This window comes from Sus scrofa, chromosome 9 (genome assembly GCF_000003025.6).
Source record: "Sus scrofa isolate TJ Tabasco breed Duroc chromosome 9, Sscrofa11.1, whole genome shotgun sequence".
Lineage (NCBI taxonomy): Eukaryota > Metazoa > Chordata > Mammalia > Artiodactyla > Suidae > Sus > Sus scrofa.
This window is the reverse complement of record NC_010451.4, coordinates 73,216,055-74,369,487: the sequence shown is the minus strand read 5'-3', so window position 1 is coordinate 74,369,487 and position 1,153,433 is coordinate 73,216,055. Positions and strand designations below refer to the sequence as shown.

The window sequence follows — 1,153,433 nt, the reverse complement described above, 5'->3', positions numbered from 1 at the left end:
CCAGTCCTTTTATTTTATCATCTTAATCCCATCTCAATCTGCTTTCTTTTGTAAAATTGGGTTTTCTGTCTGCTATCCTTACTGGGTGATTTCCATTATTCTATCTTCCAAGTCACTTATTCATTCCTCTGCATTATTCACTCTGCAGTTCAATGCTTTTAACAGCTTTTGTCTCTGCAAATGAATTTTCTAATTGATTTCTAAGGCTCATTCTTATAGTTTCTAGTTCCTTTTTAAAGTAATCTGTCTTAGTTTTGATATCCTTTCTTAATTCTTCAGTATTTTATTTACCTACTTTTTGAACTCATTGTATTTTAGACTGTTTCATTGTTTTCTCCCTTAAAGGAATTCTCCTCTTCTTTTAACTGGGAATTGTTCCTGTGTTTATTTGTTTATATTTTTCTTATTCTCCGAAGCCTGAGTCTCATTGCCTACCCCCCATGCAAGTGTCTCAGGCCATGGTATGCTGGGAGGAGATACCAAAGGTCTGTGCAGCTCTGTCTGCTTTGCCCTTCTCAGACTGGCTGCTGTGCTTTTTTCCATAGTTTTGAGGTTCCCCCTCCATCATGGCTGATCTCCCTGTCAGCTAATTGGCCCTCCCCAGGTGCACATTTCTTTCCTTTCTCACAGCTCCCTCTCAGGAGTGTTTGTCCCATCCTGATTTTTTTTTTTTTTCTTTTCTTTCTCTTTTTTCTTTTAATTCTACTCAGGTAAAGAGTTCTTGCCATTTTGGGAGGTCTGAGTTCTTCTGCCAGCATTCAGTAGTTATTTTGTACAAATCATTCTGCATGTAGATGAGTTATTTATTTTTTTGATGTGTTTGTGGAAGAAGGTGAGTGCTGTGTCTTACTCCTCTGCCATCTTGATCCCAGCCCCCTCATAAATATTCTTTTTGATGTTTTTCATGTTCTTTTCCATTTTGGTTTATCACTGGATATTGAATACAATTCTCTGTTCTATACAGTAGGACCTTGTCTTTTATCCTACTGTCTTATATATAATTGTTTGCTAATCCCAAACTCTGAATCCTTGTTTTTTATCCTACTATCTTATGTATAATAGTTTGCTAATCCCAACCTCCCAATCCTCTGCTAATTCCAAACTCTCAATCCTTCCCTACCCTCCTCCCCATTGGCAACAAGTCTGTGCTCTGTCTGTGAGTCTGCTTCTCTTTTTTAGATGTTTATTTATGTCATATTTTAGATTCTACTTAAATGTGATACAGTACCTGTCTTTCTCTTTCTGACTTACTTCATTTAGTAGGATAATCTCTAGGTCCATACATGTTACTAAAAATGGCACTATTTCATTCTTTTGAATACCTGAGTAATATGTCATAGTATATATACACACACGAAACACATTTGTATATATACAAATACACACACACACACATTTTCTTTAGCCATTCATTTGCCAATAGACATTAAAGTTTCTTCCATATTTACCTATTGTAAATAGTTCTGCAATGAACATAGGATTTCATGTATCTTTTTGAATTATAGTTTGGTCTGGATATACGCCCAGGAATAGGATTGCTGTATCATATTTCAACTCTATTTTTATTTTAAATTTGGTTTAGTTTAGTTTTTTTTCTTTTTGAGGATACTCTATACTGTTTTCCATAGTGGCTTTATCAATTTACATTCCCACCAACATTGTACAAGGGTTCCCTTTTCTCCACACCCTCTCCAGCATTTTTTAGTATTTAATGATGGCTATTGTGACCAATGTGAGGTGGTACCTCACTGTAGTTTTGATTTGTATTTCTCTAATAATTAGCAGTATTGAGCATCATTTCATGTGCCTATTGCCCTCTGTATATCTTCTTCATAAAAATGTCTTTTTAGATCTTCTGCCAATTTTTTTGATTGAGGTTGTTTGGTTTAGTTTTATATTTTTTGTTGAGGTGTATGAGTTGTTTGTATATTTTGGAAATTAGAGCCTTGTTGGTCACATCATGTGCAAATATGTTCTCCCAGGCCATAGGTTGTCTTTTGTTCTGTTTATGGATTCCTTTGCTATGCAAAATCTTTTGAATTTGATTAGGTCCCATTTGTTTACTTTTGCTTTTATTTTTATTTCCTTGGTAGATTGACCTAAGAAAACATTGATATGATTTGTCAGAATGTTTTGCCTATGTTCTCGTCTAACAGTTTTATGGTGTTAGGTCTTATATTGTAAGTCTTTGAGCCATTTCGAGGTTATTTTTGTACATGATGTGAGGGTGTGTTCTAATCTTTTTTTTTTTTTTTTTTTAAACATACAGCTGTCCTGCTTTCTCAACACCACTTGCTGAAGAGACTTGTCTTTTCCTCATTGTATATTCTTGCTTTGTTAAAGATTGATTGTTGGTGTGTGGGTTTATTTCTGGGCTCTCTATTCTGTTCCATTAATCTACATATGTCTGTTTTTGGTTTTTTGGTTTTCTTTCTTAGGACCGCATCTGTGGCATGTGGAAGTTCCCAGGCTAGGGGTGGGATCTGAGCTGCAGCTGCTGGCCTATGCCATAGTCATTGCAACACCAGATCTGAGCCTTATCTGTGACCTACATCACAGCTCACGGCAATGCTAGATCCTTAATCCACTGAGCAAGGACAGGGATGGAACCCATGTCCTCATGGATAATACTCATGTTCTTAACCTGCTGAGCCACAATGGGAACTCCTATATGTCTGTTTTGTGCCAATACCATGTTGGTTTTCTTTTTCCTTCTCTCTCTCTCTTTTTTTTTTTTTTTTTTTTTAAGGGCTGCATCTGTAGCATATTGTAATTCCTGGCCAAGGGGTTGAATTGGAGCTGCAGCTGCTGGTTTATGCCACAGCCATAGCAACACCAGATCCGAGTTGCATCTCCCACCTACACTGCACACATGGCACCAGATGCTTAACCCACTGAGTGGGGCCAGGGATCAAACCTGCATCCTCATGGATATTGAGTTCTTAAGCCACTGAGCCACAATGGAAACTCCCCATTCTATGCTGTTTTGATTACTGTATCTTCGTAGTATTCTCTGAAGTCTAGGATGGGTATGTCCCAAGTTTTGTTCTTTGTCCTGAGGATTGCTTTGACAATTCTGGGTCTTTTATGATCCATATAAATTTTAGTATTTATTCTAGTTCTGTGAAAAATGCTGTGGGTAATTTAATTGGCTATTTGATTGGGATTGCATTAAATTTGTAGATTTGTGTAGTATGGCCATTACAACAATATTATTTCTTCTAATCCAAGAGATGGGGTATATTTCCATTTTTTTTTAATAATCTTCATCAGTGATTATAGTTGCTCAGCATGTAAGTCTTTCACCTCCTTAGTTTTATTCTTAAGTATTTTTTTGGATGCCATTGTTTCATCAGATTTTGTCTATAGAGCCCTTAGAGTTTCTATATACAGTATCATGTCATCTGCATATAATGATAATATTACCTCCTCTTTTCCAATTTGGATATCCTTTTATTTCTATTTGGTTCATTTCAATCATGCTGTGGCTAGGACTTCCAAAACAAGGTTGAATAGGAATGATGAGAATGGATATCCTTGTCTTATTCCAGATTTTAACAGAAATACTTTGAGCTTTTCACCATTGAGTATTATTTTAGCTGTTATTTATCATAAATACCTTTTGTTATATTGATATATGGTTCCTCTATACCATTAACATTTTTTTTTCTTAACCCACTGACCCATTTACATTAACATTTTTTTTTCCTTTTTCAGCCACATCTGAGGCATATGAAAGTTCCTGGACTAGATAGTGAATCAGAGCCACAGCTGCAGCAACTCTGGATCCTTAACCTACTATGCCAGGATGGGGATCAAACCTATGCTGTCACAGAGACAACACCAAGACAACCTTTAACCCACTGTGCCACAGTGGGAACTCAACAGTTTTTATCATGAATGAATACTGAATTTTGTGAAGGGCTTTTCCTGCATCTATTGAGATAATGTGGTTTTGGTCTTTTGTTGTTGATGTGGTATATCACATTAATTTGCATATGTTGAATCATCCTTGTGACTCTGGGATGACTCTAACTTAATCAAGGTGTGTGATCTTTTTTTATATGTTGATGGATTCAGTTTGCTAATATTTTGAGGATTTCTGCACCTATATTAATCAAAGATATTTATTTTTATATTACCTTTGTCTGAATTTGGTATGAATGTGGTGATGGCATCATAGTCTGACTTTGGAACTGTTCCCTCCTCTTTAGTCCTTTGGAAGACTTTGAGGAGAATCATTGCAAGTTCTTCTTTCCATATTTGGTAGAGTTCCCCAGTGAAGCTATCTGGTCCTGGACTTTTATTTGCAGGGAGGTATTTTGTTCTTTTTTTAAATTACAGATTCTATTTTGCTTCTTGTGATCGGTCTGTTTGAATTACCTATTTCTTTTTGATTCAATTTTGGTGGGCTATATGTTTCTAGAAACTTGTCCAAATTATTATCCAAATTATTGGCATATAATTTGGTTATCCAAATTATTGGCATATAATTGTTCATAGCATTCCTATGATTTTTTGTTTGTTTCTGTGATACCATTTGTTATTTCTCCTCTTTCACTTCTTACTTGGTTTATTTGGGTCCCCTCTGTTTTCTTAGGAAACATGGCCAGAGGTTTGTCAATTTTGTTTACCCTTTTAAATAACCAGCTCTTCTCAAACTGATTTTTTCTATTTTTTAAAATCTATTTTCTTTTTGATCTTTATTATTTCTTTTTGCTGACCTTAGGTTTTATTCTCTTCTTTTAGGTGGTAGATTGGTTTTTTTTGTTGTTTTTTGGAGAAAGGCCTGTATTGTCATGAATTTCCTCTAAGAACTATTTTTGCTGCATCCCATAGATTTTGGTTTTTCAGTAGAATTTTTTTTTTTTTTTTTTGTCTTTTCTAGGGCTGCTCCCACAGCATATGGAATTCCCAGGCTAGGGGTTGAATCAGAGCTCTAGCCGCTGGCCTACACTAGAGCCACAGCAACACGGGATCCGAGCCGCATCTGTGACCTACACCACAACTCATAGCAATGCCAGATCATCAACCCACTGAGCAAGGCCAGGGATTGAACCTGCAACCTCATAGTTCATAGTCGGATTCGTTAACTGCTGAGCCACGACGGGAACGCCACAGTAGAATTTTCTTTCATGTAACATGTAATTGCTGTCCCTGCCCCCCCACCCCATTTCTCTATGGTTAAATTCTAGTTTCATGAGTTCTAGTTTCATGTTGTGGTCAGAAAAAATGCTTAAAATAATTTATATCCTTTAGTTTGTTGAGGCTTATTTCGTGTTCTACTATGTGGTCAATCTGAATGTTTGATGTGCACGTGAAAAGAATATGTATTTTTTTGTTTTGATTGTAATGCCCTGAAAATATCAATTAACTGACCTATTGTATAATTTAGGATCTCTGTTACTTTACTGATTTTTCTGCCTGGAAGATCTATCCATTGATGTGAGTTGTGTGTTAAAGTCTCCTACTATTACCATATTCCTGTCAGTTTCTCTCTTTATGGCTGTTAATATTTGTTAATACTCTACTAAGCAATATAATTATTTAGGAGACATAAAGAATTTATCACATAAGCAAAAACTAAAAAATACAGCAATACTAAAACTATCCTAAAAGAAATACTGAAAGGTCTTCTCTAAATAGAAAAGAAGGAATCTATAGGAAACAGAAAATCAGTTGGAAAATAAATCACTTAAATAAGTCACAGATATTTTTTAAATGAAACTTTTTTTATGAAAGCAGTGATGACAACAACGAACAGCAAAAGGATAAACATGTAGAAAAGATTAAATCAAAATCATAAAGTGTGGGGGAGGAGAGTAAGAAAATGTAGGCTTAATACATTCTAAAAAAAAAATTTAGGAGGTTCCTGCCTGGCACAACAAGCATCCGGCCTTGCCACAGTTTTGGTGCAGGCTGCAACTGTGGCATGAGTTCAATCCCTGGCCTGGGAATTTTTACATGCTGTTGCAGCCCCCTCCCAACAAAAAAACAACCATATGATTACCAGTATAAAGCACATATACAATGGGTTAACACATTTGAAAAACATGGTAACCGCAAATGAAAACTTACAACAGAAAAAAAAAAAAAACAAGAGAACACAAAAACCAAAAAGAAAAGAACACAAGCACAATACAAAAGAAAACAATCAAGTCACAAAAGGAAAGACAAAAGGAAACAAAGAAGACATACAAAAATCAACTAGAAAATGTTTTAAAGTAGCAATAAATACAAATCTGTCAATTACCATAAATGTCAACGGACTAAATGTGCCAATCAAGAGTGGCAGATTGGATAAATAAAACAAGGACCTAAAATGTGCTGCCTACAAGAGACCCTCTTTAGGGCAAAGGACATGCATTAGATTGAAATTGAAGGCATGGGAAAAGATACTTCAGTCGTGGAAAAAGATATTTCATGCAAACAAAAATGAAAAAATGGGGTTATCAATGTTCATATTAGACAAAATAGACTTTAAAGGCCAGAAAGCTGATAAAGGATACTATATAATAAAAGGATTAATATAAAAAGAGGCTATTATGGTCATTAACATATATGCACCCCACCATAGAAGCACCTAAACACCAGAAAAAATATTCTAAGAAATGCCACTTTTTTGGCAGTGGCATTGGAATCCCAGAAAGCAAGTAACCTGAAGAGAGGTGAGGGGAAGGAACTACTGGGGAAGGGACAATGAATTACCGTAGGAAGGAAGGACTTTGGAGAAAAGACAGCCTCACAGAGGAGCTTCTAGTCCTTTTATTAACAGGACCTTGACCCAATGACTTACCAGACAAAACAAACTGACCTAGTTATGAAAAAGCTGCAGTAAAAAATCAAACACTTTGACCTGATAGAAAGTAGAATTCTTAGGGCTAAGAAGTAAAAACAAAAACAACTGCCAGATACAGAATCAAACTTTTATTTTTAATGAATAAGTCACAAAAGGAAAGACAAAAAATAAGTCACAAAAGGAAAGACAAGGATCCGGCTTTGCCACAGTTTTGGTTCAGGCTGCAACTGTGGCATGAGTTCAATCCCTGGCCTGTGAATTAAAGGCATTAGCCTTTAATATGATAAACATCTACAATACTGGAGATATTTTCAATTCTAAAATGAAAAAACAAAATTGTGTTTTTCTTTCTTGGTTTACCTTGAATTGAGAAAAAAATATTGGTTTCGTTTTTTCACTAAGATGTAAAATGTTATATTTTCCTATTGTGATGTTCAGTAAAAGTTTACCTTTGAACCCTTTAAAGGCAAAGTATTTTATTTTATTCTGTTTAATAGTCCTCAAAATTCTTCAGTGGATAAAATACCTGCAGAATAATTTTTAAATTTTTTATTTTTTAAATTTTAATGAAGTATTGTTGACTTCTACCCATTCTTTTTCAGATTCTTTTCCATATCACAGAATAATGAGTTCCCTGTGGTATATAGCAGGTCCCTGCTGACCATCCACTTCATATGCAATAGTGAGTATATATCAATCCCATACTGCGAATCCATCCCTCCCTCCACCTGTCCCCTTTGGTAACCACGTTTGTTTTCTAAGTTGTGGGTCTCTTTTTGTTTTGTAAATAAGTTCTTTTGTATCATTTCTATTAGAGTCCACATATATAAGTGATACTACATGATATCTTTTTCTTACTTCATTTAGTACGGTAATTTCTAGGTCCATCTATATTGCACAAATGGCAATATTCCATGCTTTTTTATGGCCGAGTAATATTCCATTGTATCTATGTACATACATCGTTATCCATTCCTCTGTTGATGGATATTTAAATTGCTTCCATATCTTGGTTATGGTAAATAGTGCTGCTGTAAATACTGGGGTGCATTTATCTTTTTGAATTATGGTTTCATCCAGATAAATGCCCAGGAACGGGACTGCAGGATCATATAGTATTGCTGGATCATAGCTATTTTTAATTTTTTGAGGAAGTTCCAGACTGTTTTCCGTGGTGGTTGTACCAATTTACATTCCCTCCGACAGTGTAGGAGAGTTCCCTTTCTCCCACCCTCTCCAGCATTTATTGTTTGTAGACTTAGTGATGATGGCCATTCTGACTGGTGTGAGGTGATAATACCTCACTGTAGTTTTGATTTACTTTTCTCTAACTGGCAATGTTGAGCATATTTTCATGTGCTTTTTGGCCATATGTATATCTTCTTTGGAGAAAGTGTTTATACTTCAAAGACTGTTACTAATGCTACATAGAATTCAGGTATTCCAATTTTGTCATATTTAGATTCTGGTACCATATTGAATGGCAGCTATGTAATTCTACTTTTTCCTCCTATATCCATATTTTCATTACCACTATTAATATGAAAAGGTAAAACAAATAGTGCTATTACATTTTATAACATTCAAAACCAGAGAGTTTTCAAGAATTTCATCTTCAATCCTATAATTTTGGGAATGTATTTGCCAGCAGTTTCCTCTCTGGAAAACATTTTGAGCATAAGAAAATAAATCAGAATAAACATTGCCAAATAAATTTCCCCAATTACAACTATCCTGAAAATGAACAAATCGAGTCACATATTCAATTATTTTTGTATATCTTTGCAGAGAAATATTCAGAATGGTTAAGACAGTTTGAACTGCCATTCAAAATTGGTCATCTTTATTTCAGTCTCTGAAATTAAGTGAATGGGGTCATTTTCTCTTGAATGATGTAAAAAATGTAATCTCTTAAAACTGTTCTAAAGATTGCTAAATCAGTGCAATCTAGCCTCTTATTACATAGCAGGCTCCCATATGGTACATCCAGCTTATCAAACAAAAACACTGACCTATCTATATGATAAGCGACAAAATACTTCCAGTTTCTTATCAATGACTATATCCAGAATATATTATATTTTTTAAAAAGAATACAAAGTCATTCCCAGGGAATGACATGAGTGGACTTAAGTTCCATGTCCTTGCAAAACATCACTAATAACAGTCTTATTTTGTAAGTCCATGGATCATCATAATAGAACTTTGTTATCATATAACATTAGGCTTTATCAAACTTTAATATTGTTTCAATCCAAATCAACCAGTAAATCACTTTCTTATAATGAACATGACATAGGTATGCTTCTGAGTCACTTGGTTACATTAGAATTGTCAATGAAAGTAAACACAACTAGGTGGTTTGCTGATATCTGGGCTCTTAAGTGCAATAGAAAATGTCACACATTACACTTCTCATAAACTTCCTCTGAGTTCTCAGCCATATCTTGATATACTGAGAGAGAAAATCATTTTCCTAGTTAGCCTTCTATTTTCAAAAGCTTAGTTCTTTTTGGCATGTATTTCTGCTTACTGGCATGTAATTTCTGCTACATTCAATGAATATGCTTTTAAAAATTGCCATCTGTTAAATGCTCTGATGCATTTTTTCACTTAATATATAATCTAAATTTCACAGCATTATCTCCTTTAACATTTTCATTCAAGTCCTGTTGAAATTTCAGGCTTTCATTTAACTCATTGGTCTGATTTTTACTTATACTGGCACTCACGTATACATTTCTATGTACTAGCAACTGTGTGAAACAAAGTTCCTATGTCATAAATTTTTTAAAGTAGTATTTTATGACAGTCACATTTTATCTGAATACAGAAGGGTATTTTTGAATTCCCCAAAAAGCACAATGTCTCTTTTTTTGATTTTTTTTTTTGTGTGTGTGTGTCTTTTTGCCTTTTATCTAGGGCCGCACCCATGGCATATGGAGGTTCCCAGACTAAGGGTCTAATCGAAGCTGTAGCTGCCAGCCTACAGCAGAGCCACAGCAACTGGGGATCCAAGCCACGTCTGCAACCTACACCACAGCTCGTGGCAACGCTGGATCCTTAATCCACTGAGCATGGCCAGGGATTGAACCCACAACCTCATGGTTCCTAGTCAGATTCGTTAACCACTGAGCCATGACGGGAACTCCCACAATGTCTCTTTTTAAAACACATGGCTTTCTTGATTTATTTTTTTCCTCTTTTGATAGATAGGATTCCAAAGAAATACTTCTATAAGAAATAGTCTAAGTACAATGACAAATTACAGTTGACATTTGCTCCCAGCATTTTGAAGGAAGAAAATAAGAAAAGGTAGGAATCAGAGCAAGTAAAAAGGCTTATGTTCTACCTGGTATGGTTAGTGCTCAAGTCTACAAATAGCTGACAGAAAGACCTTTACACTGCTGCAGAGTCACAATTTATCTGGTTGCACTACTGTGTTAAATATTTCAAATTAATATTTTAAAAGCCAAGAAAGTATGTCTTTAGTTTCGTCTCGTAAATACTGAGAAAGCAGTAGGCAAAATGATTTTCATCATTTGCAGGGCTGCCCACCTACCTCGAATGGGATTAATACTTAACATTGTTTCTGTGGCATTTATTAATGAGTTCATGCAGCAAATAATTGGGAGGTATTATTCTAGGAGCTATGGATACCACAAATAAAACAGAAAATTCTCTGTCTTCAGAAAAATTACATTCTAATGGGGGAAAATGGAAACTTTTTTTAAAAAGTAAGTAAAAAAGTGTAAAAATGTCAGAACCACAGAGAAGAATGAGGCTGACTAGTACCATAATCTAGGAAAGAGCTGGTGGACTTCTGGGACAGGGTGATCACACTGGAGGTGGTGACAAGAGGTTGAATTATTGAATTATGGATATACTTTGAAGATGAAGCTGCAAAAATTTACTAAAATGTAAGAAAAATGTAGTCAGCACATTGTTAACAAACTCAGAATATATGAGACTGAGTTTGGATATTCTTTGATCCCTTAAAGTCCAAGCCCTGTGGAATGATGTGCAAATAACACACAGCAGGAACACAGATTCAGTCACCACTCTCCCCCACAGGGGCACATGGCATCTGTTAAAACCATATCAAATATGGCACTGAGGTACCTGGGCAATGTTGTTATATACTCTGTACAAGTAGTATCAGAATAAAATGACTATTAGGGTTTTTCAGAAAAAAAAAAAAAAAAAAAAGAGGTCAAAAATTTTAATTTGAGCACCTGAAGGATATAGTTGAGATTTACTGAGAAGAGAAAGACTATGGGTGTTTTTTATGGCCACTAGTAGGAAAGCTAAATTTGATTTGACTCAAGTTCGAGACGTCTTTTAGATATCCAAATGGAGATGTTAGACAAACTTGGTAGACACCAAAATATGTTTAAAGCCATATGACAAGGTGGTATCACTTAATAAGTGAGTGTACACTTAAAGGTCTGAACTGAGTGTTGGGGAATTGCAATTTAGAAACGGAAGGTCCGAAGAGAACCCAGGACCCAGGACTGAAAGAATGGCTACTGAGGTAGGGATAAGACAGGAGAGGGTAACATCCTGGAAGCATAGTGGAGGAAGTGGTTGAAAAGGGAGGCAGTAAATCAACTGTGTCAAATACTGCTCCTATGTCAAGTAGGGTGAAAACTAAGGATTGATCATTAGGTTTAGCAATATGAAGGCGCTCGCTGATCTGACAAGAGCAATTCAGGCTTGGAGAAGATAACTAAAGCAGTAGCTTTGGGAATGCTAGAGAAAAAGAGGAATTTTGTTTTTAAAATGGGAGAAATAAAGTCAGAACCTCTTAGCTGATGGTTAAGCCTCTCTATGTCTACTTTGTGTACATCCATCTTCTCCCTACAGGTGCAGTCCTACTAAAGGAATGGAAGAAATGCCAAAATAATGGAACCAGGTAATTAATGCTACTTTAAAAGAAGATACTGTGTTTCACAGAGAAGGTAGAATTTAAGATATACTATAAAAAAAGCAGAATTTAGATAGACAAAAAAGGGGAAAATAAAGGAAAAGAATAGTATATTTGGGGAACCAAATATTGGTCTGGCTGGAATTCATGTTAAAAAGAATTGAGTGGGAGTTTACTTCGTGGTTCAGTGGTTAGTGAGCCTCACTAGGATCCGTGAGCATATGTGTTTGATCCCTGGCCTTGCTCAGTGGGTTAAGGGTCTGGCATTGCTGTGAGCTGTGGGGTAGGTGGCAGATGTGGCTTGGATTTGGCATTGCTATGGTACAGGCTGGCAGCTGTAGCTCTGATTTGCCCCCTAGCCAGTGAACTTCCATGTGCCATGGGCACGGCCTTAAGGAAACAAGCAAAAAAAAAAAAAAAAAAAAAAAAAAAAAATTGAGTGATAAAAATGGAAAGCTTTTACTATCAACTAAACTCTGGTTTAATCTGGTAGTGGAGACTAAAAGTTAATCCATCTGTGATAGCTCTAGAATTAAAAAATAAAGTCTTGTTAATAGTTTTGTGATTTATTTTAATGATTTTTGATACTTTTAAGGATGAAGATTTTGCCCTACACATGATAAACATTTCTAGGCAACAACAAATCCTTTAAAAATATTGACCTATTGCGGTTTATGCTTTGCAACGGTATTTTTTTTTCCACTTTGTCTTTTTATGCACCCATGGCATATGGAAGTTCCCAGGCTAGGGATCCAATTGGAGCTGCAGCTGCTGGCAGCTGCTGGCAGCTGCTGGCCTATGCCACAGTCACAGCAATGCCAGATCCAAGCCATTTCTGTGACCTATGCAGTAGCTTGTGGCAATGCTGGATGCTTAACTCACTGAGTGAGGCTAGAGATGGAAACTGCATCCTTACGGATACTAGTTAGGTTTGTTATTGCTGAGGCACAATGTGAACTTCTGGAATACTATTTTTAAAACTATTTTATAAATAATTAGAATCTTATTTCTTAACCTAGTAGATATTTTATAACTCATATTCAACTCTTTTGGAAAATGGATCGATAAAGTAGTATAAAAAAGATGCCATCTTTTAAAAGAAGTTTTATAATTCTAATTCGTATCATACAAGACACTAAAAGGGATTTCATTAAAAGACAAAAATGGATTAAAGGGTGCATTTCAAATATGAATATCTTAATATTTAGAATTTTTGAGATACTTGTTAAGATTAATTCTACAGGTAACTATCGAGTATTTTTTCTTTAGGGATGCTGTTGGGTTGAGCCCTCTGAAAATGCCATTATTGCAGGTCAAAAGTGACAGTGTATTAGCAATTTAATACAGTTCAACAGAAATTCCAACTTGGCTGTCCTAAAGTTTGCTCCATTGTCCTTCCTCCTTTTATCAATCTAAAGGAGGAGAGGCATTCTCCTGAAATTGCATATTCTTTATTTGTTTGTTTTTTTGTCTTTTTAAGGCTGAAACCACGGCATATGGAGGTTCCCAGGCTAGGGATCAAATCGGAGCTACAGCTGCCAACCTACACCACAGCTCACGGCAAGGCCGTGTCCTTAACCCACTGAGCAAGGCCAGGGATCAAACCTGCATCCTCACGGTTCCTAGTCAGATTGATTTCCACTGCGCCATGATGAGAACTCCTGAAACTGCATATTCTTTGACAAATTGTCTTATTGAGTTTATTTTACGAAGGTTTTGCTCTAGATCTTTTGGTATTTATTTGCCCTTAATGGCTTATATATTATCTTTTACTAGATTGTAAAATATATTGTCAAACACAGATATGCTTATCATTAATCTCACCAATAGAAACCAGAGATTGGGACAAGATGGTAGAGTACAATTACTTAAGCTCACCTTCTCTCATGAAAACACCAAGATTACAACTGCTGAACAACCATCAAGAAAATAGCATGGAGGGGAGTTCCTGTTGTGGCTCAGTGGTTAACAAAGCTGACTAGGAACCATGAGGTTGCAGGTTCGATCCCTGGCCTTGCTCAGTGGGTTAAGGATCCGGCATTGCCATGAGCTGTGGTGTAGGCTGCAGACGCGGCTTGGATCCTGCTTTGCTATGGCTCTGGAGTAGGCCAGCGTCTACAGTTCTGATTTGACCCCTAGCCTGGGAACCTCCACATGCTGTGGGGGTGGCCTAAGAAATGGCAAAAAGACAAAAGAAAGAAAATAGCCTGGAAACTACCAAAAAAAAAAAAAAAAAAATCCTACACCAAAAGCCAAAGAAGAAACCACACCAAGATGGTGGGAGGGGCACTTGCATGGTATAAGCAATCCCATACCTGCCAGGTAGGCAACCCACACCCTGGAAAATACTCTATCACAGAGGCTTTTGCATGTGAATGAGATTTCTGAACCCCATGTCAGGCTTCCCAGCCTCAGGGTTTGGCATTGGGAGAAAGAAGCCTCTAGAGCATTTGGTGCTAAAGGTCAGTGGGGCTTGTGTGCATGAGTGCCACAGGACTGGGGGAAACAGTCACTCCAATCTTGGAGGGCACACATAGCTTCATGTGCACTGGGTTCCAAGGACCATAAAAATCCATAAAAACCTGCAGCGCACTGTGGGGACCAGACATTGGAGGCAGAGGTCCCAGGAATAATCACTGGCATGAGCTCCCTTGGAGGCTGCCATTTTGGAAAAATTTGGCCCCACCCATTAGGGCTGAGAAGCTCCAGGCCAAACAACAAATGTGGGAACACAGCCCCATGCATGAGCAAAAGGCTGCCTAAAGTCCTTCCAGGCACAGAGCCACCTCTTATCACACCTAAAGTCAAAGCCCTACTCACCAGAGGAACAAGGCTCAGCTTGTCCAGTGAGTAGCCATCAGTTCGTCCCATGGGCAAGCCTACCACAAGCCCCTGTATCAACTTCTTCTATAAGGGGGCAGATACCAGAAGAAAGGCTACAACCCTCAAGCCTGTACAAAGGAGGCCATGCAAAATGAAAAGGCAGAGAAATAGTAGCCAGATGAATGAATAAGAGAAAACCCCAGAAAAACAGCTTTGTGAACTGGAGATTAACAATCTCCATGAATAAGACTTTGATAATAGAGATGATCCAAAATCTCAGGAAAAAACTGGAGGCAAAGATTGATAAATTACAAGAAATGTTGAACAAAGAAAATGGAGATTTAAAGATTAAAGAAGCAGAGATGCAAAATACAATAACTGAAATAAAAAATTAACTAGATGAAAACAGTATCAATGTAGGAGGCAGAATAATGAATACATGAGGCAGAAGACAGACTGGTGGAAATCACTGACATGGAACAGTATAAAGAATGAAAAGAAATGAGGACAGTCTAAGAGAACTCTAGGACAACTTTAAACACACCAACATTTGCATTATAGGGCTGCCAGAAAGAGGAGAGAGAGAAAGGGCCAGAGAAAATATTTGAAGAGATAATAGCAGAAAACTTCACTAACATGAGAAAGGAATCACACACTCAAATCCAGGAAGCAAAACAGATACCATATAGAATAAATCCAAGGAGGAACAGCCCAAGACACATATTAATCATATTGACCAAAATTAAGAACAAAGAGAAAATACTTACAGCAGCTATGGAAGAGCAGCATATAAGGGAATGACAATAAGGTTATCAGCTGATTTTTCAGCAGAAACTCTGCAGGCCAGGAGTTCCCATCGTGGCGCAGTGGTTAACGAATCCGACTAGGAACCATGAGGTTGCGGGTTCGGTCCCTGCCCTTGCTCAGTGGGTTAACGATCCGGCATTGCCGTGAGCTGTGGTGTAGGTTGCAGACGCGGCTCGGATCCCGCGTTGCTGTGGCTCTGGCGTAGGCTGGTGGCTACAGCTCCGATTCAACCCCTAGCCTGGGAACCTCCATATGTTGTGGGAGCGGCCCAAGAAATAGCAACAACAACAACAACAAAGACAAAAAAAAAAAAAAAAAAAAAAAAAAAAGAAACTCTGCAGGCCAAAAGGAGTGGCAGGATTAATGAAAGGAAAAAAACCTTCAACCAGGAATACTCTACCCAGCAAGGCCCTCATTCAGGTTAGAAGGAGAAATGAAAAGCTTTACAAACAAGCAAAAGCTAAGAGAATTCAGCACCACTAAACTAGCTTTACAACCAATACTAAAGGAACGTCTCTAGGTGGAAAAGAGAAGGCCACAACTAGAAACGAGAACATTACAAATGAAAAAGCACACTGGTAAAGGTGAACGAATAGTAAAGGCAAGAAATCATCCACACACAAATATGATATAGAAACCTGTAATTGTGAGAAGAGGAGGGTACAAAAGCAGGATACTGGAGATGCATTTGCAATTAGGAAACCAGCAACTTAAACAATCTCGTATATACATAGACTTCACAAACTAAAAAATCTACAATAGATACATACACAAATTTGAAAAAGCAATCCAAAGACAACACTAAACACAGTTATCAAATCACAAGAGAAGGGAAGAAAAAAGAAAAGCAAAAACAAAAACAAACCCTCCCCCTCCCAAATCCAACACAATTAATAAAACTGGCAATAAGAACATATATATTAACTACCTTTCATGTACATGAACTGAATGCCTCCAAACAAAAGACATAGACTGGCTGAATGGGTACAAAAACAAGACCCATCTATCTACAAAAGAGACTCACTTCAGTTCTAGGGATACATACAAAGTGAGAGAATGAAAGAAGATATTCCATAAAAACAAATCAAAACAAAGCTGGAGTAGCAATACTCATATCACACAAAATAGATTTTAAAGAATGTTATAAGAGAGAGAGGACATTACATAATGATCAAGAAGAAGATATAATATTGTAAATATATATGCACCCAACATAGGAGCTCCTAAATACACAAGGCAACTGCTAACAACCTTAAAAGGAGAAAATTGGCAATAACACAATAGTAGGGACCTTCATTAACAGATCATCCAGACAGAAAATCAACAAGAAAACAAAGGCCTTAAATCCCTCTAGTCTATGCATCATTTAATACTTATTAACAGAATATTCCATCCCAAGGCAGTGGAATACACATTCTTCTAAAGCACACATTCTCTAGGACAGATCACATTCTGGGACACAAATCAAGCCTTGCTAAATTGAAGAAAATTGAAATCATATCAAACATCTTTTCCAACCACAATGCTATAAGAAATCAACAACAAGGAGACAACAGCAAAAAACACAAGTGGAGACTAAACAATATGCTATTAAACAACCAATGATCATTGAAAAAAATCAAAGAGGAAATAAAAAATACCTATGACAAATGAAGATGCTATGATCCAAAACCTATGGGATGCAGCAAAAGCAGTTCTCAAGGGAAGTTATTAATAGCAATACAAATACCTGAGAAAACAAAAATCTCAAATAAACAACCTAACCTTACACCTAAAGCAACAAGAACAAACAAAACCCAAAGTGAGTAGAAGGAAAGAAAGCATAAAGATCAGAGCAGATAGAAATGAAATATATATGAAATATATCTGTTGTTAGGAAGAAACCAACAGCAAAGATTAATGAAACTAAAAACTGCTTCTTTGAAAAGATGAACAAAATTGATAAGCCCTTAGAAAAAAAGAGATCTGCAGAAAATGTTTATAAATTTTGGAGAGTAATCCCTTGTCAGTTGATTCACTTGCAAAGATTTTCTCCCATTCTGTGGGTTGTCTTTTTGTTTTGTTTAGGGTTTCCTTTGCTGTGCAGAAAATTTTAAGTTTGATTAGGTCCCATTTGTTTATTTTTGTTTTTATTGTCAATACTCTAAGAGGTGGATCTGAGAAGCAGTTGCTGTTGTTTATGTCAGAGAGTGTTTGGCCTATGTTTTCCTCTAAGAGTTCTATAGTATCTGGTTTTATATCTAGATCTTTAATCCACTTTGAGTTTATTCTTGTGTATGGTGTTAGGTCTTTTCCATGTGGCTGTCCAGTTTTCCCAGCACCACTTACTGAAAAAGCTGTCCTTTCTCCATTGTATATTCTTGCCTCCTTTGCATAGATTAGTTGGCTGTAGGTGCATGGGTTTAATTTATAAACACCTTCTGCAGCTCCATACCAAAAAAACAAACAAACCCATCAAAAAATGGGCAGAAGATCTAAACAGACAGTTCTCTAAAGAAGACATACAGATGGCCAAAAAACACCTGAAAAGATGTTCAACATCACTCATCATCAGAGAAATGCAAATCAAAACCAATATGAGGTACCACCTTACACCAACCAGGATGGCCATCATCAAAAAGTCTACAAACAATAAGTGCTGGAGAGGGTGTGGAGAAAAGGGAACCCTAATACACTGTTGGTGGGATTGTAAATTGGTGCAACACTGTGGAAAACAGCATGGAGATTCTTCAGAAAACTAAAAATAGAACTACCATTTGATCTAGCAATCCCACTCCGGGGCATCTATCCAGAGAAAATCACGACTCGCAAAGACACATGCACTCCAATGTTCATTGCAGCCCTCTATGCAATAGCCAAGACATGTAAACAACCTAAATGTCCATTGACAGAGGAGTGGATCAAGAAGATGTGGTACATATACACAATGGAATATTATTCAGCCATTAAAAAGAATGAAATACTGGCATTTTTAGCAACATGGATGGACCTAGAAATTATCATGCTAAGTGAAGTCAGCCATCCCTGGACTGGGTCAGTGAGTTAAGGATCTGGCATTACTGAAAGTTGTGGTATATAAATCACAGAGGTGGTTTGGATCAGGTGTTGCCATGGTTGTGGAGTAGGACCCACCTGTAGCTCTGATCTGAACCCTAGCCTGGGAACTTCCATATGTCATAGAAGCAAAAAGCCAAAAAAAAAAAAGATGACACAAATAGATGGAAATATATACCATGCTCTTGGACTGGAAGAATCAATATTGTCAAAATATGTATACTACCCAATGCAACCTAAAGATTCAATGCAATCCCTATCAAATTACCAATGGCATTTTTCGTAGAATTACAACAAAAAAAATTTAAATTTGTATGGAAACACAAAAGATCCTGAACAGCCACAGCAGTCCCGAGAGAGAAAAATAAAGCTGCGAGAATCAGGCTCCTTGACTTCAGACTACACTACAAAGCTACAGTCATCAAAACAGCATGGAACTGGCATAGAAACAGACATATAGATCAATGGAACAGGATAGAAATCTCAGAAATAAACCCACACCCCTATGGTCAACTAATCCACGACAAAAGAGGTAAGAATATACCCTGGAGAAAAGTCAGTCTCTTCAATAAGTGGTGCTGGGAAAACTAGACAGCTACATGTAAAAGAATAAAATTATAATGCTCTCTAGTACCACACACAAAAATAAACTCAAAATGGATACTATAAAACTCTTATTAGAGGAAAACAGGCTGAATACTCTCTGACATAAACTGCAGCAATATCTTCTCAGATCCACCTCCTAGAGTAAGTAAAACAAAAATAAACAAATGGGACCTAATTAAACTTAAAATTTTTGCATAGCGAAGGAAATCATAGACCAAAAAAAAAAAAAAAAGACAACCTACAGAATGGGATATTTTCAAATGAAGCAACCAACAAGGGATTAATCTCCTAACTATACCAAAAAAAGCCAATCCAATTAAAAAATGGTCAGAAGATCTAAACATTTCTCCAAAAAACAAACAGATGGTCAAAAAGATGCTTAATATCACTAATTATTAGAGAAATGCAAATCAAAACTACAATGAGATTTCACTTCACACCAGTCAGATAGAATAACCATCATCAAAAAGTCTACAAGCAGAGTTCCTGTCATGGCGCAGTGGTTAACGAATCCGACTAGGAACCATGAGGTTGCGGGTTCGATCCCTGGCCTTGCTCAGTGGGTCGAGGATCTGGTGTTGCCGTGAGCTGCAGTTTAGGTTGCAGACGCGGCTCGGATCCCACATTGCCGTGGCTCTGGCGTAGGCTGGTGGCTACGGCTCTGATTAGACCCCTAGCCTGGGAATCCCCATATGCTGCGAGATCAGCCCTAGAAAACGCAGAAAGACAAAAAAAAAAAAAAGTCTACAAGGAGTACATGCTGAAGAACGTGTGGAGAAAAGGGAACCCTCTTATACTGTTGGTGCGAATGTAAGCTGGTGCAACCACGATGGAAAACAGTATGGAGGTTCCTTAAAAAAACTGAAAATAGAACAAACATATGAGGCAGAAATCCCACTCCTGGGCATCCATCTGGAGAAAACCATAATTCAAAAACATACATACACCCCGATGCTCATTGCAGCACTATTTACAACAGTCAAGATATGGAAGCCACCTAAATGTTCATTAACAGAGGAATGGATAAAGAAGATGTGGTACACATAACCACTGGAATATTAGCCATAAAAACCATGAATTAATGCCACTTGCAGCAACATGGCTAGACCTAGAAATTATCAAGTGAAGTTAGACAGTGAAAGACAAACATCATATGATATCACTTTATATGTGGAATCTAAAAAAAAAGATACAAATGAACTTATTTGCAGAAGGGAAACAGACTTACTTTCACTTTGTTGTAAAGCAGAAGTTACACAACCTTGTAAATCAACTGCAATAAAAGTTTAAAAAATGAAAAAAAGTGAATTTTACCAAGCTTAAAGTTTTCCTACGCTAACCAACATTTTAAATAATAAAGCATGTGTATAAACATTCACCTACCTTTCAAAGTTTAACTGGTCAGAGTTCCCGCCACGGCACAGTGGGTTAAGGATCTCACTGCAGTGGCTTGAGTCTCTGCAGAGATGAATGTTTAGTGGAGGCAAGTGTTCAATGCCTGGTCAGCCCAGTGCAGAGGGTTAAAGGATCTGGCAGTGCCACAGCTGTGGCTCAGACTCAATCCCTGGCCTGGGAACTTCTATATGCCATGGGTGTGGCCATAAAATTAAAAACTAAAAAAAATAAAATTTTAACTGGTCAATGTATGAATGGTAGGATATAAATGTTATTTTATACCTAAAGCAAATAACAGGATGCAGTTCACAGGTACAATAAATGGTTTTAGGTGAGACTGTGAATTTTTAATGCTATGTTAGTTACCCGTTAAAATGGGAGGGTTTGACAAGAGAGCTAGGGAAGGATGGAGCTAGATGTGAGTAAAGCAAGTACTTTTTGGGGCCAGATGATAAATTTTCTATAATATAAATCTCATTGAAAAATATGAGTTTTAGAGAACCTGTGTCCATTTTATCTGAAGAATGGTATAATTGAGTAATGCAGTCATTATTTAATAAGTCAATGCAGAAAAAAATAAAATATACCACACATAAGATGCTATCATTGTGGCAACTTTTAGCATAATAACCTCTTATCCATAAAGACTCATTTAAAATACATTCTATTTAATATTTGATTTTCTAAATTACAAATGCATTTTAACTACAAATGCATCTTTTAATTATACATATATAAAAGTCAGACATAGTAAATGAAAGCATGTAATGAAGAAACAGGGGTTACCACTTAAGTTTTAGGCTTGAGTTCAAATGCAAAAGAAAACTTAGGTTTTTTTAATAGTGATATCCAAGTGAATATAAGTGCTTCTTTAAAAAAAAAAAACAAATATTGGTCATCCTTCTTTTTCAACTGTTTCATTGGGAAGAATCTTTCTCAGGTGATAAAACTTATAAGCTAAATTAAAATGCACTCTACTCATTGGCAAGCCACACTAGCAAGAATAATGTGATCACAGTACTTGGAAGTTTTTGATTTATAACTATACTATTCTCTACTTATAAGCTCGCAGTCTAGGAGGCAGAGCAATGAATCATTACAATTGTCTATCTGGGAAATGTCAAAAGATTAAGTAAGGGCAGAAGAGAGGAAAAAGAAAGAACACACATTTCTGTCTGAGAAATATTCTTCAATTAACGGGACAATATCACTAGCACATACATCCAGTGCTAAAGAAAAATAATTAAAAATTTTAAAATCTTTAAGTAACATTACTAATAAAACATAATATTTTAACTCCTGGGTAGAAAAGGCAGATTATCCTCTAAAGCACTGACAGTTAAATAAGGAATAATTATCACAATGACTTGCCTCTTAGTGATTTACTAAGCGGCTGAAAAAATAAATTGGACATTTGAACCAATCATTATTGGATCCAGCTTAAAAAAAAACCCCACAGAGTTTGATACTTTACAATACAAAAATAAGCATCCAAAGAATGTTTATTTACTGTTTAAATTATTCCATATTTTCATATACAATGAACAAAAATTATCTTATCCCACACATAGTAAGAGCAAACAAGTGCAATCTTTCAAACATTAAAACTCATACTCAAATCTGTACAACAGATAAATAAATTTATACCTCTAACAGCTTATAACAAAACCAAACCAAAAATACATATTGCCCAAGGTCATTGGTTTACTTAAAATTCTACACGTTTATATATCTCAAACATAACTTGAATCTTTACTACACAGCACAAGTTTAGATTGATAAATATATATATTTTTTAAAATAGGGAGTAACAGGAATACCAAAATGGTTATAAAGAGCTTCCAAACATTGGAAATAATATACAAAAATTAATTAGAAAGGGGAAAGCATACTCAATGGATCCACAGGGTAACTGGTATTACAATGGTATAGCTTAAGGAAAGGAAAACAGGTTAAATGTTTGGATTGGAAAGAAAATTTGGCCTTTTTATAAAAAGAAGCAACAACAGCATCAACAATGACAAAACCCTGTCATAAAGCCTAGCACAACTCTGACAAAGTATATAAATATTTAGGCTTGTATACCTGAAAACCACAGTTAGGAAGAAAAATCATGTCAAGAAACATATAACACCAGAACATGAGCACATTAAGACATACCTGTCTGGCATTCCACATCATTGCACACATAAGAAAACAATACTGCAGTCGATTCTTAAGAAAGTTTTCAACGAAGTAGGAAGTTCCACAATGATACAGGTATAGACAATCTTACTACCACAAATTTAGTAAATATTAAAATACTCCATGGTGTCACTAAACTAATTATATTTTTTACTGGAAAGGTAATTATTTCCCTGCCTTCATGTTAACTTAAAATCATTTATAAATGGAAATATAGATCCAGTAGAAAAGACTTTCACATGCAAGCCTATACAATGCACTCTGCCTCATCAGTTTTTTTCAGTATTTCATATTGGTTATGTACATTTTCAATATATACAACCACACATGTTCAACAGATATCACTGACCTGTCCTCTTGCCACACAAGTCTTTACTTACTTATACATTTATGTCTCCAGATAGATGCTGTTCTCTTCTAGGTAGACACAAAATTAACTTGGTTTCAATTTTTTAGTATTTTAGGAACCTAATGTCTTGATTTATCTTGAATGGATGATAAGATGAGGAGTCCACAAAAAAATGCAGCTATACATGCCAACCTTTTCAAGAGAGATGAATTATCCTTAGGAATAATAATCTGTGCAAGATCATTAGTGATCTGTGAAATTTCGTGTGCCACACAAACAAATATGAAAGTGCTGACAATGATGTTGAGCATCGGGTTTCCAGGTATGAGTACCAAGATACCCCTTGTGTCTGCTGCCAGCCATATGTGATATTGGCAAATAAATAGCTGGAAGGAAAAATATTTTAAGTTAGACATGTTTAAATGGCTCATGAATATATTACATATTTTCCTAATTTAAACATTTGATAGCATAATTATGTTAGAAGGCTTTTCCAAACTATTTAATTATGCTTCACTCTTGGCTCCGAAAAGTCTATTGCTCTCTACTCTCCAGAACTCCTACTTGCTGAAGCACTGCTTCAAAGACCCCAAGAAATGAAGCACAAGAACCTTCTAACCTGAAAATTTTCTTTGCATGATATAGAAGACACCTAACAATATATATGGACTCTTGTATTCAGACTCCAAATAAAGAATTACTATGTGTATATATACACACATATGTACTGCATATGCACATATTTGTGAATTTATGTATGTATATATGAGAGGGAAGTGGCATGGTATTTATTTATTTATTTTTGTCTTTTTGCCATTTCTAGGGCTGATCCCTCGGCATATGGAAGTTCTCATGCTAGGGGTCTAATCGGAGCTGTAGCCACCGGCCTACGCCACAGCCACAGCAACGTGGGATCCAAGCTGCGTCTGCAACCTACACCACAGCTCACAGCAACGCCGGATCCTTAACCCAGTAAGCAAGGCAGGGACCGAACCCGCAACCTCATGGTTCCTAGTCAGATTCATTAACCACTGAGCCAGGATGGGAACTCTGCATGGTGTTTATTTTTAAGATGTCATCATATTTGTTCTGCATGGCCAGACAAATGTCTTGAACTGCATTTGAATGTTTCTAAAGCATATTCCAACTTTTTTTTTTTCTCAGCCCCCTCTACCCGGGCAGGTGGAGGAAAGCCTGACCCTTCATTTCCAACACTGGCTTTAAGCAAAGAAAATCTTCAGCAGAAACCACAGCACCCACGGTGTTCATCTTCCCAGTGACAACAAACAGGGCGGAGACAGGGCGTAAGACACCGAGGGCCACCAAGGGGGCCTTCCACCTCCTGGCCCAGCCCAAGTGTCCCCAGGCCCCTAGAATGGTCTCATATTCCTAGAATATGGAAGGTGCAGGGTCGTCAGCCATGATGCGGCCTGGCCCCTGCCTGGTGCCTACAGGGAGGGGACCACAGTGCTGTGCGTCCCACCCCAGCTGCTCTGCCCCATCTCTGGTTTCATCCTGTCCTGCTCTGAGGTTACTAGGCCAGGGGTGGCAGTATTGCCTCCTGCTGGGGGAGAGCCACTGACCCCTGGACTTCCTCAGAGGTGCAGAGGCCCTGGGGCTGGACACCCCATGCCCCCCCCCAGCCTCTCCATCAGGTGCAGAGCCGCCCCCTCTCCTCAACTTCTATGTAAGTATATATATTAGAAGACAACACTTCTACTTTTGATTGTGATTACAAATGTGGTTCTTCTATCATATCACTTCAAAGTATCGTAGATAAGAAAATGCTACGAAGTATATGAAATGCTATGAAGTATATGAAATTTTTATATATTTAATAGAAATACCAAATTATAAATTCATTTGATTAGAGATAATAAAACCTCCCATGTTCCAAATATTAAGAGGCCTGCAAAATAAACATTATTTTGTCTACTGAGTGACTAACTCATTCATGATCAAGAATTCTAAATTCTATGGAGTTCTCGTTGTAGCCCAGTGGGTTAAGAACCCAATCAGAATCTAGGAGGATGAAGGTTCAGTCCTTGGCCTCATCAGTGGGTTAAAGGAGCCAGCACTGCCACGAGCTGCAGCACAGGTCACAGATGCGGCTCAGATCTGGTGTTGCTGTGGCTGTGGTGTAGGCCAGCAGCTACAGCTCCAGTTCCACTCCTAGCCTGGCAACTTCCATATGCCCCAGGTTTGGCCCTAAAACCCTAAAAAGACACATACATATATGAGAAATTCTACAGAATTTATATATATATTTTTTTCTGTCTTTTTAGGGCCACACCCGTGGCATATGGAGGTTCCCAAGCTAGAGTTTTTGAGTGTTGGTGGTATAGCGGTAAGCATAGCTGCCTAACCAGGCTAGGGTAGAAGTGGAGCTGCAGCCACCAGCCTACACCACCCACAGCCATGGCAACAATCTCAGCCGCATCCGCAACTTACGCTGCAGGTTGTGGCAACGCCAGATCCTTTAACCCACTGAGGAGGCAGGGGGTCGAACCCACATTCTCTGGATACTAGTCGGGTTCTTAACTCGCTAGACCACAATGGAACTCCAGAATCTATTAAATGAGACCAAAAAAAAAAAATTGGACCTTCATTCTAGGACTCAGAGATATTTACTCTATTTTAGAGACAACTTAATAGATATTCTAAAATGTTATCGTTTATAGTTACAATTTGAATTTGGTTTTAAAATGTTCTATTTCAAATAATAAAACTCAGAATATTCAGAATGTATTTCAGAACCTATTTTATTTATTTGTTTATTTATGTATTTATTTATTTTTTTGGTCTTTTTGCCTTTTCTAAGATCACTCCCGCGGCATATGGAGGTTCCCAGGCTAGGGGTCGAATCGGAGCTGTAGCCATCAGCCTACGCCAGAGCCACAGCAACGCTGGGATCTGAGCCGCGTCTGTGGCCTACACCACACCTCAAGGCAATGCGGGATCCTTAACCCACTGAGCAAGGACAGGGATCGAACCCACAACTTCATGGTTCTTAGTCGGATTCGTTAACCACTGTGCCATGAGGGGAACTCCTTCAAAACCTATTTTAAACTGATTTGTAGATAATTTATATTAAATATTGTATACAAAATGTCATGAGTATTAAAATTTTCCCAAAACTTCCAATCATAATAATGAATTTTATTATGATAAGTGTCAATAAACTAAATTCCAGTAATATAATATTTGATTATGGATGAATAACACATCAAAATCCTCTCGGCTTGATTTCATTTATATCTATTTACAAATTTCATTTGTATCTATTTGATTTTTTTTTTTTTTTTTTTTTTTTTGGTCTTTTGTCTTTTTAGGGCCGCACCCAGAGCATACGAAGTTCCCAGGGTAGGGGTCGAATCGGAGCTATAGCTGCTGGCCTATGCCACAGCTGCAGCAATGCTGGATCCAAGCTGCATTTGTGACCTACACCACAGCTCACAGCAACGCCGGATCCTTAACCCACTGAGTGAGGCCAGCAAGCAAACCTGCAACCTCATGGTTCCTAGTCAGATTCGTTTCTGTTGCGCCACAACGGGTACTCCCTATTTCATTTTTTTCTCTCCTGATCTTAGCATCTTGGTTGTACTTGAAAGCTTAAGACAATATAAAGAATATTTGAAAGTTATCCATGTCTAGTCATTTAAATAAGGCTTTAAAAACATTCTATAACACTGCTTTTGAAAGTTCTAAATTTCTTCCCTGTAATTCCATTAATGACATAGCTCTGTTTAAAAAAAGTGCACGTCAGACTTATACACCTATATACATATTCACTTGTATAATATATACCAAAATATTAATGTACTAACCTCTAATGAAATTCTTCCAAACCAAGCAAAAAATGAACTGTAAACTGAACGAGCATATCCAGGGATATTCCTTATTAGGATGAAGGCTAAAATCTAAAGAAAAGCACAGAAGCAAATATTAATAATCTGCTTATTAAAAGAATTTTGCTTTCAAGTGATACCTTTATGTTCCTGAACTTGTAGACAATGGTTTTTTTCAATAGATAAAGTATTAACAAGTTATTTTTGATCTACTGTCTACCCAAACTGGATTTCTCAGCAGGTGGTCTGTATACTGCAAACAAGTACAGACTTTACATAGTGCATGGCTGAACAGTTTTATTTTATGTATATTAGAAAAAAATATAAACTCACCTTGAGGCCCCTTGTGTAGAAAAGAAATACATTTATGGAGTAGAATTCATAAAAGCCCATGATATGATTTTACTTCTTCCATAAAGTATTTGCTTTTGTTGGGTGCCACCTATCCCCCACCCCCTTTTTGCTCTCTTCAAAAGTCTCCTTCCACTGACAGCCAAGTAAGTGTGGGAAAGAGTAACTAAGGAAAGATGAGTATGTGAAGTAGAGTGGCTAGGAGAAAAGGTGATAAGATTCAGGAGTGCTTATCTCAGTATTACTCTATGTGCAGTCACCTCTTCTCCCTTAGCTCTCCTTACATTGTTCTGCGTGGGTACACAGTGTGTGCTAACATGCCCCCTCTGTACGTCATTACAGAAATGACATCAGATATGATATACAAAGTGTTACTGTAAGCACTATGATGATATGCAGAAGTCATGAAACTACTAGATGAATATAATACCACGTTTAAAACATCATTAACAATTGTTTGGCAAATCTGTCACATGCTTAGTTCTACTGACCATATTTAGATTTAAGAGGAATAAAGTAGTTTTTACATTGAAGAGAACTTAAAACTTAAGATCCTCCAGAAATCTTCCCTACTCCTCTCTGCTGGACTACTCATATTTTTAGTCTTTTTCTCTAAGAACCATGCTCTGATATCATGATGGGTTAGAAGAAATCCCATGTGCTTCCAAAGTGCCCCGTACTTGAGCATCACCACACTAATCTCAATGTTCTATGATTAACTGCAACCAGAGGTATTTCTGCAAAGTGTAAATCTAATGAGAGTTGCCCCTAGCTTCTGTCCTCCCAGTCACTACCACACACTTTTCTAGACCCTGATTCTCTGAGCTCCAGCAGAAATGGTCTTCTTTAAGTTCCTTGAATGTGAATATGCTCCTTTCTGTGACATGGCCTAAGTTCTCACTGCCTGCCTTCATCTCTCCATTCTCAGCTTAATTTTTTCAGGGATATCATCTCTGAACCTTGATTGCCCTCATTCCCATCCGACTACGTCATATTCCCTTTATGATATTCCCTTGAAGCACCATGTACTTCTGTTTATGATTATGTGGTGATTATAAGATTACTCTCTTTTACAAGGAGGTATAATATAGGCTCTGGGAGAGTAGGAATCATGTCTCATTTGGTCACCACTATATTCCCCAGAATAATATATTGCACATATTAAATATAAAATATTTGCTAAATGAATTTTAAGAATTGTTGAATGAATGAGTGAATATCTATTGATCCATATCCCTTTTAGACTATAAATTCTGTGAGCGAGGGGCTAGATGTACCTCTCACATGTAGCATGGGTACTTAATACCCAGATCATTAATAACTATGATCAAGTAAATAAATAAATAAATGATGAAAAGGCAAATAGAAAAGAATGAACATTTTCTAAGTGCCTATTAAGCAGTATACACTGATCATTTCCATACATTTAATAATAATATTTAGTAACAACTGTTTAAAAGAGATTATAAAATCTCTTCTACAGTAGAGGAAGGTAGGGCTCAAGTAATATACCTACTTTTAGTAGAGTTTTATCTCAAATCTGTCTCTAAAGACTCTGTTTTTATCAAGAATTAAGAAGAAAAATTTCTCTAAAGATAATTACCTGTACCACAGAAACAGATGGGTGGAGTTCATTGCATTCTGCTTTGTTTTTACAACTGCTAGCCCAGATTGAATAGGTCTAAAACAAAAAACATGTGGATTAGTTCACAATAATAGTTATGCTTTAAAGAAGCAGCACTCAGAATTTTCAAAATAGTTTTCTTTATAACATTATATTTCATTATGCTATTAAGAAAACTTCAGTAAAAACTGCCAAGAGGTTTGCTCATCACTCATTTTGGTATGCTCAAATATAAGAAAGTAGAGAGAGACGAGCATAAGGCTATGCTTTTCCGAAAACAGTGATCCTAAGGCAGTGATGGCTCTTTCCATCAAACCTTACATTGTATTTTCCCCCCAAACTTATTACGACTTTAAAAATTCCTATTTCACTGAGATCTCAGTAATTCTTTTTTTTTTTTTTTTTTTTTGGCTTTATTGGGCTGCACCTGCAGCATATGGGGGGTCTAATCGAGCTGCAGCTGCTGGCCTATGCCACAGCCATAGCAATGCGGGATCTGAGCTGCGTCTTCGACCTATGCCAACACTATAGCTCAAGGCAACACTGGATCCTTAACCCACTGAACAAGGCCAGGGATTGAACCTGTGTCCTCATGGATACTAACTACTCTGGTACGTTACCACTGAGCCACAACAGGAATACCCGAGATCTCAGCTACTCTTCATATTTAACATATATATGTTTATATTCTTTTTAGAATTTATGTTCAATTAGAACAACAATTTTACAAGTAAAGCTTTTATGTATTAAAAATAAATGATGAGGGAGTTTCTGTCATGGCATAGTGGAAACAAATCCAACTAGGAACCATGAGGTTGAGGGTTTGAGCCCTGCTCACTCAGTGGGTTAAGGATCTGGTGTTACAGTGAGCTGTGGTGTAGGTCGCAGACATGGCTCGGATCTGGCATTGCTGTGGCTGTGGTGTAGGCCGGTAGCTACAGTGCCATTTAGACCCCTAGCCTGAGAACCTCCATATGCCGAGGGTGTGGCCCTAAAAAGGACAAAAGACAAAATAAATAAATAAATACATAAACAAATGATTATACTCCCATCTTGTAAAGTTAATTTTCTATACTATTTAGGATTTTGGAAATTTAGCAGATTACATTTTGAAACTTACCAAGAAAGAAACTACTGAAATAAATAAGAGAAAATTTGAAACTTTGTTGGAAAAAAGAGGTTCACCCTTTCCTTCAGAAAGTATTTGGCGCTTCTGTAAAGCCAGATAAATGAAAGCAAACAACATCCCATGAAAGACTACCTAAAAAATAAGGGGAGAAAAAATCTGTTTTAAACAGCCAGTTTTCAATAAATAACAAAAGTATTTGGTAAAGGAGAACAATATGTATAAAGGTATGTAGGTTAAAAGCCTAAAGGTCCAAAGTTTCTATGAAGAACTTAAATTTCAAGAAATGAAGGCAGTGATTGTTAGAAACTATCTACAACAGACAAACAAACACCTCCTGCAATGACACAGGATATGCTAGTTCACTCCAGACAGTTTCAGCAGCAAGTGAAGAAATAAAGACAACTTAAAACTAATGATAAAAACTATTCTGAAGACACATGACTGAATTTCAATGTACTCAATGAAGATAAAACACATTTTATATTGATACTTCCAATCAAATAAAATCAACAATAGCATTACCAAGATCTTATTTTTAAAAAGACAGTGATGGAAGATTTAAGAAAAGGAATTTAAATGTATGTATGACTGGGTTACCTTGCTATGCAGCAGAAATTAGCAGAACATTATAAATCAATTACACTTCAATTTACAATTTAAAAAAAATGTAAAAAGAGGTGAAAAAAATAGTATATGCACATGAGAATTTAAAAAAAATGGTGGATCATGGAGTTCCTGTCGTGGTGTAGCAGAAACGAATCTGACTAGGAACCATGAGGTTGCGGGTTCAATCCCTGGCCTCGCTCAGTGGATTAAGGATCTGGCCTTGCCAAAAGCTGTGGTGTAGGTCGCAGACACGGCTCAGATGTGGTGTTGCTGTGGCTGTGGCTGTGGCTGTGGCACAGGCTGGAGGCTACAGCTCCGATTAGACCCCTAGCATGGGAACCTCCATATGCCGTGGGTGCAGCCCTAAACAGACAAAAAAATGGTGAATCGGAAAGCACAAAAGCTTGTTTTTAAAATAAATACTTGACATGAACTATCATAGTAATCGCTCTAATGAGAAAAGTTAAGAATTTAAAATTATTTTATGGCAAGCTTTTAGCAGAGGTTTTTGTTTCTATATGGTTTAGAAGTGCAATGTTCGATTAGAAAAATAAGGAGAAAAAGAATTTCAAAAGTAAACATTTTATTTATTGACAATAATTGGAAAGTGCATAGGTACTGAAAACCAGGAATGGCACAGAATAGGCTCTAAGAAAACATTTGTTGGATGAAAAAAAAGGGAAGAGTGAAAGATGGAAAATAAAGGGAAAGAGTGAAGTGGGGTCAGTGTTTATTATTTCCCAAATGCTGTGATAGATGTTTTATATTTTCTTGGGTAACTGAATCTTAACCACCCTTCAAGATTAAATTCATGGAATCAGCCATGACACTGCCTCTTTCCTTTGCACACTTTTATTACAAAGCTATACTGCAGAGTTTAGCACCTACTTATAAGTAGCACCTAATTATAAGTAATTTAAGTTTTAAATTAGAATATAAGGCTTGGAAGCCCGGTGGTATGTCTTCTCTAATGTATATCTCTCATAACACCAACATTTACAGCATAAATTAGGGCTCAAAAAATATTGTGTTAAATGGCTGAAGCATATATATGATTATCTATAAGTGAAAATTATGACTCAAATAAAGGTGACTTTTTAAATAATATTTTTACAGTATTTTCCTACTGATATACATAAACATGCACACCCTTTCTCCACTATAAAAACAGGGGGAGGGCTGAAGTACTTTGATTTATCAAATCAAGATTTTTCCTTATTCCTAAACTAAATAAAAATATTTAAAAATTTCCCGAATAGTTTTTAAAAGTATAATTTCAAATGGCAAAAGATTATAAGGTAAATACATACGTAACGGTCTAACCTCCATCTGAACCACCATTCATATACATTGCCTTTCAGTTCAAAACACTTGGAAAATGGCCAAAGAGAAAAGATCTTCTCAAATGCACCCTGAGAAGAGGAATTCAGGAAATAAATTAAGATGGTACAAGTCAATACATGCTTTGCAATTCTTCAATAGACTATAGTTTTCTAAAGATTATATAAAGGTCATTCACAATTTAAAATTTCTATTTATTTCATTTGAAAATGTCATTTCATTTGAAATTCATTTGAATTCCAATTCTACTAATAGCTAATAAAGATGACTTAAAACATTTTTCTTAACTCACTTTTACTGCACACGAAAGGCTACTGAGACCAAAAAATCAAAATACAAAAAAAACTCAACAAGGTGATAACTGGAAAATTATTCCACTTAAGGTTTTTAATTTGGTACATAAAACAGCTAATATTTACTGATAAAAACACAAAAATACAAAATACTTCAGCCAATATGGTATCAATAACCTAAAGGTTGATGGTTAAGATTGAAAAATAGTTTTTCTTTCTCTAGAGGTTCTTAATAATCTATAATTAACCATGTGAATTAAAAGAATCCTCTGAATTAGTCACCATACTCAAGCAACCATACTGAAATACCATTACTAGCCTTTGAAACAAAGTTTACAATTTTATTCTGGCCAAGTTAGTGAATGTACCCTCTTATTACTGATAGCTGGGAAGATGCGGAATGAAGGGGCAGAAGTCTTGGGTACATTCCTGCACATTAATGAAGTCCTTCAAAAAAGAGAACAAAATCCTCAATTTTCCAGACAAAGGAATGATAAATTCTATTAAGAAAATGCCATTATTAGATAGCATGCCATAGCATAAAAAATGTAACAACACAATTTTTTAAAAGGCTAATAAAAACCAAAGTAAAATATGAAAATAGTATTATATTTTAGGTAATACAAAATATTTATGTCAGAAGAACTTCTATACTATTTTAATAAAATGCAATATTCTCCATTTAACCACGGAATTTAAAACGCTAATACCTTACTAAGAACAGGCTCTATCAACATCTATACCTCAGATGGAATTCGCCGGTGGCTTAGTGGGTTAAGGATCCAGCAGCTGTCACTGCTGTGCCCTGAATCATTGCTGTGGTGCAGTTCAGTTCCTGGCCTGTGAACTTCTGCATGCTGTGGGTGCAGCAAAAAAAAAAAAAAAAAAAAAGCTAACATCATACTTAAGGGAGAAAGATAATGCTTTTAAAAAAAGTCTATGTTGGAGTTCCCGTTGTGGCTCTGTGGTTAATGAATCCGACTAGGAACCATGAGGTTGTGGGTTTGATCCCTGGCCTTGCTCAGTGGGTTCAGGATCCGGTGTCACCATGAGCCGTGGTGTAGGTCACAGACACAGCTCAGATCCCATGTTGCTGTGGCTGTGGTGTAGTCTGGTGGCTACAGCTCTGATTCAACCCCTAGCCTGGGAACCTCCATATGTTGCGGGAGCGGCCCAAGAAATGGCAAAAAGACCAAAAAAAAAAAAAAAAAAAAAGTCTATGTCTCAGAAAATTAATAATAATTATTACCAATTAAAGTATTATGCTATTATATATTTCTATATTTTATCCACATATATTAAGTAGATATACAGCCTTATAGATTATATATCACATATATATCACGTACATATATAATTTAAAATTTTCTCATTAAAATTTATTTTTACATGATCAATAAACAAGAATTTATTGAGCATTCATTCTGTGAAAGACACTGAACTATACTGGGCTATGTAGTTTTTCCTCCTGTGCAATGGTCAACACCGATCCAAAGCTGAGGAAATCTCTTTAGTCTTTCTATTGAACTGCTGGTCCGCCTTCCTTTCTCTTTGATGAACCAGTGGGAATTTTAATGAATAATTATCAAGTAATGTGGCAGTTATTTGGCTATTTCTCTATATGTTTGCCTATTGTTTCCTTATTATTTTATATATCTCCTGCAAAAACCTTGGAAGTTAGCATAAATAATGCTTTATTTCTAAGTATGAAAATAAGTAGGAAAATCTATAAAACAAACAAACACACAAAAACCAGCTTTAGAGAAACACACACATACAATGGTTGTATGGCATTTTCACTTGGAGCATCCAGGAACAAGACAGAGTGTTGGAGATGGGAGTAAACTACAGAATATGTCACAACTTTAGGCATTTAAATTAAAATATTTTGTTATAAATATCATGCTGCCCAAATAATATATCTTCCTGATGGAGTGACCAGCAGGTAGCAGTTTGCCATCCTGCTTAAATAACTGAGAAAATCTCAACCATTATAATATGAGGATAAAAGTTTAGAGACAAGAAAATGACCGAAATTTTTATTAAACATCCTACATACAAACCCTTTTTCTCCTAAGTTGGTTTTACTAACAGCCAAAATTTTACTCTATGCAGTTATGGAAAAATCAAGTAACACTTTAATGCTATGAATAATGCACAAACCAAGCTGCAAATTCTGTCAAGAGAATTTTGATCTTCACTTAGAGTAGTGCCTTATAAGAGGCATTCAATAAAAGTTTGATTGATCAAAGTCAAGTAAAATGGATTTTGAACAATTGCCAGAGGAAGAGCTTTAAATTGCTCTTACAACAAAAACAGTGGTAACAAAAGTAGATAGGTCTCAAAAGAACTACACTGAGTAGTCAACTACAGAGTGACACTTTTATTACAGTCATTAAAAAATGAAGCTTAAAAAAAGCTCTGACTCTTTTCTCATACTTTAATAGATTTGAACTTTAGAATAAAACAGAACAAAATATAAATCAAAAAGACCGTACAAACCTGAGAATATGCCAAAAAACATATACATAACAGCAAGAAGGCTAGTTTCAACAGTAAACCAAAATGCCAGAAACAATTTCCTAAGAGAGAAAATATCCAATTTACTAAGAAATATTAATTTACATTAAAAAACATATTAAATACTCTCCGCATACCTCTTAAAATAATTTAAGGCTGCCTACAGGATGCGCAATATATATCTAAGTAGTACAAGTTACAAGTAGGACACAAAGGAAGAAAAGGTGGAGGATCCTTACTCAGAATGAGGCTAGAACATTCACTTGATACCCTATAGTCCTGTTGTTTACCCACTCTAAATATATTTGAAAATACCCCCTGGATTCAGTTATACATATTCATTACCAAAAGTTACAACAAAATTTGGAACAATAAGTTCAATGTAGTTCTAACATACACTTATGTTTATTATAACTTAGGTAATAAAAATGTTTAAACATTAAAGCTCTAAGGTGGGAGCTTAAGAACTCCCCAATGGACTAGAATTTAACTATAAGATATATTTTACTATATGCATATTTTAAGTGATTTATTCACAATTTATACATATTGATTATCATTTTATTAATATGCTGGGTTGTGTGAGGAATTAAACTACAGAGGCTGTCCAAAGACACTAATGGACTTTATGAAGTCTGAAACAACTCTTTCCTGAAAAATTATCTGATACACTAATGGAAGCTAAAAGAAACTATTTTTTGATACATAATATTTGGTTGAAATAGTTAAATACATTATTAAAGATTAATTTTTTTTCTAAAAAGGGAGGCTTTTATTTTAGTGATATGATCTTTAAGGGAAAAAGCTTTAAGATAAATGACTGGGACCTCACTGAATATTATCACACCTGGCTACGGGAAATTTGAAGATGACACTTTTTCGGCACTTTGGTTTCCTTAGATGTAAAACAGGCTGGTAATAACTACTTATGGGGTTGTCTATGTAAGTGATTTTTAAACTTGTCTGACATACAAGCCTTTTTGTGAATGAATGTTTACTCAAACTCTCAATATATATAAGAAATCAAATAAGGTAGAATTGCCAAGATTAAAGCAGGATATATGGGCCTGGAGCCCTGTTTGGCTTTCCTCTCTTCTGGTTCTCTCCATTTTGGCTCCATATAAGATAATTTGAAAATGCTGCACTAGTAAATATTTAAAATAGCTTTGAAGATTTAAATTAAAAAAAGAGAAAACCACACACAATATAAATGCAAACTCTTATTCTGCATTGTTATACTATTTGAACTACTTAATGGTAAAATTTTAGAAATATAATTTAAGAACAGAATTTCAAAATGTTAATACTACACATAAATTTTAACTGTCAACATGTCCCAATAAAAATAACAGCCTTTAGCAACTAAAAAGACATTTAATATATTGAAAGAATACAGTTATCAGTATTAGGAAGGAGAAAGGGGGGAGGGATAAATTAGGAGGTTGGGATTGATATAACACTACTTCGACATAAAATAGATGATTAACACAACATTGTAAATCAGTTATATTTCAATTAAAAATAAAAATTTAAAGAAAGAGTAAGAGAGTATATTTACCGTTTGCTTTTTTTTGGATTATTTGTGGCCATAGTGCTAAAGTAACATATATGACCATGAACCATACAGTGACCAAGGGAACAAAGTAATAGAATTGATAAGGCCGATCCATTACAATACATAACACCACTACCAGGAAATTGAGACGAAATAAGACCTATCAAAAAGGAGAATAAAATGGTTTTCATTCCAGGTATGCATGAATAAAGCAGAGAGACTCTCTCTGACACAGTATAAATATTTGAGACTAAAATAGTAACTGTACAAGTGTATTTTACTAATCCATTACAATTGCTCTAAAATCATTGTAAAGAGTTGAATATAAAATATTTTTGCATCATTATATTAACTGAATGCCAGCAAAGCACCAATCTGAGGTGTCCTCTGGCTACAACTGTCATATTATTAAATGTAGGGAAAGAATCGTAAACTTCCTTCCTAGGGTTACAGTTCATAAACAGAGATTAGATTACCTCAAAAAAGGGTGTCCATTCCATCTTTGTTTTGTGTTGATTTACCCATTTGGTATAAAATTGAGAGTTGTAATACATACAAAATATTATTGCTCAAATTAAAAGTGTCTTTGAAGCAAAAGTATCTGGGACTTTTGTTAAAGTGATTTCAGACAGTGTCATTGAAAGAACACAGAATTTGAGTAGATTAATATTAGAGCTCAAATAAGTATTATGTGACCTTAGGCAAATTATGTAACCTCTCTGAGCCTCAGTGTCCTTGTCTGTAAACATAAAGATCACAACTTAAAAATTGTAATGAGGGATAAATAAAATAATATTTTAAAACTGCCTAGCACAAGGAAGCAACTTAATAAATATTAATCCTCTTCTCAGAGAAAATGTGGCATATTACAATCATCCTGGGTAACTACATTTCTACAAAACTAAAGTGAATCAGCAATGCTCTCCCTTGTGTACCAGTGCCTTTATTATACATTCATCTAAATTATATTTTCCCATCCCTTTGTAATAAATTATTTATCTCAAATTATTAACCATAGAACATGGAAATAACACAACGTTAAAGTGCTATTTCATGAATTCAAATTATTCATGGTCTTTTAATGGCCATATTTATATTTTTTCAATGGGCACAAAAGCATGTTGAAAAGAAAAAAAATAACAATGCACTCCTACCTGACATACTCTATGGATTCCAAAGTCTCCTTTGATCCAAAAATATGAGAAATGCCCATACCCTGTTTGAAATAGATACGCAGCAACCAGAACCCGAATGTGCATGTACACAGGCAAAAACTGTTGACAAAAATAGATAAAATATATGTTAGCACTAACTATACCTAAATTTATCATAACCAGTACATTTAACCAAGATAAGAGAGCATCATTATCACTCAGCATTAGCTAATGAAAAGATTTATTCTCAAAAATTAGGCATTATACCAAGGGTTTTTAAAAAGTAGACTTTGGAATCAAATAGACCTAGATCCAAATTCTGATTGTGCTACCTACTAGCTATGTGACATTAATGCTGAGTTTTCTAAACTGTAAAATGAGACTATCTTCTCCTTCCGCAAAGGGTCTTGTGATAAATGTGAAACATTTTTGTATGTTTCATCCAATTTGAATTAAATATATGATACCATAATTAATCACCATATATGCTGAATACAAGGTCACTCAGCATTTCACATTTTTCCCAATGAGAAGATAAAAAACAAAACAAAATCCTACATTTTTGGCCTCCCAATTATATATACTTTAGACTTATAAATAAAATTGTCACATGCCTACTTATAATACTTCATTATTTAGCAAAAAATACACATTTAAAAAACATATACAAACATAATTCAGAAATATTATTTCCCTCCTACACTTATTTTATAAGACAATTTTATTTTATACTCCTACATCAATGTTTCATCATGACCAAGACACTCAGAATCATTTATCACCATTTTCAGAGCATCACATCCTGACTTCTAAGCTGAATGAAATATAACATATATCTAAGTTATATTTTATGGAAGTCACTGGAAATATTTTTTCATTTGTAAGTCCTAATTCTCTTAGCCTTAGATCACTGTCATTGCACCTTTCTGACACTGATTAGTCCCTTAGGTGTATGTTCATGATCTCCACAACACAGCTAGCATACGGCTTTTTAAAACGATCTTTAGAGGGCTTGATCAGTGACATCCAACCTTTATCATTACAAGACCATCATTTTAGAATAATTACTAAATCCATGTAAAAAATTTCTGGATTCTATTTTATAGATTTATCTGATTACCTCTGTAATTATCCAGCATTAACACTACTTATGGCCACTTTAGGTTAATTCAGCTTCCCCAAGTAGTATGTTGCAGGATAAAATAAAATAACTGAGCAGATGCCTTAAACAATTTTATAAGGCCTTGAACTTATATATCTTTTGTATACATCCTTAAAAGCATCTTGAAGATATCTTTTTCTTTCCTGATGGATAATATTTTTTTTCTGGAAGGAAACCGCCCCCCGCCCCGTAATTACACTAAGTCATAAATTCTTCAACATAGCCTCCACTCTAGTCTGTTAGAGTCTCTGTCTCCTAAACTGCTCCTTCCTGTGCTTCCCTGTCATCTCTCCTTTGTTTACCTGTTCATTCTACCCTGGGATGTTCTCTTAGCCACTTTTTGCTAATTTAAATCCTATTAAGAGCTCTGTTCAAAATTTCCCACCTTTTATTCTCAGATGAAAGTCATTTCTCCTTCGAGTTCCTATAGCAACAACGATCTCTATATCAGAGTTTTTATTTATTGCTTTTCATCATTAGTTCTTTTTAAATGTCTTATCTCATCATTAGATCAGAAATTTTCAATGAAGGTGTAACACAACAGAATCATCAGGATGGAGGTAGGAATATAGGTTATATTGAAATAACCTCAAAATTTATCTAATTTAAACCTGGATCTTTATCTCATTTTTGAATGCACTCTAAAATATTCCTTTCATGTATGTGAACACTTTTTAATAGCTGAAAACATACAAATTCCCAAGGCAATCTACTGCATTTTCAGATGATCATTAATTGTTAATAAAGTTCCTTTTCATGAAAAGTTGAAATCTAACTCTATGTAAAAGCTACCAACTTAAGCTCTCTAGGGCAGTACTGTGCAATGAAAATAAAATGTGAGCCACATGGTAAATTTTTAATGTGGCTGCCAGACATTTAAAAGGGTAAAAGTAAAATTAATTTAATTAATATACTTTATCTAACTCAATATACCCAATATATTATCATTCCAACATGTACTGAGATATTTTATATTCTTTTTTCATACCAAGTTTTTAAACTTCATATGCATTTATCATAATTAATCATATTTATTTTGCATGTATTTCACATTTATAGCACATCTCAAATTCCTACCAGCTATATTTGAAACTCTCAAGCCAAGTGTGGCTACCAAAATGGAGAGTATAGCTCTAGAGCCATATACATGCACTTAATTACTCTTACATCTGATTATTCTTTAAGTATATGAAAACAGATGTCAAACCAAGGTTAACCATTTCCAATCACTTTAACCACTCCCCATTAGAACAGGCTTTTGAGTTCCTTCAAACTAGGTCTGGGCCCTCCATACTGAGACTTGATTATATTTAAACAGCAAGTACAACCATTTAAAGTGAATTAATCACTATTATAACAATTTTCAAAGTTCCTACCAATGTTGGATTATTGCAAATTTCATGTAATACTTCTCCCAACATTTTATTTTAAGATACTTTAAACCAACAGAAAAGTTTCAAGAATAGTACAACAAATACCCATCTACCAAGCTAAACCACTTAAAAGTATATTGCAGACCACAGGACATCATCCCTAAATATTTTAGCAAGTATCACCTAAGAAGAAAGAATAGTTTCTTACATGACCATATTAGCATTATAACTCCCAAGGAATGTAATAGTATTTACCATACAATCCATATTCAAATTTCCCTGCTTGGCCCAGTAACATCCTTTATGATTTAAAAAAAAATTTTTTTCATTTAGAAAACTTGAACCTAGAATCACAGACTGCATTTAGTTTTCATTCCTCTTTTGTCTCCTTTAATCCAAATTGTTTTCCTCTTTGTCTTTCAAGAGTTAAGTATTACTTATAACAACATTTTAGTATTGAAAGTATATGTAAAAAAAAAAATAATAAAAGTATATGTAGAATACAACTTCATTAGAATTAATAGCTAGCCTGACTTCTAGTTCTGTTCTTTTTCTAGCCCCACAAAACCTTCAAGACTTTTTATTCAGGTTCCTTCACAAAAGTTATTTACAAACTCTCAAACAACAAAAAAGCGACAATGGCACACAAAATCATCTACTGTATATACCTAATTTGCTGTACCTTCTATATTAAATTCACAGCATTTTCCATATCTAAGTTGTATTTTAATGTTTATACCAACAATTGCAATCTGCCAGACCATATGGATTATTTTAATAAGTCTCTAATTTTTGACATAGTTTCTTCTATTTTAGTATAAAAACATGGCACAACTAAAGTTTGACATATTTAACTCAAAATAAAAAACATTAAGATTAGGGAGTTAAAATAATCATGACCATTAAAAACAGTTTTTAATGAGGGTGAGCCCTCAAATATCTAAGAATCAAGTCCCAAAATATGTTATAACCTATGTTAAAAATGCTTTGCCAATGTAGATACAGGTAATTTTTAACCACAAAATTCTACATAAAAGAACAGAGATGTGTTAATTAATCATAGCAAATTATCTGTTAATGAAAAGTATGTTCTTCCAGAACAGAGATGTCTTTAAATTGTAATTTGGAATGTACTGGGATATAGTATAAGATATGTTAGAATGCTAGCTTGGCAAATTATAAGAATGCCAAATTGCTTTCATCCTTTTATGATCCAAATCCTTTCTGGTATGACTGAATTGAAGAACCAAATGTGTGATTATTTCTATTTGATTTTTTCATGGTAATTCATCCTTTAATATGTCAGCAATTAATTATGTCTCTAAGTAGCATTTTCTTAAAACAAAACCCTTTCCCACCAGCCTCAAATTAATCTAAAATTTCTTCATATGTCACAGATATTTCTCCAATTCAATATTCATCTCTACTTACTTTGTAGAGAATCTGCCAAATTTATCCTACAATTTCTGAACTGGCTTATAAACTAATTCTTACTATTTTCCTCTCTCTTTGTTTTGGATCTCTTCTGTGTTTGTTTTTCCATAATTTCTTGAATTCACTGGGTCCCCTTCAGCTGCAGTGTCACAGGAGTTTCACTGCTGTCACAAATATACATATCATAGCCCCACGATTTCAGTAAAAATACTCCTTCCTCTGTTTTTTGCCCTTCAAACAAGCCATTCACAAAATCATTAGCAATTTTTGAAAATAATAAAGAGGCTTAGTGAAGAATAACATTAGTATTTTCTAATTGTTAGAGATACCTGAAAACCCCCAAGATTTATTCACCTTCTTAACAGCTGCTATGGAATTTCAAAATAATCCTTTCTGGGCAACATTCCCCTATTATCTCAACTTAAAATTGATTCAACTTTAAACTGAACTATGTTTTATGTTAAATTACTGTTTATAGATGTGTACTTTATATAAGCAAATAAAGCAATAAAAACCAGTTCAGTAGTTTCTAAATTATGAAAGAATGTTAAATTTTTAAAGCATATTTTATAGAAATCAGTTTGTATCTTCACTATAAAAAAATATGAAAAGTGCTTATTAGATGCCTAGGTTCACTCTTAAAAGCTTGTTTAAACTGTATGTAGCTGTAATGTTACAATTCTGGATACATTTTCCTACCCCTACCAAATCCAAGGTGTCCTCAGATTATGAGAATCCTACGCCTTTAAGAACCTAGGGAAAAGGAAAAAATGATTTTGTCTGGGTATGAAAGGCACTAGTGAACAAAGGAACCGTCCTCTATCTCATGGAAGAGGTAACACTTAGGAAGTTTGGCACATACTACATGGTCAACAATGGCAGGCCATCAGCATTTGAATACTCTGAATACTGGGGCAAGAGAGCTCTAAGTTTTTTAAGCTTTAAAAGTATAAAAATGGTTGGTCAAAGTTCCTAAAATACAGGGAAGTTTATGATATAAAATATAATCATTTAATGTCTACATGACATTCTTTCCTGTATTTTCTGTACTTAAATTCAGAATACCGTAAGACAAATATCAATATGATATCACTTTTATCTGAAATCTAATAAAAATGATACAAAAGAACTTATTTATAAAACAGAAACAAACTCATAGATTTCAAAAGCAATCTTACAGTTACCAGAGGGGAAACTGTAGGGGTGGGAGAAGGAATTGGGAGATGGGAAAAATGTATACACACTACTGTATAAAATAGATGATTAACAAGAACCTACTATATAGCTCAGGGAAATCTACTCAACACTTGGTAAAAACCTCTATGGGAAAAAAGAAGGGGTATACATATATATCTGTATAACTGATTCACTTTGCTATAAACCTGAAGCTAATAAAACACTGTAAGTCAACTATACTCCAATAAAATTTAAAAAATACTTACCGTACTTGCTCCAGAAATATGATAAATTAAAATCACAAGCTGCATCCAGCCTTTCCATTCATCTGTTTGTTCTCTATTTAATACTTTAGTCTGTGTAAAAGAACCAAAATTTGTTTTAAAATTCATCATGAAGCTACTATTTGAACAATATATACTAGGTATGTTAAAAATTTTTCTTACAGGATATAAAGCAAATGCCTCTTTCAAAAGAACCTTAGGAGAAAAGTAGTTAAAGATGGTCACTGTCATTTTACTTCTTGATTAGCAATAATAAAATTATAATATGAATTCGAGAACTAATATAAACCAAAAGAGATTTAAAATATTTAAGTCGATACTTATGGTTTTAGATTAAGATTACTTTAAAACTACGAAGATGTGTTTGTAAATCTAAAAAAATTGGCATCTTCTGATTCTCTTTAAGAAAATTTTAGCATTTTGGTTATAAAAGCTTTTATAGTTCTTTTACACTTTATTTTGGAAAAAAGAAAAAGCTCTATTATGATACTTTATTTTCCCTAGAATAGTCCCCCCCGGAGATGAATTGATTAATCATCACTCATATGAAAGTTATTTTTTACAAAAGAACTTATTAATTCAAATAAATCATGACTTACGAAGGAGTTACATTAATATTCAGAGCAATTACAATAATACTAAAAAAGGAATTTAGAATATTGTGAACATTGCTCACATTATTATGTAAGTTCTAATTTTTGTGTACATTATGTCTGATTATATAATTATAAAAGTGTTTACACATATAGGCATTTATTAGTGTAAGTATATTTTTAACATAAAAAATAGTAACACTGCATGTTTGAAAACCATTACAAGATTGGTAGCACCCTGACTTTCTCCATCCTTAAACAGGCAAAATAACACCAAGGCATGATATCTTTTTCGCAGGTTTTTTCCAACTTTTCAACAATCTTCATGAAACTCTGAAACTTCTCCAAACTATTTCAAAAAAGCAACAGTTAAGAGTCCACTAAGTGAAGTACAACTGCAATATTCCTTCATCCTCTTCTATTTCTTTAATCTAGACTTTGTAATGAGCTGAGAAGGACAACATGAACTAAAAAGAAAACGACTCTTACCTCTTTAGTATTTTCATTGTAAAATACTCCCAAAACCAAGATGTAAATAATTGGAATAAAGAAAGTTGAATGTGTATAAAATTTGTTTTCCTTCATAAATAGATTTGCACGGTCACACATATAGAAATAAGCCATAATCAGGCCAAGTTTGCAAAAAGACTGTAAAAGTATTTCTAATGGAGACACAGGGGGATTGATGATATTTTTCTTTTCTTCTCCACTTTCCAAATCAGTACATGACTTATTCTTCCGATGAGTGTTACGATGAATTATGTAAAAAATTAAATATCCAATAATGGACAAAGTGAAAAAACAAGCAGCTAGTTTCTGTATGAGAGTAAGAGGAGGCTGAGGTTGACAACAGGAACCATCTACAGGCTTCAAAATCTTATTGCAGTACACGTTCATAAGAATCATTGCACTCTGTGAACAAATCAAGTTATCTGGTTATTATCTTGTCAGTAATGTGTTTCGCATTAGATTTTCTCCTGTGAATACTACTGACTTTTCAGCACTGAAACCAAAATGCTTTTGTACTTTTTGCTACCATTTCCCAAACATTCATGAAAATAATGATATTCCTTCAATCTGTGAATAACTAGTTCAGGGTTTTTCAAACTTCTTAGGCTATGATCCATAATGAAAAATTCATTTTGTGATGTGACTCAGAATACATATATGGGAAACAATACCTATCCTTATTACTTGGAATACATCTGACTTTTTTCTATTCTTTTCTTAAAAACAAAAACAAAAACAAAAAACTGATTTCATGGCTTCTAATGGGCTTTGGTTACAAAAATTCTGAAAGATGTCAAGGACCAAAGAGTTTTAATTAGTACATCTTCAATACGTAAGATACCAAGATACATTGAGAGAATCCCAATCTTTAGATGTAAAAAAAGAATATAAAATAACACCACCAAAACCCAATAAATCCTTTATTGTTATATTTATAATATGTTGGGGGTTCCCATTGTGGGCTCTGCAGTAATGAACCTGACTAGTATCCATGAGGATCCGGGTTCAATCCCTGGCTTCACTCAGTGGGTTAAAGATCCAGCGTTGCCATGAGCTGTGCTGTAGGTTGAAGAGGTGGCTTGGATCTGGCATTGCTATGGCTGTGGCATAGCTCTGATTCGACCCCTGGCCCAGGAACTTCCATATGCCTCAGGTGCAGACATAAAAAGCAAAACAAAACAAAACAAAAGAATAATATGCCTTTCATTTGGTTTATTTGGTTCATAGTTTATGGACTAATTAGGATTCAACAGTTTTCAGATTTCTAGCTTTAAATAAAGTGTAGAATCTTCAACATGGTTTCATTATAATAAAAATATCCTAGGCAAGCTGTCAAGATTCTTTCTAGCTGAAGCTTCAGTCAAATCTAGTTTTATAAAAACTTTATAGTTTAGGCAGCTTTAGAACTCTAAGATGATTACATTGATTAAGTCTAAAGCATTCAAAGTACTCAACTATTTAGAAAATCTCATTCTCTTAGCTCTGAGATTTTAGGAGATTCTGAGTCTGGAACTCTTGCAGAAGTAGCCCACAAATTCCATCCCAAGGCTCTTAAACAGTTCTGGGGGGTCCACAAAGCCCCTGGAAATATAAAGGAGATCTGTGTGTGTGTATATGCAAACATGCATTTTTTTCTGCAGGAGAGGAATAATGGAATGATTATTTTTTAGCAGATATGGGAGTTATGTTATCCTCAAAAAAATTTGGAAGCACTGCTTTATAAGGAAATAACTAAATAATACTGTACTATCTGTGGAAATTTATATTATGTAGTCCTTTTTCATACTTAACCGAAAATCCCTTTGCATCCATCAATCTGGATTTGTTCAATATCTTACTTTGTACCTGGAATAATGCTTAGGGTATGAGAACTATAAGGATATAATAAAAATTGTTCCACATACTAAAAAAATTTTTCTTTGCAAAAGCTTAATCTTGTAAATTTAAGGTTTAAAGCAAAGAAAACATAAAGCAGTAGTTTTCAAACAGGAGTGTGCTGAGAACTTACAAGTTTTGACCAAATGACATATCCTGAGAGTGACTAGCACTCACTAAATGATGTCTCATTTCCTCCCTTCCATAACTTTCTCCCTGAGAGTGTACTAACACTCTCACTTATGTATTCAGCTTGGTGATAGATAGCAAAATTATTTCTAGATCTATGTTTAGACAGAAGAACTACAAGTAATTAAGACTGCAATAAAATTATTTATTACCATGTTATAGTGACATACAGGTATATTCAATTAGATATTATTGTCTCTACTGACAGACAGAAGAATTCTTACAGTTTCTCTGCTTGATTCAGGGAGATGTAAGCCATCCAAAGATTCCGTGATAGTTTCTTGAGCAATTAATTTGGAAACACTGAACATCTTAACATTTGATTTAGAATTTCTGGTACTACTATTCAAAATGCTGACTGCAGCTTCATTGTAGGCATCTATCTTCTCATTAGTGATCATTTTCCTATTTTCACTTAACAGATCTTCATAAACAGGATCTGCACATGAAACATATTTTCAAAAATATTTAAATATCCCTATAGATAGAATTTATAATCATGCAAATCAGTTAACTGCATTTCATTTTTTATTCTTAAAGTTCAAAGAACCCTGGGCACCTAATAATTCACTTTTAAATAAAGCTGGCCAAGGTTTAAAACAGATTTCCTATCTCATATAATTTTTTTTTCCTGTCTTTTTGGGGCCGCACTCGTGGAATATGGGGGTTCCCAGGCTAGGGGTTGAATCAGAGCTACAGCTGTCGGCCTACATCAGAGCCACAGCAACATAGGATCAGAGCTGCATCTGTGACCTACACCACAGCTCATGGCAATGCTGGATCCTTAACCCACTGAGTGAGGCCAGGGATCAAACCCGTATCCTCATGGATGCCAGTTGGGTTCGTTAACCACTGAGCCACGATGGGAACTCCATTATACACAATTTTTTAATCAATCTACATCTCTTTTAAAGAACTTCTGTCCCTCTTCTCTCTTGGGTACACAGCTTTCAGGAAACATTTTTATGTTCTAGCATGTCTTAAGAATTTAAAAATTTTGTATGATGGGTTATATCAGGTAACAGGAAATTAAAACTGGCTTATAGAAGATGGCCTAGTTAAGAATAGGAGCCAATCTTTTTTTTCCCTCCTGTTGCTGCTTAATTTTGCAAACTTTGTTCACACAAGTAGAAGCAATACCATTAAGAATTGAAGTCTTCTATCACTTACCACAAATCATTTAAATTTAACTTTTCCTCTTTTAAGAGAAAGTTTAATAATGAGTCTGTAAATGAAATAAGGATTTTGGAAGATGACCACCACTCTTGTTATTCCTTCCAGCTTGACATTAAACAGAAATAATCATGAGAGTTTCTGACCAACAATTTGAATTGCTTAAATACTCAAGGCATTTCATATTATGCTAGGCATTAAATAAATAATGGACATTCAATAAACTCCTGAAATGAACCGATGTAATGTCAACTTTCTTTTAAAGAATTTCTTACCAAGTATGAACTAGATGGTCTGAATTTAAATATATTGTCAATTTCAAAGAATATTTACTTCCAAAAGTTTAATATTATGAACGATTTTTTCTATATTTCCCAATTATAATCAATATATTTGGTAAGAAATAAAATATCCAAAGCAAACATCTAATTTACCTTTAGAACTTATTCTCCTTATTATATTCTGCAGCTCTTTTACCTCCTGAGACTCCTCAGAGAATATCTTTATTATTTATTTTTTACTTATTATATTTATTAGTCTGTTTGTTCCTTAAGTTCAAAAAAGCAAAGTAAATAACTCAAATTTATTCTAGTTTTGCAAATCTTATTTCAAAATTTATTCTCATAAAATAGTAATTTTGCTTCTTGAAATAGAAGATAATAAAAATCTGTGCTTCAAAATATATACAAAATGACATTTTTCATTACTCATCCCTTACCTTGTAAGACCCAATAAACATCACTAGTCTTTGCCAATTTTTCTAGAAGTGGTGCTATGGAGGTAATATTCATTTTATATTGGGAAAGGGCTTCATTGCTGCCATTGTGAATCTTGATAGACCACTACAAAGAAGTAAAAATTAAGAATTCAGTGTTTATCACAGAAAAAATTAAAGAATATAATTTCCTCTATTGTAACAAGGGTTATTAATTTAAGATAATTCCATTTTTATTCAATATTAGAATAAAATAGTCAAATTATTTCATGAAATACATGAAGGCAGTTAGAAAAAGCTGATATAAAATTATACTTTCAATGTAAAACATCCAAGTAGAAAGAATGTAATTTTAGATATAAAATAATATTGACATTTACCATCAAATTTCCTAAGTTTATTCAGATCTTTTTATTAAAATTATCTGTCTAATTAAATGGAAATAGGAATTAAAACGTAAGTATAATCAAGAATTCTATTAAGTTAATTTTTCTTAGCATGTCCTTAAGTATGAAACAAAAACCATTATGTAAAAATACAGATAGTAACTTACTGTGGCAGCTCCTGCTACAATCACATGAGGCTTTGCAACAGAATCCTGAAGAAAAAAAACCTTTATAATATTCAGTTCAGGGAATTAATACAAGTAATACCACTTTTTTCCCCCTTAAATTTAAGTTCTTCTTCCATTTAAATATGTTTTAATTTTCTAGGGTTCCTTACAGATTCTTGTTACAACAAGATGGACATTTTGGAAATATCCTAAAACCTTACCCAGTTATATGATTATACATGATGGCATGAGGCTTGTGTGGTTAATTATTTGGAGCTTTTAAAAATAAAAACAAGGGGAGTTCCCGTCGTGGCGCAGTGGTTAACGAATCTGACTAGGAACCATGAGGTTGCGGGTTCGGTCCCTGCCCTTGCTCAGTGGGTTAACGATCCGGCGTTGCCATGAGCTGTGGTGTAGGTTGCAGATGCGGCTCGGATCCCGTTTTGCTGTGCCTCTGGTGTAGGCCAGTGGCTACAGCTCCGATTCGACCCCTAGCCTGGGAACCTCCATATGCCGCGGGAGCGGCCCAAAGAAATAGCAAAAAGACAAAAAAAAAAAAAAAATAATAAATAAAAAATAAAAATAAAAATAAAAACAAGGAGTTCCTGTTGTGGCTCAGTGGTAACAAAACCAACTAGTATCCATGAGAATGTGGGTTCAATTCCTGGCCTCACTCAGTAGGTGAAATATCTGTGGTTGCCATGAGCTGAGGTGTAGGTCACAGATGTGACTCGAATCATGCATTGCTATGGCTATGGTAGAGGCTGGTAGCTGTAGCTCTGATTCAATCCATAGCCTGGGAACTTCCATATGCTATACCTGTGGCCATAAAAAAGGTAAAAAGGTAAAAAAACAAAATCCAAAAAAAAAGAAACAGGAAAAAAAAAAAAAAACTACTGAAATCTAATTCTGAGCAAACTGCGTAAAGTTCTAGTATATTATGTGAGTCAGTTAAAAGTTATTAGAAGTTTACAGCGTACACAATTTGTTAAATAAAATGCAGTGCTCTAAAGAAAAATGATATTTTGTAAAATACATACTAGATTTGGATTTCCCAAAGTAAACTGATATTATTATTATAGACCACAATGTGGAAAAAAAAACAAGGAGAAATTTGGTAGAAATCCTCATCTAATGCAAAATGTACTACTAACAACACTACCAATTATATAGTATTTAGTAGTTTACTAAGTATTTCTCTTAAATTATCTAATTTTAATATAGATTCTAACCACCTGTGAGAACAGCAGGAAGATATACATATATTATAGAAAAGGGCTATAGACTCAAGAGAAGTTTATAGGATATTGCTGAGGCCTGGCAGGGACAGAGCCAGAACTTAAGGTCTTCTGACTACTGAGTGCAATATACTTTCTACAACATAGAAGACCTTATATTATAATCACGTACACAGGAAACAATTAAAGCTAAGAAATTAGAAAAAGCCCAAAGACCCAAAGAGTACATATAGGTAGAAATGACATTTACTATTTTATTATGATGGTAAGATATGCTCAGTGTAGGTAACTATGAAAGCAGAGAAAAGTAATAAAATTAACCTATTCCTCATCAGAGAAATTTAAGTTTCAAATCTTGCATGCTCCATTTTATATTGCTATTTTAGTGAAACTTCCCCCTCATCCTTAGATATTTTCCCCTTCTTATCCTTCACACTGGTGAAGGATATTTTCCTTACACAATCCCTCTTGCCCCCTTCTCACTTTTGGCATAAAGCCTAATTCTCAAACTTCATGGAGAAGATAGAATTCATCTGGTTTGTGTGATCTTGCCTCCCTTCCTCCATTCTGACAACTTCATCCTTATACTCATCCAGCCTACCTTTCTCTGACAGGAGGGTAAAGAAAATGTATTCCTTTTTCTCTTAAAAGATAACCCTTTACTCTGCATCTATCTCTTCCCTTTTTACTTCTGGAGCAATATCTATAAATTAACTTGTCAAACTCCTACACTATCCATTTCATCCTTCTCTTCTTCCTTTCTTCAATCTACAAAGTGTTAAATCATCTTTACCACAAAAAAGTCTTCCGGAGTTCCTATCATGGCGCAGTAGAAACGAATATGACTAGGAACCATGAGGTTTTGGATTCGATCCCTGGTCTCGCTCAGTGGGTCAAGGATCCGGTGCTGCTGTGAGCTGTGGTGTAGGTTGCAGATGCGGCTTGGATCCTGTGTTGCTGTGGCATAGGCTGGCAGCTGTAGCTCCCATTAGACCCCTAGCCTGGGAACCTCCACATGCCATGGGTGTGGCTCTAAAATGAAAAAGAAAAGTCTTCCCTCAAAACTGTCTTCCCATTCACACTCTTAACCAACAATAACTTGGAAGAGCATACTGCTTTCACTATGCTAACTCATCTCTCATTTATGCTTCAGTTTATCATGTTTTGATCCTGAGTTAATCATCCATTAAAACTACACTTGGGAGGAGTTGATGATGGGGTAGAAGGACTTAAATGAGCTTACCTCCTCTCAGGAAAACACCATAATCACAACTAACTGCTGAATAACTACTGACAAAAAAGACTAAAACCTAGCAAAAAAGATATTCTAAATCCAAAGACAAAGAAAGAGCCAGAATGAGATGGCAGGAGGGGCATATCTATGATATAATCAAATCCCATAAGCATCAGGTGGGCAACCCACAAACTAGGAAATAATTGTATCATAGAAGTTCTCCAGCAGGAGTGAGAGTTCTGAGTCCCACGTCAGGCTCTTCAGCATGAGAATTTGGTATTGGCAGGAGTCCCCAGAGGATTTGGCTTTGATGGCCAGGAGGGCTTGATTCCAGGTACTCCAACAGACTGGAGGAAACAGAAACTTTTCCCTTGGACGGTGCACACAAGGTCTTGTGTGCATCAGGATCAAGAGAAGAATCAAGTGGCCTCAGAGGAGCCTGACCTAGGCTGGTCTAGGAGTGTTTCCTGGGGAGGGCAGGGTGGGAGGGGGTGGCTGTGGCTATTTGTGAGGACAAGGACAATGGTGGTGGAGGCTCTGAGAAGTAATCATTGGCATGAGCTCTCCTGAAGGCTGCCATTTTGACACCAAGACCTGGCCCCACCCAACAGCCTGTAGGCTCCAGTGCTGGGTCACCTCAGGTCAAACAACAATCAGGATGGGAACACAGATACACCCATCAGCAGACAGGTTGCTAAAGTCTTCCTGAGTTCACAGCCATCTCTAAATACATCTCCTGACACAGTTGTGCCTACCAGAAGGACAAGATCCAGCACCATCCACCAGTGTGCAGGCACAGTCTCTCCTACCAGCAAGCCTGAACAACCCTCTAGATGAGCCTCATCCACCAGGGGACAGAAACCAGAAACAAAAGGAAAAACAATCCTGCAGTCTGTGGAATGGAGACCTCAAACAAAAGAGTTAGAAAAAATGAGATGGCAGAGGAATAATTTTCGGCTGAAAGAGCAAGCAAGATAAAACCCTAAAAGAACAACTATGTGAAGTAGATTAAGGCAAAAAAGAATTCAGAGTAATGATCATAAAGAAGATCTAAGATCTAAGAAAAAGGAATGGAGGTATGGATTGAGACAATACAAGAAATGTTTAGCATGGACAGATTGAGAAGGTGTGAGAAATGTTTAGCAAAGAGCTACAAGATATAAAGAACAAAAAGATATGAACAATACAATAACTGAAATAAAAAACATACTAGAATCAGAATAAATTAGGCAGAAGAATGGGTAAGTGAGCAGGAAGAATGGTGGAAATCATTGCCACAGGATCAGATAAAGAAAAAAGAATGAAAACAAAGGAGAGCAGTTTGAGATACCTCTGGGACATTAAGCCCACTAACATTTGCATTATAGGGGTCCTAAAAGTAGAAGAGAGAAAAGGCTTGAGAAAATATTTGAGGAGATAATAGCTGAAAACTTGCTTAATATGGGAAAGGGAACAGTCACCCAAGTCCAAGAAGTAGAGAGTCCCATACAAGATAAGACTAAGGTGAAACACAACAAGTCATATATTAATCAAATAACAAAAATTAAAGACAAAGAGAAAAAAAAAAAGAAGGGAAAAGCAAAAAATAACCTAACAAGGGACTCCCCATAAGGTTATCAGCTAATTATCAGTTCAAACTGTGCAAGCCAGAAGGATGTGACACAATATGTTTACAGTGATGAAAGGGAAACTTAAAACAGAGAATACTTTCCCAACAAGGCTCTTGTTCAGAATCAACAGAGAAAAGCATTATAGTCAAGCAAAAGGTAAGAGAATTCAGCATCACCAAACAAGCTTTACAATAAATGCAAAAGAACTTCTCTTAGCAGAAAGAGGCACAACTAGAAAAAAGAAAATTATGAATGGGAAAGCTCATTGGTAAAGACAAACATACAGTAAATGTGCAAAACCAACCACACAGAAACATGATATCAAAACAAGCAATTGTGAGAAGAGGAGAGTATAAACGCAGGATATTAGCAATACATTTGAAATTAAGAGACCAGCAACTTGAAACATTCTTGTGTATGTGTATATATATATATATATCTATATATATATAGACTGTTATATCAAAACTTCATTGGGACTACAAGCCAAAAATCTAGAATAGATACACACACACACACACACACACACACACACGCAAAGAAAAAGGAATCCAAACACTAAAGACAATCATCAAATAACAAGAGAAGAGAACAAAAGAGGAAGGGAAGAAAAAAACACCTAAAAAACACTGGGAATCAAGATGGTGGATGAGTAGGATATGGAGCTTACTTCGCCCACAAAAATATTAACAAAAAAAATCTACATGTAGAATGATTTGAATAGAACATCTACTGAATTATGGGAAGAAGACTTCAGACTTCCATAAAGGGAAATAGAACCTTCACCTAACTGGGTAGAACAAAAGGAAAAAGAAGAGAGGGAAAAAGAGAAAAAAAAAGGAATCAGGATGAGACCAGCACTCCTGAGTGAGAGCTGTGAAAAAGGAAAGGAATCCACACTCTGGGAGGGGAGATCAGCCAGGACAGAGGCAGAGCCTCAAAGCATCAGAAAAAAGCAAAGCAGCAGTCTGAGGAGGGCAAGGCAGAGAGAGAGCCACAGAGACAATCGATACCACCACCTGATTCAAAACAGCCTGAGACTCTCAGGCAGAGGGTGGGTGCTGAGACTTGGGTTTTGAGGTCAATTCTGGGGAGAGGATAAGTATTGGCTGTGTAGAAAAAGCCTGAGGAAGCTAGGGAATGGTGTGGCATAGCAGAGGTTGTGGGAGGAGGCCTGGGCCCACCAGAGAAGCAAGGCACCATTGTTGCAGAGGATGAGAGGAAAGGAGGTGGACAGCTCTCAGGTCACAGGGGTGTTTGGGGTACAGGGGCAGGTATAAACTGCTGAAGCCATCTCAGACTCCAAAGGTAAGTGCAGCCTGCCGCAACTGAGTCTCGTGACCAAGCACTGCCTGTTTCCTGAGTCACATTACAGAGTGTTGCTGTAGAGACCCTGGGGCACCGCCTCCAAAGCTCTGGGTGTCACTGCCGCTGCTGAGGGTCCTGCACCAGGCAAAGCCTGCAACCCCCATCTCCCCATGAGTTGGTACCACTGCCAAGGGCCCAAGTAGTAGGCAGAACCATTGTCCCCACCTTCCTGGAAGCAAAGGCAGGCTATGCACCTGCACACCACCTATAAAAGGAATAACAGCCTGCACAAACTGAGGAAAGAGAGAGCAATCATCCAAACCAAAAGCAGTTCTCATGCCAAAAACAAAAATAGTAAGCCCTCCCAGGCTACCCAGGGACATATGAACAGCCCTCCAAGACTACAGTAGATAATTGTTTTCTCTAAATTTGCAGAGTAAGAAAAATATAAGCAAAATGAAGAAGCACAGGAACCATTCCCAGTGAAAGAACAGGAGAATTCTGCTGAAGGAGCAATGAAATAGACATCTTCAGTCTACAGACACTTAGCTCAATAGGAGGTAAAGAAAATACTGAAGGAATTAAGAACAGATATCAACAGTAATGTAGACTAATTTTTAAAAGAACTAGAAACTATAAAGAGGAGCCAGGATAAATTAGAAAATTCATCTGCAGAGACAAAAGCTGAATTAAAGGCATGAAATAACTGAATGAATAATGCAGAACGAATAAGCAACGATTAAGAGAGAATAATGGAAATTACCAAGACAGGATAGCAGATAGAAAATCAAATTAAAAAAATGAAAGTATTATAAGAGACCTATGGGTTAATATCAAAAGGGCCAATCTATGCATAATAGGGATTCCAGAACAGGAAAAGGGGACTGAAAATATATATTTGAAGAAATTATGGCTGAAAATATTCCAAATCTAAAAAAAGAAGCCATTATCAAGATACTGGAAGCACAGAGGGCCCCAAACAAGTTGAACCCAAACAGATAAACACCAAGACATATTATAATAATAGCAAAGGTAAAATAATAAGGATATTTGAGCCTTTATGACCATTTGTCTAAAGCAAACAGTATATAGGAAGGAGTTAACATACTTGAAAAAGAGTGCAACCACAAATCAAAAGCAATATATTCACAAAAACCAAAAAGAAGAGAACACAAGCATAAATAAAAGGAAATCATCCAACCAAAAAAAAAAAAAAAAAAAAAAAGACAGACAAAGGAGAAACATAGAATCAACTGGAAAACAATGTTTAAAATGGCAATAAATACATGGTTATCAATAGTTACCTTTAATGACAACAGATTGAATGCTCCAATCAAAAGACAGAGTGGCCGACTGAAGCTTAAAAAACAAGAGCTTAAAATATGCTGCTATGAGAGACCCACCTTAGGGCAGAAGGAAACATATAATAGAAAGTGAAGGGATGGAAAAAGATATTTCACACAAATGGAAATGACAGGAAAGTGGGAGTGGCAACACTTATATCAGACAAAACAGACTTTAAAACAAAGACCATAGAGAGAGATAAAAAACGACACTATTTAATGATAAAAGGATCAATTCAGGGAGAGGATATTACATGTGTCAACATATATGCCCCTCATAAAGAAGCACCCAAATACATAAAATACTAACAGGCATAAAAAGGAGAAACTGATGGGAATATAATAATAGTAGGAGACTTTAACAGCCCACTTACACCAATGGGCAGACTCTCAAGACAGAAAATCAATAAGGTAACAGAGATCCTGAATGTCACAACAGAAGAGTTAGACTTAATTGATATTGTCAGGATATTACAAATCCCCCTCCCCCAAAAAACCCTCAAACCAGAATACACATTCTTTTCAAGTGCACATCAAACATTCTATAGGACTGACCACAAACTGGGGAACAAAACTAACCACAACCAATTTAAAAGTAGAGAAATTATTTCAAGCATCTTCTTTGACCACAATGGCATAAAACTAGAAATCAACCACAGGAAAAGAAATGAGTAAAAAACTGACTACATGGAAACTAAACAACATGCTACTAAAAAAAATCCAATGGGTCAATGATGAAATCAAAAAGGAAATGAAAAAAGTACCTTGAGACAAATCACAATGAAAACACAACCATATCAAATCTATGGGAGGCTGTAAAAGTAGTTCTTGGAGGGAAGTTCATGGTGATATATGCCTTCCTCAAAAAACAAGAAAAATCTCAAACCTAATTTACCACTTATAAATTAGAAAAAGAACAAACAAAACCTAAAGTCAGCAGAAGGAATGAAATCATAAAGATCAGAGAGTAAATCAATAAAATAGATACAAAAAACAACTAGAAAAAAAATCAATAAAACTAAGAACTGGTTCTTTGAAAGGGTAAACTAAATTGACATAAAATTCTGGCCAGACTAACCAAGAATAAGAGAGCGAGAACCCAAATAAGCAAAATAAGAAATGAAAAAGGAGAAAACTCAACAGTGACTGTAAAAATACAAAAAACATAAGAGAATACTATGAACAATTACATATCAACAATTTTGACAACCTAGAAGAAATGGACACATTTCTATAAACATATAGCCTATCAAAACTGAATCAAGAAAAAATAGATAATCAAACAGACTGATCACAAGAAATGAAATTGAATATGTAATAAAAAAAAAAACCTCTCTACAAACAAAAGTCAAGGACCAGATAGCTTCACAGATGAATTCTACCAAAGAACTTATACCAATCCTTCTTATACTTTACCAAAAGACTGAAGAATAAAGAACACTCACAAAAATATCCTATGAAGCCAACATATCCCTAATACCAAAATCAAATAAAGATACTACCAAAAAAGAAAATTATAGGCTGTTATCTTTGATGAATACATATGGAAAAATCTGCAACAAAATTTTGGCCAACTAAATCTAACAACACATGAAAAAGAGCATACACTATGATGAAATGGGATTCATGACAAGTTCAAAGGATGATTCATCATATGCAAATCAATGTCATATACCACATCAACAAACATCAAAAACCACATGATCATCTCAATAGATACAACAAAAGATACAGACAAAATCCAACATCCATTCATGACAAAAACTCTTAACAAAGTTGGTATAGAGGGAACATATCTCTATATTATAGAAGCCATATATGACAAACCCACAGCCAAAATAATACTCAACAGAAGGCCTTCCTGCTAAAATCTAGAATAAGATAAGGATGCCCACTGTCACCACTTTTATTCAGCATAGTGTTGGAAATCCTAGTCACAGTAATCAGACAAAAAAAAAAAATCCAAATTGAAAGAAAAGAGGTAAAATTGTCACTCTATACAGATGACATGATACTATATATAGAAAACCCTAAGAACTCCACACAAAAAGAACTCAAACTGATAAATGAGTTGAGCAGAGTAGCACAATACAAGATTAACATGCAGAAATTAGTTGCACTTCTCTATACTAACAACAAAATAAAGGTATAGAAAAAAGTACCTTTTAAAATTCCACCAAAAAAAAAAATTTACATACCTGGTAATGAACCTAAGCAAGAAGGTGAAAGACTCATACCCTGAGAAGTATAAAACATTAATAAAGGAAATTAAAGTGGATTCAAAGAAATGGAAAGATTCCATACTCCTAGATTGCAAGAATTAATATTGTTAAAATGGCCATACCACCCAAAACAATCTACAGATTTAATGCAATCCCTATCATGTTACCTATGACATTTTTCGCACACTAGAGCAAATAACTCCAAAATTTACAGGAAACCATAAAAGACCCATAATAATCAAAGAAATCCAGAGAGGGTAAAACAACAACAACAACAACAAAAACCCCCAAAAAACCAAAGCAGTAGGCATAACTCTCCCATACTTCAGACAGTATCACAAAGCTATAGTAATTGAGACAGTGTGGTACTGGTACAAAAACAGACACATGTATCAATGGAACAGAGTAGAGAGCCCAGAAATAAACCAGGACACCTACAGTCCATTAATCTTTGACAAGGGAGGCAAAATTATAAAATGGGAAAAAGTTTCTTCAGCAAGTAGTGTTGGGAAACTGGACAGCTGTATGTAAATCAATGAAATTAGAACACACCCTCACACCATGCACAAAAATAAACTCAAAATGGCTTAAAGACTTACATATAAGACACCATAAAACCCCTAGAAGAGAATATGGGCAGAATATGTAAATATTGTAAATATCTATGCACCCAACATAGGGTCACCACAATATACAAAGCAACTGCTAACAACCTTAAAAGGAGAAATCGACTATAACACAATAATAATAGGGGACTTTAACACCCCACTTACAGCAATGGACAGATCAACCAGACAGAAAATCAATAAGGAAACAAAGGCCCTGAATGATGCATTAAACCAGATGGACTTAGTAGATATTTTTAGGACATTCCATCCAAAAGCAACAGAATACACATTCTTCTCAAGTGCGCATGGAACATTTTCTAAGATTGATCACATTCTGGGCTACAAATCCAACCTCGATAATGTTAAGAAAATTGAAATCATATCAAGGATCTTTTCCGACCACAACACTATACGACTAGAAATTAACAACAAGAAAAAAACTGCAAAAAACACAAACACATGGAGACTAAACAACCAATGGATCACTGAGGAAGTCAAAGAAGAAATTAAAAAATACCTAGAAGCAAATGACAACAAAGATGCAACACTCCAAAACCTATGGGATGCAGCAAAAGCCATTCTAAGAGGAAAGTTTATAGCAATACAAGCCCACCTCAGGAAACAAGAAAAAGCTCAAATCCATAAGCTAACTTTACAAGCAGCTCGAGAGAGAAGAACAAACAAGACCTAAAGTTAGCAGAAGGAAAGAAATCATAAAGATCAGAGCAGATGGAGTTCCCGTCGTGGCGCAGTGGTTAACGAATCCGACTAGGAACCATGAGGTTGCGGGTTTGGTCCCTGCCCTTGCTCAGTGGGTTAACGATCCGGCATTGCCGTGAGCTGTGGTGTAGGTTGCAGATGCGGCTCGGATCCCGCGTTGCTGTGGCTCTGGCATAGGCCAGTGGCTACAGCTCCGATTCGACCCCTAGCCTGGGAACCTCCATATGCCGCGGGAGCGGCCCAAAGAAAAAAAAAAAAAAAAAAAAAAAAAAAAAAAAAAGATCAGAGCAGAAATCAATGAAATAGAAACAAAGATAACCATAGAAAAGATCAATGAAACAAAAAGCTGGTTCTTTGAAAAGATCAACAAAATTGATAAACCCCTAGCCAGACTTAGCAAGCAAAAAAGAGAGGTCTCAAATCAATAAAGTTAGAAATGAAAAAGGAGAAGTAACAACGGACATCACAGAAACACAAAGGATCATAAGAGGCTACTATATGCAACTATATGCCAATAAAATGGAAAACTAGAAGAAATGGATAAATTCTTAGAAAAGTACAATCTTCCCAAGACTAAACCAAGATGAAATAGAAAAGATGAATGGACCAATCACAAGAACTGAAATTGAAACTGTGATTAAAAAACTTCCAACAAACAAAAGTCCAGGACCAGATGGCTTCACAGGCAAATTCTAACAAACATTTAGAGAAGAGCTCACACCTATCCTTCTGAAACTATTTCAAAAAATTGCTGAGGAAGGGATACTCCTAAACTCATTCTATGAGGCCACCATCACCCTGATACCAAAACCAGACAAACATACCACAAAAAAAGAAAACTACAGGCCAATCTCACTGATGAACATTGATGCAAAAATCCTCAGTGAAATAATAGCAAACCGCATCCAACAATACATTAAAAGGATTGTACGTCATGATCAAGTGGGATTTATCCCAGGGATGAAAGGGTTGTTCAATATCTGCAAATCTATCAGTGTGATACACCACATTAACAAACTGAATAAAAATCACATGATCCTCTCAACAGATGTGGAAAAAGCCTTTGACAAAATCAAACACCCATTTCTGAAAAAAACCCTTCAGAAAGTGAGCATGGTGGTAACCTACCTCAACATAATCAAGGTCATATATGAGAAACCCACAGCGAACATCATAAAAAAAAAAAAATGTCAAGAGACAAAAAAGGACACTATATAATGATCAAAAGATCAGTCCAAGAAGTTATAACAATATATATGCCCCCAACATAAGGACAACTCAATATATAGGCTGACAAACATAAAAGGAGAAATTGACAGTAAGACAATAATAGTGAGGGACCTTAGTACCCCACTTACATCAATGGACAGATCATCCCAAAAGAAAATCAGTAAGGAAATACAAGCCTTATATGACACATTAGAACAGATAGACTTTGTTGATATTAATAGAGCATTTCATCCAAAAGCAGCAAAATACTCATTCTTTTCAAGTTCATATGAACATTCTTCAGCATAGATCACATGCTGGGACACAAAGCAAGCACTGGCACATTAAAGATTGAAATCATATTAACCATATTTTCTCACCATAAAGCCATGAGACCAGAAATCAACTACAAGGAAAAATCTGTAAAAAATACAAACACTTGAAGGCTTAACTATATACTACTAAATAACCAAGGAACCACTGAACAAATCAAAATGGGTATAAAAAAATACCTATAGACAAATGAAAACTAGAACAACAATCCAAACCCATGGGGACTCAGGAAAAGCAGTTTTGAGAGGGAAGTTTATAGCAATACAACCATACCTCAGGAAACAAGAAAAATCTCTAACAACATAACTTTACACTTAAAGCAACTAAAGAAAGAGCAAACAAAACTCAAAGTTAGAAGAAGGAAAGAAATCATTAAAAGCTAAGCAGACGGCTCCTTGTCTGACACAACTTACAAAAATTACTGGAAATGGATTAAAGACTTAAACGTATGACCAGAAAACATAAAACGTCTAGAAGAGAGCAGAGGAAAAAGACTCCTTTTACATTCTTCCTAGTAATGGTTTTTTTGGGTATGACATCAAATGCAAATACCAATAACTGTGACTACATCAAACTAAAAAGCTTTTGCAAATTAAAAAAAAAAAAGAACCAAACAATAAAATAAGTAAGTACATATGGAACTAGAGAAAATATATGCAAATCACATATCTAGAAAAGGGTTATTATCCAAACTATAAAGGGAACTTAAACAAATCAGTAGAAAATAATAACCTAATTAAAAGTAGGCAAAGGATCTGAACAGAAGTTTTTCCAAAGAAGTTAAGATGTACAAATAGCCAACACATACATTAAAAAGGTGTTCAAGGAGTTCCCGTCGTGATGCAGTAGTTAACCATGAGGTTGCGGGTTCAATCCCTGCCCTTGCTCAGTGGGTTAACGATCTGGCGTTGCCGTGAGCTGTGGTGTAGGTTGCAGACGCGGCTCGGATCCTGTGTTGCTGTGGCTCTGGCGTAGGCCAGTGGCTACAGCTCCGATTAGACCCCCAGCCTGGGAACCTCCATATGCCACGGGAGCGGCCCAAGAAAAGGCAAAAAGACAAAAATAAAAAATAAAAAAAAAAAAAAAAAAAAAAGGTTTTCAACAATACTGACCATTAGGGAAATGAAAATCGAAACATCAATGAGACACCACCTTGTAACTGTTAAAATGACTATATTCAAAAAGACAAGAAGTAAGTGCTGGTATGATATGGAGAAAAGAGAACCCTTATACACTGTTGGTAGGAATATAAACTGGTGCAGTCATTCTGTGAAACAGTACAGAGGTCCCTGAAAAAATTAAAACTGGAACTACCATATGATACAGATTCCCATTTCTGCATAATATCCCCCCAAAATGAAGAAATTATTTTGAGGAGATAAGTACATCCCCATGTTCATTAGTCACAATGGCTAAGATGTGGAAGGAACTTAAATGTCCACTGACAGATGAATGGCTAAAGAAAACATGATATCTATTTTATATACACATATACACAAAGTAGAACATTATTCACCCATTAAAAAGAGGAAACTGCTTTTTTTCTACACTATAAATGAATCTTCAGGACTTATACTAAGTGGAATAAGATAGCAGAGAAAAACAAATAAATTATTATCTTACTTAATGTGGAATATAAAAAAGTTAAAATTATTTAAACAGAGTAAACTAGTGGTTGCCAGTTGTTGCCAAAATAGGGTGTAAGAAATAGAGAAATAATGGTCAAACAGAATAAACCTCTAGTTATAAGTTGAACAAGTTCTAGAGATATAATATACAACATCACGACTATAGTTAAAAATACTGCATTATATGAAGTTCTCTGGTAGTGCAGTGGGTTAAGGATCCAGTGCTGTCACTGCAGTGGCCTGGGTTTCTATTGTGGCAGGAGTTTTATCCCTGGCCTGGGAACTTCCTCATACCGTGGGTGTGTAAAGCAGCAACAACAACAAAAACAGCAACAAACTAAACTGTACTATATACTTAAAAAATACAAAGAGAGTAGAACCCAAATGCCCTCACATGAATACACACACACAAACAGGTAATTATATGAGGTGTTAGATCTGTTAACTAAGCTTATCACTACAATCATTTTGCAATATGCATGTGTATCAAATTATCAGATGGTACATATTAAACTTACACATGGTATATGTCAATTATATATAAATAAAGCTGGGAAAAAAAGATTTCCAAATATAAATAATGAAGTCTTTCTCATTTAGATTAAAACATGTTAATTCCTTAAGAAAAATAAAATCAGAGCAGAAATAAATGAAGTAGAAATGAAAAAATAGAAAAAAAATTAATGAAACAAAACGCTGCTTCTTTGAAAAGATCAATAAAATTGATAAACCCTTAGCTGGATGCATCAAGAAAAATAGGGAGAGGGCTCAAATCAACAAAATTAGAAATGAAAAGGAGAAGTTACAATAGACATCACAGAAACACAAAGGCTCATAAGCAACTATTACAAGCAACTATATGCCAACAAAATGGATAACCTAAAAGAATGAACAAATTCTTGCAAAAGTACGATCTTCTCAAAGGTGGAAAAGGTGAAACAATTCCTACTAAGATCAAGAACAAGACAAGTATGACCACTCTTGCAACTGTTACTCAACATAGTTTTGCAAGTCCTAGTCTCAGCAATGAGAAGAAAAAGAAATAAAATGAATCCAAATGGAAAATAAAAACTATTACTGTTTTTAGATGACATATAACATACATAGAAAATCCTAAAGATGCTACCAGAAAACTGTTAGAGATCATCAATGAATTAGGTAAAATTTCAGGATACACAATTTAATACACAGAAACTGACTGCATTTACACATACTAACAATGAAGGATCACAAAGAAAAATTAGGGAAACCCAGAAAGAAATCAAAAATGATGCAAACAGATGGAAAGATATACCATGCTTTTGGATTGGAAAATTCAATCCTGCCAAAAAGACTATACTATCAAAAGTAATCTATAGATTCAACAAAATGCCTATCAAATTACCAATGACATTCTTCATAGAACTAGAAGAAAATACTTTAGAATCTGTGTGGAAACACAAAAGACTCAACAGCTGAAGCAACACTGAAAAAGAAAAAGAGAACTGGAAGAATCAGGCTCTCTGACTTTAGACTATACTACAAAGCTACAGTCATCTAAACAATATAGTACTAGCACAAAGACATACAGATCAAGGGAAGAGTACAGAAAACCCAGAAATAAACCCACATGGTCAATCTATGACAAAGTAGGCAAGAATATACAATGCAGAAAAGACAGTCTCTTCAATAAGTGATGTTGGGAAAACTGGACAACTACATGCAAAAGTGACTACTCAATAATCTGTAATAACCTATATGGGAAAAGAATCTGAAAAATAATGGAGATATATATACACACACACACACACATATATATATATATACACACACACACACACACATATATATATACACACACACATATATATACACACACACACACATATATATACATATATATATATATATATATAACTGCATCATTTTGCTGAACACCAGAAACTAACACAACATTGTAAACCAACTATACTTCAATAAATATTAAAAATTAAAAATAAAAATCAAGAAAGGCGCTACCTACTAGATCGCACATTCCTCCAGGGCTGAGACTAAAGTTTATTTCCAGGCATAATCCTAATACCTAATAAAGCTAGTAATAGTACACACATAATAAAAATATGGATCTTTGTATTCTCAGGATCTAGTAGATTACTATGTAAATAGTGAAAATTGGAGTTCCTGTTGTGGCTCAGTGGTTAACGAATCTGATGAGGAATCATGAGGTTGCGGGTTTGATCCCTGGCCTTGCTCAGTGGGTAAAGGATCCAGTGTTGCCCTGAGCTGTGGTGTAGGTCACAGATGCAGCTCATATCCCGTGTTGCTGAGGCTGTGGCGTAGGCTGGCAGCTACAGCTCTGATCAGACCCCTAGCCTGGGAATCTCTATATGCTGCCAATGTGGGCCTAGAAAAAGACCAAAAAAAAAAAAAAAGTTAAAATTAATACACAAATACACACATACATACGTATATTTTGAATGTATGAAACCAATCAGCTAATCAATTTTAGGCAAATACATGGCCATATACCTAAATAAATTGAAATTTTCCCCCAGTAAATATAAGGAGTTTTAGAACAGAATCTAAAGCCCCAAAATATAGTTTTTGGCAAATTATAAGAACTGAAAATCTGTATATGCAATATATCTCCAGGTTAGTAAATAACAAAGGTTTTTTGTGATCTTGCAACTTATACTACATTAATGCCTGTTTAATTATGAATTTCTACTACTTTAACAGATATACTTTCAAGTCCAGCACAAATATGAAACATATATTTAAATCATGTGAAATATACATATAACATTATTCTATACTTTTGGATATTTCAAAATGTATTAATAAAAACAAACAACAATTAGATGAGATCCCAATTTTCCAGGGAGTTGAATTCTAGAAATTGTCTGCATGTTTGTCTTTTGAAAACTTAAACACATTTTCTTAAAGAAACAAAGTTAGAAACGTTGACTAGGTTTTCACTGAATTATACAAAAGCCTATTTAGTGTGTGATGTGGTTTGGTACTTATTATGAAAAGAAGCAAAGAAAAACACCATTGAAGCACAATTAAGCAAAACAAGATCAATAAAATTGAGTATTGTTTTATTCACCCCAAATGCAAATACCTCTGGGAAAGAATACAGGTTTAAGTAAAGGACTGACAGAGAGATACATGAAGACACTATGGAAATTTTAAAGTGGACTTGTAGGTTTTGGAGGTTAACAGCATGCCTGCCTCATATCTAATTTATCTCCAAACATTATGAGCCAAAACATACTAGGCTCAACTTTTAGGTCACAAATGTAATGATAAAAGGGAAGAAAGAGGATATTTTTAAACAAAAGGAAAAAAAAAAAAAAAGAGAGAGTGTCCATGGGAGCAGTACAAACTCTATGGCTAGAAGGTGATTCTGCCAGCAGCCTGGTAGGGGACTGCAATAATAGTGCACAGTTTGTGGCAAGCTTCAGGAAAAGTCCAAGTGGCACAAGTTCTGCAATTGGCCACAAGAGCCAGGAATGGCCCTACAGGTGGGCAGAGTGACTGCAAGAACAGCACAAGCTCCTAAGAGGGGCCTGGCAGAGCGAAGGAACATGGGAATGGTGTTCCTTTTGCAGCTACAGATAGTGCCTTTTATCATCAGCTAGAGAACAGCCGCTGCCTTTGGGGCTACAGATAGTGCTTCCTAGAGCAGCCAAACAAAGATAGTGACCATGGGAACAGGCACCTCCCCCCATGGCTACATGAGAGCAATCCCGAGAGCCTCCTTGGCAAAGGGAAGGACTGCTATTCATGTTGCCAGCTACAGGAAATGGTTCTGAGAGCTTCTGGTAGCAAGCGGGGGTTGTGGGAGCCACTGTTGCCCGCCGCTACAAAAGCAGTCCTGTGAACCAAGAACCAATGCCACCACTTTCACAGACCCCATCCCAAGCAGCCAACCAACTCTAGGTTGGTAGAGGTAGCATGATACTGCTGCTTGCATCTTGTGCTCTCGGTACATGTGAGCCACTACCACCCCTGAAAACTCCAGGACTGGGCATCAGCTGCTGAATCTACATACTTGGTGTCATGGGGACCATAAGTACAAAAAGACAGACAATATGAGATGACAAAGAAGTAACTTTCAGACAAAGGAACAAGACAAAATAAATAAATGAAGAGGAGATAAGCAACTTCTCACTTGAGTTGAGGGAACACAGAGAATCCCATACAGGATAAACCCAAGGAGAAACATGGAAAGACATATACTAACCAAACTGATAAACTTTAAATACAAAGAAAAAAGTATTAAAAGCCACAAGGGAAAAGCAACAAATAACATACAAGGGAACCCCCATAAAGATATCAGCCTACATTTCAAAAGAAACTCTGTAAGCTAGAAGGGAGTAGCAATATATATTTAAGGTCATGAAGGGATGACCAGGAATACTCCACTCATCAAGGCTCTCATTCAGATTTAATGGAGATCAAAAGTTTTTCAGACAAGGAAAAGCTAGGAAAATTCAGCACCACCAAACCAGCTCTACAACAAATACTAAAAAGGACTCCTCTAGTAAGAAAAGGAAAGGTCACAATTAGAATCAAGAAAACTACAAATGAGAAGGCTTACAAGTAAAGGCAAACATAAAGATATGAAATCATATATACACAAATATGATACCAAAGCCAGCAATCATGAGGAGGGTACAAATGCAGAATACTGAAAATACATTTGCAATTAAGAGACCAGGAACCAAAACCAATTCTGTACATATGGTTATATCAAAATCTAATGGGAACTACAAACCAAAAAACTACAAGGGACACACACCTGAAAAAGAAAAAGCAAACCAAATACAATACTAAAGACAGTCAGAAAATCACAAGAGAAGAGAACAAAAGAGGAAGGGGAAAAAAAGACCTAAAATAATGAGTCTGAAACAATTTAGGAAATGGCAATAATACACACATATCCATCATTACATTAAAGGTAAGTGTATTAAATGCCCCAACCAAAAGACACAGACCAAATGAATGGATACAAAAACAAGACCCAGGAGTTCCCATTGTGGCTCAGTGGTTAATAAATTTGACTAGGAACCATGAGGTTGCAGGTTCAATCCCTGGCCTTGTTCAGTGGGTTAAGGATCCAGTGTTGCCATGAGCTGTGGTGTAGGTCACAGTCATGGATCAGATTCCACATTGCTATGGCTCTGGCATTGGCCGGCGGCTACAGCTCTGATTAGACCCCTAGCCTGGGAACCTCCATATGCCACAGGTGTGGCCCTAGAAAAGACAAAAAAGACAAAAAAAAAAAAAAAAAAAAAAAAAAACCCCATATATATGCTATTTACAAAAGACCCACTTCAGACATAAGGACACATACAGACTGAAAGTGAGGGGATGGAAGAAGGTATTAGATGCAAACGGAAATCAAAGGAAAGCAGGAGTAGCAATATTTATATCAAACAAAATACTTACTTTTATTTTATTTTTTTTTTCTGCTGGTTTATTTATTTATTTATTCAAAATACTTACTTTTAAAATAAAGAGGTCACAAGAGACAAAGGGCACTTTATAAATATAAATTGATCAAAGGATCAATCCAAGAAGAAGATACAACAAATGTAAATATATATGCACCCCACATAGGAGCACCACAGTTACGCTAACTGTGATAAGAGGAGAAATCAACAACAATACAACAGTGGGGGACTTTAACACCCATTTACAGCAATGGACAGATCATCCAGACAGAACTAGAACAAAATACTTTAAAATTTTTATGGGAACACAGCAGACCCTCAATAGCCAAAGCAACATTGAAAAAGAAAAACGAAACTGGAGGACTCAGGTGCCCTGCCTTCCAAATACACAAAGCTACAGTTATCAAAACATATGATGCACAAAAACAGAACTATGGTTCAGTGGAACAGGACAGAATGCCCAGAAATAAACCCAAGCCCCTATGGTCAACTAATCTATGTCAAAGGAGGCAACAACACACAGTGGAAGAAGACAGTTTCTTCAAAAATGGTGCTGGGAAAACTGGACAGCTACATGTAAAACAATGAAATTAGAACACTCTCTAATACCACTCACAAAAACTAACTAAACGGATTAAAGACCTAAATGTAAGGCCAGAAATTATAAAATTCCTAGAGGAAAAGAGACAGAATGCTCTTTGACATAAATCACAACATCTTGTTTGTTCCATCTCCTAAAAGAATGCAATAAAAAGAAAAATAAGACAATGGGACCTAATTAAACTCAAAAGGTTTTGCACAGCAAAGGAAAACATAAGCGAACAAACAAAAAGAAAGAAAAGAAAAAGAAAACTCACAGAATGGGAGAAAATCTTTGTAAAGGCTGTAACTGATCTGGGTCTAATCTCCCAAATGTACAAGCGATTCCTACAACTCAACAACAACAACAACAAAACAAACAACCCAATCAAAAAATAGGCAGAAGACCTAAATAGACATTTCTCCAAAAAAGACAGGGATATGGCCAACAGGCACATGAAAAGATGCTACATGTCACTAATTAATAGATAAATGCAAATCAAAACAACGAGATACCACCTCACACCAGTCATAATAGCCATCATTAATAAGTCTACAAACAATAAATGCTAGAGAGGGTGCAGAGAAAAGGGAACCTTCCTTCATTGTTGGTGGGAATGTAAACTGGTACAACCACTGTGGCAGACAGTATGGATGTTACTCAGAAAACTAAATATAGAACTACTATATGATCCATTAATCCCACTCCTGGGTATATATCAGACAAAACCATAATTCAAAAATACAGGTGTACCCTTATGTTCATTGCAGCACTAATCACAATAGCCAAGACATGGAAACAACCTAAATGTCCATCAACAAATGAATGGATTAAGAAGATGTAGTGCATATATACAATGGAATACTACTCAGCCATATAAAAGAATGTAATAATGCCATTTGCAGCAACTTGGATGCAAGTAGAGATTAATAATACTAAGTGAAGAAAGTCACAAAGAGAAGACAAATATCATATGATATCACTTATATGTGGAATCTAAAATATGGCACAAAGGAAACTACCTATAGAACAGAAAAAGACTCATGGACATAGAGAACAGAGTTGTGCTTACCAAGGGGAAGGGGGAGGATGTGGGATGCACAGGGAGTTAGGGGTTGGTAGATGCAAACTATTACATTTCAAAAAAAAAGTTTCCTGAAGTATTGGGACATGAATTTGAAGAACAAAGAGAAAAATGCACAAATGAATGTGCACTGTGATAGAAAGATTATCTGGCTCTAAATTAACTGAGCTACAACAGTAGCTCAACAGTACAGCTACAACAGTAACAAAACATTTTAAATCCATAAAGTGTGTTATAAACATAATCACCGTAAGGTTAGAATGGTGAAGGCAGAGATACTGGATCAAAACCTTGTCCTCTCAGTAAAATGATAATCCAGCCTAGCTGCTATCAAGAAGGCTGGTACGAAGTCCAGGACAGTGGGAGGGGAGAGTATGGGAGAGTGAACCTTCAAAATTTCATTGCTCAAAACCAGCAAGGCCTATATTTTCAAATACCGACCTCAGTCCATACTTTGATACACTGTTTCATAGAACCATTAACCTCTGGATGCCACAGAAAATCCTGAAAAAGAAATGTAAGAAAGGAAAAAACTAATATGTTATATCCACCATTCAAAATAAATATTAGCATATCTCTTACAGAGTATTTAAAAGTAAAACACCACCTTGTCTATAATATCTTCATTTCTCACCTCAACTTGTTAAGAGTCTCACAATAGTTCTCCTTGTGTTCACTTTTGCTTTTTTCTAAAATATTCTCCACATTTTAGCCAGAGTAATGTTTTAAAAATTTAAATCCAGGAGTTTTTGTTGTGGCTTAGCAGGATAAGAACCTGACATAGTGTATGTGAAGATACGGGTTTGATCTCTGGTCTTGTTCAGTGGGTTAAGGATCCAGCGCTGCTACAAACTGTGATATAGGTTGCAGATGCAGTTAGGATCTGGCATTGCTGTGGCTGTGGTATAGGTCCCAACTATAGCTTTGAGTCAACCCCTAGCCCAGGAATTTCTATATGCCTCAGGTGTGACCTTACAAAGGAAAAAAAAAAATTAAATTAAATCTGAGCTTGCCACGTTCCTGCTTAAATTTCAAAGACTTTCAACTGCCATCAGAATAAATTCCAAAGTCCTTAAAATTCCTAAGAAAGTGCAGGATATGGCCTCTGCCTAGACATTCTGTTTCTTCTCCTGCCACTTTCCCTCTTACTCTAAGTACCCTTTTGGTTCTTGTTCAGCTTCTAGAATTTTCTACGAGCTCCTTTTTCTCCAGGGCTTTGTACATATTGTTCCTTCTGCCTATAATACTCATAAATTCTTCCACTGAGCCTAATCAGCAACTACTTATCCTTGGGGCCTCCATTAAAACATCATTTCCCTAAGAAGAAAAACTACTTTTAATTCCTTATTCTATACATTTCTAATGCCTCACTTTTTCCTTTTTGCCATCCCTATACCATGTTCAATTCCATGTAGAGAACTATAATGACTGGCAAGTTCCATTAGATCTAGGAATTGTCTTGATCCTCATCTGTATTCTCAGTGTCTAGAAGCCACTGTGACTGAGAACTCAGAAAATTCACATGTATTTCTTTTATAAACATTAATCCTGAATACATACTGGTTTCAAATTAATGTAAGATTATTTTTTTCTGGATAAAAAGTTGAGAGACCAGATTTTCTATTTTATTACACAAAACAGTGTACACTATTAAATTATCTTACTCTACTTATCTATTCTAAATACAATGAAATACATTTAGTATGTACAAAGCATTAGGTTATCTGCAAATAAATTTACCAACAAACAGATTCAACATTCTAACACTATAAGAACTTACCACTTTAACTGATGCAATCTTGTCTTCAAAAGGAATGTTTTCATGCTACCATTAAAAAAAAGAGCAAAGACAACAGAGAAATGTTAATATATAGATTAATTTTATGTAAATAATTCCTCCTTTAGCTGCTTTTGTTAATTTATTTATACACTTTATCCTTTTTTTTTTTTTTTTTTTTTTTTTTTGTCTTTTAAGGCCGCACTGGTGGCAAATGGAGGTTCCCAAGCTAGGGGTCAAATTGGAGCTGTAGCTGCTGGCCTACACCAGAGCCACAGCAACGCTGGATCTGAGCCGCGTCTGCAACCTACACCACAGCTCACGGCAATGCCAGATCCTTAACCCACTGAGCAACACCAGGGATTGAACCCATGTCCTCATGGATGCTAGTCGGGTTTGTTAACCTCCAAGCCATGACTGGCACTCCAAATTCTTTACATACAATTTGAAGGGGAAAAGACCTGCATAAAGTACCAAAAAATAAGTGACATTAGTTAATTTGTTTATACGTGATCTTCAACATTTTCAATGAAGTTTAAAGATAAAGCCAGAACTACAAGAACAAGCAGCTATGTGAACATGCCTACATAAATTATCTTTTTGTCAAACTTCTCATGATTCTAATTTAGTCCTAGCATTATTATCTGTGGCAGAGACTGACTGCTACCCTGAGTCCCTTCTAGTCAGACAGGACCACATGACTAGTTCTGTCCAATGTAATATGGCTAGCTGTAATATGGGTCACTTCTTGCCTAAAGTTCCCAGGACAGTTCCCTCTGACTTATCCTGACTACAGAGACTGAGGAGGTTGAAATGTTCCAAATGGTACAACTGGAAAATGATAAAAATTCCAATAGCAAAAATCCCTGAATGACTGAATGGAGCGAAGTCCCTTGTCAATCCACCTAGGACATGTAGTACTAAGTATTAAGATTTTAGAGTGGTTTGCTGCTATCGCAAGATGTAGTCCATTTTTACCAATATACTAGTATAGGCCCTGTCTAAACAGGAAGACATATATAACTCTAGATTATTGTAGATTTCAATTTAAGATGGTAGATAAGTAGCTCACTTGTAGAGAAAACTAAAATCCAGAAACTACAACTTCTTATAACTAAGTGTTCATTATAAAGAAAAAAAATCTTTTTATAGGTAAATATTCAGGGTGGAATAGAGGTGGTTAATAAGAAACTACTTCTCTTCTTTGAAACCAAAGTTGAAATGTTTTCATTAATTTAACCAAAAAGTATTTGCTTTTATTATCTCTATGAAATAAGGTTTGCTTTTATCAACAGGATAACTTTTTAAGCCCTTGTTAGTCCTGCTTAAGCATCTTTTGCTAAAATGGCTCTTGAGGCCATTAATTCAATGGAACTTTAAGCTATGTTACATAAAGTTTCCTTGGTCCAATAAGTGTAGGAAATACTGGGTCAGGGAAATCACACAGGTGTTCTCCTCCCCCTACCCCATCTTAACCTTTAAAAAAATTTCCTTGGAGAAATAGTATTCCTCTTTTTGCATAGCACAATTAATTCAATTAATTAAATCTCTTCACTTCATTATTTTAATATAACATTCAATATATATAAAAGAATATAGCACATATATGTAAATTACAAGGCACAGTAAAAAAACAAGCACTCATGAATCCATGGCACAAATTAGAGAATTACTAACACACTGAATGACCTGTGTGGCCCTCTTCCTCTCTAAATATCTTACTTCACCCAAAGGAAACAACCATCTTAAATTTTGCTTATATCTTGCCTTCTTTTTAATGATACAGTTTTGTCAACTATATGTATCCTTAGATTATATACTATTCAGTGTTGGCTTTCTTTCCAACTTTTAATTTTGAAAAATTTCAGACTTACCACAAAGATGATACCATTTACCAATTCTTAACATCTTCTACACTAGGTTATGTGTCTCTCTGCACCACATATACATAGTTTTTCTCTTTTGCTGAACCATATGAAAGCAAACTGCAGACAGTAATTTATCCTTAAATACCTAAAGACACATCTCCTAAGAATATGAACATTCTTTTACTTAACTTCAATACTATAGTCCTACCTAAGAATATGACATTGATAAACTATAATCTAGGAGTCCCTGCTTTGGCTCCATGGAATCGGCATCTCTGGAGCTATGATCACAGGTTCAATTCCCAGCCCATTTTAGGATCTGGAATTGCCAGCTCAGATCTGGTTCCTTGCCAAGGAACTCTATATTCCTTGGGCTGGCCAAAAAAGAAAAAAAAAAATTATCTGATATACAGTCCACAATCAAATTTTCCTAATTTTCCCAATAATGTCTTCTCCACAGTTTTTATATATTAATCTAGAATTCAATTAAAACTATGTATTGCATTTAGTTTTCATCCTTTTTTAGTTTCATTTAATCTAGAACATTCTCTGGGCTTTTAAAACTTTTACATATCAATTTATTTTATCAATATATTTCAAATATTATATTTATTATTTTTATAAAATCTAGGTCAGTTGATATAATGCACCAAACCTAGATTACAAACATCACTGATAGTTACCTCCTTGCACGTGTCTTTTTATGTTTCCCTAATAATAGTTCTAAAGGTTCACAGACTATACAAATGTTCACCCTCACATGATAATGCAAATTATTTTTTGAAGTGTTTGTAACAATGTACTCTCACCAGTAGTTTATGAGACACAGCCTCTCCAACATAACTTGTCAGACTTCATATCTTTCTGCCTTGTCAAATTTAATTTCTGCCACTAAAGTAGGTACAAAGCAGTATCTCACTATGGCCTTAATTTGCATTTCTCTGATTACATAATAAGGTTAAACATCTTCAGATTTACACTGGGATTTATGAAAGTATGCCTATCCCCTTTTTATTCTCCTGGGTTATCTTTTTATTAACTGGTTCCTTTTATTTCTTGGATACATGCAACAAATATATCCACTTTATAGCTTGTCTTTTTTCTTTAAGGTATCTTTTTTTTTTTTTTTTTTTGTCTTTTTTTGCCTTTTCTAGGGCCGCTCCCGCGGCATATGGAGGTTCCCAGGCTAGGGGTCGAATCGGAGCTGTAGCCACCGTCCTACGCCAGAGCCACGGCAACACGGGATCCGAGATGCATCTGTAGCCTACACCACAGCTCACAGCAACGCCGGATCGTTAACCCACTGAGCAAGGGCAGTGACTGAACTCACAACCTCATGGTTCCTAGTCGGATTCGTTAACCACTGCGCCACGACAGGAACTCCTCTTTAAGGTATCTTTTGATGATAATCTTAAAGTATGTTAATTTATTCATCTTTTATTTTATGGTTAGCACTTCTTGTTTCTCACATAAGAAACTTATTCCTACTTGAGGTTGAGTGCTGTCCCTTGAGGTATTAAAGATATTCTACATTTTTTCCTAAAGATTTCAAAGTTTGGACTCTCACATTTAAGTCTAAATCCATCTAGAAATGATTATACTTGATTATACTTGATGGTGTGAGGTAGGAGTCCGATTTCACTTTTTTCCATATATATATATATATATGGAATATATAATATGTATATATATATATATATATATATATATCTCCAATTGCCTCAGCATCATTAATTGACTAGCACTTTCTATCCCCAGGGATCTTTAATGACATATCCGTTACTTATTAAATCTTTGCATATGCATGCGTCTATTTCAGAGGTCTATATTCTCTTCCACTGGTTTTGTTGTTTAGCTCTACCAATAATACATTGCCATAATTACTACATAGTTAAAACAGGTCTTGATATTGGAGATCAATATCTCTTGTCCATGCTCTCCATATAAAATTTGGAATGAGTCCATGCTCTCCATATAAAATTTGGAATGAATTTAAGAAAAAACTTTAGTACAAGCAAATGTGCCAATAAACCCTTATAGCTATTGCTTATCTGAAAATGTCTTATATTTCAAGAATAGAGGAATCTGTATGCCAGGGATACGGTTCCAGCTTGAAACTTACTTTCTATCAGAACTTTAAAGCTATTAGTCTACTGTCCTCTGGTTCCCATTATTACTACTGAGAAACATGTTGGCTCAAAGCTTAGCCTTCTACTTATAGTCACTGCAGCTACAAGCATCTGTCTCCAGGGTAACCTGAATCTCTATTGCATGCCTACTGTTATTGTTCCCACCTCTGGTTTTGCCCCTTAGTTTGTTCCTTTTCAGGGGTGTATCTCAAAGTCTAGAAATACATCAACAAGTGCGGTTTTTTTTAATCTAGGATCTAGTTGGTTTGAGGTGGAAGGGGCCCCCAGAGTATCTAGCTTGCCCTTTGGCTGGAAGCAACAGAAAAATGTTTCTTTACTGTAAGACTTCTCAGGTTTTTAATATCCTAGCCTAAATTAAAACCATCTAAGAGCAGGATATGATATTTAGCTCTGCCCAAACTTACTTGACCAGAGCTTCTTACAGAACAAGTTTTCCACAAAATATAATCTGAAAAAAATCCTGCTCTAAAATTTCCTTTAAAAAATTTTTCCTCAATAGAGAAAAGAGACAAGTTTGAACAAACAATTATCTTCAATGTTCCTATTCTACTAAAATGAATCCTATTACCAAGGCTAAAAAAACACAACAAAATAAAACAAACAAAAACTTTAATGGAGTTACACAACATGCTGGGCTGTGCTAGGCATAAGACATGAATTTTGAAACAATGATAACACACAGTCTCTGTCCTCAAGGTGTTCAGAGACAAGAATAACTAAAACACAATATGGCAAATGCTCCACTAGCAGTTTGAATTACTTAGTTTTACAATAGCTCTCTCTTAAAGATTGTAACAAACTGTCTTTTTAAAAATGAATACAGGAATTCCCGTTGTGGCGCAGCAGAAACAAATCTGACTAGGAACCATGAGGTTGCGGGTTCAATCCCTGGCCTCACTCAGTGGGTTAAGGATCCAGCGTTACCATGAGCTATGGTGTAGGTCACAGACACGGCTCGGATCTGGCGTGGCTGTGGCTCTGGCATAGGCCAGTGGCTACAGCTTCCATTAGATCCCTAGCATGGGAACCTCCATATGCCGTGGGTGCGGCCCTAGAAAGCACAAAAAGATGCAAAAAAAAAAAAAAAAAAAAAAGTAAAAATAAAATAAAAATGCATACAAAGTAAAATGTATCTTGTTTGATAACTGTGGGATAAGCAGACAGCTCTAGAAAATAAAAAATGGAAACCCAGGTGTTAAAACTAGGGCTCAAAAACAATTTACCATATTGTACCCATTTTTGGCTACAGACTAAACCATTACAGCTTTTTTAAAATTGTTGCCAAATACATTATTCAATTTTCAAAAATCATATTCTAGGCCTAGAAATATTAAATTTTTTTAAATTAGAAATCTATTTTTAAATGTTTACTGAGTTTTCTACTTTAAACTATAAGAATCTCATGTCATTAAATAGCTCCAACTCTTCTGTATAATTTCCTATTTATAAATACAAATTGGAAAACACACTTATAGATGACAAATAAAATGAAAAAAATTGACTTTATCCTCTATTATACAGCTTTAAAATCTGTATTAGTCTTTTCTAGTAGACGAAATCTCTAATAGCCTATGGGTTTCTCTCACAAGGAATAGTTCCTAAGCACTTAATATCCACTACCATGATCACTATGAGACTAGCCACTTAGCTATGAAGTGCCTAAATTTTCAGCTTCTTACCACTGGGCAAGTTGATGTGTACAGGCAGGCAGATTTTCATCATAAATTCATGATCTACTACCCCTACAATTCTGAGCTTTCTTGTACTTTATTTTCTCTTCTTGCCACTTCCTACTTCCAATCATATGCAGTTGAAGACAGTGATAGCACCTTGAATCACTTCAAAAATATAAACAGAAGGATATGATAATGCATAAAAACATTAACAAACATTCAGAGATGTTCATCCTTGTGAGTTTTCAAAACAAGACATATATTTTTAAATGAGAGACACAAAAAACAGCAGAAATTTGTTGCATTGTCATTTTAACTATATAGCATGAATGCTTAGTGCCAGAAAGGTTGCAGTGTACATTGCTAATTACAACAAAGATTGAAACAGTTTAACAATATAGTCAATAATAATAAAAGTATTTATATTTTTTAACCTAGTATCTGCATTGTAGAGTTTCTATCCGAAGGAGACATCTTAAAAAGCAAAGTTTTAGCACAAATATACTTTTTAAAATGTCCTTTTAAAATTGCAAAATAGGACCAGAGACAAGATGGCAGAGAAGGACTCAGCTTACCTACTCTCATAAAAACACCAAAATTATAACTAACTGCTGAACAACCATCAACAAAACAGACTGAAAACTACCAAAAAAGAGAACCTACACCAAAAGACAAAGAATAAGCCACACAAAGATGGCAGGAGGGGCACTTTCACAATCTCATAACCACTGGTGGGTGACATATAGACTGGAAAATAACTATATCACAGAGGCTCTCCTACAGGAGTGAGACTTCTGAACCCCATGTCAGTTTCCCCAGCCTGGGGTTTTGGCATTGGGAGAAGGATCCCTTGGAGCATTTGTGTTGAGGGACACCAGGGCTTGAGGGCAGAAGCTCCTCAGGACGGGGTAAAGAGAGACTCCATTCTATAAGGGCACACAAAGGCTTTCATGTGCACTGGGACCCAGGGGAAAGCAGAGACTCTATAACAATCTGGGTCAAATCTACCTGTGGGTCTTGGAGGGTCTCCTGGGGAAGCACTGGGAGGCTGTGGCTCAATGTGAGGACCAGACCTTGGAGGTGGAGTTTCCAGGGAATAAACACTGGTGTGAGCTCTCCCAGAGGCTGCCATTTTGGAAAAACCTGGGCCTACCCATCAGAGCTGAGAGGCCAAACAACAAACAGGGTGGGAACACAACCCCACCTGTCACCAAACAGCATGCCTAAATTTCTCCCGGACAGACAGCCACCTCCATCACACCAGGAGATAAGACTCAGCTCCACCTAACAGGTTGTAAGCACCAGTTGCTCCTCAGGAAGCCTGCCACAAGCCCATGTATCAGCTTAACCCAAACGGGTGGAGGCACCAGAAGCAAGAGAGGGTACAACCCTGTAGCCTGCAAAAGGAGACCACACAAAAAGCTATACAAAATGAAAAGATAGAGAAATAAGAGCCAGATCAAGGAACGAGAAAAAAATCCCAGAAAAACAGCTACGTGAACTAGAGATAAGCAATCTTCATGAAAAAGACTTGAGAGTTATGATAGTAAAGATGATGCAAGATCTCAGAAAAAAATTGGAGGCAAGGATGGACAAATTACCAGAAACATTTAACAAAGAAATAGATGATTTAAAGAATAAATAAGCAGAGTTGAAAAACACAATAACTGAAATGAATTCATGAGAAGAAAGTGATAGCAGAATATGAGAGGCAGAAGAGTGAATAAGCAAGGGGAAGACAAACTTGTGGAAATCACTAATGTGGAACAGAACAAAGGTAAAAGAATGAAAAGAAATGAGGATAGTCTATGAGAACTCTGGAATAACTTTAAACTTATTAATGTTCACACTATGAGGTTCCAGAAAGAAAAGAGAGAAAGAGCCAGAGAAAATAGTGAAGAGATAATAGCTAAAAACTTCTCTAATATGGGAAAGGAATCACTTACTTAAATCCAGGAATCGCAATGAATACCATACAGAATAATCCTAGGGAGGAACACCCCAGGACACATATTAATCAAACTGACCAAAATTAAAGACAAAGAGAAAATATTGAAAGCAGCTAGGGAAAAGCAACAAATAATATACAAGGGAATCCCCTTAAGGATAACAGCTGATTTTTCAGCAGAAACTCTGCAAATTAGGAGGGAGTGGCAAGATATATTTAAGGTGATAAAGGGGAGGAAACTAGAACCAAGAATACTCTTTCCATCAAGGCTTTCATTCAAATTTGGAGGAGAAATCAAAAGCTTTAGACAAGCAAAAACTAAAAGAATTCCTCACCACCAAAACAACTTTAAAACAAATACTAAAGGAACTTCTTTAGGTAGGAAAAAAAAAGACCACAACTAGAAATAAGAAAATGATAAATGAAAAGGCTGGAGTTCCCGTCGTGGCACAGTGGTTAATGAATCCGACTAGGAACCATGAGGTTGCAGGTTCGATCCCTGCCCTTGCTCAGTGGGTTAACGATCCGGCATTGCCGTGAGCTGTGGTGTAGGTCACAGATACAGTTCAGATCCCACATTGCTGTGGCTGTGGTGTAGGTTGGCGGCTACAGCTCCAATTAGACCCCTAGACTGGGAACCTCCATATGCCGTGGGTGCAGCCCTGAAAAAGGCAAAAGGACAACAACAACAACAAAAAAAAAAAAAACAAAAAACTTCTAACATGTGGCTCAGCAGAAATGAATCTGACTAGCATCCATGAGGAAACAGGCAGTGGCATAGGCTAGCTGCTACAGCTCTGATTTGACCCCTTCCTGGGAACCTTCATATGCTGTGAGTGCAGCCCTAAAAATAAAAAAAATTAAAGAATTTTAAAAAACTTCCAACAAACACAAGTCCAGGACCAGGTGGCTTCATAGGAGAATTCTATCAAACATTTAGAGAAGAATTCAAATCTATTCTTCTGAAACTCCTGCAAAAAATTTCAAATGAAAGAACACTCCCAAGCTCATTCTAATGAGGTCACCATCACCCTGATACCAAAACCAGAAAAAGATACCGTACAAAAAGAAAATTATAGGAGAATTCCCTTTGTGGCTTAGTGGTTAAACCCAACTAGGATCCACAAGGATGCGGGTTTGATCCCTGTCCTTGTTCAGTGGGTTAAGGATCCGGTGTTGCTGTGAGCTGTGGTGTAGGTCACAGACTCAGCTCGGATCTTGAGTTGCTGTGACTATGGTGCAAGCCCACAGCGTATCTCCAATTTGACCCCTAGCCTGGGAACCTCCATATGCCATGGATGCGGCCCTAAAAAGCAAAAAAAAAAAAAAAAAAAAAAAAAAAAGAAAAGAAAGAAAGGAAATTACAGGCCGTTATAACTGATGAACATAGATGCAAAAATCCTCAACAAAATACTTTCAAACTTAATCCAACAATACCTTAAAAGGACCATACACCATGATTAAGTGGGACTTATCCCAGGGAAGCAAGGATTCTTCAACATCTGCAAATCAATCATTGTGATTCACCACATTAACAAGCTGAAGAATAAAAACCATATAATCATCTCAATGGATGCCAGAAAGGCTTTTTGACAAAATCCAAAACTCATTTCTGATAAGAACTCTCCAGAAAGTGGGCATAGAGGAAACCTATCTCAACATAATAACTCATATAAGACAACTTCACAGCTAATGTCATTCTCAATGGTGAAAAGTTGAAAGAATTCTCGCTAATATCAGGAACAAGACAAGCATGTCCATTCTCACCACTGTTCTTCAACGTAGTTTTGGGAGTCCTGGCCACAGCAGTCAGAAAAGAAAAACAAGTAAAAGAAATCCAAATTGGAAAAGAAGGAATAAAACCATCACTGTTTGAGGATGACATGATACTATACCCAGAAAATCCTAAAGACACTAGCAGAAAACTGTTAGAGCTCATCAATGTATTTGGTAAAGTTAAAGGATACAAAATGAATACACAGAAATCAATTGCATTTCTATACTAACAATGAAAGATCAGAAAGATAAATTAGGGAAATCACCCCACTTATCATCACATCAAAAAGAACAAAATACCTAGGAATCAACCTACCTAAAGAGACAAAAGACCTATACTCTGAAAACTGTAAGACACCAATGGAAGAAATCAAAGATGACACAAACAGGTAGAAAAATATACCCTGCTCTTGGACTGGAAGAATCGATACTATTAAAATGACTATATTACCCAAGGCAATCTACAGATTCAATGCAATCCCTACCAAATTACCAGTGACATTCTTCACAGAATTAGAACAAAATATTTTAAAATTTGTATGGAAACACAACAGCCCCCAAATAGCCAAAGCAATGTTGAAAAAGAAAAACGGAACTGGAGGAACAAGGCTCCCTGTGTTCAGACTATACTACAAAGCTACAGTCATCAAAACAGTATGGTACTGGCACAAAAAGAGAAATCTAGATCAATGCAACATGATAGAAAGCCCAGAAATAAACCCAAGCACCTATGGTCAATTAATCTATGACAAAGTAAGCAAAAATATACAATACAGAAACGACAGTCTCTTCAATAAGTGATGTTGGGAAAACTGTAGAGGTACACGTCAAAAATAAAATTACAATATTCACTAACACCATACCCAAAAATAAACTCAAAATGGATTAAACACCTAAATGTAAGACCAGATACTATAAAACTCATAGGAAGAAAACATCCTGACATAAACTGCAGCAATATTTTCTCAGCTCCACCTCTCAGAATGTAAATAAAAACAAAAATAAACAAAAATAATTTTTGCACACCAAAGGAAACCATAAACAAAACAAAAAGCCCACAGAAGGGGAGAAAATATTTGCAAAAGAAGCAACTGATGAGGGATTAATCTCCAAAGTTAACTACAACTTATGTAGTTTAATATCAAAAAGCAAACAATCCAATAAAAAAAAAAAATGGGCGGGAGTTCCCTTCATGGCTCAGTTGTTAATGAACCCGATTAGGATCAATGAGGATGTGGGTTCGATCCCTGGCCCTGCTCAGTGGGTTAAGGATCTGGTGTTGCTATGGCTGTGGTGTAGGCTAGCAGCTATAGCTCCGATTGGAACCCTAGCCTGGGAACCTCCATATGCCCCAAGTGCGGTCCTATAAAGCAAAAAAAAGGGCAGAAAACCTAAATATACATTTCTCCAAAGAAGATATACAGAAGGCCAAAAAACAAATGAAAAGATGCTCCACATTGCTAACTGTTAGAGAAATGAAAATGAAAACTACAATGAGGTACCAACTTTTGCCAGCCAGATTGGCCATCATCAAAGTCTACAAAAAATAAATGGTGGAGGAGAGGGTGTGGAGAAAGGGGAATCCTCCTACACTGCTGGTGAGAATATAAACTGGTACAACCATTATGGAAAATGGTATGACATTTCCTCAAAAAACTGCCATATGATCCAGCAATCCCATTCCTAGTCATCTATCTGGAGAAACCATAATTCAAAAAGATTCACACTCCCCAATGTTCACTGCAGCACTATTTACAATATCCAAGATGTGGAAGCAACCTAAATGGCCATCAACAGAGGACTGGATAAAGAAAATGTGGTACATATATACCATGGAATATTACTCAGCTATTAAAAAAAAGAATGAAATAATGCCATTTGCAGCAACATAGATGGACCTAGAGATTATCCTACTAAGTGTTAGTCACATAGTGAAAGACAAACATCATATGATATCACTTATATGTGGATTCTAAAAAAAGATACAAATGAATTTATTTGAAGAATAGAAACTGACTCATGGATTTTCAAAATGAACTTATGGTTACCAAAGGGAACAGGTGGTAGGGGGAGGGATGAACTAAGGGTTTGGGATGGCATACACACACTCTGGTATATGGAATGATTGGCCAGTGCAGACCTGTGGAATAGTACAGGAAACTCTCTACCCAATATTATGTGATGGTCTATATGAGAAAAGAATCTGTAAAAGGATGGATGTGTGTACATGTATAACTGAATCTGTCCTCTATTGTACAGCAGTAATTATCCACAGCATTGTAAATCAACTATATTTCAACAAAACTATTAAAAAGAAAGAAGACTGCAAAATTAAAAAAATCAGAAAAGTACAAAAAGGGAAAATTACAAAAAAATCACACATCCACTCCGTAATAGGTTGCCATTATGAAAATACTTATATTGATTATATACTAACACACTGAATTATGATAAGTGGTTGGGAAAGAAGCAAGATATAAAATTGTACAAGCTAAAATATTACAATATTCTTTTTAAAAAAGAGATTCTCGAAAACAAAGATGGCAGAATATTAAAAGGAAGATGCAGACATTTCTTCTTTGTTTTCTTTCTAAAAATGTTTTTAAAGTTTTTCCATGGATAGAATTCGAATATTTCTGAAAACTAAAAGTTAAGTCAATAAAAGCCTTGTTAATATCCTTATCTACCATTTCTTTTTCTTATGCTCCTCATTATGGTAAATCGACCCTCTTTCCCCCTCCGTCTTTCCAAAACCAAAGTAAAATTTTCATAGTTCCCTTTGTTAATGTGACAGGGCACATTCTTTTAATAACTATTCAGTCAGCTAACTTCAAAAGCAATATCCTAATGAAAGGAATAGACAAATTTTACCTTATTTCCTTCCTCTTTGAATTGGGGATTAATTATTTTTACAAAAGAATAAAACAATTGACGAATTCTGGAATCTCCAATAAATGCAATATGTTTATCTACAAGGCAGTTCTTTGCTTCACTGAAATCAAAAAAGAAACATTAAAGTAAGTAAAATCAGCATATTGGCATTTTCAAAACACATAATTTGTGAAGAAAGAGTACAGGACTGTTAGACACATAGTTATGTGGCTTTAGAAATAGGTAGCCAGGTTTGTTTAACCTACTAGTCCATGTATGATCACCTAACTCTCAGTAGTAACAGCTCTCATTTATTAAGTGTTTCAGATATACTCTAACCATAATAAGTGCTTTATATCCATTCTCAGAATAATTCCCTGAGATAGCTATCTAAGTTCCAAAGCAAGAGTCCTTTATTCAAGGGCTATTGTCTGAGATAGGGCACCTGAGATGGAGCAGCTTGGTCCAAAGCTTTCCCTAACGCTTTAGAGCAAGAATATTCCTTTGGCCTCACCTGCTACTCCTACCCTGTCAGCAATTCTTTATCCATCACATAGAGAAGTACCATATATTACTTTCTTTGTTTCACTAACACTTCTCTACTAGATATAAAGGGCCATCTTGGGAAAGAAAACAAACAACAAAATGAAGAAACTTTACCTGATTTTGTACTTATGCATCATACAACTGTGGGGTTGCCAAACTTTCTCTCCAAGAAATCTGCCACTTGAGAGAAGGTATTCACATGAATCATTGCCTGTAATGATTAAACAAAAATTTTGTAAACAATAGCTAAATTTTTATAGGTTGGTTATCTGACCTCATTTAAGCCTTTGAGATGAAAGACTACATTTTTCTACACTTCACTATACCTTCTAGGTGCAATTACTTATCCATGAGAAGCATAGTAAATACCAATACATTAAGAGTCAAAAGGATAAGAGCCATTAATGACACTTCATCTTAAATGCTACATTCCATGCATTTTTTTTTTTGCCCACACCTGTGGCATATGGAAGTTCCCAGGCCAGGGATTAAACCCATACCACAGGAGCAACCCAAGGAGCTGCAGTGATAACGGTGGATCCTTAACTCACTGTGCCACAAGGGAACTCCCTACATTCACTGCTCTGACAGGTCCTTCTGCTTCAGGTTTTCTTTCTAAGGATATTTCAAACTAGCCTTTATAGCTGTTTTATCACTCCTACTTCTAGACAGGAAAGAAAAGTTTAAAAGATAAAACTCACTGCATTAGTGTATCTGGAAACCTATTAAATACTGAAGTATTTTATAACCTACTCCCTAATTTTCAGAACCTCCCTGGGTTCTATCCCTATTCTATAAATGTGTAAACAGAGAAAGACTTAGTCAAGAACATCTTAAAAAGCATAATAAGACATCATCCCTTTATAATCTCACAACTTTAAGGCTTAAAACTATGTTAGTCAAAAGGTGGCTGAAAACAAACATGATCAAAATCAGTAATCAATGCCATAATTAATATTCACCATTTTACTTCTCTTGATTGTCTTGTGCCTCCCATTAGGATGACCGACCAACACCTCCCAGTGTGGTAGGGACTTTCACAGTTTTATTTTATTTTATTTTTGTCTTTTGTCTTTTGTTGTTGTTGTTGCTATTTCTTGGGCCGCTCCCGCGGCATATGGAGATTCCCAGGCTAGGGGTCGAATCGGAGCTGTAGCCACTGGCCTACGCCAGAGCCACAGCAACGCGGGATCCGAGCCGCATCTGCAACCTACACCACAGCTCACGGCAACGCCGGATCGTTAACCCACTGAGCAAGGGCAGGGACCGAACCCGCAACCTCATGGTTCCTAGTCGGATTCGTTAACCACTGCGCCACGACGGGAACTCCCTTTCACAGTTTTAAACAGAAAATTTCACACCTGGAAAATCCCCCAGTATTACGTAAACTAGGACAGATATTCACCCTACTTCCTTTGGCCATTTTACCATACATTAGCTTAATGTACATGATAAGTGTCCATGGTTAAAAAAGGGACTGGCAGCATTAAAAAAGTTCAAATATGTCAAATGGACCAGAGAAAATGACATGTGTACACTGACTGTGGGGTTATAATAAAATACATGTATTTTTAAATTTGATCTCTAGTTCTTTATTAACAGTCAACAGAAATCTTTGTTTTACAAATAGTTAAGGTCAGAATAGGGAGTCAGATAAGGAATACTACAGAACAAAATAGTAAGGATAGCGAAGGCCTAGAGATATTTAGAGTGGAAGAACACATCTCTTTTCTCAATCCAGTTATCCAATTATTTGGTCAACATACAGATAAAAGGTGATACAAATATAAGAAAGGTATGCATAAATAACAAAAGTGTTGAAATTAATTCTAAAATAGAACAAGAAGTAAAAATACTGTATTATTTTGTCGGTAAAAAACTGGATAAGGAAAGTGGAGTATCCGTTATTACATTTTTGCAATTACATATGTAGCCTGAGCAGGTTTTTCTGTATTTCAAAGATTTTTTAATAACTTCTAAGGAAACTATAAACAGTTTTTAATTCTTTCCAATTATTAAAAACTAACTCTAGTTCTAAAAAACAAAATTAAGTTACATAAACAATCAAGGAAAAATAAAGGACTATAGGAACACACAATTAAGTTACTTCCTAAAGACAGCATTCCTGCTGCATTCTTTTAAAATAGCCACATAAGCAGAAATTGGCACAACATTGCAAATCAATTATACTTTAATAAAAGTTTAAAAATAGCCACATAGTAAAATTCCACTTAAAATTTGGTCAATATTTAACATTAGTAGGAAAATTCCATATTTTTAAGAGTTTCCATCACAGCTCAGTGGTAACAAACCTGACTAGTACCCATGAAGCTGCAGGTTTGATCACTGGCCTTGCTCAGTGGGTTAAGGAACCAACGTTGCTGTGGTGTGGTATAGGCTGGCAGCTGCAGTTCCGATTCCACCCCTAGCCTGGGAACTTCCATATGCCGCCAGCCCTAAAAAGCAACAACAAAAAAAAAAAAAAAGAAAGAAAGAAAAAGAAAAAAAATCCATAGTTACAGTATTTCTACCTCTTTAAATACATCTTTTAACCCACGTGAAAAGTTAGTAGCAACTATTCTCTAAAAAAAGTTATAAGAAATTGTAATATCTGGTATTAATTCTGTGGAGTTTTCTCCCTTGTCTTTCTTCTTTACCATCACCCCACCAACCTCATTTTTTTTCTTTTGAGAGCAGCACCTGCAGCATATGAAGTTTCCGGCCTAGGGATCAAATTGGAGCATCAGAGGCTGGCCTATGCCACAGCCACAGCAATGCAAGATCTGACCCATAATGGGGACCTACACCACACCTCATGGCAACGATGGATCCTTAACCCACTGAGCAGGGCCAGGGATCAAACCCACATCCTCATTGATGCTAATTGGGTTTGTTACTGCTGAGCCACAACAGGACCTAACTCTTCCTCTTTTGCTGTTATTATTTGATTTTTGTTTTTTAATTGGAGCCTAAACAGGAACACACCTCGATCAATCTTCAGTTTGTGGAATTATGCTATTTGTTAACCATCTATATGGGTGATCAGTATGATTTTGAAAAGATGAAAGTATCATACTAATGTCTTAAAATAACCAATCTTTCTCCAGCAGAAAGTGTGTTTAAAAAAGCAAAGTTCGGGAGTTCCCGTCGTGACCTGGTGGAAACAAATCCGACTAGGAACCATGAGGTTTCGGGTTCGATCCCTGGCCTCGCTCAGTGGGTTAAGGATCTGACGTTGCGTAAGCTGTGGTGTAGGTCGCAACTGTGGCTTGGATCTGGCATTGCTGTGGCTCTGGTGTAGGCCAGCAGCAACAGCTTCAATTGACCCCTAGCCTGGGAACCTCCATATGCCATGGGTGAGGCCCTGAAAAAGGACAAGACAAAAAAATAAAAAATAAAATAAAACCCAGGTGGCTAAAATTAAAAAAAAAAAAAAAAAACCAAAATTCTTTTTTCCTTCTTCAGTAATACTATTCAGACATTATATTTCAGTAGTTTAGCTAGTAGAAACAACAGCTCTAATAATGATAAAACATCAGAAAAATCTCATAGAAAACAGATATGGGAGTTCCTGTTGTGGCTCAGTGGTTAACGAATCCGACTAGGAACCATGATGTTGAGGGTTCGATCCCTGGCCTAGCTCAGTGGGTTAAGGGTCCAGCGTTGCCGTGAGCTGTGGTGTAGGTTGCAGTTGGATCCCGTGTTGTTGTGCCTCTGGCATAGGCCGGTGGCTGTAGCTCTGATTAGACCCCTAGCCTGGGAACCTCCATATGCCACAGGTGTGGCCCTAGAAGAGACAAAAAGACCAAAAAAAAAAAAAAAAAAAAAAGATTTGAAATTGCCACTAACCAAGACACTATAAACACAGTATTTTGGAGACTACTGGTCTTTCCAGGGAAGAAATTCTTAATTTGCTAATAAATGCTAGTTAATGATAACATACATTTTATGATGCAAATTAAAAAAAAATAATCCTTTTATCTGAAATGACTAGTCTTTGTATCATACCAGGTAGGGTCCAGTCAGAAGACAAACTATACCAGCTATTTAACAGAGAGAATGTAATATGAAGAACTGTTAGAAAAGCAAAAGAATTACTAATTAGATAACTGACAAGGCAAGAGGAAACTGGCTTTTACACATTTATCAGCAAAACAATAAAATAGTAATAGTAATAAATACTATATAATCTGATTAAAAATAAATTAATCTTGATCTAAAATATAAAACTCCACAAAATTCCATATTCTAAAACTAGTTCTTTTTTCCTGGGAAGGAAATATTTTAAAAATCAAATTACTAAACGTAAATCTAAATGTTAAAGTAAGTTAATGTGTCACATTTTTATTATGTATACTAAATATATATAAACATCTGCTGGTGCCTTATTTTCCTTTCAAAATTTACACAGAAAAAAAACCCAAACAAAAGAGAAAAAAAAGGCAGTCATTATTTTCAATTTCTTCATATAGTTTTGATACATCCAGCATGAGATTAAAGTTGCCAAGTGCTGAGATAAATGAAGCTAGGAACACAATTTAAAAAAGAAAAAAAGCAAGCAACTAAAGGGATAGAATTATCTACTTTTGCTACCTCCAATACAAAGATTATCTAGATGAATGCCTGTCTTCCCCTTCATTCCGTTATCTTAAGCATGAACATTCTGGTTTGTCAATCTAAAGTCTCAGGGTTTTTATGCATGATTTTTCTATAACAGAAAGATACTACAAGCAAACAAAACCAGGGAAAAGACAAACAAGTGAAAAAAATAAAAAAAACAAAAAAAAACCAAACACCTAAAGAAAACATCTGATGTACCAAATTAACTGTAGCTTATATTTTCCTTGGAATAGACTACCTCTGGCACACTGCACCTTTAGAATGAATTATCCTGCCAAAGCTGTTTCTTACTATCAACCAACCAAAAAGTTTACAATATGATCTGCAGAATTTTTTTTTGCCTAAAATAGAGCAAGTTATACTTTGGTCTCAGCTGAAAAAAAATCACCATTTACATTTTTCTTTGGATAAGCCAGGAGTGGTGTCATGTAGATCAGGATCTTTCTAGCAGTCAAAGAAAGAAAAGGCTGAGAGACCTAGAGCTGCTCTTTCTTGCTTTAATTTCTGAAGCTTTGAACTAATTTTTCTCCAAAATGGACAATAATATTTAGTGCTTGCATTTAATATACCCAGTGATAAGAAGGAATTAGATTTCAACAAAATTAAGCCATTTTAAACGAGTTAACTTTACCAATTAATAAGTTTAAATTTATCCAGACTGGAATTACCCTTAAAGTTATAGATACTGGCTTCTTGTCACAGAAGTGATAGTTTTAGGCCGTAATTACAGTATTAATGGACATTCTGTGATTCAGTAATGTTAAAATTTAGAAAAGCTATAATTAAAGGAATATTTAAAAAGTCATTCTATTATGTGAAAATAATATTAATAATGCAAAAAAAACCACCCCAAAACACTACTTTCTAAAGTTGAGATCACAACATGAAATTCAATTAAAACCAAAAGAAACAAACGGAAGGAGGAAACGAGGACATAAGGACTTTGAAAATCTATTTTCCTGATAATTGTTTTCGTATTTCCTACTGGTGCATTTAAAGATGAGTAAAATACCCTTGGAAGCTATAGTTTGTGTAGGGGACTGGGACACATTACCATAACACAAAATGATAAGCATGGACTAGTTACAGTTGAAACACTGAATTCCTAATTCCTACTTCTGTGCTGGTGTCATCTGAACCAGGACTTTACGGAAAAATCTGTACTTTCTTCCAAGGAGAGAGAGAGAGATCTTTGCACTCAGAGAAAATGAGCTATGTGTGAAATATGTAAAAGGGCAAAGCATATTTACATTGTGACTGTGGAGGTTAGGAAGGAGGAAAAAAGTAAACATAGGTAATGAAAATCAAGTTGGTCACGTTATAAAGTTTTACACAGGCAACTTTTAGAAAATCACTATTGGAAAAGAACAGGGAAAGTCTTGGCTAGCACTGTGAGGTTGAATTAGTGTTTCTGAATGGTTTAACCCATGTTCCACTGGAAAATGCTTTCACACTCCACCTTTTATACATCACCACTGTCTAAGAAGTTCTGAGAAAGGCAGACTGTAACATAATGGCATGAAGTGACTAACTGGGTTTTATATCCTAGCTCTGTCAGACAAATTGTGTATCCTCAGGCAACTTAATCTCTCATGCTTCATCTTTAAAATGTAAATAATACTGTAATTCACTAAATCTAAGACCACTGATTATAAAATATATCATTATTTTATGTAAAATGTTATCAACTAAACTTTGACATGCAATCAAAGTTTTAAAAACTCATCTTGATTACAGAGATGTTAAAAATGACAGGGGTGGGAAGGAAGAAGGTTGAAGTATGGTAATTGTATCTACCTCATAGACTGGTTGTAAAGAAAAAAATGAATTAAAAATGTAAAACCCTTAGTTGAACAGCACTTGGCATATAATAAGTGCTCAATGTCAGCATGAAGCAGAAGGTTTTACTTCCTGTAGGATGTAATTCTTTTACTTTCTGTAGTTTGTAAAAGAAGAGATACTGAATATGTGTATTCCAAATGCACTCTACCTTGCCTGGAGAAAACTTGTATCTACATACTGGGGATTTTAACATATAATCTAAACCTCCATATCTAATATAAGGTCCTTTCTTATTCTAAAGATTTATGATCCTGTGATTCAAGTGTACGGTTATCCTTGTGTGAAGGGCACTGCATCTGACTCAGTTTCACACTGCCAAAGCATGAGATGGCTAAAAAGTTCCTGGTAAGATCATTATTTTCCCCAGTCTTTGGCTCAAGTTTTTGACGTTCAGTCTGGGGAAGTACACATACCAGGTGTACTGCTTCACACTCAAGACACCGAAGCACCTAAGGTGATGGCTAGCTTCTGGAGGAGGCTTTATAAATAATCCCAGATTGCTACACTGACCTATAAGTTTCCATCTGACATTTTATTTTCCCTGCTGATAACAGATCTTTAAAGGATGGAATATATAATCTAAAAATAATAATTAGGATCCAAGCTTCTCAAAAGATTAAAAAGCACAATTTTAAAAAGGGAGATGGGGAGACACTAGATGTTTACCTTTAGGACTCTAGCATCAGTTATAAAACTCATCTCCACTGTCACATATATAAATATAAAATTGAGTTAGAGCACTGTCATCTTATGCCAAAACAGTATAAAATGATAGTAGTTAGAAATTTTTCTTCATAATTACCACAAATTATGCATCAAATTTCTAGCATTATTTTGTATATAAAAGTGTTGAGACTTGTTACTCAACTGCAGATAAACCAAATCTTGCCAGGTCATGTGGCTGTGATCTAAAGGAAGCTGGAGGAGAAAGGTCAAAAGGGCAAAAACAATCTTTTTTTAAATGGATCTAGTGTATTTATATAAAGGGCTGTTCATCCAGTAGGTACTACAGTATAAGATTTTAATCCTCAAGCATTTTAGAAAACAAAGCAGTAGACTTGATCAAAACGTCATTCACTTTGAAAGATTTCCTAGGATGAGGAGCGAGTTCAGCCCCCATTTACTGGATGTTTTGCCAAAGTAGGCGTTTAATTAAACGGAGAAAGTCTAAAATGCACACCTGTCTATTACACATTACATCTTGACCAATTAATCTCACGATCACCAAGAACTGTCCAGATAATGGCTTCGATAATACTAAGAGCCACAAATAAAAGATCGTATCATTATTTCCCTCAGCCTGTCAAACTCTATCCTCATGGCATTTTTACACAGAAAATTAAGAAAAAAGACAGTCATCAAGGACTTATCCTTGATTACTGAAGGATAATTCATTCTGAAATAAGGAGGTCATATTTCCATTTCTCCACCACACCAATTTGAAAAACCACAGCGAAGGCCTCCTTTCAAACAGCTTCCAACTCGTTTCCATTGCCCATCTCAACTCCTGTCAACCCGTAATTTCTTTCCAAATACCTGCCCCAGTGCCTTTACTTTGCAAAAGTGTGCAGAACCCTTTAAACGTTTCTGAATCACAAAGGCAGGGTGAGACTTCCTCCATTTGGCCAAGAGCATCTTTTACCAGCTGTTACCTCAGCGGCAAGGGAAAATCGGGCGGCCCCTGCCGCTGTCCAACAGCTTGGCCCGGCTGTTCCAGGGCAGAGGCCGGGTACAACAGAGGCTGAAGAACCCAACCCCTGGGGCGCAGGTGACCCCTTGCAGGGCAACCTTGGCCTGATGCGCCCTGGGCTGGCTCTCGAGGGCCGCCTGTTCACCTCCTGCACACAAACCCCGGGCCAGAACCGCCTCCCCCGGCCCAGCCCGCGCCAGAGCCCGGACCCCAGCAGCTCCTCCGGCCAGGCCCGGGTGCGCGCCCCCCGGCCCCAGCGTAGGCGGCTGGCGGGGGCCCAGGACGACGGTCGCCGACCCCATGGCCGCCTGCGCTGGGGTCCACTTGGTCGGCCTGGAGTACCAGGCCCGCCGCGGGGGGCACGTGGGGGCAACGCCTTCCCAGCTGGCCGAGCACGCCGGCGGGCAGCCGCGTGAGCGTGGGCGTGTGTCGGGCGAGTGGGGCCGCCTGCAGCAGCCGCGTCGCCTCCTCCCCCGGCGGGGCAGGGGGAGGGCCCGCTCACCTCGGTAGCGGCGGGAGGCGAGGTGGCACACTGCGAGCAGCAGCACGGCCACCAGCGCCAGCACCTTGGCGCTTCTCACGCTGAAGTAGTGGTTGATCTCCCGCTTGCCCAGGTTGTAGGCCAGAGCCGCCATCTTGGTTCCTCCATGACAACAGTGCGCGGCGGAGCGGGGAAGGGGCGCCACACAGGGGCAGCACTGGGGCTGCCGCCGCCGCAGCCAGGCGAGGAGCCACCACCAGCCCCCGCGGCCGTCACCCGCGCCTCTCGCTGGGGAGACTGACCCCGCTGCCGCCGCCGCCGCTGCGGTACCCACGGCCTCCACCTGCCCCTTCTCGGCCGCGGCAGCCTCGGCGGTCTCCCCCCAGCCCCGCCGCCGCTGCTCCGCCGTGCCCGTTCCCCAGGCGCCCTGGACGCCTGTCTCCTCCCCTTCCTCCTCTTCCTCCTCCTCTTGAGCCTCTCGTCTTAATGGCGGCTGCGCCTGCAAGGGGGCTCCGGACGCCCAGAGCTCCGGGGTCACGAGCCCCAGACGGCCCTCTGGGGTCACGGGGTCACGGGCGGCGGCGGGCGGCGGCAGCGGCGGTGGCAGAGACATGGGGATGTGAGGAGAGCGGACCACGGGTCCAGCCCGACGTGAACGCGAGCCTCGGGCTTTCAATTGACTCACTGAACGCTACCTGAGCCCAGGTTGGGGCAATAAAACTACTGTTACAGAAGAAAAGTACACATCGTTCCACTCCCTCTTTCCCCAACACACCTTTTCCTGAGTTTCCGCTTCCTGAACCTGCCAAGCAGGGTGCTAAGGCCACCTAAATGTCACTGGGGCTTTTAGGCAGGCTGTGTCTGGTCAGCCTGGCTGCCTCTCAGATGCTTGTCGGGTTTTGAGACTGCTGGCAGCCTTAGCACCCAAACCACGGGTGAGACTAGTTTTAACTTTAAATCACTGCTTTGACCCATTTCTCTTGAAAATTGGAAAAAAAAAAATCCTTGGTTTGCCCAATTCCAGTGGGTGAAAGTACACCAGAGTACAGAGTAGAAGGTACAAAATGAACGTAGCTTACTGTAGGTGTTAGAAAGAAAAGAACCCCGCTCTTCATTTGCATTGACACAGGGTTCCCTAGGGGGATGGGCCAAACATGAAGTGTTGTCATTCCTGCGCCTGAAGTTGGTTAATGTTCTGCGGTTAGCCAAAAAAAAAAAAAAAAAAGCACTGCATTTCTTTGCCTTTGTTAAGTGCTTGTTAGCCCCTGTCTCTTTTTTTCACCTGTACTGCCTTCCCGGTGGAATTGGTTATTTGTATTGCTTCCCATTCTATTTGCCTTGTTAGGATGGTTTCAGGTGTTTTCTACAACTTTCCCATTTAGCCATTCCTGAGCTTGTATTTATAGGCCCCCCCTTAAAATGATAGAATGTTAGATATCGAAGGGACTTTAGAGAGTTTGTCACCCCGATTTTTTTAATCCAAGGACTCTTTTTTATTATGTTTTTATCCATGGACCCCATATCTTGAAAAATTTTGTCACTTAAATGAAATTTCATATATCACTGTCATAGATGTAATGCTAATAAGCAATAAAGCTAAGTAAGTGTACAAACACTCGGGACTGTTCCCTGGAAATGGTTGCTTAATTTTGGCTGTCATTCTTCTGATCCAAGGTTGATCACATGCTGAAAGAATTAAATCGGCTATTGTAAAAAACAGATAAATAACTCTGCTTACTGTATATGGTCTACCAATCACATCCTAGAAATTTCTATGATGTCATCAACAGCAAATTAGAATTTTTGATTGGAATGTGATAACCAGTGTTAGCCTGCAGGGTTGATTTAATGCCTGCCAAAAGTAAAGAAACTTGACATTTTTCTTAATTGCAGTTTCCAGAAGGCTTTCTGAAATACTGTAAAGAGCTTGTGGACTTCCTTTTTCCTTCCCTCTAGTTTACAGCTAATCCCTCTCCTATGCTCTGAATCTCTTTCTGTCCCCCTTTCTTGGGGCTGTTGATGACTTCATCAGTTATTCCTTTGTCAGTCATCCTCTCTGTGTTTTCTTTAAACTCTCCTTCTCTCATCAGTATTTCCCTTCCACCAATAATCTTTATCTTATTAGTGACGCTCATTCAGGGACTGTGTTTCTGTGTGTTTACCTCTCCATCTCTTTCCTTCTTTGACAAGTTCTAGAAATAGTAGTGTTGACTTTTCAGTCTTCATTCTCCCTTCTATATCACTCTCAAATATGTTCCCTTCTCTCCATACCCTTGTGTCACGGTTTCTTGCCTGAATCACTTATCTTCCTCAGGTCAGGCTCGAAAACCCAATCTTACAGCTCTCCGCCATTCCTCGAACCAGACTGAGCTTTTTTTAGGGCGGCACCTGTAGCATATGGGAGTTCCCAGGCTAGGGGTTAAATTGGAGCTACAGCTGCTGGCCTACACCACAGCCACAGCAATGGATGCTAGTCGGATTTGTTTCCGACGAGCCATGACAGGAACTCCCAGATTGAACTTTCTTAAACTCAAATCTGATGATGCCAAAAACTAGTTAGTGGTTCCATGTTTATTTGCCTACCTCTAAACTGTCCAGAATGTTAACTAAATCTCAGCAGTTACTTCTCCCCTAATAATCTGATAAAAAGAGAAACCATCTGATAGGACTCTTTGAACCTTGCATTACTTAAACCAAAACAAAACAAAACCTGACGACACTTTATTCCTTCCCTTATTTTTTCTTTTCTTCACCAACTATTTCCCATTGTTCCACAGGAGGTCCTGGTGATAAAGAAAACAGGAAAAAGTATTGATAAGGACCAGCCAGCACAACAGGAGGAGCACAGTTCTGAGGTATAGACTCTTCTGGTATAAACTGTTCCTGCTTTACTGTGTCCACTTTATTACTGTTTCTACTGATTGGATTTTTAAAATTGGGGTATAATTGACATATAACATTGTATTAGTTTCAGGTTTACAATGTGATATTTGTGTGTTTGGAAAATGATCACCACAATAAGTCTAGTTAATATTTGTCACCATACATTCTTACATAATATGTAGTTACAGAATTTTCTTTTCTTGTGATGAGAACTTTTAAGATCTACTCTCTTAGTGACTTTCAAATATGCAATACAATATTATTAACTATATAGTTCCCTTCGAACTTGAAAAATTCCTCCTCTTTTCCAAAGTTGTCTCTTTCGTCTATGTACTTGATTGTATCACGATCATTTCGGGAGTTCCCATTGTGGCTCAGCAGAAACAAATCTGACTAGCATCCATGAGGACACAGGTTTAATCCCTGGCCTTGCCCATTGGGTTAAGGATCTGGCATTGCTGTGAGCTGTGGTACAGGTCATAGTTGCGGCTCGTATCCCATGTTGCTGTGAGGTAGGCCGGCAGCTACAGCTTGGATTCGACCCCTTGCCTGGGAACCTCCATATGCTATGAATATGGCCCTAAACAAAGACCATTTCATTTGAGAACCTGATCTCATAAATTTCCCTTCTTTATTTCTACTTTCAATTTATCTCTCTTCACTGTTTGCCCCAAAATATAAGTTCAAATGCTTCCTGTTTAAAGTACCTTCCTTGATTTACCACACAATCTCTCTTCTCCCTAAACCATCAAACTTCTTGAAGGAACAGTCTGTGGTTACTGTTCCAATTTTTTTTTTTTTTGACAACTTATTTGTTCTTTAAACACCTGAAAATTGACTTCTGCTCCTGTTGCTTTACTTAAACTACTGTTTCAAATGTCAACCACACCCTGAATTACCAATTCTAATGTCTTTTTCTTAGCTTTATCCTTCTTGACTGTGCAGCATTTTTGAAATAGTTGCTTTCTTAAAATCTTCTCTTTTTGATTTCTGTGCCACTACATCCTTCTAGCTCTCTTTTTTCTTCCCCATGCATCTCTAAGAAGAGTTCTCTTTCTTTTTCCCTTAAATAAATGTGCTTTTTAAGGTTCTTTTGTTTGCCTGCTTTTTTCTTGGGAAACCTGCATTACAATTTGGTTTGGTTTGTTAGGTTTACTGTTTAGTTCCTTGAGACCATTATCCTTCAGGTCATTTCTGCTACTCTTTGACTCATCTTCTTTCTCCTCTGCCTTTGCTAAAGGGTTTCCGGTGGGGATCTTGTATAGGTTTTCAGTGGGGAGGTGAAAGATGAGCCATTGGATAGCTAAAACAAATCACTAAAGCTTTTATTTATAGTTAATTCCTATTAGAAATAATGAAGGAATACATTTAGGTGATACAAACTTTACTTAACACTTCGTGAAGTGGATAGTCTTTTAGAGAATGGTAAAATGGGGAGAGGGGAGGCTTTTATAGGATAAAGAATAAGGAACAAGAAAGAGAAATGTCTGCTTGTCTGGGGCCATGTGGCCAATGTTGTTTGGGATGAGAAGAAACGAAATAAGAGATGGCTTACTGTCTGGGGGTTGGCTGACTGGATATACTGCATTTCTGTCAAGTGGAGCATTCATAGGGACAAGGAAGTTTTCTAAGTTTTGTGATGTGGCATGTTAGGTGGCTAGGCAGGAGCAACTCCATCCTGAGCCCAGGAAGTTATTTTAACATTCCTAACCTACAATAAAATAAGCCTTCATTAATATTTAATATAAGAAGTTCCCCTGGTACTCTGACTTGGTGTATATGTAGAGTCTTTGAGGTCCACCTGGAGAGCAATCCTGAGGGGAAAGTGGGAACTTACACGTCCAGGGGAGAGAGATGGACAATGGCTCATTTATTTGTTAATTTTCAGCGTATTGTACCCATGAGCCTAGCAAATGGATTCACAGATTGTATTATCCACTCTTACCTAAATTCACAAAATGGAAAGTTATTTTAAAAATCCCCAAGGAGAATGTGAATTGAAAATGACTCTGATCATATAAGCACTAGCAAACAAGAAGAATATACAGAATGGAATCTTCTTCTGATATAAGCTATCTGCTATGGTACATGGTTAAAAAAAATATGTGTAATCATGATATATATTATATATTATACCTCACAGTGACTATATGTAATTCTGTATCATTTATCATAGCTATCATATACACATATGAACAATTCAAATGTATAAGAAATCAGAAAAAATTATAAAATTATCAAGGATGTTTGAAATAAGAATTTATATCCACGTATTATAAATCATGGGTGTTGCTGTAAGTATGTGGTGCTTTGAGATGAGAGTTACAATGGATATGAGACCATCAAAATTGACAAGCTATTTAGAAATTAAGCATCCAAACATGAATTAAACCTCTCTCTTTTAGAGCAAAAAAGTTTGTGAACATGTATGAGTGTTTCAAATTACATGTATTAGTCCTTTACTAGAGCTGTGCATATTTTGTAACTTAATACATACACATACATTGGAGGGGTGCATGCTCAAATTTTTAACTGATATGAGTGCACCGTCAAGAGCCTAGAATCAGTTAGCAATACCCCATATTCTGTTCATTAATGCTGTCTTCAAAACTCTTTCCTTCTGCCCAGAATGCTCTGCTTTAGGCCCCAATCTGACCATTACAACAGGTTTCGGTTGGCCTCCTTGCCTCTAACTTCTTATCTTTTCAATTTCTTTGTAAGCAATTGCTGTAATTGTCTAAGGCTTATATTTGATCTTGTCATTTCCCTGCATAAAAACTTTGGTGGTTCTCTATTGTAGCAGAATGAATTCCTGGTCCCTTAACATGTTTAAAGTTGTCTGTGATTAGTCTAAGTCCATTTCTTCTCCTTATTTCTCATTTTATCCATCTGTGCTAAACTACAGGCCAGGAACATTTAGATCTGTTGCTTTTTTCTCACTATTTCTTTAGCTTGAATACTCCCCCTCCCCATACCTCATATTCTCCTCATTTAAAACCTTTCTTCTCCACCCCTCCAACTTCAAGGAGGTATAATTAACAAATAAAATTGTTTATATTGTAGAGCATGGTAATATGATATATTCATACTTTGTGAAATGATTACCACAATCAGAAAAATTTTCTCCTTTAAAGACCTGCTACATTTTGCCTCGTCCATGAATTAAGCCCTGTGACTCCCTATGGGACTATAACTCTATCCCTCCTCTGATTTGTGATAGTACTTTGTTTTTAATCTATGCTTAAATATGCATTCAGCATAAAGCACCCCCAATCAGAATAGATATCTTCCTTCCTGGTGCATATTGTGTTGTATTGTGAAATGATCAGTTCTGTCTTTGGGGATATATCCCACTGTGCCTTGTAATCTATTCAGTTATTATGTTTATCTTCCTCTCCTTCATTCCCTTCCCTTCAGATTTTATGCTCTGGGGCACAGGGAATTAGTACTTTTTGTATTATTTGTGGGGAAAACTTGTGAAAGACAGAAATAGACCAAGATATGATGGTTGTCTTCAGTGGGAAACTGGGCATTGTCCAGATTATCTGATTCTATCAGGTCTGAATCTTTCATTGTCTTTTGAGTTATTTTACATTGCTGTGAGTTATATAATACTTATAGTAATGCAAATGATTCTTATCCATAGAAATGCAAATTGTATCTCATTGGGATTCAGTTGATTATTGCCCTGTGGATATTGAGCAGTTTTGAAGTTTTACATTTGTTAAGCAAATTTATTTTACCGTAGCTAAGGCCCTTATATATATGATTCTTTGAATTCTCTTTTGAACCAGTTGTAATACCTTTCTGGTTCCCTCATTAATTAACTAATTAATTATATAAAAGTTTTGACACATGTTCATTTTATATCTGTATGAATGTCATGCTATATCCTCTTCTAAAAATTATCTTTTAATATAGGAATATGCCTTTAAATTAAATATTAATATTTCTTAATTTCAGATTAAAGATCATTTAATGAAGAACACTGCAGAAAATTGAGACACTTTTCTTCTTAGAAGTGTTAAGATTAGGGGATAGAGACATATTTTCCAAAGTGAATTTGACTTGTCTGAACAGGTGAACAATTTCCTATTCAGGACTGAAAATTTGTTACTATCACAATGAATTTGAGATTCGGCCTTTTTATTTTTTGATCAAGTTGACTGTATGCCAAACAAAACCAAACCAAACAAAACAAATATCTGATTTGTATGTACTCAAATATTTTTTAAAAAAAGATACAGAGAGTTCCCGTCGTGGCACAGTGGTTAACGAATCTGACTAGGAACCATGAGGTTGCGGGTTCGGTCCCTGCCCTTGCTCAGTGGGTTAACGATCCGGCATTGCCGTGAGCTGTGGTGTAGGTTGCAGACGCGGCTCGGATCCCGCATTGCTGTGGCTCTGGCATAGGCTGGGGGCTACAGCTCCGATTCGACCCCTAGCCTGGGAATCTCCATATGCCACGGAGCGGCCCAAAGAAATAGCAAAAACACAAAAATAAATAAATAAAAAATAAAATAAAAAATAAATTAAAAAAAAGGTACAAAAGAGTAAGAAACTTTAAGGTATTACTTAATTTTTTTTTTATGTTTTAGGTTTTTAGGTTGGTTTGTTTTCTTTTTAGCGCTGTGCCTGCAGCATATGGAAGGAAGTTCCCAGGCTAAGGGTCCAATTGGAGCTGTAGCCACCAGCCAACACCACAGCCACAGCAACTCGGGATCTGAGCTACATCTTTGACCTACACCACAGCTCAAGCAACACCGGATCCTTAATGCACTGAATGAGGCCAGGGATTGAACCTGCATCCTCAGGGATACTAGTCGGGTTCCTAACCCACTGAGCCAAAACAGGATCTCCGAGTTGTTTTTTGTTTTCTGTTTTTGTTTTTTTTTTTTCACTTGGAAGATTTCACGTTTAAAAAATTATACTTAAATCTCAGTAATTAATTGGAAGTTGTATAAGGTAGAAGTTTTACACTTTTAAAGTATGAAGATTATGGTATCTTTAAGATAGGAAACACATACTGAATTCACAGCCTGTTCACACCTGTCTTGGTCTTCAGACTGGGAAATGCTTGGGAGTCCACCTTAGGTTTCTGGTTCTTTCTGTCTAAATTCTTGGTTTATCTCAATTATATTCTGCTTCTCCCACCTTTTCAGCTTCTCTTCTATCTCATTTCCTTCTGCTACCAATTGCAGTTTCCCAAGTATCTGAATTTTTGAGAAAGTTCTTCACTTCCCACCCTGATAGATTAATTCACTTTTCTGTTTGGATGAAGGTAAAAGCAGAAGTTGGGGGTTGGATGGACAGATTGGAGACAGGTTTTAGTAGTAAAATTGATAGACCATGGAAAGATAAGCAAAGAGAATTGAGGGTGACTTCTCTTTCTGCCATGAGCAACTGGAGCTTCAGGGACCACTTACTGACATGGGCAAGACTGGAGTAGGGGCAAGCTTGGGAAAGATTAGCATAACATTTTTTCAGTTTCTTCTTGTTTGCATCAAAGTATATTTAGAAATTAAAACTCATGCAATCCAATACATATTAAATTTTAACTTGTGAAATTCTGCCCCATCACACCACCCTCAATACCCTTTCTCCAGGACAGAAAACTATATCTTCTACTCTATTCACAAGTTAAGCATTTTTTCCCCAGGTGAAATCAACATTTCCTATCAATAGTTAACAAAAGGAGAAAGGAATGATAGTGTAACAACTATTTTGCCTTGAGTCTTCCTCAAAGTCTAAGACAAATTCTCCTCTCTGTAGAATAGTTGTTTCAAATTAGCTGGAAATTCAGTTCTCTGCTTTTAAGAAATCCCTTAGGGAAGGCAAATATGAATATCTCCCATTGTTTCTGAGGTGAAGAATGTTAACTACTGATCAGATCAGAGTGGGGCAACTTTAAGGGGAGAAAAATAATTCAAAATGATTTGCCTGGTTTCAGAGTCTTCTGGCCCAAATGGTACTGACATTTTCATTAAGCAGGTTTAAGGAAAACAATAGAAGTTAATTAACTTAGTGATGTTTCAACTGAAATGGCCAAAACTGCCCAAGGCCTCAGGTCAGTCTAATGTTGTTAGGAGCACCTTGGCCTTTTACTTTACACTCTATCACCTTTGAACATCTATAAACAAATTAGCATCGCTTTTTGTATAATGCTGTGTAGCTCACAGGGAAGTGTGAAAATGTATTAGGTAATGTCTGCAAAGTACTTTAAATGATTTATTCTTTAGCCAGTTTTTCCTAAGGGATACTTTGTCTCACACACTTGTAATTGCCATCTACCTCAATGATGAAGAGCAATCTTCAGCTAAACACTTAGTGGGTTGCAAGAGATGACTCATAGATCTTTTTGCACACAGAACATACACTTACATTTCCCATTATGAAATTCTGCCTTTCAAACTAGCATATTTTATTTTTTTTGGTGACATTTAGATATCATTTTTGGTTTGCAGAAGTGGCAGGTATAACTTTGTGGTTGTTAGTAAGAAGTTTTTACTATGGGGGTAGAAGAATGTAGTAAAAAAAAAAAAAAAAGCGTAGGTTTTGAAAGAACATTCAGGATTTGACACCTGGTTCCACCATTTACTAGTTAAATAATGTAGCAAATCATTTTACCTGTTGAACTTCAACTTTCTTACTTGTAAAATGAGGATAATAAGACCTATCACTCAAGGTTGTTTTTATGACTAAATGAGTAATGTATAGTTTTTGACACTTAAGTGATGCTTAATAAAAGATTCATTTTTTCTTCCTTCAAAGTTCATTGTCACTGGTAAATTCACCAGAAGTTTTCTTAAATTTGCTCTCTACCAGTTAACATGTATGTCATGCAGACTGGGTGTTTAATAGAAAATAGCCAAGTCAAACGTAGATACATTTCTTCAGATAATTAAATAATCCATGGTCTAGTTTGTTAAACAATATTCCATTATGATATTGAAAGGTCCTGTCATCCTCCTTTTTTTGCCTTATTTACAAGGTTTTTTTTTGTTTGTTTGTTTTGCTCTTTTAGGACCATACCTGCAGCATATGGAAGTTCCCAGGCTAGGGGTTGGATCAGAGCTGTAGCTGTCAGGCTACGCCACAGCCACAGCAATGCAGGATCCCAGCCGAGTTTTCGACCTACACCACAGCTCACAGCAATGCTGGCTTCTTAACCCACTGAGCGAGGCCATGGATTGCAACCTGATCTAACCTGCTGCGCCACAGCAGGAACTGCCTTATTTACAAGATTTTAATAATTTGCTTAACAGCCCATTCTTTGGTCATAAATAACCTATAGAGATTTATTTTTGACCACACAGACAAAAGGCTGGTTTCATTATGTTTTGGATTGATTGTTAACATAGTTCAGCAAAAGATATTAACTGTGTATGCCTCCTTGAGCATTCATTATTGAGTAGCTGTAGAGTCCAAAGAATTAAATTTTGCTGAGTATTTTAATTAAGAAATAACAAGATTCCATAATTGAAAAGGATCTTTTTTTTTTTCTTTTTTCCTATCCCAAGATTAGAAAACCAAGACTCTGAAAATCTATCCACTGGGATTTCACCTCATTTGATTATAGATTCTGATGAACTCCTTCCCACTTGAAGTCCCAAATATGCTAAGGTTCCTGACCAGCCAGAAAGTGATGTTGCTTTTGACTTGTGAGGCTTTAACCGTAAAATAAATACTAGGCTAGTTTTGTTTTGTTTTATTTGGATAGGATTTATAAGCATTGTTTTCACATATAAAATACAAGCTTGTTAGTGATGAGATTTCTGTATGCGATGAAATGTCATTATTTTCAAATATGACTTTCAGGTATAACTTCTATAACAGTGTCAAAATCTGTTGGAATATAAAACATAATTTTTAAATAAGAATTTGATACCTGGTGAAAGGAAGACAGCTTCTTTTTGACCCTATGCAAGTGACTTTGGAAACTCAGTAAAGATATTTGGTTCTAAATTCTGAAGGAGGCACTGAGAGTTAGGAGCCATTTTTAAAATTTTTTTTCTGCTTTTTAGGGCTGCAGTTGAAGCATATGGAAGTTCCCAGGCTAGGGGTCCAATCAGAGATGCAGCTGCTGACCTATACCACAGCCACAGCAATGTGGGATCTGAGCCGTGTTTGTGACCTACACCACTGTTTATGGCAATGCCAGTTCCTTAACCTGCTGAGTGAGGCCAGGGATTGAACCCACGTCCTCATGGATGCTAGTCAAGTTCATTACTGCTGACCACGATGGGAACTCTAGGAGCCACTTTTTAAAAAACATTCCCTTTGATGTTGAAAGGGATGTCTAATTTTCTTAGAGAGTTGGAGACAAATGACCAAGTAAAGGACGTCATACAAACATCAGAAAATAGACATTTACAAATAAATGCCATCAGTATTCCAACCCAAATAACTGTAATTAAATTTCCTTTATGAGTTCATTTATTTTTATGTATTTATTTCTTGTTCTGCTGCATCCTGAGTCATCAGCCTGCTTTCATGAAATCGTCTCTTTCTGAAGTAAAAAGAGTCCTGGAAATTCTAGTTCATTCCCACATATATCTGACAATTGTGCAAGCAATGTTTCCAATGTCTTGCATCATCTTCAGCATCAACAGTCTAAAGTCTTTTTCCTGAAGGGTGATAATCTCCAGATCACTTAGCTGTTTTTCTGGGAGTTTTTTCTTTCTCCCTTAGCTGAGTCATAGTTCTCTGTCCTTTCATTTTTATAGGTTTTTGGTGTGGTGTCCTTTTTGCAGGCAATAGAGTTGTAGCCTCTCTTCTTACTTCTGATGTCCTCCCTCTGTGGCAGAAGTTGGTAGGGGGGCTTGCTGTAGGCTTCATGATGGGAGGGATTGGTGCCTGTCCACTAGTAGTTGGGGCTGACTCCTATCCCTCTCATGGGTGGGGCTTTGTCTCTTGGGTGAGATTAGAGGCAGTTGTGTGGCTGGGGTTCTTTAGGCAGCCTGTTTACTGTGATCCCACCTGGATTATTGTTTGGTCTGGGGCTTCTCAGCCCTGATGGGTGGGGCCAGATTTTCCCAAAATGGCCATCTCCAGAGAAACGCATGTTGATGAATATTCCCGAGAGCTTTGCCTCCAATGTCCTTTCTTCACAACGAGCAAGAGTCACCCCGTTTTCCCAGGAGATCCTCCAAGAACTGCAGTCAGATCTGACCCAGATTCCTATGGAGCTTTTGCTTTGCCCTGGGACCCAGTGCACATGAAAGTCTGTGTGCACCTTTTAAGAATGGGGTCTCCGTTTCCCCCAGTCCCATGGAGCTCCTGTGCACAAGCCCCAAGGGTCTTCAATGCCAAATGCTCCGGGAGCTCTTTCTCCCAGTGCCAGATCCTCAGGCGCAGGGATTTGACGTGGCCCTCAGCACTATCACTCCTGTAGGTGAGTCTCTGCCATAGTTACTTTCCAGTCTGTGGGCTTCCCACCCGGGAGGTATAGGGTTGCTTATATCGCGTAATCAACCCTCCTACCTCTTGATGTGGCCTCCTCTTTGTCTTCTGGAGTAGGGTATCTTTTTGAAAGTTTCCGGTCCATTTGGTTGAATGTTGTTCAGCATTTAGTTGTGATTTTGTTTTTATGAGAGAAGTTGAGCTCCTGTCCTTCTATTCCACCATCTTAACCCCATCCTAAAGTAAATTGTGTGCAAGCAATGTTATCTTTGTGCTCCAAAATTGTTACTTATGAGCCTATTCATTGAACTGTCAGCAATTAAGAGTACATGGTATAGTCCTTGCTATGAAATTCTGAGATTGCCCTGATTAAAATTTTAATCTGTGAGTCTTTTCGCAAGCATCAGAAGATAACAGGAATTAACTGTCAACGATTATAGTTAATATATTGTGGTAACAGTGTCAAAACTGAGGCAATAAAATTCTCTACTGAATGCAGTACATAATTTTTTGGTAAGAATTTGATCAGTATTTTTCCTGGGAGTAAGAATGTATTATGCACAGTGAGAGCACTAAAATATCTCCGGGGCCTTTCAATTCATTTTATAATCTGTACAGCCTCTGAAACATATATGTGACTATTTTATTTGTAAAATTTACCATTTAATTTTGCCACTCTTTTGGTGTGTTCTTACGGTATAGTTGAACTAACCTAAAAATGTAGAACATATCAAGAAAATAATTATTTGGGGCACCACTTCTTTTATAAAGAAAAAGAACCAATCTTCATGAATTTCTAGGGACCTTATGGGTAATTTCAAAGAAATTTTATATGTGAAGAAAATCCTGAAGATTTTGTGTTTCTGAATCTAACATATGATTGTGGGAAAGCAAAATCAAAAGAGTTACCAAAATGCTTTTTATCATTTATTAAGACAGGATCAGGTGTACCTGAGGAACAGTAAATTGACTACCTGTTAATCAAAATGACCATACAATAGTTTAAATAAGAAGGTATCACAATTGAAAGGAGTCTTAGCTTTTTCATAAATGAGGAACTTTTGTGTTTTTGTTATTTAGTAACCAAGTCATCACAAAACATAGAAAACTATTTTGATGGGATATGGAATTTCCAACATCCAGATAGATAACACAGAATGTAAAAGAATGACTATTTACTACCCCTTGTTAAGAGAAGATAAAGAGTTCAAGATACACTGTCATTTTAATACACAGAAAATCATATTCTAGATTTGCATCAGTATTATATTTAAGGATCTTAGTTAAATTGACATATAACAGCTTAGAAAAACATTTATCAGAACTATAATTTAAGAATTTATGTAGAGCATATGTCATAGCTTAATGACTGGGACTGGGAACTGAGATCCCCTGTATCAATTTGACTTAAAATTCACTCCAGGAGATTTTTGCCCAGGAATATAAATCTGTAAGCCAATCAACAATTTGACTATTAGCTTCAGGAAATTCCTGAAATGCAGATTATCCATAGAGTTTGTTTATCTGGCTAAACAGCTCTATCTCCTATCAGGAAAATAGATTATTCAGTTGGCAAATAGGTAGCTTATAAAAAATTACTTATTAAGACCCATGTCAAGAAGCTGAGTTTGCTTTGTTCCTCAGTCTTAAACTATTATGTCAAGAACTGTCTCCATCACAGTTAGTCTTCTTGTCCTGACAAACCTCTCTTTTCTTTCTTTCTTTTTTTTTTTTTTTTTTGTCTTTTTATGGCTACACCCACAGCATAGGGAAGTTCCCAGGCTAGGGGTCCAATTGGAGCTACAGCTGCCAGCCTACACACAGCCACAGCAATGCGGGATCCTTAACCCATTGAACAGGGATCAAAGCCGTATCCTCACGGATCCTAGTCGGGTTCCTTAACAAATTCTGACCAATCTTCAATCACTTAAGCCTGATCCCTAAGCCATTCCCTAATATCCCCATCTTGGGACATTACTAGAATCTCTCAAGGTAGTATTCTTCCTTGCTCCAGTAGACCTAATAAAATTAGCTTTGATTGTTCAACAGAAACTGTGAGTTAATAAATGTGTATTGCTTTAAGCTGAGAGGTTTGTGGTACTATTGTTATACAGCAATAGGAAATTAATAGGACCACATTGATAAAACCAGGGCAGAATTATATAGCTGTTTTCAAACCAAAAGTTTTTAAACCAGCCTAGTTTGTGAAAGATTCAATTTTATTACATGAATTTGTGTGTGGGTTTTTTTTTTTTTTTTTTTTTTTTTTTTTTTTTTACAGCCCTGCTTCTGTTCTTGAACCTTCTGTAAGTTTTTTGTTGTTTTTTTTCTTTTTAGGGCTGCACCTGCAGCATATGGAAGTTCCCAGGCTAAGGGTAGAATTGGAGCTACAGCTGCCGGCCTACACCACAGCCATAGCAGTGGGGGATCCAAGCTGCATCTACGGCCCACACTGTCACTCATGGCAATGCCAGATCCCCAACCCACTGATCGAGGCTAGGGATTGAACCCTTATCCTCATGAATACTAGTTGGATTTGTTTCCACCGGGGCACACTGGGCACTGCTGTAAGATTCTTTTTTAAGCCTAGTTTTTACATTTTCAATTTCTTTATTTTTTGAGAAATTTGGTAATATTAGAGTTATTTTTCTTTATGAAACAATTAGGATGGAGGTATTTGGGTTTGAGAGATTTTATATTTTTTAATTGCAATGATTTATTTATTTGTTTATTTATTTATTTTGCTTTTTAGGGCCGAACCTACAGCATACGAAGGTTCCCAGGCTAGAAGTCAAATTGGAGCTACAGCTCCTGCCTACACCACAGCTCATGGCAATGCTGGATCCTTAACCCACTGAGCGAGGCCAGGGATTGAACCTGCAACCTCATGGTTCCTAACTGGATTCGTTTCCACTACGCCACAATGGGAACTCCTGGATTTGAGAGATTTTACAATTTATTTATATGTCCTAGAGGTAGAAATACTCAAACTGAGAGGTAAAGGTTTATCTTAATTGCATGCACACAGACTTGCTGAGAGCTTGCAGCTTTAGTTCTACAACTTCAATCATAGATTAACATTAAATGCAGAACCATAAAACTCACTAAAGTAGATCTCAAAGGGAGCATAAAATATTTTCTTGGCTTAGTTGAATTCACATGTAGTCGAACAAACAAACGGCTAACAACCTGGATTCTTTTATCATCTCTCACTTAACTGATCCCCATTACATCCTGACAGAGATCACCTGATGATCATAAAACCAAATTCCCAAATGCTGCTGTTACCTATGAGGAATAACTTGACTGTGCATGACCAGACTTACGTGTAAACAAGATGCCTTCTTGAGTATGAAATCAAGACTGTCCAAGTGGTATTGTGTACCCACTGGTCCATAGGTCCAGCTGTGCAGTTAGACAAGACAGGAACAGATAAATAGTCATGGCCAAAAACAAGAAAAAAAACAAAAACTTCTACAGTGTACTCAGAAAACAATGATTTAGGCTGTTTTAATATCAAAGAGTTTACATGGGGAGTAGGATGGCCAAAGGCGCCATACTACTGATGACTTTGAGTGTTAAAAAGTGCCAATGCAACCTTGTTGAATATGTTAAAATATATGTCTTTTTAAAAATGTAAAATTACAACTTTCAAACAGACGTAAAAATGAATAGATGTTAAAGATTTAATTTAACTCATTAATGAGGAAACTGGTGAGGTATTACAAGTTCAAGGGAGAATTTAAAAAGAGACATTTGCAAATAAGGAATATTGAAATAAATGTGCAAATTGAGGTAAAACTGGCCTCAGGCAGGCAGGTGGGAAAGGAGGAAAGTTAATTGACTCTCCACCAGGCAGAACTTGCACAATTATAGACAATAACTATTGTGCATTGTTATCAGTTATCTACAATTTACAGAGCTGTAAAATAACTTAAGAACAATGAAAGAATAAGATACCTGGAAAGGTGTGATCTAAATAATACAGACTCTTTCACATTGAAGCATAATTATTTTCCATACAGTGAGCTTGACTGGCTTAATGATGTGAAAGAGGTGGGACAGATTTGAGAACTGCTTTAGGGATAGAAACTACACAACTGGTAGTTGCTTAGAAGTAGTGAGTGGGAAGGAGCAGTCAAGATCATTCATCACACATATGGTGGTTGCCATCGTGTTTTGTAGTTGCTTCACGTGGGCTAGGATAATGACCTGCAATGAAGGGAAAATCATAAATATTTTAAGAGGACATCTTTTGGAAACCCAAGTTCTGTGATAGTAAAAAGGTCTTTTGAGGGGGAGTTGCCTCCCACTGCATTATCATTAGAACCCCTCCTTTTTAAAGCCACCTCAAATAATCATGCCATGTAAGTGAAAACAGTTTGCTTACTCTCCTGGCACCTCCTGGGTAAGTCCTTTGTCTTTCCCTTTTGGAATTGACTTAGAATATGTCACCTTTTTGGGCGCACTTGATCAGGAATCATTTGTGGACCTACAGAAAAAAAATTCAAGAGGGAATTTAGGAAAGTCTTAAAGGGAACTGTGGGAAACATTGCTCAGTACTTTTCTTTTTCCCCCAGTGTGATTTTGATAAGAGAATATTCTGACTAAGGAAAAAAGTAGGAGGAGAAATACTATCCTCTCTTCTAAAAGTTTGGGGGAAAAGGCAGTTGTATGACCAGGGATCATTTTCATATTAAAAATATGAAGAACACTCGGTTCTTTTTTATAGCTGTATTACTGTTTGCTTAACTTAAGGGACTTTGAAACTCAGTTTTATACCAAAGATCTGCTCTAAACTAGTCAATTTGCTATTCTGGTTTCCCAACATTTCATATTTTCACCTTAAATTATCTTTTCTTTTGCCCCATATATGAACATGAGGTGCTACATATTTTTGTTCCTTGTTTAAGGAAGGAAGAAAGGGAGGGAGGAAGGATGGTAACAGAGGAAGAAGGGAAGAAAGAGAAAAAAAGGAAAACTGGGTGAACCTGTTTCTAGTTGCAATTTGATCACTAGCTTGTTCCAGGAGCTAGTCTGGTTACTCTGGTGGATCTAGTATCTCTTTTTCTTGTTTTGAGCACTGGAGAGTAGTAAAACCTCCAAATTACAACTTTGCTTAAACTTCATTATGCTTTCATTTATACCATCAATCAATAAATATTATTTAGTGCTTCATATGTGCCAAGTTATGTACTGGAGTCTGGGGATATGGTAGTGAATTAAGGCATCCTTGCCCTCTCATGGGTGGTAGTGAAAAGTAAACAAATGTAAGTAAAATAAAGTTTAATACAGGAGCTAAGTAAAAGAGACCTTTTTTTGTTACTCTTAAATTAATGGCTTAGAAGCCAAATCTGAGGTTGAAAAGTGTTTTGAGTGCTCCAGATTCTAAAGACAACAGCAAAGAATTGAGGACAGACATCCCTCAAGGCTAGAGGTTGCTTCCCTGATTCTGGTGAACCATCAGGCCAGCTCCCCTTTCTTCATTCCTATTCTGTTTCTCTAGGGGATTAGAGAGGGATGGAGAGAGAAGGAGAAGCAGCTGCCTAAAGAGAGAGTGCTCAGCCTGTTCTTTTCTACCTGGTGGTGTTGAGATGTTTCCTAAAAGTCACGTGTTTGTTAACCCAGATGCCAAGTGTGGGGCTCTGCAAGAGAGCTACCCATAGAGCTTGGGGATATCTGCAAGAAAGCAAGATTGCATCTTGTTTTCTGTTGGATCATTGGCTATCCATGTACTTGCTGATCTGCCTCTGTGCCATTTTAACATGGAGGAAAAAAAAACTGGAAACAAATGACAGGATGAAGAGAGGAAGTAGCTTGGCCTTGAAACTTTTCATGGCAAAGATAGAGTTCTGAAGTTCAAATAGATACTACAAATTGTAGATGGACTTGAGCTGACCTTCTGGTATTAACTTGGTGTGTAGGTTTTGATACCAAGAGCTTTGTGGGTGTACTGGTAAGGCTGTTGTGGGAAGGGTGGAAGATGTGAACCAGAGTGGGACTTAGTCAAGGATTCCTCAGGGTTTTCTGAAGAACTAGCAGCTGGAAGCTTGTTGCAAGCAGAACAAGAAAGGCCAGGGCGTCTTACTCAGAGTAGCCTCAGTGACCAAGAGAGAACCACTAAGACAACCAGTTACATAAGATCTTGGCCCTTTTTCACATTTTTCCCTTTTCACCCCCAATTTCAGAAGCCATCATGTTGAAAGAAATGGAGAGGAAGTGTTAAGAGAATGAGACAGAAGTTTAAAAGTGAACTAGACTGATTTTTAATAACTGAAAGTGACTTAATATCAGTGAGAGCCGCCTGAATTATTGTTAAGAGGGAGGAAAGGAAAATTGAACAGTGCAAGGTTGAAGCCAGTGATCAGAAAAAAATAAAGCTGTTTATTTCTTGTTTCTCTATGGAGTTCAAACTAAAAAAAAACAAAAAACAAAAACAAACCAAAAAAAAAAAAACCCCAAACTGATATAAGTGGAATAATTTTGTTTGGTGTTAATGCTATGAAGCAAACAGAGCAATGAGTAAAAGTAACTGGGAGCATAAGAATGGTTAGGAGGCTATGTTAGCTATACTGGTCTAGGAAGCCTCTTTGGATTAAGAATTTCTATTATGAGAAAGAGCTGCTCATTCCAAACTCTGGGGCAAAAGTGTAACATGCCCCAAGATTTGTAAGATTGAGCAAAATGATCAGCATGGCTGGAGTTTAGTTAGACAGGCAGTGACAGAAGATACTTCTGGTAGAATGGGCAGAAAGCCAAGTAACAGAAAGCCTTGTAGGGAATGGTAAAATATTTTGATGGCAATTTTGCTTGCCTCAAATTTTTTTCAAACATTTTCTTGGCCCTAGTGTCTTTGTAGAAGACTCTGAATTTTGTTAACCTAATTTTATTTAAAGGGTCACACATATCATATAATTCTGAATAATTCTGATCTCAGAGGTAAGAAACTATTAAGACATCTTACACTGGTTCTCATATGACCTCAGTGCTACTACTCTATCAAGACAATTATAAAAATTTGTTTCTGCTATTCTACTTTTCATCTCACTCAACTCTTCATTCCTGAGGATTAAATCCTTGCCCATGATGGAGGTGCATATAATTAAGCAGTTATAATTGACTTCTAGATTCTAGATGCTATATCCTTTTGCTGTGAGACTAAAATGATGGGTTCGAGTGTTGTTGTAAATAATTCATATGAATCATGCCCAAAGAAACAACAAACTACTAACTTGCTAGCATATAAAAAAATGAAATATGTGAAAAACAATGAAAGCATGACAGCTAAAAGTTCTGCTCTTTGGTATTTATGATTTAAATATCATAATTTCAATCATAATTTTATTATTTTACCCCACAACATAAACCTTTCTTCTTGGACTTAGCTATAAACTCCAGAGATGGAACTCTCTGGCAGGAGCAATATGTGTTGTCTCTCATTAGCGCCAGTTCTTCCATAACCGTGTTAAAGAATGCACAGACTGCCAGGGACGTGCGTGCAGCCCTTTAGCAGCAATGTTCCTAGCTTATTCTCCAATACAAATTGCAGACCTCTCAGTATTATCCTTAAACTTCTCTCACCTACATCCTTAAACTTCTCTCAGCTACGCTTATCCAAAGTTATTCTGAATCCAACATGATACCTTTTACTTAATCCTGGAAACTTAAGTATTGCAATGGTCTCATAGAAGAAACTGAGAGAAAAATTTCTATTTGGTATGGAAATAACTCTATAAAGTTCATGATAAATGAAGGTTTATGAATAGTATATCAGTCATTGCAGCCATCATTATAGCAGTATATTTCCTTGGGTTCTTATGGGAAATTACTTTCTTTGGCACATTCTTGGGAATTATTTCCTGTGTTCCAACAGCTCCGCGGGATGACATCCTAAAATGACGGATGCAGTTCTATTGTTGTTTGTTAGAATGCTCTATAACTGCTCTTAGGCCTCCTTGTTTGAATGCATATTGTATTCTTTTCAAATATTATCTGAGAATATGATTCATAGTTTAGTCTTAATGTTTAAAACAAAACAAAACAAACACTTACTGAACAAGAAGGAAGCTTGCTCTGATGGAAAGAGTAATAAACAGCAGAGCAGGTAATCCTTGTTGGAGTCGTGATTCCTCTGCTAAGTATATGACCCATGACAAGTTACTTTAGCTATAGTGTCTGTTTCTTTATAACTTATTTTAAAAATCCATTTCACTTTATGTTTCCTATTATCCTGATATTTTCAGCATTTAGTAAATATTAACTCGGTAAGTAAAAATTCTGTTGGGGAGCCAAGTCAAAGTACAAAATTATGGAAAATATATAATCTATTACTGACTTATATAGTAAGTAAGGAATGTTGATTGTAAGCAGCAGAAGTCCATTGACTAAGCAAAAATTGAAGTTGTTTCAGTAGCTATCAGGGACTCTCACAATCAGTTGAAGACTGGGTAGGGAACCAGGCCTGGGAATGGCAAGGATTCTAGGGAGGTCTAAAGAGTAAGGAAGCAGGAAGTACATACAGTCTTGTCAGGATTCTGCTGTTATGCTGACACCCTGTACTTGACTATCAACCATATGTTTTGTCCTTGCCTCACTTGTTCATGGTCCAGGATGAGAGCCTTCATTCAATGGGCTGATGTGGGGTCACATGCCCACCCTTTGGCTGTATTTAGTGATGGGAGCCTGACAGACAGGCACCCACAACTGCTCTCCAAGTATGATAGTACACAGAGAAGGAAAAGCATTCCCTGAAAAGATGTTAGAGTGTTTTTAAAAAAGTAGCATGGCTGATACCAACATCCACTATGTATTAAATTGCAGAGGCTAGAGAAGTGAGTTCAGTTTACAGTTATTGAGAGACATTATGAAAAAGGCTGGGTAAATGCATGTTGAGGTGAAGTCCATGAAGGGAGATTAAAAATGCTAAACCAAAGAAGTAAAGAAACAAAAAACCGAAAATATAGGGAAGCCACCAAAATTCCATCTGTGGGACTTTCAGTATTGTTTCTAGTCAGCTACATTGCATCTTTTACTTAGAGAGGCTTTATGATCACTCTTGGGAAAGAGAATGTTGTAGCCTTTGGTATAGTCTATTCTCTAAACCTAGCAAAACTGTATCTTATCAGAGCTCACTCTTACTCTTTTTCCAAAGCCATCTGAAAAATGCATAGTCACATTCCCCAGGGCACTGAGGAATTTATGGGTTCCTCAGGCTCCCCATCCGTTCAGATGATATTTCATCCCCTGCATTATAAAAACAATAAGCTCAAAATAATATCTAAAAAGAGTTAATGTAATAGATAAAAAATCACACATTTGTTGTGGTTATTTATTATTGTGTAACATTTTTTTTCTTCTACCTTTTTACTAAGATTTGTTAATGAATTAGAATAGGGTGTGGTTTATATGGTGATAATTGCTTATTGTTTCTAGCAACAGGAGCATACATACTCTCTTTCCACAAGACTCTGTAGTTGTATGTGACAGCAGCCATCCCTTGATAACTGACACTATTTATTTATTAACCAGTAGGGCTGCCCCTAAGACTTCTGTGGCTAAGATGTTCAAGTTAAATTAATTCTCCTTTGCCCATAACATGGTTAGAACTGAGGCTTATAGATCTTATTTCATTTTTAACAGAGAAAAATAAAACTTATGGTAGCAACCTGAGAACAAGTGAAGACCCCCACTTGTCTTTGTCTCAACATAATTTTAAGTAGACACCTAAAACCTACTTCAAATATAACATTTTCAGGACTGTAAACTTGGGGATTCCTCTGTGCTGAGCACACATTTTAGGAACTCAATAAATATTGGTTGATTTAATTCAAAACACACCTGGAAACCGATAGAGAAGTGCTTCTTCATGTTGGCGGTCATGAAATTACATTATGGTTGTTTGTGGTCGTCCTGTAAAGTAGAGCTCTCACTTGTCCCCAGAAATAGTTGGAAAAGCAAACAACTCTCTAGATAACATGGGTAAACATGAATAAAATACATTTACAGTATCCTACCTTGATGATGGATTTGAAAATCTGTTTGTTTTTACATGTTTGAGAAAGAGAAATTGAACAGGAAGAATCTTGTATTTTTTAAATCAAAACTGGTGAAAATAATTGTATACTAAATTGGAAAAAGTCTGAAATCTGGACTATTTTAAAAAATAATATATTTGATGTATTAGCTTGTTTTTCTTGGTGCAAAGTAGGCAGTAATTATTGACGTTCCCTTCTTAAATTTCCTTTTTCTTGCTGAAAGTGATAATTGACAGTTGACACAAGTGGGATGAGAAAACAAAAGTGTGTGTCCCCCCCACCTGCCATTAGATGTGAAGAATATGTTCTGTTTGTGGTAAATTTCTTCCCATAAGGCTGGCTAGGATGCCAATAGTTAGTGGACTGCTGTGGTTAACACTGGTGCACAGAAGGAATAGAAATGTGAAGGCAGATTAGGCTGTGAGAGGTGTGTTGTCAGGTCCAAGCCAGCAGCTGGCTTTCTAGACACCTCACAGAACCCTGTGAGGGGGCTTATTTTGGTGAATTTATCACAGTCAGTGGTCTGGCCATGCGCTTGTCTAGGCCTGAAGTACTAAAGCTTTAGTCATCTCATGAAATGGATGCATTTCTCAGTAATAATTTCACGTAAACCACATTTGCAAGATTGATGTCCAAAATTTAGTGCCAATTATTAATTTTTAATGGGAAGTATAGTTGTCACACTAATCAGAAAACTATAGTCTATGATCAGTTCATTCCCTTTCTGTAGCTAATTGAACACAAGATGTCCAATTATAACCTGAAGCTTACTTGATGATTGTGAAATCAGAACAAAGGGAATTGGTTAAATAAACATTCTTTAACTGTTAATGCATTCAGGACACAGTCAACTGATCTGAGAGCTTTTCTTCTCTCTTTTAAATCTCTTGCATCCTAGGCTTAACCATTTAAGGTTCATAGTCCTTCATCTCCCATTCTCAGGGAGAAAACTGTAAATCCTTCATGTACTGACTTCAGGAGAATTTTACTTTTAACTTTTACTCTAGGAGTTCACGTTATGGCTCAGTGGTAACAAACCTGACTAGTATCCATAGGACGTGGGTGTGATCCCTGGCCTCGCTCACTGGGTAAAGGATCCAGCGTTGCTGTGGCTGTGGGGTAGGCTGGCCCCAGCAGCTCCGCCTGGACCCCTAGGCTGGGAACTTCCGTGTGCTGCAGGTGCAGTCCTTAAAAGCAAAACAAAACAAAACAATCTTCTTCTCTATCTGGTTATCATGTATAAAGTATAAACTAAGATTACAAGTACAGTTTTTAAAATGTGTATGTACAAATTACAAGCATTCTCAGAAGCCTGAGAGTTTAACGAAATTGAGCTTCTGAAAAAATGAGTTGATTGTTACCCACCGTTAAAGAGAGCTAGGAAGGGATTTGTCTGATTGCAGACTAGAAGACACCCATATGAAGGACAGCAAAATTCTGGTCTCTAAAGAAGTGTCTACAGTGAAACATTTTATCATGCTTTTTTTATGACCTGGACAAAATAGCCATAAACAGTGTCCATGTAACTCTTCTTGGATTCTGGTCTAGTCTCTCATATTCCTTGATAGCAAGCAAAGGAGGTATCCTGAAATGTGCAAACTCTGATGGAAATACTGTGAAGGTAAAATCAAACTGCCTAAGTTATTCAGTAAGGTCTGGTGTGAATGCAAATGGAGAAAGTAAAAGAAAGAACTTGAGGATTTCTCAGTGTCTACTTTCACATTTCCTATCCCCAGATTCAGAAATACCTGTGGGGCAGCATCCCCAAAGGGTCCATATTCTAGGCCATCACTGGCACCTGGGTTAACAAGTTATCATTTTGAGGGGTGATCTAGCATAGACCTAAACCCAATTTCAGGGCCCATTTGTATTACAAACCAAGGGTCCATTTCTAAAAGCACATTTAAAAGGATTTTCTCCCTTTTGTCCTGACTTTGCTGGTTCCACAGTCCACTGTGTTTTTGTAAATGGGATTTCCTGAAGATGTTCAAGATAGAACAGTTGATTAAAGAGGATTCTCTAAGGGAAAACAAGGAAAGTCCAGTTTGACAGAATTCTTACTTCAGGTAAGAGCTTATATTTCTGAGAAGAGAAGCAGAGAGGAGGGAACCTATTGGTTGGGAGGAAAAATTTTCTAAATGCAATGGGAAGAGGCATGCTTTGAACACACAGATTTGTGTGTGAATGCCATCTTAGCACTTATCAGTAGATTCACAGTAGATGAATTACCCAGCTTCTCTGCTTTAGTCTCATCAGTATGGCAAGGGAAGAAGACGTTTAGCTTACAGCATTTATTATAATGTCAAATGAGATTACATGAACAAAGGACCCATTAAGGTGCCTAGACTGCTGTGGTATTCAAATGCTACTTTCCTTTTTCTTCTTAACCCATGATGTTTAACTGTAACCAGGTGAAAAGAGACGACTTCTGGGATAATAACCTTTTCATTCTAGTTGATTTGAAAGTTTCCCTTCCCTTAATGTGATTGCCCTGCTAAAACCTGGAGAAGAACTCTTTCATGCCTTGTCTGCAGACATCCCTGCCGGCAATCTCTTTCCTAGATTCACTTAGTGTACTTACCCTTGCTGTGATCACCCATAAGAGAGGAGATTGGTTCAATTTGGCAATGAGGAGAATATTTCACTGTCCCACAGTAGCAGTAATGGCCCTTTTGCCCTTGGGGAGAGAGATAATAGGGGCTACTGAGTTGTTGGAAAGTTTCATCTGTATAGTTTTGTCCTTTTCCACTTTTGCCCATTTGATCTAAAGCTTTAAATATACATATATATTTTTTAGTACTTGATGGCATTCAGGGCTGGGGTCTGGAGGTGGTTCATTTATTCTCATTTGTTTTTTGGAACTTTCAAAGATGGGTCTGGCTATGTTAGCCTTTTTTTTTTTTTTTTTTTTTTTTTTTTTTTTTTTAGAATTAAGTAACTTTTGGATTCTTTGGGTTCTTAGTCTTCTTTAGTTTCTGTACATGCTCTGAATACCAAAAATACAATATTACAGTGAATCAACATTTTCACCAAGGAGAATCAAATCTAATCTCACTAAACTTGTTTTTCAAATGTAAGAGCCAGCACTGTGATTACCTGTGGGCCCAGGACATGAAATGAGAATAGGAAAACAAGAGTATAAAATAAGACAGATTGTTTTCCAACAGGAATATAGACATATAATTAAAATGATTTTCAACTTGCAGATGCAGCCTTGATTTGACTATATCCGGGATGGCAAGGGACACAATGAATACCTTGTTTCTTTGACTAACAATGAAAACTTCTCATTATAAAAGTACATTTTTAACAGTAATGTTCTCAACTGCAAAGCCAAACAGAATATATTTGGACAGAATATGGTTAACGTATACCTATAAAGAAATCTAATTTGGAAAATGATTACTTGATTTTCTGCAGCTACTAAGGAGACCTCAAAGACTATATGTTTGTAGTTGAAATTAAGTTGTAGAAAATTCTGGTAAAGTTTTTCAAGTTGTTTTTAATACATCGAGTGATTCAGAGGTGAGAAATGTTCTAAATCAAAAACCAGCATTCGGATGTGATTTTATATAATTTCTCGAGAGGAGATCTAGGCAATCCAATGCATTGTAACTTCTAGTCAAGCCCAGACAACTTGCCACCTTGTTCTCTCAAGAGAAGAGCTGAACACATGGGAATGACAAAAGGCTACCCACTTGGGAGTCTATTGATTTTCACGTGTTATTTTCCCTTCTGCTTGCCTCCTCCCCCAATTTCTCACTCCCTGCTATTTCTTTCACTGCCGGCATGGCAGAGAAAAAAAAAAAAATGTGGTGATTGGTACATATTGGTGGGTATTGTACATATTGGAGCTTTGAGTAAGATTTTCTATTTCCATTCACAGTGCAAGAGTGCACACAGAACAGGGGAGTTCTTCTGCTGTCCTAATGGTCTCTTTGGCCAGAAACTGACTAATATCCAGCTGAATTTTGAAATTGTAATTCAGAATGACCTTTAAATATGTTGCTTTATAGATAATTAGAACTTAAACTAGATTTCAGAAAGCCAGCAAAGCAAGATGGTTAAGGAATGAGCCTTAGAACAGAATCTCGATTCTACATCTTATTAGGTATGTAACTTTGGGTAAATTACACCCAAAGTTCACCTCTTTGTGCCTTAGTTTCTTCATTTGTATAATGAGGTTAATCCTAGTCTATCTGGTAGACTTGTTGTGAATCAAATATGTAGATATGTAAAGCATTTAGAACAGGCTTGGATCATGATAAATGCAATTTAATTTTTTGCTACCATGGGTCCACAATCCCTTGTAAGACCCACAGCTTGGATCTCGTGTTGCTGTGGTGTTTTTTTTTGGCTAAAAAACAAAAGTGTATATACGTTTTGTGTTTTGGGGTTGACAATACCTAATACAAACATCCTTCAATAAGTGATGCCTATATATATATAGAATATGCACCTGCGGCATATAGAAGTTTCCAGGCTAGGGGTGGAATTGGAGCTGCAGCTGCTAGCCTCCGCCACAGCCACAACACCACCAGATCTGAGCCATGTCTGCAACCCACAATGCAGCTCATGGCAACACCAGATCCTTAACCCACTGAATGAGGTCAGGGATTGAACCCACATCCTCATGGATACTAGTTGGGTGTGTAACCCATTGAGCCACAATGGGAACTCCAAGTAAAACTTATATTTATTGAGCCATTTTTTGTATGTGCCAAATATTGTGCTAAGCAAGTTACAGGAATTTTTATTTACTCTTTCAACAGCCCTATAAAGCAAGTTTGATCACCATCTTACTTTAGACATGAATTGAGAAGTCCCACAGATCGTTAGTGAAACTAACTTAAGTCTGGGTACTCTAAAACCTGTGCCCTTATCTGTGAATTAATTATTCTTTGGTGATTTGGAATTTGTGAACCATGGCATTATTGTGTTCCACAGACGTCATTAGACATCATCATCATAATATTAAGCATTTTTATACTTTTACTATATCCAGTTCTGCTCAGAGTAGCATCATAACTCAGCTATGAACAAGAACCAGTTAAAAGGGGTTGATTCAAAATGCATCAACAAACATTATATTTATATTTTTTCAGTAATTAGATTCATTGCTCTGTGACATAATTCAGGATGAAAGATGAATAAAATCAGGTCTTGTTTTTTAAGATATTTTGATCCCAGGTTAAGTGGTTGCTCTGAGTTAATATATATATACTTAACTTGAAGTTTCAATTTAGAGTTAAAAATGAGCTAGTTCACATAAAATGTAGAAACTTCACAACAATATAGATTATTCCTGAAATAATCTTCATGTAATAATTTTCATATGTGTTATATCTATATATATTATAAATCTCACAAGAAGATTTTATAAATCTAGATCTAAATATGTAGATGTATTTTAAAAAGATTAAGTGGGAAACAGTATTTTACATTAACTCATATTTACATTTACATCAAAGTATTTTTATTCCTTCCTGAAAATCTGAGTTTTCATGTGATATCATTTCTCTTTAGCTTGAAAAAGTGTAATTAACATTTAAGCAGATCTGTTAAGTGACAGATTTGCTTAGTTTAATTTGAAAACATTATTTCACCTTAATTTTTGCAAGATATATTTGCTACATATGTAATTCTGTATTGGTACTGTTTTTTCTTTCAACACTGTGAGGATGCTGTTTTGTGAGATTCTGGCCTCCTTCGTTTCAGTTGAAAAATCTTTGATCATTTGAATCATTGTTTTCCTGTGAAATTATGTCTTTTTTTTTTTTCTGATTACTTGCAAGATTTTCTCTTCTTCTTTGATTTTCAGCAGTTAGATTATGATGTGCTCCCACATAACTTCTTTGTATTTTTCATGTTCTGGGTTAACCAAGCTTCTGTATTTATGCCATTTCCTCTTTCCTAATTTAAGCCTTTAACTTTCCTCACAAGTTTTGATATATTTTTTATCATTCAATTAAAAATATTTTCTATTTTCAATCATCTTTTAAATTTATGAGTTACTTAGAATTATATTGTTTAATTTCTGAATTATTGGAGGTTTTCTAAATATGTTTGTATTAATTCCTAGCTTAATTACATAGTGATTAAAGAATTTATTCTGTTTGACTCACTCCTTTCAAATTTATTTGAGATAATATAATCTATTTTGATGAATGATCCATACATACCTGAAAAGAATGTGAATTCTGTTGTGTTGTATGACATTTTCTATACAGTTCAATCAGGTCAATTGTGATAGCTGTGCTATTTAATTCTTCTATATCCTTATTGATATCTTTGTCTGCTTTGATCATTACTAAAATTTTGTTAATATCTCCAACCAGATTTGTGTATTAAATATTTATCCTTTTAGTTCTGCCAGTTATTGCTTTACATATTTTGACATTCTGTTACTAGGTAGGTATGAATATAGATTTTTTAATAGACTTTTTTATGGCTGCACCTGTGGCATATGGAAGTTCTGGGGCCAGGGATTGATTGCTGCAGCTGCAGCAATGCTGGATCCTTTACCAACTGTGTTGGGGCTGGGGATTGAACCCATGGCTCTGTGGTGATGCAGGCTGTTGTAATAAGGTTCTTAACCCACTGAGCCACAGTGGGAACCCCCAAATATAGATTACTATAATACACTTTTGAATGGACTATTTTTTTTTCCTTTTAGGGCTGCACCTGAGGCATATGGAAATTCCCAGACCAGAGGTCAAATTGAAGCTGCAGCTGCCAGCCTAGGCCACAGTCATGGCAATGCTAGGTCCAAGCCTTATCCATGACCCTTGCTGCAGCTTACAGCTATGTTGGATTCTTAAACCACAAGGCAAGGCCAGGGATCCAACTGGCATCCTTATGGATAGTAATTAGGTTCTTAATCCACTGAATTCCTGAGTTGACTATTTTTTAAAATTATATTTCTTCCATATATATTTATTTCTAGTTATTAATTTTTGCCTTAAAGTTTTCTTTATCTTATCTATCTAGAGCTACAACACCTCTCTTTTGGTTAGTGTTTGCACATCACCTCTTTTTCATACATTTCTTTCAGCTTCTATTTCCTTGCATTTAAGGTGAGTGTATTGTAGGCAGTATACAGATTTAGAAAATCTGTTTTGAATAATTTTGTCCTTCAACTGGAGAATATAGTCCATTTATATTTGATGTAATTACTGTTGTGTTTTTGTTTAAATTTACTACATGAGGCTTAATTTTATTTTGCTTCTCCTTGTCTTTGTTTCTTCTTTTTCTTTTTTTCCTAACTTATTTTAAATTAAGTGTATTGTACTATTCTCTTTCCAACTCTGTTAGCTTGATAGTAATGCAGAAAAACATCCCTTTGTGAAGTTCCCATCGTGGCACAGTGGTTAACGAATCCGACGAGGAACCATGAGTTTGCGGGTTCGATCCCTGTCCTTGCTCAGTGGATTAAAGATCTAATACTAGACCACTGAGCTGTGGTCTAGGTTGCAGACGTGGCTTGGATCCTGTGTTGTTGTGGCTCTGGCGTAGGCTGGCAGCTGCAGCTCTGATTAGACCCCTAGCCTGGAAACCTCCATATGCCATCCTTTTGTGATTAAGCACTACCTTAAATTAGTGCTTTTACTGCATTCTGGGCAATGGAAGGGTCTCACAAACATTTTCACTCCATTAACTCTCACCTTTTGTGCTCTTGTTATGTCTTAGTTTCCATATGTTTTTAACCACCTAAGTTACTTTAAAAAAATCAACTAATATTAATTTAGATTTACTTACATTCTGAACTTTTGGTGCTTTTCCCTAATTCCTATATCACAAAATTTCCAGCTGTATCATTTTCCTTCTAGCTGAAGAACTCTTGTTAGTATTTCTTTTAGCATATATTTACATTGGATTTTCTCAGTTTTGTTTATGAATTTTAACTTAATTAATTTTATAAAAGCTTTATTGATATATAATTTACATGATAAAATACATCCTTTTAAAATAGGTCAGTTCAGTGTTTTTTTGAGTTTTGTATTTACAGAGTTGTAAATACTAATTTTAGAATATTTTCATCACCCTTAAAGAAATCCTATACCCGTTATCAGTTCATACTTCATTTTTTTCCCTTGCCCTGGCAACTGATAATCTACTTTCTGTCTCTGTAAATTTGTCTATTTTGGACATTTTGTATAAATGGAATCACCTTAGATTTGGCAGTAGTTTCTTAATAATGCCACAAAAATATCTTTGCGTGGCTTCTTTCACTTAGCATAATGTTTTCAAGGTTTGCCTATATAAGCATGTGTAAGTACTTCATTCTTTCTTATGGCCAAATTCTATTCTATTGTATAGACACATCACATTTAATATTGATCCATCAGTTGATGGATGTTTGGCGTGTTTCTACTTTTTGGCTGTTATGAATAACACTGCTCTGAATATCCATATGCACATTTCGCTGTGGACATATGTTTTCAATTCTGTTGGGTATATACCTAGGAATGGAATTGCTGGGTCATTTATTGATACTATATTTGATTTTTTGAGGAACTGCCAAACATTTTTCCTAAAGTGGCTAGAAAATTTTATAATCTCATCAGAAATGTATAAGGGTTCTGGAGTTCCTGTTGTGAAACCCAACTAGTTTCCATGAAGATGCAGGTTCGATCCCTGGACTCTGTCAGTGGTTTAAGGAGCAGGCATTGCCATGAGCTGCAGTGTAGGTCAGGTCCGGTGTTGCTGTAGCTGTGTTGTTAGGTTGGTGGCAGCAGCTCCCTTTTGACCCCTAGCTTGGGAACTTCCATATGCTGCTGGGTGTGGCCCTAAAAAGACGAAAAAAAGCATATGAGGGTTCCAATTTTTCCACAAACTGATCAAAACTTCTTTTTAAAAAAATTTTATTTATTTATTAATTGGTTTCCACTATACAGCATGGGGACCAAGTTACAATTTTTTGTCCCATTGTCGTGTTGCGATATAAGTATCTAGACATAGTTCTCAGTGCTACGCAGCAGGATTCATTGTAAATCCATCCCAAAAGCAATAGTTTGCATTGTTAACCCCAAGCTCCCGATCCCTCCCACTCCCCCCCACCCCAATGGCAGCCACAAGTCTATTCTCCAGGTCCATGATTTTCTTTTCTGTGGAAAGGTTCATTTGTTCAATTCTGTCTTTTTTTTAAGTGATCTTAATGGCTAGAGGTGATTTCCCTTTGCAGTTTTTTTTTTTTTTTTTTTTTTTTTTTTTTTGTAGCTTAAAATAACAAAAATCTATTCATATTTCTGGAGCTCAGAGGGCAGATGGCTCTCACTGGGCTAAAATAAAGGCAGATCTGGGTTTCTTCTGGAAGCTTAAGGGTGGCATCCATTTCCTTGCCTTTTCCAGCTTCTAGAGACTACATACCTTCCTTGGCTCATGGTCCTCTTTCTCTTCTTTTGGGTATTTTTTTTTTCTTTTGTTAAAAACTTTTTTTATTATAGTTAATTTACAGTGTTCTGTCAGTTTCTGCCCTCTAGCAAAGTGACCTTCTCACTGTAGTTTTGATTTGCATTTGATTAATAATTTTGAACATCAGGTAGTTATTGGATATTTGTATATTTCCTCTGGAGAAATATCTTTTGATATCCTTTGCCCATTTTTATGTCAGTTTATTTGCCTTTTTATTATTGAGTTGTAAGAGTTCTTTATATATTCTGGCTGCATCCCTTATCAAATGTATGAATTACTAACATTTAATCCCATACTTTGAGGTTTTTTTTTAATTTTCTTGGTGCTGTCCTTTGAAGTATAGATGTTTTAATTTAATGAAATCCAATTTATGTATTTTTTTTCTTTTTGTTACTTATGCTTTTGGTGGCATAATTAAGAAACCATTGCCAAATCTAAGCCCTTGAAGATTTACTTTTTCTTCTAAAAATTTTGTGACTTTTGCTTTACATTTAGGGTTACAATCCATTTTGAGTTAATTATTTATATGGTGTGAGTTAGAGGTTCAAGTTTATTTTTTTGCATGTGGATTTGAGTTTGTCCCAGTGCCATTTTTTTTTTTTTTCTTTTTAGGGCTGTACCTGTAGCATATGGAAATTTCCAGGCTAGGGGTCAAATCAGAGCTGCAGCTGCTGGCCTGTGCCACAGCCACAGCAATGTGGGATCTGAGCCACATCTGCAACCTACACCATAGCTCATGGCAACACTGGATATTTAACCCACTGAGTGAGGCCGGGGATATAACCTGCATCCTCATGAATACTAGTCGGGTTTGTAACCTGCTGAGCCACAATGGGAACTCCCCCAGTGCCACTTTTAAAAAGACTTCTTTTCCCATTGAATTGTCCCTGTTTAATTTTCTTTTTGACTTTTCACGTGGATGTTTTGTAGTTACTCTCTTTCAGTTTACAAATCTCTACTTTGCTTTATCTGCTATTAAACTTACATATTAGACTCTTAAATTTAGTTATTTTTCAATTATACAATTTCTACAGTTTATTTTATTTTTTTTGTGGATTCCTTTTTTCATGTGTATCTCTATCCTCTCCTCCATTTTCATGAATACATTAACATTATTATTTAAAAATCTCTAATGATTACTCTTAATATCTGGATCATCTTTAATTCTGTTTCTATTCTGAAATTTTTTCTATTTTTCTGTTATATGTTCCAGTGTCTTACTTTCTCTAGTAATATTTGATGGAATAGTGATATCCTGATTGAAAAATTATAGAGGTCCTAGGTAACCATGTCTTTCCCCAGAGATAATTTAATTTTATTTTGACAGGATGATAGAGATATGACAGATTACCTTGATCTAGTCAAGAGTGAGTTCTCTACTCTGATAGGGTTGGTCTTGTTCTAATTTGCTTTCGTTCTCAGAACACAGTCTGTATTTCTAGGGTATAGCTTTTCTGTGGTCTCAAGTGCAATGATGAGGTTGTTTACTATGTCCCCTCTCCTTTTTGAGCCTTGAATTGTAATCTGTACATCCTTTGTACTACCACACTAAGTACTGCCCAAATCTTTACCTAGCTATCTGGCATACCACTCTTTTGGGGCAGGTTTCCGAGTGTCTTGCTTTGTGTGTGTGTGACTTCAGAAATGGCAAAACTCTTCACAGGAAAATTGCATGCAGAATTTCAGGTAGACTTTTTATGTGTTCTCTCGTGTTCATCATGTCTCAATCTCATTGGCTGCCCTCATCTCTAAATTCCATCTCTTCAGCACGGCAAGAGTACTACAACTAGGTTTGTCATTGTGTTTAGCCTCTGTTTCTTTCTGTTGCAAATCTGCAGATGCCTTGAGAAAAAACAGTACAGAGACTCATTTCACTTGTGCTTACTTTCTCTCTAGGACTGCTGCTCCTCAAATTTTGTCTGCCCTTGGTATTCTCTAATGTGTTAAACTGTTGTTCTGTGCTTTTTATAGTTAATTTTACAAGAGGATTATTCTGATACATACTTTTCTATAATAGCTGGAAGCAAAGTTTTCCTAGCTTTCTTTGGAAAAATAAAGAAGGAGAGTTCCTGTCTTTTGCTATAATATAATTCTGTCATATCTGCAAGTAATATTTTTTTAAAAATCAGATACTTTCCTGGTGTTATAATTTAGGGTTTTATTTATGATCAAAATACTTGACATTAAATAAAGTCCCCTAAATTTATATATCAGTGCTAGAGCATTTACACAGAGATATGATAATTTAAAATTATAAAAGCAGACTAGAGTTTCTTTGTGCTGTATATAAGAGACCTCAACATATATAATGTGTCTATGTTAAAGAAAACTTTTTATACTAATGTTTTGATCCATGCTTAATATGTCAGTTATCCTTAGCATTTAATTCACTGTATTTTTGTTTGTCTTAGGCTGTAAAACATTTCAAGAGTGACAGTTTGAGTGGCCCATGTCTCTAAAATGTCTCTAATAAATTTGAACTACTTGCTATATTTTCTCTTAGTAATCTTTTTTAAGAACTGAATCCTTCTATTGACCTTTGTTCTACCCAGAAATATTAAAGCACATATAAACATATTTATTGAAATTGCTCTTAATGACTATCAAGATGTTTCTTCTGAACATTATTTTTAAAGTAATGATTTTTTTTGTTTTGTTTTTGTCTTTTTGTCTTTTACTAGGGCCGCACCTGCAGCATATGGAGTTTCCCAGCCTAGGGGTCTAACTGAGCTGTAGCCACCAGCCTATGCCAGAGCCACAGCAATGCCAGATCCCAGCCACTTCTGTGACCTACACCACAGGTCACGACAACGTTGGATCCTTAACCCACTGAGCAAGGCCAGGGATCGAACCCGCAACCTCATGGTTCCTAGTCGGATTGGTTTACCACTGAGCCACGACAGGAACTCCTAAAGTAATGATTGATAAAACATCTTTCTCTCTCTTTATCCTTGCCTAAGTTTTTGTAAACTTTAGTAGATCTACCAAGTATCAGAACAGGAACTAATCATTTCTGCCTACTCATTGCCATTGATACTTTGACAATTATCAACAGTCTTGACATTTTATTATAATCCACGTGAGTGATGAGTATTTCCTTCAAGGCAGAACCTGCAAGTTGACTTAGAGAATTGTGGAAATAGCTATGACATTTAAAAAATTGTATCCAAGTAATATTTGTAATGGGGAAATTTCTGACTTCAGTATAAGCAAAGGAGATTACTATCTATATATTCAATGCAAAACTAGAGCCCTTGGGGATTATCTGACACTATAGGGACATGCAACTTTGTCTCTAACTAAGCTATTTTATAACTGTACAGAGTAAAGTTTAATTGTGGAAAATGGAAAGCAATACAAAAAAATTCTAATAGAAAATAACGTTTTTCCTCCTGTGGGAAAGACAGTTTTGCAGATTCATCTCAAGATCACAGATTCAAAAGTATATCTTCCTTGAAGTCTCTCTCCTTTTGAACCCATTGAAGCAGGTCCCTCATTTAATTAATGAGTTAAACAACATCTTTGACATATGTCAGTTTTATATTTATGTGAGAAACATCATTTTACCTTTTTAAAATTTTTTTGCTTTTTGTCTTTTTTAGGGCTATACTCGTACCTTATGGAGGTTCTCAGGCTAGGGGTCTAATCTGAGCTGTTGCTGCCAGCCTACACCAGAGCCATAGCAACACCAGATCCAAGCCACATCTCTGACCTACACCACAGCTCACAGCAACGCTCACCCACTGAGCGAGGCCAGAGATTGAACCCACAAACTCATGGTTCCTAGTCAGATTTGTTTCTGCTGTGCCATGATGGGAACTCCATCCTTTTATTTTCTTTTGAAAATTATAATCTAACCTTCTGCTCCCTTTGATTTTGTCTTTTATGGAAACTTTTCAGGAAGAGATGAATTCACATGTGGATGAAATTTAGGCAGATTTGAATGGGTGGAATGATGATCAATGAAAGTGTGAAAGACCAGAGCTTGCTTTTTTCTCCAGGCTTGAGATAGAGACCCTCCCACCCCCAACATAGAAATAGTTCTTTAAGATTGAAGAGATTTCTAAGGGTTTTGTTGTTGTAGTTTGTTTATTTTAGTAGTGCTTGTACAAAATCGATTTTTTCATTAAATCTGTTACATATGCTGCAATTATTTTTAATAAGATTTTTGGTTGTAGTCTTTATTTCAAAGTTGGTTTCTTCCTTTTTTCTTCTTTCTTCTTTCTTCTTTCTTTTCTTTTCTTTTTTCTTTTTTTTTTTTTTTTTTTTTGGTGTGTCTTTTTAGGAGCACATATGGATGTTCCCAGGCTAGGAGTTGCATCAGAGCTAAAGCTGCCAGTCTACGCCACAGCCACAGGGGATCTGAGCTGTGTCTGTGACCTACACCATAGCTCATGGCAAGGCCAGATCCTTAACCACTGAGTAAGGCCAGGGATCGAACCCACATCCTCATGGATAAGAGTTGTGTTCCTCATGGATACTAGTTGTGTTCCTCATGGATACTAGTCGGATTCGTTACTGCTGAGCCATGATGGGTACTCCTGGTTTATTTCTTTATTTCAAAAATTGGTTCAGTAACTAAAACTGTCCACATTTCTGGTAACTCTCAGTAAAAAGGAATTGGTATACCTAAGAGCTTGGAATTATATATTTACACATCATTCAAATATAGGAGAGTCTCTTAGGCCACTTACAAAATAAAATCTTGTTCAGTTCTGATAAAATCTTGTTTAGTTCTGTACCCCTTCACCAGTAGCAGCAGTGCAAGGAGTGATTCCTGCCCCTCGCTATTACTTACTACACTAGTTGTCCAGGATTTCTTCTCTCCTCTCTGAGGTTCTTGAGGTCCTAAAATATCATAATCAGGAAGAAAATTTCCTCCCTGGATTATTCAAACCGGGCAGGATAAAATCCTATACTCCAGAAGGCATTATTACTACTTAAAATCAATAGGTGAACTACTGGGTTCTAAAGTCTTTTCTTGTTGCTAAAGACAGGCTCAGCTGGAGTAGTGACATTCTTACTCAGGTGAACGCTCCTGCTTACTCAGCTTCCATTCACCGTCTGGGCACTGGAATAGTGCTCTTGGCAATGGTCCTTAATTAGGTCTGCCTACCTATTTCTTCCCAGATAGGAAACTCTCTTCTTGGGCTCCATAGCATACACGGCTCCTCCTTCAGTTACCCCCCTTTCATTTACTTACCTCCTTCCAACTTCCTTTTTGCCAGGGAAGTGGCGGGGGGGGGGGGGTAGTGGGAAATACATTCCCTTCTCTTCAGACTTTCTCACAGGCACTTATCCCCACCCTTTTTTTCCCTTCATAATAAACTTTGATGGCTCATTACCCTTAGAGGCTAAATCATTAACAATCAAAATATTAGTTCTCTTTCTAAGTATTCAAACCCTGCCTCTAGGCAAGGGAAAATATTTGCATTCCATTATTCTCTGCATGAAAGGAAAGAAGAAAAAATTAAATGGTTTAATTTTGTATATTATAATAGTCATAAAATTGGAGTCTTACCACAGAAAAATATTTGATTGGGATGCTTTAGGAGGTAGAAAAACAGATATTAGAGTGGACAGTCTACCTTTATTACCTTTTTTTTCTTAGGTTGAGAATACAGAAGAAATACTGTACCAGTCTACAGTCCCTTTTGAAACCACTTGAGGTCTGTGTGTTTTTGGAGTTCAAAAATTTTTAGATTTTAAAATGGTAACTTCTTTCAGAAGGGCCTGGGGCAGCATTGATTACTCAAAAATATATCTTTTTTTCCACCAACATATAAATATTCACATTCTGTTGAATACAGTCTTTAAATGGCCTTCTGTCAATTCAGAACAGCTTTTGCTACTAAAAAAATTCAGATCATATTATATTTTGCTGCCAAACGAATTTAAAAATTATACTTTTCATAGCTTTTTGGAATTTGCAATTTTGAATAAAAGATGTGGGCTTATATTTTCCAATTTTAAGGTGCTATCAATTTAAAATGTGCTATCCATTTAATGGTAGTTTCGAAAGCCAGAAAATAAATGTTCTATTTACTATTGTTGTTTCATGTGTTTTTCCTATCTTGGTTATATATATCTTAATCTCATTGCATTGTGGGCAGTAAACATAGTGTGCATGATTCTGGTTTTTTGGTTTTGTGTGTATGTTTGTTGAAACTTCTTTTGTGGGTTGTGCATAATTATTTATCATAAATTTCTTATGTTAGAAAAGAATGTTTATTCTCTGAATGTGTACATATATATATATATATATATATAAGTATATATGTAGATACATATGTTTACATATATCTTAGCAAATATTGTTATATTATTCAGACATTGTCCATAGTTATTTTGAGTCTACTTGGTCTGTTGCTATCTGAAACAGGCATCTTAAAAATTTCAACTATTGTAATGAAGCCGTTAGTTTCTCTTCGGAGTTCTGAATTTTTTTTTTTCTCCATTCTGATATATGTTATATTGATTGGTACTTAACTTTTTTTTTTTTTTTTTTGCTCCTTAGGGCCTTACCTGCGGCATATTGAGGTCCCCAGGCTAGGGGTCAAATCGGAGCTGTAGCTGCCTGCCTATACCACAGCCACAGCAATACCAAATTCAAGCTGGGTCTGTAACCTACACCACAGGTCACAGCAATGATGGATCCTTAACCCACTGAGCGAGGCGGGGGATTGAACCTGCAACCTCATGGTTACTAGTTGGATTTGTTTCCACTGTGCCACAGTGGGAACTCCTGGTGCTTAACTCTTTATGGCTTTTATATGAATATAGTCATTCCCTTATTTCTTAATGACTTTTGCCTTTAATTCTTTTTTTATCTTACATTATCAGGTTTCTTTTTATTATAAGTAGCCTGGTATTTTGTTATTGTTAATAGAGCTCGATTAGTTTAAATCTGTTTTCGAGAGTTTAATCTAATTATATTTATTATAATTACTGTTATGTTTAGAATTATTCCTGCTTTCTTTTTCTTTTTCTTTTTCTTTTGTCTTTTTGTCTTTCTAGGGCTAAACCCTTGGCATATGGAGGTTTCCAGGCTAGGGGTCCAGTTGGAGCTGTAGCCGCTGGCTTACACCAGAGCCACAGCAGCTAGGGATCTAAGCCGCATCTGCGACCTACACCACAGCTCACTGCAACGCCAGATCCTTAACCTACTGAGCAAGGCCAGGGATTGAACCCACATCCTCCTGGAAGCTAGTTGACTTTGTTAACCACTGAGCCATGACAGGAACTACTATTTCTGCTTTCTTGTATTGAAATTTCAATTTATTATGGTTCTTATTTCTTTTTCTGCCCCATCTCTTATATTACATTAAATAAAGTGTTTCCCTTTTTTTCCCTTCCTGTTACATTTTTTTTCTCCAAAACTGGGAAATAAAGCAGAAGGGAGTGAAGCATATCCTTTCATTTCATACCTCATGATATCAGGGAGGCACCGTAAATTATTTGGTAGTCTAGAGGAATGTACTAGTGCTTAACTTTGCCCTTTACTCTTTGATTAGAATCTAGGCACTTTGAGGTTACACGTTAATTTGTAGATTTCTGTCTACTAGAAATGGTAACTCTACCTTTTTTTGGTTTTGTCCTGTAGGAAACTATATTGCTGAAGTATGCTTTTCAAAAAAATAACATTATGATTTCCATTAAAAATGGTTACGTGTTAATGATTTTATTCAACTTAGTGAAGGAAACAAGAAGACATTTAAACAAGTTCAAAGAATAGTTAAGGAACTATATATGTATACCTTTTAAATAAATTGTTGTTAGAATAAAATTTCTGGATTAAATATAAAATGGGATAATGTTCTATAGTGCGACAAACCATGCCTCTGAGGTTATGTTTTCTAACAAAAGAAATTATTTGCATTTCCATTGGGAAAAAGTGTAGGTTAATATGTAAATTCACTGATCTGGAATCTGTAATCAATAATAAACAGTGAGTCAAGGTATGTTTCTCTAAATTTGGGCTCAACTACAGCCTGAAGAGCAAATCCAACCTACTATTGGTCAAATTCAGCCATACCCATTAGTTAATGTATTGAGAGGGTCTATGGCTGCTTTTGTGTGAGAACAACAGGGCTGAGTAGTTCTGACAGAGACCTTGTGGCCTCCAAGATCAAGAATATATGCTCTTTGGTCCTTTACAGAAAAAAAAAAAAAAATCACAGAACCCTGCCTTAAATAATTCTTAGGTAGATCTTTGCTTTTTAATGACACTGAAAGAATGTGCTACCTTATTTCCACATTCTGGATAATTTTTCTGAATATTGCCTAAACTAAAATTTTGTTCTAACATTTTTCTTGCTTACAAATAAACAGTTTATAAATCTTTGACATGTGTTCTTTCTCTATTTCTATGAAAGTCATATTTTTAACTTTTTGATGTTGACCCTATGTTGGTTTCCACACTATTTCTCCATTATAAAGTTTTCATTTTCCCCTTTGTAATTGTTAGGTATTTTGGAGGAAGATATTAAATTATACCAATATCCTGTTCTTCATCAAACCCAGAAGCGTTAACATCCACTGACTACTCCCACCTGAATAAATTACCACTATGATTGTTGCCATATGGTAATTTTCTATTTCTGTCTTTTTTCTAGCATTTGTTAACAGGAATTCTACTAAGAAAGAGCTTTTCCCTTATTGCCCTTTTTATGTATGTATGCATATATGTTTGAGCTCAGGAATTTATTTTTATTCACTATATTGTAATAGATTTCTATCATTATTTTAATGTTCAAATTGTTTAAGATTTGACCACTACAAACTGCTTCAAAACTGGCCCTATGTCCTTTTGAAATGCTCAGTTATTCTTCTGATCTGAATTCAGACATGTTCTCCATTATGGAAGTGGCCCACACCCTACCCCATTATTCTTTAAGTACATTCTTATATTATGGCACACCAAGATATTCCAGGGTCATCTTGTACTTTTAAGAAATTTTTATTCTTTTTCATATTCTTTTCCATTATAGTTTATTACAGGACATTGACTATAGTTCCCTGTGCTATACTGTAGGACTTTGTTGTTTATCTATCCTATATATAATAGCATGCATCTGCTAATCCCAAACTCCCAGTCATCTTGAACTTTTGTTTTTGGGGGGGTGGTCTTTTTAGGGCCTCACTTGCAGCACATGGAAGTTCCCAGGCTAGGGGTCTAATTGGAGCTGTAGCTGCTGGCCTACACCACAGCCACAGCAACTCCAGACCCGAGCCACATCTGTGACCTACACCACAGCTCACGGCAATGCCAGAATCCTGATCCACTGAGCAAGGCCAGGATTGAACCTGCATCCTCATGGATACTAGTTGGGTTCGTTAACTGCTGAGCCACAGACAGGATCTCCAATCTTGTACTTTTCTTGCCCTTATCATGGGATCAGTTATTTCCCCAAGGTTCTTGAGTTTCTTTAGAGGAAGATAGAATTTTCAGACTAAAATCTGGGCACTCACTTATGTTCATTGTTAGTTACTAGGGTGTCGCTGCTTCTAGACTTTCTCAGTAGAAGGTAGAAAATATACAGGTATATATAAACATATATAGACATATGATACATACGTATCTATGTCTTTATATGTCTATCCATAGACGTATATAAAATGAGCATGATATCTACAGTTCTAGTTTAATAGCTTAGGCCCCTTTTAGCCCTTCTCCTTTTCTATTTGTAACTTATTTCTCCAACACTGAAAAATCTGACTCCTATCATCCTTAATACAGTTACTTCTCTTCTCAGTCTTCCCGTATCTAACTAATCTCCCAACCATAGGAGCCATATCTTTGGCCTTTAGCTCCATTATCAACTCTTCATCACTCCTCTTTCCATTACTTCCCTACACCACCTCATGTCTACTTGGCCCCTGTCTCCCCTGCCCCTCCTTGAATCCTTTGCTTGCCCCAAGGTCCAACCATATTTTCAGCTCCAGGTCTACTACTGCCTCCTGTGCATTCGGCCATGCTACTGTCACTAAAGAAAGAGAAGTGGAAGAAAGGAAACCAATTAGATAGAGGAAGAAGAGGAGAAAAAGAAGGATTTTTCTTAGCTCTCATGGTCTTAAATTTTACTCTGATGTTTCTAGATCTGGATTTTTTTCTTATTGAATTATTTTTCTGGTATCATTTGGTGAACTTTTTTGACAAGACAATCTTGCCACTTAGTTCTTAGAAATTCTTTGCCTCTCTTTCTGCAACCATGGCTATTTCTTTTTGTTTTTCTTTTCAGGGAAATCCTTGTCAGATATTAGAACTTCTGAACCTCTTTGCTATGTCTCTTAAAATTTTCTCCTGAGCTTACATCCCATTACCTATATATAAGGTTCTGGAAGAATTCCTCAGCAGTATATTCCAGTTCACCAATTTGCTCTGCAGTAGATCCAAGATGTTATTCAGTCTATTTATTAGGTTGTATATATTAATGAGTATATTTTTATTTTAAAAGCTATCTAATTATTTTATTACAATTTATTCTTATTCTATTTGAGAACAACCTCTTGTTCTTGTTTTTATGTATTTTATTGAATTCCTGCTTTTTTTCTTCTGTAGTATTAAATGTTCTTTGAAGATCTGTTAACTCATTTCCTTAGGTATAAGTTTTTTCTTGTGAGTTAAAGGACTGAGCTTGTTGACAGTCTTTCATGGTTTTGCCAGAGGATTAGTAAATCTTTTTTGGACATTTATCTTCTATGACAGAATTCTTCTGCACATTTGCTGGGCAGTAGCAGTCTCCTATGTGGTATCCAAATTGACTTCCACAGGAAATGATGGAGTTCTGATGTCACATGACTTGGCTCTATCAAGGGCAGTATTTTCTTTCAGGATGACTCTCTTGATGTCTTAACTTAGCAGCTGTGACATGCTTCAGATATAAAGGGCCCAAGGATTTTCTACCTGTAATGAATTCCCATTATATTGGCTTCCCGTGCAATGGATAGCCCTTAAACTTGTGCCTATGATTTTGGCTCACTGCTCACTGCTATGACTACCAGTCTTTCTTTAAATGATACTTCACAGTTTCTTGCCTGCTGAAGGCTCCCTTTCTTTTTTAGAATCTATTTTTTTCCTTTCTCCCTCCCACCCACCTTCCCCTTCCTCTTCTCTTCCCCACTTCCTCCTGCCTCCCTTCCCCTTCTCTCCCCTCCTCCCCCTCCTCCTCTTTTTCTCTCTATTTCTCTTCCTTTTTTTCTTTCTTTTCTCCTCTCTCTCTTATTCTCTGGTTTCATGTGATAGTCTGCATCTTAGAACCAGAATCTATAAATAATTTTTAGTACCTTTATGTTAATTAATTCATGTAAACAATGACATTTTATGTCTTTTGCTTCATAAAGATAGAGTAACTCTTCTTCAGTTTTGGAGTCTAAAGGCTTTTCTGAATAATTCTCATCCATGAGCATTCATATGTAGCACCATATGGAAAACACACTTTCTAGGATACTAACTTTAATATATTTAAGATTGATACATTGGTACTATAATGTGGGAGAGCCCTGGGATTTTGTCTGTATTTCTTGTTTGATTAAACTCATATTTTCTTTTTATCTTTAATTGAGTTAAGTATTTCAGGAAGTTAAATAGCTTCTCTTGAAAGTCAGCCAATAATTTTTGACAGATAACTATTTGGGGGCCTGACTATGATTCTTTATAAGCCTCTATTATTTGTACCAATCTCTCCTAGCTTTGAAAATTCGATGGCATGTTAAAAAGATTTGGCAATTTCCAGTGCCTTCAATTGTATTACTTGACTTCTGCCAGGTATCTTTATCCTCTTCTATCACAATAATCTTTCATTTCAATGGTGTTTCATAATGTATCTGTTTTGAGAGCAGGTTGAGTGAAAACTTGAAACCTGAATTTAAGTCAGTATGCAATGTGTAGTGTGTGAGACCAGTGCAAAAAAACCAGGATAACTGGATAAGAAACTCCATTACTTGGATAAGTTCCTACAGGCAATGGCATCATAACTTATTCATCAAAGTTTCTTTGGGCACAAAATATGAAAAAGATATGTCTTAGTAAAAAAAAATGGCATTTTTGTTAAATGTCTAATATACTGAATTAGAGAATAGAAATAAAAAGGATCTAATAGTCATAGGATAAGATAAGCAACCAAATTGTTCTACCAGATAGGTCTCCTCTGATGACATAGAAAAGGAAAGTTAACTCCAAATAACTTAAGAAAAAGAATATATTGGCTCATGTAACAGAAAATCTAGGGGTTTAATGCAAGACTTAAATAATATCATTAGGACCTAGTTTTTCGATATCTCTTCATTCTGCTCTCCCTTGTGTAGGCTTCATTCTCACACTGGCTCTAGGCTTAACTACTGCAGTGTTCAAGTCCAGAAGAAATGGAAGAAAGTGTCTTCCCTGGCAATTTCACATAAATTCCAGGAGCCATTGTAATGGGACCAATTGGTTCATGTGGTCCCTGACCCAGTCTCATAGAGATATCTCTTGCTCTGATGGATCAGGGACCAGGATAGCATGCCTCCCAAAATACACAGGTTGAGATTTGGAAAGTATATAGTTTGCCAAAGAAAACTGTGTACTTTAACTTAAAGAAGCAAGAGGTGCTATTGGGTAGCAAAGACCAACAACAAAATGTCTTACAGATATGGTTGGATATGGAAGACGGAGAAACTAGGAGAATAGGCTAAAACCCCTCAATTGTAGAGAGTCTGAAGGTAGCTGTGAGTTACTATTTATACAGGATTTATCAAATTATAAAGCTTTTTAAAGTTCTCTAGTATTCTGTCATCGATCTTATATAATATTATATGTTATTTCTGTTCTTATATATAGACTAAAGAAAATTTATTTAGGATCAAACAAAAAAAAAGAAAGAAAAGAAATATATATATTAAGGAGTTAAATAGAAAAAGTAAATGTTTCTTTAATTGACCCAAGTACCTGTAACACTCTTTTTATTCATTATGGCCTAGAAAACTTTAATTGCATTGCTCCACTTGGCTCTGGTGTATAGGTAAATAGTAGTAAAAAATTATGTTTTCTAGCAAACTAGAGGCAAACCAAACTATACTGTTTGCTGTTCCTATAAATCCTGGATACAGTGCTCTGCTTCTGGTCGGAAATCAATTATTCCTGTTTACTGACCCACGCAGTAGTATAAATGCATGTAAAATATAATTGTGATATTCTAGCCTCAAAGCTGATTTATTACACATTCCTCTGAGATCTTAACACTGATAAACATAGAACAGAAAAAAACTAAGCAGCTACTTTCTTTCTCCACCAACAGCATTCTTTGCCTTCCCTTGTCACCCTGCTCCCTATAGCCACACCAGTGGGACCAGATAAAAACATCATAGAACTGAATTGTTCTTCCCTTGGATTATAACATCATAACTATTCTTGAGTGTTAGCTCTCTTTCAGCTTCTCTAAGGCTTTTGCAATAATAAATGTACGTATGGTCTGTCTTAAGGGTATTTGCATTATGAAAGGAAATTCTTGAGGACTCTAAAGAAGCTTTAGGAGCAGTAACTGAAATTGTAGGAAGAGAGGTTCTTGGGGAGGGGGAGGCCCTACCTCAACATTTTTGGTGGAGTAGCAAACATAAACTAGGTGCTTTTCACAGTGTTTTTGCTTATAGATTTAACCTAGCTGCCTCAAAGTGCATCCACTTCTGGGCATATGTGTGTGAGTGACCTGCAGATACTAGAATCCTTCCTTCTTCCAGTTCATGAGAGAGTGAGTAAATAAAGACTTGGCAGCCATCTTAGAGCCTGCTGACACCTGCTCTGGACAAATCCCAGGGCAGGGTGTTTTCTGTCTTCATTGCATGTTCTGCACGAAGGACTAAACTTTGTTTATCCTTCATCCAGCTAAAGAGATTATATTTCATGGCCAGCTGGGTTCCCTTTGAGGCAGAATTTGGCTCCTTAAATGTAATACTTGTCTAGATAAATGTTTAAGTTATTTAACAAAGGATAGAAAATCACTTTTCTTGGTAGCTTTTTTCCACTTTTCAGTAGTTTAATAGAGATTATTCGTATGTTTGTTGACAATTTTTTCTCCCCCCCAACCAAGAACAGTATTAAAAAGACTAAATGTTTTACTGCTGTAGAAGGAATTTTATTTTATCATTACTTATAGCACTGTTGTCTTGAGGCTGTGAATATGATCATAGTAGGTCTAGAGTTATTAACTTCCAATTAACATAAGTATCCTCAACTCATTTTGGATGGAGGCTTTTTTCCTTTAGGTGTATTTCCTTTTGGTGGCATGTAGTACTTTCCATACTGACCTCTCTCACTATAGACTTGTGTGATTAGAATTAAAAACTGAGTCATAATTAAAATATTAAGCAGTAGTGTGTATATCATAAAGCTTCTAAAGATCCACAGACATTTTTTCCAAAGCCCTGGAGTGAATACCCATAGCATCTATTACAGTGCCTTGCACAGTTTTTGTTCTCTTGTTTATTATTTGAGCGACAAAGATGTAAATGCTTTGAATTATCTGTGTTACTATCCGCAAACCAGAAATGGATCATAATATCAATGTTTTTCATAAATCTTCTATTATGGGTTGTTTTGATATTTATGCTGCTCATTTTCACGGAGCCCTAACCTGTCAGCGTGGGCTAGTTCCTCATGAATGCGGTGGACTCAGATGTGACAGAGCTTCAGACTGTTTCATTACAGCCACTTTGCCTGGCTTCACATAAAAAAAGGAGCCTAGAAGTGTAAGTCCCTGAAGATCAGAAAGCAGCCACCATGAACTAAGCTAAATGAGACACCTCTGATTTTTTGGGCATGACTGAGAAACCAAAGGCACCACAGCTGTGTGGAGAAAATGCATAGCAGAATGGAGTCGGGTTGTCTGGGTTTAAGGACCAGATCTTCCCAATTACTATTGTGTACTTTTGTATAAATTATTTACCATCTCTAAGCCTTAGTTTCCTTGCTTATAAAATGGAGATAATAATAGTATCTAACTCATAGGGTTGATTTGAGGATTAAGTGAAATCATGCTGCTAAAAGGATATGGGTACAGAACCTGGCACCAAATAAACAATGAATGTTAGCTGTTAAGTCCTGTCTGCCATAACTACTCCTTGACTCTGAACTACTAAAGCTCTTGGAATTTGCCATGCCCATTTTGGCACTTGATTATGCATTAATTCATCTATCACCATCTATTGAGGTGATTTTAATTCCCGTTAGAGAGCTGAATATGGCTCACAGTGTTTAAGATAGCAGATTGCCTATTTTAGTGCTGTTCTTATTAAACTGATGTCTGATAAATATCTACTCAAATCTCTAAATCAATACTAAAAAAGCTAAAGGAATGTTGTACTCTATGAATGGAGAAAAAGTGTCTAGCTTATAGAAGTCCTGCTTTATTCCTCATTTCTAGAATATTGGGTTTAGTTAGAGGAATCTATACCATGGGAATGACACTGCTAGCAAGAAGCAAATAGAGAAGTCTAAAAACTTAATGCTATGTGAGGAATGGTGGAAAGTACTAGATGGTGGAGAGGATGAGAATGTTTCTCTCTTTAATGTTAGGTGCTATTGGAGAGGTCTGCAGTTTTTAGATTTCTATTTGTAGTCAAGCCTTTATATGGGTCCCCGAGGCTGGATTGGAGGTAGTTACCATCAAATGTCACCCATTTTAGAAGCTTTGCTCTCCCAGCTACTACCTAGGCTTTGTTCCTATGTCAGTTTCATTGTCCTTGCTTCCCCCCACCGAAATAGTTCTCCCTAGAGGTTCCTAAGTCTTTACAATCTTCCTGAGGGAGTGCCTACTAGTTAGCCAGAGGTCTTCTGTATTGCTAAATCCTGAGTCAAACTCTCACTGTGCCCTGTACCCCTGGCTTTGTAGGCTCCAGAGCAGTGGGAGCAATGGGAACATCGGAAGCTGTGGCATAGAAACAGGGGGAAGTGGGAACTAACAAACTGTAGATAGCCAAGGGGCCAGGCTTCATGGTCAGTAGGAGGGAACTGGGGTGGAGAGAGAGGATTCAAAGCTCTTATCTCAGAGCATGCCCTTGGCTTGAAGACAAATTCTACAATTGTGCTACTAACTCTACCCTCAATTTTTATGGCCATGTGCTTTGTTTTGCCCTGTACTTTGAGGGTTCTCTCTCTCTCACTCAAGTGATTTTTCTATTCAGTTTATTTTAAATTACCAGTGCAAAAAAAGAGTATGATTTTTCTATAAAATTAACAAAATTGCCATATTTATATTATGCTTGGTTTGGAGACTGTGTAAAGATGTAGATTAAAAAAAGTCAGTGAAAGCACCAAAACCCGATTTTTTTCATCATCTGATATTTGAGATTACTGAATTTTTCACTTTAGAAATCAATTACTTTGATTTTATGTTCATTTTTCCCCCTAAAACCAGAGATAAGTGCAATTTCAGACTGCTATTTGCAATTATTTCCCCGTGTGGATTTTCCTGCTCTTGCAAGCTTTCTGCTATCTTGACTGCCTTTAACTATAATGGTAGCTCAGCTCTGTGTTTTGGATGTTATGCTAACAATTCAAATTTGCTGTTTTCCCATCACAATTATATTCTCCATTACTTTTCATTTTGTTTTGTTTTTTAGCAATAGTTGTAATTCAGGTAATTGTAGGACATTTGTTTGTTGTAAACTCTTAGTCCTATCTGGAAATATTTAAAACACTGTGTTCTTTGGGAGCACATGAGGAATAATATTTTAACACATAGTTTTTATTTTCACCAAACCAACCTAAGCCTAGGTAATTTTGTTCCATGTTGTGTAATGTTCTCACTTGTGATTATTCCTGCAGGTTGCTCATTTTCTTTTCTTTTTTTTAATCACAACAACTAAAGGGCAACAAACAGCTGCTGGAGTTAGGATTGTCAGACATTTTAGGTAGTTTTTTTCCCTTTGCAAGAAACAATTCTGTTGAAAATACTAAACTGTGTATATGTTGAGATTGCCACCCGCTGGTGAAATAGAGAATTTCCATTTTAATGAGTAATTTAGGAAAACATATTTGTTTTTGTTTCTAGAATATGAATTTATATGTTTAGGTTTTTAAAAAATATATTTTAAACTTCACTAGAAGAATAAAGAATTTCATTGTTATAGAACACTTTGGAAAAATTAAAAAATCATAATTTCAAAACAATTTAAAAACATTTATATCTCTTGTAGCTCCTACAAAGGGTAGAAGTGGGAAAAAAAAATCTCAGAATTAAATACGCCTAAATGTTACCAGTGGTTACTGTTGAGTACTGAGATTAAGACGGATGAAAATAATTTTGTTGCTACCTTACGCTTTTATTTAGTAACATTTTTTTCTCTATAGCAAGCTTGTATTACTTTAAAATAAATGTGAATCTGAAGAGGAAAAATAACTATATGTGTGTATATAATTGGAAATATAAGTCTTATAACGGCGCTTTATGGAGTGTTAAAAAGAAAAAAGCACCACCCTAAATCAGTGCCACATTTAACTAAACAGATACAAAAGGAACAAAAGCCCGGAGATTGAACTGCAGCTTTCATCACTCCACTAGCACAAATTTTAAATTCAAATGCATACACAAGAATTTATTATGTGATAAAGATGCCATTTCACATTCATGTGCAAGGATGCTTGCTTACCTCACATCATTTACCAAATAAATTCCAGATGTGAAAAATTAAAATATACAATGAAATAAATTAAAAGATATAAATTAATAGCTAGGCTAAGCAAAAATGCAAAGGAAAAAATTATAAAGGAAAATATTGAATACTTCTGTGTGTAAATATCACCAGAAAAGCAAATGATAAACAGGGGAAAGTATTTATAGCATACAGAACTAAGATTTTTTTTAAAAAAGCTTCTGAGCATTTGAAAAAAATTAACCTCATTACTAATCAAAGAATTATACATGTTTTTAAAAATGAAAAATTTAGCTATAAAAGACCAAGATTTTAAAAATGTTATTATAGTGTTTCCTGATAAATATTTCCCTTTCTGATAAAGCTTTCACATATATGACATTTTAACAGTGTGTAGCTAGATACATGAAAGATGATAGACAAAAGCACTCCATGTTATAAAACTATTCTGCTATTTAAAATTATTCCTTAAAAGATACTTATTAACATGGAGAAACACTCATAGAAAAATTAGATTACAAATAGGGTTTAAATAATAACAATTTCATCTGTATCTATCTCTTCAGAAGGATATTATTCCTAAATTTTAATAGTGATTATCTGTACTACCAGAGTTATTGGTGGTAATTTCCTTCTTCATTCATTTCTGTATTTTTTAGCTTTCTAAAAACCAAAAAAATTACAAATATATAAAATTCTTATTAAAATTCCTCTAAAATGAGGGTATAAAATCATATATGTAGATTATTTACTATTTTAATAAAAGTAAAAGCATATGTGATATGTACACATTTATATTTGTAATTCATATATAGAGATTAAAACTGAGATTCTTAGTGGTTATTTGTATGGTTATTTCTGTGATCATATTTTCTGGTTGGAGGTGATTGTTTTCTTTTTCTTTTTTTTTGTCTTTTTGCCTTTTCTAGGGCCGCTCCCGCAGCATATGGAGGTTCCCAGGCTAGGGGTCGAATCGGAGCTGTAGCCACCGGCCTACACCAGAGCCACAGCAACGCAGGATCTGAGCCGCGTCTGCAGCCTGTACCACAGCTCATGGCAACGCTGGATCTTTAACCCGCTGAGCATGGCCAGGGATCGAACCCGCAACCTCATGGTTCCTAGTCGGATTTGTTTCCCCTGTGCCACGACGAGAACTCCTGTTTAATTTATCACTCATTTTGTAAAAATTTTACTGCTGATAAAAATGTGCATTTCATATATGTATGCATATATATATGTATTCTTTAGGAAGGTATTTATTGATGTGGAAAAATATTCACAAAAACTTTAATTGAAAAGATGGAAAAGTATGTGCAGTATATGTAGTTTATTCAAAAATTGATAGAAATAGAAACGTATCTGTTTTATTCATGCATGTATATGAATAGATTTTTAAAAACCTGGAAAGGTATGTTCTAAAGTTTTTTGATTTTTTGTAGTATAATTGATATAGCTGATAGTTTCCTTCTATATTCATTTCTAACTTTTTAACTAGAAATAGTTAAGTACAAATATGTACATTGATTTGTATACTTAATTATGTGAAGTTTATTGTATATTGATTATACCTCAATAAAGCTGTTAAAATATATGGTAAAAAAATGGAGTAAAAACCTACTGTCCAATAGCAAAATAACTCTCCTTTCTAAAAAGAAAAGTTAATATTTAAAAAAATGGGGAGTGTTCATATTTTACTAACTCAGTGTTTGTTTTATCCATTTAAAAATATTTCTTTACTGGCATTTGGCACGGTAGGTAATGAATCAGCATTTAAAATCAGTTTACGCAAATTTGAATCCGCACATTCTTTTCTAGGGTGGGAGGATGGGGGAAGTGGGGTAGAATATTTCCACTTATCAAGATAGTCCCTAAAAGGAAATTAACATCATGTGCAAGGAGTTGACTACTTTGTGGAAATATTCAACTGTTTTTTCAGTAAAAGAAGGTAGTTTCTTATGATTAACACACTTAAGCAAGCCAACATGATTTGACTTTTCAGAATGAAACCACTTACCCAGATATTAATATATTTCATTAACACAACCTTGGTTTCAGCAGTAATTTTATTGATTATGTGAACTGTTAAATAGTCCATCTGCAATGTAACTGTATCTTTAAAATTAAAAACCTGACATGAATTTATTTTCATTAAGCAACTTCAGAACTAAATTAAATGAAACCCTTGATTTGAGGCAGCTATCCCTTTCTGATAAAGCTTTCAAATATCAGGCATGTTAAAAGTATTTTGCTGGGTACACGAAAGATGATATACAGACAAAGGACAACATTGTCTCAATCATTTGTTTAATAAAGGAAAATATACAGCTCACTCGTGTAGCTGCATGCTACCTGACTGGCAGGGCAATACTAATATGTATCCTTAGGTACAATGATGTATCTGTTAGTCTTGTTGAGATGTGCGGAAAGATGCTCCTGTGTGACAGCTGGCTGTGCAGTCTGTTCTGCTTTACTTGCAAGGCTCTCCCTCCCAAACCCTAGCAGCCAATTTCACAACAGTAGTGCATGGCACAGGCCTAAAGAATGAATGAAAATACTCATCCCTGAGGCATGTCATGAGTTGATTATAATAAAAATTGCTTAATTATTTATTAGTAGTTGCTTTATAAATTCTCACTCTGGTTTTGCTGAAGGGTATAAACTGTGAGATGGAAGAGAAGAGCTAGAGGGATGAAATTGTCAGGGGACGCCATGGTTAAGGGTTTCATATACCACACAGATGTCTTTTGACTTTATGCTATAAGTACTGTGGAAGCAGAAATCTTTTAACAGAGAATTGGAAGGTCAAATTTGCATTTTCTTATGTGATGGAAGATGAATTTGAGGGGGATGGGAAAAGAGGCGGGTAGTAGTTAAGGTGAAAGATAGTGAAAGCCTAAAGCAGAAGGCAGCGACACAGGTGAAAGAGAGAGGAGGAAGCACCAAAGTATTTAAAAGGTAAAGCATGTAGGAAAAATATTTAGAAAGATTTGGTAGTTGAATGAATCTGGGGTCAGAGGTAAAGCAGAGTAAGGAATTGCATTTTCTTCCTTATATAACTTTAACTGGGTAGAAAGAAAGTAACATCTTTCTTTAACTGATACTGAAATGACAGGTGCTGATGCTGACTAGAAGGGGAAACATAAGTGGCTGGTTGACCTACTTTCCTAATAGATACATGCAGTCACTCAGAAATTTTACAAGAGCAAATTGTATGGACAGACATACAATAAACAATGACAGTAAAATTACAGACAAAGCCCTCCAAACCAAATCACAAAAGGCCAGGAAAACATAAGAACCTTTTTATGATGCTGATGTCAGAGATGTGAACAAAGATGGAACAATTAGATTGCAATTAATTGTATTTGTTATGTTGCAATGGCAATGATTTTACTTGCTGTAATAATGAGCTCTGTTATAACAGGCATTTGCCTTGTATCTCACCTATTCATTCATTAGAATGAGGTTTTATTTTTTTTCGCCTTTACAAAGTAAATACACAATAAGATCAAATAAATTTTGATGATTGCCAACAGATGGTGAGGGGCTCAAACTCAGACCATCTGATCTTTCCCTTTTCAGTTCTTTCCAGCTGTTCTTTCTACTTAATTACCTTCCCCTCACTTCCTAATCCCTTCCATGTAATTCTACACCAAGGTTGGGTCTAGCACTCTCTATTAATTTTCCACAGCCTACACTGCTCTCTGATAAGATATTTGGTCTTTGTAGCTGTGTTGCTAATGGATCTAAACAGTGTGGTTTTAGTAGAACCTTTCAATGCTGCTTGAACCATGTCTTTACTCAAATTATTAATTCAGTTTAATGTTGAGAATTTAAAACTTTTAACAGTTTGATCTCATTTTACGTCTGACACAATGGATCAACCACCAGTAATTTTACATAATCAAAGAACTATTTTAATTGACCTGTCTTTTAAATCCTTCTCATATGAGACATTAATTTCTTTTCAATCACTGAAACAGCCTTACTAGAGTGATATATGTGTTTCAGTGAGAAATTTCCTTTGCTACACGAATGCATCTATGCATCTTTTATGAATGAAGGAAAGTATTGCTGTGCTAGATATTTTAATGATATTTTAGGGAAGCACAATAAAGGGTAAGAATTTATGGAATCTCAGAAGGCACCTCCTAAGGTAATTTACTGTAGACTCTGTATGTATATTGATGTAATCCATGTCTGGATAGAACCCCTTTTTTCTTCTTTTGACAGGTACATTTTCATGTCTAGTTCAATATAAGGAGGGTGTTTTCATATTCTGTTCAATAGCGCCTAATAGCACTGCTTTACTGAGGTAGACGAATAGAATTCTGTTGATTGAAATTCCTGCATTATAGATGTGTTCTCAGGTTTCTGTTGTGTTTAGCAGTAGTTTGTTTAACTAAATGCTTGTTCTTTGGGCACAGAAATCAAACATTAAGAACTACATATTGTTAAGCATTTGTAATAAAAAATAAGGCTTAGTTTTTAAAATATCTATGGTTTTTTGAATACCATGTAAAAATCAATTTTCTTTGGATAATGGAAGCATTAAATGTTCATTTACATTTTTTGGAAAAATTCAGAAAGATAAAGAAACCCAACAATACACATATCTCATTAGAAGCTATGGCTGCTACAATTTTTACATACAATCCTTTCTGGTTTTTTTATGCATATCTCTATAAAGTGAAAAATTTTAAATACAGTGGGATGTATATAATGATTTATGCAGATAATCACTACTTTTAATTTATGTGAATTTTGGTCTGCGTGTTTGTGAGAGAGAACAATTTAAATAGATTTTAAAAATTTCCTGTTCATTTTGTTCAAGAGTATATGGCCGGGAATATGCATGAGTTAGGGGATAGGAATTTGCTCTTTCCTCAGTCTCAATTTCTCCATCTCTCTCTCTCTTTTTAAAAATTTTTTAAATTTATGTTTTATTTTTTTAAATTTTTTGTCTTTTGTCTTTTTAGGGCCGCACCCATGGCATATGGAGGTCCCCAGGCTAGGGGTTGAATAGGAGCTACACCTGCCAGCCTATACCACAGCCACAGCAATGCTGGATCCTTAACCCACTTAGCGAGGCCAGGGATGGAACCCACAACCTCATGGTTCCTAGGCAGATTCATTTCCGCTGTGCCATGACGGGAATTCCAATTTCTCTGTCTCTTATAATATGTGCATCTTACTACAGTGACTATGATACTAATGATAGAAAGATATATTTTTCCTACAACATTATCAAAACTCAAGTCAACTGCTTTGATGCTCAATCACAGAAACAGTTATCTATTCTAACACTAAAAAGGAAAACTGTGTTGAAGTTATGGTATTTGGTGTCCAAACTGGAGATCTTCAACGGTAGTGTTACCTGTATGAGATTTTTTTTTTTCACAGTGTGCTGATTTTGTTTAAAAAATGTTTTTGGCTTGCTATGGCACATGGAAGTTCCCAGGCCAGAGTTGGAACTAGTGCCACAGCAATGCCAGATCTTTAACCCACTGCACCACAAGAGAAGTCCCATTATGTGCTGATTTTAAAACCTATTTCCTGCAGGAGATAAAACTTCACTGCAGTATACTTATTTTGGTATGTAGTTATTAATTTTTCTCATATCATTGAGTATTCTTTGAGAACATTTAAAATAATTACATTGCAGTCAATTATGTGGATGTGCCATATCTACTTTAACCAATCCACTGTTTTTAGACATTTGGGTTAATTTCCAATGTTTTTCCATAAACAAGTCTACGACAACTGTTGGACCTCAAGTATGATGTGATGGTCAGCCATTATTTTTGCACATGTACTTACTGCTGTTGTAGTGTCTTTCTTTTCCTTCAGGCATTTTTTAACACTTTCATGCTGGTAGATTATAGAAGGTAGGGAAAAGTGACTTCACAATAGCTAATTGTGGATTACCTTCAATGGAAGAAGAGGCAATAAAATATATATATATTACATACAATCTTTGGTATTTTTTGGAGATTTCTTGCCATGTCATTTCCTGTTCAGAGGGTTGAATTGGTACTTAGTCATGTGAGCTAGTTCAAAGAATGTATTTGCTGTGGCTTTTTTTTTGAGAGCTGCAGTGTTCTGATTTTTTTCTGTTGGCTTCATTCTGCAGATAGCCATGGCATTTCTCAAAGACTTCTTTGATTCATGCGCTTGTCCTTCAGACTGGCCTAGCTCTCCCTCGAAGCTTAAGTTGCTCTTAACAGCTGCATTGGAGGATAGCTGTGTGTTGTTCTGACTTGGGCAGTGGAAAGAAAACCAAGTTCTCGCAGCTTTATGAGATACTCTTCACATGAACTCTCCTTGTCTAAAAATCTTCAGAAAAATCAAGGATTTACTTCCTAGGATGCATTCCTAGATATGGAATAATAACTTGTCAAAAGTGTAAACATTTTTAAAGCTTTTGATGCATAACTGATAAATTGCTCTCTAGAAATTTTGTACCAATTTATACTCATATTAACTATATATAATACTGATCTTTTGGGCAAACCATTATTATTTTTGAAAGAAGCCTACTTATAGACCAGGTGAGGTTTTACTTCATATTTATTTAATTGCTAGAGGAATTGAACATTTTTTTTTTGTATGTTTAATGAATGACCTTTTGTCCTTTTTTTTTTTAATTCCCACAAGTTTTTGGTATAAGCATTTTAAAATAAAATTAATGGGTAAGAACATCTGGTTCTCACCTAAACAAATACTTAAAGCAACATGAAATAAGACATTTTTCAGGAGAAAGAGGTGATAGGAAGATTGTGAAAAGGATAGAGAGGTAACAGACATTCAAGTAGAGAGGTTTTTACGGCCTTTCATGCTCTCACCCCCTTTGAAAATAGCCCCACCCATGGCTTCTGATGCTTAGGTGGCCACGTGTTATACCACATGACTTTAATGATCATAGTTGATGGGATGTCTACCCAAAGGTCACTAGTTAATAGGCTGCCAAGGGATTTATGAAGAGCACTGGAATGTATCCTTAGGGAATTAGAATAGCAAGTTAAAAAAAAGACATTGTCAATTAATAGCAGATCTGAAAGGACAAACATGCAGAATATGAATGAACTAGGTTAGTGATGGAGCTGTAGAGAAAAGAAACACAAAATCCTGCTTCTGAGATCCCTAAAGCCACCTTAAATAGCCACATTTCAGCTCCAGATTCAGCAAGGCATTTTGACTTCTCTGCTCTTATTCCTGCATGCATCTCCCTATCTCTTAAGCTTCCTTCCATAGACCTGTATTATTTACATTCAAGTGAACCTGAAGAAACAGAATGATTCTTAGGGGTCATACCTATGATACAGGTTTAAAACTATCTTATTTACTGCAACTCTTTACATATCCCAGCAGAGTTATTTTAATAGTCAGTAATTCTTTCATTTAACAATTTGTTCAACATAAAATCATTGAGCATACAGTGTATGTTAGGTATTGAACTAGGTGGTAAATGAGATACAGAGACGAATAAGACAGCTCATCATCTAGAAGCGTATAGTTCAATCACACTTTTCTACATAGCGTGGTCTTTCATTACTGGCAATTGTCAGATCAATGGTGACCAACTAGTTGCTAGGCAACTTGAAAGATGGGAATACAGAACCGATGCAGCTTCATTATGATATGAATTCTTCTCTAAAATGTTTGTCAAGAATTGTGAAGGGTCTGAAATTTTCTCTAAAGCTAAGATGTTAGCCTGCCACAGTTTAATAGTTCCTGGCAGAGGACATGTGACTGCTGGATCAGAGACAAAGGACTTTATTACTCACAGCAAGACAAGCAACTAAGCTTTACCTTTATTTCTGTTCTTCTTGCCCTCAAGTCTCATGGGGCCGTGCGGGGCAACTCAGTGAATGTGTCACAACTGAGGGGTGTCAAACACAGGAAACCCAGATCTTTTACAGTGTACTCTATGCAAACCTGTCTGGCATTTTCTCTATATGGAAGCATCTTTTTTTATAGTGGACAGTAACACGCCCTCCACTCTGGAGGGAGATATTACCTCTTTCTTCCAATGCTGTTCACTCTCACTGTACAAACATCCTTGAAAGACAGTCCAAAACAAGGGTAATGTTTTTGCTTGCAAGACATTTTGCAGAAATATCATAAACCCATAGAGAATTGTCTTCCAACAATGCTCTTTATCTTGATACTTTAAAAAACAACACTCAGATTTTTTTTTTTAAGGAAAAAAGGAAGTTAGTGGAAGTATACTGATTTCATAATTCAAAGAACAGCCCCAAACTAGTGCTATTCTGGGACCTCATCAGCAGAAGTTCATAGTATCTCTCGAGTGTCGCTGTGATCATACCTCAACTTCAGTGGCTTCCAGTCTCTGACATTCTTAACTCCAAGTTTTAAGTTGTCAGACGAGAGGAGTCAAGTGGCCCAGTTTAACTAAGGCTCTGCCTCTGACTTTTCAGTTATGCCCAAAGTCGGGGTGGGGCATAAAAGCACACAGACCTAATAAATCTTGACTGTTCCCAAATTAGGAGAGAAAGTTTCTTGGGAGATCTGGAAGCCTCCCAGTTGCTTTCTAATATATCTGGATTTGTTTTGATTGGTATTTCACTGTTCATAGAGAAATATATTTATTGTTTTAAGCACTATTTCATTTTTTAAATCAATTAAATACAGTTTTGCTTTATGAGTCGTTTTCTTGGCCATCTTCTACCATTTCTCAGTTTTGGAGGGAGTCATTTTGTGAACTAATCAAAGCCAATGTAGTGATTCAAGAGTTTTGGGTAAATATAGGTAGCCTCTTGTGGTTGAAAATAGATTGGACTATATGTCGTTTCTTGTCAATCTTACTATTAAGTGGAATGGTATAAGCAGAGCAAGACTTAGCCTAAATTTTGTTAGTATTTAATATTTATTAGTTAGTATATCTTCAAGGCCATTATTTCAACAATGAAAATTTATTTTTAACATCTTTCATTGTTAATTAATGTATCTTATAGTGTAGGTTTCAATAATGCTATTAGAAACACCAGAGTAGCCACCTCTAAAGCTATGGATTTTCGTAATTAGAGTATTTCCAAGATTACTTAATCAGCCCTGGAGTATGGAGTAATGTTACCTTATAGCCCACATATATATAATACATGAGACCACCTGTGAAAATATTTTTAAAGTAAATTACCAGAAAGACAATATAATAGGTCAGAATATAGACATTTAATTATGCACCCATGCTAATTTCCATACTCCTTTGTAATTAACATTTCTCCTAACTGTATTAATTGGGTTTGCAATAAGTAATCACAACTGTCCCAGATTAATTGCTCACATGTTCAATGAGCCATTACATGCTCTCATTTAAAGCAGCTTCTAGAGCCCATGATTTTAGAGCTGTGGTCCTAAGTATTTTGGGAAGAGGGGCACAGAATCATCCAGGAATATGCCAATAATATGGTGACAACAATAAACCAGTGGTTCCCAAACTTTGAGAGTACATGAAAATCACCTGGCTACTCATTGAAAATGCAAGCTACCTTGGCTCCCCTCCTCCCAGCCATTTTGATTAGGCAGCTATTATGTGGGGTCTGGAAAAACTTTGAGTAGTATTGCATACTTTCTTCCTAGAAAAAGACATATATTCACATACTTCCAATTTTACCAGTGATTTTAAGGGAGGGAAGGTTTCAGAACCCTGTGGTTTTAGTGTAGTATAATTTTTCTCAAGACTGGTTGCATATTACAGTCACCAAGGGAGTTTTAAAATAATATTTCAGACCAATTAAATCATAATATGAGTGGTATAGGGTGACTAAACTGTCTGCATGGTTTTTCACCCAACCCAGAATGGAGACTAGAGATTTTCCCCAACGTATCAATTAATTTTACTGAATTAGACTCAGTTGACAGATACCCAGCAAAAATGATAATAAAAAAAGCCAAGTTACCCTATAAATCTTACAAAATACACAGTTTAATTTGTGTGTTGGTGAGAAGGCACATTGTTTTTGGCATTGATTTGTCTTTGTCTCTTCAAGGGTCCAGAGGATTTAGTGGACTTTGTACTCTGTTTGATAGATAGCCCTCCCAAGCTTGAGAGAGGAAAAACAAGGTTCTTTTTATAATTTATGGTAGTGAGATGAGTGTTTATTGTGTTATTTTATTTGAAGAAAATCTAAGAAAACATGTGGCATTTTAAATTGGTTCACTATATTTTAATAGCATGCCTAGTAATAACTAGAAGCAAATATTTGTTGTGAATAATCTAGAGAAATGGTTAAATGGGCAATTTTCTAGATGTTATCAAAAGAAGGTATTTTTTTTCCTTTTGATGAGGAGCATATCATGATGAGCAAAGTAGTAGATGGAAACTTTAATTTAGTTACATTGATAAAGTTTTCGAAATTATTTTAGACTTCTCTATTATAAAGGAAAGGAGGCTTATAATCAGTGATAGAAGAACCATGTAGAAAATAACCATAATCAAACTTGTTCTATGTTTCTTTGAAGTGGATCCACTTATAATATTACTTATATAGATATTCAAAGCACTGGCGATAATAGGTGATTTAATGATGTTTAAAGCCCTTGAATAAATTTATATAGGCCAAGAAATTTCCTAAGGACATGAATTTAATAATTATGATCATTTCTTATACTGATAACTCTTTAGTTGGGATTTCCACTGAAAATAAAATTATGAAAATTATGTGTCAGAAGTTTGGACAGTTCGACATGTATGAGTTACAGTCCATTTATGTAGAAGAACAGGCTTCCAAGTTAGCAAAAGGACCATTTCTATGTTCAGAAACCTTTCTGTCCTAAATTGGTAGCACCTAATGGCATAGGGCAGAGACTGGTTAAGTGCAGATTTGTTCTATTTGTCAGAACCTTAATATTTTTTAATTTATTTTAATTTATTTTTTATTTTTTGTCTTTTTAGGGTCACACGCATGACATATGGAGGTTCCCAGGCTAGGGGTCTAATTGGAGTTGTAGCTGCCAGCCTACGCCACAGCTAACAACGCCAGATCCATGCTGAATTCTTAACCCATTGAGCAAGGCTAGGGATTGAATCTGCAACCTTATGGTTCCTAGTCGAATTTGTTTCTGCTGCGCTATGATGGGAACTCCTAATATTTTTTATAAAACTTGAGGTGGAAATTATTGTTTCATTGTTGTAAAAAATTGAAAAGATTTTTCAAGCTTTTAATAATAAAGTAATTCTAAAAATTGGAATGTGAAGAAGGACTCATCAAAATTGTGAGGGTTTGGACGTTTGCTGGAATCTACTTGAGGCAGAAGAAATTGAATGTAATTGAACTGTAGATGTGATGTCATTTTAGGTCGCTGATGTCAGAGAAGATAGTACCTGTAGAAAGGTGATTACTTTTCTAAGCAATATAAATTAAAGGAAGGGAAGATCCAGCCTTGTAGGGATAATGATAGCACGGGTGCTGTGAACCGTTCTACACCAGCCTTACAGGCTGCTATGCATTCCTATTTCCCATCCTGGCAGTCTGATGTGTAGTGTCATCATTATCCCCATTTTATAGATGAGGAAGTGGTGGAGACCAGATTTAAATCCAGATAGCTCTGCTTACTAAGCCCCTGTTCTTTCTGTCACATCCTCTTCCCTCTGTTCCGTCTAATCCCTAAAACCCCTTGCTTAAAACCTGAAGGATTACTCATTGCATTTGGGGGCAACATTTACAGCATCAGACAGCTCTGTTCACCCCAAAGGCCATTCTCCTTTTGAGCTTTGTCTCCTTGGAACTTCCATTTACTTACTCTATGGGAGAGATATTAAGGATTGATTAGAGAAAGAAAAAAAAAAGGGGAACATTGGAGACATAAAGGTAGACCACTATGGACACTCTCTTCCCACCATCTACAAGAAAGCTGTGTATCTGGGGTGGACAGGAAATGAGCACAGGAAGCTATTCTATTTTCTTCCCCTAAATTTGACTTTTCATTTTCTGATGGTACGCATGTGGCAGTGTTAAAAGACTGAGGTGTTCTATTATCCCATCAGCAGGGGGAGCAGTGAACTTAAAGTCATATCCCATAGGGAGAGAAGGGCCGTCCACTCATCACAGTGGTTTGTAAGTGTTCTTATCCTGCCTGGCAGTCATTGATTCCATTTAAAAAAATTGTTTCTGTTTGTTTTTTTTTTTTAATGCTGTTTATGGTTAATTAAGTCATTGGATACTAAGAGCAATGGTGCACTGGAAAAAATATTTACTTTAGTAGAAAAGTACATTTTGTGTTTATGTTTAGTAGTAAAGTACATCTTTAAATATGTAGTGAGTTGCAGTTTTAAAGATACCTTTCTAGGATCCATTAGGATTGTTAATTCTGGCCAAGATTACTTTTATACCTTGGACTTAGAATAATAGCTCTGCTTGTGAGCAGTTGGATGAAGAGAAGATGTTTGGTTCTATGAGGTGATTTGAGAGTCCCTGAAAAACATGCTCCTATTATTGTTTTTACAACCTTTAATGGTACCAGGAGTTTCAACCCCTTTTAGGTTAAGTCTTCTTTTTAAAAAATATATAACTAGCATATGCATATTTTTCATAAAAGGAAAAATTCATTAATTTATCTCCATTATTGAATTTGTTCTCATTTGTAAAGTTTATGTGGACAGATGAATTTAAATGTTTCAAGGTACAAGGCTGAATCATAAAGCATCTACCAAGCCTAGTTAAAGCTAGGATAGAGGGTCCATAGGAGGGAAGTAAAACCATGAATGACAAACCACTATTTTAATTTGGGCCATTTGTTGCTTCATTCTCTTGGGTCTCAGGATAAGAGAAGCAGCATTTTCAGTGTGAGACCAAAGATGAGGTGTGAAACTCATAGTTCCGAAAAATCCAAGTGAATGAAGTAAGTAGTACGTCTTTTGGCTAGTGGTCCATAACATCTTTTTTGATCATGGATCCCTTGGAGTATATGAAGAAAATTGTGGACTCTTTTCCAAGAAATATGTATAAACACACACACACACACAATTTAGCACTCTGTTTCAGGAGTTGGTTGATGTTCTGCCCTTTCCTGGAGCCCACCGTGAGTCCTTGTTTAAAGCAATAGTATATAAATGGGAATGAGGAGGTAATGCACCCAGTGAGGTGTGGGCTAGATGATCCATTGGAGTGTGGAATTTTCTATTTGTATATATTTCCTGTCCTAAAATTTTTTTCATGTAGGATTTATATTGCACATGTTAGTACCATATAAATGTATAACATTTATATATTAATAGGTTAACAAAATTAGTTGTAAAGACCTCACATTTTTACTCATAGGGAGATAGAACTCAAAATTGATAGACTACCGATTTAGAGAATAGTGCTAATTAAATTTATTTATTTATTTATTTATTTATTTTTTGCTATTTCTTGGGCCGCTCCTACAGCATATGGAGGTTCCCAGGCTAGGGGTTGAATCGGAGCTGCAGCCACCGGCCTACGCCAGAGCCACAGCAACGCTGGATCTGAGCTGCGTCTGCAACCTACACCACAGCTCATGGCAACGCCGGATCGTTAACCCACTGAGCAAGGGCAGGGACCGAACCTGCAACCTCATGGTTCCTAGTCAGATTTGTTAACCACTGCGCCACGACGGGAACTCCGGTGCTAATTAAATTTAATTTCAAGGCTTTCCTCTCCCTAAATTAGAGAAATAGGGATAGGAGCTTAAAGCAAGAGGTGACTATGAGTGACTGGAAGTTTTGGACCTAATGATGACAAGTAACATTTGCCCATACTTTATTAAGCACTTTCACACATGACCAATCTGGCCCTCTCTGTAGTTCTATGAAATACGTAGAGAAGAGTTTGTATGCTGATAGAAATTTCTGAGAGCAGGTTATGTTAAGCAAATTCTCAGGAAACTTGAGAGACTTTCCCAAGGGTCCTTGACTAGTCAGTGGTGGAACTGGTGCTCATAATTTTGACTGCTGACCACAAATTATGTGCTCATTTCCCTGAACTATAAGGCTAAGTCAATTGTTATGGGCTGCCTCATTGTTGCATTGTTACTGATGCTCACTGAGGACACCGAGTTGTTGAATCCCTGGTTGATCCAGACACAGAGATAGATAACATATTTTAGCTACTTGATCAGAGGGCCCAGAAGCTGAACTAACAATTCAGCATTAGCTCTCTTCTGTTGGTACTATAATACTAACATATTTCAAAACAGATAGAGGGCTCTGGAAGGGTTTAGCTACATCTATGTACAAAAAAAGATTTATAATGGGTTATTAAGTGGAAGTTTTTAAGCTGGCTTCATGGGTAGTACCAACTATTCTTTTCTCCCAGATTTCTCCTGGTGCCACTGTGAAAGGCAAAGTCCTCATCTAGGTGGATTTTTATTCTGACCCAGAATGACATTTCCAAGTTTTCTTATATATAATCCAATTTCTGAACTTCCTTTTCAGTGATATTTAGTGGAATAGCATAAAAAAGTCTTTTGGCACCAAAGATAATAAATGTGTTCAGCATTGCTCAGGTGTCTTTGCTTTTTGCCAGTGCATTAACTATATTGATTTTAAAATTTTAAATGACTTTTTTTTTTAAAACCAGACTTGATTAGTATCTCCTCCCCCAACTTGGCTACCTAGATCCTTCATCCTCTTGTATGCAATTTTCTTCCTGCTCACACCAGCACAACTTAGAGGTGGCTGACCTTCACATAACCAAGATCGTGGAGCTGTTGTGCAAAGGAGTCCCTTGAGCCTGGTGATTAGCTTCTAAACAGAGGACCTACTATTCAAGAGTCAAGCCTTCAGTACCTTGCCCAGGCCCTGGGAACACTAACAGTGGACCTCCTGGTTTGGTAAGTACTAGATTGTTCTAATAATGTGACTTTCAGAGAAGAAACATTTAGCCAGACAGAAAGCTTGAGGGTGAAATGATATCCTCAGCAAGAGCTGGCCAGCTCTGTCCAAATATCACTATTACTGCATGAGGCTAAGGTTAATTTCCTGAGGTTCCCTCTCATTAATTAATAGTGTCCTCTGCTATCTTTGGAGGACACTTCATTTAAAATTGTGTTCAGAAATTCCAGTTGTGGCTTAGCAGAAATGAACCTGACTAGTATCCATGAGGATGCGGGTTCAATCCCTGGCCTCAGTGGGTTAAAGGATCCCATGTTGCTGTGAGCTGTGGTGTAGGTCGGAGATGCAGCTCAGATCTGGCATGGCTGTGGCTGTGGCTATAGCTCTTGGCTGTAGCTCCAATTGACCCTTAGCCTGGGTACTTTCATATGCTATAGGTGTGGCCCTAAAAAAACCAAAGGAAAAAAAATTGTGTTCACACATTATTTTATTCTCTCCCTGCAAATAAACTACAAGATCTCTGAGAATGCTGCTGCCAGGTATGGTTTTGTACACCCTTTCTTTCCCAGTGTCCTCCAGAGTGGCTAGGACATGGCAGATGATGACTTTTAGTTGGGATTTTCCTTTTCTTTCAGAAAGTAGGTGAGTGGGAGGATGACCATCTTTCCCTGGAGCTGGTCACTGCTCAGTCAGGATTGTTTTTACTTGTTGACTCCTTATTTCTTTTTATGATACCTTAAGAGTAAATTTGTTGTAAATGTTATGAGTAAGATAACTACATTACAGCAATCTTGGATAATTTAGATATCAAAATCATTTCTATCATTACTACATTAATGTACCTACTCAGTATTTTTATATGCATTTTAAAATATTCTTGATGACAGTGTCCTTGGATATTATACCTTAAAGGCTGTAACATTCTACTATAAGCATTTTTTTCTTTTCTTTAATTATTCTTGTCAATGTTATGTTATTGGCATACAAAAATTTATTTCACTCTTTTCCTATTTATTCCTATTCCTATCTATTAGAGGTATCATTATTTATTCCTCACTGGTATTTGTTGGATATGCTATCATTTATTTCCTCCTTGTTATCTATCAGATATACCATTATTTATTTAACTGTTTTTCTGTACTAGTCTCATACTGATGATTAAATGATTATTAAGTGGCTTCCGGCTTAGGAAATCTGCCTAAGTTTGGGTACAGTTTGACAAAGGTTATTATTATCATGTAGCATAGTGTTTGGCTCATAGAATTGGTACTCAATAAATGTTGGTTTTCTTTCTCCTTCTTTTCTTCCCTTCTTTATACAAACCTTATGGTTGTTTCTTGTATTGTGAGCCTAAGGGCATAATGTATGTTTAAGTCAGAGATTTTTAACTGGTAAGATTGCCTTGGCTATTTCAGTTACTAATTTGTGGGGAGTACTGGTACTCTGATCTGAGAGGTTCAGTTTTCTCAGTTTTCTTTCTTTTTTTTTTTTTTTTTTGCTTTTGTACCAATATATTTTTTTTATTTTGATTTTTTCCATTATAGATGGTTTACAGTACTCTGTCAATTTTCTACTGTACAGCAAGGTGACCCAGTCACACATACATATATACATTCTTTTTTTCTCACATTGTGTTGAGTGGTCAGGTATATGGATTCATCCTTGCCAGACATAAAGTGTTAAAACTACAAAGGATTGTGGAAATCCCCTTATCCATTGGTTTCTCAATTGTTGCAGATAAGAATTTTTCAAGATGCTTAAGAATACTGATTCCTTACTAAATCTTAATTTGGTGGTTGGGGATTGGGAATCTTCACTTCAATAAGCATCCCAGTATTCTGATTTAGGTGGTGGAAGGACAATAATTTGAAGTTACATTTGATTAGTAGACCTTGCTAACTTTTTAGAGTTAATTTTAGATTTTCATCATGTTCAGTCTTTTGCTTTTAAAACTAATTGAATCTTGAGATGACTTATAACAGGAGGCAAATATTACAATCACAATTATGTTCAGCAACAGGAAATAAGCTCTAAATGAATCTTAACATTTTACTTGACACATTACTATGTTTAAGTGTATTAAAGATGTCATTGAAAGGTACAGGGGAGGAAAATGAACTTGATTTGGCAGGTAAGTATTCATGGTACTATTATCCACAACTGTCTATGTTGATTGACAGCACACACATTACCTCTTAATAGGCATTGTACTCGGTTGCATCAGATTTGAGTGTATGGCATTTTTACTGAATATTTGAAACTGTTTTAGTTAATAGTATTATTAATTGTGCATAGACCAACTTTCAGCCATTATTTCAAAGTGCTTAGTGGATAATAAACCAAAAGGTTCTATGGACCTCTGCTTAGAATAAACGTAGGTCAGCAATTGCCTTGTTGCTTAGGTGTTATGTATTCTGAGTAGGGCAAATGTTTAATGGTTCAGAGAGGGAATCTACCCCATATTGCTGATAAACTTGAACTCAGAAAGGTATAATGCTCAAGGTCATTTAGCCAAAAGGAGCCAAGCCAGAATTGGAGCTTGGGTCTCCGGGGTTCTTTTTCTCTGCTCTTTATAACATACTAAACTTCCCTTTTTGCATAGTCCACATCTAATGAGAAACACTAAGTCTAATGGCTGGTAGAGATGCTATAGTCCATATTTATATTGAAGAGAGCATTGAAGCAAGGAATTCTACTCAGTATTTTCTTTTGGAAAACCAAACATGCTTTATTTCATTTTTTTCACAATTTATTTAAACATCTCACATATACAAAATAGGTACAATTTAATTTTTCTGCTTGTCTGAGAAACAAGGCTTCTTTGGAACCATGGGAGAGGATGAAAATGAGACTGGCAAAGAACAAATGCTGAATTTAAAGAAGAGGACAATGCTGGGCAAATGATCCACTTTACTTTTATTCAGGAATAAGATGTAAAGTACTGATATTAAATCAGATGAAAAAAAATACACAATACAACTCAAAACAGAAGAGTATTTCTTCTCAAATTCTCCTAGCACCATAAACATTCTTCAAGTATCTAAAATACTATTAATTAGCACCTTTGTATTTTGAACAAAAAACAAGTACCTCAGCTCATCTCTGTATAGGTCAGCACCTAATGGTATGGATCACACTCACAGGAAAGTGTTTTGAGGTAGTTTAAACCTTTGGAAGTTTGGGTTTTAAACTTCCCTCTGTGGAAGATATTCAAAAGCCACAAGTGGTGCAAATGTTCATGGTTTTTATTTTATTTTTCAATTTTTATTTTTGGTTTTCTTACAAAGGTTGACATTTTCCACAACAGGTGTTAGAATGTTGAAAAAAATTCCAAATCTTTTGGGGAGGGGAAGAGGGACAGGGAACGAATTAATTGTATTGCACGATGCTCTGATCAATCCTTCTCCTTCTCTTTTGCCCACAATTTAAGCAAGTAGATGTGCAGAAGAAATGGAATGATTCAGCTTTCAGTTAAAAAAGAAGAAAAAGAAATGGCAAAGAGAGAAATTTTTCAGATTTCCTTTTTCTTTAATTTAGGTTGAGTTCATTTATTTGAAACAGACTGGGCCAACGTCCACACTGACTTCTTGGTCAGCATCACCGATGTCCAAAGGTGCAATATCAAGGATAGGCAGGCGAGATGGCTTATTTGTTTTATATTCAATGATTGTTTTTCTCCATTCATTTGTTTTTTTCTGTTTAAAAAAAGGAAGAAGAGATATACATAAAGCAGCATTATTATGGAATCTGATTATATTACATAACATTATAAATTATATATTACATACAATTATGTAATATGTAGTGATATGTAATATATAATATATACTAGATATTATAAAACCACTTTTTGGCTCATGTCATTCTGAAACTGTGTATCTCAGATCAACAAGTTTATTTTTGAAACAGTAGAATCAGGGGTATCTTTATGGAGAGAGGTTTTCTACAAGTCAAATTTTATTAAAAATAATTAATGCATATTCTAAGTGGTTTATTTATACATTATAATTTTCAGGATGTGTAAAGTAGGAAGAGTAGGGTTGATATGTAGTACTATTAGTGAATTTAAAATTTTCTTCCTTCAATTTTAGCATATTATAGAGAAAGTATAAAGAAAAATTAAATGTAGACTATATTAATAAGTAAAATAAAAATACATGTAACTACAAACTATATCTTGGGCCCTTTTAACCTCAAGTGATTTTAAGTTATGGCCATACTTAAAAATCTCATGTTAAAAGAAAAATGACTAATAATGGACATAGTATACATTTTAGTTATTTCAGAGAATTTCAGAAGGTAAGATCTGATAAGAATACTCTGGATTTACCATTTGAATTTAAACAATACATTTATGAAAGAAAAATCAAATAAGTGAGATCTCTCATTCATCTGTTCATTTAATGGTCTAAGCTCCACTGTCCCACTTCCCAAATAAATGTTATTCCTATATTTCAGTATTACTTACAGAACAGCCATCTACAAGAACAGTGTAGGTGAATCTGCTGTTGCCCTCGGCAACAAGTTCAACATCATTGGATCCTTGCAGAATGACAGCCTTTTTCAGGTTGCCAGTCTCTTCATCCATGTATGCAATGCTGTTCTTGCAATGGTAGGTGATGTTTTGGGAGGCATGGTTGGCCAGCAGGCGCATGAAGGCAAGTTGTGTAGCCATTTCCTTGGTGGTAACTCCTTCCATATTATATTCAAACTACAGAGAATAAGATGGGAATTCCAGTTAAGTTGAGAAGGACTCAGGTACTAAGAATCAAATTTAAAAAATAGTCTGGTATAGGGAGGCAAAATGGACTCAGATCTGAACTTGTACTTTTAAAGGAAACTCAATTCACTTGTTTTTGAAGCATTAGCTACCTAGAAGGGACATAGGAACTACCAGTCTGAAGCAAGTTATCTCAAAAAAAGTACCTGTTTCAGATAAATCCTTTGTATGTTTGTTTCTTTTTTAAAATAAGAGAGCAAGGAGATAGAGATTTCAGACCCCTTTATTTTTCTGTAATTTTCATCGGTGGGCATTTCATAAAACTGGTGAAAAGTTTTCATCAGAAGTTGAGAAGCACATATCCTAAAAATGGGTACTGGACTATATCCTGGCCAGTACTCCTTCACACTAAATGAAATTAGTCAGTTTCTCCAGTGATTATCAGGTAAGTCACATTTGAATGATAACTTTAAATGTATTTAAAGTTTTACCTTTGGTAAAGGGCTAACATGTAAACAATTAAAAAGCAAACAATTCTAACAAGATATTATTTAGTAGGAGAAGGACCGTTTATAGGATTCCTTACCTGGGTACCACCATTGATAGTTTCTCCTAACCAGACGTGCTTCTTGACCTTGGAGTTTCTGTACCAGTTTTTGGCTGGGATGTTTTCAGGTTGAGCCGAATGCAGGTTTCACCAGTAGAGAAATCACAGTATACTTTGATAGCATCCATAGTACATCCTTGGTTAGGGTCAATCCAGTAGTAACCTTTTAAGAAAGCAAGACCCCAAATCAAAAAACCTCATTGAGTGGAACAGTAAGTTCTAATAATTATTAGTCAAAGATTTTGATTCCCCAAGATAACATATTTGATTGAACTTTTTATTTTGTTTACCCCATACTAATAGGAAAGGCTATTCTCAGTATTAGATAATTTTTTCTCTCTTTTCTATGAAAATCAAGTCAAGGTACATATTACCATGAAAAGGACAGAAATATATATCAAGAGAAGCTTGAGAATGGGTGCTGGTTGGGAGAAGAAAATGCTTCATTAACTGGAAATGATTTCACATAATGCAGTTTTTACCCAAATATCTTGTTATTCTAAATATAAGTGGGAACTGATTTTGAAAAACCCAACTTGTGAGACAAGTTGGTCTGGTTGGACATCTCTACCTACCACTACTCCATTCTGGGTGGCTGAGTCTCAAGTCACGGCATGTGCGAGCTGGGTTCTTCCTAGAGCCTTCTGGAGTAAGTAGAGTCTCAATCTGGTTGTTGAGAGATTTCAGAGTAGCATCAACTTCATAATCCTTGGGTCTGAGAGAAGGTGGTGAGCGAGGCTGGTCAGCCCTGTAGAAGTCTCCTTCATATCCAAAATCATAACCACCACCACTTGGGCCAGGTGGTCCAGGAGGGCCAGGAGGACCAGGAGGACCCTGAAAAAATGAAAGTGAGAAAGAGGAGGCTTTGTATTTTGTTACAGTAAAGACAACAGTGACAGCAGTTTTTAAGTTGAGATTCACACAAAAACATGTTCTAGTAAGTAAAATAGAGTCAAATTCATGTCAATAACAACCTGCTCCCAGACATACTTGTATGCAGGGATGCTCTTGAAGAGCTCACTACAAACAGACAATTTTAATATATTTTAGAAAACATACGGAAGTGGGGGGATTACTTTATTGTGTTATAATTGTCTTGGTTTAGTCTAAAGAAAATATTCCCTTAGGCCAGTGATACCCTTTAATTTCCCCAAATCATACTTACAGCAGGACCTTGGCTTCCTTGAGAGCCACGAATGCCAGCAGGTCCAACTGCACCAGGTTGTCCAGTGCGACCATCTTTGCCAGCAGGGCCAGAAGGACCAGCTGGACCCTAGGGAAGAAGGACACCAAGTCTGTGTGAGCCAGTGAATATCCCACAAGGGAGAAGAGCCTGGGGCTTACTGCCTGCCGCAGGCTTTGTTTCAGAGATAAACATTTCTTAGATTGACCTACCCTAGGACCAGCAGGACCCACAGGGCCAGGAGCACCTTGATCACCATGATGACCCTTTAAAGAAAGAAGAGGAAAAATCACACTTTCAGAACATGTGTCGATAGATAGATTTTAAAAAACTGAATGGAAACTTTTAGTTTGATGAACTCTGGATTGAGAAAATTGAAAATGTAAAATGGGGCTCTTTTCTCTCATTATGTCTATTATATTCAATTATTTTTTTCTACAAGCTATTTCAGCGGTGCAGTATTAGTCATTCCTCTAATTATATTTATTTTAAATGGGGTTGAAGAACATTGTTGCTGAGAGATTTTTAATATATGTATATTTCTCTCTTCCTTAACCTTCACCTTTTCATGTTGGGATGAAAAAGCATTATCTCTGAGCCATGGTGTAAGCCAGAGAATGGGAAATGAATATGATGTAGGACATTTTAAAACAACAGTAGTGAAATTTTGAGGAAGATTATTCTGAGTTGAAGAACTTTAAGATCTGTATACATGATGGATGTCCACATTTTTTACTTACAGCAAGACCAGGAAGACCTTGCAATCCGTTGTGTCCCTTCAAGCCAGGAAGACCTCTGGGCCCCTTATCACCAGGCTCTCCCTTCTCACCTCGAATACCTTGTGGGCCCTATAAAGAAAGAGAAAGAAATAAATTTACCTCTAAAAAAAGATATTCACTTCTACACAAATATTGTTAAATCTATTTACAAAGATAATTTAAGATATACAAAGGTCTAAAAGCCATGTGGATGCTACTCTCATCTATTCCCTTAACCTGCTTTAGTTGAGCTGTCTATAAAGTGGCTAATCTTTGTGATTATTTAATACAAATAATAAGAGATTTGACACAGATTTGATTAAAAGCTATTTGTAGCAATTCTCAGCATGGACTAATTTTTTTTTTTTAAATAGAAAGTCTAGTCTATGTATTATTTTCTTAATGGATAGTCTGGACTCATCCTCCCTAAATGCTGATTTGTACAGAAATCTTCCCCGTGTACATACACTAGGACCTCTTGGACCAACAGCACCAGCAGGACCAACAGAACCAGCAGGACCCTGTGAATTGGAAAAGAAAAACACAACTTATTGGCCAAGCCCAAGATCCTCCCTCCACAGTTCCCAAGTGTGGGGAGGTCACAGATAAAGCTTGTTGAGGATGACAGCATTAAGAGACTGGTATCTACAAACTTACAGGTTCACCACGGTTTCCATGTTTGCCAGCGGGACCCACAGCACCTTGAGGACCAGGTGCTCCTGCAGCACCAGCAGGACCAGGATTACCAGGGTAACCACGCTCGCCCTACCAAAGACAAAATAAAGCTTAGCATCAATCTGGCCTATGTTTTAGTCCCTTTTAAGTTAGAGAAAAAAATGAAGAGGTGTACTGACCTTGTGTCCAGCTTGACCATCTCGGCCTGGGGGACCATCGCTTCCAGGGTTGCCCTGTGAAGACACCACACCAATTAAGGCACTTAGGGAGGCTCTAGCCCACTGGCCCCCACAGTTCAGCTAACTGCCTTCATTATTCCCAGCACCTAATAAACTCCTTTTAGGCTTTCCAAAAATAGGAATTTGCCAACTGAGATTTTTTTAGAGGTATCTTTAATGTTTTGGTCAACTTAAAAAGTGCTATTTAAGGACTCATTCCTCAACTCAAGTTATTTTTCATATTTTCAATTCGAGGAGTGGTTAGCACATGTAGATAATATGGAGAAACAGACCATCTTGTTCTGAAACTTGGAACAAGGGAACCTCAGCTCAGGATACAAAGTTGCACACAATGAAGTACTGCTAGGTTTTATTTTACAAACCAGATGTTGGACTCACATCACGACCAGCTTCACCAGGAGCACCATTGACACCAGGATTACCCACAGCACCAGGGGGACCACGGGCCCCAGGTGGGCCTGCAATGCCGAGAGGGCCAGGTTCACCCTAGAGAGGCAGAGAAGACAAACATTCCTCTCATTGGATTGAGTGCCACTTTCATTCTCCCAAAACAGTCCTAGCCAGGGGATTCTGGTTTTCGAAGGGAAGTTGAAAGTGAATGGGCCAGAGAACAGTAAGAAGTGTCATTTGTGTCATCCTTGCCCTCTTCCTACACACTTTAGATGGACAGCTTTATGTCATTTTGTAATGTTGCTCTGTACAAGGTGAGCCTAGTTTCATCTGATATACCAAATAAAATGAATTCATAAAGTTGCGAGAGTTTATGGAGATTAGATGATTCTAAGTTGCTGTCACATATTAGGTTTAATGGAATGATTCAGAACTTCCAGAGTTTCATTCTTCCTACAGGATAAATGATGCCAGCATTTCATACTGCAGAGGAGTAAATGCAATTAGGGCTTATATCATTCTTAAGCATGTAAAAAGAACAAAAATCATTCTGCATAATGTTAAGCTGTGTCTTTACAGCATGTGTCTAAGTAAGGTGGTATTAAAGCTTCTTAGATAAGTGACATGTGATCTGTATAAAGAAAATGCCATGAATAAAAAATCTTAAGTGGAGTTATTCAGTGAGCAATCTGTCACAGCTGAAGTGGCAGCTTTTAAAATCTTTTGTTATGTTAATGAGAATAAGAATGGTGTCAAACACTCACCACTGATCCAGCAACACCTGGTAGACCACGTTCACCTCTAGAGCCAGGGAGACCCAGAAAACCAGGAGCACCAAGAATACCTTGAGGACCTGGGGTACCAGGAGGTCCCTGAATAAGAATAAAAATACTGAGTATTACTGGTGAGACCCTAGGAGGTAACACAGATTGGCTTGGGGATTCTGAGAATGAGTTTATCTTTAGTTTAGGAAGGCTAATGTTCTCCTAGGACATATCATTGTATACATGATATACAATGAGTTTACATCTGGGTATATGTATTTCTTTGTGTCTCGTTCCTCCTTGAGACCACTGGAGCAACATTTAGAAACATGTGGTTGGGATTAATGAAGCCAAATTGGAATGAGGGAATAGAATTTTTATAGGATTTATGCTGGGAAGCAAATTTTGACCTGGGCCTCTAACTGAACCAGATCTAGTAAAGCCACACATCAGAGTAACAATAATACTGGACAATGCATGTTTGAAAAATTGGTAGCTTACTGAGATTGATTAATTTATAGTAGGATGACCACAGCAATGGGATTCTGTTCTAATCCCAGTACCAGTGAAGTATCCTCAACAGTTTAAAGGGTTGTATTGATAAAACAGTGAGTTCCCTCACTTATTGTCATCACCATCTACTGCCTTCTGAGCATCTGTGAAAGCCATGACACCTAAATATTTGTTGGACAGATTTCCTGGCCAAACTGAGCTCTACTTTGGAGCCTGCAGTACTCATCAATATATGCCACTTGAAGATTTTTTTATAAGGGCTTTATTCTAATTCAGTACAAGGTAATAAGAAGGAGGAGTTTGAAATCACTTACAGCAGTACCAGGCTCTCCAGAGGGACCTTTCTCACCAGCAAAGCCAGGGGGGCCAGATGCACCTGTTTCTCCAGTTCGACCAACTGGACCTTGGTCACCACGAGGCCCACGAAGTCCTTCTTTCCCAGCAGGACCAGGGGGTCCAGGGGGCCCAGAGATACCCTATAAACAAATGTACAAGGTTATTTACTTTCTGTTAATCATCGCTGACCTGGAAGAGGGCAGCTGAGATTTTAAATATTAAGATGCAAACAATTTGAAGCAACAAAATAATATCTTAGTCATTTTGGAAAATGTTTAGATTTATAAGCAATCTTTCTTGTAGAAAGAAATAACTTTTATCTTTCTTCTCCTGAGACTGTAATAAAGTGAAAAACTTTGGCAGAGGCTATGACAAATGTCTGTGGAGAAAAGCAATGCTGTGCCACTGGTCACCTGGCATACTGGAGTCAGAGCTATGTTGAGTTCTAACTAAGAGTTAGCTGTAAATGAATGGGACTTTGGCTTTTGGAGGACTCTGCTTGTTCCTTTTTGAAGAAAGTCAATACAGGCATTTTGTTCATAATTGAGGAATCGCATATGCTCTCAACTAGGCTTAATTAAATGCCTACAGGGAATGAAGATTTTTCTGTTATGAACCTGTGAAAGGATCCCAAGAAATCAACATCTTTGCTATTTTTTCCCCTGAAACCTTAACCGGAAGACTTAATCCTTGGTAATTAATTAAATTCTCTTGAGTCCTGACAGGAGAGTCTGAATCAGAATTAAATTAGAGGCCAAACCACCTTTAAATTCAGGAACAATTATACTTTAACAATGGAGGCAAAATGTTGGCCATAAAGGGTAATTAGATATAAAAATATCTGATATGTGACTAAAACTATTCTGTTTTTTATTTTTTAGAAAGAAACCATGCCCCTAAAAAGGGATGAAGGGACTTGTATTCTTATGAATAAAAGCCTCCTGACTGATATTATAAAATATAATTTGTGATGATTTTGCCTTAATAGTTCAGAAAAACTGATTTTATATTAGGAAAGTAAGAGCAAAATATTAACAGCATATGTTTCATAAAGAGTTTCTCACCAGTTTCTTACTAGAGGCCAGGTCTTTTGGCTAGAGTAAGTAAATGAACACCTTTTTCTGAAGTGGTTTACTTACAGAAGGTCCAGGAGGACCAATCCGTCCAGCAGCACCAGGGAAACCAGTAGCACCCTAAGAACCAAGCACATTAAAATTCCACAGTCAGCACCAACTTCAGGAATTTGGGTAAGAAGGAAATTTCCCCTTTGGCAGATCCTCAGTACACATGACCAAGGATGGACTAAAGAGTAGGTAGTGACAGTTTCAGATAGGGTATTATATAACCAGGACCCCAAAGACCCTCCATCTCTACTGACCATCATGCCTTCAGGTGCAATGTTCACATTTTGCATTAGGGCTCTGATGGTTCTTTTTAAAATGCTAACATATTACTTGATAGTTGTAAAAGCAATGAGATAATACACTATACTATTAATATATACTTATATATATACTAATATATGAGATTATATATATACTAATATATGAGATTATATATATAAATGTATATATATAAATATATATATGTTATTAATTAAACACCTGGCTAGGTGCTAAGAGAATGGAAACTGAATAAGTAATTTGTTTATGGGAGAAGGTACAACAAAAGACCAAGATTAACTGCTGTTCAGTGAGAGAAGGAAAGAGTCAGAGGGTTCATTCCTGGGGAACTTTGGGTCTTTAGGGAATCAGTGTGACAGCACTGAACACCAAGGGAAAGGAAGTGATCAGGCAGAAGAAGGGGGCATCAACAAAAGGATAAAATGTGCCACAGAAATATTTTACCTGTTTCATAGTTAAAGCTGGGGTTAACTTTGGTTATTACTACCTCAAGTGAAGTGCAGTGTACAGTGCACTGAGTTCCAGCTGGGATTAAGTTAACATTCCATGAACCTGACCTTAACTTCAATATAAAAATTTCTCTAAACAGAGTTAGCTTGAATCTCAAGTCTCTCATTATAATCCAAATTACCAAAATTTTCTAAACTTTCAAGGTATCCATAATAGATGTGAAAGAAAAATGATCAGAATCCATTTTAAGTACTCACAGGGGGGCCGCCATCACCACGACTGCCAGCAGGACCAGGAGGACCATTTGGACCCTAAATGGAAACAAAAAAGAGAGAGTCATATCACAAGACAATCTTTATAATTGTTACTCTTTTCCCATGTTTATTAGAAGCATATCTAGAAATTTAAAATAATTATTTGCATTAAATAAATGTCCTTACTTCAATATTACCACCTTTATGGGGTTATCAAAAAAGTGAGATAATGCTTATGAAACTTTTATAATGTGTAAAGTGGTATGCAAATGTTAGCTCTTATTTTAAAAATCATCCTTTCTGGTATGTTCCCTGATGTATGGTAGGCACTTGATTGATTCATGTTGAGTTATAAGATTTCATAGATTATTGCACAGGCTGTGTCGACCACCAGTGAATTCAACTTACAGCTGGGCCAGCAGCTCCAACAGGGCCTGTGGGACCAACAGGACCATTTTCACCTTTGGGCCCTTTGGTTCCTCTCTCTCCTTTAGCACCAGGTTGACCGGCAGCACCCTGTTAGAAAGGAAGAGTTATAGTTCAGGTACTCCAACTCTCTCTACTTGCTAATTTGGGATGTTTTCAGATTAACCTTCATTACATGATACTTACAGCAGGACCAGCAAATCCATTGGGGCCAGCAGGACCAACCTCACCACGTTCACCCTAGGTAGGAGAAGGTATTAAAAAAATGTCTTCGAAATCTTGGATTCATCAATGTATAAAAGTTCTAAGTGTCCAAAATGACCCAGATTTCTACTTACAGGACTACCACGAGGACCAGCAGGGCCAGCAGGGCCAGCAGGGCCAGCTTCACCCTATCAGGGCACAAAAAAATGAGTTTGTTAATATGCCTCACATAGATACTCAAAGAGAGATGAGGAAGAGGAAACAGAGGTAGACAGTGGGCTCTTGTCAGAGTTTGTGACTATATCCAGAAGGATAGCTAATTCACATCTCACAGAGTAAAATGAAATGGATTCTTACTCTGTGTAATACTGTATTCATTTTGGAGGTTGAAGGGGTATTGGTCATACAATTGCAAAAACATTATAAATCAGTGCCCACAATACCAGGAGGAGGATATTTTATTTTTTAGGTGGATATGAGGCTGATCTATTTGTTGCTATCTGTGCAATACAATAAGTTTTATTTTATTTTATTTTATTTTTTAATTTTCCCACTGTACAGCAAGGGGGTCAGGTTATCCTTACATGTATACATTACAATTACATTTTTTCCCCCAGCCTTTCTTCTGTTGCAACATGAGTATCTAGACAAAGTTCTCAATGCTATTCAGCAGGACAATAAGTTTTATTTTAAGTGAGCTGTTCGATGTGAAATGGGCGCACTGTATTTTATTGATTTTTTTTCTTTTACAGTTGAAGGCTTTAAGAAGGCTCAGTGCATTAGAATATTGTTAATGGGCAACCCCAAAAGATTTTAAAACAAATGATAGGAATTAAAGTATAGATCAGATGCCTGGCACATGTATAACAAGGGAAAGAGAACTCTAAACGCACAGCATTTGTTTCCTGATGCCCCATCTAACAGATAGGTTTTTAAATAAGTGGGCTTTATACCAAGCCATAAAAATGAGTTGCTGGGGTTCTTTGGGGCTAGAGCAACAGGAAATTTTAGATACTGCTATGGGCTCAGAGAGCTGCAACTCAGTGAAAATGTATGCTTACCCGGTCCCCATTGGCTCCAGCAGGACCAGGGGCACCTACAGCACCAGGAGCACCCTAGTACCAAAAAGAAAACATCTCGTTAATATCACTCCCCCTCATACCATTAGAAGTGACCCCTGCCATTTCCCCTTGCTATGCTTATAAAGTGTTTGAACACTTTTACTGGGAACTCTAGGTGGACATCAAGAAAGCCTTTGATGCGTTTCAGTTCTAATTATCAACTATTAGAAGCCACTCTAAGGAGGAAAGTACCCTAATGGCGAGGGTTATGGAAGTGACTAAGTCATAGGCAGGTTAGGAACTGGGGAGATCTCAACTCTATGCTCTTGTAAGATTCCCAGGAGAGCAGCAAATGACTAGCCTTGTTTAGAAGTGTTAGGACTGTGTGATTCAGAGAAAGGACTATTGAGAATGTGCCACAGAAATTTATCAGCACTGAAGGAGAGGTGAGAAAAACCAAAGTAGCTTATGGCCTGGAAGAGCCATGATGCCAACACTCTAGGCAGTATTATTATACCTTTATGTGATTTTTGTTGGCATCTCCATGGCATTAAGAGTTCATCTTTTGGACTGCTCTTTGAGTGATAAATTCTTAGGGTATACATTTGAGTACATATGACCTTGTTGGAGGTCCTGGCTTCCTAAAATGTTAGAATTACTTTTTTTTTTTTCTAAAGCCCTGTAGTAACTTAAAACAATCATTTAACATTCTATTAAACCTAGAGGTTTTGGACTATAGTTTTACGTGGTATAGTTAACACTAAGGAATGTAAAAAATTCAGGCTGTGATTTTTCAAGGGGATAAGTCCTGTTGAATTTTTCTTTTGGAACATTGATATTATTAGTCATAGATCCAGAAAGTACTGGAATACTCTTTTACTAAACTTGACTCCTTCTTTTGTCAGTTTGATTTTGGAAAGCTTCTCAACTCAAATTGAATGAAATGAAAACAAAACAAAACAAACAACAAAACCCAATCTAAGTGAAAACAGTTCTACTCACACGAGCACCATCTCTGCCAGGGCTACCAACGTCACCTCTGAGACCAGTTTCACCCTGAAAGTATAAAGCAAGAACACCTTTTTGTTTTCTGACAAAATTTCTGAGTCAAAATTAATCTGAAGTGTTTTTTTTACAGAAGATGCTGTAATACCTTTATTTATTTAAGATTTTTAGTAATGTTTTGATTCCCTACCATTCTATAAAACGTTGAATGAAGGTAAAAAAGGGAAATATAATTCAGGGCTCTTTCCAGATTAATATTCTTTTCTAATTTCCATACACCCTCCTGAAGCATAATCAAGCAAGGTACAAATTCATGTGGACAGAATTATAAGGCAACATCACAATGGGCTTCAGTGCCTGATCACTCTTACGGCATAACTAATGCAGCAGCACGGTTGACAGCTGTTCAATATAGCTTCTTCCCATTAATTAGGGCAGGCTGAGGCATTATTGTTAGTGGCATTAAAATGAGCCTCATGTATTACTCAACACCATCTGTTTGCGTGAAATTCCATGGTAGCAAGGAATTCTGCCAGATTAGTGAGTTTAGAAATGTGTAGGTGCTAGGTGGCAGAGGGAAATGTGTATAGATAGATATCAGAATGCTACCAGACCACCTGCCAAGAATTGTAAAAAACTAGTTAACCTCGTGCAGCCTTCGTTACTAGGGTTCATCAACAGTATGCATTAAGGTCGCGCACTGAGAGGATACCTTTTCTCCCTTGCCTCCAGGTATGCCAGCAGCACCCCTCTCTCCTGGGAGTCCACTAGGACCAGATGGACCAGCAGTGCCTGGAGCACCAAGCACACCAGGTTCGCCCTTGAATCAAACACATGTGAAATCAATTATTTCAGTGGTAAAAGAAGAAAATGAAGAGTAAAACTCTTGAAGAATTCCAATTTAAACAGTTAATAGATACCATTCTTGCCTGCTTAGAGACACAAAGGAAGCCTGCTGAAAGGAGGGAGAATACAACTGAGGAAGATGCTATTAATGACAGGGTGACTAAAGAGAAGAGGTAGTGGGAGTGGGTGGCTGTGATTTTTCTATAACCTGCTCCCAGTCCTCTTCAGGAAGGCAGGCGTGGAAAAGAAGAGGGTAGGACAATGGGAGGCAGAGTGAAAAATGTTTGCCCACAAACATTTTTCAAGGTTAGGTCAGGAAATATGGAAAGAGACCTCATCAATTGGAGAGATGTTTACATTTTAATCTTTTTAAGTGTTGGGGCTGTAGCTTCCATTTTTCTATAAAGCTTTTTTACAATTCTGTACAAAACCTGTTGACTAGCTTCTGCGATAAAACCCTTTGAAAGTACTTTCTCACAGAACTAACGTTTCCTTTCTTACTTCCTCTCTCCCTCTTATCTTTTTTTTTTCCAATATCCTTCCATATACCAAAATAGCTTTTTACAGCTAATCTTTACACTTTTTTCCTTAAAGGTAAGAATTAGAAGTAAGATAAATTGCCTTTCTTTCTTGTGGTTGAAGTAATCAGTTTTTTTTGAAATGTACAATTCCATCTATTTTAAGATATAAACCACAGATTCTATTTTGAAACAAGTTCTCAGGCTTATGTTTTAAGAATGAATGTACTTTCCAGTTAATTTTTATCATCATAAACTCTCTTATTATTGTATCACTTTTTGAAATTTTACTCTTTATAGAGGATTTGGGGAAGGTAAAAGTTCATTCTCTAAAAATAGTGTCCAAATAAGTATGTTGTTTCTATCTAGATTAAGACAAATTATAAAATTGACAGAACATTGTAAATCAGCTATAATAAAAATTTTAAAAAGATAAAAGTATAAATAATGTGATGAGAAAAGAGTGAAAACCCATACTAATTCATTTATGTATGTAGAACACTGGGGTTTTGCTTCTTTTGGAATGATTCAGGTCTGTTGGAATCAGACTGTAATTTACTGAGATGGGAATAATCACAGAACTGGAAATAAATAAAACAAAAATCTAAGAAACAACTCATTTGCTAGTGTAAAGGATTTACTTATTCTAGAATATACTGGGCTAAACCAGCAATATATAACATAAAATTTTACCTTGTTGCCATCAGGCCCCGGGGGTCCAGAAGGACCTCGGCTTCCAATAGGACCAGCAGGACCAGCAGCACCACTTTCACCTGGGGGACCACGCTCCCCCTGTGAAAAAGGGATTAGAAGAAGTGTTGCACTGTTCATCACTTTTAGACATACTATTTTTCACGAGTTCACACTTGTTTAGCTTTTGAATCCTGGTTCTGACATTTATTAGAAAATTATAATTATTTTCCCTTAACTTTTTACTAGTAAAATGAAGGGAAGAGATGAGATAATCTCTAAAGTATCATTCAGCTCTAATGTTCTATGGCTACAACTCCAAAATTTGTTGCTTCTAGAGTATAATATTCAATTTTTGGAATTCATTTCCTTTTTTTGGTCTTTTTGTGATGGATGCCAGTTAGGCATAGTATTCAAAAGGAAAAACTGCATTATTTTAGGTGACTAGCAATGCCAGGTATAAATAAGATTAGATATTCTCATGTGTATGCTGTCTTTTTACAATTGCATGCAACAGTGATGTCTCAGTATAATATAGTTAATAGAGAAAAAAAATATATATGAAAATGTGTGTTTATATATATATATGTCTATCTATCTAAATATCTCCCAATTTGCATTAAATATCACTATGCATTCTATGGTCCAGAATATTTAACATGGAAGTCCGTATTGCAGCTTTTTCAAAGGCCCTTCTTACAACTTGGTTCTATGGTACCATGGTTCTATGATACTAAATTTGTTTGGGCATCCTAGATACTTGGTGATTAGCCACATAACAGGATACTTTAGAGGCCAGCTAATCATTCCAGTTATTCTAATAGCTAAAGACAAACTACACCAATTTATTTAATTTTTAAAATGTAAGTACACTCATGACTTCAGCTTTTAGACTTTGAACACCAACATACACTGCAGAAATTGAAATTATAATTTACTGAGATGGAAATCACACACTTTAAATCTTAGTAAGATATTTCTTTTCCTTAGCTCAGGTCGAGCCACTGTCATAAATATATCATGCTTGTCTGTAAAAACCACTGGATATAATACATATATTAGTTTATTTATGTTTCTTATAACTGTGTGGTTTTTGAATAAGAAATATGATCAATTAAATAAAAGTCTATTGTCAATTTAGAAATTGAATATTCTCTGCAGAGTATGTTTCACTACAGTAAAGTGTCAAGAATTTGTTATTAAGAGGTCATCAATAGTTTTCAGGAGAAAGCTCTATTTGTTTTAAAAACATCACCAGAAGTTTATGAAAGTTAAACAACACTTACTCTTGGACCAGCAGGACCAGGGAGACCAAATTCACCAGGGATACCCTAGGCAAAACACAAGAATAAATAAAGTGTAAAGGTTATTATGTATGTTCTCTAAACCTACTTATGTTTATGATATTTAGAAAAGTTTTGAAAGAGTGAAATAAAACCAGATAGGCTCTACCTACATGAGTGTATAAATACACAAGCTTCTAAGAACAAGAGAACTTTCAGAGGTGTATGAAAAGATATAAAAAGTGAGAATTCCACTGATATTAAAGATAGATCTATCCTAGAACCTAGAATCAGAAATTTAAATTTTCTCTTTATTTAGTTTATTGGACAAAAGACTATCTCCTTTGATAATATGATAAATAATGAACAATATCAGACATTGCCTATTTTTAGTTATATAACAGACTGCCTTCTTAATAGAAATGATCATATTCTGCACATTACCTAGTTAATTGTATACCCTAGTGTATCTCCTTTATTACTGACCAGCTGTCTCCTTAATGTGCCCCACTGTTGACAAAGGAGAGCAGGCCACAGAATGTAACTGAATTGAAGCACATTCATCACAATTACAGATAAAATGACTCAGAACTCATGCCCTGATTGTGAATAGCAGTGTCATGTCTGAATGCCAAGAAAAACATTAGAAGCAATTTTTCAGGGTCTAGTTTGATAGAAAATCAGTGCATTTACTTTTTCACTATGGAGAGGGAAATAATTTGTATTTTAGCATTACCAAGAACAAAACAAAAAGTAAGGCTATTAAATGGAATGGTCATGATATATTTTACTTCCATAATGTGATGTTTCATTCAGTCCTTAAGACAAAGTAATTTGAATGAAAATGAGTAACTTGGCTCATTCTCTCCATCAGTACCAGCATATGTAGAACACTATCATTAACATATGAAATATGAAGTTTCCTTTTGCATATTATAATTGCACTGCAGTAGAGTGTTAAACAGAGAGGAAATCTTAAGTTTAGAAGAATTTACTATCACTTGTTTTACTCACCCTTTCTCCTGGTTTGCCAACTTCACCAGCTGTACCTGCGGGGCCAGGGAGACCCTATTGAAAAAAAAAAAATACAAACCTCAATCTTTATGGCTGTATTTGGGGGATTTCCTAATAATTTGTTTTTGGGTCTCTATCTAATAGGAACATGATCACTAACTAGTGGGTGTTACTAAAGAATTACAGAAAAGTTTGCTTTAGTTCTAAAATCATGTTTTGTGTGGTGGGGAAGAGTGTGTAGTGATTTACAGATGGATAGTCTGTGTGTTTTCACTGACTTACCTGGAAGCCTGGAGGACCAGCGGGACCTTGTTCACCTTTTCCACCTTGAACACCCTGAAGGTGATAAGAGAGATAACATAAATTAGAGATACATGTCACCATTGCTGTCTAGCTACATAACTTTTGGACTGGAAAAAAAAAAAAAAAAAAAGACAGTCATTTTTGTGGGACTAGATTCATTTTAGGGCAGAAAAAAACAAGAGTAGGAGAAATACCCACCTGTGGTCCAGGAGGTCCCTGAGCACCATTGTTTCCATCAGGACCTGGGGCACCCTAAAATGTTTAACAGAAAAAGCTCAGGGTTAACTGTGAGTCAGATAATTTAAGATGCCCCCAAAGCCTCCCTCATGTGTTACTTCCTCAAAACAAAGCTTGTCATCTTAGCATGAATTAAACTAATTGTGGGTCCCCAGCCAAGGCCCAGATATGACCTACTACATTTGATAAGGCTCATGGAACTCCACGGATGAAGGGCAATTTATTAAGGTCAAAGAATGCTACTAGTATATTATAGCCTTTTAATCACAAAATGAATCAAGTAAAAACCAAATGCAGTCATAAATATTTTTGATTTAGTATATATTCTGATTTGTTATAGCTTACTACCTTATAAGTGTGGTTAAAAAAAAGACACTTTATGATGGTAAAAGGACCCTTGGGAATGCCATCTTAGAAAGAAAGTGATGGAATAATATCAGATGGCCTCAAAAGATGTGTATCCTACGTGAATACTCCTTGGATAGACCCACACAGAAGTTAATACCTACCCGAGCACCAGCCAGACCAGCATGACCTTTTTCACCATTTTTGCCAGGATCACCCTATAATAAACATTTAAAAATACATTTAATTTCAAATTAACCATGACAATTTAAAAATGTTAACTTCTTGCCTTTTTTTTTTTTTTTTTTTTTTTTTTTAGATTCCTAGTCCTTTAATTCCTTAATCTAAGGCATGATCCATCATCATTCAGCTCCATGAACAATAGAGTACACCTGTGTCTGCAGGAGCATATAACTCAGGATGTGGATTTTCAGCAGGGGTATAATGATACACTGGGAGTCCACTTTTAATGTGGTAAGTGGCTTGCAGTTTCACTGTGTTGAAAGGAATCCCCATGAGTTAGAGTAGACTGAGGCTGGAGAGAAATAATAGAGTTTTGGTGAACTGTTGCAAGAAAGTGCTGAGGGAGAGGAGGTTATAGTGATTCTTACAGTGGGGCCTTTGGGTCCAGGGAATCCAATGTTGCCAGGCTCTCCTCTTGCTCCAGCTGGGCCAATTGGTCCAGGCCTGCCATCAATACCAGGGAGGCCCTGAAACCAGAGTTCATTTAGAATTTATTCAGCATCAAAAGGATCTCATGGCCTCAAGCGTGCGATGTTGCCATGGGATGAAACAATCATTTTCTGAGTTCATAGATCTTCCTGTATAAAGTGTCAAAAATCATGTCCTTTTCTAAATAGGATGTCGGCACACACACAGCCAAGTCAATCTCATGTGTACAATTCTCTCTTTCTCCTCTCTTTTCATACCCTTGTCACCCTCTTCAGTTTTCCCTGCCATATTTTTCTTTTTCCTTTTCTCTTTTTACTCTTGTGTTCCTCTGGAGTCTGTAATCACAATGCATTACTTTGTGTTCTCACATTTCTATGTAGCTGACACTTACTTTCAGTGTGTTCACATGTAAATAAACTATGGAGTAGACTTGATACGGATGCAATTTGTCTTTGAAAATATAATGGAAAATGAGCAACTCTTACCGCAGGACCTTCTTTACCAGCTGGACCAACATTTCCAGGGGATCCAGGGAAACCCTGTAAAACAAATGAGGACACTTTCATATTGGCCACTGTAACACATATGTTCAAAGCTCCAATTAATTGAAATCTCACAAAAGCACTTTTCCCCCACTTTTTGTTTGGTTGCCTAGGGAAGATCATTAGGAGTATTAGTCACTAGTTGGGAAATATGAAAAGAGCTCTGAAATCTTTCTTCTTTATATTTTTATGCCTTTCTTTTTATTAGTGCAACTCATCCACTTAAAGATATCTCAAGAAACTTGAGCAAGATACTATGTGGGAAAAATGTATATGTTATTTACCTTATAATACAAAAACAAATACTTTCAGTAAGCAATTTTCAAAGTATATTTTTTTGTTGTTAGATTTGGTATCTTTATTACTTGTTTATGATACAATTACAGTTAATACTCATCCGTAAGAGATAACAGAGGCAAAAAATTACTCTATTGCTATGGGTTAGAGTGTCTACAGATCTAAAGGTCATTTCTCCATAGCTAGTGTGATGCTGAATACATTATGGCACTTTGTGATTGCTGGAAAAATGATTCACTTATGAATCTAATAAACTGATAATGTATAGTCCTAATATGTTTCACGAACACCTTATATAAAACTCCCAAATTCAGATAAAAGATTCATGCTGATAGAAGAACCACCCTAATTTGGATATATTAAAATAAATCTGTTCTTCCCAAAACCTCATAGCCATTGTATCAAGTAATAGGGAATTTATGAACTAACCAAATTTGTCAAAGTAGCTACTGGGCTTTGATAAAGTTAAATTAAAAAGGGAACTGTCAGCATGTCTAACAATTAACTTTTGATTTTTTAATTTCTGTCTTTAAATATTAATCATCTCTTTAAAAAAGGAAACAGTGCTGGGTGTGTCTTGTTCAGAATCAGTATGAAACTTACTCGGGGTCCCATAAGGCCAGGCTCTCCAGGGCGACCAGAATCTCCATTGGGACCTCGAACACCAGCAGGGCCAGTTGGACCACGACTACCAGGAGGGCCCTATTAAAAAGAAGGGAGAGGGAGGTTACTAAAGCCAATTACATACCTGACATACCAACCACCAGAAGCATCAAGTTCCTTCCCAGGAAATGACTAATGGTCAACTTACCATGACACCAGCTCTGCCATCAGCTCCAGGGAGACCACGAGAACCAGGATTTCCCTGTAAGAAAGTACATGAAACAGAAGAGAATTGGAGAAAATTCTTGAATCAGGTGGAGCAGAATTTATTGAAATATGGCATGCATGCAGGAAATCTTGATTCCCTTAAGGAGGAGATACAATTACAAGCGAAGCCGAAATACTTCATCCAACCCCAAAGGAATGTGTAGAGAAAACATTCTGCAAAAGTAGGTCAACATTGTTTCCAGACCGATTTTTATAACATATCATATTAAGAGTCAGTGATTTAATAAAGCAGATGGAAAGCAGATGCTTTCTTCGTCTAGAAAATGCACTCAGTGATTCTGACCAATTCCCAGGGAAGGGGTACCTCTTGTGTGTCTGGGTGTTAAGAGCATTTGGAACCTACCCTCAGCCCAGGAGGTCCTGGGGGGCCAGCAGATCCAACTTCTCCATTGGGGCCTCTCTTTCCTTCTTCACCACTGGGACCAGGAGGACCTTGGGGCCCAGCAGCACCCTATTTAATGAAGGAAAAAATAAAAAGGAGGGAGAGGAAAAATAAAATTTGGTTTCATACCCATCTAGACAAAGAATAATAACTTAAAAAAGTAGAAATATTACTTTTTGAATTGAAAAACTAGTAACTCCATGAAACTGTCATTATATAACTACTTACAGGCTCGCCCTTGTTGCCGCTCTCTCCTTTGGAACCAGCTGGACCAGGCTCACCCTAGGGTCCAATACAAAACAGTGGTTAAATCACATTTGTCACAACTCTCTGGCAGACAAATATCAGGGACTACTTATGGATCAATTAAAGAGAGCTCTAGGTCTTTAAGAAATATGCTCAGTTCATATTTAAATGACTACAGAGGAACAGTCTTGAAAGGACAAGACTGATATAGGAATGGGCCTCACTGACCTTTGGGAAATGTTCTAGGATAGCAGGGAGGGTGTATCTGTGTATTAGAGAGTATACATACATGTGCATGAACTTATAGAAGAAATACAAACTAAAAATGCTAAGGAAGAAATAAGGATGATAAAACGACAAGAGGAAGTCTAGATGGGGATGGAGTGATGACAGCGCTCATATTTTGGGATGATAAAAGCATCAGTCATGACCACTTACAACAAGACCTCTGGCACCAGTAGCACCAGCAGCACCAGCAGGGCCAGGAATACCTCGAGGCCCAGGGAGGCCAGGAGCCCCAGCAACACCAGGCAGGCCCTGGGGAAGAAATGCAGCATGCGTCCATCATGAGGCAACTGGCAGGAGGGACATCATTCATTAAAATACCTTTAAAACCACAGCAGCACATTTTAGCCAAATACTCACAGCAGCACCCTTAGCACCAGGAAGGCCGTTGGCTCCAGGGTTGCCCTATGAAGAAAAGGAAGGGAGAAAAATACAAATTCATAGGAGTATTTCTATTCTTCTTCATTCTTTTTTCTTTCCTTCCACTCAATGAGATGAGTAATGACAATGGCTACTTACAGGAGGTCCAACAGGGCCAGAAACACCTGGAAGACCCACTTCACCACGGGGACCCGCAGGACCTGCAGGACCAGGGTTACCAACAGGTCCAAGTTCACCCTAAAAGAGGGAATGACACTGAGGCATTAGCAAATAACAAAACAGCATATCTTTTTTTTTTTAATTTTATTGAAATATAGTTGACTTACAATATAGTTAATTTCAGGTGTACCAGCGAATTAAATCAGTTATAAGCACATCTCTGTTTTAAGGTAACCAAGTTTTATGAGATTTCTTCAGAATTGTAATAATTTCCCTCATTTGGTCCGGAACCACAAGATTTGGGTTTGCATTCCTATATTCCTGGCCTGGTTCTCAGAGACTCTGGTTCTCAGCTTGTCAGTCCCAACTAGTTTTGGGAGTATATCCCCGAGGGGTCTCACAGAATCAATTTCTATGTTGCCATCTATATCTTTGTTCATAGTGCTCAGGTTCAGAAGTTGGGAGTGAGAAACCTGGTCATTCTACATCCATTTGAAGGAGGGACTAATTAAGCAGCCTATTCTATAATTACCTATCTGCGAACACAGTCTCTATCTTTCACATGATAATAAAAAGTTTATCAAGATAATGACAGTGGTCACCAGTGTTTTTACCTTGGGGCCAGGAGCACCTGGGAAGCCTGGAGGGCCAGCAGACCCAATGGGACCCTGAAATCAAAGTAGAAGGAGGTAAGAAATTTCCTCCCACTATTAACAACATAACAACAACAGAAGATTGAGTGCTTAAGAGTGGCTTAATCTTAATGTTGGCAAAGAGAAAACTGACAGCTAGTTTCTTGTCACTGGTATCTTATCAAAGGGAAGACATTCTAGGTCTCTAAGATGAGGTAGATTTTACTTTGTATATCAATACATGCCTCAGGGATAGTAGTTTTTATAACTTGAACCTTCAGATGACCTCACAGAACATTTGGTAAGGTGTCTAAAATGGTATTATTTCATAGGTAATTAATAAAGAAGATTTCTCCCATCCCACACTCTCAACCCCGTCCAGATTCTTCAGTGTCAAAACTTACAGCAGGACCCACAGGACCCACACTTCCATCATTTCCACGGGCACCCTTTGAAGAAAATAAAGAAAAAAAGTCAAGTAGGAAGTTAAATGGCACATATTAGAAAATTCTGAAAAAGTATAAAAATGAACAAAAGTAGAAGCACTCACAGCTGGGCCAGGAGCACCGACACGTCCTCTCTCACCAGGAAGCCCGCGAGCTCCCTAGAAGCAGAAATATTTCCAATGAAATCCAGAATGCTAATTTAAGAAAAAGTTACAGGCATCATTTGCTTTGTCCAATTTCCAACATGTGCAAGAATCCACTGAAAATAAATAGATCTTGTTCTAATTCCAACTAAAAGGTAATGGATTTCAATTAAGTATGCAGAAGGCTATTAGAAAAATATCAAAGAATACAATGCCAAGGGAAATGGTAATTAGCAAAAACATTAAAGAAGTTCCAGCTTGCAAAGAGTGTACACATTCTGATTTACAATAAAGTAATCAATACTTACTGTTTGACCTGGAGTTCCATTTTCGCCGGGGGCACCAGGTTCGCCCTATATGGAAACGAAAGATTGAGTTTTTGTTCATTATCTATATTGATTTTTTTATGATAATTTTTATCCAGTTACTTTAGTTTCAACCATTTATGTATTTTGTAACATTTCTTACATAGACTGTTTCTCCATTATGCTAGTCATGTAAATTTTTAAAAATTATAGAAAAATTATAAAATGTGGGTTTTTGTTGAGATAATACCAAATATCACAGTACTAGGGAGTGGTTGAGGGTTATTTACCCTTTCCTCAATTTTCCCCATAGATTTTGGATATCATTTAGACTAGACTTATATATTAGGAATGATATCATAGAAAGAAATGCCAGAGGATAATCTGCTTTCAACATAACCATAACAATTTACCCTCTTTAAAGTTATTTTGAACACTCGATATTTTCATTTTCATAAAATATGTGTAAAATTTAAAGCTTCATAATATTTTATAGAACTGTCATTTATTTGCTATCTTTATTCTTGTCTTGAGTAAAAACCATTCTGGTGATGGTGGAGGACAGTGGAGGTGGTAATATAATACAATGGCACATGAAAAAGAACTTTCCTTCAAGGTAATCTAATTCAGATATAGAAAAAAACTGGGAGGCCATTAGACTCTTCATTTCTAGGATTTTATCTGAAGTGTATTCTCTATGAATAAGCATTAGAGTGGGAGAAAGGATTTCTAGCCTGTGCCCTTCTAAGGACTGGAGGTGTGACTTTAGGCAAGTCACTTGCTCTCTCTAAGCCTCAGTTTCCTTCATCTGCAAAATGAGAGAGTCTCCAAAGCTCCTTGCAGCTCTTAACATTTTATGATGCTGTGATTAGTAGTCTGAGCTATTATATTAGGCTCTAGGGAGAATGAGTTTGACCTTATCCATTTGTGTGGCAGCTGGAAAGTTAGAACAGATTCTCCACATTCATGTTCATTTCTGGTCCCGCTAGTATTCGTTACTCATTAATTTGTAATTACGTTGGTATTCACTTTAATATCACATTATCTCCTTAATAGGAGAGAGAACATTTTAGAGTTGAAAACGCTGTCAGAGAAGAGCCCAGCCAAGAGATAACACACTTCTGAGACTTTAATTACCTAATTAAAATTTTTTTGAGTGTGCACAGATAAATCACAGGAAAGAGGTTGAAAAGTGTATTGTGACATGAATGTACCTATCTAATTAGTGCATGGCAAAGGAGAATTTACAGTTTAAAATAATATAGTGTTCTAATATATGATTATATGTTTATTTACTTTTATTTTGGTGGCAGAGATTGACTGAAATTATAGAAGGAAAGGAAATGGAAGAAGAAGCTATTGACATTTTTATCTCAATTGTTTGATGGATATTGAATTAAAGAAATATTATTAATAATTGGCCTTTTGTTATAGAATCCCATAGGCCTCACATTAAGGGAATTAAAGTGTTGAAGAGGAAATAAGATACTCTTCAGATTATGAGTAGCCTTCAGTAAAAATATACTTTCTGATGGTGATGGCGAATCATAATCAATTGTTTTTAAAAAAATGCTTTTGATTTAATATTTACCTTCACACCTGGAGCACCGGGCTGTCCCTTCAATCCATCCAGACCGTTGTGACCCTGAAAGGCAAGTCCTTATTATTAAAATGCTATTCCATTACAGTGCTTGGTCAACTCAAACATCTTCTGTCTTTGCAGTTACTATCCCCTGGGTGAATCTTGTGACTGCTTCAGTAGAATGGAGCCCTAAGTGCCCCAGCGCTGGGCAAACTCCCTCTGTTGCCCTACCTAGGTAAGTTGCTAAACCTCCCTGAACTTGAAAGGGAAGGATGAAGATGCTCTCTCACAGTCTTTCCATCTTTAATAATTCTACAATCTTCAGAGGGCTTTAAATACCTCTTAAGTTATACCAATTTTATACAATTTTCTCTGTAGGGATCCTTGTTTCTTGGAAACCATGAACAGACTCAAAAAACAAAAAACAGAAAACAAAAAAAAAAACCGAAAACCAACCAAAAACAAAAAAACAGACTACACCCTGCTTTACTTTCCAGCCATTTTACTCATTAACTCACTTTCTATTTAGTCAAATTCCAGGAATTTACTAAAACTAATCAACATGTTCTCTCCTGTGGGTAAGGAATGTGCTCACCCTAATGCCCTTGAAGCCAGGAAGTCCAGGAGTTCCAGGGAAACCACGAGCACCCTTAAAAAGAAACACAGAAGAAGTCAAATAATGCTTTTGTCCTAAATAAAAAGACAATGAGCTCTTCCCTCTAAAGTGTTTCTCCTCATCACAGTCCAAGCTTGGAATCAAAGACTAGTATGTGTTTAAGCACCGAGCCCCAAATAAGTGGCTCTAATTTGATAATTAATACTATGGTATTTGTAGAACACACAGTTTAGTTGTTTACAGTATGCTTGCTGTCATTAATATTATAGTATTTGCATTAATAAAAACTGTAGGCATTCTTTTAAAAATAATTTTTAAAAATTTTTATTAAAATATGGTTGATTTATAATGTTGAGTTAATTTCTGCTCTACAGCAAAGTGATTCAGTTAAAACTATATGCATTCTTAACTAGGCTCCTTTATTTGGCAGATGCCTTCAACAAATGTTCTAAGTGTGCAGATGTCTGTGTTGCCACTTAGACTGATTCTAGTTTTAGCAGCTATCCTGTATATGAGATACCTCTGATCTTTGGACTATGTACTGTTGTAAAGTATCTCACCTGTGGTCCAACAACTCCTCTCTCACCAGGTCGTCCGGGTTTTCCAGGGTGACCCTAAAACATGAAACCATCACAGGATGAATGTTTTCTTGGTAAAGCCTCAAATGAAAGTAGAGGCATCTTGGTTTTTACAATGGCGGGAAACGTATCATAAAAACGTGGATCCAAATATATATTTAATTAACAATTATATTTCCTTATATACAAGAAAATTATTTCATTACAGTGATATTTTCCATATGGGGAGAATTATGTCAGGCATATTCAGCTTTTGGCAGAATACTTAATTTGAATATAGAAATTCCCATTTGAGGCAAGAGTATTTAAATGGCATTTGGAAATGCTTAAGAGTAAATACTCACATCCTCACCAGCCTTGCCAGGAGGGCCAGGTGGACCACGAGCACCAGCAGGACCCTAGGAAAATGAGAGACCCCTCATTGTGTTAATACTCTGTTAATAAACTTCTTGAAAAAATATTTATTAGAAAGGGAGAAATGTACTCACAGTCTGACCAGGTTCGCCAGGCTCACCAGCAGGTCCTTGGAAACCTTGAGGGCCCTAAAAGAGAACCGTATGTCACACTTCAAGCTTTTCTTTAATTCTTCGTCTTTTTACATAAGAGAGATTACAAATTTTGGTACTTACAGGGGCTCCAACTGCCCCAGGAGGGCCCCTAGGTCCCATCAAACCCTGTAAAGAGGACAGATATAGTTAGCACTGACAAGTTGGCATGACCTAGGATTGGGATAGACAGGATTTGCTTAGTGGTGCCATAGACATTTTGTGATGGACGAATGAACAGAATTGTCCTGGTTTAATTTCATAGTTTTTGTTCCTCCCAAGGAAGCAGTTAAGGACCCAAATTTCCTCCACTGTTTCTCTACCTTTTCTTTCACCTTTTCTCCTAATTCAAATCAGAACTCATTTGGATGAGTTGGGCACAAGTTCCTTAAAGATATACACTGTTGGGCATATTGAAGTTGCTGTAATGCAATGAAATAGTCTTTGAGCGGTATGGGATATACAACTGCTGTCCATACAGCAGACAGAGCATCTCCATGTGGATTCGCTTGATCACATATCATCTCTTCATATCATACTTAGTTAAGAAATTGATACTTTTATTGCCACAAGGGGCATAAATAAAAAAGGATCAAAAGTCTTTCTTAATGATTAAAGGGAGGGCTGTTATAACCTTATAGTTCCTTTAAGGGCTATTGGTGACTGATAAAAATGTCAAACAAAAGTGGATGTAGCGAGGGGTGAAGGAAAAATAAAATATTGAAACATCCTACTGGAAGAATCTATTATATGCTACTATTATTGAAGATATGGCTCAAATGACAGCAATTATTCTCCCCTTTGTTCTTCATTCTGTAGCTCACAGAGTAAAACAGAGTGTTTCTAATTGGGGAGCTAAATACATGTTCTTGAGTCCTCTTTGCAATAACTAGTGCCTGTGCAAACTCTTCTGTAGGGGCCATTCCTCTAACGGTGCAAATGTTGCACAGACAAGTCTTGGGTAATTTGTTCATGACACATCAACCATGGGGACTCTGCAGTCTGCCCCATTGTGTTAATGCCTAAAATGAAATAATGTGGATTTTATTAAAAAGCACATCATCCTAATTACAAGAATTATTTATTTGGTTTTATAAATTACTTACATGTTAGAAGAAACTGTCACTTTTCCATCAAAATAATATTTTAGGTATACATTAAAAATAATTTTCCTTGACATCATGAATTTTAATTATATTTATTCATTTTTCCATGTATTTGCAACAATTTCATTTACATAAAAGGTAGTTTATTTTGTGGAGGCTGTGAGACAGATGATGATTACTCATTAATTCAGAGACGAACCCTGTGGGGTTTTATAGTTATTGATTTTCCAACATGGAAAATTATTTTAATGCTTTATTGCTGCCTGTCTGTCCTATTTGTGAAACACATATCTGTTGATTACATATGTCTGTGAATGTGTGTGGATATGCAAGCTTAAATTATATTTCACTGATATTTAAAAGTAAAACATTCAGCTTTATGCTCCCCAGAGAGATGTTCCAAAGTCAGGGAAATCTGAAATCCATATTAATTTTCCAGGCTTATGTGCCTTTTTTGTTTTTTATTAATGCTTTACTTTTTTTTTTCTTTTTAGCTTCTTCTTGAGATATAGGTGCTGCTTTAAAACTGACTAATGTCCAGTGTTAGCTGAAATGGCTAATTTCAAATATCCAATATAAACAAAAGAAGATCTCTACTTCTTCATTGAAGATATGAATGTTTAAAATTACCATGCAAAATAAGGAAATTGGAAATCATCAATTAAAGGCATATTACTTCTCAAGTGAAAGTTCTAATTTACAGAAAATATTGTCTTGTCCTTACAGTGTATTAGCTTATTGCGGACCATTAGCTCCAGCAGAACATCTTTTGAAGACAGAGCACTGGATTCATTGTCCAGGTAAAATTTATATTTTAAAGACATTTAACTTGAGGCAAATAAATACCTGTGTTTGGAAATAATTAAAATCACTAAATTATGTGTGGGTATGTGCTAAACTGCAGTGTTTAATCAACTTAACGTTTTTACTTCCAGCAATTTTCTCCTCTTTTCTATACATACTAGTATATATTTTGTTTGCCTCTATCAGTTTTTTCCCCCAACACATCTCATTAATACTTGTCAGAAGGTTCACTTGTTAAAGATAGACCATCATTATCATATTCGCTCCTATATTGATTTATAATAAATCAGGCTTTAAAAAAGAAATGTTTATCAACATGGATAAAAAGAAATATTTCCTATATTGTTAATTCCTCGCGGGAGGGTGAGAATCTGCCATATCACTGCTGTATCCCAGATGCATAATGCAGTTTGGGTTTCATTGAAGACAACTGGTAAATATTTGAACAAAGTAAGGTTTTATTCAAGCACTAGATACACAAGCCATGATGTTGCTTGAATATCACACATCTTGCCTGGTGGTTAGTCCTAGTTCTGTCATTAACCACATGTATGACCTTGGAAAAGGGCTTAATCTCTCTACAAAGAACATAAACAGGCTAGACTAGAACTTGCTGATCCTTTCCAGCAAGTTTATAGAACTTATTAGTTCTGGGTCTCTGTGAGTTGTTTATAATTCTAGGCAATGTTAAAGTTAAAATGTTAATTTAAAAAATAATCCAAGTGATCACTCTTCTGAAGTAAATTGATTTACCTAAGTTATGGTTACTATAACCAGTGATTATTTCTTGGATATAAATATCTAATCTATCCTAATGAGGCACATTGATAGGGAAAATTAAACCCACCAACCTAGGCTTAGATGTTTATGGATTTCAATACAAAAATAATTGTTTTTATCTGATCTAAGTATTGGGTGTTAATCTAGATAGCTAAATAAATGGCAATATATAAAGTAAATTCTCTCTTCAGTAACTTTTTGGCTAAAATAAAAAGAGATAAGCATACCATTGGTCCAGGGCCAGCTCCAACTCCTTTTCCATCATACTGAGCAGCAAAGTTCTAGATGGGAGAAAAAAAAATATAATAACTATTGGCCATGTAGTTCATTTCTTTATTCTACTTCTAAAGATTTTTCTATTGTTTAAAAGAGAGCAATAGGGGAGTTCCTGTCATGGCTCAGTGGAAACAAATCTGACTAGCATCCATGAGGACGTGGGTTCAATCCCTGGCCTCGCCCAGTGGGCTAAGGATCTGCTGTTGCTGTGAGCTGTGGCGTAGGTCGCAGACGCAGCTTGGATCCTGTGGTTGCTATGGCTGTGGTGTAGGCTGGCAGCTACAGCTCCAGTTCGACCCTTAGCCTGGGAACCTCCATATACTGCAGGTGCAGCCCTAAAAATACAAAAAAAAAAAAAAAAAAAGGAGAGAGCAATATTTTTTTGACATAATTATTAGTTTAGAATTCCATATTGAGCTAAATTCCTAAAAATTCAGGAGAAATATGTTTAAAATTTAGTCCACACCTAGTTTGAAACAGGAAGTTTTCTTACCTTATTTTTGAAACTTTTCCTGCGCTCACTCAAATCCCCACTCCCTGCTTGTACACGGAAAAAGAGAGCTTTCTAAACTTTAAGAGTCTGTGAGGGTCCCTGATAAATTAAGCAGAAACCAAGAGGACAACTTTGCATTTCTACCTGTTGCCCTGCTCCTCCAGAACTACACAAAATGACTAAGAGACCTTTTTCTTGCTAGAGTTTCAAAAAGGATATAAAGACTTTTCAAGTTTAGAGGAATATTAAATTAAAATGCCCCTTGGAAGATTAAACTTTTAAAAAATAGTTCACAGTAATGGCTTTACTGTTAAAGATCTTTCTTATAGTGGTAGATCTATTAAAGAAGGTGCTTTTTAATGCACTCAGTAGATAAGCAATCATAATAAGATCTTTGGGGGAGAAAGGTCTTATTTTACTGGCGTACAGTTGGGTATTAGAATCAGACTTCTGATTCATAGTGCTAACCAATTAAGCAAATATGTTTTCCTTCCTGCAGTGAGGCCATTTGGCACTCATACCATTGTTAAAGACATAAAGCTAAAAGAAGATATTAATGAAAAAAGGAAATGTACTTTTCTCAAATTAGTTTCAGGCAAATTAAACCAAAAACTGCTTTGAATGTTGGTTCATCAGACTTCAAGCCAAGGAGAATAAAAAGAGTAGGATGTTTGTGAAATTGCTTAAGATCAGGGATTTCATTTATAATTCAATCTAATCAAACTCTTTAATAATTCAACACCTCTTATTTGTGCCCTACTGATAAAAGATATTAAATCCCCAAATTAAATAAAGGTCGTGAGGACTGCAGCTACCTTCAGTGAACACAAAGATCTGTCCTGTAATTGACAAGGGCTCACAAAGAGATCGGGCAAAGCAGAATCTTGAATGAAGAAAGCAAAGAAATGAAATAAAATAATTATACTAATATCCAAATAGCAGACTCTCCCTTAAAACCACTAAAAATAATTTCTACAGTAAGTCTTCTTCCATAGAGGTATGAGAAGCTGAAGATAGCTAAATGTTAGCAATACTTAAGACACCTTACCCCGCCAAGACCAGGGGGGCCAGGAGGACCAGGTGGACCAGGAGGGCCTGGGATACCATCATCACCATCTCTGCCTGGTGGGCCTGGTGGACCCTGTTAGGTAAAAAGTGAGTTTTCAGCATTAGACAGACTCGTAGAAACCTATTCTTCCAAAAAGAGACCTCAGAATACATGTAGTAATATTAGTTGGTCAGAATGCGTAAGTGGTGTGGAAATTTAAAATGTCAGATTTGTCACTATTGACATGGGTCTATTTGAGAAGGAGGTTTAGTAACTCATATCTGAAGAAGATGCAAGACAAGATAATTCCTCTTAGAATAGGAATATCTTAGCCATTTGATATTAATTCATATCGAAGCTCCAGTATTCAAATAAAGATGACAATTATAGCTAAATTTTATAGTTACAAATTTGTGCACAGTGATGTACTGTATATATTGATTATCAGCTTCTGACTACTTAATTGTTTTGGTATGTTATGTGTGAAAAGTAAATTAATTGATAACTAATAGTTATTTCATCACAGGGTAGAAAATCTTGCAGATTTCCTACCATTAGCCCTATTTATGTTGTTAAAGTAATTTACTGGTATAATCCTACCTCTAACAGATTGCTTGAGTAGAAGAGATTTAAGTCTGTTCTTTTTCAATAGATACAAGATATAGGTTTTTATAGAGTGACAAAAGTGTCATATAATGAAAACCATATGGTTGAACATGCCACATGAATGTAGCACGGAGATCTAAGAATACCATGAAGAAAATGTAAGCCTAACTTGTACATTTATTACTTTAGATAGAAACATGTTGTTGACTGCTGTTTCGCTATTATTCCTAGCCTACATAAGAGATCTTACTTGAAAAGCAAACAAAGCACATTAAAAAGAGAAGGGCCATGTGGTGGTAGGTAGATACATTTCTATTATGTATATGTTGGATAGGTCAACTAAAAACAAAGAAAGATAGACCATGCAAAGAATATGCCTGTCTATAATAATAGTTCTGCTTTTTTAAAGGATAATCTTGACCTAAAAAGAATATCGATTATATATAATAATGCTCATTCACTTCTTCTGTAAGGCATTATCTGCTTAAAAGGTAGGCAATTATCTGGATACATAATATTCTTATAAATTGTCAGTCTCCTGTAGATTCTAATATGTAGTTATTAAAATATGGGCCAGAGCCCTTTAATAGTTCAAAAATTACACACCCTTTCTCCGCGTGGTCCTCTATCTCCAGTTGGGCCCTACAAGGAAGATACAAATGGCACAATAATAAATGTCTAAGCAATTTCCAGTGAATGAGCAAAGCATTCTTGATAATAATTAGTTGGTAAGGCTGATCTAACCATAATATTATGAGACAGTAGCTATAAAAATGGTACAATACAATAGATGAAAGTATTTTGTTTTTATTATAATTACATGTAATTTTTTTAAACTGGGAGATTGGAGGCTGTAGTCTTTAGCATTAGGCCAATATTATAACCACAATTTTTAGAAAGATGATTTCTATGATAAAATCATTTTTAACATTCATAACAATATATTTACATAGTCAATGCCCTTTAAAATAAACTTTTGTTTACTATTCATAATTAGCATAATATTCATTCTATCTCTAGAATAAAAAATAAGTCTTTTTCTCCCTTTAGCATGTAAAGCACCAATTGTATAAGTATAATTAGAGATGATTCTGGAAGATAATAAAGCTTTGTTATCTTAATCATCAGAGCTACTTTATCTCATGGTTTAGCTAATGCATATTCATATTGGCAAAATCTTAACAAAGTATTTTTTCGTAGTCTACTATAAATTTAGTTGAATTCTAAGTTATCTCTGATTATTTTAGATATTATGGAAAAATAATGGACTCTTACCTTTCTTGCAGTTGCCTACAAAAGAATAAATAAAAGATTATTATGAGAATTGTATATGTACATTTTAAAATGTCTCCCATTTCTGTGTAGTATACAAACATATCTACAGAGTATATATATTGTGTATTACTATTATCTTAATATTTCAAATTAATAATTTTATATTTTACTATTAAATTAAATATGCACAGAACCAAGATATATACTTATCTGTAATTATGCCTCAAATTCAATTCACAAGCTAAGAATTTATTCATAATACTCTTGCAAATGATTCCAAGGGAGCGATAAGATTCTCTAGTGTGGTGAAGTCTTCTACTTTGTAGTAGCTGATGCTAAAACCCAGACTTCCACTGGATTATTTACTCTCTTATTGGTGTTCATTTTAGGGTGGTCTTATTCAGTGGCCCTGCCCATTCTGGAAATTGGGGTGGGTACTTTCTAAGGCAGCCAGAGAGGTTTGGCTGCCATAACTCTTGATGATTTTTTTTGAAAATTCAGGTTGGTCAATACTAATATAGCCTCCCATTCCTTCCCTGAGAAGACATTACTATGGCGAAGGCAATCAAAGTTTAAAATAACAATTTCTAAATATAATTTGACTCACCTCTTGTAAAGCTAGAGAGGAAAGGGGAAAGAAAGAAAGAATTATTAGTATTATTTCATTGACCACTGGCAGTGATTAACAAATGGATATATTAGTTTATAAAATTGACTTAAAGAACCATTTGTATTTTTTATTAAGAATATTCTAATGACTTAGAAATTATGCAGGTCAAAATTATGGCAGGGATCAGCAGGGGTGATTTTTTTTCAATATTAATATGTAAATATATTTGAATTAAATTATTAATTATTTACAATTATATAAATGCTGTGAAATATTAATGTGTCTAAAGGATATTTCTAATGCTTAGTAATTAAGATGGTAAATTGCACAGGTGAATCATTGAATGTGAGCAAAAACAGGAGATTGATGAGAAAATTATTTGTAGTTTAGATAATTTTTGATACTTAAAATTTTAAAAAGGGGAAATTTTAGGAAAGTATGTTACCTAAAGTAGGCTTTGTTTTTCATAAAACGTTAAAGTTACTGAGTTTGTACCATTCTTAATGTCCTTTTTCAAAAGGCCTAATTTGCCAGTTAGTCACCGTGAAAATGAATTCATTTGGACATCTGAAATTTTGCTTTAAATAGTTCACTTAAATTAGGTAAGGTCATTTTACCAGTATGTATCACTTTTGTCTGTGATAAAGAATTGCTCTGTATAAATGGAAAAACTGTGGATTAAAGATCTAGAAAAATAATGGGAAAAATACTAAAGTCATATCCTCCCCCTTTGCCATAATTGCTATAAGTCCTTAAAGACTGAATTCCTCACCTACGGTATAAAAATTATAGGTTAACACAGGATATACGTGTGGCCAAGCTGGCAACAAAATGAATCACCCCTAAAAATTGCTCTAATTAAAGTGGCCAAGAATTGTGTCATTTGGAGTGAGAACATCTGTTGCAACAGTCACAATTCAGGGGGGTGGACCACATCCAGCACTGACATTTAAGGGCAATTTATGAGAATTACTTTTAATTTAGGAAAATGATATGTTTACTTCATTGTGTTCATCAGTAGGAAGAATAATTATGCCTGGACTTGATTAATGGAAGTCCTTATGATTTTGGAAATTTGCCTTTTAATTATTCAGACTGAGCCATTTTGAAGAATGTGTGTTTGGTAACTTTTATTCCAGACCGTGGCTGGATGTTGATCAGAAGGTGAATTTCCCATTGCCCTTTGTACCTTCAAACTTCCCGAGGTCTATTTTCATCTTTTCTCTAGAAGCCAACTCTTTACCCCTCACTCTCATTTCATAAAAAATGAACTTGGTAGTGTGAATTTGTTCAAAGCAGTTATTGTTTAGTATTCATAGTGTATATACTAAAAGTGGATGGAGGGAGAAAACACGCACACAGAAATACATAAGTAATGATGCAATGGTAGACACCGTGGCATATGTGGGTGGAGCAAACATTTTTGAATTGTTGGGTGTGGCCAGATACTCCTCTTACCCCATCAAGCCAATATCTTTGTCTGGTAATTAGTCGGCCATTTTCAAGACAAAACCAGACTCTCTTCATTCTATCTAGACCTGGAAATCTGGTTTTATAACCTACAGCTGGAAAGCAGCCTTGGAGCCCATCTAATCTCTATGCTGCATTTTATAGTAAAGGCTCAGTTTGACTTGCCTAAGGTCACATGATAAATTAGTGGCAAAGTCATGGGAAAAACCCCAGTCCCATGAGTCTCAGATCAGTGTTGACATTTCCCAACTTGGTATGTTCAGGATGTCTGCTATTGTGACCATGTTAAAGAGATAACTCTCAGGCTCAATAAAAGAGCAGATTTTAGATAAATAATGTTACCATTTCCATGACCAGATAATGAATTGAGAAATTAATTTTACTTTTCAGAATGTATCCATTTTTCTCCCCAGGATACACTTACTAGCTATTGGGATTGGCTTCAATGAGAAATGTAGATCATTCTCAGTATAAACCTGCAGTCTTTAAATGGGGTTCCATCAGCCCTAAGTCTCGGCCCCAGTGCTCTCATTGTCCTCCCTCCAGAGGGCGCCTCAGAGTCGTCATCATCCAGACTAGTCTTAAAACACCCTGAAGAGAAAAAGCCTTTAGGGGGTGAGTTTTTAATTACTAAATTAAAGGGCTTTGTAAACTAAGCCCCAAGTTTCACAAGGTGGGCATCGGTGCAGTTTTAGGCGGAGGCCTTTGCCTGCCTTCATCACTTCAGTTAATATCTCATTCTTAAGGAAAAGTCTTTGAGCTTCATTAACGGGAAGAGTCAGACCAAGTTAACAGTCTCTGAGTTAAAAGTAACCTAACTTCTGGCAAGAGTCGAGCCTTTTTTGTTTTCATTTCTAAAGTCTTTTCCATGTTTTTCATCACTGCCAGCTTTCCTCCACATGCCAGAAAGCCTTCCCTCCAAGCTGTATCTAGAACTTTGTTTAAGGTTTCCTTTTCAGACCAGGATGCCCACCCATCTAACTCTTTCCCAGACTGCCCCAAACAAGCTGAAGGCACTTACATTGGCATGTTGCTAGGCACGAAGTTACTGCAAGCAGCAACAAAGTCCGCGTATCCACAAAGCTGAGCATGTCTACCACTTAGACATGCAGACTCCTTGTGTAGCAGAGCCCCTGGGTCACCGGCGGAGGTATCACCTGGCGGGCGCAGGCATGCAGTCGTGGCCAGTACCTCCAACTTTGCCGAAACCTCCTGCCGCCTGGGTGCTAAAATAATAAAGCCCGTATCTGCCCTATTTATACGGCCAAAGTTTCTCTGGCCGGAGGGTGCCTCCAAAAGCGCTTCCACCAATGGGAGGGCTGGGGCTGGGGGCCCGGGCAGCCACAGCTGGGAGGAGACTGCGGGGGCGCAGAGGAGGGAGAGGAGGAGGGGGGAGGGACGTGGCCAAGGGGCTGGCTTCTTAAATTGGTTCCATTCTTTTTGAGGACGTGGACACTTTTGAGGCTTTCAAGGGGAAACTCTGACTCGCTGTCTGCATACCTCCGCCCTCCCCATCCCCCCGGCCTTCGCCCGCCCTTTCCAAGTTTGGAAACACTTTTGGACACGTCGGAGAGCTCTGCTGACACCAACGTGGGCAGAGTTTGCAGATCTCGGGGCAGCAGGGCAGCTGTAGAGGGGAAGGGAGCCCAGAGATCAAAGCAGGAGCTGTCCAGCCCTACCTACCTTGTGCCCTGCGGGCCACTGGCAGGGTGGAGCGCCCGGCAGGCGCGGAGGGGGCTAGGGAAGAGGGAGCAAGGATCCGACAGCGTGGCGCAGCTGGAGGCCGCCCTCCCTCCGCCCCCTGCACCCCGCCCCCCACCCCCGCCCAGCTTTTCTCCAGCTTTGGGTCGTGTGAGCACCCACTTTTTCAGCAGTAACGCTCCCTCTCTCTTCTGGCTCCAGGAAAGGGTGAGGTGGGGGTGGGGGTTCTATCTGTAGAGGGTTGAGTTGGGAGTCTGAGGACGCCCACTGCTGGGAGGATGGGGAGGGGAGCAGGCTAGGGGCAATGTTGCATCCTCCATCAGGGTGGATGTGCTTTGGGAATGCCCGACTAGACCATGCCATCGGAGAAATTCTGCAACCTCCCCACTCCCTTCTGTTGAGACTGATTCTAAACTGAGGCAGTGGGGATTACTTGGCCCTGCCAAGTGATTGCACCTGATGAACCGAGACAGACCTCTCTTGGCAGTGTTTCTGAGGTTGCATGGAAAATCCAGCCCCTTCCCTTCAGGTTTCCGATCTCCCCACTCCTCCTCTGCCCAGACTTCTTGTCTGGGTTTACCAGCTCCATCCTGAGCTGGACTCAGATGAGTCTCCAGTGAGTCCCTGCATCACTCTCGTCCCCTCTGCCAACTCATCTACCCCACTCTTACAGGAGACACCCAAGCACCTTCCAGCTCCTCTCCAAACCTTGAGGAGAGAGCTTAGCCCGTAATAGGGACTTCTGATTTGAGTTTGGGATACAGGGAGTCTTGTCTGGTAATACCTCAAGCAGCGCTCCCACCAGCATGGCTGTTAGCTCTCTCCCTAACACCCAGCCTCCTTCTCCCCTTCCCACTCTGTTCCCCAGCAGGGAGAGGAGGAACTGGGCCCTTGACCCTGAGGCACTGGAAATGAGAGGCCAGAGCTCCTGAGAATCCAGAGTACTGAGTGCAGTCAACTTCAGTGGATGGCCCTTTTCCCAACCCTCTTGAGATTCATTCCAGCAGTCTCAGCGGAAAGGCCATCATTCTGGGGCTGTGCCTCTGCTTGCCCAGCACCCCAAGTGAGGCAGCCATTCTCTCCCAGAAGTCAATGCAAAAGGGCATCTTTAGGTCAGTTTCATTGCCACCAAATAGAAATGAGTGGGCCGTAGCTCTTCGCTAATCTTTTTTCCTTTCTTTCCCCCATCTCTTCCCTCCCCACCCCCACACTTTAAGGAAGAATTTCTGCCTAAATTAACTCTATCAGCAGCTACTATAAACCAAAGGGATTGAATATTCTTAAGCTAGTTTCTTCCTCTAAGCTTAAAAACAAACAAAAAATTAACAGAAACAAAAGACAACAACCAAAAATTGTAATTAACTTTTCTTTTATTCTAATTAAGAGCACTGATTTGGGAGATAACTTTGAAAGACTTTTTGAAATTGTAGAACATTTTTTGGGAATGTGATTATAATTTCACTTTTAGCATAACAAAATGCTCAGCAATTTTTGAGAATTAGAGAAATTCAAGCACCCATTTATAAACTAAAGGAAAAATATCTCTGCAGAGTAAACTGATAACTGGGAAAGCATTCCTGGAAACTGATGGAAATACCAAACCAAACGCTGCTGGGCTCCCTCCCTGCTGATGTGGCAGGGTTTGAAGCAGGCAGTTAGGTCAGTTGTCTGCATTTGGTGGGAGGCCCTGGATCTAGAGGAAACAATGAAAATGGAGAAAACTGAAAGGGAATTTTTTTTTTTTTTTAAGTGGGAGACAGATTTTCATTCCAGCAATTTTTACACATTATTTTGATCTTCTCTTTCTCTTACTTGTCACTTACTGGGGAAGATAGTTAACTAATTGTTTGTGTTATCAGAGGGCTTCTTTAATGCTTACGTTTAGGTCTCTCTTAAATATTTTGTGCCTCCAAACAGTGAGAGGCTTTGTGAGTGGATAGGGGTGGGGCTAGGAAGGGAGGTGACCCAAAGCCTAAACTGAGTGTTTGGGGGATGGCTGTGATGATGTGTGTGAGTGTAGGAGAAGCCTTCGTGACTCGGTGGAGAGGAGATTGGAGACTAAATAGGAGGAAAAAAGAGTAAGGGAATAGAGTAGGGTAGAGACTGAGAGTGGAGGAGTGGGGAGAAGGAAGAAGAGATCAAGACCTCCATGTTTTGCTATTAGACATTTAACACCTGGGTTCCTATTCCTAAATCATTCTCTGCTGAAAAAAATAGGATCACTTCAGCTTACTGCAACTCACGGATTACAAACCGAGCTATACCTTGAAGTATGGCAAGAGGAGGATTGAGAGTTCCACTGATTTAAAAAATGTGGAACAGCCTGATAAGACTTTGCTGTTTTAAGCTTTTATTCCTTTCTTTTCTTTGATCAAGTTTAGTGTCTGACATCTCCTTTCAAGCATTTTTGAGGTTCTACCCTGTGGGAATTGCTAATACCACACTTCTTATTCTAGTTCTAGTTGAGTTGGGTTTTTGCTAAGATGGTATTAGCTGATAATTAAGGTGGTAGCTGAGAAGGTTTGACGTCTGACTTCTCTCTGTGATAGTTATTTGGAAGGCTCGGAGATGCCTGCTCTGCATCACATCACTTGGGTCATCCAATTCTCCATGATTATGTAAGACCAGATTAATATTTATTCAAGTACTGTTTAGTGTTGTACCAGGCATTGTGCTGCTTGGTGGGTATATAACATGGTTATTGCCCTTAGGGGGCCTATAGTGTGTTGGAGATTAAGAGAACAATATGAGGAGTACTGGGATGGGGGAGTACAGGGTTCTTACCTATTTATGGGAGTATTTAAGATGGATACCTAATCTAGAGTTAGGTAGGTGGAATCAAAGAGGGCTTCCTAGAGGATGGCACAAGTTCAAGCCATAAATACGAATAGGACTTAAAGAGATGAGGGAGAGATCAAGGCACAGAGCCGTTAGAAAATTTGGGATTTCTGAGGAATAAAAGCATTTCACCAGGGTGGGTTTGTGGAGGGAACTGGGGAGAGCAGAGGAAGGAGCTGGTGATGAGATTGGTGGGTTTAGCAGGATCCATATCAAAAAGCACCCTTTCAGGTGTTCTGGTGTTTGTGTTTTCTTGACCATGCTATAGGGAGAATTTGGATGATTTTAAGCAGAAAACTTGTGTAATGAGAGAGTGCTTTAAAAAAAGATGACTGTGGCAGCAGTGTAGGGAAATGATTAGAAGTAGAAACCAATTAGGAGGCTGCAATAGTAATTCTGAAGGAAAATGATGGTGTCCTATGGTAATGGAGGTAGAGTTGGAGAGAAGGTGGTAGACTTTGGAAATATTTTGTGAGTAGAAGAAAAAGACTGACATTTGGTTGCAGGGAGTGAGGGAGAAGGACTTGGGGAGCATCATCAGGTTTCTTGGCTGAGCAGCTGGCTGCCTGGAGGTAACATCCATTGAACAAAGGAGATTTGGGGTGAGGGAGAAGAGTATGAGGAAGTGTGGAAGAAGAGGATGAGGAACACATCTGAGTGTGTTCAGTTTGGGGTGAAATGGATCACTCAAGTGGATAGGGCTCACTGAAGATCAGATATTTAGGTCTGAAGTCCAAAACTTATACTTGGCCTTGATTTAGGAATAAGGAATCCAGCAGATTACTGATGTCACAGGAGTGGATGAAATCCCCCAGGTTGTAAGTGTGAATGGAAGTAAATAATAATAAAACCTCAGGACAAAAGACTGAAGAGCTCCGGCATGGAAGCAGTGGACAGTAGAAGAAGAAAATCCATAAAGACAGCTAGGAAGGAGCAGCCACATAGAACGGAGGAAAACAAATAGTGTCTCCATCCCAGAAGGCAAGGGAAAAGGTTGTTTGGGAGGAGGATAACAAGAGAAGTCAGTCAAGTAAAGGTGAAAAAGATGACATAAAATAGCAAGTTGGTGTTCATTAGTGACCTTGGTGAGGGTGGTTTCAGTGAAGTGGAATCTTGCTGAGAGAAAGTGGAAGAGTGAAGAAATAAACACATCTAAAGTAGAATTTAAGTTACATCAGGAATATAATAGGAGTCAGAAGAGAGCTGGGATATAGTTTAAGGGTGATGTTGGGATTAATATGGAAGAGAATTATGTATGTTACAATGAGGCCCTCCTAAGCAGGTGTTTGATTTTAACACAAGTCCCATTTTAAAGCCTTCCATTGAAATATTCTTCTCCTTCCTTAGGTTTCCTACATAATACTCCTTCTCGTTTGCTTTTTAGTACTGAAACAAGGAGAACTTAAGTGCTTACAGATTAGGAAAAAAAACCAAAACTTGGTAGTGAATGATCATCTTTTTTTTCAGGACGTGCCTTTAAAATGTGTAGCCAGTCAATTTAGGTCATAGTTTTTGAATCCCAGTTTAATCTGGAGAAGTCATCTGGAGTGCCCATTTTTCATGTTTAGAAGTATAAAATAGACAACCACTTCTTTACTTAAGCACAACTGAATATTCTAGAGTACAGATTGTATGGATATAGGTGTCCTGTGGAATCTTGTTATTGACTATTCCAAATCCTATAATTCAGAGGAATGTATTAGCAAACACAACATTCAGCTTTTGCATCCATCTTTTTCTTTGAGAAGACTCTGATTACATTTCTTCAGCTAGTTCCAAAGCCATCCTTAAATTGAAGAGCACCAGAAACTGAGGCATTCCAGAGGTTCACCCTGGCTTATTAGGACTTTGGTTGGCTTGGTTTCTAGACTCATATTTTTCAATTCTTTGCAAGTGGTTGGAAGAAATAAGGAGAACTTTATTTCAGTTACAATTTAAGACTCTAGGTGTAAGTAATTGATTGATTCACCCATTAAATTGAATTGAGATATATTACCTTTAGAAAAAGAATTATAAAGACTTAATTATATATGATACCATATTTAGAATTTATATAATTTATACTTCATCTTTTAAAAATAACTAGCAAATTAAGTTAATGGTATTACTGACAAAGTTTTTATAGTTTAAATCTGATGTTGACCTTTAGAATTCTCTACTTGCATAGATAATCTTCCAGTTCGTTAATGTGACATCATAACTACATATTATATAGTGTGTTAAGTACTGTGTTAGGAATTTTATGTAAATTATCTCAGACCTGCAAAAATTTTGGTGGGGTATTATTCTGAAGTTTACAAGTGAAAAAAAATGAGGCATAGAGAGGAGAAATGGCTTGTCTGAGGCTTCCCAAACATGCTAGAATAGGTCAAGTCCACTCTTGGGTTTCAGTCTGTCACCTATTGTACATTTTCAAAATGCCTTGTACTTCTAATATCTAGTAGCTATCACAGTGATAATGGATTAACTAATTAAAGGGGTTAATTGTTCATTGACTGGCTTCACTTTAATGTGAAGTCTTTAATAGCAGAGACAATGCCTATTTTGTTCACACTTGCAACCCTAGATCTCAGTATGGTGCCTGGAGAATAATCAATGCTCGACAAATATTTACTCAACAAATGAAGACTGATTTGGTATGACATAACTGGAGAATGTGGAACTTTAAATTCTGGTTGTCTTCTTCACTGATGGTTTACCATTTAAACCACACACAAAATTTTATTAACAGCTAAAAGTGGCAATCAACCATGAAATTTATTTGAGTAATATGTGAATATACCTAATAGTAACACAATTATTCCTTGATATAATCATAAAGATTTTATTTTATTAAGTAAAATTTATGAAGGACAAAGTGAAGGATAGGAAAAAGCTAATTTTATTAATTTTAAAGCCACACAATTTTAGAGTTGGAAGACAACTTAAATATCATCCAAATCATAATCATAATTACAGTGTGTGGAATCAGGATTTCTTTTCTGCCATATTTCTAATGTCTGGCAAACTCCAGTTACACAGCAGGTATTCAGTAAGTTTTAGTTGCATGAATAATACATTTTATAGATGAGAGAAGATGCCTAGGGAGGTTGTGTGACTGGCCAGCTTATGGTGGACCTGTAACCAGGGGTCTTCTGATTCCCAGTCTCCTGTTCTTTTCTTTAAATTAAAATAACATCCAGTATTTGCCTGGAATATTTTGCAATATTTAGCCTTTGCAACAATCTGAAGATTAGTTATTATTTTACAGAGGATAAATTGAGGCTCAACAAAGTTAAAGAGAGTCTCCAGATCAGTGATTCTCCAAGTACGGTCGGTCCCTGGGCCAATAATATTAGCATCACCTTAAAACTTGTTAGAGATTGCACACCCCATCTCAGACCTACTAAATCAGAAACTCCAGGTGTGGTTTAGTAGCAATCTGTGTTTTAATAGCTCTCCGGGTGATTTTTTTATTGAGGAATGTGATTGTTATGGTTACAATTTAATTTGATAGACCTACACCTAGTACCATGGAGACTAGATATGAGCATGATAGGTTAGAAAAGGGGAAAGTGCAGTTAAGAAAATGTTAACTCTTTTTCTCTCTTCTCTCTCACTCCCGAGAGCCCCCTCCACATCCATTTTTGCTCTCAAATATATCTGTTGACTTAATGCTTCTTTTCTTGATTCTCCTTGGTTCAAGAGGATGGGTAGCTGAACATTCTGAAAGGCCAAAATTGTTCTTCAACAGTATTTGTAACATCAAAGGAAGATTGTTTTTAATCCCCCCTTTTTTTTGCTGATCAAAAACTTTAAGGCTATCTGTGTAACATAACCTTTATAGTGGAAAAATATCTGTTGAGGGATATACCTTAACTCTTCAAGAAACCTGAGTATGATTATGATTGGCCTAGTAGTTAGAACTTGGTGCTAGTGAAGTCTGGTTTGTAGCATCAGTTCCTCTCTGGGACAACTAACTTCTGCCTGTTACAGTTCCTCGGAATTCACCCCTCTGTGAATCTGTAGTGTAATTCCCTGGATAATTAAATAGTTCAGATGAGGCAGGAAAGATTCATGGTTAACTGCAAATGCATTACTTATTCTAGAAAATACCCGCCAAAGCCCAGGTGATGTTTCAAAACGTTTTATTTCTACATTGATATCAACGACATATGCTTCTATTCCCTATAGTTCCCATGTCATGTTTTGATACTTGAGTTAAAAGCACAGGCCAGAGCCTTTTAAAATGGACTTTCCTTCTGAAGCACCCAAGGGAGTAAAAAGAATGTGTATATATGTACAACTGGATCACTTTGCTATATAGCAGAAATTGATAGAACAGTGTAAATCAACTATAATAATTTTTTTTTTAAAAGAAGGGAATAGATCTTCCTATGCAGAACTTCAGAATGTGAAAGATGCTAAAACAATCACAGAGGTCACTGTTTTTGCCTGTGGGTCCCTGCTGGGTTTTCTGACAGGATGCTTACTTTACAACTGTGGCTACTTAGGCACAACTGCAAACCCAGTCATGCCCAGACTCTGGAAACAGGCCCTGTCCTTGTAGAAGATGAGTTGAGGAAGCTCTACTGCTAGCATTTTCTAACTGCTGTTCATTGGACCTGACTCTGTGGCATTCTTCTTTTGCCTGGGCTTCATGCTCCTAAAACCCAGTCTACATGTTAAGCCCATTCTTACAACATATCTCTTATCTGGTCTTCTTGTACCTGAGTTTCTCTTTTGATAATGTGGTTGTTTTCACTCTGGCTTTATTCACTCTTCAGTTATTCATTCTTTCATTCACTCAACAAACCTACTCTCTATGCTGGAAACTAGGCCTGAGATACGATCTTGGCAACCCAGCCTTTTCTGACACTCTGGAGACAAGAGTCCTGCCCCTCAACTTCAGCACCCTGTGTCCATGTTCTACAGTGTATGGTTGCAGACCTGCCTGCCTGGATTCTACTTCCCCAGGGCTCTATACTCCAGCACCTGTTGAAACACCTGCATTCCTTCTTGCAGGGCCTCATTGATGGCACTTCAGGCTTGGCCATCAATGTGCTAGTTATCTCTGTGCTTTCCCTGCTTCTGACTTCCAGCTATTGCTTGCAGCTGAGTCCATTACTGCTGCGACTGCTCCCAGTCTCCACTTTTCTCTCAAAATCTCCATCTGAGAGAAAAGAATGGGCTTTACCACTTCCTCCAGCCACAACTTGCTTTGTATTATATACTCAGCAATCAGCAATGGAGTTCCAATTATGTGCCAGGTGCAGATGCAGGATACAGGGATAAGATATAGATTCCAATCCCAGGAGACATCACAAATACAGTAGATATCATCTTACCCTCCCCAGTTGTGACGTTAGGGAGATATTTCAGTTGGAGATACTTAAGATTTTAGGGGGAAAATAAGGTTACAAAGGGATTAAAGGCAAGCCCTTATAAATCTCTGTATCATCTCTGAAGCACAACCATCAAGACAGCATGCTAAATGAAGAGAGTATCAGTGACATTTTTCACGTCTTAAATTACTAATAATGGTTATGGTACAATTGCTTTCCATTTACCATCTCTTGCTCAATAGAAATTTCTCAGGGTCTTTCTCCCCTGCCATTTCAATGAAATGCCCATAAATTTGCTTTGCTTTGCTGAAGAAAATATGCATATGAAAAGATTTTCCCCCCCTGTATCTGGTTCTCCATCCAAATGTTCAGTGCCTTTCTGATTTCATGATTTCAAATTGTTGACTCCTGCATTCTTGGTCCCAGAGAAAACTCCCCAAAGCACATGCCATCAGGCCCCTCTCACACAAATATCACTTGCCTCTTTCCTTGCAGCTGCAGGGGTGCCATTTTAAGGTCCTGGTTTATGTCTCTTCAGATTCCCTTATTTCCTAAAGCCTCAAGGCAAAAACCTCTGTTACTTCCATGCCATCTGCTTTACTTTACTTTTTTTTTTAATTCCTAACACCCAATTTCCTCTTTTTCTAATTATCCCCAACAGGAGTGACTCATAACTCTTATATGAGAGAACTAACATTCTTGTGGTTGGGAAAAACTATAGAAAACTAAATCTGCATATACTGAGATCCCTTGTTTACTAAAATTTAAAGTAGGGGCAATTCACTAATGGGGAGGGATTACTTTGCGTAACTAGAGAAAATAAGGCATTATCTCATTAAAACAAAGATTTTTTGCATCTATTCAGTGAACAATGTATTAACAAGGTCTAAGGGAGTCCATAAGGAGGACCAAACAGCAGGAACTAACGGATTCTGCCTGAGGGGATTGAGCAGAGAAAGGGAACATTGAAACTGACTCTCGGAGGAATTTACCAGGCAGAAGAGAAAGGAAATCTGGGAGTTCCCTTCATGGCTCAATGGTTAACGAACCTGACTAGGATCCATGAGGATGGGGGTTCAATCCCTGACTTTGCCATGAGTTGTGGTGTAGATTGCAGATAGGCTCGGGTCTGGTGTTGCTGTGGCTGTGGTGTAGGCCAACAGCTGTAGCTCTAATTGGACCCCTAGTCTGGGAACCTTCATAAGCCGGTGGTATAGCCCTAAAAAGACAAAAAAGAAAGGAAATCAGCTTCTAGGGATATGTGTAATGTGTAGAGGCAGGTGACATGTATCATAATTTGTACTTAAAAATAATTAATATTATAACAATTATTATTAACAAGGTGTGCAGTGCTAAATACACTACACTACACAGGATAGATTACATAAAATTAATTGAATTAATCCCCCTAAAATATCAGCATTACCTCTGCTCTGGAAGGTAAATCCCATGAAAGCTAGGACCTAGCCTGCGTCAGCAGGACCTTGCGTGGTTTGAAGTAGATTTGGTCCTCATCTAACATTTGTGGAGTGAATGGAGGCATGAAAGAGATGGGAGAACATTTGGGGAGGGGAAATAAACATTCAGAGTTAGAAGTTAGGGTATAATTAAAGAGCAGCAGGAAAATAAGGCTATTGATAAGATGAAGGGAAATTAGGAAGGGCATCTTGTGCCCTCGTAAGGAGGCTCCTTTTAATGTGTAGTCCATGGAGAACTGCCTCATGGAGGGTTGTAAGCAGGAGACTTATGCCATTTGATTTAGTTTTTCATTTTATTTTATTTTATTTATTTTTTGTGTTTTAGGGCAGGCCCTGTGGCATATGAAAGTTTCCAGGCTAGGGGTTGAATTGGAGCTGCAGCTGCCAGGCTATGCCACAGCCACAGGAATGTGGGATCCGAGCCACATCTGCTGCCTACAGCATGGCTCATGGCAACACCAGATACTTAACCCACTGAGCAGGGCCAGGGATCGAACCCACATCCTCATGGATACTAGTTGGGTTCATTACCGCTGAGCACAATGGGAACTCCCATGCCATCTATTTCTGTATTAGTAGGATGACCAAGCAGTAGAGGAAAGAGTGTGGAGGCCAGGAGGTCACTTAGAAAGGCGTTGTAATAGTGCTGGGATGATGAGGGCCTAACCAAAGGCTGATGCATTGAAGACAGATGGAAAGAAGAGGGCAGATTTGAGAGAGACTTAAAACAGAATTCTTAGGACTTGGTGATTAAATGTAGAAAATTGGGGAGAAGTGTCTACCTTGTGTTGTTAAGTGGATGTTGGTATCATTACATAAGGTGAGGAAGACAGGAGAAGCAGGATTTGTGTGTGTGTGTGTGTGTGTATGTAGCTGTATGTGTGAGCTTGCCTTTGTATATTCATTAAAACATTAACTCATATCAGTGTACTCAAAAAACTTTGGATTCATTTCCTAGGCACTAAGAATACCAAGATAGATAATTCTAGTTTTTAAGAAGCTAACATACTCATAGCAGCACTATTCTCAATAGCCGAAAGGTGAGAACAACAAAATGTCTATCAGTGGGTGAGTGGATTAAAACACTATGGTGTATTCATACAATGGAATTTTGTTTAGCCATAGAAAAGAATGAAGTAATAGTGAAGTAATGGTACATGCTTCAACACAGGTGAACCTCAAAAGTATTATGCTAAGTGAAGGAAGCCAGACACCAAAGGTCCTATAATACGTGGTGACATTTATTGAGATATCTGGAAGGGGTAAATCCATAGAGACAGAGAACATATTAGTAGTGGCCAAAGGGCTGGGGGAGAGGCAGTGGGGAATGGCTTCTTAGTGGGTATGGAGTCTCTTTTGATGATGGTGGAAATGTTCTGGAACGATATAGTAGTTTTGGTTGCAAAACACTATGGATGTACTAACTGAATTTTACACCTTAGGATGGTTAATTTTATGTTATGATAATTTTACCTCAATAATCTTTTTTAAAAAAGGAAGTTCACAGTCTCATGAGAAAGACTAGTAAAAATGTGGCGAATCAATGTGAGCCGTCCATAATTGTCTCAAATAATACAAAATGTTCTTCAAACTGAAGGAACTGTCCAGAAAAAGCCTCAACAGCTTTGAAAGCCCATGGCAATAGCAGGGAGCAGGAAGGGATTTAAGAGACCATTTACTCTATTTTTGTAGTCCTGATTGCTGCACTTCATGTAAGGCTTAATGGAGTTATTCTAGAGACATAAAGTGGTTCCATCAATGTCTTGTGACCAGTCAGTGGCAAAGGTCTGAAATAGTTCAGTTCACCAATTCTTGGAACTTTAATCTTTTCCTTACGTAGACGTCATCTCCAAAGTATTTGTTGAAAGTAAAGTCAGAGAATGATAGAGATAATTCAAAGAATTACAAATAGAAAAACAATTGTTTGAGAAAGAATAGTGGAAACTCATGATGCAACTTAAAATTGAATGGCCTTTAGTGTTTTAGACAAATTTACAAAGAACATTAAGGGATCTCCACTACTTAAGTTGTTTTAAAAATAAAGCATGGTCACTTATGATGGAGCATAATGTGAGATAAAAGAATGTATGTGTAACTGGATCACCATGCTGTACAGTAGAAAATTGACAGAAGACTGTAAACCAGCTATAATGGAAAAAAAAATCATTATATATAAAAAAATTTTAAAAATTAAAAAAAATTCATGGGCTAAAAGATGTACTAAGGTGAACAAGAAAGAATTGGTAGAGTGATCTCATAATTAACTGGGGATATTTTCTTTCTTTCTTTTTTTTTTTTGTCTTTTTGCTATTTCTTGGGCCGCTCCAGCGGCATATGGAGATTCCCAGGCTAGAGGTCCAATCAGAGCAGTAGTCGCCAGCCTACGCCAGAGCCACAGCAACACGGGATCCGAGCCGCGTCTGCAACCTACACCACAGTTCAGGGCAACGCCGGATCGTTAACCCACTGAGCAAGGGCAGGGACCGAACCTGCAACCTCATGGTTCCTAGTCGGATTCGTTAACCACTGGGCCATGATGGGAACTCTGGGGATATTTTCTTAATTGTAAAATAGGAACATATTTACACCCTTATTTTCTACACATATTTTAAAAAATAGAATTTTTTTCATATATATTTACAGTGCCTTCCAAATATGGTAATGAAGAACTGGAATCACTCAAGAGTTAGGATAGCTCCATCTCTCAGTATTGGAAGAAATATTGCTTCACCCACCTCCTTCTCAAGTGAATTATTTGTCCATTTATTCAGCAAACATGTATTGAATCATAGGCACTGAGGAGAGAAGGATGCAAAGATGATAATTGTCTTCAAGTTGCTCATAGTTTAGTGGGGATGTATAAGGGAGAAACAAAACAGTATGATAGAGGTCTTTGTGGGAAACCAGAAATGAGATATCTTACTTTGTCTGAGAATATTAAGGTAGATCCTCAAGAGGAGATGATGAGTCTTGATAGGTTAGGTTGGCACTGAATGAAATAAACAGGAGTATGTGAAAGCAAAGCAGCATGGTTCACTCAAATTATTTATTAATTCATTCATTAAATACTAATTTCATGCCTACTATATCTCAGGCCCCATGACAGGTATTGGTCATCTAAGGTGATAGAGTTCCTGCTTCATGATCTTAAAGACTGGCAAAAAAGATAGGCATTAGATATGTCTACACAATAAACCATAATGAATCCTCTGACAAGACATATGAGGTGATGTGGCAGGGGCCCTGACCCAGCCCTGGGACACAGGGAAGGACTCTGAGGAAATGACAAACTCAGAACTAGAATGGTGTCTTAGCTCGGGTTGCCATAACAAATACCATGACTAGGGACTTAAAAAGCAGACATTTATTCTCATAGTTCTGGAGGTGAGGAAGTACAAAATCAAGGTGCCTGCAGATTTGGTTCTGGTGAGAAACCTCTTTGGGCTCACTGATGGCTGCCTTCTTACTGTGTCCTCACATGGAAGGGGAAAAGAGAAATGTGGGTCTTTCTTCCCATTCTTGAAAGGACACTAATACCCTTATGGGGGCCCTCACCCTCCTGACTTCATCTAAACCTAATTACTTCCCCAAGATCCTACTTCCAAATGCCATCATATTAGGGGTTAGGGATTCAAAATTTGCAGTTTGGGGGGGGGTACACAAACATTCAATCCACAACCAATGATTGCCTCTTAGGCAAAGGAAGGGAGATGGTTGAGGTAGGAGTTGAGCCCATAAAGAGATGTTCCAGGCTAGCCAGAGGACAATTAGTGAGGGCCTTGAAATGCATCTTAAGGGATTTATCCTCACAGCAATGAGAATCCACTGAAGAGTGTTAAACCCTAGCTCAAATGGTAACTCCAACCCTCATTCTAATGCCAACCCTGATCAGATTTTGTTTAAAAGGACAATTCTGTCTGTGGTCTTGAGAATGAATTAGAGAAGGGCGACAGGAACATGGCCCATTAAGAGGTTCTTCCAGATGAGAGATGAATGGCAGTGAGGTATGGAATGATAACACCAGGTGTGAAGCAAATTAGGTGGATTTGGAATGTGAGAATCAGAAAAGGGTAGGACTACTAGGTTTCTGTCTTGTTGTGACATTTCTGAGACAGAGGACCCTGGCAGAGAATGGATCTGAGCTTATGGAAATTATGAATTTTCTTTCAGGCATGTTGTGTTGGAAATATATGAATATAGTTTCCCATGGCTGGGATGTGTGGGCTTGTGGTAAAAAATCTGAAGAGAGGTAGAGGAGTAGGCAGTATCCATGTCATGGAGGACAAAGATGTATCTTGTAAGGAATGGAGAATCATTGAGGGATTCTCAGTAGGGCACTTTCGTGTCTTAGAACAGTTATTCTGGCAGTGGGAAGAATGGATCATAAGGAGCTGATTTTGCAGGCAGGCAGTTAAAAGGCAACTATATTACATAACATGGTGGTGGTAGGTTGGATAGGCGTAAGAAGAGGAGAATCATTTTCAAGAACAAGTTCATAGAATTTGTTGAGAGAATATCAGGCTTAAGGAAAGAATTGTGAATGACTCTTAAATGTCCTTTGGAACACTGAGTGGATGATGTCATTAATGGAGATGGGGAAGATGGGGGGAAGGCAAACTTGTGAATTTGAACTTAGAATGTGAATTTGCACCTGGTGTCTGAGATGTACAGGGCATCTGCTGACCAGCAGGCAACAGCTGCTAATTTCTGTGACATCACCATTGGTAACCTTATAATGCTAACTTATTTCAGTTTCTCTCTATAACTCCATTCTTTCTCTTGGTCTGTAAAGATGAGCTTCCTCTTCTTTCTGTACACTATATCTCAGAAGAATTTTTTTTTTTTTTTGTCTTTTTGCCTTTTCTAGGGCTGCTCCCGCGGCATATGGAGGTTCCCAGGCTAGGGGCTGAATCGGAGCTGTAGCCCCCGGCCTACGCCAGAGCCACAGCAACGGGGGCTCTGAGCCGCATCTGCAACCTACATCACAGCTCACGACAATGACGGATCCTTAACCCACTGAGCGAGGGCAGGGATCGAACCTGCCACCTCATGGTTCCTAATCGGATTCGTTAACCACTGTGCCATGACGGGAACTCCTGAGAAGACTTTTTATCAAGGAGATAACTGAATATCATCACTCTACTGTAAGCACTACCACTGAGGTTTGACTCATATTGCGACTCAATGTTAGCCTTATATATAAACTAGTTCTAGATAGATATTTCTATCCAGATGTTTTGTCATTTCCTTTCCTTTTCTTTTTTTTTTTTTTTGGTCTTTTTAGGGGCACATCTGCAGCATATGGAAGTTCTCAGGCTAGGGATCAAATTGGAGCTGCAGCTGCTGGCCTACACCACAGCCACAGAAAGGTGGGATCTGAACCACGTCTGCAACCTACACCACAGCTCACGGCAACGCTGGATCCTTAACCCACTGAGCAAGGCCAGGGATCAGACCTGCATCCTCATGAATCCCAGTTGGGTTCATTACCACTGAGTCACAGTGGGAACTCCCTGTTTTGTCATTTTCTTAATTCAACATATTCACATCTAAGCTTTCCAAAATTCTTTCATAATGTCCAGAAGCCATATCATTTTTCCTGAATCTCTTTGAGCATGAATATTCTCCTAGATAAACACATCTGAAACCTCAGGATCATCTCAGGTTCTTCTGTAGTCTTTGTTCTCCAAATTTAGTCAATCATAAAATCCTGATTTTTTTTTCCCTTAAAGATGCTGCTTATTTCAACCTTTCTTATATTGCTATCCCTGATGTTGCAGTTGGTAGAAAGAAAAGAAAAACATCTATTGAGACTCTACTGTATGCCAGATAGTCAAAGTGCTCAGAGTATGGTACCACTGGTAAAACAAATACATAAACTAACAAATACCATTTAATATGACAAGGACTCATTGTAGAGTGCAGTGTATAGCGGAGGCCCTAATAATTAATTCAACTCTGAAAATCAGGGAAACATTTATGAGAGAAGAAAAACCCTAGCTGTGTCTTGAAAACAAATAGAAATGGCATGGTAGAGAAGAAGAGAGAGATGCAGAGGTAGGGTGCAGAGCATGAACAAGTGTGTTGAAGCTTAGGAAAGGTATGTGATGTTGAAGCTACCCTCCACAGTTAGTATGGCTAGAGTACAAATTATTCAGCAGAAAGTGGCTGGAAATCAGGTTCAAGAGGGATAAGATCCACTGTCCTAAATAAGGAATGCATCGCACTACACTCAGATTGCTGTCCATCTTTAACGTTGCTTTTGATGCCTCTAGTCTCTTCTTCATGTACTAAAAAAATTTACTTTACATGGTATTTAGAATGAACTTTCAAAGTACTATCATGTGTGGAACCCATCTACTTATCACAAGAACCCTTGAAGTGGTAGCAAACTGAAATTAAATAACTTTCTCAATATCAACAAAGCCAGGTTTAGACCATAGATCTTCTATATCAGGTTGCCAAATGCTTGCAATATGTAGATGCATTTCGTATGTTTTTGACAAGTTATCTTTTGTACAAAGTTAAGATTATCATTCTATTGCTCAATATCTTTTTATTAGCTTCCTATTATCCTATATTAGCAAGAAGAGCCTCTATGCTTGCTATTTTCAAGACTCTCCATAATTTGAAACAATCTTACATATTTAATCTGATTTTCTGCTGTTCAAGAAAATTTGCTTTTGTGCTTTGGTTATCTATTGGTGCCTAACAAACTAGCCCAAAACTTAGTGGCTTAAAAAATAAACTCTTGATTTATAGACTGGAGAATTCAAGTAGGGTTTAGCTGGGTGATTATCATGTTCTACTTTTTATTGAGTGAGGTCACTCACGGTTCAGCTGGCAGCTGGTCTGGTCCAAAGGGTCCAAGATGGCTTTGTTCATATATCTGTTGCATTAACAGATGACTGAGAGGCTGGGCTCAGCTGGGACTGTTGACAGAAATGCCTGCATGAGGCATCTCTAGCACAGCAGTCAGTTTTCTTATTTGGCTCCCACAGAGAGTATGCCAAGAGACTAAAGCAGAAGCTTCAAAACTTCTTCTATCTTAGCCATGGAAATTATATAGTGTCACTTCTGCCTCATTCTTTAATCACAAAAAGGAACCCCAGTGGCAACCGAGATCCAAGAAGATGGGATTACACAAGGGTATGATTACCTGAAAGCGTGGTTTATTAGGAAAGAACTTTGGAGACTAGTAATCACATTTAGCTTTAGTCAAATTCTCATTGATGGTGTCCATGCCATGCTTATTCTTGCCTTTGGATCTTTACCCATTTTGATCTTCCCACAAGTTTCCATTGAACCTCTTCTTTGACTTACCTAAATCCTACCGATTTTTCAAGGATTGTTCAAGTCTCATCTTGAGTATTTTGAATCTTTCTTTTCTTTCTTCTTCTTCTTCATCTTTTTATCTTTTCTGGGTCCACACCCGTGGCATATGGAGGTTCCCAGGCTGGGGTCTAATCAGAGCTGTTGCTGCCACAGCCACAGCAACACCAGATCCAAGCCAAGTCTGCGACCTACACTGTGGATCCTTAACCCCCTGAGCAAGGAATTGAATCTGCAACCTCGTGGTTCCTAGTCGGATTCGTTAACCACAGAGGCATGATGGGAACTCCCTTGAATCTTTCTTTGAATACTCTCTCTCTCTCTCTCTCTTTTTTGTGTGTTTTTAGGGCCACACCTGTGGCGTATTGAAGTTGCCAGGTTAGGGGTCAAATCGGAGCTCTAGCTGCTATACCACAGCCACAGTCATGTGGGATCCAAGCTGAGTCTGCGACCTCTACCACAACGCCAGATCCTTAACCCACTGACTGAGGCCAGGGATCGAACCTGTGTGTTCAACACTAGTTGGGTTCGTTAACGCTGAGCCACCACAAGAACTCCTCTCTGAATACTCTTGTCCTCAAAAAAAGTCCCTAAATTTAAAATACAATATTATTTATGGTCTGGCAGTAGAACTAGAGAGGAGACTGAGTCTGAGATATTTGGGTGGAAGAATCAACAGGGCTGGATACCTGTTTGCATGTCATCGGATAGTGACAGGAATCAGTCAGAGAAATGGTAGTTTCAAACTTCAGTACATGAGTGGATTGAGCTTCTATTTACATACTCACAGAACACTAGATGAGCAGTAGGTTTGGGAGAAAAAATTAATTCCCTTTTGAACATGTTGCTTGGGCAGTGCAGAGGAAGAACCAGTTAAAGGAGTCTTGCAAACAGTAAAGGGAAAGGAATGGAGATAGAGAGAGGTCAGAATTAGAGAGATGAGGGAACTTCCTGGCGAGGAGATGCTAGTTGAAGCTGTGGGGTTGAATAAGCTTGCCAGAGGAGAATTTGTGGAGATGGAAAACAGGACAGCCAAAGGCAGATTTGGGGGGTGTTTTTTGCAGTATAAATAATATGAAGATCCAGAGACAGAACAAAGAGATAGGAAGAAACCTGAGAGAATGCAGAGCTCCTTAATCCAAAGGAGGAAGGCCAAGATGGCCAAGAAGTAAGGCTGAAAATGTGTTTAAGAAGCAGAGGATAGGAGTTCCTATTGTGGCTCAGCGGCTTACAAACCTGACTAGTATCCATGAGGTCATAGGTTTGATCCCTGACTTTGATCAGTAGGTTAAAGGTCTGGTGTGGTTGTGAGCTGTGGTGTAGATGTCAGATGCGGTTTGAATCTGGCGTTGCTGTGGCTGCGGCATTTGCCAGCAGCTGTAGCTCCAGTTCAACCTCTATCCCGGGAATTTCCATGTCAAGGGTGAGGCCCCCTCAACTGAAAAAAAAAAAAAAAAAAAAAAAAAAAAAAAAAACCCTGTCAGGCTTGAGGAATATGCACTGGAGGTTGGACATGAGCCGCAGCAAGAAGTCCAGACAGGGAACACTTGTGACCATCTCCTTTATTTATTTATTTATTTATTTATTTATTTTCTTTTTTGGCTGCACCTGAACATATGGAAGTTCCTGGGATCGAATCCAAGCTGCAGCTGCTACCTACACCACAGCTGTGGCAAAAAAAAAAAAAAAAAAAAAAAAAAAAAAAAAAAAAAAAAAGAAAAGAAAAGAAAAGAAAAGCAGCAGAGGATAAATAAGACCAAGTAAACTTTATGCTGAAGGGGGTCACTGACCACTGATCTAGGAATCATTAGAAAGAAAGCAAGACTGTACCTCATTTAAGTTGGTGGTGGAATTAGGAAGTACGAGTAGTGAGGGCAGACTGTCCACTTATTCAAGAAGTTTAACAGTAAAGGAAAAATAGGATATCCTCTGCAATAGAACTAGAAATAAACTCTTCATGATCACTGTTCTTCTCTGATGGTCATTTGTAGGAGTCGTGTGCATGCCTACAGGCATGCGAGTGCGTGCGTGTGTGTGTGTGTGTGTGTGTGTGTGTGTGTGTGTGTGGATATGGCTATATACATGTAGCAGTATTTTCCAAGCCAGGTTCTGTATTAAAATCACTAGAAGACCAGTTACACTTCTTAGGGCCCTGAACCAGACTTAGTGAGTGACAGTTTTTAGAGTTGGGTCCCAGGGATCTACAGGTAAAAAAAAGCTCACAAAGGGAGTTCCCTGGTGGCTTAGTGGGTTAAAGATATGGTATTGTGACTGCTGTGGCTCAGGTCACTACCGTGTTGTGGGTTTGATGCCTGGCCCGGCACAGTAAAAAAAAAAAAAAAAGAGCTCATAGACACTAACTTCAGGGTTTTGGTATCTCTGGCATATCCAGGGACCTTGGGTTTCACAAAAAAGTGGATGTCTTCACTGGGGTAGTGCTAAAATGCAATTAAGTTTTTAAAATGGGAAATTGTGAAATGAAAACTATAATATGAATTCAAGATGTAAAACCAAACACAGAAGACAATTGAATATCTCTAAAGACAAACATTTCAGTAATGACTGAAAAAGTCAATATACTTAAGATAGTTTTTTTTTTTTTTTTTTTTTTTTTTTTTTTTTTTTTTGCCTCAGCAAGCAACGTGGACAATTTAATGAAAGTCTGTCATCAGAATTCTAAGCCATTTTCCTTTTCCTCTTTCTTTTTTTTTTTAAAACTGGGCTGGGGGAGGAGGGTAAAAAGAATGTGGTTTGGGAGGCCAGTTAAAGCTCAGGAATTATTTCAAACCAAACCCTTTTCCCAACCATTTCAAGTCTGGAAGTCTAGATATTGGGGGCAGGGGAGTGAGGAAAACTTTGTGGAACCATTTGTCATTTCCTGGGAGGCACCCTGTCATTAACCCTTAAGGGAACAATATTGAATATACATACTTCTGGGATTTGACTAAGAGTATGTTCAACCCTAGCCATTTTCTTTCTGTATTTCAGATTGGTATTTTCCTAACCTACACCGCAGGGGAAAAGAGTGGCTTTCCTCAAAAAAGAAGCAAATAACTGCCATTTGGGGATGTCAGTGAGACCAACACTATTGAACGCCTTTGTTTTCACATTTTCTTGTGAAAACACACACAAAAACAGCGTCACATTTTATTAATCTTATTTAGATATAAATTAATTCATAGTATTATGTGGTAGGTATTGATTTCAAAGGAAACTCTTTATCAAAACAGTATCTGGCTTCTATTTTGAACTAGTATGCCAGGAAAGGGTTACAGGAGCCTGTCTCTTCTTGATGTATAACAGCTGGTAAGAAAGCACAGCCTCTCCCTCAGCTCAGCTCAGTTGTGTAAGTAACTCAGGGCCATCACCATCCCCCACTGCCTTGCTTCACTTAGTAAAATTCCTTGTGAAAGTTGAAATCCAGTGGTAAGCAAAGGAAGCAGCTTTGGCTCATTAGTTTTGGAAGGACTAAGGGTGAGATTGCTATAGTTTAAAAGGAGGTTTTAAAGCAACAACTGGTATGCAGACTCCAAGATTCATGGTTGGAGTGTTGCTCCTGAAAAGGAATAATTCAGGATGAGGAATAGTCTTGGCTTTATTGAGAGCCTGAGCTAGAATTGGAAGCCCCAAACCAAAATCGCAATCAAGTCTGAAAGCTCGGCATCTTCAATTACGTGAACACTACTTGGCAGCTTTTTACCGTATGTGACTTACAGTAGGTAACAACTTCCATTGTCCCTCTAATCAGTGTCTTACAGAACTGAGCTTGCTCGCTACAAATAAACAGGGACACAAAGATGAAGTGACCACAAAATGGCACACCCTTGGGTCAGCATAATAACCACTTAGGTTGTGGAGAAATCCACATGATTCATGAGGTCCTTAACTAAACACATTAAGGAACTATATATTACATTTTCTCCGAGTCAGAATAAGTGCTTTAAATAGCAATCGGAAAGGAGAGGTCGAAATGTTGGTCTCGGAACGGCCTCTCTCTCTCTGTCTCTCTCTTTCTGTCTCTCTCTCTCTTTCTCCCTCTCGCTCTCCCTCATGAAGATAAAGTGTCAGAGTGTAACCCTCATCTTTTGAGTAAAATTAAGTCCCCAAGGAAATAAAAGCAACTCATTTTTCATTTAAATCCAATCATAGCCTGGGTGGATCCAACACCCTAAAATGCTCATGTGGACGCCACAGAACTGATTTAAAAGATAGGAGTTGGGTGGGGGAGAGAGGGAGGGAGAAAGAGATGTGGGGAGTGGGGAGAGCACAGAAGTTTTCTAAAGGCATAAGTTCCGCTTCAGAAAGGGACGACTGGTTTCTGGGATGGAGGCTGAGAGCAAGTGCCCTCTGTGAGGGCGCCTCTGTTGAGCCACGCTGGCCTCTCCCTGGAAGGGAGGGCTGAGGCCACAGCTGGGCTGGGCTCCAGCTGGTCAGCTATGTGGCACTGCTGCTATTGTTGAACAAAATTCTTTCCTCATTACACATCTCTCTTCTCAATTTAATAGAAAGTACAGTTCTTAGAATTTTTCTCTTCGTGAACTTGAAGGAAATCAGAAAAGTCCTCTTTAACAAGGGACTATTCGCTGAATCGGTAACTTGAAGCTGCTTTATATAAAATTATTAGAACACAGAGAAAAGAAACAGGAACTTGATCAATCCTATAGGATGAATATTCACGCAAAATTCATAATTTACCAGTGGAGAGGTCCGTTAGGGCCGACTGGCTCTTTTTAATGGACTCTAATTCTGTGACGATTTGCTTTAAATTGGTTGTGTGAATTTAATGATCAGTCTAATATTGTTCCTAATCATATGTTAAGGAAAACTTCTGGAGCTGGAACATTAATCTTTTCTGGCAAATCATTCAAATCTTGGCAAGAACAAAAATGAGATGGGTTAACATCCTCTTTCAACCTCATTTCTTTTATCTGTAAATTGGGGGTAATATTTTCTCAGCCCACATACATAGAATGATGAACAGAACCGTTATTTGTGACTTCACCCATCACTCTGGAAAATCAAATGGAAAGGCTTTGCGTATTAGAAATCAGTGATTCTCAGCCAGGGTAGGGAAGTTACAGGATGATGGTAGTCACCTAGGATTTTAACTTGAAAAAGACTGTAGCCAGATTTGGGACACCAGTTCATAATCTTCCCCCTCAGTTTTAGGTTCTGAAGCTTCTAGTCCCTGGTTAATATGGCCCCAAATAAGATCGAATTTTGTATGCTCAATTATCACTGAGTTGGCACTCTTCTTCTTTAACAGCTTGGAGAATTCAGGCCAAAACAAAATCCAAAGCAAAAATAAACCCTGTTTTTGCCAAAAGCCAAACTAAAAAAAAAAAAAAAAAAAAAGAGATGAAAAAAAAATGGGACTTGCAGCCCACATTCTCTAGCTCAGTGACTCCTATGGTGTGGCTTCTAAATGGGTAGAATCAGAATCATTTGAGAAACCTGACAGAAATAGAAATTCTGGGCCCCTTCCCCAGACCCACTGAAACAGAATCTCTAGGGGAAGGCCTAGCAGTCTGTGCTTTAACAATCCTCCAGGTGACTCTGGCACACACCCCAGTTTGAGAACCGCTGCTCTAGTCTAATCCTGTTGACAGTTGGTCACGTCACATATTTGAAAAATTACCGTGATTGTTGTCTCTCACCCTCTACTTCTCTCTCCTTCTAATCCCTCCTTCTCATTGTCACTAATTATCTTCCTAAAGTGCCATTTTCATCATATTAAACAAAGAGAAATCATCACATTCTTTCTCTCAAAATGTCTCAGGGGATCCTATTTACCTACCACATATGTTTATATGGATATTATAGCTAAAAGAAATCCTCAGTATCAAATCCAACCAACTAGTTTTACAAAGGAGAACACTGTGGGGCAGGGAAGTAGAATGGGGAAGCCTAGGCAAATTCCATGATAAGTCCTGGACATAAAGTCAGCATATTTATATCCAGTTAGACTGTGCCTGGAGGCAGCTTTGGGGAGGTGGGGGGAAGGGAGAAGAGGGAGATGCCAGGAAAGGGAAACAAGCAAACTGAGGGGTATGTTTAGAAGGGACAAGAAATCTCAGAGGCAAGCCTACTGCTTTTTGTTATTTGGAATGGTCAGACCCTTTTTTAATTTTCTTGGAACTGGCTCATGGGAGTATATTCCTTTGCTAGAGCTACCGTAACATAGTACCACCAACTGGGTGGTTTAAACAGCAGACATTTATTGTCTCCTCGTTTTGGAGGCTGGAAGTCTGAGTTCAAGGTGTTAGCAGCTTTGATTCCTTCTGAGAACTGTGTTGTAAGGATCTGTTCCATACCTCTCTCCTTGGATTGTAGATGGCTGTCTTCTCCCTGTGCCCGTATGTCACCTTCCCTGTGTGTGCATCTCTGTCCAAATCTCCCTGTTTTATAAAGACACCAGTCATATTGGATTACAGCCCAGCTTAATGACCTCCTTTAAATTGGTTATCTTTTTAAAAATCCTATCTTCAAATAAGGTCACATTCTGAGGTACTGGGGGTTCAAGTTCAACTACACATTTGGGGGGGCTACTACCTTCTCCTTTGCCCTTGGATGGTCCACTTCAATAATCCCAAAAGGATTGCTGAAGGAGAGTGGTGAGGGGCACAGGTGCCATTCAGAACAATTAAAAAAATTTTCTTCCACCTGGAAAACAACTCTGGCATTAACTAATTCTAGAAACGAAGCATTCTAATGCTGGAGTTTCATTTAGAGAACTGGTCTGAAATCATCATTTTGACAGAAGGGTCCACTGCTGGCAAGAACTTTGTCCACCATCATGAATCACATCAGGCTTCTGATTTCAACTCCTGTGCTTTTGAGTTGCTACATGCCTAAGAAGTGAGGCAACTGGCCCAAGGTCAGGCAGAGCTAGGACCACCAGACCCAGTTCTCCTTTCAGAATGCTGTGCCTTTTATGGCTAGTGCATCCTGCTTAACTTTCCAGAGTCATCCTGCCACCTGAGAAAACTGTGTTACTGTGAAACATTGAAGGTTGCAGCTTCTTTACATCAAAATATACTTCCCGGGAGTTCCCGTCGTGGCGCAGTGGTTAACGAATCCGACTAGGAACCATGAGGTTGAGGGTTCGGTCCCTGCCCTTGCTCAGTGGGTTAACGATCCGGCGTTGCCGTGAGCTGTGGTGTAGGTTGCAGACGCGGCTCGGATCCCGCGTTGCTGTGGCTCTGGCGTAGGCCGGTGGCTACAGCTCCGATTCAACCCCTAGCCCGGGAACCTCCATATGCCGCGGGAGCGGCCCAAGAAATAGCAACAACAACAACAAAAAAGACAAAAAGACAAAAAAAAATATATATATATATATATACTTCCCCCACATTTTTACTATACGATATTTGCTTGACTTCACAGTATTTCCCGTAATTTGCTGTTAGTTAGAACTCTCATAATACTTGGTACAGCAGGAAAAAAAGAAAAGACTGACCTAAGTCATTTCCAGTCAAAAGTCATCCATTTTCTAAACAAATCATCAGAGAAAAAGAAGATGGATTCAGACAGCTTTTTGTCTTTTAAGACACACAATTCGAGAAAAAGAAAGAGTTGCTGATCAGTTTCTGCCACTGGGGAAAAAAAATAGGAAAAAGCCTCGTTAATTTAGACTTACTTGTGAGTTTGTGATTATATAAATACATGGAATAATATTAATAAGATCATAAGGGGAAAGATTAATTAGAGGAAATGTATTTTCATGTGTATGAGAAGCAAGCAGATGGAGTTCCTGTCCTGGCTCAGCGGTTAATGAACCTGAGGAAGTAGGTTCGATCCCTGGCCTCGCTCAGTGAGTTAAAGTTCCTGGGTTGCCATGAGCTGTGGTACAGATTGCAGACTCAGCTGGGATCCTGAGTTGCTGTTGCTGTGGCTATGGCTGGCAGGGCAGCTAAAGCTCCAATTCGACCCTAGCTTGGGAACTTCCATGTGCCATGAGTATGGCCCTAAAAAGCAAAAAAAAAAAAAAAAAAAGAGCAAGCAGGTGAAGGAGTCAGTCTCTCTTGTTGACCATTCTATCCTTAGCATCTGCCATAGTTCTTGGCAAATAATACGTGCTCAGTAAGTTTGTGTGGAAAGAATGAATGAATAAATGAATAAAACAGTATAATTACAATGTAAGCCAGTGTTGGAAATATTTGGACTGGCACCTGGATATGGTAATCTAATTGCAAATATGGCCTTGTTATTTATTCGATTTTTAAATTTTTTTAATTTTTTATTTATTTTTTGCTCTTTTTGCTATTTCTTTGGGCCGCTCCCGTGGCATATGGAGGTTTCCAGGCTAGGGGTCCAATCGGAGTTGTAGCCACTGGCTTACGCCAGAGCCACAGCAACGCGGGATCCGAACCACGTCTGCAACCTACACCACAGCTCACGGCAACGCCAGATCCTTAACCCACCGAGCAAGGGCAGGGACCGAACCCGCAACCTCATGGTTCCTAGTCGGATTCGTTAACCACTGCGCCACGACGGGAACTCCATTTATTAGATTTGAACCTCGAATTATAGGCAGGTCTCAGCCTAGTTTTAATTACCATAGATTCTTTAAAGCAATAAACCTGAATTTCATTAAAAAAAATTATATTATCCAAATGCCATTAATTCACACCCCTCTTTTCCTTTGTTTAGTATGGCATGGTGAAGTCTAATTTCATTGAAATGACCCAGAGGGAAGTAAGTGATACCAAATAGGAGACAAGAAAACTCATTAAAGAAGTTACCATGTTTACCAGAATCCCTGTCTTCCTTTATGAAAGTCAACCTCACCTGAGAGAGAGAAGAAACAAAATTTATTTGTAAAGAATATAGATATATGAGCACGGCTAACTTTGGCATGACTGTAAAAATTGTTAGAACCTATAGGAAACAATAATTTCTTTAAAAATAAGAACCAGGAGTTCCTGTCGTGGCTCAGTGGTTGACGAGTCTGACTAGGAACCATGAGGTTGCGGGTTTGGTCCCTGGCCTCGCTCAGTGGGTTGAGGATCCAGTGTTGCCTTGGGCTGTGGTGTGGGTCGCAGACACCGCTTGGATCCCGAGTTGCTGTGGTTCTGGCATAGCCCGGCCAGCAACATCTCCGATTGGACCCCTGGCCTGGGAACCTCCATATGTCATGGGTGCGGCTGTAGAAAAGACAAAAAAAATGAAGTAAAATAAATAAATAAAAATAAAAATAAGAATCATAAATACTCCACCGATCCAGCAAACCTCAAAACCCACGTAGAAGAAGCAATGTTGACATACAGCTGATTAAGTAAATCCTATCAAACTAGTAAAATAGATTTTAACTTTGCTTGTCTCCAGGAGTGAAAAAAACACCTGGAATGTCATCTTTTAAAATATTGTTCAAATTCTTATGTTAAACTTCAGTCTCTTTTATGTTTATGAATGCACTGCATGAGTGTAGGTAAGTCTCTGTGCTGAATTTTACTGCTTACAGGCAAAACTAAAATTGACATTCTGGGGTAAATGCACTTAGTCATCTTAAATGGTTCACTCTGATTGGCATTGGCCTTACCTAGCTGGAACCTTCCTGTCCCTTCAGTGAAGAGCCAAAGCTGATCACAATTAAGAAAATAAGGGAGAGAGATGGAGAATGCTTTCCTTCAGCTAATCTTGCCTGTTTTATTTAGGTTCTACTCTTGGGATTTTCAGTAGATAATCACTCTTTTACCTTATTCCTGGTACCAGGACTTATTTTCATGTTTATCAGTGTTGTATTTTTTCTCTGACATGCTCGGCCTGCTATTGCTTTTAGAGCAATTTGTTTCTCTTTCCCAAACTGTAAATGTATTGTCCTTGGGCTCATTCTCCCACATTAAGCAAATAAAACTTCTATGCCTCAGTGAGTCTTTGCATCCTTTATTATTAGCAAAGACATTCTATTGGGCCTAATGGAAAATCACTACATAATAATTAGATTTCATAGAGATGATAAGCAGCAGATTTTTTTTTAATTGCTGAGTGTGATCAGAATGTTGCATTTTTCTGCTACAAAATATTATTAAGAGCTATTCTTTACTAATAATACTTCCCTTTTACTGAGCATTTGGCATGCATTACTAGTTATTCTTCACAACCTGAAGATGTTGATTTTTTGTTTGTTTGTTTGCCTTTTCTAGGGCTGATCCCGTGGCATATGGAGGTTCCCAGGCCAGGGGTCGAATCGGAGCCGTAGCCACCGGCCTACGCCAGAGCCACAGCAATGCGGGGTCTGAGCCACGTCTGCGACCTACACCACAGCTCACGGCAACGCCGGATCCTTAACCCACTGAGCAAGGCCAGGTATCGAACCAGCAACCTCATGGTTCCTTGTTGGGTTTGTTAACCACTGTGCCAGGACGGGAACTCCAGATGTCGACTTTTAAAAATCGTATAAATACAGATAAGAAAACCCAGGATTCTAGTCAGCCAATAAATGGTAAAAGTAGGATCAGAATGAACTCTGCCCAGCTCTGAAGTCCATGGTCTTTCATAAAGAGCTGCCTCTCAGCAAGGTCTGCAGTTCATTTAGACCACTCTACAATGCCTCTTTAAAACATCATTTTTCAGAAAGTTAATAAAACGCTCTACTCAATTGTGATTACTCTGAATTAAGTGAAAAATAGAGAAAAAAAATCAAAACAGAAATAGAGGCTTGGTGAAAAGGAAACTATTCCCTTTAACCATATGCCTCCGTGGCACTTATAAACTTGCAGTTCTTTTTGACTGCTGGCCAGAAATGAATAGGGTAACAGAAATGAAAGCAGAAACAGATGCGGGCAAGTCTAGGTGACCTGCCAAGTGGAAGATAATGTTCTATACAGATGCAGACACAAATGTAGTGACTAAAAGTCTTAAAGACATAGTCATCTGCATTCACCAGGCAAAAAACAAAAGAAAACTATACATCTCCCGTGGGGGACTCTTCAGAGCTTAGCTCCAAGGTTTGGCGTATAGAACTCAATTTCCATTCCGGATTGTCTTCAGCTTCCTTTGCTAAGCATTATGGGACCAAAGTCTTAACTGATTGCAAATGTTTCTGTGTAAACTTTTCCATGGGAGTCACCAGCTGGATTTGGCAGCATTACTTCTTTTGCAGTAAAACTTGGGAAGAAGGAATGGGTAACAACAAAATCTTTCTGTAGGGACGTTGTTGTAAAAAGATGTCCACAAGTTTGTTTTCTCTGTTTGTTAAAGGGCAGTGTGCTTGAAAGAAGCAGGTAAAACAAAGTAATAAAAAATTTTTTTGGACTCTAATTCCTTCTTAGCCAGATGACTTCTAGCGGTTTAGGAGTGCAACCCAGAAGTATGAGTGGTTTCCAGAAAAAACAGTGTAAGTGGCCAAACCAAGCAATCTACTTAAAGTGGGCAAAGCAGAGCTGGAGGCCATTATGACTTTGAAGCAAGAGAAATTATTTTTGTTCCTTCTCTTACTAGTGGACCTAACTGTTGAGTTTTAATAGGGAATCAAAACCTGAATAGATTTCTGGAAAAGAATTGAACTCTTAGCTGTTAATCAGTTCTGTGATCTGTTGCGTACCTTCATTAAGAAGTGAAATTCTTCAAAATAAGCCTTCCCATCAGAACTACCAGACATAAAATCTATTATCACTATTTCTGGATGTTCCTTCTTATATTTCTCAGGATTCAAAAGTCTTCATTAAAACATAGAGTCATCTTCAAATTGGACTTTCTTGAAAAGGGCTTTATTATTTAAGGCGTCTTTAGCAGAAAGACAGTGGGGTTTTCCTTTGCAAAGTAAAATTGTAAACATAGCAGGTTGTCAATTAACATGTTGACCTAAAAAATTTATTGGTTTGTTTGTTTATTTATTTATTTATTTATTGCTTTTTAGGGCTGCACCCAGGGTAGATGGAGGTTCCCAGGCTAGGGATCAAATTGGAGCTATAGCTGCCAACCTAGGCCACAGCCACAGCAACACCGCATCCTTAACCCACTGAGGGAGGCCAGGGAGCAAACCTGCAACCTTATGGTTCCTAGTCAGATTTGTTTCCTCTGTGCCACTATGGGAACCCCTCTTGGTTTACTTATTTATTTATTGTATTGTTCTACTTTTAATGGAAGGTGAAGAGTGAAGTTCTTCCTAAGAGAAATCACTTTTCTTTGTTCTTCAGATAATGTCAGAGGAGGTAACTTACTATAATTCAACCTTCAGGACTTCGGAGGCAGGGAGGCTATTTTTTTACCTTATCATTAGAGAAGACACCAGAATATTTGAGGACAGCAGTGTGTTCTGACTGGTGTGGAGAGAGCTCTCCCATGTCAGTGTTTGCCACCGTCTTCACAGAGCAGGCAGGGATGCGCTCAGTCAAGCTGGTTGTCTTTGCTCCTTCCTGCAGCATGTCAGTTACTGTCTGTGGTATGTGGAATCCTTCTCTTATCTTGGCATGTCTCCCCAGAGGCTCAGGACCTTCTCCTGGAGGCCTCCCTCTGGTGTGGTAGTGAACTGTATCTCTCTTATCTTATCCCTTAAGTATGACTGGAAAAACTTTGTATACAAGGTCTGGGGCTTACTCGTCAGAGGAATAAATCTCAAAATCTGTTCATGTAGCACCTGCACTGAATTAGTGTTGAAAATTAGAGGGGGACTTAGAAGGTTGAGAAGAGGGCATTTTCCCACAGCTTCTTAAAGGACACCAAGTAAAAGGGTACTGAGTAGTACCATCTATTTGCTCAGTTCTGTAATGAGATCCTGGCGTGACTTGTAAATTCATCTGAGAATCAACCTCACAGAGGTGGAAGTGAAGTGGGGGGCGGGGGTGGGTGTCCTGGGCGATACTCTGCCTGGCAATGCCAACCCAACCCATAGCTGTGGACATTCAGATCTGTGGTTCACATCATTTATGTGTTTTTTTTTTGTTTGTTTGTTTGTTTGTTTTTGTCTTTTTGCCATTTCTCAGGCCGCTCCCACGGCATATGGAGGTTTCCAGGCTAGGGGTCAAATCGGAGGTGTAGCCTCTGGCCTATGCCAGAGCCACAGCAACGTGGGATCTGAGCCGCATCTGCAACCTACACCACAGCTCACGGCAACGCCGGATCCTTAACCCACTGAGCAAGGCCAGGGATCAAACCAGCAACCTCATGGTTCCTAGTCAGATTCGTTAACCACTGAGCCATGACGGGAACTCCATCACATCATTTATGTCTTTGTGGCACAGTTTTGAATTTTAGATTCCCAAATCAGTACACTTGAAAAGATGAAAACAGTTTTTTTTGTTTGTTTTTAGAGGGAAATTTTGGGAAAACTAAAAATATTTTACTGAGATAACCACACTCTTCAACTGGTCACATTTAAGGACTTCAGATTGAATTCCTATTTTCCTATTTGAGTCAAGTTTTTGAAATCTCTGACAATACTTTTACATTTTTGAAGAAAGATCTGCACATGTTCCAGAAAATGCTCGATTTCTTTGTCATCCTGGATTGAATTTACTTCTCTTACTTTCAGAAGGTATACTCTATTCTATATTATACTGCAAGGTCAGGTCAGCTCAGTATTCTGTTGACAGACTTCACCACGAGCGTTCATGTCCTCAGTTGTGGCAAAAAATACGTTTCACATATTGAGCCCAAACTGTACAGTGATAAAAGTTTTGTACACCAGTGTTGAGAACCTGTGCTCCAGAAATCCCTCACTTTCTGGCCCTCTCCTGCCTCAAATATATCAGGAATATTTGACTGGTAAAACCTGTCTCTCTGTGCATCCTTTCCTATAGCTGATTCTTGTCAAGAACTATTAAGGCTTTGAGATTTTTGCCCTGCTTACAAACTAACAAGTAAGATTGCCACAATTTCATGGATACAAATAGAAGACAAAAGGTGGCTGGGTGAGAGACAAATGACTGTTTTTTTCCTCACAGTAACAGCAATGATCAGAATGTAACTTTTTCTCCCCAATTCTCTTAACCCCATGGGGTGATTTTTTAAAAAGCCAGATGACACCTGCACGAGTGGTGGGTTGCATTACAGAAGGGGAAGCCTGAATTTAGGGAACCTGAATCTTTTAAGTGGGCAGTAAGCCTTCCTGTGTTTGCTCTCAGGGAGGTGTTATTTTACTGGATCATAAACATGCAATCTTCCTTTCTTCCAGAGAGAGATACCACTTTTTTCTTCCAAGACTGTTCACAGTACAAACATCCTTGAAAATACAGTCCAGAAAAAAATCAGTGCTTCTCTTGAAAAATATACAGATATGTGAGACTCACGAAGAATTGTTTCCCAGCAATTTCATGTGTGTAGCATGGAGCTGGCAATGCATTCTTTTTAGGAATGGAGAGTTGAATTATTTTCAGCCAGGATGCTGGTTCCATCCTAGGCCATATACTCTTTCTGTAGGGTTGTTCTACTGGTTTGAGAGATTAAGAAAAGAAAAAGATGAAAGGAGTTGTTCTTGAGTGTTGAATGTACTGAAAAGACTCATAACTTGCCAGTTTTTAGTAAACGTTAAGTAGTAGAAGTAAATCATTCTTTACTAAATGGCGACTTTTCTTCTTAGGTTATTGGACCTGAGTTTACGCCTCATAAACTGATAGTTTATACCGTGGGTAGTATACTGAGTCATCTTTCTGGTGTTCAAACATTACCCAACCACTGTAAAATCATTAAAATGTGTATACCATCCTCCCCCACAAACTGGAGCATTAACCTTAGCATTACAGTCCGATTCTAACTTCAACAATTGGTTCTGTAATTGTCACTGAAAAAAATCCATTTATAGATTGGAAACCAGCTATTGTTTTATCAGTTCAGAAGTTTATAAAATTAACCTTTTAACTAATTAAAAATGATGTAATGAATTCTAAACTTCAGCAGACTAAAAATACAAAAGAAGGGGAACTTTTTACAAACCTTGCTATTAAAGGGGCTCACTCAAGGGGTGAAAAGAATGATTAAAACAGTGTCTCTGATTCAAGGGGGCTCCAGGTCAGTCTTCTCTCTGAATAAGAATCATTTTCTCAGTGGGAGCCTGGTCTGTGAGCAGTTAATTTCAAATGATAGTTTTATATGTTCTGGGAAATGTAAATATCAATATGAGAATTATATCCCCCTCCTCTTGCATTGTATTTCCTCTCTCCAAGATGGATCATATTGCAGGGTTAGAATTCATACAGATTCTCTCTGCTGAGAAAGAACTGTCTGATGAATGCTCTGAGAGAGCACAGCTTTGGCAGATAAACAGAATGGCAAAGAAGAAATGACTGCGCTACATCAGACTCAGATTATTTTTCCCTGAGGAAAAGGAAAGCTTCAGCCTTCTCTTTTGTGAGCTTTCAGTCTGCCATTACTTTTCTTCTGGGTCTCTACCATGAAGTAAATTATTTCCAAGTTTCTTTCATTTTGGAAAACAGAAAGCACCCTGAGAGGATTTAGAGAAAATAGCCATGTTCATCAGAGATACCCAACTTCATGACTCTCTGCTCTGTGGAATTTTTAGGGAGAGTTTGTCCTTGCAGTATTTATAGAGATGGAGTTTCTTATGCTGTGTCTGTGGGATGTATATTCATGTTAGGAATTAAGTGCCATGTAAAATGCAGAGAAAGAAATGCCTGGTGCATGAAAGGGATAGAAACTTTCTTAAAAGATACCTTTTCCTTTTCTCTGTATATATTGCTCAAGTACACAGTAAGTCTTCCTTTTAAAATTAGATTCCAGTTGGTTATGAAACTGTTTCTCTAAGGACTGTCTTTTTCATATGTTTCTGTCCAAAGGGTGTAATTTCTTGGTTTTCTAGAAGGCTCTTTTGTTCAACACATACACTGCTTCTCTGCCCATTATTGTGTATCTTATCTATTCAAATGAATCTTCTTCTGTGAGTGAAATTGTAGAGCCTTGCTATTCTTCTAGTCAGTGGGGGAGATTACAAAGGTGAACGTGGTCCATGACATCAGGAGTTTATAGTCTAGAACTCCATTATCCAATTTGATAGCCACTATCGAACACTTGAACTTTAGCTACTATGAATAAGAAAATGAATTTAATTTTATTTGACTTTTTTTTTTCTTTTAGGGCCACACCCCTGACATATGGAGGTTCCCAGGCTAGGGGTCTGATCAGAGCTACAGCTGCCGGCCTACACCACAGCCATGGCAACGTGGGATCTGAGCCATGTCTGCGACCTATACCACAGCTCATGGCAATGCCAGATCCTTAATCCACTGAGCAAGGCCAGAGATTGAACCTGAGTCCTCATAGATACTAGTCAGATTCATTTCCACTGAGCCACAATAGGAACTCCTAATTTTTTAAAAACTTTTAATTAATTAAAATGTAAAACATTTCTGTTTTAAAAACATTGATTCCATGTGGAAGTGATAAAAAAGGATATAGAATCTTATGGTTTATTTCACCTGGATGGAGAGATTTATCAAACGAAAGAACTACATGGCAAAGGGAACCCTCCTGCACTGTTGGTGGGAATGTAAACTGGTACAGCCACTATGGAGAACAGTTTGGAAATACCTTAGAAATCTATACATAGAACTTCCATATGACCCTGCAATCCCACTCTTGGGCATCTATCCAGACAAAACTCTACTTAAAAGAGGCACGTGCACCCGCATGTTCATTGCAGCACTATTCACAATAGCCAGGACGTGGAAACAACCCAAATGTCCATCGACAGATGATTGGATTCGGAAGAAGTGTTATATATACACAATGGAATACTACTCAGCCATAAAAAAAATGACATAATGCCATTTGCAACAACATGGATGGAACTAGAGAATCTCATACTGAGTGAAATGAGCTAGAAAGACAAAGACAAATACCATATGATATCACTTATAACTGAAATCTAATATCCAGCACAAATGAACATCTCCTCAGAAAAGAAAATCATGGACTTGGAGAAGAGACTTGTGGCTGCCTGATGGGAGGGGGAGGGAGTGGGAGGGATCGGGAGCTTGGGCTTATCAGACACAACCTAGAATAGATTTACAAGGAGATCCTGCTGAATAGCATTGAGAACTATGTCTAGATACTCATGTTGCAACAGAAGAAAGGGTGGGGGAAAAATGTAATTGTAATGTATACATGTAAGGATAACCTGACCCCCTTGCTGTACAGTGGGAAAATTAAAAAAAAAAAAAAAAGAACTACATGCCCAGTTAAATTTGAATTTCACATAAACAAAAAATGATTTTTTTTAAGTAGAAGCATATTCCTGTTTTTTATCTGGCAAATCTGTGTTTTCTTTTCTCCTTTATAACGATTACTGGAAAATTTAAAATTATATATGTGGTTCCCATGATAATTCAGTTGGAAAGTATTGCTCTAGAATAAATATTGCTATTCTGACTTTCATAGAATACAAACGTCGTGAAGGCAGGGAACTTTTTCATTGTGTTTCCATCATAAGTGTAGCTGATATCTCAAACATAAGTTTTATAAACATTTATAAATGTTTTATACGGAGTTCCCGTCGTGGCGCAGTGGTTAACGAATCCGACTAGGAACCATGAGGTTGCGGGTTCGGTCCCTGCCCGTGCTCAGTGGGTTAACGATCCGGCGTTGCCGTGAGCTGTGGTGTAGGTCGCAGACACGGCTCGGATCCCGCGTTGCTGTGGCTCTGGCATAGGCTGGCAGCTACAGCTCCGATTAGACCCCTAGCCTGGGAACCTCCATATGCCGCGGGAGCGGCCCAAGAAATAGCAAAAAGACAAAAAAAAAAAAAAAAAAAAAATGTTTTATAAACATATTTCCCTGGGAACCAAACTGATAGGTCTTAGAAATGTTGTTTAAAGTAAGAGGACAAGGATGTTTAGGCACTGGGGTTCTCTCCATGACTGCTTGCCTTCTCTCAATCTGTCATTCCTTTCCTTTTGTCACTTCCCTTCTCAACCATGAATCTATGTATTATGATTTCATTACCACTATGGCCAATACCACTAAATGCATTCACCTTTGGCTTTTCATTGCACCCATCAGGTATAGAGTCAGCCTGAGATTAACCCAATAATCTGCCTTTCCTGCGCTTGCCGCTAACAGCCCAACCTGACTGTGGAAGATGGCGCAGCAGAGCTCATTAAATCTGCTATAAATGTATAGTCAACAGCTACATATAAGCTTATTTAACTTGCTGCATGTTTTTGGTCAATTTCCATCCCCATTTTCTGAAAAGACTTTCAGATTCTCTGTCCTTCATAATCCTTCAACTTTTCTATCCTTTCCATTGCTCTCAGAAGGTGATATTTTCACATAAAATATGGAAACTGTTAGATAAGATTGTGACCTCTCATCTTCCCATTTCCAAATATATCTCTGCCTACATCTGTATCTCCTCTATTCTCCTTTCCCCCTGTCTAATAGAGGGGCTGTTTGCATCCTCTCAAAAGCCAGTTGCCTTACTTGCCCTTTAAATTTGTAGTGTCTCCACCTCTGTCTCCCTACCCATACTCACCACCACTCAGTGGGGAAAGTGGCCTGTCCCCATCACTGAACTATGATAATTCTTGTTAAGATCAAGGGGCCCTCAGGTCTCTAAATCCAATGGACATTTTCAGGCCACTTTCTTACTTGACCTCCCTGTGGCATTTGTCACTGTTAATCATTGCTTACTTTCCTTGACTGTCTGGACATAATCCTTTTCCGCTTTCTTCCTGCCTCTTTGTGGACTGGTTATCTTTTCAGGCTCATCCTTCTCTCTCCTGACTTTAAGTATCAGAATTTTTCAGTGCTTGAGGTCCTGTTCTCTTTCCAGTTGGTATTCTGTCCCTAGGCTCTTTCATTATGCCTCTGGCTTCTATTACCACCTATATGCAGATGACTCATGAATGTGCAACTGTGGCCCACTCCAGACCCATATTTCCCTTTGACATCTTAAGATTGATGTCTGAAAAGCAGCTCAAGCTCAATATGCCAAAACTGAATTTATTATTTCTCCCTCTCCCAAATCTGGTTCATTTCAAGCATTATCTGTTTGTATGAATCCTGCCCTCTCACCTTCACAAAGTTCAGGCTTGCCTTTCAGTCTGACGTCTTTCTCAGCCTCTTAATGTTTTCCCCAATAAATCTATTGCACATTTAATTCCAGCTTAGTGTATGTTTTCTGGACCAACAAACAAGGTAAACACAAACCTTCATTGGAAGACGAAGTAACAAAGAACATAGCTAAGACTGTAATGGCTCTCACTGAGCTCAGTCCCTTTATTTTCATAGGCAAGGATGTTGAAGCTTAGAAATCCTTAACTGGGATGGAACTGAACAAGACCTATCATCATCAGCGTCCATATGCATAACCTCTGTTACACTTCCTCACCTGTTTCACTGCTGGTAAATGTAACATTTCCTCAGAGGTATACAGTGGTTCTATGCCAAACATGTGTTTAGGCATTTTCAACTGTTAATTTTAATGTGAACTTTAGTGATATATAACATACACAGAGAAAACTGCATAAATCATGTCTACCTAATGAATTTTCACAAAGTAAACACACCTGCATAACGGCCACCCACAACACAATATAGAACACTACCCCTGCTGCAGAATACCCTGTGGGCTCCCCTCCAAGTCAGGAGCACCCCTTCTTCTTCAAAGGAAACCACATCCTAACTTCTAACATCAAAGACCAGTTTTAATTTTCCTCGATGAAGTAGCTCAAATCCATTTTTTCATAGAGTCACAGTGCCTAAAAGAAGTAGCTATATGTATCTACAGCAATTCACCATAAAACCCCCAGAAACCTTTTTTTTTTTTACTCTTTAAGTGCTAGAATCAAGACCCTTTTCCTGTCTTCAGCTGTTAATAGTTTTTAACAAACACATGACACCTTTGCCAGAAACTGGGCATGTTCTTTCCACTGTGCCTCCTTGGAGAAGTTATTTAAACTTCTAACATTCCTCTTCTTCACTGTAAAGTGGGGATAATAATGTTACGTCCTAAGACTACAATAATCATGAAATAAGTAAGTTAATGCACATAAAAGGCATATCATTGTGCCTAGAACACTGTATAATGTCAATGAATGCTAGTTTTGTGGGAGTTATTATTAGTAATACTGACATACTAAAGGTCATACCAGAGGTTTTTAGAAGCAGTGTGCTAAACTAGTAACTTCTGGTTCAACCTTGGGCAAATGACTTAGTTTTTGAGTGTTTGAGTTTCTCCTCGTTTCTAAGGAGACAAATGGTGAAGAAGCAGTGATGAGTTGTTTTTGTAAGCGTTGAGCTCTGCAAATCAGAAGATGAAAAGTGTCTTTTAAACATACAGATTATCCTTTTGTTTCAAAGCATAGCAGTGCAAAGGCAAGTGGCTATCCTCTTGAGAGATGATCTTTTAGAAAGAGTAAAAGTCATAGCGACTTTTGAAACCCCTCAAGAATACTTGGATTACATTCTAAAACAAAAACCTCTATCTCCAATCTAGAAAAAAAAGAACTAATATATTGAAAAAGAAATCCAAAATTAGTTTCTTCTGAAGTAATGAAATTAATAGCTACAAAGGTATATATAATATACGTACATTCTTATAAGTGGTGGGGGTTGGGAGGTAGATGCCATAGAGGAGTCAAAAATCCCAGGATCCAGTCTCTTCTATCCAGTTGTATGTCTTTGGGCAAATTGTCTTACTTTTTTTGTTTTTTTTCAGAGCTGCTGCAGCCAGATTCTTAACCCACTGCACCACCGTGGGAACTCTGGCAACAACAGCTTTTTTTTTTTTTTTTTTTTTTTTTGTCTTTTCTGTCTTTTTAGGGCCACACCTGCAGAATGTGGAGGTTCCCAGGCTTAGGGTCTAATTGGAGTTGTTGCCGCTGGCCTACACCACTGCCACAGCAACACCAGATCTGAGCTGTTTCTGTGACCTACACCACAGTCCGTGGCAACACAGGTTCCTTAACCCACTGAGTGAGGCCAGGGATCGAACCTGCAACCTCATGGTTCCTAGTCGGACTCATTTACCTTCGTGCCATGACGGGATCTCCCAAATTGTCTTACTTTCTTAGGGCTCGATTTTCTTGACTGTAAAATGAAGTTGTTTACCACTTTTTTTTTAAAAACATCATCCAATGAAAATTTTGAAACATATATGTTAATTTTTGATAGAACAGATATTTTTGGAGGATATAGAATCATAGTCAACATAAAGTCTAAAGACAATTCAGCTGCGTGTGTCTGTGTGTGTGTGTGTGTGTGTGTGTGTGTGTGTGTGTGTGTGGAAGTGGTTCAGACACTGAAAGAAAGGAATTTATAAAAGGGAAAGAGGATACTGTGGGTGACAAGAGAATGAGTGTCTGTGGTATTAAGTACTAGACTTCTTGTTTCTGAATATAGCTTGAACCCAAGAATTTCAGTTTGGAATTTAGACAGACAGTGAGACACAATGGAAATAGTACTGAAATAACCATCAGGAATCTGAGTTCTCATAGCTATTCTTTCTGATTAGGAGTGTGATATTTGACATGTCATTTCACCTCCTGGGTACTCTCAGATGTAAAAGCAATGGTTGGACATAGCAACTCAAGTCTCAAGTCCCTTCCATTTCTTAAAGTCTTTGTTTGTTTGTTTGTTTGTTTGTTTATTGAGGAGAATGAACCAAATTTACTGTGTAGTGTGGATACTGGGTAGAACGGCTTTATGCATTTGGGGATCAATCTGAGGCTTATAATTATAGAATCCAGGCAAAACTTTATGCCCTTTTTTTCCAGGACATTTGGGAGATTTATAACTCTAATTTTTTTTCAGCCAGCTATATTCACAATAATGCTGCATACCAAACACTTCAAAATTCACCAGCTTCTAGCAAAAAATTCATTTATTTTCTTGCTCATGCCTCCACAGGTCAGCTGAAATTTGGCTCATGTCAGCTGGACTGGGTTCCAGGTTGCAGATTAGTTTTGGGTGTCTGTTTGGGATCAGTGGACCATTCTGGGTATATGGACTCTCTCAACACTATGTAGACCTGCAAGAGGGCAAGTCCTATTGATCAGGTAAATTTCATTTTTTTTTTCTGTCTTAGAATTTTATTTATTCATTTAATTTAAAAATTGAAGTATCATTGTTTATAATATTATGTAAGTTTCATGTGTACAACATTATATTTCATCTTCTGCAGGCATTACAGCATGCTCACCACCAAAAGTTCAGTCTTCATCCATCACCATACAATTGACCCCCTTTACCCATTTTGCCCTCCCCTCATTCCCCTTCCCCTCTAGTAACCACTAATCTGTTCTCTGTATCTATGTGTTTGTTTTCTTTGGCTTGGTTTTATTTTCTCATTTTCATTTGCTTTGGTTTTTTTTGCAAATTTCAATTTTTATGCTGCGATTATCTTTTCTAATGTCCCACTGGCCAAAGCAAATCATATGACCGAATCCAAAGTTAAAGGGCTTAGAAATACACTCAACTTACTGTAAGACCATGGCAAAACTATAGGTATATAGCACTATTATAGATGAGTAAAAAACTTTGGATAAAATAACTCAATTTGTGGCGACTTTATATATGTGTATGAATATGTAGATGAACAAGGAAAAGCAAAACTGAATTCTGAGTGGGTTAGGTAAGAGAAGAGCCTAGTTTTGAGAAGAAGGATCTAGGTTCTGTAACTCAATGCCAATCATTGATTAACTTCTATGTGCCCAACTTCTGTACCAACTGGTAAAGTAGTTTCTTGTACTTTGTATTGCTGGTTCGATGATGCTACTAATGAATTTCTTTAGAGGAACTGTTCTTATCATAACAGTTCTTACCATTCCACGTTGCTAAATGCTACAGTCAGTTCTCAATTCCTACCGTATTTGACCCATCAGTGGTATTTGACATAGACGAACACTCTGTCCTCCTACACACTTTTTCACTTGCTTTACTTCTGCATATTAGCCAGAGCTAGTCACATGGTTCCCTCCAACTTCAAGGAAAGCTGGAAAAGCAAGGAACCCAAAGATAGAGTGGGAGCACTGACTGCTTCTGCCACACGTCCTGAAGGATTCTCTGAGTCTACTTTATTTCCCTCTCATGACTTTGGGGGTGTGTCTCATATCTCCCCCATAGTGTAATGACATTCTCTAAGGGTAAGCATGTGCTGAAAGAACACATGAATAAAATGGCCCTCAAGGGCACATAGAAAGAAGGAAAAAAGAAGTATTAGATACATAAATGATAGCCTAAGTAAGAGGCACTGTGCTATGGGCACCACTTACTAGCTGGTGATGTGAGCAAGTTTTTTAACCTCTCTATGCTTCAGTTATCTTATCTGTAAAGATAGGAGTGATAATAATAGCACCTACCTCATAGGATCTTTTGAGGACAAAATTAATATACATGAGGCACTTAGAACAGTGCCTGGCACGTGGAAAGTGTAATAAGTGCTAGCTATAACTATTTCATGAATTGAGCAATTAAATTCTAAATAATGGAGAACTGAAAATAAAAGTGATAGCAAATTTATAAAATTTTAAATTGTCTCCCATATAAACCACAGCCTAATGAGGAAGATTCTCATTTTAATATGTTTTATTACCAGGATTATGGAAACACATAAAAAAATAAAAACAGAATGTGTTATTTCTCTGCACATGTGGCATTTTGGCTAGAGGTAAAAATTTTTTTTTATTGGAAAAGCAGAACAAGAGCCTTTTGGAAATGGAACAGGGCCAATAAGTAGGGGACACATAAGATGTGCTTTATAATTGCACATCATATTGCTTTATTCAAACTTTTCTCATTTAGTGTCAAGGGACCATGATGAGTGTCTTGAGGTCTAAAGGCCTTGTTAGAAGCCTGCAGAGAACTCAGGCCCGCCCCTGCTGATGTGGCTCTGTAATGATGGCTTTTCTTCTAAATTGTCAGCAGGAAGGTATTCTTACTGCCTTCTTTCCCTCTGCATTTCCAACAAGGAAGAACAGCTGAGGCAAATGAGACAGAATCTTTTTCCAATTACATGGTATGCATATTTCATTTCAGCTGCCGCCTATGAGAAACATGATACTGAGTGAGTTAGTGGTGCTGAGGCAAAATCAGCCTACGAAAGATTTGGGGGTACATTGTTAAATTTCAGAAAATTATTTGGGTGAAATGGTATGGTAGGTTAATTATCAGACTGAAAGGTTTAAGGCTTTTAGTTGCTATTGAGGAGAAATTGCAGCCCTAAATACAGTCCCAAATTACTTTTAAAGCACAAAATGGTAAAAAAAAAAAAAAAAAAAAAAAAAGACAGATCAGTCTGGCTTTTTAGACTGTAATTGTTTTGAAGGGGAGAGGGTAGAGCTTTTAAAGGAGTGGTGGCACTTAGCTGCTAACTTTTACTTTGAGAAGGGTATATGTGAATTTACTTTCTCTTCTTCACATCATCATATAACTCTTTAACTCTTCATAAATGTTCCTGAGGGAAAAGGCCAAGCTGGAATTTTCCCTGTGCTGAACTAAGTAAAACATCAGCCAAAATTTAAGCCAACATTTTTTTTTTTTTTTTTTTGCAAAGGCATAACTTCTGAACAAGAATCTAAACCAAGTGAGTTATGTTTTCTGTTCCTTTCTCTTTCTCCCTCATGTCTTATTGCTTTGGACCCTCCTCCCTTTCTAACCCTCGGATGAGTCCTTCCTTATTTCTTTCCTTTTTTTTTTTTCTCCTTTCTGTCTCAAAACTCTCTTGATATTCTGCAGTATAACAGACCCTGTGAGGTGTGCTGCCATAGGGGTGGTGATGGATGATGGAGAGGGAAGAAATGAAGATCTGTTTTCTGCTTTCAAGAAATACACAAGCTCTGGGGGATCCATATATAAACATACTATTATAATCAGAATGCCTGGATTTGGGTCATGCTGAGGTCTAGAGGATCTCTTCCAAGTCTCCTGATTTAGGGCTATAGACCAATATAAATTCCAGCTCTTCTGGTGGTGATCTGAGGCTAGTTTCTTAAACTCTTGGAGCCTTAGTTTTTCTGATCAGTAAAATGGGTAGAATACTTTTTCAGTTGAAGATCATTAATAAGGATGGATTTCAAATACACAGAAAGATGAATGAGCAGCCTACTGCAACATGATACTGTAGTAACAGAAATACTGTAGTAATACTGTGGAAATGCAGGTTTAATGAGGGCTTGAAGTAAGGGTGAATAGTACCAAGGAGATAAGAAGAGGGTGAATAATTATTAATTCATAGAATCAGGAGGACTTAGATACCAGTTGGCTGAGAAGGGGGGTGGAGGAGTCAAAGGTAAAGAGGATTTGGAGGTTTGATCTCTGGTCATGCCATTAACTGGGAATATATTCAAGTAGAGATACCTAGAGGGTAATTTGAACATAAGTCTAGAGAAGTCATCAAATTTCAATATGTATTTGCTAAGCACGTAACATGTGCTAGGTAATCTTTGAGGCACTGAAAGTGGAATGGCTATAAAAAGACTTAATTATCCCTTTGCTTTCTAGTGGAGGAAAAAGATGTAAAATAAATACTTAAACAGTGAACTAAAAATATATAGGTTATATGAAGGACGATCACAAAATGCTATGAAAATACCTAGTAGGAGGTACTAATTTAGATTGGGAGGTTTGGGAGGAAGTGTAAACTGTGACTGATGGTGAATTCCACTTAGCTGGGTATAATTAACTCCTAGACTGTAACTGCCATGATTTTCCCCCATGGTTGCAGGTTGGCAACTGACTCTAACTCTAGTTAGCACACCTCCATTTGGGCAGAAGGAATCAGTAAGAGGAAGGGTCGCTTCCTGTGTATTGCAAGGACATTAGCATAAACTTCACCGTACATCTAACTCGAACTATTTCACATCTCTACCCTAACTGGAGGGTGATGAAGGAGAAGAGTTTGGAAATTCAGATTGAGACTTCAGCCAGTGATATCTACTACATTAAACAAGAATAATGTCTTTAAAGTTGAGAGAGAACAAAGTTTCAAAAAGGTGAATTGGCAACAAAATCAAATGTCACAGAGGTTGAGAAAGATGAGGTCTGAAGCTAAACTATGGATTTGACATTTAGAAGGGCAGAGACCCTGCCCATCGTGCTCTCTGCTGTATTCCAGGCACCTTCTCCAGCGCCTGGGACAGAGCAGGCAATTAATCACTGACTAGGGAAATTAATCTGGCTGTGGTGTATTAGATGTATTGCATGCATAAAGGTCTGTATTGATCATCCAGTATAAATTAAATTCTAATTTTCTCTAAGTAAATACTTTCTGGAAAGAGTGAGCATCTAGAGAGTTATCCTTCATATGTACATCAGAAGCCAGTCAGGAGAAACAGGGTAGAACTTTAAAAATATTTCCCCAAAGCTCAGTGAGGCAAAAGAAAGGAACAACTTGGAAGAATTTGCTTACCTCTATAATTTTTAATAATGACAGGTAGTTAGTAGACAAGGAGAAGCTGTTTATGAATCATTAGAACTATTTATTTATATGCTCTTTAGTTATAGGAAAGAATCACGACAGTTTTCTGTCATATGGAATGGTAGAAAAATTTCTCTGAAAGACATTTTTATCAAACATGTTCAATTAATATCTTATATTTGCATAATGCTTTAGAGTTCACAAAGCATATTTACATGTAACATTTGATGGAGTTCCCATCGTGGCTCAGCAGAAACAAATCTGACTAGCATCCATGAGGACGCAAGTTCAATCCCTGGCCTCATTCAGTGGGTTAAGGATCCGGTGTTTCTGTGAGCTGTGGTGTAGGCCAGCAGCTACAGCTCCAGTTCAACTTCTCTAGCCTAGGAATATCCATATGCCTCATGTGTGGCCTTAAAAAATAAAAAAATAAATATAACATTTGATTATCTCAACTGTATGGGAGGTTATGAGGGCAAGTGTTGACACCCCCCCACACACGTATTTTTTCAGTGGAAAGATTCAAGAGGGGTTTCCACTGTGGCTCAGTGGGTTAAGGATCCAACTGCAACAGCTCTGGTTGCTGCAGAGGTATGGGTTGGATCTCCATCTTGATGCAGTGAGTTAAAGAATCTGATGTTGCTACACCTAATGTTGTGGGTTGAGGCTGCAGCTCAGATTCGATCCCTGGCCTGGGAACATTCCTATGCTGTGGGTGGGGCCATAAAAGAAAATCAAGAGATCCTAAGTAATTTACTAAAAAAATCACACATATCTTAAGAGATTGAACCAGGATTTGAACAAGAGTTTTAATTCCTAATGCAGCATTCTATCAGTGGGTAGATAAATTTTTGAAATGTTCCCTTCTCTTTGCAGAGACTGCTAAGATGAAGGGGGTCAGCCCCTCTGTATAGGTGAGAGTATTAATTGCAAGGCATACTTTAGTCAGGGATCCTGTGTTAAGTGGTGTTCATAATACAGGATAGATACAAGGATAATTTCCTTTTCTCATCAGGGAATCACTTAGTTTGGTGTGCGCTTCATTTCAGGTACTCTTTGTACATCATCAAATATTTATTGCCCATGCATTATTTTAGTTGGAAATAAGAGCAAAATTCACAGAACAGGTAAGTTATAGGTACATGGGGTAACGATCTGATTTAAAGCCCAATTAGAATTTAGCACCTCAGGGCATTTTTAACTTCTTAGGGAGCATAGCTTCCCTTGTGAAATTCTGTCTTTCCTTCCTGTTTTATATTTCCATCTCAGTTTCAAAACTGAGTTTTACCTGATTTCTTCTGTTTTTCTGCCAAATTCTGTGGCTTGTTATATGCAACTAACTCATGTACTTTGAGCCCTGCTAGGGGAAGTGTTGATATGCTTACTTGAATCCTTTCAATTTCCTGCCCCATCTTCCTTGTGACCAGTGACAGAATAATGCACCTATCTTCTCAAAAAGAAAGGCACTAACAATAAATCTACTTGTGATCTGTAATCCCAGGTTTTTATTTTGTGAGGAAAAAAGATGAAGAAGGGAAATAACTCACTATTCTGTAAAAGATACTTAAATTGTAAATTATTACCCATTTGATTTGACAAAGCCTGTTTGCGGGCCTTGAGGCTGCGAGCAGTTCCAAGCTGCCTGATAGATAATAAATGAGGGCTGCTGATCCAGGTGAGCAATGGAGCTGAGGGACTCACTTGTCACCAGGTGACTTTGGAGATTATGACTCTGTGTGCTCAAGAAGCCTTGCAGGTGGATGTGTGCAATAAATCAAAACTAATCATATCCTGAAGAGAACAACAGCTGTGTTTATGCCTTTATGGGGTTATCTTGACCCTCCCTAGTGGGCCTCCTAGAAGTGTTAGACTTGAGGACCTGCTAATAGCGTATCTGAAACAGCTTTTGAATCCATTTATTAAAATGTTAAAGGTTTTATTTATTTATTTATTTATTTTTTTATATCTTTCTTCCAGACTTCAGGGTTTGGTACATTCATTCATTCACTTAACAAACCATTCTTAATATTTTCTATGTGCCAGATGCTGGCCAGTGAGATGCAAAGATGAACTAGGCAATGTCTTTATAATTAAGAAACTTATAATCTAGTAAAGAAGGTAAAACACTAAGACCATGAAAGAAAAAAAGAATGTGTCACAGGAATATTTATTAATAGCATTTTATATATTAATATATTTAACAGAAGAAAATAAGAGGCAGAAGGAGTAGGTGTGGAAAGAGTGGGCAAAAAGAAGGATCAGTACAGATGTAATATATTCACATTCTGTATTATTGACAGCTTTCATTGGAAGAACTCTTTTTTTTAATTAATGAATGTTTGTAGTCATAGTCAGCTAATATTATCTAGTCATAAGAAATCAAAAGAGTGAATTTGTTTGAAAAGTGTAATTACTGAAGCTTACAAATAAGCAAAACCCAGCAATTATAAAGTGATGAATTTGTTTGTCTTCATCTAATGTGCTTATCCACATTAGAGTTCTCTGTACAATTTTTGGCACTAGAATTTGAGAATAATAAGGACGGCTTGGAAACATTCAGAATGAAAGTTCAAAATTTTATGGAAATGAAGTCCTCAACGGGGACAGAATCAAGTGGCTAGGAGGGATTTAACTTTTCAAGCACCCCAAGTAAAAATGCAATGCAAGTAAAACAGTGTCCTCGATAGTCACATGCAGCTTCAGGACAAAAGTTGGCATCCTTGCCAGCCAACCTAATTATTACCCTCAGGGCCCTTATAGGTAGAAATTCTAGAGTTTCCAAATGTCCCTAAATGATAGAAATGAGATTTATGAGGAACCATCAGTGGGATTTTCAACATCTGCTTTATCCTAAGTACTCAAAAATATTGTCAAGATGAATGAAGATGAGAAGGGACTCAAAGACTGACTTATTATTTCTTATACCTCTTTTGTATCTGTTTTGGATTTTAAATAAAACATTATTATGAGTTTGTTGGTATAATTAAGAATCCCTCCCTCCACCATCAAAGGATTCCATGTGTAGAACAGGGGTAGATGTAGGGAGTATTTCCTTACAGATAGAGTGGACAAGAAAAAAAATTTAACAGGAGTAATTTATAGAGCTCTCTCTTTTTAAAGGAGGGTAGATTTTCAGTAGTCTGGGATAGTTTTTAGAAAAAAATTTGAGGACCTATTAAATTTCCTTTCTTCCCTACATGGAACAATATAGGACTATATCTATATGGGAAACAATGCTATGTGAAAAAATTATAGATTCATGGAATCATGGGAATGAAATAATGTATCATTTCTCAAGCCATCTGTATATTCTCCTATCACATATCCTATTGCTTAACTAACATCAGTCTGAAGGTTTTCTTTTATTTACTTTAACTTGTTTTGAGATGCTAGTGTTAGGGTGTGTGGGAGAAGACAAAGTTGACTAAGAAATGGTTGCTCTTTACTTTATGAGAGCATACAACCATGTTGAAAAGAAAACTATGACCTTGGAGTTCCCGTCGTGGCGCAGTGGTTAACAAATCCAACTAGGAACCATGAGGTTGCGGGTTCAATCCCTGCCCTTGCTCAGTGGGTTAAGGATCTGGCGTTGCCGTGAGCTGTGGTGTAGGTTGCAGATGTGGCTCAGATCCCTCGTTGCTGTGGTTGTGGCGTAGGCTGGCTGCTACAGCTCCGACTCAACCCCTAGCTTGGATACCTCCATGTACTGTGGGAACGACCCTACAAGAGGGAAAAAGGCAAAGAAAAAGAAAAAGAGAAAGAAAAAGAAAACTATGACCTTAAAGGGGCTTGAAACCTTAAGCGCCAAGATTTGTAACAAAACACCTTATTCAAATTAACATCCAACCTTTTGTTATATTGTATATTCATGTTTCCAATGTTCTCCACCCCTTCCCACATGCACAGAATGGATGATTTGGGCTCTTTAGCCAGCACTATTTTGGCTATAACTACTTCCATTTACTCACCACACACACATACATGCGCACACACACTCTTAAAATGTTACACACTCCAATGACTTTTTTAAAAAATTTTTTTTATTTTTGTCTTTTTTGGTATTTCTTGGGCCGCTCCCGCGGCATATGGAGGTTCCCAGGCTAGGGGTCGAATCGGAGCTGTAGCCACCGGCCTACACCAGAGCCACAGCAACGCAGGATCCGAGCCGCGTCTGCGACCTACACCACAGCTCACGGCGACCCCGGATCGTTAACCCACTGATCAAGGGCAGGGATCGAACCCGCAACCTCATGGTTCCTAGTCGGATTCGTTAACCACTGCGCCACGACAGGAACTCCTCCAATGACTTTTTTAAAAAATGATTTTTATTTTCTCCATTATAGTTGGCTTACAGGGTTCTGTCAGTTTTCTACTGTATAGCAAAATGACCCAGTCACACATAACTATACACATTCTTTTTCTCACATTACCCTCCATCATGTTCTATCACAAGTAACTAGATATAGTTCCCTGTGCTATACAGCAGGATGCCATTGCTTATCCACTCCAAGTGCAATAGTTTGCATCTATTAACCCCAAGCTCCCAGTTCATCCCACTCCCTCCTCCTCCACCTTGGCAACCACAGGTCTGTTCTCCAAGTCCATGTGTTTCTTTTCTGTAGAAAGATTCATTTGTGCCATATATTAGATTCCGGATATAAGTGATATCATATGGTATTTGTATTTCCCTTGCTGACTTACTTCACTTAGTATGAAAGTCTCTAGTTCCATCCATGTTGCAGCAAATGACTTTGGAGGTAATTATTTTATGGTAGCTTAATTCTGAATAGTCTTTTTTCACTTTAGAATACAGTGGCATGTTGAAGTAAAAGCATATTTTGACTTTCCACAAGGGTGTGGGACTCTCCCTGGGCTTTCACATTTTCCTTTGTGCCTCTCGTAGAAAGATTTGTGGAGACTGCAAAAAAGCAGAGGCCAGTGCCTTACTTCTTGCCTCTCTTGACCCTTCCCCCGTCTAGCGCATCATATTCTTATATAATCCAAGAGAAATCTGCTTTTGGTTAGAATGCAGTTGAGAGCAAAGCAAGTTTTTTGGTTTTCTTTTGGTACTTTAAAATGTTCCACGCTTGTGTGAGAGTTCTGTCAAAGCAACAACTTAAATGGAGGCAGCTGGAAATCATTAAGGGAACTTGCAGTGGACAGTGATTAAAGCAGGATGGAATTTCCACTCTGTCTCTCTCTTTTTATGTTACTTTAAGCAAGTTAATGTTGCTTTTGAAACTTGAATTTGTACTCTGCCTATGAGAGTTGGAAAATATTTTATTCCTCTTCTTCCTAGAGACCACTCCACTGATTTCAGAGGCTGTTATTGCAAATGAATAAATGAACGCATTTGGAACTAACTGGTTCTCGGCAGCATTGTGCCTCATATTTCATGATTATCCTTGCATCTTCCTGGTCTGAGTCTGATTTGAAGTGATAACCACTGAGGAACATTAAGAATACTTTGCGGTGACTTTCTGAGTCTTATGTGATAACACAAGGCTACTTTTTAAGGTCCCAATTTTCACCTCTCACCTTCCTTCTTTAATGGTTGTGTCACTTTTAATGACAAGAAATAGTTGCACATGAGTTATTCCAAGTTCTTCTCCCCCACCCCCGCAACTTTCTATGGGCTCAGATGCAAGGCGTAGTGGTATCTCAGCAGCAAAGGCTGGTGGGTAGAGGCTGAAGTCAGAGCTGGGAAAGCCTTCCTGGCTGCAGGCTCTTCCCTGTGGGTGTGGCAGGTTTGTGGGAGGGTGTTGCTATAAAGAGGTTGAATCTGGTCAGTGGAGAGGGCAGAGGAAACACAGATGTTGGATAGGATTTGTTGTCAGAGGGACAAAGTCTAGGAGATTAATCTTCTGGGACAGTGACTCTGGCTCATGGTACAGCATGTGGGACAGAAGGTCCAGGTCTCTCTGGGAAAGCAGATTACCACTACACAGTCAAAACCCAAATTTGTCAGTTAGTATGGGGCGCTAGGAGAAATTGTGGAAGGAAGGGCTTAAGGGAGGGAGACAGCAAACTCAGCCTCAGCTGATACTGAACTGTGGGCAGCAAAATGAATTTGCACTAATGTTTGTCTGCTTGAGTCAGAGCTGGTGAGAGATGGCGCTAGAGAAAACTGGGGAAAATCTTTCATGACTTGTCCTTAGCTCTTCTTCCACTGAACCACATCAATACCAAACAACTGTGTGCTCTTTTCCTCATCCATTCTTGGAATACCTATTATGAAGACCAGAAGACAGAACTTATTGGAATTTTGATGTGGCAGCATAACCACCTCTTAGCAAGCCTTGTAATAGAGGATATTAAACTTCTCACTGGGTTGAAGAATGTTAGCACCCATTATCTTGAGGCTTCTGGAAAAGAAAAGAGAAAGAATCAATTTTTAAAAAACATCTGTTAAAACACTATTCAGACATGAGGGGTGTATTTTTTTCTTGATGGCAGAATCATCCAGAAAGAATAAGAGTTTTCTTTACCCTTTCAGGTTTATTAACTTTGAAGACTTTTGAAAAAAAAATTTAACATATTCTATTTGCACAGAAGTCCAAAGTGCTAAATGAAATTTCCATATATGAATATATTACTGAGAGATAATTCTTATTAAGACTAATAAAACAAAACACTAATAGGCAGAGGTCTTAAAGTCTATAGTTGGGTGGACAAACTATTAGATTGATTAAAGAGATCTTTGCACAAGGACAGTCTACTAATTTGCTGAGCGTTGTATCTCAAGGTTAAAAAATCCTGGCTACATTTTAAAGCAGGGAAGATCAATTAGAACATTCATTAGATTCCTATTTACACTTTAATTGTCAACTCTGCTCATTTGTTGGAACTCTTTTTTAGTCATTAGTGTCTGTCAGTAAGAAATATGTCTTAATTTCTCTTATATTCATTTATTCACCCTTTCATTCAATCAACAAACATTAATAATGTACCAAGCACTTTGCCAGCTTTTAAAAATATACTGATGAAAAAGTCGAAGCTTACCCTCAAGGACATATTCACTTCAAATTTTAATGTAATCAAAATTATTATAAAGGCAGTAGGGGAGTTCCCGTAGTGGCTCAGTGGAAATGAATCTTACTAGCATCCATGAGGACTCAGGTTCGATCCCTGGCCTTGCTCAGTGGGTTAAGGCTCTGGCATTGCCATGAGCTGTGGTGTAGGTCACAGACGTGGCTCGGATCCCTTCTGGCTATGGTTGTGGTGTAGGCCAGCAGCTGTAGTTCCGATTAGACCCCTAGCCTGGGGACCTCCATATGCTGTGGGTGCAGCCCTAAAAATACAACAGGCTAAATAAATAAATAAATAAAGGCAGTAGGGTATACTAGAATTAAAAAAAATATGTTTTACAATAGGAATACAAAAAAAAGGACTCTAATAAATGTACAACCTATTTGTTCTTTTCTGTTTTTGGTTATTAGCCCATTTATTTTTAGGTTTAGATATATAAGTGTGTTTTGTTTAGGTTGCTGTTGGCCTTGTCTGTTTTGTAGATTGGAGAGCACTTGAGAATGGACACAATGTTATCTTCAATTGCATTCTGTAGTTACCACAGGATCCAGGGGCAGTAAATCCCTCACTTTCTGTTCAGGAGAAGAAGGAGCCTGCCTCCTCATTGAAAGACAGCCAGTTGAATATCCCAGATTCTGAATAAAGGAGTTCCTGAGTACAGTGAGTTATAGGGTTTTGTAAATGTGAATCTTCAGAGGAAGACTATAAGGTCTCCAAAATCACTTACTGTTCCTGCTAGAAGGATTTCCTCTCCTTTATTGGCTCTAGGGACTCCTCTTTCTTTCGAAGCAGGCTATATATATTGAACAATTTCTTCTTTTGTTCCATTTTATCATATTTTCTACATGGTTTAACAGGAATGGGTTTTGTTTCCTCAATTGCACGTGTTGTCTGTATCAGAAAGACCTCATTTTCTTCATCTTTAAAATGGGAGGTTAGACTCAATGATCTCAGGCCACTTTCTACTCTATCAATCTGATTCTCATTAGGAAAAAAAAAAAAAAAAGAAAGTGGTCCAGACAGTAATGTTAGTGGATTGATATAGCGAGAGATAACCTAAGAGAAAATGAGGGACTACAGGTCTTGAAAGAAAGATGGGAGCACTATGGACTATACACTATCTACATTTTATAGTGGAGGTGTCATGTAAGTTTTACTTTTTTTGTGAAAACTGCTCTTTGATGGCAAGTTTCATGGCTTCTTCATTTTAGTGCACATGGCCCTAAAATACAGCACTGGTGTCATATGAACAACAACAAAAAAATGTATGTTAACTAGAACTTAATAGGAGAATCAAAACTACTGCCCACTATTGAGAAGGGAGTTTAGTTCTATATGTGGAGACATACTTGCATTCTAATGGTCTCTGTAGGTAGGAAGGGTACAATTTAGGTTGATGTAGTATATGTAGGTATTAGAGAATTAAGGCTTAAGCAGAGATAGAAAAAAAGACAGAGCTGGGACCCAGAATTTGATCATAACTTCATTTTGGAATAGTAAGTACAATAGCATTCTGATAAGATTATTAAAACATGGACAAATGATTGATTACATTTTAAAAAATAGAAAGCTCAAGTAACCTACGAGTCTTTCTATATGGCTCATCAGGTCATTCTCTGACTACAGAGAATAATATCATGAGAAAGGAGATAAATCGTCCCAGATTGACCAAATTGTAGAACACCTGATTTACAAAACACCCTTCTCATTCAATCAGATGCCACAGAGGCACATTTGGACGTTCTTCATGATTAGAATTGCCCCTTACTCAAAGGGTCTTTTTAAAACTGCGTTTCCTTTGTTCGGCTGAATCACCAAGGTTTTCCATCAGTAAAGGTAGTGAACTTTAAAGAGTCCAGTTTTTTCATTTAGGAATTGTAGCCCTGGTGTTAACATCAGTTTAAATCTGGTGGTGATAACCAAAGCAAGAGGTGGCTTCTCTTTCAGTTGTATTCACAGGAATTCAAGTCTGTTGATTTAGGGTTCTGGGACCTCCTATTCGTCCCTAGCATTTATGAATTCAACTTCCATTTTCAGATTTTCAAAGGCCACTTGAGGGTTTAAGTAATGCCTTTAATTATAACTTAAAGTATAGGCAATTGCATTTCATGAAGCTAACAATTATCCAGAGTATATTATTAGAGAGTGAGTTATTGAAGTCTGCATAGTTTGTGAAAACCCATCAAAATAACTGGGGGAGAAAAGAGATAAACTAGATTGAAACAATGAAGCTTGAAAACAACTTTGATTATGTCTGGAGTTTACATGGTAATGAGTCCTAAATCTTAGGCGTTAGTGTTCTTTTAAAAATCCTTACAGTCTCTCTTGTTTGCCCTTATTCAGAAATAGAAATGTTGGCAATATTTTCATCAGCTTTTGAAATATAAACACTGAGTGCTAATGTGGCAGTTGACTATGCTTTTCAAACTTCATTTTATGTAATTCTTAAAATTTCCCTGTGACATAGGTGATAATGCTCCCTCGAGAATGCATGCAAAGAGGAGATGAGCAATTTGCCTGAAATCAAGTACTTTAGAAGTAGCTGCATTGCAACCCAGATCTTCTGCTCTAGCACAGAAACTAAAAAGCCCATTAAATGATCAAGCAACTAGAATCGTAGAGCAATTTTTCAGTATTGAAGCATTTTTTAGGTGATTTTACAATTTGAGTAAGTAAATACTCATAAGAATGATACTGAAAAATAAATACGCAGATTTAAGAATCAATGCCAACTTTTTTTTTTTAACTTGCCTGGCCCATTTTTCTAGTCATGCTTATGTGTCCTAACATCCTGAGGATGATGAGTCTGGTATATAGGAGAGGAGATATATCTGTAGTCAGATATGGTTTGAATTCCAACCTTCATTTATCAGTTGGATAACCTTGGGCAAGCTCTTTGGTTTACTTACTTGTAAAATGGTAAAAATAATAGCAACCTTAACAGGGTTTTTAAGAATAAATGAATGAGATAGTATTTGTAAAGTGCCTGCCATTCCAGGCACTAAACAAATGATGGCCATTCTATTTATAGCAGAGTCAAGTGGGGCATTATTTCAACTTAGAACATCTTACCTCTTTTAGTAGGTAGTTTTAAAACATATCAGTTTTTGAGTTTGTGAGTTTGTGATAATTTCAGTGACTCAGGCTCCATTTTCCTGGACTTTCAATATAATTGTTTTCTAAGCTGTATTTTTATCTAAAAATCTACAAGAGGGAATGAAAAATTCATAGCCATTTTAAAAGTGTTTTTTATACTTCCAGGGACCTTTTAAATCCATAGCTGGTCTTATCCTTTGATCCTATCCTGTATAGTTCCCTTTAGTAAAAGTAGCAGCATGTTTTCCAAACTCAAAGATTATTATAGGTCAAAGCAAACTTTCCCATCAAGTTTGTGACCACCTGAGATATTAGTCTGATCTGTTGACCATGGCTCTCTGAATGGAATAGCCTGAGACTGGTGCTGGAATGTCTTAAAAGTGGTATTTTTGTCTCCTTCTCAATAGAAATTTGCAGTGAGCACTCCTGGAGGTGGTAGTTCTAATGGTCTTTCATCAGATAACTTAGCTGCACACTGTGGGTATATGGGAAGGATACAGAATCTACTGGACCTCAGTCCTTCCTCATCCTTTTCTCCTGTCTTCTCCTCCCTCCTCATCTGTCCCACCATATCTCCACTTCTTTTGTATCTACTTCTACATTGGATGGTATTTAAAATAAAATGTGCCTGAGGACATGTTAGTATTCTAGGCAGCTGGTCAGTTTTCAGAGGCAGTAGGAAAATAGGTGCCTGTTACATCCGTAGCATTCCTTTTTTTTTTTTTTTTTTTTGGCCTTTGGCCATGCCTGTGACATGCACAAGTTCCAGGGCCAGGGTCAAACCTACACCACATCAGCAACTCAAGCCACAGCATTGACAATTGTGGATCCTTAACCCACTGAGCCACCAGGGAACTCCTGTAGTACTCTGTTTAAAATATAAAAGAGAAAGCATAGATTACTTCAGAGATGATGGATGCCTTTAATGATGATGATTTCATAGCTAACACTCAGCTAACATTTGTTTAGCCTTTTACTATGTGCTAGACACAATGTGCTTTGCATTCTTTCCACATTTCTTATAATGACCTTACTATGGTCCATCAGATCAGCTTGATGGTGGTCTTTGAGCCTCTGGAACTGTGAAAAAATTAATTTCTGTTGTTTAAGTCAGCCAATCTATAGTATTTTGTTATGGCAACATGAGAGGAGTTAAGACAAACCTTAATTTTATCCCCTTTTTATAGGTAAGAAACCTGAGGCTTAGATTACTGAGTTAAGGAATTCTGACTGTATTCTAACCTGTTCTCAACCTCTTTGTTCTTTCCAGTGCAGGATGAGATTTGGGGGGCTACTTTGTGATCATTTTCTCTAACCACAAGTTTGCTTCCATTTCTCATTTCTCCCTCCTATTCTTCTCATCTTAAAAGTCATTCTCTCTCTGTACTCAGCCCTCTTAATTTTCTGTTTTTTCCAAAACCTCCATCTCCTACCCATGTGAAAGCATTTTGTTATTTTCTGATGTCCTCTCTCATCTCTTCAAATTGTTTTCAGAAAACCATTTCCTCTCTTGATGTTGGAGTTTTCTCTCACTTATCAAGCGTATCTTTCCCCTATTGCTATTATAATGTTGTTTCCTCAGCATTTCCACTTGGATAAACATCTCCTGTAAGACAGTGTTTGCTTGTTTTTTTCATCTTTGGTAAAGTCGTTGGTAATCTGAAGGCAAAGAGAAATTAAAAAATAGGCTGATAATTTGTCATTTTCCTAAGTCAAGATTTAGTGATTCAACCTCCACTTACGATCCCTTGCTTAAAGAACTTAAAGATGATTTATTTTGTGTTATTTAAAAAAGCCATCCTATCTATTTCTCTCCTCATTTAATTACAAAGTAGTCTTCTGAAATTTTGAATTCTCCACCTGTGGGGGTACGCATGTCTCGGCAGCTTATTGAGCTGCCAATATCAAGACACACAGTAATGAACAATAGACACATCTTTAGTCTTGAACACCCAGGGCCATCCTATTGTTTACATTACTCATCTCTCTCACGTAAGAGAAAAATAAAGATATTCCCCACAGACCTTCCATTTTACCAATTTTATGAGTCATCCATAATCTCCTACTCCCTCACTTAAACATGTAATCAATCATCAGGTCCTAGAAATACAGCTTCTTAAAGACGGTGTCACTTGTGATCGGTATTCTTGTCTCTAGGCCCCTGCCACTATTTCAGATGGTCTTAGTGCTGTCTTGTTGTTCTTTTCTTGCTTAAAACTTTCCCATGATTTCCTCTTAAACAGAGGATAACATACGTCCACAGGGCACCCATGGCCTTTCGGGCTTTTTTTTTTTTTGGTCGCACCTGTGGCATATAGATGTTCCAAAGCCAGGGGTCGAATTGGAGCTTCAGCTGCTGGCCTACACCACAGCCACAGCAATGCCTGATCTGAGCCACATCTGTGACCTCCACCACAGCTCATGGCAACACCAGATCCTTAACCCACTGAGCAAGGCCAGGAATTGAACCTGTGTCCTCATGAATACTAGTTGGATTCATTTCTGCTGAGCTACAACGGGAACTCCAAGGCTCTAATTCTTAATCCATACATTCAGTCTTGAACCCCCATCTATGCTTGGAAGTTCTGAACAAGTGATTCATTCTGCATCTATGCTTGGAAGTTCTGAACAAGTGATTCATTCTGCATACATTGCCAGCTGTGTGGCACATGCTCTGATAGATGCTGGGGATACAGTGGTGATGATAGCGGTGGTCTTGTCCTCTTGGAATGTGCAATCTATAGGGACTATAGAAAAGTCTGAAGGAGGTTACATAGAGTATGTTAAGCTTTACAGTAGGGAAGATACGGAATGCAATCAAGGAACACAGAGGTGACATCTGACTCAGTCTTGGGGAGGTCAAAGGAGTCTGTTATATCCTAGTTAAGACCTAAAGATTGAGAGGGTGTTATTCACATCTGAGGTTTGAGAGTTGAGGGTAAGGAGAAACTGCTTCAGGCAGAGAGAATTCATTTGCAAAGGTGAGAAAGAGCAGCTTATTCCTATTAAGAGAACAGAAAACAGATCATCGTGATTAGAGCAGAAGCAGCCCAGGGAGCTGTGTTGAAAGATGAGACTGGAGAGATAAATTTCTTTAACAATCAGGTTCTTTTAGGCCATTGCTTATGTTGTTTCCTTTGCTTTAAGTTACCTGGCAACCTACTTACTCTTAGATTCAGCTTAACCATCATCTTCTCTGTAAAGGGTTGACTGACCTTGCTCAGTGATACAGGTTTTACCTAGCACATCCTTGGGTTTATCTGTCATATCACTGTATCTGTCAGTCCTATTAGAAGATCAATAGGACAGAGATGATATTTGTTTATCTTCATCCCCCTGTGTTTAGCAAAGGGCCTATTGTAAGTGGATGCTCAATCTGGAGCATTTGCTAATGTCATACTGGGGAAAAAAAAAGTAGCCTCTTTTCCCCATGGGTAATAGAACATTTTGTTTCGTTCAAGCCTTGGGCTTGGGGCTGCCTAGGAGTGTATCACCTTTCTGTGATATATCCATTGATGTATGGAGATAGGAAACTGCTCAGAAGGGTCATGTTTATTTGATTCCACAAATTGAAGTAAAAGTCAGGCATGATTTATAAGAGAAGTGTGATCAGCACTCCAAATCTGCTTTGAGGATTGAGTTTTTTTATGGGGTTTGAATGAACAAAGTTTGTGGGGGGGAGAAGGGTGTGTGTTGAGTGACTTCTCTGCTAAAGGCCAAGTGTTGGAACTCTGCTTCAGCTTTCTTTCTGGTAGTTGCTGCCAGAATCCACCCTGACCCCACTCTCTTGGTAGGAGTTTTTTTCTTTAGACCCAAGAAAAGTGGCTACATGAATAAATGTAAAGAGCTATATCACAAGAATCCAAGTCAGTGTTGTCATGAAGTGCCCTTGACTGGGCATGAAAATCAAACGGACGCTCTACCACTTTCACCCTTAGATAAATGCCAGAACAGGCAGAGCCCTGCCCCTCTGGTGAGGGCAGTGGTCAGGTTTTGGGGTTTGGGCATAGGAGTGGGTATGGTCCACCTGGGGCTTTTTCAGCTTTTGTCACTAGGCCTCCAGGTTAACCATGGTAACAGCCAAGACACCAGGGTCAGCAGAGGCCAATACTTAGTCAGAAATATATCTTTGTGAACCACCAAGCTGTTCAGCTCACCTGGATAGTTCTTCAGTCCTTTTCTTAGTCAAGAATATTTACTGACGATCAACTATGTACTGGATACTTCTCCAAGTGTTTAGGATAGAAAAGTAAAAAGGCAGCGGAAATGTTTGCCAACACAAATCTTATTTCATAGAAATAAATACATATACAATATCACTTCAGGTAGAGATAAGGAATTAAGGGATGATTAAGAGTGTGAGGACTGGGGTGGGGGGTTGTCTGAGGCAGGGTGTCCAGGGAATACCTTTCTGAGGGAGGGACATGGAGCAGAAAATGAAATGACGTGAGAGTGTGTACCTCATGCCCGTGTGGGTGAGAGTGCAGCACACAGAGAAAGCAGCACAAGGCCTGAGGAGGGAACACGTTTGCCAAATCGAGGAGCTTCATGAGAGCTGAGCAAAAAGGGAGAAAGTGGTGGGAGGTAATTCCAGAGAGGCAAGACAGGCATTGGATCTTGAAAAGCTGTGTGAACATGGAGACCCTTGGTGGGCTTTGAGATTTATGTTTCTTAAACAATCACTGGCGTTGTAATTGATGGTGGCAATTATAGTAGGGATAGGAAGCTTGCACTATTCCAAGTGAAAAAAGAAAGCCACTCATGTTGGTAACCATGGAGATGGTGAGAAGTGGATGGATTTAGGATAAACTCTGAACATGGGGCCAAGAGGATTGGATTGGATGAGGGGCGTGAGGAAAAGAAGAATCAAGATATAGTGGTGAGAGCAAGAGAGGTATCTTGTAGGAGTGTGACCTTTTGGGGAGTGGCTCTTGGGTGAGCTTTCTACTCATTTTAACTGAACATCCAAGAAAGAATGTCCTCTCTTCTCTTTGAGCCATGGCTGGTGGGCCTCTGCATTAGGGTCCAGTCTGACATGCTAATCTTCAGCTTCTCCAGCTCCTACGCACACCGCTTCTAGGGTGCATTTCTGGGAGCCAGCACGGGGGCAACCAACTTTTACATCTAGGATTTTATACATGCAAAGGTCAGTAGAACCTTGGAGAAAGAGGAACTTCCTGTTTATTCAGGAAAACGGGAAGTCATGGTTGCCATTCTTTGGGGCAGAGCTGTTATTTCTCAAAGTGGTGAAACCCAGACCTCTTGGTGCCACAGTATTGTACATAGGCACTAGAAAGGGACCCAGATATGTGAGGTATAAGGCAGTGAGCTGAGAAAGCTTTCAAAAACAAAACAAAATAAATAAAACCCTTTGGCATATGGCAAGAGAACTTGGCAGAGAATGGTCAATCTTCTGAGTATGTTGGCCTTAATGAGAAACCCAGATGCTCTTTTTTTTTTTTTTCTTCTTCTCCCAGAATATATTTAAAGGTTTTGAGTCTTCATGGTACCTCCCAAATATGCTATTCTTTTTCTATCGGCTGACTGCTACCAAAACTTATATTTTCTTCCTCTGGACATGGAGGCCGAACTCAAAGTAGAATAATTAGTGTAAATCTTCATATTTCTACTGATTTGTTGAATTGGAGTGGGATACTTTTCACTTTATCCCATCTGCCACCTCCACCCAGCGCTGAGGGAAGAGTTCTAGGTGGAATCACTCAGTCATTGACTAGTTTTGAGGACAGAGGAAGTGGCAGTCATTTAGACTCTTCATCTGGGTTACAGTGGACTGTATTTGTGGGTGAACTATATTCTTTATTATTTCCTTAGTCAATATTGTAATAAACCTCTCCATTTTCGATTTGATTCTTACTTTTAATATTGTTCTTTTTGATGGCATGGCAATAGTTACGGACTGACCGAAAATTATGACTATCGAAGAATGATTTCTTGGTTCATTTTTGTTCATTCAGTTCATTCACTTATTCGTCTTTTTCAGCTACCCCTGGGGCATAAGGAAGCTCCTGGGCTAGGGATCCAATCTGAGCCACAACTGCAACCTATGCCATAGCTACAGTAACAGCAGATCCTTAACCCACTGTGCTGGGCCGGGGCGCCTCCATAGAGACATGCTGGATCATTAACCCACTGAGCCACAGTGGAAACTCCTCAGGGTTCATTTTAATCCAGAGTTCATGTGTATATACGTAGGGGGTGGTGGTAAAGAATATTGGGGATGAAATTTTTTTCCTAATGTACCTTCAATATAAGAAGCTTGCACATTCCTGAATGTGACACTCCTGAATGTTTTCTTTGGATATTTTCATTGATTTGCTAGTTGTGTTAGTTATCTATTGCTGTGTAACAACTTGCTCCCAAACTTAGAGGCTTAAAAGAACAAACTTTTATAGTCTCATAGGTTCTGTGAGTCACAGATTCTCACAATGCTACAATCAAAATGTTGCCTTGGGCTCTAAGTCATTCCAAGGCTCGACTTGGGGAGAATCCACTTCCAAGTTCACTCACATGCTGGTTGGCCTGATCATGATGGCTTTTGCTGGGAGATATCCATTCCCTGCCATATGGGTTGGTTTCTCTACAGGGCCATTCACAATATGGCTACTTTCTTCCCCTAGATTACGGACTCTGAGAAAGAGTGAGAGATGGCAAGCAAGATGGAAGTCATGTTCTTTTTGTAACCTAATATTGGCAGATGATAGCCCATCACTTTTCCTGTACTCTAGTCATTAGAATCATTAAGTCCAGCCCACAATCAAGGGGAAAAGACAGTACCAGGGCATAAATATCAGGAGGTGGGGATCACTGGGTGCTGTTGCAGAATCTCCCTACTATATTAATTTATTAATTCATAAGCAAATATTTAATAAAGACCACTGTATGGAAAGCCTTGCTCTCTGGACTGTGGCTTCAGAAGATCCTCAAATGCAAGAAGTATGCAGTATGCTTTGTACCTCAAAATGGGATTTGAAATCTATCTGAAAAGAAAGTTTAATACTTTAAAAATAGCCTGCAATAACATGTCAGTATATGTTAAGTGCTCTGAGAGTTATGCAGGTGGGAGAACTCACTGTGGAGACAATTTAGGAGCTGTATCTGATCTGAGAGAGAGACAGGCTCCCATCTGACTCAGCGGCTGCCAAGTGAGACGCATTAAAGGATGACTACCATTTGGAACCAAACATGACAAACTAAATAGCTTTATTTCTTTCTAAGACATTTCAGCACTCTCTCATCGTCTGCTCCAGCAGTTCTCTTCCATTCCACCCTCCCTCCCCTGCTAGGGCTGGGCGCAATGGAGAGAGAAGATGAGGGAAGTAGAACTTGCTGTTCTTACATTTTGACTTTTTTCTGATTTTGTTTCTTGTAATTTTCTGAGACAATTTGTTGTGGAGGTCTTGAGCTTTACTGTTTATAAATGGAAAATAAATGATGATTAGAATCATATGCTTTCTTGTTTGTTCACTTGCTTGTTTTGCTTTTAAAAAGTCTGTCCAGGTATAGCCTTTCAAGGAAGAAACAAGGTCCTAAGAAGTTTGATGACTTGCTCATGTTCTTAGCTTCTAAACCACTGCTCTTTCGTGGATGTCCTGCTGTGGATTTTTTCCCCCCATCACATTAGATGTCACTGCAAGGCCAGTGAGAGTGTTGTCCTTACATCATGTATGAGTTGCAAAGTCAGTTTTGGAGGTGACTTTTTTGTTTGCTCATACCAAATACTATTTGTACTCTTTTTGAAAACATGATGCATATTGTTTTTTTGTTTGTTTGTTTGTTTGTTTTTGTCTTTTCTAGGGCTGCTGCTTCAGCATATGGAGGTTCCCAGGCTAGGGGTCTAATCAGAGCTACAGCTGCCGGCCTATGCCAGAGCCACAGCAACACAGGATCTGAGCTGTGTCTGCAACCTACACTGCAGCTCAAGGCAATGCCGGATCCTTAACCCACTGAGCAAGGCCTGGCTCAAACCCACAACCTCATGGTTCCTAGTTGGATTTGTTAACCACTGAGCCATGAAAGGAACTCCAAAAACATGATGCATATTAAATACCATTTATTTCATTGATATTTGGGCCTCCTCTTTCAATGCACTACTCAAAAGAGAAAATATTGCTAAAATTCATTTTAGTAAGATCTGCTTGCCACTGTGGACATAAGGGAGCATTAGAATTATGTAATATTGAAATATTTGGATTTGAGTTTCAAAAGAAAACTGGTTTGCATATATTAATGATAGAAATTCACAGAGACCATCTAATATGAAACACTTTCTTAAGCAGTTGTGAGTTTCCAATAAGTTTTACATACAAAAATGCCACTTTAAGGGGAAAAAACTCAAACTTTTAAATTGAGGATTTAAGAAATAGAGTCTTTATTAAATCTAGATCTCAAGTTTTCATCTACATACTAGTTTAAAACAATAAAGCTTCTTATCTCAATTCTTGAACTTCACATGTTATTTTCCAGTAGATGTCTTCCAGACATGGAAAGAAAATGAAATAGCATAACCTCTTAACTATTCCTTTATCCCCTCTGCACTTTCTTTTTCTCCTCCTTAATTTTAAGAATTTATAGTGCTATCCTGAACTTTCATAAAATGTAATAATCCTGCAGAAAGTGATAACAACCATGCTAGATGCTATGATTTTTTTTAATAAAAGTGATATACCATCTCTCCCTAACAGAACTCTCAAGCTCCAAATTAAATACAGTTAAATATTACAGATGATGTTGATATCTCTATCATTATTTTGTGAAGACCAAATATTTTTAAAAGTAATGGTGGGCTCAATTTTGCTGTGACATAGTGATCTCTGGTGAAACTGTCAAGCAGAACTGATAACTCAGAATTAAATAAAGACTTGTGGCTGTGGTTGTTTATGAAACAACAAAACCTGTTATGAGCACCTATTAGGTCCCAGGAAAGATCTTAAACATTTTCACAATCTTTATAGTGTGCAATGCTTTCAAAGGTATGTTATCTTATTGCAGCCCTGGACATTTCTTTCAGATATTATTATCTTCTTCATTTCACAGAAGAGGAAACCCGATATCAAAAAGACAGCATGACTCACCCACAGTCACACAGTCTGGAATTGGATTCTAGGTTTCCTGAGTCCAAGGCCAGAACTTTGTCACTTACATACTTTTGAGAAAATGATGGAGGCATCAATAAGCAAGAAATACACAGTGAACACTCCCCCACAAACACACAATGAGACAAACAGGGACAAAGTGTTCTTTCTATGCCTGGTTCATCCAGGCTGCTTGTCATCCCTTCATATCACCTTATTCTTCCATTTCTGTGATTTTGCTATCTTTTCCTCTCTAGATTGAACTGTCCTTTAGCTTCTCTGCCTCCTAAGCACTGTTTATCGTCCCTCTCAGGTATCATTCTTTACTTGGTTAGTCTTTCTTGATTTTAATGGAATGCTTCCTTCCTTAACCTAGACTCCTCCAAACAATGTCTTTGGATGCTTTATCCTATGGTGACTTGTGTTAGAATAATTCATGTTCATATCTGATTCTGTTCAGGAGGGTCAGCTTCATGAGATCAGAGAACATGTCCCCTCACCCTACCCCCTGGGGAAATGGCTTTTATATAGAAGAGGCTAGGTGTATATGAGATGAATTGAAATATTTGTATGAGCAGTTTATGCAAATATAATCCAGGAAATGAAGAGCTTACCTTCCCCTGCCTGAGAAGGAGCATTCTGAACTCCTTTGGATGATCAAGTGGCAATGATAGGCAGAGGGAGAATGGAAGACAGCAGCGAGAGAGCCACTTGTGATAGATGATGACATAAGAGAGTGGTGGAGGGAAGGGGAGACTGAAGTTTCCCTTTAGAAATTCTTGGCCCCCTTCAATTGCCTGCTCTAATGTGTATCTCTCCTGCTAGAATGGGAACTCCATGAGCTCATTCCCTGCTTTATCCTCAGTGCCTAACACAGTGCAGGGATAGAGGAGGCACTTCTAAATATTTGTTGACTGAATGACTAATACATGACAGTTGAGACTCTCACAATAAGAATAGAAAAGGGAAACACATGTCATGTACAGATTGTTTATTCACTGATGACGGTCTGTGCATAAAGTGTTTTGATTTTTTTAGTGTGTATTTTGGATATTTGGATGGCTTATGTCTTTTGTAAATTTTGTATTTTTTCCCTTCCATATGCCTTTCTGTTTTTAGTTACCTTTCTACACTGCCAAAACAGAATAAATCCAACAGCTCCCTCCACTTGAGTTTCCTTTAGTATTGTTTTCTGATCTCCCATCTTCTTTAAGTACATCTTCAGTACAGGTGTTTCTTGGTTTTTTTTTTTTTTCTTTTTGGGGGGGTGTGGGGGGAGGCAGGAATCTTCAGAGAAAGCAGACAAGTTTACCAATCTTGCCTTAGCACAAAAATTTACTTTTAAGAGTCTAGCAGTGGAACTAACATTCCTTAATTTTTTTCCCAGAGATTCTTTGCATGTTAAGTATCTTCTTCGACACTGTTCTAATTATTCATTATTTTCTCAGTTTAAAATGAAATCAGCAGGGAGATTTTCCTTCTAGGAATAGATATTAATTAGACTCATCTCATTTTTTTTAAAAGAGGGGAATCCCTAAATCTAGATGGGAAGTTTTATTTAAAATATTCTAGATGAGAGTGATTTAAATATATTTAAGGAGGGCTAATTTAAACACTTTAATATGTACCCTCTCAAGGGAAATGAAAACTTCAGCATATGTGACTTTCATTAGTGACTTTACCATAGAGATATGTCGAAATACTTAATAGGGAAAATTTAATGATTAATTAATTGACCCTCATATTGTTTGCTAATGGGTATTACATACTCATGAAACCAAACTTTTGTGTATTTTCTGAATTGCTCTCTTAGGGAAAAGGAAAGGTGTTACTTAGATCAAGCCTCAGTAAGGCAGCCAGGGTCTCTGACTATTTCAGGCTAGGTCTCTTAATTTTCTCAGATCGCGAAAAGTGAAGAAAACTGTAATTATATGTCAAGCTAAAGCATCCATTTATGTGATAACTCAGGATGAGGTCATCTTTGATACAATAATTATAACAATAAAACCAATCTAATGTATACATGTCAGGAAATTAGTTAAATCATAAGAAGACAACCCCATGGTATCTTGTTGACTGAATGTGTTTCATCTAGTAAATCAGTTCTTCCTGATATTTAGGATCAGCAAAGAAACACAATCACAAAGTGAGCTTGAAATTCTGTAAGATTTGATTCATTCTTTCATTATATTTTTGTTAGCTTTTTAAAATTGATAATGAATTAGAGTCAAGTGCAATGCATGTATTACATGTTGTTTTTGTATTTGTTTAGCTTAAGAAAAGAGCTTTAATTACCACCTGTGCCAACTATATACTGACAATTCCCAAATTTTCATGTCTGCCCCAGACTTTCTCCTGTAATCCAGACTTGTTATGTCCACCAGTGCTCTTGATATATCCACATTTTATGTAATAGACATCTCCAACTTCACATGTCTCAAATGGGACTCCTGATCTACCCCAGCCATCTATTCCCCTCACAGGTTTGTCATCTTAATTAATGACAGCATCATTCTTCCAGTTGCTCAGGTCAGAAACTTGGATGTTAGCCTTGATTTTTCCCTTTCCTTTGCATTCAATCTGTCAGGTTGCAGAATACACAAAGAATATGACCTTTTCTTGCCACCTCATTCTACCACTTGGATCTGAGCCTTTCACATTTCTTTCCTGAATTTATTGGAAGAGCCTTTGAGTAGTCTCTCTGCTTTAATCTCCAGCCCACCCCGCCTTCATTCTATTCTGAACATGGCAGCCAGACTGATCCTTTAAAAATAAAGATATACCTCTCCTCTGCTCAGAAACCTCAAGGAGCTCTCCATTTCAATCAGAGTAAATGTGAAAGTTCTTTAAATGGATGCTGAAGCTCTATAAGATCTGCCCTTTTATTACCTCCCTGAACTTTCCTCCAACTACTCTCTACCTGGCTCATACAGCATCAGCAACACTGGTCTCTTTGCTGTTTGTGGAAAACTCCTCTGCCTGGAAAGTTCTTTCCTGGATACCAACATGGCTTGTTCCCTCTCCTCCTTCCAGTCTTTCTTCACAAGGCGTCTTCTTAACAAGGTCTTCCCTGATAGTCTTTGAAAATTACCACCTGTGCTTCCAGAGTGGAAAGAACACATCTTAGGTCCAAATCCATGGGTTCTCTTCATGTTCTGGATGATGTTTTTATTCTCTTTAGACCTCAGTTTTTACACTCTAAATGTAGGGGTTTAAGCAAAACGTCCCATAAAGCCCTTTGGGCTTTACAATTTTAAAAATTCTGTGTAATCAATTTGACACCAATAAACCAGTTAGACTTGGGCTTGAAAGTCTATTATCAGTGAAGGAGACAGACCCCATTTTTCTGGAAACTCAGCTCCTATAGGAAATATTAAAGCATAACATAGTATGCTTGCTAAGCTAACTGTTACCCTTCTGAAATAAGTCTTATTTAAAAGCCTGTTTATTTTTGCAGGTTCCAGTTTGCTTTGGCTCACCAAATCACTGGGAGGCCTTGAAAAAGAAAACTGAATTCTTTGGGCCTTGGTTTCCTCATCCATAAAATTAGGCTATTGTGCTAGATGATCTCTGAGTTCTTGTCTAGATTTAGAATTCTCTCTTTATGGGAGGAAAGTTTTCTCATAGTCATGATGCTTTATCAAATTGTATAACATAGTCATGTGCAAGTTGGTGACTGGATGTATAACTCCTTTGGCTTTGTGTAGTGTGGCACCATTCCCATTGAGTATAATGTAGGTACTTTTTACTATAGTTCCCTTCATGTGCCTAGCCATCCTACAGAGGCTTCAGAGTTTAGATTAGTGTGAGGATGGCTCCATGGCATATAGCTTTACATTTATTTTCAGCATTAGATAATTATGCAAAAAGGCAAAATAGAATGCATAGACACAACAGGTTTTTTTTGTCTCCAAGTGTCTGAAAACTTCTTGTTAAATTTAGAGTTTGGTTATGTATGAATACAATGATCAGAAGATCATAGATATCTGAATATTTTAATGTAAATGCTCAAAGGATTTTTGGAGGGAAGATTTTTTTTTTTTTTTTTTGTCTTTTGTCTTTTTGTTGTTGTTGTTGTTGCTATTTCTTGGGCCGCTCCCGCGGCATATGGAGGTTCCCAGGCTAGGGGTTGAATCGGAGCTGCAGCCACCGGCCTACGCCAGAGCCACAGCAACGCGGGATCCGAGCCGCGTCTGCAACCTACACCACAGCTCATGGCAACGCCGGATTGTTAACCCACTGAGCAAGGGCAGGGACCGAACCCTCAACCTCATGGTTCCTAGTCGGATTCGTTAACCACTGCGCCACGACAGGAACTCCAGGGAAGATTTTTTTTTTTTCCTGTCTAATGTGCTCAATTCTTTCAACTCTGAGAAAGATGAATTTTATGTTTTCCTTTATGAAGGATTATAGTGAATAATAACCAATTTAAATTATCAAGTTAATGAATCATTATTTTTTCTTTGTGGACTCTATTTAAACGTAATTATAAAACTATAGCCTTAACCAGTAAAGACTCTTTCTATATGGAATTAAGGCAAATGATTTTTGTAAGCAGTATCTTCTAGGTGTGTGAATACTTATAGCTGCTGTGACGTGCTTATGTGACGAACAAGAAATACTGTACAAAAGATTTTACAAAGCATGATATTTTCTGCTTTTATCTTTTTTTAAATGGAACTAGAAACAAGGAAGAGAAGAATGGTAGCTGAGAGGTATAAAAGCTACAGCTGATACAACTTTGGTACTTGAGGGCATAATGTTTTAAAATTTATATTTGTATGGTTTTCAAAGTGTTTTTGAGGTTTTAACCCAACAAATTCTCACAAAGTTTCTTTGAGAATAAAAGCAAATCAGATTGAGATAAACCATTCTTCACAGGGCAGAGCCTAGAAAATGGAAACAAAGATTCTCCAGAACTCAACCATTCAACACCTAATTTCCTGTTGAGTTATGTGTCTCATGTCCTAATGTCTCCCTTCATTCATTTATCAGTTATATATTGTTCCAAATTAGGCTTTGTTGAGCCTTTGGAATGTGAGTGTCTAGTTACTGAAAAATCTATCAGGAAAAATGCACTTAAATGCCCAAAGATAAGCCAAGAGGTCTTTAGTAACATCGGTACCTTCTAGTTCTTTTTCCATTTTGTAGAGAAGATATTCTGCAGATCTGTGAACCTAATTGAAATCGTATGTCACTACTCTTGGTGTTTCCAGGAAGGCGGACCAGTATAAACTGCACTATAGAAACTCAACACTCAGAATGTTTTCCTCCTTATTACTAAGGTGGTTTTTAAGAAGGCTGAAAGCTCATGAGTAGTTACAGAGTCTGAGAAACACTTTTACTTATAAATTCCTGGGATTTTGTATGCTTTCCGTTATACTCAGAATTTAATTTTATTTATTTTAAAATTCCTCTACCCTTTTAAAGTAATTGCCCCCCCCCCAATACACACAAACACATAGTCTTAAAATCATGGTGCTTCTTCTCATTTCTGATCAACTATTCCTTATTATATTCTTATTTTCCTCCTCCAATCAAGGGTGGAGCCCCACCCAAAAACCATAGGTCTTTGATCTTGGTTGGTCAAAACCAGCTGCATTGTTCTTGGTGGTCCTTCTTCAGAGCCTTCATGCTGCCTCTCTCCCTCACGTGCCCCTGGTTCTTGCTGAACTCTCTAAAACAGTGGCAACAGCTCTTCTAGAAGGATTTAGTAACTTCCATATTAACTGCACCATGCAAATTTATAGGGGAGGAAAAAAAAAAAAAAAAACAGCCTAGTCCTTGAATGTCTCTAGTAAGGTTTGTTTGTTATCATGTCAAAAAAAAAAAAAAAAAAAGTTGCCTAAGCACGAACTGTGGAAATGAAGAATAATAGGGGAAATTGGAAACCACTCATTTGGAAGGAAGAAAGGACTAAAAAAAGAAGAAAGAGGGGAAGGAAGGAAGGGAGGAAATAAACATAGGAAGAAAGAAAAAAGAAAGAAAGACTGAGGGAAAGAAAAAGGGAGAGAAGGCGACGTGGCTGTTGGTAACATTAGTCTCTGAAACCAGCTGGGATATTGTGCATCTCAGCTTCTGCATAATGAATAAAGGTTTTCCAAATGACATAGGTTTCCTTCCAAGAAGGAGGAAGCCACGTTAGCGCTCATTCCTTAGAACCACAGTATTGCAGACTACACCATCTCACTGCTTGTTTACCAAAGACGAAGGGGGTGGAGTTGCCTGTAATTATTAACCTTTAAAATATCCTCTTTATTATTTGTGGTCATGGCAAAAGCAAAACTTATATTCATAGATAATCTCAATCCTTATTTTAGTTCTTACTTTTGTCCTCTCCCTACTAAACATTTTTACCTGCATCCAACCCCCAATTTAACAGATATGCAGCAACTGAACCAAAAGGAGAGAAAGCAAAAGGAGTCAGGTCCTGTGTGCTACCCACCCCTGGTGAATCCAGAGAAATCCTTGGGAATGCTCTGTGCCTATGTCTGGGGAACCTCTTACTGGCTATGTCAGAGGAGGATAATGTCTCCAGTGCCTGCATTTCATTTCAGTAGTTCAAAGGAGACTAACTGAAGTTTACTCTTCTATTATATACTTCAGTCATCCATGAGCATTTTATATAAAATTAATTGAGAGTTCTTCAGTCAAATCTAAAATGCCTTGTTAAGGAGTTAGGAATAGTAAATGTTGAGAATGCTGACACAGTGATCTGAAATTTTATTTTGGTACTCTCATGCCTAATTTTTTTTAATGGGTTAATTTTTAGAATCTGAACATCTCAGAATTTTCATGTGCAGGACTTATGGTGTGAATCTGAGTCATGACAACTATATTGTGTATTGAGTTTCTTAGATCTAAAAGTAAGGAACTGTGTAGCTCTGTCACCCAAATTTCTCTTGGCATTTCTTTTTTAGTGGTGAAATAGATCTATTATGTAAATATTATATACAGTGTTTAGTATTGTCCTGATATACATTAGACATCCAGTGTTTGCTTAATGGATGAATGCCAATTATCATGATTGAGAATATAAAATCAAATGAATGTAGGAGACATAGTTTGCTAGTTCTCAGATGTCCATGTGGAAAAATAGCAAGCAAAATGAGGTGGCTTATTCTTTCTCTTGGAAATTCAAATTGACATGTGACTGAAATTATCATTATTTTGACAGGTAAGGGAGAAGCAGTTCCCCACTCCAATTAATTAGGTTAGTGGTTACTTTTTGGGTTTTCTGTCACAAATGTGTAGACCAGAGAAATACAGAACTCAATCAACATTCAGGTTTTGGAACTATTAAGTTTCTGTGATTTTAGAAATATGCCCCTAGGGATGGTATATTGAATGGTATAAATACAAAGAGCCAGCCAGACATTTAAATATGTCTTGAAGTGAGCATATTCTGAGAATTATATATTAAGGATATAATTGAAAGCTAGTGCTGTATCCTCATGAGACTCAAGAAATTAATATTTGATAAAACACTGGGTAGTAAATCATTTAAGCTTTTCTTTGCTGGAGCAAGGAAGTATTTGACCTGACCACAATTTTTTTTTGTGATGGCCTTTCAGAGTCAAATAGCACAATGTGCCATCCTACCAGGAGAACTAATAGGTATGTTAAATGATGCTCTTCCTGTGTGGTAGATTTCTAATGCTAGATTATATAATAGAAATCATTATTTAATGTATCTCTATTTACTAATTCTAAAAGCTCAGAATGAAACAGAGTTTCTGAAAAATTATTATTTATCCCAATTGGAGTGAGTAGACAGAAAATAGATCATAATGGAAAGGGCTCTGTATACCTATAGATGAAAACAAGGTTTGTGTCCAGGAGCTCCTCATCGGTGAGCAGTGAGCATGTAAAAAAGGATCCAGGATAAGAAAATCACTTCTGGGGAAACACCCAACTGAATGGAGTAAAATGAGGTGAGTCAGTTCAGATTTCCAGGTCTACCATTTCAGTCCATCCAGGAATGGAAGAGACAGTGGAAGGAATTCTAGTAAACATGAACTTATCCAAAGTTCAGTGATCAAAGAAATTTGTAGGAAACCAAAGAGGGAATGCTACTACTTAGATCCAAATATGAAAGAAAACATAGGCAAGGCTAGGATGAGTGGGGTCAAGGTACAGGTGTATGGAGTCTCACATGAAATAAAAGATAATTATCCAGCCAAAGGCATTGAAGTCATAAGAATGCCTCAGTGGTAAGGTAAAAGTCTATAAAAATTGAGGATATACCCATTGCTTAGAATACATATTGGCTCAATCAAAAGGTAGACCCGAGCTTAAAGGGGAGAGTTTTGTAGGCACAACTGATAATTAGGCTTACCCGGGTCTAGGAGTAGGATTCCAGGTAGGACTGATGGAATCATCAAAATATAACCTCTGCCAGATATTCTTGTGATGTGACTTTAAGTACACTGCTTTTGCAAATCTTTTACCAAGCATAGAATTTGCTTTTTAGCCATAGCAATATGTTGCTTTCTTTTACTTGCTGTTGCAAGAAGTATCTTATTTTTTTTTTCATCCTCAGTTATGAGTTCCGCTACTCCAAATATTAACACATCAAATATATTGTTTTCCAGGTCCTTCCCTAAGTTAATTTATTCATTCATTCACTACATATTTATTATTCAGCAACCATATGCCAAATTTAATGATAGGGTCCGGAAAAACAGTGTTAATCGAGTGTGGGTAGAATTGTATTGTTTTGTTCATACGGCATCACTTCCTCCTCTCTCTTCGTAACATTTTCTTCTTTTCATTTGAAGAAAATGTCCCTCTCCAGTTCCAATTCTAATAGTGCTGCTTGTCACATGACCCCACTGGCCCAGGATGCAAGGATGGGAATATACCCCAGGCCTGATTTTAGTTTTTCTTTCCCTTGGCTACAGTGATTGGTCCAAGCATTAGCCCAATCCCAGAGCACTGGTCCAAATCCAGTGCTTCCCCCCAGATTTTATACTTGAATGTGAGGGGAGAAAGCCTCTTTTCCCATGATGAGCATTAAATTGTGATGGTGTAATCTGGAGCTGTTTATAGCCAAACCACACACAACCTTCTTTCCAGACACATGGAGGAAGTTCTCTGCAGTGAGAAAGTAGACTAACATATGGAGAGAAGCACAAATCAAAGAGAGATGAAGAGATAATAGAGACAGAACATGGAAGATGAAGGGAGACAGAGATAGAAGACTAGCATTTAGAGCAAAGCACAGGTGAGAAATAGATGGAGAATAGAGATCTGACAACTTCAAATAAGAATCTGGAATGCCTGACTCTATAGCTGTTAAATCCCTTTTTAGCTTAGGTGAGTTTCAGTGGCCTTTATCTCATTTGCAACAAAAGAGATTTGACTAATATTAAATAGGCATAGCCCCTGCCTTCAAGGGAAGTCTACTGGGGGGGAGACCCAGAGCAAAGTGGGCAATGCCAAGGAGGTGGGGTAGGTACAGAGGCTGAGAAATGCATGTGTTTGGAATACATAGAAAGGGAACCTGAACCCCAGGGAGGACTTCCCAGAGGAGTGTCATTTAAGCAGCAGCAGCTAGAGGGAACGTCATGTTTGAAGTTTTCAAGGCAAAAGTATACAAAATGCATTTGAAAAAGTGCAAGAAGGTCTGTCTATCTGGAGGGTAGTCAGCAAGGGAAGGATGTTGAGAGAGGACTCCAGAAATAAGTGAAGAACTCCAGAGATCTTAAGGAGCCTCATAAACTCTGTTAAGAATCTTAAACATCAATCCAAGAAAATAGGCATGTCACCAGCATTTATTGATTCACTTATTTGACATGTAGAAAGTGCTGCCTATATCCCAGACTTTGGTTTGAAAGTGCAGGGTGGAAGACAATAGTTTGTTTTTGAAGACCCCACAGTCCAGTGTGCTTCCCTGGATCTGTGTGGAAAACTTCATAATTCAGTTTATTTTCTAGGTCCTTTATGGCATCTCTTCCAAATTAGTATTACTTGATCAAGATAGTCAAGAGCAAACATTGAAATTCTTGTTAGCTTACTAAAATTCTTTGGCTTCTCAGTACCTCAGTTTTCTCAACTAACATAGATTAAATGGGTTCAGGTGCTTCTTCAGGGAATGTGAGAATTTAGAAGGAGTATTTTGTGTTAACGAATGATGCTCTTTCCCCCCTCATTTTTAGATTTTGTTGACTACTCCAGTTTATAAACTCAATGGAAAACTGTTGAGTTTTACATTTGGGTCACACAGGAAAATAATTATACATAGTAGCCCCTAATCAGTATAGAAGGGTATATTGAATATTTTATGTTTAAAAGTATCCATTAAGTTGGTTGCTCCAATTTCTGAAACAAATTGCAGATTAATCAGTTGTACCGGCAGAGGTAATTGTTAAAAATAGCATGTCATAAATTAGTTATCTTTGTTCAATGAACATAGTAAAATTCTTGTGCAGCAATTCACATAGCTAATATGGGTCTTCAACTTTTTTTCTTTTTTTAATCTCTATACCCTAGAGCAAAAGAGGTAAGATTGGTAAATTAATCAGTGGTGAGAATAAAACTACACAGACTAAAGACTTCTGCTTAACAAAAATCTCTTTATTGCCTCTTTTATCTATCGGCGATAATGCTGAGAAGTGGAAGGGTTGCCATCACACCTTGAGACAAGTGCTGTTGAGCACTTGATTAGACGGAGGCCAGTTCTGCTATTCACCTCCATTTCAGGCAGGCACTCATCCAATGAAGTGGTGAAACAATGACAACAGGGCTATTATTAATCTAAAGATTGTGTTGGCGGTTTTGTTAAAAAAAAAAACATAAGAAAAATTATAAAACTAGAAGGGACTTAGAAAGGACAGTTAACTCTTCTTAGATAAATAACCATTGATCTTGCCTTTTTAGGATTTTCAGAAAATGGACATTTCTATCTTGTATCTATAAGAAGTATTTCAGGAGTTCCTGTCGTGGTGCAGTGGAAGCGAATCTGACTAGGAACCATGAGGTTGTGGGTTCGATCCCTGGCCTCTCTCAGTGGGTTAAGGATCCCGTGTTGCCTTGAGCTGTGATGTAGGTTGCAGATGCGGCTTGGATCCCACGTTGTTGTGGCTGTGGCGTAGGCTGGCAGCTGTAGCTCTGATTAGATCCCTAGCTGGGAACCTCCATATGCCATGGGAGTGGCCCTAAAAAGCAGAAAAAAAAAAAAAAAGTGTTTCAGAGTTTAATACCGGATGTTGTCAAGAGATGTGTTACTTCTTCGTTCATTTACTTTCTAATTCAACAATTATGTATGTAGAGCCCACTATGTGTTAGGCAATGAGACAAATGTGATTCTGCAACTTTCAGAGGACTTATAATCTAGTAAGGAAGCAGGGCAATAAAACAAAACATGATAAATGATGATAATTATTACAATAAGCCAAGTATAGAGATGAAAGAAGCCCATAATGGGTATTTCCCACCTCGACTAGGGGGTTGGGGAAGGCTTTTTGGAGGAAATAAGTTTTAAGCTGAGTCTGAAGCAAAAAATAAGGGTTTCCATGCAAGGTTGGGATGAAACAGGGAGTGGAAAAGAAAAGAGAATTTTCCAGGCAGAGGAACAGTATTGTGAAGGTTGGAAGGCAAAAGGTTTTAGGCTCTGTTCTAGGATTTTGATTCCCTTAAGGCATCAGGTTAAGGAAGGACTTTTTATGGGATACAATATTCCTGTGTTTGTTTTCAGGGTCATACGTCATCCACGTCACAAAAGATTTGCAGTCTAGTTTTGCTCTTTTTCCTGCTGTTGGCTAGTGGGATTCTACCATAGTCTGGGCTGGGGTTCCTATAAGACTTGGAAGCAGGCATGTAGGCAAAGCTCTCCTTGGTCTCTGGTAAAGTTAGGGGTCTGGGATAATAGGACCCTGATGGAGAAGAGGTGGTGATTAATGAGTAGAAGCTCTAACATAAAATCCTAGCTTAGAAACTCAACTTTTGCATCTCCAAAACCCGTGACTTTGGGTAAGTTAGCAGAAATTTACAACTTATTTCCCAAATGCATTTAACATGGTAATTGTAATAAAAAAAAATCTTCCTCGTAGGCTTGTTATGATAATTCAAAGAACTAGTGAAAGGAGCACTTTAGTACACTTGATAAATGTCATTTCTTACTCTCTATTCTTTAGATTTATTTCAGAATCATGATATCTTGTTCCTAGACATTGATTTAACCATCCCAGCCACAGGTAGTCCATAAATTACCAGATGTATAGCTCTGATTAAAAGACCCTTGGGCATGTGCTTGTCACTAATTTGGGGGAATATTTGAATATTGGAAACTCCAAATGTAATTAGTATCTTGTAAGGTGTGTATGTTTTTGACGGCATAAGGCTGGTCTATGGCTTTCCCCCCAAGTGTGAGGGAAGATGGCAAGCACATCATCAGAGCTCCTTGGTGACAATCACAATGACATCGGCTTTTTAGACCTGGACCCTGTTTTCTCAGAATTGGGACTTAATGCATTATATGTTTTTTTTCTTCTTGAAGGAGAATAGTGAAAGCAGACCTAAGCATACCATAATCAGGAAATACTGATTGTTTAAAAGGCAGAAAGGTCATGAAGATACAGGAAGGGAAAACCACATGCTAGGATCCCTAATTCTAAGCCCCGGTAGAATATGAATAGACTCTTATTTATACATACTGGTCTCAATTCTGAGACTACCTAGGATAAGAGGCAGAAAGGCCCCCATTTCAAATTACCAGGCATCTGTAGCTAATGACTGTATTCAGTTATAGCGCATATGGCAGGTGAATGTTCCCCTCTCTGACTTGTTCCTGCTATTATCCAGATAGCTACTCTTGTTTTTCTTTTTGCTTTTTTTCTTACAAAAATCACAGAGCTGAGAAAAGTAGTAGCAAGCCAACGGGACCTGCTAATCAAATCTGAGAGAACAGGGCTCCAATCTCAGCTCATCACATGACTTAAGAGGCCTTCATTTAGACAGGACCTGAAAAGTCCCTTCTAAAGCCTTTACAAAGTGAGAATAATCTTCATTAAGTGCTACAGATTTCACAGGAAAAAAATGGATTAGGGGCTTGTCACTAGAAAGATAATTAATGTGCTGGAGAGAAGTATAGGCAATAGAAAGAAAGATTTCTCCATAATAAGATAAGAAAAAAATTTACAACAGCCAGGGTGGATAATGATTAAATGTTAAGAAGCAGTTCCTGCTGGCTTGATTTTTACAGTATAATTACGGGGGGAGAGAGAAGGGATGGGGGGAGAAAAAGGGATAAGAAGAGGGAGAGAGAGTAAGGGAAATAAAGAGACATATTCATATATATATACAAAGGAAATAACTCACGAAATAAAATTTCAAGATCAAAAGTTATATTAAAGATTTTTTTGTTGTTGGATTGATATTTATTTATCTCTCCTGGATCTAAAAAGATTTTATATTTTACTATGTTAAAGTCCTCTAAAACGTCTTGCTAAATTGTCTGTCAATATATTCTTGGTCAAAACATATTGTTGTGGGCTGGGAAATTATCTTGACGTTATTTTCTAAGTTCCTTTATAGCTAAAGAAGTCTTAGACAGCAATTTTTCTCCACTGTTTAATTCAGCTATCTTGCTGCTCATAGTTCTTGCTGAAATTGGTGTTATTTCAGGCCCTGAAGCAAATGGTCCTTTGCCCCTTTTCTAATTTCCTCCTTTTCAGACAGCAGGACTTGGCTTTTTATCAAGGAATCAAATGCCCACCCAATGGGCCTGCTGGGACTTTTCCCAACCAAAACACATTTCTTCCCTGCGAATGTGTAATCATTTGCAAGTGAGTACACGGCCCAAAACCTGTTGATAGGAAACGTGAAGAGCCAGTTCTTTTTCTGAAGTGCTAGATGTATCTTCGACACAAATAATTCATATGACTTGCCATTTATTTAATTATAATCGCAATAAAAATTTGAAAGCAGGAGGAGAGGGGAGATTGCCTCTATGCTTTTGCTCGGGCTTGTACTGAATTCAGAATCATGTTCTAAACTTTTATTTCAGTTGCATTATATCCAATTGGAATATATATTGTTGACTATGATATATCTGGCTCCACGTTAGGCACAAAAAATCTAAAAGTGAATAAGATAATTTTACCTCATGGTTTCCTAGAGGAGACAGAGACAAATAGCCTCAATAAAATGAAATGGTCATAGTACAAGATTAAGAAAGTACAACAGTGTACAGAGAAAAAGCTCCCATGCTGCCTGGACTTGTATATCCATTTGGATTTCAAGGAGGAGGTGACCTTGGAGTTGGTGCTTGAGGAATTGAGTAGAATTCACCTGACAGAAAAGAAGGAAAGGACATTTCTCTGTTGTCTGAATTATTTCATGAAACCCAAATGTGATCATGACATTGTTTTGCTCCAGGAATGCTCTGAACCCACATTATTTAATGAAAAAAATCCGCAAATACTTAGGATTCATTGTCTTAAGTCTTTAAAAACATGTATCTAGTAATAGGAAGTTTTCCTAGTGTCCTTGAAGGCAGCTTCTATGCACAGAAAGGACTGTTTGTGATTATTTTGGATTTCCATATTAATATTTATGTTACAGATCCAACTTAATTTTTCCTCATTCTTTTACCTTCAACTTAGAAATCTTTTTTGTCATATTAAAAATGTAGCATAGGAGTTCCCGTTGTGGTGCAGCAGAAACAAATCTGACTAGTAACCATGAGGTTGCGGGTTCGATCCCTGGCCTTGCTCAATGGGTTAGGGATCCAGCATTGCCGTGAGCTGTGGTGTAGGTTGCAGATGTGGCTCAGATCCCGAGTTGCCATGGCTGTGATGTAGGCCAGTGGCTGTAGCTCTGATTTGACCCCTAGCCTCAGAACTTCCATATGCCGTGAGTGCGGCCCTAAAAAGCAAAAAAAAAAAAAAAAAAGGAGCATATTTCAACAACCACTTTCAAGGGGTCTTTAAACCCACTTAATTAAGATTGTTTAAACATTTTAAATTTAACTTATAAATTTAAAATACTTGTCTTTTTCAAGATTCTAAACTATCTGCTTAGCAAGTAAAATCTAAGTACTTAAGTAAATCTTAAGAAATCCAATTAATAAACTTCCAAAAATGATGAAATTTAAGTTCTTTTTAACTCCTTGATGCTATTTATGAATTCAGTAAAATTATCTTATGCCTTTGAAGTAATAATACAAAGTTTAATAAATTATCTAATTATACATTTTAAATAGAAATCATAGAACTAATTCATTGGATACTCCAATATGCCACATTCTCTTATGCATTAAAAATATAAAAATACCAAGTATACACAGATTGTGTCTCTATATAGCTCCCAAATTAATACTGTGGGTTTAGTTTACTTCAACATTTATATATTTATTTCCACATTTTTGTAGTAGCAGCTTGAACTGAATCAACAGTGCTATAAGAACTGATGGGATCTTTACCAAATCATGAAGGTTAAGGATGGCTCCATTGAAATGAACAGAAATATGAAGAATGGAAATTAACAAGTCAAGGTAAGAGGGTAGAGAAATTATAGTCCAGGAGGAGAACATGGTGAGAACAAAGGCATATGGTGGACAGGAGGGCACATAGCTGGGTTCCTAGTACGACAGTGTACCTGGGGAGAGGAATGGCCAGAGAGGAAGAGGAGTGAGGCCTTGCAGGGTCAAGTGGGTTAGGGGTTTGTGTCTTACCTAAGAGCACTATAAACCTCTTGATTGTTGGATACAAGTGTTGCATGATCAGATTTGCATTTTTAAAAGGTCACACTGGCTTAGTTTGGAAAACAGAATGGAGGGATGCCAGAATCAATGGGGAAAACAATATAGAAAAAAGAAAAGAAAAAGGTGTAGGACTGGATTTAGAGGAGTGCAACATTTTATGACTGGGGGAAGAAAGGATGAGCCTATAAACTACTTTTTCCAGGAAGTTGCTCTAAGAGGAGGTAAAAGAAAGATCAAGTAGCTGAAGGACAAGGGCTTCATGTTTTTTTTTAATTGGATAGACATGAGTATTTTAAAAAATTGACAAGAAGCCACTGTGGAAAATGGTTTGTGAGTCCTCAAAAAGTTAAACATTGAATTACCACATGACCCAGTAATTCCACTCCTAGGTATATATCCAAAAAATATTGAAAATAGGTGTTTAAACAAATGCTTGCACACAAATGTTCATAGCAGCACTGTTTACAGTTGCCAAAATGTGGAAGCAACCCAAATGGTTATATTGGGTTGAATGGCTATATTGAAATATATCAATGTGGTATATCGCTACAAAGAATTGTATTCAGCCATAAAAAGGAATTAAGTACTTATATTTACTACAATATGTGTACTTTGAAAATATTATGCTGAGTGCAAAAAGTCACACACAAAATGTCACATGTTGTTTGATTCCGTTTATATGACACATGCAGAATAAATACATTCATAGAACTATAAAGCAGATGAGTGGTTTCCAGGGGCTGTGGGGAAGGGGAAATGGGGAATAACTGCTTAATTGTTATGGGGTTTCCTTTTGAGCTGATGAAATATTTGGAACTAGGTAATGGTTATCCAACATTGTGAATGTACTAAATGTCACTCATTTGCACACTTTAAAATAGTTAATTTTATGTTACATGAATTTTACTTCAATTTAAAAAAGAAGGAAAAGAGAAGTTACTGGGAAGACTCCAGATGAAAAACAGGGAGAAACATTAACACATGGTGGTAGGTATCTGAGAATTTGTGAAGAGAGAGAATTAAAGCAAAAGTGGAGATTTGCCTAAAATAAGTTTGTGGAATGGTTCCATATTTACACTGTGACAGAAAGGAAGTAATAATGATTGGCAGGTATAGATGAGTTTGTGCATTGGTTATCAAGAAGTTGATGAGAGACCCTACCTATTATGGCACCTGTTTTCTCTAGGAATTAACATAAGATAATCGTGCTCTGAGAACAAAGGTCCTGAAGGTTGGGTTAAAGATTGAATTTCAAAACTTATTTTTGAAGAAGTCATTAAAGAAAGTTGGCAAGTGTAGACCAGAGTTAAATACTGAGATAGGCTTAAGTTCACAGCCTGTTTGAGATAGGGCTTTTGAAATTACAAAAGAGGTAACCAATCTGCCATATTATATGTGATTTTTTTTTCCCCTAGCTCTATATAGCTACTCAGGTACAGGAGTGGAGAAAGAGTTGGGCCACTCCTTTTGGGGTTTTTCTGGAGTTACATGATGAAAAGAGAGTTTGATTTTGGTTATGAAACAGGTAAAAAGAAGGTGATGATATGGAAGAGGGACTAAATGGAATGCAGAAGAACCTGGATGAGGCCAAGATGCTGAAAGCTTAGGATGTTGAATGGGTCAGTTGGTCATCCACGTAGACACCGACATCATTCAGGTTTCGACAGGGCTTGAATAAAGACCAAGTGTGGGGCTGGATGCCAGAACCTTTGAATAAAGAAAGGGAATAACCAGGTGGTGGCTTGGGTAAAGATGGGATGGTTAAAGATTAGTAAAGTCAAATGGAATTGTTCTAAATGAGCAGGATTTGAGAAGACAGGTAGGAGAACAATGGTCTGAATGCAGCAATGGGGAGACATGGCTCTTTCCCTGCATGGCCCACTACCTCATGGCCCTAGAATGTGGGGGTGGGGTGTTATGAGATAATAAACAGTGACCTATGAGTGTGTTGCAGAGAAAACAGTGTCATTGAGGAGATACATTTTAATTAAGGCAAGAAGATGGAGGAAACCCTTGAAAAAGGGGTTGAGTGTATTGACTGTGGGAATGTATGTATGTCTTTCATACTGTGGAAATTTAATTCATGGAGTTGGTTACAAAGTTTTGGCAGGGTTGAAAGAACAAAAGGAGAGAGGTGAGATGGTTGAAGGGGTATAAAGGGGAAGCAGATTCTCAAAGATCAGAAGCTGCTAATGCCTGTAAACCAGCCCTTACCGCTCTGCTACTGGAAAAGCTGGGATAAACTCCCTGATTCCTCTTGCTACTATCACAATTGCCAACAACTATCATACCATCAGAGCCAGAAGCAAGACACTGCTCCCTCCCTCCCACCTTCTGTTCTCCACTATCTTCTACTGGCAGAAGGAAGCCAGCTGGCAGGGGGCCTGCAAAAATATGTTTGCAATCTCTCAGCCCCAGCAATGTAGATCCAAGTGTAGAAGGGGAGGTGTGGGCTGAGAGAAAACATTGAATAACTGGCAGGGGGAGGGCTTGCTGGTTATGGATGAGCAATTCCAGAGGGTACAGTGGAGGGTCTGGATGGTGGTGTAGAGGTGGCAGCTTGCTTGGGGCAAAGCAAGAAGGCTAATGGGAACATGCCGTATCCTAACTCTTCACTGAAGACCTGAAAAAACAGAACCAAATGGGACAAAGTGTGTATGTCTTCCCACCGTCACCTCTCTTAACCCACCTGCAGCTCTGTTTTCACTCCTCTCTGCTTCTTAACCACAGTTACTCCTATCTCTTCTCCCTCCTCAAGGACATCACTTTATAATTGTTTCCTTATTCTGTAGCATTATCATTTCTTTTTTTTTTATCTATTGGATCATTTCCATCAGGATACAATTGTGGCGCAATTTTTCTCATTTAAAAAATAAGAAAAGGAAGGAAGAAAGAGACCTCTCTCCCAACTCCATTGTATCCTGAATTGTAGTAAATGGCAAATCTCTCTCCAGTTGCTCAGGCCAAAAACCTTGGAGTTATCTTTTCTTTCTCTTACTGTCCCTGCCCCTTTCCATCCACTGCACCAATACTGCCAGCTCTATTTTCAAGGTACATCATTACTTATTTACCACCTTTATCACTACTGTTCTAGTCTGTTTTACATAGAGCAGCCAGATGCTCCTTTTGAAATATTTAAGGTTATATCCTTTCCTTTTTTTTTTTTTTTTTTGTCTTTTTGCCATTTCTTGGGCCACTCCTGTGGCATATGGAGGTTCCCAGGCTAGGGGTCCAATCGGAGCTGTAGCCACCAGCCTATGCCAGAGCCACAGCAATGCAGGATCTGAGCCACGTCTGCAAACTACACCACAGCTCACGGCAACGCCGGATCGTCAACCCACTGAGCAAGGGCAGGGATCGAACCTGCAACCTCATGGTTCCTAGTCAGATTTGTTAACCACTGCACCATGACAGGAACTCCCCAATATATCCCTTCCTTACTCAAAGCCATCCTGGAGCTTCCCATCCATAGTCAAGTCCAAAGTCTATTTATTTGTTGATAGGCCTCTGTAGGATGTGCACTCTCTTCCCTTTGACCTTTCTTATCACATATCCTCTTCCTCTCAGTCACTCTGCTCCAGCCTCACTGGTCCTCTTGCTGTTTCTGAAAAATACTAGCCATGCTTCTACCTCAGGACCTTTGCACTTACTGGTCCTTCTGGCTAATAGGCTTCCCACAGTTATCTACATGCTTACTCGTTCACTCCCTTCAGGTCTCTGCTTGAATGACATTTTCTCATTCAGGGCTTTTCAAACTAGCCCATGTAAAGCAACAACTGCTCCCACTGTCTTATTAGCATCTGCCAAAGCATTTATCTGTCTCTCTCCTTTATCTGTCTTCTCCCACTGGAAGGTAAGGTTCAGGTGGCCCGAGATTTTGTTTTGTTCTTTGCCATGTCTCCAAAATCCAAACAGTGCCTAGAATGTTATAAGCACTGAATAAATATTGAGTTGAATAAAAATGTAAAAGCATGGAGGATAGGTAGATAAATAGATTACATTTTATCTAGAAGATACCACACTTGTCACCTGGCTCTGTTCTATAGCTTTGGGTACTTCTGTGATACTCTCGATACTTGTGAGGACCAATAAAACCTATCAACTCTCAGGGGAGACAACCATCACATCTGAACCCCTACCCCTACCTTTTTACCAACCTATCACTTAAACTTTTGAATCAAGCATTTTAATTTTCATTTTTGAAAGGTTGAGGATTGTGTATGATTTATTTTCTTAATTTCCTCCTGAGAAAGAACACAAAACAGTTAATACGGATGAGGAAGAATATCTAAATCCATAAAATGTTCTTAGTTTAAGTAAAATTCTCTTAGATTTGGTGTTTGTTTGGTTAAGAATGTGGAAAGTGAACTCCAAGTTCTGAGTTTTATGCCAGAAAATCTAAACTTCTGAAACACATTGATTTATATCTGGTAGGCGTTTCTGAGGTATATGTTATTTTTCCCCAGTCTACTTTTTTTTTTTTTTTTTAACCTCGTAAAGGGCAGGATAATTTATGGGCTGTTTTGAGTTGTTTGGAAAATGTGTTTCTGTGTCTCTTCTGTGTTTATTGTTTTGGTTGCATTTGAGTGAATGCTTCTCAAGTTCATTAAGGATATGGGTGTGTGCCAGAGTATGCTCACACCCCTTCCTCCTACCTCTGTGACACACTAGCAAGGAGCCTGGAGAGAAAGGGTGCAGGCCAAGAGAAAGCAAGAAAGAGCAATAACAGAGACAGAAAGTATGCCTGGAGGCAGGCGGGAGAGACGTTGGAAGAAAGGCTCTGGAAAAAAAAAATCTGAGAGGCCAACTTTGGGGGTAGAGACAGCTATACTGCATAATTTTTCCTGACAAATCAGTTGAAATGTTTCATAAAAGTCCTCAACCCTTTCAGAAAATATAGTTTTTTTTTGTTTGTTTTGTCTTTTTCTTTTGAAAAGCATACAATAGGGTTGTGAAGGCAATGTTCAATTTAGGGAAAATCAGCTCAGTTCCTGTGAGTAAATTAATAGCTACCTTTTGGCAACTTGGTGGAGTGCTTCATAAGTTAAATGGAAGACTATGAAAAATAAAGAAGACTTCAAGTAGCTGATTCTATGAAAACAGATTAAGGTCTAGGATTTTTAGAGGAATGGACAATAGCATTTTTGGTCCTTGTAGTAAACTTGTTTTGTATTGATTACGCAAACCAAATCAGACAAATGCACACATTTGGTCAATTCAATTTTCCAAGGCACCACTCCAGAGTTGCACCGTGTGATGGTAATCTGGAGACCTAGGGTGAGGAGGGTTTCTGGGAATCTGGCTTGATATGATTACTCGAGTTGCTCATTTTACTTGACAGCTCTGTCTAGTTGAGACTTAGCGTTCTGTTCTGCTTTGTTTGTATCACATGCTGATGATAACTGGTTACACTAAAAGAAACTTTATCGGCTTATGTGAGCAGATAATTGAAAAAAAATTTTTTTTAAATTGTTATATAGTGTTTTCTGTCTGGCCCACTTACAGAGGGGAGGATTAGGGAATTACTTTTTTTTTTTTTTTTAAACACAGGGGTGTGTTATGCTAGGTATTGTGGGTGGAGGGGTGGGTGTGATAATGAATAGGACACAGAAATGTCAGGATATGGTAATGAATAGGGAAGCCACAAAGGAGGGCATTCATTGACCATCTATATCTGAAAACACAGTTGGAAGAATTTAAATAGATGACAGTATTTTTTAGACTTTGAAGGAGGAGTAGGATTATAATGGGCAGAGTGTAGGGAGTGGGGTCATACCAGAAAAGGGAAATAATAAGAGGGGAGCAACAAGGAGATAGATGGATTCAGCTGACTCCAAGTGCATAAGGACATTTGTAGGAGGGGGGAAAGAGAAAGAAAGAGAGAAAGAAAGAAAGAGAGAGAGAGAGAGAAAGAAAGAAAGAGAGAAAGGAAGAAAGAAAAAGAAAGAAAGAAAGAAAGAAAGAAAGAAAGAAAGCAAGCAAGCAAGAAAGAAAGAAAGCAAGAAAGCAAGAAAGAAAGAAAGAAAGAAAGAAAGAAAGAAAAAGAAAGGAAGGAAGGAAGGAAGAAAAGAAGGAAGGAAGGAAGGGAAAAAAGAAAAAGAAAGGAAGAAAGAAAGAAAATGAAGGAAGGAAGGGAGGGAGAGAGAGGGAAGGAGGAAGGGAGGAAGAAAGAAAGAAAAAGAAAAAAAATTTATAATCATACCATCAAGCTTTAAATTTAAGGGGAATGAATTCGTTGGAGAAAGGAAGCCCATGGAAATCTGTTCAGGATGGAAATAAAACCAATAGTTCATTGCCTTTCTTTCTTTCTTTCTTTCTTTCTTTCTTTCTTTCTTTCTTTCTTTCTTTCTTTCTTTCTTTCTTTCTTTCTTTCTTTCTTTCTTTCTTTTTCTTTCTTCCTTTCTCTCTTTCTTCCTTTTTTAAGCTTTAAAAAAAAATGAAGTGTAGTTGATTTGCAATGTTGTGTTAATTCCTGCCCTAGAGAAAAGTGATTCAGTTATATGTGTGTGTGTGTGTGTGTGTGTGTGTTGTATGTGTGTGTATATATTCTTTTTGGTATTCTTTTCCATTATGGTTTATCGCAGGATATTGAATATGCTTCCCTGTTCTACACAGTAGGACTTATTTGTTTATCTGTTCTATTTATAATAGTTTGCATCTGTTAATTCCAAACTCCCAATCCTTCCCCCCACCCCTTGGCAACCACAAGTCTATTCTCTATGTCTGTGAGTCTATTTCTGTTTTGTAGACAAGTTCATTTGTGCCACATTTTAGATTCCACATATAGGTGATATATATGATATTTATCTTTTTCTTTCTTACTTACTTTACTTAGTATGATAATGTATAGGTCTTGCAACATTTCTTCAAATGACATTATTTCATTCTTTTTAATGGCTGAGTAATATTCCATTGAATAATATATATCACATCAAAAAACATAGAATGGCATATTGGATAAAAAGACAAGAGCACAATACACTGCCTACAAGAGACTTACTTTAGGGCAGAAGATACACATAGATTGAATGTGAGGGGGGTGGAAAAAGGTATTTCATGCAATGGTGTCTGAATCTTCTCATATTATTATCTAATATGTTTGATCAGTGGATAAATTTATTGCTGGGTTAATAAGATTAACTACACTATTATAATAAACCTAAAAGTTGTTTAATGTTACAGTTTCTTGAATTGCATTCTTTAAGAATGAATTATTGGCAGATCTTTAACTAACATCTTAATGTTTCAAAATTGTCAAAATAATATTACAGAACATGCACCAATAACTATCAACACTAGTTTACAAGCTAGTACTCCACTAAAATGTTATAAAGCAAAGCTTAACTTTAATTTCTGCTTTTAGGGAGACTTTTTACTTTTGTAAGTAATCCGTCCCATTTCCTCAACTTGATGAGCAAAATAAAGTCCTATTGCACTTAATCTGTGTTGTCATTAACTGTTTCTTTGTTTTTAAAGGAGCTATTCTGAGGATCCAGTGTTGCCGTGAGCTGTGGTGTAGGTCGCAGATTCGGCTTGGTTCTGGCATTGCTATGGCTGTGGCATAGGTCAGCTGCTGTAGTTCAGGTTAAACCCCCTAGCCTGGGAACCTCCATATGCCGCTGATGTGGCCCTCAAAAGCAAAAATAAATAAATAAATAATAAAGGAGCTATTCCTTTTGGTTTCTTTCTTATATTTATGCACATTTGAACAAACAGGACCGAAACATTTATAAACAAAAGCATGTGATGTTTGCACTAGCTAGGGAAAGAGGTGAATTCCACTGGAAAGCCTGAGCTAGCAGCCTTGGGTAGAAATGGCCCAGTTTACCCCACCCCCTCTTCTGGGGGCTCAGGAGGAAGAAAGAACAGCTCCTTGGAGCTACAGAGCTCTTTTAAAAAGCAGCATTCTGGTCACAACCCTCCTAGAAGGCTCAGTCTAAGAGCTGCCATCCAGGACTGGGGCAATTATCTCAGAAAGTTTCCAGTATGTCCAAGCATGGAGTTTTGTGGGCCTCTTGAGCATTTCTTTAAAATTGCTCTTGGGAATGTTAGCAGGGTTGGAAGTTGCTAAAAAAATGTGGAAGTGTGGGAGGAAGGGAGAAGGAACTTTGTTTTGATTTCAGTTTATCATCTTGCTTCTCCCCCTCCCTCTCTCCCCTCTCCTGCCATGTCCCTGTTTCTCTTCCCTCTTCCTTTCTCCCTGGCTCCCTCCTCCTCCTTCCTCTACCTCCTCCTCCTTCCCTCCCCTCCTCTCTCCTTCCCCCTCCCTCCCTCCTTCTCTCCCTGCCTCCTTTCCTTTCTCTTCTCCTATCTGCCCCTAACCCCCATATATTGTCTATGATGTTTGATCAGTGGATCAGTTTGTTGCTAGGTTAGTAAGATTAACTAAAGCAAGTTATGCTGCTACAAAATAGAGTCTAAGAAGTTCTTAAAAGTTACAGCTTTTAGATGTAACAGTCTCTTTCTCTCTCTCTCTCTCTCACACACACACACACACACACACACACACACACACACACACACACACACAGTTGGGGGTTAGAATTGTAGTCCCTCCCACAATTTCTCTTCTCACCCGTCTTGAAACATTGTTTTCACCAAATCCAAGACAATAATTTATAGTATGGATGTGTATGAGTATGTGTGCATGTGTGTGGTTTAGGTAGTGTGGAAAGGCTGAGAGTTGGCTTGGTGCCCTCCCCCTGAAGCTGGCGTTAGTCCACATCTATATTCTTCTAGGTGGTCCTAGCTGATGGGGGCAGGGAAAATACCACTTTTAAATTTTCACAGGCTTTTAGGATGTTCTGGCCCTCTGTCAGGAAAGAATACTTGTGGCCTCAGAGCTGGGAGGTCAGTTGGAGGGGGGCGAGTCCCCTCAGGCCCTCTGATCTCTTTTCTCGGTGGAAGGCTGTGGGCTCTCAGGGGGAGATTCCATTTGTCTGAGCCTGCAGAGTCTGACTCACTGCTGGAGAGGAGCAGTGAGCCCCCCTGCCTTAAAGGCACAGCACATGGATTCCAGCTTAAGAAAGGAGATGGGTACTAACAAGTAACGGGGCTGCTCCCCTTGAATTCCCAGCTTTGCTGTTTACCTGGCAATGTGGCTAAACATACATTCCAAAGGAAAGGCACTAAGTTTACTCAAGCTCCTCTTCACTTGGGAATGGAGAACAGAAGATTGGATTTTACATGCCCTTGTGAAGTTGAGATCACCTGCATCAGCCACATGGTGAATAAGAATATTTATTGTATGATTAAGGTTCTGATCCATAGGGGGAGGAAAAATCATTTGCATGTCACACGATTTTTCCACCTCCTTGATTCTCAGCCCACTCACTTCATAAATTAACAACAGGTAGCATCAATCTCTCTTCAAAATATGTAAGACACATGTAACCTCGGTGGGGGGCTCAGGCGTCAAGAGCTGGTGAAAAATAGGTATTGTCATTAACTTGAACACCCACACCTTAAAATTCAAGACCCTGCCTGCTTGAGTGCAGGAAGTTCAGCATTTTAGAGAATCCAACGCCAAATGCATTTCCATGGGTGTGTGTGCATATATATTCACAAATCTCTCCTTGTCCTTTCTGGCTGAGATGACCAGTGTGCTAGTATCCAACAGCCCAGAGCCTTGACAGATCTAGAAAAGCCTTTTGAATCTGGCATTCTGACTATGTCCTGGGCATTGCCACTTGGATTTGGAAATGCTGCAAACCTGCCATGGTTGGTGTTGATGGGGCTAGGACTTAGTGACACTCCCACGCAGCTGGAACTATGACGCTGCCACTCTACCTTGGGGCCACTTCCTGGGAGGTGGAGAGATGCCGATTATGTCTGTGATCTGTTCAGTTAATGGGTGGAGGTGGGACAGATTATTTTCCCCTTAACTTGACAGGTATTAGATATGTATGAAGAAGTAACTTATATTTAACATTTTTATTTGAGAAACTTTGATGTGTACTTCAATTTACTAGCTATCACCTTTAAAACTCTTTGACACCCAGAAATTATCTGGTTGATTTATCATTGTCTTTTGAAGGTTGAGTCATTTAGAAATGACATGGCATTTGCATTTGAAATCAGTACTGTATTTATTTCATTGTTCAGAGTCTTTCCAAATAAATCTGTGGGTTTTTTTTTTTTGATAATTGTGAGAAAAATAATAATGTAACAACCATTAAGGAACATATGGGTTATCCATAGTTCACAGCCCTTTCAACTTCAGTCTCATAAACTCTGTTCAAAATAGCAAAATGACCAAGTTCCACCAAAGGGAAAATTATCTTCTGGTTCTACGGCTTTAGCAAGATCAATAATAGTGACAATGAAAACTTTAAGAACAAATGATGTGATTTTGTCAATGTTTCTTCACTCCTAATATTTTAATGAAGAAAACAATAAAACTGATCTTAAATATAGGGGATAAAGATCTTCCCAATGAGAATCAAGATGCGGAGGTAAAGATGGACTGACGCTCGTTGAAGTCCTTAGATTGTGGCTTAGGATCAGCATAAGGACACATATACGGTGATTTTTTAAGATGCTATTAATCATATTCCCGATAAATAAGATGGATATTGCACCCCGGATGTTTTAAATTATCCTTATACTTGCTCTTCAGTTAGGTTACTATATGTAGAATTTAGACTACCATTGATCAAAAAGAGAGAAGGTTGAAATTAAAACAGGAATGCTGTTTGGAAGTCCCAAATGCCAGCCACTGTTAGTTATTTAAATTCAAAACATGGGAATGAAAGACAGTCATATAATTATGGTGAATGTTTTTGTATGCCTACCATTTATCATACACTTTTCCAATTCTTTACATGAATTTAGTCATTACTCATCCTACCAGCTCCTTGAGGTATTATGATTATTATTTCCATTTTACAGATAAGGAAACAGGCTCAGCAGGTCAAAGAGTTGCCCCAAATCCCAAAGCTAGTGGGAGGGCAGGGATGCAGACCCAAACAGTCTGATTTGGAAACCTATATTCTCAAACACTACAGGATGTCTTTTTGATATGAGATGTGCCCGAAATGATAAAAGTTCAGCAGAGGAAAGAACTAGAAATCAAAATAATCTTCTAACTGAGAAAGAATGTCTTAGAGAACCGAAATCTTTTACAGCAAACACTTTGTTTTGGAGATAAAGAAACTGTAGCCAAGACAGCTCGGATAACTTGCTTGAGGTTACTTATAGTTCGTTTGTAGCAGAGGTGAAACTGGAGGCAGAGTGGGCATTCCTGACAGTCATTAATTCAACCATTGTTTATTGTACCAAGCGCTTTTTAGGTTTTGAAGACACAGTGCAGCACAGCAGATGAGGTTCCTGCCTGTAGGAAAATTACATCATGACCAGAAGAGTAATTTGACATTAGACTAGGTTACCAAGGGAGACTGTGGAACTCCCAGGTTAAAGTATTAGGAAAGTGGGGATAAAGCATGAGGCAGGGGGAGTGGGCTTGATATCAGTTCTACTGCATTTTAGAGATACTGATATTCATGGATAAGGTGTACAAGGGATAAGTGTTAGAGGCAAGCAAGATTCAAACCCACCCTGATTCCCCTTCACAGTGGATTGTGTGTGTGTGTGTGTGTGTGTGAGAGAGAGAGAGAGAGAGAGAGAGAGAGAGAGCAAGAGTGAGCAAGAGAGAGAAAACACATTATGACTTGCTGGCTAGGGGGTAGCTCTTCTCATTGGTCAGTAAAGCTGGTTGGAACAAGATCTTGTCAGATTGCCTGGAACCAGAGATCCATTTTTTTGGCAGAACCCACACAGCCCAATAAACCTCACCTTTTTATTCAGGCCTAAGTTCATTAGAGATTCAAACTTACTGGTGTGCATGTGATTCTAGGTTGGAGATCCTGCTGTGCTAAGGAGAATCTGACAGCCACAGAGGGGGTGACTCAGACCCAAGAGCTGGGGACCAGTGTGCCATCTCCTCCCTCCCCCTACAAAGTTAATCATTTTGGTGTGTGAAGATCCACTACACACTGAAAGGCCAGGTCAGCTTGCCACTTTATATGGCTCCTTAGGGGGCATTAGCAAAAAGTAGGTTTTCTACGTGGAGTAATTGGAGTAAGGTATCCGCCACTGGAGGAAATTTATAAAAGGCATCCTTCCCAAAGTCTCCCTGTTGGCTGACAAATTAGAAAAAGAAGCTCCACCTGGATGAGTACAGCCCTGGGTCAGTGTGCTTGGGGAGATGGGCCACAGCCCTGCTTCCAAGGGTCTTGGTGCCTTAAACTTTGAGGAGCCCAGATGAGTGTGAGGTCTCAACAACTCACTCATCACCGCTCTACAGGGGTGAAGTAGGACAAGAGGGTGGGTGCTTTTTGCCTTTGAGAATTGGGATCCTGTGGAGGGTTTCTCAGCATCAGGCACCCGATCCCTCTGGTCTTCCTGAACCCACAGCTCACCCACCTCCCTGTCAGAGCTAACGTGGCAGAGATGGTTGGGCAGTGGTTGGGAGGTGGTTACTGGCTCAGGGCCCTGAAACACTGAGTAATTCCTAGGATGGCTGAGACTGAAGGCACCATTCCAGACACTTCCACGTTGTCTGAAATTAAAAAAAAAAAAAAAAATCACCACCACCCAGCCCAAGCTGTTGGAGACAGATCCTTTGGCTCTGAAACAAGACCCATCCCTTTTATGGAAGGACATTGTTGGAAAGTCATACCATATAGGAAAGCCAAGATTCTTTCCCCATTTTTATAGGACTGGGAGGGACCAAATCAAGAGGAGGGATGAAGGGGGATGGCTAAAGGGAATTGCATTGCTTTTCCAGAAAGTTTTGAATCTACATTATAACTCTTGGCTTATAAAGACAAAGGTTTGAACTTCCTCTCAGAGCTCCTCCAGTGAAAGAATCGACCACTTTTATGCAGCCCCTGGTGCTGTGTCAGTGCTGTGGACTTAAGAAGGAGTCAAAAAGCATGGGGTTTATGATTGCAGGAGAAATAAGACAAGATACATTGCACATCAAATCCTATAAACGACAACCCGGCGTGGCCAACAAAAATAGGCCATCACAGCTGCACTCTGAGTGTTTATTTATTGGAGGAGAGAAGGTACAGTCAGGAAAAAGGGGAATCATGTCAGGATGTTATTGGAGTCAAGCAGATTGACTGCCTTGAGTGACATCCCTGGCTGCATCAAGCAGTTGGGTCAGAGACATGAGAACATTTGACATGTGGACTTACAGCCCCAGTATAGATTTTAAGTTGGATTTCAGGTTTTAGTGCAATTAAGAGCAACTGCAAAGTTTTGAAAAGAGAAATATTTCGATCAGATTATTAGAGTCATATGGTTTTGATTTTAATTAGAAAAGACCATCTCAGAGAACAGGGAGATGAGAGGATCTGCCAGTGAGGTAATTCACTAACCGAACCAGTTTAGGAGCTAACAAGGTCTTTCTGAAACTGACAGGAAAGCTTCAGTGTGACCCTGCAGACAAGAATTGTTTTTGTTTTTGTTTTGTTTTTTCCCTCTCACTTTTCTGATGGACTTGGATGACCAGCTTGATTAGCTCTTGTGTTCATAAACACCAAAACTGTACTATTTCATCCATTTATGTCATTGTTAATGACCACGGTTTAGACAAAGTGAAAGAAAAAGTGTCCAGACTAAAGATGACTGAATTGCTTCTCTATTCTATTTTGAAAAGAAAGGATTCATGTTTTTCTTACTTTCTCATTACCAGCTCGACTCCTTTTGGAGGATTTTAGTCTTAAATCTGAATGTGCTTACCAGCTGGGAAAAATTTGACATTTACTTGATTTTGTCCCTTGGAAGTTAAAAAAAAAAAAATTGGCAGCATTATTAAACAACAAGTCTGCTTATTTATTCCTTCTATCCCTCCCCAGGTTGCAGGCTCTTTTCAAATCTCTGATAGACCTCTACCATTTTTCTAAAGGTAATTTCCCAAAGTGCTGCCTCTGGTCATAGAAAATGCCACGTAGATTTCTGGGTTTATAAAGCCTGAGAAAGCCATTTTGGTTACATTTGCAGCTTTTTGTGTGATTCTGGGTGGCAACACCCTATTGCCAACATTATTCTTTCCTTCTTCTGGGAAGAGCCATAATTGTACTTGGCTTGGTTAACACAAAGGCCTCCAAAAACTAAGAATCTGATCCCTCTAGTGTTCTTTTGTGAAGACTACAGTACAGAATGATGAACAGAGGAAAACGGCAGCAAAATACCACAGACAATGGCTCCTGAAGTCAATTTGTTTTTCAAATGACGAAAATACAATGACTTACAATGACAACGTTGTGTGTTGTGTATTTACAAAAGAAAATGTTGGCACTTTTCTACAATCCATCTATATATTTCAAGTGTGCAATCGATTAACCTTATGGGAGGCTGTGTGGCATTGAGAATTATCTGAACAAATAATAAACCATTTAAATAACACTGGCCAGAGTTATCAGAGGTGCAGAGGCAATGTAAACATGCCACATTTTCAGAAACAAATTTACTACACTGTTTAGGATTGTCTGACTGTATTTATAGGCTTTTTTCCCCCCTGGAATATAAAGAGAAGACAGAAGAGAGTTCATGTATTTTTACATTTTTTGGCTGATGCTTCCTGATGTTCAATAAAAAGAGTATGCTATCTTCTTCATGTTTTTCTTTGACATTTTCTTCCACATTCAGACATTTATTAAACAGTTATTCTATTCCAGGCACTGAAGATACAAAATTGATAAGATAGTCACTTTTCTCAATAAACTGTATTATCTCACTGGAAGATAGACTCAAACAACTACAGTAGAGATATATACAAAGTGTTTGGGACTCAGGGGAAATGATATTAATTATTAATATTAGTCCATAGAGAGGATGAGATATTAAACTGGGTTTTGAAGAATGAGCAGGATTTAGAGTCCTCATGTCAGAGACAGTTCACAGTTTGTCGTCTTTGACTAATCCCGGCTCACTAGCAGTTTCCAGGCAAAGTGCCAGGATGGTGGGCAGCTCATCCTTGGATCTGTGCAGCCTTAGTTTCTTGTGCAAATTTCCTTTAGCTTTGTCCAGTTCCTCTTCCAGTGGTTCCGATTAAATAAAAAGAGCTACACTGTAGGAATACCAGGTTTCAGTGAATGGACATGAAGTAGAATTTGGACGCATTATAGGAGTAGATATTCAGCCTGCTGCTATTGCTCTGGATTCTGAGCAGGAAAAGGTTCTATACAAGCACAACTCAGAGAAATAATGAAATTAGAACCAGATCTATCGTGTGGCTGGAGGCAGGTCCCGATTGAAGGAGTCTGGCTATGTTAGATGATCTCTAAGAGCCTTTCCAGCTGCAAGAGCCCATGAATCAATTTTCAGAATTATTATCAAAAGGGCTGATTGCCCAGAGAGAGTCTAGGTAACTGCACAGCCACTCAAGACCCTACTGCTGTGATATTTCCACCCGACATTGCCTAACAAGTTCTTCTGTCAAAAGGCCCCCAGCTGACAAGATGATATTAGCAGTGATGTCGATAAGGAAGTTCACTGGCTGGAAAACATTGAGGTAGTTATCAGAGGTTTCTGACTCTCTTGGCAATAGTTTAGTACATTGAGATCATTTGATTCATTACATCAAATGTCACTATATTTACATTTTATGTGTACAGTTAAAACCAAATCATAGTCATAAAAGCTAAAAGCATGTTGAGGGTCTTAAATTGTAGAAGGCAAAATTGCCAGTATGAATGTCACTGTAGTGAGCAAACTGTATTTTACAGGTGGTTAAAATAATATTATTATTATTTTGTAAAGACTAAACAGGCCATTTCAGGAGCTTCCTAATATTATAACAACAATATGGTTTAATAGCAAAGGCACCAGAGTTTATATCTGTAACAAAATTATCCAAGTAGAAAATGCTATGAGAGGCAGTGTGGAACCACAAACTAAACAGGAGATTTGAGAACTCGAGATTTAAACTAGTCATGCTTACTTCTACCTTTGGACATCACAGAGTTTCTCTTGCAAAATCTTTTGTCTAGATTGTGAGTTGACATTAGTGTATTCAAATTATCCCTGTGTTAGGAAACTATAGCCAGTTGCTTGTGATGGAACATGATGAAAGATAATATGAGAAAAAGAATGTATATATATGGATGACTGGGTCACTTTTGCTGTACAGCAGAAATTAACAGAATATTGTAAATCAGCTATAATTAAAATTTTTTTTAAAAAGAAATTATCCCTGTGTTTTAGCCCTCTTATTCCTGTATTAATCACAGCACACATGGTTGCATTCATCCTGCCAGCGTAAGATAATTTTTTTCAATGCTTCAGAAGAAATGGAATCCTAAATTAATTCGGGAATCAAAATTTAAGTATTTAAAAGGAAATCTGCATTTTGGTAATGGGCATATCCATTAATTACAGAAAGGGTAGGAGGAATGGAGCAACAAATTGCAAAATGGGGCACATATTTCAACTTATTATGTCTTTGAAGTCTAAGGATATCTTAACACCTGAACTTCCCTGGGCTTTATCAGTCTTGGCAGATGAATGAGGTGGCAATAGCTGTGGCTCTCATTTCATTGGTTCATCTTACTTACATGATTGATGTTGGACTCAGAATGCCCATCCTTCTACCAAATATTTTGAAAACTATTTCCAGGAGATGCTTCTTGTATGTGCAGAATAAGCAACTTACCTTGAACTGTTGCTATAGGTTTGCACATTATCTCTCTTGCTTTGCCCAGCATTGCAGTGCCCCACCTAGTGATGCTTTTGTTTTCCCAGGGACACTGGTTACTGGGTCTGGCACTGCTAATTTTTACTAGGCACTGACACAGGTTCTTTAACATCCTAGAGATGCCAAATCTGCTGAGGGAGGAAGGGAGGGATTGAAGATGGAAGGATAGAAGAGGAAATTTTTCTCCATGATTTTGTTTTATGGTTAAAAGGCTGCTTATGCCTTGGTGTGTTACAGAGCCAAGCAACTTTTGAAGGTTTTATTCATAACTCTTTTTCCTTGCAATTCAGGCATACATAGGAAAAAATCAAAACGTAATAAATCGGAAATTCTGAATCACTTTTATTTTCTTCTGAAAACTTGAGATTTGCATTTAAAGAAATTGGGTAGATAGTTTAATTTAACTTAAAAAAAAAGAGAAATATTTCTAATTCAAGGTTCTGGGCTTTTAGCATTATGTCCAGAGACTGCAGTTTAACAGGGAAAACCAAACAGTCCGTTTGTGATTCTGAGTTAACAATTTTATCAATTATTTATTAGTTCATATCCCACTTTTGTGTGAAGAAGAGTTGATGGTATCTAAGATAATTAAAGAAAAACCAAGGTTAACAATGAAAGATGAGATTTGAAGAAAAGGGCAGTAAAGATAGTACTTGGGAAGAAATCAACGTAATTTACTCTGATAAGAAGAAGGAATTAAAAATGACTAATGGAAAAGGACCTTGTCACTGAGGACAATGAGAAAGAAGGAGGCACTGTTTACATCGGTAGGTTGTTCTCTGTCTTTATTTTCCATGGCACTGTATTGCTAAAATCTGCTAGCTCTTTGATAGCTCACCTCGAGGGCTAAACTAAGAAATCCAATTACTTTTCTTGAAACCGTAGTGATGACCAACTAAACTGTGGCCCTTGGGGACAGTATTTGTATCCTTTGACAGCAATTAATGAAACCAATAAATCAATTAGTTAAATTAAATTAAGGTCCACCCAGCTGTTTCCACAGCCCATCCATGTGTAACTAAATGTGATTATGAGGGTGCCCTTGACGTGAAACGGATACAATTCAAGTCATCGCTGCTGTCTTTATGTCCTTAACGTCTCCCATTTACAAAATTATAGTTATTCTACCTTTGTCTTGACTCCATATTAGATGAACCTTGCTTGGGGGAGAGTTCTTCTTGATAGAGGCAATGGAAATAGTCTTTGTACTGCTCAGTGAAAACTGATAACACCTGGGACTACAGTCCTTTCTACTTACTCTTTTCTTAGGTTTCAGATATCTCATTTTTTCCTCCAAAATAATTGTTGTATCCAGGCTTATTTTCTCTTTCAAAGAGGAGGCTCTTTTTTCTCTTGACAATGCTAATTCCTCCAACCTCTCCACCTTCTCTAGGATGTTTCTCTTTTTTCTCCTTGCCTCATTGGCCTCACTTGTCTCTAGCTAGCCTCCTTTTATTGCTCTACTCCCCAAAGAAGTCAAGTGTTTCTCTTTCTTCTTCTTTCTTCCCACCTCCTCATGCAGCAGCAGTCTAACTTCTCCAGCCACTTTTCTCCACGTTACACAGAGATCTCTTTTTTTAAATGATTTTTTTCCATTATAGTTTACAATGTTCTTTCAATTTCTACTGTACAGCAAAGTGACCCAGCCATTCATATATATATATATATGAATATATATATATGAATATATATATATATGAATATATATATATATATTCTTTTTCTCACATTATCCTCCATCATGTTCCATTACAAGTGACTGGATATAGTTCCTTGTGCTATACAGCAGGATCTCACTGCTCATCCACTCTGAATGCAAGAGTTTGTATCTATTAACCCCAGTCCATCTCATTCCCTCCCCCTCCCCCTTGGCAACCACAAGTCTGTTTTCCAAGTCCATGTGTTTCTTTTCTGTGGAAAGGTTCAATTGTGCCATATATTAGAGTCCAGATATAAGTGATATGATATGGTATTTGTCTTTCTCTTTCTGATTTACTTCATTTGGTAAGAGAGTCTCTAGTTGCTGCAAATGCCATTATTTTGTTCTTTTTTATGGCTGAGTAGTATTCCATTGTGTATATGTACCACATCTTCTTAATCAATGGCCTCCTATCCTTGAATTCAGCGAACCTTCCCCCACCCTTGATCCTTTCCTTCACTGCTCTCCATATGTGGATACCACTGACACATCCCACCTTCTGGGACTGTTTTGATATTAGCTGTGCTCAGTACAAGGTCTTCTCTATCCTTCTCCACAGGTGTCTTCTTTATTACTTTCATTGATTCTGATTCTTACATCTCCCAATTCCTTCTACATGCCCATTTTTGGAAGGCATTCCTTTTAAGTACCTATTTTTGGAAGGCATTGCTTTTAAGTCCTAAATATAAAGACAAATAAGACACACTCTTGAGCAACTTACAGGATTATGGGAGAGTCAAAAGGTGAGCAAAGAGCTGTGATAAGTCAAAATGTATAAAATCCCCTGCAACAAGAAGAAGAAGGAAAAGACTGATTTTGCCTGGATGGACCAGGGACAGAGAGCATAGATGGCACTGACATTGAATGACCATAGTAGGAAGAAGAGAACTGTTATGTCAGACATAGGGAACAGTCTATTTAAAGATCTGAGCCCATGATCTGATTGGAAATGGAATCTGGTGACTGTGAGAGTATTACCTGTGGTGGATAATGTTGAAAAAGTTAATTGTGGCCAGACCCTGAAGGACTTTGAATGCTAAAGACTTTAGATGTTTTCACTGGAAATTTATGGACTAAGGTTTTTGAACTGATTTTGGTGCATATGATCTTACATTAGTTGCAAAAGACACTTGTCAGCAGTGTGGGGAATGGATTGGAACCTGGAGTTAGTGGGACACTTCAGAAGCTCATTTCAATGGTCTAGGAGAAAAATGATTAGGAGCTGAACTAGAAAAGCTACAGTGGGAATGGATACTAGATATCTTGTAAAGGAAAATGGGTAAAAGTTAGTGTTGATTTGATATTGAGCATTGGGGGTACAGAGAAAACTTAAAAATAACTCTGATGTTTCTGAAATTACTTTTAGATAATGTCATGCTTCTATGCAAACATTTCAATACTTTCTGACTACTTCATTTCAGTGTTTGAAATGCAGTTTCTAAATTAATTAAAGTTCTTTTAGTTACACATGAAAGAAGCCAAAAAAAAAAAAAGAGGGATATTAGAAGGATACTGGCTTATATCACAGAATTCAAGAAAGGTTTAACATAGCACTACATAGGGAAGAAATAAAAAGTAGTGACAGACAGCTGAAAATAATTAATTCCTGAATGATTTCTCTGGAACTCTAATTCCCACACCTCCAGTCTCAGGGTTCCCCAGGTCATATCTGCATAAATTCAGGGTCTGGTTGAGCCATCTTGTCAGTTGTTTCCCTAGCCTCATTCAACTGTGACTGTTGTGACATGGTCAGACAGTACAGCTCTGGCTACTAGAGGCTACATCTTTGCATGTCAAGATCAATATCTAAAAAAGTGAGGAGCCTTGGTGAGGTGCACAGATACTTTATCAGAGGAGTCTTCCCTGGGTTCTAAATAATTTTGAGTTCGTATTTTGAGTTATGAACTCGAGAATTTGATGAAAACAGATGGCTTTCCTCACAGAAAAAAAAAACAACAACAAAAAACCCACAATCACAAAAATATATAGTTTTAGGGCCCCTTGAAAATTACGCACAAACCCAGATTAAAAACCTTTTGCCTGAAGAATAAAATCTATACTTCTTAACCTGACTTTCCAAGGCCTTCATTACTTGGTTTCTAAGTGCTTCTCATTAGTCTTTCATCCCACTTCTTCTCTCCTCAAATACTCTCAGTTAAAAAACAAATTACTGGAGTTTCTGTTGTGGCTCAGCAGTAACAAACCTGACTAGGATCCATGAGGTTGCGGGTTCAATCCCTGGCCTCTCTCAGTGGGTTATGGATCCAGCATTGCCATAAGCTGTGGTGTAGGTCACAGATATGACTTGGATCTGGTGTTGCTGTGGCTGTGGCATAAGCCAGCAGCTATAAGTCCGATTCGACCCATAGCCTGGAAACCTCCATATGCCACAGGTATGGCCCTAAAAAGCCGAAAAAAAAAAAAAAACCAAAACCAACCCCCCAAAAAAATCCAAAAACAAAAAAACCCCAAAAAACAAACCAAATAACTTCCCCATCAAATTATGCTCCCATCACTGAAACTTTAATCGTGTCATTTCTTTTTTCCATAAGTAATTTCCAAATCCTCTTATGGAAATCCTACTCATCCTTTAGTGGTCAAACTGAAAACCTGTTCCTTTTATGAGGTCTTCCTTGACTCATCTGTCAACACAAGGACAACTTCACTCTTTTTGTCACAATAATATTTCCTACCTGTTTCTTTCACAACATTTATAACTTTCTTCTTTTCATTATGATTTCTATACAGTTTATCCCTGCTCTTAGATTCTAAGGTCCCCATAAATAGGGCCTGGGTACCATTCAACTCCCTACCTGCATCTCTAGTGTCCTCTGCAAGGGCAAGACACTCAAGAAATGCTTATCAAAGGAATGCAACGCTACTTACCAGGAAAGAAAGTGTCCCTGTCTAATTTTATCCTGCTTGTATTTTAACAAGCTCTCCCCCTCCCCTCCACCAGAGGAATGGGTCCTTTTCTTATTTTTCCTTTTTATTATACTCATTTTTTTGAGCTTATAATGTTTTATCTCTGCTTCCCTCCCGAAAAATCCCATCTCCTTTTTATTTTCATTTTCTGTGGCAAATTCGCCTCTTTCAGATTAAAATGTATACATATATGAATTAATTTGAATGACTGTCTTGCTTTCATTTGTTCTACAGCCCCACAGCCTTTACTTTGGCGTCATTATTCATAGGGGGGAAAATCCTAATCAATTTAAGAAGTACCCTTCCTTCATTGAAAGGCATTGTTTTCAGATTCACCAACAGGCGTTAGAAATTTACAGAAGAGAAAAGATTGTCTGATATCTGATATTTGTATTTTAGGCAATAACATTTAGTTCATTCCCACTCCACCCCAATATTTTCACTTCCTTAAAAAATGATAGATTTAGGAATCACCATGGAAATATTTAAATTAACTTTAGCTAAATGAAGCATTCCTTTCTCTTTGAAGAGTGAAACCACATTTACACAAAATGGCCCAATAGGAATCCTTCCTGTGTTTGGACTGTTTTCTGGATGGAGCTGGGATTGGGGCAGGGGGGAGGGGGGGGGCTTGCTATGCATGGAAGAATAGCATCCTCTACTGGTGAGAGGGCCTCTGAGGCTTGAGAAGCCTCCTAAGTTTGGATGGCCAACAAAACTTTGGAAAATTCTTGGCTGGCATATTCACTACAGATTGGGAATTCAAGGTTTCTTATACTCATCACCCATGATATAGTAGAAACTAACTTAAGTTCATAGCACTGAGAATCAGAAATAAACCACCTTTCTTTCCCTTATCCATCAGGGCTTTCTGAATTATTAAGAATTATTCTCAACTCCCTTGAAAATTCTTTATGCCAAGTTTTAATTATGATTCTATAACAATGTATGTTGGTTCAAATGGAGCAACTTTATGTCATCATAATCATCAAATGTTTCATCACAAACCAGCTTTGATGGTGTTCTTAGGGTCTCTATCTGGCTTCTTTATTAGTGAGGCTATTTCATGTAATGATGTCCTCTTGATTATTTACAAGCCCTTGGCCAAGGTCCACAATTAAATGAAATTTCCATCATTAAATGAAACTTCCATCTGTAGAAAATATGTGTGAAAATGAGTATATCTTGTGTTTATTTTAAAAACATGGTACTTGACATTTTCTTCCATCTAATAAAGATCATGTTGGCTCAGTTTGTCTTCTTCTACCTTGGATGCCTAAAGCTAAACTAACTCACTCCAAATTAAGGCTTTCTTGTGCTATTCATGGCATTTGTATAAAATGGCATCTTTCTGGGACAGGAGAAAAAGTAAGGTTAAATAGCATTAAGGATAAATAATCAGTGGGCAAGGAAACTAATTTTTACAAGATTTATGAATTGCAAAATCTCACCCATCCATCTCTATAGTTGTCAGTCACGTATAGTTCTTGGTTGTCATAAGCTTGACACGTTCCCCCAAAGTGGCCCTATGCTGTATGAAGAAACATGAAAAAAGGAGAGAGCGCCAGGAGTCTTTTCAATAGAAATGTTCCATTTCTAGGTATTTTCATAGATTCTCTCAATGGCTGGGCAGTTTCTTTCATTAGCGTGCTTCAAAGACTATGGTCCATGGTGTTACTTTCTATCTCTAGCCCACTTTGAATTAAATTAGTCCCAATACATTCCCTAAATCTCAAATTAGTTTTAATGTAAGGCTTTTCAAGAATGATACCCACCATTTTTTCCTTGGGAAACCTAAAGCAGATCTGAGCCAATTCTGGGTTTACCAAAATTTTCTTTGTTCTAGTTTCATAGAGAAAGCTAACCTCCAGTAACTAATATCCACATGTATTCTTTTGCATTACGGTCATAAGTATATCCACTTACATTCTATATTCTAATTTCTTTATGATGGAGCAATTAGCATTAAACAATCCTTGAGCTTATTATGATTACAATGGCTGCTATAATCATAGTCATAACTATAATTATCATCACAAATATAGGGGATATTAAACTAAATTTTATTAATTCCCTCTGTCATTAATATAATTGTTATTGTTAAACTTTGTGTCCTCTTAGAAACTGCATAATAGTGAATAATTGATGGAGAAATGGAAATATGAATCTCAAGGAACATAACAAGAAATCCTTTTTCCTGTGTTAATAGACTAAGCATCAAAAGTTTACTTATAAATTTGTAGTTACGAACTCAACACATTCTTTTCAATGCTAATAGTTTGATGAATGATGTTGAGTTTTTCAACTAGCTTCTGCCTCCAAATCTCTTTAAGCCATAATGTAGCTTAAAATAAAACTAATAGCACAAGCAAGAATTGGGGATTCAGAGCAAAATCGAGCCATATGATGCAGGGGGGAAATGGAAAAAGGATTTTCTTTTCTTTCTTGAAAGGCATGCTGATTATTCGCAAAATTTAGTAATAGTAAAATTTACTCTCACCTCCAATCTTTTGCATGCCACTTATCCTACCTTGAGGTGATTTCTTTACTGTGGAGTCCTACTGAAAATTAATGCCAGAATGGTGCAGAAATGGCTGCATGACTTTGCCTTTGGGATTACTGAGCAGAGGAAACAAGGGTAAACCTTGGGAACAGACTGACCTACATGTCTGGAGCTAGTCCTTGCCTATAGCTGGCCCCTCCCTCATCTGGCTCTCAGCATCTCAGTGTTCTAGGAGTTTGGGAGTCACTTCCTCCTGTTCTAAAAGATTTTGAGGTGTCAGAAAAGAAGTCTGGAGCTTTTTGTCTCTGCCTATTCTTCTTCAACCTTAATGGACCATCAGCAAAGTTTCCACAGCCTCTCCTACAGCCGCCCTCTACTGGCCATTCTTAGCATTACAGTTTAGTAGGAACTGCTCCATATTCTACTCTACAGTCATAGATTCCCATATTCTACTCTATGGCCATAGACTCCATTGACATCTCCAATCCGTTACCCATACACCAACAACCAAACAAAATGCTCCTGATTTTCTTTTCCTGGACACATTTATCAATCATCTACTATATCCCCAACACTGTGCTTTAAGTATTATTCCTCTGTTTAAAAATCTTTACAGCTTTGTTTTGCCTGTAAAATAAATGCTAAGTTTCTTAACAAGACTCTCCAAGGTCCAGCCTTTAAGTGCTCTGGCAGAATTATCTCAAAGTGGGTGTGTCATTTACCTGTAACTCAGTGACGTGGTTCTGGTTTTCTAAACATAACACACATTTTCACATCTTTTTATGTTTGCTACTGTCAAATTCTTGCTAATCCTTCCAGACTAAATTAGAATTCTTTTTTTCATGAAGCATTTCCTGATTTCTCTGCCTCTTCTTGCCTTAATTTAGGATTAGTGAACTTTTCCTATGTTTACTTAGACCTCTATAGTAGTACCCTATTTAGCATGTATTTATCAGTTACCTACTATGTACCAGACACTGTTATATATGCAGAAGATAAACTGCGCAAAGACCCTGCCCTCAAGGAATTTATGTTCTTATTTTTTGGCCTGAGAAACTAGAATAATGGACTTGCCATTTAGGTGACAAAGACGGTAAGAGGAGGAGGTTTGAGAGTAAAATCATGAGTTCAGTTTTGGACTTTTTGAGTGTGAATATCCAATACATATGGAAGCATGATGTAGGTAATGCATATACGAGTCTAACGTATGGGGAAAACATGTATATTTCTCCAGTGTCTAGAAAGCACTTTAAAGTCATTAGATTGAATGAGAACAGAAAAAAGAAGTGGTCTCAGAACTGAACCCCAGAGTTGAATCCTGGAAAGGTAAGGAAACACTAGCACAAGAGACCCAAGGGAGCGCTAGTAAGATGGAAGGAGACCCAAGAGCCAGTGCTAAGCAAAGATGGCATTTCAGGAAGGAAGGTAGTGACCAATTGTGTCCATGCTGCTGACTAAGAATTTGCCTTTGGATCAGCAATGATCTGCTCACTGGGGACACCACCATTGGTGGATTAATGAGATCAAAAGCCTGACCCCATGAGTGAGTTGAATGAGAAGAGACTAGTGGAGGCAGCAAATATAAACAATCAATTTTAGTGTTGTAGTACAAAAGGAGGCAGAGAATAGGAAGCAGCTATAGGAGATGTGTGTGTGTGTGTGTGTGTGTGTGTGTGTGTGTGTGTTTAACATGATAATGGACTGATCTAGTAGAGACAGAAAACTTGATGACACATATGAGAGAGAAGACAACTGCAGCAGCAGTGCCCTGCATCAGGCAAGAGAGCAGTTGGCCTTAGGATCACTGGTCATTTATTCACTGCAATGGGAGAGAAGTCAGAGTAGACAGGCCCAGATGCTGGCATCTTGGTAGGTATGGTGGTCAAGATGGTGGTGGCAGTGGTACTGTCAGAAATTCAATTCTCACTGCTCACCCCTCACCAGTGAAATGAGAAGCCAGTTTAGTTGAGATTGAGAGGCAGGGAAGAGGCTTAGAGATTTGAGGAGAGAACAGAAAAGAGTGAAATAGTGATCTAGGAAAAAAGAAAGATGTCATCTTATTTGTATTCTTCTTTTGGTTTTTAATCTATCTTTTCTAATTGAATTCTCTCCATCAAACTTCCAGCAGGATGTCTTCCCCAGTGAAGCAGCTTGAAAAATGTTGGCTGCATTAATTCATCAGAAGCTCTTCTCTTTATATCTTGGGCCAAGTGGGTCATGGTTTAAGACCATCCCAAAGGCTTTGATTAATCAGACTTCTCTCTAAATACTTTTTTAAGTTGAATTTTAAAATTTACCACCACTTCTTCCATCTTTGTGTATTTTAAACCAGGAATTCGGCATACTTGCATCTGAGCCACATTTTGCAAAAATATGTTTCTGTTGACATCAGATAAAAGTTGGGTTGTGAAATACATCTCTTTTAAGGATTAACCAAGCTTCCAAAAGGCTCGTTGTTGTGGAATATGCTGCCAGATGGGAAACTCTAGGCTCTGGATGTTAACAGTATTCCAGTAATTGCAGAAAAATAGCTTCATTTTGTGTAAACAAAATGAACATATATATGTAAAACACGATAGCATTGTAAGTAGATATGCAAATAAGAGAGGAAAAACATAGTTAAGTTGCTTATGGTTTAGAGAAGTGAAATGGAAAAAGATTGCCTGTTAATTAACCAGCACACACCTAGACAAGACTGTCTGTACTACTTACATTTCTCATATGGTTTTGGGCCCTGGGCTGGCATATAGAAGAATATTTGATACTAAATATTTGATATAATATTTGATATTTGACTCTCAAAGATATTAATCTTGGAGATCCTTGTTTTAAAGTATTGGGAAACTGCTAAGTGATATAGGTGTGGCAGCAGTTGTGAACACAACAGAAATCTAATTTGAACTAGTTCAGTTAGGGAAGGCTTCCTGAAGGAGGCAAGCCTTAGACATTGGAGAACTCATTTCTCTGAGTGTTGCTTCTGCTTGGAAGGCTTTAGATAAAGTGGGGAGTCTCTGGCTTTCAACTCTTAATGTTCTGGGCTTGCTCTCCAGTTGATTGTCTATGTATATAAACCATGTCTCCTCAATAATGGTGTCTGCCATGTAGAAAATCATCCCATAATGAGCAGAGGTTGGTTCTTACGCTTCCCTTTCGGCTTTTAACATACCTACAGTTCTTCCTGCTGATGCAGATATTAATCTTTTCCTCTCTTCAGGGAGAAGTGTCTTTCAAGGAAAATGACACTGGCATGAAGTATTGAACCAGTATGGTTCCTGAGCTGCTGCTCAGTGGGGTAAGTTGAGGGGTTGCCTAGGGACATCTTTAGGGTGCACCAGGGGCATATGGAATTTCCCAGGCTAGGGGTTGAATTGGAGCTGTAGCCGCCAGCCTATGTCACAGCACAGCAATGCAGGATCCAAGCTGCATCTGTGACCTACACCACAGCTCATGGTAATGCTGGATCCTTAACCTACTGAGCAAGGCCAGAGATCAAACCTGAGTCCTCATGAGTGCTCGTCAGATTCATTTCCACTGAGCCACGATGAGAAGTCCTGGGAGCATCTGTTTTGAGTTTGGTGTTCTAGTAAGAGGTGATTTTTCTCTGGAATTGACTTCACCTCTGCTCTCACTGTAGAAGATCCTGACTGAGAGGTTTGCCTGCACCAAATTCTGGACTCTTAGGTGTAAAAGGACAAGGCATGACTGCTGTACTTCATTTAGCACATACTTATCAGTCATTCACTGTGTGCCAGACACTAATATAAACTGAAGGATGGACAAATAAGGGCAGGCAAAGGCCCTACCCGCCAGACGCTTATATTTTATTTGCAGGAGACAGACAATAAATATATAACATACTGTGTAGTGATCATTGCTATGAAGAAAAATAAAGATGCATAAAGCAAAGTAAGGGGGATTGAGAGAGAGAGAGAGAAGGACAAGGGGTTCTGTTTTGGACTGGCTGGTCAGAGAAATCCTCTGGTAATGTGAAATTTGAGGAGAGACCCTGAGAAAACAAGAAAGTGTGAAGCAGGTGGGCGCATGGAGAAGCTCATTACAGGTGGAGGAAAAAGCAAGGGACTTGATGAGGCTCAGAACTCCAGGACCGGACAGTGAGCAGGCGCAAAGATGAGGCTCTGCAGGGGCTGGTGTGGCTGGAGTGGGAAATCTGAAAAGCAGGAGTCAGAGAAGCAAAAGGCAGTTGGGCCCAGGATCTTTCCTTTACCATGTGTTAAGAGTTTCCTTCTGCCTCATGGAGAGAACCTGGCTCTGTCCTCGTGGTTTTCATGAAATCCTGCAGTTATTACCACCCTCCTGCCTAAAACCCTGTACCACCTGCTTCAGGGCACTTGGGGGCAAATCTCACTGCTCCCTGTGACCTTCAACATCCTGGTGGGTCTGGTTCCTGGCGCCTCCAAAATGCATCTCCTGCCATTGGTCAGTCCTCCTGGTGCTCGTCTACAACACTCACATGTCCTCCATCAAGGCAATCTCTTTTTTGACTCGGCCTTTTGTTTTCTGATGCTCCACTTGGACCCTCATCACCAAGCAGACTCCACCACTTGCTCCTGCTCCTGCTTCAGGTCTCAAGGTCAACATCACCTCCTCAGAAATAACTTCCAGGATCACATGATTAAATGGAGCTGCACTCCCTCTTGGCATCATCCTGTTTGTTTCCTTCATGGCTCGTACTATTCACAAAATCAAGAAATTTTCTTACTTCCTTATGCGATTGTTTGTAAAGCCTTAGCTCTGTGAGAGCCGAGACTTGTCTTGTTAGCATGCCCAGACCCTGAGGATGCGGCCGCAGAGGAGTTTGGTGGGCACGGCACACAGTTGCAGTCCGGATTCTGATGGATAAAACCAGGTAAGCAATCTCCTTAAAAAGTTCTTATTTCAAGTCTTATTTCTCTCTGGGGGGCTACATTCTACCTTTCAGCTTGGATCCGTTTGACCCTTTTTCATTCCAATGGAGAGGAATAATCTGGCTCAGACTATTTTTTATTTTAATGTCTAACTCCAATGTTTTGAATGGATTAATGCAGCCTCACTGTGGAATTGGTTGGGGGAAAGGTACTGGCATTTTGAAACTGCAGGACTCAGATTTTGTTTTATTTAAACGCAGCATTGTTCAGGCCTTTCATCAGGTGACAATATGAGAAATGATTGCTGCAGCCTCTGCTGTCAGGTGGCCTGATTCCTGAGTCACTGAGATATGGAGGAGGGTGCAGAAAGGCATGCCTGCGGGGAGAGAATCAAGCTACCAGGACACTAGTTTCTTTGGAATCCAATGAAAAAAAGAAATCTGATTTTGTGTTTATTCTGTCTCTGAAGAAGAAATTAGCTCTAATGATCATCCATTAGAGACAGGCATTTAACTTGAAGACTTTCTTCCTTCTGTGAGTGGTGACTTAAAGTGGGGACTTCTCCCTGGCCTGCCCTCCTCCACCCCTGACCCCCCACAACTCAGGCCCTTCTCACTTTGGGTCAGTTGACCAGTAGAGAATAAAAACCAGGTACCTGGGTTTTCACCAGGAAAGGCGGGAGAAGAGCACAGCCTCAGAGAAGGAAAGGAGTCTGCTTTAAAACACGTGGAGAGCAAGCAAATTGAGATTAGTCTTTCAATTATCCTTTCAGTTGACAGAAATAATTGACATTAGAAAATCACCTGTTAGTAAATGGCAAGGTGTATATAAAATAACTTATGGAGACATACAAGAGCTTCTTCTTTAGCCTAGGCAAGCCTCTGTGCAGAGAATACCAGTGTCTTCCACTGCCTATTACAGAGATGAGAACAGCCACTGAATCAGCTCTAGGGAGAGAACAACAACAAACAGTAACAGAAGCCACACTATCTGCTTCCAGGGCCACACCTGTGGCATATGGAGGTTCCCAGGCTAGGGGTCGAGTTGGAGCTATAGCTGCTAGTCTATACCAGATCTAAGCCGTGTCTGTGACCTACACTACAGCTCACGGCAATGCTGGATCCTTAACCCACTGAGTGAGGGCAGGGATTGAACCCATGTCCTCATGGATACTGGTCAGATTCATTTCTGCTGCACCACAATAGGAACTCCTCATTTTTTGAAGGGAAAGTACTTCAGCTCCTCAGGTTTAACCTTAAAAAGAAATTTTTGTCATTACTATTGCTCAATTTCAGTCAACCCTAAGGCCTTCCCTACTCTTCTGTTGCTGTGGATTACTGCACTGTCTGATATGGTAGCCAGTAGCCATGTGTGACTAGAGTATTTAAATTTAAATTAATTAGAATTTCATACAATTAAAAATTCATTTGCTTATAACACTACCCACATTGCCAGTGCTCAGAAGCCACAAAGAGCTACTGGCTACTGTATTGAACAAGGCAGATAGCGAATATTTCCATCATAACTGAAAATCTTATTGGAAGAGAACTCACTGCTCAAAAAACTGAAAGCATGTGTTGGAAGGCAGCATGGTACAGGAGAGGTTTTCAATATATATATATGTATTTTTTTAAGCTAGGGAATAATTTCTTGAAAAAAATTGTGTGTAGAAATTCAGTGTATACAAATGGTCTTTGTAGAGCTGTTGTTGCTGAAGTTAAGAGTTTCTGGATCTCTGCTTGTTGGTAAATCATCTCTCCCCACCCCAATACCTGGCAGGTGACCACAGAGCAGAGGTTGCTTGTCACCCTTTGAGTAAGCTGACCTGAGTTTTGAATTTTGGCTCTTTTCTGATCAGCTTTGTGAACTTGGCAATTTCGGGGACTTCCTGAGGGCGAGTTTTCTTGCCTGTAACCGACATCAGCTATTTCCGAAGGTTGTGAGGGCAGGTTTGATTTTCTCACTTCTCAGATGAGGAACTAAAGCTTGGCAAGGCTCCATGCCTGCCAGACAGTCACCCTGCCAGCAGAGGCCAGATTTGGGGCCAAACCCAGTCCTCTCTCAGCCCTTTCACTCCACTGCTCTATAATTTCCTGTTCAAGCGGAACAATTTCAAGCAAACTGCTTTTTAAAAACCAGCTGTCTAGATATCACTTGTGATTTTTTATTTCCTGGATTCATGTAATATGTGAGTACCTCTCACTAAATGCATTTACCCTTATGCAAGACATTGCCACCCTTGAACGAGTACACACTCTTTGAAGAAGTCAAATCTTCTTGGCTTCGCTTCCTACTTACATGCTTCATGTTCTCTCTGCAGAGGGTAGAAAATAAGAACAGCAGGCAAACAAAACTCCCTACCTTTTCCCATTTACAAAAAAAAAGAAGGCAGATTTTTTAAAAATCCTCATTCTCAAGGGTGGAATTGGAGCCCAATGTGAATGTGGGCTTGGGATCATGCTTCTTGTTCTGTAAGGCTGAGCACTAACTCAACTGACCTGTGACCTCAATCATCCCTAGCAATAGGAAAAGTTTTGGCAGAGATAACAGAAGGTTTTGTGCTGTCATTTCTGAGATGACTGTTAAATGATTTTAGTGTGGGATAACCAGGAACTGCAAAAATGTCATGATGGTAAGAGGTAAGGGTAATCCTCATGGTAACTGAGACCCTGAGGGACTGTGCCTTGTACCCTCTGATCCTCTTGTTGTTATCTCCAAGTGAGAATCTCTGTCCTTGAGTGACCTTGGACACTTTATCCCCGGCAAAGCACAACTTGCTGGCAAGAAGCTCTTGGTGAAGACAAGAAAATAGAAAGGAGGCAAGCTTTAGATGCCTCACAAGTTCTCTTGGAGTCATCCCTCTGAACTTTATAATCCATCTTTCCTTAAGAAGTATTTCTCTTATGTGGCCAAATATTTTTAATGTTATTACTTTGCTGAGTGTAGCTGTAAGAGGGAATTTCCAGGAAGAGAAGCAGAAGAATTGGGGGAAATTCTTCCAATCACATATGTAAGCAATTTTGATGCAGAATTATCTGTTGGGATCCCTTAAGAAAAGAAGCATTTTATTCTGTGATGTACAATCAAATGAGTCTTTATTTAGGGTTTGGAGGAGCTTATGTTGGTTTAGAACGTAGAAAGGAGCCAAAACTTGAACTTTCCTAGGAATGAACAAAGAAATGGATGCATGTAGATTCAAGTCACACTGGGAAAATATTGGAGGATTTTTTAAAATCATAAGGATTATTTAATTTCTCTTCCTAATGGCTTGTGCAGGCTTTGCCAAGCATATGAATGGTGATTATGCTTGGACCTTGCACAGTCCCTTCAAATAGATTAATGTCAAGTTCTTTAAAATGTTTTCTGGACATGAAGATAATATCTCTCATCTCTATCATGAGGTCTAAGATGTAAAAACAAGGAATTCTTCATAGTGTTAATTATGGGACTGGGGCAAAAAAACCCCTAAGTTCTGCCACCAACAAATTGTCCTACCAGGGGGTGGCACCATCATCCAGGTCCTTTGCTCCACAGGCAATGGTGAGAATAATACAAAATGTAGAGAAATTTGGTGAAACCGACTGCTTTGGGGTTCTATCTAAACTAGTCTGTTGGAAGCACATCTCATTTAGTTTAAGTCACAATGATAGTGCAAAGCTTTAAAGCTACAGGGTTCTTCTCTTCTTAACATTATTTCCATAGTAGTAGCACCAGTACCAGTAGCAGTTATCATAGTGGTGATAACAGTAACTCATTTTCTACCTCTGCTGCTGTGATTCTACTAATCCTATTCCTGCTATTTTCACTACTCCTCTTTTTGATGATATTTTGTGTCATGTCATTAGTTGCACTACTGTTGTATGTCAGGGGCTTTGGATATACATGTATAATGCTTACAATCATTCTGTAAGGTGAGTATTGTTACTCTCATTTTATAGACGAGGAAACCGAGGCTCAGAAAAATTTATGTATCAGAGCCAGTCAGTTCCTGACTTGGGATTTGATTTTTCGATGCACCTGCCTCCAAAGACCACACTTCTGCATCGTTCATTCCTTGCCCTTCATCTGCTTCTCAAAACGTGACCTTAGCTCCCTACCTTAGCTCCCTGCCTAGAAGATACATTCACATATGCACACCCCGGTGAGTGAGGAATATGAACTTCTCAGGGCTATGTCGGAAGTCCAGGTGGTTGTCCAAAAATGGTTTGTTTCCTTTGTGTTCACTGACTCTGGCTTGTCTCATATGCTTCAAAGTTATCTTAATGTCATTTCAAAGGCAATTGAGGGAGCATCCATGGAGATAAATTGCGTCTGCAGCCTGTTGCTGAATGCATATTAAGTTCTATTCATGGATTTCCTAGCAACCAGAGCCCGATGACGCACAGAGTCAGTGAGCTTGCGTTATACTCATCCAGAGAAATTAAATCACTTGAACTTTATTATTAATATTTTTAGAAAGCCTCACTAGATTAGCTGTTTGAAATGCATTGTTATCAGAGTTACTATCAGCAGCTGGTCCCTGTCATACCGGAAGTCACCAAGGAATCTATGATTTTCACAAATGCTCCAGTGAGAGATTATCTCCATTTTAATATTTTTTTGACAATTAAGGATTTAGTTGGGAAAGAAGGAAATTAAAAAGAGAGAGGTTGTTCTAGCAGCTTGTGATCTTGGCAAACTTCAAACTAGAGACAAACGTAATAGAAATAAGCCATAGACATCCTGGTGAGAAGAGACAACAGGCTGGGTAGTCAGGCTCATTTGCATCAAAGGGACAGGCGCGTTGAAGCAGAAGAACATAATTTTAACAAATGTAGCTTTTCACAAGACATTTTATAAGGGCAAAAGCAGAGTATTTTTTATATTGGGGTTCACTAAATACTGTTCTATAGACTCAAAGAACACCAAGGTTTGTTTTTCATAGTTCCAAGCCAGCCTCAAGTGGTGCAGACTTCTCACAAGTTTCTCTCAAGCTTTAGTCTGTGTTTTATTGGACATACAAATATTTATATAATATTTGTCTTGTATAATATCTATACCAGTCAAAATATTTACGTGATATGCTGCAGTGCTGTGAGCATGGCATGCAGGTGCAGGCTCAACCATACATATGCGTGCACACAGCTGACTGTTCAGGAATGTCAAAAACCTAGGCATCTTATTTCTGACCTCATGCTCTTTACAGGATGTGCCTCTAAGGCACTGAGACTTCTAAAATAGACACACTTACTTTAGATATCTAAATGAACATGACATGTAGAGGATGGACACATCACCCACTGTTTCTTCTCTGCTTGGAAAATTTCTTTTACTAAGACTTTATTTTTCAGAGCACTTTTAGGTTCACAGAGAAGTTTCAGAGGTTTGCCATATAACCCTTGCCCCCCACCACATACATGGCTTCTCCCATATAAACACCTGCACCAGAGTAATACATTTGTTACAAATGATGAACCTACATGGATCACTCTTGGTGCTATACATTCTATAGGTTTGGACACCTGTGTAATGTCACGTTTCCATCATTATGGAAATGATGTAATACAATACAGAATACTTTCACTGTGCTTAAGAGCCTGTGTCCTCAGCCTATTCACTACCCTACTCTGCAGACCCAGGCAACCACTCATCTCTTTATTGTCTCTATCATTGTGCCTTTTCCAGAATGTTATATAGTTGGGATTATGTAGTATTTAGACTTTTAGATTGGCCTTTTTCACTTAGTAATATGCATTTAAGATCCCTCTATGTTTTTTCCTGGCTTGATAACTCATTTCCTTTTAGGGCTAAGTAATATTCCTTTGCCTGGATATACCAGTTTATTTATCCATTCACCTACTGAAGTACATCTTGATTGCTTCCAGGTTTTGGCAATTATGGATAAAGCTATTATAAACATCTATGTGTAGTTTTTTTTGTTTTGACATTAGTTTTCATCTCCTTTGGATAAATACCAAGGAGTGCATTTGCTGGATCTCATGTTAAGAGTATATTTAGTTTTCTAAGAAACTGCCAAACTATCCTCCAATGTGTCTGAGCCATTTTGCATTCCTACCAGCAATGAATGAGTTCCTGTTTCTCCTCATCCTTGTCAGCATTTGGTTTTGTGATCATTCTGGATTTTGACCATTCTAATAGCTATTTTGCAATGTCTTGTTTTAATTTGCATTTTCCTGATGGTATATGATGTGGAACATCTTTTGATATTTCTTTCTCTCTCTCTCTTTTTTTTTTTGGATTTTTCAAGGCTGCACATGCCTTGGAACTTCCTGGGGTAGAGGTTGAATTGGAACTGCAGCTATGGTCTGCACCACAGCCACAACACCACTGAATCCAAGCCACATCTGCGACCTATGCTGCAGGTTACGACAATGCTGGATCTTTAACCCACTGAACAAGGCCAGGGATCAAACCTGCACCCTCCTGGACACTATGTTGGGTTCTTAACCTGCTGAGCCACAATGAGAATTCCTTTATATATTTATTTGTCATCTGGTCTATATATCTTATTTGGTGAGGTGTCTGCTCAGGTCTTTAAATCAGGTGGTTTGTCTTCTTATTGTTGAGTTATAGAGTTCTTTATATTTTGGATAACAGTCCTTGATAAGAGCAAAGACATAGTAAGTTCAGAATTCAACAAAGGCATGGATCTAGGTTCTTGGGAATAATCCATGGCTTTGACATGTGCTCCCACTCATTTTGAGTTTGTATCACAGCTGGCTGAGTGTCCCAGATATGTGGACTGATGTGTGTAAGGGTTGAAGCCATAGTTTGTCAAAGCTTCTTCCTCACAGTGAGTTGAAGGTATGAACTGCTCTCTGCCTGATTTTCCTGCCACCACATTTAGAAGCCTAAGAGCCCAGGTGGGGCTGCAAAGGTTTCTTCAGAACAATGATTGATCCAGTGGGCCCCATAGAGCATCCTGGTTGTGGTGGGCTATCACAGTGCTTTCTCTGCCTTTAATCAGAAGGATTCCAGTTCTACATTTCACTTTTCTAAATGATTTAATTTCTGCATATGCAAAAAGTAACCATTTCTTTATAGATGATACTAGTGGCTCATTTTCTCTTTTTGAAGAGTTTGAAGTGAATGCTTGCTTTTTCAGAGAAATGAGCAGTTTCAGACTTTCAAACACTTACGCCCTCTACAAAATCATTGATTATGCAAGGATTTCATTTTAGTGTTAGTTTAACATTTCATATTAATGGCCACCTGTTGCCAGATGGGAAAGCAATGATGGTGTCCAGTGAAGTATGTCCTTCCCAGTGCAGCACATGGCTCACAGGGCTGCTTTGGGAAAACAGACCTCTGAGTGTTTTCAGCAAAAATTAATTATTTTGGAATGAATCTGCCAGTTTTCCTCCAAGTGGCTAAATGTCAATAAACTTGAAATACTTGTCTTCCTACGGATTTTGGTATCAGTACAAATTCATATGTGCGTGAGCGTGAGGGCATATTTTTTAGGCTAAAACAAATTATCAAGCATATCAACCCCTCTCTGGCCATGTGCCAATTCAAAAGGACTTTAAAAAAATCGCAGTGAAAGATTGATCTGCACATAAAATGTCATTTTGGATCTGAGCCATCATTGGGGTTATCTCTACAGCTGTCTTTGTAGCTTTTCTTTGACAGTATATATGGGAATAACTGAAATCATGATTCATTACTGAAAGGGAGTCTAGGAAATGGAGCCCAGGAGGACTTGATGATGGCAAGAGAAACTTGACCAGCATTTGCTGGTCAATGCTGAGGAAAGAAACTAGGGGGAAATGGTAAAATCCAGTGTTTATTTGACTTTTAAAATTACCCTAGAGCTTTTGAAAATCATTTGTAAGTTTCAAAAAAGCTTTTAGAATTAACTCAGAACTTCAGATCTTAAACCATATAAAACTCATTATTCTCTCTATATGTAATACCACCATTCATTTGCAGGTGTTGGTAGTTTCTACAATTTCCATTCTCTAATCTTCATATTGTTGAGATACAGAAAATTTTCACTCCGTGTCTTAGCTTGTGACTATCCAGAATTGTGTGTTCTTAAAAAATTATAAAGCAATTTAATAGAAAAAATATCTAATGCTCATAAACTTCTTTTCTCTTGTATCAATAATCCCCTTGATAATCTGTGTTAATCCCTATGTCCCTATTAAAAAGTTGTAATTAGGTTGTTACTATTTTCTGTCCTATCCTTTTCACCTTATATTAGCTTACATATCTCCATGAATCATTATGACCCACACATATGTGATTTAGAAACCCACATAATATATGTTCATGTTAATAAATCTTATTTGCTTAGCCATAATAAGATTTTCTTAAAATGAGGCTTAAATGGTAATATTTGTGGTTGGCTTAGTACTTTATCTTTCATAGTAAGTGCTAAATAAACATTTATTAAATATATACACTGCCTTATAATTTTTGTTTAATAGATTTGTATCATAAACAGTACTTCATGACCATCATAGATATTAACTTTAAAATAAATATTCCAGCATATTTCCTTGGGCTATAATTCCCCAAAAAGAAAGAAACAGGCTTTGGTTGTTCTAATAGCTTCTGCCATGGGAGTTCCTGTTGTGTCAAAGCAGAAACAAATCTGACTAGTATCCATGAGGATGCAGGTTCAATCCCTGGCCATGCTCAGTGGGTTAAGGATCCCATGTTGAGGTGAACTGTGGTGTAGGTCACAGATGTAGCTCAGATCCTGCATTGCTGTGGCTGTGGTATAGGCCAGTGGCTACAGCTCCAGTTTGGCCCCTAGCCTGGGAGCCCTCACATGCCACGGGTGCAGCCCTAAAAAGACAAAAAAAAAAAAAAAAAAGCTTCTGCTGTGCATTATTCTCTAATCTGTAGCGAATCCATAGTGTAATTAGTAATGTCCCTTGTTCACAGTGACACCAAATTTGGATTTTATAATTTTTGCTTATTTTGCTAACTTATCAGGCATGTTTTTAGACTACCAAGCAATTTTTCTCAAAGCATGGGACATGAAACTTCTGCATCAGAATCACTTGGGAGGCTTGTTAAAGATTTCAGAAACCTAGCTTTCTTGCAGATCTATTCAAAGCGTCTCTTGAGACAGGATCTGAAAATCCTCATGTTGAGCAAGCTTTCAAGGCAATGCCTAAGCACTCTAAAGCTTCAAAACTGCTGCCTTATAATTATCTTAATTTGTATTTCTTTAACTGAGAGTAAGGCTTAGCATAATATCCTAGACCTGAAGGTATTGTAGGGAACTGGCAGGATTTTATGGTAGTAAAAAAAGTCTCTCAAATCCTTGCTTCTCCTCCTCAGATTCCTCTGTACTTCCCTAATATAAGTAGTGTGGGTGATTATCTATTTTAACGTAATTTGTTGGTTGTGGTTTGATATGTAGTATTTAAGAGGGCCGGATATTAGAGAAGTCCAAATCTTATTATTTTAGTGAATAAACAACTTGCGCTTGCATACGATTTAACTGTCTCGAGCATTCTATTATTATAATATCCACATAACTAGTGGAAAGTGGAGTTGTGAGGTTGTCAGAAATGATTGGCTGTACCTTGAGAGAAGGAATAGCAGTTTCCTAGAAGAGAAACAGGAGTATAACACCGTAGTAAAATAAAATAATTAGGACAGTGAAATTAACACGATTGCTCATATTGTTATGTATATTGTAACTCATTAAGTCAATTTCAGTTTTCACACCTCTAATTTACTCTATCCCTGGAACATCCCCTTCTTTTTTGTCAATAAGTGATTAGTTAAAAAAAAAAAAAGGGAAAAACAAGCATGGAAGGGCTGAGGACTAAGAATGTGTTTGGGTGGGGGAAGTGTCAGAAGTGAAGAAATTTCAGCAATGAGGAGTGATTATCAGTGAACTCAGAAAAATGCTTAATGACAGAGATATTGATGAAAGAGAAAGTTAAAAATTGACATTTTATGCAACTCTATTGTAAGCATGGCAAAAAATTTAAAAATAGTGCTTTGATTTTGCACTTCATACAATCTTTCTATCAAAATATATGCAGACAGTAAGTATTTAGAGTTAAATCAAAATGAAGAAATATAGCAAGAAGCAATAAACTATTATTTCTCAACCTGAAAAAGCAGGAGGACACTCACTGTAAAATCAAGAGAGAAATGGTTCTTTTTAAGAAGGATTCTCCAGGAGACCTTTTTGAGAAGTGGGGTTAAGTTATGGAGAAAGAATATTGGACGACATTTTTCTCACCCTCACTAAGCAGAGCCTGGCACAGGGAGTGGAAGAGAACTAATATTTCTTCAACTCCTTGAGTGGACAGGCACTGGACTAGAGGCTTTAATATTCTTTTTCTCATTTATTTTTTTCAAAAAAAAATGAGCAAGCAATAGCATCCACATTTTAAGTTCCAAACAAGTCACAAAATCTGAAGTCTTGCTGTGTCCTGGTATGATGAAGGGAGCACAGTCTCTCTCTTTCTCTTCATATAAAGCCACTAATTCCATCAGGAGGGCCCCACCTTCATGACCTCATCCAACCCTAATTGACTCCCAAAGGCTGCCTCTCCACATACCACCATAGTGGGATTAGGGGTTCAACATAGGAATTTTGGGGGGATATGTTTTAGTCCACAGCAGTGGGATTGTGCAGTCAACAACAGTATGAAACAAATAATATGATCACACATTTATTGTTCCATTTAAGCCCAAGGGAACCACGTTGTCTTCTGTGTTTGTCTTGCACCTTTATGTGTTTTAATTTTTACTATGATGTTTCTCAAATGTTCAAATGAAAAATAGGAACTATTTGCTTAGGAAGTAAAATGAGTGACATGGAGAAATTGGCAACAATTGAAAAAAAAAGGAAGCATGCCCCTCTGGTATGAGTTGCAAATGAGAAATTCCTGCCCAAAGCCTTGAAACCAAATTAAGAATTAGCATAAAAAGTTAAATACCAAAGTCATGCCTTAAAGCTGTTGTGACAATGTTGGTCTGATTTGGGAATATGTTTGCTGCTAGAGTTAAGATTTTATTACAGTGAGTGGAATAATAATAAAAATAATCCAAATAAGAAACTGGTGAAGAATTGAAATCAAATGTTAGCAGTGAACAAATATTTGGAGATAACATAATATTGTGATTTTTCTATAAATTGCAATAGCTTATTTGCTTTTCTAGGCAGGGGAAAAGCAGTTTTGAGTAATGAAGAATGATAGATTGGAAGATTTGAGGTGAATTCCACCAACTCAATATACCTAAACAAATCCTAACTCCTCTGAATTTTCTCACGTACAATAAGAACTTTTTCTCTCTTCCTTCCTTCGTTCCTTCCCTCCTTCCCTCCTTCCTTCTTGCCTTCCATTAATTACTTATTAAGGGTCTATTTTATGTCTATTGAGCTCACCTGTGCTAAGGAAAACCTCAAAGCTTAAAAAACCTTTTCTCACAAGATAGATTTAAATAAGATTCTGCATGATAAAGGGCTGTAAAAGTGTTCAACATTTTTAAGTATGCTAAGTACTTTTCCCTTTGGAGCTGACTTCTGATTTCAGGATTAATGAGGCAGGGGAGTTTTGTTCATGCCCTTATTAAGGGAAATAAGATTAGTGACTGAGATAAATTGAAAACTGAGTTCATTAAACCAAATAGTTTTTTGTAGTTTCTCAAGTCCTCTATAGTTTCAGAACAATTAAAATAAGCAAAGTATTACTAATTATACACTATGAATTTTAGGAAAAGTTGAAAATATACCTGATTCAGCCTTATCATGTGTTGTGAAGGTTATCATAAAAATCTACTAAGCCATAGAGGTCAATAGCAAAATCATCAACATGACTCTCGTTTTGCCTGCTTACTCTCACCATTTGTGTCATATTAATTGACACAAATTAATTGACTCTCAGGCAAGCCAGTCACAGGACTTTGAGTTCCAAGGCAGTGAGTTCCCAGGGAGGTGATGTATAAGCCTACGTCTTTTCCAACCCTGCCCCCATCTTGCTCTTGTGGTTACCTGATTTAGTATATTGGACCAGAAAAGAGTGTGATGGAATGACTGAAAGAAATCATACCTTCCCGTTTCTTCTAAGAAGCTTCTTGGGATATGGGGGGAGAGAGTGAGTCTTTGCTTATTAATATGTATTTTCTATTTCTCAGAAATGTATGCTGCTTCTGAATCACTAAAGCCTGTTATATCAATCTTTCATAAAAATTTCTGATACACATCTCTTCTCCAGAAAAGCGAAGGAACATATCCCAAATGTATGCTATAAAAGTCTCCCTCATACTGGAGTTGCTTTAGAATTAAGAGCTACATAAATTGAATTTCATATTGTGTAATTGCTACTAGTAATTGCTCAAAATGGGATTCTGGGTCTGTGGTTGGCAATACTATGGTGTGTTTACAAGGTCTGAGCTTGTCCTTGACATTTTGAGTTCGGTTTTCTTATGGGAGATCCAAGGGCCAAAAGCATGTTATATAAATATGTGTCTGTTTCATTCAGGTTTTGACAGTTTAGGAGGAACAAACCCTTAAAATATGATTGTTTTGCTCAGAACTACTTAGCCCAGAATTCAAAATTGGAAGACTGTCTTATTTATGGATAAAAATTTGGATCATTATTGGAACTTTGTTGAGAGAAGAGAGGCTTGAATAAACCAAGTTCAATTTAAGAAGCAAATCTGTGAAAGTTAAGGTTTTTGTTTGTTTATTAGCTTTTTACATCAAGTTTTTGATTAAAGAATACAGCCCTGTATAAGCATTCCATTTTAAGCAGATACTTTCATTATTGATAGCCGTCTCAGAAGAATGAATCAGTGCCTTTCTCTGAGCAATTGGTTTGTTTTTATCTCAGTGGGTTCTGTGTGTTTTATAACTGATGTGTCCTTTCGCATTTTATCTACTGGAAAGATTAAAGCCCAAATTCATAGCTCAATCTTTTGCAAATGTATCAGAACTTATAGAAAGTACTTTGAATGCAAACATCACTTCTAATTCTTTCTTTTCTTTGTTTACTTTTACTTCATCCAATTCATCCCATTTATAACAAATATATTTTATCTTGATGCATTGCATCTTTTTAAAATTTTCTTTAATATTTTTCTTGGAACAAGGCGGAACATAAATACATAATTATTCATAATAACGTTAGCAGGGTCAGTGAAAGCATAAGAAATCACATATTAATATTTAAAAACTAAGTGCCATTAGCTAGTCCTAAAATAAATTACTTCAAGCTGTAGCTTAGAAATATAAAGTCCTGCTAGTTTCTTTTTTTTTTTTTTTTTTTTTTTTTTGCATATGGAGGATCCCAGGCTAGGGGTCGAATCGGAGCTATAGCCACCGGCCTACACCAGAGCCACAGCAACGCGGGATCCGAGCTGCGTCTGCAACCTACACCACAGCTCACGGCAACGCCGGATCGTTAACCCACTGAGCAAGGGCAGGGACCGAACCCGCAACCTCATGGTTCCTATTCGGATTTGTTAACCACTGCGCCACGATGGGAACTCCCCTGCTAGTTTCTTATTCAGTTAATACTAAAGTACATGAAAATTCTGGCTATTGAAAGCTGAGAGAAAGGGTAGGGGATTCTTCTATTTTTTTTTTTTAATTTTCATATAAAAGAGCAGGGACTCAATTCTCTATAGAATTTGTCTGATTGGTCCTTATTTCCCCTTTGGTATTTGCTGCTTTCAAAGATTTGGGGGCCAGTCAAAAGGTAGTATTGATTAGTTTGTGCCACTCTGGCTCTACCAGTTTTTTAAACTATTGGAAACTATTGAAGTGCTTCTTTCCTTTTGGTAGAGAGACCTTATTCCAAGCCCCCTATCCTTTTACTGTCTTCTTGGCATTCTGGCCATCCTGGCCATCCACTTATATCCCTGTGCCTTGCCTACAATTCATCAACTAAAGAATTAATGCCTAACACAACAGGTGGCCTCTGGTATCCTGCTCCCTTCTGATTGGTCAATACCTCTATTTTGAATATCATCCTTGGGCTAAGTCAACATGTACAAACCAAGGTAGAATCTTGTACAACTAAGTGGTAAATTGGAATGCCAAAGTGGTAAAATAAAAAATCCAGATATTCCCCCTTAAGAAAAGGACTGAAGTTTGGAAGGAATATTTTATTTTATTTGTTATTTTTTAAATTAAAGTACAGTTGATTTACAGTTTTGTGCCAATTTCTGCTGTACAGCATAGTGACCCAGTTTTATATACATATACATATATGTATATTCTTTTTCTCATACTATCTTCTATCATGGTCTGTTGCAAGAGATTGGATATAGTTCCTGTGCTATGAAATAGGACCTCATTGCTTATTCATTCTAAACATAATACTTTGTATCTACCAACCCCAAACTCCTGGTGCATCCCACTCCCTCCCCCCTCCCCCCTGGCAATCACAAGTTCATTCTCTATATCTCTGAGTCTGTTTCTATTCTATAGATATGTTCATTTGTGCCACATTTTGGATTCCTCCTATAAGTGATATCATATGATTTTTGTTCTTTCTCTTTCTCACTTAATTCACTTGGTATGAGAATCTCTAGTTCCATCCATGTTGCTGCAAATGGCATTATTTTGTTTTTTTTTTATAGCTGAGTAGTAGTCAATTGTATATATGTACTATCTTCTTAATCCATTCCTCCGTTGATGGACATTTAGGTTGTTTCCAAGTCTTGGCTATTGTGAATAGGGGATGTTTTAAATAGTTTTGGATAAAATCTTCAACTAATCGATTATCCAATCAGCAAACATTTTTGAGTTTTTACTGTCCTTGTCATTATGCTAGGCATTTTAGAAGCTATAAAGAATTGAAATGCCTGGTTGGGGAGGTGACAATATGCCTGTGACAGAATAACTACAACCTCAGCTATCAGCTTAAGTAAAACGTGTTATAGATTTCAGAGGATGGAAAGAATACTGATTGAGTATAATTAAGAAGATCTATTGTGGGAAGTAGGACTTGAGCTCAGTCTTTTTTTTTAATGACTTTTTAAATTTCCCCAATACATTTTTTTTGTACTGTACAGCATGGTGACCCAGTTACACATACAAGTATACATTCTTTTTTCTCACATTATCATGCTCCATCATAAGTGACTAGACATAGTTCTCAGTGCTACACAGCAGGATCTCATTGCTAATCCATTCCAAAGGCAATAATCTGCATCTGTTAACCCCAAACTCCCAATCCATCCCACTCCCTCCCCCTCCCATTGGCAACCACAAGTCTATTCTCCACATCCATGATTTTCTTTTCTGTGGAAAGGTTTATTTGTGCTGTATATTAGATTCCAGATATAAGTGCTATCACATGGTATTTGTCTTTCTCTTTCTGACTTAATTCACTCAGTATGAGAGTCTCTGAGTCTTAAAGAATGAGAAAGGTGAAGATAAAAAAATAATTAATTTTATTCTGCAGAATGAAAGCTAGGGATGCTGTGCCATTGTCTTTATATGTGGTAGAATCATAAAAAGAACCCAACCTTGGAAGTCAGATTTGAGTCTATATATCAACCTTGCCACTTGCAAGATGTAGAGTATTTGGAAGATTACTTAATCTTTCTGAGCTTTAGTTGAACATTATTACGAGGATAGAATAATATTGTTGATTGTGATTCATTAGTGATAATAAGCTTATCTGTGTAATTATTTTTGCCACATCCTTATGAAATGAAGAACTCCAGTGATGGCTTTTGCTTTTTTGTGTATTTTCAGCACTAGATTCAGGACATGTGGGCCTCCAAAGTGGCCATGGTGGCCTAAGGTGTTACAAGAACTTTTACGGAAAGCAACCACATTTTAGGTCATCTTTGAATTCATAGGGTAATCACACAGATTCCATTTTTGCTTAAAAGAAGAGATATAACTGGCTGCCCATATTCTTAACAAATATGTGGAGGTGCTGATTAAATTTCCTCATTTTACATTTAATTATGCTCTGGACTTAGGTATATAGGCATGACTTTTTGACTATAGGTCTCCAAAACCAGAGTTCAGTGCTCTCTGAGCAAGCTTAAAGGAAAGTCAAGCCTAAAGTCCATGGTGTTAATGCCTGTTAAAAAAGAACAAAATTAAACTGCAAAGAGCTAGCCCATGTAATTGTAATTACAGAGATGTAGAGGAATCTGTTTTGTAAAGGATGCAACCAAGCTGTGAGACCTCTTTGTAACACATAGTATGTTAAGAAACAGCTGTTCAGAGATGACATTATAATGCCGGTTCTTGGGATGGGTCTTGTTATATATGCATTTGTAAATATTTATTGGATAGAGGATATAGATAAAATTTCACAGAGCTTTATCCTTAGGCTCCGGGGTTTGGGTTAAATTTCAGCTCTCTTGCACTGCATTTGGTTTTCTTTGCTTCACTTGGTTTCTGACTTGGAAAGAGCTTTTAGGAAGCAGAAATGTTTCTGTAAATCATATGGAAGTCTCATCATTGGCATATGTTCTGAACTGTTTGTAGAGAGTTATAGCACTTAGGACTTTAAGGGAATGAGAGAAAGGGGATGAAATGAATCAATCCGTGTTAATAACCTGCATTCAGAAAGCTTACTGAGAGACTAACATTTGAATTCAGAGAGCCTTTAAAATGCTAAACATACATGGCATTGGGTATTTTATAATTGGTTATTTTTGCTGCAGACAGTTATTGTTACCTGAGAATTTCTTGTGGCATGAATTAGCTGAGAATCCTCTTTTCTGAGAGGAAAAGGTCAAACGACTTGTACCCCTGAGCTTGAACATTCAGGTTCAGAACACTGGAGTATAGTGCAAATACATGGTTTGGTGGTGAAAACTTATATTGGGATGAGAGGAAACAAAAGGACAGCATACAGAAACACTGCTGATTCTAAGGCCTCCGTGTTTTTGTTTTCACTTTTCTATTCTATTATAAACTGATGAGATTGTCTCCCTTGGTCATCCTCGGACATTGTTGACTGTAGGTTTACCTAAATGCAATATTGAACAAGGAGACCTCAGAACAATGTTGGATTAGAATGTTAGTAGTTTTTTTTTGTTTGTTTGTTTTTTTAAGAGTTGTGCTTCCATTTTCTAGACGTTTTTATATTACACATTAACTAGTTCACCCCCCTGATGGAACTAAACTATGATGGAGTGACTGAGGAGAAAACAATTGATGCCAGAAACCTGCATTATTTATTTCTTAACAATAATTCCTCACTTGTCACATTGTCTTTGGTATATCTGACAAGAGGCCACTACCTTAGTCAATTATATCACTTGCATCTTTTTTTTCCAGGCACTTTAAAGATCAATTTCTGGGTAATCAATTTGATCCTACAGGCAATCAGATTGGTCTCTGGTTGCTTCTGGATTGTAAGATTAAACCTAGCACACAGGATACCTCTGTACACAGCCCTCCTTTGCCTTTCTACTTATTTCCAGCCATTGCTAGAAGCAGTTCATCTTAGAGTTTTAAGAATCTTCAGTTGAATCTCTTCTACAATATCCCTATCCACCGACTATCCGAGCCATGGATTTGGCTGACTGTTAAAATGTTCTTTCTCATGGAAAATGTGCTGCTATGAGAGGCTACTTAGTTTTACCCTCTTGGCCCCTTGTGGTATAAGTTCTCCACCACATGGCAGCTCTTAGAAAACTAAAGACAGATGCGTTTAAAGTAAGTGATAGATTTCTTACCTCATTTTCTCATCAGATTCAAAAATAATAGTTATGAGCTTCCTGCTTTAGCGTTCATCATTCCAACCCCTTTGGCCACCAACTCCACCTCTTTCTTCATGTGTCCTCTTATTGTTACTTCTACATCATAAGATAATTTAATACAGGGCATTGGTTGAATATGAGTTGGAGAACTGAAAAAAGCAAAAGACAAATACACAGAGGTAATGAATTCAGGATGCAGTTATTGCTTGAGGTCTGGGGACACACAAGAAAGTCTGCTATTTGGTGAAGAAGCGCCATAGGGCTGAGGTTGAGAGGGTGCTGTCTGGACTGCTCCTGCTTTCTCAGGAGCCTCAAGAGGAGGTTTGTGGAGGTGGCCCTCGGCCTTCTGAAGGCTAATGATACACTTCAGCAGCTCAGGACCGAGCCTCGTGATGCTGGCAATCAGACAACTGGGAAGACGATGGTGCGCACAGGTGCTGGCACCTTAGCGGCTTGAAGACTCAGCACTTGAGCTTGGGGAGCTGCTTGCTTAGTGGTCTTATCCAGGGTCAGAGGGTTCTGAGAGTACCTGAGGAAGCCAGAGCACCCTTTCTAGACTTTCCGTCACCCTCCAGCACCTCCTGTCTGCAGAACCTAACAGGAAGCCAACTGGCAAAGGAAAAATAGATTTTGTAGACTTCCAGCCCCAGTTACCCAAAACAGAATAAAGAAGGATGGATTTAGAACTGAGAGAAAATGACCCAGAAAATCACTTTCAAAAATTCATTTTTCTAAACTTTAGTTAGAAACTCAAATAAAGGTGGATCAATTTCAATTATATTTTTAAGGAAGGATAAAATTCCTAATGTGAATGTTTGCCTGTTTATCCATATGCAGCGCACAGGAAGAATGGCTGCAGTTGTTCCTAGTTATTTTACTTGGGATTTTTTTGTTGTTGTTGTACTCACCTGTAAATCAAATTTCCTCTAGCTTGAAGATTATGAATTTCTTCTTTGGAGACTCCTTCATGTCTCAAATGTATTCCCTCTAGTGTCTAATTTCATGGAATACAGAATATGAGTACACTTAACTACTAAAACCCAAATTACCAAAATAGAAACACTACAGATGAACTCCCCTGGGAAGTTAAAATTGAAGTGAAATTAACACCACTGACCTCATTCAAAACTTTCCTTGTCACAATGCTAAGGATGAAAAATATTTATATTGATGTTGAAATACAGCCTTCTCTCTTTGAAGAAAAGTGACAGGACATTTTTTTTTCATGTAATAGCCTTGATTTTCTCTTTCGTATGAGAGGATAGCACTGGTTTTAAATTCATGCTTCGGGTATGCAAAGAAAGAAAGCCTTGCCATTTTGAAAATGATCTTGAAAATGCTTTCTCCCTTTTTTCTTGGTGTAAAAATAAGGGCACTGATCTGCGAATTGACATTACCTGTTTCTAGTCCTAACTCTGCCATTAAAGACTGAGACCATTTGCAGGTAGCTCTTTGAGCCTCAGGTTTCTCCTGCGTGGAAGAGGAGCATATGGGCAATAATCTCTAAGCTTTCTCACTTTAATAGCCTGAACAGAATGAGACACTCTAGGATGTTCTTGTTTTTATTTTCTCTTTTAGAAGTAGGGGCTTCGAGGGGAGGAACTGTAATGCTCAATTATTATTATTTTTATTTTAATGTTACTCTTCTCTCTTCTTTCTGAGTTTTAACGGAGTTTAAAGTCTTTGTGACATTTTAGTGTCAAACTTTGGTTTAGATTCCAATTTCTGTCTTATAAATTGTGATATTACATGACATCTCTGAGCCAAAGTGTCTCATCTATGAAACAGGGATAATAAAACCTGTCCCACATCTTTTTTCTTTTTCTTTTTATGGCTGTACCTGTGGCTGTGTCCCACATCTTTTGAGGAAAACATGGGATAATAAACATAAGGCCATCAGAATAATCCTTCATACTGATAATACTAATAAAATAGTGGATGGCAGTTGCCAACTAATAGTCCAATTTGTGCTTCTCTGGTCTACTGGCATGCAATGCAGTTATTGCTCTTCTCACCTACTCATTTCTGTGCTGGCATCTGACTGATCATGCATGGTGCAGCCCAAAGCATCCTAGGCACTGCAACATTTATGTTCATCTATATTTCTGTTTTCATCTATGCACCTGTGTGCCCAGGCTCGTGCCCATGGTAGAGAGCTGGCGAGAGCCGGCGAGGTGATTTTCCATTCTCTTGTCTTTTATCTCCTAGTTTTTAAGAATTTGATCATAAGACTAGTCCTTTTCTGCTGTGCAACAAAAGATAAGCTCCAGTTCTTCTTAAAGTCAGGCTAGCTATCCAGATATAATACCAGGCTATGTCTCGTTGATACTGTCATGGTGGAGACTGGTGAGACTGTGGACGAAGTTATGAGGGTTTAGGAGTAAGAGATTGGTTCTACTTCTTCTAAACCATGTCTTCAAACAACACAAAATTATATCATGATTTAGTGATTTTTTGATGTAACTTCATAGTGAATTTGCCTTTTCTTATTAACATCTAGTAAGGGTATTACTTAAACATTTAAAAAACCAAGATCAAGAAAGTTTAAATATCCTATTCTAGAACACTAGTGAGCTTAGGTTTGTTTTTCGAATTCCAGTGTTGGAGGGCATGGCTTCCATCCCAGAGCCTTTGCTATGGGGCCCTAGTCTCGCCACCCTTAGTGCTTCAGTGCAGGCCACTTGTACCTTCTTGGCAAACCCCCTTCTGGTGCTGGTAACTGGCTCCATAACAGCAGGCACCTGTATCAGAGGCTGCTGATCACAGCCCAGGCTCCTTGTTTCTTCACAAGCGCCACGTCTCCTGTCCCCCCCCCGCCCAATTTATTCTGAACCCTTCAGCAGCTCAGCACAGCCAGCTTGACAGGACCTGTCTTCCTCCACTGTTAATTTCACAGCCGGATGAGTAGAAAGGTAATTTATATGGGTCAGTCAGATTTAAAATGCTGCTGTGTCTCCTGACGAGGTGGAATGAGAGGATTTAAAAGAATTATTAGTGTGGTCCAGAGCCGCAGTCTGTGGTCTCTTCGACACAGTCCTATACCTTTTCCATTTGGTAAATGCCCCACGTGGCCTCCACATGTTGACTGTGGATTACAACCAAGATGAGAAGCAAGCCACTGGGGGAAGATTTTTGTTTTCATTTATTTTTAATTAATTGCAAACTTCCTCTTTCATTTGGCTTGCCACGCTCTGCAGATCCTGGTGACGCAGGGGCTCTGTCAGTATTAGGAACCACTGTGCCGAACCGCGAGAGGCTTAGAAGTACCAGCCAGCTGCTTTGTACTCGGTCCTCAGGGAAGGTTTGCAATACATTTGCGTGCTTGGAATTCACCTTCAAAAGTGATCCAAAAACTGATGTTGTGGAAATCCACGTTTCTCCTTTTTACCTTCTCTCCTTAAGTTATAATGTTTGTGATTATAAATTTTTATTCAAAACATAGTTATTCATTAAGTGAGTAGAGTGTCTGGAGGCACTTTAAGGTGAAAGTCCACAGAGACTTTTTCTTGCCTTTCAGGTTTTTACTGAAATCTCTGCAACTAGTAGGTTTATATAAGGAAAGGATGATTTTGAACAGCAGAAGACCCAAAAAGCCCAACCAACCAACCAACAAACCAAACCACCGCAACGCAGAGATACTAAAAACAAACAAATGGAGTTCCCATCATGGTTCAGCAGAAACGAATCTGACTAGCATCCATGAGGATGCAGGTCCGATCCCTGGCCTCGTTTAGTGGGTTAAGGATCTAGTGTTGCCTTGAGCTGTGGTGTAGGTCACAGATTGGCTCGGATACCACGTTGCTGTGGCTGTGGTATAGGCCAGTGGCTACAGCTCTGATTCTATCCCTAGACTGGGAACCTCCATATACCACAGGTGGGGTCCTAAAAAAAAAAAAAAAAAAAAAAAAAAAAAAAAAAAAAAGACAAAAAGAAACAAACAACAAAAAACAAGGGCTTGGGAATCGGCCACTCTCTGTTTTGGGGTCAGGCAGATATGAGTTGCATCCTATTGTACTGCTGAATAACTGTGTGATCTTGGGCAAAATGATTTAACAATCCCAATGCTCAGATTCTTCATGTGTAAAACAGTCATAGTAAAAACTAAATATGACAATAAATATGAAGCGCCTTGTACTTATGTTACATGTTCTATAAATGGTGGCAACTTATTTATAGCATCTAACAGGAAAACAGAAGCATCAACTATCTAAATATTGAATCCCTGTGTCTTAAAATCTAAATTGGAAACTTGGTGTTCCAACAAGATAGTCAACTAGAACAACAGAACCACCTTCTTGCTATAAACACCTAGAAAACAGGAAAATATATAACAATAACAACAACAAAATTATTGAATATTTGAGTCCGCAAGGAAGACATGGAATTCTTCCTATGTGCAACAATTGAAGAAAGACTGGAAACCAGAATGGTGACCAGGGAGGCTAACTCTGGTTTGGGAAGGAGCATACAGGTCCCTGTGTATCCAGAGACTTGGGGTTAAATATTTAAGTGGAGTCAGGAAAAGGGGACCTTGGGTTCAGACAAGGACAAGAAGGTAAAACTGAGGCTGCTGCCTAGAGTTATGACTCCAGGAGTGTTTTCAGTCTAAATGGAAAGGCGACGTTAAAACGCCCCAGCCAGGGAGTTCCTGTCATGGCTCAGTGGTTAACAAACCTGACAAACAAATCCATGAGGATGCGGTTTGATCCCTGGCTTTGCTCAGTAGGTTAGGATCCAGTGTTGCTGTGAGCTGTGGTGTTGTTTGCAGATGTGGCTCGGATCTGGCCTTGCTGTGGCTGTGGTATAGGCTGGCGGCTACAGCTCCAATTGGACCCCTAGCCTGGGAACCTCCATATGCCATGGGTGTGGTCCTAAAAAGACAAAAAAAAATTTTTAAACAATAAAGAGGCATATTTATGTATGATAAAACAAATGGTTTCAATATGGTGAGTGAATATGCAATGGTTATACTTCTATGTTTTTCTATTTTTTGAAATATTTCATAATCGGAACCAAAATTTTAAAAAGATAGCCAAAATATTCTAAGTACTTCAGATAAAGTTAAGAGCCTCATTCCTCCTGTGGAGATTTTGATATGTCTCCAGTCTCATCATCAGTCTTAGAGAATCATTTATATGCACAGGATGAAATTGTTCCCTGCCAGTATTTTGTTACAATTTACTACCTGTAGTTTTTGTTATCAAAGCGATAGCATTTTCATTTTCCCAATTTGGAAGTCTATTCTAATATTAATTATGCTTCTTTAATCTGAACATGCCTTTTGGAGATGCTTATATATGCTCTCTCCAACCCCATTTCACCTTGCCCAGTTGTGAATGACAGATAAAAAGAATTAGTGGTGCACGCATATTTTTCTGGAAAGCTCATTAGCAAAAAGTCTGTGAGATAAGGGGACAAGTGTCAGAACTGGAGCCAGGAGTCCTGGCTTCTATCTCTGTTCAGTAACTGTGGTACTGTTTTCTTAACTTTACTGTGCTGCAGGTTTTTTTTTTTTTTTTTAATCCTTAAAGTGGAAGTGTGGACTTATCTCTAAATCCTTTCCAGCTCTTGGTTTCGTAATTTTATGAAATAAGTGAGTGAAGTCAGTCATAAAACTAAGTGGTGACTGGAATACATGAATTGAGGGGGAGCCAAAGACTCCTTTGTCTCACATTACCTCTTCCTCTGTTTGTGCCAGATTGCCACTCTTTCGGATTGAGCTATTGAAGGCTGAAATTTGAAAATAGTTTCTGAAAAATTGTGCCATTGTTGTTCATTAATGCCTTCATAGAACTGGCTTTTAAAATAAGTTTGTCAAATTGCTGGCTTCTGTGATAGATTCTGAGACAGAGGGCAGGTAGTTTTGATCAGGAGGTGAGCTGGGAAAGGTTGAGTGTATGAAATGCCTTTGAGGAGATCCTTGTCATTTTGAAGGATGCTGGGAGCTGTGTGCTGTGCTTAGGAACAGTGGATCCTGAGTGGAGAGGGGAGGAGGGTGGAGAGAAGAGAATAGAGCAGAACCAAAGACAAGCATTGCTACAGGTCATGAGGGCAGCTCCCAGAATCATGTCTCAAATTTCAGTTAATAAGGAACTACTTCTTGGAGGCAGGAGTTTATACTTTTGTGCGTGTGTGTGTGTGTGTGTGTGTGTGTGTGTGTGTGTGTGTGTTTAATCAGGAGGGGTGTTTTGAAATCTTAGGATCTGCGATGGGGTGGTATTCCTATCTCAGGGTGAGGTTGAAGAGGAACCAATGGTTAAATTGCCAAAGAAAATAACCCAGCAAACGTGCCCTTTCACCAGTTCAAGGATCCTGGAACCGAGCCCCACGCTCTGTTGGAATTGCATTAAGGCTACGGTAGGTTTAAATTTAAAAGGTAGAGGAAAAGGTGGTTCAAAAATCTTTCACAATGAGCAGTCTACTCTTTTTATCATATAGGAACTTCTGAATTGGTTTGAAACTTTTCAAGGATTCTACAGGAGTTATTTTAAATATAATTTCCTGGAGTCTTAATTGCTAATTATTTTAACTAAGAGTGCTAAATTAAACATTCTCTATTTTGAAGGCTTTAAGGAATTTAAAGCAATTGCTGTCATTGGAAATGTGTTTAGTATCTGTTCTCAGGAGTGGAATCTAATCAGCCATGTAAGGATGGTGACCTCAGAAAGACCGCCAGCAGCATCAGCCTTAATTATATCGAGAACTCGGTGTCCACTTGAGCACAATACCACCTCTGACTGGTGGAAGGTTTTGGAACTTAAAGTTCAGTGGATTCAAAGATAACTTTAAAATTTATTTTCTGACAGGCTTACCTAGTCTTTTAATCAACTCTTAAAAAAAAAAAAAGTTGAGATTGGTGATTTGGGGCCAGGTCGGCTACTGGTCAATTTTTTTTCTGCCTAATGATACACTAAATGCCATTCTTTCAATTAGTTATGCTGCTTCTTTGTCATTCCAAACAAGGAAGCTATACATGTGGACAAAGTACTTAGAATAGTCACTCCCTATCAAGTGAGTCAGTTATATACCTGAAAGCATGGGCATTACAATACTTAAGAATGCTTAGCTCAATCCGTTGCTTTGAGAATGTAGACAGCTAACTCATCCTGCTATTTAAAATTTTATATCCCTGTATTAGGTGCCCCAAAGAATTTTAGAATACAATGTTTATGTTAGTATAACATGAAGTTGAGCAGGATTTTAACTTATGCCCTGAGATGGAGCAAGTGCCACATTGTATAGAAAAGGTCCTAGGTACCTAGAGTTCTGAAAGCAGAGAACCAACAGTTTCTGGGGCCAAACAACTTTCTGCAAAAAATACACCTTACAAACACAAGCCCCCCCAACACCTCAGCCCCACCTGCCCCTAATCAATGGAAGAGAAGGTCTGGGGAGAGAGAGGGAGTTCCCCTTTGTGAAACAATGTTCCTGAAGATGGCTATGCATTTTGTTTTACAGTTAGACATTTGCTTAGCCAGCAGACTTGCTGCCTGCCCCCTATACTGTTGGAAAGAGAGGAAAGGCATTTTAGCAGAGAGGTGACAGAACTTCCAGGTAAAGGGAGGGCTGGGCCTGAGACACTCATCCTAGTTGTCCACGGTCCAGCATTTCCTGGTTCCTAAAGTTGTTGGGGAAAAAAAAATAGATGAGTTGGGGAGGCTTGGCAGACTGACTGTACCACAAGGGGTGAAGGCCCAGAATATGGACAATCTATTGGGTATCTGCCAGAAGTCACAGGGTTGCTATCTAAATCTTATGGGAAGTGGTCACTGCTTAGCTGAATCTATCAAGGGTTCACTGATCTTCAGCAGTGGGTCGTGTTGGAGCTACCACGTAATCTCACAGAACCTAGGACAAGCAAGAATGATAGTATTGGCCAGACTGGCAGGAAATGCAACCTCCTTAGTCATGTAACTTGGCATTTTCCTCCCTCAGACTTAATTCTCTCTTTTCCATGGCCCTTATCATGTCAAGTTCAACCTATGTCTCTCTCACCATGCTAACAGACTGCTAACTGGTTTCTGTGTATCTAGACTCCAGCCAGTTACTAGAATGACCTTAAATAAGGCAAATCTATTTATGTCACTTCTCGAATTAAAGCTCTTTGATGGTCTGCTGTTAGGATCATTCAGACTCCTTCATTTAGTTTGCCTGGTCACTCCAGCCTTATCTCTGGGCCATGGTGAACTTCTCTCAGTGTTTCTACCTTGTCAAAGTACTCCCTTTTCATTTATAGGCTTTCATAGTACCTCCTACTCTGCCAGGAACATTTCCCCCACATACTGTACCCTGCTTTGCACCTGCTAATTCTCACTTGACTTGCATTTAGCAGGTGAAATGTTACTTCCCTATAATACACTTAACCATCAATTCTTGTATCATTTGCTGCTCCCTCCAATGTGGGGATGAAAACATGCCTGCCTAATCTACCATCCTATTTTGTCCCTGAGTATATACTCAATAGCTATTTGATGAAAGAAAAAGAGTTAATTAGAGACCATTTAATCCTTGGGCACTAAAGAGATAAAGTTAGTTACCTTAATCAGATCAAAACTGGGCCTTTTGCCCATGCCATATTAACTTCTGACTCAGAGCAGCTGCTAACATTATATCAAAGAATCAACTAGAGAATAGTGAATGTAATCCATCATTTTAGACACTAAGCGGAAGCGAAGAACTTAGTGCTTATCACAGAGAAACTTAACCTGAGAATTGTGTCATATGTCTTTTCTCACACTCAAACTGTTCAAACTGTGTTACTGTTTATCCCCAGACTTTTCTGTATCTGCTAACTGAAAAATTGTCTGCTTGATCTCATCAATTTTTTTTCCTCTGTGAATTCAGGGAAAACATAGGCATTTTATGAAGTATTTATATCTATATTTAAGGGCAGCCTATTAATTTTCTATGTAGATTTCCCAGTTAGCAACCCTATCCTCAGGCTTCTCAAGTCTTTGCTAACCAATGACTTGAATTTCCCAGAAATATTCCATCTGTTTTTTAAAAAAAGCCTTCTTGGGTGTTTTGATTACTGCATTAATTTGCTAAAGCTACTGTAACAAAATAACACAAATTAAATTGCTTAAGCCACAGAAACTTACTGTCTCTTAGTTCTGGAGGCCGGAAGTCTGAGATCAAGGTGTCAGCAGATTTGGTTCCTTCTGAGGCTGTGAGGAAGAATCTGGTCCATATCTCTTGCCTAACTTCTGGTGCTTTGCAGGCAATTTTTGATATTCTCTGACCTGTAGAAACATCATCCTAATCTCTGCCTTCATCTTGGTTTTCCTTGTATGTGTGTCCATGTCCAAATTTCCCTGAGAAGGATACCAGTCATAGTGGATTAGAGGCTTACTCTACTCCATCTGACCTCATCTTATTTGAGAATGTCTACAGTGACCATATTTCCAAATAATGGCATATCCTGAAGTCTTGGGGATTAAGATTTCAACATTTCAGCATATGAATTTTGGACAGGCATGGTGTAACCCATAATAGTTAGAAATAACAGAAAGTTTTATGTAAGTGAAAAATGGCATTAATCACAAAGGTATAAAGCAGTTTTTGTTTTTGTTTTGTTTTTTATGGCTGTGCTTGTGGCATATGGAAGTTCCTAGGTTTGGGGTCAAATTGGAGTTGCAGCTGCCAGTCTATGTCACAGGCACAGAACCGAGCCTTGTCTCTGACCTACGCCACAGCTCATGGCAGTGCTGGATCCTTAACCCACTGAGCAAGGCCAAGGATTGAACCTGAATCCTCATAGATACTAGTTGGGTTTGTAACCCACTGAGCCACAATGGGAACTCCAGGTATAAAGCAGGTTTGATGGGTCTCAGTGATCGGGATTGCTCATGAGTTTGCCTTGGGCCCTGCAGCTGGGAAGATGGGCTCTGTTTCTTTTGCCCCTGAGCAGTTCAACTCAAGAATCAAGATTCTAGAGGAGAAAGTTGCATCAGCCAAGCTTGGGTCACATGCCCGTATCTTGGCTGCACAGAATGGTGGTGTAGCCATGAGAGGAAATTTTGGCAGGAGGAGTCTCTGGTTGACATCATGGGAGTGCATGCACTTAGATTTACTGCTCTACAAAGTCTTCCCACAAGGAATGGGTGAAGACGATTCCTCAAAAGAAATCTGGAATCTGAGAATGTTATAGGGGAAATGGATGCTGAACCAAGTTGAGAAACACTTTCTCTGAAGCTCAGGGGTCTCCATTGTGAGATGGCAATGATAGCTGATGGGGATAATACAGGGTGTGTGTGAGGTTAAGTTAGGATGTGTTTGCCAAGTGCAATTCGAGCTACTAGAGAATATGTAATTCTTTGGTGACAAGTCAGGTCACATTAGCATTTATAACAAGACTTTGCTGGCCAGTTATTTCCATCTTCAAAATGATGGTACTTTATACCCTGCTCTCTACTCTCCAGATATCCTTCCAAGTATTTCCAGAGTTCCCATGCACTCACAACAGCTGTGTCAACTTCTGCAAGAACAGCTTGTTGATGGCATTTGCCTGTCAGCTTCTCAAGGAAGAACCTCCCTTCTGCCCCTTTTTCTCGTGCTTGCTGTAAAGATGCTGCTTCTCCTCTCCACATGTACACTGTCAGTCTGATCCCACGGTCTTTTGAACTTATTAAGTCTGGCTCAAAGTACTAAGTATTCCCCAGGGGCCATTAGATTTGGGAAGTGAAATCAAATGTGTAAGTTACAGCCTATCCTGTCGCCTTGTTGACCATGTAACACACACTTGGAGTTGCTTGATAGATAACTGGAGTAGTGCCATCAGCACCTGTAGCTCCCTAAAATGTGACTTGGCAAGATTGGAAGGTATTATCGGATTAGCTCAAGGATCAGTAAGTTAGAAAATTTACTTAGGAGATTAAATAATCTTTTATTGTGACTGCTCTTAACCTTTTCACTCAAATCTTCTCTAATAAAATTTCTACTGTAGCCAGTGAAAGTAGTGGGTAAAATTACAGTTTTGAGAGTTTCGGAAATTTGTTGACATCAGAAATTCACTATGCACATCAAAACTCAAAACTCTGAAAGTAACTGTGAGGAATGATTGATTTTTTTCCCAGACTGGAAAGTTGTACTCTCTCTTTATTTTGTGCTTTCCCCAGCAAGTGTCTGATGTGGCCAGACGTGACCTTTCTTGCTCCTTCCCCTCATGTCACATGTGTCTAGTGGCTACCGTATTGGAAAATCAGATCTATATTGTGAGGTGGTTGGAATAAATTATCTCTCAGGTTTCTTCTGCTCTAAAATTTAAAAATGGAAGCTACAGGGTCTCCACAGGTAGGAAAATCTAGATAGCATAGATAGAAGAAGAGTGTTGGGACTAAAACATTTGGGTAGGAAGGACTTTGTCAATATGGCCAGCAAATAGCACAGTACTCGGTACAAAAAAAAAAAGAAAAAAAATTCTCAAGAGTAGTAGCGATGGTGGCCTGAATGATACAAACATAAAATTTAAGTGACCTTGATTAATTAGAGTTTTTTTAGTCATCTTATCACAACAGTTTGTTTATCTAAGGTTCATTATGTGTGGAACAGATTAGTAGAAAAGGATACAGATGACAAAAGCGTGCTCCTTGGTCTATGGTCAAGGCCTACTGGTCAGGGACACACTGTAATACAAGATGTAGTTTGTGCAGCTAGGAAACTTTCAAGTACCGTTCTTTCTCCAACTTTCAACTTGAACAAATATAAGGGTACTTGTAGAGAGAAATTCTCCTCCAAAAGTGTACTCTTCTGGTGATTACCAGCAGGTCCACTGGCAAAAATTGGATTGAGTGTCTGAATCAGCTTGGTTGATTACCTTAATCACCTTAATCATAGAATCTGCTCTCCCTGGAATGGTCTCAAGGGTGGAGAGTGGCAGAATAGCCACTCTAAGCTGAAAACTCCCTGTTAGAACATATTCTGATACATTTAATGAAGAGCATACAATGTATTTATTTATTTATTTTTAATTTAAAAAAAACCTTTTTAATAGTTATTTCCCCAATACAATTTTTTTTCTACTGTACAGCATGGTGACCCAGTTACACATGCATGCATACATTCTTTTTTCTCACATTATCATGCTCCATCATAAGTGACTAGACAGAGTTCCCAGTGCTACACAGCAGGATCTCATTGCTAATCCATTCCAAAGGCAATAGTTTGTATATATTAACTCCAAGCTCCCCAACCACCCCACCTCCTCTCCCTCCCCTTTGGCAACCACAAGTCTCTTCTCCAAGTCCATGATTTTCTTTTCTGTGGAAAGGTTCATTTGTACTGTATATTAGATTCCAGATATAAGTGGTATCATATGGTATTTGTCTTTTTCTTTCTGACTGACTTCACTCAATATGAGAATCTCTAGTTCCATCCATGTTGCTGCAAGTGGCAATATTTCATTCTTTTTTATGGCTGAGTAGTATTCCATCGTGTATATATACCACATCTTCCTAATACAATTGTCTGTCAGTGGACATTTGGGTTGTTTCCATGTCTTGGCTATTGTGAGTAGAGCTGCAAAGAACATGCGGGTGCATGTATCTTTTTTAAGGAAAGTTTTGTCTGGATATATACCCAAAAGTGGGATTGCTGGGTCATATGGAAGTTCTATGTATAGCTTTCTAAGGCATCTTCATACTGTTATCCATAGTGGTTGTACCAGCTTACATTCCCACAAACAGTGCATGAGGGTTCTCCTTTCTCTACACCCCCTTCAGCATTTGTTATTTGTGGACTTAATAATGATGGCCATTGTGACTGGTGTGAAGTGGTATCTCATGGTAGTTTTGATTTGCGGACTTCCCATGTGGCCCACAACATAACTTCTTGGTGTTGCTTCTAAAGAGCATACAATTTATCTTAGGGATAAGATAATTTTAAGACTTTTTCAATCCTTTGCTAGTTCTTAATTTCAACTCTTTGTTAGTAATGAAGAGTTTTCCAAGAATGTCTTCATTAGAAGATGCAATACACCACCCTTTCTTGAGAGGTACTCCTGAAGTTCCAAGGTAGCATCTCTGCCCTGAGGGCTTGTTAAATGTTTAAAGCAGTACATGAGACTTCTCCTGCTTGAGTCCTTCATTTGGCAGCCCCATCCATCCACACATATTTGGGATGGGCCGTAGACCTTGATACCCACTCCCAGAATAAGAAGCAGGGCCTCAAATATTCCTTATTATTTGACACTTTTAAATGGGTCCCTCAGTAGACACTCATTCCACTGGAGTCAACTACCTGCATGTTCAAGGTACTGTGCCAGGTTTATTATTTTAAAAAAATGATATATCAGTTTATAAGGAACAACAACAACAAAACAAACTTGTACAGTCATGCCAATAACTATATCATTGGAATTTTTCTATCTTCTCATGATTGTATTGGTTTGATCTCATGAGCATAAGTCATCAGACATTGTTTCTTTTCTCCTAGTACTGACTTGTGGAAAGAGTCACCACAGAAGTAATGGTGATAGGGTTATGCTGTATTGTCCAAACAATTAGATTTTTACTAGGCACTGCTAAGATACAATGAATGTTTATAATAAATGACTTTTTACTCTTGCATTAATATCAACTAATTACTAATAACCAGACAAAATTTTAAAGATTATTATATATTTCAGTTACAGCCCTTACTAATTTGCTATAACTGACCAGAAAAACTGACTGCCCATAATGATTTTTTAAGTTTATTATAGTTGATGTACAATGTTCTGTCAATTTCTGCTGTACAGCAAAGTGACCCAGTCATACACATATATATATATATATATATATATATATACATATATATACATTCTTTTTCTCATGTTATCTTCCATCATGTTCTGTCAAAAGTGATTGAATACAGTTCCCTGTGTTATACAGCAGGACCTCATTGCTTATCTATTCTAAATGTAATAGTTTGAATCTGCTAACCTCAAACTGCCTCCCATGATGATTAAGAACACTAATCTAGGGTCTGAAAGACATAGGTTTGAATTCTTACATCTCATTTCCTTCTTCTATTACCTTAGGTAAATTTTTAAGCCTGTGTTTTTTCCAGCTCCTTGTCTATAAAATGGGGATAATAATATCATAACTCATATTTTTTTTCTGTGAGAATTAAATGAGTAAATATATGTAAACTGATTAGGATAGTCTTTAGCACAAAGTAAAAAACAAGTAAATGATGATAACTAGTTTGCAGTTGTATTATTATACTTTTTAACCAGTCCTTGAAAACCTCTATTTTCCAAACTTGATTCTAATTTTTAAATTTTGGATCATTTAGTTTTCAGAACAAAATAATTAAGGTTGCGCTCTAATACGGCACTTACTATATGGCTCTCACTGATCTGTGTCCTTCACATACTTTGCTCCTTTAATCATCACAAGAACGTGATGATGTAGGTACTATGACTACATCCAGTTTACAAATGAGAAAACTGACACACACAGAGGATGAATAACTTAATCAAGATTACTCACATGGTCATAGTGGAGCCAGGATAAGAACTGGCAGCAGGACTCCAGAAGCAGTGCTTGTACTTACTCAGCTATGCTACCTTTAGGGTCAGAAACAAAGGTTGACATATAATTGTAATATTTAAATTATATATGTTAGGTATAACTTAAATATAAATAAAACATGTTAATTGTGGAAAATAAAAAAGTTATGTATAAATTACTAATGAAATCTTTGGTCTCCTTTGACATGGATAAATACAGCATGATTTCCTCCTCTCGGCCCCTTTGTATGAATATTCTTTAGTATCCCTTCTGCATTTGAAATTTAATATCCAGCTTTTTCTAGAACTTTTCTAGGATAAATTAATGTTTGCTTCTTATGAAGGAATGTTTTTCTATCCAAATCTTTTGCTTTTATAAAGTAAGAAAAACCTGTTTATAAAAAATATCTTGAAGAAAAACCAGCATCTAGTGCCAGGGACATGAAGGGAGATTGAAAAGCATGAGAAAATAGTGGCTTATTCATAAATATTATAACCAAACCAAATATTGCATTTGCTCTTATAAGGCAGCTATTAATTATCTCTAATGTTATATTTGCTTTAGCCATTTATTTAATAACTTTAATGTAATATTTATGATCACACTAATAAGGGGAACAGGCATGGCAAAGCATCTTCTAGACTAGCTCTTAGCATCAAGGTACTGAAGAAAGGGTACATGGAATGCTTAAAGGGGTTCCGCAGTTACTATGTTGATAGATCAGCATATTATGCAAAGGACTTCGACACTTTTCTCCCCTTCACTAGTCTTACTACTACTTTAATTTTTCCTTTCTTTTGCATTCATGTTCAACTTCCTGAAAAATCGTTTGCATGTACATTGGAATATTATTCAGCCTTAAAAAGGAAAACCTACTATTTTGCCAGTGTGGATGGATCTCGAGGGCATCACACTAAATGAAATAAGCCAGATAGAGAAAGACAAACACTGCATGGTATCACTAATATGTGGAATCTAAAAAAAGCAACAAAAAAGGCAAACTCATAGAAACAAGGACTAGAATGGTGATTACTAGGGGTTAGGTGATAGAGAAAATATGGAGAGGTTGGTAAAAGGGTACACACTTTCAGCTATAAAATGAATGATATCTGAGGGGATCTAATGTGAAACTTGGTGACTGTGGTTAATAATACTGTATTATGTAATTGAAATTTGCTAAGAGGGTAGAACTTAAATTTTTTCACTGGGGGAAAAAAACATGAAAAATATGTGAGATGATGGATGTGTTAATTAGATGATTAGATAACTAGATGAGGGGAATTCTTTTACAAGCGTGTATATCTATCAAATCACTACAGTATACACTTTAAATATATTACAATTTTATATGTCAACTGTAACTTAGTAAAGCTGAAATTTTAAAGATTAACAACTCCTGGGAATCTAATACATAACATGGTGATTACAGAAAACAGTACGCTACTACATGCTTGAAAGTTACTAAGAGAGTAGATTTTAGGAGTTCCTGTTGTGGTGCAACAGAAACAAATCCGAGTGGTAACCGTGATGTGGCCGGTTTGATCCCTGGCCTCGCTTAGTGGGCTAAGGATCCAGCGTTGCTGTGGTGTAGGCTGGCAGCTGTAGCTCTGATTTGATCCCTAGCCTGGGAACCTCCATATGCCCTGGATGCGGCCCTAAAAAGACCAAAAAAAAAAAAAAAAAAAAAAGAGAGAGAGAGTAGATTTTAAATGTTTGCACCACAAATGAGAAATTTTAATTGGTCATCATTTTGCAATATACAAATGTATCAAATCAACACATACTCCTTAAACTTAACAATGTTATATGCCAATTATATTTCAATAAAGCTGAAAAAAATGTTTTCTATAATGTGTCTATATTAGATTGCAATACTAGAGCTTCAGTATCCTGCCTTCTCTGTCTTTTCATTTCTTCTATAATGTTTTCATTTTCTACCTATAGGTTTTATTTTTCTTCTTTTCAGACCGATACTTTCATTGAAGGAAGAAAATGCAAGGGGGGGACCTTCAATTTTTCCATTGCATGTGAAAAGCAAATTAAATATCCCAAAGGCTCTCTGCTGGGGGACAAGTTGGGACTGTTGCCAGAGTAGTGCATGTTACTGTGTACCTGAACCTTGCATAAATAATTCCCCTTTTTGGTTAGAGAATAAGAACTTCTGACACAGAAAGCTCTGCAGAGACTTCTCATTATTCGGCTTCTGTTTGAAAAGTACGCAAGGGTCCTAACCAAAAGAAGACAGCACTTTGGAAAGAGAGAATCACTCAGTTTCAGCAGAACAACATCTGGATCAGCTGGAGAGGCAAAATGGTAGTCTTGACCAATAGTATCTATGAGCAATCACTGGCTCTAACCAGAGCCTGCCCGAAAGTGATAGATGTTGGTGATGGTTGTTATCTTTTGTTACTCTTGTCTGAACTTCAAACCACAGATCAACACAAATGCCCTCTTCTGTCCAGCTCTCTGCTCAGCTCCTGGAGGTGCACCATAGGCCAGGGGGGACTGGGTGGGTCAGCTCTGTAGTGGAAAAGTGCAAATGACACTAGATTGTCCCCTTATTTTATGTGTGACTCCGAGTGCTTCATTCAGCTTTCCCTTTGGATTTCTTCGACTTGTTTTCACGAAGGGCCAGATAGATGTTCTTATGGCTCTTCCTCATGGGGAGAACTGGCTGATTAAAATAATCCTGCAAGTTAATTTTTAGTCCTTCAAGACATTTTGTTTCATATTTGTTCAAAGCTTCAAAGAGCATTTTCAGTATTGGTTCACTTCACGCACAACTGTACAGACCTGGCAGCATCATTATGGTGGCATATTCATTTCCTTATTCAGATGTTTACCTGCTACAGTTGTTCTAGCCTGGGATAGGGCGAAAGAGACACAGAAGTTCAGATTAAAAATAGTATGTCGGTGGCGGTGTGTCCATGGCCTCCCTCCCATGTTTAGCTTCTTCCCTCTACCTCCCCAGATCCAGTAGGTTTGCCTTCCTCACACCTCTGCAGATTCCCCTCCTGCTATTCCCTCCATCCCTCGGGCTGATGTTTGGCAGAAACATAATTCTGGTGGGTTTTACCAGTGTGCCAGGTAATATTTATTAGGTATCCACCTTTAGCTTAATACATAGTTACCATCAGAAACCAAAACAGAGGAAAATAGTTTAAAAATTAACTCATTAAAAACTCGCTTCTTCTAGGAAGCCCTTCTCTGACATTAGCAGCTACCGGTTATTCCTTAACATATTTCCCAAACTGCCAGAAAATACCTCTCTTTAAAAACAGCATGACTCTATCCCTCCCCTGGACAACACTGTTTCAGTGGGTTTGGAAGTGGGACCCAGGAATTTATATTTTAAGAATCCCTCAAACATATTAAACATATTGTACTAAAAAAAAAAAACTATACCAGGTTGGGTCTTCTGATCCAGACTTAGGAAACTGTCCTAATTACTGCTTTGCATCTTCTGCCTGAAGGATCTGACAATTTAATTACGTCTTAAATCTCATGGCTGAAGTGTGCCTTGTGGAGAGATTTCAAAGAAGTAAGAAGTACAGTTGGATTTTTAAAAATGTGGTCATAGGGACTGGAGTGTGAAAAGATAATTAAGGAGAGAGACAGGACAAGTGCTTCACAGAGAAAAAGGGACGGAGTGGGGAGACGGAACACTCCACAGGCCAGGCCAGCGGCATGATAATGACATCCTTATTGGTCTTCTCGCGTCAGCCTCAAATCTCTCGCAGCTCAAATCTCTCACAGCTGTCACAGTCATCCTACTCGGGCCCCTCTTTGATTGCGTTACTCCCCCTTTCCAAGTCCTGTGCCAAGGCCCAATTACCTCTCAAGCCAGATGAACACTCTTCATCACAGGTGTCAAGGCACTTCACCCTCTGGTTTCCTGTAGCTAATGGGCATCCTCAGCCCAGCTCAGGCTTTCCGCTTTGGCCAGAGGCTCTGTTTACCAGTCCTGAGGTGAAACTCGTCAGCTTGCTTTGGGCAGAGCCCCACTTCAGCCTTGGACCACTTCCTCTTCCTTTAGATGTGGCCTTTCTTCCTTTAAAATACTGTTCCATAGCAGCTTTTTCAGTGCTATGTTTTCCCTCCTCTTGTCACTGACCAAGATGGCCTCACTGTTTCATCCTGCTTGACGAAGATTTAGAGTCTGCCTGACTTGAGCCCCTGACCTCCCTTTTCTTAAAACATTAACTTCCTTAAACTTGTAATTATAAATTCTTTCTCTGCCTCTTTGGAGTGATGTAAATCTTCTCCCAGCCTATAGATCACAACCCAGGAAATGTATTTCTTAAGGACCAAGGAATCATGTCTTTGACATGTAAACATAAGATGAAACAGCATCCTGTCTCCTGGTCTCTGTGGGAGGGTAGGATTCCAACCTTGATAGTGCTGGCCAGCAAACCCAGATGGCTAATCACAGAGAAAAACATTTGTACGCTCAGGAATAACTCAGTGTTCTCCACACATCACACTGATCAAACTCATACTAAGGTCTTCTTCTGTTTTCCACTAGGTCACCCCCAACTCTTAAAAACACTCCCAACTTTTCTTTCAGTCTCTATCTGCTATTGCAATAACTTGAATACAGTCTTCCTGACCTGTTTACCTTTGTTCAGAGCAATTTTTGTTTTACATTCCTTAACACCACAAAGGTATAACTGTTTGTACAAACATATAACCATACATTTCAGACAAAAATGAAAGTATATGTGTGTATATATCATTGTATCTGTATCTCCAAAGTGTAAAGCTTTTGAAGTTGGTGATCAGTGCTCTTAGTACCGAAGTCTTCTGAACAGCAATCTCTGTTAAACCAAAGAAGGGATTAATGAAGTCTTCATATATGACTGGGCTGTCATTATATGGAAATTATAAGTTTTCAAAAATTCTGTGGATTTCCTATTGTGGCGCAGCAGAAATGAATCTGACTAGTATCCATGGGGATGTAGGTTCAATCCCTGGCCTCACTCAGTGGGTTGAGGATCCAGCATTGCTATGAGCTGTGGTGTAGTTTGCAGACATGGCTTGGATCCCACGTTGATGTGGCTGTGATGTTGGCCAGCAGTTGTAGCTCTGATTCAAACCCTAGCCTGAGAACTTCCATATGCAGAGGGTGCGGTCCTAAAAAGCAAAAAAAAAAAAAAAAAAATTCGTAAGACGTATTAGAACACTTTCCTAATACAAGAAAATAAACCACATTCTTTTTTAAGTTCTTGGAAGAAGTTCCTAGGTCAGAAAATGCACATTGCTGTGACTTTAAAGGTAGGGAAATTTGGGAGTTCCTGTCCTGGCTCAGTGGTAACAAACCTGACTAGTATCCATGAGGATGTGGGTTTGTTCTCTGACCTCGCTCAGTGAGTTAAGGACTCCGTGTTGTCATGCACTGTAGTGTAGATCGCAGACATGGCTCAGATCCCGCATTGCTGTGGTGTAGGCTGGCAACCATAGCTCTGATTTGGCTCCTAGCCTGAGAACTTCCATGTGCCTCAGATGCAGCCTAAATAAATAAATGAATGTAGTGTTTAGTGTTTTAGTGCAATGCGTTTTAGTGCATAGCTAATGTGTTTTAGTGCATAGCTGTTTCCCAGTTCATGGAACCCTTAGATTCAGTTGTCTCATTAGTAGAAAGTATTAAATTAAATAAAAATTTTAAAAAAGAAAAAAATCAATAAAACACACATGAACATTTTATATGCAACCTATTAACATAACATATAACTGTAGGGTTATATTGATTTTATTAATTCATCAAAAGAAAAAAAACCAAAATGCTTCATTGCCCCATAGTTTTTTCAAATAAACTGGGAGTATATTATTACGTCAAGTGTGAAAAATGCCTGTTGGTAGGAATTTGGTTTTCTTTCTTTTTTTTTTTTTTTTTTTTTTTGTCTTTTTGCTATTTCTTTGGGCCGCTCCCGCGGCATATGGAGGTTCCCAGGCTAGGGGTCTAATCGGAGCTGTAGCCACTGGCCTACGCCAGAGCCACAGCAATGCAGTATCCGAGCCGCGTCTGCAACCTACACCACAGCTCACGGCAACGCCGGATCGTTAACCCACTGAGCAAGGGCAGGGACCGAACCCGCAACCTCATGGTTCCTAGTCGGATTCGTTAACCACTGCGCCACGACGGGAACTCCAGAATTTGGTTTTCTTACACTGTGTTCTGCAAGACTGTCAAGTTTTTAAAAATTTGATCTGATACCTTATTAATATAGCTTTTCCCTTGAGTATGTGGGAAAGGAAGCTCAGTTGTTAGATAATTTAAAGAACAATGAAGACTTACAGCCTTTCTTTTCTGATAGTCAACTCCACTTGAACCATTGCTTTCTCCCAAGAAATATGAACGTTGCATACTTGCTACTGAGATGCCCATAGAACTCACTTGTTTGGGGGGGACCTGAGATTTTTCTTGGCCCTGCAAAGTTGCCTAGGGACTCACAAGTGCTCAGAGCTCCCTGTAGCCAGCAGTGGGAGGAAACCATGTTCTCCAAAAACTCCAAAGGGCTCCCTGTTCCTGCTCTCCCTTTCCTAGAAATATGAAGAATCAAACTCCAGAAAAAGTTCAGCTCATTAATTTGCTTTTAACCCGAGCGCCGTCCTCTTTTTTGAGGGGGTGGGGGCACAACATTCCTGGGGTTTCCATAGTAAGGTTACTTTGGCTTTTGGCTTCTAGGCATTGAGCTGAAGTAAAAAGATTGTCACTTGAGTGGAAGAGAACCCTGGGATATTGATACAGTATTCATTTACAGGATTTTGGTAAATCTCCAGGCTCTGTTATTTAGCTAAATAAAGAATAGTTTACAAAAAAGTTGTTGATGATGCTTCACAATTATTTGCATGTGTATGTGAAAATACACGTTTAAGAGTCACTTCTAGATCTAGGAAGTGCAGATGGTAAATTTGAACCAATCTGCTAGTCTCATACATCAGGCCAAGATTATGCAATTTTCTATTATGTAGAATAGCCCCTTATAATTTGCAAATACTGTTCTATAGCCAAGTTAATAATTTTTTTAAAAACAAATGACCTCCAGTTAAAACTATTTCTATTCTTTCCATTTCCTACCTAGAAATGCAGATGGGAAATTGATTTTGTGGATGCATTTCATATTTTAAAGCTTAGTAAAATTGAGTGAATCGAACTATTAAACCAATAAACTTAATATTAGAAATTGCACTTTTATCACTTTTGGGGTTTTAAAAGTTTCCTTTTTCCTTAAGTTAAAACACTGTTTATAGGAGTGGCCAGACTTTTATTGAGTTCATTTTTTTATCTAGACATTTTAGGTCCTGTGAAGGACTGAACTGTACAAATAGTATTCTTGTAACTGGGTCACCATGCTGTACGTAGAAAAAAAAAATTGTATTGGGGAAATAACAATTTTTAAAAATTAATTAAAAAAATAAAAATAAAAAACTAAATGGTTAACGCTCTTACCTGCCTCCTGCCCCCTAACTCCATCTCCTGCTGTACCATCCTCTCTTAATTCCTTTGTCTCCACTCCCTTCGCTAATTAGTCTATATTCAGTCTCTTGTTTTTAAGTCATTCTCTAAGTCGATCTTGCCTAAGAGATGAAGTGTCAGAGTTTGAACGGGTTTGTAAGAAAGGTTATATTTAATTCCAAAGGCTGTTGACATGGAGATTCAGTCATAAAACAAAACCTTGTCCAGGAAATTAGCGTGACCTGGGCAAAGCCACATCTGAGTCCTATGCCCACTGCCCCTCATTTCTTCACTACTGAGCAAGGAGCAACACAGTTCAGTTAATATTTCATAAAACCATGTAAGTAGTTAATTTAAAGGAATGTAATGGGTACCAATGATCCCACTTCAAGAAATCCTGAGAATTTCTCTAACAGAGGAAATACTATATAGCAGGATCTCTAGAACTTGAATATTTTTGTACTACTGTTTTCCTTGGAGAGAAGCTATTGAATTGAGGAATTAGAAAATTTCTGGAGGAGGGGCATGGAAAATTTATAAGAGAAACATTTCTGGAATTAAAATGTACCAACCCATCAATTTCTTCCTTCAGGAACTGGGAATTTTGAGTCATGAAAACCTGTTAGGGGGTGAACCCAGGTGGTTCTGAGTCCCAGTGGCAGAGATGTGCAATTAACAGAGAGAGAAGGGATTGCATTACTTTTCTCTTGTTGCTGTAACACATTACCACAAACTCAGCGGTTTAGAAACAACACAGATTCATTATCTTACAATTTTGTGGATCAGAAGTCCCACGTGGGTGCTACTGGCTACAATGATAGTATGGGGCTATATTCTTTCATGAAGATCTCTATGCCTTTCGCAGCTTCTCAAGGCTTCTTTTTTTTTTTTTTTTTTTTTTTGTCTTTTTGTCTTTTGTTGTTGTTGTTGTTGCTATTTCTTGGGCCGCTCCCGCGGCATATGGAGGTTCCCAGGCTAGGGGTTGAATCGGAGCTGTAGCCACCAGCCTACCCCAGAGGCACAGCAACGCAGGATCCGAGCCGCGTCTGCAACCTACACCACAGCTTACGGCAACGCCGGATCGTTAACCCACTGAGCAAGGGCAGGGACCGAACCCGCAACCTCATGGTTCCTAGTCGGATTCGTTAACCACTGCGCCACGACGGGAACTCCCCTCAAGGCTTCTTATATTCCTTGGCACATGGTTCTCTTCCTCCATCTTTAAAGCCCGCATGGCAAACCGAGTCCTTGTCATGCTGCCAACTCTCTGGTTCTCTGTGGCTAGGAAGAACTCTCTGCTTAGAGGACTCAGGTGATTTAGACTGGACCCCCCTGGATAAGCCAGAATAAACTTCCCATCTTGAGGTCTTTGACTTTAATCAGCAAAATCCTTTTTGCTCATTAAGTTACACATCCACACGTCCTGGGAACTATAGGGGTGGGCATATTTAGGGTCCGTTAATTCTGTCCACCAGTGGAATCATGGGCTGCAGTGGGAAATTAGGCTAGGATGGAGGCTCTTAGTTTGTGAAACAATAATCTCCAGAGGTGGGATCAGGGTGAGATGAGTGAGTGCACTCTTCAAGTACAAAATCTGAGTAGATGCCAGAACTCAGTAAGTAAAAATTAATAATATACTAAAGCAATATTTTTAACAAATTAAAATCATTGAGAAAGATGGTCTCACGCACGCAGTCTTTCGATCCTCATTTACTGCATAAGACTGAGCCTTGGGCCTTGAACACTTTCTTACCAAGAAATAGAGAAAGAGTCACCCAGCCTTTGCTGGAGTTATTGCCTCATAGAGCAATATCTTTCCCTGTTTCAGAGTCACTGTGTGTTCCTTTGCTCTGCTTAAGCGTGTATGTCAAATATATCCCAGATTTCAGTATGTCAGACTCCATGGGAGAGGAGTTGGAGTCCTACTGTGGTACGAGAGGGATATACATCGACCAGTTGCCCTGCACTGGTCCCAGATGTGAAGAACCAGTGGTTACTGTTGGAGCTGATCTTGCTCTGTCTCCTCTCTGTGTGAGTAAAACGCTGTTCCATCCAGTCCTTGAGTGTTTTGTGGGGTTTTTGTTTTTTGGTTTTTGGCAACTCTAATATCAAGATGCAATGGGCTGAAGTGTTTGGAGTCCTCTTCTGGGACTGGTAAACAGTGCAGTGTCTTCTGCTCTTTTGAGATTGATTCAGTGCTCATTGTTTAGCTCAACACAAATAAATGCAGAAAATCCATGATGAAGACAGGCTGTTGTTGTTTGCTTTTGTTTTATGATCTATTATTATGAAAATAAAACAGTCACTTCCAAATAGCCCACAGCTGATGGTTTACAATAGTGTGTGAAGGGGGTGGGCAATGCTGGTTTTTTTGTGTCATTGTGTGTTTTGATTGCAGATATTATTATTTGTTTTTTCCCACTTGGTTCAAAATATGGACAGATATCTTGATAAGTATTTATGAGTGCAGATTTTCCTCTGGTTACAATAAAGCATTGTATGATATTTGTGCTTTGCTATCCAGCCTTGTACTGTAAAGGGGTGGCCAAATTAAAGTGGCCTTAATTTGTGAAAGCAAATTACAAAGCAGAAACAGTGGAGCCCAGCTCAGTGAAGTGAGATACATCTGAATGAATAACTTGAATAACTCCTGTGTCCTGGTAAGAATGTGCATCAATGTCATCATCATCCCACAGTTTAAGACCAGATTGGCAAAGACAGTTTCCATCATTAGCAGTTATAGTGGGTTTTCTATTAACACCACCTCAAATTTCCGGCTTCCTATTGTACTGTTTGGAGATATCCTTCAAGCTGAAGGGATCTTATCTGATGTATACCTCCAGCAGCAAGGAGGAAAATTGTAAGGATGAAACTTTAAAAAGGAATTTTCGTCCTAGAGAATTCCTGCATTTATCATGGCATGGTGATAGAGCTTGGGATTATTAATCTTGTGTGATACCATTTGAGAGTATCACTGTAGAGCATTATTTGCTCTTCAGCAGGGATATATAGACCCCAATTTTTAGTGTGTAAAAATTGGTATCCAGTTGCATAAAGATAAGAAGCAATAAAGGGAGACCTCAGCCTGTAAACCAATTCACAATGAGAATTTTGTAAATTTCCACTAGGCCAGGATGTAAAATGTATATTCAGCCCATTGACAGTTCCTGGAATTCTGATGTATGCACTAAATCTTGCAGCATCCTTTCAATTCAGTACCAGTCAATCTCACATTTGCTTTTTCTGAAATACTCTTTCTTTTCATTCTTTATCTCTTTGTTAAAATTCACTTTGTTTTTCAACAATTTGACTATGATATGCTTAGGAAAGATTTTCTTTGCATTTATACTGGTTGGAGATTACTGAGCTTCCTGAAGCTGACATATTTCCCCAACTTGGCAAAAAAATTTTCTATACCATTTTTCCTATCCTTCCCTCCTGAGACTATCAAATATCAAGCATGAAGGCTATCAAGACAATCCCTGTGTTCCACAGGTCACAGATAATCTGTTCATTCTTTTCCATTTTTTCCCTCTGTGTTCTACAGTTCAGATAATTTTTATTGATCTATCTTCAAGGTCATTGACCTTTTTTACTGCAGTGTTCATTTGGCTATCAAGCATACCTAGTAAGTTTTTTATTATATATATTGTGCATTTCAGCTCCATAATTTCCCCCTTTTCCATTTCCCCCCCTGAGATTCTCTATCTTCATTCTATTATAGTAATCTTTCCTTTAAACCTTTAAACATTTTTATAATAGCTCTTTTAAAGTCCTTGTCTACTATTTATAACATCCAGGTCATCTTGAGGCCTCTTTCTTTGCCTTTTCCTCTTGTTTATGGGTCAAGCTTTCTGCTCATTCACATATATGGTAATTTTTAATGTATGCCGGACGCTGTAAGGAGTCTGTATTGTGTTGTATTCCTTTAGAGGCTGTTTGATTTTATTGTGGAAAATAGTCAAATCACTCATATCTTTTACATACTCTCATGATTTTTTTTTTAAAATGCTGTGTGAAGATAAATCTATTTCTGTTCTGTCTTATTTGTCATAGGATAACACCCTTTCTTTAAGACATGGCCTTTCAAAGGTCCCAGGTGGATAGCTGAGGTGCTCAGGGAGATTTATTTACTCTTGCTGAGCCAGAACTCCAATATCTCCCAAAACTGCATGACCTCCAAAATCTTTGCTCAGCTTTCAGTCTGTTTACAGCCACTTTCCGGTTGGCCTCTTGGTAGTTCTCACTGTGCATGACATCCTGTCCTCAGCAGTCAACCTAACCAGAAACCCCAGGCAGACTTTTGCTGTTTTTACTGTCTGTGAATCTTCCTCTTCTCCTGTATCCTGTCCTGCAAGTTCAAGCCAACTCAGCAGCCCTGAACACCTATTTTTGTTTCCTCAGCTCAGCAAGACCCCTTCTCTGTAGTTAAGCTTCTGCTTTCTGTGCTGATGCCAGGAAATTGCCCCCAAACAGAAAGCCCAAGCTAACATGAGACTCATCTCTTGCACTGAGTGATATCTGATAAGAGTGACAATTTTGTAGTTGTTTAGAGTGGGAGGGTAAGACCAAAACTAATTGCTCAATCACATCCCAAAGCAGAGCCCTCTCTGGTATATTTGGATGTTATTACTCTACTCTGCAAGCTTTGGGAGTCAAGAACCTGAGCTTTTGACTGTCTAGTCCACAGCAATTGCATAACATGGGAAAAGTTGAGGGCAACAGGAACTATCTTGGTAGATGAGAAGGAGGAAAGGTAGAAAATTGGATGAAAGAGTATAGTAAAAATTTCACTCTTTTAATTTATGGTCACTATCTTTCCTTTCCTCTATAGAAAACCCTTTCTTCTTCATCATATTCATTTGTTTCCTCTGTTGATCTCTCTGCTCTGTACAATAACTGTGTTAGAATCTTATTTCCAGTAACTTGCCTTGGACTAATTTTCTGGTTCTTAGATTGACATCTTAGATTTTTTTTTTTTATTATTTTGGCACCTGCTGTCTAACCATGTTACCCCAAATTTTCTTTCAGAGTTAAGCTCAAACTGATGATTTTCAACTCTCAGTAATGTTGCCCAGTGGGTGATTGTATGCTCATGTGTGATCTTCTGCACTCCTGATCCCTGACTTACTCTCCCAGAGCATTTGTCAATATTAACTCTCTTCTTTGGCTATATTTGCTTATAAAGGTGGACCACCTAACATGATACCATCCAATTTCTGAAATTCAGTTAAATTTGTCACATCTTATGCTTTTCTGGGCAGTCTATGTGGTGAGGATAGAGGATAGGAGAACAAGCCCTTCAGGTTATTCTAGTACATTCTAATGTTTGAGAACTACTTCTGTAGGCAAAAATATATAAGACATGGTCATCCTTTCCTCTCTCTATGCTCCCTATCCCTCAAGCTAAATAGAATGTTAACTTGGCTTCTTTCAGATCATGACTTGCTTGTTTACTTCCATATCCCTTATTGCTTTGTACTGATCACTCAAATATAAACTAGAAAATTGTGTGTGCACGTGTATGTGTGTGTGTGTGTGTGTGTGTGTGAGTGTGTTTTGGGGGGGAGGAAGTTTAGCCTAGCATATGTTACTGTATTTATATAAAAGGATTCTATGGATGTATACAGAGTTTTTGAGAAGTATGTTAATCTAACAATCTTGAATCTCCAAAACATTAGCATGTAATTTATTAATGGTTTCTCACTATTGGCTGTAGCAAGATAAGACTAACCTGAGGATGTGGACAAGCTGGTAGCACTCTAGCTGTAACTCCATGTTATGCTTTTGAATTTAGGGGACTATATCAGAATATCCATAATTGAGTAGGACATTATTATAAGGATATCTTTAAACTCAATTCTGTTTATATAAAGTTAATACTTGATAAAATTCATTATTTTATTATTAGTAACAAATTACTTACCTCACTATATCATATATATAATATATAATAATGGCAGGCTAGTTTCAGCTGACAGCAACTTTGAGGACCAGTCCTATGTAGACTCTGTGTAGAAAATTGTGTTTGTAGCATCTGTAGAATTTGTATTCTGTGATTACTGCTTCTCATCTCCTTTCTAAAAGATTTTGCAGCTTGCCACTGATCTAGGCTAATAGGAAGAAGAAGATCATGTCTTATACTCTTATCTGTTGTAGTAGCTCTCAAACTTTAGGGTGTACTCGAATAATATAAAGGGTTTATGAAAACAACTTGCTTGGCTCCACAGAAGGTTCTGATGTGGTAGGTCTGAGGGAGGGTCAGAGAATTTCCATTTCTATCAAAGTTCCCAGGTGATGTTGTGAACCACCATCCTATGATATTTCAGTCTGTTCAGTCTGAGAATCCCCTGATACTGATTCTCCTTTTAGATGCTTCTGAGATATGTTGCTAGTGATTCAGCTTTGGTTGACCTTCTGTGGCATTGCCAAAGTCACTTAATGCTTCTGTGTTTCTATATCACTGCCTGCAAGATGGAATATGTCATCTAAGGCTTAACAATGCTTAGGCTCACATGAATAGTGCTATGGATTTGCAAGTATTTATTTTGAAGTATTATTTTGCAGACTTGGAAAATTCCCCAGAGACGTTATGGTTAGGGCTCCTTATAGAAATTGAAATCTCTCTTTTGCTTCAAAATCATTTTCTCTGGAGCCCTGGCTTATTCAGGGGGAAAAAAAGTCAGCTCTTTTGTTATCTCAGTCTCCATGAAGTTATAGCTAAAAATAATTTTTACAGTTAAACTAAATCCTAATGCCTGTTGATGTATTTGGTCAAGCTTTGTAACATTTGAAGAATCTAAATGGTATGTTAGAAAACTTTTAAATAATATTTAAAGGTTTCAAGTATAAAAATGAAAAACACTCAAAAGGGATATTATCAATTATTCATTGGAATAAAGTTTGTTTCATTTGAACAAAATATTGATTTAATAAGAATATCACATTACATTGAAAGATTCTTTGGGTCAGAGTCCTACAATGCATAAATTTTATTTTATCTCTAAAGTACCAGGCTTGACAAATGTTTACTCTTGGCATTCTGTGTCCTTAGAGTAATAACTTACTTGAGACTCAACTTTCTTATCTGATATTGGTGATAATGCAGCAGCATCCTCAACAAAATTGTTTTAAAGCTGTAATAAGATTATGTACTGAAAATATTTTGGGACGATATGGATCATTAGATATTTGAAGTCTTATCCATTAAAATATAATTAGGCCCTACAATAATTACACATAACTTTTAATAGATTATTGCTCTTAGGAAGTAAGGGAAATCTCTATGACAAATCAACAAAACAAAATGGCATTTAAAAAATAAAACAAAAAGAGCAGCGAGCTAATATAAAACAGGGAATAAACCCCAGAGGTGAAATTCAGGGCTGTCCTAGCAAAAGTCCATACCAGTTTTGTGAGTGCAGAATAAGTCTTGGGTAAGCAGCAAGGGTAAAGAAGATGAACCTGATATTCTTATATTCATTTAGGGCCCTCAAGTTGGGATAAAGTGTCCTAAATTAGCAGTAACTTCTGATTCTCAGCAGAAGTAAGTTCAAATCTTCTCTGGATATAAGTATTTTTGTATTAGAGATTTAGGATTCCCACAGAATAAGCCCCAACAAAATAAATTCATAGTAAAAAGGGCCAAGGAAGCTAGCTACTATGAGTGAAAACTTGAAGGACAGCAAACAGATATGTGCCCACCAAGGACCTCAAATATTAGAATTTACTGATATGGAATACATGAGCATTTTAAATGTAAAATATGGAATAAAAAACAAGAATAAATAAAAATGGCCAAGGATATTTGAAAATAATCAAAATAAAACCTTTAAATATAAAAAATATAAATGTTGAAACTAAAAGCTCGGAGGATATTTTAACTACAGAGTTCATGCCACTGACTAGAGAATGACTAAACTAATATACAAATCCAATGAGTTCCCCAAAAAGCAGCACAGAAAAAGGAGATGAAAAATATGGAAGTTTTATTATTACGGAAGTTTGAGTAAAAGAACTAACATACATTTAATTTGAGCAAACAGTTAAAAACATAATGGCTAAAAAATTTCCAGCCTTGACAAAATAAATAAAATTCATCAGCATGGGGGTCTGGTTATATTCCAAGCAAGATAAATAAAAAATGAGTCCATGCAGCGTAAATTTTTTAGCCAACATGTAGAATATTAGTGACAAAAGAAAGATCTTGATAATAGCCGGAGAGAGAATACGCATCAGGCATAAAGGAGTAGTAACAATTAGACTCACAGCAGACTTGGTGAGAGCAGGAATACATGCCAAAAGACAGAACAATATCTCAATATGCTAGGAAAAGGAATTATGTACTTATCAAAGCTAGGTTTTAAAAACAAGAGTATAATATTCAAAATAAAAACTGGCAGAATATGCAATTTAAAAACTTGCACTTACAAAAGATATATTTTAGAAAAAAATTAAATGTCTAAATTGAAAGAAAGAATGAAAAAATATAGACAAAAATAACCTGTATAAAATGCTAATCTTAATAACATTTACTTTGGGAGTAAAAGTAAAAGATATACCTGACCTACTAGAAAGCTATAGCATGTATGTCAGAAAGGAGTGATTGAAATCCAGTTATTCTGAAATTCCTACCTTTTTTTAAGGTGAAAAGATATTGATTTTAGACTTTGTTTATCATGCATGATAAAATTTCAAGAGTATTTATCAAAAAACAGAAATAGAACATACAACTTCCCAACAGAGGAAAGAATTACCATAAGAAAAAGCAAATAAACAAACCAACAGAGACCTCAATCATGCCACTTTCCATAAAGAAAAAGGAGATAATAGTGGGACAAATAAGAAGCACCAAAGTCAAAATGGTACAAATAAAGAAGTATATAAATATGATATACAATAAGAATATATCATTTAGCTATTGCCACAAAATTGCTTAGTAACAAATCATTCCACAATTCAGTGAATTAACACATAAGCATTCATTCCCATGGATTGAGGATGGGTGAATAACATTTGGCTGAGCTATAAATGGTTTGAATTTGTTTCACGTATCTTTCACCTTCCTCCTAGGCCCAGCTGGCTAAACTAGGGATGTTTTCATTATGACTACAGAAGACAAACATAAAAGATAATTCACGGCTAAGCTACATTATATCTGCTAACATTCTGTTTGCCAAATCAAGTCCTGTGGCCAATCCCAAGATTGATAGAATGGGCAAATACTCTCCTTGATGTGGTGGTAAAGACATAAACATTTATAAACAATAATCTGATACAAAGAGGAATAAATGTAGTAATATTAAATTCACTATTTTTATATAATAAATAAATAGAAATGTAATGATTTGTACAGTTACAGCAATTTAACTACTAATAGTTAAAAGGTAAAGATTATCAGATTAAATTTAAGAGAAACATAGAAACCTGGAGAGACTGATGATTAAAGAATGGGAAAAAAAAGGTAACCAGAAACATAGTCAACAAAATTAAGAAGGAAAATTTCAGTGGTTGCTTGGTAGGGCACACCAAGAGGCTCTTGGGGGAACTGATGATAGTCTGTTGCTCAATCTGGTGAATTTGAATAAATAGAAAAAGGAAGAAAGAAAGAAAGAGAGAAAAGCAAGGAAGCAAGCGAGCAGGGTATGGTAGCTATATTAAAATGGAACAAAATAAAATTTTAAACACAAAGCATTCTTGAGGATAAATCCCTATAAAACACTGAAAAGTTCAATTCGCCAGAAAAATAAAACAATTCTAAACTTGTATGGATCTAGCTAATTACCATTAAGATATAAAAAGCCAAACATGATAGAGCTATAAGGGAATTCACAAATTCACCAATTTCCCTTATCTTTGTTTATTTTTAGGACAAGCAGAAGGAAAAATGTAACAATATGGAGGATTTGAACAATGTATTATTAAGTTTGATTTAATAAGCATGCATGGAACCATATGATCAACATTTGGAGAATCCACATTTTTTTTTTGTATTACATATAAGTTTTATATATTAGACCTTTATAAATTTCAAAAAGTATATTTTATAGATTTTTTTTTTTTTTTGTCTTTTTGCTATTTCTTTGGGCTGCTCCCGCGGCATATGGAGGTTCCCAGGCTAGGGGTCTAATAGGAGCTGCAGCCACCAGCCTATGCCAGAGCCACAGCAACGAGGGATCCGTGTCACGTCTGCAACCTACACCACAGCTCAAGGCAACACCGGATCGTTAACCCACTGAGCAAGGCCAGGGACCGAACCCGCAACCTCATGGTTCCTAGTCGGATTCGTTAACTACTGCGCCACGACGGGAACTCCTATAGATTTAATACTTTTAAGACAAGAGTTCCCGTCATGGCTGAGCAATAACGAACCCCTGACTAGTATCCATGAGGTCGAGGCTTCAATCCCTGTCCTTGCTCAGTGGGTTAAGGATCTGATGTTGGAAACTGTGGTGTAGGTCACAGATGCGGCTTGGATCCCATCTTGCTGTGGCTGTAGTGAAGGCCAACAGCTACGGCTCCAATTTGACCTCTAGCCTGGAAACTTCCATGTGCTACATGTATGGCCCTAAAAAGATGAAATAATAATAATACTATTAAGATAAAAATCATATCCTAAAGGATAACATTTACAACCATCATCCATTTGAAAAATAACAAATATCTAGAGCAGAATAAAGATACCATAAAATATAATAAAAATAGTACCATAAATGGAGAATACTGAATAATTTGAATGTAATATGTGTGTACATATGTATAGATGCTTTTAGTAAGAAAAGAAGAAAGGCTGAAAATTAATTTGCTGATTATTAAAACAGATTTTAGAAAAAAATCAACAAAATAAATCCAAAGAAAGGAGAAGAAAATAGATAATAAACAAAAAAAAATTAATTAAATAGAAGATATAATGAAGATGATCAGCAACAGAAAGTCAGTCACTTTAATAGACTAGTAATACTTGGAGTTCCCGTCTGGCACAGTGGCTAACGAATCCAACTAGGAACCATGAGGTTGCAGGTTTGATCCCTGGCCTTGCTCAGTGGGTTAAGGATCCAGCATTGCCATGGGCGTGGTGTAGGTTGCAGACGCAGCTCAGATCCCTCGTTGCTGCGGCTCTGGCGTAGGCTGGTGGCTGCAGCTCCTATTAGACCCCTAGCCTGAGAATCTCCATATGCTGCGGGAGCAGCCCTAGAGAAGACAAAAAGACAGAAAAATAAATAAATAAATAAAGACTAGTAATACAAGAACACTGTAAACCAGCTATAATGGAAAAAATAAAAATCATTATATATAAAAAAGACTAGTAATACAGATAAATCTCTGGTAGAAATTAGCAAGTTAAAGAGACAGGCACAAGTAATATAATAATTTTTTTATCAAATTTGAAAACAAATGGAATAGATTTAAGAAAACTGTAACTTACTGAAATTGACTAGATAAGAAATGGTAATCCAGATCAGTAGTTAAAAATCTCCCCACATTGAAAATAGTAAGCCCAATTGTATCAATGAATTCTTTAATTTTTATTTTTTTATTTTTTTGTCTTTTCTAGGGCCGCACCCACGGCATATGGAGGTTCCCAGGCTAGGGGTCTAATCGGAGCTGTAGCTACTGGCCTATACCACAGCCACAGCAACATGGGATCCGAGCCACATCTACGACCTACACCACAACTCATAGCAACGCCGGACCCTTAACCCACTGAGTGAGGCCAGGGATCCAACCCGCAACCTCATGGTTCCTAGTCGGATTCGTTAACCACTGCGTCATGATGGGAACTCCTGAATTCTTTAAATTTTTAAGAAAAACAATAAATTTCAACTTTATACAGACTCTTGCAGGTAACAGACAAAGAAGAAATTCTTCACAACATTTTTTCAAATATAAGCATAACTTTTCCACAAAAATGCCAGTAAGGACAGTGTGTTCACAGAAAATTATAAACCAATCCTACACACAAACATTAATGCCAAAATGAAAAACAATATTATCAAAACAAGCCCAGCAGTGTACAAAAATGATAATACATCTGGTCAAATTGAGGTGATTCTAGGAATGCAAAGGTATTTTAACATTATAAAACCAATTAGCATGTTTCACCACATTTGCAGATTAAAGAAAAAATCCATTTGATCATCTCACTTGAAGCAGAAAATCATTTGAGATAATTGAACATCCATTTACAATTATCATCCTTTCCAACACAGCAATACAAGTATTTATCAAAACTTTACAAAAAACATTCTTAATGATGAATTTTAAAATTAGGAACAAGACAAGAATTCCTATTATTGCTCTTTTTTTTTTCTCAACATTGCACTAGAGTTTCTATTATGACCAATGAAATATAAGAAAAGGAAATTAATATAACTTTTGGGAAGGAACAAACTTATCTACAAATAGCATGACTACATAGAAACTCTAAACAAATATTGATATAGTGTATTAGAATTAATAAGAAAAATTAAGAAAGTGACTGGGTATGAGATGAAAAACAAAAAACAGCTACATTTCTAAGCACCAGCAACAGATAGAGACAATAACTTTAAAGATGACACTATATTCAGTATAAACAAAAATTGTAAAATAACCAGGATAAATGTAACATTATAAGTGAAATACCAGTATGGAGAATATCATTAAACATTATTGGAAGACATTACAAAATAAATAATTGCAGAGATATCCCCATATTTATGGTTAGAAAGAATCAATTCTGCTAAGATGTCAATTTTCTCTAAATTAAATGAGAGTTTCAGGGCAAATTCAATCAAATTCCCAAAAGGGGCTTTTGAGGAACCTGACTAGCTTATGATAATATTTGAATAGAAGATCAAGGGGTCAAGAAAAGTCAGGATACTCCTGATGAATAAGAATAAGGTTAAGAGTTTCACCCTACCAGCTACCAGGTCCATTAAGCTAAGCTAATTAAGAGTGTGGTATCTATGCAAGGGTAAAAAACGATCAATGGAACAGCAAGCTCAGAATAAATCTCCTCATATACAGAAATAAAATATATAACCAAGATGGTATCTTATATTTAAATATAGATAATTGTTTATCCATAGAGAGAAAAAGAAGTTAGAATCCTCTCTCATAACATACATTTATCTGGAAATAGCTTTGTGTATTAGGAAAGGTAAAACTTTATAAATAAGAAAAAAACATGTAAAAGAATATCTTTATGATTTCGGGGTAGAAAAGAATTCTTAAAATACAAAAAGAATTAACTAGATGAGAAAATTTTGGTATATTTAAGTGCAGACATAAGCTCCTTTCACTGCATTCGCAAAAACCATAAATCCATGAAATATGAAAGTTTATTTTTGTATGCAACCTTGTTTGGTGGCAAAGACAGACATTTCTCTTTAACAGATGTGAATAATCACTCATTTTGCCTCTGTGTATTAATGAATTTGACTACAGAATTTTCTCCAGACTGTTGCTCTGTTGGGAGTGTTCATAATACAGAGGATACGACCTATATCATCTTCCTGGGGGAAAAAAAAAAAATCCGAATCAGAAACACACCTGATTTTAAAGGTTTTTCAATAAGGATTGTGGTCCTCCCTTAACACTAAGAATGAGAAACATAATTGATGATAATAGTTACTTCTGGGTGGTGATGGGAAGCCAAGAGATGGAAAGGAAAGGACTGCCCAGGCTCTGCAGGGATAAGTAGTGTTCAAGTAAAAGGATTAGGGGATCATGATTTTATTTGCTTTATACCCTACCTTGTGTATGTTACCTATGTTTAATGTGTTGTGGTCATAAGACATTTAAAGTATGGGTTGAGGATGTTTTAATTCTTCTCTCATCTTTTTTCTTTTATTTTTTTTAAACATGATTATTTCCCCTGAAAAAATTGATTTTGTGGCTCACTTATATGTCGAAAGCTGCTTTTTAAAAAAGCTCTCTTGAACAACCCTCACCCACGTGTACTGGAAGTCCAGAACAAGGCTGTCAGCTGGCCTCATTCCTAAGTGTTCAAGTAGTTGATGCTTAATGGATGGGGTTGTCTTCATGTTATAAAACGACTTGAAGTGCACCTATCGGGAATGAAAACGTTCTTTCTTGTCGCTCTGAAGGTTTTGATTTATTTCTTCTTTTTTATGATGTGCACTAATTATCCTGTAAATAACCTCACCTCTTACCTGGCGGGGGCCTGCCTATTAGGCTTCCCTTGCTGGGATTTTAACGCTCTCATAAAGAACAGGGTGCTGCGAAGCACGCACTGGCATCCAGCGTAGAGGGAGGAAGGAAAGCCGTCTGGGCTGCGAAGGTGCACAAGTTTGACAACCTTGATTCCAGCGTCAGGCACTCTTGCCACTCAGGCACTTAACTGGGAGCAGGGGTGTTTAAACAGACAGCATCTGCCACAGCAGCCGGCCCTCCTGCCGCCTCTCAACAGGGAGGACATTCATCTCCCTCCCATCTCCTGTGCATTAATTGAGCAAAACAGTCTTCCTGCTGGTAAACCAAAGTAATCAGAACAGGCAGGAGATAAGACTACAAAAGACGATTTGGAGCCATTCGAACCACTGTGGGTCTCTTTGGTTGAAACGCTTTGCGGTGCAAGCACTCAAAATGTGTAGACATCCCTTGGGACTTGGGGATTATCGCCCAGGTCGTCAGGGATTTCATTTATCAAAGGGATCTCCTGCCTCCTGGCTGAAATTTCCATTTGACAGGCCCTCAGGGCGCCGGAGACTCCACAAGATGGGGATATTCTCAAAGGAAAGTAGAGTAGCCCTCATCAAGGGAAAGCTGACAAGTCCTTACCTTGTAGCAACTGGTACCATTTTCTTTTCTGCAAAGGAAGATCACCCAGTGGATGCTCTTGAACTTATTTATAGACGTACTGTAGGAAATAAACCTTATTAATATGAAAATTAATACTTTATCTAGTTTTTCTTAGAATGGGTTAAAATAGTTTTTATAATTTGCAATAACCTGCTTTGTTAACAAATGTGCAGTCAAATTTTGTATTTCTTTTAAAAAGTACTTTGTAAATTTACAGTTAAAAATCAAATAGTGACAATGAAATAGAAATACATGTTAGATATTATGAAACAACTAAATTTTTTAAAGTTTTTAATCACCAACTATTAAGTTCTCTAGCCCCTATGGAGTTTGTGTATTTTATTAATATATATGAGACTTTAGATTATTATTTCATGCATACTTCTATAGGATTCGTTTTGTTTATCAAAATCAAATAAGATTTTTGAAATATTTTTAAGGCCACATTAGTAGAGTTCCAGACTGTCCAGGTTCAAATCCTAGTGGCTCTACAACTATATGACCTTGATCAAATTACTTATTTTGAGACTTTCTCATTTTTTAAAATAGTATATTATAAAAGGCATTGTCATGGGAATTAAATCCACATAAAATGCTTAGAATTATCTCGATACCTAACAAAGTCCTCATTATTTACTAGCTATTATTTTTCTCCATAATTGCAGCACTTAAAAATGCTAGACCTTATTCCACAACAGTTTTCTTCATTTGTTGATGAAATATGGCTTTGTGAAAGAGTTTTGCAAAAGGAAATTCAGGCCTGTGTCTTTAAAACCTAGTTTTAAAATAATCAGTGGAGTGAAACCAATAAGCAAAACATAAAAAAATTTTTTAAATGGCACACTATTAAAAGTTTCTTCTTGATTGATCACTTCATTTGCCAGCCATTGCTTTTGTTCTTTGCCTATATGGTTTTGCAAAACATTGAGTTTGTATTTAGGATCATTCAGTATTAACAGAAGTAAGGTAGTAAGTTCTGCTCCTTACCCAACCCCAACTTTAAACGGAGCAGCCTCAATTTTATCTGGTTTTAGTAGTTGAGCTTCTGGGAAATTTTCATGTGAATGAATGGTATCTTGTCAACTAAGACAATCAGATATTTAAAAAACTGCATACTTAGTCCATACATCTGACTTAATAGGCAAGAAAGCTGAGGTGTTGAGAAGTGACATGGAGGAGATGTGCTCTCCCTAGCAGAAGGTATAAGACAAAAAAGAATAACTAAAAATTATTTCTAGGTGATTTTTATTCTTTACCTTCCATATGTATGACATTCCAAGCTATAAGCACTACAGAAACAGAAATGCATTGATGTTTTTTATGGAATTGTTTTTCTATATGTAGTAATATTTTTTATATAATGATTTAAATTTTTTTCATTATAGCTGGTTGACAGTGTTCTGTCAATTTTCTACTGTACAGCAAGTTGACCCAGTCACACATACGTATATACATTGTTTTTTTCTCACATTATCATGCTTCATCATAAGTGATTAGACATAGTTCCCAGTGCTATACAGCAGGATCTCATTGCCTATCCATTCCAAAGGCAATAGTCTGCATCTATTAACCCCAAGTTCCCAATCCATCCCACTCGCTCCCCCTCCCATTGACAACCACAAATCTCTTCTCCAAGTCTATGATTTGCTTTTCTGTGGAAATGTTCATTTGTGCTGTATATTAGATTCCAGATATAAGTGATATCATATGGTATTTGTCTTTCTCTTTCTGACTTCACTCAGTATGAGAGTCTCTAGTTCCATCCATGTTGTTGCAGATGGCATGACTTTGTTCTTGTTCATGGCTGAGGAGTATTCCATTATGTATATACACCACATTGTCTTAATCCATTCATCTGTCAGTGGACATCTAGGTTGTTTCCATGTCTTGGCTATTGTGAATAGTGCTATAGTGGACATGTGGGTGTATGTGTCTTTTTCAAGGAAAGTTTTGTCTGGATATATGCCCAAGAGTGGGAGTGCAGGGTCATATGGTAGTTCTCTACTTGGTTTTCTGAGGTACCTCCATACTCTTTTCCATAGTGGTTGTACCAATTGACATTCCCACCAACAGTGCAGGAGGGTTTCCCTTTCTCCACACCCTCTGCAGCATTTGTTATTTGTGGACTTATTAATAATGGCCATTCTGGCTGGTGTGAGGTGGTATTTCATGGTTGTTTTGATTTGCATTTTGATGTTGAGCATTTTTTCATGTGCTTGTTGGCCATCTGTATATCTTCCTTGGAGAAATGGCTATACAGGTTTTTGCCCATTTTTTCAACTGGGTTGTTGGCTTTTTTGCTGTTGAGTTGTATAAGTTGTTTGCCTATTTTAGAGATTAAGCCCTTGTCAGTTGCATCATTTGAAACTATTTTCTCCCATTCTGTAAGTTGTCTTTTTTTTTCTTTTTTTTTTTTATGGTTTCCTTTGCTGTGCAAAAGCTTCTCAGTTTGATTAGGTCCCATTGGTTTATTTTTGTTTTTATTTCTGTTGCCTTGGGAGAATGACCTGAGAAAACATTTATAAGTTGATGTCAGAGAATGTTTTGCCTATGTTCTCTTCTGGAGTTTGATGGTGTCTTGTCTTATATTTAAGTCTTTCAGCCATTTTGAGTTTATTTTCGGGCATGGCGTAAAGGTGTGTTCTAGTTTCAATGATTTGCATGCAGCTGTCCAGGTTTCCCAGCAATACTTGCTGAAAAGACTGTCTTTCCCCCATTTTATGTGCATGTCTTCTTTGTCAAAGATTAGTTGACCATAGGTGTCTGGGTTTATTTCTGGGTTCTCTATTCTGTTCCATTGGTCTGTATGTCTGTTTTGGTGCCAGTACCACACTGCGTTGATTACTGTGGCTTCGTGATATTACCTGAATTCTGGGAGAGTGATGCCTCCTGCTTGGTTTTGTTCCTCAGAATTGCTTTGGCAATTCTGGGTCTTTTGTGGTTCTATATAAATTTTTGGATTGTTCTAGTTCTGTGAAAAATGTCATGGGTAATTTGATAGGTATTGCATTGAATCTGTAGATAAGCAATCTACCACAGTGGATAGTATGGTCACTTTAACAATATTAATTCTTCCAATCCGAGAACATGAAATATCTTTCCATTTCCTTGACTCTTCTTTAATTTCCTTTATCAATGTTTTATAGTTCTCAGTGTATAAGTCTTTTACCTCCTCAGTTAGGTTTATTCCTAGTTTTTTAAATGAAATTTTAAAGGGGATTTTTTTTTACTTTGTCTTTCTGATATTTCATAGTTAGTATAAAGAAATAGACAGATTTCTGAATATTAATCTTGTATCCTGCTACCTTGCTGAAATCATTTATCAGGTCTAATAGTTTTTGTGTGAAATCTTTGGAGTTTTCTATCTAGAGTACCAAGTCATCTATGTATAATGACAGTTTTACCTTTTCCCTTCTGATTTGGATACTTTTAATTTCTTTTCTTGTCTGATTGCTGTGACTAAGACTTCCAATACTATGTTGAATACAAGTGGTGAGAGTGGGCATCCTTGTCTTGTTCCAGATTTTAGTGAGAAGGCTTTCAGCTTTTCTCCATTGAGTATTATATTTGCTGTGGGTTTGTCATAAATGGCTTTTATTAGGTTAAGGTATGTTCCCTCTATACTCACTTTAGTAAGAGTTTTGATCATGAATGGATGTTGGACTTTGTCAAATGCTTTTTCCACATCTATTGAGATAATCATGTGATTTTTTTTTTTTACTTTTGTTAATGTGGTGTATAAGGGTGATTGATTTGCATATGTTGAACCATTTTTGTGAACCTGGGATGAATCCCACCTTGTCATGGTGTATTATATTTTTTATAGTATTTTATTGTTATTTATACATGTTATGTCTTGATGTAGATTATTTATTTTTGAACACAGACTTCTAAGTAGGTTTTTTTTTTCCAGTTCTTATTTACAGATGAGGAATGTAAGGTCCAAAATCATCCAGTTAGGAGTGAAGCTATGATTCAAACCCAGCTTGTCAAGGCCACAAAATATATATTTTTTATCAGTCTTAGAGTAAGAGACAGACCATATGTGTCTTACCACCTATGTCATTTGTGATGAAATTATAACTTGAACCTTATATTGGTCCATTAATTATAATTAAGATTTATTAGGATTATAATGAATACAAACACATGCAGTGGGAAACAAGTAATTGAAAAAAAATGTAATGTAAGATACAAAATATTTTACTCATAGGAATGATTAGTGATGGGAATTTTAAGCACAATATTTCCTAGTGGGAAAAGCTGGTTTGCTTATTCCATGCCACTTTCTGGTGTAGGACCAGTCAAATACTATTTAAACCAGATGTTGGCAGTAAAGCTTTTGTGAAATGCTCCTTTATAGGTCTAAAGTTTCTAACACTTGTCATCCCATTAATGATTTTTTTTTCTGTCTCTGGGAACAAATGGAATCAACAAAATGGTGATTTCCTCTGTGGCTCTAGAATTAGTCACACTAAAATTATTGTGCATATTTCTCAGAAGATATATTTTACATCTTGTAACAAATGAACCACGTAATTCTTAAGATTTTCCAGCGAGAAGTTCTCTCACAAGTTGCAGCTGGCAGTTTAAGATTATTAGAGAAAAGAGGCATCTGACTATTGCATCGGTCTCATAAAAGATAATAGAATTCTGAGATTATTATAGTGATTCATTTCTGACCTAGGAAAGGTTATAAATCGGGTTAGAACTCCCACCCTTTGAAGCAGTGAGAAGGTGTACACAAAAGACATGGATGGGGAAGTTGCGATCTATTTAAGCTTTTTTCATCTCAATCAATTGGTAATGGTGAAAAGCCCTAACTCCTTTCATCATCACTGCCTCATGATAACCACCCTCCTCCCCTGTCATCCTAGCATGTCAAATATACTTTGCAACAATATGTCTTCAAGTGCTAAAAGTTAGTTTGACTGTGCATGGAAATTAATATATCCCTGTTGTACCTTAGCAGCACTTTCATTAACAACAAGGGAAAACATTTTCATTACACAAACAGGTAATGACTACTCAGTGGCGACATCGAATTAGCAGACTCAGTGATCTACTGATCAGCAACCGTGTACCCAGACTTAGGAGGCAATCCAACCTTGAAGATGTGGAGCAGTCACACTGTTTTGGACCTTCTAAAGAGACAAATAACTCCATCCAGTTAATTCTTGAAGTGGGACAGGGGACTCCAGAATATAAAGAACTTGGAATTCCTGTTTCTGAATTGTGTCTCAGAGTTTCCCTCAATCCCCAGAATCTCTTCTGAGGCTCCGTTTGTCCAAAATACCAGAGCTCATGGGCTGCACACATTGCACGCATTTCATTTGGTCTGAGTCTCCGTCTCTTGTTAGGACAGTGAAATCGCTTTTATCCATAGCTGACAGCATTCCTGGGGCGTGTTTATTAAGGAGTTAGCCTTCCAGTTATGTAAGTATTTAGGCTGTGTTTGGAGAGAGGGCATAACAGGTGATGACAGTTATCATTAATACTAATCTTTGCTGGTCTTTAGGAAAGGGTTCTTTTTTCTAGGAAACAAATATGGTTGTTAATTTTAACATTTCATGGGTTCGGGAAGCTAAATATAATTTCAGTTTTCAAGGTTCAGTTAGAAATTGCCTATGCTAGGGTTTTTCAAAAGGTTGTCAAACTCAATTCCCTCTAGGGAACACTGCCGTAACTTCATCCAGTATCTAAACAGTAGGCAGATTTTTTAAAAAGCAGAAGATGGATTGCACATCTTTGTGTTATAGCATACAATTGCCATTGTGTTTGGCACACCCAGAGGGAAACTGCCATTCAGTAATAAAGAAGGGCAGTTTATCTGCTTTATTTATTTTAGGCACTGGAATCATCAGAGTAATGATTAGAATCAGGTGTTTGAATTCCATCTCTAATAAGATCCAAGGGTTCTTCTATTACGAACTTCATCAAGATAACAAGAGTGGCTGAACTAACACTGAACAATGAACTCTAAACACATTGTATGCCTTTAATATGCAGTACAAGGACAAATAAACAGTGGAGTTGTGATGGTAACTTCTAGTCATTCCTCAGTGAGAATTCATGAAGTCATAGCCAGGGAACATAGTGTCCTCATTTTGTCGTCTTCCTAATTTATCTACTACTTTTCTCCCTCCTCATATCCCTCACCATCTCATATCAGGTGGTGAAGCTGTACTTTCATGATGCACCTGTCTGTTTTTTGCTGTTGTACCATAGCAGCTGGTACACTATCTGATCACTTGTTAACCATCAACAGGCAAAGTCTGAATGAACAAGCAGAGTCCCTTCCTGGGCTCAGGACTTTATGATAGTTTTTTTTGGCAGTGTATCCCATTGCTGCTGCCTGATTTCCTCTCTGTCTACCTGGCATATTTCTTAGCTGATTCTGAGTTTGGCTAAGGTGTTGGAAAGATTCTTTAAAAGTTAATTTTTCCTGTTTATTTGAAAAGTAGTACTATTTGACAATAGTACTGTTTAATGAAAAAAGTTTTGAAAAATATTCCAAAATACATAGAAGGAAATAAATATCCCCCATGATTCCACTGCCCACAAATAAGTACTCAATATTTGTTTTTCTTCTTTCTGATATCTTATATATTATATCTTTAATTAAGCTAATATCATAATTGTAATTTTAACATTTGATTTTTAAAACTAATATTGTATGGTGTCTTCCGAGGTTGTTAAATATTCTTTAAATCAGTGGTTTTTAAATAACTGTCTTTGGTATTTTAGGTTTATTTTTATATGCATTTTCATAATTATTTTAACAATTCTATTTTGTTCCAGTTCTTTTCCTTGCTGTTATAAACAGTGCCTTAACTAGAATCTCGTACTTTTATGACTATATTCCTCCTATAGTGTTCCTTTAGGATAAATTCCAGAAATGGACATTCTGAGTTAAGCATAATAAGACTTTAAAGTCTCTAGATGCATACTGCTTAACTTCTTCCTAGAAAGACTGTACCAGTTTATACTGATTTATACTTTTCTTTTGTGTAAAGATTAGCTGGTAGCTTGAATTTCAAATGAAAAAGTATCCCCCACAGCACAGAAGTTTGGTTGCTGCATGCCTCCTTCTCACATGCCACCTCTGTTGCAGGAGCCTGGGGTTGTGCTAGTTCACTAACTTATACCCACTGTTAAGGCTTTACCTTGTTTCCTTTTAAAATTAAAAGATCTTTGCTACGAAATTTCTGCTAGAAATGGCTGGTTCCAAGACTGGCAAGGTATAGTTTTATTGTTTTAGCATTTTGCCTCATTTTTGGCTGCTTGAGACTTAGTGCTTTACCAAAGTGCACAGGGCTGTATAAGCAAATTCAGAGATGGGGTCATGGTTAAATTACCAGGGTCAACATTTGTGCCTAAAAAGCGATTGGGAACTATACTACATCGTCTGTGCTGAGAGAAAATGCACATGTACTCTTTTGGAATGTCATCCAATAGAATGTGCTAAATAGACTAAAGCAGACCATATCCACCAATAATACAGTGAAGCAGGAGTGATGATTGGCAAAGTTTAAATTTGTTATGCGATGTGAATTTGCAAATATGTTAAATAAACAATTAAAGCCGAGAGTTCCACACAATATCATAACGACAAATAGTGCTGAGTTGTTTCAAGCTTATTGTTTCCTAAAATAATAGATGAAGCTATGTCATGCATTGGATTTTGAACAAATCGTTCCCTGGGATGGAGGAACAACTTGCCTATTGCGAGTTTAGGCCTGTAGGCTCTAGTGTCCTTTGGGATGCACCTGAATACAGTTTAAGGAAATGACATTGAATCAGGTGCACAGGAAAATTAACTTGTATATTTTAATAGAAGAATAACGGGCATGTATTCTATTGATTTTTTTCCTTTCCTTCCTTCCTTCTCTACTGATGATTTTTTTCAGATGAGTGAGCAAAGAAAGGGGAAATGTCTGCTTCTGAGAAGAGGGATAGAATCACAGGGCATAGATTCCCAGAACTGGGAATTGACTCTAGTAGCTATTTGATTCATAAAGTAATTCTCTGTGATAAAGCAGTGCTACACTGGAGTTAGGAGAATTTCAGTCCTCTTCGGGCAGTTCACTGATTCAATCAATATTTACTGACCACTCACTATGTACCTAAACTGTTCTAAATCCAGGGATTAAAACAATGGGCAGAAAATAGATTTGTCCTTGTCCTTCTGTCATTTGCCATTGAGCATGAGGAGAGAGACATTAATCACGTAATTTCACAAGCAAATGTATAAAAGCAGTTGTGAAGACAGACAAGATAGAGAATAGAGGAATTAACTTTGCTGAGAAGGTCAGAGAAAGCTTCCATGAGAAAAGTGACAGTAGTTGAGAAATGAGGCATTAATTAGGTAAGGAGTGGGTGGATGAGGATTAAAGACGGAGAAACTATATGTTCAGGAGAGAGATCCTGACCCTAGAGTGGTAGTGGTGTAGATGGAGAAAATGGACGATGTTAAGGGGTAGTTAGGACATAATACTAAGAGAAATTGATGAGAATCCATAATATAGGATAGAGGGAAAGTGAGGTGTCGGTATAGACATGGAAGTTTCTGGTTTGAGCATTGCTTAGATGGTGCCATATCCTGAGCTTAAAAATAATGACAAATGACCAGGTTTGGGGGAATATTTCATGTGTGGTTTTGAATATTTGTTAATGGGTTTCTGAAATATCCTGGATGAGATGAGTAGATAGTTGAATATGGTACTCTGAGCTCAGAGGGAGCATGCGGGCTGGAGGTACAAATTTTCTAGTCATGTGGGTATTAGATATTGATGTTATGGATGCAGATAAAGTTTCTATGTTGAAAGTTTGAGTGGGTGAAGAAACAACAAGGCATAGGCCTAATCTGCTATATTCAAAAGTTTATCTTTCTCTCCCAGGTCAATAAATAAAGAGGCTTTTTGAAATTATTTCCCAGGCTTCCTAGGAAATAAGATCTAATCTATCAGGAAAATATAGTATTTCATGAAGGAGACATGGTGATTGTTGGTGACATATTTTGTTTAAGAATCAAATAAGATGAAAATGTTAGCTGGGTTAAGCACTAACATATTATGGACATCTGTTACTTTATTGAGAGCCATTTCAGGGAAGTCATTTGGCCTTAGACTGGATTAGGCTAAGGGGTAGAGAATGAAACAGACCAAAGTTCAGACAACTTGAGAAGTCTGACTATGAAGGAAAGAAGAGATTGGAGCAGTAGTTGGAGAGAAATATTGAACTGATGAGGATTTTTGTGTAAAACTGATGAAAAAGTTAAGTTGATGGGGACAGGGGAAATGTGTTAAATATACAGGAGAGAGAAAAGATAGTAGCAAAAGTTTCTTAAATCATTCAGGAAAGCATTTCAGTCCAAAGCACAGGTGGTAAAGAATTTTAGATTTAGCTAGGAAAAGAGATAGCCCTTTTATTTTCCCAGGAAAAAAGAAACCAAGATGATTGAAAATGTAGATGGATGTTTAATGTCAAGGAAACAAGGTAAATTCTTCTTGATGGTTTCTATATTCTTTGTAAATTTCTTGCATTTTTATGTGAAGGTGATTTGTTGAGTTTGAGAGGCAGGAAGAGTGGTTTGAAAAGAATGGAAAACTTGTGACATAAACATTAAGGTGAGTGTGAGAGTGAGGGAACTGAACCAGAGAAAGGAGATGAGATTGTTAGGTGGTGCTAAAGGTCCCATTTGAGGTTGGTGATTGTGGGTTTCCAATGGAGCTTATCTGGCTATGATTATTTCTGACTGCACTCATCTGCTGAGAGGTAAGCATCAAGAAAGCAGAGGAGTTCCCGTCGTGGCGCAGTGGTTAACGAATCCGACTAGGAACCATGAGGTTGCCGGTTCGGTCCCTGCCCTTGCTTGGCGGGTTAACGATCCGGCGTTGCCGTGAGCTGTGGTGTAGGTTGCAGACGCGGCTCGGATCCCGCGTTGCTGTGGCTCTGGTGTAGGCCGGTGGCTACAGCTCCGATTCAACCCCTAGCCTGGGAACCTCCATATGCCGCGGGAGCGGCCCAAGAAATAGCAACAACAACAACAACAACAACAACAAAAAAAAAAAAGACAAAAAAGACAAAAAAAAAAAAAAAAGAAAGAAAGCAGAGAGTCATACACCTTCATTTTGGGGGTTTCCTTAAAGGGGAGTAATGAATAAAGCATGAAGGCAATCAAATGTATAGCATTGTCAAGAGTATTACTGAAACAATAAAGCATGAATTCTAAACAGTCTCAGAAGGGACATATAGAAGAAAGAGGGAGATGAACTGAGAGGAAGTAGAGTGAGCATGAGGCTGGAGACCATGGTGAAGTCAAAGGATTATTGTAACAGAAGTAATGAAGAAAACAAGTGGAGGGGATAAGTTAATAGTCAAAGAATATGATATATTGGAATTATTGCTTTAGACATGGAAAAGTCCAAGATGAGATCATGCTCATTGAAGGTATAGAGACTGAAAAGTCCAAAGCGTTGGGCCTGATGATCCAAGAGGACTTGGAAAACATACAAGAATGGTGTCTTGAGAATGGTGGGGATGATTCTAAGCCAGGAATCATATTCTCTAGTGATCTAAATATGGTGATCCTGATTTCAGAAGATGACAGCATTTAAGTGGACAATATGTGATTGAATGATGTAAGTCTCAAAGGAGTCCTGTCCTGTCCTGTCCTTTCCCTCCCTTTCCTTCCCTTCCTTTCCCTCCCCTTCCCTCCCCTTCCCTTTCTTTTTCACTTCAGAAGAATGAGTAAGTAATGACCTAAAAGTAGAAATGGAGAACAAAAGCACAGAGTCCTGCTTCCTAGATTAAGGGTATATGGCATGTGAGAAAATACAGTGATATTCTTGAGATAACTTGAGAGCCTTCTAAAGTAAGAGCTGGGTTGTAGATACAGTAGACGGTGGATATAAAACTTAGAGAAGAGGGCAAAAACAAAGAAGAATTAGTGAATAAATTCTATAACTTTCTGATAGGGCCCCAGGAAAGGTATGAAAGGTGGATAAAGAGAGAGGCCAGTCAGGGCAGGGAAGTACACAGTATCATGAAGATTATGATGGGTAGAGCATTGAGATTGTGGCCTTACATGTTGGGAATTTATTTAAAAATTTTAGTCTCAAGAAAACCTGGGATAAAGCCGAGAACTAGGCCCAGTGGCCAGGGTGGGGTGTTGCTTTTTTCATGTTGGAAGAGTCATGATGAGACCAGAAATCATACATTCCACATACTTTTGTTGAGCGGTAACTGACTCAGAACTTCAAACACAGCATAGGATTCAAGACTTTTCTTTCATTCATTTTTAGAAATTATTTCCCATTAAGTGTGGTGAGTCTTAACATGTGATGTTCTTCAAAGACTTAAGATTTTTATTGACTTTGGTTAATAAAGTGTAAATGTGCATGTGCGTGTGTGCATGTGCATGCACGCTTGGGTGCATGCATGTGTGCCTTCTGCCTCCACTGGTGTCATTACTGAATATTTAGTATAGATAGCTTGATTGGTCTGGTTTTTATTAGCTCTACCTCTAGTGGAGCCTTCAAAATATGTATGCTACCCGCACAGTTGGGCTGGATTTATGAATATCTGTTGCATGTGTGAACCCCAAACTGAAGCTAATTTAAAGGTCATTTGGTATTAATGGAAGTTTCAATTAAAATCTGAGGATGGATGATTAAGTCAAACCATGAATGATTAAGAAACCAGATGGATAAAAGGGAGTTTAGATTTTGGCATGGTAATCATGTATCCGTTTTCCTTTCCTTGGAGCCTGACCCAGTTGAAGCATGAACAACTATGAGCTGACAGGATATTGGCTCACGAGGTAGGGCCTTCCCAGAAGGCTCAGTGCACTTATTTCCTGCCATGCAAAAGTCTGGGATTACCCTGCAGTTTTGTTGCTCTGTTACCTCAGAGTATTATATCATTATTATTTCTTCTAAAAGTATTGAATATATTTAGTAGAATATGATGCCATTGTTGTTTTATTTTTTATTTATAATTATTTTTTTTCCTTTATAACTGGTGTTCTATCAGTTTTCTACTGTACAGCATGGTGACCTAGTTACACATACATGCATACATTCTTTTTTCTCACATTATCGTGCTCCATCATAAGTGACTAGACAGAGTTCCCAGTGCTACACAGCAGGATCTCATTGCTAATCCATTCCAAAGGCAATAGTCTGCATCTATTAATCCCAAGCTTCCCATCCACCCCACTACCACCCCCTCCCCCTTGGCAACCACAAGTCTATTCTCCAAGTCCATGATTTTCTTTTCTGTGGAAAGGTTCATTTGTGCTGTATATTAGATTCCAGATATAAGTGATATCATATGGTATTTGTCTTTCCTCTTTCTGACTTACTCCATATATGACATTTCATGACATAGAAATGTGTCCATAATACATTGTTGAGTGAAAAGAGTAGATTACCAAATTGATGTATGATACCATTTATGTAAAATAGTGTGTGTGCACATCTGTATTATAGGTATAGAAGGAATCGGAAATGTGTGTCACACTGTTTATAGTAGTTATTACAAGGTATATATATGTAGGGTTCGACTTGCTGTTTTTTCATCATTTGCATCAGCCAAATAATAGCATATAATAGAATATTTACAAAATACTATATATTTATACACATCTCTATCCTACAATGAATTAATATCACATTGCTTTTATGTCACCTTTTAGGATGACATATTTGAGATTGAAATAACTGACTTAGACTTTATGATTTGTTGTAATAATTTTGAAAAAGGGACAAATTTTTTGTCTTGCATTGTAGCTGATGTGCATATACACACACAACTAAGTGGTTTCCTAATCTTTAAGTTATGTTATTCTTTGAGAGTTTGGAGCAAAACAATATTTTGATCCTGAAAGATGTGTCAATTAATGCATTTATTTTTTAAATGATTTTTATTTTTTCCATTATAGTTGGTTTACAGTGTTCTGTCAATTTTCTACTGTACAGCAAAGTGACCCAGTCACATATATATATGTGCATTCTTTTTCTCACATTATCCTCCATCATGCTCTATCATGATATAGATATAGTTCCCAGTGCTATACAGCAGGATCTCATTGCTTATCCTTTCAAAAGGCAATAGTTTGCACCTATTAACCCCAGATTCCCAGTCCCCCCCACTCTCCCTCCCTCTCCCTTGGCAACCACAAGTCTGTTCTCCAAGTCCATGAGCTTCTTTTCTGTGGAAAGGTTCATTTGTGCTGTATATTAGATTCCAGATATAAGTGATATCATATGGTATTTATCTTTATCTTTCTGACTTACTTCACTCAATATTAGTCTCTAGTTCCATCCATGTTGCTGCAAATGGCATGACTGTTCTTGTTTATGGCTGAGGAGTATTCCATTGTGTATATATACCACATCTTCTTAATCCATTCATCTGTCAATGGACATCTAGGTTGTTTCCATTTCTTGGCTATTGTGAATAGTGATATAGTGAACATGTGGGTGCATGTGTCTTTTTCAGAAAAGTTTTGTCTGGATATATGCCCAAGAGTGGGAGTGCTGGGTCATATGGTAGTTCTCTACTTGGTTTTCTGAGGTACCTCCATACTCTTTTCCATAGCGGTTGTACCAGTTTACATTCCCCACCAACAGTGCAGGAGGGTTCCCGTTTCTCCAGCATTTGTTATTTGTGGACTTATTAATAATGGCTCTTCTGACTGGTGTGAGATTAATGCATTTCTTTAATGAAAGTAAGCAATACCACATAGTAGTAAATTCTGAGCCAGTTTAGAAGATGAATTGTGAGTGCTTGAAAATCTCTGAGCAAGTAGTAAAATACATAAAAATAAGGAACAGAGAAATTTGATAATTGTTAGTAAGGGAAAGGCAAAGAGATCCAGGAATGAAAAAAAGTTAAAGTAATTCAGCTCTTTCTCACACTCATTCATTATTTTTATTTTTGACTACACCCGAGGCATATGAAAGTTCCTGGACCAGGGATCAAACCTGCACCACCGTAGCAACCTAAGCTGCTGTAGTAACAACGTGGGATTCTCCCCCCACTGCACCACAAGAGAACTCCCATTCATGAATAATTAAGTAGGCACCTTGAAACCTTGATCCAGAGGGCAGTTTTCAATAGCATGCTGTGGGTACAGCAAGGTGGGATGAAGGGGCGGTGCACCTTCCTAAGTTTAGGGAGCAGAGTAGGGATCAGGGAAAACTTCGAGGAGGAGGACTCTTGAAGTAAACTTGAAGGATGGAGATGAATTAGCCAGGCAAAATATTCCAGTATGAATTAATGGCACAAATGGGATTTGTGGGAGAGGATCATATCAGATAGGACATTTACTCCCAGTAAAGAATAATAAATGGTGTTAAAATAAATAGATAAACCTTGTAAAGAGTTAGAAGTCTCAGTGGTTACCACCAATATTAGCCACTACAGCTTTGGGTGTGGGATTTTCTTTATGGTGAGTACACTATTCAAGGCCCACCATTGGTATAAATTAACATGAAGACACTGTTCGTCTTCCTCTTACTGCATGTCTACACAGAGTTATATTTGCTGGCATTCTTATTTTCTATCTGGTGATTCCATTCAGCAGGAATTCCTCAACAGCAAAACCCAACTTATGTGTGTTCCCTAAGTGGAATCCAGTGCCTGACAATATAGTATATGAACTATATGGATATAGTAAAATGAGTAAGTGTTGGTAATTCTGTGTGTATGTGTGTGTGTGTGTGTGTGTGTGTGTGTGTGTGTTTAGAGGGCAGTTATCAACTCCCTTGTCTTCCAATGAGAGATATTGGAAATATGTCACAAGAAGTAAATGGAGCCCTGTACCCTGACACCTCCACACTCCTAACAGCAGCAGGGAGAAAAGGAAGACTAATCTTAATGAAGAGACTCAGTAAAACAGTCTCTGGGATTGGGTTTTGTGATAGGTAAATCACATAGAATTAAAATATATATTTAGTGAGGTATTAGAGGGAGAGCATTCTTTAAAAAAAACTGGCATTCTTTAAGCTTTTGAATCATTTATTCCCCAAACTATGAATCTTCACCATTGTAGTAAATTCCGTATTTCAGCAGTTCACTGTAACCTTACAGGACAAAATAACCATTGATTGAATTCTGAGACTGAAGAAGAGAGAATGCCTGCTTATGGTCCTCTATTTCATGGTAGTTATAAAACATTAGAGATTAGGAAGTCTGAGGCTTGAGAGTAGAGGATAAACGTCATGGGCTGCCCACCAGAACTGTCTGGATAGGCTTTTCCAAATAGGTATGTTTGAGCCCAGCTTCAACACTCAAATGGAATCCAGGCATGTGAATCTTGAAGATGTTTCCACTCTGGATGTTAATGTACAGCATTGTTTGAGAACTATTGATAAAGTATATACACACAAGAACAACAGAATGGCAACAACAAAAACAACCACAGCAGCTGCTTTACAACTTATAAAGCTTTTTCAATGCATTGTTTTGCCTAATCTTCATAATACTCCAGCAAGATAAGCAATGCCAAACCCATTTTACCAAAGGAAAAACTGAGGTTTAGAAAGATCCAGTCAATTTCCCAAGTTTCTATTGCATAGAAACACCAGAGCTAAGTGCAATTCCAAATGTTGTAGTATTAAAATCTTATTTGGTGTGAAGTCCTTTATACCATCAGATCATGTTTGAGCATTTCATTTTCCCTTCCCCTCCCTTCCATTTGAGCTGTTCACTATAGCTCCTTTATGTATGTCCTACTGAGTGTAATACCATTCTTGAAAGTCATGTTTCCACCATATATTATTTTTTTGGAAGGAAAATTTTAAGAAATTTGGATTTTTTAGCTTTGGATAAGCAATATTGGCAGCTCTATCACTTTGATAACCTCATAATAATTTCCTTGGCTTTTTCACAGTGTAAAAAATATATATAGGGGATTTCCAATGGCATTTTAAGGGAATTCCAGGCATCGTATTATGACATTAATGTCCTAATATTGGAAGATTAATATTATTAAAACTCTAACTCATCCATGCATGGAAGTTACACAGTATATTGACTACCTATTAACTTCTGAACTCAAAGCTTTAAGAATAGATGTACAAATGTTCTTATTGAGCAATTTCAAGTCCCTGGGGTAGTTTCTCATAAAAAAAATAATTTTGCTTTCCTAACTTAAGAATTTTAAATATTAAACAGCTGTTTAAGTATGTTTTCATTTATGATGTAAAGGAGTTTATAATCCTTGTTTGGGGAAGCTCTCCAACCATTTTACTTTTATATTCCTTCAGAGTGAAAGCTTTCTTTCTAAAGAGCCTTCTCATTCACACACACACACACACACACATACACACATTTAAAAAAAGTTTTCTACATTTAATATTTTTTTCTATAATCCTTTATGTCTTGACAAGTCATTACTCTATCCTTTTTTCCATGGTATTTATCTACATAGCATAATGTCTCTCAATATAATCTTGACCTTAAAAAATCTCTTAGACAATTCTTAAAGTTTCTAGAGGTCAAAGAGAACAAGTTCACAATTCAATCACAGTGACAACCTAGCACAAAAATCAAGGAGGCAGTGCCTTGGAATGAGACATACACTAAAGGATTGACTATAAGACTTTATTTTTTGGCAAGGCATTATTCAGTGGCAGCTTTAACTTAGAACTGACATAGCTCCCAAGTGAAGTCTCAGATTAGCCTGATTTGTTTTTTAGTTCATCCATCTGAGAAATAGAACAATTGAATCTATTTATCAGCTTCCTACTCCTCTTTATATTTTTTTTCCAACCTATTATTCAAGGTAGCTAAACTCAGGATTGTCACCACCTGACTTAAGCACTGAGAAGTGAATTGTGGAATGATACCATTTAGTTCACATTGTTGATGTGCCTTCGGGAAATAAAGCTTGGTAAAGCAAAAAGAGAGCCAGCTCTGATATCTATTTATCTCAGTGCCCTTTCTGATATCTATTTATCTGGATGCACTGTCTAAGGGATGACTTGTAATATAAATGTATTTTCTAAGTCATGGTAGAAATGAGAAAGAAGATGGATACTTCTACTTTGTCAAATGAAGGCTTTCTCAAAGACTTCTTTGCTTATTTATTCAACTTATTTTTGACTGAAGAGCTGTCTTTTAAACCTTATATTCTGCTCTATTCTGTTCTCCTTTCAGCCTTTGAGGGGCTTTGAGGACAATTGCTGAAGCTGCCTAAAGGGCTTTTGACATAATGTCCAGCAAAGGTACATATTCTTTGAAAGTTAGATTTTGACTGAGAATCGAACCAGGAAATTAGTAGTCTGTTTAGAAAGTGAGACTTTTGTATGGAAATCAAAACCTATGTGAGTGTTCAGCCAGACCGTAATTTCTGTCCACTGAATAAACAATAAATCAACCCACTGAAACAAAGTTCTGAAGATAAATAATATTAGGAGCCATATTCATCACAGTTCAGATGCTTGATAAAGATATTTGTCAGGATAGCAATTCCACAGAATATATTCTTTTTCAATGTAACTCTTATATCTGGCTGAAGATAGACCCATGATGGTTATTATTCATTTGGGACAAGTCATAATCGCCTTGGGATAACAAGACCCTTGAAACTCTTTTGTGAGGAAAAACAAAAACTGTTGTCTGTATTTTAAGAGGTGGAAGTAAACTAAGACAAAAATTTATCCCACGATGAAAAGTGTATACAATGCCTTTGGATGATGCTTTGTCATCATATCCAGATGTCAAAAAAAATGTTCCAATGCATGGTCCAAAAAACTATAATAATAGTAGAGTAAGCATAGACTGCAAGTCCTTGGTTGTGATAAATACGAGACAGAAACAAGTAGGTTATAATAATAAAAAGGTCTCTGTGAAAAAATAATGATCGTAAAGATGCATGTTTCCAACATAGAAAGTTTAGAGAATGTTTTTTAGCTCAAGAACAGGTAACTAAAAGTGGAGCTGAGAACTGCTTGAATACCTTCCAAAATTGCTTGGGTAGGATTGGAAAACAGCAGCAGCAGTGATAACAGCACAGTAACTATCTGGTAAGAGATGAGAACGCAGATAAAATAATGATACCCACTAAAAAACTTCAGCACTGTTGACATTTGGGGCCAGATAATTCTTTTTTATGAGAAGTTGTCCTATGCATTGTAGGAAGTTTAGCAGCATCCCTGGTCTCTGCTCATTAGAAGCGGGTAGTACCTTCCCGCTTGTATAAACCAAAAATGTCTTCAGACTTTCTGAAATCTCTGGAGACTTCCCCTGGGGAGAAAAATAGGTCTCATTGAAAACCACTAGGCTAGGAAACATTTCTTAGATATGAAAATCAAAAGCATAACGCATAAAATAATAATATGATAAATTATACATGAACAAAACTTAAATCTCTGTTCCATAAAAACACTGTAAAGAGAATGAAAAGACAGGCTGCAGACTGGAAGAGAATATTTAGAAATCATATACCTGAAAAAATTGTTGTATCCAGAATACATACATAAAGAGCTCTCAAAACTCCAATAATAAACAACCCAAGAAAAACATAAAAAAGTTTTTATTAAAGACCCTTTAATAAAAAAGGTATACAGATGGCAAATAAGTACATGAAAAGATGTTCAATAGCATTAGTCAGTAGGGAGATACAATTTATGATATACCACCGCATGTATATGGTATATTGCATACAATGGAAATGTATGATATACCATTACATACTTATTAAAATAGCTATAAGTAAAGAGAGTGACCATAGCATGTGTCAGTACAGATGTGGAGGAACTGGAATTCTCATACCCTGCTGGAAAGAATGTAAAGCAACACTGCATTGGAAAACCATTTGGCAGTTTCTTACAAAGTAACCATATATGATCCAGCCATTCTATTCCTTGATATTTATCCAAGAGAAATGAAAGCATATGCTCAACAAATACTTGTATAAGTATGTTTATAGCAGCTTTATTTTTTAATAACCAAAATAGAAAATAACTCAAACGTCCATCATAGATGCATGGTTAAACTAATATTGTGGTATATCCATATGATAGAAAACTACTTAGTGAAAAAAATATAAATATATTTATGCACCTACAACATGAATAAATATCAAAATAATGATGCTAGGCAAAAAATGTGTAAGTATATACTGTATTAGTCCATATATATAAAGATTGAGAAAATGCAAACTCATTTATAGTGAAAGAAAAGAAAGCTAAGATTAGAGGTTGTCTGGGGATGAGGAATAGGTAGGGTGAGAAAAGTGGCAGTAGAGAGGCATAAGAAAACTTTTGAGGTGATGAAAATGTTCACTATATTGATTGCAGTGTTGGATTTACCGCTGTATACATATGTCAAAACTTAAAACTTGTATACTTTAAGTACAATTTATTGCATGTAGAAATATAAAAGGAAAAGGTACCATCTAGAATAACAACATGAAGTATAAATTACCTAGCAAGAAATATCAAGGACAATTAGGAAGAAACTCAAGACTGTTGTGGATATAAAAAGAAGGTTTAGCTAAAAGGGAACTCATTTTGCATCATTAATATTGGATGAAAAAACTCATTACTATAAAATTGTCAATTTCTCTAAATCAGTCTATGATTTTAATGCAGTAAAAATACCAGTCCTCAGGAAATTATTTTATTTTTGAACAGTGACAAGTTTATTCCAATGTTCATATAGAAAAAATATGTGAGAATAATCAAAAATTGAAAAAGAAAGTCCTGAGAAGTGACTTTAACTTACTACATTTTAAAACATGTTATAAAGCCTGAGTACCTAAAACAGTGTCAATATGATATATAAATTGATAGATAGATCAATAATGTAGACAAGATATAGAACCAGGTATATATGTGAAATAAGCATATGGCAAAAGTGGCATTAAAATTTTAAAATACATTGGACATGCTATAAAATTTGGTTGTGATGATTGTTGTACACCTATAAATGTAATAAAATTCCTTAAGTATTAAACTTTAATAAACAGTTTGGGGATAATTAACCAGCCATTTGAAAAAAATTAAGGGTATATTATTATAGTCTGTATAAAGATAAATTCCAGGTTGAACAAAGATGAAGTATTAAGATAAAATTTTTTAAAAAAATAGAAGATAAAAAAGGGAAAAATTATAATCTTGAAATGGTAAAGATTTCCTTAGCCTGAAATAAAAACTGGAAAGATATATAACTAAAGATTTTAAATGTTTTGTGTTTGCCAAGGGGGAGGGGGTGGTAGTGGGGTGGTCGGGGAACTTGGGGTTAATAGATACAAACTATTGCCTTTGGAATGGATTAGCAATGAGATCCTGCTGTGTAGCACTGGGAACTATGTCTAGTCACTTATGATGGAGCATGATAATGTGAGAAAACAGAATGTGTACATGTATGTGTAACTGGGTCACTATGATGTATAGTAGAAAAAAATTGTATTGGGGAAATAACTATTAAAATTTTTAAAAATGTTGAATACATAAAAATTGAAAACTTTATACCTAAAAAACATAAACAAGGCTGATGAACATGAAATATCTGCAATTAAGCAGGATGGTAGCCATGCAAGTCCCAATCCGCTAAGGAGCATGTAACAACTCATCTGCCAAATCAATTAGCCCTGAAAATGGATGGCACTGGAGCATAGGGCTTATACCCAGCTGGCTGGCATCGGAGAAGTGCATGAGAGGGACTGGAGCAGGGCCCATGGTCACCCAGGGTCAGAGGTGGTGGGGGGGGGCCGAGGGGGTGGAGGTGGGCATAAAAAATAAAAATTTTAAAAAAGAAATAGCTGCAATTAATGTGATAGAAAAAAGTTAATGTTTTAAGCATACAAAGCACTGTTAAAATTGAGAACAGAATTGATAATTTCTGAAAAGAAATAGAGGCAAAAAAGATATAAGCAGACATTTCACCAAAGAAGAAATATAAATGGTCAGTGAATTTTTTATATATATAGCCTTATTAGTAATCTAATGTGGGCAAACAAACACAATAATGAGCTATCGCCACCTTTCTAAGGAGCAAATTTAAAAAGACTAATCAAACTTAGATTGGCAAGAGAATGGAAATTGACTTATTTGTGTATTGTTGAAAGGAGTATAAAAACTGACACATTTTTCCAGAACACAAATTAGAAATGTATGTCAAAACTTGAAATAATGCAACTACACTTCTAAGAAATTATTCTAAGTGAATAAATAAACATGAGCACAAGGATTTATGAACAATGGTATTCACAGCTGCTGTATTTCTCCTTTGTAAAGAAAAGTACAGTTTTTTTTTAATGGAAAAATTTAAACATACAAAAGTAGAGAATGGTATAATGAACCATGAACTAAATCACCCAGTTTCAACAATCAGCAACATTTTGTTAATTTTATTTGTCTCCTTCTCTACTTTTATTTGGGAGACCTTGCACTTTCATTTGAGTGTGGAGACAGACTTTGTTAAAGTAAGTCCAAAACAATATAACATACTCCACAAATACTTTGTAATTAAAACATAACTAGAAAAAGCTGTTAACATTTTCTAACGCCCAGGCTATGTTTAAATTTTTTTTTTCTCAGAAATGGCTGTTTAGAATTAGTTTGCTTGGATTAAGATCTTAAGTTTCATATTTTACATTTGGTTCATTATGTGGCTTCTTTCCCTTAAAAATCTGTTAATATTTCCTCCTTTCCCTCTTTTTTGATGCCATTTATTTATTGAAAAACTCATTTATACTGTAGAAATTTGTGCAAACTGAATTCAGTTGATTGCTCTCCAGTATGCTATTTAACTTGTTTTTCATTACTTATATTTATTGTAAAATGGTGGATATGTAGGATTGATTAAAATTTTTTTGACAGAAACATTGCATAAAGGGATGCCCTATACTTCCTGTTGCAAAATGAGTGATTGTCCTGTTTAAATGATGTTAAGATCCAGATGGGTTCAGATGATGTCAGTGTGACACATCCATTATAAAGTTCCCCAACAACTCCTAATGGTTTTACATTCATGTTGATAATTGCATAGATCCATTATTTAATTAAGAATTGCAAAACCGTGATTTTCTAATTGTCATCCTCTTTGCATTTATTAGCTAGAATTCTTTAAAGAACTTTTTCTTATCAACTAATTGATTACACTGAAATAGATTTTGTACAGCAAAGACTGGCTTGATTCTTTCCTTTACTTGATGTTCTTTTTAGAATAAGTTGGTTTCCAAGAAGGCTCTAACGGTGGTCATTGAACTTGTTTATGGTCTTATCTCATTATGAACCTGTGGGTTTTCATATTCTTTTTTTTTTCTTTTTCTTTTTGGCTTTTTATGGACACACCGGCTGCATATGGCAATTCGCAGGCTAGGGGTCGAATTGCAGCAACTTGGGATCTGAGCTGTGTCTGTGCCATATGCCACAGCTCATGGCAATGCTGGATTCTTAACCCACTGAACGGAGCCAGGGGTCGAACCAGCATCCTCACGGATACTAGTCGGGTTCATTGCCCTCTGAGCCACAGTGGGAACTCTGGTTTTCTTTATCTTAAATTGTTTCAATCTATTGAAGCCATTATTCTTTTGATGTACAGATTATCTATATCAGCCTTGTGAAAGCCCCTTTGAATTGGTGACTCTACTGTTTTTTGACATAATTCCGGGGGGGGGGGCATTGTTTGTTTGTTTTGTTTTTTAAGAAGTGTCTTGCCTTTTGGCACATCTGAAGGTCCTAGACTCACTTTACACATTTCTAGCCTTTGACCTAGATTCACTCAAGTTCTCAACAAACTTATTTAAGCTCTAGCCGTCCTCTAACTATGTGCATTAGATTCTACCCCTTTTTACCTATTCATTCATCATTCTCATCCTGGGGTACCTTGATTTCTCACTCACTATTGGATTATTCCTACCATGTTAAAAATATGTTGCTCCTTTTCACCTCTAAAAAATTCTTTCAAATTACCTTCCCTTTACATCCACTACCCCCATATTGTGTTCCCTTTTACAGCAAAACTCTCTGAAAGAGGAATCTATGCTCACTACCTCTAATTTCTCTCCCTCCATACTTTCTTGAATATATTTGAACCTAGTTTTTGCTCTACAACTACCCTAAAACTGCTTTTACAACAGGTATCAGGGCCAAAAGTCGTTTCTCAGCTTTCAGTTTAAAGGATAAAACACACAGGTATTTGATCATTCTTTCCTCTTTGAAACACATAACCCAGATTGAGTTTCTGATTTTTTTCCCCCACAAAACAAGCTCTTTCCAATGATAACTTTACTCTTTCAGTTGCTCCAGCCAAAAACCTTGGCGTCATCTTTAATTTCTCTCTTGCATCAAACCACATAGTCTGACAGTAATCTCATCCTGTCATTTCTACCTTCAAAACACACTCAGCATTCCACCATTTCTTATTCCAAATGCCATTAGCTTGGCTTAAGTCACTAACATTTCATACCCGTAGGATGAAAATAGAATCCAAACTGGTCTCCTTGCTTCTGACCTTGGTTTATTGCAATCTATTCTCAACAAAGCGGCAAAGTGTATGTAGTTAGAGCATAAACCAGATTATTTCTCTCTTTCTCTGGTTAGTGCCCTCCAGTGGCCTCCCATCTCACCCAATATGCAATCCAAAATAGCTACTCTGAGCTACAAGACCATTCATGATTACTTTTCTGTCCTCATACTTCAGCCCCTTCCCTATTATTTTCTTTACCCCATCTTCTTTTCCTCCAAAGGCCTTTGCACTTACTAATCCCTTTGCCTGTACTGCTCTTCCTCCAGTGTCTGCAAGCCTCCCTTCCTCACTTCCTTCACATCTTTACTTCCCTGTATGCTACCTAAAACTTCAAACTTGGCCATTATTAATTGGCTTTGGATGCCATAACAAAATACCATAGACTGGCTGGCTGAAACAACAGGAGTTTGTTTCTCACTGTTCTGGAGACTGGAAGTCCAAGGTCAAGGTACCAGCAGGACTGGTGTCTGGTGAGGCCACTCTTTCTGCCTTGTAGAAAGCTGTCTGGGTGAGGGCTTACATGGCCTTTCCTTGGTGGGCACTTTCTTGTCTCTTCCTCTTCATATGAAGGCGCTGATCTCATCATGGAGGCATCACCTTCATGACCTCCCCTAAACTTAATTACCTCCCCAAAGCCCCACCTCCAAATATCATCACATTGGAGATTAGAATTTCAATGTTTGAATTTGGCAGGGGGACTCAAACATTCATTCCATAGTAACTATATCCACTAATGTTTTGTATATTCTCTCTTTATTTTTTAAGACACTTGTCACTTTCTAAAACAAAATATATCTTACTAATTTATTTTGTGGATTGTTTGCATTCCCCATTGGAATTATACCTCCAGGAAATCAGGATTTTAAGCTTTTTTATTTGCTTTTTTTTGTTGTTGTTGATTCTCTAGCAACTCCAAAAATGTCTGGCACATAGTAGATGCTCAGCAAATGGGTGTTGAATAAGTATATGTGTCCAGAATGTCTTAGAGGTTCAAGTGGGCCATAAACATAAAGGAGAATGTAACCCTTGTAAGAAATAAACATGCTCAACCCTGGAATAAGACATGTGTTATAGGAAATCATTGAATTATCTTCACACCCACAACTGTGAACACCTTAACATTCATTCAGTGAATTTGTCAAGATTTCTCTTTTGAAAAATATCTAATTGATTAAGTTACAACAAATAAACTAGTCTGTCAGAAAAAAAAGAGTACCAAAGTAATTTAAATGCCAACACTGATATAGGCATCTGTTTATTATAAAACAAAGGCTTTTTTCCCTTTTACTTTAGAATAAACAACTGTGACAAATTGGCTCAATATTTCCTTTAGTTATGCTCATAATATATTTTAAGCAACATAATAGGCTTACATTACCCATCTTGTTTTCAATATCCATATGGCGACCATTATGTAAATGTTCCTTAAAAATAAATGATACTGTTTAGTATACAATGTATGTTGTTTGCTGCTAAAGTCATGATTATATGAAAGAAAAAAGTCATTGGATCATCCTAGAAAAAGGATTCAATTTTAGGAGAGTTATAAATAGGAAATAGTTGGTACAATTAAACTAATGTCAGGAGCACTTTACTTGAATTTATCAAGATGGCATAACTTGGAAGAGGTTTTAAGATGATAGAAGAATATGTTTTATAAGTTTTTCAAGAAATACAGTTTATAAAAGTCTCTATACACTAGCTATTAGAAAACTGCAATCATATGGGAAGTGTTGACTGAGGTAACCCAGTGTGTTACTTTGTTTCTCAAAAACCCAAGTGAGTGTAATAAGGAGAGGTACCCTTGGGATTATTAACGTCAATTTTAGGTATTCCAAAAAATGCAACAACAAGATAGAATTTAGTAAGAGTTGTACACTTCTCATTATTCCCCCAAATTATGTTTTCTCTATATTTCAAACTGTAATATTTGTGGCCTATTGAATTGAAGGCTGACAGTATAAAAGCATCAAGTTGAGCAGTTAGGGACCATATTATAGATAAACCTGCTCTGGTACATTTGTATAAGAGACCTTTCAAACACTCTATTTGTGTTAAAGGTGTTCTGTCATATTCAGTTATAGACACATAGACCCTTAGCATTTAAACTCTCCTCTTAGCCGTGAAAAAGTGTGGATCCTGTGGGAATCAGGAGTTTTCCCATGGTTACATAGGTCAGGTTAGAGGATACCAGGACTGAAACCTACCTACCACATCTCCTAGGTAGTCTGCTGTCAAAAGGGATTCCAAATCTTTTTTCTTACTGGATGAGACTGGCCAAGTAACAAATACCACACACATATACACACACACAATTTTATTGATGCATCCTAATTCCATTTACAATGGGGAGGGAACCAGGTTTGTAAGTGCCTAACAGTATGTTCAGTCATATGGACATCTGGTTAGCATGTAATCCTGGCCTGCTTCTTTAGGGCACTAAATTTCCCTAGCAGCACCCAGAGCCTTGGACTTATGATAGTGATTAAGTGGTTTTTAAAGTGAAGAAAATGGCACACTAGTCCTGTTATTTATGTTCCTTTATGGTATCTGACATTTAGAAAAGATCAGAAGCATACAGTGACTCTGGCTGCAAGCAAAAGTACCTAAAATTGCCCTATAAAGCTAGAAAACAAGAAAGAGGCTAGAGAAAAATAGCATATTTCCTGCCTCATTACCTTCCTACATAAAAGCAGAGGCTGGGTGTGAGGGGCACTCCAAGATACTTTCTTTTAAAAACTTGGGTTTTTAAGAAATTAATAGCTTAAACAAAGAAGAAGAGTACTTTGCTGAAAAGTGTATTGTCTATCAGCATTTTCAAGTCTTCTGCTTTTAATGATGTGATATTTTATCCAAATTTGGGGGATGATGCATAAGCCTCCTTTCATTAACATTTTCTACAGAATATATTTTTCTTTTCAGAGTTTTTGAAGATATGCCACTACAAATTTGGAAGTCTAAAATAAATTGTAGTAGTTCATAAACTTTCCATTTGATTTGGGGGACCCTAGCTTCCCTTTGCATGCACTACTGAAATATCAACCCCCTAACTCCATAAAGATGGGCTGGCTTCTTTAGGTGACACATCTATCTTTTGTATATTAGAACATTTTTCTACCTATCAGAGATGTGTGTTTGTGGTTTGGGTCAAGGAAGTGAAATTGTAAAAGGACAGGAATGCAGGTTGATTAGTTAAGGGGCTTAATGATATCCAGTGATCTAAGAGGGGACACTGATGATGGAATTTGTAACCCCAACAACACCCAGCACTGTAATGGGGACCCTGAGGATGGATCAGAAAAGTGAATGCCAGCACTGTGGGAATTTCCTTCTGCCCAGAAGGGGGGCCTAAGAAATCTGGAATTTGCTCTCATTCGTTTCTCCCCAAACCTCATAAACATCATAACAATCATGAATATCAAAAAATCCCAGCAGCTTCTAGATTCAAAAGCAAATAACTCTATGGATAAAATCATAGCTTGAGAGAAAAAAAGAACATTAGCAAGTTCTTATTCTTTTTTTAAAAAAGAAATATTATAACCTCCAGGTTAAATTTAGAGGATGAACCACCAAAAAGAAACTTTTATTTAAATATTTCTTGCTTATTCATTTATAAGTAAGAAAAACAAAACAGCACAAAATTGAAGTTGCAAAGATACCACATGTTTAAAAAAAAGGCATTTTGAAATGTGGGAAGATCCAACAGGAACAGTGGAGGAAACCACAAGATTTTTAATATATTGGAATGAAATACCAATGAGGGCTGTGGAGGTTGTCCAGGAATTCTTTCTTGGTTATGGTAGATATGCTGGATTGGCTCTTTTAAACATCTGTTTCAACTTGCTTCTAATAAGTAGAGGGTGAAAATAAAAATAAAAAGTCCCAGATACTTTTGAAATGAGGATTCCAGATGTGATTTGGGCTCCTGCTGATTGGATGTTCTCAAATGACACTTCAAAATTGAGTTAATGGAGGGGTGAGGCTCAATGTGTGAGACACTAATTTTGCGGGTGCAGATTCAGCAGGATTTGCATGACTCTGGGGCTGACAGTGGCAGTGGTGGGTCCCTTGGTCTCAGATCGCAGCTGAGCCATGGGTGGACTCTGGAGTGAGGAGATGGCTCCTGAATTCTCTCCCAGAAGTCGTAATTCTCTTGGCAGCCCACTTCAGCTGTGTGGTTCTGGGAGTCATTCCTAGAGGCCCAGCCTAGAGCTCGATCCTTCAGCTTTTGCAGCAATTCTGTAAAGACCTTATTCCCTGTATTAAATTATTTTCTAATTTCCTATATTAAATTCTTTTCTACTTAAAACATGTAACATATTTTATGTTACCAGCAGCTGAATTTTTACACAACAGCCAAATATGTCCTTATCATATGTTTCTAGTGTAGTCCTGCTGGAAGGGTTTAGGAAAGAAAAGGACTAAATATATTGAACGTCTAGTCCTCCCCTTATCCAATACAATTGTTCTCTTCCTATTGCCTTCCCTCTGGAATCAGAACCACCACCTTGGCTTTGATCTTTGGCAACTTACTTGACCTCTCTGTGCCTGAGAATAAAATAGTGTCTGCTTCACAGAGTGATGAAAATTCAATTATGAAAGTGTATAAAGCATTTAGTACAATTCCTGGTACATAGTAAATGATTATTGAATGATATCTACTGTCAGCATTATTACCTCTATATAACTTCTGCTATCTGTAATGATAAGATACATGATAAATGGTTTGCATATCCTTGAGAGAAAGAACTAGGCTTCATTCATCTTTCTGTCTCAAGAGCCTATTGTAAAGCTTAAGACTTAGATATTTAATGCTTCCTGAATGACTGTTTCTAAATGAAGGATCTATGAGTTCAAAAACATTCTCAGAGTTCTCAGAGTATCTTGTTCTTTTATTTTCTTTTGGGAAATTGGAATATTGCTAATCCTTCATAGAGCCTTCCTTGTGAGGATGAGGGTGTGTAGAGAATAAAAAAATCTAAAAGAAGTGTTGTACAATATTTCTTATATAAATAGTTTTATATAATTTTATTTTAAAAATTTTATTAAAGTTGATTTTCAGTGTTCTGTAAATTTCTGCTGTACAGCAAAATGACCCATATATATATATATATATATATATATATATATATATATATTCTTTTTCTCACATTATCCTCCATCATGTTCCATCATAAGTAGTTGGATATAGTTCCCTGTGCTATACAGCAGGATCTCATTGCTTATCCATTCCAAAAGCAATAGTTTGCATCTACTAACCCCAAACTCCCAGTTCACCCCACTCCCTCTCCTTCCCCCATGGAAACCACAAGTCTGTTCTCCATGTCTATGAGTTTTTTCTTTTCTGTAGATAGGTTCATTTGTGCCATATATTAGATTCCAGATATAAGTGATATCATGTGGTATCTGTCTTTCTCTTTCTGACTTACTTCACTTAGTATGAGAGTCTCTAGTTCCATCCATGTTGCTGCAAATGGCATTACTTTGTTCTTTTTTATGGCTGAGTACTAGTCCATTGTGTATATGTACCATATCTTCTGCATCCATTCATCTGTCGATGGACATTTAGGTTGTTTCTTTTTCTTTTTTTCTTTTATAATGATTTTTATTTTTTCCATTATAACTGGTTTATAGTGTTCTGTCAATTTTCTACTGTACAGCAAGGTGATCCAGTAACACATACATGTATATGATTCTTTTTTCTCACATTATCATGCTCCGTCATAAGTGTCTAGATACAGTTTCCAGTGCTATAGAGCAGGATCCCATTGTTTATCCATTCCAAAGGCAAAAGATTGCATCAACTAACCCCAAATTTCTGGTCCAACCCACTCTCTCCCCCTCTCCCTTGTTCTCCATGAACATTTAGGTTGTTTCTATGTCTTAGCTATTATGAATAGTGCTGCAATGAACATAGGGGTCATGTATCTTTTTCAATGAAAGTTTTGTCTACATATATGCCCAGCAGTGGAATTGCTGGATCATATGGTAGTTCTCTATTTGGTTTTCTGAGGTACCTCCATATAGTTTTCCATAGTGGTTGTATGAATTTACATTCTTTCCCTCCCCAAAGAGATGGTTCCCTTTTCTTCATAGCCTCTCCAGCATTTGCTATGTGTATACTTATTAATTATAGCCATTCTGACCAGTGTGAGGTGGTACCTCATTGTAGTTTTGATTCGCATTTCTCTAATAATTACTGATATTGAGCCTTTTTTCATGTGCCTTTTGGCCATCCATATGTCTTCTTTGGAGAAATGTCTATTCAGGTCTTCTGCTAAAGCAAAGCAGATATAGGAGGGAGTTAATGCACTTGAAAAACAGGGCAACCACAAGTCAAAACCAAACAATACATTCATGAAAACTAAAGAAGGACACAAGCATAAAATAAAAGAAAATCATCCAACCCCCCCCCAAAAAAAAAGGAGAGAGAGAGAAAAGAACAAAGGAGAAACAGAATCAACTGGAAGACAAGGTATAAAATGGTAATAAATGCATATTATCAATAACTACCTTAAATGTCAATGGACTGAATGCTCCAATCAAAAAAAAAAAAGTGAACAAAAACATAGAGTGGCAGACTGGATTAAAAAAAAAAAAGTGCCTACAATATGCTGCCTACAAGAGACTCACCTTAGGGCAAAGGACACATATAAATTGTAAGTGAGGGGATGGAAAAAGTTATGTCATGCAAATGGAAAAGACAGGAAACCAGGAGTTGCAATGTTCTTCCCAGACAAACAGACTTTAAAACAGAGGCCATAAAGAAAGACAAATAGGACACTATTTAATGATAAAAGGATCCATTCAAAAAGAGGATATTACACTCATCAATATATATGCTGCCAATATAGGAGCACCCAGATACATACAACAAATACTAACAGACATCAAAGAGAAACTGATGAGAATACAATAATTGTAGGAGACTTTAACACCCCACTCACATAAATGGAGAGATCCTCTAGAGGGAAAAATCAATAAGGGAACAGAGACCCTAAATGACACAATAGAATAGTTAGGCTTAATTGATATTTTCAGGACATTACATCCAAAAAAATCAGAATATACATTCTTCTCAAATGCACATGGAACATTCTCAAGGATTGACTAGGGCACAAACCTAACCTTAACAAATTTAAGAGTATAGAAATTATTTTAAGCATCTTCTCTGACTACAGTGGCATGAAACCACAGGAAAAGAAATCAACCATAGGAAAAGAAATGAGAAAAAACTGACTACATGGAGACTAAACAACATGCTACTAAAAAAACCAATGGATCAATAAGGAAATCAAAAGGGAAATTTAGGAGTTCCCGTCGTGGCGCAGTGGTTAATAAACCTGACTAGGAACCATGAGGTTGCGGGTTCGGTCCCTGGCCTTGCTCAGTGGGTTAATGATCCAGCGTTGCTGTGAGCTGTGGTGTAGGTTGCAGATGTGGCTCGGATCCCTCATTGCTGTGACTCTGGCATAGGCCGGCAGCTACAGCTCCAATTCGACCCCTAGCCTGGGAACCTCCATATGCCTCGGGAGCAGCCCAAGAAATAGCAAAAAGACAAAAAAAAGGGGGGGGGATTTAAAAATACCTAGAGACAAATGATAATGAAAATACAACTATTCAAAATCTACGGGATGCCACAAAAGCAGTTCTTAGAAGGAAGTTCATAGTGTTACAGTCCTTCCTCAAAAGAGAAGAAAAATCTCAAATCAAGGACGTAACCCACCACCTGAAAGAATTAGAAAAAGAAGAACAAACAAAATCTAAAGTCAGCAGAAGGAAGGACAGCATAAAGATCAGAGGAGAAATCAATAAAACAGAGATTCAAGAGACAATATACAGTTTTTAAAGTTTACTTTCCATTTACAGTTATTACAAAATATTGGCTATATTTCTTGTGTTGTGCAGTACATCCTTGAGCCTATGTTACACCCAGTGGTTTGTGTCTCCCACTTCCCCCTCCATTTCCCCTCCCCCTCCCCACCGATAACCACTAGTTTGTTCTCCATATCTGTGAGTTTGCTTCTTGTTTATTTTATTCACTAGTTTGTTGTATTTTTTGGATTCCACATATACATGATATCTTACAGTATTTGTCTTTGTCTGACTTATTTCACTTGGCATAATGCAGATCAACCCATGTTTCCGCAAATGGCAAAATTCCATTATTTTTTATGACTGAGTAGTGTTCCATCATGTGCATATATGTATTACGTGTGTGTGTGTGTGTACATATATTACATTTTCTTTATCCATTCATCTGTTGATAGACATTTAGGTTGCTTCCATATCTTGGCAATTATGAATAATGCTGCTGTGAGTATTGGGGAGCATGCTTTTTGAATTATTATTTCTGTCTCTTTTTTTTTGGATATATGCCCAGGAGCAGACTTGCTGAGTCATATGGTAGTTGTATTTTTCGTTTTTGAGAAACCTCCAGAGTGTTTTCCATAGTGGCTGCACCAAAATACATTCCCACCTGCAGTGCAGGAGGATTCCCTTTTCTCCATATCCTCACCAATATTTGTGACTTGTGTTCTTTCTGGTGATAACCACTCTGACAGGTATGAGGTGATATCCCACTGTGGCTTTAATTTGCATTTCTCTGGTGATTAGTGATGTTGAGCATCTTTTCATATGCCTCTTGGCCATCTGCAAAAGAAGCTTTGTGTATTATTCATTTCAGATCCAGAACTTCGTGTGTGATGAAGGTGAGACCCAAAGTTCCTCTTCTCTGCTCAAATTTACAAACCTACAGCCAGTTCTCTATAATCCCTCTATATGTCTTTTTATGGCATTGCATTAAGTAAGAAATGATTAGTAAAGTCTCATCCAGCCCTTGAGAGTTCATTATTTTAACAGATGAGCTTTCAAAAATTGCATCATTTTGGATGTAACCCTTCAAACTATTATTGAAAACTTTCACACTTTTCTTAATCATATGATTATTTCTTTTTTTCATTACCAAAGACTATAAATCTAAGTATCAGTAATTGTACTACAATACAATACAGTGACATCTTAGAGTAATTACTGGTCTATGGGACGTCTCCCCTGAAACTAAATAGTTCCCAGTGTTCAGATGCCTTAGGTCTTCATTTATGGTTCCATGTTCAGTTTTGTTTTGTTTTTTTTTTTCTCACTATGAGGCATTTCGATGTCACTTCCTGCTGCCGTCAATAATCTGGTCTCCAAAAACTCACACCAACTTTCTAATTTTCTTCTAATACTTAAGAGTTCAGAAATCAGGAAAAGAAGCTTTCATAACTAGACCAAACAAAGAGTAAATGTACTAAAAGTGAAATCTTTGGGGATTTTTCTAGGAACACATACAGATTTTAGTGAGCAGATCTATGTTGGTATTGGTTTTGGCCCCTCAGGTTTCCCCTTCCTACTTTCTCATCTGATTTCCACTGGAGTTTTGATAATTGAGGTGACCAGACAATTAGCCTTAAGATATGTTAAACTAAGTACCAATTTGGAACACTGAAGTAGCAACTAATTGCAGGGTCAAATTCCAATAAATTTAATCTCTATGTAATTTAAAATACTACAGCCACTTTGAAAAAATATTCTGGCCCTTCTTCACAAAGTTAAACAACAGTTATCATTTGACTCAGCAGTTCCACTCCTAGTTACATAACAAAGAGAAATAAAAATGTGTCCACACAAAAATTTGTACAAGAAAGTTTACAGTAGTCATTATTCATAGTAGCCAAAAGGTGGAAACAACCCAAATGTCCATCAACTGATGAATGTATGAATAAAGTGTGGAATATACACATAATGGAATATTATTTGGCCATAAAAAAGAATTAAGTACTACAACATGAATAAACCTGGAAAGCATTATGTTAATGAAAGAAGATAGTTGCAAAAGACCAAATTTAAATTATTTTATTTATATGAAATGTCCCAAATAGGAAAATTTAAAGAGACAGAAAGTAGATTAATGGTTGTCTACGGCTGGGGGTTGAGGGTGGGAGGTGTTGGGTGTTGGTAGATAAAGGGTACAGGAGTTTCTTTTTGGCGACGAATATTTTCTAAAATTGTAGTTACTGTTGCAAAATTGTGCATATACTAAAATCATCGAACTGTACACTTTTTCCTTCCTTCCTCCCTTCCTTCCTTCTTTCCTTTCTTCTTTCTTTCTTTTTTTTCTTTCAATTTGTAGGGGCGCACCTGCAGCACATGGAAGTTCCCAGGCTAGGGGTCGAATTGGAGCTACAGCAGCTGGCTTACATCACAGCCACAAGAACTCAGGATCCAAGCCACATCTGTGACCTACACCACATCTCACGGCCACACTGGGTTCGTGACCCACTGAGCAAGCCCAGGGTTCGAACCTGCAGCTTCATGGATCCTAGTTGGATTTGTTTCTGCTGTGCTACAATGGGAACTCCGAATTGCACACTTCAGATGGGTGAATTGCATGGTATGTGGATTATATCTCAGTAATGCTATTACTAAAACAAGTCGCCATGTAACAAAATGATGATCAATCTTAAGCTGAAATTCCATCAGTGTCAAACCATATTTTATTCAACACACTTAGACAGTTTTAAAAAGTTTATCTCAAGCAGATCCTGTGTGTAATAGTATTTTGATGAGGACAAATGCTTTCCCCAAATTGCCTGTCTTAATGGTAGGGAATTTGACTAATCACCACTCCTAATCTACACTAATGGAGACTAAACTTTCACATGAAGGCCTTGTATGCCCCCTCTTTTTTTGCTGGTTTTTTTTGTTTTGTTTTTTTTCGTTACGAAAGACATGACTGTCTGGGATCTCACTTTTACAGTGTGACGCAAACAGGATTTCTTAAAGACAGGAATGTTCAATAGAAGAATGATGATTAATCAGCACAGAAGAATTTCTAATGTCCTGGTTAACTTGTGGAGTCAAGTTGTTTGCTATCTTTTCATTGTTACTATAGAGATCAGGGAGCTGTAACCTCATGTGGTTTGGACAGGAAGCTTCTTCCACTTCATCAGCAACAAAAGGACAGAGGGCAGCAGTGCTGAGTTGGGGGAAGGCCTGCACATGAGAGGCAGGAGGCTCTTTCCTGAGCCTGTCCAGGGTTTCTGGGTTATGCTGGTGACTCTCGTTTGTGTCTCTTAGGTTTACTTTCCCTGTTACAAGTTTTCAAATTAGGTCCTGGGAAAAGATGTTTCAGCTTATTGACCTGAGCTATTTTTCTGAAACTCTCTACAACAGGATTCTCACCTTCCTGTGCTGTTATTAAATTTTATTTAAAGTAAGACAACAACATGACATTTCATTATTAAGTAAGTTTAAAAAGAGAATAGGAAAAAATTGTTAATAATTCAATCTGAACTGGCTAGAGGCAAATAGCTACATTAAAAATAAATGCATTTAGGGTGTAATCTTCTAGATTGTTTATAAAAATTATGCCAGGGACTAATAGGAAAATCAGAATAATTACCTATACATCCTACTTTTATATAAAACTGTATATTTTCTCCATATGATAAACTTATGGCTGGGGGAAATGCTATCATAAGAAACTCTGTGTGTTTGTGAAGATGCTGAACATGTGTCAGACATGTGTTCATAATGTAGACTTAGAGAATTTGTAAGAATTTGCTTTCTGCAACAGGGCAAGATATGGAATTATCAACATTATCCAGTTATCTAAAGGTCTTCTGGATGACAGGCTATTCCAAAAATTTTAAAATTAAGACACTTTTAAAAATAAAATATGTAGTTTGCTAATAAACTTAATATTCATGTTGATCATTTGCAAAAAGTTATTTCAAATGATTATTTTAATGCTTTACTGGAGTTCCCTTGTGGCTCAGTGGATTAGGATCTGGCATTATCACTGCCTTGGCTGTGATTACAGCTGTGGCACAGGTTCAGTCCCTGGCCCAGGAACTTCCTCATGCCATGGGTGTGCCCAAAAATAAATAAGATGTTTTAAAAGTAAATAAATGCTTTACATTCTGGAATTTCTTGTTGGCCTAGCACTTGAGGATTCAGTGTTGTCACTGATGTGGTGGGAGCTTGCCTCCTGGCCCAGGAGCTTCTGCTTGCCTCGAGCAAGAGAATTACATCATCATACTGGAACATTCCTGGATTAGGAAACAAAAGTGGAGCGTGTGTTAAGGGTCCAGCTTAGACGATTTGGGAGTCCATTCCACCTCCACACAAAGGGAGAGGTGACCACAGGGAGTGATAAGCTGGTTCAGCAGAACTGATACTTGCTTATGGCTCACTCTGTATGAAACTGCTATTGCAGGATTCTATTCTGGCAAGTGGATTTAGTAGTATGGTAGCAAATTTTTACAGTGTCTTTAAAAATCCTACATCTGTGAGCACAGATACTAAGTAGAACTTTAATCTGATTAGGAGTTGCAGCTTCGTGTTCTATTATGCATATACTATAAATGCTAAATGGACTGAGGCAGGAGGCTAACACTGATTAGACTGATCCTGTGAAAAGTCCGACATTTCCTAGGAAGACAGGCATTTTGTATGTTAAAAACCATATTACTTCATAAGATCTGGATTAATTGTGTCAGGAAAGCCCTATTTATTTAGGTAAATTCAAAACAGTTGGAACAGTTGATTAATCCCAAGGGCTAAGTAGCATAAATAAATCAATTTATGGGCCAACTGGAAATAAGATTAGGGCAGGGACTGTGCATGCATTAAAAGTGAACTAATGTAAATTGCAATGTTTGGAAACTTGTAGCACATTTACTAAAGGTAAAATATTATTCTAATAATTGAAAAATATTATGGGTTTTAACATCATTACTAACTCTGCAGGATTTAATTTTAGGTGCTTGCCGGTAAGAATTATGATAAATACCTATTTTCACCTTATGCAGCCTTTCCTAAAGATTATGCAAATTTCCTTAAGTGATAGTAAAAGTTATTTTTTGTATCCACTTGAATACAATAAAGACAATCTTTACGAATAAACCCTAGGCCAATGTCACTAATTAGCTTTCTAATTCATTGCATATGAAGCAGGGATTTAAATCCTGCTGTCTCCTTTTCAGAACTAAAATTCTGGAAAAAAAATTTTTTTTTTGTTTGGTCCCTGGACATATCTGAAACCAGTAACTCCCCTGAACTCGAGGTAGTCCAGAATGTGACGTGACTGGATGCTGAGTACGTCACATCTGTCATATCACTGGGTCCTCCTGCAAACCTGAAAGGCAAAGAGCAACTGCAGGTGAGAGAGAGGAACCAGCCAAATTATCTACCCTGGTTTCAAGTAGGCAATTCGCCACTCTGCACGCCTCCAACTGAATGGATTTCTGCCTGCTTTAAAAATGCTCTTGGCTAGAATACTGCCTTAATGTCTCATATATATAGGAGAGGAGAGGAGCTGAGGGCAAAGGAAGATGGAGAAGAGATGCTTTGGCTTCAAGCTCTGCTTCAAGAATACTTCCTTAGGAGTTCCTGTTGTAGTTCAGCAGAAACAAATCCAACTAGGAACCATGGGGTTGCAGGTTCGATCCCTGGCCTCACTCAGTGGGTTAAGGATCCAGCGTTGCCATGAGCTGTGGTGTAGGTTGCAGACGTGGCTCAGATCTGGCATTGCTGTGGCTCTGGCATAGGCTAGCAACAACAGCTCCGATTAGATCCCTAGTCTGGGAACCTCCATATGCTGTGGGTGCAGCCCTAAAAGGACAAAAGGCAAAAAAAAAAAAAAAAAAAAAAAAAAGAGAGAGACTACTTCCCTATATTCCACCTAATTTTGTCTTTGACTTTCCTGGAATGATGGGCCTTATTCTTCATATATGATTCCTAAAAAGGTGTGATAGACAGAGCAGTGGCCTCTAAAGATATTTCTGTTTTAATTCTTAGAACTTATAAATATGTTTTCTTATATGGCAAAGGGGAGTTAAGATTGCTGGTGGAATTAAAGTTGTTAATCACCTGGTCTTATAAAAAGGAAGATTTAATTTATAACAGCAGCAAATAGAAAGTAAACACATATGGCCAACTCAGTGTTCTTCTGGGTATAGGAGGAAGGTACAACATCTGTCAACCTCGCTCCACACCTGCCACTCTCTTACAGATGGGTGATGTAGTTGGACCAAGGGAAAGTGAAGGCCATAGGAATATTCTGTGGTTTTCTGTCCCAACCCTTAGCTTTTCTGCCGTGATAGATCTACCCATCTTGCAAAACCTGAGGGCACCCATGTACCTTTTATGTGAGGGCGCTTAGGAGACCCACACCAGCATATAGCTGGATTCCTATTAGCCATGTTTACAAATAATGGGGTGGGGATATTAAAGTTAAAATTTTTCCATCCTCAAGAGTAATACTTATCAAATAAATATAAGTAACATAGTATGGCAGGTTTTTAAGCTCTGCTTGAACCAGAGTAGCATAGCTGTTGTGGACATGGGCTTTGGAGTCTGGTGGACCTGCCCACTAGCTGGGTGACATCAGGCAACAATGTAGCTTTGGGAGAGTCAAAGCAGAGAGCCAAAACCCGAAGGCTCAAGGTACCACCTCACCTAAAGAATCAGGGAATATTAACTGTAAAAACTCTGTGACACATCTTAAAATTTGTAACGGATCCATTTGTTATATTGATCTCCTCTTTCTCTTTCCTTAATGTTAAGCAGTTCCACACTCAGTGTAAGAACACCAGGGGACTTGTCTCTTGTGAGGGCAGAGAAAGGATGAGAAAGGTGGGTGGCAAGGATGGAGGCGAAAAGAGTTGAGAAGATTGTGTTGGTACTATATCCATCCATGGTGAGAGGGCCCAGAAAACAAAGACACAAGAGTGGTTGCTGGCCTCTGCTAAAGGGGACAGAAGCAAGCTGAGTTTCTGAGCTTGAGGCAGTGACCAAAGTCTGAATGCATCTGAGAAAGCGCTATGGACCCTTGGCTGTCTGAATGGAGAACTGCAAGTCATATTCTTCTTATGGACTTATCTCATTTCATATTTTAAGAATTCAGTGAAGTCTCTTCCATAAGAGTCCCTGCCTGAAGTTGACTGAGAGGGCTAGGTAGTAGGATCATAAGAAAGTTATTATAGGAAGGAGACAGAAGAGCTGGGCCTGATTCCAATGGCAAAGCTTTTACTGAAAACTGAAGTGACTTGGAAGCACAAAGCCCATGAAAATTACTTTCCCGTAGTAAAGGTTAGAAATGACTTTGTGAAGCCTTGAGTCAGATTCCTTCTTTGATTTCTGGGAGACTGGGAGTTTCATATTCAAAACACTTGGGTTAGCTTATACCATTTAAATGAAAATGACCTTTAAAAAATTACTCCATGAATTGAATCCAGGTAATGTTAGCCTTCATTTGGCCTGACCCTCTGGAAATTCATCTGCTTGGTTCATGGGCAACATGAACCAGCTCTCAGTGCTCAGAGCTGTGCCCCATTGTGACTTTGGCCCTCAAGGGAAAGGTCATGGTCAATAAGAGATCATCTCTTGACTCATCCCCCTTCCCTCAATGCATGACAAAATACTGTCCATGTTGAGAAGTTCACCCTGTGAACAATAGGTAAGATTGTGGGTCAGATGGGCAAGACCAGAGTGGCTGAGAGGGACAGAAACACAGTAATAATAATTTAAGCTTAAATTAAATTAAAGTTTATGCAGTTTAATAATTTATTTGTAGTTAGCCCTCAACAACTTCCTTTCCCAGTCTCATGATAGCCACTTCCTACATTTACGACTTCCCTTTAACCTCAAAACGACCCTCACTGTTATCAGGAAACCTAATCTCCCATCCTGCAGAAAAGGGAGAACTCTTGTAAATTCCCTTAATTTTCCAGTAAGTATATAGCTATCTAACAGCCTCTTTCTGTCTAGAATTGGTCTAGTATTTCTTCCTCTCTATTGGCTACTTTGCCTCTGCTATGTATATGCTCAAAATCCTCAGGCCCTACAACCAAACATTTCCCACTCAAGCCTGCCTTCCTCTGAGGCCACCAATCTCTCTCTCTGACATCAGTATGGTTCTTAAAAGGTAAGTGTCTTCTTTCTATTTTCTTGCCCCATTTTCATTGCTTACCCCACAGAATGTTAGCTTCAGTCCCCTCCTTCCTAATGAAGTGGCTGGCACCATGGTCATCTCTATCTACTTCCTAATGGCCAGGTCTGGTTTCCTCATCTCCATTTTCATTGTGGTTGATTTTCAAATAATTATTCAGTCACCATTTTGTCCTTGGCATTGTTTTAAGAATGATCACATATTCCCGTTAGTCCTTAACATAATCCTGTGTACTAGGCATTACATCCCACATTTCCTAGAGAAGGAAACACCTTTGCTTGACATCGTTAACAACTTCCTTCATCTAGGCCATCTTCCTCTCTGAGTTTCTATAAAATTACTCTTTCCTGATTCTCCACCTGGTTTGGGGACTGCTTTTGCTCTCTTTTCCTGCATCCTTTACCTTTGTCCATTTCTTTCCCCCTCTCTGGTACACATTCTTTCTTAGTGATGTAAATTAAGCCTACATGCATAAAAGTGTATCATCTCTGTGATCCTGATTTATACTTTCAAAATATGTAATATCTCTACATTCATCCTCAAGAAACCAGACCTAACTATCTTTTAATTCATATTTTCAGTAAATATCTATAGAATCTAGAGCACATTCCAGGAATTGTTTGTTTCCTTGGGGACATTCAGATCAGTAAAAGAGAGTCCTGTCCTTGAGGACTAGGAGATGGACTTGCAAATAATTACAGCATAAAATGTTAAGTGTTATAATACAAGTATGAGGAGGAGATCAAGAATCAAGAGAAGGGAGCCTGTAGCTGCCTGATGGCTCAAAGAAATTTTCCCAGAAGAGATGAAAACTTTTGTTATGACTTTGAAGGAGATTTCTAGGCAGACAAGGGAAAAAAGAGACCTTGGGTGCAAAGTTTCTTCAAGAGCATAGAGGTTCAAGAAAGAGAGAGAATGACAACACAGCAAAGCCTATGGTTTACTAGTTTAGATGCTTAGGGGGGCATTTGCACTGGGGTTGACAGTACCATTATTTATTGAATTATTTACCTAAAAGATATTTGACTGTCTCCTCCCCCCAGTAAATACTATCACACTCAGCATTGTTGATTCCATTTTCCATAGGATTTTGATACTGTTATATCCTTTCTTTCTTCCTATGGTCACTGCCCTAGTTGGAGTTCTTATAAATCATTGTGGATGATTTATTGCTTAAGATTTGAGAAAGGAACTCGACCTGCTGCACAGTTATCAAGCCCTTTACCCTCTTCAAAAATAAATATGTTTACAGATCTAGATGTCCTATTATGTTGATGTGAAATCGTGCTGGTTTTGAATTTTGAAATAGAACTAAGCAGTTTTAAGAACATCAGAGTAACTTTTGTCAATGTGAAATCAGTTAAAAGAGAACACCCACCATTTTTTTTTTTTTAATTCATGGAAGCTATTTGTGTCCTCTTACTTATAATATGAAATGACCAGTGTCAGACACCAGGCAGGTATGATTCTATCAAATGGAAAAAAACATAAAGGGATCAGTTAGGATTTTAAAAGAAGGATATGTCAACATGTCAGGACAAAGGTTTGGAATATAGTGACTACCTAAGAGGCTATGGAAGAAGTGAGATGGTGAACTGAGATGACTCTCTTTCCTGACCTAAATGAATGGTTTCTGTGCAGTGATAATACTTTATATATGTAACTATAATTCATTTTCAAATAGTTTTTTTCAAGCTTTTGCTGGATTCTTATTCTAACTTTATAGATAGAAATTGTTCATTTCACAAATGGAAGGAACTGCAGTAAAGTATTTAAGAGGCTTACTTAAGATGAAAGGAGCTAGTTAGTAATCAATAGAATAGATATGGAGTCAGGTCTGTTGTTCTAGAGATCATGCTATTATATGAGCTGACTCCTAGTAATTACTGAGAAAACTGAAGTTATGTACTAAAATGTAGGTTTATTGAAGGCAGATCCTGAAACATTTTGTAAATCAATGTGAAATTTGCAAACAAGCTAAGATACATTTTCTTGAAAATTGTCCTAATTTTTGATTGTATAGTTTTGTCTTCTGTGATTCTATTTGTTCAGGCATATTAGCATAAATTTTTCATATCGATCACAACATATCACCTGGTTATTTGGTCATCATTTGATTTGGGATTTGGTAAATTTGGATGTCACATAAGTACTATTTTGTATTGTTTGTATTGAAAGACTATTGTATTGTTTACTTGCAGGCAATAGTTTCCTTTTCCTTCTAAGCCTTAAAATAATTGAGTGCCTTTTCCTTTTCTTCTTTAAAAAATCAGTTTGAGTGAGTATTTAAAGGAGGAAATGCATGTTGCTCACAGAACTGGGTCCCCTTCCCATCCAGTGGAGTAACAGAGTCCTGGCTAGAGGCTCAAATATATTGCTAGGTTTTTTAAGTCAACTTCAAAATATCCAAAATATATCAAAGGAATGAAAAAAGGTTAACATCAATCATTTCTTTAAATGTATCTCGTATAATTTATTATGACTTGGGCGATTAGGTAAAGTACTTGGTTCAGTCTCCTGTGGGTGCTTTTTCAAAACTGGGAACAGTTGTGACAGAACGTGACAGTGATGAGTCAGTGTCAGTAGCTCATTCTTCCACCTGTGGGAGAGGCAGATGAGCGCCTCCTCACTGTGAGGACAGACTACCACATGTCAGGGTGTTCTCTAGTGTTTAGGGAAAGAACAGCTACCCAAGGTTGAAGAGAGACCTGTTGAGTTTCCACTTTGGGCTCACTAAGATTTCCCTGCTGGAGCAGGAGGCGGAACTGCTAAGGTCGCAAACAGATACAGTGGAACTTGCCAGAGCTGCTTCCATCAAGTCTAGTTACCTCTCTTACCAATACATAATTTCAGACAATACATGCATGATATCTAGAGCATTTCTTGTGGATTGTGTTGTGGGGAGGGAGACATTATTTTTATAACAGTTTGTCAGTTTTACCTGTTTGGGAGTCTTGCATTGATTATTTATTTTTATTTATTTTTTTGGCTGCACTTGTGGCATGTAGAAATTCCTCAGGCCAGGGACCAAACCCACGCCATAGCAGTGACAATGTCAGATTCCTTGAACTGCTAGACCATAGAGGAACGCAGGGAGTCATGCATTTAGAAGGAGTGCTACTCAATTTGTCTCTTCTGGGAATTCTTTGAAAGGTGCGACCTAATGTTCCCTGTTATTTTGGGAGCACTTGGAAACCGAGGAAAGGGAGATAGGCTGAATGGTGAGGTGATGCTGACCTCTCTCTTCCATTCACTTTTCCTACTTTTATTAGAATTCTCAAAGAAAATTTATATATTGCCATTCTCAGAGAAAAATTAATATTTACACCTCAAAATTTTACTTGCAATTTTTTCATTCTTAATTCCAAGTCAAACAATTTGATTAGTATTTATTTTTTTCTAAGCTGTTATCTATCCTGATTTCTTAAGAAAAACAGTTTCTTCTCCTAAAAGGATAGTACTTGACCACAGTATGTAAACTTGCATTTAGTAACAGAATAGTACTAAAATTTAGTACTAAACCCATTTTGACTAAAATTAGTTGGCGAGTTCATCCCCAATCCCTGAGAAATAAAGAGGGAGAGAGTGACATCAAAACTTAGCCATCAGGAAACACTGATATTTCTTAAAAGAATTCAGAAATTTAAAGAAAAATATGATGCTTGAAATAGCTCCTGAATTTGGCCCACCAATATAACACACTTCCTCACTCACACACTAACACACACATACTTTGACTAATTCTCTATGTGTTTATTCTATGAAAATATACGATACAGTAATGACTACCTAAAACAAAATTCTTTTACAGTATTTTAGAAACAATAGATATTACTGGCAGGTACGTTGAGGAAGGAACACTGGATGAAAATTATGAAAATTAAATCACATTTTGGAAAAATGAGTGAATTACTTTTTGCAGAACACAGATAACCTGAGAACAATTCAGTTAACGCTTTTGGTTTGGAAATACAATAGAAGCTTCCTTCACCAACTTTGAATGAAGCACCTGGCCAGTTTAACTGCCACTCTCCGTTCCTTCGATAGATTATACCAACTGACGTCCTATACATATGAGTGCTCATGGCCACAAGGTTACCCTCTGGCCAGTCTACAGACTTCTTCTACTTCTAACTGAGTTATACACTTACTAAGTGTAAGTTGTGATGGTTACCAAACCAGTAAGTGCCAAATGTGTGACAGTGAAATTATGATATTTAACTAGATATTAAAAAGAACAATGAAATACATTAGAAGAGTTTTGGATTTTATGAAACCTAAGTTGCATACTTTGGAAATATTGAATAAAGTGAATTATTCACACAGTTCTTGCCATATCAGGTGTTGGTAAGAATACTGTGAAAGATGGAGTGTGTGTAGGGGAATTTTCTCATTAAGATGGCTTTACAAGTATCTTTAAGTTTTTTGCTCCACATTAAAGAAAGTGAAACTGAAACTTGAGGATGATACAATAACAGTTGAGTCAAGAAAGATGATATGGAGCTTTGATTATTTGATTTAAGCTTGATGAAAATGCCTTAGTGCCACATAAAAAGTTTGGCAGCTGAACATGTATTTATATATTTTAAGTAGAAATGCTTAACATGTATGTATTACCTGCATGCCTACTCATTTTAAACTGGCTTTTTGATTAAGTGAACAACTACCATTTATTAAACACGTCAACATGAATTAACATCTCAGATGCCTATTTTTTTGGGCTATGCTTGTGGCACTTGGAAGTCCCTGAGCCAGGAATCAAACTTGTGCCATAGCAGTGACCTGAGCTACTGGAGTGACAAATACAGATTCTTAACCTGCTGTGGCACAAAGGAACTCCTCAGATACCTTTTTAGATGAAAAAAATAGTTCATCAAAATATGCATATAATATTATTCCATTTACATAAAGTTCAGAAGTATGCAAAACTAAGCAATATATCATTTAGGGATGCAAATATAGATGGTAACATTACTAAGAAACAAAGCACTGGTTGTCACAAAAATCAGGATTCTGGTTATACATAATTATATTGATGGTTATCCATTGCAAAGTGGTTGAAAATGGCAGTTAAATGAGGTGTCACAGGAGCCCAGTTGTACCTTTGGGATAGTTCACCTTGGTGAAGGTGCATACTTAATGTGTTAACTTCATATTTTTCTGGTTCCTATGCCCCTCTTGATTCTGGTGTTTTGGAGTGATGTTCAGCCTTCTGCAAGTCCTAGAAATGGTCTGTCCCTTTGATTGGCAACTATTTCCATCCTATATTTTTTTACCCTCTTTACTTATTTCCTTTTGGAAATTGACTTCCAGAGAAAGAGCCACTCATGATTTCCTACCAGTAGTTAAATAAATTGGCTCAAGTATAAATATCTTTTTATTCAAATAAGAGAATTCTTATGATTATCACCGCAAAACCTTTATTATGTAAATTTTCAAACATACATAAAAATTGAGAGAATATAAAATGAATCACCATGCATTCCTCACCCAGACTCAGCAATTATCAACATTTTCTTCTTATGATGAAATTTAGATTTTAATAAACAGCATTGACTTTCTTGAGTGCTAGTTTGTGTTTAGAAGTAGAATGAGCATACTCTGAAATTTAATGGATTTGAAATGTGTTTCAGTTCACTGCTTACATCACTTCTGTGATTCGAAGCACTTTTAGTTATTTTTTATGTAAGAGAATAAATTGCATTTTTAATAGCATCTCATATGGTTGCCTGAGGTAATACATTCTCACACTGAATTATAATTCAGTGAGAAAATATATTATTTTTTCCTAAAAACAAGCACCAGTGTTCTGGATGAAATTAGGATTTAAGATCTAGAATTTAAAATTAGTATTTGGCTGATGTTCAATAGTGTCTAAAGGGTAGTGTTTAAGATATGATTATAGCCCATTAACAGAGAAAAATTTTAATTTAATTTTTCTCTAAGTTTAGATATTTTCACTTTGGGTATAGCAATTTTGTACTTTTGGATTCTTAGATATCAGATATTATATTTCCTCATAATTATGACAACAGACCTTTTATTCCTCCCAGTCTAAATACTTGTAACCAGTTTTAAGTACAAGGAAGGGGAAGAAAAAGGCCCCCCACCCCCTCTGCAGATGGCTTTCTTGTAAGAACAAAGCAGACCAAATGCGAATCTTTAATAGAATTTTAAAGTAATGACAGAGTTTTGTCTGTATTTTATATGATGGTACCCAGAAAAATGATGACACATTTTGAAAATTTCATCCAAGGGAAGAGGACAAAGGAGCCTCCACAGTATACTTCTACAGATACCAGGAGGATAAAAATGAAGTTGCTTTTTGATTACCATTCAATGCATTCTGCTTTCTCTACACTGTGGTTGCACATATAAACAATCGGAGAAGACTAAGGCTGGTACTCAGTTTACTCTTGGCAGAAATCACCAACACCCAGCAATCCTACTCACAAACTTAATCAGATTCCAAAGGGATGGGAAGAGTGATCACAGTGCCCCATCCTCCTTTCATTCCTCAGGGAGGTGCTGATGGTCTATGCCCTGCTCGGGGAGCGGATCAGAATATTTCTAGTCTAAGGGGACCCAAACAGAAAGAAGGCTACACCAGACTTGAAGCTTCACTTCTCCTCAAAGGGTGACACTAATGCCCATGTTATAATGATTCCACATAAGACAATAATTCTGTTATTCAGTACAGTCATGGCATGCAAACTGTTTACTTCCCAAGCCCTGAAACCTTGCTGAACCATTCTAATGCCAACATCTATTTTCTGTTCATATGCTGGGGTTACACACATTAAAGTAATACTACCTGTTGTTACAAATAAACTCCTACATGTATAACAGCTCAAACATGATAGATGTTTAGTTCTTACACAACATCCAAAATTGGTGTTCCTGATTAGTAGACAATGCTTATCCATATGGTGATTCAGGGCTCTGGGCTCATTCCATTTTGCAATGTTGTCATCTTCAGCACATGGTTTCTAAGGCTACTGTGCTTATATCATCAAGCTGGCAAAAAGGGAAAGGGCTTAGAAAAGTTTTTATGAAAACTTGAAATTGGTACCCATCACTTCTGCTTCCAGATGCTATTGGTAGAAATAAGTTCTGTGGTTACCTGACGCTCTAGTTAGTAGCACAGAAAGAAGAGGACATGGGTTCTGTGGAGAGCTGACCATCTTCAGCCACAGTTACACACATCATTCTCTGTACTTGTGGAGTCCAGGTATTTTCCACTTATATCTACTTAGGAGCTTTTCATGAACGAGCCTGAGCCTGGCCAAGCCTTCTACACAACAAAGTTAAGGTATTCATTCAACTTTATGTAATTAGTTCCTTGTGCCTTTTGATGTCAAGGACTAATAATACCTAATTCTTTTCCCAGAAATTGTTACATTTAAGGAAGAAACAGAAAGGGCACTAATTTTGAAGAACGAATGGTGGCAGCTTAATATTTGCTCATTAGAGTCCATCATTGCCAACAGATTTTGTTCTTTGAAATAATTTTCATAATTACTTGACTAAATTCCTCCATGAAAATAAATGATGACAATTAACTCAAATTTTGCTTTAGGATGTAGATAATTAGTGAGTCTGTGTTTTCCAAATGTCTCTGTCATGAGGGCAAAGATGAGAATTCAAAATTCTTTCCTTGCAAAGCGGCAGCACTGAGCTATGCATAGAACCTGATGTTCAGAATCATGAAGTCCAAGTGGTACCCGGACACTCAATTTCCATGTGATTTTAGAACTGCCACTCTCCTGTTCTATATACTCCCTTTTACAAAATAGCTCTTACAGATCTATTTTGAAGCTCACTTTGGGATGATAGCAATAAAAATATTTTTGAAAATTTAAAGTTGCTGTATGAGTTCTAGGTGCTATTTCTTCCAAATTAAGTTACCAATAAAGATTGGTAAAAGGAACAAAAACTGATGCCCTGGTTAGACAGAGACCTCTCCCTCAGCCTCCAGCAAACCTTATTTTTACAAGGAGGATGGGTTACTACTTCCGGGTATTCTCTGAATGCTGCTTGGCAGTGCCTTGAAATTGCCTCTGTTTTGCACTGAAACTGTTATGGATGGTCTTGTGGTCCCTGCCTTGCCCTGGTCTTGACACCGCCTGGAAGTCTGGGTTTGTTTTACAGTCACCAGCAGAGTAATTAGCTTTCCTGAGTGGATACCCTAAAAACCCAGGCTATGTTTTGTGTTTTGAGAGACAGTGGCCAACAGGAACACGGATATTTTTAACTTAAACTCGGAGATATAGGCACATTCAAAAATAAGAATCATTTGTCTGGAGTTATTAATAAGAAATAAAACTACTTCATGCCTTATTGAGTAGAGCTCTATCTACCTCTGGGGAGAAGAATTTAATGATTTTCCTTCTGAGAATCACTTTTCTATTGATCCTTTACATAAACAAATATCTCTTTTTTTCTGCCTCAGGAAAAAATCAGATCAGAGAAATGAAATCTTAATGGACTAATATTTGAAAAATGACTTAAAAATTTTAGAGTGTAACAACTTCTTTTTCTGGTTCATAAAATCCCCAAGTATCCTTAAAAGTATCCTTAGTTATACCTTTAAAAATCTCTAAGTTTTTACTGTTAGCTAGGTGAAACTTAAATAACTCTATTAACCAGATTTAGAGAAATTTTCTTTTTTAATAAAATAAAATTGAATTTTCTCCAAGAAATTAATAATTGGCTTGGCTTAGGAATTTTGGAGCTGTTTATAACATTATGAGCAGAAACTGTGAAAGGAAATGTAGAGCCAAAAAATTTGTGTAATAAGACACATATTTTGTGTTGATTTTGCTTTTGGCTTTTTCTGCCCGATACTTGCATCACTACCAAGTCTCAGGATAAAGCACCTGCTCCAGCCATTAAAGCCCTTTCAGCAGCTGGTCCTTGAGCACCTACTGCGTGCTGGCACTGTGTGCATCACTGTGGTTCTGCAGCCACCTGCAGGGACCATCTTAGCCTGAAGTTTGAAAATATTCTTACATTGGTCTCAGGGAAGCATCAGTCCTTGAAAGTGTTTGCTATTGAAAAAAAGAAAATAATGCTTCTAAGGGAGAGAAAATGTGTTAATGCCAAACTATTACCCCAACTTTCTCCTCAGGAAAAAAAGAGAAAGAAGTAGTCAGAATTTAAGAACTGCCATGAGAATTGTGTCCTTTATCCACTGCTATTTTTGAAGCCAATATTATTAACCATCAACATCAATGTCCAAAAACCTTTCATAAAAGTTAATAGTTTAGAAATAATAGCTGACAGTGAAATGTCATGATGTGAATTATAGAAGCAATGTAGACTTCTGAATCTTCTTTTTCTCAAGCTAGTTGAACTTTTCCTGTTGAAAGGAAAAGAAAAAAAGATACACTTCCAACAGGTACATTTTTCCCCTTTAGGCAAAATGTCTTAAGAACTGAAATTCATTGAAATATATACATAGATTCTAATGTCTCCATGAAATTTGTCTTAAGATTATTGCCTCAAGAAGGAAAAAAAAAAGTTAGTTCTGACCCCTTTTAGTTGTGATTTTAATTTTATATGATTTCTAATTTTATCACAGAAGTTTATATTGAAAATCATCTCAATATCCATTTCAGTATCCATAAATTATGTTATTTATAATTTCAGACTAGCTGCTAATATGTTTATTTTCTCTTCTTGGTATCTCTAATCAGCTGCCTTATGAGATTTATCAGCAATACTAACACTGAGTCAAGATCATGTATTATTAGCCTCTGTCTTTGTAATCTGGTCTGGACTGAGACAAGAAATCCTTAGGAGACCCAAACCAACTTGCCTTCCTCCTGATAGCCCCTTCCCATACTGGCTGTCCCCAGGAGCTTAGAAGTATGGATACAGCCTCCTGCTTGGGAAAGTGACTGAGCTGTAGCATCTGTCACTCATTTTTCAGAAGATAACATTATGTATCTGGTCAGGGTGTGTCCCCATTTTTCTCACCATCCCATATACTTCTCTTCAAAATTGTACCCGTTAACAAACAGGAGAAGATTCTTTTTTGCAAAAGGATACTTTTAAAATCAAACCTACGCAAGTTGAAATATCCACACCAGGCAGTGGTCTATGAAGGTGCATGAAAGCATATTGCTGTGTTTGACCTTCAGGTCCTACTATATACTCTAACATCTGCATATTTTCTACCTATTTGTATTGTCTTATATGATAGCCACCTCAGTTTTCCAAGCAGGGCTGTCATTGATATTTAGATATAGTGTGCATTAGATATTTGCAATGACTAATATATGCAGGGCTGGGTACTGTTTTGGTAGGAAAAACATAAATAATTTCAATAACTGAGACAGAAAATTTATAATAAAAAATAGTCTGACACAATGAGTGGGATTCTGTAAGAAGATCTGAAATTTGGAGGGAGAAAACATGCTGTGGTTTTTCTTTTTCCTTTATTCTTTTTTTAAAATCGAGGTAACATTAGTTTGTAATATTGTATAAGTTTTTATGTGTGCAACATATTTGAATTTCCATATACACTACAGCATGCTCACAACCAAAAATTTGGTTTCCATCCATCACCATACAATTGACCTTCTTTATATATTTTGCCCTCTCTGCTTTCCCTCTGGTAACCTCTACTCTCTTCTCTGTATCTTTTATGTCTTTTTTGTTTGGGTTTATCTATTAATTTTTAAAATAATACATATATAATATACTGCATCTACAAAAAATGAAAATCATAATAGAGAAAAGCATTTAACAATATTCAACACCCACTTATGATTAAAAACTCTCAATAAAATGGTTTTAGAAGGAATGTACCTCAACACAGCTAACACCATACACAATGGTGAAAAACTGAAAGCTTGTCCCTTTAAGATCAGAAACAAGAAAAGGATGCCTATTCACCATTTTTATTCATCAGAGGATTAAGATTTTAACCAGAGCAATTAGGCAAGAAAAAATAAATGAAAGGCATCCAGATTGGAAAGGAAGAAGTAAAACTGTCACTATTTGCTGATGGCATGATTTTATATACAGAAAACCCTAAAGATACCACATCAAAATATAATAGAAATAACAAATGAATACAGTAGAGTTGCAAGGTTCAAAATCAGTATACAAAAATTTGTTGCATTTTTATATAGTAATGACGAACAAGCAGAAAGAGAAATTAAGAAAACAATCCCATCTACAATTGCAACAAAAAGAATAAGATACCTAGGAATAAATTAAACTGAAGAGGTGAAAGACCTGTACACTGAAAACCGTAATGTTATTGAAAGAAATTGAAGGAGACCCAAAAAAACCTGACGTTAATTTTTTAAAAATTTTATTGGAGTATCGTTGATTTACAATGTTGTTAGTTTCTCATGCAAAGCAAAGTAAGTTAGTTATGCATATGCATACATCCATTCTTTTTCAGCTTCTTTCCCATATACATCACTACAGAAAACTGAGTAGATTTCTCTGTGGCATACCAGTAGGTCCTTGTTACTCATCATTCCACCTAGAGTAGTGTGTATATGTCAAACCCAACCTCCCATTTTATCCCTCCTCTCAACAACTCCCATTTTTTTTACCTTTTTTTTCCTACTATACAGAATGGTGACCCAGTTACACATACATGTATACATTCTTTGTTCTCGCATTACATGTTCCATCATAAGTGACTAGACAGAGTTCCCAGTGCTACGCAGCAGGATCTCATTGCTAATCCCTTCCAACGGCAATAGTCTGCATCTATAAACCGCAAGCTCCCAGTCCATCCCACTCCCTCCCCCTCCCCCTTGGCAATCACAAGTCTGTTCTCCAAGTCCATCCTTTTCTTTTCTGTGGAAAGTTTCCTTTGTGCCATATATTAGATTCTAGATATAAGTGATATCATATGGCATTTGTCTTTTTCTGACTTTCCTCACTCAGTATGAGAGTCTCTAGTGCCATCCATGTTGCTGCAAATGGCATTATTTTGTTCTTTTTTATGGCTGAGTAGTATTCCATTGTGTATATATACCACATCTTTCTAATCCCATCATCTGTCGATTGACATTTGGGTTGTTTCCATGTCTTGGCTATTGTGAATAGTGCTGCATGAACATGTGGGTGCATGTGTCTTTTTTAAGAAAAGTTTTGTCTGGATATATGGCCAAGAGTGGGAGTGCTGGGTCATATGGTAGTTCTATGTATAGTTTTCTAAGGTACCTCCATACTGTTCTTCATAGTGGTTTTAAAGTGTGAGCAGCGCCTTCAGGCCCAACACTTTAACAGTGTAACACAGCAGAGGTTAAGTCTTTCCCCTTTCTTGTCTGCAGAATTATCCTAACACTGAGTTAGGAGAATCCATAGCCAGCATAGGAAAAGTTCAGAGTAGCTATGATCAAAGGCAAGAAGCACTCTGTTCTCATTCATGGATATGTTGTAAAACACTCCTTAGGAACTTTCAATAGTGGTTGCCTTTAGAGAGCAGATTGTGCCAGGATGATTCATCCATTAGCTTATCTTCCATCCAATTCCTACATATTCACATTTCCTACAATCCTGCCCTCCAGCCAGTTTCAGTCACCCACCTCAGTGGTCTTGCCCTTATCAGAATCAATAACTGCTCTCTTGTAATGGCCAATGAATTATCTGGCTTTGTTTAGGACCAGTCACTCCAGGAGTACTATTTTCACCTGCTCCAGAACTCTGATCTTAAAATGACTAGCCCTCTCTTCTGCATTATCAATGTTCCCTCCCAATGCAGTATACACAAATGCTATAAAATCTCTAATCAATTTTGCCCCTTGACAGTCGATCCTCTTCAGCTACTGCCATGTACCTCTCCTCCTCTTTATGGCAAAACATCTTTAATGAGCAATATTTTCTGTTTCCTTATCTGATACTCTCTCTTACTCTGGTTCCCCCCGACCTACTAAAATTGCTTTTTATCAAGTCACCGATGACTTCTCTGATACCAAACATTGTGCTCAATTCTCAGTCCTCATTTAACTTGGCCCCTCTCACTGTCCTTTGGTATTACTGGTCATTCCCTCCTTCTTGGAACACCTCAGGACCAGTGTTGCAAGGCACTACTCTTTTATAATCTTACTTATTGGCTGCTTCTTATCAGTCTCCTTTTTTTTTTTTTTCTTTTCCTCCACTTCCTGACATCTAATGTTAGAGAACCACAGGCTCAATCCTCAACTATCTTTTATTTCCTATACTTATTCTGGAATTTTGTTCTTCCCCAGGCTTTATGTCATTTATATGCTTAACTCCCAAATTCATATCTCCACCCTAACCTTTTTCTTGAGATTGATTTATCTATTTGATCCCAACAGACGAATGTTTAACAGACATCTTAAACTTAGCATATGCAAGCTCTGTATTTCCTCTCCTCTCTTCTCAAACTTCCCTTTTCCTCAGAATCCCCCATGTCATTAAATAGAACCAATATTTATGGGCAAAAGTTCTGTTACAAAGACCAGTAGGGGCAAAGAGATATAAAGGGGTTGCATCTTCAGTTTATTTATTCATATTTTGTTAGGCACCAGCTTTTTAATTACCCTCCAGCCATATGTTATGCTCCTAACTAATGGCTACATCTGTGGAAGAAAACAAACTCTTTTCAACAAAGTGATAAACCCTAAATCCTCCTTGTTTTATATGCAATCAACAGTACATCACAGAACTAATTCCCATTGATCACTATTTTGTTCTGGTCTAGCTTGTGTTCTGCCTAAAACATGTGACCAGGTGATAAATTGCAGCCCATATAATTAAGAGACAAGTAATTTAAATACTGTGTTATTCCTAGGAATTATAAATGGCTCCAGGGACAAGTTCTGAACAGTTTTTTGTTTCTCTTTTTTAATGTTGCCTTTTTAGTTCTCTCTCAACCCTCTTTTACTGAAGTTTTGTTCTTCAGTTTGAACTTTTCCATTTAGTATAGATATCAGAGTCAGAACAAGGTTAGTGTTAGTTCTTCTCAGCCCTAGGGGTTATTCTCAGAACAAATCAATTTGCCGTTGTATTTAACAAGGTATGTATTTATCAATCGTGTTGTTACTTTAAAGGATTTTAAAGAGATGTCAGTATAAAAATCTGGAGGATTATATTGACCATGAGGGCTTTTTGCGTGTGTGTGTGTGTGTTCTTTTTTTTTTCTTCTAGCTTTTAGCATGTTAAATAGCTTTCTGGTCTCTTCATCTGCCACATCAAAGTAATGACAGACTCTTACAGCAATAATAGAAAATTAAATGCTTGAAAATATATAACACTCCAGATATACAGATTTTAATCTTTTGATATGATTGGAAGGGAAATAGTACCTTAGAAATTTTGTTTATTTCATTTTGGTTTTTACTCTGTGAAATTGAAGAACTAATCATGCTTCATATGAAAGCCAAAATGAAAATTCTAACATATTGATGGATATTGAAACCTAGCTAATTTTCCCTTTACTTTGCTGTGTTTATTAAACATGTTAAATTCCACTTAACCAACTCTATACAGCAAGTTTCTATGCAGAATGAAGGATTCAAAAATGTAAAAAGAAGCACAGTTTTTTTCTTCAAAGATTAAGCCAGAGAAAAGAATTCACATAAACAACGGTAATATATTTTTACAAAAACCTTGTTCAGGCCTAAATATTTCTCCAGCTGGACTCCATGTATTATCAAGGGACCTTCTAGTTCCCTCTGAGATGTTTTACATTTTATATTGTAATTTATAATCATTTGGAAATATTAATAGAATCCTGTTTAAGACTATTGAGATGAATTTCCCATAACCAAAAACTTATGTGAACTTAAAATATGTCTCTGTTTAAGTTTTTGATCCAACTGGCACCCTAAAGCAATTTTTTTTTAATGTATTGACAAGCTTGTCTGGTTGCTGTTAATGTTCTAATGTCAAAGTGATAGCAATAGCCTCAAGTCTGTCAAGTGCTTAGACCAAATTATTTTCCTAGTTACAAACATAAAATTTCTTTTCTGAAGTGATAATTTACAATTTAAAGATATATTTTAATTTGACTGTAGCTTTTAAATATATTTTAAAATATCACTTTAATTTGACACCACAGAAATGAATGTGGCAGAGCAATGATTTTTTTTTTTTTTTAAAGTTGTGGTTTAATAATACAGCCACAACCATCACACTAACAATGCTAATTATGGGTCTGTAAACGTGTTGGATATAGATTATGTCATGGTTCATTTTCTTTCTGAAGCTTCACAGTTATTAAAAAGTAAGAACCAATTTTGTATTAAACATGGTTTTAAATACTTTCCATGAATTAATTTATTAATCCTGTGGTATAGGCAGAATAATAGCCCTTCAAAGATTTCCATATCCTAATACCCAGAACACAAGAATATGTTACACATATGGCAAAAGGGATTTTGCAGATGTAAATAAGAAGATGGACCTTAAATTAGGGAGATTATCTTGGATTATCTTTATGGGCCTGGTTTTATCACATGAGCCCTTAAAAAAAACAGAACTCTCTCTGGCTGGAGATCAGAGAGATGCAGCCAAAGTGAGAGAGATTCAAAATATGAGAGAGACTTAACCCAGCATAAGGGGAGAGAGCCACAGGAAAAGCATGAGAAGAAATAATGATAGCCTATAAAATTAAAGACTGACCCCAGGCTGACAGCAAACAGGGAAATGAGGACCTTAGTTCTCTAACTGCCAAGAACTGAATTTGGCCAACAACTGGAATGAGCTAGGAAACAGATTCATTCCTAGAACTTTCAGAAAAAAACAGTGTTGCTGATTTTGCCCTTGTGAAACTCTAAGCACAGAACTCAGTTGAGCTATGTTCTACCTGGAATTCTGACCTAGAGAACCATGGGCTATGTGTAGCAAATAGGCGTTGTTTGTGATAGCTAAATTTGTGATAATTTGTTACAGCAGCAGTAGAAAACAAATACAAATGTTTACAGTGGCTTGTGAGTTGGTACTATCATTACCTCCATTTTACTGGTAAGCAAACTGAGGCACAGAGAAGTTACATAACCTCAAAATACCCAATGGTTAAGTTGGGATTTTAACAGGAGAAATGAGCCATCATTTGAGAGAGTTTATTAAGGGCTTGTTAACACCTAAAAGAATATGCTGTGTATTAGTCAGATATATTTTTATTGAAAGAAGATGTATGTATGAATTGTATCTTTTACATTAGATCTGTAATAGTTCATTACAGTAGTATACCAGTAATTATTAGTAAATATGCTAATAAGTATTAGTATATGTTTCCTCAGACAATATTTTCAACTTCATCATATTTATTTTAGAGATGCACAATTAAATTGCTTGACCCATCAAACTAAGAGTTAATGACTAAGGAGTGAGAGTTCCTTACTGAATCAAAGGTATAATAACCAGAAATAAGAATTAAAGTAATAGTTTATCATGTTCAAAACACAAAATCAAGTTGAGACACAAAACATAAGATATTCAAATAATAGAACAAATTCTTGTTCTGAGAATTGTCATAAGATTCAAATACAGTTGGCCCCAGCATGAGGTGATGAAATGGTATGAAGTTGAGTGTTTAAATCTGTTTAAACTTTCTAGATTTCTGGAAATCAACACAAATTATGCTTAATTGCCTCTCTAATTTAAAAAATGACTTGTGAGAATTATGTGAAAATATAAGCACCACAGAAATAGATTTGATCACAATGAACAAAACTGAGCACATCGCAAAGTATCCTTGTAAAGTTTAAAACTGTAAATTATACATCAGCAGAGGAGACCATAAAAACTATGGTCATTAAAATTCTGCAAAGAACTAAATTAAATGAATATAATCGTACATTAATAAATATTAAACACTATAATGTGTTATAAATATTAATATTTAATAAATCAATGGGATGATTTATTAAATAATTAATAAGTTAAATGCATGAAAATATGAAGGGATAATTATTTTCTTAAAAATATTTTCAATTGAAAAAATATGGACATCTCAAGACTAGTTATATTTTATTGATGGGAACATGGACAGACTTTCAAAAAATTTTGTATCATTTATAATCAACTGACAGTGTTGCTAATGCTATATTTTAAAACATAAACTATTTTAAAAGTTCCCCATAATGGTACATGTTCAACATGACTGGATGGAGATGGTATAAGGCCTATATCTGAAAAATATCCAGGACTTGTTAGGAAAGAAAGGTATTTGTCAAGTGGAATCATTACAATATACATAGACTAGCCTTAGAAGTCAGAAATACATTGGAACATTATTGTTATATTAACATCTTATAATAATAAACTTTGTTACAGCTTATTTACTCAATTTTTGCTTTTTCAAATTTTGTAAATCAAAGATGGTGATTACGAGCACTTGTATCATGCTCTAAAAACTTTGGCTAGTTCATGGAAATATTCTTAAACATAAAAAATTTCCAGATAAAACAGAAGTACTTCTAAATTATAACACTTTTCAACTACGTTAGCAAAATGTTCAGCTAGCTTAAAATTTTCAGCCTTTATAGAATATCAAGCTGATGAAATAGAAGTATTTTTCAATAATTTTTACAATATATTTCAATTACGCTAACGTGTTAACTTTATTATTTTATTTATCTTTATTTTGTAGAGGGCATTATAAAGTAGAGAAGTCTGTGTATGACATGGGGGTCTTTTATTCTTTTTTTACTTTGGGGCTGTCATTACAGTCACACAAGTTAACTTTAAATTGTTGGCTCTGATAGAGTGAGATTTTATTTAATTTAAATTAAGGAGAAAAGAGGGAGCCACATTTGCCTCTACATATCCATATGTTTGGATATTGTTGCTGAATTAAATTAGCATTAAGACCTATAAATGTTATCACAGCTAATTTTTACACATGGCTTAATGTTGAAATCAGGTAGACCAAAAGCAAAATGATATAGCTCATATTACTAAAAGCACTCTCAAAATCTGGAGGTTAAAAGACATGTACATTACAAATGTATGCATATGTTTTATACACCCTCCCCCCATAAAAACCTTAATAGTCACACACATGTTCAACCAAGTGGTCTCTGGAAGATAAAAACCTAGGATGTATAATTTTAATATTGTGTCATCTTGGTCCAGAATGTATAATTGTTTCTGTATCTGCTAAAAGTAAGAATGTGCTGTCTTTTGACCATATGTTCAAGTGGTAGACTTGTCTAGAAATCTATGAGGAGCATAGATTTGGTAAACCATACTTGTTTAAGAAACTAGTTGGCTCATGGCAATATTAGTCAGATTGCTCCAAACAGGGTTGTATAGTCCCAACTTAAAAAAAAAAAAAGATTCTTCTAAGGCATTCTAAGCTCTTTTTAGACCACTGCTACATTCAAAATAAATAGTATTTCTTAGTGCACTGCTGCTTTCCTGTAAAGATTTCACTTTTATTAGACATCACCAACCCTTTGACATCTGTCTCCTAGATTTTTAACCCCTAGTCCTTCAAAAAAGACAAGGTGATAACATTAATTTTTTTTTTTTTTATTAAGAAACACGGTGTAAGTCTGTAAATCACAACAAGGATTTGCGTCAGATGTCCTGCAATATGGGTTGTTCGTTTCTGGAAGTGATAATACAGGGAGATCATAGATCTTTTCCCTGTATGTCTTTAAAAATCAAGTAGTCCTGGGAGTTCCCATTGTGGCTCAGTGGTTAACAAAACTGACTAGTATCCATGAGGATGTGGATTCAATCCCTGGCCTCACTTTAGTGGGTTAAGAATCTGGCATTGCCTTGAGTTATGGTATAGGTTGCAGACACAGCTCCAGATCCCATGTTGCTGTGTCTGTGGTGTAGGCTGGCAGCTACAGCTCCTATTTGACCCCTAGCCACCTGGGAACCTCCTTATGCTGCAAGTACGGCCCTAAAAAGACAAAAAAAAAAAGTCATTAAAAATCAAGTAGACCAGAGGAGTTCCCATCATGGTGCTGCGGAAACGAATCCGACTAGGAATCATGAGGTTGCAGGTTTGATCCCTAGCCTCACTCAGTGGGTTGAGGATCCCGTGTTGCTGTGAGCTGTGGTGTAGGTCACAGACACGGCTTGGGCCTGGCGTTGCTGTGGCTGTGGAGTAGGCTGGCAGCTACAGCTGCAGTTCGACCCCTAGCCTGGAAACCTCCATGTGTGCTGCGGGCATGGCCCTAATAAAACAAAAAGACAAAAAAAAAAAAAAAAAAAAAAAAAAAAAGTAGTCCTAATTACATAGAATTGGAAAACCAGAGAGCTATATCGGTATAGCTATGTACTCAGATACAATTTTGATTGCTTTTTTTTTAATTCTAAAAAAGCCTAATATCTTGCATAATTCTCTGCAATAAACTGTCAGTGTATGAAGAAAAAATTCTGAATGACATAGAATAATTTTATGAATAATGAAAATGCTGGAGGCAGATGTTAAACTTATGATTACAAAGGAAAGAAAGAAAGGCTTACTGAAATTAAATCATTCAAATATGCTGGAACTTCATGATTTTTGCAACATGATTATTATTGTAAAGTGCTCAAAATTCCTCTTAGGAATAGAAAGATGAGTTGTACCTGACGAATACTTCGCCTGTAAAATTTATACCTGAAATAATATGTTCAGTTAACTCCTTTATGTTTCACCTGAGTCATCCAAATTACATTAGTGAAAATCAAATAAATAAAATAAAAAATTAAATAAATTAATGCAAATTTATTCAGCATTTTATAAGTGCATTCTGTTGTCCTTCACAGTAAATGATTATATACTGAATGATGAATAGGGATTAATTTTTTTCTGTTGTGAAGTTACAGGTTGTTTGTCTAAAATACAATTTTTAAAGGTTTTTTTTTTTTTCGGCCTGGCTTGAAGTGTCACAAATCCTTTTTCCACTTGTAAGACGATAACTGTTTGAATGTTTTACTATCATCTTTGGTCAAAAAAGTAAAATTTTCAGTAACCTTTTAAATAAATCTCCCTCATCCACACAAATGTTTAAATCTTGTCTCTGTGAGGTAAATGATATTTAAAATTTGGAACAGTACTGCATCAGTTATTCTTTTTAAAAATATTAATACCAATCTATAATTTGTGATCTTCTGAGAGAGAAAAAAGTGGGCTACTTGGAAACAGTAGCAATTTCTTCTCTTATGTTTTCCATTTATAAATATTTGATGGCTTCAATTCATCTTGACATGTATTAGCAATTAGAGAAATTCTAGAATCTCTTAAGGTAGACATTGCATAAGAATTTATTGTTTTTATAGTATTGCCAGTCTGCACTGTGACCACTCTAGGGTTCAGAAATATTGAGTGAACTATGGGATAGGACCAGTCTATGTGTATAAGGAACAAAGAGGACTCTTGGAAAGAAAATTGTTCCAAGAGAAGGAATGGGCATGAAAAGGTTGACAAGCCTTAATTACTGAAGGGAAGAGCAAGTCTGAATTCAGCGTGGGGTCCATGTCCTAGCTCACATCCTGTAACGCTATGAGGACTAATGTCTGAGGGAGTAAAATGGAAACCCCCATGGCAGAGTGAAGCACAGATCAGGGGAAGAGTCGTTCCTCTTTTGGAACTAAACTTAGCATTTTGACAACTGCAGGGTTCCAGTGCTCAACTGGGGGCTGAGGAGAATCTGGAGAGACTGGCATGAGAGAAATTTCATTCTTTGAGGCCTTAGGGAACCCCAGGGGTGCCTGCAGGAAACTGCTATGCCTATAGGGTGTGGAAAACTCCCATGGAAGTAAAATGGGGGTGCTGAGCACTAAGGAGCCACAGCAGAAGAAGAAAGAAACAGAATACCCAACATAGCAGCTAACTCAGCTAATGGTGTCTGGATTTATGGGAATGCACATAAGACACTCCCAGTAATACAGGAGAAGGAACTGTCAGGGGTTGGGTCTTCCATTGATAGGTCTGGATGGGTTTTATTTATGACCACTCTCTATGCCTTCCTTATAATAGATTATCAATAAATGTAGATTGAATGAATAATGTAATCTGATAATTTTCAACAGAGGTAGAAGAAAAAACTGAGAAGATAAAAGGTCAGCTGCCACCCTTATTCAATATGATTCTCTGTTAGTTTACCTAATCTGTCTTTAGGATTTGAACATTTAGAAGACAGAATTAAAAGGATACATTTTCACTTATCTAATGGTGGAACAAAATAATCCCATTTTGAAGCATTTAAACAATTTTGGCCACAGTAAAGTCAAACAATTTTAAAAATTAATACAAATGCTGTGCAAATTTTGTTTTTCTGTAGGATGATGTTCTGAAAATCAGGAATGTATTTTACTTCTTAGGATAATTTCCTGATTATCAAATTCTGAATATAAAGATTTTATTTTTAGTTCCTTTGCTCTAAGACAAAGTTTAATAAATCTTGATATTTTAAAAATGTCCTAAAAAGATGATGATGTCAATAATGAAGAAAAATGAGCCATCACTGAAAAATACCAACCCTACATGTTTCTGGCAGCTGCCATACCAGCTACTTCAGCCCTACAGGAATAATCCCTGATAAAATAAATTAATTGATGTGCATTAATTTGTTTTCATAAATGTAGGAAAGTTCATGTTAAAGAAATATATTTAATTGTGTCACTTTCTTGCCCTTGATAGCTTCCTATCACCACTTGTTACACGTTGGTTTCCCCAGTATGCAGACTTGGAAGCTGTATTACTATGTAGGAGTTTTATTAGGGAATAGTTTCAGGATCAACAGTGATGGAAAGAAAGAGAAAAACTGCAGAATTACATACGGGGAGAAGTGGAACTGAGGATCTGTCTCCATGGGGCCTCACTTGAGGAGTTCTGAGGTTGACATAGCCCTTCTGAGTTGTCCTGAGTTGGGGACTAGGAACCAGGCTTTCTTGTCTCTATCTATCAGTCATGGGCCACCATGAGAAGGAGGCATGACCTTGGTTAAGATGGCCTTCCTCAGCAAGGCAATCCCCAGAGGGAGCCAACAGGGGAGGGCTGAGGGCTTCTGGCTGGCAGCACTCTTAGCAGGGAAGAAGTTAAGTCATTTGTTTTTGAAGGGAGGTTCGAGCAGTACATTATGGCATCTACACACCACTCAACTGGATGAAATCATACAGTAATACAGCTCTCAATCCCAGGTCAGATCCAACATACCTTCCCAATTTATTCTCTGCTATTAGCCTACCTATACCCTGGATGCCAATCAACACCCTGCCCCCAGTTTACCTTTATGCTATTGTAAACAATAACCCAGACAGACTCTCTTCCCACCCTTTAAAACCTAATTTTTCCCTCAGTCAGAGTTAATGCTTCTTCTGTGCTTATACCATTAGCATTTACCTCCTATTACTATTATTTACTAACTCCTCAAAAGATAGCTACTTTTTCATCATATTATACAACAAATACTTAACATAGAGCCAATACACAAAGGTCCTATAAACATTGAGTGACCACATGAATAATGAATGAGCAATAATTCACAAGACTAAGAGGAAGCAGATGTCATTTATTTATTTCATGGAGACTGATTATCCTATTAAACAAGCCCAATTCATTAAGGGCATAAATTAAATCACAGTATTTACAAAAGTTCTCGTATATGTCTGAGACTGCTTGGAATTTTGGAAAATAACAATTTATTCTCTGTCTTCAAGGTTCCTATGACCTATTTAAAGTGACAGGAGATGAAAATATAAAACTTAAATGTGTGACAGAAAACAGGATCTAATACAAAGATAAATGAAAAATCACAAAGAGCCCATCTACTCTGAGATGTGTTATAGGAAGTTATTTATGATGTTTTTTTGTCCAGAATTCAGGTCCCATCTTCCCACAGAACAGTATTTGACATACTAATCAATTTCTCTGGATGGCTTATATAATCCTATTTATTAAATTTAAAATAAGCCTTAGGACTAACAGTGATATATAATGTAGTAGCACTTACTATGGCATTTTTATTTGTATGTCAAATTTAATTAATGGACTATTATGTTCATATATTCAGTAAATATTTTGATGAGCACCCACTGTATGCCAGGCACTGGGATATAGCTGTGAAAAACTCAGATAAGCTCCTTCTGTTCATGGAACAAACGGTTTTTGGGCAAAGGCAGGTGCTGAGTGATCATAATAATGAGAGGAGTGTTATGAACAGGAGGTTTTGATGTTATGGTCGCATTCAACAAGGGAGCTTCTTGGGCCGGGGCCGCTTATTTAAGGCAGGACTAGGCTGAGGTGTTAAGGGCTAGTTAGCTGTAAACTGGAGGCTGGAGAGAAAAGGAGGAAAAATGAGTTCCAAGTAGAAGGAAGATCATGTGTCATCCATGTCAGAGCATGGGAGAAATATGCCTATACAGGCCATTTGAGTAGCAAAAAAGAACTGTCTCGTGGTGTGATTACTAAGAGCAATGTGAGACAAAGCTGTGTTGGAAAGATAGGTAAAGGTTACATCATGACAAGCTTTGTAATAAGACCACTCTTGTCTTTAATGCCATGGAGAGTTAAAGGTGGGCAGTATACTCTCAGGTTTGCATTTGTGGAAGATTATTCTAGAAGCAGTGTATAAGAGGAGTTGTAAGGGTCAAGGATGGCAGTGGGGATACCAGATGGCTAATGCTCCTGTTGAAAGTAGACAGTAAGTTGGCCTGAGGTATTGGCAGTGGAAATGGATAGAAGTGGATGGTGGTGAGTCCGGAGAATGAATGTTGCTTGCAGATTGATGATGCCCAGGGCACTTGAAGTTGCAATACACCTGTCTCCTCATCTGATCTGGTCAGTGTGGGAGAGGCTCAATTCTGTTCCTGTTCAGGCACAGGCCACAGGGCAGGAAAGGAATCCTTGGTCAGGTGGCTACAGCAGAGGCAAAGGTGGAAAGTGAGCCACCCTAAGCAAAGCAGGGTGAAGAAACAGAGTGAGTCTGGGGTCTGTACCCAGTGGGGAGGAGAGTCCCTGGCCCGTCAGCACAGAAGAAAAACAAAAGAAAGCAGCCCTTGATATATGCAGCTGATTTTTACAGGTAGTCCTCAATGTTATTACCAATGGGTCTGACATTGAGAGCCAGGTCATTTTCTCCTATTGGATACTAACAATCTCTTATCTCCAGACAAGGTCACCCTGAGACAATGAAAAAATGAAACAGAACAGGGCTACTTCATAATTCTAAACACAGACAAAAATATGGTTATTATGTCATCCACAAAACATCCAAATATAGAAACCCCCTCTTTTTCTAACAACAACCAATCTGGAGCAAATGCTGCTTCCTTAGACCATCTCCCAAATCACCCAATCCAAGCCCCAAACTTGTAACAGATTCTTTCTGACTCTCTCACTGAGATGCCCCACACGTCCCCAGATTACTGCAATAAGTAATAAACTCAACTTGTTCAACTACAAGGTGTGGGGGGTGGTTCTTCATGGTCTTTGGCTGAGGGCACAAGCAGTAAGTTACAAATTCATAAATTGGAAACTGCCTGCCTGTCTGTGATGCATTGGCATTTAGTGCCATGGAATGACACACCATGGGCACATAATAAGCATTTGCTAGACAAACAAGGAAGCTTTTACAGCGATGAAGAAAAGACTACTGCAATAATCCACCTGCTTATAATCTGTTCCGACCAGTCCCCTGGTCTCAAAATTTGATCTAAGCCTTCACTGAAAAAGAAACAGGGAAAAAATTACAACAAAGAACTAAAGCACAACCCCCAGAGGATTTATGAGTAATGCTACTTTAGTCACGACAGTCTTTAATTTTTTTTTTTACTTTGATTTTACTCAGGGAACTTTTAGCTTTACTCATCTTTAATTACCTCAATTTCATGCCTAACTCAGGCACAGAAGAGATCTGTTTGTAATTTCAGATGAGAGAAAATGAAATTCCCCTCAGCAAAGTCAAATGTTAAAATTCAAAAGGAAGAACAATGTACCAGCTCACTGACAAATATCAACTTTACCTTCCAAGGTAATTGAGTGGTAATGCAGTATTGAAGAGCTCAAGTTTTATTTTGAAAACATAACAAAATCCAACACAGAAAGAGTTAATGTTAAAACCAAATCTCTTTGTCTCTTTTTTATTGTGGTAAGAACATCTGACATGAGATCTACCCTCTCAACAAAATTTTACGTATGCCATATGATGTCAGTAAGCACTGAACACAATGCTGTACAGCAAATCTCTAGGACTTAATCAGTTTTCTTGCAAAACTGAACTTTATGCCTGAACAGCCACTCCCCCATTTCTCCCACCCCTCTAGCCTCTGGCATCTGCCATTGACTCTCTGCTTCTATGTGTTTGATAGTTTAGATGCCTCATACAAGTGAAATCACAGTTTCTGTCCTTCTGAGACTGGCTTATTTCGCTTAGCATAATGTCCTCCAGGTTCATTCATGTTGTGGCAAATGGCAGGATTTCCTTTTTTAAGGCTACACAACATTCCATTGTAATGAGGCACATTCTCTTCATCCATTCACTGCCAGTGGACACAGGTTGTTTCTACATCTGGTCTATTGTGGATAATGCAATGAACATAGGAATGCAAATATTTTCTTTGAGATCTTCATTTCAATTCTTCTAGCTATAGATCCAGAAGTGGGATTGCTGGATCATACGGTATTTCTATTTTTAGTGTTTTGAGGAACCTCTATACAGTTTCACATAGAGGCTGCACCAATTTACACTGCTATCAACAGTCAGTATGGGCTCAATTTTCTCTCCCATCCTTGCCATCTATTGTCATCTCTCTCTCTCTTTTTTTTTTTTTTCTAATAGCCTTTGTAATAGGTATGAGGTGATATCTCATTGTGGTTTTGATTTGCATTTCCCCATGATGAGTGATATTGGGCATCTTCTCATATACCTGTTGGACATTTTCATATATTCTTTGGAAAGGTGTCTATTCAAGTCCTTTGTCCATTTTAAAATCAGGTTCTTTGTTTTTTTGCTACTGAGCTTGAATTTACTGGATATTAACCCCCATCAGCTATATGGTTTGCAAACATTTTGTCCCATTCTGTAGGTCGCCTTTTCATTCTAATTGTTCTGTAGGCAGTACAGAGGATTTTTATTGTCTCTTAGAAGGTGGAATATTCAGCAGATGTTAATATTTTTTCTTCAGTTCCTTGTTTTTCAAATGTTCACAAAAAGAACAGTAATTATTTTATAATTGAAAAGAAAACAACAATTCAAACTAATTAACAAGCCAATTCAATGAAGCCAAGTGGAATGGCAAATATGGTAGGTACTTAGCCTTGATAAAGGTTATTTGAGGAAAAAGGGAAAATTTGGACTTACCTTTATGGTTATTTATATTAATTATGTTCATCAAATTCTTCCCCTCTTCTACAATTTATATGATGTTGATTAAGCCAATGACTCAAAGACCAACAAGCCACTTTCTGAAGCTTTTGGTAAATTTTAGTTTGCCAGCTTAATTTTCTAAGGTTGGGAAAGGAAATAATGAGAAAAGGGAAATGTGCAAAAAGTTACTGACTTTTGTGCATTATGGATGATAACATTTAGCAGTTTCTACGAGAGGCAGACACAGAGGCCATATTTTGCATTTTTAATGCACTCTCTACATTCGTTGAAAAAAGCTAGTGTAAACAGATGCATATCCCTAATGAGGATGCTACAACTGATATTGCTTTTTCTGTGAAAACTCCCAAATTTTATACAGAACACAGGAAAAAAATAGCTGAAGGCAGAGACATGTTCTTTTTGAGAACCATAGCTAAGTTTTTCTTTCATTCCTGAAATATGAGTCAGATTAGGATCACGATATTGATGACTAAGATCATGAATAAAAGAATGATTAGCCCACGTGGAACTAAAGATGTCAGTGCAGGGCTGCAGGCTTTATTGTTCCAAACTTAAGAGAATGATGGGCACAGAGATATTCATTGTAGAAGATTCTACACCAAAACAGTGACATCCTAATTAGGACATGTCTGCCTTCTATTCTTGTGCTTTTCTGTGCACTTTGTCAGTGACTTTCAACCATGTTTTTTAGCTATACAACAACTCAACCTCAAATTCTCAAAACTCCTTTTTATCGTCTTTAAATATTTATGTGGCATTCAACACTTTTTGGAAAGCTATGAGTCCCTACATCAAACCAAATAGAAAGTTGTGAGCTAAAAAATCTGGAAACCACTGTCCAGGGGGATCAATTCCAAAGGTAATACGTCTTCTATAAATTGGAAAATCACCCAGATGAACTCATTATTGCAGGCCGAAGTGATGCTGGTGTCAGACCACAGAAAATATTAAGGATAAAGGGGATTATAGAGGCACAGATGCAGTGAATCATCCATATTCAAATGAAAGCATCTAACTTGTGTGTAATTAATAATTTTTGAAGGGGTGGCATGAGGTTTGGAGATTTGTGTGTGTGTGTGGCTTCTGCCCTTTCAATGTTTTCTGCAACCATCTGCCATTAAGTGATGCTTAACTCTCCTTGCCATGGCTAGCACAACCCTATCAGAATTATAAAATGATGCATATCAAAATAAAATGTAAGATAATGATAAGAATTATAAAAGAATCCAGTGTCAAGACTCAAAGTTGAAGATGTCATAAAATTTCTAATCTGATGCTAACAGTCAAAATCTAGAACTTCACTCATTTCTCTGTGCCCAGAGAGGTGAATTCCATGTCGTGGAACATCCCTGAAGGGCTCAGGTAAAGACCGGGTGCATGAAACCAGCATGCCTCCCTCTCCAGCAGCCACATGGAAATCCTTGGATGCTCAGGGGCCTTTTGGTAGGGCAAAGTGGTGGTGGTGGTGAGGAGAGGAGAGCCTGTCTGGAGAAGAAGCTATGTCAAAAGAAGTCTAGGCCAAGAATCCAGACCCAGAGGCAGTATTGGAGGTTCTAAAGGGAATGCTGTTCCAGGTTCCGTGGGGTTATTGGTACTGAATAGGTCACACCTTGGCCAGCTGACTATGTGTGTGCCCTGGAGGAGAAGTTGAACCTGTGTAAGATCATCAAGGGGCCACACCTCCACACACAGTCTAGAGCCCAGGAAAACGGTATATCTCATTTACTCTGCTGGCGTGGGCCCGGGACACAGATCTCTTTCTTAGCCAAGTAACGCCGAGGTGGGGCAGGAGTGGAGGGGCAACAGGCATCTTTCCAGTGCCAAAATCTCTCTCCATGTTGGGGGCGACAGTCTTTGACACATGACCGCATGTAGATAACAGATTTAGAATCATTATAACCATACTATGAAGACAATATGAAATGAGAATTATGGTTTAATAACTGGTTTACTTATGCACCATAATATAGAACACCACCTAGTTTCTAATATTTACCTCATTTTCCCCAAAAGACTGCATGTAAGATATAGGTATGGCTTACAGAAGAATAAAATATTCTTATATTCCATGTAACTGCCATCTAGCTTAAGAAATAGAATATACCAAATGTTGTGATTTTTTTCTTTATAGTATAAGTATGGTATCAAATAGGGTATGCTCTTCTCTCACTCATGGAGTATACTCCTAAGAGAGTGACCGCTATATCAAAGAGTTGTGAAACATGACTAGGGAATGAGAACTGTTTCCAAAGAAAGTTGTCCTGATCTCCACTCTGACTGGTATTTGAAGGGTGTTCTTGTTGCCTCACGTATTCTCAGATATATATGTATTTTTTGGTTTTCTTGGTCTGTAGGAGGTAAGATGGGATTTTACTGTCATTTTATTTTGCTTCTCCTTGACTGCTAATACAATTAAGCATCTTCTAATTTGCTTATGAACCATTCATGTTTCCTCTTCCATGAACTGCCTTTTGTTCTTTGTCTTGCTTTGACTTTTCATGGTTGATTTACAGAAGTCTTTGTTATGTTCTGGTTTCTCATCTTTGACAGTTGTGCATTTTGCAAATAACTTCTCCCGGTTGGAGGCTTGTGTATTTATTCTCCTTATGATGTCTTTGATGATAACCAATTCCAGATATAAATGTTGACATATTTTTCAATTTTTTCCTTTATGTTCTGTGCTTTTGTAAAAGGTATTAACAATATCTTTGTGAATCAAGGGCAGAAAGATATTCCCCTGTATTGTCTTATAAGCATGTTGGAGTTTTGCTTTCCACATGTTATGTCCATCTGGCACTGAATTTTACGTATAATGTGAGTTATAATTTATGGGGTGGTCTTAATTTTTTTTTTCCGTCTGTAAAATCAATATACTAAACAGTCCATCTTCCCCCACTAATCTGCCAAAGCAAATACTGAGTTTCTATGTACGTGTTGGTCTGTTTCCAGGTTCTCTCCCATTTCTCTGTTTTATTTACCTATTCATGTGTCAGGTGGCACTTTCTAAATTACTATGTCTTTTAAGTATTGCTGCCTCATAGTCTAAGAGCCAATCTTCTTGAGAGGTGGTTTCCCCCGCCCCATATTTTTAACTCCACATTGAGATGTTAGTAGTAGTAGTAGTAGCAACAGTCAATGTTGTTTAGTTTTCTTTAGTTTTTCCCTCAGCTTTACCAGTTTTTTCTCAGCATTATCCCTTAAATTTTAGACTTGCTTCAAGGATCATTTTCCTTCTTTCTGAAGCATAATTTTGGTAGTTCTCTTAGTGATGGTTTGCTATTGATAAACTTGAATTCTTATTATTGTTACTAATGCCTCAAAGCATCTTTTATTTTACCTTCATTCCTAATAAAAACAATCATTTTTCTGAATATTCTAGAATGACAACTATTTTCTCTCAAGATTTTAAAGGTTTTTTTTTTTTAATATTTTTCCAGTTTCTGTTGTTCTTGATGCAATGTCAGTTTAATTGTCATTCTTGTCAGTAATTTGGGACCATTTAAAATTCATATTCACCTTGGGCTTTTGGGTCATATAATTACTATGAATTACAGCTTAAAATTTGTATGGGGAATGTCCACGTTTATGTGGTCAAGCAGTGTCCATGAAGAGAGTTTATTTAGTTTATTTGTCCCTATCTATCTATCTGTCTATCTATCTTTCAATTTTACCTGGAGCCGAAACTGAGGTAAATATATTAAGTTTTCCTTTAAGTTTTTACCAGCTTTTTGCTCACTGATTTCCACTGGGAATGCCAATTTTTGATTGTTTTGGTTTCCAACCTAGCCCATAGGATTGACTTCTGTGCACACAGACCTTCAAAACCTATCTTCTCAACCACAAGGGGTTTTCAGATATCCCTGTAATAAACATTGGCTCTAGCACCTATTTATCTTTCCAGATTTATGATTCCTTACAGCTCTGGTCTCTGGTGATTTCCCTAACTTTCCCAAAAGCTCAGTCATGCTTTTAAAGAGACAATGTTTACACTTTATCAAGCATTTCAGACACCCTATACAGGGAATGTTTCTTCAGATACAAATTCAAATGGGGTGTAGGAAGCAGAAAACTCAGACATTTTCAAACTCTTCTTCGTATCCTTAAATACGCCTTCAAACTCTTAACATCCTTCAAATTTTTATCCATTAAAGAACTGAAAAACTTCCTTGTTAGTTATGGGACCACAGGCATCTTGTTTCATCCAATCATCTCAATTCAATACCAAGTCAATCTCCCAACTGCTAGTCTTCCTAATCTTTACAACCACTTATCTTGTTTGCTCTTACATTTACTTCTGAATCATTCTACTTTCTTTCCCCTTGGATATTATTTTCCTGTGTTTCCTGGTGATTTTGAGTGTGATTACTGGAGCCATCAAATGAAGATCAATCTATTCCCCTAAAATAGCCTTGGCTTGGCATAAGAAAAATGTATCAAAAAATGTAAACCTAGCAGATTTCTTCCTGAAGTCTACCTGGAAGAAGATAAAGCACAAATTCTTGGACTATGATAGGAAATGGGCCTGTATTACTTTTGTTTCTGGGAAATTCCCATCATGGCTCAGCGATAACGAGCCCAACCAGTATCCATGAGGATGTGGGTTTGATCCCTGGCCTTGCTCAGTGGGTTAAGGATCCGGCATTGCCGTGAGCTGTGGTTTGGTTTGCAGACGCAGCTCATATCCCGTGTTGCTGTGGCTGTGGTATAGGCCAGCTGCTGTAGCTCTGATTTGACTCCTAACCAGGGAACTTCCACATGCTGCAGGTGCGGCCATAAAAAAACAAACACAAAAAAACCCTTTTGTTTCTGTATCTTTTTGAAATGGCACCACTTTTATAGAATGCTCTCTCCTCCTTTCCCTCAGGCCTTAATTCTGCCACTTCTTGGGACTGGCCAAGTGGTGACAAAAAAGTAATAATGTAGAAGACAAACAGAGCACTAAGCTTCCAAGAGGAATAGAGCGGTGTCAGATAAGCAGTACCTGAGGACATATCCGAATACACATGCATGGGCAGAGCTATATAAAACATGGGCTGGACAAGCATAGCATAAGCTCTACAAAGCAGAGAGTTTTGATGGTTTTATTTCTAGTTCCTGGCATGTAGTAGGTATTCAATAAATGTTTGTTGAAGGAATTAAAAAAATGATACTCAATTGGAACTTAGATTATTATTATGCTTGTTTTAATAATAACAGTACAACATCATAGTCAAAATTAATCACTTAAGGTAGATTCACTTTTAAAGTTTATTTTGTACAAAGAACTTCAGGAAATTCATAATGTATTATATCCTTAGTTTTTTTGTTTGCTAGTTTTTTTTATCATCACCCATGCCTGAAGTGAGCACAGTCACTGAGGCTGTGCTACCTGAAACAGACATTAATATTTATGTGGTAGCAGCTACCAGAAGAGCAGACATAGTGCCCCAGGGGAATAATTCACTTCCTTCGGATCAGCCTTGCTGCTCAGATCCTCATCAGAGCTGAGGAAATGCCCCAGAATATCTCATTTGTTTATTGCCACTCAAAACCTCTCACACTTTCCCTCTTTCCTTCACTTCTATTTTTTCGATTATTTTTGCCAGGGTTGCTATCACTCTAACCTTTAGGTAAGGCAGGTGCTAATGAATGTATTATTTTTTTAATCAGCTGAAGAGGTTGTCACAATCTCAGTGTACATATAACTTCCTTTACTTAGATGTTTTTAGAAAGTGGGCTATAATGGTACATTGTTAAGTTTATGATGGCCGAATAAAAACACAGGTTTTAAGTGCATTGGGGGGTTACTTTGTTAAAAAAAAAATCCCACATTGAATTTTGATAAACTTTAAAAGTTACCTACAGAATTATTTAGAACAGGGAGAATAATCACCCTTTACTTTTAAAAATTTGGATTTTCATGGACATGTCTGTAAAATAAACTAAGGAGCTTTCATTTGTGTTTAAAGGGATAGCATTCCTATGTGTGTCATTTAAACTTGTTAAACGATATTTTCAAAAGAAGCCCTAAAAATCCTGGATTCCTACCCTGGTTCAGGTGGTTCTAAGACAGGATCCCTAATTCAGATGCTTCTTGGGGTCAGGTAGGTAAAATAAATGAGTGAAGCAGGCTAGTTGTAATGCAATAAGGAGTATTTCAGGCTGTGGCAAACTGAAACGTATTTGTTTCAGGTTAAGAGTTCCCATCAACACTTGCCTTGTAAAAAAGTTAGTGACTACTGCCAGATACTGTTTTTCAAGAAAAGCAAAACCTGGAGTTTCGCATTTGTAGAGCATAACAAACAAAATCACAAAATGGGCAAAGATGCTCAGGCTCTTCACACAAGAGGAAACCCAAAAGGACCATAAACTTTGGGAGATGTGAATTTATTGAAACAACAATGGATATCCTTTGGTCCCGCTGGTTCTACAGATTGCTTAGGAGTCCAGCAAAGGGAGCTAGCTGTCTTTCACTGCTGATAACAGGGCAAACTGGCACAAGCACTTTGAAGAGAATTTGATGATATTCAAGATGAAAGATGCACCTACTGTATAACCAGCAGTTCCACTTCTGAACTAGAGAAAGCCACACACATTGGTAAATGAACTGTGTGTGAATGTTTGCAGCATCCTTGCTGGAAACAGCATACATCAGAAACAGACTTAATCTCCTGCATAAAATGTTTGAGAAAATAAGCTACAGCAAATTCTTAAAATGTGGTACAGTATTCTAAAAAATGACTCTAAACTATATGAAACAATATGTTAAAAATATACTACTAAGCAAATACAAACCAAGAGATGTGGAAGGCATTGTACAGGTTGTACAAAAAAATTTTAAAACCTGGAAAATAATATTATGTGGACATAGATAATTTAAAATATGTATATACATATATAGTACCAAAAAACTGCCTTTATACTTAAAGATGAAAAACCTGCATAAGAATAATAAATATTGACTTCAAAAGAGTGATGGTGGCCTTTGGGGGGAGAGAGAATGTAATGGAGAAGAGAGTATAGGAAGGTGACTGCCTAACTGTAATGTCATAGTGCATAAAAAAAAGGGAAAGATTCAATAAAGCACAGAGGGTTTTATAGGAATTTTCACTGTATAGTCTCTATATTTTAAGTAAATCTAATAAAACATTTCATTACAAAAACCAGTGACCACAGGGAGCCACCTTGGTCAAATACAGGAGAGTGTCTTTCAAATCCGCCAACTACTCTGCCTACTTTTTTTTTTTTTTTTTTTTTTTTTTGTTCTTTTTGCCTTTTCTAGGGCTGCTTCTAATCAGAGCTGTAGCCACCGGCCTATGCCAGAGCCACAGCAACACAGGATCCAAGCCACATCGGCGACCTACACCACAGCTCACGGCACCACTGGATCCTTAACCCACTGAGCAAGGCCAGGGATTGAACCCGCAACCTCATGGTTCCTAGTCAGATTCATTAACCACTGTGCCATGACGGGAACTCCTGCCTACATATTTTTAGTCTCTTCTCTACCTCTGGGGTCTGTCACAACTTGCATTCTCCAGAGCTTTGTCCTGCAATATCATCTGTCTTCTGCACTAGTTCCCTACGTGCTTCAATGGATTTAAAAGCCATCTATATGCTGATGATCCTCAGATTTAATTTTTTCAGCCAGAATGTCGCCCCCTAAACTCCAGACTCAATTATTCAGCCATCTACTTAATGTCTCCACTTGTATGTCTGTGAAACATCTCACGTATAACACATCCATTGTACAACCCCTGGTTCCTACCTCAAGGCTGCTCTCTGCACCTTCCCCAGCTCAGTAAACAGCAACTCCACCTTTCTGCTTGCTCAGGCCCCAAACCTTGGAGTCAACTTAGAATTCTGTTTCTCTTATACTTCATATCCAGTCAGTCAGCAAGTTACATGATCAAACTTCAAAATATATTCTGCATCTCACCACTTTTTTTCACCACTTCCACTGCTACCACCTGGTCCAAACCAATAGCATCTTTTACCAGAACTGTTCCAAAAGTCAACATATCAGCTTATTTCTACTTTTGCACCTCTTCAGTCTATTCTCAACACAACAACTTTTTGAAATGCAAAACCTATTATAGTGTGTGTTAGGTATGTCACAAATGTACCCAAGCTCTCCAATGGCTTCTCATCTGATGAGAGTAAAAGCCAAAGCCTTTTTGTGGTCCACAAGGCTTACAGGGCACAGCTCCTCTTCATATCTTTGTATTTTTTCCTACCTCCTCCTTTTCCTCTGCTATAGCCACTGACCTCACCACCATTCCTCTCCAAACCCAAGTCTGGTGCCAGGACCCAGAGGCCTCAACCTTCCCCAATCCTTTTATTCTACCTTATTTGTCTCCACCGTTCATCTACCATCTACTTCTCTGTCCCTCTTTTTATTATATGTCTTTCCTCCTATAATTTAAGTTCTACAAAGGTAGGAAACTTTGTCTCTTGTTGATTGCTATATCCTGAGCACCTAAAATAGCATCTAGCACATAGTAAGCACTTAATAAATACTTATTAAATAATTTAATAAATGCTGAATGAAAAGCCTTATAGGGAGAGTGAATAGTTGATACAGAATTGAAATTTTAAAAATAATCCAAATATATTGGAATTATGAGGATCAAATTTTTATGGATATTGTAAAGATCTGGATTTAGATGAAAAAGATCAGTTGTACAGGATGGGGGTTACTTGTTTCCATGTTTGTTCTCATGTTCCCAATACACAAATTAGCATATTTAATTGATCAAATATTCAACATCTGTTAACTTGGACGATATAAAAACGTTAATATTGACAGACTGCATTTGGAGTTGGGTATAAGAGAAAGCTAACTAATAACACCTACACACACAGGACATATTTTTATTCCTTGGGGAGAATAAGAAAATCATACCTGAATGTCTTCTATTCTTACCATGGGTCTAATTTATACTGAAATGAGATACCAATGTAATGTGTCTTCCTGAAAACATCTAATCATTTTTTTTCCTCTCCTTTTGAAGAATTAGCAGTATACTTTAATTTTACTGATATTTTAAGTTGCAAATATGACTCTCGAGAAAAGTGCATAAACAGAGATCTTAACAAGTTTTACTGAAGACAAGTTCTGGTGAATCTCCCTAATATACTTTTCCTTTCCTGTGTCTACTCCTAGTCTTCCAGGCCTTTTTTCAAGTCTTTTCTCCTTTATGTTAGTGTGTGTTATCTTTCTTCATGAGTTAATCCCGTCCAGGGAAGGAGCTACATGCTCGTTTAAGGAGGGTTTAAAACTTCTTTCTTTCCCTCAAAACCTTCCTCCTGGGCCTTGAACATTGAAAGAGCTCAATAAATGTGTGTTGAATACAGGGATGAATGAAAGTGGAGTTGTATTAATAGATGGGAAGGACACAGGGAATACATAAGCCCCTGCACACCCCCCAAATAATGAGATGGAACCACTGTAAGTGTTAAAATAGATGAAGACAGATTGTGTGGTAATCAACCATCCCTTCCCCATTTTTTAATGCTTAATTTAAGAATGGAACATTTGATATTGAAATGTTAGACTTTATGAAGATGTAATCATTAAAGTGAACAAGTTAATGAGGCAGAGAAAGAATGAGACAAGAACAAGGCTTTCATAGCATCTTTGCATCAATAGCCAGGCCATGATGGGAAATGCTCCTGCACCTCAGGAAACGAGGAACTCAATCAAGCGCCAAACCTTATTAAATGGCTGCAGTCTAATATGATAATTAAAAGAACATGGCTACTTCTTTTTCTTCTTCCTTTCTGAATTGCCATTTTCTTTTGCAACTTCTCTTGTCTCTGTGATAAGGGGAAACAAGAAGCCAGACCTCAGCTGCAGCAAGGGAGGAATCTCCTCAACGTGTCCATACTAGAGTAAAATAGCTTTATAATGCCTATATTTCATTACTGCTTTAGGTGCAGAGAAGGGGCAGATAACTCAAAAGCACTCCCTGCTTTGCCAGCTAAAGCTAATATTGGAATTTGATGGATCTTATCCCCACAGAGAAATGGTGCAAAAAAACTGCATTGTCTGTTCAGTCCTAAATCCCTCACACTTGTAGAATGTTCTCTTCTGAAGACCTCATGCCCCATGAAAGCCCTGTCTGTGCACATTTTGTGAATGAATACTGTTGACCATCGTAAAAAGTAGTTCCGTGGCTGAAGATCTCAAAGTATTAGCAGATGGGAGAAAATATAACTATGTCCTGAATTTTACTAAGTGGAAGGACACAGTCACCAAATTAAAAAAAAAAAAAAAAAAGCTTTACAGATATCTTTAGTGCCTGGGCTTCTGACTGAAGTTTCAAGAAAAATCAAAAAATATTATAATGAATGAAATGTAGGGCAGGTAGCAAATATTTGAAACCACATAAATAAAAATACAAGATTGGTTATTATGCAATAATACACCTAATAATTGTTTTGTAACTCAGAACTTCATCATCAAATTCATAAGACCAAGGCAAACCTTCCAGTCTCATTCACTTTTGGATTATTCGCCTTGACCTTTGTGTGCCTCCTTCTACTTTCTGAATTTCTCTACCAAAGGCATTTTAAAAGTTTATTATCTTTCAGACATATTATTCATTTCTAGCTAAGTCAAAGAGAAACAGAAACAGAGAGGACATCAAATCAAGAATATAAACGAGACAGTCCAAAAAGGAGGATGTCAATTAATAAGAAAAATACACTTAGATCTGATTGCAAATTAGAGAGCAATCCAGGTGTTCACTGATACGAATTCAGTGGTATCATTTATTTAGTAATATGTTAGAAGTTCTGAGTGTAGATACTATTTGAGGAGCTGAAGATACCAGCTCACACTCAAGTGGGGGCTATATCAGCATACACATCAAAGCTCAGGGCTGGGGATAAGCCATGGTGGTTGTATGTTAGATACTGTCATGTAACAAAGCACCTTAAAACTTAGTGGCTTTAAACAGCTATCATTCCCTCCCTCTCCAAGAGTCATCAGGATGGCTGGGTGGTTCTGCTAGTCATTGGCACTCAATCATGTCAGCTTCAATGTCAGCAGGGTGGCTTTGCTGATTTGGGGTAGACCCTTTCTGGGACCTTGAATGGGATAACTGATCTCACCTGGCTCTGCTCAATGCGGGCTCTCATCTTTCTGCAGGCTAGCCAGTTCTGCTGAGAACAAGAGATCCTCATGAGATGATACAAGAAGGGGAGCAACAGAGAAAGCCAAAGTGTCCAGGGACTCAGCACAAAGCTAGCATTCTGTGCATTTTCTTCTCCATTCTACTGGCAAAAACAGATCAAAGGGGCACTCAGGTCAAGTAAGAGAGGGGAGAAGTAGATTCCACTATGTGAAAAGAAGGGACTGCAAAATCACATGGAAATGAAGGTGCGCAGAAGAAAGAGCGAAGAATTGGGGACACAGAATGGTTTTACTTGGGGATGGGGACTGGAAGGAACATAAGGGTAGGTCAGCCAGCACGAAGGCACCTGAGAAGGTAGGTAGTGCTAACTCCTAGTGCTAAGCTCTACCTTTAGAATAGTGAGCCAGACTCATTCTCCTTTGATTACATTATGACTCAGGAGGATACCTACCAGTAGTTTTATTCATTATTGAATATTAAAATCAAAGGCCTTTAATATGCAGCAACAGTATTGTCCAAATTGAAGCCCATCTGTGCATCTGTGTAGAAGTTTTCATAGCATAATACAGAGGCAATTTTAATAAACCTGTTATTTTTTCATCTGCCCCAAAGGACTGGCTGAAACTTCAGCCTTATCTTGAGGCCTCTTGGAACATACTAACTCTTTTCTCAATCTACATCTTTTAAAACTAGGCTGGTCTGATCATGGGTGATGCAGTCACCAATTATAAAGAGCCACCTACTGCTGTAGTGCAGCCCACAGTGTCTGTCCCCAAGACACAGACCCCTTTTCACCCTCCTACCCACCTCAACAAGATTTCTGATAGTTCCATCAGCTTTTATATTTTTTTGATCAAAACCTAAGTATGATTCCAGTTAACTCTGTCCTCAGAAGTGCTCCTGTTTGAATCCATTTTTCCTTCTCTTGTCACAAGTATTAGTGGAAGAAAATTCATAAATGAGAAACACAATCTGAGTGGGCTTCCAATGTGTCGTTCAGATTCTGAAAGGAACTTCAGGGACAACCGAACACTGTAACTGCTTTTGATCATAGGCTTAGAAAGCTGTTCAATTCCTTCCTCTACCCACTTACCAATTTTCTTTTAGTTCCAAGTCCCATCTCAAATGCCAAAATATTCTCCAACATTCTTTGCTGGTTGAGGTGAGGAGGCAAGGGGTCTTAACAGAGTGTGGCTTCCAGAAGAATCAGACAAATCTGGGTTTCAGTCTTGAGAAGTTGTTTAAACCTCTCTAAGCCTTGGTTTCTTTCTATTCAAACAAAGTTTAAAATTGTATCTAAGATTGTTTAGAGAATTGAGTGAGATAGGCCATGTCCCATTTTCACCTTCAGTCTTCAGTACCCATGAAGACTTGCAATTATTAATGTAGAATAATAACTCACTCAATCTTAAGATCCACCTTAAAAATAAATAGAATGTGATACTACCTCGACTTAACTATAGCTCTTCCTATTAGTCAAATACTCTTTCAAGCACTTTCAATATGTTATCTCATCTAGTACAAATAGTTTCTATGTATTAACCCATTTAATACTCACAACAGTACCATAAGGGAAATATTTCCATTATCACACCTTACACATAAAGCAACTATGGCACAAGAGGTGAGATGACTCAGTTGAGGTCACATGACTAGAAAGTTGCAGGGTCAGGATTGAAACCCAGGTTGTCTGATTCCGAAGACTCTATTCTCAACCATGATGTAATGTGGCTTCTGGAGAGAAACTCTCTTTCAGGGAAGGAGGTTGCTATGGTTTCTCCAGTGGTTACATAGCTCTAATTAGATGTATTGCTTGTTGACTGAGTTGGGTATTTCAAACTATTTTCCTTCCTTCTTTAGAATGTAAAATCTTCAGGGACAGAGACAATGTGTCTTGTTTTCCTTGTGCTATAGCACACTGCTCTGTAAGCTACAGGTCCACAGAAGGTCTTATTGTCTGGCTTTCTCTGTCTTTCATTTTCCCAAAGGACTTTGAGGAACCATAAGTGGGTCCCAGGAGCTAAGAGTTAAAAAGGTCCCCAGGTTTGGCCTCCTCCACCCCTTTGCAAAATTCTCATTAAAATGTCTCAGGCAGCTAAGCATTATCCATGTAGAGGAATAGCAGCATCCCGAAAAAGAGCACATATCTTTATAAACTTCTGAAATGATGGTGCCCACAGCTGCCAGCTTCCTGCTTGGTGCTGAGCCCTAATCCCACCCATACCTCCACTTGCCACAGCCCGCAGGTTCCCTGGACCAAGGCTCAGATGGCTCAGAAAGCTGACGGGTGAGAACAACCGGAAGGGAAGCCAAACAGAGCTCAGAGGACTGCACTAAGCAGTCTTTTCTGATCATTAGAATACTTTTCATTTGAAGATTTTTAGAAAGGTTTTTAAATTATACTTTGTAGGCAAGCAAAATGTCCTTCATAGAAGTTCGGGGACACTGCAAGAGGCAGTGTAATATCCCCAGTTTAACAGTTAAAAGGTTTAACATGAAAACAAATGCTATCCCAATAGCTCTACAGAAAATAAAATGCATCATTTAAAAGAAAATTTTTATAGAGTCAAATCTTTCCATGTTTGGACTGTTCACTCTAACTTATAGCATGTAAAAAGTGGAATATATTCTTGAGCACTTGAGTTACACTCTGGAATTTTCAGCTTGTTTGGCTGTCCTGCTTGGCAGTTAGGGGAAGGGGGGTTCATAGCCAAGCTCTACTTATCTAGGTAGGTGTGTGACCCAGCAAAATTACTTAGTTCTCTCTTAACCTTAGTGTTTTTGGTCTGTAAAATGGAGACAGTGGTATTTCTACCCGTTAGGATTCTTTTAAGAATTAAGTCAGAAGTGACATACAAAGCCCCAGCACTTAGCAGTTCCTCAATTAATGTGTATTTATATATAGTCTGATATGTAGATTCTGATCATTCGCTAAAATATAAATGCCAGGAAGAAGGAGACTTTGTTTCCTTCACTGATATACCAGCATGTAGAACAGTGCCAGGCACACAGCAGTTCAGAAACTGAGCAAGTGTTTGAAACAATTTGAGAAAATTTACAGCAGGTTTGTAGTGAAGACTGAATCATACTCTATGTTAGCTGAAGAGAGGCAAAGTTGCCATGTAGAGTTAAATGTATCAGTATTACCTTAGAGCTAGTTTCTAGTTTGCACCGCATATTAATTTTGTCTTTTATTGCTTTTTCCTTTTCTCCCTTACTCTCTCTTTCTGGTTTTCCTTTGCATTTCTTATCGATCCAGTGTGTCCAAACTGTCAGCCCTTATCCTCCTGTAGGGATGGTAGTCCACTTTGTCTGGCTAACTCTCTTTACAGATATTAATGTCACAAACTTCTGGGTTAGAGGGAAACTGGCTCATTTTCTCATCAGGTAGAATTTTTAGTCAGTGGTAAAGAAAGCTTCTTTGTTCCTGCTATGACCTTTGAGTCACAGGTGCTCACAAGGAGGATTTGAAACATCTCAACAACACAAACTTATTCTCCAAAATGAACTGCATGCATTCCCCAGGAAAATTGTAAAAGGTATATTTACAGGTCAGTCTTGACTCCTACTTATAATACAAAGATCAGCAATCCAATTTTAAGAAAATAGAAAAAAAAGGCTGGTATCAATGTAGAAGTTTTACAAACCCAAAAAATGGAATTTGTGGGTATGCAGTCATATATTATTGAAAGTTAGCAATAATTCCACAAGAAAATCACATATTTGTTCAGTTTAGAGAGGATTTGAAGTACCCTTCATGAGCTGAGCCTACACCTGAGCCTGCTTTTATGGAAGTGAATTGAATATTTGAGTTTGCTAGGCTGTTCCAACTCCCTGAGAATCTCTTAAACCGGTGCTCAGGACACCCTCAGATTCTTAGTCCTAGCCATTCATATGCTTATTCATACATATTCTTCACTCAAGGCTGGAACAGGAGGGGAAGGAGAGCCAAGAAGACCTGGTCCTTAACCTGAAGGCACTTACACACTGATGTATCCTAAGCTTTAACAAACATTTGGCTATTAGAAAAGGGCTAAATGAGAATCACTGGACCTTAAGGGTGAAACAATTACACAGAAAGCTTTGTGGGCTGAGCAGTAGGAGGAGAATTTACAGACAAAGTAGAACTTGAATCGGGACTTGAAGGTGGTTAGGTCTGAGAAGACAATAGGAAGGCACCAGCTGGAATGCCCTAAGGAAGTAAGTCCCAGAACAGTAGGGGAGGGAGAATAGTGGGAAACAAGACTTTAACAGTCTAGACAATGGGTTGGGGTCTCTTAGGAGTTTTTTCAGCAAAGAAATAATGTGCTAAAAGCAGTTTATTCAATAAACAGCATCATTTTGGGCAAGCGATTTTGTCTGTGCTGTGAGGGAAAGAAAGCTGAATGAGTCAAACTCTTTGCTCTAGAAAGGCTTAGATTTCATCAGAACCTGACTAGAAAGTCCTGTTTTAGAAAGATGTGTTTGGATGGATACATGTGTTTTAAATGTCCACTTTAGCAATGTTTTGAAGAAAGTTTATTATTAAATAAAATGTAAAACCTCTAAAAGCCTTCATTAAAAATTCTTCTCTGCTCTTCGTTCAAGTCCACTTCAAACTCGATTGCAACACTGACTGGCACAAAATATCTGTGGTTCTGAAAGCTGTCTCCAAAGACATGCATTTAATCCTCTCCATTTTCAGAATCCGTGACATGAATTCTGAGGGTAGATATAATTTCTTGACTTAGATCCTCTTAGCCTGATAGCTTTTTTTTTTTTCAAGATGCTCATGCCAGTTCAGGCTCGGACCTGCCAGGATCTCTTACCCAAAGCAGACACTAACATCTGTTGTTTTCACTTGGGATGCCTCACATTGTACAAGCCATATTAGTTGTCAAGACTGGACAAGTGACTCACCATACTTACCTTTCTGCTAGCTTCCCAAGTTATGCGCCTGATATTAAAATGTCAGTTCCTTGACCTTTGGAGGCACAGAGGAGCCTCAGAGGATATTTCCAGTATTTGAAAGCAAGGTGTGAGAGGCTGGTCCTGGAAATAAATGTTGCCTGCAGTTTAACAGTCTTTGGGGTTACTGTAGTACTGTTTTTAAAAAGCACTCTGTGTTCTTGGAGGTTCAGCTGAGCAAATTTAGAGTACAATGCCAATTAATGTAATCATTCCTTAGAAGTACTGAATTTTCAGTGATAAGAGGTTTGAAAATAAGTTATTTTCCTTGGAATGATGTACTGGACTCCTTGGGTATATATATATTTGGGGAAGTGCCCTTAAAAGTGCTCTTTAATCTGTTGCAGAGAAGCTTGTTTCTCAAGAATGCCCAGGACTCTGGATAGCATTATTCTAGGGACATCTTGATGAATAGGAAAACATTTTTACATCCCGCAAACTTGAACTAATTAAAACGAACACGGTTGTGGCTGGGTGAAAGGCAAATGCAATTTGAAATAGTGATTAGCAAAATTTATATTCCTGGGTAAAAAATGAATATGGTCAAGGAAATGAGGCTTATCAAGTCTTTCCACTTGCCTCACAAATCTTCTATGAATTAATAATCACTGACATTTTTATGAAACAATGTCATTCTCAGCACAAGTCTCTGCTTTCTGTATTATGACCGTCTTTATAAAGGCTTACCTCACAGTGAGAGGAATTAAAAAGAAGTCTTCACAGGACTCTTCAAACAATTACCAGGGAAGCAGCAGAGGGAAATAAAGGCCCAACTTATTCTGCCCTGAAGAATTCTGGCAATTGACATAAAAGTAATGTGAGTACATTGAGAAGAGAATATAAACGCCGCATAATTAGAGAAAACCCAAACTAGATGAATTATCAGGGAAGCCTCTGAACTGGAGAAACAGGCTCTGTGACAGTCATTACCTTTTAAAAGTCTCTTATTAGATTAAGGTAACACAATTGGAGTTTTCTACATCCACTAAGGCTCAATAAAAAAAGCACGAAAATGGAACAATGTAAAACTTATTTGTCCATTAGTATAAAAGCAATTTGAGGCAAAAGTACATCTCTGCTACATTTCATTTTTGAAGAAAGAAAGATAAACATACATTTGAAGTTTGAAACTCAAACTAAAAAGCAATCTAGAGGAACTTTGTGATTAAAGATTCTTTATTAATCACAATGAACGTAACTTCAATATTATCTTCAGACTCTTTCTAAAGTACTCTAACCTACTTAGAGTCTTTTAGGACTGCAGTGATAAAGCAAGCTCTTGAGACTAAGAAATACAGGGTCTTCCTCCAATGACTTCACCGCTCCATAAATATGTAAGAGTTCTGTTCTGGTACCCTTGGTTCCAAGAGAGAAACTTGAACATCAAAGCAAGTAAAGCAACTAATTGCCTGCTGATATATTATAAGTGGTAGTAAGTATAAGAGAAATAATAGCAAAATGAGTGAATCATGAGAATTGAAAAAGGTCTCCCAACAATTTTACTAGTGTTTATGAAAATCATCATCATGTACATTGCTTTGGGGCAAATCTGTATGTACTTTTAAACCTAACAGATTAATACATTTAAACCAAGAGAAATAAAATGACTTAAGTGTGGGTTTAATAGCACTCAGGATGAGAATCCTAGTGTTCCTGATTTGGAGTCAGAATTCTTTCTATAATAACAGAGAGGTGTTGAGTCTATCATCACAACTATATCTCCAAAGAGGAAAGTGCTGGTGGCTTTAGGGCAGCATGTACCTCCACAAGCATGTATAAATAAAAGCCCAAGTGTCCAGATCCCTTCCTTGAAAAAGCCTGGTAAGCATGGACTATTTGCTCTTGTTTCTGCTCCCTGAGAACTATGCCACACGTCCACATGTAATAGAGCCACATTCTCATATGAAATGGTAAAAATATTGGCAAACCATATATCTGATAAGGGGTTAACATCTAAAGTATATAGGAACTCAACTTCCCAATGGCAAATAACAACAATAAATAACAACAACAACCTCATTTGGCTGGTTCCTCAAAAAACTAAAAAGAGAACTATGCTACCATATGACAGCACAGTCCCACCTTTGGGTATGTATCCAAAGGAAATGCAATCAGGATCTTGAAGAGATATCTGCACTTCCATGGTCATTTTATCATTATTCAAGATCTGGAAACAACTTTAGTATTCACTGACAGATGAATGAATTTAAAAAGTGATATATATCTATACACACACACACACACACACACACACACACACACACACACACACACACATATATATGGAATATTATTCAGCCTTAAAAAAGAAGGAATCCTGCCATATGTGACAACATGGATGACTCTGGACATTATAATGAGAGAAATAAGCCAGATACATGGACAAAGAGTCCATGATCTCATTTATATGTGAGATCTAAAAAGCCCAAGCTCATAAAAGCAGACAGTATAGTGGTGGTTGCCAAGGGCTGGGGGTGGAGAAATGAGGGGATATCAGTAAGAGGGTATAAAGGTTGTCATGCAGGATGAATAAGTTCTGAAGACCTAATATACAACATGGTGACTACAGTTAATAATACCATATTGCACACTTGAAGTCTGCTGAGCTCTTATCACAACACAAAAACATTTCAACTATGTGAGGTGATAGATATATTAATTAGCGTGGTTATGATAATCACTTCATAATGTACATGTATATCAAAACAAAATTTGGACACCTTGAATATATACAATTTTTATTTGTCAAGAGTACCTCAGTAAAGCTAGGGGAGAGTTCCCGCTGTGGTGCAGAGGGTTATGAACCCAACTAGTATCCATGAGGATGTGGGTTTGATCCCTGGCCTCACTCTGTGGCTTGAGGATCTGGTGCTGCCGTGAGCTGTGGTGTAGGTCAAAGATGCAGCTTGGATCCCATGTTGCTGTGGCTGTGGCATAGGCCGGCAGCCGCAGCTCTGATTTGACCCCTAGCCTAGGAATTTCCATATGCGCCATGTGCGGACTTAAAAAGCAATAAATAAATAAATAAATAAATAAATAAAGTGGGGGAGGGGAGAACAACTGCCTGCCTTCTATTTTATACTTTTGAGCATTTAGCATAATATGTGCCAAAAATCTGCTGGAATCACCAAAGGTTCCACAGCAAATCAGAATATCCTAGCAATAATGTTAACAATTGGTATTTCTAGCATCTGAAATCATTATTTCTGCCTCTGAAGGATAATACAGGAATGATGTCCATAAAGATGAAGCTGAAAGTGCACAAAATATGTTAATATAAGTATATTTCATGAAAAAAGGCATCTAATTAAGGCATGGGTATGGAGCAGTTTGCTTTCAGCTGAGTTTCTAACACCTTTATATTATAGATTCAGACATGGATGTAAAGTTCTAGTGTTTATGTTAAAGTGGATCTTGGATCTACTGTGGCTAGAAGATACAAGAAAGATGTTATTTGAGGCAAATAGGAAAAATTAAAAAACACTACAGATCAGGTAAATTATGGTTAATTACCTGTTAATTATTTTTTCCAACACACACTGTGCTAAGAGCTATTCATTATATATGAATTGGGCACTCAATAAAAATGTGTGGGATGGATGAAAAAGTGACTATGCCTAGGAATCATCCAGAAGAGTGATGTACTTAGACTGAAATGGGGGAACTAAAAGAAATAAGTAGGAAAGGATAGTTATGCCATGAAAAGGAGAACTACAGCAAGAGGACAGATACTCCCCATAAAAAAAAAAACCATTCACCTTGCAGCTGGTGATGAAGGACAGATTCTACAGAGGAAACTTTTAAAATAATGTCAAATAAAACAAAACAAAATAAAATAAAATAATGGCATGGCCAAGTATTCCCCATGCCTGAATTGGTGCCTGCCATATACTGAATGCTCAATTGATTCCAAATCTCTGTTAAAGCACAAGACACTTAATAAATAGTTGCTCAACAAATAAACTGCTCTTTTGGGAAGCTGTACCACTGCCACCTCTGTCCTAACTGCATTTTCAAAATTATACTATTTCCAGTAAGAAGGTAGCCTGTGCCTGACGCTTCAGCCAGGCAATGAAACGTTACAGAAGTTCTGGCATGCACAATGTGTGATCTTTTCAGTCATCATTCCCTCAAAAATTCATTCAAAACTAGTATCTTCTCCAGGTGACCTTTCCTTATCTAAACATTAAGTGACCACAGCAGACCATTATTGAAAAACCACTCCATATCAGCTACCGTTCTAAATGTCACATCTATAAAATCTTAGGCTCCACTCTTGCCAGGTGGTTCATATGCACACTGAAGTTTTCTTTTTTTTCCTTTTTATGATTTTTATTTTTTTCCATTGTAACTGGTTTACAGTGTTCTGTCAATTTTCTACTGAACAGCAAGGTGACCCAGTCAATACATACACGTATACATTCCTTTTTTTCATAGTATCTTGCTCCATTGTAAGTGACAATATATAGTTCCCAGTGCTACACAGCAGGATCTTATTGCTAATCCATTCAAAAGGCAAAAGTCTGCATCTATTAACCCCAATTTCCCAATCCATTCTACTCCCTCCCCTCCCCCTTGGCAACCACAAGTCTGTTCTCCAAGTCCATGATTTTGTTTTCTGTGGAAAGGTTCATTTGTGCTGTATATTAGATTCCAGATATAAGTGATATAATATGGCATTTGTCTTTCTCTTTCTGACTTACTTCACTCAGTATGAGAGTCTCTAGTTCCATCCATGTTGCTGCAAATGGCATTATTTTGTTCTTTTTTATGGCTGAGTAGTATTCCATTGTGTATATATACCACATCTTCTGAATCCATTCATCTGTTGATGGACACTTTTAGGTTGTTTCTATGTCTTGGCTATTGAATAGAGCTGCAATGAACATGGGGGTGCATGTGTCCTTTTCAAGGAAAGTTTTGTCTGGATATATGCCCAAGAGTGGGATTGCTGCGTCATATGGTAGTTCTATGTATAGATTCCTAAGGTACCTCCATATTGTTTTCCATAGTGATTGTACCAGCTTACATTCCTACCAAAAGTGCAGGAGGCTTCTCTTTTCTCCACACCCTCTCCAGCATTTGTTATTTGTGGACTTATTAATGATGGCCATTCTGACTGGTCTGAGGTGGTACCTCATGGTAGTTTTGGTTTGGATTTCTCTAATAGTCAGTGATGTTGAGCATTTTTTCATATGCTTGTTGGCCATCTGTATATCTTCTTTGGAGAAATGTTTATTCAGGTCTTTTGCCCATTTTTCCATTGGGTTGTTGGCTTTTTTGCTGTTGAGTTGCATAAGTTGTTTGCATATTTTAGAGATTAAGCCCTTGTCAGTTGCATCGTTTGAAACTATTTTCTCCCATTCTGTAAGTTGTCTTTTTTTTTTCTTTTTTTTTTTTATGGTTTCCTTTGCTGTGCAAAAGCTTCTCAGTTTGATTAGGTCCCATTGGTTTATTTTTGTTTTTATTTCTGTTGCCTTGGGAGACTGACCTGAGAAAACATTTGTAAGGTTGATGTCAGAGAATGTTTTGCTAGTGTTCTCTTCTAGGAGTTTGATGGTGTCTTGTCTTATATTTAAGCCTTAAAGCACACACTGAAGTTTTAGAAGCACTGAATTAGTTCATTTAATTCTTTCAACAGCTTTCTGAGGTAGAGAGGGTGTTACCTCTGAAAAATAAAGCAATTTTTAAGCAGAGGAAAGAGAGGCATTGAGAAGTCGAGCTACATAAGGATACATAGCTAGAAAGGGTCGGAGCCAAGATTCAGACACAGCAAGGCTGGCATGGTACCAAAATCTTAACCACAATACTACTTTTCTTTGTGATAGTACCACCATTAGCAATGACCCTAATAAAAGGAACAATTACACCTCTCAACACTGGAAAGTTAGATGAAATCTAAGAGTTTCCACCATGAAGATGTTTGCTATAGCAGAAAGGACATAGGCTTTGGAACTACACAAACATGGATTTTACCTACCTGACCTTGTACCAGTCATTTATTCTGTGTTTCCTCATCTGTACAAGTGGACTTTAATTTGCCATACTGTTGTAAGAATTGAAGGTAATGTATTTATCGTGACAGGTATCTGAAAACAAGAATGCTCTCCGTAAGTGATCCTTCTACTGAAAAGTATCTGCAATTTTATGTTTTCTTAAGTAGCTTGACACCTATGTGAACACCTTTCAGAACAGTTCTAACACCCTGAGCAAATATCCAAACAAAACCTATACTTATTTTCCCCATCATTTTAACTAAAAGAGAAATTACTTTTAAAATTTTCATCAGCTTTGGTTATTATAAAGATGTAAACTTAGTTATTTTGAAGAGCAGATTTGGTACAAAAATACTAGTCCTTTTGCAGAAGTAGGTCAAGTACAATGAAGGACTAAAGGTTTCTATCAAATTTCCAGAGAAATTACAAGAACTCAGGTCACAAGATGGACCTGACCATCACGTTTTACCTTCTCTTCCTGGTAATCCTTGAACAAGGATGACTTAAAAAATACTACTGTAGGTAGGTCTAGAATCAATCTGGGACATAACCAATATTAATTCTCTATCTGAATGACAAGCAGAAAAACCTATGTAACATCCTGGAAACTTTTAAGAGGTAGGAAGCAGAGCACACTTGTCCTCTCTTCCCTTTTGGTCTCTGATTTCCTCAGAAAAGATGTGAAATGCAGCCACTGAACTTTGAATTTTCAAATTCTGTTTATAGATTCTTTCTTTATTTGGTCATGGTGATGATAATTGAAATGGTAATGTAGGGTCCTAGCTCACAGCACAGACCCCACCTCATTTCTGTCTTACTGTCTTGCTGGGTATAGGGGAAGGATGGAAAAATAAGCCCTTAGCCCCTAAGGGAAGGGATTCTCAGCCCTTAATTCAGTTATCAAAGCCACGGAGCAAAATGTTAAGGTAATTGGCCCAATCTAAAGCTTATAATCTATTTTTCTTTATCTCCCAACTGTTTCCCAGTACTATTAGGTCCTTACGCCAAGGTTTCCTGAGAAATAAAGCAATTATATTAATGTTGTCAATCACTGCTGCCAGGCTGATCAATGAAAACATTGTTAACCTTACTAATTAATTGCTAGCAATCTCCTAACTAACTTGAAGAAACTATTAGTTGCATAAAACTGATTAAGGAAGTGCTCTAAGTGACGTTTATAATGTGCAATTTGCAAAACAAAAGATTTCAATTCCTCTTGAAAATAGGATCTCTCAGCTCTAGGTGAAAAACAGTAGCCTCTTCTATTTGGTTTTGGATGAGAGTATATATTTCTATTGAAATTATCATTCAAGGCTGCGGACACTAAATAAAACTGGAATGTTCATGACAGATGTGCTATTTGTGTATAAGTTATCTGAATAATTTTGATCTGAAGGAGTTAAGGTAAAGGCAGCTCCTTCTCAGTCCCCATCATAGCTGCATAGTCACCTGGGTCACCTGACTTAGGGGTTCTGGTTTAATAATAGCCAAATGGGCTTCTTTACTTGGGATTTTGGGGAAACAAAGGAATCATTTAAATATTCCTTTAAAAGGTTGGTTTAGCATGTCATGAACTTTTTCACTCAGGTTGAAGCACTACTTGGGAAGGCAAACTTGGTTCTTTGACTGAAACCATCAGTCAAGCTATTTAGTTGGAAGCTTATGGGGGACTGTAAGCAATCTGAAGTTTACCTAGTATCGCTAATATGGCAATTTTTTTTTAATGAAAAAAATATGACACATGAGTTTAAAATGCTGATTCCTGGGCTGACCCACTAAAGTCTAGTTCTGTAGGTCAGGTATTAGGAACAAAAACCTGCATTTGACTATGGTTTGTGCTCTGAGAATCAAGACTATGAACTTGAATCTAGAGCCCAGTCTCCTCTAGACATTAAGCACTCTGACCCTCATTAAATCCTAAACTCTGAGTGCTGAGATCTTTTGAACACTAGACTCCAGAAGACAGGATGACAATGGGGGTTGGCAGTTCCTTCAGGAGGGAGTTTTGGGGTTGAGCAGGGCTAAGAGTGGTAGCAGTAGCAATAACCACTATAAACATGGAGAATGCCTCAAGTTAGCATTAAGCTGGTGACTGCCTGAACAGAAGGCTTCTGGCTTTTGTGGGTTTAACATTCATAGTTTGCAGATTATTTCATGGATACCTCAAATACTCATTTGTAACTCTGTGAAGACAGGAAATTGAATCCATGTTCTGGAAAGCTGGTGTAAACATAGGTCTTTTAGCTAGGAAGTAGGCAAAGCCCTACAACCAACATCTTCACCTATTCTCACAAACTAAGTCTTCTAAAGGGATAAGAAAAGTTTTGCTTTTTAGTATCTACAGTACAGCATGTCTGGATCATTTTTATTTTATTTTGTTTTCACCTTGTGTTTCTGAAACAAAAGCCAATTCTTTGTGCAGTGATGCTGTACAATAATCTATGAGTTTACGATGGTCAAAGGATCTGGTCCTTGTGAATTTTTTTTTTTTTTTTTTTTTTTTTTGTCTTTTGTCTTTGTTGTTGTTGTTGTTGCTATTTCTTGGGCCGCTCCCGCGGCATAGGGAGATTCCCAGGCTAGGGGTTGAATCGGAGCTGTAGCCACCGGCCTACGCCAGAGCCACAGCAACGCAGCATCCGAGCCGAGTCTGCAACCTACACCACAGCTCACGGCAACGCCGGATCGTTAACCCACTGAGGAAGGGCAGGGACCGAACCCGCAACCTCATGGTTCCTATTCGGATTTTATTTTTTATTTATTTATTTTTGTGTTTTTGCTATTTCTTTGGGCCGCTCCGTGGCATATGGAGATTCCCAGGCTAGGGGTCGAATCGGAGCTGTAGCCCCCAGCCTATGCCAGAGCCACAGCAATGCGGGATCCGAGCCGCGTCTGCAACCTACACCACAGCTCACGGCAACGCCAGATCCTTAACCCACTAAGCAAGGGCAGGGACCGAACCCGCAACCTCATGGTTCCTAGTCAGATTCGTTAACCACTGCGCCACGACGGGAACTCCCCTGGTCCTTGTGAATTTTAAGTCTTCTTATGCTGCGTTTACTATTTCTGTTCTTATGTTAGGGTGATGGAGGAACACAAAAGTGACAATGTGGCTGCTGAGTTGTAACCCTTCTGAGAGGGAATCAGAATTAAAACCTGATGTTAAATCAGGGAAAAGGTGGATTTCTCGAATGCCTTTTAAATATGCTCTGTTGATGACAGTGGTATTATTAACTGTCAGTGGTAGAAGAGCAAAGTTTGAATAATTTTATTTTCTTTTTTTGCCACAAATTAAAACAAAAGTACCCCACTGGTTCTTTTCTCAAATTAAAAATTATGAGACTTTAAGTAGGCATTAGGGAGTAGACAGAAGAGAGTAATGCTGGCAAGTAGACTGTATTTAAATGCTGATGATGAATGATATCGCCTGCCTTTTCCATTCTTATACTAAGAACAGTGTTGTGGCCTAGTCCAGTTTTACCTAAGGATTCATTTTAATAAGTATTTTTGATTGCCTACTGTGTGCAAGGAACTGAATGAACTATGAAATTGAAACATTTATTTTTCCTCAGGGAGTTTACAGTAGGAGAGGAAGGCATGGATATAATTTATCATAATCTAGGACAGAAGGCAGAATTTGTATCAAAAATGCAAAAACCACCGGTAGGACATAGCCAAGAATCAATCAGAATGATCACTGCCCCACTCGCCTGCAATCAACAAGGGTCCCACCTGCAGAAATGCATGCCAGTTGAACGTTTGTGCTGGCAGAAGGTGAGAAAGTTCTTAGGAAAAGGACAGACTGTGAGTTTAGAAAATTCCCTTCTGGTTGAGGGGATCAGGAAATATTTGGGGCTTTGAAGAATGCGTGGTATTTGATTAAAAATTAGATGTAGGAAACCTGCTTGAAATTAAAAAAGGCATGAATTCAGATGCATTCAGGGAATATGTTCCAGGGCCAATTACATGTTTCAGCTTCGGTTTTCTGAACTGGGGGACACTGCATATGAGCTGTAGGGTAGAGGGCTGGGTCAGGAATTAGGAGAAATCCTAGGAGGCTGAAGACCAAGCCTGCCACCGAGGAGGAAGGGGGAGGACTTGTTGGACTAACAGAGGGCACAGAACACCCTCCTCCTGGTCATGTCCCTTGGGATATCAGAAGGAAGGGAAAACCTGGAAGGAAGATTAAACTATACTGTTTCTGACCCTAGAGGGAAAGGACCCCAAAATCACTGTACTGAAAAACAGTCAGATATGACACTATTATGGCAATAAAGAAAATCACATTTTCTGCATGCTCAAGTTTGTGATGTTGAAATTCATACCTATGATGCATTTAAAGAATTTAGCTCTTACTAAAAGGTGGTGATTATTTGTAGCTGCAAACCTGTAAGATCTTCAAGATGTCTAAATTACTATCTCCCATTTGCCAAACTCCTTTTTCTTTACCTCTTTCCACTGGAGATAGAAAACAGATCCTATTCCATCCTCTGTATCTTTAATGATTTTTCTAATTTAGGGCAAGTCTCTTCCTCTTCCAGCTGCCTGTTTGTCAATCCATTTCAGCTTCTCTACATCAGGTGATCATCAAACTTAACTGTAGATGTAAAAGCTGAAAGTATGTCAAGGCAATGTTGAAAAAAAACAATGAGGATGGCATTTCAGAGGAGATACACCATACTCACACAAGTACAGTGATTCCAGCCCCATTTACTAAAAAAGAAAAACAAGTTTCAGGAGGCCACTGTGGACTGTCATTTGGCGTTTTAACCTCAGAGTCAGTCCTGAGCCGTCATCTACTTATGAGGTTCCCATATGATGTTTTATTACCTCTATGGATGCAAGACTTTCTTTTTGCCTTCTAGTCACAAGTACTTCTTTGGAAGACTGATCTAGATGTTTGCTTACCATTTGATGGGTCATTGTGTATTCTAAGCCTCTGAGTCCTTGGTTAATTGGTAGTTGTTTTCTCCTTTGGCAGCAGAAGTCTTGCAATTTGGGAAAGTTGTGTGCAAATACAACTCAAACATTCCCTTCACATGCAGCAACGATTTTATTTTTAGTGTCTTGGGACATCGGGAAGGAATCCAACCACTCTCACATGATTTCTGCCTGGTAATTTCTAAGGAAGAGTGAAGAGAGATATTCTTCCTTCTGTCTGGAGACGGGAAACATGTGTCTGATCTGTTGGCACCTTGACATGAGATCATTTCCAGAAACTTTGAGGAAGTGGCCCAGATTTGCAGGCATTAGTATTGATGGAGCAAACCATGGGAATATGTTCTTTTTCACGTTCATATAATCTGAGGAACCTGGAGAATACACAGACGTGGCCTCGGAAGGACTCGATGCCAGGGAAAGAATCTGCAGGACTGAGTTTATCCCTTTGCGAGCACCTCCATGATCCAACTGCAGTTTTGAGTCTCGTGGTTCTATCTCTAAACTTCAAGCTTGGTGACCGCTGCTATTTATCATTGTTAAGTAAGAAAAGACAACATTCTGTTTGTGTTTTGGATCTGTCACACTTTGTGGCTCATTTTTCTGAGGATTAAAGGGTTTGTTCCTGCAAATGAAAATATACTCTGATACCTGCTAATCGGAGATTCTGCAGGTGGTGACACTGCTGAACGTAATATCACCTGTTGTTGGGGATAGTTTGTTTCAAAGGAAAAAAAAAAAAAAAAACCTACGGTAGAAATAAGAGAAAACAGAAGGTGGACCAGTATTTAATAGGTTATGGTCATCACCTTTATAACTTTTATTTCTTTCTTTAAATTCCCCTCATAATTTCCAGAGCGAGCTGCTTCTTAATTTTATTAAAAACATCACAAACCCACACCTGGTTCTGGAGCCATGCCCTGATATCAAGCAGTGTGAGTCCATCCTGAGGCTTCATATATGAGCTAGAATAAATATCTTCTAAAAAAGGTACGTGACAATGCTTTGAAAAAACAAATTTTGTTGCCTTTTCAATTTTCTTTTTTATTGTTGTTATTGCATTTTCAATTTTCTTTAATTCATTGAAGGTGTAAAGTTCACTTCCAATTTGGCCATTTCCTTTTCATTAAATCCTCCATGTCCATGTCACATATGCACCTCAACGATTTCTGGATAATTCCCAAAATAAGGCTGAAAATATGTCTAAAATTTCTACTCTTAAAGGCTGCCTAGAGGAATTCACACATACATTTTAACAAATAAAAAGAATGATTATGAATTATTTAAACTACCAATTTCAGCAATATTTAAGAGTTTTAAATAACATGTTATTTATTTTGTTTTATAAAAGCAGCAAACTATCACTTAAGGAATTTGGAAAAAGAATCAAGAAATTATTTTGCATGTCATATTGCATTCAGAAATAAATTTTTTAAATAAGATTTTTAAAGATTTTTTTTCAATTTTGGTATATATTTATTTATTTACTTTTTGTCTTTTTATCTTTTTAGGGCTGCAATCACAGCATATGGAGGTTCCCAGGCTAGGGGGGTCCAATTGGAGCTACAGCTGCCAGCCTACGCCAGAGCCATAGTAACACCAGATCCAAGCCGCATCTGTGACCTACACCACAGCTCACAGCAACACCAGATCCTTAACCCACTGAGTGAGGCCAGGGATCGAACCCAAAGCCTCATGGTTGCTAGTTGGATTTGTTTCCACTGCGCCACGACAGGAACTCCTCAATTTTGGTTTATATTTATAACCTTTTTCACATATGAATGTTTGTAGTGTTTCTTCCATGTTATTAAATATTTTTTAAAAACTTTTTCATGGGAGTTCCCGTTGTGGCACAGTGGTTAACGAATCTGACTAGGAACCATGAGGTTGTGGGTTTGGTCCCTGCCCTTGCTCAGTGGGTTAACGATCGGGCGTTGCCGTGAGCTGTGGTGTAGGTCACAGATGTGGCTTGGATCCCGAGTTGCTGTGGCTCTGGCGTAGGCAGGTGGCTGCAGCTCCGATTAGACCCCTAGCCTTGGAACCTCCATATGCTGCCAGAGTGGCCCAAGAAATGGCAAAAAGACAGGAAAAAAAAAAAAACAAACAAACAAACAAAAAACTTTTTCATGACAATGGCATTCCATCAGAAAAAAGTGCCTAATTCTTCTAATATTTTTCTTCTTGCTCTTTTAGCTATTTTTCATTTTTTGCTATTATATCACATTATGATGAATTTTTTATGCACATATATTTTTGCCTATATTTAATTATTTCTTTAAATTAGCATTAGAAAGCTCCTGAGGATTAAGTTATTGAGTTAAAAATATTAGAAAATATATTAAAACAATGTATATTGTAAAATTACTCTTGATAATTTTCTCTGCCAATATAGTTTCTCCAAAAATGACCAAAAGTACTTAAAAAAAAAACCCTAGAATATTTTTCAAACATGGAAGGCTTTAATTTAAAGAAAAGGTATTAGAGATGGGATTAAGATGGCTGAAGAGAAGGACTGGAGCTCAACTTCTCTCTTAAAAACAACAAAACTTACAACCAAATGCTGAGCAATCTTCAACCAAATGGACTGTAAACTTTCAAAAAGATATACTACTCCAGAAGACAAAGATGAGGCCACATCAAGAGGTAGGAGGGGTGATTACATGATATAAGCAACCCCATACCTCCCGGGTGGGAAGCCCCACAGACTGGAAAGTAACTGGTTTACAGAGAGTCACCTACAGAAGTGAGAGTTCTGAGCCTCACATCAAACTGCCACACATGGGGATCTGGCACTGGGAGAAAGAGCCCCTGGAGCATCTGGCATTGAAGGCCAGTGAGGCTAATGTGCAGGAGCTCCACGGGACTGGGGGAAATGGAGACCCCATTCTTAAAAGGCCCACACAGACTTTCATGTGCACTGGGTACTAGGGCAAAGCTAAGTCTCCACAGGAATCTGGATCAGACCTGCCTGCAGTTCTTGGAGGACCTCCTGGGAAAACAGGGGTGAATGTGGCTTGTAGGGGAAGGACATTGGAAGCAAAGCTTTTGAGAATACTCCTCAGTGTGCCTTTCTCTGGAGGTGGCCATTTTGGGAAAATGTGGCCCCACCCATCAGTGCTGAGAAGCCCAGGCCAGACAACAATCCAGGTGGGATCACAGACCCACCTCTCAGTAAACAGCCTGCCTAAACAACCCCCCCCCCCCAGGCACAGAGCAGCCTCTAATCTCAACCAGAGACAAAGCCCCACCCACCAGAGGGATAGGAAGCAGCTCCACCTACCAGTGGGCAGGCATCAGTCCCTCCCATCAGGAAGGCTACAGCAAGCCGCCCATACTGACTTCAGCTACAAGGGGGAAGACACCAGAAGTAAGAAAGGCTACAACTCTATTATCTGTAAAAAGGTCACCACACCAAAAACCTATAAAAATGAAAAGACAGAGAACTATAACTCAGATGAGGGAGAAAGGAAAAACCCCGGAAGATCAGCTAAGTGATGAGGAGATTCTCAGCCTCCAGGAAAAAGACTTTAGACTGTTGATGCTGAAGATGATGCAAGACATTGGAAACAAACTGGAGGCAAAGATGGATAATATACAGGAAACACTGAGCAAGAAGATACAAGATATAAAACTTAAAGAAGAGATGCAAAATACAATAACTGAAATAAAAACTTCATTAGAAGCAGCTAACAGCAAAATACAGGAGGCAGAAGAACGAATAAGCAAGGTGGAGGACAGATTAGTGGAAATCATGGATGCAGAACAGAGAAGAGAAAAAAGATTGAAAACAAATGAAGAGAGTCTCACAGAACTTGGGGACAACATTCAACGCACCAACATCCATATTATAGTGGTGCCAGAAAGAGAAGAGAGAAGGGGACAGAAAAAGTATTTGAGAAGATAATAGCCAAAAACTTTCCTAACATGGAAAAGGAACCAGTCACTCAAATCCAGGAAGCGCAATGAGTACCATACAAAATAAACCCAAGGAGGAATACCCCGAGACACATATTAATCAAACTGACCAAAATTAAAGACAAAGAGAAAATCTTGAAAGCAGCAAGGGAAAGGAAACAAATAACATACAAGGGAACTCTGATAAGGTTATCAGCAGATTTTTCAGCAGAAACTCTGCAGGCCAGAAGGGAGGGGCATGATATACTTAAGTGATCAAAAGAAAAAACCTCCAACCAAGATTACTCTACCCAGCAAGGCTCTCATTCAGATTTGAAGGAGAAACCAAAACCTTCACAGATAAGCAAAATAAGAGAATTCAGCAACACTAAACCAGCTTTACAACAAATACTAAAGGAATTTCTCTAGGCAGAAAAGAAAAGGCCACAACCAGAAACAAAAATATCACAAATGACAAGGCTCACCAGTAAAGGTATATATACAGTAAAGATACAAAATCACCCACGCAAAATTATGCCACCAAAATCTGAAGTCATGAGAAGAGGAGGGTACAAACGCAGAACACTGAAGATACACTTACAATTAAGGGACCCACAACTTAATCTCATACAGATATAGGCTCCTATATCAAAACTTCAGAATAACTGCGAACCAAAAATCTACAATTGATACACACAAAAATAAGAAAAGTCAACTCAAATACAACACTAAAGATAGTCATCAAACTACAAGAGAGAACAAGAGAAGAAGGGAAGAAAAAAGAGCAACAAAAACAAATCCAAAACAGTTAATAAAATGGCAATAAGAACATACATATCAATAATTATGTTAACTGTAAATGGACTAAATGCCCCCAAAAAGACATAGACTGGCTGAATGGATACAAAAACAAGATCCATATACACGCTGTCTTCAAGAGACCCACTTTGCTTCTGGAGACACATACAAATTGAAAGTGAGGGAGGATGGAAGAAAATATTCCAGGCAAATGGGAATCAAAAGAAACTCTAGTAACAATATTCATATGAGACAAAATAGATCTTGAAACAAAGAATATTATAATAGACAAAAAAGGACATTACATAATGATCGAAGGATCAATCCAAGAAGAAGATATAACAACTGTAAATATACATGCACCCAACATAGGATCACCACAATATATAAGACAACTGCTAACAACCTTAAAAGGAGAAATTGACAATAACACAGTAATAGTGGAGGACTTTAACACCCCACTTACAGCAATGGATAAACCATCCAGACAGAAAATCAACAAGGTAACACAGGCCCTAAATAAAGCATTAGACTAGATGGACTTAATATTTATAGGACATTCCATCCAAAAGAAGCAGAATACACATTCTTCTGAAGTGCACATGGAGCATTCTCTAGGATTGATTGCATTCTGGGCCACAAATCAAATGTCAGTAACTTTAAGAAAAGTGAAATCATATCAAGCATCTTTTTGACCTCCACACTATAGGAGTAGAAATCAACAAGAAGAAAAAAAATGCCAAAAACACAAACATGTGGAGACTAAACAACATGCTACTAAACAACCAATGGATCACTGAAGAAATCAAAGAGGAAATTAAAAAGTACCTAGAAGCAAATGACAACAAAGATGCAACACTCCAAAACCTATGGATGCAGCAAAAGCAGTTCGAAGAGGGAAGTGTATAGCAATACAAACCTACCTCAGGAAACAAGAAAAAGCTCAAATAAACAACCTAACTTTACATCTAAAGCAGCTCGAGAGAGAAGAACAGACAAGACCTAAAGTTAGCAGAAGGAAAGAAAACATAAAGATCAGAGCAGAAATCAATGAAATAGAAACAAAGCAAACCATATAAAAGATCAGTGAAATGAAAAGCTGGTTCTTTGAAAAGATCAACAAAATTGATAAATTCTTAGCCAGATTTAGCAAGAAAAAAAGAGAGAAGACTCAAATCAATAAAATTAGAAATGAAAAAGGAGAAATTACGGTGGACATCACAGAAATACAGAGGGTCATAAGAGACTACTACATGCAACCATACACCAATAAAATGGAAAACCTAGAAGAAATGGACAAATTCTTAGAAAAGTACAATCTTCCAAGACTAAACCAAAATGAAATAGAAAAGATGAACGGACCAATCACAAGTACTGAAAGTGAAACTGTGATTTAAAAACTTCCAACAAACAAAAGTCCAGGACCAGATGGCTTCACAGGCGAATTCTATCAAACATTTAGAGAAGAGCCAACACCTATCCTTATAAAACTACTCCAAAAAATTGCAGAGGAAGGGACACTTCCAAACTCATTCTATGAGGCCACCATCACCCTGATACCAAAACCTGACAAAGATACCACAAAAAAAGAAAATTACAGGCCAATTTCACTGATGAACATAGATGCAAAAATTCTCAACAAAATACCAGCAAAACGAATCCAACAACCCATTTAAAGAATTGTCATCATGATCAAGTGGAATTGATCCCAGGGATGCAAGGATTCTTCAATATCTGCAAATCAATCAGTTTGATATACCACATTAACAAATTGAAGAATACAAATTATATGATCCTCTCAATAGATGCAGAAAAAGCCTTTGATAAAATCCAACACTCATTTCTGATAAAAACCCTTCAGAAAGTGGGCATAGAAGTAAGCTACTTCAACATAATAAAGGCCATATATGACAAACTCATAGCTAACATCATTCTCAATGGTGAAAAGCTAAAAGAATTCCTGCTGAGATCAGGAACAAGACAAGGATGTCCGCTCACGCCACAACTATTCAACGTGGTTTTGGAAGTTCTAGTCACAGCAATCAGGGAAGAAAAAAAAACGAAAGGAATCCAAATTGGAAAGGAAGAAGTAAAACTATTAGTATTTGCAAATGACATGATACTTTACCTAAAGAATCCTAAAGACACTACTAGAAAACTGTTAGAGCTCATCAATGAATTTGGCAAAGGTGCAGTATACAAAATTAATACACAGAAATTGATTGCATTTCTATATACCAACAACAAAAGATCAGAAAGAGAAATTAAGGAAACAATCCCATTTTCCTTCACAGCAAAAAGAATAAAATACTTAAGAATAAATCTACCTAAAGAGACAAAATACCTATACTCTGAAAACTATGCTGATGGAAGAAATCAAAGATGACACAAACAGATGGAAGGACACATCATGCTCTTGTATTGGAAAAATCTTTATAATCAAAATGACTATACTGCCCAAGGCAATCTATAGATTCAATACAATCCTATCAAATTACCAAGGACATTTTTCACAGAACTCGAACAAAATATTTTCAAGTTTGTTTGGAAGCACAAAAAATGATGCATAATAGCCAAAGCCATTCTGAGAAAGAAAAATGAAGCTGGAGGAATCAGGCTCCCTGACTTCAGAATATACTACAAAGCAACAGTCATCAAAACCATATGATACTGGCACAAAGACAGAAATATAGATCAGTGGAACAAGACAAAACACCCAGAATTAAACCCATGTACCTACAGTCAACTAATCTATGACAAATAAGGCAGGAATATACAATGGAGAAATACAGCCCCTTCAATAAGTGGTGCTAGGAAAACTGGACAGCCACATGTACGAGAATGAAATTAGAACACTTCCTAACACTATACACAAAAATAAACTCAAAATGGATCAAAGACCTAGATATAAGACCAGAAACTATAAAACTCTTAGAGGAAAACATAGGTCGAACACTCTCTGACATAAACCACAATAAAAACAAAAATAAACAAATGGGACTTAATTAAACTTAAAAGTTTCTGTACAGCAAAGGAAACCCTAAACAAAACAAAAAGACCCACAGAATGGGAGAAAATATTTGCAAATGAAGCAAATGACAAGGGATTAATCTCCAAAATTTATAAATACCTTCTGTAGCTCAATACCAAAAAAACAAACAACCCCATCAAAAAAGTGGGCAGAAGATCTAAACAGACAATTCTCCAAAGAAGACATACAGGTAGCCAAAAAACACAGGAAAAAATGTTCAACATCACTAATTATTAGAGAAATGCGCATCAAAACCACTATGAGGTACCACCTTATACCAGCCAGAATGGCCATCATCCAAAAGTCTACAAACAATAAGTGCTGGAGAGGGCGTGGAGAAAAGGGAACCCTATTATACTATTGGTGGGAATGTAAATTGTGGAAAACAGTACTGAGTCTCTTCAGGAAACTAAAAATAGAATTAGCATTTGATCCAGTAATCCCTGGGCATCTATCCAAAGAACACCATACTCGAAAAGGTACATGTGCTCCAATGTTCATTGTAGCACTATATGCAATAGCCATGTATGTATATAAATGTCCATGGACAGAGGAGTGGATCTAGAATGTGGTACATATACACAATGGAATATTACTCAGCCATTAAAAAGAAAAATTACAGCCTTTGCATCAACATGGATGGACCTAGAAATTATCATGCTAAGTGAAGTCAGTCAGACAGTGAAACACAATCATCAAATGCTATCACTTACATGTGGAATCTAAAAAAACGAAAGACTGAACTTCTTTGCAGAATAGATGCTGAACTCACAGACTTTGAAAAACTTAATATTTTCCAAATGAGTCAGGTTGTGGTGTGGGGGAATGTGATGGGGGTTTGGGGTAGGAAATGCTATAAAATTGGGTTGTGATGATTGCTGTACAACTGTACATGTAATAAAATTCATTTGGTAATTAAAAAAATAAAATCAGCATTAAGTTACTGAGATCTGCTTATGCTGCTACATTTAAATATAATTAATTACTTCCAATTGCTACCTTGCATTCCATTGGTGGCATATACTATATTTTAGTTATTCACATTCTTCTTGTAAGGGTTTCCTATCATAAGTGATGCTGCAATTAATTTTTTATACTTATTTCCTTGTGGACATGTGGAATTTCCTTCTCCTCTTATGGGATTTCTTTCAGATAAACTTAGTAATGGTATTAGATATGGATTTTGGAAACATCTTACAACCATTCCAAAAAAAGTGATTGATCAAGCTCAAGAATATAATTTTCAATTTGATTTTCTCATATAGTTAAAGGGTTTTTTTCTTGATTTTTTTTTTTTTGCAACTTATACTCAATGTCTTTCTGTAAAAACAGTAAATCAAAGTATTAAAGAATATAGGCTTGCAAATCAAAATGACTGTTTCAAATACTACCTCCAAGGAGCCTGGATTAATTCTATATATCTCAATATCTGCACTGATTAAATAGAGATGAGAAAAAAATGGTGAATACTGTCTTAGCAATAGAGTTATTTTTAAGCTGACATGAGTTAGTAGTACCTGGCATAGAATAAGCATTTAATAAGTAGCTGTTGATATCATCATAATTATCATGAGCTAAATTACCCCATATTACCTGATAGTCTCGAGCTTATGTGCGGGGGCTCACTTTTTTGATTATTTTGTTTAAGGCTGCTACTGGCAGTCAGACCCATCTTCCCTTACAAGACAATGTCACGAGCCTTGGGGAAATCACATTTTCTACATACTTTTCTTCTGTTCCTCCTTGGATTTTAATTCTTTCTTCATCATACTCCTGTCAATCAGGAAATGAAATTACTTAGAGACAATATAATAACTCCACACACATTTATTCCATATACTTATGAGGCAAACAGATAATTATTTCTCTGTCTCCCAGACTTGAGGGTTTATCCTCAGCTCGCGGCCCCCACCAATCCCACAAGCAGGTAAACACAGTGAATATTTCTGTGACACTTAGTAACCACTAAGTTCAGTTGGAATGTGTTTAAAATGTACAAGAGAATTAGAAGAATCCTATCTTTAAATTTTCATCAGCTCTTAAAGGAATAAATTATAGCTTATACCCAAAATACAGCTCACAGACCCTAGCCTGCTACCAGGTAGCATTTCTAACCTTACAAAAAGAAAACATTCCCTCAAATTGAGGCTATTGCGTCAGAATTAAGGACTTAAATAGATGTCTTATATTACCAAATTACAGTCCACTCTAACTAACCCCCTAGTTTCTAGTTATCAGAAACAGAATCCTTTTGTGTATTTTCTACAACTTGAAATTTGAACCTTCTCAATTACCTGCTCTTTGCTGGCAGGATTGCAGGGATGGTTTAAAGCTAAAAGACTTAGGAATGTTAAATCTGGGTAAAAGACTTGATGGTAGAGGGAGAGGGGCTCTTAAAAGTTACTTTTTTCCTATGCAAAAATTTTTAAGTTTTTGAGATCAAAAATAGAAGACAGGAGAGCAGAGAGAAAACAGTTTTACAAAACCATGTTTTCATGACATGTCTGGCATTTTAACCCGAGGCAATACTCTCTAAACCATTCATTCCAATGTTAAACTGTTGGAATAAGATGCTGGCCTTTATATTCCCATCAGTTCTATGTTGTAGAAGTTATCCTACAGATAAAAGCGGCTCAAGGAGGACCCAGACTCTGGATAGATTTCTGGAGGAGATTGTGGGGGCAGTCAGAGAGGTGGAAAGAAGTTGGAAGTACGCTAACAGCTAAGAAAATAAAAGCCCTATTCCAGCATTTTGAGTCCCCAGGTGGGAAATAGTGAGATGTATGATGATAAGAAGGTTGGCGCAAAAGACGAGTGCCTCTGACTTATTACAATCGTCACTGTGCATAGTGAACATGAACAATAGCCATTTACCAACAGAGGAGAAAGCTAATACGAAAGTTACAGAGACTGAGTCCATTTTATTGCATGTTCGAAATAAAGTAGCAGGTTCAGAATGTAATAACTTATCAACAGGACTGGGGTCCCAGTAGTTTTGTGGAGTATTGGCAATGATAAAGGATTCAGGAGTAGTGCCATCAAAGTAACTAGCTTCCATTTCCATCACTGCCTTTACACAGACTTGGGTGGCTCTTCTCTTAAAGTGAATGAAATGTACAGTACCATATTGGAGAATTATCCCAAGTTTTCTTTATGACAGACAGTAAGATAATAGACTTTAACATGCAAACACATTCAAACCAGAGAAGGTTAGGGTCATGAGAATTTCCTTTTAGATATCTGCCCTGGTTTCAGAGTATGATGTCAGGTCATTAAGTAGCTATATTAAATTAAATATAGCTACTATGCAGCAAGACCACAGACTGCCTTCTTCCTAATACACATGTTGGCTTTATCTCTTCCTGATGATTACATCTGTCCCAGGAATAAGTACCAACATTTATAATGCTGTTTATTTGCTGCAAATCATACAGCTCCTTAATAAAATACACCCATATTCAATTCAGTCTATGAGTCACACCGCATTGTCAGCCAGAATATTAATATTTCAAGATATAATCCAATCTAGATCAGAAGGCATTATAAGGACAATTCACCAATTTACAAACTTTCCTCTATAGAAAATAAAGTTTCCTTTATTCAGTCCAAGTCCATTCTACTAAGCATAACTAGTTACTCATGATGTTTTCTTTGTGGACCCCAAATTACTGAAATTAATCGATCATAAATATTCAAGTCTGTTTAGCTGTATATAAAATCATGGTAATTTTGTAACTGGAACCAAATTAACAGTTTTTGAACATGTAGTTAATATATTTAATATATAAGTTAGAACTATATGTCCTGAGCCCTTTTCAAGACATTTTACCTTTATGGAAAAAAAGGAGGAAGGCAGAAAGGAAGGCAGCAAGGAAAGAGCTGAGCTATCCTTTCCCTCTCCCTTCATTCCACACCAGCCAGAAGTGGAGTTAAACATCAAGGGTCAAAAAGTAGCCTGGGCTGTGGGTAGGACTGCTGTTGCACAGCTGGTACCAGTTAAAAGCAATGTTACTTTCTCTACTTCCTGCTTGCCTGCAGAAGTACCCTAGCCTAGCACAAGACTCAGAGTGGTAGCTGCGATGTGCTTTACATAAGGCGGGTCCTCCCTGCTCATATTTATAAGCTTATAAACTGAAGTGCAGCTGCAGTATCTGCAACATGATTATTCTTTCATTGTTTTCTAAGTCTTATATTCACAGTTATATATGTGCACCTGTGCTGAATTCTTCCCTCCCTCCCTTCCTCTTTTCCTTTCTTCCTTCTCTCCTAAAATATTAATTGAATATCTATTGTATTTCAGGCAAATCACTGTCTTCCATAAGCACACAATGAGGGACAGAAACATGGAAACAAATAATTAAAGGATGATGCAATAGTAAAGCGAGCTATATGGACGGATGAGTTGGGTGTATTTGCTGATGTCCATATACTTAGCCTATTTACAAGCTGCTATAAGGCCACAATATAATGCATCTTAGGAGTGGCTACTAGCCATAAGATAGAATTAAAATAATGAAACTGTGAAGCTATCACAGCTCTTTCTGTATTCACCCTCTTCAGTTGTTACTTTAATTAGCCTATGGTAGAATAAACCAGGCTAAAATTATCATGGAAAACATCTTCATTACTTTATTAGTACCTTTACTAATATTACTGATATTACTATCTTTTATTACTCACACCTTCAAAAATAAGACTTAATTCTGTTGGAAGTGAAATTTGGATCTTTGAGGGTTAGAATTCTTCATCGACATTTTAGGGTTTATTACAACAATCATGATGTTATTGAATAGGTATGTGACAAATATCTCTGCTTTATCAGAAAAAAAAAAGGATCATTAAAAACTGCAACTGTGAAACTTCCAAGGTCTAGGTCCAACTCTAAGCAGGAAAAAAAAAATAGGAGAACGGAGAATTTCAGAACAGTTTGTAATGAGAAATCTGTACAAAAGTATTTACATAACCAGAAGAAGCCTCCAGAGAAAGGGAGAATTTGCAGGTAAATTAATGCAATGGATTCACAGAAAAAAAAAAAAAGGCAGAATTCTGGAAGGCTCAAAGGTGCACTTTACAATGAATAATTCCATCAAAATTATGTGTGCAAATTAGATCAATTAAAGTGGAAGATGCTCAGTCACATACTGGTCTAAGAGTTAAATGCTGTGGAAATAGAACTAAAACCAATTCCACCTGAAATTGTGGAGAATATCCCAGGTGGAAAACAACAATTCCTGAAGGAAAGAGAGTAAGAAAAAGTATTATTTATTTTCTTTCTTTCTCTCTCTCTTTTTAAAAGGTTAACAATTTTTTAAAAAAATGCATATTTTTTGCCTGGCCGTTTCTACTTTTCTACTTTCTTTAAACAACAACAGTAACAACAAAAACGCACAAGAAAAGGGCAGAGACCTCTCCTCATGAACTCAAAAAAGCCAACCAAAAGTTGGTCCAACGAGATGACTCTCATTTTATCAGAATTTATAGAGATTTAATCTCCTACTCTGTTAAATTTTATCAGAATTTATAGAGATTGAATATCCTACTCTGTTAAATTTTTTGGACACCTACTTAAATATTTGTTAACTAAGGAACTACAGGAGAGAAATGGCAAACTGAGTATGTTATTCCAAGGAGGAACAAAGGTATAAAAAAGTCCAGTGCACATTATACACAAGTGCACTGGTTTGCTATCAATGTTGATTATAACTGTTTATTGTTGTTCAAGCATCTAGGGCAACTGGATGAATCTTCAAGTTTCAGCTGGACTCACTCAGGCATATCTGGTCAGCTGCAGGTTGGGAGTAAGCAGCTCTCTTGATCTAGGTAGGGCTCTCACAAAATCAAGCATCAACTAACTAGAAACCTCAGCTCTTTCCCGCTCAGTCCCTCAGTGTCCACTAGACTAGCCCAGGCTTGTTCCTAATAGTGGAGGGCAGGTTTTGAAAAAGTGGAGGTATTTGAGATTTCTTGAGAACATAAGTTTTGAACCTGTACACTGTCACTTCCCCACATTCTACTGGCCAAGCAAGTCAGAAGGTAATTCCATATTTAAGGATTGGGGAAATAGACTCTACCTCTTGATAGGAGCAATTTCAAAGTCACAGCTTAAAGGTTATTGATATGGGGAGACCATTATTTGGGCCATCGGGCAATCAGTCTCTCTCATAAGAGATAAGTAGCCACAGGGACGCTAGATTTTATTGTAGATCAATGTATTACAGGCTAGCAACATCAAAGCCACTGCCCCATAAAATGGTACAATCTGGGGAAAAAAGGAAACAGAAGTTAACTTAGATCATGGAACATCCTGCCATTCATCATTCTCTCCTTCTAACTAATGTTATAATCACTGGTGGCTTTGGGTGTTGTTGGCTTTAGTCACATTCTTAGTAGAGTAACAGGTAGTACTGGATAACATTTATTAAACACCTGTTCTATACCAAGTTCAAGCACTAGGCAGACTACCTACCTAATCTTATTTAACCTTTAAAATCACCCTATGGTGCACAACTTATTACAGAAAAAGAAAACAAGAACTTTGAAGACAATATCACTAATAGTGGATTTGCATCTGGAGCTCAAACACATTTTTCTTTCCTTTTTTTTTAAATGTGCATGTTTAATTACATATAGACATTGGCAGTGAATTTCCTTATTATTTGCTTCTCTGGCATTTCTCCCTCTTTTGATAGCAGTGCCAAGTTTTATTCAGAACTGTCTTCTAGCTCGCTTCTAGTTTTTCAAGGCATCGTTGACCTATGGGGGCTGAGCTCTAAGCCAATCAGTGTATTGCTTTTTTCTATAAATTCTTTCTTCTGGTTCACACTCAGGCCAGCTGACTACTCTGTAATCTAATCAGAGTGATTTTTAGGCTACTTCCAAGACCAACAGAGACAGGCTAGTGGAGGTCTGCCGCAGGTGCAGGCAATAAAGGGGTGAATGGTCTGTGAAGAATTTAAAAGCAACTGGAAAACTAAGTATGAGTCAGTTGCTTTTTATTATCACCATGTTCCAGCAATTCTAAACAATGTTAATGAGAAACTACTCCTCCCTATCAATTTGTCTGCTCCCACTGCCTGTCTCTTCCCTAATGTGGTGTGTGCTGGGTAGGCTGACCATGATGAAGAAACCGGCTTCTTTCTCCAGATCCTAACAGGGAAACCAACACCTGCAAGAATTGCCAGTGATCTTCTTGTGAAAAATCTGGGCCTAAGCATGGAAACAACCCAGGGGTAGAGGAGCCAGGAGATGGCTTCTGATGATGATAATGTAAACCGAGTCAAGCCACAAATGAAGCTGCCTTGTACCTAGATATTTTCAGTTTGTCTGAGCTAACAATTGTTATCCTTTTTAAAGATTATGTTATTAGTTTCAGAAATCCAACCAAATCAAGAAGAAAACATTCTGTTTTAAACCCAGAACACTGGAGTTCCTGTCATGCACAGAGGAAACAATTCTGATTCGGGTTCAATCCCTGGCCTTGTTCAGTGGGTTAAGGATCTGGCATTGCCATGAGCTGTGGTGTAGGTTGCAGTGCCGCTCGGATCTGGCGTGGCTGTGGCTGTCAGGTAGATTAGACCCGTAGGCCTGGGAACCTCTGCATGCTGAGGGATGGCCAAGACAAAAAGACAAAAAATAAATAAATAAACCCAGAACATTAAAATAAGGGTAAACATTTATTTTTTGGGGTTGGCAAATTTTTTTCTGCAGAAGGGCCAGATAGTGAATATTTTGGCTTATGTTTTCTGTTAGTTAAATAATAATTAACTAAAGAAACTTTTTAGGCTTATATTTACTGTCTCTATACCAACTACCCAGCTCTGCTATTAGAGCTTGAAAGCATCAGGCTACACTTAAAATTTAAAGGGTCATTAAATTTGCCATTGACTAAATTGAATCAGACAACTGTGATTATATCTAATAAAACTTTATGCACAATGAAATTTGAATGTCACATAATTTCACACTTATTTTAAACTATTTTTCTTCTGCAGATTTTTTTTGCTTCAACCATTTTACATTTTAAAAACAATTTTTTGCTGCAGACCTTATAAAACCAGACAAGCCATAGTCTTATGACACCTTTCCTTTGACTGTTTAAAATATGAATATACACACTGATGTACCCATGGAAAATAGTGTTGATTTGAAATTTTGAAATTTTTAAAAATAGTACTGATTTACATATATCGTTCTACAACATGCTTTTATAACTGAATAAAGATTTTTTTAGAAATTTAACTGTGTAAGTCCAAATCCACCTTTTGGACTACTTTTTAATACCAATATAATGTAGATAGTTCTAAGAGATACTTAGGCTACTGATACCTTTTTGTAACAAACATTTTTACTCACGCCACCATGTTCCCAGGCATAGTACCTTTTCAGGGTAAGTGCCCAGATGTTCCTAGGAAATGTGTTATAAGCATTTGAAATTTTAAACTGTATGAGAGTACTTCATTCCTCACACCCTCATAAACATGTGGTATCATTAAACCTTTTTGTATTTGACATAGTAGATTAATATATTTGAATTTTTATTTCCCTGAATATTAGTGAGGTTGAATAAATTTTATATCTGCACTGGTCATTTGTAATTTCTGTTCTATGAATTAACTGTTCCTTTCTTTTGCTAATTCTTACTGCACTGCATGTCCTTTCTTTATTTGTAGAAATTCTTTGTATATTCATGATGAAAACCTTTCATCATTACATTGAAAATTACAAATATTTTTTCTCTGAATGCTTTCATCATTTTTTCTATTAGTGATGTATTTCATCAATAAGTCCTAACATTTGATACAAACATCAGTTTTGGGTGTCTCATCACAAGATCTTCCTCATTTCAAAGATATAATCTTAACCATTTTTACTTTCTTCTATTAGTCTCATTGTGTGGTCTTTTACATTTAGGTATTTAATCCATCCAGAATGTGATATTATAATTGCCATAAGGAAGAATATAATTGTTTTTTTCAAAATGATTAGACAATTGCCTGGAAAACATTTATTGAATAATCTGTCTTTTCTCCACTGATACAAAATGCTGCATCTATCATGCCTAATTTCCTAACTATGCATGGGCCATTCTCTGCATTATCTATCTAATTTCACTGATGTATATGTTCCTTAGCCAACTCCACACAGTTTTAATTACTATACTTTATAATATGCTTTAATATCACACAGGGAAAATCCATCTTTTGTTTTTAAATATTGTCTCAGTTACCATTTTGCATTTACTCTTGTACATGAGTTTTAGAACTAAATTTTCAACTGCTGTGGAAAATTTTATTGGGATTTTATTTGGAATTAATCAAATTGATAAGTTAATATAGTAACTATTGATAGTCATAAAATACTGAGCTTATGGATCCATAAATATATCTTTCAATATTCAAAATCATTTTTAGGTCCTTCAGTAGCATTCTATATTTTTTCATGGATTAAAAAAAAAACTGGCTATATTACTAGCTATTTTCTTGTTTTTGTGCCTATGAAAAATGACATTTTTCCTTACACTTTATAATGGGTTATCCAAGTCTCTAGACAAACTACCAATTTTTATACACAAATGAGAGTGCTTATAGTTTGCTATAATTTGCAGTCACTAGTCACAGTATCATATTTTGTTCCAGTGTAATCACAAAATAAATTGAGTGGCTTTCCATATTTTCCTATGCTCTAGACTAGTTTGTATAAACTGGGAATTCCATGTTCCTTGAAGGTTTGGTAGTCACTGCCTGTGAAGGGATTTAGTACCTTTTTATTTGTTTGTTTGTTTTGTTTTGTTTTTTGTCTTTTTGCCATTTCTTGGGCCGCTTCCGCGGCAATATGGAGGTTCCCAGGCTAAGGGTCGAATCGGAGCTGTAGCTGCCAGCCTATGCCAGAGCCACAGCAACTTGGGATCTGAGCGGCGTCTGAGACCTACACCACAGCTCGCAGCAACGACAGATCGTTAACCCACTGAGCAAGGGCAGGGATCGAACCTGTAACCTCATGGTTCCTAGTTGGATTCATTAACCACTGCAACATGACGGGAACTACAGATTTAGTACCTTTTGAGGGTCAGGCATATCTTTTTTATTTGATTGCAATATAGTCAATGGATGATGGTATAATCAGGTATTCTACTTATTTGTGCCAGTTTTTATAATTTAAATTTTTTTAGCAAATTGTGCAATTCATTTTTTATATATTGGTATAATGTTGCACATATGACCTTTACCTTGCGCAGTTATATCCTAGACTATCACCATTCTTTCAGTAGTTATTCCTAGCTTTTAATACATAATTTAATTAGTACTTTATAATAGCACATTTCACTTTGTAGTATTTCACTTTGTACTATTATAAAGTACAAATTAAATTATGTATTTTAAAATGAAATAGCAACATTTCACCAGTGTCTAAAATACAGATGGAGCTTCAGTATATTAGCTGTGTCTGTTTATGCCTATATATCTATCTATCTTTAAAGCTTAAAGTGGTTTACTGAGTGCCTACTCCATGTCAGGCTCTTTAATAACCAATCTACAAAATTCCAAAGTTGCAAATTAGGCATTCTTATTCCCATTTGAAAAAGAAACCTCAAGCCTGACAGAACTGAATCAAGAAGAAATAAATCAACTGAACAGACCAATCACTAGAAATGAAATTGATTACGTAATAAAAACACTCCCTACAAATATAAGTCCAGGACCATATGGCTTCAAAGGCGAATTCGACCAAACATGCAAGAATAAATTTATACCCATCGTCTTAAACTTTTCTAGAAGGTTGAAGAAGGAACACTCCCAAAGACATTCTATGACACCACCATCACTCTAATACCAAAACCAGACAAGGAAACCACCAAAAAAGAAAAATACAGGCCAGTATCTTTGATGAATACAGATGTCAAACTTCTCAACAAAATTTTAGCCAACCGAATACAGCAACATATAAAAAACACCATACACCACGACTAAGTGGGATTCATCCTAGGCTCACAAGGATGGTTCAACATATGCAAATCAACGGACATTATATACCACGTTAACAAAAGAAAAGTAAAAAACCACATGATCATCTCAATAGCTACGGAAAAAGCATTTGATAAAGTACAACATCCATTAATGATCAAAACTCTTACCAAAGTGGATATAGAGGGAACATACCTTAACATAATAAAAGCCATTTACAACAAACCCACAGCAAATAGAATACTTGATGGAGAAAAGCTGAAGGTCTTCCCCCTAAAATATGGAACAAGACAAGGACGCCCACTCTCACCACTTGTATTCAACATAGTATTGGAAGTCCTGGGCACAACAATCCGACAAACAAAAGAAATAAAAGGTAGGTAAATCACGAGAGAAGAGGTAAAATTGTCACTGTATGCAGATGACATACTATATATAGAAAATCCTAAGGACTCAACCCAAAAACTACTGGAACTGATCAACTAATTCAGCAAGATAGCAGGATGTAAGATTAACATTCAGAAATCAGTTGCATTTCTGTATACTAACAATGAAATATTAGAAAAGAAATACAAAGTACAATACCTTTTAAAATTGCACCCAAAAAAATCAAATACCTGGGAATAAAGCTGACCAAGGAAGTAAAAGACTTACATGCTGAGAACTATAAAACATTCACCAAGGAAATTAAAGAGGATTCAAAGAAATGGAGAGATATTCCATGTTCCAGGGCTGGAAAAATTAATATTGTAAAAATGGCCATACTACCTAAAGCAATCTACAGATTCAATCAGTCCCTTTCAAATTACCCATGACATTTTTCACAGAACTAGAACAAACAATCCAAAAATTTATATGGAACCACAAAAGACCCAGAGTTGCCAAAGCAATCCTGAGGAACAAAAACCAAGCAGGAGGCATCACTCCCCCAGACTTCAGGCAATATTACAAAGCCGCAGTCATCAAGACAGTGTGGTACTGGCACCAAAACAGACATACAGACCAATGAAACAGAATAGAGAACCCAGAAATAAACCCAGACATCTATGGCCAATTAATTTTCAACAAAGGAGGTGAGAATATAAAATGGGGAAAAGACTCTTTTCAGCAAGTATTTCTGGGAAACCTGTACAGCTGCATGCAAATCAATGAAACTAGAACACACCCTCACACCATGCACAAAAATAAACTCAAAATGGCTTAAAGACTTAAATGTAAGACACAACGCCATCAAACTCCTAGAAGAGAACATAGGCAAAACATTCTCTGACGTCAACCTTACACATGTTTTCTCAGGTCAGAAATAAAAGTGAAAATAAACCAATGGGACCTAATCAAACTGACAAGCTTTTGTACAGCAAAGGAAACCATTAAAAAAAATGAAAAAAAAGACAATTTACTGAATGGTTTCAAATAGTTTCAAAATAGTTTTCAAAATAGTTTCAAAAGATGCAACTGACAAGGGCTTAATCTCTAAAATATACAATTTATACAACTCAACAGTAAAAAACCCAACAACCCAATGGAAAAATGGGCAAAAGACCTGAATAAATATTTCTCCAAAGAAGATATACAGATGGCCAACAAGCACATGAAAAAATGCTCGACATTCCTGATTATTAGAGAAATGCAAATCAAAACTACCATGAGGTACACCTCACACCAGTCAGAATGGCCATTATTAATAAGCCCACAAATAACAAATGCTGGAGGGGGTGTGGAGAAAAGGGAAGCCTCCTGCACTGTTGGTAGGAATGTAAACTGGTACAATCACTATGGAAAACAGTATGGAGGTACCTTAGAAAACTATACATAGAACTACCATATGACCCAGCAGTCCCACTCTTGGACATATATCTGGAGAAAACTTTCCTTGAAAAAGACACATGCACCCACATGTTCGCTACAGCACTATTCACAATAGCCAAGACATGGAAACAACCTAGATGTCCATCAACAGACGAATGGATTAGGAAGAGGTGGTATATATACACAATGGAACACTACTCAGCCATAAAAAAGAACAAATAATGCCATCTACAGCAATGTGGATGGAACTGGAGACTCTCATACTGAATGAAGTGAGTCAGAAAGAGAAAGACAAATACCATATGATATCACTTTTATCTGGAATCTAATATACAGCACAAATGAACCTTTCCACAGAACAGAAAATCATGAACATGGAGAACAAACTTGTGGTTGCCAAGGAGGAGGGAGAGTGAGTATGGTGGATTGGGAACTTGGGGTTAATAGATGCAAACTATTGCCTTTGGAATGGATGGATATGCAGTGAGATCCTGCTGTATAGCACTGGGAACTATATCTTGTCACTTATGATGGAGAATGATAATGTGAGAAAAAAAATGTATGTGTGAATAGGTTACCTTGCTGTACAGTAGAAAGTTGACAGAACACTGTAAACCAGTTATAATGGAAAAAAATAAAAATCATTAAAAAAAAACAAAAAGTAAATAAAATGGAACCTTAGAGAGCTTAACTGAAGTACTCAGGATCATGCAGCTAGGAAAGTCAGGAATTAGGGAAATATAAATATAAATATAAATATAAGTTATAAATATAAATATAAATATAAATCAAAGCTATCTTATACCTAGCCCAAGCACTGTCCAGCAATTCAGTGTTTTTTGTTTGTTTTTGGTTTTCGGGTTTTTTTTGCTTTTTATGGCTGCAAGTGTAGCATATGTAAATTCCCAGGCTAGGGTTGAACTGGAGCTACAGCTGCTGGCCTTCACCCACAGCCACAGCAACACAGGATCTGAGCCACGTCTGTGACATGCACCACAGCTCATGGCAATCCTGGACCCTTACCCCATTGAACAAGGCCAGATTCAAACTCGCATCCTCATGGATACTAGTCGGGTTCATTACCACCGAGCCACAATGAACTCCAGGAATTCAGTTTTGAACAGACGTTTATCTAGCTTCTGTAAAAAATGAATTTAGGCCAAATGATATAATAATAGACTATGACAGCAAATTAATAAATAGAATCAATTTGGAGGCTTTAAAATGTATGTAATTGTATAAGTCCTATTCCAAGATCTATTGAATCAGAATTTCTAGGAATAAGACCAATACACAGATGTTTTATGTATTTTGAAACATTCATCAGACAATTCTGATGGTCCAGGTTCGGGAACTTCCAGTCCAAGGTTTACATTTATGAATCATTCCACTAGACTAATACTTCTCAAACTATGGTCTAGTGAGCTGATGTCCATGATAATAACCTCGCAGTCAGAAGTTCTAGAATTGTATCTTGAACAAGCTCCCTGGGTGATCTTGGGTACACTAAAGTTCAAGAACCATCACTATATGTATGCTTACTGAGTCCTACCCTTAATGGATCTTAGTTTGGCTCCCTAGTATTTTCATAACTGACAAACTCATCTTGAGCTTTTGGCTTTGGGGAGGATCCAAAAACAATAACAAAAACGAAACAAAACAAAACAAAACAAAAAAACAGGTAAATTGTGAACATGTCAACATTCTTTGCAAAATTATCATCAGCAAAATTCTATTGGTTGTGACTTGAGAACCAAGCTGAAAGCTGAAGATAACTTGAATGTTTGGTTATATTAATTACACACAGTTTCTGGTCAAATCATTGTTCCTTTCTCTATATCCCAGTTGCTTGATCTTGGCACTGTTGACAGTCTGAGCCAGATGATGCTTTGCTGGGGACTGGGGACATGGCAGGACATTTAGCAACACCCCTGGCCTCCAGCCGCTATATAGCAATCCACTTCCCAGACCCCCCCCCCACCCCAATTGGGACAACTGAAAATATTTTCAGGCATTGTCAATGTCCCCTGGAAGATAAAATCACTCCCCAAATTGCCCAATACACTACCAGATTGCTTATCTCTTCCCACTGCCTCTAGTTAAGAGTCTCACGTGAGCATTTGAATTTTGAGCCTCTTCAAATAATTGTGGGAGTTGTAAGCTATAAACACATTCGAAACAAAGCAGAGTGCAACTTTATTAAAAATCCACTGATAGGGAGTTCCCGTTGTGGCACAGCAGAAACGAATCCGACTAGGAACCATGAGGTTGTGGTTCGATCCCTGTCCTCGCTCAGTGGGTTAAGGATCTGGTGTTGCTGTGAGCTGTGGTGTAGGTTGCAGATGTGGCTCAGATCTGGTATTGCTGTGGCTGTGGTGTAGGCCAGCAGCTGTAGCTCTGATTAGACCCCCTAGCCTGGAAACCTCCATATGCTGCAGGTGCGGCCCTAAAAAGCAAATAATAATAATAATAAAATAAATGAATAAAAATCCACTGATATATTAAGAAACTGATTGAATGTTTACATAATTATCAATGGATTCCAAAATATTATTAACAGATTATTAACAGATCCTTCACCTCAATATGACCTTTCAGAGATCTATGTAATGACATGCCATCCTGAGCTTGTTTTCTTATCTAACAAGTTAGCTGGAATTATCAACAATTCTTTAAAAACATATCCCAGTTCTTTAGTGTATGATCTTGTGAAATCTATCCAAGGACACTATAGCAGATAGGACAACACATTATAAAGATCTGGGCAAGTGAAGGCAGATGAATGGAACCATAGAGTTAACATTTGCCCTTTTGTCTTATTTGTCTTTTCATCCATTGCCCAGGAAAATGTCAAAACAAAGTTTGCCATAGCTTGGTGTTTGATGCTGGATCCCAATAAGTATTGATACAGAAGAATAAGTATGTATTTGTAATATCTGAAGCCCAGTTAATCTTAGATTTCAGGGCTAGTTCCCACTAAAATCACTAGCATTTCTATTTACATTTTTTCCTATCTGTTGATATTTTGTAAATAAATATTTAGACACCAAGTGGCTGTATCTACAGGCCTTCAAATATGGGGATAGAAAAATGAAAAATATCGTTATCTGCTTCCTAAGTCTGCATGTTTTGTTCTACATTACCAAAGCTAATTAAAACCAAAGATGACAAATAAAAAGTAAAAAGAGGTTCCATTTTCCTACATATTTACAGAAAAGAAGACATGAAAAACAGAGTAATTTAAGGCTATCTTGTGCTTAGAAAATATGTATTTGACTAAAACTCATCTCAGTTTCTAAAAGGTTTTAATTTCTAACAGAGATACACTGCTATGTCACATTTAGGATTCTGGTATTCATTATAGCTAAACTGCTTCACATAATTAGAAGGCCACCGAAAATAAAAGTTTACTTTCACTCAATTAACACTAATTGAGTGTATATATCATGCAGATGTTATGCGAGGTGCCCGGGAAGACTAAGATGAATAATCGCAATTGCTGCCCTTGGGGAGCTCATAGCCCATTGGGGAAATAGATTGTGACTAATGGTAGCAAGAAGTGGTAAGAGATACATGCTGTGTGCACCCCATGGACACAGGCCATGAACTGAGCTGCCAGTAAGCTGATGTGGAGTGTGGCTGGAGGTCACAGTACAGGGTGGGAGAATGTGATAGAAGAAGGGCTGCAGTGGTGGTCTGCACAACAAAATGAGGAAAAAGTATTTTCCTCACAGTCAGAATCTGGAGTTATACAAAAGCTGGGTTAGTACATGTTTTTTCTTTGTTTTGTCTTTTTTAGGCCCGCACCCATGGCATATGGTGGTTGCCAGGCTAGAGGTCAAATTGGAGCTGTAGCTGCTGGCCTACACCACAGCCACAGCAACACCAGATCCAAGCCACATCTGCAACCTACACCACAACTCACAGCAATGCAAGATCCTTAACCCACCAAGCAAGGCCAGGGATTGAACTTGCATCCTCATGGATACTAGTCAGGTTCCTTAACCACTGAGCCACAATGGGAACTCCTGCTGCTTTTCCATATAACAAAATAAACCATTTTTTTTAATTCAAATCTTATCAGTGATGCATTAGCCAATAAAAATTCTCCAAGTCAAAAATAATTTCTCTATTGGGTTTCACATACTAACTTCTTTCTCCTCGTCTATGTAACTTTCACTCATGTTGCAAAAGACCCAAAAAAGCTCGAAGTGATAAAACATTTGGAAGAATATTGTATTTGTTAACTTCATTAATTTGGATATATTCACTTTATTGAAGGTCACATCAATCATAGATTTGATGCTCCATGTTTTAACCAACTGAAACCAACTCCTGTCATTTCCCATGCATCACCCCAATTACAGAATGGCGGCTAAGGGTTTGAATCTATATTTACATAAGTATATTTAATATAATAAAACTCAAGCCGGAGTTCCCATTGTGGCGCAGTGGAAATGTATCCAACTAGTATCCATGAGGATGCAGGTTCGATCCTTGGCCTCGCTCAGTGGGTTGGGGATCCGGTGTTGCCATGAACTGTGATATAAGTTGCAGACGTGGCTCGGACCCTGCATTGGTGGGGCTGTGGTATAGGCCGGAGCTCTAGGTCCAATTCAACCCCTAACTTTTCATATGCCGCAGGTGCACTCCTAAAAAAACCCAAAACTTAAACCAAAAGCATTGCCACACTAACCCACTGGGAGTGCTCAGGATATATTCATGTGCATTAAATCAAGGATATCGGCAACAGCAACAGCCTTTGCATCTTGGATAGTCTTTCCTTTACTTACATGTCCTGCCTCTAGGTCTAGGCATTCTGAATCTCCTAGTCTTTCTCCCCTTTCTTTTTGCCAAACCCTACTCTCAGGAGAGGATCTGATATTCATATCTTGGTATAAATTTGAATCATTGCATCATCTCTCCCTGTGTTACTTTCTTCTAAAATCTTACCTTTATATATATATTTTAGATATTTGTGAGTAGGAAAAGAAGATCCAACTGAATGAATTGAGTTAATCCAGCCCTGTCTCCATACTCAATACAGTGTGGAGAGTAGGACATAGTAAATACCCAATGGCCGAGGGTTGGATTACTCATCAAATACTAGCTGTTTTGGGACATAAGAAAGCAAGGTGGGTAATTTGATATTTTCAAATAATGTTAGAAGTGGAAGAGACACCTACTTTAGCTTCTGCACTCTACAGATTACAGGACTGATGGCCAGCAAGTGAAGAATCAGGAGCCTAGGGTAGCATAGCTGAAAACAGAGCTCTAATTCATTTCCCATTATGCCACATTTTCTGCAGAGCAGGCAACACAGAACCCAGGGCAAAAGACTGAAGGTAGACAGAGTTTATAATATGAATCTTAGCTGTGCACTTTGATTCTTGTATTACTGTCTAAGGTTAACTTTTACCAAAATACCAGTCCAGCTGTAGCCATTGAGACAATCTACTGCATCACCATTGGTTAATAATTTCAACTTTTACCTTTCTTTGCAGAGACACTAATCATCCTGATTATTATTTTCTGTCTGTGTTTTCTCCTTTATGTCTCTCTGTTGAGACTGCTGAGTGTACATGATGCTCCATTATCACTGAGAGCTTTAAGCCCCATCTTTTTCATCAATTTTAATCAAAATATATTTGAATTATATTTGTAAACCAAATATTCCCTGGCCCTACTAGCCTATAACTACAGAATAAAATTACATTTCCTTTGATAACCATGTTAGGATGATTGAGACTGAGAACATTCTATTCAATAGCAGGTACTCTGGTGTCTTACTTCGGCAGGGAGGGAGGTGTACGGACTCTGCAAATTCGGGCTGTCTTCTGGGGTCTCAGCCTTTTCTGATCACTACTCTGCCCACTTGCTCCACTGCAGTTCACCTCCTGAGAGTCTGAGAATGCAGTGTCTCATAAGCTATTATCCCTTCTCCATGCATTCTCAATGTGTGTGATACTGCAGCCACAGGATGAAAATTGGTTCTTGAGGGGTAAAAACATCTTACTCATCTTACTCGTTTAATGTATAAAGCACAGAAATGCATATAGTGCTTAAACAGATATACACTCTATCTGTGGCATTAAAACTTCATGAGGAGAGAAGCAATTAGGGAGAAAAATGGGGGGAAAATAGTTTAACTTTTCGTAGCCCAACTGAGAGCCACTTGCACGTGTTTTGAGAGTTACATCAGGTGAACATCCTGGCAAAGTGTTAAATCCAGTCCCACTCAGAACACATCCTCCCTAGGGCACCTCAAAATGCACCGCTCTGCCTGGTTTCCTGGTTGACTTTCTTCCCATCAATGTTACTACCCTCTCCAAAGACGTTCTGGTCAAGACTGAGATTTAGATTTTAAATCTAAATTTCCCCTCCCCAGTTTCATTCTCTGTGCTGGAGATGCCACATTCCAGGGTGAATGGCCATGGACATTTCCACGACCTCCAGGCACTCACTACTCATAATGGGTCACCTTCCCTCATGGCCTCTTGTAGGAAAATCTGGTTGGAATATCTCAGTCTGATGCAGTACAGTTTTTAAGTCTGTGATAGCTGGTCCTAAATTACTCTAAAACTATAACATCACCACTTTAATCTAGGTTGAGATTAGTTAAGCCCAACCTCATACCCTTTCACTTTCCCCTTTGTTTGACAGGAGATCATACTGTCAAGGCTTCCCAGTCATCTCTGAGATCACTGTGCCCAAACTCAGTACAAATATGTAGAAAAAGGTAAAGAAATTCTTTAACTATTTCTCCAGTGTATAATAGTTATGCAATCTTGAAAAATATATTATTACTTTATCTTCCTTTAATTTCCACCCAGTGATCCAGTTATGAAATTCCAGGTGTGATCCAGGTGAAGTGGCAGTGGCTGGGGTAGATATACAGTTTTACCCTATTTCAGATCAGAGGAACTGATGGTAAATGAAAAGTTTCCAGTAGGCTACCAACCTATCCTTGTTTGTCTGGGGCTCTCTTTACCTTAGCACTGACAGTCCTGAGTCCCCGGAAACTACTCAGTCTGAGGAAAACTTGTTTCCAGTTCAGTTAAGTGACAACTTTGAGACCATGGTGACATAACATTGGCAGGTATTAGCACGACTTCCTGTAGGGCAGTGCTCAGTGTGCTTTCTTGATGCTACATTCTTCTTTATGTCTCACTGTAAAAAGCCAAGCTATACAACAATCTTGCTTTTCTATATACAGCAAGTTAAACATTTTATCTTATAATCAATAGGTGAACACACATATCTTTCAGAAACTGGACATTTAGGTGGTCATTCTCTAACAAGCCACTAATAGATGCTATTATGTTTGACAGCTGAAAGAATGGTGAATCATTCTATTTGGTAATCACAGTTTGCTGGTTATCACGAAAAAAAAAAAACGTTTTAAATATTGCATGATACTGCTTAGCCCTGTGCCCCTCCTTGTCTATGCCACTGCTGTGCCTCCTGAGAGACCCAATATGTTAGGGCATGTCCACAGAAAATTGAAGCTGTATAATCTATTACCATGCAAAATAGAAATCAGCTTCACGCTGTGGGTAGCATTGAAACAGGCTTGTTACATTTACAAAGATTGTTCTGATAAGAGCATCCCCAGTTGACCAACATATGGGCACTGATGAGGCTATGCGTCTCTCATTTAATTTATAGTTGGAGCTTCCACCTTTGAGACTTAACTAGCTTTTCAATGGTATATTTTGCACCTGTTCAGTGTTACTAATCCCAGAGACTATTTTCCTCTTTATCCTGTGGAATTATCCAGAGAGGCCAATTAAGGTGGGGAAAAAAGCAATTCAGGGAAATAGAAATGTGCTGCATCTCAGAGGTTATGAGATGGAGCACATGAGAGAAAATGAATTCATCTTTGAATGTGCTACTGTAATTTAAAAAAATATATATATACACACACACATATAAATTGGCACATACTTCAGGAAGCTTTTAATGAGCTTTAAAAGTCTCTATTAATTCCTAACATATATGATTCATATATTTGTGAAGTTCCTACTGTATAGATTAGTGATGACAGACAGCTCTGTCTTGTCTTCTTCCCTTGCCAGGAAGAACAGAGTTCAATACTGCACAACTTCCATGCCAACTGGAGGAAAGTAGAAGATGCCCTCACTTCTGTTTTACAGATGGAGAGACCACCACACAGATACTGTGACATCTCCAGCCTCAAACTCATACTTTACCAGCATGCCTGGAATACGACAAATTCAGGGCTCTTACTTCCCCATAAGCTATCTGGCAAGAAAATGGACCCATACTTCCTCTCCATTTTATCTTGTTGTTAAAAAACATAATTAATTTTCAAAAGATTTATTTTCTGGTAGTTTTTTATGTTAATGCTTAAGCACAGCCAGGAAGGAAATCAAAACATCAGGTATTAGAAGTTCTGTGCAACCTAAATAGGGAAGAGATTGGATTTACATATATAAACCGGAATAAGTGGAGTATTTTCATATTTTAGGGTTTTAATTATAGCAGTGTTTCCTTTTGCTATGTCGAGATTGTGACCTTTTATATCTACTATTGTTTTGAAGTGCCTACCAGGCAGTTACCCCAACTATGTCCTCTTTCAATTGTAGTAGCAAGTTTTGGTGCTGTGGAATTAAATCTGATCAATTATGGAAGATTTTATATCATTTTTCTACTTATATTAGAAAGATTTAATAGTGCCCTAATTGCTTAATATGACTGCTCTGATTTCATTAAGATAAAATTATAGTTAAGTTATTGTAATATTTAATTATGAACAAGAGAATCGGTGACACTATAGGGAGTTCTGACCAAATATATAGGTTGAACCATATGATTCAGTTTCATTCAGTTCAGTCTCACAGTTTCAGGTCCTAAAATAATTGGGGCTACACTATTTCAATAATCCAATCCTGATGTAAGTTTTCCCCTCTTTATAAAGAACTCAGTCAACAAATTAATAAGCTCTGCACTCAGAATTTTAGGCTAATAGAGAATTGGGCAAACTAAGCAAGTTCTAAACATATCCAAACTTTTCGAAGTTTTGATATATGCCTATTATTTCTTTATCTCTTTGCTATGTCCTTTTGCTAAAATAAGCATTGGGCAAATGAATATTCATATGCAATGAATATTCTTTAAAAATAAGTTTTATTTTCAGACCTTTTCAATATTTTCCTTAAGATTCCATGGAAACATCTTAACATATTGGAATTGGTGATTGCTGGTTCATCCTTCAATTTCAGAGTTGATTATTTAAACTCTGCCTAGTCCCAAAAGAATTTGAGTTGGCTCACAAAATGCACACAGTAAAAAAAAAAAAAAAAAAAAAAGAGATGATAAACTAGGAAACTGAGGAGATAGGAAAATGAGAAACATCAATTAAAAAACTCAAAATAATTGGCAAGAAGATGGGATTCAGAGATTCTACCATTAGCTTTTTCATCTCTAAATCAGTGTTTCCCAGTTTTTTCTGTGTATTCAGATCAACTGGGAGGCTTTTAAAAAACACCAATGTCTGTACCCCACCTCACAGAAGTTATGTAAGAATTTTGAGGGTGAGGCCTGAGCTGTGCTACTTTCAGAAAATTATGTGGCTTTTTCTAATATGCAACCAAAATTAAGAATCACTGCCCTATGCCCCCAGAAAAAAACACAAAAACAAATACTTCCCCCCACTGGGTTCTCTCCTTTTATTTTTTTTTTATTTTTTTATTTTTTTTGTCTTTTGTCTTTTTGTTGTTGTTGTTGTTGCTATTTCTTGGGCCGCTCCCGCGGCATATGGAGGTTCCCAGGCTAGGGGTCGAATCGGAGCTGTAGCCACCGGCCTACGCCAGAGCCACAGCAACGCGGGATCCGAGCCGCGTCTGCAACCTACACCACAGCTCACGGCAACGCCGGATCGTTAACCCACTGAGCAAGGGCAGGGACCGAACCCTCAACCTCATGGTTCCTAGTCGGATTCGTTAACCACTGCGCCACGACGGGAACTCCGGTTCTCTCCTTTTAAATGTAAAGAAAAGTTAAGAGATTTTCACAGCAACCCATTCTGTCTCTCACATCATTACATCATCTCATTTTACCTTCACAGCAATCCAATAAGATAAGAACTAGTTTTATCCACAGATGAGATCACACCAGCCAACTTGGTAAGGTCAGCAAGGCTATGGGGAACATGGATTCACCTTAGGCTGAAATCACAAAATTCTATTTCCTTAATTCCTATGTCCTCTCCCTAAAATTTTTATTCTATGCTGCTATTAGTAAAAACATATGCTAATAAGCCAAAAGACAGGAATGCTGTCAGCAAAGGATTTATTCTATTACTTTCCTTCCTTGACAAATGAAAAACCCTCATTAAAAAAAAAAAAAAAAAAAAGGTCTGAACAAATTCAGTTACCAAGTGTACCACGCTCACTTCCAGAGATAACTGGAAAAGAAGCTCCACTATGACCCAGTCTGCTCTCCCAAGGTATCTCTGCACATTTATTCCTTTTCTTACGATTGCACATTTTTCTCTGTAAATGACTACTTGTCATTTACATTCATTGTGTTCTGATAAAGGGCTGTCATAGCTTTAAAGTAACCTTCAAGGAAACCATCCACAATCAAATGCTTATAGATCTCTGTCTCACTACCCCTTATCTTAAAATGAATATTGGAAAAGGAAATCTTTTCACCACAGTCGTTGGGGAGGGAAATGGATTGCATTTTCCATATGCGAGGCAGGATTTTTGATGAACTTCGAGATATTCTGGTACTTTATGCACCTGTCACTTTGTTCAGTCAAAGTAGTTTTGTTTCCTGACAACTTGTTCAGTGGTATCAAAAAGCCAGTGAGAAGCTGAGCTAAAGAGGGTAGAAATTCTTAATGGGGCTTGTATTGAGGGGCAGCTTCACCATATATCCTCTTCATAATGGACACCGTGGGAGTAAAGAGGCCCTAACCCTTTCCTGGTGCCCAATAACTTGTTTCTCTATCTCAATAAGGTGGATTTTAGAAAATCCTTATAAAAGACAGAAACTGGATAGGTATGTTCATTCTGGTACATTGTGTATGATTATGGAAACATCAGTAGCTTCAACTTCTATTCTAGGGGTAAGATTTGGGGCAAGTTTAATATTCCACTATATATTATTCTTCTTTAAGATTCACATTTTCCTAAAGTACACATTTATAATTTATAGTAATAATTTATAAACAAAATAATAAACAAGTAGTATAGCGTTAACCTTATGGGACATGTGAAAAGAAACAAAAACCTAGAGAACTGTATCATGAAATATCATTAAAGACCAGCTGAAATGGTACAAAACATTTTATCAACAACAGGCAATGCCTTTAGGAGTCTTGGAATGGGGAAAGGTCCCAACTACGTGGACTCGGTCTGTCATGGAGGAGGCTGCTGAACATGTTAGGTCAGGGCAGAGCTGACTGAGTTCTTCAAGAAGCTGAAGGTAACAACACACAGCTCTGGACTCCTTTAATCAGGAGAATGACAGATCCTCAAGGAATTAAATGAGGTTGGCCTTGCAGCTCTGCCAGGTATAAAAGAAGGATTGGAAGGAGGTTAGGGATTCTGCATTTCCAGAAATTTCTTTTAAAAATAATATCTTTATCAGTTTGTATATTTCCTGAACAGAGAAAAGAGAATCTTGGAGATCAGATGTGGAACCCAGGCCAGAGAAACATCGCTGGGTAAACCTTGCTCTCTGCAGTGGCATCAGAGATCTATTGACAGCTGGTCTGGTTGTGCTCTGTATTCCCCAAAGGGCACTTGCACCCATTCCTGCTGACTGGGGAGCAGTGCACTGGCAGCTTCGGACAGACAGTCTGGCTGTTTGGTTATAAGGTGCTTCATCTTCCAAGGATAAATTGTGAAGCCTTTTTTTCCTCTCTCTCTTTTTGTTCTTTTAAGATAGGGGTGTCTTATCTGAAAATACGTTAAGTTAGTATGTATCACCTTGTTTCCAGTCCTACACTGTGGATACGGGCAACTTTTTTTTTTTTTTTTTTGTCTTTTTAGGGCTGCACTAGAGGCAAATGGACCTTCCCAGGCTAGGGGTCGAATCGCAGCTGTAGCTGCCAGCTTACGCCACAGCAACAGCAATGCCGGATCCCTAATCCATGGAGCAAGGCCAGGGATTGAACCTAAGTCCTCATGGGTACTAGTCAGGTTCGCTACCACTGAGCCACAACGGGAACTTTAGGAATTCAATTTTCAATAGGCTTTTGTCTAGCTTCTGTAAAAAATGAATTTAGGCCAGGAATCGAACCCACGTCCTCATGGATACTGGTTGGGTTCACTACTGCTGAGCCACCACAGGAATTCCCCAGGCATCTTACTCTTTAGAAGACAGCTTCCTATACCTGGCATAGCAGCTGGGGTAATTATAACCAAGAGAGCAATCCAGAAGGGTTCAGCATGGGAGAAGGGCTTGGTGAAAGAATGACCAGATCAGGCTCAAAAGTAGGCAGGATCCTTAGGTGGCCTTGGTTGGGTCTATTACTACTGTTTTCAAAACCAACAGTAAGCATAGCAAGAGAGATGCCGAACTGTGTTATAAAGGGGCGTCTGCAGAGAATTTCCTCTGCTGCCCTTCCTCCTGCCTCTTCACCCAGTGAGTACCTCATGCATGTCTGACACGCAGTGTTTGTAAGCTGTGATTATGGAGAAGAGATGTGTAGTGGTGTGAATCTGAAAGGGCTTACTAGTCACGAGAAGTGCTGCTGGAGAGTCAGGGATGAGGGCTGGGAGAACATTCTGGTCAGAAAAAAAAATATATGTGTGTGTGTGTGTGTGTGTGTGTGTGTGTGTGTGTGTGTGTGTGTGTGTATACACATATATATATGTGCAAGTCCAGGGTCATATAATCTCTGCCTAACTTTCCTGTGCTCACTGACTCCCACCTCATCCAGGCATTTTGAGGGGGGATTTCCACACAGGTCCTTGAGAATAAGATTTCCCAGCTAAAAATAGCTTATTGGTCCCCTAACTGCTAAGGAAACCTCTTCTTCTTGCTTCCTTCCCTTCCTCTCATTCTCCTAACTTTTTCACTTCTAACCTTTGCCCCATTCCTTTGTGTCCTGTTTCCCCTTTCCTTTGCCCTAAGTTCCCCATGCCATCCTTATCCTCACAGACTAAGGGGACAGGGCATGGGGGGGTCATCGAGGTTTTCCATACACCCAAGTGCTTTGGAGTTGGTCTTCTGTATGGCTCTCCTGACTCCCTCTCTTCTCTGTGCCTGGCATAACAGAAGCTCTGAGAGTCAACGTGGTTGCAACATGACATAAGTGTGAGTCAAAAATGTTCATTTTCCACCTTCGTATTTTGCCTCTGCAAAATGTAAACCTTTCCTCGTTCACCTCACCACCACCCCCTAAAAATCTGCATCAAGCTCACGTGCATCTTCAACTCTCTCCTCTTTAACTGCCCCAAATGGAACTTTCCACAGTGTTTTGGCTTCCCTGAAGGTCTGAGGATCTAGTGCATGGCTTTAGTTTTATAATAAAAGGGTGATAAAATGTCTTTTTTTTTTTTTTTTCACCTTCTCCGCCAGCTTGTTCAGATTTGGCTCTCTTATCTTCCCTTGTATCTTAGTAAGATTTCCCTCCAGACATTTCTTTAAATGACTTGACAATAACCCTGCTATCTTCTAAGAACCTAACATCACTTTGGCTGCTTTAGAAAAAATGTGTCTGTTTTTCCATCTCATTAAGAAGCATCTTGCAATCTCTCTGAAAACACAAGAAAGGGATACACAGAGGGCCTCCCAGAATATGAAAGTCCCATTGAAATTAAATACAGCCCATTAGTGTTTTTTAATGACATCAAAGTGTTATCCATGCATTTAAAATATGTTCCATTTTGTTTGGGATATGGGTAGGGTATGATGTAAAAGCAAACATATTTGCTTCTTGGTTTATCATAGGAATCAGAAAAGAAGAGGAGAAAAGGGAAGAAAGGATGGCTCTGATTCTTTTAATCTCAGGTTATTTCTGAAATGACAAAATGATCTTTCAACATTCTCAGGACTCTCTTCCTGTTGCGACTGTTTCGCTGCTCTCAGGGGTGACTTGCCCAGGAAAGCATCCCTTTCGGTCTCTGTGGCTACCAAGCTGAGGCAGACATGGCCACAAGGTGTCACTATTGCTAAAATAGATCTCCACCTACAGATTCTGAAGTGATTATCCATCTATAATGTAGCTTTCCTTTTGTTCTAAGTAGGGTCTTTGGGAGAGGCACTTTTTGATCGGCAGTTATTAGTTGCCTCCTTCACTTCAAACACATTGTGACCCTGAGTGAGGCTCGGGTTTCTAATCTGGAAATTGGATAGAAGAAAACAATTCCTGTTTTTTAGAAAAGTTGTCAGCTTTAAAGTAGAAAACCTTGTATAGGTGAGTTTCACAGGCAGCACTGAGTAAGCTCTCAACAAAGGTTAGCTCCCTTAACTCAGAAGTGAGGGATTTGCTTGGCTGGTAGGAGTGGGCGAGAGGCTGGTACGTTTTGAGGCTGCCTTCCTTCCTACCGTCCTTCCTTTCTTTCAATTTTAAAGCTGCAAAACACCATCTGGTACAGAGTTCTGGCTATTGTTAACAGCCATGCCATTTAAAAATCATTTGAGAAAAGCTAAATACTATAGCTTCCTCTGACAGAGTCAAAATAGTAAAGTCATATTAAAGTATCTAAGGGGTCCTGTTATAAAGAAACCTGTCTAATTGGTCTCTTTTGTTGAACCCAAAGTTCCCTAAATTTCTTTGAGACAAGAATTTTTTTTATTATCATCCGGACTCGGAAACTTTAGTCTGGATTAAGTTCTTAGTTTGTACAGATGAGAAAAGAGAAACCCAGAGAGTAAGGTTTGGTTCACAAAACACATCTTGGAAGGGGCAGAGATGGTCTGGAAGCCCTGCTGTGTTAGAGTGGTTTTTACCAGCTCACAAGAACCAGTTGTGCTCATTTCTTTCCAATCTTGTGTTTAGTGATAACCAGGTTAGCTTGCCTGACATGCAGCAAGCCAGAGGCTGAGAGGCACGGGTTTACAGCCAAGGACGAGTTGATTCACAAGTCAGCCGAGCAAGGAGATGAGAGAACAAATACCAGAACTGCCTCCCTGAAGGTCAAGGGGTTGGGATATTAATGGGATGAGCAGGACGGTCTTAGGAGTAGGGAAGGTGACTGGAGGCAGGGAAGGGGAGGAAACAGCTGTCCTGCACAGGTGCTCTGGGCCTTGTGCATTCAACATGGAGGTGCTTAGCATGACCCAAGGGTGGGGTTCCCAGCCCTCACATCGAAAGGCCATTCATTGGACATCAGGCCCAGTTTTAGGGCCTGTTTTAGGCTCAGGGGTCTCAACCAGTCCCCAGACAGCCTGCACAGGGCAGGAGTTAACTCCAAGTTCCTATGAAACAACTGGGCTGTGTGAAGCTAGGAAGATGTGCAATTAAATAGAGGAAAGAAAGAAAGAAAAAACTAAAGTGAACTTAATCAATGAAGGCAGTTTACAAGCAGAGGCATTTACAAGCAAAGGGGGATTGCCTTATTTGTTATTCTGTAAGTCAAGTTCAAGAATTTCTATTAGTTATCACTTCTGTTAACTCTATGGAGCATGGTTTCAAGGTTAAAAGCTTGAAATCAGCCTCGGTGGGAATATCTACAGAAACTGTCAAACATTACACTTTTTTTTTTTTTCCCCAGAGGAAAGGTTTATCAGCACACCACTCTTAGAACCCAGGTGTTCAGATGCCCAAACCCATATTTTGGTGATATTTTCAGCCTCCAAGTTACCCTGAAGCAGATATTTTGGCAGAAGAATGTCAAAAACTCAGAATATTAAATGTGCATCCATACATATACCTATTATTGACGTCATTGGAGGGGAGAAGCATTTGCTAGGAGGTATTTCAGTTTCCATCTGGGCTCTAACCTGTCAGGCCACAGGCATTCAAATTTCAAGGTAGATAGAGGAAGATTATTTGCTAGCTGGCCAGTACCTCTCCCAGCCCAACTCTGATTCTTGGGGTAGCTTTAGGACTCAAGACAAATTCAGTGGCTCCATCTACCCCACTGCTGGCCTAAGATGTCTTATTTATAGATGCATGGGATGTAGGACAGAGGGGTCTGATGACTCCCAGATGCTCTAGCAAGTCTCTCTCACTAATATATAACAATAATGAGAAGGCTGATAGCCATCACTTCGGTACTTTGTTTTTTTTCCCTTTCTTTCTTCCTTCCTTCCTTTCTTTTTCTTTCTTTTTCTCTTTCTTTCTTTCCTTTCTCTCTCTCTCTCTCTCTTCCTTCCTTCCTTTCTTTTTCTTTCTTTTTCTCTTTCTTTCTTTCCTTTCTCTCTCTCTCTCTCTCTTCCTTCCTTCCTTCCTTTCCTTTCCTTTCCTTTCCTTTCCTTCCTTCTTTCTTTCCTTCCTTCCTTCTCTCTCTCTCTCTCTCTCTCTCTCTCCCTTTTGTTAGGGGTACACCTGTGGCATCTGGAGAAGGGTCGAATTGGAGCTGCAGGCCTACACCACAGCCACAGCAACACAGGATCTGAGCTGCATCTGTGACCTACACCAAAGCTCATGGCAACTCCGGACCCTTAACCCACTGAATGAGACCAGGGATTGAACCTGCATCCCCATGGATACTAAACCCAATGAACCACAACAGGAACTCCCAGTCATCACTGGGGTACTTTTTCCATGCCACACGCTGCATTCAAAACTTCTCATATCCAGTCCTAGTCTTACAGAGAAAACTGAAATGCAGCCAAGTTTAATAACGCATCCTCAGTCACACAACTAACACTTCCCTGCCAGACTTTCAACAGCATGATTTTCCCTCAGGCCACTTCAGGCATCCTCAGGTACAAGGAAAGGGGAGCAGAAATGATTGTGGAGACTGGAGGGGGCATTCCTGAGCAAGAAAACACCCAGAACCAAGGAAGAAACAGTTCTGGGGTGGGGTGGGGGGGCTCTCCCTGCTCTGTTTAAAACTCACACTTTCCCCAGCCAGGAAGGTGGAGTGGAACTCTGCCCGCCTTGGAGGGGCAGGGGACCTTATGTAAATACACGGGAGACACAGAGAGACAGCTGTGGTTGACTGACGGCTCCTGGCTCCCAAGCAAAGAAAATATGTACGTTAAAGTAGCTTTCACAAATAACAGCTTGGGTGTTAACCCAGAAGGACAAGCTGCCCCATGCTTTTGGGAAATGGCTTCAAATCATTCATCAGTTTTTTCAATCACAACAACATTAGCAACAGCAGAGACTCAGAAATCTGAAGTGAGATGGCAGCCCTGAAGCAGGAGGGGCACAGAGCCAGGTGGGCTCTGGCCAGGGACCTAGGCTGGGGGGTTGCTGGGCGGTGTGCCCATGCCTGAGGGAGGTGGGGACCCTGGTCTGTCTTCTGTGTGTGCCTCCAGCTCCACTTCTGGCAGCAGTGGGTGCTGAGAACCCAGCCTTGCGATAAGAGAGGCCAAGAATGCCTGAAGTGATGAAGAGAACAGGGTTTGTGCCGGCTCCACGGGGATTGGCTTAATCCTGCTCTTTTGTTTGGGGAATGAAGTGCTGGAGCTATGGAGCCACTTTTGCATTCAGGCTTGGATATTCAGTTTGTGCTCTATGGTCTACAGGTTGAGCTCCACACAGATTTATCATCCTGGAGAGTTTCTCTATTTTGTTGATAAATCTGTATTTGATACCAACAAATTTGAACCAGAAATCATTTCCTATACCACTAGGTGCAGTACAAATCAGATAAGTGCCACTTCTCTACAATGGATTAGAGAGCCATCACTCACGGTCAGGCATCCCAAATCAAGCCTCATTATTTCAGGATGGATGAACTGTCTCCTTTTAAAAGCAGGGAGTGTGTCATTTTTACATACTGAGTTGCCTGCCTCTCTAAAATTTCCTGGGCCAAGTATCTCATAACCTGGAGTAGAAAGGATGGAAGTATAACCTTTCATGACCACAACTCCCTTCCAAGGGGGTCTGAGAGGAGCTTTCAGGAGGTTGCTTTCATAGGAAACATGCTCTGCCCTACATGGTCCTTCCACACTCAGCCCAGGACTTGGCCTCATGCTGGCATGTAAATAAGAACAACTGGCCTCAGGCTGGTTTGTGTTGTGTGCCATGAGCGAAGAGCACTGGAGCCGTAGGACACAGCTTGATGGAAGGAGAGGCTGAGAAGGAAAAACCCTCAGAGCGTGGCTCAGGGGTCCTTCCAGCGTGACAGCTGCAGGGAGCTTGTGGCTTAGCCCTTGATGTTCTCCCAGAGTATAGGCTTCCCTCTGAGGAGAGTCAATGGAAAGTTCAAGCCATGTACTCAATAAGAGTCATCTGCACACACCCTAAATTGGGAGTTAAAGCAGATTAAGAGTGAAAAGCCATGAAAATTTAGAGTGATAGGATCAGAAGTTTAAATTTAGAAAAATAATCATAGAACATAAAATAAAATAGCAAGATCTCCTGTCCTTTGGTACTATGAAATGGAACTGACGAAACTTCCACTGCCTACCACTTTATTTCAGATCCTAAAAGGCACAACAGATTCCAAAGTTAATTGTAAAAAAAGGAAGGGCAACTACATCACAGTCCGTGTGTGCTTATCTCCATCCTCCACAGCAGCCCATTAGCACTGCTTTATCGCAGGATGTTAGAATGCAGACACATCAGCAAAGCTCATTTCTGAATGCTGTGGACAAAATTAGATCATCAGAGCTTATTCCTAAATTTTTGGACCAAAGCTGAATATTAATACATAAAGAGACTATTCAAAACAAAGCAGTGCATACACTATGGAAAACTCTTTTCTGCCCCCTGCCCCCAGCCAAGAGCACATTCTCCATCTTAGAGCCTATGAAGTTTGCTTTACTTGCCAAGGTCACCCAGGGGACCTTCTGCTCCTTCTTGTTTATGGGAAGAGGATGCTTTCCACTGAGACAAGTAGCCCCAGATCACCTCCAGTGAACTCTCTCCTTCTACTCGCCTGCATTCTACCTCATCTCCAACAGACCTGGTCTTCTCATCATTCAGTAAGTATAATTTATTTTTCTGTCTCTGGTGTCCACCCAGGCCCTTGTTTCCAGCTAGAATGTGTCCCACCTTTCAGCTTTAACTCTCGAGCCTACTCATCCTTCAAAACTCAGCTAAAAGTCACCTCAAATGACTCTGAGCACAGGATATGATTCCATCTGTGATCATCTGAAAAGATTATTAAGTTTTTCTGTGTACAAGAATCATATGTAAGGCAGGTTAAAACATAGATTCCCAGGCCTTATTCCCAGTGATTCTGATTGAGCAGATCTGGGATGGGGCTCCCTAATCTTCATTACAAAAAATACCCCCAGTTAATTCTTATGCATTAAGTTTATGGACCATTCCTGTTATAGACTGAATGTGTATGTCCCCTCCAAAATTCATACTGAAACCCAGTCTCCATTGTGATGGTCTCAGGAGTTTTGGGATGAGGTCCTGAGAGTGGAGTCCCCAGGAATGGGATTAATGACCTCAAAAAAGAGGCACCAGGAGTTCTGACTCTGATATAGTAGGTTAAGAATGCAAATGCAGCAGCCTGGGTCACTGCAAGGGTCTGGGTTCAATCTCTGGCCCTGCACAGTAGGTTTTAAAGTCTGGCATTGCCAACCTGTGGCGTAGATTGCAGCTGTGGCTTGGAATCAATCCCTGGCCCAGGAACTTCCATATGCTGTGGGTGCGTCCATAAAAAAGGTAAATAAATAAATAAAAATAAAAGAAGCTCCAGCCAAACATTATTTTTGAAGCAGTTCTCTTTTATCCTCATTATGAAAATACAAAGCCTTGGTCCCTATCTTTAGGATTGGAAAAAAGTTTGTCACTTTGGGAGGCACTGTTTGTACTCATTGCTCATGACTGTGACTTGCTGCCAGCTAATTCACTAATGCCTTCAGAAGGGGCTGAGGTGTCTAAATGCATGGTCTGAATTGTTTAACAAAAAGCATTGTCTCAGTTTCCACACTGATGGAAAAAAATTAAAGTCTTCCATTAAGCATACACCTAGCTAAACTTAGTGAACTATTGCTTTGCAGAAAAGCTCAGACCCTATTTTACTTAATCTGCTTTGTATAGAAATTGTTCAATTAAACCTGGGAAGAAAAATAAGGTGTCCCTCTAATGTTTATATGAAAGCCATTTTTCTAAATGAGTTCCTGTATGAATATACATAGCACTCTTTCAAAAATTAATAGTCTTGGCCTGAAAAAAAAGCATAGCACTATATATTAATTATCCAAAGCAGTGGCTTTGTTTATGACCTCTTTGACACAGCCTTCACCTCAGTAGTCTCAACTCCGGAAGTCATGAAGAAAATAAAAAAGGAACTGAATGTAGGTTTTCAACTGGAACGATGGTTAATTACTTCTGTTCTACACTATTTGTGCTGTATGGTCAGTAACAAGTAAGGAGTTTCAATTAGGTTACCTCTGCAAATTTAGTTACCTTTGTAAAATTCTGCCAAGAAACAGAAATTGTGTCATATAAGGTGGGATGTGGAATGAATATTGTCTTGTTATCAGGCAACACATATATGCTTGACCCCTTTACTTTTCCATTATCTGTGATTCAGAATCACTGATGTGTGTTATGGGGTTAGGTCATGATTACAAGTGGCTGAGAAGGAAGTAAAAGAATTAATGGGCGAAACAACTGTAACACTAATAGGTTCTGTGAAAACTGGACGATGTTCTATGGACTGTGGTACCCTAAGCCTTGTCAGCAGAATGCTGAGGTGGAAAGTGACTGGCCTGAAAGAAGGGACTGGAATTAGAACATCTGTCAGCGTATTCTTCACAGAACAGTAATCCCTTAAAAGAATAAGAGGAATAAAGAATAAAGAAAAAAGAATAAAAGGAAATTTTCCATGGTCAAAGAATTTGGGAAATGTTATATGCTCTATCTTCTCATGCTACCTTGGAGATTTATACAACTAAAACCTCTGAAATTCCTGCAATTAAAGAAAGCCCAAAAAGGTAATTAAGTTTGTTAACCAATATCCCTTGATACTTTTCCTGAATGAAATCCTTATCTTGAGAACCATCCATGGCGATGATGTTCTGACATCTGGGAATATGAATTTGGGGAGGGTTCCCTGCATTTCCAGAAATGATGATAAAGAGTAGCTCTTTCTACTCTTAGCAGTAGCAGTAATTTAGCTGCACCTAAATGACTTATCCAAACAGTGTGGTCTATGAGGAACATTTACTTTTCTTCCAAGAGTCTGGGATTAGGTACGTGCTAGGCAGGCGGCAGCGGGGGAGGGGGGCTATGTCATAAGTTGCTTGTGAAAACCTCAGACATTGAGCATCTAAAGAGTTCCCCTGCTTGTACTGTCACATGTGTGGTGACAGTACATTGCTGGGGGAAATGAGGTTCCTCTGTGGGATTCACTGGGCCAGGAGGCTCATGCCTGGTTTCATTTTGTTGAATGTGATTGGTATTCTTTCCCCCCTCTCACTGCCAAGTCCTGTGAGTCCTCCTAGCAAATGACTGAACCTGAGGGTGATCTTGGGGACCCCCAAGCACACGTGGTAAGCAAGGACACACCTCTGTCCTCACAGACCTTACCACCTAATGATGAAGGTGATAAACCAATACTTATAAAAATAATCACTATAAACCTATGGTTAAGATAAATATTTTTTTTTTAAAGGAAAAGTGCAGGTTTCTGTGAGACAAGTAACAGCAAATTGAATCCAAACTGGCAATATCAGAATAGGCTGTGCTGAGGAAGTGAGAATTAAGCTGAGTCCTAAAGGATGGGTAGGAGTTACTCAAGATGAAAGGAAGGGGATGAATAATTTGGATAGAGGAAACAATGAAAAGACACTAAGACTGTTGGAGATGGCACATTAAGTGACAAACCAGTATTTGAAACTGGTTTCCAGGCTCTCTGTTAAAGGTTCTTTCTATGGCACATCTAGTACAATACTACTCAGTACCAATTGAATCCAAAAAGATTTCTGTCTTAACCTCCTCAGCCCCCTGATCTTGTCATTCCATTGCATGCACATCAGAAGGAAGTATGCTCGTGCTGAGGCTATTTACAGGTTAATGTTGATCCCACAATCAAGAAATATAGCTTCTTTAAAAAATACCTTATGAGTCAGCAGTGCACTCCTAGGTATATACTCAGTGGAAGTGGTGCCCATATATACACCAAAGTAGATGTCCAATTTATGTTCATAGCAGAAAAAAACTGTAAAGGACCCAAATGTTTTCTACAGCAGCAAGGATAAAGAACTTATGGTGAATTTATACAATGGAATATTATACAGCAGTGAACTTTAAGAAACTACTGGTAAGTACATGCACAAGATGATGAATCTCAAAAAAACATAATGGTGAGAAAAATAAAACAGGCATAAAAGAGAACATTTATCTTGATTTATATCAATTTTTAAAACTCTAAAACTAATAAATGGTGATAGAAGTGAAGATACTGGCTACCTTCAGTGTCATGGCTGGTGGTAGCATATGTAGCTCTGGGTGCTACTAATATTCTATTTCCTGATCTGGGTGGTGAATATATGAATGTGTTCAATTTATGAAAGTCTACTGCACTGTACACTTAAAGTCTGCATACTTTTCTATGGCTAAGTTTTAGCTCAAAGAAAGTTTACCCCCCAAAACCTTAGTCTTTGCTTTGTTATCTTCTTGCCTTTTTTTTTTTTTTTTTTTGGCTTTTTAGGGTCGCACCTGCGGCATATGGAAGTTCCCAGGCAAGGGGTCTAATCAAAGCTACAGCCTCCAGCCTACGCCAGAGCCACAGTAATGCCAGATCTGAGCTGCATCTGTGCCCTACACCACAGCTCATGGCAACACCAGATCCTTAACCCACTGAGCAAGGCCAGAGATCAAACCCGCATCCTCATGGTTCCTAGTTGGATTTGTTTCCACTGCGCCACTAGAGGAACTCCTATCTTGTCTTCTTATTAACAAGCCCTTTTACTTTAGACGGATCACAGATTCATCAAGCCTGAAATTTCTCATCTATAAATTGAATTAAAATATCTGCCTTTTCAGTTTTTAATAGAAATCAAATGCCTTCATGAATGATATTATGATCTGATTGGTAGATGTGATATCAACTGTGATGTCATTTAAAAAATTCATACTCCTCTCTGTTGACTCTCAATTACTCTAATCTGTGAGTTTCCTGGATTTCAGCTCTTCCCTTCTAAACTAACTATTTACACATAGCAGAAAATGCAGAAATAAAAGAAAAAGAAGCTGTTTGTTTTTAACTGGCACTGAAAGTGATAGAGAAAAAGAATGGAATATGCCTTAAAAGTTTATGTTGTAGTATAGTTTTTAGATTGTCAAAGTATTGCCATTGTGTATGCTAACTTGAATCTCTAAAAATTGGTTTTACTAAAAACAACTGCAATCACTTATTGTCTATATAACAGACTGGGCACCATATATATATACTTATATATATATATATATATACACACACACACACACACATATTTGAATTATATATATATATAATAATCATCTTATTGAATCCTCACCTTAAATCCATTAAGAAAGTTTCATTAAAACATTCTGCAGATAAGAAAACATGTTCAGTGAGGTTACAGGACTTGTGTTAAGGTTATGTAAGATGCATTTGAATTAGGTTTGGTACCTGGGACCTTTTGCCTTCACAACTCCTGCTTTCCCACACTTACTACTCTCTCCTATTGGTGATGCCCATAGAGCACAGGTTTCATCCATGCCTCTAAACAACTCTGCTGTGGCACTGATACTGACCACTGGCAGCAGCCAGCTCCTTTATTAAGCAAACATCAATGCCAAAGAGTTTGTCTCTTACACATGACAAAGTCTACATTATAAAGAGAACAAATGGCATCTACTTAGTTATTCATCTCATCTCACTATTTTGCCCCCCACAAAATGTCCAGGAGGAAACTACTTTTGCGGTGAAATTACAGCTTCAAAGCATTTAAGATTTGCAGCACTGGAAGGACATGTATAAAAGACCTCTTGTGATTTGATCTTTTTTACAGAACTTTCAGTCCTCCAGGACCTCTCAACCTTTCATTTTAGAACAGATCCCAGTCTCCAACCTTTAGATCCCAGATCTTGGTCCAGGATTACAACAGCCATTGGTCTAAAACATACTTGCACTAAGAAAAGAAACATAACCTTTGTCACTGAGAAGGAGTACAGTTGAGAAGGCAGAGGAATGAAGGTGATGGGGGAGCTGAGGCAGAGGCTGAAATCTTAGGAAGGCTTAGAAAAGAGAGCAAAGTGTTAGGACAAGTTAGAGTAGGTAGACCAAGGCATCACAGTGCTTGGATTTAGGTAAGAAGACAAAGATGAGACATTTTCAGTCATCCTAAGAGAAGGAGGGCATTGGTTCCTGGGTTCTGCAGGTGGTAAACAAAGAGGAGACATAATCAGCTTCTTGCCTCTGGGTTTCTGGCATAGCCAGCATCCACAGAGCCCTGCACTTATCCATTTTAGGTAAAAGGGTTTGATAACAAGCGTGGTGGCTGTCCTGAGAGTGATTTAAGCCTTCAGAGAGATGTGAGCTTGCTGGGAGAGGTGACGGAGTTGAGGGCAGGCAGGGGGCAGCTGAGTGGTGGAGCCTGAGTGGAGGAGATGGGAGAAATTACTGCATAGAGAACATTCTCAATAAGTAGCCGGGTCACAACTTGTCTATGAACAAACTTAAGAAACTTGGTGTAGCTAACTTTGTGTCTCTTTCCTCCTCCACTCTGCTCTTGCTTCTCTGGAGCCTTTTGTCTGTCTGTAAAAGAAAGGCACAGCAACGGATGATCTCTGAGGTCCTTGCCAGCTCTGACAGCCTATGACTAATCCTTACGTGTGAATGCAGAGTGCTTCACAGTGGATGTAATAGCACGTCGCCTTTGGGGAGAAAACTAAGCTGAGTGTAGAATTATGAATTTGACCTTTGAAATTTAGACTGTTTTGATTGTATTTTTACTGTTTTCCTAAGGGGGCCGTTCACGTTGCTTTCGTATTTGTAAACTAAACATAGTTCTTAAAGGGAAGTGGCTAAAATGACGATTATCCATCATTCAACACTGGGGTCTGTCTCAAGGGCTGGTTAGAGGGCATGTGGCTATTTGACGTGAAGGAAATGGAGCCAGAGAGGAAGTTTATTATGCCAAATACAGGGCCCACTAGAAATCCTTGGAAACCCAGCCTCTTGAGCTCAATAGGATTTTGAACCACTTGCTGTTGAAATAATTCACTCTTGCCTAAAGGTATAAAAAATATCTTTGCAATTTTCCTCTTGAAATATCACCAGCTGTCCCAGACATTTTAAAAAATAGCAGTATTTGGATGTATTGTATTTTAAAAAGAGTCAGCAAGACGCAGCTTACTTTTGCCTTAAGGCTCTGTGACTTTACATTTGCAGTCAATCTGAAAAATAGTTTGAGATATCTGTTAAACTTTGAACATGGTAAGACTTACCCATCTCTCTTTTTTTGAGACTGCAAAATAATAATCTATATTTTGATAAAGAACTAATAAATTGACCCCTAGGAAAGAGGCAAACCATAGCCCTATTTCTCTTCTGACAAGAGAGCTAGCTCTTTTTTGGACACATAAATTGAGCCCAGCAACAGCTCCAAAATCTATCTTTTGGGTAAACTTCAGAGGATTCTTAGTTCAAAGTGGCCTAGAGGAAACCCTTGAGAACTAACCAAATTATATGGGATCTACTTAGAAAATGGTTATTTCCATAGTTGGCTTATTGTGTGACATTTGCATCAAGAATTCTGTGGATTACAGATATGGACAACTGTTTTATTTATTACATCAGCTTCTGTTGCCAGTGGTGCCCCAAAGTATCTGAGGTAGATTTATCCCCAATAAGTTGTACTATAATGGAAGTAGATCTATTTTTTAAAAATAAATTTGTGAAATTATATTAAGACCACTTTGAAGGGTCATTGATATATTCTATTGTCTTGAGTTCCTGGGAAACAGATTTTGGGACAGATACTTGTGAGCAGGAAGTTTCCTGGTGGGGCATGCTCTCAGGAATAAGATCTTTGATGGATAAAGGAAGTAAGATTAAGCAGAGGGAGAAGGTAAACTGTGACAGAGTCATAACAAAGGTCTTGGCTCTGGAGCTGGGATAGCCTTTCAGATTTGTTCTGACTGGAGGGGAGGGAGCCAGGCCTTTGTGCTTCCTTTCCCCCACATTGTCCAGTCATTGGACAAGGGCTGCTCTTGGGTAGAAACGATAGAGAGCTTTTGGCCAAGGAAAATTTCTGGTAAGCAACTTAGCTATGAGTGGATGGTAGGCAACAGTCCTGGCACATGGGGAAATTAAGTGTCATAGTCCTAAAAGGGAGAATCCGGCATTCAAACCTCAGCATTTACTACAATGTACTCCTGTGCTGCTCATATCCACCTGCTTATGTAAAAAAGTTCACTCTATCAAGGAACAGATCCTCTGGGATTCTGGTTAGTCTCTTTTCCAGAGAAAATGTGGAAGAGGATCACTGGAATGAAATCTAGCCCTTGTTTATGCAGTTAGCCTAAGAAACTCAGCTGATAATCAGTACTTTCCTCCTCTACCAATCTACCCTTTACTGGTCTAGAGGGCTTCATTACTGAGCAACCCAGACATTTGTGTCCATGAAGGGTCTGAGCTCCTGCTTACTGTGCCTTTTCAGACTGTAACTATTGCATTTACCTATTCGCCATAAAAATTGTCAGGGTAGTACCAAGAGATGTGTCAGTGGATTACTGGTTGTTGGGTTTCTTGTCCTGGCAGTAGACCTGCCTACATCTGATTACCAGGGTCAGTTACTTCTTCCAGGTAACTCCTTTCCTAGCTTGCTGGTCTATTGCTACAAGGAGTCTGAAAGGACCAAAAGGCAGCCATGATGTAAAGATAAATAGAAGTCTTTCATTATCCCTGGAGGACACATTACTACTGCAAGAACAAGGACTTCTAAACCAAAAAAACATCCCTAGAGTTTCAGAGATAGAAAGCACAGATCCTTAAAGCAAGTCGCTGGCAACATCACTTGTCTCAGAACACAGATAGATCACCTGTTGGAAACCCAGCATCATATAAAGGTCATTGATTTAAGGTTGTACTCTGTCTTCACAGAATATCGTCTTCATGCTGGTACTTCATCTATTGTGTCAAATGGTCACCTACTACTATATCCAACTGGCAGCTTCTTTGTATGTGGGGATTCTATGGTCATATACTCACTGATACACTCTCTGGTGATGGTTCATTTTATAAATCAATTCGGCTGGGCCTGAAGTGCCCAGAAAGTTAGTTGAACATTGTTCTGTGTTTTATTAGGAGGGTGTTTTTGGATGCTATTCACATTTGAATTAGAGAACTGAGTAAGGCAGATTGCCTTCCCTGGTTGGGGTGGGCCTTGGCCAATCAGTTGAAGGACTGGAGAGAACTAAGGAATGGCCCACCCCTGAGTAAGAGGTAATTTTCCTGCCCGGTAATCTTCAAACTGAAATATTGATTCTTTTTACTCAAAGTTGTTCAAACTGGGATATCAAGCTGGTTCTACAGCAGCTTGGTAATTGGCTCTGAAGATTCTGGACTTGCCAGCCTGCATTTCCATATCTGTGTGAGCCAATTTCTTATAATAAATCAGTATCTCTCTCTGTTTCGCTCTCACTCTCTGGCATTTTTAGCAGCGAAAGTAATCCAAGTGATTCTGCTAAAGATAAGAAACACTTTGAGAAACACAGATTTTCTGGGCCCACTTGAGGAGGTATTGACTGACAACAGATCCATTCCTTGTGGCTGGCGTTGTGGCCATTGAGAAGGTCACAGTGATAACTCTTGGTAAAATGTACTCTGTGGTAAGTTTTAGCATTTGCATGCTTTTCAGGCAGAAGGGAGTTTTCTCATCCAACTGAAAATAAATAAAATGTAGATCCGATTGAGTTTTCTTTTTCTCTGTTCACTGAGTGAAAGACAGACATCAGCAGCCCAGAGAATTGGTAGCAGAGATTTGGAATGATGAAAATAATGCTTGGATGGCTTGATTTGAACTCTGGCTTCTCATTTAGACATGCTGACAACTCGAAAGGCATTATGTGCTCCGTAGCTTGGACTGCCAAGCAACAAACCATGAAATAGGAAGAGAATTTCAAAGAAAAATTTTTAAGAAGTGAAATGTGAACAATAAACTTACTGATTCCATTTAGTCAGTTTTTATTGACAGAGAAGCTCCCATTTGAGTATCTGAATGAAATATCCATTAACAGATCCTTTAAAGTACTACATATTGCCTTTCTTTTTAGAGGGTTTTTTAGTAAACAAACTTTCCTTCTTCTCGCTCTCCCCTTCAAAGGATTTTTTCCTAAAACATCTACAAATGAGTACCACAAAATTTAGCCCTTGAGGAGTTCCCTGGTGGCCTAGCAGGTTAAGGATCTGACATTGTCACCTGCTGTGGCTCAAGTTCAATCTCTGCCCTAGGAACTTCCACATTCGAAGAGCATGAGAAAAAAAAACCTAACAGTTGACCGTGTATTCCTTTTCCCTTTATATATAAAATAAGAAAATGCGTTGAAACCACTTTGAAAATGTAAAGCATTATGTTCCTATAAAATTACCATAAGAACACTGGGAGGGCTGGGTGATTTCCCCTACTATAGGACAAGCTACTGGAAAACAAGGGTTTTTCTACTCCATAGCCTCATGGTTCCCAGCACAGGCTGAGGCAAACAGTAGATACTTGGTGACTTGAAAATATTTTACCAACCCATGGGACCTAATCAAACTGAAAAGCTTTTGCACAGCAAAGGAAACCAAAAAGAAAACAAAAAGACAACTTACAGAATGGGAGAAAATAGTTTCAAATGATGCAACCGACAAGGGCTTAATCTCTAGAATATATAAGCAACTTATACAATCCAACAGCAAAAAAGCCAATCAATCAATGGAAAAATGGGCAAAAGACCTGAATAGACTGTTCTCCAAGGAAGATATACAGATGGCCAACAAACACATGAAAAAATGCTCAACATCACTGATTATAAGAGAAATGCAAATCAAAACTACCATGAGATACCACCTCACACCAGTCAGAATGGCCATCATTAATAAGTCCACAGATAACAAGTGCTGGAGGGGTTGTGGAGAAAAGGGAACCCTCCTGCACTGTTGGTGGGAATGTAAACTGGTACAGCCACTATGGAGAACAGTTTGGTGATACCTTAGAAATCTATACATAGAACTTCCATATGACCCTGCAATCCCACTCTTGGGCATCTATCCTGATAAAACTCTACTTAAAAGAGACATATGCACCCGCATGTTCATTGCAGCACTATTCACAATAGCCAGGACATGGAAACAACCCAGTTGTCCATCAACAGATGATTGGATTCGGAAGATGTGGTATATATACACAATGGAATACTACTCAGCCATAAAAAGGATGACATGATGCCATTTGCAGCAACATGGACGGAACTAGAGAATCTCATACTGAGTGAAATGAGCCAGAAAGACAAATACCATATGATATCACTTATAACTGGAATCTAATATCCAGCACAAATGAACATCTCCTCAGAAAAGAAAATCATGGACTTGGAGAAGAGACTTGTGGTTGCCTGATGGGAGGGGGAGGGAGTGGGAGGGATCAGGAGCTTGGGCTTATCAGACACAACTTAGAATAGATTTACAAGGAGATCCTGCTGAATAGCATTGAGAACTATGTCTAGATACTCATGTTGCAACAGAAGAAAGGGTGGGGGAAAAAATGTAATGTATACATGTAAGGATAACTTGATCCCCTTGCTGTACAGTGGGAAAATAAAAAAAAAAAAAGAAAATATTTTACCACCATTTATAACCCCACACTTACCCTCTGCAGCCCCTCACTAAAATCTTATAAAACAAATTTCTACAACCATCATCTATAGTTTAAACACATTTGATAATGACTGTAAGAAAATTGGGTGCTTCTACATGAGAAACATGTGTCACCTGGGCTCTCCCATTTTTTTTTCCCCATGATGAAAATTATATTTAACCTTGGAAGCTCTTTTCTGATAAGCCTGAATGTGACTCCAAAATCCTTCTTAACATATATTTCAGGATCCCCTGCCCATCAGGGTCCCTATCAATTAAACAGGACTTCAGATGACATCTTTACCAGACCTCCTAGATGCCAACTCCAAGTTATAGGTCCATTTGGACTTCTGGAAAAGAAACGAGTTATGACATCATAAAACTTGGGCTGGGCTTCCAGAGCTGACACTGCCATAGACAAGCTGTATGACCCTAGGCAAGAAATTAAATATATCAGAACCTTTGTTTTCTCATCTGCAATGTAAGTTATTTGAACCAGATGCTCTCAGGGTACCTAAGTCAGTTATAAGATTTTATGGTTCAATGAATGGAACTCAGCCAATCCCAATCTGGTCAAGGTCTCAGCAGTCATAAGAATCCAATAAAATATACTTCTTTCCCATTCTTCTGTTGGAAAAATAAGATTTATGTTTGACATAGCTGCTAGACATTTCCATGAGCTTGTGTTTGCAAATGCTTGATGATTCTTTGATTTTTATAGTTCTTTGTGAGGAGAGCAGTCACACTTCTTCTAACTGAGATAACCATGCCTTGGCTGCATGAAATATTTGGAAGGGTCTGTGGCATAGCTCAGTCTTATCACAACCATTTTCTGGGTCCCACTATGATGGCATTTTGATACAAGAAACATACCCTTTCCCTAACACTACTACAGCAGCCATGCCCTGCCTCTAAAACAAACACTTTAGACCACATTTCATCTTGAGAGGCTTTGGATAATGATGTTGTATGTCTGAATCAGAAGGTTCCCAATCAGCCAAGGATGCTACAGTTGACAAAACGCCCGGAAAGTTAGCTGTCCACCTTTGTCCTGCTCTAGCCTTCAGAGATCAACTGTTTCATTATGTCTGAAGCCCAAATGTCACCAGTTCACACAGACCTACGGGTAACTACAAAGTGAGAATCATAAGCAGTATGGGGTATGGGAGCACCATGTAAACTGCAAAGCAAAATCATGGTATTCTCTGTATGAAAAAGAAAAGCAGTGCATATACATGCTGAAATTTGTTTATATTACCTTGGGTGGTCAAACAGAAAGAAATGTTAATATTTATAGTTGTTTTGTAACTTCTTGACTCAAGTGCAGTTGCTATCGCATAGTGTTTGTCATCCACCATGAGGGCCCCCAGGAAGCCAGACTCATGGGAAGGAGACTCACTGAGTGTGCAGGGCCTCTTTCTGCTGCTGCTGCTCTTTCTCCATTCTCTCTCCATCTGTCTCATACACAGATACATGAGCCCTCACACATTCCTTGACAACAACCTAGTGATTTTGATCACCATCTTATCTCTGAGGACTTTAGACAGAGTATGGTTGTTTTCTCCATCTTTCCAAACTGTTTCTTTTACAGGGATGTTTACAATCTTAGAAAAAAAGAATAAAATCTATGACTCACCATGCAGTCGACAAACAAGCTCATCCTGACAGAGCTTTTTCCCCATGTGCGGGTTTGACTAAGTCACGCTCGCAACCTTGCTGTTTGTGGCTGGAAAGCCAAATGAATCTGTATTTTACTGGATATTCATTTAATCATATATTACCTAGGTGTGAACCACATACAAATCTTATCAAGTAACTTGGAGACCTCCAAAGATGCCTGTGATTCATGTGGCTTCTGAGAATTCATGAAGTGCTCTCTCACGTGTGACAGAGTTAAGAAGGATGCATCTTGCAAAATTCTAACACTAGAAGAAAGAGGGAAAGACGAGGACAGGCAGGAAACTCGTTAAGTCTGCTTATCACCAGACTTTGATTTCTCTGAGTTTAAACAAAGGATCTACATTAAATGAAGCAACTAATGCAGTGTTGACAAGCCGATGCATAATGGCTTTTTGTTGCCCTGAACTGTTTTGAACTACATCTACTGTATTTTATATTTTCTGAGGAAAAATAATTTTTTAGGTTTCTGTCTCCTCCTATACTGTATGATATATAAATGTTAAACTACCTGGACTTTTCAAAAAAAAAATCACAAAGTATTTCATGGATGAAAGAGTTACATGTCCAAAAAAGCTGTCCTCTGACCTCATTTGTTAATGAATGTGGTCTCTCATGGTGATGGGAGGTTGTCATAATCAGCAGAAAACAGAAAATCTATAAATACCTGTGAAAGTTTTCTTTGGCAATTCAAGGCAGACTAAACCACAGTCTTCTCCTGTGAAATCCATAAAGTACACACCTGAAAAATCACTAGTTCCTGTAATAATGCCTGGAACATGGTAAGCTCTTAATTAATATTTATTCTTGAAGAAGAATTAAACATTTTCAGATGGAAAGCCATAGATCCTCTATATTATCCAGAAATTTTCTTCATTATCCTGAAAGCCAAAGAGATACAGCTAGCAGAAGCATTCAAGTCATTATCCCCAAACATAAAGGGTACCCAAAAGTTCTGGAGAGCTCCTGCTCTGCCAGACTGACCTTTTCATGGCTGGAAGTGAAGGGGGAGGGAACTTGGGGGGTCTGGGGTTGGAAATACCTGGGCAGTGTGTGTTAAAGTTCCGGGCGGCACTTCCTTATCAACCATTAAAGAAGAATGTCAGTGTTTCAACAACCAGGGTGGCCATGTATACTGTGTCCAACCTGTCCTGGGTCCAACGTAAGAGAGGAGTGGTCTTGGCAGCAGTAACAACTAGATTCCTCACCCCCTTAGGGGATAAAAACAAAAGGTAGAAAATGCGCAGGGCTGAAGCGCCTTACTCTCAGTCCTCAGGACCCTGTTTTCTTTCTCCAGCCTCTGAGAGAAGATGCCCTGGAAGAGGTTCCTGGTTTGGCAGGGTTATGAGAGGGGGCTGACCTTGGAGCTGCTCTCTGAAGGGAGTGCTGATGCTTTGCCTGGAAGCACTCAGTAACAGTAGCCAATGCTGATGAGAATAAATGATCGCAGCACTTGGCCTTGGAAAAGTGACTGGGGTGACCAAACAGACGTGCAGGTGTCTGAGCGGTTAGAGTAATTCAGCCACAATGGCTGGCACATTTGATTTGGAAAAGGAGCCAAGAAATTTTACGGGCAAGCTAGAACCTGAATGCAAATGTTGATCTAGTTTACTCACTTGTAGTAGGATCATCATGCAGCTGAAGAGCATTTCTCCACCGTGACTAAGCCACACGGATAATAAACATCTAAGGTGGATTTTCCAGTTTACAGATACCATCCTTACCACACAGCAAGGTTGATATCATTTTATATTTAACCTCTTAAGACATGGATGCTCAGATAAGCATTGTGGTCAATCAGTTAATCAAGGCTTCTAGTCATTCTAACATGCTTTTTGCTACACACTAAAGCTCTCTTTTCAGAGATCACCTTCAACCTTTCTTCTTCCTTGGTTTGATGGTCTGTCATTTTCCAAAGTAAAAATTGTAGCAGTCCCTTACCATTTATGAGTCCTGAAGATCTCTTGGAAGAATATTAAATCTAACCTTAGGGAAATATGGTTATCTTTGGCTGGATAAAAGAGAACATGATTATATCTCTACCTTTTAAGAAAAGGTTAAGTACCATTTATATAGGAATGAATTTTTTATATGAAAGATATCCACAATCATGCTTGGAGATCAAGGTAGATATACCAAAAATTTGTTTGTTTACTCTGTATCATACGATGAAATGTTAACTCAAGTCCTTGGAAATTCTTTTCCTACTGTCAGTGAACTTGCAGATACATTTGATAACAATACAGAAGTTCATACAACACTATCCAAGTTTTTACAGCATGAGCTGTTATCATGAATAAAGATGAACTCACTATAGATTCTCTCTCTGGGAGGAGTGGAACTTGCTTGTTATGCAGAAAAAGTCTGTAGGAAAATGGGGACTGAAGTTCCCACTGTGGAATTGGCAGTGTCTTTGGAGTGCTGGGACTCAGGTTCGATCCCTAGCCTGGCACAGTGGGTTAAGGATCTGGTGTTGCTGCAGCTGCAGCTTAGGTCGTGACTGTGGCTCAGATCTGTTCTCTGGCCTGAGAACTCCACATGCCATACAGTGACCAAAAAAGAAAGAAAATGATGGGGACCACAGCTGCAGGGATTACTGATGTCATAATCGGTTGGGTCTCTGTCCTTTCCATGAACTTCCTCTCTGCAGTTGCCACTTGAAACTAGCTCTGCTCTGCACTGGGCCAGAGATTAACTGTGTGGATGGAACCAAGTCACCCTGCTTTAGAAATCAGTCTCAGAAGTGGTTGCATCTCTTGACTCACAGTGGTTCTCAGTCCACATCCTTGACCAATACTAAGTCTTATTTCCACATAGCCCATTGGCTGAAGTCTGTGCTTCATACACACAATTCACTGTGTTCTCTGGCCCTACCACAAAGCTGCCTTGTATGCCTGGATATCAACTGCAATTGGAAAACTAGACAAGACACACAGAAGAGTCCATTTCTAGCACAGGAGTTCTCGGAGGCATAAAAGGGCACTTTTATGTTTATTTTCCTGCCACAGACCTTCTCATTGTCATTCCACCAACTAGTTTTTTTGTTTGTTTGTTTTGGGGTTTTTTTCCACACACAGGAGAAGGGATGCCTTTTCACTTGGAAAAGACTACAATATTGAAAAGTTGTCCCAGAGCACATATCCACCTGACAGTGAATCAATGATGATTATTAAAGCACCCAGCTATCTTATCTGACTATGTGGCTGCAAATAAGAACACTTGATTCTTTGAACACAGCAGTCACTGTCAGCAGATTACCTCCAGCTCTAAAAACAGACATAAAGAACAAAAAAGTTTTCGAAACATCTAAAACACAGACTCTTCCTCCTGATTTTTTATTCAGTTCCAAAGTAATTTCAATTACTTCAGAGCAATGACCAAGATAGCCAAACACTTAGGAAAAGAATCACAAATGACAGGTTATGAAAACAATGATGACATTTTGGAAGGATGTAGCAAAAGAAAAGTTCTAACAAAAGTCCTTGAAATAGCCAAGCATAGTATTTATGTGCAAACCAAATGGAGCAAAAACAAGAAACTCTGCAGCATGGTCTCTGACTGAAGAATGGATGACAAATTATCAACTTGTGGTGAGTTAAATAACGCCCTCCCCCAAAGATATCTACATCCTAAAACCTGGAATCTGTGAATGTTATTGTTTTGGCAAAAAATAAAAATAAAAAAAGACTTTCAAGATGCGGTTAAGGATCTTGAAATGGGGTGTGATCTTGCATTCTCCAGGTGGACCCTAAATGCAATCACATGTGTCTTACAAAAAGGTGGCAGATATTAGAGACGAGGAGGTAAAGATATTACTAGAGAGGAAGCAATTAGAGTGATGCAGCCACAAGCCAAGGAATACCAGCAGTCAGTAAAAGCTGGAAAACACAAGGACCAGATTCTCCCCTAGAGCCTCTATGGGAGGGTCCCAATATCTCGATTTCAGCCAAGTCACACTGATTCCAAGTTTCTGTTCTCCGGAACTGTTATAAGCCATCAAGTTTGCGATAATTTGTTATAGAGACCCCAGGAAATTAATATTCCATCCATAAACTGGACAAAAGATGTTTTACTGAAACATGCCCAGTAGGCCTTCATTTCAGATTAGTGACACCATTCAAAAAAAGGTGTACTTCTTGAGCACAATTTTCAGAATGGCTTTCTATCTTGGGTCTCCCTACCTGTTCTAATTCTCTTATTTAAAAATATAGAGTATTAACACTGCTTAGCAGATGAAGCTGCTGACATGGAAGGTTTGATCAGCAGGATAGAAGAGGGAGAACACGAGTGATGGGTCCAGAGTCTATAAAGAGACCAAATCAGACAAGCAAGCAAATGCCACATTATGAGTGAAGACAAACTATTTCCTCCTATATGTTGTACTAAGGATCAGGACAGCTGAACTCTCTCCTGCAAACCACAGATTTCCAATGATTACCTATGTCTTCCTGAGCAAGTGATTTTGTTTTTCTAGGTCTCAGTTTCCTCATCTGTGAAATAAGAGAGTTGATTAGACATACTCAGCAATTTCTTGAAGCCCTAACATCCTAACGTTTTAGCCAGGACAAATTTGGAATAAACATTTGTAACAATCCTTACGGACAGTTAAAGAGTTGGAGTTTGTGGTCACCTATACGAGTATCAGTCATCTCACTACCCTCTCACATATACATAACACAGCACACATAAGGGAGAGAGAGAGAGAGAGAGAGAAATATTCCTCTGTCCATTTGAAAACTTCTGGGTGAAATGATATAATACAGAATAAATTTATCAATCTAATTTAAAATTCTTCTCATTTGGTTACTGTCTTAGACACATTATACTATAATATTAGTTTATACATCCATCTCTGCCATTAATTAATAAACTTCCTGAGAGAAGGGACTGAATCTTATTCATTACTGAATCAACATGACCTAGCACTTAAATGCCTGGCAAAAAGTAGATGCTCAGTAAATATTTCTTGGATAGATGCCTGGCTAGCTAGCTAGCCTCTCCCTCATGATAGGACATCACAACCCACATGTGCAGTAGAATGGAAATTTCCAAGAAGGGGAGAGCATTAAAACAAACAAATAGACAAAAAGTATTACCTGCATCTCCTACCCATGGTGTCCAATACAGTTGACAAACATCTATCCCAGGCTTTTTTCATAGCTCAAAGCATTTATCATGTTTTCTTTTGGGTGTGCTTTATCAGAGGTTTGTCTTTTTAGAACATTATTTATCTCTCTAAATCACCATTAAATTGTTAATTGAAATAAAAGAGACTTAGTTTGTAACCGGGACTTGATGACGAGGTAATTAGGAACAAATGCTGTACTGTGATGGAATGTTTTCCTTACTATTAGCAGGCCTATTGATTCCTTTCAAATTACTCTGTTCAGCTGAATTTCAATAGATGAACTTCAGGTATTTTTCCACTGAAAAAATGACAGTGAAGAAAATTGCCAAGTGATGTGACAGTAAGTAAAGAAATGAGTATTTGGTTAGGCTACTTTTCATGATTTTTCTTACTACTTTTTAAAGAACTAATCCAATTTATGAGGAAGAAAATGTGCTGAGTTATACTCCACTTTACCTGAAAAAATTAGTCTACAGATCCAGTGTTATCAAGGGCAGGATTAAGCTTGATTTGTAACAGGTTACTCTATAACTTGAAAAGGGTTAAAAATAATCCATTAGAGTGTCTTTAATCTATAGCATGTTTAGGAGAGGGCACTGATATCAAGCTAACAACAAATTAGCAATACTCCACTTAGATAGGAGACTTGTGTTTACTCAGAATCCCTTCCATCACTGTGAACCAAGATGTAAGACATTTTATTTCTCTTAGGCTGGCCTGGGGCTGCTGTCAAGAGACATAGGATCTTTTCCACAACCTTCTCAGGCAAGTCATTCAAAGCACAACTAAAGCTTTTAGCACAAGATCTTTTTTCTTACACTCTGCTACATGATCTCTAAAATATAGACTCAAAATTATAAAGATCAAAGAGGAAATCAATAAAATAGAGATTCAAAAAACAATAGAGAAAATTAATAAAACTAAGAGCTGGTTCTTTGAAAAGGTAAACAAAATTGACAAACCCCTGGCTAAACTCACTAAGAAGAGGAGAGAAAGAACTCAAATAAACAAAATTATAAATGAAAAGGAGAAATCACAACGGATACTGCAGAAATACAAAAAACCATAAGAGAATACTATGAACAACTATATGCCAACAAATTTGACAATCTGGAAGAAATGGACAATTTTCTAGAATCTTACAGACTGCCAAAACTGAATCAAGAAGAAACAGACCAACTGAACAAACCAATCACTAGAAATGAAATTGAAGAAGTCATAAAAACACTCCCTACAAATAAAAGTCTGGAACCAGATGGCTTCACAAGCGAATTCTATCAAACATATAAAGAGGATCTGGTACCCTAAGGACTCAACCCAAAAACTGCTTGAACTGATTAATAAATTCAGCAAAGTAGCAGGATATAAGATTAACATTCAGAAGTCAGTCGTATTTCTGTATACCAGCAACGAAATATTAGAAAAGGAATACAAAAATGCAATACCTTTTAAAATTGTACCTCACAAAATCAAATACCTCGGAATACACCTGACCAAGGAGGTAAAGGACTTATATGCCGAGAACTATAAAACATTAATCAAGGAAATTAAAGATGATTCAAAGAAATGGAGAGATATTCCATGTTCATGGATTGGAAAAATCAATATTGTAAAAATGGCCATACGACTCAAAGCAATCTACAGATTCAATGCAATCCCTATCAAATTACCCATGACATTTTTCACAGAACTAGAACAAACAATCCAAAAATTGATATGGAAGAACAAATGACCCAGAATTGCCACAGCAATCCTGAGAAACAAAAACCAAGCAGGAGGCATAACTTTCCCAGACTTCGAGAAATATTACAAAGCTACAGTCATCAAAACAGTGTGGTACTGGTATCAAAACAGACAGAAGGGAACAGAATAGACCAATGAAACAGAATAGAGAACCCAGAAATAAACCCTGACACCTACGGTCAATTAATCTTTGACATAGGAGGCAAGAACACAAAATGGGAAAACGAAAGTCTATTCAGCAAGAATTGCTGGGAAACCTGGACAGCTGCATGCAAAGCAATGAAATTAGAACACACCCTCTCACCACGCACAAAAATAAACTCAAAATGGCTAAAAGACTTAAATGTAAGACAAGACACCATTAAACTCCTGGAAGAGAACTTAGGCAAAACACTCTCTGACATCAATATCATGACTATTTTCTCAGGTCAGTCTCCCAAAGCAATAGAAATAAGAGCAAAAATAAACTAATGGAACTTAATCAAACTGAAAAGCTTTTGCACAGCAAAGGAAACCATAAAGAAAACAAAAAGACAACTTATAGAATGGGAGAAAATAGCTTCAAACGATGCAACTGACAAGGGCTTAATCTCTAGAATATATAAGCAACTTATACAATCCAACAGCAAAAAAGCCAATCAATCAATGGAAAAATGGGCAAAAGACCTGAATAGACTGTTCTCCAAGGAAGATATACAGATGGCCAACAAACACATGAGAAAATGCTCAACATCCCTGATTATTAGAGAAATGCAAATCAAACCACCATGAGATCCGCCTCACACCAGTCAGAATGGCCATCATTAATAAGTCCACAGATAACAAGTGCTGGAGGGGTTGTGGAGAAAAGGGAACCCTCCTGCACTGTTGGTGGGAATGTAAACTGGTACAGCCACTATGGAGAACAGTTTGGAGATACCTTAGAAATCTATACATAGAACTTCCATATGATCCCTCAATCCCACTCTTGGGCATATATCCTGATAAAACTCTACTTAAAAGAGACATATACACCCGCATGTTCATTGCAGCACTATTCCCAATAGCCAGGACATGGAAACAACCCAGTTGTCCATCAGCAGATGATTGGATTCGGAAGAGGTGGTATACATACACAATGGAATACTACTCAGCCATAAAAAAGAAATGACATCGTGCCATTTGCAGCAACATGGATGGAACTAGACTCTCATACTGAGTGAAATGAGTCAGAAAGAGAAAGACAAATACCACATGATATCACTTATATCTGGAATCTAATATATGGCACAAATGAACCTTTCCACAGAAAAGAAAATGATGGACTTGGAGAATAGACTTGTGGCTGCCCGATGGGAGAGGGAGGGAATGGGAGAGATCGGGAGCTTGGGGTTATCAGATACAACTTGGAATAGATTTACAAGGAGATCCTGCTGAATAGCATTGAGAACTATGTTTAGATACTCATATTGCAGCAGAACAAAGGGTGGGAAAAAAAAAATGTACACATGTAAGAGTAACTTGATCCCCATGCTATACAGCAGGGGAAAAAAATAAATAAATAAATAAAATAAATAAAATAAAATAAAATATAGACTCAAATGAGTTACAGTCAGTCAAGTTACACAATTTGGCTGGACATAATTTTACTAATAAGTGAGATTCCTTTCCTTCCAAACCGATTTTATATTTCTGGTTCTTGGGGAAGTTGGGACCTTACTAACTGATCTGTGGGAGCAAGTCTGAACTACTCCTTCCTTTTCAACCACTGGACCACCTTTTCTTGTTATTAGATGTCTATAGATGTCATCCTCTATGCCTCCAACACCCGTCTTCCTGAACCACCTTCATCACTTCTCTGCTCTTCACTCTGCAAGTGTTTTTAAGTCTCTCTCATTGTCTATTTCTTAGGAAATGGCATCTCTTTGTCTCTGGCTTCCCCAACCAGGCTCTAGAGTGTAATTCTCTTAGTCAGCCCTGGCTTATTATTAAATGATTATGCCCCAATTTCTACATCATATCATGAGATATGAATGGTGAAAAAAATTCCCAAACCTGAAACAATCACATTTACCATCTCATCAAAAAGAATAAAAATACTTAGGGATAAACCTGCCTAAAGAGACAAAAGACCTGTACTCTGAAAACTATAAGCCGTTGATGAAGGAAATCAAAGATGACACAAACAGATGGAAAGACATACCATGCTCTTGGATTCGAAGAGTCAGTATTATCAGTCTACAGATTCAATGCAATCCCTATCAAATTACCAAGGACATTTTTCACAGAACTCGAACAAAATATTTTCAAGTTTGTTTGGAAGCACAAAAGATGCATAATAGCCAAAGCCATTCTGAGAAAGAAAAATGAAGCTGGAGGAATCAGGCTCCCTGACTTCAGAATATACTACAAAGCTACAGTCATTAAAACCATATGGTACTGGCACAAAGACAGAAATATAGATCAGTGGAACAGAATAGAAAGCCCAGAATTACACCCACGCACCTACAGCCAAATCATCTATGACAAAGGAGGCAAGAATATACAATGGAGAAAGGACAGCACCTTCAATAAGTGGTACTAGGAAAACTGGACAGCCACATGTAAGAGAATAAAATTAGAACACTTCCTAACACCATACACAAAAATAAACTCAAAATGGATTAAAGACCCAAATATAAGACCAGAAACTATAAAACTCTTAGAGGAAAACATAGGTCGAACACTCTCTGACATAAACCACAATAAAAACAAAAATAAACAAATGGGACTTAATTAAACTTAAAAGTTTCTGTACAGCAAAGGAAACCCTAAACAAAACAAAAAGACAACCGACAGAATGGGAGAAAATATTTGCAAATGAAGCAACTGACAAGGCTTAATCTCCAAAATTTATAAACACCTTCTGTAGCTCAATAGCAAAAAAACAAAACAACTCCATCAAAAAAATGGTCAGAAGATCTAAACAGACAATTCTCCAAAGAAGACATATGGATGGCCAAAAAACACATGAAAACATGTGTTCCAACATCACTCATTATTAGAGAAATGCAAATCAAAACCTCTATGAGGTACCACCTTATACCAGCCAGAATGGCCATCATCCAAAAGTCTACAAACAATAGTGCTGGAGAGGGTGTGGAGAAAAAGGAACCCTAATACACTGTTGGTGGGACTGTAAATTGGTGCAACCACTATGGAAAACAGTATGGAGATTCCTCAGAAAAGTAAAAATAGAATTACCATTTGATCCAGCCTTCCCACTACTGGGCATCCATCCATAGAAAACCGTAACTCAAAAAGATACATGTACTCCAATGCTCATTGCAGACCTATATACAATAGCCAAGACATGGAAACAACCTAAATGTTCGTCAACAGTGGAGCAGATAAAGAAGATGTGGTTTGTATACACAATGGAATACTATTCAGCCATTTAAAGGAATGAAATAATGGCATTTGCAGCAATATGAATGGCCCTAGAAATTATCATGCTAAGTGAAGTCAGTCAGACAGCGAGACACCAATATCAAATTCTATAATTTACATGAGGAATCTAAAAAAGGACACAATGAACTTCTTTGCAGAACAGATACTGACTCATAGACTTTGAAAAACTTATGTTTTCCAAATGAGACAGGTTGGGGGGTGGGGGGATGTGCTGCGGGTTTGGGATATAAATGCTATAAAATTGGGTTGTGATGATCATTGTACAACTATAAATGTAACTGAGTAATAGAAAATGCTATAAAAAAATTCCCAAACCTTTATCATGAGGCTGGACCTCCTAAAATATCAACCAGTTTAATCAGAATTTGAACATAGCTGCATCAGAAGAGCATGCAGAATTGCAGGGACCTCTTAAATTCTCTTATCCAGGTCACCATTTTTGGATGCTATCTCGAAAGAGCAGAGAAATCTCGGACAGAGGTCCCTGGAGAATTCAGACACCCTGAAAAAGTTTACCATAATCAGTTAATAATAACAGGAAAACTTATGACATTAACATTTATTCATTCACCTCTCATCAGCCACCCCAGACTTCAGATCAAAACAAAATCCAACTACTACACAAAGTTTCCCCCAAATCATATAGCCATGTTTTGTCTCCCAAGTCTTAGTTTCACATGACAGAAAGCGTTGCAATGCTGACAAGGACACACTTTTCCTGGGGCAAACCCAAGGAAATGGTGATAGAAGAATATGCTAGTGTGGCTTTGGGAATTCAGACTTCCAAGATTCCTTTTCCTACTTAACATAATCTTCTGGGGTTTAGTCTCTTATCACAACAGTAGAGACAATTCACAGCCACATCAATGTTATCCCTTGATTTGGTTATAGGGAATGGGCCATCAGACCTCTGGGCCCAAGGTCACTCACCAGCTTATATCACTGGGAGTCAGCCCCAGAATATCAGAACAAGACTGAAGGATATGTCACATATTCAATAGAACAAGAAAAAGTGGAATAAAGAAGAGAGTAAATTATGGTGGAGACAGGTTGTCATTGTTGGAAAGAAGCGGGCAGGATGGACCTCTGACCTTGATGGCTGGGATCCATCTTGGGACTAAAATGGGAAGGATTCTTCTTCCTCTAGGGAAAACCAAGAGTAAAGCAAGTCATTTGGTCTCCCTTTGGCTCCCTCCACTCTCTGCATACTTAAACTGCTTACTTGGTTTTGCTTCTGAATGCCACAGGTGTCCAGATTCACCTGGGTGACTTACTCTTTGATAGCTACCAAAAGCTATTATCCCTTAATGCAAATCAACAGTCTAAAAGCCATCAGTACAGTTTTAAAAAATCAGAATAGGCATAACTAAATAATAGGAATTTCTCATGAAGATTTAATATCTAGGTCAAATCAAACTCACCCAATAAAAGGAACAAGAATTTATTTTGTTGTAACTACTTATAAATAAATTTCAATTATGTTAATTACTAAGGGTGTATAGCAAAGAAAACCAGTCTGGACCTGCAGTCACAAGTCTGAGGTTCTTGTTCTGGGTTGGCTACTAATAAGGCAAATCATTTAACCTCTCTGTACCTCTTCTTTCTGTTTTCTTATGTGATAAAATACAGATAATAATGCTTGCCCTATACTGATTTATTCCACACGCGGCTCATATCAATAAGTATAAAAACTAAATAAAATATAAGCTATATATTAGATTCCAGATATAAGTGATATCATATGGTATTTGTCTTTCTCTTTCTGACTTACTTCACTTAGTAGGAGAGTCTCTAGTTCCATCCATGTTGCTGCAAATGGCATTATTTTGTTCTTTTTTAATGGCTGAGTAGTATTCCATTGTGAGTCACTTATGATGGGGCATGATAATATGAGAAAAAAGAATGTATACATGTATGTGTAACTGGGTCACCATGCTGTACAGTAGGAAAAAAACGTATTGGGGAAATAACAATTAAAAATTTTTTAAAAATTAAATTAAAAAAACAAGACATAAGCTGTACCATAGTAAAATCATCCTAATCCAGCCTTCTTCCCTGTGCCTTTATATCCAGTCCTCCATGCAATATCCAGGATGGTTTATGGACATGTTTTAAACCACCATACTTTCGAAGAAATAACCAAAAGGTCAAGAGACTTTTTCAGAAAGAAAATGGCTTGGATAATGGCTTGAATAATTCAAAAATTTTGATTAAAAATAGTGAACTGCAGTCATACTGTCATTTTGTAACATTCTTTGGAATGGTACAAAAGAGAAAAAAAAATGTCTCCCTACATAATTAACTATAATATTGCTTAATTGCATTCAGACTGCCTCTTTGACCAAAAAGAGGAAACACATTATTGACCTCTTTATCTGCTGAGTGTATAGATTCAACATTTTTTAATATTTTGTGTTTTGGGTTTGTCTACTGAGCATGAAAATGGATATATGACTCTTAGCAATATAAATAAGTTTATTTAGGCATTTATGGTAGGCTAAATAGTGTCCCCAGAGATGTGTACATCCTGGAACCTGTGAATGACCCTTTATACAGCCAAAGGAACTATGCAGATGTGATTACGGATCTCGAGATGGAGACATTTTCCTGGATTATCCAGAAGGGTCTTGAGCATAATCATAAGTGTCCTTAAACAAAAGAGGTAGAAGGAGATTTGACTAGAGAAGAAAGTAGATGAAATGATGATGGAAGCAAGAAGTTGGAGGAACGCAAGGACAAGGTCACAGTCAAGGATCCCAGAAGGTGGAAAGCCAAAGGAAGGGATATTTCCCCTCAGAGCCTCCAGAGGGAAAATGCTCTGCCTATTCCTTGATTTTAACCTAGTAAAACTCACTTCAGACATCTGGCCTCTAGAACTCTACAAGAACAAATCTGTGTTGTTTTACCACCAAGTCAGTGGCAATATGTTACAGCAGCCATAGGAAACTAATGAATCCCCCTGTAAAAATTTACAGAACATTTGATTGACACAGTTGTTTATGTATGACTACATTGAGATGACTTAGGAGCTTTCTGTAATTCTATGAGGGTTAAAATGAAACTCTAAATGGAGTGCCTTCTCATGGTTGATGCTCAATAGATGTAAGTTAAATAAAATATACGTTAACTAAATGATTAGAAAGGCATGACAATAAAGTTGTGATGAAATCAGAAGGTGGATCTGGTAAAAGGCACGTGAAGAAAGCCAACAATGGAGCAGGGTTGAAGCTGAAAAGGCCCAAGGGAGTCTGAAGGATGCATTTCAGGGTCCCCTGGAGGCAGAAGGAAGCTGTCTTCCCCTAGCACTTGAGTCAAGCCCCTGTTGTGGGTGGAAGGATAAGGGATGGCATTTATTCATTCAACCCTGAGGACCCACCATGTCCTAAGCACGTACTGCTCCCAGAGACTCATAGTGAGTCATGGACTGGCTTGTCCCCAGTACACAGGCTGAGGCAGGTTTGGCCCCAACAAATACTCATGGAGGGCAGAGTTCTCCTACATATCCTAATTGAAAATTAAGTTTCCATTTCTTTTAAAATAGGACTATGTTAAGGGCCAGACTTCTAACTTTAATGCTTTGAAGATATTTTTACGCCCTAGCTAATAAAAAGCTAAAGATTCAAGGGGGAAACAGTCAGGTTCGTAACACTTAGATGCTTTACTGACTCTCTGTATATATCATGTCTGTACCAACTGTCCCCTAGAAGCAGCAAAGCAGAAGGCTCAAGAGCATGTATTCTGGAGCAGGAACTTGAGTTTGAATCCTAGGTTTTCCACTGATGAGATCTGTGACTTTGGGCAAAAATCACGCACCTTCTGTGTGCCTCAACCGCTTCATATGTAAAAATAGAAAAAAAAATAATAATAGTATCTACCTCACAGATTCTCATAAGAACTGAAAGGGTTGATCATTGTAAAGCACTACCACTTCCAGCCCACAGCAAGGGTTACAAGTTTGTTGAGTAAAAGTATTACAAATTTCTTGAAGACCCTGGAGTTCCTAAGAAAGTAAGTTCATACTCTGTAAATTGCTTAACTTTTTCCAAGGACATTTTCCTGCTTGATATTTTCCATGCTCACTTTCCAAGAGTCCCTGATGACACATTTCCATTACCATTCAACAAAGGCAGACAAAGCTCCCTCTGTGAAAGCCAAGTGAACCCATATGCTGTTTGAGTGTCAGTGATGGGGACAGTAAGGGTTTCACAATTTGTGAGAGAGGAGAAAGCTTCTGAGTGCAATCGGAAATGAGGTACTCCTTCTGCCACTTCCAAATCACCTCAAACTCTTTCGGCCTGAAATAAGTGCTGGGGATGTGAATCACAGCTATTGCCTCAGGTGAGAGGTGAAACATGCACTGGCTTTGCCAGTTGGATAGAACGGCATTCAAATCCTGACCCAATCCTTACTATTGACAGAACAAGCAAGTTAATTCAACTTTCTAAATCTAAATGGGAAAACTGTGCCACTTTGACTGAATCCTGAAGTAGAGATGTAACCCAATAATGTAGTAAATCATACCTGTCCTTGGCTAAAGGTAGAAAGACTATATGTAGGTCGGGTGCTCAGAAATTAGAGCACCTAGGGATCAGATGCACACATTTGCATTATTTGGTGAGGGAAGGAAAGCAGTGCTACCTCAAATCTGTCTTTTGTGAACATTTATTGGCCAAGGTTGCTGCCTGTACTTCTTTTTTTGTTTAGCCTTTTAGAAATTGAGAGCATTCAGGTATTTCCTCTAGCAAGTCTGGTACATACTAAAGAGAAAGGACATAAATACTTTCCAATCTCTCCAGCGAAAATGGATGTCTAACATACAAAAGAATGGTGGCTAGTCAGACAGCCCTTTCCAGTCACAAGGTCCCAGCGTCAGATTTTATTCCCTGTTGTTCCCACCACCGACCCCAAAGGAGGAACTGACTTTGCAAACTGCCAGAATCATCATCACTCTCTTCTTTTCCTGTGTGACCCTCCCACTTTCCCAAGAAATAATCCCACAGCCACATCAGCCAGTGTCAGGGTCCCGGAGTTATTTCACTTTCAAGGAAAGTGATGCCTGAGAGAAAGAGCTTGCTTTTATTTATTTATTTATTTGCCCGGGGCTATTTCACTTCCAAGGGAAGTGATGCCTGAGAGAAAGAGCTTGCTTTTATTTATTTATTTATCTATTTGCCACATATACAGCATGTGAAAGTTCCCAGGCCAGGGATCTAACCCGTGACCTGAGCCGCTGCAGTGGCAATGCCAGATTCTTAATCTGCTGCGCCACAAAAGAATTCCCTATTTGTCTTTTAATTTTCTTAAATGAGATAGCTTTTTAGAAAGATTCTCACAGTATCAGGTTAGTAACCTAAACACTCTGGGAATTTATCCTGGAGAGAAAGGCACAGGGAAGAGGTCTGGAATAGGATGATTTTGCTATGGTACAGCTTATGTTTTACTTAGTTTATATATTCAGTGATATGAGCCATATGTGGAACAATCAGTATATGACAAGCAATATTATCTATATTTTACAGATAAGAAAACTGAGAAAAAGGGTACAGAGAGGTAAAATGATTTGTGTATGATCACAAAGCTTATTAGCAGCCAATGCAGAACAAGAACCCAGGACTTGTGACTGTTCCAAATTTTTCATATAAATGAAATTATACAAAAACAAAACAAAACAAAAAACATGGCCATAAATTTTAACGCTCCTTCCAGTAAGAGAAAATTTTCCCTCCTTTCCCTCTCCAGGAACCTCAGAGGACCTTTGTGTGAACTGAAGTTTGGCACTTGCCATCAGCCTCTACACGGAGTAAAACATGAGCCACTGCAGCTACAAACCAGCAGCACCCGTGAGTGGAGCTCAGGTTGGAGACCAAGAGTGAGGCGCTCTGTGCTCTGGGAAAACTGGAAGAACAGGTCTTCAGATAGTCAGATATTTTTAGGAGAAGTTTTTATGTGCCCAATTCTTGCATCTCCTCATATCTAGAAAAACACTAAAATCCTTCACAGTGATATCTGCTCCCTGTGACTAGCAGTAACCTTCAGGAGATCAGCAACAAACTTTTGTAAAATGTGTGTATGGCTGCGTGCACCTCCCCCTCACCTTGATCATATCCTGACATTCCTTCTCTCCACCCAGTCTGCAGTTAAGAATAAAAAAGTCATCTGTGAATGCAGTCACCTCCAAGGAGAATCCTGCAAGATGTGAAAATTCAGAATACTGGCCCTGATAGTGAAGGTGCATATCAAAGGAATGATTTCAGTGAGCCCAGACCTCTTTTGTTTCTGCTCTCTGCCCTTTGTTGCAAAAACCCCTATATATCCTAGCTCCTCCCTCACCACTTCTGAGCTATTGGTTTCTCAGGGCTACCTGAGATGCTCTCTCCTAGGCTTAAGTCCTAATTTTGCACTAAATAAAATTTAGCTCTCAACTTTAAGGTTGTGTATTTTTTTAGTCGACATTCACAACTGCATCACCAAACAGAATATGGCAGAAATGACCCCCCATTACTTCCAAGCCTAAGTAAGAAGAAGCGTGTAGGTTCTGCCAGTTTTTCTTGGGATGTGCACTTTCAAGCCCTGAGCTGCCATTTGAGGAGTGTAACTACCCTAAAGCTGCCATGCTTGAGGGATCCCTGGGAAGGCTCACCCTGAAATGAAAAGAGATGCCCAAGTTGCTGGGCCATTCCCACCTCCGCTGGCATGTCATCCTCCCACATGCACTTCTCCACATCTTCCAGATGAGGCCTCACACATTCTGAGTCAGGAATCTGCAAACTCCAACTTGCTGGCCAAATCCAGCTCACAGCAATTTCCAGTATTCTGTGAAAATCTATGTGGGGAAAGAGTCTGAGAGAGAAGATATATGTGTATATGGACGACTGGGCCACTTTGTTGTACAGCAGAAATGATCACAGCCTTGTAAATTAACTATCCCTCAATAAAACTTCCAAAAAAAATTTTTTAATCTTATTTGTATTTCTCTTTCTGACTTACTTCACTCAGTATGAGAGTCTCTAATTCCATCCATGTTGCTGCAAATGGCATTATCTTGTTCTTTTTATGACTGAGTAGTATTCCATTGTGTATTTATACCACATCTTCCGAATCCAACCATCTGTTGATGGACATTTGGGTTGTTTCCATATCTTGGCTATTGTGAATAGTGCTGTATCGACCATGTGGGTGCATGTGTCTTTTTCAAGGAAAGTTTTGTCCCAATATATGCCCAAGAGTGGGATTGCTAGGTCATATGGTAGTTCTATGCATAGTTTTCTAAGGTAACTCCATACTCTTTTCCATAGTGGTTGTACCAGCTTACATTCCTACCAACAGTGCAGGAGGCTTCCCTTTTCTCCACACCCCTTCCAGCCTTTGCTATCTGTGGACTTATTAATGATGGCCATTCTGACTGGTGTGAGGTGGTACCTAATAGTAGTTTTGATTTGCATTTCTCTAATAATCAGGGATGTTGAGTATTTTTTCATGTGTTTGTTGGCCATCTGTATATCTTCCTTGGAAAAATGTCTATTCAGGTCTTTTGCCCATTTTTCAACTGAGTTGTTGGCTTTTTTGCTGTTGAGTTGCGTAAGTTGTTTGCATATTTTAGAGATTAAGCCCTTGTCAGTTGCATCATTTGAGATTATTTTCTCCCATTCTGTAAGTTGTCTTTTTGTTTTCTTTTTGGTTTCCTTTGCTGTGCAAAAGCTTGTCAATTTTATTAAGTTCCACTGGTTTATTTTTGCTTTTATTTCTGTTGCCTTGGGAGACTGACCTGAAAAAAACATTTGTAAAATTGATGTCAGAGAATGTTTTGCCTAAGTTCTCTTCCAGGAGTTTGATGGTGCTGTGTCTTACATTTAAGTCTTTAAGCCATTTTGAGTTTATTTTTGTGCCTGGTGAGAGGGTGTGTTCTAGTTTCATTGATTTGCATGCAGCTGTCCAGGTTTCCCAGCAGTACTTGCTGAAAAGACTGTCTTTTTCCCATTTTATGTTCTTGCCTCCTTTGTCAAAGATTAATTGACTGTAGGTGGCTGGGTTTATTTCTGGGTTCTCTATTCTGTTTCATTGGTCTGTATGTCTGTTTTGGTACCAGTACCACACTGTCTTGATGACTGTGGCTTTGGAATATTGCCTGAACTCTGGTGGGAGAGTGATGCCTCCTGCTTTGTTTTTGTTCCTCAGAATTGCTTTGGCAATTCTGGGTCTTTTGTGGTTCCATATAAATTTTTAGATTGTTTGTTCTAGTTCTGTGAAAGATGTCATACAACAAATACCACATGGTATCACTTATATCTGGAATCTAATATACAGTACAAATGAACCTTTCCACAGAAAAGAAAATCATGGACTTGTGGAATAGACTTGTGGTTGCTAAGGGGGAGAGGGAGGGAGTGGGATGGATTGGGAGGTTGGGGTTCATAGATGCAGACTATTGCCTTTGGAATGGATTAGCAATGAGATCCTGCTGTGTAGCACTGGGAACTATGTCTAGTCACTTATGATGGGGCATGATAATGTGAGAAAAAAGAATGTATACATGTATGTGTAACTGGGTCGCCATGCTGTACAGTAGAAAAAAACTGAGTCAAAAACAAACAAACAAACAAAAGGCACACAATGAGTAAATGGCAAAAAAAAAAAAAAAAAAAAAGCCCAAGGGGAACTAATAAATATTTAAGAAAAAAATTTATTGGAACACAGCCATCTTCTCTTTCATGTATTTCATGCTATAATGGCTGACTTGAGTTGTTGTGAGAGTGACCACTGGGTTTGCAAAGCCTAGAATATTTGCTATTTGGCCCTTTACAGAAATGTTGGCCAATCCCTGTTGCCAAGTGTAGACAAACTTCCTGACTGTGCTCTATCTAAATTCCAACCTACAAAGTCGTTGAGCATAATAAATGCTTGTTTTATATCACTAAGTTTTGGATAAATTGCTATGCTGCCTTAGATAACTGGTTAGGGTGATATCACTAAGACATTTCTTAGAGTCTTTTTGTTTCTAAATTATATATAAACTTATTCAAAATTACTGATTTTGTAACAACAACAACAACAAAAATCCCTTCAGTTAGCACCTTGTTTCTTGGCTCCCTTCTCTGCAAAGTCCTCTGAAGAGTCCATCTGCCATTCTGCTCAGCTCATTCCAACCAGGTTACTGATTTTTATCCTTACCACTTTTTCCATTGTAAAGAATAGCTTGCCAAAATCAATGTGTTCAGTTTGCTCAACCTCTCAGAGTTTTTGTTTCTGCTCTTGTTTTTTTAAGTCTTGGCTAACTACTCTTTCTGTTCTTCTCTAAGTTTCAAGATCCCCTTACATCCATCTAGTGTTTTACCTGACATGACTTAGCATGTTTTACCCTCTCCCTTTGACTCTTCCTCTTCCAGGAAGCTTGCAGTCATTTCAGTCCCCCAGGGCTTGCTCCTAAATCCTCATTTCCTCCTTTTGCACTTTTATTAGCTACGCTTTCTCTGGATGACTTCACTCAGCTTTGTGGCTCCAGACTTGAATAACCAAGTATCTCCTGAAACTTCCGCGGGGTATCTAAGAAGTATAAAAGTTAACAAGTATAATTGCTGAGTTTTGCTATAAAACCAGCCCCTTTCAAAGTCTTCTTCCTTCCATTTCATATGAAATGGCATCACCATCTTCCCAACTGTTCAGGTCAAAAATTTCATCATCCTTGATTTATCTCTCTCAATACTTGACACTTATTCTGTCAGTAAGTCCCATGGCACTATTTTAAAAATATATTCCAACATTTATCATATCATCTGCAAGCCACCATCACTTCCCACCTTCAGCTAGTATTAAATTTGTGTTATTTCCTTATGTAAGCAATATTTATCTTCATCACTACAATGTAAGCTCCTCAAGAATCTAGAAGAATGCTTGGAACACAAAATACCCTTAATAATTATCTCTTGACAAGCTGACTAAATTATAAAGGAATGCAGCTACAAAAAAAACTTCCTGAAAAGGTAAAAATAAAAGAATGAAGGACAATATTCAGAAATGCTATTAATTCTACAGGTGACAAAGGAAGAGATTTTGAAGCAATGGTTAGGACATCCCACTTCTTGAATTAAATGGTGATTATTATGATAGTTCATTTTTAAATTATTATTCAAGTTTACAAACATATCTACAGCCTTCTTTAGGTATAATGTTTTATAAAATGAAAGGATGTGTTGCAAGCCTAGGAAAACGAAAGCCATGTACCAATATGATCTGCAACCTGCTTTTGCACAGCCTTTCAGCTAAGAATAGTTTTTACATTTTTAAAAGGTTATTAAAAAGAAGAAAAGGTAACAGAGACAACATGTCATCTACAAAGCATAAAATATTTACTGTCTGGTCCTTTACAGAAAATTTTGCCACCCCTATGACAATAGAGGGATGAAGTAAGTACATGTTTTACTATATTAGAAAAACTATTTCAAAAATCTCAATATTTTAAGATGGAATTTGACAAAGAAGGTGATGAATAAGCAAGTGGCCTAAAGCCCTACAGACCTGATAAAGACAATTCATAAAAAACCTATAAATAATACAAGTGCTTCTAATTGACACAACCAAGGTCAATTAAATTTAATGCCAAAGGATATTAAGGAGAGACATAATTGTTGAATATTAAAGATTTGAAAGAAACATTTATGATTCAGTGTTCATTTAATATAAAATTTATGGCATACATTTTAGAATAGAGTAATTTTCTATTTCCTAAGGGGTTTACAGATTTTTAACTTTTTCTTTAGCTTGTAGATACAATTTCATATGGCAAGCTTAAATTCCTATTCCAGCTCTCCAAATTGAAGACCAATTAAAACACTAAGCATTAAAAATATTAAATTGATTATATGAAAGAAAAACTCTTAGGTAAAATATTAATGGAAAGTAGATTAAAATGTTTGGGGCTGTATTAAATATTTACTAGCTATAGCCTTTAATAAATTAACGAGACTGCCAAAGTTTGCATTGCTGCTGCTATTAAAAGTAAACACCAAAATAGCCATCACATTGGATGCGAATAAATTAACCTTTCAAGTGAACATTATTCCTTTTAATGAGTTTTATCTTGCCATCTTGCATATTTACATTAAATATTAACTTTTAGATAATTCAACGTGCACAGCATGCTGGCTTAAGAATTTGGATAAGTTGAGAACCAGAGTTAGGGATGCTTTTGGCTGTTACTCTAAGCCTGGTGCATTTTTTTTCCTTTCAAATTAAAGGAACAAATGTAGGAGTTCCTGTAGTGGCACAGTGGTGACCAAATCCGACTAGGAACTATGAAGTTGCGGGTTTGACCCCTGGCCTTGCTCAGTGGGTTAAGAATCTGGCATTGCCGTGAGCTGTGGTGTAGGTCGCAGACGTGGCTCAGATCCCACGTTGTTGTGGCTCTGGCGTAGGCCAGCGGCTACAGCTCTGATTCGACCCCTAGCCTGGGAACCTCCATATGCTGACGGAGCGGCCCAAGAAATGGCAAAAAGACCAAAAAAAAAAAAAAAAAAAAAAAAAAGGAACAAATGAAAATATATTTATGCACTTTTTGTACCAGTAAGCTACCCTTTTTTGCATCCATTCTTTTTATGTGTGGCAACAGCAGGCTTTTTTTTGGAGGAGGAGTAAAGTCCCCTCCACAAATTGTATGCAGCAGCACAGGGGGGACTGTCAATCAAGGTTCCATGCTCTCCCCTGACAACAGAAGAGTCCTTGACCTGAGCCAGACAAGGGGGAGGGACCCCAATCTCTTGAGCAGAATGACTCACAGATGGAGAAGCAGTTGGCACCCAGGAGAGAATCAGCCTGATGATCAGGATGTCTGAGCTCTTCTGTTTTCTTGTTCCCTCCTGACCTGTTTCATCTACCATCTTTAATTCAGTGAGCTACACCATACCCTGTCAATCAGTTTCACCTTTTGCCCCTCCCAACACACACATCTGGTTTTGTCTTAAGTGAAGCCAGAGTCACTTTCTTTTGTTTGCTATACCCCATCTGAACAGATTCATTTAGGGTCACAAGACATGGAACTTAAGGCTGAGAAGTATAATATTATGAACTGCATTTAAAAGATAAAAGCTGCTAAATACTGGCACGGATGATTTCGACTTCATTGCATTCTGTATGTGTGTGTGTATATCTACACACATGTATTTGCCAGGTTTGCCTCCTCTAAGCTGCGAATACTTTTACACCATGAATAGTCTGTGTTTGTAGCAAGAAATGCTATCCAAATGGTTTCATGTGTATTGATGTTAACATGACCTACTTGGCTGGGTAGAAGTCCTCTCCAGTCCTCTGACATTTATTTGAATTGTATGAATTCTCACAGCTAATGTTGATTCAAGCAAACATCACTGAAATAAGAGTAAACACTAAGCAAACACACCTACTTTATCATAACAAGTGAAAAACGTTTGTTAATAGCACCTTCTTGTAAGATGGAGTATATGCAAATAAATGTTTTCTCCAATTTTCCACTGACATTTTTCTTTTTAAATTATAAGGTTGAGTTGTAGAGGGGGCTAAAAGGTTTGGGAAAAGGATCATCTTCAAGGAAAAGATATCATAGACTCTATTTAGAATGCTTATTTATTATTAATATCATCTAAATTGGCCCTTGCAACAAACCAAACTGCAGGCATTATCTCTGTTATGTGGTGAAAAAATACTCAGAGTCAAAGAGGAAAAATTGACTTGCTTGAAGTTACCCCTTATTCACGAAGGAACAGAGCTGAAATTTGAACCAAGCTATATCTGTCAGCCAAGTCCATGTTTTTACCCACTACACTATTTAATTTCTATAACGGATTCTATACTCTGTTCATCAGTCCATGAAAAAATATCTACAGGGTGTAAAAAAAAATTGGATACAATTTGTCACACAAAATAGCTTTTTAAAACCAACCCAGATAAAAGTTGAAAAATACAAATTAAAAACTTCAAGCAAAAAGTGAAAGAATGGAGTTCCCTTTGTGGTACAATGGAAACGCATCCAACGAGTTATCCATGAGGATACAGGTTTGATCCCTGGCCTCACTCAGCGGGACGGGGATCCAGCATTGCCTTGGGCTGGAGTGTAGGTCACAGATGCAGCTCGGATCCCACGTCGCTGTGACTGTGGTGTAGGCTGGCAGCTGTAGCTCCAATCTGACCCCTAGCCTCAGAACTTCCATATGTTGCAAGTGTGGCCCTAAAAAGAAAGCAAAAAAAAAAAAGGTGAAAGACAAGTGCCCTAATTTCACCTAGTGCTATCATCACAAACGCTGATGTGAAGAATGGGCATTAAAAACAGAAATCTCCAGAAACCATCTTGCACTGATGGACTTGGTGGAGAATGCAGAGGGTGGGTGTAGGGGGTGGTATTCTAAAGCAAGAATACAAATTTATGTTACATAAGAAAGGCATTTCTTTAAAAAAAAAAATTAGGTTGAAAGAAAATCCAAATGCAGAATCTGTCAGGTTGCCTTGTATAGGTATGGTTTTCAGAATGGGCTCCCTGGCCCAGCAGGATCAGCATCACCTGAGAACCTGTTAGAAATGAGAATTCTCTGGCAGCATTAGACTTACGGGATTAGAAACTCTAGGAAAGATGCCCAGCAACCTTCATTTTAATAAGCTCTCCAGGTGATTCAGATGCATGCTCAAGTTTGTAAACCACTGTGCTAAAGGTAGAAACTAGTTCTACATCCTGGATTTCAAGAAGCACATAGATCCCTACTATCAGATGAGACACAATGGAGCTTTTCGTGAAAGAAGAAACACCACAGAGAGAAGCTTTTACTTTATCTTTAATATCTGGCTGTGGTTTCAACAAGGGATCTTAACAACTGTCAGTCTAACACATGTAGCAAATATGAATCATTCTCTATAATTGGGTGTGTAAGAAATATTGTCTATTTTTTGTTCATTCCACATCCATCAAATTGGAAGGGAATTTTGTCAGAGACCATATCAGGACTCCCTCTCCTCACTGTTTTAAGAGGGTCTTTGATTAAATCATGGGTATGAGTTAATTCTAGAAAATCTGAACGTATCAGAAAGTGACCTTAGGTCTTCAGTCCACACTGGTTACCACTGAGAAATCCAGCTAGGGGACCCATTTAGACCTGGCGATTCTGCTGTTTTGGGGCGGACTTGGGGTCACACACCATTGCTCAGACTGGGAAGCTGTGTTCTAGAGTCTAGCTCCTCCAGGAATACCATGTAGACATTCCACGGGAGGTCTTGTCAGTTCCCCTAGGAGACTTCAGGAGGCTGAGCTTCCATTCGATTCCCATTCTGAAAGAACTTGTTTTCTCAAAAACACCATCTACCAAGGCACCTAGAAGATTGCATCAGTGACCCCACACTTTCCTAGGAGACTGGAAGAGAGGTTGTCTTTAGACACAGCCCCTGCTTTCCCATATGCTGAAGCTTCAGCACTTACTGATTCAATGAAAGAATGTGATGAAAGAATAAGGACGACAGCCCCCTAACCAGTTGTTTCTGGATGCTACTTAGTCATACACCAGCCTGCCTAGAGTTCATACCCTTGTAATCTCTCTCTCTGCAGGCCACTCAGTTGTAGGATTAAGCTATTAATCCTCTCTAGGGTATCAAAAACATTACTGATGGATGATCTTAACAATAAAAATAATCTTTATACTTGAGGTGTAGTTATTGAGCCTCTGCTGTATGGCTGACAGTGCACTAGGAGGTGCCTCTACTTACTTGCTCTTGTTTACTTTCTCAAGATAGCCATATGGGGCGCTTGTAGTTTAAGTTACCCCAGATCATGGAACGCTAACACAGAGGGAAAGGGATCAGGATTCAGCTCCAGCTCTGTCTCTTCTCCCCAGTACCGACAGAGATCTGGCTCCTTCCCTGTACCACACTGCTTCTGAGGGCAACCAAACAAGGAATTCACATTTGGATCAATTGTCCAAATTATATCAATCCATATTCTATGTGCCCTTGGAAGTAATCAAAATGAGAGACTAGTAATGTTTTGGATTCAACCTCTCCTTGGTGGTGTGTGCTTTCCGGTCCTGCCCAGTATCAAGAGTGAGAATCACGTACTGGGGAAATAAAGAGTATCATCTCCTAGAACAAACCTAGAAGCTCAGTGTATTCTTCTGAAGTGTGAAGAGTTACTACCATGTTGCATTCAGACAATACCATCCTACTTAATTGGCTGGCCAAAGGGTCCAGACCAAAGAGGCTATGAATTTTGAAATAACTATTGCAGAGGAAAAAGGAAAAACAAGGCTAATAAATTCTTTCTTTTTTTTTTTTTTTTTTTTTTTTTTTTGTCTTTTTGCCTTTTCTAGGGCCGCTCTCACGGCATATGGAGGTTCCCAGGCTAGGGGTCAAATGGGAGCTGTAGCCACCGGCCTACGCCAGAGCCACAGCAATGCGGGATCCGAGCCACATCTTCGACCTACACCACAGCTCATGGCAATGCCGGATCTTTAACCCACTGTGCAAGGTCAGGGATCAAACCCACAGCCTCATGGTTCCTAGTCAGATTCGTTAACCAGGGCACCACGACAGGAACTCCAAAATTCATATTAATAGTAATCTTTCCTTAGCCTTTCTTGTAGGAGAAAATGTCCAGATAAAAAGGTAGAGAGACCCCGGCTATGATAACTAAGCAAAGTCCAGCCAACTGCCCCAACTACTCCTCCCCACACATCTGCTTCTGTAAACTTGTTTCCACACCTACGACCTTGCCTGACCTCACTTTGGTCCAACCATGGACCCGGAAGAGGCAGCCCATAAAAGTCTTGTTAAACCCTTCTTTGGGGCTCAGACTCCGAAGAGCGATCTCCTCTGAGCCCACCAGCATAATAAACCTGAGTTCTCCAACTCTCCAAGTGCTTGCTTGGTTTCTCGCCAGGTAAAAGAGCTGATACACTGCAACCACAGAGCTGCTGGAGCTGGTACACTAAAGCCACAGGGCTGTTGCCAGAGCTGATACACTGTGGCGCAGGGCGGCTGGGCAGCTGCCATAACATCTAAGTATCAGGGTCTGTGCTAAGCATCCCAAAAAGTATCATAGTTAATGCTCTCAAAAACTTTATGAAGGTGTTTTCTGTTCCCCAGCTACATCATTTGTGAAACAGGGTTTATATGATCATCTCTGTTACAGCATTATTGTGGGGACTGATGGAATTAATGTGTAAAATGCTCAAGAGTGGACCTGATACATAACAGACGCTCAATAAGTGTTAGTTATTATTTCTCACTTTTACCTATGAATAAACCATGGCTTAGCTATGCTGAACAAAGTTGCCCAAAATGGCCTGGTAAGTGTGAGAATAGGTCTGAGCTTCTCTGATTCTGGGAGCCGCTCTGATTCACCAACACACTCCAGCTTCCCTGTGCTTTCTTTCAAAAGCCAGAAAATGAGGCTCCTGGATCTCCCACCCCACCTCACCCCCAAAATGCACTTGGTCCTCGCAGACTTGATCACCTTTGCCTACTGAAAATTTTAGAAAGACTATTTACCCAGAGAGTGTGTGAAGTTTATTATCAAGAGTGTTAAGAGGAATCAAGATAAACTTTTCTGTGAAAGTCATTGACACTTTCATTAAGCACTGACCTGCCCACTGAAAAGTCCTTTGATGGATGTCTCACTGTGGTTCCCGCAAAATACATCCAACTGCCTGCTACAGTAATGCAATCAGGTAACCTTTGTCTGTGACAAGCCCTGGGCTGGTGAATGTTAAAACACAAACAAAAGGAAATGACTTTTTGATTGACATGGCTGTTTTGTGGATTGGCCTCACTGATAAAATCAGTCAAAACAAATCCATTTATGCACAAACACATACTTAGAAGGATTGTGTTTGGAAATTTCATGGCAGATGTGATCTCTTCTGCTTTTGCTTTTAAAGTCCTTAGTGTCATCTATCTTATGATAAGGGAGAATGTTTAGAAAGACAGTTGACTATAATTCTCAATTTTTAATTATATAAGATCACACTGGGAACTTGTTAAAAAGCAGCTTGCTGAGCCTTGGGAGCAGAAATTCTGATTCAATAGGTTTAGAATCAAGCCAAAGATTATATACATGTATATAAATATTTCTTTAATTTTATTTTTAAAAAATAGTGCTAGAGGTATTTCTGGGCCTTTGACAAATCAGAAGGTGAAAAACAAAAAGTGGCTGGACAGGATTAAGATGGCGGAATAGAAGGACTGGAGCTCAACTTCTCTTCTAAAAACAACAAAATTCACAACTAAAGACTGAGCAATCTCCACCCAAATGAACTGGAAACCTTAAAAAAGATACCCTACTCCAGAAGAAAAAGAGGAGGCCACATCAAGAGGTAGGAGGGGCGATTTCACAATATAAACAACCCCATACCTCCTGGGTGGGAAGCGCCACAGACTGAAAACTAACTGGTTCACAGAGACTCACCTACAGGAGTGAGAGTTCTGGGCCCCACATCAAACCCTCACCTGCGGGGATCTGGCACTGGGAGAAAGAGCCCCTGGAGCATCTAGCATTGAAGGCCAGTGGGGCTTGTGCGCAGGAACTCCACGGGACTGGGGTAAACGGAGACCCCATTCTTAAAAGGCGCACACAGACTTTCACGTGCACTGGGTCCCAGGCAGAGCGAGGTCTCCATAGGAATATGGGTCAAACCTGCCTGCAGTTCCTGGAGGACATCCTGAGAAAACAGGGGTGAACATGGCTTGTTGAAAGGGAAGGACATTGAAGGCAAATCTCTTGGGAATATTCAGCAGCTGCCTTTCTCTGGAAGTGGCCATTTTGGGAAGATCTGGCCCCACCCATCAGTGCTGAGAAGCCCCAGGCCACACAACAATCCAGGTGGGATCACAGACCCGACCCTCAGTAAACAGGCTACCTAAAGACTCCTCAGGCACACAGCTGCCTCTAATCCCATCCAGAGACTAAGCCCCACCAACCAGAGGGATTAGAATTGGCTCCATCTACCTGTGGGCAGGCATCAGCTCCTCCCATCAGGGAGATTACAGCAAGCCCCCTTCCTGACTTCAGCCACAAGGGGGGCAGACACCAGAAGTAAGAGAGGCTACAACTCTATTATCTATAAAAAGGTCACCACACCAAAAAACCTATAAAAATGAAAAGACAGAGAACTATAACTCAGATGAGGGAGAAAGGAAAAACCCCAGAAAATCAGCTAACTGATGAGGAGATTCTTAGCTTCCAGGAAAAAGACTTTAGATTGTTGATGTTGAAGATGATGTAAGACATTGGAAATAAACTGGAGGCAAAGATGGATAACTTACAGGAATCACTGATCAAAAAGATACAAGACATAAAACTTAAAGAAGAAGAGAGGCAAAATACAATAACTGAAATAAAAAAAACTCACTAGAAGCAGCTAACAGCAGAATACAGGAGGCAGAAGAACGAATAAGCAAGGTGGAGGACAGATTAGTGGAAATTACGGATGTGGAACAGAAAAGAGAAAAAAGATTGAAAACTATTGAAGAGAGTCTCAGGAAACTCTGGGACAATGTGAAATGTACCAACATCCGTATTATAGGGGTGCCAGAAGGAGAAGAGAGAGAAGGGGACAGAAAAAATATTCCAAGAGATAATAGCCAAAAACTTCCCTCACATGGGAAAGGAACCACTCACTCAAATCCAGGAAGCACAAGTACCATATAAAATAAACTCAAGGAGGAGTACACCAAGACACATATTAATCAAACTGACCAAAATTAAAGACAAAGAGAAAATCTTGAAAGCAGCTAGGGAAAAGAAACAAGTAACATACAAGGGAACCCTAATAAGGTTATTGGCAGATTTTTCAGCAGAAATTCTGCAGGCCAGAAGGGAGGGGCATGATGAACTTTCATCCTTAAGGTGATGAAAGGAAAAAACCTCCAACCAAGATTACTCTACCCAGCAAGGCTCTCATTCAGATTTGAAGGAGAAATCAAAACCTTCACAGATAAGCAAAAGCTAAGAGAATTCAGCAACACTAAACCAGCCTTACAACAAATCCTAAAGGAACTTCTCTAGGCAGAAAAGAAAACACAGCAACAGGAAACAAAAATTCCACAAATGACAAGGCTCACCAGTAAAGGTATATATACAGTAAAGATACGAAATCATCCATGCACAATTATACCACCAAAATCCAAAATCATGAGAAGAGGTGGGTACAAATGCAGGACACTGAAGATAAACTTACAATTAAGAGAAAAACAACTTAAAACAATCTCATATACATATAGATTCTTATATCAAAACTTCAGAATAGCTGCAAACCAAAAATCTACAATTGATACACAAACAAAGAATCTCTGGAGAAGAAATATTTTTCATAGTTAATAAGTGCATAATCCACCATAAAGGGGGTCATTTGACATCATTCTTGGAATGCTGAAGTCTTCTTACATCTGATTCTGATTTCCTCTCCATCAAAGAATTTATGATAATTATAATTAAATAATGCAACTGTACAATTAAATAATACAGTTCTACAATTGTATTATTAATAACCATTTCTCTCCATGGTACAATGCAAGGTCTATAATGTCTTGTTTATCACATCACCTAGAATGGTGTAATGCCTATATTGAAGAATCAATAAGATGTAACAAATTGTAAGGACATATTTATATAGTTATACCGTTTTTTAACCAATTTATGCATTTTATATTTTACTTATTTTCAGAGGGTATATTATTTTTGTTACTCTTACCAGTTAAGTTATTCTTTTTATTATGCTATATAAAATATTTAATGGTATATACGGCTTTCTTTATAAATTTTAGTTGCATAATACAGCAATTTTAATATAATGCTAATTTTTAAAGAAAAATTGAAATGTAATAGATAATACTAAATAGTAAGGGTGAAAGCCATACAAAATGGGATAAAGTATAGAATAAATTTCCTATTTGTCTCAGCATATTTTCCATTCCACTTCTCCAGAGGGAGTCACTTAATCTGTTTCTTAAGATCCATGATATAATAATCTGTGTGAATGTAATTGTGTTTAGATGTACGCATTTTATTCTGTAAAAAGTAAAAATGAAATTTCAGAATAAAAAAAGAAAAAAGTGGCTGACAATGTTTTTACATTAATAAAAATGAATACTTAGGATACAAATTTCACATAACTTTTTAAAAGTGAATGACTTGATATATACAGTGTTAGGTAGAATGTATATTCTGAAGGGCAAACGTCCCAGTGCCTGGTACATGGTGAGTGCTACATATGGCCGAATGAAAGAAGAACAGGTAAATGATAATCTTAGGGTCATGCCTCATTTTGGTGTCCTTGCTTTGCTTTGTATTCAATAAATAATCATTAATAGAGAGATTCTTTGTTTGTACAAGTGGTATAAATGAAGGTAACATTGAGCGAACTACTTTTTTGGGGAACAGAGTCCCCAAATTACAAACTCCCCTCTTGGGAACTGCTTTACAGATGAACCTCCTGGGTGGAAGACTGCACATTTCCACCACTTGGAGATGGCTTCCCTACCACCATCATCTAGTCCCACTTCACTCTCACCCTACAACTACCCTTAGATGACACCAGACAGCCCCAGACAATGGAAGAGCAACTAAGCCCCTGACCCCAAACTCTCTCCATACATTTGCAGAGATTCTCTGGCAGTTGGCAGTCCTCCACTTGTCTCATCTTCTAAGTTTTACTCCAGGCCTTTACTCCACCAGAACCTCTGGGTGTCCCTGGCTGACCACTTCATGCACCAACTCCTCCTACACCTTGTAGAGTCACTTAGGATAGCACTCCAGGACAGCCCTCCTATTAAACACTGCTTTTAAACAGCTCCACTGAATTGAGAAAATATAGGCAACTTAACACTCTTTCCAGGCTTGGTTCCCTAGGCAGGAGCCATAAGCAGGACATACACCTTGTTCTCAGGGTCCATCCCTTCCCAGCTTTATGATAGCATCACAGTGAAAGAAGCAGTGAAGGAATTAACCTCAGAGAAGCACACCTGAGTGCAAGTCTGTGATGAAACACTCTGGTCTCCTCTTCTTCCTCTTTTTAACTTATACCTAAATGATTCTGCATAATGTAGACAGTAAAAGCTGAGAGGAGAGGGAAGCATCTAGGTAGGCAGTTTTCACTACCTTCCGCTAAGGTGTGGCAACACATGAGATAAATAACAGTGTCTTCTTTTTATATATGGGTAAAGTAAATATCAGAGCCTTTAGACAACTTTCCCAAAATGACAGTTTGTGAGAAGCTGAGGTGAGTTTGAATCCCAGCCTAGTAGGACAACATATACTCTCCATTCTCAAACACGTCCTCCCCAATGGCAGCAAAGAATAAACAGACATCTGTGGGATGTTGGGATATGCATCAAAGAGTCCCCCTTTCATAAGTCTTGCATTTTCACAATATGGATGTGAGACTAAGGTAAAATAAATGATTATTTCCCCAAAACATCAAGTCAGATGACACTCCAGGATGATGAACTACACTTTTAATACCTTCAGCAGATTAGGGGTGAATGTCACCCAAGGAGGAAGCCTGCCTGAAGTGCTACTGATTTATGCGTAATATCCCAACCTAAAATTGATCTCAAGTTGGAACAGAAACTTTGGACCAATAAGTATTCAGAAGAATAACTCCACCTCAGTATGTTAGCAAAAAAATCTGCACTTAGACATACTCAGCATCTAATTCAACAAGCCAGTTCATCCATTTATCTTTGGATGTGCTTTGTCTACTATTATACTCATAGTATCCGTTAAGTTACGGCTTAATTCAAAGCTCAATGCAATAAGTTCTTCTTAGAGGTTAGTATTAAGAAAAGGTTGATTTTGTAAGATATGAATAGTATATACTGCAATGCTTCCACCTACCCATGAAGGCTAGACTTCCTGAAGTCAAAGGTAGAAAATGGAAGAAGAAAAGAATCAACATATGATAATACACCACAACAGAGGAAGCATACACTTCCTTTTGCTGGTGATTTATCAGGTCTCAATTTCTACCTACCGTAGAACATTACTTTTAAATGATAGGCATATATATATATATATATATATATATATATATATATATATATTTTTTTTTTTTTGCAATGAACACGGGGATGCAGTTGTTTTTGTTTTTTTTTGTATTTTTTTTTTTTTTTTTTTTTTTTAGCTAGTGTTTTCATTTCTTTGTAAAAATTTCCCAAAGTGGACTTGCTGGATCATAATTAATTTTTTTTGAGGAACCTCCATATTCTTTTCCTTAGTGACTTTATCAATTTACATTGCCACCAATAGTATGATAGGGTTTTCTTTTCTGTATATTCTTACCAGCACTTGCTACTTATTGTCTTTTTGCTAATAGGCATTCTAACAGGCATGGGGTGATATTTCATCGAGGTTTTGATTTGCATTTCCCAGATGGTTACCTTTTCATATACCTACTTATTGGTCATATGCATATTTTCTCTGAAAAAATTACTCAGCTCCTGTGCCCATTTTTAATAGAATAATATTGTTTTGGTTTTTGGTATTGAGTTATATGAATTGAAGGGTATATATTTTTATAAAACATGTTTTAAAAGTAATTGGCCTTTTATATAATACTCATGCTTGGGCTCTGTTTTCCTACACTCCAGCCTAGAAATTGTCTCTAGAAAAAAATCCTTAATATACATAGGACTCATCTTGTGAGGTGAACCATGGATTGTGGCTCTGCTTTGGCTCCAGTCCTATCACTGCAAACAGTTATTTTATAAGATTTCTACATATTTTATAGTTATTTAAAGTAGGAGGGTATATCCGAAACTAAGCACTCTTCGTGGCTAAAACCATGAATTTGCTTATATGGTCTTAGAGCAATATAGAGAAAAACTTGAGTTATTTTAAAACTACCACTTATTGCTAGACTTTTGAAAGAAATTATCCTCAGGGATAACTATAAGCGTATCATGGATTTTTTTTTTTCTGAGGATTTATCAATTTAATTAAAATGTTATTTGAGAAGAGTCAACTGACTTCAATCATCATAGTGAATAATTATAAAATAAAGACTAACAGAGCAAAGTAAGCCTGGGTGATCATTATTCCTGAAAACATCCATGTAATTGAGTTTAAAAAAAAATCAATTTATTGACTTTATTCCTATATAAACAATGTTGACCTTGACAAGTTTATTTGACCAAAAGTTAACTTAGATTTAATAGACCACTTTTAGGATACATTATCATAATTTGTATCAATAATGTCCCAGGTACCATCTGGAAATTAAGATCTTCCATAAAACATTTCTGATTACTAACCCCCCCACCCCCGCCAACTAGACTAAATTTCTGGGAGAGAATTCTCCTACTGCCTACTTCATATATTTATTCACCTATCCACTCAAAAACAGAGGAATTATCCCTTTACCTTGGTAATTTATAGAGGAACCCTCCTCCCTCTATATCTATTTATTCCTCAAACAATCTTAGGCATCTTGAAATAAAGGCACAAATGCAAGATAGTCATTTACAGGTGAGCTACAGAGTAACCACGGTTTAGAAAAGTCACTGGTAGAACATATTTTTAAGGAAATGCAAACATTTCAGTAAATGACTCTGGCTTGTACTGTAGAAGCATTTAGGTGAGAAAACTGCTCAGAAATATGATAACAGGAATCACTTTCATCATGGTGATACTGACGGGCTTAGATATTTCGAGAGCCATGATCTTTGGCTCCTATACATTCTTTAACCTTAAATCCTCCCCAGTTGTGTGTGCTTGTGATTTGAAAGAATCTATCACTTTCCTGTTCTTTTCAGGGTGCCTTTTCTGTGTGTCTGCATCTATGCAGATGTAGACATCACATGCGGAGAGGCAGGAGTCATATGGAGTGGGGCAGAAGATGAGAGCTATTACAATGTATTTCCCTTATGAAGCCCTAGCCTCCCAACCTGGGGTTGGGAGCAAATATTCTGATCACATGTTACATGAGCATGTTCAGTTCATAACCAATGCCTGTGATCAGAGTTTCATAATCTCACTGATAAGCAACATCGGAAGCCAATGTTCTGTTTCACCGGAATCCCAAATTGTCATGTTGGTTGTCATATCTAATAGATTTGGGGCTACTTAAAATTTATATTCAAAACAACAGTCTTTTATCATTTTTGGCAGTATTTCTCCTGGTGCTTCTCACAAAGCATATAGCTATTTTAAAGGCAGCCCAAGCCAGGGCTGAGCTGAGTGCTGAGTTACCGGAAAAGAGGAAATTCTGGAGACATTCTCCACTAGCAGAAGTGATTCCTTTTTCTGTGTTGGCCTGCAAGAGTTCTGGCTCTCACTATTTGCTACAGAGAGAACAATCACCATAGGGCACTTGGGTTGAATGTGCTGGAGAGTAAAAACTAAGAGTAGGTAAGCCACTATTTAGATACAGGGGCTTGGTTTCTTCATGTGCAAATGAGGTATGTGTATATATATATATATATTATATATATATATATATATACACACACACACACACTCTGAGGGGAATTTATTTTTCAGATAATATGTCAAGGACTAAGAATAATGGCCAAGTTTTTTTTAAGCATAAATGTTTAAAATTATCTCATTTCATACCTGATCAAATCAGTCTATCTCCACACTCAACACATATTCACACAGATATGCACATATACACAATAAACATCTATACCAGTGATAATCGTGACTAGATTAATGTATTAACATTGGTGGTGCACCAATGTATAAGCAGTTTAATTAAAAATTAAGAAGTAAATCAATATACAATAGCACAATTAGCATTCTTCAACTCATATGCCTACCCTTTTAAGGGAAAGCTAAAATCATCAAGGTTTATTTAATGATTTATAAAGAAATAATCAATTACAAATAAAAACTGGATATATGCATCTGTGATCATTATATTATTTTTCAATGAGATACAAACTTAGGTACTTCTATGTTTATTTCAATAAAAAGTTTAAACTTTTTTTAAAGCTAGAACTCAGGCTGCATCTTAAGTACATTAATCAATAATAAAATTTCTATTCAGAGGCCACTGAAAGATTAACTGTATCACAAAATCATATTATATAAAGAACTCATGATACTCATATTTGGATAGATATGAGAGGGCTACAGATAATGCAATAGAGCAGTGAAATTACTTGCTTGCAACTAATAATTATGTTTCATATGCAAAATTATGCTGAGAAACTCAGGACCTCTCTATTGGAAATATGAACACTAAAAAAGTTGCAAAGAGGAGTTCCCGTCGTGGCTCAGCCGAAATGAATCTCACTAGCATCCATGAAGATGCAGGTTTGATCCCTGGCCTTGCTCAGTGGGTTAAGGATGTGGCCTTGCCATGAGCTGTGGTGTAGGTCGCAGATGTGGCTCGGATCCCGAGTTGCTGTGGCTGTGGTGTAGGCCGGCAGCTACAGCTCCAATTTGACCCCTAGCCTAGGAACCTCCATATGCTGTGAGTGTAGCCCTAAAAATAAAAAATAAAAAAATTTAAAAAAAAATTCTCAAGTTCTTGGAGTTCCCGTCATGGCTCAGTGGTTAACGAATCCGACTAGGAACCATGAGGTTGTGGATTCAATCCCTGGCCTTACTCAGTGGTTGCCATGAGCTGTGGTATAGGTCGCAGATATGGCTTGGATCCAGTGTTGCTGTGGCTCTGGCGCAGGCCAGCAGCTACCTATTAGACCCCTAACCTGGGAACTTCCATATGCTGTGGGAGCGGCCCTAGAAAAGGCAAAAGACCAAGAAAAAAAAAAAAATTGCGAAGATTTCTACAAAAAGTCCTCATCACACACCATACTGCAAAGTCACTATCATATTTTAGCTTAACTAAAATGATGGTATTTTGATTCTGACTCAAATGAGAAAAAAAATAAAGGTTTAACACACTTGGGCAGGGTCCTTAACAAATTAAAGAGCCGCTCTGTTGGAGAGCTTCTCTGTTTTAAAGGAGGCTTGGAGAGGGGTAAGAGACCCTTAAGTCAGGTTTCGGGTACTGCTTCTGGCCTCAGAAGGGCCTTCTACCTGGAGTAAAAACTTCTGTTATTGTCAGCAGGGCTCATAGATGGTGGACAATTATGACCACATACTACTAGGCCAATGTGGGAGGGCAATCTGACTCAGAAGTTACTGTAAGTATGACTAATTAAAATGACAGATTGAGGATGTGTTCAATGTTGATCAAACATACCCATTTCTCAGGTCCCTTTAGCTAGTGGAGTTCAGACTAGTTTGGGGACTGAGGTCATCTCTGCGGCCATGGGGAGAGGCGCTACTGCCCCTGTCTGTGAAGGAATCCAGTTCTTCATCCTTTCTGTATCTAAGTGTAGAGCAGTAGCTGCTTTGGATTGCTGAGCGAACGGCAGCAGACTGCCTGAGGTTAATTAGGCAATAAAATATGACTGAGCATGCATCAGTGCTGATTAATCACGTCTCAAACTTGTGTTGGGAAATATGAGGTGAGACTGATGGGCTTGATGTCCTGAAACTGAGTTAATATCCTCTGAGATCTGAGGTCTGAAATGCTACCTCATGGCTGGTGAAATGTCCACAGAGAGGCCCTTTAATGGCAGTTTTATTTAATAAACATGCTTGCAGGAAATATAACATGTGTGCAAGGCCTTCTTGTAAATAGAATGAGTTTGCAAATGATGTCACTATGCAACAACTTTTATTACACTTTCCATGAACAGGAAGGAAGGACAGGCATCTAGTATCATGTGCAGTATATGGATGAGGTAAGAGAAATTAAGTGATCAAACATCACAGGCCACAAAAATAAGGAAACTAATTGAAAAGCTGATGAATTCCCATAGAACAGAGGTTCACTGGATGGCAAGAAGGTGCTTCAAGGCAGAGGACTTTCACTGTAGAACCAAAGAATTGAAAGTTTTTTTTTTTTTATCTTTTTGTCTTTTTGCAATTTCTTGGGCCACTCCCGCAGCATATGGAGGTTCCCAGACTAGGGGTCGATCAGAGCTGTAGCCGCCGGCCTACACCACAGCCACAGCAACACGGGACCTGAGCCACATCTGCAAGCTACACCACAGCTCACGGCAATGCCCGATCCTTAACCCATTGAGCAAGGCCAAGGATCGAACCCACAACTTCATGGTTCCTAGTCGGATTCATTAACCTCTGAGCCACGACAGGAACTCCAAAAGTTTATTTTTAAAGTAATAGAAATCTCTGGATGCAATTTGATAAAGAGAGTTACACTGTGTTTAATGGTATTAGTCTTGCTGCAAAGAACAAGATTGGGATAGAGAAATTATTACTATACCTATAAAAACTGTCAGGTAAACACTCTTTGAACAGTTATTATGTTCCAAACCTTCCACTATGGCCTTGCCCTCCATTTAAGCTAAAAGAGATGTTGATATTAACTCCAGCATATGAATTTAAAAAAAAAAAAATCTTTGGCAAAGGGCTCTACAGGGTCACTTATAATTAAGCAGCAAAAACTGAGTTTAAATCCACATCTACAGCTCTCCAGTGGCCATGTGCTAACTGCCACAGTGTACTCTTACAAAGAGGAAGTAAAGTTGGCCTTGAGTAGCAACCACTTTAAATCAGGACGTCATCATCTGCCTGGACTACCAAAGGAAATTTCTACTACTATTTCTGTTTTACCTCTGATATTAAGTATCTCTTACTGCATAACAAGTCATCCCAATTTTTAGCTGCACTTACAATGACAAAATTATCTACACATTTTCTGAGAGTCAGGAGTCTGGGCATCACGCAGCTGGCTTGTTCTGGCTTTGAGTTATCAGGATATTGGCAGGGGCTAGAATCATCTGAAGGCTTGAGTGGGGCTCAAGGATTTACTCCCAACTTTGGCTCCCTCACAAGGCTGTTCACAGGAGTTCCCAGTTTCTTGCCAGTAGGTCTTCGTTCCTTATAACACGGCAGCTGGCTTCCACCAGGGCAAAAAATTAGAGTGTGGTGGGCGCCATGCTGTTTTTCCTGACTTAGCCTTAGAAGTTATGCACTGTTACTTCCATCATGTTCTATTCATTAGGAGTAAGTTGCTAAACCCATCCACACTTAAGGGAAGGAAAATTAAGCTCCATTTCCTGAAGCAAGGAGAATCAAAGAATCTGCAGACATCCTTTAAAATAACCATATTCCCCTCTTTGCAGACTCTATATACTGCAGTCACAATCTTTTCCAAACAAACCTGTTTATATACTATTCTTACTAACCTTTCAATGATAACTCATTGATTTGAAGATAAACCCCAGCGTCTTTGGTCTTACTGGATGTTGTGGCCAGTGCCCTCTCCCCTCCAGTGCCCTCTCCCCTCCTCCCAATTTTTTCCAGCTCTATGTCTTCTGGCCACACTCTCTTGCTTTCAGTTCCCCCAGTCTGCTGGTTCCTTCTGGTTCACGGCCTTTGCACATTCTGTTCCTAGAACCCAGAATGAACATCATCTTGCTTTCACTTATTCATCACTCAGTTCTTAGTCCAAAGGATACTTCCTTGGGAGAGCCTCTCTGACTCATCGGCCTTTATCAGTTACCCATGTACAGTTCTTGCTATAGCCGGCCCTTTTCATCTGTGGGGCTGATCATCATTTAAGACTACTTATTCAACTGACTATTTTGTTATGGCTGTGTAAGAACCTGTTTTGGTCACTACTGATACCTAGTGCATGCTACAGGGCTTGGCTGGTGTTTAGGCACAGCAAATATCTGTACTGAATAAGTTACTAGGAAAGGAAGATGAGTTGATAAAACAGAGACTTCTGCTTTGAAACTCAAGTTAGAAGACCAAATACATTTTTATCTCTAAGTTTAAATAAAGACCAAAAGAAAAACATACCATATAAATGAGCATAAAATGGGATATACCAATGATGGGGACACCAACAGAGGAAGAACAATTACAGGAAGACAGGGAAGGGATACATGGAATCAGGACTCTGCTGCTGGGTCTCAGATCTGGCTAGGTCATTAACGAGATACAGCCCTAACCTTAACAGCACTTAACTGGAACAGCTTTGGTTGTGAAATTTTAGAATATATCTGAGCTTCAAGGAGACTCTGCAGGTAGGATACTCGTTATTCTTAGAAGTTTTATTCTGATGTTTTGCCCCATCATCTGCTTGCAACTCCATTACCCACAAACTGATCTTAAAAGATACACATATAGCAGTCTCTGAGCTGTAACCCATAGGCAAGAACAGCATCTAAAAGGCATTACTTCCCCAGTCTCATCCTCTTTGTTAACATGACAAGGGCAAGATTCCTGGATCAGAACCATTCTATGTTTGGGGGTGCCTTTTGCAATAGGAAGAGACATTAGGTGAGGGTTGGAAATGGTCCATGGCTACTCACTGTATTGTCAAACCCTTTGCACTCACAGGGACTAAGCTGCCTGCCTTTCATAGCATCCATTGACAGAACATTGTAAGTGAGAAACAAAAATAGCTCCTTGGGAAATGAGTTCAGTCCCAGCAGCACAGCTCTGAGCCTGGAGGGAGGACAAACAAAGCCGCTGCTAAGAATAAAAGCAAGTTCAATGTTTCTCTCATTACGGTTTATCTTGCTCCAGCCTCTTAAAACCTCTTCTATTGTGTCCAGGCCTGAAAGCATCTAGTGATCTGACTGAGCCTCTCTAATTGGGCGCTTGCAGTTCATCTCATTTTTCATTAAAAAAATAAGCTCATCAGCACTGCAGCCTCAGGGGTCCACATGGAACATGTTTATAGAGAAGTTTTTGTGTTTATTAGCATCACACAAAGCCCATTACACAAAAGCCTCAGAAAACTCTCCCAGCCTCAGCAAGCTTCCAAATGCGAACACTTGCTGTGATAAGCACTAAGTCACTGCTAGTGACAGCCCCACAGAGCCCCGAGAAGGCTGTCCTTTCACTCAGCCCAGGTTATTTGAGTCAGGGGGCCTTGAAGGGGCCATCCTTCCAAAAAGTCATAGCCAGTCATTTTGGGTTGAGGCTGCAGGAAAGACACTTCCTTCAATGTAAAAAATTATGAAGCCCCTACTAACCTACCATGTGCATGGTATGCTGGGTAATGTAAATATGTTTTCATGTGGATGTTCTCGTAATATTCACAATAATTTGTGAGGTAGATGAGGGTTCCTTATCTAACAGATGAAGTCACAGAGGTACAGAAAGATTAATGGCTTGCTCCAGGTCTTATAAGTAAGAGGAGTCAAAATTCAGAAACAAGCAAAACTAGGTCTATTGACTCTCAGAGCCTCTCTTCCTCCCACCAGAAGGCAGAGCCTCTTCATATAAACTCTCATTTGCACAATAACCCCTTTGAAGGTCTCATTCCAAATGAGGGTGGAGCAGTACAAGGAGGGCCAGTGGCCAGGAGACCAGGCTTTGGGTTAACTACTTGCTGGGCCACTGCTGGGCTGCTTCTACACTGGAATTAGGTTGGCTGCTCTGCTGGAAGAAGACTCTGAGACAAGCTATGCATCAAGCAACCAATATGTCAAGAACTAAGAAGAAATAATATTCCACAAGGGTAAGCTGAGCAGAAAGAACACTAAATTAATTCCAATTGCTGCCGGGGCAGGGAAGTGGACATTTCAGCAATTGATACCAATGCCGACTGCTATGAGACAGATCGCAAGAGCAAGCAACTTCGGGTTACACCTGACCAGAGTGATTAATAGAAACCATCAAGTAATTGCCTACTAATAGCAGCTGCCTGAAAGGCACTGGCGTATTTGTAAGGAAGTCTCTATTCCACTCAGTCCAGGCATTTCCCAACACTGGAACAGAAAGAACAGATTTTGTGACATTAAATGTGTGTAATTACCATTTTTAATCACTGCACTTAAAGGGGGTTTATTTACCTATATGCTTCTTAGTCTTGTCCACCCCTTCACACCAAGATACATGACAAATATCAAAGCCAGGAAAGAATGAAATGCAAGTAAGCAGAGCTTGTGCAACAGGGTCACTGCAGGCTGCATCCCAAGGCCAGTGGCAGCACATTTCACTAAGACAGGAGAGAGCATTTTTACCAGTAAGGTGTAAAATGAGACATAAATGGTGCCTGATTAACCCAATATTTACCAAAAGTGTGATAAGGTAGAAACCCATTCTTCAAATATTTCTTGCTAAATTGAGGTTTCAACTTTTTGCACTGTTTCTGCATAATACAAAAATTTTTTGAGCCAGCCATTACCATGAATCATCTGCCTATAATCAAAATAATTGGTACAGAGTTACATGCATTATGAGTTAAACTCTCCCTTCCCATTCAATATGCTAGTTATATGTTAGGAGACTATCTGCAAATATCTGAGCTAAATCTCCTTCTGAAACAAAAGATCCTGGAGGCAGTTGGTACAGAGCAACATCAAGGTCAGATTAGCAGAGGTTTTATTTAAGTAGTCTAAATCCATTTGAGTTTGTTCCAAATGTGGGTTTGCCTTAGGAAAGAACCAGAAAATTTTGTGATTTTTAAACCAAATAGGCAAAGTTTGGCCCAAGGGCCAAATCCAGCCCCCTTTACCTGTTTTTATAAATAAAGCTTTATTAGGACACAGTGGCACTCAGTTGTTTATGTTTTGTCTCTGTCTGCTTTCACGCTTCCAGGGCAGAGTTGAGCAGTATTGAGACAGCTCTGCAATGCTGAATGGATTTATTTTCTAATGCATCACAGAAAAACTTTGTCTGGAGTCCCCATTGTGGCTCAGCAGCAATGAAACCGACTAGTATCCATGAGGTTGTGGTTCAATTTCTGGGCTCGCTCAGTGGGTCAGGGATCTGGCATTGCCATGAGCTGTGGTGTAGGTAGAAGATGAGGCTCAGATCTGGCATTGCTGTGTCTGTGATGTAGACCAGCAGCGGCAGCTCTGATCTGATCCCTAGCATGGGGACTTCCATACGCCATGAGTATAGCCCTAAGACAAAACAAAACAAAAGTTTGTCTGTTCCTGCTCTAAAGTATAACCAATTCTCCTTCAAATTCTACAACATAAATCCAACCAAATCAACAATGTTTATTAAGATCCTATTATGGGGCAAACTGGTATGCTCACCACTTACTGAGTCATCCCAGATAGAATCTTCCCCAGACACATCCTCTCAGAGAGTAGAAATGACAGGGCTGGCTGCTTAGGTATTTCCCAGAGTTCCAAGGTCAAAGCCAACACCACCATCTTTCAAGGGGCACATATGGACTCACAGCCCCTTCTGCATAGCTGTCTTCTCAGGGTTTGGGGCATATGAAGCCCAGATCATGCTATGACACAGCTGACATTCTTCCTGGACAAGACAGACTTATAAGAAACTAATGCCCACAAGATTTAAATTTTGGAATTCATCTCGACAACAACCCATTCAGATTTTCAAGTGTCTTAGACTTAAAAAGAAAAAAGAAAAAAAAAAAAAGGCCACTAATTTTTTTGGCTTGGCAGGAATTCTCTGTTTACAGTTATATGAAGACATTCCTACTTAAATTCTTTTGTTATTGCAGTTATTAATAAAAATATACAAAATATATAAACTAATTGCATGCAATATCAAGAGAATGTAGAAACATGTTTAGATCAATCTTTCAGTAAATTCTCTAGCACTGAGAGGGAAAGATGACAAAAAACCCTGGCACTCTGAGGTCAGAGTGATCACTAGGCATATTTGATCCTAAAGTACTGTACAGGTCAATACTTAGAGCTCCAGAATGATTGCTTTTTGAATGACACCTTCATTACCAGTAAACTGATCACAACTAAGCAGGACAGGGCCAAGGCTTCGTATAATATTTTGACTTTGCTGTAACATTCCAATTGCACATTCATGAGAAGATAAGGGCTCTTGTTCTTTTAGAAGAAAGAAACAGACATTTAAAACTTGGCAAGTTTTCTGGCAGTAAGTATTCTACAAGGGTTCATGACATTTCCATGAAGCTGTCTATAACATATCACCTATCAACCTCTTTGACACTATCTACACCAAAACATCCCAAAGGCAGACAGAGGCGAAGGCTCTGGAGTCTAATTAACCTGAAAGTGTCAAGTTTTCAAATTTTCTCCAGCCTGAAGATCCGAGGAAATCTCATATGTTCATTAATTCAACAAATATTTATCACATTTAAGGCAATGTTAAGGATACAAAAATGACTACGAACAGGTCCTTGCCTCCAAGCACCTCAAAATATATCTGTGTCATAAAAGAAGGCTAGTTAGAGCTAAAAGTGGGCTGGAAAATTCTTAACAAAGATTGTATGCTGTCTTGGATGGGTTGTAGGGTTTGTTTTTTTTTTTAACACATCTTCCTGTTATACTCAAGTTTTAAAATTTCTTGCAATAAATTTCTTACTGATTTTGAATAATACAGCCTATTTAATGCAAGAAGTTAATGTTATTTTTTAAAAGAAGAGGAAGCTATCAATAGCCTTTGATAACCATGAAAGAGCAAAGCTTTTAATAGTAATGCTGTGTCCACTGTGTTATTTAAACATAAAATGGGAAAAGCAAAAATTCATAGGCCCTAAATGCAATCATATCCTAGAACAGAAAAAGGCCATTAGTGAAAGAATTAAGGAAATCTGAATGAAGTCTGCAGTTTAACAGTACTATCCCAATGTTCATCTTATTTTAGACAAACATACTATGATTTTTTTTTAAAGGTTAATGTTAGGGGAAACTGGATGACAGAGTACATGGGAAACTGTTCTATTTTTGCAACTCCTTGGTAAATCTAAAATTACTTTAAAACCTATTAAAGAATAATACCAAATTACTGTTCAAAGTTTTTCAGCTTTTCTCATATCTTAGTAAAGATCTAAGAAAACTCAAACAGGAGACCTGAAATTGGACAGAGAGATAAGGCATTATCAGGATTTTTTAAGTAAGAGCATAGAATTACAGGCTTCCAGTGGCTCTTTGAAATGTAAAATGTACCACTCAGCTATGAGATTTAGAGACAAAAGCATATAATTTCTCCATGAGAGAAGAACCAGAAGGATCCTTCAGCTTCTTTCAGTGCTTCTCAGTTTATCCATGAGTATACTCCTCACGGCCAGAGAGCCAATGTACAATTTAGAGGGTACGAGGGTTCGCCAGAAATGACATACCTACAGATAGAAACCATCTTCACCATCTCAGGTTTTACTTCAAAAATTCACGCCATACATTATGTTTTAACTTATTTACTTATTTAGCTGTTCCCCTGAAGTTCTTACAAAATTTATGACCAAATAAACCAAACCAAACCCCAAACTGTTCCTCTTATATATTAAATAAATTATATGACTGAATCATGTTGATCCAAGGGTATCATTTCACCTTCAACATCACACTATGAAATCTGATGAGGAGGGAGAATGGGAAGAGGATGGACCAGAATTTGAAAAGCCTGGAGTTCCTGGGCTAATAGGGTTCGTGCAGTTTGCTCTAGATCCCTCAGACCTGAGTAAAGACCAACCACTGCTTGTGGGTGTGCATAAGAGTCCTGGCACATAGAATGCTACTCTCATGTGTCTAACCACAGAACCTTTAGTCAGGGAAGGCTTCATCCCAGAGATTGCCTGGGGAGCTTTCCCTTTTTACGTTCCCTGCTCTTTTGGTTCATCACGTCCTGTATTTTCCCCACATGAAAAAAAAGGGAAAGATCTTTTTCAATATAGCAGATTCAGTCAATTTAGCAATCCAGAGGACTGGCTTGTATTTGAGATGCCTTCCTTTCAGCTTGTACACTGATAATACCATTTTTATGGAGTCTGAAACACTGAATGTAACTAGGAGCCCTCCAGAGCACCACTTTCCTCAGATCTATAGAGCATAGGGTGAGTGAATTCAGTTGGATGACTTCAGGCAGTAAAGCATTATAGAGTGCAATTCTGATTTGAGAAAGTCCATCCCTAAATTCCATTTACATAATTAAAGGCAGCCCAGTTTGAATTATTTAGATAATCCTTCAATTTATGGATTGGATTGGCTTAATCGCTTGACCTGAGATTTTATTACTCAGCTAACTAATTCCACAATCACTCAGGAAGTTCAAGGTTTGCTTATTTTTCTCTTTAATTCTAGTTGATGACCAAAATTAGTATGGTAAGAACCGTTCTACCTAATAGTCTTTCGATTAATTAGAATTGCAATACAATGTACATAAATATAAACTGTCACTAGCCTGATGGACTAAGAATCATAAGTATTAAATTGTATACCCATTTTCTAAAACTTGCAACAGGAAATCCAATACTCTGTTTCTAGTATATGGTTAATTCTGTAACCATAGTTCCAAAAAGTATGTTTTTGTTTTTCTTTTACTCATTAGAGAGGCAAAAAAAAAAAAAAAAAAATCAAGTCAGTCTGCCTAGAAAAATCAGGTTAGCCAACTCTACCAGTTCCTATATAATTCTACAAGTGATACCAAATCTGATCCTCAGATCAAGTTTATAGGAAACTCTATACAGAGACACTGAGGAGAGACGTGTTAAAGCCATGAAAGAGGTATTGGTAATATGGTGCTGCAAAATTTTTAAATTGTCATTTGTCTCATATTTTGTCCCAAGTGTTTCTTCTACTTTTCCATTGATGCCCTTTTGAATTCATTTTTAAACATTTTGTAGAAATTGGAAAATGTGCTTTCTAAGTTTATAATTTACTCATTTTCATGAGTCCTAAGTTTAAACCAGAACTGTCTTTTGTTCAGGATATTATTCTAATCCCAGCACACAGTTGAAAGGAAATTGCCAGATTTATCTACCCCCAGTATTCATGGAATATTAATGTGCTGTATTCCTCCTCTGTGTTCCTCTTGGGTTCTTAGGAAAAGCAATGTGAATTTTAATCAAATCATATCACAGAGGAGGTACAAAAATTTTTTGACATTTTATGCTATTTGATAGAACTTATTCTTTCACTTGTTAAAACATCTAAAATTGCATTTGGAAGCATAAACTCAAAATAAAAATCTCTCAATTTTTAATAGTTACCCCACAAAAGACAACAGTATATCTTCTGGAATTTGAAGATTGGAAAATATATTTCCCCAAATTGAAACTAAGTCATAAGACAGCAAACTTGATCTTATAGTCCACTCTTCTGCCTTCTGCCATCCAAATATTCTTATTATATTTATTGAGGTGTTCCAGAAAACACAGAATATACATAATATAACACACATATATACAGAGAGAGAAAATCCCAGGATCTGGAGTTGGTAATTTGGAGACCTAGGAGAGCCAATGAACCCCAGAATGCTGAAGGCAGGAGAAGTGGCTCAAAGACAGTCAAGAAGAAAGAAGGACTTTTTCCCTCTGCTTTTTTACTCTATGTAGGCCTTCAACAGACTGTTAGGGAGGGCAACCTGCTTCACTTGGTGAATATGTTTAGGCAAATATCTAGAGACTTTATGGCCCAGTCAAATAGACATATAAAATTAACCATCACAGTAATTGAATCAAGATAGGATGTTGGCTGTCAGATAGCTTACCAGCTACCTTTATATTCAGCCTCAGAAGAGTTATAATGGGAGATGACTTGTGCATCAACTGTATCATCTGTGACTTCTATTGTTTAGCGTACTTACGTTCTCCCGTCGCCTGATTCCTTGGAAAGTACTCCCTCTGTTCTTTGTTTCCAATGGGCTATCAGTTACGCTTTAGTAATGGTCAATCCCAGTACTCCATTCTCCAGGACACACTGTGTAGAAGGATAAGCATATTTTGTAAGCAGGGCCAACAAAAGTCTTGCTGGGATTAATAAACAGCTTTAGAGAGGAATGCTGCTTTCTTTCTACTGGTTGTCAAACCAGGATGATATGAAGTTGTGGTTTCAAGTGGCCATTTCTCTGGCCATATGGAAGAAGCTGTTACCAAAAAGAGACCATCATGCAGAGAGAAGAAAAGACAAATAGAAACATGACATGGATAGGAAGACAGATTTTTAAAGACAGGAGTTGAAACTCTAAAGTTGTGCCTGAAGGCATCATTCCTGGATGATGCTTAACCAAGTTAATAAATTTTCGTTTGTTTAAATTCATTTGAATTGTGACTGAGAGAACCCTGATTAATACAAATTATGCTCCAATGGTAAATAAAAATTCTTTATATTGATGATGCTATGTCCATACTGAAGATTGTCTGTCATCTGGAAGACTGTCCTTGTCCACCCAGTGTCCAGCTTTGGGTGGAGATCACTGAAAGCCACAGCAGAGGGTTAGGATACTTGGTCCTCCAGCTGAACATGGGATGGCAAGGTTACAGCCAGATGACTCCTTCCCAGGAATAAGTCAACCAGACTATCAGGAGGTTAAGTCTGTAACTAACACTACTTGAACTGCAAACATTTAGAAGCTGTAAGTCAATGGATATTCCATTCATACTACGTGATGAATGACACAGAGTCATTCCATACCAAGAAGCAGTTCTAGGACACAAAATACTAACTAGATTTCCAGTAAGGCCCTTCCCTCTAAGAGGTCTGCAGGAGCAACAGAGATCCTCTGCAATGTGTGATGAAAGGTACAATGCAAAATTTGATTGGGGCAAACAAACCTTAAGGTGCTATTAAGATCCCTTATGAATTTAGACCTCCATCAGCCTCTGAGAAATCAGCCAGTGTCTGATTTTGTAGCTATATATACACGACAGCTGAGACTGCATGCTTAGTAGGCAAAGCTGTTACAATAGTTCTTTGCTAATTAATAAATAAAAGAGGGGTTCCAAAAGGCACAGAATGGCGTCTGGGTCCAGGGATGGGTCGCTGCCTCTTGCCTCCTGCCCCTTACTCCAAATACCCTATACCATAGGATGGCCTTCCATTATAGCACACATTTCTCAATGTCCTACTGGTATAACATCACCCAACACGATGTCCTGTAAGTGGTGGATCCGCAGGGTTACACTTGTCAGAAATTTAATGTAACCAGAAAAATCATAGAAATGGCTGTATAACCTGGTGGTGGGGGGTCATTCTAGTCTATCATAGTATAAAAACTGAAAAAGGAGTTCGGAGTTCCCATCGTGGCGCAGTGGTTAACGAATCCGACTAGGAACCATGAGGTTAAGGGTTCAATCCCTGGCCTCGCTCAGTGGGTTAAGGATCAGGCGTTGCCATGAACTGTGGTGTAGATCGCAGACGCAGTTCAGATCTGGTGTTGCTATGGCTCTGGTGTAGACCAGTAGAAACAGCTCTGATTAGACCCCTAGCCTGGGAATCTCCATATGCCGTGGGTGCAGCCCTAAAAAGACAAAAAAAAAAAAAAAAAAAAAAAACTGAAAAACATTGTCAATATAGATTAAAAATAAAAGAGAATGAAGAGTCTCACTTCACAGAGTGACCAATCTCTCAGGACAGATCTTGTTTTCTCTCATCCTTTTCAAGTTTATTCCAGGTCTCTGCCTAGAATGTCTCTGTGTAGCCAGACTAAGGAAGTCAAAGCTTTTCCATTGTCTAGCAAATCCTAGTCAGTATACTATGCTGATGTAAAAAAGAGACAGCATTAAAAGTCAGATTTAGGCTAAAGTTTTTTGGGTTTTTTTTTGCTCTGTGATTCACCTATCTTCTGAATCCACAGAATAACCAAAACGCTAAGTCCCTCCACTATGTCTTTCAAATGGTACTAGCAAAATGAGTAGAATCATTCTACATGTACATCACAGCCAGCCCTCTGTACACAGATAGACGCCATCTGAACAATGGCCTTACCCCAGCGGCTCTTCATAAGTGGCACAGGGCTCAGGCACTCACTCACTCCAGTGAGGCACCACAGTAAACCTCATGTAATCCACCAGACTAGGACTTTGAATGAATGCTTCTTTAAGGACTCACTGCAAGTGATTTTAGGAGAGGTTCCTTCTAAAAACAGAAAGGTTTAACTCCAAAAGAGTTCATCTTCCTTTTTGTATACCTCAGGATTTTCATGTGGAAACAATCCATGCAGATTTAATGTTCCCAGCATTTATTCATATTTGTGGATTTCCTTCCAACTCCCACACACACTTCCCACATCCTGCTTCTCTTGAAAAGTGGAATATTCTAGGTCTTCTCAGAGTGGAGCATAATGGAATAATTGTTTCACAGTTCCCGATAAACTCTGCTTTCAAATGGATCCTCCAGACTTTGCCCTTTAACCACCTAGTGTGTTGCAGTCTCCCGTGGTCCAACTAGACTCAGATTCTTCCTCCTCTCACATGGCCAGGTGCCTAGACCCTGACCCCCGCCAGTTATGGCTCCTCTTTCTCCCTTCTCATACTTTCCAACTCTTCTTTATGCTATGTCTTGATTGTTTGCCAGCTCATCATGTGTGATTAAATTCTCATCTTCTCCGGGGTTAAACTAATGAATACATTCTCTCTTTTACCACAGAGGATAAATTATATTTGCCTTGACATCAAATGCCTTAAATAGCTACTTCAGAAATCCAAAGGGATAAAGGCAAAAACCTAAGCCAAAACTCCCCCCAAACCACCCCCCAAAATTAAAAAAACAAAAACAAAATCACCATTACAAATAGCTCTACAAGGGACAAAAGGCTGAGCATTTCCTATTCAAATTTATCTTATTTTCCCCTATATTTGTTATCTAATTTGTTTTCCCTCAAAAAAGTGATAGAGCTTTTCACACTAAGCGGAATTTACCTGTAAAGTATTATATGCATATGATTCCTAAGTACTTTAAATCCCAGACAAACACCCATTCATTCAACAAAATACACACTGAAAACTCTTGATGTCAGAGGTAGGGACAGTGACAGAAGGCCAAACAATCTGGGTTGTTATGCAGAAAATGGATTCTATGATGCAAGAAGGGACATGTATAAAACAGAAAGCTGGTATGGTATACATGTGAAACAACATAGACTTGAGTGGGATTGGTCGACGTGGAGCAGGAAGGGAGGAAAGGGATTGGAGAGAATTTAGGATGTAAAATCAATAGTCTAAGTTGATGGACTGGATTTTGGGTCTGAGCAGAATATACTTTCCAGAGTGTGTGGTGTCAAGGAACTACTAAGTTTCTAGATGTGTTAACTGGATAGGTGAAAGCACAGTTCATGAAACGAGGAAAGAGTAGAAGAGAACATTTAGGGGAGGTACACTAGGAGTTGGTTTTAGACAGGTTCAGTTTGAGATATGCCTGATTTACTCCCAAAGGAGATATCAGACAGGCAGTTGGATGTACACGTCTGGAAGTCAGATGAGTGGTCTCTGCTGGAAATGTCAGTGTGTGGCTGTTAATACCACTGTTAGATGTGGCCATCTAGCATGAGGTTGTAGGATGATAAGAGTCCCTAGGAAAGTGCTTCCAGAAGGAGGACAAAGAAGCTAGGACCCTAGAGACAGAAGGCATCCAGGGACATTGCAATAAAACAGATGCTATAAATATAAAAGCACTGAAAATCTGGGTAATGATACTAAGAAGTCACATAAGAGCTTTTTGCACTTATGGACATGGACCTAAAAGCTGGTTCTGTGTGTGTGTGACATAAGTTTCAGAAAGCTGGACGGGACGGATGAAAAGTAGAGTGGCTCAAGTAAATATGTGCCAGATTCTTTTCCTTTGTGTGTTATTATGCAACACTGAGTATAGTTCCCTGCACTATACAATAGGTCCTTGTAGGTTACCTGTTTTATATATAGTAGTATGTATATGTTAATCCTAAACCCCTAAATTATCCTCCCCTTTCCCCTTTGGTAACCATAAATTTATTTTCTATGTCTGTGAGTCTATTTTTACTTTGTATATAAGTTTGTTTGTATCATTTGTTTTAGATTCTACATATAAGCAATATCATGTGGCCAGGCAATTTCCATGTGCTTTATAGGCATAATCATATTTAAGCTTCACAGTAACTTCTACAGATGAGGAAAGTGAAGTTCGGTGAAATAAGATGACCCGCCGAAGCTCACACCTGTTCTGTGAGGCAGCAGAGCTAGATCTCAACACACAAGGTTAAAGACATGTGATTGAGTTTCACTGTTGATAATCTTTTTAAAAAATTAATGATGAAACACTTCTTTCTAAGGGTGAAAGTGGAATAAATTTACAAGTCACTTTTGAAATATTCAAAACAGAGAAATAAAACATCATAAAGTGTTCCTTCTCATTTTATCAATATATAAACATATTTTATTTTAAACATATTCTAAACAAAATGAGCAGATGTTCCTTCTCATTGTATGAATACAAAATCATAAACAACACTAGGACGTATTTTAAAAGGGTCATTATAAAAGTACCTGCATTCGATCCCTGGCCTTGCTCAGTGGGTTAAGGATCCAGCGTTGCCATGAGCTGTGGTGTAGGTTGCAGACACGGCTCGGGTCCTGCGTTGTGGGGCTGTGGCATAGCCCGGTGGCTACAGCTCCAATTCGACCCCTAGCCTGGGAACCTCCATATGCCCTGGGAGCGGCCCAAGAAAATGGCAAAAAGACAAAAAAAAAGTACCTGCACGCTGCCCTGTGTTCACGCTATCTCCTCTCTAAGCGATCACTTTGAACACCTTTAGCTGTGTGGCTGCTCTTGGTTATGTTGTGCATTTATTTTCTTATTTCCAAATGACACAAAGGGGATATAGCCCAATTACACATGCCCACCCCCCCCTTCTCTTCCTAGCCAAAATGATCATATCATGATTTCAGTTCTTAAAAAAATCAGGTCATACATCAGCATAACTTTGTAAACATTGTTCATTAGAGACACGCGTATCATGCTCATATTTTCTCTTGAGTTAATAACTGCTTCATTTTAACTAGCATACTTTTTTTTTGGTCTTTTTAGGGTTGCACCCATGGCACATGGAGGGTCCCAGGCTATGGGTCAAATCGGAGCTGTACCCTCTGGCCTACACCACAGCCACAGCAACACCAAGATTTGAGCTGCGTCTGCAACCTACACTCAGCTCATGGCAACACTGGATCCTTAACCTACTGAGCGAACCTACGTCCTCATGGATACTACTCAGATTTGTTTCCATTGAGCCGTAGTGGGAATGCGCAACTAGCATACTTTCTGATAAATCTGTTCTTAATTTCCCACCCTAACTACCTCCTAGTGCCACCATAAGCCAATCACTGGTTGTTTCAAAATGCTCGAGTTTATGGAATTCCTTCTGTGGCACAGCAGAAACAAGTCTGACTAGGAACCATGAGGTTGCAGGTTCAATACTGTGAGCTGTGGTGTGGGTCACAGAGGCAGCTCGGATCTGGCGTTGCTGCCTCTCTGGTGTAGGCTGGCAGCTGTAGCTCCGACTGGACCCCTAGCCTGGGAACCTCCATATGCTGCAAGGGTGGCCCTAGAAAGCAAAAGACAAAAAAAAAAAGAAAAAAAAAAAAGCTCAAGTTTGTCAGCTAAGCCCTCCTATTTCCTAGCATTTTCAGGCTTACTTATGTTTTTATTCTCCTTCCATTTACTTTCTGTCTCCCAGATTTCCCTGGAGGTGTGCTCTTCTTGTAGGTTCTCACTCCATTCTCTTTCAAATGGAATCTATTATCAGAGGTTGGAAAGCAATCTGATACCTGTCCCAGGTCATTGACACTTTGAGCTTGGATCCCTGAACTGTGAAATGTAAGGACTTGTTCCCAGCAGAAGGCAGGTGAATAGAGGTCAGAGGGATCCTATTTGCACCTTGAAATCAGTCTAAGAGGCCATGACATGTCACCATGGGTGTTAAGAGTGTTGCCTTGTCAGTTTTGCAAGCACTAGCATGTTGATTTAAGACAATAACTTAACTTTCCACAAGGACCCTCCCTCCACAAGACTGGTGTCATAGTCATTCTTAGTTACAGAAACACTCAGGTGAAGGCTGACTTCAAAACAATGTATAAACTCTATACATTATTAATCTTTCATTAAACTGAATCATTCCTTAAAATGTAATTTATGTTCAGTAAGTTGTTTTTCCTAGTTGTTAAAGCACATTATTAAATATTTTATAAGCAATTGCTGTCACTGTGTCAGAAATATAACATCAGGGCATTTTACATTCATTTTATATGCTTAGGAAAATAATTATGTAAGTTATAGAGAAAAGCAAACTGGTTTACAGTCATCATTCATTTATTTTTGCAAAGACTAATGCTATTTTATTAAAATCAAGCAATTTAAATGATGTACAACTGAAAACTAAATACTCTCAGATATTTCAGTTGGATTGTTCAATCTAATTGCCAATCATTGTAATACAGATCTAAGCTAACTTTGTAAGGGTCCATTTTATCTTGCTCTAAAGACAGTAACAGTCTCTGGTTAAGAACGGCACATAGACCACAAAGTAGTAAGTAATAAAGACTCTTTTAAGTTGTGAGATCTCTGCTGGTCAATTTCCACTGACAGAAGTTCCCTGGCCTGCCCATTGGCTAGGCCAGTTTTTCTCAAAGTGAGGATGCACTTGGCAGCATCAGAATCTCTAAAGAATTTGTTAGGAAAATTCTTAGGCCCTACTTCAGACTTCCTAAGTTAGAAATTCTGTGAGCAGTGCTTAAAGCTTTCTGGCCTGAAGAAGCAGTTTCCAGATGTTCATGTATCAGAATCATCTGAACACTCATCACTGGGACCAACCCTAACTCAGTCATTCCCAGCTGAGGCTGGTGATACTAGTCAGGGGACCACACTTTTTGAATTGATGACCCAGGCAAATGTAACACCATGCGAATTAAATGACTTATGAAATGGAACGTGACTCTACATCCCATGATTTTGTTCGCTGATTTCCTATGGATGTGTACTTATATGGAGGGAAGAGAAGGAGAAGGTCAATCCTTGAACACACAATTATTGACATCTACTCTGTGGCAGGAACGAGAAAGGATCATACTCCGGAGTTCACACACCAGCAGGGGAAAACAACAATAAACAAACAATAAAACAATACATTTTAATTATTATTATTTTACCTGCTTTAAAGCACTGAAAAGAATAAGTGCCGTGCTAATGAAGTGTCTAGGAGGGGAATCTCACTATCTGGGGAAATCAAGAAGTGATTTTCGGCTTACAATCTGAAGCATGATGTACTAGTTTTCTATTGCTGCTGTAACAAATTACACAAACCTACTGTCTTATTTACATAATGTTTAATCATACAGTTTTTTAGTACAGAATTCCAACATGGATCTCACTGGATAAAAATCTAAGTGCCACAGGACTCTATTCTTTTCTGGAGGCTCTGAGAAAGAATCTGTTTGCTCACCCTTTCCAGCTCCTGGAGGCTGCTCTCTTCATTGGCTCATACATCCCTCCCTCTGCTGTCAACCGCAGCAGCACTGCATCTCTCTGCATGTGCCTTTCCTTACAGTCACATTGTCCTCTGAATCTCTTTCTCTCCCCTCTTTCATAGTAAGGACCCTTCTGATTATCTCAGGCCCACCTGGATCACCCAGGATAACTAAGGTCCACTGATTAGCAACTATAATTATATCTGCAACTTAATTACCACTTAGCACGTATGCACACCCAGGTGCTGGAGATTAAGTCAATGGCATTTTTAATGAATGACATTCTGCTCACTACAGAGGACATGAATTTAGCGTAGTTAAGAGAAAGAACATTCTAAACGTATGTGGTTCCATAAACATCATATGTGGAAATCCAGCATCATGACATTTAAAAAGCTGCACACCAAGATGGAAGAAAATATAAGAAAGGGAATGTATGACTGGGGTCACTTTGCTGTACAGCAGAAATTGGCACAACACTGTAAATCAACCACAATTAAAAAATTTTTTAATTTTTTTAAAAAGGTGCACAAATTACCATGTGATCTGAGTAAGAAAGTGAAGGAGAATCGGGTGAAAGAAGAGGATGGTGTTTAGAAGACAGGGGCTCCAGAAGACATAAATTTACAAACAAACTAATTAAGATTATCATTTTGGCAGAAGAGATGAAGGAAAACAAAAATAAGTCATAAGAAATATGCTGGAATCATATGAAAACAGACATACCCCAAATTTTTATTCACACGATGTGCACACATATCCAACCTTCAGTTTCAAAGTGAATATTCCACTTTGTAGTAATGATTTATGTATTGCTGAGAATGCTTTAAGTTAGACTGAAGTTTCCAAGATTTCTGCCAGAAATATCAGTAGAAGAAAGTTCACTGTTTTCAAAAGCTACATGATAGATGAAGAGCTTTCAGTAAGAAAAAGAAAAGTTTCCATGTTATCTTTCTTATTCAGGCAAACTATTTTTATCTATTTGATATGATAATATTTTAAAGGATAATTTATCATTCTGAGCAAATGTATATGGAAATTGCAATGCAGAAATGTTCTCTTTCTGTTGTCTAAAATATTTAGAGACACCCAGGAAGATCACTGGTTCATAGGATAATTAGTCTACTTTGCCCTTGGGAAGACCCTAGAAGGGACGACGACTTTGAGTCTACATGCAATTCTCTCTGCTAGAGCATGGCTCTTAGGCAGCTTAAAACTCTTGACATTCCTGCAAAGTTATCTATGGATGGCCATTTTCCATGTTCATTTCGTTGAGGGAAGGAGATCATGGTTTTACTGAAATAATTCTCTGACTTTAAAAAGCATAAGAGAGTTCCCGTCGTGGCGCAGTGGTTAACGAATCCGACTAAGAACCATGAGGTTGCGGGTTCGGTCCCTGCCCGTGCTCAGTGGGTTAAGGATCCGGTGTTGCCATTAGCTGTGGTGAAGGTCGCAGACACAGCTCAGATCCCGCATTGCTGTGGCTCTGATGTAGGTAGGCCAGTGGCTACAGCTCTGATTAGACCCCTAGCCTGGGAATCTCCATATGCCGCTGAAGCGGCCCTAGAAAAGACAAAAAGACAAAAAAAAAAAAAAAAAAAAAAGCAAAAGATTTTTAGGGCAGTAAAACTATTCTGTATGATATGGTGGTAGATTCATATCAGTATACATTTGTCCAAACCTACAGAATATAGAACACAGTATGTATGTTACAGACTTTGGTTAATAATGATGTGTTGATGTTGTTTCAAAGTGGTATAAGTATGAAGACAGGAACGCCATCATGACTGGTAATCACTTTTGCTAAGTATCTCTAAAGATTCTTCTGTCTCTCTATCTCTACACACACTTACATGTTCACATGCACATACACAAACATATATAAGTTAATATATATATTTAAATATGAACAAATAATTTTTCATAGAAAGAATACTCAAAGTATGTTACAAACATAAATTTATGATGCTGGCATAATTTGTATATGGTTATTATGTATATACAAATACAAATACATTGTATATATCTCATTATGTTATTTTTCTGTTGGTATTTTTTAATAATAATGAAATGGACATTATAGTGGCTACAACATTTTACATTCATTTTCTCCTTGGGAAAAGTATCAGGGTGTTATTTCTGCCTCAAAGTATAAAATTACTTAACCAGCATCATATTTCAACATCAATATTATATTTCATCAATCAGCCTTGTACACTTTCATTTAAAAAAATGTTAAACATAAGACAAGATACCATCAAAGTCCTAGAAGAGAACACTGGCAAAACATTCTCTGACATCAGCCTTACAAATGTTTTCTCAGGTCAGTCTCCCAGGGCAACAGAGATAAAAACAAAAAATAAACCAATGGGACCTAATCAAACTGACAAGTTTTTTGCATACCAAAGGAAACCATAAAAAAAAAAAAAAAAAAAAGACAACTTACAGAATGGGAGAAAATAGCTTCAAACGATGCAACTGACAAGGGCTTAATCTCTAAAATATACAAACAACTTATACAACTCAGCAGCAAAAAAGCCAACAACCCAATGGAAAAATGGACAAAAGACCTGAATAAATATTTCTCCAAAGAAGATATACAGATGGCCAACAAGCACATGAAAAAATGCTCAACATTCCTGACTATTAGAGAAATGCAAATCAAAACTACCACGAGATACCACCTCACACCAGGCAGAATGACCATCATTAGTAGGTCCACAAATAACAAACGCTGGAAGGGGTGTGGAGAAAAGGGAACCCTCCTGCACTGTTGGTGGGAATGTCAATTGGTACAACCACTACGGAAAACAGTATGGAGGTACCCTAGAAAACTATACATGTAACAACGATATTACCCAGCAATCCCACTCTTGGGCATATATCTGGAAAAAAAGCTCCTTGAAAAAGACACATGCACTCGCATGCTCATTGCAGCACCATTCACAGTAGCCAAGACATGAAAACAACCCAATTGTCCATTGCAGATGATTGGATTAAGCATATGTGGTCACACAACAGACTACTACTCAGTCATAAAAAAGAACAAAATAATGCCATTTGCAGCAACATGGATGGAACTAGAGACCCTCACACTAAGTGAAGTAAGTCAGAAAGAGAAAGACAAATACCATATGATATCACTTATATCTGGAATCTAATATACAGCACAAATGAAACTTTCCACAGAAAAGAAAATCATGGACATGGAGAACAGATTTGTGATTGCCAAGGGGGAGGGGAAGGGAATGGGATGCACTGGGAATTTGGGGTTAATAGATGCAAACTACTGCCTTTGGAATGGATAAGCAATGACATCCTGCTGTATAGCACTGCAAACTAAATCTAGTCATTATGCTGGAGCATAATAATGTGAGAAAAAGGAATGTATATGTGTATGTGTGACTGGGTCACCCTGCTGTAGAGTAGAAAATTGACTGAACCAGCTATAATGGAAAAAAAATAAAAATCATTTAAAAAATTAAATAAAAAACAAAATGTTTTACTAATCTTATAGGCTATATATCATACCCTATTATTAATACATAATAGTAATACGACATATTAGTTTGAACATCATTGTTAACTTAATAATACATTCTTTTGAGAACTGCCTTTATTCTAATATTTACTGAAATATTTATCTTGTATTAACTGAATTTTAAAACATTTCAGATTATAATAATTTATACGTTTGGACAATATATATTTCAGTTTATAATTTTAACCTTATGTATTAGCTAGTGTAGACTAAATTATTATAACCAGATCTCTAAATTTAAATGGTTCATTCAATGAAGTGGTTTGGGGACCCAGACGCTTTGATCTTGTGACTTTACTGTCATTCATCTCCTGCCTTATCATCATCTACATCCAGCTGAGGTGGGAAGAGAACATGGAGGAGGCACACTGGCCTTTGATAAGACTTGGCCCAGAGGTTAGCATGCATTGATTTCACTTATATTTTATTGGCCACACACAGTGGTAAATGGGATGGAGAAATTTAGTCCCTGGCTGGGCTGTTACTTCCCATCTACAACTCTGTACTATAGAATGGATGAACAAAATTTAGGATATTGATATAATTTCTGATATAACTTGTTTGAACAGTTTTGGCAAGCAGAGGTTTTTAAGTTTTATGAAGTTAAATCACTCATTCTTTGCAAATTATTTTCTGATTCCACGCATAGGAGCATGGAGACTTAGCAGTACATGGTAACCAGAACTTGAAACAGTCTTCCCACTACGTTGGGGAGATAGAAATCGGGGTTCAGAGCCTCCAAGACTACCAGACTTGAACTAAAATCCCAGGGGAAAAGGGGGGACCCGCAGAGAAGGCAGCCCACCATTCTGTAGATAAACTGCCCTAAATGCATCTGTTGACCCCTAGCCAGTGCAAGTGTGATGAGAGGCTCCAGGAATTGATGCAGGAAAGCAGCTTCTAAAAGGCTAAACCTTAAAGTGAAGAACACAGTGATTAGATGCTTCCAGGAAGACAGAATTTTGAGTTCACCAGGGAGGGATGGCCCAGGCCCAGGAGAAATGAGAGTCAAAAGGAGCTTTGCTCTAGGAGTAAGGGCAGATCAAAAGTAGGTTAGCTTAACTAGATATAACTGCCTACCAGAACAAAAATCTCTTTAAAAATAATATCTAGTAATTATACTTAAAAGCTCTCAGTATCTCTTTATGACTAGAGTGATAACCTGCTTACAGGGAACCCAGAATGATTCAATACTTTCCCTTCTCTTCCCTTCATCTTTTGGTTTTACTTGGAACCCTGAAAGAATGCTGGCTAACTGCCTTGGAGATGTAAAATTGTTTTTAATAAATTTATATAATTTTTTTGCTTGTCCTGCCATGAGTTAAGAAGTCTCTGTGGATTATTGGAAAAAAAGGGTTTCTACAATTCTTGAATAGTTGGTGCTTCATGTTTGACTTGGCTTTGGTTACAAACTGGAATTTTCACAAATGAAGAATTTACTATTGTCATTTTAAAACAAACTGTAAACCAAGCAACTGGTTTAGGTATTTGATATGAAAATATAGCCCCATTCCTTTATTTTAATGTTACTATGTAACTTCGGGCAAAAGTACAAAAGTACATTCTACTTTTCAACTTTATGTGTGCCATACCTGCAGCCATTAACACTAAATGTGCTAATTTCCTTGGTTTTAAATCACCTTAACTTAAAAAACTTACTTTTGTTATGTTCTACATATCCTGCATTTAAATGTTCTAGGAAAAATCTAAAGAGGGAAAAAAACATAAAAGCTACTTCTAACAAATAAGAAGGGAATAATTTTGCTTGTAGAAAGTGTTTTTGAAAAAAAAATACTTTCTAATTCTATATCTTAGTAAATACACTTTATTTCTTGAGCAAAATGGGTTTTTAAGAAATATAATGTGAGATCCTACAAATGGAGGATGCAGCAAAAAGAGCATACACCCTTGCTACTATTTTACTGCCATCCCATTGCATTTCAGCTTGCACACAGCATATTAGAATTAAATTGTGTGAGTGTGTATGTAAAAAGCAAGGGTCCAGTTCAAAATTTTAAGTTCATTAGTAGCATTAAAACAAATTATATGGTCTGAAATAGAATTTCACCGTCCCCCCTCCATCTGCCTTTTTACAACACACACAGAAATTAGAGTATCCATGCATGTCACATATAGCTTAAAATAGCTGGGTATTTAGATTAACATAAAAATTATGTTCTATAACAGCAAACTAAATCTTCTGGGGCATGTTGGAAGGAAACAACCACTTTTGCTCTATACTTCTGCCTTAAGGGATATTCATGAAAGAGCTTTTTTTTTTTTAATTTTGTATTTATTTGAGACATTTCACGATTAGCTCCTAAAGGAATTATTGATTCGCCATAAAGCAGAGAAAATAAATACATGTTTAAGGTCTGGATTTCTATTATATTTAGATTTCAAAAGTTTATGCAAAGCTTGTTAATTTCATTCTACTCTTTTTGTAGCAGACCCTGTTCAGAAACTTGAGGTAGGTCAGTTAGAGAATAGTTTCATTTTGCCTTTACAGATTTCAGTTTTACTTTTCAAATGTATAACAGATATCCTGTCTTTATCCTAACTTATTCCACTTTAATTTTTACTGAGACTCATCTGTTTACCCAAATCTTTGATGCTTCAGGCCTACACATATTTTCAAAGAAGAGCTCATTTTGCACTTTAAAAGCATTGAACAAACAAGAAAATGTATTATATATACCGAAATGAAAAATGCTGGATTTGTGTGTTTTTTCCAGTAGAAACATTTAAATTGTATGAAGTGATATCTCCTACCATCCAATTAAGAGTGAACAGAGATGCTAAGAAAGAAGATCAATGACTATAAACAAAGAGAAAAAAAGATGATATAAACAGACCCACAGGTGATTCAGATATTGAACCCATACCTTAGTAACGTACCATGAGAATTTTCAAGAAAATAAATGAAAAATCACCAGATCCCAATGGCTTCACCAATGAATCCTTTCAAATATGTAAGGAATTAGGCTAGCATAATCTTGACCTTTAAAACCTGACAAGTCATTACAAGAAAGGGAAATTACAGGCAAAATTTCTCTCATAAATAAAGGTATATATATCTTTAACAAATACTGCCAAGTCAAAATAAATACTATGTGAGAAAGGAACACTATACCATGACCAAACTGAGTGTATTCTAGGAATGCAGAGCTGGTTTAACATTTAAAAATTAATTTAATTCATCCACATTAAAAGAATTTAAATGCTGATCATATCAATAGGTTCAGAAAAAGAATATCACAAAACTTCTAGAATCTGACAAAGTATTTACTAAAAGCATTTAAGAAAATATTAAACTTAATGTAATAATATTAAATATTATCACCTTGATTTTGGAAATAAGTTCAAAACTATATTGGAAATCCTAGCCAGTATAATAAAGAAAAAATTTAGAAAAGGAAAAAGAATTAGGGATTGTAATGAAGAAATAAAATTGCCTATTTTCATAGACAATTTGCTTGAATCAGTATTAATCTATAAGAATTTACTTTGATTTCATTTTTATATACTAGCAACAGTTAGAAATGAAATTCTTAAGAAAGATACTATTTGTAATAACATCAAAGATATCAGAACATAAGGATACATCTAGCAAAACTTTTGTAAGATCTCTACCCAGAATGTTATTGTGAGAAATTGAGGAAACTTAACATAATTAGAGAAATACACTGCATTTAAGAATTGGGAAACTCTACATGATAAAGATATCATTGTTCCCCTACTATAATGAAATCTTAGTCAAAATATATATAAGATTTTTTTTAAGCAAAATTTGACAAGTTGTTTCTAAAAGTTATTCAGAAGTGCAAAGGGGGCACAGGTGAGACATTCTCAAAGAAGAACATTCATCGCAGGAGGACTTGTTTTACTGAATATTAAGTCTTATTATAAAGCTATTTAAGATAGGTGCTGCTGAGGCAAGGACACAAGAATAGACCAATGGAAAAAAATACAGAGTTTATAAAAAGGCAAAGGTATAGAAGTATTTGAGTCATGAGAAAGAATTTGGGGAGATCAGAAAAGAATAGTATTTTTAATAATAATTATGGGAATTGCCATTGTGGCTCAGCAGGTTAAGAACCCAACTAGTATCCATGAGGATGCGGGTTTGATCCCTGGTCTCACTCATTGGATTAAGGATCTGGCATTGCCACAAGCTGCAGCATAGGTTGAAGATGCAGCTTGGATTTGGTGTTGCTGTGGTGTAGGCCAGTGGCTATGGGTCTGATTCAACACCTAGCCTGGAAATTTCCATATGCCACAGCTCAGCCCAAAAAAGACAACAGGAACAATGATAATAATGATAATGGAAAAATGGGGGTATCCAGGAAAAACTGCAACTTGATCACTACATCATACCATACACAAAATCGATTTCAGTTAAAGAATAGATATGAACATGAATGACAAAACACTAATAATTTAGAATGCTGGAAAGATTCACTTGTCTACTGCATTGCTCCTCAAAAGTGTAACTACCAAAGTCCACACACAGCCACCACCTCCAAGGCATCTCCAGATGATTGTGTGTGTTTGTGTGTGTGTGTGTGTGTGTGTGTGTGTGTGTGTGTGTCTTTTTGCCTTTTCTAGGGTCGCTCCTGCGGCATATGGAGATTCCCAGGCTAGAAGTCTAATTGGAGCTGTAACCACTGGCCTACGCCAGAGCCACTTGCGACCTACACCACAGCTCACGGCAACACCAGATCCTTAACCCTCTGAGCGAGCCCAAGGATTGAACCTGCAACCTCACTGTTCCTAGTTGGATTCATTAACCACTGCACCACAACAGGAACTCCCCTCCAGATGACTTCTGATGGGATATCCCACCAGCATCTCAAACACAACCATCTTCTTCCTCAAAGCAACCTGCCTTCCTGATTTCCTGCCCTTGTTAATGATATCATTAAGGTTGAAAATCTCTAGGTCATTATGACTTTCTCCCATTTTGACAATATCAGGCCCTGATGAAATGTCTTTTTGAACTGCCCCTTCCTTTCCATTTCAAAACTAACAATATTATTATCACATTCAAACACCTCAAATCTTGCTGGGGCTTCTAAATTTCCTTGCTTTCACATTCACTCCCCTCAAACACACCAGATTAAAATGTTCAGAACTCTAATCTTGTCATATCACTATTTAATGACTTTTGATGAATTCTGCAGGATTTCTTGCAGGGAGGGGTGAAGGGGTATGTTCTAGTTTTCCTGAAGTCATCTGGAGATGCCTCAGAGCTGTTCAAACAGAAATGCTCAAAAGAATGGGAGATATAAGTTACTTGAAGTAAAGAAAGAGGGCTGGATCTAGAGTGATAGTGTAGGATGTCATGAGGGTCAGTGGATAAATGACACATGGCTGGCTACTCACTGTCTGTTCCCCAAATCTCACATCCATTCACTGAGTTACCACTGTGGTACCATCTGCGTAAGCAAATCACTAGGCTGACTCTGGAGGGGAGAGGAAAGGTCAGTGCTCATACTAACAGAGACTGACAATTCCTCAGAAGGCTGCTGTGAGTAGCTCTTAGGTCATACAAATACTGAGCAAAATTTTGCACTAAACCTTGTGTTGAGGCCTTCTAGATAAAAGATGTTTCAATAGACTCTGGCAAACCATTCCATTATTTCACTAACATTAGAATCTGTCAGGTATTTTTCATCAGTCAAGTTAACCCTCACTCAGTAGAGTATCAGTGGGGTATGAATCCTCACCTAAAGACCAATCCACTTCATTTCTTCAGTTGGGCTGAGGAGGGACAACAGTCATCTGGTGTGGAAGAAAAGCCTCCTCATAACCCCTCTTTCCCAACTCTGTCTGGTGCAGGGATATGACAATAAATATTCATGGCCATGCAGAATGGATGTCACTGGCCACTATCCCTCTAATGGATGGCACCTGAATGCAAAAAAGAAAAAAAAAAAGTCATTATTTAATGGAAGAAAGTTCTAAACAATCCAGATTTCAGAGGACTGCATAATCATGAATATTTATGTAACACACTATCATTTAAAAACACTTTCAAAAATCTTTTCAAAGTTTTCTAACTGAGCTATAAAAATTCACACTAGTCTAGAGCCAGGCATCCATGCTGAGTGCCCAGAAGTCCTATATTAACACTTTGATAAGGTTTGAAGGGCTGGGGCCACGAAGGCAAATTCTCTCTCCTCTGTTCCTATGATCAATTTTTCTAATTTTCTCTGTAATTCTTATTTCCACATAACTCCTTGTTAATAGTTCTACGTTTTTGACCTAGAGGCCCTATTTAAGGAGAATTTTAGGGGGATAAGTTCTTTGGCGAGAGAAGAAGTCAAATTCCTAGGGTGTCCCATTTAGCAGGAATAGCTTTTAGAGGTGGGTAAACAATAAAACGAAGATAACATTTACTTTATAACTGCAAAGAGTATAAATTATGACTCCATTTTCATGCCAGAAATAGTCTTCCTAAATGGAAAAGAAAAAAAGCAACAACCTTCTACAGAAGGATTTTAAATTAAAGAAATGCTCTATTTCCTTAAAATGTGGTGATTTGATTTGATTTCAGAGTCTCTATCATTTACACTGGGCTACTAAAGAGAAGTGAGGGAAGACAGACAGTCTGTGTGGAAGTCACAACTAAAACCTGACCTTCACCACAGGGACTATCAGAGAACTCAATGTGCTTCAAACAAAATCACGTCTTTATCTTTGTCTCCCAGGAGAAGATGGTCTTCTAACCTCAATAAAGAAAATTCAATAAAATAAAATAAACAGGAATGAAGGCACATGGCCAAACTCACCCAGCTTAGGAACACAAATCATTGCCCTAACTAACCATAACTTTCATGGCCAGTTTATGACAATGATAAAAGCCTCAGTGAGGTGAGTGAGCATATAGCCCTAAGCCATTCCATGAAACCTGTTTATTGCTCAGAACAGAGATCAAGCGCTTTTATGTAAATGTTCAAACTGTACACATGCTTTAATGTCCTAATAAATAATCTTTCCCCTACCCCTGCATCCACTTAGAGCATCTGCTCTGCCACAAATTCTGAAATACCTATCACCCAGCATCAACTGATTGGACTGACCAGGGATGGAACCTCATCCATATTTGACCAATCAGATTTTCTATTCCAGAACACTGGGATTGGGAAATGGATTGCTGTAGGGACCAAACTGGAAGGTCAAAGGGACATGGGGCAGAGGCTCTCTTGAACAGTTACAGAAATCCAATGCTTAGAGAGAAGAGTAAAGTAAGTAAGAGATACAGAGGGAAGACACCACTTAGCCCCAGAAGGACAAAATAAGCTCCATCAGGGCTTTACACAAAGAAGCCATGCTCTACTTTGTGCAATTGGACTCCATGATGTCCATCTTGAAATTCTGTCTTTCTACTTGTCTGTTTCAAAATGCAAAAGCAAAAAGCCCTGCAAAAGAATATAACATTATGCCAACTTTCCTCATTTTTAACTTTAGTGTTCATTAAAAAAATTACCTTTTAGGAAGGATCAATATCGCAGAGGAGTAAGATGTCATGTTCACCTTCTCTCTCAAACACATCAACAAAACACATCTACATGTAAAATGACTCACACAGAACATCTGCTGAATGCTTGCAGAAGAACTTAAACCTCCAAAAAGGGCAGAAACTCTTGACATAACTGGGTAGAACAAAAGAAAAAAGGACAGAGAAAAGGCATCAGGACAGGACTAGCATTCCTGAGAGGGAGCTGTGAAAGAGAAAACGAACCCACATCCTGGGAAGCCACCTAACCGAGGGGGATCAGCCCAGAGGAAGGGACCTCCAAGTTCACAGAGAAAAGCACAGCAGCTGGACTGAGGAGGGCAAAGTAGAGAGCCACACAGATCCACACTAATCATTTGTATAACTGCCCCAGACACCGCAGCCTGAGACTCTCAGGTGGGCGCTGGACACTGAGACTCAAGCTTCCGAGGTCAGCTCTGGGGAGTGGACTAGGGTTGGCTGTGTGGGGACAGACTGAAGGGCTAAGGAGCAGGGTGCCACAGGCTGAGTGGAACACCACAGCAGAGAGAACCCAGGAGAAGGTCTGGGTCCAAGGAGAAGCAAGGCGCCAATGTTGGGGAGGGCGGGAGGGGGAGGGGCGGACCGCCATAGGAATCCCCCTGTACACTGTGCACGCAGGCCTCAGAGGGCGGGACACCTCTGGCGCCGACTACAGGTGGTGAGAAGCCACTTGCTCTGGCTACGGGAGACCAGGTACTACTTGTGCGGGCTACAGGGTGGCAGGGTACCTGTTTTGTGGGCTAAGGGCAGGGAGGGCTAAGTGCGACGTGGTGCCTGTTGCATAACCTACAGATGGCACGGACAGAGCGCAATGGTTATCTCTCTGAGGCCAGAGGGAGGCGTGGCCTGCCACCACTGGGGGCCTGTGAGTTGGCTCCACCTGCGACCCAGTCACCTCAGGGTTTGGTGAAAAAAAAAAAAAAAAAGAGGGCACTGCAACGAAGCACCACATGTTGTTCCTCTCACTCCCCTGGGAACACACCCACCCTGCAGCTGTCACTGCCAAACGCTCTGGGCAGTGCCCAGACAACTGATCACTGTCCCTTCCCAAGACCCTACAACTAGGAGCAGCTGTTGCAGCACCTCCTATGGGAGCTAAGCAGGATGAGGTGCTTCTTGCATGGTCTATAGGTGGTGGGGGCAAACCACCACAGTTATCTCTGACTCCAGAGATGGGCATGGCCCACCATCACTAGGGGTCCTAGAACAGGCACCATTTGCAGCCCCAATCACCTCAAGGGCACCACAGAGAAGGGCTTTGTGACCGAACACCACCTGTTATTGCTCTTGCACATGTGGGAGCACATTCGCCCTGCTGCTGCCACTGCCAAACGCTCTGGGCAGTGCCCACATGCTTGATCACTGTCACTTCCCAGGATCCTGCAACTAGAAGCAGCTGGTGCAGCACTTCCTATGTGGGCTAAGTGGGACAGGGTGCTTCTTGCGTGGTCTACAGGTGGAGGGGGCAAAGCACAGCAGTTATCTCTGACTCAGAGGTGGGTGTGGCCCACTACCACTAGGGGTCCCTGAACAGGCACCACTTGTGGCCCCAATCACCTCAGAGGAGGGCACTGCAATCGAACACTCCCTGTTGTTGCCCTCACTACCCTGGGAACTCACACACCCTGCTGCTGCTCCTGGAAATGCTCTGGGAACCTCGTAAATCTGCCTTCGGCTCGCTACCACTTCCCAGGGCCCTGCAACTAGAAGTAGCCTGTGCCACCTTCCTGCAGGTCCTTGCTGCTGTTAAGAGCCCAGAAACCAGACACTGACTACTCGCCCTACCTATTGCCTCTTTCTCCCTGGAAACACACTCAGCACCCTGGGGATTAACAGCCTGCTCACACTGAAGAAAGATGCAGCAAATATCCAAACTCCCATGCCAAAAATAAATAGTAACCCCCCACAAAATACAAACAGGGGCTCTTGCATAGAAGTAGCCCTCACAGACCATACTTTGGCTTCCCTAAACTCACAGAAAAAGAAAATCATAAGCAAGATGAAGAAGCTCAGAAACCATTCCCAGTTAAAGGAACAAGAGAATTCACCTGAGGCAGCAAATAAAGATACAGACCTCTGCAGTCTGACAGACACTGAGTTCAAAAGGGAGATAGGGAAAATACTGAAGGAATTAAGGCTGAATATCAAGGAATTATGAGCAGATATGAACAGCAATGCAAATTGCTTTATAAAGGAACCAGACAATATAAGGAGGAACATAGAAAAATTAGAAAATTCATTTGCAGAGACACAAACTGAGCAACAGGCACTAAAGAGAAGAATGAATATTGCAAAGATACCACCAAAAAAGAAAACTACAGGCTAATATCTTTGATGACTATAGATGCCAAACTTCTCCACAAAATTTTAGCCAACCAAATACAACAACATATAAAAAAGATCACATACCATGGTGAAGTGGGATTCATCCCAGGGCGCAGAAGGACGGTTTAACATATGCAAATCAATCAATGTCATACACCACATTAACAAAAGTCAAAAACCACATGATCATCTCAATAGGTACAGAAAAAGCATTTGACAAAGTACAACATCCATTAATGATCAAAACTCTTACCAAAGTGGATATAGAGGGAACATACCTTAACATAATAAAAGCCATTTACAACAAACCCACAGCAAATAGAATACTTGATGGAGAAAAGCTGAAAGTCTTCCCACTAAAATATGGAACAAGACAAGGATGCCCACTCTCACCACTTGTATTCAACATAGTATTGGAAGTCCTGGGCACAACAACCAGACAAACAAAAGAAATAAAAGGTATCCAAATAGGAGCAAAAGAGGTATAACTGTCAATGTATGCAGATGACATGATACTATATATAGAAAACCCTAAGGACTCAACCCAAAAACTACTGGAACTGATAACTAATTCAGCAAAGTAGCAGGATATAAGAATAACATTCAGAAATCAGTTGCATTTCTGTATACTAACAATGAAATATTAGAAAAGAAATACAAAAATATAATACCTTTTAAAATTGCACCTCAAAAAATCAAATACCTGAGAATACACCTGACCAAGGAGGTGAAAGACATATATGCTGAGAACTATAAAATATTAATCAAGGAAATTAAAGAGGATTCAAAGAAATGGAAAGATATTCCATGCTCCAGGGCTGGAAAAATTAATATTGTAAAAATGGCCATACTACCTAAAGCAATCTACAGATTCAATGTAATCCTCATCAAATTACCCATGACATTTTTCACAGAACTAGAACAAACAATCCAAACATTTATATGGAACCACAAAAGACCCAGAATTGCCAAAGCAATTCTGAGGAACAAAAACAAAGCAGGAGGCATCACTCTCCCACCAGAGTTCAGGCAATATTCCAAAGCCACAGTCATCAAGACAGTGTGGTACTGGTACCAAAACAGACATACAGACCAATGAAACAGAATAGAGAACCCAGAAATAAACCCAGCCACCTACGGTCAATTAATCTTTGACAAAGGAGGCAAGAACATAAAATGGGAAAAAGACAGTCTTTTCAGCAAGTACTGCTGGGAAACCTGGACAGCTGCATACAAGTCAATGAAACTAGAACACACCCTCACATCATGCGCAAAAACAAACTCAAAATGGCTTAAAGACTTAAATGTAAGACACATGCCATCAAACTCCTGGAAGAGAACTTAGGCAAAACATTCTCTGACATCAACCTTACAAACGTTTTTTCAGGTGAGTCTCCCAGGGCAACAGAGATAAAAACAAAAATAAACCAATGGGACCTAATCAAACAAGCTTTTTTGCACAGCAAAGGAAACCATAAAAAAAAAAAAAAAAAACCTAAAAGACAACTTACAGAATGGGAGAAAAAAGTTTCAAATAATGCAACTGACAAGGGCTTAATCTCTAAAATATGCAAACAACTTATGCAACTCAACAGCAAAAAAGCCAACAACTCAGTTGAAAAATGGGCAAAAGACCTGAATAGACATTTCTCCAAAGAAGATATACAGATGGCCAACAAACACATGAAAAATGTTAAATATCACTGATTATTAGAGAAATGCAAATCAAAACTACTATTAGGTACCACCTCACACCAGTCAGAATGGCCATAATAATAAGTCCACAAATAACAAAGGCTGGAGGAGGTGTGGAGAAAAGGGAACCCTCCTGCACTGTTGGCAGGAATGTCAATTAGTACAACCACTACGCAAAACAGTATGGCGGTACCTTAGAAAACTATACATAGAACTACCATATGACCTAGCAATCCCACTCTTGGGCATATATTGGGACAAAACTTTCCTTGAAAAAGACACATGCACTTGCACGTTCACTGCAGCACTATTCACAATAGCCAAGACATGGAAACAACCCAAATGTCCATCAACAGATGACTGGGTTAGGAAGAGGTGGTATATATACACAGCCATAAACAAGAACAAAATAATGCCATTTGCAGCAATATGGATGGAACTAGAGACTCATACTGCTAAAGTGAGTCAGAAAGAGAAAGACAAATACTATATGATATCATGTATCTGGAATCTAATATATGGCACAAATAAACCTTTCCACAGAAAAGAAACTCATGGACGTGGAAAACAGATTTGTGGTTGCCAAGGGGGGGGCAAGGGCGTGAGATGTACTGGGAATTGGGGGTTAATAGATGCAAACTATTGCATTTGGAATGGATAAGCAGTGATATCCTGTTGTATAGCACTGAGAACTGTAACTACTCACTAGTGATAGAGCATGGTAATATGAGAAAAAGAATGTATACATGTATGTGTGACTGGGTCACCTTGCTGTACAGCAGAAAATTGACAGAACACTGTAAACCAGCTAAAATAGAAAAAATAAAAATCATTATTTTAAAAAAATTACCTTTTAAAGCAATTTATACATTAGATTCTCCTGTTTCTAACACTGAGAGGTAATGCAGAGCCTTTTGATAGATGCAATACCAATATTCTCTAAGCAATGGAAATTAAACCTATCATCTTTAATCTAAAGCAATGTTTTAGAAATGTAATGTCTCTAAAATTGGAATATTAAAAGGACAGCCTATGCAAAGTGCCCTCTGAAATGTGGCTCTGCTGTGGGTATCCAGATATTGAGAAAAAAAAAAATCAAAGCTACTGATTAACTGGCATTAAGGAAGGAGTCATTTCCCAGAATGAAGTCTTAGTAACACAACAGAATTGCTGGAAGAGTGAAACATCTTGGAGTAAAACACAAGAAAAAGCTTTATCCCTGTAATCAAACCCTGTCACTCAGGTTATCTGGGATCATGCCTGCCTTGAGAAAATTTTTTTCTATTGCTTGTAGAACCAAGTCACAAGAATTCCACTCATTTATGGTTCATTAACCACTTATTGAGACAGAAACCAACTTGGTGAGTAGTTGGGAAAAACAATGCAACTTTCAACCTCTTCCCTTCCTTCTTTCCTTTCACTTGGGCACCACATGCATACTCTGTTTTCTTGTTTCCCTGATCATTTCACCTCCCAGGTATTTCACCTTCATTAACCTCTCCCTGTGGATATATGTGCCCTTTGTATTCACTCAGTCTTTTCCTTTTGCTTTATTAACCATGTCATTATCTTTGAAGATTTCTCTCTGCAGACCAGGACCAGGTTCACTAGTATACAACCTTTGCAGCTGCACAGGATTCTTAGCTAACAGAACATGATGCTTGATTTAAGGCTCTGTGGTCACTGTCTTGAAATTCTTCATTTTATCTTCGAATTTGTGTTTTGTAATTGAAGTCTAATGAGCATACAGATGAGCATAGGAGTTAATTGTTCCTTGTCACTCCATTCACATGTAACGTTTGTGATGTCCCATGAGCACAGAATTCCAATGGACCCATAGTTTTCAGAAGTTGAGCAAAACTCAGTAAGTACAAGGTAAGTGTGTTAAGTCTATGACTGAATAAGTGTGGGCACTGACAGCCCTGGAAGATGGTATGAACCAGAAATTCTGCAGAGAGAAGAAAACATCCAAGGAATCTTATCATATTCTTCATTATTCATCTTACTTCCTTGTATTGGACAGTCACATTGAAAATGATGACATTTAAGGAAAGGAAAACACAGGGCAACCCCTAATTCCTTTACATTCCAGTCCCTCCTAACTCATCAATAAACTGAAGGTCAAATGTAGGCAAACTATCAAGACATCGCACATATCAAGACCAGCATAAAAACACTGAGTTAGTTTTGTGCAGTATTTCTGCAAAATACATATTCATGCATGAGCTATGAAATTCAACTTGTGTGATCTTGGTGATTTCACATATGAGTTCTTTTTTTCTAAAGGCAATTTTATTTTTTTAACTAAATGAATTTTATTACATTTATAGTTGTACAACGATCATCTTGACCCAATTTTATAGCATTTACTTCCCAAACCCCAAGTGCATCCTCCCAACCCCCAACATGTCTCATTTGGAAACCATAAGTTTTTCAAAGTCTGTGAGTCAGTATCTGTTCTACAAAGAAGTTCACTGTATCCTTTTTTCAGATTCCACATGTAAGTAATAGCATATGATGTTGGTGTCTGTCTGACTGACTTCACTCAGCATGATAATTTCTAAGTCCATCTGTGTTGCTGAAAAGGCCATAATTTCTTCCTTTTTAATGGCTGAGTAATATTCCATTGTGTATATGTACCACATCTTCTTTATCCACTGCTCTGTCGATGGGCATTTCGGTTGTTTCCATGTCTTGGCTATTGTATATAGTGCTGCAATGAATACTGGAGTACATGTGTCTTCTCCAGTCATGGTTTTCTCTGGATAGATGCCCAGGAGTGGGATTGCTGGATCAAATGGTAATTCTATTATTAGTTTTCTGAGGAATCTCCATACTGTTTTCTACATTGGTTGCACCATTTACATTCCCACCAACAGTGTAATAGGATTCCCTTTTCTCCATACCCTCTCCTATTGTTTGTAGACTTTTTGATGATGAGTTAAATATTCTTACATTTGCATTTAAAACTGTGACACTGAACCATCAAAAGGGTAAAATTCATGCTAATAATTTTATTTAAATTTTTATTTTTCTTTATTTAGTACATTAAATAGCAAATAAAACATCATGACAAGTTGGTGGGGTGAGATGATAACAACAAAAGAAAAAACTTTTATTTTTGTTACATTTAATTAAACTTTTCCCCTGCTTTTCTGAATGAGGAGTTTTGCATTTTCATTTTGCATAGGGTCCCAGAGATCATGCTGGCGGCTATGCTGGGTGGTTTTCAGTTGGAATTGTGTGTCTCACTTATATTCCTGAATTACGGAAAGGGAAGGTCAAATGGGTGGCTCTTTGAAAACTCTGAATATTTTCTCAAACAAGAATGACCAAAATACTTTCAAAAATTGTTTCTTTTTTAATGATTTTTTTTTTTTTTTTGGCTGCACCATGGCATGCGAAAGTTCCCATGCCAGGGATTGAACCCAAGCCACAGCAGTAACCAGAACCACAGCAGTGACAATGTTGGATCCTTGACCCTTTGGCCACCATGGAACTCCTAATGATCTTATTTTACCATGAGGATTACAATTTTTTTTCTACTAGTTTTCATTGAAAATATATAGTATTTCAGCTGTACTATGGGTTACACAGATTTTGGCTAACATAGGAACCATAATAGCCATGCTATTGGGCTGGGTTGGGAACCTTATCATCCATCATTTCTGCCTCCAAGAGAAATACATTTAAGTGCCAAATAACTGGCTTAAAAACTAAGTTTTGTTCCAAAGCCTCTTTGTAAGTTAAGAGCTATTGAATTTTAGCTAACATTTTCTTAAAGTTCAAATATGATGCTTGATATAATGAATTTGCTTCATGATTGGAACATTTTTAATGTTGATGTAGCTACTTTTGAGAGCTTGGTGTGCTATTTCCCTTGGATTAGCCCTGGAATTTGGTCTGGAGGAGGAAGGCCACAGGGGCAGGAAACAGACAATAGGAAAAAAGAAAGTTTCAAATTTCCCACCAAGATTCAGACATTTCCTGCTCATATTCTTGTTTCTATAGTTACTATAATAGTAGTAAGGATCAGTCATTATTAGTCATTCATTTCCTATAGACCCCAAAGATTAGATGTTTTCTATGAAATTATCTTATGAGAAGAGAATAAAGTTCTAAATACTGTATTAAATCTATTTTTTCCACCTCATCTTTTGAACACAAAATCTCAAATGAGTTCATCGTAACTGGCCAACAGAAGCAATAAGCAACTATTTGGATTTCTAGGTCACAAGCTCAATAGAAACCAGCTTTACCTGTCTTGAGTTAAATTCTTGGTACCCCTTATTACTTTATATTTTCTTCTTTCATATTTTATTATTATGTCTCCCTATAATGTAAAGGAAGCATTATCCCCTTTATAAGAGGATAAGTACATATGTAATTTAAATAATCTGTTTTGGTAAGCTTAACATCAGATTTAAAAATTTTTACATTACCACAAGAAATCTTTTTAAGATGATTTTTCTGACATGCTTTGGTTATAGAACACATGCACTTCTTAGAAAAAAAAGGGACTGTCACAGATATTAAGTTAAAATGCCATTTCTCTTATTGAACCTTCAGTGTTTATTTGCAATAACTGTCTCTGATTCCCCTGTTTTTAGAAAATGGTTGTTTATTTTTATGAAGACTGTTTTTCTCTCAAAACGCTATTGGATTAATCTTATTTCCCATGTTAGTAACTTTTATTAAAAATTGGTTTTTGTGTGTTGTATTTTACAAAAACAACCTTGGGGCAGAGACTTACTCTACCATTACTACAGTCAATGTTCATATTGGGAAACTGTGGGGGGAGCACCAAATGATCAGCGATTATTGCATTCTCAAAAATCTCTAGTATGGAGAGTATCCCAACTGTCATACAGCAGCAACGACAAAACGGCTAGAATCCAGGGGTTTCTGATCAACTAATGCACATCAGATTTTTTTTTAAGTTATTTCAGTTAATCCTCACAATAATCCCCGTGAGATAAAATGAAAGTCTAGGACTAACCCCAATTCCAGAATGACTCTACCCTCACTAACAAGCTTTTAAACACTGGCACATTACCACGTGTAAACAATATTTCGGCATTCTTTGTGTAAGTTAAAAAGGACAAACAGTATTTTAGTATTCTTTGTTTAAGTTAAACAGTTCTAAAGGAAGTTTAGGGGCCTTCGGTCCCTTCAAAACTAATAGCCTCGGATCCTTCTAGCAATGTAACCAACCCAGTAACAGGGAACGGAGTCTTCAGTGCCTCAGAGGAAACCAGGCTACTTTCATTGCCTTCTTTAATCCGAGCAGCAGCCCTACTCCACGGTTTTCTCTACTGGGTGACCTGGAACAAGTCGGTTACCCTCTTCTTTCCCTTCTATGGGTCCCCACTTGTGTGTGAGTTAAGAAACTTGAATAAAGTTTTCTTTGACTTTACCTGAACTAACTCCAGGTGAGAGAAGTGAGAGGCTGAATCAGGAAAAAGAAGTCAACCATCCTCTCTTGGTCTGGGAAGGGTAGATGAACTCAGTTGAACAGCTGAGAGCCAGCGCCAGCCCAAGAGCTGAGCTCCAGGGTCCTGGTTGCAGAGTGGAAGTCGGGCCGCGCGCCCTTCTTACGCAAGCCCCGCCCGCTCCTCCACCCGGCTTCATCCTACGCTTCAGCCCGGCTTCTAGCCTCGGCGGCGAACTACATTTCCCAGAATGCCATTCAAGCCACCTCGCGAGGCCAATAAGTGCCTTGGGTGACGCCATCAGCCAGCGCGATGTTTAGACTCCACTGATGTCGTGGCGCTTTGGGGAAAGAAGTTGGTGTTTCGCCGGGCCCTGGTACTGAGGACGCTGTCCGGGTGGCCCCTAGCCTCTTCCTGCCCACCCCGTCGGCCCGCCTTTTCCCCCCGCTCCTCTGGCAGGATGAGGCGTGCAGGCCTGGGTAAGAAGAGGGCTGAGATTCGAAGTTCGGGGGCCGCAGAACTGGCGGTGCTGGGTGCCGGGACACGGGAGGAAGTCAGACCTGTCTCCTGTCACTGGAATCAGCCAGAAAGCAGGAGGTCTGGAGGGGTCTTTGGAGACGGTGCCAAGTGGAAACACACCGTTTTGTCCCAGATTCTGGGGGTCCTTAAGTTTGGTTCAGTCCCAAGTACTGGATGGTAAGTTTAGAGAGAGTAGTGGAGGGCTTGGGGTGAGGTATGCCCAGGTGTCAACTACTGAGTTTTTAGTGTTACTGCCTGAGCGTGATTATGGAAATTGCTGAGTTTCTCGAAATCTGTCTTCGGTTTCTTTTAGGGGGGCCTAATGTTAATTTCTTCAGAAGCGAAATTTGAGAAGTTAGTGTTGCATGCAAAGCACACCAATAATCATATTAGTCTGGTAACAGTGAGTTACAAAGGTAAAGGTGACATTACAACTGTTAAAGGCCATGATCTGGAACTTCAGGGTCAAAGGCCATTTAACCTAGAACATTTCTTATATAAGACTTGTTCACCTGTTAAGGCTGTAGAATGTGGTAATACTTGGTGACTTAGCATTTGTTCTTGACCTTTTGGCTTAGGAAGCAAGTTCATAAAGCAGCAGAAATAAGTTAGGTACAAGGACTTATAATGGGACTTATAACACACAGCCATTAAAACAGTATTTTCTGATTCCGAAGCTATTAAGAGATGACTGGGAAAAAAGAAAAGAGAAAAACCTTCTAAATCAGTGCACAGTATACCTGACAAAATATAGGAAATATTTTTTAAAAGATAATGTTACCTTTTTTAGTTCTTATAATAAGGTGGGAGGAAAAAGTTTTTCAAAAGTGCCAGGTATTTAAAGTTAGTGAAAGTTGCAGTAACTCTAGGCACATACATTGGTTAGTAAATTGTAGTATGAGAAACAGCTTTTGAAATATGTAGTCTGTATGAATGATGAATACTTGGATCATAGAAGAAAGTTAGCCAGGTACATTGTAGAGAAAAAAGATAACTCATTTTGAACAAGTTTAGTTTTATATACTTAAGTGTTTTTCCGTTTTATCATTACTGATTGTGTACTTGAGTAAGCTCTAGGTATACAGTCATTTGTAGTTCTGTTTGTGCTTCCAATCTAGCTGAAGAGTAGAAACATGTACAAAAATAAATTATAGTACAAGGTGGTAGCACTACAACCAAATATCAACTAAGTTCTAGAGATAGTGAATGCCTCATGGATTTCAGAGACAGAACATTTGGTACTTTGTGGAGACTTAGGAACTTGGACTAAAGCTGGAATAACAAAATGTAGGAAAGACAATTTCCAGTTGAAAGGGTGACACCCCCCAAAAAAAACAATTGTAGTACTACAATCTAAAACTGTGAATGATGTATTTACAGGATTTTGATTAGGCAGATTTGGTTGAAGTAGGAGACTTGGAACCAGAAACAGCCACATTGTAGAGACCTTTGAGTGCCAGGCCAGGGAGTTTGGATCTCATCACTAGGTTCTTTGGCCTCTTTGAATGTTTTTGTGCAGGAGTGTGCAATAATAAATTGTAGGAAAAGGACTTAAGAAGTTGTGGTTTGAAGTCCTGACTGTACATTAGAATCACCTGGAGAGCTTTTAAAGCATTGCTGCCTGGACCCCAGCCCAGCTTAATTAAATTAGAATCTCTATGATAGTGTGGGTATTTTTTTATTTTTTGTTTTTAAGCTCCCCTGTAGTTGAGGCAAGGTGGTTACTTAGGTGTCTATTGCTCTAATTTACATTGGTGTGATGTGACATAAAGTGACAAGAGTTGTTTTTTTTTTAATTATCAATGTGTATTGACCTGGAGCTTTAAACTTATGATCATGAATCTGATAGATATTCATGTGGAAAAGCTTCCACATTTCACATGACTCTAAATAATTTGGTTTGGTTATTGACAGAAACTATCCAGAAGTAGCATTTGTCTAATGGACAAAATCTGAGAATCATCTTTGGCATTCATTAGCTTTCCTACAACTTTTCATAGCAGTAAGTCACACAAAAAGAAGTGGCTAAATTTATCTATCTATCTACATATATATTTATGTAATATATATCTTTATATTATATAAGTATATAAAATATATCTGATTATATATATATATAGAAATGGGTGGATGATGATGTGAAGGGAAATTAATAGAAGAAATAAATGTGCATTTAAAGATTTCTAGGCAATAAGTAAAATGAGAATTTCACTTATAATAAATGGAACACTATGGAAGAACTCTAAAAATAAAATTAAGATAGGTAAAATTAATAATAAAGGAAATGAAACAACTAGCCATTAATTTAGAAATGAATTCCTTGGTAAGGTTGTCAAGTGATTAAATTCAACCAGTTAATAATGACTTATTGGGTCCATGTTATATCCAGAACTTTAGTCACATAAAATATAAGGACAATTTTCTTTTCTTTATGGATTTTGGTCCTAGAGTTTTTACAGAGTATCATTGATTAATAAGGTGATAATGCATCTTTTTTTTTAATGCCTTCACCTGGGGCATGTGGAAGTTCCCTGATCAGGGACTGATTTGGAGCTGCAGCTGCGATCTATGCCACAGCTGCAGCAATGCCAGATCCTTTAATCCATGGTGTAGGGGCATCAAATCCCTGCCTCTACAGCAACCAAGCCGCTGCAGTTGGATTCTTAACCCACTATGCCACAGCAGGAACTCCTGAGAATGCATTCTTAAATGATTAATTATTGAGGGGGGGGGGGAACATTATGTCTAGTTACCTGAGTCCTTAACTTTTGTAATAGCACACTTAGCTTTGTGGATAGTGTCAGTAGTTGAGGGAAAATTTGGAGAATGCAGCTCTTTCTCTTCAGGAATATACATGTTTAACATTTTGTCGTGGGTTTAGTGGTGGTGGAGACTGTTTGCTGCATGTAAAATACTCATTAGGTGCAGAGAATATAGAAGAGACACTACCTCTGTCCTCAAAGAAGCTTATGACTCCAGTGTTGATAAAGGCACATTCAAAGTTGAATAACAGTGAACTTGATGTCTGTTAATTAATTTATGCATTTACAAGTATTTATTGGGTGTTCCTTACTGTGTATGTATGTTTGTGAGGAGTAAATAGCCATGAGCCCAACAGATTTAGTTTCTGCCCTAGGAGTGCAGTCTGGAGTGTAATAATAGTTTTAGGTATAGTCAGAGCTATAAGAATTCAAGGGAGAGTGTTTTGCTTTTTAGAGAAAGTGAGATTTGTCCTGTACCTTGAAGGAGCTTCCTATTCACACTTTGACCTTCTTTCAGTAACGAGTGCTGTCTGCTACTTTCTGATCTCCCATCTCTGTCACTGCCACTCCACATTTATAGAGACCTCTAGTTTCTGTATCATCCCTTTCCTCCATATTCACGGGCTTCTACTGACACGACTTCAGTCCTCGTTCAGTCTAGTCCCCATAATCCATGTCTTTATCCACCCTTCTGGCAAAGGAATCTCAGTGTCTTGGGACTCTGTTCTTCAGGAGCCCTAACACTGTAAACCTCCAAATGTTGATCCAACCAACCATCTAGCTTCTCATGGGCTAACTTAGGCTGATGAGTTCTTCTTCAGAAAAATCACATATCTGGGAGAAAAATTCACTGTTCAAGGCTCATGCCACGTGTTTGATTGCCAGATGAATATCAGGTACTGTATTTGGCAGTGGCTGGGACTATATTCCTGTATTCCCAATGCTCTTCCCTAGAAGATGATCTCCAAAAGGGAGCACCTAGAAAGAACAATGGATCTGATACAAATCTCAAGTATTTGTTGAAGAGTGAATGAATCTCCCTCTTAAATCTTAGCTAATATTCTCTGTAAGTTATCCCAGCACTCTTCTATTTAAAAGAAAGAGATATCAGTACAGGACCCTCCTTCTGCCATGAACTCCACCCTGCTATGTTATCTTCTTTCCCCCTTTCACTTTCTTCCATGATGTTGATGTTACTACTTTTAGATCTTCTTAAAATTATATAGTTCTAAGGAGCAAGAAATGAGTCCTGAATATCCTTATATATCAATACCTATTTCAGTGTCTTGTGGGCAATCAACACATGTGTATTGAACTGAATTGAATATTCTTTGCTTAAGAGAAAACTATTAGAATTGTCTGACCTCTATCTCGTTATCAGTTGTTAAAAGTTCTCTTGGAGCTTGAGTTTTAAAGACATATGTGGTCTGCAACACCCTCCAGGGGTCTTTTTCAGTTCTTTCCTGTCAAGGTTTCAAAGGGGGCTTGTTTTTGTTGCAACTGGGCTTGTGACTCTGATCCTCACAGGTGAAGGAGTGCCTCCTGGCAACTATGGAAACTATGGCTATCCTAATAGTGGGTATAGTGCCTGTGAAGAAGAAAATGAGAGACTCACAGAAAGTCTGAGAAACAAAGTAACTGCTATAAAATCTGTAAGTATATAACAGATATCATATTCTTTTTAATTTGTGTGTTTATGTACATATATTTGTATACCTTTAAAATATGTACTTTTATTGGTATCATACTAAGGAATTCACTTCACCTAATGTAGTTCGGTGATATGAGCTGTTTCCCCAATTCAGAGATAATAAAGCAACTATGAAACTAGAAAACCCAAATCGCCTACTTTCTATAACCATCATTCATGCCAGGGAAAGAAATTTCCAGGAGAAAAAAGCTTTCTTCTGACAAGGTGCCTAAATGATCAATATTGGAATTTAAAAAAAATCATTTAATTCTTAATTTCTTCTAAATATTGTATTTTCTACATTATTAACATACACTATTGCTTAGTTCATAGATTACATCCTTTTGATTTACTATGACCTTGAAAACAGTGCTCATTTCAGAATGTAACAGTCTCCAGGCTGAATATAATTCTGTTTTCCAAAGTTTCAGCAACATGACTCAAAATTTAGACATGATTTTAGTACAAGTTTAGAAAATGTGGCCAATCAAAACATATAGTATATATAGCACAGAGAACTCTACCCATTATTCTGTGATAATCCATGTGGGGAAAAAATCTGAAAGAATGGATGTGCATGCATGTATAATGGAATCACTTTGTTGTACAGCAGAAATTATTACAACATTATAAATCAACTGTACTTCAGTGAACTTTTTTTTTAAAAAAGGAAAAAGAAAACAACACACACAAAAAACATATGGTACATTTGTTTATTTTCTTTAAACTTCAGCTGTTCTTTGTAGCTAAATCTAAAATGCTGTATGTCTGTAGTAATGTCTCAGAGCATTCCACCTTCCACCCCCAAGCAGCTTGTCTTCTGAGTCTTCTTCTTCTCATCTCAAAAGCTTTATATCTCAGTCTTTCATGTTTCTGCCTTTGTACCTCATGTCAGTCACCAGGTCCTATGCACCTTTCTTTCTACTGTTTCTATTTCATCTTCTCTATTTCTAATAGTATCCCCTGATTTTCTTAGGTGAACTTTGGGAAAGCCTTTTAACTTCTCTGTTCCTAATTTTTTGCATGTTCTGAACTGAACTATACTCTGTCATTCTTTTAGAGTATTTTTAAAATTGCACCCTGTGCTCCCAGAAATCTTCAGTGGCCTCCCATGATGTTGAAGTCCACACTCTGTGGCTTGATCACATAGGTTCTGCAAATATCATCCACACCTTTTCAGACCTTACCGCCCATACTTCCAGAATGTGTGCATGCTTTCTGCCAGACAGATTCGAGACCTCCTTGTGCCCTGTGCAGATTGTCACTCTCCCACTCCCATATCTTTGGTCCTGCTATTCCTTTTCCTTAGGTGTCCTCTCCCTCCTGACATTCACTTAAGTCTTGCCCATCTGAAAGGCTCCTGCTCTAAGCTTTACCTAATCACCACATCAAGGTACCTTTTTCTTTATGAACACAAGACTGTTCATACCATTTCTGTAGGACTTATTGCATAATGATCTGCATTGGAATTACTTGTATGTAAAAGAAATTGACTAGAATATAGAGCTTTCGGAGTTCCCGTTGTGGCGCAGTGGTTAACGAATCTGAATAGGAACCAGGAGGTTGCAGGTTCGATCCCTGCCCTTGCTCAGTGGGTTGACGATCTGGTGTTGCCGTGAGCTATGGTGTAGGTCACAGACGCGGCTTGGATCCCGAGTTGCTGTGGCTCTGGCGTAGGCAGGCAGCTAAAGCTCCGACTGGACCCCTAGCCTGGGAACCTCCATATGCCATGGGAGCGGCCCAAGAAATGGCAAAAAGACAAAAAAAAAGAAAAAAAAAAAGAATATAGAGTTTTCTATTGTAATTAGTTTTATATTCTACATAGCACTTAACATAATTCCTTATAGTCATATTGAGTTAATATGTATTAAAGGAATTGCAAAAAGCTAGTTTTAACAGTGTATATGATTGATTCTGCATTAAAATAAAGATGCTATATACTATAGAGCATTCACTGGAAGATTATGTTGCCAAAACTTAATTGGTATTTCATAGTCTTTGGAAGATAGAATTGTGTTCAGCCTGGAGACTCATATTCTGACATGAGTATTGTTTTCGTGGTCATATTAAATCAAAAGGAGTTAATCTATGAACTAAACAATGTTAATAATTTAGAAAATATACTACTTAGAGGAAATTAAATGATTTTTTAAAAAATTAACATTGATAATTTTGGTTCCTTGTTAGAAGAAAGCTTTTGTTTTCCCTGAAATTTTCTTTCTTTGGCACAAATGACAGCTGAATTAAGTGATTTGGACTGTCTAGCTTTATAGATGCTTCATTTTCCCTGAATTGCTGAATTTGAAGAAAAAGCTCATATTCTGATATATAGAATTCTACAGTGGTTTTGGGTAAATATTACCCCATATGCTTTCCACACAAAATAAGTTGACAATATTTGCAATGGTTTGCCAAAATTTTCAGTAGTTTCCAAGATTTAGTAATAGTATATTTATTCAGATATCTTAGAAGTGAAGCCTTTGATGAATTTGTCATATAAAGTGTTTGGTTTGGTTAGTAGTTGTAGCCACTTATTTCATTTAGATTCAACCTCTGTTCTGCATAGCTTCTGGATATGGATAACACCAGCTTGTAAAATTTTTTTCCAATTTTTTATCATACTTTAAAGAAAATACCTTTAGAATCTAATAATTAATTTAGATATATATTCAAAATATTGTCACATTTCTTTAGGAAAATATTACTTATATCTGGATTTGAATTGATAATATGGGAACTTGTATGCATTTTTAAAATGTAAACAAATAAATATGCAAATAAGTGCTGTTGTATTAATAATATAAAGAGAGCAAGAATGTAAGGATAAGAGAACCAGAGAGAAGTATGTACCAAAATCAAAAGATAGACTTAAACATTAGATGAAATCAAAATGAAGAACAGGGAGACAATGTCCATAGTGGGAAAGGAATAGAAATTCTAAATTTATTTTCCATTAATTTCAGTGGGAAAAATATCAAAAGAAGACAGGTATATTTTATATTTTTAGAATATGATTTTATTTGAGAAAATGTTTATGCTTCAAATGACATCATTGTTTTTACTTCATAATACCTAAAACATTTATATAAGCAAAAATGTATATGCTTTCTTCTTTATAGCTTTCCATTGAAATAGGCCATGAAGTTAAACATCAAAATAAATTATTAGCTGAAATGGTAAGTGATTATGATTTTAACATTAGGAAACTTCATCTGATAGTCTCAATTTTGGTTTGGAATAGATCTAAGATTTGTTTTTGCCATATTTTTACACTTTTCATCTTGCCTAACACATATAAGCAGGAGGAGGAGGTGGAAGCCCATGTATTCTTTAATCCTGTGTTTAGAAACAGAATTAGACTCAGGAAAAATCTCTGTTTTGAGCTTTCTTAAAGATCTCAGTGGATGGAGACTGCCAAGTACTCAAAAGTTCTTTATATCCAACCAACAAAATGACTTTCACTTAATGTAAACCTCTTTCTTTTGCTTGATTTCCTGAGGATCACTTGGAACAAGTCAATAAGATTTGAACATAGTAACATTATCTGGAGTCTAAACAAGCCTTTTATCTGGAGTCTAAACAAGCTCAATAACATATACCATTTCTTGTTAGAGGCGCTTTCCATTCTCTAATGTTATTTTGGATGTCAAACTCCTGTGGACCTTCCCTAGTTTCCTCACATGCTTTTAAAATTTATACTATTTAAAAATGTATGTTGCACTAAAAGCAATCTCCTTGCAAAGGTTGTGCATTAGGATCACTTGAGGAACTTTCTGAAAATATTTATGCGTGGTTCTCACTCTAAATATACTGATTCAGGAGTTCTCATTCTGGGCCAGCAGGAACCTCTCTATGCCACAGATATGGCCCTAAAAAGAATGAATGGATGAATAAACAAACCAACACACTGATTCAGAATTTTAGAGGGAGGTACCTAGTTGTCTATATTTTGAAAAAAGCATCTCAGATGCTTCTGATACATAACCCCAATAAGGAACCATAGATCTAAGGTGCTTGAACTACATAGAACCTGAGCTGTACAAAGGTTGTCATTATGCCAGGATGTTAAGATTTATTTGAAAGGGCAATGTTTCTAATCCATACCTGGTCCTCTTAAGGACTTTTTCAGCTATGTTTTAATGTGGTGGTTTTTCCCCATCCATATTTGCCATCTTTGCCACATTTTACCACCTCTAGAATATTCTGTTACCTGTTAATAGACTCTGCTGACCTTCAACGTCAGCTACCTGAAAAAAGGATCTAAAAGTAAAGGTATGTTTAGCTGCTAACCATGTTTAATTTTGGATGAATTGCTGTACTTGGAAGCAGCTAGCCATTTGACCTTGAAGAGCAATGCCCTACCAATAAGTGGGAAAAAACCCGTGTGGGTAGATGAACTACTTGCTTTTATTGTTAATGCTTTTTCATCCACGTAATTAGAGTAAGATCTAAATACTTTGGAATTTTGAATTACTTTGAAGCTGGAAAAAATATTTACTGGATGATGAAAGAGCTTTTTATTTATTGAGAAAATTACTCTATTTTGCATAATCAGGCTGATTATCTAAGTTATAAACAGGCTCTTGAATTAATTAAACACAGAAAATGTCATTAAAAATGTGTTCTAATAACAATATATTAAATTCCTTACATGTGCATATGTAGAATATCAGAATCTAACTACTATATTTTGTTTTCCTTTTCTCCTCATAGGATTCACAGTTTGATTCTACAACTGGATTTCTAGGTAAAACTATGGGAAAACTGAAGATTTTATCCAGAGGGAGCCAAACAAAGCTGCTGTGTTATATGATGCTGTTTTCCTTGTTTGTCTTTTTTGTCATTTATTGGATTATTAAACTGAGGTGATGCAAGTAAGTGTGAGTTTGGAATTTGTTCCAACTTAGGCTTGGAGTACCACTTTGGTAAAAAATCAGCATCTAAACATTCCTAACTTTCAAATACTGTGGCTTTTTCCATTGAAGATTATTGAATTTTACTTGTTTTGTAAGTCACATTAGATAATACAGTGCTCATTGAATACTGTTTCTTAATGATTCCTTTTTTGCCCCTATTTTCAGGGGTATTAAGCTGGTCTGAGGTCAGTCTGGCCCTAACATTTTTCTTTCCTATTTTTTACTGTCAGATTAAATAGCAGTATAGTATTTTGTCATTACCATAAATGTAGGTTTCTGTTCCATGTAAAGAAACTTAGTGGGAGAATAACAGAATGCCTTGAGAGCCTGACAGCGGGCACTTGAAGTGGTGAGCAAGTGTGTGATGGATGGTAAATGTATTTTCCTGAACTGTCATTGCCCCCAGTGATGTACTCTCCCTCTCTTCTCCTTTATTTGGTTAAAAACTGTAGGGCTTATTTCTTTTTACATACAATTTTAATAATTTTTGATGATAGGACACCTCTTTCTTCTCTGCCCAAGGACCTCATTCTTAAATAAAACTTGTTATTTTGGCATTATTTCTTCTAATAGGGTCCAAAACAGGTGTACCAGTACATTACAGAATAATGTGAAGCTAAAGCAATTGCTGAGCTTAATGTGGAAATAAAATGTTCAAGAAAATTAATTGCCTCTGCTTTATTATGTGCTGCTTAGAATAAATATTGGACATACCCAAGCATTGAATTTAGGGTTAAGAGTATTGTTACTTTAATGCAGTGTGTTTGTTTATCGAAAACAAAATGCAAAAGTGGACTGCTAAGTATAAAGAGATAATAAAATATTAAATGCTCTGTATTGGTATTATTTTGGAATTTGACCATTTATGGGCTCCAAAAATAAAATTTTTAATGAAATATATTAATTGACTTTGTGACTTCTTTGTTCAAGTTTTTCTCTCTCTCTCTCCCTCTCTCTTCATAGACTCTGAGAATTGGTTCTGAAAACTCAGAACAAACTTAGGGAAGCTTAACATATTTGTATTATTTCAGGACTTGCTTCAAACAAATGAGATAAATCATGGCAGTAGTTTCAAAAAATCTCTTTAATTTTACCTATAAATCCATTAACTTTATGCTGAATTTGCTGTCCTTTTTGTTCATCTCTAATTACCTATCAATTTAGGCCTATGTTTTCTGGCTCTATTTGTGGCCATCTGGGCCTCTACATAACAGAAAAGATACCAGAGGTGAAGGGGTTAAGTGACAGCATGTGAGAGACAAATCCGAGGTGTGAGGTAAGGGACACTGGATTGAGTTACGTGACCTGGGTTCAAATCTCCATTCCTTCACTTGCTCTGTATTTTGGAGCCTGTTTCTTCATTAAATCATTTATTTCATAGGATTGTTGTGAGAGGAAGATAATGTATTGGAAAGTGCTTGACAGATGATAATCATTTAATAAATGCTAGCTCTCCTGATCATTAACGGACACAACACATCTGAAAAGGGAATTAATTTCAGGGCAAGACAGTAAGTTTGAAGTAATGATGTGACCTCTAAGGAGAAATTTCCCTCAGACAATTAGAGATTGATATGTTTTTCAAGAATTATTTAACTGTGTACTCTCAACTACGTAACATCAGGGCTCAGGGAAACTCAAAAATCATTGTCAATAATTAAAATTGCAAAAAAAAAAAAAAAACGGGGGGGTGGAGTAGAAGGCTAAAAAAATGACTGGAAGGTGGAAACAGAAGAAAGTCAACAGCAGAAATATGTGGGATTAAAGCCTTAGGGAAAAAGCAATGATGGCAAGAGAAGCATGAATTTCAATATTAAGGTTTGGCTATTATATGAAAGTACTTTGTAAAGTATTAAAACATTGTTTCAATGTTGGCTGTTATCAAGGAGGGGAAGATTTCAGGAAAGGGGTTTGGAATGATGTAAAAGTGATTCTCATCACTGCATTATGCAGCATTTCCTATTTTGCAGTTCTTTTTTAAGAATGCCTAAAACAGATCCCTAACCAACATTTTATGTCACCCCTTCTCAGAGCTACCTTTGCTGAGATTCCTGGCAGGACGGAATTCTGCTGGAAGGGTCCACCTCTGCCCTGTCAGGGAGCCTTCTGCCAGTAACCCTTTTCTTGCTTCTGCTTGGGGACCCTAAGGAAAAAGTATGTCCAGAAATACAGTTTTGGGAAAACATCAAATATGGATAAGTTCTAATTCTTAATAATCCTTTACAAGCTCATTGCTAAATTTGAAAAGGACTTTATTGCTATTGGTGTCTGAGAGGCTGACTAATTAATAACTGAACAAGCAAAATATTCATATTACCAATTTTCTTCAAACAACATAAAACTGGCAGGTGTTTGGGTGGTGGTTGATTATACTATAAACCCTGTATTTTTAACAGTAAAACAGCTTCAGAAAAATCCCAGATGTACAATTTTTTTCTACAAAATATCTAGGCACTTCATTTCCCTAGGGGTTGGTCCTTGGAAGTGTTCTGACACAGGTTTGCTAGATGCAAATGACATAAATGAGAGTTTATCTGCTCCATCCCCTACAGATATCAAGCATAGGTCTCTATAATGAGGAAAAGGAGAATTATACATAATCCTGGTAGAATTTAAATTAGCATGCAAATTAATTCTTGGATACTACTTGAGCAGAGAATAGTTCTTAGATCTAAAACAAATATGCATCATTTTAAACATCAGAATTCTGGAGGAGAAAACCCTAGCACCTGTACCCATAAAGAGCTTCTGTTTCTGTCAAACTAGTTCTCGTCATTTTCCAGTGCTCTTAAGTTTCTAATTATGTGTATTGGATTTTCTTCCTTGTAGAAAAAGAGGGGAAAGTACTTGATAATTTGAGTTCATTCAGTTAGTAAATAACTTGACAGGCCATATTGATGAATAAACTTTGACACACTATTTACTGGGAAGTAGAATAGCATCGTAGCTAAGACTGAAAACTATGAAGTCACACTGCCTGAGCTTAAGTCCTGGCTCCACCATTTACATTGTAACCTTGGGGCAATGACTTCTCAACCTCAGTTACTGTATTTGTAAAACAGGAATAAATATTTTACAAAGGTACCATTAATACCTCATAGGGTTACTGTGATATATAAATGATACTACCTAAGAAGAACTTAGAATGGGTTCCTGGTACTCAATGGTGGCCATTTCCTTTGTGGTTCTGCATATGCACAGGCGCTTGGGAATTTTAATCTGTCTCACTAGCCCACATGTTGCTGATAAAATTTTGGCTATTTTCTCCTCCTCCCACAGTCCTACCAGGGAAAAAATCAGCTGTTTTATCTGTTTTTTATTTATTTGTCTTTCCTGGGAAGGATCATCATTTGCTGGAAGTTAGTTCATTTATGTTTCTCTGTACCCTTGACAATCTGATGATTTTAAAAAACTATGATTTTCAGAGTTCCCTGGTGGCCTAGCAGTTAAGGATTTGGCATTGTCACTGATGTGGCTCAGATTCTATCCCTGGCCCAGGAACTTCTGCACGCTGCAGGCGTAGCCAAAAAAAATAATAATAATAATAATAAAAAGCTTTTTAAATCTATGGTCTTTTTGCTTTTTGTTTTTTAGTGTACCTACCTTGAGTAAATGTTAGAAGGAGACCAACAGAATTTTCAACTTTCTGGAAGCAGAAGCTTAAAGGGAGAGTGCTTAGAAAGTGTTCTACCTGTAGAGGTTTGGAAAAAGTTGGTAAGCATTCCATCTCCCTTTACTTTTTCTATTGTCATAGTTCTAACTTTCTTCTATTTTGAAATATTGATTTATGGTATGAGGTAATGGAATGAATGATTTTATGTTTTATTTACAAAGCACCAACCACTTATTCTCATGGTAAATATTAATACTTTTTTCTTTCCTTAGATATTGCTATGGTATATGATAGGGTCTTTTTCTTGTATATGTATTTTGTTCCATCCAATTTTTTATCCTTGCACCAATACCACACTATTTTAACTATTGAATTGTTTATAGTGTTTTGATAGGCAACACATAATCTATTCAATTTATTCTTTCTGAGGAACCTCAACATACTTGGGTAATATTTTAACAAAGTATAGTGGATTTTTGTGAAGAACCACATTAATCTTTTATAATCTTAACTGAACAAAAACCTAAAATGTTTCCCTATTGGGAAGTTAGATCCTGACTCCAAACAAATTTCATATTTTCTTTCATTATATGTTTATATTTAATGATATATAGTGGTAAACCAGCTCTCTTGAGAGGGGGGAGAATTTATTTCTAGTAATTTTCAATTTCTGTGGTATAAATATTCCCACCACACTTACTTCAAACTACCAAATGTGGCAGCTTTGAACACAGAGTTATGAAAGCATATGCAGGCTCTAATAAGCTGGTACAAGCTGTCCCTAGTACAACACTGGTTATATTGATGATAAATATCCTTTTAAAAAATGTAGAAGCTATTTTTTTCCTAAATGAGAATCCCTCACTTAAATTTTAATAGAGGAGTTCCCGTCGTGGTGCAGTGATTAACGAATCCGACTGGGAACCATGAGGCTACAGCTCCAATTCAACTCCTAGCCTGGGAACCTCCATATGCCGCAGAAAGCGGCCCTAGAAAAGGCAAAAAGACAAAAAAAAAAAGTTAGTATTCTACAAAGAATTTATGACACTCAAAAAGAAAAACTAATGTTTAAATTTCTTTTTACTAATTAAGTCAACTTTGCAACTTCAGCAAGGATCAGTTTCATATGCAAAATTATATAAAAACTCTTCCTATCTGTCCTTTTTCAAAGATCTACAATCATGGTGTGATTCACATGAGAGCAGACAGTTGAATCTGACTTTATCAGTATTTATGAATTTTCTCATGACTACAATGAATTTTGGAAGGGACAGGAAAAATCATAGCATAGTTGAAATAAAAGTCCAGATAAAACAGATATTAATGTGTAATGAAAAACTTTGTCATTTATACGTATTTTATAAGTATCCCTCTCTCTTCAACTTCATCTCATTAATGAATAAATAGTCTTAGATGGTGATAATTTATTAAGCTTTCTGCATTATTGAAAAATCCATTGGCATTAAAGCATGTAATATAAGCTTTTTTCCTTTCAAGGAAACTGGAGTATAATTGTTACATTAGGTAACCTGTATTTTGGAAAATTTATTGGAATGAAATGCTTTAGCCTCCTTATAGTAGATTTAATGCTCAGTGTCTTCACAAACAGTCCTTTGAAATGTTTTAATTTCCGGAGTTCACATTGTGACTCAGTGGGCTAAGAACCTGACATAGTCTCCCGTGTTACTGCAAGCTGTGGTATAGGTCTCAGATGGGGTTTGGATCCTGCATTGCTGTGGCTGTGGCATAGGCCAGCAGCTATAGCTCCAATTTTACTCCTAGCCCAGGAACTTCCATATGCTGTATGCTGCAGGTGCAGCCCTAAAAAGAAAAACAGTTTTAATTTCATATTAATGTATATTTATATTTAAATTATTTAAACTTTATTTGAAAGGTGAGTTTTTTTGTTTGCATGTGCACGCATACACACACACGCACACACACACCAATTCTATGCAGAACAAATATGATGACTTTTGTTAAAGAAATCACACTATTAGATTAAAATTCCTTCCATATTTAATGGATTCTCTCCTAGCTTATTGCTTGAAAGACAAGCAAACTTTCGACTGGTGTAAGCTAGTCAGCTCCCCTTAAACTCTCTTTGCGTTTGCTTCTCATTTTGGGGGTAGGGTAGGGTTGGGGTGGGTGCCATGCCTGCAGCTTCTCATAACTAAATAATTTAAATTTACTTTTACAGTAGTTCTAAAATAGTTAGAACTCACACAGATAGCTTCTTAAGGGAGATCAACGGATGTACATTCTTTTTATTGATTACACATTTTCATCCTCAAAATTGCCATAAAAATGACCTTTTTCAAAGGTTCAGTGGAAACTGAGCACCGAGGACATGGCATCTGCCAATACAAGTGACCTTACACTAAATACCTGTGTTTTCCCTAGAGCACTTGGCACAATCATAGATCTCAAGAAGTGTTTGGTGAGTAAACTAACGTTTCCTACTAGAGAACATATCTCTTTTATTACCTCTCACTAAAATCCCAGAGGCCATAGAAAATCCTTAATAAAAATATGTGACATGGTTAATGGCATTCCAAGTTCAGTTATCAGCTGAGCTTCTCTGAATGTCGGAAGCACAGTACTGTAGCCATTATGTTAAATAGGGGCCGAAAATTATTGCTAATTTAAACTTCTTATATTTTTCACTTTATAAAACTGAAGGAAAATGGGCTAAAATTGAATGTTCTGCCTAAGAGGTCAAGAACGGATGCCACAAGGCACAACGGGGTAGAGGCAGTGAAGAAAGCCATTTAATATTCCTCCGCTTCCATCACCAATCCCACTTCAAAACATAAGAGGTTTATCAACATCTCTGATCCAAGTTAATCAGGTAGGTAGGGCATTCTATTCCAGAAAACCTAGTTTTTTGTTTTGTTTTGTTTTAACATTTCTCCCTGTTTCTGAGTAATTAGACTTGACCTCTGTTCTTAGCCACAATATTTGTATATCACCAAAAGCCCTACAATGACAAGATGTATAACCCACTGAGCCATTAATGTAAGTGGTGACTTCTTATTTACCAGGAACTTTCATCGGCACGTAGATCAAGGACTTATTCAGGTCAGAGAATGGGACATTACACAGTGTTGGAAGCAGTTTGGCATACCCAGTCACTGTAGCATTTCTGGGTTGTCCACATCTCACTGTCATTGAGAGTACACTCATCGCCTTTTCTTCATATCTGTTACCTTGCTATCTCTTGAAAAAGGAAATCAGAGGAAATAGGAGCTTTCTTTTAGCTCTTTCTGAATAAGTGGTGCATTCTCATTCATGAAAGGCAAGTGATAAAATATTAGCAACCTCATAACTCTGCTCTTTAAGTCTACCATAAATCTTCAGAGCTAAAAATTTCTGGTCTGTTCACTGGATTATAGAATTTATAGTGACTTGAAAAATGAGGATTCCAACATATATCTAATATTCCTAAAGGAAAAATGGAGAAAATGGAAATGAGGCAAGTTTTGAAGCGATAATGAATAAAAATTACACAAGTGCTCAGATTGATAGGCCACACTATGATGCAAACAGGTTATAAAGAAGCCACGTCCCACAGCTAGGCACAGCATATTAAAAGTGCAAAACATTAAAGATGAAGAAAATAAGTCAAGTGTATTTCCTTAGTAAAAGGAAAATTGAACGTGCAAAGAAGATGAACATAAGAAAAATATTTTAAAGAAAAAAAGTACCTAATTTGTTAGGCCATGTTCTTGCAAATGCGAGCTGTTTCTTGCCCTCTTCTTAGATCTTACAGACTAAGAAAAATGGGTGTAAATGGCTTATGAAATAACCCCCCAATCTAGGAACTCCATAATGGAGATGAAAATAGCACCACTCCAGACACACAGGTGAGGACTAATGGGAACAGGGGTCAGAGAGAAACAGCTTAAATTTATGCCCCAAATTCATGTACTTATGTCACACCTGCTCTTGTGCAAAGAGAAAGTATGGTTCAAGTCCACTGCTCCTCTTCAAAGCCTTGTACCTACAAGTACAAGAAATAAGATCCTTAAAAACAGTAATAAACATAGTTGGAAAGTCAAATCTGGGAAAAATATATAGGATTATGGCAGTTTAAGAAGACTTGCTTCACTCACTTTTAACATCAGCCCTTGTACCAGTTTCACAGATGAGCAAACCAGCAGTAAACCCCCCAGAAATAGCTGGAAAAGACTCTGCTCTTCTTTACTCCCACACCTGAGGGGTCAAAGGAACACAGGATTGAAACTGGATATAAGTGTAGGCAAAGTAAATGATCAGTTCGATAAGAATTAGGACTGATGGTTGTGTGATTTGGTCTATTCCCAGTGACCACATGCTCGATAACTATTTACTGAGTGAATGAATGCAATCTGAAAACACAAAGGAAGGCATAACTTTAATACATAATTTAGATCACTCAGAAATACATCATACATTCTCAAAATAAATTTTAAAAAGAAATAGAATCTATCTACTGATTTTTGTGCAACCATAATTAAAAGAGGACACATTTAGGGAATTTGTGCTGTGGCACAGCAGGTTAAAGATCCAGTATTGTCTCTGCAATGGCTCGGGTTGCTGATGAGGCATGGATTTGATCCCTGGCCAGGGAACGTCCATATGCCGCATGTGCAGCCAAAAGAAAAAAGAAATGACAAATTTATGACAATTAAGAGATCATATTAAGCTGAAGTTTACTAATTTGTGACATGACATTTGGGGAGAAATTCCACTATTTTCAGGCAATAGAAGTGTATTTTTAAATAAAAATATATATAATGCATCTTTCAGTTGGTTGTATGTCCTTGCCATTGCACTGAAAACTGCCATGGCTAGGCTTTCAAGTGGACATTGGTTGCCAGCACCTAGGAACTTCCTATTACAGGGCATTCTCTGCCTGTGTCAGTGTTCCTTCCCACCCCAGAAGCTAAAGTGGCTGAAGTCACTCTCCTCCTGCCCTTCTGGTACCTGGCTATAGGCTCAGAATCCAGGCTTGACCAGTTGATACTTCCAACGAGGACTTCAAAAGATGCGGGCAGCTGAGAGACTACTAACAGCAGAAGCCTCAGCATCAGTCATTGAACAGAGGTAGATGTGGAGACCAGTGGCACAGCCTGAGTGTCTCATGTTGAATGGTCTGGCACAAACCAAAAGACAATAAGCTTGATGTCCACTAGTGGCACTGCCAGTGGTGACCAGCCAGAGTGCTCACGAGTCAGGAATGTGCTTCCTGCTCTCTATCCAACCTTCATTTGTCCATCTCCCTTTTCTGTTCTTGATCCCCAAGCTCCCAGAATGACTATGTGGGCAACCTTCAACGAGATTCCTTTTCTCTTCAAGTTAGCCAAAGCTATTTTCTTAGCATAAAATTCTTACTGCTATAGCTTACCATGTGAGATTCAAGTTCATGTTCTATAGAAACTTTAATATTACTATAGTAATAGAGTATAAGAATATAAGTGAAAGAGAAACACAAAATGAGCCTACAGCCTCTTACCTTACTTGCCACTTTAACTTGTAGAAGAAGAAAAAAATTCTGTGTGTCATGGGGTGAATTGAGTAATTTATAATTGAGTAATTTATTAGTAATTAGAAGTATTTCTAATTTTTGTCTTGGTGATACATAAACCATTATATCTGCCGACAGCAAGGCAGACCATAACAGCTGCAGATGACTCTTTGGCTCAAAATCTGACAGTACTGTATCATACACTTTGTCTTTCAGATAGTGCATTCTTATTACAAAAGCACTTTTCATTTTTAACTAGGTAACTTACTTCTTGGGAGTATGACATTGATGATGTTTTTATTCACTGATGTTACCTTCCTGTAACTTAAAAGTAGCAGCTGATTAGGGAATTTACTGATCTGATTCACCATTTGAATATCCTTCTGGGATGTACATAAACATAAAATGGACTAACTTGTATATGCTAAAGTAATTTTAAAAGCTCATATCATCATAGGGTTCTACAGGAAGAAAATTGGATGCTAGTCTAAAAGTTCTCTCTTTGCTGAAGAAGAGGGGCAAAAAAGGAAAAATAATTATATTCCTATATGTGTATATTCTATTACATAAAATATTCTGACTCTACATGTACCAACAACTTCCCTTAAATTTCCTTTCACTCATTAATTCAGATATCATCAAGAGAAATTTAAATTTTAATGATGAATAAAAATAAAATATTCTCAATCTTTTTAAAAATTATAATTTATTTTTTATTAAAGTATAGTTGATTTACAATGTTTTGCCAATTTCTGCAATACAGTAAAGTGACCCCATCATACACAGACACACACACACACACACACACACACACACACACTCCTTTTTTTATATTATCTTCCATCATGGTCTTTCCCAAGAGATTGGATATAGTTCCCTGTGCTGTACATAGGATCCCATTGTTTATCCATTCTAAATGTAATAATTTGCTTCTACTAACCACAAACCTCCAGTCTACCCCACTTCCTTCCCCCCTCCCTCCTCCTTGGCAACCACAAGTCTGTTCCCTATGTCTGTAAGTCTAAAACACTCTCAATCTTAAATGGAAGGAAGATTCAATCAAATAAATATTTCTTTTCCAAAGGGCCCATGTGTAAAAACATTGGTCATGATTCCTATTGGCAACACAATTGGATTTTGTCATAGAGACGATATCTTCTACAAACTATGAGGTCTAATAGTTTCTTTTTGAGAGGAGGGAGCATGGGAAAGTGTATCTTTCAAGAGGTTTCTGTGTCTGAATAATGTTAAAATGATGACTTCACTTCTGCTTTTTTTAAAAGAAAGAAAGAAGATGCCTTCTTATAGGTGGATTCTTTGTCCATCTTTATGAATTTGGGATTCTAGGTGCTAGATGAGAAGAGGACATCTGTTCCTTAATTAAGGAAGAAGGAATTGTTTACTGGCTCTAGAGAACATAAGTGTGCTCTCTCCTTCTACTGCTCCCTAATTGCCATACAACTGCACAATCTTACCCATGCAACTGCCTTTAGCTGCTTACTTGGAGCTATTTTATGTTACTTCTGTGTGACTATTTTACAATTCAGAAAAAAATAACTGGCACACAGAAGTAATTAGTTAAGATACGTTTGGGAGAGAAAGGGAATGTAGCTTTTATCAAAATGTTTTGAAGGGCTAGATGAAGGTTTTCAAGTTTAATAGTATCCAGTGGGGCTTATTATCTGGATAAATTGCTTTTTAAAAGTTAAGAACTCTAGGAAGTTCCCATTGTGTCTCAGCAGTAACAGACCTAATTAGTATCCATGAGGCTGCTGGTTCGATCCCTGGCCTTGCTCAGTGGGTTAAGGATCCTTGTATTGCAGTGAGCTGTGGTGTAGGTCGCAGACTCAGTGGCTCTAATCCTGCAGTGCTGTGGTTGTGGTGGAGGTTGGCAGCTGCAGCTCAGATTCAACCCTAGCCTGGTAATTTCCATATATCACAGGTACAGCACTAAAAAGCAAAAAAAAAAAAAAAAAAGTTAAGAACTATAAAATATGTGGGGAAATTAATATAAAATTTTAATTCACAGGATAAATATATTTAATAAGTAGAATATCAACATTTAAAAAATTAAGTCTATAACAATATAAATTGCATAAAAGACAATTAGGAAAGATTAAAGACAGTAAATTTTTATTCCATAAGAATTAAAGTTGTTATTATTTCTGACACTTACCTGCTTCTGTTATTACAAGAAACTGTAAAAAAGAGGTTTTTTTTTTTTTTTTTTTTTTTTTAAGCTAATGATTGTGAAAGAGACTTTGGGAGCACTATGATCCAAACCACCATTTAAAAAGTGATAAAACTATGAGGTCATTACACGAATCAGATGGCCTAAGATCCCAGAGGTAAGTGGTGGTAAAGTCAAAACTAGATCTCATTACCTTTTAATCAAGTCCATTTTTTTCCATTTCACCACCTAGGCTCCACCTCAACTGTGTTTGCTTTGCAACCACTTTTGTCATCTGAATGTTACTGAAAAGAGATATAATTAACAGCAAGTTTCTTTGTTGGCTTTAAAATATCTAGACAGCTAGATTAGCTAGCTAGCTAGATAGATAGCTTGGTTATGCTTCTATAACATTCTTAGTGGCTTAAAATGCCAAAATCTATTTCTTGCTCTTGCCACATACCTAATACAAGTTGTCTAGGTAGCCCTGCACTATGTTATCTTCGGTGCTGACATGAGCGGGTCTCATCTTTGAGCTTCATAATCACAGAAGGAAGAAAAATGGGATGTGATAAACAGTGCTTTACACTTGTGTCCAGCAAAGACAGGAGACATTCTGTTTACACTTCACTGCCAAAGTCTATCACATAGCCACCCACATATCAGAAGGCAAGAAGGGAAATCTTCCCATGTGCTTATGAAGAAAGAAAAATATTTAGTAAGCAGCATTCAGGACTATATTAGATATATATAACAGCTATTCCTTTGAGCTTTGCCGGGACAATGTTCACGTCATTATACATTCACTGAATAATGAATATTCATATATCTGCAAAAATGCTACCAGAAAACAGAAGGCTAATGAAATGTGATATCTGATTATACAAACCTACTTCATGAAACATATTATGTTACTAAACAGATTTTTAAGTGGGTAACATACAAGACCAAAAAACCCCTAGTATTTAAAAACCCTATTATCACTTGAAGGTTCAATTTCTTCAGAAATACACTTGTTTATTGATTAGACAAATACTTTGCAGACAAATGCTACTTTTCCCCTCAATTCAGTTTTACCCAATTTAATAATGAAGTCAGGGCAGAAAATTTATGCTATAGTATGTCTTCTGTTTTATTGAAAACTGACCATGGTTTGAGGGGAGTACCTAGAGAAAGAATGAAATAGCCTAGGTGTAGGGAAGATCTAAACATCTGAAGGGTCATATCAAGTTGTCACTAAAATGCTAAATGTTCTTAGGGGAAAGAAAGTTCAAAGCCAAATAAATTGCTCGTTCATTGCTTAAACCGTATGTGCTATGTTAGCTGCTTTAAACGTTTACATTTTTCCAGTGCTATTCAGCTTATTCAAGGTTAATATAGGAGAACAATTGCCTGTAGAAAGAGTAATAATATTATGACAATTACCCAAAGGTCTTAAAAGCTGACTAATTGAAGCTTTGGTGGGGCAGGAAAACGTTTGCGTCAGAAACATTTAGGTTTAAATTTTAGCTTTTCCGTTTTTAGCTGGGTAGCAATTCATGTAATCTCTTCCAGCACAGTTTCCTTTTCTGTGAACTGGGGTTAGCTTTATCTCTGTCACAGGGCTGGGTTTTTTTGTTTGTTTTGTTTTTAAATTTTATTGGGGTATAGTTGATTTACAATGTTTGACTAGCTTCACCTTTACAGCAAAGTGAATCAGCTATAGATATACATATGTCCATTCTTTTCCCCCAAATAGGTTGTTATAGAACACTGAGTAGACCTCCCTGGGCTATACTGTAGGTCCTTGTTACCCATCTATTCTCTCTATAGTAGTGGGGTATATGTGCTAATCCCGCCCTCCCAGTTTATCCCTCCCCTCCATGATTTTCTCTTTGGTAACCCTGAATTTGATTTCTAAATATACGAGTTTGTTGCTGTTTTATAAATTATTTTGTATCTTTTTTTTTTATTGTATTCCACATGTAAGTGATATGTGGACTGCTGAAGGGCTCATTCATTCTTTTGTTCTTCAAAATGTTTAATAAGCCATTCAACGTGGCATGCACTTGGCTGGGCATGAGGGACACAATAAAGTGTAGAGCAACAAGAGAGAAGCTAAATCCAGAGATGATCAAAACAAGCATATTTTGATAAAGAAGTAGGGAAATCAGAGGGAGAGTTACTAAGGAGACCATTTTGGATGAGATGGTTAGAGAAGCCCTCTCTGAGAAGCTGAGGTTGGGAGGATGGAGATGAGTCAACTAAGCAAAGAGCTTGGGAGTAAGGCCAATTGGTCAGTGGCCATAGAATTGCAAGGGTAGGAAGCTGACTCAATGAGATGGGGCACTGGAGTTCCCTAGTGGCCTACCAGTTGAGGATCCAGTGTTGTCACTTCTGTGGCACAGGTTTGATTCTTCACCTGGGAACTTGCCTTAAAAAAAATGAGATAGGGCATAATAAGCCCTCACAGAACCTCCAACACTTTTGCCTCACTACTCTTTTACCCACTACCACCTACTCACACTCTCATGATCATTCTGCTTTGCACACAAAAACTTGTCAGGATGTGTGGTAACAGTTGTGGTGAGTTTTAAGGGAATAAAACCTAGTGAGTACAATAGCAACCAATAAGAGCCTTTGGGAGAATTCATTGTTAATATAATAAGTTAAGAATAGTTTCCTGAGATACTTTCAAAGAGGAGGAAAAAAATGAATACAGTTTCCTAGGAATGTGTAATCTTAGAATAGGTCATCAGTTCTAAAATACTCAAAACCAGTTTTATGTTTGGCTTTCTAGAATTTAATTAATAGGTTAGTTGTCTGTACTATATTGAAGTTTTAGCAAAATAAATGATCTAAAGATATATTCCTTTTAGCCTAAATACCATTCGAATTCAGTTACTTATCTCAGAGGATGGTAGTCAAAGTTGCTAAATTATCTAGGATGAGCTGAACAAAAATCTTGCTTATAAAAGTTTTCAACTTGACACCCCTTGAGGTGTCTGTGTATTTTTCATGTCTCATTACCTTTACTGAAAAATCAGTCTGAGGAAAACAGGCCATCCAAATAAAACAGACCATCCAAATAAAATTGTCTTTAAAATATGCAATGACAAAGCTCTACCACTAAGTTCCATCTAACACTTTGATCAAATATTCCTGTCAAGTACCAGGCAACAGTCTCCTGATTCAGCCTACATAAAATTCAAAGGTATGAAGACAAACATGTTTTCAAGACAAGAAATATCCCAAGTACTATCCTAATGTACAGGTTAGAACAGATTCAAAGTCACTCTCAAGCAGAATGTCCCATCATCTTTGATGCCAAAAGCTCTGTAAACAGTGAACAAACCTTAATTCCATGTTATGATTCCTTGAAAAAAGATCTATAGGGGCCTGAACTGGAGTATCCAGATGGCCACCATTAAATGATGACACTTTTATTAACCACAAATGATCATGATTGGATAAAATATGAAACAAACTCAAGTACTATCATACTAAGCTAATTCTTACATTTTAAAGTGTAATAAAAATCATCTTTTCTTTTACAGTTACCCAGAAAGCTATTGTTCATAGATCCTGCCTACATTCATCTTACCTAGGAGATAGAGTTGACGGCGTTAGAGCATTCTTATGTTTAAATTGTCATTACACACTTATTGTGAACATTATATATTATATATATGTATGTATATTATATATCATATGTATGCTACAAATAGGTACCTTTGCAATATATCCTATTTAGTAAAGCTCTCTAATAATCTTGTCATATCTTCTTTGCTCAACTTTTGAAAGTAAAAATTGAACATCCTTCTTTCACAATGTGAAAAGTGGTTCCAGATGTGAGGGGATAGGAAAAAGCAAGGATAAAAGATTGATTTAGGTTTTCTATCGCATCAGCCTTCCATTAATTCACTGATTAGCTGCTCAGTTTTTTTCAGCAACTCTCCTGAAATTATATTTACTTCACTTTTAAACAAATATTTCAAATTACTTAGAAACCAAGATATAGGTGTTTTCTCAGGTGGACCCTTCAGATTCTAAGTAATGAAAACAGTGGAAGCCTGGTTCTGCAAATTTCAGCTCTTCCTTGTCATTTGTCCAGAAGCCTAAACGGAAACAGTCTTCCTTCCAGGCCCATCTATCACAGCCACAGAGTTACGTAATAAAACGTCAAAATAATGACTTGGAGACACTGTGAAATGCTACAGTGCCTGCCAAACTTCCAAGAAACAGGTAAGCTTTTATAAAAATAAGTATATTTTATGGACTTATAATACTTTGAAAATTGAAAACAATATATAGTTGAGCATAATATTAAAAGTAGCATCATGACATTCTTCAACTATTTCAGTGAAAGCAGCCTTTTCACACACTATCTGAGATCATTTCAGCTTTCAAAAATGATAAGAGTCTGCTTGTAATTAACACATAAATGATGACTCAATGACAATTTAATTTTTTGTGTAAAAGCAACATGCACTAGCATGGAATTCTCCCTATTAAAGCCCAATCTCCTTTGCTGTTAGTTTTCAGATACTTTCTAATATGTAGTATAAAAATTTTTGCATTATTTTTTAAAATAAAAATTGGTTAATTTTTTTTTCACAACCAAAGCCACATATAAGGAAGTTCCTGATAAAAATAAAAACATCTTTTTCAAATATTCATGTTCATGGTAGGAATTTTAGAAAACAGAAAAGTATAAAGCAGAAAATTAAAACTGTCTAGATTTCACCATCCAAAGATGACTGCTTTTAATATTCTTATACATTTTGCTTTGGGTTTTAAATCTTTTTGTTTAGAAAAAATTTAGAAGGATAGAAAAGTTGCAAGTATAGCACAGAAGGTTACCGTATATACTTCAGACAGCTTCCCTTAAGGTTAGGGCTTACATTATCATAGTACTGTTACCAAAACTTAGGAAATCAACATTGAAACAATCCTATTAATGAAGCCAAAGACTATTAAAATTATCCAGCTTTTTTTTTGTTTTGTTATTAATGTCCTTTTACTGTTTCCAGGATCCTCTTTAGGATCTCATGTTGTATTAGGTGTCATGTTTCTGACGTGTGATGAGATTGACACTTCAGAAGAAGACTACTCAGTTATTTTAACTTCTTTCTACAATGGACAGTGGAAAAACTGGCTGTCATTGTCTACAATATATACCTTTTTATTGCCTAGCTGCAGTATACATAGAAAATAGTTTCATTTGTTGTTGGTGTTTTTTTTTTTTTTTTTTTTTTTAAGGGCTGTACTTGAGGCATATGAAAGTTCCCAGGCTAGAGGTCGAATTGGAGCTGTAGCTGCTGTCTACACCACAACCACAGCAACACAGGATCTGAGCCCCATCTGTGACCTACACCACAGCTCACAGCAATGTTGGGTCCTTAACCCACTGAGCGAGGTCAGGGATGGAACCTGCATCTTCATGGATACTAGTTGGGTTCATTACCACTGCTCCACAAAAGGATCTTCCAGAAAATAGTTTCTGAATTATGAATCTACACTCATGTGAGAAATTTACTAAGGTAAGTACATTATTTTTGTACAGTTCTTTTTGTCTCTAGCCTTATATCATTCAGTCAAGACACTACTTTCCAAAGTAACATAGATTCCAGTTCTTTCCCTGTTCACATCCTTCAGTGTTATGCTATTCATTTGGGGAGGTGTGCCTGGGAAGCCTGAAGACCTGTTTCATCTCTCTCCAAGTCCTTCCCACTGAACACCCTGTGACCAACAGTCACCAGCACCTTATAATATGTGGTTTTACATCCATATTAAATCATTCTTTCCCTCACTGTCCCCTAACCAAGTTCCTTTATTGGGAAGCTCCAAAAATTTATACTGAAAATACATTTTTGTTAAAACTCCTTACCTAGAGTTTGTTTCCCCAGAGCTTGTACTGGAGTGATGGAAATAACATGCTCCTTTGTAGTTCAAAGAGCTGCAGGGAACAGAAGCTCCCAAAACTGCCCTGAAGGCAACTGAAACTTTGGGCTTTAGCTGTCATCAGGCAGCCCCACAGGACTGTCAACAGGTAGGAACCAAGGACTGTTCAAGCTGGCTGACCAGTTGTGGGAGGCCTTCCGGAATGGCAGGTTTTCAAACAGTAGCAAGACTGTGGTGTCTTAAAAGCCCCGATTTCTCTTCTGCCGTAGTATGGACCATGTTTCATCCCAGACATTTTGACCTCTGCGGCAGCCATGACTGTGTAGCTCAAGGCATTTTTATTTCCTTTGATTTGGTATTTGCTAACTATACTTCAAATATCTCTAGAACCAAATGATTCATTGAACCCTTGAAAGCTAAATGAAAAGAATCTCATATTTTCCTGCTCTTTTTTTGGCCTTTTGATACTCTTTAATTTTAGAGTCAACTTTTCAGTTTGGAAACTGAAAAGGCTGAAGAACTTAGCCCATTTATATCTTCAAAAAATAATGAAATAGAGAAGCTAAGTCTGTCTTGAGGCATCACAATAATAGAGTCTTCCCACTGAAATGGACAATTGCCTTTGTACAATGGTTAAGGGCAGATAGGAGAAGGAAGAAAGAGAAAGATAATGCCATCTGCCCACCTTATTATTATTATTATTTTTCCTAAAGCAAGTGTTGAAGATTTTTCAGATGAAATAGGAGTGTTCCATTTTACCTCCATGCAGGGATTCTTGGTATAGTAGGAAGTGGTTTTCTACCCATCTGAAAACTCTTCTTAGCCAGGCATCAAAGACTGGAGCCAGAGATGTAAGCAGGGGTGGGGTAGAAAGAGCTCATATGCTGAATCAATCAGCCTGGATTTGATTCAACCTGCTGTCAATTACCAGCAAAGTGACTTTAAGCAAGTCACTTAATTTTTCTGACTCTCTATTTCCCCATCCATAAAGTCACACATACCTCACAGGTTCTTATTAGGATCAGATAAAAAATTTGTGTCAAAAAGCCTGGAACATAATAGGCTTTCTATAAATGTTAATTGAATCAGAAAATAACCTTGGGTCAACGTGTTCTGCCTTTCAGCCAACACCAGTGATAGCATTTTGTGTATAGTGGTTTTGTCGCCTGGCTACTTAGGCACTGCCGTGGACATTATAACACAGGAGAAGCAAACTTTGACGAATGGCAGCTCACATTGTAGAGCTAACGCTTCAGACTCAATCACACATGGAGAGGATGATACACTAACATCTACCACAGAATTGTGGCCAAAGACTTAATGTGATGTGGCCTCTTCTGGGTAGGAAGAAATACAACCATAATCTGGTGCCTCAAATAAAGCCCTATTTTAAGGAAAATAAAACTCTTTCAGGAATTTTCTCAGGACTGCTTGCCTTTTTTTTTTTTTTTTTTTTTTCATTCCAACTGGACTCTAAAAAATTTTTTGCAGCTGTTAAAAAATGTTATAAAATATCGGAGTTCCCGTCGTGGCGCAGTGGTTAACGAATCCAACTAGGAACCATGAGGTTGCGGGTTCGATCCCTGCCCTTGCTCAGTAGGTTAATGATCCGGTGTTGCCGTGAGCTGTGGTGTAGGTTGCAGACGCGGCTCGGATCCCGCGTTGCTGTGGCTCTGGCGTAGGCTGGTGGCTACAGCTCCGATTCACCCCTAGCCTGGGAACCTCCATATGCCACGGGAGCGGCCCAAGAAATAGCAACAATAACAACAACAACAACAACAACAAAAAAGACCAAAAAAAAAAAAAGTTATAAAATATCTTTAAAATTTTTTATTTAATACAGCATTTTCCTGCTCCTTTAAAAGTCAGCTTACTTCATGGAAAGTTGCTACATAATGAAAACTTTCTTAGTTAAATCTCATTAGCAACCAATCCATATCAATAATAAAATTTCCTATTTGTTGCCTTAACCTAAAATAGGGTAACTCTATAATTTATTATCCAGACTGAAACACTTTGGGGAATGAAAGTTGGCTTCATTAATTATTATGCTGGAACCATAAAGCATATTTAGGGATGGTCTTAGAAAAACCTGGACAGAAGGTCACTCTAACTTTCCAGAAATGTTGGCTAGCCTGAGCATTGGTATCTAAGAGAACTAATGCATGAGGGTCCTGCAGAAGGAGTAGGGGGTGTTTTCGTTCAGCAGAAGCATTTCTGGATTCTTTTTTCTCCCCTGAATTGTAAGACTTGCTTGTAGTTTAAATTTTAGCACTAGCTGTTACTTTAAGAAAAACACTGTGCATTGAAATTGTCCCAGAATTTCAAAGGAGAAATAAATTTCCTGTATTCATGTCCTAGAATTTCATTTATTGTTTGCTAATGCATTAGAAACATTGTGTTAATTTTTGATTATTAGATTTGAACCTAATTGTATGGCACACCCTGTGCCCCCATCCCCTATAAAGGGATATTTTTCCCACAGGTCTGAGGATATGTGGTTAAAAGACAAATCTTGGCTTTCAGATAAAGCTTGAAGATAAGCAGAATTACCTTTGTATATATTAGATTTTATAGTTATTTTTGTTTAAATATTACGGTGTGTATAATATATATTTGAATCTATTAGATTTATCAATTAGCTACACTGGAAGTTGTCTTAATATTGTGCAATGCATTCTGCAAGTAATTTTCTTAATAACATAATAACATAAATATCCTCATTGATTGTTATAACTAACTCACAGTTATTTAAAATGTTTTGATAATGGCATTGCGCCCTTTTCAGGAATCAGGCAAGCTCTATTTATTCTATGTCCTTCCTTTTTCAAGTTTTCTATGTTCACCTTGAAAATTCACAACATTTAGGTATATCTTCCAGCTAGTACATTACTGGAGACACTAAAGATTTGAAGGGAAAAAAAATGAACAAATTTTGAAAGCCCTGATTAGTAAGTTTTTTTGGTCAAAAGCTGGATACTATAAAATATTTAACATGTTTATCCCCAGCTGCATTTGCAATTTTATTTTTCTCCTCATTTTTGTATGACGTTCATTTTATAACACAAGTGGAATTTTTGAACTATTTTCTATGTGCTGAGCAGGATTATCATCGTAAAGATGACAAAGTGAATGAGACACATGTCCTGTCTAAGGGTGACCACTATCTCATTTTTGCTATTTAGAAAATGGTAACAAGGTAAGGATTCTATTTGTATTGTATGTGTCCAGAGTTTAGAAAAAAAGCTCAAAATATGCAAATTCTAAAATTATTTTGAAGTTCAGCTATTTAAAAGGTCAAGAAAGTTGTTTTCTTCTCAAGAACAGACGGAGATGGAGGAAAACCTGCCAACCAAAGAGGTTCAATTTGGACATGCATTCATTAACTTCTCCAGGCACTGCCACTCTACCCAGATGAGAGAAGATACTTCCTGAATGTTCTAGGGGCCGTCAGGCTGAATGAGTGCATTTCCCAAAGCAGAAACCCCATTTTCCACCAATATTTAATGATTTCTTTGTTCCCCCTCTATTAAACAAAGGTTTTGATGAACAGTCTTTGCAAAACCCAGTTATTTACCTCTCTCATGAATGTTAGATTGTACAAAATTTCATTTCAAAGTGAAAGATCTTTAATGCAAATGCTCTTGCATAACACCAATTTGGTATAACAGATTGGCTATGAATTTAGATATTTCATTTACAAAGAACCTCTGACTGAGAATGATTAGTAATGCATACTCTCCCTGTGAAGACAGAAAAAATATTGTAGGAACTCATCAAATTATTTGGTAAATATTTGGGTAATTATCACTCATCTAAAGTTGACTGAAAATAACATACATTAAATTTCTGCAGTTCAGTGTTTCAATTTATAGATAAACTCAGTGAAACTGACTAGGGCATTTAAAATCATCATAAGCCAAGTAGAGATAGAGCAAATGATTTTTTTCCAAAATTATGGAGAGTCAAGGGTAGAGAGAATATGAAAAATAAGATATAAATAATCAAATGATCAAACAACACAGAAAGATAGATTGTGTGAGATTTCAATAAGTATTATAAATTGGAAGAAGTAGGAAAAGATCAATATGAAGTGAGCACACCCTCAGGTAATTGGCTAAAATGTTGATGACTTGCATTCTTCTATTTTACTCAAAAGCATCCATGAACTGACATGTCTTTCAACTTCCTAAATATATGATTTCCAAACATGTTCCTATGAATAAGGAAGCTTCAAGGATGGGAAATATTGTTCATTTGCTGCCCTTCCACTGAGGCAGCTTTTCCTTCTATTAGTAACCATTTTTGTTACTTAAGAGTCATTCGTATGGTTGTGGAAGTTACTTTCAAGGAAAAATATCTGCATTCTAAAACCATACAGCAACTCTTGGGATGCTGTTAATTACCACCCCATCTTTATAACCTTTTAGGGAGTCTTCTGTGTATACTTAGTCCACATTACAATGAATAGATTGGGAACACTTTTCTTTGAATTTATCCAAGGTGGGTTGAAGGTCACAGTTACATAAAATAGTGGTGATCCTTTTCATATTACATGCCACTATTAGAATCACTTAAATGTTCAGTTTTGGAAGCTAGCATTCATAAAATAGTAAACACTGCCTCATCCTAATTTATTAGGACTCTAGTCTAGAAAAAGCAGTATCATTATTACCACAACTAAGATTTCTATTCTTCACAAATTATAGAAGTTTCCAGGATTGGCTTTTCTAAATTTATCCTATGTTATTTTACCATTAAATTAGGAAATTTTTGAACCCTGTGTGTAAAGATATAAATTTAATTCTTAAGACTTAATCTTTAAACCTGGAAATTGTCAATTAATGTTCTTAAACCTTACTTGACAGGTTCTATTAGCTTTCAAAGGCTAACAATTTAATTTCATCTTTGTTTTGTAAAACTGGGCTTCCATGCTAATTAGAGTTGGTCTGTCATTAGCTGTAGTGTCAGACTATGAGGGAATATAGAACACCAAAGTTTTTTTTTTTTTTTTTTTTTTTTTTACTATGGCTGATTTTTCATCATTTTCATTTGACTTTTTAAAAAATTTATTATCTATTTTCTTTTTGTAACTTTGAAAGTAGTTGTGATTGTGTTTATTATTTTTTAAATTGTTTAAAATTTTATTTTATTTTTGATGTGGTATATATAGACAATGGAATACTACTCAGCCATAAAAAAGAACAAAATAATGCCATATGCAGCAGCCTGGATGGAACTAGAGACTCTCATATTGAGTGAAATAAGTCAGAAAGAGAAAGAAATACCATATGATATCACTTATATATGGATCTAATATACAATACAAATGAACCTTTCCACAGAAAAGAAAATCATGGACTTGAAGAATAGACATGTGGTTGCCAAGGGGGAGGAGGAGGGAGTGGGATTGATGGGGATCTTGGGGTTAATAGATGCAGACTATTGCCTTTGGAATGGATTAGCAATCAGATCCTGCTGTGTAGCATTGGGAACTATGTCCAGTCACTTATGATGGAGCATGATAATGTGAAAAAAAAGAATGTATACATGTATGTGTAACTGGGTCACCATGCTGTACAGTATAAAATTGGCATAACACTATAAACCAGCTATAAGGGGGAAAAATAAAAATCATGATAAACACAATGCTGTGTTAGTTTCAGGTGCACAGCAAAGTGAATCAGTTATACATATACATACACCCATGCCTTTTCAGATCTTTTCTCATATAGGTCACTACAGAGTGTTGAGTAGATATCCCTATGCTATGCAGTAGGTCCCGGCTATCCATTATATATGTTATATATTATATATTATATTCCCTAGTAGCTCTTCTTTTAACTTTTGTGTAGGTGTGCAATGCACTTCTGGAGGCTGTATGCCATCTTCTGTTTCACACTCAGAGAGCTTAAGTGAAGTTTGATACCTGCCTAAATTCACTACATTTGTAATTTTTCCAGACAAGATTTTCTTTACATTTAAGTACACTTACAGCATTTTTCCTGGGTGAATACAGTCTTTGATTTAAGAAATATATTATTCATTTTATTTCAAAATAGAGATTTTACGTGTCGAACTTCAAAGGGAAGTTAAGATATATGTATTCTTAATTATATACCTTAAAAATTCAGTTACAAAACAAGATTCAAACAGTCTGTCTCTGGAGCAACTGCCTTTTGGGGGCTCAGATTCTTCATGCTTCTACCCCTTAATTTAGAAGGGTGCAAACCTGGCAGCGAAGACGGTATTGAAGAGCTGAATGTTTTAGCTGTAGATGACCAGGACTAAAGTCAACACCTGACCCCAATAAACCAATTGGATTATTTCTTTCTTTTTGTAAAGGGCCCCACCTGTGGCATATGAAAGTTCCCAGGTTAGGGGTCCAATCAGAGCGCCAGCCTACACCACAGCCACAACAATGCCAGAAGCAAGCCACGTCTTCGATCTACACCGCAGCTCGAGGCAAGGCGGAATCTTTAACCCACTGAACGGGGCTAGAGATGGAACCCGTGTCCTCAGGGGTACTAGTCGGGTTCCTTATGGATGAGCCACAGTGGGAACTCCTGTGGATTATTTCTTAAGTGTACTAAAATTAGGGCTCTCTCTCTTACACACACACACACACACACATACACACACTTTCTCTGGCTGGAACTGTTATCCATGGAACAGTTATCACTGTTGGGATGAAAAGCAGCAGAGCACACTGGCATGCAAGATGGAAGATAAAAAAAAGAAACCAAATCCAGCCTAATACAGGGGAAAATATGGGAGAGACATCTGGAAAATTGTAGTTCTGGATTTTAGTCCTTATCTGTCTTTGGCGTCCTTAGGACGTTTCTGTTTAATGAATTTTTTGTTGTTGTTGTTCAAGCTATTTCAAATTCCATTCTCTCACTTGTTAACAAAACAGTTCCAAGTAGTTTTATCACCCAGTCATACCCACTGGCACAGGAAAGCAAGAGCTGGTTGCTACTATTTCACTCATATTCTTTGACTGGTCTATATTACGGTGGCTTTTCCAGAAGAACCTGAGATGATCGCTCTGCAGGTAAATGCATGAAAAGGGGGTGGGGGATGGGGAGGGTGCTCTGCCCTTTGCTTCTCCTGCTTCAACTTTCTCTGCAGCTTCAGTGGCAGTGCTAGATCCTGCAGGCCTGCTGGATTCTGCAAGCAGCTCGGGCTTGGTTCATTTATCAAAACTGACTGGTTTCTGTTCCCTGCCTGGCCAGAGTGATTTTTGTTCCTTTGGCTACAGGACAGTAGAAAGGAACTAATGGGCAGAAAATTAGGAAAGTTGAAAAGTGTGAAGAATGGAAGAGGCAAGGGAAGCAGATGATGAAAAGGGAAGTGATGCAAAAGCAAAGAGCCCTGGGGCTGGTCAGGAATAAAGGCAAACAGGTGGAAGGAATAATAAGGAGTGTGAACTAAATAAATAAGGGGCAGGAGAATGCAGAGGGCTGCACCCACCCACCAGATACACAGGAAAACTTATCTTCACTCTTCTGGCCTCACTTTCTCCTGAGTTTTAGTCAAAAGATATTACTCCTTATTGCCTCTTTCATCTCCACAGGAGTTCAAACCTTCTCTACTGCCTGTAAATCCAGGCATCCCAGCCTTTCTCTCAACCCTGGTTGGACATTAAAATCACTTGAGGAATATTTTAAGATGCTGACACCTGGGCTCCACATCAGACCACATATATAAGAGTCTCTGGAAGTGTGAGCCAGCACTGGTATTTTATCTTTTTATTGAACTATAGTTGATTTAAAATGTGCTAATTTCAGGCATACAGCAAAGCAATTAAGTTATACATATGTATTTTTTCAGATTCTTTCCATTATAGGTTTTTACAAGTAATGAACATCATTACCTGTGTTATACACTTGGACTATGTAGTTTATTTATTTGATATAAAGTAGTGTGTATGTGTTAATCTCAGATTTATCCCTCCTCCCACTCCCTTCCCCTCTGGTAACCGTAAGTTTGTTTTCTATCTCTGACAGCGCTGGTATTTTTAAATGCTTCCCAGCTGGGTTGAAGACTCCTCACTTTCAACTTCCTGTGTCCAGAGCCATATAATAAACACTCTCTCAATGTTGTATTTCTTCTGCCTCAGATTTCTTCAGCTATTGTCCCTCATAGATTTGACTTCCTTGTGATCTTGGAGGAAAATTGTCCAGTGTCCTTTCTGAGATAATGCCCAGTGTGTGTCCGCCACCTATGCTTTGTTACATTAACTTACTTTATTGTCACTTCTCTTTCTCATTTCATTTTTTCCCTTTTCTTAACTTAAAAACTGCCCCAGACAGTTTCTCATGAAGGAAAACGTCTCTTTGTCCAGCTTCCTCTCCCAGTATCAATTCTTTATTATTTCTTCTTCCTACTGGCTATGTATTGTCTCCATGTTTGATGTTTCAACATAGTTTCGTGGCACTGCTTTGATGGCACTGCTCAAAGACACTGATGAGATGAATGACTCTCTGGTGCTCAGATCCCATAACTTACCTTTGTCCTCATTCACCCCAACTTTACTAAACTACTTGATAATCCTGCTTGTCCCCTTGAGATTCTTGCAGGTATCTCTTGCCTTTAGCTAAGATGTTCTACCAGCCTCCCTCTATCAGTCCCCCAAAGTCTCGCCTCCTTTTAAATCTCATTTCAAATTTCCCCTCATCTATGACAGCTTTTATGTCACAGAACTCTCATATCATAGAATCAACCTCTACAGCTATTAACAGTAATCCTTCCCTTTATAACTAATCATGTTAGGTATTTGGAATGCTGCCTTAGAAAAACAGATATCTATTTTTTTTTTGTAGTAAAACTTTAATGTTTGTTTCATACAGAAATACTGGAGGAGTTCCCACTGTGGCTCAGCAGGTTCAATCCCAACTAGTATCCATGAGGATGCAGGTTTGATCCCTGGACTCTCTCAGTGGGATAAGAATATGGTGTTGCCGTTAAGCTATGGTGTAGGTCAGAGATATGCCTTGGATCCTGAGTTGCTGTGGTGTAGACTGGCAAATATAGCTCCAATGTGACCCCTAACTTGGGAACTTCCATATGCCATGAGTGCGGCCCTAAAAAGCAAAAAAAAAAGGGGGGGGGAGAAATACTGGAGTTCCCTGGTGGCTTAGCCAGTTAAGGATCTGGCATTATCACTGCTGTGGCATGGGTTTGATTCTGGCCGGGGGACTTTGGCATGCCACAGGTGCTCCCCTCCACCCCCTAAAGAGAATTACTAACAAGTCTGGGAGGTATATTTGGATGAGAGGAGTAAAGAAGGCAAAGTTGGGTCCCAGGAGTCTGGCTTGAGCAAACAACCTTTAAAAAGGAATTTGTTAAAGTAGTGAGAAATGAAAAGTTTAGCATTTTAGAGGAGCTGTATGCAAATGCCTGAGGGCCATGCAGATTCTTAAACAAGGTAAACACATAATATTTTGTTAGTGTTGAGGCCATGGAAGTAAATCCGATTCTCTGAGAGCATTCAAAGCGAGAAGAGGTCAAGGACAGAAGCCTGCAGACACCAATATTTGAGAATAAGATAAAGAAGAGATTGTAACTATTTAGATCACACATATAATGTATAAAGTTAAATACTTTTAAATACTTGGAACCACTGAGATAGATTACAGCTTTCATTATCTTATGCACAAAATGGGGCACAGTACATTAAAGAAAATTAAGTCAATCTAGTAGGAGACATGTTCTTCATGGACTCCCTGTAGTTGGTTTTTTTGTTTTTGTTTTTGTTTTTTGTCTTTTTAGGGGCATGCCTGTGGCACATGGAGGTTCCTAGGCTAGGGGTCAAATCTGAGCAACAGCCGCTGGCCACAGCCACAGCCACAGCAACACCAGATCCGAGCCGCATCTGCAATTTACATCACAACTCACGCCGGATCCTTAACCCAGTGAGCAAGGCCAGGAATCAAACCTGCAACCTCATAGTCCCTAGTCGAATTCATTTCCTCTGCATCACGATGGGAACTCTGAACTCCCTGTAGTTTTTTGTTTCCTGTCCCAACCCTACTCAGAACCTTTGCTTGTGTCTCTGCCTGTGACACTTCAAGTTTTCTATTTCTCCCAGCAGCAGCTAGTATCTCCAAAATATTCAATCCTGTCCTTTAGGACAGTCCCTGTCCTTAGAAAAACCTAGGAATGGTAAGCGCCTGGAACCTGAAGTGCCTATTGAAAGTGTGGCTATCTGTTTGCTAGAGAAGTTTTACAAGTTAACAACTGTTACAGAAAATTAATGTACAAAGAGATGGTGTAGGGAGTAAAGTAACCTATTTGCTCAAGTATGATTACATCTTCTCAGTGTGAAGCCTTCTCTGATTCTCATCATCCTCATCCTTCCTAACATTTGGGGAACATCTTATGTGTCAGGTGTTGTGCTAAGTGATTTACTCCTTATAACAACTCAGTTATGATCCTTTCAAAAAGTAGAAACTGAGGTTTAGAATAAGTCACCCGAGGTCACATAATTATTAAATATCTACAGTAGTTGTCATACAAAAATATAATCCAAGAGTCCCAGCCATCACAACTACGGCCATGGTTATGTTCAGATGGTTACGGCCAGTTTATGTTCGTGTTTCTAAAACTTGTTTTAATGTCATTTGTGCATTTTTTTTTAATTATGTGACTTCATTAAATATTACGTGAATCAATGATATGGAAGGATTAAAGAAAGGATGGTGTTTTGCGATGAAAAACAAGTTGAATGAATTTACAAACAACTTTGTAAACATGGATTGCTTAGCACTGCTTTTGAATTCAGTATGGACGAAATATTAATAACATTTCTAAAACTTTATTCAATATTCAAATTGCCTTCCAAGTCTCTAAACAGTTGTTTCACATTTTTAAGTTTTTTTAAAAAATTGAGATATAATTGACAATACATTACTTTCAAGTGTAGAATATAGTGATTTGATATTTGTATGACTGTGAAATGAGCAATAACTCCAGTTAATATCCATCCCCATAAATAGTTAACAATTTTTTTTTCTTAAATGATGGCGACATTTCGTTTTTTTGGCCTTACCTGCGACATGCAGGAAGTTTCAGAGCCAGGGGCTGAATCTGTGCCACACAGTGACTACTCTAGATCCTTAACCTGCTGAGCCACCACAGAACTCCTTTTTTTAGGGGGGGACTTCTAATATCTATTCTCTTAGCAGCTTTCCAATATGCAGTATAGTATTATTAACTGTAATCACCATGCTGTACATTACATCCTCATGACTTGTTTATTTTATTTTTTGTTTTGTTGGGCCACACTGGTGGCATATGGAAGTTCCTGGGCTAGGGGTCAAATCAGAGCTGCAGCTGCCAGCCTACGCCATCTTGCGGCAATGCCAGATCTATAACCCACTGAGCGAGGCCAGGGATTGAACCCACATCCTCATGTAAATTTGCAGGACATTTATATTGGATATACAATATACATACAAACACACATATACACGTTTATATGTAAATACGTACATTTCAACATCTGTTGTCATTTTTCTAGACCAGATAGTTTGTATATTATATTTAGATATTAACAGGTATGTCTGTAAATTCTCTACCTGCAACTCTTTTTAAAAATTTGCCACAATGTTGGAGTTCCTATCGTGGTGCAGCAGAGGTAGCTGGTTCGATCCCTGGCCTCGCTCAGTGGGTTAAGGATACGGCATTGCCGTGAGCTGTGCTGTAGGTTACAGATGCGGCTTGGATAGGGCGTTGGCTGTGGCTGTGGCATAGGCTGGCAACTGTAGCTCCGATTAGACCCCTAGCCTGGGAAACTCTATATGCCACAGGTGCGGCCCTAAAAAAGGACAAAAGACAGGAAAAAAAAAAAAAAGGAATTTGCCACAATGTGCTATATAAAAATACATAGAAATTTCTGTGAGCATTTGTCTGTGACTTTCCACTATTACCTCATGCCAGGAACTCCGTCTACCCCTCTGTGTTCCATTGGGTGCACTCAATTTTGTGTCCAGCACGAGTTGTGTCATGTACTCATCATGCAATGTTGACAGTCCAGAAAATAACTTGTTTTGATGAGCAGCCCTTCTTTCACATCTCATCAGTCTGCGTTAGCCTTTGTGGAACTCTGTTGAACCATCATGAACACAACCAATAGCATATTCCTGGTGACACGTCTGTATGTGTGTAGGAGGCAGAGTAGACTCAGGCACAGAAGAAACTCTGTCCTCTTCCATGTCTTTTTCAAACCAACAACAACTAACCCCCCACTGTTGTTTCTATACCAAGGAGGGGGGAGAAGTTCTTCCTTTCCACAATGAAAGTTCTAATCAAAGAAGTATTCCATTGAGAGTAGGTCTAAGTATAAATATTAGGGATATCTGTTTTTGTCCTGCTCTAATATGCATATTCTATTAGTAACTGAATAATAACAACGTACTTAAGAAGGGTAAAGTTACAAACCCTTGAGGAGGAAAAAGACTTGTATAATGAAAATGCTACCAGACACTTAACTCTAGCAGCTCTGGCAGGGACAATTATAATATAATTTATCACCGGAAAGCACATTGAGATGCAGCATACATAATCACCTTATCAGTAAGCTGAGAACAGTAGCAAAACTCATTTGAATTAAGAACCCAAAAATGTTAGTCTCAAGGAAATTATAAGGTGTCAAGCAATCAGTAAAATTGAGATGAATGCTAACAGTCTTTCAAGAGGTAAAGTTAATTTTTTTCGGACTCAAGTCTGTAACTATCAGAGGAGTAAGAATGGCTTGTTAAGGATGTATACAAACTTAGAATAAAAATTTTTCTACTTTGTTTTTTTTTTCAGAGAACCTATATATTTAAGTCCCATTACGAAAATAAAATTATTTCCATTTGCTGCGAGCCTAAAAGTACATCATCCAGGACCCAAACATTTAATGCAGTGTTTAGGTTTTCTCTGCTATTGTCCCAATTTTATTTTGCCTATAAGGGATTCTGTGCTATATATAAATGACCATTATGCTCTTGTTTAGACTGAACTGCGAGCTCTACCAAAAAGGTAATATCTGGCACACTTTTAAGTAGTACTTTTGCAAGAGACTATCCATGGGTAGGGTAAGAAAGAGTGGTCTTTTTTGTACCATCCATTTTCCAGAAAGAATTTCTTAATAAATGCCAGCCCTAGAGGGCTTTCTCATGTTCGAGGTGAGCGGCCCTTGGCACAGCGCAGACAAGCAGCTCCCTTTTCTTTTTCTCCTCAGAGCTGATGAGCCAGGATATAATTTCCAAAATGAGCCGTTCTAAGAAACACCAGAAAAATAAGCAAAAGAAATGCAAAACCATAAAAGTAAAATACATTATAAAGCGGGAGTGTCCAATTTATGACATCTAAAGACTACAAAGAAGCAGTGTTGGCCAAGGATTAAAAGACATGAGTCAAGCTAACTTGTCTTGCTGTAAAGTCTTTGCTTTGCCTTATGCCAGGTATTTGTGTCTAGAGACGATGTGTAACCTGAAGACCCTCCATTTTTGTTTTCATGTGTTTTTTTAATGTGTAAAATGTGATTAGTAACTCCTATTTTAGGGGGCTGTCATAAGAATTACAGTTTGCAAGTAAGCATGAGGTAGTTTTTATATGGAAGCTGTTTTGATCAAGAATACCAAGTTGCACACTGTGACAACTGGCACTGCCTTTCGAGGATGTGGAGCACCCTTATAGTTAGTTCAAAGCTCCTAAACGGATTTAATCATGGTACTATCTGTGACCTCGCCAGTAGGTGCTGCTTTGTGTCAGAATCTGGCCATGACCCACATGTAATAAAAAAAAAAAAAAAGCCCTTTGCCTTTTAAAGGCACACTCTCCCCAGTCTTAAATTCATTTGGATAGTACCAATGTCAGGTTCATATGCAACCTCCTGAAGCCTCCTCAGTTTAAGTGTCTCAATTCTAGACACAACTGGAAAACTCCTTTTCCCCCTCCTATTTTCCCTGAGAGTGGGGTGCGTGTTCTTGTCAAAGGAGTGTAGTTTCCTAACATTGCAGTATCTGAAGAATTTAAAAATAATCCTGTGCATAGATTCACTCCTTCATCTTGCCTTAGATCCTTCCTGTGAACACAGCGAGGCACATTAAAAAAAATCACCACCCTGGCCAACACGAGGTCTCATTACGGGCGAAAAAAGAAGGGTATAGAGGGACAACCACACCCTCTCCAGCAGGAGGCAGGAAGGGTTGAGATGGAGGGCAGAGCAGAACTGGGAAAAAGCCCCCTGCAGTCTGGGCCTTGCACAAAATACAAGGCAGCAGCAACGGTCCCCCCCACCCACCCAGAGTAAGGGGTAGGAATGCAGAGATGGCTCACAATGCAGGTGCAGGAAAATTAGGGTCTTTTTTTTGTCTGAGGGTGAAGAGAACTGATGAAAATTCTCCATCTCTCCAGACCCCTCACTATTTCTTTTAGACACAATGACCAGCGTTCATAAAAAAATATTATGATATGCATTAAAAAAGCAAGAAAACACATTGTCAAGAATAAACAGTCAATAGAAGAAAATCCAGGCATGGAACAGATGTAAAATGATCACACTGGGACATTAAAGTAACCATTCCTATTGGCCAGCGGCAGCAGCTCCTGGGAACTTAATTGGAACTGCAAATTTTGGGCCTCCCCTCAGGCCCACAGAGTCTTGGAAGGGTACTCAACAATTTAGGGTTTAACAAGCCTGCCAGGTGATTGTGGTGCTAAAACTTAAGAATGACTCACTATACTAAAGAAATTGAATTCACTACCATAAATAAAGATAACATCCAAGCCTAGATAGTTCCATGAATAAAGTCCATTAAATCTTTAGAAATAAATAATAGCAGTGCACCATAAAATTTTCAGAAAATAAAGGAAAGTGGAACAGTTTTGAACTTATATCAGAAGATCAGCATAAGCCTGATACCAACCTGATAGAGATATTATAGCAGAAGAAAACTATAGACCAATATCTCTCATGAACCCATATATTAAAAATGTGGAGTTTGCTAGTGGCCTAGCAGTTAAGGATTCAGTGTTGTCACTACTATGGCTCAGATTACTACTGTGGCTCAGGTTTGATCCCTGCTCTGGGAACTTCTACATGCCAAGGGCGCAGCCCAAAAATAAATAAATTAATTAATATAATAATATGTTAGCAAAATATTAGATAATTTTTTTTTTTTTTTTTGTCTTTTTGCCTTTTCTAGGGCTGCTCGCGCGGTATCCGGAGGTTCCCAGGCTAGGGGTCGAATCGGAACTACAGCTGCCAGCCTATGCTAAAGCCGCAGCAACGCCAGGTCTGAGCCCCATCTACCATCCACACCACAGCTCATGGCAACGTTGGATCCTTAACCCACTGAACGAGGCCAGGGTTCGAACCCACAATCTCATGGTTTCTGGTCAGATTTTTTTCTGCTGCGCCACGACAGGAACTCCCTTAGGGCGTAATATTTTAACTTCAATTAGTCCACATGGCATCATGTACACAAAATTTGATATGTTGCATAAAATAGATCTGCTATTTTAATGGTCACACCTTAACTGGGCAAGTAAAAAATTCACTCAATTCAGTAATAAAATATCAGATAATGACTCAGTGATGTCACTAAAATAGCGCTACACAATCTAGTTTACAGCTGTTTTTTGAAAAGCTTAAAAAAAGTTAAGCTTTTCACTAACAGTGCCTTTGACACTATAAGAAATATCCTTGAAAAAGAAAAGAGTAAAATAAAGTTAAGCTAGACAAAACTGGCTGAAAGATATCAGTATAATTGTAATAAAATATATAAGGGGATTAAATCAGATTTACTCCAATCCTTTACAGATTCAGAGGTAAAAATGGAAACATTCATATTTTAACAGGTGGCTAATTACTACTCTAATAGGAACAGCATTCATGTCACCAGCAACAGTCAGAAAACATTCTCTTGACGGTGATGTTCAGGGTAGTTCTGTCCTGTTACATCCAGTTGTTTCCTTCTTAAAGAAGTAAGCCAAAAATGAATTGGAAAAGCAGTTACCTTTCAGAGTCAGCTGCAGGCATAGCCGCAGGGTCTATGCACATAAATAATGTTCTGATGCTGTCCAGACAAGCTGGTGACTCACTCCCAGGCTTGCCCTCTAGAGAGAATTGTAATTACTGGAAATTTTGACAATTTTCTGCCTCATGTTGTGAATATCCAGAAAGCACACATGTAAGTTTAATGAACAAATAAAGCATTTGTTTTGCTAGTTTGAGTGACTCAATGTAACGCTTCAATCTTTGGATCAATAAAAGACTAAAATATCTTCTACCAATTCTTAAAGTAGCAAGAAAAGGAAGTGGCATCAGTAAGATATGTGTTGGCAAAACAACCTGTGACTAAAAGCCAAACTAAAATATATCATCCTTACTTTCTCTTCTGTTCATTCTTTCAACAGATATTTATTGAGCATCTGTCATGACCAAGGCCAAGTGTGCTCCCAGGGTGCTTCAGGAAGCTACGACACCACCACAGGGAAATATGGCAGTACATGGTGGGCGATGTTAGAAGGAATGTTCAATATTCTTCCCACTTATGATCAACTTATCAACAACTGTGATAAATGAGACACAACTCCTTTTTAAAAAATACAGTAGTTATCTGTTTCTCTTCCATTCCTTTTAACTGGGATATTCCATTATGCAACATTTCAATAACATCCTTGCTCACATTCTAAATAAATTTATTTTGATATCATTTGTCTTCCAAAATACCAGTCCTGGATAAACCCACTTAATGATTCTCTCCTTGCTTGTATTCACTGTTGACATTCCAGTAACTTTTTTCCCCCCATATAATCTGACAGTCAATTACTCAGCAGTGACTATTTTAAACCTTTTCCATTTTCCTGAAACTTCCATCCCTGCTACTTTCCGCTTCTTCCTTGGTGTTAATAGTTGACATTACCTACTGTCTCAGAGGGAAAGTACTTGCCATCCATAGGGATAGAGTAGGCACAGGTGGTTGTGGAAGTCCCAACAGGGGATCATAGATAAAGAGGGAAACCTGGGAGCTGTTGGGAGACCACTGTAAATTCAAGAAAAACGTCAGAATAAGGCAGGCTTGCTTAACTGGTGGAGGTGCGAGAATTGCCGCAGGTCATTGGGTGGGGGATGGGATAAAGCCTGTCTTTAGATTCAGACCAGAGCCGGAGTTTGAGGACCAACCTTCAGCTGATTTGAATACACACCTTACCGGATACTAAGGAGGAGCTACTACTCCCTGAAAGGAAGAGGAGGGCCTTTCTCACCCCCCCTCCCCTTGGGTATAAAACTGGCCCACCAGATCCTCGGGCAGAGCTTCCCTGCCTGTCTGCTTGCCTCTTTTAGAAGCGTCCTATCCTAACAAATCTGATTCTTGCCTGTCACATTGTTTCTTGCTGAATTCCTACTGTGTGGAGGTATAAAGAACCTGAGCCTTGCTGAGTCCAGACACAGGGTGAGTAACTCGAATTTCAAAGCATGGGATTAAGTACCAACCTAGCTTTAGGTTGGGTTTGAGTCCTGGCATGTGGGTTCAAGTCCCATCTGGGTTTTGGCTGTGTTCGAATCCCAACACGTGGGTTCAAGTCCCAGCACATGAGTTCAAGTCCCCATCTGTGTTCTGGCTAAGTTCAGGCCGTTAGTGCTATCAGTTTCACCATCAGGTGACATTTCCTCCATGCCTAAATCACCAAACGGCTCTTCTCTCTTTAGCAAGAGGGCCTCTTCCTTGTAAAATTCAAAATCTCCTAGCTGTTATTGGGAGGCCATCCTCACCCACATTTTTAGGAAGTTTACACAATCAATTTTTTTTTTTGCCTCTGCAATTCTTTCTAATTGTCCCTTAAGTCTGAATATTTTCAATTGCTTTGAAGCTCTCTCAAGTTTTTCCCAAAGATAAAACTAAAACCCTCACACCCCTTCAGCTACAGCAAACCTATCAACAACATTGTGCATATTTTATTATTTTCAATTCTCATTTCATCATCACCAGTCAGCACTCTAATCTAGCTTGAACTCCCTTCACTCCAACAAAGCAGAAATCCCTGCAACTTCCATGCCACCAAATGCAACTATCTTTTTAGGTTTTCATCTTACTTGATTTCACAGTATTTGACAATGTTCATTATATCTCCTTTTTTTTTCTTTCTTTTTTTTTTTTTTTTTTTTTTTTTTTTTTTGTCTTTTTGCTATTTCTTTGGGCCACTCCCACGGCATATGGAGGTTCCCAGGCTAAGGGTCTAATCGGAGCTGAGCCACTGGCCTACACCAGAGCCACAGCAATGCGGGATCCGAGCTGTGTCTGCATCCTACACCACATTTCATGGCAACGCCGGATCGTCGTTAACCCACTGAGCAAGGGCAGGGACCGAACCCTAAACTTCATGGTTCCTAGTCGGATTTGTTAACCACTGCGCCACAACAGGAACTCCTATATCTCCTTCTTAAGACACTTTTGTCTTTTAAGGTGTTATGTCACATTCTCCTGGCTTTTCCCCTTGTATTCAGCCATAGCTTCTCAGTGTCCTTAACATGCTCTTTCTTCTACCCTGGAAGTAATTCTTGGTCCTTCTCCAGACCAGATATAGGCTCTTTGCTGCTTTTATGTCTCTCCCTAAGCAATCCTATGGTTTACAATTCATATGCCTCTATCGGACATAAATCTTAGGTACTTCCTCAACTGCCTTCTTATTTTTTCTTGGCCAGCACCCCACCCAGACCCAGCCACACCTCTGCTTCAAGGTGAATAGTGAGGTTGCTTGATTTAGATGTTAAAAGCTGAGGAGAATTTTACAAGGTGGAGGATGGAAGTAGAAGAAATTATCCCAGATATTTAAAATGGCAAAACAAAGGCACAAATTCATAAGAAAAAAAGGTCATGATGTATTTTGGAATCAGGAAGTAGCCTGCTTGACACGAGCACAAGCTTTGAAAATTGGTTGACCCACGGGAGTTCCTGTCATGGCTCACGGCTTAAGGAACCCGACTAGTATCCTCGGTCTTGCTCAGTGGGTTAAGGATATGGTGTTGCTCTTAGCTGTGGTGTAGGCTGGTGGCTAAACCTCCATACGCCGCGGGTGCGGCCTTAAAAAGAGAAAAGACCAAAAAAAAAAAAATTGTTTTTTTTTGGATTGTCAGATAAGGAGCTGAGTCCCCACTCAAAAGATAACAGTGATCCCTTGATGGTTTTCAATGAGGGCTATATGGTAACAAAACAGCAGCTTAAGATAACAAACTCCAGAGCCTTATGCAAGGTGGCCTTATGGAAAGAGACCGTAGAAGCTAGAACATGATGTTGGGACATAACAATTTTAGGTTTCCTGTTTCAATCAAGGTGAAAATGAGAACTAGAAAAATGGGCCTTGGAAATACAGCTAAGGACAGCAACTAAATTTCATGTGCAGGACAGAGAGCAGGTGAAAATTCAGGCTAAAAGTCTCTTGAAGGTTGAAAGTAATTGCAAAAGGGGAGTCACTGTTTAATGCTCAAAAGGGGATTTAGAAACCTGGATCTAGCTTCTTGGAAAAAGGCCTGGGGTGTTCATATTATTTTAAAAGTCATACTCAGACTTCCTGTTGTGGCTCAGAGGAAACGAATCTGACTAGTATCCACGAGCATGCAGGTTTGATCCCTGCCCTTGCTCAGGATCCAGAATTGCTGTGGTGTAGGCTGGCAGCTGCAGCTCCAATTCGACCCCTAGCCTGGGAACTTCTTTATGCTGTGGGTGCAACCCTAAAAAAGCAAAAATAAAAATAAAATAAGTCATACACAAGGAGATGGTAGCTGGAAATGTCAAAACCGAGTTTTCCAAAGAGAAGGATAACTAGGGAAGCAAAAGAAAAGAAAGTCAAGGATAAGATTTTAGGAGGTTTATATAATGTTGAGTGAAGGAAACAAAACAGATAAGCAATGAAGAAATGAATTTGTGCAGAGCCAGAGATTCCAAGGACAGGAAGCATATCAAGAATGCTTTGAGGAGCCGGGGGGAGCAGGTGGTAAATTGGGAGGGTTTTTAAACCCTTGCAAGGGATTAGGAAGAGACTGATGAAAGCAGCTCAGTCTTTGAAGAAATGTTGTAGTTAAATGGGAAAAAAAAATAGTCATAAGATACTAGTTTAAGGAAGAAGTTGAAAAGTTTGTTTTTGCTTGCTTTAGGCTAAGGAAAATCTGATAGCAGATTTTTACAGTGTGGAAGGGTGGTTACTGGAGAGGGGGACACAGTATGGTAAAGAAATGACTAGGTGATACACTTTGTAGAGGATGGAAGAAACCAAAGGAAATTTGAGGAGGAGGGAAATGTAAGTTATGGAAAAAATGAAGGACGCCTTGTCCTTCCAGTCACTGCTGAAAATAGCACAGTTGTGAGGACTCTAGAATGATGTGCTCAGAAGTCTTTTCAAAATGGATGAGATAAAGTTTTAGGGCACTGTTGGAAAAGAAAGATAAGGGAGGAATCAGATCACCTGCTGTTATTCATCTCCTAAAATGACCATGTACAAAATGGAAAAGAGGGGCTGCCAAGGTAGTTTTCCAGCATTTCTTTTGAAAAGTGATTAATGAGTTTTGCCCAAATGACTGTTGTTTATCTGTTATATTTAGAAAAGTCTGAACCTGGGAAGGCGAATAGGTTTAATCTGTCACGTCAATTCCAATTGATTAGTAAACCTGCTGTGCCACAGGGAAGTGTGAAGCCTGTTCTAGCTCAGCAGGAGAGTATTTTGTGATTGATTAGCAATGTCTACTTTGGGCCAAGCACAGAGGTTGATAGATTTGCTAACTCCGGAACCATAACTATTAGTTATTTTGTCCCATTTTCTAATACACAGATCTGAAGCAAGAGAGCATTTAGATATTCCTCACAGGTTTATATGAAAGTAGAAATATCAGGCAAAGCCTTCCTACTTTAAGATTCCTTAGCTAAAATATTTGGAATCCTGTGGAGTTCAAGCGGAAATACCAGACCCCACTCATTTCTCTAAACTGTTTTCAGACTTCATGTTTGCTCCTTTCTTCCCAGTTGATCTGGGACTGGCTCCTAACATATTTGAATTTTACATTTATATATATTTATACACATACATACACATACCCAGATTCGCACCACTATTCAAGATCGGTCATCTGATAGTCCTTTCGGTAGAACAATGCTCTGGATCAAAAAACTTTGAAAATGTGCTCTTTTTAGTGGAATGAAGCAAGGGAGGATGCAGAGAGGGAGGAAAGCAGCAGCATCTCTATGTAGAGACAAGTCTCTGAGATGAGGCAGGGTTGGTGGGGTTGCCATGGCAAGACCTTCTCTAGTGCCAGGCCCTATCAGTGATGCACATATAGACCAATGGACCTAGGAGGAAGGCAGGGTGTGGTTGGGGATAGCACAGTCCTCTTCATTTGCTTCAGTGCCTCAGTTTACTGAGGTAGACATTAGCTATGGGAAAGAAAATTCGAAGGTCCATCATTTCCTTAAAGATATGTTACTGAGAATACAAATATTGATGTGTCTCTTGAGTAGAATGAACTTTTTAGTGAGCATTGTTGAAACTAAGTGCTATATTTAATAGCTGCATTCTTGTTTTCTACACTTGTGTTATAAAATTCCTCTACTATTATGTAGTGCATTGTTCATGTGAAGCTGTTTTTAAAGGAAACACAGTTCTGTCTTGATAAATATGAGGAAACTACCAGATGTTTCCTACTGTCTAAGCCAAACCATTCAAGCACGTGATCATGCTTTCACTGACATGGTCACGAACCATGGTATACCACCCATAGCCTCCCCTAAAATACAGAGCCCAGTGCTTATGCACACGGAAAAATATGCAATTTAAATAGTTAGAGAACAAAGCAAAATAAAACAAAAACATCATTTTTGTTTTTGAAGGAGGAGGAGGAACATCATTCTAATATTTTACCTTTCTTACAAAAAAAAAAAGCAGTGGTCCTATTCAAATTCTTAATCCATAAAAGGAACAGACTGGCTTTCTAATATGATATGACACTTCCAAAAATAGAATAGAAGTTACATTTTTTTCCCTCATCTGAAAGTGGAGAATTATTTAAGAGATTAGAGAGAGAGAACAAGTTAACTTGTTCATTAAGAATAATATATTAAGAAGTTCCCATTGTGGTGCAGTGGAAAAGAATCCAAATAGTAACCATGAGGTTTCAGGTTTGATCCCTGGTCTCGCTCAGGGGGTTAAGTATCTGGCGTTGTGGTGAGCTGTGGTATAGGTCGCAGATGCTGCTCAGATCCTGCGTTTTGTGGCTGTGGCATGGGCCAGCAGCTGTAGCTCTGATTAGACCCGCTACCCTGGGAACTTCCATATGCCTCCGGTGCAGACCTAAAAATAATATATTAAGAAAGGCTAGTTGCCAGGAAACTTCCTTATTTGAATAACCCAGGCTGAACCCTTGCTCAGCCTCCATTCTAGTCTTGGGGCCACTTGGACAGGGGGTGAGATGGAGAGGGGAGTGTTTCAGGATTAGATTAAATGGCATATATAATTATTAGGAAGTAGAAAAGTTTAAAGCTTATTTAGCCTTCAGCCAGCAGCTTCCCATGTAGGTGTACACAGAACAATGGTAGAAAAATCTAACATGGCAGATTCAAAATGTGTAGTGTGGAACCTTAAAGCCATGCTGTGTAGTTTGTACTTCTATCATCAAGCAAAAGAAGGCCATTGAGGGTTTCTTAAAGAGGAAGTGTATTGTTGGATCTATCCCTCCATGGATAGAGGGTATAGAGAGGGGAAGAGAGGGATAAAGAGAAAAGTGTGGAGAGAAGTGTGAAGGGCAGGGGTCCTGGCATGTCTCTGTCTAAAAAGAGCTTGGGAAGAGTCGCTACTAAAAAAGTTGGAAAAGCTCCAAAAGTCAGAGGCGGATGGAGAAGCATAGTGGGCAAGATTTCAAGATCAAAGGAGGAAACAGCTTTGAGTGGAAAGCAGCTTCTAATGATAATGAAGATCACAAGTGAATGAGAATTTCACAGACAGAGAGAACACACTTGTGGTTGCCAAGGGGGAAGAGGGAGGGAGAGGGAGGGACCGGGAGTTTGGGGTTAGTAGATACAAACTATTACATTTCGAATGAATAAGCAAGGAGGTCCTAGTGTACAGCACAGGGAACGATATCCAATCTCTCGAGATAGAACATGATGGAAGATACTATGTGAAAAAGAATGTAGGTATATGTATGACTGGGTGCCTTTGGCTGTACAGCAGAATTTGGCACAACATTATAAATCAACTATACTTTAATTAAAAAATTAAATTAAAAAAGTGAATGAGAATGTAAATACCCTGGATTTGGCAGTTGGAAAGCCATGCAAAGAAAGAGAATGGGAGAGTTCCCATTGTGGCTCAGCTGTAACAAACCCGACTAGTATCTATGAGGATGCCGGTTAAATCCCTGGCCTTGCTCAGTGGGTTAAGGATCTGGCATTGCCTTGCCGTGGTGTAGGCTGGCAGCTACAGCTCCATTTCGACTCCTAGCCTAGGGAACTTCCAAATGCCTACGGTGTAGCCCTAAAGAGACAAGAAAGAAAAAGAAAGAGAATGGAAGTGAAGTTGAAAGACCTCAGAGAATGAACTATTACTAAGGAATGGATCAGGCAAATGTTACAAGCAATGTTTAAAAATATGGGAAACTGAGAGAGTTTTGCTCTCAACAGGGAGCAGAAACAAGGACAAGTTTCTCCTTTTGTTTTACTGTTAGAATTATTGTTATTTTCTATTTAGGTAGAAAATGGAAGTCAGACTTTTAGGCAGAAAAAGAAGAAACCAAAGGGGAGAGAGAGAGAGAAATCTAATATATGGCATAGTTTGTAGACTTAGGTCCTAGGAGATCCAGGGATATAAGAGCTCAAGAAGAAAAGCTTGGTAAAAAAGGGAAAAGAATTGTTTCTCCTCAGAAAAAAAGGAGGGACCAAGAAAGATGAATTTAACACATTTTCATGTAGAAAGGAAATAGAGTAATGTCTATCTGATGTTCTCCAGATCTTCTCCTGAATAAAAGGGAAGGACATTGGCCAGCAAGATGGCCCATTGAAGCAAGGCTAGACTCTTGAAGCAAACAAAATTGGTAACTGATGTAGTGGAGAATCCAGGTGAGAAGTAGGAGACAGGAAAGGGTGAGAAGTAAAAAAACCCTAGTGCTGCAAAGGGCTTCGCCAGATTTAGTCAGGGTTTCTCCACACCTTATCAGTATCTCAGAAGCAGCTGAAACTGAAACTTGAGACCAAGATGGCAGAAAGATTGTTTTCTTTCTAAATTAAGGAGGAGGTGAAATAGAGGAGAAGGTAGAGGATGGGGAGGAGAAACACTGAAGGAGGACTGGATAGTGAGGCTTGGAGAAAAGTTTGGTGGAAAGACAATAACAGAGATACCAGATACTCTGCTTGAGGTTGCTTCCCCTTTTCCTTATAAAGTCCTCTTCACTCAAGTCATGGATAATACTTAGCATGTACAGAAATGCCTTGTGAAAATGGTTTGGGGGAAATGAAGAAAAGACTTAGAGGAAAGAATAGTGGCAGGAAGTGAAGCGTGAGTGAGCTGGAGGGAGAATTGGGTAGAATTCAGAACCAGAGGTGACCTTGAGAAAGCAAGCCTCGGGGCTTCACATACATGGGCTGATGCCCCACGGCCATACAAGAGGTGAGCAGAATGATCTTTGTCCAGCTCTTAAAGGACAGTGTGAAATTTCCTGACATTGGAATGATACAAATATGATGCTAAAACAGGTGACTACCTTCTCCAGGCTGGATAGAGATAAAGAAACTCAAAATGTTAGGGGGAGAAATTCAGAAACAAAGAAGGACTATAAAGGAGGATGCAGACAAACACCAGGATTTAAACAAGGGACAGGGAGAAAGATGAAGGCCCACAAACTCACAAGTTTGGGATTGAAGATGAAAGAATTTTCAGATAAGCCAGAGCTGGCAGAGATAAAGTGGAAGAAAAGAGGAAGGAAGCAAAGTAATGACTGCATACTGAAACAAAAGAACAATACTGATATTTTGATATTTAAGTTAGTAATTTATCGTAAAGCAGGATGTAGCTGTCATTATATTCTACATTCTGCCCAAAGTGCTGCTCCCCCCTGAGAGAGGGTCAGGGTTCAGGCCCGAAGAGTCTTTGACCTTATGGCTCAGGTGATTGAGGAATAAAGTCCTGGTTTAAATAAATCATCTAAGAGCAGCAGGGGTCAGGCCCCTGACAATGCATGAGGCTTAGAATAAGAAGATGAGGAGAGTGAAGTGCATCAGTAATCAGCCTGAGAGAAGGTCTGGGAGTTAGACAAGGTAATGACCTCCCACCCTGCCTTGATCTCTTCAACTCCCACAGTCCCCCTGCCACACACTTTCTCCTCAGTGTCCCCCCCATCACACACACCCCGAATCCCATATTTTTAAGATCCTCTCATGGGCCTCAAGAAGTGTGGGACAAACTGTCATTACAGAACAACAAATGACTAACACACCAGTCTCAACTCAGTACTAGTAATCTGGGAAATTAGAGTTAAGACAAGAGCAATATCTCTTAGGTAGCTTTAAAGGGGAGAAACAATGTCAGAATATTTGCTACGGGACAGCAAAAAGAGTACGTATCGAAGACTATACAACACAAAAAAGATTCACAAAGTGAACACAAGACCTCACCCCCTACCTCAACAATCCCAGCATCCCAGAAGCCTCCTTCCTGTCCCCTTGCAGTCATGTCATGCCCCTAGGAGCAGTCACAATCTTGACTTAAAAAGTGCACTGTCATTTTTGTTTACTTTTTTTTTGATCTTTTTAGGGCCATACTTATAGCATATGGAAGTTCCCAGGCTAGGGGCTGAATCAGAGCTGCAGCTGCTGGCCTACACCACAGCCACAGCAACGCCAGATCTGAGCTGTGTCTGTGACCTACACCACAGCTCATGGCAACACTGCATCCTTATCCCACTGACTGAGGCCAAGTATTGAACCTCATGGACACTATGTCTGGTTTTTAACCCTGCTGAGCCACAGTGGGAACTTCTTCACATTTTTAATATTCTCTGGGCATAGCTCAAGATAGAAATGATTATGATCCCAAATTGGTAATATACCAACAAAAATGCTATTATTTTAATATTTTACATGGCAGGGCATAAAGTGGGCCTGAATAATGGGATAGCGTGATGGGCAAAACTAGTATTATAACCACTGAGATTAAGGAGATTGAGAAAAATCTAAAGCTGAAGTGTCAAAAAAATCACTTCCTCATCTTCAAAGTTGGCAAGAGATTTGAGGGAAGAATGGAGGCATGGTCTCTGAGGTCAGCCAGGAAGAACCAAGGTTGGCTGGCGACTGTGGCCGAGAAGAGAGTCTGGCAAAGGCGAGCAGCATGAAATCTCAATGTGAATACGAGAGGGCAACACTGGCCAGTAGTCAGGAAATGGGAGGTGGGAGCCTCTCAGCCCACAAGGGAAAATTGGTGGAAGGAGGAGCAGTGTCTCTGACTGCGTGTGTTAAGAGGAGAAGCTACAGGAAGGAAACAATGGAGAAGATGGGTCAGTGTGATTACTGTGGAATGGAGGATAAGCAGGGCTCAGCAGAGGGTACATGGGACTCTGCTCCAAACCTTCAAGACAGTGAAACAGTAACAGGGTCTAAAGTGAAAGCCCAAAGCAATCCGTTTCTCGTGAGCTATATAGACACACTTCCTCTCAAGGTCAAGACTCCTAGCCATTTTTGCCTTATTGACACCTTTGAGGAGAAAATAGCAGATTGTTACTAAGGGGCTGGGGAAGCATATACAACAACATTTTAAATTAAATTTTCAGATGTTTTCCTGGCTTCTTAATCTCTTTCACACATACTCATGGATATTACAAGTAAAGAGAAAGAGAGGACAGAGAAGGGAGAGGAGGAAGAGGAGGAAAAGATGGAGAGGAAGAAAACCAATATGTCAACCACAATGTGGGAAACAAGAAGACACATGGGATTCTAACCCAAGACCCTATATCTTTCATCCTCATTTATTATCAATCTCCTTTATTAAGGATTAACTATGCCCTATATGAAAGGGAATATTACAAATGTGTAGGATGCTCTTCTTTATTATGTACATGTATACTAGGTGATGTGGTTTCTCATGAAAGAAATTAAAGCCAGCATCTCTAGAGAATGGAACGTGCAACATCTAGGGAAACGATAATAAGTCAAGTGAAAATGAGATTCAGTTGCGTTCAGAGCCTCTGGCTTTGAGTCCTAGTTTCACCATTTAAAACCTGTATGACCCTGGGAAATTTACCCAAGCTCTCCAAGCTTTGATTACATCCCTGTAAAATGGGGCTAATCCTAGTACAAATGGTATAGGGTCCTTGTGAGGATAAAATGAGTTAATGTGTATCAAGCCCTTGGCAGAAAGTCAGATAAACTCAATGAACGTTAGCATTTGTTTCAGGAATGACACAGGAGGAGGAAGAAGCCTCTACATAAGGAGACTTACAGGGCTGGTACTCTTACTGTGCTTAGCTGCACAGCCTTTATAAATGCCATGGGCCCATGGTTTCCTCACCTGAGAAATTAGAAGGACATAGTCCACAAAACCTCCCTCATTTCTGATGCTAATTCAAAGCCTCACCATAAGTCCCATTCTTAGACTTTCTGGCATGGCTCAAAGTTCCTAGGTAAACAAAGACATGCTAATCAGGACAAAGGGCTTACAAATCACCTCCCAGGGATGGGTAGGGAGTCCCTAAGACTACTCTTAGAATAAATACTTTGCTAGAAGGACTCCTAGAACTCACTGAAAGCTGTTATACTTAGTCAATGTTCATTAAGGCTAAAAGAGACAGATTAAAGTCAGCCAAGGGAAGTGATGAATGGAGCAGAGACCAGCAAAATTCCAAGCTTCCAGTTGTTTTCTTCGAGTGGAATCATGGACTACACTGCTCTCTCAGAAACAATGTGTGACACATATGGGTAATGCCAAGCAGGGAAACTCACTGAAGCCTCAGTATCCAGCCTTTAATGGGGCTCCGTGGCCAACTGCCCACATGGCTGGCTTGTCTCCAACCTCTGCAGAAATCAAGCTAATACCACATGACTCAAAGCCTCACCATAAGTCCCATTCTTAGACTTTCTGGCATGGCTCAAAGTTCCTAGGTAAACAAAGACATGCTAATCAGGACAAAGGGCTTACAAATCACCTCCCAGGGATGGGTAGGGAAAAGCCAGACCTCTCTTTGGATGAGGTTAAATTCTTTATAGAATCAAAAGCTGGACTTTCAGTTCTAACACTCTAGATCAGCAACCTTCAAACTTTCATTGACTGTAACCTACAGAAAGAAATGAATTTTACATGTGGATTTCAATACATATATGTTTCATAAGACAAATACCATTTTGCTATATGGAATATATGCTGATACTTCAGATTATTTGAATTTATTTTATTAGAAGTATTGGTAACATTCCACTAAATGGGTCCTAACATGCAGTTTAAAAGACGTTGTTTGGGAGTTCCCATTGTGGCTCGGTGGTTAACGAACTGGACTAGCATCTATGAGGACACAGGTTGGATCCCTGGCCTCACTCAGTGGGTTAACGATCCGGTGTTGCCGTGAGCTGTGGTGTAGGTCGCAGACACGGCTCAGATTCTGCATTGGTGTGACTCTGGCGTAGGCCAGTGGCTACAGCTCCAAGTGGACACCTAGCCTGGGAATCTGCATATGCCGCAGGTGTGGCCCTAGAAAGACAAAAAGACCTTGTTCAAGAGTAATGCTCTATGGGCCACGTTCAGCCTGCTGCTTCTTTTTATAAAAATGGTTTGACTGGAACACAGCCATACCCATTTGTTTTGGTATGTTATTGTCTGTGGCTGCTTTCACATCAGAGTAGTTGCCACAGAGACAGTACAGCAGCAAGGGCTAAAATATTTACCACTTGGCCCTTTACAGAAAAAGTTGACTACCCCTGACCCAGTGTGATTACGATTTATGACCTCAAGAATATACATTTATAATACTGCCTTATAGTCCTCCCAATATATGACAGATGCATAAACTTACCTTCTTTTTAGTATATACAAATGCATGATAATAACACAAATTTTAGATTCCAGGCTCCCAAGTAAACTTTGCCAAGGACAGTCTCCCAAATTATGTTTGCAAATGTCCTTCTAAAAAGATAACAGAGGAGTTCCTGTTGTGGCTCAGTGGATTAAGAACCCAGCTAGTATCCATGAGGATGCAGGTTCAATCCCTGGCCTCCCTCAGTGGGTTAAGGATCTGGTGTTGCTGTGAGCTGTGGTGTAAGTCACAGACACTGCTCAGATCCCATGTTCCTGTGGCTGAGGTGTAGGCTAGCAGCTGCAGCTCCAATTCGACCCCTAGCCTGGGAACTTCCATATGCCATGGATGCAGCCCTAAAAAGACAATTAATTAATTAACTGGATAAAAAATCACTCATTTCCAGGGTCAACTACCAAGTGAATGGATGTATGAAGGCTGTGTAATACTTTAAGCTCATAAGATGTGTAGTCTCAAATGCTCCTCGTTAATCAAAAAGTATTTGCAAACTTCTTCCCTTCCAGATAACCTGCATCCTTTCAACTATAGCAAAGTATGAGAGATTACGTGAGAAACATTTGGCACAGTAAAAGCCATCAGAAGCCTGAGAAATACTGATGAGGATTAAGCCTTCATAAGAGAAATGCACCAAAAAAAAAAAAAAAAAATCCAACACAGACATACACCCAGAAAATATCAGTAGGAATTTCTCTAAAGTCCAGATTCAGACAGTGTTTGGAAGAAACAAAACAAAAACAAAATTTGGGAGGAGAGGAGTAAACTAAAGAGCCAACCCCAATTCTCTGGACATCTCTCTCATCTCAGTCCTCTGAGGGTTAGGAAAAGACTAGAAAGAAATGTAGGCTTCCTAGGGGGTGAACCAGGAGGGCACAATATTATCAGTCTCTGAAATATTAGCTGGATTGGCTTATCAGACTGACTGACCAGCCTTGGGAATAGAAGGAAAAGCTTGTGACTTCATGGGCTTGGCTCTCTTGAAAATAAGCCCCTCTATGGGCAGATGTGGTCAAGTTGCAGGAGGTTCTTTCTACTATAACATATGATGTGAAAGGGATATATTTGGAACCCACAGTCTTCTGCTTTCCGGGAATTGATGTGTCTATACACGGATTTAGGGAAATTAATTTTCAAGAGGCTGCTCATTTTTCCTTGGTGCAATTCAGCTTTGCTACATTAGCTGAGGGTTTGTTAAGTTACTGAAGCTCTTGAATTCACTTTGATACAGACTTCTTTGTCTTTTGGTGGGGGTGGGTGCTGTTTTTGTTTTGTTTTGGTTTTGGTTTTGGTTTTGGTTTTTTTTTTTTTTTTTTTTTTTTTTTTTTGTTCCTTTAGAACTACACCTGTGGCACATGGAGGTTCCCAGGCTAGGGATTGAATTGGAGTTGTAGCCACTGGCCTATGTCACAGACACAGCCACAGCCACAGCCACACAGGATCTGAGCCATGTCTGTGACTACACCATAGCTCATGGCAATGCTGGATCTTTAACCCACTGAGCAAGGTTGGGGAATGAATCCTTGTCCCCATGGATGCTAGTCGGGTTTGTTAACCACTGAGCCATGATGGGAACTCCATGATTCAGATTTCTAATCCTCCCCCTCCCACCTTTTAAAATTACTCCCTGAATGTGTGTCGTAACCATCCCCAGTATTTTGCCTTTAGCACCAGAAACTTCTGGTTTATCCTAAAGGAGCCTCTTTCCCCCCCATATCCCTAGGTTGTTCCCACTGGCTTCCACTGCTCAATTTTGGGACCAAGTCAACCCAAGTCAACTGCAGATGAATCAACCAAGATCAGCAGAGCCAGGCCCAGATAAACTGGAGGACTCAGAAACCATTGCTTTAAGTCACTTGATTTAGGTGAGTGTGGTATCCACAATAACTTTTTTCATTTTTTTTATTACTCAAATGAATTTATCACATCTGTAGTTGTAGAATAATCATAACAATCCAGTTTCACAGGATTTCCATCCCACAGCCCAGGTACATCCCCCCACCCCCCAAACTGTCTCCTCCAGAGACCATAAGTTTTTCAATGTCTGTGAGTCAGCATCTGTTCTGCAAAGAAGTTCCGTCTGTCTTGTTTTCAGATTCCACATGTCAGTGAAAGCATTTGATGTTGGTGTCTCATTGTATGGCTGACTTCACTTAGTGTGATAGTTTCTAGGTCCATCCATGTTGCTAAAAATGCTGGTATTTCGTTCTTTTTGATGGCTGAGTAATATTCCATTGTGTATATGTACCACTTCTTCTGGATCCACTCCTCTGTCGATGGACATTTAGGTTGTTTCCATGTCTTGGCTATTGTAAATAGTGCTGCAATGAATATTTGAGTACATGTGTCTTTGCGAGTCGTGGTTTTCTCTGGATAGATGCCCAGGAGTGGGATTGCTGGATCAAATGGTAGTTCTATGTTTAGTTTTCTGAGGAATCTCCATACTGCTTTCCACAGTGGTTGCATCAATTTACAATCCCACCAACAGTGTACTAGGGTTCCTTTTTCTCCACATCCTCTCCAGCACTTATTGTTTGTAGACTTTTGGATGACACAATAACTTAAAAAGCATTTTAGAGACTTTTTATCAAAGACGGTATACCTGATTACCTATAAATTCCTTCTCTTGTGGTATAAATTTGATAAATGCCCACTAGGTCTGCCAAGCTGGACCCAGTAAGTGGGATTTCTCTTAGTTTAATACCACAAATTCTTTTCCTCCACTTACGCTACTCTGTCTCATGAAGTGTTTCTAGAATAAAAGGTAGAACATAGTCTAGTTTTACTCTCATCATTCACTTATTACCCCCCCTTTTTCTCAAACACTTTATCCACTTACACTCTGTAATAAAATTGGTTTAATTAATTAGACTTGATAAATGTCACTACCATTTGTTTAGACTGCCAGTTCCTAGAATGCAGGAAAAATATTGGCTGAACTTGTCCATAGAGTATCATGTTTACAGGCCCTTAATCCATTTGTCAAATCAAATTCAAATGAGTGGTTTTCAAATGTCTGAATCACTCCCTGCTCCAGACTGAAAAAATCCAAATGTTAATAAATATTAATTTATTCTACTTTATATCTGCCTTGATATTAAAATAATATATGTAATAAGAATCAGTTGAAAATTCACTTGCATAAAATCTTTCAAAGATTAATGAAAACAGTAAAAGAGAGAAGGCAAGTCTGCACATTGGCAATTAAAGAGCAAGTACATTTTTGTTCTATGTTCCTCATTAACACATGACTGTAGTTAGAAAGAGGAAACATTTAGCAACAATGACCTTGGATCTGTTCTTAAGTAATCAGTGAACTATATCAATATTTATCAATTTTTAAATTATGTTTCCAAACTATTTAATATTGCTTTAACTATTTCTCTCCTTTCCTCTTCATTTTTCTTTCTTAGATGTGACAGGTACAGGCTTTAATACTATTTCAAAATACCCAGTCAGGCAAGACCAATTCCCTTCTCTTCTTTCTCTGTACTGTGCCAAAGTTGTGAAAGTTGGAGTGACTATACCAATTCTGTAGAATAGATATATTCCTTACTTATATTTAATCTAATTCCAAATGTGATTTGAAGGTGTTTATTGATAAATACTGATTACTACCAATACATGAGGACTTTCTGATGAATTTAAGGAATTCTTAAATTTAATGAATTTAAGGAGCTCTTAAACTCATAGTGTAGACCATCAGACTCATTATTTCTCAAACCAGTTCTCTGAAGTAGGTAATTCACATTGTCTGCCTCAGGCTGCCTATGAGAAAATGCTGAGATGACACACGTAAGTGAAAGCCTATGTCAACCTTTACTGAAAAAATCATACAAGTGTTTATGGAGACCAAGTTAGATGACTTCTTAGGAAAGATTCTTTGGTTCCTGTAGATAATTCTCTAAGGCTGGCTGACTATCACTGATAATTTTGTTATTTTCAAGAACCTTACAGAGTCTGGTTTATTTCTTCTTGACACTCTACCATCATTCATGTAGCTTCTATGAGATAAATTCTGGCACTAAATTAAGACATTATGTTATTCAGCAAATGAGCAAAATCTATTTGATTATATAATTAGAATTCAGCATTGCTATAGTACTTTTAGAGCTGTGATATAATTTTAAGAAAACAAATTCACCAACAAAAAACAATTAAAACAAGCAACTACAAAATTCTCTGTTACAGGGCTAAAATTTCTGAGGCCACAGTGGCTGAATATACCTGTGCCAAAAGCCACTTCAGAAAACTGTTAAACTAATAGTTCTTTACACTCTAAATATATGTTAGTTCCTAAAAGAGAGGACCATTGCATAATGTTTAAGCACAGTCTCTGCTTTGCTAGTTATGCTAGCTTTATGGTTTTGTGTGAACTATATGCCTAATGTGTAAGGTACTTGTGAGAATTAAAGGATATAATCTATGTAAAAATCTTACTCCAGTGTGGAATAGTTGCACTTCATATGTAGAAGCTGGCATCATCATCATTTATTACTGTCTCCATAATCATCTTCATGCCAGTATCAGCATCACCATTGAAAAATACAAAACATGCTTTCTTGTTTACCCTAACTTATACATTATAATACATTCTGTAATTTCCACCTATATCTGAGTAAATATGATTTCTGTAAACTCCATGAACCTAAGGTCTTTGTTTAATTCACCATTATATCTTTTAGGCCTAAACTACATAGAGGGAGCTCCAGATACTTTTGTTGTTGAATAAGTACATGCATACATGAATGCATTTACATATATGTCAATATGGATTATTTTTCAGGACTGTTGAATTTTACAAGGATCGATTTCCTTCATTTTTAAATTTTTTTATTATGGATTATACTTTATTAAAAGTAAATGGCTTTAATTGAAAGATAATGGCTATAATTATCTTTATTGCAAGATAATGGCTATAATTCCCTGTGCTATAAAATACGTCCTTGCTGCTTATCTATTTTATTCAAAGTAAACTTTAAAATTTTTTCCATAATTCTTTTTTATTATTCAATGAATTTTATTACATTTATAGTTGTACAATGATCATGACAGCCAAATTTTATAGCATTTACATTCCAAACCCCCAGTGCATCCCCCCAAACCCCCAACATGTCTCATTTGGAAACCATATGTTTTTCAAAGTCTGTGAGTCAGTGTCTGTTCTGCAAAGAAGTTCATTGTGTCCTTATTTTAGATTCCACATGTAAGTGATAGCATTTGATGGTCGGTATCTCATTGACTGTCCTCACTTAGCCTGGTAATTTCTAGATCCATCCATGTTGCTGCAAATGCCATTATTTGTTTCCTTTTAATGGCTGAGTAATATTCCATTGTATATATGTACCACATCTTCTTGATCCACTCCTCTGTCTGTGGACATTTAGGTTGTTTCCATGTCTTGGCTATTGTGAATAGTGCTGCAGTGAACTTCGGAGTATATGTGTCTTTTCAAGTCATGGATTTATCTGAATAGATGCCCAGGAGTAGGATTGTTAGATCAAATGGTGTTGATTTCCTTCATTTTAAGTGTAACTTTTGCACAATAACTTTGGGTCCAATTTCTAAAATTTATAATCTACCTATTTTAATCCCCCTCTTCCATTTTCACATGCAAAGAAATTATGCACTCTTTAATATTAGGGTTCTTTTTCTTTTTTTTTTTTTTTAAAGAGGTCATCATATAATGTGTGTGTGAACCAAAGGGAAAAGGAAGCAAGGGCATCATTTAGTTTCTAATATAAGCAAAGACTTTTTAATGGTTTGTGGATTCATGCCTTCAGCCAGAGTGTAGCTTGAGTGGAAAAGTGCTATTGATGTTCTGGTGTTTTGTTGAAAGCAGCCCAGTGCACTGGGTGTGGGGGGCGGGGAGTCAGGTTTCACCCCAACGGAAGAGATCACCTCAGACTTTCCTTCTCTGACCACCCCACTCCTTGCAAATCAGTGATATCTTCTCACAGGTCCTTGCTCTCCTAGACTGTCACACTAAAAGTAGGGACTTATTTCTCACTGATTATCATCCTTCTAAGACTCAAAAAAAAGGGATAGGGGTGGAATATAACTATTACTGACTTAATGCCTTTGTTTTACTCAGTGGGGTAATCTTAACAGATCAAAATGTATTATTGTTATTATTTTGCTTTTCAGGGTCTTCCCCCCCGGCATATGGAGGTTCCCAAGCTAGGGGTCAAATCGGAGGTACAGTGGCCAGCCTACACTATAGACACAGCAACACAGAATCAGAGCTGTGTCTGTGACCTACACCACAGCTCACGGCGATGCTGGATCCTTAACCCACTGAGTGAGGCCAGGGATTGAGCCTGCATCCTCATGGATACTAGTTGGATTTGTTTCTGCTATGCCACAACAGGAGTGCCTCAAAATGTATTATGATTAGTCAGATCATGTTGAATATACAAACTTATTCCTGATTCACAGGATGTTTATGCCAAAATATACCTACTTTTCAAAGCCTATACATAGAAATATGAATTTTGCTTCTATTTTAAAATCATTTTCCTTTTTAAACTAGATAATATATTTGCAAGGTTCAAAAACCAAAACTTTATAGAAAAATGTACAATGAGAAATCACAACCTCCTTCTTTCCCACCTGAATATACCCAACATTGGCCCTAATAGGTAGCAATTATTAGTTCATGTATAACCTTCCAATGTTTCTTTAAACAAATAAAAGCAGGTGCAAATAAGTACATTAAAAGGAACCTAACATGACTCATCATTAGGAAAATGCAAATCAAACCCACAGTAAAATATCACCTACACCTGTTAGAATGGCTATTAGCAAAAAGACTAGCAACAGTAGTGTTGGCAAGGATGTGGAGAAAAAGGGACCCTGGTGCACTGTTGGTGGGAATGTAAATTGGTGCAGCCTCTATGGAAAACAGTGTGAAGTTTCCTTGAAAAATTAAAAATAGGGGTTCCTGTTGTGGTGCAACAGGATCGGTGGCATCTTGGGAGCGCTGGGATACAGGTTCGATCCCCATCCAGCAAAGTGACATAAGAATCCAGTGTTGCCACAGTTGTAGGCAGGTCAAAACTTAGGTCAAAACTGTGGTTCAGATCTGATCCCTGGCCTGGGAACTCCATATGCTGGTGGGCAGCCAAAAAAGAAGAAAAAAAGAAAAATAGAACTACCATATGATGCAGCAATTCCACTTCTGGATATTTATCCAAAGAAAATGAAAACATGAACTTACAAAACTTTATGCACCCATCAGCGTTCATTGCAGCATTATTTGCAATAGCCAAGATATGGAAGCAACTTAAATGTCTACTGATGAATGAATGGATAAAGAAATTGTGGCATAGATACCCAACAGATTATTATTCAGCTATCACAAAAGAGGGAACTCTTGCTGTTACAATAATAGAGATAGACCTTGAGGGCATCATGTTAAGTGAAATAAGTCAGACAAAGAAAGACAAATACCAGAGTACCCATGTGGTGCAGGGGGTTAAAAATCTGGCATGGTCACTGCTGTGGCTCCAGTCACTGCTGTGGCGTGGGTTCAGTTTCTCATCCAGGAACTTCCACATGCCTCAGGTGCAGCAAAAAAAGAAAGAAAAAAAATGGTACCAAATGATCTCATTATATGTGGACTCTTAAAAGAAGAGAAGAAAAGCAAACTCATAGATAAAGGAAATTGAGTGGTCGCCAGATGTGGGGGGTTGGGGAGGTGAAATGGTTGAAGGTGGTCAAAAGGTATGCGACAATCTGACTGTGAACATCTCAGGAAATCAAGGAAACGCAATTTAGACAATAGTGAGATGCTAGTTTGCATCCAATATGCAAGATAAATTGTCTTGAAATACCAAGTATGGGTGAACTTAGAATGTTAAATCTGCCTAGAAGTAGAAAGGCCAATTTTGCTAATATTTTGAGCTCATAGAATCTAAGTCTCAAAACACAAAGCACAGTAACTGTCTTATCAGATACCAAATAATTACAGAACTAGATACTTGCAAGAAATTGAACACTTGACTTAAATTCTACTTAACAAATTCCCACTTATTGAGGGTTACTTTTATAATATATCCAAATATATAGTTGCTGTATTTCTCATTTTCTTCCTAATAAAGGCTAATGTGTTTTTAGCACTGAACCCTTGAAATCAAAAGGATTTTATTACACTTCTGTAGGTTTGCTGAGTTACTTTGATGAAACAGAAAAAAAAAGAAGTGAATGAGATGTAGTAGAAACATCTACAAGATGGGTATTTACCAAGGAGAAAACAGAAGTGAGCTGACTCGTTTGTAATATGTTGAAAGTACATGCATGAAGAACTAAAGCTAGACTTGGAAGTGTCCATGATTGGACAGATGAATATGGCTAATAGAAATTCAGGGTACAGCCTTGTCATCCACAGTGCTCAAGAAGCGAGGGGCTATAGGTGCTGACTTGGCCCTCCAAGTGATTTGACCTGCCTTGTCAATAACCAGAATGGATATCTGTTTCCTTATGCAACAGAAGGAAACCTTATGACATGAAAGAAATGAAACAGCTTATTAAAGTGAAACTTTTCAAGCACCAAGGTACTAAAACCCCATGCCACCTTAAATATTAAATAACTAATAGTAGAAACATATCCCAGATGCTAATTGTCCTCTGGTTATTGGAAACAACATACCTTTACTTTTTAAACTTCGCCATGGAGTGGATCATACTTTGGGCTAAAATTATCCCTGTACTCTCAGTAATCCCAATTGACGTCAACACTTGGAAAAAGGCAGGAAACTGGAGGAAAGAGTTCTGCTCTTGGTTTGCTGTAACCTTCTCTTTCAAAAGCCTGGGGTATCCTGTTCCCTCTCAGGGAGGGGTAATTTCAGAGCAAGGATGCTGATATACTTTAGGAAGCTAGTGTAGAGATCCTTGGCATGTTTCTGGCTCAATAAGGTACATTTACGCATCTAAGCAGGAGAAAAGACCTAATGGAGGAGAAATCTGGGCTTCTATGCCACATTCAAAATTGCGGGGCGAGTTAGTACCTAAACCCTTTTGAGCTGGAGCCAACTTGGAAATGTTTTGCTTGTCTTTCTTTTAGCTTAAACCTGGAGCAATTTACATCTTAAAAAAAAAAAAAAAAAAAAAAAAAACAGAGGGAAAGGGGGGAAATGCTCAAAGAAAGGAAGAAAGTTCCCTTTTTTGGAGGCCAGGCCCCTGGTGCCTTCATGAAAGACTTGAGCAGGCCATATACTTTGCCGTGCTGCATCTGCAGGCAAAAACCTCTGTAGCTATGATCCGACTGTGAAAAGTTAAAACTGTGAATTGGGAGAGGTGTTCACAACACCTGTCACCAACAAAGGATGAATGGCAGAATGTATGAAGAATTCCAATAGATCAAGGAGAAACTTAGCAAGCTAATTTTAGAAATTGGCAAGTGACTAATTTGTTCCTTTGGAGAAAGAAAAGAGGTGAGTTTGGTCCAGGCTGGAAAAGGCTGGTTGGAGTAGGCGCAGAGCCAAGCATCTGTGCCAATGCCTAATGCCACAGAACTGGAGGTTCGCCATGCCAAGACCTGCCGATCATATGGGAAGTGCAGCTCCCTGTGGGCGGACAGACCAGGGCTAGCCCCACTGAACTCCTCCTGATCCCTAGCCCCCTCCCTTTCTCTAGCCACTACACTCTGGAAAAGATCTGTATAAGGATAAGCTGGGGAGTGCTAGTGTAGATGTGGTTTGGCCTGGTTCCTGACTCAACATTAGGAATTCTACACACTCACTTGGTTACTTAGTAGTTAATTTAATTTAATTTAATTTTTGGCCATATCTTGGCATGTGTAAGTTCCTGGGCCGGAGATCAAGCCCTGAGCCACAGCAGTGACAATGTCAGATCCTTAACACGCTGAGCCACCAGGGAACTCCTTAATAGTTATTATTTTTTTCAAAGGTCACACCTACAGCACATGGAGGTTTCCAGGCCAGGGACTACACACTCCTTCTAAGAAGGCAGACAGTCCAGATGGACAAGCCTCAGCTGTGACCTATACTGTGGCTGTGGCAATGGGGGAATCTGACCTGCTGTGCTGGGTCAGGGATTGAACCCTCACCTCCACAGTGATCTAAGGCACTGCAGTCAAATCCTTAACCCACTGTGCCACAGCTGGAACATCCTTTAATAGCTAATTTTAGTTGCAAACATTCCAGCAGTCAGAAGTCAGTGTTATAAACCTCCTGAGATTTGAAACAGAAAGAGCTGGATCTGAGACATGATCTATCAAACCACCTAATCTTTTTTTTTTTTTCTTTTCTTTTTTAGGGCCACACCTGTGGCATATGGAAGTTCCCAGACTCGGGGTTGAATGGGTACTGTAGCTGCCGGCCACAGCAATGCCTGCTTTGAGCTATGTCTGTGACCTACACCACAGCTCATGGCAATGCCAGATCCTTAACCCACTGAGGGAGGCCAGGGATAGAACCTGCATCCTCATGGCTACTACTTGGGTTCATTACCACTGAGCCACTCACTATGTGTACTCCAAACCACCGACTCTTTAGATACAGGGCCTGAACATCTAAATGTTATGGAGAAAAATATGAAAGTTAATTAAAAAAAAAAAAACCAGCTTTCTTAAACCACCAACACTCAGTTTCCAGAGATAAAACTTTATTTGAGGCATCAAGCAATAATACTGAAGGAGGTGAGTCAAGCACAAGTGATGTCCTTATTTCCATAATTGTCCATCTGGACTGAGCGCCCTCTTGTAAGAAGTGTGTAGTGAATGAAGATGAGAGGCACAAAGCTTTCAGACATGACCATATTTATGTGAGTGCTTAAGAAAGTCTCCTTTAACTTTCGTTGTTCCTTCTTTAAAAGGCACGTCGGTCTTACTTCAGAAAAATACAACAAAATATTCCTTCCACTGAGGATGAAGTTTCTCCCCAGGGTTATTTATGAAATAATGCAGCTGCCTTTTTCTTTAAAGGGATTCTTGTCTTCTGGAATTCCTTTCACCAGAGGATCTTCTCCAGAACGTTCTTCAATATAGTTCTTTATTTCTTCAGAACATTTAGATACCTTAAGGAGAAAGAAAGCAAGAAAGAAAGAGAAGGAAAGAGAGAGAAAAGAAGGAAGGAAGAAAGAAAGAGGTCACGATTGTTCAAATTTTGTCACCATCCTTTAGTGAAATTAATGCAATTGGGTACAACCAGAATTTTTAAAACGAATAGAATAAAAATATTGGCGTGCAGCACAGAGCTTATATAATATATATGAATGATATAAACTATATAAGATATATTTCTTAATGCAGTCAGGGTCAAAAAAGTTTGAAAGTCACTGTGTTAAAAAAATTATCCTGAGCAATTTCTATCCACTGTGCCTCATATGATTTCCTTCCTCTGCAAATACATTTATGATGTATCACAATATTTTGGGAACTAAAATATCCCTCACTTTCAATTTTCCATGCTACTAAGCAGGTGCAGTAGTAGACACTCCCCAAAAGTTTGGGGATGTGTCCTGCAACAATTCCTACTTAGTGGGTATGTTCCAGGTTCTGTAGTTTTACAAAATGACAGAAGCATTGGAGAAAGTCTGATTCTGGAAAGGCTAAAGTTGCCCCTAAGTCTCCCTCTGTGTCTCTGCTCAGAATTGATCATAATAAAAGACTTATCTGAGGCTAATTAGCCTTATCTGAAGCTTATGTTTATGTAAGTAGTTTAAATTTTTTCTGAAAGGAGAAAGACTTTTCTTCAAAAAGTCTATCCTTAAGAAACATTTTGTAAAAGTGGGTTTAAAAAAGAGAGGGGAATAAGAAAGAAAAAAAAGGGTCAGTGTTGTAATGAAGGCCTACATAACTAGTAAGAAATTGGAACTAAAAATTATAGTAGTTCTGGAAAATTCCAATGGAGACCTTTAATCTAGGCAAATGTTCCCATTTTGTAATTTAGATTAATAATCTTCAAACTGTTTTAATGGTGATCACTAAAAAATGTTTGCATATGTATCCTAAAATAGATATAATTATTTACTTAGAAGTGCAGACACTACTGTGTTAGTACATCCTGTATAATCACAGACTATAAACTGGAAATTATAAAATATGAGATTTTAAACTAACCTAAAATATATCATTTTTGCAATATATACAAATATCAAATCACTATGTTATATGCCTAAAATTAACATGCTTCATGTCTATTATACCACAATTGAAATCTTTAAAAAATCAAAAACTTAGTGTTTTATTCCCACACCCCCAAAGATTCTTGGCATATAGGGATATAAAATTTAAGTGCTATAGTTAAGATGTGGCAAAATAAAATGTTTCCAAGTACCATTCTCTAGGTAACATTTGCTATCAGTCTTGCTAACATTCATTGTATGGGCATTTTAAGTGAATCCTCAGAGGTGATGATGTTAGTATCATAAACTGGGCTCTTTGGCCACAAAGAAATTTGTGGGGAGTTCCCTTCGGGGCTCAGTAGTTAACAACCCCACTAGGATCCATGAAGATGCAGGTTCGATCCTTGGTCTCTCTCAGTGGGTTAAGGATCCAGCATTGCCGTGAGCTGTGGTGCAGGTTGTGGACATGGCTGTGGCTCGATCCTGCCTGGCTGTGGCTGTGGCTGGCAGCTGTAGCTCTGATTCAACCCCAGCCTAGGAACTTTCATTTGCCTCGGGTGCAGCCCTAAAAAGCAAAAAAAAAAAAGGAAAAAAATTTGTGGATAAGACTCACGTTTCCCCACAGTGTATCTGTTCTTACAGAGGCTTCTACATTAGGTTTCCAAAAAGATGTGTAACCTCCAAAAGTGAATAATTACTCCTTTGATGCATTTCCTTCCAAGATCAAGAGGATATGGTTGAACAACAATTGGCTACAGCCGGAGTTCAGCCTGTGAATTGTGTGTCCTTGGCCTGAGCAGAGCCACAGCTCGGAAATGGACAATTTATTAACAAAATAATGGACTGGGCATCAGAAGATGTGTGTTTTAGTGTCGTGCTTTAACAACTGCCCTATCATTTTCTCTGGGGTGCAAATAACGGGCTAGTCAGCTTCCTTGGGATTCAGGTTTTTTTCATCCTTAAAAGCGAAAGGGTCGAATGATCTCTAGGAGCCATGATGTTTTTCTAGCACTAATGCTATATAATGCAAAGTGCGTAATAAAATGTTGAAATCTTAATATTAGGACTTAGATTCCCCCACCCCCACCCCGTGCCATCTTCTAAGGTTATCCCTGAATTTTCTCTTCCTGTGGCATAAACTTGGAGTTTCTGGGGCTGGAAGGCCACTCCTGCAGGGTATGTCTGAGGGACTGGAGGTGGGAAGCTTGCAGGAGGCATTGCTAATGAATAATACCTTTAATTTCTACACGGTCAGCTGCATCCAGGCCCTTGACCAATTTCTAATTTGAAACTTTAGATAACTGGAAGACACTTGTCTTTTTTCCTCTCTAAGTTCTGCATCGTGATACCAAATATTAAGATATTTCAACTTTGCACAGACAATGCTTTACTTCAGTATGTGCAAGTCCAACTCTCTTTAATATGTAACCTATAAGGTTCACCATGTGAAAAAAAAAATCTAAGTGGCCAAGAGATGCCAAATTGTGGGCTTTGCCATCTACAAAAGGGGTCCCTTCATTTCAAGAAACAGGCCTATTCATCGAGTCCTGTAATTGTTTTCCCTTTAAACATGAGCAGTATTTTTAAAGCTACAAAAGCTTTCAACATGTACAGAAAAGGCTTGGCACTTCAAAATCTGGGGAGACTAGGGATTTGGAAGATTGAAATTGGGAAAAGAAATGTATAAAGAGTAAAGTCCCCGAAGCCCACATCTTCCAAACATCACTCAAAATGTGCTTCTGTGTAACAAGGCTCTTGTCCTGAACAGATTTACCAAAACTAGAGCAGGAAAGTAAGTAAGCATAGTAACCATACCTACTCCCTTTCCATTGTTTTCCTTCACGTTTTCTAGTGTTAGACTATAGAGAAATAAAACCAGGTTAAATTCTTCTTGCTGTGGAGAAATGACCAGATCATTTCCCTTAAAAAATATCTACCCCCAAATCTATTTCTGGACTACAGGTTGCCTGGCTGAGGGAAAAAAAGGGAAGAAATACAGGCCCCTATTATCAGTAAAAATTTGAAGTAAAAATTATAGTCTCCAACAAATTTCAGTGGAAACTTCTGAACACTGGGACCTATTTTCTCATAGACTTTGTAATCCACATCAGGGGTGCCTAAAATTGTTAATCATGATAACTAAAAAGAATTTCTGTACACAGTGTATGTATAATTATTCATAAACAGATATTACTGCATAGGTATTAGTCCACTGTGCATACTTACAAAACATAAACTAGAAATTATAAAGGGATGAGAGTTATAAAGAAAGATAGAAATTGTAATGTTTTGCTCCCAAACCCCTGTGGACTGTTTGTCACACACTTTCTGGAGAACCCTGACGAAACTCAAAACTAGGTAAACCAAGACTTACATTGTGATTTTTTTTTCAAAGAAAAGTCTTTTAAATACCATTCTTTCCCATTATGAAAAAGATCAAGGAAATAAGGAGCCACCTGCCTTTTCCCCACAGCTTAAGTTTTTAAAACCAACTGTCTATCAGCAGGCAGAATTTCTCATCTGTCCCTGCCGTTTTCCAACATTTGGCTTTAACGGGATCCTGCCTGGCTCTGTTTTCCCACATCAAGTGGCAATTTCCAAGCACCACCAAAGCCCCTCTTCAAGAGAAGCTTTGCGGGGGTGGGGGGGGGGGAGAGAACAAAAACAAAACCCCCAAACCCAAGAGCCAAAAAACCTATTTGTTTTACTGAAACAAACCTAGGAAAAGCTGACCTTGGTTCATTTCAGAGAAGGAAATCTTCTGGGACACCCAACTTACCTGTTGTCTCTGCAACTTGACTTCTTTGCGAAGTTGCTCAACTTCCATCTTCAGCTTTTCCTTTTCTGGCAGATCTTCGATGTGAAGGGCTGGCATTTTCACCCCAGAACCAGCCACAGGGGCAGCTCTGGAAGTGGAGCGCCTGGACGGGTGGCAAACTCTGGCGCCTCCTGAAATAACTGCGCTGCTGGCGCACCCCGCCTGCGCAGGAGGTGACTGCCTCCCCGGGCCGTGGTCCCCAGCGCCCCGACGACGTCCTCTAACGCCAGCCCTGCCTAGCGTCCCACGGTCTTAAAAGCTCTGGGCTCTTTCTCAGGTCCCCACTACCCCGGGAGGCCTGCCCCAGTGAGTCCAGGGAGGGTTCAGTTTGCGGGGCGGCTGAAATAGTGAGGCCGTGCGCTCTCCCGCGGGGATGCCGCTCCCCGGCTCCCGACCCTGCCACGCCCGCGGAGGACCGGCCTGGGCTGGAGCCCAAGGTTGGAGCTGAGCTAGCCCACTTCCACTTTCCTGGAGAAACAACAAAAGTTTTACTTTTTGTTCCTTTTTTTTTTTTTTTTTTTTCGTTCCCAAGTCACATCCGGGTTTTGTTTGTGAAGTAAGCAAAAGGAGGACACTACCCTGCAGGAAATAACGGCCCTTCACCTCTCCAAGAGTTTCAAAAATACACAGCGTGTAACTTTCCCCCAGTTCATACATGTTTTTTTGTGGGAAATGTGGACGTTTCAGAAAAGGCCCAAGAGGAAAATGAAACTGAGCTGTTATTCCAGAAACACCCACTGCTTCTGTTGATGTGCACACAGCTAGTCTGTTAAATGCTTGAAGCAGATTTACAAATTTGGGGATGAAAAGGGCATAAGGATGGGAACATTTTTTATAACTCGCAGGCCATTTTCTGAACTTAATAAACGGCATCCTCAACAACAGAGTTGTTATTTCTTCTTTGTAAAGTTTGAGGTAGAAAAGGATGATCCTAGAGAAGACAGAGGCAGGACTATTAAAAGTTCTCAGCAGAAAGTATTTCTCCACTCCCCATCTGCCAAAGTTTGGGTGACATTTGACACCAAGAGTTTTGAATTCTTGGCTCAAGCACCTTCCTGGATGTTTGCAGTGGATCCACTTAATATTGGTTTCTCTCCACTTTTTGGAAAGCAGTATGCATCTGGCTGCTAAGCCAGGAAAAAGGGTCTGATGTTTACCCGCAGTTTCCCTTTGACTCTCTAAAACCTTGTTAATGATGCTCAAAAGATTAAAAGAAGAAAAAAACCACAGAGAAAGTATTTCAAGCAGTCAGATACATATTTCTTTCTCCCCAGAGTGCACCCCCTGCCCACAGAGTCAAATTCAGGTTGAGTGGAGGCAGTAACAGAATATTTCAGGGTACTTGGCCTTAGATGCCATGGCCACTCTCTGCTTTGTGAGCAGAAGTTTGCATTTGTTCATAATTCCTGTCCATGATCCTCCCAGTGGTCCTCAATGAATATATTAGAATGTAAAGAACAATGAGCTCCTTGATGACTCAAGGGTTCCAGTGCCTGCTCTGCCATTGGCCATCACTGGAAATGTCACATTTCTTTCTGGATGTTGGTTTTCTAACTTGTGAAATATGTGATAGGGTAGGGGAGGAGTGAATTAGCTAAGATACATTTCACTTCTAACTGTATTTATGTATCTACATCTGTTAAGTTACTTTCACAAAAAATATTTAGGAGCTTCATTTTCTGTATTTGAAATACCACACGTTCCAGGATCTCCTGGGCTCAAAGAAATTATGTCAGCTGTGCTAAGTTTTCCCCTGCTAGTGAGCAGTGAGCCAAGACAAAAAGCACATCTGTCTCCAGAACTGATTCATGTTTTTGATTCCGTTTGCCTAAATTTAAAAAGTTGGTTAAAAACAGCTTAAAGTTTAGTGAAAGTAGTTAATGTGGCCTGAATTAAATAAGCTCAGCACCCAAATGAAATAAGCTGGTTAGGTAAATTAATGTATGTCTGTATCAAGTCATAGAAATAGGATTATTTGGGCCTGGAAATTTCTTCCTTGGGAAATCTAGTTCTATGCAGTGATATTTATAAATCCATAATGGTTATTTAACTTCTACGATGTTATGATCAAGCATGGAATTCACCTCCCAGAGAGCAATGTAGTAAGCAATTTCTCATGTATTCTTGAATTTTATCAGCAAAACATTTTGGATAGACAAATGTTAAAATCCACTATTAGTTATATCCAATTGTGTTGTCAAATTTTTACTTATCTCGTCCATATTACCTCTAGTAGAAGTTATTACAAAATAGTATAGAAACCACTCTGTGGTCAAAATGATAGATGTAATCCAAAATAAACCTTTATTAGTCCACTATCTCTTGATAAAGGTTTTAAAGAATCTGCTTAATAAAAAAAAAGTTAACCATGTGGTTACTTTCACTTTTAAAGTATGAAAAAGCAAAGACTATGACATGTTTACCTTGGAATGCAAAAAAAGGAAAAACAATTCTGTGACTAGTTTTCTGATGTATTAAGTATGTTGTTAAAAATCCATATAAAGAAAATATTGAGGGAAGTTTTATGGGAGTTGATTTAATACTCATTTGAACTTCAAAAAGACTGGGTTTTGGTTTTACTTTACCTTGTGATTTTTGCAAGACATAGATCCTCTCTGCCTCTGTTCTGTAGGTAATGAAATAAGGTTACTTCCCAAATTCTGCTCTTCTAAAACTTATAAAGTAAAGGGTGATTGTTTAGGCCATTAAAATGATAGCTCCTTTAAGGAAATTATTTAACCCACATTTGATGCACTCTTGGTTCATTTGATATTGGTTCAATTTATTATAACACAAATTATTTTTCCAGGTAAAAATAATAGGCAATCACAGGATGACCAGTGGCTGATGCTCTGATTACATTAACAATTACTTACAATTCATGATATCAAAATGATTTACCAATTCTGTCCATACCAGACTTTAATTTCTATTGCATATAATTGGTCAATTTCATTACTCAGTTTATTGTTTTCTTCATGGTAATGCATTCTTTTAAGAGTTCAGAAAGTTTGATATTAGCCTTATTTTGAAATCTGGCTAAAATCAGATCAATTCAAATTAAAACAACAATATTTTTTTCCTTGCTAAAACTTAAACTCACATATATGAATAAAACAGCCTCAAAGTTCAACTATTTCAAATGATATAGTAAGAATGTACACATAACTCATTTCTACCAATGATATTGGGAAGTTTTGTTGAAGAGCCAAATGCTAAGACTATGGAGGATTTTTTTTTTTTTTCTCTCTTCCCTGTAGTCTTCATTCCTTTTAGTCTAGGAATCCATGGCCTTCAAATAAAAACATCTAGGGAAAAAAACAACAAACAAACAAAAAACACAGTCACATATTGCCAGCTGTAGCTGTATAGGCTGAAGGATAGTCATAATTTTATTTTCTTCTTCCTAAGCCATCTTCTCTATACTTCCTTTCTTATAATTTTTATCTTGTTCACATTTGTCCTAACAATTTGTACTTTTAAGCAACAAGAACTTTATCCTACTGTTGATTTAATCACTAGTTAAGCCAATAAGATTTTTTTTTTTTGGCTTATAAACAATAGAATTTTATTTCCCACAAATCAAGATCAAGGTGCCAGTATGGTCAGGAGAGGATCCCTTCCTAATTCAGAGCCAGCACCTTACTGCTGTGTCCTCATAGGGTAGAAGGGTCTAGGGAGCTTTATGAGGTCTCTCTTTTTTTTTTTTTTTTCCCCTTCTCATTTAATTCTTTTTTTAAAATTATGTGATGAATTTTATTACATTTATAGTTGTACAATAATCATGACAGCCAAATTTATAGCGTTTACATTCCAAACCCCCAGTGCATCCCCCCAACTCCCAACATGTCTCATTTGGAAACCATACGTTTTTCAAAGTCTGTGAGTCAGTGTCTGTTCTGCAAAGAAGTTCATTGTGTCCTTATTTTAGATTCCACATGTAAGTGATAGCATTTGATGGTCGGTATCTCATTGACTGTCCTCACTTAGCCTGGTAATTTCTAGATCCATCCATGTTGCTGCAAATGCCATTATTTGTTTCCTTTCAATGGCTGGGTAATATTCCATTGTGTATATATACCGCATCTTCTTGATCCACTCCTCTGTCTGTGGACATTTAGGTTGTTTCCATGTCTTGGCTATTGTGAATAGTGCTGCAATGAACACTGGAGTAGATGTATCTTTCCAAGTCATAGTTTTCTCTGGATAGATGCCCAGGAGTGGGATTGATGGATCAAATACTTCCTTTCTTATAATTTTTATCTTATTCAAATTTCTGCTAACAATTTGTATTTTTAAGCAATAGGAACTTTACCCCCTGTTGATTTAATCATTAGTTAAGCCAATAAGAATTCTGAATTACTCAATAATACTGTCCTTGCCTGCTCTTGAGTTAAGCACTAATTAAGTTAATTGTGGAGACAATTTATTAGTTGGTAAGGCAGTTTCAAAGATGAACAGTGATGCTGACTTGGAAAATTTACAATATAGCATTGATATTAAGACAACCATATACATTTTAATAAAGAAAGCAATATTAAATGACTTAAGAGAAACGTAAAATACACCGAGGATGGAATTAAAGACAGAAATAGTTTTTGGTGATCTTTGGCAAAGGAGTAGGACTTCAAAAAGCTGAAATCAGATGGAGTGGAGGGACATTTCAGATGGAGAGATCAGTATGACTAAATCCAAAAGGTGGGAAAATGAGGTACCATGGCAGTGATTATTTAATGGTTAAGTCTGTTGGCAACAGGAAGTCTAAAGGGTTTATAATTATAGAGGGCATTTATTAGTTTTTTTTCCTATATATTTCCTATCTAAGTGATTTAAAATATTCACATAGACTGCATCTTAATCCATTTTACACACGAAAAAAATTAGATTTGTGTTGAATTTACTTGTCTAAAGGTCTCAATTAGAAAGTGGATGAGTCATGGTTTTAGCTTAGTGTTATCTGGCTCCAAAATCTATTTCCAGTTGGTAAATGAAAGCTAGAGATGTTGGTTAAGACTATACGTTACTAAATGCCATAGCCAAGACTTTGTATTTTTTTAATCGGGGGGAAAAGATATATGGAACAATTGATACACATTAAATTGCACATGTAAAACTCATAGAGACAGCCCACAATTAAGCAAACTAATGAACAGATAAAATATATAGTATGCTAGAAGGTGATGGTTGCTGGGGAGGAAAATTAGAGTGGGAAAGGGAGAAAGAAAGGAAGTGCTGGGGGCGGGGGCGGGGGCGCAAAGGGTTTTTTAACTTTACCTAGGGCAGGTTGAAAAGAGCTCCTCCTGAGGAAAAAAGAGGTGAGGCTCCTAGTTTATCCTGGAATCTCTTAATACACAAAGCATTTTTTTTTTTTTTGTCTTTTTTTAAGGGTCGCACCTGAGACATATGGAAGTTCCCAGGCTAGGGGTCAAATAGGCGCTGCAGCTGTAACTGCTGTAGCCACAGACACAGCAACACCAGATCCAAGCCGCATCTGTAGCCTACACCACAGCTCACAGAAATGCTGGATCCTTAACCCACTGAGCGAGGCCAGGGATCGAACCTGAGTCCTCATGGATACTAGTCGGGTTCATTACTGCTGGGCCACAATAGGAACTCCCCACAAAGCATTTTTGATATGTGTTAAAGTATGCTGCCACTCATTCATCCAGAGATCCAGAATCTGGACCTGAGAGATTTGCCAGTTCCTTCTCTGAGCATTGATTTTTTTCCACTGCAAGAGGACAGGGTTGGGCAAGAGCCAACAGATCTTTGTTGATCATTTACACTGGCCAGAGTGGGAGAGCAATGTGCTAGGAACCAAACTTGGGATGACCTTTAGATTCATAACCTATTTAACTGCCAGGAAAAAGGGGAGAGGGCCATTATTATCCCTATCCTAGAGTAGAAGACATCCAGAGTCAGTTAGGCAGTAAAGTGCCAGAGCCAGAACTCTCCAGCTTCTCATAGCCTTTGAGTGCTAGTTAAATCCCCTGGGCTCCATGACGACGGACTGAACCCTTAATCCAGCTGGCATTCTGGGGAAAAGTCATGTCATTGGTGACAAGTAGAGTTGGTAAGAATGTAGAAAGAGATTATGTTATGTTAAAACCATCGCTGCTGACCAGGGGTTGAGAGAGATAGAGAAACAAAAACCAAAAGATTAACATCAAAAATTTTTGCAACAGACATTCTTCCAGGAGAGGTCTTCTGTGAATCAAAAGAAAACACTTCTTAATTCTGTAAATAAGAGAAAGGTTGGGGAAAATGCAAGTGAAACCATGACATTTCCAGGTGAAATATTAAGAGTAATGGAGAAGCATAAAACATTAACTCTATGCTAGCATCCGGAATAATATAGATCCATTAATTAATTATTAATTAAGCATTAATTATTGTCAAAGGGGTCAATCAATATTTGTCAATTATATGTTAAACCCTCTGCTAAGATCTTTAAGAAAAGCAGAGACTTAGGCATTACCACATTCCTAGTTTTATTGAAACTTATAATTTAGAAGTTCATGCACATGCTTAATAGTATTACTACATATGACTCAATTTAGTATTGTCATATTCCATGGAATTACATTTTTTTTTTCTATGAAATCACACAGCCTCCTTTGAGCTCCTTGAAGGGATTTTTGTCCTCTGGGATACCCTTTACTAATGGATCCTCCCCAGATCTTTCTTCAACGTAATCTTTTACTTCTTCACAACACTTGGACACCTTAAAGGAAAAAAGAAAGAGATGACTCAGTTTGATAGAGAATACTGCAGAATCTAAGAATGTATCTATAATTATAATTTCATTCTATTTTTTAAATGTGATCCTGCTTTCTGCCAATGAATTTGTACTTTCTAAGATAGAAGAGCTGCTCCCTCCCCTGTCCTCCTGGATATCTTCAGGCAGAGACTAATCTGATAGCCCTACTTCAGGTAAGAGCTCTCAGCAGACACTGCCTCCAGCTTTTTTAAAGGAGACAGGATCCAAGGATCAGAACACAGCTGACATCCTAAGTCAAGAACGTTACCAGAATGAACACTGATTAAACAGTTTTTCCTCATTCCAAAAATGTGACCTGTAAAGGTGGAAGGGAATGAATAATTGCTAAATTCCAGGCTTATCACCTCCTGGATTCTCAGAAGTACACACATGTAATTTCATTTGAAACTCATCTACAATGGTCAATCATGACTGTGTTAGAAGGTGAGCTCCAAAAGACTTGGGCTGATTTCCTCACAGGTATACCAGGCATCTAGAACAGAACCTGCATTTAGTTGGTGCTCAGTAAATAAATATATGCTGAACTAAATCACTTTATTGAGCTTGCTCCTTGTCATCTGCACTTGCATTATAGTAATGACTTTGTGAAAAATCAGGTTTTAGTATTTTAATGGACTCAGCCAGTGCCTGTTAATGTACCATTTAATATAACTTTTAGAGAGAGGCAGCATTTTCTACATATGTAAATATAAATGTGTGTGTATACACAAGCACATACACACATGAGACCAAATCATTCATTTCTTTAAACTGTCAGCTTGTTTTCACTTAATATATCATTAACACACTACTGCTTCATTTTTGGCAGTCTATGAAATCACCATTCTATAAGTTATCTAAGGAATTTGTTTTGTTTTAATAAAATATTTATGCCTTTTTGCATGAAAATTCCAAGCAACATTAGACACCAGACTTAAAATTAATTACAATCTACCAACTCATTATCATTATCTATGTATTAGAACAAATTGTTTATAACCAGGGCAAGGCAATGGTCAGGTGGCTTTTTCACAGGACAATACCTGGAATTTAGGCAGACATTCAAAATATGCAGTAATTTAGATTTACTTTTTTTCCTCCTCAAAATTTAAACTTGAGCTTTAGATTCATTTCCCACCCCCACCCCCGCCCTTTCCAAACACTAGCTCTTTTGGCCCCAACCAGATGCCAGGAACAGAGGTTTAAATTGTTCTAATTCAAGAATCAGTAAAGGGTTAGTTTTGATAATATCTGGCTAGGATCTGAGAAAATGAGGATCAATATACTACCTAAAATCCTATGTGAGTGTATATGCTTCAAAATTATTTTAGAAGGCTTATTTTAAGAATATACAGTTTAATATGGGATTACATGGCATGGTGAAAAGAGCCTGGGCATTGGATTCAGGCCATTCCAGGTTTGATACTGGCTCTGTCCACTTACCAGCTGTGTGTCTTTAGTTAAGATAGTTTAGTTACTTCATCTATAAAATAGGAGAAGCAACACAGATTGAATTAAGTACCTGGCATACATAGGTAGTCAATCAAATGATAGCTCTTTTTGGCTAATACTATGAAGATTGTCTTTAGTCTTTGCCTATCATATTCACTTATAGTCATCACAAATCACAGCTTTAGAAACTGAATGCAAAGAGCTGTCTAACTCTGACAGTACTACTGCCTTGATAGCAAATTAGGTTGTGGAATATTATGAACCAGTTCTGGTTCATAGACATCAAAAATTTTTTGAATAATAATTATATATTGTTACTATTCCTATTTTACAGACGAAGAAACAGAGGCCCAGATAAATTAGCTAATTTAAGTGAATGTTACACAGGGAGACATTTGTGGAGTCAGAATCTGAACCAGGGATATGGAAGATACCACTTATGACACTATGCCATCCTGTGTCAGGACTGGAAAGTTCTGTGTGTGTGTGTGTGTAGTTTTGGCAGTTTGAGTAACAGGGGAAAGGAAACCAACAACCTGACAAATGGGGGTGTATGTAGCATTTACTCAAAACAAAAATTCCCAGGTGAACGTGATACAAGTGAGTAATAAAAATGAAGATAACAAAACTGCCTGCAAAACAATTCTGAGTATATGAATAAGAAGACAGCTTTTGGATGTTTCCAGTAAAGAAGAAAAAATAATTCTTCTTTACCTCAAAAGTTTATTTTATTTTCCCCAAATTATAAAGATAAGGATTTTAATTTTTTTCGTGTGTATTCTAAGCTCTTGCGCTGTTTAACAGATTGAATTTTATCTTTATAGCAAAACATGTCTTGCCTGTATGGAAAGGGCAACAGGGAAGTTTGAGACAACTAAAAACATAAAAGAAGCCAAAATTCCAATTTTTATTGGGAGTAAGAGTTTTAAGCAAAGTATGAAGATAATACAAACTCTTTTTTTTTTTTTGCTTTGGCCTGATAAAATGAGCTTTTTAAAAAAGTATAAAATATACTCTTATCACTTGTGGAAGAGTTTTTGCTCTTCTAACTTTCCTAAAATGAAGAGATCTAAAACACCTATCTACATTTTCCAAGCTTCAGTCACTGTTTGGTGGGAACTTTTATTCCTTTGCCATTTCTGCCCCTTCTCATAGTGGAGGACTTTGGGGAACCATTTCCAAGATCTGACAAATGTTTTTAGGAGAAGCCAGTTAGTTCTTACGCCTGAACTCATTTTTATTTGCAGAGAAGGAATAGAATGTACTCACATTCATTACTGGTCATGACAGTTCTGGAGGGGATGAGGTCTTGGGTAAAAGTTTTGCACAATAACAAATAAAGAAAAGCTTATCAATTTAGAATAGTAAATACAAAATGCCTACATGCATTGTTTCATTTTATTGCTTAAAATATGATTTGTCTCCTATTCTTCATTTTAGTTTTCTTTCCTTTTTTTAAAAAACAATACCATCAAAATGTAAAAAAAACATTTTTAGCTTAGAAGTCAAACAAAAATAGGCTAAGAGCTGGATTTCGCTTATGGGAAATAGTTTGCCAGACTTGTGATTTAAACTCTAATTAAGAGATAAATATGATGATTAGTTTTCTTAATTTCTGATGAAATGCATCTGAACAACTCATTTTCAACTACATTGAATCTCTCCAGGGACTGATTTGGGAGAGGAAATAATAATTTTCCCTCTACCCCTCTAGGTTCTTGACCCTATAATAAGAACCACAGATTAACAGGAAAAAAAAAACAAACAAACAGAAGTTTAATCATATGTATACCTACGGTAAACAAGCAAGAGACCCAGGACAACTGAGTAGCTCCCTGAAATGGTTCAAGACATGACCTTATATACCATGTGCAGTGAAATACAAAAGAAGATGGTGGGTGAGGATAACAAGGGTGTGGGGAGACAGTTATGGGCTTAAGATACTTATCAGACTCTTAACCCTAAAATAATTCATGACAGCCTATCTCTTTAGGACAAGTATTTCCTTTCTTGCGTCAGACTACAGTCTTGTGGCTTTGCCCATTTGGTTAGAAACCCCAGCTTTTGGTTTTGTCCCCAGATTCCACACTGAGAACTGCTGGTGGCAGCTGCAGTTCCTCATCTGTTTGAAATCAGTCTGCTGTTCTCACTTCTAAGGTTTGCTGGTTCAGTCTTCTCCTTGCTCCCCAAATTCTACATTGAAAACTGCTGGCAGTTACTGGTTGAGATTGAATTGGTCTGACCTAAAAGCCATACTGGGTCTGATTTAAGAACTGAACTGGGTCTAGGATTAAACTGGGTCAGATTTAAGCTGGACTCCAGTTCGAGGACTTGGGTGAATACAATTTTGTTCTCAGGAAAGGCTACCACAAACAAAAATAACAACAACAACAAAACTACGCATCTTTTCCACAAATGGTTAAAATTTTAGAATGGAAGCTATAAGGTCTCTGTTAATTTTTTTTTTTTTTTTTTTTTTTTGCTTTTTAGGACCATGAGTGCAGCATATGGAGCTTCCCAGGCGAATTGGAGCTATAGCTGCTGGCCTACACCACAGCCACAGCAACATCAGTTCTGAGCCGTGTCTTTGACCTACACCACAGCTCACAGCAACGCCAGATCCTTAACCCACTGAGCAAGGCCAGGGGTGGGACCCACAACCTCATGGTTCCTGGTGGGATTCGTTTTTGCTGTGCCATGAAGAGAACTCCTGTTTTTGTTTTTAATTAATTATTTATTTATTTGATTTTTAGGGCCATACCCACCGCATATGGAAATTCCCAGGCTAGGGGTCAAATAGGAGCTACAGCTGCCAGCCTACGCCACAGCCACAGCAAAATGGGATCTCAGCCACGTCTGTGACCTACACCATAGCTCATGGCAATGCCGGATCCCCAGGCATTGAACCCACATGCTCATGGATACTAGTTGGGTTCATTACCACTGAGCCACGATGGGAACTCTTCTGTTTGCATTTTTATATTCATGACTCTCTCTCTATATGTATGTGTATGATATTTTTCCATCTCCAAATTGCCAAAATTATTTTACAAAAGAGTTCTATTTAAATGGCCTAAAGAAAAGTAGGCACTTAAATGAATTACATATTCATAATATTTTTAAAAATATAATAAAAACTAACTCAAATGCTTTTCAGATTCACATGATCTGAGATAAAAGCTAGTTTAAGTTTTTGATTTAATTAAAACAGATGTCTTCAGAGTTATTAATACTAAACATAATTTAGACATACAGCTTTTACCTAGGCTTACTAAAGGTTAAATAAGCTCAAGTTATCTCTTACAAAAATTGTCAGCAAGAAAAATAGCTTGAGATAATGGCTAACTTTGATGTCTCATGGAGTTTCGTGGGTAACTTTAACGTAATTGTTAAGAAAAAGAAAATTAACTAGCTGTAAGTAGGATAAAAACACTTTTAAAATACTTTCCCCAAATCTTTTCAATAAGCTGAAAGCCTTAAAGATAATTTAAATGATGAGTATCCAGATTATTTCTAAATAAACCAAAATACTGAAATATTACTGAGCACAGATTTATCCAATTTTGCTTCCCTTTATCAAAGAGTTAAAGATATTTGGGTCTATTAATAAGCATATTTTGTGCCACACTGAAAAATTTTCTGAGAAAGCATAGGTTTCTAAAAATAAGATTATAAAACATATTTATAAATTTGCCAAACGACAGAATCCTAGTATAAGGGACAGTCACAACTGTTTCTTTATTTTCACTAGTAATTAAACTTACTAAGGGCTAAAAATTCTAATACATGTAACTAAAACTACTAGATATAATAAGGGCCACATCTCTGTATGCAGAGAGAGATGTGTATTTTCAGTAAAAGAAAAATATATATGAGGAATGGAGATATGTTTTGCGGAGGGAAAATAAAGTAATTTTGTCCCAAAATGAGTTTGTTATTTCAGAAAAAGAAAAAAATAGGACAAAAATCTTAATTCAACAAAGAAAACTGCAGGGTGTTTGTATAAAAAGAAATTTGGGGAAAGGAATTTTACATGTGGTTAAGCTGGATGAGAGTAAATGAATTTGTTATAAGGATTTAAAAAATAAACTTTAATATCTATATTGTACTTATGTAGAGCACAATTTTCTTCCATCTGCTGGAAAGAACAAGTTTTATTGGGTTGTTGGTATGCTTTTAATAAATTATAAACAAAGGTTTTTATTTACCTTGCAAGTAAGTGAACTGTCTAGAAAACAAAAGTTTTGTATCTGGACAAAATAATTACCTGTATCTTTTTTTATTAGGTCTTTGATTACTTAAGAAAATCGAATATTCTCTGTTAAAAAGCTAGGGGTTTTTGTTTTGTTTTGTTTTAGTTTTTGTTTTACAATGACTTAACTTTCTGTATTTGCCTGCATAGTCTTTAGTTGTCACTATGGTTAAGTAAATATATTTTGTTTTATAGTGACCTATGATCCTATTTGACCCAATGTTTTAAAATCTTTTGATATCTTTGACAAACGTCCCCAGATTAAATTCTAAGCAAAGTCGTTTTGACCTCAAACTAACTTTGGGATTTTCCAAAGGGTTCCAGAAACATTTCAAAAGATTTGTGCTCTCTCCTTATAAAAAGGGAGATGCTAAAATAATTAAGTGCATTTAATATGCTAAATTATCTGGAAGCATTGTAAAATAAGAACACTAAGCCTTCTTTATGATGTATTTGTATAGGTATATGTATGTGTGTTCCAGAAATTATATGACATTTTTAAAGTCTTATTTGTCCTGGTATAACATTATCACTAACAATTCTGGTTACTATCTTTAATGTTGTGTTTCACAGACATAATCAAATTCCCTTGTCAATTGCATTATATACGAACTCTCATTGGATCTTTAATAACAGACATTTTAAAATCTTTTGTCATTTATAGAAAGTTATTTTACTCTGATGCTTTGAAAAAGTTTTTGTACAAAAGTATTTCATCCTCAAGGAGATCCATGGCAAAGATTTTTTTCAAGGTTTCTGATAAATTTAGGAGCATAAATTTGAACTGGATAAGAATTTCCAGAACCAATGGAAAACTGTATTCAAAGAGTTTGAGTTACTTAGAACTACAAGAACTAAGGAAGATGATTATAATTTTTAGAAACATTTCTGGTTTTTCAATGTTTTGTTTTTCCAGATTTAACATTTTCTCTTAAGCTACCTATGACTTAGAGCAATTTGGTAAAGAATACCTTTGTAAATGAAGATGAAAACATTTACTTTTTCTCCCTACCTGATCCTCCAAAATTTGGAAACTCTTGAGTATTCTTTTCCTGGCAACACAGGTAGTTATTCATGCAGTTTCAATAAGAATCTGTTTTCCTTGTAACAGGACACAATTTGAAACACTTGCTAAAACACCAAAGTTTTAACTGAAATGGTACTGCAGGTAAAACCTGATGGCCAGTTCTTGGCTTGGCTTCCTGACTTTGAATACTTTAAGTGTTCAATCTGGGATTCCTTGTGAAAAGTCCCAGCAAAGCAGTCTTGAAAGGGCTTATAGGGTTAATCACTATTCTTGCTGCACTTACGTAAACAATGAGGCCAACTTTAATGCATGCAAACAAATTAGTTTTTCTGTGATTATCTTTGATAAAAATGGTGGAATCTCTATAGAGAAAAATTATGTTTGTACTTTTGTAGATATTAGATTCCAATCTTATTAATTGTCTTTGAGGTTTTGCTATATACCTACAAACTGGACTGTATCCTGAATTCTTCTAGTTTCCTCAAATATCTAGCTACTCCTCTCTAACATTTTCAATTTTCACCCACCCCTTTTATTTTAAGTCACTAGAACAAAGAATACCCTTGAGTTTCCTTGGAAGGGACTATACCAGGTTCTCCTCACTATCCAGATGGCAGCCAAACTTCAAGGACTTAAACCTTGAATACACATTTTAGAGCTGAAGAAGGCTTCACCTGATGTTTGTTTCTGTGTAAATGCTGGAGACCTTCAAATCAAATCCACAAGGAAGAGAAATAGCTGACACTGATGTAAACTGCTTCCACCCAAAGTGACAAAGCAAGACTTCAGACTTGAACTAAACATGAAAACCTTTCTTATTCCCTTTCTTTCCTTTACTCTGGCATTAGCCTTGAAAGATAACATCATTATTCATAGCTCCCAAGCCTCTGCTAAGGATTTAATCTTTCAGATGGCTGGACTTGTCATCAAAAACTCCTGTCTGTCCATGATGCTAGAATCCATTAACAGTGCTATCTTAGTGGGAGTGGTTTGGCCGCTGATAGGATTTACCTTTGTCTGTGGTGGTTACTATTCTCCTTGGGCCTATGAATGTCTGGGTGGCTGCACATAACTGGGCAATCCCTCTTAACTTATCTAGCTATGCCTCTAATTCTCACAGAAAAATTGAGACACCTCACTCATCAACCCACCCTGCCCTGATTTACACTGCCAAGTTAGAAAGACCCACCAGGAAGCATTCATGATTCAAAATGAGCTCCTTTTGGTAGATCACCGTTTCCTTCCTTAGGAGTAAATGCAAATGAGTATACAATCAAGAATCACTCCTTAACTCTTGAAACTGCTGCAGAACTAACTGCCAAAATAATAGTTGCTCAACAAAATTCCTAGACTCTCTGGCCAAAGTTATTCTTGATAATAGGACAACCCTTGATTATCTTTTAGCTGAGAAAGGAGGTGTCTATGCTGTGGCCAATACCACTTGCTATACCTGGATTAACACTTCTGAAGAAGTTGAAACTTGGAGTTCCCGTCATGGTGCAGTGGTTAACGAATCCGACTAGGAACCATGAGGTTGCGGGTTTGGTCCCTGGCCTTGCTCAGTGGGTCAAGCAAGGGTCCGGCATTGCCGTGAGCTGTGGTGTAGGTCACAGATGCAGGATGCGGCTTGGATCCTGCGTTGCTGTGGCTCTGGCGTACGTAGCCCGGTGGCTACAGCTCCGATTAGACCCCTAGCCTGGGAACCTCCATATGCCACAGGAGCGGCCCTAGAAAAGGCAAAAAGACCAAAAAAAAAGAAAAAAAATAAAGTTTAAACTTAGTTACATAAGCTCACAGAGCAAGCCACTTGGTTTACAAAGGTGACTCTTTCAATGGGGTCCTGACTTGACTTTGATTGGTTTGGGTCTTGGGACCATGGCTCTGAAATGGACTCCAAATTATGCAGCTTATAACAATCAGAGTAGTTTCCCTGGTGTGCTGTATTCTCTCAAAAGCTTTAAGTGCATGTCTGCAGCTGCCAACCACCAAGCAAATGACTTCCCAAAGACTGGAACACCAGAAAAGGCATGAAGAGAATGACTAATTAAGAAATTTTTGAGCTTGAAGTCATGACCTATGAATACCACAGAGATTCAGCAAAAACATCATGACCTATGAATATCACACAGAGGATCAGTAAAAAAGAACTACAGAACAGTAGCTGAGAATGGTGCTAATGAGTTATATTTTGATCACAAGTCTCAGTTAAGGTGAAAGTTTGGTCAAAAGATGGGAATTGTTAAGAGGAAAAAGAAGAAAATAAAAGAAAAAAGAAAGAAAGGAAGGAAGAAAGAACTGGCCCCCAATGCAGTCACTTAGGTGAAGTCCCAAGTCAACAAACCAAAATGTAATACCTAACCTAATTGCACCCTTTCCCAAGAGTGGAATTTTAAACCCATGAGTCCGGAATTCCCTGATCAACACTAGTGAAGTCATCTGCATGACAGACCCCTGTCCTTTCTCCAAAGAAAAGTGACCCTGCCTGAAATAATTCCTTTCTTTTGTTTATGACTTCCTCATCCCATCCTCTTCTGCCTATAAACACCTTCAATTTAGTGCAGCTCCAGGGAGAGCCTTGTTTGATGGGCTGCTGCCCAATTCATGAGTTATATTTAATAAAGCCAATTATATATTCAAACTTACACCGTTGAATTTTGTTTTGTAACAACAGTGAACAAAGGTCAGGTTGTTAACAGCTTTAAGTCCTTGGCTTCTCCCTTGATAGGAGTTTCTTAGAGATTTAGAGTCATACTTCTCCTGATACAGAGAGGGAGATACACTTACAAATGCAGAGTTCCCTTATAAATGTCCTATCTCTTAGGAAAGGGTAACTTCTACTTGGTTTTCAGAGCTTCCTCTGTGTCTGTTTTTTCGTTTGTTGTTTGGTTGGTTTTTGTTTTTAACGATCAGCCTAAAATAATCCTTATGCCAAAGAGGAATATTTTGGGGTGGCAAATTCTGCTCCCCTTCAATAATTTTTTACTTGGTAGTGCTACAGATATCTCTAAAAATAAAATTTGAAAGAGAGCAGCAACTTACCAGCATTCTTTCCAGTGTCACTTCTTTCTTGAGCTGGTCAACTTCCATCTTCAATTTGTCCTTTTCTGTCAGGTCCTCAATATTGATCACTGGCATCTTTGGCCTGCTGAAAAGGTGGAAAATGAGTTTATACACCTGAATTGCTAGACTTGCTTCAAATTAATGTTACCCAACCCTTCCCTCAGTGATTAACTTACTAAGTGAACTGTTTGCTTTAACTTCCTATGATAATCAATTTCTCTTCAATGTTCTCTGAACAATTCTGGCACTGCACACTAGCCTTGAGATTTTAGAGCTTCCATATAATCATCACTAATATGATTAAACTAAGTATTTGACTCAACACCTGCTACTAGGTTTGTGGGGAGGGGTTAGTTCAGTTAGTACATAACTTTAAATATCCAATGCTCCTTCTTTTCTCTGTTTTTTAGCACAGTATAAAAACTTGAGGTTCCAACCCTCATCCCCAACTCTAAAACTCTCCATCACATGATTGATGCCTTTTAAGTTAGTTTGAGGTCATTCTGAGGACTACCCATTAATCCCCTAAATTGCTGGAGTATTTAATCTGGTATTAACAGAGAAACATACAAAAAGTATCACTATAAATTCCATATAGACTTATTTAAATATGAACCAAAAAGAATGCAGATATAGCAGACAAACAACCTTAATTAGAAACAAGCTTATTACTTAGGAATATTTCTCCAGACAAGACTTTGAATTTTTTTTGTATATAACTGTCACAATGAATTGGATAGCAGTGATGAACAAATGAAGCATTAAATGGGATGTGGTCAGTCTGATCTGTCGACCTACATCATAAAAGACTCTTCTGTCCTTTTAGCAATCTTTTTAATTAGATCAATGAGCAATGGGAAAGATGGCACCGTAGCTGGTGATTTCTGTATGAAAGTGCCTGGAAAATACTTCACTGTAGCCAAGTGTATGCTTTGTAATCTCTCCTTTTTTGGTTCTCTTTTCTCTTTTGTCTCCCTGGTCCAACTTTCGTGATGACATATTTTTATGAAAGTAGACATATTCAGGTCACAAGGTATTTCAGAAAACACCATACATCTACATAAAAATATGCTGCTCATCATAGATCAGCAATTAACTTATTTCCTTGCATTTATAAAGCATTTTTAATTCCAAAAACTCTAAGGAAATATTATTTTCCTTCTCAGTTTTACAATATTCTGTTCCTCTCTGGGAAAGAGGTAGGTTAGCCTATTTTTAGGGATAAATGCCTACACTGGCCAGCACAGAAGTAGTAGGGCACCTTATGGGAACACAAAGCCAATGTTTCCTATACTTTTAATTTTCATTTTATATTTTTTATTTTATTCTCTTATTTTAAGAATAAAAATAACAACAAAAACTTATTTCTTTCTGTGTAATTATCGCTTGGTACTTGACAGCCTATTCTCAATTTCATTCTTGCTTTTCCTTCTCACTCCCTTCAGACTACCTGGAAAAATTTCACAGGTGCATCTATTTCTGATGATCATTTTTACCTGCTGACATTGTCCTTTGCACAACTTTTCTCCATTTTGGAAAATGTTTTCCACTTGGCAGTGGCTTTGAAGAATCACTTTAGATTTCCGTGTATTGATTTTGTATCCTGCAGCTTTACTGAATTTCTTGATGAGCTCTAGTAGTGTTCTGTGTATAGTATTATTCTAGGATTTTCTATGTGTAGTATTATGTCATATGCAAACAGCTAGAGTTTCACTTCTTCTTTTCCACTTCAGATTCCTTTTATTTCTTCTCTGATTATCGTGGCTAAGACTTCCAAAGTTATGTTCAATAAAAGTGGCAACAATCTCTTCAATAAGCGGTGCTGGGAAAACTGGAAAGCTACATGGAAAAGAAAGAAATTAGAATACTTTCAAACACCGTATACAAAAGTAAACTCTAAATGGATTAAAGACTTAAATATAAGACCAGATACTATAAAACTCTTAAAGGAAAACATTGGCAGAACACTCTCTTACACAAACTGCGGCAATATCTTTTTGGACCCACCTCCTAGAGTAATGAAAATAAAAATTTTAAAATGGGACCTAGTTATAAATTTAAAATTAAAAGCTTTTTCCAGGATAAAGGAAACCATAAATAAAATGAAATGACAACGCACATAATGGGAGAAAATCTTTGCAAATGAAGCAACCAACAAGGGATTTATGTCCAAAATATACAAACAACTCACTCAGCTAAATATCATAAAACCAAACAATGCAATCTAAAAATGGGGAGAAAATGTAAACAGACATGTCTCCAAAGACATACAGATGGCAAAAAAAAGTAAAGAAAAGATGATAACCATCATTAATTAGTAGAGAAATGCAAATCAAAACTATGATGTAATTTGATCCAGCAATCCCACTCCTGGTCATCTATCTAGAGAAAACCATGACTCGGAAAGACACATAAACTCCAATGTTCATTGCAGCACTATTTGCAACAGCCAAGACATGGAAACAACCTAAATGTCCATTGACAGAGCAGTGGATAAAGAAGATGTGGTACATATACACAATGGAATATTACTCAGCCATTAAAAAGAATGAAATACCAGCATTTTTACCAACATGGATGGACCTAGAAATTATTATGCTAAGTGAAGTCAGTCATACAATGAGACACCAACATCAAATGCTTTCACTGACATGTGGAATCTGAAAAAAGGACAGACTGAACTTCTTTGCAGAACAGATGCTGACTCACAGACTTTGAAAAACTTATGGTTTCCAAAGGAGACAGTTCGGAGGGTGGGGGATGCACTGGGGTTGTGGGATGGAAATTCTATAAAATTGTATTGTGATGATCATTGTACAGTAAATGTAATAAATTCACTGAGTAATAAAAAAATTAAAAAAAAACTACAATGAGGTACTACTTTACATTGGTCAGAATGGTCATCATCAAAAAGTCTACAAACAATAAATGCTGCAGAGGGTATGGAGAAAAGGGAACCTTCCTACACTGTTGGTGGGAATGTAAATTGGTACAACCACTATGGAAAACATTAAGGAGCTTCCTTAAAAAACTAAAAATAGAACTACCATATGACCCAGCCATCCCACTCCTGGGCATATATCCAGGGAAAACTATAATTCGAAAAGATACATGCAGCCCAATGTTCACTGCAGCACTGTTTAAAATAGCCAAGACATGGAAGCAGCCTAAATGTCCATTGACAGAAGAATGGATAGAGAAGATGTGGTACATATAAAAAACAATACTACTCAGCTATAAAAAAAGAATGAAATAATGCCATTTGCAGCAACATGGAAGGACCTAGAGATTATCATACTAAGTGAAGGAAGTCAGGCAGAAAAAGATAAATATCATATGACATTATTATATGTGGTATCTTAAAAAAGGATACAAATGAACTTATTTGCAGAACAGAGACAGACACACAGACTTTGAAAACAAACTTATGGTTAACAAAGAGGACAGGTCAGTGGGGGAGGGGGACGGATTGGGGGGTTCAGGATTGGCCTATGCACATCGTGATATATGGAATGATTGGTCAATGGGGACCTGCTGTATAGCATAGTGGACTCTATTCAATATTCTGTGATAATCCATATGGGAAAATACTCTGGAAAAGAATGGATGTATGTATACGTATAACTGAATCACTTTGTTGACCGCAGAAATTGTCACAGCATTGTGAATCAACTGCATACTTTGATGAAACTTAAAAAAAAAAAAAAAAAGAATCACTTTAGGAACCTGCTAAAATAGGAGCCCAATTTAAGAGGTTTTGCTTTGCGATAGGGATTAGAATTTCACGTTCTCTGTTCCAGAGAAGCTTTACCATATAAAGTCAATGGTTAATGATCACCAGATCATCCACTGGCACTTGCTAGCTGTGTGGCTCTGATTGAGTTATGTAACCTCTCTGTGTCTTAATTTACTATGAAATAGGAGCAATAATAGTACATAACTGTAGATTTCCTGAGAAGAATAAAGACTGTATAAGTATGTGTAGCACAGAGCAAACACTCAGTATGTTAGCTGATGTTACTCACTCTGGTTCTCCAGGCTTTCAGATTATGCTGTTTTACATGTAATTTGCTAATAGGTGGTTTCGTAAGTGTTCTTTTTTTTTTTTTTTCTTGTCCTTTTGCCATTTCTAGGGCCACACCCGCAACATATGGAGGTTCCCAGGCTAGGGGTCGAATCGGAGCTGTAGCCACCGGCCTATGCCAGAGCCGCAGCAACGCGGGATCCGAGCCGCGTCTGCAACCTACACCACAGCTCACGGCAACGCCGGATCGTTAACCCACTGAGCAAGGGTAGGGACCGAACCCGCAACCTCATGGTTCCTAGTTGGATTCGTTAACCACTGCACCACGACGGGAACTCCTCGTAAGTGTTCTTAAAGGACATCATGTGGACATGATTTAGCTCCTTTGATACCATGTGTAGTCGATACTGTTGGTGTCCAGATTCCCCTTTCTGGGGTGGGGTATTTATTATCTCCCCAGAAGCCATGGATGTTGAATGCCAAACCTTTGCATATGCGTGTCCATGGCAGATGGAAACCACTTCAGATGGTAATGTCTGGGAGATTATGACAGCTGGCCCCTGTGGGTGTCCTGTAACAAATGGCTGGCTGAAATGGGGTTCCAATAGCCAGACCACTTGCCTCTAGGCTGTAAAGCTTTGGTGTCATTGAGAACCTTCCTGATGCCTCATAGGTTCAGGATGACCACTAGACTTCAGAAACATCTTGGCCTACTTTCTCCTTCACCCTGCTTTCCTCCTTCCTTCAGAGGTTTCTCCTGATAAATCACCATCAATAAATTACTTGGACAAGGGTCCCTGTCTTAGGCTCTGCTTCGAAGAACTCTAAGAAATTGTAAGGATTATAAGAAGAATTTATAAGGGGTTTTATAAGAGCATCTATATCTTTCATAACTTATGTCCTTACTCCTGCATATTCTTGCATGTACAGAAGAGAATCATCAAGTAGTGATAAAGTCATTTGCAACCTATGTCAGAAATATTAACCTAGACGTAGAAAAGTACAAGATGTTGTAGAAGAGGAAAAACAAGTTTCCCTCTACCCTTCTAGGATCTTGGCTGAGACTATCCAATGATAAAAGATTAATAGGAGAAAAACAAAAGTTTAGTAACATGTATACCTTCTGAATATGTGGGAGAGACCCAGGAAAACTGAGTAACTCCCCAAATGGCCTAAGCCACCACCTTAAATATGGCTTCCAGCTAAAGACAAAATGTTGGGGACTGGGAGGAGGAGTCAGTTATGGAAGTTATTGGACAAACCACAGTAAACAAGGGCTGTGAGATCTGAGTTGCTGCCTTCTCCACTGATAGGAGTTTTTAGAGACTTAGACTCATCCTAAGTACATCCTTACTGGTACAGAGAGGGAGGCACATTACAAATGGAGATTTCCCTTATAAATATAAATGCCTATTATAACAGGATAACTTGATTTTCACAGCTTCTCCTGTGTTTGATGTTTCTTAAAAATAATCAGCTCAAAATATTCCTTATGCCAGAGAGGTATATGTTGGGGTGGCATATTCTGCACTCCTCCAGCATCTAACCTTACTTTATTAACAAATGATTTCTTAACTCTAAGATGCTTAAAGTATTTAATAATATTTTAAGCAAAACACACTTCATTTGGTGGAGGTGAATCTTAGAAGATTTGAGAATGCTTGCCAAATTTGATGCCATGGGTCTTGTATGAAAAAATACAGAGTGAGGATCAAAATCTCACTACCCTCAAGGATACCTAGATACACACAGAAACATGGTGTATGTTGTCTGCACAAGAGAGTTCAAATGCTCAGAGTTGTATTGAAGTCAAAGATTTAAAAGGATTCAGATATAATATCATTTAATTACTCTTTATCCCATTTTGCAGGTGAGGCAAAGGTGGTCCACAGAATATGCCCCAAATCACACACTTGGTGGCAACAGAGCTGGGGCTATACCGCAGGTGTTTGGGTATTTGTTTTCTGGTCTAGGATATTTTCCACTTCAACATGCATCTTTCAGTTACCCCTCCTCAAACTAGTGTAAAGGAGTAGTTTTTTTTCTTTTTTTTTCTTTTTTTTTTTAAGACCCCAGAATTACATACAGAAAGAAAACAGAATTGACAACCAAGGCACTAACCACCCCCCGGGGGCCTCCTTCCACAGGAAGTCCTAAGAGGGGCTAGATCAGATTACTGGACCTATTATCAGGCAACCCCACCCCGACCTTCACCAGAACATAAAGGGAAGGACTGAAGATTCAGAGACCAACAAGCTACCTCAGAGGAGAAGCAGTTACAGCCACTTCAGGGGAGAAACACCCCCATTAAGTAGAAGCTATGTCATCTTTCACCTCTTCTTTCAACCTGCCCTATGGTGGAGCTAAGGTCCAAAAAAGAAAAAAAGCCAAGAAAAGAAGAGGAAGGGGAGGAGGAAGGAAGGGTCTCAGAGTTGTACCATCTCCACAGAGCATTGCTTTTCAGTGGGGGCAATAGTGCCCCCTAGGGGGACTTTTGTTTCACTGGGTTTGTGGGTGTGGGTGAGAAATGTTGAGAATAGAACTATGTAGAGTAGTTTAGTGTCTCACTAATATCTTTCCAAGTTTCCATGAGATTTCTTGCTGATTTAGTTTAGAACTAAAATGGGTTAGTGTAAAGTTAAAAGGTCACTTGTTCTTTGCTTTTACACGTTATAGATAAGTGTATTTTGAAGTAAGAAAACGAAGAAATATTTAACTCATAAGGGCTATATTAGATGAAATTATTAAAATTAACTTTAAAAATCTTTTGTTTTATACAGAGAATCAATCACAGATTGTTGTTAGAATAGAATAGAAATGTTGTTAGCATACTTTAAATATGTTGGGGGAGATCCCGTCGTGACTAGGAACCATGAGGTTGCAGGTTGGATCCCTGCCCTTGCAAAGGATCCGGTGTTGCCGTGAGCTGTGGTGTAGGTCGCAGATGTGGCTCGGATCCCACGCTGCTGTGGCTCTGGCGTAGGCCAGTGGCTACAGCTCCGTTTGACCCCTAGCCTGGGAACCTCCATATGTTGCGGGTGTGGCCCTAGAAAAGGCAAAAAGAAAAAAAAAATAAATAAAATACAATAAGTATGTTGATTCATAAACACTCCATTTCACACATTTTAAAGAAATAAATCCACTCTATTATGTATAATAGACTTGTAGTCATGTGAGTATAAATTTTCTTATCTTGTACTATTCTTTCTCATCCTGACATTATACTTGTGACTATTAAAAATAATAGCTAGCATTTTATTCATTCATTCAACAAATATTTATCAAGTGCTATTATGTACCAGACACAATTCTGGATGCTTGAGGGTAGAGCAGAGAGAAAAAAAATTAGTAAACTTTGCCACAAACTAGAGGAGAAAGACAATGGACAAGATTAAAAAAAAAATTAAATGTAGCAATATAGTGTGATAAGTGCTAAGAAGAAAAATCAACATGGCAGGAATGGGAATAGGAAGTGTCAAGAGAAGTGTTTCAATTATTGAGTGGCTGGGGAAGGTGCTCTGAGACATTTGACTGAAGACCTGAAAGAGATGAAGGAGCAGGCCATGCATATATCTAAGAGGAGACTGTTCCAGTGAACAGAAAGTGCAAGGAGAGCCGTGAGCCAGTATGAACATGAGGAGCCAAGTGAATGTGGGTGAAGAATTGTAGATGATATCACTGATTATGTGGGTCTTTCAAACCATTGTAAAAACTCTGGCTTCACTCTGAGTGACTTAAGGAACATCCCAGGGTTTTGAGTAATAGTGTGATATTATCTGTCATATATTCTAGCAGCATTACTTTGGCAGCTATTTTGAGGCTAGACCATAGAGGGTAAGGGTAGAAGTGAGGAAGAGGTAATTTTGGTAATTAAGGTGAGACCTGATGGTGGCTAAAACCAGGGTAATAGAAGTAGAGGTGGTACCATTCTAAATATATTTTGAAAGTAGAGATAATAGGATGTGCTGAGAGATCAGATGTAGAATGAAAAAGTAGCCAAAAAGCAAGAGAACTCCAGTGATTTGGGTCTGAACAACTAAAGAAGGAATTTGCTGTTTCCTGAGATGGGGAAGACCTAAGAAGGGGAATCCCACATTTGAGATGCTTGTTAAATTCGTTTGAATGGGGAGCTTGGAGTTGAGGGGAGAGTCTGGAGTTGAGGAGAGAGCCAAAAGAATGGATGAGAACACCCAGGGTAAATAGGAAAGAGAAGAGAACAAAGGATTGAACACTGAAGTCCTCTAAAGTGAGGGAGAGGAGATGCAATTAATAAAGGAGAGTTTCTTCTGATGAGGATTAAATGAGCTGATATTAGTTCACTTTTGAGCATTTACCATGTGCCAGACACTGGGCTAATACATATGTGCAATACATCTATCCCTTTATATCTATGGATCTATTCTTCTTCCTTCTCTTTTTGTACACGGGCCAATACAATGATAGCAGCTAACAAGTATTCATTGATTTAGCAAATATTTATTAACTACCAGGGACCAGGCACTCTTGATTTCTAGGGGTTGAAGCAGCAAACAAAATCGGCTTTCTTATCTCATTGTGTTTATACTTCATCACTCTATAAATCATTCCTTTCAGCTGAGTATTTTTTTTTCTGTCACACAAAAGGTAGTTTATATTTTGAGTTTTTCCTCCATCTAATTAAGTTGATCATACATTTTATCATATTTTTGAAAGCCAGTTGCTTTTGTATCTGTTGCTATTTTTATTACATGAGTAGCAATCTCACTCAACCTGTAGCTTCTTCTCATGTGACTTATAGACCTTCAAATAAATTCTATGACAATTCACTTTCTTTCCCAGAGCAACTCTGTTTCTGTTGAGCCAGGTGGGTTTTCAAGATACTTAAGCAGAAGAGGGATAGTGCTAATAACTAATTTTTTTATTTCATAGATATTTATGAGTGCCTACTTTCCAGATCTTATCCTTAGCATTGAGGTGCAATGATGAGTATGGCAGGTAAGTTTTCTGTTCTCAAAGAGCTTATATAATAGTGAGAGGATCAGATAAGTAAAACAAAACTAATAAGCACAGTGATTTCAAATGATAAATGAGGAGTTTCCATTGTGGCTCATTGAGTTAAGGACCCAATGTTATCTCTATGAGCATGTCGGTTCAATCCCTGGTCTGGTTCTGGCATTGCCACAAGCTGTGGCATAATTCACAGATATGGCTCAGATCTGGTGTTGCTCTGGCTGTGGTGTAGGCTGTAGTTGGCAGCTCTGATTTGACCCCTTGCGCCTGGGAACTTCCATATGCCCCAGGTGTGGACGTAAAAAGAAAAAAAAAAGGAAAAAAAATTATAAACGCTATAAGGGTAGTTTGTAGTACCATGAAGTCATAGGAAACCTTGAATCCCTTCAACCTTTAACTGGCAGGCAGAGGAGAAGGATAGACTGATTGAGGAGTCAACTAAATCAGGAAAAAGGGAAAAAAAAAGGGCATCATAAAAACTAAAAAAAAAAAAAAGTATTTCGAGGATAACAAAAGATTTGAAATTGTTAAATATTGCTGAGGGGTTAGACAAAATGTAAATGGAAAAATGTGGTTTCCGGCTGCTTTGTCATATGCATTGAGAGGTCCGGTAAGATGAGGCAACATGATGAGTTGCCCCTGAAAAGAGTACTTTCTGTCCTTCCTCTTTCCGGTATGAAAGTTTATTGAGTGGAATGTGGGGGAAGAGGGAGATAAGGAAGTGGAAGCAGATAGTGAAGATAATATTTCTGATAAGTTTTGCTAGAAAAAGGAGCAATGAAGTGGGGCCCTAACAGAAGAAATGTAAAGTCAAATATGAACTTTTAAGTTTGGGATGAAAAAAAAAAAATCAGAGATAGAGCATTCCAAATGGAAACTTAAAACCTGTGCTGCAGGGTAAGAGAGAGGCAGCACAGAGGAGTGAGAAGAGTGAGAGGAGTGAGAGGAGTGAGAAGAGAGCAGCCTTTGAGAAGATAAGAGAAGGACTCAAAGCCCTAGCCAAGGAGTTTGACTGACTGGACCAGGACATGACCTTCATTGTGAGAGAAAGGAAGAGAGAGAATACAGGGGATTCAGTTGACCAATAGAATAACTCCCCCTTCTCTGTCTGGTTCAGCATATCTATCTCAGGCTGGTGTACTCAACTTTCTTCTAACATAGACCTTTCAGTTCAACTCAGTTTTTCCCTCAGTTAATAGTCAATACGAGGGAAAAATAGAGGGAGTGCTAGGAGATGTATGCCCCTTTCAAACCATAGCTAATGCCTCCTCCTGCCCCCAAATGGCAGGTTGTCCCTCCTGTGTGATTTAAGATGCAAAAGCTTTTACACATAGAGCTAGAACAAATGAACATTTGGTGGGCTTACGACAGTTTATAATGTATAACACACATGAGATTTGGACTAGAGTATAAAAATGACAAGACTTTTGCATGAAAGGGTATCTTTACACTTGAAAGGTCAAGATCCATTACTTTCTGCTAAATATAACTCTGAAAATAAGGTCTTTAGTGATTACCTCTCTCAATCTTCTAATCTGATTATCAACCTTGGCAGATGTTTCTCTTAGAGCATTAGAGCAGTGTATTTCAATTGTAGCTATCTGTTAGTCCTCAATTATAAACTTTATGTTTGAGGGAAAAGGAAATCTGAGATAGAGCTGTTCAGGTACTGAACTAAGGTCGTGAGCACATGTTCTATATGATGAGCCTGATTTGGGTCCCCACTGTCGTGGAAGAAAAGGATGTGTGCACGGTGAGTGAGACCAGAGGACCAGAATACAGACTGCCTGGGCTAGTTGTATAGCTTTGAGCAAGTCATGTATCTGTGTAAAGCTTCAGCTTCCTTATTTGCAGAATGGGGAGGAGAATAAAGTATCTCCCTCAAGTGGTTATTGTGGGGGATTTAATAGCAAATGAATGTAAAGTACAATGCAAACTCTCAATAAACATTTTTTGCAGCACTTAGTTATTGCTATTGAGGTTTCTACATGGCATATGAGAGTTAGGGGAAATTTTCCTTTTCTTCCCCCATTTTTAACATGATAACTCTCTAGAGAATTGGTAAACTAGAATTTCTGGGTTGGCAATGAGGCTGCACTGTGTGGAAAAGGTCTTGGATAAAATAGTCCAAAATTTGTTCCAACCTTCTGGGTGCCCTAGATAATTAAATGTGTAGCAACCTGAGCTAGAGAAGTGATAGTTTGTATCCTAAGTAGGCATGACATCTGAGGGAACATATATCTAGGAAGAAGAGAAAGGGGGTCTCTGAGATTCTGCCCTACTGTGAAAGGTAATGCTTTGCCATAACTATAGCTCCTAAAAATACCAACCAAAGCAACTAGCTGACAAAGGAAAGAATCTGTGTCCCACAGACACAGAAGTTGTAATGTGAGATGTGTTCACGTGGCTTGGTTTTTAGTGTGAATTGAGCTCTTTGCTTAAATTTTACTTCCTACTCCATAATCCCACAGAACCTGGTACATATTTTGAATATTATACTAAGAACAGTATATTGCAGCTGGGTTATACAGTGTCTATCTCTTTACCCTATTTTGCTGTGAGATCCCAAATGTGATTATTCATCTTTGTATCCCATATGCACACAAAGTTGGGCACATTTTAAATGTTTAATCTGTTTATCTTTCATTATTTAAGTCAGGCTCCTGGTCTCTAATCTATACTGAGTCAGGAGAGAGTCGGGGAGGGGCTAGGAATCTACATTTCTAAGTTGCTCCCCAGGGGCTCTTGTATACACACACCCTGGGCTGAGAACCCTTCTATGGAAGTTCCCAGGGGTCGAACTGGAGCTACAGCTGCCAGATCTGAGCCCTCATCTGTGACCTACACCACAGCTCAAGGCAAGGCCAGATCCTTGACCCACTGAGTGAGAGTCGGGTTCGTTTCCACTGAGCCACGATGGGGACTCCTTAATCTGCTTATCTTTTAAATAGGTGAATAAACAAATGACTATGGCAAGAGATACATTATATACTCCATAATCTTGTTCTGCCTGGAGAGAAGAAGAAAATTAGGCATAGGGAATGTCTCCTCCTTTTAAGTGACTGCACTTTATTATGTAACCCTCAAAGATGCACTCGGTGTCCGACAGAGGGCAAGTTAGAGGAAACATTTCCTACATGGCCCAACCCACCAGAAAAATGTTAGTGAAGAGTTGTCTAAACTTTAATAAGACTCTTGTGACTCCTAATCTCTCAGAAGAGATGAACTGCCTTTCTTAGCAGATGTGCAAACTTCTTGTTAGTGCCAGCTGGACTCATTTCAGATTTTATTTTGACAGGGCTAAACTAACGGGCAGCAGGAACTTTGTTTACTAAGGAGTTATGGGTGTAACTCCTTAAGTGACTAGTTATGTTATGTGCATCCTCAAATCCCCAGGCTAAATTAATTCTCCTCAAGCACTAGAGGGCTAGACCTGCACCACTCCCTAAGGTATCTGACGGAGGGGAAGACTATCGCCTTAATCCTTTGCTTAAGCTCATGGTCATCTTTCAAGTCTAGAGGGATCTCAGAGGCTAGAACAACAAGGCTTGGAAATTCTAGCTACTGTGTTCTAAATCAACTTCATATCCACTTCTTATGGGGTCAAGATGGGAGAGGGGGTGAAAGAGAACAGAGGCAGTGATCTGACATGTGCAAAGCTGCTCTTGAACTCATGGTAGCTCTCGTGTGTTTCATTTTTGGTGTTTAGTTTTCTACTCTAAGGTCTTGATATGGTAGAAAGAACCTAGGTCTGGACATGTCAGAAAGAATACAGGGCTGAGTGAGTATCATGAATTTGGGTTCTAATCTCAGCTTTGCCAGAAACTAAGGTAAGTAAACATGACCAGCCATCTTCTCTTTCTAGGTATCAATTTGTAAATGGAAAATAAAAATATGGAACAGATGGTATTTATAGATACTTTCAGCATTCAAATTATAATTCCATGCCTTATTTTACATACCTCTAAACTATTTGGAACCTTTTTGCTGCAGCCACTAAAGCTGTCACTTGGTCTAGCAATGACAAATCAATCTGGGTGACCCTTCTTCCCAATTCCCTCCAGTCTTACACTTCCTGTTGACTTTGGATAAAGGAATTCTTTTCCTTGGTTGTGGTAACCTTTTGGCTTAGACCCTACTTAGGGAAATACAAGTACTATGACATTCCTTTGGAAACTGATTGCGGTGGTACCATGGCTCCTCCCCCATGGTCCTAAGGAGAAATTCGGTAACTTAAAGTAATACCAGGAAATTTAGACTTCTCTTATATTGGAACCTATCTTTTTCATGGTTATAAAAATACTTTTGTGTTTTGCAATTAAGGAGTACTTTCCTTCCTGATCACCTGGCTTGACACTCTCTAACTTTTAACCCACCTACTTGTTTCTTTCTTACCTGTCCCTGCTCAGTGGTCACAGAGGTGTTAGAGGTGCACCTTATCTGGCATAGAACGAGGAGGAAACTAACATTTGTAAAGTACCTCTGAATGCGGGTTTCAACCTGTGTCTGAAGGAGGGTGAAAAGCCTACCTTTGGTCCCCTCCCCCTCCATCTGTTACACAGCAGACCTGAGTGGACTAAGTACTCTGCTCAGGCTGAGAGGACCCTGAAGCTCAGATTCTCAGAAGAGACCATCACAAAGCACAGTCTGATTGTGTGGCACCCTTCCAGGCAGAGAGGCGACCTCTGACAAAGAGGAGAGCTGATTGAGGCAAAGTCACAGGTTTCAGTCCTACAAGGCCGGTTCATGTTGCTCTGGTTCTTGATTGCATTTGATTCTCCATAAAATGTTGTGCCAAGGCTTTCAGTGGGAACCGGAACCTGGGATGATCCGGGTGGATTCCATGGCTGTGTGAGGGGCTAAAGCACATCCCTTTGAGTGCCTAGGTGCTAGCCCTCATAACACACTTATAAGGGACAGTAATTATATCTATTTTACAGATAAAGAAAACTGAGGCTCAGAGGATTTATGTAACTTGTCCAAAGGCACAAAGAATAAAATCCAAGTCTCCTCTATTCCCAATTCTGCTTTCCCACTGCATCATTCAATTTCCCAAAATAATCTGCCCTGATTCAAAAGATTCCTTTTTTTTTTTTTTTAATGGCTGCACATGCAGCATACAGAACATGGATCCTTAATAACTCACTGCATTCGGCCAGGATTGAACCTGAACCTCCTCAGTGACCGGAGCTGCTGCAGTCGGATTCTTTAACCCATTGCACCACAGCAGGAATTCCTTAAGACTCCTCTATCTATATGAAGCAAAAGATGATCAGAAAGTGCCAGCAGCTAAGAACAAAAAACAGAAGTGACAATAGTCAATGTTAGATGGTAAGTCTGAGTCAGTCTTAGTCCTTGAATTTGTCCATTTGGTAAATACATTTAATCATACTCTGAAGAACTGAAATAGGTTAAGCTTGAGGTTGAATTACCTTTTCTTCTGAACTTGATCTTGGCTAAATATTTGTAAAACTTCCCTCCCCTAACAATATATGGGTGATAGTGGGAAGGTCTAATCTGATTGTCATGAGTGTGACTTTCCAAAACCATCAGTGCTGGAGCCGTCTCACACTGGCTCTGGCGAACTGATTGTACCCATCTATTTCCAAATCTGATAGCTTGAAACCAGCTAAAGTGGGAGCATTTACTCCATGGAAACCAGTAAAATATACATATAGCAACCCCCCCCCCGCCATTGTTTTCCTCCTGGTGAGCAGGTTGTTAAACACATTATCCTTATATCTGTCATTCTTAATCATAGATATCTAGTAATCTGAAAGCCTATGGGATGCAGAGTATTTTCAGGACACACTTGTTTTCCTAGGAATGTGATTCTCTGCCATGATGTCAGGATAACTGAAAACTGGCCTGAGGGGTTATAGTGTGTTAAAATATCCCAGCCTATTAACTCACTGTGAGCACAAGGATTCTCAGAAACTTGAATGAGAACTTACGTAAAGTCCCTCCAGTATCTCCAGGAGAAGCCAAGGATAATTATTCTCTTGAGAATATTAAATAAAGCAAGAGGAAAAGGGGGAGGAATGGAAGACACATTCATCAAGAGAACCCATTAAAATGTTCTCCCAGAATATTCCCAATACTTCATGTAAAATCCAGTGTAAATAATTTGTTTTGCATAAGTAAAAAGTTAGGCTCAGGGTAACATGTCAAAGGAACCATGCACTGTAATAAATGCACTACATTAAGAAATGTAAGGGAAGGGGCTGCTCTGGTTAAAACTTACAGATGACATAGCCCCCTCCCACCCCCCCCTCCACCGCCCCACGCCACCTCTCTTTGGACTTTCATGTTCCAGCTCCAAAAAAACAGAGTTACAAGCCCAACACATGGCTATGGGGGTGTAAAATGGTATAATCACTTTTGGCAGTCTAATCCAATGGGCCCAACAGCTCTAGTTCAGCAGTTTCTAATATTTTACCCAAGAGTAATAAAACTTGTATGCACACACAAAGCAGCTTTACTCAGAGTAGCCCCAAATTAGAAATAACACAAATGTCCAGTAATAGGACATGTGCTGTATATTCGTACATTGTAAGAACACTCAACATTTAGAAGGAACAAATTATACCATGGTGCAGTGGAGTGGAAGAAGTAAAAAACAGTACATACTTTATGATGTCATTTGCAGGAGATTTGGAATGGGCAAAACCAGTCTATGGTGAGTAGAACTGGGGTTGCCCCTGGCCTGGGGATGGAAGGATAGATTGGGAAAGGGTATGAGAGAGTGTTTGGGAGTGATGGAAGCATTCTAACTCTTGATTGGAATGGTGATTATAAGGGTATATATAGTTGTCAAAACTGCTCCAACTGTAGACTTAAGACATATTATGAGCCCTTTATTAAATGTAAATTAGACCTCAACTGGAATCTGAATATTTGTGTATATCTATGTATAGAGGTAAATAAATACACATATACTTAAATTTCTAATCTAAAGGGTCTAATCCAATGGGCCCAGCTCCCCTTGGACCTATTAATTGCACACCTTCTGCCCTTCAAAGAGGGACTTTGTGCTTTGAAAGTGTGGATTTAGGCTTCGGGGTGATGCTGCACAACTTGGAACTTTGTGCAATCACAGCCAGGTCATTTCCCTTAGCTTGTCTACTTCCCATCACTGACACAATGCCCCATCTGATCATCCCCACCCAGTCACTGGAGAAAGTTTGGGAGGTAGGTTCAGCTTTGGTGGGGAATTCCTCTCCCCCGCACACTTTCCAGCCAGGAGGCTGCAGGGTCAGAGCTCTCTCGCAGGCATGAATCAGCCTCCCCTCCAGCCTTCGTAAAGGCTTGCTCCGCCCTGTCCGGGGTCAGAGAGACGTTCAGACGTCCACCCTACATAAAGCCTCGGCACCCACCGCACAGGAACCAAGACTGCCTCGAGGTTGGAGGCTGTGCACCCTCGTCCCGCCGGGGCCTTCTGGGGACAACTTGCCCCACCGGCCACTTTAAGTCGGACACCATGAACTCTGTTCGCACCCACGGGCTGGTGCTTCTGCCGCTGCTCCTGGTGGGGACTGCGCTGGGAGATGCTCCTCGGGCGTCGCCAGGTATTTCCCACCCAGGGGATCCCCTTATCGCCAGGGCCGGACCCCCTGCAGCAGCTCTCTGTTCCCCGCTTTCCCCTGATCCCTGTGGCGCACAAACGCCACAAGTTTGCACTTTCTTTCTCTGCAGAGGCCCTTCCGCGGTGCTGGGAGCAGTGAAGGCAGAATTCCCAGAGAAGCCTTTCCCTCCACGGAGACTGGGGCGGGGCGGGGGGGTGACTTCCTCCTCTCACTCTCTGGCTCTCCTTCTGCCCCCTTGTAGGAAATTACTCGGAGATCTGCCTCCTGCCCCCAGACGAGGGGCCCTGCCGTGCCCTGGTCCCCAGTTACTACTACGACAGGTACACGCAGAGCTGCCGAGAGTTCATGTATGGGGGCTGCGAGGGCAATGCCAACAATTTTGAAACGTGGGAGGCCTGCGACGAAGCGTGCTGGAGGATAGAGAGTAAGTGCTCTCGCGGACACTCGCAACTATTGCGCAGCTCCTTGCACGGAAGGGCTAGTAGTAACAGCTTATTTTCCAGCTTATTTTCTACAGTACCTTTTAGCCTAAATTTTCTCAAATATTAAGCAAGGCTTACTGCTTTTTGGTTTCCTGAAAGTGATCACAAAGTTCACAGCGACTAAAACATCCTCTCTCTTCTGCCTGGCATTTATCATAATCCAGTGTGTGTGCAGACTGGGGCAAGATTTCACTGTAAGGCATAACAATGCAAGAGCATAATATATTCAGGCTTGCCTGTATTTATCATTAGTTCTAAACCTATGGGTTTTATGCCACCCAGAGAACACCATTCCCTCTTGCTCACTATCTACCAATCTGAAATACTTTTAGTGGATTTTGTTATTAAAGTGAGATTTAGCTAGTTTGACCTAACTTTCATCCCCTGCTACCTAAACAGGTCTTGGGTAGAGAGATACAGTGATTCATGATACTGTTTTCTGTTTTATTTTAATTATATTTATTATCTCTGTTAACGCCTGTAACAAAACATGAGGCTCTGTTCTTCAAGGACCTGAGCCAGCGAAAAATGCGTATTCCTATGAATAAGTTTGACTAACTTCATATGTAGAAACAATCAGCACATTGAGAACAGTCTTTCTAGTGAAACTGAAACATTTATCATAGCTGAGTCAGGTCTGGAGACTTTTTTTTTTTTTTTTTTTGTCTTTTTAGGGTGGCAGCTGGGGCATATGGAGGTTCCCAGGCTAGGGGTAGAATTGCAGCTATAGCCCCTGGCCTACACCACAGCCACAGCAACAAGGGATCCATGCTGTGTCTGTGAGCTACACCGCAGCTCACGACAATGCCAGATTCTTAACTCTCTGAGCAAGGCCAGGGATTGAACCCGCATCCTCTTGGATGCTAGTCAGATTCATTTCCACTGAGCCATGATGGGAACTCCCTGGAGACATTAAAAAAAAAAAAAAAAAAGCTGAGTGAAGTTTTGTCTCCATGTCTGTAGAGATTGGTTCTAGGAGCCCCCCTCCCCATCAAAATCTGCAGTATTTGCATATTACCTATGCACATCCTCCATTATACTTTAAATTGTCTCTAGATTACTTATAATGCCTAACCCAAAATAAACGCTCTGCAAACAGTTGGCAGCACAGGCAGGGCAAGTTCAAGTTTTGCTTTTTGGGGGGTATCTTCTGAATATTTCTGGGGTTGATTGAATCTGTGGATTCTGGACCCAGGATTTAATGGGCAGTCTTTTGGGGATTTACTATCCCAGCACTAAATATGATGCCCCCTTCCAACCCCTCAGCCATCACCAGCTATTTCTGAAAATTTTCAAAGTAATACTAAGAAGGGAAGCTTTTGATCAACATTGTTTTATGCCGTCTTTCTCTTAGAAGTTCCCAAAATTTGCCGATTAGAAGTCAGTAAGAGGCAGTGTGGGGAGCTCAGAGAAGAGTATTTCTTCAATCTAAGTTCCATGACATGTGAAAAATTCCTATCTGGCGGGTGTCATGGCAATGCAAATCGGTTTCTGGATGAAGCTACGTGTATGGGCTTCTGTGCGCCAAAGAAAAGTAAGTACTCATTTAGGTTTTATTAAGATGTTAGGGTGAAACAATTAATCATTTGATGTGGAATTAATCTGGTTTGTGTTCTAGTGGTTTCACATATGATATCAGTCTTCACACTACCACCCAGTGAGAGTCTGTTATTACACCTAGTTTTACATACGAGAATGGAAGCTAGAAGTTAATGACTTGCCAAGGTCTCAGGGCTGGAAAGTGACTAAGCCATGATTCAAGTTTTTGCTTCCTCTTCTGCATTTTCTTTAGAACTATTTCTCACCTACTTAATTTACATGTAAAAAGTTACCATGTTCATTAATGAATGGCATGACCTAAGGTTTGTATGAAATCACTTGTATATATGAGATAGTGCAATATATTAGAGACAAGATGGTGAAAATCGAAGTTTTTGGTTAGATTTCTGTATTATTTAGTAAATGCAAACTGTAGCACAAATTGACCTCTATCTCTCTTTTCTCTCCTCCCCATTTCTTACCTACGTCCTCTCCTATGCAGTCCTTAAAATGATGAGTTTACTTGGGCAGAATGTAGTATTTGTAGAGAGAGACAATGCGGGCCTTTTCTGCAGGCACAGCAAAGACATGTACACATAGATAAATAAGTTCAACAAAAAAGAAGACTTGCTTTGGCAGAGACTTTGATAAAGCTCTGTAGCTGTACTGTGTTGAATATGCAAAATCTTGAATTAATGAGGAGGTGGTTGCTGGCATTGTCTTAAATTGTTTATGTAAATGTAGGTGCTCCAGTGGCTACCTGGGAATTAAATATATGTATTCTCGATGAAGAATGGAAGGAGAGCTGATAAAAAACATTTAAAATAAAACTACCAACCCAAGAAAGTTTACCAAAGCATGTCATATATTTTCCATTGAAATGTACCTGATCATATCTGTTTTCTGTGTTTAATTTCTTTACATATTCAAATGATACAAGGATATAGCTTCAGAAGAAATTCTGTCCACTTTATAAAAACTTAGAATTAGCAAAATATGGCATGTGGAGATATTCTGAAATTTGAGGCACTCTTTTTAAACTGGCTTAGTATGATATTTTGGATTCAGCATGAAGCTTCTATGGGATTAGATTTTCTTCAGTTACTTTAGTAATCACTCTAGTTTATTAATTCTAGTATTACTGCATTTCTAATTTTGTTTTCTTTTTCATTAAGGTCCATCATTTTGCTATAGTCCAAAAGATGAGGGACTGTGTTCTGCTAATGTGACTCGCTATTATTTTAATCCAAGACACAAAGCCTGTGAGACCTTCACCTATACTGGCTGTGGAGGGAATGACAATAATTTTGTCAGCATGAAGGACTGCAAACGTGCATGTGTAAAAGGTAGTGGACTTTTTTCTTATTCAGTTTTTAAACTAACTTTATAAATAATTCATAAGCAAAATTATATTTTTATGTATCCATTTAACTAATAGCATATTGCCATTTCTAGACAACTTCTATTTAAATAGCACTCTCGTACTGATCAGTTTTGTCAAAATGCTTCTACTGGCTAGCTACGGGAGACAATACCTATATCTTTGTGTTTTAAAGGTAGAATGTTACTAACCGAGTAAATAGTAAAACTGCCTTTATAATCATGAAAAATAAGACAAGGTGAATTTGTAAGTATGTTGGAAATGGTCATTTATAGCGAGGCTGGAGACTGGGGACCTGTGATGTTTATTTTTGTTTTGTTGACCATAGCCTTGAAGAAGGAAAAGAAGATGCCAAGACTTCTCCTTGCCAGTAGAAGACTAAAAATTAAGAAGAAGCAATTTTAACCATTTTTTTTTCTGTATGTCATCTTGTGAATGCCTTTATGGTTATATCTGAAGGATAATCTGATAACATAAGTAAACAAATCATTAGTGATTTATTCACCAGTTTTTATATGTTACATGTTTTTATTTGTGTATTTTTTATACATAATTAGCTGCTATTCAAACATGAATCTTTTAGCTTAAATTGACTGTTCAACTCTTTTATGAGGTTAAACTTTTGCTGTGCGTAAGATATAAAAGCAAATATGACTCATCCAGTTATTGGGGTTGCTCCCCCTGACGTCAGAAAGACGACACTAGCTGAAAATTTTAAGACAGTATAATCATATTTTTTTAACATATTGGATCATAAAAAGGACCAGCAAATATATTTCATTCTGCCTATAAATGTTAGATTATATTTTAGGCCCAAGGAAACAAACTTGCAGATTTACCAACACTTCAAAAAATATTACAAGTGCTATTATGTAGATATTGCTACTTTACTTCCATTTCTGTTGTGTCATTTAAGAGATAATAAAATAATTGTTTGAATTAAAAAGATAGTAAAGTTATTACAATCAGAAATATTCTTCTCAGGGGGAAAATTCTCTCTCTCTATCTATCCATCCATCCCCACTCACATGAAAGTTGTTAAAGTTTTGTACTGTTCAAGGTGTTTATTTATACTATACCAGAGATAATTCATAAACCTAATAATTTAAATTTTATTAATAAAATATTCCTGATAAATATGATTACTCCATTTAAAGTTTTTTTCTTTCTCTGTAATAAAAAGTTTTAAGTTTCTATATTTTCTTAGCAAGATTAATGTTTATTTTTTATTTTTTATTGGCTACTTTTTGCAGCACGCTGAAGTTCCAGGGCCAGGAGTTGAACACATGCCACAGCAGAGACCCAGGCCACAGAAGTGAGAGTGCTGGATCCTTAACCCACTGAGCCAACAGGGAATTCCAAGGTTAATGCTTAAAAGTATGCCCTTGATCTGGAAAAATTATAAATGCAGTAGCCCCTTGCTTGAGCAATCTCTCTTTTAAAAAATGTCCCAAAGGTATTGTGACAAAAAGAAGTGAAATGTGGAGTTCCCATTGTGGTTCAGAGGGTAAAGAATCCAACTAATATCCATGAGGATGAGGGTTCAATCCCTGGCCTTGCTTAGTGGGTTGAAGATTCCGCATCGCTGCAAACTATGGTGTAGGTCACAGATGTGGCTCGATCAGATACTGAGTTGTTGTGGCTGTGGTGCAGGCCAGCAGCTGCAGCTCTGATTCGAACCCCAGCCTGGAAACTTCCATATGCCATAAGTGTGGCCCTAGTAAGAAGAAAAAATTTTTTAAAGCAAAATGCTATTTATGATTTTCAATAACTGAGAACTGGAAACAAAGCAGATACTCATCAAGAGGGGGTTGGTTGACGAAATTATGGATGACATCATGTGATCCTCAGAATGCATTAAAAAAACAGGGTCTTGGAGTTCCCGTTGTGGCGCAGTGGTTAACAAATCCGACTAGGAACCATGAGGTTGCGGGTTTGGTCCCTGCCCTTGCTCAGTGGGTTAACGATCCGGCGTTGCCGTGAGCTGTGGTGTAGGTTGCAGACGCGGCTCGGATCCTGCGTTGCTGTGGCTCTGGCGTAGGCCAGTGGCTACAGCTCCGATTAGACCCCTAGCCTGGGAACCTCCATATGCTGTGGGAGTGGCCCAAAGAAATAGCAAAAAGACAAAAAAAAAAAAAAAAACAGGGTCTAGAACAATATGAATAAATGTAAACACACACAAGTAACAGAAGATACAAAGATATTAACAATGGCCACCTGTAAGAGGAGGAAGGAGACAGCAGATTGGACAGGTATGGAGGTGAATATATGTGAATGTAGTTTACTGTATAATTTTAATCTTAGACTGTGTAAATGTTTCATGTAACTAAAAACAAAAATTATATAAAAAAGAATAAAAAGCACCCTTTCTAAAATTGGAAACAAACCAAAACCACTAAACTGAAATGAATGTCAAATAGTGGCATAACTACCAAAAGGATATATAGTTATTTCCAGTGGTTTTGGAAAACTAGTATTTTGACTGTCTTTTGGGGGATATAATCTAAGGGTCAAGTAAATTCTGAAGATATCTGAAAAATGCATTTTGAGGTCTTATTAGTAATATTGTTATTTAGAACTTGTCATATATAGAATACTATGTCTATAAAAATATATTTTCCACTCTTTCATTGAAAAGTCCTAGTAGCAATGACAATTCAGCAGCAGTAAGTACTCCTACCATCCAGACTGTGGTCTCTAAGTACTATTTCTCACTAAAAGAAACCAGAACTTTTAAGAGAAATTGCTGAGTCCGGGTCTGGAACAGGAATTATGTAAGATGAAATAGATGAAACTGGGTCATCTTATTCCAGAAAGCAAGGAAACTATTAAAGACTAATGAATCATGTCACAAAAACAGGAGAGTGACATTAGGGGATTTCTACTGGCCGAAAATGAGACAATATGAGCATCAAAACAAGTAATGACCACTTTAAATATATTATATGTTATATAAACATGAATATAACTTGAGATAACACACACACACACACACACACACACACACACACACACACACGTACACTCCTTGGTAACTCTTGGATGTTGCTAGGGCACTATCTCATTTCTTTGAAACTGATGAATTAAGAGAAATAATGAAGCTCAAATCTTTTAAAATTTATTCTTAACAACTAAATAGTGCATGAGAGAAAGTTACTCACAGAAGAATCCTACCTAATTCATTCATTAAAATGTTAGCAGATTCCCCTAATGAAACTTATGATGGAGCATAATAATGTGAGAAAAAATGCATACATGTATGTGTAACTGGGTCACCATGCTGTACAATAGAAAATTGACAGACTACTGCAAACCAGCTATAGTGGAAAAAAATAAAAATCATTATATATATATATATATATATATATATATATATATATATATAAAGAAAGTATGCATCTAGGTAATGATCATCTGTGGATGCTGAAACCATAGCATGAGAGATTGATGTGGAAACAGTATCACGGAGAACTTAGACAAATGTCTCTGAACCCATGGATAATTTTAACTTTACTAAAAGTGTGTCAATAGATGTTATTCACTCCTTGAAATGATGCAATAATACAGGTACACCCCTTCTGATGAAGTAATTTTTCAGAAATAAAGAAAAAAAATTGAACCTGAAGTTAGTCAAGACTCTAGATAGTATCATCTATATTGCCAGATTGTAAGGTACTCATGGGAGTAAAGGAGCAAGATGGAAGAAACCAGGGAAAATCAATCAGCCAAATCCACAATGTTGGAGACTCTACAAGACAAACATCCTAGTTTCTTCAACAAACCAGGGACGTTTTTGAAAGGAGGAGACAGTGTTTTATAGAGTACGAGATGTAACAATAACAAAAAGCATGTCATTAAAAGGTTTTCGGTTGAATAAGGCCTGTATTTATGACTGTTTTTGGTGATTTCTGAGAATGACTATAGCAGAAAAGTCATATGCGCTCTGGGATTGTTGGGTAGATGATACAGAGCCTTTTGGGGGAAGGGGTTGGGGACTCCAAGCGCTACAGGGGAGTTTGATTTAGTATTTGTTGCCTTTAATTTACTCTTGAGCCAAAGCCCTTTAGGGCTCATGGACCCAGCTTAGCTTAGAGTGGCAGCTTTCTACTCAGCATGGGTAGGAGGTAGACTTTTTGATATAACTGCTCTAATATCCCAAACCTCTGTCATTTTATTTTAACGAAGAAATAAAGCTAGGACATTCTGCAGTCAAAGGGAAATTCCTTCCTGGCACAATCAGCTTGAAGACCGTCACTACTGTGGTTTCACCAGACAGCCTGATTAAAAGGAATGTCTCATTCTGTGACACAAAAAAGGAATGGGCTGGCTTTTAATATCATACTCATTTATTGAAAAAATTTAGTCTGGACTACCACTCGTGCACACACATTGTCACATGTTCAACCATAGAATGCAATGGAGCCTTCCAAATTGTCTGTATCACTGTATCTCCAAGTGGACATGCCATCTCTGCTAATGTCTCATAGGCATTTAGCTAATGATGTTATTCAGTAAGGGACTGTCCTATAGCATGTCCTTCCCATGTTGTAATGGTGGCTGTAGAAGTCTGTCTTAAGTTTTATGTTTCTTAAAAAAAATAGGTCTTGGGGAGTTCCCGTCATGGCGCAGTGATTAATGAATCCGACTAGGAACCATGAGGTTGCGGGTTCGATCCCTCGCCTTGCTCAGTGGGTTAACGATCCGGCGTTGCCGTGAGCTGTGGTGTAGGTTGCAGACGCGGCTCGGATCCTGCGTTGCTGTGGCTCTGGCGTAGGCCAGTGGCTACAGCTCCGATTAGACCCCTAGCCTGGGAACCTCCATATGCTGTGGGAGTGGCCCAAAGAAATAGCAAAAAGACAAAAAAAAAAAAAAAAAAAGTCTTGTGATGAAAAAGTAGAAAAGTGCAGAGTTGTAGCTTTAAAACATTCATTGTCTATATCTTCGGTTATAAATTTAGAGATGGAGGCAAGCAAATATGGGCATCAGACTCATTTAAAATCATTTCTTCTGCCTTCACTCACGTATTCAATTGGTCACCAAGTCTATCTATTCAAACCTAGTCTAATCCTTCTTATCTTATTCTAATAAAACATTCTCCAGAGTTTCCTTCCTGACTATGTCTGCTCCATATCCAATCATCCATACTGGTGCCAGGGTAATCTTTCTTTAAAAAATCTTAAAAGTTTACTCTTCTGCTTTAAACTCTTTAGTGGTTTCTTGTTGAATCTTCACATTCTTTCTCCAGTGTGTCATGGAAGACTTCTTACAAGTGGACCCTGGCATTCTGCTCCAGATTCATCTCCCCTAACCCACTACCTTTTGTAACCTACAATTCAGGCACACCAAATTATGTTCAGTTTCCAAAGCATGTCATACTGCCTTACTTTTCTATAAGATGGTTATCAAATTTTGAGCATAAGAATCATCTGGGCAGCCTGGCACAATGTAGACTCCTATGCCCCATGCCCAGGGGTTTTGATTTAGGGGGTGTGAGTTGGCACTCAAGTACATACTCCAAACAGAATAAATACAAAGAAAAATACAATTGGGCACATCTTCATCAAACATTTGACAACTAAAAACAAACTGACAATCTTCATATACCTACAAAATACAGAGATAATACCTTCAAATGAACATCAAAAAGACTGATGATTGATATTTCAACAGAAACTATGGACTTAAGAAATAAGAGGTTAATATTTTAAAGTGCCAAACAAACAAACCCTGCAAACCAGTAATTCTATGCATAGCAAAAGTATCCTTCAAAAATGGAAGGATAAATGAAGATGTTTACATATAAACAAATGCCAAGAGAATTTGTTATCATCGGATCTGCACTACAGAAAACATTAATGGGAATTTTGAAGGAAAATGACCCCAGATGGAAGCATATAACTGCAAACTGGAATGAGAGTGCTAGAAGATATAAATGTGGAAAATATAAATTAATATTCTCTTTAAAAAGTATTGAGTATTAAATTTTATGCATTTAAAGCAGGTAAAGATTTTAAAGATATGGAATTAATAACAAAGGTAGGAGTGTTGGTTAATGGAATAAAAGTCTTTTTAAGCTTCTTTATACTTTGGGAAGTATCACAACTTACTAGCTAGAATACATATAGTAATTTTAAGGGTTATCACTAAAAAAAAATCACAAAATACGCAGAGCTAAAAAGCAAATAAAGAATGGACTCATATATAAAAGGGAATGATAATCCAAAGGAAAGCAAAAAAAAGAAATGAACAAAACATCAATTAGAAATCAATGGCAAGATAGATAACTTAAATCTAACTAAGTGATATTACTAAAAGTAAATTGACTAAACACCCCAGTTAAAGGAAGAAATAGTCATATTGGATGAAAAACAAACAAAAATCCAAGATCTAACTCAGTGCTGTTTACAAGAGACATACTTTATATGTAGTTATAAATATCTGAAAACAAAAGGAGCAGAAAAGGTATACCATACAAATACTAACCAAAATAAAGCTGGTATAGTAGTTTATTCACGTCAGACAAATAAGACTTTGAGATGAAGAGAACAGCCAAACTTTCAAGTGATTAAAAAGCTCAATTTAATCACTAGGAGGATATAATAATTATAAATGTCTATATGTCTAATAAAAAGTTTAACACATGTGGGAGCTATTTATATTTCCCTCATCTTTTCTACTCTGCTTGAATTTTCTATACAATTGTATATAATCTATCAAGTCAAAAAATAAAATAATGCTATTTTCATCTGGAAAAAGAAAGAAGTTTAATACAAGAACAAAAACTAAGACAACTAAAAGGAGAAGTAGATAAATATATAATTGTAATTTGTATAATTTAACACATTTTTTTCAGTAAATGAACAGATAGGAAAAATTAAAGAAATAGGAAATTTAAACAACACTATATCCAACACACTGAGAATAAACATTATTTTCAAGTACATAGGGAGTACTTACTAAATCTTGCATTTGTCAATCCATAGGTAAGTCTCAAGATATTTTATGAAGAAGTGAAATCACATGGAGTATACTCCCTGATTACAAAATTAAATTAGGAATATCATAAAAATAACTGGAAAATCTCCAAGTGTTTGGAAATTAAAAACATACCATTATATAACATACATGCCAAAGAAGAAATCACAATGTAATATATTTTCAGTTAAATGAAACTAAAAATCTGAAATATAAAAATCAGAGATGCAGTTAAAATAGTGATCAAAGGGAAATTTATAGCACTATATTAGTAATCAAAAAGAAGAAAAACTGAAAATCAACCAATCTTACATCTCAAGAAAGTATAACATTAATCACATCAAATACATGCTTAAGCATCCTCAAAAAAGTAGAAGGAAGTTAATAAAGATAAGAGCAATAATGAGGAGTTCCTGTCTGGCTCAGGGGAAACAAATCTGACTGGCATCCATGAGGATGCAGGTTCCATCCCTGGCCTCACTCAGTTGGTTAAGAATCCAGCATTTCAGCATTGCTGTGAACTTGGTGTAGGTTGAAGATGTGGTTTTGATCTGGTGTTGCTGTGGCTGTGGCATAGGCCAGTGGCTATAGCTCCGATTTGATCCCTAGCCTGGGAACCTCCATATGCTGTGGGTGTGGGCCTTAAAAAAAAAAAAAAAAAGCAATAATGAAAATGTTTAAAAAAACATTTTTGAGGAAATAAAGTCAAAATTTTTTTGCAAAAAAGGCTGAGTATTTTTTTTTACTTATTATTATTGTTTTTGTCTTTTTATCTTTTTAGGGCCACACCCACAGCATATGGCTGGGGGTCCAAATGGAGCTGAAGCCACCAGCCTACACCACAGCCACAGTAACACGGGATCTGAGCCACTTCTGTGACCTACATCACAGTTCAGAGCAACACCAGATCCTTAACCCACTGAGTAGGGCCAGGGGGATCAAACCCGTGTCCTCATGGATGCTAGTCAGGTTATCTCCTGAGCCATGATGGGAACTCCAACAAAGTATTTTGTTAATAGCAATATTTTAAATACAAGAGAAAAAAACAAATTATTAATATCACAAACAGAAAAGCAGACAATATCACAAATCCTAAAGCTATAGAAAATAGAATAAATGGGTATTATTAAAAATTCATACCAATAAATTTGGTAACTTAGATGAAATAAGCAAATACCTTTAAAAACACACATGACAAAAAATGAATAACGAAATAATTTGAAGGGTCCAGTGCAAAGTGAGAATCAGAGTTTCTTTGTTCAAATAATAAATAGGAATTTAAAGATGGAGACAATAAAATACTAGACCAAGTGTGAGACCCTTGTAAAAGTATGTGACTACACAGGCTGCATGCCCATGAAACTGGTCCTCTTTCCAAAACTAACATAAAAATAGGTAGAAATTCTGAATATTCCTATATCTGCTAAAGAAATTGGAAGTCACAACTTTCAGCTTTAGTACAAAGAAAACTTTAGGCCCAGATGGCTTCACTGGTAAATTATTCCATATATTTAAAAAGAAATAATCCTAGTTTCCAAAATCTATTCTAGATGATAAAAAAGAAATAATTCCCATTTTTAAGACTAAAAATAATAATTGGCAAGGATATTACAAGGAAGAAAAACTATAGGTCAACTTCTTCCTTGTGAATACATGCATAAAACTTGAAAAAACTCTTATCAAGTCAAGACCAGTAATTTATAATACATGGTGACTATGTGAAGTGTATTCCAGTGGTGTTAAATACACAGATAAGGCATTTGATAAAGTTCAATATCAATTTATGATAAAAACGATCTCAGCAAAGTAGGAATGGAAGTGGTCCTCTTTCATCTGGGAAAGAATGCTTACAAAAACCTAGAATTAACATCATAATGAATGTTGAAATCTATGAAATTTAAGTTAGATGAAGAAAGGAAGGAAAGCATCAAGGGGTGAGAGAGTGAAAAGCTGGTAGGATCAACAGACTGGACAACCCAAGTATGTTGCTTTTGAAATATACTTGCTGATATTTGTTTGCCTCTGTGACTTACTATTTTTGCCAGAAACCCCAGAGAATTATTCTTTAGAGTCTCATAATATATCGAAGTTGATTGACATTTAAATATTTAATTCATAGTAGTTTTCCTTCTTGCCACATATCTAGAATTTTCCTTTTGAATAGCCTATGTCTTAGATTTTCTTTCTTTCTTTTTTTTTTTTTTTGTCTTTTGTCTTTTTTGTTGTTGTTGTTGTTATTGTTGCTATTTCTTGGGCCGCTCCGGCGGCATATGGAGGTTCCCAAGCTAGGGGTTGAATCGGAGCTGTAGCCACCGGCCTACGCCAGAGCCACAGCAACGCGGGATCCGAGCCGCATCTGCAAGCTACACCACAGCTCACGGCAACGCCGTATCGTTAACCCACTGAGCAAGGGTAGGGACCGAACCGCAACCTCATGGTTCCTAGTCGGATTTGTTAACCACTGCGCCACGACGGGAACTCCAGATTTTCTTGAGTCAACAACAAGCATACTGTTAGAGCCCTATGAGGTGTTTGGGTGGTTTACTAGGGTTTTTGGTTTAAGAATACTCTTTTCTGTTGGTGCATGGAATTATAAATTCTTTACATGTTGGTGTGTTGTCTACTGCAGTGATTCTTTTACTTTCTATGAAATTCTCACTTTCTATCCTTTTCTTCCTTCTTTCCATTAATTACCAAATCTCCAAAGGATATCTACTTCCTTTAGGTTGTCTCATTGCCACACTAAGCTATGCCATCCCCAATTCCCCAACAGCCATGGCTTTGATCCCCTAGATCTCAGACTCCAGGTAGGGTAAAATCTTCTTCTGGAGATAATATTATCTGCATTTCACCAATTTCTGTACCATACTACCCTTCTCCTTTTTTGGGCAAAATCTTCACATTATTTCCTCAATTACATGTAATTTTATTCCCTTTCTCTCACTTTTGCTCTAGATATAAGTTATGTGTGGTTTTTATTAGATTTTATGGATCCACACAGTCTTTGGAAGATATGTGGAAAGATTATTTAACTACACTCTGCTATCCTAGGGAAATATGATAACTCAAATACTGTTTTATTTTTTTTTCAAACACTTTTAAAACTAAAATAATACATAGAGTTTTAAAAACCACTGATCGAATTACCTTCTTTTTAAAACTTATTCTGATTTTCACATTCATAATTCTTTTTTTTTTTATTTTCCCACTGTACAGCAAGGGGGTCAGGTTATCCTTACATGTATACATTGCAATTACAGTTTTTCCCCCAACCTTTCTTCTGTTGCAACATGAGTATCTAGACATAGTTCTCAATGCTATTCAGCAGGATCTCCTTGTAAATCTATTCTAGGTTGTGTCTGATAAGCCCAAGCTCCCGATCCCTCCCACTCCCTCCCCCTCCCATCAGGTAACCACAAGTCTCTTCTCCAAGTCCATGATTTCTTTTCTGAGGAGATGTTCATTTGTGCTGGATATTAGATTCCAGTTATAAGTGATATCATATGGTATTTGCCTTTGTCTTTCTGGCTCATTTCACTCAGTATGAGATTCTCTAGTTCCATCCATGTTGCTGCAAATGGCATTATGTCATCCTTTTTAATGGCTGAGTAGTATTCCATTGTGTATATATACCACCTCTTCCGAATCCAATCATCTGTCAATGGACATTTGGGTTGTTTCCATGTCCTGGCTATTATGAATAGTGCTGCAATGAACATGCGGGTGCATGTGTCTCTTTTAAGTAGAGCTTTGTCCGGATAGATGCCCAAGAGTGGGATTGCAGGGTCATATGGAAGTTCTATGTATAGATTTCTAAGGTATCTCCAAACTGTTCTCCATAGTGGCTGTACCAGTTTACATTCCCACCAGCAGTGCAGGAGGGTTCCCTTTTCTCCACAGCCCCTCCACACATTCATAATTCTTAATGTGTACAGGATACAAATTATAGTTGACTTTTGAACAACAAGAGTTTGAACTGCAAAGGTCCATTAGGCACAGATTTTTTTTCAATAAATATACTACCTTTATTTTTATTTTATGGATCTTAATTAAGCGACAGGAAAAGTTTGTGTTTGTTTAGAGATCACAGTATGTGGAATCAAAAGAACTGGGGTTTGAATTCTGATTCTATCAAAACCTTTTCAGCTTCCTGTCCTTGAGTGAATCATTTATTAATTCCTTTGTTTTTGAGGCAGAGATAGAGGTAGACAGATTTTTGTTCGCACGGGGGTGGGTGCCCCTAACCCCTGAGTTGTTCAAGGGTCCATGGTATATGTTGACATTACCTTTAGAGCCTAAACTCCTTAACCCCACGGATGCATTTATAACTTTACCTTATAGGATCTGGAGTTAACATATTCTTTAGAAAAGACACAAATTGATATGGTCCTAGACTAGAATTTTGCAATAGAGGCCAACTATTTCCCTCTGAAACCAAAATGTAGGTTCATCTTTTATTAATCTTACAGTTTTTGCTTAAACTGTTTTTTTGACATTTGATACCGAAGAGGTCTGTCTTAGCCATCTTCTGGAAATTTTTTATCTGAAACATAGCACTATAATTCTCATGACAAATTGATATTCTGCACTGTTTTAAAATTAATCTTTTCAGATAATTTTACTTGTAAAAACTTTTTTTACATAGAGGAGTTGTTCAGCTATAATTTTTAAGAATACTTTCTGAGTCATTTTTTTGTTTTTGAGTTTAATGGAGTGAGATAACTGATAGTATACCATCACTTTAATTATTACCTTCTAAACAAAAGTTTTGTTTCAAATAGGAGTCTACAATTTTAAGTGAATAACCAAAGCTTTTTACAACTTTTTAACAAATATTGTCATCTATAATAAAATGTTATTTTATAAATCAAACTTTTATATGTAAATGTCATTTCTTATAACTAATAATAAAGGCTAGCCTTATCTCAAGATTATAAGTTATGCTCCAAGGAAATAAATAGCTTTAAAATCAGGCTATTTATAAATTGTTAAGTCATTAGTACAAATATTTAACTACTAAAGACCAGTATTTGCCCTCCTTAGAAAATAGATAAATGGTTGTTACCTGACTTTCTTTTCTAAAGATTTTTAATGATTTTTACAGTAATATCACAGTGTTTTATTCCTCTTTAAAACTAATTTCTTCACTATTTGGGTACATTTATTTTCCAGATTAATTTTAGAATTTGTTTTTCAAGTTAAAAAATAATTCCATCCCATTAATTGGGTTTGCATATCTATACTTTCATTTACAATAGAATTGTCATCTGTAATATGAGAAATTTGTCAATAACAGCAAAAGTCATACTTCTATCACCTTTATTTTATAAAAGCATCTTTTGATTTTTTTTCCAGATACTATCATCAAGACAAATCATCCATTACAAATCTATGAGAAATCTCTTGCTTCATTTGGATAGTTTAAGATTATTGGGAGCTACAGCCTTCTTTAGTTGCAAATGAAAGCTCTAGATATTTAACTCTGTCCATGGCCCCTACTTATCCTTCTATGGAAGAGGATGCACTATCAGCAATCATCCATACCTCTGCCTTGCTTCTCTGTGCTGTGATGGGGTTGTTTTGCTCAGCCACTTGTCCAAACCAACTGGTCCTACAATGGAATGTAGGCTCAGATGGAATCCTGTTTCCTAATATTGAAGTCAGGAATATTCCTCAGTGAGGCATAACCAGGCCTTATAGGCTTACTCCCAGCCACTTTCTCCTGAGGGGTTCTTTGGAGTGCTATGTCTGAAAGGAATCAAATATGGTTCAATGGGGTTGTCTACAAGCACTGCCCTTTTGTCTATGCCAATAATTCCCCAAGATTTCATGCTTTATTTCTTAAGAACTTTGGAAGTAAAATGCTGACAAAACTCTCTCTTCCTGCAGTGGAGGTAAGTCCAACAAATCTAAGGGCAGATACTATAAATCCATGCATCTCACTCCTTCCTAGGGATGAAAACCATAAATACCTATTCAATTCCTTCAAAGATGTGTTACCTTTACTGTCTTAAAGATGAAGAAAAGGCTGAAACTGGTAAGGCACTGTACCAGAAGGAAAAAAAAAATTATTCCTTGCTACATCATTATTTATTTATTTTACATTTAAAGCTTATTTTTCATGTTTTTAAAGTTTTTGGGTTAGTGGAAATGTTTTATAATTCATATATTCTAACTGGTAATTACTGTTAAATAGAAAAAGGTATGGTTTTTAGCCTAGTAGTTTTCTGATTAATCAAATAATAAAGTTTACTATCTGTTATGATATTCCAGTTGATTTTAAAAGTTTTTCTACAGGGAGATTCACAAAATTTGCAAATAATAATTGCATCTCCTTGTTAATACCTAATCTCTTTGTTCTTTTTTTGCCTTCTTTCACTGGCTGAAATTTTGAGAAACAACGATACATAATAGTAAGGAAAGTCTTTTTGTTTATTTCTGACTTTTATCAATATACCTTTTATATCTTATAGTTAACTAAGCATTGACTGCAGGTTTGAAATTAGTATTATTCATCAGATTAATTAAATATAATTATCTTCCTAATTTGCTCAGTGGTTTTTTCCTTATATGAAGAATAGATCATAGATCCAAATTTTCAGCAAATTAAAGTGATCGCATTTTTTTCTCCTCTGAAATTTTGATATGATAAAATATCTAATAGATATCTCAACATGAGCTTATCTATAAATTCTTAAAATAAACCTTATATAAACACTTAAACTTTTAAAATAGTTCTGAATTCAGTTTGATCATTCATTTTAAAGGAATTTTGACTAAAATCTGTAGTTTTTCTTTTTCTAATGCTCTATCAACTTTTGACATTAATATTATGCTGGGCCAAAAAAAGTATATTCTAAAATAGTCTTTTTCTATGCCCTAAGATTTTATAAGTTTTATTTGGTTATTAGTTGGTTTTAAAGCTTAACACTACTTTAAAGGAAGTTCTTTGTTAACCTTTTCCATTTTAAGTATGACTTTTGATTTATTGAGGCTTTCTATCTTATCTGGATGATTTTGGCAATCAATTTTTTCCTTTGAAGTAATTTGATGGAGGCTTTCAAAATTTTTACCACAGAAATTTACATCAGATTTTTAGTGATAAACTTTGCATTAATTTTAGCCTTCGTTACAGCTTTGCCTACTTTATTAGACTTTTTAATAAAGATTTGATTAACGTGATTCTGCTATTTGTATATCCTAATAAATTAGTTTTTGCTTTTATCTTTATTAATTCTGCCTCCTCTTTCTGTAAATGCATAAGATTTTTTTCCCTTATTTTAGATGGTCTCATATGAAAGATTTGAAATATAATAAGAAATGAACTAAAAAATTAGAAATCTGTGGTTAAATTCAAATAAATCCATGCAAAAACCCATTGACACTAATTTTAAGGGAAGAAGTTAAAATATGATAGAACTAAACTGAAGAATTATATTTGAGTGGAAAGTAAACTGATTAGAATGAAAGTATTACAGGAAAGTAAAAGTATTCACTGATATGTGATTTTGTTAGGTTAAAGAGGAAAAGTAAAATTAGACACATAATCATTTCAAATGAGGCCCAGAAAGGGCATAAAGAGTCAAAACATACCAAAGCCAGAAAAAGCAGAAAGCACAATATAAGCTTTAGAAATAAATTTAACAGTAACCTCATTAAATGCACATGAAAAAAATTCTAAAGAGAAAGATTTTTTTCCTGGAACAAATAATAAATTCCAGCTTTCGTTATTTGGCAGAGACCAATCTAAAACCTAAATACACAGAAAGATTGACCAAAAAAGGACTGAAATACATACATGCCAAATACTGAACAAAAATATTAGTAAGTATATCTATATTACTGAAAATCCAAATACTGAACAAAAATATTAGTAAGTATATCTACATTACTATTAAGCCAGAATTCCATCCAGTATTTAAATTAAAAAAATTACCAGAAAATGATGCTGTTTTAAGTGTCTGTGCACCTAAGAACAAATCATTTATCTATGGATACATCTATCTGTCTAAAGCAACACTGAAAAATTTTACAGGATTATAAGGCTAAATGAACAAATATACTGTGTAGGACATAGAATACTGCCTCCAAACTGCAGTAGGTAGATATTTTAGCCTTTGCAGGACATAGAGTTTTTGTCACAACCTCTCAACTCTGCCATTGTAATATAAAGGCAACCATAGATAATAAATAAATAGGTGGGTGGGGTGGTAAATTTAAAATTTACAAAAACAGATGCCTGGATAGATTTGGCCTGTGGGCCACAGTTTGCTGATTTAATATTAATGAAAATTACCACCTAATCAGAACACAAGACTCAACCAGTTTCAAGGTATTGGTATCATATAAGCCACATTATTTGAAAACAATACAGTTGTTAGTTAATAGCAGCACAAAGTTAACTAGAAAATCACTTTTGTTTGAAAATTTAGAAAAGCCCTCATGGGTCAGAAAGAAGTTATTGGAAATTGGAAAATACTGCCAACTGAATAATAAGAAAATATTATATAAAACTTACGGAAGGCAGCTAAGAAGTTCCTAGAGAAAAACTGTTAGCATTTAATGCATACATTAGAAAATATGAAGGCTTAAACTAATAAGGTGAACATTCAAGTTAAAATTTGAGATTAAAAAGATCGGACTGTCAAATAAGACTCACATGAACAAAGAAATCAAGCTTTATTAAGGATGCAAATAGTCACAGGGCACAATTGAATCACAGAGGGAGGTCCAGGACCTCTAGTTGGGCATTACAGGGCTTTTTCTTTTCAAGGGCATCAGAAAATCTGACTCAGAGTACCCTGTACCGAAGGTGCTACTTAGGCCATAAACCATCTCTGCAGATGCTTATAGCTTACATGATATTTTCCAGCAATCATGACCTATAAATCCATATATTCCAGGTTTCTTTAAGCAATTCTAAATAACTAGGCATAGCCTGAAAAAGCCTTTCCTAGACAAGGCTTATTTTTCTATAGAATCATTATGTTTACAAGATTAGACTAAGGAATCTACCTCCATTCTCTTCCAGGAACGTCTCCTCCCCTGACCAGCAGAGTAAATGCAATGCAGACCTTCTGCTTTAGTCATTTATTTCCCAAGAAACTAGAGTCAGAACAATGAAATAAAGCTCAGAACAAAACAAAATCCCAAAATAGAAAATGATAGAAGAATGAAGGATGAGGGAACAAAGATAAAATGGACAGGATAAACACCACCAAGCACACAAATAAGCAAACCCTGATTAACTGGAATTATTAGTAAAATTGATAAACTTCTGGAAAGATTAACACAACAAAAACAAAGGAAAAAAATAATACCGAGAGATATCAGTGCAGATGTGAATAGATATTACAAGGATAATTGGAGATTTGCCACAATTTTTATGACAAAAAGTGAGAAATCTTAAATTAAATGGATACGACCCTAGAGGAGATCCTGCAGCCAAGCAAGTAATGACAGAGAAATGTGAGGAAAAGGATTATTGGGAGCTATGATTGCTATTAACTATAGACTAACTAAAAAAAAAGTGGGAATAAAGCTAATACAATGGAGTGATTTTATTGTATGCTCAAGGTAGAAATGAAACAACTAACAAAAATCAGGAGGCAAAGGAAAGATGGAAAACAGAATCAGCTGTGTTACCTGGGATCAAAAGATGTCACCTAACAGTTGAGAAGTCAAGTAGTTAGAATAGTAACACATTCACAAAAACAAACTCTAAGACCAAACTGTTGACTAAAAACAATGCATTTCAACTACCAGGGAAGAATAGAACATCTGTGTTAATTTTATTGTTGCTCATAATAAGAAACTGAGAGGTAGGGGCTAAAGAAAGAAGGAACTGAGGATAATAAAATTGTAAACTCGTCAGTAGGAAAGAAATAAACATAAAATATCAGAGAGCTTAAAAAACAAAGAAAATAGAACATCCAATGAAACATATTTATAAAAAACAGAAGGGACTTCCAGTTTCTAGTTACTGCTAAAGAGCTTGAAAGTTGTTATTCTGTCTTTATAACATGATAAAAGTTGAAAAACTACAAATTAACAACTCTTCTTAGACCCATCAGATAATTGAGGTCACAGGGTAAACTGCCACCCTGAAAACTTAAGAGAAAGTTGAATACAGGGAATTCCAGACTACCAGGAAGGTAAGCCCACAGCTCATGCCAGCAACTGGTAGAAACACTGTAATAATTGACTAATTGCTGGAGGCTGAGCATGGGCTAGTTTGGGAGGTTAAAAATACCTGGGGGCTTAGCCTTACAAAGCTAATCATAGTCTAACCACATGATCAGGCATTCATGCTCCGAGGTATTTACCCAAGGAGTTGAAAACTTACTCTACACAAAAATCTACACACAAATCTTTTTAGCAGTTTTATTGATATTTGCTAAAAATTGGATGCAACCAAGATGTCTTTCATTTCGTTGGGATAAACAAAATGTGGTTCCTTCCCATGGAATGAAATATTAGCAGCAAGTAAAAGCTATCAAGCCACAAAGAGACATGGAAGGAACCTAAATGTGTACTGATAAGTTAAAAAACCCAGGCTAAAAGGACTACATCATATGTGATTCCAATCATATGACATTCTGGAAAAGACAAAACTATAAAGACAATAAAGAAGGTAAGTGGTTGCCAGGAGTTTGAGGAGAGGGAGGAAGGGATAAACAGAGTGCAGCGGATTTTAAGTATTTTGTGTGATACTTTAATGGTGACATGATATTAACCCAAAGAATTTACAACACTGAAATGCAAGTATTTTCCTCTTGCTTATCTATTTACCCTTCTCCTTTTCTCTTTTTTGCATTCTGAAAAAGCTCACATAGCTTTTCCTTTTTATTCATTTCACTTTTTAAATTTCAATTCCACTCTTTCATTTCTTCCTCCAGTTTTCACCAAAATTCTATTTCATTTTTCATTTTCTTATAAGCTTATCTTGCCTTTTACCCCTCTCTTCTAATTAGATTCTTCTCATCATACTCTATTCAATCTATTTGGATTTCTTCTTTTTTTCACAAAGGTTATATACTGGCATTCTATTTTCTAAAGTGTTTTTCCTGCAGTAAATCATGTTTGTTTTTCCTTTGAGTCTTTAAGGACATGTTCTTTTAATAGGAATTGACAGAGTAGTTTCATAGATCCCATGCTGGTTTTATGCTTTATGCTTTTTGGTAGGAGAAGAAATCAATTCAGCCCATTAAGATAACATATGTAGACTTCCCTTGGCAGTTATAGTTACTACCACTGTCTTCAGTGGCCAGATCTCCACATCAGAATTGCTGCTGGAGGAGGGGCTCTGAACAGAGAGCAACTATCAGAAATCAGCAGAGAATAAACTGACACAGGTTTCCTAGGTTAATATAAGGTATTCTTATGTCCCCACTTCAAGATGCTTCCTGAGGTTCTGAACTGAAATAAAAAAAAACAAAGACAAAACAGGAAATCCTCACCCTGTGTGGCTCCTCTCGCAGGCTTATCAATAGCATTTATTTGGAAAACCCTATCTCGCAAGGTGCAGTGTTCAGTGGTGATCCCTCTTCTCCCTTCTCCATTGCCTTTTGCATTGTTTACTGGAATTCACAAATTCTAATTGGCTACATGTAGAAAAAGTGCTACTGATGAGGGACTGTGATTTCCTGCTTCTGAGGTAGACCCAATACATCCCTGCCTCCTGGGATGTACCTCCTGTGTGGTCCCTTCTCACACTGGATCAGGACTGGTTTCTGAGCCCAACAGCATACAACAAACACCATGCAATGTGACTTCTGGGATTCTCCAAGCTTCTATCTTGAGTATTCTCTCACTCTCTCTTTTCTGATTACTCCTGAGTGAGGCCAGTTTCCATGTCTTACAGACACTCAAGTAGCCCATGGAGAGAACCATGTGGTAAGGAACAGAAGCCTGTCAACAATCATGTAGGTGAGCTAGGAAGTGGGTTCTCTGGCACCAGTCATTTTTGAGATGACTGCTGCTCTGGCTGGCAACTTGACTGCAATCCTATGAGAAATGCTGGGCCAAAACCACCCAGATGAGCTCTCTGGCTCCTGACACCCAGAAACTCTGTGAGTTAAGACATGACTGTTGTTTTAAGTTGCTTAATTGGGGATAATTTGTTATGGAGCAATAGATAATTAATATAAGTAAGAATAAAGAGAAAGATAATAGATAATCTTAAAAATCATCACTCATATAAAGCATATGGATGGTTGACAAGGTTTGTGGTGGTTTAGCCCCCAACTTGTTTTTTTCTCAACCAGGGAACAAATAGTAATGGAAGAATAAAGGATCTTTCATTCAGAAAAGGGAATTTTCTCTTTGCTAGCATGGCTGTATACCATGAGTTTTTCAACCTAGTTCTCTTAGTATTGCAATTAATGCAATTTTCTTCAGACACTGATAATAGATTTTCTAATAATTTTAATTTATAGCATCATTATGAGTTTCTTTATTTTTCTTTATCTACATAGCTATTTTCATGACCATTTGGGAAAATCTGTAACAGGATTTATTAAGCCAACTCAATTCCAAACCAGAATTTCTATAATACAATTAAACATATGTGATTTCAATTATTTTAAATTTATTGATATTCCTTTTATGGGTCAGAATATGGTATCTTGGTGCATGTTCCCCAACTATGATTGTCAATTTTTCTGTTTGCTTTGTCAGCGCCATCAGATTTTGCTCCATTTATTTTGAGACTTTAGTTTGGTGTGCACATTTGACATCATTACGCATTTCTGGTAGATTGATCCTTTAATCATTATGTAATGTTCTTTTTTCTTTTCAGCAATTTTTCTTTCTCTGAAGCCTATTTCACCAGACATTAATATAACTTACCCTTCTTTTTTAAAATTCATGTTTAAGTGCTATAGTTTTTCCATCTTTTTATTTTTAATCCATCTATGTCATTGAATTCTAAGGTGAGTTTTTTGTAAACAGTTTTTAGTTGGGCCATATTTTCTTTTTCCATTCTGTCTTTTGCTCAGCATATGTATGGTATTTATATTTAAGGCAATTATTGATAGGTTATAACCAACTTGCCCTTTTATTATTTGTTTTCGGTTTGCTTCTGTTTTTTTTTTTATTTGTTTCTCTTTTTGTCTTCCTGTGGGATATTTCATCACATTTTTAGGATTTCAGCCAGATTTATTTAAGGTCTGCTTAGCAGAGAGGAGCAGGGAGAAGTGAGTCCATGCCATTTTATTTGGACTGTTAGCTTCCTTCATCTATTCTTGATTTCTTGACATACTGCTTTTGACATGGTACCTTATATAATAAGCACCTAGTCTGTTTGAAACTATACTTCCTATTTATTCAGAAAATGTACAGTGTCAGGCCATTCTTTTTGAAGGGGTAGCCACAAGGCATATTATATGACAAGGAGCAGTGCAGTTGTAGGTTATCCATTGATTGTTTATTGGTCAAAAAGAAAGGGTGTTGTTCAGTGGTGGAAACTTCTTAAATTAATCAGATTAGCTCCATCCAAAAATAATCTGGATGAAACTACACAATTTCAGTAAGCAAAGTCAGTGATGGGGATCATGAAGGCAGAGAGAGAGAGAGAGAGAGGAATTGCGAAACGTCCATTTGCAGAGTTGCCTAGAAACCTAAACATCTACATATCTTTATATAATAAGCACCCACCCTTTGTGTCTAGAATGCAGCTTGAAAAAAATGTCCCTAACAAAGAATTCCATTAAGATTATAAAACTACCAAAACAATGCACTATATCTAGAAACTCTAATGAAGATACGAATTTGAAATAGTAACCTATTATTTTATCTTGCTCTTTCTCCCCATTCAAGAACTAGATTGTGAGACATCCTCAGAAATGGAAGGTTACAACAGAAAATCAGGTAAAAGGTTTTGTAATTTCAAAAGCCTAGGTGCTGAGATAACTCAGAACGTAAAAAAGAATGTGGTAAAGCAGAGCTAAACCTCTTACTCATAGGAAAAACACAGGACTTCTCATAGCCTCAGATGTCATGGCTGCAACATGATGACTCTAGTACATCCAAGAATAGGGCTAAAATATCAAGAAAGGAGCAATATTTGGCAACACGCACTCTATTGGCTGGAAGTAATCATATGATTCAAACTAGATACAAGAAAGCTAGGAAATTTTAGTCTCTGGTTAGGTTAGCAAGCTTCCTAATAACTCTACACTAGAGAAAGAGAGCATAGATTTGTAGTGGTACTTAAGTGGGTTCTGTTATAGCTGGGTTGTAAAGTGTTCATGTCAATTTTTCAGGATAATTAGAATTTGTTTTCTAAGAGATGGTAATAATTTGTACTCTCACTAGCAGTGTAGGAATTCCAGCTGTTCCATATCTTTGTCTATGCTTAATATTGCACAAGGTACTTCAATAAACAATTATATAGATCACCAGTTGGTAATATTTTAAAAAGGTGAATTCCTAGAGGGCATTTCTTAGATAAATCATTAACTGCTTTATGATGAAGAAAATGAATAACTAATCAAATAATTTGTTAAGATCAGGCCAGTAGTGCCCTGACTTTATTATCCACAGCGTGGCCACCTTTTCTGAGGGTTTTAGTATTTTCAGTGAAAGCTTTTTTATTGTTCTTTTTCTTGCCTCTACAGATTTAAATACCTAGCATAGTGCCTTCTAAATTACTGGCAATGAATGAATGAATAAATAAATGAATTTCTAGGAAACAATCATATTTCAAAACTTCATCATATGCTTGAATTATAGTCCCTTTATTGCAGGTTGTACTCTTTGGTTTGTAAAAAGGACTTAAAAATCAACTTTTGCTTGGGGGGAGGGCAATGACCTAAAGATATAAATGGCCAATTTTTCCTCCCATGGGAATAACAAGCAGAAGACAGTTTGTGTCAGAAGGTGATGCTTACTGCTTAACTAATCACCATAGTTATCCATTTTGAGCAAGAAATAACTAGTTCAGCTTCCTCCACCTGCCATGCTTCCATTCTTATATGGAGATTAATCACTACCTGGACCACAGAGGCTTGTACAAATAACACTTGTTCACTATGAAACTTATAAGCCAAACATTGCAAACATTCTTTCTTCCTCAGAGAAGTCAGCAGCAGGAAATGCGAAGTTCATGGAAAAGTGACATGCCCTTCAACCACATAGAGTGAGAGTATAGGCCGGTTTAAATTCTGTGGGGCTTCTATTGCTTTTAGAAGGTATAAAGGAGAAAGGAACTGAAGAAATACAAGTTGGCATGCAAGAATAGTTACTTTTTCCCTTTTCTTATTAAAGCTTTTCCTAGGCTATGAATAGTACATGATTACAAATAGATACTTTGATTTCCTATAGAACTTGCAAAATTACATTTATTAGGGGAAAAAAATCAACTTTCTTCCTTCAGAATAATCTCACATTTCTTTTTATGTTAAAGGGGAGGAGGGGTAAATTTCCCTTCTTTGCAATGCCAAGCAGCATAATTAAAGAGAGAGATCTGGATTGCTCAATGCTAAGACTCATACTCCCTAGTGCATAAATCACCTTTTGCAGAGCAATGAGTTGTGCACTATTTAATGATGTGGCAGCATAATCATCTCAGATCACTTTGCTCAGCTTGCAAGGCCAAGGGTCACTTGTCAAGGAGCAGTTACTTTTACTCAGTTGCAAAACAGACTTTTGGCCTGAGATGGGTAGGGCTGAAGGGGAGTGGAGGATGTATTCACTCTCCCAGGAAAAGGGCAGAGAGAGGTCATGACAAAGGGAGTTTTAAGCCAGAGTAAGGAACTCCTGTTTTAAGAAGGGGACAAGACTCTGCAGGGTTCTAGCATGGCAGATTTGGACCACTGGTGGGGATGGGTAGATCCCTTCCTGCTAAAGGCAAGCACTTTAAAAAAAACATTTATTTTTTTGATTTATAGTGTTGGATTAGTTTCAGGTGTATAGCAAAGTGAATCAGTCATACATATAAATATATCCATTTTTTCCCCATATAGGTTATTATAAACTATTGAGTAGCTTTTCCTGTGCTATACAGTAGGTTCTCGTTAATCATCCATTTTATACAGTAGTGTGTAAAGGCAGTACTTTAGAAAGAAATGCAGGGGCTTCTTTGAGATGTGCTGGTTTAGAAAGTGGCACATCCCACTTTTGATTTGATATAGTACCACTGTGGTGGGAAGGTGGTGAGAGCAGTTACTCAGTGGTGACACAGAGTTTTAGGTAGTTATACATGAAGCAGGCTAATGCCAAATAGAAAACTGCCCTGGGAGAGGTGGTAAGTGTGAGAAAAAGAATGTGTCTATCAGGAGGGACTCCTTGTAAGCCTCGAGCTAGGGCAGCAAGATATGCTTTATCAGTTCAGACTGACCACTGGAGTGATGCTCACCTTTTGATCCAGAGCTTTCTCTGAGCAGTCTGCAATCCACAGGTTAAGTGTGATACATGCTAGAATAGCACTGTGGGCTAGCAGCGAGAGAGAACAGACCAGAACAGGGGCAGGATGAGCCTATGAAGAATAACTTGGGCTCAGGGAAATCTATGGACATCTTTCCATTGCAGACCTACCACAGGGAGGTCTACAGAGTCAGAATGATGGCAGAAGACTGGGACTGAAAACCCAAGAGAGAAACTTCCCAGTCTTCCAGTTTTTTTTTTTTTTTTTTTTTTTTTTTTTTTTGCTGGGGGATGTGCCCCTAAATTTTCAGAAATTTGATTGCAGTGTGCCTAGCTGTAGTTTTATTTGCAGTCATCCTTAAGATTTATGGAGACTTTTTGTTTTAAATTTGATTTTTTTCATCAAATTTGGCAAAAGCTTGGTAATTATTTCCTCAAAAACTTCTTCTGCCCTTATTTTCCTCTTCTTCCTTTCTGTGACTCCAACTGCAAGCTGGACTGCTTCACACATTTCCCAAGGTCTCTGAAGCTATATTAGTTTTGTGGTCTTCTTTCTCCTTTTCAGGCTAGATAATTTCGATTTATCCAGTTTCAAGTTTACTGACCAAAATTGGTGTCTCCAATCTGCCATTAAACCTACCCAGTGAATTTTTCACTTCAGATATTATAGTTTTAAGTTCTAGAATTAGTTCTTTTTTATACTTTGCCTTTCTCTGCTGATAATAGTCATATGTGATATGTTTATTCATTATGACCAAATAATTATTGTCTGTTAATTCCAATATCTGGATTATCTTGAGATTTCTATTGATAGCTCCTATACTTTATATGTCTAGTAATTTATGAAACGATATCTAGCTAGCTAGATAGATATATGAAATTATAACCATAGTCAAGATAATGAACATATCCACTGTCCTCAAAAGTTTCCTTTCCTTGTGGCCTTTTGTTATCCATCCATCCATCATCCATGCATGCATGCATGCCTCTATCCATACATATTTCACTTCCCTTAACTACTGGCTAATGATCTTCTGCCTGACACTATAGATTACTCCATGTTATCTGAAAATATATAGACAGCATGGAATGTGTGTATAAATATATGGGATATATATATTTTGAATCATACAGTATAAAATCATTTTGTCTGCTTTTGCTCAGTATAATTATTTGGATGTTGTGTGTATATACAGTTTATCCCTTTTTATTACATTGTAAGAAATATACCATGATTTGTTTATCCATTCATCTTTTTATAGACATTTGAGCCTTTTTTGGTGTTTTTTTGTTATTACAAATAAAATTGCTATGGACATCATGTAAAAATTTTGTATGCACATAGATATCTTTTTCTCCTATGTAAATATGTAGCAGAATAGGTTCTAGATCATATGGTAGATGTACGTTTAACATTTTGGAAAATTGAAAAACTTTTTCACAGTGGTTGCTCCATGTTACAATCCTGTTAGCAACTAATTAGAGTTCTAGTTGTACCACATCTTCACCAGCCCTTGATAAGGTCAGTCTTTTTAATGTTAGCCATGCATATGATATGGTTTAGAGCCTCCAGTTTCTTCCATCTTCCTCTGAATAGCGTTGCATCTTGTTCTAGCAAGCAAATGCCTTAGCTGATCTGTCTCCAATTCTGTCTCCCTTGTGGAGAAGGCAGCAGCTGAAATCTCCATTCTTTTTGAGTTCCAACTGATGTTTACAGAGGGCTCACTGCAGTCTTCTCTGTGCAAGCATGGTTCAGGTATTTGAGTTCTTACCCATATTTTTGTGCCTTCCCCTTGTGGCTCCCTCAGCATAGGGTTTTCTCCCTTATTTTTCAACTGTTATGACTGCCACAGACCTCATTATCTGACACCCACAAGATTTAATGACCTCATAGGAAAAGTCAACATCAGTTTCTTTAATATTTTGTCTAGAGTTTATAGTTGATATCTGCAGAATAATTATTCTGATACAAGCTACTCCACCATAAACATAAGCAGAATTCCACATGCCCATGCCAAGACTTTTAGGACTGAACAGCTCATGCTAAACCAGTTATCACATGACCAAAGTTGACTTATATTGGTGACTGTGAGTTTCTAAAAGTGAATGGGGAACAGTTATAACATGTTTGCTATTTCCCTTTTATAAATGAAGCCCATCCTGATCCTGGATCAGTGCTCATTTTGGACTGGAATTAATCTAGTCAACAATCTCCTCTGTGTTGAAAATTTTGCATCTGATTCCCCATGGATTGAAGTATCCACTGTCCACAGGCAAGGGGACAATGCAGTGTCTTTTAGGAATATATCATCGGCAAGAGCAACTTTTAAATTATGTCACCTTTTTATAGAAAGTGGATGAATAGTTGGAGCCAAGGTGAAAGACCAAATAATATGGAAAAAATGGGAAAACAATGCTTAATATTAAAAGTGAAGGTTGAGCAATCTACATACATTTCCAACCTGCTGATTTCTTTCTCATTTCTATTTTAACCTGATTTTGTAGCTTCTTAAGCTGATCCAGTGATGATTAATCTAACTTTAAGACTATGTTAAAGGATGAAAATAAGAACAAACCAAATTCAGCTTCTATAAAGTTATTGTGTGTAGCCAATTCTCACTCTTGGTTATGGGGTGTGATGCAAATGATTGATCCACTCTTAGATCTAACAGACTGTCTGTTATCTTTGATGTATAACCAGTCATTTTTGTCCAAGGGCAGATATTTATTATTTATAAAAGTGGTTAGAACTATTAATACATCTTTATATCTGTATCACCTTGCCTGCTTGCTTTTGGACGGAGAACAAGGAATAACGATGAACAATTAAGGAAATGTACACTTCAGGTTATGCTATCTATGACCTTTCCAAAGGATTTCAACCTACCGTTCCTTAATGTGTATCCCATATTATTTTGTTTCTGTGTACGGATTCAGGAAAACAGGTGGCTGAGCCCAGAACCAGTGTATTTTCCCCCATCAAATACGATATTTCATTTGATTTTAAGGAATTTTAGTTGTTATAATTCCCTCTTTCTTGGAAACCAAGCCTAAGACCATTGTTTAGTTAAGATTCTCCTCCCTTATCCTGCTTTTCAATTTGAAAAAGGAATTTTATTGACCTTTATTGGGAACACAGATGCTAAATTGCCAAATGTCCTAAATCTAGATAGATGTAACTTAAATCACTTCTCCTGTTGGCTTGAACTTTGAATCTGTCAAGCTATTGATTTGTTTTTGTCAGAATTAATTTTAAATAGCAAGTAATGTTCTTCAGCCAAACTTTTTACAGAAAAACACACTTTTTCCCCTTTATTTCCTCTTTTCATGAACTTGTGTTTTAAAAGATATTTTTAACCCAACAAACCACATTTGTTAGGATGTTTTGTTGCCTCATAACATAGATATATATACACATATACAAACATGTAATTTTTTACATCATAGAAAATAATTTGTAAGCACACACATTTCTTTTGAATAAATGATAAGTGATAAAATGCAGGGGTCTCAATGGGAACGTAGTAAGTAGAAGAGCTAAAATATAATGGTTTCTTTGAATAACAACATCTACTTTCTTAGAAACATTTTCCAGACTGAGTTTAAATAAAGAGACATCACTGACAGGGACAGAAATTTCCGCTGATTTTTAGAAAATAAAATTGGCTACATGACATAGTCACAAGTAATTTTATATGCTGACATTTTAGCAAATATATTTAATTTTTTATTTTTAAGGCAATAAGGCAGGTAAAAGTAAATCTCACAGAATATTAAATATTTAAATGCATCTAAATATCCTTAACATCATTTCCCCCAATTTTTCATTTCCTGACATGTCAGTTGTTTCAGCTCTCACAGATCTGCCTTGGGACAAATTTTTTTTTTCCCTGTTTAGAGATGATAGGAACTCACTTTCTCAATGGGTAATCCTCACATACTTTAATTTATAAAGATTGCACTTATACTCTATTAATATATTTTGGCAAAATTTTAAAGTTTCTATCTATACTCCTTCATAAAATCTCCACAGTGTCACTGTGGGTTTCCAAACACTACTCCTCGCAGCCTTGTAGTCCCATAACTATAGGTTTCTTTCTTTCTTTTTTTTTTGATGACTTTTATTTTTTCCATTGTAGCTGGTTTACAGTGTTCTGTCAGTTTTCTACTGTACAGCAAAGTGACCCAGTCTCTCTCTCTCTCACACACACATATATATACACATTCTTTTTCTCACATTATCTTCCAGCATGCTCCATAATAAGTGACTAGATATAGTTTCCAGTGCTATACAGCAGGTCTCATTGCTTATCCATTCCAAAGGCAATAATTTGCATCTATTAGCCCCAGATTTCTTTCCTTATTCCTCTTTCAGCTGGCGTCAAATTCAGCTTCTCCGTCATTGCCACCACATAGTGCTAACTCATACAATAAATGCACTTGGGTTTTATGTCCCAAAGTAGGATGTAAACTTTCTGAGGGTGGAAGTTTCAGTTTTATTATCAGTTTTGCCAAAGAATAGGAAATGCAGTTTGTATTTCTACCTACTTCGTTCTCCTAAAACTGTGCTTGGAAAAGATCAGCTGAAAGATTAATTGTCATATATAATTTTTTTTTTTTTTTTTGTCTTTTGTCTTTTTTGTCTTTTGTTGTTGTTGTTGTTGTTGCTATTTCTTGGGCCGCTCCCGCGGCATATGGAGGTTCCCAGGCTAGGGGTCCAATCGGAGCTGCAGCCACCAGCCTACGCCAGAGCCACAGCAACGCAGGATCCGAGCCGCGTCTGCAACCTACACCACAGCTCACGGCAACGCCGGATCGTTAACCCACTGAGCAAGGGCAGGGACCGAACCCGCAACCTCATGGTTCCTAGTCGGATTCGTTAACCACTGCGCCACGACGGGAACTCCAAATTGTCATATATAATTTTTAAGCTTTTGTTTTACTTGCTGTTTCCTCAGCATTGACAGGTGGCCTACTTTTTGTCTGAAATTGTCTCTCCCCTTGGATTCGGAAACACAGCTCTTCCCAGGTTTCCTTCCGTCTCTTTTGACTTCCCTTTTTCCATCTGCTTAATTAGGTCCTCTGCCCAAAACTGTTTCCCAGGAGTCTATCCCTACCTTTTTTTCCTCTTAGTATTTTTTTCTCCCTACATGAATAAACTGATTTAGTTCATTCTTTCTGTGTATTTTAGCATGCTAGGACTTCTTTCTCTATTGTCTGTCAAACTCTTACAGGTGTCTGAAAACCCAGATGGCTCTCAGTTCCTCTTCATGATGCTTGAAAGCTCAACTCAGATATTGCCCCCTCTGTGAACTATTTCCTGGTCTTTATATGTAGAGCAAATCAACCTCTATTGTATACAATTGCTAATTTATGTACATACTTCCATTATTGCTCTTGTATACTATTAACATACCACCTTTTCCCTGTGACTCAGTGAGCTACAGGTGGGCAAAGACTATGTCTTATTTATCTTTGTATATCCAGTGCCTGATACAATGCATAATATATGGTACATCCTCAGTAACTGTTGAATGATGATGGAGGTACATGAATAGATAAGCCAATTAAAAAGTAGATGCTATTTAACTACTGATTCAAACTGAGTCACCACAGTCAGTTTACAAGCTACAGAAGTAGCAAGGAACTGGGACATGCCAGTGCCAGATGTATGTAAGTGGTAAGTTTGACCCTGAAGTCATTTCTCATAGCTGCTTCCACAGTATATAAATTACATAAATTTAGCAAAGAAAGTCCTCATTTTGTTCCCATCAATTTTAAAATTCATGTTTTTCTAATAGCTTTTAGAAAGGTTCCACTGACAAACCCACCAGGTCCCCATTATATGCCCTATCTTTACTTATGCTTTGTATGACACTTAAGTACATTTAACTATTTGAATTCACTGGGCTGCAAATTTAACCTAACTGGGAAGCAAGAAAGATATACCAAAGGAGAGACTGCTTTCTTTCCAGATATAAAACATAATATTTTTTTTTCACTTGTTAATACAATCAAACTTTCAACCTTGAGGGAAAAAAATGCACTTGCAGCCAATGGTTAGAGACTTTATGATAAATAATTATTATGTTTAATGATACATTTGAGACAATTTTTTAATAAATCCACTGAAAGTCTCTGGTGAAATTCAGAATTATTATAATAAGATTTAATGAAATCAACTGCTCTTTTAATACTGTGCCAGTCATTTTTAAGAAATAACCTGACACTTTCATTTAAACCACTCTAAAAATAGCAACACTGACAAAAAAGATTAATCCTCGGAATACACCATCTTGTATATTCTTAGATCAACCACAGCCAGCTATTTAGCTTCAGGGAAATAACTAATTGAAGTAATGAAGTTTTCTCTCTGGATACCTTGGATTTTGAATATCTTTTGAAAAAAATAGAAGTCTCTATGGTTACATAAAATCTTTTTGTTGATTATGTTCTCTTGGCTAAGTGAGAGAAAATAAACTGGTTTTCTTATTATATCATTATCTCCAGAGTAAATTATGTGAATGCCAATAAACTCACTAAGTTCATTGAAAGCAAGAAGGATTAGATTGCAACATGCAAACAAGTAATTTACCATGATTGCCCTTTATCTTCAAGTATATCCTTGTATGTAATTGGTTCCTTTTCCCTAAAAGAGGTCCAGTTTTGTGCTTCATAACTTCATGTCTAAGATAAAAATACAATTTTATGAAGTTGATTTATACAGCATGTCAAGAAGACAGTAGCATCATTATCTATTTTATTGGATGAGGAAAACGTATTGGGAAGGAGGAAATTTTTCCTCTATTTCTTTCCCTGAATCTGCTTTAAAGCCGAACTTAACAAAGGAAAGAAATAAAAGTCCAACTGCTATTTCTGGTAGTACTGAGAAAGCAAAGCATGGCAGCCACAGAAAAGAAGAACAAAATTATAACTGTGTAGTTACTTTATGGTATAAAGCAAAAAACCAAAAGCAAAAACAAAAAAACAAAAACAAAACAAAACAAAAAACCAAGCATAATTTCTGGAAACATTCCAAAGGAGAAAATATATTTTCCCCAAAAATACTTAGAATATGACTACTCATCACGGAGACCTACCTTTGGGATTTCTATAACAGTCATAAAGACAAATTTGGTAAGTTCACATATGACTCTAAGGTATAGCAATAGAATTATGCTTTTATATCTTATTTCCTAAAGGCTTTGTACACAACCCAGTAAATGGAATTGATTAAGATCCTAAACTCCATTCAATATGGATGGTTATGCTGAGTCAATTCAGAGGTTGAAGAAATATCTGAAGATCTAGAAATCTTCCTACTATACAGTTTTTATCTATTAAAGTCCAGGTAAGCTGGAATTCTGTGAACTGGGATATAAAAAGTAGATCACTGTTTAGCATTCACAGTCTTTGAAAATCAAAGAATGCAAAATATTTTAAAGACCAAATCACATGTAAAATTTGGGATGAACTCAAGGTAAGGATAATACAAAGAGACAAAAAAAAAAAAAAAACCCTAAAAGTATTGTTTTCTACTTATTCTCAAGAGTCAATGATTCCATATTGAAGAAGAGGAAAACAAAATGCAATAAGGAAGTCATTCTGTTATCCTAAGTAATTCTGATAATGATAGGACTCAACTTAGATCAGTATTCAAAAATCCTAAGAAAAAAAAATTGTCAAAGCAAAACCACACAAAAACCTCATTGTACATAAACCAAAATAGTTTATCTAAATAACTCATAAATCATAATTACAGTGGAAATGACATGATGTTATCAAAATAAGAAATATAAATTGTTACATAATATCAGAAGGAATCCACTATAAAAACCTATAAGAAATCACTGTCCTCTGCAGGAGGCTGGGAGAGCTGCTTCTCATCCAACCTCCTATAAAGCAACATAAAAGTCTTGGTATTTTTTGATGAAACAATAAATTCCAAATAGAAGTCTGTTATGTAACCTCCCAAATAGAAGTCTTTTATGCACCACCCCCACACACATACATAAGAGTTATGTCCACATTAAGCTTTCCCCAAATGATTAAAACTTTACTGAGTATGCTGAGAGAGTTTCATATTTTTCTAGTCAAAATCCATCTTAGATACTGAAGATCAGTTTGGAAGATTCATTGCTGCAGGTAGAAGCGTGGGAAATCATCTTATATACACACTCAGAGAAAGAGAATGAGGGGAATCTTGAGAACATGACCTCATACTTCCAGTGGGATTTTTAGTCTAATTAATGTGAAATGAATTCATATTTTTAAAAGTCCCAGAACATGTATTGTGACTGGAGATACTTGAGATATACATAATTGCCCATGTTAAATAAATTACTTTGTGAGAGTATTAGGTCCCTTAATCAACAGACTGAGAGAAAATAAGCTAATTACTTATTTTTCAGTCAGAAACTAGAGAAAAAGAATTACTCAAAAATGAATGCTGAAGTAGCTAGGTATCTGGTTTTATTTATTTTCAATTTACCTTTGAAGTGATAACATATACAACACACTTAAGATCAATTAACTTGTGAATGGTATTAATTCAGTTTTCTAGCAAACACATCAAACTTAAAATATTTCAAAATAAATTTCTTAAGGGAGATTTGACTTCTAGCTATTGTTAAACTGTTTAATCATTTGACCTACTTGGTAAAAAATAAGATAGATGGACATCGATAAATAATTAGATATAAATTCTGAGCTTGTGGTTATACATGGAAATTCCTGATGAAGTCACACTTAAAGAATAAGCCTTTTGCTTTGAGTGATTTCTTACACAAAAAATTATTACCAGTGAGTCTCTGATGAGAACTGAGAGAGATTAATGAGCTGTAATGCAATAACCCCTCCTAGAGTATCTGCCTGTGTACACACATAGGTAATGCATCTCATCCATGACAACCTGGAAATCTTTCACTTGGCAAATTAACTTTCCTGACCCCATTCTTATAACTGGCATCTTAGCAAATATATAATATCCTAAGTTCCAGGGGGAAAAAAACTACATAAACTAGATTTTTATAATGCTAACGTAATGAAGACTCCTGCACATTGTATTAAAAATTAAGCTAGGAGGACAACCAAATTGGATACTTCTAGACAAAAGTCCATTTGGGAAAAGGAGTTATCCAAATCAATATTGTGTAGTCATTCTATAAGCCAGATATTTGCTAAATAATTCCTTTAATTTGGGCAGAGACAATCTACAAATTATAAGGAATAGGTCAGAAGAAAGGTTGCTATACCACGATAGATTCCTACATGTGAGGTAAAACTCAATATAATCTTAGTAAGGTCCATCACAGCTTTTGGAGAATACTTTCAGTTTTTGAGAATTGTATATTTTAAAAATATTTTCTTCCCTGAATGCCTCAAAGCCTGTCAGTCATATAATTGATGCCGGTATTCTAGGTTAGAAGCGTTTACAGCCTGGGAGGAGAAAGATATTAACATTTGATAAAGAATTAATTACTCTTAGAAGAATGTCAACCAGCACATCACATTCAGTGTGGAAAATAAAAGGACAACAGAGATTTTGAACAGAGAGATAGAAAGAGTAGAAACTTTACTTCAAAATGTCTAAGGGAACACTGGTCAACAGAAAGACAGCATGGAGGACTAGTCTCAGAATGCCCATCTCATAAAGAAATCTGAATACCTATGAGGGAGGAGGGAGACAAGAGGGTGGGAAAAATAGAGCATAAACTTTGAATCTACAAATTTGAGTTTGGAGGTAGTCTCTATTGAGCAATCATGAGAGAGAATGAAAAGTTTGACAGGAAAATAACACTTGTTAGAATTTGTCACTAATAGAGCTGAGAGTGGGTTTCTAAAGAAGATTCCTTGTAGCATAAAATCACAAGCAAGATTGGCAGATCCTGCTTCCAAATAAAGTCTGAAAGGCAGAATTTTACAATGTACTGGTCTGTGGATGACTAAATTTCCTCCTGCAAAGTACAGGAACCATGCCTGGGTGGAAAAAGAAAATGGAAGGTGGCCATTAAAATAGATAAGATTATGTCACTGGATTTTCCCTTTCATATTGATGGTTATTAATCACATGTTGCTTTACCCAAGTTAGGAGATAAGGACATCAGACTTTCCTTCAATCTCAGAATACCATCATGGTATTTTCTTGGTTGGTTTGTTTCCAGTAACATGGGCTTTAATTTTTTTTAATATTATTACTCTCTTCATTTACCTAATGTCTCACCTTCCTGAAGATACTTTGCCTGCTGAAACAATGTTCCTGAGAGATTTTTGCAATGCTGTGGCTTTGACAATATGAATCATGATCTGCTCATCCCAAAGGGTAATTTCCCATTGACAGACTGTAGGACCATCAGCCCAGCAATACACATCTTGTTAGAAGGTCTGAGGCTTGACAAGGGCCACTAAAGAGGACATATATGGCTAACTTTTGAAATGGAGATGAGCGTGGGTATATTCCCATTCTTTTGATCATCATGATGTACAGTTTTCACTGCATAGTGAATAATACTGCAATAAACATTCACTTTTATAATTCTTACATCACAGAACTTTATATTTGAGAGAGACCATGAATATTGTCTTAATCCAATGGTTTCCCAACTGCAGTCGATGAAATTCCTTTTTCTCAAAGGAAATCCTACATTGAATTCCTTTGTCTCCATTCCACTTCTTTCTGATGTCATGTCATAGTTCTTTCAAAAGAGGAGAACCATTTCTTTTATGCTCCATCTTTTAATAAACTTTCCATGACCTCTGGTAACTTTTCCTAACAGGGTTTCTCTGTTTTCCATTTTTTTCTGGGTGACACCTGTACATTTTCACACACTAGACCCCCTCTTTAAAATGCTGAACACATGGGTGGAGATGTCCTTCTAATAGATTTCTTTCGGCAGTTTTCAAATAGGGAGTGTGGTCTTCATGTCTTAGTTAACATCTACGATCCTCCTTCCCCCAAGCCTAAATAACTTATTTCTCATATCGCAAGGGTTTCTATTTTATTTAATGGGATGCTTTCAAAAGAAAGGCCCCAAACTTGGCATATGGATTTTAAGAAATTCTAACAGATTATTTTTACTATTATAACAGTGTAGAATAATGCGGACACAAAATTGGGTTCATCCTGAAATAATATTAAATAAAACTTATTTATTTACTTATTTTTGTCCTTTTAGGGCTTCACCTGCGGCATATAAAAGGTCCCAGGCTAGGAGTCGAATTGGAGCTACAGCTTCTGGCCTGCGTCACAGCCACAGAAACGTGGGATCTGAGCCACATCTGTGACCTACACCACAGCCGGATCCTTAACCCACTGAGCAAGGCCAGGTTTTGAACCTGCATCTGCATGGATACTAGTCAGAGTCGTTATGGCTGAGCCGCAGCAGGAACTCCAATTTAGAAATATATTAACTCTTCAAACCAGATGACAATAGCTATCCCTATATGTAGACCTCCAAACTGAATACTTATCTAACAGTTCTTGACACTGTACATGAGAAATTGTTTTTGCTGTTGTTGTTGTAGAGGAGCAAAGCTTGCCACCCCAAAATATCTCTTTGGCATGCAGATTATTTCTAGCCAAAAACAATTCAAGGTTATGTCCCACTGTCTCCACGTGGCTCAGAAAATATTTGTTTACCAAACATCTGCTTTTTTGTCTCCATGTGAATTGCCTTCCTTCCCTTTGAAGTTCCAGACAGCTCTCCCTAACATTCTTTTTGGTCTTAATTTGGAGATGGTACTTAAGGAGAAGGCTTCAGCCATTTGGCTCAGTTCTCCAGAGCCTCTCCCATGTATACATGTTGTTTGACTTTCTCCTGTTAATCTGTCTCATGCTAATTTAATTCTTGGACCAGCCAGAAAAACCTAGAAGGGTAAAGGAAAATTTCTTCCTCCTCAGTACTCACATGTGTATGTGTTACTAACACACAGTTATATTTTCTACCATTTCAATCCAAAGTAGGATTTTTCTTTTCCAAAGGGCATAATGAAGGAGATAGGTAGGTGGGTAGGTAGATAGATAGACAGACAGACAGACAGAGAGATAGATAGACAGATACAGAGATACATATATATTTTCTTTTTTTCCTTGCCAAGGTGGCAAACTGAAACAAAGAGGATTGAAAAAATTTGAATATTTAATATTGTTCTCATATTAAATAAAGTTGAATTACATGAGGCAAAGATTTATTTTCTGGTTTCTTTCTCTTATTTTCTCTCTCGTCCCTTTATTCCATAAACTAATTATTTTTTTTCCTTCTGTTTTTTAGTGCCACCATTCAGCCATCTATATGTGGCTCCTGTGGAGAAAACAAACTGAATATTTTCTTGGCTTTTGTGTATGGCAGAAGCAGGACAAGAAAATAATTCCAGCACAAATATTTGGCTGTCTAGGAGATTCTCCTACAAAACAAAAATAGGAAACAGTAAAATAAAAACTTAGCTCTCAGGAACAGCTGTCTGGCAAACTTTCTTGCATTTGCAAGTAGTCCCTGACATGACAGTCCCGGGAGAAGTCATTCCCCTGGCTTACTAGGTCAAAATGGAGTTTCCTTCCTTACATGCTTCAACCTCTCTAAATATCTATTATTCATACCCCAGTCAGTCTTCATTATGATTTGTACAGGCTTCAGGATCCAGGCAATAAAGATAATCACACACCTTAGTTCTTAGGTATTGTTTCCACATTTGAAAGGCTGAATTGTGCAATATTCAGAGCAAAATCCTCTGTACTGAAATTCTTATAGGGACTTTGTAGACTCATCATACTATTTCCCTCAAGTCACACAAATTAATTTTATGGTCAAATCAATATCATGCCCATACATAATACTAAAAAGGGAAAAACTGGACTCAAAATCAGCATTTCCAAAACTTATTTGAAAACTATAAAGAACTGATTGAAGTCCGACAAGATAACGAGTATAATGCAACCTTGAATTTAGGTCAACACAGAAGGCACTGATAATACATTTGCTATAGTGTGATGGGAAAAGATATGTTTTCCTCCTGATTGGAAACATCCCTTGATCTGAGTGGATGAACAGCAACCTGCTTGGGTGAAGTTCAGTGCAGTTGGAGTCTCAGAATGGCGTGAGTGGATGTTCAAGCCAAAATAAGCTTTTGTTATCCAAACATTGGTTTTTCAGGATTATTAACTCACGAGAGGCTGGAAAGACGCAAATCTTTGATCTGAACAGAAACTCATTTTGTTTTGAAAGCAAATGTACTTCTTCCCTAGTCTCTTATTCGCACTAACAATAGTATTTTCTGGAGGGTTAGTTCTTACATTTGCTTTAGAGATTTTGTCATTTCTTTATAACTTGGAGGTTTGATAGCTAGATCATAGATGTTATGTATCCTCCAAAAAAGTTTCCAAGGAAAGAGTACTAGGAACTAGGAATTTTAGTTCTGAGAAGAAAGTATTTTTATTAAGCTTGAAGTAGTAAAATGTGAGAAGTCAAAATTGTCCTGGGTGAAAAGGTGTAGATTTTGAAGAAATGAAAAATTAATCTCACCAGTTTCTTTTGAGTTGATTTAAAGTAAATCATTTATTCATTTGAGTCCTAACTGAGCTTGGAGTATGTATCCATAGATAAAGGACAGGAATCCCCCCACATGTGGTCAATTTAATCTCTAGGCTATCTAGTGCATCAAATTAATTCTTAGAGTCATCCAAAGACAATTTTTAATATTTGCTCTTGGTCAATCCATTTGACTTTCCCAATCATGTAGTTCATATTTGCTTATAAGGATTTTCCTGTCATGCTACTTCTTCCAGCTGCACATGTTAATAGCACTCTAATCGCCTATCTTATATTCATAGATTAACAAGCCTTCTTTTGTCTCCTTCAGGTGAGCGGTCTCCGCACTATAATCATTTGTCTCTAGTCATAGAGGAAATACATCTCTTTTTCAGCCTCTCTCTCTCTCCTCTCTTATTAAATAAAATTTAACCTTTGAGGAACTTCCTATAACATGATCATGGTAGTGGTATTTCTTTACATCTTCCTGAAACCACTCCTTAAAACCAAACTGATTAGCCATAAGAGTATAAGAATAAAGAACTCAATGACATTTTCAACCAATTTTATATGACAATCTAAAGCCAGAATTTTACTTCATGGAAGTGTTTCTGACAAAAGCAGTGAATAAAGCAAGGATCAGCACCTGTTAGACATGGTTGAATTTTTTAGTCAATTCAATTAGGAAAAAAAAAAAAAAATCAAAACGACAATTTGAGGCCAAAGAGTAGAAAATAAGAGGTAAAACTAGTATTAGCAGGTGATAACACATAACTGAATTTTTTTCAAAATCTAAGCGAATACATGAAAAAATGTGGTGAAATCTATGAGAATATAATAAAGGATACAGATGAAAAATTAGTATAGAGAAATTAATGATATTTGTACAAACACTAATCTGTTAGAAATATTTATGAAGGCTCATTTATAGTATCAAGAATATAAATAGTTAAAATACCCAGGTAAAGCCATAACATAAAAATGCCTTAACAAAGCCTTAATTTTAAAGCATTACTAAAATTACAAAATATCCTTGAATTAAAAGATTGAATTATCATGTTTTTGAACAGAAAGCCTCAACATCATAAATGTGTCAGTTCACTGTTAATTTATGAGTCAATATGAGTCTAATTAAATTCCAGAACCGTTTTAAACTAGAAATGATTATTACATTGATATGGGAAAATGAAAAATCAAGAAGAGCCAATAAAACAGTAACTCATGATAAAAATTCTCAGCAAACTAAATAAATATGGGAACTACTTAATCTGATAAAGAGCATCCATGGCGAGTAATGGGGAGAATCCTAAAGCTAACATCATACTTAAGGTCCAAATATTGAAGGTCTTTCACCAAATATTAAGAACAGGGCAAGGATGCTTATTCTCATCAATTCAACATCATACTAGAAGTCCCAGCCATTGCAATAAAGCAAGGAGAGGAAATGTAAGGATTGTAGACTGAACAGGAAGAGGTTAAAGAGTCTGTATTCCAAAGCAAGATTGACTACTTAAAAAAAAGCAAGCAGTTCCCATTGTGGCTCAGTGGAAACAAACCTGACTAGTACTCATGAGGATGTGGGTTCCATCCCCTGTAGCTCCAATTTGACCCCTAGCCTGGGAACTTCCATGTGCTGTGCCTGCGTTCCCCACCCTCCCAAAAAAAAGCAAGAAAAATTTTGGAAAGAAATAACATCAGTGAGCTTGCTTCTATAATTTAAAAAGTCTGCTGACGCACAAAGAAATCAATGAAATAGAACAGGAATTCCAATAATAGAGCCAAGTGCATACGGAAATGTAGTGTATAATATAAGGGGCCTCCCAAATCCCAGAGGAAAAGATGGAATTTTTATTATAGGCAGTTCTCACTTTGCATGGTAGCATAGGAATGTAAAAACAAAATGACCAAGCAAGCTGATATCATGTAAAGCAATCTTAATAGTTAATGGAAAAGTATAATTATTCTATGATCTTTTAACATTTTTGTCAAAGCACTAGAAATTCCTTTACTGTGAGTTATGAATGTACAAGGGAATTAAAAAACAGTGAAAGGAATATTTTTTTGTATACTTACTTTAAAACATTAGAAACATTGAGAATGAAAAGTTTTATTTCTTTATAAAAATTTATCAAGAGTAGTTTTCACAGTGTCAAGCTTCTTCTTATAGCCATATAACTTATAAAACAGAGAAGGCATCTTTTCTAAGCCTTGGAAAATTGTTACACTCATTTCTAAGTTTGGATCAGTTGCCAAAATTTTATTCTTTGCTTTTTCAAAGTTATGAAGAGTTAGAACTGGCATCTCTTCCTTGGGGACATCCTCATCTTTTTCATTGCAACCACATTCCTCATTTTTGACATAAAATACTTTTGGCTGCATATGCAGAGTTCCTCAAATGGCAGAAATGTCACCATCCCCACAGTCAGCTATTTTTTAAAAAAATTCCATTTCTGTTTGATTCAAATTTCCTGGCAATGTTATTATTTTTTTGCCACACTCCTTTGTGGAGCAATTCTCTCAATTATCCATTTTTGTAAAATGTCACATGGATTTAACATAGAGAGACAAGAAGGGAGCACAACTACATGCTTTATTGTCTGTGCACAAACTGAGTAACTGATGGATAGTGACCAATTACCAAGTAGCTTTGAAACAAGTAACATGATTTGTCACTATCAAGATGTGCATCTATTGTTTATGTAGTGATTTGTAAACTGAAGAGCTAGCAGCAAGTTGTATACTATGTATAATCATTCACAGCTAATATACTATGGTAACTGAAATTTGGGCTGTGTTATTGAGGGACAGTGTTATTTAACTAAACCATGATGAGTGAAATCCATGCATATGTGAACCATGAAAACTGGGATTGCCTATTAATTGTTAGTATAACTGGTTAGCCATTTGAGTAAAGATAAAATCATATTTGTACCTCACTCCCACACCAGAATAAATTCCATAAGACATCACAGTTTTAAATGTAATACAAAGAAAACCTCACATAAATTATAAGAAAATATAGATGAATTCCTTTGTAACCCAAATACAGGAAATATCTTCTAATCATTACTCAATACATAAAATGAGAGAAATGATTAATCAATTTGGCTACATTAAAATTTTGTTTCAGTGTGAAAAACAAAATAAAACAAAGAAAAACTCCATAAGCAAAATCAAAGGACAAATCAAAAATTAAAAAGAAAGTCATTTCCATTTATACAATGTACCAAGATCTTCTACAAATCAAGGGAGGAAAAGATGTCAACTCTAAGAAAATGGGCAAAAGGTACGAATAGAGCATAAAAGAAGAAATATATTTTTTAAATTATCAGGCATATGAAAAACTGCCTACCTCCACATATAATGAAAGAAATAAGATTTTAAACTATACTGAGATACCACTTCTCACCTATCAGATTTTCAAGAATAAAAAAAGATAATATCTTGCAAAACTGTAGTAGCATATCTTCAGAGTATTGACCTTGATACAGTCAAGATACACAGCATTTTCATAACCACAAAGATCTTTCACATTATCATTTTGTAGCTACATCCCTACTCTTTCTTTAATCACTGTCAACCACTAATGTTCTCTTTTATAATTCTGTCATTTTAAGAATGTTATATATATGTGTATATATATATACATTTCAAGAATGTTATATATACATTCATTGTGTAGTCTGAAACCTTTGGTGACTGGCTTTTTCTTACCCAGCATATTTTTCAGACGATTAATCTAGATTCATAAATCTAAAATAGCTTTTTTTTTTTTTTTTTGCTGAGTAGTATTCCATGTTATGGATGTACCACATTCACCCACCGAACAAATCTAAGTGGTTTCCAGTATGATTTCTAATTTTTGCACAGATTTTTTTTTTTGTGTGAGCATGAATCTTGATTTCTCTGGGACTAATGCCCAGGAGTGAATCTGCTGGACCTTAGAGTAATTGCCTATTTAGTTTTTTTAAGAAACTGACAAACTATTTTGGAAGAGTGACTACATCATTTTGCACTCGAATTAACAAGGTATATAATCCACTCTGTCAAGCTCTCTCTTTTAATTTGGTTATTTAGACTTTTAAAATATCATATACTTATTTATATATTACTGATTAAGTCTGCCACTTAAATTTTTATCTTCTATTCTGTTTTTGTGTATGTTTTCTTTTCTGCTTTTCTAAGGGTTATTTGGGGCTTTTTTAGAATTTCCTTTTGATTTAGTTATAGCATTTTGAATGTATTTTTTTTTTTTTTTTTGGTGGTGGTTCTGGATATTACATTATGTATAGAAAACTTACAAATCATTGTATGCTGGTCTTATTGTTTGACCAGTTTGAGTGAAGTACAGAAACATTATCTTTTGAACTTTCACCTTCATTCATTTATAATATAATGGTCTTAAATATTTCCTTTATATACTATGTCATAAAGTGTTATGATTTTGCTTCAACTGTCAAATATCATTTAGGAAATTTATAAGGAAGAAAAAAGTCTACTTATTTATTCATATTTATCATCATTTTATTCTTCCTTTCTGATGATATAAACTTCTTCATTTATTATTTCATTTTTGTTTAGATAACTTCCTTTAGCCATGCATTTAGGAGAGATCTACCTGTAACAAGATATCTTATTTTAACCTCGTCTGAAAATGTCTTTGATTTTCCCTTCATTGCTGAAGGATATTTTCACTAGGAAGTTAAGTTGGTGCCTCTCTTCTTTTAGCACTTGAATAACAATGTGCTACTTTCTTCTAGTTTCCATTTTCTGATGAGAAATCTGCTGCCATTCAAATTTTTTTATAGAGAAAAGGTATTATTTATTCTCTTGCTGACTTGTGTTCTTCTTTGTTTTAAATTTTCAGAAGTATAATTGAACATGTCTTGGCATTGGATTCTTTGAGTTTATCCTGTTGGAAATTTCTCAGATTTGTGTACTGTAGATTTATTTCTTTTGATGAATTTGGGACGTTTTCAGACATTATTTCTTCTAATACTTTTTCAGTTCTGCCCTCTTTCTTCTCTCCTTACATACTGATGACACAGATTTTACATTTTTTAAATGTGATTCTCTGTTCACTTTTATTTTTCCAATTTATTATCTCTGTTGTTGATATCGATGATTTGTATTGTTTTGTCTTCCAGTTCATTTACTCTTTCCTCTCTCCCACCCATTCTATTCATGAGTCTATCCATTGAGCTTTTTACTTCAGTTTTTATTTTTTAGTTCTGGAGTTCCCGTCATGGCTCAGTGGTTAACAAATCCAACTAGGAACCATGATGTTGCAGGTTTGATCCCTGGCCTTGCTCAGTGGGTTAAGGATCTGGTGTTGCTGTGAGCTGTGGTGTAGGTCTCATATGAAGCTTGGAATCCATGAAGCTTGGATTCCATGCTGTGGCTCTGCTGTAGGCCGGCGGCTATAGCTCTGAGTAGACCCCTAGGCCTGGGAACCTCCATATGCTGTGGTGTGGCCCTAGAAAACACACACACACAAAAGGGTATTTTTTTAGTTCTAAAATGTTTATTTTGGTGTCATTTACATCAGTTCTTTGCTACGACTTTGTATTTTTTCATTTGTTTCAAGTGTGTTTTTAATTGCTTGTTGAAGCATTTTTATCAAGGCTGCTTTAAAATCTTTGTTGTATAAATCAGGTAAGTCTAATATCTCTGTCATGTTTATGGATGAATAATCATGTTTAAAATATTGATAGTTTTTTTTTCCATGTTATAATATGATAGGAACTAATCTAACACTTTGTATGTATTGGTTTATTCCTAGTGCAGCTCCATGAAGTAGGTACGATTACTACTACCATTTTCAATGTTGGGTGACCCTTTCCCTTCCAAATTCCAGTCTTTGACTTGGTGTTCTGGTATATGCAAAAAAAGAAAGAATATGACTATATAAATTTCCAAGAAGTGAAAATAAGCACATCATGTGCATTAAATTCCTACATTAAAAGAAAAAAAAAGTTACACTGGAAGTAATTCTAAAAATAAATAGACAGCACATTAGTGAATATTATGATTCCTTTTATAGCCCCTCTCTCCCCCAAGAGAATCTCATAGTGGGTTGGGATGATAAAACAGATATATACTTTTGGTTAGGTTGATACTGTCTTGAAAAATCTATGGGTGGGTATTGATTGGCTTAAGTCAATCAGAAGAATGTCATCTTTTTACTACAGTAGTTGGCTCAAGGAGGGATCTATGACTTGTGTTATTTCACTCATCCTAAAGTCCAAGACTTGTGCCTGAAGGTGCAGAAAGATAAATTCTTTTGTCTTCTAGATGGTATTGCCCAGAGCTGCAGCCTTTTAGCTAATTTAAAGAATGAAAGCCTGAGAATAAAGGTAGAGAGGCAGAGTCAAGAAAACAGCAGGGAAAGGAACCCTGAACTCTGATGAAACTCAGGTGAATCTAACTCTCTCTCTAGAATTTTCAGTTAAATGAGTCAATAAATTATAGGTAAAAAATTAAGTAATCCCAAATGGCCCCAAGAATAAAGTCTTTTTTTCTTAATGCTTTATTTTAGAGACAATGCTTCTACAAACTGCTTATCAGAACCAATCTTGAAGCTTTTTCAAACAGTCTTTAGTCTTAGCCTTTAGAAGGCCTAAGTATAATTAAATGTCAAGTCCTGAAACATATCAGCTTGGCTGATAGGGCTGTATTTAAAAAAAGCATAATGAGAAATTTATAATGTGCTATAGCCTTTACTGCACTAATTTTATGGACATCTGTGCCTCACATTTTAGATTTTCTGTATTTTTGTAAAGATAATACAATATCTTGTAGAAATTCAAACTATCATTGATATAATTTATAGGTTCTGTCCAACCCCTGATAAACTGGCCTATAGTCCCTTCACTTAGAGGCATTCATTGTTATTATTTACTTGATTAAGCACAAAAAATATTTTATACCTATACAAACATATATTTCTGTGCATATATATATCTGTCCACTTTTGTGTATGAAAATGATTACTAGCTATACATAACATTTTCCACTTTTATTTAACAATACATTGTTATTTTCCAGACATTCCATATTAGTACTTATTGGTCATTTGTTCATTATATATGAACTTTCTAATTTATAATCAATCCTCTTTTTAGGGGTGTTATGTTTGTTTTCAGTATTTGATATTATAAACAATATTTTAATAAATTGTCTTATACATACTTCTTTGAAAATATACTAATATCTGTTATAAATTTCTAAAATTGATAACCATAGTGTAACTGCATTTTGAATTTTAATAGATATTGCAAAATTGCCTTCTAGAGATTCTATTTTTTCTATACTCTCCCCAATTCAATTTTGTTAAAATTTTACCATCTGATAGACAAAGACTGTTATATTTTTAAATTTTCATTATGAGTGATATTTAGCATTGTTTTACATGTTTATAAACTGTGTCTTCCTGAGAACTTACTATTTATTTTAACGTTTTTCCTATTGATTTATAAGCTCTCCTTATACATTAAAAGATGAGCCATTAAACATCCTATGTGTTTATGGCAGCCTGGTTTACTTAAACTCTATTCCCCCCACGCCCCGCCACCAGTAAGCCTTCTTTTCTGCAACTATTAGAAAACTAATAACTACTTTTCCAAACTACCTTAAAACAAGACTTCTATATTAAATTGGTACTGCAGTTAAGTATGTTTTCATGAGATCTGACTGGAAGCCACAGTGAATCCATGTTATTTGTCCAGAACGGTTTTTTGCTGTCAAGAAAAATTTTGGAGATGGAAGTCCAATACACATATTGGCTATTCCTCATCTTCTTGATGAAAAGAGGCTATTCTGGTGGAAGAGGTAATGAGATTCCCATTCCTAGATACCAGTTTTGTAAGTGGCAAGAAGCACTTTTGCTATGAGTAGCAAGTAACACCATGTACCAGTGCCAATTCAGAAGCTTTGTAGCTTGCTGACATCCCCCTAATCTCTGAATTCCAGCTACAGTGGCATGCCCTTGGTAGTTCACAGTGGTAGTTTTGAAGGTGAAACTTCCTCTGATGGGACCATGAAATAGTGTTGGGGCAGAGGAGGAGGGTGATTCCTAGAGATCCCAGCTTCTAGCTCGGTCCTTCACCTTCCAATGACATTGTAAAAGCATACTTTCCTTCATCAAACGCTTTCTTCTTAATATTCCTCAAAACAGTTTCTGTTTCTTGCACTGAATCCTGACTGAGACAGTGTTGCAAAATCTCTTTTCCAGTTTTCTGACTTGAGTAATTTGAGTCTTCTCTCTCTCTCTAAAATGAATCAATCTAGTTAGAGTTTTAGAACTCTAGCTAAAGAATTAGTTTTTGGTTTTATTAATTTCTTTCTATTTTGTTTCTGTTTTCTATGTCATTTAATTTTACTCTGATCTTTATTATTCCCCCCCTTTTGTTTGCTTTGGACTTATTTTTTTAGCTTTTTTTTCCTTTTAGTTTCTTAAAATGGATATTTAGATCACTAAGAACTTATTTTAACAAAATAATTTTTTTTTTTTTTTTTTTTGGTATTTTTGGCTTTTTCTAGGGCCGCTTCCCATGGCATATGGAGGTTCCAGGCTAGGGGTTGAATCGGAGCTGTAGCCGCCGGCCTTTGCCAGAGCCACAGCAATGCGGGGTCTGAGCCCCATCTGCGACCTACGCCACAGCTCACGGCAACGCTGGATCCTTAACCCACTACACAAGGCCAGGGATCGAACCCTCAATCTCATGGTTCCTAGTTAGATTCGTTAACCACTGCGCCACGATGGGAACTCCAACACAGTAAATTTTTTATACCTGTATCACAGCTAAACATTTCCCCACAAGCATTGCTTACCAAAAGCAATCATGGCATACAAATTTATCATCTATAATTCTTCTCATTTCACCATGATACATTTATTTGGACTAAAACTATATAGGCACATATAAAAACATATCAATATATAATTACATTTTATATACTGTTTTGTTAAGAAAATTCCTGGATACCATCAATCATCTTTCATGATATTGGAAAATAACTACCTGTTTTTACCTCACTCTCAACCTTTTGTGACTGAGCTGAGGCTACCACCTGCTGAGATCCTATGAAAGTAGAACCTGGAATGTTCATTTTGAGAGTCTGTATCTTAAGCAAGGAAGATCAGATGTTGACTCTCAAACAAGTAAAAAAAAAAAGAAACAAAAAGAAAAGACAGATGTCCAAGTCTGCATAAATGTAGGCAATGCCCAAGTGAAAATTCAAGTAGAATCACTGAAGTCCTCTGATTTCTTTTTTTAAAATGATGGGTAATATTATATTAAATAAAGCATTTATGAGGTACTGATGTAAATAACAGAAAAAGTTTTACAGAGGAGAAATTTTACTCTTCAGACATAAGATCTAAAACCCAAAAAAGGAGTACCTATCATGGCTCAGCGGTTAACGAATCTGACTAGCATCCATGAGGACACAGGTTCAATCCCTGGCCTTGCTCAGTGGGTTAAGGATCTGGCATTGCTGGGAGCTGTGGTGAAGGCTGCAGATATGGCTTGGATCCTGCATTGCTGTGGCTGTGGTGTAGGCTGGCAGCTGTAGTTCCGATTCAGCCCCTAGCCTGAGAACCTCCATATGCTGCAGATACAGCCCTAAAAAGCAAAAACAACAACAACAAACAAACAAACAAAAACGAAACACCACATGCACACAAAAGAATTTGGTCTTTTCTCTATGAGGTGATTAGATGGATTGTGTGAGTCTCAAAAGATTTATATAACAGCCATTTTTGGTTCATTTTTTTCATTTTATTTTGGGTAGAAGGAATCTGCTTTTCCCAATCAATAAACTAATGTATCATCTGAACTTATATGAGAACTACCTCCTATTGCCAGTTCAATATCCTGCTGATACCCTTGCTTTCCAGCCATGAGAACAGACATACTATTTGCCCTCAGACTGACATTCATAAGGAAACATTAATTGCCCAATGGGTGGTCAGGATACTCTCGTTTTTCTTCTACAGACTGATGAATGACCTCCTTTGCTGTCATTTTATAGTTTGTGCAGAGCTCTGAACTTTTCTACCGTAGATGCATTACTCTGTCATTGCTTGAATATTTGTATAAAACAGATCCAAGTAGATGTCATCTCAACCCACAGATAGTTTGGGGTCCATTCTAATTAGTTAGCATTAGCAATTAATTTAAAGCTTTCTCTTGTAATTCAAGGTTTGTAAATCCTGTTTATTGTTAAAATAGAGATAGATATTATGTATTGTTGCTGAGCCAAGAGCTTTTCTTTTCTTAGATCATTTAACCCTATGAGTTGTGGGTCATTATTAATCTATTTTTTACCAGTGATGAAACTTGGGCTTATAGAAATGAGATCTTTTCCCCAGGATCTTATAGTTCTTATGTGGCAAAGGCAATATTCAAATCCAGAGTTTCTGAGCCTATTCACTTAATCTCTTAATTTAGATTCTTCCTAACTATTCCATCTGTTGTCCCTTGATTAGTTGTTTCATGCTATAGATTAGAAATTTCTCCGAGGAGAGAGAAATGCAAAAGGAAGGAGAGGTAACTCAAATGAATTTGTCTTTCAGTCAAAGGAAAGAAGTAACATTATTGTGACAAGCAAAATGTTCCAGATTTTAATATTTTGTATATTTTCTAGTCAGTGATTTTTCACTTTTGCAAACCAGGAAACCCTGATAAAAATATCCACTCATCCTATCAGTGTCACTTCATTTCACTGGGGTAAAAAGAATTTCAGATTTGCTATTGTCTTTTTTGTTATCAACATCATGGTGAGAGAGATTAAACTTTTTGTCTATTACATCTTTTTTTTAAAAAAAACTTTTATTGGAGTATAGTTGACTTACGATGCTGTGTTAATTTCAAGTGTACAGCAAAGTGAATCAGTTATACACATATATATATTTATTCTTTTTCAGATTACTTTCCCTATAGGTTACTACAGAATATTGAGTAGATTTCCCTGTGCTATACAGCAGATCTTTGTTAGATACCTGCTTTATATATGGTAGTATGTATATGTTAATCCCCATATCAAACTCCTAAAATATCTATTACATCTTTATTCACAAGCATTTAAAAGCAAAATGTTGGAGGAAAGACATGAATACAAGGTCATTTGTTTTTTACCCTTCCCCATGTTGCACTATAATATGCTTATTTTCTTTAAACCACCCATTCCCCCCTCATATCATGTATTCTTCCAATTTCCTATTTCTTTGAAATAAGTGATAGAGGTGAAAGATTTATTTCCCCTGGAAACCAACAGAAGAAAGAAGATCTGTTTCATTCAACACATATTTATTGAGCATTTATTATATTTTAGGGGTAAAACAGCCTCCCTCCCAAAAAAGTTTCTCTCTTCTTATGGAACTTACATTCTAGAGACCATCAGCAATTGAATCTGAATCGTTTGAGGTGGATTTCTCCAGCTTTTGTGAAATTTAACTTTAGAAGTGTGACCATATTTAACTCTCCAGTAATTAAATCTTTCCAAGAGTTAACTTTATCACGATAAAGTCAATTTCCCTCACCATTTCTGTGAGGTAGGCTTGGCTTTCATAGCTTGGCTTAATATATTTTTCATAAATAATAAAAAATAACTGATAGGAAAAATATGAAATTAGCCATTTTTCCTATTCAAGATAACTGAATGCAATAAAATTTAATAAAAGAGCTCTTTGACTTTATAAGTGATATATTATTTTTATGGGTATCATTGTCCTATTTACAGATGGGTATTGAAGCTTAGCAGCATGATCTGTCATAGAATTTCATGGTGACACATTTTACTTGAACAAGGATAGTACCTTCTCTCCTCTAAAATCAGATGGTTCCTATGAACCTCCAATAAACTAAAATTGTGATTCTAACTAGTTCATACAGAGGATGAGACAGATAAAAAAATACTTAAGTTTTTCAAGCACCATCTGAATGTAAGTCATTATTGTGAAAGACCTTTCATAAGGTCATACAAAGTTAGTGGAAAGCCAGAAGAAAACCCAGGTTTTAGTTTTGAGACTGGGGCTCTTTCTATTGCACAATACTTACAAGTGCATAAACCCAAAAGATGCATGGGGGCACAATAGATAAGCTTTCTTAGTATGGTAGCTAAATTGTAAAACTCCATTTTCGTTTTATGAGCGTGACTCAATTTGCTACATAGACCCACTTAAGTTTTTTTTTTTTTTTAATTAAAGAAAGTAGTTAATGGCTTTTAAAATATGTCCTTCACATGGGCCAGACACAAAATAGTTTTTGAAATAAAATGCCAAAAGCACTACATTTTTCAATAATGAATCACTATTTGTCTCTGTGCTAAAACTTGGCTTTTAGGGAGAAAATTTTAAAACTCTAATTACAGCTTACAGAAGCAAAAAGGTCAAAAAACTGATGTTTAGCAGCTTAATAGGATTTCTTATTGAACAATATAGCATTATGAGGAGGCTGTTTTCCTTTTCCTCAAAAGGCTACACACATAAACCAATACCACCAGTTCAAAATTATCCATGTCTCATACTAAGATGCTACTCAAATCAACTGTCAATCTCTTAAGCACCTAAGTTATACACAAAAAGGTAGAAGACTGATTTTTCTAGGTGAGTAAATACATGAGATGTTGGGAATGCACGAAAATCTCTCTTGAAACTGAGAAGTAGAACCACTACAAAACATTTTCATCTAAATTAGTGATGCAAAATCACTACTTGGTTGTAATGTAATTCAAAGTGCAGCTGATTTCTTCATTTCATTGCTTAAGTAAAGCAACTGTGTGAAATATTTCTTTTGTACAAGTCAGGAAAAGTCACAAATCCTTAACTTATTCCTTTACAGAGTTTTCTTTTGCTTGTTATAATTTATTCTTTACTTGTTATAACTTATTCTTTTATTTGTTGGATCTGCATACTGCTCTTATATAATAGTCATGGTATGGCTTTGCATTGTCCCTAAGCTAAGAGGAACTGATGTGATCGAAGTCTTCTGGAAAGTAATTTTAAACATTAGTTCAATGTACCTTGGGGGGTTATAGTTTATATAAGCCATAAAGTGTAAGTATTGATATTTTTGTGTCATTTTTGAGTCAGAAGGCCTATTTAGTACCTTAGTCATAGGGATTTCTTTTGCTTCTCTCAAATTATCCCATACTCAGATCATATTAGATTACTTTTTCTAATTTCCAAAAATACTGCGTATTAGAACAAGAAACACTAGGTACTGGGAAAAACAACTACCAACTATTAGTGGTTCAGCATGATACAAATTTGTTTCTTCCTCACATCGCTGTTGGCTGTAAGATAGCTAGTTCTCCTTTAGGAATGTCTCAGCAATCTAGGTTTCTTCCATTTTATCACAGTATCATCTTAAAAACATGGCCCCCATGACAACCACAGAAGGAAAAAAGTGTGGACAAGCATACAGACTTTTACCACAGGCTTCAAAATGAATACATTTCTTCTGCCTTCAACCCACTAGCCAGAAGCCAGTCAAGTGGCCATAATCTAACTTCAAGGGAGGCTCAGAAATACAGTCTTCCTTTGTGTACAGGAAAAGGAAACAGGAATGATGAGCACATAGCTATTTTCTGTCACGATCCCTAAACAACAAATATGCCACCTTGAAGCATTTCAGATTGTCATCCCAACACTTGAAACCTGGTTATGAGTGGAAGGACAGGGGTTGTTGGGGACAGATAAAGTTAGCAGGTGAGGCACATAAGGATATTTGATAAACAAGGGCTGTCAATTGCTGTCCACCATAATGTCTCCTTCTCTTCCTCTGTCCTCCCCAGCAGCCATCCCTTCTGGGACTTACATGAATCTCCTTTGACCAACTTTGGAACAGCTTGATCTGGTCCCACTGAGAGCAAAGACTTTCCAAGATTTCTAAACACCTTGATTTCTATTTTATGAGGAAATCAAATAGCCTTAGTAGAGGCAGCAGAAGGGAAGATACAAAATATGCCCAGAATTTAAACTGTTAATAGAAATAAATGTTTCTTTGTTGAGATATTGACATGCACAATTCACAATCACTCTTATTTAGCTGCATGTGGAAATGAACTTGAGAACTACTGTGTGGTCATATTGAATTGTGGTAAGAATCCGGTGAGCTGATACACTGATTCCTCAAGTAAAGGAAAAATGAGAGTTAAATTAGAAATAAAAATTAACAACAATGGAGGGCATTTCAAAAATAAATTTCCATTTTATCAGGTCCTTTCAAAGACTCCAATGACGGGTATTGTTGTGAATGGAAGAAGTGATTTTCTTTTCAAAGTTTTCCATTCAGTAAGATGACAAAGGTATCTGAAATTACAGATCTGAACTCACTGAGAATCAATGCTTTCCCTGCTGGCAACTTAGCAGCTTTTGTAATTGATGTGACAGTTTCATTTCCCCACTGCCACAGATAATCAGCATGTTAACTCCCTCTCAAGCAAATGTTAAAAAAAAAAAAAAAAAGATTTTCAGTTTTACTTTTTAGTAGATATTAGCATTTTCCAAACAAGATATGGTGGCAATGACAAACTATAGATTCAAGCCTTTGACAACATCCTGCTTTGGATGATACAAAACAAAAAGTCGTCAGCATGACTTCATCGACATACCTATCACCTCAACAGGACAACTGATCTTTTAAAATCTTTCTCCAAGAGCTTTTTTAAAAAGAATTCTCCTAGTCCATGAGTTTGTTTCTTTTCTAAAATAAAAATATTTTATAGGGGAGAAAAAAAAAGATTCTCCTTAGCAAAGGGTTAGATGAACAAGAATAAAGGTAGACCTGTGCTCATAACTCAAACATCATGATGCCAGAACTATTTTCCTCACTTTGAGAATAAAGTGGAAGACTGTTCACAACTTGCCCCATCTAACCTCATCTTTTTTTTCTGCCTTTTTTTCACTTCCATGCCTTGAACTTCAGCCCCACAGAATTCACTGTTTCAGGAATGCACAATCATATTTCACATCTCTAGGTCTTTCTGCACTGGCCATTCTCTTAGCCTGGAATATATGGTGTGGGTCAGAATTAGTTAGGTTGTGTTGTAGTAACAGATGACCCTTCACATATCAGTGTCTTAAAAAACAGAAATTTACTTTTTATTCCTGCCATATGGATTGGTGAGGCTCATCTTATCATAGATCACTCTAACACGAGGGATGGTGGAAACTTCATCTCAAATTGTGCTTCCATGATCATAGCAGTAGTGAGAGGGGTCATGGCAAATAGTACACTAGTTCTTCAATTATATGCCTGAAAGTGTCAGTCATTCATTCTACTTACATTTCATTCACACACACACACACACACACTCAAAGCACATGATTATTCCTAAATTGAAAAGGGGGAAGTTCCTGTTGTGGCCCAGTGGAAATGAATCTGACTAGTACCCATGAGGATGTGGGTTCGATCCCTGGCCTTGCTCAGTGGGTTGGGGATCCTGTGTTGCTGTGAGCTGTGGTATAGGTCGCAAACATAGCTTGGATCTGGTGTTGGGGTGGCTGTGGTGAAGGTTGGCAGCTGTAGCTCTGATTCGACCCCTAGCCTGGGAACTTCCATATGTCGTGGGTGTCGCCCTAAAAAGTAAAATAATAATAATAATAATAATAATAATAATAATAAATAATTTTTTTTTAAAGAAAAGGGATAAGAATTGCAATCCTATCAGGGAAGGAAGAAAGCTAGGTATTTTTGTTGAGCAGTGCTGACTACCATGTCAACCTTTCCAGTAGGGGAAGTTTAACTCATGATCCAAACAAATATTACCTTCTCTGAGAAGCTTTCCATGATTTCTGAAGATAATTAATTACTTTTTTGCCTTTGCCATCCAAATATCTTGTACAGACTTTCTTGGAATACTTACCATATTATAGTATAACATTCTATGACTATGTCTGTATTACAATGAATTAAACTGAATTACATTGCATTGCATTGAAAACTCCTTATTTATTCACTTTTTTTTGCTGTTTTTTTTTTTTTTTTTTTTTTTTTTTTTCCTTAGCGCCGCACCTATGGCATATAGAAGTTCCCAGGCTAGGGGTCGAATCAGATCTACCACGGCTGGCCTACACCACAGCCCACAGCAATGCTGGATCCTTAACCCACTGAGTGAGGCCAGGTATTGAACCCACATCCTCATGGATACTAGTCAAGTTCCTTTCTGCCATGCCACAAATGAAACTCCCTTATTCACATTTTTATGTCAAGTGCCTGGTATAGTTGCAGCATAGCCTGAGTGTTTGCTAGATGTTCCTACTGAGGGTTTATTTGTCCATTTTTCTCATTAGACCATAAACTCACTGAGGACACAGACTATGTCTTTTTGCATCATCCTAAATCTAGTGTCTTGCAACAGTACTTGGCCCTGGTGGATGATGACTGTATGCTGAATCAATCAATTAATTGATTAATCATTTTTGTTAATACACACTGTTGTGTGTAGGTAGGCTACACTATGCTGCAATATCAAAACAGTTCTAAAACATTATATAAGTTCATCAAAGATTTGTGAATTTCTCATGCGACATATTCTACACGGGTGGGCAAAGGGCTCTGCTCCATTCACCCAGTTAGGGACGTAGACTGATCTAGACTCTACTGTCTTATAGCAGAATCACTGGTAAACTCAATGTTTTCTCAGATATTCTGGCAGAGAAATAAAAAGAGAATCACAGATGGCTTTTAATTCTTCAGGCTAGAAATGGACTACCATACTTCCAATCATATTTTATTTTCATTGGCCAGGACTAATCATATGGCCCCATAACTGCAGAGAGCTGGGCAATATCAAGAAACAAATAGAATACTTGGTTGTGTAGTACTGTTTTTGCCTCATGTTTTAATATTCTCATAATGGAATATAAAGTGTTCACAATATGGGAAATATAATGTTGGCAAGTAATATAATTACCTTTATCTAGCGCTTTTCAAGTGAGGAGATGCCTAAATTCAATAGCTGGTGTACAATACCTATAGAGTTGAGGAGGAGAATAATCTAACTGCTATGTTTAGGAAAAATTCTTTCATGGGTATTCAAAAAACTTTCAAGTTAAAACGAATCTGCCTTCCAACTCTTTAAAATGTCTAACAATAAAACCTATGTAACAACACTACAAGCTAAGAATAATATTTAGGTATATGCTAGGCCCTGGAAGGAATTTATAACTAAAAATGTTGATGGATTCTTAGAGATGAGCAAAGTACCAGTCTTTGCACACCTTGCTTCTGTGTCAGCACAGGAGGCTGGGAGGAAATATTTGTTAAACTTTCCTGTTTCCCCAGCTCAAGGATGCTAAGATTTCACTAACCCCCAAACTGGGAAGTTTTTCATTATTATATAGATATTGTTTCATTAAGCAGTCATAATTATATCCCATTTTTCTCTATTTTCTTTATGGAAACAAGTCTTAAACTCAGCTAATCCATAAACAGACAGACGTTCTCTGTTAGAGTGTGTCATTTACGGCTGCTCATCTGGACAAGGTGCTAGAGATTGCCTCCAACTCTCCTGTGTATAAAATACAGGATGGCAGCAAAGAGGTGAATTTGATCACACTCTACTGGAGTTATATTAGTTGGATAGCTAATAGACACAGAAAAGTGATCAGCACGTTGCACCCTTAAGACTGCTCCTTGGCTATCAGGATCAGAGAAAGATATTCAACTGTAATGAAGTGGGCAATGGAGGCTGATTCAATTAACATATCCAATAATTCTGACTAAAACATTTCATACCCAGGATAAGTAAACAAGACAAAACAAAGCAAATGAGAAATACAAAAAATATACTTCAAAATATTTCAAGGCAATTTGAAGATTATTCCTAGGCTTTTATGTCTTCTTCCCCAATCACATATTTTTTTATTGAAGTATAGTTGCTTTATAATATTGTATTAGTTTCAGATATACAATTCAGGGATTCAGTGTTTTTATATACTCCATTTAAACCTGCTATAAAATATTGGTTATATCCTGTGTTATACAATACAACTCTGTTGCTTATTTATTTTATACATAGTAGTCTGTACCTCTTATTCTTCTATCCCTGTCTTGCCCCTTCCTGTTTCCTTCTCCCCACCAGTAACCACTAGTTGTTCTCTATATCTGAGAGTCTGTTTCTGTTTTGTTATATTCGTTTGTTTTATTTTTTAGATTCCATATATAAGTGGTAACAAAGTATTAAATAAGTATTTCTCTAACTTATTTCACTAAATACAATACCCTCCAGGTCCATCCATGTTGTTGCAAATGGTAAATTTTCATCTTTTTATGGCAGAGTAACATTCCATTGTATATCTATATGCATATTATTTACCACATCCTCTTTACCCATTCATCTGTTGATGGACTTAGGTTGCTTCTATATCTTTGCTTTTATAAATAATGCTGCTAGGAACAATGGAGTGCTTGTATCTTATGAAATTAGTGTTTTTGATTTCTTTGGAATGTATACTTAGGAATGGTATTGCTGGATCATATGGTAATTCTATTTTTAGTTTTTTGAGGAACCTCCATACTATTCTCCACAGTGGCTACACCAGTCTACACTCCTACTACCAATATAGTAGGCTACCTTTTTCTCCATATCATCACCAATATGTACATTCTTTTTGATGATAGGCATTCTAACAGGTGTGAGGAGATAGCTCATTGTGGTTTTAATTTGCTTTTCTCTGATGATTATAGATATGTTGAGCATATTTTCATGTGCCTGTTAGCCATCTGTATATCTTCTTTGGAAAAATGTCTATCCAGGTCATCTGCACATTTTTTAACTGGATTGTTTTTGTAATATTGAGTTGTGTGAACTGTTTACATATTTTGGATATTAACCCCTTATCAGTCATCATTTGAAAATACTTTCTTCCATTCAATAGGTTGTCTTTCAGCTTTGCCAATGATTTCCTTCAGTGTGCAAAACTTTTAAGTATAATTAGGTCCCAATTTATTTTTGCTTTTGTTTGTTTGTCTTAGGAGACAGCCAATAAAATACTGCTATGATTTATGGCAAAGAGTATTATGCCTATGTTTTCTTCTAGGAGTTTTATAGTATTTCGCCTTACCTTTAAGTCTTCAATGTCTTTTGAGTTTATTTTTGTAAATGGTGTGAGAAAATGCTCTATTATCATGCTTTTACATGTAGCTGCAGCACTTATTAGATTGTTTTTTTCCCATTGTATATTTTTGCCTCCTTTGTCACAAATTAATTGACTATATGTATGCACAGGTGAATTTCTGGGCTTTCCATTCTCTTGCATTAATCTATGTGTCTGTTTTTGTGCCAGTATCATACTGTTTTATTTACTGTAGCTTTGTACTATAGTTTGGAGTTAAGGAGCATTGATACCTCCAATTTTTTTCTTTTTTCTCAGGATTGCTTTAGCTATTCAAGGTCTTTTGTGGTCTAATATAAATTTTAGAATTATTTGTTCCAGTTCTGTGGGAAATGTCATGGATGTTTTGATAAGGGTTGCATTAAATCTACAGATATTTTAACAATATCAATTTTTCAAATCCATGAATACAGCATATTTTTCCATTTCTTTGTATCATATTCAATTTTCTTCATCAATGTTTTATAATTTTCAGAGTATAGGTCTTTCACTTTCACAGTTAAGTTTATTCCTAGGTAGTTTATTCTTTTTGATGTGATTTTCACAGGATTGTTTTCTTTATTTCTCTTTCTGATAGTTCATTATTAGTGTATATACAGAAAAACAACATATTTCTGTGTGTTAATCTTGTACCCTGCAACTTTACTGAATTTATTACTTCTAGTAGTTTTTTTGGTGGAGACTTTAGTGTTTTCTAAATATAATGTCATGTCATCTGCAGAGAGTGATAGTTTTACTTCTTCTCTTATAATTTGATTTTTATTTCTTTTCTTGTCTGATTGCCATGGTAAGGGCTTCCAATGCCATGTTAAATAGAACTGAGGAAAGTACATCCTTGCCTTGTTCCTGATTTTAGGTGAAAAGCCAAAGTGTGCCTTCTATGCCAACTTTGATGACAGTTCTCATCATGAATGGATGTTGAATTTTGTCAAATGCCTTTTCTGCATCTATTGAAATGATCATGTGATTTTCATCCTTCATTTTTTAATGTTGTATATATCACATTGATTTGCAGGTATTGAATCATCCTAGCATCCTTAGAATAAATCCTACCTGATCATGGTGTATAATCCTTTTTATATACTAGATACATATTTCGGTAGTGATATTTACATTTTCTAAGTTATTTTTAAAATCTTTTATGACCTCCCAAAGCTTTCATTTTGTCTTTACAGAAACAACAATTTTCACTCATTTCACATTCAAGCCTCATGGGCTTACATATTTGATTAAATTACATGATTATTATAACAACTGCTTAACAAAAACTTAGGGGCTTAAAACAATAATTATTTTTTCTTTACAATTTTTCCATCTGAGAGGGATTCACCTGGGTGGTTTTTTCCATTCTATGTGATATCCTCTGGGGCTGGCATGTCTGATGTCTCAGGTGGGATGGCTGGAATAACTAGCAGGTGATTGGGCATCTCTCTATGTGTGCCCTCTCCACAGGATGTGTTGGTTTTCCTTACCAATGGTGGCCTCAGAGTAGTCAGACGTCTTATGTAGGCTGGTTTTCAAGAGAGAGGAAGAGGGAGAGGGAGAGAGTGAGCAGGTGCTGCTAGTTCCTTAAGTCTCAAACCTGGCACCAGTACAGCTAGACTGCCCATCGCATTTTATTGGTCAAAGCAAGGACAGATCATATTTAAGGGGAGCAGAAATAGACTCCATTTCCAGAAGTAAGCCAAGTCATGTTCATGGATGGAGGGGAAAAATGACAACTTCCTTTGGAATGTACCACAGCAAAGAAAACTGGCATTATAAACAGATTTAGAGGCAAAAACATCTGACTTGTGCTATGCATCCAGCTTACCTGGTATGAGCAGAAGTGTGTGTCCTTAGGGGAGAAGAATCTACTGGGCATAAATTCAGTGTGAAACATCAACATGATTATTTTACAGAATTATTAGTTAACCAGTCATTTGGTCTGGTTAAAAAATGTTTCCATATATTGATATGAAATTGAAAAGAAAATATATTAGTAGATAAAAAGAAAGTAAACTGCAATGTTCCTGGGAGAAGTAATAAGTTTTGATGGCCAGGAACATATGAGAGAGAGGAAGGAGAATTTCATGAAAAGGAGGTTAGAACCACCTGAAAAAAGTTGAGAGGTAACTGGGTGTGAGAAAAGAGGATTCGTGGGCAAGAGGATTTAAGTCTGGGCACTCCTATTTGGCCACACTGACAAAGTTTATACCTAGCTCCCCAGGTCAACTCAAAAGATATGATGTTCCCACATAAAACAGACACAGGATGCCAAGAGCAATTTCTCAGCAGTCTGAATGTAGGAGTTCATTTTAATAACCACTGTTTCATTTAATGGAGTCAAGCAGGCAAGTCCTGGAGTTTTAAATTTAAAAAATTCACTGTTAACATGCAACTTTGCCAGAAATCTGTCTCTTAAAGTGTCTATAAAGTATTGGGTTATTTCTGTATGAAGGAGCAGTCTTAATATTGTAATTAACCATATATAAATTTAAATATACTATATTTAAATATATATATTTAAAACAGGTTTTAAAAAAGAATGGTCCAAGGAGCATTTAGATATGTGTGTAGCTCATTGTGACTCTGGACAAAACTTGCATCTGATGCTTATTCCCTAGAATTAACCCTTAATTTTGTCCTCCTGGTCAGCTATGGTCTAATTTAACAGTTTTATCCTACCTCTGATTTATTCTGATCTACGCTGGTCAAAGGAATGCATCATGGAAATTATTATTTGTGAAACTGGGAGATATCATCTTGAATCTTACTGAATTTATATCATTTATCTTTGCTAAATATTGCAACAAGAATACATAGAAGACAAATTTGCTTTTCCTATGCAGCTAATGAAAATCACCTGTGATAAGAACTGCTACTCCTGATTTTGATTCCAATTAAAATTTATAAAGTTATTCAAGTTGAATAAAAATCACTTTCAACAATGTTGTGTACAAATCTTTACTAGAGTTGAGTTCCACTGATTACGTCAAGAATTGGCTTTGAGTTTTTAAAATAATCTAGCAATGACTAGTTGATTTTAGTCTTTTATTTCTCCCATAGGAGAGCCATACATGAACCATAACTCTTAGCTTTGTCCTCCTAAAATAAGGTACCAAGAAGGATAATTTTGGATTTCCCTTTTAAATTCTGGCTCAGTTCAGTATAACCAATAATTATTGAGCCTCTATTATGTACCACTTGCACTAGGCACTGGGGAAGTTAAGGGCACGTTAGACATGACTGCCATTTTTGAAGAACTTTCAGGAGAGACTGAGAAATTTTTAAATTATACTATATTATAGTGATTAGTTAGGATACCATAGGCACACAATAAATATGTTTTAATGGATAGGTTAATAATATGTTCAGGTTTTAAGGGAAATCTTTCAATGGGAAGGTTCCAACCAGCACCCTGGGCTTCCTGAAGGAAATACTGACAGACATGAAGGATAGAAAGCTAGGTCAAGCAAGGTAGGTAGTGAATAAAAGACAGTGTTCACTGAATTGGGAAATTTCTGTAGGTTTATTAGAAGCATTCTGGCATTACTAGGGCTTAAAGTGGTGGGTGGTAAGTGGTCAGATGGAATGAAACCATAGAATACTTTATTAATAAAAGTTGGATTTATTCTGCAGGAAATGAGAGAACTTGGGGAGGTTGAAAGCTTGGGAGTGACATTCTTATGTTTATTACTAATACTTAGTGATTAAAATATTCAGGAGGGTAGACTTGAGAGTGGTAGCAAAGAATCCTTTCAGGATGCTAATAGAGTCAGTGGGCGCTGGAACATTTCAGAGGGGTCAAAGATGCCTACCTTCAGTGCAGTCAAAAACAAAGGGGGCAGACTATAAAATGGGAAAAGGACAGTCTCTTCAGCAAGTAGTGCTGGGAAAACTGGACAGTTGCATGTAAATCAATGAAACTAAACACACCCTCACACCATGTACAAAGAGAAACTCAAAATGGCTTAAAGACTTAAACATAAGACAAAACGTCATCAAACTCCTAGAAGAGAACATAGGCAAAACATTCTCTGACATCAACTGTACAAATGTTTTCTTAGGTCAGTCGCCCAAGGCAATAGAAATAAAAACAAAAATAAACCAATAGGACCCAATCCAACTTATAAGCTTTTGCAAAGTGAAGGAAACCATAAAAAAAAAAAAAAGAAAAAGAAAACCTAAGGAATGGGAGAAAATAATTGCAAACAATGCAACTAACAAGGGTTTCATCTACAAAATATACAAAGAACTCATACACCTCAACAACAAAAAAACAAACAACCCAATTGAAAAATGGGCAGAACACCTAAATAGACATTTCTTCAAAGACATACGAATGGCCAACATGCACATGAAAAAAATGCTCAACATCACGAATTATTAGAGAAATGTAAATCCAAACTACAATGAGGTACCACCTCACACCAGTCAGAATGTCCATCATTAATAAGTCCACAAATAACAAATGCTGGAGAGCATGTGGAGAAAACAGAACCCTTGTACACTGTTGGTGGGAATGTAAATTGGTATAACCACTATGGAAAACAGTATGGAGGTACCTGTGAAAACTAAATAGAGAACTATCATGTGATCCAGCAATCCCATTCCTGGGCATATATCTGGACAAAGCTTTCATTGAAAAAGACACATTCATCCCTAGTTCACTGCAACACTATTCACAATAGCCAAGACATGGAAACAACCTAAATGTCCATCAAAAGACGAATGGATTAAGAAGATGTGGTACATATAAATAATGGAATACTACTCAGCCATAAAAAAGAAAAATAATGCCATTTGCAACAACATGAATGGAACTAGAGAGTCTCATACTAAGTGAAGTGAGTCAGAAAGAGAAAGACAAATATATATGATGTCACTTATATGTGGAGTCTAAAATATGGCACAAATGAACCTATCTACAGAACAGAAACAAACTCATGGAACAGAAAACATACTTGTGGTTGCTAACGGGAAAAGGGAGGGGTGGGATGTACTGGGAGCTTGGGGTTAGTAGATGCAATTGCATTTGGCATGGATAAGCAATGAGGTCCTGCTGTATAGCACAGGGAACTATATCCAATCATTTGTGATAGAATATGATGAAATATATAATGAGAAAAAGAATGTATATATACATGTAACAGGGTCACTTTGCTGTATATCAGAAATTGACAGAACATTGTAAATCAACTATAATAAAAAATTGTATAACCTATGGTTGGCCCTCTCTATAGCTGGGTACTCCATACTGGCTGTTCTTCATCTGTGAATTCAACCAACCCAGACTATTGAAAAAAAAATCTGTGTAAAAGAGGACCCACCAGTTAAAACCCATATTTCAACTGTAAACTAATTCCAACTGAGAGAATATAAAAGTGTGAGCAAGCATGAGCAAGGATTTGAAAACTGAAAAAAAAATCATGTTCCATTTCTACTTAGGCATAAATGCATGTTTCTTGCTAACCATGGGTATGCATTGGGTTATGTGAGAAACCAGGCTCTGCTTGTTGACACATGGGCTGAAATTGCTAAGCCACAGAGGCTAGAACTGAGGATGTCTACAATGATTTCAGAACTTACCACAATCTCAAGGTGATTTCAACTAAACTACTCCTTCTTGGGTGATTATAGAATCAAAATTTGCAGGTCAGAATGGGTTGTACAAAAATTACCTAAGTGTCATTTGAGAATAAAGATTGCTGATATACATCTAGAAAGACATTCTAGAACTCTGAGAAGTGAGAGGTTTATGATTCAGGTGTAGTAACACTAGCAGTGTTATATGTGAGATATGTTTATTACTCCCACCAAAGATTTCATTTTTCCCCAAAGTAGCACATGATAGAATAGGAAGGATAAAAAATAAGAAGTCATTGTTTAAGTGGTAATTGTCACATTAAATAAAAGCACTCAACATAACTGCTGTTGAAACAGGATGCAATGGCACTATTCCTAATGTGACTAAAAATATTTTTCCTTTGGAAACGTTACTATTAACCTTAAGACACAAATAATAACAGTTGGATCAAACATTCACAGTACAAGTTATCATTACCCAAACCCATTCTCCTTAAAATGGAAGGAATTGATACAGGAAAAACATCTGCCCACATTTTGTACTGCTCAAAGCTTCCACACAGTAAATAAAAGAGGGAAAAATCACTTTCATTTATAAATCTAGTTCAACAAACATTAACCAAATGCCTATTATATGAAAAGTCCAGTGCTAGGATTGTAAGAACTAGAGTGTATTCATGAATCCTACTGTCTTGTGGAAGAAGACAGGAAATTAAATTGTCATAATAAATTATGGTAAGTACTACATAAATTGCAACTCCCCACTCCAATAACACTCCCCACTGACCCCAGAACACACACATACACACACTCAAAGAAACAAGTTAAGTAGAAGGAATGCTCTATTTTTATTATCACATATTAACAGAGGGGTACATAGATAGTGATGTCATCGCATCTCTTTAGATCACAGAAATGTACCTTCTAGGACTTAGTAGGAAGGCATAAAATTAACAACAACAACAAAAAAGCAATGCCTTTGTAATAGGTAATTCACATTTCTTTGAAGGTAAACATATATTTGGTATATTTGGAAGCTTATCACCTGGACCTTTTGAAGGGCTTCAGGGTAAGAACCTAAGCAATTTTTATCTTAGGATTCAGATAGGTCTGTACTTGTATGAGTTCTAGTCTGATGGACCAGTCTATCGGGGGGTCTAAGGAAAGAGAGATGCCAAGAGGGATGACGTAGGTTAATAACAGTGTTTTCCATCCAAGAGAGGAATGTTTTCAAGAAACCATGGAATGCTCTGAAATATCTAGAGCATTCATAGATGGAAATACAATGACAGAGATTCAATTAGATGTTTCAGGAATCGAAGTGTAGATGGAATTTCATACTGAAACACTTTGAAAACGGTCTCCTTGAGAGGACTAAACTAACAACAAAAAGTAATTCAGCTTTCTAACACTTATGGTAAGCTTCATTCCTTAAAAAAATACTGTAATGCTGTGAGAGTTTTCATGTGACTCACCCATTTAAGGAATGTATTTCTCATAGCTTTTGAACTTGAAAGTTGATTACAGATTGAGCAATCAGAGTGATAAGGACCTTTAAATAAATTTCATTTAGGATTACAGCCAATTAAAACTCATCTCTGGACACAATATTACATTGATTTAGAGGATATGAAGTACTACTTTGGAGAGAGATCTGATAGTTTCTTTTTCCTTTGAATCTGCAAAACCTTCAAAATATTTTAAGCATAATAAATGAATACTTTAGAAGACCTGAATCTGGACTTTTAATATGTGTTTATGGAAGAAATGAGAGTTACTTCAGACAAACTGTTTGAACAACAGTTTGTGAATCAGTAGAATTAAGTGCCATTAGAATTAGATGTGACGAAGAGATTTTTTTTCTTTACCATTCATTGAAACAGCTTTTAATGAAGCAGAGTTCTGAAGAAGAGTTCTTCATTTGAAAAATGGAAAAAAAATTAACAGAAAGTACTCTGAAAGATAATTTCATTTGTTTCCAAATAGAGATCAAGTACCTCTAACACTAACAGGGACACTGTGATTTGGTAAGAAATATGTAAGTCTTTTGAAATAACTAGGCTTGAACCCTGGCTCTTCTGCTGCCTGAATTTGAGCTAAGGTATTACATTCTATGAACCTTGATTTGCCTGCCTATAAAATGTAAATAATAGTATCGTTTTCAGAGAAGATACTCAAATATCAAATGACATATACTATGAGAAAGTAGTCTGCAAAGGATAAAACTCCATAAAATTCATATATTCATTTAGTCAGTGTTTGGACTGTACCCTATGTAATGGATTCTATGACATAAACCGGACTAGAAACTATGTATGCTTCTCCATATGGAATACAGTGGTGAACTTTGATTATGGAAGTTATAATCTTTCAAAAGTGACTTGGTAAAATCTCACAATATCAAAAAAAAAAATTTAAAGTCTTCCTTTTCAGGGTGAGTTGTCATTTAAAGCTTTGTTCTCATCTTTTTGTTTACCTTAGGAAGGCACTAGAAATATCCAGTTGGTGGTCCAGCGATTCACCATAGCATCTTCACAGTATATTACCTAAACTCCCCTAAGCTTATGCAGTCTACAACTTTTCTCAGCAATTCACTCCACTATGAACTGTTGTGTACAAAAATCCCTCTGTAATGGAATCTGAGTCCAATTTTGATGTTTGACTGCTGAGAGCTTTTAAAACTCACCGCTCCTCTTTACTTTCTGTCTCACAGCTTGGCAATCTAATAAGAAAGCCTAGGTGCTCCCACCTTCAGAAGAAAGTTCAAACCATAAAAGCCCCTTCCTGCCATCCCTTAATCATCATAGAAACTCCAAACTAGTCTCTTTCCTTTGTTTTCTCAAGCCACTTTCAGACCTGCTTGGGAAGCCTGCTGTTCTCTTTCCAGAAAGTTATATTATGTAAAAAACAAGCCCTTCCTATACCCTATTGGTGTGCACCTGGAGTCTTCAGACTTGATTTGGTGGAGGTCCATTCAGTGTCTGTGTATGCTCTTCATCTTTCCAGGATGACCACAGTTGGCTCTGAAAGTGGAATACCTAGACAATGATCACCATTACTTGGGTGGGGATGGGGAAGTCTTTGTTTTTTTTTTGGCTTGCTAACTGGCTCTGCTGCCTGGATAGCAGGTAGGCACTCTGAGATGCTGCCTGCTGGCTACCCTGCACTTTGAGCTCTACTACTTTGTGCTATGTTTGCTGAGCTCTACTGAACTTCTACTATAGATTTAACCAATCTAAATGAGGAGTTTATTGGCTTTCAGGGAAAGAAATATGGGATTCAGGTCCTCATTAAAGCAGCCCTGGGACATATATATCATAAGTCTGGACATATCTGTGTGTCTTAGATTTAATCATGTGTCTCAATTCCAACATAAGCTGTAACTGACCCTAGGTTCAGAGAATGATTCTTGCCCTGTGATCAACTATGACCTGGTTTGCTTCATCGAGGTGTATGCTCTCATTCTATAGAGTATTCAGGGGAAAGATTTCATCCTATGTAATAAATGTGGGCTCACTGGGTGGTAATTCACACAGAAGAGTGGTCACTATTTGAATAGCAGTCATTATGTGAAAATTTGAATTTCAGAATTCCATACTCCTAAGACCAGGTGACTTACTAGGACCCTACAAAATGCTTTGCTATGGCTGCTACTGTTGCACTTATATTTCTGTTGCCAAAAAAAGGATACTTATCATCAGAGGTACAGGGAAAAATACCTGTGGCATTCCTCTGGCACAATCAAGGATTAATTCAACCATTGCCAGAAGTGAGGTCCTTGACCCTGATGATATTAATTTGAGGCTCTCTGGAGGAAGGAGCATATAAATATGACCAGGGTAGAGAGGAACCCACTGAGGTATATCCAGTAATCACAAAAAAAGCAAGCAAGCAACAGACCTGGATATAAAGGAAGGAAAGACACCCCAAAAAAAATGAATTAAGAGAAGATCACAATTTGATCCGACTACAATTCAAAAAGTTACTAAAATAATTTACACAGTAACAGAAGAAAAAGATGCTCATTGGGTTTTGTGCCTCTATAGCAAAACTTCTCAATTAACTTTAACATCTGCTGAAATGTAACAACTGGTAAACCTTCATGGCCTTTAATCTTATGGGAGCTCAGATTACAGTTGCACTGGTGCATCCCACTAAACTGAAACAAAGCACACCCCCAAGTATCTCAAAAGAATTGTTGAATATAAAGTAGAGGACGTGCTTCATTTAAGCCACTGGAAATACAGCTTTGCCTAAATTCCCCATATTCATAGAACCTACTGCCCCAAATACCCTATAATAAGCACAAATGCCCTGACCTAATTAACAGTAAGTTAAAATTAAACTGTTTTGCACTTACAAATTAGTTTGACAAAATGGGACCAGATGGACCCTCTCTCTCATTAAAATAGTTAATATAGCTCAAGGTAAACCAGACCCAGAGATTTCAAGAATTGATCCCATTATAAAAGATCTATTCAGGGAAGAAGAGATGATTATTCCCACTGCTTTTCCATTTAATAGTCTAATTTCACCTCCTTCCAGACTCGGAAAGAATGAATAGCATCACTCAGTAGATTACTGCCAACTTGGTATCTTGTTCTCATCCATTATGTTGCCATACTCGATATTATTGAAATTATTGACTCCACTCAAACAGCACATAGTAAATATTCTGCTACTGTGTGATTACAACAAAAGGCTGTAGAATCTATCCAAATCGTGACATAGTAGACACTCTTGTTAGTGTGCCCAGAAAGTCCTTTACTGTAGAGGCTTTAGAAACCTCCTCTCATCATGTCTTTTGGCATCTCTGGACCACCTACAATGGTCATAAGTTGTCCATAGACTTCTGATCCAAGAAACTGCCTTCTTTCATCCCATGCTATATACCAATATAGTGGCAATTTCTGGACATACACTGAATATGTGACTTCACTCTACATACCCAGCTACCTAAATTGAGTTGGGTCATGGAAGCGGCAACTCTCAAGCTCAGTATGACTACTGAGGCTTCTTATTATGAGACGGAGCCAGATCTGGGCCCTCCTCTGCTGTTAGTCCTTTGCTATATGTCAGAGTGCTAGGGGAGGTAACTCCTCTCCAGCTTTCTCTAGCCACCTAAGCCTCCTGGGATTAACAAATGAAGCACAAAGGAAATCTGTAAACTTTATGATGACATTATCACCATCAAAAATGATGGAGCTCTCTGGAGAGCAGCTGCTTTCCAGCCCTTAACCAGGATATTCCTGATAAAAAATAGGCATGAGAGTCAACACATCTGCTAAAACTTTAGGCACTGAAGCCCTGGATGCCTTGTCCAGCAATCAGCCCCATCTGCACAACAGTAGTCTCTTGAGCCATTGCAAATGGTCTGGCTGGCTGATTCACCCAATGGCAGCAACAACAACCCCTTATCCATGATTGCCCACTTAAGGTAAGAAACTCTAATAATTTCTTGCCTTGCAGATACTCAAAATATAAAATAAGGTCACACCTGTCTTCATACATACTAAAAGTACAGCCTGAGTCCTCACCAAGACACTCATTTTCTTCAGAGTTCCAGATATTACTGATGGTGACCAAGGCATTTATTTTACTTTTCAGACTATATAATACTGAGCTTTTGAAGAAGACATTTAACGATCTTTTCTTTCTCTTGCCAGCCTCAGATAATAAGCCTCATAGAGTGCAATAATGACCTACTTAAATACGCTGAAATTCAATTACATGAGCATGGCACATTTCAGTCATCAGTCAAACATCAGGGGGTGGATTATAACAAAAAATTTGACTCCATTTTTGGATATTTGATTGCTAAAAGCTTTTGAGCCTCACCACTCTTCTTCCCCTTTGCCTCACATCTGGAAATGCTTGTAAGAAGGTCCAGATGCTCCCTTCTTTGACACTGAGAGGAAGTTCAAACCAGACTAGCCCTTTTTGTGCAAGGCAACCCCTACTCCAGCCCCAGTCCCTTTCCCACCATAAAAATTCCCAGCCTACATACTATTTTGCTGTAACAAAATTTTTCTTTATCAATGCAAAATATAGAAATGCAAACCTTAACAAATTTTTCTTGTCTCTTCTATTAAAAGTAACCCACAGAAGGAATGTTTCTACTCCCTGTCTCCCAGACAGGACCAATGTCCCTCACAGCTAAAAAGGGTATGTCCCTTTGTATTTTATGAGGTCATCTGATCTCATTCCACTTGTTGAAAGAATGTCTGGTGTAATGGTATATAATCAGACTGAGAGCACCTATGGCAGAGTGTGTTTGGGAGTATACAGTGACATTCTTTGGACTCCATTCAAGAACACTGTTAGGATCTTGGAGGGAGGACAAGATGGCGGAGGAGTAGGAAGACACGCTCGCCCTCTCCCACAAACACAACAAAAAAAGCACATCTACAGAATAAATGACTCGCACAGAACAGCAACCAATCGCTGGCAGAGGAACCTAAACTCCAATAACGGCAAGAAATTCGTGACATTATTGGGCAGAACGGGAGAAAAGAGGAGAGTGAGAGAAGGTGAATCCGAGCGGGACGGGCGCTCCCGAAAGGGAACTGCTGAGGAGAAAGGGATCCCGCATCCTGGAAAGTCACCTACCAGGCGAAAGATCAAACAATCCGGAGGAATCCCCAGATGCAGAGAAGAGTGTAGCAGTAAGTTGGAGTACGGAAAAGCCGATCAAGAACCCAACGAACCATCTGAACTATGGGCACAGTCACCAAAAATTGAGACGCCTGGGTGGGGGCTGGGCACCGAGACCTCGGCTCCAGAGATTAGTCCCCGGGCTAGGGGGGCGGGGCAGAGCGGAAAATGCTTGGGAGGTCTCGAAACCATTTGACGGGGCAGAGACTGCCTGGGAGATTAGAAAACAAAGCTGTTGCAGAGGAAGGGAACAATACTCTAGGGACGGGGAAGTGGAAAGCCGCCTCAGAGGGAACCTGGGAGAAGAGCCTGGTCTGCGCCCGTGCTGGGGAGGGGAGAGAAGAAGGGGTGGGTCCCCATAGAATACCCCCCACGCCACAGCAAGCTTACAGGCCCGCTAGCTAGCTGAAAGCTGTGCTTCCCAGTGCATCCCCTCCCCCACCCCCGCCACACCCTACGCTCTGCTCTCACAGAACCTGGGGCTGCCTGCCACCCAGGAGGGCTGGCCTCAACAATTGCCTGAAGCCTACCACCACAGGGGCTGTCCCTGCACAGGCCTGCTTGCCCTTTGGTGGGGCTACACTTCCGCAGAGCAGCACCAAACACCACCAGCCCCTGAGAAAAGGCCTGCAGCCCAGAAAAGCTAGAACAAGCTTAGCCAGGCTGTGAATAGATCGGCCTAATTCTCGGATGGTTTTTCTGAGTCGGGTTGCCCCGGGGAGGAGCCTCTTCAGTTTCCAACGGCCCTGCTACCCGCCCAAGCCCCCAGGGGATGCTCTAGTGGACCAGCTGCATAGGACTGCCAGCTCCAGACAGGACCCCCTGCAGCCCAAAAAAGCTGCAACAAGCCTGGCCGAGTTGGGAAAAGATCTCAGATGGTTTTTCTGAGTTGGGCTGCCCTGGGGAGGAGCCTCTTGGATCTCCAACGGCCCTGCTACCCGCCCAAGTCCCCAGGGGGTGCCCCACTCCCGTTAAATAACTGCTCAGCACCACCAGCCCCCTGGAAGAGCCCCTGCAGCCCAGAAAAGCTGCAACAAGCTCAGCCAGACTGTGAAAAGATCCGCCTACATTCTCAGGCTGTCCTTCTGAGTTGGGCTACCCTAGGGAAGAGCCTCTTAGGTTCTCAGTGACCCAGATAGCTGCTCCAGCCCCCAGGGGGTGATGCACCCCTGAAGAGCAGCTGCCCAACACCACCAACCCCCTGCAAGAACCCCACAGCCTAAAAACACCAGAGCAAGCTCTGCATGACCAAGTGAAATCTGCTACCATCGTGGTGTGGACCTCCCAGTCCTGTCTGCCCTCAGGAAGTCCTCCTTTGCTTCAAAGAAACACTGGTAGCCCCATCAACACTCCAGAAAAGCCACACTGCCTCAAAAAAGATTGACCAACAACGCCAGCGCTCAGGAAATATTCCACGGCAGTGACAAGGCAAACACTGCCCGATAACGGAGAGTACAACTCTCTCAGGAGAAAGAAAACAACAAGCAAGATGAAGAAGCTGAGAAACCACCCCCAGTCAAACCAACAGGAGAACTCACCTAAAACAGTCAACAATGAAATAGACCTCCCCAGTCAGGCAGACCTGGAGTTCAAAAGAGAAATAGTGAAAATACTGAAGGAATTAAGAGAAGATATGAACAGTAATGCAGATACCCTCAGAAAGGAGCTAGAAAATATAAGGAGGAGCCAAGAAAAACTAGAACATTCATTTGCAGAGATGCAAACTGAACTAGGGGCAGTAAAAACCAGAATGAATAATGCAGAAGAATGAATCAGTGATATGGAAGATAGAATAATGGAAATCACTCAATCTGGTCAACAGACAGAAAACTGAATCAAAAAACTGGAAAGCAATATAAGAGACCTATGGGATAATATAAAGCGGGCCAATCTACGCATAATAGGAATTCCAGAAGGAGTAGAAAAAGATAAGGGAATGGAAAATATATTTGAAGAAATTATTGCTGCAAACTTCCCAAATCTAAAGGATACTGGATTCAAGATACAAGAAGCACAGAGGGCCCCAAACAAACTGAACCCAAACAGACCCACACCAAGACACATCATAATAAAAATGGCAAAAGTTAGTGATAAAGAGAGGATCCTAAAGGCAGCAAGAGAAAAACAGAATGTTACCTACAAGGGAACCCCCATAAGAATATCAGCTGATTTCTCTACAGAAACACTACAGGCCAGGAGGGAATGGCAAGAGATATTTAAAGTGCTAAAAGGAAAAAATATGCAACCTAGAATACTCTATCCAGCAAGAATATCATTTAAAATAGAAGGGGAAATAAAAATTTTTCCCAACAAACAAAAACTTAAAGAATACAGCAACACAAAACCCAGGTTAAAGGAAATATTGAAAGGGCTTCTCTAAACCAAAAAGAAAGGAAGGAAAGGGAAGAAAAAAGAAAAGAAAAAAAAAAAAAAAAAGAAGAAGAAGAGGAAGAACTAGGACTGAGGAAACTGCAATCAGGAGCAGTCACTCAAATAAGCCAGCATACAGATTTAATCATGAACATGCTTCAAACAAAAGAAAATTAAAAAGAAAAAAATAAAAAAGAGTCATCAAAACCATAAAATGTGGGCAAGGGATGTCAGGAGGTAAATAACCCTTTTTGTTTATATGTATGTCTCTCTTCTTAATTTTAATATAGTAATGAAGTGTTTGAACTTACAGGACCATCAGGCTAAAACACACAATTATGGGAAGGGGTTAGCATACTTAAAAAACAGGGCAACCACAAGCCAAAACCAAATATTGCATTTGCAAAAAATGAAAAAAAAATACACTCAAGCAGATAATAACAGGAGACCATCCAACCAAAAAAAAAAAAAAAAAAAAAAAAAAAAAAAGAAAGGAAGAACCATAGAATCAACTGGAACACGAGGTTCAAATGGCAATAAATAATCATCTATCAATTATCACCTTAAATGTCAATGGACTGAATGCCCCAATCAAAAGACACAGAGTGGCTGAGTGGATAAAAAGGCAAAAACCTTCAATATGCTGCCTACAAGAAACTCACCTTAGGACAAAAGATACATATAGATTAAAAGTGAAAGGGTGGGGAAAAATATTTCACGCCAATAGACAAGACAGAAAAGCAGGAGTTGCAACACTCATATCAGACAAAATAGACTTTAAAACAAAAGACATAAAGAAAGACAAAGAAGGACACTATTTAATGATTAAGGGATCCATCCAAGGAGAGGATGTTACTATCGTCAACATATATGCCCCAAATATAGGAGCACCCAGATACATACAACAAATATTAACAGACATAAAGGGAGATATTGATGAGAATACAATCATAGTAGGAGACCTTATTACCCCCCTCACATCAATGGACAGATCCTCTAGACAGAAAACCAATAAAGCAACAGAGATCCTAAAGGAAACAATAGAAAAATTAGACTTAATTGATATCTTCAGGACACTACATCCAAAAAAATCAGAATACACATTCTTCTCAAATGCTCATGGAACATTCTCAAGAATCGACTACATATTGGGACACAAAGCGAATCTCAATAAATTTAGGAGCATAGAAATTATCTCAAGTATCTTCTCGGACCACAATGCCATGAAATTAGAAATCAACCATGGGAAAAAGAAAGAGAAAAAACCTACTACATGGAGACTCAACAACATGCTACTAAAAAACCAATGGGTCAATGAGGAAATCAAGAAGGAAATTAAAAACTACCTTGAAACAAATGATAATGAAGACACAACCTCTCAAAATCTATGGGATGCTGCGAAAGCAGTGCTCAGAGGGAAATTTATAGCAATCCAGGCCTTTCTCAAAAAAGAAGAAAGATCCCAAATTGACAACTTAACCCTCCACCTAAACGAATTAGAAAAAGAAGAACAAAAAAGTCCTAAAGTCAGCAGAAGGAAGGAAATTATAAAGATCAGAGAAGAAATCAATAAAATAGAGACTCAAAAAACAATAGAGAAAATTAATAAAACCAAGAGCTGGTTCTTTGAAAAGGTGAACAAAATTGACAAACCCCTGGCCAGACTCACTAAAAAGAGGAGAGAAAGAACCCAAATAACCAAAATTATAAATGAAAAAGGAGAAATCACAACAGATACAGCAGAAATACAAAAAACCATAAGAGAATACTATGAACAACTGTATGGCAACAAGTTTGACAATCTGAAAGAAATGGACAATTTTCTAGAATCTTACAGCCTGCCAAAACTGAATCAAGCAGAAACAGACCAACTGAACAGACCGATCACTAGAAATGAAATTGAAGAGGTCATAAAATCACTCCCTATAAATAAAAGTCCAGGACCAGATGGCTTCACAGGTGAATTCTATCAAACATATAAAGAGGAATTGGTGCCCATCCTCCTTAAACTCTTTCAAAAGGTTGAAGAAGAAGGAATACTCCCAAAGACATTCTATGAGGCCACCATCACCCTCATTCCAAAACCAGACAGAGATACCACCAAAAAAGAAAACTATCGGCCAATATCATTGATGAATATAGATGCAAAAATTCTCAACAAAATCTTAGCCAACCGAATCCAACAACATATCAAAAAAATTATACACCATGACCAGGCTGGGTTCATCCCAGGTTCACAAGGATGGTTCAACATACGCAAATCAATCAGCATCATACAACACATTAACAAAAAAAAGGTCAAAAATCATATGATCATCTTAATAGACGCAGAAAAAGCATTTGACAAAGTCCAACATCCATTCATGATCAAGACCCTCGCCAAAGTGGGTATAGAGGGAACATTCCTGAATATAATCAAAGCCATTTATGATAAACCCACAGCAAATATAATCCTCAATGGGGAAAAACTGAAAGCCTTCTCACTCAAATCTGGAACAAGACAGGGATGCCCACTCTCACCACTGCTCTTCAACATAGTTTTGGAAGTCCTAGCCACAGCAATTAAACAAACAAAAGAAATAAAAGGCATCCCTATAGGAGGAGAAGAGATCAAACTGTCACTGTATGCAGATGATATGATACTATACCTAGAAAACCCTAAGGACTCAACCCCAAAACTCCTTGAACTGATTAATAAATTCAGCAAAGTGGCAGGATATAAGATTAACATTCAGAAGTCAGTTGCATTTCTGTATACCAGCAATGAAACATTAGAAAAGGAATACAAAAATATGATACCTTTTAAAATTGTACCTCACAAAATCAAATACCTCGGAATACACCTGACCAAGGAGGTAAAGGACCTATATGCCGAGAACTATAAAACTTTAATCAAAGAAATCAAAGAAGATGTAAAGAAATGGAAAGATAGTCCATGTTCCTGGATTGGGAAAATCAATATTGTAAAAATGGCCATCCTACCCAAAGCAATCTACAGATTCAATGCAATCCCTATCAAATTACCCATGACATTTTTCACAGAACTAGAACAAACAATCCAAACATTTATATGGAACAACAAAAGACCCAGAATCGCCAAAGCAATCCTGAGAAACAAAAACCAAGCAGGAGGCATAACTCTCCCAGACTTCAAGAAATACTACAAAGCCACAGTCATCAAAACAGTGTGGTACTGGTACCAAAACAGACAGACAGACCAATGGAACAGAATAGAGAGTCCGGAAATAAACCCTGACACCTATGGTCAATTAATCTTTGACAAGGGAGGCAAGAACATAAAATGGGAAAAGGAAAGTCTATTCAGCAAGCATTGCTGGGAAACCTGGACAGCTGCATGCAAAGCAATGAAACTAGAACACACCCTCACACCATGCACAAAAATAAACTCCAAATGGCTGAAAGACTTAAATATACGACAGGACACCAAACTCCTAGAAGAACACATAGGCAAAACACTCTCTGACATCAACATCATGAATATTTTCTCAGGCCAGTCTCCCAAAGCAATAGAAACTAGAGCAAAAATAAACCCATGAGACCTCATCAAACTGAAAAGCTTTTGCACAGCAAAGGAAACCAAAAAGAAAACAAAAAGACAACTTACAGAATGGGAGAAAATCGTTTCAAATGATACAACTGACAAGGGCTTAATCTCTAGAATATATAAGCAACTTATACAACTCAACAGCAAAAAAACCAATCAATCAATGGAAAAATGGGCCAAAGACCTGAATAGACATTTCTCCAAAGAAGATATACAGATGGCCAATAAGCACATGAAAAAATGCTCAACATCGCTGATTATAAGAGAAATGCAAATCAAAACTACCATGAGATACCACCTCACACCAGTCAGAATGGCCATCATTAATAAATCCACAAATAACAAGTGCTGGAGGGCCTGTGGAGAAAAGGGAACCCTCCTGCACTGCTGGTGGGAATGTAAACTGGTACAGCCACTATGGAGAACAGTTTGGAGATACCTTAGAAATCTATACATAGAACTTCCATATGACCCTGCAATCCCACTCTTGGGCATCTATCCGGACAAAGCTCTACTTAAAAGAGACACATGCACCCGCATGTTCATTGCAGCACTATTCACAATAGCCAGGACATGGAAACAATCCAAATGTCCATCGACAGATGATTGGATTCGGAAGATGTGTTATATATACACAATGGAATACTACTCAGCCATAAAAAAGGATGACATCATGCCATTTGCAGCAACATGGATGGAACTAGAGAATGTCATCCTGAGTGAAATGAGCCAGAAAGACAAAGGCAAATACCATATGATATCACTTATAACTGGAATCTAATATCCAGCACAAATGAACATCTCCTTAGAAAAGAAAATCATGGACTTGGAGAAGAGACTTGTGGTTACCTGATGGGAGGGGGAGGGAGTGGGAGGGATCGGGAGCTTGGGCTTAGACACAACCTAGAATAGATTTACAAGGAGATCCTGCTGAATAGCATTGAGAACTATGTCTAGATACTCATGTCGCAACAGAAGAAATGGTGGGGGAAAAAACTGTAATTGCAATGTATACATGTAAGGATAACCTGACCCCCTTGCTGTACAGTGGGAAAAAAAAAAAAAAAAAAAAAAAAGAACACTGTTAGGTTACCAGAGTCTTTATCTTTTTCTGGCATTGCTTGTGATTGTCACTCTTCTTCAGTCTTAATTACATATTGTTTCTGTATAACAGTCACAAAACTTAGTGCCCATTTTATTTGCTCAGGATTCTGTAGAAAAGGAATTTGGACAAAGGGTGGTGGCTGAGCTCATCTTTGTATCACATGGGGCCAGCTGGTGCAGTTCAAGTGATTAGGGGCTAGTTACACCAGTTCCACTAGGGTCGTATGACTGGGGCGTGTGCTCTTGCCACTGACTGGGCATCTCACTTCTCAACCATGTGGACTCTTCACATATCATCTTGACTTCCCTCAATGCACAGAGATCTCAAGATAGGTAGACTTCTTACATGGCAGCTGGCTCCTCCAAAAAATGCAAAAGTACAAAAGCAAAAGTTTCTGGATTTTCCTAAGGTTTCAGCCAAGAACTAGCAGGATGTCACTCCTTCTACATTTTATTACTTAAAGCAAATTTAGGGCCAGTTGAAATTCAGATCAGGAACTACCCAAGGATGAGAGCACTGGAAGCTAGTTAACAGGCTGGTAACCAAAGTAACACCCTACCCCACCTTGCAGAGCACTATTTCCAAAACTACTACATTCTTGATACAAATTAGCAGAACTCTTGGCAAGCTGGACATGGTTTGGCCACAATATTTGTGAAGAGCTAATTCCATAGTAGCACAAATAAGATAAACTGTGCTAGAGAACATGAAAAAAATGACTAAAAATCAAAGAGAATAGGAAAGCAGAGCTCATATTTCCATTCTCTTAATAAGACTGTGAGGTTGAACAACTATGAGTAATTTTCCAAAATCTAACTGGCTCACAGTCTCATTTCTATAATAATATCTTTTTTTTTTTTTCTGTCTCTTTAGGGCTGTACTCGCAGCATATGGAAGTCCCCAGGCTAGGGGTCAAATTGGAGCTGAAGCTGCTGGCCTCCACCACAGCCACAGCAACACAGGATCTGAGCTACTGTGTTGATTCACTGTTGATTCATACTGTGTGATTCACTATCAGAATCAGTTAATGGTTTCAGATGTCACTAAAAAGCTTAGCAGATCGTCTGTCTTAAATGCTGCTTCTACTTCTGCAGTTTAGCTTTACCAGAAACAAAATGGGTATCTCGGCCACTCTCTGGCTTTTGTCCCTATTTCTCAGTTGAATTGAACTCCAAACAGAAGAAGGAGTGAGTGATAATCACGTCGAGCCAAACAGATGTCATCTGCAGGGAATTTGTGCCGGGATGCAGGGGCTCTAATTAGTGTCTTCTGAGCACCTGGCTTTGAAATTTAAGCCAAGCCAGATGAGACGATCCCAGCTGAAATGAATTAGCTTTTAAATATAAGTTAGTAAATGGATTAGCAAAGAACCACAAATACATAAACAATTAGAAATTTTATTACATAAATGTACCGAGAAAGATTCACCATACTGGACAAATCCTAGTGAGAGAGAGGCAGAAATGTTTGTGTGTGTAGAGAGAAGACTTAGGGCCAGAGCAGAGAAACTAAGGCAGAGATACGAAAAGGATGGTCATGATTCATAAGAGTCTAATTTTTGCCCCAGTAACTTATTAGGCCTAGCTCTAGGCCATGAGATCTGTATGGTATCCATGTGTCCATATAATAAATTCCCTTATTGATCTTAATTAGTTAAAAAAAGGAGGGGTAAGGGAATTTAGTAAGGAGGGTGAAAAGGTACAAACTTCCTGTCATAAAATAAATAACTACCAAAGGGCATGATGCTGAAAAAAAACAAAATAACTACCAGGTTTGTAATGTACATCCTGATGACTCCAGCTAACAGTACTCTATGGTATATTTCCAAGTTGCTAAGACAGTAAATCCTAAAAGTTCTCATTACTAGGAAAAAAAAAAGTTATTTCTTTGTAATTATATAAGGGGATGGATGCTAAGTAAAGCTGGTAGTCATTTCACAATATACATGTATGTCAAGTCATTATGCTGTACACCTTAAACACAGTATTGTGTATCAATTACATATCAGTAAAAGTGGGGGGAAAGCAAATGCTATTGAGTTGAACCTGACTGTTCATATAAGAAAACCACTTACGTGGGTTCAACAAATTGAAATGTCTTTTTGACACTGGGTAGTTGTATTAGTTATCTGTTTCTATATAGCACAAATTACCCCTAGAATTTAACAACAAGCATTATTATGTTGGAAAAGCTGGCACAGTTTATCTGGGTGCCTCTGGCCTGGGGTCTCTCAGAAGGCTAAAGTCAAGCTGCTGACCAGGATGACAGTCATCACAGGCTTATTTCCAAGCTCACTCATGCGGCAGTTAGAGGGCTTCAGTCCTCTGGGAAAGCTCACAGCATGGCAGGTGACTTCACTCAGAGCAAGCAAGAGAGCAAGAGAGGCCTTCACAGATGCCACGTTTCAGGCTGCCCTAATGGAAAAAGCCAGACAGCAGGGAAATAATGTCAAGAGCCAGAGGTCTGTGAGGGCTTTTGGAAGCTGGCTCCCTTAGAACCTGGTGATGACTACAGCCCCTGCCAACTCACTGACTGTAGCCTTGTGAAAGACATGGGGCTAAAGAATGCTCCAGAGAAACTCTTTAAGGCACACATCACCCAAAGAAAGTTTGGGCTGCTCTATCAAATATCAAACACAAAAAGACTATAAGGCAAAAAATATAATCATAAACTGAGAAAGGCCTGTCATAATAAAATAAAGGCTTAATTCACCAGAAAGCTAAATCACTCCTATTTCTCATGCATCTAATTTACATAGCCTCATTCAATGTAAAGCGAAATTTACCACAAATAAAAAGATAGACAAATGCAGTTATAATGGGTGATATTTATATACTTGTGTCACTAATTGAGCAAGCCAAAAATAAGCAAAGACATAAAAATTTTAAACCGTATCATTATGAAGACTCACCTAATGGAAATGCAGAGAATAACTGATAGAACAGTCATTCTTTCTAGGTATAGAAATAACATTTTAAAAATTCACCACACATTGTGCCATACAGTTAGTCTGAACAGATTTCAAAGATTGAAAGAATAAAAAAAATCTTTTTTTAATCTCAGCTCATTTACAGTATAAATGAAAAAAAACAACACTATGTACTCACTCTCATGTATTTCACATTCTAGAATACTATATAATTATTTATTATATCTATTGTTAATTTTATATTTCTCTCTACCAGAGAACAGAGATATTTAGCTTTAGGTTTTTGTTTGCTTGTTTGCTTGCTTTTTGTTTATACTGATGAGTCTATCTACAAGCAACTACAACAGTGTCTGGAACATAGTGATACTCAAATATATATATGTGCTGGCGTTGTTGATTGTTAGGGTCAAAAGGGAAGTTCTATGTCACCTAGAGGAACACCTCCCTACCTCTAATTTTTGGTTTTTTGAGTTCTGGCTGAACCACTAGTAACTGAGTAACTAGAGCAGGGGTATTGAGGACGGATTATGGTCTTTTAGGGATAGCTGTAAAAAGGGAAGAGGTTGAGGAGATGGATGCAAAATACTGTTGGAGGCTAATGCAAATCAGCATTGAGGCATTGAAGGTAACACTGAAAACAACATTGTTCAACTGAGGGTGGGGACCATTGCTGGACTATTGCCTGAATAGTTAACAGAGTATTAGTAAAAATGGAGATAACACTCAATTATAAATGATGTTTTCCTTACCTATTTAGTCTACTTTCTTTGACTCTTTAGATGTGTCTAATATACTGCTAAACTTTCATTAAGTCCTTAATTCTACATTTGAATTTTTCAACTTTTTAGTTTTAGAATTACCACTTAGTGCTTTTCAGAGTTTCCGATTTTATACATGAACTGCCTACTTTGAGTTTTATATCCTTAAACATACTAAGCATGGTTAATTTAGATGGTGACTGTTAACTATTTTCTGAATCTCTCCTGATTCTGACTCATCTTTTATTTATCTTTTTTTTTTCCAAAAAAAAAAAATACCTTCTTAAACGATCAGTTAGTTTTTACTGAGTATCAGATATAAACAAAAAGTTTAAAAGATAATTTGAAATCTGATAAGATGTTACATTCCTCAAGACTGACACAAATTCACTTTTGGCAGATAATTACAAACACTAGCTCACTTGAAATTCCTTAATTCAATTACAGATTAGATGATTTGTAGCTGGCTTTTAACCTTGAAGAGGAAGGTTCTATTTTGCTTTCACTCTTATTTCTGGGCTAGAGGTTTCAAGGTCCCCACCAAAACCTGAGGGCTCAATATTTCCCTTCCCTTCCTCATGATCCTGAATTCCAAGTTTTTTCTTAGCTCAATAAGTTCTGTTGAAAGTCCCTCTGCCTCCTTTGCACTTCTACTGTAATCAATTACTGCTCCTTGGGGAAATGTGTCCTCCAGTGCCAAATTCACCTCTGGATTTTCTTCTTTGCCCTGATGTTTGCTCCATAATTTTCCCCTGCCTTTGTAACTTCCTGCTACCTTTACATAGGAGGCTTTTTAATAATTTAACCAGTTTCCTAAATTGTTCTCAGTAGCACAAATGACAAATTCTGCCATTACCAGAAGTGGACCATCTACTTGACCTTCTGGCGCAATATAATTTCAGGATTCTGGAACAAACTTATGGAAATTATTGTGAATAAAATCATTTGGTATTACTTGGTATTAGACTCTTGTCTACTCTGATAGGTTGTTACTCAGAGAAAATAATTTTAATTACACAAATGAAACATAAGATGGCTTCACACATAGAAGAATTTTTTAAACCTCTCACAATTGACTCAGTTATCTTAGAGTATCTAGAGTGGAGATTTGGCATTAAAAGAATATTAAGAAGTTTAATCTTAACCATATGTCTCCCATTTATTCTCTCTCTTCTCTCTCACTTGTAATATGCCTCCCTCTTAATGCCTCAGAAGCATTGAGGGCTAGTGATAATTTGCATCATGTTGTCTCTCTTCCACTTCCATCACCACCTTCAATTTCTCCTCTCATTACCTATGTCTGACTGTGTACACAAAAGTCCCATTTGGAATTACTATAAGACCACCTGGCCAGTACTCTTCAGAACCTAAGCATACAGGCTTGTGAGCCAGATCATATTCTGTCTCACACCTACCAGAAAAAGAGAATTGCTGATGTTGGCAAGTAGGGTTCAGAAATTTGTCTGGGCATCAGTTTATATGTGGGTGTGTGCCTGCCTATGGAAGTTCTATGGTAGTGATTAAAATTTTTGACACTGATATGGATTATGGGTACAACAAAACTAGCAGAATAAACCCAGAAAAAATTCAATTGTTTTGTCTGAATAAAATTAATGCTAATTACTGTCATTTCTGTGTACTTACCATTTATTCATAATTACCATGTAGCAAAATAATAATTATGTGTGATTAAACATGTTTTCAATTTACTTTAGTGTAAAAAATTTTTTAATAAAAGCAGAAAATTTTTCATATCAGCATTAAAAATTTCCTGGCTAACAGTTGGTGACTAAGAATGGGTCCAAGTTAAAAGTGTTAACTCAAATTTTACTGTTTCGCTTTTCTCATATGCATATTCTATGAGCTCTTTTCTGGAACTTGGTATCAGAATAGAGTTTAGGAAGCCTGGGCTTGGCTACCCCCACACGCATGAAGTGACTTAACCTCTTGCAAAGGCAACCAGTTCCTCTGTATTTCTATGATTGTCTGAAAATGTCTTGTGTGTGCTCATGAATAAACATGAGTCAGGGCTTTGCTGGGCGCCACAGTCCAAAGAAGGTCAATGTTGCTATTCTAGGCACTTGTTGCTGTGCCAGGGTAACCTCTGGACTATGCCAGTACCTGACGTGACATATCATCCTCTCCAAGTACCATAACCCCTGACACAGCCACCCTTGGCACCATAGTCTCTGCTATAGTTATGTCAGATTCATCAAGGTAGGAGAATTCCCTTATACTCCAAATGTTTTACGTAATTTTGGGGAGAAGAATTTGTTCATGTCATAATTATAGTTTCCCTATTCTCCAAAAGACTCATCCATGGAGGTAACGGCGAGTAGGACTGAAAGACAAATCTGAGTGGTAGAAACTATGAAATATTCACAATCATCTCTTTCCTCCCAATGATTACTTCTTTGGTGCAAGTCAATCTTGCCCAAGCAAACAGATATCATTGATCACTGGTCTGTTTTACCATTTATTCATAGGTTCATAAGTGTTTGAGCCTCACTGGTGGATGTGCCATATTCTAATATTCTGCTCTTCTTCATTAATCAAACTGGGATTTCCCATTGTGACTCAGCAGTAATGAACCTGATTAGTATCCATAAGGATGCAGGTTTGATCTCTGGCCTCATTCAGTGGGTTAAGGATCCAGCTTTGCCTTGAGCTTGTGGAGTAGGTCGTAGACATGGCTTGGATCTGGCTTTGCTATGGCTGTGGTGTAGGCCAGCAGCTATACCTCTGATTTGACCCCTAGCCTGGGAACTTCCATATGCCTTAGGGCTGCCCTAAAAAGACTAATAATAATAATAGTAATAATAATAATAATAATGAAACTGCATTGTATGTGGCAATGTGAAGTCATAGTACTGACAACCTGAAGCCTTTAGGAAAGCATTGCCTCTAAGTTTATACGAGTTACTTCAAATAAGAGTTCAGAAGTAGGTATGTATTTTCCATACTGGGCTATAATCAGTAAGGTATATATGAGATAAAAGTGCATTTGACTTGCATTTTTAAAATTCATATACAAGTAACAATTTGTGGTAACACGTGTATGAGACCAGAAAGCACATCTGTTTTTTTTGTTTTAAACTTCTATTACAATGAGCCTAGCATATGGTGAGTACTCAGTAGATACTAGTTGAAAAAATGAAGTTAGGAAAAAGTTAGCTTCTAATTTGGGATAAACTTTCTAGCTGTAGGCATATTTTCAGATGATTATTTAAATCCATATATCAGAAAACCTGGGAAATGTCTTTTTTGGTCAGTCTTATCACTGATAGGGGCTTTAGCATCTGTTCTATAGTATATCTGGCTCAGTGATAGAGGCAATTTAAAAAAAAAAACAAAAAAACTCTTTCTGTTCAAAGTTATGGAGTAAGTACATTTAAGTAATATACATTTTTCCCTCTGTGAAATCCAACTTGCCCTTCAAAACTAACTTTAAAAATGCCCTAAAAAGGGCCAATCTTCTAAATGTATAGCACTTTTCAAAAACTGTGACAGTAGACTAAAATGATAGCAAATTTACTTGAAAAAATATGAGAAGCAAGTGTTGAATTTTCTTCCAGGTATAACTGGAAAATTAAAAACAGAATATATTTAAGTTATACAACATGTTGTTTCATGTATGTGCACAATGTGAAGTGATTACCACAATTAAGTTATTAACATATCCATCTTCTTACACGATTATCTTTTTATGTGTGTGTAGTAAGAAGACCCAAGATTTACTCTTTTAGCAAATTTCAAGTATACAGTACATGATTACTAACTACAGTTACCATGCTATAAATTATATCTCCAGAACTCATTCATCCTGCACAAACAAAACCTTACCCTTTGATGAACATCTCCCCATTTCCCCCGCTCTTCAGTCCCTGACAACCACTATTCTACACTTTGTTTCTGAGTCCTGCTTTAGAGTTCACATCTAAGTGAATAGCTTATTTCATCTTATGTCTGGTTTATTTCACTTAGCATAATGTCCCCTAAGTTCATCCATGTTGTTGCGAATGGCAGGGCTGCCTTCTTTTGGGGGGCTGAATAATAGTCCATTATATATACCATATAATAGATACTACATATATAATATGTTATATGTGTTATATTTATAATAAAGTATTACGTGTCATATATATTTATACACACACACATTTTCTTTATCCATTCATCTGACCTAGTTTAATAATGATTGAATTTTGCAGGTTTTTCCCAAGATATTTTGCATACACTCATAAGTTGGTGATAAGGAGGGAGAATCTTGAAATAAATGCAAATTTCTTGCTATTAGGTCAGTGTTAGCTCCACTGAAGCAACTATGCTCCAAAAAAATTCCAAAATCATAATTTAAGCTTTTTATTTTTTAACATTTCTTTCCTTGCAGGAAATTATAGCAGAATGTCAAGAATGGGCATAAAGTAATTCACTTGCTCCTAAACATGGTGGGTAGTTTTCCAGGACACAACATAGAATTAGATTACTAAACTTTCTCTTGGACGAGATTAATTTAATGTTTTAGTATTTGAGAGATTTTCAGTCCCTGATGATCTGCCAACTCTGTTAGTGAGATAGTCATAGTTTTCTCATATTTCTTCTCCAAAATGATGTCAATCTACCTCATGGCTGTACAGTTAATGTTCGGCATATATCTCTGATTTTATCTATTTGGGAAAGTATTATAACTTCTTATTAAAAAGGATCCAATTTGACCCTATTTACAAAAACACATATGTTGACTTTTCTTGGATACAGTGATAACATCTCAAAATACACACATCTGAGAAATCAAGATATGCAATGGCATTTTCTAAAAACTAAGTATTAATTCATAGACATTTTTCTTTTGTCCTTAGAAACAATATTATGATGTTGGCTTTGTCTATTTAACTGATATAGGTCACAAAACCCCCTGAAAATTTGATGATGCTTTAGATTGCTTCCAAAAGAAAAAAATATGGCCAGACCCTGTTACCCTCAAGTTTGAAGAGGATGAGCATACTATGTCCTCCTTGCTACAATTCTGAAGGAACTGCAGACATCGGCAGCCATTCCTGCTCTTCAGAGAGATGCCAAAATTTATCCTGCCCCATTTGTGCTTCTATTCTGCTTCTACTTGTCAGGTGGACGTTCTATAGAAGAGCCAGGCATGAAGGTACCTGTTACATCCATGGTTTCCAGTCCCTGGCTACACACTAGAATCACCAACCAGGGAAGTGTTTATAAAATAGCAATTCCTAAATCTCCTCTTGAGCTAATTAAATCAGAATTGGTTAGAGGTAGAGCCTGAAGAATGATAGTTTTTGATATCTCCTTGAGTAATTCTTTTATGGATCCAAGAATGGGAACCACTGCTTTAGGTGACAATAATGGGTGGGGAGGGATTATCACTGTTGACTCATGCCAGTTTCATTTCTTGGCACTTTTCATTCCCTTGAATTAAGTAGGGCCATGTCATGAGCTTTAGACAATGACTCTAAGTGATAGTAAATGGGACACTTCTGAGTTCACTTAGCAAAAAACTCCTGCTTACATCTCTAGCGATCTCATTTTTTTGATGTCAACTTTGGAAACACCATTGAGGGAAAAGGTACAAAATAGAAGCAACCTGGATGCCTGAGTTACTAAATGAAGGAGAACTTGCCTGGAGAGTATCCAAAACTTTACAAGAGAAGAAAGAAAATTTTGTTGTGTTAAACTACTAAGATTTCATTGTGGTGTTGTGTGTTGTTAATCCTGTAGCCTAGAACTCTGTTATTCAAAGTGAATCCACAGACTCAGAATATTTACATTCCCTAGGGGTTTGTTAGAAATGCAGATACTCAGGCCCTATCCTAGAGCTGATGAATCCCAAGGAGATTTGTGTTCACAGTAAGGTTTAAGAAGCACTGATCCAGCATATTCTGATTAATCCATTACCATTTTGTGAAATAGCCTGGAAGCAAAAGCACAGTCAGAGGCAAAGGCCAATCAGGAGAGTCTCTGGCGCAGAATTTCTCATTCATTCATTCATTCATCTATCCATCTATATCTATCCTTCTACCCAGGAACTAAGGGAAAGAATGTATTTAGCCTTTGTTTTTAGACACTAATTAACTAAATATTTGTTGAGAACCTATATTCAAAGGCACAGGAAATACAGTCATGAATAAGTCAGTTAAGGTTGTACACACAAATGTTATAAAGTAGTTGCAGGATAGAAACAAGTATGTAAACAAAAATGACAGTAGCCTGGGGAGTGCAATGATTTGTCAAGGAAGATGGTGATGTGAATGCACATGGGACACAGTGAAGGTTTCCTAGAAAATGTGATTTTTAAGCTAAGACCTGAAGGATGTGTAGGAGTTATTCAAATTAAGTTGTGAGGAAGCTATTAAATATGCCTGGAACACAGTGGGAATTTGTGTAGGAGGATGAAGAAAGCATGGATAGATAAGCAAGGGCCTGGCTTCTGTGCTCAAATATACAAGGAAGAGCAGCATAATTGCAAAGAGGGGTAAAATAATTTTTCAGTGAAATGAATGAAGTTTGTATTCAGACCACTCAAATCTTGGAAGAACTCATGGTCCACTGAGGAAGTTCAGTGAGTTCTGCAAGGATGTAAATACTGTCTCATGCCCCTACCTTGTTTCCACTTCAGGTGTCAAGTAGAGAATGTTTATAGCTCTCTACTGGCATAAAAACATCCTTACCTATTCCTGTTGCCCTTGGACCTGGTGAGTTGGTAAGCTGAGCATCTCTTCTGCAATCCTGAGTTTTTCCTAAGGCATGTATTTAAATGTCATGTTAAGATAGCACATATTGAAATAGAGTTGGATGAATGTCTTATTAAACGAATTAGTAATGACTAATTTATTTGTAAGAATTAGAGCCAAAAATTTAAGCAATAATTTAAGCAATAATTTGGAGCAATAATTTAAAGATCTAGAAGTGTTTCAATTCAGAAGGTGAACATTACCATAACCATGGAAACAGAAGAACAAAAACTCAGAATATGATGTGGTTTGTACAGGGATCCAAAGAGCTAGGAATTGCAAGGAGACTGTGACTGAACAATGTGGTATCTCTATGTCAATCAATCCCCTTTCCTTATTTGTTCATTAAAAGACTTTGGTGAAATAGACATGTCCATTGATCACATGATGTTTCAGAGTTAAGAATCTCATTCCTGATAACTATTTTCCAAGAAGCCAAAGACCCTGAATACACAGGAAAAGCAAAGTTATAGACTGTAAATTCTGGAAAACTTTGTATGAGAGCCCTCATTTAAATGTTGCCCATGTAACTACATATACATACATTTTGACAACAGATTTAGAAGTCAAGCTTGTTATTATGAAATCCAAGAATTATCCCCCATTTGTCTATTGCTAGTATTTTATTAAACAACATTTTCAGTGATCAGGATTTAAAAATATGTTTGGCAGACATATTTGATCTTTTAGCTGCATCCCAGAAATTTGGTATGCTGTCTTTTCATTATAGTTGGCTTGAAAATATCTTTTTGATTACTCAAAGGTTATTTAGGAGTGGGTTAATTTTAAATATTTCTAGTTTTCCTAAGTATTATCCTGTTAATTTCTAATTTAATTCCAATGTTGTCAGAGAATATACTCTATAATTTTAATCCTTCCAAATTTATTAAGGCTTGTTTTAAAGTCCACCTATTGTCTAGCTTAGTGAATTTCCAAGTGTATTTGAAAAAAAATGCATTCTGTAATTGATGGATATAGGACTCTATAAATATCCATAAATCATGATATGTATGTGTGTTGTCTAGATCATTTTTCTTTATTCCCATTAAATTTTTAATTGGAATGTTTAGCCCATTAATTTTTAGTATAATTGTTGACATGGTTTGATACAGAACTACTATTTTTTGTTTGTTTGACCTCTGCTTTGTTCTTTTCTGTTTCTCTGTTTTTCGCTTTTGTATTATTAAATACTTTTTAGAATTTAATTTTAATTATCTGTTTTTTTAGCTATACCTTTTTGTAGTATCGTTAGTAGTTTCTCAGATTATAATACACATGCTTAACTTTTCAGTGTCTACACAGAGACATATTTTACCATTTAATGCAAAATTTAAAAGCTTTGCAGCTATATTTGCTCATTTACCCTCTCCCTCCTTGGCATCATTCTAATTTATGATAGACCTTCCATGTTATATCTATATATATTCTAAATTTCACTTGAAAATGCTTTATTTTTGCTTTATACAGTCACATATATAATATATAAGCTAGGAGGAGCACATAGTCTATATTTAACTTGATATTTACTATTTCAGATGGTTTTCATTCTTTAGACTAAAAAACTTTGTCATTTCCTACAGTGAATTTCTATTTGCAATGAATTTTCTTAGTATTCCTTTATCTGGAGAAGTTTATTTCACCTTCATTCTTGAAGGATATAGAATTGTGGGTGATTATTTTTTTCTCTTTGTACTTTAAAGTAGTTGTTCCACTGTCTTATGGCTTCAATATTTTTACTGAAAAATAAGTAGTCATTCTAATCATTATATATTTTTTTTCTATTTTTGAATCTCAGCAATTTGTGATATGCATGATTTTTCTTTGTATTTTCTACTTAAGCTTTGCTAAATTTCTTAAGTCTGTAAATTTATGTCTTTCATCAAATTCAGAAAAATTTCAGCCATTTTATCATCAAATATTTTCTCTGGCTCATAGTCTCCTCTTCTACTGGGAATATAATTCCTTGTATGGTAGACCTTTTGCACATGTCTTTTACTACCATTAATTTTCTTCCAATACTTTTAGCAATCTACTTCAGATTGGATCATTTTTACTGATACATGTTCAAATTTACTATTTTTTATATATTCATCTTCCAAATAAGTTCATTTTGTGAACTTTTAATCTCAAATACATATTTTACATTTATAAAATATCCCTGTTTCTTCTTTATGCATTTTCTCTCCTAAAATGTCTTACATTTTCATTTAAGAATTTTTTTCACCTATTTGAACATGGTTATAGTAGCAGGTTTAAAATCCTTGACTGAAAATTCCAACATCTAAGTAACCTCAGAGTTAGGCTCTATTAACCAACTTTTCCTTTTAGCATAGCTCCTTATATGTCAAGTAAATTTGGATTATATCTTAAACATTGTGAATGTTAGACTGTAGAGCCCCTAAATTTTGGTACATTGCTCCAGTGAGTGTTGACATTTTTGTTTTAGCAGGCAAATAACTCAGTTAGGCTCAAACTTCATTGCTGACTTAAGCCAGGTAGGCAGCATTTTCAAATCTCAAATCAGTTCTGTAAGCCTTAACTGCACTGCTTCACTTCTGCCTTATATATGTCTGATTCAAGTGTAAGGCAAAATTGCAGTCAAAGAGTTTATACCCACGACATAGGTTTTCTGGCTTAGGCTTTCTTCTCTCTAGGATTTTCCTCCTTACTTTCTGAGATCTATTGTTGCCTGAGCTGTTTCCTGGTTCCTCATCCTATAAAGATGAGAGACTTTTTACAAGAGTTGTAACTGCCTACTCTGCTCTGCAATTGTGCCTCACTTCTCAGGCCAGTTACAAAATGAGAATCTCACATTTTATATCTCACATTCTCACAAATTGAGAAAATGGTAATCTCTCTCCAAATTTTAACTACCTACTTTTGACCACTCTCTAGAGCTGTTTATTTTGCAGTTTTTTTCCACAGTCTATTATTTATTTACTAGATACTTGGTTGTGAGTTTGCTTTAGCACATCAGAAACAGAATACTCATACTGCTTTAATTATGCAGTATCTTTTAATATTTAAAGGAACTAGCTTCCCTCATCTCAGCTTTGACTCTGGATTCACTTGTCTCTCTAGGTTTCAGGGAGACGCCGTGTAACCTCAGTTGTTTAATAAGACAAAGAAAAGTCACTGATTTTCAGTTTGCTCAGCTTTCACTTACTGTAAGTAAAGGAGTGATAACTTACAAACTCTTACACGCTGAGGCTTGAAACTGTAAGTCCCCATTATTTTTTAAATGTCTATTCAGTATTCTTTATCTCATGGTGTTCTTTCATACCTCCAACTATATTGTTTAATTCATATTGAAATGTGCAACACTATATTATCTGCCTCAAGTGTTTGTGCATGTATGTTTCATCTGCTGAAATGTGTTGATACTCATTTTCTGTTTTCTTCATCTTATATGTTTAAATGGATTCTGGGTTTCTTATTCTGTTCATGAAGATATCTGATGTGCTTTCTGAATAAACAATAGCAGGTGAACTTAAGGAGGTGCAGGGAGCTTTACTGAATTTCCTCCTGAAATTTACCAAATTCTTACTTCACTACCTTTCTCTTCTGTGTCCTCAGCAAAGTTTCTTTAATAAAAAGTGTTGGGTTTTTTTTTTTCCTGTTTTCATATAATTCTTTGAAAATATTTTATTTCCTTAGAGCCTTTTTTTGCCACTTCTTACTTTGCCTCTTACTATCATGCCTCCAAGGGAGATATTTCTTTCCAAGGTGGTCCCCCCTCCCCTGTTTTCACCAGACTAGTGCCTTCTCAAGAATGTTGCTTCTGGACTGCATAATTTCCAACTTCTTAGTGTTCACTGTCTAGAAGCCAAGTGTTCTGATCTTAGACCTGTTCTCAGCATTTCCCAAGTCAGGATGAACACCACTCCCTCTGGATTTGAACCCTAGTATGTCGCCTCTGTTGCATCCCTCCTACTGTACTTTCTGCTCATTTCTTGCCTGATCCTCTGCTTTTATGTGCGCTCCAGAGACAGCTCTACTGTTTCAGTTTTTTATTTCTCTACCTGCTGGTAAACTTAAGATGGTTTTTATCACCCATCTACCAGTTGTGCTATAGGAGTAAACAATGGGTAGTTTTATTTGTTCCTGTTTTGTTCTCTGTGGTTTTATTTTAGATGTGAGAAACTTAAGTAGTCTATTTTCTTTATAAATGTTAAAAGAAAGTCTTTTGCTGGTTTGCCTTATATTATTTTTGTTTGACCCCTAATATGAAATAGATATTATCCCCCACCCCCATTTTGCAGATGAGGAAACTCTGAAAGGTTAGTTTACTTGCAGTTACTTCCTTGGAAAGTGACAGAGTAAGGGTTAAATCCTCTTTTAACTCCATAGTTCTTAATCACAGTATTATATCATTGGGATAATCTTTTTTTGCCTAGGAGTATAAGGTGCTGGATTCAAACTGCCCAATTTAAAATCCTGACTCCATCACATGGTAGCTGTGCCCTTCAGCAAGCTATGGTACCTAGAGAGCTTAGAGAACCTCAAGTTGTTCATCGATAAAATTAGGATGGTATAGTAATTTTCCTTAAAGGAATATCTTAGCATTAGATGTAATAATCCATAGCACATATTAGGTACTTAATATATATATGATTTAGATTAATTCCTAAAGAATATTAAATTGGTTGAGGCTTTTGGTGTTTTCAAGCATCCTCAGGGTGTGACGTTTTCTAAATATGAGCACATAAAAACAACAACATTAAGTATTTGACTGCAGGCTTCGTAAAACCAAATTTAAAACAAACTCTAATTTGCCAGTGCCTGCTCTCTACTTAAACTCACAACTACTACTCTCCCATTTTAGACTCCTCCTAAGAGGTAACCCTTACTAATTGCTTCCGATATGGAAGTTCTAACTATACTCTAATCACAGTAGGCTACTGCTCTATCCCTTTGCTCATGGGACAATTTCCCTAAAGCATCCTTTTACAATCAAAATGGGACTAAATCCCACTGCTTTTAGTAGCTCCTAAAGGTAGCTGAACCACAAATTTTCCAACTGAAAAGGACTGTGTTAAAGAAAACAAACATTTGAATTGGTCATACTAGAGGCATCAATTTGAAGCAAATATTCCTGAATGAAGCTAAAATAAACTTTTAATAAACCCACCAATTGGCTTTATTAGTAAAGCCACCAATTGGCTTTGATATTGAAATGACTGTTGCTGAGAGAAGAGGAAATGATTGCTTATTTGAATAGTTTATATCCCAATGTGTTCTAAAATAAATTTGAGGAAGTAAAAGAAAAAAAATAAGTGATTAGCCATACTATATGTTTGTGTGCATACACACTCACACACATACACACATATATATAGGAAACTACTGCCAAAAATATTACAAAGTGTAGAATTATTGCACAGCCTTTCCTCTAGAACAGATTGCTTGGATCACAAACTGTCAGTGCAGAGTCCTCCTAGAAGTGATGTGTAACCTGTCTTCTAATATAAAATATGACATTTCTATCCATAGGCCAGCAAACCATGCTATCACAGTTACAGAAGAAAAGTTAGAATTTACTTTTTAAATGGTAAAAATGGAACCCAGTGCTCAATCTCTCTAGGATTTTGTGCTTTAATGTGATCTTATGTTCAGTTTAGAACTTCTGAAACCTTGGCAGAGAAGAAAAGATTTTGATATTATATTGTAAATCTATAGTGTTTGCAAGGTTGCCTCATCTAAAAAAGCACAGGTACTTCAAATAAAGAACTATCAAGAGTGCTAGGGAGTAATGTGCTGTTCAGATTTATTTTTCAGGGAAAATATGCCTCTTAAACTGAAGTTGGAATCAATGCAGTGGATCAGGAAAAATGTTCTGACTTAGCTCTACAGTCAGTGTAGATAAATTAAATTATATTCTGCATTCTCCCACCCCTAACATGTACTGTTGGACTGTAGTTTATAGAATATTCAGACTTTTAAACTATTGTTAATATTTATAGATTAGTACAATGCTATTTTTACTTAATTATTATCTGACTCCTCCCCTCATCTCTTCATATTAGGAATGCAAATATATTAAAATAATTACTATCTGCCAAGATATGTCACCCTAGATTGAAAAGTGGTGAGGAGGAGAGGGTAGTGGGGTCATTTTGTTTAACTGAGCATTTTCTGCCAATGGTAAGAAATAACAAAGAGAGAAAAGATTATATAAAAGAGGAGGGCAGGGGGTTGAGTCAGATACAGCAAAGCATAGCTGCCCTCTCTGCATCCAGACACACAGCTACTTATCTTCGTCATTTAACTCCTCTTTGATCATATGTTTTCTAGTGTATTCAAACTATAAAAGACCTTACAGAAATAGGACCTGGGTATGTCATATACTCAAAAGCTGCACAGCTGTATCTGTTATATCTCCACAACTGAGCGCCATCCATGAAGAGAGAAGGACTTGATTAATGCAGTGATCTCATAATTCTAAGACTTGTGGATATTATGAAAATTGAGTTTGTCAGAGCCTCAAGAATACACATTTAATTTCTTGATAATATGTGAAATTGGCTTAAAGTGGAAGATATTTCAGTATAGTTAATGTTTGAAGATGCATGGTGTGCAAATCAAATCACTGACAAATGAGATGGGCTCTTTAGTCTTTTCCAAATTTTAGTTTCATGCTGGGTATTGTCAGCTTAAGCAATAAAGCCAGAGAACAGCCTGATTGGAACTGCTTTGTGTTATTTATACCACAGCGTGAACCGTAGAGTTATTTTGATAGCGTTTTTTCTATAACATTAATTTGGCACTAAATTGTGTTTCTAAAGATAATAATTAAATGGATGCCCATATTTAAAGTGCCTATTTATCATTAAAATATGTTTATAAATACACACATATGAAATGCTACATAAATACATATGAAATGTTATATATGTAACATATATATGATACATACTTTTGTACCTTTATTGAAAAGTTAAAGATCTATATTTCAAGGCACCATTAGCAGTTCAGCAATATACTATGGGTGTGGTAAATGATATAAGAGGGACAAAGATGAATGAGACAAGTTCCTTGCCATCAAGACGTATTGCTGTATTATTAGGAAGATTTAAAATCTTACCCAAGTGTTTCCAGACTTGTAAAACTGCCTAAAAGGAGTTTAATTTATATATATTTAAATCTATATATATAGATTATTTTGATCTATTTGTGTGAAATTACCCATATCAATGTACCCCAGTTTTTGAAGAGTTTCCAAGCCACACATTTATTCTGGAATAAACCCCTCAGTTTACATTGTTCTCATTTCTGTTTTGTCACGATGCTGGTTACTTTCATGAGCCTGGCACTCAAATAGTCACAGCTTATCTGAGAGAGGTGACACTGCTCAAAGTCAAGTAAATATGTGCCTGGTCATCTTTTTCCTTCTTAAAATTTCTATCTTTTGTAACTTTAACATAAGAATGATGATTAAATTGTAACATCTTATATTGTGAAGAAGGCACATGGTTGACCCATATTATTCATTTTCCCTCTCTCCATATATATAGATATAGATATATCATATCTAGCTATAGATATATATACACACACAGACACATAGTTTCTTTATATATAACTTCTATATATAGTTTACATATGTAAAGATATATTTTATATATAAAATACATATGTATATGAATGAATATATAGTTTATATATAATTTAAAACATATCATATATAGTTTCTTTATATATATAATTTCTTGCATGCTAGAGCAAAGAGGGGCAGGGCAGTAAGACATATGGTTGTTTCTTTCAAGGAGCTTATAGGTTATAAAAGGATTGGAGATAAATATAAGTGACCATGATATCAATAGAAAAACTACTCTGTAAGGAATACAAATAAAATTATATGGAAATAAGAGTCAGGAAAAACTACTTCTGGTTGAAGGACTCATAGGTAAGGTGACAATATAATTTATCATATAAACTTGTACACCTCAAAAATGAAAAGGGGAGCAAATGACAATAATGCCAAGAAAACAGGCGTTAATCAAGATTGTTGCAGGCAGACTAGGGCATATGAGTCACTTTGGAGGGAGGGTCTTAGAGAAGAGATATCATTCCATTTAAGAATTGAGAAATGGGTAGAAGCTGGACAAGTAGAAAGAGGGCAAGGGCAAGACAGAAGCAACGCTATAGGCAAAGTCACAGACATGATTTTTTAAAACATGGAATTTTTTTTAAGATTACAATTAAAATAAATAAATAAAAATAAAATTACATGGATTTTTAAAAAATCAAAGATGATAAATTTATATATTGAAAGAACCAACAAGCATAATTGCTGTTTGGGGATCCTGGAAGGAATCAGTTGGCATGATCGAACTGAGTAATAAAGCAACTATTTCCAGACATGTATGAAGGCTTAGGAAACTATATTGGATAATTAAATTTCTCACATCAGCACCAACTATGAGTTGTTTCCACCCTTTCAGCTTGAAGTGGCAAAGGGAACTGAGAGTTTCTGGAAGGAGATGAGGACTTCCTGGTAGGACTTGTGGCTTTTAGTAAGGACCATCACCAAATGGCAGTGACCTAGATTAGAGAGGATGCTACTGGAATAAATACCCCTAAGTCATTCCCTTGCCACTCACTGATCTCTTGCTGTTACAGTTCACTAGCCAAATCTAAATGGAAGTCAGCAGGTAAGAAAACCGTTGAAACTATATAGGTCACCCTGGGGGCACAATTCAGGATGGGAAAGGGAGGAGAATGGATTTGGAAGTACAAAGAGAATATATCTAAAACAGATCTCATAGCTAGAAGCAAGTTCAATAAGAGAGAAAATGGAAAGCTGATTTGGAATATATAGATAGATCTAGGAGCGGAAGAAAATATAGGACTGAAGTTTGGGAAAGATCAAAATTCTGTTGGGATCAACCCAACAGTGTTGACATTAACACATCTATTCTCACTCTCCTCTACTTGAGGTCTAGACTGGGTTTTATGATATCACTTTTTTTTGGATTTTTTTTTTCATTGAAGTGTGGTTGATTTACAAGGTTGTATTAGATTCAGGTGTACAGCACAGAAAAAATATATATCCTCTTTTCAGATTCTTCTCCATTATAGGTTATTATAAGATATTGAGTATAGATCCCTGTGCTATACAATAGGTCCTTGTTGGTTATCTATTTTATATACAGTAGTGTGCATCTGTTAATCTCAAATTCCCAATTTATCCCTCTTCTCCTTTTCCCTTTGGTAATAATCATATTCGTTTTCTATGTCTGTGAGTTGACTTCTGTTTTGTAAAAAATAAAGTTCATTTGTATCATTATTAGATTCCACATATAAGCAATATCACATATTTGTCTTTGTCTGACTTACTTCACTTAGTATGATCATGTTGCTGCAAATGGCATTGTTTCATTCTTCTTTATGGCTGAGTAGTATTCCATTGCATGTATATCATCTTCTTAATCCATTCATCTGTTGATGGACATTTAGTTTGCTTCTCTTTTGGCTACTGTAAATGGCACTGCTATGAACATTGATGTGCATGTATCTTTTCAAATTATAGTTTGCTTTGGATTTTTGACTATATGCCCAGGACTGGGATTGCTGGATTATAATGGTAACTCTATTTTTAGTTTTTAAGGAACCTCGAATAAAGTTCTCCATAATGGCTGCACCAATTTACATTCCTACCAATAGCGTAGGAGGGTTTATGCAATGTTTTTATGTAATATTTGTAATAGTGGCTTTAAGGAGTACTAGTTCAAGTAGATTTGTGCACCTCCTTCATATGTATGTCTAAGTGAATGAATTATGTAAAACAAAAGCACTTCCTGAGAAGTGAAATTTTAAAGATCTATACTAAGATAAATAAAATAAAATAAAATAAAATAAAATAAAATAAAATAAAATAAAACCAAAGATGATTCTTGCTAATATTCCCCACTGCCATGCCCTGAGGGAATTTTCAACTAGAAGAATTTGAAAATTTCCTCCTATAAGCCTATGAGAATGAAATGTCTCTTGACCAATGCATTTTACTCATGATATTATTTTGTAACTTCAATCCTGGTATGTCTAAAACAATTTTAATAAGTAGGCTTTGTCTTTGCATCCTGTACCTGGATTTTTTACTTACTTATAGATGTTACCATTCTGCCTAGCTCTTATTTGTCCTTGCTCCTACTGTCTTTTCCTCTTATAACCCTCAAAATTTCAGTTTTGTGTCTAGAACCTTGCTAATACACATTAGATTTTCTTGAGCCCCAATTTTTGTGGCTAATGCTAAGTACCATTTAGGTTTTCTCAGTTTTGAACCCTATTTCATATTAGTACTGCTTATTTTTATTTGTTGGTTGGTTGGTTGGTTTTTGGCCCAAGGCATGTAGAAGTTCCTTGGGGCCAGGGATGGAACCCTTGCCCCAGTAGTGACAATGCCAGATCCTTATCCTGCTGAGTCACCAGGGAACTCCTAGTACAGTTTGTTTTAAATGTCACTTCTCATTCCTATCCCCTAGGAATAGATACTCAATTGGATTATCATTTAAATTCTCTTCTACTTAATTTATTGAATTCATTACAGATCAGAAGTCATCAACATCTGCAAATGAAACAGTTTCAGTTCTAGATTCTAGCTCCTCTCATCTGCTAAAGTGTGCTACAATTACCTGGACTATATCCTTCTTCATCACTTCCCTGAAATAATGCTGGAAAAATACACCACTGATTACCTAAATGTCTAATCCAATGCATACCTCTCAGTTCTTATCTTATTTGTATATTTTCTGCTAGTAATACCCTTTTTTTCCCTCTTCTTAAAGCATCTTACATTTCTGAGAGAGTAATCTCTCTGGGTCCTCCTATGAATTTCTGATTCTTTCTTCTCCCTCTCTTTTGCTGACTCTTTTTCTGCTATGGCAGACTGTCTCCAGAATAGTTATCAATTACCCTTGCCTTCTGGTATTTACTCTCTTGTGTTGGATCTTCCACACTTAGTAAGAGTTACCTGTGTAATCAACTCTAAAGGATATGACAGAAATGGTCATGTGTGTCTTTTATGACTAAGTCAGGAGACATTGTCCCTTCCACCTTACACTCTAGGATCACTTACTTAAAGAAGACAGCTGCCAAATCATTATGCAATTATTAAAGAAGTTAAAAAGATAAGTAGAGTTTTTATGAATCTCAAAGTCCTGGGGGAAAAAAACACACAAAAATTTAAATCAAGCTGCATTAAAGAGCAGGGAATCTTCAGACCTAGTTGAGACACCACAGATATTAAGATCTTTGAATTAGGGTACTGGAAATAGGTTAGTCTTGAATGCCTCAGGGTGATTACTTGTAGTCTCTGCCTACCAGAAGAAAACTGTATCTTCTCTAAAGGAAACTAGCACTAGTGAGAGCCTTTTTTCAAACCTGCTATCTTGGATTTAATTTTTTTTAAATGGGTACACATGCCAAGAAACAGGATCAATTAATAAAAACCAAGGCAGGCAAAGTACAAATGCATTAAAACAGATAAATTTATTAAAATATTTTTTAAATGAATGTAGAGTATCTCACTATAAAATAGGAATTTATGAAAAATAATATAATCAAATTCAAGAATTAAAAAAATAATGCATAAGTTTGAAACAGATTTGAGGCTGAAAAAGAGACTATTAATAAACTGGAAGTTAGGCCAATTAAAATTAAAAGGAAAAAAAGTAGATAGGAATATTGAAAAGAGCATATAGACACATGGGACATGGTGAAAAAGTCTAACATGAATGTAATTAGAATTTCAGAAGGAGAAGGATGGGAGAATAGAATGGAAACAATATCAGAAAACCTGAGAATTTCCCAAAACTAATAAAAAATCAAATTACAGATGCAAACATTGATACAAACCTAAGGAAGGAGGGATAAAAACAACTGCATTTTGGCATGTTTAATAAAACAAAGGAGAAAGAGACTATAAGAGGAGCTGGAAGAAACAACAAACTATTTTTAATAAATGAGATTGATTAGCTAAATATATAAGATGATAGAAGCCAGAAGACAAAAAGAAAATAACTTCCCAGAAAGACATCTTTCAAAAACGAAGGGAAAATAAAGATATTTTAACTAAGCAAAAATCCAAAGAATCAGTGTCAGCCAACTGACACTACAAGAAATGCTAAGAGCAGTTCTTCAGTTAGAAGATAAATGGCTCTTGGAGGAAGTACAGTACTGCAGGAAAGAGTGAGACCTAGTAAAATGTTTATGTCCTTGATAACTCAGACACTTTTGAGGAGGACTAGTCAAGTATTTTGTAGAATATCCCTCAGTTGAGATTTAGCTAATGTTTCCACATGATTAGGCTGGTATTATGAGTTCTGGGGAGAAAAACCTCAGAAGTGCCATTTTCATCACACTATGTCAAAGGTATATACTGCCCATTATTTACCAGTGCTGATGTGAAACTTGGCTACCCAACTGATGTAGCTTTTGTTAGGTTTCTCCACTGTACAATTACTCTTTTTTCCCCCTTTCCATACTGCAGTCTTTGAAAGGAAATAACTACGGACAATGAACACTTAAGGAGTATGAAATTATAGTCCAACTCCTTGAGGGCATAGTTTCTACATAAATTATTTAGAATTCTTAAGCATGCAGCATTTGTCTCTTCTCCCTCATCTATTAACTTATTCAATCGTTTATTTTTATTAGAATGGATTCAGTGGATATTTATTTTAGACTCTGGATTATAATTTAATGCCACTTTATTCTGTTGCTCAAATCATTCCATCTTTGGCCATCGGGAGATTTTTAAATTGGCTCTGTATTTTTGCCTTTCCTGAATATCACAGAGCTGAAATCACATAGGTCATAGACTTTTAAGAGTGGCTTTTTTCACCTAGAAATATGCATTTTAGATTTCTCCATGTCTTTTCATGGTTTGATAACAGGCCATTTGTTTTTATTGCTAAATAATATTCCATTGTTTGATTATCCATTTACCTATTGAAAGACATTTTGGTTGCTTCCAGTTCTTGGCAATTATGAATAAAGCTGCTATAAACATTCCTATGCAGGTCCTTGCGTGGGCATAAGTTTTTCAAATTAAATGGGTGAATAGCTTAGAGGGTAATTGCTCACTAACATGATTAAGACCATGTTTAGCTTTGTAGAAAACTATCAAACTATCTTCCAAAATGGCTATGCCATTTTTTATTCTTACCAACAGTGAATAAGAGTTTCTATTGTTCTACCTCTCAACAATTTGTTGTCAGTTTTTTGAACTTTAGCCAACCTAAAAGGTGTGTAGTTGTATCTCGTTGTTTTAATGCGCAATTTTCTAATGATAAATGATGCCCACCATATTTTTATATGCTTATATACCATCTCTATATCTCTTTTGATGAAGTGTCTGTCTCTTTATATACTATGTCCATTTTAAGTTGGGTTGTATATGCTTGGCCTTCTAGAATATTAGGAATATATAGGACATTTTCAAAGCCCTCTAGACAATGACTCACTCAAAGATTTAAAGTTTCTTGATGAGCCTGTTGTTTCCTCCAACTGTTTTCCGCTGCCTTAGGTAGTCATGATGTTAACTGTCTCTGATGTTGATCTTTTCGTGACAAACAAAAGGTTACTGGTACTTGGCAATTTATGAATCAGTTCAAATAAAGTCAGCCGTGAAAATGGGGTCTTCCACTGAACCACTAGGCATGCAAATAATGACAGTTCTCTGGGGCTGGGGTTTTGAAAGACCTTCAACTTAATTCCACCCTTTTCACTGACTCTAGTTGATTTCCTTTCACTGTGATTAGGGGCTGATGGTTTTCAAGGCTACCGTGGAGTTTAAGGAATGGAAGATGGAAATAGAGCAATCCAAAATGCCACAAAGCTCACTATTCTTACAGAGATTCAGCTGCTGAATAAATTCTCCCGGGATTGCTACGAGCCTCTGTTTAATTCTCAGAGTTCTTAAAAAGTTGATTCTAAGAAGTTTTGTAACTGTTCTTGTTGCTTTCATAGATGAGAGGATTTTTTAAAATCCTTACTTCACTATTGCTACTGATACTTCAATTGCTTGTTACTTTAGGCATTCATTTAATTTTGCTGTAGATTTTGTCAACTTCAGTATCAGAACCCTGTCTAAGTTTGATCTTAGAACTTTTTCTGAGAAAGGAAGAGTGAAAGAATACCAGCGTTCAAGTGCACAGTTACTTTCCCACTAAGCCGTTTGAAGTGTATTAGCCTACTCTATATGGTCTGTCAGCCTATTGTGCTAGAAACTTGATTGATCTGTATGTTATTCTCAGATTGTCGGAAGCTTGCTTAAATTATTCATGATACAAGGAAACATCTTTCAATAAAAGCTATTTCCTTATGCTACTGATGCAGCTATCAGGCATATCCCAGTTCAGAGGCACACAGATTGGCTTTTTCCAATGACAACAATGTGTTTATAACCATGAGAAAGTTAACAATCGTAATTTGCAAAAACAAGCCATTATTTTTTTTATCTCAAATTCACTATCTTTCTCATATTCCAAAAGAAAATTTAGCTAAGGTTTGAGTTTGGGATTCTAATTGTGTTCTTTATACTAAAGTACAATATACACAGGATAAAGCAGCAGTGTAGGGCATAGAATCTGAAGCTAGAGAGCCCAGGGTTGAATATTATTGTCTAGGATTGATTCCACCACTTTTTTTGTAGTGTGTCTTTGGGCAAGTTTCTGAAAGTCAGATAATCTCTGTCTTCTCAAATCAGCATGTTTCCTGGGGTTTTTGTGGGTTTCCTTCTCTTTCTATCATGCTTTCAGCAGAAATTCAGGACAATCACAGGAATCACTTCATTTGCTACCTTTTCTTAGGGATAACAGTCCTGTGCTACCTGTTCAATGTTTGAAAATGGTCATTTCATATATTCTGTCCAATATTCTAATTATTTACATCAGAAAGGTAGGTTTAGAACCAATTGCTCTATAATTGCTAGAAGTGGAAGTCCCTCATTATTCTTACCTTTTAAATTATCAAACTGTCCCAAACTTTGCCAATGAAGTCTCTTAGAACTCTCTCCTTTGTCCCTTTGATTTTACATTCATTATTTTTTTAAAGTTTTTAAAAAATATTTTTGAAGCAAAATATACTCATAATACAACACACAAATGTTGATCATTTGGGGTTTTGTAAATAATTATTGATTTTATAAAATTGTGATCAGAACTTGATAATGCATTAGATCTAATTTTAAAATTGTGTAACTCTTTTCTTTTTTATTACTCAAATGAATTTATCACATCTGTAGTTGTATAATGTAACTCTTAATGCCTATCTATATGGTAAACTTTGTGAATGTTCAACGTGCACTTGAAAAGGAATATCATTACCTATTTTGGAAAAACAAAGTCTGATGTATATTCACAAGAGAAACATGATTAAAATTGTTTAGGTCTTCTATATTTTAATTTTTTTGCATTCACTTTATTTCTCTTTAGACTGAGGAGTATATGTTAAAATTGTCTATGGCTAGTATATTGATGTCTGTTGGGCTTTGTGTATACAGTACTTTCTGCTCAATTAAGGTTATGTTGTGCTATTTGGAATCAGGTATGCATAATTGCCATACAAGATCTGTGCCTAGTAAAATTTAGCATTACCTTACAAAATGTCCTATTGTTTCTTGTTTAGTACTTTTATTCTAATATAGTCTAAATTTAGTCTAAATTCCACCTTGTCAGTCATCAAGGTAACAGTCCCTTCACTGTTTTTCTTTCTGCTTGGCATATCTTTGCAACACCCACTATTAATACAGTGAGATTAAGAGCCTTAAAAAAAAATGACTCTTTTCTGTCTTCTGATTTTTTTTATTTGTTTAGTATAACCCTTTCTTATCACCATTATTTCCAAATGAGATCTCTCTTTCTAAGATGTCCCCTCTTCTCTGGAGGTTGTGAATTCTCAAGACTGTCACATTAGGTCCAGTTAATTTCTAAGCCCCTTTCTTTTGATTTGAACAATACACTTTGGGGAGTTCCCATTGTAGCTCAGCAGAAATGAATCCAACTAGTATCCATCAGGATGTAGGTTGGATCCCTGGCTTGCTCAGTGGGTTAAGGATCTGGCATTGCCATGAGATGTGGTGTAGACCACAGATATGGCTTGGATCCCACGTTGCTGTGGCTGTGGTATAGGCCAGCAGCTGTAGCTCCAATCCAACCCCTTGCTTGGGAACTTAAATATGCCACAGGTCTGGCACTAAAATGCAAAAAAAAAAAAAAAAAAAAAAAAAAAAAAAAAAAAAAAATACACATTGACCTTCAACATCCCACCTTTTCTCCACTTCCCATGACATTTCTATTGGCTTCATTTCTGTGTTGTCAGAACACTTAACATTTACAAATCATTCTGCTACTTTTATTTCAATTTTTTTAGTCAAAATTATACTATTAAGTGTATTCATTATTCATCACCATCTCTGCAATGAATTTTTCCTATAACTCCTTAGCTGGATGAAAAATGTGCTCCTGTAGATTCTTCAGAAAGGACTCATGACAAAATATTCTCTAATATTCTGTATATTCAAAATTATCAATAGCCTTTACACTAGACAGCTTGGGTGTGTAAAATATCCTTGGTTCACATTTTTCCTCTTATGTGTCCTGAATATCTTCTGTTCTGATGATGAATTCTATTGTAAAAAGATATCTAATGTGAAATGTTTTCTTCTGCCTCCAAGATATTCAGTATAGTTGTCTGGATGTTCAAGGAATATCTTCTTTATAACTCTATTTTAATAATTTTAATAAGATATAGCTTGTTGTTGACAACATATCTGCCCCAGGTTTTGTCATCTGCCAGAATGCTGTACTAATATTTATCCTCTTTCTTGTGGTGCCTTTAGATAAAGGATGGCCAAATTTGTTTTCCATTTTTCATATTCAAAATAGATGAATTCTCCTGAACTGGAAGCAAGAGTTCTTCATAAAATGAGAAGATCCAATACTCTTTTCAAAACTTTCCAGGTCAAAAATTCCCTTATCTGTTGTTTTAATGCAGATTTTAAAATATGGTTCCTCTGGGTCATATGACCATGATTCTAGATGCCTTTGCTTTGATCCTTACATCCTACCTTGTTTCAGGAGGGTTTCTACCTCCTGCCCTGTTTTATAGGCTCCTTCACAAAAATAATCTTCCAGTGGGGTGCACCCACATTTTATTGCTGATATTTTCTGAAATCTGCCACCTCTATACTTTTCTAAAATTTTTTATGCCTCTCTCTTTACTTTTCCCAGACTCTGCCTATTCAGTGTAGTTTAAATGTGAGATTTTTATTGCTTTGCTAGATTATTTAGGGTAATCCTAGATGTTCTAAAAATAAACCTAAAATTTCAATGATCTAACAAAAGGAAAGCTTATTTCTTGCTGGTGCTAAATTCCAATGGGAGAATGCTTGTTGACTGGCATCTTTCCTCTTCTTGGTGATTTAGAGATCTGCATTTCATCTATATTCTTTCTCCACTAGGCTGGACTTCAATGTTTTCCACATTCAGCTGGGAGATACAAGAAGAAAAGATAAAGGACATGCATTTCTTAACCACCTTGGCCCAGAATTGACACACATTCACTTCTGTTCACATATTTAGGTGAGAACTACTCACACTGTTCTACCTAAAAGTCAAGCTGATGGGTTTTCAGACTGTTCAGAATAGGGATCCAGTTTCCAGAAACAACTGTAAACAATGGAAAGGAAGAATATATTTATTTAATGGTCAGTCTGTCATCTGTCACTTTCCCCCTTACTATTCTGTATAATTTCCAGGAGAAGTGAGAAGAATCATTCAACTAATTTATTGGGGGAAAAATCCCAGGATAAATTTTAAGGGAACCAGCTATAAGCAATACAACTGCTTTCTAAATATTCCTTGAAATACTAGGGTCTTGTTGTTTCTTCTATTAATTGATTTTCTCTTCAGAGGGCTCAACTGGTGCTTTGTTTTTGATCTGAAGATAATGCAATAATGCCACACAGAATCCAAAAAGAACACAATAACCATTGTGGTTTTAAAGTATGAATCTAAAATTTTATGGGGACAAGCTAAGCATTAACAACTGGTGCTGAAAGCTTCTTTTAAAAATTGCTTTTTGAAAAAATAGCCATCTGAACTCTATGTTCTAAGTAACAGAATGGGATCTGACCCTAATTTTAATCTGTAAGCAATGAGGTTATGGATAGGACATGATGAGTTTCATATCCACTTACACAATAACTATCACAAGTAAAATCTTTATAGGGTCTTCTTGCAAGTTTGCTAACTTATGTGGACCAATACCTGGGAACATGATTGACAATGAAGAAGAGAGTTTTTAATTTGAGCCAGATTTATTAACATAGATATAATTACCTGAGATCTTAGATTCAACAAATGAGTTCAAATAGCACAGCTGATTAACTGTTGTTTAACTAATACCTCAGTGAGTGTTTGTACTAAATAAAGATCATACGACAGAAATTCTAAATACAGAAGAATAAAACTTTGAAACTTAGGAAGATAGAAATTTTGGAATGCAAAAGATTGCTTATTTACTCTTTACTATGCACCCTGGGAGCCTAAGAAAATTTCCTTTTAGTTGTTGAGAAATACATGCTTGGAAAGTTCCATAGAGGCTCCTCTCTGAAGGATGAGAATAAAAGTGGGAAAGGCTGTCATTCAATAAGTTCTCTGATATAAATGGGAATGATGAGATTCTGAATTAACTGAAATCAAGAAGTATCATTTAACCACCAGCAATACAGTGGCACAGTTACAGCACAGGCATCAGTTCTTGAGCAATAATCAGGATAATCTGACCCTAAGAGATCTTTGATGGTGGCAAACTAATAGAAATCTGTCTCTGTCCTAAGCATCTTAGTTTGTCTTAACTGATCTACTCTTTATCCATCCACACTCAGCTTTGTGCTCTGAGAGGCTATCTATCCTTTACAGACTGCATCACCATAAAATTGGCCTGTAATAGATTTTACTGGTAGGAGACTGGAGAATGGAAGGGGAGAGAGAGTGGGATATTTATTTCTCCTGCTCCTTCCCTACTTATCCAAGAATTGGCAATATATGAATACCACTAATTAGGGTCACAACTCCCAATAGGAAGCCCATTTCTACAACTACCACCCTCACTAAACTCTGGGTAAATCTCTTTCTAATTGTCCCTTCATATTTTGTTTGTTTCACCATTTTTGCTTGTTGTCTGAATTTTTCCAACATCACTGAAAATACTCCCTTTCTCTAGTTTGCTCTTAGTGTTCCATCTGTTTTCTGCTATGGCTCTGGATGGATAAAGAAATTGGTATCAGGAGTGATCTCAGGAAACGGACCTCAAACAGAATTTGAGGATTCAGCTGCTTGTATATTAGGTGAGCAAATGTGTCATAACATTACAAGGGAGAAATGGGACATCGGCAATATGTAACATGCAATATATTGAGTACTCATGTCATCACCACTGAAGGAAAGGGATGGAATGTAGTAAAGAACAAGTTATTGAAAAATTAATTAGCTTTATAACTTGGTGAGGATTTTAACAATAATGTTTAAAAAGACTGAGGAGTGTGATGGCTACTTTTTCCTGGCCTAGGGATAATCTGAAAAGAAAAGGGAGGGATGGGATTAAGGTGGCAGAATAGATGGACTGGAGCTCAGCTTCTCTCCTAAAAACAACAAAATCTACAACCAAATGCTGAGCAATCTTCAACCAAATGGACCAGAAACTTTCAAAAAGATATCTTACTCCAGAAGACAAAGAGGAGGCCACATCAAGAAGAAGGAGGAGCAAAATAAGATATAAGCAACCCCATACCTCCTGGGTAGGAAGCCCACAGACTGGAAAGTAACTGGTTCACAGAGACTCACCTACAGGAGTGAGAGTTCTGAGTCCCATATCAAACCCCTATGCATGGGGAACTGGCACTGGGAGAAAGAGCCCCCAGAGTGTCTTGCATTGAAGGCCATTGGGACTTGTGCTCCATGGGACTGGGGGAAATGGAGACCCCATTCTTAAAAGACCAACACAGAATTTCATGTGCACTGGGTCCCAGGGCAAGGAAAAGACTCCAAAGGAATCTGGGTCAGACCTGACTGCAGTTCTTAGAGGACCTCCTGGGAAAATGGGTGAATGTGGTTTGTTGTGGGGGAAGGACACTGGAAGCAAAGCTCTTGGGAATATTCAGCAGCCATGCCTTTCTCTGGAGGTGGCCATTTTGGGAAAATCTGGCCCCACCCATCAGTGCTGAGAAGCCCCAGGCCACACAACAATCCAGGTGGGATCACACCCCACCCATCAGTAAAGAGGCTGCCTAAAGACTCCCCAGGCACACAGCTGCCTCTAATCTCAACCAGAGGCAAAGCCCCACCCATCAGAGGGATAGGAATCAGCTTCACCTACCACTGGTCAGGCACCAGTCCCTCCCATCAGGAACCCCTGTACCAACCTCAGCCAAGGGGAGCAGACACCAGAAGTAAGAGAGGCTACAACTCTATTATCTATAAAAAGGTCACCACAACAAAAACCTATAAAAATGAAAAGACAGAGAACTTTAACTCAGATGATGGAGAAAGAAAAAAAAACTCAGAAAAACAGCTAAGTGATCAGGAGATTCTCAACCTCCAGGAAAAAGACTTTAGACTGTTGATGCTGAAGATGATGCAAGACACTGGAAACAAACTGGAGGCAAAGATGGATAATTTACAGGAAACACTGACCAAAGAGATACAAGATATAAAACTTAAAGAAGAAGAGATGCAAAATACAATAACTGAAATAAAAAATTCATTAGAAGCAGCCAACAGCAAAATACAGGAGGCAGAAGAACGAATAAGTAAAGTGGAGGAAGAAGAACAAATAAGCAAAGTGGAGGACAGATTAGTGGAAATCATGAATGAGGAACAGAAAAGAGAAAAAAGATTGAAAACTATTGAAGAGAGTCTCAGAGAACTCTGGGACAACATTAAATGCACCAACATCCATATGATAGGGGTACCAGAGGAGAAGAGAGAGAGAAAGGGTCAGAAAAAATACTCAAAGAAATAACAATAAAAACTTCCCTAACATGGGAAAGGAACCACTCACTCAAATCCAGGAAGCACAACGAGTACCATAAAAAGTAAACCCAAGGAGGAATACTCTGAGACACATATTAATCAAACTGACCAAAATTAAAGACAAAGAGATAATCCTGAAAGCAGCTGGGGAAAAGAAACAAGTAACATACAAGGGAACCCTGATAAGGTTATCAGCAGCTTTTTCATCAGAAAATCTGTAGGCCAGAAGGGAGGGGCATGATATACTTAACGTGATGAAAGGAAAAAACCTCCAACCAAGATTACTTTACCCAGAAAGTCTCTCATTCATATTTGAAGGAGAAATCAAAAGCTTCACAGATAAGTAAAAGCTAAGAGAATTCAGCAACACTAAACCAGCTTTACAACAAATACTAAAGGAATTCCTCTAGGTAGAAAAGAAAAGGCCTCAACCAGAAACAAAAATACCACAAATGACAAGGCTCACCAGTAAAGGTATATATACAAGGCACGAAATCATCCATGCACAATTATGCCACCAAAATCAGAAATCGTGAGGAGAGTACAAATGCAGGACAATGAAGATGCACTTGCAATTAAGAAACCAACAACTTAAAACAATCTTATGTATATATAGACTCTTATATCAAAACTTCAGAATAACTGTAAACCAAAAATCTACAAGTGATACACAAACAAATAAGAAAAATCAACTCAAATACAACACTAAAGATAGTCATCAAACCACAAGAGGAGAGAATAAGAGAAGAAGGGAAGAAAAAGGAGCAACAAAAATGAAGCCAACGCAACTAATAATATGGCAGTAAGAACATACATATCAATAATTACCTTAAATGTTAATGGACTAAACACCCCACCCAAAAGACATAGATTGGCTGAATGGATACAAAAACAAGACATATATATGCTGTCTTCAAAAGACCCATTTCACTTCTAGGGACACATACAAATTGAAAGTGAGAGGATGGAAGAAAATATTCCATGCAAATAGGAATCGAAAGCTGGAGTAGCAATACTCATATCAGACAAAAGAGACTTGAAAATGAAGAGTATTTTAAGGGACAAGGAAGGTCACTACAGAATGATCAAAGGATCAATCCAAGAGGATATAACAATTTTAAATATCTACGCACCCAACCTAGGTTAACCACAATATATAAGGCAACTGCTAACAACCTTAAAAGGACAAATCAACAATAACACAATAATAGTGGGTGACTTTAACACCCCACTAACAGCAATGGATAGATCATTCAGACAGAAAATCAATAAGGAAACACAGGCCCTGAATGAAGCATTACATCAGACGGACATAATAGGTATTAATAGGACATTCCATCCAAAAGCAACAGAATACACATTCTTCTCAAGTGCACATGGAACATTCTCTAAGATTGATCACATCCTGGGCTACAAATTTAACCTAAGTAACTTTAATAAAATTGAAATCATATCAAGCATCTTTTCCGACTACAACAATATATGACTGGAAATCAACAACAAGAAAAATCTGCAAAAAAAACCACAAACACGTGGAGACTCAACAACATGCTACTAAACAACCAATGGATCACTGAAGAAATAAATGAGGAAATTAAAAAATACCTAGCAGCAAACAACAAAGAAGATACAACACTCCAAAACCTATGGGATGGAGCAAAAGCCGTTCTAAAAGGAAAGTTTATAGCAATACAAGCCCACCTCAGGAAACAAGAAAAAGCTCAAATAAACAAGCTAACTTTACATCTAAAGCAGCTCAAGAGAGAAAAACAGACAAGGCCTAAAGTTAGTAGAAGGAAAGAAATCATAAAGATTGTAACAGAAATCAATGAAACAGAAATGAAGAAAACCAAAGAAATGATCAATGAAATGAAAAGCTGGTTCTTTGAAAAGATCTTATCAAGAAAAAAAAGAGAGAGGACTCAAATCAATAAAATTAGAAATGAAAAAGGAGAAGTAACAATGAAACTCATAGAAACACAAAGGATCATAAGAGACTACTACATACAACTGTACGCCAATAAAACAGAAAACCTAGAAGAAATGGACAAATTCTTAGAAAAGTACAATCTCCCAAGACTAAACCAAGATGAGATAGAAAAGTTGTGAGGACCAATCACAAACACTGAAATTGAAACTGTGATTAAAAAACTTCCAACAAACAAAAGTCCAGGACCAGATGGCTTCACAGGTGAATTCAAGCAAACATTCAGAGAAGAGCTAACACATATCCTTCTGAAACTATTCCAAAAAATTGAAGAGGAAGGGATACTCCCAAACTCATTCTATGAGGCCACCATGACCCTGATACCAAAACCAGACAAAGATAGCACAAAAAAAGAAAATTATGGGCCAATTTCACTAATGAACATAGATGCAAAAATCCTCAACAAAATACTAGCAAATTGCATCCAACAATACATTAAAAGGATTGTACATCATGATCAAGTGGGATTTATCCCAGGGATTCAAGGATTCTTCAATATCTGAAAATCAATCATTGTGATACACCACATGAACAAATTAAAGAATAAAAACCATATAATCTGATGAATAGATGCGGAAAAACCCTCTGACAAAATCCAACACCCATTTCTGATAAAAATCCTTCAGAAAATGGGCATAGAGGGAACCTACCTCAACATAATAAAGGCCATATATGACAAACCCAGAGCTAACATGGTGAAAAGCTGAAAGAATTCCCATTGAGAACAGGAACAGGACAAGGATGTTTTGGAAGTTCTAGCCACAGCAGTCAGAGAAGCGAAAGAAATAAAAGGGATCCAAATTGGAAAGGAAGAAGTAAAGCTATCACTATTTGTAGATGACATGATACTATACCTAGAGAATCCTAAAGACTCTACCAGAAAACTGTTAGAGCTCATCTATGAATTTGGCAAAGTCACAGGATACAAAATTAATACACAGAAATCGACTGCATTTCTATATACCAACAATTAAAGATCAAAAAAGAGAAATTAGGGAAGCAATCCCATTTACCATCACATCCAAAAGAATAAAATATCTAGGAGTAAACCTAACTAAAGAGACAAAAGATCTGTACTCTGAAAACTATAAGACACTGATGAAAGAAATCAAAGTAGACACAAATAGATGGAAGGAAATACCATGCTCTTGGATTGGAAGAGTTAATACTATCAAAATGACTATACTAGCCAAGGCAATCTACAGATTCAATGCAATTCCCATCAAATTACCAAGGACATTTTTCACAGAACTAGAACAAAATATTTTAAAATTTGTTTGGAAGCACAAAAGGCCCAGAATAGCTGAAGACACCCCGAAAAAGAAAAATGGAGCTGGAGGAATCAGGTTCCTGGACTTCAGACTATACCACATAGCAATAGTCATCAAAACCATATGGTACTGGCACAGAGACAGAAATATAGATCAGTGGAACAGGATAGAAAGCCCAGAATTAAACCCACACACCTACAGCCAACTAATCTATGATGACGGAGGCAAGAATATGCAATGGAGAAAAAACAGCCCGTTCAACAAGTGGTGCTGGCAAAACTGGACAGCCACATGGAAAAGAATGAAATTAGAACACTCCCTAACACCATACACAAAAATAAACTCAAAATGGATTAAAGACCTAGATATAAGACTAGGAGTTCCCATGGTGGCGCAGTGGTTAACGAACCTGACTAGGAACCACGAGGTTGCGGGTTCGATCCCTGACCTTGCTCAGTGGGTTAAGGATCCGGCATTGCCGTGAGCTGTGGTGTAGGCTGCAGACACGGCTCGGATCCCGCGTTCTTGTGGCTCTAGCGTAGGCCAGAGGCTACGGCTCCAATTAGACCACTAGCCTGGGAATCTCCACATGCTGCGGGAGCGGCCCTAGAAAAGCCAAAAAAAAAAAAAAAAAAAAAAAAAAAGTCCTAGATATAAGACCAGATACTATAGAATTCTTGGAGGAAAACACAGGCCAAACACTCTCTGACATAAACAACAGCAACATCTTCTCAGATCCACCTATCAGAGTAATGACAGTAAAAACAAAAATAAATAAATCAGACTTAATTAAACTTAAAAGTTTCTGCACAGCAAAGGAAACCCTATCAGAATGAAAAGACAACCCAGAGAATGGGAGACAATCTTTGCAAAAGAATTGACTGAAAAGGGATTAATCTCCAAAATTTATAAACAATTTCTGCAGCTCCATACCAAAAAAAACAAACAACCCCATCCAAAAATAGGCAGAAGATCTAAACAGACAGTTCTCCAAAGAAGACATACAGATGGCCAAAAAACACATGAAAAGATGTGTTCCAACATCACTCATTATTAGAGAAATGCAAATCAAAACCTCTATGAGGTACCACCTTACACCAGTCAGAATGGCCATCATCCAAAAGTCTACAAACAGTAAGTGCTGGAGAGGATGTGGTGAAAAAGGAACCCTAGTACACTGCTGGTGAGATTGTAAATTGGTGCAACCACTGTGGAAAACAGTATGGAGATTCCTGATAAAACTAAAAATAGAACTACCATTTGATCCAGCAATCCCACTCCTGGTCATCTATCCAGAGAACACCATGACTCAAAAAGACACATGTACTCCAGTGTTCACTGCAGCACTATTTGCAATAGCCAAGACATGGACAACCTAAATGTCCATCGACAGAGGAGTTGATAAAGAAGATGGGGTACATATGCACAACGGAATATTATTTAGCCATTAAAAGGACAAAATTACAGCATTTTTAGCAATATGGATGGACCTAGAAATTATCATGCTAAGTGAAGTCAGTCAGTCAATGAGACACCAACATCAAATGCTATCCCTCACATGTGGAATCTGAAAAAAGGACAGAATGAACTTCTTTGCAGAACAGATGCTGACTTACAGACATTGAAAAACCATGGTTTCCAAAGGAGGTAATTTGGTGGGTGGGGGGATGAGCTGTGGGTGTGGGATGGAAATCCTATAAAATTGGGTTGTGATGATCATTGTACAACTATAAATGTAATAAATTCATTGAGTAATCAACGAAATAAGAAAGAAAAGGGGAAAATGGAAAATCTAAACCCTCAACTCAAGGCTTGCTGGGGGTAGGGAGCTATGTACAGAAAAAATTTAAGGAGTTTTATTGAAATATTATTTCAAGTTTCCTGAACCCAGGGAACTGATGGCAGAGGATTTAGCAGAGGGATTTATTGTAAAAATTGTGTAGTTGTCATAAGAATTAATTATTGAATACTTTTAAGTCCTTATGCTAAAGTAAAGCATTGGTTATGATAGATTGGAACCTTAAGGCAACGACTGGGAAAAATGTGGGAGAACAGGTGTGTCTGAGAACTTCAGACTCTCATGTCCTTCTGACAGAGGAAGCAGCCTCCTTAGCTCCCCAACTAAAGGACCATTCAAATTGCATAAAGAACATTCAGTGACTTGACCGAGGAAAGTTGCCCCATAAAGGGATGCCAAATCTCTACAGGACCTACCCTAAATGCTTTCATTGTCTTCTGGTGGTTCCCAAAAGAGGCCAGACAAAGGAATAGAGGCAATATTTAAGCAGGTAATAGCTTACACACAAAAGAAGTTGTAGGATTTGTTTTTTTCAATTTATATTGGTAAATATGTGGGGGAAAGTGGTTTCTTAGAATTTATACCAGATTATAATTAGACTAGACTAAATTTGTTGATGTAAGAACATTCACCTTAGATTAAATGTACTGCCTTGAAAAACATGGAGTGGTCTAATAGTCCACTATTTTGGTTAATGGATTTTTAGGCATTCTAATAGCCTACAGATGGGTAGGTTGAACAATAAGAACTTCCTTAACACTGAGTAGAGCAAGGACTGACAAACTGTGGCTCATGGGCCAAATTCAACCCCCATTATCCCTTCATGAATAATCGTATTGAAACATAGCCATGCCAATTCATTCACATATTATTTAGGGCTACTCTGCATGACAATGCGAGTTGAGCAAGTGTGACAGAAACTGAATGGCTCAAAAAGCCTAAAATATTTATCATCTGGTCCTTTACAGAAATAGTTATCTGACCCTGGATGTAAAGGAGTTTTTAAGCTCTGGAAGATGGGAGTACTAGACTAGATCTACTATGTGTAATCTGATGATCAGTCTCTAACTATGGCCTGAAGGACACACCCTGTAAGGCATTACGAAATTCCTTGTTGAAGAACTTATCATCTTGAAAAATGTCGTGATAGTTATCTTCTACAGGTTAGCTGCCTAGGTGGAAGTGATCAGGTGAGAGCATTTAACTATAAAAGACAAGTGAGTCAATGTCCATCATGAGCCTGAGACTGAGTGGTTATCAGGTGTTTTATACCCACATGCACTTGCGGCACAGTCTGGTCATGCAGTTCCTAGAAGTGAAACAAATGGTTATTGTTGAAAACCTACATAATCCAAAAAAATCTAGATCTACTGGATAGAAACCCACTTCATAGCTTCCTAATTCAAAGACATAAGCTAGTTGCTAGACTTGGAACTCACTGATTGAAAGGTACTTCATAATGTCTTTTCAAGTTTTATCCAGTGTGACCTGTCAGTATTTTCCAACATGACTGTGCACTGGGAAAAGAGAAATAAGTTGATCTTCTAAAGATAACTGGATCCTAACTCTGACCTAAGATAAATTCCCAGAATTCCAAAACACTCATGTGATCTACCAGTTAACACTGGGCCTTATGATGGTCAGGTGATAGACTGATTTGATACAAAGACACTACACATAGGAATCAAAATAATTTCACACACCTTGGGGTAATCAAGTGTTTAGTATAACTATCTTTCCAGGGGCAAATTAACACACCCTTGGCACCTGGTATGTAGCTTCTGACTTAAAATATGCTGTTTCCTTATCCAAGTAATTAAAAATAATAAAAAATAGTCCAAACATGGTAGGAAGAGCAACATCACTGTCTTCCCTTGGGACTACGTCAGTTCTCTTGCTCTAATATAAGACCAGAGAGATATTATATTGATAGCCTACAGAACATGATGCTATCCATCTCATTGTTAACATTATGTTTGTTGGATCAGGTGAGCGTGAAATGGGAAGAATTACAAAGGCCTTAAAATGCAGCATGAGAAAAGATACATAGCAAATCCCATGAAAATTCAGGAGCTTGTGCATCAGTGAAATATCTAGGAGTCCACTGGTCTGAGGCATGCCAAAGAAAAATCTCTGCAACATTACACCCTATAATAAGCAAGCACAATATGCATAAGCCCTTTTGGATTTTTGAAGCAACATATATTATACTTGAGTTTATGACCCTGCTCACCTACAGGGGAACCCAGAAGGTGGCCAGGTTTAAGGAGTGCCCAGAGCAAAAGAAGGCTCTGCAGCAGGTTCAAACTATGGTATAACCTTCCCCACCACACGAGCCTTATGACAAAGTAGTCCCAGTGGTAATGACTGTGTGATGCATGGAAACATCATGTGGTGCTTCTTGCCAATCCCAAAGAAAAACCACAGGGAGAGGACCATGCCTTCTTCTGAGGGGGACTAGTATCTGTTTGAAAAGTCAGTTCCTAGCTTACTACTGAACTTCAGTAAAGTGACTATTGGCCCATTGGCAAGAATACAAAGGGATTATGATGCTAAAACTGTTCATCACAAGGGAAGTTATCATTTGATTTGTTGAATCATGTGCATGGAACCTGTCACTGTTCAATGGATGTGGAATATGGGATGGGCCCTAGCAGATTAGAAAGGATGAATGACTTTCCAGAATAGCATCCTCAGGGTCCCTGTTGCCATTACCTAGTTGCCTTAGCCTTAAATATACCTATGGTCTTAAAGAAGTTCCCTACGGCCAGCTACCCAAGGAGGGAAAAATGTGGTCTGTTCCATAGTAAGAAGAAGAAGAAAAGTGTCTTTTCTTCACAATATTCTGGCACTAGGAAAAAGTTAATGGTCACTACACAACAAAGCTCCTCAAGCTGGCCCTGAACAGCAGCAAAGAAAGCTATTTTTCCAGCTGGTCTACTGTCCATGGTAGAAAAGTTGGCCTGAACTATTGATTTACCCTATTTCTTTGGCATAAGCCTTTAAGTACCCAGCAATAAATCTGTCTCTTCTCAAATCTGTAAGAGCATTGTATTCTTTGCAAATAAGCCTCAACCACAGAAATTTAACTAAGAGTTTATATCTTGATTACATATTGTTTCCTGATCTTAAGAGCACTGTAGACAAATGAAATATATAAAGAACAACTGTTGCTTTTGTTTGCATTTGGCAGAAACATGCTCACTCACGCGCGCTCTCTCTCTCTCTCCACATATACATTTGAGCTAAAGCAATCCTCTTGTTGGCAGAAGGATGAAGCTATTATAGTACAGCATGGGAAACTTGCTTTCTTAAAAAAATAATTTCTCAGACCCTAAGAATGTATAGAAAGGTGAATTTGAATTTGACAAGAGAGAATACATTCATCTGTCTGGTGAGAATAACAAGTGGTTAAACACTATCTTTTGGTTAATAAGCCAACTGTCCTGAATGCCTGGGGTTATAAAATATCTAAGCCATGGTATCTTGGGAATTTAAACTGCAGCTTTACATGACCTAGGTGAATGACTGAAATATCAATGTACGTATGACTCTGGAAAGAACATTAGCTTTCCTTCTTAATTTTAAAAGTCATATTGGGAGTTCCCGTTGTGGCGCAGTGGTTAACGAACCCGACTAGGAACCATGAGGTTGCGGGTTCGGTCCCTGCCCATGCTCAGTGGGTTAACGATCCGGCGTTGCCGTGAGCTGTGGTGTAGGTTGCAGACACAGCTCGGATCCTGCATTGCTGTGGCTCTGGCGTAGACCGGTGGCTACAGCTCCGATTCGACCCCTAGCCTGGGAACCTCCATATGCCATGGCAGTGGCCCAAGAAATAGCCAAAAAAAAAAAAAAAAAAGTCATATTGAGCTCCATCTAGCTGGCCTGATAAATAAACCACTCTTGAGGAAGTAGCAGCAACTGATACTTACCTGATTTGACCGAGGGAGTAAAAAACTATAAAATAAATAATGTAAAGGTCTAATTTTCTGGGAACCTTCAGGCCACATATGCCTCCTTTGGAAATGTCAACACAAAACATGCAAATAGTGACATTTAATCTATTTCTTTACAAAAAATATAATTTACCTTATAAAGGTTGAAGTATTTTTTTTTCCTAGAGTACACAGTGGCAATTCTGGAATTGTTTATTAAATTTCTTTAGGGCCGTGATAAATAATACTTTATGATGATAATATCCATTAGTGTCTAACAAGTCCTGCCATGCACCTGGCTCTGCATTATGTATCTCAGATCATTTAAATAACCTTGCCAAATTAAGAGATAAAGATTGAAGCTTGTTTGTCTGACTCCAAACTTGCAATTTTCCTCAGTGCCACTGAAATAAATACATGGAAATACATTTGAAAGGACATTTCATAACAAAGGACTAAGTGGTTGAGGTGTTGATTTAACACACAAAAGCGCTCTGCCATTCATGTTACTTAAATGGCCTGAGGATATTAGGTTGGTGTATATAGGATAAGAACACTCTAGTTTTCTCATATTTATGCCCAGCTCTGGGCTAGCTGTCAGAGAGGCAAAGGTATTAGGTCTTTTTTTGTAATTTTTCACCATCCCTGGCACAAAATTCCTCAAACATGGAGTCTTCTGCCCTTCTCTGTCTGATCAGTAAGACAGAATACACACTCTTAAGTTTATGCATTGCCCCCATTCCAGCCTCAGTCCATTCAGGTGTCCACTGTGAAAGCACTAGGATGAGAACCTAGTTGGTTATTAAATCTTTTCAGAGCTTTTTTTTCAAGGCTCTATTAAATTTCTTTGGTCTTTCTACCTCTTTCTTCTTTTGATAATGTCCTACACTCTAAAAGTTACACATCATTTCATTCCTCAAGTTCTCAAGCACTGCCATTTCCTAAAGAGAATTCTTCTCAACTAACTGCTAGAAGGAACTGTAAGAAAAAGTATGTGCCCCTTTGTGTCTCATAGCAATGCCCACCCAAGAACACCCCCTGCAGCAGAGGCACTAAGCAATCAAATTGATAACTTGACATCCAGTGGAGATTAGCCAACCTCCCAGCTCAGTCATCCCAGTGCTTTCACCACAGGCACATGAATGAAATAACCATGGTTGACAGGATAGAGGTAATCCATACACCTAACAGTAAGTATTCTTTCTCCATTAAGCCTGATAATCCATTCTTGCTGCTGAATGTCCAACCCCATAGCAGCAAAAACTGACACTATATCCTCAATATGGTACCATACCTAGATGAGTCCACCCAGCTCCTTGATGGCAAGTTAAATTTATATCTGAACCCCTCTTCCCTAGAGGATGTGGAGTCTTGTCCTTACTGGGATTGACACATGTTCCAGTTATGGGCTTACTTTCTTTTAACTCACAGAGCCTTGGCCAGCTGAACCCAAGGACTCACAGAAAGTCTGATTAATTATAGTACGATACTTCACAACATTGCTTCATACCAAGGGATCCACTGGTCTTCTATAACCTGCATCACCTATCGGTTACTGGACTGATAGAATATCAGCAGGGACTCTTAAAGGAGCAGCTAAAGCACTAACTCGGCCATAACTTGCAGGGTCAGGGCACATTTATGGTGCTGTCATAAGCAGAATAGCGAGTCCTGGGACCCAAAGGATGGATGTAAGAGAGACTGCTCTCAGTCTTTCCAAGTGATCAACTTGAGACGTTTTTGTTTTCCATCCACATAAGTTTAGGCTCTGCTTTACTTGAGGTTCTTTTTCTTTGGTGGGAGTAGGGGCTGAGGTAAGGAAGGATTCTTTCACCGGAGGATCCAATTACCTGAGAATGGTCACCTTGTCATGTAATGCTCTTCAAAGCATCAAAGAAAGGAGTTACTGTACTAGACACTAACTGACCCTGAATATCATGAGGAAACAGAGTTGCTGCTGCCTAATGGAGGCAGATATGTCTGAAACCTGAGGGATTCACTGAGGTGCCTGTTTTGCTTCCATGTTCAATAATTGCCAGAAATGGGCATTTATAGCAACCACAGACTGAAAAAGGCATAATAACTATAGAAGTGATGAAAATCTGAGTGCCCACCAGGCCAGCAAAAGTACTGGCGAAGGTTGAGCAGAATCTAGGAGTAGTTGAGGAGGGAGGTGATGAATAACAGCAGTGGGTTTCGAAACACTGTAGCTTGCTTCATTAGTTCCCTTGTTTTATAAAGGGTCACTGGTTAGTGCTTAAGGAAATAATGGAAGGACAGAATCATCTTTAATACAGAATACGCAAAAATCGGAATATTAAACTACAACTAGTATGTTCATCTCACTCTGGCTTTATCACTTCGGTAGACTCCATCTGACTTCCAGTTCTTTTAATTGCTAGTATCTGCATCTCTTTGTCTCACAGCTTTCTCCAAAACTGCTTTTACCCTTGCACATGGTAGTCTGGAATTGTCAGGAAATTAACTCCCCTACCTCCCTGCCTGAGCAGGGACAGCTGTCAGTCAATGACAAACAGGAGTTGGTGGGTGACTATCCCAGTTCCCTCACTCAGAACTGGCAAATGTTCCTTTGAAAATCCTATTTTCAAAAAAAAAAAAAAAAAAAATCTCTCCTCTGTTCCCTTCTTTCTAAAATCTATACCCCCTCCAGCCTTAATTGTTTCAGTAGATCTATAATTTCTTTTTTGTCTTTTTTTTTTTTTTTTTTTTTTGGTCTTTTTTTCTCTTTGGGCCGCTCCTGTGGCATATGGAGGTTCCCAGGCTAGGGGTCAAATTGGAGTTGCAGCCCCCGGCCTACGCCAGAGCCACAGCAACGCGGGATCCAAGCCGCGTCTACAACCTACACCACAGTTCACGGCAACGCCAGATCGTTAACCCACTGAACAAGGGCAAGGATCAAACCAGCGACCTCATGGTTCCTAGTCGGATTCGTTAACCACTGCGCCACGACGGGAGCTCACGTAGATCTATAATTTCTTTGCTGATTTTTCTTTTTTAAAATTCACAACTTTTCCAGTTATTTCATGGGAGTATGTTTGCTATAAACCAACTTATTCTAATCATCAGTGGAAATCTTCTGTGAGCCATTTTAACATAATTCCTGGCTAGGTTTAAGCATGTTAATAAGAGACAATATTATTGAGCAATTATTTGACATACTCTACGTTGGTCGGCATGCGTACACTGTATCTAATTTTCCCATCTACAGGCATTATCCCTATTTTAAAAATAAGAAAATGAGCTAGAGAGAGGCTTAAAGACTTTCTGAAGAGCACACATATAATTCAAACGTGATATTCTTTAATTTGATGCTGTCTGGCTTTAAGTTTTTTACTATGACACCATTGGCCCTCAAGTTTTATATATACAGCAAAATAAATGGAAAATTGTATAAAGAGCATATGCCCAGTCCTAACTCATAGATATTCTGATTAACTTTGTCTGTAAAGGGCCAACTTTGGCAAATAATTGCCAACTTTGGCAAATAGCCCAGAAAATCTGATCTATCTTTTCCAAGACTTTATTTTGAGAAATACTGTATCAGATTGCCTATCTATTTTGCACCTTATAAAAATATATAAGCTTTAACAAAATTGTTATTTCCTTGAATTCAGAAGTCAGCATTACAGCTTGTATGATTCTCATAGACTGTAGCACAGCACACAGGAGGACTGCGATAAATATTTTATGACTAACAGCAAATATTCTAGAAGAGGGACATAATTTGATATTATTGTGGTCTAGCAAGAATAAGGAAAAAACAAGAAAAATTTCATGATCAACAGTTCAAGAAAGCTGTGCCTGGCACAGATGAGAATATAGTTTAAAAGGAGATTAACATTATACTTTCATGCCAAATATATGGGGCTACATATTCTTTTGAAAACTAATCAGAATAATATCATCTTGAGATATGCCTAATTTCAAGTCAAATCAATATCTTTTTATCAAGCACATTCATTTTTTAAAATAATCTTACAAAAAAACTCTTACGGAAAAACTGAGCTCCAATATTTAATATTTTCAGTAACTTCTACAGAAACAGTCTAAACCCTGAAGAATACGCTAAAGTTTTAGATATCGGTAAAAATCATTTTAATGCATTTATCTGGCATAAAATTTTAATTTATTTTATCATAAGTGTATTTGATGGACCAACCATTCTTTCTAATTTGTTCACCTTGATTCCATTAAGTACAGGTCTTTGCAGCAGTTGCTCCTATAAGCGATTTCTATTTGGGAGCATAATGACAGCTCATCCAACATGAACACATTTCAGAGTTTTCATTTCTACAACACAAGAAAAACTCTGACTTCATAAGTGTTTGGAGTGGAATTTGGGGCTAAGATATGGTAAAAGAGCTCATCTTTCTATCAAAATTACAATTTTCACTGATAAAAATGACAATTTAAAAATATTAGAAAGAGGAATAACAAGTTAACTCCATAGAGATACTGCCTACTAAATTGAAATTTCAACATAAAAAAAGTAAGAAATAGGAGTTCCCTTCCTGGCTCAGTGGTAACAAATCTGTTAGTATCCATGAGGGCACAGGTTCAATCCCTGGCCTCGCTCAGTGGGTTAAGGATCTGGCAGTGCTGTGAGCTGTGGTGTAGGTCGCAGACACGGCTCGGATCTGGCATTGCTATGGCTGTGGTGTAGGCCAGCAGCTACAGTTCTGATTGGACCCCTAGCCTGGGAACCTCCATATGCTGTGGGTACAGCCCCCCCCAAAAAAAAAGACCAAAAAATGAGAAATATAAAATTAGAGAACAAATCCAGATTAATACTTCTGGCATGACAATTATATTATGTTCCAGGTATGCTAGTGGAATGTGATACGTAAATGAATGTCATCCTTCACACGTGTAAAAGCAGAACAAAAAGAATGAAAGCCAATATTCTCTATTTCCTCTAAGTATACAGAAAAGAAAATATATACTCACATAATAAAAGATTCTTTAAAAGGAAGTAAAAAGTGTCACAGAAGTATTTGTCAAAATTCCCCAATAAAAGAGCAAACCTTACTCTGAATGGTAAAGAAATACAATTTTACCCATATAGAACTTAAAATAGATAATGATTAAATGAAGCGGCAGAAGTTGTGAGGTATTAAGATTTGAAATATTAAAATATTAAGATTCTACTTCTGGGCAAGATGGACCTATAGCAGGCTAATGATCCTCCTGGAAAAACTATATAAAAATGAGATAAATTCAACATGTCATATATATATATATATATATATATAGAGAGAGAGAGAGAGAGAGAGAGAGAGAGAGAGAGAGGAGATCTGTGGAAGCAATGAGAATTGAAGAAAATAAAATGCCTATGAAGAGCAAAGCAGAATTCCATGTCAGGGGATTAAAAGACAAAGATTTGCTGGAGAACAGAAGGGAGTGTGGAGAACAGTGAATACTCACAATGGGATTCTTAGAAAATTAGGAATAGGAAGAGCACCCTCAATTTGAAAAAAGAGTATCTGCAAATGAACAAACAGCAAACAGCACACTGGTAAAAACTTAACCCTGAGACAGGAAAAACACCAAGACCTTCTCTGTCATCAATTCTACTCGAAAGTAGACTAGAATGTCTATCCAGTGCAGTTACAGCAAGGAAAAGAAATAAAAGACATTAACGTTGGAAACAAAGAAGTAAACTGCCATTATTTTCAGATGACATGAATGTGTGTGTAGAAAATCCAATAGAATCTACAGGTATTAGAAATAAGTGAGCATAAAAAGAATCTGAAAAACAATGGACATGAGTATATGCATAGCTGATTCACTTAGCTGTACACCTAAAGCTAACAAACACTGTAAGTCAACTATATGCCAATAAATTTTTTTTAAACGGGAAAAGACAAAAAAGAAGTGAACATAGCAAATCTAATATAGAAAAAAATCAATAAGTTCTTTTTAAAATTACCTTTATACAAAAACATCAAACACTTATGCTAATTTGATGGAAAAAATCTAATGGAAAATGTATATAAAAACTATACTGAAAGGTACAACATTAAAAGTGGGCTTTAAATGGAGGAATACAGGAGTTCCCATCATGGCACAGCAGAAATGAATCTGACTCGGAACCATGAGGTTGTGGGTTTGAGCCCTGGCCTCACTTAGTGGGTTAAGGATCCGGCATTGTTGTGAGCTGCAGTGTAGGTCACAGACGCGACTCAGACCTAGCGTTGCTGTGGCTGTGGTGTAGGCTGGCAGCAACAGCTCTGATTAGACCCTTAGCCTGGGAACCTCCATATGCCACAGATGCGGCCCTAAAAAGACAAAGCACACCAAAAAAATAAAATAAATGGAGGAATACATAATTTTCATAGATTGGAGGCCCAATACTCTAAAGAAATGTAGTCTCCTTTAAACTAGTTTGTAAGTACAATGGAATTCCAACCAAAATTCCACCTAATACATATATCCTGCAGCACGCAGCATTTCCCAGGCTAGAGACCAAACCTGCTCTACAGGATTGTCTGAAGCCACAGCAGTGACAACACCAGAATCTCAACCCTCTAGCCCACGAGGGAACTCCAAAGCTAAAGCTAGTATCAATAGCTGATTCTAAAATTTATGTGGAAATTCAAAAGCCCAAGAATAACCAAGGCAAACTGTAATTCAAAAAGATACACATACCTCTATGTTTAAAGCAGTAGTATTTCCAATAGCCAAGACACAGAAATAACCTAAATGTCCATCAACAGTTGAATGGATAAAGAAGATATTGCATATATATACATACATATATATATATATATGTATATATATACACATACATACATATATATGTGTATGTGTATATACATACATATATATATGTATATACATACATACATATATATGTATGTGTATATACATACATATATATGTATGTATGTACATATATACATATATATATGTATATGTGTATATACATATATATATATATATCAGCCATAAAAAGAATGAAATAATACCATTGACAGCAACATGGATGGATATAGAGATCAGCATACTAAGCAAAGTCAGAAAGAAAAAGACAAATACCACATGTGTATTCCATACATATGTGGAATCTACAGTATAACACAAATGAACGTATCTACAAAACAGAAAAATATTCATAGACTTGTGGTTGCCAAGAGGGAGGGGGTGGGGGAGGGAGGAATTGGAAAATTACCAGTACAGAAAAGGATTCACAGTTCTCTGATTTGTGGTTAAAATTAATTTGTCACTGCAATGGAGAGAGAATGATCTTTTCAAAAATGATGTTAAATCAATTGGCTATCTATCTATATTTCTATCTACACTCATTCTTCATGCTACACGTACGGATGAATTTGACCTAGGATTATAGACCTAAATGTGAAAAGTTAAACTATAATACCCTTGGAAGAAAACATATGGATAAGTGTTCATAATCTTGGGGTAGGTAAAAAGTTGTTTTGAATAGTACAAAAAAGCACTAACCATAAATAGAAAATGTAATAAACTGTACTATGTTAAAATTTTTAATGGCTGTTTATCCAAAGATATCATTAAGATTATTACTGTAGTTCATAGGTTGGAGAAGAGTTTTGAAGACTTATTTTGCACAAAGTATTTATGTCCAGAATATACAAAGAACCCTCATAAAACAATTTTTTAAAGGTAGACAAACCAGTAAAAAAATTGCACAAAAGACTTGGAAAGGTCTATCACAAAAAATAGTATACACATGGCCAATACACATAATGACAAGTTATTCAACTTCATCAGTTCCAAGGAAGTGCAAACTAAAACCACAATTTTATATTTAATCACCTTTACCCAAATGGTTAACCTGAAAGTGATAGATGATATCAAGTGTCAGCAAGGGTGATGAACCACTGAAACATTCATGGTCAGCTTAAAGTAGTGAAAAGGATAAAACTGCTTTAGAAATCGGTAGTATCTACTACAGCTGAATTAATGTAATAGCTTGGACCCAGCAAGTCCACTCCAAGTATGAACACAACAGAAAGGAGAACATATGTAAACCAAAGTTATGTACAATAATTTTCATAGCAGCATTATTTAAAATAAAACCAGCTAAATACTGGAAACAATCTAATTCTCATCAACTATAAAATTAATAAACTGTAATACATTTGTCCAATGGAATATTAAGCAATGTAAATGAACAAGCTATAGACAATAGCATGGATGAAACTCACAAACATAAGTTTGAATAAAAAACAGGAGTACTTAATGTATAATTCCACTCACATGAAATTTTAGATCACAGTAAAAAGTGATCTAAAGTGCTAGAAATCAGGATAAAGGTTATTGTATGGACTGATAATGGTCAAAGGAGTTTCTGGGATATAGATGATGCTTCTTCATATGGGCACTGGTTGTACATGGGAGTAGGTTCATTTGATGAGAATTCATTGAGCTATACATGTATCATAGTTTGAAAACTTTTATTTATAAATTGTACATTTCAATAAAATTTGCAAAGTAGGTATTTCAATCATGGACTTGGAGAAGAGACTTGTGGCTGCCTGATGGGAGGGGGAGGGAGTGGGAGGGATCAGGAGCTTGGGCTTATCAGACACAACTTAGAATAGATTTACAAGGAGATCCTGCTGAATAGCATTGAGAACTATGTCTAGATACCCATGTTGCAACAGAACAAAGGGTGGGGGAAAAAATGTAATTGTAATGTATACATGTAAGGATAACCTGACCCCCTTGCTGTACAGTGGGAAAATAAAAAACAAAAAAAAAAAGTAGGTATTTCACAAAGGAAATATCATTTTGAGTGTATAAGTCAGAAAATTAGGCAATATTAAGTCATTGTAAACACAGAACATATGGCAAGGCATATTTTATGAAACTGTATTCATATGCATATCAACTAGGAAATGAATGTCACTTCGAAATAGTAACAGGGACTTTCCTAAATAAAGTTACTGAAATTAAAGTATCATTTTAAGTTAAACTTTTAAAAAATCTTTATTATGTAGGCAACAGGAAAGGGATGTTAGTGTCTGATTTGGGAAATTTCTTGGCTTCCTTAGAAAATTGCCTAATTTGATGCAAAATGTAGACAACTCCTCTTTTTGCTGACAGCCTATGGAAATATTTTGTCTAATGTTTCAAAATCTCTTTCAAATGCAATCTGTTATTGCAGAGAATGAATCTGAAGGTTTTAGTTTATTCATTTATCATCTAATTGTGAAATTGTGCCAGATGTGTAAGATAGTAGTTTTTCATGTGTTTTCACAAGGGTAATATAAAATTAACAAACAGCTTAAATATTTGCCCAAAACAATCACTGTGAAACGGACTACCACATGTAACATGCATCAAATATACTGTGACAGAGGATGTAAAATTTCTAATGAAAGACTTAGAATGGCGTATTCCACCAAGAATAAAATGGACTAGTACAGCAATAAGCTTCTAAAAAGTACTATTTTATAGACAAAATAAAATGCAAGGGTTTTTTGATTGTGTAAATTGAAAACATATTTCAATCAATGAATAATTACAATTTTATACTATGTAAATACAGATCATTTTTAAAATGCTAAAGTTATAAGAATCAGTTCTATAGGTTTACAGTTGAAGAAGACACACTGATCTTTCTCTTTACAGAACAAAAAATCCTGCTATGATTTGACTGTATAAAAATTCTGCTAAGTATCCCCAGTATTTCTGTTTTGTCATGTCTCTTCTTTGGAGTGCTTTTCATTTTTAAGTAATACAGCCTAGTTATTAAGACTTTCTGTGAGATATAAAACCGACCTAAGTTTAGACTCTCTTTCTTAGATGTCCTGTGGTCTTTGATAAATTAGCCTTGCTGATCCTCAACCTTCCCAAGTGTAAAAGGCCACATAATGTTTATGTTGAACTAAAACTTATAAAATGCTTAGCACATTACCTGGCAACTAATATGTATATCAAATTATCTTACTTTCATTCAAAATATATTAAACATCATCTGATACTGCCAAGCTTAGTCCTCCAGGAATATGATGATTTATCTTTAAAATCATAAGCCTAAACATTTTCCTGTTCCCCTCAGCAGAGCTAAGAGGTTAACACTGTAAAAATAAAAGAAAAACAAACCAAAACAAAATTTGCTCAAAACTTGGTGGAACCAAAAAAAGAAATAATTACTAAAAATATATCCACATTTATAAAATATCCAAAGTTTTCTGACCTTCTTAATCCCAATATAAGGAGAAAGATATTTGAATAAAGCCCATAATTCCCATTTTCCCAACCCCAAGAAGGGCTCTGAGTGTATCCTATCTTCCAGGTTCCAGAGAGTCTGAAGTGAGGCCAAGAAAGCTGCATTTTAAAAGTTTTTCAAGGGGTGCAGATTTGCATACAGGGTTGGGAATTATTGAACAAGATCAATTGTCCTAAATCACTATGAAATGATACATGATCACTTATTGGAATGGATCTTCCCTTCCCATTTCTCTCCCCAAGACATAAGTGGACCCTGGTCAGAAATCTTGTTCAAGTCTGCATTTTAAAGTCACAGTAATTGTTGCACCTTAACCCTTATGCAGTCCTAACATTATCACAAAGAATAAATACACCATACATCACTTCCTTCACCCATCATCTCCTACCTGCCATATCTATTTCATTTCAAAAGAACTTCTTGGTGTGATGACATTTTCTGCAAACTGTTGTGCTTCAGATGTTAATTTACAACACATTTCTAAGAAAATCCCTTTGAAGTCATCATTTGGTATGGTAACTGAATTTTAGAAATCAAAAACAGCAGAACTCCACTAGCTTGAGAAAAGTTATCAAATTAGTTAAATTTATTTCATTTTTGTCAAAAAAGAGTATGGATTTATTCCTTTGGACAGCTTTTGAACTTCCTGTTTAACTTCAAAAGCCTCTCACTTTGATATTTAAGTAGTCTAAATATTAAAAAAGAAAAGCCTACCTAGAATTACTTTCAAATTCCATAATCCATTATGTACTCATAAGATATTAACAACCAAATTGCCTGAAAGTATTCTCTATTTTATTCTTAAATTATTAAAGCATTTAAAATAATATAACACATTGACTAAGTACTGGATTTTGGGGTCAAACAGCCTGAGATTGAATACTAACTTTCCCACTTGCTCATTCTCTAATTTCTCTAGTTACTCTTTCTCAGCCCAGATCCCTTAGGAAAAACAAAAGTTAAAAAAAATGCATCACTGAATTGGCCATAGTCACTTTGATAACTTGATTTCCTAGGACATATTCAGAAAAGTCATATCTTATGTGAATACCCTCTGTAAACAACCTTTCCATAGAAGAAAGGGAAAGAAATTGACCCCCCTCCCCCCATTTCTATCCCCACTGGTCATGAGTTACTGTCAGGGAGTGTTGTGCAATATGGGGACCCAGCAATTTCCAAGGCATATTGTGCCTTAAAAGCAGCAGGGAAGATTCAGGACAGGATGTTGAGCTTGAGGCAAGGCTCTATCACGTTGTATCCCTATGGACTTGGAGCAACCGCTGAAGTTAACCTTTGGCCTATAGTGATGGCAGCAACAGCAGGTGGCAGTAGCAGTGTATTAGTTAACTATCATCACACTAGCACTGCCTAATAAGTCACTTCAAAACTTAATGGCTGATCATATGATTTTTGACTTTTTTTTTGTTAATGTGGTGTATGATGCTGATTGATTTGCGTATGTTGAACCATCCTTGTAAACCTGGGATGAACCCAACCTGGTCATGGTGTATAATTTTTTTGGTATGTTGTTGGATTCGGTTGGCTAAGATTTTGTTGAGAATTTTTGCATCTATATTCATCAATGATATTGGGCATATGATCATCTCAATAGACGCAGAAAAAGCATTTGACAAAGTCCAACATCCATTCATGATCAAGACCCTCGCCAAAGTGGGTATAGAGGGAACATTCCTGAATATAATCAAAGCCATTTATGATAAACCCACAGCAAATATAATCCTCAATGGGGAAAAACTGAAAGCCTTCTCACTCAAATCTGGAACAAGACAGGATGCCCACTCTCACCACTGCTCTTCAACATAGTTTTGGAAGTCTTAGCCACAGCAATTAGACAAACAAAAGAAATAAAGGCATCCATATAGGAAGAGAAGAGATAAAACTGTCACTGTATGCAGATGGCATGATACTATACCTAGAAAACCCTAAGGACTCAACCCCAAAACTCCTTGAACTGATTAATAAATTCAGCAAAGTGGCAGGATATAAGATTAACATTCAGAAGTCAGTTGCATTTCTGTATACCAGCAATGAAACATTAGAAAAGGAATACAAAAATATGATACCTTTTAAAATTGTACCTCACAAAATCAAATACCTCGGAATACACCTGACCAAGGAGGTAAAGGACCTATATGCCGAGAACTATAAAACTTTAATCAAAGAAATCAAAGAAGATGTAAAGAAATGGAAAGATAGTCCATGTTCCTGGATTGGGAAAATCAATATTGTAAAAATGGCCATCCTACCCAAAGCAATCTACAGATTCAATGCAATCCCTATCAAATTACCCATGACATTTTTCACAGAACTAGAACAAACAATCCAAACATTTATATGGAACAACAAAAGACCCAGAATCGCCAAAGCAATCCTGAGAAACAAAAACCAAGCAGGAGGCATAACTCTCCCAGACTTCAAGAAATACTACAAAGCCACAGTCATCAAAACAGTGTGGTACTGGTACCAAAACAGACAGACAGACCAATGGAACAGAATAGAGAATCCGGAAATAAACCCTGACACCTATGGTCAATTAATCTTTGACAAGGGAGGCAAGAACATAAAATGGGAAAAAGAAAGTCTATTCAGCAAGCATTGCTGGGAAACCTGGACAGCAGCATGCAAAGCAATGAAACTAGAACACACCCTCACACCATGCACAAAAATAAACTCCAAATGGCTGAAAGACTTAAATATACGACAGGACACCAAACTCCTAGAAGAACACATAGGCAAAACACTCTCTGACATCAACATCATGAATATTTTCTCAGGCCAGTCTCCCAAAGCAATAGAAATAAGAGCAAAAATAAACCCATGGGACCTCATCAAACTGAAAAGCTTTTGCACAGCAAAGGAAACCAAAAAGAAAACAAAAAATGGGAGAAAATAGTTTCAAATGATACAACTGACAAGGGCTTAATCTCTAGAATATATAAGCAACTTATACAACTCAACAGCAAAAAAGCCAACCAATCAATGGAAAAATGGGCAAAAGACCTGAATAGACTGTTCTCCAAGGAAGATATACAGATGGCCAACAAACACATGAAAAAATGCTCAACATCGCTGATTATAAGAGAAATGCAAATCAAAACTACCATGAGATACCACCGCACATCAGTCAGAATGGCCATCATTAATAAATCCACAAATAACAAGTGCTGGAGGGCCTGTGGAGAAAAGGGAACCCTCCTGCACTGCTGATGGGAATGTAAACTGGTACAGCCACTATGAAGAATAGTTTGGAGATACCTTAGAAATCTATACATAGAACTTCCATATGACCCTGCAATCCCACTCTTGGGCATCTATCCGGACAAAACTCTACTTAAAAGAGACACGTGCACCTGCATGTTCATTGCAGCACTATTCACAATAGCCAGGACATGGAAACAACCCAAATGTTCATCGACAGATGATTGGATTCGGAAGATGTGTTATATATACACAATGGAATACTACTCAGCCATAAAAAAGGATGACATAATGTCATTTGCAGCAACATGGATGGAACTAGAAAATCTCATACTGAGTGAAATGAGCCAGAAAGACAAAGGCAAATACCATATGATATCACTTATAACTGGAATCTAATATCCAGCACAAATGAACATCTCCTTAGAAAAGAAAATCATGGACTTGGAGAAGAGACTTGTGGTTGCCTGTTGGGAGGGGGAGGGAGTGGGAGGGATCGGGAGCTTGGGCTTATCAGACACAACTTAGAATAGATTTACAAGGAGATCCTGCTGAATAGCATTGAGAACTATGTCTAGATACTCATGTTGCAACAGAACAAAGGTTGGGGGAAAAACTGTAATTATAATGTATACATGTAAGGATAACCTGACCCCCTTGCTGTACAGTGGGAAAATAAAAAAAAAAAAAAAACTTAATGGCTTATATCAATCTCAAACCATCATTTACACACTACTATATATAAATAGATAGGTAACAAGGACCTACTGTATAGCATATGGTTAGCCCCTCAATACTGTGTAATAACCTATATGGGAAAAGAATCTGAAAAGGAATGGGTATATGTATAACTGATTTACTTTGCTATATACCTGAAACTAACACAACTTTGCAAGTCAGCAATACTCCAATAAAATTTATAAAAAATAAAAGCAAACTTTGGTATATATATATATATAAAAAAACCCTAATGGCTTAAAACAATATGCAGTTCAATTTATATAGGTTGGGCTCAGCTGGGAAGTTTTGTTGTAGGATGCAGATTAACCAGATTTGGCTTCAGATTATGGAGTCATGTATTGGCCATGTCATGTATTGTGACCTCTGAACACAAATTAAAGTTTGCTTGCTTCACATCTGCTCACATTTCACTGTACAAATCAAATCACATGTCCAAGGTTAACTCAAGAGATGAGAAAGTCTGTGCCACCAACAATAAAGTCATGAGCAAGGGTGTGGAAGAATCATTCCTTTACAGCTGAGGGATGAATTAGGACAAAAAAGTCAATCTACCACAAAGACACGTGACTTCATGATTGTAGAAAACAGTACAAGCTGTTCCTAAGGCCACTCTGACCAGATATCAAGGCAAATGCTCAGATATCAGTGACATATAAAATTTTTTTCATCTGTGAAATGGAGATAATAGTAATCATCAATACATACAGTTTATATTTAGGATTTTAAATGTAATAAATGCAAATAAAGACAACCATTAACACAATCCTTGGTATCATGTTCAAGAAACGTTAGTTAACACATACCTACCAAACAAAAGAGCTTATTAGCTACATTCCAGATAAGAGCCAGTGGCTGAGTGAGTAAACAACAGAATGCATGTGTTTAACTAGCTTATTTTTGACTTGTTATCATAGGAAAAAACCTCCAACACTTTTGTTCTTAATCATGATGTGTTAATTTAACAGTGTAATCCTTGTAAATATAAGATAGCATAACTTAAATGAAATAAGGAAAGACAATAGGGAATCCCTCAGCTATTTCTTGCTTCATTTAAGAGGTTGTTCTGCATTACTCTTTGATTGAAGTAATTTCAGTTACAAAGCAATGCTGCTTTTTGGTACAGGCACCTGGTCTTTGCAATATTGGAAGAACAAGGAATTGAAATTGCTCAAGGAATTCTCTATAGTACCAGAGATATACAATTCAAATTCAGTGGTAATTAAGAAAAACAAACATTTTTTTAAAAAGTCAGAATGGCAAAGTCAGTATGGCTAAATGAAAAAGGAGTCACAGGAATCTGATATTTTTATACATCTATATATACATATATACATATATATATACATATATACATATATACATATATATATATATATACACAGGAATCTGATATTTTTTTAAAAAGTCAGAATGGCAAAGTCAGTATGGCTAAATGAAAAAGGAGTCACAGGAATCTGATATTTTTATAGTAAATTTCAAACAGTGATTGCAAAATTCTTAATGATGAGAGAGAAGCTGGAAGCTAGGAAAGCAGAAATCTGTAGGGAGAATGACTGATCATACTCGGTCATTATTATTTAATCCTTATGGTTGGAATTAAAAGCATTTATCTAGAAGTTCCCATCATGGCTAATCGGGTTAAGAATCCAACTAGTATCCATGAGGATGCCCGTTCAAACCCTGGCCTCATTCAGTGGGTTAAGGATCCGGTGATGCTGTGAGCTGCATGTCGATCACCAACACGGCTCAGAACTGGCATTGCTGTGGCTGTGATGCAGGCCAGCAGCCGCAGCTTTGATTAAATCCCTAGCCTAGGAAGTTCCATGTGCCACAGATGCGGCCCTTAAAAAAAAAAAAAAAAGCATCTAAATAGTCATGTATATTTATCGATTTAAAAAAAAAAACCTTTCTAAAGCACACTTATCTGATGCTCATTCTATTCCTCTATTTCACTTTCTAGTTCTTCACTCTTTGAATGATTTAGTATCTATCATGGAACAGAAATTATTCCTTACTCCTTAATTATGTTTATTCAAAGCTTTAATACTCTATTATATCTATTCTGTAGAAACACATCTGTGTGTCATCATGAGAATATAGTAATAAATTATGTTTATGTTTTACTGTCTACTAAATGCCAGTCATTTCACAAGAGAGAGGCCAAAAATTCAATGTATACATGTTTGGGAATTTTTCTTTCTTTCTTGAAATGAATAGATTATGCTCTTAAAAATTTAACATGGTACAAATACAGTTCTCTCAATATGATAAGAGGCAGAAAAGGGAGTTGATGGAAAGCTCTTCTGAAACCAAAATTCAAGCTTTTTTTAATGGTGTATTTAAAGACAATTTTCTTTTAGGAACCCAAGGGAGAGTTATAGTGGTAGCTGTTTCTGTTTTTAGTTTTTACCATGTGACCATAGGCAAACGTTGATTTTCCCATATAACCCAAGACTAGCAGTAATAATTTGTTTTGCAAATTTGCTTCCAATTGAATTTCAAAAGAGATCAAAAGAACCAGAATTTGACTTGGTGGGCCTGAAATATGAGGTCAGAGAATATGGGGGGGAGGGGCTACGTAGGCTTTGCGTTTGCTGGGCTGGGGACCCTGTGGAACCCACAAAGTCTCTGATGCTGACTCACTGGGCAGACTCAGTCTTCACCTTAAACCCTGCTCTGTACATCCTCCAATGAGCCTCAGACCTTCAAGATATCTTTCTATGACATCTAGTTACTTTTCAGAGAAATTTGACTGGTCTGTTAAAGGTAGATTAGATGTGAGGCAAAGAGGTTACAATCACTGTCTGGTTTTTTTTTTCTTTCCGTTTAATTAGCAATGTTACTGTTTATTTATTGCCTATTTTCTTCACCAAATTTTCCTTAGTGACCATTGCATATTAGATTTTTGGGGACTTCTTTTTCTGAAACGAATGGTTATTAGAGCCCTGGTTTCAAACTCTGCCTGGCATTTAGTCTTGTATCATTCTTAGTTATTGGGCCTTCTTTGGACAAAAATGTGATTTAAGCTAATTGCTTTTAGCATTACTCTTGTTTTGCTCTTGCTCCTTTGAAATTTTATTAAGGGAAGAATTGCTCACCAATTTCTTACATCTCAATGAGTCAATACATGCCATCTCCGAAGTCATTTGGCATATAAAGCCTTAGCTCTATACAAACAAAGCTATTAAGGCCAAGTTTATCCAGGTTTATGAGCATTTTGTATGGAGCAGAAATATTTTTAAATGCAGTTGAAATTACATTGTGTAGACAACTTCCCACTTGGCCTACTTCACTTGGTTATCACATAAAACATATTATTTCCAAAACTAAATTATAAGCTCCTTTAGCTCAGGGGATAGTTGACAGTACTTCTTAGAATCTTTGACAAGGCCTAAAATTAAGTATATCCTCACAAACTTATTCTCTTTAAAAAACAAAACAAAACAAAAAATAATATGACCACTTTATATAACTTTGTAATATATATCCTTCCAGACATTTTCTTTTTTTTTTTTTCCCCACTGTATAGCATGGGGATCAAGTTATTCTTACATGTATACATTTTTTTCCCCACCCTTTGTTCTGTTGTAATATGAGTATCCAGACACAGTTCTCAATGCAACTCAGCAGGATCTCCTTGTAAATCTATTCTAAGTTGTGTCTGATAACCCCAAGCTCCCAATCCCTCCCATTCCCTCCCTCTCCTGTCGGGCAGCCACAAGTCTCTTCTCCAAGTCCATCATTTTCTTTTCTGTGGAAAGGTTCATTTGTGCTGTATATTAGATTCCAGATATAAGTGATATCATGTGGTATTTGTCTTTCTCTTTCTGACTCAGTGTGAGAGTCTCTAGTTCCATCCATGTTGCTGCAAATGGCATTATATCATTCTTTTTATGGCTGAGTAGTATTCCATTGTGTATATATAACACATCTTCCGAATCCAATCATCTGTCAATGGACATTTGGGTTGTTTCCATGTCCTGGCTATTGTGAATAGTGCTGCAATGAACATGCGGGTGCATGTGTCTCTTTTAAGTAGAGTTTTGTCTGGATATGTGCCCAAGAGTGGGATTGAGGGGTGATATGGAAGTTCTATGTATAGATTTCTAAGGTATCTCCAAACTGTTCTCCATAGTGGCTGTACCAGTTTACATTCCCATCAGCAGTGCAGGAGGGTTCCCTTTTCTCCACAGGCCCTCCAGCACTTGTTATTTGTGGATTTATTAATGATGGCCATTCTGACTGATGTGAGGTGGTATCTCATGGTAGTTTTGATTTGCATTTCTCTTATAATCAGCGATGTTGAGCATTTTTTCATGTGTTTGTTGGCCATCTGTATATCTTCCTTGGAGAACAGTCTATTCAGGTCTTTTGCCCATTTTTCCATTGATTGGTTAGCTTTTTTGCTGTTGAGTTGTATAAGTTGCTTATATATTCTAGAGATTAAGCCCTTGTCCGTTGCATCATTTGAAACTATTTTCTCCCATTCTGTAAGTTGTCTTTTTTGTTTTCTTTTTGGTTTCCTTTGCTGTGCAAAAGCTTTTCAGTTTGATGAGGTCCCATGGGTTTATTTTTGCTCTTATTTCTATTGCTTTGGGAGACTGGCCTGAGAAAATATTCATGATGTTGATATCAGAGAGTGTTTTGCCTATGTTTTCTTCTAGGAGTTTGATGGTGTCTTGTCTTATATTTAAGTCTTTCAGCCATTTGGAGTTTATTTTTGTGCATGGTGTGAGGGTGTGTTCTAATTTCATACAAACTTATTCTTTACGTTATATTTACTGATATGCCAGATCTGGAAGAATCATTCACATGACTTGAATAAGCACAACCTCAAATCCTCATTCTCTGCATTCTGTCTATGGGGAGATCATGCTACCCTGTAGGGACCAGAAAACCTTAGTTACATCACTGTTATTAATGTCGTTTGAAATCTCTGGACTTGTTTCCAGTTCTGAGTGAAGTCATTAGGGACCATCTTCACAAGCACATTTTAAATCATCCGTCTAAATTTATATTTTGGGATCCTACATACAAGACATGGTATTAAACCTTTTCATAATACATCATGCAATTGAGCTACTCTCTTTTGTTCTAATGTGAAGATATTGCCCATTACTGGAAAGGAAAAATAAACATCTAGGTCTAAATATATTTTTCAAAACAATCCATATGAGTAATAACATAGAAAGAACAAGAAAATTTGCCTTGAACTCTGATAATTGTATCTAAATTAGGTATCTTTAACTGAAAAAGACAGGAACCTAAGTCAAACCAGATTAATCAAAATAACAGAATTTATTAAGTGATATAAATAGAAAGTCAAGGTTACTTTGGGCATGGTTGTATCCAGAGATTTATATGATAGCATTACGACCCTATCTCGTTCATCCCCCTTCTCTGCTGTTATATGTAATCTCAGACAAAGATACATACAGGAAGCTCCAGGCCTTACAACTTGTGACTCGGAGAAAAGAAGCAACTGTGTCTGTATCAACATCCCTATCAATTTCTGAGAATTTTGATGGTCCCTTGCTTGAACTATATATTCACTCTTGCCCTGAGTGAGCTGAGGGTATAATTACTGCCCCAAGAAAATCAGAGGGAGTAGAAGAGAGGCATCGCCCCCCCAAAAAAAGGTATTTTAGGCAGCCAAATAGAAACAGAAGTCTATGAATTACTTAAGTTTTTATGTCCTTCAGTTTTATGTTCTCACATAATCAATAATTTAGATTGATTATAAATATTGTGCATATGCAAATAAAACTGCCTATATACTGAAATTTTCCTCACTACATTGTCAGCTTCAAAGTCATAAAACCTTATAACTGAGAAAGCAGTATTATGACAGAGTCTTATAAATTAGGTATTCTTGGACTTAATGCATGGCAAAAGCTGTTTCATGTTAAAAATTTTATATGCTATTCTACTTGTATATGAAATAGACTGAGTTTGTATGTTTGACAATGGTTTTATAATTTACTCTATTTTATGATGAGTTCAGAGTATGATAAAATATTTAATATGTTACATCTTCATTCTCTAACTCAGGTCTAGGTATGTATTTTCTATAAAGGGCTAGATAGTAAATATTTTGGGTTCATGAGTCGTAAGGATTCTGTTGCAACTACCAACTCTGCTGTTGGAGTACAAAAGAAGCTACAGATAATTCATGAATTAATAAGTGTGTGGCTGTGTCCCAATAAAACTTTATTTACAAAAAGAGATAGTGGCCTGGATGTGGCCCATGTGTTGTACTTTGCCAACTTAGTAAATGTGGTGAACACTCAGTATTTAGCACACAGTAAGTCTCAATACTCATAAAGAAAATCATGACCTGCACTAACAATGGTTTAATCACAGACAATTCTAATTTAAAATAAGAATTTATCCTTCATGCTTAAAATTCCCACTATTAATTGGAAATTGTCAAAATTAAGTAGGGGAAAAAAACTGTATCAGGTAATGAGATTCTTCCTACAAAGTATTTAAAACGATGGCTAATATTTTATTGTACTTTATATTTACCTAGTACTCTCATGAGAAATTGCATCATTGGTTCCTTAGAACAACCCCATGTGATACTGCCTTTTTACCCTAAGTCCCTTCCTACTCATTCCTCTCACTCAGCAAGGTATGGACCCTTTCCATTTTAAGGAATTTAATTATAATCACTTTGGAAACATAATCAAGGAATAACAAAACACACAAATAAAAACATTTTTCTGACCTCTTATGCTAATAGTTTCTAATACATTTGCTGGTAGATTTGGATTCCTATCTTTCCTATAAGTACAAAAAGTTATGATGCACTCCCAGGTTCTTACTAGGCCAATCTAGTTCCCCCAAGTACTTCTAAATGTATAAATACACCTATAACAACAATTTTACAAGTATATCTGCATTAGAGAAAGCATCAAAACAATTATGGACTTGATACTAAAGAATGATTGATAGGCATATGTTTCCATTCAATACGCAATGATAAATCAAAGCATTGTATACAGATCACCTTTCCCTCTTGTCACAAATATCATAATGCAAATAAACAATAAAAATATAAATACATAATAAATGAAAATAGCACTTAGAAAAATAAAATAATTAAACAAGGCAATATTTAATAAATGTTTAACTCATATAAAAAATTACTTGAGTGACCTTTGGTAGCAAGAGGAAGAAAACAGAAGACTCCATTGTTTAGCGATAGATGAGAAGACTAAGTGTGAGTGGTGAAGGAGAGAGTAGAGAGGTAACACCTGAGAATTATCCCAACAAATGGCAGATAGTCTCTTCTTCCTGGCATTACAGTTTTTGAACATGTGTAAAATATTGCCCAAAAGCATTAAAAAGGGCAATGAGGTTAAAAAACAAATAAAAAACCAAAATAGAAGACTTGGCCGAACTATTAGCTTATGATTATACAGCTCCTAATAATGAGACTGCATTTTTTAATGTGATGCTTCTATTCATGCTGTGCTCATTCTCTTATTCAATAGCAATTATTTTGAGGTCATCATCTAAAAATTCCTTTAAAATCTTGTCATCAATTAGGTTTGGCTCTTCTTCCTCTAACCAACAATAAGCATCAAACTGAGCAATTTACTTGTTTATAAGTTTTTTCAAAGTGATTCTAAACTCTAATATTTAATTGTTTGCCATAAAGAATCCAGTTTCCCAAGAAAGAATTTGCTTTGTTGGAGTTCCCAGTGTGGCTCAGTGGGTTAAGAACCTGATATAGTCCGTGAGGATGTGGGTTCAATTTTCCTGGCCTCTCTCAGTAGGTCAAGTATCCATCCTTGCCGTGCTATGGCATAAGCCTGAAGTCAGAGCTCCAATTTATCCCTTAGCCCTAAAACTTATATATGCTTCCGGTACAGCCATTAAAAAGGAGGGGAAAAAAAGACCCCTAATAGTTTCCTGAGGAAAAAAAAAAAAGTAAGATACATATACAAATTCCTGTTGCCCACAGCAGGAACTCCCAGAGCAAGTTATTTAAACTCCCTGAACTTCAGTTTCCTCATTATAATATGGGAAGAATCACACTTATGTTAACTAGGGAGTATTGTGAGGATTTAATTATACAACGAATATTGACAGGACAAAATAGGTGTTTTATAATAAATGCAGTTTCCTTCCTATTGACCCACTTGTTTTTAATCCTCCAGTTACAATCTAAAAAGAGTTGATTTTGGAATAGTTTAACAAATGCCTGGTTTTATCATACTATAGATTCTGGTTCAAAGAAAATATCATATAACCTAGGTTAGGAAAATAAAGTTTTGGTCTAATTTTTCATCCATAACATTAAATAAATCAATAAAAATTAAGTAAAAACAATCTAAAAATCTGAAAGCTTCCTCCCTGGTTATATTACAGATAAACTGATCATATAAGTTTTTATCAAGCCAGAATACCGTGGAGAGTTAAAGTGAGCTCTATTTATAGACCAGGGCACCATGCTGTCTATGGTCACTCTTACTAGAAAGTTATGATGGAACCAAATGAGAAGATGTATATGAAATCACAAAGCACTATACCCCCTGCCTAAGGGATGACATATTTTATGTTAAATTGGCAAAAAAGTCCAATTTTGCTTTCACTATCCTGATCTCATTTTCTCCAGTACTCAACTTCTGTTAGACTCAAAGTATTCAGAACTAGGGAGATTATGGCTGAGTTTGTCTTAGTGTCTGTGAACCTAGATGATGTCAGCATGGGAATCTAAGCTGAACTCATGGGTGAAGTGGAAAGAGTCATAAAATCAAAGCTACTTTTAGTAATAAGTGATGATGTACAAAGTGAAGGTATATTGCTCTTGAAAAAGGCTTATATTTCAATTATGAATTTTTAAATCTCCAAGCAGATGCTGTTATAAATGCAATTTTCTTCCTGTATGTAGTACCTTTACTAGATGTTTTTCAGTTTGATACTCAGTTGTTCAGTTTGTAACCTCAATGAATCAGTAAAAAGCATGACAATTCAGCCACTATTCATTTGAAAAATAGAATTTAAAAAAATTATCATCAAATTCTATTAGAATGCAGGCTGGTCAATGGTTACAGACATCCTGTACCACCTCACCCTTGAGTCAAGAGCCAGTCATTGGTCTTCATTATGAGTGAAATGGCTGTTTTAAGAGCAGCACCACAGATAGGGAAGTTATAACCTGATAAATAGAGCTGAAGAGGGATTCAGACTGAACAGATCCCAATAAAACTTATGCAGAAAGATAACTCACTAGAAGCACTGTTGTTCATGAAATTATGGCTGGAAAGACACAGTATTCTCTCAGGCTATTGCAGTAGTTATAGGCAGTTTTCAAAGAAATTGTATTACTAGTGATTTTGAAAGAAACAACAGTAAAAAGGTAGCTTCCTGTTTCTATTTAGCAACTGGTACATAGCCAAAAGGGAAGCCTCGATGGAATATGAACCACACACACTCCCTGTCATCTCTAAGTTTGCAGCTAGAGTTTTCAATAATTGGCCATTCATTTTTTCAAGTCAACGATTATTTTGTCAACCTCATAAGTAACTGGCATGGTGACTAGTGATACATGGATGAAAGAAACAGACAAAATTTCCTCTCCTCATGGCACTGATACTCAAGTGGAGGAAAATAGGTCTGTCATTCATCAAGTTAATTAAATGATTTTTTGAGGAACTCTAGCATTTGAGTACCTAAGACTATCTAATGCAAACACATCAAGATTCAAGGAAAAATCCACCTATTTACTTATTTAGCAAATGTTTCCTGAGGATTCTCAACTGTGTAACATGGATATAAGGACATGGATTCTTGGATTCCATGACATTCATGCAAACATTCCCATCTGGTTTTCGACTCATTTGCTAATCAAATATTGAGGCTTACAATATGCAAGTGTTCAGAGTCTACAGAAAGAGACATACAGACCAAGAGATGGATGGCATACAGAACAACAGAGGTATATAGACTATGCTCTTTAGAAGCACAAGGATGAATGATGTCGCTAACTCTGTCTGGGCTTCTGTGGATATTTCTCACAAAGGATATGACACAGATTAGGATTTAAAGGATGAGTTAGACTTTGCCAGACAGAAGAAAAGGAAAGGGTGTTACAACAGATACAAGAGCAGGTACAGATGCACAAATGGAGAAGAGAATTTTACGTACATTATAACACAGCTAAGCAAAGACCATCTAGCTTCTTTACTTTTTATAATAAGTTGATGACTGTCCTCACTGGACAATGGAGTAGTTGCCAAAAAATACTGACAATTAATAGAATCAGTGTCCTCTAGTTTATTTTGTATTTGAAACAGCCTTTAATGGATAAATAATCAACAGTTCCGAGTCCATGTCAGAGCCATTCTTCCCTTCTCAATTGGCTTCTTCAGCCAGTGGCTGCGTGTAGGGGAAGCTTATGGACTGAATGGCATTGTGGGAGAAGCACCTTGGTGGCCTTTGTGATGCTTTCTGCATCAGGGCAGATTCTCATTCACTGCTGCTATCAGTTGAGGTATTGGGAAGGAAGGACCACGACTTTGCCTCCTCTATGGTATGATCTCTTAGCCTTATCAGACCCAATGGTCCTCCTTCCTAAATATTTCTCACTGACAGTGTGGATACTCCTTGAATTTTAGCTTTCGCTGTTCTTTATTGCTGAACCAAGCAGCCTACCCTAAAGCCTTTGGCTAAAATGGTGCCATTTAGTCCTCCAGTAAAGAAGTCCTAATACTCAATAACTATACTTCATTGAGGGAAATTACTTAAATGTTACATATCTCCATTTCCTTCTTTGTTAAATGGGGTTCTTCACTGCATGACTGCATAGATTAAAAGAATTAAATACAATGTGCTGAGAAGGATGCCTGGCATATTTACAGTCAATGCATGTTTGCTATTATTACTAATTCTCTATTTCCTCTTCAGATATGTAGGAATTTCTGGGTCCTTTATTGTGCACAGGCAACTGGAGCCAGGAGCACTGCTTCAGGTCACCTACAGAACTACATCTTTTGCTACAGCTACTGCCCTTAGGATGTTAGCGTGCAATCACCCTAGAGGGTAGTCTCCTTATGTTTTTTACTTTTTCTTCAGCTTAAAGAAATCCCTCTTTCTGCTTGGGATTTTGCCTAGAGAACTGAAGAAAGGACACACCGCAGATCTGAGAACCTTTGTCTTTTCTTCCCAGATCCTGGACCAGAAGGCATAGATATTCTTCCTTTTCATCTCAGAGAGGAATTTCCCTTTATGTTTGAGATTTCCAGAACTAGCTCTTGATATTTATATGAGGTAAAATATTTGTGAAAGAATGTTTTCATTCCAAATCCCGCCGTTCAGAATTACTGTTTTACCATGGAAATTTTGATCTTGAGTGTCAAAGGCTCAAACATGAATCCCTTTTCTTTATCTTCTTGATGTAAAAATTCTAGTTCCCTCTAAGACCAATAATGCCTCTTGAAAAATAGTGAGAAAATATCATACAATGAAATGCAAACAGAGAAAAGAACATGCACCTATTTCAAAATTATTATCATTTTCTTCGTAAGTATTAAGGTGTTCAGGGTATTCAAAAAGCAGGAAATGGTGATGAAGCTGTATTTTAAATGTAGAATTGGTGTGCGTGTGTGTGTGTGTTGGAGGAAGTAGGGTAGAAGTGGGAAGGTGGATAAGAACGCTAACAAGTGAGGTGCAAGAAGCCAGTTTCAATCAGGTTGAAAGAGCATTCTATGTCAGGCTACGTAATTTCTGCTTTTCATTTAGCTGACATAACTACTCTGTATATTAAGTGGTGTTAACATTGATATGTCCGTTTTATATTAGAAATGAAAGCTCTGAGCTATTCAGCTATCCTCCAGTATTATCATCACTGTAATTATCAGAGCTGGGATAACAATTCAGTTTTCCTGATTTATAACCATATTCTCCTGTTTTGTTTTGTTTTTAACTTCAAGCAACTTCTCTAGGCAAGTGAAACTGGCATTTTCACTTTCGAGATAAATGAGATAAGTCTGATAGAACAATTACTTAAGTCAAAAACACTTCACTGCTTCCGAAATTCCTGTGCCTCTAGCAAAACAGAATCCGAAGTCTGTGTGCGGTAAGATCTTCTGATATATTGATTGCCAGCCTATTACTCACTGTCCCACTTTGCTTTCACAGTTGGTAAAGACTCAATAATTCTCACTATGAGGATATTAAATTGTACTTGTTTACAATCTAGATGATGTTATTTATTTACTTATTTTTGCCATACACTTTTCTGAAAATGAAGGTATAATTTCAAAAGCATCTACCAGATTAATTGCAAATCTTTTGTGGAGATCCCTAAAACTAGGTTCTTTTATACCACAGTGTCACTTAACCAAGACCTATGAGATACAAGTTATTCCAACCACATTTTATGAAACTAATATGAGTCTGTCTGAAATGCCACTTAGAATCATCTTTAGACAAGTCTACTTGCTAATAGAGCAGGGGATAAAATACAGTTTTGCAATTAAATGATTACTTTTGATTATGTAAATAGCCGGTAATATTAATTCATGACAGAAAGTGAATACTTTACATAAATAATTTAGTTGTTGTTTTCATTGAGAGTCCAAATACTTCATTCATTTGAATGATATTGAATATCTTTTGTTTTTCCACTGAGGATGTACAGATGAACGAGGGCTCTAAAAAAAGCAAAGACTTATTTAAATATTTTGTGTGGAGCCTGGAGATAGCTGACAAGAGAAACACTGCATTGCCAGGTAATGTTCAGGGCCCAGTTTAAACTGGAGATCAAGGATCGAAATGTCTAGTACTTTAAACAAAACAGAAGTGCATGACGTATAAATTCTGAAGAGCCAAAAAATCATTTTACCGAATATCAAATATACAGGGCCTGGTGCATGACTATGGTAGGTGGACATGTTCATGTATATTTATGTGTGTTTCTGTGTGCATATGTGCATGTGTATATATATATATATATATATATATATGTGTGTGTGTGTGTGTATATATATACATATATATATATGTGTGTATATATATATATATATAATTTACTTAGGGTTACACTTTTCAAACATATGTATATGCAGAAAGTATAGCCCTAACTCAATATTGATCTAGATAACCTTAAATTTCCAAACTGGAACAGTGATATTAACTAGCCAATTATAAACTGTATCACATGAGAATGATCAGTGGTTGCATGCTATCAAGATCTAGAAATTGGAATCTGGGATAAATTAAAGAGTTCTGGGATTCTCACAACATAATAATTGTTTCTTAAATACTTTCAAATGACCACTGCAGGACAGAATTATCATTTTAAGCCTAAGAAACTTAAGTTTACCATTTGCTTGTAATTGGGAAAATTAATACTGCAAAGTCTCTCAGAAATTACCATTTGGTAATGTGGTAAGTTAGGCCCTGTCTTCTCTCACAGCTGAGAGCAGATGAACACTACTCTGCAAGTCAACTGGCTATCATCCAAAAAATAAGAGTGAAGAAGAAGATCCTTCCCGAAACCAAATTCACTGTAATTATTCAATCTTCTTCCAAATTTATTTAGCAGATTATTTTAAAACTCTGTTTAGGTTATATTTTAATCTTTCTTGTACTATAATTGGTTATTTGTATGTCTTAGTCCTCTGCTACATTTTCCAGGATTTGAGTGACTATTTCTACATGGTTTTTAAGTATGCCATATTCAATAATAAACCTTACTTAATAATTCATACTACAGTTATTATCAATCACCTACCATATACCAGCTATACCAGTGACACATACTGACTCTACAGTAGGGAGACAAAACAGATATGTTTCCTGTTCTTATAGAATTCACAGTCTGGTGGGGAAAACAGTCATTAAACAAACAGATGCAGACCTGAATACATAATTGAAAATTTAGATGAGCTGCTGAGCAAAACAACAGCTTGGTCTGAGAGAAAGTGAATTAATTTTATATTAAGCAATAACTGAGAAATCACAGATAAACCAGGCTTTCTCAACCGCAGAATTATTGAAATTTTAGAACTGACAATTCTTTACTGTAGAGAGCTGGACTGTATGCTGTAGAATGTGTGGTAGTTTCCTGACCTCTACCTTCTAGATGCCAGCAGTACCATCTCAGTTGGAATCACTAACAATGTCTTAAGAGATTGCCAAATCACCCCTGATAGAGAATGACTAATTTAAATTGAAACCAAGTGTATAAGTAAGAACTAAACAGGAAGAAAAAGGTGAGAGGAGCATTTTTCCAGGAAGAGGAAACATCATGAGAAGTTCATGGAACAGAAGAGAGCTCAGAGCAATTTTTTTTTTTCTTTTTTAGGGCCACACCCATGGCATATGGAAGTTCCCAGGCTAGGGATCTAATCAGAGCTACAACTATAGCTGCGCCACAGCCATAGCCACAGCAATGTGGGATCCAAGTCATGTCTTCAACCTACACCACAGCTCATAGCAATGCTGGACCCAACCCATTGAGCAAGGCCAGGGATTAAGCCTGCATCCTCATGGATACAAGTCCAATTCATTTCCACTGTGCCACAAGAGGAGTTCCCTAACTCAGAGGATTTAAATAATGAAAAGAAGCTGGCATGGCAGGAATATACCAAATGAGGGAAAGACTAGTGCTAGCAGGATGGGAAAAGAAGGCAGAAGACAGGTATAAAGAATGGTCTAACTATTGTCAAGTCCAGAATTTGTTCTAGGAGAAATGGGAAACTACAGGAGAGTTTTTAGTAGGATTGTGCAAAAACAAAAGATGTAATTCATATTTAAAACTAGTTTTGTTTGCTCTGATAAGAATAAATGAGACCAAGAATGGAAATAAGGAGGCCAGCTAGGGTCTATTGCCATTTTCCAGGAAAATGGTTTGGGCTAGAGTGGAGGATGAAGAAATGATAAGGAGTAGACACAGCAAAACTATATTTTGGAAGAAGAAATAGCAGGACTTAGTATATACATGACTGTTCAATGAAAGGAGGAATGAAAGGAGAGAGAATTATTTCATACCTCTACAGATTTGTAAATAGTATGTATTGGATTTTTGTTACTTCTCCAAAATGATAACATTTTTGGTTGGTCTTAGTCCTAGACCTTTATGATATTATTCAGGAGTTCCCTGGTGGCCTAGCAGTTAAGGATTTGGTGTTGACACTGCTATGGCTAGGGTCACTGCTGTGGCATGAGTTCAATTCCTGGCCTGGGAACTTCTGGTGTGGCCACAAAAATTTTTTTTAAATTCAATCTTCCTCCATATAATAATTTACAAATATCCTCTAGCTCATACCACATTCCACACCACCTGATCTTCCCTACAGGCTAAAATATAAAGGACTTTCAATCACTCAGTTCACAGCATTGTTTGCCACCCTCTTAACCTACTCCTGTGTGTCTATTAATTGTAGTCTCTAATACAGAAAGGCTTACTCTAGGTATTGTTCTCAAAAAAGTATAAAGGGGAGTAAAAACATTTCTGATAGACGTATTGCATTATTCATCTTAAAGTTTCATTAATGAATACTCCTGTCATTCAAACATGCTGCTAAGCCACATCCTTCTTGTTCTATATATCTGCAATTGAAGCTATGGCTTTAGATGTGAGATTTTATGCTTACTGTCTTTGTGGAATGTTGTATCCATCAGAGTTCAATTATCAAAACAGACACTACTCTTTTCATTCTATGTATAAATCATTATAATAAAGAGAATTATAGCTTTACATGGAATTGGGAAGATGGGGGAATAACGGTCAGCAAAGTTACCACTAACAAGCTAGCCTACAACCTGCCCTCTGAGAAGACAGAGAAAAGATATCATTATATTTACCTAATTATTTTGAGCCTCTCCTTTGAATTGGATGGCCAGTGAGCATGAACATAGAAATACAAATATCTCCACATTCTGATCATCCTGAAGAGTCCACTCATATACTAGCCATAATATCTATCTATCTAAATTTTCAGATCTTCCTCCAAGTCATACCCTAAGAATCAATGTAAAATCACACCTATTGCAGTTTCTCTTTTCCATACTCCTTTGGGCCAAACATGGGGTGTGATGCTGCTGCAAATTTTAACTTTCAGGTGGTGCTACCATACCATACAGATTTTGTAAGTCAAGCCTGAATTTCTTTTCTTCCATGTTATAAACCCCACACTATGTTTTTATTTATTCTTATTTCAGCAATGAGTGATATTTTAAGTAGATTTTAAAAATAAGAAAAATATTATGTTTATCCACACAGTTACCGCTTACTCTGTTTTTTGGTCCTTTATGTAGATCCATATTTTCATTTGGTATTTTTTTTCCAACTGAAAACTTCTTTTGACCTCTCTTATAGTGTGGGTCTACTGGTGATGAATTCTTTTGCTTTTGTGTGGTCTTCAAACATCTTATTTTACATTTGTTTTTTAAAGATGTGGTTGCTGGGTATAGAATCCTTGGTCAAGAGGTTTTGTCCTTTCATTACTGTTAAAGATGTTGTTCCACTGTGTTCAAGCTTGAATTGTTTATGCTGAGAATCCCTAATATGTTTTGGGATTTTTGAGCCTCTGAGATCTGTTGATTTACAATTTTTCATCAAATTTGTAAAAATTTTGACCATTATTTATTCTTCAAACATTTCTATTACTTATATATTAGGCTACTTAAAGTTGCCCTACAACTTACAGATGCTCTGTTCATTTATTGTGAATCTTTGAAGTATTTGTTCTCTGTATGTTTCCTTTCATATAGTTTCCACTATTATTTATTCAAATTCACTAATCATTCCTTTAAAATGTCTAATCAGCCTTTAAACTCATGCAGAATATTTTTTCACCTCAAACATTGTAATTTTTAATCTTTATAAATTTGATATGTGTTTTATATATATTCTATGTCTCTATTTAACATGTTCAATCTTTTAGCTTTTTGGACACATGGAACACAGTTGTAATAATTATTTTAATAACCCTGTCTGCTATATGTCTCTGTTCTGGGCTGGTTTCAATTGGTTGATGTTTCTCCTCATTATGGATGGTATTTTTCTGCTTTTAGATATAACTGGTAGTTTTTGATTGGATGCCAAATATTATGCATTGTTGGATGAGTAATATATTTCTATTTATATTCTTGAGCTTTGTTCTGGGCTCTAGTTATTTGGAAGTAGTTTGGTTACTTCAGAGTTTGTTTTTAAGATTTTCTACATGTCTTTTCAGCAAGTGGTGCTGGGAAAACTGGACAGCCACATGTAAATCAATGAAACTGGAACACACCCTCACACCATGCACAAAAATAAACTCAAAATGGCTTAGAGACTTGTAAGACAAGACACTATTCAACTCCTAGAAGAGAACATAGGCATTTTCTTACACCAAACTTAAAAATGTTTTCTCAGGTCAGCCTCCCAGGGCAACAGAAATAAAAGCAAAAATAAACCAATGGGACCTAATCAAACTGACAAGCTTTTGCACAGCAAAGGAAACTACAAAAAAAAAAAAAAAAAAAAAAAAGAAAAAGAAAAAAAGAAGACAATCTACAAAATGGGAGAAAATAGTTTAAAATGATGCAGCTGACAAGGGCTTAATCTCTAAAATATACAAAAACTTATACAACTCAACAGCAAAAAAGTCAACAACCCAATGGAAAAATGGGCAAAAAACCCGAATAAACATTTCTCCAAAGAAGATATACAGATGGCCAACAAGCATATGAAAAAAATGCTCAATATCACTGATTATTAGAGAAATGCAAATCAAAATTACTATGAGGTACAACCTCACACCAGTCAGAATGGCCATCATTAAGTCCACAAATAACAATGATGGAGAGCATGTAGAAAAAACAGAACCCTCCTATACTGTTGATGGGAATGTAAACTGCCAATATGGAAAATAGTATGGAGGTACCTCAGAAAACTAGAGAACTACTATAAGACCCAGCAATCCCACTTTCGGGCATATATCTGGACAAAATTTTCCTTGAAAAAGACACATGCACCTGTTATGTTCATTGCAGCACCATTCACAATAGCCAAGACATGGAAATAACCTAAATGTCCACCGACAGATGAATGGATTAAGAAGATACGGTATATATACACAATGAAATACTACTCAGCCATAAAAAGAACAAAATAATGCCATTTGCAGCAACATGGATGGAACTAGAGACTCTCATACTAAGTGAAGGAAGTCAAAAAGAGAAAGACAAATACCATATGATATCACTTATATCTGGAATCTAATATACAGCACAAATGAACCTTTCCACAGAAAAGAAAATCATGGACTTGGAGAACAGACTTGTGGTTGCCAAGGGGGAGGGAGAGCAAGTGGGATGGATTGGAAATTTGGGGTTAATAGATGCAAACTATTGCCTTTGGAATGGTAAGCAATGAGATCCTGCTGTATAGCACTGGGAACTTTATCTAGTCACTTATAATGGAGCATGATAATGTGAGAAAAAGGAATGTATACAAGTATGTGTGACTAGGTCGCCTTACTGTACAGTAGAAAATTGACAGAACACTGTAAACCAGCTATAATGAAAAAAAAAAAACATTTAAAATTTAAAAAAAAAGATTTTCTACATGGAATCTAACTTAGTCTAGCGCTAATTATTCTCAATTAGTGAAGCAAGATCATTCTGAACAATCATTCTGTCCAATGTCGTGTGACTTAGGAGTTTCTCCAGTCTGGTTAATGAGAAAAAAAAAATATATATATATATATTTATGTATATATATATATATATTCTTTTTCAGATTCTTTTCCATTATAGGCTATTACAAGACATTGAACACAAATAGGCCCTTGTTGTGTACCTATTTATAGGGTAGTGTGTATCTGTTGATCACAAATTCCTAATTTACCCCTCCCACCCTGTCCCGTTTGCCCCAATGTTCACAGCAGCACTATTTATAATAGCCAAGACATGGAAGCAACCTAAATATCCATCAATAGATGAATGGATAAAGAAGATATGGTACATATATAATGGAATACTACTTAGCCATAAAAAGAATGAAATAATGCCATTTATAGCAACATGGATGGACCTAGAGACTACCATCCTAAGCGAAATAAGCCAGAGAAAGACAAATATCATACAATATCACTTATATGTGAAATCTAAAAATATGATACAAATGAACTTATCTACAAAACAGAAATTGACCAGAGACATAGAAAACAAACTTATCATTATCCTCTACTTTTAAGATAGTGGCTGCCCCATCTGCTAAAGGCCCTGAGTGAATTAAATAAATAGTACTACCAACCTACAATAAACAAGCAACGAGTATGAAATAAACCTTTGTTATTTTAAACCACTGATATTTGGGGGGGAGTGCCGCATATGTGTGGGACCGTGTATTTTAGACTTTTACTAATATAGTTTATAAAAAATTTTGACATTGCAATAAAAATTAGTTTTATTTGAATAACAAGTACAACTGCATTTTTCTCCACTCTGTTCCCAGAACCATTTAATAATAATTATAACTTTGAGTCTTCCTCTTGGCATTTTTCCTACCTCTCTCTCAAGATAAAATGGTCAATTTGCTTACTCTCATAAAAAGTATTTTAGATAGGTCCTCTGTTGATACATGGAGAGTTCATTCCTTTTAACAATCATGTAATATCATGTTATATAAATATGCTATTTTATCTATACTATTTTGATTATCATGTATATATGATGCCCATTTGTCTGTTACAGACATTTAGATAATTTTTAGTTTTTATTTTTATATTTCCATAATAACAGAATATCTTTCTACATGCCTCTTTGCACACACATGAAAGCAGGACACCTGAATTGTAGGGTGTATACATTTTCAATTTTAATAACTACTGTTAATGCTAAACTCTCCTCCAGTATAACTAAACTTTATACTGCAACCATTTTTGTTAGGTTTATTCCTGTGTTTACTCTTTTTTTATAGATAAGATCCTGATTTATTCTACATACCAAAAAAAAAAAAAAAAAACCATTTGAATGGTGATTATGCAAATGCTCTACCCTTGAGCTATACCCTCTGAATGGTGATTACAACCTGGTATTGTTAAGGACTTTGGCAAGACAAAGATAAATAGAACACAACTAAGGAGCAATCAGTACACAAACATCTTGATTCTTTGCATTATGATTTATTAGATAAAACTGAGCTAATATTTTCCTCAATTGTAGTCACTTACGAAATCAAGCTTCCACATATGGTATAATTACCTATAACCTATTTTAACCATCTTCAAACTGAATAGCAACTTTTTTTTTTTTTTTGGCTACACCAATGGTATGCAGAAGTTCCCAGGCCAGGGATGGAACCTGCACCAGATCCTCAAACCACAGAGCCACGAAGGAACTCCCAAACTGAGTAGAGACTTATATTAAATTAGCCACTTAATTGAAGAAGTAGTTTTGTAGGAGTTCCCGTCGTGGCGCAGTGGTTAACGAATCCGACTAGGAACCATGAGGTTGCGGGGTTCGGTCCCTGTCCTTGCTCAGTGGGTTAACGATCCGGCGTTGCCGTGAGCTGTGGTGTAGGTTGCAGATGCGGCTCGGATCCCTCGTTGCTCTGGCGTAGGCCGGTGGCTACAGCTCCGATTCAACCCCTAGCCTGGGAACCTCCATATGCCGCGGGAGCGGCCCAAGAAATAGCAACAACAGCAAAAGACAAAAGACAAAAAAAAAAAAAAAAAAAAAGAAGTAGTTTTGTAAAATATTTTATATAAGCTTATATTTATTTCATTGTGGTTTTGTCAGACGATGATCTTGGTAAATGCTAGGAAAAGTTTACTTTTATTGAAAATGGAGATTGGCTGGGAATATTCTAAGTTAATTTTTCTACATACGAAAAGGTATAATACTATTTGAATGAGGATTTGGATTATTTATGTATATTGTAAATTCTAGGGTTTATATTTACAAAGCATTTTAAAAGTTTTAAAATGAAGTGTGAATAAGTCAATATATGAGATAAAATGGAATCACAAAAAATGCTCAAGTGAAATGAGAGAAGTTAGAAAAAGAAGAAAACAAAAACACAACTAATAGAAAATAGCAAGACAGCAGATTTTAATTTAATTATCACTAATCACTTTAAATGTGAATAATCTAAATACATTTTGTTAAAACAGATTTTTCAGATTGGATAAAAAACATTACTTGAGTCCATACTGTCTACAATAAACCCAATATAAATATAAAAAGTTATATGGATTAAAATAAAGGAATGGGGCCACTGTAGAAAGTAGTTAGGTATTTCCTCAAAAAGTTAAACACAGAATTACCGTATCACACAAAAATTCCACTCCTAGATATATATCCAAGACATTGAAAAAACATTTTCACCAAAAAAAAACCTGTTCACAAAAATTCATAACAGCCTAAAAACTGAAACAATCCAAATGCCCAACTAAGGAGTGGATGAAGAGCAACCCATGATAAAACCATACAATGCAATATTAATCAGACATAAAAAGCAATGAAGCTCTGATACATGCTGCAGTGGAAAACCCTACAAACCTTATGGTAAATGAAAACAGTAAGGGGAAATTCCCTGGTGGCATAGTGGCAAAAAATCCAGAGTTGTCACTGAAGCAGCCTGGGTCACTGCTATGGCTCGGGTTCGATCCCTGGCCCAGGAAATTTCACATGCCACAGGTGTAGCCAAAAAAAAAAAAAAAGAAAGAAAGAAAAAGAAGAAACAAAATGCTACATCTCATATGATATGTCTAGAATTGGCAAAACCATAGAAACTTAAACTAGGTTAGTTTCCAAGAGTTGGAAGGTGGTGGGATTTGAAATTGATTGCTAACAGACCTGGCAGTTATTTTGGGGTAATGGAAATATTCTGGAATCAGATAATACTGATGGTGACACAACATTGTGAATATATCAAAAACCACTCTACAGGACACTTTAAAGTTGCAGAGTTTATGCTGTAGAAAATTTACTTCAATAAAAAACCTTTAAAGTAAAGGGCACAGGAAGTTATACCACGCAAACACAAATGAAAGAAAGCTGAGGTAGATATACAGGCCAGCATCAGAATAAGGAAAATATTCAGGAAGAAAAAGGATATTACATAATAACATAGGGGTCAATTCTCCAAGAAGACATAACAATTCTGAGTATGCACCTAACAGTAGAGTATCAAAATGCATGAGACAAGCACTAGTAGAATTAAGTACAGAAATAGATAAATATACTTTTACAGCTGGAGACTTCATCACCACAGACAAATAGGCAAAAATTCAGGAAGGACAAATACAACCTTGAACAGTGCTATTAACCAACTTGGCATTATGCACATTTAAAGAACACCAATATTAAAACATACATTTTTCTCAAGTGGGTGTTAAATAGTCACTGAGATGGACTATAATATGATTAATAAAATAAATCTTAAATAATATAACAGAATATAAATCATGTGAAGTATGTTCTGATACCATAATGGAATTAAACTAAATGCCACTAACAAAACTACAAAATGCTCAAATATTTGAAAAATAAACAATACATCTCTAAATAACCAATGGGTTAAAAAGAAAATCAAGGAAAATTTGTAAATATTTTGCATTTAATTATAATGCAAATATAACATCAAACATTGTAGGATGTAGCTAAAGCAGTGCTGAGAGGACAGCTATAAAGTATAAAATGAACATATTTTTAAAACAAGAAGGACTTACCAATCAATCAATATCCTAGGCTTCCTTCTTAAGAAACCAGAAAAGGAAGTGAAAATTAAACCCAGAACAAGCAGAAGAATGGAAATAATAAAAATGAGAGCCAAAATTAATTAAATTAAAAACAGGAAAACAATAGATAAAATCAATGAAAACAACATCTGGTTATTTACCAAGATCAATAAAACTGACAAATTTCTATCTAGGCTAAGGAAAAAAGGGAAAGACAAAAATTACCAATATAAAAAATGAAAGAGGGTCTATCACTACTTATCCCACATACATTAAATGATAAAGTAAGGTTAAGAACAAGTCTATGAGGAGTTCCCATTATGGCTCAGTGGTTAATGAATCCGACTAGGAACCATGAGATTGAGGGTTTGATCCCTGGACTCGCTTAGTGGGTTAAGGATACAGTGTTACCGTGAGCTGTGGTATAGGTTGCAGACGCGGCTCAGATTCCACATTGCTATGGCTCTGGTGTAGGCCAGTGGCTACAGCTCCGATTAGACCCCTAGCCTGGGAACCTCCACATGCAGCAGGTGCAGCCCTAGAAAAGACAGAAAGACAAAAAAAGAAAAGAAGTCTATGAGAATAAATTCAAAAATTTAGATGAAGTGAAACAATTCTTTAAAAGACACAAACTAGCCAAAATCCACTCCAGGAGAAAGAGATAATCTGAATAGCACTATATGCATTAAGGAAATTAAATTATTACTTTAAAACCCTCCACAAAATGAGAAAGGAAAAAATACCAAACCCAGATGGTTTCACTGATGAATTTATCCAAATATTTAAGGAAAATGCAGTACCAATTCTACACAACCTCTTTCAAAAAATAGAAAAGAAGGGAATATTTACAATTCATTTTATGAAGTCACAGTCCCACTAATATCAAAATCAGATTAAAAACATTACAACAAAAGAAAACTGAAGACCAAGATCACTCATGAACTTAGAAGTAAAGATTCCTAACAAAATATGTGAAATAAAACTCAGTGATATATAAATGGGATAATATATCATGCCTAAAAGGGATTCATCCTAGGAATTCAATGCTAGTTTAATATTCACAAACAAATCAATGTAATTTATCATATTAGCAAGCTGAAAAAGAAACACTGTATAATCATATTAATAAGTATAAAAAAAATTATTTCACAAACTTCAAAATCCATTCATGATCAAAACTCCCCAAAACTTGGAGTGTAACCTTGTTAACCTTACAAAGGATATATGCAGAGAATCTATAGCTAACGTCATACTTACTGCCAAGAGACTGAATGCTTTACCTTCAATATCAGTCCCAAGTCATGGGTATTCTTTCTCACTTCTCATGTTCAGCATTGTACTATAAGTCCTAGCTACTTCAGTAAAGTAAGCACATACTACAAAGGAAGACATAGAACTCTCTTTGTTGGCAGATAACATGATTGTCTATGTGGAAAACCCCAGAATCTATGAAAACCTCCTGGAACTAACAAGTGAATTAAAGCAAAGACTCAGGAAAACAAGGTCAGCATACAAAGTTTGTTGATATCCTATATACTAATATTAGTAACTGTAATAGAAAGCAAAAAAATTAAACATGTGAAGCACCATCAAAAAATGAATTATGTTTATATATTTTTATTGCTATTGATTTAATCAGTAAATATTTGTCTATATTTCTCCCATGTTTACTTTTTTTACTATAATGATTTTTATTTTTTTCCATTATATCTAAACAATAAAAAAATGAATTATGTATAAATCTAACAAAGAATATATAGGACCTCTATGCAGAAGAACTATGAAATACTGCTAAGAGAAATCAAAGAATATCAAAATAAATGCAGAATAAATGTTCACAGATTGGAAAAATCAAAATGGTTAAGACGTCAATTATTCCCAATTTGATCTAGAGCTGTAAGATAACCCTAATGAAATTCTAGCAAGCTTCTTTGTTGATATCAACCATTTTAAAAACTTATGTGAACTTATACAGTATCAGAATCAGTCACTGGAAGGATAATTCTTACAAAGGAATCCCAAGACTGCTGTTCACCTGAATTGCTGCCAAACCATGAAAGGTTCCCACATGTAGATAAACTTTGTCACCTCAGCCACTTTACTTATTTTCACTGATTCTACACATGTTCTCTGTTTGCTACTGAAGCAAACATTTTTTTTTTTCTGTTGAATTTTGATGAGAGGTAAGTCAATATTCTCTACTCAAAATTTTTCATTTGACTCAAAAGCAGAAAGACTGCTTTGTTAGTTTAAATTTACAAACATTATTATGCCATATTCCTTGTGTTTCTGAATGAACCAGGAGTCAGACATATGCTACTGATAAAAAAAAAAAGAAAAAGAGAGAGAGAGAGAGACATTTGCCAAAAGAAGAGAGAGTGTATTCTCAAAGAAGAAACAAATCTCCAATTACATTAAAATGGATACAAAGATGTGCAGTCTTTAAACAGGTGCCAAGCTTCTTAATTTGTACTCTTGATCTCTAGGCACAAATATCTTACAGGTTTTTTTTGGTTTATGCAGTAAGATATTAGTAATATCTAATATGCCCACTTCGCCTGTGGCAAGAAACAGCTGCTGACCATGGATGCCATTATCATTCCCCTGATATAAATAAGAATACCTAAGGATTAGCTACATATACACACAGTGAGTAATAAAACTGAAGGAAAGTAATGGCCATCAGTTTTCACAAGATAATCTCATATGCCCCCAAATTTCATAAAAACTACTCCACAAGCAAAAACTCAAAACCCTAAGCAAAGAAAGGTACCGTTCAGCACTTCACATTACTGCTTCCCAAAAGCCCTTAATCAGAATTAAGTGCTAAAATTACGCAAGCACAGAGTAACACCATGGCTGAGTTACACCTACAGTCTCTAGTTCCTCATATAAGTAGAAGTTCTTGCACCTCTATTATAGCTTCTGACTTGTCCAATGCAACAGTAAAGCACTTGGAGCCTTTTTGCTTTGGAAAAGGTTAAATGAGCTTAAATGTTGATCTATTTATACCTTCATAAAACCAAAGAGATAGAAAGTTCCAAAATCCAGGTGATAATATAAAATATTCCAAGGGATGAAATACACCCATATTCTTGTTAAGGAAGAATTGTCAGAATAGTCAGACTCACTGGATAGACAGTCATGCGACGCAAATACATCTCTTTGGGCTTCTCGTCATTTTTCACTGAAGAGATCTCAGGAGCCAGTCAGGTCAGAGATAGGTCAGCACTGGAGTCTAAAAAGAAGTCTCTCCCATGCATGGAAACCTAAGGAAGGATCAGTAAGATTCACAGTAAATCATCCAAATAAACAGAAAAGGGGAAAGTCATTACCACCAATAATGGTGGTAACTCTACTACTGGATAACATAGTCAGACTCATCATCCTCTAGCAGAGTTTTGGTCTCTTTATATATCCATGTGGTAATTTCTTTGATTGCTAAGATAAGCACCCAAACCTCAGACAATTCCTTTCTCCCCAGATGTAGCCATCCTAAGAGCCTCACTCTTCTTCATTCCTTCCATTCCCTAAAAATACCCATTTCTCCTCCATTCCTAATCCAGACTTATTCCTAGCCTCCCTTTTAGAATTCTTTTCTTTCACTCCCATTTCTGTTGCTGAGAAGGCAGAGGATACTCTTTAGTTCTGGAAGAAAGAGAGGTTGAAAAAGTCACTGAGATTATCTTGTCTCCTCTAGAAAGCTTGTTTTTTCTTACTCTTCTGATTAACTCCTGATAATTACTTTAAAAAAGAAAACTTACACTTTATTTCAAGGATAAATCTCCTGTCTGCACATTGTTAGATCCCTCATTATGCTCAGAGTTTTTTATTTTGCTTTGTTTTTGTTTTGTCCCAGTGGAGAAGTATATTGTAAAGTTCACTTGTGCTGCATTTTCCTCATATGGTGAATAATTTGTTTTGTTTGCGTGCTTGCTTGTTTACTTCAATTTGTGGGAAATGTGTCATTCTATCACATGTAGATTAATTAAATGCCTCTGTATGTGGCAAAAAACCATTACTAAACAATACTAATATTAAAATGTCAGATCTTTTGAATATATAGCAATAATGTACCATAATGGTAATTCCTCTTTCATACCTTCACAGGACAACTGAAATCATGACAATAGCATTATTTAAGACAACAACTTGACATCAGAAAATAAAATAACCTGAGCATAGAATGACAGAACACTGTAAATCAACTATAATACAAAAAAATTTTTAAATAAGCAGAGAAAATAAAATAACCATTTTATGTAATCATGTAAATGTTTGCTGGGTGATATTAAGTGATTCCTGGCCAGCAAAAAAATTTCCTCATCAGTGTAATTCTTATTTAGTATGGGATCTCTTTCAAGCTATTAAGATCTCTCAGTAAAATACAAATCAAGAAAAAAAAGAAGAAAAATTGGCCTAGTTTAACAATGCTGTGTATCATTGTAGGCCTAGACAGAGTCATTATTCCAGATATATCAATTATTTACTGCTTCCCCTGAAAAATAACACTTAGAAGCAGGGCAACTCAGTTATGAGACTCAGATTATGCATTTTACATATAATGATCATAACGACTTAACATTCAATATACTAGACACAGTGGAAATATTTACACCAGGTAAATCGATAGGCATTAAAACTCAGAGTTTTCTTTCCTTCCTTCTTCCCTACTTTCCTTCTTTCTTTCCTTTCAACATCCAGTTTATCAGTGTACCATTCACAATGGATCATATGTGTGGTAGGATATTAACAAGGTGCTAACACAAACATCATCTATTGTCATAGAGTATCATGTGATTTAAGGATAACATATTTAAGAAATACAGTATAAGGCAGGAAATAAAACTCATAGCTTTTCAAGATTAAAATTTGATATTACCAAAAAAAAAAAATGTGTTCTGTGGCAGATTTTATCCAGACCCCCCAATTCGCAGTACAAAGACAAAAACGCTGTATTAAGGCTCGTTGTCTTTTAGGATATATTCAGCAGTAAAGTTTGAAAAGCAGTAGACCAGGATCTCTATATGGACTAGGGGTTCCTCCTACAAACTCTAGCTTGCATACCCTAAAATTTCAAGTGATTAAGCTGAAACAAAACTTAGATCTTCTGGCAGCTCATTGGTCTTTCAAGGACAGTACACAATTTCCCATTGCCTCATTATCAATGTACATTTCATATAAATAAAGCAGAAAATATGTGCTGCTTGCTAACATACTCTAAATATTTAGTGTATTAGCAATTTGGCAGGTAACCTCTAAGATGGTTTCCCACTGTCCTTACCTCCTGCTACTCACGACCTTGTCTAAGCCCCAGCTCTTGAGACAGGGCTGGATTCTTTAACTCACTTCCAATTAATAAGTAGACAGAAGGAATGGGATATCACATCTATAATTAGACTGCTGATAGTCTGGCTTGTTTGGGGCCCTCCCTCATTCTTTCTGTACCTACTCCTTCTGAGACAAACCACCAGCAGTGTTTTGAACTACAGGGAGAGCCACATGGCAAGGAACTGTCATTGACAGACAACAACCAGCAAGAATCTGAGGCTGAATGAGTGAGCTTAGAAGTGAATTCTCTGTGAGATGGGCCTTGGGAAGACTGTAGCCTTGGCTGACACCTATTAAGAGTGGTATATTTTCAGATTTTTGTTTGCTGCTGCCAAAAAATTAGTGTAACAGTTAATCCTTGGAGTTGTCAAAAGCTAGGGAAGGAAAAATAAACTATTAATAACTATCAAACTTTGAGTAATGGGCATTTATTTGAGTATTACAATTGAGCTAAGCTCCACATCAAAACACAAAGTGACTACAGTAGACAATATTTCCAAAGATTATATGCTATTATTATTACTACCTTGTGAAAATAACACTAGAGATTAGTGCTTTCAACACTTGAATCACTTTGGAATTAACAAAGCTCTAAGGTCTCCTCTATGTACTGACCATCCTCAAGTTTCTAACAGTGTAAGACAGTAGAAAAAGCTCCTGTCATGGCCCAGTGGAAATGAATCTGACTAGTATCCATGAGGATGTGGGTTTGATCCCTGGCCTTGCTCAATGGTTTAAGGATCCAGCATTGCCAGGAGCTGTGCTGCAGGTTGCAGACATGGTCGGATCTGGCATGCTGTAGCTGTGGTGTAAGCCAGCAGCTACAGCTCTGATTGGACCCCAGCCTGGGAACTTCCATATGCCTCAGGTGTGGCCCTGAAAAGGCACTGGTTGTATGTGGAGTATTATCCACTTGTGTGCCTCACCAGCGGTATAATTTCAGGCAATTCCTCTAAACTTTCTGGGTTTCATTTTCCTAATTTTAAAATGCGGGTGTAGGCTGGAAAATCCATCAAGTCGCTTCCAGGTCTAACATTCCTTGATTCTAGCATCCAGGAATTGGCACACAAATGTAGGCAAGATGTTCCCTTCTTTCTCTTCCTTCCATCTGGACAGGCCTCTTCACTCTCCAGCAGCCATGGGATTATTCTCAGTGAAGAGGTTTCCTGGACACCTTGGGAACTCTCTCATTGTATATCCCTCCTTCTAGTCTCTAAATCTTGAGGGGCTTACCAACACCCTAAAGTGTCTTCATTTTTGTGATGTTTTTACTTAGAATTCAGTTCATATTACGTTATATAATTGTTTCTCGCATACCCATGTACTTTATATATTGTCTTTCAACTTCGACAATTATCTCTGGAAATATCTTTCTTTCTCTTTTTTTTCCCCCTTCTATTCTCTTTTTATTTAAATGGCTGCACCCTCTGCATATGGAAATTCCAGGGCTAGGGGTTGAATCAAAGTTGCAGCTGCCAGCCTACACCACAGCCACAGCAACACCAGTTCCAAGCTGCGTCTGTGACCTACACCACTGCTCACAGCAATGCCAGATACTTTAATCCACTAAGCAGGGCCAGGGACAGAAGTCACATCCTCATGGATACTAGTCAGGTTGGTTGCCACTGAGCCTCAAGGGGAACTCCTCTTTTTTTTTAAACAGATTTTTTTTTTTTTTTTGACTGCTCCCACAGCATATGGCTATTCCTGGGCCAGGGATCAAACCCACATCACAGCAGTGACCTGGGCCACTGCAGTGACAACATCAGATTCTTAACACGCTACACAACAGGTTTATTTTTATTTTCCTCGTTTAATTTATGAGATAAAATAGGGTGACTCATTTCATTTTCTTAATAATTTTTTTTCTAAAAGGTTTAATAACCTTTTTCTGATTACACAAAGACATGTATGTTTATTATAGGAAGCTTAGAAAATAATAAGATGATAAATTACCTATAATACTGTTATCTAGAGCTATTCACTAGAAATAATTCAGGATATTTCCTTTTATATTTTTATATATATGTAAATAACTTTCAAACTTATAATTTGGGTTATGCTACACTTTTGCTTTTGTGTTTTGTAGCCAGGTAGCCTTCGCCTAATAGTTTATACTTTATACTTTCTATTTTCCAATATCAGCACTGATTCAACACTACATCTAATATCCTTGATCTAAAAATAATAACAATAATCATCTGTGCCTGACAATATTCTAAACACTACATAGGTTATCCTCTTAAATTCTCAAAATACCTATCCTCAAAATCCAAAATATAATATGGATGCTATTATTATCCACATTTTAAAAATTAGGAAAGTGACACAGAGAGATGCTATATAACTCATTCAGGAAAACACAGCTAGCAAATTCTAAAGTTGGGATTTGAGCTCAGAAGTCCAGCTCCAGAGTTTGTGAAAATAATTATTATATATCCCACCTTTGGTCAGCATTCTTGTCAGCTTTGATTTCAAAATATATCCATCATCTAACAACTTCTCCCCACTTTTTTTTTCTTTCATGGATGCAGGTATGCAACTGAATCAGAGCTGCAGCTGCTGCCTATGCCACAGCCACAGAAACTCTGGATCTGAGCAGCATCCTCAACCTATGCAGCAGCTTGCAGCAATGCTAGATCCTTAACCCACTGAGCAAGGCCAGGAGTGGAATCCACATCCACATGGATACTAGCAGGGTTCTTAATCCACTGAGCCACGATAGGAACTACTGGTCTTCACTTCTGAAATTGCTTCTGCAACTGTCTACAGTTGTTTTCAACATAATAGCCAGAGATATTCTTTTAGAACATTAAGTGCTATCGAGTCAATTCTCTGGTTAACACCTTTCAATTTCCTTCATTTGACTCAGAGTAAGAGCCAAAGCCCTTCTGTAATCAGCTCTCTGTTCACTATTAATTCCCCATTCTCCTCCTTACTCACTGGCTCCCCTACCCTCACCCCACACTGGCCTCTTCATTGTTCATTCCTCAAGTGCACCACAGAGCATTTGTATTTGCTGTTCCCTTTGCCTGCAATATTCTTCCTCAGAAGATGCATGTGAACTGCTTTCTCATCTCCTTAAAGCCTTCCTGCACATGTTTCCATCTCAGTAAAACTCTCCCAGACCATCATTTAAAATTATTTTTTAGCCATATTGAGGTATAATTGAAAAATATAAGTGGAAGATATTTAAAGTGTAGATGTGATGATATGATATACACATATCTTGTGAAAGAATTCTCACCATAAAGTTGACACAGTCTTCATCTCACATATTTTACCTTCTTCAGGAGCCTCCTATGTCCACCATCTTGGTCCCTCACTCCCTAACCATTTTTTAAATTTCGAGTATTCTCTCAATTCCCCATTGCTTCCCCTGGCAATACCATCTCACCTCACATAATTTTCATTAATATATCAATTCATTTAATATAAATAGAGATATATAGTATTATTTATTATTATAGTTTCCTGTCTCTTTTGACTAAAACAGGTAGAGTAGGTGTGTGTGTTTTTATATTGCTTGTATGTCAAAAACTTCCTTTCACAATAATTAGCTCAATCTGTATGTTCTAGATTGGCTTGTTATTCTCAAAATATATTAATACTTTAATGCATCTGGAAGTTATGCTGTATGATATGAAATACCTTTTTTTTTCAAACCATTTGATAACTAATTTATCCCATTGACAGGATACTTGTTTTGTGATATTTGTTCTGCCAGATGCCAACATGTGTCTTTTTATTACTTTCTCTGTCCAGAACTGTATAAAGCCCATACTCTTTTAATGGCTGCAGTTTTTAAAATATTTAAACATATGACAGGTAAGTTAACTTACCATCTGTAGTGAGTTAACTTTCTCTTAAACATTTGCTCAGGTATTTTCATCACTTTATTCTTATAAAGTTAATTTAGAATTATGTTTCCTCTTCCAAAATAGAACTTTGATTAGAATTTCATTAAAACTATAAATTATTTGGGAAGAATCAATACTTTCAGGCTATTCAGTATTTTCATCTAAGAACAAGCTATATTTTATTTATTTATACCCATGATTTGTTCCAAAAGGACTTTAGGCAGATTATATCACCTCGTAAATTATAAAATCATCAATAAGAAGATGAGGAAAGTAGGACAAGAAGAAAAGAAAAACAAAACATAAAATATAATTAAAAGTGAGCTTAATACACAAAATGCTTCTATACACTCAACAAAGTAGATTCACAAATATGTGTTTAAGCTGTGGAGAAAATATTGTAAAGATGGAGCTCAGCAGTTTCTGTAAAATTTTAAAAAGTTTTGAACCCAGAATTAGTTTCCCCCATACTGAATTGAAAGTGAGCCCTGAATCCTAAGACAGAGCACCTACAAAGATATTCTGACTTTAATTCCAGCAACAAATACTATAGGGTTGTGAATTAAATACCCCATATTGTAGGTTATCACATAGCATCGAAATTTATCTCATTTAAGGTAACACTACCAAAATGATATGACCCATACCCATAGCTCCTGGTGACCTGCCTTAATAGGGGGGAAGTTTTAGAATCCCTAGATTATGGAGTGGCAGTGAGTTTCAGGGTATGTGCACTATCTGACTGGTAACTGACTGTAGTAAGAACACTTCTGAAGCTTCACTGAGGCTTAACAAGAAAGGATTCTAACTCACAGACACAGAGAATAGATTTGTAGTTGCCAAGGGGGGCAGGAGAGTGGGATAGATGAGGAGTTTGGGATTAGTAGATGCAAACTATTACATTTAGAAATGGATAAGCAATGAGGTACTACAGTATAGCACAGTATAGCACAGGGAACTTTATTCAGTCTCTCGGGGTAGACGACGGAAGATAATATAAGAATTGGGACACTTTGCTGTATAGCAGAAATTGGCACAACACTGTAAATCAACTATAATTTTTAAAAATGTAAAAAATAAAAGGGTTCTGAGATCAATTACTGACATCCAGTGTGGTTTATGGGGGAGCAGGTATCAATCCACAAACCATTAATTCACCTTATATTAGCAATGAATACGTGTATAGTTATCAGAAAATTATCTATAGAAGTAATTTGGTGAAAGATATAAATTTGCAGGTTGAAAAACCAGGCATGCTGCAAACTAGATAATTCAAAGAAACCCACACCTAGACATTTTATAATCAAACTGCTGAAAAATGAAGACAAAGAAATCTTGACAGCTGCTGGGGGTGGAGATGGTGAGGAGGCATCACATTTTATACAGCAGAATAACGATTTGAATGACTACAGATTTCACATCAGAAACCATGAAAAGACAAAACAGATAACATTTTTAAAGTGCTGAGTAAAAAGACCTGTCAACTAAGAATTTTATGTATAGAAAAAAAAAAATCTATCAAAAACGAAGGCAAATAAAGACATTCCCAGATAAAGAAAACCAAGAGAATTTGTCTCTACTGATCTTCCCATAAAGAAACTTTCTTTAAGCTGAAGGAAATGACACCAGAGGGAAACTTGGAACTTCAGAAATGAAAAAGAATGACAGAAATGGTAAACATCTTGGAAAATAGAATAGCTTATGTTTTTTTCTTAAGTTTTAAAAAATGATTCATAATTATAATAAAAAATACAATATTTGTCTGGGAAGTATTTCAATGTGCATAGATGTAATACATTCGGAAACTACATCATAAGGGAGAAGAGTTAAGTGGCCGATAAGGTTGTAAGCCCTCTATTTTTGGTTTGTTGGCTTTTTAGATTGTGGAAGAAAATTTTATTAGTACATGTCACCTTTCCATCATCCAACAATACAATAAGATATTATATTACTTCACACCCAACAGAATGGCCACTTTCAAAAGATCAGAAAATAACAAATGCTGTTGAGGATGCAAAAAAGCTGAAATCTTTGTTCAGTGTTGGTGGGAATTTAAAATGGTGCAGCTACTGTGGAGTACAGTATGGAGATTTGTAGGTTGCCTTTTCACTCTGTTGATTATTTCCTTTTATGTGCAGAAATTTTTTAAGTTTGAACAAGTCCCATTTATCCATCTTTTTTTTTTTTGCTTATATTTTTCTGTCATATCCATGAAATCACTGCCAAATCAAATGTCCTAAAGCTTTTCCCTTATGCTTTCTTTTTGGAGCTTTATAGTTTTAGATCTTATTTTTAGGTCTTGAACTTATATTGAGTTAATTTTTGTAAATGGTGTCAATTTTTGTATGATTTTCATCTTCCTAAATTTTTTTTAAGACTTGTTTCATTACTTGACACGTGGTCTCTCTTGGGGAATATTCCATATGCATTTGACAAGAATGTATATTCTAGTGCTGCTAGATGAAGTGTTTCTGTGTATGTTCTGTGTATGTTCCTATTAAAAAAAATACAAAGCAGTAGTAGCAAAACACTAATACATAAATTAAAATTTAATTGCTTTAAAATACTTAAATGCCCCAAAGAAGATGTGAAAGAAGGGACAGAGGAACAAATATCAGACAAAAAAAAAAAAAAAAAAAAAAAAAAGAAGAGTAATAAAATGGCTGACTTAGTGAATCATATAAATTATTACAGTAATGTGAATACTTTAAACATACCTATTAAAAGATAGGGATTGTCAGACCGGATTTAAAAAAAAAAAAAAGACTCAAGACCCAACCATAAACTGCCTATAAAAATACAATTTAAATAGAACGATATAAGGAGTTCCCCTTGTGGCTGAGTGGGTTAAGAACCTGACACAGTGTCTGTGAGGGTGTAGGTTCAATCCCTGGCCTCTCTCAGTGGGTTAAGGATCCAGCATTGCCACAAGCTGCAGTGTAGGTTGCAGATGCAGCTCAGATTTGGTGTTGCTATGGCTGTGGTGTAGGCTGGCAACTACAGCTCCAATTCAGCCCCCAGCCTGGGAATTTCCATATGCCACAGGTGTGGCCCTAACAGGAAAAAATAAATAAATAAATAGAAAAATAATGATTGAGTAAAAGAAAAAGGATGAAAAAAAAGATATACCATATTTATGGAAAATTAAAGGAACAAGGTATGTCAAAAATTTTTAAATAAATAAATTTTGAGGATACACAGTACTTGATTTAAAATTTATCAGAAAACTATAGTAATAAGATGGTGTGGTTTTGGTTAAAAAATGGGCATATAAATCAACAAAACAATAGAACACAAATATAGACCTGCACACAAATTATGACTGATTTTTGAGAAAAGTACAAAACAATTCAATAGAGAATTGGCTGCCTTTCATAAATGGTGTTAGAACCATTGGTCATCCATATTTTAAAAAAAAACCTTAACATATACTACACATCTTATGTAAAATTTGACTCAAAATGGATCATAGACATAAATATAAATTAAACCACATCTCAGTTTAGGCAATGAGTTCTGAGACATGGTATCAGATGCATAGTCCATAAGAGAAAGGCATAATTAAATGGATCTATGAAAAACAGGGGATAAAAAACAAGCCATAAACTAAATATTTTTAAATTACATAACTGACCAAAAACGTGTATCCAGAATGTATTAAGAATTCTCAAAACTTGACAACAAGAAAATTCAACAAAAATGGGCAAAAGATTTAAACAAATTCTTCACCAAAGAAAGTATATGGAGAGCAAATAGGCCCATGAAAAGATAATCCACACAATTACTTATTATGGAAATACAAATTTAAAACAGAAAATATTCCATTACTCACATATTAAAGTGACCAAAAAACAAACAATAACAAAAACATCTGCAAAACTAAGTTCTGGCAAGGGTGAGGAAGAACAACTAGGATTCTCACACAATACTGGTAGAAATGAACAACGGTAGCAATAAGGAAAGTATCTTGGCAGTTTCTTATAAACATATTGCTACTTTCTACCCAGAAATCCCACTCATAGATATTTATGCAAGTGAAATAAAAACATACTCACACAAAAACCTGCTTTTTACAAATGGTTATAGCAGCTTCATTTGCCACATGTCCTTCATCTAGAGAAGGAATAACCAAATTGCGTTAAGTCTATTTAAAAGAATACCATTTAAGAATGAAATGGTTTACTCAAAAAAAAAGGTATGGTTCCTACAACAACATGCATACATTTCAAATATATTATACTGGCTGAAACAAGTTAGACTAAAAAGTCTACATACTATATGAATGATTCATTTTATTTGACATTCTGGAAAATGCAAAACTATATGAGTAAAGAACTGATCAGTGGTATAAAGGCTTAAAGAAATAAGTCTGACTATAAAGTATCAGTTCATGGATATTTGGGGGGAAGGTGTTAAATTGTTCTGAATCTTGATTTGGTAGTGGTTACATGACTCCATACAATTGTCAAATCTCATAGAACCATGCAACACTGATTTAATTTGACTGTTAATAAAATTAAAATAAATTTGAAAAGATTAAAATATTCCCCCAAATTTCTATTTAAGCCAAAAAAAAATACAGATTATATTACAATTACAAATATATCATGCTTCTTCTTAAAAGAGAATGACAAGTTCACTATATTTAACCCTCTTTATTACTCTAACATTTCATCTTAACAAAGAAAAGTAATAAGTTTCTGGTCTTCCTATTATAAAGACATCAACGTACTCAGCTAACTCAGTGTTGCTAAAACACTCCGTCAAAGGAATGGAGGTAGAAAAAGAAGAGATTATGTGCTTTTTGATAAATCTTTGCTGCTATATGTGTGGTTGTTCTGTAAGCAAGGGAATCTGCTATCTTAGTAGTTTTCTGGATAGAGTTGTCTAACGGTAAGAATCAATGACATTACTGGCTGATTAATGAGCATGGAAACACAGAATGCTGCTATGTTTATTAACAGTGAAAAAGTATAGGCCTTAAAGAATAAACAGAGCAAAAGACATATATTGTGTGACTGATTTTTTCTAGCCCTAGCTCATTATTCTCAGGAACCCTCTTACATCCTGCATGGTGGTGACAAACTTTAGGAAATAACAGATGGGTTTTTCAGTTTTGTTTGTTTGTTTGTTTGGTGGGAAATGAGGTTGTATCATTGTGGGATCAGAATGAGTCAATCCAGTAAACAACATCTGATATAATTAATGTTAGCCTTTGAGTTCTCAGTGTTTTCCTAAATCATTATCTACTTTACCCCATCTGTTTTGATTTCTTTTCTCCAGTAGAAGAAAATAAAATACTTTCAATTTAGAAATGTTATGGATTTCACTAATTCCTACCAAAACCCACCACTGTTAGTGGAATAGGCAAGTCCATCAGGGTCTTAGCCAGCTTGAAAGCCATTCCTAAAACTAGTCAGTTAAAAGGAAAATCATCAAAGTGGAATGTAAAAATAATATACAACTGTTCCCCTACAATTAATCTTCTGTTCTCAATCCCTTACAGTTCTTCTTTCCCCATACCCAGGTTTCACTGTTGTGGTCATGAAAATAATGTGGATAAGAGGAATTGATAAAACAAAACTGAAAACATAGACTTTATATATGCATATAGGTACAGATGCATAATTTCATTCCTTTATATCAGACAACTCTCTGTTAAGAAAATTTCTCTAGAAACAAATATTATAATGATAAATTTTCTTATTTCAATAGTTTTCTGAGTACCTAAGTACTGAACTCTAACTTTAATGTTAATGAATCAATATAAGGATTTATTAAAAATTGAACAACCTGACATTTTCTGCTTTGACCTGATTCCGTGAACAGTAGCTTTAACATATCAAGACGCATGTTAATGATGAATGCTAGGGTTTACAACCCAGAGATCAAGGAGAGAAGACTGGCTCACACAGAAGGAAAACATAAGGGTGTTTACCATGGGATGGAAGAATAGATCCACCCTTTAGGCCTTCGGAAAAATGAGGAGACTGACTGCAGAGAACCCAGGGTTCCCTACAATTCTACCTGAGCAGAAAACATAAATCTATACTCTTTTTGTCTACTTCTGAAATCTGTCCACACCCCTCTTTTCCCAGCCACCTCCTTACCACAGAGTCACTAGCTCTCCTCCCCATAACACTGTCCCCATTTCATACCCAACTCAAGTCCCTGTATCAGAACAAATTTCATGGATTAGATTGCAGGAAATCTTGCTTTTATCACCCAGAAGGAAGTACATTAATGGAAAAGATCAAGTATTTCTCTATTAGAGTGGGATGTTTCTTTGACAGACAACTTTGATGTATGTTTCCCATAGAAACAATGCATTATTGTTATATTAATATAATACTTTAGATAGCTTAAGACTTGACCTCACCAAGAGAACTACCATATGAACCAGCAATCACACTCCTGGGCATTTATCCAGACAAAACTTTCACTGAAGAGGAGACATGCACCTATACGTTCACTGCAGCATTATTTACAATAGCCAAGACGTGGAAACAACCCAAATGTCCATCAACAGAGGAATGGATTGTGAAGATAAGGTACATATATACAATGGAATACTACTCAGCCATAGGAAAGGACAAAATAATGCCATTTGCAGCAACATGGATGGAACTAGAAACTCTCATACTAAGTGAAGTAAGTCAGAAAGAGAAGGACAAATGCCCTATGAAATCACTTACATGTGGAGTCTAAAACATGGCACAAATGATCTAACTACAAAACAGAAAAGATCATGGACATGGAGGACAGACTCGTGTTTGCCAGGTGGGATGGGGGAGGGAGTGGGATGAATTGGGAATCTGGGGTTAGTAGATGAAAACTGTTGTAGTTGGAGTGGAAGGGCAATGAGATCCTGGGTCACTTTGCTGCACAGCAGAAATTGACAGAACACTGCAAATCAATCATATAAAAATTAGAAACATATATTGGTTATTCTAAAAAAGCCATGGAAGTCTAGGAAAAAATGTAAATTAAATATTATCAGTCAAGAAACAAATAAGCCAGTCAAAAGAATAATGACTAAAGTGTTCTGAAAGGTTATAATGCATCCCTTTGCGCCAGAGTGAAGGGCTTCACTGGTAATGCTCTCTTTGAGGCACTTTGCTTTGCCCACATCCAAAACTGATTTTTTTTTTTCCTTTGCTCTACATCATCAGGAACATAAAGGGTCCCCTCTATCTTGACACTGTAACTATGAGGACAGCACAACTTTGACCCCTTCTTTATTCGCTATAGTCATTCCAGGCTTGGATATTTTCTGTCCATTCTGAAAATAAGGAATCCCTTCTGTTGTGACATGTTGATTTGGTTGAAGGACATAGAGAAAATCTGGCTATATACAAATATATAATTGCAGGTGATAGGAGCATTTTAGTAGCCTTTTTACAATAATCTGATACCAAACCAGAACTTGTTAAGTGGCAGATTCTTAAAGGCTAGTTGCACTATAGAATCTAAAGCCATATCAAAAAATATTCTGTACTCTGCCACATTAAATTGTCTATCTTGAATTCTGAATAAATCTTTTATCCATGGAAGATTTCGTAACAGCATACACTGGTCATTTGGCAAATAATGGACCATAGAGGTATTTAGATCTTCGAAATGTTGACACATTTCACTACAGAATATATAAATTAGATTTGTTAATATCTCTAACAGTCTTTGCAAAGAGGTTTTATGTATTGGGAAGTTGTCAGTCTCATGCTGGTTGGTGGATACTAACTTTTACTTGGCATATCTAATTTTATTATTGGCACTGTTTTCAGTAGTGTGCAGTAGTTTGTTTGTAATGGTTTATGAGACCCAATTATCTATTCCCAACTCTGTGTTCATGGCATCAAGTTGGTAGTTTGAAACTAGCCATGCTGGGTGTATTTACACCTCAGAAATTGGCTATAAATCTACAAATTGGGACTTTCTTTGTCCCCCGAGGGCTAGTGGTTAAACATTTATCAGAACATCACTGGTTGTTTTCCTTGAAGTGACAGGTTTACATTTTGTTGAAGATAAATTTTCTGCCAATTCTCCTAAATTTGAATAATGATAGGTTGTCTGACAGTTGTTCTTTAAAAAAAGAAGTGTTCCATGAAAAGCAGTTTATTCGTCTCACAATTCAAACTATTGAACGAATGCTTTTCCCTGGACAACCCATGGACTTTTTTAGTGTACAATATGCTTTATGCGCATTTTATCTTCCTTGAAAAAGAATAATAAAAAAGACATATTTTCAAGTGTCAAAAATGTAATAAAATTAGTGATTTTTACTGCTTCATCAAATCATTCCTAAGGAGCCAGAAGTTTTACCCATCATTGCTCTTCAACACCTGTGCAAATGTCAATAGGGTGGAAAAAGCAAATAAGATCTTAGTATTTTTATGAAAATACTTTTATGAATCCTCTGGAAGTATCTCAGGATCCCCAGAGTTTTATAGTGTGTACTTTGAAATCGATTGTTTTAGACAAATAGAAACCTAGAAAATTTACTACCAATATATTCTCACATAAGTCTAAAGAAAATAAAGCCTCAAGAAAGAAATATCAACATCAGATGATATCAGAAGGAGAATCTGGGATGCAAGAAAGGATGATAAAAAATAAAATGGTAAGCGTATGTTAAATGAAAAGAAATATGAGACAATAATAATGCTGAGGGATTAAATAAACAAGAGGGAACTAAAATAGCAAACAGTAAAAGCATTAACTCAAGAGAGAAGGCATATGAAAATAAAATATTTGAAAAAAAATTTTTTTTTTTTTTTTTTTTGCTTTTTAGGGCTGCACCTGCAGTTTATGGAAGTTCCCAGGCTAGAGGTCAAATTGTAGCTAAAGCTGCTGGCCTATGCCACAGCCAGAGCAACACAAGATCCTTAACCCACTGAACAAGGCCAGGGATTTAACTCTAATCTTCATGGATCCTTAGTCAGGTTTGTTAACCGCTGAGCCATGAAGGGAACTCCCTGAAATTCTTTTTATTTCAGAAGAGGGACAAGATAACTTTAGACTATATTAAGACAAATATGAATGTTAAAATCTTCATGGGACTCACTAAAGTATTAGAAATGATGTCTATGTCTTATATTACACTTTGAATAGGCAGAAGAGAAAAATGATGAGAGTAAAGGGAGAAAAAAGGACTGAAAAAGGACTGAATAAATAAATGATGCACCTAAGTATATTTGTAATTAAAACTATTAAAAAATCAATTAAGTTATGTTAAAAGGGAAACACTGAGGATTTCCACTTTTGTCTAGGAAAGAGTAGTTTGAAAAAGACCAAACTTTCCATAAGAATAATGCTGACTGTAATAAAAATGAATAAACAATTGTTTGAACACATCAGACAGCAGCACTGACACCCAGAGCCTGAAACCATCTAGAGTACAGAGAGAATGGAAACACTTTGACATGGCCATGCCTTTCTCCTTCCATTTCTCCTTGAAATATTTGCCAATAAGTAATTGTTGTCAACCTAGAGATCTAGCAGAAAGCAGCCGCTCTGAACCTTTAACATTTTCACCACACTGAGGAGACAAATTGCATTTAATGCTACCAAGTCAGCAAGAATTTGAGGGACTAAAATCCTGGAGTTAAAGAAACTACAGCGAATAAGCTTGACATTCTACACTGATACATTTTCCAAATCCTACACTTTGTAGGATAAGAGATCTCAAAGTCGAGAAACTAGTTCTCTTGTGAAATTCTCCATCTTGATGTTTATTTTCTTGACTGTATTAATTACAATTATTTTAAAGTTCACATAAAATACTTCCAAAATCTAGTTCACCTATGAGTCTATTTCTATTAAATACTTTGATTGGTTTTGATCATTTTTGTCACTTGACTGGTTGCATACGGTTTTATTTGACTACTGAAAACTGTGTTATGTAGTACTGCAGATTATCTGTTGCCATTTTCCTCTGAGGGAATTTAATTTCCATTTCGCAGGCAGGTAGAATAGGGCCACACCTTACTTCTAACAGAAACATTTGTATATTGATGAAAAGTTTAAATCAACAAAAATATATAATACTTTTAAATCTGTGTATATTTAATAGCATAGTTTTAAAAGATATCCAGCAAAAAATATATACGAAACAGCAAGAAAAAAAAGTCGGTCCACCATTTAACACTTAGTAATTTATAGCTCAAGAAAACAATCCCTAATTGAGCAAGATAACTAATAAGTTCAAACCAATGAAAATTATAAACACTATATTATATGTGCAAGAAGCCAACACATGTTCCTTAAAAATAATACTTTTTTTTGGCTGCACCCATGGCATATGACAGTTCTGGGACCAGGGATCAAACCCATGCCATAACAGTAAACAGAGCCACAGCAGTGGCTAAGCCACCAGGGAACTCCAAACATATACATTTTTAACTAAGCCTAGAATATTTACTAAACCTAGCTAGGTTTGGGGCCATTAATTGTCTCAATAAATTTCAATACAATACACTATTTTCTTATATCAAAATGTAGATGAGAAAGACATCAATAACAAAATACATCTTTTAAAACCACACATATTTGGATATTTTAAAACCTCAGATAGCTCATAGACAAAATAGTCATAAAAATTAGGAAAGATTCAGAGGTAAATAATGAGGAAAATAGAATATCTCAAAACTTGTGTGTGATAGATAACATTATATGTTAATTTGACTGGGCTAAGGGACTCCCAGGTATCTGGTAAAACATTGCATCTGGGTGTGTCTTTGAAGTATTTCCAGAAGGGATCAGCATTTAAATTTGTGAACTGAATAGAGCAGATAGCCCTACCTAAAGTGGATGAACCTCATTCACTTCTTCTAGATTCTGAATAGAACAAAAGGACAGAGAAAGATTGAATTTGCTCTCTCTGCTTAATCTAAAACATTCATCTTCTACCCTGGAACATCAGTGGTCCTGCTTCCAGGGCTTTCAGACTTAGAAGAGAACTTACACCATCAGCCCCTCCCTCACCCCCTCACACTAGTCATTCTCTGGGCTTCAGATTTAATCTGCATTACACTGCTGCCTTTCCTGATTCTCTAGCTTGCAGAGGCTTGTTGTGGGACTTCTCAGCCTCTATAATAGTGTGAGTTCTTCTTACAATCACTATAAAACTCTTAGAGGAAAACATACGCCAAACACTCTCTGACATAAACGACAGCAACATCTTCTCAGATCCACCTATCAGAGTATTGACAATAAAAAGAAAAATAAACAAATGGGACCTACTCAAACTTCAAAGTTTCTGCACAGCAAAGGAAATCCTAAACAACACAAAAAGACAACCGACAGAATGGGAGAAAATCTTTGCAAGTGAATCAACTGACAAGGGATTAATCTCCAAAATTTATAAACACCTTCTGAAGCTCCATACCAAAAAAACAAACAACCCCATCCAAAAATGGGCAGAAGATCTAAACAGACACTCCTCCAAAGAAGACATACAGATGGCCAAAAAACACATGAAAAGATGTGTTCCAACATCACTCATTATTAGAGAAATGCAAATCAAAACCACGATGAGGTACCACCTTATACCAGCCAGAATGGCCATCATCCAAAAGTCTACAAACAGTAAGTGCTGGAGAGGATGTAGAGAAAAAGGAACCCTAGTACACTGTTGGTGGGGTTGTAAATTGGTGCAACCACTGTGGAAAGCAGTATGGAGATGCCTCAGAAAATTCAAAATAGAACTACCATTTGATCTAGCAATGCCACTCCCGGGCATCTATCCAGAGAAAACCACGACTCGCAAAGACACATGTACTCCAATGTTCATTGCAGCACTCTATACAACAGCCAAAACATGGAAACAACCTAAATGTCCATCGACAGAGGAGTGGATCAAGAAAATGTGGTACATATACACAATGGAATATTACTCAGCCATTAAAAAGAACGAAATACCAGCATTTTCTGCAACATGGATGGACCTAGAAACTATCATGCTAAGTGAGGTCAGCCATACAATGAGACACCAACATCAAATGCTTTCACTGATATGTGGAATCTGAAAAAAGGACAGACTAAACTTCTTTGCAGAACAGATGCTGACTTACAGACATTGAAAAACTTATGGTCTCTGGAGGAGGCAGTTTGGGGGGTGGGGGGATGTGCTTGGGCTGTGGGATGGAAATCCTGTGAAATCAGATTGTTATGATCATTATACAACTACAGATGTGATTAAAAAAAGAAAAAAAAAGGAAAGATAATATGAGATAGACAGACAGACAGACAGATAGGTTTGAGTCATGAAAAACTATAAGGAAATTCTGCTCTTTGCAACAACTTGGCTGAATCTGGAGGGTGTTAAGCTAAGTAAAACAAGTCATACAGAGAAAGACAAATACTAAAAAAAAAAAAATTAATGAAGTTGAAAAAAATTAAAGAAAAAGATCAATGAGGGTAAAGAGGTCATCTGCCATATTGGTAAACAAAGGATGCTGCAGCCATCAAGCCATCAGCCACTGCAGTCACCTCTGACTCTGCACCCTGAAAGGATTCAGGTGGAAGAAAAACAGGACACTGGTCCTAGAGAGTTAAGGTGCATATCAATGGAATGATTTCAATGAGTCCAGACTCTTGCAACTTTCCATACATGTAAAAGTACTAAATTCAATAACTTGAGATGTTTGGTTTTTCTTTAATTAACAGTGCTCATTTGATGTTCCGACTACCTGGGATTTTTTTTTTTTTTTTTTTTTTTTTTTTTGCAAAAACTCCTATATATCCTGGCTCCTCTCTTTCCTCTTGGGAACAGAGCTTTCTGTTCTGAGAGGCCGCCTCCCAGGTTAGGTTTAAATCCTCAGTAAATCTTCAGAAGAAAACATAATTTTATACTTTCAGGTTGTACATTTTTTTCAATCAATATCAACATAGCTAAATTTTGGTGTCATGAAAGAGCTAATAAAATTTATAAATTTCAGGCAACACTAATGAAGAAAAAAAAACCTCAATCACAAATAAAAATATTTTAAGTGAAAAAGGATAAATGGTTACAATAAAGATTTACAAAAGACAGTAAGAATACATTTGAAAAATCAGGCAAAAATACATCCCTAGGGGAAAAAAATCACTAAAACTTAGCATAGAAAAGCAAAATCCTTAAACTATTTTTTAATTGAGTAAGTAGTTAATATACAGTCAGGTTCAGATGGTTTTAAGGTGAATATGTACAGGTTCAGATGGTTTTAAGGTGAATTCTATGAAAATTCAAAGGCAGTTATGTTATAGGCTTCAAGTCCCCTTCAAGGAGATTAAACCCAAAAGCCTCTGGCCATGTCTCATTGTAATGCCCCTTCCTCACCTTGAGCAGCCTGGGCTGCTTACTCCCTACTAGGGAAGGAAGGTGGCCCATTCCTCACCTGCCTCTATATAACCTGTTCCCCATGCAGATAAGGTATCCTTCCCAAAACCAATTAGAAGATGAAATATGCCCCATACAGATATCAAACAACATTCAGCCCTCACACAGGGCACAGGGGCCAGGGCGGGAGAAATTGGGTCTCCACTCAGGTCTGCAGTGTGGGGATATAAAAACAATTGTAATGTGAGGTGGGCCCTCTTTTTTACCTCTTTTTGTGTATGTGGTCTCTGAAACTGTGCTTTTATTTTAATAAGTTTTATTTTAATAAGTTTTATTTTAATAAGTTTATAAAATGCCTGCCATTTCGATGTTTTGTTACAGCAGGGTGGGGACCAAGGATACTGCAATTTTATCATTCTGGAACAAACTCTATCTGGTAGTTACGTCCATTGTCATACAAAGTTTTCAAGAGGCTGCTGAAAAAGCTACTCCCAACAGGTAATTTTATGCTCAGTAGTATCTTACCCTTAAAAGTGGGTAAGAATCTTATGAGAATAAAAAATTATAGACTAATTTCAACTATGAATGTAAATCTGAAATCTGAATAAAATATTATCAGTTATAATCCATTAATATGTCTTTTAAAAGGTGTTTTTATTCTAGAAATGCAGAACTGAATCAACATTAGAAAATATGCTTATGTTATTCTTCACATTACATTATATGATCATCTCAATAGATCAGGGGGAAAATCAATACAATTAAACATCAGTGTGTGTAATTAATCTGATAAAGGATATCTTCAAAAACCATAAAACAAATAGCTTTACTCAATCTTAATGTAAAATTACTCCTTTTAAATCAGGACCAAAAAATATTTGTCCATTAACACTACACAAATCCTACGCTATATTAAGAGTAACAGACAGCTCAGAAGTGCAAGAAAAGGCAGGCACATAAAAGAAATAAACGGAAGCAAAAATAAATAATTTGTAGTTGATATGACATGCCTACATAGAAAACCTAAAAGAATACATACAAAAACTATTAAAATTAATAGGAGATTTCAGCAGGAATACTAGACAGAAGATCAATATGCAAAAATCAATTGCATTTCTAAACCAATAACAAGGTATTCGAAAATGTAATTAAAACAAAAGATACCATTTTCAATAGCAACAAAAGCTATAGGGTGTCTAGGGTACGTAGGAGTAAACCTAACAAAAGATAATATAAAAACACTTTTGAAAGACATTAGGAGACTAAATAAAAGAATAACCAGAGCATGGAGATGAAGCTGACAAAAGATGAAGCTGGAGATGTTGTCAGGGTCACATCATGATGGGATTTCAGGTCTTATAAAGTGGTTGGAAATAATTCCAAGAGCAGTGAGTATCCACTGAAGGGGTTTAAGTGAGAATAAAGATGAACTATATTAGACTGATCATTCTGGCGAGGGTATGGTAAATAGATTGAAGAGGGGTAACATTTGGGATTAGGAAACAAGAGGTTTTTTCAGCTGTCCTGTTAATACTGAAAGTGGCCTGAACAAGTATGACCAAAAGGTCCTTCATGGTCTGGTCCTTGACTGCCTCTTCAGCTTCATCCTTTATCAAGCCCAACTCATAATCTGCTCTTGCAGTCCAATGAGCTCCTCGTGGTTCCTCATCCCTCCATGCCTGTTATGTGGCCCTGCCTGCTGGGACAGTCTCCAGACTACCTTTCTCTGCTTGGCCTGCATAATGGTCTTTCAGATCTAAGCTTAGCTGGTTCATCCAACTGGAAAACTTCTGTTCATCCAAAAGTTGGGCAGTTTTGTTCACATAATAGTAATTTCATACTTCTAATGAAATACCTAAATCACTGTACTGAAAAGATCTCTTTACTCTGCTTCTTTCTCTATTAACTGAAATCATCTCTAAGTCAGAAAGCTAGGTCTTATTTACTATTGTATCCCTATAAGCTTACACATATTTGGGTTTCAAAAAATATTTATAAATGTGAAAAAGAGAGATGGGGCGAGGGTAGGAGGGAGAAGGAAGGAAGGAGGGAGGGAAGGAAGGAAGGCACAAATAAGGGACAAGAAGAAAGAAATTCCACCCATTGTTTGATACTTCAAAGGTCTTTTTCAGATCCCAAATAGGATATGGGTGATTATTTGTTTAGTGCCATTTCAAAACTTAATTCTGTCTAGAAAATGTAACTCGTGGGATTTCTACCTACACAATCTTAATCTTGGGTGGAGGAAGTTGTGGATTTCGGCCCAAGTAAAAGTGCAAAGCAGAGGCTGGTAAATCTGTAGGCCATATATACCTCTGTTTTGTAAATAAAGCTATATTGAAACATAGTCACATTTTGAAAGTTCATTTATATACTATCTATGACCACTTTCCTTCTACAACATCAGAGCTAAATGATTATAATGTCAACTCTATGTCCCACAATGTCCAAAATATTTATTATCTGGCTTTTTACAGAAACACATCGACGAGTTCTGGTATAAAAAACCAGAGCTCACATGATCAACTGGGAGTGAATAAACTGAGACAATTATGACCATCTCCTGATGGCAGAAGAGCACAACAGAAATCCCTCCTCTTTCAAGTTTAGTCCTTGTTGTGGTAGACTGGGTTATACAATATCACAAGGTCTACCTTAGGGTAATAGATTATTGTATAATTTTTTTAAAACGAGAGAGAAAAATTGAGACAGAGAAAGATGGAGAGAGAGAATTATTGACAAGAGTTACTGACTGAATACCTCTTTGATGTAGAAAAAAGAAATTCTTTCCATTGATGTAAAATAAGATATGAGACCTATGGCTTTCTCTTGTCATTTCAGAATATTTCTTATGCTTATGAAAGATAAGACTGGTAGTCCTGGAGGCTGCTCTATTTTTATTTTAGAAAATAGCTGATCTTGACTGCAGCTATGGAGCTCTTATTATCAAAGTGCTTCCTCTGATAAAGCCTCAAGGAGTTTTACTTTTTGTGGCTATGGCACATTTGTATCAACTATAGTCACTTCTCAAGATGGGCCTCATTATACAAACATTTCCTGAAGAGATCTTAAGTCAATCCAAATAACAGAGCACTTCAAAATTTAAATATATATATATTTAAATTTATATATATATATGTTATATATATATATGATTTTTTGTGGCTGTAAGTTACTATTTTCAAGAATTCACATGGAAGCCTAGGACCATTTTAAGATTGGGAAAGTCATGCTTAGTACTATTTATCCAAACTTGGAAAATGATGACTCTAGAAATATCATACTGATTAGTTTTATTTGGATGCTTCAAATAATAATTAAACAAACCATCAAATAATCATTCTGCAGTTACATAAAAAATTACTCCCTGAGATAAAAATTATCACAGTTCTGTGACAAGCTATTTCTTTCAGCTATTGTTCTAGGGCTGCAAAATTATGTCTTTCGGTATTCCAAGAAAAATACCGGTATGTGTGTTCTTTATTAAGCAGAGTTTATTTTATTTTCAGATTTATGTTTTTATATAACTCAATGTATTCCTAAAAAGTTGGGTATAAACAGAACTTCTAGTAACACATGTCAAGAATATATGTATATGAAATTCAGATTAAAATCCTGGTTCTTACATTGTGTTTTAAGAGGTTCTGTAGGAGTTCCCGTCGTGGCTCAGTGGTTAACGAATCCGACTAGGAATCATGAGGTCGCAGGTTCGATCCCTGGCCTTCCTCAGTGGGTGAAGGATCCGGCGTTGCTGTGAACTGTGGTGTAGGTTGCAGACACAGCTCGGATCCCGCACTGCAGTAGCTCTGGTGTAGGCTGGCTGCTACAGTTCCAATTAGACCCCTAGCCTGGGAACCTCCATATGCCATGGGAGTGGCCCTAGAAAAGGCAAAATAACAAAAAAATAAAAAAAGAGGTTCTGTAAATTACCTAATATCTCTGAATTTTAGTTTCTCATCTAAAAAATGGGGATAACGATAGTACCTACCGCAAGAGAATATTCTGAGGACTAGCTACTTGCACTGGGAAAGCTAACTATGGTATTTGACCATAAGTGAAAGATCCTTGGTAAAATCAGTTGTAAAGTTTTGTTTTCTTGTTTTTAGTAAATATGTGTTTCTTCAGTGTATATGCTTTATGTGGGCTAGCTTTATAAAGTATTATTGCAGATTGAGCCTTAGATCATAATTATTTGACAAGACCTTTTAACAGACATGGCAAATCTATAGCATACACACTACAACTTCACTCTCTCACTCTAGGAAAGACATCCTTAATCAGTGACAAGATTTCTTTTTCACCTGAGTTCTAATGCAAGCTCAGAATGCTTCTCAATACATCACTCCTGGAAAGCAAGAGCAGTAGATCAAAGATAATATATGAGCTGAAATCTCATTGGCATCCCTGATGGTGCCTGTAAAATTTTCATCATCTATATCTTTTATCATTTAATACCTTCCATTCTTTTTAGTTCTCTTTCATGCCTTTTTACCTGCCTAAGTCTTGGGTCTACCAGTGGTTGCCACCCACCCCATCATATCCAAGATCTACTACTAAACATTAATATTAAGACATTGTTTACTGGCTTCCTATACGATAAGGAGCTGACTAGAAAATCATACCTGCCCTTAATGGAGTTTACAGTCTAGTGTATTACATGAACATTAAAAAAGTCATATTTAAAATTTTAAATTACAGCTGAATTAAAAGCTATGAATGAAAAGTATAATAACAGAAGACCTGGCTTAATCTAGTAAGTCAAAGAAGGCTTCCCTATGGTAGAGATCTTTGTGCTGAGGTGCAAAAGATAAACAGGACTTAAATAGAAGTAGGAATTGGTGAGAGGTAAAAACATTTCAGGCAGAGAGGTCAGTAAGAGTGAAAGTTTAGAAACAGGGGGAACTCAGTATGTTTAAAGAACCAAGCAGGCCAGTAGGGACTTAGACTGAGGATAGGGGGAAATGTGGCTAGTCAGGTAGCCTGGGGCCAAATAAATTGAGGGCATTGGGAGTACACTAAGTACTTATGACTTCTTCATAAGAACAAGTTGAAAGCATTGAAGAGGTTAAGCGGGAGAGTAGCATGATTAGATTTGTGCTTTTAAAGATTATTCTGGGCACCTTTTGGTAGAATGATGCAAGTCGATAAGAATGCATGCAGGAACTCCAAATGGGAGGTGATGGAATAGTCCAAATAAGTCTTTCTTATCTTATGTTTACTTGTTACTTAGAAAAAGGATTAATTCTTCCTTCACCCTCTGATTTTAGTGCCTGAATTCCCCTTTACGTTCCTGGGAAACTGAGGAGGAAGGATGTCCTCAAGAGGGTAATGCTGAACTACTACAGTAAGAGGATGTATTAGAAAATTCATTTAAAACTAAGCATGACTATGTTTTTACACACACTCATGAAAAGTATATTAATAGTAAAAGGTAAATCACTACTACATCTAAAAATTCAATATACTTTCAGATTATTCTTAGTAACACCTGGTGATTGTCAAACTCATGTAAGTTTGGGGGCTTTTATTCATCATACGTTTTACAAGTTAGGACCCTTTAATGAACACCACTATTGTGTTGGACAGATTCCATGTGGATCTCCATCTGCCATGCACTGATATTTAGAAGGAATTCCTTAATGTTTTGCAGCTCAGTTAAGAAATAGGCTTTACCCAGGAGTTTGTAAGGAGAACTTACATAACTAAGGTCATGTATATTTCAACTACCCATCATCTTCCTACAGACAAGTAAATGGAAACCTGAGCAATGGTCTGGAACCCCAAATGAGTCCAAGTTAGAGCAATGTGGATTAGAGAGCCAACTATGCTAGAAGCTATTTGGGAATGCTACCTGCCCTGCACTTTTAGAGAATGTTACAGTCTCCACAAGCATTACTGAATCTCACTAGATCCAAGCAGCTGATTTTCAGGAAATTTAGACTGAACCCCTAGGGTAGTTTTTGGACAGTTCTGATCTTTGCATCATACCAGAGATTTCTTCACCCTCTTTCACTATAATTGGCCCCTTTGAAAAGCAAATACCTGTGTCCTATACAAATACTCAAGGCATTTGGAACTTTACACATCTAAATTTGGAAATGGGAGCTAGAAAGTACCAAGATAATAAAAAATCATACATAAAATCTCTAAACTTAACTTGCCATTTACAAACTTTTTTTTTTTTTTTTTTGCTGAACTTGCTAAAAGACCTCTAGGCAATGTGTTAGATCTGAGGTTTTTTCGGTACTGATCTCCACATTTCTGACCTGGAAGTGGCAATGTGTGGTGGGATGGCTCAAAGGCAGAGATTGGGCCCTAATGGTACCTTATTAACAGGTGGACATGCCACATAGAGGCATTAGCTAGTGTGTCTCTTCAGGAAAATATTCAGGACCTTAAACAGGCAGTGGAGACATTCCTCTAACAGAAACTTATGGTTTTAACTTCCTTTTTTGATAGAAATTGTCAAAGTTTTTAAACTTGTAAGATCCAAAGATAATTTCTGGATTTTTCTTTCCTGAGATGATATTGAAGTGGGCTCTGGATAAGAATCTAATGTGACTAAAGCATACTTCTGCCCTGAGGCTGCTTAATGGAACTATTGAGCTATAGATCAATTAATCAGAAAATATGTTCTTCAGCTTCACACACAGCTGTCGTTCTGTAGCTCCCTGGAGACCTCAGAGGGTGCAATGCTCTCCACCAGGACCAATAACTCTTCACATAGAATGTGAAGAGCCAACCCTTTGCATGGGATGGGAAGAGCCCAACGTTGGTGCTCTTCCTATCATTCCATGGCAGAGTCATGGTGAGAGTCTAAGTGATGGTAAATGTGCAGTGATTGGCTGGTTTTGTTAGATTCATTTTCTCAGTCACAGATCCAAGAGAAAACAAGTGTCACTGTGGAACTTTACCAAGGGTAACTTGACGAGAGTTTAATAAAGGGGGTTCTTACAAAATATGGTCAGGATATTAAGAAACTAGAGAGGATAGCGCAGGACGCTGGGGCTAAGAAGGGAGAAGAGAATTTATCACCCTAAGCCTGAAGGCAAATGAAGAGGAGCACTTCTTGAATTAGGAAGGATGGAGCTAAGAAATGAGAGCCACCTACCAGAAGCTGAGGCTTTAGATGGAGGGACAAATGGAGGGACTCAGCCCTCACAGACCCCAAAGGAATGAGCTAGGGAAATAAATATCTTGACTTCACTTTCTTCCATGCCTCTCCTCCTTTCTTCTGGCCTCCTACTGGTGCTACTGATAGGCAAAATCCAGTATCCAATCTGAGTCCAGAAGACAAGGGCAGAGCATGCTGGAGAATAATGAAGAATGAATCTGCAAGAAAAGATACCCTGCACATTCACCCACTAAGTTGGGGGGAGTGGGAGTGACTTTACTCATAAAAAGACAATGAAGACCATAAAACAAGGCTTGCAGTACCTCAGAGCACTGGCAGTCAAACCAAACCTGCCATGCCACATGGAATCACACATGACTTGCTTATGCCTTCTCCACAGGAAAGACTCCAGAAAACTGAGGTCTCTCTCTCTCTCTCTTCCTCCCTTTTTTTTGCCAAACTACCACTTCTATTGGTACTGGCACTCTGGTATTATCTGAAACACATCACTCAGCACCCATTAGTGACAAACGCTGGGTGGTGTTTGGCTGTTTAGAGCAATATCCAGAGGGAGCTGTATTCTTCACATTGATAACAGAAAAGAGGATCAGGTAGACAATGTATGACTTTATGACTGTGGACAGTGACATATATTCTTATTTGTTTCTTACATCATTCTTTTTTCTCGTCACGCTTATGACTACTAATCAGTTTTACAACTTCATTCTCACATGAGTGTTCAGTTATCTAATTGTGAGGATGCTGGTTATTTTCAAGACAGTTTCTCTTTCTTTTATTCTTTGTCTCCTGTATGTCTGGTGTTAAAAAATGTTCCCTAAATTTCTATCTTCAGAGAAAATAGTGAGGGCCAGGGCTGCCTGACCTTGGAAATTCTCTGAGCTTTTCTTTCCCTTCTCATAATATCTCTCTTGTTAACCTCTTAAAGAGTTCTCAGAAAATAAAATGACATATAAGGAACCATATTTTTTTTTTGGTTTAACATTTTATTTTACTTTTGGGTTTCTTTTCACATGTTTCTGTATTTTCCCACTATTTCTTCTGAGAATTGGCTAATTCTCTTATTTTATTTTTATTTGTATATAATCTTATCTATTTTCATTGCAATAAAAGGAAAGGCCCACATACATAACCACGTGTATGCTCACACACATACATACGTTCACAGAGAAACAATATGCAACCTTTCTATTCTTTCTGAATATTGTCTGGAAAATTATTTGAAACAAAGGCAATGAATTCACACCTAGAAGCAATGGTGGAAAATAGGGCTATTGTCACCTTTAAGAGGAAAAAAATAATATAACTCGACAACAGATTCTCTTTAGAAAAGCAGTGGGTATTTTTGCATTATTTTATCAATTCTCTCTTCATGAAGTATTTACAAGGGCTTTGCTAAGTACTGCTTTGTTTTCAGTTATAACCACTTTAGAGGATGTGAAGGTTAATTTTCTATGGTGCCTATTTTAAAATATAAATTGCTTTCAAATGTATAATTCCACTGTGCATGTTATCTGTATAGCAACAGAAGAGCAAAATACATATTGAGTTCACATTAATGATGGTAAACCAAACTCCTGTCATATAGTTCACCCAGACAAATGAACGTTCATTAAAGAGTGATATTTATACATTTTATGCCTAACATGAGCACCTGCATCTTGACCACAGTAGCAAATTCACCTTCCAAGCTTGTAACTCCCTCTATATATTAATATTTAGAGAGGCTCTTTACCTGGAGCTCTTCTAGTCTACAACATTACTGAACCCACATCTGAAAAGAGAACTATATTTAGTGTTCTCCACATTAAACAAAGGAACGATTTTTATATAAAACAATGTGTTGATGTACAATTTTTCTTCACCAGCAATTGTTAAACCCAATCTAAAATAAAACTAAGAGCACAGTCACTTTTCTGAGCAAATAAGGATTCTTGTTCACATAGGCACTACTGACCCTCCTACTTGTCTATATTGCGTATGCCCAAGGATATTGTCTTTTTATATCATATCACTACTGTCTGGAATAAAATTTTAATCCTGGCTTATGTGCTTCCTCAAAGGTCCATTTCAGTACAGAAATTTTATAACTTTGCTATTAAGGAGGTATCTTCCATTTTATTAATATATTAAGGAGATTTTCTTCCATTACAGACAGAACTTGTGCTTCTCATCACTCATTATGCTTGGAATGACTAGTTTCTTTGTGATACACAGATGCTCTCTTTCTCTTCTCCTTTCTGAATAATTTGCATTTGAATACTTTGTACTGATGTGCTTGAAAATTCCAATGTTTGAAAATTCAAAGGTTTCATTGTAGCATCTAATTAAAAACTGACCTCCATCTCACTTTCATCAACTGGTCAAAATTGTGGAAATGAAACACAACATATCAAAATTTCTGGACTACCATAAAACAGTATTTAGGGAATATACAGAAAAATTTCAAAACAATGATCACAGCTTGTACTAAGAAATTAGAAAAAATGAGCAATTAAAACACAGAGTTAGCAGAAGAAAGAAAATAATAAAGCAAAAGTGGAATCAATAAGATGAAGAGTAAAAAATAATATATAAATAATAGATGCAAGCAAAACCTGGTCTTGAAGAATATAAATAAAGTTTACAAACCTCTACAAAGACTAATCAGGAAAAAGGGAAAACCTCATTAATGAAGTGATATTAGTATAGATTCTACAGATAGTAAAAAGATAAGGAAATGTTAAAAATAACTTTGTCATTAAATTCTCCAAATTAGATGAAATGGACAATTCCTTGAAAGACAAAAACTACCAAAGCTCGCTTACAAGGAAACAGATAATATAAATAGCCTATACCTATAAAAGAAATTGAATTCATAGTTTAAAATATTCCTGTAAAGGAAGCTCCAGGCCCAGATGGACTTTGCTGGTGAATTTTAACAAATATTTAAGAAATAAATAATATCTATTCTACAAAATCTCTGATCAATTCAGAGGGGGGAAATATTTCCCTACTTATTTTAAGAAGTCATGTTTACTCTGATAACCAAGAGCAGAAAAAGACTGTGTAATAAAGAAAGCCATAATAACCTGTATTGACATATGCAAAATCTAAACAAAAAATTAATAAACTGAGTTGCATAAATATGAAACTGTCAATACATCAAATACATCAATAATCTGTGGCATGCAGCACTGATTTAACATTAAAAAATCATTCAGTGTAATTCATCATATTAATTACCTTAAAGAGAATAACTCATAGATCCTTTCAGTGGAAAATATCCACCTTACGATAAAAACCTCCATCAAGCTAGAAGTAGAAGGGAATTTATTCAATCTGATAGGGAGCATCTAAGAAAACCTTACAGCCAACATTATATTTGATGCTTTTACCTCAATATTAGGAACAAGATAAGGATGTTAAACTCTTGCCACTTTACTCAACACTGTAGATTCTAACCAGTGCTATAATCAGAAATAAAAATGAAGGGGATCAAGGCTAGAAAAGAAAAAGTAAACTGATATTTATTTACAGATGACATGATCATCTGTATTGAAATTCCAACAAAGATGAGAAGAAAGAAAAAACTTCATTTACTGTTAGCAGGAATGTGTAAAAGTACCACCTCGGAGTTCCTGTCGTGGGGCAGTGGTTAACGAATCCGACTAGGAACCATGAGGTTGCAGGTTCAATCCCTGCCCTTGCTCAGTGGGTTAACGATCCGGCGTTGCCATGAGCTGTGGTGTAGGTTGCAGACGCGGCTCAGATCCCGCGTTGCTGTGGCTCTGGCGTAGGCCGGTGGCTACAGCTCCGATTGGACCCCTAGCCTAGGAACCTCCATATGTCGTGGGAGCGTCCCAAGAAATAGCAAAAAGACAAAAAAAAAAAAAAAAAAAGTACGGCCCCTCACTGAAAAACAGTTTGGAATTTTCTAATGGAATTATTCAGCAATTCCATTCCTGGGTATCTACTAGGAAAAGTGTAAGCATATGTTCAAAGACTTGTACACAAATACCCACAGCACCATTATACATAATAGTCCCAACATGGAAACAGATAAATGAATAAACAAAATGTATAACCCTACAATGGAATACTGTTTGTCAAAAAAAAAAAAAATTAACTACTGATACATACTCAACATGGATGAACCTCAAAAATACTACAGTAAGTGAAAGAAGTGATACACTATATATTGTACAGCTTTATTAAATGTCTAGAAAAGGCAAATTCTCAGAAAGATATTAGTACTTGCCTGGGGCTGGGGCTAGGTATAGTGACTGACTACAAAAAGGCATGAGGAAACTTTGGAGTGACAGAAATACTCTAAAACTGTATGATGATAACAATGGTACACCTCCGTACATTTACTAAAAATCATTGAACCGTATAGTTGCAATGGGTGAATTTTATGGTTTGTAAATTACATTTCAATAAAACCTTTTCTAACAAAGTCAACAAGAGGTTGGGAATGAGAGGTTTTGATGAAATAAATGGGGCAGTATACTTATAATTATTGATGCCAGGTGATAAGTAATGGGGATCTGTTTTACTGTTCCTTTCACCTTTCCGTAAGTTTGAAAATTTTCAGAATAAAAAGTAAAAACAAAGAGAGAGAGAGAGAGTGATTCATATTTATATCTATTGTGCAACTTCTTTTATACAATCTGACCAGTGTGTCATTAGCAGATGCTATTCATACCCCTAGGTTTCTATATTGATTTTTAACCAATAGCAATGTTAGCCTAAACTTAATATTTCCTATCTTGGCAGTGGCACAGAGCATCCAATACCCAGGCCCTCAGTAATTTTTTTTTTTTTTTTGCCTTTTTTAGGGCCACACTCATGGCATATGGAACTTCCCAGGCTAGGGGTCCAATTGGAGCTGCAGCTGCTGGCCACAGCAAAGAGGGATCCGAGCTGCATGTGCGACCTACGCCACAGCTCACAGCCGGATCCTTAACACACTGAGCGAGGCTAGGGATCGAACCTGATCCTCACATACACTAGTCAGGTTCATTACCACTGAGCCACAATGGGAACTCTGGTCATTTATCATTCTTAATACCTCTAGAGAGCCACTTTCTGTTTAACTTCCCTCTTCAATTATAAGTGAGCCAAATGCCTGATTTTCATGCATTTCCACATTTCAACAATTTTATTCAATATATTATGAGATTACTCTTAAGCCTGGGTATTGGATGCTCTGTGCCACTGCCAAGGGAAAGGAAGGAAAGAGGCTGCTTTTCATATTGCTTCCAAATTTCTTTCTTATTCTTATTTTAGCCATCAATTAATAGTTCCCTATGAAGTAATACTATGCCTTAAATTATTTAATAAACTTTTTCCATAAGGACATTATGAACACTTGAATTTAATCCTGTTTCCCCAGCTGCTATGTTGGGAGATCCTATGAGGAAGTGGCTGCTTTCTCCCTCACTTCTGTCAACAGCATGTAGTTATCTTGGACGAATAGGAATCCAACTTCTCTTTATCTGAGTTGTCTCCAAGATTAGGACTATCATTCTTAGACTCTACTCCCCTTCCTTAGAGACTGAATCTCAATCAATTTTTCTGGAGGTATGACATTCATGTATAGGCTAATTGTCACCTCCTTTCTAAAGTCCTCCATGTTTTACTCTACAATTAGAATTATTCATTCCTTCTGAGTTTTTTTTGTTTGTTTGTTTTTTGTTTTGTTGTTGTTGTTGTTGTTGTTGCTATTTCTTGGGCCGCTCCCGCGGCATATGGAGGTTCCCAGGCTAGGGGTCGAATCGGAGCTGTAGCCACCGGCCTACGCCAGAGCCACAGCAACGCGGGATCTGAGCCGCGTCTGCAACCTACACCACAGCTCATGGCAACACTGGATCCTTAACCCACTGAGCAAGGGCAGGGACCAAACCGGCAACCTCATGGTTCCTAGTCGGATTCGTTAACCACTGCGCCACGACGGGAACTCCCTTCTGAGTTTTAATATCACTTTAATTATAACTCATCCTCAAATTCATCATAGTGTGACTGGTATTATAAGAAGAGAATTTCATGCTTGTCCCTCCAGTAAGGGTATGATCTCTTCGAAATACATGATTTCGTAAAAACTATATTCTGTTTATCTTTTTTTTTAATTTCCCCAATACATTATTTTTTTTTTCTACTGTACAGCATGGTGACCCAGTTACACATACATGCATACATTCTTTTTTCTCACATTATCCTGCTCCATCATAAGTGACCAGACATAGTTCCCAGTGCTACACAGCAGGATCTCATTGCTAATCCATTCCAAAGGCAATAGTTTGCATCTATTAATCAAAAGCACCCCCATCCATCTCCCTCCCACTCCCCCTTGGCAATCACAAGTCTATTCTCCAAGTCCATCATTTTCTTTTCTGTGGAAAGCTTCATTTGTGCTGTATATTAGATTCCAGATATAAGCGATATCATACAGTATTTGTCTTTCTCTTTCTGACTTATTTCACTCAATATGAGAGTCTCTAGTTCCATCCATGGTGCTGCAAATGGCATTATTTTGTTCTTTTTTATGGCTGAGTAGTATTCCATTGTGTATATATATCACATCTTCCTAGTCTAGTCATCTGACGATGGACATTTGAGTTGTTTCCATGTCTTGGCTATTGTGAATAGTGCTGCAATGAACATGTAGGTGCATGTATTTTTTTTATGGAAAGTTTTGTCTGGATATACGCCCAAGAGTGGGATTGCTGGGTCATATGGTAGTTCTATGTATAGTTTTCTAAGGTACCTCCATACTGTTTTCCATAGTGGTTGTACCAGTTTACATTCCCACCAACAGTGCAGGAGGATTCCTTTTCCTCCACACCCCCTCCAGCATTTGTTATTTGTGGACTTATTAATGCTGGCCATTCTGACTGGTATGAGGTGGTATCTCATGGTACTTTTGATATGCATTTCTCTAATAATCAGTGATGTTGAGCATTTTTTCATGTGCAGAAATTTATATGGAACCACAAAAGACCCAGAATTGCCAAAGCAATTCTGAGGAACAAAAACCAAGCAGGAGGCATCACTCTTCCAGACTTTAGACAATTATTACAAGCCACAGTCATCAAGACAGTGTGGTACTGGTACCAAAACAGACAGACAGACCAATGGAACAGAATAGAGAACCCAGAAATAAACCTAGACACCTATGGCCAATTAATCTCTGACAAAGGAGGCAAGAGCATAAAATGAGAAATAGAAAGTCTTTTCAGCAAGTATTGCTGGGAAATGCAGACAGCTGCATGCAAATCAATGAAACTAGAACACACCCTCACACCATGCACAAAAATAAACTCAAAACGGCTTAAAGACTTACATATAAGACAAGACACCATCAAACTCCTGGAAGAGAACATAAGCAAAACATTCTCTGAGATCAACCTTATGAATACTTTCTCAGGTTAGTCTCCCAAAGCAACAGAAATAAGAGCAAAAATAAACCAATGGGACCTAATCAAACTGTTCATCTTTAATACCAGAAGCTAGTGTAGTGATCTTTCAAAATGTTTCAATTCAAAGGAACTGAATTGAATTAGAGCTCATCTTGTCCAATGTCTACATTTTAGAGACAAAGAAGATCAAGCAAAGACGAGACAGTATTTCCTCATCTTTTTAATTTTTCACATCATGGCATGCACAGACAACATCAACATTTATGCAGTACACTAAGGTAACTAACTGAGACTGCTCCAAGAAGGAAGTGACTTCCCCAGAGACTCCAGAAGGCCCAGACACTCCATTTTCACCCACCCTGTTCCATTCTGAATGTCTGAAAAGCTAAGCAGCTAACAGATTGTCTCAACCTGTTTATAACCTATTCACAGCATACCCCTGTACCAAGGCATACCAACAGAGGAGGCTCTGCTTGTGTATCTGCCTCAAGGTCATCCAACCTTCTGGCTTCAAATACTTTTCATGTTCAATTGCAATTAAATGTGTAATTACATTTGTATAGCAAAAAGCTTATTTCTGGGGAAAAAAAAAAAAAAAACACCCTTTTTTCATTCAGCTGGCAGCCAATGCCTCTTGGCTTATTTTTGTATAACACTCTGTAAACAAAATCATCTTAAGCTATTGCTCTCCAAAATTCAAGTGGGATACTTTGACTAAATATTGCCGTTTATTTTCTGTATCCCCAAATGCAATGGTTCTGTCCATCCTAGTTTCAGGTCACTGGCCCTTTCCTTCATTAAAAAGAAAATAATAATAAACGAAAATTATCTTTTGAGGGGGTGTACTGTGTAAAGATGAATATAATCCAGGCTGGATCCATTATTAAATACTCATTATTATAATATTTTTCTTACTTTAAAAGAAATTATAAATAAAACATTTCCTTGGGCCCTAGGCACTGTGCCTAATGGAAAAGTTGGCTCTGCCCAATCCACTAATGATTTCTGGCTTTGAAGTTCACTCACACAGGGACCCATGGACTACATTTCTGATGTCTCCAGCAGCAGAACAACTGGTCTTAGCAGGGATTGAACAGAAAGGTAACAGAGTTGAATGTGCAAGTAAGGACTGAAAACAATATATACTAATCTCTGTGTGATGGTGCATAACCGTGCCCTTAGACAAGTCCATTGAACTTAGCCTAATTAGCTTTATTCAATTAAAAATAACTCATGGGAAGCTAGGTTTCAATCATTATATAAGACTTCATATGATGAATAGAGTTGCCTACCTGACTGCTATTGAGCAACTGACATCTGTTACAGAAATGAATACAAAATCTGAATTCATAGGCTGTACAGAATCTGGTCTCTCATGCTTCCTAGTTTCTAATTACTTTTAACTGGAAAAGGCTCTCATGTTTTCCAGCAAGCAACTGAATTAGTGTAACGCATGATAGACTGAGAGGAACAGAGTCAGTGGCTTAGCTCCTACTCTCAGTTGTACTGCAAAGGCAGAAAGCCCTTCTTTGCTTTTTCTTTCAAATACATTTTATTCAGATCTCTTTCTCTCCAGTGTGCTCCGGTGAGATGTTAGGTGAGACCTTTCCTATCTCCACTCAAATTCCATTCTGAAATGTATCACTTCCAGATGGGCTCAGATTTGATCAAACACTGGAAGTCAAGGCCCCTGAGAGCTCTCTTTTCTGCATTCTTTGATATGCATCAGAAAGCAAAGCTGCTGCCTCCAATTTCATAAAGCACTAACTTCCACATGGAAGCTGATGATTGCCAACATTCATGGCAGAAAAACTGAAGTGATTGACACCCTCATTCATCCCATTTACCTCAATGAACTGCTTTCGGGGAGAGCTCAGCAACCCTTCTGTTGGGGCCTTGGATGAGTTGCTGACTGCTCATCAGGGCTTTCTCCCTTCAGAATCCTCAGGAACTTTGCCTTTACTTCCTTTACAATGACTCCCAGAGATGGTTCAGACAATATTTCTGCATTCAGATGTGTAGCTGGACTGCAGTCTTTTGTCAGTCTCAGCACCCAGGCAGGGGAGAGGGGGGTTGAAACTGGCAATCAGAGAAGCAGCTATTGTATTTCTGAATTTTAATTTATTACTTCACATTGTATTTATTGAATGTTTACTAAATACCAAGTTTTAGATTCTAATATATGAAAAAAAAGACACTTCCTGTTCTAAGAGAGTTCATATAATCTGACGGAAGCAACAATAAGAAACAACCCTTATTTTGGAGAGAGAGAAATGTTATTAAAATAACATTTTAGAAAAATATCTCTGCATGCTCTACAACAGAGAAATATTAAGTTGGTGACAGCTTAGAGTTAACACTATATAAATTCAGATTATTTCTTTATTTGGGTTAAAATGCTTTTCCTACTTCCTAGTTTTTATAGGGAATAGGTACTATTCTCTGATTCCTGCTCTTTTGTTTAATATCATTTGGTGCCCTAAATTCTCTTTATTTTAAAACTTATCTTTCCCCAGAATGGATTTTTTTATATTCCTCTCAGATTTTCTACAAAGTGGAAAAAATGTTCACTTTAAAAGTTACATGGAAAAATATATATGCTTTAAAAATGAAGAGATAAGGTATTGTATTAGTTTCCCATGACTACTGTGATAAATTACCACAAACTTGGTGGCTTAAAACACTTTTTTTCCCCTCCCTTTCAATTCTGGAAGCCAGAAGTCTGAAATCAGTTTCACAGTAATGATGAGTTCAAGGTCATCCCCAGGCCTATGCTCCTTCCTGGGGCTCTAGGGAAGCACCTAGATGTCTTTTCCAGCTACTAAAGGCCACTTATACCCCTTGGCTTGTGGCCCCTTTCTCCATCTTCAAAGCACATCAATCTAACCTTTACCTCTGAGGTTACACTCTCTTACTCTGTTCCTTCTACAACCCTCCCCTCCTTATAAGGACCTTGTATCTACAAGGATCCACCTGGATAATCAACAATAATCTCAAGATCCTTTACTGCCTCTGCAAAATTCCTTTTGCTATATCAGGCAATATTCACAGGTTCCAGGGATTAGGCTGTGGACATATTTGGGGAATCATTACTTAGCTTACCAAAAGTATTTTGAGCCCAAGGAGCTTATAAAATACATTCAGGGTTTACGTTTCCCAGTGGCATATTGTATGCCACCATCACACATTTCCCCAGTCCTCAGCCCATTCCTGGACCTTGGTTCTACATCAAAAATGGATGACTGTACTACACATGGACATTCTTATTAATATTTTGTTTTGAACATTTCACAATGTTTCATTTTTATTTAAAACATAGATAACATATTAAAAAAATGTGACTGGGGTGATTCTGGTTCACTGATATATAATTCTCTAAAAAGATCACTTGGGAAAATGCTCATACATTCACAAAACTGGAGATGTTGCTCCCTCAATTCATCGTCTTCAAAAGTAAAAATGGTAGTTATTAATTCAGGGTTGAACACCATGAAGAAACATTCGCAGTTTCCAGAGTTTCATTTCATGTGATATTAAACTTTGCTCTGAATTTATATTTAGTTAGTCCTCAGTGAGGAAATTTTTTTTCTAAATTAAAATCAGTCCAGAATCAACAAAAGAAGACTGTGGCTATGTGTGTTTCAAAAATGGAGACAAAATGCTTCTTGGGTTTTCACTGAGCAATTGCCCATGAGGTTAAGCATTTAATATGCATTTGATAAAACAATGCTAAAGCTATTTATACCCCCTCCCGCCAGCATCTAAGTAGCCCTGCAATGGAGAGATTAAGTTATGTAAAATGGTTCAGGTCTTAGGCATTCACCTTATTCTCACTTCAATATTATTTCTTCTCTTCTGATAAGGAGCATCAGTGGAAGTGCATATACTTTGTATTTTTAGTTAGGAGATCCACCATTAACCAAAGTTAACTAAATATTTAAGTTTGGGGAAATTTTTTTATATATTACTCAATGAATTTATTACATTTATACTTGTACAGTGATCATCGCAACCCAATTTTATAGCATCTTTAGTTAAAATTGACTATTGCTGTGAGTATCTTGTTATTTTCTTTCTTATATTTCAATTCTTGCCTTTAGGGAACAAATACTGGGAGGTAACTAAAGTAGAAATAGGAGTCTGGATGCTGTACTCAGCTTACCTGACACCAGCCAATGAGCAAGTTATTCAGAATAATCACAGCAAAGCATTCTTGCTTCCAATATCATAATACCCGATGAGATGTTATTCCCAGTATTTTTACCTGGGGTAAAAAGTCCCACAAATTTGCAAAGTGCCTGCATTTATATTTAGACTAAATTATCATATTTTGTTTAATATTTATGCTATTTCATTTTCATATTCAGGCCTCATGGTATTTTAAAAAGAAGCACAGCAAGATAATGACTCACATTTGGCTTTGTATCTTATTCATCAAATCTTCAATTGAACTGATAACATGCTCTACCCTTTCCAAGGTAATCAAGTTAAGATGAGAAACAATAAAATCACCTTGGCCTCAGATGTGATACAATTACCATTTTCATCCTAAGAACAATTCTGCTATGGTTATCTATACCTAAAAAACTGTCAGTATAACATCAAAATGTTATGAAAGAGAATACGAGGCCTTTATAGTAGTATTATCAATTCTACTACCACTCCCAAGTTTTATAAACCTTGTTGATATGTTGATTCCTCCACCCTTACTTTCACTGGCCAGGAAAAAAAAAAAAAAAAAACACTGTATATATTTTCATTTATTTTTTCTTTCTACTTTTTTGGTTAATCCTAGCTTCACTATAGATCATGTAATTGATTTGTTTTAAAATATTTAAAGAAATACACAACTAAAGACTTTGTTCTCTTTGTTACGGAGTTTCCACTAGATTCCTTCCTTAAGCAAATATTTTTCTATTGTCAATATAAGTACTAATACGTGTGAAGAGATAAGTGCAGTGCATGCAATAAGGGGGAAACCATGATCAGAGAAGAAGAGATAATGTGGCAAGTTACTAAATTTCTGAAATCTGTTTTTTCAGATATAATATGGAATTTATATCTACCTAGTAGAATTGCTGTGAAGATGAGATAAAATACATTTATATGTCTTATGAAAGTACCTAAGGTCAGGATCAAACCCTCAAAAACAGTAGCTCTGATTTTTATTAGCAGTAGTAGCATTATCAAAATCATTATTATTTCAGGGTCCTTTTTAGGTAAGTGAGTGAAATGAACCCTGAGTAAGACTAGAATGCGCCTAATTATGATTTGGTTGCAATAAAATTGAGTAAAGGCAAGAATCTTTATAACTACATGTGCAAGCCCCTTTACACCTGTGAAATTCAGACATTTTCCCCAAGATTCTGGGTACAATGGACAAGACTCTGAATATGCCAGTTTAAATCATTTTTTTAAAAATGATCACTGTCTTAGGATATCTTTTGGCCTTCTACTAAGGAAGCTGTGCAACCAAGCCTGTCACCTTGTCTTTTGTGTTATTTTGTCTTCTTTATTTTTTATGAAATGCCTAGAGAAGGGCACTTTCAATTTCAGCCACTTATTATTCTGCAGTAATTTCTAAAACATTCATAGGAACGTGGTTAAGGAAGTGAATACAAGTGTGACTGAAGAAAGCAAGTAAGGTCATATTAGGACTCCTGGCTATGAATGACAGAAACTAAAACGAGTTTTTTGTTTTTTGTTTTTTTAAAAAAGAAAAAAAAAAGGAAAAATAATTTATTGGCTCTCTTAACTGGAAAATTTAAAAACTGAGTTTTGGAGTAGACATTGTTATAGAAGAGAGAAAATTCTTATGGTGATTAAAAATGAATGTGAGAACCCACATTAATGTTGGAAAACAATTATAAACCACTGAGTTTCAGCTGAAGCAAGTAGGGTGCTCAAATTTGAAGGTACTCTTTGTAGCAAGGAATCAATGCATTTATTTAGCAAATTTTGATAATGTACATGGTTTGACCATGTCTGGTTGTCCTTCTACACAGACTTTCTCCCTTCTCCACCCTAGTATTTCCTTCAGAACTGATTCATAGGAACTGGGCTTCCTTGTCCTCTACTTTCCGATTTGTTCAGTCAATGTGAGGAATTGTTTGCGAGGTTAAGGGTAGGAGGAAAGAATCAGGGGTCTTTATTCCTGTTGTTCTGCTCTGCTCTGCCGTGGGCTAGCTAATATACTGTGTTCCTTGACCAATACTTCAGCTTCTTTCAGATGGGTCTTTCCTATAGATGCAGGTGTAAGAAGATTCCAGCAAACAATTGCTTTTTTGTCTTTTCAAGCCTACAGGTGATGGCAGACATCTGCTTCTGCTAGCTCTTGGGTATTTAACCATTTTTTAAAAATTGGTTTTCTTTAAACTTGGCCACATATTTGTAAAAAAAAAAAAAAAAAAAACTGGTTATTAGGCTATTTTCAATAATTCCTTGTGATGTTACTATCTTTTTCCTGCCAATTTCATGTTGAATACAATAATTTACACCATATCTGGCCCCTTAAAAAGACCTTGAAAATGCAGCTCTGTAATAGCGCTGCTCTTAAATTGGATGAGTACACACCTCATCGTGCAGATGGTAGGATGGGCTTTATCGATCCCAATTTTTCATCTCTCTGCAACAGAATTGTGCATTCATACTCTTGCCATGGATTCAAGGTGGGCAGAGTGAACCTCCTCACTCTTATGAAAGCAGATAAGATTTCTAAAGCACAGGCCAAATACCACTGGAATAACTGTGATTTTGTGGGTTATATGTGCATAATCTTAAATCAAAAAAAGCAGTAGCATCTCTCTTGCATATCCCCTCAAGGTTTAGGAAGGCATTAACCTCTATGAAGCTTTAGCCAACAGAATAATTACTTTTAGGTATCTACTCCACAGAGAAGAATTTAAAAAGTTAAATAACTGCCTTTGTTCTATGTGGATACTAAGTACTCAAAGCAAGATGAAATTGTCCAGTGATCATTTATGGAGAAAAGTGAGTAAATTGTTTCAGTTATAAAGTATCTAATGAAATGTTTTTATCTTTCTCTGGTAATGAGAGGACAGGGATATGAAGTAGGGAAAAGCCCTAACTCAGGCATAATGTCAACTTTGTTATAATCCTCACATTTACATTTAGTATAATTTCTACTGGGAAAATCACTTAATTTGTGTCATATCAGTTTACCCTTTTAAACTGAGAATATAAGGGACCTCTAAGTTTGCTTCTATTTTTTATATTTCAAATGCCCAAGACAATTTTTAATTCTTTTTGAAATTTCTGCCTTCCTAGAGGTCTTCCAAAGCCTCAGCAACTTGGTGAAATCAATCAAGAACACAGTGTTCCAAGTAGGAAATGGAATATAAACACAGGCTGAGTATCTCGGTGACCTTTAAAACAGTGGCACCGTGCTGTTTGCAAAGTAATATCATATCACAGTACTGTCAAGACCATGAAACAAGACATTTAAACTAAATACCAACAAATAAAAAAAAAGAGAGAAGAGTTCCACTGAATAATCTCCTTCACTGCATTCCATTCAGAATTCAAATAGAAATTTGGGGTAGTTATAGATTCTCAGAGGCAATTTCAACCTCACGCACATGGAAAGTATGAGTAGTCTATTGGCAGAACTGAAGAAAAGCAAAACATTTTCTCTATCATCCAACTAGCTCCCAACATTGTTGGGAAACTCTCTGGGCTGACAGAATAGACTGCAAAAACATAGAAGAGACTAACAAACAAGGCAGAGCAGCTGGTGTTGGCCCTCGTTTGCTACAGAATGTGGCAATGTCCCTTATTAGGAGGAAGGCTTGGTTAGAGCAAGTGTGCTAACTATCTGGGATCCCTCAAGGCCAGTGTTAGAGTGACTGCTTTTTTCTCCCAACTTAAAATGCATGGAGTTGGGCTACCAAGTGAATTATAATGGGAAAGGGGGCTTGGAGTGAACACTGGGTACCAAAATAGACAAAAATGGGGGCCAGAGAACTAGAAATAAAGAATACTAGATTAAAACGGAGAAAAGAGGAGAGGGGAATGTGAACAAATTCTGGAGCTAGAAGGTCATTGTCTATGATAGAACTTTTAGACTCTCCCAACATATGTGTGCAGAACTCTGGGATGGGAGAAAGGGATAAAGCAGTAAATATCACACCTCTTCACTGTTTAGGTTCTGAACAAGTCGAGAAATAAACAGTAGTTAGAATAAAGTATCAACTTTATAACTGGTGGCTAGGTTGGAGGACTTCTAGGTGGGAAAGTAAGGTAGGATTGCCAGTATCGGACCCCCAAATTAGGCAGACATGGGCACCCAGTTGCTAAAGGCCTCCTTGAAATGTGGAGATCTGCCCAAGTAGGACTCACAGTGTGAAGAGGTAGAGGAGGACCTGTCTTGTAAATAGGCTAGGTCCAAAAGAGCGATGTAGAGCCAGCCAAACCTGTCTAGTTACCCTACCCAGGTCTATCATTCAGATAAGTCATTCTATTTCCTCAGGGCAGAGCAAGTAAAGCAGAGGCGAGAGAGCTTTGTTCTACTGATTGAATTCCATTCACAGTAATAAAATAGTAGAAATACAAAAGGCACCTTCTCTACTAATAGGCAGTGGCCTCATTTGGATGGAATGGCTTGGGCCAAGGTAGAAAGAGCTCAAAAACACATGAAAGTATCAGCCAGCGGGGGTAGAAGTCACTGTTCTATGCTCTGGGACATGGAGGAAACAGTAACCATTCCAATTCAACCTCTGAGTCATAGGTTTGTTTTTAAGAGCACTGAAAATTGAGGCAAGGATAAAAGGTATTAATCAATGCCAATGCTTTCATCATCCCATTCCCATCTCTGCTGGTGCTTCAACTCTTCCTTGTAGTTGCTTGGTACTTAATACTTTTCAGAATACTTCCACATATTGTCATTTCGTTTATGTTCATAATCACCCCTTTGGGGGGAGGCGAGACTATCATTATTATTGCAGTTTTCTAGAAAAGTACGGAAACCTAAAATGTCCCTTGGAGGGAGGATATTTAGTAGAACTAAAACAAGAACATGGGTTTCCCCAAAATTGTATGAGTGGAATATGACATTTTTGGTTCACTTGATGGTAAAGGCAGAGGCTAACAAAGAAAGTTAAAATATGTTTCTTAATATACTGGTCTTATTCTCAGAGTATGAAAATTCAAATACCTGGAGTTTCAAGCTAGAGCAAAGTTATCATTAAACATTAAACATCTTGTATGGAAATCTGTTCAGTCACGAGCCAAAATTTTATAAAACTATATAAAGAAAAAAATCAGTTTTGTTTTGTTTCACTTTAATAGATCAAAGGTAAATTTACAGATATTTTATTTCAGACTTCCCTTTGCTAAATTCATGGTACTACAGAAAAACCATTTTAGCCATTATTCTTAGGAGAAAAAGGACACTTGCATGTAAGTCACTCACTTATGCTGAGAGCACAACAAATGTCAGGCTCTATGCGCAAATGCTTGTTAAAATAAAGAAGAAAAAGACTTGTCTTTAATTGAGTATATTCAAATCAGCAAAATGGACACACAGATGAACCTAATAAATTATTACAGGTTAAATAATAGGGGTATATACAGTTTATAATGTCAGCACAAAGGATAAAATAGAGAATTTTTTTTTAAGTCTAAACTTCTAAATTTTTGTGGAGATTCTACATAACATATAAACTCTTTTCTATCAGAATTTTACATTACAAACTGTATGGTAGCTGGGTTTACCCTACTTGGTGAGTACATAAAAATGATTTATCTTTCCATGCAAAAAAAAAATTGTTTTAAAAGAAAGAGTAAATGATAAATATTAATTATCATTGCATGACTGATCACCTTATCATTTTCCTGATTACCACAGTATCACAAGGGTGGGGATTAGCAGAGAAAAGAAGTTAGATCCCAGAGTAGTTAGAATAAAGACTGAATGATGTGTTTATGAAAGACAACACATTTTATTATCCTAGATGAGAACAGAGTGACAAGTCCCTATGGAATCTCTAGATTGACCTGGTAATAAGCTAATAATTTAACAAATCCATAGAAAGAACATTCTTTTAGGATTTTTTCTCTGCCTATTGAGGTACTTTCAATGAAACACAATATGTCCCTAATCACAAGAATCCTATGGCATTGACCAATGCCGGGACTGAAATATTGAGCCAACTTTCAAAAAACAGAAAATATCTTGGTAGTATTTACCTTGCAAGACTCTTCATCTAGGAAAAGTTCTTTAGAAAGACATGCTCGGTAAGAAAATGAGCCTGTGTTGGTTTGTATGATGAAGCATTCTGAATCTCCCCTGTCAATTGAATAATTCATCCCATTCAAGCAGAGAAGATCCCAGGGGGTCTTGTTTATCTCACGAGGAGAACATAACCCACAGCTACAACATAACTGTCCAGTTCTGAAGCACTCAGTAAAAATATTCACCTCTGTCAATAGGGGATCTACCTTAGAAGGTATATCAGGCACACTTATTCACCAGTAAGGGCTCTTTCATTATGATGCATTCTCTTTGTCCAAATGGGTTTATACTCCATCATTTCTTTTTTTTTTTTTTTTTTTTTTTGTCTTTTTGTTATTTCTTTGGGCCGCTCCCGCGGCATATGGAGGTTCCCAGGCTAGGGTCGAATCGGAGCTGTAGCCACTGGCCTTGCCAGAGCCACAGCAATGCGGGATCCGAGCCGCGTCTGCAACCTACACCACAGGTCACGGCAACGCCGGATCGTTAACCCACTGAGCAAGGGCAGGGACCAAACCCGCAACCTCATGGTTCCCAGTAGGATTCGTTAACCACTGCGCCACGACGGGAACTCCCCTACTCCATCATTTCTTTTTGAAGTGAATAACATACCCAACTGTGTGTTTCTCAGAAACAACCAACCAGTAATTCATCCACTCAATTTCCTGAGTTAGGTAAAATTCTTGAGGCAGTCACTGGCCTTAGCGCTAATAAATGTACTACAATATAGGCATTAGATTGCAGCAAGCCCCAGTGAGATCATGAGTGGCCCCACAAAGGCAGGTATGGAAATATCTGTGGTACAAAGTCACTAGGCAGCATTTCTGGAAATGACAGGCCATTTGTCATACAGTGAGGAATAAACAGCATCAGGCTATAGGAGTAAAAGTGATAGCAGAAATGCAGAGCCCTGAGGAGGGGCAGAGAGAGGGGTAGGAAAGTATTAAGACAAAACCTTGACTGGGGGCATTCACTAAGTCTGATAAAGTCTAGTTTCATAAGCCCAAATAAGGGAACTTAATAACTATATACTTAATCAGTGATGGCTGGTGATGTTAATAAGCTTTGAGGACAGAACTGGCCAACAGTCTGAGCTAGGAAGTACAAGTAAAAACACTAGAAGTAGTATTGAGTGCATAGGTAGCATTGAGGTTAGTACTAAGGGTCCTAAGAATGGACTCTCTGAATTAGGAGGAGGAGGAGGAACTAGGAGGTCAGCAAGTATTATGGACTGAATGTATGTGTCCTCCCCAAAATGCATATGTTGACGTCTTAACCCCAGTATGGCTGTACTTGGATTAAGGATGTAATTAAGATGAGATAAGGTCATGGACGGTGAGGGGTCATGATCCAATAGGATCAATGTCCTTATAAAAAGGAGGCATCAGAGCTCCGTGTGTGTGGGGGGGGGGGGGGGCGTGTGCGCGCACGCGCGTGTGTGTGTGTCTCCCTCTCTCTTCTCTCTCCTGTGCACACACCAAGGAAAGAAAATGCGAACCCACAGCAAGAAGGTGGGCGACCCTAGGACACAGCATTCAACAGACACCAACCTTGCTGGCACATTAATCTTGGGCTTCAGTCCTCAAAACTGTGAGAAAATAATGTTTCTGTTGTTTATCACTGCCCAGTCTGTGATATTTTGTAATGGCTGACCAAGCAGACAAACGCAATCAGTATTGGCAGGCAGAGAACTTTAGAAAGGGAGTTACAGGATTTTAATTTTTAGTGAAACTTGTGAGCTGAGGAATTTTATACTATAGCTTTAAGAGTTGTACTTCTCAATAGGATATAAGCTGCAGGAAAGCAGGGACTGGGTCACTCACTGCCACATCCTCAATTCCTAGAACATAACAGGTACTTAATAAATATTGGTTGAGTAAATTTCACCTTGCCAAAATTGGCCAGAAACTTGCAATAAAAGCAAGTGGAAACAAAAACAGAGGATAAAATAGCTCCCAGTAGAGTATTTTGCATATAAAAGATACCAGACTGATATTTCACGCAAAGCAGATAGGTGCAAAAGCCATCACAATAACGTCTCCAAAGCTTCATAGTAAGTTGTTCTTCAGACTACTAAACAAATGCCTTTGGGCACATTTAGTTGTCTTTTGAAAGGCAAGAGGTAGAAAACACTGATGAAAGGTAGCTCATTTAGGGTAAACATAATGGACTTCCTCATTTTTCCAAAAAAATAGTCACTGAGTAATCCTGATGCAACACTAAAAACAATATGGCAAAGGCCAAAAGTTTGTGTGTGTGTGTACAAGTGTGTGCATGTTATGTGCTGTGCGTGAGCATTCGTGTGTATGCGTGTTCATGAAGCACTTCATGATTCATAGACTGTTTACTGATAACTCAAACTCAATCAAAATATAGATTATTAATATTGTGAATGCCATATGTACATATAAAGAAAAATTTTTTTTTGTCTTTTTAGGGCCACACCCACGGCATATGGAAGTTTCCAGGCTAGGAGTTGAATCTGAGCTGTAGCTGCCAGCCTGTATCACAGCCACAGCAACACAAGATCCAAGCTGTGTCTGTGACCTACACCACAGCTCACAGCAACACTGGATCGTTAACCTAGTGAGCAAGGCCAGGGATAGAACCTGCGTCCACATGGATGCTAGTCAGATTCGCTTCCACTAAGCCATGATGGGAACTCCTATAAAGAAATTTTATATAGGGAACTTCCAGAGAGTTTAGGAGCAAGCCCCACAGTATAAGCCTAATTTAAGCCACTGTTTATGTCATGTACAATTACATGCCATTAGTCAAAGCAAATCCTAAATAACAAGCACAAAATCACAAGGAGTGAAGACATTTATTTTACACATCAAGAAGCCATGGCAATTATGTGCATGTGCAATTGTATTACAGGATAATAAATTGCTGGAACCAATAATTCTACCTAATACACTTGGTGTTTTCTTTTAAATTTTTTGAAAAACTTTAAGATCAGTTATGTTATGCTATAGTATTATTTTGTATATATTCCCAAATCAAGTCAATTGTCCATCGTATGTTTTGTGAATATCTTCTCTCATATCTCTGGCTTGTCTTCACTTTTTTCTAATACTAGGAGGACAAAAAGATTTCATGTTAAAGTAATTGACTTTGTCACTTTAATGATGGATGATTTTTCTCTATTTTTAAAGTTCTTAATATCACAAAAATATTTTCCCATATTAATGTCTTTAAAATAGCAGTTTTATACTTTAACAAGTAAATCTTTAATTCACCTAGGAATTTTGGAGGGATATAGCATGAAGTAACAGTGGTCCAAATTTTTTTCAAATGAATTTCAAATTGTAACAGTAACTTTTGTTAAAAAATATGCATTTTTCCATTGATCTTTTAGGCCACCTCTCTGACATATAAAATATCCATTTATACATGATTTTTATCTGGGCTGTTCTTCCCATTGTTCTATGTCTTTCATTTCGTTTGTTACAAATTAATGATAATTTGGGGATTTCCCATTGTGGCTCAGTGGTAACAAACCAGACTAGCATCCATGAGGATGTGGGTTGGATCTCTGGCCCCACTCAGTGGGTTAAGCACTGCCAGTGAGCTGTAGTGTAGGTCACACATGTGGCTCAGATTCCTTGTTGCTGTGGCTGTGGCATAGGCAGGCAGCTACAACTCTGTTTCAACTCGACTCCTAGCCTGGGAACTTCCATACACCCTGGGTATGGCCCTAAAAAGACAAAAAAAAAAAAAAACTTTCTGGTCTTACTGCCAATCTCCAAGCAAAACTTTTTGGTTTTGCTATTAAGTATTATGTTGCTACAGCTAGCTTTATGTAACCTCTATCAGATTAAGAAATGTTGCTTCTGGAGTTCCTGTCATGGCGCAGTGGTTAACGAATCCGACTAGGAACCATGAGGTTGCGGGTTCGGTCCCTGCCCTTGCTCAGTGGGTTAACGATCCGGCGTTGCCGTGAGCTGTAGTGTAGGTTGCAGATGCGGCTCGGATCCCGCGTTGCTGTGCCTCTGGTGTAGGCCGGTGGCTACAGCTCCGATTCAACCCCTAGCCTGGGAACCTCCATATGCCGCGGGAGCGGCCCAAGAAATAGAAACAACAACAACAACAAAAGACAAAAAAAAAAAAAAAAGAAATGTTGCTTCTGTCCTCAATTTTCTAAGATTTCCATCTTCTATCAATGTTGAATTTTTCTGCATATATTGGAATGAAAATATAATTATTATCTTTTAAACTCTTAATGCAGTGAATTATGTTAATTGATCTAATATTAAACCAAATTTTGATTTCTTAGAAAAATTCAACATGTTTGTGATTTCCTATTCTTTTATGTTTTCTGTAATATACTTGCTGATATTTTGTTTAGAATTTTGCATCCTTTATTTACAATTGAAATTGGCCTGCAATTTTTCTTGTTCATTCTATCCTTTTCACATGGTGGTGGCATCAATATTATACCAGACTCAAAAAATGACTTCAGAAATTTGTTCATATTATTTGGCATATTTTGTATAAAATGAATATTTTCTTCCCTGAGAATCTGATAATACTAAGCTGCAAAATCATTGTATCTTGGATTTCCCTTGGGAAACATTTTTTGATTGCTGGTCCAATTCTCTAATTCAAATTTGGTTTCTTTATTTCTTCTTAGTTGGTTATGATAGCTTATATTTTTCTAGGAATTCATCCACTTTGGCTAAAATGTCAAATTCATTAGTATAATGTTTTCCATGATTCAGTGTTACATTTTTTGATGTCTGAATCATTTATAATGATGTCAACTTTTTCATTCCTGATATTTGTGCTTATTTTCTAATTATTGTTATTGGAATTCTGTCAGTTTTACTTTTGTCCCTGTTGATCTTTTCAGCTGCATGTTTATTTTCCATTTTATTAATTTCTTAAGTTAATTTTCATATTTTACAATGTTTTAGTTCTTATTATAACATATTAAGGAAGATCTTTTACCTCAATTTTCAGTTGTTCTTTTAAAAACTGTATTATGTATTGAAGGCTATTTTTCCTTTAAATACTACCACCTCAATGCATTTGAAAATATATATTTATATTTTATCCATTTTGAGCAGTTTTCAAGCAGAGATTTAATATGAATAACTAGATCCAACATTTTGCCTGAAATCAATACTGCTTTCCTACTGATGGGACCACCACTTTGCTCTTGGCTTGCCATATTCTTAAAATGGTTAAAAATATAGCGTTCCCTTTCTCTAATTTGTCTTTATTTTTCCCAATGCCACCTTGATTTCAATAACTTACTATATTCTACCTCTACTAAGTAAGCCTATTATGTATCTCTCATCCTGTACAGCAGACTTCCTTTCTGATCGGTTTATCTGGCATCGATCATCTCATTGAATAAAGATCTGAAGATATTTCTAGATGTCCTTATCATTTAAATCCGTTTATCATGTAAAAACACTTTTAACCTTACATCCTTCACTAATTCATATCGTCTTTATTATGAGATTTAAGTTATTTAATCTTTAGGATAGAGCCTCCTAGGTTTATTTTCTTATTCAGATTTTTCAAGTCATAAGAGATTATCATCTTGCTTACCGTAAAGCCCCCCCCCCCCAAAAAAACAATCTGGACAAGTTTCAAAATCATACTAAGCTAAAGAAACAGGAAAAACAAAGGAGCTAAGCTAAGGAAAGAGATAAGACACTTATATAATTCTAGTGGGCAGATGAAGAATGTGCCATGTAAGAGGTAAGGAGAAACAGCCGAAATTTTAATAGCTGCATGTAACTAGTGTGACATAGTAAGGAACTTCAGCCACAAGTTGAATCCATCACTACCTGCCAATTATTTTCCTGAGGTCTTCACTAAATATTCAGTAATAGTAAAGGAAAGGAAAGAGGAGCTTAGAGAAAGGTTTCCTGCATGTTCAAAGCATCAACTTTAGCCAGGAAGAGGTCAGAAAAAAAACTGAAAAAAAATTGTCAGTGGCCACTAAAACTTTCAATTATCAAAGACTGAGGACACACCAATAGAACTGAGAGAAATACATTCAGGTCAAGCTAGGTCTTTACAGGGTGTAAAGCAATTGCTCTTTGAATATCATGGTGAGAACTCAGGGCTCAAAAAGATCTACCAAGGACCAGCAAACAAAGGGAGTAGAAGTCCAAAGTAGAACAAAACAAAAAACTCTATAGCTGTTCTAAATCCTACCTGCTGAAATATGAAGAGAGAAAAAAAAAAAAGATTTCCTATATATACAAAAACATGTAGCTTCTTTGTAAGGCTGGCAGATTTCCAGAATTTCACTAGTGCTCATAACCCAGATGCTACTAAAGTGGATGCTGCAAAATACTTAAAGTCATTAACAAAATAAATTAGAACCTCAGATCTGACTCATCTATAGATGAGAATGACTTAGAGAACTCTTCAGCAGTCTGAAAGAAATGATATGCCTTTCTAAAGATAAATATTATTTACTTCTGTCTCATATTTTATACAAAATACCAGTATATAATAAAAAGTACAGGGTAAATAAAAAAGGAAGAAAAGAAAACCCTGTTCAAGAGAAGAAATAGTTAATAAATGAAGACCCAGAGATTTCAAAGATGGCAGAGTTATTTTACAGGGATTTTTATAATTGTGGTTAAAATGGTAGGGGGCGTAGCAAAAAAAAAAAAAAAAGGTGGATATAATGTGTAAAGAGGTGGAAAATTCATCAGAAAGATAAAAGCTGTAATCAAAACTAAGTAGAAATGCTCATAGTGAAGATTATGTCCAAAATGAAAATTTTATTTAATAAACTTAACAGGGAAATGATTAGAAAACTTGAAGATAGGATAAATACAAAGAATCACAAATAAAGATTTTTTAAGTGAGCATAAAAAAAATTATACATAATTGTAGTCTCAAGAAGAGGGAAACAGGATGAGACAATGAACATGAGAGATAACAGCTGAAAACTTTCAAAAACTAGTGACAGGAAGCAAACAGGATAAATACAAAGAAAACTATACTTATGTAGAATGTAATCAAATTTCTAAAAAATCAAAGATAAAGAACAATTCTTAAAAGTAGCCAGAGAAGAAAAGACCAATATAAAGGAAGAAAACAGTATAAAGGATTCTTCTTATCAGAAATAATAAAGGCCAGATGACAATGGAATTATATATTTAAAGTGCTAAAGAAGAAAAAAAGATGAAAATTGTCAAACCTAGACTTCTATGTCCCATAAAAATATCCTTTAATTATGAAAGTTGTAATAAGATGTTACCAGGTAACCACAAAAAAAAAAAAAAAAAAAAGGAGTTCCCGTCGTGGCGCAGTGGTTAACGACTCCGACTAGGAACCATGAGGTTGCGGGTTCGATCCCTGCCCTTGCTCAGTGGGTTAACGATCCGGCGTTGCCTTGAGCTGTGGTGTAGGTTGCAGACGCGGCTCGGATCCAGCGTTGCTGTGCCTCTGGCTTAGGCTGGTGGCTACAGCTCCAATTCAACCCCTAGCCTGGGAACCTCCATATGCCGCGGGAGCGGCCCAAGAAATAGCAACAATGACAACAACAACAAAAAAGACAAAAAAAAAAAAAAAAAAAAAAAAAAGATGTTACCAGGTAACCAAAAGCTAAAATACTTTGTCTCCAGCAAATCTACAATCAAAAAGAAAAAAAAATAAAATGATAGAAAAAGAAAATAATATTATTTAGGCTAAAAAGGATACTGGAAGAAATCCAAGATCTTCATGAAGGAATAAAGAGTATCCAGAAGAGTATCCACAGAGTAAATACCTGAGTAAAACTAAAACACTTTTTAAATTACCTTTCTTATATTTACTTTATATTATATTTATACATTTCTAAAAAGCTTGATTTTTATTCAAAAGTAGTAACAGGAAGTTGGTATATACGTAGAAGTAAATTATAATAAGCTAAGAAGGAAAGAGTGGGGAAAATAAGTAGAATTATACCATTAAAATTTTTATAAGATTTCTATTTATATCCTGATGTGATCCATTATTGTTATTTAAAGGTAGACTGTGGTTAACTTAACAATTCCTGTTGGAGTTTCTAGAGCCACCACTAAAAACAAAGAAAATCATGGACTTGGAGAAGAGACTTGTGGTGCCTGATGGGAGGGGGAGGGAGTGGGAGGGATCGGGAGCTTGGGCTTATCAGACACAACCTAGAATAGATTTACAAGGAGATCCTGCTGAATAGCATTGAGAACTATGTCTAGATACTCATGTTGCAACAGAAGAAAGGGTGGGGGAAAAAACTGTAATTGCAATGTATACATGTAAGGATAACCTGACCCCCTTGCTGTACAGTGGGAAAATAAAAAAAAAATAATAAATAAAAATAAAACAGACATAGCTGAAAATACCAGTATAAGAGATAAAATAAAATATTAAAAAAGGTTATTTACCAAAAGAAGACAAAAATAAACAGAGAAATAAAGTACAAATGGGATAAACAGCTGATACTAAAACAGGATACTTAACTCACTCATATTAATAATTACATTAAATGTAAACTGAATTACCATTCCAATTTTAAATAGAGATTGAGGAGTTCCCGTCGTGGTGCAGTGGTTAATGAATCCGACTAGGAACCATGAGGTTGCGGGTTCGGTCCCTGCCCTTGCTCAGTGGGTTGACGATCCGGCGTTGCCTTGAGCTGTGGTGTAGGTTGCATTCGCGGCTCAGAGCCAGCGTTGCTGTGCCTCTGGCTTAGGCTGGTGGCTACAGCTCCGATTTTACCCCTAGCCTGGGAACCTCCATATGCCGCGGGAGTGGCCCAAGAAATAGCAAAAAAAAAAAAAAAAAAAAAAAGAGAGAGATTGATACACTACATAGGAAAACATGACCTCATTATAAGCTAATTGCATGATAAACTTTTAAGTATAATAGCACAGGATGCCAAAAATGAAAGTATGGAAAATAGTCTCATGAAAATACTAAGCATAAGAAAGCTTGTATGGCTATACTAATTTCAGATAAAGCTGACTTCAAGACAAGAAAATTACTAGAAACCAAAGAGAGTATTTCATGACAAAATAAATATTTATCAAGAAAATATAAAATGCAAACTATGAACCTAATTATAGCAGAGCTTTAAAAGACATTCACCAAATTTGACAAAATAATGGAAGACATAGATAAGTTTATAATCAGAGATTATAATCTTAGAATAAGTTCACAAAAAATAAAAATATAAAAGATTGTTTTAAAAACTGTCAAACAATCTGACCCATTGGACAATTACAGAATACTACTCCCATCTACAAACTATACATTCAGATGCATCTGGAACTTTCACCAAGGCTATGCAGTAGGCCTTAAACAAATTGCAATAAGTATCAAGTAACTATAATCAAATAGAATATATTCTCAGACTGGTATAAGTATTAAAGTATTAAATTAGAAATAACAAATATACCTAGGAATATAGTTAGGATAAAGATGTCATAGAAATTTTAATATAGAAAATATAATATGTATTTAAGTAAAAAAATATGTATTTATATACATATGTCCCACTAGTCCATAGATCAAGGAAGATATACAGGTAAATCAGAGTGTATATTGGAATAAGTAACAATAAAAATATGTGAGATGTAATTAATGCTGAAAGATAAATTTACAGCTCAAACGTAAGTTTTTAAAAAGAATAAAGGTCTAACATCAATAACCTAAGATTCTACTTGAAGAAGCTAGAAAAAGAAAAATAAATTAACTTGACACCTGTCAGAATAACTATCATCAAAAAGTCTGAAAATAACAACTCCTAGAGAGGATGTGGAGAAAAGGGAACCATTATACATTCACGGTGGGACTGTAAATTGGTGCAGCCACAATGTAAAACAGTATGGAGGTCCCTCAAAAAACTAAAAATAAAATTACCACATGATTCATCAATTCCACCCCTGGGTATATATCTAAATATCTGGAGAAAAAGGAAAACACTAATTCAAAAAGATACATGACCTCAATATTCCTAGCAGCACTATTTACAATAGCCAAGATATGGAAGAAACCCAAATATCCACTGACACTTGGATATTTGGATATTTTAATGGATAAAAAGATGTGATACACACACACACACATCGCACAAAATGGAATATAACTGAGCCATTAAAAAAATGAAATTCTGCCATTTACAGCAACATAGATGAACCTAGGGAATAATCATGCTTAATGAAATAAATCAGACAAAAGCAATCTGCAAAGTATTAGACAACTAGAAAGAAACAAAGCCAAGATCTTCTAACTAGGAAGACAGCTTTTAAGCTCATTGTATCACATTCAATCTTACGCTTTCTTTTGGTCAGTAGGAGTAAGCCTTTAAATACACTGTATTTGCTGTTATTGTCACTGTCTCCTAAGAATAGAAACTAGGGCTGTTCTTTCACTTACTCCTCCTAAAATACTAAACATAGTTGTAGTTACATAGACAACTAGGGAAACAGTTGCTGACTGATTGAAAATAAAGTTATAGCTTCCTTGTCTCTGTGCTTAGATCTTTGCCTAAGTAAATAAAGGAAACAGCCATAATAATTATGGCTAAAATAATGAGAGTTCAGTTGACTTATGACTAAACTATTGCCAATACTCTCACTTGGCTGACACACCCTATACATAGGTTATACCACAGTAAAGATTAAAGCCAATGTCTTAAATATTAACATGAATATAGGGACATAGTTATTATCTGCACAGATATTTGGTATTCATTAGCAGTACAATGAAAGCAAAGTTAAATCATTTGTGATAAGAGCTCTTAAAATTAAAGCTGGGAGGGTTTTATTCTACTTCCTTGTATTGTGAAGGGAAAAAAAAAAAGTGACAAATGTGGATTGTCATTTGAGTTGTCTCTTGTTAAATGAGTTTAGTGGAAATTCTGTCATCCTTTGTTTCATTGCTCAAAAAATAAATATTGTCTTTCTGATTATCTCAAGGGGCTCTTATTTTATATATCAGTGAATACTCATTGTGCAAGTTTTCTCCAACCCCCACTACACCTCCTGATCTTCCCAGGATCACAGGGAACTACATTTATTTGTCTTTCCCTTGCCTTCTGAGTGCCAAGTAGGCATATCCCATGGGGAGGCCTAACAAAAGACTAGAGAATTGGCACAGAATAAAGTCCAGGCTATTTCTATCTTCCTTCTCTCGCTACTCCTGGTGACATCTTTGGCAGAGGTCACACACCCCGCTATCTCCATCTTCCATCAGACAGCCTTCCATCTGCCCCCATGATTCTAACTCCCGTAGGAAGATCTAGCTTCTAGACTCTGGCAATACCACCTCTTCATTTGGTTCTTCCATCTTTGGAGTGGTGGTACTGTCCTCCTGTTATTAACCTCCAGATCGCTTCACCTTCTGCTTTCTGGTTTCTTAGCTCATCTATTTTAAAAAAATGGGTAACCAGACTCCAATTATTCCCTGAATTAAACCCTTTTCAAAAGACCTGGAGAGGTATCCGTTTTCTTATCCAAACCTCGATTGACACCACGCTTCTTAATTAATCAGTTAATATGATCCAGTGCCCGTATGTTACAGTAATATACTTTCAAAAACCTCAAAAGCAATAGGAAAAAACTCCCCAGAAAAGAAGTAAACAGTTTATAAAAATCCTTTTATTTTCTGACTTGCTCATTCAAGATGTGATGACAGCAATTAGTACCACTATGGAAGTCTTATTGTCTCTATTGCTGTTGATAATACAAAGCTAAAACTCCCTCTGATAAGCATTATAACACTAATTTCTGTTTTGGTCAGTGTTTCCCTCTTATTTGAATTTTTGTGTATACTTCAACTTCTGATTGGATCTGTCAGGAACTTTAATTGGTATGTTTAACATAATAAATTACCAACTAATTAGTAGTCAGAAGTCTTTCATTAAAAAAAATGAAAAAGACTAGAGATGACAACCAAAATAGTGCTTTAAAAAAGAAGTAGCAAGAGAGTTCCTGTTGTGGCACAGAGGAAGCAAATCTGACTAGGAACCATGAGGTTGTGGGTTCAATCCCTGTGACTCTGGCATAGGCGGCAGCTGTAGCTCCAATTAGACCCCTAGCCCGAGAACCTCCACATGCCATGGGTGCAGCCCTGAAAAGACAAAAGACAAAAAAAAAAAAAAAAAAAAAAAAGTAGTTTTTGAAAGACAAGTCAGCCTGAAGCAACATCTTTTTTTCCTATGGATTTATTAATAAATTACAAAGTTATGTTAATTTATCTGATTTTTTACATCAGGAATATATATTAAAAATTAAATCATTCCTAAACTAACATGTCATTGCTCTGTCTTAAGATAAATTAGAGCGGATTTTGTTAAATCAATTGAAATTCAGGACTTAAGAGGTCTATTACAGAGCCACAACCAGGACAAGTACTTGACACAGATATCTGGAGCTGCATTGAATGATGCTGGTGACTGTGCCATAGTTTTATGACAATTCTGGGAAATTCAGAATTGAAGCTTCCTATATCAGCAACAGAAAACTAAAAATGTTCTTTGATCTACTATTCTGGTCTGAATAGATGAGTGTAGCCACATGCTCCACCAAAGCCATAGCATTCTTTGATAACCTGTCTGAGGTATAGCAGTGTTACTGAGGTATAGCACTGAGGTATAGCAGTGTTACTGACCCAGTAGAAAGTTAAATGTCTCCAAATGGGTCAGTGGAAAAAAGGTTTGAACAACTGCTGCTATCATTTACTTGAACGACTCCATCAACATCCTCTATTGATAAAAAATAAATAAATAAAAGATAGCCTAACCTAGACATAAATGATGATTTGGAATGAGGACTTAATGTCACCTAGATAATATGTGATCTTGGAAAATACTTCATCCTTTGGACCTCAGTTAACTCATCTATAAAGCAGATCTATAGCACATCTATAGCAGCTGATCTCCAGTGGCTTTTACCTCTGATATTCCTTATTCTGAAATCTCCCATCTCCTTTGGTTTGACAATATTCTTTCCTTATGATCTAGCTAGACATGTGCAAAAGAAAATGGGAAACAGGACTCCCAAAGAGCTGTGATTGGAAAAATAAAATTATGCATATTCTAAGAAAGCCAAAACCTAATACTAGTGGAAATCCTAAAGAAAAAAAAATGATAAACCATGCAAAAAAAAAATACTGTCAGGAAGACTGAGTGGGTGAAAGTCAAAGTTGGGTAGCTCAATTAGAATAGAAGGGAAACACCAAAGAGAGAGTGAAACTCTGTAATAATTTTCTTGTGCTCTCCCTTAAATACAAAGGGCAGTAAAGCCATTCACTTCATATTCAGTCTCTGAGATAATCATAAACAAATGTTCACAAGACAATGACCTTTTAAACCAAAACTTACAGCAGTCCAAACTATAGACTCCCTTTCCTATTTAATAAGTATATGTTCTCAGCTAGGGAGCATTTTCTTTCCTTTTCAGCCTAGTAGAAAGGAATTTCTTGAGCATCCGACAGAGTCAATCTCTAAAACATTTCCAACCTCTTTTTCCTTCATTTTTCATTTTATCTCATTCCCAGGTAAGTGAAAGTTAACCAGGAGGAAAATCCAATCTCTTATGAAGCTTCATTTAAAAACAGAAAACAGTTTATCAAGCTGAATAGGTTCCTTTGAACATTTTTACTCTATGAACAATTTATTCCTAAAGAGTAATTGAGAAGTAACTTAGGTGGAAGAATGTCACACAATAGAGACATACACCTCTATATCCAGAGAGGAATTCACCTTGCAGTAGTGAAAAAAAAAATAAGAGTTGCTCAGTATTGTGATAGATGCACACAATTACAAGGAGTGCTATGGAAAAACCAAATAGCTTCCACATTTTCCAATACTAGCTCACTATTTAATCAGTAAAACCATTTGTGTCCTCAGAACTGGCTGTCACATAGTTTGGGGGTGTTGTTTTTATCATAGGATGATGCATAATTTCCAGTTCCTTTGTTCATAAATGAAGAACTTGGAGTTCCCATTGTAACTCAGTGGGTTAAGTATTCATAACGATGAAGGTTCCATCTCTGGCCTCCCTCAGTGGGTTAAGGACCCAGCTTGTGCTGCGGCACACGTCACAGATAAGGCTCAGATCTGGCATTGCTATGGCTATGGTGTCAGCTGGTGGATACAGCTTTGATTCCACCCCTAGCCTGGGAACTTCCATATGTCTCAGGTGTAGCCCTAAAATAAAATAAAATAAAATAAAATAGAACTCAAGACTTTGAAAATAAAATGAAGTTTCAAGATTCCAGTAGTAAATGTTTCTCTCACAGCATTGTGACCACAAAGACCATAGGAATGTTATATTCAAGAAGTTATGTTATTTCCTCTTAAATATCTCCCATCTCTTGACCAATCTACCAACCCTAAATATAGATGAAAATGTATCTAGTCCTTTAGAATCTGTTCCAGAAAGTTTAGAGTCCTATATAGTCCCGTATGGGTTAATGGATTGTCAAATCTAGACATTGAAAATATAATATACAAAAAAGCAGTAATAAAAATAGTAGTTGTCATAATATCTAATACTTATTTAAGGACTTACATGTATTACCTAATTTAATTTTCACAATGGTTCTCTGAAGCAGGTATTATATGGTACATACTTTATAAATGAGGAAGGAAAGACTTAGAGAAGTTATATCAAAAAGCTAATGGACACGATTTATTCCTTTCAGGTCTCACCCTATGGTAATAAGAGATATTTTATCAATTACAACATACTGAAATTTTTATATGTTTAATTTAATGTTACCTCTCAGAAAAATTTCTGAGACTGGAGCAAATTATTAATTATTTTTAGAACAATTCACCAAAGACTCTGTAGGTATTTATGGTGTTAAACAAAATAATCCAGTATTTCCATTTATATTTTTTCAGTATATGCAATAAGTATTTAGATTTTGTTTTAAAAGAGTTTGCAAGTTGTGTTTGGTGTGTGCACATAGAGATATTCATTATTTATATCACAAATATACTCATGACTTGGTCACAATTTGGTTTATAACACAACTGAAAGATACTGGCCACCATAGTGACTGCTTTTTAAACAGCTTTGTTGATATTAGTATATGCTAAAATTCACCTACTTAAAAGTGTACAATTCAACATTTTTAGTCTATTCACAGGTTTGTGCAATAAGCATCTATTTTAATCTATTTTAAAATAGATTAAAAATAAAAGATTTGTCCTCCCTTTAAGAAATCCCATGCTCATTAACTGTAAATACCCATTCCTCTCTAAACCTCCCAACTCCACATCCACCTGCCCTGATGAACCACTACTTTACTTTATATCTCTATAAATTTTCCTATCCTGGACATTTTATATAAATGTAAAGGTATAAGCCACAGAGCTTTGTGACTGTTTTATTTTACTGAGATTACTTTAAAGCTTTATCTATGCAGTAAGGAATATTAGTCCTTAATCTCTTTTTTATTGTAGAATAACATTGCATTGAATGGGTATACATTATACTTATTCATCAGTTGATGAATATCTAGGTTTTTCTACTTTTTGACTGCTACAAATTATGCTACTATGAACATTGGATACAAATAAGACAGGTTTTTATTTCTCTTGGGTATGTATCTAGGAGCAGAATTATTGGATTATGTATGATAATTCTTTTTCACTTTCTGAGGAACTCTTAAATTGATTTCCACAGCAACTGCAATATTTCACATATTCACCAGTAATACATGAGAGTGTCAAAATCTGTACATCATCCCCAACAGTTGTCATTATCTGCCTTTTGTTTAAATTTTATTGGAGTATAATTGACTTACAATGTTGTGTTAGTTTCAGGTGTAGAGCAAAGTGAATCAGTTATACATACACATGATTACAGCTATCCTGGTGGGTATGAAATAGTATCACACTTTGGTTTTGATTTGCATTCTCCTAATAACAACTGATGTTGATAATTTTTTCATATGCTTAATAGCAGTTATATGGTTTTTGGAGAAATGTCTATTCAAATCCTTTGCCTATTTTTAAAATTGCTTTTTTTTAATTGAGTTAAAATTCATGCAACACATAAACAAATGGGACCTAATCAAACTTCAAAGTTTCTGCACAGCAAAGGAAACCCTAAACAAAATGAAAAGATAACCCATAAAATGGGAGAAAATCTTTGCAAGTGAATCAACTGACAAGGGATTAATCTCCAAAATTTATAAACACCTTCTGAAGCTCCATACCAAAAAAACAAACAACCCCATCCAAAAATGGGCAGAAGATCTAAACAGACACTCCTCCAAAGGAGACATACAGATGGCCAAAAAACACATGAAAAGATGTTCAACATCACTCATTATTAGAGAAATGCAAATCAAAACCACAATGAGGTAACACCTTACACCAGCCAGAATGGCCATCATCCAAAAGTCCACAAACAGTAAGTGCTGGAGAAAAAGGAACCCTAGTACACTGTTGGTGGGGTTGTAAATTGGTGCAACCACTGTGGAAAGCAGTATGGAGATGCCTCAGAAAACTCAAAATAGAACTACCATTTGATCTAGCAATGCCACTCCCGGGCATCTATCCAGAGAAAACCTCGACTCACAAAGACACATGTACTCCGATGTTCATTTCAGCACTATTTTCAACAGCCAAGACATGAAAACAACCTAAATGTCCATCGACAGAGGAGTGGATCAAGAAGATGTGGTGCATAGACACAATAGAGTATTACTCAGCCATTAAAATGAAAGAAATTCCAGCATTTTTGGCAACATGGATGGACCTAGAAACTATCATGCTAAGTGAAGTCAGCCATACAATGAGACACCAACATCAAATGCTTTCACTGATATGTGGAATCTGAAAAAAGGACAGACTAAACTTCTTTGCAGAACAGATGCTGACTTACAGACATTGAAAAACTTAGGGTCTCCAGAGGAGGCAGTTTGGGGGGTGGGGGGATGTGCTTGGGTTATGGGATGGAAATCCTGTGAAATTGGATTGTTATGATCATTATATAACTACAGATGTGATAAATTCATTTGAGTAATAAAAAAAGAGTATACAGCCAAAATAAAGAAATAAATAAAAAATTAAAATGTGTAATTCAGGGCCATTTAGTACATTCACAAATGTAAGGCAAACTATTTCTATCTAATTTCAAGAAAAATTCAGTGCTCGATATAAACAACGTGATTTGTATAAACTATGTAGACAAATTGTTATAGTGTGGCTCAATTCCCTAAGTGTGCAAAACACTTTTACCAGTAAGCAATCGATGAGCTCAATCCCCAAAAGATGACCAAAGACCAACAATGAAAACAGGCCCTTTTAGAAATACTCAAGGTTTGAGCAACTCAGCTCTTAAGGCTTAAAAAAGGAGTAATCTTTTTTACACAAATTGTATCCAAAATATACAAATAACTCATAAAACTCAATAATAAGACAAACCAAGCAGTAGAAATAATAAAAAGTTTTAGACAAACATTCACTAAAAAGATACATATATGGCCAATAAGCATCTAGAAAAGATTCCCAATATCTTTGCTCATCATGGAAATACAAATAAAATCACAGTGAGATACCCCTAGAAATGAGTGAAATAGGATAGAATTTAACAGTCTAACAATACCAAGTACAGGCTTGAATGTGGAACTTAAAGTCTCCTATACTGTTGGTGGGATTATAAAATGGTACAGCCACTTTGCGAAATAGTTAAAGATACACTTAGCGGACGTTCCCGTCGTGGCGCAGTGGTTAACGAATCCGACTAGGAACCATGAGGTTGCGGGTTTGGCCCCTGCCCTTGCTCAGTGGGTTAACGATCTGGCGTTGCCATGAGCTGTAGTGTAGGTTGCAGACGCAGCTCGGATCCCGCGTTGCTGTGGCTGTGGCATAGGCCGGTGGCTACAGCTCCGATTCGACCCCTAGCCTGGCAACCTCCATATGCCGCGGGAGCGGCCCTAGAAATGGCAAAAAGGCAAAAAGGCAAAAAGGCAAAAAAAAAAAAAAAAAAGATACACTTAGCATAAAATCTAGCAACTCTTCCTTTAGCGTTTACCCAAGAAAACTGAAAATATATGTCAACACAAAGACTTAAACTCAATTGCTCATAACAGCTTTATCCAACAGCTCAGCAGTTACCAAATCTGACTAGCATCCATGAAGACACAGCTTCAATCCCTGGACTTGCTCAGTGGGTTAAGGATCTGGCATTGCTGTGAGCTGTGGTGTATGTCACAGACACAGCTCAGATCCTGCGTTTCTGTGGCTGAGGCGTAAGCCAGCTGGAGATGGAAATGCAAAGGACACTGGATAATCTGGAGTGTAAAGAAAATGTTCTATCTTGATTAGGGTTGTGGCTGTATACATCTGTCAAAACTCATCAAACAGAACCTTCGAAATGGTTGTATGTTATTGTATGCAAACAAAAAAAGGAAATTTGTAAAAAATAAAACTGGAATGAACATCGGAGTACATGTGTCTTTGCGAGTCGTGGTTTTCTCTGGATAGATGCCCGGGAGTGGCATTGCTAGATCAAATGGTAGTTCTATTTTGAGTTTTCTGAGGCATCTCCATACTGCTTTCCACAGTGGTTGCACCAATTTACAACCCCACCAACAGTGTACTAGGGTTCCTTTTTCTCCACACCCTCTCCAGCACTTACTGTTTGTAGACTTTTGGATGATGGCCATTCTGGCTGGTGTAAGGTGGTACCTCATCGTGGTTTTGATTTGCATTTCTCTAATAATGAGTGACACTGAACATCTTGGCTATTTACAATAGCTAAGACATGGAAACAACCTAAACGTCCATGGACAGAGGAGTGGATCCAGAAGATATGGTACATATACACTTTGGAATATTACTCAGCCATTAAAAAGAACGAAATACCAGCATTTTCTGCAACATGGATGGACCTAGAAACTATCATGCTAAGTGAAGTCAGCCATACAATGAGACATCAACATCAAATTCTTTCACTGATATGTGGAATCTGAAAAAAGGACAGACTAAACTTCTTTGCAGAACAGATGCTGACTCACAGACATTGAAAAACTTATGGTCTCCGGAGGAGACAGTTTGGGGGGTGGGGGGGATGTGCCTGGGCTGTGGGATGGAGATCCTGTGAAATTAGATTGTTATGATCATTATATAACTACAGATGTGATAAATTCATTTGAGTAATAAAAAAAAATGAAAAAAAAATAAAAATAAAAAAAAATAAAACTGGGGCCACTGGATCAATACTCAAATATATTTCACCACTTGTCTTCTAGTTATGTGTGCAAATAAATCTCCTTACTTTTAAACCAATTTAAATTGATTTTCTGTTACTTGCTTCCAAAAAAATCTTTCCTGATAAATATCATCCATCATAAACAATGTAGAAAACATATACAAAAATAATTCAGTCAATTATTTTACGTATAAAACTCATGCATATGAATTATAAAAATTTATAAAATTTATAAAAAGTTTTCATATATTTTAACAGCTTCAATCACAATTATACTTTAATCTACATTATAAAATATATCCAACTCCTAATCTACATAATACATATTCAACTCCTAACCAATAGTGTGTCATTTTTAAATTTATTTTTTGCTAATAATTCATTTTCTCAAAAAAATGGAATTTAAACTTAAACTAAAATCCTTAACTGTTAAATGGTGTATATGAGAAATTTTTCTTTCAGGAAATATTATTAAATATTAAATTGAACTATATACCCACATACAGATGTATCATGAGTCTCATGACATTCTGATCTGAAACTTGTTTACAATTTAAATATAAATATTCAGAAATATTAATTTAAAAATTTACCATAGATAAAAATGATTTTAGATAGATAATTATGGAAAGATATTTGGGATAAAATTTTCTAAATTTGAGAATGCCAATTTATGCATATTAGAGCATTTAAGTAAATTATGGGAAATTTCACATTTCCTGATTATTAAACATCATTATAGCTAGGTTTTCTTTTTCTTCTTTGATTGTTAGTAAGTGACAAAATGTAATGACTAGAGTTGTCTCCTTTTCATTCTTTCACCTAATGCTCTTTGATATCAACAAACAGCCTAAAGAAGAAAGAAAATGACCCATAAGATGTACACTGCATGATAAGCCCAGGAATAGCATACATATAAGGAGTTTCCATATATTCCTAAATTGTGCTTCTTATCCATGTATCTTTCTTTCTCTTTATGTTTTCCTTCAAAATAACACAATGAACAAAAGCAACAAGGCTTCCATTTTGCTATGTAATTTAGACTGGGTACCTGCTTACATTTTGCTTACATTTCTAGAATGTGTGAAACCATTTCCAAATTAATCTTAGAACCTGCTTCTGAGGTGATCCAAGGTTTTGTTGTTGTTGTTGTTTTTCTTTGCTTTTTAGGGCCATACTAGCAGCATATGTAGGTTCCCAGGCTGGAGGTCAAATCAGAGTTATAGCTGCCAGCCTATGCCACAGCAACTTGAGATCCAAGCTGAGTCTGCGACCAATACCATAGCTAACAGCAAGACCGGATCCTTAACCCACTGAGCGAGGCCAAGGATTGAACTCCCAACCTCATGGTTCCTATTTGGATTCATTTCCGCTGTGTCATAGAAGGAACTCCTGAGGTGATCCAACTTTTATCTCAATAACTATGTGATCATTTTAATCATGCAAAATCCAAAGAAAAAGATGACTCTCCTCAGTTGAGTTCCTTGAGTATCAGGATGGTCCCGAGGTAGCTCATAATGATCTCTACTGAATGACTTTCTAATCGGGAGTCTTGTCCTTTGGTTACTCCCACTTTTTCAGTAACAGATGAACTATGGGCCGCTCCGCAGTCCACCAGCAGAATCACAGAATCATTCAAGTCAGTCCAAAAAAAAAAAAGTTTATTAAGCATTTGCTATCTATGCAGCAGGACACCATGGGAGAAATCAATGGTCATTTTCAAGTAATCTGTAATCCAGTGAAGAAGACAGACATAATAAAATAAATGTAGTGTCAAAAGTGAAAAAAAAAAGAAAGTGCACATAGAGTGCTATGGGGCATAGAGTGGGTATCAAATTGCTACCTTTTTTCCTATAGTAATTTTCTAGGAAGCATTACCAAAAAGTGACATGTGGATTTATTTTCAGAAGTAACCCATATCGAAATAAATAGAAGGAAATAGTATAAAATCAGTTAGTATTCCAAACATTATCAAAAATCAAAATTGCCAAATATCTCCATAAGAGACTAGTTTTATTTTAATTACACACTGTTTGGAAAACATAGAACAACAAAAACCTTTTGCCTTACTTACTTTGCTCAATAAATCACAGATGAAATCTTACATATATCCATTAGGGAAAAAATGCACTACAAAGAATCTTTGTAATCATTAAGGTATTTTCTTTTAATTTAATGAATATAGAAATTAATTATTTTAATTTTACCAATCACAGGAGCATCTATTTATATTTGAAAAATTAAAGTGCATACATATGAGCCACTTTCAATCTATAGGAAATATTTGATGCATTTAAGGTTTTACATTTTCTTTATAACTCAAATGAGTGTACACGCACCCAGAGGTTTGAAGTATATGATTTGAGAGTCACTAGTCTAGGTGGGCTATAGTTCAGAAAAGGAATAAGAACATTTTGGATCTCTGGGGTACTGAGAAAGAATTAGATAGTACAGGAGAAGCTAGAACAAAACTGAGAATAGTCACAGGTGTTTTACACTCAGTAAGTCTGTATGAGTCTCTAATACAAAGTGCTAAAATTAGTAGGGACATTAATGATTTTCTTTCTTTGTCCTTTCCATTGTAAAATGAGGAAACTGAAACTCAGGGAAAATACTGCTAAGAGTTACCAAGCAATATCACCAAAAGTAAAACATAGGCTTCATGAATCTAAGCACATTGTTTTATCCAATCTACTAAATTAAAGGAAAATACCTTAATCAAGATTTTTTGCAGTACATTTTTTTCTAATAGATACACATAAAATTTAATCTGCAATTTACTGACCAAGCAAAAAGCAAATTTTGATAATATTTGTATAGAAAATAAAAATTATAAAGAATATAGAATCTATTATTAATAAAAATTTATAAGACAATACCATATGATATCACTTATATCTGGAATTTAATGTATGGCACAAATGAACCTTTCCACAGAAAAGAAAATCATAAGACTTGGACAATAGACTTGTGGTTCCGAAGAGGGAGGTGGAGGGAGTGGGATGGACTGGGAATTTGGGGTGAATAGATGCAAACTATTGCCCTTGGAGTGGATAAGCAATGGGATCCTGCTGTATAGCACTGGGAACTATATCTAGTCACTTATGATGGAGCATGATAATGTGAGAAAAAGGAATATTTATGTGTATGTGTGACTGGGTCATCTTGCTGTACAGTAGAAAATTGATAGAACACTGTAAACCAGCTATAATGGAAAAAAAAGCATTTAAAAAATAATAATAAAATGAAATCATTAAAAAATTTGTATATGTATAAATTTGATTAGAAATTTGAAAATACAAATTGACACATATCCCTTACCAAGAATGGGAACCCCAAACAAACCACAAATTAAAGCTTGTTTCCTCCAAGAAAGATTTGTGTCTGCAGCTCACTGAGCATTATAAATCAGAATAATTATGGAGAAGAAAAAAATACTGCACAATACAGCAACTGACACTTCATCCCTATTCCTACAATAATTATTGGGTTCATTTCCAAAAGTCTTAGATGAGGAGCTAATTTCCTTTCTGTTGTTCTGACTATAAATGAGACTGTCACTTCCTTTTGTTTAACTCCGATTAAAAGTAATAACCACTTAAGTATGACTATTTAATCTAGTTTGGGTCAAAATTACCTGTCACTACCAATAATAGAATTTAAAACATGTATTTTATATTTATCCAGGATTCTACATGTGGTTCCAATGAGGAAACAAGTCCTACATTGCATCTCTTTTAAAGGCACTCATATTCTTTTACAGAATGGACCAATGCTGGGCTTTGTCAGCAAGGGGCTTGTAGCTCATAGTTCAGGAGGGGAAAAGTATTTGCATCATTAAAAAAAAAAAAAAAAAAAAGACAGTTGGAGCTGAGAGCCCTGCATAGAGGCAAGTCACAACAGCAATGGGATGAGATTTTCCCCTCCAAAGCCATCAGACACTGTAACTATGGAATCAGGACTACAGAATAAATATGTAAATTAATGATATAAAACAAGAATATGAAACAGAACAGAAAAAAGTAACAAAAATTAAAAACATAATGAAAAGTTAAAACACAGATTCAGCTGAAATAAAAGTTATCCAATTGGGAGCTAGACATTGACTTAGGCATAGAAAATATTTTAAAAGATTTAGGAAATATAGAATGTGTAAAGAAAAGACATGTTATAAATTAATAGGAGTCCTAGAAGGACTTGGCAATGGGAAGAAAATAGTGAGAAAAATGAAACAAGAGAATACAAAGTTTCACTAGGTTAAATTTCAGAAATCAGAGATAAGACCTGGGAAAGAAGCTTGTATAAAGGGGAAATCATGGCAGTGTAAGAACCAAAGAAAAGTAAAACCAAAATTCAAAGAATAAACTGCCCAAATCACTGCTAATAACTACATTATGCATGATGGAGTAGATCCCAAGGAAAAGCTAACAGACCACAAAGGGAATCTCCATTGAAAGGTAGAGCAATATGGATGGGGCTAGATTTGTGAGATTGATGCTTTCTCCACTTACTGCCAGATCCAGGAAACTCAACCACCTCCTAGCAAGATTGTAAAATAAAAAGTAGGAGCTCTTCTATAACATCATACTCAACTGTTGAAAGCCAAAGAGAAAGAGAACAGCTTGAAAGCAGCCAGAGAAAAATGGCACAGTATATGTAAAATAACAATGATTAGATAACAGACAACTTGTCCCAAACTCTCCAAGCCAGAAGATATTTAAAATGACATATTCATGGGGCTGAAGGAAAAAAAGTTGTTAACTAATTATTCTATAACGAGGGAAGAAAACTCCACAGATGAAAGGAATAAATTTCCATAGAAACAGAGAGTATGTATAGCTCACAAAGCTGCACTACAAAAAACACTGAAGGAAAAAAAAAAAAAGAAATACTAAAGGAAAATACTCTAGAGAGCAACTGGAATCTACAAAAAGAAATTTCCAAAACCAAAAATGGTAAAAATGTGAATATATATCAACAAAGATATAGAAGATTGAAAGACACAAATAACCGCATTAACCTAAACGGCAACTGTGTGAGGAGATGGGTATATTAACTAAGTTTATTATAGTTATCATTTCACAATACATATGTATACCAGATCATTATGTTATAGACCTTAGATTCACAATGTTATATGTCAATTATATCTCAGTAACACTAGGAGGAAAATTACCACATTAACCTAATTGCCAATTATACAGCACTGTCACCAAATGAACACACATATTATTTTGAAGTGCTCATAAAATGTACATAAAGATAGACCTTATCATGGGCCAGAAATCTTAAAAACATTTGAAAAGGTTGAAATTTTATATAGTATGTCCCGGACCAAAAATGAATTCAATTACAAATCACCAAATATAATAAACATAGAAAAGCCCCAGATATCTGGAAAGTAAACGACTTATTTTTAAACAACTCATGGATTAAAGAAGAAATCACAAATAAAATTAGAAAACATTTTGAAACGTTGATAATAAAATTAGCACAGCACATTAATGTCTTTGTGATGCAGCTAAAGTAAGTATGTACAAGGAAATTTTAGTCAATAAAAGCTTATATAAGAAAAGAAAGTCTTAAATCAATTATCCAGTCTTATCCACTAGAAACTAAAAAAAGAACAGCCAATTATACTCAAAGCAGACAGAAAGAAGGAAATAATAAATAAAAGGCAGAAACCAATGAAACTGAAAATAGAACATCAATAAATACAATCAATGAAATCAAAATTCATTCTTTAAAAATATCAATAAGATTGAAGACCTCTAGGATGCGGAGCAAAATGGTGGAGGAGTAAGAGGTCGTGCATACCTTTTCCCACAAACACATCAAAAAAACATCCACATGTAAAACTACTCGCACAGAACATCAATTGAATGCTGGTAGAAGAACTTAAACCTCCAAAAAGGGCAAGAAACTCCTGACATAACTGGGTAGAAAAAAAGAAAAGAAGAGAAAAGGAATCAGGACGGGACAGGCATTCCCGAGAGGGAGCTGTGAAGGAGAAAAGGAACCCACGTCCTTGGAAGCCACCTAATTGATGAAAGATTGGCTGAGTCGGCAGGACCTCAGTCACCGAGAAAAGCGCAGCAGCTGGACGGAGAACAGCAAAGCAGAATGAGAGCCGCACAGACCATCTGCACCACCAACACGGACACCACAGCCTGAGACACTTGCGCAGGGGCTGGGAGCTGAGACTCAGGCTCTGGAGGTCAGTCCGGGAGAAAGAACTGGGGCTGGCATGAGGGACTATGGAGCAGTGCACCACAGCCTAAGGAAGGGAACACCATGGCAGAGGGAATGTGGGAGAAGGCCTGGATCCACAGGAGAGGCAAGGCACCATTGTTGGGGAAGGGAGAGGAGAAGGGGTGGTCTGCCATAGGAGACTCCCTGCGCCAGAGTGTGCGCATGCCCACGGGCTTCGAGGGTGGGGTGGCTCTGCAGAGCCTATGGGAGGTAAGAAGCCTCTTGCCCATTTAGGGGAGATTAGGTGCTTCTTGTGCAGGCTACTGGTGGCCAGTCACCTACTGGGTGGGCTAAGGGCAAAAGTAGGCTAAGTGTGACATGGTGCCTCCTGCCTGATCCACATGTGGCAGGGACAGACTGCGGCGGTTGTCTCAGAGGCCGGAGGGAGGCATGGCTTGCCACCACTGGGGGCCTGTGAGTGGGCTCCACCAGCCACCCCAGTCACCTCAGGGGTTGGCAAAAAAGAAAAAAACAGGGCATTGCAACCAAGCACCATATGCTGTTGCTCTCATTCCCCTGGGAACACACCTACCCTGGAACTGCCACTGCCAAACGCTCTGGGTGATGCCCACACACTCGGTCACTGTCCCTTCCCAAGACCCTACAACTAGGAGCAGCTGGTGCAGCACGTCCTGCACAGGCTAACTGGGATAGGGTGCTTCTTACGTGGTCTGCAGGTGGCAGGGGCAAACCGCCATAGTTATCTTTGATTCCAGAGGTGGCCGTGGCCCATTGCCATTGGAAATATCCAAACAAAAATCACTTGCAGCCCCATTCACCTAAAAGGCACTGCAGAGGATGGCACTGTGACTGAACACCAATTGCTGATGCTCTCACACCCCTGGGAACACACCTGCCCTGCTGCTGCCACAGCCAAACATTCAGGGCAGTACCCACACACCTGATCTCTGTCACTTGCCAGGATCCTGCAACTAGGAGCACCCTCTACAACACCTCATATGTGGGCTAAGTGAGAGGGGTTGCTTCCTGCATGGTCTACAGGTGGCAGAGGCAAAACACTGCAGTTATCAGTGACTCTAGAGATGGTCATGAACTGTTCCCAATAAGGGTCCCTGAACAGGCACCACCTGCGGTTCCAATCACCTCAGAGAAGGGCACTGCAATCAAACACAAGCTGCTGTTGTTCTCACTTTCCTGGGAACTTACGCACCCTGCTGTTGCTACTGCCAAATGCTCTGGTCACCTTGAAGATCTGCCTAGAGCTTATTATCACTTCCCAGGGCCCTGTAACTAGGAGTAGCCTGTTCCACCTTCCTGCAGGTCCTTGCTGCTATTTAGAGCCCAACGACCAGGCATTGACTGCTGGCCCTACCCAGTGCCTCCTTCTCCCTGAAAACACACTAAGCACCCTGGGAACAACAGCCTGCTCACACACAAGAAAGAGACAGTAAATATTCAAACTCTCACACCAAAAATTAATCGTAACCACCCCAAAAAATACAAAGGGGTATTCTTGCATAGAAGTAGCCTTACAAGACTACAGTTTGGCTTCCCCAAGCTCACGGAAAAAGAAAAACACAAGCAAAATGAAGAAGCACAGAAACCATTCCCAGTTAAAGGAATAGGAGAATTCACCTAAAGCAGTCAACAATGAAACAGACCTCTGCAGTCTGACAGACATTGAGTTCAAAAGGGAGGTATTGAAAATATTGAAAGAATTAAGAGAGGATATTAACAGTAATGCAAATTCCTTTAGAAAGGACCTAGAAAATATAAGGAGAAGCCAAGAAAAACTAGAAAATTCATCTGCAGAGATACAAACTGAGCTTAAGGCAATAAAGAGCAGAATGAATAATGCAGAGGAACAAATTACTGATGCAGAAGATAAAATAATAGAAATCACCCAATCAGGACAGCAGACAGAAAACCAAATGAAACAACATGAATGCAATATAAGAGACTTATGGGATAATATAAAGCGGGCTAATCTATGCATAATAGCAACTCCAAAAGGAAAAGAAGAAAAGGGGATTGAAAATATATTTGAAGAAATTATGGCTGAAAACTTTCCAAATCTAAAGCATACTGATATCAAGATACAGGGAGCACAGAGGGCCCCAAACAAACTGAACCCAAACAGGCCCACACCAAGACATATTATAATAAAAACAGCCAAAGTTAAAGAGAGGATTATAAAGGCAGCAAGAGAAAAGCAAAGTATTAATTATAAGAGAACCCCCATAAGGCTATCAGCTGATTTCTCTACAGAAACACTATAGGTCAGAAGGGAGTGGCAAGATATATTTAAAGTGCTGAAAGGAAAAAAACTGCAACCTAGAATACTCTATCCAGCAAGAATATCATTTAAATTAGAAGGGGAAATAAAGAATTTCTCCAACAAACAAAAGCTAAAAGAGTACAGCAATACTAAACCCATTCTAAAAGAAACACTGAAAGGGCTTTTCTAAATTAAAAAAAAAAAAAAGAGAGAGAGAGAGAGAAAAGAGAGAAAAGGAAGAATTAGGATGGAGGAAACCACAATTGGAAAGCAATCACTTAAATAAACCAGCATACAGACCTAAACATGAAGATGTTTTAAAAAAAAAAATCAAAATCATACAATGTGGGGAAAGAAAGTAAGAAAATATAGATTCTTTTTTTTTATTTTTAATGTTGTGTCTGAGCCTATATGACTGTCAGGCAAAAGCAAGCAGATATAGGAAGGGCTTAACATGCTTAAAAAACAGGGCAACCACAAATCAAAACCAAACATTAAATTCATAAAAACTGAAAATAAAAGTACTCAAGCATAAAATAAATGGAAACCATCCAATTCAAAAAAGAAAAGAAACATAGAATCAACTGGAAAACAAGGTCTAAAATGGCAATAAATACATATCTATCAATAGTCACCTTAAATGTCAATGGACTAAATGCTCCAATCAAAAGACACAGAGTGGCAAGAGATTGGATAAAAAAGCAAAAACCTTCAATCTGCTGCCTACAAGAAACTCACCTTAGAGCAAAGGACACATATAGACTGAAAGTGAGGGGATGGGTAAAGCTATTTCATGCCAATGGACAAGACAGGAAAGCAGGAGTTGCAATACTCATATCAGACAAAATAGACTTTAAAACGAAGGCCAGGAGTTCCCGTCATGGCGCAGTGGTTAACGAATCCGACTAGGAACCATGAGGTTGCAGGTTTGATCCCCGCCCTTGCTCAGTGGGTTAACGATCCAGCATTGCCGTGAGCTGTGATATAGGTCGCAGACGTGGCTCGGATCCTGCGCTGTTGTGGCTCTGGCGTAGGCTGGCAGCTACAGCTCCGATTAGACCCCTAGCCTGGGAATCTCCATATGCCACAGAAGTGGCCCTAGAAATGGCAAAAAAAAAAAAAAAGACAAAAATAAACAAATAAATAAATAAATAAAATTTAAAAAAAATAAAAATAAAATAAAACGAAGGCCATAAAGAAAAAGAAGGACACTGTTTAATGGTTAAAGGATCCATTTAAGAAGAGGATATTACAATTGCCAATATATATGCCCCTAATATAGGAGCATCCAGATACCTACAACAAATACTAACAGACATAAAAGGAGAAATCAATGGGAATACAATCATAGTAGGAGAATTTAACACCCCACTCACAACAATAGACAGATCCTCTAGATAGAAAAATCAATAAGGCAACAGAGATCCTAAAGGACACAAAAGAAAAGTTAGACCTAATCGACATTTTCAGGACATTATATCCAAAAAAATCAGAATATACATTCTTCTTAAGTACACATGGAACACTCTCAAGAACTGATCACATACTGGGGCACAAAGCTAATCTCAACAAATTTAAGAATATAGAAATTATTTCAAGTATCTTCTCTGACCACAGTGGCATGAAACTAACTAGAAATCAACCACAGGAAAAGAAATGAGAAAAAACGGACTACATGGAGACTAAACAAAATGCTACTAAAAAAATCAATGGGTCAATGAGGAAATCAAAAAGGAAATTAAAAAATACCTTGAGACAAATGAAGACACATCCACTCAAAATCTATGGGATGCCACTCAGATGGAAATTCATAGCAATACAGGACTTCCTCAAAAAAGAAAAATCTCAAGTCGACAACTTAACCCAACACCTAAATGAATTAGAAAAAGAACAACAACAACAACAACAAAAAAAACCCCTAAAGTCAGTAGAAGGAAGGAAATCATAAAGATCAGAGAGGAAATCAATAAAATAGAGATTCAAAAAACAATAGAAAAAAATCAATAAAACCAAGAGCTGGTTCTTTGAAAAAGTAAACAAAATGGGCAAACCTCTGGCTAGACTCACTACAAAGAGGAGAGAAAAAACCCAAATAAACAAAATCAGATGTAAAAAAGGAGAAGTCACAATGGATATTACAGAAATACCAAAAACCTTGAGAGAATACTATGAACAATTGTATGCCAACAAATTTGACAACCTAGAAGAAACGGACAACTTTCTAGAGACTTACAGCCTGTCAAAACTAAATCAAGAAGAAATAGATGAGCTGAACAGACCGATAACTAGAAATGAAATTGAATATGTCATAAAAACACTCCCTACAAATAAAAGTCCAGGACCAGATGGCTTCACAGGGGAATTCTACCAAACATATAAAGAAGAACTTATAGACCCATCTTCCTTAAACTTTTTCAAAAGGTTGAAGAAGAAGGAACACTCCCAAAGACATTCTATGAGGCCACCATCACCCTCATTCCAAAACCAGACAAAGATACCACCAAAAAGAATACTATAGGCCAATTTCTTTGATGAATATAGACACAAAAACTCTCAACAAAATCTTAGCCATCCAAATCCAACAACATATCAAAAAGATCATACACCATGACCAGGTGGGATTCATCCCAGGTTCACAAGGATGGTTCAACATATACAAATCAATCGACGTTATACACCACATTAACACAAGAAAAGTCAAAAACAACATCATCATCTCAATAGATGCAGAGAAAGCATCTGACAAAGTCCAACATCCGTTTATGATAAAACCTCTTACCAAAGGGTATAGACGGGACATACTTTAACATAATCAAAGCCATTTATGACAAACCCACAGCAAATATAATACTCAATGGAGAAAAGCGAAAGCCTTCCCACTAAAATCTGGAACAAGACAAGGATGTCCACTCTCACCACTGTTATTCAACATAGTACTGGAAGTCCTTGCCACAGCAATTAGACAAACAAAAGGAATAAAAGGCATCCTAATAGGAAGAGGCAAAACTGTCGCTGTATGCAGATGACATGATACTATATACACAGAAAACCCTAAGGACTCAAGCCAAAAACTACTTGAACTGATCAACAAATTCAGCAAAGTAGCAGGATATAAGAATAACATTCAGAAATCAGTTGCATTTCTGTAAACTAACAATGAAATATTAGAAAAGGAATACAACAATACAATACCTTTTAAAATTGCACCTCAAAAAAATCAAATACCTGGGAATACACCTAACCAAGGAGGGGAAAGACTTGTATGCCAAGAACTACAAAACATTAATCAAGGAAATTAAAGAAGATGTAAACATTTGGAAAGATATTCCATTCTCCTGGGTTAGAAAAATTAATATTGTAAAAATGGCCATACTACCCAAAGCAATCTACAGATTCAATGCAATCCCTATCAAATTACCCATGACATTTTTCATAGAACTAGAACATCCAATCCAAAAATTTAGATGGAACCACAAAAGACCCAGAATTGCCAAAGCAATTCTGAGGAACAAAAACCAAGCAGGAGGCATCACTTTCCCAGATTTCAGGCACTATTACAAAGCCACAGTAATCAAGACAGTGTGGTACTGGTACCAAAACAGACAGACAGACCAATGGAACAGAATAAAGAACCCACAAATAAACCCAGACACCTATGGCCAATTAATCTCTGACAAAGGAGGCAAGAACATAAAGTGTGAAAAAGACAGTCTTTTCAGCAAGTACTGCTGGGAAACCTGGACAGCTGCATGCAAATCAATGAAACTAGAACACACCCTCACACCATGCACAAAAATAAACTCAAAACGGCTTAAAGACTTACATATAAGATAAGACACCATCAAACTCCTGGAAGAGAACTTAGGCAAAACATTCTCTGACATCAACCTTATGAATATTTTCTCAGGACAGTCTCCCAAAGCAACAGAAATAAAAGCAAAAATAAACCAATGGGACCTAATTGAACTGACAAGCTTTTGCACAGCAAAGAAAACAAAAAAGAAAACAAAAAGACAACTTACAGAATGGGAGAAAATAGTTTCAAATGATGCAACTGACAAGGGTTTAATCTCTATAACACACAAGCAACTTATACAACTCAACAGCAAAAAAGCCAACAACCCAATTGAAAAATGGGCAAAAGACCTGAATAGACATTTTTTCAAAGAGGATGTGCCAACAAGCACATGAAAAATGTTAAATATCACTGATTATTAGAGAAATGCAAATCAAAACTACCACGAGATACCACCTCACATCAACCAGAATGGCCAGCATTAATAAGTCCACAAATAACAAATGCTGTAGAGGGTGTGGAGAAAAGGGAATCCTGCACTGTTGGTGGGAATGTCAATTGGTACAACCACTAGGGACAACAGTAAGGAGGTTCTTAGAAAACTATACACAGAACTACTATATGACCCAGCAATCCCACTCTTGGGCATGTATCTTGATGAAACTTTCCTTAAAAAAGATACAAGCACCCACATGTTCATTGCAGCTCTATTCACAATAGCCAAGACATGGAAACAACTCAAATGTCCATTGACAGATGATTGGATTAGGAAGATATGATATATATACACAATGAAATACTACTCAGCCATAAAAAAGAACAAAATAATGCCTTTTGCAGCACCATGGATCCTGCTGTGTAGCACTGGGAACTATGTCTAGTCACTTATGATGGAGCATGATAATGTGAGAAAATAGAATGTGTATGTGTAACTGGGTCACCATGCTATACAGTAGAAAAAAAATTGTATTGGGGAAATAACTATTTAAAAATAATCATCAAAAAAAATATTGAAGACCTTTAGTAAGGCAGGTCAGGATAAGGAAAATGCACATTATCAGTACCAGGTACGAATGCAAGAAAATCACTATAGATATTATAAACATTGTGAACGTACATCGATAAAGTAAAGCACTTGGATTAAATGAACAAAACCTTTGAAAGAGACAAATTATAAAAGCTTACTCAAGTAAAAATATATAACCTGAATAAATGTAACCTATACCTATTAAAGAAACGGAATCCATGTGTGTAAACCTTCTCATGAAGAAAACCAGCTTCACTGGTGAATTATACAAAATATTTAAGGAGGAGGAGTTCCTGCTATGGCTCAGCAGGTTAAGAACCCAACTAGTCCCCATGAGGATGCAGGTTTGATCCCTGGCCCTAACTCAGTGAGTTAAAGGATCCAGCATTACTGAGAGCTGCAGGGTAGGTTCCAGAGCTCAGATCTGGCATTGCTGTGTCTGTGGTGTAGGCTGGTAGCTGCAGGTTCAATTAGACCCCTAGCCCTGGATCTTCCAAATTAAAAAATTAAGGAAGAAATGCCAATTTTACACATAATCTTTCAAAAAACTGAAAAGAAAGAAATACACCCCAACTTTTTTTTATGAAGTGAGCCTTACTGTGATATCAAAAATTAAACAAAGATATCAAAAAAAAACCTACAGAACAATATTCCTCAAAAATTTATTTTTTATTAAAATATAGTTGAGTATCTGGGTGCTCCTACATGAGATCCTGCTGTGTAGCACTGGGAATTATTTCTAGTCACTTGTGATGGAGCATGGTGGAGAATAATGTGAGAAAAAGAATGTATATATATATATGTATATATGTATATATATATATATATGTATGTATTTGTGACTAGGTCACTTTGCTGTACAATAGAAAACTGACAAAACAGTGTAAAGCAACTATAATGGAAAAGATAAAAATCATTAAAAAGAAAAAAAACAAAGTATAGTTGATTTCCCTCAAAACTTTAAATGCGGAGTTCCCGTCGTGGCACAGTGGTTAACGAATCCGACTAGGAACCATGAGGTTGCCGGTTCGGTCCCTGCCCTTGCTCAGTGGGTTAACGATCCGGCGTTGCCGTGAGCTGTGGTGTAGGTTGCAGACGCGGCTCGGATCTGGCGTTGCTGTGGCTCTGGCGTAGGCCGGTGGCTACAGCTCCGATTAGACCCCTAGCCTGGGAACCTCCATATGCCGCGGGAGCGGCCCAAGAAATAGCAACAACAACAACAACAAAAGACAAAAAGACAAAAAAAAAACAACTTTAAATGCCAAAATTAAATATAAAATATAAAGGCTTAGGCATTCCCATCGTGGCTCAGGGGTTAACGAACCCAACTAGGAACAATGAGGTTGTGGGTTCGATCCCTGGCCCCACTCAGTGGGTTAAGGATCCAGTGTTGTCGTGTGCTGTGGTGTAGGTCACAGACATGTCTCGGATCCCATGTTGCTGTGGCTATGGTGTAGACCAGCAGCTATAGCTCCAATTAGACCCCTAACCTGGGAACCTCCATATGCCATGGCTATGGCCCTAAGAAGACAAAATATATATATATAGATTAAGGCTTATAAGAAAATGCTAAAGGAACAGAGAAAATACAAAAGGAAAAGAAACTGTTGGATGCCCAGTTTCTACTATAAGGAAGCAATTTGATAAGATTACTCAGATACCTATACATGCTACCTTTCATATAAAAGGAAATATGAGTACGAGGGTAAAACCCAAAGCAGAAAGACCATAGCCAAGACACTCCAGAGGCAAATAAGAGAAAGCTCAGGGACGACAGGAGAGAGCCTTGAAGGATAATCCCCAACTTGAAACCTTATCAAGGAACTCAGGCTAGAGTTTGCCTGGCTAAATTTCAGAATTGTGTTAGACCAATGATTCCTTTTTACTTTCCATTTTTGCCTTTTTAAATTTAGAATACCTGTAATTTGTTAGCCTATATTTGTCCCACGGCTGTACGGAGTGTTGGGTGTTGGGGTCATATAAGTTGTCTCTTTAGCTTTACAAGTTCACACAAAGATGATTGTGCCCCAGGAATCACACTTAATGGATTATATGCGGGGATCTCATTTGATTCAGATATCTTAAATGTTGAGAGTCTGGATTTTGAGCTAATTAGATTTTGAGATTGTGCAACTGAGCCAATGCAATGATTCTATGGTGGGAAAGATCTACAGAATCCTTGGAAGAGAACAAATGTACTGTGCATTTGGCAGAGGCTTGAAGTTTGGGTAGTCAGAGGTAAGTAGAATTCAAAGAAATCCACCACGAATTACCACCACCACCTCCATACATATGCCCTATAAAATTCCTGAGACCTTGAATATGATAGATTTTACTCTAGTGTTAGTTATGGTATAGGCAGAATTGCCCTTAAGATAAAAAAATTATTGAGGGGAATCTGACCAAATCACATAAGCTTTTAAAAGTAAAGAATTTTCTTCAGCTGTTCACAGAAGAGACAGTCATATTTTTCAAAGTATGAGGAGGGTTTGATATGTCATTGCTGACTTGAAGATCAAGGTTATTAACATGCCTTACTTAGAATGATGGAAGGTGGAAATGGAGGTAATAAGGAAGAATGAGAAAGTTATATGATTCGATTACATATAAAATTATATGTCTGGGATGTGGATGGATGCACAAAACATGCATTAAAAGATAAACTAAAATGTCAGTGGTAATTATCTAAGGATGGTGAGATTTCAGATCTTAACTTTCTTATATTTGCATGTATCAGTTGACTATTTTAGAGACGTACTATTTATTTAATACTGAAGAAAAGCAACCATTTTTAGTGATGGGAAAATAAAATTTAACTATAATTGTTTTTAAAATAACAAAAAAAGGAAACTTGATGTTACAATAACAAAATAAGACTGGAAGATAGGGGCAGGTGTTAAGGTAGGAGCGAGAGTGTGATTCTATAAATCAATAAGAACAAAATCAAACAACCTAAGAGAAAAAATAGCAAAGGATCTAAACACGCAAAACTCAGTAGCAAGTAAACATAGGACAAGAAATAGGCCAGTGATCAGATAAATGCAACATAAAACCATAGTAAGATAAAATTTCCAACCCCCAATTGGCAAAAAAAAAGTAAATAAAAGTGAAGTTTAATAATGCCAAGTGCTGATGGTATTGTGGAATAGTAAGAAATCACATACATCACTGGAGAATGTATAAATTTAAGAATAATTGGGAGATATATGACAAATTTGAAAATGCATTTTCTATACTCTAGCAATTCCCTGTTAGAGACTCTTTCACACATGTACACAAGGAGACGTACACAAATCCTCACTGCAGCATAGAGTCAGGCTGTTAACAATCGAAATATCCTTCAATTCAATGATGGATAAATAAACTGCACTCTATTCATCTATGTAAGAGTGGTATCAACATGGATGAATCTCAAAAAATTTAATTTGATTAAAAAGCAAGTTGTTAGAGCAAACACTAAGTATGAGACCATATTTATATGAAATAGGCATCATAACAACATATGAAGTAAAAATTTATGTGGGAAGATAAACACTAAATTCTGGAGAAAGACTGGAGAAGAATAAATAGGAATGAGATCAGGATGATACACGCAGGGATTTCCAGCAGTGATTTTTTTAAAAATAAATATATATATGACAAAATGTTATGGCTGAAGGATGAATGATGATAGACAGATGGATCAAAATTTTCATAATGTAAAAAAATCTTGAAATATGAAAAAGTATTTTCTAAACTTCTAATAATTTTTAAATGGAACTAAATGGAATTAAATTACCTGGTGCATATTAGTTAATAAAGTCTCACTTTATTGTACTAATTGAGGATAATCTATTATTACTAAACTGTCAAAGTTCTATTGGGGGTCATTTGTTTGATCATAATTTCATGAGGAAAAGAACTCTAACACTAGACCTATACCTAACAATTAATCAAACCAAGGTACAGTTGAACCAGTCATTTTAGCTCTCTGCAAGATCAATACTGATCACTTCAATACTGATTGGAATACAAGGTCAGATATAGATTGCGAAGCTGGAGAAAATGATTGGTTCACCTGGTTCTATAACCAGTGTAGAAGTGGCCCAAGGAAAGTGAAACCACAAAATCCTTCCAAAGTGGCAGATGAATTAAATTAATTTAGAATCCCACCCTTCAACTTTTCTTTGATTATTAATCCTCACTTTACTTCCTGGAAATTGTTTTTAATTCTGCCATTTTGGCTCAGAAATGACAACATCATTTCTGAAGGTTTCCTGTACCTATTTTCCAAAGAGCAGTTCTGACCTACTTAGGCAATACAATAAAGGGAATTTAGCTTCCCCATGCTGAATTGAGAATCAGAACTTAGGAGTTCCCCAGTGGTCTAGCAGGTTAAGGATCTCACATTTTCACTGCTGTGGCTTGGGTCACAGCGGTGGCATAGGTTCGATCCCCAGGCCAGGAACTTCCACATGTATGGGAATAGCACCTGCCCCCCCCCAAAAAAATTCAGAATTTAAATCCAGAGAAGGCAGATCTGATAGACTGTTGCGTGAGAAAGAACAAGAATGTAATATGCTGAAATTTTATAACAAACTATATTATTATCTAATATACATCTTCCTGAAATTTGAAATCTTTATAATAAATGGATGCCTTTAATACCCTGTGGCATATGAAAATGTTGATTCATTCTATATGATTATAATTCATTACTAGAATTGGAATGCTTCGACAGTATGCCTGTGAAATATAAATAAAGGCAGTGTATGCTTTCATGGACATTTAAAATGCAGTAGGTAAAAATATTACTCAGCCTTCTCTTATTATCTCTTTAAGCCAGCCCCCATATTGACACATGGAATTGTGGAAGCAATCATCTGTGGTCAGCTAAGGAGATTGAAAACACAATTTGAGTTCCCAAAGCAGAAGAATTCTAAATATCCAATATCTAATATTCTGCTAACAAGTAATGCCATCCAATTCATATCGTAGAGGTATATACATACATAATATCTGATATTCTGTAAAGTGTAGCAAGCAGTCTTTACCATAAGGAAGAGCAAAATTATTTTTGAAAACTTTTTTTCCTCCAAGTTGGAGAAAAGAAGTACAATATCCTTACGGAACTCTCGGCATCTAAGCCTCGTCGCAGCGACATGGGAGAGGCAATCTGAGCATGCCTGCAAAGGAAAGGCTGTAGATCCCATTATTCATGGATACCACCTGCTGGTAGACACGCGGCGTTGCTACACAGAGAGGGGCACAGAGGGGAAATACACAAAGAAATGGAAAGACCAGAGTATACTATACTGAATAGAGAAATAGTGATGCTTAGAAAAGAGTGATGAAATTAAGTAGGCTTTTAGAGCAAACTGGTGACAACATCTCATTTCTTCAAGGACTTTTCTAACAAGTTTCTGCGTTTTGACTTGAAACGTCTATAGGAGTTGACAGGTAGTCTGTGGCTCCACTTTATAATTACTAATGATTTTATATAAATCCAAGATTTATAGCTATTAATTCTTATATCTAGAGCAATGATTCTCAAAGGAGACAATTTTGCCACTCGTCATTGGGAAATCTGTCAATGTCTGGAGGGAATTTTAGTTGTCACAATGGGGGAGGTGCTACTGACATCTAGTGGGTAGAGGCCAGGGGTGCTGCTCTACATCCTGCAATGCACAGGTGAGCCTTTACATCCAGCCCCAAATAAAATAGTGCCCACAAAAATAAATTACTACATACTTCCAACATCAAAAAAAATTAGTGAGAAATCCTGAATTGGAGGAAACAATTCAAAGATAAAAATGTACAAAACTAATGTTAAACCACAACACTTATACCTTCTGGCTTTTATTTTATTTAGTAAACATTTATGCAATGCTTATTATGCACCCAGTGCTCTTAAAGAGCTTTAAAAACATTAACATATTTTATTCTCACAGAAATCATAAGAGGTATATATTAATAATAATCCATTTTAAAAAGGGAATCTGAAACACAAGGAGGTTAAATAGCTTGTCCAAGTTGTCACAACTAGCATAATTTGAAACCAGGGAGCCTAAATTGTGAAACTTTGCTGATCACCTTTCAGCAGACATACTCTTTTAATTGAAGGAGATATCCAAGAGTAGGATTGCCATGTCAGTGATTCTGCTGCCCAGCCCAAGAGAGTCTGCCAGAACCTGATGAAGTCCATGTATTGACAGTCACTGCACTCTTTGATGTCCCTGTTTCGAGGCAGTAGGTTGGTATAGCAAGAAAAGAAAAACTTTGGATTTTAAAATTCAAAATATATGAGTTCAAACTCTACTTCTATTCCTAAACTCTATGGCCTTCACCAACTTTCTAAGCCTCAGGTTGCTTCTTGTAAAATAGAATTATTAATACTTGTAGGCTGGTCGCAAGGAGTAGAGATATGTGGTATGCATAGGACATAGAACACATTGAAAGTCATCACGGTCAATGAAAGTGTTTTTATTTTTCTATTTAATAGTCTGGAATTTCTTACTATAAATATCCAACTTCCACATTCTCTCTTCCTCATACTTCTCTACTTCCCTGACCATTCAAATCTGACTATCTAGTCCTAGAAAGAGTCTCACCTCCCAGTCTTCCCCACTAAATGAAGTTAATTCTCCCATTTCCCTGACTGTGTAATAAATGGAGTCACTAAGAAAATGCATATAGAAATACCTTTTTGTGGTTGTGGTATGAGTGTCTTGAAAAATTATTTCTTTCTTCGCCTTGTTGCTATGTTGAATATGTATGTATGTACCTAATTCAGATACAAATCCATGTCTCTTATATTACTCCTTTATCTGAATCAAAACAACTCCCAGGTTTCAGATGGAAAATAACACTATAAATGGTTCAACCTGTGTGTTAGAATATCAAATTTGACTCATTAGATTGCCAGGAGTAGGAAACCCACTCGAGGTAGCTTGGGAAGAAAAGGAGTTTATGTATTAACTCATATGATTGGGAAGTTTGGAAATGTAGCAAGGAAAGTCCTGAGGTTTCAAGCATTGCTAGATAGAGAATACTGCCTCTTTGGCCACCTCTTAAAATCTTCCATCTCTCTTGGCTTTCTCTTTGGCTTTTTCAGACTAAATAAGATGGTCAGTGGTAACCCTATATCCCACTCTTATAGGCTAATGGCTTTTTGGTTTTTAGAGCCTTCCCTGACACCTCTAGCTGAAGAAAAAAGAAAATAAGCAAAAACTCTAAGAGGATCTGATCAGCATAGAGGTCACATGTTTATCACTGAACAATCCAAGGGTCCAAGGATATAGGTTACTCTAACTTGCCTGGCCTGTGCAATGTTCTGTTTCCCCATGGCCATCCTCACTTAATCACAGCAAAAGAATTTCCAAGAAATGCAAGTTGCATCACCAGAAGATATGGCAGACACCTGCTGTCCACTACTGTCACCAAAGAGTTCAAGTTTGGTTTATAAGGAAACAAGTTTTGGTTCTGTTTTTCCATGCACTAGGTTCCTAAATCAAGGTTATTTTTAATATTCTCATTCTCTTGTCTCAAGAACTTATCTTTATCCAAATTATTAAATGTTGTAGGAGAACTTAAAGAACCATATACAAAAAATTCCACCATTAGAACAGGGCTAGCACCAATGGCAGAAATGGGGATGGGTAGAAACCTATCTACAGGGAAATGAAGCCCAGCAAAGGATCTGTTAAATATGGCAACAGGTAAAAAGTTGTATCTAGAGAAGCAGTTGCCATCTGAAAAGTTTTGTAAGATAAGAATCAAGCAAAAAGTAAAGGAAGAAAATAGTCCCTTAAGGAAAGATATTTATTTTTAATGCTATATCACCAGAACGTTAATTGATCAACAAAATAAATAAATAAATGACAACGCTTATTTGCAATAGTGAAGGAAAACTTCTAACTAGTCTTTCAGATTCTTCACTTTGCAATAATGTGATTAGGGAGGCTTCTGCTCCTTCTCCCTGCATTATCAAGACCTGAAAAATCTCTCTCCCACTCCCTATCCAATGCCAGAATTAGAAGTGACTGAGGATGACTAATAACCCAGGCTTGAAGATAGACTTTTCAGGAGGAACCAAAAAATTTAAACACACAGAAGGCTCTAGGGGCTGACAGAACTAAAGGGTGGTGAGGAAAGTATAGAACTAAGAATTAATGCCAGAAGACAAAAGCATGGAGACAAGTTGAATGTGTGAGAGAACCAACACAGTTTTGAATAGCCATCACCCTGTGGACACTGTATGTGTTGGACATGACATTTGAACCTGAAAGAAAAAACTGCTTAGAACTTCCTCAGGACTCTTTGCATGTATTTAACTCAGAGGAAGGTAGTTTTATAAAGAATTTGACCATGCTTGCCTTCTATAATAAGGAATATTATTATATATTATGTGACAATTAATTTAAAAAGACAAAGTTTATTTAAAACATGCCATATAGATATATAGATATAGACATAGGTATATACAGGAATCTATTCCTGATAGAAGATAGTGATAGGTTCTGCAACAGCAAAATAAACATTCATGGAAACAAAGAAAGAGAGGATGAGGCAGCAGAGAGAAAAGGCCTGGAGATGGGTAATTACAAACAAATACATGGACCCTACCTTTCCAGAGCTGAGAAACAAGGAAGACTTTAAATAAAAGCACTCAAGCAATTAGAAATAAAATAAGAACTTGTCATAAATATGGTTTAAAATCCAAGAACAAAGCAGAAGCCCATGTACTAGAACTAAGGAGCCAAGGTCAAGTCAGCACTGACAATAAAACGGATTTGATTTTTAGTGCCTCGGCATAGATCTATATTTCCTGAAATTACTTTCCTGATAAAATGGGGCACATCTCAGAACTTGGAGATGATGACTGCACCATATGCAGGAGGAATAAAGTTATAGAAACAGTTACTAAGTAGTTTATTATGACTAGAGAATGAATAAATACCTATTTATTTGGGTTCTTCTTTTTTGATACTTTGTATCTAGGCTGTCCACGACTTTTAAATATTAACCTTAGTGATCACAGGAGTGGATCTGCTCAAATTCTCCATTAAATTTATATTTTCCTTAGAACATCACTTCTAAAGCCTTTTGATGGAATTAACACAAATAGCAGAGAATATATACATATATATATTCACTTTGTTGGTTCTGATGACCCAGCCCAAAGTGGGTCTCCTTAGGTATGAGAATTTTGTGTTTCAGTTATTATGTATCTATATTTATATTATTTTTTTATTAAAATGTTTACCCCCAAACCATTTTGGAAACAGACATTAGAAGATGAACACGGAGTTCCTGTCGTGGCACAGTGGTTAACGAATCCGACTAGGAACCATGAGGTTGTGGGTTCGATCCCTGCCCTTGCTCAGTGGGTTAACGATCCGGCGTTACCGTGAGCTGTGGTGTAGGTCGCAGACGCAGCTCGGATCCCACGTTGCTGTGGCTGTGGTGTAGGCTGGCAGCTACAGCTCAGAGTAGACCCCTAGCCTGGGAACCTCCATATGCCGCAGGAGCGGCCCAAGAAATGGCAAAAAAGACAAAAAAAAAAAAAAGATGAACACTTTATCAAGTATCTTCTTTGGGTTCTATTGAAACCCTGCCACATGCCACCAATGAAACAGACTCAATTTGTAAAGCTCAGTTTTAGAGCAAAACAAAAATATATTTTGAACTTAGGGGAACTGGTGCAATAGCTAAATCTGAATAAAAATTACTCCATAATACTTCCCCTCTCCCCTTCCCTGATCTCATATGAATGTTCTGAATATTCTCTGGAAATCCATGTCATATATAGTTGTACTGGTAATTTACTCCACTGGTTTAAACAAGTTCCTTCTGAAAAGGCTTTTAAATGTATCCTGATAATAAGAAGATTCTTTTTAGTCACTCTATAAATTCAAAACACAACTTACAGTGAAACAAACAAACAAAATTCTTATAACTATGAAGGCAACATGATTCTACTGAGACAAATTTTTGGAGGAACACTGTGAGATTTAAAAAAAAAAAAGTCAAATGTATTTTTGCCAATTACTAATTTACAGAATTTACTTTCATCTTATATGCCAGACTGTTGAAAGACTATAACTGTTATCTCAAGGCACTTTGCCTTCAACCTGCAAATGTACTATAATGCTTGGCTCTCACTGACATGTTTATCAACATAATTACTAAGTAGTTTATTATGACTAGAGAATAAATAAATACCTATTCATTTGGGTTCTTCTTTTTTGATACAGATGCTGGACTTTGCTGAAACAATTGTTGAATGTAATGTTCCCTTAGGGTGGTCCTATCTCTTGAAAAATTCGCCCTTCACTTGCTTGACTCTTCAAGTTGGAGGCTGAGATAACAATAGACGGTAATTCCCACAAATGAAAGATTTGGAAAATTATTAAAATGTTATGCATGGAGCCATACCCCATCAGCTTATTGATTTCACTTATGAAACTTATATCTCTTGGGAAAGATTCAAGGTGTTGGTGTGATGGGCTCCTTTAATAATGCAATCATTTTAAGTCCTGATGATGAAGTTAGGACTTAAAACCCACAAAACAATGAATTTCTCCTTACAGCTGGTCACAGCTTTTCCCTAATCCTATTTGGTTCAGAAATGAAGAAAACATTTCTGTCACAGATTCAGAAAAAGCAAAAATAAAGTTATAATTTTTATCAGTATACACTCAAGGTTCAGGCAGATACTGGCCTCAATTAAGAGACTGCAAGTTTCCGGTTCAAATTCAAGATGGCGACATAAAAGGATCCTGAATGCACCTCCTCCCAGAGACAAGCCAAGTCCACAGCTACATATGGGACAACTTCTAAAGGGGAAAAAAAACCCTAAAACCTGGCAGAGCTACTCCTAGCATCCAGCGAAGGAGAGAAGGTCCACATCTGAGCAGGTAAGAAAGGCTAGGACAGTCTTGCCGCAACACCACCATCCCCGCCTCCCCCACCCTTATGTGGAGACCCCCAGCTTTTCACTAAGGAGCAAAAGGTCTGAACCCCACATCTGGCGCCCCCACTTTCAAGACCTGCACCTGAGAGGTGGCCCCCAAACATTTAGCTTCGAAAACTTCCAGGGCTCTGTCCACACGCCCCATGGGGCTGTAGGTACTTAGGCTCTTAAAGGGCTCGCGCACTAGAACTCACCTGGCCCGAGGCCCAGGGAAGCGCTGATGCTGGTGCCGAGCATGGTGTGGGAGAGGTTCATTGGCTTGTTGTGAGTGTTGGCCTGGGGGCAGTCGTCGGGTCTGACAGGCTTTTAAGCGGACCTGCTAGCACCAAACTTCAGGGAAGACTGGGTGCCGCCATCTTCGCTTTCCCTCTGCTCCCTGGAGGCCGCTAGGGGCGGGATCCACAAGCTATGGGTTTTTTTCCCCCTTTTTAGAGATGCACCCCGCGGCATATGGAGGTTCCCAGGCTTAGGTCAAAGAGGAACTGCAGCTGCTGGCCTCCGTCACAGCCACGCGGATCCGAGCCGCGTCTGCAACCTACACCGCGGCTCCAGGCAACTCGACTCGCATCCTCAGGGATACCAGTTGGTTCCTTACTGATGAACTACAGCTGGAACTACCCCAAGCGGAGCTTTTATAACCCACTGGCGCTTGGTCTTGGCTACAGCTGCTCAGAGGTCCCGCCTTGATTGCCTGGCTCTAGAGGTCAATTGGTCTTGTGTTCCCGGGTCCCATGGGAGTGGCCCTCTGTCAAATGGCTCTTAGCAGGCTATCAAGCGGGCAGTGTACCGGTGGTGGTCTGAGGTGCCCTCCAGGCTTTCTGCCAGGGCGGCGTCCTTGCTGGTCCTGGAACTTATTCTGGGGAGCAGGCTCACCACTAGGGCCCTGTGAACCTGGATGTGCTCCGGAGGAGTGGGGGCTAGTGCACGGCGTCTTTGCACTGGCCCTCTGCCTCACTAAAACTCGCGGCAAATCCCAGACAGGACAATACACTCATTTGGAGCCTCAGTTTTGGGGACTGCTGCCCAGGGAGCACGTGGAGATTATCTGGCGATGGTGGTAGCGAGGCATAGGCTTGCAGTCCCAAAGGACTGTATATACTTGCATGCTTTAAAAACTGCTGCTGTGGGGTCTGGCTTCTGATTCACATACCGCAATACAGCACATTTGAAAACTCTAAGAAAAACAATCAGCCACAGTCCCACCAGCAATCCTGGAGTTTATTTATGCCACTCTCCAGTCATTGTCCACATTCATTTTCAGGATCTGTATTGACTTTTATCTTCTAGTATAGTGATTTTAAAATTCAGTATTTGTATTTTTTTAAAGATCACTCTTAAAGAGCTATGCATAAACTCTACCAAGCACAGCATTCGTTTCTAATATGTATGCCATGAATAAATTTATGAATATCGTGGGTTACCCTCCTTGTGTTTCTCCTTGCTCTACTGTAACAGTTCATGAACTGACTTTGCTAAACAGTGCTTGTCAAAATAGATACTATATTCATCTCTTCAATTCCTTCTTACTAAACTTCATAGATATAGTCAGTGGTTCCCTATGATATATTATTAAAAACGAACAATTGTCGTTTTACTTAAAAGAACAAAGTTCTAATTTCAAAAGCTTTGCATGCATTTACTGTAATCATATAGGAATCTTTTTAAAACATGCTTTTTAGTCTTTTGAGTTTCCCCTCTAGCTTTGCCAAATATGGTATTAATAAACCTCTATAATAATTTTAAACAAATTTGCTTACTTTTAAAAACATTTGGAATGTTTTATTTATGTAAGCACTTTGGTAAATGTAAAAATATATTGGACATTCTTGAAAGTAAAATTTTAAAAAACTGACCTAATAAATTCTCTGGTGTGTGAGCTTTGTATTAATACTTATATAAATGCATGCCACTAAGGCTTAATGATTATGGTCTTAGGGTAACATTAAAGATTTCTTTTACACAGGTAGTACCTGATACCTTTTTAAGAACATTTAACTATTTTTACTTGGAGGCAGTGTGAAGGATTGGTGACTCTGATCATTTAAATCAGATTAATTCTAATATATATCCTTCCTTAAAGTAAATGAGTTAACCTTATCAGTAAAACCTTATTTTATTTTAAATGTACTCTGTGGTATTGACTATTTGAATTACACATACCACATTGCAGCACATTAGAAAACTCTAAGAAAAACAATCTTCCACAGTCTCAGCAGTAATCTTTGGTTTTATAATTTACACTACCCTCCAGTCCTTGTCCACATTTTAAGTATTGTAGATTTGTGAACTTTCTAGGCTCAATAGCAGGAATGTAAGGAAGTAATTTTCCATCAGACCTCCTTGCATCATTCTGCCCAAAGTTCATGAGTACATCTTTTAATTACCTCTCTTTTCTGACCTTGTTTTTACTTAAAGAAATCTATACCCATTAATGAAGCTTACCTAGCACAGTGATCACCACTTGTTAACATTCATCTTTCCGTCCAATAATGTGCCGTTTTTTCCTGGTCCTGCATTTGATGTCCGATTGAGATTTTTATCAAGTTCCACTCTATGTCATCCTCTAAAACCATATAGTAGAAGAAAATATCCCCTCAAAATTGCTCAGACAAGATATAAACCCAAGAGTTGGTCATGAAAAATAGCCATCTTCTTGGCATCTTAATATCATTTCTGAAGAATAGACACAAAACAAAAATATTAAGTACTATTCTAATTGCTTTTCATGTATTTTAATTTTTCTAATATTCATAACCCAGTGATGTAAATACTGTTTTTAATTCCATTTTGCAGATAAGGAGATTGAGGCAGAAAAAGGTTAGACAATTCTCCCAGTGCAAGCAATCTGGCTCCAGAGTCTCTGGGTTTACTTACTGAGCATATTGCCATGTTACATGATTAGCATTGTCACCTTGTCCTTGTTTTCTAACAAATACATCTACAGGACTTCGTCATATTTGAGAATAGCTGAATATGCTTAAGCAACATCACTTTAGAATTTTCTGAAAATCTTGAACTAAAAAAAAATGAAAGATTACTTTTTCAACATTCTAGATTTCAAAAAGAATTTTAGGAATTATAATTCAGCTTCAGAAGTATTTTAGAAAATATCAAGGGGATTATTGAAGTATATAGAGTAGTGTTTTTCCTTTAATTGTATTCCTACAACATGGTACAGTAGACAAGGAGTTAAACTAGAAGTCAGAAGACCCAGATCTGGTCTTGGTTTTGCCCCTAGATATCTGTGTTAGTTTAGATAAGTCACTTTCTTTTTAAATTATTTTCTTCATCTGATTAAAAAAAAAACCCTAAACAAAAGTATATGTTTTGCCCATCTTACTGACTTGTTCTAAAGATGAATGAGATAAAATGTTGGGAATGCTCTGTAAAATGTACCATGTTATGTGTAATGCTATACAATGGAAATTACTATATATAAAATATGGTTAAGAGCAGGCTCTATTGTCTTTTTCATATGCTTCCTAGCTATATGACCTCAGCCAAACTCTTTAACCTCTCTAATATTCCATTTCCCCAACTTTAAAAAATTATTAGAAGGTTTTATAATAGAACTGACTTCCTAGGACTTTTGTCACCTTTTATAAGATAACACATGTATAGTTTGAGTTTCCTCAGATACAGGTCTAAGACAAAGGTACAAGGGCGAGTAATTCAGTGGGCAGTAGGGAAGTGAAACAGAGAGGGCAAGCAAGCACTAAAACGTGCATTACCAGACAAATTACCACCCTGGGTTATTGGAACTTAATACTTCTGGGGAGTTCTGAGCCTAAGAGATGGCATAGACAACATACCATGTATGTTTTCCTTCATTAAGACAATTTTCATTTACTCATCTTCAAGTTAATTGAGCCTCTTATTTCTTATGTCCAGTTACCAAACCTATCAAATGAATGTTCATTTCTGTCTTATACTTTTTACTTCTAGAATTTCTACCTGTTTCCATTTCACTGCTGTAAATTCTCCAGCTGTTCACATCTCTTCTCTACTTGTCCTGGTTATTATTTCTGCATAATAAATTATACCCATAGCAACTGAAAATAACCCTTTTACTTTGCTCATGATTTTATGGTTATTCAGGAAAGGCTCAGCTTTTGTTGTCTCACATTTGATTCTAGTAAGGTATCCGTTGGGGCTGCATTCATCTGGAGGCTCAACTGGGCTGGATGTCAGGATGACTCAACCCATAACAGGCAATTGATGCTAGATGTCACCTGGGAGCTTGGCTAGGGCAACCAACCTGAACACCTATTTGTGCTGGTTCCAGGATAACAATTTGAAGGTAATCAAACTTTTTACCTGGCATTTAGCTTCCCCCAGAGGAAGCATTCTAAGAAGGCCAGAAAAAAAGCTGCTTTTTTTGTTTGTTTTTTTTTTTTTCAAATATAGCCTCAGTCGTTACATAGGATCACTTCTGCCTTTCTTTGTTTAAGCTATGTGTTTAAAGCAGATACAAACTTGTCCATGTTCAAGGGGAGGTAAATAGAGATCAGTTTCCAATGAATAATGTCAAAGAACTTGAAAACCACGTTTTAAAACCATTATACCACCTTTACCAGTAAATTATTTAATATATTCATCCTAATGATTTTAAAGACCTTTGCAACTAATTCCAATATCTGTGTCATAGAGGAGTCTGTTTCAATTAACTCTTTCTTCTCTTGACTGTGGGTGACATTGGCTTGCTTCTTCATATATCTTGCAAGTTCTAACTAAATATCATATACTGTATTTAAAAGGAATAGCAGGGACTAATATAGATAAAATTACTTTAGGAAATGGCATACTCCTTCCTTAGAAAAAACACTAGGTTGTGCTGCTGATTGAGTATAATTCATGGCTATGTAATCTCTCTTGGCTTTTATTGCACCATTATTGGATCCAATTCATTGCTAGGTTCAAATATTTTGTTGTGAGATCTTGTCTTTCCTGAGCATAGGGCGATGCAGAAAAGTTCTCTCTTCAGCACAACTGGCAGCATTACATATTGCTGGGGAGATTTCTCTGCTTTCTAACTTTCTACCTTTCTTCCCTGGACCTAGTTTTTCCATGGGCTTATGCTCTTATGAGCTCTCCTGCTCTGCCCTCAGCCTCCAGCCACCTGTTTCCTTGCACTTGACAGGGACATACCTTACAATTCATGCACTGTTGCTATACATACAATGAAGGTCCTATGGGAAAGGATTTATGGCTATATGTGGACTTGCTTTGTCACTGAAATTTTTAAAAATCGAAACACTCACTGCCATCTACATATAGCCATTAAAATTTCATTAAAAATTTGGCTGTTTCTCCTTACCCCCATCTATTGAAAGCTTCTCCCACCATGACCCCAGGGATGAAAGCAAGGCACAGGCATCTGCTTTTCTAAAAAGGGCTCGTTTATTTCTAGATTTAACTCATAGGGATTCCTTTATATTCTCAGCTCTCTGAAGAGTTTCTAAAAGACTGTGGTTTTATAGTGGCTTATACAACATGTTTTTTGTTGTTAGGGGTAGGAATGATAATCTCTTTCAATGCTCTACATCAGGAATGGATTTTGAATGAGAAAATTTTCCCTGCTACATATAGCATGACCTCACTCCACAATGCTAAGGGTCTGCAATGTGATTCTTCTATTGGGGCTCACTAGGGACTCCACACATTATATAATTTGATAACATATCCCTGGTGAAAGGCTATAAATGCCTATTTCTATTCATCCCAAATGAATGTGAAATGGTTCCAAACCTTTTTCTTGATTGAGATTTAAAGAAGCATTCTTGTCAGATCAGTAGTCTCATATAAAGTGTACAGTGTGTTGATCTGTTCTAATAAATGCATACTGTCTGGCATGGCGGCTATACTTGGGGCTATTACTTTGTTAAGTTTTTGAAAATTTACTCTTAGGCACCATGATCCATCTTGTTTTTTGGGGGCAATATCTGCATTCTTTACTTTTTGAAAGTGGCACTAATCTATGTAGGGCACTTCTGATTTATGATCTTGTATGATGGGATGCAGTTTAAGGGGCTTTCAATGACCCTTTCCCACACTGACAGATTTTATTCCAAAGGTTAAAGAATCAACAGGAGAGTTCCATCAGCTGCTAGATATATCCATCTTTTTAAGCACATAGGTATTAGATAAACTACAGGTTTATCCATGGACCCATTGAACCCACTGTCAGATAGACTTAAGCCATGGCTCTATTTTATACCAGTACACTTCACTCAAATAAGAGAGTCATCATAGCATTGATGTCTCTCAGAAGCCAACTCTGAGACAAGATGAATTAATTATCTTTTACTAGGCAACAAAATATTAGCAGTTTAAAACAACAAGCATTTATTATCTTTTATCATTTCTGAGAGTCAGGAATCCATGAATGTTTTGGCTGTGTGATTCTGGGTTAGGATCTCTCATAAAGGTGCAGTCAAGATATTGGCTGGGGTTGGAGCCATCTGGAGGTATAACTAGGACTAGGGGGGTCTGTCTCTATGCTAGTTGACTTGCATAGCTGCTGGCAGGAGGCCCCAGTTCCTTGACACATAGACCTCTCTATAGAGTTACTTAGGAATTCACATAAAATGCCTGATAGCTTCCTCTGGGGCAAATGATCCAAGAGCAACAGCAAGGAGTAAATTACGATATCTTTTACCCTGATACACAACACATCATTTGTACCACATGCTATTGGTTAGAAGCAAGTCACTAAGTCTACACAAATTAAGTGTTGGAATTTGGCTACATCTTATAGAAGAAAGGGTTAAGGGTTGTGGGCATATTTTAAAACCACCCCATAAGGATTTGAATGCACATAGTTTAGTTGGACAATAATCCCAGGAAATAAAAAAAGGAGAGAAGAAAGTGAGAGAGAGAAAAGAAAAAGGTCCAGTAAAATATATTTTACCAAATAAGTTACCATGTAGACAACTTAAGTGTAACACCACTGGGAAAACACATCTCAGAGTTTTCCTACCCAAGGCCTGAGAGAGCTGAGTAAATAATTCCCATAAGCCACTGGTTGACACATATCACTTACGTTCATAATTCACTATCCAAAACCAATTACTAGTCCCAACCAACTTCAAAAGAACAAGGACACCAAGTGCAATTCTGCCATGTTCCAAGAAGAAGAAAAACATTCATCTGAAGCAGAAGGTAACTGGGTAACCACAGCTCTTAAGAATCAAAACCTAACCCCCCAAGAAATAGGGTGTAGAGTTTTTGCCATTTTGAGAGATTGGAGAGATAATTACAATAAGGTCCTGTGGGACTGGTCCTAAGGGAAAGAGGATGATAAAGTATAAACTTTGAGGTCCCAGTGCCTGAGGGGAAGACCTCAGACAAAGGAGTGTCCCTCTCTTTCTGTTACCTTTACCAATGAGTCAAAGAAGGCCTGATCCAACACCTATAGATTGGTTATTATCGTCCTAGCACTCACTACATGTTTTCTATATGATCAGTCATCTTATCTATTCATACCACTAACTGGTAGGGCCATTAATATAGCTGCCTTCACATTGCCTATAGAAAGAGCAATGCGTAAAACTCTGCTGAGTCTCTTCTGAACCACCCCTATGAGTGTACCCATTTTCTATAATCAAAGGTGCATCCTTGAGACCAAGAGAGGCAGTGATAATAAGGAAAGGAGGAGTTCCCAGCCACAGTAGTTGGAAGGACCAGAAAGTGATGAAAATCATCTCTGTTATTTGCAACCTTTTTGCTAACCAATATACTTGGTTAATGAAATTCTCCATATCCCACACCATGCTAGGTATCTGAAAATGTATTATTATATCAAAGAAATGTGTGTTAAGCTTCTAATAATCCCATTCATGTCCATCACTACTGGTAGAATATCTTTCAAATGAAGATCGAAACTGTGATATTAGAGATTTCTTTATAGTTTCCATGAGATTGACATTGCTAACTCCAGTGCCTCACTCAATTCAAACAAAAGAAATTATAACTTTAATTTGTAATCAAAATACAAATCATCTTTTTGAATTTGCAATCTCAGAGGGAAAATGATTTCTTTTTTCCACACATTGGGCTATGATTTTGTGCATTTTTAGAGCCAATCACTTTAAATGTCACATGGCAGTCTTGACTTTTAACCAAGAAAAAAAATACAGGCAATACTTCCTTAAAGAAGCCATAATTAGCAATGTTGCCAAATTACATCAACATATTCAGCATTGGCTTTTTGTGTGACTAGATGGATATTAGCAAATTCCACATAACCATGTAAATAACCATCAAAAAACAGTAAAAGACAACATGTTTCTCTAATGGGAAAAGTGGGAATATTAGCCAGAGAGCTGGCAGGTCTAGAGGAATTTTCCTCTAATCAAAAAAGAAATCTTTGAAACAAACTAATGGGGACAGGCAGAAAACAGATGATTTTTAACTCACTACTTCATGACTTCACCTAAGAGTTTTTAGGTTTTGTCCACCTGGAAGTTTTCTACTGAGAGGAGAGTTTTTTCCATGGAAGCAGAGCTCATTATCAGTCCTAGCTCTGCTTTGGTTATTCTCCACACTATTATTTCACTTTTCAATATTATTAATCACATTTAAGGATATTAATTCTGTGTCCTAGTTTATAACAAACAGCATTGAAAGAGGAGATAAGGAAAGTGTGGTGATTGGATATTAACCACAGGGATTTTACCTTCATTTGTCATGAAATTCTTCTTTTATTTATGTTATATTGATAGTTATCTCTTTTCTCTATGTCTCTTGAAAACTTTCTGTATTTTGCTGATGTGTTTCTATAACTGGCTCTAGAGCCCTTGTTGAAAATATTGGATCTGTTCCTTCCATTGGTCAATTTATTTTTCAAAAAGCTTTCAGTGAGAGTCAGAGCATAGAAGGGGAAGATACTGAAAATATCTGATAAGCAACAGAGCCTTGGCTCTGCCCATTAGAATGGTTGTTCCAACTAATAATACTGGCCACAATTAGTGTATCTATGGATCTGTGCCAACTACATGACCATGCAATCTGAAGATGCAGGTCACCAAATAAATTGTTAGGATAGGAATAATGCGGAAGATGTGTGTATTTTTTTTTAACATCTCAGCAAAGCCGATATCATCTAGGATTAAAAAGAATAGTGAGAGAAATTATAATCCTCATTCTTTTCCCAAGAAGAAAAAAAAATGCAAGAATCTTAAGAAGATAATTGACTTATTTGAATGTAGAAAAATGCTTTATAATTACTAACATGGAATAATGGTCACCATTTCTAGTTCTCTAAATTTGTTATAAGATTTTACTTGGTATGCAATGCATACATCAATGAATTCATGCCCCATGTCAGTAATCATTTTTCCATCAGATAACAGGATTTACATAGAGATGAGTTTCATATGAAAACTGATTTGGGTTTATTGCTAGCGATAGATAATTTGGTGAAATCTCCAACTATGCAAAGGGACCACCCACGATGGGAAGGACTCATTAATGGCCCTTGAATGGTGCACAGGATGCTCAGTAATTCAAAGAAACTATCAGAATTTCAAAATAGAAAAAAAAAAAAAAAATACAGGGTGACCAAGGAGGAATAAGATATGTTTTGAATTATTTCCAAAAGAGTAAATGCCCCAAGCTTTCCAGTACTCAAAAGTAAAAGAATCTCTAATATTTTTTAATCTTTACATTGTATAAAAACAGGTCATGAGATTGCAAAGAAAAAATGAACAAGAAATGAAAATCATCACTCAGCAAACTCTTGGCTGTTTAAATTCTTGTTTGAGAAAGTAACCACAATTTCTCATTTGACCTTCCATCGTTCCCAATCACTCTCTAGACGCCTGTACAAAAGGAGAATGTGCTTTGTCCAAAATATCATTTCTCTGTGTGAGATCCTGAACAACCCATGCCATATTCAATACGCCGGCAGAAGAAAGAATGTGTGTATTCTGAGAAAATAGCGATTTCATTTTCTTCCTTTCTTGCTAATTTTGATAGCAGTCTTTATTGTCTCAAACTCTTTTTTTTTTTTTTCCTTTTGTCTTTTGAGGGCCGCACCTGCGGCATATGGAAGTTCCCAGCCTACGGGTCTAATTGGAGCTGTTGCTACTGGCCTACGCAGGAGCCACAGCAATTCCAGATCCAAGCTGTGTCTGTCTGCAACCTACACCAAGGTTCACGGCAACGCTGGATCTTTAACCCACTGAGCGAGGCCAGGGATCTGACCCGCAACAACCTCATGGTTCCTAGTTGGATTCGTTTCGGCTGCACCACAATGGAAACTCCCTTGTCTCAGACTCATTACCAACAGGAAACTAATATTGATAACTCTCTTGCCACGTAGGTATGTGCCTATCCATTTAAGATGACAGTTTCTTGAGTTGAATCATTGGATCTTTGTAAAGCATAACATTTATAGAATCATATTATCAAAAAGCATTTTTTCAAGATTTTTTTCACCACAGCTCAGTAAAAGAGCAATATGGATGGAACTAGAGACTCTCATACTAAATGAAGTAAATCAGAAAGAGAAAGACAAATACCATATGATACCACTTATATCTGGAATCTAATATACAGTCTAATATACGCAAATGAAACTTTCCACAGAAAAGAGAATCATGGACATGGAGAACAGACCTATGGTTCCCAAGAGGGAGGGAGGGAGGGACTGGGATAGATTGGGAACTGGGGGTTAATAGATGCAAACTATTGCCTTTGGAATAGATAAGAAATGAGATCCTGCTGTATAGCACTGGGAACTATATCTAGTCACTTATGATGTAGCATGATAATGTGAGAAAAAAAGAATGTATATATGTATGTGTGACTGGGTCACCTTGCTGTACAGTAGAAAATTGACAGAACACTGTAAACCAGCTATAATGGACAAAATAAAAATAATTATTTTAAAAAGACACGTTTTTCACCATGACCTGCTAAACATACTCATGTGCTTAGGTATATCGAAACAATGACCCTTACTATAGAGTGAAAGCTAATATTCTCTATTCTGTGGTAGATGGGTCACTTTTACACTGCTATATTTTGTGTTTTAATTTTAGTTATTTGTCAAGACCTACCTACTAAATTAATATTACAACCCATCCAGTGCTGTGTTCTTCACTGGACAACAATGCTCTAAAGATCTCAAGATATTGTCTTGATCTTTGTTCCAAATGAGAAGAAATCAAGAAAAGGGATTCTCTCCTACAGATGATGAGTTCTCTGGGTGGGGGGGGGGAAGCACTCTTTTTTTGATATAACCTACTGAGAGAGTAGGAATTCGTTTCGGGCACAAGGACATATTCAACCAAATGCCTTTAAATTATTTCTTAAGCTTGATGGCAAAAGCCCCAAACCTCACATCATTGTGAGGACTCAATACTGCATTTGAATTCACCATGTGGTTCAGTTCACCTTTATTGCTTCCAGAAATAAAAGTATGCATTAAATGCAGAAGGACCAAAAGAGGCAAATGCCTGGAATAAGACCTTGAGGAAGAACAAGGGGCCTCTTAAAGGTTGGGAGATGCCAATATGACTCTCATATTGTGACATTATCATCAGCATTATGCTATCACTATCCATGCCAAATGGGATAGACGTTATTGCGAGTAATTAGGGAAGTAAAAGCCAGAAAAAAATGATCTTGTGTTTCTATAAGCCTAGCTGAATGTACTTAGTATTATCTTTATGTTTTGAAAAAGACGTATTTGTAATTTGGAGCATTTTTCTGCATCTAAAATTGGTTAGTATTTATTTCATTTGAATTTGCCTTTGCTTTTTTTAATGTTCCACCATATTCTTATACCACAAGTTCCCGGGCATGCTTTCTCTGTTTTAACCATATATAAAGAATGTATATATTCTTTTCAATTACAAATTAAAAGCCCTTCAAAAGGAAAAACATGCACAGCAGACAAAGTTTTTCTTCTCTTCGTAAAGAAAAGGCAACAAAACGGAGTGACTAGAAGACTTTTCCTCGTTTAAAAGATTTTTCTTTTCTGGGAAAAAATATTGTTTGTAGGGTCAGCCTAAGGATTTAGAGACATGGCTTACTCAGTGTGATCCATTATCTGGCATTATGCATTATGTGACTATGGATTATTCTAGTAAAAAGGGAGTGAAGGGATGACTTTTTAGAACCACATTATCTTATTCAGGCTTTTGAAGAGTTCATGTGTATTGAACACTTCGGATCCCCAAATGTTTAATGCACTCATATTAAATAAAGAGAGTCTCTTCTTCCTGGTAGGCTTAATGTGGAGAGAAGAAAGACCAAGACAAGAAAATTCAGTAACACTAGACTTAATAAGAACATGTCCAATCATTCCAAACAAATACATTTTGATACACCTTAAAATTCTAATCAGCTGAAAACAGATATCCAAACACCAGGATCATCTTGTTGCACAAAGTCTTTTTTTTTTTTGGTCTTTTCTAGGACTGTACCCGTGGCATATGGAGGTCCCCAGGCTAGGGGTCTAATCGGAGCTGTAGCCACCAGCCTATGCCAGAGCAACAGCAACTCCAGATCCAAGCCACGTCTGTGACCTACACCACAGCTCACGGCAACACCAGGTCCTTAACCCACTGAGCGAGACCAGGGATCGAACCTGCAACCTCGTGGTTCCTGGTCAGATTTGTTAACCACTGTGCCAGGACAGGAACTCCACAAATCTTATGTTTATGTTCTCTTTGGATTAAAACAGAAAAGTATAGAAGGCATATATATAGATAAGATATAAATATACTCTCATCTCAACAAGGTACAGAAACAAATAGATCATCTTGCTGGTTTTGTTTAGTCTTTTAGTAAACTATTTCAGCAAGAAATACAGTTTATTTACAATTAAAAGGTTTATATTCAGTAGGATATAATTCAGTGAAATCAACCTAAAGCATATTTGAAATAATAACTTATTCAACAAGTAACTTGATATTTATTTTATAGCTTCTCAGGCCCAAATTTTTATTATGTATTTGAATGAAAGCTACTTGTTATTATAATAATATTAGAATTTTCAGATTGATAAGTACTGCTTCTAGACACAAAGGCTTAAATAAAATCTGGATAAGAAAAATATGTATTTGATGTTCATTTATACTTTAAATAAATATTCTATGGTAATTGTGTGTCTGTGTTTGTGTGTGTGCATGTGTGCTTACGTTGGCAACATTACTTTTCTTTTTAGCATAAAATAAGCCATCTTTAGTTAAAGATAGCATTAGCTATTGTAATATTGCTGAGGTTAAATCTTCTCAATAGTAATATTGCGAGTCTTAGAGTTAACTGGATATTGAAAACAAATTTAATTACTTTAGTCTTAAAAGAGACCCTACATCATTTCTCACAAAGACATTGCAAGTCATGTGTGACTTGGTTCCAAATACTATAGGTCTATATTATTAATCTTTGAATGCCAGACCAAAACTTAGAATTAAAAACCTCCCAACTGAAAACTTTTATCTTTAATCATTAGTAAATGTTTGTGATATAATCTTGGTAGAATATCTAAGTTTGCTACTTGTTGTTAAAACAGTGCTTTATATGTTTTTCTCATTTTTTTAGACTGTGTAAAACGTACTCTTAGTGTCATGAAAAGGCATCCATTGAGTGGACAGGAAGCATTAATATACATGTGCTATTTGCCAAAAATGGCTCATGGTTGAGCAGCTCTGTTCAGATACTTTCTGTAGCCTCTAAGAAGACCTGTTCCAAGTTTAGGCAAGACTAAGTCAGTAGCTGTTGGAGTAAAATCTTAAAGTGTGTGTGTGTGTGTCTGTGTGTGTGTGTGTGGTGTTTGCCTTTTTTTGGTACAACAAGAGTGGCAAACCTCAGTACAATGGATTGGCAAATTCTGGGAAGAGCAAGAAAATGACTTTCTTTCTTTCTTTCTTTCTTTCTTTCTTTCTTTCTTTCTTTCTTTCTTTCTTTCTTTCTTTCTTCCTTTCTTCCTTTCTTCCTTTCTTTCTCTATCTCTTTCTCCCTTATTCTTCTTTTCATCTAGGCTGGCAGCTGTAGCTCCAATTCAACCCCTAGCCTGGGAACCTCCATATGGCAAGGGTTGCAGCCCTAAACAAATAAATAAATTAATAATAATAATAACAACCTACTGAATGAGAGTCACTTGGTGAGAACAGACATCTGGCCATGACCAGAACTAAGATATGTTTAGGGAAATACAGGGGACTTATTCTTAAGCCTCAGGCCAAAGGGGAAGCTGCTGTTCTTGCAGCCCGAATTCCACAAGAAGTCAGCAGAGCTCTTGTTAAATCCTCCGTGGGGATCAAAGGCTAGAATTTGTTTCTAGGGTCAAGGGAGCCTCAATCCAAACCAAGATTGGTATAGGGAATTCCGTAAACCTCATTATTTCTTTTTGGTTTTCCCTCTTTATTGATTTTTTAAAAAACAGCACTCAGACTTTTCATATTTCTACGTGGGAAGTCAGGTTGTGTTCCAGTTAGGGGAAAAAATGTAGTAGAAAAATAATATTATGTTATAGCTAAAACTTTTTATTATTTATTGAAAAAGCATTTGCTAAGTACCCAATATGTGCTAAAGTAGTGAACTTCATAGCCCAAGAAAGTTGAGATGAGTTCAGGAAATGAGAAAACATGAGTTCAAGATATGAGAAGGAGTAGGGTTACAGCATGAGACCTGGCAGAGGATATATTATTTCTGATTTGGCCCTGAAAAAACTGTCTCCTGAAATAAATTTCTGGGAGCACATTATTCAGCAGCAGAGACTTAACCAGACCCTTTAGGCTTCCAAAAGATTGTAGGGAAGGGCAGACAATAGCACAATTAACCTCTTACTGGGAGATTTCTCCCAAAGATCTCTTAACATCGAGAAGATTTGAGTAAGCCTGGAAAAGCTGAAACCAAGAAGCTCTATATAGTATTTTCTCTGTTTTTCTCCTGTCTACTTTATTTCTTCAAATAATGCTAATGCTCTTTACTCTTAATTTTAGTCTGGACCTAGATTTTAATATGTACTAATTTGGGGAAACTCCTTTGCTTGCGAAGTATAAAAGAATCAGAATTTAGACTATAAGTTACTATTTTTGATTTAGGGGTTTTGTTGGATTCTGAAATATTTATAATTAAATCACATAAGTAGCATTCCAATGCTATAGTCCTGTGTTATTTATATTCTGGAACCTAAGAAATTTAGAATATATGAGAAACTAGTCATTATCAGCTAACTATTGTTGCACAACAAACACCCCCCCAAGCAACTTTTATTTGCTCACAATTCTGTGGCCTGACAATCCAAGCAGGGCTCTTTGGGACAGCTCATTTCCATTCCATGTGGTGGCAGCTGGGCTCACTCATGTGTTCATGGTCAGTTGGCAGGGGGACCAGGGTCTGCCTGTTCCTGGATGGCCTCACTCACATAGTTAGCAGTGGTTTGGGCTTTCAGCAGAGGCACTTTAATTCTTTCCCACATGGCCTCTTTATATGGCTAATTCAGACTTCCTCACCCAGTGGCTGGATTTCCAGATGTCATAGCCCAATGCACAAATGTTTATCAAGCCTCTACTTACACCACATATGTTGATGTTTAATGGGACAAAGTAAGTCATGAGGACAACCCCAGGGTTAATATGGAAAGGAGCACACAAAGGCATGGATGGTTAGAGGCATGATTCATTGGTGGCCATTAATATAACAATATGCCACATTCATGGTGAGAATAATCCTTCTTTAGTGATAACAAAGAATCCATATTAGTTCTGTGTAAAATAATATGGGCCAAACACATACACACTCATTCACTTGAGTGAGACTCTTTTAGGTAGGGTCAAAGAGAATAAGAAGAAATCTTGACAGGCATACTTTCGAGCTATCATTTGTGAGTAAATAATTCCTCTTTATCAGAAGAAGAAAGTCACTTTGTTCTGTTCTGTGGAAACAGAAGTTTTATCAATAATTTGTATTTGTGATTGCATTATTTGACCCATAATGTCCATTTCATAATGTTTACCACCATCTGGTAAGTGTGGTTGGACAGTGAGAATTATTCAAAGTAGAAAATAGAAGACATGGGTAAATTCTTAATGTGGCTTTAGAGTTAACTTAATATTTTATCTTGGATGACTGCAGAAGCTTCAGGAAGGATTATAAAAGATTTGAGGGGATGGTGGTTTTGAAATATACCAGAAGTTCTTTGGTGGCCCTTCCTTCAAGTGGCAGAGTTTTGTTTTCTTCCTCTTGGGCATGGGCTCAATGTTGTGACTCTCTTGTGACAGTGCGTGACAGAAGTGATGGTTTGTGACACACAAAATTGAGGCATAAAAGACATTTTGACATTCTCTTTGATCTCTGCTCTTGGATCATACACTCTGGAGGAAGCAGCTGCCATGTCATAAGGGCACTCAAGAAGGTCTATGGAGAGGTCTATGTGGTGAGAGACTGGGGCATCCACTCAACAGCTATGTGAGTGAGCTTCCTGGAAGCAGATGCTCCAACCCCAGCCAAGCCTTCTAATGACTGTAGCACCATCTGATATCTTGACTACAACTTTATGAGAAACTCTGAACCAGAATCACCCAATTGAGCCATTTTCTGATTCCTATCTCTCAGAAATTGTCTGAGATAATAAATGTGTATTGTTTTAAACTGTTAAATTGGGGGAGAATTTGTTACACAATAGAGTTCAGAGGAGTTGAACTGCCTCTATCATTAATCCCAGATGCACAAAATAGAGCACTGAAAGTGCTCAAGAAAATCACCCCAGTGATGCAGGTAGGACTTTCTGATGTTTTCTGAACTCTTCTCCCCCAGAGAGGGACAGCCTTAGCCTCAGCCAATCCCAGACTTGACCTTTAACTCCACCGAAGTCACATTAGAATGAATACCAAGACAATAATTTTGGCTTATGAGGAAGGGAACTAAAACTCCTCTCCAACCCCTCTCCTCCTTGCTCTGCCTCCAGGATAAATCCAAATCAGGGGAAAAAAATACTCTACCACCTAGAAAGAGCATGCACCACAATGAATTTCTGGGGGAGCAACCACTACTTAACAGATCTATTACAAAGAGGTATGGCCCCATTTAGACAGTTCCCTTTAAGCCTAGGTGGTGGTAATAAGCCTGGGGCTACTGCCTCAGAGTAGGGCTATATACTCCTCACTGTTTCTTTCAACTCTTTTCTATCCACGAGTGTGAGAGAAGCCCAGAACTTGTTTCCCCTCAACAAACAACACAAAAACAAAAGTATACACAACAAAACCAAGGCTAACTATCTCTTTCTCATGAAACCCAACTTACCTACTACAGCTTTACACTGAGTTTCAGAACAAAAATCCTAGCCGAAAATGAAATAGTATTTTGCCCTCTTTGTGCCTATATATCTCTTTGGGGCTTTCAGTGAAGGAGGCAGAAGCAGGATTCAGATATTATTTGGTTCTAAGTGACCACTGTTTGTTGTTGCTGTTGTTGTTTTAATAGACAATTATTTAGTGAAAGGTAGGAATCATTTGCTTTCATTAATTGGTGGATCATGTTAAAAAATGTGGCTTAGCAGTAACGAACCCAACTAGTACCCATGAGCGTGCAGGTTTGATTCGTGGCCCCCACTCAATGGGTTAAGGATCCTGCATTGCTGTGAGCTACTGTGTAGGTCACAGATGCGGCTCGGATCTGATGTGGCTGTGGCATAAGCTGGCAGCTGCAGCTCCAATTCCACCCCTAGTCTGGGAACTTTCATATGCCATGGGGGGGGGGGGCTAAAATAAAATTTAAAATAAAAAGGATACAATGTCATTAGCCTAGACTATCTATTGTCAAATTATCAATTGAGCTAATGTCTGTAAAATGTGAGGAAATATAGAATGTTACAAGCCGGAATTGCGCACCGTAACAGCAGACAAAATTTCATAGTGTCAAGTTCAAAGTAAGGCACGCTGAAAATAGCCATTTAATGTCTTTTGTCCTGATTTTGTAGTTTCCTTACCCAACTCCCATATTTGAAGAGGCAGGTTTGCCCGAGTATGAACTGTGGAACTGGATCACAGCTGATAAGCTGTGAAATAATTTAACCACTTGGAGGAGAAAAAATAAATAAAAAAATCACTGTCATGACAGCTTAACAAAGTCTTCTGTTTGGTGTGAAAAGAACTCTAAAAAAGCAAAATTCTACACAGTGGAAAGGAGAATATTATAAAGTATTCATTGAGTGTCTGCTAAATCCCAAAGTCATTAAATAATTATCTCATTTAGTTTTCATTAAAAATGCCTGTGAAGGTAGTGCTATTATTCCTATTTTACAGATAAGGAAACCAAGGTTCAAAGAATTTAAATGTGTTGGTCATGATCACACAAAGTGTCAGGAGGCAAACCTAGATAGGATGACCCCAGAATGTTCAGTCCTAACCACCTCACTATAGTATCTTTAGGATACCCTGAAAATACTGAAGTACTATTAAAAAAAAAAAAAACCAGCATATTCTGCTAAAGGATTATGAGATTTCACTCATAGAGATACTTAAGACTTGATGATTTCAAAGGAGAAAAATGAAGAATTATATTTACCATGTCCTGTCCTGCTAATATTATGATAGTATAGTCTGTCTGTCTCTTTCTCTTATCCTCATACCATGGATTATAGAAATTTCAATCCTTTCTCACTAATTCAAAGCTGTGTCTCCAGGAGGTATTCTTTGTGTAGCTCAAAACCGTCACCTCCTTCCACATTCAAAATGCAGTCTCAGGTCAAAAGCACATTGCTCTGACAGATAGTTTCCAACAGCCTAGGGAAAATCTATATGCTGCACCCAGCAACGTTGCCCAGTGAAGCCTGGTAAAATGCTCTTCTCTTACCTGCATCACTGAACAGATGGTTTTCCTATCCACTTCAACTGTTCTGGTGCTAAATCCACACTGATAACATTGCTCCAAGCCCTCAGCTTTGAACAGGAATATCAGCGACATCTGCTGTTTGACTCTCTGTATTATCTCCCCCTACTTTAGAACTCTGGCATGGAGCCTAAGGGAGCTTGCCACACAATCTCAGTATCATTTCACCATGACGAAACAAAAGTGTCATGAATGAAATATGATGAAGATAGTTCTCCCCCAGGCTTTATGATAATCAGGGACTGTTGAAAAGAGCTGGCTGTCAGCCCCCAGAACAGGTACTTGTTTTCTCTCTACCAGGCTCCTTGGTTCCTCATGGAAATATTCCCTGGCAGGTCCACTAACCAATCCTCAGAACATGCCCAGATGCATATGAATCGGCAAGAAACAGACACATAGCTTATTATTCCAGCACTCTGGATGCGTTGTCGGAAACCCATCACCAGTCAGCTGCAGAATAGCCAGTATATTATAACCTACTCAAGTGCCCATTTTTTAAATGTATGCTCTAGCTTGGGATCAAATAGTATGTGAAAATATCATTAAGTATTTTGTTTATGATTAAGCTAAAGCTTAACAATTCTAATAATTCTAAATTACAATCTTTTTATTTAGGGAAACTTCCAATTTCACTGCAGTATTAAAATAGTATGGAAATTACAATATTGTCAATGTATTTGAATATCAATTAAAGCATAAATATCATGCCAGTTGAGGACATGTCTAATCATACAGGCAACATTTATACCATCTTCTTAAGTTTTCAATTCAGAAAGAAGCCACTAGAGGAGTTCCTGTCGTGGCTCAGTGGTTAACAAATCCGACTAGGAACCATGAGGTTGTGGGTTCGATCCCTGCCTTGCTCAGTGGGTTAAGGATCCGGCGTTGCTGTGAGCTGTGGTGTAGGTCACAGACACGGCTCGGATCCCGTGTTGCTGTGGCTCTGGAGTAGGCCGGTGGCTACAGCTCCAATTCAACCCCTAGCCTGGAAACCTCCATATGCCCCGGGAGCGGCCCTAGAAAAGGAAAAAGACAAAGAAAGAAAAAGTAAGACGCCACTAGAACAATCCTTCCTTGTTATGCAAATAAAAGGTAATGATTAGGCATATATTTACAGGGCAGAGGTTTGTGTGGGAAGGATGTAAAATAACCTTTTTTGAATCAATTCAGGCTTTCTTTTCTGACAGTCCTAGTATGCAAATCTCATCAATGGAAAGAGTAGACAATAAGCAGAAAAAAACTAAGACCTTTTGGGAAAGAAGAACTTGAGAACCCAGCCTCTGTTTTCCAAGACTACAAATTAAGAAAACCTGGCAGAACAGACTGAATTGCATCTGAGGTCCACAGGCAGAAATGAACTCTTAAGGTCCCGAAAGAAAAATGAAACAAGTGGGAAAGGGCAGTCTGGCCTATTGACATGGAATCGCAGGGTTCACCAGCAACAGGTGAAGGCTGGGACTGGAAGCTCTTTGGGACCCATTCAACTTGCTCTGGGAAACAATGGTTGAGCATGTTGGTTATTCTAAATCAAGACCTCTTTGTACTGTGGTCACCATGGACTAGCAAGGGCATCTCTACAGAGTGAAATTCACATTCGTAGTCCTGTGTATGACCTATCTTCACAGTGCCATTAGATGCTTCAGGAAGTAACAGTAAGAATAGACTCATGAACTCCCGGTTACTCTCAGTCCAGCATTTCACAATAAGATTGAATTTTTACTCTATTAAAATTGAATAAATCCTGGGGTTCTTGGGCAGATTTAAGGTAAAAGGATGCATGAAACATCAATGGATTTTCAGTAACTACCGGCGTTTAAAAGCATTAGTTATTAATTGAACATAAAATAGAATTACATATACATATATCCCCCAAGTTGATGAAGCGTCCTTATGTTGGGTTTTCTGACTACCCATATTTCTATTCCAACTATCTTACTCCTCTTTCTTGGAATCACCTCCCAAATGAACCACCTCTACCCAAGTCCTTGTCTCACGTTCTGCTCTGGGGGAGCACAAACTAAGACAGGGACTTGGAGAAGCAACAGTAGAAAAACTTGATTCCAGGCAGGGACAAAACCTGGAGCAAGAGCATAGAAATGGAATAGAGGATGCTACCATAGCATCTAAGTAGATTTTCATGGCTCCAACACAGGCCTTGGAAGTAACATTCAAGGAAAAGGGTACTGGAGAGAAAGACTTCAAAAGAACTCTAGGAAATTCCAAATAGTAGAGTGATTTCTATGCCAATCTGAAGACTTTGGACTCTATTTTTTAAGACATAATGATTCTGAGAAGGTTTTTAAACAGTGAAATGGCATATTCAAATATATATTTCAGAAACATGGCTCAAATAGAAGAATGGGGGACAGAGAAAACTGGGGAAGTAGACAAGCTAAAAGACTATAGCAATGTCTCAGGTAAGAAAAAATAGGCCTTGAACTAAGATAGAAATGGAAAAGGGTAAATATCTGAGAGGTATTTAAGCAATACAGTCAACTGGAAGGAAGTTTAATGTGATGGTTAGTAGTGCAAACAAACATTGGAGTCAGAGTGCTTGGATTTCAATCACTGCCTGGCTATTGCTTGGGACAGGATCTTAAATTCCTCAGTTCTGCTTTCCTCGTATGTAACATGGAGATATTAATAGCAAATTCCTGATAGGAGCATTGAGTACTACTTGAAATAATGTTGAGTTCTTAGCATAGTATGTGGCAGACCATTGTCATCATCATCAATGTCAACATCATTTTCATCATCATCATCGAGTATAGAAAGTTTTAAAAAATAGTCAAAGCTAATATTTCTACTTATTTAAAAGAGACAAATTTTTTGGCTTTTTTTTTTTCAGAGCACTGCATCATCATGGTAAAATATAAAGTTATTCCCATATGAATCTCCTCCTAGAAAAATTTGAAATCCAGTGTTAATTATTCTAATTGAGATGGATTTCAATGTAACGACTTGCCTAAGGTCACACAGGATGCGAGTGACAGGGCCAAGATTTGAACCATGATCTCTTAATGCCAGTGTCATCATGTCTTGAACCCAGATATGACCTGGGTACCAGCATGCATATGAAATAGGATATGTGAAGATAGGAGTTTCCTTCACACAGCAGCCATTTATAAGGAGCCCATTCTGTTATCAGAAAGTTTCCTAGTCTTCATATAATACATTGTACCTGCTCTGACAAATCACAGCAAGGATTGGAATGAGGGAATATTGGACATCTGCAGTTTCTTGTGGTGTTTTGGTTAATTCTCTCAGCAACTCAATGAAGTAGGCATGTTCTTCGTTATTTTCCACATAAGGAACACTAGGCTGAGAGATACTAATCTCTTTGTCCATAATCATAGGAGCAAATGGTAAAGCTGAGTTTTGGATCTTGATCTGCATGATTCTAAATCTAATAGTTTTTCAGAATTTGAAATCTTAGGAGATGTGTTTCCTGGAGATGACAGATTCTAAAAATCCATTCATATGAATACAAACCAAAGTAAATGGAGAACTTTGGAACCAAAGAGAACAGAAATTGATGAAAATTCGCAGGATAAAGGGAGAAGTCATACAAGTCAACTGACATGGGTCAATACTGGTTACTGAAAGCAGAGGGGCAGAGTCTGTGTGAGAGCAGATGGGGTATGCCATTTGAAGGAATTAATAGATAAAGGCAGACAGGCTTGGCAGAGGGTTTTATAAGTAGATAGTGGGATGTGAAAGAGGAATTATTTTTCCCGATGGCAGAGTAATAACTTCCTAAACAGTTAGGGATTTCTTGCCATAGTACATTGAATCAATGCCTTTTTTTCTGAGTTAAATAATCTTATAGGTGATACTGCACTGATTTTCTGCCATTGGGAAATAAGAATCTATGTTATTTTGTAAATTGCAATCTTAAAGCACTAAATTAGAGAGCAGGATACTATAAATTCTCATCATAGGCTTGGAAATTAACTTAGTAAGTTTCTTATATTTTATATTAAAATAACAGTGTGATGGTATACTGACTGTGACAAGGTTATTAATTGACTTTGCCAAGATCCATTCTCCGCATTCACTCTTAATAACAGAACTCAATTACATGCATTTAAATTTTTTTCTCTTCCAGTTTTACTGAGATATAATTGACGTGCATTACTATATAAGCTTAAGGTGTACAGTATAATGATTTGACTTATATACATCATGAAATGACTCAAGATGCTAATTTTATTTGGGTGTCCAAGTCATGAGCTGAAAGACTACATCTTGTGTAGTTTTCTTGTGGAAAAACTACAGCTCAAGCCAATAAAATGAAAGCAGAGGGAGTTACTAGTGTGGCTCAGTGAATTACGAGCCCAACTAGTATCCATAGGGATGTGGGTTCGATCCCTGGTATCACTCAGTGGGTTAAGGATCTGGCGTTGCAGGACCTGTGTAGGTCACAGACTAAGTTTGGATATGGCATTACTGCAGCTGTGGTATAGCTCTGATTCGACCCCTAGCCTATGAACTTCCATATGTCACAGATGCGGCCCTAAAAAGCAAAAAGAAAAGAAAAAAAAAAGAAAACAGCAACGAACTTGTGAGAGAGTTCTTAGAAAGTAGAGCTTGTCTGTGAAGACTCTAAGGATAGAAAGAGAGGCAAAATAATGTGAGGCTGGATCCCTGACAATCCTGGAGTCATCAGTGCCACAGCTGCCTACCTATAGATTCCTCCTCTCAGACTAAGTTAAGACTCTCCTTGTATAATCTCCTACTCCTTTGAGTTTTTTCATTTTATATGGCCAAATCTGATCCTAACCACTATTGAACTAATTAGATTAAATCATCATTGATTTGGGTTACTGTTAAATGCTAGAGAATCTTAAGTTAAAATTGTAGTGAATGCTAAGTAAATGATTCAAGAAATTTAAAATTTATAAATGGAGTTTGTAACTGAGTTTTATCCACAAGCAGCAAATATAATAATTATTGAAAGCCGGTCTAAGAAGAATGAGGCAAAGTTAGCTGATAATAGAGAAAAATTGTCTTGAATTTCTTTTACATCTCCAGGATTTCGCACACACAGCGTAAACAACAAGACAACAGAGTTTGGACTATTTCCATACATAATGAATGTTCTTAGGATGCATGGAAAATGTTCAAATCCAACAGAAACACAGGAACTCGTGTTTAATCTCCAGTATTTATTGAAGTATCTGTTCTTTTCTATTATATTGTTGAAGAAAATGTACTCTTTCTAAACGTAATATGATTATTAAATATAATTCTTATGATAATCCATCATATGTTAAAATAATAATAAGTAGAAAATCAGAAGTCATAAATATGCTTACTTAAACTTCTTCCCCAAATTTTGTTGCAATTTAGCTATGACTTTTCAGTTTCAGCATCTATGTGGTATTCCTCACCTACAAGGTAATTTAAGACAGAGGGAGTGATCAGGAGATATTGATCCTGATATTAATATATTGAGATATTGATAGGGTATTGATAGGATATCAATTGATAGCATATTGATATTGAGATATTGATAGGGTACTTCCAGAAGAAGGAGAGGTGGGAAAAGGAAAGGTCACACAACAATACTAAGTGAGATACCATGCGTACTCACTTAAATATGCTTGTTAATTGGAAGAATGAAAAAATAAGAATTACTGAGAGAGAGAATGTAGATCATCAAACCAAATTTCTGTCAGGTTTTGGAGAAGGAAACTCCAAATAACGACCTTCTTGGCTTCAAAAAGGAAGAGATCCATTTAAACTGTTACCCTAGTCAGAAAGTGTCATTTGCCTCTTCATTTTATCTTGTTTTATGCTGTACTACAGAGTAATTTCTCTAACCCCACAACCTCAATTGTCACTTATTTACAGATGAATCCCACAGGTCCTTCTCCATGTCCCACTTCTGCCCCAAATTCTATATCCAAATACTGTTATTATCACATGGATGTCAAATAGATCTCAGTAACCCAAAGACATTAAAAATGAAAAATAACTATTTTCTCCTACTCTGCTTCCAGGTCACACATTCTTCACTGTTGTTATGTCATCATCTTTACTTTTAGTATTCATTTTTACCTACTTTCTCACTTATTCTAAACGGACTTACCTTTTCTTTGTCTCCACCTTTTAATTCTCTCTGCTAATGATCTAAATTAGCCATCATCATCCCCATCTCTCACTAGGACCACTGGATACTCTTATAACTGGTCTCCATTCTTCCTGTCCCTTTCCCCTTCAATTGAAGACAATTTATTTCCTAAAACCCAGATCTGACCATAGTTAACCTCTCCTTAGAATCCTTCAATGACAATCTGTCCCCCAACTACCTTTATATTTTCACCTCCTGTTATTTATTTCCCATGACCTCTCTTTCACCAACACGAAGGAAAATTCACATTTCTTCAAACAAGATAGGCACTTGGGCTGGGTCCCTGTGATTGCCTGGTGTTTCTTCCCTCTGCCTGGGATATTCTCTCTATCCCCTCTGTGTCTGTTCCTATTACTTGTATGTGTACATCTATGGCACTTTTTGTGTGTGTGTGCCTCCCAGTCAGGGTAAATTGTACTTCTTTGTATTCTTAAAGCATCTAGTACACACCTCTATGAAAGCACTTATATTTTGTATAGTACTTAATTTTTCCCTTCCCTTTCCACCACTAGGCTGCCAGTTCTTTGAGAGCAGAGACCATATTTTATCCATTTTTATATCCTTGATATATAATATCCTACCTTGTACATGGTAGGTGCTTGATTTTTCTGAATTGATATAAAATGTACTGTCATGTTACCCAAATAAGGGTTGTTTTATGTTTTATACATTTTTCCTTCTCTCTGAAAAAAACAAATTATACATTAGTTTTTTTTTCTCAAAAGGTAATGACTTGAAATAAGCAGGGAATCAAACCTGGGAGACACTTGTACTGCCATTGCATTTACACAGCACATTTTAAGTGCACTGTAGTGCTTAATAATCACCCTAATTATTTATTAAAATTTAACTCCCTTTTCCAGTTAATTAAACTTGCATTTGGTAAAGCTATCCAATTTTGGCAGATAAGCAGCTTTTTTTTTTTTATGTGTATGTATGTGTGTTAAAGGCTCACTGGATAGAATTTTTACAGCAGAAGTTTTAAATTTCTCTACCTACTTAAATATATGGCAATATTGCTTCTTTAATAAAGGAAGCCTTTCCCAAAGAAACAATGAGACAATCTATTGCCTCTGAAGGGGTAAATCTTAAATAATTTAGAGACTTGTTATTTTTTCCTTTATATATATCCACATGTTTATAGATTAAAAGTACCTTTTTTAAAAAAAACAAAAACATAAATATTAAAAGAGTCTATAGCATGGTTTTTGGTTTTTCTAAATAATTTATCCTACTATGAGTGAATGATCCAGATGTTATGCCAGCTAAAAAATGCAGAACCGTATTATTTCAAACATTCTCATCTCAGAAATGTATCGGTCCCAACATATGTGTTCCTTTTCTAGGAAACATTCGCCTTCCTCTCTGTTTTTGGATTGCAGGTGCTATTTTTGGAGTACACAAGCAGAGGCAGACACATTTTACAGATGTGCAGAATCTCTGGAAATGCTGATATGATTCTGGAGCTTCAATCACAAAAATCTCACACTCCAATAGGCATCATTCTGCCCAAGGCACTATTCTGTAAGGGGACATCCAAACTGGAATGGGACCAAAACTTTATGACAATTTCTTTCTTTAAAGGGGGAGGGGGTACAATTAAAAAAAAAAACTTTGAAATTGTGTACTAATAGAATATTTTAAATGTACCAAAAGAATACAAAAAATAACAGACATCTAGATTTGACAGGTGTTAATATTTTATCACAATTTACTTCAGATTTTTTAAAGAAATAAAACTTTACTGATAAATCCTAAGTCCTGCTCCCCATCCTTCCTCCCTCTCTCCCATTAAGTGATGAAACACAAAATAGTAGTATATCTTATTTACAGATGCACCTAAATGTAATAAAAATACAATAGGCTTCTCTTGACAAGGGACATGACAATAACAAAAAAAGAACAGATTCATTCAGATTTTGTGAAACTATACTCTAGAGTCTAGAATAGAACTTAGCAAACTTTTTATGTATAAGGCAAGATAGTAAATATTTTGGGTCTCTGTTGCAGCTATTCAACTCTGCTTTTGTAATGTGAAAGTGGCCATAGAGAATACATGAATGAAAGAGCATGGTTATGTTCCCATATAACTTGATTTATAAACACAGAAAGCAAGCTGGATTTGGCTCACAGACTATTTAATTTTATTAAACAGGTACCTGTTTAATACAATTGTGTGTTGAATAAGCTATAAATAGTATTCACTGTGGTTCTTGTTATAACTTCTCTAGAAAAGATCAAAATTGTCCCCGATATCCATCCTCTTCTTCTTTTATAATTGATTTTCCCATGTGATTTTCCCATACAATTCTGTAATTTATGGCCACATGACTAAGTTGTGCCCAATGAGCTATAAGTACAAGAGTCCATGGCAGCTTTGGTGAATTTTCCTTAAAACAAAGTTGGCACACACCCTTTGATGCTTTTCTCTTTGCTTGCCTACAACCTGCTGCTTGAAATGTTGCAGTCATTGGAACTTTATCTTAGCTCATGAGGACATGAGCCTCCCCATAGGAATGCGAGGGAAATGAGCTTGAGGGAGCCCATATTTGGGGGACTTGGTAGGAACAGATCTTGTTAGCCATATTATCCGTTATATGCCCATTTCAGTATATTTTTTGATGAGAGAAATAAACTTTAATATCATTAATCCAGAGTTATTTGGGGTTCTTGGAGCCATACCCGATTCCTACTGATTTGACTTCCAAGCCTATTCAGTAGGTAATAGGCACAACCCTTAGACCCATCTAACATCAATATTCTTGCCTAACAGAGTTTCCTCCCTCCTTATCCAGATTCTGCACTGCTCGCTTCTCTTCATCATGGAAACTGATTGGTTGGGTTTACTTAGAAAGTTAAACAAAATGTAAGGAAGCATCAATCTTCTCCCTACACCTGTTGAAAGCATAGACCTAAAATGCTATGCAGAAACTTTCTCTCTTTTATGTCCCTAATTCTTATTAATACGAATACCTAGAGCAGATCCATGCAAATGCTAAAATTTTCAATGGGCTTTGTTCTTAGTGTTTGTGCCTACTACCCTGGAAAACAGACTCTCTTTAGCTGTACTGCCAAGTGTTGTTTCTGCACAGGAGCCACTACAATGGCGACTGACGTTATTTTTGCTGCCATAGTCATGGCTGGAAGAAAATAGATTCTAGACTGGGAAAAATCTGGAAAGAGTTATCCAAATGCATGAAAACAAAGTCATCAATACTTTGAACTTCTTATTATGTGTCCCCCTCCCCAAGATATAACACCGTGGGTTTGGAGTAATTTATTTCTCAACTGTTTTTAAACCACTTTTACTCATCAGATCCTAGATGATGCCTGGATGAGGTAAGTTGCAAAGGGAATTACAATCTCAATTTAAATGTAATTTCAAATGAGTAAGATAAGCAGATACAATTAATATTTCTAACATGGAGAAACTACCAGGGAGAAAAGAACCAGAATGTTAATGTTGCTTATCTCTGACTGGTGAAGCTATAGGTAATTTATTTCCTCCTTTTTATTTTCCAAATATTCTGCAGGAAACATTTATTACTTTTGAAAACAGAAAAAAAATGTATATTTCAAAATCCTGAAAAACTTGATTAAATAAAAGTAGAAGAATGAAAAATATGAGGAAAATCTACATGGCACAGAAATTTAAGAGCAAACAGTAGACAAACAATCCTCGTTAAAGGAAGCAACAAAGATAGAGCTACTCAAAGGGCAAATGGCCCAGTATTCAACATGGCTTCGGTTGGTTTTAGAGCTCCCGTCCAATTAACCTTCCAGTGTCTTATTGTCTGAGCCTATGAACCTCAGTTTTCTCTTCTGTGAAGTTGTACCCATCCCTCTGAGAGGACAGAAAATGGATGTGAAATCACCTCGATTTCAATTTCTAGCAAATAAATAATCAGTTCCAACCATCATCATAGCAGATGTTCAATTAATTCCTGAAGTGCAATGTGAGTGCACTCTGAGCACCAGTGTAGAGTGGGAAGCAAAGATGAATGGGAAAGTCTCCTGCACCCAGGATGTCACCACTGAGTGCAGGAGGGATAAGAAGTATAACCCAAGAGCTGCCGTGCAATGTTCCTCATCAGAGAGGAACAAAGTACATTGAAGTTCAGAGACAAGTTAAGAAAAATTTTACAGGGCAGCACATTCCAATGTGAAGATGTAGGAAACATACTGGTGAAGGAAGTAAAAATCCTGAATTCTAAAGTTGGCTGTACTAGCAACAGTGTGGTATGGGACAGCATTACAAACGCTTTTTAAGTTTCAGATTCACCATTTTTCCAATTGGGGGGATTTTTCCAGATGACTCTTAAGATAACTTGTGCTTTTATAACAAACATGATATAGTGTTTCGTGCGAGAATTGTACTTCTTTATAACTAGAGATAATGGTAGTGCGTGTGTGCGGGCGTGCGTGTGTGTGCGTGTGTGTGTGTGTGTGTTATAGTATAAGGGCATACATATGTTTAATCCTCATAAACCCAAGGACACAAATACAATTATTATCACTCCCATTTTTCAGCTCAGGAACTGAAGCACAGAGAGAGAAAGTAAATTGCCTAAATCCTAATATCATATGACTAGGATTCAGATCCAGGCACTCCCCAGGCAATACCATTTGACTGAAACCTTGAAAGGTGTATAGGCTTTTTTTTTTTTTAAATAATGAAAAAAAAGTACTTTCTAGAACAGAAACTCACCATAAACAAAGGCAGAGAAGTAGGGGAACAGAGAAATTTAGGGGGGCAATTTGAGATGCTGGAAAGAGTAGGCCTTTGGATCTAAATACTAGATTGGAATATTTATTTATTTTGCGACAGTGATAAAATTACTTAAATACTCTAAGCTTTAACTATCTGTAAATTAAGGATCATAATGTGTTGTTCCCTATAGGGTTTAAGTGAAGATCAAATAAGGTAACATATGAAAAATGCTAAACACATTATCTGGCATGTCATGGGTACCTAATATTAAAGCTATTACTACAAATGGATGAATAGCCTAGTTTGTTTAAAATATGTCAAGATAAGGTGAGATCTGGATAATAATTGGCTACAAAGGTACAACTTGGGAAGATCTTGAATGCCTGCCAGGAACCTTAGATTTCTTTATGAGTTTTCAAGAGGGAATTTTGTATGTCTATAGCCGATATTAAACTTGTTTGAGTTTCCTGAGCATTCACTTGGTGGGCAGGAGGAAGATGGTACTGAGGAGGATCCTGGACTAAATAATAAGACGTATGGAAAATAATCCACATCCATTTATAAGAACACTTGCTCTGACCTCTCAGTTTATAGGATTGTTGAATTTTCTGGAGAGTAATATATATTATTATATTTTAGAAGCATCAATTTCTAAAAGGCCAAATGTATAGAAAGAAATTACTGAACTGCCTTTATTTATTTATCATCCAAAGGTCAGTGTCAAATCTATGACTTCTCCCTCTGAGCAAATAAGTATGTGACAGAAGGAAAATATATACTAAATAAAATGAAAAAAAGCCTGAATTCAACCTAGCTGGACACTTACAAGTTAGGAATGAATGTGAAGTCAAGCATTTTCACCAATAAATAACCAACACATTTATTGAGTATGGGCTATATGCTTTAAACTTTGCTAAAAGCTTCACAAGCTTTATTTCAGTTAATCTCTAGAGCATATTAATAGCTAAGTATTTTATTATTACCATATTTCAAATGAGAAAACTGAGGCTCAGAGATATTAAGTAATTTGCAAAGGTGCGCAGAGATATTAAATGCTTTGAGCCAGAACTGAAAACCAGTCTTTGCTGCTGTGTCATTTAGAGCAACTGCTAACACCACCACTACCACCTTTTCCCACAACAACAACCACCACTTGCACCATCACAACACTCACCCTACCACCATCACCATTATGACTACCACAACCAGTTCCTTCAACACTAATACTGCTATCCTGGCTATGACCAGTGCCACCAAATCACCAAAATACCAACACTAACACTACCACCAAGAGCAACCACCACGATAATCACCACCATCACCACCACCATCATAGTGACAACAATCACCATCAAATCACCACCACTATTACTGCCACCACCATAGTTCCCTTTACTAACACCAAAACCACCATTACCCCCACAAGCCACCAACTAATACCAAGTATCTCTACTACCAATACTCCCTTCTGCCTCTAAGGGAAACTAGTTTCTTCAAAACCAAATGTCCTCCCAGGAAAAATAATTGATGTCCATAATATCTCCCAATAGTAAATTTTCTTTCCTAGCTTCCTCCTACATGAGTGCCATGTCTTCATCAAAAACACCCTCTCCCAGGACAACTGTCCTTAGTACTTCTACTACAGAGGGTTGCTAAGGTATTTTTAAGATCAAGAAAACCAAAATGAGTTTTGTTTTCCATGGTCATGCAGTAATTTATAGCATAAAGAATATGTCTAAATTAAAAAAAAAGTTTATGATGTGTATGTTTGAGGGGAATGATTCCAAAGCCTGGTTACTTAAAGGATGATCCATAAGCCAGCATCATCGGCATGGAATCTTGTTAGAAATGCAGAATCCTAAGTTCCACCCCAATCTGATAAATTGGAATCTGCATTTTAACAAGATCCCCTGGTGATCTGTGCCACGTTAGAATTTGAGAAGCAGTATCCTAATCAACTCTTACCATTCTGCACATAACAGTGGGTGATTTTTGTCCATTTTTTTTTTAAGAGCTCAATACAGATCAACATATTAGAAACATAAAAATATTTCCTTTTAAATAAGAGTATAGAGCTGTATTCAAAAAGCTAAGAATTTACCTGGTTTATCATTGAGTGATGAAAATAAAAACTGGTATTCTTTCTTAGGGAAAAGCAAGCTGCAATTAGTAGAAGAAAATTTGAGTATATGGGAAAAATATCAGAAAAGGGTTAAAAAAAGGTAAAATATGAACAGATATTTGAAAGAAACAATAACGGAGAGAAAACATTCTTTAAATAGAACTGGAATAAAGAGGACATGGAAAAATGCTGCCCCCCTTTGAAGTAGAAAGGGGAAGGCTAGTAAAGGCTGATACTAAAGTGGTAGAGGTTTAATGAGGTTCTGCAGACGTGTTTTTCACTCCCCCCACCAACATCTATGTATATAGTAATCTGTAATCAGTTTAGTACACTGTGGTCAATTTTTAAGAATGACAGCCTCAGTGACAAGGGTAGTTTAAGAATCACCCCAGGGATGAAACACCTGATCCCTCATGGACCTTTCTCTCTGTTCATCCTTGTTCTTGTCATGCTTTCCCTTTATGCTAAAAGACGCCTTTCTCTTTTCAGTTTCCACCTTTGAAACATGTGTGCCCCTTGTTGTCATCTCCCTCTCTAACATATTCAATTAAAAACAATTTCTGAAGTATTTATAGATGCCTACCAGAGGCTTATTCTTCTATCATTCAGAATCACAGAATGTTAGGTCATTAGAGAAGCCCACCTCATGGACAGCAGTCCTGTTTCCCTTATAAACTACATCTCTTCTCTCCCTTCATCCCCTCCCGTTGATACCGGAGGGTCAGCGGATCCCAAATTTCATAAAAACATTTTCATACATGTAAAGCCTTAATTTTAGCAGTGAGGTCAATTATTTATCTCCCTATTTTTATTTTGCTTTAAAAATATCTCATTGTTTTACACTGATTCCATTTTCTTTTCTACCCTTCGAATGCCCTGGTCCTGCAAATGATCATAAAAATAACATTTTGCTTAAACTCTGAACTGGAAAGAATCTGTTATAAATGTTTGAACACAACATCCAAAGAAAAATTGTGTGGACTGTATATTCTGTTGTTACATGATTTCATGTACGTACATTAAGTTAAAATGTCACCTCTTATTTAATACTTTAAAAAAAAAAAGCAACTTCTGTTTCTGGGGCACGTAAAGCTCTGTGTTTCTAACACGCACCCACCCACATCAGAGTCTGTTAGTGCCAGAGTATTAGATTTCAGAGAGACGATAACTAGTAAAAACAAATCTCTTCCCAGGCAGAATTAATCCCCTCTTTTCTGAGCTCCCAGGGCACTGGAACGTACTTCTGCTGCTGATCTTTGAATTATTATTAATTGTTTAAATGATCTGACTCCTCTATTAGACTATACTGTGCCTAGAAGGCAAAAATCCACTGTAATTCAGATGACTAGGTATTCAGTTTGTAGTTGGCTGAAACAGAAATTAACTTTGAAAAAAAAAAACCTGTCATTTTAAAATATATGAATCTGTAAAGAATTGCCTATTAAAATAATTATATGCCTCACTACTTTTTTATGTATAAAAATATATATCTGTGCTGAGTAATTACTGGATTAAGGCCAGTCAAATATATATTAAGCCTGTCAAATGTACATATAAGCCAGTCTCGTATATTAGACTGCCTATGTTAGAATCTGGGCTCCTTTGCCAAACCATCTGGGCTCTTTTGCGTCAGCATCTGCATCTCTACAATGAGAAGAACAATCATACCTTCTTCATAGAGTTAAAGTGAAATAATGCATTGAAGGCCTAGCATATAGTAGGTGGGAGTTGGTCAATAAAGCAAGTTCAGTAAAGCTCTTGATTTTTAATCAGAAAATGGAAAGCTAAGAATCATGGATATTAAAGATAAGGTTTGCTTTAGTTGTAGGGGAAGTTGTATATTCTCTTGCATTTTAGCACTCAGCCCACACAACCTGGGACGATCCAAGCCAAAAGACTAGTGCCATGTTATGCCTCTCTCCTAAATTAACTTTATTTGTACCAGCCCCCCCCAAATAACAAAAAATTACCACTCCCTATCTCTCTTAGTGCAAATCAAATACCTCCCATTTCCCACATTCCTCATTACAGATTAAATACAACTAAATTACAGAGAGCCCTTTACACACACACACACACATAATGACAAAAGACTAGATTCAGACCCTAGTGGTATTTATTTTCATTTAACGAGGACTGAAGCACCACTGTATGAGGACTTTACTGAGGAGCTCAGGATGGCTGGCTCCTTCTCATTCCCATCTCAGCTCAAGAAGGGCCTTTCCTGAGCATCTGAAAACAGCAGTATCCCTTGCCTGCCTCCAGTCCTGTGCCTCTGATCTTCACAGTATTGTCAGTGCCTGAAGTCGACAACTCACTTCTTAATTTATTACATATCTCCATCTTCCTACTAGAATGTAAATATCTTTAACTCAATTATTCATTATTTATTAACTGAATTTATAAATACATGCATGCATGATGTGCCTTTGCAGTTTTTCTCCTAGATCCTGAATTCCTCTCTAGAATGCACTCTAAGCTAGGAAATATCTGGGCACGTCCCAGGTTTATCAGTGATGGAGGAAGTAGTTTTCCTTGCTATCTACTGGTGTATGCCTCTAGCATCCCCTCCAAACCTGAGTTATTTATTCATAAAGTTAACACTTAAGCCAAGTGAAGGTATAAGCACAATCTGGAAAGACACTTCCTAGTTTAAGTGAAATTTGTTCTCCCCCTGCCAGGAGACACCTTCTGCAGAGGAACACAACTGTGTTATACCCTCAGAAGGATGAAGAAAGAAGAGACACAAGTTCATCGGCTCAGCTCCTATTTCTGGAAAAGAGGCAGAAAAATCCAAGCAGGAGTCTACCCTCGAGAGGGCTTGATCTATCGAGTAGAAGTTCTGATTTTCAAAAAGAAAACATTTCTTTTTCACCAAGGTGAAATATTATTCTCTCTGTCATGATGAGGTCTATAAAGCTGTGATTGGTAATTATATAAAGGATAATCACCAGCTGTTGTCTATCTGGAAGGAGGCTAAAAGAGGAAGAAACAAATGTCCTCAAATAGATTGTGGGTTCTTTCAGGGTAGGGACTACATATTTTATTTTGGCCTCCCCCCTCTGCCGCCCCTGTAGGTGGATAAGCCAGTGTATTATGACATAAGGTAATATTAAATATGCATTGAATTGCCAACACCTGTGTATGAAGGATTGAGCTATGTTTCAATGGAAGGAAAACTTTGCTGATTGAGGAGTTAACTAAAGCTGGGGACTGGGTTCGGAGAGAAACCAGAAATCTTTTCTCTAAATCTCTTTTCAAAAGAGAACAAACTTGAATCCACTTATCCTGTTAGAGGATTTTTTCCTCCAAATATATCAAAATGCATACATTTGTAAATGCATGACTTTTCCCATCCCATTTTCCCTCCAAAATATGACCTTCCCTTACATTATTATATTTAACAAGAACAAGCCTTAGTAGAGTTAGTTTTAAAAAAAACGTCAATCTACCTTGCACTCACTGCAATTCAAAAATTTCATGATTTTATGGAAAAGTCACTGGAATCTAGAACCATAAATGGCATTAAAGTAATATGGTCCAAATCTTAGTTTTGCCGACAAGTAAACCTTCTTCTGGAGAGACAAGATAGAGAAGTCACAGGGCCTCTCTCTCTCTTTCTCTTTTTTTTTTTTTTTTTTTTTTTTTTTTTAAGAGGAAAAGGGACAGAAGGAAAGGGCAAAATCTCCTAAAGACAGAGAATTTAAAAGTCATAAGTAATCAGAGAAAATTTCAAAAATGTATCTATCACATTTTAAGATGCTTATTTCCTGAATGCCCCTTTGATGTGAACTAATTTCATTTTCAGGCTTACTTGCAGATATAAGGTATTCTTATTCGAAGTGTGGCTTATTACAAACAAGTACCTTAAGAAACTTTTGTTTGTTGAGTCCCAGAAAGAAATATATTTTACTTTGTATCTCAGTACATACATAAGTATAAAGAAGAGACACAAGTTTCAGGAAACCATGCTCACCCTTGTCACAGGAGATGAACTCTATATTTTCTATCTGTTTCACCTTATTTTTTTAAATGTAGCTTGTGCCCTCTAAATTGGTTTCAGAACCCAGAAGTGGCCTCACGGCATTTCCAAAAACACTGTCAAGTCCTCTTAATAGATCATCCCCAGGTAATACCCACTCTCTAAGGATCTACAACACTGTATCTACGTGGAAAATATTTTGATAGTGTTAAGACAGCAGTAGAGTTAAATTTCTGTACATTCCAAGTGTTTCTAACAGGTGTAACCCCTTTTGGTGTTCAAAAAACATCCGTGGCTGACAGAGTCAATTTTATCCTCTTGAGAGACCCCAGAGCCTGATCTTTGATTCCACTTCTCCCATGTCGTCTTCCCTGAAATCTTCTGCCTGCAGGGAACCCTCCCCCCCCCGCTTTTTTTTTCTTTCTCCAATATTGTCTCTAACAGAAATAACACCTTAATTTGTCTGGATCTTTCTTTTACACTTATACAACACACAGTTTAAGGTTTATAATACCCCCATGCCATCTTTCTCACTAATGTTTAGACTTTTGCTTTGTCTAAGTTATGGTTAAGGGTTGTGGTCCCATACACCTTCAGTAGCTTCATGGACCCAAGCCCCATCCTCCTCTCAGAATGCCAGCTGTCAATAAGCGATGTAGGATGCCCTAGGATTAACCTTCAACAGAAAGATCTCCCTGTGCTTCCTCGATCAACAGAATGCAGAGAACAACAATACCCTCCACTCGGCAAAAGACCCTCCCTGATTCAATGTTATTGCCATGATTTGGCTACAACAGGGAAATTCTCAATGCTTGGCCCCCGGAAGTTGACCATAAGAGATATTCAAACAACTTTAATAATTCTCTGCTTGTTTACACCAAAAGAGGGTAATGAATGTTATGTAAGAGAGTTCTTATGGGAGGGCATGATCAGGTGTTGGCCGATCAGCAGCTGCTGGAAAGAAGGGAACTACTGAACCCAGGACAATGTCAAAGCACAGAGTGAATATTCATATTTATGTCTTGAACTCAGAAGAGTTCTTGTACAGGTTTTGTTTGCATTACTGTGTATGTGTGTTAATTTGCAAAATTCCTCTCCCAATTGCCCTGCTACCTTTCCTAGTCACATTTTTTTTTTTACAGCTAAATACATCATTCCTACTTAGATCCCCAGAATCAAGGGACTGTAGAATATTCTCTTGCAGTGGGGCGGTGCTGTAGGGTTTGAATGCATGGTGACTCACACACAGCCCTCTGGGTCACCAGACTGGAGGTGGCAGGGAAGGGGGGGGAGCGAGGAGGGGAGAAAGAGCCTGAAAAACAAAACCCCTAATAAGGTCTGGTTGGAGAACCAATCTGTCCCCGGACCCTGTCCCATGAAAGCCCCCAATCACATGATTTAGGTGTCCCTAAAGTCCCCTTAGGGTGAGAAATGGGAGTTCAAAATAGGACAGAAACACACGCACCTTTTGCCTAGTGCAATCTCTCCAGGGCAGGGATCACAGAACGGATGGGTGTAGGTTGCCGTCCCATTCACAGGGCACCTCTGTCGTCTGAGTGCTTAGGAGAAACTCGGACTGCCCCGGAAAGTGTTCTGTGTTGTTGTCTGGCTTTCTTCCCGTCCTATTTGGTTGCTGTTGCCTTTATTTCTTTTGCTGAGTAAACAGTGTTGGTAACCTGGACGGTCCACGACCACCTTGCAGTCTCAGTCTCGGGACACGGCGAGATGTTGCTCTCTTAGCCCAAAGTCCCTTGAACAGAGTTAGGAAAAAAAGTGTCCGCTGCTGCCTTGCTCTATCCAGCGGTGGGCTAAAGGATGTTGAGGGCTGTGCGTCCTTGGAACCAACTTGCCCGCCTTCCAGAGCGCTCCAGCCGGCAGGAGTAGCGCCCTGCCCGGAATCAGATTGTCCCGGGCTCCTCCTGGCATCAATGGCTTTAGTGGGGGAGAGGCACTCGAGACCCCCGTCTTCCTCACCTCCTCACTGTGCTCACTCCCCGTCGTAGGCTACTGTGCCCACCAGCAGCCCCTACATGAAGGGAGCTGTTCCCCTCAATCCAGTCTGCGCCTCCAGCCCCAGACAGCTGCCCAACTCTGAACGCTCTGGCAACACTTTGCGGACCCCCCAGCCCCTCTTCTTACCTCCTGCCTCCCAGCTCCTTCCCTTGCTTTCTCTCGGCACCCCAGTTCCTAGACAAACGTTTTCCCACCCATCTCCATCTCACTTTCACCACCTCGCCCACTGGAGACCCTCTCCACAGGCTCCCAGGTGGTGCTGTCCCCCAAGCAGCGGCTGAAGGAGCCGGGGTGGCACGGTCTCTAGGGGTGGGTTCTTTTGGAAACTCACCTCCCTCCGGAATTTGCGTCCTCTGGGGAGGGGGACAAGGCTCCTAGAAAGCTATCTCCCTGTACACTATGAATCCCCCAGCCCAGACTGTCACCCCCTCCCCAAGGTCTAACTCGGGTCCCTCTCCTGCTTCTCGTGTTTACGCCGCTTTTTACTCTTGGGGTCTCGTGGGGTGAGCCCCCGCGGGGACTCGAGCTAGGCAGCCGTGCGGGTGCAGCCCCACTCGCGGGCCAGGGCGAGAGGGGCTGGCGCGTAGGCGCTCAGAGCTCTCCTGCTCCCCCTCCCTCTCCAGGGACAGGAGCGGGCTGACGGGGGCGGGAGAGTTCGGGGGCGGGGGGGCTGGCGCTCATCAATTCCGCTGCCACCTCCTCTGCTGCCCGGGAGGAGGGAGAGCGGGCAGGGAGGGGCGGGGGAGCGGGCAGGAGAAGACTTAAGTCGGGAGAAGTTTGCGCAGAGCTCACAGCTGGGAAGGAAGGCGCCGGGAAGGTGAGCCTCTTGGACTTTGGGGAGGTGGGAATCAAGCATGGGGATGAAGCCCTTGCCTTTTAGCCTATATACTAGCTGGGGCTAGGTGTAAATGATCACTTAAGGCAGAATTAGAGTGTCAGGAAATCGGGAGAAGGGCAGGAGAGGGAGCGCTCCGGACTAATGTACTTTGCTCTTCACTAGGACGGCCAGCCCCCCAGACCCTGGGAGGGCTGCGCCGCGCCTTTCTCGGACCTTCCTGGGCTGGAGAGGTGCGCGCCGTCCGCACCTCGCCCAGGGGCTGGAATCTCCAATCCAGGAGATGCGCGCTGGAGCCTGAGTTCCTGAGTCTCTGGAGCCACCACCTGCGAATGACCTTCGCTTCCACTGAGCTGTGCCCGGCAGCCCAGTGAGACTGCTCCAGGTAAGGAGGGTCTTGGAATGAGCTGGGCTTTAAGATTTAGGATGTTCTCTAGGGGATGGTTAACAGTGGAGATGCGCCAGATACCTTGTTTTTTTGATGACAAAACTGCACTTTGATTGTGATGTTTCAGGTTCTGATTAGGGTCGACTTAGTCTCAGTCACCTCACCTTAACATTGATTAAAGAAAAGCTCGTTGTCTAGGAAGGTACTAAAACTTAGGGTTTCATATTGACAAATCCTAGGATTTTGTGTGAGTTTTACTTGCCGTTAATATAAATTTTCCTCCAAAAGTTTTATTCTCCTGCTTCCTGGGTATGAAAATTAGACACTGAAAATTGTGGATTTTTTCTAAAAGGTATTTATTAACTCATAAACAGATAATATCGGCATCTATGTGATGTGTCACAGTTGTTCTAGATATTGGAAATGAGTACAGTGGTGAATGGAGTTGCTTCTTAAGTCATGTTTTACAGAGAATTATTTTCCAACAATCATTTATGCATAGCAGCCATTCTTCACACCTATTAGGAAAAATATGTTGTGTGCGTAGTTTCCAAAAGGGTACTCTTTTTTCATGATGCTCTTCCCAAGCCTGGGTGAAAGACATCATGAAAAGCTCTCACAAATTAGTTCTCCTTCCCTAAACATTCATTTTCCTTGAGGTCCAAGGAAATCCAGTCAGAGTCAAAAATCAACAATCCAATTAGATTTTTAACCCATTATTTAGACTTTATTTTGCAGATCTACCTAAGAAAAGCTCTATCTAAAAGCTTTAAGCTGGTATTACATAGTACATTCAAGACTAGAAGGCAGTGTTCCATTGCTGATGTTCAGGAGACCCTAACGGCCGTAGTTAACCTGAACCAAATCATCTGTTCAAGGCTATTTGTCGAAATTGTTGGGTGATTGAAATTGAAATGTTCAAAATAAACCAAAGTGTGACCCTATAGTTTCTGCAACTAATCTGTAAGTAGCAGAGTGTCCAAGTTGGAGTGTGTTTTAAATGATAATAGAAAAGCAAATAGTTGATACTTTGAGGCAACCTTGATGTGCCATCAGAGACAAAGTAGGAATGCATCTAGTGTTGTGGGATTTATCATTTGTAATATCATGTTACTAACCTACTATGTGTCCAGTTAGAACTCAGCTTTAAAAAGTCAGAATTTCTGGGTGTTCCATGCTAGCATTATGAGAGGATCTAGGGTGATTAGATTTGCAAAACATCTTTGCAGTTTAAGTCAGTATTCTCAGTGGGCATTTATTTCTACTCAATATTTTAACATAGCTCAAAACATCCATTGGCCGGGATTTGCTTTGATTTTATGCCTCTATTCTATAGTTAATTTCAGGAACTACAGCCACAAAAGTAATAGTCATTGTAAAATACTCTAAGGTTATTTATTGACCACACCAACATATCAAGTATAGTAAACATGAAATCCTCATTATAACTTATTGACAAGAACACAGAAAACTTACAGTTGTGGTCTAAGTTGATGCTCGGAGTTGAAGAAAACTCTGTTCTTGGTGAACTTCTCAGATTCCTTCAATGTTGAAAGGAATGAAGATATTATCTGCTGTTTTTTATTAGAGTAAAAACAAAATAGAAACAGGAGACGTGGTATTTTCATTGATAACCCAAACCAATGTTCGGGCTGCAAATTAGAACCAATGGGAGAACATTAAAAAAAATATTGGACCCTACCCAAAACTAAGTCAGAATATCTGAGGGACGGGTCTACATTTTTACTTTTTTTTTTTTTTTTTGACGTGATAGAGCTCGTTAATATTGGAGGGTCTTGGAACATAAATGCTGTATGTTCTATTGTCAGTCTAATCTTTTTTATCTTAAAGAAAATATTTATAATTTATTATCCCAATTAGAAGAAAGAGATTTGTTTCCCTTAATGGTAGATGTTTACCGTAACAGTTTCCGGGAAAGAAATTTTTTTTTCTAGAAAACAAGCTATTGAGTTTGAAGCTTATCTGACTGTCCAGAGAATGCTCTAGTGAATTTACTCTAACTTTAAGAGATGTTGGAAACAATGCTTTATGAAACACAGAATTTGGTCTCATTTTGCTAAGACCTATATGATGTGTAATGTGCAAATATATATACCCTTTTGAAAGGAGAGAAGAAAATAGTACCATACTCCTTGGCACACCAAATAACATATCCCGGGTGCTGAATATGTTCTGGTATTTTCACATAAATTATTTCCTTTAAAGCCCACAATAGCTTAGCGAGGTGCCAGCTTCTACTCTGATTTCATATATGAGGAAATTAAGGACCCATTAGGTTAATGAACATGCTTAAAGCTGCAAACCAAGTAAATCTAATGCGTATTTGAACCCTGGTCTTCTTATTCTAAGTTCAATGCTATAATAAAATATATATTTTTATACATATATGTATATACAAATATTTTAAATTTAAAGACAGCATTTTTTTTGCAAAGCAGTATTGATTAAGAGCCACCGATTCTGGCACGGCTCTGCTTGGGTTTCATACCCGACTCCATCACCTTCTAAGAAGTTGTATGATTTTGGACAAATAATCTAACCTCTGTGTGTCTTAATTTCCTTTATAAAAGGGAGTTTTTCTAATGAGTATTAAATTAATATTTGTAAATCATTGGGGTAGATGTCTGGTGCATAGTAGTTTCTATGTAAGTGTTATATTTTTTAAATGTCATCTATTCAAAAAATTTTTGTGATTATTTATAATGTGCCAAGCATTGCATTAAGCCTGAAGATACATAGACAAATATGATATGTCTCTATCCTCAAAGATTTTGCATCTAATAGAGGATGACCAATACACAAGTAATATTCCACTCAGGTATGAAATTTTATTCCATTTTAATTATCATTGAAAGCATTATTTTACGTGACAACTGTGTACTTTCTTGATGTTAATATGATCTTCCAGAGGTCCATATCATGAGTATTACAAAACCAAGCCAAGTGATAATATTTTGTATTGTCACAATGGTATTGTTTTCAATTCTATCAAAACCCAGGAAAAAATACTAACATATGTTTCTGACTTGGCTTTATGAGTTTAGATGACTGGTAATATGCAGAGGTTTTAGGTCTCTAAAATTTTTATTTTAGAAGTGAAGAATTTGGAGGGGAAGAATTGATAGAAAATGTCGTCGTCGGACTCTATTCCTCAATATTCACAAGTACAATTTTCTTGAATTGTTTTTCTGAAAAGAGAGTTGTCTGATTGGAGTGCAGTTTTGTTTTGTTTGTTCATTTTTAAAGCAAAATAAATTTAGTGTAGGAAGAGTGGATCAAGGAGTACAGTTAAATGTCTCAAATATGAGCTGGCTCGGCAACCCTGTATCGGATCGAGGGGCAGTGATTCTCCCACCAAACGGCGGCTCCATGCCTTTGCATATCGCATGATAACCCCGGATACCCCTGGATACCTGAGGTGTAAGATTATGTCTTTGTCCAAATGACAAGCCTCTCTTTATTAAAAGTAGCATATGAATTTAAGCTCTTTCTCAAAGACATAAAATACCTGGCCCCATGAAATAGTTTCTGTTTTTGTAATCAATATTTAACCATTCTATTTCATTAAAATTCCTGCTTGCAAATGTATATCTTTCTTTTCTCTTATCAAGACTCCAGGCTAATCCCAATTTTTCCCATGGATGTCACATTTTTCTTCATAGTTTCACTGCCATCCCCTAATTGAAGCTTTTATTACCTTTAACAAAATGCTTAAATAGTCTCTTAATATTCAGTCACATTTAGTCCCTCTGCGATGCATTTGGTGTTACACAACATGGTCAGATTTGTCTTCTAAAGTCCCGTTTTTTCACCTTGATTCATAATTATTCAGTCATTACCCAAGGACGGACAGCAAGACTTAGAATCACTCTTCAGCCTAGCATTGAAGAGGTGTCATGATACAACTTCATTTTATCTTTTCTATTTAAGCCAAGCAAAAAAACTGCCACAGCTCCCTAATTCCAGTACCGAAGCCGTAGTGATGCCACCAAAACTGACTCCCATCCGGGCTTCATTTTCAACCCTTGCACTAGCAACTCCAGTTTATATTATATTGCCTCAGAATTGGGGTATGTGAGAAGGGGGACCCTTTATATCAATGGTTCAGTCGTGGAGCCACTTTGCTTTGATTTTGGTTTCTTCCTGCAACCAAGCCCCTACATTTTATTTGTCTGGTAGTTCAGGATCTCGCATTTCCGATCTTACCTTCCTCCATCCTTCAAAAGGTATTAATCATTCCCCTGTAACGCATCCAAAAAATTATCATCCTTATAGCTTTGTTCATATGTTAAAATTCAATAAATGTTTATTAAATGCCTATTATGTACTAGTCAGGGGATATTTGACAAATTATAACTTCCGGCCTCATGAGGACTAAAGGAGACAGACAAACCAACAGACAATTACAAACCCGTGTGGTAAGTACTCCACTAGAGAAATGCCATCAGTGCTTTGGAAGCAGGGGGAAACAGCACCGAGCTGGACACCAACGAAGCTTTCCAAGGAAGGTGACCCTAAAGGGGACATGATTCAGCATTGGCATGATTCAGCATTGAAATGACAAAACAGAATGAGCCAGATAAGGAAGGGAAGACATGAGGTATGTTATAGGCAGAACACCAGACCACAAAAAGCCCTGAAAGCTTGAAACAACATGGTGATTTTCAGAAGCCCCAGGTATCCAGAGGTACCGTGGAGGTATCATGCGATACTGGGCAATGGCATGGGGCCATGGGACCAGCTCTGATGAGATAGGCTAGCTGAGCCAGCCCAGAATCAGAGCAATAAGACTCCTGGCTTCATTAATTTGTATCTATCCCCCTTTCATTCTAATATTTTTCCTATCTTTCAACCAGACTGATCTACCAGAATGGCAGATCTGATTATTTAAGTCCCTGGTTTTAACTCTCTCATGATGAAATGCAAACCCTTTAACACAGCCGGCACAGGAGCCTCTTCTTGACCGGTATCTCAGCCAACCTTGGCAGGACGAATCAAAATACCTTATAGCAGTAACAGAGGGAAGAAATGATTAGAGTCACCTTGTTGGAGATACAAAAGGAAAGAAAAGAGTCAGGAGATTATAGGGGTATATAGGGGTAGTTGGTGAATGACAGAAATTTGAGGTGGGTTGAACAAAGGAAATGAGCGATGCTGTGATCACTTCCAAGTTTCTTTCACAGATAATAAGAGAGATGGAAGTCATTCACATAGGACAAGTAATATTTTGGGGAAGGAAGATAAAGAATTTTATTTGAAACATGATACATTTGCTTATCCATGTGGCAATGTCTGAAAGACTGAAATTTGTGTCTCGAGAGAATTCTGTACTAGATATTTGGGAGACATTAGTATATCTATTCCAGCTGATGGTTTAGGAATGGAGGGTATTACCTATAGAGAAATAAAAAAGAAAAGAAAGAAAAGGGAAAGAAAAGCAGACAAAAAAAATCAAGAGAAAAGAAAAAAATCGAAGACAGAACCTTTGGAAAAGCCAATTTTTTTAAGGAACAGTAGAAAATGAACCTGCCCTAAAAAAGACAGAAATGAAAGGCTAGATGAAAGGAAGAAACACAAGAGAAAGCCGTATCATGGGAGCCAGGGAGGAGAAAGTGGGCGCCTAAGCAGAATGATGCAAATACAGCTAGTGGGATAAGGATTGAGAGATCGCAGCTGAATTTAACTAAGGGCAGGAAGTGAGGAGATAGGGACACTATGTGTACCCAATAATTTCAATTTGATATGCTCTCCTTACTTTATCTCCCCTTTTTGAAATCTTATGATGATCCCCTATAGTTTAATTTGAACGTTGCTTCCTTTTTTCAGTCTTACCCGGATGGCCAATTCCCCGGCTACCAAGCAAGATTTTTTTTTTTTTTCGCTTTTAAAAATTATTTTTACTGAAAATGTATAACTTCCTCAGTGAACGTCTTCATTCAAAAAATGTCTCTCCCAAGATTTAATATAACATCCTAGTATCTCTTTCCTTAGGGCTTCCAGAGTTACCGTGTGTGCACATCTGTATGTGTACACCTGTGCTCATGTGTGTGTGTGTAAAGTAGTCTTCCCTTTTGTCATTCACTCATTGAAATAAACTCTTAATTTCTTTATTACGCTAGGATATTGGGGAAAATAAGCTTTTTATAAACCACTCTGCTCAAGGATTATAATCTAGAAATCCCAGTCTTTTCAGCATCCAAATATTTCCCAAAATATTTCTGTACAGTTTGCACAAGTGAACTTCTCAAGTGAAATATACCAATTTTGGATAACAGATGATACCACTTTGTATTTATATTTGTCTTATGGGTTTTTATTCTCCCTTTCTTAGGTGGATATCTGCTAAGTTTTCTTTTTCTCATTTCCCTACTAGATTAAAAGGGACAGTCACATATTTATCCGGTACCCAGCACATACAAGAGACCTTCTCTTCTCTTAGTGAAATGGGTTAAACTCACCCAAACATGGTCATTAATGTGGTGCTTTTTTCCCCTGATATTATTTTTGCCACATTGAGGCTTAAATTTTTTCCTCTTTTATGATATTAGTTCACTGTTGCTCCAGAGAGTCCAGCCCCTTCTCTCACAAATCCATTCACATCTGGAATCTTCTTGCACCCACACTCATTTCAGGATTGAGTCAGTGTTAACTTAAAGGGCCAATTCTGTTTTCTTTATCGAGCTCTTCAAACAGAATTTACATATTCAGATCAGAGCATTTTGTTTAGGCATGTGCAGAACCACTTCCCACGGGCCTCTTTACACTTTCTTAATCGCACATACATACCTCTACTTCTCTGCTTCTTGCGCTAGGCTAAAGCTACTTAAATGATATGTATTCCTCCGTAGGAAGGAAAAAAAATAAGACTTTCCTTCTTGTATTCCCAATAGGGACCAGAGTCCTGGAAGCAATTAATCGTAAATTGTTTGAATAACTGATCATCAGCAAGTTAATATCTTTTAGACTTTGGTGATGTAACTAAAACAATAACAACAACAACAACAAAAAAAAACAGCTACCATTCATTGAACTCTAGCTGTGCAGGATACAGTGATATTCAGTCACTGCTTATGACAGTCCTATGGAATATTTTCGATCCCATTTCATAGATGAGGAAGCAGAGATGGAGAAAGCTGACGTGGCTCGCCAAGTATCTCAGAAGTAGCAGAGCAGAAACTCAAACCCATTGGCCTGATGCCAAAAGACTATGCTTATTCAATGCTGCAGTCAAATGACATTTTGAGGGTGACTTAAATATCTTTTTTATTATAGTGTATATATTAATTGTCTTGAATGATCAGAGCCTTTAATAACAGATGGAGTTAGAAGCCCCGCTCAAAGGACATTTAAGGCTGTCTGAGGTGTTAAGCTCAGCTTTCCCTCTCACTGAGGTTATAGGAGCTGTGGCTCTACCAATAACCAAAGCCCAGCAATTTGGAATAGCTTGCAGTGCTCCAGGTTCATGTTTTATGTCAAGTGGACACTCTAGGTAGCTATGTACATAAGCAGGAATTTCATGCACAGCAGTGAAAACATGAAATATGATATCATTCTTCTAGGAATTTAGGCTTTATGTCTGATGCCTATCTATTTCTATTAACTAAACAAATGAATTTATTGTAAACAAATACTTGATGTCAGCTAACTATGAAAGCAATATTTATCCTTTCCTGGACCCCAAAAAACATCACCTATCCCAGGACTATACTAGGAAAAAAATATCTCTTTGATAATAGTCATTTTAAAGGAAAGCTCTGCCATTTGAGGAAATTTCCTCTCTAGCGGGGTTTTCATAAAGTCAACTCTGCCAACAAGGGAAAAAAGGAAAGGTGAAGTGCACTGCTGCCAATTTAAATTTCAGATTAACTTAACTCTTAGATTAATTCATCCAAACTTCAGCATAATTATTTGTTACTAACCTTAAGTCTGAGACACAGAAATCTTGCAAGCATAAGGGTGCAGAAAATGTCGGCCCTTCCAGACATTGAGGTAGGATCTCTTTAGCCCAAGATTCAAAGAAGTTTGGGGCGCAGAGAGCACAGTAATGCAAATTGCTATAACACCTCACTCCCTGGGCCCACTACAGGGCTAAAAGGTCAGGACAATATTAGAACACTTTTTCATTCTTAACATCATATAGACTGTAAAAATGGCATTAAGGCAAAATCCCAGCAAAGTGGTAAGTGACCGTCATTGCTCAAGGGCCAATTCAGGAAAAAAAACAAAAAAACCCAAAACAAAACAAAACAACAACAACAACAAAAAAAAGAATTTACTGGGTTGCTTTTTTTCCCATTCAAAATGAAAATAATTTTATTGCATCCAATGAGGAAAATGTCTATCCTTACAAATTATATATATCATTTTAGTGAATAGGAGGTCAAGGAAAAACTTAGTATTTCTCCTTGGCTACTAAAAATGATAATAATCTGGGCAAATTTGAGGAGCAGACACTTGGAGTCAGCAAACACTGGAAGTTGTCTCACTGAGCTGCGTTTTATTTTGTTACAGAGGCAGTTTTGTGAAGTAATGCCGTACATTCTCTCATTAACTAATATTTTATCCTTATGATTGATCTGGGGTTGAATGTTTTTATTAAAGAGCAGACTGAGGCAGAAATGATGTATTTCCCCACCAGCAGGTGACAGGACTGCCATGACAGGGCTCCAGCCTTCTGGCTCCAAGCCTAGTGCTCTCCCTGAAGAATCTGCAAAGCTGCAGGGCGTCATGAGCATTTGCCAACAAATATTTGCATGACTGTCCTTATAGATGACTACATGGAGAGTTAAACACATAAATGAGAGTGGTCCCAGCCTACACTGCATAAGAAGCTGAGGCTGTTTCTGGAGCTCCCTCCCATCTCTGTTTCCCAAACACCTAGTATTCCCATATATTCCAGAAGCTTGTTTTGGGAAGGAAAAGCCCCACAGTTTGAGTCTTTCCACAATCTCCACTTCTACTGTTTTTCTTTTATCATATTCCTACAAACCCTGCCGTCTTCCGATTGTATAGGAGTGGAATAAACCCTTACTCTCTTCAGGAAAAAAATATTTGCATTATCAATGATGCAGTGGATAATTCTTGAACGTACCATTTCCTGATGTGTGTTTTTTTATCAAATCAACATAGACTTTAATTACCGAACTCGAAGCTTTTCACGGAAGCACATTAAAAGCAATGAAGTCCATTTTGCTGCCTATCCACAAGTAGCAATGTAGCCCAACCACAAACAGCTCTTGCTGGAACCACTCCAATGGCCTCCTGGCTGGCCCACTCACTAGCTCTCACACCCCACCCCTACACATTCTCTGCTCAGCATCCAAAGTAGATTCCCAGATTGTGAATCAGAGCAGATTTCCTCTCTGTTCCCAACCACTTACGGGCTTCCCACCACACCTGCCCTGGTGCTCCCACAGCCCAGGCCATGGCCTCCAGGGCTCTGTGACCTGGCTGTCACAGCATTATTGCTCTGGTCTCGTCTACCTGGACCACTCTGTTCACCTCACTGATCTCCATCCGTTCACTGGAACAAAGCACATTTTTCCCTCTTCACACCCTTCGCAGGAGCTCTTCCCCCTGTCTGGGATGCCCTTTCACTCATTTTCACATGTCTGGCTGCTTCTCTTACTTCAGCCCTTAGCTGAAATGTCACTACCTCAAAGAGGTCCAACACAGTCAGTCACACTTTCTAAAGTATGTGTTGCCCTGTTAATCTCTCTGTCTCACCTCCTTATTTGTTTCCTTCATAATAGTTAGTACAGTTTATAGTCATCTGTTTTTGGTTGCTATTTCTTTTCTGTCACCTGCATTAGAATATAAATTCCATGACGTCTGTCCTGTTGATTCTTTTTCATTTCCAGCACTTGATAAACATCTATGTAACAAATGAAAGTATATATTCATTTAATCTTGTCCTTTTTGTGTAGCCACAGACCCTTCTGTGTCATACCAATTCTTAATATCCTGCTGAAAATCTTTGGGAAATTTGCCACTTCTTAGAGTTAAGATAATAACAGGAATTTTAAACACTGATGCAAATGTGGCTTGGGGCAGTTGAGCCTTTTTTATTATTTTCAAATCTCTCCTTAGATGGGACTGACAGGACATAAAACAGAATCAAGTGTGAAACTTTGATCAACATCTGATTCACAGCAAAGGGTAACTTTTAGTTTTCAATAAAAATATTATTAAAAACTTCAGGGAAACTTGGATGTAAAATAGGTTTATTGAAATGTTTCAATGATGATAATGGTAACAATGGTAAAAATATCTAACACTTACATAGCACTTACTATGCGCCAGTAATGTTCTAAGTCTTTTATAGGTATTGATATATTTAATTTTCACAGCAATCCTCTCAGGTAGGTTCAATTATTATCCTTTTTACACAATGAAAAAACTAAAGCACAGAGAGGTAAGTAACTTATGGAAGAACACACAGCCAATCCAAGATAGATTTGGAAATGAAACTAAGGAAGTCTGGCTCCAGAGTGTAAGTAAATCCTAAAAGAGAAATGTTCTTATTATACATTTATATTAAAAGCTTACTAGCCAAAGTTTTGTTATTGTGCTGTAAAATGTCAATGCAACATTGTAAATCAACTATACTTCAATAAAATAAAATTTAAGAATAAATAAATGATGTAAAATATCTTTCACCTTTGCACTTTTTCCAACAGCAGATCCATGGATTTCTCTCTTCTTTCTTAGAAAATTAAAGAAATGAATTTGTGGTTTTCCCTACTTATTCTAAAGCTTTATCTTTGCAGCTGTCATAGGCCATACTCGTGCTAATAGTATTCCACTCTGCCCTGTGGTTTACAGGAAGGGGAAATTATGCTTTGCCAAGTTGACATCTCATTCATAAAAAATTGGGTCAGATACAAAACCTTAATCTGTTTTATTATTTTAAAGGTGCAATTTCTAATTTTAAAAAAAGCAAAACACAACCTGGTTTTAAATAGAATTTCAAAACTATATTTTGATTCCTTACATGAAAATTAGTCAGAAACCCATGGTATGTATGGTTTTAATGATGTGGAGGAAAAAAAAAAGTGGTCTAAAAATGGCAAACAAAAATACATTGAATTTTAATTAGTCTAAAAATGGTCAAGTTTCCTATTCACTCACTTAGAGATGATAAACTTTCCAAGATCTATTTTGGAGCATGGCAACTCTTTTCCATGTGTTCTAAATGGTCTTATTTCCCCATGAGGTGACTACATTGGCACTCTGTGTACTTGTCCAAGGGGGGCTGGTTTGTTCAGATACCCAAAGGAAAATCTGTGTGTATTTCCATGTTCAAGCTGCCCAGCTTTTTGCAAGCGATTTTTATTTACCATCGCTGATATGTTTTTTTAAATTTATTTACCATATCTGAAGTTATTTTCCTTTCCAGCTGTTTTATTTACTATTTTTAAATTTCTCATGCTTTCTATTGTGCAATATGTTTAATCTAAAGCATTTTTCCCCTCCACTGTTATGGCTCATCTTAAGAACAATGAAAGAAAGAATGGGAAACATGTGTTTAAGCGATATTTCACACAATATTGATCTAGAACCTAACTGCTTTACATTAGATTATCCAATTTCCCTGTAAATCCAGTCATTTTTCCAGCAGTAGGTTATCATTTTGGAGGCAAGGGAAATGAATGTACCAGAAAGTAAGATTTTATCTTATCCTCCAAAGTTGTATGAAGTGTAATCAAATTCATGGAGAAAACAAATGTGTATAGAGCACAAGGAAAAATGATTTTATTTTATTTCGATCTAGTTGGAAAAGAAATCTACTATTAACATTCCTTCTGTCAATTAGATATGATACCACATTCCAAGTACTGAAGGAAAAAAGGGCCCAGGATCTGCTTTTCCCTTTACCATACTCCAAATATTACAGAATGACATTTATATTACCCTTAGTAATGCAAAATATCCTCTTAGAAAAAAAATACATTTGATTTTTAACGCAGAAACTCATCTTGCATACTTTTGAAGACTAATCAGTGACTATAGCAGAAGAGGAGCACTTATCATTCTGTTCTGTTTAGGTAATCCTCACGTGGATGAATTAGTCTAATCAGTTTAGCAGAAGCCCAAAGTTTCATAAATACCGTGTTATAGGATTCATTTAGACCCTGCCTAAATTTTTTTTTTTGCCAGAAAGTCAAAGAAAAGTCTGGTTTACAAACTAACAAAGAAGGTTATATTGGAACCAGAAAGGTGAGATAATACCGCCTTTCTTTGATACTTCTCTGTTAACAGATTTTTCCAAGCCCCCTTTTGGTATTTTATATTTGCAGTCCGTACTGCCTCTTAACATAACAAGAACAATGCACATGAGCCCTTCTTCGTAGTTATTTAAATCCCCGGCTAAACGATTCAGGATAAAACCCTCAGTTTTAATAACACCAAGTTTTGTTCAATAAAAATTATCTCTCACCATCAGTTTTCCATTTGTGTATCTGTTCCCAGACTTCATGCAGATTCTTACGTCCTGGTTATGCTAGTTTATGTTAGTCCATGATCTACCTGTGTATTTGATGAATTTTCAGAGGAACATAACACCTCCCTATTATGTTTCCTCTTCTTCTAAAACAAACTTTTACCTTTTCCCCACTCCTTAGTACACATGTTCTTATAGATGATTAGAGCAGATTTTAGACGTCTTAATTCAAAACCTTCATCATACCGATGAAGAAATAAAAGAGATCTGACTTCTCCAGTATCACATAGATATTTCCCCTTTTCCCCTCAGTCAGATGTCTTAGGCGGAACAGGAGAGAATAGCTATTTCACTTCCCCATCATGGTGCATCAGATAATTTTGGATAGAGAGGTGTATGTTAGAAAGAAAATAGGACATTCTTAATCAAGGAGTCCAGACCATAGCAATATAAGCTGAATTTGTCCCTCTCTTTGATGCCATCACTGTCCAGAATCTTCAGCTGGCCGGACCCCACCCCACATTAAACAAAAAAAAAAAGGGTCAGGATCCAGACATAACCACCATGGAACCAGCAGGCAGAAGTATGGGTGATAGATGGCACCTTGGGTAACTCTCCAAGGTGCCCAGGCTGATGGACATGAAAACATTGAGCCAGGAGAGAAAACATGCTTATCTGGTCTTACCATTACTCATTGTTTCCAAGTTTGAGATTTTTTGTTTTAAAGTCTTTGTCTTGTTTTCTTCCTTCTTCACATTACTTTTAAGCAGAGATCCAAAATAGGTATTGCCAAGTTTTTAAGTGATGATCATGAATGTGTTTTGCTTTTAGGGTTTCTCAGTGTATTTGTTTAAATAACATTTAAAACTTTCCCAAAGGCAGTTTGTTGATGGAGTTGTTTTCAGATGCATTCAGGACCTTAAGGGACAAATAGATGGGACAGGTAAGTTTTTAGGCAGAGGGATTGGCTGGGACGTAAGACATGAAAGGGGGCTTGGAGAAGCAATGGGCCATCTGCCAACTTTGAATGCACTAGGCGAGTTGGGAGGGGAAATGTCACAGAAAATAACAGTTACTACTATTTATCAGACTTCTGATAAGTGCCATTCTGTGTGCAAACATGCATCAACTCATTTAGACTCCACAACAACCCAGAAAGCTAGGTATTTTTATTTCCATTTTAGAGATGGGAAAGCTGAAAATCAAAGAAGCTAAATCAATGAATAAATAAGAATAAAATTATTATAATTATTAATAATAATGTTCATAAATTAAATTTAAAACTAACGTGTGAGGGCTTCTTATGTTGATTCTTGAATGAATTATCCCATTTGATTCTCATAATAATCATAGCATTATTATTATACTCATTTTACCTCCAGAAAATGGTGAGGCTTAGAGACTTAAAGGAAAAGATGATGTAACCAGAGGCAGAGGCAGGATTTAAACAGAACTAGCCTAACTCCAGAGCCCATGGTAGTAACACGCTGTCCTCTGCTGTGAAAAGCAGAACATAGTCTCTCACCCCAGGTCTGTTTGCTGCTCAGTCATGATTTTTTGGGGTCCTACACAGCCTTTAAAATAGTAGTTCTCAAATTTCATCTGATGAGCCATGCAGATCCATGATGGAGTTTCACTGTCTGGAGGCAAATTAAAAAGATCAAAGTCAATTGTCAAGAGTTTGTCCCACCCCTTAAGTTCAATTTGAGGGATGGCACTTTGTTCTGAGATACAGTCTTCCCTTTCTGGAACAAAAATAATCCCTTTTTTTGTCTAATGATGATGATAATTGATGATAGGTTTTTATAAAGATATTCTTTGTCAACCCTATGCCCCCTACCTCATATCGGGGACAATGGGAGAGGAATTCTATTTATGCATAAAATTTAAAAGTCAATGCTTTTCTTAAAAATAAATACAATGCAGCTAGGGGATGAGGGGTAGTACACAAAGCAAATGCTTGCAGATTTTCCCAAGATCAAGCCTTATGCTAGTGAGTACCACTTCCTAGTTTGTAAAGAATTTTCAAGAAAGCAGGTTACACTTAAAATGATATCAGTGAATAAATGTATTGCACTCCTCATATACAGAACACCTAAGCTTCAGGTGAGTAGAGCACATACTGTCTAGGAAGTGCTATCACCTTCAGTATCTCATTTGATCTGCACCCAACACTCCTTGATTCTGTGCATACTTTAAAACGTACAATAGGGTATACTGCTTATTAGTATTGGTTGGCCTCTCTTATCCTCGATTTCCTTTAGAGAAGGAATTATATCTATCTTAAAGGATTATTTCATGGATTTTATATAAAGTAGGAAAAGTGCCCAGCATGACACAAGATATACAACGGTTAGGAATTGCTATTTTATAATTATTTTGATCCTCATTTTACAGAAGAGAAAACTCAGATTAAAACATGAGTGGAGTTCCCCTGTGGCTCAGGGGATTAAGGACCCAACATTGTCACTGCAGTGGCTCTGGTTGCTGCTATGGCACAGGTCCAATCCCTGTCTCAGGAACTTATGAATACCACTAGTTGGAGTGGGGGGCATGGATAGCAAAAGTAGCCTATTTAGTTAAGTGCTGAAGTTGGGGCTTGATCCCCATTCTGTTCCCATCCCAAAGCTTCTCTTGGTTACCCCTCACCTACAATTTTATGTGAATCTCAAAACTTTTCACTCTCCCACACCACAAATCCAATAATGGCAAAAACCTGAAAAATCCCATTGATTTAAATGTGCCTCCATCATTCTGTAGATGTGTTTTAGATGATGCTGTCCATATGGGCACAGCACATAAACTTCTCAGTAGGAAAATCAGATAAAATCAAAATGATTTATTGTATATATCTATCCAATAAAAGTAACATTAAAACGAATACAAGTGGGAATGGAAATTATAAAGATCACTAGATGATATGAAAAGTGAGATCTTGCAGTGTATAAAAGAGGCAGTAGCTGAAGGTCATCAGTTTAATGAGAAGATAAAATTTGAAAGTGGACCTGTGATTTTTATTTCTATAAAGAATACCTCATTGTGTGACAAGTGCATATTAGCAGATATGTCTTCCTAAATTATGACACTAATACAGTGTGTTGTTTGTTTTTTATTTAAATTACCCGAAGAGCACCTTTATCTCCCTCGAATAGAGCTAGCTTTAATTGTCAATAGAAGATTAGAAAAAAGTAGACATTTCACTGATTCCTTAGGCAAAAGCTTTGTTTTCATCATAATCCAAAGAATAAGAAGGTTCTGTCTTTTTAAAGAGAAAGGAGAAGTATGACATATTTCAGTCCTGAGCAAGCAAATGAGGAAGGAAAGCCAATTCCTTTTCTTTTCTTTCAGAGGGGTTTTCTCTTAATATAGCACACACTAATTTAGAGTTCCATCTCTCGTTTTCAGTTCATCAGTGATCTAGATCTTAAATAGCTGCTTCTAATATATTCAGAGACATATGTATACTGAACATACACTATGTTGTTGTGAGAATAAATGTCTTGAACGTAAAGCAGTTAAGGGTTACTAAGTTTCATATCTTCCTGTGATTTGGATGCAGCTTTGCAGCAGAGACCTTGTCACATGTGTGTCAGCCACCAGACAGAGACGATAACAAGGCTGGACCTCCAAAGGGAAGTTAAGAATTGTACAAGAGACAGCAAGACCAGTGAGAGTATGAGATAATGTTTGAGAATCTCACTGTTTTAGGAAAATGGCTTGAAAATATGTATATTTAGAGACCAACATATTTGTTGAAAGATTAGCCTTGCTCTTTTAAAAGTAATGAGTGGAAATATTCAAAATGTATTTTTTAAGTGCCCAGGTATCTTGCCAGAAATTCACCACTGCTCCTAAAAGTGAGAAGGGGAAGAAGTCACAGCACTTAGTTTTGAAGCTTGCAGGTTTCTTTCAAGTAATAAAAATATTTTAGATGAAATAATCAACTTGACTAATACCAATAAGTCATTTTGCTAAGCCCCAAAAGGGCAAAGGCCTTGCTTGGTACATAACTCATCAGAGAGTAGAAGTCATTTCTTTTTTTTTTTTTTTTTTGTTTTTATTCTCATCACTTTTTTTAAATCTTTTTTTTTTTTTTAGTAAGAATCCTGACAATCCACTTTCTTAGGAAATTTCAAGTATATAATACAATATTTTAAATTGTAGTCACAATACTGTGTGTTGAAAGGTGCTTCTTGTGAGGCAAGCTGTAGGAAACTGATCAGCCCAGTTCTCTGGGCAGCCAACAGGAAAACTGATTTGTTGTCTTAGGGCATGGAGTAGGGAATAGAAAAGTTTTAGTTTGATAGCATCCAATTAAGCAGGTCTGCCCTGTAGACTGTGTGTGTGAATCTTGCTAAAATGTACTACAGAAACATACCTAATTTGCCTACCAGTTTTTAAAGTTACAACTTGCTACTTTAGTAATATATTTTCTCAAATAATTTTCTCAACTCCTCTTTTATACTCTTTTATTCCATGTCATGGAAGTTGATGTCCTTTTTTTTTTTTTTTTTAACTGCCTATCTCCACTTGCTACACTCAAGAAGTAGTTCTCAAACTTTAGCCAGCAATAGAATCCTTTTGAGGGCTTAGTGAAATGGATTGCTGGCCCCACCCAGGGTTTCTGGTTTAGTCTAAGGTGGGGCCTGAGTATTTACATTTCTATTAAGTTCCCAGATGATGCTGGTGCTGTTGGTCTAGCTATCAAGCTCACAAATACCTCCCGGGCATCCCTTTTAACACACTGTCTTCCTCTTCTCTTCCATAATTCAAGAGTTTTCAGTTTGACTACTTCGAGCCCACTACCATCCTGCCTTATATCAGCCCCAGCATTTTCTGGCCAGGGTCAACAAAGCACCAACCATCATATGATTGCATTTTGAGTGAAGGATTCCAGATTCTATGCTTCTTATCTGTCCATGTTTCTAATATTTTCTTCTCTTCGTATACTTACAGTATTTTCTTTCTCATATTTCCAAATTCATTATCAGAAATAGCTGGATAAATAGGAAGAATGAATTGTTTTTCTCATTTATTTTTCTGCAATCCAGCTAAATGTTGATTAATATATTTTTAAAATCATCTTTATTGAAAAGATTATCAAGAACAGTAAGACGTATGAAATCTGCTCTCCCCTCTCAATATCTCTACTGAGTCTGAGAAATACAGAAAAAAAAAAAAAAAACTGAAGCTCTTTTTATTTCAAATGGCATTCTTCTAGCCCACTACAGGCAAAAGTTCCAGGAAGTAGCTATTTTTTTCTTCCTAAAACAAATGGCAGAATAAATAATATCCTTTTAAATAGTACAAATAAATAAATAATTGCCAAACCTTGATATACAAAGAAATAAAGATCCTACCAGTATGCCAGCTTTTAAAACTGCTACTGGTGGCATAATAATTATATGGAAAGTAGAAATTATTTTATTGCTTTCTAAAAGTTGGATATAGGGCAGTAGTTACAAGGGTGTTTTTATTTTTGTTTTATTTTGTCTTCTGGATTTATTTATTTTAACAATGAAAAAGTTTAAAGAAAAAAATTAGCATATGAAGACGACTAGATTTAAACTTGTTTATTCAAATGACATGTATTGAGTGCCTACTCTGTACTAGGCACTGTTTTAGGCAATAGAAATACAGCAATAAAAGGCCATGCCTCCCTGGAAGCATTCTAATGCAGAAGGTAGATGATAAACAAATAAATATAACCAAAAGATTAATAGGAGTCAGGGTCTTGCCTTATCAAAGGTGAAAACATGCCATGAAATTGAAATAGCTAAAATACCACAGTATTGACACGGAAAAGAATAAATATATGAATGGAACTAAATAAAGGGTCCAGAAACACCTTGGAATTTAGTATATGATAACATTGGCATTTCAGTTCAGTGGTGAAATGGTGTGAAATTCAAAATGCATGTCTGCATTATAGCACACCCATAAACAAATACTGATGTATTTCAGGTCTGAGTGTAAAAATTAAAACTGTAAATGTACTAGAAGGAATATAAGAGAATATGTTTGTTATAATCTAAGTATTATAATTCTAAGCATAACACAAAACCTCAAAGCCCCCAAAAAGTAGGGAAATGAAAGATTTTACCATATATAAATGTAAATTTTCTATAAAATAATAATTTCTGAAAATAAAATTAAAAGTTCGGTAACAACATGAAAAAATATTTGCAACACATAGAAGGTATAATGTTTATTGAACACATACTCTATACCAGGCACCATCCTAAAAATTAACAAACATTGTGTTAAGACTCAAAACAACTGTATCAGGTAGGTAGTCTTATCATCCTCATTCTATATCTAAATAGTCTGAGTGTTAGAGACTTTAAGTGTAAAGTCATCTAGCAAGAAAGAGGCAAAACTGGGATTTAAACTCTGATCTCTCTGACTCCAGAGTCTAAGCTACAAAACACTTGAGATACAAAGAGCTCCCATAAATCCAAAAGAAAAAAAAAAAAATCCCAGTTTTAAAAAAAAGAATAAAGGTTATAAATCCATGGAAGATAAACCACGTGACCAAAGTATGCCTTTATAATAAGGCATTTAGCCTCACTAATGATCAAGGAAATGCTGACGATTTAGTATTACTCGTCAAAATTACAAATGTTCATATGCTTTGGCCTAGCATTTCTATTTATGATCTACCCTAGAGAAATGAGAGTCTTTCTGTACATAACCTTCAGTACCTCTATAATGTCCTTTGCAATATTGTTTGTAATTCTTCAAAGATGGATACTCCCTAAACACCAGTCAATAGGGGAATACTTAAACGTATCATGGCATAGCCGTATTGTGCAAAACAATACAGCCATTAGAAAAAATGAAGTAGACGTATAGGTACTAGCATAGAAGAATGTTTTTATATTGAGAAAAGCCTGTTTCCAGGGAATATATTTAGATAAATAGATACGGTTTTGTGAAATTATACCTTCTACACACATCCATGTGCACAGAAAAATATCTAGAATGGTAAACCTGAAATTATTAATGATTTCTACTTCTGAGCAGTTACCTTGGATAAGTATGAATATGAAGGACAAATTTAACTTGGACAATATAAAATAAAATAAAAGTTCTCTCCAGTTTAGATTTAGTCATTTGAAATATATGTTTTCTTAAAGGCAATAAGGGAAAAAAGGAAAAGGAAAATATTTTTTAAACAAATTTTAATTCAGAAGTAAAGAACATATTGAAGACATCCCATGTCAAACAGCACAGACCAATTATTCTTGAACATGGTCTTTGAATGCAAGGAAAATACTTCCCATTTACATCTGACTCAAGGATACCAATGCCCTTGAATGCCAGGCTTGGCTTTTGTACTTTTCCAGGCCACTGATAATAAAAGTCATCCAAATTCCATTTTCATTTTTATCCTCTGTTTCTGTTTTAAAGCAAAAACTTGCCCTCATAAAACAAATGTAAGTATCCCCAAGTATCTTGGCGACTTAAAGATAACCTTAATGGATTCAGAAAGGATTATATGCCCTTGTTCATTTTTGAACTGTTTGCAGAATGTAGGGTTTAGTTAAGGTAAGCCCTGCAGGAAGAAATATCTGCTTCAAACATTTGGCCATCCAAGTCACTCACCTCTGTATTACAGATTAATTTTATTCTTTTCACAGTTGGTGAAAAGGATCTCAGTGGGTATAGAATCTTTTAATTAGATTAAAACTTGAGCAGAAATATTCATTCATAAATGCGATAAACTTCCTCTGTCCACCAATCAAAAGATAATGATTTCAGATTAGATTTAGCTTGATGTTTCTATCCACGTTAATAAACCTACAGTAAGCTCAAGGCTGTGCTTAATCTGTACCACTTTGATATAGTCGTTAACCTGCATCCATGAACGATTTAACAGGCTTTAAATTCAGTGTCTTCCCTTTGATAAATGTCTGTCCCTTCAAAACAATGTAAAGGGAGACATCATTCTAAAGGCTTGCATTTAATCGGCTCTGTAATTAAGTTTTTGCTGTTTAAACCATTATCAGATTTATCTGGGGCTACCAGCCTTAGTCCCACCCCAGCTCTGACCCCAGGAGTGTGCAAGCCTGTCATTTCTTCTTCACAACCAGTTTGAGAATAATGAACAAGTCTTTCTTGAGCCCACCCACAGTCTCTAAGGGCCCTGAGTTAACTATGCCTGAACGGCTTTGAAGCACGGAGCTCACGGGGCATTGCTAGAGCCTGATCAGAACAAATCCCCTCTGACTATCAAGTTCTTGACCTTATGTTATTTAGAAGTTTCTCCAGCCCCATGCAGAGTATTGACACCTGGGTGGTAGCTCTATTTGACATTCAGTCTCATCTGGCTGGGACCTGCCTGCATAGACGTTCCCACTGGCCCTTGATCCCAGGGAGATGGGACCATAACCACAAGGGTGCTCAGTGTGGTAGTTTAGTATGAGACTCTGGGGTCAGAGATTCTAAGGTCAAGTCCTGGCCTTGCTGGTCATTAGCAACATGGCCTGGGAAAATGTATTTAACCTTCCAATGTGTCAGTTTTCTCATCTGTTCAAGAGGGACATTCATTCCTACCTCTCAGTTATTGCGTCAATAAAAATTGAATGAGTAAGGCTCTTAGTGTAGCACCTATACAGAATAAGTACTCCAATATTAATGATATTATGTACTTTATAAAATGATATGTGTATAGGGTCATTATATAGGGTCAGGCAGTTGGACCCTTAACTTATGTCTGCCTTTAGAATTCTGCATTTGTCTTATCTTTGCAGCTGAGAACTCCCTTTGGAGCACAGTGCTTAGTTTAGATTAGAAATGGCCTGCTCCTCCTTGGTCCTAAACTTTCTACTCTTCCCAACAGACTATTGCTGGACTTTGTATCCTTACAGTTCTCCTACATTCTCATTTCCCCTAAGTTTGGCTATCTTGTTCTAAGAAAAGGCTGATAATGACTATCAATCCCTTTTTTTGGAAGCAAATAATTATCTTTATTAATTATGCTTAGTAAAGTGCTAACTGTGCTAACTTCTATCTCCATTGATCTCTTTGTATGTGGATTTCCTTTCTTTGAGGAAAGTTTGCATTAGTAAGATGACTCTTAGCCTATAAGGAATAGGAACAGATCTCTTCTAGCAAGTGTTGAAAACCTTTCTTGCCAATTTCTAAAAAATAGAATTTCATGAAAAGTAAATACATAGACTGTCAAAAAGATGACTTATAATAGAAATGGTACTTCTAACAAAGCACATTTTTATATACCAATTTTCATGATGGTTTATTAAAAATGCACATCTCTTCATATGAAAAAAAAAAATAAAGATAAAACCAAAATCGGTTTACACAGGTCACCATGAAAGTATCACACTGAAGCAAAAAGTGGAATAGATGTATCAGTCAGAGGTTTAATTTTTGACCCTGACAAGTTTCACAGTTAAAGTTTAAATTCAGGTGTCTTGAGCAAATTAACAAAAGCAAAAATGGCAGATAAGTTCCTTCTCACTTGTCTGATCTAGAGCCCTGTGTTGAGAAGGATGCTCAGGTCGCATCTAGGCACAATGGCATTGAGAACCATGCTAGAAGATTAATATCTGTCATGGCTACAAGAGTGGGAAGTGATGGCATTTGTACCACATAGTCTATCCCTGCTTGTTTTGGGATTACACATACCTTTCCTTTTCATAGTCAAAGTAGGGTGTACAGTTTGTAGAAAAGGAGAGTGCACTGACATTTGGAGAAGAGGGCCAGGATTAATTTGACCAAGGCACTATTCAGAGCACTTAAGATGTACTCACTCACTGAATCACTATTATAACACCAGTAAGTACATACTGTTAAGTAGTACTGAAGTACATACTGCTTACTATTATATTAATATGCCTTCAAAGTTTTTTGTGCAGAAAACCTGAGAAAGGAACTTTTCATGAGTATCTTTCTACAGCATGACTTTTTAAAACCTAAAACCATAGAATTTTAGTGTGGGAAGGGAATTTGCACGTTATCTGGGCCAAACTTCCACCTGTAAAAGGATCCAGTCCCATCTCAGTAACTCCAGGTTCTCACCTTATTAAACATTTCCCAAAACCCTTTGATATATTGAACCCAGATTTACTTCCCTATGAGTCACACCTTTGATCCTATTTGTGACCTCTGTTGCAAAGGGGTATGGAGCCAACACACCAATCTTTAGCCTCTTCCATAAGATGGCAATCAACATCTTGTCAGTGAATTCTCTTCACCCATGGTGGAAATTTGATAAGCAAGGAGGCAATAAGTTTTTAAAATAATCTATAGTTGAATGAAAGACTATTTTATTTTAAAACTTTCTCCCACCAAACCAATACTACACATTTAAAAGAAGAAGGTGGTCAACTAAGGGTTCATATTTCTATTCCCTAGCTTAAAAAGATGTCATCTTGCCATTATGGTGAAAATAGATTCTCAGTTTTTCCCACCCAATGAGGATGAAATTCTTTGTTTCCCCTTCCCCCCCAAGGGTTGTCAGATACATTCTACTGAAGATAATCCACCATGTCCAACTGGTCAAAAATAGTCTCTTTTTTATGGGGATGGGTCTACATAGAAAAGAGGGAAGCTCTATTTGAGCATTTCTTCTTATGATGTCCCTCAATTGCTTATTCCTTGAGAGTCACAAATTCTCCTTGATATAATCATCTATTAATGGGCTGTACTTCATGTATGAAGATAGTGCTAATTATTAAAGATTAACTTTGAAACTAATCTAGTTATATCCACCAGAGATAATTGAAACAGGCCAAAGAGAGATGATTACAGAGATGTGGTTTAACATAAAGGTTTACTGTCAAACCTGATTCACACAATCTTCAGCCCATGGACGTGACTTTCTAAAGATGGGGCTGAATAAAATGTGGACAATCAATAGATTCAGAAAGGCTTCAACCTTGGTTTAGCTGATGAAGTCATGCACATATGCACACCAATGAAGCTGAATCTTAGCTTTTAAATGACTTAAATATTAGTTCTGGAACAATGCAGTCTTGGCAATGGCATCACATCCACAGTCAGAACACCTGGGTTCCAGTTCAGCTCTGAAGATAGGTTTTGTGACCTTTTTGTTTGGTTTGGTTTTTGTTTGTTTGTTTGTTTGTTTGTTTTGGGTTTTTTTTTTTTGAGCCCATATTTATTGAGCACCTGTTAGACTTTGAGAAGCTGGGTGTTTTATTTTCTTTTTATAATCATTTAACTTTCATAGCCACTTTCTAAGTTAGATCACATATTTACCTTGTAGAGATGAGGAACTTGAAACTCTGAGAAGCCAATTAACAATGACCAGATCACTCAGCTTGTAAATGAAAAAGCTAGAGTTTGACACAACCTTTTCTCTGCATTAAACTGTTTCCATCACTTAATCTCCTGAGCCTGTTTACTTCTTTGTAGAAGTGAAATTTACATGCTCTCTATATCCTTTGAATATTAACATTCTTTGACTTCAGTGTGAATATTTAAACATAATGTCCTGTTCTATATTATTATTATTATTATTATTATCATCCATTTCACTGACTGCTGGCCCACCTTTTTCTTAATTTGTATTATCTGTATTGAACATTGATTTCCATTGGATTTATGAAATTATGTAATTTCTATTTTGGTTGGCTTAAATATCCTATCATCATGATTTAATCTTAACATTCGTTGTGTCTGTAAAGGTAAATATTACAGAATTTGGCTCTTGCAGTTTGAAGTTGCAGGTCCCCCTTGTTGAAAGTAGAGGTACTGGCACCTTCTGTCCCCTCCATCTAGGACATGACCCCCCACAGGATGGTCCTCAAATTTGTTTTCTCAAAGGGTGGAGGGATGAAAGTGCCTACTACCTTTGGCTAAACTCCCCTTCACTTTTGCTGTCCCTTTTGCCCTGGTGCCTAAAAATAAAATTGTTATTGTATATGTGGGAATGGATTTGAAAGTAGCTGGTGCACTTAAAAACCTGTTGAAGGAAGTTGCTGTCGTTGCATTGTTGTCATTGTTGCTGGGACATTAAGGAATTGATTCTGAGCATATGAATCATGTTAGGAAACAGCCTTCCATAATAAGTGGGCCTGTAGCTTGTTGCCAAACCAAGGTGGAACAGTTTGCCTGGATCTATCCCAGAGCTTTATCTCTACCAAATGCTGTTAGAAGCCTTACTGTTGAAATACACATTTCACGTACTAGAGTGCACTTCTTGGGAGTTGACAAATTGTCCGGTAGGTGGCAGAGTGTTAACACTCTGTTAATAGCTTTTCAGGTTAAAAGGAATTTTCTTGAACTTTGTTGAAAAAACAGTCTCAGAAAGGACTTACTTTATATATGTGGTGTTGAAACATATTGACTTCATTTCAAGCATATTTATTTCCATTTTGGAAATAATTAAATTTTTGAGCTCTTATATCTTATTTGGAGTCTGTTCGTTAAACTTTATACTCAGTCATAATGCCTCCTTCCTTCCTCCAAATATTTATTTTATGCACTTCTAATTATTTTTTCCTAGAAATAAGTAGAAGCAGATATAGATTGAAAGTGGGTTTTTGAATATTTCAAGTAGGTGTTTTGTAATCTTTAATCCATTCAGTTACTGTATTTGCCTAATATTCTTCCAATTGCCCCAGTTCCCATATCTCATTTTCTCATGTGTGTGTGTTTAGCACAAATGAAAATTCTTGGTTACAATAAATGTAAATTCTAAAGATATTAAATTTGCCAACCTTGATCAAATTGACAAATTTCTCCTCTAATTTGTCTTTAATGGGATAATAAAATCATACACTATGTACCCTATGTAGTATACGCTATTTAATCAAGTCATTATTTTGAGAAACAAAGCTGATTAAATGTTCTTACTGGAAAAAATATTAAAGATTCCACCTCACATTTTGACATATTGTTGTATTTAGCTAAAGTGCAACAAATGATGAACTCTATCATTGTGTTCTCAAGCAAATCATTGCATTTAATTATGTTGCCAGTCTGATCCCTCCAGAAGATAAGATTTTTAGTGATTAAAACTGAATTGCCTATTTGCACTGTTTAAAGCACTGCTCCCTCAGCAGCATATGGTAGTTTAGGATAGATTAAAGCCTGGATAGCCCCCCTTAAATGTACTTGTCATTGTAATAATATTTAAACACTGTTCATGGTCTTTACATCTCAATTGAGTTACAAAGATACAGGATAGAATTAGCTTTGCATTTCCCATTAACTCTACGTAATAAGGTCTTTGGCACGCCTTCAATCTGCAGAGGGTTTATCTAGTCAGATGATCTGAATGAATTCAAAGATCAACTTTTAAATTTTTCTACTTCAGTCTTTTCATCTTGATACCCTAACCACAAAATTTAATGTAAAATGATCCTCTTAGGAAACTTTCTAGGAAAAATAATGAATAACTTCAGCCTCCAGAGTGATTGTCTTCATATTATCTAATATCAACTTCCTAAGCTAAGGGGTTTTTTTGTTTTTTTTTTTTTTAATGATTTTTATTTTTTCCATCCTATCTGGTTTACAGTGTTCTGTCAATTTTCTCCTGTACAGCAAGTTGACCCAGTCACACATATATTTATAGATTCCTTTTATCACATTATCATTCTCCAACATAAGTGACTAGATATAGTTCCCAGTGCTATTCAGCAGGATCTCTTTTCTTACTCATTCCAAAGTCAATAGTTTGCATCCTAAGCTAGGTATTTTAAATTGTCCACAAGCTGAGAACACTCAAGAAACATACAAGAAAATTCCATAGTTAAGATCTCACTCTCTCTTTTGTGTCAGATATAACTTTCTGGCTAGACCATATTATTGTAACTGTTTTAGACAAATTAAATCAGTTACATCAAATTGCACATTTCTCATAATGAATCATTGGAAATCCAGTAAAGCTAACCAGAAGCAAGCCCTGTGTTCCCTGGACTTATGTAGAAGACTCCAAAGTGATCAGCATTAGAACATTTGCTGTTACCTATAGCAAACCTCATACTCTGGAGTCTCCTAATCCTAATTCTGGTTCTTACCTGTCAAACAGAAGGGCCAATCTCACTATAATTAATACATAAACAAGCTCTGACTTAAGACAGCACGACCACATGAAGTTGAATGCTAGAAATACTTTTCTTTTTAGTTACAATTTTTGAGTCTCTACAGGCCTCTTTGAACCCCTAGCCTCCATGTGGAGTCATTTTCCATATGAATTCCTCCTGCTGCTGTTCCAAGGTTGCCATGGCAGTGAAGGAGAGGCCCAGACCCTGGCCACAGCCAATTTCCACAAAAGCAACTCAGCTCTCTATTCCCCACCTAAGGTCGCTCTGAATAAAGAGTTCAGCAGCTAAAATAATAAAAGGATTTCATCCAACTCCTTCATTGTAAACATGTGAAAATAAAGGCAAAAAAAGGCTAAATGGCCAGCCAAACATCCTTCCATGAATAATTGCTAGAAATTTAACAATTGCAAATTCTATATCATTTATTTTTGTCATATGCTTTTAACATATTTCCATTTCACTTCCTGAAAATAAGGAAAAAAATTTACATTCAATAACAATTTTTTTACTTGAAGATAATTTCTACTTGAAAATTTTGACAATTGTGCCATTATAGCTCTCTAAGGGGAAAAAAAAAAACTGTACAAAAGTAAATCTTAATAAGAATCCCAGGGAATAATAATTTAAATACATATCAAAAGATTTTCTTCCAAACTGAATTATCATTACAATTATTATCAGTTAATGATTGCAAGACAATGTAATATATCATGAATTTTAAAGAGTACTAAATATCTAAAGTAAAGCTATATTGCAAATGCTTCTCTTAGTGAAACAAATGAAATGTTTTGTTTGTGGGTTTTATTTTTCTGTTTTTCTTATTATAATTAGTTCATATATCCATGGGTAAAGATTACGTATTTATAGTAGAATACAGAGCTCACCGTCCAATTCTCTTCATATATTCAGTGTTTACATTAAAAAGCAGACAGGGAGTTCCCGTCGTGGCGCAGTGGTTAACGAATCCGACTAGGAACCATGAGGTCGCGGGTTGGGTTCCTGCCCTTGCTCAGTGGGTTAAGGATCTGGCGTTGCCGTGAGCTGTGGTGTAGGTTGCAGACGCGGCTCGGATCCCGCGTTGCTGTGGCTCTGGCGTAGGCTGGTGGCTACAGCTCCGATTCAACCCCTGGCCTGGGAACCTCCATATGCCTCGGGAGCAGCCCAAGAGATAGCAACAACAACAACAACAACAACAAAAGACAAAAAAAGACAAAAAAAGACAAAAAAAAAAAAAAAAAAAAGCAGACAGAATGGAAGCAATTTTAATAAGGTCCCTCAGTTCTTTGAATTCCTCCCCAATTATAGGTCAAAAATCACATGGTGATTGATCATTAAATTAAGAATTATATATTATCATTGTTCAGCTCATTTAGATCCTCCTAAAGTTTTATGGAAAGCAAAGAATCGCACTCTACTTAGCTTGCAAAAAGATATGTTAGTCAATCATTGTCATTAACTGTACCAACACAACACTGATATTTGGATGCAGGAAGGTGGGCTTTTGTGTGTTTGTTCTTTTGTAAAGTGGAAGAAGGGTATTTGTGAACAGGGTTTAGATAAAAAGGAACTTGGCATACTTATTATACAAATTCTAAGGCAGATCAGTCTTAAGAGTATTTAGACATTTATGCCCCAAATCACTCATAAGCCCTCTATATTAGAAAGTGTTTGCATAGCCTGGATTATGTGTACACCCATTTGAAGGCCACTGGCCTAGGGAAGTTTCAGGGTAAGCAAGGTTCTGAAATCAGAGGACTGTGGTCTTGAAACAGTCATTTGTTCTCATTCTTAACAGTCTGAGCAACTCCATTAGCTTTTTTTTTTTTTTAGCAGCGCACAGTATCATAAGACCCTGATGAGAAGGCCGTAATACAGACAGAGGTCAAATGAATCCAGGAATGGCTGATTCTAGTATGTTGATTTATCAGGACTTGCTTTGATTATGTATTCAGGCCTAGCTTCAAATATGTCCGAATAAAATCATGTGGGATTAGCTTGTGCTATTATCAGGAGAAGAGCATCTCCATTCTAATTCAGAGTCCACATAACTGACATGTATGAATCCTGGTAGATCACCAAACTTATCCACTTTCCTGTCCATGAAACAGAGGAAGTCATTAATTGTAGCTTGCTTCAAATTCTTTGTTGAATGAGGAATAGTCCAAAGTGGTTCTTATGGGCAAAACCACACAAAATAAAATTTATTCAAATAAAATATTATGCTCCTCATTTTTAAGGCACTGGATCCAAAATGTAACAGGTTAATATAATAATAACTGACATTTTAAAAATACAATTTACTTGGTACCCTCCATTTGTTTCTTGAAACACCCCCAAGGATTGTCTACATTCAAGAGTTAGAGATCAACAAAAAGCAGTGCTTTCTATTACACCACGTATAATATGAAATTCAAAGGAAAGTGTGTTGTGCAAATTAACATATAGTGCACTCATGTCACACTAGCTGGGTGTCCTAGCTAGCAGCTAGACTATTAGAACTCTGGTTTTTTATTATTATTATTTATCAGTGAATGTTATTACATTTATAGTTGTACAATGATCATCACAACCCAATTTTATAGCATTTCCATCCCAAACCCCTAGCTCATTTTAGAACTCTAGTTTTTAATCCAAGTCTGCCTTCTAATGCCTTAAGCATTAGCCACCAGTCATACAAACATTCCTGAGAGGTCTGTACTGTGAGATCAGGGGGCTTTTTCATCCCCATTGTGCATTTTCTTCGACCTGCTCTTTCTGAGAGTATGACCTCCTGCACATCTTTTACCACTCTGTGAGAGAAGAGAGATAATAATGAAAGCACAGAAAGCAGCTTATCCTGATAAAGAGAACCCAAATCTGAATTTAGATTCTGCTCTACTCTAAGAATATACTGTAAGTTAGAAATCACTTAGCTTAAGAACGCATCTTAGGGGACTGTTGTGGCAAGTCTCTGAAGCCACACTGCCTGGGTTTGACTTCCGGCCTCAGTCATTTGCAAACTGTGGGGCTTTAGATAAATTACTTAACCTTTCTCTAAATCAGTAACTTCTCTGCAAAATTACGATCATGATAATGATATCTTTCTCATAGTTCTCATGAGGATAAAAGATAATAGGCCACATAAATAGTATGACATCGTTCAAACTGGTACAATTTCATGAGTGAACAGATATGTAATGAATAATAATGATGTCAGGACAATAGAAATAAGCCAGGGCTTTCCTGAGAAATTCAGGATTATGTGGTTTCCTGATCTTAAAACACCTAGCATGATGCCTGGCACCTTGTTAGAATGAGCTATGCATAGGCAAATATATTGCCTGAGGAATTACGGTGAAGAAAATTCTGAGAATATGGAATTCCATACTGGTATTTTTCAGAGGTTGTTAATTTGTAACAGTTTTTATAAATAAAGGGAATGTGTGCTCAAATATATATGTTTAAGAGGGTCTCTTACCATTGCTTCATTTATTTAGCCCCTAGCCACACTTAGTGCAAGAGGAAAGCAAGCATGGAGAGTAGCAAGGAGGCTCCTTGTGTTCCTTCCAGTCCCCACTCTTGCCTGATGATGAAAGAGGGGTGATATGAGGTCAGTCTCACAGTAGCAGCAGGACTGAAGTTTAACTTCAGGAAGACGATAATTATTTTTGTTTAGATTTTAAAAAAATTAAAAACGCTGTGTCAAAAATCCAGCAAAAATAATTGGTAATAGAAGCAAAGACATTCCAGACTCAGAAGTCCCATGAAGTCATCTCTATACTTCTTGCCAGCATAGGGTCTTTTTAAAACACGTTCTCAGCGTCCTGGCCAGCCTAGCATCAGCTGCCCCAAAGATGGGGCTTCCTTCATTGCTTTGGCAAAACATCATTGAAATCTAGAAGGAAGATCTTCTGACCTGGATTTCTCAGTTTAATATCTCAGTTTAACATTAATACTGGGAGATACCACATTAAGTTTCTGTTAAAAAGTTTAGCCAAAATTCACTTCAGTCAAGCCTGTGCACCTAGAGGTAGAATTGATATTCAAATTCTTTTAATATTTACCATCAAAAGCTTCTTGCCCCTTTAAATTAAATTTAACAAAAACAGCACTCTACACTTAGCAAGAGGACAGGATTTTTAATCTACGTGACATGAAAAGAGGTGCCTTTTTTCTTGATAATAATATCAACAGGAATAGCATTTGTATAGGGCCTCCCAATTTACAAAGTAAGCCGAAGATACATTATCTCATGGGTATTTTATTCTTTCATTTCCACCAATTTAACATGCATCAGGTCCAACCTCGTGCACAAAGCAGCAAAGCAGCTACTGCCTGGGCAGTAGGACCATGCAGTGTGTTTCAGCCCCTCTCTGGCAGTCCAGGGAAAGTGTGGGACAGCTCACAACTCGCAAAAAGATGAGTTCATGTTCAGCCTGGGAAAGCTGCACAGCGGCCTTTCCTACTGCTCGGCATGAAATGAGCCATGAGCAGCATGAAATCACTGACCACAGGTGTAGAGAGCCGCAGTGACATAAATATCTTTGCTGTTTAGCAGTTGGAGGAAGGCTGTGGGAAGATTTGCCACAAGCTCCTCCTGGCCAAGTCTGCCTTTATAACAAAATGGTCATTTAGGCCACCCTGTTGCCAGGGAGCTTGAGGAGTCTCATCCCAACTCCCAGTTAAAAGGCTCATGGAGAAGAATTAGAGAAAGAGGTAGCTGCATACCTCTCTCAGGCCATCCTAAGGAAAAAAGGGGGAAAAAAAAATCTTAAAGTACAGAACTGGTATGTTTGACCACAAACACTTAAAATCTTCTAGAAACAAAATTTACAAAGACAAATAAAAGCAAAGTTGTAATCTGCACGACAGGGAAATTATTAGCAATATAACTACATAAAGTGTTTTAAAATCCTTTCAAAAAATAAAGGATGTGAAAACATGCAAAGAAAATGAAAGTAAATCACCAAAAGGGATGGGGAGAGTCTTAACAAAATATATGCAGATATTTAAATTCACTAATAGTATGTACATTAATGTAATAAATATACCACATTTGCCTATAAACTGGAAGTTTTATTAAAAAAATTATAATGTCCAGCCATAGCTAGGATGTAAAAAGGGGAGACTACACCATCTCATTTCAATTCTCAACATTTCTACCACTTTATTTGATCTCAGATCAAATTTTATTTACCTATTTTATTTATTCACTTCCACATCATTGTGTTTGGTTTATTATCAGTGTAAGAAGAACTGAGTTGGACTTTTTAAAACAAAATTCGAGGCTACCTTTTAATGGGAAAATATATTCCAACTATGTTTATTGTCATAATTGGCATGATTGGTCTTAAGTTTTGATGTAAATTTTTCCAATTTCCCTTTATTCTGTTATTTCTTTTGGTTTGTTCTACAGTCTGTGTTTTGTTTACTTTTAATTTCTATTGAAATTTAAAAGGTGGAATTCCTATAGCAATTATTATCACATATAAATATACTCTAATTACTAATTATAATAATTATGAGACCATTAACAGATAAATACAAATAACCAATAATAAAATATTAAATATAGAAGGTTTGACATACTATGTGTAGTTATTATGTTTTTATTTTTAAAAAATGGCATGAAAGAAACTCATAATATAATAAAAACTTCACAAAAAATTAGTATAGCATGATGCCAAATGTGTGCGTGTGTGTATTCATAGCAAAAAACTGATAAGTAAGTACATCAAAATGGCAAGATTGATTATCACCTATTCATCAGTTATGGGTGACTTTTTTCTCTACTGCATTTTTTTTTTTTTTTTAACAGGCAGCAAGCAAGCAAAGTCTTTATTACAGGAAAGAAAATAGCTCCCAGAACAGGCTAGGAGGGGGGAGAAGAGTCCCCCTCTACTGCATTTTTAAAAATTTTCTAAATTTTATTTAATGAGTTCATACTGTTTTTATAATCCAAAAATAACCAATAACATAAATTTTAATGCAATGCTTATCAATGAGCTTCTCAGAAAGCAATGAAGTTCTCAGAAAATATAAACTCTTCTAATGCCTTGTCGCAAACTATAGCACATTACTTAGAAGTCCAGAGAACCCCTTAACAGTGGATGGGCACAGGCCAAGTCCTTTCAGATGAATGGCCAGTTCCACCCACACAGTAAGCTCTATATTTGTGGAAGGATGAGTGGATGGAATGGAACTTACACTTTGCCAAACTGTTTTCATATATTAGCATACAAGTCACAACCTTGTGATGCCCTCTAGCCCATAGATTGCCCAGCATAGTCCAAGAGAACATAAAACAAAATGCTCCAGCAGCAGATTTTTTTAATTATAAAAGTATTTGATGTATTGTTCTGAAGTCAATATTTAATGCAAATGCAGCAGTGAATATATCCCCCAGTTTCTATCAGTTAATTTAAATTCTCTTTGATCTTAAAAGAATTCGGGGCTCAGTTTCCTGTTTCATTTGCAAAGCCATAATTTGATTTTGCTACTTTGGAGTTTATAATCCAATTTGTATCTATTGTTCAGCCCAGTGGAGTGAATTCGCATGCAATCACAGTTTACAAATTATAAACTCAAAACACATCTGCAGTTTTGCAGTCTTTAAAAGACTACAGTGAGTCTTAATGCCAAATCACTTGTCATTTTTCTTAATGAAACTGAATTTTTGCTACTAATATTGAACTATTTTCTATTGAATCCCTTCTGATTGATTATAAATGGGAAAAGGAGAGGTTGAATTAAGTTATTCAGCCCAATGGATTGAATTTGCATGGCAATCGCAGGTTGCAAATTATAAACTCAAAATACATAGGAAGTTTTGCAGTCTTTACAAGGCTACAGTGAGTTTTAGTGCTAAATCACCTGTTTTTCTTAATGAAATTGAATTTTTTGCTACTGATAAATAACTATTTTCTATCGAATCCTTCCTGTTTGGTTATAAATGGGGAAAGAGAGTGGCTGAATTAAGTCGAGTCACCGAGGAATGCTGATGTTTGTATATACCCATTCTCTGTTATACCACTTAAATATAATGAAGACGTTCTTTTCTTTAGGGTTGTGTTAAAGTTTTCAAAAAACTTAATATTCTTTTCTTTAGGGTTGTGTTAATATTTTCAAAAAAAATGGCAGTTGGTGATAAAAAAAGACTATAAGAAAAAAGTAAAGGAACAAGAAAAGGTAACTTTACTAGGCATTTAAAATAAATTGATTATCATTGGACACCAAATTTGCCTCTAAATTTCCTGTAAATAAATACAAATAAAGAAACACATTGGGTTACATAAAGATCAAAATAGTTAGAAAACATACCAGCAAAGATAAACTTTTTACTGAATCTCAGTTCAAACAAAATTTTATCGCATTTTCCCATTTATGAAAAATGTTGAACATCAGCACAAAATATTTTCAACCACAGTTTTACCAGATATAGAGTGACTATGTTTAATTGGACAGTGTATTCACTGGACCTCCATGCAAGAGAACTATAGCCTGACTATTGACCCCTGTCTTCCTACTAATGTACTCACAGCACTGTTTCATGGGCACCAAAAACTCACCAAGTCCAAAATTGAAGTACCTGCCCCTCAAATCCTGCTGAATTAATCAGTATTTTTGATTGCACAGAACAGAAATTAATTTGCAGTCTCTTTTGCAACTAATATTATGTTGGAAGGGCAGCTTGTAGAAACTGAAAGCAGCTACCCTCTACCCCACTCCCTCATGCCCTCTAGAGAATGGAACTAGAGCTTGAAAGCCTGTAAGAAGCCAGGCTTCAGCTTTTATCTCTGCAGTTCTCTGCTTGTCTGCTTTCTTCCACTGTGGACCTGCAATGTCCATGGCAGAGGACCATTGCCCCACAAAACCTTCTTTGACATGGGTCTTCCAGTTCAGGCCATGTAAAGATATGGACTGCCTCTTTCTTCTTACTCTCTAGAATCTTGTCATAGGAAAGCTTCTTTCAGTTCCCAGAGCACACCATGCTCTCTCCCCATCACAGTCTCTGCCATGGAATGCTCCCCCCACCACCCCATTTCCCCACCCCACATGCCTTTGCCCAGCTAACACTTAGATATCCTTGAGCTTTTGACTTAGGAGTCATTTCCTCCAGGAGACTTTCCCTTAATTCTTAGAGTATCCATTTATTCATTCACTAAACAAAAACTTACTGAGCAGCTACTGTAGGTCACACATAGTGCTGGGACTTGATGAACATGGGTCGGTGTCTTCATGGAGCTTATGGTCTATGAGGAATAGATAAGTATACATTATAATAAATATCTTAGAGGAAAACAAAAGGATAAAGAACAATAGGGTGGTCAGAGAAGGCCTACCTGAAGAGGTGATATTTCAGCTGACACCTTTGAAGGACAAGTCAGAGTTTAGATCCAAAGAAAGGAATCAGAACAAACACTCACTCCATGCAGTATTTGAAGAACTGAGGGGAGAACAGTGTCTCTTAAGACATGAAGAACATGAACCTGAAAGTGGCCATAATAGAAAATGAGATCACCACCCCCCCCGCAAAAGATGTTGAGGCAGAGGTAAACCATTAGTGACCTGCACACAAGATTTGGTGCTAGTACATTTCGTTTGTCTGATAGAGTATTTTAATTGTCTTTCTAAAAATCTTAATATATTAGGCAGGGTAGTACTTCAAACTCCACACTTAAGTGGGATACAGATGTTTATGCTCCTTGCCAATCCCCCAGAATTCCACTTTGGAAGGCACTAGAAACAAACTGGACTAGCTGTTGTTTATTCTATTTCTGTGGATCTGTGGAAGCACCTAACTGACTATTTAAAGTCTTCAATATTGCTAAAATAGTGGAATGAGCTGAGTGGAATCCTGGAGTCACAGTAGAATCCAGCTCAAGATGGTCATGAGACCCTAAATTACCTGCTTGGTCTTATTGTAGGCCAGCTATTTTATTTCTCTGGATAGTAAATGCTCTCAAATTATTTATATAAGGTGGCAACGAAAAAGAAATGCTTTTAAAATTTTACATGTTTCAATCTCATACATGTATTCTCAGAATCAATTAATTTTTCCTTTATTCTTATTAGTGAGCTTTGCCACATCTGCTGCCTTAACCACTTTCAGTAAAAGTCGAACTCATTATGCAACCCCTGCATCTGATATAGAAGAATAATACATTTTAAAAACTGCCTAAACTGATGCCCCTCAAAGTTTTAAACTTAGGTCTAACACATCTCAGTTAAGTGATGATTTTCCTATAAAACATTTAAATACAAATAATAATACTGCTTTCAGAGGTTTGGCTAATTATGTTTTTTCTTTTAAAATGTATTATTCATAGCTCTCTATGTTTGTGTGTTCTGTAGTATTTTCATTTATCAAAGGGATTCCACATTTTTTGCTTTGAATTTTTCCTCCATGAAACTAGTGATGATAGCTGGGATTGTGTATGACCATTTTCTATCAGTTATCAGTCACATTTTGTGGGGAAAAAAAATTTGATTGATGATTAAAAAACAACCCACATTGTTGTGATATATCTAACAATTAAATCCCAGAAAAAATATTTGAAAAATACCTTGAAGTGACAATTGTCAGTTACAAAGGGAAAACATTAAGAAAAAAAGACACCCACTCAGACACTTCAAACTGTCAAAATCAAAGCTGAGCTAAATTGGAAGCTCAAATTGAGTTGTGCAAAACTAGTTTTAGCTTAATTATTCTATATAAGGGACATACAATCTTTGGAGATTTTTTTTTTCTTCAGTAACTAAGAATAAAAGATAAAATGAAATTCGCTAGTTCTTCCATAGTTTCTAATGGAACCCTTTGCATTCTCATTTGTTTCAGTATATGTTCAATATCTGATAGATGGAGGAAATAAAATAAGGATCCAACTTTACACCTACATTTTAGCCTAAACATACATTAGATTCCCTGGGGAGATACTTCTTCGTGGACTCTGATGTATTTTAGTAAAGTCAAATGTGGTAAATGCTTTTCTTCATTAAATGCCTAGAGTGAAAGGAATTTTTAAGTTAGTAGTGCCAAATTATATATTCACAGCTCTATCTTTTCAAAATACTTGGTTAGAATTGCAGGTATTCTACTTTTGTGGTGATGCCTATCTTAATTAACACAGGCAAAGGACCCAGAGACATTCTACTAAATTTTAGGCATTCTGCTATAAACAACCACCCAAGGAGATTTTATTTCACTAACCATTCTCTGGGAGCGTGTGCATACAGGCTTTAAGGTAGAGACTATCGTAAATTGGTGCACACACTCTGGAATGGTTGCCTATCTGCCTGGAGACAGACTCCATGGTGTCCATCAGGTACTCAAAAGGCCCTGGAAAAAAAAAAAAAAAGTTAAGAATCATTAGAGTACAGTAGAGAAGGCTAAGGTATTTTAAAGCTAAAAGAAACAGTGTTTTCAGTGTTAAGAGGATCAGAACTGTCTAGTCCAGAAAAGACAAACACTATCCTGGGGGGACCTGAGCACTCAATGATATTAAATGGATGATAATGCTGAGCAGGTGTTCACCAGTTCTACTGAAGGTGCAAGAAGAATAACTACCCTAAAACTGTAGCAGAAGGAATTGAGTCAGGAAAGAAACAGAAACACTTTTTTTTTTTTGCACTAAAAATATCCCAGAGGGTGAGAATAAACTGGATTATCACCTACCGAGAAAATCAGACACACTCAAAGATAGATAAGCCAGATCTGTCAGCTTTTTTCAGCAGAAAATATAATTATACTTCCTTGATTGTTTTTGTTATTATGGTGACCACAATGGTCCCAATCAAGGAAGAGATTTCATGACATTTACATATTTTGAATGTTTAGGTTTATTAAAAATTAAATTTTAAGTTAGTTTCCGAATATGGTTTCCATGTCCTTCACTAATTATCCATCATCACAGCATCATTATAGCAAAGATAACTGCTACAATTTAGTGAATCCATTAGTAAATTTTTTTAAAGGCACGTGTTGAGAGCATACTACCGGGGGAATATTCTACCAAAGATTGAAAACTTTTATATTTCATAGTAACTTTTCTAGATAAAGTAAATTTATACTTACGAGTGGAGCAGGATTAATTGTTTTAAGGCTTGGGTAAAACAATCCCATGACAACTAATCAACTTTATTAATTTGGAAAGAAAAAAGCTATCAAACATGTTATTTGACCTTATGTAAGAGAACAAAAATTTTGACTTTTCATCCAGATAGCTTGAATACATATATATTTTATATGCATATATGAATATTATACAAATAATGTGTGTATACTATATATACACAGTAAAAATGGCTTAAAATATAACAGGATTATAAACAAGGACAAGAGGTTTGTAGAAAATGATTCATAGAAAGAATTGTAACAAGCTGGTTACCTGATTGATGAGAGTTGTTTTTGTTACTTTTAAAAACAAAATTATTTTTTAAATGATGAAATAAGAAGCCAGTTACATAGACTAATTTTAAACTAATAATAATAGGAAAAACTGAAGAAAACGAAAGTTGGAAAGCAATGAAATTGTGTAAAGTTAAGAGATGAGGTATATAGTTATAGGTACTCACTTATGTTTTAAATATGGAAAACATTTTTAGATATGAAAAACATTTAATTGTACTAATTTTAGAGAAGTGGAAAAGTAGAAAAAGTAGAAAAAGGAAAGTAGAAAAAGTAGAAAAAGGACTAGACAAATAAAATCATATACAAAGTTAATATCCACAAACCTGCAGGACATTGTCCAATGCAAGATCATAAAGGGGAAAACACCTGTTCAGAAAGGTGGGCTCTATGTCCCCTTCCACCATCATCTTTTATCTTAATCTGTTCTGATACACTGTGGTTGTATGGAAAACCTAACAAATGAGCCTATTTTCAGTCAAAGTGAGTTCTCTCCTGAAGTTCTAAACATGTGAGAAAATGGCGTCAATGAGGGCATTTCACCTTAAATTGAAACCCGGAACAGAATTTAGGAGAAAAAAAAAAATCTTTCGTCATTGTAGAGTTTAATACATGTTTTATGAATGCTTGTTTAAAATGAAAATTTCCACAAATTGTTCTTAATATTGAATTTTTTAACTTATTTTCATAGACTTTCAAATTTATTTAAAAAGCGGCAAGAATAGTAAAAGGAATTCCTATATATCCTTTACTCAGATTTAGCAATCCATTTGCTTTATCTTTTTTGTGATTATTTTTTGGAACACTTAAGAGTAAGAAGCGTTATGCCCATTTACCCAAATACTTCAGAATATATTTTCTAAAAATTTGGGTATCCTCTCACATAACCTCAGCTGAGTTCTCAAAATCAGGACATTTAATAATGATACAATACTGTTATTTAATCCACAGTCCATATTTTAATCCCATCATTAATTTTTATATCCAGAATTACCCTAAAGAAACTTCATGAAAAAATACACAAAATTTAAGAAATCACTACGCATATATAAAAGAAACAAAGAGCTTTCCTCTTGGAGGAAACAAATAAAAGATGATGTTCTCTACTAGTCTTTATAATTTTTAGAGAGCATTTTTTCCCCTACTGTCAGAAGAGCTCAGAGTTTTCTCGAAGTCTCTGGGTTTTCCTTCCAAAATCAGTAAACAGGAAATATTAACATTGCTTAAACAGAAGTGCATGGCACAATAAGACTAATCTCTTTAAACTGATCAGTAGAGCAGAAACAAAATTAATGCCCAGGACTAGTGGCAAAGTATGCCACTTTCTTCCATGAAATAACATGTGGCTGAAGGAAAAAGCATTTAGCATAGAAAACAGCTATCAGGATTTAGTTTGCACTTTAAAAATGCTCTTATGCTTCCTCCATGCACTCACTGCTTAAATCAATAACTACAATCGAGAGAGAACTTCTGGACAGCTTCGCCAATTAACTTATTCCTTCTCCTCCGAATAGCAAAATACTACCCTGGATGCACTTTCTATTTTGGTAGATGCACATAAATACATACGATATTAAATAAATAGGCAAAACTATTCAGTATAACAAAGGTTAAGAAGGCACCTTGAGAGATTTGAGAAGATGCGATCACTATTCCAAAGGTTAAAAATAATTGAAAGTTCTCTTTCTGACCAGAGAGCTTTAAATATCATGGCATTAGCTGACAGAGCTCAGTCTGGTTTGGTCATTCAAACAGCCCACACTGTGGCTCAGTCTGTGCCTTAGTCATTAGCTCAGAAATAATCAAGCTGCCTCTCAGGCCAGGGTGCTTAAATAGCACATACACCCCTGAGTAGACAAGTCATGTTTATTTACTTCTGGTTTTCAATATGAAATTCTTTCAACTGAAAAATTCTTTCGCAGTTTTCTGCAGATCTCAAGTAAAAATTGCTAGGCTAAGGAGAGGTACCTTTTGGTCTCAGTAAGAACATTAGTTCATTCATTCACTCATTCAAAAACTGTGAACTTAAGAGTATTGATAGAAGGCAGTTCCTGTTGTGGCTCAGTGGTAACGAACCCGAGTAGTACACATGAAGATGTGGGTTCGATCAGCCACAGCAATGAGGGATCCAGGCCACATCCTTAACTCGCTCAGTGGGTTAAGGATCCTGCATTACCATGAGCTGTGGTGTAGGTCGCAGATGTGGCCTGGATCCCTTGTTGCTGTGGCTGTGGTGTAGGCCAGCAGCTGCACCTGCAATTTGACCCCTAGCCTGAGAACTTCCTTATGCCACAGGTGCAGCCCTAAAAAAAGAAAAAAAAAGAGTATTGATAAAAGCAGCAAGACAATTATTATCTGTGTATTTGTTTTCAGCGTATAAAGACTTTAGCACACATAATATCAGGTAATTCTTATACTCACCCTATGAGGTGGTTTCTCAAGGTCTTCATTTTGCAAGAAACTGTGCTTAAATGCTAAGGAGAATAAAATGTTAAAGACAGGCCTATGCACTTAAGAAATTTAAGCTTACATAGTAAAGTACCCAGAATTTGTGGATTTTTTTTTTAATATGAAGAATAAAATTTGCATTTCAGCTGGTTTGGTATAAATTAACCAATAGATTTCAGTTATGCAATTACCAGGATCTTATACAAGCTATGGCTTATGATAAGAAGAAATGCTAATTGTACTTGGAGAAATAGAGCATAAGCATAGAATTAAAAAGCATAGGTCAGCAAGATTCAATGACAGTGAAACTTTCATTCATTTTTCTATGTATTCAACTGGAGGAATTATGGGAGAATTAGTATGAATAGCCATAAAACAATCTGTAAATAATGTTGAGAGGCAACATAGTGGAAGATTAGCAATACAGCTCTATCACTGACTAATTTAATGATATTAGTAAGATTCCCTGAATCTCAGTTTTCTCAAGTATGAGAAATCCCTCATTATCACCATCAGAAATGCAAACTCTTCAAAAGAATGCTTTCTCTTGATGCCATAGTTAGTTAAACTTAGAAAAATTTTTGGAAGGGGTACTAACATGGATAGTACAGGTTTCTATCCACATTTTTATCTTTATTCAAAATGAAAATTAATTTGAATGAGTCAGGTTTGCAAATCTCTCAAGAAATCCGTGCACTTGTGACTGAAAAGACCCCATCTTAAGAGGCATCATGGATGAGAGGGAAGAGAATGGGCTTCTCCTAGTTTACAAATCTCAGCTCATTTATTTACTGCTGGGCAATTTGGGGCATAATTATTAATCTTGCTCAGCTTCACTTTCTACTCTCTCACCAGGAACTACTAACACTTACTTTTTAGAGCTGTTATAAATATTAGAGATGATATGAAATACTTGCCAAACATTTGATAGATGTGTGGTAAATCATGTTTCTTAGTTTTTTGTCTAGCTATTTTGATACAGAAGTTTATGATACTGAGAAAATGTTCATTGTCTGATTTCTTCTCTAGATCATTCTTTCTAAAGTGGCATCTTCATAATCATCCTTCTGTTAGCTAAAGGGGTCTTTTGTTAACTAATATTGCCTGATTTGTTTTCCACTTTGAAATGTGGGATAGAGAGCTAGTCTCTAGGGTGGTAAGAGAATCTATACCAACTGCTAAATAAACATCAGGAAGGTAAAAACAGACTGCCACCAAATTCATGAGCAATGACCCCCAGATTTATTTCTCAAAGAAATAACATTTGTGTCAGAAGACTGAGTACTTTCAGAATTTACTGGGCAAGGGAGAAAAACTCTAAAACACTGATGACTTACCTCTGTAAGTTTTAGATCTACTTAGCTATTAAACCTCATGAGCAAAGGACCAAATTTTCCCACTCCTCTTCATTCAGATGAACTGTCTTTATATCAGTGTATTTTTTTTTTCCACACTAACTTAGTTTGTATTTAAGCATCCAGTGATGCCAAGTGTTTTTGATTTTTTCTTCAGTGCTATCCTCATCTTCGAAACCTCATCTCTGATGTTTCATTAACACAAAAACATAAAAACCAGTAGCAACTTAGTGCTTTATCCCTCCCATTTCAGCAGAGTTCAAAGGCCAATATTTCAGTTGAAAACATGAAGCATAATTTGTAAAACCTGTCAGGCTTTCTGGAGGAAAGGGTGCCAGATCAGGAAGGTGATTAGAACTTCCTGCAAAAATAAAGTCACATTAGATAATTAGTGCTGAGTCATTTGTTGGACATTTTAGTTAACACAGGAAAAGTGGCAGTGTTCCTCAGACATCTTTTACCTTCTCCAAAATGAAAATCATATAACTGAGTCCCTTGGAAAGGGGAATAGTATTATATTTAGATTACCTAAATTTTATTAAATAAAACAAGAATAAAAGTTTAAAAATTGGCACCGCTTTTATCCTCTAAAACATTAGTCCCCAAAGGACTTTTAGAGAACCATTGTCTTTAATCCCTCACGCTTCACAGGATGTGTTTCTAGACATTGTCCCTCTAGAATGTCAGCGTCCTATAAGGTAAGCACCATTATCATCCTTGGTTTGTGAAAGCTCAGGAAAGAAAAGTAGTTAAGGTTGACTAGATAGTTATCATCAGAGCTGAGGCTAGAATTAATTTATCCTGTTCAATGGACTGTTTACTGAGTGACTCTTATGAGCCAGGTCCCCTACCACCAAACAGTGTTGGGCTTTCCTCTATTATTGCAGGACACCCTGTCTGCTTGTCCTTGGTCTGGCAGAGCAAAAGGAGCCATGCAACCTTTCATTACACTAATGCCGTGAGTTGACCAATGAGGGAGAGGACTTTGGCTCCTCTAACATTTATTACACCACAAAGCCCAGAAGCCCCAGCCTATACTGGGCGATGCCTCTGGATGTGTTCCCTGGGTTAGATGTGCTTAAGAGGAAAAAAAAAATCAAACTCTTCTCATTGATCTAGAACTGTAAATCCTTTGGAGGCATTTATTCTATGATTGTTCTTTGAACAGAAAAGTAATATTTGAAATTGGTTAAACTAACTAAAGGAGTGGTTAGTCAACCAACTGGAATGTATGATCACTTTTTTCTTAAATTTAAGTTCAGCTCTAATTTAACCATGATCCAAAGAGGCCTTGGTTTTCTGTGGCTCCTGTGTATACCAGTCATGTGAAGGGAAGCTAGACACCCATTTTCCCCAATGGTTTGGAGTACATTAATCATTTACAGAGCATATCAGCCAAATGAGTTGATCCTACGTCTAGTTTGTCAAGCATTTCTGCACTGACCAGGAAATGGGAAATTATTTTTCATACCAATGACACTGAATACTCAACATCTTTTTTGAGATTTTTTTGCTTTGGATGTGAACAATCAATGCTCTGTGATATAGATGTGTATTGAATTCCTGCAAAGTCCTGTGGATTTCTTGGCAAAGGAACACCCCTGCCATTTTTATTCTAAAGAATTGCTTCCACAGGCCACAGTCTGTCCACCATTCCAAAACCTAACCAGATGGACTGTTAGCAGATCCGTTCTAATTTGGAAACCATTCCAGCTCTGAAACAAAGTGTCTTAATAATTTTATTCTATGTATATCAGCCACTGACTGAGGTTTTGGCCCACCACAAAGAGCAATTATGCAGCTTCCTCACTGCTATCATTATCCATTTGTAAAACATCCAGTCAGTAAATTATATTCTCTGCTGCTTGGGGTCTTTTTAACCTAACCTTGTGAATATCTGCCTAAGGTAAAATGAGATACAGCAAACATCAGCACATACAACAGAGGCACGTATAAAGATACATTAGCCACCAGTGGAGAGTGAAAGAGACTGTGAGAGGATAAAAAGAGTTCTCTTGTCCTTAGCACTGTCCCACTCTTGGAGTTAAACCCTTCCAACACTGGAAATAATCTCACCGGGCCTTGTGGGTATAGCTATTTGTTATAGAGTCTGCACTTGCCTTAGGAGAAGCTTAGTCATGTGATATCTTTTCCAGCATTGAGAAGGAGGGAAATACTGAAGTAGTGAGAGCTTTGATTAGTTTACCACTACTTTTATTCATATCACACATTATGGCAATTATTTCTGCGTGGCTGCCTAGAGAGAGTATTTGAGTAGTCAATAGTGTTCATACTAACTAAACTCATATTCTCCTATAGTTTGTATATGTTGTTTTTCTAAAACCGCAGAAAGAATGATATTTTTAATTCAGTGTGAATGTTAACCACAGTATTAGCTTTGCTGATTTATTTATTCAGTATACTACATATTTTTTAATTTTATTTTATTTTTATTGAAGTATAGTTGCTTTACAGTGTTGTGTCCATTTCTGCTGTACAGCATGGTGACCCAGTCATACATATATATGCATTATTTTTCTCATACTGTCTTTCATCATGTTATATGCATACACTAAATATTTTTCAGCTATAATTTAAAAACAACTTTTGTGATAATTCGTTGATGATTTTATCATATTTTATCATTAAAAATTTAGCTATACATTGAATATTTAATTTTTTAAATTGAAGTATAGTTGACGTACAGTACCATATGTTTCAGATGTGTAATATAGTGATTCACACTTTTTAAATGTTATACTCTTTATAATTGTTATAAAATATTGGCTATATTCCTTGTGTTCCACAAAATATCCTCATAGCTTATTTTGTACATAATTGTGCCTCGTAATCCGCTACCCTCTATATTACCTCTCCCTGTTCCCTCTCTTCAGTGGGGAGTAAATTTTGATTAAGACTTTGGCCAACAAATCTTTGGGTTGTTTCAATTAACCTAAAGCTAGAGAGATCCTCTTGTTGACTTGCTTTTAAGCTTCTATTGGCAGTGGCTTTTACAGTTGGCCCTGTTGACACGGAAACCAGTATAAAGAATGAACAGAATAAAAGAATGTAAATATAATTGTATGACCATATCTATTCATATTTCCACGAAATTCTGGAATTGCTTTGAAGAATATATAAAAATAAATTCAAGTGAAAGAACTGTTTTTCATACTGGCTCCCTAAGTTGGCAATTTGATCATTTCTCCTTCTTTCAAGATGGTTTGTAATTTTCAGCTCTATTTTTTGATATGTAGAGGAAATGTATGATTCTGGGAAATATTCCTGAAGTCATAGAGCATGCAAGATGAACATATGGAACACCAATGGCTGCAATTTAGCATATCAGGTCCCTGCCAGTGTGCAAAGACTTTTAACAGCAACTCAGTCTAGGTTACTACACATTCACTGACTTCCATTCCACCATTGCCTAAAGCAAATTCTTCTTCACAGAATAAAGTCACATTTAGCTTCTGAATAGTGCTATGTTGATGAATTGTTCGTTTAAATCATTCCAATGATTTCAAAATGAAGAAGCACATGTCCATGACCAAATAATGTTTTATAATTTAAATATAATATAAGTTATGATACTTTAGCTGTCAAATACCACTGTGTTCTCTCTAGAGAGCCTTTTATCTGGGAGCCTTCACACAGCTTACAGCAAAGTTTCTCAAAATTTAGCTTGCATGGGAATCATCTAGAAGGTTTGTAAAAACACTGGTTGTTTGGCCTGAGGTTTTGGCTCAGTAGGCCTGGGGTGGGGCCAAAGAATTTGCATTTCTTACAAGGTCCCCAGTAATGCCATACTCTGGTCCAGGGACTACACTTGGAGGACCACTGGTTTAAAGGACTATCCATCCTGCTAGGATTGGACTTTACATCTATCAGCCATTTAGAAAGCTTTAAAATGGGTGAAAAAAAATTATTATTTTTCCCAGCTTTATTGAGATATCGACATTTAACATTTTGTAAGTTTAAGGTGTACAAGGTACTGGTTAATGAGCAAAGAATTTATATAAGGACTTAGGAAAGTTGGAGGAGAGGCCTTTGAATAGCATCTTTTATTACTATTTGTTGCTGGAGATTCAGAGATTCTTTTCATAGATGGTGCTGCTCTCCTCATCACCAACATCTGTGTGACTAATTGCCATCAGAGCTCCCTGGAACCTTGCTAACAGAACACATCAGATATCTTCAATGAATTTTAAAATGCACCACTTATAGATAACCTTAAGCACTTTTTATATAAAGGAAATTATGGACCTCCTGTCTAACATATGACATTAATCCAAATGAAACTGAGCCAACCCTTTTCTGTCATATGGCACTAAAGTAAATGAAAAGGTGAGAATAAAGTCTGTAGTTACATAATCTATATAGCATCTAGAAAACTGGTCCACCTGCTGAGTCCCCACATAGGTCTAGAGGTCAGGAAGGGACTAGGGAGTATTCCCTACCATCAGGAGAGCATGTATCTCATATTCCTGTAAAAATAACAGAATCGGTCATAACTAAGACTAGCAAAAATCTGAATATTTTGATTTATAAATTTACAACCTCTGTCACTGACTTCCCATGAGGACCATTTAACCTCTCAAACAATTTATCTTCTCAGTTCCATAATAAGGGACAACTGTGTTGACCAGCAATGTAGTTATGTGAGAATACCATTAATGGAAAAGAGCACTTTTTAGAACTTAACTTTCTAGAATATAAATAATGGCCAAAGTACTTAGTATACCTTCGCTCATTTTGGTTAACCAATTTATCTGAGTTCATACCATAAATGGTGAGCATTGATGGAGAGCAGTGGAAAAAGAAAAAAAAAAAAAAACAAACCTCTGTTTTAAATGTAGAAATATAGAAATAATGATGTTTGTGAGGCATTCGCTACTATAGAGGGAGTATAAATTGAATGGTTAATCTAAACACCAAGGAAAATTTTACCTTAACATATATTAACATTAATTTTATTGTCCAGTCTTTCCAAAGGTACTCTTAAGTATTTTAGACTAGTCATCACTTATTTTGCCCAAAACTTAGTCATCTCTCCTTTCACTGATTCATCCACTCCTTGGACAAATACTAATACCTAGTGTTCTATTTGAACTGTACTTGGAACTGTGCCTTGATCCTACATTCTATTGAAGTTTTTCTTTTTTTTTTCAATATTTGTGGCTCTTCAGATTGTTGCTTTACTTTGAAACTAAATTAAGTACATCCATCTTTACTGTATGTCCACTTGTCAAGTTTCATTCATTAATTGATTCATGCATGTATGCAGTGGGCATTGTAATAAACTAATCTTTCCATAGTCATATTACAGGCCAGTGCTTACAGGTATAAAACCCAGCATTACCCCAGGAGAAATTGGAGACAAGATTTCCTACAAAAATAAAGCTGAACATTCCTTTTTCACAAAATCTTCAATAAACTTGTATTAATACTACATATCAGTTTCAGGCTGTTAGTAACTTGAGTGAGGGTAAATCAGAAGCCTTATTCAGGCTAAGTATTTTGGGGTAAAAGAGAACATTAGAGTTAATGAACTCTGACTTTAGGAAATTTCAGTGTAGCTTTTTCATTGTGCTTAATTTATTCTTTAAAGGCTAAATTTGAGTAAGATGTAATTCCATTTTTTTCCCATTAAGTCTTTCAAAATTATGTCCAATTTTCAAAAACAATCAATTTTGATATACTTAAATGGAGAATAATATTTTAGAGCTCATTTGTATTATATCATAAAATTCTGAATTTCACAGCAATTTGATAAACATTACTGAGGGTGTACTTTGGACCAAACACCACACAAGGCTCTGGTTATGCAGAAATGAGTAGAGTCTGGAGGTAGAACCTCAAAGTGATCAGGCTAGTGTTAATCTTTGTTGGTTTACAAAATTTACATAAACATAGACTTAACTTTTGAACTTATCAGAGGTCTCAGAGCACTTGCTGATCAGTTTTAGACTCTTTGATTAAAAAAAAAAAAACTGATTTCAGAGCAGTAGACAATGGTATCTTATACTCTGGAACCTAAAATAAACCAGTAGATTACTATGCTTCTTTAATAAGCTGACTAAATTAAATTTTAATTGTTCACACTTTGATGCAATGAATAACAAAAATTTCATCTCTGTAATTAAAACTGAGCAGGTCTGTTTTCTCCAAAGATGCCTCAACTTTAATCATTTTAACCCGGAAGATAGCATTTCCTTTCCCACTAGGGCAAACCCACATGAAGTAGCACAGAATTCTGCCCTCATGAAATGGTCTTTTATTTAGTGAAGTGCCTCTCTTGTTTATGCTTATCTTTTATAATAGCTATAGGCCATTGTTTTGTCCCAGAGATATATACAGAGAGCTATCTCTAGACAATATTTTGAAGTGGGCAAAATTTGTTTAGGATGCTTTCTCCCAAGAACCATTCAGTCATTTTCCGAAGATGCTACATACTTTAGTTGTTTGTCATCTTTAAGCAGATGACAATTTTTCAAATTTTGAAATTAAAAATGTATTTATAAAAAAAATTGCAAAACTGTGGTGTTCCCTTTATAGCTCAGCAGTAATGAACCTGACTAGTATCCATGAGGATGCAGGTTCGATTCCTGGCCCCACTCAGTGGGTTAAGTATCCGGCACTGCCATGAGCTGCGGTATAGGTCACAGATGCAGCTGACATCTGGTGTTGCTGTGGCTGAGGCGTAGGCCAGCAGCCACAGCTCCAATTCAACCCCTCGCCTGGGAACCTCTATATGCCTCAGGTGAAGCCCTAAAAAGACAATCAATCAATCAATCAATAAAAATTATATTATGATTTGATTATAACTTGAAATAGAAAATTATAAATATATGTACTGAAAAAAATTGGTAAAAAATAGACCAACATATTGGAGGTGGTTGTCTTGGGATAGTGGGACTCTAGCCAATTTTCTTCTTCATTCTACATGTATTTTCCATTTTATTTAAAGAGTGGTTATTACCCCTATGATGAAAATATGTAGGTGTGGAAATAGGAAGTGTAATTACAGAGTGCTTTAATCAAAGAATCTTAGAATTATATCATCTAAAATAAATTTCTATAAAATATGGGCATCCATTATAGACATTTCTAGGCAGTAATAAACACAGTAATAAGACTTAGGATCTTAGAAACTCACTACTTCAAAAGGAAACCTACCTTATTATCAAAATATTAGATATTAGAACTAGAAATTGGATTGTTAATATCTACTTATTGGAAACTTCTTCTTTATATTGACAAATTTTATTTCACTATTGTGGTTTAGACTTAAACGTATAGGAACAATGTCTAAGTTTAAAAAATCAATCAGGAGTTCCCGATGTGGCTCAGCAGAAATGAATCTGACTAGTATCCATTAAGATGTAGGTTCAACCCCTAGTCTCGTTCAGTGGGTTAGGATCCAGCATTGCCGTGAACTGTGGTGTAGGTCACAGGCACAGCTTGGATCTGGTATTGCTGTGGCTGTGGGGTAGACTGGCGCCTACGGCTACGATTCAGTTCCTAGCCTGGGAACTTCCTTATGCTGTGAGTGTGGCCTTAAAAAAAAAAAAAATCAATTAAAAGGAACATTGTGCTCATTTGCTAGTACTTTTGATGTGTGCTTTGTTCAAGGCACTCTGTAAATCACAAACTGTGGCTTACCAAGACCAATGGAATATGAATCTGTCCTCAAAGAATTCCCAGTCTATTTGAAGTTCTGAGGAAGAGTCATTAACTATGTAGACTGGTGTAGGCAACTATTTTCATTTGGAACTATTGGAGAGAAAATTTAAATCAATTCTTCTAAGTTTTAGGTAATAAAAAGGGAAATAAATTAGAACCTGATTAGGCCAGTGATACACTCATGGATGAAGTATTCTCAAACATTCATTTTAACACATAAATTACTATATTCTATTACATTTCAAGGAGATCAGTGTAGTGAAGCAAGATTTTTAGTAATGCTGATTTAAAACATTAACATTAATAACCCAAGTGAAATATATATAGATACTGAGAATAAAAAAGAAAGCAAAAATTTTCCCAAATGGCTTTGTAGTTGTTCCAGCACCATTTATTAAGTAATCCATCTTTTCCCTAATGGAATAATATGCCACGTTTACCCAATAATAAATTCCCATAGGGAGTTGGACTTATTTCTGGATTTTCTATATAGTTATATTAAACTAAACCCTTTTAAATTTTTCTTTGGGTCAATATTTTACTCAATAAGATTTTTTATCTTAGATAGAAAATATATCCTCATTATAGCTATGAAATAGAAAGTAATCCTAAAGAGTCAGTGAGTCAGGCTGCCTTCATAGGCACAGAGAAGTCTGGTGTGTGCATATGTGTATGTGTTTAGTATTATGTATTATTATAATGCTATATCTAAAAGGCCTTTTTAAAAAATAGAAATAGTAGTCATTTATGTGCACTAATCATTCATAGTTTATAATACATAATTACTTAACCTTCCCAATGATGTGAAAAAGCATTATAATTATTAATATCATCTAAATTTTATAGGATGCATATCTGTTTCAGAGATGCAAGTCATTAGCCCAGGACCAAATGGCTAGCAAATAACAAAAAGATGATTTCAAATCAAACTCACATCTTTTGACAGTAATACAGAGCTCTTTCTAATACTTTAAATTTCCTAGAGTTAGAAGCTCTTTCAGAATTTGGGCTTTGTTTCTGGCACTAGGTAGCGAGTGTAGGAAAAAACTTCAGTTCTGACTCACAAGGTTGAGATAGAATCACCTCTGAAGTCCCTTATGGACTAGGCAGAGACAAGACTGTGAAATAATGGTTTATCTTGTCACCATCCTGGCACTTTTATGATATTCTCTTTTTAAACACCAGCCATTTCATGCTTTCACATTAATGCCTTATCTAAGCCTGTCCTCTTTAGACTTTCTCTCATGCCATTTACCACAATTCCTTTTCATGTTCAGTGCTATGAATTTACAGCCCTGTATCCTGAAGTGGTCTCATGTTGCATCGTAAATTAAGAGGGGTGCAACATAACTCCTCTCTTCTTAGCCATTTATACTTCATGAAGGACTTCTATTAATTATTACTTTTTTATCATAAAAGAAATTATGATAAACTATTATGGGAAACTTCACCCATCATCCTACAATAAGAGATAATCATTGCATAGATAGATAGGAATAGATATAGATATGTACATATACACAATAGTGCAAATATAAAATAGGCATTCCAGTTGAAAAATTGTGAATCTAATCCTTTCCTTAGCATTTATAACTTGGGTAATAATCACAAATTCCTTTGGCTCCTAGTCCTTTATCTAGCCTTTATACATATGGCAAAATTGGCAAGTTCCACTTATCTAAGCCTTATTTCTTTACCTATAAAATGTACATATTTTGCATTTGCTGTCCCCATTCAAGGTTGTTATGAGGTACAATTGAGATCATGTATATAGAAATCAATTGCAAAATATAATGTAGCATAAGACTCAGATTTAGAACAATGCACTCTTAGAGATACTAATCTTTGTAGGAATCTTGCTCATACCTCTCTGGTCTCTATTGGTATGAGGAAATCTGCTCTTGACATGTAAGGAAATTGAGACTGACACAAACAAATGTGCTAAGTATTCTGCAGCAGCTTTGGGCTTTTAAAATGAAAACTCTGTGATAACATAGAATAACAAAGAAGCTTTCCATCTCTTCCCTCACATTATGAGTTAACCAGTAGTTTATTCTCATTATGTCAAAGATGAGCATAACTCCCCTAAAACAAGTCCTCTTTGTCTTGGCTAACTCTAGAACTAAGTAATTTTTTATTAGGACAGTATTACAGCAGAAACAAATAACCCAGTCAGCAAACAGAGCAAAGAAGATTAAATCTATAGGATGTTGGTATCATTTTCCCTGTTTTCAAGGCAAATGAAATCTCTCATGCCTTTGTATCAATGACTGAGATAAGAAGCTGGCCTTGTGAGTAGAGGTCAAGTGCAATTTGATAAGGACCTTGATCTCAAAATATATTAAAGATCAGAACATCATACAAAAGATTAGAATGAAGTTTCCTGAGCAGTTAGAAGAACTGGAAAATGTCAAGTTTCAAGAGCCCTTAGATATCCACTAATATTCATATTATAGATGGGAAACTAAATCAGTATAATGATCAATCTAAGATGGTATGGGTACAGTGAGTGGTAAAACCAGGGCAAAATTATGGATCAATAATATCATTTGAATATTTGTAACTCTAGTAATTATTTACACTCTTTAAAGTTTCTTCCAATTTTAGTTATAAATATTGCTTCATAAGTATTTAGAGCACTCCTTTAAATGCTTTCTTCATCTGCCTAGGATATAGAACTGGTTCAATATATGGATTATCTACTCAAAGGAAGCCATCCATAGAAAGGAAAGAGAATAGAGATAGGAATACTGTGATTTTATTGTTTTTGTTGTCCCTCTCCCTTTCTTCTTATTTCTTTAATGAAAGGTCTTTGCTCGGTTGTATCCAGTATGTCCAAGGCAACATGCCTTAATATTGATGTTCTCAGGATGACATGCCATGTCAATTACTCCTTCTCAATCTCCCTGTGCCTTTTTTTATTTTTTATTTTTTTGGTAAAATGAGGGTAATTCTGTAAGAATTAAATGATACAACCTATATAAAACACTTTGAACTTTGTTAATCCATAGTAAATGCTAATTAGATTTTATTATCACCACTGTCGTTGTTATTTGCTTAATCTTTTTTTTTTTCAGACAGTATCCATGAAATACCATTTTTTAAGGTTATTTACAGGCACATGGGAAAATCTGGCAAGATAGCCTCAATATATTATTTGAGATTATTTTAAAAAGCCAGTTTAAGAGCAGAATAATTTTCAGATCTAATTGAAGATTGTTCCCTGTAATTATAATGATAAAAGATGGCATAAAGAATAGTATATGTATGAACAGAATTTTTTAATGTGTGAAACATTAAATTAAGTTATAAAAGGAAAAAGTTTACCAGAAATGTGCAAAAACAATCCCATAAGTGTATGTCTCTCCTAAAAACCTTATTGCACATAGAGATAAATGTTATCATCTTAAGTCTGTAAGCTTTCTAAGGACTTTCCACTTCTCTGACTGTATCTGGGTCCTATCCCTGACTTACTGCACTTTCTAGAGGCTTCATTATTAAATTATTGTTTATTCTCAAAGAGAAGTGGAACATGCCCAGGCCACGATAAAAATAAGGGTCTATATAGTGAATGGTTATTGCATGTCAAATGTTTACAGACCCGACTTCTTTGAAGTTCATTTTAACACTGCAAGACTGGCATTATGATCCTCATTTTGCAAATGAGAAAATGGAGCCTCAGAGAGATTAACTGACTTTCCCAAGGTCACACAGCTCAAAAATGCCATAACAGGGTTTCAAACCTAGCTTGGTCACTTGCCATGCAGAAAGTTCAAGAGATTTTATTGAAAAAAATAGCATTCTAGAAAATATTACCTTTTAAAATATGTACAGAAATATTAGTAATAAAATATTTATCTTAAAATAAGAAAATATTTTCTCTTAAAATAAAATATTTTTCTAAAATAAGAGAATAACTCAAATGAATGGAAATATAAAAACATAATAAATATCTTTTAAAATCAGCTGTTCTGTGAGAAAGCCATAGTTATATATTGTAGTATTCAATAAAATGATCTATCAAATAAAAATATATGTATATACTTTTAATCTGAGCAGCGGTTATTAGATTTTTGTTGTTGTTGTTTTAACATTTATTAACATGAACGATTAGCTTGATCTTCCTTCAAAATAGGTTTTTTAAATATTTCTGTGGAGCATTTGAGACTTCTAATTGTCCTTTAAGATTACTTATATCTCAGTTTCCTTGGAAGCCAGGAACATCCTTGAAGCATAGTGAGAGGAGGGCTGGGGTCAGGATTCATATGCAGGCAAAGACCACATCTCTGGCCTTTGCAGGGAGCACAGAGATTATGGAAGATCAGCTCTGTGTGATCTGCATCACCTCTGTGTCTGAATTTAAGAATGGACATGGATTTGAAGAGTGTTAATGATCACCCTTGGCCTTTGTCCAGTTTGTCTTAAATATTTTGTTTTTCACATAGCAGGCTCTACTGCCTTGTGATATTTAGATGCCACTTCCTGTGTACAGTAATCATATGTTGGAAAGAAAGTGGTTATCAAAAACTATGTCAGTGTAGCCATGTATTGAAGAAACAAAGTTTATTAAGTGCCACTTAGAACCAGGAATTTTCTGTGGAATCGTATGATACTCATGTATGGTCAGGAGCAGGTACAGCCAAACTGCGTGGCGCTCTTCAAGATCTGCTGAAGAGCCTCATTCACTTTGGAAGAGAGTTGCTTTTTAATTAGACTTCTCAGATTATCTGTATAAGTCATAGTAATTCATACTATCAAAATATAATTATCTTAAATATTTTAGGATCTCCAGCTGGATTAATTAAGCAAGAGGGTCCCTCCATGCTTATACTCACCAAATAGTTGTCAATTCCGTGTAAATTTTATAAAAGTCTTATGTATGTTTCTAAAACCGAAGTAATTTTATTACCAATTATGTTACCATAAAACAGAAGAAATGCTATTCTGAAGTAAGGAAATCACCACGAAGTACTGGGAAAATGAAAACATGGACTGTAGGTCAGAAAAACTTAGGTTTGACTTTGGATTCTACCTCTGACTAAATGAAAGACTTTGAAACAATCTCTTAATCCCTCCGGGGTGCAGTTCCTTCCTCAATAAAATAAAGATGGCCTGTACCACACAGGGTTGTTGTAAAAGTAAATAGCATGATGCTTGGTCATACCAGGTCTCCAGCAAGTTTGAGTTCAAGATAGTTGTCAGAAGTACCTATGAATTCTTCCCAATCTCACCCCATTACCTTCCCAGTGAGAGACAACTGTTATCCTAAAATTTCTGGTTATTAACACCATGATTTTCTTAATTATATGCTTTGCATTCCTGAGTGATATATATATATGGGTTTTTTTTTTCACCTTGTAAAGTTTTATACTTATCTTTCTGTTCTCAGCTCAAGGTCACCTCCTTCACAAAGTCTTCCTCAATTTCCCAGGCCCACTCTGTGCCCCTCCCTGCCTCCAGGACTGTTCTTCTCCAGCCCATTTGCCAAATAGAATCCTGTCCCTTTCCCAGTCAACACTCTAGAGGCTCCCCTGTTCTCCTGGTCCAGGCTTAGAGATGAAAGAGTTGATGCAATATATGCAAACCACAGTGCTATTCCTAGCTTTTTGCAAAAGACTGATTAAAATCCCCTTGGGAAAGCCTCAGTACTCCCCGATGGGTGCCCCCCTGGCCCACCATGAGATGAGTAGTCTCCATGGAGCTGTCCAGAGAGGCCAGGATGCTTTCTGGCAGTGAAAGATGAGTTCTACTTTAACATCTTGGGGGGCCACCCCCACCACCATGGCTAGTAGCCAGGTCTTTAGCTCCTCGTGTTCTCTGAACCAGGAAAACATGGAGCAGAGAAATACTGATCTGCTCTGACTTCAAAATATAGTTTTAGGGGAAGACATTTTCATATCATTAATGTAAATAATTATAGAGCACTCACTACTCTGAGTTCCACTTGATCAGTGAAATAATATAAATAAATGGGAAATTTATAGGGAGAAAAAAATCTCAAGAGCCCTTAGAAAAGATTTTTGTTTTGTTTTGTTTTTTAAGATAGAGGACATTCCAAATCTTCCCCAAAAAATCCCTTCTATATTAAAAAATTAGTAAAGGTATATAAAAACTATAGCAAAGCTTTATGTTAAACTAATGATGTAGGGAAACTATTTTTACATACTTAGCCTATAAATATCCACATTCTGAAATTAGAATTAAGTATTAACTAATTTTACTGCAGAGATTTTTCAATTCTGTATTTAAATTTTCATGATATACTAATGTCATAGATATAGTTTACTTGATGCTGAGCCCTTAGTCAGGGACATAGTCCTTAAGTGCAGCATTGTTCCTGGATTAAATAAAATTCACTTGATAGAATGATTTTCATTGAAGAAATAAACTGGAAACATATATTTGGCAGAAAGTTAATCTCCAAATCTAAGTATTCCAAATGTTGTTTTGGACAAAGTCTTTAGAAAGAAAATAGCACTAGTTTCTGCTTTGAAAGCAGTTGACCTCAAAAGTTTTAGATTGATTCTAAATTGAAATTTTTTGCTGAGTTGTCTTGAAAGTTTTTTCATTTTGTTTTGTTTTTGTCATATGTACTAAAAGGTTCAAAAAGACCTAGAGCATCTGTTTATTTATATGATATCAGGTTAGGAAGTCTGTTGGCTCTTAAATACACTATTAGGATCTTCTTTTTCCCAGATAACAATGTCATATTTCTAATAACTTGAGTCTATGAGTTGCCAGCACCTCTTGAGAGAATGACTACACCAGTTAGATTTTCAGTAATGTGCAAGATAAGACTTATTCGTTTCCTGTCTAAAAACCAATATTATTGGGGACAATTTAAGAGATTTGGGGAAGTAAATTTTTCCTGGGCAGCTGAGTAGAGTAGGCAACTAATTGGAGCCTAGAACTTTCTTCTACCAAGCACATATTTTGCAAATTCCACTTTTCTTCCCTGTATTTTTATATAGAATGTAGCTCTGAGAGGAAATTGCTTGTGCCTTTCTCACTCACACTTGCATTTCTAATGCCAGCCCATTCCTTGGCACAATGTATATCTGGTTATATGTGAGACACATTTGTCATAAAAATATATATGTATATGTGTACATATATACATGTATATGTCAACATATATAATGAACAATTTCATCTCCATTCAGAAACATTGTGGGGGTGTATAGCTGAAAAACATTGAGACTTCTTTTTAATATCACTAGTTTTTTCTTTCTATTTATTGAGAGAGAAGTAGAATCTTATTGGCTTTATTTCCATTATGAATGAGCCAGTTCATAAACCAAACCCCCTAGAAAGTTATTATGTAAAGTCATGTTAGCAAATCTCTCATTAATTTAGAATATTAAAGAATATCTATCTGAATGTTAAGAGATAGGAATCATTGACAAACTTTAAACCCAATAGGAATAATATTTTCTGTTGTGATTGATGCAAAAATAACCAGAAACTTTAAAACATTTTAAATTTTTTAATTTGATTTCACGATGGAAGATCTTAGTTTCATTGTTTTATTTTTGAAACTATATTGACATCTTGTTTTGGAAAATATTTCACTTTTATCAGCCTTTCTGTTGCTGATATAGTTGAACAAATATCAACATAATTTAGTACATTTAAACTTCTTTGACTTTCAATTACTAGTTTAGGTGCTGACACAAGGGACCACTTTATCATCTTATTTAGGAACTATCTCTCACATTACATGTAATAACTTAAATGAGTGCATAAAGATAGCAAAAAAGACAAAATAAAAAATCTCTCTAAGCCTTCCAATGTAATGTCAAACTTAGTTTGTTGTGTAGGTCCCAAAGGAAGGACATCTTTATTAATTCAGCCTTTCTAACCACTAAACATGTAGATGGTCTAAGTCCTTGTTCTCCCACTTTTCAAAGTTCTATTAATTTATTTGAGAATTATTTGTAAAATATTTTTAGAATTTTAAGCATACTCTTGAATTTAAAGTGTAGCTGGAACAGAGTCCTTGATTCAAGTATCATTAATTGAATAGCCCTTAAGTCAAACCCCAGCTGAAGAGTCCTTGAAAACTAACTTGAATTCTAAAGTACATTCCTAAAGAAATACATGTGTAAAATTTTTCTATATCCTATCAAAATGAAAACCTTGGATCATATTATATGTCTTGCCACCTATTTATCAAAATGCTACACTCCATAATTATGGTGTACCTAAAACTTAAAGATCTGTGTGGAAAAATATCTAATGTTATTAATCTGCAAATGAAGTCACAAAGCTAAAAACCTTTTTTTTTTTTTGGTAGCATCAATGTTTATGCTCAATATCTATAATCACTGTCCATAATTTTATTCTTTGCATGAACTAATATTTTTCCATCCACTCCAGAAAAGAGTATGTATGTAAAGTATGTACATTTGTGCACACACATGCAATGAAAGGCAGAAATAGATGGGACAAGTGACTTTTAAATTCCTTTGCCACTCAAGTTAAGCATAAACTGAATATATGAGGACCACACACCTAATTCCTTTTTGCCTGAAATTTTCATTTCATTAATTGATTCAATCTCTTCTGGCACCTATTTTGGCATAATATAAGTATACTCTATTTGAAATTAATTCCAAAAATGTGCCTGATTGCTGTGTACATAGGTATGTTAATCATTTTGTGAATAGTGAGAAGTCTTAGCCAGTTTTTTTTGTTTTGTTTCTTTGTTTGTTTTTTGCTCTGAGTACCTAGTTTAATTTTGAACAAGGGAGTAGGAGAGAGGAATCCAGATCCCCAATTCTTAAGCCAGAAAGTACAATTAGGCAGATATAACAGCTCAGTCAATAAGTACATGGACTACATGAAGTTAGAGAGCTGATATTGAATCCCTGCTCTGCCATTTTCTCACCTGCAGTCCTTCTCTCCTAGGGTTGTTGGGAGAAAATTAATATAGCCTAAGCACCACTCCAGGCACACAACTATTATCATACAAATAGGTATTTACAAAAGCAACACTTTACCTGTGATGCCCTAGACTTTCATTTTTAATCAGGGTTAATTAAAAATATTCCAATGGCCCTACTCACTAGACCATTCGACTACTATTTACAGTCATGGCTTTCATTTTGTTTATGGTTACATGAGAATGTAATGTCAATAGAAGCAGAATTAAGTTTTAAATGCAATTAAATTGCATTTAACACTTTAGTTGAAAATGTATTTGTTGAAAAAGCCCACCCTCTTTGGTGAATTCTCATGCCTTCTGTTGGCCACACTTCTGAAAGTGTAGTATATCCAACTGGAAAATATATTTTCCTTTAACTCACCCCCCCGCCAAGTCTATTAACTAAATTTCTTTGGTTATATATACCAAACAGCAATAGAGGTTTTCATTGTACTTAGTATCTATGCTTCCATAAGGTTCTCTGAGAGTATCCAACGACATATTGTAGATTTGAGGTTTGGGGAAATTTGAAACATTGATTCTTCACAGATAAAAATGGAGAAGAGGAAGTCGTCTTCATCTAGTCCATGTGAACAACTGCACAAAAGAATGCAGACTTCATCAGCCTGATTCCAGGCTGTAGGGTGGTTTCTTCTGTTCTCTTTTTCCATAGTTCTTTCTTAAGACCTGATTCAACTTGGAGCCTGTCTCAAGAAGCCCAGCGTTAAGAGCACACAGGGCCTGCCTTACCTGGTCATTCCCTCTGCCCCTTTCAATTCTGGATCACTGCCCTCCCAGCATTTCATTGCCCTGCCAGCTTGTTGCCCTTTTGAAATGCTCCTGTTATGCTAATGTTTTCTCAGTCAGGTTTTAACTGACAGAACAGTTTAATGTGTCCCCTTTTTACAACTTCCTTACTTCATTGGTATGTTTACTCTGTGTGTGTGTTTGTGTGTGTGTGTGTGTGTGTGTGTGTGTGTGTTCAACAAGGGAATGTAATGCTGCCTTCTAATTGCACTAAGGCTGCTTACTCTTCATTTTCACTAAACTTACCCTAATTTGGCTCTTTGGGACTTTATTTCTTTTCTCATTATTAGCCACTTTCTGGGGAAATTGCTGCTTAGGAAAGTAAGCTAGAAAGCTGAGACTCTCCAGATCTTATACACCCCTGAGTAAGAGATCAAAGATTTAATATAGGAAACTTTAGTTGTGACAAAAACGTAATGTTTCACCATAATGTTTCACCAATATTTCACCATCATTTGGTTCCCACCCAGGCAATACATCTGTAATAATTGTTAGTAGTTCATTTGTGACCTCTGGCTATTTAACTTATTTCCTTTGAAAATCTTATTATGTGTTTGCCTTAATTTATGATCCAATTTTGTTTTATGCTTTTTCCTTTTTGCTTTTTAATGATGCTTTCAGTAGTCACCACTGATATGCTCATTACCTGGGCAAAACCACCCTAGTGAAGCATTTTAATGGCACAGCACTCTGTTTTCTTCTGGTAGCTCAAGGCAGCTTGTTCTTATTGCTCTTTCACATGGAATTGTGCAGACAATGTCCACAAGGAAAAGAGGAGCTATTAAAATAGTGAATCTCCCTGATGCAATGACTTCTACTTCTTGACCACACTCTGGAGCTGTCTAGGAATGGATGTTCTCAGTGATATTCTTGCTTTCCAGGCATTTCTCAAATGAAATAAGGTATGTGCCCCTCTCTCAACAGTGTTATTAAATGGGATTTTTGTCATTTGGCACACTGCCATTCAGAGGGGGAGAAGGGATCTTGCCCCATAGACAGAAGAGTACACAGCATATCCTCTGGGTCCTGAGATCCTGACTACAGTTTAGAACACAGGAGTGACCTGTCAGCAGTTTTCTCCCACAGGAAAGTCCCTTCTGTTTCTTCCTTCTTTCCTCCCTGAATACTGATTGTTGTCGTGCTTAACACTCCATTCTCTATTCAACATCCTCCATCTTCATTGAATTATAGAGTGACTGAAGGTTAGAGAGCTTATAGTAGCCTTTCTTTTCCACATCTGTAGTCCACATCTTGCCAAAATTCCTATGATTAGCTAAGAGCGAGGCTGCAAACTGAATCCACATCTCCAGACTCCCACTCAAGTTATTTCCCCTCAGCCCTACCCCTGTCGGCTACTTTATCCTCTCCCACCGTGTCATTGATGAACTCTAAATGATTCCAGCCATTTAGAGATTTTTCCCTAGTGTCTTTCTTGTCTTATTTTTCATTGTGATAGAATACTTGTAACATAAAGTTTGCCGTCTTAACCACTTTTAAGCATACGATTCAGCGGCCTTAAGTACATTCACTTTGTCACTCGACCGTCACCACTCCAGAACTTTTTTCATCCTGCAAAACTGAAACTCATACCCACTGAGCAGTAACAACCCCCACCCCACATCTTCCCACTAAGGTATGGTTTTGATTCATATTTCTCTTATGATTAGCGATGTTGAGCATCTTTTCTTAAGCTTATTGGCCATTTGTATCTCTTCTTTAGAGACATTTCTATTCAAGTTCTTTGCCCAAATTTTAATGTAGATTTTTTGTTGTTGTTGAGGGTTCTGATTTGATTAATTAATTTTGAGGCAGCTTATATTACACCTGTCTCTTCCTGAGAACTGTCATGCTAAAAATAAAAATAAAAAATACCATTTCAAAATATAACATGGGTGTAATTTGCATAGAGTTGCCAACGCAGCATTTTTTTTTTTTTTTTTTTTTTTTTTTGTCAACAGTGTATCACAAGCATAAGCATTTATCTCTCTTAGGTCTTAAAACTTAAAGACTATGGTATAGACATAGAAGGCTATCTTATTTCCAAATACTCTCTGAGTGTCTGCCCAAGATGAAAGATCACAGATTTCACTTGCAGTGGGAAAAAGACAAAACATTGCTAAACAGAGAAAATAATATGTAGTTAAAGAATTCCTGGAGTTCCTGTCATGGCGCTGTGGAAACAAGTCCAATTAGGAACCATGAGGTTGTGAATTTGATCCCTGACCTCGCTCAGTGGGTTGGAGATCCGACGTTGCCATGAGCTCTGGTGTAGGTCGCAGACACGGCTTGGATCTGGCATTGCTGTGGCTGTGGCGTAGGCCGGCAGCTGTAGCCCTGATGAGACCCCTAGGCTGCGAACTCCATATGCCACAGGTTCAGCCCTAAAAAAAGAAAAAAAGAATTCCTGCTGCCATTCTTTGAGTACCAGATATAGCTGAGGTAAAATATTGTAACTACCTTATAGTCTATTATTTTGCAATCAAGGGTTGCCTTTATTTCAAGCACAGATGCTGCAAAATTTAACTATTCTTAGCTACATTTAAATAATGTTAGAATGATAGTGTATACTAAGAAAGGCAAATGTGAAACCTAAGAACTTGTTGGGTTTTTTCCCCTAGCTGGTAGGAATTTCCAAAAAAGCAAAACAGTGATAAGAACTAAAATAGAAAACCTGGGCCATTTTCTATAATATCACTGAACGTTTTCTGCCTTTGTTTGTGTTATTAGGAACTGTTTTTGTTGGTGGATTATGACTATTTTTCATTAGCCGTTGAGATTCATTTCCTTTTATAGTAATTATATTTATGAAATATATTTTTAACACCTAATCACCATCAGGGCACTCTTAAGAGATGTGATTAGAAAGACTATCAGACATTCTGTCTTAAATGTATTGCTAATTTAGTACTAACTCATTTTTTTTATTGCAACTTGCTATTGGTACCATGAACAAAGCTTTAATTATAGAGAATGGTCCTCACTGAAATGGCACTTCCATTGGTTTAAGTGCCTTCTTTTAATTTGGAGAGTATTCCTTTTGGGAAATTATTGTCAAACATTTTTTTAATTATACTTCCAGTTACTAGAAGACAGATTGAAAACAGCACCAAACAATTAAGGTGAGATGAACATAACTTTCCCTCCTCCTCTCTACAGTTTACTTTTTCTGTGCTCCAAAGCTACACCACAGGGAACATTCCCATTAGCAACACTGAATAAAACCCAGAACCTACATCCCTAAACCAGACCGCATTTATTAAAATGACTTCCTTGGTGTTCCTAATTAAGTTGATGATTAGATAAGTCTTTTTTTATGTACCATAACTTCTTTATATACTTAATTTTTTTAAGTGAACTGGCAAAGCAAGTCATAAGCAAGATCCTCACAAAGACTAAGCTTTCTTTAATAAAGCAGGTTGCAGAATGTTTTTTTCACCTGAAATGTTAGATTGCCACATTGACATTGACTTGGACACCATCAGTTTAAATAAATGGCCTTTAGATCAGAGCCTTGAACATTAGCTGTTAGGGCCATGTGGGAAACAACTGCTGTTATGGAAACTGTCTACATCATCATGGCTGACATTTAGGGATCCAGCTTGGCGGGCCCTCCCCGATGTCATTAATCCTGCTTAATCTCTCCATTTTTTTTAATTTTTTTTATTTTCCCACTGTACAGCAAGGGGGTCAGGTTATCCTTACATGTATACATTACAATTACATTTTCTCCCCCACCCTTTGTTCTGTTGCAACATGAGTATCTAGACATAGTTCTCAATGCTATTCAGCTGGATCTCCTTGTAAATCTATTCTAAGTTGTGTTTGATAAGCCCAAGCTCCCGATCCCTCCCACTCCCTCCCCCTCCCATCAGGCAGCCACAAGTCTCCTCTCCAAGTCCATTAATCTCTCCATTTTTTTTTCCAAGGGAATCCAGCTAATTTTACAGAAACTTTTGAGCTGCTCACACAGCCATGCAAAAAGGATCATTTCCAAGATGCTCAAATTTCAGGGAAATGGAAATTTAAATAATTTCAGAAGAAAAGGAAAGCTTTGTAATGATTAAATTACATTTGGTGATGCTCTTCTCTACTAGGAAATATATTCTACTGGGATTGGAAATACAGGGGCAAGCTTGTCCCTTGTAAGGTTCTAGATAAAACACCTTTGTGTGGAATCTCAGAAATGGTGAGAGGACTGGGAACCATGGGTACATCAGGGTAACTCCCACTCAGGCATCCTCTGTAGTGCATAACAACTCAGAAGATCAAGACATGCCTCTGACTTTATAAATATTTAATGAGTACATTTACAAATACAAAAAGTGCTCTGCTGTATTGTACAACCTGGGGGATACAGCCAACATTTGCAACAACTGTGAATGGAAAGTAACCTTTTAAAAGTATATAAAATTTCTAATTAAAAATAAAAAGAAAAATATTCTTAATGACTAGAATTAGAGAAATTAAAAATTTTAAAACTAAAAAAAAATGTGTTACATGGTGCCCTCTGTCTCATTCCAACCCACCTCTATTTCTGCAAACACAAATGTACAGAGATACATGCACAGTGATGAGTAGCAAGGTTACAGGAGAGAGGAGAAAAGTGGAGAACAGGGCTGGTTTACACCTGGGGAGCATTGGTGTAACAGCCCTTGCGGTTAACAGCCAGCAGTTGTTCTGATTGGTAGATGTTTTAAGTAGCAACAATTGTTAAATATTTTGAATAACATCACAGGTTATTTAACCCATTTTATTCAGGGCTAAGCGCCTTCTACCCTTTTACCCTACGATATCCTTGAGATCAGAACCATCTGTTTGGGAGTTTGGGATTCTGTTATTCCTGAAGGTAATTAAGAGACATTGAACTGGGTATTTATTGAATGGTTTGATTTGTATATGACATTGAATTCTACCTGAATGTTTTAGAGTTTGACTTGAAGAGCTTATAACTTGTTATCGGCCAATGAGTGCCTCTCAGGAAATCTCCTGAGTAAGAGAGAAGGATACTTTTCACATATCAATATTTTTTAAAGTAGACTTTTAAAACAAACCATCAACTTAATCATCTATTTATTAGAGTTGCAGTTATCCAGACAAGCTGTGGCAAAGTCCTACAATTTCTATTCCAATAAAATAAATACTGATAAATCTGCAACATTTGCCTATAACTGCAATGTTTTAGGCAAATAAAGAGAAAGCAACACAACTTTCATTCACTGACATTCCTTATTCTGGTTCTACCTTTTTTGCCTTGCTTTTCTCCCTTAAATTCATAAAGCCCAAGCTTTCTTCACAGCTCAGCCTGCATATTGTTTCTCCCCTCATCACAAATCACCATGAAATACTTTTCTCAAAGACAAGCACATCCACAAGATACTGTTTAACCCTGGACAATTACAGTTGAAATTTTCTGGCTAGAGGCAGGGGCAGTACAGCCCAGATCTACTCTCAAGTTGCACATGAGGACTTCATTAAGAGTTCAAAATAATGCAAGACTAAACCCTTTCATCATTTGCAAATGTTCACTCTCAGATCAATTTTCATACTGTTTTCATTCACCTTAGTTGTTCATGATACAAGTGTAAAAGTAGTATACAGGACTTTGAAATCATGGGACTCCCCTTTCCTGTGACAAATTGACTATGTAGCTTCATTCACATTCAGGGGGACAAGTCTACAGCTTCTAATCATCCTCATTGTAATGATCCTGTTAAGTCAAAACTGAGCAACTTTATAAAAGATCAAGTGATATCAAATCCATACAGAGATAGAACAAGCCAATTAACAGCCTATCACCCCATATTAGCTTTCATAGAGAACCTGGCTTCTCACTGTGCTTTAGCTCTCACATTTGGAATTAATGATCAGGACTCGTGAAGCACAGATCTGGTTTTAATTCTTACACATGTAATATTCCATACACCCTACTTCTCTCAGGAACAAAATCGTAGACTATCATATGCTGCCGCCTCTTAGAAATTCACTGTATGTCTATGATTTCCTTCTTAAAAAGTAGGATCTAGTTAAGGAATACTGTGTCAGTTTCACAGGTATGTGAACACTTCAAAAGTTTTACCTTTTACACCAGGAAATAAGTCTCATCCAATACCCGGGTAGTAATATTCCCAATTAAGGGAGAAGTCAAATTAAAAGCTCCTCCTCTTCTACCTACTTCCCCTCCCTGAATTCCTTCATTATCTGTCTTTATGCCTCAGATAGCAATTTAGGAGACAACTTTAGTTTCTCTTTATTTCTCTCTCTGATCATATTGGTGCTTGTTACTAAAGAGGGGTGCCTGTATAACTGCATTCCTAGCCAAGGGTTTTATGCATTTACTTACAATTTGTAGGGAATCACTGAAGGAGGATACAGTTACAACTCATTTGGGTATAGAAAATGGGTTGTAATGATTGAGACTTGCAGTTTGGAAACTGGTGTGAGGCTGTTGCTAGGGTCTGACTATGGTGGTGGAGACCAGTGAACAGAGTTTATGGGAGTCATGGGCACTGGATGTTGGGCACAAGGAAATGCATGAAATCAAGGACCATCCCTTGTTTCTTGTTTGGGTAACTCATGGATAATTATGTCACTTTCATGGGAATGCAAGGAGTTTGAAAGGAAAAATAATTCATTTAGAGGAGTTCTATGCTTCATCAAATTCATTAGACTACAAATCATCATTACTACATGTTAAGTGATTATGTGAAGTTCCAGAGATACATACATTAAAACATTATCCATACCTGAAAGGGGTTTAGGATCAGGCTCGGTTGTTAGACCATGTATATACATAGATAAAAAATGTGTGGCAGACACACAAAGTGCTAAAAGGGTGGTCTGGGTAATAAATTTTCTAGGCACTCAAAACCTACTTTTATCTGGCCTTATTTTCACTTCCTCAGAAGCTCAAACTCCAGCTGAATTAAATTATTACATTCTTTATTCTTTAGCTACCCCTAAATTTTTCTGTCTCTATGTCTTGTTTAAATCTGCTTTCTCTGCCTGTTTGGGTTTTTGTTTTTCAAAACCCTATTTGGTTTTCAAATTTCAGGTCAGAATACAAATCCTTCCCTCATCCCCAATCAGAAATGATCTTTTATGAAGCTCCGTATGTGTACCATTTTGTCGCACTTTAACCCAGTCTGCATTGTAGCTCTTTTAGCACATGTCTTATATCATTCATACTACTCTCTTCCCCCTCCCCACCACGCTCAGTTTCTTCTAATGGAACCATATCTCATCCGGCTCACCCATATGTGCATTCCTTGTAATGCCTTAGCTCTTAAAACATGTATGTATGTGTTTTTAACTTGCTGTCAGACTGGAGGTAAATCAGAAACAATGATAATAATCAGCATGTAAGATGACACTTGAAACTTCTACCTTATATTCTCAATTTCCTGGCATACAGATATGTAAATTAAATGCAGTTTACTCTTTTGAGAAGAAGCATAGCAGGCCATTCAAGATGGCTGGTCTCTTGCTCTCTGTACATCCCCCTGCTCGACCAGGTCCTGCTTCTCTCACATGCCTCTCCAATCCTCTTAATTATAGGGCCTCATTAGTAACTGCCTGCCTACGTGCTTGCCCCCTGCCCCAGCTGCTGGTTTCCCTAGTATCCGAGCCAGTGACGTCAGTTCCTCCTATAAATGGTAGCCTCCTGTGCCCCCATCGTAGGGATGCTGCCTGTGGTAAACAGTGCGCTGTTGATTCTGCTCTTTGGTTTAGGAGCCCCTGTCCAATAAGCCACTGATGTGTCTGTTGCTGTCTCTAAGTCTTCGGTCCCAAGGCTGGGCAACTACAAGGTTTGCACGCCTGCAGGGTGTAGTCCAACAACGGGTAAGAAGCCAGAAAGCTGAGAAAACTCCTGTGAGTGCCGGGATATTAGAAAATAAGGACAAGGTATGGAAAGCTGGGGTAGGAGGTAACCCCAAGGAGTCCGTCCACAAGCCTGTGGGGCCCTGTGGCAGCTGACTGCCATAAGAGATGTCTTTTCCTTTTGTTACACTGCTGATATCTTGTTCACTTCAGAGCCTCTTTCCAGTTTAAAAGTAGTAGTTTGTGGCTCATCTGACTGCACAAGGATGGCTGGGGAATTTCCTATCAAATCCTTGGGTATTGTCTGGTCAGGTAGGACAAGCCCCGTCCCACCATCCCTGGACAATTACAGACAAAGGCTTTAGGGATATTAAGTCAAGGACAGGCTTGTGAATTGGACATGGCCAGTTAACCCAGAAGGGTTTGGTTGGGGCCGGTGGCAATGGCAAAATGGCCTTGGGCTTCTGGTCCCAGCTATGCAAGGGGGCAGAGCAGTGATAACATGTGATGGGCCAATGAGTATATCTAACCTACTAAGCATTAAAATAGGTGGAAGATATTTAAAAGGCCCACCTAAATTGCCAGGAAATGCAAAAACCCCCACTTTACTGACCATGAAGTTTAGGAATGGACTGATAAAGATGCTATACACTGGTACCTCTACCTGTCTTACAGCCCCGCTGCTGCTGGGCTAATTAATGGACTAATTAACAATTGAGATGGAAAACCTGCTCTCTCCACTCATGGCCATGTCCCAGGAGCAGCAGTACCAGTGCTTATGCCATATTAACCCTGAGGCAACTCATCAACACAAGCTGAGTTCAATTGTTGACTACCTAAGGACCACTGCATCTATCAGTCAGGACAATAACTCGGTTTTGCCCTTATCACAATATCTACCTCCAGGGGAACATACTATAAAATGGTCCTGAGACAGGCAAGTAAGTCCCTGGCGGTTTGGGCTTGATGCTTTGTGGGGAATAGGATTAGAAAGGGACTTAGAGGAGTTCCCGTCGTGGCGCAGTGGTTAACGAATCCAACTAGGAACCATGAGGTTGCGGGTTCGATCCCTGCCCTTGCTCAGTGGGTTAACGATCCGGCGTTGCCGTGAGCTGTGGTGTAGGTTGCAGACGCGGCTCGGATTCCGCGTTGCTGTGGCTCTGGCGTAGGCCGGTGGCTACAGGCCGGTGGCTACAGCTCCGATTCAACCCCTAGCCTGGGAACCTCCATATGCCGCGGGAGCGGCCCAAGAAATAGCAACAATAACAACAACAACAACAACAAAAAAAAAAAAGACAAGAAAGGGACTTAGAGGTTTCACCTGTCTCCTACTCAGCCCTACCTAAGACTACTAAGGTAACTAGTCCAGACCCTCTAATGGGGAAAGGCCCTGTTGTATTAACCCTGTGGTCTCTTATACTGCCACTCCAGGATTCTTTGCTGGCTGTAGGGACTGAGGATGGACAGGTGGGATGGCACCACAGGCTAGGATAAGAATCCCAGGGGTAGTGTTATCTCAAAATACAGGTACTGCTTGTGCTTTGCATAATGGTCACAATCTTCCCTGTATTGTGCCTATTAAATATTTTATATTCCCTCCGTAATTTGAGTGGAAAGAATCTGTGGACTGAGTGACAATTGTGGTCTCCCTGCGAAATTAGCGTGATGACTGGGTCCCGGTAGCAAGATGATGTTGGCATCCTCATCCGGACTTCCATGAAAAATGGATCTAAATAAGCCGCTCACCCCAAAGTTTGCCCGTCTCTTTGACTCTTGATACTCTAGCTGCTGTTGTCTGTATTGCATGGGTACTGTTTGCTTGCAATGCACCTGGAAGCATGGTGTTGTCACGGAAGAGGGGCAGGACCAAGAATGTAAGAGTCCTGCAGGGCATGTAGAGGTGGCGTGTATGGTCAAGCCATTCAAGATGGATGTTCTTTTGCTCCTTGTACATCCCCTGCTCAACCAGTCCTTGCTTCTCTTACTTGACTATCCTGTCCTCTTAATTATAGGGCCTAATTATTAACTGCCTATGTGTTTGCTCCCTGCCCCAACTTCTGGTTTCCCTGGTAACTGAGCCAACCTGATGTCAATTTCCTCTGTAAATGGCAGCCTCCTTCTCCCCCAAGTAGTCAAGATTGCTGCCATGTTCTGGCTGCTGTCTGCTCTTAAATGGTGGGGTATCTCTCCAGGACCTTTTGCTAAAGCACCCCTGTCCAGTAAACCACTGATGTTTCCTCCACTGTCTCCAGGCTCCTTCTTTGGTCTCAAGGTTGCAGGATGCAGCCCAACAGGCACAAACCTAGCAATATGTAAAATCTACAGGTCCCACTGATTGAAAAACTAATAATTTTTTAAGAGTTTTCACTCCTTGGGGGAGGAGGAGGTGGGATAGACTGGGAGTTTGGGATTAGTAGATACAAACTATTACATTTAGAATGGGTAGACAATGAGGTCCTGCTGTATAGCACAGGGAACTAAGTCCAGTCTCTTGGGATAGACCATGATGACAGATGATAGAAGGAAGGGAATGTATATATGTGTGTGACTGGGTCACTTTGCTGTACAGCAGAAATTGGCACATTGTAAATCAACTGTAATAAAACATTTTAAAATGTAAAAAGTTTTCACACCTTTATTACCTTGTGTAAAATTATTTGCAGAGTCAAACTGTGACACAGCAGCTTGTTTCTGGCCATTGTGCTTTTGAGTAGCAATGGTGAGCTGTTAGACGGCATACACAAGCTTTGCGGTGGAAGAAATTTATACTTAATAGCAACTTGAAGTTTGAAGAATTGTATAGGAAAGAAAAATGCTGAAGGCTCTAAATAAGACCACTTTAAGAACAATTGGCCTTTTGATTACCCAGAAGGCATGGCTATTAACCTTTTACATAGCACAGATTTTATTCATGTCTATTGAGGTGACTTTTTTATGCATGTTTCCATTGAAGTTTTTAGCGGTTCTATTGATGCCATGTGTTAATTTGAAGTCCACAGTGATTGTGCTTAATTTTTTAGAGTCATGTATTTCAGTCCTGATATGTGAAGGGGGGGCATGCCAGAATTAAAGGGGAGGACTGTAGCCCACAATCAGAAAACAATCTTTTCCTGGCCGAGAGGGAGGGCAATGGAATAGCAGCTGCACTTGGCTCACAAGCTTAACTGTTCTTACTTACATGGACTTTATTTAGGACATCTTGGACCTTGATCTTCAAGTCAAATAGAAAGGCACGAAAAGTCCATAGTCAATACTAGAGCTATATTAATTTAGATGTCTTTGTTTTATGTATTTTAGGACTGACAAGATCATCTTCAAAAATCAAAAATGAGGTTCACACTTACACGCTGGTGCTTGACCCTCTTCATCTTTCTGAATGTAAGTGAAACAGTTATTCTAAGCTCTTCTAATCAAAAATACTGAAATAGTATGAATGAGTATGATTGGGCAAGGGTAGGCATTGCTCTCCAGATGCCAAATTATAATTTTCTCAATATTTGTGAATCTCTCCTATACATCATACAAGGAAAACTATTACTAATACTCCAAAATGTTAACTTAAGTGAATTTACATTTCGTGATGTTATACATCAACAAGTTAATGGAAATAATTGTTAATGAAGCTCTTTTGTACCTGTTTGAGTATAGTTTATTTGTTATGTAAGACTGTCATGTTATTTTAATCTTTTAGATAAACAGTACAATTCGCTAAAAGTAATCCAGTATTTGGAAATGCAGCTACCTTCATACTATTGGAAATTTTAAACAAGAATATTGTAGAAACGACTGGAATATTTTATTTTGTATGTAAATGTATAAGCCTTATGTCATTCTATAGATGCAGAAATAGTGGTATATTCTATTCATATTGATATCATTGCTATTTCAAATGAGAATGCTATGTGATCTACAAATGAGAATATTTCTAAATTTTATTTCATAAAGCATAATTAGACATTGATAGAAATGCTAACGTAACTACTAGATAACATATTTGAGTATTATTCAATTACTCTTTTACAAAGGCTATATAATTACATAAATTTTGGTATGTTGAAAAACTAAGTCCAACTCTTTTCAAAACTTTGACCTGATACAGTTTTAAAACTCAAAGATTGAAAGAAGTATTTAATATATTTCAAAATATTCATATGCTTGAATTAATGACAGGTGTCATGATTTGTGGGCATCTTTTTATTAGTAAGCATGACTGCACAAGGTACTTAAATGGCTTTGTGCTCTCTTCACTATGACAAATAGAAATTTGCTTTTATTTGTATTTGAATTCTATATTTGATTTGGAGGATTTGTCCATAAAAAATTTCTGTTACATCAGTTTCCTTCTGAAACATTCATTTTGCTCCTCATTGAAACTCCTCAGAAATTTAATGATATTTGATTTTACTTTAAAATGTCACGTTTAAGATACATCATTGTGGAAAACTACTACCACATGTATTTATTGAATTCTACCAACCTGATTTCCAAATCATCTTTAAAACTATTAGTTTGGGTCACCACATTCCATTAGCCTCTTCTACATTTGCCAAAACCATTCACTTTCTCTTATCTACAGTAATACAATAGGCTTAGAGCAGAGCTTTGCACATAGTGCTCAAAAGATGCTAGTGATGATGACAATGACAACAATGATGCAGACAGAAAAAGTAGCTTCTTCTGAGAAGCATTATGTTGTTGTCACCTACCTAGCTGTATCCCACTAGTTGTGTTGAATTTATGATATAGCAGTTTTGCTGATAGAATGCTTAGGTAGAAGTATATAGAATATCAACAAAGCCCCCGATCCTACCTGGAAGAAGCAAGGCTGACAGTTTTTATTAACTATTTTATTCTTTGTTATAAGAACTGTATAAGAAAAGTATAAAACTGAAAACTACAAATAATTCTAATATAGACATCATCATTAAGGATGGTGCCACAGAAAATTGGCATGAGTCTGAGTCCCCACGTTCAGTAGCTTCAGACCATTTCTCAAAAGTTCCACACAGAACAACTCTATTTGTTCTGTCTCAAACCACCTATAACCCAAAAGGAGGCTGATTGTCCTCCATCAAAGTAGGACTTGCTTAAACACATGGCCATTCAAATCAGATTGCTTTCCCCTCTGGACCCCATGATAGTGTGGATGGAACCTTCTAGAATGTAAGCTCCATGAGGGCAGGGATCTTGCCAGTTTTGTTTACTGCTGAATCTTCAGAACATAGAACAGTGCCTGGCATGTGAAAGGCACTCAAAGTATTAAGTGAAAGAACAGCGATGTTTTGGCTGCGGACTACAGCTGTCGGTGGCAGCTTGGTGGTCGTATGTGTGGCGCCATCTACTTGAGCGGTTAGGAGTGACATCACATATACGGCGGCTAAACTGCTACATAGGACAACAATTAAAAGGTTGTTTTGTTTTTGGAAGAATCATGCAAAATGGCTTGTATGCAAAACTTTGAATTCAAAAGAGACATGCCCTAATGTCTCATTTCTATCTTCATGTAAGCATAAAATTATTTACATTCCACAAATACATAGAATAAACATAACACTTAAAAGTGGAATATTCTTTTTCACATTGTTCGGTGGTTTTATCTAATCACTACTGCTTTTATTTTACCTCTTTATGGCTGAAAATTATGCCACCTCACTAGTAGCAATTTTTAGCTGTATAAAATCATCAGCAAAAAGTTTAGTATGTTGAATGCACTTCGTGAAATTTGCATATGTTAAGCAGTAGTAATTCCATAATCAGAATTACATAGACGTAATGGCTATATATCTATTTCTATATCTACATATATCTATATGTTATATAGACATAACAGAATGCCTCAATGTATATGTTATTTTCAGAAGAAGTCACTGAAACATTTCAGCTACCACTGGAAAAATTCCATCGTCAATGCTCAGGCATGAACCAGACCAGGAGCGGACTCAGATTGTTATGGCTCATCTAAGGACAGAAGTTCTAATTTCTCATTCCTTCAGTGTTGAAACACTCTGTTGAACCAGATTACAGAAAGTTCACTGGAGTTTTGTTTCAACATTGCAAGAATGATAAGATCAATGCTGCGGTGATCTACATGAACTACACCTACTTTTTCAGATGGTCATATCTCCACTATTACTGGTGTTTAAACTGTCTTAAACCAAGTAATGTTGTCATTGAAAACACAGGTATAGGGTTTCCACTGCTGTTCTTGCACATACTCCCTCCCCATGGCTTACATGAATTTCCAGCTTAAGAAAGGAACATTTTTTAACTGGTTGTTCAATCCATTTAATGTTACTTCTGGAAAGAATGTCAAACTTGAACGAAGTAGTTCCTAATGTCTACAATATCTAAGTGACAAAAGATTTATGTGACATCATACTACATCTTCTAATTTGATTTGAAGATGGTGAGAAAATAACCCAGAAATAATATATCAAATGATTGTCATATCCATTTAAGATTCAAAGAATAGAGCCACAAAGAATCTAAAAATGGTGGCATGAGCTGAACCCATCATTTGTATCTGACTGTGAGGACACCATGCTCAATTAAAAATCATGGTTACGTTATCTTTGGTCAAATTATTAAAACACATTCTTGCAAATGTAGGCCAGTAAAACCCAAAAAGAAGCTTTTACATGAAATGTCTTCAGAATAGTTTTTCTTACTCCAAAACCGTCTCTCAGTTCCTGATGGAATACCTAAGCATTCAAGGATTGATACCTCTTTACCTTTCACAATTTATGTCAAAACATATTTATAGTGTTGGTCTTACCTTCTTCCCCCAGTAAGGTTTTCCTTTGCCAATTTCTCCTCTTTTTCAAGGGCACTACCATTTTTTTTCCCAATTATATTGGGGGAAAAAATATTTGGGCTATTTATCATTCTCTCTCCCTTATATTCAAACATAGCTCTGTGCTTTTATTATTTAATAGCTGAGAGTTCTCATCCCATCTTAAGGTGATCTAGTCCATGCCTTCAGCTGCCTGGCTGATCTCCCCATCTCTAATCTGTGGCTATCTGATGCCTACCACATGAATTTTATTAATGCTCTCCTTTCACTACCTACATCTCATCAAAAAACTGCAAAATAGCTTTATCATGTTTTTAAAATATTAGCTAAAAACATATTGAGCCTTCATGTCCCAGATACTTTTTCACAAGGCTCTGTATTACCTACTTTTTCCATGATTTCATTTCTTACCTTCAAATATGCTCCTGTCCCTGGCAAGATGATTTCCTTAGTGTGTCACACATGCCATTTCCCTCCTCTAGATACTCCTGCCATCCTCTCCTTCCACCCAGAAAGCCTTCCCTCTCCTCTCTGCCTATGCAGATACTACGTATACCCAGGGTCCAATCCAAATTCTACCTTGTATCTGTAGTTATTCCCAACTATTCTTGCACCATACTCTCTCCACTCTGAATTTTTATCATTTATGTTCTGCACAGTTTAGCTTTTAGCAATAGGCTCTCTCATAGGACAGGATGCCCCATCGACACAGTGAGATACATTGGAACATGATGAGGCTGTACCATGAAGGACCAGGGGATGTGCAGGTCAGCTTAATAAGAATGTTTATTTTAGAGACTGTGGAGAATAGAGAAGGGTATGTAACACTATTTCTGCTATCAGTACATTGGAAAAACTTCAGTCTTGGAATAATTTAAACGGAGTAAGGCCAAATAAGAGTGTTTGAATGGGTGTAATGGCAAAGCAAAGAGTATTTCTAACTTCAGGAAAAGAAAAGTCAGTGCAGGCTGAAGCTTGCAAGTCTTCTCCAAAAATCTCTCTACGCAGAACATAGTAAAAAAAATTAAAAATCAGATTCAAGCACTACTAAAAAACCTTACAGCCACAATAGAAATTGAAATCTATCTAAACCCAGCTTAGGACAATTTGTCAGATATTCATCTTTTCAGATACACACAAACTTTCACAAACATGACTTGTTATAATAATGAGGATTAACAGAGACTGACAAAACTAATGTCAGACTGAAAATTCAAAGGCACCAAGAGAAATATTTAAGGTTTACATTCATTTTCAGCACTGAAAGTGAATATCTTATTTGGTCATCTGATGATGAAAGCAATTTAAAGAGATTGAGGCCAATTATCCAGAGCAGAATATTTCAGAAGAACAGATTTTGTTTGTTCCATGAAATAAATGGGGTAAATTTTTGGCAGTGTGTGCAATCTAAGCACAAACAAATCAGCTGAAAGGATCCAGTTAAAACTTATTTATTGCACTAATATATCTACTTTTAATAACATGATTCTTAAGAGATCCAAAGAAAGCAAAGTTGAGTTAATATTAGTATTTTTTGGAAATCAGGTTATTTGCTTAGTTTACTTCTAAACTTTACACTGATCATAAAATTAAAACAATCTTATGAAGAGGTGCATGAGTTTGTGTGGGTGCTACCCATTTCCAGGGGTGAATAGAATGAATGTATATATGAAATTTGGGGGTAGAATTTTTAGAGGAAATATAAATATACTTTTTGCTTATAGAGCAAAAACATTCCACATGGAGACCATGCATAATTGTTGCTCATAGAAGGAAAGATAAATGTTTTCCTACTTTTTGTTTGTTTCATTTATGTATTCGCCCATTTCTACTCTGCATAACTAACTGAGTTTCTTTTCTAATACAGCGGCCGTTACCAGTTCTTCCTGACAGTGCAGATGGCGCCCACACTCCAACACTTGAGCCGGAGCCATTTCTCTACATTTTAGGGAAACAGCGAATGTTAGAAGCACAGCACCGATGCTATGACCGAATGCAAAAGTTACCCCCATACCAAGGAGAAGGTAAAAAGAAGGATGTATGTGAATGTGTATTTCAAACATTTAGTAAAGGCATATTTTCTTCTGTGGGTAAATATGTGTTGACTCATTTTAATCTAATATGCCAATAGTTTTACCTGTGACTCTCACACCATGGTATGTTCTTGTATTTTATGCAGCAGGCATAACTAGATTCTTTGTTCAATATCAGCTGATGGCTTTGGGGCTAATATCTGCCCTTTTAACAAAATTACTGCAGTAACCCAATGTTCATGTCTGGCAAGCAGGAACAATACAAGACTCCTATGTGAGGGAGAGGAAGTGGAGAATGACAGGAAGAGAGTTGGAAAAGGCTGGGCAGAGAATTAGCCTGGGGTGGAACCTGTCAAAACTCTTTGTTGCTTGGATTAATTAGGCAGTATCTTCCCTTACCTGTCAATTGCTTGGCAACTCCTGCTGTTCCTTTTTCTTTTCTACCCCCAGTTCCCAGAGGAATCAGCAAAAGATTATCTCCTAGGCAGACATTGTTTATCTATCACCTTTCTAGAATACTCTGTGTGATTGCCCAAATATTCTCAGAGCCAAGCATATTCTATTAGCTACTGAGGGCCCAGAGGAAAACAAAAGGGCTGTAATAACCAAGTATTGCTACATCCATTTAAATTGTCTGCCCCATCCCCTAAAACATTTGAAAAGGCCCAACAAGATCTTGTACGTCCTCCCATCTTCTCAGACAACACTGTTTAGTAGGAGGAAAATTAGTTGAATATACTGTTACTACACAAGATTTGCCATCAAACAGCTAAGGTTTTAATTTATAGTTCCTATTCTTAGCATTTTCTTTCAAAATTAGTAAACTGAAAGATAGATACATGTCATTCTTCTGTCTGCACTGGTTTCAGTGTTTTTCTAAGAACCTGAAAAGCCATTAGATGCAACTATACCCAAAGAAAAAACCATTTCTCTGTAGTCAATGAAACCATAGAAACACAAAGTTGATAGTTTCAGAAACTGAGTGAGTGTAGTCTTCTTGACTTGCCTTTAAAGCCTGAGGCTCATTCTTTTGAATATGTTTATAAAGGTAATTCTTTAAGTTTTAGGGTAGATTTAATTTTTGAAAGTGGTGAGAAACCATTTGGAGCCAATTGATAAATACATAAGGTGATCAAACTGAGCATTGTCTCAGTCAGTAACAAAGTGTGATTCTAAAGTACTAAGACCTTTTATATGCAACCCATTAATTGGCTGCAAATGCATCTCCAGTAGGAATGTTGAACAGATGTGTCACCCATGGGTTAACAGCAGAACTACACAAGGCAATTCCTTTGAAAGTTAATGGTTAGTGGAATACATATGTGCCAGAGCCTTTAATTCTAGGACAATATTGCATGTACTTTCACAAGAGTTCTTTTGTAGCATTTCTGGAGATATTTTAAAGCAAAACTTTTGGAGGAGAGTTTGCATACAGATGACAAATATGCCTTTTGAGGAACAATTGGAGAATACCCTCAAAAAAAAAAAAAAAGTAAATTCCCTTAGTCTGGAAAAGTTAACACCTTTATTTTGTTGTTGCTACTGTTGTTTTAATATTTCCATACCCAAGTGGAAATCCCCAGAATAACTGCCTATGCACTGTTAAATCCTGCTGGGGAGTCTACAGTTTTTGAAAAACTGCAATATGTTCTTTCTAAATGTCCAGGTCTGTACTGCAACCGTACCTGGGATGGATGGTCCTGCTGGGATGACACACCGGCTGGAGTGCTCGCCGAGCAGTACTGCCCAGACTACTTTCCTGACTTTGATGCAGCAGGTAGAGGATTTATTTGTATTTTATATTTTGTCTATGAATCTTTTAGGTTTTTTCTAGTTCTGAAAAGAAAATCAGATACAAAATATACTACCAAATTGTACTCGATGCAGTTTAGCACGTTCTGAAGCATTTATGGAAATGAAATATTACCCAGTTGTAGAAAGATTGCCACTGTCCTTATTTTGAAGTCACATTTCTAACCAGTTATACACATTGGTCATAAAGTCTATTAAATCTTAAAAGTTATGTTGTTAAATATTAATGTTAAATTGAAATACAAATTTAAATTTCTCTACAACTTAATGGTTTTATTTAAATGTGCGTTTTTTAAAAAATTTTCAATTGTTTCACATATGATGATTTAATACAAATGCTTGTTCTAGAATTTGGTGTACTGGGCTGCTAGAACAAGCATAATAAAAATTTTATGTAACCTTGAAAATTATATAAAACTGTCATGTGTAGGGAAAATAAACCAGAAAGTGGTAACTCTAGACACTTACCAGATTTCCAACAGCAGATTATTAACCTATGCTCAGTAAATAAGACTAGTACTATTAAAATGGATCATACTAACCCTGCTCTGTACCCTGCACAACGTGAACAGCCAAAAATATGTCAATTAATAATATAAAAGTCATGTAGGAATACTTTCCATTGAATATTTTTTTTTTTTTTTTACTTTCTAAAATACTTTCCTATATATTATCTCATTTTCTACTCATGGAATATTTGACATAAAACCCCAAGTGAACCCAAGTCTCCTGGGCTCTTAGGACCCTTTTTCTCTAAGTGCCAACAGTCTTGGAAAAGCATTTGAGAAACACTATTTCTAAATCGTTGTGCAAATGTATGCAAATTGAAGTACTTTTTAGAACTTAGAAATTACTCTAGCCCTAAGACAACGTTTGGGAGATGCTTTTTTCACTTCCTCAAGAATGAGATACAAAGTTCTACACCAGTAAGGCAGAGATAATGGAAATGGGATTACAGTGGGGCACTTTTTAAAACCAGCTCAGACCAGCCACTTCTAGGAATTCTCATTTCAATCGAAAAGTTGGGATATGAAGAGAGAAAGAGCTTAGTGCTATGCCCTGCTCAGCACTACATTCCTGTAAACTCTAAGTGCTACTTTTGGGGAAGCTTCCAGGTCTTTATTGACTCTTCCCAATACCTGATGCTTCATTAATCTTGATATGACAACTATATTAGAGGTCACTCGATTGGCACAAAGCTATTCTGCAGTCGAGGCTACAAGGCCAGTTTCAAAGCAGCAATGTTCTCTTGCCAAAGTAGTGACAATTACTGATTAAAAGACAAGTTTGGGGTCAGCAAAACAGGAATTTCCAGGTGTAGATCCGTCTTTTCAGGCTGATTTTTAGATAGAAAACTCTTAGCCAAGTCGCAAATCCATTTCAGAGGGAAGGCGAATCTTAAAAACACTTATATTCAACAAACTTAAATCTTTCATATTTTACTATTGACAAAAAGCTGGATCTTGATACACACAACAGTTTAATGAAATGACAGGGATTTCATTTTAATCAAAGTGCTTGGTTAAAGACAGGTAGGTAATGAAAAAGTGAATAACAAACTTGAAATTCCAAAGAGATTGATAGTCTTAAGGAAATTCTTGCTAACCTATATTCTAGCATATAAAAATCAAATCCTTATTAGGAGGGATCTAAGGCCTGCCCTGGGAGTCAAACACTCAATGAACAGTAATGGGACAGAGCTAAGGTGGCCAACACATGGTTTAGGACAATGATTCTCAATCCAGATACCCTTTGAAATTGGTGAACTTTTCTAAAAATGGCAGTGTTTTGTCTTTCTTCAAATTAATCAAACATGAATCTCTGGAGACTGGGTCTGAGAATCTGGAACAAGTTCCATGATATGAATCTACAAGGAGGGAAGCATGCTGTCCTCTTCGTGGACAGTCCAAACTCAGACCAAATTAGAGGGAAAATGCCATCTCAGAGTACAGGCAGAGAGGCTCCAGGCTGTGAGGGCACAGCATGTGTGGTGTGAATAAATGGGGATGTTTGGTTCAGAAAGGGCAGTCAGAGTAGACATAGCCTTCCCTCAAATATTGACAGATGTGCCAGGTGAGGGAGGACAAGTTCTTGATAGCTGCGACCCTTAGAACCAGGAAATACCTAGATCCAGATCTGAGTTAAATCCAAACAAAACAGTTTTCTACATTACCAGCCATGACTGGAATGGACTCCTCCGTATAGCACGTCACCATATGTAGCTGCATAACTTTGTAAAAAACCAAATTCACTTCAATAAAACAACTATTTTCTAACAATATATTAAAGATATACTGTATAAAGATAAACTGCTGCATTACAAAACACTTTTTTTTTAATTCAAGTAAGCTTAGAATGGGTGACAAAACATTCAATTGTTGACCAATTTTCAACTTCAGTTTTTCTCTGCTGATTAGTGCTAACCCTTTTGGAAACATCGTTGGTATCCAACGGTGATTTTTAAATAGTTTTTTTTGCCCTAGTGGCTGTCACAATTTAAAATTTTTCTTATTAACTTTGAAACAGGTTTACATTAAGCAAGATGATTCTGATAGGTACTTAAAAACACCATTTGTTTGAAAAATGTGTTTTTTCATCTGTTTTAAATCCTTGTTGGAGTAGACATTAAACAAGTCTGCAATTTTCAGTTTAAATGTTGTGTTGAGCAGGGTAGTACCTGTTTCAGTCATACAATAAAAATTATGAATTTCACCTAAAAGCTGCCAAAGATAAAATAATTCTCATACTAGCTCTTAGCATATTGATTCAAATAGCCAAACCTTCTGATAGAAATTTATTTTAAATATTATCAGATTTCAGTAATATTTCAGTCAAATAAGTTTCTTGGACATGAATTGTTTCCTTAGCCTTTAAAATAATAACAAATAGTATATGATTCTGATTTCCATATCCTTATGTAAAAAAAGTTATATTAAAAAAAAGACATAGATATGACAGCGCTTTGCCTTTACCAATGCAGAACAATCCTTGAAAAATAATCAGAAATCAGAGCTATGTGAGGCTTGCAAACATACTGGTAAAATCTCCTATTTTACCAATTCAGGGTTGTTATCTGATCTCTAAGGCAATACACACATTGAACAGTTACTTTGGAGAACTAGAAAAAATCTGAGTAACTCAGAATAAGTTTGGCAAGTACATTCACTTTAATGATTACTTGTTCGTTATTTCTACTTTATTTAATTCAGTGTAATTTTTCTTCCAATTGTGTAGCCTATTAGATTAGAATTTAAATACTGTCTTGTAGTCAATGAAATTATTTGTGAGTCTTTGGGTCATTGGCATGGAGTATAGATACCTTTGTCACAGGACTCTGAGGCTTAATAACGCATTTACTACCTCTGCATTAACTTTGAAGGCTAGTAGGCCTAGATTTGATGCCTAGTTTTACGACTTGCTGTTTGAAGGGGAATTTACTTGACTTCTCTAAGCCTCAGTTTCCTGACATGTACATTGCGAAGACCAATAATCACCTTAAAGGGTCATTATTAACACTGAAGATAACTGTAAAGTGCTTAGCACAGGGCCTGGCCAACAGCAATAAAAGAGATCCTTAACTTTCCCATCCAGCTGAACCAGCGCCTTTCATTATCACTTAAGAGATGGCTAAAGAAGTAAAAATGAGTGCTAAATCTATGAATCCCTAATATTTTCTTTGCAGTATGAACAGAGACAATTCAAATGCAGTCTTTTGGAGAGTCATAAAAATGACTTGATACTTCCCTTAGTTTGGGACTTCTTTGTTCTATCAGATTTATCTGTACGAAATTTCCAAGGTTTGACCATTTGACCCACAAAAACTGCTGTTTCGTACAGTCAATCTAATAAATAAACATTGCATATAAATGAAAAGTATGGTCTTGCTCTTCTCACATAGTTCCTATCTAAAATCAGAAATTTAATGTCTTAAAAATATATGTGAGATATAAGGTGTGTAGTGATTTGGAGTCTGACAGACCTAGAATTAAATCCTAGCTCACCCACTATCTAGTGACTTTTCAAACTCCATAACCTCTCTCACTGTCTGCTTCCTGTTTGTAAAATGGAAATAACGGCATCTGCTTTACATGGCTTTGCTGAAGCTAAATTGAAGCAACACATAGTAAAACATCTTCTGCAACACCTGACTTATTGTAGTCTCCTTTGACTATACTCACATTCAGATCTATAAAGTGATTAACACTGGGGAATGGCTTTCAAGCTTTAATCGACTGTTTTCCCTTCTTGTGATTTTGAGGTGGTAATAAGTTTTGTTTCACTAACAGAAAAAGTTACCAAGTACTGTGGTGAAGACGGGGATTGGTATCGACACCCTGAGAGCAACATATCCTGGTCCAACTACACTATGTGCAATGCTTTCACTCCTGACAAACTGCAGGTAGGTTCTTGTTCAAATTTCAGTATGGGTTGAGAACGCCATTGCTTCTACATGGAAACATATGCCTAACTGCAGGACACCTGCCATGAGGAAGCCAGCCTATTTCATAGCAGGAAATCGGATAGTGACCTGCAGGTCCTGGGGACTCTATGAAGTGGCATTTGAGAAAATGTTTTACATCTTGATTGGCACGCAGTAAGTGAGCGTCCCATAAGCATATGGAATCAGGCTCTTTACAGCAAGGGGAATGGTGTCCATGGATCAAATGATGGGATTCCCTACAATGCCAGACATTAGATGGCATCTCCAGGAATCCCTTAACATCTCCCTTCTCCTAGAAGAGCTCTGCAACGACAGATTTCTCCACAAGTCACAAGCTAACAGTTGCCCTGGCCCTGTCGTGAGATGCCCATGACAGTTTTACTCTCAAACCTGGAAGGAACCCTTAAAATAGGGCTTCCCAGCCAGTCCACTGATAGAGGTGTCACTGGTTATTTTCAGTGGAAGTCCATTCTGACTTGTTACTACTTACGTCTTATGGCTGTTAAATATTTTTAATATTATCTCTGCTTAGAAACATTTAAGCCAAGGTCGGGGGGTGACACAGGATGCATCAGAAATCAGAAAAGATCACTACATCTATGACAGGCCTCCTCCCCCCACAGAGCTGGGAGAAACCACCTGGTCAGTGTTTAGCCACACAGGGCATCTCTGAGCAACCCTGATGGCTGTAAGAGAAACCTATGGTTTCCCTCAAAGATAGGCCTGTATACTAAATCATTACTAAGTTGGAAGCTACAAGCACAGCAGTGCTTTTGTTTCCTTCAAAAAACTTTGGGAGTATCAGAATTTTTCCTTTCATTAAAAACAAAATAAACAACAATTAAAAACAAACAAGATGAATAGACAGCTCAGAGACCAGTTAACTAGAGCGAGGCATCTCATCACAGGCACAGGCTGAGGGTACCAGAGCCAGTTACTGCTTCTCAAATTGCTAGGTCACCCCTGAGAATCAGACACATGTCTACATCCTAGAGCTATTTATTTAATAAGGTCTAATTGAAATGACATGCCATTGAGTGAGGGATTTCCTGAATGAATGCTGATTATGATTTTACAGGAAAAAAAATTGTAACCTCGTTAATTGTCAGAAAGAGTGCAAATCCAAATAAATAATTCTCAATGCTGCCATATTTGACCTCGTCACACACTCTGGCCACAGCTGAGAAGGAAATAAAGAAGTATTTTAAAAATGAATGTTCCCCTCTAGGCACCTAACATAATGATTAAAATTCTTTGCACAAGGTATCTAAATTTTTTTTAATAATTACGTTTTGTCTTTGATCCATTCAGTATATATCTGAGTTCTCTATCATTTCAGTTTCCTTTCTTTTACACTTTTTAATTTCTTTAGATAGAAATTTAGGGAGTTCCCATCATGGCGCAGTGGCAACGAATCTGACTAGAAACCATGAGGTTTTGGGTTCAACCCCTGGCCTCGCTCAATGGGTTAAGGATCTGGCGTTGCTGTGAGCTGTGGTATAGGTCGCAGATGCTGCTCAGATCTGATGTTGCTGTGGCATAGGCCAGCAGCGGTAGCTCTGACTAGACCCTTAGCCTGGGAACCTCCATATGCTGTGGGTATGGCCCTAAAAAGGCAAAAAAAAAAAAAAAAAGAAAAGAAAAAGAAAGAAAGAAATTTAGGTCACTGATTTTCAATCTTCTTTGCTCGTATATACATTTTACTCTTTAAAATTCCCTCTATGTACAGCTTAATCTGTGTCCTGAAAGTTTTGGTATGTCGTTGTGAATTCTTTGATGGGGTGTCTATTTACATATATACTGTTTACTTTCAACAATATGAGAGTGGATTTTAAGTTATCTTTTTATTAATGATTTCTAGACTATTAGGGTCAGTGAAGACGGTTTTTAAGATATTAATTATTTGAAATGTTACAATCTGCTTTCCTGACTAGTGTATGTCAATTTAGATAAATATTCTTTGTGCATTTGAAAAGCATGGATATTTTGCAGATGTGTGCAATGTTATATGTAAATTAGTAAAACTTGTTGATCATGTAGTTGAAACCTTCTATAGCTTGATTTCTTTATCATTGTGTTCATTCTGTTGATTACTAGTTGTCGTCAGTTTTTACTTATGTTCTATGTGGTTTGAGTTGATAGTATTAGGTGCATAGAAATTTAGCATTGCTGGATTTATAGCACATCAGTTTTCTTATAGTTATGTTCTCCTGGACCATCTTTTCTCATCCTTTCATAGCTAGCATTTCTATATCCCTGTATTAAATGGTGTTTCTTACAAGTAGCATATAGTTGCTTTAAAAATCATGTAGTGCAACAAAATGATTCTACAGGCGAGGACTACTGTGGTCTCTGTAAGTGAAGTGACTGACCTATGAGTCATGCCTATTCTAGTATAGCTGATAGTCTTATAATAGTTAATTTGCTAATCTAATTTATAACTCAGTATAATTTAATTCTCTGAATTATTTATCATTTTAGTAGTTTTTTTTTAAAGGAGAAAACAGTTGTTGATTTACACTGTTTAAAAATAGAAACTTTCCCTCTTCTATAATAATTTATTCAAGTATTTTTTTAACTTTCGTTGTTGTTGTTTTTGTTCCAGAATGCGTACATTCTGTACTACTTGGCTATTGTGGGTCATTCTTTGTCGATTTTGACCTTGCTGATTTCCCTGGGGATTTTCATGTTTCTCAGGTAAGTACACTTACAGCATCTGCTTTTTATTTTCTTCTCTTAGGTACTAAAATAAATGGTAAACTGTAAGTATTGGACGGGGGAAAGTCTGCAAATTACAGGACATGTAACATTGGGAGTCATGAAGTAGCAAGAAAAGTGAAATTAAAATATACTCTTTAGCCCTATCTTTGAGGAAAATAGGATGGATTAATATAATTTTCAAAGGCCATATGCCTCCTAAATAAAATAGTCCTATAAGTCCATAAATACTCTGTATTAACATGGTAAAGTTGCATCTACCATGGCTAAATTTCCATGAAGTATTGAGGAAAGAATCCTTTCTTTTACCCTCACTCAGGCCATTGGAGTTCCCCTTGCAGCTCAACAGAAATGAATCTGACTAGCTAGCATCCATGAGGACGCAGGTTCAATCCCTGGCCTCGATCAGTGGGTTAAGGATCCAGTGTTGCTGTGAGCTATGGTATAGGTCACAGATGCAGCTCAGGTCTGGTGTTGCTGTGGCTATGGTGTAGGCTGGCAACTACAGCTCTAATTTGACCCCCTGGCCCAGGAACCTCCATATGCCACAGATGAGGAAATAAAATAAAATAAAATTTTTTTTAATGAAATAAAATATGGAGGCCATAGCCACAAGTTCAAGCATACCTTGCTTATTATGAGCTATACTGTAAGTGGATTCGCTAGAAGAGAGGTGGGGCTGGTAAGGCCATGACTGTATTCAGCCAGAAAAGGAAGTCTCTTTTGGCCTTGACTCACTCAGCCAGAGTAATCTCTGGAAGAAGGGGGCCTATTGGCAAAGGCAGTTTCTTGCTCTTATAACCCTACCACTGTTAACTGAAACGAGAGTTTCTGTTCTGAAGCTGTGTCTATATGATTGCATTATCTGTGCAAAGTGATTAAGTTGATACAGATACTGATTTTATAATGAGATTTTAAACATTGATTCTGTGTTTTCAAGAGTGACTACAGTGTAGGTGAGGTAGTGACATATATTAAATTTGGTCCTAAAAACAGGTTCTAAATTTAGTGTCATTTCTTTAAATCAAAGGCAGGAGGCATAAATTACTCTTTCATGAAAATTCTAACTTCTACAGTGCCATGGTATTTCCTTCCACTACACTTTTTTTAGATAGCATACAAATGATGAAAAAAAGCTCATAGACACAGACTGAAAATAAGTTTCCACACTTAAAAGATGTGGTATGTAATTAAATTTATAGTGGTTCATATATAGAATAAAGAATCTTAATTCGACTTTTGTTAAAATATTTCCATGGTTATACTAGAGAAAATTTAGTCTAGAGGAAAATACCTGTAAACACACCCTTTACACAATGATTATTTTTTTTCCTTGATCCTGTATTTAATCTCTGTGTATAACTTATGCCTTAATTATATATTATGTCTTCATCTTCTATAATCAAAATTCTTATGTGGACTAAGCAATATAACTGAATATCAATATTTTAACTGAATAGCAAGTAATAACATAAATAAGCAGAGAATATGCTCTTTCCGCCTGTGGTCTAACAGGAAAAAGACTGATAAAGCAGTAAGACAAGAGGACTTAATTACTAGAGTTAGAACAGAATAATTTTTCCTCTGTAATGATCAGAATAGAGCAGAGTAAACCCATGGTTTGAATAATCTTTGAATATCTGTTCATTTTTCGGCCACACTTGACCACAGTGCATAAATGTATCACATCATGGCTCTTACACAACTTTGGTTAAAAAGTCTAATCTTTGAACTTTAAAAAAAATATAACCATAAGAAAACTGAAAGAAAAAGCCCCAAGTTTGTAATAGTGCAAATAATAAGTGTATGCAGGACTTGAAAGATGAAGAAAAATGTCAAGGGGGCATTTCTTAGTCTTTATGTCTCCAGTCACTTAAATAAGTGTTGAGTATAAGAGCCAAATCAGCAAAGAAAATAAGAACGTTCTTTCAATGATCATTTCCCTATTAAGCTACTAATGATGTGTGTTTAAAAGTTTAGCACATAGATGAAGTGAAATATTTCTCAATTCCAGTTAGTCTCTAAAACAAGATTCATCTGGTAAAATCCTTGAGTGAGTATAGGGGCATATTGTCTAGGAAGCACCAATTTTGCCTTTATTGTCTCTGTTTCAAGAACCTACCAAACAGCTACTTAAGTCTTAGGAGGAAAAACAAGTTGCATTGAGTTACAATCTGAATATAACAATAAAAAGACAGAAATTGAAATAGCTGGTTCTCCAAGGCGCCCACAGTAAGAGATGACTGGGCTACAAAAAGCACACATGCTAGATATTCAAATCCAAAAGAAGTCATGTCTAATTTTTATACCTGTTCTTAATCTTAGTGTAAATCTGCCCAAACTAAAAATATCAAGGCCATCTGTTGCTCTGAAATACATTTCTGATTCTTCACATTTTTCTTATATTTGAATTTCAGAACTATTAAAAGTACTATGGAAATAAAAGATCAAATAACTCTGGTCAATCTGGATTCTATCTTGTAATTGGAAATATTTTCCCAGATTTTTTTTCAAACATTGAACATCACCCTTGTGATATTTACTTCACATTATGATGGTATGTTTTATAATTTATGGACTTAAATGATATCATCTGCCTGAAACCTGAGCAAGAAATCACCATCACTCCCTTGCTTAATTCTTCATGCCCAGGGTTATGTTATTTTGCAAAATCCAAATAATGAATTTCATAAAACTTTCATGAAACTAAAATGAGAAGTTATACCCAGCTTCACTTCTGAGACCTAATGCCCCATTCATAATCATCCCATTGAAATCTCTAAAGTCCTAAGATGTGCCTTCTAGAATCTATAAAAAAGAATAACCCTGCAGGTGTTCTCCTTGAACCAGCAGGCCAGGAAGGCCTGCAGAGGAATTTAAACTTATTAAATATATGGGAGGCTGTGGAATTACCAATACCTTGCTAAAAAATCCTGGGATATTACTCAATGAGATCATTAAGGCATACCTCTAATCTTAATGTGATTTTATTCTAAGCATGCAGGAAAAGATAAAAGGCAGAACTATGTAACCCTGAAACAAATAAGAATCATGCTTCCTGTGCTGTTGGAAAATGAATGTAGCAATGTATATAAAGTCTTTGCTATTTTAGGAGTTCCCGTCGTGGCTCAGTGGTTAACGAATCCGACTAGGAACCATGAGGTTAAGGGTTCGATCCCTGGCCTTGCTCAGTGGGTTAAGGATCCGGCGTTACCATGAGCTGTGGTGTAGGTTGCAGAGGTGGCTCAGATCCCGCATGGCTGTGGTTGTGGCGTAGGCTGGCTGCTACAGCTCCGATTAGACCCCTAGCCTCGGAACCTCCATATGCCGTGGGTACGGCCCTAGAAAAAACAAAAAAACAAAACAACAAAAATTTTTCAGTGATTTAAATCATAGAAAAGGCAATACTAAAGATCTTAACTGTACAAAGCGGCAGAGTTAAAATAATGTTCAGGGTGATAGACAGGTTACTTCTGGGCCACCAGTTGAAGGTTGAAGACAGCCTCTTTAGGATGATATTTGGCTTAGGATCTTTGCAGGGAAAAATTAGTTAGGAGCAATGCCATAGAGAGGAATTAAACAGAAACATCGAATCAGTCCATCAAGATTTCTCATTACTAGCATGCCCAGAGTAAATGTCAATAACAGAGTTATGGCAAGTAAATCCTTAGAGAAGACTGGCTTGATGAAGTCACATAAATGGACATTTGTGCTTCCTAACCATTGAAGCAGGTGTGCAGTAGATTTGCTTATCCCACCCATCACTTCCATCTGCAGTTTATTAATTTACATTTCTACAGTAGAATTCTAAATACTGAAAACATCTCACTGTTTTTTCTTAAGTCCAATAATAGAACATTAAACACCCATTTTGACTGCTTGTCAAAAACACCCATGCCTTGCTGATTGTTAAATATTGTGAATATCAGTTACTCCTGCCTGATAGTTAATAGAGGTGTGTGTTGAAAGGAGTGTCCTCATTGCCTCATTGTCTACTTTACATAACATTAGCTACATTAGCAAAAAGGAAGGTTTCCACTGGGACCTCCAACGGGAATATTGATTCCTCTTCTACTCGCTCAGTATCCCCTGTTTCTCTATGTCATATATTTATAATGGATGGATAATTTCTACAGTCTGCAAAACTCAAGGCAAATACTAAATACCTTTTCATACAACTTCTAGATCCCCCCCTTCTATAAATACACATATATACATAGGATAGCAATAATTTAAAACAAATTTTTTAATGTGAAATAATATCAAGTAAACTAAAACCATGAAAATGACATCTAGCTTCAGCCTTACAGTATGATGTCTTGGGATTTATACAGAAGTAAATCGTTCTTTCTCCTTCACATGTGAATGGTACCTTGATTGGGCCAAGACAGTAGATTATATTGTCCTATCCTCCCTCTCCTGGAGAATCTATAGGACTGATGGTTCCTTGTCACTCAGAGTAGGCAATGTCCTGTTCATATAAATGCCATTTTTTTTTATCAAGAGGAATAAAGTATAGCTAAAATCAGGTTCATGCTATTTATATTAAAGACATTTCAGGTCTGATAGGAAAATGTCTGCTTCTGTCACGTTCATTCATGCAACAGGCTGTTTGCACTGAGAACAATTAAACACCTAATTACTTAAGTTTAGTTTATTCTCTTGAGCATCCTATACCTCTCTCTTAAAACATTTATCTTAATAAGAGTAAATCGTTATTTAAGTTTTCTGAAAGTAGAAGCTGTCTTTCTCAAGCATCTACCAGAAAGTTGTAATCATAGTGGGTACACAGTAATATGTATTGGATTATTGAAACAAATTTAATAAACTTAAAGTACCTTTAACTCGCTTCAAAAAGCTGAGTGTAAATGTCATTGAGTAAGTGTAATAAAATTTTTAAAACTCAATAAGCAGAAATTATATTGAAATGTTCAAGAAATAGAAACGCATCTATTAGTCATATTCTTCCTTTGGAACCTAATAGATTACCCAGTTTAAACCATCATCTTTTCATTGTGTATATTATAGAGTATTCAGTATCATATATGGATTTTTAATGTTGAACAATAGGATAATGTCCAATGTTAATATATAACAAGTATCTGGAAAATGTTCAGTATAATACAAAGCATAAAATGTGAGATCATCTAGCATTTAATGTAATTCTCTGATGTACTAGAAAACTGTTTTGTGGTCATGGTTCAAAGAAGAAAATTACTATTATATAAAGATTTTTAATGCAAAAAAAGAATATTATGTCCTACCATATGGCAGACACTATCCTAGGTACACAAGACAAATTCTTTTAGCACTTCTAGTGAGGGAAAATAACAGACAATAAACAAATATATGACAGGAGGCGGCACGTGTTAAGAAAAATAAAAGAAGGGCGCAAGGGTCCGAGAGTAAGCTGGAGGAGGAAGGAGGTGTATTTTGTTCACAGAGGTTCTGGTTTACCCAGGAGACTGAACATTAAGCTAACATCTGTCGACAGATTATTGAACTCTACCCAATCCAAAGAAAATCAGGCAGGAGAAGAATAACACTGAATGTTGCATTCAGCTACACTCCTTAGTTCTGCATGATGTCAAGTGTCATTGGTTTAAGCCAGGATGAATCCAGTAATAGGACCACAGATATTTGCCTCCCAGTGAGAAGAATTATAAAGTGCTATTATGACTATATGAAAAACGGCAGGTCACAGGTTTAACAGTTGCTTTATGGAAGAGTTTATGCAGTATAAATGAGCATGATGTTTCACATAAATAGTTCTTCCTTTTTAAAGACTTTTTAATTTGCATCCTACTTTTATAGTACTATTATAAAACCAATTAGGTTCAGTTTATTTAACAAAATTTTCTGCTGCTACATAAAATAATACATGATAGTGTGTGTGAGAGAGAAAGAGAAAGTTCTTCTCTAAACCCCATCTTTACCATTGGCCACATCCTATATTCTACCCCTGGTCAACAAGTTGAGGATTGTAAATATTCTGTATTAACTGCTTACTAGTGCTTGTGCTTCCTGAAAAGTTGAAAAATGTAGCTGCAATAATCAAAATAGGCTCTAACAGATGCCCTCATTGCTTTGGCTTACCTTTGACTACAGACAGTTGACAACTCCTTTTCCTTTGATTTGAAAATATAGGAAAGCATTTTCTTTTTTTTATTTTTTTAATTGTTATTTCCCCAATACAGTTTTTTTCTACTGTACAGCATGGTGACCCAGTTACACGTACATATACACATTGTTTTTTCTCACATTATGCTCCATCATAAGTGACTAGACATAGTTCCCAGTGCTACACAGCAGCATCTCATTGCTAATCCAGGAAACAACCCACATGTCCATTAACAAATTATTGGATTAGGAAGATGTGGTATATATATACACAATGGAATACTACTCAGCCATAAAAAAAGAACGAAATAATGCCATTGGCAGCAATGTGGATGGAAATAGAGACACTCATACTAAATGAATTAAGTCAGAAAGGGAAGCATGTTTCATTTCTCCTCCAGAATTTTCTTGTCAAAATGCCAGGGATTCTAGCTTTATTCTGTGAAGTTTTTTTGTGTGTTTTTTTTTTAGGAATAGTTGCCATAAGCAATCGTTGGCATCATAAACTTAATGTTAATACTAAAGTTCTCACATTATGCTAAACATTTTTTGACCAAATCCAATATGGTAAACAAGATTTTTATCCATGTAGAATAATCATTCCAATTTTGTTATAGCCTATCCTGCAGACTCTCTCCATTGGCATCAAAAAGTGAGCTAGGATATTCACAGTACTGTTTATGTGAACATTCATACAGACACATATGTACACATTTATGAAATGGAGGAGAAAGGAAGGGAAAATCCAGCAAATTGTCCAGTACCCCAGAGGGGGAAAATGACCGTGCCAACAAGCAGTGCACTTGGATAGGTACCAGATCCAAAACCATACTCTGTCTCAGCAAGAAATCAGATTTGAACCTCTTTAGAATTCTCTGCCTGTGTCTGAACTCCACCATCAGGAGGACATGGAAAAGAGGAAGCATAGAGGTGATTCCAGTTGGAATATGAGAAATAAGATGTTAAAAGAAATGGTGAAAGAGAAGGATGGTAGGAGACTTAATAAAGTCTGTGTATGTGATGGGCCAAGGACATGGGTTCAGTTAGGCTATTAGGTGACCTTGGTTCTGACTTCAGGCTCTGTTATCCCATTTGCCACTCAGTTTCTGCCAAGTTACATCAATGGGCAGTCAACTTTTCATCTGAAGCACAACTCTAAATGCTAATGGTTTCTCTTGTCAAAGTCCTTCTCAATTTTATGACATTTGTTAGAATTAAAAGTGATTTTTATCATGCTTTTAGTTATTATGGGAAGTCACCCTGAGAACTAAAAACTATGAGCTACTGTGACTGGAAAACTGTCTTTAAAAATCAGACAGAATCCTCTGTATAGCACTGGGAACTATATCTAGTCACTTGTGATGGAGCATGATGGAGGATAATGTGAGAAAAAGTATGTGTGTGTGTGTGTGTGTGTGTGTGTGAGAGAGAGACTGGGTCACTGCTGTATAGTAGAAAATTGACAGAACACTGTAAATCAACTATAGTAGAAAAATAAAAATTATTTTTAAAATTTATTAATTTATTTTACAAATTATTAAAACAATAAAAATGAGAAAAATAAAAAAATAAAAATCAGGCATAAAGGTAGTAATGAGTCTTAAAGATGGGACCAGCCTCACTTACTTCTATTCTTTCCTCTGTTGCTCAAGAAAAATACTAAAAGTATTACCCGAGTTGGGTTTTTTTTCCCCCCGGCAGGTACTTTAACCTTTTAGCGCCATTTAATGCTTTACTTTATCCTACCAGGAGCATTAGCTGCCAACGGGTGACTCTGCACAAGAACATGTTTCTGACTTACGTTCTGAATTCTATTATCATCATCGTCCACCTGGTTGTGATCGTGCCCAACGGAGAGCTGGTGAAAAGGGATCCGGTAAGTACGGCATGATTTGTTTTTAATTTTATTATTAAGGATATTATATCTATAAACAGTGAATGTGGTGTTATTGTTTCACTTAAGCATCTATGTACATATGAAATCATATTTACTTTTATAGTTGACTTTTACATTAAGCAAGGCATCTCATTTCTGTGTAATTAATGGAAGTAATCATTATGTGCTATAGTAAAGGGCTGGCAATAAGTAAATCATGAGTTTTGAATCAATAATTTACTTCCATCAATGGGAAATTCACTGAGCATGTATACTAGGTGTACTAAAGTGGGGCTTTACCATGGCCCCAGTGTCATTGATGGGGTACAGGTGTGTTTAGATGTTCATCCCCCTGGTGCTAGACTGGTTTGGGGCCAGTTACTTTCAGCCGTGAGAATATGCATTTATTCCAGTGATTCATATAAATTTTCTCATGTCTTATGTCTGCCTGACTTTGAAAGAGGTTCAAAATCCTTCATTCACTCACTGTCCTCTCCTAGTTTCTGCCGATGGCCTACATTAACTGAGCTCAACCAGAAACCAGAGGGCAAGGGAGCCTGTCAGGAGATGTGCATGTGTTGAACAGTTTTTCCAGGCCCAGGAGCTGGGGAGAGAGCTAATTAGGAAGCACAAACAGAAGTTACCTAGCACACATTGAATGGCCAGAGGATATTTTCATTTTTTGTTTCTCTGCTTAAAGATGTTATGCAAGCAAATGTAGATAGCCTCATCTCTCAAAACTGGCATTTGACAGCTCTGCCAACCCAATGACAAAAATGTGTGAAATCTGCCCAGAGCGTGCATCCTGTGTGACAGTGGTGTGGCATGGGAAAGCAGCTTAATTTGGCTTCTAATGGATCCACAGTGTTACTAATTTTTGCAGTGTGAATACATCCAGAAAGCCATTATGATCCGTCTTTTTGAATCATGGCATCTGTTATCTGAGACAGAGTTCTATCTGAGGTGGACAATGGGTTTACCTTGATGAGTTTTCTTTTTTCATGTCAACTAATTTTTTTTAATAAAAGTCTTATCATGTCATTTGACCCTCATAAGCCCCCAGCAAAGGGTGAATATTGTTTCCATTATTAATTGAGTAAACTGAGGCTCAGGAAAGACACACATCCTCTGCACTGTGGATGGATAGAGGTGAGATTCAATTCCAGACCCTCCTACAGAGAAGCCCATCCTGTCTTCTTGGACTACCTGGTGCTCTTGATTATCCTGAGTTAGTTCCTTAGGAAGGTTGTTCTTAAAGCCAGTGGCTCAGCATTTCAAAGTGATGGCTCTCCATAATTGCACACATACACTACATATCATTAGGGAAGCTGACCCACACTAAGTTCAAACAGAGGTGAAAGCCACTAAGAATATCTCAGCAAAGAAAGCTCAAATTGGGGTCTACCATTTCCCATCAAGTGTGGAAACCCTGAGAAAGTTCCTATCTATACAAAGTAGGCCAGGAAATGGCTCTTTGCTCATTAAGTAACCAGCCCACCAACCCGGAAGCAATGCTCAGTCAAATTATGAGGTTTTGTAAATTCTTGGATAGATTCTCTCCTATCTCTGTTGGGGGAAGGGGGTCCTCACACCTATATATCATGCTTCCAGCCCACTCTCTGGCTGCTAGACTAAAGGGGGCTCCTCATCCATTATGAGATCATATTAAACCAGTTAACTTCTTGAAATAGCATAAATTCAGGGCTTTTCCAAGTTCACTCAGAAAAACTGTAAAAGCCATTTAAATTTAAAATGTAAAAGCCTTTTAAATTATAAAAGCCATTTTACTTTATCCATCAAATGAGAGTAATAAAAACCTCCCTGCTTACTTCCAAGAAGTTATCCCAGAGTCCCAAAGAAGCCTAAATCTTTAAAAAATTTCCACGGGCATGATATTACAAGCAATTGCTCATAAGGTTACAGCTAACCCTTGCCCTTGGGCTAGCTCGCTCAGTCTCTGCTCATGGTTTTCCCAACCAATCCGTTACTCTGTTCATTGCTCTTAGTCTCATGAATTGTCGTTGGTGGATGTTTTTGCTTCCATAGACTATTTTAGGGACAGATACGTCTATATACACACTGCCAGTGACTGAGCACAGGCTGCCTCCTAGCCACCAACAAGCAACCCAGCTCCACCCTGAAGCCCCCCTACTGCCTAGAAACCTTTAAGAAAGCCTCTAAGCAAGTACCTGGGGACCTGGCTTAGCCACTATGCAGCTGATTCCCTGGGAGAATGTGAATGTGAGCATAGGGGAGCCAAAGAAATTAATAGGAAGCTTTCTTCTGCATATGAAGGAATGGGCATGGCTGCCTCACAATTAGACATTGTCAAAGTGATAGAAATTTGAAAAACCGGAAAGAAGCTTATCTTTATAGCATGACTAACACCTGGTTCTCCTAATCAGTATATTTTTAACCTAACAGGCTTGGAAATTTGCTATGAAAGAGCAAATTTCCTAGGGGAAAAAAACTGAAACTCTCGAAAGGTAAAATTTCATTCAGTCAATCAAATGTTTATTGAGCACCCCAAACTCAAAGTTTAGTCTTCAGGCTGAACTAAATTCATGCCATTTGGGAGAAATATCTATTTATGACATTATCTTCACAATTCCTAGGAATGTGCCAAGCCCCACATGGAAACAGCTTCCTTTATGTTTTGCAGCTATATACATGAGGCTCAGTCATTTATTTACCTATTCTTAAGTATGTGTGTGTGTGTGTTTGTTAGTAGAAAACAAAGGAACAAAAAATCTGGGTATTTTTTTCTGTGTGTCTGAATGAGAATTTTCAGACCTCCTTTCCTCTGAGGTTCAAATAGAATAAGCCACCAGTCACAGCCCACTCACACTGGTAAACGGGGAGTGTCATAGTGCATGAGCACACTGCAATTTCCAAATGTCTGTTTCTTCCCTAAAACAAAATTTGGAAACACATGCCTTTAACCAAATACATATAAATAGTAAAGACTAAAAATGAAGGACTAGGAAGGTCCTGTTGTGGCTCAGTGGTAAGGAACCTGTCCAGTCTCCATGAGGATGGGGTTTGATCCCTGGCCACACTTAGTAGGTTACTAGTAGGTTACGGATCCGGCTTTGCCTGTAAGCTGTGGTGTAGGTCCCAGACATGTCTCCGATCATGTATTGCTGCAGTGTAGGCTGGCAGCTATACCTCTGATTCGACCTCTAGCCAGGGAACTTCCAAATGCCACAGATGAGGCCCTAAAAAGCAAAAAAAAAAAAAAAAAGAGAGAGAGAATTGACCACGGAGACAAACATTAATTCATGTTTGTAAATGATGATGCATGCACTTGGCCCAAAAGAAAAAAACCTAGGTCATTCATTTTAAGTTCTCTCTCTATTCGATCACAGTCATTGTTTTCCAATGAGATTTTTGTATATCTCTTATCTAATCCTCCACATACAAACATAGGATGCTCTCTCTTGAGGCATGGCAAAATTAGTTTAAGAGAGCGCAGGAAAGGGTGCTCAAGTAGATATATGTTCTTCATCCTTGAGACTGCTTATTTGTTATTTCTGAGAGAGACATAGGTCTTAAACATTGTATCTGACCTTGAAAATGCATATTCTGCTATAAATGCTATATAGAAGTCCAGTTTCCTGAGGATCCTTTCCTACCCAAAAGTAAATTGCACTTGAAACTACAAATACAGGTATTAAGAATAAAGGAATTTTTCCTATTGTAATATATTTGAACATACAGAGAATAAATAAGAACTAGGAGAGGTTTAATTAGAAAATCCCCATCATTCTCAGCTGGAAAGTCCCCCACCTCTACAAAGACAGAGAAAATAACATCCAAACACTGAGAGTTATGTCATCAGCATATTACTAAGTCATCTGCAAAATCAGATATTTTACATAACTCTAAATTATTCAAAATACTGCACTTTTCTTGAAAAGCTGACATTCCAGAAAGCATGAGATGAAGGTCCTCCCTAGCCAAGAAGAATGGAGATCATAAAGGAAAAACCCAAGAAAGAAGAGACAGACCCCAAAAAAGTTAGAAGAAATTTTTGAAAGGGGGAAATTAATAGACACTGTCAATCTACAAATATTGATTGATTGAAGTTGCAACTAACTTGAAAAACATAACCAAAGGCATAAACTAAAGCACATCTGTCAGTACTTCATCTATTCATCTATCTGTGATTCAAGCATCTGTCTCTCTAAATAAATAAATATATATATATATATATATATAATTTTTTTTTTAAGCAAACTAAAGGCAGAGTTGTGGATTGTTAATTCATTTTGACCCAATTCTCAGGTCACTGAATCAGCGGTTAGGAGGCAAAAATATTTTCCTTCCCAGCGCCCTAGGGGATATATTAAAAAGAAAGTTATTTCTTATAAAAGAAAGCTGCATCATCTCAAATGCTTTCACACTACTTCTGTAAAGGTTTATTTTGTTGGGGCCAAAGAAAACTGTTCTCATTCCTCAGCAGGGAATCCCTATGGGTTTATAGTCCCTTTCCCATCAAAATAGTCAATCTCTTCCCTTAGAAGTTTTTTTTTTGGGGGGTGGGGGGAGTAGGCAGATCCTCTCCTGCAAAACCAAGGTGAGAAACTCATTCCTTCACATTCTTGTTTTAAAAAGTTAAACTCAGGAGTTCCCGTCGTGGCGCAGTGGTTAACGAATCCGACTAGGAACCATGAGGTTGCGGGTTCGGTCCCTGCCCTTGCTCAGTGGGTTAACGATCCGGCGTTGCTGTGAGCTGTGGTGTAGGTTGCAGATGCGGCATTGCTGTGGCTCTGGCGTAGGCCAGTGGCTGCAGCTCCGATTCGACCCCTAGCCTGGGAACCTCCATGTGCCGCGGGAGCGGCCCAAAGAAATAGCAAAAAGACAAAAAAAAAAAGTTAAACTCAGAATAACTCATGGCATAAATAAGGAATAAATAGATGCTTAGTTTATTGAGTGATGTGAAAATTGCCCATTGTCATTTGTGTCATTTGAACATTTCATTTCCATAATACCTAAAATTTCATTTTCTGGTTCTATCTGCTTATTCAGTGATCTACATACAGAGAGTCAAGAGACAGAATTAAAAGCATTGTTCTTGCTACATCTAAAGGAAGCTGGCAGTGTACTTACTTGTCTTTTTCTAGATAGAAATGTCTCTCTGAACTTTTTATCTGGGTCTGAAAGGGACAATAGAGAGAGATTGGCTTTTACTGGGATCCTGAGCATTTTGCACCTTTTCCAAAAGCCAAAACGATGGGGTCATATTTTCTATAGCCTCTTTTATAAGTAAAATCACATAATCCCAAGTCCTGAAAAACAGACTGAATTTCTTCTAAGTCTCAGTTGTTCAGGACAACTGAGCTAACAGGGTATGCAGAACTTCATCCTAGTCAGGGGAAGATCAGCTTGGAATGGATGCTCAGGAGTGTGACGCCATAGAAGCTAACGAAACCCAGGGTGGGAACAGGACTCCTTCTGCCCTGCCCAGAGGAGGCTGGTGGGAGAGAGGGATATAAATGTGAGGTAGGTGACAGGGATATCAGAGTTTCTGAGGTGAGAGATCAATGGCAGATAAAATTATATTGGAATTATCCATTTTTGTATCTTATGAAAGACCTAGATTAAGAGGGAAAAATTATGATGGATTTGATGGACAGTACAGGGAGAATAATGCCAAGATCTGATCACAGAAGGAGGTACCTTATCCTGGTCACTTACCTGTCAAAACCAATAAATGGTCTTTTAACCAAGATCATATGGTGCAGAGAAAAAACAAAAATAGCAGATTTCTTTATTCCTTTTACAATTTATTATTTATAATCAACCACTTTCCCATATAGATTTGAAGAATTTATTCCTAAAATGGCTGTAAATATCAACCCAATTTCCAGTTTCTCTCATCGACCAATATGGGTGCTACTTCTGCAGGAGAAATTAGTGACCTAAAATGGTATCTTGTGGCATGGTTTGTGTAGTGAATCTCCATCTCAACTCTGCAGCTGGTTTGCCGTGCTTGGAGAAGGCTGCTATGAATTTAATGTAGAACTTCTTAGAAATTTATTTTCATTCTCAAAAACTTCCAATTGAGATGCTAGAAGTTTTGTACATTCCCTTGGGGTATGTTGATTAGTTGCTGGAAAGCTATGGAGCAATACTCAGTTTGGTATTTGCTGTGCTTAGGTGCCTTGCTCCAAATACTATAGCACTGTTCTTGCTGAACCGTAGGATCTCAGAACATAACTCTTCTACTTACAGATTATTCTAATCTTGGGCAAGTTACTTAACCTCATTGTGCCTAATTTTCCTGAGAGAGGTAATAGAGTTTTTTGAGACAATTAAGTGAACCCTAGTACACCTAAAACCCATAAAATTGGGTCTGGCACATAAAAACTCTCAAATGTTAGCTATTACTATTTATATTATAGTTGTTACCATTGTCTTGGCCTTAAGCACATGTATTTTTCCATCTGTGGTGCCCAGGTTCATTTCTGTGTTAGATAGCATAGAAAATATGGAAACTCAGAGCATGTGTGAAATTACTGCTTAAATCCAAAAGAACTAAGTGTAAAAGCAGACTGTACATACTCAGAGATTTTAAAATCACAAATAACCAAAAGGGGTCTGGCTTGAGAATATAAAAATCAGTTATGGCTTAAAAATCCCCAATGATATAATATCCTCATCATACCACATAGAGAAAGACTTTTGAGTGTAGCAAACTTAATTTTTATTCCCCCGCTACATTTCTGGCAGTTTTTTTTTTTCCCATAATGTTTTCTGTTTTCTCTGGCCTTGTTTTCTGAACACTTCCAGAGTGTTTCCTTTGCCAATTTCTTGGACATCTTCTGATGTGTTTATGGCAAATGGGACTTTTTTCCCTCCAGGACTTTTTCCCCTCTAAATATGCCAATTACAACTATAGTTGCACAGATCCAAGCTCATTTGCTCTGATGCTTTATCAGAAATCAGCTCAGGGTTGCATGATAAACTCACATTTAATTGAAAAAGTTGTGTCTTTAAATTCCTCTAGAGAAAGACTGCAGTACTTTCCTACAAAGTTAATGCTGACTTTCTGATTGGGGGATTTTTCTCCTTCACTCAGCCAGCTTTAAAGACTGTACCAGTTGACAGTTTTCAAGTTGATATGAGAGCCTTTTGCCCTTTAGTTTATCAGCCATACTGGCATCTTCACAAAAAGTTCTGTAATTTTTCCTCATGAGGTTTTAGTGTATGTGGGCATCAGAGTCGGGATGTTTCCCATTGCATTGTGAGTCTGCAGGAACAAGAAGCTTGTGCTCTTTGATGACTGAGATTATCTGTACTGGAAGACCAGCAAGTTACCAAAACAGGAGTCAGGTACTTAGGAAACTCCTCTGTACCCTAAATGCATTCAAATTGGCCCATAGACCAACAGCAACAACACTCAGGCACTTACTAGAAATATAGAATCTTAGACCCTACACTAGACCTGAATCAGAATCTCTACTCCTGGGGCTCAAGAATCTGTGTTCTAAGAAGCTCTCCCGGTGATTCTGATGCATGCTGAAATTGGAGAAGCTCTACTATAAACTATTCCATTTGAAATGGATATATTGAGAGAGATTCACTATAACATCATTGCTTTCAAGACCTCATGCTCCCATAAATAAGCCACACCCACACCCTTTAGAGTTCAATGTCAAGGAGTAGATGAAAGGGCATCTCAAGTTTGTAGGCTGTACGAAGGAATAGAGAAGAAAATGTAAGCCACATGTTCTTTCCAGTTCTTTGTGTATCAAAATACCCCTCTCCCTTCAAGAGAGGAGAGCTACCATTTTGAAAAAATCAAAGAGTTTTAAGTAATAACATATGTGTTTTTAACCAAAGTCTAGCAGATTGTCCTTTAAGAAATAGTTGGGGAGTTCCTGTTGTGGTGCAGTGGAAATGAATCCAACTAGGAACCATGAGGTTGTGGGTTCGATCCCTGGACTCAGTGGGTTAAGGATCTGGCATTGCCATGAGCTGTGGTGTAGGTCACAGATGCAGCTCAGATCCTGCATTGCTGTGGCTCTGGTTCCAGTTGGACCCCTACCCTGGGAACCTTCATATGCCATGGGTGCGGCCATTAAAAAAAAAAAAAAAAAAAAAAAGAAAGAAATAGTTGGTTCTTATTTTTAATTCTCCCTTGCCAAATTTTTTAAAGCCAAACAGAAAACATCTCACACTTTTTTCCTTAGGATACTACTGTATTTGGCCAGCTAGAACATGACTTCTGTGACTAATGAGGATTGACTACATAGAAAATGTGCAGCCAAATCTTCTGTGGAGGACACAGAGCCCCCTCTTTGCTTGGGCCATCACCTTTGCCCTCTTCCTCCACAGGTGGCAGCCACCAAAGCATCTACTCTGGAACCCTTGATTAGAAGAAATAGTGTTTTCACATATATAGTCTTTAAAATGAATCCAGGGTATCAAGTGAATTTATTTTACTCCCTTGTTTGTGTGTCCCATGCCCATAGCAAATATTTGCTTAATAAATGCAAACTAATCATAATATCAAATCAGATAACCCCAATTAGAAAGGTAAGCAGATGGAAAAGGATGCCTTTATAAGATAAATGTAAATTGCTTGTAGATTACCTGATGTTTTGAAGTCCCTGCATTATTGTTCCACTTTGGTCAGAATCAATGATTGATTCTGTCTCTGAAAATGCACTATCAGCTTTCCCATAGACTCACCTGGCTTCATTTTATGTTCAGTGGGTCCTAAAAGGACTCAGCACATCAGGTTCCCAGTAAATGAATTACTATTGCTATGCATTGAATAGAAATGAGTGGTCCTGAAAAGGTTACTGTGGTACTGAAAGAAACATTATGGCTACCTCACTTGATAAAAAAGGAAGTCCTGAAATCCAGACAGATCCAAAATGCAGTAGGAGCAACATAATTTAAAGCCAAGCATTTGGTAAAATATTAATGCAAATAATCATCCCTAATACATAAGGCCTTGAATACTCAGTTGTTGTTGTTGTTAGAGTCAAGCACATTTAAATACCTAGGGTAATGTTCCTCAGCCAGGGCCGTTTTGCTCCCCAGGGGGACATTTCGAAATGTCTGGAAACCTTTGTTTATCTAGCAGATAGAGGCTAGAAAGACTGCTGAACACCAGTCAGTGCACCGGACAGCCCCCACAACAAAATTATTATCCAGTGCAAAACATCAATAGTGCCCAGATAACAAGCCCCACTCTCAGGTGACTAGGAAATGATTTAGGGTGTTCTGTGATGCAATTTAAGCAATGATTATTTTATACAGACAGCAATAGGCAGTTAATCTGATTGCCCCAGAAATGTGGAACCCACATCAGTATTAAGTACTAAGCAGGGATGCCATCCTTATCTCTGAGCCCCAAACACTTCTATCGCAATATAGAAACTAAGGCTCCTTCACAAATGCAAAATCACTCCCTTCATTTCAGCTCAACATAGCTCCTGGCTCATATATGAGAAATTTATCACCTGGTTTTCTTTTACTGCTGAGGAGACATCACTAATGGATCAGTGAACTCTAGGAAAACATTAACAATGTCTGTGTTATTTTTCTCGTTGGTCATAGAATAAAGGCCATAGAAGTCATGTGACAAGTTCTTGGATTCTGTCAAAAATGGGTCTCAGACACATGGCAGGAAAATAAACCTGTCTAGTCTATATAAGTCACCAGAATGTAACGAGAAAAGAACATTTGGGGGACTAGGCATCCATTACTCTGGTTGGCTGTTGGTTTATATGTAATATAATCTATGCACTATAACTCTGATTGATGCCATGTGTTGACAGATGCTTGAGGAAACTGCCTTTCAGGCTGAATGCAGATACTCTGGCTCATTTTCACACACACTCTGTTGCCAAACCCTTGCCAGTGTCTTCCACTGAGTATCTCCATTTCTTTCCAACAGCCGATCTGCAAGGTTCTGCACTTCTTCCACCAGTACATGATGTCATGCAATTATTTCTGGATGCTCTGCGAGGGGGTCTATCTTCACACTCTGATCGTGGTGTCCGTGTTCGCTGAGGGACAGCGCCTGTGGTGGTATCATGTCCTGGGCTGGGGTAGGTATTTTCCACAGTTGAGTTTTGAGCCATCTTTACCTCTGTCTGTATATTTACAATCTTCTTCTAGTCTTGGTCTCAGAGAAGAGTCGGGGCCCAGGTCCTTTGAGGAGAGAGGGGCACGGCTGCTGACAGGGGTTTAGTCTCTGTGAGAACTTGGTAGAAGTGTTTGACAAGTTCATACAGACTGTGCTGAGCATGAGGGTGAGTGTAGAGGAGGGGAATGTCTTCAGGAAACAAACCCAGCTAACAGATGCGAGAGAAAACATGCCCTGATTGAGAGACCATCTGATTAGACCCTCTTCAGTTTGGTTTATCACCTGTTTCTAGAGAAAAAAGAACCTCACATTTTGAATTATGTACCTAGCCTATCCTGGCCCCACTTCCCTTCCACAAGAATGTTCCTTCCTCATAGTCCATCAGCAGGATTCCTCAGTGAAAGTTCAGGAAGTGGAGTCCAGCTAGCAATTGATATAACCACATGGGCATCCAAATGGAACCTACCTGGCATTATAGTGCATGGCAATGGCTTTGAAAAGCTTATAGTAGGATTGTTTGAAATGTGGCTACTTCTGTACCAATTGAGTAAGTTAAGGTTCTTGAGGACTGTCTAGAATGCTCCCCTTCCCCTAGGGCTGCTAAAAGAACAGCTCCCAGTGGTGGAAGGGGAGCAGATAGATTATAGGGCAATGAGATGGGGGGAAGCTCTGGGTTAAAAACACATTCTGTGAAACTTCCATCTGGAAGGAAGACCCTGAGGGCTATTCCGCACTGTCTGCAGAGCTAAGGGCTGCCCTGACTAGGCACAGACAAGGTGACTCTTGGAGTGGAGGCTGTGGATTGCCTTCAACTAAGCCTGCCCTTTAATGAAGTATTTTGGGGAGCCCCTAAAAACATTGATAAGAGAGGCAGGCTTTCTTGAGAAGGGAGCGTAATCCATAAGCTGTCTAAATACATTACCCTTTGTAGTTAAACTTCTGCCTAACAGATACTGTTACCAACTGTATAGAAATGTTTCAGGGAAGTCTTATAAGCAGCGCAAAGTCTAATCCACCGGAGGGCCCGATGAAATCTTTGTTTTCTTAACACCCCTCCCTAGTGGGAGGAGATAGATTTTAACCAAATAACGTTACCCAAACCCTGTGGGATAGTCCTTTAATGGTAGGTCAAAGGGCAGATATTTGGGTTGCCTCAAAGTTGAACTGATGATGCTGTGGCTCTTTGGTTGCAAGTAACAGAGAATAAGATACTCTAATTTAATCAGAAAAAGAAATTATCAGACTCTAAGCGTATCTCATGGAAGTCAAGAGCCAGAATGCAGCTGGGCTATTATCCTGAGGCCAGATAAGCAGGAGCTCTCTCCCTCTGTCTTCTCTCCTTTTCTCTTAGGATCTGTTTTAATCCTTCACTTTCTCTGCAGACCACAGATCACAGGGTCTCTTCTTCCCCAGTACTAATGGAAAATACAGTCTACCCAAGGCTTCCTGATTTCACATTTTTATGTTCCAGGGACACAGAGAAACTAAACTTTTGTCATTAACTCCCAGTTCTGAATAGAAGTGCATGAGGATCTGATGGGTCCATGTCAAGTCAGGAGGCCAGCCATGGTTCAATGAACTATAGCCAAGGACACTGAGGGAGATGTTGTCACACAGCGCAAACATGTCTGGGGATGGCAACACATCCAGAAAAAGATAGAAGGGAGGTCTTTGTGACCTGGACAGGCCTCTAGACTACACCCCCAAACTGCCTCATCTTGTGTGCTGCCCCCCACCCCCAAGAGCTCAGCATCCTGGGGTTTTCTTTACCACCCATTTTAACCATCCAGTAAGGCTAGAAATCAAGCTTGTAATTGTCCTGGCTATCTCACGTCAGGTGCCAGAGAAGAAGAAATTTCTGCTGGATAACATCTTGATTGTCCTTTGGAAATTGTGTTCACACCAAAACAGTATGATAGGTCCTAAATTTTAGATCCAATGCCAGGAAATAAGGTGTAATTTGTGTTTTGAAAAGAGTTTGAAAGTGGGACAGCAGGAAGTTTGACCCAAGAAAACTGTGTCCTAAGACCTGACTTTGTTTGCTGGTAATGATTTCATCCATTCATTTCAGCTGTGATGAATAGTACCCACTCCATCCTAAAGAATTATAAGAGACATTATAACCATCACCCTTTGAGTGCAGCGTTTCTGGTAGTGAACTTGTCCCCAACAGGAAATGTTTCTTTCAGTTGTCTCTTTCCTTACAAGTCTGTACCAGACCACTTACTGGTCAATTTTGCTCAAATAGAAGCAACTTCAAATACTGAAGTTTAGTTCTCAGGAAAAAAAAAATCATTTATTTTACAACCCTCTTCAGATTGATTCCTATCCTTGCTGGGTTTTCCCCTTGTTACAAATCAAAGAAGGAAATTCCCCCCATGGACTTTTATAATGAACAAATAGAATTTATCTAGTGCCCCTGAAGAAGGTTCCTAGCAGAGAGGATTATTCTTACATCTCACCCTCTTTAGTGGGAGGGAAAGGTTGTTACGGCTCTTGAAGCCTGGAGGGAGAAGAGGCAAAGGAAAGAAAAACTGCATAAAAAGAGGCATAGTGACCAGATGAAGGTGAAACAGCCCTGGGAATTAGTGGATACCAGTCTTTATTGCCCTACATTAAGTAAGACACACGTTTTCTTTTCTACCATATGATGAGGTGGAAGTAAGACAGCCATAGTGCTTCTCTTGCTGGCTAATTCTAAAATGTGTATTTCAGGATACATCAGAGAGTGAATTTCTGATTCTAAACCTGAGTGGGAAAATGGTATGTTAGAATGGCTATGAATGAAACACAATTATGTTTTGTGTACACAGTCAAATTCAAAATTCTTTCAAGTCAAACATTTAATCAATGATATGCTTCATGGGTTAAGAAGCTGAGGTTGTTCTTAGGTGAAAGCTCTGGTTGTTCTCTTTTGGCATATAATTCACAGAAAATAAAGATGTGTAGCTCTAATTCACTTCTGAGACATTTCTAAATCTGATAATTTTTAAAACCCTTTCTACAAATATCTCAACCAAATCAAACAATATTCTCCTGTGCATGGGTACATCTAAGAAAAAGATAATCTTTTTTTTTTTTTCCCCACAAAAATTACAACTTTACTTTAGATTACTTTTATAGAATGAAGATTGATTTTTAAAAGAGTCAGCCTGACAGGATGCATTGCCAGCAGCTGTCTTCATTGCTCCTTTTATAAATTCAAAGTTGTTTTTGACTGGCCCTTAAAGTTTCTTCAGGGAAGTAGATAGTGAGCTGCTTTAATAAAGGTCCTGCAGCCATTACAGAAGCTAGGGTGTGTACTAGCTACTCTGAACTGTTCTTTGTGAAAGAAAAGAGGATCAATGCACATGATAAAAATAGGAAAACAAAAATCCTAGAATACCATGAGCATCGAGTCTTTGGAGTAGTCAGACCATGGCTTTTCATAGTCAGGCCACTTCCCTCCTGGACAACTGTAGCTCCCGTCTATTCCCACACAGGAAAAAGCTCTGTGGTCTTAGTTAAACCATCATTATCATCACAGATGTAACAATGGTATTCTAATGAAGCAAGAGTGATAGTGTTCCTGCCAGATTAGATGATTTGGGAAAAAGGTTTTTGATAATCCGCATACTCTTAACCAAACTCTCTGAAAGAACATGATGTTCTAAGAGCACCTTTGATCTGGTTTGACCAAAAATGATTTGCACAAAAACATCAGAGCAATATAGACAAGATGTTAAATGTGCCACTATTCTTGAAAGTAAACTACCATTTTCCATACGGCTGTATAACTAGCTTTTCTACCTTTTCACATTGTAGGGTTCCCGCTGATTCCAACTACTGCTCATGCCATTACTAGGGCAGTGTTGTTCAATGACAAGTAAGTATTGTGGGGTGTAGTTAACATGTTTGTAAATAAATTGCAATTGTATTAATATCTTCCCTCCTCTCATTTTCAGCTGCTGGCTGAGTGTGGACACCAACCTGCTTTACATCATCCACGGCCCTGTCATGGCAGCACTGGTGGTGAGAATTGCCTTTTCAATCAACAGTGTTGTCTCTGTGGAGTTTTCTGTGAGGATGGTTCTATGTAGCATACATATTGTAACTTCAAAATGAGGATAATTTAATGATCATCTGTAATAAGAGCAATTTGATCTGAGAGTCCTTTTAAAAAATAGTTTTTATTTAATGTAATTGTGTGGAGGGAGCATAAGCCCATTTCTGTACAAGCCATACAAACAATATAGGTTTCTGGGTTGCTTTAAAAAAAAAAATTCTATAACTAAATTCTCTGATTTAAAGGTAAAGACCAAAGACAAAGATGTTGCTGATAAGAAAGTGGAGACCACAGAGTCCTCCTGCACTAAATTCCCCTGGGCTCTGGCAAACTAAACCACCTTCCATTTCACCTTTGGTCCATGAGCCATCACCATAACAACTACTAATCATGCACTTAAAGTATTTCAGGCACTTCACATACACTGCCATGCTGTTCCTAACAGCAGCCCTTCTTGTTATATCAAGATGTTTTATTCATTAGGAACACTAGACCCACAGATTCAAGTTAAGTCACTCAAAATCACATGACTAGTAAGAAGTTGGGCCAGGAGAAAACAAGACCGTCTGAATTTATATCCAAGCTCTTTATTTATACCCATGGTTTACTATATGTTGGCCACATCAGAACCATCAAATTTAATATAGACATTATTTCCTCATTAATTTCAAACCCTGTGTTTGCTTCAGATAAAGGTAAGAAAAATAAAAACGGTCAAAGGCATAGACCATATTCTGCTCCTGCACTGAAGAAGTATGCATTAGTAACTGATCACCCACACTGTCTTCTAATTTTCCTGGCCTTTGAAAGCAAATTCAATTTCTTTCAGTGCTTTTCAGAGTAGTGACGTACTTACTAAGTGTTCAAGTATGATCACAAGGACCTACTAACGTGGGTCTTGAATATTTATACAACACCCCATAAGAATTCAGTTTTCATTAAAGGTCCCTATCCTTTCTTGAATTTTTGGGGGAGCAACATTTATTTCTATTCCAGGTGGGAAAGTCATTCTAATTTTTAAATAAATAATCAATTAAATTTTTAAAACAACCTTGGTTTCAAAATTAGTCTACATAGCCAAAAGTAGTTTGTAATCCACCAGAATGGCTGATATTAAAAAGAGTAATCATACCAAGTGCTGGCAATAGTAAAGAGCAACTGGAATTCTCACAGAATGCTAGAGGGAATGTAACATGAAGCCACCTCTTTGGAAAACAGTTTGACAGTTTCATAAAAAGTTATACATATGTTACTATAGGAACAGGCAGTTCTAATCCTAGGTACTTATTCAAATGAAATGGAAACAAATGCCCACACAAAGACTTGTATCCAAGCATTCATAGCAGGTTTTTTCCTAATAGTCAAATTTTGGAAACCATTCCAATTTCCACAAACCAGAGAATGAATAAAAAAATTATATGTGTTTTTCATTTTCTGTCTTTTTTAGGGCTGCACCTGCAGCATATAGAGGTTCCCAGGCTAGGGGTCTAATTGGAGCTGTAGCCGCCGGCCTATGCCAGAGCCACAGCAACGCAGGATCCGAGCCACGTCTGCAACCCGCACCACAGCTAACGGCAACACCAGCTCCTTAACCCACTGAGCTAGGCCAGGGATGGAACCCGCAACCTCATGGTTCCTAGTCAGATTCGCTAACCACTGAACCACGACGGGAACTCCAGTGTGTTTTATTCACACAATGCAATACTACTCAGCAGTAAAAATGAATGAAATGCCAATATACATAACATGAATGAATCTCAAAGATAGTATGTTAAGCCAAAGAAACCAGACACAACAAAATACACACTATGTATTATTCCATTTCTGTGGTAATAGAAATCAGCAGTTACTTGAGGTAGGGCGAGGGAGTTGTTGACAGTAGAGGAGCAAGAAGGGACTTTCTGGGGTGATGGAAATGCTCTTTTCTTATTTGGAGTGGTTGTTACACAGGTACATACATTTTGTCTAAACTTCCCAAATGTAAACTTAAAATCTCCATTGTATTGAATGTATATTATACCTCAAATTATTTCCTTTTAAAAGTTGTTATTAAAAATGACGTCTGGGTCAGCTGTGACCACTGCATACACTTTACAGATAAATGTTTCAGTCCTCATTTTACTTTCAATTAAGTTGTCCTGGGCTAAGGAGGAAATCTTTGTAATGAAAAGACAAAGTAAGATCTTTGTCATTTATGACTTGCCTTTGTAAAAATCATTTTAAAACCTAAAGAATAAATACCTTCCTTAGAGTCAAACCTAATGTATTTACATATATAGGAAAATATTTTCTCACCTAAGAAAAAAAGTAGGGAATGTTAATTCAGGTTTGAAAGGGGTATTGGCTCTACTGATGCTCTGTGTTCCCTGAAGGTAGAATGATTGTGTTACCTCTTAGGACTCTTGGCCCTCAGAGGCATCTCCTGCTCCCCACCCTGGATCAATAAGGACTGAGGCAAGCGGGTGTCCCTCGGTGATGCTGACCCAGAGAATTTGTTCCTAACAATCATATCTTTGCAGGTCAACTTCTTCTTTTTGCTCAACATCCTCCGCGTGCTCGTGAAGAAACTGAAGGAAAGCCAGGAGGCGGAATCCCACATGTACCTGAAGGCAGTGCGGGCCACTCTGATCTTGGTGCCCCTGCTGGGCGTCCAGTTTGTCGTCCTTCCCTGGAGGCCTTCCACCCCACTGCTTGGGAAGATCTACGACTACGTGGTGCACTCTCTGATCCACTTCCAGGTAAGGAGACCCTTGATGCAGCTACTTGCTCAGCTAGTGGACGCAGGGGCAACAGTTTTCTGAGACTCATCTGAGATTAGAAGGGCCCTTTAGAACATACCTTACCTGGAAGGAAGAGGGCTCCTCTCTGTCTTTCTCCTCGCCTGCCTTCCCAGGTTTTGAATCTTAAAACTGAGGAAGAAAATAGGAAACAGGAGGCACGAGCTTTGAGAACACATCTTTACAAGGACAGATATTTGTCCTGAGACTGACCCACTGCACAGAGCTGAGGTCAGAGCTCCACCCACAGTCCTTTCAGCCTTTGCTTCCCTCCCCCAGAATCTGGGGGCCACGTTCGGTTTTGTTTTATGAAGGGGGATGTCGAAGACCAACATAACCAATACCAGTGGCTTCCCAGCCTGGATTATTACCAACACAGTTGCTAATGCCATGAAAACAGGTTTCTATCATTATGAAATGCCAACACATCCAGTCTATCAGAGCTGGAATCCATACCCTTCTTAAAACTGGAACCCACGTTCCAATGACTTCACTTCATTGCCCTTGCCCTGACTAGAGACATCAGCACCTTAGAATATCCATCGTTGAGTCATGGTTCAGTGTCAGGCAGATCACTGTCCAGTCAGCAACAATCACCATTATAGCTACCATTTCCTAAGGGTAGGGATGGTTTTAATAATCTGAGCTGTTATTGTGGCCATTTCTATAGAGTTAAAGCTCAAAGCTCAGACCTAAGGAATCTTCTGAGTAGTGACCAGAACCTCAGAGGTTACTCAGTCCACATCCTTATTTGGGAGATGGACTTGGCTGTGAGTACAGCACACTACTAGTTCCCCACAGGGACACAGGGCAGAGTCAGGCCCACAACTATGCTCTGTGACACTTGAGCTTTGCAAATTTTCTCTACTAAAATCTATAAGATCTTAGTTTTTAAGTCTTTTAGGGACAAAAATTATATTCCAGTCCTCTATAATCAACATATTCTGCCATAAATCTCCATGTTAAAGGCAGCAATATATAAACCAGATTGACGAGAGCAGTCTTTTTAGCCAAACAATAGAATCTTAACAAGAAAAAGGCATTTTAGTCGCATATTCTTGTAGTGAAGCATTGAATATGGGTGGTAGTAATTGTTTTTCATCGAGCCTTGACTTCCTATTGCTATAGTGAAGTATTCCTCCCAGGTTATCTATTTATATTGATTACTAAACAACACAGTGCACACAAAAATAACTTCAATTCTTTTTTTCCTCCTCTTTTTAGGGATTCTTCGTTGCGATTATCTACTGCTTCTGCAACCACGAGGTAAGCGTGCTTTTCATATAATACTCATTTATATAAAGCCAGCAGTCTCCAGAGGGCCTCTGTACACTTTTCCTTTGCTCTCACTTCTACAATTGACCTAATAGCTTTCCTGACTAGCCAGTTCATGTTTTTTTCCACTATTTCAAGTTGAATCTTATCTGTGTTTTTGTGTAGTATTATTGCAAATATTATCCAGACAGGTAGCTAAATTCTGATTTCCCTGTATTGCACCTTAGGTCAGCACTCTGAGCAGCAGTAGTGAGAGCGGTTCAGGGTCGCCATGGAAACGGAGTCACACCCCCATTCCCTTTGGAAGACCCAGCCCAGCACTAGGGCAGAGCCAAAATCTAGCCAGTTTGTCCTGGTTCACTGCCTTTCTTTCCAGTTGCTTGCTGCCAGTGCCATACCACTTATTCAACATTTTGAGTATTACCCTAAAGTTAAGGCTCAAAAGGGAATAAGTAGTTTGTTATCTGAATATTTAGATCAGTAAAATCTAGGGATCCACATGGCCAGTGTTTTAAAGGGTTTTTTAGCTAGTTCCCTTTCTTCCAATGCTATCTCACCTGGGAGCCCAATTTGTAAAACAAAAGTGAAGCTTTGGTACCAAAAGTGTAAATTTGTACCAAGGAACTTCTGGGGCTTCAGGGAACGTGATTTGAAAGCTCCCTCATTTCTCAGGTGAGAAATCTAAACTCCAGAAAGATCACGTGGCTTGTCCAATGTCACAATAGTAGTTTGAAACTAGGACCAGCACCCAAATTTTCTGGTTCCCAATTAAATGGCCTATATCTTCCATTGCACCCCATTGAGGTCTATGACTCTTTCCAGAAGCTCTCCTAGTACACTTTCTGGAGTTGTACGTGGCATAACTTTTAATGTAAAAATATTTGTGATTGTCTTAAATTAATCCCTATTAAGGATAATTTTATACCAAGGCAAATCACGTTTTATTAAGAGATCAACATATTATTTTCCAGTTAGTAACAAGAATGGTTTTCTAACCATTATCAATTGATATTTAATGGATTCTCTAGTCTTTATTTCTTCAGTTAAATAATTTTCAGTGAGCGCCTATAATATTTTGTACCTCTGAAACCTCTTGCTCATCTCCAACCCCTAAATTTTAAGATCATTGCTCCTGTTCTCCCTTTTAATTGATACATTGTATTCTTTCATTCATTCATCCATCAACTTATTCCTTAACTAAACAAAAGTACACTGTGCATTCATTATTGCTAGGTACTATACTGAAAGCCTGGGATAAAAATGAAAAGACATCCTTTTGTTTCTAGCTGTTAAAGCACCTTTCCCTTTTTTAAAGAATAATAAAAACAAATAAAAAGGGCTTAAGTCACCCTATCTTTATATCACTTCGTATGACTGCATATCCCTGCCTTTTGAGTTGATTCAGGTGGCATACAAAAATAAATTTTTTCTCTAAAATAATGTCAATACAGGGCTAATATAAAAATCAAGGTTCAGGAGTTCCCATCATGGCTCAGTGGTTAACAAATCCAACTAGGAACCATGAGGTTGCAGGTTCGGTCCCTGGCCTTGCTAAGTGGGTTAAGGATCCGGTGTTGCCGTGAGCTGTGGTGTAGGTTGCAGATGCAGCTCAGGTCCCGAGTTGCTGTGGCTCTGGTGTAGGCCAGCGGCTACAGCTCCGTTTAGACCCCTAGCCTGGGAACCTCCATATGCTGCAGAAGTGGCCCTAGAAGTGGCAAAAAGACAAAAAGACACACACACACACAAAAAAAGCAAGGTTCAGGATTGCATGCATCTGTAAAAATACCTCAGTAATTGATTGTGCCTTAACCATGATGGCAACTTCCATGTGGCAGGCACAGAAAGCAAGCCTAGAGGTGCTCCTAATAATTGAAAGTCTCCAGTTCAAGTATGTTATCTCTGCTTTTGGAAGTAAAAGAAAGCATCTCCATTTTAATTAAGATCATGCTACTTGGGAAATGTACACATGTGACATTTCTTTTTTTTTTTTTTTTTTTTTTTTTTTTTGTCTTTTGTTGTTGTTGTTATTGTTGTTGCTATTTCTTGGGCCGCTTCCACGGCATATGGAGGTTCCCAGGCTAGGGGTCGAATTGGAGCTGTAGCCACCGGCCTACGCCAAAACCACAGCAACGCGGGATCCGAGCCGTGTCTGCAACCTACACCACAGCTCACGGCAACGCCGGATCGTTAACCCACTGAGCAAGGGCAGGGACCGAACCCGCAACCTCATGGTTCCTAGTCGGATTCGTTAACCACTGCGCCACGATGGGAACTGCAACATGTGACATTTCTAATACCGATATTGTGTACGATGTCAAGTGTAATATCACAGCCCCATGGGTTTTAGTTATCTGGGCCTCAGCTGGGCCTTCTGTGAACATACTCTTAAAATACTGAACACAGGCAGGACACTCATACATGAGGGAAGTTATTTCCAGCTACATGTGAGATAGGGTTGTGATCAGGCATTGCCTGGCTGACTGTTACATTTTAGCAGAGATCCGAGGGGCTAGTACATCAGTTCTATAATGAAGATAAAGATTTTAATTTTTATTTACTACCCATATGTTATTGGTGATTCCTACTGTGGAAATCGACTAAATGCAGGAAAGGTATTTTTAGAATTGCAGTGCTAGGAATCAGGAGATGACCATGAGAGCATGCTTATGTGTCAGACATTTCCCATAGCTCTTCCAAGGGTGTGGACATTGAACATTTTGACATTTCAGTGAATTAAGTATCTAAGAGGCCTTACAAAGATAATGACGGCTATAAAGATGCCCAATTTTCCCAGGAGACTCTTAAAAACTGAGAGAGAGAGTACTAAAAACTCAGTGGAATGTTCTCCCTCATTTTTCCTGCTATTTCCCATGCATTGTGGATAAAATAATTTGCAGATCAAAGTAACAAGCACTAGAAGGATCGCAACTTAATGGTTACAGATTGAAGTGTGTGAAAACTAAAACTTTTGTTCTTTGCTGTAACTTACCTTGCTTTGAAGAGCCCATTCACTCAGCTTCTGATAGTTTACTACAGTCTCTTTCTAGAAAATATTTAGTTCAAAAGCTTTTGAACAAAAGCACAGCTGGTTAGCAAGAATCATGGTGGTACTCCCCTCCCCCATGTCAAAGTTCACGGAGGCTCCCCTACCTCCTCAGAGCCCTAGAGATTCTCTCACCCTGCAGCCTCCTTGACCAGGCCCAGCCCTATTCTGAGACATCAGTCCTTTATTCCTGGAAGGAGCCTGAGTACTGGGCCCTGTGAAAGGCCTATGAGGCTGTCTTGAGTACATGCATAACCACTGCCACTCCACTGCTCAGGCACTGTGTCAGACATGGTACCAGGCCAAATGAGGGCTATCAATTTTCAGGACTGCTCTCAGAATCAAAGAAAAGGACCTATTCTGCTGGGGTGTTTATTATTCCTGGCTTACATCTCCCTGTTTTTTTCAGGTATGCCCTCCTTGAAGGGGATATGCAAAGTCATTTGTGTCTCTTTACATCTCTCTCTCCTCTTCCTCTTGTGGGGATTGGAAGAGCTCTGCACTCACACTTTCTGTCTGTAAGGGACTCTCCCTACATCCCATCCTGCATGTTCTCCATCCTGTGGCTTTTAGTAACATTATACTTTCAGACAACTAAGGTTGTGACTTCATATGCAAAGATAAGTTTTTCTATTTATAAGTTTTCTATTTTCTATTTAGTTTTTCTAGATAAATTCTTTCTCTTTAGAGTTCCTGTTGTAGCTCAGTGGGTTAAGAACCCAACTAGAATCCATGAGGATGCGGGCTCGATCCCTGGCCTCACTCAGTGGGTTAAGGATCCAGTGTTGCCATGAGCTGTGATAGAGGTTACAGATGTGGTTCCTATCTGGTGTTTCTGTGGTGTAGGCCTGCAGCTGCAGCTCTGATTCAACCCCTAGCCTGGGAACTTCCATATGCCACAGGTACAGCCCAAAAATTAAAAAAAAAAAAAAATCCTTTCTTTCAATAAAATGTGGCTTTCAAAAAATACTCTCCTCCTGGAGTCTCAAAGTCAGTTTGGGGACTTAAAGTTAAGCAGTGATTGCTTTGTTCTAGAGCAGTATTCTAAACTAGGATGCATCAAAATCACCTGGAAAGTGTGTTAAAACACAGGTTGTTGGGCCTCTTCCAGTAGAGTTTCCTATTCAGTAAGATAGGGCAGAGCAGAGGAATCTGCATTTCTACCAAGTTCCCAGCTGATGCTGATGCTGCTTGTCTTAGGAGACCCACTTTGAGCACCTCTGCTCTAGACAAAAGCTTATTTGGTCTTCAAGCAATGAATGACCTTGACTTAATCAGGGAGGTGTGGGAAATGTCATTTAAGACATACAATAAATGTTTTCAAAATCTTTAACCCTATCACAGATGATACTTATTTTTTCTTTTAGAACAACAACAAAAAATCTTCCTCAAACTTAGGAAAATCGGTAGTGAAAGGGAATTAGAAAGCCCCAATCTTATAATCATCAAGTACCCAATTATCTCAAACTATAGAGCATACAAATACATTCTGTAAGATAAATATTCTTTAAGATAAAGACTAAGAGAGCTATTGCTATGTCCTCCAAAACCATGAAAAAAAAAAATCTGTGACAACTTTGAATAATATTCAGCAGTATTCTTCAGCATCTAGTTAATACAGCTTAATAGGGATCCAGCTTTGAAAAGTCATATGACAACAACTGAAGCATGCAATTACTTTTCAACTTCCAAGTGAACGTAAGGTGTTTTTAACACTCACGATTTGTCATTTTAAATTCAGCTTGCAGCAAGTCTGTTGAGTTGTGGTGGCAGCACATGAAAATGTAAAGGAGCCAGGCCTTAAAATCTTTTCATTCTTTGAATCAGAACTCCTGGGATAAATCCTCTTTTCCATTCAGCAGCACATAACTGCACATGCTGAGGATGAATTTAGGAACACATAAGCCAAAGACAAAAACATCCAAATCCAACCCTAAGGGTTCCAACCTGATTTTCTTTTTTTTTAAAGTATAGAAACGGAGGCCAAAATATTACCCACCTTATACAGTCAATGACTAGGTCTTCAAGCCATCAGACCAGGGGATCTATTTTTTAAAGTTGGTAAAAAAAAAAAATAATAAATAAATAAATTGACATAATCAAGGACATGTGATCTGTGTTAATTGCTTTTATAAAGAGCAATGAATGCATATAATTCAAAACTTTGTATATTATGCTTACCCCATTGCCAGCTCCTAACAATTCTTATGCTTTTCAGGAGCAACGAAAATTTCCTTGGTTTTTTTTTTTTTTCAAACGATTCAATGCCCATATTTTTGTGATCAAAGCAGTGTTAGGCTCAACCTGTGGTACTGTAGGAGATAATTGCCCTTATTAAACTGTAATTATTGAAGTGTCTGTCACATGCTGCTAAGGGCCTATTCTTACACGTGTGGTTTACAAATTGAAGCAGATTGCCATCACCACACAAAAGGACAAGTTATAATTCTGGAATACAATTATCGAAGGCTATGAACATTTCTGTAATAATTTTAAAAAATTAAAATAGACTTCAAAACCCTTTGGCTTCATGCTGGGTACTTCATTAGTATGCATGGATACTCCAATGGAGATTATTTTAAAAGGACAGATGAGGCGAAACAAAGACTCCCCCCAACACACACCCACCCCTGCTGGGCACTGTCTGCCTTGGGTACCTCTAAATATATGTGTTAAGTTTTAGTTATAAGGACAATGTTGGTATTTAAAAGATGCTGAATCCACAGAAACTATCAGTTCCCTTTGTCTGGGGACATTGCTTCTCCCAAAATACACTGAGCCAGTATATTTCCTAATTCCTCAACAGGGCATCCAATAGTTCTTAGATTATAAACATGGCATTTAAGGACTTTAGGTTTAAGAGACCATATGACCCAAATAAAACATCGCCATCTCTTTGCTAGTATCAACAGGAAAATACATTGTACAGAAATCCAAAGTCCAAAAGAGAACTGGAAGGCAATTTAAATATTTACCAGATTCTTTGCAGAGGTGCTAAAGGTAAAATTTCATTGCATGGCAAAAAGAAGAATTTGCTCATGTTGTATCTGAAAGTATAACTCAATGGGGACGTTCTTTCCCAGCTATATTCAGCTGTGGTTTCACATCAATCCTTTGTGATATGATCAGTCTAGTCTCTCTTCAATTCTGTAGTCTCCCTCTTGCACAGACTGCAAAGCAAAAGCACAGATAACTAGACAGGGAAACATAGTATCCTCTTGGGGAGTTATGTAGAGGACAAAGGGATGGAAGGGCTGAGTCTGAACTATTTATTCATTAATAATTTTAATAAACACATTTGTATTTGAAAATATATTCCTATGGTGATCTTCCACTGAGAGTGCTTTCTTTCCTTTTCCCAAAAGATCAACACCCGTCTCCCAGCACAAATCTCAAGGTGAATTAAACTCTTTCATTTGCATTGGCGTCAGATATTTCATCAGGCTGCAGCATATTCTTTGTGGAGACCTAGTTTAGAATAGAGGAGAGACAATTAAACAAGAGATCAGAAACTATGTAATTAAGAGCTCTTTTTATTTTCTTAGCACTACCACCCTCCAAAATATACACACACATGACTAAAGAGTTTGCTTCTGTCAAGATTTGAGGCTCACATCCTGCCATAATAACAGTAGAATGGAGTAATAGTAGTCTCCTTGAATGGCACTTTACATCTTAGAAGTCACTTTGATTCATGCTGCAACAGTTTAATCCTTTGAACAGCTAGATGAGGTAGAAGAGTTGAAGAAAGGAGTCTTAGAGGGGTTAACTGTTCCACCCAAGATACAACCATTCTCTCTTGGCCAGCTGGTTGCTGGTGCAATATTGCAAGTGTTTGCCTCTGATATTTTCCAAAATTAGCAATGCATTGGAGCTATTCCCAAAATCGTACACCAATGTGTGTGAGAGAAGACATAATAACAGTTGTAGATGATCTAATGGGTTACAGTTCTCCAAAACCTGTGTTTCCATGTCTTGTATCAAAACTCAGGATTTCATATTTGCATGACAGAAAAGTTCAGTTTCTCAGATTCACTCTAGATATTTTCAGCCACCCCCTATCCCCACCCCAATACCACTGGATGCCAACACAGTAATTGCAACTCAGTCATGGATGATTATTTTCTTGACTGAAGGAGTTAGAAACTCACTCTAGAATAGATGTTACCAACCACTCAACAACCATTTGTTGAATAACTGCTATATGCCAAACACCACAATATCTGGTAATACCAAGATAAGACATGGTTCCTGCCCTTAAGGATTTCACAGTACAGGAGAGAGAGACATAAAATATTATAACATAGTAAGAACAATAATGAATATATGAACAAGAGCAACAAGAGCACAGAAAAGAGACTCCTAACTCTGCATTAGAGGGTCAGTTTCCCTGGGGATGACAGCACAGTCAAATCCTGAAAGAGGAATTGTGCCATTGATGAAGGTGGGGAAGAAGACATTCCTGGAGAGGGAACAGAGGGAGCAGAGGCCTGATGGGAAGAAATAATACAGCTAGTGGGAAAAGACATGAGGTTTATTACTTTTGGAGAATTAGGGTCAAGGCAATAAGTGGCCAAGAACCACTTTGGCAGAGAGAAAAGCCATCTCAGGGGGAAGCAGAGGAATGGTGGGGATTTGCTGCTCCTCCCACTGCCAGCATCTCTGTGCCTGGTGTCTGCTGGGCATTGAATCCTTCATATATGTGCCTGGCTGAGTTACTGAAGTGGCAGCATTTGGGGTACATGGCTAAAAGACAGAATCATCGGACCAAGGCTTCAGATCACTTCTGATGTGGATTAAATTCCTCCTTTTAAAGAGAACAAGCCTGATCACATTCAGTCTATCTGGAATATGTCACCATGTTGCTATTTTGAGTGACAGTCACAGAGTACAAGAAACCAAAACGTGTGAAGGAGCATGCTGTTTTGATTAGAAAGAGAAAGGACTTAATCTTCCACATTTCTTCTTCTCTGTGGGTCTTATTCTCTAGACAGAAATGTCTCAAAGAGTTAACAAACTAGTCACTACTCAGCTATTCAGCCCTAGGTGGATGGAGCTAAACTGTCCTGATTTTCTTCACTGTTCCATTCTCCCTCCCTTCTACCTCTCCCCTTCCTGCAGTCCATCCTTTTCTCTCCAGCCACATTACAGCTCGCTTTGTACCTCTTCTGCTCACATGCTCAGAAAACCATAGGAAGCAAAACATTGGCATGAATTAACCTTCAACCAGTAAATAGCTATAGTGAAGAATTGAGCTAGATAGGAGCCTACAAGTGCTTGATGATAATAAGGGAATCAAATCCAGAAATGGTGTCTAGAAAATCTTTGGGGGTCAGCATGGAGCAGAGAATAGAAGGAGAAGGGGGGACCCACGGTAGCCATGTACCTGTACCACCCAAGGTGACTTAAATGACCTCAAAAGATCTTACCAAGGGCTCTTTGAGCATTATGATTCCCCTTTTAACAAATCCAACATTCAGTTCATTTTCTAACTTCATGGTCAGCCCTCTACAGTCTACACTAGAGCCAAGCAGTATGGTCAAGAGCCATGGCTTTACCGGGGACTGTGACTCTGGCACCGGATATGAAGTTCTTTGCACCCAAGCACTCATCACCTCCAAAAAAACAAACAAAATCAGCTTGTTGCCTCAGGAATTTGGAAAGACTAGTCTTCTACATTATCAGAGTACCAGATTAACCTGCTTACCATTTGTCACCTTGATCCTTACAGCTATTCTGCTGTATGAACCACTCTGGCTACAGGTGTCATACCTTCTTGACTTGCTTTTCAATGAATCATTTCACTGTTTTGCCTTTCCCTGAGTAAAAAATATTGAAAATCAGATGGCAAATACCAGTAATTATCTGGCAACATTGTTACTCTACTACATGCAGGAAAAAAAATTGCCCCCAAAACAGTCAGCCTTCTCATATTAGGCATATAGTTTTATAACATTAGTAGATGGGGCTATTGTTTATATCTTCTTTCAGATTCATACAAATGCGCAGTGCATAAAACAGCTCTGCACAGTCAACTTGTGACATATTTTATCACATGTTATATTTCCACGTCCCCCTCCATAATGTTTAGGTGTTACATTCAAACCTGGCAGCAAAACAAACTACAGATGTATTCATAAATTGATGCAAATAGTTGGTACATAGGCCTGTCTTATGTACTAAGCAACAGACTCAGAAATATAGAGTAGGTATTATAACGGTATCTCATTCTTTTATACTTCTGTTCAGCAATAGAGAAAAGAAGTTAGAAGACAACAGAAAGGATAGACTTAACTACTAAATGAATTCTGTAAAAAGCAGTTACACAAGCAAGTGCACCATCTCTGTGGTTGCTTTTGGTTGCGGCTATTGTAGTTTTCATGTTTAAAGCTTCCTGACTTTATCACCTTCTCCTCTTGAGTTTGATAAAGAGTTGATTCTGTTTATAAAGCAAGTTGGGTAAATTTGTTTACCTATGTGAAGTTTCTCAATAGAAAGCAATTGAAATTTTATTCTTAAAAAGTTAACCACTCACCAGAGTTTTATCGGGCACACTCCATCTCAAGCCACACTGGATAAAAGGAAAATCAACAGTTATGGGGCCATTATCATAAAATCCAGAACTATGCAATAATTTCCATATATATTCTCATGACCAATAATATGTAGAGTTAGATAAAAGTGTCTGCCATATCAGAGGTGGTAGCAGATAAAAAGGTTTCAAAATCTATCTCCCTAATACAACAGGTATGCCATAGGGAAATCAAATTTCACTCAGTAAGAGCAAATGACAACTCCTTTGCTCAAATAACAACCTCACCAGTAGTAGCAGAGGCAAATAGCTAAGTTCTCCAACTTGCAAATTCTTCTTTGGAAATGGCATATTCCATAGCCTCACAGCCCCTTAGATCCGAAGTACCATTCAACCTCCTGTAACCTGTGATAAGCTCCGAGAATTGTGCTCACGAACTTGCCTCAACTCCTATCCCGACAATGATGTGAACACAAGGTTCCCTTTTCTTCTCCAGGTTCAGGGAGCCCTGAAGCGCCAGTGGAACCAATACCAGGCCCAGCGCTGGGCTGGCCGCCGCTCCACCCGGGCCGCCAACGCTGCGGCCGCCACTGCCGCTGCCGCCGCCGCCCTGGCCGAGACTGTGGAGATCCCTGTCTACATCTGCCACCAGGAGCCGAGGGAGGAACCCGCCGGCGAAGAGCCGGTCGTGGAGGTGGAGGGTGTTGAGGTCATCGCCATGGAAGTCCTCGAGCAAGAGACATCTGCCTGAACGTGACGCAAATACAGCATCGTGATCACTGAGTCCTCACTTCCCGGGAGAAAGACCAACCTTGCATCCAAAATGATTTCCATCCTCCCCGGGGGCAACATCTCATTTGTGAGAATTATTCAGTGAATTTTTCCATCGTGAACCTGAAGTAAGTTTTACTTGGTACTCTTGCTACGGGAGACAGTCTCGGAATGGAGTCTCCCTCTGCAACCCTTGTGAACTCCTGTGAATTCCATCTTTCATCCAGGACTGAGATACAAATGTCAGAGTAAAGCAAGCAAAGATCCAAGTAAAACGTAATTCAAGTTGACCTAGTTCAGAAGCAGGGTGCTCCTTGTTAACCTTGAGCCATTTATACCTTTGAAAAATCAAAATCACCGTCAGTATTTTTTTTTTTTCTTTTTAACTCTAAACTTTGAATTAGGATATTTCTATTTGGCTATGGATCTGATTTTTAATTTTTTTTTAATTTCAACCAATCCTGATGTTACTCAAATGTTTTACCATTCACAAATCACAACGTGACCTCCCCAAGACAAAGTGGCTATCTAATAGACAGACACACTAGGTGTGCAGGGAAAAGAACTGCATATGGCAGGAGGAAGTAATGCTTTTGAATGAAAAAAAATTTAGAGTTCAAGTTTGCCAATTTGTTACTGGGTTTACTAATATTGTCCGCTCAGCTTGGTTTTGGATTATCCTGTCTGTTGGGCAGGCCCCGACTGCAGTAAAGAATTGGCTTTCAAGTTGAATGTGCTTTAGTGACTAACATTTAAAAATTTGGAGGTCACAAAGAATCCATCACCAAATTTTTCACAAAAACTGCCAAAAAGATAATTCCTAGTGTAAAAGAATACCTACTTACTCTGGGAAAGAGAGTTTTCCAATTTCCTAAACTCCAGAATTTATAAAGCAAATCACTCTAAGGTTTATAAAGCAAATTACCTCTTGCCCTTGGGTGCTATCTAGCAGTAAAAGATAAATTTGTTTAAGACTGGTAATTAAAAGACTCCATATAAGTCCATTAACTGCTTTCCACCCAGCTTCAAAGCTTAACAAGATCTCAGCCTTTTCCAGGAAGATTCAGTAGGACTAATTAGAAATCAGTTTGTAGTTGACCTCTTGTTTTCTGCTATTAGTGAAACAGGAGGGGGGAAAATTGTAGCTGCTTCAAATTTAACTGTATACTAGTTCATTGAAAATAAAAGTAGAGTTCCTCATTAAAATCCAATATTATATTCCCATAGCTCCCTTTACCTCCTTCAATATAAAAATCTCCAAAAATCCTGAATAGACCAATATCACTACTAGCACCTGAAATTAATTTGTGAATTTGCAACAGGAATCAGTTACCATTGTTTCATCTGTATGCTAAATGAGGGGCTGCATTGAAGCCCTCCACATCTCACATGTCATCTTTGTATCTTCTGCTACTGCCTTTCAGAGATGATCTAGTTTTGGAAAGACAAAAAAAAAAAAAAAAAAAAAAAAAAAATAGAGATTTGTTCTGGTTGTATTTTTGGTGCACTTAAAGAAAATTATATTCTTTCAGAGAAAATGTATTTTGGATACTAAAGATTAAGCCTATTTTACTTGAACGTCAGGGAAGATTTGAAAAGAGGGTATTTTTCCAATTACAATGTTTATGTAGTAGTAATCCTATTTTTGTTTACAAATGTGGAAAACAGAGTATTTCTGGCAGCTGTAGTACAAATGTGATAATATATTGCTGAAATATTCTTGATGCTCTTGTGCTAATATAGTAGTGGCTGAAGAAAACCAAACAGCTTACTATAGAATTGTGCACAGTGCCAAAATTATGTGAAATGCTTCTGCTATCTACATGTATGAATTAATACAGAGTATGTGATAAGCAAAATGTGGTGTGTGTGCGTATTTTTCTAAGGAAATATATCCTACCTGTTTTCATTCATTCATCTCAACTCTTGTACATTCCATAGTCTCAGTTTCATTTCAGCCATGGGATGCTAACATCTCATCTTGCTTGTACTGCAGGAGGGGGAAAGATAATCCAAAAATACAGATTAGAAAACCATGTGCAAAAACATCCAGGTTTTTTATCAGTGCAGCTATCTTTGATCTTCAATTTGACTATAAACTCCAAAGCACCATTCTCATACCCTTGTTAATGCAAAACCACACACAGCTGGCCGTCTATATTGTATAAGTTTGGGAAGCACAACAAAGACATCTAAGACAAAAAAAAAAAAAAAAAAAAAAAAAAAAAAAAAATCACAGTCTTTCATTGCTCTCGGTTTTTGTTGTTGGTTTTTTTGTTTTTCATTATTCTGGAACTAGACCTGTCCACCATCACATCAGATCATTAGAAGTGTTACAATCACTGATTTTTAAGGTAGTTTTGGAAACTAAGGCTGGATAAAAGACATTTAATTAAATATCATTAGAATGCATAAAGGCCCCTATTGGAAAGGTTTTCAAATCTGAAAACCATGAACTGGGAAAAAATGAGGATTAAATGAGATCTATGATGGATTAAAAAGGGGAACAGGAGCAGTTTGTAGGTTCTTCACATTATGTGTTAACAAGCAGGATTGTCCACCTCAGGAGATCTGGGGAACTTTTTCAGAAAAGGTACATCAGGGCTGTACTTTTCCTTTTGTATTCCACTGGGAAATATAAATATATTTCTTATATTAAAGAACAAAAATAATTTCCTATCATACCATAAAGTCTGATTCTTTGAGAAGGTAATTTGAACTCAGAAGGTCAGCTGTCCATCTGCTCTGATCCAAAACCAGCCTTTGGGTGCACATGGACATCACGGTTCCCAGAGGAGGGAAAAGATGTGGGGGAAAAATTAGAGGAACACTATCATCATGGAGCACCGACCCTTCTCATTCATCTCTTCACTCATTATCATTGATTCAACAGATGCTTCACACACCTTTCATCCGGCGATACAACAAATATTTGTTAATAGTATGACAGTTTCTTTGTGTCAGCAGTAAAAATCAAAACCTGCTAAGTGAACCCATACCATTAAACTATAACCACAGATATCTTTGGGGTGGAAGAACATGACACATGGACTTGGGGGTGGTAGCTGGGTGTGATCCTTCTTCCACATTAGCATGGGGTAGGACAGCTAAATTATAAGAAAAGGTCTCAGAACCAGATCTCTACATGAAGGCTTAGCAAAGACTCATTTTCCAACAAGTTCTAAAATAGTCATTCTTTCATTGGCCAGGTTATAGTTCAACTTATCATTGGAGTTAACACTTTAGAGTTTAAAATAAGACTATTTATGAAGGAGATGGATCAGAAGACAGATGTAGAAAAGCAATCAAATGAGCTCAGAAAGAAAGATCATTTGTCATTTGAGAGGAAACAATATACCTCACTCCTAACTTGAATTTAGGAAAATTGTTTTTATGGAACCCATCCATAGAGAACTTGTATGGGGTATGGAGGGGGTTGGGGAATTAGCTAGAAGCCTTTAAAAGAAAAAAAAAGGATGATAATATGTGCATATGAGGATAAAGAAAGGTAGAGAAGCCTCCTTTGAAAATTTAAAACTAGCAATATTTCCAATTTTTTTGTTGTTATTCTTCTGTACCAAAAAAAAAAAAAAAATCTGTTTCTTATCTGTGAAAAATGTGAAGCAGAAGAAACCCTGGCCATCGAAACTGTAAACTAACTTAGGTCAGGAAGAGTCTCTCATTTTGTGTCTTCCTCCATGGGGATGATATGAAAGCTTTCTGAAAGATTTCAGAGATTTTCCACTCTTTTAAGCATTGACCAGCCAGTCACTCGGGTCACTGATCAGTCTCCATTTTCCATTTACAGAAATCCAGTGCCTTTTACCTAACTTTCCCAGAGGCACATCCACTGACAAACTGTCTCACTCCTCACCAACTGACCTGTAATGCCACTGCACATCACTGCAGTCTCCTTTACTAAGAGACCTGCTATCTCATATTCATTTGGAGAAATTGCTTCCAAATAAAATCTCAGCATATTACTAACGAAGTGCTAAGTAGCTCTTCAATAAAAACCAACTGAGCTGTCTTTAAGGAAAAAAACGAAAACATTCAGAGTAGATAAGGACATCTGTTTCCATCCAACCCTGCCAGACTGGCTAATCAAAGCTAGCACACTGGTCTTGAGCAGCAAAACAGACGCTCAGCTGCAAGCCCTTGAAATCTCAGCACAGCTGGGTAAGAGGTTGGCCTCAGATCAGCAAGTACGTCTCTGGATCCAGCCCTTCTCCACGGCACCTTGCATCACGGCTTCTGTACACTCTTGTCATGAAAGGGATGTTATGAGGCTTAATGCAGAGTTAAGTTATAGAGAACTTATGAAGACATCCCTTGAAAAGAGATGATTTATGAAGAAAAGGGATGTTATGAAAGGGATGTTATGAGGCTTAATGCAGAGTTAAGTTATAGAGAACTTATGAAGACATCCCTTGAAAAGAGATGATTTATGAAGAAAAAAGGAAAAGACTACCAATCCTGGAAACACGATAGCTGACACAAACCTATAGACATTAGCTTACCTCCTCTTATAACAACCAAACCTGTTTCTATCCCCATTTTGGGGATGAGAAAACTAAGTGGAAGCCAAGTGGAATAATGTGCTCACCACAGTCACACAGTTAGTAAGTAGCTGAGCTAGGATTTGAATCAAGAGTGTCCCCCCGCAACCCTGACTCCCCGAGCCTCAGCTTCTGAACTTGCCATCAGGGAATAACTGGCAAAAGCTCTCATTCGGTACTTTTTTGGTTCCTACTCAGTGTTTCCACATTTTGTAGGATCCCCTTCCCGGGTTGAGATGCAAACAGAGACAGCCACATAGGTTTGGACCCTATCCCCAGTGCACCAGGGTGGCCCCAAGGAGCATTTGTACTTGGAATAATAGGTACGGTGAGGATTGGGTGAGCTGCAGAGTCAACAGTATAGCACTCTAGGAGTTCCCTGTGGTGCAGCAGGTTAAGGATCCAGGGTTGTCACTGCAACAGCTCTGGCCACTGCTGTTGCGAGGGTTGGATCCCTGGCCCAGGAACTTCCACATGCCATGATACAGCCAAAAAAAAAAAAAGGAGTTCTCATTGTGACTCAGCGGTAATGAATCTGATAAGTACCCATGAGGTTCGATCCCTGGCCTCTTTCAGTTGATGAAGGATCTGGCATTGCTGGGGCTGTGGTGAAGCTGGCAGCTACAGCTCTGATTTGACCCCTAGCCTGGGAACTTCCATATGCCACAAATGCAGCCCCAAAAAGCTAAAAAAAAAAAAAGAGTATATAGCACTCTAAACCGTAGAAACTGGTATCAAAAGGGCTGGAGAATAAGGAGGGTCAAAATGAGCATCAGAGCCCAAGTTAAGCCTGTCAGAGCCTAAGTTCATATTTGATTCTGGCTCCTGGCTCAAGCTAATGAGCCAGAGTTGTGGGGATTGGCCCAACAAAGGTCATCTAACTGGGAGCAGAAATGAGAGACTCCGCAGCTGAGCTTTCATTCAGGGACCTGAAAGGGGGTATGCAGGGGTGGAGGTTGGTTCCACTTAAAGGGATAGAGGTGATGCCTTCATTTTTTCTTTTTAATAAATCCGAAAGCCAGGGATAATTTTCTACTACAAAATGTTAAAATAAGACCTGTCCTTAATAGTGGACATTCTATACCTAGAGTAGGATGACTGTCAGTTCCTTCTCCCCATCCAGAGCCACATAAGCTAGTTTTCTGCTTTGTTTTTTGTTTTGCTTTGCTTTTGCTTTTGTTTTCCCAAAAGCCTCTTTTAGAATATTCAACAGCTTTTTGTAAATCACTTCAACAGGCTGTAGCTACCATGACCCTATTTGTCAGGCAAAGACCTCCCTTGATATGTTGCTACATGACTTGTAAAACCTAGTGATAGTTCTCAAAAAAGAATGGGCATTATTTAAAATGACCCAATGGGGAAATCAAAGCTAGTGAGGTGGATCTGTAGGCTTGTAATTCTGTGTAGTGGCAACAAAAGTGTCTCTATCTAAAACATGGATAATAGGAGTCTTAGAAGGAGACCAAAAAATGAAAAAATAGAGAGGGGAGAAATACTTGAAGAAATATTACTTAAATCCTCCATTATTAAAAAAAGATAAAAGACCTCAAGTAAAAAAAATTCAAAGATTGCCACAATAACTACCCCAAACTAAAATCTTCCTAATATTGACAAGATTAGGCAAGATCAACATGACAAGAGAGAAGACTAAAGCTTTCTTTTTCTTTTCTTTTTTTTCTTTTTCTTTTTTCTTTTTTTTGGTAGAGTTGGGGGTGTGGGGAATAGAGATTTGGGTAGTTAAGAAAACAATATGAGTAAACAAACATGAGTATGAGCCTTAAAATGTGTGAAATGTCAATATAAGATTGATTATAATAAAGTGGCCATCGTCTCCAATTAAAAAAAGTCTCCTACTAGAATAAAAAACTAAAGCCCTACAGTGTATAGACACACCTAAGACATTAAAAAAAATAAAAGTAAAAGAAATTTTAAAAATGGGTGGGAAAGTTATACTAGGGAAATATGAACCAGTGGAAATACGAGAACCTCTCTTTATATCTGACCAAGATGTTCCTGCTATGGCATAGTGAGTTAAGAACTTGACTGGAGCAACTCAAGTCACTGAGGAGGCATAGGTTCAATCCCTAGCCCAGCGCAGTGCATTAAAGTATCCAGATTCAATCCCTGGCCTGGGAATTTCCATATGCCATGGATGTGGCCATTAAAAAAAATCTGACTAAGAATTTAAGGAAAAAAGCATAAAAAACACAAAATTATGTATTAGTAAAAGAAACAATTGAACAAGAAGATTATAACCATTATAAACTCATATGTACCTCAAAATACACCTGCAAAATACACCAATCAACTCTGAGAGAACTTCAGGAGAAACAACTGACTTATCAATTGTAGTTGAATATTTAACATACTTGTATCAGAATCTAATAGATCATGCAAATAAAATAAGTGTTTTAAAATAGCTGGAAAATACAACCACTAAACTCAAGCTATTAAAGACATATTAAACTATATGCTCAACAAGCAGAAAATATGCATTCTTTTTTAGTATACATAGAATGTTTACAAAAATAACTATTTTTAAGACTACAAAAGAAATCTCCATTAATTCCAAAGGATTAACATCATTCAGAGGATCTCTGACCATAGTGCAATAAAATTAGAAATTAATGACAAAGTTATATTTAAGCAATCTGATGTTGGAAACAATAAACACTTCTATTAACCTTTAACTTCAAAAGGACATTTAAAATTATAGAGGCGTTTCCGCTGTGGTACAGTGGGTAAAGGATCCAGCATTGCCACAGCCATGGCATAAAGTTGCGGCTGTGGCTCAGATTCGATCCCTGGCCCAGGAGCTTCCATATGCTGTGTGTGTGGCCATAAAACAAACAAACAAACAAAAACCCTTTAGAAGGAATGTCTTATGTTAGTGCCATATTAGTTTTTGACTATTAATACTATCACTACATCTCTAAATTTACAGGACATACCTAAAGCTTGATGAATACCTAAACTTTAGATATATTTATTCGAGAAGAAAGAATAAGGTGAGAACAGGGTAAAAGCAAACACACACACGCACAGACACACATACACACACACACACACACGCATGCACACTAAGGAAAAGGTCATGTGAGAAATTACCTTGATGGTGCTGGAAAAAGTGGCTCAGAACATGGAGAAAAATAAAACTGGATCTCTCATTAATCCCACATAAAAGGCAGATTCCAGGGATATTAAGATATAATTATACAAGAAAAATATATGCATTTCTAAAAAGAATGTATAAGCAAAGAGCTTGAGGGCAGAAAACATTTAACAAATAACACAAACCAAAAGGCCAAAAAGAAAAAGAATTTGTTTACATTAAAATAAAGATACCTGTTCAACAAGGAATAGTGTCCCCCATTAAACAGATCATAGAATGAAAGATAAAACTAACAGTGAATAAATATTAAGAACATCAAAAGAACTCTGGTAAATCAATAAGAAAAATACTGGCATGGGAAATGCATAGGCAGGTTCTAGAAGAAGTCATCCAAAAAGTTAAAAAGCATTAACAGACACTTCAGTTAGCAGAGAAGTACTTACTAGAAAAATGCTACTATTAGACACTAAAACAATACATTCCAGGGAGAATCACAAGAGTCTCCTCATCTTGTGAGAGAGGAGAACAGATAAAGTAGGCATTAGGTTTGTCTGATTCAAAAGTTTCACAGATGACATATATTTTAGGAGCAAGCAGGTATCACTACTTAGGAGAAAACAACCCTCCTCCATTTCATTAGAAGACAAGCAAGAATAGATCAAAATAATTCTGAGAGTTCAGAAGGCAAGCAAAGCCAAAGTTTTGAAGTTAGTGATTAGACAAACACACATAGGAAAGATAACTCTTGGTTAATCTGATTTGTTAACAGCTATGTGGTCAGGAAAGGTGAAACTGAAGCATTTAATCAACAATGACAACCACCCAAAAAACCCACCAATCTACAAGTCAATTAAGAATATGAAATTATCTGCTATCCCTGAACTTAGTTATGTGTTGAAATAATTGAATCAAAGACTACTCCAAGCATTTAAAAAGTGGCAAAGTCTCTCTCCATTCTAGAATAGCGATATGTTGATGTAATGATCAATCAATCACCACCTCTCTGTCTGCACTACCACCTAAGGGGATCAACCTTCTGTGTTTAGACCAGATGAGCTCACTGTCTTTACTTACCACAGCACTTTCTCTCAGACTGGCTATCATCAAAAAGAATACAAATAACAAATGTTGGTGAGGATTTGAAGAAAAGGGAATCCTCCTACACTATTGGTGGGAATGTAAATTGGTACAGCTACTGTGGAAAATGGTATGGAGATTTCTCAAAAACCTGAAAATAGAAATTACCATATGACCCAGCAATTCCACTCCTGGGTATATATCTGAAAAAAACAAAAACACTAATTCCAAAAGATACATGCACTGCAATGTTTACAGCAGCATTACTTATAGTTGCCAAGATAAGGAAGCAACCTAAGTGTCTGGCAAGAAATGAACATATAAAGAAGAAGGGGTGTATAGATGATGTATACACACATATATATGCCATGGAATACTACTCAGCCATAAAAATGAATGAAATTTTGCCATTTGCAGTGACATGGATGACTTGGAGGGCATTATGCTAAGTGAACTAAATCAGACAGAGACAGAAAAATACTATATGATATCACTATATGGTTCTAAAAAATACAACAAACTAGTGAATACAGTAAAAGAGGAGACTCACAGATATAGAGAACAAACTAGTGGTTACCACTGGGGAGAGGAAAGAGGGAAGGGACATTATAGGGGATTAAGAGTACAAACTTTTTGGTATAAAATAAGCTACAAGGATATATTGTACAACATAAGAAATACTACCAATATTTTATAACTATAAATAAGTATAACTTTCAAAAATTGTGAATTGCTATAATGTACACTTACAACATATTATACAGCAACTATATTTCAATACAAATTTTTAAATATAAAATAAACATAGGCAGATACCTAAACTAAACTGAGCTAATCAAAATCTCTCAGGAATTTTAATAGATATAGAAACTATTAATTTTATGGTGATGGACTCTGGAGCTGTAAGTCCATAAAGATTCTGAGCTGGCAGTCATTTTTAGCAATTCATACGGTGATAAATAAGAAAGTGAATCAGGAGAACAAAGTAGACACACTGAAAGAATGGAGACATGCGACCATGGTGAAAGAGAAGAGAGAAATAGAAAAAATAGATGCCAGGTTATTTTCTATTTCTCAAAAGACCTGGCTGTATTTCCAAAAATTGGATTCTATAATACTGTCTTGTATTCTTACAGTTAATTCCTTTTTTCCTTGAAATAGTTGCACTAGATTTCTGCCCTGATATTACAATATGCCCTAAGATAATTGGCTTCCTAGAGCATATGTCTAAGCCCTGAAGAAAAGCTTGCCAAGGCTCATTAAATGCATCAGACATGCTCTTATTCCCATAGGAATGAATAGTAATGTCACACACACACATACAAAAACCATTCCCTGTCAGGAAGTTTTAGGGAAGGAGTTGAGGGTCATGGAGGCACAGTGGTTTTCATTTCTTCTTCCAAATGATGATAGTAGCTTTGTCTGAGAACGAAGGTAGGATGGAAGAGTTCAATCTGAGAATATTAGTGAAAAATAGAATTTGGTTTTTAAAATTTTATTGTATCAGTAGCTCAGTCTCTGCTGAGGGCCTGCCTGCCCATTCTAAAGGAGGATTCTACTGGACAGAAATTCTACTGGTTAAACCAAGAAATCTTTGAACAGGAAAATGAGGAAGAGAGGAATAACAGTGCTTGGATACAGTTCCAAAACCTTCTCTGGAGCACCCCAGCCTGAGAGATAAAGTAGAACCTGAAGAGAAGAACAGGGTATGTTTCATGGAAAATCATCTGGGAAGAAAGTCAGAAGTAATTCTTTTTTTGGGCAGGGGGGGCGGCTGTACCTGCAGCTTATGGAAGTTCCGAGGCTAGGGTCAAATCAGAGCTGTAGCTGCTGACCTACGCAATGCCAGATCCAAGCCATGTCTGCGACCTACAATGCACCTCATGGCAACAATGGATCCATAACCCACTGAGTGAGGCCAGGGATCTAACTTGCAACCTCACAGATACTAGTCAGGTTCATTACTGATGAGCCACAATGGGAATTCCAGAAGTAATTCTTATATCCCACAAAGATGTGAAGAGTAAGAGTAACAACTATTTTGAATCAGAATCATAACTCAGAATCAGAAATATTAACACAAATAGAGGACTGTCACATGAATGTTATAGAAAGTTGGAGAGAAAATAGCATTAGAAAGTTGTGATGCCTTATATATATATTTTTTGAAAGTTCAACTATTGAAGAAGTTAAAGATCATAATAATATACTCAGAATGTATGGAAAAATCACAGATACACTTATAAAGCAAAAGTGGACCTGATAAGGAAGGGGAAAAAAGATCATCTAAAGAAATCAACATGGTATCCCATGAAGCTCTCTGAGCAAGATGCTACACATTTTGAAGAAATATGGACAGCTGGAATTCCTATTTCTCTTAGTAGCTGATTAGATAATTCAGATTAATTCTCTCTCAGAAAATAGCTAAAATTTAATAAAATATTAAAGCTATCTTGACTGGAGGGACAAGAAGCCATATGAAGATTTGCAGGGAAAGTATTCAAAAAAAAATATTAAAGCTATCTTGATTAAAAACATCAAAGTGAAAACAAGAAAGAAACAAAACACAAAATCAAGAGTGAAGGGAAAGTAATAACCCAGAAAGATAAGTGCTCTCAGAAGGCACTTGCCTGGTGAAGAAATTGGTCAATGTGAATCTTAATTTTGATAGACATAGGGGATAGATAACTAACAGAGAAAATAAAATCCCTGCCGCAATGAACTGGCCTTCCCAAAAGCTACACTATCATGATTCTGAATGAGGATGCATTAAAGTAACTCTTATATAATTATATCCCATTCCACTCTTCAGGATAAACTAAGGGATTTCAACCCCTGAACTTAGTTTTGTTTTGTTTTGTTTTAATGTGGTTTTTTTTGTCTTTTTTTAGGGCCACACCCACAGCTTATGGAGGTTCCCATACTAGGGCTGAATTGGAGCTGTAGCTGCTGGTCTACACCACAGATCACACATAGATAGAAGAAACACAAGAAGAGAAACTAAGAGATGTGAGACAGTCTAACCTATATTTAACAAGAACTCCAAAAAAAAAAAAAAATGGAGAAAAAATGGGTTGCAAATAATATCTGAAGAGATAATGGCTTAGAATTCCCACAAACTTGAAACATACCAATCCACAGGCATAAGGATCCCCAAAAACCCAAGAAGAGTAAATAAAAAGAAATTCACGTAGAGTCACATAGCCTAAACCCACACACCAGGAAAAATAAAATAAAATAAAAGACTCTTAAAAAGCAACAAGTGGTGAAAACAGATCAACTTCTGAATGAATTAGAAAATTGACTCTCAACGGTAATAATGGAAGCCAGAAGACAATAGAATGACAGAATCAGTAAGACAGAATAAAATGAAGATCAATCCAGACTATGCACTCACTGCAAGTATAATTTAAGAATAAAGGCAAAATAAAGGAAATGCACATCCAGAATGGCAGAGTAAGAATTTCCAAAAATCTTGTCTTTCATATAAGCAAGGAGAACATTGGCAAAAGTTGCCAAAATCAACATTTTTTAGAACCCTGGACATTAACCAAAGACAGAATTAATCAGAGAAAGTCATTAAAAAACTCTCAGCTAGTGGCTTCTCCCTGGGAAAGGAGAAAGTTGGAGCATAAATCCGATGTTTCAGCATTTGAGGTAGGAGATTGGCTGAGAGACTTGCTTCTGTCTTACTTACTGGAACACTGATAGGACCAGAATACTCTAGAAGCCTGGGGGCTTTTGAAAACAAAAGAAAGCCAGAAAGCTTGCAGCAGCTCCAGAGTGCCTGCAGTACTGCAGACAGACACCAGAGGGAATAGGAGATTACAAGCACCTGAAAAAAAGAAACACAAAACCATCTAAGAATTTATATATACAAATCCAGAAAAGACAATCAACAGAAAAGGGGCAAGAGGCCCCCCAGAATGTCTAGGTACACTGATTGGTGAAGGTATTTTCTTGTACAAAGCCATATTTGTAAAGATAGAGAGGTAGCTGGGGTTTTTGGTTTTTATTTTTTGGCAAATGCATGGATACCAACACGAAGTTACAAGGCATAGAACAAAGCAGTAAAACACAGACCAGTCAAAGGAATAAAGTCAATCTATTTTGTTTCAATACTCCATTTTCAAATAATGGATAAAATATTCACACAGAAGATCAATAAAGAAATAGAGGACTTGAACACCATAGACAAAGTAGACTTAGACACAGATGAACATTTCAACAGTGACAGAATCTATGTTCTTCTAATGTATACACAGAACATTTTCCAAAATAGATCATATATGTTAGATCACAAAACTAGTTTAACAAACTTAAGATTAAAATCATACCAAATATCTCTTCCAAGTACAATGGAATGAAACTAGAAATCAACAACAGAAGAAAAACTGGAAAATTCATTGACATACAGAAATGAAACAACACATTCTTGTATAATCAAAGTATCAAAGGATAAATCAAAAGGGAACTTTTAAAATATCCTGAGGCAAATTAAAGTGAAATACACACCAAAACTATCAGGATGCAGCAAAACTAATACTAAGAGGGAAGTTGATAGTGGTATACTTTAAAGAAGAAAAAATATCTCAGGAGTTTCTGTCATGGCTCAGTGGTTACAAACCCAACTAGTATTCATGAGGACTCTGGTTCGACCCCTGGCCTTACTCAGTGGGTTAAGTATCTGGCATTGCTGTGAGCTGTGGGGTAGGTTGCAGACATGGCTCAGATCCCACACTGCTGTGGCTGTGGTGTAGGCCAGCAGCTGTAGCTCTGATTCGACCCCTACCTTGGGAACTTCCATATGTCATGGGTGTGGCCCTACAAAGAAAAGGAAGGAAGGAAGGAAGAAGAAAGAAAGAGAAAGATCTCAAACAACTTTGTACCTCAAGAAACTAGAAAAAGAAGAACAAAGTCCAAAGTTTGGAAAAAGAAGGAAATAATAAAGATTAGAGCAGAAACAAATAAAATAGAGAATAGAAAAGCAATAGAAAAGAATCAACAAAATTCAGATGGCTTTTTGAAGAGATCAACAAAATTAACAAACTTATGAATAAACTAAGAAAAAAAGAAATGTCTCAAATAAAATCAGAAATGAAAGAGGAGCTATAACTAATGCTACAGAAGTAAAAAGGATTGTAAGAGACTACCATGAATAATTATAGGCCAAAAAAATTGGATAATTTAGAAGGAATGGATAAATTCCTAGAAACAGATAACCTACCAAGATCAAACATTTAAAGAATTAACACCAATCTTCTCAAATTATTCCAAAAAGTTGAAGATGAGGGATAATTTCAAATTCATTTCATGAGGCCAGAATTATCACAATATCAAAGCCAGAAAAAGACACTATTAGGAAAGAAAACTACAGGCCAATATACCTATGAACATAGGCTCAAAAATCTACAATAAATACTAGCAAACTGAATTTAACAACATGTCAAAAGTATTGTACAACATGACCAAGTGGAATTTATCTCTAGAATGAAAGGATGGTTTAACATACTGAAATCAATCAATATGAAACACCGTATTAACAAAAAAGAAAGATAAACATCACATGATCATCTCAATAGAAGCAGAAAAGGCATCTGAAAAAATTCAACACACTCTTATGATAAAAACACTCAAAAAACTAGGAGTAGAAAGAAAGTACCTCAACATAATAAAGGCCATATATAATAAGCTCACAACTAACATTATACTCAGTGATAGAAGACTGCAATTTTTTTCTCTAAGATGAGGAATAGGCAAGGATCACCACTCTTGCCAATTGTGTTCATAATATTGGAAGTTCTAGCTAGAGCAATTATGTAAGAAATGGAAATAAAAGGCATTTATTTTATTGCCTTTTGTTATGAGAAAGAAGTAAAATTATCTCTAGTCACATGACATGATCTTATATATAGAAAACCCTAAATATTCCACAGAAACACTTTTAACACTAAGAAGCAAATTCAGCAAAGTTGCAATATACAATAGAAATATATAAACATCAGTTGCATTCTATGCACTAACAATGAATTATCCAGTAAGGAAAATTTCATTTGTAATATCATCAAAATATAAAATACTTGGGGATAACCTTAACCAAGAAGATCAAAGATTTGTACTCTAAAAACTACAAAAGACTGCTCAAAGAAGTTAAAGAAGACACAAATAAATGAAAGACATCCTGTGTTCATAGATCAGAAAAGAATATTGTTTAAATTTCTGTATTACCCAAAGTGATCTACAGATTCAATGTAATCCCTATCAAAATCCCATTGGCCTTTTTTATAGGAATAGAAAAAAGTCCTAAAATTCATATGGAAACGTAAAGGAACCCAAAGAGCCAAAACAATCTTGATAAAGAACAAAGCTGGAAGTATAATACTTCCTGACTTTAAAACATATTACAGAACTACAGTAGTCAAAACACTATGGTGTTTGCCTAAAATGCCATTGGAATTTCGATTGTGATTGCATTGAATCTGTAGATTGCTTTGGGTAGCAAGGATAATTTGACAATATTAATTCTTCCATTCTATGGGCATTTTCACCAATGTCTAATAATTTTTAGTATACAGGTCTTTCCCACCTCAGTGATTAAACTTATTCATAGGTATCTTAATTTGAGACAACTGTAAGTAGAATGATTTTCTTAGATTTTTTGTTTGTTATTAGTGTATAAAAATAAAACAAATTTTTGCATGTTGATATTTTATCTTGAAACTTTACTGAATTTTTTTATTTGTCCTAACAAATTTTTGGTGGAGTCTTTAAGGGTTTTCTGTATATAATATTACATCATCAGCAAATAGTGACAATTTTATTTTTCTTTCCAGTTTGGATATCATTTACTTCTTTTTTTTTCTTGCCTATTGCTCTGGCTGAGACTTTAATACTATGTCAAGTAAAAGTGGCAAAAGTGGGCATCCTTGTATTGTTCCCTAATCTTAGAAGAAAACCTTTCAACTTTTTACTATTGAGTATGATGTTAGCTGTGGGTTTGTCATATATGGCCTATATTACATTGAGTTACATTCCCACTTTTTTGAGCATTTTTATCATAAATGAATGCTGACTTTATTCAAATGCTTTTTTATATCTATTCACATGATCATGAGATTTTTATTCTTCATTTTATTAATATGGTGTATCACACTAATTTGTGGATGTTGACCTATCCTTATATCCCTGGAATAAATCCCCCTTGATCATGGTGTATGATTCTTTTAATGTATTGTTGGATTCAGTCTGCTAATATTTTTTTAGGATTTTTACATCTATATTCATCAAAGATAACAGCCTGTAATTTGCTTTTCTTGTGGTTCCTCTTCTGATTTTGGTATTAGGGTACTACTGGTCTCGTAAAATGAGTTTGAAAGTGTTCCCATCTCCTCTCTTTTTTGGAAGTGTTTGAGAAAGATTGTTATATTTTTCTTCTTTAAATGTTTGATAGAACTCACCAGTGGAGCCATCTGGTTCTGGAGTATTTTTTTTTTTTTTTGAAGGTTTTTGGTAGTTAGTCAATCTCCTTACTAGTAATTGGTCTGTTCAGATTTTCTATTTCTTTATGATTCAGTCTTAGTGAATTTTATGTTTATAGCAATTTATCACTTTTTTCTAGATTGTCCCATTTATTGGAATATAACTGTTCATACTAGTCTCTTATGATACTTTGTATTTCTGTAGTATCAATTGCAATATCTCCTCTTTCATTTCGTTTTGTTTTTGTTTTTGTTTTTGCTTTTTAGAGCCAAACCTGCGGCATATCGAAATTCTCAGCCTAGGGGTCCAATTGGAGCTACAGCATAGTTACAGCCACACTACGGCCACAGCAACACAGGATCCCAGCGTCCAAGCCACGTCTGCAACTACACCACAGCTCACAGCAACGCCAGATCCTTAACCCACTGAGCGAGGCCAAGGATTGAACCTGCAAGCTTAGGGTTCCTAGTCAGATTCATTTCTGCTGTGCCACAACAGGAACTCCTCCTCTTTCATTTATGATTTTATTTGAATCATCTCTCCTTTTTTCATAATGAGTCTAGCAAAAGTTTGTCAATTTCCTTTATCTTTTCAAAAAATTAGCTCAGTTTCATTGATATTTCCTATTGTTTTTTTAGTCTCTATTTCATTTGTTTCTTCTCTGATCTTTGTTATTTCCTTCCTTTTTCTAATTTTGGGCTTCATTTGTTCTTATTCTTCTAGTTCCACAAGGTGTAAAGTTAGGTTGTTTGAGATCTTTTTTCTTGAGGTAGGATTTATCACTATGAACTCCTCTCTAAGAACTACTTTTGCTGTTTCCCATAAGTTTTGGTGTGCTATATTTCCACTTTCATTTGTCTCAAGGTATTTTTTAAGGTTCTCTTTTTATATCTTCCTTGACCCATTCATTGGTCACTAAGTAATATGTTGTTTAATCTCCACATATTTGTGGATTTTCTAGTTTTCTTCCTCTAATGGATTTCTAGCTTAATATTAGTATGTTCAGAACAGATATTTGATATGATTTCAATCTTCTTAAATTTATTAAGACTTATTTTGTGGCCTAACATATGATATATCTTGAGGAACATTCTGTGTGCATTTGAGAAGATTATATTCTATTGCTTTTGAATGCAGTGTTCTGTATATGTCTGTTAAGTTTATCTGGTTTAACATGTCATTTAAGTTCATTGTTTCCTTGTAGGTTTTCTGCCTGGATAATTTATCCATCATGTAAGTGAAGTATTAAAGTCCCACACTACTATTTTATTGCTGTCTCTTTCTCCCTTTAGGTGTGTTAATATTTGCTTTAAATATTTAGGTTGTCCTATTGATAAATTTCTATCACTCTACTTTATCTTAAACATTTATAAGCACCAAAAGATATTGGTAATAAAAATATTGAAATGTGTTTGTTATCAAATAGACTGCAAGAGAAAAACCCAAACCCCATTCCCATTTTATCCACATCATATTTCCACTTAGCTCCTAATTTCTTATCTCACATCTATGACACTTTCAAACAACAATAGTGTTTAGTCATTGTAACTGAAATAATACGAGTTTATTTTATAGGGAAAGTTTTTCCTTAGAAAAATGAATAAAATCTACATTTTTAAAGTTTTGAAATGAAGCCATTCATTGCAAGAATGTATTATTTGCTAAAATAATTGTATTTTTCCTTCTGGTAGTCAATTTTTTTTTCATCTTTTTAGGGCTGCACCTGCAGCATAGGGAGGTTCCCAGTCTAGAGGTCTAATTGGACCTACAGCTGCTGCCCTATGCCAGAGCCACAGCAATGCCAGATCCAAGCAGCACCTGTGATCTACACCACAGCTCATGGCAACACCAGATCCTTAACCCAATGAGCAAGGCCAGGGATTGAACCCACAACCTCATGGTTCCTAGTCAGATTCATTTTTGCTGTACCATGTCGGGAACTCCTGGGAGGCAATTTAGTTACCAGAATCCTGGGCCTATTTTTGCCTGAAAATCTCCATTCCAAATAAGCTATAACACCTGTTAACAAAAATATCTCATCACAGGACTTTGTTTTGCCAGATCAACACTATAGATTGTTCTAACAGAATGCTCTAGTGTGTAGCTGCAATGTGTCTTTTTGTAGCAATTTTTTTTTCTTTTTTTTTTTTTTTGCTTTTTAGGGCTGCATTTGCGGCATATGGAGTTTCCCAGGCTAGGGGTTGAATTGGAGCTACAGCTGTCAGCCACAACCACAGCCATGCAAAATCCAAGCCACGTCTGCGACCTACACCACAGCTCACAGCAACAACGGATCCTTAACCCACTGAGCAAGGCCAGGGATCGAACCCACAACCTCATGGTTCCTAGTCCGATTTGTTTCTGCTGTGCCACGACAGGAACACTGTGCATCAATTTCTTAAGCAGGAATGAACTTATATATACTACACAGAAAGAGTCTAGAGATATTTTGACTTGATCATTCAATACCCATTCTCCCTTGTGTCCTTGCAATTGACAGGGTTTATTTCTCAGTTTTGAAAGAACAAACTTTTTTTTTCTTTCTTCCTTTTTTTCTTTTTAGGGCCACCCCTATGGCATATGGAAGTTCCCAGGCTAGGAGTCTAATAGGAGCTGCAGCTGCCGGCCTACAACTTAGCCCAATGCCAGATCCAAGCCACATCTATGACCTCTGCAGAAGCTTGTGGCAACACCAGATCCTTAACCCACTGAGCAAGGCCAGGAATCAAACCCATGTCCTCATGGATACTATTGGACCCTTAACCTGCTGAGCCACAGTGGGAACTCCCTGAAAGAACAAACTTAAGATGGAGAACAAAAGCTAAAGTGAGCCTCTTCTGAATACAGTGGCAATTACTATGTCATCATATCAATTGCTTCTCTCTGCCATGGGTACACTGGGAGATTTCCCAGTTCCCTTGCAGGAAGGTGGGATCATATTTTAATTCTGGCCAATGCACTAAGAGTGGGAAAGGACATGTGTCATTTTTAGTTCAAGAGAGTTAAATGACAGCATACCTCCCCCACTGCTCTCTTTCTCTGCTGCAGCAACTCTAGAAGTTGCAGGTTGAGGTGGCAGCAAAGCCTAAGATGGTGGAACCTCTGAAAACCTCATGTTCCCATAGCAGAACCCCCATCTAGCCCACATTATTCCTGCAGCACATTCAAGAAATAAAACTTTGGGAGTTCCTGTTGTGGCTCAGCGGTTTAGGGACCTGATGTTGACTCTGTGAGGATGCAGATTCAATTCCTGTCCTTGCTGAGTGGGTTAAAGATCCAGCATTGCCACAAGCTGCAGTGTAGGTCAAAGATGCAGTTCAGATCTGGTGTTGCTGTGGCTGTGCCAGCAGCTGCAGCTCTGATTCATCTCCTAGCCCAAGAACTTCCACATGCCACAAATGCAGCTGGAAAAAGAAAAAGATGTAAAAGAAATAAAACTTTGTTGTGTTAAATCCAAATTTTGGAGGCTAATTACCTGTCTAGACTTACTCCAGTTTTTATAGACAGCTTAGCACAGAGTGGAGAAGTGACAAGAGGCCCATTGTCTGATAGAAGGTCTCAGTTCTGTCCTTAACTAGTTATCTGACCTTACTGCTCCACCTCTCTGAAGAGAACTTTCTGAATCTATAAAACAAGGATCTTGGATTATAGTCAGTTCAATGAATGCTTATTAAATGTTTGATATTTGTATGATGTCAGGCAATATGCTAGGTACTAGACATTGTGTTATCATAAACATTCTTCACAGGTCTCTAACTTCACACCAAAAAAATCTCAATTATCTGGGCTTTACCATCACCCACAATGAGGAGCAGCAACAAGTCCGCTTTTACTTAGACCGCTATTATCATATAGAGGTCTATATTATATAGTCTAAATTATTTAGACAATAATAAAGCCTGTATGTGAATGCACTGCCTTCTAGGAAAAAGGCACGGACACTTTCATTGCTTCTTCTCATTTCCTTTGAACTCACTCTATAAACTGGTCCTTCTCTACTTCTGGATGATGTTTTGGGAGAGCATGAATTCCTTTACATTCACATTTAAGGAATGTGATTACATTTAAGGAATTAAAATGTCCAGGACAGTGTAATAGACACACTAACTCCAAATTTCCTTCAATTGAAAACACCATCATACTAGCTGATGTTCCTGAGCCCAGAGAGGGCAGGATTTGGTGGGGAAAAGTTTTCCTGGGAGGCACATCTATGATCTATCTTTATTGCCTCTGGATGTGTAGGGCCCACAGGTTTCTGGCTCTTTCTAGTAAATGTCTGGTATCCCTCAGAGGTCCTCCCCCCTCATGGAGGCTCCCTGTATTTGACCAGGGGTGTGGAGGTCTAGAGGGTTCACTCTTACTGACTGAAGTTCTCTCAGCTTGAGGACATTCTCTCACCATCCACTCCCTCTGGTAGGCTCACTTCTTCACTTCAGGCTGGATCTCTTCCATTCAAGTTCACATCTGGTCCCTGGAGAACACGGACCATTAGAAGTAAAAGCGCAGAAACCTCTTTGTAGGTGAGCTTCAAGCAGTCTCGCAATGATAGGCTTTTTGGTGACAGTCAGACTGAGCAGTCCTTTTTCTTTTCTTTTTTTTTTTTTTTTTTTTGGTTTTTAGGGCCACACCATGGCATATGGAGGTTCCCAGGCTAGGGGTCTAATTGGAGCTATAGCTGCCTGCCTACACCAGAACCACAGCAATGCCAGATCTGAGCCACATCTACGAACTACACCACAGCTCAGGGCAATGCCAGATCTTTAACCCACTGAACGAGGCCAGGGATCAAACCCACAACCTCATGGTTCCTAGTCGGATTTGTTTCCACAGCGCTGCAGTGGAAACTCTCCTTTTACTTTTCTTAAGCTTCCTTTAACATACCCAGTTTTCTTCTCTGAATGGTTCTCCTTTCAGCATTTCTAATTTGGTTTTGATGGGGAAGAAACCACACTCTTCCTTCTGCCATGGGCGGGAATGCGGGTCTTGAATATTTACAACTCTCCAAATAAATCCTTTCTCTCAAGACCTCTCTACCACAGCTCTTTTATATGCTCAAAGTACGTGATAGGAAAATGTTGGAAAATGAATTTATAATCTCTTGGGGTCTCCAGTATGAGCTAATCTCTTGCTTTAGGATATTCTGTAACATTTTCGGACACCTATCATATTGTTTTTATGGCCATTGTCTCAGTCAAAATTGTTATTTGGACACTATTTATAATACTAACTAACATATATGTACATGAATTTCACAAACTTCTTATTTGGAGGCAGGTTGGTATAAAAAGAAGTATTTTGGACAGAATTTGGTTCAGATTTGAATTCTGCCACTTAGTAACTCTGAAGCATTATTCCTCACCTATTAAACATAGGTATCTAACTTCGCAGCATTTTGAAAACAAAACTAGATAATACATGAATGTAATAACATCTCTGACTCTTTGTGGGGGGTCCTCAAATCCACTTCTATAATCCCTCTCAAGTGTCTGTGAGGTAGACATTGTGGCTACCAGTCTCCAATGACATTAATCAGGAATCAAAGGACAGGCCTTTCTCAAACACAGACCTTCTCACTTCAAGTGTCACCCTTCTGTACACATCCGCTTGCCTTTATATAAGAATGCCTGAGATTGCGATAAATGCTTCAGACAAACATCTTTCCCCAGTGGATATTTGTAGTCTGTAAAACATAGTAGAGATGATGGAAGACACACTTCTCCACCAGCTCAGATATTTCCTTGGTGGCTTAGAAATGCATCACGCATCCCGACTGAGCCAATTTGTGTTCAGAATTTTACTTAGTTAGCAAATTCCCAATAATTTGAAAATCAGTCAAGACTCACTTCACAGCTCTGGGGAACGACTGCTGATGACTATATTTATGGAGACTAGTGTACAGGGAGAATGATCGAGTATTTGTCAAGTTCCAAACACCACCATTAAAGTGTATAAATTAGTTTTGCACTCAGAACGTTCAAAATTGCCACATTTGTAGGTGTCTGCATCCAACAAAGTAAAAAAGAAATTGGTCTCAGAGGCTTACTTATTTATACCATGCATGTATCTATAGGTTTACAGATTTTAAAAAACAGATTGAGATGGTGGCACATGTTGCAAGTGCCCTTTGATTCCCCCTTTAAGAAAGGACTAGCTGTCCAGATGTGCACTTGGCTGGCAGCTGGCAGCTATTAACTCCATGTCCACCTCAACTTTGGGTCGGGGCACACATGCTTTTTAGGGTGGCCCCAGCCATTAAACTTCTTTACAGTGAAACATGCAAGAAAAGAACTCAAGCTCACAATCCTATAGATCTTTTGCATTTTTCCAGTCTTTGCAGTTGTCTCACCCACAATTAGTTCGACAGCAATTTTTAGAGCTCATTCATCACTACTGTTGTTCTAAAGCATTTAACTTAGTTTTCTTAAAAACAACAGTTGTCTCTTTTCACACTCTTACTTAGCTTTATGTGATATTTATATTACATAATTACTAAAGCAAGAGCCAAGTGACCCAGTCATACATATATATCCACCATTTTTCTCATATTATCTTCCACCATGTTCTATCCCAAGAAGTTGGATATAGTTCCCTGTGCTATACAATAGGATCTCAATATTGTAAATCAAGTATCCTTTTTTAAATTATTTTTATTTTTTCCATTATAGCTGATTTACAGTGTTCTATAAATTTTCTACTGCACAGCAAGGTGACCCAGTCACACACACATATATACATTCTTTTTCTCACATTATCGTACTCCATCATAAATAACCAGATAGAGTTCCCAGTGATACACAGAAGGATCTCATTGCTTATCCATGTAAATCAACCATACTTTAATTTAAAAATTAATTTTTTGGAGTTCCTGTCATGGTTTAGCAGTTAACGAACCCAACTAGTATCCATGACGATGCAGGTTTGATCCCTGGCCTCACTCATCGGGTTAAGGATCCTGTGTTGCCACAAGCTGTGGTGTAGGTCACAGATGTGGCTGGGATCTGGCATTGCTATGGCTGTGGCATAGGCCAGTGGCTACAACTCTGATTGGATCCCTATCCTGCAAACCTCCATGTGCTATGGGTGTGGCCCTAAAAAGACAAATAAATAAATAAACATTGATTTTTTTTTTAAAAAAAGCTCTACCTAGAACAAAAATAAATGGGAAAAAAAAAGAGAAATTGGTATCAAATGATTTGGGAACAAACACTTATTAGGCAGGTGTACTTGTCATAGTGCTGTTTAAACTTTAATGTGTTTACAAATAACCTGGGGGCTCATTAAAACACAGACTCCTATTCAGCAGGTCTGAGGATGAAACACAAAAATCTGCACTTCTAACAAGGTGAGACCAGGTAACTACCCAATTGATACCAATGCTTTTGGTCCTCAACCATACTTTCTTGTGTACCTTCCAGCCATGAGCACTCAGCATGTGATGGGCATCTGCGTGCATGCCTCATGGAGGGAAGGAGGACATGGCTTCATCTGGAAAATTAGTAGAGTTTCCCCAATAATGATAAATGAGGTTGTACTTTGGTCACATGCTATGCCAAGTGCTTTATATGCATTACTTCTTCTAATCCCCTTAAACACCATACCAAAGAAGATATTATTTCCATTTTATGGGTCACAAAAGTAAGACTTGGGCAGCTAACTTGCTCAATATCACACAACTAGTAGGTAGCAAGAGACATTCTGACCAGGAGAGAGCAGCTATTCTTATTTTCAGTTAAGATTTTAAAAGTCTATCAAATGCAAGGGAATGTACCAGTCCACAGAGAAGACCCACCCACCTCACACCTTCTTTAGATCACAGTTCAAGGAATTTTCCCAAAAGGATTATGAAGCAAAAGAGAGAAAATGCACAAAGTGTTCAAATTCTGACTTCTGAACAGACTCTGGGGGAAGAAACCCATGGCATACTTCATTTGCCAAAAGCACAGTTCTTATCCTTATTAATAGAAATGCTTTTCATGCTTGATATGCTATCTTACTTATTAATTTATAAGGTCTGTGGATTTTTGAGGGTTCATAAATCAAGCATATACATCACATTAGCCCTAAAATGGATGCAATGTCAAAATTACAAATATAAGTATGCAACCAAACCCAAATTGAGCTTTACTGAATCCTAAATATTTACAAAGTTGCTGACGATCCAGCCCTTTAAATATACGGAAGAGATTCCCTTCTTTAAAAGGAGGGTCATGTTTATATTTTATCCTATTCTTTGAATCACTATTTTACCACACAGTAAACTAGGACTATGAGCCAAGAAAATAGAACCCAGAGGTTTTTACATCATTCTTCCTGAACAAGAGTACAACTCCAAACAATTTTCGATTCCACTAAAATTTTCTGCTTTAGACACATTAATTGCTAATTGACAGAATTTTAAAGAATAAATGTAACTTCATAACGCACTCTCAGAGGAAAACATTTTGCATGTGGTAATTTCAATCTGTTAGGTATTTGTGGCAAGTCTTACTAAGCTTGACAAATATCTGAGTGCTGACCAGGGGTTAAAGAATAATGATGCTGTACCAAGAGACCTCACATCTGTTGGAGCAACGGAGAGTCCTGCATGCTTGATTCTGGATCTGCTACAACCCACCAAATCTCTCACTCTCTTTCTTCAAAAAATGAAGTCACTTGAGGAAAACAGAAGAAAAATAAAATTTTGTGTCTAAAATTTTTAAAATTATAATTTACAAATAACACTTCCAAAGGTTATTCTTTTCTTGAAGAACAAAGGTTTCTTTCAGCAAAAAAAACAGTGACAGAAAAACCTGAGGTCAGGTGGAGCTTGCTTTAAGGATCATGAATTAAGAGTCTGAATACCAGTATTCTCACCTCAACTCTGGCACATGCTATGTCTTGGTTTCTGCATCTGAAATGAAGCTCTTTCTCACTTTATAATACTAAGAACATGTGAACAATTTCCTTAGGAATGATGAAAGCTCAAAAAATATAAATACAACAATTGCATTACACATAACTTTTCAGAGGTTATGAATCAAAGAAAATTATCCACATTATATATCGAAAAGGGCCACTAAAATACACTACCACTTTCTAGCACATATCTGTGTGAGTCTAGATTTTCTTCATACACTTCAGCCAAAAGCAATGTAATTCAAAAAACTGAAGGCAGAGCAGATAAAAGAATTCAATTTTCTTCACTAAGCCAGTCACTAATGTGATATATGCAAAAATGTAAACAAATGCCACTCTTCTCACTAAATGTTATTTTGTTTGGAAAATCACTCAGATTTGTACTTCAGCAAACTACATATTTTTTATCTTTGGGTTGCTTCTGAGTGGTCTAAATGGGATGTTTTAAAGTCTAACATGTCAATGCGATGGTAGATGGAATTGGTTCCCTAATTTCTCTTTTTGATCTTTCATTGTCAGTGTATAGAAATGCCGTCGATTTCTGTGTATTAATTTTGTATCCTGCACCTTTGCCAAATTCATGGATGAGCTCTAACAGTTTTCTGGCAGTCTTTAGGATTCTCTAGGTATAGTATCATGTCATCTGCAAATTAGTGATAGTTTTACTTCTTCCTTTCCATTGTGGATTCCTTTTATTTCTTTCACTTCTCTGATTGCTGTGGCTAGGACTTCCAAAACTGTGTTGAATAGTAGTGGCGAGAGCAGACATCCTTGTCTTGTTCCTGATCTCAGTGGGAATTCTTTCAGCTTTTCACCATTGAGAATGATGTTAGCTGTAGGTTTGTCATATATGGCCTTTATTATGTTGAGGTAGGTTCCCTCTATGCCCACTTTCTGAAGGGTTTTTATCAGAAATGGGTGTTGGGTTTTGTCAAAGGCTTTTTCTGCGTCTATTGAGAGGATCATATGGTTTTTATTCTTCAGTTTGTTAATGTGGTGTATCACTGATTGATTTTCAGATAGTGAAGAATCCTTGCATCCCTGGGATAAATCCCACTTGATTGTGATGTACAATCCTTTTAAGGTATTGTTGGATGCAGTTTGCTAGTATTTTGTTGTATCCAAAAGAATAAAATATCTAGGAGTAAACCTACCTGAAGAAACAAAAGACCTGTACTCTGAAAACTATAAGACACTGATGAAAGAAATCAAAGTAGACACAAACATATGGAAAGACATACGGTGCTCTTGGATTGGAAGAGTTACTATAATCAAAATGACTATACTATCTAAGGTAATCTACAGATTCAATGAAATCCCTATCAAATTACTAAGGACATTTTTCACAGAACTTGAACAAAATACTTTAAAGTTTGTTTGGAAGTGCAAAAGACCCTGAATAGCCAAAGACATCCTGAGAAAGAAAAATGGAGCTGGAGGAATCAGGCTCCTGGGCTTCAGACTATACTACAAAGCAACAATCATCAAAACTGTATGGTACTGGCACAAAGACAAACATAGAAACATAGATCAGTGGAACAGGAAAGAAAGCCCAGAATTAAACCCATGCACCTACAGCCAGCTAATCTATGATAAAGGAGGTGAGAATATACAATGGAGAAAAGACAGCCTGTTCACTAAGTGGTGCTGGGAAAACTGGACAGCCACATGGAGAAGAATGAAATTAGAACACTCCCTAACACCATACACAAAAATAAACTCAAAATGGATTAAAGGCCTAGATATAAGACTAGACACTATAAAACTCTTAGAGGAAAACATAGGCCAAACACCTCTCTGACATAAATGACAGCAACATCTTCTCAGATCCACCTCCTCAAAAACGACAATAAAAACAAAAATAAACAAATGGGACCTAATCAAACTTAAAAGTTTCTGCACAGAAAAGGAAACCCTAAACAAAATGAAAAGACAACCCACAGAATGGGAGAAAATTTTGCAATGAGTCAACTGAGAAGGGATTAATCTCCAAAATTTATAAACACCTTCTGAAGGGCCATACCAAAAAAAAAAAAAAAAAAAAAAAAAAAAAATCAAAAAATGGGCAGAAGATCTAAAAAAACAGTTCTCCAATGAAGACATACAGATGGCCAAAAAAACACATGAAAAGATGTTCAACATCAGTCATTATTAGAGAAATGCAAATCAAAACCACGATGAGGTACCACCTTACACCAGCCAGAGTGGCCATCATCCAAAAGTCTACAAACAATAAGTGTGGAGAAAAAGGAACCCTAGTACACTGTTGGTGGGATTGTAAATTGGTGCAACCACTGAGGAAAGCAGTATGGAGATGCCTCAGAAAACTGAAATAGAACTACCATTTGATCCAGCAATCCCACTCCTGGGCATCTATCCAGAGAAAACTATGACTCGCAAAGACACATGTACTCCAATGTTCATTTCAGCACTATTTTCAATAGCCAAGACATGGAAACAACCTAAATGTCCATCAACAGAGGAGTGGATCCAGAAGATGTGGTACATATACACAATGGAATATTACTCAGCCATTAAAAGGAATGAAATACCAGCATTTTTAGCAACATGGAAGGACCTAGAAATTTTTCATGCTAAGTGAAGTCAGCCATACAATGAGACACCAACATCAAATGCTTTCACTGATGTGGAATCTGAAGAAAGGACACTATGAACTTCTTCACAGAAGAGATACTGACCCACATCTTTGAAAAACTTACGGTCTCCAAAGGAGAGAGTTTGGGGGGTGGGGGGATGTGCTGGGGTTTTGGGATGGAAATCCTATAAAACTGGATTGTGATGATCATTGTACAACTACAAATGTAATAAATTCATTGAGTAATAAAAAAATTAAAATAATTTTTTTTAAAGTCTAACATGTCAAGAGTTTATTTCTAAAAATTATTCTTAAAGAGTTCCCATTGTTGCTCAGTAGTAGCAACCCAAATAGTATCCATGAGGACGTGGGTTTACCTGGCCCTGCTCAGGATATGGTGTTGCTGTGAGCTGTGGTGTAGGTTGCAGACGCATCTTGGATCCCACGTTGCTGTGACTGCGCAGCGGCCAGCAGCTGTAGCTCCAATTCAACCCCTAAATGGGGAACTTTCATATGCCCCGGATGCAGCCCTAAAGAGAAAAAAAAAAAAAAAAAAAAAACCAAACCCAAAAAACAAACAAAAAAAGTATTCTTTAGAGATGAGACAATACAGCTGTATCTGTATATCGGCATATCTCCAAGAATGTTCCAAAACCTGCAATTTCTTGCATCTTCTATAAGCAGAATTTTACCCCCAGCAGGTTCCACTTCCTAGGGGATATTCTCAGCTAATCAGCAAACAAATTTCCCCCAAATAGAGTGTCACTCCTTCCCCTAAACCACTGACTTTTGATTCCTCACACTTTCATTCCATTTTTATCTTAGAGAAAGCGAGCAAAGAAACCATAGACAAATTATGTTGTTTAAAAAGACCTCTAATTTAACATTCCTTAGAGAGTTCCTTAAAGATTGCTCAATCAATAGGAAATCGCTCTAAGATAATGATCAAAATACTAAGCTTTTTTTCCACGTAGTCAACTTTCAGTCTCGACATGATATTGTCACTGAAGTAATATATACCAGACAGATACAATTTCTCCCTCTAAGTAAGGAGAAGAATGCAATATATTTTGAGCATTTCCTAACAGATCCAGTAATCAATAAGGAAAATACATTGTATCAGGCCCAGAGTCTTATTAGTTGATACATACTTCTGCCACCGAATAAAGTTATTTTCTGAAATCTCCTAAATTCCAAGGAGTATAAGAGGAGGATAACTGGGTCTTTATTGTCAACTGTGTCCCATATTTCTCTGGACCAATTTATAGGGAATTAAGAGTACAAGTGTCTTTCTCCACTGCAATCACTTTAAAACAGAGAAAGTACCTGAGGCAAGTGGAAATAAACTTTCCCAGCTCCCATGTTGACAACGTGTGCTGCAGCAATTTCACAACTGTTGAGCTCTTTGTCACAAAGAGGTTTTGGAATTACCATATCATTTCACTTTCTGAAGTTCCTGGAAAGAAGTATTTCGAGTGAGAAGAGAAGGAGATGATATTAAGACTGCAGGTCTGTGTAGAAACAATTTTGGATGTGCGGATTCTGCAGTTACTGGTGCTCCTATCTTTACAATAGAGGTGGTTTTCTCCATGCATCGGGAGTGGTTCTAGATGGCCCTAAAGGAAATGCAGTCCTTCCGGGCTGTGGAGGATGCCATCGTTGGAGCAACGCACCAAGGTCTAATTATAGAAGTTGATTTATCACCTGGAAACCAGTGGAGGGCTGAAAGAGAAGTGTGATGGCCTCTGGTCCACTACCAGCCAGTTTTTCAAGCAGAAAATCAAAGGACTGTTTTCACAAGGGACTTGGTAGGACTCAGAACACAGCAGCAATGCTTGGGTCCAGGTCCAAAGGGAAGCTCAAAATAGGAAAAAGACAACCAACTCCACAATGTGGCCCCCAGGTACAGTGAGGACTGAAGGGGACAGAGGACTGTTTTGGACCTTAGGGTTTTGTCATTTTGGCAATTGAAGGTGGTGATGCTTTGGGTATTTCAGAGGACAACAGCCAAGAGGATTCCCCATGAGGACATGACCCAACACAGGGGTTGTCCCCACAGCCAGGCTGATGACCAGAAGACAAGGAGGTATGACTCAGTGATGAGAGACCAGCAGCACCCTGCAGAGGGTGCAGGTCACTCCTTGGGGATGATTGTGCTGGGGGCTGGTGCTTTACAGTTACACAGTTACAGAGAAAGTTACAAAATAGTGAGTCTGGGAAATTCATGCCAATTGTCTTCATATAACCAAAAACTGATAGAAGGTGGGTACTTTCTGATTACACATACTTACCATGCATTTGACTTCACATTAAGTGCATCTGAATTGAAGTTACCAAACGTTTGGTTTGCAAAACATTTTTCAATTAAGACTACTGTTCTTGAGGTGTCTGGTTAAAATGTCTTTAATTCAGTCTTCTTATCTTTGTGGTTTTCCAATGTCATCAAACTAAGATTCTAGGCAGAAACCATTCATTCTCCTTCGCAATGACTGAAACCAAACATCTTGAGATTTTCTGTTCAAACCATTATCTGACTCCTTTACTGTCACATTTCAAGTCTGGATGCTTCTGAAATTAAAAATTAAAATGTTTCCTACATCACAAGAAAATCACATTTGAATAGGAGCTTACATAAAGTTAAGCACAAATTAGTCTCTATTTCTATACTTAAAAGAAATAAGCAAATGACAGGAAGGAAGATATTTCAGGAAACATTTTAGTATCCTTCTGCACTTTGTGTTTTGATGAACTTCCTACTCAGTTTAGCTGTGTGCATTTTGATGGTAAGATCTAAAACTGTGTCACTATCATATTAATGGTATGTGACCAGAAGCTGGACTACTATAATGGAAACTCTTTGAGCTTGTGTAACACAATCACTTTTTAAAGTTAACCTTTAAGATCATGTCTTACTTATTTTTCAGCAAAAAGTTATCCTCAGGTTTCCCACTGCTTTCAAAGGAGAAGCTGACAGATTAAATTTTAGTAGTTTTAATAACTAACGAAAGCAATTAAGGTTATCAGGTAGGTTCTATTTGGATTTCAACTGTCCAGAGAAAACAGTTAAATGTTTTGGCAAAGGTACAGAACTCAGCCAAGTTTGACAGCCCCATCAATGGAAGCCAACTCTTTCTCCAAGAACAGATACGCAGAATGAAACAAGAGAACAAGAAATTGTTCTTGACAGTGGACTGAGGGCAGACCTCTTCCAGAAGCTAGCAAAGAAAGCATTCTGACAAACTCCCATGTTCATGAAGTGCTCCCATTTCCCTCTTCATAGGACATAATCCCACCACCATCACAGGCACCAGAATGACTGTTGCATCTACTTTATTTCTTCATTGCTGGGTTCAGTGTTCTACTAACCTCAATCTCCCTGATGAGTGGGCAGACCTTCCTCCAGGGTTCAAAGAACAGGCATAAGAACAGTGGGAATGTGGCTCTGGGAGGACATGAGGATAATGCAGTGGTAGCATAAGAAACTCAAGCCTAAGAACAGGTGACTTAAGCACAATCCCATATCTAAACTACTCCAGGTCAAAGAACATGTCCTTAATAGTCTGTAAGAAAATACGTCAGACCTCAGAGACAGAAGGACATCTCTGTCCCAAAGTGGATGACTAAGCCACCCCGGTCAGAGAAGAACCAAATCCCTCATTAGAAGACCACCAGAGAAGGCAGGCACATGTCCACCCCAAAGACCACCTGCTCCAGTACTCAGGAAACACACTACTCCCTGTCAGGTAGGATAGAGCCCCTAAGGATGGAAATAAGATGGAAAACCTATTTCTTCAGATTTTCTAGCCAAAACCACTCTTCAGGTCACCAAATCTCATTCTTACTTTACCACTGTTGACATTTCCAGGGCATTTCAAGTTACTGAATTTTACTCTCCAGGAGCAAGCAAATAGTGGACTGCTCATACATGCAATCAGCTCTCTCCAAAAATCTATGAGCTCTATCTCTTTGTTTGGACTGGTAACGGGCTACACTTTCTTTTTCTCAAATATTAGAAAATATAATGCATTTTCATAAATTGATGGGGCTTACTTATAACTTTCAATTTTCTAATGGAAATATTACCTAAATTCTGAAATTCTCCCTATTACCAGTTGCCATTGGAACTGTGTCTTCTTTTTATAACTATACACTCACATTAGGGAGATCAGTTGGAGATGTTATTCTCTTGGGAATTATTTCCACAGCACTGTTTCTCACACTCAGCACAGTTAACAATCACATCCTATTACCAGTAACCAGAGAGGGGAAAGTGGTGATAGGATTACAGATTATCTCATCTGTAATCATTTTTCAAAATTCAATGTTAACAAGTTTTCATTCCAAATTAGTTGAGTGTCTCGATTCAATCAACCAAAAAGCCCTCCTGGATGAGACTTGCTCTAGAAACTCAGCAGGGGGATGATAGGCTCTATGCTCTCTACTTGCTCTTTATTACAGCATTTTATTTTATTTTATTTTATTTTATTTTATTTTATTTTATTTTTGTCTTTTAGGGCTGCACCTGTGGCATATGGAGGTTCCCAGGCTAGGGGTCGAATTGGAGCTGTAGCTGCCGGCCTACACCATGGCCACAGCAAAGCTGGATCCGAACCATGTCTGCAACTCACACCACAGAACACAGCAATGCTGGATCCTCAATCCCCTGAGCGAGGTTAGGGGTTGAACTGGCATCCTCATAGATGTTAGGTTCATTAGCCACTGAGCCATGGCGGGAACGCCTAGGGCACAATTTTAATGACGGTCTTCTCTGAATGTGTGTGTGCCTGTCCCAGAGCTGGGATATCTTTTCCTAGGATCCCACCCCCCACCTCTGAGAAAAAGTTCAAAATAACTGAAGATAAAAAAAAGAACTCATAAAAAAAAAAAGAACTCAATTCATAATGAGCTGTTAACCCCCTAGTCATTGATGGTGTGGACCTAGACCATAGCTTGAAGCTACTTCCATCTGACACTCTATTAAGATGTACGCTTTCACACTCTAGAAAGAGCCTAGAGTAATTTCTAAATAACTTTCTCATAATTTAAGCCAACTTTGTATTAAATCTAAAGGGGGTGATTATTTTGAAGATCTGGCAAGGATGGAAATGAAGAAATATACACAGATAAATTAAAGTTAAATCAGAGTTATTTTATCAGAACTAAGTAAGAAAGTTTAGGTAAACTATACTATCTTTCTAAGGAAAATGCTAAGATGTAAAAGATGAATGCACTCCTAATTTATCCACCTTTGTACTATTGCTGATCTGTGGAAAGGAAACTTTCACTGCCATGCTTTCTAGCCTCTTTTCCATTCACGTGAGATTCTGACTTCCACCACTTGATTTGCTGCCCTTTCATCCCTGGTGATCAATCAAGTTTTACCAAGATCTCCTATTCCTTTGCCAGATGTCCATTTGGCTACTTCTCTGGCTCTTACTCAAACTAAAACGTGTCCATATCGGCTTTGCAGTGGTTCACAGCTGGCCATTTAATATTTACAGGCTCTGGAGTTCCTGTCGTGGCGCAGTGGTTAACGAATCCGACTAGGAACCAGGAGGTTGCGGGTTCGGTCCCTGCCCTTGCTCAGTGGGTTAACAATCCGGCGTTGCCGTGAGCTGTGGTGTAGCTTGCAGATGCAGCTTGGATGCCGCGTTGCTGTGGCTCTGGTGTAGGCCAGTCAGTGGCTACAGCTCCCATTCGACCCCTACCTGGGAACCTCCACATGCTGCGGGAGTGGCCCAAGAAATAGCAAAAGCAAAAACAAACAAACAAAAATATTTACAGGCTCTGACTTGTCATTTTGGAAAAACATATATCCTCTAGCAAACATACAAGTTCAAGTGGTCACCCGCCCTTGCAGGGTGGGGTCTCTCATGACCCAGGCTTTATTAAGCCCAGTTGCCTTTTTTCTGTGGCCTAAATATGTGTAAAACTCTGGTGCTAATTTCTAATAACCAAGAACCTTATTCAACCCTCTAACTCAGTGATCCACATGCCTCCATTTCAGCCTAGAGTTCAGGCCACAACTTCTTAACAAGGACCCTGCCTGCTCTCAGCTCACAGGGCTAGAATACATCAGACAGCAGCCTGGGAGCCAAGTGAGGGCTGTCTGTCTCCTCCACCCATGGGAGAAGTAGCATCACAGGCTATGGAGATGTGCTCTCCCTTCCTCTTCTATTCCTGCTGCACACATCCAGAGAGAAGGATTTGGCAGAAGAGAGCACCAGAGGCATACTTCGAATCCATCCACCCACATCACGTTCACATAGCTCCTCTTACCTTAATTACTGTGCTTCTTCTGCTCTATTATAACCATCTCAATCAACCGCTTTTGCTGTGATAAGGAGTGTACCTACCATCAAGCAGAGACCATGGCTGATTGCTTTAAATCCATCATCACTTTTTTATACCAGAGAGAACTGAGGTGCAAATGGAAGTTTGGAAAACTGGTCATCAGTGAAGTTCGATTAAGTAAATGAACAACTGGGCTGAGTTAACACCAAGTCCATGATTCTGAGGGAATGCCTCAGACACTGTGTCCATGCAAAATGGCATTTTCTTTTTTCTTTCCTTTTTTTTTTTTTTGGCCATGCCTGCTGCATGTGGAAATTCCAGGGCTAGGGATCGAACCCGTGCCACAGCAGTGACAATGCCAGATTCTTAACCCACTGAGTTACCAGGGAGCTCCAAGTGGCATGGTTTTAGAAATTAACTTTCCTCCTTTTCTTCAGCTCTCAACTAGACCCTCCCCAAAAGCCATACCCTGGGTCAGGAAACAAGGCATGCAGGTCATTCAGAGGGTACTGGAAGGAAAGAAGGAGGACACTGGCTGCATGGAGGCTGAAGAAGGGAAAAGGAAGAGTATGAAATGTTTCTTATCCTATTACAACTTCCTTCTCTCTTTGTCACATAAATATTCCCTGATGCCTGACTCAGAAGGAAACAGATTACATTGAAATTGTCAATGGTTGCTTCTGATTTGGGCCCAAGGGTTGAGATTTTTTTTTACATTTCTAGCATAAACCAAGCAGAACTCTGCAAATGGCTCCTTTGGGGAAACAGTGGGTCACTTTGGTTGAACAAGAGGGTCAATAAAAGAGACTCAAATACAATGCAAAGATTTTCATAGCATTTAAGAGGGGCAGTAACATATTGGATAGAAAGTGGCAAATATTAGAAATTTTTCAAGTTAATTTGAGTATTATTCTTATTCATGCAAGAAATACTAGTCAGCCAATGTTTGTGCTAATGAAAAAAAGGCAGCTATGAAAGGAATTCTGTAGACTGAACCAGCTAGAATTGGACTCACAGAATGTGGAAGATGAAGGAAAGTGAGGAGCTGAAATTGTCTCAACATTTCCAGCCAGGTGACCAGATGTTTATGGCTTTAATTAAGAGGGGACTTGGGGAAAGGACTAAGTTTGGAGAAAGGATATAGGTGGAGAAAAATCTTGGGTTGGGTTTCAAATATAGGAGTTCCCGTCATGGCGCAGTGGAAACGAATTTGACTAGGAACCATGAGGTTGCGGGTTTGATCCCTGACCTTGTTCAGTGGGTTACAGATCTGGCATTGCTCTGGTATAGGTCGCAGACGCGGCTGGGATCTGGCGTTGCTGTGGCTGTGTTGTAGGCCAGTAGCTGTAGCTCACATTCGACCCCTAGCCTGGGAACCTCCATATGCCATGAGTGCACCCAAAAAGACAAAAAGACAAAAAAAAAAAAAAAAAGAAGTAATATGTTTCAAATATGAATGACAGCATGAATAATATGATGCAAGCTGTCAAGAATTGTAAAGACTGACATTTAAATCTTTATCTCACTGTAATATACATATATAGTCTTACCAAAACCCAGTTCTTATTGAAAGATTGTTGACTAAATATGTATTAAACCTGCTCTCCCCAAGACTCGGTTCCCCTTTGAAGAAGATAACAAAAAACCAATCATGACTATGAATCAAGATGCCTGGAATCAAGGCAGATTACTTGTTCACTCTTCTCTATAGCCTCTAATTATAAGCAAATAAGTGAGCATACGAAGTTTCCTATGTTATTAAATGAAGATAAACCATTAGAATAAGTGTGTTCACCATTTTCACAACCACCTCCCAAATTTTACCTTTTTGTTTCTTAATATTAGTAGACACAGCTGAGAAAGGAAAGATATTACTTACTATATGTTTATGCTTAGAATTCCTTCATAAAAAAGGAACATGGATGGACCTAGAGATTATTATACTAAGTGAAGTAAGCCACAGAGAAAGACAAATACCATACACTATTGCTTATATGTAGAATCTAAAAAAACAAAAAGATACCAATAAACCTATTTACAAAACAGAGATACACCCACAGACATAGAAACAAACTTAACAGTTACCAAAGGGGAAGGAGGGGGTGGGGGACAAATTAGGAGGTGAGGATTAACATCTATACACTACTATATGTAAAACTGATAACAAACAAGGATCTATCTACTATACACACAGGGAACTATACTCAATGTTTTGTAATAATCTATAAGGGAAAGGATCCAAAAAATGCATATATGTCACTGAAATCACTGTGCTGTACACTCGAAATTAACACACTGTCAATCAACCATACTTCAATAAAATTTTGAAAAATAATTCCTTTACAAATGTACCTGATATATCAACATATAGTATAATTCAGTACAATTTTAAAAGTATAATCCAGCATATAACACTGACCTGGAACTATAGTTCAATTCATACCTTGCAGCAATAAAAATTACTCTGCTTTGTGATCAAGTAGGCGAGTATTTTGTCAATAAATTCCTCCTTGTTTTAAACTCTATATTAAAATTCCTATGATAGGTCTATGGATAATTCCTCCCTCTACAATCAGTTGTATTATATTTAAATTCAATTGTATAATAAATTATATTCATTTAAACTTTCACGAAAGATTTCTGCTTACAGTTTTTCTGTTCCTTCCAAGTAACAACAATTTTTCTAAATTTAAATGAGAATGACACTTCATCTAAAACCAAAAGAGAGAAAGGTAAAAGACTTTTAAAAGACCTTTTTCCGATGCCCACTCTCACCACTGCTCTTCAACATCGTTTTGGAAGTCTTAGCCACAGCAATTAGACAAACAAAAGAAATCAAAGGCATCCATATAGGAAGAGAAGAGATCAAACTGTCACTGTATGCAGATGACATGATACTATACATAGAAAACCCTAAGGACTCAACCCCAAAACCCCTTGAACTGATTAATAAATTCAGCAAAGTGGCAGGATATAAGATTAACATTCAGAAGTCAGTTGCATTTCTGTATACCAGCAATGAAACATTAGAAAAGGAATACAAAAATACGATACCTTTTAAAATTGTACCACACAAAATCAAATACCTCGGAATACACCTGACCAAAGAGGTAAAGGACCTATATGCCGAGAACTATAAAACTTTAATCAAAGAAATCAAAGAAGATGTAAAGAAATGGAAAGATATTCCATGTTCCTGGATTGGAAAAATCAATACTGTGAAAATGGCCATCCTACTCAAAGCAATCTACAGATTCAATGCAATCCCTATCAAATTACCCATGACATTTTTCACAGAACTAGAACAAACAATCCAAACATTTATATGGAACAACAAAAGACCCAGAATCGCCAAAGCAATCCTGAGAAACAAAAACCAAGCAGGAGGCATAACTCTCCCAGACTTCAAGAAATACTACAAAGCCACAGTCATCAAAACAGTGTGGTACTGGTATCAAAACAGACAGACAGACCAATGGAACAAAACAGAGAATCCAGAAATTAACCCTGACACCTATGGTCAATTAATCTTTGACAAGGGAGGTAAGAACATCAAATGGGAAAAGGAAAGTCTATTCAGCAAGCATTGCTGGGAAAGCTGGACAGCAGCATGCAAAGCAATGAAACTAGAACACACCCTCACACCATGCACAAAAATAAACTCCAAATGGCTGAAAGACTTAAATATACGACAGGACACCATCCAACTCCTAGAAGAACACATAGGCAAAACACTCTCTGACATCAACATCATGAATATTTTCTCAGGTCAGTCTCCCAAAGCAATAGAAATTAGAGCAAAAATAAACCCATGGGACCTCATCAAACTGAAAAGCTTTTGCACAGCAAAGGAAACCAAAAAGAAAACAAAAAGACAACTTACAGAATGGGAGAAAATAGTTTCAAATGATGCAACTGACAAGGGCTTCATCTCTAGAATATATAAGCAACTTATACAACTCAACAGCAAAAAAACCAATCAATCAATGGAAAAATGGGCAAAAGACCTGAATAGACATTTCTCCAAAGAAGATATACAGATGGCCAACAAACACATGAAAAAATGCTCAACATCCCTGATTATAAGAGAAATGCAAATCAAAACTACCATGAGATACCACCTCACACCCGTCAGAATGGCCATCATTAATAAATCCACAAATAACAAGTGCTGGAGGGGCTGTGGAGAAAAGGGAACCCTCCTGCATTGCTGGTGGGAATGTAAACTGGTACAGCCACTATGGAGAACAGTTTGGAGATACCTTAGAAATCTATACATAGAACTTCCATATGACCCTGCAATCCCACTCTTGGGCATCTATCCGGACAAAGCTCTACTTAAAAGAGACACATGAACCCGCATGTTCATTGCAGCACTATTCACAATAGCCAGGACGTGGAAACAACCCAAATGTCCATTGACAGATGATTGGATTCGGAAGATGTGGTATATATACACGATGGAATACTATTCAGCCATAAAAAAGGATGACATCATGCCATTTGCAGCAACATGGATGGAACTAGAGAATCTCATCCTGAGTGAAATGAGCCAGAAAGAGAAAGACAAACACCATATGATATCACTTATAACTGGAATCTAATATCCAGCACAAATGAACATCTCCTCAGAAAAGAAAATCATGGACTTGGAGAAGAGACTTGTGGTTGCCTGATGGGAGGGGGAGGGAGTGGGAGGGATCGGGAGCTTGGGCTTATCAGACACAATCTAGAATAGATTTACAAGGAGATCCCGCTGAATAGCATTGAGAACTATGTCTAGATACTCATGTTGCAACAGAAGAAATGGTGGGGGAAAAACTGTAATTGTAATGTATACATGTAAGGATAACCTGACCCCCTTGCTGTACAGTGGGAAAATAAAATTAAAAAAAAAAAATAAAAAATAAAAAGACCTTTTTCCTTATTAATCTAGGTCTATCACTCATTCAGTCACACAACAAATATTTATTGAGTACTTCCATGTACAATTACTGTGAGAGACACTAGGGATAAAAAACTGAAATGGAAAGTCTTTTCTTGGAGTTCCTGTGTGGCTCAGTGTGTTACAAACCTGACTAGTATCATGATGATGTGGGTTCCATCCTTGGCCTCGCTCAGTAGATTAAGGATCTGGCATTGCTGTGAACGGTGCTGTAGGTTGCAGAGGTGACTCAGATCCCAAGTTGCTGTGGTTGTGCTGCAGCTCCAATTCAACAGCTAGCCTGGGAACTTCCATGTGCTGGAGGTGCGGCCCTAAAAAGAAAAAAAAAGTCTTTTCTTAAAATTTAGTAAGGAGGTAGACAAGTAAACCAATAATTATAGTACTGCTTGATAAGAGCTATGACCAATGATTCGTTAGGTGCTATGTAAGTACAGAGGATAGAGAACAGTGATAATGGAATGACAGGAGTCAGAGAACAGTTCTGAGAAAGCTAAGCCTCAGGTTAGTCTTGAAAGGTAAATGGGGACTCTTGTCTTTTCCAAGCCTCTAATTCGCGCCAATAAGCCAAACTTTTGAAATTCCCACCTTGTATATAGTTCATCAATTTCTTGGCATTGGGCTAGATCAAGAAATGGGATTCTACTCCTACACTGTTGATGGGAATGTAAATTGGTGCAGCCCCTGTGGAGAATAATATGGAGGTTCCTTTAAAAACTAAATATAAAGTTGCCATATATAATCCAGCAATCCCCCTCCTGGGCATATATCTAAAGAAAACCATAATTTGAAAAGATACATGTACCCCCAATGTTCACTGCAGCATTATTTACAATAGCCAAGACATGGAAGCAACTAAAATGTCCATTGACAGGGGATTGGTTAGAAGAGATGTGGTACAGGGAGCTCCCATTGTGGCGCAGCAGAAATGAATCCAACTAAGAACCATGAGGTTGTGGGTTCAAGCCCTGGCCTCACTCAGTGGGTTAAGGATCTAGTGTTGCCCTGAGCTGTGGTGTAGTTCACAGAAGCGGCTCGGATCCTGTGTTTCTGTGGCTGTGGCCGGCAGCTATAGCTCCAATTTGATCCTTAGCTTGGGAACATCCACATGCTGCAGATGTGGTACATATATACAATGGAACATTAGCCATAAAAAAGAATGAAATAATGCCATTTGCAACAGCATGGATAGACCTAGAAATGATTATACTAAGTGAAATAAGTCAAAAACAGACAAATACCCTATGATATCACTTATATGTGAAATCTAAACTATGATACAAATGAATCTATTTACAAAACAGAAACTGGCTCATAGACTTAAAAAACAAATTTATGGTTATCAGAGGGGAAAAGGGGTGGGGGAGGGACAAATTAGCAGTTTGGCATTAGCAGATAAAAACTACCTTATATAAAATAGATAAACAACAAGGTCCTACTGTATAGAGCATGGAGCTATAATCAATATCACATAATAAACCATAATGTAAAAGAATATGAAAAATAATATACATATACATTCATATATATGTATGTAGGTATGTATGTATTCAGATATACACATATATTTGCATCACTTTACCGTACACCAGAAACTAACACACCATTGTAATCAACTCCACTTCAATTAAAAAAAGAAAAAGAAAAAAAAAATGGGGAGCCCTCGTCATGGCTTAATGGTAGCAAACCATACTAGTATCCATGAGGATATGTGTTCCATCCCTGGCCTTACTCAATGGGTCAAGCATCCAACATTGCTGTGAGCTGTGGTGTAGGTCACACTTGCCCTTTAGATCCTGCATTGCTGGGGCTGTAGTGTAGGCTGGTAGCTGCAGCTCTGATTCAACCCCTAGAGAACTTCCACGTGCCTTGGGTGTGGCCCTAAAAAACAAAAAGAAAAGAAAAGAAAAAAGAAAGGAAAAAAGAAACATATTCTAAACAGAAAATTTTGACAGGAAAGAGCAAGAGGAGCCAACATCCTATAAAAGTTCTGCAAAGTGTTGCCCCAGTGGCATATCACCCCAGAGGGGGCGGGGGGTCACCCTGGTTTCAGGGCAAGGTTGTGGCTACATGTAGGAGAGGAAGAGAGGAGTCCTCCAGAGAAGAAGGAAAAGAGGCTTAACTCCTAATTTCATCACATTTAACTCATCTTCCCCTTCCCAGGGAAGGAGAGGGAAACCCTGTTGATATTTTAAATCTCCCCAAACTGGAAAGAAACCAACCCAGTGAGAAGAGCCAAGGGACAAAGGGCAGGCTTCGATTTGTGTTTCCAGCTGAGAAGTCACTCAAAAACAGCCACTAAATTATCAATAAGAGTTTTGAAGTCAGAATCATGTTTAATCATGTTCACAAACACCAATCAAACACTGATTGCCTCCAAACTGGCTGAGGACACAGGACAATGACACTTGGCTGGCATTTGTTGGAAATCAAGGAGCAGGTAGTCTTGCCTATAACAAAGACATTGCAGAGAATCTGGCATTTTGTTTTGTTTTTAAAACATGTCACTCCAGGAAAAGGGAGTGAATATAAATTTCGCATGGTGGCTCTAATGCCATGGTAAGCACACCAAAACTTGAGCCTGTAAATGTCTCAACTTTACAAAATTAAAACACTAAGGACAAGCAGTCATAGCCAATTATAATTGTTATAGTCAATCAAATAATTTTTTCCTTTGCCCCCCACTTTCCCTATTTAAATCTTCCTGCTGACTTCTTTCCGAGGAGCACTTCCAACCACTTCCGGTTTGGGCTGCTGCCCAATTACAATTAATTTTTGCTCAAATAAACTCCTAACATTTTTAAGATGCCTCGGTCTGTTTTAAACAAGTCTTAACATGTTCTTATGAGTTTATCTAGTTTCTGTTTTTGTTTTCTTAATGGCTGCATCCAAGGTATATGCAAATGAATCCAAGCCACAGCAGCAGCAACTCCGGATCCTTCAATCCACGGCTCCAGCCCAGGATCCTCCACAGCGACAGGAGATGCTGTGGTCAGGTTCTTAACCTGCTGCACCACAGCAGGAACTCCGAGTTTATCTAGTTTTAATTGCTGTCTTGTCCTTTCACGATTCCATTGACTCCCCATTCTGAGATTGTTAATGAAGCTGGCTGTGTGTGCTGCACTGTTTCCTCCATCAGGCTGCTTCTTCCTGTGACCTTGAATATTCCCCCAGTATTGGCTCAGTTTGTCTAGCCTTTCCAACCAGGCTCTCTGTGTTTCATTGCACCTCCCCCCAGCAACCTCCCCCCCATGGATTAGATTCTCAAGGCCTCTGGTCATGACTGTTGTTTATCTCTGGAACTTCTTCCACTTGGCCTACATTTCTAAGGTAATGAGATGGTCAAGACTGAATATATTACTCATCAAAGTAGGACAGAAGGAATATTCTGCCTCCCACAATTACAGTGAAATTTCTTGAGCCATGCTTTTAAATATATTTTTAAAAATACATCTCCCATTTAAGATTTGAATATAATTTTCTATCTACTGATAATTTCAGTTGCATTTCTGTTCCCTTGGCTTATCCTTCTAATTCAAAAGTTGTTTGTGAAAGTATTTCTCTGGATGGATTAGCTTCAGGTTTTAGAGACTATCATATTAATCATATCATTTCGGCCTTCTTAATTTTCCAATTTTCAATTTAAAAAAATTATTTTCCAATCAGAACATAACCAAAATTTTACATAAGTAAAAATTAAAAAGTAACTTTTAAAACATAACATCTTCTAGGAATAGCCTATTCCAAATCATCTTGTTTAGAGAGTGCCAAACTAAATATCTTTACACAACAAACTCTTATAGATTGCTTTTTAAAAATAGGATTAACAATCAATCAATCAATAAAAATAAAAGGGAGTTCCTTTCGTGGCTCAGCAATAATGAACTGAACTAGTATCCATGAGGACGTGGGTTCCATCCCTGGCCTCAAAGATCATTGAGTTAAGGATCTGGCGTTGCCTTGAGCTGTGGTGTAGGTCGCAGACATGGCTTGGATCTGGCGTTTCTGTGCCTGTGGTATAGGCCGGCAGCTGCAGCTCTGATTTGACCCCTAGCCTGGGAATTTCTGTATGCCGTATGTATGGCCCTGAAAAGACAAAAATAATAAAATAAAATAGGATTAAAAGGCACTATAATTAACCTTTTTCTTTGAAACAGCATCAAAATTAACAAAGTGCTTTGCAGTTTACATAGTCTTCAATCTTGGTTAGTGGAAAGATGTTCTCCAGTGCATCAGATTTAAGAATAATTATCCTGTTTCCAACAATTTGAACTATGGAAGTTCATATAATTTTAGAATAAATAAACTTAATAAAATAAAAATAATTTTTCAAAGAATATTATTAATTGAAAAAGGATATATTTTAGTGATTCTTTAAGAATAAGAAAGCACTCTATATATATAGTAGTAAATATGAAAAAAAAAAACCCACTGGTTCTATCAAAAAAACAAAACCCAGAATAAAGAAACAAACACCTTCTTATCCATCCAGGCAGCAGAGGAGGCAAAGTCAGTCTTGCCCAAATCAAAAGTCCACTGCACCTAAACTAAGAATACATGTAGTTATTAAGGCATTATAACCACAAAAATAACTACCAAAAACAAGATGCTGTGATATGACAAGGAAAACTGAAATTGCTGGACCTTAAAACACTTGTAAATTGTGCCTTTTGGATACTGAACATGCAGTTTATCAACAGTGAATGAGGACAAAGAAATTATTCATAAAAGAGAGACTGTATCAGATAAACGTTTGTGTAAATATATCTGGCAGTTTCTATTTTTTCTTTTAACAAATAAAGCACAGATCAGTCCCAACCAAAGAGTAACATAGATGCTTTTTACTTAACTGAAGCTTTGACTTTTTTTTACCTGAAAGATTTCAGAATATACTATATATACTATGTTCATTACAAATAGTAGCTCACATATGATAAAAGCAGATTAATATCAACAATCCTTCTAGAAAAGACTTGAGTAGAAAGTGATGAACCTCTTGTGCCTTTGACAGAAGACATACATGGGCAATTAGCATACTCTTTCCATTGGTAGTGAAACCAGCGCCATCTGATTTTAAGTGGCTTGTTGTTGGCACTCTTTCTAACGAAGTTTGAAAGTATTTCTAGATAAGCATTGAAAAATGTCAATCAATAACATTCCATGTTAACATGTTAAAATCTGGTTTTCCACATTTTGGTGTCTAGTCTTTTTTTTTTTTTTTTTTTTTTTTTTTTTTCTTTTTGTCTTTTTACGGCTGCACCCGCAACAAATAGAGGTTCCCAGGCTAGGGGTCCACTTGGAGCTGTAGCCACCAGCCTACATCACAGCCACAGCAATGTGGGATCCAAGCCATGTCTGCAACCTACACCGCAGCTCATGGCAATGCCAGATTCTTAACCCACTGAGCTAGGCCAGGGATTGAACCCTCATCCTCATGGATGATAGTTGGGTTCGTTACCACTGAGCCACAATGGGACCTCCTTGGTGTCAACTCTTGAATTGAGACCTAATCATCATAAGAAAATTCCTAAATGTGTGTATGGCATGAAGATGCTCCCTTCCCCAGTAACCTAATACTCAATGTAAGGCCAACTTCAGACATTGTTATTAAACAAGGGTCTTAGCTATAAGTGACAGAAAGCCGCCACAAACCAGTATAAGGATGGGAAAAGGGATGCACTGGTTCATATAGCTGAAAAAGCCAAGGATGAACTGGGTTTAGGCATACTGAGGTCTAGAAGTTCAAGGTATGTGGACTCAGTCTCTCTTCCTCCTCTGAGTTTCACTTTCCTCTGTGTTAGTGTTGTTCATTGGCAGCCCCTCTCCATTTAATAACCCCTAGCATTTTCAGCTTCTCTTACCCCCAAGTTCCAATAAAATCCCAGAATAAGTCTCATTGGCTGTGCCTGAGTCATGTTTCCATGCTTGCAGTCAGAAAAGGGTATGAATAAGAGTCTGTGTGACCCCATCTACAAAGGCCAAGAATGAAAAGGGGTGATTCCTACAAGAAAAATAAAAGTGCTCTTAGGAAAAATGGGAGAAGGATGCTGGGGAAGCCAACCTTATAGGTGCCCATCAGAAGGAGTCAGGATGCACCAGATACATATAAAAACCCAATTCCCAAAAGAAGAAAGGAAAAAGACTGGGCAAACTGAACAGAAGATGTCCAGATTTGCAACATGGCCCACTGCAGGCACAACTTGAAGATACTGCAGCTTCGGTGCCAGACCATCACAATCAAGCAAACATCAAGCCACATGAATGTTTTTGTTTCCCAGGGCATACAAAAGTTACATTTACACTGTACTGTGTTCTATTAAGTGCACAATAGCATTGTGTTTATAAAGCAATCTAGGAGTTCCCATTGTGCCTCAGGGGTAACAAAACTGACTAGTATCCATGAGGATGCAGGTTTGATCCCTGGCCTCATTCAGTGGGTTAAGGATCCAGTGTTGCCAGGAGCTATGGTGTAGGTCACAGATACGGCTCAGATAAGGCATTCCTGTGGCTGTGGTATAGGCCAGTGGCTACAGCTCTAATTCAACCCCTAGCCTGGGAAATTCCGTATGTCATGGGTGCAGCCCTAAAAAGCCTAAAATATAAAAAATAATAATAATAAATTAAAATAAATAAATCAACAAAAAGCAATCTACATAACTTAATTTTAAAAAATTCTTTATTCCTGGGAGATCCCATTGTGGCTCAGCAGAAAAAAATCTTACTAGTATCTATGAGGACACAGGTTCAATCCCTGACCTTGCTCGGTGGGTTAAGGATCCGGCATTGCCATGAGCTGTCGTGTAGGTCACAGACATGACTTGGATCCTATGTTGCTATGAGCTATGGTGTAGGTCAGCAGCTAAAGCTCCAATTCCACCTCTAACCTGGGAACCTCAATACACCACAGGTATGCCCTAAAAAGATCAAAAAAATTTTTTTATTGCTAAAAAGAGCTATCTCAAACATTTAGAGAAGAGCTAACACCTATCTTTCTGAAACTATTCCAAAAGATCACAGAGGAAGGGACACTTCCAAAGTCATTCTGTGAGGCCACCATCACCCTGATATCAAAACCAGACAAAGATACCACAAAAAAAGAAAATTACAGACCAATTTCACTGATAATTACAGATGCAAAAATTCTCAACAAAATACTAGCAAAGCGAATCCAACGATACATTAAAAGGATTGTACATCATGATCAAGTGGGATTCATCCCAGGGATGCAACGATTCTTCACTATCTGAAAATCAATCAGTGTGAAGAATAAAAGAGTAAAAACCACATAATCCTCTTGATACAGAAAAATCTTTGACAAAAGCCAACACCCATTTCTGACAAAAACTCTTCAGAAAGTAGGCATAGAGGGAACTTACCTAAACATAATAAAGGCTGTATAGGACAAATCCACAGCTAACATCATTCTCAATGGTGAAAAGCTGAAAGAATTCTCACTGAGATCAGGAACAAGACAAGGATGCTCTCACCACTACTATTCAACACAGTTTTGGAAGTCCTAGCCACAGCAATCAGAGAAGTGAAAGAAATAAAAGGAATCCAAATTGGAAAGGAAGAAGTAAAACTATCACTAATTTGCAGATGACATGATACTATACCTAGAGAATCCTAAAGACTCGGCCAGAAAACTGTTAGAGCTCATCCATCAATTTGGCAAAGGTGCAGGATACAAAATTAATACACAGAAATCGACGGCATTTCTATATACTAACAACAAAAGATCAGAAGGAAAAATTAGGGAAATGATCCCATTTACCATCACATCAAAAAGAATACTTAGGAGTAAACCTAACTAAAGAGACAAAAGACCTGTACTCTGAAAACTATAAGACACTGATGAAAGAAATCAAAGATGACACAAAAAGATGGAAAGACATACCATGCTCATGGATTGGAAGAGTCAATATTATCAAAATGACTATACTACCCAAGGTAATCTACAGATTCAATGCAATCTCTATCAGAGTAACAAGGACATTTTTCACAGTACTAGAACAAAATATTTTAAAGTTTTTTTGGAAGCACAAAAGACCCAGAATAGCTGAAGACATCCTGAAAAAGAAAAACTGGAGCTGGAGGAATCAGGCTTCCTGACTTAAGACTATACTACAAAGCTACAGTCATCAAAACTGTATGGTACTGGCACAAAGACAGACATATAGATCAGTGGAACAGGATAGAAAGCCCAGAATTAAACCCAACTGATCTATGACAAAGGAGGCAAGAACATACAATGGAGAAAATAAGTAGTGCTGGGAAAACAGGACAGCCACATGGAAAAGGATGAAATTAGAACACTCCCTAACACCATACACAAAAATAAACTCAAGATGGATTAAAGACCTAAATATAAAATCAGTTACCATAGAACTCTTAGAGGAAAACATAGGCCAAACACTCTCTAACAAAAACCACAGCACATCTTCTCAGATCCACCTCCTCGAGTAATGACAATAAAAACAAAAATAAACAAATGGGACCTAATCAAACTTAAAAGTTTCTGCACAGAAAAGGAAACCCTAAGTAAAATGAAAAGACAACTCACAGAATAGGAGAAAATATTTGCAAGTGAAGCACTGACAAAGGCTTTAATCTCCAAAATTTATAAATACCTTCTGCAGCTAAATGCCAAAAAAACAAACAACCCCATCAAAAAATGGGCAGAAGATCTAAAAAGACAATTCTCCAAAGAAGACATACAGATGGCCAAAAAATACATGGAAAGATGTTCAACATCACTAATCATTAGAGAACTGCAAATCAAAACCACGATGAGGTACCACCTTACACCAGAATGACCATCCTCAAAAAGTCTACAAACAATAAATGCTAGAGAGGGTGTGGAGAAAGGAGGACCCGATTACACTGTTAGTGGGAATGGAGATTGGTGCAACCACTGTGGAAAACAGTATGGAGATTCCTCAGGAAACTAAAAATAGAATTAACATTTGATCCAGCTATCCCACTCCTGGGCATCTATCCAGAGAAAACCGTGACTCGCAAAGACACATGTACTCCAGTGTTCATTGCAGCACTCTATACAACAGCCAAGACATGGAAACAACAGAAATATCCATCGACAGAGGAGTGGATAAAGAAGATGTGGTACATATACACAATGGAATATTACTCAGCCATTAAAAGGAAAGAAATAATGGCATTTGCAGCAACATGGATGGACCTAGAAATTATCATGCTAAGTGAAGTTAGTCAGACAGTGAGACACCAACATCAAATGCTATCACTTACGTGTGGAATCTTGAAAAAGGACACAATGAACTTCTTTGCAGAACAGATAATGACTCACAGACTTTAAAAAACGTATGGTTCCCAAAGGAGACAGTTCGGGGGGTAGGGGGATGCCCTGGGGTTTTAGGATGGAAATGCTATAAAATTGGGTTGTGATGATCATTATACAACTATAAATGTAATAAAATTCATCGAGTAATTTTTAAAAAGCGCTATCATCTGACAACTCAGGCTTGCCACAGATCTTCAGTTTGTAAAAAGTCCAATATCTGCAAAGCATAATAAAATGAAGTACAATAAAATGAGGTTTGTCTATGTAAAGTTCTATGATGCTATGGCCTCTATAAAAATACCTTCTATATCTCTGCAGAAAGCAGATACAGCAAATAAATAAATAGATAAGCAAACATCACTCTGGTAACTATATTCTAATGAAGGACCTCGTATGGGTTCTCCAGGTTCTGTACTCTATGTACTCTCTGCAAGGAGAGCTATCTTCCAATATAAAACTGTCTCATGGAGTTCCCATTGTGTCACAATGGTTAACAAACCTGACTAGTATCCATGAGGACTCAGGTTCAACCCCTGGCCTCACTCAGTGGGTTAAGGATCAGGTGTTGCCATGATCTGTGGTATAGGTTGCAGACATGGCTTGGATCTGGCATTGCTGGGGCTCTGGCATGGGCTGGCAGGTACAGCTCTGATTCAACCCCTAGTCTGGGGACTTCCATATGCAATAGGTACAGACCTAAAAAGACAAAATAAAACAAAACAAAAAACCTGTCTCATAAAAAGAAAATTTCAAAGTGGATATAAGCATCAGTTCAATTCTATTTCCTATAAACACACAAGGAATAGACTTAAAGTAGATTTGGTATCTATAAAATATCCTATTTTCCTTTTTTGTCAGGAAGGTGACACAAATTCTTCTATATTATCTCAGTAATTCTCTAGTAAGTCAAATTGTATAGCTCTTTTCCATCCTCATATGATATCTGATTTATTTTTTATATGGATGTATGTTTTATATGTATAGACTTCTTCAAATTACTTTCAGAAGTACAATAGAGCCCATTTTAGAACAAAATAAATGACATTTTATTTATTTATTTATTTATTTGTCTTCTTAGGGCTGCACCTGTGGCATATGGAGGTTCCCAGGCTAGGGGTCAAATTGGAGCTGTAGCCACTGGCCTACGCCATAGCCTCAGCCATGCCAGATCCAAGGCATACCTGCAACCTACACCACAGCTCACGGCAACACCGGATCCTCAACCCACTGAGCGAGGCTAGGGATGGAACCTGCGTCCTCATGGATGCTAGTAAGAATTGTTTCCACTGAGCCACAACTGGAACTCTGCATATTTTAGATACTTATAAAGTCAGTCCAGAAAGTCTCCTTTCTCAGGACCATACATCTTATTACTTACAGTCATTCCCATTACAGCACAAATTACAAGACCTTTTCAGGAGTTTGCCTCTATCACGGAAAATTAAAAATAGGTCTATGGTTCAGTAGAAGTCATTTTATCTCTAGAGTATACATATTTCAATTTTTTTTTTCTTTTTACAGCCGCACCTACAGCATATGTAAGTTCCCAGGCCAGGGGTCAAACCGAAGCTGCAGCTGCTGGCCTACACCACAGCCACAGCAACAGTAGATCAGAGCCACATGTGTGACCTACACCACAGCTTGCAGCAAGGCCAGATCCTTAATCCACTGAGTGAGGCCAGGGATCAAACCTGTATCCTCACCGAGACACTCTTTTGGGTTCTTAACCTGCTGAGTCATAATGGGAGTTCCTTATAGGTCAAATTTTGATAGAAAAAACTCTATGACCAGACTCTGTTAAACAAAAGAGACAGTTCTTTTAACCTAATAAGAACTTTAAATTTATATTGCTCTCCACAATTTACAAAGGTATCTGGTGAGGTGGTCAATGTCAAAGCTATTATCATTAGTATCTCTGGTTTTCACTTGCCAAGCTCAAATGTAGAGAGGCCCATTGATTCATCCCAGCCCTCAAACCTGGGTTTTTGAACCCATGGGCTGTCAAATCCCACAGCTCCTTCTACTACGACATTCAGCCTTCCTCTAACATGTGAAGACATAATGAGCAAACTGCAATGCAGAAGAGGGCCATGAACCAAACATGCTGGCACCCTGATCTGACTTCCTGTTTCCAGAGCTGTGAGAAATAAATTTTTGTGGCTTCCAAGCTATCCTGTCTGTGGTATTTTGTTATAGCAAGTGTATTCAATTTTTTTAACAGCTTTATTGAGGCAAAATTGACATAAGAGAAACCGTACTTGCAATTTCTTGTTAGCTAATGAGGTTGAACATCTTTCCATGTGCTTAGTGGCAAAAAAATAGATCTTTTCTTTTTTTGGAGAAGTATACATCACATATTTTGTTTGTCTTTTATCCCTAATTATTGAGTCTTCAAGTTTTTTATATATTCTAGATTCAATTCCTTAATTAAATATATGATTTGCTAATATTTTCTATCTGTGGCTTGTCTTTTCTTTTTTCCTCTTAACAATGTCTTTCAAAGAGTAGAAGATCTTAATTTTTATGCAGTACAATTTACAAAAATTTTATGGATTTTTTGATATTGAATTTTAAAAAGCTTTTGTTAGTGCCAAGGTCACAATTTTTCCTGTTTCTTTCTAGAAATTTTATGATTTTAGGTTTTATGTTTAGATCTAGAATTCATTTTGAGCTAATTTTTGTATATGGTGAAAGCTAGGAATCATCACTTTGATTTTGCAGATTGATACCCAATGGCTCTAGTACTTTCGTGGAAAGGCTATATTTCTCCAATAAATTGCCCTTGTGCTTTGTTGAAAATCAACATATAACCACATAGATATGGGTCTATTCCTGGAGTTTCCATTATGTCACATTGGCATATATATATGTATATCTTGACAACACTTATACATACTTGAAAAACCATCTTGACTATTGTGGCTTTATATTAAGTCTTGAATTCAAAACAAATAAGACTGTTGAGAGCAGACATCCTTGCTTTATTCCCAGTCTTATCTTAGGGAGAAAGAATTCGGTCTGCATTATTAACTATAATGTTACTTACAGCATTTATAGATACTCTTTATCAAACTGAATAAGTTCTCTTTTATTCCTCTCTCTGAGAGTTTTTATCACAAATGGATAATGAGTTTTTTCAAATGCTTTTTGTTCATTGTTCTTTCTCCACTGAGTTGACTCCGATGGCATCAAACTGGAATCAATGGAAGAAATATAATGGAAAAATCTGCAAACACTTGGAAAGTAAGCATCACACTTCTAAATAATCTAAAGGTCAAAGAGTAAGCCTCAAGGAAAATCAAAAAATAAATTGAACCAAAAGAAAATATATTAAAACTTGTGGAAAAAAGAGAAATCAATGCTCAGAGTAAACTTGTAATAGTAAATGCTTACATTAGAAAAGAGGAAAAATGTCAAAGAAATAATCTAAGTACATACCAAAAAGAAAATCAAGGGACTGAAAGAAAACCAAAAGAAGAAAGAATAAAATATGAGCAGAAATTGCTGAAGTTGAAAACAGAAAAATAGAGAAAGTCAAATAAAATAAAGAGCTGGTTCTTTGCAAATTTCTCTAAGATGGACAAGCCTATAGCATGACCTAAAAGTCAAAAAAGACAAAAGATACAAATGATCAATATCAGGAATGAAATAGTAGGTATCACTATAAACTCTGCATACACCAGAGGGAAATAAGAAAATATTATGAAGAATTCTATACAAATAAATTTGACAGCTTACATGAAATGAAACAAGTGCCCCCAAAGCACAAACATGTATAATTTACTCCATGAAACAGAAATCATTTTAATGGCCTTTATCCACTATGAAAATTATACTTCTAATTTAAAATCTCCCCCCAGAAAAGAAATCCCCTGGCCCAGACTGTTTGAAGAATTAACACCAATTCAAAACCATCTTTTCCAGAAAACAGAAGAGGAGGGAACACTCTTCAATTCATTCTGTGAAGTTATTATTACCCTGATAGCAAAACTTTACAAGGGCCGTTCAAAAAAGCAAACTATAGACTAATATTCCTCATAAATATAGACACAAAAATCCTTAAAATATATTAACAAATTGAATTCAATGATATATAAAAAGAATTATATACCATGACCAAGAAGGGTTTACACCTGGGATGCAAGACTGGTTGGATATTTCAAAAAGCAATCAGTGTAATCCACACATCAACAAGCCAAAGAAGAAATCATATATGGACTATATTTACCTCACTGACTGGAGGTACAACTACATTACAAAATCAGACAGGCTCTTGGAACATTTCAACACAAAGGCACTTTAGGGCTGGGTTTTGGTCTAATTGGTAACATTTGTAAAACATCACAAATGGTCAATGTATTGAGGCCTGTGCTGTTTACTCTATTGTAGGTTAAAATTACCAACTCATACAATGACTAAGTTCATTTTCCAATTTAAGACATAGAACCAGGGCAAATGGAAAACAAAAACCAACACTCTGTTAAGAGTTAATAAAAATACTACCAATTGAGGAGTTCCTGTTGTGGCACAGCAGAAATGAATCCGACGAGGAACCATGAGGTTGCCTGTTCCATCCCTGGCCTCAATCAGTGGGTTAAGGATCTGGCTTTGCTGTGAGCTGTGGTGTAGGTCACAGACATGCCTCAGATCTGATGTTGCTGTGGCTGTGGCATAGGCTGGCAGCTGTAGCTCTGATTAGACCCCTAGCCTGGGAACCTCCATATGCCACAGGTGCAGCCCTAAAAAGACAAAAGGCAAAAAATAAAATAAAATAAAATAAAAATGCTACCAATAGATAAAATGTGCTTTCAAAACAAATCCCAAAGCATTCTTTTAATCAAATCACGCAAAGAGAGTTGTTGAGCAAATATGGTGAGTCCGTTTAATCTGTAATTTCTTTGAACTGGGGCAGTGCAGAGTATCAAGAAGAGTTTGCCCTAGGTGGAGCTGCCTACATTCCTCTGCCAGTGGAAAATACGGAGACCACCGAAAACTAACAGAAAGCCTACACAGGCTTAATGTTAAAAGTATTTATTACGTGACTCAGAAAAATATAACACATCTTAGAGACATCATAGTGGTTTACTCACTTTCTATAAAGATGCATTATTTTTAGAGATCCTAAGAAACTGGAGCAAACGCAACTAAACTCATCACTACCTAACTGCAGGATTGTGGAACACACACCATCCCATTAGTCATCGGTTGTATAGCCTGAGTGTGAGGGGTTGAGGTGACCATTGGTAACTAAGCACACTTAGGAAGTAGGCAACTTGCTCAAGGAAGGCGAAATATCTAAATACAACTCTAGGTGCTATTTTTTTTTCTCAGTCTTTCTTTTTATGGCCACACTCACAGCATATGGAAGTTCCAGGGCTAGGGGTTGAATCAGAGCTACAGCTACAGGCCTACACTTCGGCCACACCAACACCAGATCCAAGCTGCATCTGCAACCTACATTGCAGCTTGAGGCAACGCCAGATACTTAACCCACTGAGCAAGGTCAGAGGTTGAACCCACATCCTCACAGACGCTATGCTGGGTTCTTAACCTGCTGAGCCACAACGGGAACTCCTCTAGTGCTATTTATCATATATTGTTCATTACAGCCCATTCATGCATCATCCCTCCCTCAGGGACTCCTTCCAATTTGGCTTTCCCTTCCCCCAATGAAACTATACTCCCAAAGTAAACCTCAAATCTGAAAACATCTTCTGTAAACCTTCCATAAGCCTAACGCCAGGTGCACCTGTGGAATTCTTGCTTTGACTCACTGATGTTTTCATCATCCAGGAAGTAGTGGAAGGCACAGGGCCAATGTGTGTGCACTGCATAATGGTAGGAGGCACTATTCCCACTGCAGTTGTGTGACTGTTACCCCTGCAGTTGTGCAGTGCACAACACACAGTCCTGGAGGCAGCTTTTTAAACTTCACTCTTCAAAAAAGGTTAATAAAATGACGATGATGATGCAAATGTTGGAAGAATAGAACCAAACTCCTAGGATTCATAGTAGCATGGTCAAAAAAGGTCCCTATACCATAAAAATACTTGATATTCATTGTCTTGGTTCAGGCATTTTACTAGGAAGTTTACGTATTTTATCTTTCATCTTTCGTATGACCATTATTCTGTTGTTTCAATTTTACAGATGAGAAAATCAGGCAAAAGGAGATTAGGTAACTTGCCCACATTCACCTAGCATGTTAGACCCTGGAGCTGAGTCACTTAACTGCTACACTGTCTCCCTCAGGAGAAAACAGAATTCTGAAAATGGTTGGGAAAAAAGATGTCACAGTCCTGTGTCCAGACTGAAAGAGAATTTAGCTCTAAAAGAACATAAAACCAGAGAGAAAAAAGAAATGTTGACTACAGAGTTCCAAGCAATCATTCTGAAGAGGAGAAAGAATCCTCTGAAGATGCCCATCTACCTGCCCAAGGAATATTCTGCTCATTTCACAGTAAAGAGTACAAAAGATGAAGACAGAGGTAGGCACATAACCAGAATCAAATACAAAAGTGAGGAGTGACCTTTCAGAAGTTATAAGCACAGCATGACCTGAGATGTAAGAAGCCTCAGGACAACTCTCAGCGTGTTTACACATGTGCTCCAAGCCCAAAAAAGGAAGAAAACACATCAGTGCTTGAAGCATATGAGGTAACATCAATTAGGTTTAAGATTAAAAAAGAAGAATGTTCATTACAACTAGATAGAGAAAAACAAACACTATTCAGATAAACGGAAGTGAGAGATACATAGATAGTACTCCCGTAAGCAAGCAAACACCCGCAAACGTTACATGAATTCAAGTTCTTCCTGTGGCTAAGGAACTCGAAGTGAGATCCAGAAGAAATTTCTGCACAATTTTATAAATGGACACGAGGTGTCTGAAGTCTGGAATTAGGTTAATGACATTGTAATACTGAAAAGGATTAAGCTTCCCACACAACCATCTGTCAAGCTTACCATGGAATACTTGGCAGATTTCAAGTATAAAATATTAGCAATCAGTTTGTGGGCACTAATAAAGGTCACTGTTAACAGCCAGCATGGATTCAAGCAAGGACAAGAAAACCAAGATATTTCTACTTTCCATTTTGATGGTATTTTCCTCCCAGCAAAGAATTTCACATAATTTCCTATAACCTTTGTGGTCAACCTGGAAAAATATGGGCAAAGAGACATAAGATAGTACACTCGCAGTTCTAATATACCTGTTTTAAGAATTCTGATTATGGGAGTTGCCTTGTGCTGGACCTGAGTACTCTCTCCTTGGTTCTGTCCCACTCACATTTTTGTCCACTTGACTGAAGATCTACAAGAAACACTAACTTACCATGTGAGCAGCAATGTAGGACATCCTTCATATTCTGAATAACAGAATCTGGAATCCAAAAAATTAGAGACAGGCCAAAAGTAAAAAATAGCATACAGATGAAACCTGCATAAAATCTTTTTTTTTTCCCATACCCTTGGTATATGGAAGTTTCTGGGCCAGGTTCAAATCCTAGCCACAGATTCGACCCTACTCACTACAGAGACAATGCCAGATCCTTAACCCACTACACCACAGCAGAAATACCAAAAATTGCATGAAGACTTAAATTGACATTTCTAATAATCCTCAGTATGAATGTTAAAGAAGATAGATTTTAACAGCACCAAATCAACTAAGAGCTTTAGTTGAATACGAGCTCAAAATGAGTTGACATCCTGCATATAGGATCTGGTTATCATCAGTCAATGTAGCTGCAGGTGGCATTAATGGAAGAGAGATTGTCCCTGATTAGAGGGCAGAACATAGGACAATGAAAGAAGGTCCTTTGGAGCTGACTTTAGATCCAGGAAGCTCTTTGATGATCAGAGCTCTGGAGGAAGCAAGTTTCCCATTGCTGGAAATTCTAAGTAACTAGGATTGACCTGGTAAAGGATAACTTGCCTTGTGGATACCCAGAGGTTATAGATACCCATCACTTTTCCAGTGGAAGATTGTACTAGGTGAACTTGAAGCTTGCTACTAGCTTCAAAAGTTCCTGTTGTGGCTCAGCAGAAAAGAATCTGACTAGTATCCAGGAGGATGCAGGTTCAATACCTGGCCTCGCTCAGTGGATTAAGGATCGGGGTTTGATGTGAGCTGTGGTGCAAGTTGCAGGTGTGGCTCGGATCTGACTTTGCTGTGGCTGTGGTGTAAGCCGACAGCTGCAGCTCCCATTTGACCCCTGGTCTGGGAACTTCCATATACCTTGAGTGCGGCCCTAAAAACACAAAAAGACAAAAAGAAAAAGAAAAGTTAGATTTTAACCTGGAAGCTTCTTGTTGTAAGATAACAACCTTATCTTGCTATCCTCCAGGGCTATGTATTATTCCATCCCTGCTGCCAGCCTCATTTGCTGCCTTCCATACAGATTTACAGCATCCTGGGAAAACAGGATGTCCCCAGACTTTGGGTTCACTAAAGATTCCTGACATTACCTGCCTACTTCACTTCCCAACTGCGGACTCCCCAAACCATGGCAAAGAGATAGTTGCTTATCTTTTTTTTTTTTCTTTGTGCTCAGTTGTCATCTGTGTTCACTAAAATATTTTTTACTCCCCAACTCGACTTTGTCAGATGGACAATTTTAATACCCCTGGAGGGAAGAGCAGCTTATAGCACCAACTGGGCAATACCTGTTCATCCCAAGCCCTGCACAATGTCTTCTATGCCACAATCATTTCTATTAAATCATGATCTCTTCTCAGAGTTCCTCTTCATATTCTCCTGAAGATGAAATCCAAGAGGTATAACTTACTTCACTTAGTATGATAATCTCCATCCATGACTATTACTGCAAATGGAATTGTTTCATTCTTTTATGGCTGAGTAGTATTCCATTGTGTATATATATACCACACCTTAATCCATTATTCTGTCAATGGACATTTAGATTGTTTCCATGTGTTGGCTACTGTGAATAGTGCTGCAATGAACATATAGGTGCGTGTATCTTTTTGAATGAAAGTTTTATCCAGATACTAGCCCAGGAGTAGGATTGCCAGATCATATGGTAATTCTATATTTAGTTTTCTGAGGAACCTCCATACTGTTTTCCTTAGTGGTTGTACCAATTTACATTCTCACCAACAGTGAAGGAGTGTTCCCTTTTCTCCACATCCTCTCTAGCATTTTTATTTGTAGACTTACTGATGGCCATACTGACCAGTGTGAGGTGGTACCTCATTATGGTTTTGATTTGCACTTCTCTAATAATTATGATATCACTTATATGTGGAATCTAAAATATGGCATAAATGAACCTATCTACAAAACAGAAATAGACTTACGAGCATAGAGAACAGACTTGTGTTCTGGAATGGATGAGGAGATTGGGGTTGGTGGACACAAACTACTACATTTAGAATGGATAAGCAATGAGGTCCTACTGTACAGCACAGGGAACTATATCCAGTCTCTTGGAGCAGAACATGATGGAAGATAACATGAGAAAAAGAATGTGTGACTAGTCACTATGCTGTACAGCAGAAATTGTCATGATACTGTAAATCAACTATACATTAATAAAAGAATTTAAAATGATATTTGAAAAAAATCAAAAAACAAAAAAACTCAAAAGTCTGTTTTGGCTTAAAAAAAAAAACAAAAACAAAAACCAAGATGCCTTAAATTATGAGAGCCAAGTGCTTTTTACTATGGTTAAATACCAGCCAAGTAACATTGCAAATTGCCAATATTTTGAAAACTCTAATACACTCAAAGTAGTCAATTGAACTTCACTTATGAAGATCATCTTGGCTTTTATGTTTGGAAAAGCACTTAAACCAGCTTCCTACAGGTTAGCTTTTAAAGATGAAGACAATGTACTCACTGAGCAAAGGGTCACCCCTCTGTGTGTGCTAATTATAATCTCATTTAGAATTTTTTCATTTAGAATTTTTCTTTACTGATATACACTTAAATCTCAGGGAAAAAACTGCAGTTAGTTTGCTTGCAACAAGCCTTGTCTCCAAGATTAATGACTCAAAAGAGGGAACCAATAGACCTCACCCCAATAGATTTTAAAATAACTATTCCATTTTCTGAAGAAACAGATACCAGGCAGTACATTTGTTTATTTAGTCAAGGAAGTTGGGGGCTCCAGGAGATGTGTGTGAACATATAAAGCAGAGAGGAAAATATTAATTCCACTTACATATAAATTTACAAATTACCAAGAAATCTACTAAAAGAATTGAGAGTATTCCCTTGACAATGTTAAGCTATTGATAAATGGCAGGGTTTTACCTCCATTAATGCCTCTGTTGGTTTTCTAGGTATTTTCCTCTTCTTTGCTTCTCACCCAAGCACCAATTTTTTCTCCTTCAACCTTCAAAGAAACTGAACTAAAAGCCTAAGAAACTTCTGACATAAGTGTGAACAAAAACATGACCGGTTACAGAACTACTTCTGTTCCCCAAATCATGGTAAGACTGAGGCTAGAGAAAGAGGCTGATTTTATCAGTGTTGTGACTATGATGAAAAAGGAAGGTACAGAAAGAGCAAGGTGAATGAAAAGGAAGGCAATTCTGCCACATGGACAAGAGAGCAGAGAAGGGACATGGTGCCGAGCTGCCTAAGCGTGGACACTGCTATTACCTGTGGGCCACCTGCCACACCACAATCCCAGCTGTACGCCAGCCCCTGAATAAGAGACTGGGAGGACTGGGTTATTTTACGGAGAGAAGGAAAGAGAAAAGCTTCTGTATATCTGAGGTGGAACCCAACACAACACTTGGGATTTCCTTAGAAGCTGACATGGCAGCAGAAACACTAGCACAGTCAGATGAGTTGTATCTGAATTTCTCGCCTTATGAGTCAGAGGAGAGTCCCTTGGGTAGTTCACCAGGAGAACACATGAAGGAAAAGACGGAGCATTTTCCTGGCATAATGGCATAAACACTGATTCTCATCTCCCCAAGTCCAGACCCATCTCTCACCTGCAACAGGTTCTGCTGTTAAATCTGGAGGCCCTAAAAACAGAGGGAGCCCCACTGAGAACCAGTATGCACTCCACAGTGCACCAGCCAGCCCTCCAGGAAGTAGGCAAAGTACAGTCAAGGAACTGACCAAGGGGTACAACTCAGGCAGACCAGCGACCTAAAGAAACATGGCGAAGTCCATCAGTGGGCAGCACGTAGATCATACTGCCTAGAAGCTGCGACAGGGAAAGCGCTGTGTCCAAGTACTGGTTCCATTCTTTGCAATGTGACTTTGGGAATAGTGATCAGCCTCCTGGGCCCTGATCACTATCTCCACAAAACAAAGTCAATATAACCAGCATTTATTGAACTCTCACTGAATGCTAGGCATCATTTTAAGAAAAAATTTTTTTCACATTTTCTTTTAACAATAACTCTATGAAATAGGTACTACTATTATCCCATCTTAGAAAAACAGAAATGGTCTTTAAATTATTGACACAGAAGGGGAACCAGAGACTAGGCAAGCATGAAAGAATATGAACTCAACAGAACGCCAGCTCATGTTACGCTTCTATTACCAAACGGTCAAATGACCTCTCTGTCTGATTCAATTAATTGCTGAGAGAATCAAAGACAAACTCTCTGTAAAATATGATCCATTGTATTATTCCTGCAGTTCCACTTGTCTCATTGCTCATGACTTATGCATGAATTAAACTCTCCTGGGAGAACCTTTCTGATTCCACTCAAGTCAGTGTGAAGGACACACACAGGCTTGGTGGACTATTCATACACTAGTTACTCATAGAGGCTCATACAGGGAAGGCAATGCGCTAAGATTTATTTCATAGAAGAGCACTAATTCTTATCAGAAGATGGGTTAAAAAAAAAAAAAAAACCCAACAACCAAAACCCAAAAAACACATAAACAAAAATTCTTTTCCAAAAAGGAAACAGGCCCTCACTGCAGTCTGTCTGGAATAGCTTTACCATATATATAATATATATAATTACACATTATATTACATATATAAACACAAAATAATGGTCCTTTTTGTGTGAGGAGAAAGCTCCAGGTGTGTCTGTAGGCAGTGGTTCTCAAACAAGGTCCCCAGTTTCTGATTCTGAAGTGCTCTGGTGGAGCCTGAGAATTTGCTTTTCTAGTAGGTTCCCATATGATACTGAGGCTGCTGCTCTGGGTACCGTTCTTTGAGAACTACTAGTATAGGGCAGTCTATTAAAAACATGTCAACCTTCACCTCAGGGAGCCTGCAGGTGTGGAAAAAAAAATTAAGGAATGGAAGTAAGTTATTGCTTCTTTTGAAATTTGTTTTGTTTCAGCTTCCAATGCCAGTGGGCATCTCCCTTCAACAATCAATGAGTAATTAATCCTCTTTTCTCAATATTGAGAAGTCAATAAACAAACATCAATTACATGCCTGCCCCAGGACTAGGAGCTCTGGAGTGTGAAAAAGCAACCATGACAGTCCTGCCTCAAAGAAACTGACCAGCTATTCAAGACAGTTTAGGCAGGGAATTCTAGTTTGAGAGGCCAAGTGCCTGCATTTCATCTACGAGACCACTCCATCCATTGCAAAGTTTTGAGCAAAGTAAGATTCTGTGCTAAGTGCTGTCAAAATGCACAGGGAAACACACAGAGGGATGTTCTGGGTTGTTCTCTCCTATACATAGACTCCCTTCTCCCCCAGCTGATGGGCCAGGGGAGGTGATTCATTCGTTCAAATGCAGAGATTAAAAGCATAATTCGAGTGCCTGCAGGTACAGCCTGGCCTGCACTGTCCATGTCTCAAATGCTTGTCACTCCTTATTGAATACCACCTGCTGCTTATTCATTTGTGACTCCTGCTTGGTTACTCAGACATCTATGTTTGTGCCATCTTTTCAGTTTCTTCTGTGCCCATTTCCCCCTCCCTTCTGTGCATCAACCACAATAGCTCTTCCCTCAGCTTCCTCACCCGACTCCTATTCATCCTCCGTCTCCATGTGAATGTCTTATCCTCAGTGGAGTCTCTCCTGGTGCCTACTCTAGAATTTTTCTCTGGAATACTGCCCAGAATGAAATGTGTTTGGCTTACATCTATTTATCCTGCTAGATTTAAGCTCCCTGAGAGCAGATGTTACCTGTCCAATCCACCAAAGCACCGCTCTGAGTACCTGACACCAGATAGACACTGGCATGACCCTGGAGCTCAATCAGGTTGCCCAGGTGATGAGCTGGCTAGGTTAAGGGGTACGCCTGAACTCATCTTCCTGAAGAAAATGGCTTTTCCTCCCAGCCAAACAAACTACAACATCCAAAGGCCCCAGGTCACTAGGTGGCAGGTTGCTCTATATGCTTTTAAAAACCCTCCCCCAGTACAGTCTCTGTACTCTCCTAACCCTGGCTCACTTCTCATGATGCCAGTAGCAAGGCAGTAAGCAATAACACCTCCTCTTTTTTGCTGTCTCAGGCTTGTAAGTTTCCCCAGAAATCCTATTCCTTAACCCATCCTATATGATGTGCAAACTGTCCTGAGCCCAGTTGCAAGGCAGATGGCAATGGCAACTCTGAAGGGACCAATTCTGCATGACCGATACTCATTAATATTAGGGGGCCAAGTATGACTTTTTTCTGCCCCCTAAAAACAGCTTTGGCTCCATGCCATGGTCCAATGACTCCCACATTTACATCTAAAGCTGCGACCTCTTCTCCAGACTCACATGTGTGGCTGCCTCTTATACCTCCAATGGTTTATTCTCAAGGCATCTCAAACTCACCTACCCCAAACTGTTCTCTTGGTCACTTTCACAAACCCAGTTCTCCCAAAGACCTCCACTTCCTCAAAAGCCTGAGAATCATCTTTAATTCCTCTTTTCTCAAACATCACATCAACCAGTCAACAGATCATATCATCTCTACCTTTGAAATACATCCAGAATCTGGCCACCTCTCACCATCCACTGGTACTGCTGCAATCTGAGCCATCATGTCTCCTGGTTTACTGAATTGGCTTATTCTGTCCCTTTGCTCTAGTTCCTATCCCCCTACGGCTTTTTCTCAATTACAGAGACACAGTGATTTTGCAAAAGCTAAGTCAGGATCATGTTCTCTCTTCACAACCCTCCAAATGCTTCCCATCTGAAAGTAAAATCTGAAGTCCTTCCCATGGGTCAAAGCCTTCACTCTGTCGGATCTGTCTGCCATGTCTTTTCTGCTCTTTCTCTCACTTTCTGGCTAGCCATACGGGCCTCCTTACTATTCTCAGAATAGCAGCCTTCACTCTGGAGCCTTTGCACTTACTATTATTCCCTCAGCCAGCAACATTCTACCCCAGATCACTGCATGGCTAGCTTCCTCACTTTCAAGTGAGGCTTTCTGCAGTCATCCTTGTTAGAACACTATTACCTCTGTATCCATTCCCCATCACTTTTTCTCTACAGCACCCCTCCTGAGAATAAGTTTCATGGCAAGGACAGCATTTTGGCTGGGTTCTTAATGGTGAAACTGTGATTAGAAAGTACATAGGATAACAAAAATAAGCTAAGGTAGACAGAAAAACTATCTTCCAATGGTTACCTGAGGGTGTACTTACACTTTAGTGTAGGCTCCAGAAGTGACCTCTGTTGAAATGGAAATCTGGAATAAAGTGTCCCCCTGCCTTTGGCAAAGCCTGGCCACATGCTGCTTGCAGTAGCTGGACAGAAATGCCCGCAGCATAGAAATGTCTTTTCTTTAAAGCATAAATCCTTTTGGTTACTGATAAAAAAATTGAAAGACTAGAGAAAAATATAGGTTGTTGATTTCCTAGACTGAAAGGCTGTGTGAAAAAATACAAAGAGTCAAAGGCAAAGAGTCTTCTTAATCTTGAGATCAAGAAGCGATCACTAAAGTAACCTATAAAAACAGTTCATCATCAAAAAACAAAACAAAAATGTTCTAAATAAAGCAAATATTTAAAGTACCAAAATCCAGAGGGAGACTAACTATCCTTCTTCCCCAAAGTCCTGCCCTCTCTCCCCCAACATATCTACCAAGTAAAGGAACATATTTAGCTATGGTCTTATTTTCAAATTGAAAAAAGTGATGCATCCATACTTAGCAATATTCACAAAAGGATATGCCAACCAAGAAAAGTATCATCAGGAGTTCCCATTATGGCACAGAGGTAACGAACCTGATTAGTATCCATGAGGATGTGGGTTCCACCCCTGGCCTCACTCAGTGGGTTAGGGATCTGGCATTGCAGTGAGCTGTGGTGTAGGACGCAGATGTGGCTTGGATCCTGTGTTGCTGAGGCTGTGGCGTAGGCTGGCAGCTGTAGCTCCAGTTGGACCCTAAGCCTGGAAACTTCCATGTGCTGTGGGTGCAGCCCTAAAAAGCAAGGAAAGGAAAGAAAGGAGAGAAAGGAAGAAGGAAAGAAAGAAAGAGAAAGAGAAAGAAAGAGAAAGAAAAAGAAGGAAGGAAGGAAGGAAGGAGGGAAGGAAGGAAGGAAGAAAGAGAGAGAGAGAGAGAGAGAGAGAGAGAGAAAGAAAGAAAGAAAGAAAGAAAGAAAGAAAGAAAAGTATCATCATATCATCAAAGCAGGTTAAGGGATCATCATATCATCACTGCAGTGGCTCAGGTCGCTGCTGTGGCACGGGTTCAACCCTTGGCCCAGGAACTTCTGCATGGACAAAAAAGTAAAAGAAAAGTATCATCAGAACTAATGAACTACATTCCTCCATCATTTTGGACAAGTTACGAATTTTCATGTGTAAAGCCTGACACAGCTTTGTCCTTGGGAGAGCTGTGCAGCTTAAACATTTTGATGCCCTTTAAAAATCTGTAGATGATAAGAATTCAGCAAATATTTTTCATAATAATAAAAATAAATCTGTAAAAAGCTGCACTAGTCTTAACATTTACAAAGAATGCACCAGAGTATTAATAATTCTCTTGTCATGAATCATTTTCCAAAGTTAAATATCATTTTGTTAACCACTAAGTCTGTATTAAAATTATTCCAAAGAATAAATATAAAATAGAAATATTTTCCCCCTGGACCACTTTTGCTTTGAGCAAAACATATATTTCTTCTTCAGGCACAATTTTTCATCTGAAAAGATAACTATACTTTTCAAAGTGAACTGAATCACAAGCCTTTCTTATGACTACATTTTCTTTTAAAGAAAAAGAAAAAGCTATTTAACCTAATTAAAAATTTCACTTTAGCATTCATCTAAATAGAAAATTTCAAAGGAAATTCCACTTAAACGGAATTTAAAACATCATATGGTCCTGGCTTCAAGAAAAATTTTATTTCAATTTTGAAAGTTGAGCAAACTTATTGGTCAAAGTGAGTTTGTAAGGCTTCTATAGGTTTTATAAACTGAAGCAAACTATTTCACTTGAATTGCTATGCTGTGTGTTTCCCTAGCTTTTTTTTTTTTTTTTTTTTTTTTTTTTGGTTGGTTGGTTTTGTCTTTTTAGGGCTGTACCCGTGGCACACAGAGGTTCCCAGGCTAAGGGTCGAATTGGAGCTGCAGCTGTCGGCCTAATTCACAGCCACATCACTGCGAGACCCAAGCCATGTCTGCAACCCTCACCACAGCTCAGGGCAATGCCAGATCCTTAACCAACTGAGTGAGGCCAGGGGCCGAACCCACATCCTCATGGATACTAGTCAGGTTCATTATCACTAATCCACAATGGCAATACCCTCTCCCTGGTATTTTTTAATGCAAGACAATGTATTTGTAGAAATCACCATTCTTTCACAGGGGATAATTTACCAGCCTCTCATATCAACCTAAAATCTTGCATTCTACAGAACACATCACACAAACATCAAAGTTAAAAAACACTTAGACACTAAAACATATTTTTTATAATAGTAAAGTTTTTAGAACATGTATAGTTCCATTTATATTCTCAAGCTTTTCAATTCTATTTCTCTTTAAATTAGTTATATAGTTATAATTCAATATCACTGCATAATATATTTGAGAAATGTCTGATAGCTCTCTTGCTATTAGGTAATTTCATGATTCAAATATCCTATTACTGTTTTGATGTTATTTGCACTTATTAAGCTACCTTTTAATGAAAAAAAAAACAGCAAAAAGCTTTATCAAAAAGCATCAAAAAATGTGCCACTTTTATTTGGAAGATGGGGAAAGCAAAGCACAGGTAAGCTAAAAGTTCCCTCCAATTGCATGGGTAAATCTCTAACAAGCTAAGAAATTCTCTAACAATTCCTGTCACCCAGGAAGACACCCTACCAGGGAGATAACTGCTATTCTTATTATCCAGAGTGAACTAAAGTAGAAATTAAAGAAAACCAACTATAAAATCTATGTGAAAACTAAGAAATAAGCAGCTCCTACTCATTTGAGAATAAGACTGATTAGCTCTGTATGTGCTCAGCTGAATATGGCATTTAAACACAAGGACTGAGATTATCTCA

General features: G+C 37.3%; 7 protein-coding genes, 4 long non-coding RNA genes and 1 other non-coding gene across 38 annotated transcripts; 7 read left to right on the top strand and 5 right to left on the bottom strand.

The window, feature by feature from the left end:
- Positions 4,995-24,550, top strand: LOC106504956. The gene is made up of 3 exons (XR_001298948.2): positions 4,995-7,481; positions 11,666-11,714; positions 24,109-24,550. It is a non-coding gene; the product is annotated as an uncharacterized LOC106504956 (long non-coding RNA).
- Positions 21,880-92,955, bottom strand: CASD1 (CAS1 domain containing 1). 2 transcript variants are annotated; one of them, XM_021063369.1, is made up of 18 exons: positions 92,224-92,955; positions 83,684-83,780; positions 83,024-83,144; positions 70,741-70,785; positions 69,402-69,464; positions 48,403-48,447; positions 47,853-47,976; positions 46,186-46,400; positions 43,877-44,299; positions 42,777-42,866; positions 37,366-37,485; positions 36,215-36,371; positions 34,639-34,718; positions 31,813-31,914; positions 29,888-30,028; positions 28,747-28,824; positions 26,772-26,864; positions 21,880-23,330 (listed from the first exon to the last, which is right to left on the bottom strand). In XM_021063369.1, exons 1-18 carry the CDS (start codon positions 92,813-92,815, stop codon positions 23,064-23,066), a joined length of 2,853 nt encoding a protein of 950 aa, XP_020919028.1. In that variant the 5' UTR covers positions 92,816-92,955; the 3' UTR covers positions 21,880-23,063. The 2 variants fall into 2 exon arrangements, with proteins under 2 accessions (XP_020919028.1, XP_020919027.1); XM_021063368.1 differs by having other exon boundaries at positions 48,403-48,462; positions 92,224-92,873.
- On the bottom strand, positions 159,081-195,004 carry COL1A2 (collagen type I alpha 2 chain). The gene is given in 53 exon segments (NM_001243655.1): positions 159,081-160,073; positions 160,847-161,089; positions 161,685-161,779; positions 161,782-161,868; positions 162,281-162,539; positions 162,871-162,978; positions 163,101-163,154; positions 163,629-163,736; positions 164,114-164,167; positions 164,304-164,411; positions 164,501-164,554; positions 164,939-165,046; positions 165,715-165,822; positions 166,542-166,703; positions 167,703-167,756; positions 168,674-168,727; positions 169,079-169,186; positions 169,283-169,336; positions 169,435-169,488; positions 170,362-170,415; positions 171,364-171,417; positions 172,079-172,186; positions 173,424-173,522; positions 174,707-174,751; positions 175,718-175,771; positions 176,000-176,053; positions 176,219-176,272; positions 176,767-176,820; positions 177,214-177,312; positions 177,760-177,813; positions 178,717-178,815; positions 178,925-178,978; positions 179,348-179,455; positions 179,615-179,668; positions 180,071-180,169; positions 180,278-180,322; positions 180,437-180,535; positions 181,072-181,125; positions 181,494-181,538; positions 181,640-181,693; positions 181,987-182,031; positions 183,575-183,628; positions 184,161-184,214; positions 184,742-184,795; positions 185,104-185,157; positions 185,248-185,301; positions 185,389-185,433; positions 188,222-188,275; positions 189,812-189,904; positions 191,024-191,059; positions 191,693-191,707; positions 192,300-192,310; positions 194,794-195,004. Coding segments are annotated over 53 exon segments (4,098 nt in total). The 5' UTR covers positions 194,864-195,004; the 3' UTR covers positions 159,081-159,926.
- On the bottom strand, positions 386,526-576,762 carry LOC102163402. 22 transcript variants are annotated; one of them, XR_002335814.1, is made up of 8 exons: positions 576,530-576,762; positions 565,279-565,462; positions 548,385-548,497; positions 458,871-459,050; positions 438,585-439,417; positions 422,530-422,673; positions 392,247-392,378; positions 386,526-386,560 (listed from the first exon to the last, which is right to left on the bottom strand). It is a non-coding gene; the product is annotated as an uncharacterized LOC102163402 (long non-coding RNA). The 22 variants fall into 22 exon arrangements; XR_002335810.1 differs by lacking the exon at positions 386,526-386,560 and having other exon boundaries at positions 391,022-392,378; positions 576,530-576,760; XR_002335813.1 differs by lacking the exons at positions 386,526-386,560; positions 392,247-392,378 and adding an exon at positions 415,473-420,086 and having other exon boundaries at positions 576,530-576,760.
- Positions 576,835-587,331, top strand: BET1 (Bet1 golgi vesicular membrane trafficking protein). The gene is made up of 4 exons (XM_003130153.5): positions 576,835-577,023; positions 581,353-581,477; positions 584,635-584,691; positions 586,229-587,331. The coding sequence occupies exons 1-4, from the start codon at positions 577,005-577,007 to the stop codon at positions 586,382-586,384; spliced, it is 357 nt and encodes a 118-aa protein (XP_003130201.2). The 5' UTR covers positions 576,835-577,004; the 3' UTR covers positions 586,385-587,331.
- Positions 591,887-602,979, top strand: LOC102163120. Its single transcript, XR_002335818.1, has 4 exons — positions 591,887-592,484; positions 592,727-592,895; positions 597,794-597,901; positions 601,736-602,979. It is a non-coding gene; the product is annotated as an uncharacterized LOC102163120 (long non-coding RNA).
- Positions 610,668-662,605, top strand: LOC106504955. The gene is made up of 4 exons (XR_001298947.2): positions 610,668-611,344; positions 620,020-621,059; positions 634,377-634,518; positions 661,592-662,605. It is a non-coding gene; the product is annotated as an uncharacterized LOC106504955 (long non-coding RNA).
- GNG11 (G protein subunit gamma 11) lies at positions 643,259-648,161 on the bottom strand. The gene is made up of 2 exons (XM_005667613.3): positions 647,520-648,161; positions 643,259-643,690 (listed from the first exon to the last, which is right to left on the bottom strand). The coding sequence occupies exons 1-2, from the start codon at positions 647,613-647,615 to the stop codon at positions 643,565-643,567; spliced, it is 222 nt and encodes a 73-aa protein (XP_005667670.1). The 5' UTR covers positions 647,616-648,161; the 3' UTR covers positions 643,259-643,564.
- Positions 651,742-965,841, bottom strand: GNGT1 (G protein subunit gamma transducin 1). 2 transcript variants are annotated; one of them, XM_005667610.3, is made up of 5 exons: positions 964,716-965,841; positions 839,852-839,989; positions 665,606-665,948; positions 664,089-664,194; positions 651,742-654,282 (listed from the first exon to the last, which is right to left on the bottom strand). In XM_005667610.3, exons 3-5 carry the CDS (start codon positions 665,638-665,640, stop codon positions 654,154-654,156), a joined length of 270 nt encoding a protein of 89 aa, XP_005667667.1. In that variant the 5' UTR covers positions 665,641-665,948; positions 839,852-839,989; positions 964,716-965,841; the 3' UTR covers positions 651,742-654,153. The 2 variants fall into 2 exon arrangements, with proteins under 2 accessions (XP_005667667.1, XP_005667668.1); XM_005667611.3 differs by having other exon boundaries at positions 664,089-664,191.
- TFPI2 (tissue factor pathway inhibitor 2) lies at positions 674,825-685,252 on the top strand. Its single transcript, XM_005667609.2, has 6 exons — positions 674,825-674,875; positions 680,318-680,690; positions 680,950-681,132; positions 682,545-682,724; positions 683,905-684,075; positions 684,439-685,252. Exons 1-6 carry the CDS (start codon positions 674,825-674,827, stop codon positions 684,513-684,515), a joined length of 1,035 nt encoding a protein of 344 aa, XP_005667666.2. The 3' UTR covers positions 684,516-685,252.
- CALCR (calcitonin receptor) lies at positions 965,972-1,089,614 on the top strand. Of its 4 annotated transcripts, XM_021102242.1 has the most exons (14): positions 965,972-966,080; positions 966,264-966,483; positions 1,036,709-1,036,789; positions 1,042,072-1,042,228; positions 1,043,904-1,044,014; positions 1,048,336-1,048,448; positions 1,051,096-1,051,187; positions 1,059,078-1,059,204; positions 1,069,121-1,069,274; positions 1,073,117-1,073,177; positions 1,073,257-1,073,323; positions 1,075,877-1,076,095; positions 1,077,359-1,077,400; positions 1,087,481-1,089,614. In XM_021102242.1, exons 3-14 carry the CDS (start codon positions 1,036,739-1,036,741, stop codon positions 1,087,733-1,087,735), a joined length of 1,449 nt encoding a protein of 482 aa, XP_020957901.1. In that variant the 5' UTR covers positions 965,972-966,080; positions 966,264-966,483; positions 1,036,709-1,036,738; the 3' UTR covers positions 1,087,736-1,089,614. The 4 variants fall into 4 exon arrangements, with proteins under 4 accessions (XP_020957901.1, NP_999519.1, XP_020957904.1 ...); NM_214354.2 differs by lacking the exon at positions 965,972-966,080 and having other exon boundaries at positions 966,262-966,483; positions 1,087,481-1,088,175; XM_021102245.1 differs by lacking the exons at positions 965,972-966,080; positions 966,264-966,483 and adding an exon at positions 1,029,474-1,033,432.
- On the top strand, positions 1,038,718-1,038,798 carry MIR489 (microRNA 489). The gene has a single exon (NR_128436.1). It is a non-coding gene; the product is annotated as a microRNA 489 (primary transcript).

Coding starts and splice junctions, on each gene's coding strand:
- CASD1 (XM_021063368.1), bottom strand. CDS start 92,815: ATGTCTCTGCCACCGCCGCTGCCGCCGCCCGCCGCCGCCCGTGACCCC. Junction 69,465..70,740: donor AGATTGCATCAGTTAAAGTG/GTAAGTTCTTAT, acceptor TTTCTTTTTCAG/GATTTTCTGTGGCATCCAGA. Junction 44,300..46,185: donor CTGAATCAAGCAGAGAAACT/GTAAGAATTCTT, acceptor ATTTGTTCACAG/AGTGCAATGATTCTTATGAA.
- BET1 (XM_003130153.5), top strand. Junction 581,478..584,634: donor AAGTAACTGCTATAAAATCT/GTAAGTATATAA, acceptor TCTTCTTTATAG/CTTTCCATTGAAATAGGCCA. Junction 584,692..586,228: donor ATAAATTATTAGCTGAAATG/GTAAGTGATTAT, acceptor TTCTCCTCATAG/GATTCACAGTTTGATTCTAC.
- GNG11 (XM_005667613.3), bottom strand. CDS start 647,615: ATGCCAGCCCTTCACATCGAAGATCTGCCAGAAAAGGAAAAGCTGAAG. Junction 643,691..647,519: donor TCAAGTTGCAGAGACAACAG/GTAAGTTGGGTG, acceptor TTTCTCCTTAAG/GTATCTAAATGTTCTGAAGA.
- GNGT1 (XM_005667610.3), bottom strand. CDS start 665,640: ATGGAGAAAAGTTGTGCAAAGGACAATGTCAGCAG. Junction 664,195..665,605: donor GCAAAGGACAATGTCAGCAG/GTAAAAATGATC, acceptor CCACCTTTTCAG/CAGGCCAAAGATGCCAGTGA. Junction 654,283..664,088: donor TGACACTGGAAAGAATGCTG/GTAAGTTGCTGC, acceptor TTTTCCTTTAAG/GTGTCCAAGTGTTGTGAAGA.
- TFPI2 (XM_005667609.2), top strand. CDS start 674,825: ATGAGCCTGATTTGGGTCCCCACTGTCGTGGAAGAAAAGGATGTGTGC. Junction 680,691..680,949: donor TGCTCCTCGGGCGTCGCCAG/GTATTTCCCACC, acceptor GCCCCCTTGTAG/GAAATTACTCGGAGATCTGC. Junction 684,076..684,438: donor CAAACGTGCATGTGTAAAAG/GTAGTGGACTTT, acceptor TGTTGACCATAG/CCTTGAAGAAGGAAAAGAAG.
- CALCR (XM_021102242.1), top strand. CDS start 1,036,739: ATGAGGTTCACACTTACACGCTGGTGCTTGACCCTCTTCATCTTTCTG. Junction 1,044,015..1,048,335: donor TCCTGACTTTGATGCAGCAG/GTAGAGGATTTA, acceptor TTTCACTAACAG/AAAAAGTTACCAAGTACTGT. Junction 1,069,275..1,073,116: donor GTATCATGTCCTGGGCTGGG/GTAGGTATTTTC, acceptor TTCACATTGTAG/GGTTCCCGCTGATTCCAACT.